The sequence below is a fragment of the Homo sapiens genome, chromosome 2, assembly GCF_000001405.40.
Source record: "Homo sapiens chromosome 2, GRCh38.p14 Primary Assembly".
NCBI lineage: Eukaryota > Metazoa > Chordata > Mammalia > Primates > Hominidae > Homo > Homo sapiens.
In genome coordinates, this window is record NC_000002.12 from 39,663,161 (window position 1) to 40,677,990 (window position 1,014,830).

The 1,014,830-nt window shown below is 37.9% G+C and overlaps 3 protein-coding genes, 6 long non-coding RNA genes and 2 pseudogenes across 64 annotated transcripts, besides 17 other annotated features; 6 read left to right on the forward strand and 5 right to left on the reverse strand.

Moving 5' to 3' along the window:
- The first annotated feature begins 2,322 nt into the window (after positions 1-2,322).
- On the forward strand, positions 2,323-72,800 carry TMEM178A (transmembrane protein 178A). Of its 8 annotated transcripts, none has more exons than NM_001167959.2 (4): positions 2,323-2,480; positions 40,921-41,034; positions 43,889-44,026; positions 53,850-54,803. In NM_001167959.2, exons 3-4 carry the CDS (start codon positions 43,921-43,923, stop codon positions 54,089-54,091), a joined length of 348 nt encoding a protein of 115 aa, NP_001161431.1. In that variant the 5' UTR covers positions 2,323-2,480; positions 40,921-41,034; positions 43,889-43,920; the 3' UTR covers positions 54,092-54,803. The 8 variants fall into 8 exon arrangements, with proteins under 8 accessions (NP_001161431.1, NP_689603.2, XP_016858858.1 ...); NM_152390.3 differs by lacking the exon at positions 2,323-2,480 and adding an exon at positions 2,757-3,214; XM_017003369.2 differs by lacking the exons at positions 2,323-2,480; positions 53,850-54,803 and adding exons at positions 2,757-3,214; positions 48,324-52,102.
- Positions 57,861-58,362: an enhancer, noted in NCBI's record as "H3K4me1 hESC enhancer chr2:39948161-39948662 (GRCh37/hg19 assembly coordinates)". NCBI's record gives its function as "activates a minimal SCP1, AML or CMV promoter by ChIP-STARR-seq in primed H9 embryonic stem cells {active_cell/tissue: H9 hESC(primed)}" and the evidence as "EXISTENCE:reporter gene assay evidence [ECO:0000049][PMID:30033119]".
- Positions 58,363-58,862: an enhancer, noted in NCBI's record as "H3K4me1 hESC enhancer chr2:39948663-39949162 (GRCh37/hg19 assembly coordinates)". NCBI's record gives its function as "activates a minimal SCP1, AML or CMV promoter by ChIP-STARR-seq in primed H9 embryonic stem cells {active_cell/tissue: H9 hESC(primed)}" and the evidence as "EXISTENCE:reporter gene assay evidence [ECO:0000049][PMID:30033119]".
- Positions 72,801-72,899: 99 nt separating the features above from the next.
- On the reverse strand, positions 72,900-116,116 carry THUMPD2 (THUMP domain 2 tRNA and snRNA guanosine methyltransferase). 21 transcript variants are annotated; one of them, NR_135664.1, is made up of 12 exons: positions 115,954-116,116; positions 108,355-108,480; positions 106,550-106,959; positions 105,741-105,933; positions 105,264-105,341; positions 102,897-102,949; positions 98,171-98,258; positions 94,088-94,208; positions 92,729-92,800; positions 92,135-92,249; positions 81,210-81,318; positions 72,900-73,899 (listed from the first exon to the last, which is right to left on the reverse strand). NR_135664.1 is itself a non-coding variant. In NM_001321475.1 (11 exons), the coding sequence occupies exons 3-10, from the start codon at positions 106,940-106,942 to the stop codon at positions 81,247-81,249; spliced, it is 969 nt and encodes a 322-aa protein (NP_001308404.1). In that variant the 5' UTR covers positions 106,943-106,959; positions 108,355-108,480; positions 115,954-116,116; the 3' UTR covers positions 72,900-73,899; positions 81,210-81,246. The 21 variants fall into 21 exon arrangements, 14 of the variants coding, with proteins under 14 accessions (NP_001308404.1, NP_001308406.1, NP_001308409.1 ...); NR_135661.1 differs by having other exon boundaries at positions 105,741-106,031; NR_135660.1 differs by having other exon boundaries at positions 108,345-108,480.
- LOC124905994 (uncharacterized) lies at positions 73,835-92,184 on the forward strand. 2 transcript variants are annotated; one of them, XR_007086294.1, is made up of 3 exons: positions 73,835-73,918; positions 77,737-77,829; positions 89,121-92,184. It is a non-coding gene; the product is annotated as an uncharacterized LOC124905994 (long non-coding RNA). The 2 variants fall into 2 exon arrangements; XR_007086293.1 differs by lacking the exon at positions 89,121-92,184 and having other exon boundaries at positions 77,737-78,240.
- Positions 108,786-109,766: an enhancer, noted in NCBI's record as "NANOG hESC enhancer chr2:39999086-40000066 (GRCh37/hg19 assembly coordinates)". NCBI's record gives its function as "activates a minimal SCP1, AML or CMV promoter by ChIP-STARR-seq in naive H9 embryonic stem cells {active_cell/tissue: H9 hESC(naive)}" and the evidence as "EXISTENCE:reporter gene assay evidence [ECO:0000049][PMID:30033119]".
- Positions 126,415-127,614: an enhancer, noted in NCBI's record as "BRD4-independent group 4 enhancer chr2:40016715-40017914 (GRCh37/hg19 assembly coordinates)". NCBI's record gives its function as "activates an origin of replication core promoter dependent on BRD2, P300/CBP, MED14 and CDK7 cofactors, and independent of BRD4, by STARR-seq in HCT116 cells {active_cell/tissue: HCT116}" and the evidence as "EXISTENCE:reporter gene assay evidence [ECO:0000049][PMID:35650434]".
- Positions 175,378-175,925: an enhancer, noted in NCBI's record as "H3K4me1 hESC enhancer chr2:40065678-40066225 (GRCh37/hg19 assembly coordinates)". NCBI's record gives its function as "activates a minimal SCP1, AML or CMV promoter by ChIP-STARR-seq in primed H9 embryonic stem cells {active_cell/tissue: H9 hESC(primed)}" and the evidence as "EXISTENCE:reporter gene assay evidence [ECO:0000049][PMID:30033119]".
- Positions 176,236-176,325: an enhancer, noted in NCBI's record as "active region_15619". NCBI's record gives its function as "activates an Ori minimal core promoter by ATAC-STARR-seq in GM12878 lymphoblastoid cells {active_cell/tissue: GM12878}" and the evidence as "EXISTENCE:reporter gene assay evidence [ECO:0000049][PMID:35858748]".
- Positions 238,619-239,818: an enhancer, noted in NCBI's record as "MED14-independent group 3 enhancer chr2:40128919-40130118 (GRCh37/hg19 assembly coordinates)". NCBI's record gives its function as "activates an origin of replication core promoter dependent on BRD2, BRD4, P300/CBP and CDK7 cofactors, and independent of MED14, by STARR-seq in HCT116 cells {active_cell/tissue: HCT116}" and the evidence as "EXISTENCE:reporter gene assay evidence [ECO:0000049][PMID:35650434]".
- Positions 238,777-241,335, forward strand: LOC112268436 (uncharacterized). The gene is made up of 3 exons (XR_002959475.1): positions 238,777-239,172; positions 239,474-239,619; positions 240,461-241,335. It is a non-coding gene; the product is annotated as an uncharacterized LOC112268436 (long non-coding RNA).
- Positions 241,336-254,473: 13,138 nt separating this feature from the next.
- SLC8A1-AS1 (SLC8A1 antisense RNA 1) lies at positions 254,474-592,049 on the forward strand. Its single transcript, NR_038441.1, has 5 exons — positions 254,474-254,499; positions 259,689-259,729; positions 441,749-441,802; positions 588,524-588,614; positions 591,260-592,049. It is a non-coding gene; the product is annotated as an SLC8A1 antisense RNA 1 (long non-coding RNA).
- Positions 257,341-258,000: an enhancer, noted in NCBI's record as "H3K4me1 hESC enhancer chr2:40147641-40148300 (GRCh37/hg19 assembly coordinates)". NCBI's record gives its function as "activates a minimal SCP1, AML or CMV promoter by ChIP-STARR-seq in primed H9 embryonic stem cells {active_cell/tissue: H9 hESC(primed)}" and the evidence as "EXISTENCE:reporter gene assay evidence [ECO:0000049][PMID:30033119]".
- LOC100419512 (zinc finger protein 19 pseudogene) lies at positions 266,034-266,814 on the forward strand (annotated as a pseudogene).
- Positions 274,783-275,982: an enhancer, noted in NCBI's record as "P300/CBP strongly-dependent group 1 enhancer chr2:40165083-40166282 (GRCh37/hg19 assembly coordinates)". NCBI's record gives its function as "activates an origin of replication core promoter dependent on BRD2, BRD4, P300/CBP, MED14 and CDK7 cofactors, with strong dependence on P300/CBP, by STARR-seq in HCT116 cells {active_cell/tissue: HCT116}" and the evidence as "EXISTENCE:reporter gene assay evidence [ECO:0000049][PMID:35650434]".
- Positions 350,630-351,198: an enhancer, noted in NCBI's record as "H3K27ac-H3K4me1 hESC enhancer chr2:40240930-40241498 (GRCh37/hg19 assembly coordinates)". NCBI's record gives its function as "activates a minimal SCP1, AML or CMV promoter by ChIP-STARR-seq in naive and primed H9 embryonic stem cells {active_cell/tissue: H9 hESC(naive and primed)}" and the evidence as "EXISTENCE:reporter gene assay evidence [ECO:0000049][PMID:30033119]".
- Positions 433,249-433,543: an enhancer, noted in NCBI's record as "tiled region #6978; HepG2 Activating non-DNase unmatched - State 22:ReprW". NCBI's record gives its function as "activates a minimal TATA promoter and a strong SV40 promoter by Sharpr-MPRA in HepG2 cells {active_cell/tissue: HepG2}" and the evidence as "EXISTENCE:reporter gene assay evidence [ECO:0000049][PMID:27701403]".
- Positions 434,110-849,275, reverse strand: SLC8A1 (solute carrier family 8 member A1). 23 transcript variants are annotated; one of them, NM_001394103.1, is made up of 12 exons: positions 849,189-849,275; positions 790,001-790,189; positions 765,313-767,141; positions 515,227-515,333; positions 512,101-512,121; positions 511,665-511,682; positions 511,546-511,560; positions 507,121-507,189; positions 501,694-501,824; positions 497,605-497,704; positions 476,241-476,516; positions 434,110-452,469 (listed from the first exon to the last, which is right to left on the reverse strand). In NM_001394103.1, the coding sequence occupies exons 3-12, from the start codon at positions 767,118-767,120 to the stop codon at positions 452,093-452,095; spliced, it is 2,922 nt and encodes a 973-aa protein (NP_001381032.1). In that variant the 5' UTR covers positions 767,121-767,141; positions 790,001-790,189; positions 849,189-849,275; the 3' UTR covers positions 434,110-452,092. The 23 variants fall into 23 exon arrangements, with proteins under 23 accessions (NP_001381032.1, NP_001359192.1, NP_066920.1 ...); NM_001372263.2 differs by lacking the exon at positions 790,001-790,189 and having other exon boundaries at positions 765,313-767,144; NM_021097.5 differs by lacking the exons at positions 790,001-790,189; positions 849,189-849,275 and adding an exon at positions 788,744-788,930 and having other exon boundaries at positions 765,313-767,144.
- Positions 480,891-481,461: an enhancer, noted in NCBI's record as "OCT4-NANOG hESC enhancer chr2:40371191-40371761 (GRCh37/hg19 assembly coordinates)". NCBI's record gives its function as "activates a minimal SCP1, AML or CMV promoter by ChIP-STARR-seq in primed H9 embryonic stem cells {active_cell/tissue: H9 hESC(primed)}" and the evidence as "EXISTENCE:reporter gene assay evidence [ECO:0000049][PMID:30033119]".
- Positions 547,286-547,880: an enhancer, noted in NCBI's record as "OCT4-NANOG hESC enhancer chr2:40437586-40438180 (GRCh37/hg19 assembly coordinates)". NCBI's record gives its function as "activates a minimal SCP1, AML or CMV promoter by ChIP-STARR-seq in primed H9 embryonic stem cells {active_cell/tissue: H9 hESC(primed)}" and the evidence as "EXISTENCE:reporter gene assay evidence [ECO:0000049][PMID:30033119]".
- Positions 579,100-579,650: an enhancer, noted in NCBI's record as "OCT4-NANOG hESC enhancer chr2:40469400-40469950 (GRCh37/hg19 assembly coordinates)". NCBI's record gives its function as "activates a minimal SCP1, AML or CMV promoter by ChIP-STARR-seq in primed H9 embryonic stem cells {active_cell/tissue: H9 hESC(primed)}" and the evidence as "EXISTENCE:reporter gene assay evidence [ECO:0000049][PMID:30033119]".
- Positions 655,666-656,167: an enhancer, noted in NCBI's record as "NANOG hESC enhancer chr2:40545966-40546467 (GRCh37/hg19 assembly coordinates)". NCBI's record gives its function as "activates a minimal SCP1, AML or CMV promoter by ChIP-STARR-seq in primed H9 embryonic stem cells {active_cell/tissue: H9 hESC(primed)}" and the evidence as "EXISTENCE:reporter gene assay evidence [ECO:0000049][PMID:30033119]".
- On the reverse strand, positions 712,779-738,406 carry LOC124905995 (peptidyl-prolyl cis-trans isomerase NIMA-interacting 4-like; annotated as a pseudogene).
- Positions 738,769-739,063: an enhancer, noted in NCBI's record as "tiled region #14225; HepG2 Activating non-DNase unmatched - State 24:Quies". NCBI's record gives its function as "activates a minimal TATA promoter and a strong SV40 promoter by Sharpr-MPRA in HepG2 cells {active_cell/tissue: HepG2}" and the evidence as "EXISTENCE:reporter gene assay evidence [ECO:0000049][PMID:27701403]".
- Positions 771,339-772,538: an enhancer, noted in NCBI's record as "MED14-independent group 3 enhancer chr2:40661639-40662838 (GRCh37/hg19 assembly coordinates)". NCBI's record gives its function as "activates an origin of replication core promoter dependent on BRD2, BRD4, P300/CBP and CDK7 cofactors, and independent of MED14, by STARR-seq in HCT116 cells {active_cell/tissue: HCT116}" and the evidence as "EXISTENCE:reporter gene assay evidence [ECO:0000049][PMID:35650434]".
- On the forward strand, positions 848,762-895,293 carry LOC101929667 (uncharacterized). 5 transcript variants are annotated; one of them, XR_939982.3, is made up of 7 exons: positions 848,762-848,927; positions 850,596-850,674; positions 851,152-851,230; positions 870,029-870,098; positions 871,734-871,914; positions 877,172-877,278; positions 882,200-882,621. It is a non-coding gene; the product is annotated as an uncharacterized LOC101929667 (long non-coding RNA). The 5 variants fall into 5 exon arrangements; XR_244991.5 differs by lacking the exon at positions 851,152-851,230; XR_939983.4 differs by lacking the exon at positions 850,596-850,674.
- A 59,074-nt stretch (positions 895,294-954,367) lies between these two features.
- On the reverse strand, positions 954,368-957,994 carry LOC105374473 (uncharacterized). 2 transcript variants are annotated; one of them, XR_001739420.1, is made up of 4 exons: positions 957,506-957,994; positions 957,105-957,159; positions 955,616-955,762; positions 954,368-955,469 (listed from the first exon to the last, which is right to left on the reverse strand). It is a non-coding gene; the product is annotated as an uncharacterized LOC105374473 (long non-coding RNA). The 2 variants fall into 2 exon arrangements; XR_939985.2 differs by having other exon boundaries at positions 957,105-957,994.
- Positions 957,995-969,748: 11,754 nt separating this feature from the next.
- Positions 969,749-980,525, reverse strand: LOC105374475 (uncharacterized). Its single transcript, XR_939986.2, has 3 exons — positions 976,067-980,525; positions 975,933-975,985; positions 969,749-970,256 (listed from the first exon to the last, which is right to left on the reverse strand). It is a non-coding gene; the product is annotated as an uncharacterized LOC105374475 (long non-coding RNA).
- Between the last annotated feature and the right edge of the window lie 34,305 nt (positions 980,526-1,014,830).

A 1,014,830-nucleotide genomic window follows, 5' to 3' on the forward strand; every position in this document is an offset into this window, starting at 1 on the left:
TTCTGTCAATACATCTGTTTCTCGCCACTAGGCTGGGAGTATCTTGAAGATGGGCACCACTTACTCATCTTCATATTTTTCACTCCCCTAACAGAGTAGGGGGCTACTGGGTGATAGTTCATTGTTGGAAGTATCCAAAAGGGGAATTTTAAAAACATAGATGGAGCAATGTGCAGTTGCTGTAACAAAGCCTGTGTACACATCATATGCCACATCCCTGCTGGCGCCATTAATGCTGCACCAGCAGAGGCAGCGCTCTCATTACATACTGCTGGCCCATATTTGTAATGTGTGACATTTTTTATGAAATACTGTCAAGGGCAATCCATCATATAGTAACCTTTGGATTATATGCTGAGAATGGTCTTAAACATAGACATAAATGAACTTGAAGAATAATGCTATTTTCTAAAAAGAGTATGATCAAAGAGTTCTAGCTAGGAAAATGAGACAGAATGGTAAGTTCTTTTAATTTAAACAGAAGTGCCTTAAAAAGAGGCTTTCTTCTGTCTAGCTCCAGCTGAAGACAGGGTTATTGTGTGAAGATGATTAGGTGACTCTGGAATGTGGCTGAATATTTATTTCTTGTAATACATGAGGTGAAGACTTGAAAAGGGGATGAGGACTTGCTAAAGGCTTGACAACCCTTGGGGCTTCCAAGGTTTTGATAACTTTATCTCAAGATGCATTTCTAAAAATAAAAGAACACATGATGACTTGAGTGAATTTCAGATGTCAACTGTGGACTCACAGTTAAAGGTATTCTCTCTGTGCATCTATTAAGATCTAGGATTTTATACATATTGTAGAGTATAAATTAAAGAAAGCTTCTAAGTCTTATCATTTTTGTGTAAATCCAGCTAAGACTCCTTTGATGAGCTCAGTGTTTGCTGTGAAGGAAAAGCTTATAGGTGAGAGGAACACTAAAATTATAATTCTTTGTCTTCCTTAATTAGACTAGAGCTCACCATAGACCTTGCTGAAACTGTGAGAAAATCCAAGCAATAATTCACACTGTCAGGTCAGCAGAAATGGGAATGCGGGTCTGATATAACTGAAAGATTTGCTTAAGTGATCTATCTATGAACTGAACCGCTCAGAATAGGCACACGATCTTCACTGGAAATGTACCCTCTGAAGATGCTAAACACAAACAGCAATGAAAATAAATCCCAGCAAGAGCCTTATACCACCTTTACAGATGTCATCCTAGAGGAAGGATATAAAGCATATTAATACCAATTGATGTAGGGCACTAATTAATAAGTCCCATTAAATCATGGAGTAATGACATTTAGCATGTAATGAATGCCTCATAATTTCTTCATCATTAATATTTCATAGCATAAGAACACAAGCATTTTCATCCCTGGGCCAGTGCAGCATGGTTTTCTGTCTCTGACATGACCACAAGGGCATTGAGTGGCACGAGTGTATTGCACCTCTGTGGTATAGACTGACTATACCGCACAAGTGATTAACTCTTAGCACCCCGGGTCCTAGCGTTTCCTCATTTTAGAAAATGTGAATCTGCCTGCCATTCTTGGAAGTAACCTCTGTGACTGGAAGATGGAAGAACTGCCCCAGGCTCAGGTGTTGACTTTGGTGTGTAGCATTGCTTTGCTGTTGACCCCCACCCCCCAGCCCAAGAAGGAAACCTGCACAGGAGAAAATCATTACTTTGATTTATTACTGGGGGCTTGCTGTATGCAAAGGCAATAATCACCTCATGGAGCAGGTGCCACTGCCAGGGTTCATTGATTCCAGGCTCTTCTAGAAATTCCAGGAGGCCAGTCAGTCTGGCGGGAGATGGACGTAGTCAACGAAAAAAGAAGTCCATCTCATAGCAGGTTGAAATGAAGTGGGAGAAAAATCTCTGGTCATCGTTCTATCGCTCCACTGACACTCGGTGTCTTTTTCTTTCAGAAGAGGGGCTTGAGCAGAGAGAATGCTTAGAGGCTAAGCGATGGGCAAGTGAGAGGGAAAGAGCCGCGACAGATAGAGCTGGCTGCCTAGGGGTCTCAGAGGCTTCATCCTGCAGGCGGCAGGCGGCAGGACAAAGGGACCTTCGGACTCCAGATCAAGATTCCAAGGAGTTAAACGCTACCACGCAGCCCGACCTGGATGGGATTTGCTCCTGGGTACAAAACGGGACACTGATCAAAATCAACTTGGACAAGTGACAAGAGTGAGTCTTATGTCGGTGGATGTCTTTTAAGGTCGTTGGAGGGAAGAGGACGGGAGGGGTGTGCCGAGGGGTAGGTGGAGAGAGGCACCGAGTCCAGAGCCGGGATATAAATGCACCAGGAGCCGGGGAGCAGAGGAGCAAATGAGTGGGGGAAAGTGTGAGAGGAAGAGTTGGAGAAAAGTCGGGGGAAAGTAGGGACAGGGTTAAGGGGAGAGAGGAGGATGAGGGCGGCGAGGAGAGATTAAAAGGGGAAGGGGGGTCGCTGGAGAGGAGGGCGGACTGTGGATCGGAGGTAGGGAGAGGGGCGAGAGGAGTGCGCGGGGTGGGGGGCGCCGGGGCGAGGAGAGGGGGCTGGGGAAGAGGAGGGGGGCAAGAAAGCGAGAGCGGCGCGGGGGAGGGCTAGGAGCCCGGGGGCCGGGCCGGGGGCGGGCGGGCGGTGGGAGGCGAGATCAGGCCAGGGGAGAGGGAGCGAGCCGGGCCGGGCTCGCAGGGCGAGGAGGCCGTAGGAGGGAGGTGGGGGGCAGGTGGGGGGAAGAGGGAGGGAGCGGGCGGAGAGCTGGGGCCAAGTGCATTGTGTCTGGCGGCGGCGCGCGAGCCCACCGGCGGCTGCGGCGGGGCGGGAAGCCATGGAGCCGCGGGCGCTCGTCACGGCGCTCAGCCTCGGCCTCAGCCTGTGCTCCCTGGGGCTGCTCGTCACGGCCATCTTCACCGACCACTGGTACGAGACCGACCCCCGGCGCCACAAGGAGAGCTGCGAGCGCAGCCGCGCGGGCGCCGACCCCCCGGACCAGAAGAACCGCCTGATGCCGCTGTCGCACCTGCCGCTGCGGGACTCGCCCCCGCTGGGGCGCCGGCTGCTCCCGGGCGGCCCGGGGCGCGCCGACCCCGAGTCCTGGCGCTCGCTCCTGGGGCTCGGCGGGCTGGACGCCGAGTGCGGCCGGCCCCTCTTCGCCACCTACTCGGGCCTCTGGAGGAAGTGCTACTTCCTGGGCATCGACCGGGACATCGACACCCTCATCCTGAAAGGTGAGCGGCGGGCGCACCCCGCGTCCCCGGCGCCCGCGCGTGGAGCGCAGCCCGCGGCTTCCCAGGGGCGCGCCGGTCCCCGCAGCCCCCTCCCAGCCGCGGCCCCGCGCCTGGGCATTCTTGCATCCTTCCCGCCGCCTCCAGTCTTTATCTCTTCCCTTTCTTTCCCCACTGCCTCCCTTCTTCTCCCTCTCCTTGACTCTCTTCTTTCGTCCACATCCTGCGCGTCCTTTCAAGTCCGTGCCGCACCTCCCGCCTCTGTCTCCTTCTTTCCTGCCTTCGCCTCCCATTCCCCGGTTCTCTCTCTCTCCCCGTCCTTCTCTGCCTTTGTACACCTGCCTGACATGTGTGTCTTTTCTTGACGCTGCTCCCCGTGAGGGGGACTAACCGTCAAAGACTCGACTTTTCTCACCCGGGCTCCTTCCTTCAAGTTGTGCTCCTTTTGGAAATACCGTTTGGAAGAAAAGTGGTGCCGACCTCCGAAGAGAGGGAAGGGGCTTTGCCTGTATTGTGCGGATGCTGGTGTCAGACGGAACTGATGTGGTCATCCCAGCCTGGCAGGGCTGATGGGCAGCGAAGGAGGCCCCGGAACCTTCCTTCATACCCCTGAAGTGCAGGGTGTGTGTGGATTAGACTTCAGAGACCAATCGTTGGCTGGTGGAGGCTGGTGGAGGCTGCCCGAGGCAGATAGGACACCTGCTTTCCAACCTTCCTGAGGACCCCATACCCCCACCCTCCTCGCTGTCCAGGCACTGAGGAGAGAAAATGTCCTCGCCCTTTAAACTAGAGCTTTCCAGATTTGGGCACTCACTCTCTGCTTATCACTCTGTCTTCTGTTCGTGGTACCTTGTCAGGTTGTTTTTGTTGTTTGTTTTGTTTGGCACTGAGTTGCAGAGCATCAATTTGTTCTTCTGAAATCTGTGCAACACCTGTCTTCTGTGAATGCTATCAGATAGTTTGATTTTTTTTTTTTTTTTGGTAATCCCATTCACGTAAAAATATTCAGTGTGACAACTTGTGAAGCTTCCTTTAACTTTCAGAACTTGACTCAATGTATTTTTTTCCCCTTTGAGATTAAAAAAAAAAATCAACATCTCTTCTCTTGGACTCATGATGCCAAAAAAGAAAAAGTCCAAAATCAGTACATTTTAATATTTAGTAGCCATGTAGGAAAACAAACAGACGGATTTGTGTTGAGTTACAGCCTGGAATGGAATGACATAGAAAAGAGGGGGTTAATAATGTGTTGGCCTTCAGAGTCTTGCTAGTTGGCGGATTCTTCATTTCTCAAACATGTCAACTTCCTCCTTCCCATGGCTAACTCAGCTGGGGACTGCCATCCAAAATCTGTCTGCGTGTGGAAGGACTCCAGCACTTTTAGGGGAACCAGATACAGTAAAATCTTTTGGGAAGTGCACCATTTTCTTTTCTCTCCTAACTTGCATCCAAATCTGATTTCTCCTCATGAAGATGCTGCATAATTAATTCTGATAGTAGCATAGTACATGAACAAACTGTAAAAGCTGAATGTGGAGGCTCAGTTATGGAGTGCTCATTTAGGCAAGGCAATTTTGAAAGCTAAGCAGTGTAGTCTGTCTTTGGAAATGACAGAACTGCATTTCCTTACACTTTCTATGCTTAGAGTATTTGATTGCATGTAAATTGGATATAGAGCAATGCCTGAAACAGCAGGGCAGAGTCAAACCTACAGTAGAAGAGGGGACCCCCACAGGATATTGCACAATGCCTCTGCAAATGCCCTGGCTAACTGAGGTGCCAGTTCCAGGGCAGTCCAGGGTCAAATAATAGAGGTGGAAGGACTTTAGAGGTCATTGAAGTTGAACATCTACTGGTTGTTCAAATTCCCTTCTACAATCTTTCTGACAAATGGTTGTCTAGCCCAGTACTTCCGTAAGACGGAACTCATATACTCGTTAAAAGAACTAGATTTTCCCAGTCACGAATGCCTATTTTTAGATGAAAACAATCTCAGCTTTATAATATTGATGGTGTTTAGCTAATCTTTTGTGTAGAACACTGAAGAGTTCTAGGTTGTGAACAGAAGATATGGGCCCCATTGCTGGCTCTGTTGCTAAATTGCAGTGTGTTCTCCAAGTATCAAGACCTTCTTCGCCTTCGGTTTCCTTGTCTGTGGTATTATTAGGAGGGATGACTATTCTTTAGAGAAATTTCTAGTTCACATATCTGTCATTGTTATAATTAATAACAATGTAAATTTAGCTTCTTGCAAAGTTAATGAGCCAACGCTATTAAGCAATGAGGAGTTTGGAGGAAAGAACAGGCATTGGTAGATTATAGGATCATAATTTGTTGTTTGGGAGATGTCCAGAAATGCCTTGTAATGTTGCTACTAACCAACCTTGGGCTAGTTACATAATTCTTCTAGATCTCAGTTTCATCATCTGTGAAATGTATGGGTGACAAGAGCAGCTTTAAAATTCTGAGTCTATGAATAATTTGAGAAAAGAAAATGTCACCAACATTTTCCTGGCTCAAAGATGATTTTGGCACCCATATTAGGCAAACATTATCACCTTTGTTTTGGCATCTGACATTAGTGGCTGTGGTATGAATTTCTTAAATGAGCCATTTATAAAACTAGAAATTAACACTGTATCTAATTTTAAAATTTGAGCAACTAGAGTCCCAAGTTCCATTCTTTCTTCTATGAGTTACCTTGTTTATGAGTCTTAGCATCGTTTAGAAATTTTAATGGTAGGAAATGAAAAGTTTATTCAGATGGGAGAGTGGGGAGGGGTGGAAAAAGGGCTCAAGAACTGTCTGGCATGCTTAGTGAGCTTCTGAGAGGCAAAGATGTCAGCATTTTCTTCTCTGGACCTAGAGGGCAAAGCTAGGAGTTGAATGAGGAGTGCAGGGAAGAAAATGTAGAGTTGATAATATGGAAAACATTCTCATAATAGGAATTATTTACATTTCCTATTACTGGAGGCAAGACAAGAGAGATATATTTCTGAGAGATGTACAGGGGATAGAAACATGCAATGTGGGCAATAAGAGATTAATTTAGAAATATGCAAGGCTCTATAATATTAGTCTACTTAAGAGAAATCACTGGAGCTAGAAAAGCATTTATCTCAATGGGACAAGTATTTGGGAGAATCATCAAGTTCTTGTTTTCACACTCTTATTATGATACAAGTTCACTTCTATCTAGCCCAGAGCCTGGAATGGTCTAGGCTTGACGTTTAGCCAGAACCTTCAGAAAGAATGGAGGTAAAGTTATTGATACGCTCATTAAGAACCAAGACTAGAACCCTTTGCTATTCTACCAGACTGACAAATAAAACAAAATATTTGCCAGCATAGTTTAAACATAGTTATTTTTCTAGCAGCAAGTTCTCTTAATAGCACTATATTGACCAATCCACATTTCACTATCTTGTTCACTGGGATAACATGATAACTTATCAAATGCTTTAGAGATATTACATTCATACTGTATTTCCATACTTACTGTCCAATTCAGTAAATGCCCATTAGAAGCTTATTATGTGCAAGGTAATGTTAGAAGATTTTGGCTAAACATGTGGGGGTTCTTTTGTGTTTGAGTTGGTCAGTTGACTCTAAATTAGTCTTCCTTATATGCCATTCTTGCAGCACTGGCTAACTTTTGATGCTGAGGAAGCTTTGCTGATCCAAGTAAGGACTGACTTGGAAAAGTATGCAAATGAAATCAGCCTTCACCCAGCGATTTGAGTGCTGGAATAGTTGAACAAAATGGACTTAAAGCTTAGGGCTTCAGGTACCTCTGTGGCACTGGGAATGTGGGGGGCGGGGTCTGAAAGAAGTCTTTAGGTGTAAAAATCTGTAAGGTAAGTGAGTGTGTCATGGATTATAAAAGGATGCCAGGAAATGACAAGTGGCCTAAAGATAGTTCTTCATTCATTCATCCATTTATTCACTCAACAAATAGATGTTGGAGTGTTGGTTATTGTACCAGGTGTAGAAGATACAGGAGTGAATAAAATAGATAAAAATCCCTGCCTTCATAGAGTTTATTTCAAGTAGTGGAGTTAGTATTTTCTAGTGGATTATATTATAACTACTCTTAGTAGGTCATAGGACCAGGGTAGGAGAATACTTTGGGATGGCTGATAGCACTGGTGGGTAAAATGACAGAAAATACAGGGCAGAGTGATCACATGCAGCATCCTTTAGGGGACTCCTAGCTGTTCTCTCCCAAGTGCAGTATATATGTTTCAACTACTGGATGAATAGGAAGACAGGACAGATGGAAGCAGACTCAGTTGGAAACATTATGTAATGCTTCTTTCAGTTCTTGAAAACACTGACTTTAATAAATAAACATTGATGTGACTTGCAAATACATTATGTAGAACTTTGGAGAAATCAATTTTGAATAGAAATTGGAGTCATAGAAATGACATTAGAAGTTCAGCTATTCACACTAGCCTTCACTTTAACTTTTTAATGAAACATTTTCATTAAAAACAATTAACATTATTTTCTATTATATATACTTTGTGCATGTCAATGAAATTCTAATATTACATATTATCTGCAATAAAAACAGAAAATTAATGTGTTTTGTTTTTATAAAATTAAAAATGATAGGATTTCAGAAATGTGAAGATTATAAGGCTGTATGCACAATGCTGACCTGTATAAATCAACTGGGTTTGAATTCTTGAAACTTGGAATAGAACATGTTCTTGTAGTTGCAGAAGCATTTTTCCTCTAATGAGATAAACAGATATCAAAGACAGTGGGTCATAAATACTTTGTCATTTTGTTCTCTATAAGAAAAGCAAAGTAAGAGATTTGGTAGGAATTCATTGGGTCTGCTTTTCACTCTGCTCATGATTTATCTGCCTCTCCTGTTGCTTATTTCCCATGAAATTAATAGTCTGCACAGGACCCACCAAGTTCTACCTGACACAGAAATAGATTGATGATTTTCTTCAGCTCATTTGTAGACCAAAGTATAATTTGTGTTGGAATAATTATCTTCCAAGAGCAGATATATCTAGGGAAGTTGAGAAACCAGCACCGTCTCTCCTTCTTGACCCAGTGGTTCACAGATTGTTCTCGGACCTTCTCTTGGGTTAAAAGATGCTGCTGGTAAAAGGGATTCCTCAGTTTTGGGGGTTCTGGGGATATGATTAAGACTTCGTTTTTCTTTCCCTCTTTACTTCTCAAGGCGAGTAGTGTCTGAAATTCTTTGGGCATCACTCTGTGATTTATGTTTATTCATTTTTAAATTATGTGCATGGACTGTACTGACACATACATCATAAAACAGACAAAAGCAAATTTCGAAGGGATGTGGTAATACATATATATAACTAGAAGTTCAACCATTTTCATGCCACTGTCCAAAGAATTTCATGTGCACCCCTGGCATGTACAGACCGCACTCTCAAGACTGCTTCTCTCACTGCTCAGAGCCAAGTCTCTCATCTGAGCAGAGGAGGAGGGATTTTTCCTATCACAGCTGAAATTCATGGCGGGTATCCCAGTGCGCTCTTATATCACACACATTTATCTTGCACAGGGGAGAGAAGAAGATGCATTTTATTTCTGTACCAATTCTGACATTAGGCACAGTATTAAATGAGCCCTTTTTGATTAAACAACTGCTAGCTCATACTACACAACTCTTAATGACTAGATTTGTAGTTTTAGCTTGTTCCACAGTGTGCTGAGGCTGAACATACCCAAGTGTGATATTCAATGTTTCAACACATTCTATTGCTAACATCATGAAGGTTATCTTGAATAGAAATTAAATTCTTGCCACTCTGCCATCAAAAGAATATACTTGCTTCCATTCTTACTATCTGCACACAGGAATTGTCTTTTAAAAGTGATTTATAAACACAAAAGTGGATGGTACTTTAAGTAGTTTATGATCAAAATTGCCAGAATCAATGACATTTTCATTCACTATGTTTCATGGATAACATTTAGCAATGGCCTTGAGGGGAAAAAAGGAAGAGTTTGCTATGTCATAGAAAGTTCACATCCAATTATACCCGAGTTGCTGTGCTTTTTTTCCTTAGCTACTGATTTTTCTTCTTCAGATAGCAAAAAGAGCCCTCGAACCCCATCAGGCAGACTGCTCGTAATTATAATTGCAACGGTTCTTTTTTCATTTTTTTTGAGACAGAGTCTTGCTCTGTCTGTCACTCAGGCTAGAGCTGAGTGGCACGATCATAGCTCACTGCAGCTTTGAATTGGGCTCAGGTTATCAGGTGATCCTTTCACCTCAGCCTCCCAAGTAGCTGGGACTACAGGTGTGTGCTAGCACACCTGGCTGATTTAAAAAAAAAACAACTTTGTAGAGATGGGGTCTTGCTATGTTTCCCAAGCTGTTCTCAAACTCCTGGCCTCAAGAGATACTCTTGCCTTGGCCTCCCAAAGTGTTGGGATTACAGGTGTGAGCCACTGGGTTTCCCTCACCCAGCGAGTGTCCTTGATTGCTATAAAAGATCAGTTTTTGTTGGAGGAGCGTCTGGACATTCCTTCCCATTGAGAAAATGTCAATGCTAAGTGTGAAATGCCAGGGGATGGGAACATTGAAGGAATTGAGGTGGGTCACAGGGTTTTCCCAACAGTTAGCAAGAATGAACTCTGCTTTCATCTTTGTGTACATCTGTAGTGCTGTGTGCTCCAGATAATCAGCTTATAATTACAGATTATATAATCACAGATTTTCAGATTATAATCACAGATTATTCATGCCAGCAAACCACGACCTCAGATTGGCCATCTCTTCATGCCCTGAGCCTTGGAGCATGAGAGAGTCCGCCTTGGCCGTCGTCATGAAGCTGACAGCCTTTGTTTGCTGCAGAGTCACGGGAAACTACATGCTGCACCCCATCTTTCTTGCAACTCCGCCAGATAGCTGATTGCAGACCCAACAGTAATGTCATGGGGACACCCATCAGGGAATGCATTAGCAAGTGAACAAACGGGGACAAATACAAACCATATTTAAGTTTCTGTTATCTTTAATTACTGAGGACACACTGAATTATTTTCTATAACTTGCTGGATGTCCTCCAGTGTTCAGACTTTTTAATATTTCGTTCATAGGTAAAAATCAATCAACTCATTTTTCCCCTAAGAACCTAAAGGATGTAATATATTCCCTTTTGGTTTCACCAAGTGATTTGACATTCTATAGCTAGGGAAGAGACTCCAGAAATGTAAGTAGGAAATTCTGAGTGTACAGATAATTCCAGAAGGCTTAATTGTCTCTTTACAACAGGTCACTCAAATGCAAACCCACACCATGCTTCCATCTGCCTTGCAAATAAGTACTAACTTGCACTCTTAAGGTCTGTTACAGCAGAACTAGCAGGGTAGGGGCAGTGGTGGATGGGAGGCTATACTGGGCTTGGATCTCTTTTGTCTACATTTCAAGGAATTTTTATTTGGTGTGGGGGATGTGAGCACTTGCTTCACTCAACAATCATCAACAAATGTTAAAAATGATTTTTTTTTAAACAGGAGGCTGTTTAGTGAAAAACAGGGGTGGTCCCATGGGAATGTGCTTTCCCTAACTATACCCAGAGCAGTGAGGAAGGGGGTCTAAGTGAGTGGGGGCAGGCTGCTGGTTAACTTGAGTTTTAACACCTTTTTTTAAGTTCTCACAATTTTGAAAGCTGCTTGTAGGAAAACTTCTCTTGGTATTCAGACAATGGAAGTTTGGTTGAAGGAAGCTACAACTTACAAGTATTGGAAAAACAGATAGGCTGAACTAAGGAGTGGCGGGAAAAGCAACAGTGACTGCCAACATCAACGGTTCAATATTGTCTTTTTCTAAGATACTTGAACGTGCATGTTTATAGCAGCACAATTCACAATTGCAAAATCATGGAACCGACCCAAAGGCCCATCAATCAGAGTGGATAAAGAAACTGTGTGTACACAATAGAATACTACTCAGCCATGAAAAGGAATGAATTAAGATCATTTTCAGTAACCTGGATGAGATTGGAGACTATTATTCTAAGTGAAGTAACTCAGGAATGGAAAACCAAACGTTGTATGTTCTCACTGATCATTGGGAGCTAAGCTATGAGGACTCAAAGGCATAAGAATGATACAATAGACTTTGGGGACTTGGGAGGAAGAGCGGGAGTGGGGCGAGGGATAAAAGACTACAAATATGGTGCAGTGTTTACTGCTCCAGTGCTGGGTGCACTAAAATCTCACAAATCACCACTAAAGGACTTACTCATGTAACAAATACCACCTGTACTCCAATAACTTATGGAAAAACAAAATAAAAAAAATTAAAAAAATTTGTCTTTTTCTTCAGGTGTTTGAAACAAACAAAAAAGACACAAAGGAACTGTTTACTATACAGCAGTACAAGAAAAAATCCAGCCAGAAGATACCCGCTGAAGAAGCATCAAAGTCTTGTATTCCTTTCTCTCTCTCTCTTTTTTTTTCTCAAGTTACCTTTTCTTTCTGAAATTCAAGTTGGTAGGAGGAAAATAAGCACGCGTAGAATAAAAAATTCATAGAGTTGAAAGGAATTTCAAGCAGTGATTCTTACCTGATTTTTATACTATAATGTGGGTGATAGGTGATTTGCACTCGGGCTACAGACTCCTGTCAATTATCCACAAAACCTGGCATACCAGCTCTAACTGCCTTCATTTCTCTCTCAAACCATATTATCAGAATGCCTGTGAGCAAGGGGGATGCTATTATCAGCATAATCTCAAATGGGTTTTAATTTATGAGACAGAATATATTGCTTGGAAGGAGTAGGCCCTTTGATTTTTGTATAGAAGATGTAGGGGTGGGGGCTTCATCCAGATCATGCATTTTGAAGTGTTGGGGGTATATGGTGAGCTGAAGGATGAGTGCTCAGTCCCCCAAAGTCATCTCTAGGCACCACCACTGATTTGGAAAATTGGCAGCTGTATAAATAACTCATTACCTACCAGTCCTCTGAACAGGTCCCAACACATCTGATTTGGGAAAGTTAAAAAATAATGACAGGAGAGGTTATAAAAGGGCAGTTTTGTATGCCATACAAATGTGACAGTTACTGAAATAAATAGGTCTGAGAGCCACTGAGAGGCGTGAAACAGAGTAGTTCCCCGTTGACTTAACCACCGATACAGATGATTCTGCGGTATTATTTTGATGATGCCACAGGGGAAAGTGAGTGCTGCTTACTAATAGGCCCCAGATTGTAATTTTGGAAATCTGTGGCATGGGTGTTTTTTAGAGCATGTTTTTATTTATAAGTTATCACACAGTTCTTGTTTTCACATTCTTCTGGCTGTATTTACAGGTTAAAATGCCAGACATTTTTTTTTTCCTGGTCAGGTATTCATCCATACATGCAGTCTTCTGGAGTTGTTATTTATTTCTTAAAAACGATTTTCTTTTTTAGAGACAAGGTTTCATTCTGTTGTCCAGACTGGAGTGCAGTGGCGCGGTCATACTTTGCTGCAGCCCCAAACTCCTGGGCTCAAGTGATTGTCCCACCTCAGCTTCTGGAGTAGCTAGGATTACAGGCATGCTCTACCATGCCTAGCTACTTTTCTTTTTAAATTTTTTTGTAGAAACAGGGTGTTGCTTTGTCGACCAGGTTGGTGTCAAACTCCTGGCCTCAAGCGATCCTCCCACCTTGGCCTTCCAGTGTTGGGATGATAGTTATTTCTAAACAAGGTCAGATATAGCAGTATTTCTCATTAGATATGAAACATTATAATTTGGGTTGTGGGTGTAATTTTAAAATATGTAGTTGATAAAGTGCTTGATAAACATTTATCCACTCACTTGGGTGGGCCTTTAAGTGCCAAATAATAGAATACCCAAATAAAAATGGCTTAGCCTACAAGGAAAACGTATTATCTTGTGTAACAGGACGTTTGGAGAAAGCCTGCATGTGGCTAGTTAATTAAAGAGATTCAATGGTTTTGGGCTTTAGCAGACCCAAGGTAGGCAGTTTTGTCTTGAGCCATGTCTCTACCTGGTCATGACAGTTCTGTGAGTTGCTAGTTGTGAATTCTGTGAGTGAGCTAGGAAACGGAAGAAGCCAGTCCCCATTTTCCGATGTCTTCTTTTACAATAAATGTAATTTCCCAGAAGGCGTCCTGCAGACTTCCCACCGGTCTCATTGGCTAGAATTATGTCACGTGACCATTCTTAAAGCAATCCCGGGCAAGTGGAATGGACCATGATTTTCTTAGACCAATCAAGCTTCAGCCCTGGGGCTGGAGAAAGGGCCCAGGCTCCCCAGGAAGCACTTGGCTGGCTGACACCTGAACAAAATCTGGCTTTGGTCAGCCACGGAAGAGGGGTTCCAGAGAGCCACACAAGATAGAGCCTGAAGCAGCAGGTGTGTTCAGGCGGCAGTCCCATCCTGCCTATGGTCATTCCATAGTAGGAGAAGACTGAGAAGAGAACTCAGATTTTCTTCCAGCTTTTCCAGATCTACCACTTTCTCCACATACTGCCCTAATAGACACATGGAAGTGCCCTGAAAGCCCTGTGCTTTTCTGTTTGAAGAGCTGTTTGAGTCTCTTTAATCTCTAGAGATTCAGAGATGGCATGGTTGGTTCTAAGGAGGCTTATTTATAATTGCACTTTTAAAATTGAAGGTAAATGTTCAAAATTGTGCATTCTAGGGAATATTAATGTACTTTAAGATCAGAAGGTGCAGTTGCTATGAATTTAATACACATTGGATTGGAGAGCTTGGTGCTTCAGTGCTTCCTATGTACAGCCTTTGTCCTCACTCTCGTCCCCATTCCCCCACCCCTGGATGTTCAGTGCCTCCCAAGAAGAGCTTCATGGAGAGCATTTTTCTGAATATCTCCCTTCACCCCCACTCCTCAAACCAGGTTCATTTATAGAATCTGTTCAAGCCAGGCTATGACTTTTTTTAACTTCTTGATTTCTTGGAGGAAAACAACAACAACATATTTCATTTCTATCCTTTGACTGGCAACTGAGTGACCATGATTACAACTTCCCAGTGCATCTATAAATATAATAACTTTGAACAAGAAAATTAGCAAATCACTCCTTGCTATTGCCAGTGTCCTGGTGTGTTGATAGTGGCGCGTGTTCAAAATTAGAAATTAAACAATTCTAATTTGAAGAAAAGCCACTTAACTCATGTCTGTATTGGGCTTTCATTATCTTTGAAATTTCTGTGAAGTATCATCTGCTTTTGAAATGACAAGCTGGAAGACCTGGGGAGGAAGCAGTTGTTCAGCAGTATATGTTTCTGTGTTTGGAGGAGTGGGATGGACCCTGGTCATCTCAGCAGGAATGTTCAAGTCAAAACCTTTCCAGCAAACCTCAGGTTTCCTGTGCTAGGCTCCTCTTGGACCTCTCGTTCGACACCGAGAGACCTATTTATTACAGCTTGATACTTCCTCAGAGCAGGAATTATGAAGCAAGAAAACAATCTGAACTGTTACAGATGGGCTGAGCTAGCAGGATTTTAGCACAGAAGCCTCAGAAGATGGTGTAAAGCCACAAGGTATGTGGGTGGGCATATATTTGGACCACCATATTGCATGCCAACTTGTAGGTTCGACAAGAAAAAAAAAAAGCAAGCAAGCAGGCAGGAGAGAAAGGAAAGGAGATAGGAAGCCCAAGAAGGAAGGCAGGAAGGAACAGATGAGCAACTATTTGGTGGATCTTCAGGGAACCATCTCCATAGATCTTGTTTCCTTAAATATCCATTAGGTACATTTAGCTTTCTAAAATACAATGTTATGTCTTTCCTTTAAGTAAAAATATCGGATAGATTCCTTAATAAGTTAAACATAGAAGAACCAAATATCCCAGCAATTCCACTAGTAGGTATATACCCCCAAAAGTTGAAAACAGATACTCAGACAAAAACACTGTACATAAATGTTCACAACAGCACTATTTGCAATAGCCAAAATATGGAAACAATCCAAATGTCCATCAACTGATGAATAGATAAGAAAATGTGGTATGTCCATACAATGGAACATTATTCAGCCATAAAAAGGAATGAAATACTGACACACGTTACAACATGGATGGACCTTAAAAACACTATGCTCGGTGAAAGAAGTCAGACACCAAAGGCCATAAGTTGTATGATTTTATTTATGAAATATACAGATTAGGCAAACCCACAGAGACAGAAAACAGGGAGGGGATAATAGGGAGTGACTGCTTAATGGGTAAGTGATTTTCTTTTAGGTTTGTGAAAATGTTCTGGAAATAGATATTGGGAGTGATTGCACAATGTACTAAATGTCACTAAATCGTACACTTTAGTTAAGATGTAAACAAAAAAACCCCAAATCTCTGATAATTTCCCACTGCCTACAGCTACAAGTCTGAATTTAGCAGGTCATAAAAAAGCTTTTACCTTGTGGCTCCAGCTGCCTTTCTGGTTATATACCCAGCTACTTCTGCATGAAATCTAGGATCAAGTCACATAAGACCATTTTCTAGTCCTTCAATACACATGCACTTTCGTATCTCTGTGTCATTGTGAATACTGCTTCCTCTGCCTGAATACCATCCTCTCTTGTCCATCTGGACAGCATCTACTTTTCCTTGAAAGCTTAGTGCTATTCTTATTTCCTCTCTAGCTTTCCTTGCCTCTGTCCTCAGCACCTCTCTCATTCCCTGCAGAATTAATTGCTGTATTAACTGGGATGCCATTGTACTTTATACATACCTTTATGATAGCACTTTCTACATTGTACTGTATGGTTTCCTTGTTAATTTTACATCCTATCTTAAGGCCAGGGATGGATACCATCCAGGTTAGTATTGGGCACATGGCGATCTGCCATAGAATGGTTGTTGAAATTTGCCTTAGATTGATTCAAATCACGGTCATATCTGACCCACTCTCTTCTCACCCACTTCAGTGTTTTTGTTGTTGTTGTTCAATTCAAGGACAGGAGAAGTGAGAGTTATTCTCAGTTTTCAAAGACTAAGACACTAATTATTAATCCAAAGAAGATAAGGTACTTGGTGTTAAAAAAAAAGTAGTAATAGTGGTAGATGGGTAAAATGCTGACATTTATTATACACTTTTTTTTGAAGTATTCAAAAAAAATCAGTGTATAACTAACAAAGAGTGCATCTTTATGGAGATTTTCCTCATAAAATGTTCTTAATCCTTAATAGAAGGATTATATCATTATGTAGGTGTTTTTGTCTCTTTACTTATCTCCATAGGAAGTCACTACCTTCAAGAAACTCTTCCTTTGTCTCTGTTCTTTCACAGGACTTAGTAGGGCAGTTTTCAGAAGACGGAAACTCAATATATTGGTCATACTTTGCCAGGTTCATTCTATGTATGTCCTTTTTCTGTTTTGGTTTATTAAATATTCTTTTTCCAGTAAAACGGTTGCAATTCCAGTTACATACTTTCCTTGATCAGAAAGCAGAATAGCTGGAATGAGTTGCTGCAAGAAAGACTCTTGGTTGCTGTCCTTCATCAGGCTCTTCACTGAACCACCCTGCTGCTGTGTCAGACTTGCTACTAGGGAGATTCCTGTATGCTGAAAAAAGCCTGGAGAATCACGTGGGGTGTGAGGGTGCTCTTCAGGCTCTTCAAGCAGAGGTGGCTCTTCAAGAGACCGGTGGTTTTACTGGCATTCTGAAGCAATCTTCCTCCTAACAAGTTGATTTTGCAGTTTATTGAGGTGACAGGAGACTGGAGATTTGGGGCATGTTCTTTACTCTGCTCTTAACTAGCTATGTGACCTTGGCAAGTGACCTTACCTCTTCAGATCTTGATTTTCTCATATGTAAATATGGAGGTTGGATTCGTGTAACCTGTTTAGTCTCTTGTAGCTTTAACCAGCTGTAGTTATAAGATGCCTAGAAAACAGCAACTTAATTAACTCAGCAAAGTGTCAGGATGGGAAAAGGTCAGTTCTCTCTAGAAGTGGGTAAGCATTAGGACAGCCCAAGTTTAAGGGCCTTTTTCGGTTTTCAAATTGTTCACTCACAGAGCTTTTCTTTGCTCTTTTGAATGTGACATGCTTTCTTATTGCTAATTTTCTTTTTCATTTCCTGAGGGATTCAAAGGAGAAATTGGAACTTTTCTATCGTTTCAGGAATTGTTTTCTGTTGGAGCAACATTTACCATTTGGTTAGAAGGACTCAACTGTATAATTTATAATTTTTTTCTTAGATGATTTCATAGGGAATTGATAATAAGTTATACCTGGTGTCAGGAACTGGAATTAGAGTTCATAGTAGAGAATGCAAAAGGAGTATACCCTTTAGAAAACTACTTAGTATAATTTAAATTTTGCCTTAATTGCCCATTTTAAATTTCTTTGAAGAAGTTTTGAAAAGATTTTGATGAAAGAAAAAAACATGCTTTTTTTTGTTTCAACAGGAAAAACATTGTAGGTTTATTCCTTCTTTGCTTCATGAGAGTATTTAATACTCATAATTCATGTGAAGACAAAGAGAAGTCTATAATTGTGCTTCATTTTATTCAAAAGTTTTAGATAGTGCTTTTTGAATTTAATAATTCTGTGTTAAATACCTGGAAGTTATACTTAATCACTTTAATTTAATTTGTATTATGAATCTGGATTATTCATTTCAATTTCTTTGTTTTTTTTTCCTTGAATGTTATTTCTAGGTAGCTTGCCACATATTGCAATTGGGATAATAGTTAATTTTATTCAAAGCCCTACTCAAGAAATTTGAACATGACATGACTTTCTGTGACCCCCAATTTCCTCGTTTATACTGATGAAAGGACATATCTAGGTAAACCTCTTTAGTCATACGTGGCAATGATTATAATGGCAGATCTGCTACTCAACCTCTGATGCTTGATAGGACCTGTTTTTACTTAAATCCTTCCACACAAAGCAGACATTAGGTAGACATGCCAAGAGATCTGTGTCATCTCCATCAGGGTCAGGCTGATTCTCATTGAAAGAGCCACAGTGTGACTTCCAGAAGACAGAATGTATATGATCTAAGGTATTGAGCATACCACCTCATGTTTGCCCTGTCATAAGCATTTTGGTCATTCGGAAGACTTAAAAGATTAAGAGGAGAAAAATGAAAGTGTTCAATATAGCTTAATAGAACTGTACTGGACAGTGATGGGAAAGAGGGGGAGAGAGACACCTCCGTGGATGAGGACCATCACATATTGGTCTTCGAATTGGTGTCTTGATTTGGAAATATGTTTCTTAGAATTTTTTTTTATTCTGTTGGGATTTTTGTTTGTTTGTTTCATTCTACTAGCAGTCACACTAGGGAAGAGTCTTACAAAATCCATGGGAGACTATGAACTAGAAAACTGAAATTACTCTGTAGTAGCCATATGATGAGTGCATTAGTCATGGAATAAAAGAAAAAGCACCTTAAATTTACACAGCAACTTTCTCTCACAAAACTCAGAGCAGTTTTTACAAAGGGAGAAAGGAGCCTTGTTTCCTGACTAAGTGTATATGATCAGGAGAATAACATTGGAACTGCTGGTAGTTATCACCTGTCTACAGTGGAGATGGTGTTCATGTACTCCAGAGGGAGAGGAATAGGAACCCTGAGAACCAGGAGCTGTAGGCCTGGCCTTGGCTCTTCCTGCTCCCTGTGGGACATTGGCAAGTCATTTCAACTTCTCTAGACCTCAGTTTCTCATTTTAAAAGTGAAGGGTCAGACTTCATGCTTTCTAACAGTTTACCTTTTTATTATATTTTATGACTTACTTGGAGCATCAGGAAGTACAGAATGAGTTTTCCAAATAGCTAAAACCTACCTCTCTGTGCATCAAAACTTGTATTTATCAAACTGGATGAATATATTCATTCAGTGCATTATGCACATGTCTGCCTTCTGAAACAGAGAGCGCTAATTTTAACTTTTGCTTAATGACTCAAGGTTATCAGTGTGAACTATGATGTAATGCCTAGGTTCCCTTAGGGAATGCAGAGGTTTGTAGAACTATTTGCCTTAAAACTAAATGATGCAGTTTACTATGTTTTTTTTTTTTAAATATTGTGCTTGTTTTGATTTTTTAAAATGCTTATTGCCTTCCTAAATATCGTATGCTTCTGCTTCTGTTGTCTGCCTCTGGCTGTCCCTTTGAATATTCCACTTTGCTGCTTCTGCTGGCCCAGGAGCCAGGGGCCATAGATGAAGCAAGTAGATACTAGGTCTGAAGTTGGGGCAAATAGTTCCCAGGTGAGGTTTCAGGAGGTACTCCTGCTAGTGAAGACTTTGGGACATTATTGCCACTGCCTGGGGCCTTTGAGATATTTTTCTGTGTTCTAATGAGAGACCCTTAATAAGTACACTATCAAGGTATATGGCATTTACTATTTAGAGAATGATGTAAATTTTGTGGCTCTCCTTCCTAGAGGAGAAAATGAGGATGAAAGCAGGGCAAGAATTACATAGCCAAGGGACCTCAAGAGGGCTCAGAAATATAAATGGGTCACAGGGTCTGTGAAAGTGTCCAGATGACTGACAGGTGTGAGCAGATCTCATTTGTGGGGCATCCCACACAATTCTCCTCTTCACAGCCTGGGCTTTCCAGCCAGTCTCTAACATGACAGCCCATTACCACCTCCTCAAGATAAAGCAGATACAGGGGGATGGCAGTGGCAAAGGCTGAATTAGGACCCATGGATGCAGAACTTCTAGTTAATTGTTCTTCTATTGATCTTCAGGACTACTTGCGGTAGATTAAGAAAATTTAAATTGGTTATTCATTTTCTCTGTATTTACAGGCAAATGCCACTTTATTAGCTTGCAAAATACGGTGTCGTCCATTTCAGCATAAATCTGGACACTGACTAATTTGCACTTGTTTAATCTGCAAGGCTGGCAATTTTGGGAAGCCTCCTACCTCCTCCATCGTCCGTCCCCATAGTCTCACCTCACCCATCCAGCAAAGCCGAGAATGTTATTTTAGGCTATGGAAGCCATGTTAAAAATACCACTGGGTTTCTCTAAGCTTTTCTGAAGTTTTAAAAGAAATAAATAAAAATAAGGCCAGTCTCACATGGGGCTCTCCTTTGCTGTATTTTCTGGGCAGTCACGGAAGAGAAGTAACATGCCCTGCAATCGGATCTGGTGCTGTTCCAGGACACAGCTTCCCTGTCCAGGATGTGGACAGGAGCTTATCCCAGGCAGGATAGAGCCTGGAAAGTCTAATATATGCAGCTGTAATTTCACCTAAGATTGGGTATTTGTAGTTCCTGAGGGTGATAGGGAAGTGTTGGAAAAAGCCACGAGGTGATCAGCAATTAGGGAAATAGGGCTGTATGCCACCTATTTTGGCACTGCAGTTAAGTATGCCACAATCGTGTACCACTTGCATTAGCTTTTCCCTTCCTTTTAACACAATCAGTATGGATGAGGATGGGCACAGTGTGGAAGCAACTTCTGCTTTCTTCCCTTCTAATATCAGCCCCCTCCTGACTTCTAGAAAAATACTGACGTACTTGAGATCAGGCTTCTGGAATTACAGTTCCTTTAGCAGTGCCTTATTTATTGAAAGCTTTGGATTGACTTCTTTATTGATTTGGGCTGATAATCATGCAGTCTGTTGGGCTGTTCCTAATTATTTGGTTATCTTAATTATTGAATTATGTATGATCTGTTCTGTTCACGTAACTTTTCAGCAAAAATAATTGAACCAGCTGAAGAGTGCATGCATCTACCTAGTTCTGATCTGCTTCTGCCTCTAGCCTTTTGTGTCATGTTAAATGAATCATTTTGCTTCCATGTTTTTATTTTCTCCTCTGTGAACATAGAATGATATTTATCTTGTGGTTTAAGATTTAGGGTTGCTAAATATCAGGTGCTATCAAAATGTAAATTATTGCTATCAGTTTGATAGGGCCATTCATGCTGACTTCATGGAGTTTAAATTTTTTTTTTCTGATTATGAACTTTCATATATACATGCTTATTGTGATAAATGCAGAAAACTGTAAAGAAGGAAAAAAATAATCTGTTATCCTGCCAGTTAGTTATATAAACCTGTTAAAAGATTTGTTTTCATTCAGTCTTTATGCTAATGTATACACAAACATATTATTTGAGATACTGTGAAATATACTGCTTTGTATCGAGCATTAAGCCACATAATTTTCCAGTTTTGATCATTTTTAATATCTGCAAAGTATTTTAATGTGTGGATGCATAGCCACCTATTCCCATATGTCCTCATATCCCTTTCTTACCCAACTGACAGAACCATCTAAAATAAACTTGATCATATCACCTCCTTGCTTAAATCCTTCTGCAGCTCCTGATAACTTACTGGATGGAGTCTTGTTGCGTGGGGGAGGGAGCTCTTCTCCCCCGGTCCCTGTCGACCTTTCCTCTTAGCTCTTTATTTCTCATCACTCTCCCTCTCATGCTTTTTGCTCCAGCAATACTGAACCTCCTGTCAGTTCCTATAAACAACCCTGTCCCCTACACCTTCGCTTTTGCTGTTCCTCTGTCTGGAACAGCCATTTACTTCCCCCAGTGCCACCCACACGTGCCCCTGGACCCGGCTGAGTTTGACAAAGGAAGGATTCTCCAACCTCCTCTCACTGGAACCTTTTTCTCTTGGCAGTTTTGTATTGGCCTGTTTATATTTCCATCCCTTATATTACTGCCTCTAATCTGTTCTTCATGCAAGGGCCACAGTAAAATGTTTTTTGCTTGTTTTAAAAAATCAATTCTGATCATGCCTTTTCCTAGTTTATAATCTCTGGTGACTTCCATTGGGGTTCCCAATAGAGAGCAAGTCTCAGCCCAGCCTTCATTCCCTCCATGGTCTAGCCGCCTCCTTCCTTTCTAGCAACTTCTTCAGTGATGCCCCCTTACTCTCCACAGCCCAGGCCTGCAGGTCTTCCTGTTCAGGAGTGAGCTGCTCTCTCACCACAAAACCCTGTGCATGCTCTTCCTTCTGCCCTAAAGGATCATCTTGCTTATCCTGGGGATGTCAGCCCTCTTCCTGTTATGGCTCAGGCACCCTGTTCTATGATTTCAGAACACTCAGTACTTCTCCTTTATGTCAGAGTTGTAATTTGACATCTCTTTGTGCTAGTCTTTCAATAATGCCCCTGTCCTTCTCTAGACTCTAAGCTCTGTGAGGGTAGGGCTTTTGTTTGTTTTCATTCATTTTATAGGTAGGATTGAACTGAGTGAAAATTACAAGGTCTAATAGGTGAGGCTCTTCAGTAAATCGGGCTAGATAAGACTAGTTAAGTTAGATGTGACCAAGTAAGGTAAGGCAGGAAGCATGGATGAAAGGTGATCATGCATAAGAAGTGCCTGGTCTCTTGTACTACTTGGAATTCCAATGAGATAAACATTATCAGCCCCATTTTTCACATTAACTAAGACTCAGAGACTTTCTCTGCTGCAGGTAGAAAGCTACCTAATGGGTAGTAGGACCATGATTATTAAGCCAAACTCCAGGATAGGGAGGCTGTGTAGAATGAAGAACATGCCAGGCCATCTCTGAGGAAGTGACAACCTCCTGGTCTGCAGTTTGTAGAGCTTGTGTTTGTTTGTGTGTCTCAGGAAGTGTTTTGGCTTACTGTGGGTCTGAAACCAGCCAGGCTGTGAAGTGGGGCATCCAGAAGCAGGGAGCGCTGAAGCCGATTTCACCCCTGCACATTCGTGCCTTGGTGACTAGTGGTGCTCTCTGAGACCTTTTGCATTGCCCTACACACATGGGGGCAGCTGCTGGCCAGGGTGCCAGTCCTCAGAGAGCAATCTACTGAGCCCTGAGCAGGAAGTCACCAGGTGCTCAGACTTTGGAAAATTCACGTACTTCTGAGCCCTGCAGGGAAACAGAGGTGGGCTTTCTACTCCTAGCCCAAGGCTCTTTAGTTACCCTTGAGGAGTGGCGAGGACTGTGGGATGCCCTAGAATAGTGGTTGTCCAGCCCCAGGCTTGGAATATCAAACAAAGGCACAACAGAAGTGTTCTGGTAAAAGGGGATAATCCATAAAGGATGTTGCCAGAGAGTTTTTAAAAATGTCTTCAGAATTCTCTTAAATTAGGTTTTTTTTTTAATTACCTACTTATCCTTCAGAAACTTGGAACAGCCCCATTTCTTATCAACATATTCCTTGTCAATTTTGCACAGGCACCGGCTTCTGGTGCCGAGGGTGATGCTTAAGTATAAGGCAGCTGGAATGTTTTCCCCTTGGGTTGAGGGGAGTGATAGGAATGCTGATGTGCTGCAGCTCTGGGCTACGGATGGTGGCTGGTGGCAGAGGGGAGAGCCTGAGTGCAGTAGGCAGTAGCGTCTGGGGGCAGGATGGGGAGAAGATGGGGGGGCGGAGCTGTAAATGACAGAGTGAGTGGGGGCTGGGTGCTAACCTCTGATTTTGGTGTTCCTCTAAACTCCTCCTATCCACTGATTCTTAGCAGTGAATTCCCAAATAGCTGATTTAAGGGATGCTTAGGAAAACTGCCTAATGGCGCTTTTTTCCCTCCTGCCTGGTTGGCTACGTCATCATGCTGCTTGACATAAAATTAGGGCTGGAAATGTTTTGGGGGCCTGAGATGTAGGCTAAAATGTGGCAGAGTATATGTGCACATATGCATGTGTGTGTGTGTGTGTGTGTGTGTGTGTGTGTGTGTGTGTGTGTGTGTGTGTATTATGAGATGCAGTGAGTAGGGTAGTAAAGTACCGGTCTGGACTGTCTGCAAGTTGTCTCACCCTCTCCTTCTTGTCCAGCCAGGAAATCTGTGTGTCCTTGTCAGGATTAGATATGATAAGGATGGGTGGTAAACAGAAAGAGGATCATACCTCCCCTTCATGCTGTCGTCAGAACTGGACCAGATGGCTATTCATATTTTAGGGTCAAGCACCTGATAGTTATTTGGACTGTTTGAACTATGTGGGGTGGGTGGGTACGTTCAGGTAGGAGGAAGTATAAGGAATTCAGTTTAGAAGGCGCAACTGTGGGGATGGGCCCCCTTTTCCCCACTCATAGAGAGATTTCTGTCTGGAGATGTCAGTTCCACTTGGTCAAGAGGAGGTTTTCCCTTCCCATCCTCACCAGGTATTGAACCCCTAACTCCCACCCCTGATGTGGGGCTCATGCATGTCTAGGGCTCTGAGGTTATAGAGAGGTGGAGTCACTTCCCTGCATGTCCCCCATTTCCTGCACCTTTTTCATGCTTCCTAGTCACTTCTGTGCCCCTTTTCATGGTTTTCCTCAGCTCCAGTCAGGTGTTCAGGCACCTGAAAACCAAGCAGGGAAAGGAGCTTTTCTATGCAGAGCTTGATATAGGGATTTCCTTGAGTCTGTTTCTGCTTCAGTGTGGGTAGAAGGCAGCATCAAGGTATCAGTGTGAAAGCAAAGGGGATGGAAATGTACAGATTGATATGATAAAGGCAATGCCATGTGTCAACACAGGCCTGCCTGCTCTGTCCTTGTTCACTTGAAAGGGTTAACTGGGCATGATCAGATGTAGTCATAGTGATTCTTAACTGACAAAGTCTGTTTAGATATCTAAGAACTGATTTTGGAGGCAGATGCAAATTCAATCCCATCTATGTCACTTGTTAGCTGTGGGACTGTAGGCAGATTATTTAACTTCTCTCAGCCTCAATTTCCTTCTCTGTAAAACAGAGGTAACAATAGAACCTATCAGATGAGGGAAATGTCAGTAAAGCTCTCAGCACAGAGCCTGGCATATAGCATACTTTTAGTAAGTTATTATCAGTCCTGTTTAATTATGTGGCCTTTGGCAGGCCATTTAAGTGCTCTATGCCTTGTTTTCCTTATTTGCAAAAGAGGAAGAATGTCTTCCTTAGGTAACTAACAAGGATGTATGAGAAGGCACTTTGAACAAAGCATAACATGCTATATAATCAATAAAAGCAGGATTATCATTTTCCTAGAACTACACTAAAGCAATTCTGGTGGTCTCAAAAGTGTGCTTATCTGGCTGCAGACTTGGGTCGTGATTTAGAGATGCCTGTGGAGCTGCTGGAGGAACTAGACACATGGGAAATAGTGATAAAGGCTGCTAAAGACAGAGGGCCCTGCCCTGACTGTCACTTCCTGCTGCTGCCACTAATGGCTTTGGGATTTGGCTTCTTCCTACCATGAGGCTCTTGCCACTGGAAGGTGGTGAGTGCCATCCTCAACTCTTGTTGCAGCATCTAAATGATAACACGTCTAATTTGTACACTTTATTGCCCTTTTCCTTCTTTGACTCTGGTACTAACCAGGCTATCTAACTGTAAGAGGGTGGGCTGAAAAAGTAAAAGGAAATGCAATTCAGTCTTTTCAACTTTGCTTTATCATTGCTTAACTTTGATTATTGCTTAGAAAAAGTTGAAAATATTGTTCATAATCAGTTCAGTATTTTTTTGAAATTGATTTCAATTATCTGTAAAAATTCAGAAATACAACTCTGTCAGTTAACGAGCCAGCTATAGAACAGATTCTCTTTGTAGATCCTGAAGTCCAGCTTGAAAGGAGCTCCTAGTTTCCATTTATCTTGCTATGTATCTATAACATATCCCATCATAAATGCAGCAGCCCATCTAGTAAAGGGGACATGAGAACATTGTTCACGGTATCAAATATGTTTAAATTTTTTTCACACTCTGAGCAGAGCTATTGCCCTTGTCTATATTTTCATAAATTAGCTGTACCAAATGCCACTTTCCTATTCACCATATACAGTAGTAATTAGTCAATTCAGCTTGATCCAGAGTTCATTTTCATAAAGGAAACAAACTTTTGAAAGTGTAGCTCAATACGAAGGATTCTATCAAGACACCTGGAAGGGACCAACAGTATATTGTTTTTAAGGATAATTTGCTCTGGAACACTGCCAACCCATGCTAAAATGTGCAGCCTTTCTCCAGTAAGTTGCTCTTTTCTGAGTATTTGGGAAATTGCTAAAGCCATTAATGTTTATGGATCATCATGTGGCAAGTAGGAGATCTCTTCCTCCCCTTTTCCCTCCCCATTTCAGAGATCTAGTTTAGTTTCATTTTGTTAGTTTTTAGTTTTTGTGGCACCATATTCTAGACTCAGAAAGCAGATCATCTGTCTAAAAGCCATGTGCTAAATAAATGTTTGTTGAATGAATGAGTGAAAGAAAGAGTAAATAAAATGATTGACTTTTGAATGCAAAAGTAATGATTGACATGGAAATAGAATGATGGTTGCTAGGAGCTGGAGAGGAGCAAATAAGGAGTTTTTGTTTAATGTGTACAGAGTTTTTGTTTTCAAGATGAAAAGAGCTCTGGAGCTGGATGGTGGTGATGGGTGCACAACAATATGAATGTATTTAATCCACAGAACTGTACACTTAAAAGTGGTTAAGAAACAGTGATGTTAGCAAATGAAAGAATAGGCGGTTCCAACCCTGAAAGCCACACAAAAACATTGATTTTGACAATTATCCATGTTAAGAATACCCCTGTGGTAACTCAGGAGTCCAGTGGAGAGATTCTAGAACCCCATTTGAGAAAAAAAATCTGAGAATAGATACCTTGAAGAGGAGAATAAGAACAGTTTCACCTTACCTGTGTCACATCTCTGTCGAGGTGGCACAGCTCAATGCCAAGAGAGACCACCTTGGCCTGTGATTTTTCCAGTGGGGTAGAGAGTGTAGTGACTATCTGATTTCCAGAGCCTCACAGGACGTTGTCCAAGATGCTCGCTTCTGCCTTGCCCCACCCCTAGATCACTAAGGGGATTGGCATGTTTGAATAGTCCAGGGGAACCTAGGAGCAGGGAAGAGAGGCAGGAGCTCACAAAAACCATTGCGTAGATCTCAAAATCTGGCCACAGATCCTGTTAACTGACGGTGAACTCCATCAAGGGGCCCAACCATGAACCCCATGGGATGCCTCACCTGCAGTCACGTGCTCCCTCAACTGGCTGTCATGTGCCCCCAGCTATCTGTGTATATCCCTAAGTGGTGTACACAAGCTTCTGAGATGGTGTGTGCCTGCTCTTTCAGACAGCACGTGAATATCAGCACCTAGCTCAACTCTGGGATGCAGAGAAGGTGTACAAATGTGAACAGTTCAGGACACTGCCGTGGGGAAAATAAAGGGCAGTGCCCTGAAGTGTTGATTAAGTAAAGGCCAGTGTCCTAAGGTGGAATTGAGAGAAGGCCAACAATACTAAGATGCCCCCCACTGCCTGCAAGAGGGAATGAAAGAAGTGGGACAGGTGTGTCCATAAATATGAAGATCATTCTCTCCCTATACCAGTCAGTAAAGACAGGAGGAGGAGACTGCTTCTTCAAATGTGAAAACAGCAACACAAGCCTTCAAGGAAAATGAAGAATCAAGGAAACTTAACACTACTAAAAGAAAAAAATAAAGTCCCAGTAGCTGGCCCCAAAGAGGTGAATATCTATGAACTGCCTGATAGAGAATTCAAAATAGTTGTCTTAAAGAAGCTCTGTAAACTACAAGAGAACGGAGACAACTAAATGAAATCAGGAATACGATACTGAACAAAATGATAAGTTCAGTAGAGATAAAAATCATACAAAGAACCAAACAAATTCTGAAGCAGAAGATACTGTGCTAAAGTGAAAATTCTACAGAGAGCCTCAATAACAGACTCAATCAAACAGAAGAAAGAATCAGTGAACTTGAAAACAGGTCAATTGAAGTGATTCAGTAAGAGGGAGAAACAAACAAACAAAAGAATGAAAAAGTGAAGAATGTATCTGTGACATATGGGATAGTATCAGACAAAATTCCAGAAGGAGCAAAGAAAGAAGAAAGGGACAGAAAGCATATTTAAAGAAATAGTGGCAGAAAACTTCCTAAATCTGAGGAGGGCAGTGAACATCCAGATCCACAATGCTCAAAGAACCCTTAATAGGCTGAACATCAAGAGATCTTCTCTGAGACATATCATAATATAACTGTTGAAAGTCAAAGACAAAGAGAATTTTGAAAGCAGCAAAAGGGAATCCTCATAAGACTACCAGTGGATTTCTCAGCAGACTCCTGCAGGCCAGGAAAGCATGGGGCAATATATTCAAAGTGCTGAAAGAAATTAAAAAACACCTGGCAACTAAGAATACTTACTTTTTAGAGTGCCTGTTGTTAAAACAAAACAAAACAAAAGGTAAGTGTTGGCAAGCATATGGAGAAAAGAGAACCGTGGTACACTGCTAGTGGGAATATAAATTGGTACAACCATTATAGAAAACAATATGGAGGTTCCTTAAAGAATTAAAAATAAAACTACCATATGACCTGGCAATCCCACTTCTGGGTATTTATCCAAGGGAATTAAAATCAGGATCTCGAAGAAATGTCTACACTCCCATGTTCTTTGAAGCATTATTCACAGTAGCCAAATATTCACAATAGCCAAGAAGCAACCTAAAGGTCCATCTACAGATGAATAGATAAAGGAAAATTTTTATATATAGATATATAAAACATTTACATACATATATAAAACATTTTCTTTATCCTTTCATCTGTAGATGGACCTTTAGGTTGCTTCTTGACTAAAGCATACACACATATATAATGGAATATTATTTAGGTTGCTTCTTGGCTAAAGAATATATAGATATACATATATATGTATATAATAGAATATTTAATTCAGCCTTAAAAAAGAAGGAAATGCTGTCATATGTGACATGAATGGACCTGGAAGACATTATGCTAAGTGAAATAAGCCAGTTGCAGAAAGACAAATACTGCATGATCTCACTTATATGTGGAATATTCAAACTCATAAAAGCAGAGAATAGAATGGTGGTTACCAGAGGGTAGAATGGTGATAACCAGGGGCAGGGGGAATGGGAAGATGGATGCTGGTCAAGGAGTACAAAGTTTCAGCTATGCAAGATGCATAGATTCTGGAGATTTATTTACAGCATGGTGGATAGATAACAATATTGTATTATAGACTTGAAATTTGCTAAGAGGGTACAACTTAAGTGTTCTCACTACACACACCCACAAAGGGTAACTATGTGGTGTGATGGATATATTAATTAGCTTGATTGTGGTGATTAGTTCACAGTATATACAGGTATTAAATCATCAAGTTTTGTACCTTCAATATATACAATAAAAATGGCTAAGATGGTAGATTTTATATTATGTGTATTTTACCACAATAAGAAAAATTGGAGAAAAAAAGACAGTGATTGATAGTTGGCTACTTTTTTTTTCTCCTAAATGTTGGAGATGAGGATGAAATTACAAGTACTATGATCCCTAGGTCACACTTTACTTGTCCTGCCTATAAAGGGGGAGGGGAGAGGGAGTAGATGGACATTAACATTTATTAAGCGTCAACTATGGGCTAGGCACTGTGTTAGGACAGTATATATGTATTAGCTCATTTGATCCTCAAGACAATAATGTGAGATTGTGTGACCGCCTATTTCACAAATGAAAAAATATACGCTCAGAGTAGTCAAGTTGATTGCTCTAAGTCACACAGCATGTCCTGAAAACCAGTATTCTAGTTTACACTTTTGCATGATGCTTCTTACATACACACATTTAAGGCAGAAAAAATACATTCCCAAATTTCTGTTAACATTTGGAAGCACGCAGGCTTAATTAACCTTACAATTTAAAGTTACATTCATTGATGTTCACTCTAAAAAAAATTCATCAGGAGGATGAGGCAGGAGAATGGCTTGAACCCGGGAGGCGGAGCTTGCAGTGAGCGGAGACCGTGCCACTGCACTTCAGCCTGGGCAATAGAGCGAGACTCTGTTTCAAAAAACAAAAACGAAAACAAAAATGAAAACAAAAAACAACAACAACAAAAGTCATACAGGAGAGTGAAGAAAGCTGAGGTTTGCTTCCCACCTTCTTTGGATGCTTTCCTGAATCCAAGAGATTTTAAGTTCAGGTTTGTAAAAACAATAGCATTAGACCCATGTACTATTAAGACAACTTTTGTGTTCTGACTATATTGATCTTTCTGAGGTATGTTGTGACTAGAGCAAAAGTAACCAGTAGTGACTGTTAGCCTGTTTTTGTAACATGGGGTCCCATGTGGAAAGGAAAATCTCACAGTGTGTTCCACATGAGCATCCACTGAATTGATGGCTGTATTCAGTTTCACATGAGACAGTGACTCCGGGAACAAGGCACTGGATGGATGTCAGGTCTTGCCTGTGTCTGCCTTCTCTCTAATGGCATAATCAGGTCCCTTTTCTCCTGAGTTGGAGAGAAAAGAATAGTGTCTCTACATTGTGGTTCTCTTGTCTCCTGCTAGAGAGGGAAGAAAAAGGAAAGGAGAAGAGGAGGGCAGGGAGGGAGAATCCTCTGTAAGCCACATAAAATTATATCTTCTCTTTAGTCTTGAGTTGTAAATACTGTACCTGCCACACCAGATAAGTCACCAACTGTATGCCAAGATGGTTCTGAGAAGCTGAGAATCTGATTTAAAATTTTAAAATACGATATTACTTTTTATTATAGATACAATATAATAAGTACATTAAAGGAGATTTAAAAATCAATTCAGCAAGCCAGTGGTCAGCCTAACCCAATGACAGATTCCACTGTTGCACAAGATCATGCCTTTTTGAACACTATTATTTCTGGTTTATTCCTCAGCCACCTTTTTTTTTTTTTTTAACTTCTGTGATGATGTTTACTATCTCTGAAATGGGTTGAATCTGTCTGACTTGTCATTGAACTCTCCCTCTTTGGCCCCTAGAGATAATGTGTTTGCAGTTCAAGGAACTCACCTGAGTCTTGCCTTTAAGTCTTGCCTGGATTTGTTCAGATAAAAAAAGTAGCAATAGTAGTAGTAGTAATAATAATAATAATAATAATAATTAAAGCGAACACTAATAATATTATATTATTATTTCATTTAATCCTCCTTTGAGATAGATGAACTGTCATTGTCTATGTATTGGTGCTCAGAGAGGTTAAATAACTTGCCAAGGGCTCACAGATAGTGAATAGTGAAGCCAAAATGCAAATCCAGCCTGTCTTGCTCCAGAGAGAATATAGAGTGAACACAGATAAAATTTCTTAGTTACCAGGAAGTTGAGTCTCCATTAATAATAAGAAACAATTATGGCAGAACCAGATATAGTATGTGGTAGACACAAGATCTAAACAAAGAATAACCTCACACCTTTCAGGCCCTTTCTATATCAAACATTCTTGCTCCCAGTTGCTTTTGCTTTGGTTGGAGTCTTACTCATTTTCATCTAGTAAACTCCCCTCTCCAGGATGGAAGCCACATGAGACTATTGAGCATTTGAAATGATGCTTGTCTGAAAAGAGATGTGCTATAAGTAGAAGATATTAGATTTAGATTTTGAAGACTTAGTATGAAAAAACTATATAAAATATCTCATTAACAACTTTCAAAGTATTGATTGCATGTTAAATTTAAAAATACTAAAATTAATCTCACCTATTTTTCAATATGACCATTAGAACATTTAAAATTCTTACAATTTGCATTATATTTCTACCGGACAGAGCTGCTTAGATTTACTAATTAGTATCTTTCTCCTTTCAGTTCTGTAGACCTGATGAAAGGTTTGTCCTCAAGAGCTTTGCCTTTGGGACTGGTTTAGCCATTTGAGGCTCTAAAAGTCAGTGTTAAGCCCCTAAACTTACTGTATTTAGTTTATTTATTTTAACAAGGTTAACTGTTTATACCCAATACAGGAGGTGATAAGGAAAGCATTTTTGTCTGTCTGCTTTAGCCCCTGCTTTGCTCTGAAATTAAATCTCTGACCAGAACATGGCTGCTACCCTGTCCTATGACTGCATGATTGATTTTTCTTTTCAAACTGAGACGTGTGCTGGGGAAATAATTCTTTATTTTTCTGCTCAAGGGCCAGCTGAAGAATTCCAAGTTGTCTTTGAAATGTTTAGGAAATGGTGTAGCCTGTTGTTAACTCTTTCTGCTAGAGAACCTTAAGCATTAGTGGTACTGCTATTGCCATCAACTGTTTCAGACATACCTCTTAAATGTTGTAATCCAGAAAAAAGTCACAGCCTCCCTGCTTAAGGAACTTGGGACATTAATGAAGAGGCAGACTTTCTGATCTAGTAGGCAGTGACAAAGACCAGTAATCAAGAGTGAGATGGTGAGGCTCAGCAAAGAGAGTGAGCTATGTGGTCTGCAGTGTTTGGGGTAGGCTTTTCGAAGGCAGTGAGCCTGGAGGGATTAGTAGTTTTTGGACTGTTCTAAAGTTAGTGATGTAGGCTAGGATGGTCACAGAGATGGACATGATGTTGCCAGGGGACAATTTGGGGAGGGAGGGAAGTAGCCCCTGGGAACCAGTCACAGGTAAGTGTAAGTGAAGTTGGAGGTAGGGATAGATGGTAGGGGTCTAGAGTCTGAATTCGATTCAGGGGGAACCCAATTGTATGTTCCTGGACAGAGCCAGTCAATGAAAACCCCAGTCTTATGTTCTGAGGGACCGCGTGTGATTTTCGCATCTTCTGTTGGTCAGTGTGGAAGTTGACACAATGGCAAAGCATTAAAACATTTAAATAAACAATTATATAGTACTTATATGTGTCAGACAATTTATTTTTAAATAAATACATAATTTTAAAACAAATACATAATTATATCATAGCAAGTGAAACTGTTCCTTGCTTACAGTAATCAATTTAAAGCCACATATTAAGTTAATGATACTGTAAAAGGCAGGTAGATGTAACAAAAATCTTAAAGGTTTTCATATTGCATTTTACTGATGGGCAACTGAGACTCCAGAGGCCTCAAAACTTCACACAGCAAATTTATCTAGCAGTGGCATGCAGGGTAGGTTGAGGGTTGAGCAAGGAGGTCAGTTAGCAAATTCTTCAGGAGTGAGGTGATGGGAGTCTTGTTCTAAAGTGGCGAGAATGGAGAGGAAACATGAGAGCTGTTGGTTGGGCCATTGTTCAGGCAGCTGTTGCCATGTGTCTGTTTATTTCTCTGTGCACTTGGGTTAATCTGTGATGACCATTTAAGGTGCAGACTCCTGGTGTGTGGCAGTGGTTCTGTATGGCGAATTGGGCAGGTGCCAAGAGGGAATTCATAATCCATCGCTGACATTATGGAGTACTTACAGTGGGCCACACATCCTATGCTAAGTCCTGAATTACCTCTTTCATTCCTCACCATAACTCAGTGAGGTATCTGCCATTATTCTCCCTCTTTTACAGACGAGGGAACCAAGGCTCAGTGAGCTTCAGTAATTTGCCACAAGTCACACAACTAGGATTCAAACCCAAGTCTGTCTGACCGCAAGGTCTTTAACCATCATGTATACTGCCCGCCTCATTATTGATTGATAGTAATGACTGTTTATAGCATCTTTCTCATGTTTCTTCCTTATTTAACCTCGAGTAGGGGTTTCTATGACTTAGCTTGGAACTCAGTATTGAAAACAACAGAAATTCACCAGGCAAAAAGCTCCATTTCTAACCCCCTGTGCAACATACTTATGTATCTTATTCTATGGTTTATATCATCATTAAAGTGGCTCTACTTGGCCCTTTAAGAAGCTAATTAATCACTAAATATAAACCACAACTTGTTCTTTTCAATCCTCTGCATGTTTCTTCCCCCCATTGTGTGATGCCATCTGGTGCTATGAGCTCATGCTTTTTGTGTTCCTTTTCAGAGAGCCAGATTCATTGCTCTCTAAACCCAGAAAGCCAGTTAATTTCAAAGTTTGCATGTATGACTTTGAAAAAATTGGAATCTAATGCCTCCTTGTGGATTTTAACAGTATAAATTATTCCTTAACATAACACTGCATGGAACTTCCGTCACCATCTATGTATATATATGTGCTTGTCTTTTTATCAGAAAGACCTAATTTGTCTTTGGTTGCTTGATATGTTCTGTCAAGCAACTACAGGTCTTTCCCTGTAAGATTTTTGTGGTTTCATTTTGTCAATTTAATGTGTGTGCTGTAGGGAGCCAAACCTTAATAATATTGCTTTCCTCTTCAAATCTATCTGACTTTCTGCTATGACAGTGGAACAAGTGTTTAAGAACAAGGACATAAAACAGCTAATGGCAGGTCTCTGACACTGCTGGTGAGCTGTCTTTCATTCCCACTTTCTCTTCTAATTCTGCCTGAAGTCTCTAATCATCTTCCAAGGGAGTGGAACACCTGGACCATAGAACATTTTCTTGCAAACTCAGCTGTGGAGCTCTGGGCTTGCTACCAGACCCACACTCTTTGGAGTCCTTGAGTACTGCTTGTTACTGTCAGCCCACACCTCATCATTTTCCCTACCCTCTTGCTCTTTTCATTTCAGAATTCTTGGCACTTTAAATTTAGCCTGAGAGCCCCATGGAGAAGGAAAGGCGATTTGGTGATGTGTGCACTACTTACCTAATTCCTGGCACATGCAGAGGAAGCAGGAGAACCCTGGGCCAGCTGCCACCTCCTTCCTGTTACTCTTCTTGCCCACTGGGATCCTGCCCATTACAAGCACGGAACAGAGGAGGAGATGGGTCTTGAGTATATTTGCAGTGATTTAAAAGGGACCACACATTTCCCTAGCACAGAAGCTGTTCTAAGGCCAGCTCTTGTGAGTCTGAGAAAATAGTTTCTCCCCACTTCACACCCTCTCTCCAGCATTAAGCAGCTTCTGTGAGATGCAGGTAGGATGAAGCCACTGAGTCAGCCATGTCGCCAATCCAATCTCCTTCAATTAAGAATCAGCTTTGTTTCCAAAAGAGCACATGTTGGTTCTAAATTGGAAAGATTGTTTTTTATTTCAAATTGACAGTACATGTAGCAACTCTAGCTTAACTATCCACAAAATTAAGATGCATGTCTAGAAAACTAAGGACTGCTAACATTTCTGAGTAATAGTATTTAATATATAGAGTTTGGGTAACAGCATTTATGTTAAAGCTTGGTTACAACCGAGTAATAGCCTCAGGCTAGTTACTTAACTCTCTGAGCTTCGGATTCTTTTACTCATTTAGTGTAGTTAATAATACCTTTATATTTAGCTCACAGGGTTGTTGATGAGTAGCAAATGGATTTTGTCAAATACTTTTTCTGCATCTTTGAGATGATCAGGTGGTTTCTGACCTTTATTCTGTTGATATGGTATATTGTATTAATTGATTTTAATATATTGAAATGATCTTGCATTCCTGAGATAAATCTCACTGGGTCATGGTGTACAACTCTTTTCAGATGTTGCTGAATTCAGTTTGCTAATATTTTGCTGGGGAATTTTGCATATCTATACATAAGGAATAGTATGTAATTTCCTTTTCTTGTGGTGTCTTTGGTTTTTCATATCAGGGTAATAATGGCCTCATAGAAAGAAGTAGGAAGTTTCCTTCATGCTCTATTTTTTTTTTTTGTTTTGAAGAGTCTATGAAGGTTGTTAATTCTTCCTTAAACATTTGGTTAAATTTACCAGTGAAGCCATCTGGTCATGGAATTTTCTTTGTGGCAAGTTTTTACTAAGTTAATTACTAAGTCAATTTCTTTACTTGTTATAGATGCGTTCAGATTTTCTATTTTTTCTTGAGTCAGTCTTGGAGTTTTATATTTCTAGGTATATGCCATTTTATCTGTTTTATCTAATTTGTTGGCATGTAATTTTTCACTGTGTTCTCTTAAGCTTCTCTATATTTCTCTAAGATTGTTAGTAATAGCCTCTGTTTCATTCCTGATTTTTTTTTTTTTTTTTGAGACAGAATCTTGCTGCCTTGCCCATGCTGGAGTGCAGTGGCACCATCTTGGCTTACTGCAACCTCTGCCTCCCAGGTTCCAACAATCTTTGTGCCTCAGCCTCCTGAGTAGCTGGGATTACAGACATGTGCCACCATGCCTGGCTAATTTTTTGTACTTTCAGTAGAGATGGGGTTTTCCTCTGTTGGCCAGGCTGGTCTTGAACTCCTGGCCTCAAGTGATCCGTCTACTTCAGCCTCCCAAAGTGCTGGGATTATGGGCATAACCAAATTTTAGTTTTGTTTACTTTATCAATTTTTAATTCTTTATTTTATGTATTTCCACCCTAGCTTTGTAATCTCTTTCCTTAGTGTGCTCTTCTTTTTCTAGTTTTTTAGGGTGGAGAGTTAGAATACTGATTTGAGATCTTTCTGGTTTTGTTTTTGTTTTGAGACAGAGTCTCACTCTGTCACCCAGGCTGGAGTGCAGTGGTGCAATCTCAGCTCACTGCAGCCTACATCTCCTGGGCTTAAGCAATCTTCCCACCTCAGCCTCCTGAGTAGCTAGGACTACAGGTGCGTGCCATCATGCCTGGCTAATTTTGTTTATTTTTTTAGAGACAGGGTCTCACTATGTTGCCCAGGCTGGTCCTCAACTCCTGGGTTCAAGTGACCCTCCCACCTCAGCTTCTCAAGGGTTGGGATTACAGGCATGAGCTACTGTGCCAGGCGAGATCTTTTTTTAATGTAGGCATTTACAGCTATAAATTTCCCTCAAAATTATTGCTTTAGCTGCATCACATAAATTTTGGTATGTTGTAATTTTGTTTTTATTAATTTCAAAATGTTTTCTAATTTACTCTAGTGATTTCTTTGCCTTATCGGTTATTTAGGAGTATATTACTTAATTTCCACAAATTTGTGAATTTCCTAAATTTTATTTTCTTATTTATTTCTAATTTCATTGCATTGTGGTGAGAGAACTTACTTTGTATGACTTTAATGTTTTTAAATTTATTGAGATTTATTTTATTGCTTACATATGGTCTATCCTAGAGAATATACTATGTGCACTTGAGAAGAATGTGTATTTTGCTGTTGTTGGATGGAGTGTTCATAGATGTCTCTTGTATCTTGTTGGTTTATAATGTTGTTCAAGTCTTCTGTTTTTTGTTGATCTTCTGTCCAGTTGTTTTACTATTATTGATCTTCTGCCTAGTTGTTTTACTATTATTGAAATAGAAGTATTGATGTCTCCAACTATTATTTTGAATTGTCTATTTCTCCCTTCAATTCTGTCAGTTTTTGGTATTGCATGTATTTTGGGGCTCTATTGGTCAGTATATGTTTATGACTGCTGTATCTTCTTGATGGATAGACCCATTTATCATTATAAAATATCTTTTTTTCTCTCTGGTAACAATTTTTGTCTTAAATTCTGTTTTGTTTGATATTAGTATAGCCATTTCATCTTTCAGTTATGGTTTTCATGGTATATCTTTTTCCATCCTTTAAAATTTCAACCTATTTGTGTCTGAATTTAAACTGTGTCTCATGTAGACATCATGTAGTTGGATTATGTTGTTTTATCTACAATGCCAATCTCTGCCTTTTTATTGGAGTATATATTTATATTTAATATAATTTTTGGTAGGGTAGGATTTATAGATGCCATTTTTCTATTTGCTTTCTATATGCCATATGCATTTTTGTTCCTCTATTTCTTCATTAATGTTTTCTTTTGTGTTAAATACATATTTTCTAATATGGCTTTTTAATTCTTTTTGTTGTTATTGTTTCATTTACTACATATTTTTTTTTTGTTATTTTCTTAGTGGTTGCCCTGTGGATTACAAGTAACATCTTAACAATCTAGTTTGGATTAATACCAATTGAATTCAATAGTATATAAAAACCTTGCTTCTATATTGTTTCATCCCCACTCTCCTCCTCCATACTATTATTGTCATACAAATTACATGTTTATACACTGTATGCTGATCAACAGAGATTTATAATTGTTGCTTTATGACTTTTAAATCAGATAGGAGAAAAAAAGAGTTGCAAACAAAAATACATTTATACTGTCTTTTACAGTGACCTATGTTGTAACCTTTACATGTGCTTTTTATTTTTTAAATATGGGTTCAGTTATTATCCTTCATTTCACCCTGAAGGACTCCCTTTAGTATTTATTTTTAGGCCAGGTCTGCTAGTGATAGATTCTCTCAGTTTTTGTTTAGCTGGGAATATTTTATTTTTTTCCTAATTTCTGAAGGATAACTTTGATGCATATAGGATTCTTGGTTGACAGTCTTCTTATTTCTGTGTTTTGAATGTGTCATCCTATTCCGTTCTGGCCTCCATGATTTCTGATGAGAAATCAGCTGGTAATCTTTCAAAGTTTTTTTTGTGTATATGATAATTTGCTTTTTTCTTGCTGCTTTCAGGATTCTCTGTCTTTGGCTTTCAACAGTTTGATTATGATATATCTGGGTGTGGGTCTCTGAGTTTATCTTATTTGTAGTTCCTTGAACTTCTTAGGAATGCAAGTTCATATTTTTAATCAAATTTGGGAAGTTTTGGCAGTTATTTCTTCAAATACTCTTTTTTGATCCTCCTTCTCTCCTCCTTTCTGCAGCTCTCATTATGCTTTTGATGGTGCCTCACAGGTCTCTGAGGCCCTGACCATTTTTTAAATCATCCTTTGTTCTTTATTTTTCTCAGACTGGATGATTTCAATGGACCTATCTTCAAGTTTGCTGCTTTTTTCTACCTCCTCAAAACTTCTTTTAAGCCTCTTTGGTGCATTTTTCTTTTCAGTTATTATACTTTTCAACTCCAGAATTTCTATTTTTTTCTTTACAAGAATATTTCTGTCATGTTGCTAATATTCTCTATTTAGTGAAATATCACTCTCATCCTTTCCTTTAGTTATTTGGATAGGTTTTCTTTACTTCTTTGAACATATTTAAAATAGCTGATTTAAAATCTTTGTAAGGTAAGTTCAATATTTGGGATCCCTCAGTGACAGCTTCTATTGACTGCTTTTTTTTTTCTTTTACTTTGAATGTCTCGTACTTTTTTGGTTGAAAACTGGGCATTTGAAATAACATACTATGGCAGCTCTGAAATTAGATTCTTGTCCCTTTCTAGGGTTGATTATTGTTTTTATTGTTGTTGCTGTTGTTCCTTTAGTGACTTTCCTGAACGAATCCTATGAAGTCTATATTCTTTGTCATAGGAGGCCCCTTAAGTCTCTGCTTGATTAGCTTAGTGGTAAACTAATTATTGTACAGAAATGTTCTTAGCCTGCTAAAACCAATAAACCTTCCAGTCTTTGCCAGTGGGGTTTGTTGTGTGCATGTTGGGTATGCCTTCAACTCTGCCTTAGCTTTCACTTCCTGCTTACAGAGCCTCAGGGTCAGTCTGATGAGTACCAAATGGAATGATAGTTTTGAAGAATACAAATGTAAGCTACTACTACATTTGTGGTCCTTTATCTGTCATTGTTCTCATACTATATTGTTTTCCCTTTGGAAGCACAGGCATTTCCTGACTTATAAACAGCTAACTTATATGTAAACAGCTACCTTTAATGCCTTAGACCTCACAACCACTGCCATGGGGCTCATGTTGAAAAAACAAATTAAAAAAAAAAAAAGAACTTCGAATTTTGAGAAAATGTGTGGTTTCATCAAAAAATAAAAAATAAAAAAAAAAGCTTCCAAAAATCAGAGATAGTTTGGGTAGTTTTTCTCAAAGGGAGATTCAGAGACTACCTGCATCAGAATTACTTGGGATGCTTGTTAAAATTCAGCTTCCTGGCTCCATCTCAAAACTTTTGATTCAGTATATCTGGGGTAGAGTTCAGGAGTTTACATTTTTAACGAGCCACCTAGGTGATTCTGATGTACACTAATATCTGAGAAACTCCTTAGGGAAGATGATCCTGTAGGTACATTCACAGGAGGGACTGGGGCTCATGATGCAAATTATGCTCAAATATTAATCTCTTCCCTTCACTATATAATCTTTTTAAAATTTCACCTTTATATGCACTCAGATTCCACCAATTAGAGATTTATTTGCATCTATGAAGATTTTTTTAAATGGCTGGCAGTGTTAAAGGACTAACATTCGCTCATGCCTTTAAAAAAATTAGTTTAATCAGATTGCATTTATCCAAACAACTGGCCAAGATTATTTAAAATGAGAGGAGAACATTTTATAAGTTTTTTTAAATTTTAAGACAGAGTAGATACTTTTCATGAAATTCAGAAGCCTCTAGGAGAAGAGAATAATGGACCCATGTTAATTTATGCAGTAAAACATGGGTGTGTGAGGTTGGTGTGAGGAGGTGGAGAGTGTACTAGATGAATCAATGTGTACACCTGCCCATATCAAAATATTGTGCCTAGGGCTGGCCATACAACCAGATAGGGGAGGAAAATTATTTTCTTTCTTGTTCCTACTTCTAGTATTACCCTTTTTTCTCGAGATCTAGAATTCAGGTCAGTATAACTGTATTAAGGAATGATATCAGCTGCACTAGAGTTAAATAGGTTTTCGAGGTTTGTCTGGAGATATAATCACCACCTAAACCATGTGGAAGGTTATCTTTATGGAAAAATGTCTTCTGGTTTCCAAATAACACACTTCCTAATGAACTTCATGAGGCTACCCTTGAGAGTTTGAGACTGGATCAGATCCAGATGTGTGATTTATCTGTGCTAATTTAAAATTCTAAGCTGATTTTCCCAACCATCTGTGTACTTTTAGGCCATTGCTCCTTAAGGAGTTTTGTGTTTAGGTAAAACAAGCTCCGTATGGGAAAACAATTAGGGGAGTATAGATCCTTATACAATTTAATACATTAAAAAATGAAACCTGATTTTAAACATTATTTTATGTTTTAGGTTTTTATTGCTCTGAATCAAGAGATTCTTATCCCATCTCCCATTCAACCCAGGTTAGGTTACGGTATTCTGCCTCAGGTCTCAGAATTCTGTTACAAATAAGCAGACTCGTAAATCGCGTTTCTTATTTCCTTCAAGGTATTGCGCAGCGATGCACGGCCATCAAGTACCACTTTTCTCAGCCCATCCGCTTGCGAAACATTCCTTTTAATTTAACCAAGACCATACAGCAAGATGAGTGGCACCTGCTTCGTAAGTATTTCCAGGAGAGGTTCAGAGAGGAAATGGTGTCATTCTGAACAAAATTCCCACCACCCCTCTCACATCTGGACAGAAGGATGTTGTTCTTATCCTCTGTGAGCCTCTGGGCCCAATCAGATGTGGTCAGAGACTCAGAGGATCATTTCCCTATGCTGTGGACACAGTTTGCTTAAAAATAAAATGTGTGGAAACCTGGTATAAGGTCTTGTGAGATAGTCTGCCCTGGTGGCATCTGTACACAGCTGCCTACTGAATCTTTTGTTTGCCGAGTTGTTGGGTGTAAGGACCTGCTGTACCCCTTGTCTTGTAAACCAAGGAGATTATACCTTAGGGGCTCTTATTTTTGTTTTGTATATACAATATTTATTTTAGCTACTGTGTTCATCTCCGACCTTTGTATTTCTGCTAAAATACCTTTATGAGTGTATGTCATAATTTTCTCAGAGGGTGTCTACATCTCAATGAAAGGAACTATTCTTTTTCACTGTCAGGAAAATGTGAAACTCTAGAAAGCATCATGCAGTGTGAAACTAAAGAGGGCTGATATTTACCTAAAAACTGTTGATTTAAGCTGCCTGATGATAGATAGCTCCCCGAAACGAAAAACTACTGTGAATTTTTTTGGTCTTTGCCCCCATCAGAGGTTGACATTGTCATTTTCCAATGAAATAAGTAACAAGGACTTCAGGATCTTGTTTGGTGGCCAAAGCCACTGTAGAAAACTAATCAGAGTCTCTCATTCTGTAAGTAAATCTCTCTGCGGATTAAAAGGCTCTGTTCTGAATCTCAAACACATAAATGGAAGCTCTTATGATATTGCCAGAGCAGTGGTCTAATATACATATTATGGCAGGCAACTTTAAGACTTAATCATCTTTCCAGAGAGCCATGTAGTTACTGGCTCAGGTCAGGGGAGAAAAGATCATCATAGGAGCCTGAAAAAGAACCTTAGCTCTTTAATAGTTTGTACCTTGTGATTGCCCAGCAAGGCAGTATTTGAAGATTCTTCTTTTAATCCTTTTTGGAGTTCTCATGGAAAGATGCTTTTAGCAGTCTCATGCATGTCTATTTCTAAGAAAGTCACACTTGGTGATCTGTAGCACATTTACTATATAAGCTTAACATGACTGGTACTAATGCAAATCCCATGTGGATTATATCTGAACCTTGTGCCTTTTCAGAGTCACAGAAAATAGACTATCACTCAAACCATAGGAAATTTGGGAGGCTGTAAGATAATGGTGACTGAACCATACTACATTTCCCCTGCTCAGATGTGGCTGTCTCAAAAACTACTTATACCCTTAACATTAAACTCAGCGTCTTTAAATTATCACTGCTCCTGGCCCCTTATTCATTGGTGTCCACATTTCTTCTTCTAGGCAGAAATACTCTCTTTTAATTTGGATGCTCTGAGTGGGAAATGAGAAATCCCTCTTTAAAAAAGGGATGGTCTCTCTGTGGCTAAGGTGCTAAGAGCAAGACTGGAAGCTACTGTAATCCATCCTCCATGAAGCCGCCCCTAAGCTGCCCAGGAGCCACACAAACACACAATAAAGTGATGGCTGCATGGGCACTTTCACTTTAGCAGAGCAGCCCACACTTCGAACAGTGTGATCTGCACCTTGTCTTGGCCCCATGTGTACACAGGTGTGGATGATCCACGTGCATTTGCCCAGACCTGTTACCTGGCCTTGGGGGCAGCAGATGTATGCTTGGGATGTGTTGTTTTAAGAAGGGTGATTGAAATTTAGCGAACAATTTTTAAAGTTAGTTTTGTTAAAAAAAATCCTTTGAGATGGAGCTGCAAGGTAAATAGAAAAGATTCAAAAGCATTTTTTAAAAAAAGAAGGAAGAAAATAGAAAAAGTAAAATAGCTGGAAGGTAGGCAAGGTGAGTGCTGGTTTAGCAGTTGGAGGCAACTTGTGTCCAGGTACACGTAGTCAGCCTACCTCTTGGTTTTGTCAGGCATGTGGGGAAAGAGCTGGATTTCTGGCTCAGTGATCACAGTTGTGTTTTTGCAATAGACCAAACTAGACAGTTGGGCCACTGTATAGTGGAGATTATGTAGTGGAGACTCATCCTATTGGACTAGTACTTCCTTCACCTGGGTAAATGGATGCCCAGGTTGTGGGATCTATGCTTTAGGGGAGAAGGCATTTCTGAGCAGATGTTTCAGAGGAAAGGGTGTTTATGAGCACATGTATCCTGTGTGCACTTTACACCACTGTTCCACTCACCACAATTGCCTTCGCTTTCTCAAATTGTTTTTGAAAATAGGCAGGAGTAGATGTAAATGAAGAAGTAAATAATTGGCATCTGTGGTGATCAGATAAAACCCTATTTCACAATAGCTTTTTTAGGCTCTTTCTCCAAAGCTAGATTAAGTACAGCCACTACCAGGGTAGTAACCTACATTTCTTTTTTTTCCCCTTTTAAAATTTCAATAGTTTTTGGGGTACAGGTGGTTTTTGGTTAACCTACATTTCTATTGTTCTGTTAAGGCTAACAGATATTTCTCAGACCCACCTCACTCTTTGTTTAAGTCATTTGACATCTGTTACTCAGGTCTATCCTGGGCTTGTCCTCTAGTCTATTCTCCACTTAGTGTGGACTTCTCCACGGACTCAGAGACGGTATAGTCTGACCCTCCATTGGTTACACCCCATCAGTCCTCTTATGGAATACCTGGGAAGAGTATTCCCTATGCCTCCTTGTCCTGTGGGCTCTAAGCCTGTCCATGTAACTTACTAATTTTCACAATGTATACAAAGCCCTAATTCTCTAATTCTTAATGACTTTCCTGAATTCTGATTGTGAATGTCTGTGTCTGTTTTGAGATTAGATTTAAGAAGAATCACTGCTGGCTTCCTCGGCATGGCCGTAGCCGTCCTTCTCTGCGGCTGCATTGTGGCCACAGTCAGTTTCTTCTGGGAGGAGAGCTTGACCCAGCACGTGGCTGGACTCCTGTTCCTCATGACAGGTAGGCTGCATGCCTCAGGCCGTCTGTCCCAGCCAAGGTGAAGGCTGCTCTGCATGCGGCTAGCTAGTGTCGCTTTGTTATCTCCCTGTTAATTTTGTTTTCACTGTTAGAAAAGCAACCAGAAGGTCATTTTGGCTTTGCTGGAAAATACAGAATTTAAGGAAAACAACAGTGTGAGAAATGCATCCTCTATATCCCCATTGTGGCCTGTTAGTAGGTTGGATGGAAGTGTCTTGGGTTTAATCTCTATATGAGCCCAGTCTGTTTTTTTGCTGTACTTTCTTTTTTCTTTTTTGTTTTTTTGAGATGGAGTCTCACTCTGTCACCCAGGCTGGAGTGTAGTGGTGCGATCTTGCCCCACTGCAACCTCTGTCTCCTGGGTTCAAGTGATTCTCCTGCCTCAGCCTCCTGAGTAGCTGGGACTACAGGCATGTGCCACCACACCTGGCTAATTTTTGTATTTTTAGTAGGGTTTCACCATGTTGGCCAGGCTGGTCTCGAACTCCTGACCTCAGGTGATCTGCCTGCCTCAGCCTCCCAAAGTGCTGGGATTACAGGCAAGAGCCACCACACCCCACCTTCTGTTCCTTCTTTCATACTGTGCCCCAAACCCTGGCCTGGACTCTTGGCAAACATGGACCATTGCTTATGAGGTGCCCTCAAAGACAGAGGGGGATAGATCAGCACAACCCATGCCCCGCTGGATGTCAATTCAAAGCATGCTTTAGTGATGGTGTCATTTTTACATACACAACACTCATTCATTTTAGTCCACAGATATCTTTTGAGGACTTACTATGTACGAGGCACTGCTGTGAGTGCTAAAGACACACAATGAATAAGGCAGGCAAAATTCTTGTTCATTTTTATTGTGGAGAGACATAAACAATGATTTGTGGTAGTGATAAAAGCTGTGAAGAAAAGAAACAGGGTGAAACAGGGACTCAGGGAAGATCTTGCTGAGGTGGCGATTTCGCAGCTAATTCGTGAGAAGCAGCCGGTGGTAGGAAGAGCGTAGCAGACTGGGGAAACCGCCAGTGCCAAACCTGAGAGAAGCGGCCAGTGGGGCTGGAGGGAGTGAGGGACAGGATAGTATCACATGAGGTGGGGGAAGTGGGCAGTGGCCAAAGCGTCAGGGTTTTGTTGGTCATGGTGGAGAGCTTGGATTTGAAGCTAAGGGTGACAAACGCCACTAGAAGGTTTGAAGCAAAGGAGTGACTTGATTTTTTTTTTTTTTTTTTTTTTTTTTTGAGACGGAGTTTCGCTCTGTCGCCCAGGCTGGAGTGCAGTGGCGCGATCTCGACTCACTGCAAGCTCCGCCTCCCGGGTTCACGCCATTCTCCTGCCTCAGCCTCCCGTGTAGCTGGGACTACAGGCGCGCGCCACCATGCCCGGCTAATTTTTGTATTTTTAGTAGAGACGGGGTTTCACCGTGTTAGCCAGGATGGTCTCGATCTCCTGACCTCGTGATCCGCCCGCCTCGGCCTCCCAAAGTGCTGGGATTACAGGCGTGAGCCACCGCGCCCGGCCGATTTTTAAAGAAGGGATTGGAAAGATGGGGGTGTGGAGACAGGGCTAGGATTTTTTTGACTAACAGCTAAAGGGTAGTTTTGTCTAAAAATGTGCCAGGTGCTGAGTTGATGGCTAACACTGACCGAAGGTAGCTTCAGGGAAGAAATCTTTCCTTTCTTCTCCTCCTTCACAGAAAACTCGTGTATTAATGATTAGTGAATGCCACATTAACTGGGCATTAACAGTTTCACACAGTATACTCAGCAACAGAACTAATATTCCCCGAGATAGATAGCCATTTTAAATAGGCTTATTTCCACTTGCTTGGAATTCTGTTATTCAAGTGACTATGCCTAGATTTTCTTGCACTTCTCACTGTAATGGGTCACTTAATTAAGCCTGCGTTAACAGGAGGCAGCCACACCCCACCGGGGCTGACACTGTTTGCTGACTGTCTGTCTCTGAGCGTTGACGGGTAGGGGGTACTTTGCCCTCTGGCATGTTCAACCACCCTGCAGCCTTAAGGAACCCACATCACAGGCAGGGATCCTTCCTTCTAACTCCCACTCACCCCTATCCCACTCCACGAAATGGTGCTGCAATTGGCAGTGATCTGGAATGTGGGGCATCATCACCAGCATCCTGGAACATTCAGAAGTCACATGGATGCTGCCTAGTTCTCAGCAGAAAACCAATTTAGGTTTTCTAGATTTTGGTGAATACACAGTGGCCACCAGGACTGTAGCACAGGGAGGCTAAAATGTTAGTTTCTGAGGTTTTAGAGGAGGATTTGGACCCTCAAGACCAGCCACTGGGTTCCTGCCCAAGGGATGCATTTAAAATCCAAATTATAGACTAAAGCAGACGCGGGCAGCAAAGAACCAGAGAGGACTGCACTGCACAGAGGATTCCTTTACACCTCTGCTGGGGCTTAATGGTTATTTAAAAATCTCCCCCGTTTTCTTCTCTCCCTTTATTTAAGCCCCCATTTCTCTGACTCTTGTCTCCATAAATATCAAAGAGGTACAGATGTGTTGCCTCCCAACACATGGGAAAGGCCCCATAACACTCCCCTTGTCAGGAAAATGGGGGATGCTCTGGAGTGGACAAAAGCCTCAGTAGGAGGAGTTTTTAAAGGATACTTTAAATATATGTACTGCCTGAATAGTTTAGTATGCTCTTAGCAAATGAAACAATTGTTAGAACTAAAATAAATTACAAGACCATGAAAGCCTACTGAGTGCTCCTTGGGAGACTGAGGGGCCAGTCTGGTTTTAAATGAAAGGAAGTTGAAGGTTCAATGGCAGGTGGGCACAGAGGAGAGGCAGTAGTTTCCTGGGCCAGCTCCACCTCTCCCTGTTCTCAGCCCTTATTTTGGATCCATGTGTGGATTGTACCTCTGGACCAGAGGAGCTCAGAGGTCCTCAGGATCGAGCACGGGAAGCTCCTGTGTAATTGTTAGGCAACATCAAAATATGCAAAGCAATAGCCACAACAGAAACCACCACCACCACCAACAAAAACCCAAACAATAAACTTGAAGTTTGATGACCAGTTCTGAAGGACTAACAGATACAACCTAACATTGTTAACATTGTTCTGTTGTTTTGTTTTGGTTGCCCAAACAACGTTATTGAAATTAAGGGGGAATCCACTTACAGACCTCATCACCTGAAAACAAAACAACCTTTTTTCAATATTTCCTTTATTTTGGACCAAATCTTGCCATGTATTTGCTTCACTGTAAAAAAACAAGAAAGGAAAAGGAAGGAGAAGAAAGGGGAGGGGATGGAAGAGGGGAGAGGAGGAGCATGGAGTGGATATGCTATGCTGGATTCACCTGTTCTGTTGCTGTGGGATTTAGGGGCGTTTGTTTTGCTTTTGTTACTACAAATAATGCCTTGAAATTTCCTTTGCAAACACTGAGACAACCATGTCAATCTATTGCTTGAGATAAATTAGCTGTAGAACGTTCACATGCAGTAGGAGATGAGAGCAAAAAAAGGGTTAAAAGAATCGATTTTAATTAAGCAGAATGTCTTTAGCCACTCAAGTCAGCATCCTTCCCACAGATTTTTGATGCTAAACTTAGCCCCTTCTAATGCTCTGCCATCTTCATTCTGTGCCTGAACTTATTAGCTAAACCTTCAAATGAAGAACATCAACCATGTGACAGGTTGGCTGGTTAAAATGGAAACTCTGAAACGATATTTCTCCTTCTGCCTTATTGATTGCACACAGACAGGTCTTGATTACCACATGTTACACAGCAGCCCTGCTGACTGTCGATGCACATCTGGAGCCAGGTCTCACCCCTCTTCCTCTTCCCTAGGGCCATGCAAGGGCCCTCCCAGAGAGCCAGGGGCAGCCTGCACATCTCCCACCGGCCTTGAATTTAGACTTTGGATGTCACACCCTCTGAGGTTACACACACACAGGCACAGAAGCATACACAGGTGACTGAGGGAATAAGACTCTTATCTTCCAGCTTTAAGCTTCTGCCCATTACTAGACTATACTGCTTTCAGTGTACTGTGAATGAATATTTCCACCTACATTATTAAGTGATGCATTCTATTAGATGGGTATAATATATACTTATTATAATTTAAGTTATAAATCTTTTAAAAGGTTATTCAGTGCAAACATTTTAAAACACTTTTTAAGGTCTCTGTTGTAGGATTTTTAGTATTTTTTAATTCACCAGGAGTCTTAAAAATTGGATAAAGCTTGGGCCTCCCTTGGTGGGGGTCTCACTGCTCACGAAATTCATTCACCTTCACAGGCTGTGCCTTGAGTGGCCAACTGGAAGATCACACACAGCATGAGACAGTCCCTTCCTGACAGCAGAGACAGAGAAGACAGAGTCCAGGCAGCCCTAGCAGAGCTCCAGGGACAGTTAACACCCACCCACACTGGTTATTCATTCTTTTGTTTTAATGAATCCAAATTTTTTTTAAAAAAAGACTCAACCATGGTAGGTGTATTGAATTATCTAGATTATCCATTGATTATGACATGAAACTACAGGTCCATGATACTTTTTCTATAACCTTGGGGGCCAGGTGTGTTTTGTAATTCAGGATCTAAAACTTTTTATTTTAGAAGAGTAACACGGTGCATATATCCTGTGTTATTTAACACCCTCTGCAAGGTCTGGGGTGGCATCTTGAAATCAAATACATTAATATTCCTGTAGCTAAACATACGAATATTCACACTAAATGGGATCAATAAGTACTAGAATAGCCTGTGTCAGACCAGGCCAGGATTTGCCACTACAGAGATTGCTTCAATCTTTCAGAAAATGATTGGATGCTTTTGGGATTTAGGAATTGCATTTTGTGTGTGTGTGTGTGTGTGTGTGTGTGTGTGTGTGTAAGAGTTTCTTTCTCTCTATTAGTTCTGCCAGTCAGTTAGGACAATATAGGAATGGCTTTTTGAGTAATCTGTGTGCAAACTAGCATGAGGCATTTGAAGGAAGACCAAAGAGATCAGAACGATGGGCAGGCCATCTTTTGAAGGAGCAGGGGAAAAAAATCAATGTTTATGCCTTTGGGTGTTGTAGTTACATTATTTATCAAGCAGGCTAAACAGGGTGAAGCAACTTCCACTCCTTTCAGTCTTTTAAGCACATTAAAAAACGGTGGTCAAAAGAGTGGGCCCCGTTACCCTAATTACATCTTACCAGCCGGCATCATGAAGATTTTAGGGTAGGAAATTAGGTTGATGATTGCAAGGATGATAGCATAAATTTACTTCTGTCCTGATGTGAAAATATCCCTTCTAGCCCTATAATTCTGTGATATCGTGGTATCTTCTAATTAGGAATATTGGCAGAAAACCTTTTAATATTTTATAAGAAAAGTAGTTGCATGCAGGGCTTGTCAGGAAACCAGTAATTTATTCACTTTTTTGAAGATGCTGCCAGCAGTAGTAAGGACCGAGCTCAGGACTCAGGAACCTCTCTCTCTCTCTCTCTCTCTGGGGGACACTAGCTGGCTGAAGAGTATCAGCTAGGCAGGGGAGAAGTGGAAAGGAAGGGAAAGCCTCAGAGAAGAATGGAGGAGAGGCCACCTTTCTCCCCATGGATCTTCAGGAAGGACCATTAGATTTTGAACTTTCTGAATGCAGAGGTGATACCTTATTAATCCTTCCATACTCCTTTCGCATACCTTGCATTAATTAGATTGCTGCCAATGAAAATGCAGCATTATCAGAAATAACTTGCTACATAGGTAATCCCTACTTGGGGTAATTTGTGATGAACCGACTCTTAAGTTGGTAGAACTCAATGTATTGCAGAATTCAGTTTCGTTCAGGTTTTCTTCACTCCATGTGCTCAGCTCTGTTGGACTCCATGCAGAACTTACGGGAAGTCTAAGAGATCCCTATGACCTTTTCCTGAGATGCACGGAGGAGAGTAGAGTGGAGAGAATGCTTGAAGTTCCTGACCACATCAATGTTGAACTGAGTCCAATTGTGACCAAGAAGAGCTCATGAAACTAAACTATCTCTAATATACCAGAACTAGGCTTGGGACGTGGTAGATACTTGATAAATAATTGCTGAATAACTTATTGAGTAACACTTAGAATAGCACAATCTTGCTAAAACCTATAAAAAAGCTAAAAATATATTTCATGCATGAGTACAAACACACACATACTCACATGTGTGTGGAATGTTATGGGCTGAGTTGTGTCCCCTCAAATACACTTGTTGATGTCTTTGTCCCCTACCTCAGAACGTGACAGTATTTGGAAATAGGGTCTTTAAGTTAAAATGAGGTGATATGGATGGGCCCTAACTAAATATGACTGGTGTCCTTATAAGGAGATTTGGTCATGGTGACAGAGGAGAGACTATGTGAAGACACAGGGAGAAGATGGCCATTGACAAGCCAAGGAGAGAGTCCTCAGTTTAAAAAGCCAACCCCGCTGACACCTTGATCTTAGACTGTAGCCTCTACAATTGTGAGAAAACAAATTTCTGTTGTTTAAGCCACCCAGTCCGTGGTACTTTGTTTGGCAGCTCTGGCAAACTCACACATATGAGTACTATAAGACATGTATGTGGAACCTGAAATAGAATTCCACACTCTCAACATTGACCTAAAACTATTAATCCAGCTATAGTAAGAATGCTTTCATCATTTCAAACAACTCTTTTTCTTGATGCCTTTGAATTTAGGATTTTTTGTTTTGTTTTTTAAAATATCTTGAATGGGTTAGGCTTCTTTTACAGAAGCTTGTTGGAAAAGTTGGAAACAATGCTTCTCTCCTCTTAGTACATTTCCTTGTAATCATCACACATTCCTGCCCATCTCACAAATCATTGTGGTGGCAGCTATGCATGTGCAAACATTCTTAGAAATGCGAGGGTCTGAAAATGAAGAGCTCCTAGATATGGTTTTCTTGTCATTCTTTCCTGCCCTGCTTTCCTCTTACTTACTAAGAACAACTTCGAGAGCACTTTGAAAGGAGAAGAGATGTTACAGAAGGGCAAGCTATAGGGGCATTTGTGGGAAGGGGGATGGAGAGAGGGGATGGATTTTTGGGCTGATAGGCCTCCTCTCCACCACGCTCAGCTGAATGAGTAAAGGCAACAAGAAATAAAACAAGTCTGCATCAAAGTTTGATGCGTGCCCTGTTCCAAAAAAAAAACTTAACTGGCATAGAGATAACACTTAAATTAATACAAATAAATAAAGTAAGACAAAGGGACAATCAGGTTTCTGAGGCAAGATGGATCCAAGAGTGAGATTAGAAGCCAAAAGCATGCCATGAAATCCCATACTTTTGCTCATGGTGGGCTACAGATTTAGCTTTAGGGAGCTTCAGTGCTCTGGCAACTTGGATAAAGAAAAATTCTGTTAATGACATCATTCACAGTGTCCATGAGGTAAGCACAAATCAATTCCCCAGGAAAAGCACAAACATCCATGACACTGAGAGCAGAGAGAAATCATTCTGGTTAAATCCCCAGATTAGATTGTTTCTTGTAATTCTTTTCTATTCAGTATGAACCGGTGGTTTAATGATAGAATTCATGTCATCAAAAGCAATTTTATGGGGTTGGCAGGGGAGAGGAGCTAATGAAAGAAATGTTAAGTGTAAAATCAGAGGGAGTATATACAGAAAGATAGATACATAGGACATTCCATTTTCATTTAATTGCATAAGCTGAGTACTAGATTCACTAGGAAGTTTTAATAAATATTCTTGTTTCATGTTTCATTTTGGAATAACAGAATCACAGAAATTTGACACTCTTAGGGACTTCAGTAATCAAGTTTCCCACTCTTTTTTTCCCTAGATGAAGAAACCAAGGCTCAGAGAGGTTAGGTAATTTCAAGTTTGCACAGTGTTTAGTAGAGCTGGAAACTAGAATACTTATTTCTCACATCCCAACCCAATGCACTTGGACATGAAAGGATGCTTAAAAGTCTAGGTTTGAACTCAAGCTTTCATAGGTCATTAAAACAATGTTACTTGTAAAAATGCTTGCTTTTAGGCATTCAGCTATGTGCAAACAGCTAAATGCAGAATAAAGTTGTTTTTCCTGTGAAGAGGTCATTGTTCTATTATTCTATTTTACTTGTTGATGCTCCAAAGATTATTTTTTCTAACTGCCTATTGTTCTATTACCAGCATTTATTAAAAGGGCTTTGTTATATATAAAAACTGCCTTTGTTTTGGTGCCAGTGAAAACATTTGTGTAGATCTAAGAACATTTGCTTTTCACAAGGTTTGAGAAAAGTGGAGTATTCTTTTTTGAATGGCCCATTACTTTATGAGAGAATTATTTCCATCTTGATTTTTCTCTTTGAGAACTCAAAGTGATATGTTTGCTGTAATAAATTGGAGCAAGAAGTCAGAAGAAAAGATTTTATCCTTTTTAGTAAAACAGAATCACTTTAGAGTTTAAATGCAGAATTAAGCAAAGAGTAGGAAATATCAAATTATCTCAGATCCAGTGTCCTTTTAATTTAGAACATTTATTGTCTAAGTGCACATTTGGAAGCGGATTCAGGCAACGTGCTCTTACATGATTTGAATGGAGGCAGAATTCTAACATTTTAAAGATGGCATTAAGGTGGTCTTTATTTCCTCCAAATTGCTGCCTGCCCTGAATTTGTTTTTCTGCTAGCATTTCTAATCTCCAAAGCTATAGGTTAAAAAAGGGTGGTGGGTAGAGGGCGGGGAGCTTTGAATGGGTTGGAGAGGTAATCTGCTACTTTTAGCTCTCTCTTTTCAGTTTCAAAATCTGTGTCTCTGTTTCCAGTGGAGATGCTACGTGTATCCCTAAGGATGCCAAAGGAATTTTCCAGTCAATAAATGTTGTCTCTGTTGTATACAGGGATAAACCAGACTATGAAGAAGAGATGTGTAGGATTCAGAACAGAACTGGACATTCTGATACTTGATTGGGTGCCAGTTTCTGTTTTTATTACTCACCACACTCTGATCCTCTGCCTATCCAAAAGGAGCATCTTGAGGGTCCATTGCGGTGGAATAGAAGCACCTATATCCACATGAATTGAGTACTAAAAATCCTGTGTTTGGGGCTTATGAAGTATTTTTAAAATCAGTCCTGATTTTAGTGTTGCAGAAGGAAAATTACACACACATGGATTGGTCTAAAAAGCAAAGTTTTGGGTCTGTCCATGTTCCTTATGTCACTCCAATTGCCTCCATTTTGAATGGTTGAAATGGATGATCTCCTTGCTCAGCTATTTTACATCATATGGTATATGTAAGACTGTGCCTTAACAAAAAAGATTTAGCTACTTGTATGACTTCATCTAAAATATTATTTAAGGCAACATGATAAATATTTATGATAATGTTAATTGAAAAAGAAAGCAGATGTTGTATAACGATTACAACAGAATAACTGTATGAAATTAGGTGGAGAGCGAAGGAAAATGAAAACTATTTTGTGCTTGATTTGAGTGATTATAGAAGTTTTTCTCTTAAAAATAGAACTTTTATTGTTTTTAAGAATAAAAAAAGAATTCCAATATATATAACCATTTGAATTAGATAATTCTGAATAATTCAGGTTATCAGAATTTTCCTGTCTCTTTCACTCCTGCATCTCCATTCCCTAGTGTAGGGTCTGGCACACAGAAGTTTTGCCAATGTTTGTTATATGAATTAATTCAAGTAAAATAATTATGGATCATTTGTGAATTTGGAGTGACTGCCTCAGTGGTTGATCTGATTTTCATAAAGGCCTGTCTGGCATTTGTCTTGTAACAGGCAAACTGTAACTAATCATTCTGTTCTCTTTGTATTATTTATAGGGATATTTTGCACCATTTCCCTCTGTACTTATGCCGCCAGTATCTCGTATGATTTGAACCGGCTCCCAAAGCTAATTTATAGCCTGCCTGCTGATGTGGAACATGGTTACAGCTGGTCCATCTTTTGCGCCTGGTGCAGTTTAGGCTTTATTGTGGCAGCTGGAGGTCTCTGCATCGCTTATCCGTTTATTAGCCGGACCAAGATTGCACAGCTAAAGTCTGGCAGAGACTCCACGGTATGACTGTCCTCACTGGGCCTGTCCACAGTGCGAGCGACTCCTGAGGGGAACAGCGCGGAGTTCAGGAGTCCAAGCACAAAGCGGTCTTTTACATTCCAACCTGTTGCCTGCCAGCCCTTTCTGGATTACTGATAGAAAATCATGCAAAACCTCCCAACCTTTCTAAGGACAAGACTACTGTGGATTCAAGTGCTTTAATGACTATTTATGCGTTGACTGTGAGAATAGGGAGCAGTGCCATGGGACATTTCTAGGTGTAGAGAAAGAAGAAACTGCAATGGAAAAATTTGTATGATTTCCATTTATTTCAGAAAGTTTGTATGTAACAATTACCCGAGAGTCATTTCTACTTGCAAAAGGATTCGTAACAAAGCGAGTATAATTTTCTTGTCATTGTATCATGCTTGTTAAATTTTAATGCAGCATCTTCAGAACTTGTCCTGATGGTGTCTTATTGTGTCAGCACCAAATATTTGTGCATTATTTGTGGACGTTCCTTGTCACAGGAAGATTCTTCTTCTGTTGCCTTATTGTTTTTTTTTTTTTAAGTCTCTTCTCTGTCTTTGTACTGGAATCGAAATCATAAGATAAACAGATCAAACGTGCTTAAGAGCTAACTCGTGACACTATGCAGTATTGTTTGAAGACCTGTTGTTCAACCTCTGTCTCTTTATGTTAACTGGATTTCTGCATTAAATGACTGCCCCCTTGTTAATCTGGGTGTGTTTTCCTATGTCTTTTAGCTGTGTCAACAGGTCTCCCTAGCCATAAGGACAGAGGAAAACTCTGTTGTTTTAATAAGACTCTTATTAAGACTTAATAATTGCTTCATTTCAATTAGGTTGGGCATTATTATCTTTTGTAGCAACCACACACTTGCTATTGACAAAAGATGTCATTTTCAAACTTGTTTTTAAACCTTCCTATACTATTTACAATTTTCTTCTTCTCCTTCTCTTTTTCTCTCATTTTCCCCTCTCTCTTCCTCTTCCTCCCCTGTTTACCATCTGCCTGGTATGTATCCAGTCATAAGGATACATGGTCTCTGTTTTTGTTCTTGGACCTCCTAAAGCAGCGATTTTCAACCTTGGCTGCTCAGAGTCACCTGGTGAGGTCTTCAGCTGTACCTAAACAGGGCCTCACCCCAGACCAATTAACTCAGAATATCCACAGCTGGGCCTAGGCTTGAGCATTTTTGTAAAAACATCCCAGATGATTCTGATACACAGCTGTGATTGAGAGCCACTCATTTGGGCCAGAACCGTGGTTATCTCCTTAGCTACTAACAAAGCGAACTCACTTATTTAGCACTTACTATGTGCCAGTAACTGGGCTGTGGTGTTATTTCACTTAATCCTCTCCAAAGCTCTATGAGGTAAGTGCTGTTATTTTATGTTACTCATAAGCTGAGGATCAGACTCAAAACATTTGCTTCATTTTTTTTTCTCGATCCTTTTTCTCTGTGTGGGTTTGGGACAACAGTTAAAATTCTTCCGTTGTGTTTGCTTATCTTTCAGCGGAGGGTGGGGCACTCGCCGACTTCTAAGCTTTTCCTTTTAACTCCAACCCTTGTTCCCGATTCTACACACAATGTAGGATAAAGACAGCTTGTAAAATAGAAGACGCCATTCCAGAATATGCTGTTTCAGATTTTGATTTCATAAAAGATTCTTTTCTTTCTTCTTTATAAAAACTGATTTAGTCCTCATAAAAGGAAAATGATCATCTACTCCCAAAGGATAGAGTCTGATTTCCAAGTGATGGTGTCCACATATTGTCATGTAAGGGCCGAAAGGGGTTGGAGGATGCCGGCGACCACACCAGCTTTGGCTCCGTGGCTCCAGGCACAGCACAGGCTCATGAGTGTATTCACTGGCACTCTCTCAGGCCTTTTAATATACTGGTCCCTCTGGATGAGATCAGAGACGTATAGAAAGGGTCAATTATTTTCAAAGCAGGAGAGCTCTTTCTTTGAAGTCTTCTTTAAAGATCCCCATAGAAGATGTCAAGACTCTTGGACATTTATATTCCAACCAACAAAGCAGTGTCTGAGTGAGTAACTTTTGAAGTTTCAGAGAAGTTTCCTAGGGGTTTGAGGTGAGAGTGGAAGAAAGCCTCGCGGTAGCAGGAGGTTGAAGGGTTCACACACCAGAAAGATTTGCCTCGAAGCCAGGGGAGTTCACTTAGGATTCAAACGAGTGCTGGCAAGGACTGAGGCTCCCTGCCTTCCAGCCAAAGTGAGCTCGAAGCAACCAACGTGCCAGGCCAAGGTTCCTCGCTTTCTACTTACTGTCACGCAAGTGTGGGCAAATGTTGCCAGTGCTGGGCATTTGGCCCTGAGTCCTTGGGCTTCTCTTAGGAGTTTTTTCTTAACTGGCTTGTGAATGAAGAATGATTGAAATGATTGCACAGTACTGTGCAGGACAGAATAATTTATTGAAATCCTTTGTTCTATGTTCTCTCTGTCCCACACACCCCCCTTTTTAACAGACTTGTCCTTGGTTTATTTGCTGTATTAGAACCAGTGTTGTCCATTCTCGGGGAAGCCTCCCTCATCTTTCAAGGACTACCATGGACCCTCGATAATCGAGATTTCCCAGGATATGGGAAACCTCCACAGAACATAATAGCCCCCATAACATTTCTTATATAGTCAACAAATATTTACTGAATGGCTATTATGTGCTCACATTCTAGCACTTGGGAAACATTAATGAAGCAAAACAGACAAAGGTTTTTGCCCTGGTAAAGCTTATGTTCTAGAAAAATGCAGTGAAGGACATAGTGAAAAAAATTAAGCTTACTCTTTTTGGCCCTAAATTGTTTTGTAAGTCCAGGGTTAAAGTTATTCAATTACTAAAATAAGTTTCTTTTAAATTACATTCCCATTGGCTGTGCATTTCATACTTCACAACATTCTCATTATTTGAATCTAGCCCTGGCAAGTTAAAAAAATACTAACTTTTTGCAAGGGCCGGGTGGGGGGTGCCTCTTAAAGATTTCTTATTCGAAATTGAAGTCTGAGAATGACAAAAGTGTGCCCCCACAAGTGAGCTAGAGGGAATAAAAACCTGGGAACCCGGGACTCAGGTGAATGGGGGCCCACGAGCTCAAAATATACCACCTGATGGAGGCTGGTGCAGGTGGGATACTCACACTGCCTAGGCAACCACCCACTCCAGATCTTTGCTCAGGCTCTTTCCTCTGCTGGGGACACCCCCTCCTCTGCCTGGCTTATTCTGACTTTTCCTTGTGTCTCAGCTTCTACACAACACTCCCGGACACCTTCCTCAAACATGCTGCATTGCTTCAAATCCTTTCCTGACCAGTTACGCTCCGCACATGAATTGCCTGGCAACCCATAACCAGATCATAGACTCTTTCAAGGAGGAATCTGTGCCTTGTCCCGGTGCTCAGCCCACCCAGTGCCTGGTAGACCGTAGGTGCTCTTAAATCTTTGTGGAATCAATACATGGATTCAGAGTCATAGATAAACTCTTTTCTTCCCTGGACAGAGCTGACTCCCTTAGCACCAATTTTAGGGAGCCCATAAAAAATGTACAGTCGTGTGATGAGGCTAAATGGAAAGAGAATATAGCTTGGCAAGCAAGGAAACCTCATTAGAATAATTAAAGGGACTATTAACCCAAACCAACCTAGACGTAACTTAAAATGTGTTATGAACTACTGTGGAACATTTATTTGATGGCTCAAACATTAAGTTAGTAACCTCAATATGGTTCTACACCTCAATTTAAAGCGTTCTCATTTATGTGCATGTGTGTTTCAAATCCCTAATTGGAATTCTGAAAGGAATGCTTCAGAAATGACTTCCTTTGAATGCAAATAGCTATCCTGACGAAGAACACATTTAAATTGCATATGAATTTCTCTGGGGCCTTGCCCTTTGACTGGAAGAAGAGGAAGTTTTCTGTGCTGCATGCAGGACAACCACAAATGCTTGAAGATGCTCAGGGCACCCAGTTGCATACTGGGAACTTGGCTATGCAATACATATTCCTCTTAATATGCAACCTGTGTTTTGCCAGGCATCAAAGCAAGATTTCTAATTGTCCTAAAACATTAGAATATGTCTGCCTGGAGCCCCTGTAAGAGGAAAACAGATTGGCTGGCTATAAAAGAAGATAGCATTTTTTCTGTTTTTATTTCCAATTTTTTTCTCCCCTTCAGCATTCACTATAAAATACTGCCTGCTACTATAAGGTCTGGCTATGCTTGGTTTCTCTTAGGTCTCTAAGTGAATGTTTTGCAGAGAGGAAGGAGACAGGACCATGGGTCTAGAGCAGAAAGAACAAGGGAAGAGTGGTGCAGGTGAGGTTGCCAAGGTAGGCAGAGGCTTGCTGGTCACAGTAAAGAGTTTGGGTTTTACTCTGGTAATTGAAAACAAACGGCCTAAAAAAGGATAATGATGTGATCTGATTTCCACTTTAGGACTATCAGTTGGCCAGGTGTGGTGGATCACACCTGTCATTCCGGTGTTTTGGAAGGCTGAGGCTGGAGGATCTCTTGAGTCCAGGTATTCAAGACCAGGCTGGGCAAATAGAGCCTGTCTCTATAAAAACATTTTTAAAATTAGCCAAGTGTGGTGGTACATGCCTGTAGGCTTAGCTACTCGGCAGGCTGGGGCAGGAGGATTGCTTGAGTCTAGAAGCTATTGAGCTATTATCACACCACTGCACTGCACTCCAGCCTGGGTGACAGAGTGAGACCAGTCTCAAAAAAAAAAAAAAAAAAAAAAAAAAAAAAATCAGTGTTGCCACTGCTGCTGGATGGAGAATGGATTTAAAGAGGCACCACTAGAGGAGAAGAACCCAGTTAGGAAGGAGGAAGTTGCATAGGAACCCAGGAGACAAAATTGTGCCTGGATGGAGAGGGTGGTGATGAAAATGCACAGGAGTAGGTGGACATATTTTAGAGATGGAATTGATTTGCTGGTAAGTTACATGGCGGTGGGGAAACAAGGGAAGTTAAGGATGACACCTAAAGAATTTGTAGAGTTAGGTTAATTACTAAGGGAACTGCTTCTTGTATCAAAAAGGAGATACAATAATTTGGGGAAAAGGGGAAAAAGAAAAAACTGCTAAGTTTTATGGTTAACTCAGCGTTATACAGGATAGCGTTTATTTAATGGAGACTGGAATTGAAAACTGTAGTTGAGAAAATATCAATGGCCCAAATGCTCCTTCTTGCTAACTGACCCAGCTGCCAGCCGATTCCTCTCTGATTTCCAGTTGTTTTCCAGAAGTTGTGCATCTAAGACCTGAAGATAGTATTCAGTTTAAGTGTGAACTTGATCAATTAGTGGTGGCTGGGAAGATTTCAGTCCAGGCACAAAGGGGAAAGATGTAGTGTTTGTGAATGAATGGGAAAGGCAGATGTCACATACTGGCCAACCCCAGTTTAAATCACAGCAGATAGACTATTGGTCTGCTTCAGGTAAGCATTTCCCTTTTTTGGAGCTCACTAAGAAATTCTGAGAATAAACTCCCACATCTTAGGGCTGATGTTCCTAATGAACAGACCATTGTCCCAGTGAAGTGCTTATCCTGGTTGGCCCAGAGTCTGACCAGGCCACTGCCTTGAGTGTGGGTGTGAGGATGGATGAACTGTACCCTCAAGTTCATCAGCAAGTGTTCTAAATCAGGACCTTAGAGGTAAATTCCCTCAATATCTGGCTAACTGTGAAGTGGCATCCTCTGGGGATTCTGGAAAGGGCATGGAAACCTTGCTATAGCAAGGGTGCACGGAGGCTCCGCTGGATCCTACACAAAGGGCCTGGGCTCCCTTGACTTGCTCCCAGAACGCAATCACAGTTCAGGGCATTTCATTCTTTAATCATAAAACACCTTTTATTTCCATCCTCATAGCTTTGCCTGTTAGGTTGATTGTGATGAACACATAAATACTTGCTTTAGAAACCTAGCCACGCCTGAACTGAACTTCACTCAGCTGTGGCTTCAGTGGGCTTCAAATTCATTCCCCACAGGTAAAACACATTGCACTTATCATATTGCTTAAATCTGTTAATCACAAGAGTTTAAAATGAACTTAAAGACCTGAATAAATTGTTGAAGTTTTCTCATTTCTCCTCTAAGCCCTGATTTGCCATTTGTTAGTTCTGGACTCTGTTGGTTGCTCAAAAAATAAATAGATATATAAGTAAATAAATAAAGCACTTAATTAATTCTAAGAGGATGGCAGTGGAGCCATATTATTGTTAACTTTTAGGTCTCCTTCATTCTTGTAAGTACTAAACATAAATAAGAAGTGGCAGAGAAAGCTCGGATTCTCAAAAGCTTCTCCAGTGCTGTTTCTTGGCATTAATGAGACTGAGTCCCTGGGTGAGGGACTGCCTCAGTACCTCCTCAGTGACTGTGTCAGGCTGTGTCCTTTATAAACCATATCTTGTTACTATTTGCCCCTACTTTATGGGTAGAGAAGCCAAGGCTCACAGAGGTTGAGTAACCTTCCCTAAGATACTAGCCAAGATTTGGTTTCCAGCTTGCTCACTCCAAAATCCTTCCACCTTCCTGCACAGCATCCACGTCAACTACCCAAGACCCAGCAGCATTTCCATAGTGCATTTCTAACCCTATCTGAGCCTACTGTCAACATGTTATACATCTAGATAGGTTCACATTCCCCTGCATTTTCCAAGGGTCCCTTTGGAAGTTACTGCTCTATAGTTTTTAAGCAAGCTTCTATATTTCTAAGCCAGAGCACACACTGCACTTTGTAATTCTGTAAAGAATGCCAGACCTATTTTTGTAAGCACAGAATCTCTCCTTACGTGACTGACCTTCAAGAGACCCTGTAGCTTGCAGTAGCCTAAAGGTATGACAGCAATTTTAATTACCTTCTTGGCACTTCCCCCACAGAACATTATGAGAAATTCCCGTGTTACTAGGGCTGCTCAAAGATCTCTATTTAAGTGGGTATGTCCTCCTTACTTTGTCCTGTGACAGCATCCCTGACGGCATTTTTTAAATTATTAGATGAAAGTAATTATTTCAAAAAAAAAAAAGAGGCTATCTAGCCTTACGGTTAGAGGTAGGATAGCAACTCAAAGACTCATGAATTTCCGTCCTTTCTCCCTGACTGTCTTGATGTGTGGCCCTGCAAGAATGCTGGTAATAACCACACATTTAAGAAGCCTGAAAATCACTTTGAACACCTCTACAAACTTTTATTTCCTTTATCCAAGTTGAATGTGAACTAATTTAAAAAACATAACATATTAAGTTACACTAACAATAAAATAAAACCATCTGATGTGGAGTCAAAACAAGGAAACCTTCCAAATTTTTTTATTATATCTCAAGGAAAGTACAGTACTTCATTTCGTATTTTCCCTTTGAGAGACTGGTCGCTGTGCAGTGACTTAGAAAACACCCCATAACCAAACCAAAACAAACCTCAAGACAGCCTCGGAGGCATATGGAAACTATAATGGTCATCTCTCTTTGACAGCAGAGGAACAGAGACTCAGAGCATTAACCCAAGATCTCTCAGCCAGTCTCTGGCAGAAGGTTCACCTCCCCAGCAAAAAAGCGAGGTAGATTTTGAGGTCAGCATGTCCAAGTATCTATATTCCTGCAAACATGTCGAGCAGCCTCTACTTTACAGGACTCTGTGGTGACGATGGTAAATCGCTATCATGCCAACATGTTTCTCAAATAAACTGGACTTGGGAATTGAAATTAAACCAACTGTGAAAGGTAATCTGGGGGAGATGACGCATGTGATTAATACAGTATTGACTCAAGGGATGAACCAGTTCTTAAACAAAGAATTCTCCAAATAAAGTAACAGTTTAAAGAGTGTTCACAGGAGTAGGGGAATGGTTTTCAAGAGAAGTGAAATGAAGATGAGGAAAGACCGAGGGTGAGCTAGAGGGACAGCCATGTAGAGCCATGCGGGGTGGGACGGGTGAGTGGCCCTCAGAACCCTATCCCAAACACCCCTACAAAACCAGTTCCTTTGAGGAGCCAGATGAGTAAGAATACAATGAGTTAAGAGGAAATTCAGTACAATTTCATTATTCTTTAAAGCAATTAGCCTGTGGGTCTGCGATACGCCTACATAATCAAGAAAGGTGTCAGAAAATGTCAAGCTTTTACCTAGTAACGATTGAGGAGCTGGTTCTGTGTTGCACGATTCCATACATTCCAATATCACAAAGGAAGAAAAAAATCTTCCTTCAGGGAAAGACAATTTGTTCTTGTTTCCTTTTGACAATGGAATGCATGGATTTGGTCAATGCGGGGGAAACTTGGTTCAGCATTCTGGACTTTTATGGCTGTGTTCACTTGGTTGGCAGATGACCATGAAAAGTAACTTGTTTGGGATGTCAGTGGGTGTGGAGGAAATGCCAGTAAATGTGTGTTGAAGGAATGAGGGAATAAATGAATGACGCATCACTAAGATGGTGATCCCTGGTCTGTGAAGCCGACTTGCTGCCTCACAGCCTCTATTTCTCAAGGTTACTTTTCTTTTATTGTTCTCAGGCCTAACATACGATTGTAGACTCAAACTCTTTGTGTCACTTTAGGAGCAGGTCCACCGTGGCAAAATGGTTCTAGGGCCTCGGCAAAAATAGGGACATCTCAATACTGTGGAACAAAGACACATGTGGTCAAATGAATGACCAGTTGTGTTCACTTGCTCATTCATGTGTTCTTTGATTTGTCACATCTCTATAGAGCACCTAGTATGTGCCAGAGACTGATTTAAGTGCAGGGAATACATAGTGAATAAATCAAAGCTGCTGCCTTCAAAAAGCTGCCATTGTAAGGTGACAAAGGAAAAAAGTAAAAAATCTTCCTTCAGGGAAAGATAATTTGTTCTTTTTTCCTTTGTGTCTGTCTCAGAGAGACAGACAGTAATAAAACAGGGCTTGTGCAGTAGGTGGTGGTGATATGTGCTATGAACGAAAAATGAGGTGGCTAGGAGAATAGAGTGCTAAAGGTGAGGGGATGGCCAGTTTAGGGAAGCTGGCGTTGGCCTCTCTGATAAGAAAACATTTGCACAGAGAGCCTGAGCAATGCAGGTGTCCTGAGGAATGTCCAGGAAGGGTAGATAGCAGGTGCAGAGGCCTGGGATGGGAACAAGCTTTGCATGTGGCAGGGTCAGCAAAAGGTAGAATGAAAGTGAGAGTGTTGAGATGAAGTAAGAGGGAAACCAGGCTATCCAGCACCCTTTGAACACCTTTCCAATAAAACCCAAGACTTCGGGTTTCATTCTGAGTAAGATGGAAAGTCATTGGAGGATTTCAAACATAAGAGTGATAAAATCTGGCTTACAGAAAAACAGGCAAAATACCTTTGGCCCAGTGAATGAATTGTCCTTGGTTTCCATGTTAATACCCAGAGGCCAGTACTGGGCGTTTAGGTCTATCTGGCAAAATATATGGTTAATGTGCCCATTCTTCCAAGGTGAAGTCAATCTCACAAAGTGTAGGATACCAAGGGCAAGAGTCACAAAAAGGCAGCTAGCAGGGTGACCAAAAAATGGTAGAAATAATGTGTAAGGGTTGGGGGTGGGTAAGGAAGGGCCCTGGAGTAATTGCTGTCATTTGTTTCATCTCGAGCAGGCAGTTTCTCACTGAAGAAACTTAATGAAAACTGACAATATTAAATGATTGTGGCATTCAGATGGCAAAATTACACTTCAAATCTCCTGACTCTCTTGAACATAATTCATGGAATTTAAGATAAAAAGCTGAGCTCTTCATGCACGTTTTGAGTTGTTTCTTTAAATTTCCAACAATCCATAATTTTTCTCTCAAATGTTTTCCTCGACTCAGCTCATTTTTCTCTCTGCCGAGGTGTTCCAGAGAGTGGTTTCATCCCTCCATTTCCAAAGGTCAAGGATATTCCTCTATCTCAGAAGCCCGGACTTCTGGCTGGTATCCTCTTGCTCCTGCTCACATCCCTTTCAGATAGCTGTCACAGCAGCCATTCAGGCAGGGCCAGTTTACCAAGGAGCATTCCCAGAACCTGACATGGAGCAAGTACTCACTAACTGCCTGGTAGCTAAGTAAATAAAGAAGCAAATGAACAAATGAATAAATAACAAGATTTGAAAAGGCTACTAACACTATGGCAAAATATGAACATGCACTAAAAAAACTCACCTGGATTTCTTAATTAGCAAGATTTCTCTAAGACTTTGCATCTCACCTAATTTTAGTCCAAGGGCTTTCTTGCATAGCTCTCTGAACCGACACATTTACTTAATATCTAAGTGAGCATTTCTTCTCAAACCTCAGTTTATTTTGAATCCCTGAGACTTAGCTTTTTTATTTTTTAATTATACTTTAAGTTCTAGGGTACATGTGCACAATGTGCAGGTTCGTTACGTAGGTATACATGTGCCATGTTGGTTTGCTGCACCCATCAACTCATCATTTGCATTAGGTAATTCTCCTAATGCTATCCCTCCCCCAGCCCCCCACCCCTCGACAGGCCCCGGTGTGTGATGTTCCCCACCCTGTGTCCAAGTGATCTAACTGTTCATTTCTCATCTCTGAGAACATGAGGTGTTTGGTTTTCTGTCCCTGTGACAGTTTGCTGAGAATGATGGTTTCCAGCTTCATCCATGTCCCTGCAAAGGACATGAACTCATCCTTTTTTATGGCAGCATAGTATTCCATGGTGTATATGTGCCACATTTTCTTAATCCAGTCTATCATTGATGGACATTTGGGTTGGTTCCAAGTCTTTGCTATTGTGAATAATGCCACAATAAACATATGTGTGCATGTGTCTTTATAGTAGCATGATTTATAATCCTTTGGGTATGTACCCAGTAATGGGATTGCTGGGTCAAATGGTAATTCTAGTTCTAGATCCTCCAGGAATCGCCACACTGACTTCCACAGTGGATGAACCAATTTACACTCCCACCAACAGTGTAAAAGCATTCCTATTTCTCCACATCCTCTCCAGAATCTGTTTCCTGACTTTTTAATGATTGCCATTCTAACTGGCGTGAGATGGTATCTCATTGTGGTTTTGATTTGCATTTCTCTGAGACTTAGCTTTCTAGGTTACACAGGAAGTCGGTGTCTCCCTGGACAGCTGTCTGCTTCTTGAATGGTTTCCGAGTGTCCCTTTGATTCACTGTTCTCAGATCTACAGGCATTTATTTATTCTCTCCTACCAGGAGCTAGTTCAATTTAGTTCAAAAAATATTAATTGTTCTTTTCTGGGCCACACTCTGTACCCTATTCTGGAGGAGGAAAAAATGCTATAAAATAGTACTCCATTTATTTGACATCCTCAAATTTTCATAAATTTTCAAAAACTTTATAGTTGTATGCATTTAATATTAAAGATATTTTAGCAGAGACTAAAATCATGATTTAATTCTGCAAAGTACACCGAGATCATTAGTACTGCTACCTCTTACGATCTACATCACTGTCACTCACTTCAAGTCAAGAAATGAATTTTTTTTTTTTAACCCATCGTTTGTTGCATTTTGGTCACAGAGTCCACCCCTACACGTTTTTTCTTTTCTCCTAAAGATGTATGTAAGGCTTAGGCAGATGATGACAAAGACTGTATTATTCAAAATCTTTGGGAGGCCAAAACATTAAAAATGATTTTGGAGAGGGGTGCCAAATACTGATAAAATAGACAACTAGAAAATATGGTAACAGAAAAAATGCAAAACATTTGGAGGGACTCCACTGAGAATGAGATGTGCAGAGCCTGCAGGGCAGGAGAGTGCTTCAGTAACCTTGGTGTGTGGCACAGCGCCCCCAGCTGCAATCAACAGAATAACTCTAGGTTGTTCGGCAGAAAAGGAATTCATTAAAAAAAAATTAGAATGCTCAATAGGGCCAGAAAATTAATCTAGGGGACTACACAACCAGGAACACCATCCAAACCATACAACAAGATGGTAGTTTCAAAGATTCACTGCCACCCCTGCCGGGGATCCACACCATAGCTTGCACCATGGATATTGAACGCTGAATGCTGTCCTCTACCCCAGCTAGCCCCTGAGGCCAGATGCTTCTGCTGCCTCTCCCCCAGAAAGTGGATTCCATGGTGCCTGGTTCCTCCGCATAGCTCACATCTGAATCCAATTATCATATGTCAGTGTCTGGCCCCCATTCTACCTATAATATAGGTCGGAAAAGCTGGTGTTCTGGTTTCTGCCTTGGAGAGGTGGGACTCAAACATTGGAAAATACGATAATTCACCACTTTGATGTACCCTTTGGATGCCCAACATCAATATCTGTTCTTAATTTGATATTTAAACTTCCTCCAACCAACCAATATTCGCATGTAAAATATGCAATTATACTTGACAGAAAAACCTGCTCATCCTCTCCCCTTCTGACAAGGGTAACACATCCATGTCAAGAACATGATTTCTGGGTGGCTTCCATTCCTCCTCTAGTTCCATCTGATATTCTGTAAGTTAGGGTTTAAACTATGCGATGGAAGTCTTAAATTGGGAGGGAGTTGAAAGTCATCCTACTCTTGACCAATGGGAGACAGGAGCTGGTGGATATTCTCCTCTTTTGCTCCTTAAGCAGACAATTCTGGGTTGCATCCTATACAGGTCTTCAGAGGGGCCCTACAGGATCAGATCCCAGCTTCTCACAGTGGTGATCAGCTCAACAGTGCATCCTTGGATTACCTTTTTCCCTATTTCTCTTTTACTCCTTCCAGTCCCCAGCTCCCAAAATAAATTATCTCCAAAAAAACCTTCGTCTCATCTCGGGTCTTGGTAAGAACCTAGGTTAACACTGGGTTCTAGACATACCTCTCTCTGATTACTAGGAACAAACACTCCAGCCCACATAATTCAACCTGTTTATGTGTTTCTGTCCAGTGGAATCAAGGACCCAAAATAATTGGGTGGCAGTCTTACCTCTTAATTCAATGGTTTCTTGTTGTGTTTGCTGACAGAAGAAATCCTCTCTTGGGAATGATTTTGAAAGGAGGAGGGTTTCCACGAATGACCCTGGGTGCTCAGAGTGGATTAAATGGACAATGAGCAGCTGGGAATTTGGGGGCACCTCTTTTCTCAGAAAAAGGGGCTGACTACATTCAAGCTCAGATTCCCATACAACTGGTGGTTTTCCCCTTGCCTCTCCCTGGCAGGGAGACTGTAACATATCATGTGTCCCCAAGATCACTAGGTCCGTCAAGTTTCCCACGTGCAGGGCAGCTGGCTTTCTAGACAATTCCTGTAAAGAGCTGACAGACCAAATCCAGACTGTCTGGCACCAAGAAGCTTATGCATTCCCCTAGTGAAAGCTCCTTTCTCATGGTTGCCCTGTAAGAAAGGAGACCCACAGGCTGGTGGCAGTATTGGTGGTGGTGGTGTGGTCGTTCGTTCTAACGTAACTGATCTTTCCATGAGATGGAGAGACCAATGGATGGTATGGAATATGTCTTGACTTTTTATGCAATAGCAGACAGCACTGAAGGTTTCCATCTGGAACAAGAGGCATTGAGACCTCTAAGCCAGGGAGCCCAGACACTCTAGTGATAAGATGCAAACATTTTAATAGCGTAATTAGGAGTGATATAGTAACAGGTACCACTCTCACTTTCAGCTCTTGGGCTCTTTATTCTGACTATGGGAGAAATAGCACCATCTATTGGCTGTTGGTTCATAGCACACAGAGTATCCTGTATGGAGACATCTCATCTTCTCAAGGAGTTATCTTCCTGCTGGCACAATAACTGGGTGTTCAGTAAGCCATTCCATCATGCCGTAAGGCCTTATGGTGAGACAAGAAATCCCATGAGCCTCAGTCTCTTGTCTCACTGTCATCCCTGTAAAATAAGCTCTTTAGTGAGAAGCACTGTTACATGGAAATGAATGATAGTGAATAAGGCAATTTGTTAAGTTCATGGAAGGTGTTGTTGGCATAAAGAATCCAAATACAGAGTAAATAGTTATTCCAGTGAGGACAAATTATTGCCCTCTTCACAAGGGGGAGGGTCTTCAATATAATTCCCCTCCTGTTTGTAGTTGTTTTAGTCCATTTAGTGTTGCTATAATAGAATACTTGAGACTGGGTAGTTGATAAAGAAAAGTTGTTTATTGAGCCCATGATTCTGCGGGCTGAGAAGTTCAAAAGCATAGTGCCACATCTGGTCAGTTTCTGGTGAGGGCCATGGGCTGGCTCAAAATATGGCAGAGAAGCAGAAAAGTGAGTGGGTAGGTACAAAGAGAGCAAGAGAATGTCTAGGAAGCAGAACTTCTTTTACAACAGCCAATCACTGGTAACTAATTTAGTCCTGGGAGAGTGAGAATGAACTAGCTCCCTCAAGAGGGCATTGATTCATTCATGAGGGATATCTACCGACATGACCCAAATACCCCTACTAGGTCCAACTTCCCCAAACCATCACGTTGGGAATCAAATTTCAATGTGAGCTTCCAGGAGGACAAACTCAAGCTACAGCAGTAGTGTTATATTAAGTCTCTCAGGGTTGGTCACTGCTGCTGGAAATTAGTCAGCAGTGGCAGTGGCCACATCTTGGCGAGAAGTCCTTGTTGGGCCAGTGCATTGTTTCTGTCTGTCTCTGCAACCATTGTCTATGGGGCCACTGAGCAAGCACCAGGATGGCTGGGGAAAGGGTAGGGCACTGGGCAGGCAATCTTCCAACTACATATTTAGAACCTCCTACACAGTATGGCCTCTTGAGACCATTCCAATAGGACAAAAATATTCACCTATATTGGGGTCTAGTATAACATGTCCATCCACATTCCTCTTCCCGAGACCTTATTTCATGTTCCTGACCATCCATCTAAACTGATACTCATGAGGATGACATGTTGAGGATCTGCCTCTCAGGCCATCTCTCCTTCCAGGAAAAGTGTATAATGTGGACTACTCCAAGTTCTGCTCCCTGGGAGGAGAACTTCCCCACTTTCTTTCCTGTCTTTCACCCTGAGTGGGGCTGCAATTAAATTCCCACAGGTGCCAGCAAAACTTGCAGAGTCATCTGTAAGCCATATTTGACTTCTTTTCTCCTTGGTGAACTGCTCACTGGAGACTCCTCATGAGACCATGGCTATGAGGGAGGGGTGAGTGTGGCAGGAAGCACACTGAGAGGAAAAAGCACTGACTGCCCCTGCAGCTCATGAGTGCCGTCAGCCATGTGGAACTCAATGCTGATATATACCGCTCCCATCTGATGAGGATGTGCTGCTGGGTTGGGTCCATGCGACTTTTGGCTTGGCGTGTCATTACTTCAAGATGGGCAGCTTAGGTCATATGGTCACCTAGTGTCCCATGGTCAAGCCCTCAGAAGCAAGCCCCAATAGCAAGTCAAGAGTTATTTCCAAAAGGAGAATAATTAACTTGCATAGGAGAGCTTGGCTTTGCTCCAAAAGCTAAGATGCTGCAGCTGTGCTTCCTCTACTGGGATTTGCTGCAGGCTTCACACACCCTCCAGGTCTGCCCCAGTTGCTCTGAGCACCATCAGATCTCCTGGGTCTCTAAGGGCATTAGGGAGCTGCTTACAGTAGGGCTGGTGCAAGTAGAGAGCCATCTCTTAGCCCAGGCCTCAATTAACAGTAAATGAGTCAGAGCAGCAAATCCAAAGCTCATGTAGGCTGCCTTCAGATGCCACAGAGTTCCATCAACATCCGTGCCTTTCTTAGTGTTGGCACTAACATCTGCAGCTCCTACAAATATATGGTATTGCCTTTGTTTATTTCGGTAAGAAGGGGAACCTAAGGAGTGTGACATCAGCCCTTCCAAAAATCTATACCCTTACTCCATGGATCAGAAAGCCATTATGGGTATTCTGCAATTGCTGAGGGTAGCTATTCCAGCTATAGACTCAGACACTGGGTAAGTTACCGGATGGTTTGTCACTGAGAAAGTTGAAGTAGTTGAAAGAGAATTTCCACAGTCTACCACCACCACATCCGCCCACCTTCCAGCATCTGCTCCCACTTATAATCTGTTCTCTTACAACACGTATTTCTGTAATAGGCATTAAATCGAATATTGCTAAGTAAGGAGATGACGTCACTCTCATGTGGAAATTGGGTTGGTTCATACATGATTTTTTCTTTTTAGCATATTAATGCTTTGTGTCACCAGACAGGAGCAGCTGAACGTGAAGGATGCCAATGGAATGAGTTGAACGAACAAGGTGCGGAATAAGGCTCTTTATATGACGTCCATCATCACAGGCTTTTTCTGGTTCATCTTGGCCGCAGGTTCTGCCTTGGCCAGGCAGACAGTGCCTGTTGTGTAACTCAGCATCTCCTTACCCTTCTTTATGCCTAGTCTATCAAGGTGACATTGCCCTTTTCTTGGAAAGGTGAAGTCCTTATTTACTTACATATTTATTAGGAATATAATGTCTTAACTGTGCCAATATTTTCACTAAGATTGGTGTTTCTGTTAGTGTTCAGGTTGCAAAATTGGATGTTTGCAATGGTTTTCCCCAACCAGAATTTATGTTTCTTTTTCATAAATTGTTATTTTTAGTGCATAAATTTGAGAATGAAAAAATTTTTAGGAGCATATTTATCATACTATAGCTGAAATGTCTGTATGCTGTCTTCCTACCCGTAATCGTGAACAAATTATCATGCTCCTGTCTAAAGCTAATTCCTCCAATTGTGGACTGCATTTTATCCCCTTATTCAAGGACGTCGCTCTAGCACTTAGCCCTTTTTTCCTATTTCATCATCTTTTCGTCTTTCCTGGAATTCTCTTTAACATAAAAAAAAAGCTGCTACTTCTCCCAACAAATCTTTCTCTTGCTTTCACACTCTTTACCAATCTACTACTCCTATTTCTTTGCTCACCTGTTCTGCAAAACTAGTTGTAAGAACTGTCTATGCTCACTATCTCCAGCTCTTTTCCTATTTTTTCTTAAGCTCACTGCAGTCTGGTTTTGCTCCCCTTCCATTCCACCAAAAGCCCCATGGTCAAGGTCATGAATGACTCCCTCACTGCTAAAGCCAATGGTCAATTTCCAGTTATCTTACTTGGTCAGTTAGCAGCATTTATAGGGTTAAATACTCCTCCTCTATACCCTTTATTCATGTCTTCCAGGCAACCACACTAGGTTTTCTTTCTATTTCACTGGTTGTTCCATCTCAGTTTTCTTTGGAGTTTCCTCTTCTCCTGCCAACCTCTCAGTATGGGAGGAATTCAGGGCTCAGCCCTGGTCTTATTCTCCTATTCCCAATCCTTTGGTGATCCCATCCAGTTTCATGCCACCTAAATACTGAAAATTCCCATAATGTATCTCCAGAGCAGACCTTTTTCTTAAAGTGCAGACTCACATATTCAATTGCCTAATCAACATCTCCACTTTGTTTAATGCATATTTCAAAATTAGCAAGTCTAAAACTGTCTAGCAAGCAAGTCTAAACAAGATCTGCTAGTTTAGACTGTCTAGACTAGTCTAAATTAGAGTGTCTAGACTAGCAAGTCCAAAACAGAATTTCTGATATTTCTCACCAAACCTGCAGCCTCTGCAGCCTTTCCTCTCTTAGTTGATGAAAACTCTACTGTTCCAAGTTCTTGGCTAAAAGTCTTCAGTCATTCCTGTCTCCTCTCCATTTATCATACCTCACATCTAACACATCAGTACATCCTTCTGGTTCTACTTTCGAAATACATCCAGAATCCATGTGCCTCCTACCAACACGACTGTTACCACCCTGGGGCAAGCTACCATTTTCTTTTGCCTGAATCATTGCAAAAAACTCCCAGCTGATCTCTTTACTTTCACCCTTCTCTTCCTACAATCAATTTGCAATATAGCAGCTACAGTATCCTAAAACATATGTTAGGTGACATCACCTATTCAAAACTCTTTCAGTGGTTTTGAGTAAAAGCTAAAGCCCTTAAAATAGTCTTCAAGGCCCCATCTCATCTAATATACCACCTCTACCTGCCACCCATTACCTTGTTAACCTAATCTCTCATCCTTTATCCGCAGTATCCACTATATGCCAGGAGTATCTCTCTCCTCCTTCAAGTTGTGGTAATCAAAAATGTCTGCAGACATTGCCATATGTCTTCTGAGGACCAAAAATTGCCGCTGGCTGAGACCCCTGCTTTAACCCAAGGAATAAGGACTACAGAAATCTTGCTTTTTCTTTGAGTTGTCAAGTTCTACCAAAAGCAGATAGCCCGCCTCATAGGGCTCGTATTCCTCAGGTTTTTGGTGTTTCCCAGAGCATCAGGTAAGCACAGGCATTATGAACTGCTTCACCATCACATGCCATACACTTTCTATAACACTAGCTGTATTCTCACTGCCTTTAACCCAAGTAGGCCAGATACCGAGTAACGAATTCACATTACTGGGGGCCTCTTGCTTGAAACCCCTCAGAGTATCAGTCTCCATTATCAGAGTCCCAGCTGTTAACAACACAACCACATTTACTTAGTTTTAGCAAAAATGAAATGTATTCAAGATTAGTAGGTGGCTCTTAGAATTTCCTAGGAAGGCCAGAGAGAGAAGCTTAGCGGTGGCTACGTAGCCAAGAGCAGTGCTGAAACCTCAGGAGAGGAATGTTCTGGTGAAGATCGCTTTGTGTTGCCACTGGGCACAAATGCCATAGCTTGCACATGGGTGGACCTGATACCAGGGGCCCAGGTTTCCACACCCTGGCTGGAAAACAGATTTTATGACTTCTGCTTTGGGGAGCTGATTCACAGGGTGGAAAATTACCCAAACATAGCAAAGTTGTTCAAATACCACTAAAGCTGCCAATAAGTTGAACAATTGTATCACACTATTGAAAAACATTAAACCAGAGCATATATTCTCCTCAAACTTACTGTTTCTTTTTCTCAGGTAGTGAACATAAGCAACAAACTGACTTTCTATATAAATAAGGGCGAGGTGACAGTGTATGAATGCTTTTAGAAAAAAAGCAAATTTCATTTTCCATCATGTTTTGAAGGATACTGGCTTAATTCAGTTATTATTCTCACTGTTGGTTTACATAATAAACATATAAAATGTATTGCAAATACAAATTATTTTCATTCCAATGGAGAAGAAAATTACAGGCTCAAAAATCAAGTTTAATATCAAAAGAAGTTACACATAAAGGTTTTTACATTTCCGAAAATCTGATAGTTAAAATATCCCGTCTGGTGTTGATTGTGATACACTTAAGTGAACCCCTGAAAACCTTTATTTTGAAATTGAAGTTTTTGCTCAGAAACTGGGCAGAACTTTTCACATTCTGACAGAAGATAAAACTTAAGTCTAAAAAATATTCGATAACTTTTTTCTCAAAAACATTAAGTACTTTAGAATATAAAGCAGAAACTCTTACCAAGCATGTGTACCCATCAGCCACACCTCCTGTCTTTGGGGGAATTTGGTTACTTGGAGCTCTGTGGGTGCTATATGAATCCTAGAGACAGCAAACTTCTGCTGTACAGCTAACTTACAAGGGCCTGAACCCGGCTGATGGCAGCAAGCCTGCTACAGTCCAGAAGAGTGCGACTTCTTATATTTACATATGAACGCATCTGTCTTTCCAAGGCTAACTTTGTAGCATTCCACTGGTACCAAGGAGCCAAATGGTGACATTCTGTCTAAGAATTTGTGGTTACTGGCTTCGAATGAAGTTGACGCTGTCTTGAATGCACCAGTTTTTTCTTCAGGATTCAAGCACTTTTTAATTCCAGGTTCATCTGTGTGACTGTCCTTGGAATTGAAAGGGATGTTGCTCTCTTTACAATCTGTAAGGCGCCTGTGGTGATCTTCACTAAGCAACAATACAATGGTTCCGCCAACATGAAGCACTCTGTGACAAAAAAAAAATGGTAATTGCTATCTTTCTCCTTTCTAGACAACAAACAATCCCACTTCATTTAAAATGGTTCATGTTTTTAATTTGAAATTTAATTTTATCCATTTAAATATAAGGATTTTTGATAATTAGGTAGTATCTTCTATAATGTATATTCATTATAGTAATTATGAAATCCCTAGTACAAATCTGCTTTAATTATCTATTTTTACTCAAAAGGCAAGCCTCAAAGTAATTTGTAGTCACGGTCTAATAAATGATTGTATAAAGGAAAAGGCAAATGACAGAATCCTAAAGACTGCATGTATTAAAAGCAGTAGCCTGACAGCAGAAGAAAGTTAACAGGAAAGAGTTAGGACACGAACAAAGAAATGGCGAAGGAAAAATCAGAAAAAGAAGGGCAGATCTTGAAATGTCAGCTTCTTGAGGAGAATGCATTTACTCAATTATCAAAGTCTATGTAGCACTTATGTGGAAAAAGTCATGAAAACACTTGCCTGTGTCCCGTGACATAGCCCTGTAAGTTGCCAAGAGATCACTGAACATCTCTTTGGGAGAGAGAGGCGAGTAAAGGGTGTGAAAATGCTATAATCAAGGCAAGCATGAGGGGCTTGGGAACATGAGGTGGGTCCCAAACCCGAGCATGGGACAGAGGAGAGAATTTCCCAGAGGAAGATACCTGTGCTATGAGTTAAAAGACAAGTGGGAATGAGCCAGGCAAAGCGACGGCAAGCGGCTGCAGCAAGGGAGGGTGCTGGAAGCAGAAAAAGCAGCAAAGACGGGAGGAAGTGGAGAGGAGGCAGCTCTGAAAGCAGCTCAGTGGGTGGGTGAGTCACAGCGGGTGGGAAGTGGAGGGAGGAGGGGAGTAAGGAGTTCAGCTTGGAACGTGCTGATGTACCTAAGGAACACATAAGTGCGGATTCCACCAGAGAGCTGGATACACAGCCTGGAGTAATGGAAAAGACCAGGCCTTGAGGTAAAGATACAGTAAATGGTAGCTAAAGCCATAATGGTGGATGGGATCACCTGGGGTGGCAGTACAGGTTGAGAAGAGAAAATGGGACAGGGAGCAGAGATTTCACATTTAAAAAGTGACGGAGGAGAAGACCCATGAAGTAGACATCCTCAGAGAAAATCTGGACAACAGTTATGTCAAGGAAGCCAAAGAAGTACAGTTTCAAGAAAGAAACAGTTTCAACAGTGTCAAATGCTATAGGGCCGGCATGGTGGCTCACACCTGTAATCCCAACATTTTGGGAGGCTCAGGTGGGAGGATCGCTTGAGCACAGGAGTTTGAGACCAGCCTGGGCAACATGGCAAAACATGTCTCTACCAAAAAAATACAAAAATCAGCCAGGTGTGGTGGCGTGTGCCTGTAATCCCAGGTACTTGGGAGGCTGGGATGGGAGGACTGCTTGAGCCCAGGGGGCAGAGGTTGCAGTGAGCTGAGATTGCACCACTGCACTCTAGTCTGGGCAACAGAGAGAGACCCTGTCTTTAAAATAAAATTATTTTTTACACACATACATATGTAAAAATATATATATAATATATATTATATATTTACATATAAATACATAATTTATATACATATAAATTATATGTATATATACACATATATACATATATAAATTATATATATATGTAAAATAACAAATGCTATAGGACTAACAGGTGATCAGGATTATGAGAAATCAGTGAACCCAGGGACAGCAATCCTAGCTGAAGGCAGGAGCAGATGCTCGTCTGCCAGGGTAGAGTGGGGCTGGAAACTGAGGAAGCAGAGGTGTCAAGTGTAGGCCATTATTTCAAGAAGTTCAGCTGTACAGGAAAAGAAACAGTGGCAGCTAAAGGACCAAGAGTTAAGGGGAATCTGCCTCATGCCCAGCAAAAATCTAAGAAGCTTAGGTAGCTTTCCCTAGTCTAATCCATCAGCAAAGCTAGACAATTCTGTCTCTAAATTGTATCACATATTTGTCTACTTCATTCATAGTTTGCCTGGACCACAGCAACAATCTGGTAGACAGGTCTTGTTTCCATTCTTGTCGCCCCTCCCACTCTGTCTTCCGTTTCCACACAGAAGACAAATGTAAATTCTTTGCTAACTCCTCAGTTGCTTGCACTGTACTTCAAATACATTCTAACCCCCTTACTCTGGCATCCAAGGCTCCTACACAATCTGACCCTTACCTACCTTTTTGATGTCACTGCCTGCTTTCTTTGCTTACTGACCTTCCTTCAGCTGCTCAAACTCACCAAGCTGCTTCTCACCTTAGGACATTTGGAATTGCTGTTCACCCTGCGTTTATCACTCATTCTTATCACTCACGCCCCACAGTCAAATATCACTTTCCCAGAGAGGCCTTTCCTGACTACCTAGCTAGGGTAGCCACTACTTTTCTCTCACTCTAAAGCAAAACATTTTGTTTTATGTCCATCACAGTACCAGTCATGATCTGACATTATCCAGTTTGTTTACTGATTAACCATCTGTCTTCTCACAATGAATGGTCAGAGACCTTGCCTGTCGTATTCACTGCTGTAATCCCCGGGGCCAAGTACATGCAAGTGCATGGGAGATGCAAAGACTTCCAAACGTGTCTGGGGAAGGGATAAATGAATCTCCTGGAAAGAACCGGCAGATGAGTAGGCAGAAGATAAAAATGAGAAGTGGGCAGAGTGTGATCCTTGAGGAGGAAGGAACTGAGAGGATAAACCCTTGCAGGAAGAGGGAAGCCTCTTCTACTGAGCAAGGAAGAAGTGGATGGGAAAATGAGTACTCTTGAAGACAGAAACTGAAGTAACTTTTTGGGGCAACAGTTTAGCAATCATGTATCAAAAATATGAAATGTACATAACCTTTGACCCAGCAATCTCACTTCTAGGAAATTATCCTAAGAAGATGTAATAGTAGTAGTAGTAGAATAACAGTGATAATAATGGTGATATAGCTAATATTTATTGAGTACTTAATATGTGCCAGGCAGTTGGATATGCTCTGTATTATGTATCATTTAAACTTCAGAATTATCTTTCTAAGTATGCTCTATAACACTGTCATTTTGCAGATGAAGAAACTGTGATACTGTGACTGTGGTGCTTGGTCATATAGTTAAGTTTGAAAAACCATGCAAGGATGTTCAAAGAATAGTTCTTTTTTAAAATAAAAAATTGGGGATTATCTAAATATTCATCCATAAGCACTGGTTGCATAATGGTACATACATATAATGTGGCAACCACTGAAAATTATAATGTATATTGTAACAACTGATCAGAAAGGAGATTCATGACATTGTTGAGTAGAAAAAAAGCAATGCTACAGTACATTAAGGACAATCCTATTTATGTAGAGTAGTAAACATGTATCCTTTTGTGCATATGTACATGACAAGATGCCTAACAGGACAGTCACCATTTATTGTAATTTTGTTCAAATAATGGAGAGAAAGTGAAAATCACCTGAAATCCTGCTACTCTGAGATGAACATTTTCCATAAATGTCCTTCTAGGCATCTTTCCATGATCATACGCACATAATTTCTTTTCTTTTCTTTTTTTTTATTTTTTTAGAGATGGGGTCACTCCGTCACCTGGGCAGCTTGATCATACCTCAAGCTACTGGTGTCACCTAGTTCATATACACATAATTTCTTTTCTTTTCTTTTTAGAGATGGGGTCTCATTCTGTCACCCAGGTAGCTTGATCGCAGCCCACTGCAGCCTCCAACTCCTGGGCTCAAGCGATCCTCCTACTTTAGCCTTCCAAGTAGTGGGACTGAAGGTGCATGCCACCACACCTGGCTAATTTTTAAATTTTTTATTTATTTAGAGATGAGTTCTTGCTATGTTGTCCGGGCTAGTCTTGAATTCCTGGCCTCAAGTGATCCTTCCACCCCAGCATCTTGAGTTGCTGAGACTACAGGTATGAGCTACTGTGCCCAGAAACACATAATTTCTTACTATGAAAGCTATTCAGAATTATAAAGCAATGTTTACCAAATTGTATTCCTTTGAACACTAGTGTATCAGTGATGATAATAATAAGAATACAATATTACTATTTCTTAAGAAAAAACTCTGCAGTCAGTAAGTTGGGGGAAGTCTGTATCAAACAGCATAAGAGATTTCCCTTTCGTATGTGAACCTGAAAAACTAGGAGTAGATGGTACAAATAATCTTAAATTATTTGTCCATGGAACACATTAAGTCTTAACCACCTACTATAAATCCTTTGCTCCAGGCAGTCTGGTATACTCATTGTTCCATGAACACACCTCCTGCTGTACTGCTCACTCAAGAAATACTTAATAAACATCTGTACATATAAACATGATGTGGTCTCCTTTTCAATTCTGTCTTCACTTCCAAATTTCACTGAAATCTGGCTTCTTCCTGAAACCATCTCAAGCCTCTTTGGCACACAATGCCTTCTTCCTTCAAGCGGTGCAAGGTGAATTTTTAATTTTGCTCATGTATTTGCACAGTTACATTTGAGGAGAAAACTCAAATGTACTTCTCTGAATTCCTGACAATGCTCTGTACCCATAATCCTTTAATACATTAAAGGAGGAAATAATTGAGCTGAGAATGCATAGCTCATGCCACCAGAGTAATCATTTATCTGACAATCTTTAATTCTGATTGCATGTCCTTTCTCGAAGAGTCCAGCTCTGTAGTACATACAGTACTATTTCCACTGCCTGTTATGAACAGGTTTGTTGTATTTTCATGAACACAATTTCCTATCCCTTCCATTTTCTATCTAGGGCCTTAAACTATCAGTAAACCATTGGGATAAAAATTATGTGTACTCCGATATATTTAAATATATCCTCACACACTTCCCAAAAGGATTTTCAGTGGTATACACTAAAAAATCAGGTAAGTGATAACAGATACTGAGTAAGTTCTAGGTGGCCAGCACTGTTGTAAGAGCTTTAAATCCACTGACTCAGAACAATGCCATTAAGTGGGTATTAAAGATAGGCAAGTGGTTAAGCAATATGCCTGTGACTGAAGAACTATTAAGTAATAGAGCCAAGAGTGGAACTCAGGTAGTCTGTCTCCAAAGCCTATACTTCACCACTATATTATGCCACACTGCCTGTATAAAACTTCAAACCATAAAAAAAACAAAAACAAAAGTCAGACATAAAGGTTGGGGACAGGTGGCAAGGAAGCTTGGTCACAGAAGGAAAAGTCCCTTATATCCAAATACATACACTTTAAACTGGTCCCACTGAGGCACTTTAGTTTTGCAGGAAGTCAGGAATATGCATTTTCCTGATTCTTAAGTATTTAAATATCACAATGTGACAATGTGAGGGCTGTCACATCTATTACTGTCTCATTTTCAATCAATCACCTGGAATAAAAACCAAACCCATCCTAGAGAAAGTCAGGCTGGTATAATTTACTAGGCTGAAAGAACTGTCTACTCATAATACTGCCCTCCACTGACTTGTAGAGGTGCTATAATATGCAGCATTAGATTTTCAGTTAGAGTAAGCCACCATCTCTCTGGAAGCTTCTAGGTTAAATGTAAATCGTTGCTCACACATTAGTATCTCACCATGAATTGGTTAAAGGTATAGATGCAGATTATCTAGTTAGGTTCAAAGACTGCAGTCATTAACTCTGGCTGCACTACAGCATCACCTTGGGAGTGTTTAAGAACTACCAATGCTTGAGTCCTCCACCAGATAAATTAAGTTAGCGCCTTCGTGGGGAGGGGTGGATAGCAGGGATCAGTATTTTTTAAAAGCTCCTGAAATGATTTTTATATGAAGTCAGGGTTGCCAAATCTGCTCAAGGTGAATGTGATATTGGGCAGCAGGGAGTACAGGTGCTCATGAAATGTCTGAATTATAGGTGCTGTCCAGAAGGAGAGGTCTCAGGTAATATTTCAAGAGTTAGGCAACTGGGTAGCAGGGAAAGTTGCTTAGAAATAAGATAATCCCTAAAGAAGCATGGGACACTCAGCTCCCAAAATGCAGTGAGATGACTTTTAGTTGAGCTTAGACTAAGTGTCAAGATTTAATTTTCCTTATAGAATGTTAGACTTGACCCTGATTTTTCTCCATCTAAAACACATGGCTCATATTTTAAATTGGTGACCCATTATTTACATAGCAGGCTCTTGAAATGTGTGTTATCAAATTCCCAGCTAGACAATTTAGTATCAACTGACCTCTTATATTCATGTCCATTCATAACTGTATGCATTCTATGTTCTCTTCTTCACCAATTTAAACCATTAGAAAAATGCATATCCATGACTCATTGTTTCAATCTCTCAAAGGAATGCTTCCACTGAATTATATTCCCTTAGGTCATTAGAAACCATAAGATGAATACTTTCACATTTTCATTTCAGAGCTGCTATAGTTTGGATGTTTGTCCCCCTATACCTCATGTTGAAATTTGATCCCCAGTGTTGGAGATGGGGCCTAATGGGAAGTATTTGGATTATGTGGGTAGATATCTCATGAATAGATTAATGCCCTCCCTGTGAGGGGTGATAATTGAGTTCTCACTCTATTAGTTCCAGGGAAAGCTGGTTGTTAAAAAGAGCCTGGCACCTCCCCCTTCTCCCTCTTGCTTCCTCTCCTGCCATGTGATCTCTGCACACCGGGCTTGCCTTCTGCCATGACTAGAAGCAGCCTGGGGCCCTCATCACAAACTGAGCAGATAGATGCTGGCACTGTGCTTCTTTTACAGACTGCAGAATCATGAGCCAAGTAAACCTCTTTTCTTTACAAATTCTCTAGCCTCCAGTATTCCTTCATAGCAACAGAAAATGGACAAAGACAACAATAAATAATAAGGTGTTGCCCATTCTATGTTATGGAAGGTTCCTTATTTAACAGAATTCTGTTCTGTTGTTTAGTAGCAGAGTGATCATAAGAAAGTTAATCTTTCTGTGCCCCAGATTCTCATCTGTTAAGTGTGGGGGATTAACACAGAGAAGGCAGGTTTTTTTTTTTTTTTGTGAGGGATGGAAGCAAATATGTAAAATTTTGCTTCAGACCACTGACTGAAATATAGGTCACTATTTCATACATTCAAATCTCAGTACATAATAGAAAATTAATATTTTTCTGAATAAAATTTATAGTGTAAGATGATATGGATAACATTTATTTCAATTATAAACTTCTGACTTAAAACCTTAGAAAATTAAGCTACAAAAACTCTGGGAAATTGCTAAAAAGCAATCAGACCTTAACTGAAGAGCTATGATGTATTTCGGTTAAATGCCCAGTAGCTAAAAAAATTATGAAAATAAATTCAACAACTTACCTTTCCATTTCTTGTAGAATGCTTTTGATGTCTTTTCCTAACTTAAACTTTTTCCCAAATGGAATGTCAGAAATAATAATATCAACACTTTCTGAAGGCAATGGCAATTCTGAAATATAGAAATCAGAGAATCCTATTACAGTAGGGTCAAATATTTACAACTTAAATAATGAGAAAATTGAAGTACACAGGATTATTTTTGCGTAACAGATTAACATTTAGGGTTGCTAATATTGTTTTAAAGTAATTACAAGATCCCAAAATGCTTTCACAATCACTAATGATAAATGATAGTTATTGTATTCTGTTCGTTGAAAATTGGTTTTTCAGATACAATAAAATGTAAGTTAAGCAGAATTTTACATTAGCCAGAAAACTCAATTCTCTAAATATATAGCTTGTATAGAAAGCTGCTAGCTCCACTAAATTGCCTAGAAAAATCTTCCACAAAATTATATTCTACAACTTTCATTTCCCATTTTAAAACTGTACGTTTAGATCTACTTGTTTTTGAGGGAGAGGATCCATAGCTATCATTGTATTTTTAAAAGAGAATTTGGAAGGTTAAGAATATCTATTAAGTCCTAAGACTAGAGAAAAGGCTACATAATCAATAATCAACACAATGATTATCACTAAAAATTATTGTGTCTGATTAATTCTAAATTGCTTTATCTTAATGTTTTCTTCTCAGAAGTTACGTTATCAGAAAGTAACACAGTACACTCTACCCTAACATCCACATCTTCTAGATGTACTTTCCACTTTTTACTTATTTTACTTCTCATCCATCTCCTAAATTCAGTTAAATACTCATAAGACAGATGTCCCAATTTTCATTTTGAATAGTACCTAATTTTGCAGAAATGTAATGAAATTTAAATAATCTTCACTAAATATCAAAAGTTTCTGTTGGTAGGAAATTTAGCAACAAAAAGTGCTTTGTAATCTCGGAAAGTCTAATGACTACTTGCTAGATCTCTCCTAGTTCTAACCCTTATGTGGGGTTAATAGAAGAAGAGTAGATTGTTCGAAAAAAAGAAGGATAATATTCTTTTAAGCTGAGACAGGAATTCCTTTTTTCCAAGTTATGTTTTAACCTCATGGTTTTAGGGTGTTGATATAGTACACATCCATTTACAAAATGACTAAAGACAATAAATAGACAACGAAGGCAACCATAGTTCTCAAATGTTTTATTTATGAGGAAGCATGTAGTAATTTACTTTTGAATTTAATCCCAAGTCTTTCTTTTGCCTCACACTACACACACAGTACCTACGTATGAGTTAGCTGCCCATTATGTCCAGGTTTAGAAACAATGATTTTTTTCTTCTGGGTCTCCATTTTTATTGGGAACTTTGCTGCTCTATATTATATAATATGCTAAAGTGCTTTAAATAAATTTAGAAGTTGAATACATAAACTTCATATAGATGGAAGAGAATAATTTTTAAAAAAAATCTCCAGAACTAAGCAGTGTCATCTTCCAATAGAGCATAAAATAATCAAAGCTTTTCTTGATGTGGTTGAGAGCATAAGCTCTGGAGTCAGACAGCTTGCATTTGGCTCTGCTGCTCACTAACTGTGGGACTTTGGGAAATTACTGCTTCAGTTTCTTCATCTGTAAAATGGAATAAGATTATGTACCTCAGAAGTCAATAAAAGAGGTTAATATATGGAAGACATTTAGAACACGGCCTGGCACAAAGTGAGCATTCAGTAACCGTTAGCTGCTTTGTGGTCATTATTTATAATGTCCCTCTCTGATGTAAATGGGAGATGACAGCCAGGTGGAAACCAGTGCGCCATCCTTCAAAAAAGCTTTGCAGAACACAGTAGTATCCCCTTCTCCCTCATTCTTGGGCATCCAAGGTTGAGGTAGGGCAACTACTTCCAGGTGGGCCTCTCTCCTGCTCTCCTTTCCTCTAGCAGTGGTTCTCAAAGTGTGGTCCCCATAGCAGTAGCATCAGTATCATCTGGAAACTACAACTTAGTGCGTATTAGAATCAACTGAAAGGTCTTTGTAAAACAGATTGTTGTCCCCATCTCCGTAGGTTTAGATGCAGGTACTCCTAGAACCATGAGCACCTGACCGATACGATTCAACATACAGTAAAATCTTTTAAATTATTAGATGCTTTAAATACTGCTTGTGAACAAAAAATTTGCTTGTAACTAATCAGCTAAGATTCTGAAATAGAAACATAGCTCAAAACAAGTAAAAATCATCTTTTTACATCTCTGCAGGATGATTCAAGAACATGAAAAAAAAATTTAGTTTTAAAATACCAGTTGTTTTGAAGAAAAAAACTGCCCTATTTTTCCTACTTCCAGGAGAAAAATGGGTAAAAATTTCCTAAAACTCAGGACTATGGCCCCAAGATACTTTCTTCCAAAGGGATTTATGGGCCTTCAAGATGTCTTTTCATGCATATATTTAAACTAAAGACCAGGTTCATTGAGCACTTTTATAAAACTGAACATATCCTTCTTCCTATTTTTGTTCCTTGTTCTTTCTGTTTATTGTCCAGGTTTATAATATTCATATTCTGTCTCCTAACAGTAATTCCCATAATTGTTTAAACTTAGTTCTACAGTTAAATTAATTTCATCCTTATCACTAATCATTTTGCCTTGATTTTCTCCATTTCTCAGCCAATTAATCTCTTAATGCCTGGATTAAATACTTTTCCCCAAAGGACTTAGTGTGAAATGTTGTCGGAACTTTTTCATATTTCAAAATGTTTGTCCTTAAGATGATGTTTTGGTTAGGCATAATATTTTTGGGTTACACTTTGCTTTGGTAACTTTGTAAATAGCATCTCAGAACCTTGTAAATAACCACTATTCTATTTTCAAATGCTCTATAACATTTTATTGTGGCCAAAATATATTTTGAGGTTTATTGCATTAGATTATGACCTTCTCTCGTTTGGTTGCTGAATTTGTTTTCTTTGATGATTACTATTCTTTTTCTCATTTCAGTAAGTACAAGAGGGCGTAAAGCTTTCAATGAAATTTTGATCTGTCATCTTAATCAAGAAGTCCATAAACATTAGTCTTAAACACGCAAAATGTAGTCTGACATCTGGATTGGGTCACCATACAGTTTATAGTCCAAATGAACATTTCTGAGAAGAGAATGCTAGAAATAACTATGCTCTTTATTTTATATGAAAATTATATGCTTTGAAATATTTGAAATATTTATTATCCAATAAATTGGTTTATTATGGTGGCCCTGAAAACGTATCTGTGCAAAATGAAATTTTTAAGTTTAATAAAAGACTTTTTTTTGAGAAAAAATAATTTGCCTACAGTGCTAATATCTGAACAAGTTCTAGTAAATGAAATATACTTTCAGTTCTATTTTTTCATATGGAAAGGGTAAATATTTCAGCCTTCCAGTTCACAGTCCCTCCATTGACAGTGCCTTTGACAAATATGTTTACAAAACTCAAATTATCTCTATTATTCTTTTAATTGTTTTACCAAATTTAGATGATACAAAATTAAGGCCTTCACAATTTCATTCCATTCCATTCTAGACTACAAATTTATCCAATTACAATAAGGAAAGTCATCAGGAGATTCTTTCCATACCATATCCAAAGAATATTTATAGAATTTCATAATTAAGTCTTGTGCATTGTTGAGCTTTCAATATTTGTTCATTTCTTCGTGTTTTTAGGGAAAGATGATCAATGTCTTCCTGCTGCCAGCTTTAACAACTGTAATTCACCAAAAAATTCAAAAGCTAATGTATTTTGGCACTTCATTTGTTGAATCCTTTGATTATAGATTTCCAGTATATTCTGAATAAAATGCCATCAAAATTAGGCAACTTTTTTTTGGTAAAGTTTATAGCACCACCCTAGGACACTTTGGCTGATTTACAGAGTAATTCTTTGAAGGCTTACACTTTAAAACCCAACTGATGGACAAGCAAAGAAAGTGTACTGTTATGCAGAAGCATTTTTTTTGCATTCAGTCATCTTCAACACAAATAGTTTGCAGTTCATCTGTTCTGTGTATATTTTAAAAAGAAGGCCGGGTACGGTGGTTCACGCCTGTAATCCCAGCACTTTGGGAGGCCAAGGCAGGTGGATCATGAGGTCAAGAGATTGAGACCATCCTGGCCAACATGGTGAAACCCCATACAAAAATTAGCTGGGCGTGGTAGCATGCGCCTGTAGTCCCAGCTACTCAGGAGGCTGAAGCGGGAGAATTGCTTGAACCCAGGAGGCGGAGGTTGCAGTGAGCCGAAATTGCGCCACTGCACTCCAGCCTGGCGACAGAGTGAGAGTCTGTCTCAAAAAAAAACAAAAAAAGTGGCCAGGTATGGGGTGGCTCACACCTGTAATCCCAGCACTCCGGGAGGCTGAGCTGGGAGGATCATTTAAGACCAACCTGGGCAATACAGTGAGACCCCATCTCTATTTTTTTAAAAAAGAAAATTAGCCAGGCATGGTGGTGAGTACCTCCTACAGTCCTAGCTACTTGGGAAGCTGAGATGGGAGGACTGCTTGAGCCCAGGAGTTCGTTCAAGGCTGCAGTAAGCTATTATCAGACCACTACACTCTAGCCTGGGTGACAGAGCAAGTCTCTCTCTTAAAAAAAAAAACAAAACAAAATTCAATTATTTTGACAAGTGTCTGTTTCAATGGACACTACAGCCTGTTTGGAGGTAATTATGAATTATATGGGTATAACATTAAATTTCAAGTGCATTTCTGCTCCATAGGTTTTAATAAGAATATTAATTTTTAGCATGATGTTGTGGCCCACCAAAGTAATGCATAAGCACACAGATTGGCAATGCCAAACTGAATTCACAGTAGCATTCACAAAGAAGTTGCATCTTTGACAGAAAAAAACCCTATGAAATTTCGAAGAGAGTAAAAAAGAAACAAAGCTACTACTGGAATTGACTTAACTGATTATCTTTCTAAATTATGTGATGATATTGATACAAAACTGGCAACATTTAACTATCTGCAAAGGTCTTCTGCTAATGAAGCCAGCACATTAACAGTACCAGCTTCATTTTGCTTAGGTGCATAACAAAACTCACAATTGAATATGAGCAAAATAAATTTAGAATAGCCATTTGATCTAAAGGGAAAGTCATACTTCACAGAGTGATATTTTAAATGCATTTTCTTCAGTTGCATGTGATAAATTGTTGGCTTTGGGCCTAGCATTCTTAGAATTACTAAGTTTTTATTTTTTTTCCTTCAACTTTTAAGTTCCAGGGTATATGTGCAGGATGTATGGGTTTGCTACATAATGTGTGTACCGTGGTGGTTTGCTACAGATCAACCCACCACCTTGGTAATAAGACCAGCATCCATTAGCTATTCTTCCTAATGCTCTCCCTCCCCTCCCACCTCCCCCTGACAGACCCCTGTGTGTGTTGTCCCCCAACCACGTGTTCTCATCGTTTAGCTCCCACTTATAAGTGAAAACATGCAGTGTTTGGTTTTCTGTTCCTGCGTTAGTTTGCTGAGGATAACAGCTTCAAGCACCATCCATGTCCCTGCAAAGGACATTATCTTGTTCCTTTTTATGTTTACACAGTATTTTACGGTATATATGTACTATATTTTCTTTATCCAGTCTGTCACTGATGGGCATTTGGGTTGACTCTGTGTCTTTGCTATCATGAATAGTGCTCAAGTGAACATATGTGTGCATGTATCTTTATTCTAGAATGATTTACATTCCTTTGGATATATGCACTGTAATGGAATTGCTGGGTCAAATGGTATTTCTGCCTCCGGATCTTTGAGGAATCACCACACTGTCTTCCCAACGGTTGAAGTCATTTACACTCCCACCAACGGTGTAAAGGCGTTCCCTTTTATCCACAACCTCACCACCATCTGTTGTTTCTGGACTTTTTAATAATCGCCATTCTGACTGGCATGAGATGGTTTCCCATTGTGGTTTTGATTCGCATTTCTCTAATGATCAGTGATGTTGAGCTTTTCTTTGTATGTTAGTTGGCCATATGAATGTCTTCTTTTGAGAAGTATCTGCTCATGTCTTTTGCTCACTTTTTAATGGGGTTGTTTTTTTCTTATAAATTTGTTAGGCCAAGGCGGGTGGATTGCCTGAGCTCAGGAGTTTGCGACCAGCCTGGGCAACATGGCGAAACCTTGTCTTTACTAAAAATATAAAAATTAGCTGGGGGTGATGGTGTGTGCCTGTAATCCCAGCTACTTGGGAGGCTGAGGCAGGAGAACTGCTTGAACCTGGGAGGTGGAGGTTGCAGTGAGCCAAGATTGCACCACTGCACTCCAGCCTGGGCAACAGGGCAAGACTGTTTCAAAAAACAACAAAAAAAAATTGTTTAAGAACTACTGAGTTTTAAGATAAATGCTAGATCCCTCTATAAACAGACTTGTTTCATTTGGTCAGTGATATCGCCATGGCCTTCACAGTAGGATTGTAAATATCAACAAATATTGACTCAAGTTATATGTTCATCAGCTGTCTTAAGAAATAGAAGCTCAATACTTACTTTTTCATTAAAAATGCATTTTTAAAACCTTATTGCTTCTGAAAGAGTTTGTTACAAAACAGAAGTGTTACCAAACAATAAAAAAGGACTTATACCATAAAATAAATGATAAAGCTTTAGCAGCAAGAACATGTGAACTACTCTCTATGTTGAACTTATCCCCTATTTTCTACACATATTTCATATACACCTACCCCATCACTTTCCACATTTCCCTCTGATTTCCCAAATGGGCAGCCTGGCAGCTTCATGAATCTTGCAGAATACGGCGTGGGCCATATAAGACACCTGGCTAGAACACCAAGGCCAAGCCAGCAGAGGCATGACAGGCAGCAAGGAGAAAACAAACCAGTATGAAAGAAAATGCAAACACCTTATTATGCGGTGCTTATGGGTGTCCTGAAAAAAGCATGCCATCTTACTACAAGAGTGGAAACACTTGAGAACAAAGCACAACTGTTGCCAATAATCTTGTTATAAACCTACACTTAAGTGATGTGTGACCAGCTACAGAATGCCTAATTGGAAGGAAAGAAAATATTTCCTTTTAGCTATAATTTTGCCATTTTAATTAAATCATAAATGTGTTTCTTTTGCTCAAATCTGTTTATGTTATAGTTTCTATCTTATACTGAGAATGTAAATATATCTGCAGATTTAAAAAAGCCTAACTAATGACTAATTGCTATTTCCTAAGAAAACTTATAATATTCATTTGATTCTAAATTTTCATAACGATTAAAACTTAGGAATAAATACATATGATTTATTCATATTAAAAGATTTTTTTTTTTTTTTTTTTTTGAGACGGAGTCTCGCCATGTCACCTAGGCTGAAGTGCTGTGGCACAATCTAGGGTCACTGCAACCTTCACCTCTTAGGTTCAAGCGATTCTTCTGCCTTCCCCTCCCAAGTAGGTGGGACTACAGCCACTACGCCTGGCTAATTTTTTTTGTTTTTGTAGTTTTAGTAGAGACAGGGTTTCACCATGTTGGCCAGGCTGGTCTCGAATTCTTGAGCTCAACTGATCTGCCTGCCTCAGCCTTCCAAAGTGCTGGGATTATAGGCATAAAGCCACTGCGCCTGACTAAGATAATTTCTTTTTATATTAGTTGAGGGTCATAAAACAAAGTGAATGCTTATTAAAAAGGTAGAAAAAATAAAGTCATTAATGCACACAGAGGCTGAAGATTGTGATTTTATAGAAATGTAAGTCATAATAGGAATGATTATTACTAACTTCCTAGGTATACCAACATACCAGTGCTTACAGATGTCTTACTAATTCATGCTGTGTGTTACACACTGTACTCTGTGTGTTTATGTAATAAATCCTCATCACAGCCTTATGGAGTGGTATTATTATAATCTTCATATTACAGATGAGAAAATAAAGAGAGGTCCAGTTTTTCTGCTGAAGGCCATACAGTGAAAAAACGATGGTGGAGCTAGGATTTATACTTGGTGTGACTCTTAAAGTCGGTAAGTGTTCTTAATTCCTATAGTAAAAAGGCATGAGATCCCTTAAACAAGGGATTCACATATCTCAACACTCTAAATTGTATTTATAATTAGAGCTCTTAAAAACCAAATTAATGAAGAAAATAAACGCTTTTATCTAGCCTGAATGTTTACCTCTGAAGTAGGTGCAATAAAGGGCTAATTATTAGTTAAAATTGGCCCCTGTATTAGCAAGACATATAGTTCCTCCTAGACTGAAACTTAATACTAAGAGGTTGTGATGATGAAACAACCTAAAACAGATGTTTTATTCTTTCCTCCAGAAAGTTATCCTAAAAACAACTCACAGAAGAATCATTTACAAATGATATAATATGAAAAAGTTTATCTCAGTAGTAATGAAAGGTAAATTTAAGCAAACCTATCAAATGTGTAGAGTTTAAAAAATTGTAATAAAAATTATAATCTCCAGTATCAACAGTGGAGAAGAGTGCACTTATGTCCACTACCGGTTTGGTGTGACCTGTTTTAAGGTTTATTCTCCTCCCTCTGCCTTCCCCTGCTCCTAGAAGTGCATGCCCAACCACTCATGCACTGGATCCCATCCTTTTTCAGGGGCCTGGATATAGCAGACAAGCAATTCTCCTCCTTCCTCCGTCATGCCAAATTCCTCCTTTTCATTTGATCTTTCTCTTTAGTGAGATCAAACATTCTATATACAAAAAAATTCTAACTTCTATGTTCAAAAAAACCCCTGCTTGATCCCCAATATCCTTTCTTTCAGTTACTGTCCCATTTCTATGCTCTCCTCATTAGCCAAACTGCTCAAGAAAATGCTCTAAACTAGTTGTTTTCAAGTTACCTCCTCCCATTCTCTCAAGAGCCCCTCCAGGGAAGCTGCCCTTGACTTCTGCAGTCACCAGGCCTCATTGTACTCCACCAATGAGAAGCAGCTGACACAGCTGATCTATCTTTCTTCCCCGGATTTTTACTCTCTTACATCACCAGCTGTTCCTTTACCAGATGCTCACCTTCCAGAAGTCCAAGCATCTGAGTACTCCAAGGTTCAGTCCCCTTTCCCTTCTCTACTTACACTCATTCCCTAGGAGATCTCATGAAACTAAATGTTCTCTATACTGGTGATTCTCTATACTGGTGATCCCCTAAACTCCAGATTTGTATACTGAGGTACTAACTTGACATCTTCACTTAGAGTCTAATAATCGTGCGAAATTTAACAGGTCCTAAACTCTAACTTGATCCACCATCCGTCTTCCCCATCTCAGTAACGACAACTCAATCCTCTAGCTGCTCAAGCCAGAAAGCTTAGAATGTTCTCTCTCTCATAGTCCACATCCAATCTGACAACAAATTCTGTTGGCTCTGTCTGCCAGATGTATATCTGACCTTCTCTCGACATCTCCTTGAATACCACCTTGGGCCAGGCCACTGTCATTTCTTACCTGGATTATAACTAGAGTTGCAACAGTCTCTTTCTAGTCTCTCTGTTACTGTCCTTCCCTCACTAAAGTCTAAGAGGAATCCTTTCAAAACTAAGATTTATGCAGTTACCTGGTACCACAGAGAACCTTTAAAAAGCACACACACACAAACAGTGGAGCACTTCTGACTGTTTTTTAAATGAAATCTTTTAGAAAATGCCCCCTAAAGTGAAAATACATAAAAGTGAAGCTGGGAGTGCAACAGAGGTCCAATGGCCAACTCAGTACTCCCTCCTTCATGCCTACAAGGTGCTTTGGAGAATGTAAAGGGATTGAAAACTCACTGCTCTGGAACAATTTAGGAACCAATTTCAGTTTTCTTAAAGGTTTCAAAGAAATAGCATTCTTAAAGAAATTAGGGATCATGAAAGCTTGCAGTCTAGTCACCCCTTAGTTTGCTCTACAAACTTGTGTCTCCTGCACAGAGTCCTATTAAAAACCTTGGCAGAAAGGCTTAAAAATAAAAGTCACTGGCAGCAAACAACTATGAGATCTCAATCAACAAGACAATTTCTTCTTTGGGGATGCTTTATTATGCTTTTATGCAAGTTATCCTAGTATTTTCTTCTGTTGATACTCATCTTTACTACTTTTCCACTACAATAAAATTTCTTAAACGTATTTTATTCCTCCTGATTATAGGTCTGATACTGGGACCTATCTACTACCTATCACTGTCAACAGAATACAATGTTCTTACCTGGGAATTAAATTCACTCATTATTTAAGGGAGAGACATATACTGGGGGAATAAGAAAAAAACAAGGAATAGTTTTTAAAAATTGTCTAAACGCCAGGGATCTCAGGAAAATATTATTTTGATTGGCCTCAATAGACTTGATTCCTAGTTATGTGTGTCACTGCTGATTCCCCTTCATTAAACAGGGTACTGTTTTCCCTCTACCTCACAGGGTGGCCAACTGTCCTGGTTTACTCCAGACTTTGCTGATTTTAGCACTAAAAGTCCTGGTTTAGCAAATTGGGATGGGTGGTTAGCTTACTCCTGTGTATCTCACGGATACTGTCTAATGTGAGGCAAGACAGTAAGATAATTCAGAACATTTCATATTATTTATTCAAAAGAAATTCAAAGAATTATTATTACACTGCTTTCTTTATGGCTATTTTAAACGATCACTGGTTCTGATACGAGAAATGGTTCAGATGCAACACTTTTTTTTTCTTTTTTTAACAAACACATTTTAAGAAGTCATGCTTTACATGCTTACGAAAACTATAGAATTGTTGCTTCCCAATTATGAACACTTTGAAAATAAAAAGGTTAGACTATTAGAAGTAAACTGAGTATTAGTCCCACAGATATATTAAAGGGTAAAACCAACCTTTACATAGTGAGACTTGTTTTATATTATGATTCTAAATATATTTACATTGTTCCTTTTCTCAATTGTTTTGCATTTTTAGTATCTTACCTATAACAGAGATTTTAAGTAATTCAATTTTATCCTCAAGGCCTGCAGCTTTCAGATTGTCCCAAGTACCTAGTAACTGTGAGTCGCTGACATCAGCACCTACATAATACACATCCTATGGGGAAATAAATATTTTAAGCATAAATAAAATTATTACATATTTCATGTAGTTAAGAAAATCGACTTGCATTTTCTCAAATGACAAGTGAAATTAGTAGATTTTAAATTCAGGTCAAAACACATTTAGGGTATTCTTTTAAAATCATAGTAGCAAAAAATGTAAAGTTTTTGTTAAAATTTTAAAAATCTGTTAACATTTACAATGACAAGTGTCTAAAGAATTTGAGGATTAGTATAATCTAGGTCATGACTAATGATTAGAATTCTCTCATATTTTCCTAAATTTATCATAGTATTTAAAGAAACAACATAGCAATTTCATTAGTCCCTCATCATCTATTTTGAGTAAATAATAACTCATATAATTAAAAATAATCCCCAAATAGACATTCTACTTGTAAATAATTGGTGATTATACTACATATACTGATTAAAGTAGATAAATTGCTTGCTTTACCAAACTTTAGAACTTACTGGCCATTCTTTAGCAGCTTCCAAAAGTATTGTTCCAAGTCCACACATTGGATCTAAAACAAATGCACCAGCCTGCAGACAGAAATATTAATTTGGTATTATTAAGACTACCATAGTACGTACTATAAAAGAAACCTAAAACTTGAGGAATCAATATTTCAAGAGGAAAGATTACATTTTAAAGGGGTGGTGGCTGAAGGGACAGATGGGTTCAGGGGAGGGTTTTTATTTTTTTAAGTTGAAAGATATTTCAGCAGGTGTACATGCTGATGGGGATGACCCAGTAGAAGGAAAAATCCCTAAGTCTACAAGAGGCAATGGAATCCAGCACACAAGTATTAGTGTGGAACAAGGACAGCTCCCTTATTGTAATGACAATAAGGCAGAGTATGTGGGCATAGATTCTGGTATGCTGGTAGACTTGGTGAGGAGAACATGCAGAAGTTCTCTTGTGATTCTATTATTTAAGTCAAATAAGAAGGAAGAGAGCCTGAGAATGGCGTGAACCTGGGAGGCAGAGCTTGCAATGAGCAGAGATCGCGCCCCTGCACTCCAGCCTGGGCGACAGAGCGAGACTCCATCTCAAAAAAAAAAAAAAAATGGCAAGGAAATGACTATAATGATCGAACTTTTTAAAATACAAGCTGTGAAGGAGGGATGAGCACAGGTGGTAAGGAACACGGGTCTGGTCAAATGACTGGAGGGCCCCGTGGGGTTAAAGATTTGTGTTCGGGTAGCAGAGGAAGTGAACAGGAAAGAGGAGGTGGTTAAGAACAAGATTCCTGAATACAAATTATCAATACCAAGCCGATGCCACGTGTAAATTCAAGCTTTGGCTTGACAATTATACGGTAACAATCACAAGAAGACAAGCATCTGTGGTGCGGAGGCAAGCAGGCTAACTAGAAGTTGACATGCTAAGAAAGTGAAACTGTTCTTTCTTAGTTAATGGTCTTTCTCCGGAGCTCTGTTACTCTGAGTATAATATTTCCATGACACTTAGTAAATGCAAGCTAAAATGTAATAATAATAATAATAATAATAATAATAAATGGTATTGGAGAAAAAAAAAAAGAAACTGAGATTTTTGGAAGAGATACCCTTCTGGGTATGACAAGGTCTAGGATGTGACTACAGCAGATGAATAGGGAAGCCAAGAAATGAAGAGGCAGGTTACTGAGTGGTTAGAGACCAAAGAATCATGACGGGATAATGGTCTGTACTCTTACAGGAATGAGAGGGAGAGAACTCTGACTGGGGTGATCTGATGGCATGTGCTTCAAAGGCACTATGAGGTTCTGGGCAGACGGGAGAAAACAATTGTCTAGAAGGGGCAAGGAGGAGCAAGCAGGAACGTACCCCACTGTCAGGCCCAGTCGTGCTCGAGATAGGGGAGAAAAGACATCCACCACTTGATATGTCTACAGAGGAAGCAGAGTCCTCAGTGCACAGCCAGGTTTCAGTCAGAGCCATATGGTACCTAATGGAAAGAAACAAAATGTTCTTCAAGAGACAGAAGCCTTCCCCTGGTACTAAATTTTAAAGAGAATATCACACAAATCCCCCATGAAGGGGCAGTAAGGAGCAGAAGGAAAAATTTAAATGCAAATTTTGTTGAAAATTGTTAATAGCATGAGAACCCATTTTTATTAGGATCTCAAATGTGCCATACGCTGTGCTCCTTCTCTCCCATGGTCTGTGTTCAATGACATAATCTGACCTGAAGTATCTTTAGATGGCTTTACTTTACCTTAGGACCTTTTCTTGCCATGACACTTGTAGACACAGGCTGAGGTAGAGATGTATTTCTGTATACTTACAACAACAATTAAGATTTATAGAACTTGATTTTCCTTGTTATGATATGTAGGAAGGAGAACAGTTTATAGTAAACATGATAAATAACAAACATCCCATTTTTAAATTTCATTTTTAGTGGCACTGGCCTTACCCAAGGCTGAGCTGTCTGTGTACTGCTCTGGGTACCAAGCTCCAAAGAGGGAAATGGATCAGGTTGGATACTGGGGTCACTTAGATTGTGGGTCACTACCACATTCCCTCCAAAAGAACTCTACTATGCCATTTCCTAGGTTCTTTAACAGACCTCCTTTGCCAGTGGTCACATTTGGAGAGACATTTCTTACTTTTTGTAGTCCCAGGGCAAATACACAGTAAGGAAAAGTTTTATCAAGCATTATCTTTGTATATTTTTGATCATTTACTTTTGACTTTTCTGAAAAACATGTTTATATTAAAACAAAGGTAACATTTCAAATGTGTAGGTGATTATATAAATTTATATTTAAATACAAACTCTGGTGAAACCACTGGCAGTTTGGGAAAAAATTAACCATACCTCTTTCTTTATACTAAAAAAATCTGAACTAAACATTTAAATCAAACAAAAAAAGAGAAAATCATGGGTTCTGGGTACCTGGTAATCTGAAAGAGGCTCCCTCCTCCACTCTCAACTCTAAGCTTTTTGCTTCTGCTGAGCCAAGTGATGCTCAGACCTAGAGGCAACTGGCGCTAAGAGAAGCCCTAGGCTCTGTCACAGTCCCAGAAAAAGGAACATGTGTGGGGCCTCCCTGCTGTGGGTTGGGTAGTGATTAGAGAACAGCAGTGGAACCCAGAGGGGAGAATCAGTGGAATTAGGGAAGAGCTTGGTCTTCAGAGATCTATGGACTCAAAGAGAGGTCAGTGAATAGAGAAGCTTCCTCCAGGTATCTCAGCAGGACTGACAGATTCTCTTTACACTGCTGAGCCTGGGGTGCCAGAGATCCATTTGCCTTTTACCATTTATAGGATTCTGGCCATTTAAAATACTTAACAGTCACATTTTAGTCCTAGTGAGCTAAAACAAAACACAAAAACAAACAAAAACCAATGGCACATCTAAAAAAAAAAAAAAAGGAGGAGGTCCCTCAGTAGTTTTAGAGTAAATAGGCAGAATAATCGGAACACACACCCAGTAAAATAGAATTACTAATTACTGGAGAACACAGATCAATATTTGAATAAAAGAAGAGCTTTCAGAGATACTCAAATGTGACACACATACCTTTTGAAGCTAAAAAGTCAGGATTTTTTTAAGCTAAAAATATAAATAAATTAAAATAGAGCATGTCTCTGTGACTCTTGTAATTTGGAAGATAATGTTCAAGAATAACTAAAAATGCAGGGCCAAAATATAAAGAGAGGGAAATCATGTCAAAAGGATAGGAGACTTGGAGGATAGAGCCAGGAAGCTTAACATGTTCATAATAGGAATTTCAGAAGTAGGAAAAAGAGAGTAGTTTAAAGTTAAATTCACTAAATAGTTGAGGCAATAATTAAATAATGGAAGAAAAAGTGCTTAGGCCGGAGAAGTAAAAATAAATAATAATTTTTATAATTATATATTTGAAATAGTAATTATAGTTCTAGTTATTAACTACAATTTTGGTATAATTATTTATTATTACCAAAATGGCAGCTAATACTTAGACACTTTCTGTATGTTAGGCACTGTTCTAATCATTTTATTAATGCTAATTCATTTAATCTTGTCATGATCCCATGAGATATTACTACTCTTTTCATCTTGCAAATGAGAAACTGAGGCACAAAGATCTTAAGTATTCCGCCCAAAGCTTCCCACCCAGAAAGTGATGGCCAGAATCTAAGACTCAACAAGGTCTGGGCTAAATAGAAAAGACATATACATAAGCATGTTCTGGTGACATTCCTTGGCTTTAAGATTAAAGAGAAACACCTTACAAGTTTCCAAAAAGAAGGAACAAAGTAGTTATAAAGGAAAAGAAAAAATCCCACTGGCATGGTCTGCTCATCTGTGTCACCGGAAGCTAAATGACAATGGAACAGCATCTACAGACCTCTGAGAGAAAAGAACTGCAATTCAGGAATCCTATACCCAGCCAAGATAGAGATACCCAGGATAACAGGAAGAAATTTGAAGATACAAAGAATTCAGACAGTATATCGTTTAAATACCACATTTGAGGAAAATACCTAAGACAAGACTTTACCCAAGCAATAAGTAAACCAGAGCAGAGGCCTCAAACAGGGCAAGACAAAGAGAAGAAGAGAAATGGCAAAAAGCAATAAACCTTGTAATGTATCTTAGTGTGTGTGTATATAAAAATATGTGTGTATTACGTGGAATTCTATCTAATGACTAAGAATAGGCTGTGTAAGTGCTAAGAACTTTTGAAACCCAAGAGCATACTCAAGGAAAGTTCTGGTACATAATAAATAACTTAGCTTCTCCAGTAGTTGGGGCTTGGGAGAGAAAGGGGTAAAAATGTTCAAAGGTCTCACTGTAGAGAGGAGAAGAGAAAAAAGTACTCTAAAGGTCTCATCTTATGACAGGGAAGAGGGGGAAGTTGGGGAAAATTGGAGTGCCTTGGTAAAAACGGTGTGTCTTGGCAGAGGGAGTAGTTGATGTTCTGTTTTAAATTAAGAGTAGAGTCATATATATTTAGTTAAGAGAGCTGGGAAAAGGACTGTAATGGAATAGAACAATGAAGTAAAATCTCTAACCACAAAGAGAACAATGAAATGATTAGCAAGTAACTTGGTCAAACTAGCGAAAATAAGAGAAGGAAACAAAGTGTGAGAAGTTATGAACAGAATAAAAACAGGAAGAATATAATCAAGTCTATCTGTCACAACATTTACTGAATTCTCTCACTGAAAGAGAGACCATCAGAGTGGAGTAAAAATAGCTATGTGTTTGTAAAAAATATGTAAAGTTGAAAAAAAAGCAGTGGCAAAGAAATACTAGGCTGATGCAAACAAAAAGGAGTGAAAATATTAGTAAGACAGTGAGACTTAAATTTAAACTTAACCAAGATAAAGAGGACTTAAGTAACAAAAAGGCACACTTCACAATGATGTATTGATAGTCATGAACATGTATATACCAAGCCACATGACAGCTGAATAATTCAACAACTCATAAAAATGCAAAAACTTAAAAAAATACAATATGAGATTTCAAAAACTTCTTTCAAAATGGAGCAGTGAAACACACAGTAAGTAAAAATAATGGAGAACATTTCTTCACTAGAAGATAAAGTCATCTTATGTCCATAGAACATTTACAAAAATTGACCAAGATCTTGGTCACAGACAAAAACTTTAAGAATAGGAGGTTTTACAGGCCACATTTTCTAACTGTGACACAAAACATTAGAAATAATGAAATGTAGCTAACTTTTGACTCAGCTTTTTCAGAGCCAAAATACTCTCAGAAGTTCAATAATATATAAAAGCATTACTGCAGCAGTTTGTAAGTACAATGGCAAAAAGAAAAGAAGTTAAAGAAAAAGCGTCAAGAAAAGAAAAAGCAAGTAACATAAATATCCATCAATAAGAGACTGTATAAGTTAATTATGAAAAGAACCTTGCTATTAACAGGAAGGAAAACATTTTTCTTACCTTAATGTCAGCCAGAGATGCCATTGCCCACGCTATTGTAGATCGCAGTCCAGCTGTCTTGATGTAAGCTCTGCTGGCTAGGGAAACCCTACAAAGGATAGAATCTGATTATATATTATTACACATTGAACAACAAGATATAAAAATGATTTACCTGTCCAAATCTGAGAATCATTTAAACATATTCATCCAACATACACTAAAGTATTCCCTAAGTTAGACAATGTTTCAGTCTTATTACAAAAATTGCTTCTCTAATGGGCACCTTGTCTACCCAGCCAGTGTTGAATTTCAGAAAGGTAAATTTTTAGACAACTGAAATTTACACTCTCACGTATTTAATGTATAAAAATGTAATTACACATGAGGAAAATCTTTCTTATACTTCCCTGTCTTCCCATACAGAGTAGACCTTTTTTTGCTATTTGAAGTCATGAAGGGGAATGTACTATTTTGTGATATAAATGTAGTATGGGAAGTAGAACTGAAGGGATGCTAACCCTTAAAATCTGTTTTCTATAAAAAGTCCCTTTTGTAGGTTTGTTTTTTGGTTATTTGCATCTTTCCCAAAAGATGAAATGAAGCATGACATTGCATTGTCTAAAATAATTTACTGGATGATGGGCCAAAGCAGACATCTCCCAAATGAGTTCACTGGTCTCCAAAAAGCATCAGTTCACACTTTATCCTCCACCTCATCAATGCCACTATCACATCAATGTTTCCAGATTTGATAGAAATTTTCAAAATGTCATCTATTATTTCTGTCTTTCTAATGCAATGAACAAGCAGAATCTCCTTGGAAATTACAACTTTCCAAGCTTTTCTAGTTCACTTCTACAATTTGTTGGTAAGGTACGAAGACATGATGTCAAGAATTTGTGTGGGTTTGTCTTGGGGTTGGCTTCTTCCAAAACCAGCAAAAGAGGTCTTCTACGAACATTACGGAAAGCCATGATTTTCTTCAAACCCTCCTTAAGGTTGTTCAACAGAATTCTAGGTATGTGAATATTAAACATTTCTTTCTTTCACCATTTTGCCTCTCATCTTTCTTTGACTTTAACTTATCCTGTTTTTGTATTTATTGCAAGCCTCTTAAAATCTTAGAACTAAATGATATACCCCTTTAAAATAAAACAGTGTAATTGTATACTTGCTATTATAATGAGGAAGTTCTACATGGCAAACCCATGGGAGTTTGGCTTTTTAATAAAGTTTTTTCAAGAAACAACAATTCACATTGTAAACAGTACTGTATATATACATTTGGAATGAGGGATGTAAACTGGCAGGTAGAAACACTATAAAATATTTTGGCCAGTGAATTTTGCTTCTACGGGGTAAGCTTAGCAATTATCTTGCTATAAAACAGTTTGCACTCTAGATACCAAAGTTATAAAACACAGTTTGCATTCTAGATGCCAAAACTATAAAACAGAGTTTGCATTCTAGATACCAAAAAGGGAGACGCAGTATGGGAAACCAGCTTTGTCCATATATATGAAAAAATGCTCTTCTAAGCAGCAGGAATTTATATGGAACCTTTCAAAGTTTCAAAAACTATGTATATATTTCTGCTAATAGAAGTTTTTGTGGGACATAATTCTATTAATATTTGACAAAAGTGAATGTTCACATTTTGCTTAAACCTGGGCAAAATTATCTCATTACTTCAACAAAAGGGCCCCATTATATCAGTATAACAAAATTATTCAGAAGAAGGCACGTTCAGAAATAAACTCCTTGAAAATAAAAATAATGCTTTACTTTCAGAGAACCTAGCTAATGTACACGGTTCAAAAATAAATGTGGTTTTTGATCCTCTTCTCTGCATGTGTGCATTTTTTTTTCTCTTGTACACCTTGTACCACCAAGACAAAGACGTCCTAATCTATATCTCTAGCCTAGACTTGTTACCTGAACCCCAGATCTTTATCTTCAAATATGTGCTTGAACATTTTTATGTGGAAGATAAGTAGTGCAAAGTCAACAGGTATAAACTGAATACACTATCCTGGATTTCATATATTGATACATTTCTTCATTTTCTTGTGCCACGTACTATCCATATATTGGGTACCATACTCTACCTCTTCAGTCTACACTTGTCACCTGAACTCTAGATCTGTAACTTCAAATATCTACTTGGACATTTTTCACTGAATACACTGTTTTCTTTCCCTACATTTTGTATCTCAGTGACTAATACCAGTATTTACTAATTGTTCAAATCAGAAATCTGAAATTATTCTAGACTCCTTAACTATTTTTTGATTTCATGGCCTTTTTGTTACCTCCAAGAGTTTAAATCCTCTCCTTCTCTCTTTTTATTTCCCTTTCATTTAAAAATATAATTTTCTTGGTAATTTTTTTGAAATCACAAATCTGATCACATCACTCTTCTGCTTCAAATTCTTATTGCTTTAAGGATAACATCCAAGCTGTTTAACATATTTACAAGGCACTTCATGGCTTGTTTCTAATTTTCTACCACTTTCTCTATGTCCCATTTATACTGAAACTACCTGCCATCCCCCATGTAAATCAAACTTCCTTATACATACTTAAACAAGGCACTTCATGGCTTGTTTCTAATTTTCTACCACTTTCTCTATGTCCCAACTACACTGAAACTACCTGCCATCCTCCATGTAAATCAAGCTTCCTTATACCTTGTGCCTTTGCACAGAGATTCCTTGCCTGTAATACCCTTTCCTTCTCTTCTCCATGCGGCATACACTTTCTTATTGCTTTCAAGTCTCCTCTTAGGGACAATCCTTTATCTTTCTGCTCACAGGTCCGTAATTAGAGTTAGTTTCTCTTTCCTAACTCTAATCAAGCATTTATCACAGATCTGTGCTAACACTGGATTGAACTGTTTCAAAAGTTGAAATTTATTCAATGCTTACTGTATCCTAGAAACAGCAGGAAAGATTTTCACGTGGGTTATCTCATTTAATCCCAAGGACGAAGCTATAAAGTAGGTACTATTATTTTCCTGATTTTATAGCAGAGAAATATGATAACTTGCCCAAACTTGCAGAGTTATAATAATTTGTGGAGAAGATAGAATTCAAGTCCACAGTTCTTATCTGCTATGCTATACTGTAGTAGGTGATGTGTACAGAGTGGCAACAGCTATATACAGTTAATGCTTCATGGGGCTATTGATATCCAAATGGTTTTTTCCTTTAAAGAAAGTAAAACTCAAATATGAACAATGTCTTTAGGAACTTAGGACAAATTTTTATGTGATCCTTTAACTTCATGGTGCTCTCTACTTTGTTTCATCATTTCAGACTTTCTTCTGTTGTTAGGGTCACCAGGTTGCAGTTTCTGTTATCCACTGTCACTTCTCTTGTCCAGTGCTATCTGTTGTGCAAGTCTTCATGTCTCCCTTTTCATGTCCCGGTAAATTGTTCTTTTTAGCCAACACTCATCACTGAGACTGCTTCCTTCCTACACTGAGGTAGTCAAACTGACTAAACACAGAGCATCTGTTGTAACCTCATTTTCAACTAGTGCTCATTCAAGGTCTCAGTCTTAATTTTCAGATACATATCTTTTATTTGTAAACTTCAAGGTACACTATCAATTATTATTTGAAATGCCATGGCATGACGTCTTGAATGTTTCTAGCAAGCATTAAAATAATTTTAAATAATCAAATACCTTTTAAAAAACATTAATATAAAGTTATATTAGTTAAATAAGAAGCACAAAATTAAGCATTTTTATATATAATAATTTAAAAATGAGTTATTTTATTTGGTGGTAAGAATCTAATTAATACCACACTCAGCACTGCTACGGGTGAGATACTCTTCCTAAATTTTTTTGTTTTTTTGAGACAGAGTCTCACTCTGTCACCCACGCTGGAGTGCAATGGCATGATTCTGGCTCATGGCCACCTCCGCCTCCTGGGTTCAAGTGATTCTCCTGCCTCAGCCTCCTGAGTAGCTGGAATTACAGGTGCCTGCTACCATACCCAGTTAATTTTTGTATTTTTGGTAGAGACGGGACTTCACCATGTTGGTCAGGCTGGTCTTGAACTTCTGACCTCGTGATCTGCCTGCCTCGGCGTCCCAAAGTGCTGGGATTACAGGTGTGAGCCACCGCGCCCGGTCCCTAAGTAAATTTTTTAGATACTTAGGCTCACTTTTTGGGGGTCAAAGTATTAAAAAAAAAATTAACTACTTTATAAATTTAAAAAAATATACATTTTATATTTTGCTTGTTTTGCTAGTGTTTCCTACTTTTGTCTTGGTGATCATCAATAATTATACTTAATATAATTGCTAAAATATGTCCATCTTTTCGTTTTCTCCACCCTTTCTGTCTTTAAAATTGTCAAAGAATTTAAAAAAACCATATAGGCAAAACTGTTCAAATTAAAGGCACTGGAGTAGGGCAGCCTAGAAGCCTTTTAGGTATAGGTATAGGGCTGTGAAAACCATTTAATAATAGAACTAGATATAATTTTCAGTATTAATCATGTAATCAGTAGATTACCATGACCAAATATTTCCCAGCTCTAACTGGTCAGTTCAAATCATATCCACTAAGTTCCGTGAAAATACTTTATTGTCTTAAGCAAAGAATTCAAATGCTTTGCCTTTAGCCTTCTCTGTTATATGAATGCTTCATTCATGCTGTAAATAAAAAACACAAGTTCTTAATTTAACCATCTGTCTTATGGGACAAACCGGAAGCTTAGAATATCTACCTGAACACAGGAATCCCCACCACAGAGTAAATGTCATTTAGATGTATAAAGATCTGAAAGAACAAACACAGAAGTTAGAATGGAACAAGAAACTTCATTACCAAATTACTGACAATTTGAAATTTCCATTTTAAACTTACATGATCTATGTTTTAAAAAGAAACTCCAAGGCCTTATTCATCATATCTAGAAAAATGTTCTATAATCTTTTTTTTTCTTAAGCAGAAGGAAACTAAATTTTAAGTACATTTCATAGAAAAATTCTGAGGTCAATTTATTATATAGGAGAGTCATGTTACAAAGAACTCAAAACCAACTTTCTTCCTAGAGATTCTAGGAATTATCATAAGTGGACCACGCTTTTCAGTATTTTGCGTTGAGAAGATTTTCTAAATCCACCCTCATTTTAACCTCAAATAGGATGCGAGGCCACACAGGACTATCAGAGGCTGCAAATACTTTCAGGGTAACAGAAAACTTTGTTTAGGCCAAATATATGGCAGCAAGGGTGCTGTTTTCTCTATAAGTTTCTGTCTTTCTTTATTTTCTTTCTTCTGTTAGGCCATGAAGAGTATTTAAGCGCCCCACATTATAATTAGTAGCCAACATAAATTTTAAAAGCTAGAATCTTACTTTTGTAGCCTGATAAGGTTTACAGAATATTTTAAATGCTGTTATGAACCTCAAGAATATCTGGTCCCTGATACTCGCACCCCAAGATAACTTTAAATATTAACAGCTTAATCAGAATTATTCCAATATTGATCAATTTCATCAAGAAAAGACTTACCTGGAGTGATTCCATTTGGTCAATTTAATTACCTGATTAACTGATACATCACAGCTAAACTTCCCAATTTTACATATTATGCATTTTAGCAAAACTATTTATTAGAATTGTTTTCTATTGACAATTTATTCTAAAGATACGACATGTTCATATATCAAATGTTATTAAGAATAGCCTCTCCCACTATAAATGTTTTCCTATCAATTTTGCAGAAGGAAATTTGTTGAGATTTGATTCCTCTGTCAATTTTTTAGTCACAAATTTTACTACGTGTGATTTTTGTGTTGCCAATTTTGTGTTAATTATTTGTATCCATAATAGCTATTATTAATTGCATTAAATGGCTGATAGGAATTGAATTTGCTATATTTATTTATGAGATAATCTATGAGAAAAACAATTCTGAGACAATGAGATGGACTCAGGGAGATGGGGACGAGAAAGCCAGAGAGAAGATGATTAAGAATTGGAAAGGGGGCCGGGCGCGGTGGCTCACGCCTGTAATCCCAGCACTTTGGGAGGCCGAGGCGGGCGGATCACGAGGTCAGGAGATCGAGACCATCCCGGCTAAAACGGTGAAACCCCGTCTCTACTAAAAATACAAAAAATTAGCCGGGCGTAGTGGCGGGCGCCTGTAGTCCCAGCTACTTGGGAGGCTGAGGCAGGAGAATGGCGTGAACCCGGGAGGCGGAGCTTGCAGTGAGCCGAGATCCCGCCACTGCACTCCAGCCTGGGCGACAGAGCGAGACTCCGTCTCAAAAAAAAAAAAAAAAAAAGAATTGGAAAGGGGCAGATAAGAGAATGATACTCGTATGTCAAAACATTCTTGGGATCAAAACATTTAGTATGACAAACAATAAAAAATATATACCAGGTATTATTTTTTTAAAGTGACAAATGTCAGACAAGCGCAAATCTAAAAATAAAACAACACACAATGTTCTGATTTATTTGGCCAGTTATTACTCCATTTAAACCTACATAACAAGTAATAAATAAATTTATGAATTAATGAATCATGAAAATGATTGGTTATACGTCAACTTTATAAGATGGCTTTCAAAAAATAGCAAAGAATATTTTTTGTTTCCCCATACAAATACTTGTTTGTTCCAAATAAAAATACTGTAACCTTATTAATTTTGGAAAATAAAAACATAATCCCATACCCATAACAAAGCCACTATTAACATACTATTGAATTTTGTGTAGGACTTTGTTGTTATCCATTTTTTTAATATTAGCTAAAATTTTTAAAATCACAGATTGTGTGTATTATAGAGACTATAGAGAACATCGCTGTAACCTCATAATAAATGTTTTTTTCTTCAACTGTGACCAGACAACTCCATTCCAAAAAATCTTTTTTTGGAGTTTGCATAAGACATTTTCTCAGTGAAAACTGCTAGCAAAACTATCTGTACTATTCTACTGCTAAAGATAAAATGGACTGTTGGATCCCTGTAGATACACTTTTTATAACTGTAAAATAAAACGGAAAAGTATGATAAGAATACAGGACACTGTCTTTAAAGAATTAGGTTACAAGTATATAAAATAAAACAAATACTCATTACCTCTAATTGTGGATTCCTCAAGTCTGCTTTCCATCCAAAGTGTTTCATAATAGCAATTCCAATTACTTTTCCTACCTCCTGGAAAAGTACCAAGTTAAAGAAAAGAATACTAAAAATGAAAATTTTAAGTTTAAATGTCAGCAAAACTAACAGAGTAGCCTATAAGAAAATCAAGTCAGGCTATCTGATGGTAATTTAGAGTTCTGATATTAAAATTGTACATGAAAGCATTTCCTATTCAAGGCAGTAAGGCTGTATTTTACCTGCCCTAGCCCCCAGTACACCCCATGGCATTAATGTCTACTCATGCATAATCTCTATCCTTGTAATTTTAGGTATATGAAATAACTAGATTATGACCTGATAAATATGATCATTCTGGGTTTCAGGAAATAGATGCAAGCTGAAAGATTAACTATGTCAGCTACTATAAGCCTATGTGTTTAAAAATTATCAGATTAGTATCATTAGACTCACCCTTTAGGGTTTGACTGATTTTAAGGTTGATAAAGTATTCAGACCAATGGCCTTTAACATCACTGAACTTTGTAAGGGCCAACTGATGAGGTCTGGTGATGGCAACAGTTTGTGGTGTTCGCTCTTCTCTACATTGCTGAGACCTCATGTGCATTTGCAGTCTAGGTCCTGGTGACAATCCCATGTACAGGACCTGTGCAGAGTAGCCACTGAATAAGCACAAAGCTGAACTGAAGAGAAACCCCAAAAGCTGAGGACTATGGTATCAGGATTTCCAAATACAAAGGACATCTGTAGATTTAAGGAAATTTTTAGGCAGAAAGTATAAGAAAGTCATTACTTGGAATGGCATACCATTCCTCTTAAACATCTGAGGAAAAATTAAAAGGAAAATGTAGTTTTAAAGACATTTAATTCCATAAGAACTAATTGTCTGCGGCTAGTTATTTGTTCTGTGAGAGGTTTGCATCTCATTTTAAATCTAAAGAATAATTAATTCTTTAAAAAATGGGACCCCCAGGCCAGGCATGGTGGCTCCCGCCTGTAATCCCAGCACTTTGGGAGGCCGAGGTGGTTGGATCACTTGAGGTCAGGAGTTCCAGACCAGCCTGACCAATATGGTGAAACCCTGTCTCTACTAAAAATACAAAAATTAGCTGGGTGTGGTGACGCACACCTGTGATCCCAGCTACTCAGGAGGCTGAGGCAAAAGAATCACCTGAACCTGGGAGGTGGAGGTTGCAGTGAGCCAGATTGTGCAACTGCATTCCAGCCTGGGCGACAGACTCCACTTTAGGATGCAAGCATACCTGTGCAGTGAAGGCCTTTCCAATAGTTCCACTGCAGCGACAAGATACTCTGAAAGTCAAGTCATTCTGATTATGAGTATCAATTGCTTTCTCTATGTCATTCTGAAATTCTTCTTCTTGAAACTTTTCGCTTTTAGTGGTAAAATCTCTTTGCTCCAGAGTTTCTTCTTTTATTTGTTTTTCCAGCTGGCAGTCCCTATTCTCTTCTATCTTTTGCATTTGTTCTATTTTTAATTTCTTTGCAATGATTTCATTTTCTCCCACTTTTCTTTTTAGTTGGTTATCATCTCTCTGAGAAAGTTTTTCCTTTTTTGCATCAAGTTCAAGAAGATTTTTCCAAATTGAAATGGCATTCAACCAACTTCCTGGATCTTCATTTATAAGTCTTTGCATTTCATTAAATATTTTTCCTAAATAAGAAAAATCTTGTTGATCCTCTATTGAAGCTTTAAAGACCATCTATTACAATCATCACCCTCAAACTCAATTACCTTTATTTCCTTGAATTAAGTTTTATTAAATTGCTACACGAATAACTTCACTTTCATTTGGAGTTCATATTCCATTTACCATAAGAATATTGTGCAGAATAAAGTTCATTCTTACATTGCATATATAGCATCCGTATTGTGTTAAAATTCCTATAGAATTACCATATAATACCCTAGAAAGATTATTTGTGCTATGGTAATATATGTATCTCTTCAATATATACATAGACCTAGAGTGTTTATCAATCTTTGAAATAATGGTGATCTTCCCTATAAAAATTAAGTTTTTATAAGAAAAAAATAAACTGAAAAACTCAGCTCAGAAACAGAGGAGCTGAATCTTGGGCCTGTTACATTTTAGCCCACACCATATTAATAAGTATATTATAATGTGTTTCCATAAAGTAACTCACAACCCATTTATAGCTTAGCATACTGCCAGTATGCTCAGCAAAGTTTAATCTCTTCTTGATGAACCACAGTCATCAAGATGATCCAAAATTACTGTATTTCTTTAAGATGAATGTGTGTAGAGTACTAGGAGGAATTATATTGATCCCACAGTATAATACTTTGGGATTTGCTTTAAAACAATTTTCTCTGCTTGGTCTTGATTTCTTGCCATTTGCATCTTTCTTAAAATAGTTTATTATAGGCTATAAATACATGATCTCTTACGTAATTCAAATTGAAGTTTACGGCAGCATTTAATCCTGCAGTGTCTGACCATGTTTTGCTGCTTTTATCAAGATCCATATGTTGTTTTAGCAGCATATTTATAAAATTTAGAGAGTGGACAAGGAATCTCTTATGCCCCCTTTACCTCTAATGCTTGGTAAGTGGGCATAAGTTTATCGAAAACATTTAAGGTCCTAGAAATATAAATTTTTACTATGCAGTATTTTTCCAATTATATCACACAGTTAAAATTTACAAGGTGATGATTTTCACTGATTTACTATTAAAAGAATGCATTTTGGATTAGTTCATGTTTCTAAATCCAAATAAATGCAACTGACCATATATATCTCTAGAGAAGGTACCTGATCATAATTCTCAAAGAAGAAATGTGGCTTAGGACATTAAAATCTCATTAAAAAGGCAGCACGCAGGTTGCAAAGAGAAGAAATATTCTACTACAATCAGGTGATAATATTCAGGAAATACAGAAAAATACATAATTAATGATCCCACACATGTCAATGAATATTAAAGTGTAAAATGGCTACATATTATCAAGCAGAAAATGTTGGAGTACAATGTATCATGTGGGTAAAAGCAACATGCATATGAATATGCCATACCTTTACTTACAGAAGAAATAATAAGTGGAAACTGCTTTTTAATCAGCAAAAATAATCTTTCTGCAGATTTTAATTTCTTCAACATATTCAAATCAGAACAGGTGGTGAAAAAAACCTTTCCTGAAATATATTCAACCTAGAAATAGAAAAACAGCTTTTAATGTAGTCCAGTGTCAGTGAAAAAACCATATTTTTTCCCTCAAGATATAGCATCTAAATTAAAAATAAAAATAACCATTTCTGAAGTATCTACTATTTGTCAGGCTCTGTACTAGGAACACTGAATAAGTATTTTCCTCCTTATCCTTATAACCACCCTCTAAGGTAGATTCGATCACCACCAAAAGTAGACAAAAGAAAGGTATAATGTATTGGACAAATTAGGTGTCTAGCCCAAGATGGATATTTATTGAAGACCTACCTGTAGGCTACCAGGAAGCATAAAACATATATCCTGAATAATAACAGACACACACTGACATACACATTAAAACATAAGATTTATAAGACAATAACTTGAATTAAATCCAGAAGAAAACTAAAAAGTTTTAACATTATAATGCACTGACAAGCTGTAAGTACACTAAGTAGCAATGACTATGAAAGCCGACATTACAAAGAGTCTTGGGAAAGAATCCTGTAAGATTTGAGAAGAAGGATTCTAACAAAAGAACAAGGGGCAGATGCGGAAGTGGGGGTGAAAACCTGGCTGAAGTAAACTGTAAGCAACATTTGCTTTATTATGCTGATTGATAGTGTCAGGTGGATGGATAAAGTAGTTTAGGCCAGCTTGACAAATGGTCATGAAATTTTGAGTACCACGAATGGTAATGGTCAACCATTATAGACTTTTGATGAAAACTGTGACAGCACTGAATTAGCTGGCAGAAAAAATTACTCCAGAAGAGGCATAAAGGACTGAGTGTAGAATGTGATGCTAGAGGGAGAAGTAGGTTACTAAGGTAGAAATGATGAGATACTTGGCTGCAGAAACTAGATAATGAATAGAAGCAAGACATATGCATCAAACAGAAACAGGTTTTGGAGACAGGATGGATATGTGGCAAGAGAAGGAAAATGAAAAGAGCACTGACTCACAGGAAGCCTAACATGCTGTGACAAATGGTGCTCAATACCAGTGGAATCTTAACTCTTTTAGGGTCAACCCAACCCTCTTAAGTCCAGGATGGATGTGGGCTTTCTTGGAATTCTCTTTTTAGCAGTGGCCACCAATTGAATAACATGGTTCTAAATAATCTCCTAGAACACAGACACCAGGGAATGTGGGGTTTCCTGTGTGTTAAGGCAGCTACCATCCATGGGTACTTGAACTCCAAGGGTTTATGCTTGTTTTGGATCTGTCAAGATCTAATTAAGCTCTTGGAATGGTAATTTCTGGGGTTGCTACTCCAGGCTGATGAAAGAGAATCTCTCCTGAGGAAGTGCTAGATTGGCACAGTTAAAACTCAAACAGCTGACAGCAAAGCACTGACCAAAATAGATGGAGGAACAGACAATGACATTATGGGAGGAAGCAGGGAATGAAAAGAATGTTTAGGAATCAATATATAAGGGGATAGTGAAGTAACCAAAACCAGAACTTCCGGTTTCTAGAATTTACTTCTTTCTCATTACATAGGTGACATTTTCCCAAAACTAAAGTATATACTTCAAAATGCTTAGAAACTTGAAAACAAAGTTTCAAAAAGTAAATTATCAAAAATTCAGATTTTGTTACCTGACATAAGAATATAGTTGATACTAAAGCCATCATAGAACAATTTAACAGATGAAATACTTTACTAAGATTCTGGGGGAACGAACTAAATATTTTACTGAAAATGTATGATTTTAAGTTTCAAATTCTGTAAACAAGTAAAATGATGCAAACATCTAGACCAGTGACTTTAACCTAAGTAGCCAGTGATCTAGATATTTAGTTACTTATTTGTACAAAGATCTTCTTTTCTTATTCAAACATCAAGGGAAGCATTTTATCCGATGAGCTTTCTCTAACACACACACATATATAAAATATATATTTATATTTAAAAATATATATATATTTATATTTTAAAAATATATATATATTTATATTTTAAAAATATATATATATTTATATTTTAAAAATATATATATTTCCCCCTGGGGCAAGTGGTTTCCAAAAAGAACACGACTATTAAGTTAATTAAGAGGACCCAAAAAGTTTATTTAGAGCATCAAATCATAAGAATAGTATATATTGGTGCAGTAAAATGCCAAATACATTCTTGAAACCCAAAACTGCAACATTATTCTAAGAATTATACATTCTCAAAACCAAAAGCAGCAACATTATTCTACGAATTATCATAAGGCCTACATTTCTTGTAGAATAAGCATATTATCAGAAGTACAGCAGGTCCTTGAATAACACTGTTTCGTTCAACATGGTTTCATTATGATATTGATAAGAAAAAATACCAATTCCCAGCCAGGGCTACTGTCTGGGTGAACCATGTCTGCATAGGTTTTCTCTGAGTACCCCAGTTTCCTCTGACATCCCAGAGTGTGCCTGTTAGGTAACTGGTATGTTTACGTGGTCCCAGTGCAAGTAAATGTGGGTGTGTGTGAGTGTGCCAGGCAATGGGATGGCATCCTATGCAGGGCTAGTTCCCGCCTTGTGCCCTGAGCTGCCAAGATAGGATCTGGCCAGTGAAAACCCTGGAATAACTTAACTGGAACAGTTGGATAAATAATTATCTTACTTGTTTTTATCAATCTTTCTTAAATGTATGTATAGATTACATTTATTTCAATGTTTAACATTAGAAGTGTTATTTCAGCGTTTACTATCAGAAGTGTTCTAAATAACCTATTTAGAAGTTTGTGAAATTTTTGTGACCAGAAATATGCTATAGGAACTCTTGTTTATTTCAATTAGCCTATGGTAAAAATGATTTAATTATACATCCTTTTGCTTGAAGTCACAGTTTCCAGGAACCTACGGATGACATTAAATGAGGACTTACTGTAGTTTAATAGATTGTAAAATAGTACTCACTGTGAGAATCAAATAATCCTATCTGTGAATGCACTTAAACAGTTCACTCTTTGTGAAGATAGGTATGATACCTTAAAATAGTAGGGAGAATGAATTTTGGTGCTTATGACTTCAAAAACTGCTGAAGCTACTAATTCTCTTTTTCTTTACTGCTTGTAACTGTTCATATTTAATACAACACTCAGAGAAATAAGGCATTTGGAATATTTCATTCTCATGTTTCTTACCTGAAAATTTATTTATATATACAATCTGTTTTTTTCTATCTAGAATGAAATCATAACCAAGTATCTAAAAACAGCTGGTTTTATGTATAACACTCCCGAAGATGAAGTAACAGCCTTGATTAATAACAGCTCTATTATCTGCTAGCATATCTAAACAGCATTTTTCCTTTCTTTTAAAATTCATGGATTCAAATTTAACACAAAGATTAAAAGTTCAAATCTAGGCTGAATGTGGTAGCTCATGCCTATAATTCCAGTGCTTTGGGAGGCCAAAGCGGGAGGACTGCTTGAGCCCAGGAGTTTGAGATCAGCCTGGACAACATGGTGAGACCCTGTTGGTACAAAAAGTAAATGAGCTGGGCACAGTGGCATATGCCTGTAGTCCAAGAGGCTACTCAGAAGGGTAAGGTGGGAGGATTGCTTGAGCCGGGGAAATCAAGGTTGCAGTGATCTGTGATCACGCCACTGTTCCCTAGCCTGAGTGACAGAGCCTGATCCTGTCACGATTTTTTTAAAAAGTTTAAATCTATGCAAAAACACATCATGATATAGGGAGGTACCAAAGGTCTCCTAATTCTACAGATGCCATTTAGTTACAGAATTAATTTGAAAGTGCTACGTGATGGGTTAAGGTGTTGTTTGAGTTTGTTTTGGTTTATTTTAGAAGAAGGAATTCAAAAATATGTTTCACTTAATTTGTAAAAAGGGCATTCAGCTGGGCATGGTGGCTCATGCCTGTAATCCCAGCACTTTGAGAGGCCAAGGCGGGTGGATCACTTGAAATCAGGAGTTCAAGACCAGCCTGGCCAACATGTTTAGCAGAAACCCTGTCTGTACTATAGATACAAAAATTAGCTGGGCACCTGTAATCCCAGCTACTTGGGAGGCTGAGGCAGGAGAATCGCTTGAACCCAGGAGGCGGAGGTTGCAGTGAGCCAAGATTGCGCCACTGCACTCCAGCCTGGGCGACAGAGTAACACTATGTCAAAAAAAAAAAAAAAAAAAAAAAAAAGAGGCATTCAATCTAAAGGGAATGCAGAAAATCTTTAAGGCAACCTTATGCAATTATTCCATTAAATGAAAATAACTATGGAATAACTTGACTTCCTGCTTAATTCTACCCTATTACCCTCGACTGTGATGCCACCATTAAAAAACAAAAATTTATGTGGCCTATTCAGGACCTGTGTTAATAGTGTTTGATATGTGAGTTTATAAAGATCAATGAATCAACTGACAGGACTCTTCTGGTGAACTGACATTAGAGATATCTCTACAACATTCAATTTTATCTTAAAATAACTGATCCTACTACTAGTCTTACAATAAATAGCAGTACTTAATAATACATTAAACATCATTATGAAGTAAAGCTTAATTTTTCTCAATATATTACTTTCTTCAAAGTAGTCTAAGTGATATGTGTTTGTAGATATGTAAATTAAATATTTAACATCATCCAGGGACTTATGAAGAAATTTGCCATACAACGAGAGGGGAGAAAAAACATCAAACCTGAATCTGACCAAGTTCTAGATAAAACTTACAGAATTCCAACTTACAGGAAATACAGAGGATAGAGGAACATGTTAAACTACACCATAGAGACTCAGTATACTATTTTTTTTTTTTTTTTTGAGATGGAGTCTCACTCTGTCACCCAGGCTGGAGTGCAGTGGCGCGATCTTGGCTCACTGCAACCTCCGCCTCCAAGGTTCAAGCAATTCTCGTGCCTCAGCCTCCCGAACAGCCGGGACTACAGGTGTACGCCACCACACCTGGATTTTTGTATTTTTAGTAGAGACGGGGTTTCACCATGTTGTCCAGGCTGGTCTCGAACTCCTGACCTCAGGTAATCTGCCCGGCTTGGCCTCCCAAAGTGCTGGGATTACAGGCATGAGCCACTATACCAGGCTGGATTCGGCATACTATTTTGTTTACTTTTGTATATTTTTGAAATTCTCCATGATAAAAAGCTAAAAAGAATACACAGGAAATTTTCCACTGCAAACTGTGTGTTGGGAGTTCTCTGAGAGGGGAGCATGTTTTCATGTTAAAATGGTAGCACCTGGGCTTATCAGCCACCCTACTAAAAGAAAACCTTTTGGGGCTGGCACCCAGAAATACTCATTTTCAACAAGCTTCCTCAGTGATTCTTATGTTCATGAAAATTGGAAAAACACATTAAAATGAAGTGATTACTTTCTTAAACAATCATTCTTGAATTAATCTGTTTTGTAAATTTACATTTTAGAGTGTTAATTTCCTTGATGCGATCCAAAGTTTCTAACACTCTCTTATCATTGAAAGAATGTTTTAAGTATTCCTGTACAACTCATTGTATGGGAACTAAAATTGAGCACCAACTATTTGTTAGGCAGCATGCTACCTGTGCTATCTTTATTTCAGGGACTGCAGTAATCCTTTAAAGTAGCTATCATCTCTATTTTACATCCAAGAAAATTGAGGCTCAGAAATTTGAGTAATTTGCCCAAAGTTACAAATCCACTAAAGGAATATATAAGATCTGCACACAGGTCTTTTGATTCTAAAGACCATACGTACTCTACCGTGGTGTTACAGAAATAAACTACATCCAATGTTCCAGGGAAGATTCCCATGGTAATTTAGCCTAGTGGTAAAGCACATGGGCTTTAAAGCTAGAGAGACTCAGAGACAAGTCCCAATTTTCTCTTTTTTTGGTAAAATATGGAGGTAAAAGTCTATCAGATAGGAGTCTTTTGAGGATTAAATCATAACATGCACATAACTTGTCTAACATTTTAAGTGTTTAATAAATGTTAGTTGTCATCACTGTTATTTCAGGATTGCCTTAACTTTGAGAGTTCACTTTGTATCAGAGCAACTTGGGTGGAATTTCAGAGATTATTTGTTCAGATCCCATTTCCAGACCTATCTATCTTTCAAACATACAAGAGCAGAATATGGAAATTCCCAAATCTACTGGCATTTAATTACTCCCACTGTCAAAAAGTTTTCCCTGTATTTAATTGAATTTTCTTCCTGGTAATAAAGTTTTCCCCATTTCATTTGTCTTTAGAGAAGATGGAGAACAAGCAGAGAGTCTTTCCTTTTTCTAATAATCCTACATATTAATTGGGCCAAGCTCTCTCTCTCTTTCATACCAAGCACTCTAAGTTAGCATTTAAAAAAACAAGCCAGCGCACCCCTATGTCATGGTCATATAGTGGGCCTGGTTTGAACATGATTATATACTCATTCTTGATTTCCCAGCTCGGGTTTGAATCCCATCTTTGCGATTTTCTAGTTGCATGACTTGAATAAATTCTCGGACTTACCTGTGCTTCATTTTTCTCATCTGTTAAATGTGGAACACCTACCTTATAGGGCTGTTGTGAAAAGTACGCAAATAAATATAGGGTAAAGATCTAAGAACATGTGCCTGACACATATTAAATGTTCAATAAATGTCAGTAGTTATTATATATTGATGCTTTTTAAGATTAGCTACATTCAATACTCTATTAAATTCTGTGACCCAAAACACAAGTGGCAGGTAGTCTAACAAAACTGACATAATTCTTCACGACTCCAACCTTTCACTGCAGAAACTCCTTTTGTGGGCTTCCCACACTGTAGGAGCTGCCAGGGTGGAGGGGTTAATTTCATTTAGGAAGCTCTCCTTTTCCAAGAGTACATCACTCACAGTGTCCCATACACCCCATCAAGATACCTTTTCTATTATACCTTCATCCCCTACTTTCAAGAAACCAGTTTTCAACATTCTAAAACCTAAACCGATGCTTAAAACCTTGTTCATTTCACAGAAATCAATAACAGATAACTATGAGGCCTGCAAGAGTATATTATTTTTCTGGCTGCTATTTACTGCGTGTTTAAAGTGTACTTTGCATACGCTATATAATTTAATTCTCACAACAATCCTATGTAGTCAAATACAATCACTGTCAAGAAACTAACAAAAAGTCAGGTAACTGAACTTGGAGATTATGTTTGCATTTAAAGAGCGAAGGGTTCTAACTCTGACAGGCCAGATTCTAATTACAGGCACTACTTACTACTTTAAAGAATCCAGGAAATAACTTGCCTCAACACCTCTCTTAAAAACTTGAGCCCTGAGAAGTGAGGAACTGGATTTGCTATACAAGGAAAGAAAGGAATGGTGGCTTCTCTCGGCCGGAGCGGAAGCGCCTGCCAGTCAACCTCGGGGGTCGGCGACCGTCGCGTGGAACAGAGAGGGGCGCCAGCGACGCTTTCCCGCGTCCACGACTGGGGTGGGCAACAGGGCAGGGACAGGGCCGCCCACCTCCCCAGGCGCGCAGCGAGGCCAACTCACCTGCGTGGCCGCCAGCCGCGCCCGCACCTCTCGCATTACGAACGGCTCCAGGCCGCGACCCGCAGTGCAGAAGAATCGGGCGCCAGCCTCAGGCCCGGACCCTGGCTCTCCACGCGCCTCCGACATGGCGGCTCAGGCGCGCCCTCGCGCCTTCGGGTCACGTGGCCTCGGGCGCGAGCGGCTCGCTCCTGGAGGCGGCGCGCAGGGGCGTGTGATGCCAAAGGGGAGAGGGAGAGGGAGAGGGAGAGGGGGAGGGGGAGAGGGAGGGGGAAGGAGAGGGTGAGAGAGACGGAGAGCCTGGGAGGGTCGCATCAGCCCTCTGTGGCCCCTATGGGTCTTCCTGGTTGACCATCTGTCCCCTCCTTGATTAGGCACCAGAATGGGTTAGAATCACAGGTGGAAGGGTTAGAATTGATAATTCAGTCCAGTTGCCTTATTTTGTAGATTGAGGAAATTAATGCCCAGAGAGGTCAAGAGACAGCGAGTTAGCAGCACAGCTGAGGCTGGAGCCTAGATTTCTCCCTATCTAACATAATGCCTTTTCCTCCATTCCTCCCAACTCCGTCCTCTTCCTGTCCTTCATTCCTCTCCTCTACTCTTCTCATAGAAGGAGCCCTGGTCTGTTTTCACAAAGAATCGGGCCAAACGTTGGAATCTCCAGGACGGAGAGCAGAAGTTCCTGTTCTCTAACAAACGTCTGCGTTCTGAAACAGCTCATATTTCTTGCACTACTTAGTTAACCATCCAGCCATAGATGAATCAATGTGCCATCTAGTTTTGGGCACCTGATTTGAATGGTTCTCCTAACGGTATTTGAAGGCATTTTTCTAAACTCTGAATTTTAAAATGGAAATGAAAATATTACTTGGGAAGCATAGACAGAATCCATGTTACAAGATAAACAGCGTGAAATTAGCTCTGTAGCTGTATATTGAGTCAGTTATACAGAAATGATAAATGCATGTGTGTCTCTGACAAGGGGCTGTCCTGTGCTTCAGAATGGGATGTTAAGGTGAAGAACTGATACTCCCTCACCTCCCCCGACACTCCCACACACACCCCCGCCCCCACCCAGCTCATGCTCTACTGGGCCGTACAGTAAAAATTCTTCATGGAGTCACATAACATGAGCTTTTCCAAGGTTCAGTCCTAAGACTCTTCTGATGCTGCTTTTTATTTTTTATTTTTTGCGACAGGGTCTCCCTCTGTCGCCCAGGCTGGAGCGCAGTGACGTGATCTTGGCTCACTGCAGCCTCCACCTCCTGAGCTCCAGTAATCCTCCCACCTCAGCCTGTCCAGTAGCTGGGACCACAGGCAAGCCCCACCACACCGGGCTAATTTTTGTATTTTTTGTAGAGAAGGGGTTTCACCATGTTGGCCAGGCTGGTCTCGAACTCCTGAGATCAAGCGATCCGCCTGCCTCGGCCTCCCAAAGTGCTGGGATTACAGGCACCCAGCCCTCACACACTACCGTTTTGATGAATTCTTTTCTTGCCCTCAGACACATGTTTTCCTTTTCTGGGCTACTGCCGTAGTTCATTTTAACTTCTCTATACTTTGGGGTTCTGACTGTCAAGTCTGTCTGGGGAGGACAGGAACCCTCTTTAGTTCTCTCTACATTCTGTGCCCAAGATGTTAAGTATGCAGATAGGATGCATTCCATTCAGTTCAACAAATACTGAACACCTATTCTCCGCCAGTCACCACCCTGTCTTGAGGATTCAAAGATGGGTAAGCAAGGGTTTGGACTTCAAGGGCTTAGAGGATGGTGAAGTTGAATGACTCACTGAGGACATACCCGGGAAGCTATGACAGCACCGACAAAAAGGAGGCAGGGAGGGCTTCCTGGACAAAATCGCTCTTGAGTCCAGCATGAAGGATGTGTAAGAGGGAGAAGCAGCAGATGAAAATGAGACGGCGTGTGGGGGGTGGGGAACAGGAAAGCCACGATAGCGGTTAAGTGTTATTAGAGCATAAAGTATATGAGTGGAGTAGATAGAGATGCGGTAGAGCGGTGGGTAGGGGCCCAGTTATGTCAGTACAACCAAAGGCAGCTGAAAAAATGAAATGACCTATTCAGTCCAGCACCGACCAGCAGTGTGCTGGCCTGGGTGAAACCACAGCTGAGCTGAGGCTGCAGTTTTGCAGAGCCAATCGATCTTCCCCTTACTTTCTCCTCTTTCTTCTGATGTCTTTTCCCCTCCAGGAGCCTTTGGTCAGCAAGGTCGGGGCTACTCTTGTTTCATATGTGGGAGTCATGTGCATTTGTTCCTTTTGAACTGTGCTGCAGTATGTCAGCTGTACCAATGCCCTTCACAAAATGCTTGCAGTGCGATGGAATGGGGGAGTTCTGCCTCTTTAGGGAGAAATTAGTTTCGTTTTCTGGTAAGAGAGTTGCCTGGAATTCTCTCCCCCATTACTCAGGTACTCTTTTCTCCATCATCTCTTCTTCTTTAAAAAAGTCTCTTCTGAAAACTATGGATCCCTATAGACAAATTTAGCATATCCAGCTGCAATTTACTGTTCGAATATTACATATTTCAACATGTAGGAAATTGGAAGTCGGCAGGAACAATTTTAGAATGGACAGACTTTTAAGTGGAGGTGTTTTAAGAATTTAGGACAAGAATATTTGCTTTGAGATAGCTCCCTATTTTGGTGCCACTGGCAATTCTTTTAGTTCTTAAAGGTGTATGATGTATATACTTATATATTAAAATGCAAGTGCTATAGATTGTGAAATCCTTGAGGATGGGATGACTTCATCTGGGCATCTGTAGCGAGAACACTGGCTTGCCTGTGGTGGCCTCTCAAATGTATGCCAATAAAAAGTAACTAAATGAAAGGGCAACTAAGGAGGCCCCTCTCAGGAGAATTGCTGTAACTGCCCTATCAGCAGGGGCCTTTGCAAGCAGGATACAGGAATAAGGGCAATGTAGTGAGGCCAATGAAGTAGAGAAGTGAGAGCACAAAGGGGATAGGAGTACCTCCAAAATAAACTTCTTCACAACTTTCCTTTCTAGTTCCTCTCTTCCTCACTATCTCTTCTTCCTCCCTATACACTTTATAAATAATGTTTCTTACCCAGGAATACTCCTCAGAATTACCTGAGAAGTCACCAGTGTCAAGCTTGCCACCCCACTCTCCTGTATTCCAGTACAGTTGAGTAGGGTTGGTGACAAGCCTTGGCCTCTTCTCTCCATGAGATGAAGAACCGTTGCTAGATGCCAAGCAATTCAAGTGCTAACGTCTTCAAAATGCCCACTACTTCCCTTCTCCCAGGCCTCTGCTTATATGGTTCCCTTTGGCTAGAGCGCTCTTCTCTTCCTTTCTTTCTTTTTCTTTGAGGATAAGCTAGAATGCCACATCTTCTCTGGTGTACTTTCCTGCCTTTCTTGTACCCTTTTATGCAATATTTTATACCTTTATCATTCATTTATTCATTCATAAATATTTGTTGAGTTTGTGGCAAATGTGCCAGTTAAATGTTCCAGCCTTTGAGAAACTTTTAAATCAATGGGAGGTAATGGTGACAGGGCTGAATTGCTGAGATGGGCATATAAAGGATGACAATACAGTGTCATATATGGGAATAAAATGAAAGCAACTGGGCCCAGCAACGGTAGCCACTTAATGAAGTTGAATGAATGAGCTTATTCTGAAGCTGAGTAAGCCTTTGTCATGGTTTTGGTTTCTTATCTCCCTTTGAGCACCATATTAGCCCATTCTTGTACTGCTATAAAGAAATGCCTGAGACTGGGTAATCTATAAAGAAAAGAGTTTTAATTGGCCCACTGTTCCGCAGGCTCAACAGGAAGCATGGCTAGGGAGGCCTCAGGAAACTTACATTCATGGGGACAGGGGAAGCAGGCTTCTCTTAGATGGCTGGAGCAGGAGGAAGAGAGAGGATGGGGAGGTGCTGCACACTTTTAAGTAACCAGATCTCATCTCACTCACTGTCGTGAGACCAGCAAGGGGGAACTCCGCCCCCATGATTCAATCACCTCCCACCAGGCCCGTCCTCCAACACTGGGGATTACAATTCGATATGAGATTTGGGCAGGGACACAAATCCAAACCATATCTCTGCCAAGTCTGGGGCATCATCCTTCTGATGGGCCCCACCCACCTCCACAGGTGGAGCCTTTTTGCTAACCAGGGCATAGTCATGTGATCTAGACATTACCAGTGAGCCTCACGTGACTCAGAAATGAGCAATGTGGGGGAAAAGGCTCTTTCCACAATTCATTTTACTTCCTGGGGTATTGTTGGGGTGTCTGACCTTCAGGAACAGCTTCATGAACAGGATTGAGTTCCTGAGGCAGAAGTGGAACTGCTGGGGGTGGTGGTAGTAGTGGCAGCAGTTAGTTTTCTGGTCAGGCCAGTTTCTGAAAGCTTAGCTTCCAGATTGGTTTTCCAGACTGCCCAACAAATGAGTCATACACACACACACACACACACACACACACACACACACACATACACACACACACACACGCACGCTTTACTTTGCTTAATCAGTTAAAGTTAGCATCTATTTCTTGCAACAAGGAATCTTGATTGATACAGGCATCCACTCTTCCCAGGTAGGAGCAGCTAGCTTGGTTTGCTTCTCTCCCTGTGATTTGTATTAGCTTGGTCTCTTCCCCCATTCATTTGTGAGCATTGCACTGTGGAGGTATGATGAACTCCTGCCACGTAGCCCCACAGAGTAACTTGGAAAGAGTAGGATTTTATAAATTTTATGGAATTCAATTGTGTTATGGTATTGTGGTAAAACCACAGATACAGACACATGAATCTGTCAGACAGACACATTCCAACCAAGTCAGTATAGATTGTGAAAAAGAGAATCTACATATTTTTACGACTGCAAGTGCAAGCCATTTGGGAAAAAACTATTGGTCACATACTGATCCTTTAAACCACTTAAGTACACACAATAATCATCTTGAATGGTGCTTCTTTGAACATACAATCAAAAGGAGAAAATTCAGCAGAACATTTCATGGTATATGTAAATACTGTCTTTAAAACAGTATTTGCTAATTAGTGTTTATAGCACTAGTTTAAATGTAGAATCAAAATTCAAAAGATACAATCTTTATGCTCTGATCTGGAGAGATAATTCTTTTTTTATATGTTATTTTTGCTTCAGATCTATAGTGCATGAAATTACTTTGATATACAAGTATAGTTGACTATTTCCAATGTCTTTTCTGAAAAGTGTGGCATGTATTTAATGCATATTTCAAGACATGAGGCTGTTTGATGTGATTTTGTTTAAATATATTTTGAGCTCATAAAACTCAAAATATAGACCTAATGATGCCCCAGTTGGAAGAGAGTATGGATATTATTTCTTGGATATATATGTTGAATGAATGAATGACTATATCTGCAATTTTCTTCAATTTACTTGAATCAACTGTAGTGACTAAATAAAGCCATTTTCTTTTTGCAGTTATGTTCACCTCCCTCAGACTATTGTTTTAATATTCCTTTTCTCTTGTTGCATTCATGATAATATTGACTATGAATTATTATTTTCCTTAGAGGTTTGCTATTACCTAACTTTTTCTATTTCTTGGTACAAAGAAAGCCCCAGAAATGTCCAACATTAGCTAGGATACCTATGTTTTGATATTTATCCTTTTCATTTTCCTGTATGTCTTATTCCATTTTAGTAGATGGTCATTTATTTTGTGTATTTTCTTAGTGGTAACTGAAAAAAATAATTCCCTCAAAACTCAAGCAGATGTGATCTGCAAATAAAAACAACAAAGGGTTAGCTTTTATTTTCTCAAAAACACAAATAGAGTACCTTACTTCATTATGAATGGTATTTGGCAGAATAAAATCTGAAGAGTTTATTAGAACATTGGCTTTATTCAGTCAGTATTGCTCCTGTCGTTGGCATGAAGGAAGAGTAGACTATGGAACAAGCAGACTTACTTATTACATATTTGTCTTTTTATATTTTTCTTTTTGTTGAAGAGTGATAATTACTTGCTGCCCATGGATATCTTGCATGATTTTGAAAAATGGATTTTAGCACCGTTGAAAAAGTGTTCTCTGTTATATCTACACATAATCAGGCCTATCCTCTAATGATTTTCTTTTAAAAAGTCTGAAATCTAATAATTAAAAATTTACTATTTATATTCATATTTAATGTTACAATTTTTGCAATGAGTATGAATTACTTGGCTAAACAGAAAAACAATACAGATACAAAACAAAAGCATACAACCTGAAGCACTGGCTTAGGCAATCATTTCATTCTCTCGTAAAACATCTTTGAAATAAGACATAATGCCTGAAATTATTTGATGCCAGTTGAGCTTTCAGATCACAGACAGGTAACAATATTTGCACCTTCAATCACTATGTATGGCTTTGGTGCTCTGTCTCTCTGATCAGTTTAGATGATATGGAACTTCTGTCTCATAAACTTCGAAATCGAAATGTAGCCAGGTTAAGAAAAATAATTTTAAAAGCTGGTCCTGGAATTCATCTTAGGTACAAAATAGTCTGTTTACGAAAATTTTTTGATGGAGTTTAGTGAGGCTCTGAAGTCATAAACAGAGAAATACAGAGATAATTAAACTGTTCTGCGTAAGAAGTCAAAAGGAGGTAGGAAATACCCTAACGGGGGGGAAAGATCAGATAATGGGGAACCTGTGGAACAGCATCGTGCAAAGCTGAGACCAGTGAGGATGAGCTGGCCGTAAGAGACTCGCTGTGGGGTGTTGGCTGAGAACTTCTAAGAAGGATGTTCAGTGCTCAAATTTGTTTCTGGCACTGCCAGGTTAAACCATCTTTAGTGGTCCAAACTTTCAGTAAAATAAACAAACAAAACACAGCCATTTGCTTCAAATAGTAGGAGTGAAAGTACCAGGGTGATGCACTCAAAGTAAGGTGCTGTGATAAGGAAAAGGAGTGGCATCCTCTGCATGGGTTGTGGAGGTCTTTCAATGGAGTACATTCAGGAGAAGCAGGAAGTCAGAGCACAGGCTGGTAAGGGGCACCTAAGCATGTGGTCTGTCATCAGGGAATGCACAGAGAGGGGTGCTGGGTCATCATTGCCATAGAATGCGGGTGCAAACCAATTTTAAATCAAGATAATCCAGTTGACATCTGAGTTTGGCTGAATTTATTCCTCACTGACAATAGATTTTCTATAAATCAAACCTCTAATGCTTAAGTGCTTATTACTTATTGTTGATAGGTGTGGACAATGCAATCTTGGGCCAACTCAGGGCAGGTTAATTAATGGGGATTATAATCAGGGGTTGGGCCTTATAGTCTCAATTTTATATTTTGTGATTTCTTATAGGTTTTCCAGCACTTTGGGAGGCTGAGGCGTGTGGATCACCTGAGGTCAGGAGTTCGAGACTAGCCTGGCCAACGTGGTAAAACCCAGTCTCTACTAAAGATACAAAAATTAGTGGGGCATTGTAGTGCATGCCTATAATCCCACCTACTCAGGAAGCTGAGACAGAATTGCTTGAACCCGGGAGGTGGAGGCTGCAGTGAGCCTAGATCTCTCCACTGCACTCCAGCCTGGGCAACAGAGTGAGACTCCATCTCAAAAAAAAAATATTTTGTACTAGCACATTGATTAATTGTGTTAATCAGAATTGATTGAATCTGTTATCTGGACATTGTACGTAGATTGCGTTGAATGTTGTATTGGCTGTCTACGTTAGATGCAGGTTACAGTGTAGGTTTTCCAGAGTTTTTGGGCTGGGCACACACACTCTTAAGTTGGCAGCTTTCTTTTTAACAGTGGTGGTGAGCTTCTTTAAATAACGACTTCCTAAATTTGTGAAAGAGTGTGTGTACTGGGAGGGAGAGAAGTGCTGTTACAAAACCCCAAGGCTTCTTGTCTGTGGGTTGAGCACAGCCCGCTACGGTTTTGGAAAGATGGATTTCCTGGAAGACAACTTTGCTACTGAGCATCATCTAGTAAATAAAGTCCTAAGACACAGAAGTCTATAACAAATATTGGAAATTATTGTTAATCCAAACAATCTCAGATATATTTGACATCCATATGTTTTAATTGTATAGCCCAGTTATGTCAAGCAGAGTCATGTACTGCATAAAGATGTTTTGGTCAATGATCAACTGCATATATGATGGTGGTACTGTGAGATCATTATGGAGCTGAAAAATCCCTATTGCCTAATGACATCATAGCTGTCATAACTTCATAGCACAACATGTCACTCATATCACTCATATGTTTGTTACAACATGTTACAAACATATGAGTAACGTGTTGTGCTATGATATTATGCAGGTATAAACAAACCTACACAGACTGCATTGCCAGTCATAAAGAAGTATAGCCCATACAATTATGTACAGTACATAATATTTGATAATGATAATAAATGACTATGTTACTGGCATATGTATTTATTATGCTGTATTTTTAAATCATTATTTTAGAGTATACTGCTTCTGCTTATAAAGAAAAAGTTAACTGTAAAACAGCCTCAGATGGGTCCTTTAGCAGGTATTCTAGAAGAAGAGATTATCATAGAAGATGACTGCTCTGTGTGTGTTATTGCCCCTGAATACCTCCCAGTGGGTAGAGATAAGGAGGTGAAAGACAGTGACTTTGATGATCCTGACACTGTGTAGGTCTAGGCTGATGTATGTGATTGTGTCTTAGATTTTAACAAAAAAGTTTAAAAACTAAAAGAAATAATTTTGAAAATGGAAAAAACTTATAGATTATAAGGATACAAGGATATAAATAAAATAATTTGTAGAGCTGTGTAATATGTTTGTGTTCAAGCTCAGTGTTATCATGAACAGGTTGAAAAGTAAGAAAAATTTAAAAAGTTGATAAAGTAAAAAAGTTACACTAAGCTAAGATTACTTTATTATTGAAAAAAATTTTTATATAAATTTAGGGTATCCTAAGTGTACAGTGTTTATAAAACCTATAGCAATGTACAGTAATATCCTAGGCCTTCACATTCACTCACCACTCACTCACTGACTCACTCACTGACCCAGAACAACTTCCAGTTTTGCAAGCACCATTCATGGCAAGTGCCCTATACAGGTATCATTTTTCATTTTTAATACAGTACTTTTACTGTACTTTTTTCGTGTTCGGATACATAAATAGTCACTATTGTGTTACAACTGCCTACAGGATTCAGCATAATAACATGCTACACAGGTTTGTAGCCTAGGAGCAATAGGCTATACCATATAGCCTAAGTCTGTAGTAGGTTATACTATTTAGTTTTGTGTTAGTATACTCTATGATGTTTGCACAACTATGGAATAGCCTAATTACACATTTATCAGAGCATATTCTCTTCATTAAGTGATGCATGACTGTATTTGCTACTTCAAGCTGGGAATACATCCAATTTTAAAAATTTATGTACATTATTGAAAACTGTGCTAGGTGATAACTTGATTTGGAAATCTCTTGCTCTTCTTCTTCAAGTTATAGTTGGCCTTCTACCCAAACACCGTCGAAGTGATATTCAAAAACTTGAGAAAAAAATTATCAATAATAAGATAAATCTGATAGGGGCAAATGCAAGGGAAAGACTGGTTAGGCACAATGTTAATCCCAATTTAGCTGTTATAACCCTAAACACTAAGAGTGGACCATGAACTGATCACAAATTGGACATTTGTTAACTATTATTTAACATAATATTTTTTCTGATATTTATTATAATAATTTTATTTATTTATTTTTTGAGACAGAGTTTTGCTCTTGTTGCCCAGGCTGGAGTGCAATGGCACAATCTCAGCTCACCGCAACCTCTGCCTCCTGGGTTCAAGTGATTCTCCTGCCTCAGCCTCCCAAGTAGCTGGGATTACAGTCATGCACCACCACGCCCAGCTAATTTTGTATTTTTCGTAGAGATGGGGTTTCTCCATGTTGGTCAGGCTGGTCTTGAACTCCCGACCTCAGGTGATCTGCCTGCCTCGGCCTCCCAAAGTGCTGGGATTACAGGTGTGAGCCACTATGCCCAGCCAATAATTTCATTTTTAACATGAGTATGAAATTAGAGAAGTTCAAGGAAAAAAATAACTAAAAAAAAATAAATCTTACATGAAAGGTTAAAGGAGGTGAGATTGTTTAGCTTGCTGAAATGAAGGCTAAGAAAAGCCTTAAATATATGCAGTTTTAAGAGTAGGTTTGTTAGTGGGTTACTGGCCTGTTTACACAGAGGATGGGAAGAAAGGCTTGGGCTTAATAACTCAAAGCTTTTTTAAGCCTTCTAAGTTCCAAGGTCTCTTTCTGGCTCTCTGGTCTGCTGATTTCATTCCCATGAAGGTGTCATCTGGCTGTCCCAGAATGAAGCAACTGCTTGTTTGCCATTTGTTTATCACAGTCTAAGCAAGGTAAGTGTCCCCAGATTAGGTTGTAGAGGGTTAAATTAAAGAACAAAGACAGATAGTTACTGATAAGCTGGGCAGAGATTATCTGCTTCCAGAGATTTCAATAAATGAAAACTATCCTCTGTTCTCCCACAGGCTCTTTAGTCTTAGTCCTTGATTAGGACCTAGCATATTAGTTTTTTGTTTTATTTTATAAATTAGGTAAAAAATACACAACATGAAAGTTATCTTAACCTTTTTTTTTTTTTTTGAGACAGAGTCTTGCTCTTTTGCCCAGGCTGGAGTGCAGTGGCGTGATATTGGCTTGCACAACCTCTCCCTCCCGGGTTCAAGCAATTCTCCTGCCTCAGCCTCCCGAGTAGCTGGGATTACAGGCACCTGCCATCATGCCAGGCTAATTTTTGTATTTTTTTAGTAGAGGTGGGGTTTCACCATGCTGGCTAGACTGGCTTCGAACTCCTGACCTCAGGTGATCTGTCTGCCTTGGCCTCCCAAAGTGCTGGGATTACGGGCATGAGCCACTGTGCCTGGCCTATCTTAACCATTTTTAAGTGTACAGTTCTGTAGTGTTAACTACATTCACATTAAACAGATCTCTAGAACTATCGGGACAACCAGACCCCAGTATTTCAAGGTAGGTTCTTTTCTATTTTTCCCTAAGTATCGGCCAGAGTGAGAAATAAAGAGAAAGACTACAAAAGAGAGAAATTTTACAGCTGGGCCTCTGGAGGTGACATCACATGTCGGCAGGTTCCGTGATGCCCCTTGAGCCGCAAAACCAGCAAGTTTTTATTAGGGATTTCAAAAGCGGAGGGGGGTATGAACAGGGAGTAAGTCACAAAGATCACATGCTTTGAAAGGGCAATAAAAGATCACAAGGGCAGACAGGCAGAGCAAGATCACAAGGCCAGGGTGAAATTAGAATTACTGATGAGGTTCCATGTCCTGCTGGGCACGCATTGTCATTGATAAACATCTTAACAGGAAACAGAGTTCGAGAGCTGACAACTGGTCTGACTAGAATTCGCCAGGCTGGAATTTCCTAATCCTAGCAAGCCTGAGGGCGCTGCAGGAGACCAGGGTGTATTTCATCCCTTATCTTCAACTGCATAAGACAGACAGTCCCAGAGCGGCCATTTTAGAGATCTCCCTCTGGGAATGCATTCCTTTCCCAGGGTTATTCCTTGCTGGGAAAAGAATTCAGCGATATTTCTCCTATTTGCTTTCTGCAAGAAGAGAAATATGACTCTGTTCTGCCAGGCCCCGCAGGCAGTCAGACCTTATGGTTATCTCCCTTGTTCCCTGAAAATCGCTGTTATTCTGTTCTTTTTTAGGATGCCCAGATTTCATATTGTTCAAACACAATGTTTTACAAACAATTTGTACAGATAACACAATCATCACAGGGTCCTGAGGCAACATACATCCTCAGCTTACAAAGATGACAGGATTAAGAGATTAAAGTAAAGGCAGGCATAGGAAATTATAAGAGTATTGATTGGGGAAGTGATAAATGTCCATGAAATCTTCACAATTTATGTTCAGAGATTGCAGTAAAGACAAGCGTAAGAAATTATAAAAGTGTTAATTTGGGGAACTAATAAATGTCCGTGAAATCTTCACAATTTATGCTCTTCTGCCGCGGCTTCAACCGGTCCCTCCATTCGGGGTCCCTGACTTCCCGCAACATAGAACCTTTTCATCTTGCAAAACTGAAACTCTGTGCCCATTGAACAATAACTCTCCATTCATCCCTTCTCCCAGCCCCTGTTATATTGGGTTTGATGGATTTTCTTTACATATTTGTCTCCTCACATTAGATTCCGACTTATGGAATTTGTTCATTTTTTTGTCCCCAGTGCCTATGACTTAGTAGGTGTGTAATAAGTGTCCACTGAATAAATGTAAGCATGAACAACAGAATGAGTCTTTTCAAGTAGAGGTGTGGTAATGTGTCCAGAGTTGGCTCCTGTTGGTGGATTCATGGTCTTGCTGACTTAAAGAATGGAGCCGTGGACCTTCACGGTGAGTGTTACAGCTCTTAAAGATGGCACAGACCCAAAGAGTGAGCGGTAGCAAGGTTTATTGTGAAGAGCAAAAGGACAAAGCTTCCACAGCATGGAAGGGGACCCACGAGAGTTGTCGCTGCAGGCTGGGGTGGCCAGCTTTTATTCCCTTATTGTCCCCTCCTATGTTCTGTTTCTGTCCTATCAGAGTGCCCTTTTTTCAATCCTCCCCATGATTGGCTACTTTTAGAATCCTGCTAATTGGTGCATTTTATAGAGCGCTGATTGGTGCATTTTACAGAGTGCTGATTGGTGCATTTTACAGAGCACTGATTGGTGCGTTTTACTGACTGCTGATTGGTGCATTTTACAGAGCACTGATTGGTGCGTTTTACAATCCTCTTGTAAGACAGGAAAGATCCCCAAGTCCCCACTCCACCCAGGAAGTCCAGCTGGCCTCACCTCTCAGTATTAATAATAAATTGAAGGTGTGGCTGGCACTGTTTTTTGCTTGCTTAACCCCTCCCCTTTACTTCTGTTTTTAACAAAACCCAGATTTCACTCATGATGACAATGTGCCTAGCCCTCACAATGATTCTTGGGTGGTCTGGTCCGCCTGCACAATATAATAATCCAGATGGCTTTTAAAAATACAGATTCCTGCTTTCCCTCCATGAATCTAATTTAATTGGTCAGAGGTGGGGCCTAGGCATTAAGAATTTAAAAATCTCCCACAAGGCTAGACAATCATTGTCAGGCAATTGAGTTCTTGACCAGATATATTTGCTTCCCAGCGTTTTTAATCCCCATGGATGGTCATGTTACCTGGTTCTGGTCAGTGAAACTTTGCTGGATTTTCTGGAAAACTTTTTGCTTTTCTTCTAAAAGGAACAGATGTCAGGAAACCCAGTGTTGCATCACCTGCTTCTTTTCTGTCTTGAGTGCAGGTATGAAGCCTTATGCAGTGGTAGCCATCTTGCAACCATGAGGCACTTGACTAAGCAAAAAGAAAAAAAAAGAAAAAAAAATCCAACAAGGTAAGAATGGGAAGCAGAAAGTTGGACAGAGCCTGGACCCTAAATAACATGATCAAACCCTGGGCCTGCCTACCTTTTCTTGTTAAGTAAACAATGAATGTCGTTATAGTTTAATCCCCTCAAACCTTCTATTATTACTTGCTTACAAAAGCATTCTGATCTGAAACAAAGAATATCCTGCACCAAGCTCATAAACAAAGCAGATACATCCCTGGGATGAAATGGTTTTGAGAAAACCTGGCCAAAGCTCTATAGCTATTTGCCCAAATGTATAACAGTTATTACAAAAGTCCGTGCTATTTCTCATGAAACATTCCCTGAGGCCATTACCAAAAACAGACCACGGTTGGATATGTTATAATTCTTACTCAGTTTTGCACTTGTGGTTTTATATTTCTAGTTATTAATATAAGTATGGTAGAAGGGCATATCTAATTTAAAAAAAATATTCATGCATTGAACAATTAGTGAGCATCCACTCTATGACAGGCACTGTTTTAGCTAAGTATACAGAAAACATTAGTAAACAAAACAAATATTCCTGTCCTTAAAAAATCCCTGTGGCATTTATATTCTAATTGGGGGTAAAGGGAGGGAAGAAAATAAAGACATGTGGTGTGTTAGAAGGTGAAAATGCAACAAACAAAAAAATAAAAAATAACCAAAAACTAAAATAAAATCTGAGGAGGCTAAGGGTTATTAGAGATATAGGAAAGAGAACGGTTTACAGTTTTAAGTCAGGTTGAGAGGGCAGCCCTTACTCACAAGATTTTACTTTTGAAACATCTTTAAATACTCAGATAAAAACATAACTATAAGGAATCAAATGATATAATCTTAAATACTAGTTTCATTTTCTGAATACGTAACATAATGGCCATATGTTCTGCAAAGGGCAAATTAAGTTTAAATCTGTTAAACACAGATAAGGGAAAAAACTATGATCCTTGATTGTGCTAAGACAGCAAGTCCTCCTATCTACCTCATATTCTCATTAGACATTTCAAGATGCATAATTTTTGAAAACCAAACATTGGTATGATCTTCTGCAGTTTGCATTTACAGAATTAAAAACAATGGTTTTTTAAAAATAGTAATTTGTTTGTTTTAGGTACTGGCAATATGGTGGTGAACAAGCCTAAAGAGGCCCATGCTCATGGAGCTAAAAGGGCATTGCAATGGCAACATGTTGCTCTTTGGGAACAGGAAAAGGATACAACCAGTAGTAGGCATTCCGGGGACCTCTGACAGGTGCCACTCTTGTTACTCTTGGCTTTCTGTTTTCCTTTAGTAGATTTAAAAGTAGTCTGTGAATCCCCAAGAAAACCCCACAACCAGGAATACAAACAGTTGGGAAAGAAGCAGATGTAAGAGTTAGTTTCTCCATGGAGTTTTCCTAAGATTTTACCTCAATTAATTGCTTGAGATATTTATAAAAATCGTGTACATAAGTTATCAATTTCTATGTATAATATTTTAAGAGGTTTTTAACAATTACTCTGAGACAATGGTAAAAAGCTAATTACTTAAAGAAATGCCAAGGTCTCCATAGTCCTGGGCTTGAATATTGCTGATATTTAATTATTGTCATCTAAAACTAAAGGTTCTTATGGGAAGCCCACTGGGGTAAATGCTTTACTAGCTTCCCCTTGGCTTATTTTTATAAAAAAGAGTCTTTTAAAAGTGTACTTGGGGGATGGAGAATAGAACACCAAAAACCAAAGAGAAGGTTATTCTTTTCTAAAAATAGCCATGATGGTGGATACAGCTTCACCTTCAGCCAAATCACAGCAGTATATGGGGGTCCCCATGTCTTCTTTAGGGCACCTGGTAATCATATGATATTACTTATTTAAAAAATTATGCAGAACAAACAGAAGTCTCTAGAGGTCAGGGCCTTCAAGGGAAATTGTCTAAGGATAGTTGGTGTTTCATGGCTATGTGTTTTCAGCCCAGTTTGTTGTTATGGAGAGAGAAGAGAATAAAAAATGTTCTGTTTAACCTGCTCTGTGTTCTGTTTTCATCCCTGAGTTTTTATGATGGCCTTGTGGTCTGAAGTTTTATGATGCAAAATGAAAACTGTTTATTTTACTCAGACTTCAACATCTGACAGAGGCAAATCATCCAATCTGACATCCTAGATAAGGTGTAAACAGAACTTTGATAAGATACAACCTGAGGAACAAGTTTAAAAAATAGTAATTGCCTCTGGAAACAGTTTTTTATAAGCATCTTCCTGTTTATTCCATTTGATTGCATTAGCACTAGCATTGCCTACAGAAATGAAATTTTATAATGTATTTTTTTTTTACTGTTCAACACAGTTCAGTAAATAAATGTCAGAAGGAAATCTGCATCAAATTTCAAGTTGCTTGGTGCTGCTTCTTTGATTTTGAAAATGAACACAGCTATATGTTTTGTGTGTGGTAGGCCCATTTCAATAATAATATTTAGAATTCAAAGAATATCTTTTTCCTATACATCTTTGGAAAACGTGAATTGGTAGATGCAGGGATTCTAATTACTTTTTTTGGAGTTAGTAGTATAATTTATTTAAATACAGGTTTTAATACAACCAGTGTAACATTTCACAGAAAAAATGATATGTCAAGCTATTAATTATTTGCAGTTTACTTTGGAAATACTTCTAAATCATTGTGTGAATTGAAATGACTAGTTGTAGTAATTATTGAGTAGGCTTGATGAGTTAATAGAACAAGTTGTTCTATGAGGACTTACAAGCACAAGAGAAAAAAAAAGGCTTAAGTAAAATGATAGATTAAAGGTTTAGGATGAACACAACTAACACATATGTAGAGTCCCATATGCCATGAAGACCATGAGGCACAATGTCAGCCTTGAGTCAAACAGTCCTATTTATAGAAATGATTCCTAAGTAGAAATTTCTCACAATAAAGATTCAGAACCTTTTAAGAAACTTCACCTAAGATGAGTGTATTAGCCCGTTCTTGCATTGCTATGAAGAAATACCTGAGACTGGGTAATTTATAAAGAAAAGAGGTTTAAATTGCTCATGGTTCTACAGGCTGTATAGGAAGCTTGGTGCTGGCATCTGCTCAGCTTCTGGGGAGGCCTCAGGAAATTCATAATTATGGTGGAAGGCGAAGGGGAAGCAGGCATGTCACATGGCCAGAGCAGGAGCAAGAGAGTGATGGAGTTGTGGGGGGTTGCACACACTTTTAAATGACTAGATCTTTCATGAACACTTACACACACTCTAAACCATTCATGAGAAACCGCCCCCATGATCCAATCAGCTTCCACCAGGCCCCACCTCCAACACTGGGGATTACATTTCAACATGAGATTTGGGTGGGGACACATATCCAAACTATATTAATGAGGAATGTATTTTATTCTTCCCCTCTAGGCTTCCTTTGTTACAGAGCTTATGGTTCTTGGAGTTTGAATGTTCAAATTAAAAAGTGTATCCAGAGACATGGAAAGTAAACTTTCCCCACTGGCATCATTAATTACATATTCTGGACCCAAGTTCTGCTTGTGAACCTGATCTTGGAGTCATGAGCTTTGCCAATTTTTCTTGCTCTATTTTTATTTCTGTTGCCTGTATGATTTTTTTTTAAAAAAAGGTCTCCTAAATTTTGGTGAAACTTTGCTACTTGTGTTAAACAAAATTTAGAGGCGGCCTTTGGTTTGGACTGAGATCCTGCACTAGGTCTGACAGGCCAAACCCAAATGGAGTCACTCATGCTGAAGCTCCACACCACCAAGCTGAAACTAAGTTGTTTATCTGACCTTCCCAGAAATAGAGAGAGAGCTATAATAGCCAAATCCCCAAGCAGGCTGGTTTTAGTTGGCATGATAAGGAAGTCCCTTCTGCTTTAGCCTTCACAAGGAAAGTAACTTTGAAATGACCAATCTACTTTTTGTTCTGTTGCTGCTTTATTCAGCTCTTTTCTATCTGTAAAGCCAACCTCCTCTGCTCAGCTCATGGGAACACTCATCCTGTCTTACAGAATGAGGTGTTGCCCGATTCTAGAATCACAAATAAAAGCCAATTTATATCGTTAAACTAAATTTGTTGTAATTTTGTCTTTTGACACTTTTGAAGTCTGATAATCCTATTTTTATATCTTTTCATCCCTGCTCAGAATGAGGTATAGCTTTTTGACCTACACCATCATGGTTGGAGTTAAGAGAAAAGATTCTTTATACTTCTATTTTAAAAATTGATTTCCTACCGTAGAGGTCCTTCATGCTAACAGCTTGCTTTCTATGGTACTGATCATTAAAATATTTCTGCCCCAACTATCATTTCTGACAGTCATTTTTAGGAGGCGTTCGAAGAACTAAATAAAAGATAGCCTCCTAAATTTGGATTTCTTTACATGTCGAACTCTATTATCTCCTTATTACAGATATCAGGCTCTTTCCTCTGTCCCCTCCCCAACAACATTTATTTCTATACATGGATATTCTCCTTTAGTGAGAAAATAGTGGATAGCAGTAGACTGAACTGACTGGTTCAGCTGCTAGAACAGGAAAAAGATAACAAAAGAAAATAATCTTATAGCACATTGTTTCTGGAGTCATGGTGGTTTCCCAATTATTTGTAGTAACCCCAATCGATATGTAATTCAATAGTATCTATTGAAAACTTCCTATGTGAAAACACATAGGAAGTATGCTAAACTCTGTTTGCATTTACATTATCTTACTTATTACTCCCAGTAACTCTGTGATCAGGTGGATATTATTATTTGCCTCATTTTACAGATCAGGAAATTGGGGCAAACTGTAATTAGGTGACTTCCTCCAAAGATACACACTGTTAAGGGGCAGAAGAGAAAATAAGACTTTTGCTGTTTGGTGTCTAAGCCCAAACTCTTACCTGCTATACTTCACTCTTTCTCTTTTAAGAGATGTGCAGCAAGTGCTTACTAAGAACTTGTTGACAAATGTTCACAGTTGCATGGAGATATTTTACTTAGACATCCACATTCATTTAAATTAGCATTGAAGATCTGTATATGTAACTGTCACACTCAAAAGCATTTTTTTTTTAATTATACTTCAAGTTCTGGGGTACATGTGCACAACGTGCAGGTTTGTTACATAGGTATACATGTGCCATGTTGGTTTGCCGCACCCGTCAACTCGTCATTTGCATTAGGTGTTTCTCCTAATGCTAACCCTCCCCCAGCCCCCCACCCCACAACAGGCCCAGGAGTGTGATGTTCCCTACTCTGTGGCCAAGTGTTCTCATTTTTCAATTCCCACCTATGAGTGAGAACATGCGGTGTTTGCTTTTCTGTCCTTGTGATGCTTTGCTCAGAATGATGGTTTCCAGCTGCATCCATGTTCCTGCAAAGGACATGAACTCATCCTTTTTTATGGCTAAATAGTATTCCATGGTGTATATGTGCCACATTTTCTTAATCCAGTCTATCATTGATGGACATTTGGGTTGGTTCGAAGTCTTTACTATTGCAAATAGTGCCACAATAAACATTCGTGTGCATGTGTCTTTATAGTAGCATGATTTATAATCCTTTGGGTATATACCCAGTAATGGGATGGCTGGGTCAAATGGTATTTCTAGTTCTAGATCATTGAGGAATCACCACACTGTCTTCCACAATGGTTGAACTAGTTTACACTCCCACCAACAGTGTAAAAGCATCCCTATTTCTCTACATCCTCTCCAGCATCTGTTGTTTCCTGACTTTTTAATGATCGCCATTCTAACTGGTGTGAGATGGCATCTCATTGTGGTTTTGATTTGCATTTCTCTGATGACCAGTGATGATGAGCATTTTTTCATGTGTCTATTGGCTGCATGAATGTCTTCTTTTGAGAAGTGTCTGTTCATATCCTTTGCCCACTTTTTGATAGGGTTGTTTGTTTTTTTCTTGTAAATTTGTTTAAGTTCTTTGTAGATTCTGGACATTAGCCCTTTGTCAGATGGGTAGATTGCAAAAATTTTCTCCCATTCTATAGGTTGTCTGCTCACTCTGATGGCAGTTTCTTTTGCTGTGCAGAAGCTCTTTAATTTAATTACATCCCATTTGTCTATTTTGGCTTTTGCTGCCGTTGAAAAGCATTTTCTTAAGATATAGATTTTCATCTTCTTTGGTCCTTATGTTTGTCTTATTCTCTAATATTGTGGCTAGGGTTATATTTTGGACAGCTGTGGCATTCATGCAGTGAGGGTGGAATTAGAGCTTTACAGGAATCAATCTGATGCACTTTTTGGAAGATATGTAGACTCTCTAGGTGTAAAATGCTCTCTAGGTATGAAATGGTTGAGCTGGTTAATTTTATTGTTTAAATCTTCTGTAGCAAGTGCTGGCAAGCTTTCCTTAAAGGACAGGTAGTATTTTGGGTTTTTCAGACCATATAGTTTCTGTCATAACTACTCAACTCTGCTGCTGTAATGCAAAAGCAGCCATAGCAAATATGTAAATGAATGGGCATAGTTGTCTTCCAAGAAAATTTTATTTATAAATATAGGTAGCCAGCTTGGAAGCTAGAATTTGCTGACTTGTTCTATTACTTTGTTTATTTGTTGTCTATCTCAAGGGTTCCCAAACCATGGGCCATAGACCTGTACAGGTCTGCAGCCTGTTAGAAACTGGGTTGCACAGCAGGAGGTGAGTGGCGGTGAGTGAGCTTTACCACCTGAGCCTTGCCTTCTGTCTGATCAGCGGTAGCGTTAGATTCTCATAGCACAGTGCAAGGAATCTAGGTTGTGCACGCCTTATGAGAATCTAGTGCCTGATGATCTGAGGTGGAACGGTTTCCCCTGAAGACTATGAACTCTGAGTCAGGCTGCCTGAGTTTGAATCTTGGTGCTGCCTCTTGTTCAGTTTCCTTACCCTCTCTGTGCCTCAGTATCCTCATCTGTAAAATGGAGTCTCACTTCTCTCTGACTGCAGCTTCCAGCCCCATCTTCCCTGAAGAAATGTCATTTATTATCATCCAGTTTTACTTCTGGATTATTATGCATGTTCATTCACTTTTTCTGCCTTTGCTTTTTTAGATAAAATATACTTTACTGAATTATTTGCTCACCTTAACTTCCATGTATCTGGCATTACTATTTTTTTCTTTTTGTTACAGTCCTTTTTCTAAGGGTGTTTTTGCAGTAGGTCTTGTGTGGTAAATCTTCTGAGGCTTTGCATACAAAGAATATCCTTATTGTCTTCTCATATTTAAATGATAGATTACTGGACATGAAATTCTACCTTTAATGTAATTTTCCTGAATCACTTTAAAAATATTCTTCCATTGTCTCTAGTGTAAATGTTGAGAAGACGGGTAACAATCTCAACTTTGTTCTTTATAGTTGAATTGCTCTTTCTTTCTGAAAGCTTTACTCATTTAATCTCAAATTTTGAAGTGCTTCAGTTTTTTCCCATTGATGTCTAGATTTTGGGTTTTCTTTACCCTCTCTCTTCTGTAAGGTCCTTGGCACTCTGAGTCTTTACAAACTGAGGTGTTTCATCTTTCATTCTGAGAAATTGGCAGTCATTAATTTTTCAAATATTTACTTCCTTCTGTTTACTTTGTTTTCTTATTCTGGGACTCCCATTACATTATTATACAGATGGTAACACTATTCTTATATCTTTTCATGCATTCATATCCTTCATCTATTCCATCTGTTACTCCATTCCTGAATCCTTCTGGTATGGTTGTTTTCTTTGGTCTTCCAACTCTCTAAGGTAGCTTTCTGCTCTATCCATGCTGCCTGTCATGGTTCTTCACTGATTCTTTAAAATTCTTGTTTCTGCATCATGTAACCAATACTTGATTTTATGCTTACCTTAAATTCCTAATCTATTTGTTCCATGAATTAATCTCTGCTATGTATTATGGTTTGTTGTCTTGTTTTACAGCACTTATGCCCTTCTAATGCCATTTTCCTTCCAAGCCTATATTTCTCTGGGGATATTTGCTACCTTGGCTTATAATGAGTATTTCGGGAGAGGAGTCCAAGCTTAGGCCTCAGTTTGCCAATCTCCTGGTGAATTTGGGATGCCATTTCTTCCCCACCTTCTGGATCCCCAAAGATCTCTTATGGGTTTTGTGTTAGCATTTTAAATGCACTTGATTCTCTCTAGCTGTTTTTTTATTTTAGTTTGTTTGTTTTGCCTTAAGATGAGGTTCAGGATAGAATGCCACAAGTGTACATCCTTTATAATATTGCCGGTTCTTAAGCTATATCGCTGTTTTGAAAAGGATAGTGTATAACCTGGTCTCTTTCCAAATTTCAGTGATTTGGATAATTGACGCATATTACTGTGTAATCGACTTGGCCATACCAATCACTGTCTCTGGGGACTGCTGACATGCCTAGAATGCTATATTGCAGTTCAGTGTGCCTGCAATATATGGATTTGGCTTAAATTTTCTTGTCTTGTTGGGCTCAAGAAGGCCAATACTCTATTCGCAAGGGCATAATTCATGTACTTGAATGATGATTTTCTGGTTCTACCTTTAGTAATCCTTACCAGTCTTGATAATATACTATGACAGGAAAGTCACATCTTACAATTTATGTTATTTTAATAAAAAGTTTAAATTGAATTTTACTTCCATTGATTTCTGCAAAGTGAAGCAATTCACTTTAGCATTATAAATTCTGCACCTACACCAGGTCTGTCAAGCAATAATGATGAAGAACGATGCTCTTTCTGGTTTTTTCATTTTCATGCAACTTCCTACTTTTCTAAGTCTTCTTGTGGGGAGATTTGCTTGAGAGTTTGATGGGGTATTTTACCACCAGCCTTATGGCACTCACGTAATATCTGTCTTTTGGAAGGAAAAAAATTGGATTTAAACGTAGGTTAAATTGCTTTCTTTTTGAAGAAGCTCCTGTTGAGGTTCTGAATGATGGTTAATTTAATTGATAAAATAAGTAGTGTTAAAGTGCTGAAATTAATTTTCAAGATGGCATGTAGAATCTTTCTTAAAGGTCTTTAAATACAGGATATATTTTTATCTTTCTGAGGTGGCTGGCTTAGGGGTATTTTTAAAGATGGAAGGGTTGAGATGATATATTTTCTAACTCTATTTGAGCCCTTTGATTGAAACTGCTCTCCCATTTTAGCTGAAAAATGCACCTTTAAAAAAGTGCTTTTGTGCAATTGATACCAAAGATAGACATACAGCCTTGAAAGAATGATATGCCATCTGAAGTTTTGTATTAACCAATTTTTTTCCCCTATTGCTCCCAATCATTTGTATCTCCTCCTATTACTCTTTATTTTTGTCCTAACAACGCTTGACTCATTCTCTCTATTCCTCCCTAAACTTGGTATAGACTTTATATATTTTTAGAGAGTTGTCTTCTATGTACACTCACTTCACCCCTTCTAATCTGTCCTCCCCCCACACCTCAAATAAACATGTCATAATGGTCTAGACTAAAACAAAAAATATTTCTGTGGAAGTGGCCCGACTTTTCCCGAGCTTTCTCAATTATTGTAATACTCTTGACCCCTTTCTGCCCCCTCCTGCATTTCTCTCAGGGAAAAAGCGAATTATTTTCCTGATTAAACTGGGAACAGGAAGTGGGCATGTTTGAGTGTTCAACAGGTTATCCCTTTCCATTTTCTTGTGAGACCCTTCTGTGTTAGGTCATTCTTGCATTGCTATAAAGAACTACTTGAGACTGGGTAATTTATAAAGAAAAGAGGTTTAATTGGCTCATGGATCTGCAAGCTGAACAAGCATGGCACCACCATCTGCTTTGCTTCTGGGGAGGCCTCAGGGAGATTTTACTCATGGAGGAAGGTAAAGTGGGAGCAGGCACTTCACATGGAGAAAGCAGGAGCAAGAGAGTGGAGTGGGGGAGATGCCATACTTTGCAACAACCAGATCTTGCAAAAACTCACTTACTATCTCGGGGACAGCACCAAGCCATTAGGGATCCACCCCCATGACCCAAACACCTCCCATCAGGTCCCACCTCCAACACTGGAGATTGCATCTCAGCATGAAATTTCGAAGGGACATCCAAACGTACTACCTTCTTCCATTTTCTCATGGGATCCAGTTGACCAAGTTGCCCCAAGAGAGCATGCATTTTTTTCTGCTCCTCCAAGCTGCAAAGTTGTTGTTGTTGTTTTGAGACAGAGTCTTGCTCTGTCACCCAGGCTGGAGAATAGTGGCAAAATCTCAGGTCACTCAAGTGGAAAAGTTTACAGGGCAACTTGCCTCCATCTGTGCCCAAGGAGAAACTTGATTTTTCCAGCACTTCCTGCATGTGGGTGGAGAAGTCTTTCTAATTCTGAGGTTCTGTCCATTTATTGAAATTACTAAGTGTTTGGATTTAAATCTACCATCTTGGCCGGGTGTGGTGACTCACTCCTGTAATCTCAGCGCTTTGGGAGGTCGAGGCAGGTGGATCACTTGAGGCCAGGACTGGCCAACATGGTGAAACCTGGACAACATGGTGAAACCCCGTCTCTACTAAAAATAAAGAAATTAGCCAGGCGGAGTGGCGCATGCCTGTAATCCCAGCTACTGAGTAGGCTGAGGCACAAGAATCACTTGAGCCTGGAGGCGGAGGTTGCAGTGAGCCAAGATTGTGCCACGCACCCCAGCTTGGGAACGGAGCAAGACTCTGTCTCAAAAAATGAAATGAAATGAAATAAAATAAATCTATCATCTTATTTTGTGCTATTTGTCCCACTTGTTCTTTTTTTTCTTTAATGCCTTCTTTTGAATTTAATTATGATTCCATTGTTTAAAAATCTAGTAGTTTAGGAATTACATTAAACATTCTTTTAGTGCTCACTCTCAAAATTAAAAAATGCATTTATAATTATCAAAAATATTCATTAATAATTTATAAAAGTCTAATGTTAATAAATATTTTTACTCTTCTACCAGATAATACAAAGAACCTTAGAATAGTTTAGCTCCATTTATTACCCTTCTAACTTATATATTACTGTTGCCAAGGAATTTTGCTATAATATTTTAAATGCCATAAGATGTTGTTTTTATTTTATACAGCCAATATTCTTTTGTATTTATCCATATGTTTACTGTCTTACTTGTACTTTATTCTCTGCTGCATTTTGAAACTTCCATCTCAGATCGTTTTTCTTTTGCGTGAAGTATATTCTTTAAAATTTCCTTCTGGTCTTCTGGTGATAACTTCATTTTTGTTTTTTTAAACGTAAACATGTCAGTATTTTCTCTTCATTTTTGAAAGTTATTTTCACTGGGTATGAATTCTACATTGGTATTCACTGATTGCCCCCACCTCCCTGGCCCCAGCATATTGAAAATACTCTACTATTTTCTGGTTTCCATTGTTGCTATAGTGAAGTCAGCTGTAATTCTAACTTTTGATCTTTTGAAGGTCTTTTTACTTAAACTGTTTTTAAGATTTCCTGTTAGTCTTTGTTTTCTGCCATTTGATATGATGTATCTAGGTGTGGATTTTTTTTTATGTCTCCTGTTAAGGATTTGCTTGTCTTCTTGGATTTGTGGATTAATGTATTTCATCAGTTTTTAATTCTTCTCAGCTCCTCTCTTTCTTTAGATATTGCCTCTGAAACATTCTTTCTTCTTTTTTGGGGACTCCAATGAAATATATGTTATAAGCTCTCAACATAGTCTCTATCTTTTTTTTTTCTGAATTTTCTGTCCTATATTCTAGAGTTTCTTTTGACACGTCTTTCAATTCACTAATTTTCTCTTTATCTCTAATACGGTGCTCAAATCATCCACTGAGTTCTTAATTTTAGATATTATATAATTTTTAGTCTTTTACTTGCTTTCATTTTAGACTTTTTGTTGTTTTTCTTATTTTCTATTTAATTTTCTTTCCTTTTTTTTCTAACTATTATTTTAGGTTTGGGGGTACATATACAGGTTTGTTATACGGGTAAATTTTGTGATATGGGGGTTTGGTGTAAGATTATTTTGCCACTCAGGTAATAAGCACAGTACTTACTCTCCTCACCCTCCTCCCATTCTCCACCCTCAAGTAGGCCCCTGTGTCTATTGTTCCTTTCTTTGTGTCCATGTGTACTCAATGTTTAACTCCCACTTATAAGTGAGAACATGTGCTATTTGTTTTTCTGTTTCTGCATTAATTCACTTAGGATAGATCCACCCACATTGCTGCAAAGGACATTATTTCCTTGTTTTTTATGGCTGCATAGTATTCCATGGTGTATAGGTACCATATTTCTTTATCTAATCAGTGATTGATGGGCCTCTAGGTTGGTTTCATGTCTTTGCCATTGTGAACAGTGCTGCAATGAACATACATGTGCAAGTTTCTTTATGGTAGAATGATTTATATTCCTTTGGGTGTACAACCAATAATGGGATTCCTGGGTCTAATGGTAATTTTGTTTAAGTCCTTTGAGATTTCTCCATACTGCTTTCCACAGTGGTTGAATTAATTTACATTCTCACCAGTAGTGTATAAATTTTCTGTTTTCTCTAAAACCTTGCTGTCATCTGTTATTTAAAAAAGTTTTAGTAGTAGCCATTCTGACTGATGTGAGATGGTATCTCATTGTGGTTTTGATGTGCATTTTTCTAATGGTTGGTTATGTAGAGCATTTTTTCATATATTTGTTGGCTGCATGTATGTCTTCTTTTGAGAAGTGTCTGTTCATGTTCTTTGCCCGTTTTTTAATGGGGTTGTTTTTTGCTTGTTAATTTAAGTTTCTTATAGATTCTGGAAATTAGACCATTTTCAGATGCAGAGTTTACAAATATTTTCTCTCATTCTGTAGTTTGCCTGTTTACTCTGTTGATAGTTTCTTTTGCCGTGCAGGAACTGTTTAGTTTAATTACCTCTCATTTGTCAATTTTTGTTTTTGTTGCAATTGATTTTGGTTCCTCTGTTATAAAATTGTTGCCAGGGCCTATGTCCAGAGTGGTATTTCCTAGGTTTTCTTCTAGGATTTTTATAGTTTTAAGTTCAACATTTAAGTTCTTGCTCTATCTTGAGTTGATTTTTGTACATGGTGAAAGAAAGGTGTCCAGATTCAATCTTCTGTATATGACGAACTGGTTATCTCAGCACCATTTATTGAATAGGGAGTCCTTTCCTCATTGTTTGTTTTTACCAACTCTGTTGATCAGATGGTTATAAGCATTTGGCTTTATTTCTGGGTTCTCTATTCTGTTCCATTGGTCTATGTATCTGTTTTTGTACCAGTACCATGCTGTTTTGGTTACTGTAGCCTTGTAGTATAGTTTTAAGTCAGGTAGTGTGATGTCTCTGGCTTTGTTCTTTTTGCTTAGGATCTCTTGGCTATTCAGGCTCTTTTTTGGTTCCGTATAAATTTTAGAATAGTTTTTTTGAAATTCTGTGAAAAATGTCATTGGTAATTTGATAGGAATAACATTTATCTGTAAACTGCTTTGGGCAGTATGGCCATTTTAATAATATTGATTCTTCCTATCCATAAACGTGAAATATTTTTCCATCTGTTTGTGTCCTCTGTGATTTCTTTCAGTAGTGTTTTGTAATTCTCATTGTAGAGATCTTTCACCTCCCTGATTAGCTATGCTCCTAGGTATTTCTGTGCGTGTGTGGCAATTATGAATGAGATTGCGTTCTTTGGCTCTCAGCATGGACTTTGTGGTGTATAGGAATGTTACTGATTTTTTTACAGTGATTTTGTATCCTGAAACTTTGAAGTTGTTTATCATGTGTAGGAGCTTTTGGGAAGAGACTATGGGGTTTTCTAGATGTAGAATAATATTAGCTGCAAAGAGATGTAGTTGACTTTCTCTCTTCCTATTTGAATGCCTTTTATTTCTTCCTTGTGCCTGATTGCTCTGGTTAGGACTGCCAGTTTTATGTTGGATAGGAATGGTGAGAATGGGCATCCTGGTCTTGTTCCAGTTCTCAATGGGAGTGCTTCCAGCCTTTGCTCATTCAGTATGATGTTAGCTGTGCGTTTGTCATAGATGGCTCTTATTATTTTGAGGTATGTTCTTTTAATGCTTAGTTTGTTGAGTGCTTTTTTTTAAACATAAAGGATGTTGAGTTTTATCTAAAGTCTTTTCTGTGTCCATTCAGATGATCATGTGGTTTTCGTTTTTAGTTCTGTTTTATGTGATGAACCACATTTATTGATTTGCATATGTTGAACCAACCTTGCCTCCCAGGGATAAACCCTACTTGAATGTGGTGGATTAGTGTTTTGATGTGCTGTTGGATTAAGTTTGCTAGTATTTTAAAGATTTTTGCATCTATGCATCAGGGATATTGACCTGAAGTTTTAGTTTTTTGTTGTGTCTGCCAGATTTTGGTGTCAGAATGATGCTGGCCTCATAGAATGAGTTAGGGAGTTCTTCCTCCTCAATTTTTTGGAATGGTTGCAGTATGATTGGTACCAATTCTTCTTTATGAATCTGGCTGTGAACCCATTTGGTCCAGGGCTTTTTCTGGTTTGTAGGCTTTTTATTACTGATTTGATTTCAGAACTCATTATTGGTCTGTTCAGGGTTTCAATTTCTTCCTGGTTCAATCTTGGGAGATTTTGTGTTTCTAGGAATTAATCCATTTCTTGTAGGTTTTCTAGTTTGTATCCACCGAGGGGTTCATAAAAATCTCTGAGGGTTTTTTGGTATTTGTATGGGGTTGGTGGTGATGTCCTCTGTCATTTCTGATGGTGTTTATTTGGATCTTCTCTTTTTCTTTTTTAGTTTTTTAGCCTAGCTAGCAGTCTATCTTAAAAAAAAAAAACAACCCAGAAAACCACTATTTGGTTTCATTGATATTTTATATGTTTTTTTGCATCTCAGTTTCATTAAGGTCACCTCTCATTATGACGATTTCATATATTCTGCTAGCTTTGGGTTAGGTTTGCTATTGTTTTTTACTTCCTCTAGGTGTGATGTTAGGTTGCAATTGGAGATCTTTCTAACTTTTTGATACGGACATTTAGCACTATAAACTTTCATCTTAACACTGCTTTAGCTATGTTCCAGAGATTCTGATACGTTGTACCTGTTTTCATTAGTTTTGAAGAATTTCTTGATTTCTCCCTTAATTTCATTGTTCACCCAAAAGTCATTCAATAGCATGTTGTTTACTTCCCATGTAATTGTATTGTTTTGAGTGATATTCTTAATATTGATTTCTATTTTTTTAGGCTTTATATTTTTTATTTTTAAAAAATTTTTATTATACTTTTAGTTGTGGGATACATGTACAGAACGTGCAGATTTGTTACATATGTATACACATGCCATGGTAGTTGGCTGCAGCCAACAACCCATCATTTACATCAGGTATTTCTCCTAATGCTATCCCTCTCCTTGCCCCCCATCCCCCGACAGACCCTGGTGTGTGATGTTCCCCTCCCTGTGCCCATGTGTTCTCATTGTTCAACTCCGACTTAGGAGTGAGAACATGTGGTGTTTGGTTTTCTGTTCCTATGTTAGTTTGCTGATAATGATGGTTTCCAGCTTCATCCATGTCCCTGCGAAGGACATAAACTCATTCTTTTTTATGGCTGCATAGTATTCCGTGGTGTATACATGCCTTGTTTTCTTTATCCAGTCTATCATTGATGGGCATCTGGGTTGGTTCCAAGTCTTTGCTATTGTGAATAGTGCTGCAATAAACATACATGTGCATGTGTCTTTATAGTAGAATGATTTATAATCCTTTGGGTATATACCCAGTGATGGCATTGCTGGGTCAAATGGTATTTCTGGTTCTAGATCCTTGAGGAATCACCACACTTTCTTCCACAATGATTGAACTAATTTACACTCCCACCAACAGTGTAAAAGCATTCCTATTTCTCTACATCCTCTCTAGCATCTGTTGTTTCCTAACTTTTTAATGATCACCATTCTAACCGGTGTGAGATGGTATCTCACTGTGGTTTTGATTTGCATTTCTCTAATGATCAGTGATGATGAGCTTTTTTTCATATGTTTATTGGCTGCATACATGTCTTCTTTTGAGAAGGGTCTGTTCATATCCTTTGCCCAGTTTTTGATGGGGTTGTTTGTTTTTTTCTTGTAAATTTGTTTAAGTTCCTTGTAGATTCTGGATATTAGCCTTTTGTCAGATGGATAGACTGCAAAAAATTTCTCCCATTCTGTAGGTTGCCTGTTCATGCTGATGATAGTTTCTTTTGCTGTGCAGAAGCTCTTTAATTATATCCCATTTGTCAGTTTTGGCTTTTGTTGCAATTGCTTTTGGTGTTTTAGTCATGAAGTCTTTGCCCATGCCTATGTCCTGAATGACATTGCCTAGGTTTTCTTCTGGGGTTTTTATGGTTTTGGTCTTACGTTTAAGTCTTTAATCCATCTTGAGTTAATTTTTGTATAAGGTATAAGGAAGGGGTCCAGTTTCAGTTTTCTGCATATGGCTATCCAGTTTTCCCAACACCATTTATTAAATAGGGAATCCTTTCCCCATTTCTTGTTTTTGTCAGGTTTGTCAAAGATCAGATGGTTGTAGATGTGTGGTGTTACTTCTGAGGCCTCTGTTCTGTTCCATTGGTCTATTTGTCTGTTTTGGTACCAGAACCATGCTGCTTTGGTTACTGTAGCCTTGTAGTATAGTTTGAAGTCAGGTAGCATGATGCTTCCGGCTTTGTTCTTTTTGCTTAGGATTGTCTTGGCTATACGGGCTATTTTTTGGTTCCATATGAAATTTAAAGTAGTTTTTTCTAATTCTGTGATGAAGGTCAATGGTAGCTTGATGGGAATAGCATTGAATCTATAAATTACTTTGGGCAGTATGGCCATTTTCACGATATTGATTCTTTCTATCCATAAGCATGGAATATTTTTCCGTTTGTTTGTGTCCTCTTTTATTTCCTTGAGCAGTGGTTTGTAGTTCTCCTTGAAGTGGTCCTTCATATCCCTTGTTAGTTGTATTCCTAGGTATTTTATTCTCTTTGTAGCAATTGTGGATGGGAGTTCACTCATGATTTGGCTCTCTGTTTGTCTATTATTGGTGTATAGGAATGCTTGTGATTTTTGCACATTGATTTTGTATCCTGAGACTTTGCTGAAGTTTCTTATCAGCTTAAGGAGTTTTGGGGTTGAGACAAAGGGTTTTTCTAAATATACAATCAAGTCATCTGCAAACAGGGACAATTTGACTTCCTCTCTTCCGGTTTGAATACCCTTTATTTCTTTCTCTTGCCTGATTGCCCTGGTCAGAACTTCTAATACTGTTTTGATTAGGAATGATGAGAGAGGGCATCCTTGTCTTGTGCCAGTTTTCAAAGGGAGTGCTTCCAGCTTTTGCCCAATCAGTACAATATTGGTTGTGGGTTTGTCATAAATAGCTCTTATTATTGTGAGATGCTTTCCATCAATACCTAATTTATTGAGTGTTTTTAGCATGAAGGGGTGTTGAATTTTGTTGAAGGCCTTTTTGCATCTACTGAGATAATCATGTGGTTTTTGTAGTTGGTCCTTTATGTGATAAATTACGTTTATTGATTTGCATATGTTGAACCAGCCTTGCATCCCAGGGAGGAAGCCGACTTGATCATGGTGGATAAACTTTTTAATGTGCTACTGTATTTGGTTTGCCAGTATTTTATTGAGGATTTTTGCATCGATGCTCATCAGGAATATTGGCCTGAAATTTTCTTTTTTGTTGTGTCTCTGCCAGGTTTTGCTATCAGAATAATGCTGGCCTTATAAAATGAGTTAGGGAGGTGTCCCTCTTTTTCTATTGTTTGGAATAGTTTCAGAAGGAATGGTACCAGCTCCCCTTCATATCTCTAATAGAATTCGGCTGTGAATCCGTCTGGTCCTGGGCTTTTTTTTTGTTGGTGGGCTATTAATTACTGCCTCAATTTCAGAACTTGTTATTGGTCTATTCAGGGATTCGACTTCTTCCTGGTTTAGTCTTGGGAGGTATATGTGTCCAGGAATTTATCCATTTCTTCTAGATTTTCTAGTTTATTTGTGTAGAGGTGTTTATAGTATTCTCTGATGGTAGTTTGTATTTCTTTGGGATCAGTGGTGATATGCCCTTTATCATTTTTTATTGTGTCTATTTGATTCTTCTCTGTTTTTTTCTTTATTAGTCTGGCCAGAGGTCTATTATTTTGTTAATCTTTTCAGAAAATGAGCTTCTGGATTCACTGATTTTTTGAAGGGTTTTTTTGTGTCTCTATTTCCTTCAGTTCTGCTCTGATCCTAGTTATTGCTTGTCTTCTGCTAGCTTTTGAATTTGTTTGCTCTCACTTCTCTAGTTATTTTAATTGTGATGTAAGGGTGTTGATTTTAGATCTTTTCTGCTTTCTCCTGTGGGCATTTAGTGCTATAAATTTCCCTCTAAACACTGCTTTAGCTGTGTCCCAGAGATTCTGGTACATTGTTTCTTTGTTCTTAGTGGTTTCAAAGAACTTATTTATTTCTGTCTTAATTTTGCTACTTACCCAGTAGTCATTCAGGAGCAGGTTGTTCAGTTTCTATGTAGTTGTGCAGTTTTGAGTGAGATTCTTAATCCTGAGTTCTAATTTGATTGCACTGTGGTCTGAGAGACAGTTTGTTAAGATTTCAGTTCTTTTGCATTTGCTTAGGAGTGTTTTACCTCCAATTATGTAGCCAATTTTAGAATAATTGCTATGTGGTGCTGAGAAGAATGTATATTCTGTTGATTTGTGGTAGAGAGTTCTGTAAATGTCTGTTACATCCACTTGGTCCAGAGCTGAGATCAAGTCCTGAATATCCTTGTTAATTTTCTGTCTTGTTAATCTGTCTAATATTGACAGTGGGGTGTTAAAATCTCCCACTATTATTGTGTAGGAGTCTAAGTCTCTTTGTAGGTCTCTAAGGACTTGCTTTATGAAACCGGGTGCTCCTGTATTAGGTGCATATATATTTAGAATTGTTAGCTCTTCTTGTTGCATTGATCCCTTTACCATTATGTAATGCCCTTCTTTGTCTTTTTTGATCTTTGTTGGTTTAAAGTCTGTTTTTTCAGATACTAGGATTGCAACCCCTTTTCTTTTGCTTTCCATTTGCTTGGTAAACACTCCTCCATCCCTTTATTTTGAGCCTATGTGTGTCTTTGCACGTGAGATGGGTCTCCTGAATACAGCACACCGATGGGTCTTGACTCTTTATCCAATTTGCCAGTCTCTGTCTTTTAATTGGGGCATTTGGCCCGTTTATATTTAAGGTTAATATTGTTATGTGTGAATTTTATCCTGTCATCATGATGCTAGCTAGTATTTTTGCCCATTAGTTGATGCAGTTTCTTCATAGTGTTGATGGTCTTTACATTTTGGTTTATTTTTGCAGTGGCTGGTACTAGTTTTTCCTTTCCATATTTAGTGCTTCCTTCAGGAGCTCTTGTAAGGCAGGCCTGGTGGTGACAAAATCTCTCAGCATTTGCTTGTCTGGAAAAGATATTGTTTCTCCTTCTCTTATGAAGCTTAGTTTGGCTGGATAGAAAATTCTGGGTTGAAATTTTTTTTTTTTTAAGAATGTTGAATATTGGCCCCCACAGTTTTCTGGCTTGTAGGGTTTCTGCAGAGAGATCCATTGTTGGTCTGATGGGCTTCCCTTTGTCGGAAACCCAACCTTTCTCTCTGGCTGCCCTTAACATTTTCCCCTTCAGTTCAACCTTGGTGAATCTGATGATTATGTGTCTTGAGGAGTATCATTGTGGTGTTCTCTGTGTTTCCTAAATTTGTGTGTTGGCCTGTCTTGCTAGGTTGGGGAAGTTGTCCTGGATATTATCCTGAAGTGTGTTTTCCAACTTGGTTCCATTCTCCCCTTCACTTTCAGATACACCAATCAAATGTAGATTTGGTCTTTTCCCAAAGTCCCATACTTCTTGGAGGCTTTGTTCATTCATTTTCATTCTTTTTTCTCTAATCCTGTGTCCATACTTTATTTCATTAAGTTGAACTTCAGTCTCAGATGTCCTTTCTTTGGCTAGATTGGTTTGGCTATTGATACTTGTGTATGGGTCCTGAAGTTTTTGTGCTGTGTTTTTCAGCTCCGTCAGGCCATTTATGTTCTTCTCTATACTGGTTATTCTAGTTGTCAGTTCCTGTATCCTTTTATCAAGGTTCTTAGCTTCCTTGCATTAGGTTAGAACATGCTCCTTTAGCTTGGAGGAGTTTATTACCACCCTCTGAGGCCCACTTCTGTCAGTTCATCAAGCTCATTCTCTGTCCAGTTTTGTTCCCTTGCTGGTGAGGAGTTTTGATCCTTGGGATGAGTAGAGGCATTCTGGTTTTTGGAATTTTCAGCCTTTTGTGCTGGTTTTTCCTCATCTTCGTGGATTTATCTACCTTTGGTCTTTGATGTTGGTCACCTTTGGATGGTGTTTTTTGCATGGGTGTCCTTTTTGTTGATGTTGATGCTATTGCTTTGTGTTTGTTAGTTTTTCTTCTAATAGGCCGCTCTTCTGCAGGTGTGCTGGAGTTTACTGGAGGTCCACTCCAGACGCTGTTTGCCTGGGTAGCACCAGCAGAGGCTGCAGAACACCAGAAGGAGCTGCTTGCTCCTTCCTCTGGAAACTTTTCCCTGAGGGGCACCCAACAGATGCCAGCTGGAGCTCTCCTGTATGAGGTGTCTGTCAACCCCTGCTAGGAGGTGTCTCCCAGTCAGGAGGCATGAGGGTCAGGGACTCACTTGTGCAGGCAGTCTGTCCTTTAGCAGAGCTGGAGTGCTGTGCTGGTAAATCTGCTGCTCTCTTCAGTGCTGGCAGACAGGAATGTCTTAAGTCTGCTGAAGCTGTGCCCACAGCCACCCCATTCCCCAGGTGCTCTGTCCCAGGGTAATGGGAGTTTTATGTATAAGCCCCTGACTGGGCTGCTGCCTCTCTTTCAGAGATGCCATTCCCAGAGAGGAGGAATCTAGAGAGGCAGTCTGGCTACAGTGGCTTTGCCGTGCTGTGGTGGGTTCCCCATCCAGTCTGAACTTCCTGGTGGCTTTGTTTACACCGTGAGGGGAAAGCCACCTCCTCAAGCTTCAGCAGTGGTGGACGCCCCTCCCCCTACCAAGCTTGAGTGTCCCACATCAAATTCAGACTGCTGTGCTGGCTGTGAGAATTTCAAGTCAGTGGATCTTAGATTGCTGGGCTCCGTGGGGGTGGGATCTGCTAAGCAAGACCACTCGGCTCCCTGGCTTCAGCCCCCTTTCCAGAGGAGTGTACAGTTCTCTCTCACTGGTGTTGCAGGCACTACTGGGGTACAAAAAGAAAAACTCCAGCAGCTACCTTAGTGTCTGCCCACATGGCCGCCCAGTTTTGTGCTTGAAACCCAGTGCCCTGGTGGTGTAGGTACTTGAGGGAATCGCCTTGATGGCGGGTTGTGATGACCATGGGAAAAGCACAGTATCTGGGCTAGATAGCAGTGTCCTTCACAACATGGTCCTTCATGGCTTTCCTTGGCTAGGGGAGGGAGTTCCCTGACCCCTTGTGCTTCCTGGGTGAGGCAATGTCCCACCCTGCTTCTGCTTGCCCTCTGTGGGCTGCACCCACTGTCTAACCAGTCCCAGTGGGATGAGCTGAGTACCTCAGTTGGAAATGCAGAAATCACCAACCTTCTGTGTTGGTCTTGCTGGGAGCTGCAGAGCAGAGATCTTCCTATTCGGCCATCTTTCCAGCCCTGACATGATTTGTATTTTTATTGTGCTGTGATTTGAGAGTGTGGTTGGAATGATTTTGGTTTCTTGGACTTTGCCAAGAATTGTTTTATGGCTGATTGTGTGGTCAGTTTTAGAGTATGTGCCATGTGCAGATGAGGAGAGAATGTATATTCTCTTGTTTTGTGACGAAAGTTCTGTAGATGTCTGTCAGGTCCATATGGTCAAGTGTCAAGATCACGTCCCAAATATCTTTGTTAGTTTTCTCCCTCAATGATCTGTCTAAAAGTGTCAGTGGGGCCTTGAAGTCTCCCAGTGTTATTGTGTGGTTATCTATGTCTCTTCATAGGTTTCTGTTACCTTGTTTCATTAATCTGGGATTTCCAGGTTGGGTGCTTATGTATTTAGGATAATTATGTCTTCTTTCTGAATTGTACCCTTTACTATTATGTTATGTAATGCCCTTCTTGGTCTTTTCTGATTGTTGTTATTTTGAAGTCTGTTTCGTCTGGAATTATCAATTACTGTCCTTCTGATTTTCTGTTTGCTTGGTAGATTTTTCTTCATCCCTGTATTTTGAGCCTTTGGGTGCATTGCATGTGAGATGGGTCTCTTGAAGACAGCATACAGTGGGGTCTTGCTTCTTTATTCAGCTTGCCCCTCTGTCTGTGCCCTTTTTAGTGGGACATTTGGTCCATTTGTATTAAAGGTTAATATTGATCTGTGTGGGTTTGATCTTTTGTTGTTAACTGGTTGTTATGCAGACTTTATTATGTAGTTGTTATGTAGTCGTTTTATAGTGTCAATGGTTTATGTATGTAAGGGTGTGTTTTGGTGGCTGGTAATGCTCTTTCATTTCCATGTTTAGCATTCCCTTATGGACCCGTTGTGAGGCAGATCTGGTGGTAACAAATTATCTTAGCTTTTGCTTGTTTGAAAAGGATCTTAGGCTGGGCGAGGTGGCTCATGTCTGTAATCCCAGCACTTTGGGAGGCTGAGGTGGGCAGATTGCTTGAGGCCAGGAGTTTGAGACCAGCCTGGCCAACATGGTGAAACACCATCTCTACTGAAAATACAAAAATCACCTGGGTGTGGTGGTGTGCACCTGTAATCCCAGCTGCTCAGGAGGCTGAGGCAGGAGAATTTCTTGAACCCGGGAGACAGAAGTTGCAGCGAGCCAAGATTGCACCACTGCACTCTAGCCTGGGCAATAGAGTGAGTGAGACTATGTCTCAAAAAAAAAAAAAAAAAAAAAGAAAAAGAAAGAAAGACAAGAATTTTATATCTCATTTGCTTGTGAAGCTTACTGTGGCTGGATATGAAATTCTTGGTTAGAATTTCTTTTCTTTAAGAGTACTACCCAAATGCCCATCAATGATAAACTGGATAAAGAAAATATGGTACATATACACATGGACTACTATGCAGCCATGAAAGCGAATGAGATTGTGTCCTTCGCAGGGACATGTATAGAGCCGGGAGCCGTTAACCTCAGCAAACTAATGCAGGAACAGAAAACCAAACACCTTATGTTCTTACTTATAAGTGGGAACTGAATGATGAAAACACATGAACACATGGGGTGGTGGGGGGTGGGGAACAACACACACTGGGGCCTGTTGAGGAGTCGGGTGAGGGAGAGCATCAGGGACAACAGCTAATGGACGCTGGGCTTAATACCTAGATGATAGGATGATCTGTGCAGCAAACCACCGTGGCACATGTTTACCTATGTAACAAACCTGCACATCATGCACATGTTCCCCTGAGCTTAAAATAAAAATTGAAGATAAAAAATTGCTGAATATAAGTTCCCAAACTCTTCTGGCTTGTAGGGTTTCTACTGAAAGGTCCACTGTTAGCCTGGTGGGATTCCCTTTGTAGGTGACTTGCCCCTTATCTCTAGATGCCTTTAATATTTTTTCTTTCACATTGACCTTGGAAAATCTGATGACTATGTGTCTTGGAGATTGTTGTATTGTATATTATCTCATAGGGGTTCTCTGCACTTCCTGAATTTGCATATTGACCTCTCTAGTGAGGTTGGTGACATTTTCATGAGCAATATCTTCGAATATGTTTTCCAAGTTACCCTCTCTCCCTCTCTCTCAGGGAAGCCAATGATTCATAGTTTTGATCTTTTTACATAATCTCATGTTTCTCGGATGTTTTGTTAATTCTATTTAATTATCTCTTCTTTATTTTTGTCTGAGTTGAAGAACATGCTTGAGGCTCTGAGATTCTTCCCTTAGCTTGGTTGATTCTGCTGTTGATACTTCTGATTGTGTTATGAAAATCTTGTCGGGAGTTCTTTTTAGCTCTGTCTTTCTTACAACGGCGATTACAGTGTTCAGCTCTGGTATTGTTTTGTTAGATTCCTTGGATTGTGTTTTGACTTTCTCCTGAATCTCAGTGATATTCACTGTTTTCCAGATTCTGAATTCTATGTCTGTCATTTCAGCCATTTCAGCTTGATTCAGTACCACTGCTGGGGAACTAGTGCAGTCTGGTTTTCTGAGCTGCCAGAGTTCTTACGCTGGTTCTCTCACCAGTGTGAGCTGATGTCCATTTAATCTTTGAAGTTGCTGTTTTTTTGAATGGGGTTTTTTGCTTTTATATTCCTTGATGCCCTTGAGGGTTTGATTGTGGTATAAAGTGGGTTTAGTTGACTGGCTTCATTTCTGGAAGATTTCAGAGGATCAAGGCTTAACTTAGAACTCCTGGGCTTTGTGTTCTATCTAACCCTGAGACCTGGTATCAGGCCCATGGTTTTGTTCTATGGCCCGTCGAGTTTAAGCACCTGCTGTTCCAGAGGGACTGAGATGTTCCAGGTCCACTGGCAACAATACTCCAGTGGGGGATGCTGGCCAAAGTGCTTTGTCGGGGCGTTGGCAGCAGGGTCTGTGCTTGTGTATGTGTGCATGTCAGCAGCAGCAGTGGTGTAATGGAGTGTATGCACATCAGCAGGGGCCTTGCATCGGGCGTAGGGGGCACACAGGGCAGTGTGTGCACGTGTACACCAGCAGAAGGAGCGGGTTATTTTTCATAGTTTCCAGTTTCCTGCCTCAAATTTTCATCCTGACTTTTATTTCTTTAAACATAGTAAACACAGGGTTTTTTTGTGTTGTTTTGCATTTTTTTACTAGTCTGTGTCTGATAATTTGAAGACATCACATATCATTTGGTTATTTCTGTCACCTGTTGTTTATACCGTTTCTTGCTTAGGATTTTTTTTCATTGCGTGCTTGGTTATCTTTAAGTCTGTGCTGGACATTGTATTTAAAAGATATTTAGAGAAATGTTTTGGCTTCTGGATGATGGTCTCTTCTTCCAAGAGGCTTCATTTGTTTCTCTAGGTGTTTGGGAGAGATAATGGATTTTGAGACCTCCCTAATCTTGGTTCAAAATTTGAGCTTCCTGGATATCCAGGTGATGGGATCCTAAATTACAGGTCCTTGCTATGACTGATTTATTTTTAGTTCACCTATATTCTGAGGGTATGCTTTTCCTGACTGTTGTTGAAAGTGGGGATTAATTTAGCAGAGTCCCATCCCTTAGCAGTGTCCAGGGCTTGATTTCTGTCTCTTTAGTTCCATGCAGACTCTAAAATACAGATGAACTTCAAAGTTTCTTTTCCATCATCAGCGAATAAATGCCTTTGGTAAAAATGTAGCTTTGAGTGGCTCGGCTTACCTTTCTTGGTCTTATCTTCTAATTTTGGCCTACAAAGACCTCAATACTTTGTGGACTTTTTGGTACAGATCTCTTAGTTTTCCTTAGTGAGACTGTCAGTTCAAATGACCTAGTCTGACCTGGTCTGCTATTCCTTTGTTCCTTGAGAACTCTCTGCCTACAGAGATCAGGAACTTTGGTCTGCTCTTGAACCCCTAAGGCTTTGCTTGAGAAGAAAGTCCTTAGTGAGGCCAATAAGTCTGCCACATGCTTCTTAAGTTGTATTTGTCGATTGATTGTCTAACTAAATATGATGAACTTTTTTTTTTTTACCTCACCTGTGATATATCCTAATCTGTTTTTCTCCGGGCATTTGTTTCTGAAATGAAAATGAGTTTCTCAAATGAGGGAATGTTCATTTGCCATGCTGTTAGCACAGATTTTTATAATAAAGTCAATGGAGCGTCACTGAAAGATTGAGAAGCTAAGGAAGGAGCTGGAGAGGTCACTTAAGATATGATAAGATACTAATTCAATCTGTCAGTGAAGAGTTCATTGGCTACCTGGGTAAGAGTAATTATTGGTGAGGTGGTAAAAATGAATGGAAGCTGAGGGAGAAGAGATAGCAAACGTAGCATGTTTTATAAAAAGCTTGCCTGTAAAGGGAAGGAGAGAAGTAGGGTAATAGTTAGAAGGGGTCATGGGAGTAAAAGACACTTTAAAGATGGCAGAGATAAGCATATTTCTATGCCAAGAAGAAAAAGCTAGTATAAAATGAGATGTTGAGGATGTGAAAGAGATAATTGACAGAGAATTATTAGATGATAATGGGCTCAAGATTAGAGTTAAGTTGATCCTCTGAATAGAGGGTGAACACAGCTTCCACTGAGTTTGTTTGCTTCAGCATTAGGGGCCTTTAGGATTCAGTATAAATGTTTCCTCCTAGGGTAAGTGTGCTAGTCTGTCCGGGTTGCTATAACAAAATACTTGGTGGCTTATAAACTTGGTGGCTTATAAACAACATAAATTTATTTCTTACAGTTCTGGTGGCTGGGAACTCTAAGAGCAAGGTGCTGGCAGATTTGGCATCCAGTGAGAACCTGCTTCCTGATTCACAGACAGCTGTTTTCTTACTGTGTTCTCACATGGTGAAAGGGGTGAGGTTTTCTGTGGTCCCTTGTAGAAAGGCACTAATCCCATTCATGAGAATTCTACCATCATGACATAATCACCTTCCAAATGCTTCACCCTCTAATAATATTGAATGTTAGAATTTAACATACGAATTTTGGAGGGGACAAATAGTCTATAGCGGTAAGTCTCCTTATATATCTCTAAGATAAGTTAGACACCCTCCTTGTTCCCATTGCACTGTGCGCATTCCTCCACTGAATCCTAGCATAGCATTACTAATGTTAACCTCACCAGAATCTGAGGTCCTTCAGGTCGGTGCTTTTGCCTTTATATTCCCGTAATAAAAGCCACTTTGTAGTTTATTGAATGGGTGACTGCTATCCCTCTCATTTTTGAGCATACAGATCAAAAGGATGGATTACAAATGGCATTTTTCAATTTGTCTGTGGTACAAAATTTCTGTAGGTATCTTTGAACTCAACCAGTAAAAATACAGTGGCAGCTCTAGAGTGATTTACCAGCTGATTTGTACTTTCTTTCAGTTTTTACTTGTTGTAATGCATTCTTTGGGGGTCTTGAAATAACTGCCTAGGGCAGTGAATGTAGCAACTTCTTACGGAAAACACATTTTTACCTTGCACTGAAGCCTGTTGCTTTAGTTTGTGATGAGAATATAGTGACACTTCACTTTAATTTTATTTTCAAAACAGCAAAAGCAAATGTATATGTTTTTAACGTATTATTTTTTGAATTAATAATGTATTTCCAGGCCAGACGTGGTGGCTCACTCCTGCAATCCCAGCACTTTGGGAGGCCAAGGTGGACAGATCACCTGAGGTCAGGAGTTCGAGACCAGCCTGGCCAACATGGTGAAACTCCATCTCTACTAAAATTACCAAAATTAGCTGGGCCTGGTGGTGGGTGCCTGTAATCCCAGCTACTCTGGAGGCTGAGGCAGGAGAATTGCTTGAACTCGGGAGGGAGAGGTTGCAGTGAGCCGAGATCACGTCATTGCCCTTCAGCCTGGGTGACAAGAACGAGACTCCAACTCAAAAAAAAAAAAATGTGTGTGTGTGTATATATATATATATATATATATATATATATATATATATATATTTACATTGTTTAAAATTTATAAGACACAAACGCTATAGAATGAAGTTTACCTTCCATCCTCATCTCTAACCACCCTGTTCCCACCACCTCAGACAACAGATATGTGTGTGTATATGTGGGTATTCTTTAAGAAATATTTTAGGCACCTACAATCATATGTAAATGTTACTTATTCCATTTTTTACTCAAATGGTTTGCTTTCCACACTATACTGCACCTTGCTTTTTTCACTTAGTGTATTTCAACAGCAATAATTTCAACAGCAGGAGTCGTGGTGTAACCATCACTGTCTGCATGCATAAAATGGATTAACTGCAACTTCTTAATGTTATAGTCAATAGACCATTGAAAGACCACTTTGGAAGAAATATGAGTCCTGGTCTCTGTCTGAAAGTTTTCCAATTTTCTTGTTCTAATAAAAGTTAAGAAGGTTCTAATAACAAAACTAACATGACATGTGTCAGTATTTATTTTTATTTTTTTAAGAGACAGTGTCTCACTATATTGCCTGGGCTGGAGTGCAGTGGCTATTCACAAGTGTGATCATAGCATACCACAACCTCGAACTCCGAGGCTTTAGGGATCTCTCCCACTTCAGCCTTTTGAGTAGCTGAAATTACAAGAGTGTGCCACTGCACCTGGCTGTGTGTTGGCATTTTTGAAGATCTTGTAGATGATAGTAGAACACAGAGAATGACATTCCGTAGCATACTATGGATTTCTATGACACTGAGTCTCAAAGTGATTCAGAAAAGTTGGCATCTGAATGAAAAAGTTTTAGAAATTCTTTAACCAATTTATTTCATTAATCTTTTTCATTTATGCACAAGAGTAATAATAAAATTCCACAAATAAGTCTGAAAGAATGTGCTTTGTTTAAAATTGAAGTTATAACATGTCACAGTTTGAATTTTGTAATATTACACCTTGTTTTTAATCAGCTGCACTGTATTTCACTAGATAAATATGCAATATTTATTTAACTTATCTCCTATTAATGATCATTTAGGATGTTTGCAATCCCTTGCTTTTACAAACAATGCTGCAGTGATTAACCTTGAACCTGGATCATGATGCTAATAGATTTGTAGGATGAGTCCCTAGAATTGAGATTTGTATGTGCATTTAAAAATTTGGTAGATCTTCCTGATTAGCTGCCAAAGATACAGTTGGTATTTTCTTTTATCATGGTTGGAGCTTGTCTTAGATTTATAGATTAACTTGAAGGAGAATTGTCATCACTACTGATATTGATTTTTCATATTTTCAATTTATCTTTTGGTTCTTTTAGAGTGCTCTTTCCCATAATATGAGTTTTGCATATTATTTTTACCTTTTTGGTTGTTATTGAAAATGTAATCTTTTTCTTCTAGTGTAACTTCTTATGGTTGAAAGAAATAAAGGTAGTTCTTAAATGCTAAAAATCAGTCTCTTTCAAACTTCCTTGAAAAAAAGTACATTATGTTAATTTAAAAGTTGTCCAAATTATAAAATCCTTAGTTAATGACAGAGGGCCACATTCTAAATTTCCTAGAGGAATAAAATGTTTATTGATGGCATGAAAAATATGTAATGATAGTGACATAATAGTGCGTTTATTTGGATCTCTTTCTGGCTAGTAAACAATGGACCGATTTGGATGTCTTGTGCTGCTCTTGCACCTGAATTCAAGTTTAATGATGTTGTGCCTGAGTGTAATGCTGAAAACATTCCTGCTTGAGAACCATTGATCATTACTCTATTGACCATCCAAACTACCTGGACACTGGGAATCATCTAGGTCACTGGATGACATTTGGACTTCACGTCTAATTTTCTTGAGGAGTCTTTGGCAAGTAAAAGGTTCAATTTCATTACATGGATTTGCAAAGAATTCTTAAACAATCTGGGTCCTTCACTGCCCTACCGACCTCCCCCCCCGCCACCCACCCTCCACCTTCAGCTTCATATTCTCATTAGGAAAGAGTGTTTTTCAGCTCTAATGTAAATCCATTTGAAAGGCCACATGCTGTTGTATTGGAGATATGCCATCTTTAGCCTTCTACTTCATTAGGCTGGGGTCTGCAGGCTTTTTGTAGAGAAGCCACATTTTTTTCTCCATAAAATTGTATTCTGTACCAGCATGTACAGCTTCATTAACCATGTCAAACATGAAATGAAATTTTCGACTATGAAAACATTGATGATTCATGCCATCAATGGGTTTAAAGTAGTAGTATATGCATTTTTTTCAAATAATGTTTATTAGATTTTCTTTTAGTACATAAAATACAAAGAACAAAGCAAAAATGGCCTATAATATCACCATTCTGTTAAACCTTATTGTTGAGAAAACAAAATAATGCACGTGTGTGGTTAGGAGATTTAAACAATCCAAAGAGAAATGAAATGAAAAGTACTTTTTTTCTTTCTACCCCAGACTCTTTTTCAAATTTAAACTACTGTTTACCCTATTTACCCCCAAAACATTTTTGCAGAGATATATACAATTTTGCACACTTCAACATATACACATACATATCTATATTTTAAAAAGGAAAGTACACAAAGTAAATCACGTTACACATAATATTTTGCTATTTACGTCTTTCACTTATGTCTTGTCTCTTTATGTAAATACATGCATGTCGTCTTCATGTACATCAAACATATGGGCATAGGGAGAACTATCAGTAGAAATTTAGGTTAATACCAGGTGTTTTTTAATATTTTAAACAATGCCGTGACAAGCATTCTTATTTGGGATTTGGAACACTGCTGAGAGTATATCTGTAGATTAGGGCAGGCAGTGTAGCATAGTGATTAATGACATAGATTCTGGTGCCAGATTGCCCGGAGTTTTAATTCATTATTTGCTCCTTATTAGCTATGTGACCTTGGGCAAGTTATTGAACTTCTCTACTCTTTACTTTCCTCCTTGTCAGATGAGCCTAAGGATAGTACACACCTATGTTGTTTTTTTAGTCCATTTGTACTGCTACAACAGAATTACACATACTGGGTAATTTATAAATAACATAAATTTATTTCTCATAATTCTGGAGGCTGGGAAGTCTAAGATCAAGGAGCCAGAAGGTTCCGTTGTCTGCTGAGGGCTATTCTCTGTTTCCAAGATGAAACTTTTTGGTAAATCCTTGGAGGGGAGGAATGCTGTGTCCTCAAATGGCAGAAAGTAAAGAGCAAGGAAACAGAACACTGTGTGAAATCTCTTTTATAACGGTCTTAATCCCATTCATGAGGGAGGAGTTCTCATGGTGTAATCACCTCTTAAAGTCCTCACCTCTTGATACTATCACATTGGCAGCACCTGAATTTTGGAGGAAAAACATTCAAATCATAGCAGTTAGTGTGAAGATCAATGTATATAAAGAGCTTGGATCAGTGCTTGGCATGTAGACCATGGTCAATGAATACTAGCTATTGTTATTTTTATTATTATGATGGTAAAATTTGTGACACCTCTATGTTAAAAGACTTCTTTCTGGGAGAAAAGTTGGAAGTGAAGGGGAAGAAGGGAGAGAAAGGAAGAAAAGAAATGATTAATGACCAGGAAGATAAAAGAGAGAGAAGAAGAGAGAAATGAAACAGAGGTTGGGAAGGGAATGCTGGAGAAAGAAGAGGAAGAGATAAAAAGTGGAGAAGGATGGGCTAGACAAGGACCACATTAATGAGGATGGAAAACAAAGATGTAAGGTTTGGAGAATAATTGAAACCTCACAATGAGTGGTTGAGGACTTCCTTTATAATTGTAATTATTACACTGGAGCCAAGTCCAGAGATTTGTATCATCTTACCCCTGAGTCATGGCACCTTGTCCTTACAAGGCCCTTTTCTTGTTTGTCCACTTGTTTCTTTATACACTCATTTATTCTCTTTTATCCCTATTCCAAACTTCATTCCCCTACTAATTCCAAAAGCATTCTTTCTCTTTTTAAAAAATTGAATAGTTAATTAACTAATTTTAATAGACAAATAAAATGGTACCTATTTATCAAGTACAACATAATGTTTTGAAATATGTATACATTGTGGAACATCTAAATCAAGCTAATTAACATATGCATTACCTTGTGTGCTTATGTTTTGTGGTGAGAATACTAAAAATCTCTCAGCAAATTTCAAGAATACAATACATTGTTATTAAGTACAGTCACCATGTTATACAATAGGTATCTTGAACTTATTCTTCCTATTGCACCAAAATTGTGTTTTCTTTCACCAACATCTCTCCAATCCCAATCCAATTCCCCAGCTCCTTGGAGCCACCATTTTTCTATCTCTACTCCTATGAGCTCAACTTTTTTATATTCCACATAAAAGTGAGATCATGTGGTATTTGTCTTTCTATGCTTGTCTTATTTCACTTAACGTAATGTCCTCCAGGTTCATCCATGTTGTTACACATGACAGAATTTCCTCCTTTTTTAAGGCTTAGCAGTAATTCATTTTGTAAAAATACATCATATTTTCTTTATCTATTTATCTATTGATGGACACTTATGTTGATCCCATATCTTGGCTGTTGTGAATAGGGCTGCAGTGAACATGAAAGTGCAGATATCTCTTTCACATACTGATATCACTTCCTTTGGATATATACTCAGTAGTGGTAATGCTGGATGATACGGTGGTTCTATTTTTAATTTTGTGAGGAATTAAAATTCCATATCATTTTCCATAATGGCTACACTAATTTACATTTCCAACAACAGTGTGCAAGGGATTCCTTTACTCCACATCCTCACCAGCACTTGTTATCCTTAGTGTTTTTGATAATAGCCATTCTAACAGGTGTGAGGTGATATCTCATTATGGTTTTAATTTGCATTTCTCTCTGATTAGTGATGTTGAACATTTTTTTCACATACCATTTGTATGTCCTCTTTGAGAAATGACTATTTAGGTCCTTTGCCTATTTTTATTTTATTTTTTTATTTTTCCTTCATAATTACTTTTTTAAAATTATACTTTAAGTTCTGTGATACATGTGCAGAACGTGCAGGTTTGTTACATATGTATACACGTGCCATGGTGGTTTGCTGCACCCATCAACCTGTCATCTACATTAGGTATTTCTCCTAATGCTATCCCTCCCTTAGCCCCCCACCCCCAACAGGCCCCGATGTGTGTTGTTCCCCTCCCCGTGTCCATGTGTTCTCATTGTTCAACTCCCACTAACGAGTGAGAACATGCAATGTTTGGTTTTCTGCTCTTGTGTTACTTTGCTGATAATGATGGTTTCCAGCTTCATCCATGTCCCTGCAAATGACATGAACTCATGCTTTTTTTATGGTTGCATAGTATTCCATGGTGTATACGTGCCACATTTTCTTTATCCAGTCTATCACTGATGGGCATTTGAGTCGGTCCCAAGTCTTTGCTATTGTGAATAGTACTGCAACAAACATACATGTGCATGTGTCTTTATAGTAGAATGATTTATAATCCTTTAAGTATATACCCAGTAATGGGATTGCTGGATCAAATGGTATTTCTGGTTCTAGATCCTTGAGGAATCGCCGCACTGTCTTCCACAATGGTTGAACTAATTTACACTCCCACCAACAGTGTAAAAGTTTTCCAATTACTCCACATCCTCTCCAGCATCTGTTGTTTCCTGACTTTTTAATGATCGCCATTCTAACTGGTGTGAGATGGTATCTCATAGTGGTTTTGATTTGCATTTCTCTAATGACCAGTGACGGTGAGCTTTTTGCCATATATTTCTTGGCCACATAAATGTCTTCTTTTGAGAAGTGTCTGCTCATATCCTTTGCCCACTTTTTGACAGGGGGGTTTCTTTTTTCTAGTAAATTTGTTTAAGTTCCTTGTAGATTCTGGATATTAGCCTTTTGTCAGATGGCTAGATTGCAAAAATTTTCTCCTATTCTGTAGGTGGCCTGTTCATTCTGATGATAGGTTCTTTTGTGGTGCAGAAGCTCTTTAGTTTAATTATATCCCATTTGTCAATTTTGGCTTTTGTTGCAATTGCTTTTGGTGTTTTAGTCACGAAGTCTTTGCCCATGCCTGTATCCTGAATGTTGTTTCCTAGGTTTTCTTCTAGGGTTTTTATGGTTTTAGGTCTTATATTTAAGGCTTTAATCCATCCTGAGTTAATTTTTGTATAAGGTATAAGGAAGGGGTCCAGTTTCTGTTTTCTGCATATGGCTAGCCATTTTTCCCAACACCATTTATTAAATAGGGAAACCTTTCCCCATTGCTTGTTTTTGTCAGGTTTGTAGATGTGTGGTGTTATTTCTGAGGCCTCTGCTCTGTTCCATTGGTCTATATATCTGTTTTGCTACCAATACCATGATGTTTTGGTTACTGTAGCCTTGTAGTATAGTTTGAAGTCAGGTAGCACGATGCCTCCAGCTTTGTTCTTTTTGCTTAGGATTGTCTTGACTACATAGGCTCTTTTTTGGTTCCATATGAAATTTAAAATAATTTTTTCTAATTCTGTGATGAAAGTCAATGCTAACTTGATGGGGATATCATTGAATCTGTAAATTACTTTGGACGGTATAGCCATTTTCATAATATTGATTCTTCCTATTCATGAGCATGAAATGTTTTTCCATTTGTTTGTGTCCACTCTTATTTCCTTGAGCAGTGGTTTGTAGTTCTCCTTGAAGTGGTTCTTCTCATCCCTTGTAAGTTGTATTCCTAGGTATTTTATTCTCTTTGTAGCAATTGTGGATGGGAGTTCACTCATGATCTGGCTCTCTGTTTGTCTATTGTTGGTGTATAGGAATGCTTGTGATTTTGCACATTAATTTTGTATCCTGAGACTGCTGAAGTTGCTTATCAGCTTAAGGAGATTTTGGGCTGAGACGATGGGGTTTTCTAAATATACAATCACGTCATCTACAAACAGAGACAAATTGACTTCCTCTCTTCCTATTTGAATATGCTTTATTTCTTTCTCTTGCCTGATTGCCCTGGTCAGAACTTCCAACACTATGTTGAAGAGGAGTGGTGAGAGAGGGCATTCTTGTCTTGTGCCGGTTTTCAAAGGGAATGCTTACAGATTTTGTCGAATCACTATGATGTTGGCTGTGGGTTTGTCAGAAATAGTTCTAATTATTTTGAGATAAGTTCCATCAATAACTAATTTATCAAGAGTTTTTAGCATGAAGGAGTGTTGAATTTTATTGAAGGCCTTTTCTGCATCTTATTGAGATAATCATGTGGTTTTTGTCATTGGTTCTGTTTATGTGATAAATTATGTTTATTGATTTGCATGTGTTGAACCAGCCTTGCATCCCAGGGATGAAGCCGACTTAACTGTGGTGGATAAACTTTTTAATGTGCTGCTGGACTCGGTTTGCCAGTATTTTATTGAGGAGTTTTGCATCGATGGTCATCAGGAATATTGGCCTGAAATTTTCTTTTTCTGTTGTGTTTCTGCCAGGTTTTGTTATCAGAATGATGCTGGCCTCATAAAATGAGTTAGGGAGGAATCCCTTTTTTTTTTTTTTTTATTGATTGGAATAGTTTCAGAAGGAATGGTACCAGCTCCCCTTCATATCTCTGATAGAATTAGGCTGTGAATCCATCTGGTCATGGGCTTTTTTTGGTTGGTAGGCTATTAATTACTGCCTCAATTTCAGAACTTGTTATTGGTCTATTCAGGGATTCGACTTCTTCCTGGTTTAACCTTGGGTGGGTGTATGTGTCCAGGAATTTATATATTTCTTCTAGATTTTTTAGTTTATTTGCATAGAGGTGTTTATAGTATTCTCTGATGGTAGTAGGTGTTTCTGTGAGATCAGTGGTGATATCCCCTTCATCATTTTTTATTGTCTCTACTTGATTCTTCTCTCTTTCCTTCTTAATTAGTCTGGCTAGTGGTCCATCTATTTTGCTTATCTTTTCAAAAAACCAGCTCCTGGATTTATTAATTTTTTTTTGAAGGGTTTTTCATGTCTGCATCTCCTTCAGTTCTGCTCTGATCTTACTTATTTCTTATTTTCTGCTAGCTTTTGAATTTGTTTGCTCTTGCTTCTCTAGTTCTTTTAATTGTGATGGTAGGCTGTCAATTTTAGATCATTCCTCGTTTCTCCTGTGGGCATTTAGTGCTATAAATTTCCCTCTAAACACTACTTTAGCTGTGCGCCAGAGATTCAGGTACATTTTGTCTTTGTTCTCATTGGTTTCAAAGAACTTATTTATTTCTGCCTTAATTTAGTTATTTACCCAGTAGTCATTCAGGAGCAGGTGTTCAGGTGCCATGTAGTTGTGTGGTTTTGAGTGAGTTTTTAAATCCTGAGTTCTAATTTGATTGCACTGTGGTCTGAGAGACTGTTATGATTTCCATTCTTTTGCATTTGCCGAGCAGTGTTTTACTTCCAATTATGTGTTCAATTTTAGAATAAGTGCCATGTGGTGCTGAGAAGAATGTATATTCTGTTGATTTGGGGTGGAGAGTTCTGTAGATGTCTATTAGGTCCCCTTGGTCCAGAGCTGAGTTCAAGTCCTGCATATCCTTGTTATTATTCTGTCTCGTTGATATGTCTAATATTGACAGTGGAGTGTTAAAGTCTCCCACTGTTATTGTGTGGGAGTCTAAGTCTCTTTGTAGGTCTCTAAGAACTTGCTTTATGAATCTGGGTGCTCCTGTATTGGGTGCATATATATTTAGGATAGTTAACTCTTTTTGTTGCATTGATCCCTTTACCATTATATAATGCCCTTCTTTGTCTTTTTTGATCTCTGTTGGTTTAAAGTCTGTTTTATCAGAGACAAGAATTGCAACCCCTGCTTTTTTTTTGCTCTCCATTTACTTGGTAAGTATTCCTCCATCCCTTTATTTTGAGCCTATATGTGTCTTTGCATATGAGATGGATCTCCTGAATACAGCACACCAATTTGTCTTGACTCTTTCCAATTTGCCAGTCTGTGTTTTTTAATTGGGGCATTTAGCCCATTTACATTTAAGGTTAATATTGTTATGTGTGAATTTGATCCTGTCATTATGATGTTAGTTGGTTATTTTGCCCTTTATTTGATGCCATTTCTTCATGGTGTTGATGGTCTTTACAATTTGGTATGTTTTTGCAGTGGTTGGTACCAGTTTTTCCTTTTTATATTTAGTGCTTCCTCAGGAGCTCTTGTAAGGCAGGCCTGATGGTGACAAAATCTCTCAGCATTTGCTTGTCCATAAGAGATTTTATTTCTCCTTTGCTTATGAAGCTTAGTTTGACTGGATATGAAATTTTGGGTTAAAAATTCTTTTGTTTAAGAATGTTGAGTATTGGCCCTACTCTCTTCTGGCTTGTAGGTTTTCTGCAGAGAGATCAGCTGTTAGTCTGATGGGTTTCCTATTGTGGGTAACCTGACCCTTTTCTCTGGCTGCTCTTAACATTTTTTCCTTCCTTTCAACCTTGGTGAATCTGATGATTATGTGTCTTGGGGTTGGTCTTCTTGAGGAGTATCTTTGTAGTGTTCTCTGTGTATCCTGAATTTTAGTGTTGGGCTCTCTTGCTAGGTTGGGGAAGTTTTCCTGGATAATATCCTGAAGAGTGTTTTCCAACTTGGTTCCATTCTCTTCATGACTTTCAGGTACACCATTGAAACGTAGGTTTGGTCTTTTCACATTGTCCCATATTTCTTGGAGGCTTTGTTTGTTCCTTTTCATTCTTTTATCTCTACTTTAATGTTCAGATTTTATTTCATTAAGTTGAACTTCAATTCTCATATCCTTTCTTCTGCTTGATCGATTTGGCTATTGAATCTTGTGTATGCCTCACAAAGTTCTCAAGCTGTGTTTTTCAGCTCCATCAGATCATTTATATTCTTCTCTAAATTGGTTATTCTAGATAGCAATTCCTCTAATCTTTTTTCAAGGTTCTTAGCTTCCTTGCAATGGCTTAGACCATGCTCCTTTAGCTCAGAGGGGTTTGTTGTTACCCACCTTCTGAAACCTACTTCTGTCAGTTGGTCAAATTCATTCTCCGTCCAGTTTTGTTCCCTTGCTGGCATGGAGTTGTGATCCTTGGGAGGAGTAGAGGCATTCTGGTTTTTGGAATTTTCAGCCCTTTTGCGCTGTTTTTTCCTCATCTTCATGGATTTATCTATCTTTGGTCTTTGATGTTGGTGACCTTTGGATGGGGTTTTTGTGTGGATGTCCTTTTTGTGGATGTTGATGCTATTCCTTTCTGTTTGTTAGTTTTCCTTCTAACAGTCAGGCCTCTCCTCTGCAGGTCTGCTGGAGTTTGCTGGAGGCCCCCTCCAGACTGTGTTTAAATGGGTATCACCAGCAGAGGCTGAGAACAGCAAAGATTGCTGCCTGTTCTTTCCTCTGGAAGCTTTGTCCCAGAGGGCACCCGCCAAATGCCAGCCAGAGCTCTCCTGTATGAGGTGTCTGTCGATCCCTGCTGGGAGGTGTCTCCCAGTCAGGAGGCACAGGGTTCAGGGACACACTTGAGGAGGCAGTCTGTCCCTTAGGAGAGCTGGAGTGCTGTGCTGGGAGATCTGCTGCTCTCTTCAGAGCCAGCAGACAGGAACGTTTAAGTCTGCTGAAGCTGCACCCACAGATGCCCCTTCCCCCAAGTGCTCTGTCCCGGGGAGATGGGAGTTTTATCTATAAGCCCCTGACTGGGGCTGCTGCCTTTCTTTCAGAGGTGGCCTGCCCAGAGAGGAGGAATGTAGAGAGGCAGTCTGGCTACAGTGGCTTTGTGGAGCTGTGGTGGGTTCTGTCCAGTTTGAACTTCTTGGCAGCTTTGTTTACACTGTCAGGGGAAAACCGCCTACTCAACCCTCAGTAATGATGGACGCCCCTCCCCCCATCAAGCTTGAGCATCCCAGGTCAACTTCAGACTGCTGTGCTGGCAGCAAGAATTTCAGGCCAGTGGATCTTAGCTTGCTGGGCTCTGTGGAGGGGGGGATCCGCTGAGCTAGACCACTGGGCTTTAGCCCCCTTTCCAGGTGAGTGAATGGTTCTGTCTCGCTGGCATTCCAGGCCTCACTGGGATACGATAAAAAATCTCCTGCTGCTAGCTTGGTGTTTGCCCTAATGGCTACCCTGTTTTGTGCTTGAAACCCAGGGCCCTGGTTGTGTAGGCACCCGAGGGAATAACCTGGTCTGCGGGCTGTGAGGACCGTGGGAAAAGTGTGACTTCTGGGGTGGAATACACTGTCCCTCATGGCACAGTCCCTCGTGGCTTCCCTTGCCTCATGGAGGGAGTTCCTGGACCCCTTTCAATTCCTGGGTGAGGCGACACCCCACTCAGCCTCTGCTTGCCCTCCATAGACTACACCCACTGTCTAACCTTAAGTCCTAGTGAGATGAGCCAGGTACATCAGTTGGAAATGTAGAAATCACCCACCTTCTGGATTGTTCTCACTGGGAGCTGCAGAGCAGAGTTGTTCCTATTCGGCCATCTTACCAGCCACTTCTCTTGCCTATTTTTAAATTGAGTTATTTGTTTTTGTTCTATTGAGTTGTTTGAGTTTCTTACATATTTTGAATATTAAACCCTTATCAGATGTATGGTTTGGAAATATTTTCTACCATTCCATAGGTTGTCTCTTCATTTTGCTGTTTTATTTCTTGTGTAGACATTTTTAGTTTGATGTAATCCCACTTGTGTATTTTTTTTTCTTGTGTTGCCTGTACTATTGGGTTCATTTCCAAAAAAAAATCATTGCCCAAGTTTCGTAGAGCTTTCCTCCTATGTTTTCTTCTAGTAATTTCATGGTTTCAGATCTTATGTTTTAATCAATTTTGGGATGATTTTTATATATGGCATGAAGTAGGGGTCTAATTTCATTTTTTGGCATGTGGATATTCAGTTTTTCCAACATTATTAATTAAAGATATGTCCTTTATCCACTGCATGTTCTTGGCACTTTTGTTGAAAATCAATTGACTGTATATGTGTGGATTTATTTCTGGGATTTCCAGACTGTTCCGTTGATTTATATGTCTGTTTTTATGCCAGAAGCATGCTGTTTTGATTGCTATGGGTTTGTAATATATTTTGAAGTCACATAGTGTGATGCCTTCAGCTTTATTGTTTTTGCTCAAGAGTGCTTTGGTTATTGAGAGTCTTTTGTGGTTTCGTACAAATTTTAGGATTGTTTTGTCTATTGCTGTGTAAAACATCATTGGAATTTTGTAGGGATTGGATTGAATCTGTAGATAGCTTTGGGTAGTATGCACATTTTAACAATATTATTTCTTTCAATTCATGAACATGGAATATCTTTCCATTTGTTTGTGTCTTCTTCAATTTCTTTCATGAATGTTTTATAGTTTTCAATGTGCAGATATTTCATCTCTTTTGGTTAAATTTACTTTTAAATATTTTACTTTTTTGGAGGTATTGTAAATGGGATTGTTTTCTTGATTTGTTTTTTGGGGGAGTTAGTTCATTGTTAGTGTGCAGAGGTGCTACTGATTTTTGTAAATTGGTTTTTGTATTCTACAATTTTACTGATTTACTTAAATCAGTTTTAGCAGTCTTTTCTTTTGGTGGAGTATTTAGGGATTTCTATATGTGAGATCCTGTCATTTGCAAACAGGGAAATTCCTGCTTTCACTTTGTTGCTTTTTCCTTTCCACTTTGTTGCTTTTTCTCTCTTTCTCTTGCCAAATTGCTCTGCCTAGAGCTTCCAGTTCTGTATTCAATAGAAGTGGCAAGAGAGGTTATTCTAGTCTTGTTTCTGAACTTAGAGGAAAAGCTTTCAACTTTTCACCATTGAGTATGATGCTAGCTGTGAGTTTGTCATATATAGCCTTTATTATGTTGAGGTACATTTCTTCTACACCTAATTTGTTGAGAATTTTTATCATAAAAGTTTGTTAGATTTTGTCAAATGCTTTTTCTGCATTTACTAAGATGATCATGTGGTTTTTGTCTTTCATTCTGTTAATGTGATATATCACATTTATAGATTTGCATATGTTGAACTGTCCTTACATCCTTAGAATAAATCCTACTTGATCATAGTGAATGATCCTTTTAATAAGTTGTTGGATTAGTTTGCTGGTATTTTGTTGAGAATTTGCACCTCCATCTTCAACAGGAAGATTGGTGCGTAATTTTGTTTTTAATTAGAGTGTCCTTCTCTGACTTTGGGGGTAATGCTGGCCTTATAAAATGAGTTTGGAAGTATTTCTTCCTCTTCAATTTTTTTGGAAGAGTTTGTGAAGAATTGACATTAGTTCTTTAAATGCTTGGTAGAATTCAGCAGTGAAGCCATCATGTCTTGGGCTTTGCTTTGATGGTAGACTTTTTATTACTGATTAAATCCCCTTACTCATTATTGGTTTATTCATATTTTCAATTTCTTCATGATTTGTTATTGGTAGGTTGTAAGTGTTTAGGAATTTATCCATTTCCTCTAGAATGTTTAATTAGTTGTTGTATAATTGTTCACAGTAGTCTCTTATGATGGTATCAGTCATAATACTTCCTGATTAATTTCTGATTGTATTTATTAAGTTTTCTCTCTTTTTGGAGTTAGTCTAGCTAAAGTTTTATTGCTTTTGCTTATCTTTTCAAAAAATCAACTATGTTTTATTGATCTTCTCTGTTTTTCTTAGTCTCTATTTCATTTATTTTTTGCTCTGATGTTTATTTCCTCCTTTCTTCTAACTTTGAACATCGTTTGTTCTTCTTTTTCTTGATTCTTGGTGTATAACATTGTTATTTATTTGAGATTTAAAATTTTTTTGCTGTAGGCATTCATTGCTATAACTTTTCCTTTCAGAACTGTTTTTGCTGCAACCCATAAGTTTTGGTATGTTCTGTTTCCACTTTTGTTCGTTTCAAGATATTTAAAGTTTTTTTTTCTTCATTCATTCATTGACCCGTTGGTTGTTTAGGAGCATGTTGTTTAACTTCCATGTTTGTGTGAATTTTCAAAAAATTCCCCATGATTGGTTTTTAGTTTCATGCCATTTTGGTCAGATAAGAGACTTGATATGATTTGTTAAGTTTGTTAGGGCTTATTTTAGGGCCTAACATATGACCTGCCCTCAAGAATATTCCATGTATACTTGAGATGAATGTGTACTCTATTGCTGTTAGAATGTTCTGTATAAGTCTATTAGGTCCATTTTGTCTAAAGTGTAGTTTAAGGCTGACATTTCCTTACTGATTTTCTGTCTGGGTGATATGTTTGTTGCTGAAAGTAAAGTATAGAACTTCCTTCCTATTTCTGTATCACAGTCTATCTCTCCTTAGAGATCTATTAATGTTTGCTTTATTTATTTAGGTGCTCCAATGTCAGATGCATATATATGTACAATTGTCATATCCTCTTTATAAACTGACTCCTTTATCATTATATAATGACCTTTGTGTCTCATTTTCCAGTTTTTGACTTAAAGCATATTTTATATGATACAAATATAGCTACCTCTGCTCTTTTTGGTTCATTTGCATGAAATATTTGGTTCTCAGCTTGAATGTTTTTGGTTTATAGAAATGCTACTAATTTTTGTATGTTGAGTTTGTATCCTGAGACTTTACTGGAGTCACTTGTCAAGTCTAGGAGTCTTCTGGAGGAGTCTTCAGGGTTTTCTAGGTATACAAACGTCATCAGTGAGCAGATATAATTTGACTTCCTCTTTTCCAATTTGGAAGCCTTTTATTTCTTTCTCCTGCCTGACCACTCTGGCTAGGACTTCTAGTACTTCCAGTTGAATAGCAGTAGTGAGAGTCAACATTCTCCTCTTGTGCCAGGTCTTAGGGGAAATGCTTTTCCGCATTCAGTATGATGTTGGCTGTGGGTTTATCATGTATGGCTCTCATGATTATGATTATTTTGAGATATGTTCTTTCTATGCCTAGGTTGTTGAGGGTGTTTATGCTGAAGGGATATTGGATTTAATCAAATGCATATTCTGTAACTATTGAGATAATGCAATTTTTGCTTTTGTTCTCTTTATGTGGTGAAATGACATTTATTGACTTGCATATGTTGAACCAACTTTGCATCCCTGGAATAAAGCCTACTTGATCATGATGAATTTTTTTTTTATTGTGTTGTTGGATCCAGTCTGCTACTATTTTGTTGAGAATTTTTACATCTATGTTCATCAGTGATATTGTAGTTTTCTGGTTTGATGTCCTTACATGGTTTTGATATAAGGATCATACTGGAATCATAGAATGAGTTAGGTAGGATTCTTCCTCTTTGATTTTTTAGAATAGTTTCAGTAACATTGGTACCAGCTCTTCTTCATACATCTGGTAAGATTCAGTTCTTTATCCTTCCAGTCCTACACTTTTTTTTGTTGGAGGATTTTTTATTATCAATTCAAATTTAATCCTTGCTATTGGTCTATTCTGTGTTTCTATTTCTTCCTGGTTTAATCTCAGGAAGTTGTATGAATCTAGAAATTTATCCATTTCCTCTAGGTTTTCTAGTTTGTGTGCACTGAGGTGTTCTGATCTTTTGTATCTATCTGATATCAGTTGCAATGTCATGTTTATCATTTCTGATTGTGCTTATTTGAATCTTCTCTCTTTTTTCTTGGTTAGTCTAGTGGTCTGTCAATTTTGTTTATCTTTTCAAAAAACCAACTTTTTGTTTTATTGATCTTTTAAATTGTTTTTTTTTGTCTCAATCTCATTTAGTTCTGCTCTGATCTTTGTTATTTCTTTTCTTCTGCTAGCTTTGAGTTTGGTTTGTTATTGTTTTTCAAGTTCCTTAAGGTGTGATGGTAGATTGTTAATTTGAGATCTCTCTATCTTTTCAATGGAGGCATTTAGTGTTATCAACTTTTCTTTAAGCACTGCTTTTGCTCTATGCCAGAGGTTGTTTTATGTTGTATCTCCGTTTTCATTCATTTCAAATAATTTTTAATTTTTGCCTTAATTTTATTGTTTACCCAAAACTCGTTCAGAAACAAATTGTTTAGTTTACGTGTACTTGTATAGTTTTGAGAATTCCTCTTGGTATTGATTTCTAATTTTATTATCCTGTAGTCTGACAAGACACTTTATATGATTTTGATTTTTTTGAATTTATTGAGACTTGCTTTAAGGAGAAGCATATGGTTGATTATGGAGAATCTTTCACGTGTAGGTGAGAAAAATGTATGTTCTGCAGTTGTTTGGTAGAATAAATGTCTATCAGGTCTCTTTGGTCTATTGGCCAGTTTAAGTCCAGAGTTTCTTTGTTGATTGTCTGTCTTTATGATCTGTCTGTTAATGTCAGGGGGTATTGAAATCCTCACTATTATTCTATTGCTATCAATCTGCTTTCTTAGGTTTATTAGTGTTTATTTTATGAATCTGGGTGCTCTGGTATTGGGTTGATATATATTTAGAATTGCTAAATCTTGTTGTGTTGAATCCTTTATTATTATATAATGACTTTGTCTTTTGTAACTGCTCCCATTTTAAGTTTATTAGTTTTATCTAATATGAGTATGTCTATTCCTACTCACTTTCATTTTCCGTTTGTGTTGTATATATTTTTCCACCCTTTTACTTTGAGTCTGAATTTGTCTTTAGGTGCATCTCACGTAGACAACAGATGGTTGTGTCTTGTATTTTTTTAAATCCAATTTGCCACTCTATGTTTAAGTAGGGCATTTAGGCCATTTACATTCAAGGTTAATATTGATATGTGAGGTTCTGTTATTGTTGTAGTATTGTTAGCTAGTTTTGGAGTTTTGATTGTGTATTTGATTTATAGGCTCTGTGAGCATTTTACTTATGTGTCCTTTTTCTGATGCAAGTATCATTTTCTGTTTCCATGTGTAGAACTCGTCTGAGCATCTCTTGTAGCACTGGTCTCATGGTGACAAATTCTCTTAGCGTTTGCTTATCTAAGAAAGGCTTTATTTCCCCTTTATTTATTAAGCTTAGTTTGGCAGGATATAAAATTCTTGACTGGTGTTTTTGAGCTTAAGGATGCTAAAAATAGGCCCCGAAACTCTTTTAGGGTTTCTGCTAAGGAGTCTATTGTTAATCTGATTGTTTGTCTTTTATAGATGATTTGACCTTTTTCTCTAGCTCCCTTTAAGGACTTTTCTCTAGTGTTGACTTTGGATTGTCTGATGACTATATACCTTGGTGGTGTTCATCTTGTACAGTATCTCACATATATTCTCTGAATTTTTTTCTTTTCTTTTGTTTTCTTTTTTTTTTTTTTTTTTAAGACGGAGTCTCACTCACTCTGTCACCCAAGCTGGAGTGCAGTGGCATGATCTTGGCTCGCTGCAACCTCTGCCTCCTGGGTTCAAGCAATTCTCATGCCTCAGCCTCCTGAGTAGCCAAAATTACAGACTTGCACCACCACACTCAGGTAATTTTTGTATTTTTAGTAGAGACGAAGTTTTGCTATGTTGGCCAGGGTGGTCTTGAACTCCTGACCTCAGATGATCCCTCCACCTCAGCCTCCCAAGGTGCTGGGATTACAGACGTGAGCCACTGTGCCCAGCCTGACTATGTTAGTTTTAAATACTGGTTTTCAAGCTCTGAAATTCTTTCTTCTGCTTTATCTAGTCTATTGTTAATGTTTTCTATTTATTTTGAAATTCCTTAAATGATATTTCACTTCTAGACGTTCTGATTTTTAAAAACAAGACATTTATCTCTTTCTTCATTTCCTGGCTTGCTTTCGTAGCTTCTTTGTGTTGGTTTTCAACCTCGTCTTGGATCTCCTTGAGCTTCCTCGTAATCCATACTTTGAATTCTTTATATATCATTTCTGAGTTTCCATTTTGGTTAACGGCCATTTCTAGAGAGCTAGCGTGATCCTTTGGTGGTGTCACAACATTCAAATTTTTTTGTGATGCCATAATTCTTATGCTAATTTCTTCCCATCTGGAGAGCCTGCCACTTCTTATTTTTGACATTCTTTTCATTCAGATGGGATTTTTAGAATTTCCCTATATTTTTCCTCCCAACCCTGGGGTTGTGATTGTAGAGTATGTTGGGTGAGGTCCTTTGGCTTTGCTTCTGTTACCCCGTGCACTTCTGTCTGCAGCTTTTATATTGGCCTGTGCAGTTTGACCTGCGGCCGGTAGATGGCACTTACGAGTAAGAGCCAGCTATAGCACAAAGTATGTACATGGGTATGTACTTGATCTTTGTTTACCGTCAGGTGCTATCTGTTGTTTCAGGTGGTGGGCTGGACAGTGGAGTGCCCAGAGTCCTAAGCTTCCTGTTCAGCAGGGGAATAGACAGAGCTGAACCCCCTGGGTTGTTTATGAATACCCCAGTGATGAGCACAGGCACCAGGCCTAATGAGGGTGACTAGAGGGGCTGCTGGTAAAATGTGCTGAAGTTCTCTGTGGGGCATGAGGAGGTTGCACCAGCTCCATGTCCTAAATAGGAAGAAACATGATCTGTTTGCTTTTCACGCCCCTGTTCTTGGCCTTGTGAATGTCAGTTCAGACACACACTGTTGTCTATCTTCAGAGCCATGACAAGTGCCTCTGTTTCGACTCTCCAAGGGAGTGGTTTTGGGGTTGAACCTCTTCACTCAGCCCAATACAGACATCTTTATGGCTCACCTATTCTCTAACGTGGTAAAATTGCTACATCATGTGGAGGGGAGGGGACTCTGTCTTCTGGCCTGTGTGATGAGCGTCAGCTGTGGGCGTATTGGCTGATTGGATCAGCCCAACCTCAGGCCCTTGGGGGAGTGGTCAGGTGCCAGCAGTGTTGGACTGGACTAGGTAGTTCCCCAGGCCCAGGCCCCAAGATGGTCCACTGGATGGCATGCATGAGTCTCCAAGGGGCTGGACTGGGGTCAGGCCAGCCCTGAGTTCAGGTGCTGTCTGTGATGAGGAGGGGTGGGCTGGTCCTTGGGTCACCCACAGAACTCTCAGGCAGGGACAGGCAGAATGCCAAGGTGGTGGGAGCCTGAGGCAGATCACAAGCCTGTGGGGGTTGGGCTCTCAGAAGGGCCCTGGGCCGCAGCTGAAATGTTCAGATGGGGGCAGGGTGGCTGTGCTGTAAACCTTTCACTGAGAAGGGCAGGTCCCTTCAGCTGGGGCAATGGAGACTCACAGCCATGGGGCATGTGGCACGTTTGCACTTCCCTCCTGCAGAAACAACACTGGATTTCACTGTTAGGGGCATGCAAAGGTGCCAGCCCTCTCTGCTTCCTCCCTGGCCTGGGGGAAGCAAAGGAAGGGGCAGTAGGGGGTGGTGGCTGTAAAGGGCTTGTAAGTGACCTCTGGGAGTAGGGCTTTCAGATTAACACTGAGCCATGGCTACAGTATTCATGCAGGGACCAGGTGGATGCACTGGGGGTCTGAAGCCAGCAAGTCTCATATGGCAGGGAGCAGCAGAGGTGTGGAGTTGTGGGGTGCAGAGTCTGCCCACTGCTCCTCCATATCTCAGCTGCAGCATCTGTGCTGGAGATGCATGACAGTGCCCAGCCTCCCTATTCTCTTCCTGGCCCAGGAGTGGCAGGGGTGGAGACAGTGGCACTGGTGACTGCAAAGCGCCTCTCAGTGACTTCCGGGAGTTGGGTTCTCAGAGGAACACTGGGCCATGGCTGCAGTGTTCAGGTAGGGCTGGGGTGGGTACACTGGGGGCCTGAAGCAGGTAAACCTTATTTGGCAAGGCACAGTGGAGGCAGGAAGTCATGTGGCAGGTAGTCTGGCCACAGTATCTATCCTGGGGATGTGTGAAAGTGCTTGGCCTTCCGGATTTGCAGGGCAGTGGCAGCTGGTGCTGGGTTGCTCAGGAATCAAAAGCCTATGGGAATCCATGTGGCTTTTGGTTGGTGCCTCTGCACAGTCTCCCGGTAGCTCTCGTGTGTGTGTGTGTGTGTGTGTGTGTATGTGTGACTAGGATTTTAAAGGTTCATGGTGGAGGTGTGGATCCCCAGGGGGCTCTCACTCACTCACCCTTCTTCATATTAGCAAGTCTCTCCTGGCTCCGCACCAGTCCCAGCTTGGTGGCTGCTTGGCTTTGCCCTTTTAGCTTTCCATAGGTGCCATCATTTCTCTAGTGAATTTCAGGGTGCTCTCTTTGACTAACTTCTTGAAGTGTTAGTATTTACTCCCTATTTTGGTTTCTCCCGGTGAAAGAGGTGCCTACTACCTGGTTCTAGTCAGTCATCTTAAACTGGAACCTCACTCTGTGCCTTTTAATTGGAGAATGAATTCACTTATATTCAAGGTAAGGATCGATAGCTAAGGACTTATTACTGCCATCTTATTAATGATTTTCTGGTTGTTTTGTAGATCCTGTGTTACTTTCTTTTCCTCTTGCTGCTCTCCTTTGTGATTAGGTGATTTTCTCTAGTGATATTCTTTGATTTCTTTTCATCTTTTGCGTATCTACTGTAAGTTTTTGCTTTGTGGTTACCATGAAGCTTACACAAGGCAGCCTATATTTATAACAGACTACTTTAAGCTGAGAACAACTTAATTTTGATCACATAAAAAACTCTACACTTTTATTTTACCCTCCACTCCCACATTAAAATTTTTAAATTTGTCACAATGTGTATTTGTCATAATTCACATCTTTTTATGTTGCGTCTCCCTTAACATATTACTGTCACTATTATTGTTTTTCATAGTTTTGTCTTTTAACCTTTATACTAAATATACATACAGGCAGCCATTCTAAAGTGTTTACTATGTATCTTGTTGTCTATGTTCTAGCAAGTTGTGTCTTATTTCATGTACATGTATTTTAGTCTACATAAATTGTTTTGTATACTATGTCTCATTCAGTTTTTTAAAAGAAGTTTTCTCTCAATACCTTATTTTCAAAATCCATGTATGTTTCTGGGTGTACGTAGAGCCGTTTGATTGCAGTTGCATGGGACTCCATGGTGGGCATCCACCTTTTGCCTATCCATTCCCCTAGGTTTCCTCCCAATACCTGCTACCATCAAGGAATGCTTAATGAATATCTTTCTATATGTCCTCTTATAGACCCATGTGAGAATTTCCTTCGTATATATGACCAGGAACAAAATTGCTGTACCATAGATCATGCAGATACTAATTTGTCTAAGTACTGGAAGATTGCTTTGGGGGAATAGATGCTCCTTTCTACTTCTACCAGCACTGCATGAGAATGCAAATGTAGTCAGACTTCTGCCAGCATTTGGCATGGCCTCACATTCTTTTTTTTTTTTTTTTTTTCAGATGGAGTCTTGCTCTGTCGCCCAGGCTGGAGTGCAGTGGCGTGATCTCGGCTCATTGAAAGCTCTGCCTCCCGGGTTCACGCCATTCTCCTGGCTCAGCCTCCCGAGTAGCTGGGACTACAGGCACCCACCACCACACCCGGCTAATTTTTTTGCATTTTTAGTAGAGACGGGGTTTCACCGTGTTAGCCAGGATGGGCTCGATCTCCTGACCTCCTGATCCGCCTGCCTTGGCCTCCCAAAGGGCTGGGATTACAGGTGTGAGCCACCGCGCCCGGCCCAAATTCTTATTTTTTCATTTACTTCGGGCCCTCATTCTTATTTTTCATTTAATTTGATGTATTTCACTATTGCTTTCATATGCATTTCCCTGATTACTAATAAATTCATATGTCTTTTTTATGTTTGTCATTTTTTCTTCTCTAAATTGCCTGTTCATTTTTTTATTGAGAGTTATTCTTTTTTCCAACTGATTTGAAATAGGTTGTTTTATATTCTAGATATTAATTTCCCACTGGAGTTAAAAATTCCAGTTACCTCCTCTCATTCTGTCCTTGGCTAACTTTGTTCATGCTATAAATGGTTAAACAGAATTCTTGTCTTATGGACTGTGTTGCCATAGCTATACGTATATATAGTTAATAGAGGAAAAGTAACTTTGTGATTTTTTAAGAATATCTTTCTGTATGTCTTCTTATAGACCTATGTGAGAATATCACATATTTCTCACATAGTCTATAAGAGAACGTATAGAAAGATATTCATTGAGCATTACTTGACAGAGGTAGGTATTGAGAGGAAACATAGGAGAATGGATAGGCAATATATATATATGTGTGTGTGTATATATATGTGTGTGTGTGTGTGTATGTGTGTATATATGCATCCCGTACATATATATATATATATATATATATCTCATATATTTATATATATTTATTTATTTTTTATTTTTTTGAGACCAGGTCACCCAGGCTGGAGTGCAGTGATGTGAACACCACTCACTGCAGGCTCTACCTCCCAGGCTTAAGCGATCCTCCTGCCTCAGCCTCCCAAGTAGCTGGGACCACAGGTGTGTGCCACCATGCCTGGCTAATTTTTTGTTTTTTTTTTCATTATTTGTAAAGACAGAGTCTCAACATGTTGCCCAGGCTGGTCTCGAACTCCTGGACTCAAGCAATTCTCCTGCCTTGGCCTCCCAAAGTGCTGGGATTATAGGCATGAGCCACTGTGCCTGGCAAATATGTGTTTTTCGCTTTCACATTAAGTCTAGTTTATCTGGTGTCCACACTTGTATGTGATGTTAGGTGATTATCCAGCCTTTTGTTTTCTCATTATGAGGCATTTCCACCAATATCTACTATTAAACAATTTAGTCATTCACCATTGATTCTAGATACCATCTTTATCATATATTAAGTTTGTATGTTGAGTGTGTCAGAGAGAGAGAGAGAGAGAGAGGGTGGGGGTTGGAGATATTAACCTATAAAATCGCAGGAAAGTGGTGGGGTAAAAGGCTATCTTTCAGCATAGACAGACAAACTTTATACTCACTATACTTACTCATCTGACTCTTACAACTGTCTAGCATTTTGTTATGGCTTGTGGAATAACTGGGGAAGTTTTTTTTGTAGCCACTGGTAGTGTTTTCAGTCACAAACTAAATAAACTGGCCTATGTGCTTTTTGGATATTTCATTTCCCTTCTCTCAAACCGATTGATTAACTGGAAGAAGACACAGTGGATTCAGAAGACATGTAAGCCAGGTTAGGAATAGGCATCAGAGTTCCCCAGAAAAAAATTACAGACCAGAGAACAGAAAGACAGCCCTTACCACCTGTCCTGTGCTTCACTCCATTCTGGGTGCAGAACCTCGTGAAAAAGTACAGGTGCCTCCAGTGACTTGTGGCCCTACTTTTGGACCTATTGGCATTAGCTTAGGCTCAAAGCTTTTGTATTTCTGAATTTCCAGGGTAGCTTCTGCCAGATTAAGTCATGCCCTGGCTCATTACTCACTGTAGAAACTAACAGGCCCAGAAGTAGGGTCAGGTAGTGTCTATCTGGGCTAGTCCAATTAATTTCTCTGAACAGCCCCCAGATATTGGAGTAGAGCCTACTTTTTGGCACTTAGCAGTCAAACAGAACCCTCTGGCATCCTGTTCTTCTACACGACTAAATCTTTCATCTGAGATATTGCAGTAGGGGATGCATAGGAATTAGTTTTTGTTCCCTAAATAGTTCAAAGAGACCATATTATGCCTCTCACCTCAGGGAAGGCTTAAAGCAGAGGTGAATCTCAAACATTTTTCAAACAAAGACAATCTGCCATCCACCAAGTTCCATTTGCTCAACACTGTTCCTCAGACTTGATACATTTGATGTCCCATTTTGGATGCCATAGGTGGGCTGTATGGACCAGGTTTGAAGAAAATGCCTGGAGGATGGTCCTAGAAAGGGCTACCTCTATTACCCTTACTATTTCTCAAGGCTTCTGAACAATGCCTAGAACACAATAGGTGCTCAATAAACATTTGTTGACTGAATCACTAGGATGAGGATTTGCTCTCTCTCTTTCTATCTCTCCCTCTGTTATGGTTAAAATATTTTATTTATGAGGGATTTCTAACCCAGTGGCAGCTCCAGAATTTTGCATAGAAGGGTTGAGGAGCAGTAATCTGGCTGGGAGATTGTGGGAGGAGGCTAGGAACTTGCCTTGATGTCACATTTGCATGGGTATCAAGGATAATAGCTTATATATATATATATATATATATATATATATATTTTTTTTTTTTTTTTTTTTTTCTGATGTATTTTCACTCCTTGAAATCTTTTCCCACTCATAGCCTCTTTGGCCTTTTTCCCTTACTGGGAAAGAGCAATCTCATTTAGAGCAAAACATTGACCCTGAAAACAGTCTCTCTTCAGCCTTGAGATAATTGTCTTGAAAGCTAGGCTTTGGAGGGAGATAACAGGGATTTCTAAATTCCCAAAACTTCTTTAACTATCAGGAGAAAACTTGGATGTTTAAATGCTTCAAATTTATTATAAATTACTTATTTTTAAATTTATTTAGCGCTTCAGTAGAGTAGAGAAACGCTTTAAAAAGAGAAAGATGGAGGAAGAGTTTGCCATCTTTTATTCTGAGAGGGGAGCAGGGAAAAGAGAAGTGAAGACGTGCTACGAGGCTGGACAGTGTCTTGCTTCCTACACTGGGATCCAGCATTAGAAGAGAGGGTTTGGTAGTGTGTGGGGAAATCTCGGGGAAGTAGGAAATTGCTTCTTGCTTTTCTCAGGGTAGTGAAGGATACCATCAAGATACCATACTTACCATGTATTTCTTTTCTATTGCTTCTGTAACAAATGACTGCAAACTTAGTGGTTTAAACAACATAAATTTATTGCCTTACAGTTCTGTAGGTGAGGAGTCAGAAAAGAGTCTCCCTGGCTTAAAAATGAAGGGGTCAGTAGGGCTGTGTTTCCTTCTGGAAGCTCTCAGGGGGAGTCCATTTCCTTGTGTTTTCTGCTTCTAGAGGCCACCTGCATTCCTTGGCTTGTGGCTCCTTCTTTCATCTTCATAGGCAGCACAGGTCTGGTTGATTCCTTCTCACATCACATCCCTCTGACTCTGACACTTCTGCCTCCTGTCTCCACTTTTAAGGACACTTGTGATTACTTTGGACTCATTTTAGATAATCCAGGATTACCTTCTCATCTCAAGGTCAGCTGATTAGCAACCTTGATTTCTTCTGCAAACTTAATTCCCTATTGCCAAGTAACATATTCACGGGGCCTGGGGATTGGAACATGGATCTCTTTTGGGGGCTGGGCCCTTATTCTGCCCACTACAGATGGGCAGCCTGGGACAATCTGTATGCCCCTAGTTTGGTACAATGCTTGAATGACATGGTGCTTAATATGGTTTGGCTCTGTGTCCCCACCCAAATCTCACCTTGAATTGTAATAATCCCCACATGTCAAGGGCAGGAACAGGTGGAGATAATTGAATCATTGGGTCAGTTACCCTCATGCCGTTCTTGTGATAGTGAGTGAGTTCTCACGAGATCTGATGGTTTTATAAGGGGCTTCCTCCTTCACTCGGCTCTCATTCACTCTCCTGCTGCCCTATGAAGAGGTGACTTCCACCATGATTGTAACTTTCCTGAGGCCTCCCCAGCCATGCAGACTGTGAGTCGATTAAACCTATTTTCTTTATAAATTACCCAGTCTTGGGCAGTTCTTTGTAACAGTGTGAGAATGGACTAATACAGTGTTGCATGGGCAGTAGTTTCATGATGGTTAGGAGAGTTGTCTAGGTGGGTGGACAGAGGGCAGTTTTTCAGAGCCCTGCAAAATATTAAGAAGGAAGCCATGAGTTCCCACACCTTTCAGGAAAAAACCGAGATGCAGAAAAAGTGGGCTTCAGGGAGGTTTGGGCTCAGGAAGAAGAGTCTTTAATGGTGAGGACTTTAGAAGAACCGGAAGAACCAGCTACACCTCAGCACCAGCCCCTATGACCAGGCAAGGGCATGACTAACTGCAAGGGCCGGTATGAATCATGGGCACTCTCACTGCATGAGCACGTACAAGCTTCACCTGGACACACTTGAAAAGGAAAATGTGGAGGGGTTAGAAATCTGGAATCATTGAGTGTTACCCAAAAGGGACTAAGTTAGACTCCAATTAGGCTTCCAATTAAAAATGTAAATATTTTTTCTACCATCAAAAGTAATAGGAGTCTAGAGAAAGATAGAATTAATTTTGCATGGCATATGTATTTTGTTCTTTGTTGCCCAATATATATGGCAAGCTCTGTGTGAGTGTCTGTGTGTGTGTGTGTGTGTGTATGTATGTGGGTGTGGGTGTTACTTAAATTGTACTTTTATTTGGTGTAGGCCTGGAGTTGCATTTGACCAGCAAAGAAGCTGTTTGTACTTAGATAGTAAGTTCATTTGAGGGAGAGGCAGGCTTCGAGAGGTATCTTCTGAACCTCTCAACAACCCCACCGTGGCAGTGGGTTGTGATCAATTCAGCAGCAAAAACGATCATTCAGCACTCAGGTGTTTCATAATTATTGGCATATGTAAAGTAGATTTTTTGGGACAAAGATACAGATTATATCAGTTACACCAAAGGCATGACTTTTGCTATAGGTCATTAGTTCAAAAATTTGTTCTTAAAGGTCAGTTTATTTTTAATATTATAGCTTGGAGTTACAATAATTGGGAGTTCAAACTTGAAAATCTATTTCATACCTCTAGCAATGGGTTTATTGCAAAAATGCACATTGTTTATTAAAGCTCTGAGTCTAGTATTCCAATACAGTAAGATGTTGGTTTGAAAATGAAAGTATTTCTGAGGATAACTTTGCATCCTCTGGTGAGATTTATGTTGCAATTTAAGCAGCTGCCTGAAATTCAATAGAATATGAAATTATTACAAAGTGCACATAGTGAAACTAGCATTAGAGAAAAGCCTCTTGAAAATGAAATATTATTTTTTTTTACTAAGGCATAAAAGGAGTGGGCTATAAGACATTGAAAACTTAGTAAATTCCAGCCATTATGTTATGTTTTAATCATAGAGTATTGAAGGCTATCTCGCCAACCAACTTCGTTTTCAAATTAAAAAAAATGGCCAGGTATTAATGTTGAAAAAATTGCAAATACATTAAAAATATTTGTTGTTTTTTTCTTTTCCTTTCTTTCTTTTTCTCTTTCTATTAATGTGAACCTCTAGCTATATTTAGTGTTCTAGATTATGATCTGTAGCATGAAGCTTATTCTAGGAACCATGGAATAACTCTATAGTGGATCATCTACCCGAGGGGAAGCTTTGGTTCTCTCTGACCAGGATAGGAAAGCAGAAGCAGCTCAGCCAGTTGTGTAGCGGGAGGAGAGGGATTTGGGGATCACCCAGAAGAGATGCTGAAGGATGATTTGGAGTTTGTCAGGTGGGAACAGTGGGATGCCTGGGAAGGCACACCTAGCAGATGGACAGTGGGAAAGGTTACATTTAGGAAAATTTCTGTGTTGGGAGATAGGCACAGTGAGCACCTCCTAGGCATGAGAGCTTATAAAGTATAACACTTTGTAAAGTATTCTATTTATGAGAAAAGTAACTTAAAATGCATCACAGTGCTTTCAACAAAATAAAATCCTTAAGAAGAGACTTTGACTTCTAGGATATCTGGGACTCAGCTGAGAGCAGTGATTTAGGGCTTTTTCATGTTTTTTAACACCATTTTCCTAGCTGCAGGTAGAGGATTTTGTTATCATACAATATACGACAGAGAACCTTCACAAATTTGGTTTAGGGGAAGCTGGGATCTCAACACATGGTGGAAAGGGAGATGATGAAATTGAGTAAAATTAGGGATTCAGTCTAGGGCTTAAAAAAAGAAAGAGCCAGAAGTCTAATAAATATCACAGTCAGTGGTGACTGAGTTAAGATGCACCTTGTTCTTATCTGAGAGATATTGATGCATAAGTGGGGCATGGCAGTAGTGATTTTCTGCTTTTCATAACCTCTCAATTATATTATTGCAATGACTTGTTGATTGGTTTTCAATGTCCATAATGTTTCCCCACCAGGCTTTTCTATAACCGTCCTTCTCCAACTTTAATGTGCTACATATTACCTGGGGATCTTGTCAACATGCAATTCTGATCCTATGGGTGTGGAGCGGGGGTGCTGAGAGTCTGTATTCTAACAAGCTAATGCTATTGTATGTTGATGCTGCTGGCCTGGGAAGCACATGTTGAGTAGTAAGGTCTACACAATGTTGTTAGAGCTTCTCATTACCAAAATTCTCTTATGAAATATTTTCCTGCTCAAACTCCTTCTATGACTCTCAAAGGTCCGCCCTTACTAAGTTAAAAAATCTTCATCTTAATATGTGTGTAACGTGGCTCCAAACTCTCTTCTCATTTACATCTCTCATGAATCCCCTACTGATTGCTACGCACTGCCTCACCTGGTAAAGTTTTCTGATCTTTCTTCTTTACCTGGAAAAACATTGAACTTCTTCCATGAACCACGCCTTTCTTATTTGTCTTTCCTTTGTATACCTGATGCTGGGTAAACTTCATAGTCTGCCTTTACTTATAGTCATATGCTTTTCTTTTTCTTTCTTTCTTTCTTTCTTTTTTTTTTTTTTTTTTTTTTTTGTGAGACGGAGTCTTGCTCTGTCACCCAGGCTGGAGTGCAGTGGCATGATCTCGGCTCACTGCAACCTCTGCCTCCCGGGTTCAAGCAATTCTCCTGCCTCAGCCTCCCAAGTAGCTGGGATTACAGGTGCGAGCCACCATGCCTGGCTAATTTTTTGTATTTTTAGTAGAGTTGGGGTTTCACCATCCTGGCCAGGCTGGTCTCAAACTCCTGACCTCGTGATCCACCTGCCTCGGCCTCCCAAACTGCTGGGATTACAGGTGTGAGCCACCTCTTATCTTCTCTTTTGGACGTCTAGGCTGCTGGTGGCTGTGTTTGTGTCTTACTCCTTTTTGAATCCCTGTAGCATCTAATTACATGCTAGCTATTGCCATTTTTATGGAATTGAATCTTGTTTTAATCATTACACACATCAATTATGACATTTTGCTGTAAGAGAAAAGTGCTACCAGCAGTGAATACTTCATTTAGATTATTTACTTTATATTAACAACTGGCAATACTGCTTTCTTTTCATCATTTGTAATGATCATTTATCAGTATGTTTCAGTTAAAGTAGTTGTACCTGTTACTTTTAATTTACTGTCTTAAGTTATTAAACCAATTAATTTTCATTTACCTATAATTCTAAGCCATTCTCTGGCCTAAAGGTAACCACTAGCCTCTCTTAAATACTAAAGTACAAGTGTTTTTATGGCAGTTAATCCTTTTTCACTTATTTTCTCTGTTACCATCTGTGTTGTGGATACTTAGAGCTGCCAGAAGTTAAGCTGTTTTTTGTTTTTAACATTCCATAAGAAATGCTTGTGTAAATGTATTGAATAATGACCATGACATTTTTCTTTACAGCTAAATAGACTTTGATTAAATTCCACAAATGTTAATTAGACGCCTACTGCACAAGCCACTGTGGGTGATACAAAAATGAATAACACATAGTTCCTGCCAAATGGGAACTTTCATTCTATGCAACCACTTGGAGCAGCATATAACTCCCTTCCATTTTATGTTTCCTTCTTGCAGGGGTGAAAGGTAGATAGTAACAGATGGAACTTCTCATTTTATTCAGCTTGCAATTTTGATAATCACCAAATGAGATAATTCTGTTTTACATTATAAATTGTTTCACTGTACCAGAGTCTTACTAAACTATGGTTGACTCATTTTTCACAGGTGGTTGCATTGTATAATAGCTACCATATTAAAATGCAGAATTGGGCCAAAAGATTTTATTTACATATGGTGTTCATTTTTTTTAATGTTAAAATTGTTTTAAGCGAGCCAGTTAAAAATGAATCCTTTTTAAAAACTTAATGATCTAGCCTCAAGGCATGAGACAGTGAGTTGAAATGAATGCTTTTAAATGATCATGTGCAACTCTAGATGTCAGCTAGATATCTCAGAATTAACAGAATCAAAAGTCAACTCTTGATTCTTGCACTTTCTCTATGAATTTGACTTTTCTAGTTACCTCATATAAGTGGATTCATAAAGTATTTGTTTTTCTGTGACCTTTTAACTTTAATGCTATTTATTTTTAATATTGGGAAACTGGAAAGAATTTAATAAAAAATAAAGTAATTAAATAAAGTATAATATTCCCATACCTTTGATAACATGCAATTATTTTTACATTTTATTTTTGTTTTTTTGAACAAGGTCTTGCTCTGTGGCCCAGGCTGGTGTGCAGTAGCAAGATTACAGCTGACTGCAGCCTTGACCTCCCAGGCTCAAGTGATCCTCCCATCTCAGCACCCCCTTCACGCTACCCTGAGTAGTTGGACTACAGGCATGTAATACCACATCTGGCAAATTTGCTTATTTTTTATAGAGACACAGTCTCACTATGTTGCTTAGGTTGGTCTTGAACTCCTGGGCTCAAGGCATCCTTTTGCCTGGGTCTTCCAAAGTGTTGGTCTTACAGACATGAGCCACTGCACTTGATCATTTATTTATTTTATAACACAGGTGTAGGCGTGCTGACCAGGCAAGAGGAAATAATGACTTAGACAAATATTGCTATCTTGGGTACAGGTAGTAAGGACCAGCCAGAGTCTAGACACGTTCTGAAGTTTGTGTCAATAGTGTAGTGGATATAGGACAGAACAATGACACCAGTGTTTTTGGCCTGTAGAAAGGGAAGACTGAAAATACCATTTCCTGCGATTGAAAGATGGCAAGAAGAGCAGGTTAGAATAGTTTCTGCTTTTATGATGGTTGAGTTTTTAAAAAACATCCAAAGATAATACAAAACATTGTATTTTATATAATAAAAAATATGTAATATAAATATAAATGTAATATAGGTAATATAAATATAAACAATCTAATAGAAAAATGAGCAAAGGGCTTGAACAAAACAGGAGATGAAATTTTTACAGAGTAAGAATGTATAAATGTTCTATGCACTAGAAATCATACCAATTCATCTTTAAGTAATGAGACACTGGTTTTCATCTATCAAAGTAACAAAATTTTTAAAAGTGATAAAACTTCAGCTGGTGTGTGGAAGCATTGCTCAAAAGAATGTAAATTGGCATAGTCCTTTAGATAGTCAATTCGGCAATATGTTTGAAAAATGTGTAAAATATTAATATTGTTTAACCTAGAAATGTAACTTTTAGGAAATTTTTCCTAAGAAAATAGTCAGAATGTACACAAAGATTTACACAGTGGTATTTACAGAGAGAACTATCTAACTGCTTAAAAATTAGGGTGGGACTTCTTAAAAAAAGATACATCAATATAGAGAACACTATGTTGACATTAAATTTCATGACATGGGGCAATAATGTCCACACATACTGTGTATGTATATTAAAATGATCTGCTTGGTGAAACAAGTTGAGCACCAAAGATATTTTTATAAAGGACAGTGGGGAGAAATTAGAAATGACTGGCACTAATAAAGATGGTTTAAAATATCTTTGCAAGCCTTTTGATGTTGCTTCAAAAGCAGTAAGTTGTGATCGGACAGGTTAACAAAGAGCTGAATGCACGGATTACTGCGCAGATAATGCGCGTCTGCCATACTCGGGGGCATGATTTCAGTATGAAGAAAAAATGCCGACCTTTGTCTTGTATGTCTGACAAGAAGAAAAAAATGCCACTCCCCTCCAAGCTGGATGTTCTGTGAAGCCAAAGATTTACAGTCTAATGAAACCTCCACCACAGTTATTACGGTGTCAGAATTCTTGCCTTTGTTTGGTATGCAATAAACATTTTTGGTCTATTTTGGCTTCCCTCATGGCTCCAAATGTGCAGGGCTTTGCTCTTCCCTGCATTGTATTTAAAACTCAAACATGGAATTGCTCTAAACCCACAGCTACTCTTTTCTATCTTAGAAATAGGCCACGTGTTTTAAGAAGCAAAGTGCCTGAGACCATAATTACAGGAAGGGTTAATCTGCTAGGCTAAAGAAGCAAGAAGAGAAAAATCTCAGGAAAACTGAAAATCAGGGTTCCCTCTCCCCTGCACCCACAGTGGAATAGAGACGGGGAGAAGTGAGAGCCAGCTGTGCAGGAAGCAGCTCGTTTTTGTGGTCTGGCTGTCAGATTGTGTTTACTAAACCAAGCAGCTTCCCACCCACTGCTTTCTCTCTTCTGAGGGCTACTGCAGCCACCAAAGGGCAGCAGAGGGGCTGGCCCCAGGGGGAAAAGACATGTAAAAATATGCATAGTTGCCAAGAACCAGATGCTATTTTCCAAACTGTTTTGCTCAACAGGGAAAGTAAGCTTATTGCAGCAAGTTGTGTTGGTGCCACAAGATGCCACCCTTCCCTTGAAAAGAAGAGACTAAAGGTAACTAAATTCTATGCAAGTGTTTTATGAGTCCATCTCCCCCACTTCTATATCTGTAGGTTTATCTCGAATGAAGGAACAGCAGTTGCATTTTGTTCTGCAACATTCTGGTGCCAGGAAAGAAACTAGTTCTTGTTAACAATTTCCAACACTCTTTTAAACTGCTATGGAAACACTACTTTTTCATTTTATCTGATAATGGATTACGATTTTGTGTGCAAGTTTTATTAGTTTAGGTTCTTGGTCTTAGCCTAGCTTTTGATATATAGTCAAGCTAGTACAAAAGGCCACAACATAACATATTGTCACTATCCACCATTTAAAAATTTTTAAGCTTCCAATTTCTCCAAGAGAGTTGTTTAGCTCTGTTGTCTGTGGAAGCAAAAAATAATACGGGATTTGTTTTTGATAATTTGTTTGATGGGTTATTTCTATGAAAAACCACATTTCTCTCTACCTCCATCAACACACGCTCACCTGATGGAAAGTAGAAGGCTGCCATACCAAAAGGTTATTGACTTGTAAAATGGAAATCAGTGTAATTTACAATCAAATATTATTTGTATTCTCAGGTGAAATCAACACATACTTATTAATCATAATTCTTGAATTTATCTTTGAGTTTTGCTAAAAACAAAATATCAGGAATTACTTATGTTTCTCTAGTCTTTTGCCTTTTACTTTCCAATAACCTTCTAGTCATAGTAAATCAGCCTGCTGCTGTCAGTGGTTAGTCTGCAGTCATCTTTCTGCATTGTTAGGAAAAATGAAATTTGGAAAATTTCAGTTATTCATCCTAAAGGGAAGCCATGAAATAGATGTGACTTTGAATGACTTATCTAACCTGTCAGTACCTCCATTTTGATATGTAAAATGAAGCATTTTACTGGCTGCTCTCTAAGTTGTCTTCTACACTTTTGAGGAGATTTTTATGACATCCCCTCATTAAAAACGCTCATGTCTAGAAGACTCTTGTGGTTAATGAGGAAATATTTGGAATTTGAAGGGATACCAATATTTATATTAAATTCAGATGTTATTCTTATAATCCTATTTCTCCAAACCATTCTGCCTCCTGGAGCAATGTCCTAAAAGTATAGCTACAGAAAGCTTGTCTACATATAGGTACACTAATTTTTGAGGTTGACATAACATGAAACATTTATATGTGTGTGTGTGTAATATATATATATGTACATGTATATGTACACACACACACACACACACATACATATCTTTTTTTTTTTTAAAGAAACAGGGTCTTGCTGTGTTGCCCAGGTTGGCCTTGAACTTCTGGGTTCAAGGGATCCTCCTGCCTCAGTGTCTGGAGTAGGTATGACTACAGGCACATGCCACCATGCTCAGCTTATATTTCATCTTTATTTTTCCCTTTTGAAGTTTTGCCATGGAGAGGAGTCCAAAGAGTCTAAACACCTGATACTCCTCATCTGAGAAAAGCAGTTCAAATTTTTCTTTCTGCATATAATCTCTGTGGTTTGCACCATGTTTGTAAGATGAAACCATTTGTTTTAAACGGGCCATGTCTAGCCACACCAAGACTTGCTGTCTAAGTCAAAGGCATCCTAGGATGAGCTGGTCCTTGGAGAATCTGTGGGAAATCCTACCAAATATGGGGAACTCCATATTCATAGTGACAAGCCAAGTTTTCTATCTGTTGGGACATAAATGAGAAGATGACGGCTCACTAGAGTTTAAATCGTCTTTTCTTCCCAAGCCCTCTGTTTCCAGTTCCCCATTAGACTTGTTGTCTTGGATACCCAGTTAAATTTTAATTTCAGATAAAAAATAGATTTTGTGGGGGTGTATATCCCAAGTATTGCACATGTATTATACTAAAATTAAACTATTGTACTAAAGTATATTTTCTACGAGTCATCCTAAATAATTATTTTTTTAATCTGAAATTTAACTGGTATACTGCATTTTTATTTGCTAAATGCAACCCTAAGTAGCACCCAAAGGAAATGTGAGGATGCTGAGATGGTTTCTGTGCTACACACATCTTTGTAAGGAATAGCAATAGACCCCTATTACCTGAAATGATGTAATATTCGTAAGATAAGAGTTCCCCGGTGTGTGGATTCACATTTCCCAGTGTAACCATATAGTTATATATTTTTTCAGAGTCTAAAAATTTTGTATTTTGCCTTTTCACTAAATATATACAATATTTCTATACCTATATCTTAAAACTGCTAATTTCATGTTTTAGATAAATTACTTAACATTTCCCTATTATTAAATACTTAGGTTATATAGTTTTTCTACTATAAATATTATGGTAGGTTCTCGATGCATATAGTACTTGATTTTTGTTAAACTGTTTTTCCAGAATAAATTCCTCGGAGTGAGATTAGTAGTCATAGGGAATAAAGTGGTCAAATTACGTCTGAATGATCACATTCAGATTTTTCTTTTCATCCTTTGTTAGAAGGGGGTACATACTGGGAAATAAGAAGAGATAGGAGAAATGCATATGGATGCAATTTTAAGTCTTACTAGTTCTGCAAGTGAACAATCCCTTTACAAAAATATTTTAACTTTCTTAGAGGAAGCCATTTCTATTTTCACCACTGGTAGTAAAAAAAAAACAGGCATGAAAATGGTTTTAAAAAATTCAGCTGAACATGAAATATTTTAGTAACCTATAACATTATTCTGTCATCCATTTCTTTCCGGTATGCCACCAGGCTTCTCTGATGATCATGAGAGACCCCATAGCTGCTCCTAGGCCATGTGATTGCTTCTTAAACACATTTTCAGTGGTTACATTGTCAGAAGAAGCTGCAGCGTGTACCTGCTCAGAAACTCATCATCCACGTCTCCTGCAATGTGTTGGAGATGGGAAATAGGTTTGCAAAAATTCTACAACAAGCTGGTTCAAGTGATAAGTGCCTCAACAATGCGCAATTGATTAATAATCGTATCCAGAAAGGGGAAGGAAACACAACAAACCAGGCAGAACTATTTTCTGTTAAGGGGGAAAAAAAAAAAAAAGATCAGGGGAAGATTGGGGAAGGCAAATATAAGGTAAAGTAGGTGCCCAGGAGGATATAATTGTAGTTTATTCTCTTTTTAAACTTTGAATATCATTTAAGTGACTTAAAAATCAAACAAGATAAAATGGAATGAAATAAAATATATAAAAGTATAAAGACTCCAAACTAGGTTTCTTTCTAGTTGCAGTGTCTGGCTAACCTCAGCTTTATGCGGTTAGAATTAAGCCACCATCAGGATATACCTTATTATTTACAGCTTTCAGGGCAATGTCATAAGCAGATAGCTTAGGTTTTGCTGGGAATACTGTGCTGTAAGAAATTAAGCTTTAATGAGAACTACAGTGCAACAGTATTTCAATATAGAGAAATAATGAGAGGAATATAGTTTAACAAAAAGGCCTGCTAGGTCCTAAACCATCTTCTTCAGTGACCTTGCTTGAAAAAGGTCCTCCTTCTTACTAACCAAGCTGTAGTTTAGTTAGGAGTTATGTCAGCATTTACCAAATTGTTTTCACAGGGAAGACTGCTACAGTAGTTCATCATGATGTTAATGACTGATCTCCAAAAGTGGGGTAAAATAAGCTGGGGAAAGTTAATTGCTACATACTCCTCCCTTGCAGATCCACAATACACCCTAGAATATTGAGAAATTCTGCAGTAGAAAAACCTGTTTAGCTTTATTTGACTTATAGCATCCCAAACTTAGAGTAAGAAAGTCATTTTTGTACAATTCTGATAAATGTTTCAAGGAATACTGATAATCTAAAGAATAATTTATGCACAACTCTAAGTTAAAGTAATATCTCTCAATCCCAAACAAAGGTGTATAGGTAGAGTTGCTTGGAGAGCAATTTTCAAACTAATTTTCAATGTATTTTGTAGGTCTTGTAGCTTGTTCTACTCATCTAGAGCTTGTGTACATCTGCTAAGTCACCTGGGGTGAGTCATCTATCATTTTCTTTGGAGATTTGAATCTCTAGCAGGAAAATAAAGGAGAAGGGTAAAGGTGGCCCAGGCTTTATGTTCATTTATCCTTTTTGTTAAACTACGGCTTTAGAATAGAAAGGAGGGCGACGAAGTGAGCTGGCTATAAATATAGCTTAGCAGAGCAGAATTTTGTCTACTAAATCATGACTTCTGAACAAAACGGCAAGACAAAATAAAAAAGACAAAATACATTTTATGAACATCAAGATGGACATGGTTAGAAAAATAATGTTTAGATGGTTAAAGGTCTCAATACTGAATTGGCCAGAGGGAGCAGAAGACTGGTACGGAAGGGAAAATCAGGTTCTATGGGGGATAATGCATGACAGAGAAGGGAGTAGCCCAGTGGAGGTGGTGGTGAATTATTTTCATTTGAGATTGCAGTGAAATGATTTGGAAATAATATGTATCATTTCAGATGTCTAACTACTGATGTTTAGACTGTGAAGTAAAAAAGAACATTTTAAGTTTTCTAACAATGGATAAACTCGTTATTCAGTTAAGTGAATAAATATCAATTATCTACCATGCATAGTACAGTAAAAAAGAATTTTAGAATATAAAAGACAAATTCTTCTTTCAAAGAAGGAGTACTATAAATGCTTTAGTAATATAATAAAATAATGTGGTATTAGAGGCATCCATAAAATAAAAAGGAAAGAAGTACATAGTGTACAAATAACTCATATAAGGCACAGAATACTATCATTTTTGAGCAGAAAAATAATGTAATTATGATGGAGTTTTGAAATATTAGTCCACCAGTGATAACCAGAATGGGTTAGAACACTGAGAGTGGGGATAAAGAGAACAGAGAAATAAGAGTGGCTAAAAGCCTTGATTTGCAAAATAAGAAAATGACAGATTTTAGGAATTAAATCAGGGGGTCAGCAAAATTTCCTGTAAAGAGCCAGATAGTAAAGATTTTGGCTTTGCAGGCCATATGGTTTCTATAGTGTGCAAGCAGGTATAGGAATTATACAAATAGGTGTGGTTGTTGTTTTCTAGTAAAACTTTATTTACAAAAACAAGTGGCAGGCCTGATTTGTTCCACAGCCTGTAGTTTTCCCACCCTTGAATTAAATAAAGGAAGTTTAAAATCAACTGCTGGTGAAAATATAAAATCTGTAACTACATATCATAAGATAAGCTGCATCATAAGGAACTTTGATGTTTATCTTTAGGAACAATGAAAAAAATCATCGTTTATTAATCTAATTTAAAGTAGAGTAATTTGGGTTTCCATATCCAAAAATGGCAAATCAGATTGTTATAGACCAACTCTTCCATTAAAAAAACTAGAAAATCTCTGTGTATATGTACATGTGTGCACATCAGGGGGTTTAAAATATATGTAGAATTAAAATACATGGCAATGATAGCATAAAAGACAGAAGGAGTAAATGGAATAATATATTCAAAGATCCTTGCACTCTTCATCAATTGGTAAAACCACGAATTTAAATTAGATTTTAATTAAATGAGGGTTCATTTCATAATTTCTATGTAATAGAAATCTTTTAGTAGTTACTAAAAAATAGTAAACAAATATATTGTGTAGCTAGGAAGTGAATAGAGGGGAAAATGAAATAATACAACACCACCTAATTCAGAATAAAGCAAGAAGGCTAGAAAAATAAATATAGAACAGAGGGGACAAAAAAAAAAAAAACCCTCCAGTGATAAATGGTATTAGATTGGTGCAAACTAATTGCAGTTTTGCCATTACTTTCAATGGCAAAAAAAATGCAATTACTTTTGCACCTACCTAATAGATTTAACTGACATATCAGAAGTCATATCAAATGGTAAATGGACTAAAAGATAAATGGTAAATAGACTAGGAGATAAAGATTGTCCAAATGGATTAAAAGGCCAAGATTCAACTATATGTTGCTAACAAGACATAAACCTTGAATATTATGTTACAGAAACATTCAAAATAGATGGATATAGCAAATATATCTTGCAAATGATTTAAAAGTAAGCTGGTGTAGCTATGCCAATACCAGACAAAGTACACTTTTAAGGTAATAAGTATAATTACAGATGGAGAAGGACATCTCATAATGATACGTCAATTCACTAGGGAATTATAATTGTCTTAAATTTACATATACTAGATAGCCTCAAAAATTGCCAAAAGAAAAAGAAAAAGTATACATATACAATAACAGTGGGAAATGCAATGCGTCTCTTTTTGTAACTGATAGAATGAGCACAGAAATCTATGTAAGGGTATTATCTAAGGATATAAAGTATCCAATTAATATGAGTAAAATAGTATCATTTGAGAGATCAATGAGGTCTAGTCTATTTCAGTGAATCATTTGACAAAGTTTTTCCATGATAACCTTGTGACAAGATGAATAAATGTAGGCTGCACAAGTAGAAAGTTAGGATAATTTTGGTGAATGAAATACCCAATGAGTTTCTGTAAATTTTCTGATGCTACAAGTTATGTTCTTGGTCCAGTTCTATTCAATTTAAATAATAGATAGCTATTACCCATGATGATGGACTCAGAGTCACAATTCTCATAATGGTTTGGAGCATTGAGCTAAACCTGTGAGATGAAAATTTAATTGATATAAATGCAAGGTACTCTTTGTTGCTTGTTTTAGAGTAAAATAGCGTGTTTAAAATGAGACACAACATGCATATATGCAATAAACTACGTAAATCTTAATGAATTTGTATTTATGTGTACACTTATGTAACCAGGTCCTAGAATATTTCCAGCACCCTGGAAAGCTCCTTCATGTCCCTTTCTAGTCAATAACCTCCCCCTACAGAGGTAACCAATATTCTGCCTTCTATTATCATAGATTCTTGGAGAAAACTCTCAAACCATGTTTTTCCTCTGTTCTCACACAACCACCCAATCACCAACTCAGAAGACTTCTGTGACCAAAGGTGTGGAGTTTTTCCTTCACATACCAGGTGGCAGACACCAGCTGGGTGTCTTCCAATTCAATTCTGGCACTATCTATGCTGAAGACAGTGTCAGATCCCATAGGTCAGAGGCTCAGTCCCCAAGACTGCCCCTCTTCTCCCAGACACAAGTCACAAGTTCAAACATCTGGAACTTCTGAGGGACTGGCTCCAATTTGGGATTCCCATAAACCTCTCTTTGGGTTTGATTAACTTGATGGAGTGGCTCACAGAATTTAGCGAAATGCTTATTTACATTTACTGATTTTTTATAAAAAATATTACAAAAGACACAGATGAAAAGATGCATAGGGCAAGGTATGAGGGAAGGGGCATGGACTTTCCATACCCTCCCTGGGCGCACCACCCTCCAGGAACCTCCACATGTTCAACTATCTGGAAGCTCTCCAAACCCTGTCCTCTTGGGTTTTTATAGAGGCTTAATTACACAGGCACAATTGATGAAACCATTGGCTATTGGTGGGTGACCCTTCCGTCTTCCCTTCCTGGAGGTTGAGGAGTGGGGCTGAAAGTCCCAACCTTCTAATCCTGCCTTGGTCTTTCATGTGACCAGCCCCACCCTGAGCCTATCAGACAAAAGACACACAACAGAGAGCACTTTGAAGATCCCAAGGATTTTAGGAGTTGTATGCCAGGAAATGGGAACAAAGACCAGATACGAATTTCACAGTATATATTATCTGTTATATATCTATTAACGTAAATACATTCTGAATGTAATATACATGGAGTTATATATATGATTTTTTCTGTGTTTAGCCTCTTTCTTTAAACAGAGTGTCTCATAGGTAAAAGAAGCTTGCTGAGGTTTTGCTTGAAATTGCACTGACTCTTAGATCAAGTCAGTATTGACAAAAACAGTTAAGTCTTGCAATTCAGAAACATGGTATTTATATAGGTCTTCATTAATTTATCTCAGAAAGATTTCTTTCATTAGATTTACTCTATGTATTTTATGTTTTTGATGCTATTATGAATATTTAAAATTTTAATTTTCTATTGTAGGTTGCTAGTATATATTCAATTCAGGTGTATAATGACTTTATATCAAGTAATCTTTCCAAATACACTGATTAATTAGATTATAGGGTCTTTCAATTTCCTATATTTAAAGTCATATCATGTGAGGATATAAACAGTTTTATTTATTTATTTTATTTCTGTAACTTGCCTTATTTCACTGGCTAGTCCTTCTATATACTGATGAAAAGAAGTGCTAATCCTGGACATCTTTATCCTGTTTCCATATTAACAGGACATATTGCTTTTTAAGAAATTTTTTCAGATACAGTGATTCCTCACTTAATTTTGTAGATAGGTTCTTGGAAACTATGATTTTAAACAAAACAATGTAGAACAAAACAAATGTTACCATAGATTAATTGATATAAACAAGAATTTAGTTCTTATGGCCTATTTCTGGTCACAAAAACATCATGACACTTCTAAATAAAGACTCAAAACACTTCTAATATTAAACATTGAGATAAACGTGAGCTATACATACATTCAAGAAAGATTAATAAAAACAAGTAAGATAATAATTTACCCACCTATTCCAGTTCAGGGTCATGGGTGACTAGAGTCTAATCTGGTAGCTCCGGGCACAAGACTCTCAAGAGCCAGTCCTGGATAGGATTCCCTCCTATTGCAGGGCACAGTCTCATACACCCCCAGTCACTCACACTGGGCCTGTGTAGACATGCTGATTCACCTAATGTGCACATATTTGGGATGTGAGGGGAAACTGGAGGACCCAGAGAAAACCCACACTGCAACTCCACATAGACAGTGGCTCTGACCGGGAATAGATTTTTTTTTTTTTCTCATCATGAAATAATATTGAATGAAATGATACTATTTGAGAGCTTGCTGTACATAATATAGACAACCTTACTTGACAACTGGTTATGTGAACAGAACTGAATATGACTTGGAACAGTGATATAGCTGCTGCTTTTCTTTTTGTTTCTTTGAAGTAATTCACTTTTATATTGCTAAGAACAACATGCAGAACATGGAAGGTAAAAATTTTGTTTAATTTTGTACTTTCTTTTGAATTGCATGCGGAATATTTAGTGTTGAGTGCTACAGTTTAGGAACAACACTGGTGAAGTAGAGTGAGTGCATAGAATGGTGGAATTAGGCTACTAAAGGTTTTGGAACCATCTGTAATGAGGAATGATATGATTTGGCTCTGTGTCCCCACCCAAAGATCATCTCGAATTTTAATCCCCACATGTTGAGGGAGGGATCTGTAATCCCCAGGTGTAGAGGGAGGGAAGTGTTTGGATTATAGGAGCAGTTTCCCCCATGCTGTTTTCTCATGATAGGGAGTGAATTCTCATGAGATTTGATACTTTTATAAATGTAGTTTTTCCTGCAGCCACGCACACTCTCTTGCCTGTCGCTATGTAAATGTGCCTTGATTGTGCATTTGGTGTACCATGTAAGGTGCTTCACAATTGTATGTTTCCTGAGGCCTCCTCAGCCTTGCAGAACTGTGAGTCAGTTTAACCTCTTTTGTTTATAAATTAGCCAGTCTCAGGTAGGATCTTTTTTTTTTTTTTAATTGAGACGGAATTTTACTCTTTTCTCCCAGGCTGGAGTGCAATGGTGTGATCTCAGCTCACTGCAATCTCTACCTCCTGGGTTCAAGAGAGTCTCCTGCCTCAGCCTCCTGATTAGCTTGGATTACAGGTGCCACCACACCTGGCAAATTTTTGTACTTTTAGTAGTGATGGGGTTTTACCATGTTGGCCAGGCTGGTCTCGAACTCCTGACCTCAAGTAATCTGCCTGCCTCGGCCTCCTACGGTGCTGGGATTACAGGCATGAGCCACCACACCTGGCCTGGGGCAGTATCTTTATAGCAGTGGGAGAACGGACTAATACAAGTAATTATTGAAAGAAGTAGGGCGAATATTTAGTTTGTTTGGTGAAAAAAGGAGTAAACTTGATGCCTCAGAATGATAAAAATAGGATGAGAAGGTGAAAGTCACAGCAAGGAAAATTAGACTCCATATAAAGAACACTGTTATAATAATTAGAATTTTCTAACAGTGGAACTGTGTTGCCTCTTATTACCTGGAGGGAGTAAGTGTAGAATAACTGGTAATGTTTCCACAAAGCCTGGGAGTGGTTGATGGGATCCTTACTATTGGCAGAAAGTTGTACTAGTTGATTCTTTTATTAGGAAGGAAGATGTACAGGTAATTTATGAAGTCTATTCTAATGTTAAAATTGTGATTTGTAGAAATGCTTTACAGGACATGTATTCTGGGTCTCTTTCACATTTGAAAGATGTGACCAAAATCTACATTCAAGAAATTGTTCAAAAATTAGTATAGCTTTATTGAATAGTTGACATTTGATTTGTAGGGCTTAGAAATATTTTGAGGGAATGTGTCCGCCTGAGAAAGTGATGATACATTTGAAGACTGACTTAGAGAAAAAGATTAAATAACCTTAATTTTGTTTAAATCATTTGTTCTATTCTGGTTGCCTCAAAAGTGGTATTGTTTTCAAGAGCCTTCCATTATTTTATGATAGCATGATGGTCACAAGTAGAAATCTGTACTCAGACTGACTGTTCAACTTAAAGCTCTGACACTTACTAGTCCTATGACTTTGGTCAAGTTACTGCATAAACTCTGTAAACCACAGTTTCTCATCTGTAATATGAAGACAACAAAGGTAGTTATCTAAAAAGTTACTGAGAAATTGAATGGGGGAGAAGTCTTGTAATGTGCTTAGTCTGTTTCTGGCATGTAGACTTGTTTAAGAAACTGATATTGTTTGATTGTGTGCCCACCGAAATCTCGCCTTGAATTATATCTCCCATAATTCCTATGTGTTGTGGGAGGGACCCGATTGGGAGATTATTGAATCTTGGGTCAGGTCTTTCCCATGCTATTCTCATGATAGTGAATAAGTCTACGATTTCTGATGGTTTTATAAAGGGGAGTTTCCCTGCACAAATTCTCTTCTCTTGTGTGCCGCCATGTGAGATGTGCTTTTTACCTTCCACCATGATTGTGAGGCCTCCCCAGCCACATGGAACCATGAGTCCATTAAGCCTCTTTCTTTTGGAAATTTCCCAGTCTTGGGTATATCTTTATCAGCAGTGTGAAAAGCTAATACAGTAAATTGGTACTGAGAGTGGGGTGCTGCTTTATAGATACCCTAAAATGTGGAAGCAACTTTAGAACTGGATAACAGGCAGAGGTTGGAATAGTTTGGAAGGCTCAGAAGAAGACAGGAAAATGTGGGACAGTTTGGAACTTCCTAGAGACTTGTTGAATGGCTTTGAACAAAATGCTGATAATGATATGACCAGTGAAATCCAGGCTAAGGTGGTCTCAGATGGAGATGAGGAACTTCTTGGGAACTGGAGTAAAGGTGACTCTTGCTATGTTTTAGCAAAGAAACTGGGAACATTTATCCCATGCCCTAGAGATTTGTGGAATGTTGAACTTGAGGGAGACGATTTAGGGTATTTGGCAGAAGAAATTTCTAAGTAGCAAAGCATTCAAGAGATGACTTGGGTGCCGTTAAAGGCATTCAGTTTTATAAGGGAAGCAGAGCATGAAAGTTCAGAAAATTTGCAGCCAGATGATGTGACAGAAAACAAAGTCCCATTTTCTGAGGAGAAATTCAAGCAGCTGCAGAAATTTGCATAAGTAATGAGGAGCAGAATGTTAATCCACCAAGACAATGGGGACAATGTTTCCAAGGCGTGTCAGAGACCTTTGTGGCAGCCCCTCCCATCACAGACCCAGAGGCCTGGGAGGAAAAAATGGTTTTGTGGGCTGGGCCCAGGGTCTTTCTGCTGTGTGCAGTCTAGGGACTTGGTGTCCTGTGTCCCAGCTGCTCCAGCCATGACTAAAAGGGGCCAGGGTATAGCTCAGGCAGTGGCTTCAGAGGGTGCAAGCCCCAAGCCTTGGCAACTTCCATGTGGTGTTGAGTCTGCAGGTGCACAGAAGTAAAGAATTGAGGTTTGGGAACTTCTGCCACCTAGATTCCAGAGGATGTATGGAGTTGCCTGGATGTCCAGGCAGAGGTTTGCTGTAGGGGCGGGCACTCATGGAGAACTTCTGCTAGGGCAGTGCAAAAGGGAAATGTGGGGTTAAAGCCCTCACACAGCATCCCCACTGGGGCACTGCCTAGTGGAGCTGTGAGAAGAGGGCAACCATCCTTCAAACCCTAGAATGGTAGATACACTGTGTGAAAGCAGCCAGGAGGGAAACTGCACCCTGCAAAGCCACAGGGGTGGAGCTGTCCAAGACCATGGAAACCTACCTCTTGCGTCAGCGTGATCTGGATATGAGACATGGAGTCAAAAGAGATCATTTTGGAACTTTAAAATTTGACTGCCCTACTGGATTTTGGACTTGCATGGGGCCTGTAGCCCCTTCATTTTGGCCAATTTACCCCATTTGGAATGGCTGTATTTACCCAATGCCTGTACTCCCATTGTATCTAGGAAGTAACTAACTTGCTTTTGATTTTATAGGCTCATAAGTGGAAGGGACTTGTCTTGTCTTGGATGAGACTTTGGACTGTGGACTTTTGAGTTAATACTGAAATGAGTTAAGACTCTGGGGGACTGCTGGGAAGGCATGATTGGTTTTGAAATGTGAGGACATGAGATTTGGGAGCAGCCAGGGATGGAATGCTATGGTTTGGCTGTGTCCCCACCCACATCTCATTGTGAATTGTAGCTCCCATAATTCACATGTGTTGTGGGAGGGACCTGGTGGGATGTAATTGAATCATGAGGGTGGGTCTTTCCCATGCTCTTCTCATGATAGTGAATAGTCTCATGAGATCTGATGATTTTTATAAAGGGGAGTTTCCGTGCACAAGCTCTCTTCTCTTGTTGGCTGCCATGTGAGACGTGCCTTTCACCTTCCACCATGATTGTGAGGCTTCTCCAGCTATGTGGAACTGTGAGTCCATTAAACCTTTTTCTTTTGTAAATTGCCCAGTCTCAGGTATATCTTCATCAGCAGCATGAAAATCGACTAATACAGAAACCTCCATTTCCCTTATGAACTAGCTAGTCTTACATAGAAAATATTTATTTAGGGAAATTACTGATTCAGTGACATAGAACTTACACGAACAGTTTGAGAACATAGTTCAGAAGAATAATAAAAGATTACAGATCCATCTACTAGTTTCCTTAGGATTTGAGTGTTAAGAAAATACTAGTCTGTACTCAGTACCTGATGACTACTAGCATTGTACATCTTTGTCTCTTATCTCTGTCCTCTTGCTCTGCTGGGCTATGAATACAAAGCTGGTAACTTCCAAGCACATCTCCAATTGTGTGAACAGGCAGGAACTGCTATCGGGAACTGCATGAGAACTTCTGGTAGAACTCCTATGTCTAATTTTCACACTGTACTTGAAGGACAAAAATTTTAAATGTAAATGCTACCTTTAAGTCATTCAGAGAAGTACTCACCTACTACATAATCACATCACACACACACACACGCGCGCGCACACACACACACACACACACACACACACACATACATGCTGACTTCAAACTGTCTTTCACTCTGACCAGAAGAGTAAAAGAAAGAAAAAACAAAGGGAAAGAGGTACCTTGAATTTATAGGTGATTGCTTTGTAATTCTTATTTTTTCTTATATGGAGGTGAGCGCCTCAGGGAGCTATAAAGGGTGTCAATTATCGGTATGACGAGGATTCAGGTTGCTTATGTAATTGCTTAACCCATAGCAGCTCACTTAGAGTGAAATTGTCATGGCAAAGGGGAACTAGCTGAAGAAGTAGGGTATTGTTTGGACAGAGCTCATCTTCAGCTAGCATCACTCAGGAACACTGAGTTCCTCCCTCCCCACCTGCAGGTGACAGCTGCCTGTGGCTTCCTTACATTTGGTGGATCGCTCAAGTTGGCATTTTTTGCCCTGAGGGGGTGAACATGATTGCTGCTGAACACTCCTTTCTTCCCCAATGTCTTTGCTAGTTGGTAGCATTTTCTGTGGATGATTGCTACACCAGTGAGGGCTATTTTTACTCATCAGAAGTTTGCTAGAATTTTAAGAAATTAAAAAGAAATTCCAGGAATAACTGTTACACTTTGAAGCCAAATCCCTTCTCCACCTTCACGGTTACATTTGTTTATATTTTTTGTTTGATTGTCATTAAGTTTTCAGGCATAGATTCCAGTCTGGTGGTCCTGGAAGCATTCTCTCAGGGGTAGGCTATATCAATATTGAAGGATTGAAGTTCTTACTACAGGACAATTGTCTGGGTGGCCTTGAACCAACCCAGTTCTCTCTGCCTTCTTGCTTGTAGTTCTCAAGAATAACTAGAATGTGCTGGGAATGCAACATCCTGAGTTAAGGAGGGAACGGCCAGAACAGCCCAAGCTCCCTTCAGCCCCTCCCAGAATAGGATGTCTTTCATTACTTTAGTCCGGCAAGTTCTGTCGCTCCTGGGGTAGAAAACCCAGGGCAGGCTGCTTTTTGGGGTCCCTAAGTGCCATGCAAGTGGAGCACACTCAGACAAGACTCCATCTGCCCTGGACACCTTCTCTGAGTCTTGGGGAAGCGGTTCATCGTGAATCCTAGGCTTCCGTTTTTCCTTGCTGCCTATCTGCAAGTAATAGACAAGCTTCATGAAACCTGTGTGTGTGAGTGTTCTGTCTCACTAGACTTGGGCAAGTAGTAAAAGTACACCCAAGACCCAGTGAGTGGTTCCAAGTAGTAACCAGTGCATAGTGAAGCTGCTTCTTGCTTATGCTTTTGCCTATAGGTTCCCTATTCATTAGATAGATGAGAACGTGTAGACCCAGGAGGAGTGGACTGAATTTTTCTAGCTCTCATATTCCCTATCCTGCTATCTTCTTAGCTTTGTAGAGAATTCATGCAGTTGATTCCTGACACTAAAGAAAAGAAGCCTCTGTAAAAACATATGTTGAATGGCATTTACAATGGTTCCTAAAATCCCCTCTCAGCTTCCGAATAAAGTACCCTGGAAGACACTGAAAAATAGGGCAATAATGACTGACAGTTAACCCACTGCCAGAATCTGAGAGAAATTTCTACAAAGTACATGGCTGAAGAACACAATTGACAGCCCACCTGTGCTTAGAAATGAACCAAGATGGCTTTCCTAAGAGTAGGTAGAAAGAACCTTTGTATCCTATTCCATGGGGGCTACCTACATGTGAAAGGAAAGATTTGTATCAACCAGAAAAGTATACGTTATTCCTGTTACTACCTGGCCAATGTGATTTTAGTGTTACCGTAATACAATGCCCCCTCTTGTTTTCATCTCCATTCGGAGATTAGGACCTCCAGTGGGCAGGAAGTGGTGATGGAGGACTCTCTGGAGTTTTTCCACTACTTTCATTGGTGCTCCCCTCATGAGTCAGCGAAAGTCAGGAGAAGAGAGAGGCTTTTATTTACTCTGTCTATTCAGCATGCCAGGGGAGAAGCCCATCTGAGCTGGGGAAGATGTCACAGAAGCCTGGAAGAGTTACCCTCAGGGAAAGTCCACTCCAGACTGAAATCTATTGTCTGAATTGTCCAAAGCCACCTGTGGTTTTGAGCGGAGATTTTCAATAAGGACTAAATGAAACAGAGAGTTGAGTCAAAGGCATTTCAAACTCCTGTCCCTTGGCAAATGGCGGTCTGGATGGATCTCACCTCAGTTGAGTTTTAATAAAAATAAAAAATAATAACAACATGTTTCCTATGGGACGAAACTTTCCACAGAGTAAGTGAGTAGATACATCATCCTGAAAATTCAGAGGCAGAGCAGACTTATAATTTACTGTGGGTGCCATAGGGAAAATTTAATAACTATTTAACTGCCTCAATAAAAAGCTAGAAGATATGGTGCTATGAAACAAAAGTAGAGAACTCTAAGGCGAGAATACTAGACATGTACTCTACTACATGGACAACTGGTGTATTAAAAAAGGATGAAAATAAAAATGAAGTAGAATATTAAAATTCTTATCGCGGGAGTAATGAAAAGGATGGATATTACTGAACATCATATCAGTGATGTAGAAGGCAAACAGAGGAGCTCTCTCAGAATTCAGAGAAAAAGGACAAAGAGATCATAAATGAAAGATAATATTTTATACATATGCAGATCAGATGATATTATATGCATGTGCATATAAATACATATGTGCATATATGAATATGTACATATCTGTGTATATATATACAGATCTATGTATATACAAACACTTATTTATAAAGCAGAGAGTAGAGAGCCAAGTTAATCATTGTATGTTGTCCCAAGGATGTACTAGAGCATTCCAAATAAATATGATAACTAACAATATGTTTAAACTTTAAACTTTCCTGAGTTAAAAATAATTTTAATAGGCTGATTGGGGGCACCCTCTATATTGCAGGCAAAATACCTGAAAAAGAGACTTGACTCAGGGTCAAATTTTTAAATTGCAAGGATACAGAAATAAGTTTGCGTATGTCCAAAGAGTAAAAGGAGAGATTGTACAAAGAATGAATGAGCATGGTTTCTGACTTCCCTGAGATAATAAGTGTCAACACAATGGAAACTGTGTCCGTATTCTTGAGGAAAGGCTGCAGCTCTGTCATTCTGTGGGGATTTCCTTTCCCTTTATCAGAAGGCAGTTAGTACTCTCCACCTTGTTCTTGAGTTATTGTCTGCAGGGCTGCTCTCCTTTTCCAGGCTTCAGGCTTCCTGGGAGAGAGTCTGAGTCTGAGGCATCGTTGTCTGCAGCGGTTCCCAGCACAGAAGCTTATGTGCCGCCTCTCTAGAGAACTTTGATTGGTTGGAAAAACGAGGGATAATGGCGTTGGATCAGGTGCAGAGCCCTTGGATTTGGACGGCCGGGGCAAGTGGCAGTGCTATGGCTCCTACTGTAGATGTTCAGTTCCATTTAAAATGTTTATGGGGTGGGAACATGATGCCATTGTCCAGGACAGTGCTTTTCAATTATGGAAATTTCTCAGTTATTCCCTTGCTTAAAATATTTTAGGGACACCAATTTTTCTTGGTAGGAAGAGGAAGTCCATGTCATTGCAAACCAGACTCTGCCCACACCATCCACTTCCTTGCTCTCTGCTGTGCTGGCTTTCTTAGGGTTTCTGGAATGCATGGCTAGCTCTTGTATAGGGTCTTTGCATGTGCTGGTTCCCTCTGTCTGGAAAACTGTTATTCTACCTCTCTCCTTGCAAAATGACTTTCCTTGTTATCACCACTGTCACTCTTGGATTGATGCTGCATTTATGTCTGTTACATTTTAGCACCTGTCTCTTTGTTGGACTCCCAGGTCCATATGGGCAGAGCCTGTCTTGGGTTTTACACATCATTTTATCCCTGGCACCTAGCACAAGTCTGGCCTATAGTAGGTCCCTCATAATTTTTTGTTGAATTAAGAAACATATGGTCAAGTTTTGAAACCTGATTCTGTTGCTACCTGTGATGTCTTGAGGTCTTCACGTTGTCTCCATGAGACTTGTTTTTTTTCACCAGTCAAGTGGGAATTATGTCTTCTTCACAGGATTGCTCTCGGAAACCATTTAAGCAACAGACATGAAGGTGTTTGGTCATAAACAACACATTCTACAAGAGTAAGTTACTTTTTTTGATTCTGTTGCTTTATTATCATTCTAGGACAGATATAATCAGAGCTAAATGAAAATGAATAAAATTCATGTTGGGTTCAGAAGAGAATCTTCTCACCTTTTCTATTCTTTTCTTCATTCAGTGACATCTCTTCTTATTGTTCTGCTATCAAAGCCTGCAATAAGTAAAGAATCTGACACACACCATTTTTGTCTTAGTGTTAGTTTAAACACTGTGGGTATTTGCATTTTAAACATGATCTCTGATGGAAGAACAAAAGGCTTCTTCTATTTTTAAATAAATATCAAACATCAGTGAGGCGGTAGGGACTGAGCGCCTAGCAGTGGGTCACTGGAGACAGCAGTGGAGAAAAGCTCACCCCATCCAGAATCCCCTTCCTTTTCCTGCCCTGCCACTGAGCCTGGTGCCATGTATATCAGTGTCCTTGCTGTCACCAAGGGGCCTTCTTCCTGGTCAGTGATTTCCCATTAGCTTTATTTGTTTCAGTTCAGATTTCCTTTAGAACACAGTGTTTGTCAATTTTGGGGATTTCTGAGAATGTTTTAATTGTTTCTGGGGAAATTGGAAGCAATTTGGAATTTTGCCAAACACGTACTACTTATGGGATATTTTTAGCAACTTCCCACCCCGTCCCTAATGCAACCGTCTCCAAAGACTTTTGGAAGATTGGAGTAGAGAAATGCCTTTAACAGGGAATTGGGTCCTTGGATGTGGGGAATTAGGAAGCCAGTGACAGTGATGATAAATGAAGAAAGAATGGACTATGGCTGCTCTTTCAGGCCCTTTTGGGAGAAAATAATCATTTGCACTGGTTACTATTGTTGACAAATCGGTTGCCTCTAATCAATTATGAGTGCCTGTGATTGTTTTCTTAGGATAAATTCTGTAATGGAAAATCATGGCAGGGCATGCACAGATGTATACTTCATAATCTCTGACTTTAAGGAGTTTGCTATTTAGTTGTGGAGGTGAGACATACACACCAAAAATTCACTGATAACACAGACAAGTATAAGCCCCAAAGGAGAGGAAAGGATGACAACTGCTGTAGAAGATTAGGGAAGGGAGAACTCACTGCAGCCTGGGTGGTTAGAAAGAACTTGGTGATGGGGATGGATGCAGGACTTGCTGTGACTTTGAAAGATGACTGAAGGGTAAATAGCATTCAAATAAGTGGAGAAGGAGGAGTGGTGGGAAGAGATTACTTCAAGTGAGCAAAATAAGGCTCACATAGATTTCTGAATTCTGACATAATTAACTCCCGGTTACTCAGGATTTACCCCTAAAGACTGAAGGCGGGTAGTGAAGTACAGAGGCAGTTCATAAATGATAGGAATTGCTGGTCCAGCCTAACAGCCTGCATATGCAAGAGAGAGAGATGTGAACAGTTGCCAGCCTCCCCAGTTTACAGGTAAAGATGCCAAGGAATCAGTGGAGAAGGAAGAAATGGAGCCAAGACCTTAGTGATTTTCACCTCTAAGCAGCTTCTCCACCATCTTCTCTCCAAGACCACATTGCTTCCCTCTATATATTATAGCATCTGCCATAAACTGGAGAAAATAGGAACATAGCGCATCAAGTGATTATCTGGAAGAATGAGAAACCCACATTCTCTCCAGCCCACGCAAACTAGTTAATGGCTCCAGGCAGACATGCTGGGGATGCAGGAACCAGCCTGCACACAGATATGTGGCAGCCAGGGAGGTGAGCACGTTCAGTTTTATTGTGTGATTCATTTCCTCTCCCCAGCTGGTGCATTGGAGAGGGCTCTGCAGCTTGCAGCCAAATGACTGCAGTGCTCCAATGAGGGGCCTCTCTGTGTTGTACCGACGTGAGGATTTTCCCCTGCCTGCCTAACACAAGCACTGGAGCTTGTAATCACAGGGCTGCAGGGTTATGAAGTGCTTGTCATGCCTTCCATTATGAACACGCATCATAGGCTGCAGTATATCCCGACTGGTGGTAAGCGCACAAGAATGCCATCTGTTCCAGAGTGGCTTTGCTTCTACACAATGCAAATTGATTAAAGGTCCACTTAGTCACATGTGGAAGGAAAAAAGGGCCACTGAAGGATTCCAGATACTGGAAAGCAGCTGAAATTCAATGACCAAAGAGCGTCAGGAATATGAGGGAAAATTTTATGTGATTCCGCTGACAGAACTCAACTTGGCTAATTAGCTTTCTGCAAAGATGTAAGAGAGCAGTTCAAATTCCAGGAAGCATGTTGGTAATTGCTGTTAATGCTGAATTGTCAGGCCTTCTCTCTCGCTGGAAAGAAGACTTCGTCTGGGTGCTAGAATCTCAGTTCTCTTTAACATGGCAGCATGTGGACAAATCCATGTGTTTTCTTATTGATTCTTTGGTGAGCTAGGTGCTTCAGTGACTAGTAAAGACAGAAAATGCCTGCCACCGTTATTTGAACAAACATAAATAGGCATCTCAGAAAAATTCCAAAATGTAGAGATTAGTCTTTGCTACCAGGAAGAATAAAATTATAACACCACGAAGAGCAAATAAAGAGCAAACCTTATTCTTTTCTGCTTAGAATTTACTTCATGGGGATAACCACAGTTGTGCACAAAGAAACAGCTATAATTTGTTCATTGTAATATAAGAATTCCAAATTGTAAATAACCAAAATAGAAACAATAAGCGATTTCTTTCTTTCTTTCTTTCTTTCTTTCTTTCTTTCTTTCTTTCTTTCTTTCTTTTGTGAGGCGGAGTTTCATTCTTGTTGCTCAGGCTGCAGTGCAATGGCGCGATCTCAGCTCACCAAACCCCCTTCCGAGTTCAAGTGATTCTCCTGCTTCAGCCTCCAGAGTAGCTGGGATTACAGGCATGCACCACCACGCCTGGCTAATTTTTTTTGTATTTTTAGTAGAGATGAGGTTTCTCCATGTTGGTCAGGCTGGTCCCGAACTCCCTACCTCAGGTGATCCACCCGCCTTGGCCTCCCAAAGTGCTGGGATTACAGGCGTGAGCAACCGTGCCCAGCCGGGGATTTCTTAAGTTACGGTAAATCCACTGAAAGGATCACCAGTCTATTGTTAAAAACATGATGTATTAGAAATATTTAGGGACATATTCATGATTATAGCCTTCAATGAAAATAAGTAGGTTCTAAAACATTATGTACTTTGAATTCTGTTTGGAGTCTGTATTTGGAAGATATTCACAAAAATATGAATAGTGGTCAAGTCACATTGTAAAACTCACACAGTATTTTGTGTGAAACGTAGCCCCAGGGTTGTGCAATGCGGTGGTCCTAATGGGTTATTCTAGGTTGTGGGATTACAGATGCCTTCTATTTGCTTGTCCTGGATTGCTTATTTTATTTTTCTTTCCCCTCCCCTCCCCTCTTGCCTCCCCTCCTCCCTCCCCTCCCCTCCCATCCCTCCCTCCCTGCCTCCCTTCCTTCCTTCCTTCCTTCCCTCTCTCTCCCCTTCCTTCCTTTTCTTTCTTTCTTCAAAACACATGACTTTAATTTTTTCTTATGATAAAAATGATAAAACGTGTCAAACAAAGAGAGTTTGCATTGAACCCAGCACCATTTTAGACACAGAATCATAAAACTAGGAATGTCATGCTTTCTTCACTATACAGTGAAATAAGCAGCACTTCTCAAACTTGAGCATGCATCAGAATCACCTGGAGGACTTGTTAAAACACCGATTATTGGGCCCCAGCCCTGGAGTTTGTGATTCAGTAGGTCTGGGCTGGACCTGGAGGACATACAATTCTAACAAGGCCTTGCTGCCGCTGCTGCTGCTCCTGCGGGCCCCAAGGCCACTTTTTAAGCATCACTGATGATGACTATGATTTGGTAGAAAGGAGACGCTGGTACACTGGGTCTTAGCTCTGTTTTCAAAGTTTTGTGGCGACACAGTTTTTAAAGCCTCAGCTCTGATCACCAGCGTTCCACAACATCTTCCCTTATCATTCCAGGTAACTTCATGTAATACAGACACTTGACTTGTGACTTCTTTTCCAGGCCCAGGACAGAAGAAATATAGCAGACTTAAAAGCTTTTTTTGGACTGATTTGTTTTGTGCCTCTGATTTTTATTTAATTTTTATTGTATTATCAGCATTTTGTGAAATGCTGATAGTACAATAATTCTTCATTGCAGGTCCAACATGAGGAATACAAGTATATTTAAGACATTATGATAAGATTTATTTGGAAAAATATTGCAAGTTTCTGGTCTACGAGAAAGGCAAAAAATCTGTGCCTTTATGCATAACCAGTTCTACTGAGTTATGTTAATGGATTGTTTAATACCCGAAAGAGTTTAAATGAAGATTTAGACAAAGAAGTGCTGTTGTACTTAAATTTATGATATACACTGTCTTAGATTTGTATATACTTTGATATTTGGTAATGTACCAACATTCACCTGCACATATTTTTTCATTTTTTTGACAAAAGCGTTCATGAAGACTTGGGGATATATTACAAAGATAAGAATTATTTTCTTTTCTTTGGAGATGTACAGTGAAGGGTACATACCAATCATAATGGGATGTTTTGAAGGCCAGGATGATGATACTTTGTATTTATCTATTGCTCTGCTTTTTTAAAACAAAGCAATAGTTCCCTCCTCTTCTCAATCAAATGAGGTAGGCTGGATTGTATGTTATTTGTGCTTACTTGTATGGATTGAGAAATCGAGGCTTGCAGTAGTTTAGTGACTTGCCTAAGATCGTTATTGCCTTGGATGGTGGTGAGCTGGGACTTAAACCCAGGTATTGTGACTCAAGGGTTTTTCCTCCTGTCAACACATGCTGCTTTGTGTTAACCAACTGGTCAACTCTTTTAGCCTTTTGAGCCTCCTACGGGAATAGTAAAGACAAAAAGCCATTACCTACTCAGAAAGCCGTGTTGTAGAGTTTCTTCAGAATTGTGCTGGTAGCACTGCATATCTTTTTCTATGTTAGTAATATATGTGTATATATATGTATATATATATATGTGTATATATATATATATATATATATATATATATATATATATTTTTTTTTTTTTGGAGACGAAGTCTTGCTCTTGGTCCCCAGGCTGGAGTGTGATGGCGCAATCTTGGCTCACTGCAACCTCTGCCTCCTGGGTTCAAGCGATTCTCCTGCCTCAGCCTCCTGAGTACCTGGGATTACAGGCATCTGCTACCATGCCTGGCTAAATTTTGTATTTTTAGTAGAGACGGGGTTTCACCATGTTGACCAGGCTGGTCTTGAACTCCTAACCTCAGATGATTCACCCGCCTCGGCCTCCCAAAGTGCTGGGACTGCAGGGGTGAGCCACCGAGCCTGGCCGATAGTCATAATTTAAAAAAAAAGAATAAGGATTTTTTGAAGTTGTCATTATCATAGAATTTTATTATAGGGCATTATTGTATAATTATTAATAGAAACAATTATGAAATGAAGTCATTTTAAGCACCAGACTAGGAACAGCCTAATGCTTTCTAACTCTGAGAAGGGATTTTACATTTAGAGGAAAGTTCTTTTATTTTTGTTCTTTGGTGCTCTTCTCTTCCCATGAAATTTGCATCGTAAGTGCCTGGGTGATTTCTTGGCAAGAGCTCTGCAAAGCAAAGGCCAAGTGTTCCGCTGGGAGAAGGAGAGTTAAGGAGGCAGCCCAGGACTGTTTAGACTTTGCTTAGTCATAGTTTATGAAAAGTGCATGTCTCAACCTTGGATAGTTGCAAAAGCCAAGGGAGGTAGCTCCTTGGAAGAAAAATGTCAGTTTTCAAGATTGCTTTGACAGGAGGTGCCTTGGCAACTGGGCCAAACATTTCTTAAGGACATGTGGATGCTTGGTGCATCTTGGGAAAGAAATATTTCACAGCAGACATTTGTATAATACCTTCTTTGAATTCTGAGAAAAACTGGAGACATTGAAAGCTTTTCATCTTAGGGTCCCCACAGACATGATGTCCAAATGCCAGGAATAAAGTCCTGAAGCTAAGATCAGAAAGGTCCACGGTGAGCTATAGTTAAATACGTATTGGCCCGTGATGCCATCCCAAGGGTGTTGATGGGCTAAGTCCCCAGCCAGCTTGCTGCAGACACAAAAAGAACCCCAAATGGTGTTGCCAAATCTCTTCCTCTGTGAAGAAGCTTCAGTGAAACTTGAGCTTGGTCAGTGGTTGAGGACTTTGTCAAATAAAAACAAATCTGGACTTAGGTAAGGAGAAACTTTATTCAAAGAGGCTATTGTAATAGTAAGCTCCCTAATCTCAGGATCTACAGACATCTCAAAACCAAACAGAAAAAGACATTTGTGGGATGGGGTAAGCAGGGATAGCAGGAACTTAGTAGGGGAAATTGGGCAATTAGGTGGAGGTAAACAGACAGCAAGATGGTGGTTTGACAGGTTTCTGCTGTCATCGGCCCATTCTCAGGATGGGCTATTAAGTACTGATGTTGTGTATTTTAGTGCTAGGTCAGGCTTGGAGGGAAGCCAAAGTTCAGGGATCTGTGGGGAGAAGAGAAGACTGACTGAAGTTTGGTCAAGACAAATCAGTGCATAAGACTGTGGACCACTGAGATTGTGTGGTCAGCTTGGAGATCTCTGGGAAGCTGTCATAGAAAGTCTGTCACAGCCATTCCTGAATGTAGGTCCTGAGGCTGGCTGCATCTGGGGGCTCACCAAAAACACAGAGTCCACCTCTGGGAATCTACATTGTAACAAGCTTCTCCAGATGATTCTCATGTTTACCCAAGTTTAAGAATAAATACTGCAAACAACAATCGATTTAATCAGGATACCTGATTTAGAGTGGCAGATATGCTACTTATTAGCTGGATAATTAGATAAGTCAAGTAACTATATTTAGCTTCAGCTTCCTTAACTATAAAATGGGACTATTACCTGCTTCAAAGAGGCATTGTGTGGATTATATGATGCTAACATGAAAGATTCCACCAGGAAACAGGGAAGAAAATTTTAAGCACTAACTTATTATCATAGAGTAATAATCTCCAACCAGTTGCTGTAGTTTGTTGGTTGGGTTTTGTTTCTTTTCTTTTCTTTTTCTTTTTCTTTCTTTCTTTTTTTTTTTTTTTGAGATGGAATCTTGCTCTGTCACCCAGGCTGGAGTGCAGTGCCACAATCTTGGCTCACTGCCACCTCCACCTCCCGGGTTCAAGTGATTCTCCCGCCTCAGCCTCCCAAGTAGCTGGGATTACAGGGGTACATCAGCATGCCCAGCTAATTTTTTGTATTTTTAGTAGAGATGGGGTTTCTCCATGTTGGCCAGGCTGGTCTTGAACCCCTGACCTCAAGTCATCCAGGCACCTTGGTCTCCCATAGTGTTGGGATTACAGGTGTGAGCCACAGAGACTGGGCTGTTTTCTTTTGTTTAAAAATAAATTCTCATTGGTCTATATGTCTGTTTTGGTACCAGTACCATGCTGTTTTGGTTACGGTGGCCTTGTAGTATAGTTTGAAGTCAGGTAGCGTGATGGCTCCAGCTTTGTTCTTTTTGCTTAGGATTGTCTTGGCTATATGGGGTTTAATTCCATATGAAATTTAAAATAGTTTTTCTAATTCTGTGAAGAATGTCAATGGTAGTTTGATGGGAATAGCAGTGAATCTATAAATTACTTTGGGCAGTATGGCCATTTTCACATTATTGATTCTTCCTATCCATGAGGGTGGAATGTTTTTCCATTTGTTTGAGTCCTCGTCTTATTTCCTTGAGAAGTGGTTTGTAGTTCTCCTTGAAGCAGCCCTTCACATCCCTTGCTAGCTGTATACTTAGGTATTTTATTCTCTTTGTAGCGATTGTGAATGGGAGTTCATTCATGATTTGGCTCTCTGCTTGCCTATTGTTGGTGTAAAAGAATGCTTGTGATTTTTGCACATTGATTTTGTATTCTGAGACTCTGTTAAAGTAGCTTATCATTTCAAGAAGTTTTTGGGCTGAGATGATGGGGTTTTCTAAATATAAAATCATGTCATCTACAAACAGAGACAACTTGACTCCCTCTCTTCCTATTTGAATACTCTTTTTTTCTTTCTGTTGCCTGATTGCCCTGGCTGGAACATCCAATACTATGTTGAACAGGAGTGGTGAAAGAGGGCAACCTTGTCTTGTATTGGTTTTCAAAGGGAATGCTTCCAGCTTTGGCCCATTCAATATGATGTTGGCTGTGGGTTTGTCATAAACAGTTCTTATTATTTTGAGATATGTTCCATCCATACCTAGTTTATTGAGAGTTTTTAACCTGAAGGGATGTTGAATTTTATCAAAGGCCTTTTCTGTATCTATTGAGATAATCATGTGGTTTTTGTCTTTGGTTCTGTTTATGTGATGGATTATGCTTATTGATTTGCGTATGTTGAACCAGCTTTGCATCCCAGAGATGAAGCTGACTTGATCGTGGTGGATTTTGTTTGCCAGTATTTTATTGAGGATTTTCACATTGATGTTCATCAGGGATATTGGCCTGAAGTTCTTCTTTTTTTGTTGTGTCTTTTCCTGGTTTTGGAATCAGGATGATGCTGGCTTCAGAACAGAGACCTCAGTAATAACACCACACATCTACAACCATCTGATCTTTGAAAAACCTGACAAAAACAAGCAATGGGGAAAGGATCTCCTATTCAGTAAATAGTGCTGGGAAAACTGGTAACCGTATGCAGAAAATGGAAACTTGACCCCTTCCTAACACCTCATACAAATATTAACTCAAGATGGATTCAAGACTTAAATGTAAAACCCCAAACCATAAAAACCCTAGAAGAAAACCTAGGCAATGCCATTCAGGACATAGGCATGGGCAAAGACTTCATGACAAAATCGCCAAGCAATTGCAACAAAAGCCAAAACTGACAAATGGGATCTAATTAAACTAAAGAGCTTCTGCACAGCAAAAGAAACTATCATCAGAGTGAACAGACAACCTACAGAATGGGAGAAAATTTTTGCAATCTACCCATCTGACAAAGGTGTAATATCTGGAATTTACAAGGAGCTTAAACATATTTACAAGAAAAAACAAACAACCCCATAAAAAAGTGGGCAAAGGATATGAACAGACACTTCTCAAAAGAAAACCCTTATGTGGCCAAAAAACATACGAAAAAAAGCTCAACATCACTGATCATCAGAGAAATGAAAATCAAAACCACAGTGAGATACCATCTCACGACAGTCAGAATGATGATTATTAAAAAGTCAGGAAAGAATAGATGCTGGCAAGGCCATGGAAAAATAGGAAAATGTTTTTACACTGTTGGTGGGAATGTAAATTAGTTTAACCATTGTGGAAGACAGTATGGCAATTCCTCAGGGATTTAAAACCGGAAATACCATTTGACCCAGCAATCCCGTTACTGACTATATACCCAAAGGAATATAAATCATTCTACTATAAAGAAACATGTGCATGTATGTTTATTGAAGCACTATTTATAATAGCAAAGACAGGGAACCAACTCAAATGCCCATCAATGATATACTGGATAAAGAAAATGTGGCACATATATGTCATGGAATACTATGCAGCCATAAAAAGGAAAGAGGTCATGTCCTTTGCAGCAACATGGATGAAGCTGGAAGCGATCATCCTCAGCAAAAAAAAAAGTAACACAGGAACAGAAAACCAAGCACCACATGTTCTCATTCATAAGTGGGAGTTGAACATTGAGAACACATGGACACAGAGAGGGGAAACAACACACATCAGGGCCCATTGGGGGGATGGGAGATGGGGGAGGAACTTAGAGGATAGGTCAATAGGTACAGCAAACCACTGTGGCACATGTATACCTATGTAACAAACCTGCACGTTCTGTACATGTATCCTGTTTTTTTTTTTGTTTTTTTTTTTTAGAAGAAATAAAGAAAAAAACATAAAACAAGAAGGGACAAAAATAAAGAGTTATAGTTTCCAACTAAAAAATAAAATTAAAAACTAATTCCATCCCTCTCAGCTAGCAGGCCTTGGCCTATTGCGTCCAACTGTGAATAGCTGTCCACTTAGTCCAACGTGCTGTAGGACTATTGATTTCTATGTGAACTGGGGTAGGGAAAAGATTGAGAATCTGAATTGGACAGGCTTCTGAGATTTTATGATTCTGAATGGATCTGGAATCAGAATCCATCTTTTGGTATTTGGTCCAGTGTCCTATAAACTGTAAACTTTTTGTATAGGCTCATAAATCCAGGGCTTATCTGGATATAAGAATGATGTACTCAGAGCCATAATTTCTCTGGGAGGTAGAGTGCAAGAGGTGAGCGATAGAACCTTGGCAGTAGTATAATGAAACTCATGCCCTTTTTCAAGTATCTATTGCTGTTTTTGTTTTTAGTTTTCATATTAGGTTCTTTGTTTTTGATAGTGTAATTGTTTCATAACAGAAGGAAAAAAGAACTAGTGTCATGGCAGAAACTTCGATCTGAGCAAGCATTTTCACCACTGATTTTACCTGCCATTTGGACTTTCTCCAAGGCTTCCCCAACTCATGTATTCATTGTGTGGAGAAGGGACAAAGTACTCAGGAAGTCACAGGAGCAAAGAAAATATTTTCCTAACCATAACACTATGAGTCTGTCTAGTGTGTGTCCTTTTCCCACTTCTTTTCTTTCTCATACTTGTTTTCTCTCCTTCCCTTTCCCTCTTTTCCCCTCTCACCATAGTAGCCGCTAGACTCTAATGATGAACAAAGCATAATCCTACTCTGCAGGAGCTTAAAGTCTAGCCACAGTTTTAAATGGAGCTTGGAGTATGAAATGGATTCGTGTGGCTTCACTTCCCCAAGGAACATTGGGCCCATATGAAATAGAAGCGTTTAGAAATAGATAGCGTTTAGAAGGACTAGAAGCCATTATGTGTGGGATACAGAGATCTCTACTAAAGATCAACCTGAGACCTACCATTGAGTAAATGGATGACTTGGAATTATATTTTTGAAACTTATATCTTTTGAGTCTCTAAGAATCCTGTGATATGTGTAGCACAGGTGTTATTAGAGTGTCAAATGAAGTGTTGAATACAAATCCCTGAGGATTATAAACTACATTACAGGAAGAAAGTATGTATGTCAGTAATGAGAGTCCCAGTTCATAGCAGCAATAGTCACAATCACCAAAAGGTGGAAACCACCCAAATATCTATCCACCGATGAATGGATAAGTACAACACAGTATATCCATGCAATGGAATATTATTTGGCCATGAAAAAGAATAAAGTACCGATATATGCTAAAACATGGATGCACCTGAAAAATGTTATGAAAGGTCAAATATGATATAGTTCCATTTACATGAAACATTCAAAATAGGTACATCTGTGGAGACAGAAGACTAATGGTTTCCAGGAACTGGGGGGAGGAGGAAGCAGGGAGTAACTGCTTAATGGGTGTAAGATTTCCTTTTAGAGTGACGAAAATGTCTTAGAGCTACAGCTAATGGGTGCACAACATTGTGAATGTACTAAATGCCACCGATTGTACTAGTTGCCACTTAATTTAATCTCAAAAAAAAGAAAAAGAATGAGAGCACACGGAGCATTCATTCTTTAGGATTTTGAGCATGCCATGACAGTGAATAACTTACTATTGCTTTTAATGAAGAAAGGCCTGGGTAAAACTTATAGGAGTTCCTCCCGTACTGGAAAATTATGTTTCCTTTGAGTGGCTTGTGTTATAGTCTGTAGATAAAATGTTCCCCTTTGCCTTGCGCTGCTGTTCCTGGAGCCAGATTTATTTCAGGGAATGAATGGCATTCCTTACTGAATCTGGAAAACCTGTTCTTATAACAAAGGCAATTATCTTTGCAACAGCTTGGGAGTTAATTTGACATCAAGATTTTTATTTTTGACTGTTTAGCCTTTGTTTCTGGATTGTTTACTAGGTGAATTATTCCCTGATAAGGTGAAGATAGCCTCCTTAATTTATCTCCTGATGTGATGTGACTGTTGCTATTTCATTACTCTGCTTTGTAGGTCAGGAAGTCAGTGCCCAAAGAGTAAATATACAGTCATGCATTGCTTAGTGATGGTGATGCATTCTGAGAAATGTGTAGTTAGGTGATTTCAGTCTTGTGTGAACATAATAGAGCACACTCACACCAACTTATGCTATACATCTAGGCTGTATGATACAGCCTTTTGCTCCTAGGCCACAAACCTGTACACCATGTTATTGTAGGGAATACTGTAGCCAATTGTAACACAATGCTAAGTATTTGTGTATCTAAACATAGAAAAGGTTCAGTAAAAATACAGTATCATAATCTTATGGGACCACTGTCACATATGTAGTCTGTCATTGACCAAACATCATTATGCAGTGTGTGACTATTATGTAATGTGTGACTATAATTTAATGGACTCTACCCAAGGCTTTGCTAAGGTGAAATAATGGAAAAACGGTTCACTAAATGATGACTGATTATCTCAAAGTACATGCACAGGCTCACAGAGTCTTCCAGGGCCAAAAACATTAATCTAGAATACCAAGTCCTGGCTGGCTCTCTATTGTGAAACCTTATTTTTAACACTTTGAAAAGAACACATCTAGTCATTGTATATATGGCTAATTTTCTGCTCTCTTGATAGCTGATTATATTTTACTGGAATTTTCCTTTTCTTTTGAAGGGCTTTTCAAAAGCTCTGTCTAATTTCTGGTCTTTTTTTCTTAAAAAAAAAAAAGATTTCTCTTTACTAGAAAAAAAGTGTCCCATATTTACTGGAGTTATAGTTAGTGGCAGAACCCATGGGGAGGATGAATCATACCGGAGAGGCTTCTAGTTATTTCCAAAGCAGTAGCAATGGTGGTAAAGTGCTGATTTGTTCTCTCTGTAACTTAAATAAATCCCAGTGTCTCAGGTGGCCCAGTGTATGTTGATACTGCATCACAGAAACAGCAGTCTAACTACAGAAGACTTGAAGACCCTTGAAGGGTCTTTTTTTTAAGCCTTAACTTTCTTTAGAAGGACAGTATAGGTACTTATTGCAGTATTCCACTCAGAAGCCTTCCCCAAAGTCAAACTTAGCAATCTTCCTTTCTTCATAGTTTCCAGTTCATGGCAGCTGCTCCAAGTCTCTCCTCTCTGCCTGTGGCAATCTCTCACTGTTGCGCTGACCCCCGTTCCTTTGGCTTCTCCTCTGCTGTGACCTTATGCCTCTGTCCTCTCCTCTAAAGCCTTTATTCTCTATAGATGGCCCTCCCTTGAGTGCAGCTCCCTGGAAAGAGAAAGGGTGTGTCTTTACCTGTCCCATTCCCTGGTGCAGGTCTGTCCCCTACCCCATTCCCTTCCTGTTCCCAGGCTTCTAGTGACTCAGCATGCTGGGTCCCCTGGCAGTTGAACATTTGGGTTTGGGGCCTGAAACTGCTGATGAGTCAGGCTGGGGGGCTAGGACTCCTTGTTTTTATTTGTATCTGCTTATTTAAAGAGCAATGAAGATTCTTTAGGGGGATCATGGGAAGGCACTACACTAAGACTGGGGTCGTGGAAGATGGTATAGCATAGAGGTCAAGAGTAAAGATTCTGGGGTCAAGCAGTCTGGATTTAGGTCCTTCACTTACTGGTTGTATGACCTTAGCAAAATTCACCCCTTTAAGGACCAGTTTTCTCTTCAAAATGACTATAATGATTGGATGTATCTTGCAGAGGTACTGCGAGAATTAAGTGTGTCCTGGATCTCAGCCGAGCAGAGGGATCCATCTTCTGACCCGACCTAGCTTGGCTGCTACTGGGTCTTCGTGGAGTCACAACCTCTGAAAAATATTGCTTCAGGGATTCTCTTCCTTGAGAGTTAGGGACCTGGAGAACTGGATATCTTCCAGTCTAGCAGGTTGCAGAAAGGCCACTTGCTCAAGGAGGCCCTGTTGTTCTTTCCTACTTCACTGTTCAGGTCTATTGGAGATGAACTTTTTTGGCTCCACCCCTAGTAATGAAACAGGTAGAACGGAGTATAAGTTGTTTGCCATTTGCTTTCTTAGTAACTTTATAACATCTCCATATTTATTAGTATCACCTCTCCCTAGTGATTATCTATAAGACCATCAAAATGAAAAATGATATCTTTGATGTCAGCTAAGAAGCAGAGAACCAATGTATTCAGCATCATCCTGCAGCCAATTTAGGCGGTGGCACGTCCCAGTAATAAAGAATGCAGTGGTGGCACTAAGGAGGAAATGGAGCATGCTGAGTCACTAGAACCTGCTTTAGGAAAGTAGAGTTTTAGATGCAGAGGAAGAAGGGCCTGCATCTGATTTTGGATGACAAGTGTGGCCAAGACTGGCTGATAGCTTGCAGGGCTCAGAGCAGTATAAATGTGGGTACCCTTGTTAAAAAATTACTAAAAGGATAGTGACTATGAGGCTGAAGGGAAGATGGAATCAAAACACATTTGTCTTTTGAAAGCATGAAGGTAAAATTGGAGTGGGAGAAATAAATAAAACAGCATTATAAACAGGATTTGATTTTAAAGAGAACATTTAAAAATACTAGAATCTGAAGATAAAAGTCAATATCTTCGAAGGAAACAAGTTGTTGTGGAAGGGGTGGGTGTCAGCTGTCAGATCGATTGGTTATCAAGATTAAACCTGAGAAATTTCATTTTTATGATACTGAAGAAAATGTTTTGTTCTCCTGGCTTCATTAATCTAGTAGAGTAGTCTGGAAGAGAATTTGCTATTGTTTATTTTCTGGAAGATAATATGAGAAAGCTATATTTTTACAATCTTTGCAGAGATAGGTTTAGCAAATGAAGGTCTCACGCAAAGATTCTTTAGTTTACTAGAAAAGAATAAGGTGCTCTGGTTTAGCTATCTCTTGATAATACATGATGAGCTTCTATTTGAGTTCAATAGATTTTTTTGTGTTCTGAACTTTCACCCGTGCAGCCCTCATACCTGCTGAGCACAATGATAAGGAAAAAGTATCTTGAATGCCGTCAAAAAGTAAAAAATGTGAAGTTTCGCTCTGAGATCACATACTTTGAAATATACAGTTCATCACAGTATTTGACATGTCCTAAAGTACATCTAAAACAGGAGGTAACTACAGGTAATGTTATTTAAGTGGTCTACTGGTTGACCCATCTACCTATTAGTAGAAAATATTGGAAACCATGTTTTTTTTTAAAAGAGTGTAACAAAAGATTTTTGTTTTGTTTTTTTAAGCAGTTCTTTTATGACATTTTGAATACTGAAAAATCATGCACTAAGAGTATTTCAGATTGTGAATAAAATTACAAAACGTTGAGTTTCTTCTCTGATGTAAAGGATGCTTACGGTGTGATGAGAATGACAGTTATGAGCTATTATTTATTCTTTAGGGTCGAATAAAATTGAATGAGAGCAAGCTGAATTATGGACAGTGCCAAGCAGCCTTCTGAGGATTTGCTAGTGATAGCGAAAGGCAGAGAAAGGACACAGGGGTAACATTAGAAATAGACACTATTAAAATGTACAAAGAAATACTGCCTTCCATCTAATGGTCTGAGCAAGTCTTTCCCAGTGCCATTGAGAGCCTGAAGTTCAGCTAGCACATTCTCTGGGAAGAAAGAAGTGAGAGCTTTCCATATCGAAGGTGGGCATTCTACTTTCCTAGACGTTGAAAAGATGTTGGGAGACATTGAGAAGAGTTGCCCGCTTTTATTGGTAAACCAATGGAAGCTTCTTTAGGCCCCACCAACAGGAGGTGATAAGCTGTGACTGTTACTATTGTCCAAGAAAAGGAATTTTGTGGAGGCGGCCAAATTTTTGGATGCTGAGAGTGTGACACTGGCAAGATGTGCTTGTTTCCAATAAATAGGACTTTTCAGTGTTTGGCAAGCTTTCCAAAGGGATTTGGCATTTGTTTTGTTTTTACAGTAATAAAGTTTTGACTTTCTAGGGTAAAATTTATTGAAATATTTAATTTTGTAGAAGAGAGAGAAATTTTCTTTTGGATTTATTTAACATATATTAAGATATATTTAGAAAGGTTAAGGCTAGTATAATTTAATCTTAGACCCGCATAAAGGAGGTTTAATCTTAGACCTGCATAAAGGAGGTTGTAGATTAAAAAAAGCCATTGTATGTTCTTCAGGCTAACCATTCCTCAGTAAGCATCTGCTAAGCATAGCGAAATGGAGAGATGGCTTAATAACCAGGGTTCTGCTGGCAGCCCTGCATCCCTAAATATCATCATCATTGCAGCCATCTTTGTTGGGATTCACTAAGACTCAGTCATTGAGTGAAGCCATTTGCATACACTAAGGCCCTTAAATACTTCTATAAGGCAGGTATTATTATTACTATATCATAAAAAACTGAGGATCAGAAGGTTAAATAACTTGATTTAGATAACATAGCAAGTAAAAGTCAGAGGCAGGTTTTAATTTGTGTTTATTTCCCAAATTTACACCACCTCTGATGTCCTCAGGGATTCTGGGAATCCATAATCAAAGCTCTCTCTGGGCAGCTAGGATGAAAGCCACACTTAAGCTTTTTTGGAAAATGGAGTACATGTAACTTGTTTTTGCCTCTAGCATCTACTTCCCCTTCTTATGAAAAACATAGCCTGATAGTACATTGGGGATACCACCTTTCTTCCGACTCTATGTGTTTCAAGAGAAGTTGACTCCATACCTGATTATAGGGATGAAGCATGCAACCCAGGTATAGGTCCATCAAAACATCCCATCTCTCTAGCCAAGATGGGCATCTGACCCAGGCTAGGCTAATCAGAACTAATGAGACTCAATTCTGGGACACTGGTTTGTGCCATCATTGAAACAGACTCACTCTTTTCTGCAAGACCTGAAATTGGAAAGATTTGGAGTAGAAGTGTTGTAGCCTTTTGCAGTCCAGAGTGAAAGCCTATTTGATGATAGAACAAATGCAGAAAAAGAAGGAACCAAAAGATGGGGGAAATAAATTGGGTCCTGATCTTATCACTTGCACCCTGCTGAAAGCTGGACCTGAAACCAGTACCCTGGACTTTCCAATTGCCTTGGATTGGATTTTCTTCGCTTACAAGATAAATTCTAAGTCAGATTTTAGGGGCAGTTAGATAGCTGATGATCTTTTCTTAATTGTCCCTTTGCAATCCTCCTTAGTACCAGCTGTTGCTGCTGGTACTTCATACTCTCAATCCCTTCTCTGACTATCTTTGCTCATCACTACTTTGTCTCCTTTTAGTATCTCAGCAGAAGTACTGAAAGGCCTCTATTCACTGTTCTTAATGTGGGTCTATTCTTTCCATCTCTTCTTTTTCTTTTGCATTAGGCAGGTTTTAGAGGAGACTCTAACTATTCTTGGAAATGTGTCCTCTATCCCTCTCGTTCAAGGTTGTATTCAATTTTGTGTAGTGGATCAAGTTTCTTCTAAGCAAAACTAAGCAAAGTGATTGCGGAGAGATGGGTTTATTTATTCATGCAACAAATATTTATTGTGCATCTTATGTTGTATGCTATTTATTACGCATTTACATTCTAGGCACTTCCTTTATGAAGCATATAGTAGTGTAGTGGGAAAGACGAAGAGATGTGTATTTGGGAAAAGCTTGTCCCAGGCAGAGGAAACAGGAGTTGCAAATCTGTTCTTGTCCAAAATATTCTTTGAAACTACTTTCAAGGCCAAGTTCAATTTAATGTAGTTATTGAAGGCACCATGTTGTGAAAAGAAGATATGTAAGAGGCAGTAGACTATTGATCATCAGGCTGTGAAGTGATTCGTACTTGAGTCTATCAGTTTCTTAAAAAATAAAGTTGATCAAGAGAAGCAGCACGCTGTGTTGAAAGAGTTGAAGGGACCCATGAAATCCTAGATGCAGGCACAGTTAGGCCATTAGCTATGAGAAGAGTAGACTTTGTGTAATTTTGAATCAGTTCTATAATCTATGAAATAAAGACAATCTACTTTGCCAACTTTTATAGTTGTTCTGTGGATCAAAATGAGACATCCATATATGTGGGACTTATTGATACCACATGAATGTTTGATTGATTTTAAATACATAATACCTATCACTTTTTAGTGATATCTATGGACTAGTCCCTGTACTTTTTCACATAATAATCCAATAAGTTGGGAACTTTTATTATCCTCATTTTATAAATGAGAAAACGGAGGCGTGGAGAGGTTAAACAACTTACCTGAAGTCACACATCTAGTAAGAGGCAAAGCTGAGCTGTTAAGTACAGAGGCCTTGTGTGTAATTCCTACTCAATACTGCCACCTGAGATGCCAACCTAAAGGTTTTTCTAACCCTCTCCTCGTGTTGACTTGATATTTTATGTTGGACAGACAAGTGTAGCAAAGATTTTTACCTAATGTTTTAGGAGTGCCAATCATTTCCTCCTTGTATTCAAAATGTCTTTTTTAGGTAATTTAACACCCCTGTCTTGCAAATAGCAACCTTAATCCCTGATTTCTTCAGGGAGAAATGTGTAAATGAAAATGGGCTATCAGACATAGAGGGATAAACTGATTATGTAGCTGCAGGCTCTAAGGAGGTGTAGCCCTAGATGTTGAGGCTCCATAAAGGGATAATGCGTAGATCCATAAGGAAGAAATAGATACGCAGAGAAGTAGAGCTAACAGACTATATAGAAATTGAATAAGAGGGAGACTGAAAAAGAGACTGAGAAGCAGAAATATAGATTCATGGTTCCTGATCATCTTTTCCTGCTTCCAGCCTCTCCTGAAGATCAACCATTCATTTCACCCTTGGATTCTATGAGATGCCCCTAGGTCCTTCCAGTAAAACTTTCTCATTGTTTAAGCTACTTTGATTAGGTTCTAATTTCTTGTGAACAAATGATTCTCAGAAGAGGAGAGAATCCTGGATGTAGATATAGGAGTCTTATGAAATCATAGGTTTCCTATCCAATTTAAGAATCAATCTTACAACCTTCTTGGCGGATGTGATTTGGCTTCTGATGGAATACTTCTAGTGATGGACAGCTCACTGTGACTTGAGATCTACACCATTATTAAATGGTTATCTTTAGTTGTCTAAACTTTCTTACATTTACCCCCAAATTATTCTCCTACATTTATGCCTACTGCTTATGGTTCTGACGTTCAGAATAGTGCATACTAATGCGTTTTCTTCTAGATGGCTCTTCAACTCCTGGTGGAAACTACTATAACCATTACATACTATATAATATATAAGTTTATATATGTGAAATATATAATAGTCTAGAGTGGGACAACAAGACTGATAAGGAATATGAATTGTTTCTTCAGTTGTTTTTTGTTTGGCTTTTTATCCAGATTCTTTGCCAACCTTGTTGCCTTATTCTGGGCAATTCTGGTATATCAACCAATATCCTTTAAAAATATGTGCTCTAGAATTTATCACAATGTTCTAGATGTGTAGAACCAGTAAAATTGTTGAGTTCCATAATTTGAACAATATTTAGACATGATAAACTTATATAATCTCATTGTCCCTTTGTAATATGCTATCGACATTGGTTATTTCTGAGCAACATTTTAACTCTGGAATGTAGAATCCACCAAAGAAGAATTCATTTGTACAATATTTATTAGTATGCATAAAAGATACCTAAATAATTGGCAGCTATGCTTATATGAACTCTCTTTTAGTAGGTAAGTCAAAGTAGTGTTATATCAGTCTTAGCAAACCTTCCACATAGCTTTAGATAGCAAAAGAACCTGAACTTTGAAGGTATCCAGTAGTTCTATTCATTGGCCTTGGTCCATCTAAGTCTTGGCTTTCCCTTATCTGGTGCATTATATGTTTTGCTGCTAAGTTAATCTTGTTAAAAAATATTGTTTTGATTGTGTCATTGGTCTGTCAGGTTTGGAGCATCAAGGAGGTGTTTCTTTCTCCCTCTCTGTCTCCTTTCCTTCCTTTCTTTTATCAGAGAAGTCAAAATTTAAATTTACCTTCAAGGTCTTTCACAATATGCTCTTTTTCAATCTTTTCTCCTGTGGTTCACTTTTACCCTCTAGTTCAGTCAAATTGTTCAACTTCCTGCCTTCTGGATTTTCTCACCTTTACATTTTGTTTGGCAAAGTGAAAGACTTTTCTCTTTTATTCAGCCTGTCATAATCCTATTCATCTTTGAAAACCTGATTGATTCTGATTCTGATCCTTCTCTCTGTGATGGCTTCCCAAGTCTTTCCGGTTCACAGTAATTCCTTTGGCTTTGTTTTCTAACAGCACTTAGTGTGACCTATACATAGGTCAACTAATCAATTCTACTTTATAAAATCCCTTGTGATTGTGTAATGAACCTTCATTAATCTCTTGTATTATCATATTTTCTACTTTCTCTAGTATTTTGAAATAAAGCTGAAAATTTTAAACATTCTGTTTTTCTGGAAAATCAGGGCAGGAGCCTCATAGGATCTGATATGTTTTTGAGAGCCCTTGACAAAGTGTTTTGCACTGGGGTGAGAGGAACGCATCAACAGTTGATCTTTTTTACAGCCCCGAATCTGGGGATTATTTGAGGACAAATAAAGAAGCCCATTTCAATAAAGTTAATATTTAGTGTGTTTTCAGGGACAGATGTAGGAAGAGTAAATATTTATTCCTAGGTGTTTTAATATTAAAGTTTTCTGAAAGGAAAAAAGACAAGTAAGCCCAAAAGTTATATATTACAACCACTAACATTTCTTAGTTTCTTGAGATTTGGAAAATGATGCCATTCTCATGCTTTAAAATTCACGTCCAAACATAGTAGGAAAAGTTGCCTTAATTCTGCACTGAACATGACTTTTTAAAAGTGACACATCTATAATTTATTATTTCCCTTTGCAGCTCATTCTCATGTTAAGTTCTTTTAAGCTTTGAATTCATTGATGTCTTCTTAATTCTTACCCTCATTTTAACATCTGTTTTTACAATCCTGACAGTAAAGATTTTACTCTGAATATTATTAAATTGTAGGAGATTATTGATGTAGGTTGACTGTGAACTAATATTAAGACAAACCTCAAAGAAAAATCTCAGAATTTTATGGTCAGTTTATTGGCCTTTGTGGCATACAACTAAGTGTCCTAAATTTCAAGGGTTTGCAATAAATTAAACATATGATTTGAACTTTCAGGTGTTTCTTCCTCATTAAGTGAATTTATGATTTGTGAAGACAGTTCCAGAACATGAATCTCTCTTTTTCTCTATGCAATGCATAAAGAAAAAAATATTTCAGGACTGATTTTCTACTAGAGTCTTCTTCAGCTAATACTAACTGCTTTTCTAAATTTCTTTGCCCACTGTTTTCAGAGAGTTGGCCCTGGGCTTGTCACTAATTCCTAAATTCTAGACAGTCACTCAATATGGATTTGGGATCAACATGTTGTGGTAGAATGGCTTTGCAGTGTTATTTTCAGTCTATAAACAATGTGTCTCTATTTAAGGAACTATTGTTGGAATAGAAGGAAATTTGACCTTACTGGCAGGCTCCAGTTGGAAGTCTGCCTCGGGGTAGGCTAGCTGGGCCATTGCCCTGGTGTCCAAGGGGGGTCAGCAGTAGAGGGAACAAGTATCCTTCTTTAGACGCTCTCCCAGGTATCTGCTAGATGCTCTTTGAGGGACTGAATTTGTTCTAGAAAGAACTTGGGAGTTAAGGCCTGATCTGGAACTGGGATCCTTTTGGAAAACTGTCCTTCTCTGGGGGTATTTATTAGAGTGCCATGTTTGCAACTATGACCTTGGCCTGGCCTCTGGGAGCTGCTCATTTTGAGATGCGCTGTCTGGCTGAGGTCACCTTTAACTTAACTACTTGACTTTGGTTCTTTCCTAAGTGTATTTTAATACTAACAACATATATTTATATTGGTACTTGGAGTTTATGGTATTTACACATTTTTTGGGGTACCATATAGGGTCTTTATAACACTTAGGAGGTATATAAGAAAAGAATTTCATGATCCACATCACAATTAAGAAAAGTCATTCGATCGAGCACACATAAGCAGAAAGTGGCAGAATCTGGTGTGAAGCAGAGTTTCCCGACCTCAGCACTGTTGACTTTTGGGACTGGAGAATTCTTTGTGGTAGTGGGTTGTCTTGTGCATTGTAGGATATTTAGCAGCATGAAAAATTTACCCTGGTCTCTACTCAGTAGATACCAGTTGTAAACTGCCCTCTACCCCAATCTGTGTCAATCAAAAATGTGTCCAGATATTGCCACATGTCAGTTGGGGGCAAAGTTTCCCCTAGTTGGGAACCACTGTTTTAGAATACAGGTATTTCCCACTTTAAATCTAATGCATTTTCTACAATGCTGGAGAAGTTCCACATTGCTTGGTCGCATTTGGTGTAATATTCACAAAACTAGAGCCCTTTACAACTAGGAGAAACCTTATGTATAATGAAAACTTTCCTTATCAAAGTGAGGAAAGTGATACTTTCAGACTTTAAGTGAATTCTTCCTTGATCTTTTTTCTGTAAGAGCTAACATAAATTACTCTTTTTCATAAGAATGGTGAAGTAGACCACAGGTTGCTTTCTACAGTTCACCAATTAATTATTTGTTATATCAATTGTCCAATTTAATTCCCACTTATTGAATATTCAGGGAACGTTTCACTGTATAATGTGTTCTCTCATGTAAAGTGCCAACCTTGCCTTAAAGAAGTTAACAATCTACCAACTCAATAAAATAACCAAAGATATCTGATGTCTGGCCCAGACACCTGGTCATATTGCAGCCTCTATTTGATATTCAAGAGGTGAATAAGATGTGGTTCAATTGATTTTAAATATTAATCGAGCGTCCATTATGTGCAAGGCCCTGAGCCGGGAACCGCAATGAATTATTTGGCATCTGCCCTCCAGGGAATAGAATCATCACCAGACATCAATGGGGTACCATTAAATTGTACCTTCTGCATGGGAGGGTGTGCATGAGACTGTGAGAGGGATTTAGCGAGTAGTAAAAGTACTCAGGGATGTCAAAATGATAGAAAAATACAAAAGAAAAATGAAGTAAATTATAGTTCCATAAAATTATAACATGGATTTTGTTGTTTCAGATAAAGCATTCAAAGCATTTGATTGTAACTGCTGAGTTACCTGTACTATTTTAAAAAAGCTGCATCTGTGTTTATCAAGTATGGCAAGTCATGTGTAATTAGATTGGTAGGCTACCTGTGGAGGTTTATTTATTATTACATTGTCAGTCTCCTTTGGAATATTTGAGGGTGGTAGGGACCTCCAAAAGCCAGACCTTTGGGACAGAGAAAGACTAGCCAGAACTAAACTCTAATAAAATCAATGATTTTTTAAAAATGAGATATGAAGACTCTTTCTGGAGCTATGCCCATAGGAGAGATGAAAGGAAGAAAATCATATTTGAAAGCCAATTATCAAGTATATTTTCATCTCCCACATGCAAGTAAGGTGAGTATAGAAAAGAATAACCCAAAGGGAATGGATTGGCTGAGGGTAGATTTCTATTCAGAATATTTTTTTTTTCAGTGGATTATAAAATTGCAGGAGAAAAGAGAAACCTGGGCCATGGCAAGGTTATACATTTCGTTAGACTGAGATTACTCTTTTGGGTTGTGTGTTCGTCTGGCATGAAATTGGGAGATGCAAGAGGGGATTCATGGGTCTATGGAAGAGAGTTGAAGGCATTAGCATTTCTTAAGTATTTGCTGTATTTTAGATGATTTAATGTACGTTAAATCATTTATGGTCTCGTAACAACTCTCTGAACCAGGTGGTTTTAGCTCTGTTTTACAGTAAAAAAACTCAGAAAAGCTTAGAGGAATCTTGTAAGCTGTGGTTTGTTAGTGACAGAGCTTGGAATAGACTCTGGATCTGTCTCATGCTAAAGCCTGTTCTCTTTCTTGTAAAGAAAGAGGTTGAGTCACCAACTTCAGGTTGATGTGTCCTGATAATTCATTTTATCTTGTAAGCATTGTAACAGTTTATGCTCAAGAGATGCCCATTTATTTATATCAGTTCTCTATATTCCCTCCCTTTCTTGCTTCCAGAACAGTTAAGGGTCTCCTGGGATATGGGTATATGAGAGAGGGAAAGGAAGAGATTTTTCCAAGGGGCCACTCCTAGGATCAGGGTATGTAGGAGAGGGACAGGAAGAGATTTGGAATCAGAGCTGGTTTCTTAATTACTCTCAGCTTCCGTTTCTTTAACCGTAAAATTTAAGCCACAATCTCTATCTTCCAGGATTGTTGTGTAGGTTACCAGGACTACATAAAGCAAACGACCACAGTGCCCAGCCTCCAGGAAACATCCCATCAGTGAGAGTTACTGATGGGGAGAGAGATGGGGTGGGAGAAATATTGTTCTGGCTACCCATCCCTCCCCAGAGTGATGCTCCAGCTCCTTTTGCTTTCTCCCTTTCGGGTTTCCATTTTCTCTGTAAATTACAGCTCTGGAATAATCTGTTTAACTCTTTCTGATGAATGCTTACCTTTTGGCAAATTTAATTACATCTGGTGTCATTCGAGGTCTTTTATGACACATAACTTGAAACAGACCATTAGAAGGAAACTACTTGAAAACAAACTGGAATCAATGGAAAATAGATTAATATGACTCCTAGACGACAGAAGACGACAGGCTATTACCCTGGGTAGTTAGTGTGGTTTATAGCAAACAAGTTTCTGAAAATAGTCTCTGCCATCAGCGTCCAGTAGGTCCCCGCTGGATCATGAGTGTCAGCCAATATCAGAGAGCTCCGGATTGTTTTTTTTTAAAGGTCTCAGTGTACCCCTGAGATACACATAAACATTAATAAACCTGAGCCTTGGTCAATGTGTGAGGACTATATGGTGAATATATTCCCATTATGGGAGGAAAAACTCAAGGCGGTGAAAATAAATCTCCCGAGGTTGCTCAAAGTTAGTGGGCCTGAGGCCATGGCAAGCCTGTCATCCCTGCTGCCCTTCTGGGAGGCTCAACCCTCTTCATAAGCCGAACTCCGTCAATATCTGGAGTGAAGAGACAGTGCTGAGATTAAAGCAGCAGATTTCTTGTCCCACAAGGGCAGTGTGTCTTTTAATGTAAACCTGTGGGTTTACTCAGTGTTGGGGCTCAATGAAGAGCCATGTCTTAGTCAAGTAAAAAAAATAAATAAATAAAATAAAAAAATAAAAAAATAATAAGACCAGCTAGACAGCATGTAACCATGGGAATGAAAATGTTAACTAGGCCAGGAACTTTTCTCTAGTTTAATCTGAGTTATTTCATATTTAAAAGTCTATGCTATAGATTTTATTCCAAAAGAGGGGGAAGAGAATACTCCCAGAGGAAATCAGTATGAAACTAAAGGAGAGCAGGCTCTGAGACAGATTGCCTGGATTCAGGGGCTCCTGGACAAGTAACTTCCTTTCTCTAAGCCTCAATTTCTTCACCTTTAAATTAAGGCTGACTCCTGCCCCCAATCCCTGTTTTCATCCCTCAAAGCCCTACCCATTCTTTGAAATTCAGATGAGATCCCTGAAGCCTTTTCCTGACTTTCCCTCCTGGTCACCCTGCCCACGTACCTTGTGCCAGTCCACTCCGTGGACGCTTCTCCCACACCATAATTATAAATACATTTTAATTCCATAAATGGGAATAGGACCTCTGAGAACAGAGACTGAGCCATGTACTCTTTTGCATGATGCCCTCAGAATGCCTTCAAAAATGTGTTAATGAAATAAATGAAAACCTCAAAACTGGGCAGTCTTTAAGTACTATGTGCCAGGCACCTGGCAAAATACTTTGCATGAATCATCTCATTTAATCCTTGCCAAATTGAAGAGGTGCAATGGGTTTTGAAGCGTTCAGATGAGTAGACTTCACTTTATGGAGGTTAGGTCACACTGTTGTTGAGTACTAAGTTTCACGCCAAACCAGTCTTAACCCTGGTTTCCTCATATTTACCAAATTGTTTAATACATATAGATAGCGCTTCTTCCATGCCAAGCACTGGTTTAGGCATTTACATATATGGACTCATTTAATCTTCACAAAAGTTCCATGAGGTAGACAGAAGCCTATCTCTACTTCATGCATGACAAAATGAAGGCGCAGAGAGCTTAATTTTCTCAGAATCATATAGCAAGAAAATAGGAAAGCTGGGATTCAAATTTAGGCAAATAATTTTGGATTTTTAATTAAACTCTTTATACCTGGATAGGTACTTCTTATAGTGGCTTCCAAGGGAAGAAAACAGATGTTGACTCTTGTTGAGGTTCTGTGAGGGCGGTCTCACATTGCTTACTATGGTGGTAGAAAAATTAGTTCCCCTTTAGTTTCTAAAGTAGAATTTCCTACATTCTATTCAGGAAAGTTAAAACAGTATAAAAATAGCCCAATCCATGAATCTATAGCGGTGTTTAAGTTTTTATGAAAGATGTGAAGATTTGGAAACCAAAGCAAAAAATAAAATTTTTCTAATGGAGCCTGTCCTGATTTCTTGTCTCTGCAAATATGTGAGAAATTTTTGGTTGTTTTCTGTCATCGTTTCTCCCAGGGCAGTTATTAAATGATTAAAAGAAACCTTGACAAAATAGCAAATCAACAATTTCTGCTTGCTATCCCACTTTAACCCCTCTCTGTATCCCAGTCTCCCAAATGGAAATTTAAATGACTCTGTAATAGTTAAATGACTCTCAAATGGTTGAATGACTCTCAAATGGTTAAATGACTCTCAAATGGTTGAATGACTTTCAAGTGGTTTATTCATACCCATGGCTATACTGGGGGTCTGTGGGTTGGGCAGAATATACCGGTTTTAGGATTACCAACCTTGCTAGATGACCCTGGACAACTTCTGTGGGTTTAAGTTTCCTTGTCTGTAATATAATTGACAAGTTGGTCTGTCTCTTCTCCCTTCTGGTAAGATCATCATTAGAAAATTGAGTTCGGGTCGAGTATTTACACTTACGATATTATAATCAATTTTTCCTGAGATAAATGGTATGAAGAAGAGTTTGTGGTTTCAGGAGACTATAAAATATGACCATTTGTGTCAGTGAGGGAGGTCAAGGGAGACTTCAAACCTTTGGATTTCCTGTTCCTTTGGTTCCATCCACTTCTCTTAATCTGCCCTTCCTCTTCAAGTGGATGTTCCCTTAGGATTCTCTTTTCTGAACAGTGCTTCTCACACTATCCACCTCATTCACTAACGCTAACAGTTCCTATCCCCACTCCCAGCTCAGACCCAAATACCATATAGGAAGAAGGTTTCCGTTGGTTCTTCTTAGGGGAGAAACTGAACCCCCTAATACTTTTTATCACTATATCTGGCAGAGTGTCTAACCATAGGGATGTTTAATGAGTATACATAATTTATGTAATATGTAATAAATTATGTATAAAGTCTGTTGACCAATTAGGAGAGGAACTGTGATGACGAGAGAAAATTCACTGGCATTTGAGGACTCAGGTAATCAAACTTTGTGGGAGGGGATTGAAGGCTCAAGGTTGGAAGGTTGCATTAGATAATCTTTAAGGTACTTTATGACGCAAGGCACTGGCAGAGCTAGAAAAGGAAACAAAGTCTCTTAGTTATTCTATTCATAACACTTTTCAGTCTTGACTTTTAAGTTTGACAATTTAGGCAGTCCTAGGATTAGGCCAAAAAAAGCTATTTAATGGAAAGTGCTCACCATCAGTTTTTCACCTTCCCCTGAGACTATTAATATTTTATTAATTTTCATACACTGTATTAGCCATGAAAACACCTTCTCATGCCTGAGGCCTTGCTACATGGAGATTCTGACTCAGTTCACTTAACCACATTTAACAGATTAAATTAACTGGTTAATGCAGTGCAAAAACTAGCGTGAGTTGTTCATTTTACATTGATTCAATAAGATTTTTTCCAAATGGACTGAATCAGCAGTTCTTGTCCGTGAAAACACAGAATATCACAATCCAGCAAGTAATATTTAAACACAAAGCCGGTTGCACTGATTTCTGTTTCTTTTTTAAAATTTGTGGTAAAAAACATGTAAGATTTACGATCTTAATCATTTTTAAGTGTACATTTCATTAGTGTTAAGTCTATTTACGTTATTTTGAAACAGACCTCCAGAGCTTTTTCTTTTAATCTTTCCAAACTGAAACTCTACAGTCATTAAATAATTCCCCTTTGCTCCTTTCCCTAGCCTCTGATGAGTACCCTTCTACTTTGTTTCTGTGAATTTGACTATTTTAGATATCTCCTATAAGTGAAATCATGCAGTATTAGTCTTTTTGTGACTGACTTCTTTCACTTAGCATAATGTCACCAAGGTTCAACCATATTGTAGCATATGACAGGATTTTCTTTTTAAGGCTGAATGATATTCCATTGTATGTATGTACCACATTTTGTTTATCTACTCATCTTGGATGAATATTTGGGCTGCTTCCACCTCTTGGCTATTATGAATAGGGTGCTATATAAACATGGGTATGCAAATGTCTCTTTGAGATCTTGTTTTCAATTCTTTTGGATATATACCCAGAAGTGGGATTGCTGGATCATATGATAGTTCTGTTTGTAATTTTTTTTGGAAACTTCCATATTATTTTCCACTGCAGTTGAACTATTTTGCAATTCCACTAACAATGCACAGGATTTTAATTTCTCTATATCCTTGCAAACATTTGCTATTTTCTGTCTTTTTTTGTTTTTGTTTTTCCGTTTTGACAGTATTCATTGTAATGGGTGTGAGGTAATCTATCTTTCTCTCTGTCTTGAGAATAATGGAGCCGGAGTTGTGGAGATTATTATTTTTTATTATCAATAGCATTAATAACTGTATAGGTGAAATAAATTGCTTTTCTCTTTGTACTCATACCTCTGTCAATACTCCAGAACACTTTACTTCTGACACCAAATGTGTGTGTGTTTTTTTTCCCTCACACCAACCAATTTTCCCACCAGCTGGGTGTCTAAAATTCAGTGCAATTCTGATACTATCTACCTGGAGTTAGCTCAGGCCCCATAGGTTAAGGAATCAGTCTTACAAGACTATCTCACTTCAGAGCCCGGTTGCAAGTTCAGGTGTCACTTGTGCTTCTGATCAACCAGCTATAAATGGGAGGTTCCCACTACCCACTTCCTGGATTCAATGATTTGCTAGAACAGCTCCCAGAACCCAGAAAAATGTTACTTACTATTGCCAATTTATTACAAACGATATTTTAAAGGATGCAAATAAACAGCCAGATGAAGAACTACACAGGGCAAGGTTTGGAAGAATCCCAGGTGCAGGAGATTCTGTGCCCATGTAGTTGCTACATACCATTCTCCTGGCATATAGATGTGCTCAACTAGCTCAGAAGCTCCCGAATTCCATAGTTTAGAAATTTTTATGAAGGCTTAATCATATAGGTATGATTGATTGTTAGCCCAACTTCCAGCCCCTCCCTGCTTCCTGGAGGATGTTGGGAGGGTAGAGCTGAAAGTACCAAGCTTCTCATCATGGCTTTGGTCTTTCTGGTGACCAGGGTCCATCCAGGAGCTCACCAAGAGTCAGCTCATCAGAACAAAAGACACTCCTATCACCCAGGAAATTCCAGGAGATTATGAGCTTTGTGTTGGAAACCAGAGTCAGAGAACAAATATTAGAACAAAAGATGCACCTAGCACCACTGTTGTTCAGGAAATTACAAGAGATTTAGAAGTTGTGCGCCAGGAAATGACTAAAGATCGAAATATTTCTTATTATAAATCACGATATCACAATAACCTATTTAATTTGGGAGATATGCAACATATTAGAAGTAAAACTCTTCTTACCCTTTAAAGCAGGGGTCCCCAATCCCTGGGCCACAGACCAGTACCGATTTGTGGCCGGTTAGGAACTGGGCTGCACAGCAGGAGATGAGCAGCTGCAAGAGAGCATTACCACCTGGGCTCCGCCTCCCATCAGATCAGCAGCAGCCTTAGATTCTCATAGGAGCTTGAACCCTATTGTGAACTGCACAAGCGAGGGTTCTAGGTTGCATATTCCTTATGAGAATCTAATGCCTGATGATCTGAGGTGGAAGAGTTTCATCCTGAAACCATTCACGCCTTATCCGTGGAAAAATTGTGTTCCACAAAACCAGCCTCTGGTGCCAAGAAGTTGGGGACCATTGCTCTAGGGGCCTCTATTGCAATAAAAGAATGCCCCAGACATCTCACTACCTCCATGAACTGCACTTGCCTTTTTGCTTGCACATCATATAAAAGTTATATTGTGTAAATAAAAAGGAACTCTTAGAATTTGCATGTTTAGGCAGAATAAATTTTAGGGGAGATAGCCATTTCTTTTCTAATGGGTCAGAGTTAGAAAACAGTATTGTAGCAGCCTTTAAAAAAAAAACTCAGTTGAAAGCCCAATGACTTGATGGGGTTGGGTAGAGTGGGATGGAGTGGGGCAGAGGGAATGGATGGCTGGAATAGGATGGGCGAGGATGCTATTCCAGGATAGGATGTGCCCTGGGAGATCAATGAAGGCAAGAGTGAAATGACAATATAGTTGCAGAAGAGCAAATTTGCTTAGAAGGTGTAGAGGAGCTAGTTCAAGGAGCTGAATGAAAAAAAAGGAAGACTCAAGTCATAAGTTCTTTACCTTGTGTCTCTGGGCTTTGGGAACCCATAACCCTGTTTTTATCTCAAATTCAATGAGAAACTACTATAGGCCTCAATATGGTTTGACTCTGTGTCCCCACCCAAATCTCATCTCGAATTGGAATCCCTATTTGTGGAGGGAGGGACCAGGTGGGAGGTGATTGGATCATGGGGATGATTTCCCCCATGCTGTTCTTGTGATGGTGGGTAAGTTCTCAGGAGATGTGATGATTTAAAAGTATGGCACATCCCCCTGCTCTCTCTCTGTTCTGCCACTATGTAAGAAGATGTGCTTGCTTCCCCTTCGCCTTCCACCATGATTGTTAGTTTTCTGAGGCCTCCTAGCCATGTTTTCTGAGGCCTCCTAGCTGTGCTTTCTGTTAAGCCTGTTAAGAGTCAATTAAACCTCTTTTCTTTATAAATTACCCAGTCTCAGGTAGTTCTTTATAGCAGTGTGAAAACAAACTAGTACAGGCTTAAGGAAATGGTGGAGGGAAAAAACACCTTTGGTCCAAATGTTGAGAAGTGATGAAGAAAGTCCTGGGCAGTTCATCGAATGTGAGATGCATGGATGAAATGATCAAGGCTTGGCCTATGGATCCTACTGTGGAAAAGGAATGGACAGGATGTGTAACGTGATGTGTCTTCATGTCCTTTCACTTTCTTAGTTTGCTCTTAACAGTGCCTTTCACTTTGACTCTCTTCTTTATATTTTGTCCTTGTTATTTGCAGGGTCTCTGTCATTGGAAGTAGAATAACTGCTTCAGAATATCAGCATATCTGTTCTGCCATTTTTGGGTAGAAATAATAATGTTTCACCCTTAACTCCATTAACCATTAACCATCAATTTTACAATGATGTAAACATTGTAAATGTCTATGGCTCGCCTTGTGATTTTTGACTCTTCTGCTATATAATTTCTTGATGCTTATATATGTCTACTCTTTTTCACAAATTACCTCTTTTACCCTCTTAGGCTTGATATTTGCTTGCAAGGAAGAACAAAAGTCTGATTTTGTTTTAATGACACTGATTCTTTCAAGGAAGTCTTAGCTATGCTGTCAAATTTTCTTCTATTGCTTCATCTCTGCTAGTCCTTTCAATTTTCCTTCCCATGTACATTACAGTTTATTTCTTTCTATTTCTTATGGAAGGCTGATAAGATCCTTAACCAGATTAAATGGCCCATTTTATTCCTGTCATTGAATAAGACATTAAAATTTAATGAAAGCTGCACTTCAGGAGAATTGTTATTATTCTGCTCGCAAAATCTCATACTGGTTTTTATTGGGGTTTAAGGAGGAGTTGATAAATTTTACCCCTCTTCTGTCTTTGACTTATAACCTATTGAAAAAAAAGACACAGGAGTTAAAAAATGAAGATAAAATATTGTTTTATTACTGAAAATGTTGACTTCAGAACATGCCTTGACTTGTGACCAACTGGGTTTCCTAATTTCTTCCCTCCTCCCTCAGTTGTACTTATTTGACTACTCACATACTACCCTTCTCTCTCTCTTGCAGCTATTTCTCCTCTTACAGAAAGGGCTTCTTATTTGCCTTCTGAACTGACAGGAACTGCCTCAATAACTTGTTAACCTTCTGCCCAGGTGATGTTTATCCTCCTCTTCTTCTGTAAAGCAAAAAAGAAAGAAAGAAGAAGCAGTTCAGTGGGGTGCAGTGGCTTATTCCTATAATTCCAGCACATTGGGAGGTTGAGACGGGAGGATTGCTTGAGGCCAGGAGTTTGAGACCAGCCTGGACCACAGATCAAGACCCTGTCTCTACTAAAAAAAAAAAAGGTGAAGGCCTACAGGGAAAGAAACAATTACCAAGAAGGCCCAATCTGCTAGAAGGTATTTAAACAATATTCCCATTGCGTACACAAATGCAAATGGCATTTGATCATAACTGTCTTTCTCTGTCTGTCACACCCTAGCCCCATGCTTGCTTTAGCAGAACAGATAGTGCCTATTATTCACAAATGATTTCTCTTACCTTCCTAGACCTGACACTTATTTTGGAGGATGAACAGAAGTCATCAGCCCATGAGATCTTCAGAGGTTCCATGACAATGTTACACCCTGAGTCACAGGCTAAATGTCTAGAACAGTCAGATGCTTACTGGGAACCAAGATGATGTTTCTGTGAGTAGGATGAATCACTGCAATCAGTGAAGCTAGAAGTGTAGGTTTTTGAGGAGGTCTAATTACAAGATTTTGATATGTTCTGTAACTGCATACACTGAGGCAGAAAACTAAATAACCCAACTTAGTAAGAAAAACAAGAGAAAAAAATCCATTTTTATCTCAAGCACAGCTTGTTCTTACCCTCCTAATGCTCATCAGGTTTAATGATGTTTATCTCTTCTTTTCTGAGAAAAAGATAAAATGGAGAAACTGTTACTATTAAGCAAGTTTCACTAAGGTCTGTGTGTTCTTTTTCCAGAAGGAGGAAATTCATATAGGGTAAAATTCGAGCAAATCGCTTTCAGAATTCATGCAAGAATCTCTCCAAAAATTGTGCCAGCTGCTGTCTCGTGCTGTAGTTGAAGTCCAGAATCGAATCTGCCCATGTGCTGTGCTTTGGATCAGGTAGCAAATTCAGAATCAGCCAAGTCATGATTACCCCTTTGAAACAAGTTACCCCCTAGTAGGCAAGACCCATGTGATCATCCAGACTACATTTTTCCCTCATTGACAGCCTTCCCTAGAGTACACAGGCAAAGTGCTGAGTGTGCAGGGGAGTTCTGAACATGTTCTAGGGTTGGGGGAAGCAAGGGAAGGGCGTGCAAAGGGGACTCTAAAGAGGGAATGTAGATGTAAATGCCTATGGTGCCAGGCAGGGAATATACATCCGTAATCGGGTGTCTAAAAATAAAGCACAACAACAGTAGCACAAGATGATGGTAAAAAGCAGCTTCCATGGAGGGGAAACAAAAGGGAGTGGTGGGGACTGTGATGAAGTGGACAGTACAATTCCTGTCTAGGGAGGCGAGGCGTCCTCTGCTCAGTTCAGGCAGAACGGTGACTGGAGTGCTGCTGGACCTCCTGCAATCTCCCAAGTTTCAATGGATGGAAACTAATTCAAAAATTAAAAACAAAAACACTGGGCAAGTAAAATTAAAAAAAAAACTTTGTAGGTGAATTTAATGCTGATTTGGAATATTATAAAGACACCCAATGTTTTAAAGTGAGGAAGGGCTTTTATGAGTGCAGGACTAACATAGGGGAAGCCTGGGGTTTTCTCTTTATCTTCCTTCCACCTGATACCCCTACCCACCAATCCATGGTTTTCCTGAACTTCTGACTCAGGTTACCCTTTATTAAGATAATGAGAAGATAGATGGATGAGGGTCTCAGACTCCTTTTTAAGGCAAAAGATTTGACTTGTGACATTTGTATTCTAATCTGCCATCTCCTTGGTTCCACACAGGACTCCTTTAATGGACAAAGATTTGTGTCGTTCTGTGTCTGGGGGCACAGACACACATGTGTACTAGGACACATGAAGAGGAGATGCTTAATTCATACACCGTAATCTTCACTTGTTTTATGAACTGGAAATCAATTCAATTTCTTCAGAAGATACACAAATTGTTTGCATACACCAGAGGTCACAAGTGGTGTCCTGCTGACCAAAAGGACTCAGGGTTAGCTGTAATGTTACATTGAAATGCTGCAGGTAGGCATGCCTTGCCAGTTTCTCACAGGCCACCAAGCCTGATTCCACTTCATGCCCCACACAGTTGTCTTATCTGCATAAACACTAAAGCCATTTGGATTTGTCAAGGCTTGACTTACATACACTTTTTAAAGATCAACCATGATAGACATAAACTTCCTACTGTATAATCTTATTTCCCCCACCATAAATATGGACAAAATTAGAGGTTTGCTCTAAAAATTCATTCTAGTTTAACGTGAAGTGAAATGTAGCAAGTTTGTAACTCTTCACTTGAAATACTTCTGAGAAGCTTTTTTTTACCTCCCAAATGCTGCCAACTCCCTTCCCACTCTGACAACACTAATAATTTAGAACCATTTTAATTCTCTGTGAGTCTCAAAGATGGAAAATTCAGGTTACAGGATAAATCTGGCCTTAATACATGCTTTGTTGTGGCTGGGGATGGGGGGAGTTGTAAGGGGTAAGAGACAGTGTTTAAGATATTAAAAAATATTTCTCTGCCGCTTCAGATACATATGCTCTGTGCCTGCTGCCTGGAAACATCTGAGTTTGTGGCCTCTGCTGAATACAAATACAGAGACTCAGGTTAGCCCAAGTCAACCCCTTCTCCATCATCAGGAGTATCTGGGATACTGGCCATAGGTTGATGCTATGATGGACCACTCCAGGAGACCTGGAGCTTCTTTAGGCTATGTCTTCCAGGCTTCATGAACACCATGGAATCCCCTGTACTAAGATCTAAAGAAGCTTCAAGTGGTCAACCCTCCAGAGGAGGTTGATCCATGTCTAAATTCCATTCCTTATCATCCCATGAAAAGGTTGTAACTTACCCCAAGGTATTTACCTGTCTGTCACAGGGGTAATAATTTAAAAATGTATCAGTTTGCTATCTTTCTTCTTTTCTCTTTATCAATAGCTCTCAAGCTTAGCCTGTGCTAGGCAGCATCTGTGGGAATGGAGAGAAGGGCTGGGGAATAGGTATCAGTTTGCTGTTTTTCTTCTTTTCTCTTTATCAATAGCTCTCAAGCTTAGCCTGTGCTAGGCAGCATCTGTGGGAATTGAGAGAAGGGCTGGGGAATAGGATATTTTACAAAAGAAAAATGCTAAGGGAAAGAGCAAGGACATACTCAGATTTTGGTATTCAAAAGCAGATTATTCATTGAGACAATAAATAGGCTGGCAAACCAAGATACGGTACTGAGAAAGGATGTTTCCATTTCCTTTATGCCCTCAATTGAGAACATCAGCATCATTCAAATCAGACTGGATGGATCACGCATCCTCTCAGGTGTGAAAAGGATGCCCTGTCCGCTCACGCCAGCCTGGACCCTCTGAGAGTGAGAGAGAGAGAAGAGAGTGTGTAGGAGAATTAAGAGACCACTGCCTCCATTTGCTGGTCCTGTAATAGTATGGGAGAATGGAGACATTAAGATCTGTGCTGCTTATTTTTTCTTCTCTGGGTTTAGGCTTGGGGAGAAACATATGTGTTGGGTGAATGCAGATAACACCAGAAGGAGTAGGGTCTGATCGATCCTTGTTTTCCTGCCACACAGCCAGAGGGTATAATATTGAGTTGTCAGCACAGAGAAGCCAGAGGTTTAGCTTTTCTGAGATGCCCTAATTCCTTCGTCAGGAAGTCACTGAATTGAGAGCCAGTGGGCCTGGGAAGAGGGCTGCTATAGCAGTGCAAGGTGGCCCTCCACTGAGGATGTGGCAAGAGGCTTTTGGGTCTGCAGCCTGTAGGAATCAAACGATGGTGTCAGAAGAGAAACACTGTTGGGACCAGGAGGATGAGTCTGAGTTACATTCACTTTGGTGTGTAAGGCCAGCAGAGCTCAGGCACCCCAGGAAGACTCAGGCCATTGTCCCAGAGACAAGCCCATGTCAGCCAGTGCACACAGCATCCCAGTACAAGGTCAGCGGATCCCTTGATCTCACCAAGAACTGTCATACACTTCAATGCCAAGTTAGGGAGAGAGGCAGAGGCAACTTGGGATACTGAGCATCCTTTCTTAGAGGGACTGAACACTGTTTTCAGTGGCCACTAAAATTACTGAATCAGATTATATCTAAAGTGAATTGAGTAGAAGTTAGGGACTTGCAAGAAATATTATGTTAATCGTAGACTATAGAGACAATGTTTCGTCCACCTTGCAAATGTGAGTTATAGTGTGAATTAAAATTTTTTGACTCTGCTCCATGTATAGGCAGATGAAAAGAATCCGATCCTTCCTTGAAGAAGTCGGAAAATTTTTAGGTTGGGGAATTATATGAACCTTGCAAGTCAGAAGACTGTCGTTAGGAAAATTATCCCTTTTATTTAGCCCACAAAATGGTACAAGCCAGCCATGAAATGTTTCCGCACTTTATAAAGCCAGCCTCTGCCTCCTCCTCCTCTTTTATTAAAACCACAAAATTAATGGATTCCTTTATTTTTGCTTATTTACCATATATCTTTGCTTCCTTCTGTATTCATTTCCCGTCTTCCTGTATAATATCTTTCAAATAGCTTCCATGTTGATATATTTTCAGACATCTTGCATATCTGAAAATGCTTTTATTGTATCTTCACTGTTAAATGCTAGCATTATAAGATCTAATACTCTGGGGTTAATGAACTTTTTTTTCCAGCAGTTTGAAGATAGTAGTAGCACATTGTATTCATCTATCTGGTGCAGCTGAGAAATCTCACACCAATTTCAGAATTTTCTTGAAGGGGATTTTCTTTCCCTTGTGCCCTTCAGAAGCTTTTGTCTTTAATACATTTTTTTAATCATCATAAGTCTCAGAAATGACTTTGTTCCCTCAAGCCTCCTTGCTGTCTAAACTTTTTTAGTCTGCAGTCCTGGGTCTTTGTTTAGTTCTGAGAAATTCTTATTAGTCATTTCTTCACATAATTTCTCCTTTCTCTTATTTTTCTCTTTTGTGGACACTTCTGATCTTTATATCATTTATCCTTGTTTTTTCTCTTTCAATAACTTTGTCCTTTCTGATGTTTTCTGGGAGAGTTCCTCAACCCAATCATTCTGCTCACTGATTTGTCATTTAACTTTGTCCACTGTGCTGTTAATTTCTTCTACTGAGTTTTTATTTCAATGCAATATTTCATATCGCATTTTTCAAATTGTTTTTATTTTATCATTTATCTTGTTCCTGCTTTACGTGTTCAACATTTTGCTTGTTTTATGTTATGACAGTTGTGTATATTATTATACTTGTGTTAAATTCCTGTTGCATTATTTTTCTTTATATATGTTTTGTTCTATTAGTTGGCTTGTGCTTTATAAATAGTCTGATTTGGCCTGATTGTCTTGCCCCCTTCTGCTCAGGACATGGCCCCACAGGCTGAGAATCTCACTCCACTGTGGGCTCATCGGTCCCAGTGCACAGAATGGGAGATTAGGGACTAAGACATTCAAGTGGAGTCTCCTGTTCTTGGTAGATAGTTCCACTGAGAACACATTTACCTGCTAGACACATGGTCTGTCAGAAATGACCAGGGTATGGCTAATTTAGTGTGAAGTTCTTTTGATTTAGAAAAAAAATTTAGAACATGATTGCTTTGCTAATTCCCATGAAAGAGTCGTTTGTAGCGTGGAATATACAGCATTAGTATAATAAACGAAAATAACTGTAAAATCAAAAAGTAAGACAAAGCTAATATTTTCAATAAGATGAATGAACAAAATGCTATTTAAATGATTTGAAGCTGAAATACTTATGGATATTAAAATGCAATTTCATGAAAAATCTAGATCTCTATCTCCAGCTCTTTATCAGATAGCTTGAGGAAAAATACATAAATTTTAAGTCTGTCACTGCTTTTGCCTCACAGTTTGTCAATCTCATCAACCAAACTGAAACAAAATCTCTAGAAAACCATTATGAACCCAAAATCAATGTTCAGTGTCATCATTATCTTCTCTGTCATCTTCTGCTAATTAATTCTGATACATTTTCAAACAAGCCGTGGATTAATAGTTTAGTGCAAATTCTCTTCAATTACATCAAAAAGCAGGGGGAAAAACATATGGGTTAGCTGCAGCAAGGGATCAATAATTCTATCAGCTCTTTTCTGTCAATTTGAATGTCGCCCTTCACCTTTTTTTCCCTGTAATTTTCTTTCTTTCCTAATTTATGCCTCACTTTTAAATATCTCACATTCTTTTCTTTCTTTTCTTACAGGGTTCTCTTCTGATACTCCATCTTCTATATACCTACTTTGTGTTAATTTTAGGAAGCATTATTTAAAATATTAGTGTAAACTGAGACAAGAGATAAAAGCAAATAATGGTTTTAATATTAAATAACTTTTTTTTTTGTAAATAAAATGAGTTGATTCCTGTGCTACTAAAAATATTAGGAATTAGAAGCTCAGTGGATATCTACATTAAAATCTGAAGAGACCAGAACTGCATATAGAGTCTTTAAAATTAATATCCCCAGTTTGAATTTGAGTGGTAATTTAAAGACATGTTTACCTGTTTGTACACTTTTCTTTCCAAATAGGAGGTGAATAGTATGTGGTCAAAAACTGTCTTTTTCATCTTTATATCATAGACTTTAAAAGAATTCCTGACACCTAGCAGAGGTTCAGTACCATGTTTAAGATGAATTAATGAATGAAGACATGGGTTTAACTTACAATATCATGGCTAACTATGACCTGCCATAGACTATCATTGTGACATTGTTGACAAAGTAAGAGAATAGACTTTGAAGTTAGATACCTTGAGTTTAAATCCTGGGATTTTGATTAACTAGATGTATTACTCATCAATTGCTGCATAACAAGTTACCCCAAATCTTAGTGGCTTAAAACCCTATTTATCCCACAGTTTTTTGTGCACCAAGAATCCTGGTACAGCTTATTGGATCCTGTCTTAGGCTCTCTCATAGGCAGGAATCAAGTTGTTAGCCTGGACTGTCTTCATCTCAAGATTCAACTGAAGGTAGATTTGTTTCCAAGCTCACTTGTGGTTCTTGACAGGATTCAGCTTTTATGTGTGTGTGTGAGCTGTTGAATTGAGGGCTTCATTTCCTTGCTGGCTCTTGGCCAGACGCCACCTTCAATTCCATGCCACATGCACCTTCCCATAAAGCAGTTCCCATTATGGCAGCTGTCTTCACTGAGTTGATCAAGCTAGAAGAACTAGAGTATGAACAAGTTGGAAGTCAGTCTTGTGTAACCTAATCTCGGAAGTGACATCCCACTACTTTTGCTGTATTCTATTTATTAGAAGTCAGTCACTAGTTAGAAGGATATGGTTTGACTGTGTCCCCACCCAAAATCTCATCTTGAATTGTAATCCCTATAATCTCCACGTGTGAAGGGAGAGACCAGGTGGAGGTAATTGAATCATGGGGGTGGTTTCCCCTGTGCTGTTCTTGTGATAGTGAGTGAGTTCTCACGAGATCTTATGGTTTTAAAAGGGGCTCTTCCTCCTTCGTGCGTCACTCTCTGTTGCCTGCTGCCATGTAATGTGTGCCTGTTTTGCCATGATTTTAAGTTTCCTGAAGCCTCCTGAGCCCTGCAGAACTGTGAGTCAATGAAACCTCTTTTCTTTATAAAAGTCTTGGGCAGTTCTTTGCAGCAGTATGAAAATGGACTAATACATTAGTAAATGTGAATACCAGGAGGCAGGGATTGTTGGGGGCTACTTTAGAAGGCTGCCTACCACAATAGCCATGTAACCTTGAAAATTTGCTTAAGCTGTTTTGCTCGGTTTCCTTACCTGGGAAACAGGAATACTAATAGAACCCACCTGTTAGGGCTGCAGTGCTAAACATACTAAGAATGTATATGCTAGTGATTAGCAAAGTGCTACACACAAAGCAAAATTCAGTACAATAATACTGTGCTATTATACCTGTTATTTTTTAGCTATGTCATCTCTTTTTAGGTTGATTCTTTCTTCATAAAGTGAGAATTGGATGATCTCTAAGTTTCCTTGTAAGCCCAAGGAGTTTACTGATTTTGTAGACTTAGGAATCCACAGACTTCTTCATTTTCAACAATCTAACCTTTTTTGGACCCCACATTAGCTTTTCCCCCTCGCTCTTATAATACCTAATTGGGATCACATAGAAAAAAAACCCTGATGTTTCTGAAGGAGAGATTCTATTAATGTTTGGGACAAATCAACTGTTGCAGGGGCCCTGCCCTGAGAACCAAAGTTTTATGAATTTTAGTCCGCATTCTGCCAGTTGAAACAAGTTCTTTAACCTCTCCCGTCTCAGTTCGTATAATTCACGGAGGGTGAGTTGGACTGGATGAGATAGCATTCCTTCTAGCTTAAAAGTCTTTGGAACTAATTTCCGTTTGCTGCATATATTCGTTTTTAATTCTCCTTTCCATGTGTTCCATATGTAGTTATTTAGGGACAATTTCCTCAGGCATTTTCAGAACATTCTCAATTTTACAAAGATTATAGGATACAATTATAGCTTATATGATTTTAGGAACTATGACATTGTAAAGAAAAATTATTGTGATAATCAGTAAACCTCTAAGATATTCTTACAAAGGCCACTTTTAGAAAATCACAGAAAATGAAGTCGGGTGATGTTATTTGTATGCATCAGGTGAAAAAAATACTCCCAAATGAGGAAAAATATTTTGGGACTTTTGAGTTGACTAGAATTCAAAGTAAAAAAAAAAAAAAAAGCCAGATCATTTTCTGTAATGATTCAACTCATTGGACATTTCTTGAGGTGTCAGTTATACCTTCTTAGAAATAGCTCTAGACATTTACAAGTTGTTAGAATAAAATAAACAAATGAATTAAAAAACCAACCAGATCTTGTGCATCCAGAGAGGTTCAATCTCTTCCAAACAATAATTTTTTTAGGATGCTATTATTGCTTAATTGTCTTTGAAATTCCTTTCCTGAAGCTACCTGTAGAATCTGAGGCATATGCTTTTGAACATGCTCACTGATGAAAACTATTTTTTTCCTGAAATCAAATCCGCGGTCAAAAATCATTTAGAAGTAAGAACAGTAGGTGAAAGGGCAGATCAAACTGGATAGTACTTTTTAGTGTATAAAATAGGGAACAACAGCAAGATGAGTGATTTTCTTACATTGAGAACTAGCTCCAAAGGTGGTTCAAAAGAGAACTCCTTAAATTGTTTAGAATGAGGAGTCAACATAAAAAACGCTTTGTGTCTTTTGTCATGTTAAAAAATGAGTCTCACAAACTTACATGACACAAGTTTACCAATGAAACAAACCTGCATATGTACCACTGAACTTACAAGTTAAAACAAAAAATGAGTCTCACAGTTTGCATGAAGTGTTACTTGATTTCAACCTGAAGCATCTTGGTAGTCAATTCAAATTCTGGTTCTGCCACTTAGGAACTGTGTGACATTGGGAAAGACTTGGTTTCCCAGAGCTTCATTTTTTCTTACAATGTGGGAAATATGTCACAGAGATGAGATGAGTGTTCAGTGAGGATGTGTGAATATATCTCACAAACTTTAATGGGTAATACCCAAGATAGTTATTAATAATGCCATTTTATGCATAATTTCTTATATAAATTTAATTAAACTATAAGCTCATAAAATATTCCTATCAAATATGATAGGAAAAATAAGGGAGAGATTTTCAGGATACTTATTGCCAATCCAGGCACCCTACTAAGCTCTTTATAATTTTTATTATAAGCTCTTTATAAATTATATTGAAATTTACTTGTATAATTTTAAATTTAGTTATTATGAACACTACAAGTTTCCATTGTATAGGTGAGAAAACTAAGGTTTAGAGAGTTTAATTTTGCCAGAGTTATAAAACTAGCAAATGATGGAGCTGAGGGTGGGGTCCAGATCTGAATGACTCCCAAACCAATGTTTTAAAAGCCCTATGTTACACTGCTTCCATTTCTGGCAACAATGTGAAGAGAAAAAGGAATGTACAAGACTTTGTTATATTGCACCAGTAATTACCAGACTTATTTGCATATGAGAATTACCCTGAACGTATAAAAACCATTGCAGCATCCAGGGCACACCAGAAATCAATTAAATTCCTTGAGGGTTGAATCCAGATATTAGCCTTAAACAAGCAAAACAGAAAGCTGTTCAGGTGATTCCAACATGCAGCCAAGTTTGAAACTCCATGTGTTTTAAGGTCAGTCCCTGAGACTGACTAGGAGATTTGTGATGACTGTGGGCTTGGGAGTAAGATGGTTCTAACTCCTGTTTGGCTGCTTAGGAGTTGTATGATTACGGACAGGTTACTGCCCTTCTCTAAACCTCAAATGATACTGAAAACATGTATTTGTGGGTAAAATAAAATAACCCAAGAAATGTTCCAGCACACTGCCTGGACCTACCAAGTAGTGCCTGGTGGTAGTAATACTTTGTTTCTCAAGCTCATTCTCTGCACAGATTTTCGGTTGCTTCTTGAAACTTTTAAGCATGTGATCTGCTGCCCCTGAGTGAAAGCAAGAGGCTACTATTGGCTCCTAAGTCTCTTTTGAATCATAATGTTATGCCATTTTTATTTGGGACGTGTATTTCTATAAGTGGTTCACAATATTTAGCAATGGAAACAATGGCTTATCTTGGGAGTAACCCAAGCCACTTGGTAATGAGAATAGTTATTTGATGATTTGATAGTTAATATTGGTGTTCTGGAAATGGCCATGTACATATGTTTATAGATGTGTGTTTTCTGTTTTTTGTTTTTTTGGGTAGATGTCACCCTTTCCCCTTATAGCTTGTTTACTTTCCTCACACAGGTGTAGGCAGGCAGCAGCGTTGTTTGAATTAGTCTTTTAAGTGAGTGTTTAATGAAGATGAGTAATTGCTTGCAGCTGCATGTATCTGTAGGGATTTGATTTTCTTCTAGTAGAGAACAAGGTGATTTTCCAGACAACTTTGGAAAGTGTGATCTTGGTTGTCCCCACATACTTGAGAGTGACTGCCTCTTGCACCAAAATGCCATGAAACTTCCTGCTTCCCTCCAGAAGACACCATCCTAGCTGGGGTATAGGCAGCTCATTTTATCTTAGAGAAGGTTTCCCCCTTCAATATAAAAGGTAATCAATGTGGTTTCAAGTGAAGATTATAAACATGAATGGCTCCTTGAGGGTGTGGCACTATGGCCTGATGAATCCTAGATTTGTTTCCACTTTCCCCCTAATTAAGACTGAAGTTTGAACTGCTGGCATGGTTGAAAGTAGATTCTGAGATTTTTTCACTTAGAAACAGGATTTTCTAGAGTCGATCTATGCAGAGACCTTGTAGGGGAAAGAACAGGATTGGCACCAAACATTGGGGTTTAGAAGTCATAAGTAGGACCTAAGAGAGGCAACCAAGGAACCACAGAGTTGAGTGACTGGACTAAGACCCTTAACCAGTGGCAGGGCTGGATTCTAAGTGTGTATCTGAGTTCCTCCAAAGCGTATTCTTTACTTCATACAATTCCCTGAATATCCTCACCTGTGAGGAGGCAGAATCCTTTCATCCCTCAATGGCAATGGAAATGCATGTACGCATCTTACACAATGGGTGTGTTCTTGAAGAGTGGTGAGAAAAATTGCTTTTATAAATCAAATCACATACCATGTTTACAAGGAATATTAATATTTAAAAGGAATTCAATCTTAAATCTTTTTTGAATTCTTGGTAAATGTAGATGTTATTCAAAGTGAGGCTTCGGTGTAGTCATAATCATTAAACTGCTAGCAAATGTTATTCTAATATATTAGTCCATGATACCATAAGATGGATTAATTTTTATTACAAAGTACGATTCTTGATTTTTTTTTTTGGTGAAGTTGTGTTTGATGAGGAAGTGCTATCAAATTACAAAAGGAGAATTGACCAAGCAGGAGAGTTGAGCTCTATCAAGCCAGCTACTTGTTTTATCCACTAGAGGGTAGCATTGGCATTGGAATGACACGTAGACATTTACAGTTTTTCAAATTGAAAGAGCTGCCTGTGAAATGCAGACTATTGCCAAATCTACAATATATTAAATGATTTGATAAACAATTTGATATGACGGAAAACACCACATGATTGTAATTGGATTCTTCTGTATTACTGGGCGATGTACACCCTGAAGGACATTCTTAAGGCCCACTACCTGTGTCTTGTGGGGGTGGTTACTTTGGGCCTCAAGCCAACCATGTGCCATTTGGGACTAAGACCTTTCCTTCTCACCTTTCCAGCTCAATTCCTGCTTTACTTCTCCATTTGCAAATTGTCAGCATGCTGGAGAATCTCAGTGTGAATTACCTTCCCTTTCCTTCAACCTAAAGCCGTACTTACCATAGAAGTTGATTCTTTTAATGAGTCTCTTGAGGAATTCAACACTTGTGACAGGCATTTCTGCTTATCCTCACTAGAATGCTGTGAGGGGCCTGAGGACTGCCGTCCTCATGCCTTTTAACATAGAAAGACAAAGTCCTCATGTCATTTCACATCACCCTTCTGCTTGGTAGTGGAGCCAGGGCTGGATTCTGGTTGTGTTTTGTCTAACTCATCATTGACTGAGTGGTTTCCAGTGCTTAGCAGGGACTTCCTAGGTGTATGACACTTTTTTTTTTTTTTTTTAACTTAGCCCCTCATCCACCACATTGCTACTAGCAGTAACTACAAAACCACCAGACTACAGTAGTAGGTCCGTATACAGAACAAGATATTTAAAAGAGGTTGTTTTATCCAAGAAAGAAGTATTTTTGTTGTTCAAAATATTAATCTGTGAGAGGCACTAACATTCAGACCACAGCAGGCAGCAAACAATGAGCTTGTCTTGGAACTCACAGTTCTCCACCTGGCCTGGTAGCTGTACTACAAACATAGTATGTTCTTAATCGCTTTATGTTCTTTTTTGCATTTTTAGAATTTTTTTGATAGATAATATTTGTATGTTTTGAGATTCATGTGATATTTTGTTACATGCAGAGTGTTGTAATGATCAAACCAGGGTATTAGGATATCCATCACCCCAAATATTTATCATTTCTATGTGTTGGGAACATTTCAAGTCCTCGCTTCTAGCTATTTTGAAATATACCGTATGTTGTTAACTATAGTCACTCTACTCTGCTGTTGAATATAACTTTTTCCTTTTACCTGTATGTTTGTACCCATTAACTAACCTCTCTTCTTTCCCCTATCCCCAACACAGATCCTTCCCAGGATCTGCTATCTATCATTGTACTCTACCTCCATGAGATCAACTTTTTAAAGCTCCTACATGAGAACATGGGATATTTGTCTTTCTGTGCCTGGCTTATTTCACTTAACGTAATTATGTCCACTTCCATCCATGTTGCTGCAAATGACATGATTTCATTCTTTCTAATGGCCCAGTGGTACTCCATTGTGTATATATATATACCACATTTTCTTTATCCATTCATCTGATAATACTTAAGTTGATTTCATAGCTTTGCTATTGTGAATGGTGCTGCAATAAACACGGGGGCCACAGGTATCCCTTTGAAATAATGATTTCCTTTCCTTTGGCTAAATAGCCAGTAGTGGTATTGCTGGATCATAAGATAGTTCCATTTTTACTTTTTTGGAGAAATCTTCATTTTTTTTTTATAGTGGCTGTACTAATTTACGTTCCTACTAATAGTGTCTAAGAGTTCCCTTTTCTCCACATCTTCACCGGCAACTGCTATTTTTTTTGCCTTGTTTCTAATAGTACTTCTAACTGGGGTAAGATGATATTTCATTGTGGTTTTGATTTCATCTACCTGATGATTAGTGATGTTGAGTATTTTTTCATATACCTGTTGACCCATTTACCTGTTGTATGTCTTCTTTTGAGAAATGTCTATGACATTTACTCACTTTTTTATGAGATTATTTGTTTTGCTGTTGAGTTTACTTTAATGTCTACTGATTACTAAGTCCCTTGTCAGATGAATAATTTGCAAATATTTTCTCCCATTCAACAGATGTCTGTTCACTCTATTGATTTCTAGTGTATGCAGAAGTTTTCCAGTTTATTTATTTTTTAGAGACAGTCTTGCTCTGTTACCCAGGCTGGAGTGCAGTCGCATGAATGTAGTTCACTGCAGCCTCCAACTCCTGGGTTCAAGTGATCCTCCCTCCTCAACCTCCCAAAGTGCTGAGCTGCTTTTCAATTTAATAAAGTCCCACTTGTCTATTTTGTTTCTGTTCCCTGTGCTTTTGAGGTCTGAGCCATAATAAAATCTTAACCTAGACCAATGTTACCATGTTTTCCTTCCTTATTTCCTCTCCTCCTTCCTTCCTTCCTTGGTTGCTTTCTTGCTTTGTTTTTGTTTTTTTTTTGAGCTGGAGTCTCACTCTGTAGCCCAGGCTGGAGGGCAGTGATGGAATCTCCGCTCACTGCAACCTCCACCTACTGGGTTCAAGCTATTCTCTTGCCTCAGCCTCCTGAGTAGGTGGGATTACAGATGCATGCCACCATGCCTGGCTAATTTTTTTTTGAATTTTTAGTAGAGATGGTTTCGGCATGTTGGCCAGGCTGGTCTTGAACTCCTGAACTCAGGTGATCCTCCTGCCTTGGCCTCCCAAAGTACTGGGATTACAGGCATGAGCCACTGCACCTGGTCCCACTATGTTTTCTTCTAATAGATTTATAGTTTTGGGTTTTACATTTACCTTTAATCCATCTTCACTTGATTTTTACATATGGTGAGATAGGGATCGGGTTTCATTCTTCTGCATGTTGATATTCAGTTTTCCCAGCAGTATTTATTGAAGAGAGTGTCCTTTTCCCAATATGTTCTTGGCACCTTTATAAAAAAAAATCAGTTTGTTGTAACTATGTGAATTTATGTATGGGGCCTCTGTTTCTTTCCACTGGCCTATGTGTCTGTTTTTATACTAGTACCATGCAATTTTGGTTACTAGAGTCTTGTAACATATTTTGAAGTCAGGTGGTGTGATGCCTCCAGCTTTGTTCTTTCTACTCAGGATTGCTTTGGCTATTCTGGCTCTTTTCAGCTTCCATATAAATTTTTGGATTGTTTTTTCTATTTCTGTGAAAAATGACATTAGTATTTTGATAGGGATTGCATTGGATCTGTAGATTGCTTTTGGTAGTATGGTTATTTTAACAATATTCTTCTGACGCATGAGCATGGGATGTCTTTCCATTTATTTGTGTTCAACTTTTTTCATCAGTGTTTTGTACTTTTCCTTATAGAAGTCTTTCACCTTTTTGGTTAAATCGATTCGTAGGTATTATATTTTACTTCTATAGCTGTTGTAAATGGGATTGTTTTCTTGATTGCTTCATCAGCTAGGTCACTAATCATGTATAGAAATGCTATGATTTTTGCATGTTGATTTTGTTTCTTGCAACTTCACTGAATGTATATATCAAATTGAGGGTTTTTAATGGAGTTTTTAGTTTTTTCTAGATATAAGATTAAGTTATTTGCAAAGAGAGCAACTTGACTTCCTCTGTTCCAATTTGAATGCCTTTTATTTCTCTTACCTGATTGGTCTGGCTAGGACTTCTAATATTATGTGATATGGTTTGGCTGTATGTTCCCACCCAAATCTCACCTGGAATTGTAATCTCCATAATCCCTACATGTCAAGCGCAGGACCAGGTAGAGGTAATGGGATCTTGGGGGCAGCTTCCTCCATGCTATTCTCATGATAGTGAGTTCTCATGAGATCTGATGGTTTCATAAGCATCTGGCATTTCCCCTGCTTGTGCTCACTCTGACCTTCCTCCCTACAAAGTTGTGTGCTTCTCCTTTTCCTTATGCCATGATTGTTAAGTTTCCTGAGGCCTCCCCAGCAATGCAGAACTGTGAGTCAATTAAACCTCTTTTCTTTATAAATTACCCAGTCTCAGGCAGTTCTTTATAGCAGTGTGAGAATGCACTAATACATTAAGTAAAATTCTAGTGGTGAAAGTGAAACTCTTTCCCCTAGGAACTCTTTCTAGTTCTTAGGGGAAAGAATGTCAGCTTTTCCCCACTCAATATCATGTTTACTGTGGGTTTGTCATATACAGCCTTTGTTATGTTGAGGTAAGTTCTCTTCTGTGCCTACTTTGTTGAGAGGTTTTATCATGAGGAAATGCTGAATTTTATCAGATGCTTTTTAAAAATCTATTGAGAAGAGCATATGGTTTTTGTCCTTCATTCTGTTGATGTGATGTATCACATTTATTGATTTGTGCGTGTTGAACCATCTTTGCATCCCTGGGATAAATCTTACCTGATTGTGGTGTTTCATCTTTTTGATGTGCTGTTGGATTTGGTTTGCTAGTATTTTTTTGAGGAATTTTGTATCTATGCTTATCAGGGATATTGGTCTGTAGTTTTCTTTGTTGTTGTTGTGTCTTTGTCTGGTTTTGGTATCAGGATAATGCTGGCCTTGTAGAATGAGTTGGGAAGAATTCCCTCCTTCTCAATTTAAGATAGTTTGAGAAGAATTGGTGTTGTTTGCAAGTTGGGTAGAATTTGGCAGTGAAGCCATCTAGTCCTGGGCTTTTCTGTGTTGGGAGACTTTGCTACTGATTCAAACTCTTTGCTCCTTACTCTGTATAGGTATTCTATTCCTGATTCAATCTTGGTAGGTTGTATGTGTCCAAAAATTTGTTCATTTCCTCTAGGTTTTCCACCTTTGTTGGCATATAGTTGTTTATAATTGTCTCTGATCTTTGTTGTTTCTGTAGTACCAATTGTAATGTTTCCTTTTTCATTTCTGATTGTTTGGGTTTTCTCTAGTTTTTTCCTTGGTTGGTCTAGCTATTGATTTTGTTTATCTTGTCAAAAAACCAACTTTTCATTTTATTGATTTTTTTATATTGTTTTTGGTCTCTTTTGTTTAGTTCTGTTCTAATTTTAAAATTTATTTCCTTCTACTTGTGTGTTTGGTTTTTCTTTCTCTTTTAGTTCCTTGAAGTGCATTGTTAGATGGCATATTTGAAATCTTTCTACTTTTTTGATGTAGGCATTTAGTGCTGTGTACTTCCATCTATATCCCATAGGTCTTGGTATACTGTATTTCAAGATATTTTTTGATTTGCTCAATTTCTTCATTGATCCAGTGGTCATACTGGAGCATGTTGTTTAATTTTCATGTATTTGCAGTTTCCAAAGTTTCTCTTGTTATTGCTTTTAGCTTTATTCCATTGTGGTCTGAAAAGATACTTGATGTGACTTCCATTTTTAAAAATTTGTTGAGGCTTGTTTTGTGGCCTAACATATGGTCTATCCTGGAGAATGTTCCATGTGTTGGTAAGAAGAATGTGTATTCTGCAGCTGTTGGATGAAATGTTCTATAAATGTCTGTTAGGTCATTGAATTATTCATTTCCAGAATTTCTGTTTGATTATTTTTTATGATATCTCTTTGGTAAATTTCTCATTCATATCCTAAACTGTTTTTCTGATTTCTTTGTATTATTTACCTGTGTTCTCTTGTATCTCATTGAGCTTCTTTAATTATCTTGAATTATTTTTCCAGGATTTTTGTAAGTTTTTTTCATTGTAATCTGTTGCTAGATAATTATTGTATTTCTTTGGAGGTGTCATATTTTCTTATGATTTTTGTGTCCTCACATTGATATCTGGTGCATCTGGAGTAACAGCGGCTTCTTCTAATTTTTTGGATTTGCTTTCTTGGGAGGACTTCTCCTGAAGATGTATCTATGGTGTTGGTTGGTTAGGGCACTTTGGCTTTGATTCTGGGTGCATGCAATGGTCTAGTCTCTGTATAATTTCTTTGCTTGTAAACAGTGTCAGTGGTGTCTGATTTCCTTAGTGGTTTAGGGTGCAGTCATTAGTAGAGGCTGTGGTGAAGATTTGCTGGGGATGAAGACACCAGCTGTGTCAGTCCTCATCTGCAGTGATGACAGTAGTAGGTGGAACATGCCTGTCCTTGGGCAACAGGGCAGTGCACGTGCCAGCACCAAGTGGTTCCAGGTAGGCTGATTCTTGGGCCTCCAGATGGCTTACTCAGGTGAAGACAGCAGCAGCAGCAGCAAGGGGCCAGGCAGGCTGGTGGGCCCTTGGGACCCTGGACAGCAGGCATGGTATGAGTGATGGCAGTAGTAGTGGCAGGAAAACCCTCTGCCTCCCCAGCTGTCTGTACTGGTGTTGGTGGGGGCTGTGATGTGCTGGGTGGGCCAGTCCCCAGGCCCACAGGTGGTGCATACAGGTGGGTTCCAGCTGTGATGATAGCCGCAGGCTGGGTGGGTCTATCCTTAGGCCCTTGTTAAGAGTACTCAGGTGCCAACAGTAGTGGATGGGGTGGGGCAATCCCCAGTCCACTGAACAGCATGCTTGAGCACTAGGGGGCATGGAGCCAGGCTGGATGGGTCTGTCTTTGGGGCTCCCAGTGGCGCATATGGGCAAGGGCTGTGGCGGGCAGAGCTGGGTGATCGCCAACCCCCCAGTGTAGTGCTCAGGTGATAGTGGCAGTGGTGGATGGGGAAGCCTGTCCCAGTGTGCATGCAAGTGGCTGCAGCCCTGCTGATGGGAAAGTGAGGTTGCTGTCAGTGGCAGCAGCTGTAGGCAGGCAGTTGAGGAGCTTGTGTTTTGGCCACAGGTGGGGCTGTGGGTGTGGGAGCTTGTCCTCAGTTCATATGTAAACGCACAGCAGCACCATTGCTGGGGCTGGCAGGGTTGTTGCCCACGGCTTGCTTTTCAGCCCAGTGGCAGCAGCCAGCAACGGTGGTGGCTGTAGGTAAGAATCTGTCCTCAGGGTGTGTGCAAATGTGTGTCAGCCCCACTGCCAGGAGTGATGGATTGCTGCCTGTGGCTCATGCTTCAGGCCTGATGGCAGCAGCTAGTAAGGCTGCGGGTGGAGGATGTCAGGGGGCCCCAAAGATGTGGAGATGCAAGGGCTGTTGAGCCCCGGGGCAGGATGCAGGTGGGTGGGGGTTGGGCTCTCAAAATAGTATTCTGCTTAAGCTCCTTAGGTCTGGGGCAGGTGTGGGATCCAGCCTCAGCTTTGTTTCTGGAGAAAAACTTTGTGCTGTCTCCTTGGAGCTCCCTAAGTTAATCTCAGGGCCTGGAAGGTCAAGGGCTCTCCTGTCACTGAGATCGCAGGAGTCTGTGGTGGGAATGTGGACCTTTTGGGGATCTTTCACTTACCTTTCCCTGCACTGGGCAGCCTCTCTGGGCTCCTCTCTCCTTCCTTATTTTAGGTGTTTGCTGTCACTTCTCTATTAAATTCCAGTGCCCTCTCTTAGATGATCCATTTAAAGTGTGAATATCTACTCATTTTGGTTTTTTATGGAGGAGGTGAGATGTCTCTAGTAATCCATCTTGAAGCCCCTCCCTTTACATTGTATTTCCTAACGTCCAAGGGTCTCTGTTTCCTTTTTGTTTAGAGAACTTCCTTTTGCTATTATTTTAGAGTATATCTGCTGGTATAAACAACAAAACTCCTTTACTTGTTTTCATCTGAGAGTATGTTGATTTTTTCCCCTTCATTCTTAAAGAATCTTTTTTCTGGGTATGGAATTCTGGGTTAAATTCTTTTCTTTCATCACTTACTTTTAGCCTCCATGGTTTCTGATGAAAAATCTGCTGTCATTGACATTTCCTTTTTCCTAGAATTAAGGTGTTATTTTTCTCTTGCTGCTTTCAAGATTTTTTTGTCTCTAACTTCAGAAATTTAAGTGTGATGTGTCTTGGTATTGGACTCTTGGATTTAAGTTGCAATTTACTTAGTTTTTTGAATTGGTAAATTTTAATCTTTTCTTAAATTGGTGGAGTTATGGGCTATTGCTTCAACTTCACAAGTATTTGTTGGGCACTCCTTATGTTTGACACTGTACTAGACTACGGATGATGATGAAAATTTAAAATCATGGGTTGAGATATTAAGAACTGACATGCACTTTCCACAAGAAGAAAAGGTGAAATAATGCAGGGAACATTGGGCTGTCAGTGGGAGAGCAGAGATCTACTTCTCTTGGCTCTTCTCCTACCTCTGTGACATTGGGTAAACAAATGAATCTCTCAGGATTACGCTCTGTAATATGAGGGAGTTGGATTAAGTACTCAGTTTAGCTCTACATGACTTCAGAGGAAGAAAGAGGTAAGTTTGGTTTGGTCTGGTCTGGGAAGGCTTTATAGAAGAGGCTGAATTGAAGACAGGCCTCACATGACTGTTAATTGATACTCTCTTCTTCCACCTTCAGGACACTTTAAGATAGACAAATCTGAATGAAAACACCCCAGAAGGGAGAATTATTGGCTCAGGACTAGGCTGGCACTGCTGGTAGCCAATCTTTTTTGCATGTTTGCCGGGCCTGCTGCTTGTCCACTCATTGCACCCCCACATACCCTGCCCCCTCATGCTCTTCTCCTGTCTTTTTCCAGAATGGCTTCTTCCATCTTTCCTACTTCTTCACATTCTGAAAATTCTGCAATACTTATCTTAGGGCCTTCTTCTATTACCCTGTTCTGTTTTAACTTTCTAATTATATTTCAAGCTTCTGGAGGGCACAGACCATATCTTCTACTTACTGAAGTCCTAGAAGGGACTTAAAAGATCCCTGAGAGAAGTGCTCCCCTAGCTGATTATTGGTATCACCTGGGAGCTTTTTAAGGCTCCATCTTAACATAATCAAATTTTGCTTGTGTTTGGGGGTAGGGGAAGAGTGGGTCAAGGGTGTGTGAGAATAAGCTATATTTTAGTTTTTTTTTTGTTCTTTAACACTTACTGTGCAAAACTAATATGGTACCCCCTTATATGTTTGGATTGGCATCTATTGTATACATCTTCCTTGTTCTTCATTCAACATAGGACTCTATGGTTTCTACCACTTCCCACGAACCTGAATTAAATTCTGAAAAGAGGGATAATGTATTCTGAGAACGGACAGCAAGCCCAGCTCAGTGTCATGACATTCTTCTGTAGAACTTTCCTGCTTACATTTTCGAAATTGTGCTCTGATGGCTCTCTAGTATCCTGCTGTGTACACTATGGGCTGGAGAACAAGGATCCTAAATTTTACTGTATTCTTTCTCCACAGAAGTTTACGAAGACAAAAGAGGAATGACGACTCAGCATATTGTAATGTATATTCAATATGTGCTTTGCTAAATATATTTGAAAAGTATATAGGTATATTGAAAAAGACCATGTCCAACTGAAAATGCCCAGCTAATGAAAATAACATTTTTCTTCCTACTGAAAACTAAGGTATAACTTCAGCATTTGGTGTCAGAAGTTATTCAGAAAAAACAAGTTAAACTTTTTAAAGGATTTTTATTCCTTCGTAAGTCTACTGGAAAATTAATCATACAAAATATAATGGAGCCAAAAAAGCATTTGCAAGAGCACAGATGCATGAATATGAAACATTACATTTTCCAGGCAGTGTATTTCCTTATCAGAGCAAACTCCTTCATGACTAAAGTGGTCATTTTTCAACAGTGATGGGTGACAAAGGCTCATATTTTCCTATGTTTTAATCTTCTTTTGGAGCTGACTGTGGAAGCAGGAAATGTGGGGGGGGTGGAAGTGGGGGAGAAATGCCCCTGCCCCTTTGCTTTGTAGCACATGTGGCACAGGAGATGGGGCATTTCTGAAGGGCCTCTTTCCCTTTCTTTACGGAAGTATCTATAAACACTGAATTGAATATTGAGATACTGGCATGCTGCATTTCAACCATCTGTCTAGTACAATAAATTGCCACATTGATTAGAATGTTTTGGTCCTGTGTGAGGAAGGAGGTAGGAACAAAAGCTCGAAAGTCCTTGTCTGCCTCAGACTGTTCAGGATGGGCTTAATTTGTATGGTGCTCAGGAAGCTCCATTCTGGGGCTGTGCCAGCTGTGACACAGCTCTAGTGGGAGCAGCTCGTGTGGCAGCATTTCAGTGCCTTGCACCCCAAAGCAACCACTGCTACCTGTCTCCTTGGGAGATCTGCTCAACTTCTGTCTTCTCTTGCATAATGAATTTTAACATAGATTTTTAATTGTCACAACCTGTTTCTTGTTCCATGCTGTTCCTTTTTATTTTTCAAAAGCATTCTATTGTTTTTAAAAATATTTTCTTATCTCTTGGAGCATAATAATAGAGCTCTGCAAGTATTCTTCTCTTCCCTCAATTAGCTCTGCCTTCTTTTTGTATCCTGCCCCCATCCCCACTCTGTTTTGGTCTCTCTCTTCATTTTAGAAGCATTTCTCAAACATCTGGTGATCCTTGCCTATTCATTCTGAGAGTAGGGCATTGAAAAACTGTTAGGAAAGTCTCATCTGAGGGTGAGATTTTGCTGACTTTTGTGATTGTGACCTGGACATTTCATTGCAGAGGGGAGAATGCAAAATGTCAATATATTTAGGTTTTTCTCTTGAGTTGTAATTTTTCTTAGAATTGTCCAAGCTACTGGCTGTGGAGCACATGTCTGGCAGCTTTGCCTTCTGTGAGTTAACTTGAGGAAAAGAACTAGAGGCTGCATATTCAGCATGTGGATTTTCACTAAATTCCCATGCCCTTAAAGGTGTCTGATACCTCCAAGGAACTTGTGAGCCTGAGGAATTTGGCCTGCCATTGTAGATAAAGCCTTTTGAAAAAATTAGTTCACAGCAATTTTAGTGGGGCTGGGAAGAAGTGAAGATAAATGTATGTTCAAGCTGTGATGTTTAATTGGAAGTCCAAGGTTGATTTTAAGACATATGGAAAATTCACTTTTTCTAAATAAAATTTCTGTAAGAAGACTTTAGATACAGTTTAGATATAAACAGTTTGAATAGCAACTGATCTACTAGTGACTTTCTAGCACCAAAGAACTTTAAAGTAGTTAAGAGGGCTCAGAAAGATGAATTGCTGCAAAGACCTCTGGCCAGGGATATGTGGCAATGAGTTTTCGACTAAGGATATAATTTGGGACATGAAAGAAGTTGAGCACCTTCCTACTCTGTATCTGGCATGTAAGGTCTTAGGCTTATTTCAAGTTGCATTGTATCCAAATTATTTTGTCTTTAGCTTTCCCAAGGCTGACCTCCTTAGAGGAGTGGAGGCAATACTTAATGCTTGTCAAAGCCCTTTCACACATGTTAGATGTTGAGGATTTTTTATTTCTAAAAGATAAATGTGTAACATATTTATAGTTACTGCCACAATATTTTTCAAAATCACAAATAATAAATTGGTTACACATCACAGTCTTATGAGATACTCTCTTAACAACAGAGTAGGTAGAAGTTGGAAAAATAGCTCCTTAAACAGAGTGTCATCATCCTTTATTCTGGGGCTGTTATCCTCCATCCCTTGGTCTTTTAGTTGAACCCAGAGCAGAGTTCCCTGTTTGGACTTTAAAAGGGTTGAGATTTCTTGATCCCAAATTGCTAAACTGTTTGATGTTATAATTTAAGTCTGTCTTTAGAGCAGACAGAATTGCATCTCAGAGGATTGTTTCTTTGAGAACAGACTTGTTTCCTATGCATAGATTTGGACTTCCTTATAGCCATGTATTCGTGCTCTTGCTCTGGATAAATCCATGTGTATGTTTCAGCAGTGGCTGATGAGAGTGGAAACTGAGACCTGTCATGACTGGAAACATGTGCAGGTCTCACTTGACCTTATGTGGCCTGAGTCTGATGCAGCCCAACACAGGCTGGACTGTTGATGTCTCAAATCTCGCATAATTCAGGAGTGAATAAGCCAGAACTGGAAAATACATTGCATGAACTCTTGTATATTCTGGGGCTCACTCTACAGAAGGTCACAGAGCAGACCTCAACCTGGTGGGGTTTCCCCCTGGAGGGGGTAGGCAGGTCTCAGGTCATGGAAGGAATGAACTTATTTTCCTAGGCCTTGCGATTAGGAACTTGTTTCACTGAAAAGCAGGATATTTTAAAGAACTCACTGGGGTATACGTGTGGTTAGGAAGCAGGTTCCTAACACATGGACTAGCCAGGAGGAGTGCTGTCATGGACCCTTGGGTCTTGGTAGGTTTTGAGTGCACCATATCTAAAAGCAATTTCAATTTTATTGCCCTATTTCCTTTTCTTTGATCCTCCAATTATCCCCAAAGCATCAATAGACTCTTGCTGACCTGTTCTATTCTAACTGGGACTTGAAGGAACGACTGTACCCAGGCTTCAGGTGAAGCAGTCTCAATGAGAGGAGCTGCCTGAGGGAAACATGTGGAGGTGGCAGGGGGTCACGCATGCTGGGGTGAGCGGTGGTCCACAGAGAGGGGCCTGGAGCTAGGGGGCTCACTGAGGTGGGACGTGACAATCAAGATGGCTTTGGAGAACATGAGAGCATTTCCCAGGGAGTCCAGAATATTTGGGGATGGAAATCTGGTAAGGACTAAACTTAACCAGTAAGATGGGATAAGAATCTGAGATATTATAATTTGAGAGTTGACTCATGGAATGTGTGGACCATGCTGGTTACATTGATGAAACACATTTGTAATTTTTATCTATCCCTTTTTGCTTTTTAATTAAAAATATGCCGTATTCTTTTGATGTGTACTCTTAAATCCTTATTAACAGATGCAAATCATGATTCTTAATGACTTATTTCCTTTCCTTTTTGAATGAGATTCTGACAATGTCATCCTTTGTCTTTTGTCTGATCACACTTGTGTACCCTCTCACCAGTCACAAATCCTCAACACATGGCTCCAAATTCCCCATCACCTTTGAAGTAGCTGTTGTTGCTCTTTCATTCTCATCCTAATCCTCTCCTCTTGAACAGGTAGTATATTCCTCCCTTTCCTGAAATGGTGTTGTTTTATATCACACAGTTAACAGAAACTGTATGATATAAAATACAGTTCTTTTGCTATCTCTACTCTTCCCTAATTCTCAAGAGTTTTCTTGATGCTTCAGGAAGTCCCAGAAGCTCCACTGACCCTGTGACTTTAATTAGAATATCAGGACCTGCTGATTGTTGTCAAATGTATCTGCTGGATCTCTGGTCAGTTGCTATTACCCTTCTATGCTTCCCAGTGTGTTTTCTTCTGCTCTGGAATCTTACTGTCAGCACTTCATCCCTAGGCTCAAGAAAGCAGAATGAAACTCATCTCATAAAATGTCTGGAGAACCCAGCCTAATCACTCCATTTCCTTTATGTAGGTATAAACCTTTGTAATAGTTTTTCCCATATAATTCTCCTGGTTTTCCTTTTCTCTTTCTCTATTTCTCTCTCTTTAGTCGTCAAATCTTTGGTTCCTGGAACAGTGCCTAGCATATAGTAAGTGCTTAACAAATATTTATGGGATGAATAAATAAACCTAAACTGAACCAGAATCTTAGTCCCAATTTTAATTTCTAAAGAAAGAAGGAGACCTAACTTGATAAAAATTTAAGAATAGATCAGAATTCTGGAACTCTTCCTGTTAAGTTTTATTCTGCTGCCTGCCCTCAGGAACTCCATGTGTCTCCAATGTGTCCAGAATGTTGTTCTCCAAAGCCTGCCTCTTTCACTCAGAGTGATTTCCCAGTAACTATTCACTACTGTATGTCAGGAGCTGTGTGAGTGCTTTGCAGGTCCTATGTAGCTAGATTCCCACAACAAACTTATGAGGAGGTGATATTCTGATTTACAAAGTAGACTTGGGTACAGAAAAAGCTTTGGCCAAGAATCTACATCTGGGAATCTTGTTAGGATCTGGGATTTAAATATAGGTAGAGTAAATCCATACCCTCATGGTATGCTGCCATCTCTCCCTGCCCTAGGTTCCAGAACATTCTTGATTTCTTCTCTCTTCTTCAGAAAGCCATCTCTTTCCTTAGTGTTAACATTAGACAAACTATCTGGCTTATGCAGTAAGAATATACTTATGAATAATTTATTGTCTTCAGCATTGAGGATGTGATGCTGGCATTCTAACCATTGTGATGCCTTTTGTTTTGTGACTATGGTCTCATAACTTACTATTCTGTACATTTACAAACATTTATGTACACATTTATGAATATTTATGCTTATAAATAGTTCTTACTAAAAAGATGGCTTTTACATAGACTGTGTTATGTTGGTTTGTCATTTCTTCTGCACTTGCCACACCACTCACCATTGCATTTATTGAACAGCTATTAAGAGCCTGACACTATGCTAGACACTGGGATTACAAAGATTCTCAAACATGGGTGTACAAGTCCTTCCCCAGTTTAAGTTTCTTTAATGTCTCTTCATTTTCTTAAGATAAATTGCAGACACCTAAACATGACTTTTAATGATGTGGCTGCTGCCCCTCTCTCATTTCGTCTCATTCCCTATTTCCTTTCTCCATTTCTCATTTTCTCTCTTCTTATTCTCTACGGTCAACTCACCTCCCACTGCCCAAATAAATGACCTCTCCTGAAATACTTGCAGTCATTCCGGTCTCTAGGTTTAGCACTCACCATTCCTCTGCTTGGAACACTATCCTTTACATCGTCAAAATTGATTTTAGTTTTCAGCTTAGATAGCATTTTCTGCAGGAAGCTTTTCTTATCCTCAGAGTCTGGGTGAGGGGGCACTTCTCAAGACTCCTGCACACCCTGTGCTTTCCTGATTACAGACAGGCAGGGATCCACTTTCTCTTTTTCATCATTTTATGACCCCAGCCAGCATAGCACCATTCCAAGCAGAGACAATGGCGAGTGGGGTGGTGAGAGGCTGGAAGAGGAGGGTGTGTTTGGGAAACTGCAAGGATTTTGATTTGGACTTTTGATGCCCCCCCTTTTTTAATCAGAGGAAAGCATACCATTTCCTTTCAATTAACTGTTAGTATTAGCTTGATTTATCTTGCTGGGGTTTTTGTTTTCCTTTTCTAGAAGGGTAACAACTCAGGAGCCCTTCTTCTCCTTCGAGGTCAAAGTACACTAAAATCCTCTAGAGAGCAGATGGAATTAGTGACGGAACATAACGTATTGTTTGCAAAACTCACTGCTTTATCACAGAGTTTGGAAGCTTGTCAACTTCAAAATCCCTTTGTTGAAAGTTATGTGTTCCCCAAAAGAAAAAGAAGCCACCCTGGAATCCTGTGGATTAATCACGGGGAGAATGAAGCTACCATTGAGTCCCTGTATGTGTCCAGATGGAGGTTCCAGCTGTTTTAGAAGCCACCAGCTGATTGTTATCTCAGCCTTGGATGTTAGAGGCAGGATCAGAAAGTGTAAATTCCAGACAAGGACTTTGGGACCCTGGAACAGTGAGTATCCCTTCCCCGTATTGGTTCTCTAGCAGGCGAGGATACAGGGAGCCATTTGTTTTCTTTTTCCCCTCTGTACAACTGACCCAGAAATGTTTGGCTGTACTTCATACAAAATACAACAATAAAGAGTTATTTTCTGGCCACTTGCCACTGGAGCCCCCGCTTTTCCCCAGAAGCACAGAAGGAAGGAGCCCAGGTGATGGCCGTCAACCCTGAAAGCCGGGCACCAGGATACCCAGTTTGCAAACTTGCGCGGGTCTCACTTCTGGTAGGAGGGGATATGCCTTGGGTCCTGGACACACAGGATGATCCCCCTGCAGAGGGGACCAGGGATGCCTGTAAAGATGCTGAGACCAACAATGACAACGAGTCCACATCAACACAGGGAATTTCTGAAGAAACAGACATGGTGATGCCACGTGGGCTGTTAAAGAATGTTTCTTAGGAAGCTGACTTTCCAGAAACACATGACATGGAGAAGCATCAGAAAATCTCCACAGAGAAAAAAATTAAAGGAAAAAGATGAGAGAAGCCACTATGCAAGGAAACCCTTCAGATGTGAGGAGTATGGGAGGTGCATCAGCTTTTTCTCTTAGTGTGTCAGACAACAGAGAATCCACACTATCCATGTAAGGAGTGTGGGAAATCATTTAATGGCAATTCTTCATTGATTTGTCATCAGTCCATATTGGAGAGAAATCTTATCAGTGTGAGGAGTGTGGGTGAGCTGATAATAATAGTCAATCTGATGAGTCATCAGAGAATCCATAGTAGGGACAGACCCTAACTCTGCAAGAAGAGTGGAAATGGCTTCCCCAGTAGTTCCAAATTGGTTATACATCAGAGAATCCATACTGGGGAGAAGACCGATGAAGGTAATGAGTATAGAAGAGATTTTGCTGTTAAATCCACATAATGTCGGCATCAGAGGATCCACAGTGGAGAGAAACCCTGAGTGTAGCCAGTATGGGAAGATCTTTAGGACTTTCTCCCATCTGTACCATCTAAGAGAAGCCTGGGCTAGATCTTAGTTCTTTTGGGGTCCCAGCATTTTTAACCTCCTTTTCATGGTAATTATTCCTACTTCTGATTTTTTCAGTAACGTGAATCAATAAATTTCAGTGGGTGTTCTTTCTTTAAAAAGTAATTTCCTTGAACCACACATCTTACATGCTTTAATTTCTGAGCATCACAACAAGATCTGTGCACATAATGGATGTTATGAGATAAACATTGGGAGTTTTAATTGCAAAACTAAATTTTATACATGGTGGGTCTTTACAGTTTGATACTTACGTTTGACTTAAAAAATAGTATTTTTTATTTATCACTTCTCATGACTCATCTGTGAATATTCTGGGTGAGAGTGAGAAATTTAAATGGTGTAGTAGGGGAATGTTATGTGGTAGTAAGTATTGCGTTGTGACTGTCAAATGTCATCAGCTTAACATCTGATCTGATTCCTGCTTTTAGCAGGACAAAAGTAGAGCTACAGAGGAAAAAAATGCCAATCAGAAGAAGTTCTCTCCCTAGCTTCTTTCCAGGAGGACCCCTAGAACTCCACCTTTGATTTCTGACTGCATTTTTCTTAAATTCCCCAGCAAATCCAGGAGTGTGTGGTGCATCTATTCTCTTTGCTGCAGTTGATGGTATCTTCCCAATGCAGGGGTGCACCTGTGGCTCCCCCTCTCCAGAGCTGCCTCATCACATTTCTCTCTGCTTGATGCCTGCTGCAACTGCCAGGGACTACAGTCAGTATAACCACCACACACAGCGTCAAGACCACGGCTGCTCTCCGCATAGAATCTGCCCAATAAGCCTGCAGGAAGAAGGAGGAAAAAAAAGCAGTGCTCAGCTGAAAATAGACAGTTATGATTATATTATTTGGACCCCCAGAGCCAGTCGTATCTGAAGCAAACCCTACCTATTAGTCTGTTACGCTCACGCTTGCTTGAATGGCCTTTTTACTACCCTCAAATCTCAACTAATGAAGGTGCCAACACATCATCTCATGCTGTGGTCATAAAAGAAAAACAACAAAAAAACCCTGACTCTTCCTAGAAGTTGAATGCTTATCTCTTGCTAGTCCCAACTAAGTTGCATGGTAGAGGTGAAAATCTGTTTTCACCTCTAAGCTCTACTTTTGTTCTGTTGGCTTAGTTATTGGACACTAAGAGGCTCAAGACTGACATTTTTCCAGCTTCAGTGCCCCAGCAGAAAGAAAGCATTTTTTTCTTAAAGCACTGGTATAAAGATTCCAAGATTGGCTTGGCTCCAATCAGAGACCAATCCCTGAAGCAATCATGGTATGTAGGTTTCTTAGTTCACTTGTGCCTCTCTAACAAAATACCACAGATTGGGTAATTTATAGCAACACAAATGTATTCTTACAGTTCTGGAGGCTGAGAAGTCCAAGATCAAGCACCAGCAGATTTGGTGTCCGGTGAGGCCTGCTTTATCAGTGGCAGCATCTTCTCATGGTGGCATTCTCATATGGCAGAGGACAAAAAGGGGCCTAAGCTAATTCCCTTAAGCCCTTCTATAAGGCACTAATTCATACATGAGGGGGAGCCCTTGTGGTCTAATCACCTGCTAAAGGCACCACTGCCTAATAACATCACAGTGGGGATTGTTTCACCATAAATTTGGAAGGGAAACATTCAAACCATAGCAATAGGATGAACGGAGCCTCTGATGGGGCAGGCCTGATCTCATGCTCATCCTTGGAGTGATGGGGTCAGCACCATCAGAACAGAAAGATTTATGAAGAAAAGGATTATGGGAAAATCTGCCCATTGTTCACTGTAGGGCTACTCCTTGCCTTAATCATGGGCATTGGGCAAGGTTTTTGGGAAATTCACAAAGACTCCTTTGCTTCTGGGGAAGAGAGGCTATACATCAGAGTTGTGATATGGGTGTATGGTGAGATCCTATTGGGTTGTGCTCATATGAAGTTGGTCAGACTTCCCACAGAGTTGGTAGCCACTGATGGTAAAAGCCCTGGGGATGGGTGAATATAAGAGAATCTGACTTGGCATGTAAGAAGTATCTGATTCATGTTCCCTCCCTATGGAAACCTTGCTTGCAGAGTGATGGTATGCTTGTCAATATTCTCTGATGTACTTCTATGAAGTAGACAGGTAAGCTATTGAGGAGGTAAGGAAGTTGAGGACACAAAGTTGAATTATACACGGTAGGTTTTTCTCTCAAGGAGTTTGAATTCAGACATATCCTCACTTGACAGGTAGGAAAATGAAATGAAAAAGAAATGGTAATTATCTCTGAGCCATTCAACTAAAACATGGCAAAGCTGGACCTATCAACAAAAATTCCTAGTTTCTATTCCAAACAAACTCTACTGCTTTTACTAATTATTGAAGTATTAAAACAGCAAATGACTGGCATACCTAGTCATGAGTCACCAGAGTTTCAAATTTAAACAATGCCATATAGTCGGTAGTGATTCGTAAATTCTTCTGTGATAACACTGTATAATTGAAGATACACCTGGGATGGGGCTTTTTGTTACACTTGCAGCATGTAAAAGGAATGACAAATTTATCGTCAAATAATGTTGATCCCTCTAATTAAAAAACAAAATGACTAATTGTGATATCTTTAGAAAATAGTTATACCAAAACATGCAAATAAATAACATAGTATGTAATCTTTTTTTAACCTTAATATGTCATGACTACCTTCGTACACCATTTAATATTCTTCTACATCTTCATTTCAATATGTAGTATTCCATTATGTGATAACATAATGTATTTAACCAGTTATTTTTGGACACTGATTTTCCCAGTTTTTCACTGTTAAAAATGATGCTTTATGAAATAGCCATAGAGCTCCATCTTTGTGAAATACATGATTATTTGTTTGTAATAACTTCAACATGAATTCCTGATGCATATGCATATCAGCATGTGAGACTGCTTATTTTTTTCCATTTTGAACCCTGTCTATTATAACTTTAAAATATTTGCTCATCTGATGGGAGAAAAATATAAACCCTCATTTTTGAGTACAGGAAAAGCTTTCTTTTACTAAGACTCCAATCCAAGTAAGGATAAAGTTAACATGTTTACCTGGCTCTTATGCATACTCATTGCAGTATATTTGAAAAATGGCCACAATTATTTTTTTCTTCCCTATATCCAACATTTTTGTAGTGTGATTTTGCAGTATCCTCCATCAAGGGGTGAAGTCTATTTCCTCAATACGTGAGGCTAGACCTGTGACTTGCTTTGACCTGTGGAATACAGCAAACAACAACAAAAAAATGTTTTACTGTGTCTGAGCTAGGCTCTGTTTGCTTTCTTGGAACCTCATGATCGTACTGTATAAATAAATCTGGACTGCCTAGGGGATGGTGGGAGATGCATGGCCCAAGTATTCTATCACCCAGCTGTTATCCATTCAACTCCCAGAAGCAGAGTTACATAGCTGATATGATTTTTCAATTAAAATATCCAAGCTCACAAATATGTGAGTGAGCCCAGCTGAGATCAGAAGAGCCACTCATGTAAACACAGCCTAAATTGGTGACTGTAGATTCATGAGAAAAATAAGTGATTATTTTAAGTAAATTTTAAGACCGTTTATTATCCAACAAAAATGAACAGAAATACAACACCTATTTAGGTGGAGAAGATACATTCATACTTACTGAAAGATTTTCTTAATTAAAAACAGGAAGAATGTTTCAATAACAAAGATCAAATCATTAGAAGCATAGTATTTATAAAGTGATGAAAATACGTCTTGAGTTCTATTGGTTATTAAATTTATGAATTGATGTTTCCTGTAAATACCTTCTAGAATTGTTATAGATGAGGAATTCTGAGAGACTGTAGTTTAGTAGAAAGGATCCCTTGGATGAGAATATGACTATGGAGGGTTTAGTTTTAATTCTGCAACCAGAAATCCATGTGAGTGGAGACAAGGTATTTTATTTCTCTGGATTTCAGTTTGCACAACTGCAATATAAAGAACTTGTAATAACAACAATAGCTAAGATTTATTGACTGTTTATTATGTGACAGGCACTGCTTTATGGACTTTCACATATCTTATTTCTTACAGTTGTGCTTTGACTTCTATCTGTAAAAGTATAATAATAGTGCATTCTTTGTTGTGAGGCTTCAGATTGCTCTAATTAGTCTCTGGGGTTTAACAACCCTAACAGTCTAAGACTAATCATTTTTCCTTTATAAGGCAATGCAATTAATCAGAATACTTACTTTGTTTTCATCTAGCAAATTGATTGCTATGTAATTATGAAGAGTTTTTTTTCTCCAAGAGATCCTTGTTGCATTGGGGATCTTTCAGGACAGAATTTCTTAAGCTCATGCCAATAAGTCTTATAATATATTTAAGGGAAGACATAAAGATAAATAGTAGATCAGTAGTATATGGATAAATGGAAGGTCAAGGCAATTTCCAGGCTGGGTTTTGAGAACAGTCAAAATGTTCAGGGAAAATCTAATAAATTAAAGTCATACAGATGGTAAAAGTACTGACTATTCTGAGTGACTTTCATATCAACAGATGCTAAAGTAGGGGCAATTTTATACCAGAAGCAGCCTGTCAATTGCTATGCTTCTTGCAGAACACAAACCTAGCCATAAAGAAAAAATTTGATTCATGGACTCGGTTATAAAGTTAAAAATTTCTTTATCAACAGATGCCATTAATCGACTAATAAGGCCAACCATAGAAAAAATTTGCACTACCTGCAGGTACTAGTATTCACAACACATAGAAAGCTCCCACAAGTCAAAAGAAAAAAACATGTGAATAGAAAAATGGGCAACTAAGACTTGATCAGGCACTGATAAAAATGAATATCTAAATAACTAATACATTTTTTAAAAGGTACTTGAACTCATTAGTTATCATGGAAATTATATTAAATCACAATAACCAGAATGGCTAAAATGAAAAAAGACAATACCAGATGTCTGCAAAGATACAGGGTAACTGGAACTGTCATACACTGTTGGTGGAAGTGTAACTTAGTACACCGCCTTTGGAAAGCTGCTACACTTGCTAAAGGTTAAGGTGTGCATACCCTCTCACCCAGTTAGTCTACTCTTAGTTATATACCCAACAGGAAATGAGTACCTTATGTTCACCAAAAGACATAAGGGTATTTTTAGTAATACTATTTGTAATAGAACACAACTGGAAATAAATAGAACAAAACTGGAAAGAAACACAAGTAGGTAAAGAGCAGCATAGTCATACAATGAAATACTATATGCTAATAAGAGAATAGACTACAGCTACACACAACATGGATGAATCTTGCAAACATGTTAAGTAAAAGCCTCCATGCACAGGAGAGTACATGCTTCATTATTCCATATATAAAGTACAAAAGCAAGCAAACGTAATGATGGTGTTAAAAGTCACTGGAATGGTTATTTTGGGGAGGAGAGTAATGGCTGTGAGGGGCAAGTATTTATCTTAGAAATTTTAATAACTAGGAGATGGCATGAATAGAGTGCTAAGATCTCATGTTCTCTCTTCCTTTCTAAATGGGAATTATACAGGTGTGTTCACTCAATAGTTTTTGAGCTATTTGTGATGTGTATACTTTATTATACTTCAATAATTTTTTTCTAAACACTCTTCCAAAAGGCTCCTGCAACTGATAAATGACTTCAGTGAAGTTTGAGGATACAAAAATCAATGTACAAAAATTAGTAGTATTTCTATATACCAATTAACATTCAAGCTGAGAGCCAAATCAAGAACACAATCTCATTTGCAATAGCCACCAAGAAGAAACAAACAAAAATCCTAGGACTACATCTAACCAAGGTGAAAGATCACTACAAGGAGAACTGCAAAACACTGCTAAAAAAAAAAAATAATGGATGATGCAAACAGAAAAATACTTCGTGCTTATGGATTGGAAGAATTGGTATCATTAAAATGGCCATACTGCCCAAAGCAATCTACAGATTCAGTGCTACTCCTATGAAGCTACCAACATCATTTTTCACAAAATTAGAAAAACATATTCTAAAATTCATATGGAACCAAAAAGCCGGAATAGCCAAAGCAACCTTAAGCAAAAAGAACAAAGCTGGAGGCATCACATTACCTGACTTCAAATTATACAAGGCTACAGTAACCAAAACAGCATGGTACTGGTAAAAAAAACAGACACATAGACAAATGGAACAGAATAGAGAACTCAGAAATAAAGCTACATTCCTACAGCCATCTGATCTTTGACAATGTTGACAAAAATAAGCAACAGGAAAATAACTCCCTATTCAATAAATAGTGCTGGGATAGCTGGTTAGCTGTATGCAGAAGAATCAAACTTTACCCTGACCTTTCACCATATATAAAAATTAAGATAGATTAAAGATTTAAATGTAAGACCTCAAAGTACAAATCCTAGAAGAAAACCTAGGAAACAACATTCTGGACATTGGCCTTGGGACAGAATTTATGGCTAAGTCCTCAAAAGCAGTTGCAACAAAAAAATTGACAAGTGGGACCTAATTAACTAAAGAGCTTCTACACAGCAAAAGAAATTATGAACAGAATAAAGACAACCTACAGAATGGGAGAAAATATTTGCAAATTATTCATGTTACAAAGGTCTAACATACAGAATTTATCAGGATCTTAAGCAATTGGATATGAAAAAATCAAATAACCCCATTATAAAATGAGCAAAAAACATGAACAATTCTCAAAAGAAGACATACAAGTCTTCTTGGCCCTCTCAGCCATTACCCTACTCCCCAAAATAACAACTCCCCTGACTTTTAAAACCATAGGTTAGATTTGTTTGCTTCTGCACTTTATGTGTGGCATCATGAACCATGCATTCTGTTGTGCCTGCATGTTTTTACTCAAATATAAAAAAGCCCAACATCACTACTCATTAGAAATGCCAGTCAAACCATCTCACACCAGTCATAATGGCTATTATTAAAAAGTCAAACTGAAGCTGGTGAGATTGTGGAGAAAAGGAAACACTTATGCACTGTTGATGAGAATGTAAATTAATTCAGCCACTGTGGAAAGCAGTTTGGAGATTTCTCAAAGAACTTAAAACAGTTACCATTCGACCCAGCAATCCCACTACTGGTTATATATCCAAAAGAAAATAAATCATTCTACCAAAAACACACACACTGTAAGTTCATTGCAGCACTATTCACAATAGCAAAGACATGGAATCAACCCTAGGTGTCCATCAACATTGGATTGGATAAAGAAAATGTGGTACATATATACCATGGAATATTATGCAGCCATATAAAAGAACAACTAAATCTTATCCTTTGGAACTAAATGGAGCTAGAGACGAACATCCTAAGTGAATAAACATAGGAACAGAAAACCAAATACCCCATTATTTTCACCTATAAGTGGGAGTAAACAATGGTTATTCATGGACATAAAGATAGCAACAATAGACACTGGGGACTACTGGTGGAGGAAGGGTTGAAAAACTACTGGGTACCGTGTGTGGGCAACCATACTCAAAACCTTAGCATCACACAATATACCCAGGTAACAAACCTGCACATATACCCCTTGAAACTAAAAAGCTGAGATAAAAAATTTTATTTCTCAAGTAATCTAACCTGGGAGTTGTGAGAAAGCTTCCCATAGCACCACCATGGAGTTGTAGATAACAGTGGTACCTAGATACAGCAAAAATAGAGCATGCTGCTTCGTGAGAATGAAGAGCATGTGGATGTTCAGTACTAAGGCTTCAGAGGCCTTAAGTTCAAGTGACCCAGGAAAAGCCAGGCCAAGGCACTTTTGCTGTGGTTGATGCTGCTGCACGCTGGCAAATATCACAGCCAGGGGATCCCTGGGGAGCTATGGAACTGAAGGTGTGTGAATCCTGTGAATACCGACAGCAACAGTGAGATCTGAATGAGTTAGCATAAATCAAAGGAAGCAGGCAAAGAATCTGAGTAGGAGACCTGGGTTCAACATCCAAATACATGAAGCAAGTAAAAGGGCATCAATAGGAATACAGATTTGCACACAGGCAGGAGTTCCTGTACCAGGGAAACAGGTGGTGGACAGGGCTCAGACCAGAGGGTTAGGGAAAATACATCCCTATGTAAGATAAATGCTGTGGCTTGCCTGTTGATCCAAGGACAACAGCTGTCTGCCCAGGTAGGTGCAAAAAGTTTCCTTCTTGGTGTGGACAAGGCTGTTATACTTCTCAAAGTGAAGCAAGAATCACCAGGGACCTGGTGGCTGAAGCACAGAAAGAGGGTAAGGGCCCCTGGGGAGAACTCACAGTTCTAATGGTTTTAGCGATTCAGGAAGGAAGGATGGTTATTTCTTAGAATTCTGTTAGTGGTAAGGGAAAACTTACTGCTGTGTGGGTGCTGTGCAAGATAATTAGAACCAAAATCATTTAATTGGAAGATATCCTACCTTCGCTGCTATGGCTTCTTGTCTAAGAACAAACAACAGTTGGTCCTAAAATGTGAATCGTGATATGGCCTGGATCTGTCTTACTAAGCATGAACCAAGCATGTGTTAGGAAATGGCAAGTAAAATACTAATGCTTAAATAATACCTCATTTTATGCAGCATTGGTATTCTTTTCAGAGAACTTTCACAAATCTGATCCTATCTGAAACTCAAAACATCAGAGGGAGGCAAGGCCTTTATTCCTACCCTCCTTAAGAGATGAGTCAGCTGAACCTCAAAGAAGAAAACATGATCTAAAGACACGCACAAAACTGGTGAGCTCAGGTCTCACATTCCTGGTTTAATGCTTTCCTGCTTAAGCTGTGATGTATGCTGGATGTGGGAAGCTAACTAAAGGAGGCATGGAATATTGAGGATTTTGTTTTTTTAAAGGAGATTTTACATCACTGATGTAGGACTTAAATGGTAGGCTGACACCTGGGCTCGATTATTTTTTGGAGCTCTGTTTTCTAGGAACAAGCAAAAACTGGATTTCCTCAATTCCTAACACTGGTTGTGTTTCCACTGATAAAAGCTCGGAGCCCCTTGCTGAAAACCCATCACACAGAATAGTGCTTCTGAAAATTTCATGTGCATAAGAATCATCTGGAGGGGTGGTGGTGTTAAAATGTACATTATAATTCATAGCTCTGGCATGATGATCAAGACTGTACTTCTAGTAAGCTCTTGGGTGATGCCAGTGCTGCAGGTTTGAAGAATACATGTGGAGTAGCATCTTAGTTCAGGCTGCTATTATAAAGTACCTTAGGCTGGGTAATTTATAAGTGATGTAAATTAATTGTTAATAGTTCTGATGGCTGGGAAATCCAAGAACAAAGTGCCAGCAGATTGTTTGGTAAGGGTTTGTTTATGCAGCATTGGTATTCTTTTCAGAGAACTTTCTAAGTAGTTCTTAGAAACTGCTTCTTAGAACTTCTTACTTAGAATCTGCTTCTAAGATGGTGCCTTGTAGTGGGTTGTTACATGATGGAAAGGGTGGAATATTCCCTTCAATCTCCTTTGTAAGTACATTAATACCATAATCTAATTACCTCCCAAAGGCCTTTACACGTAATACTACTGCATATGGGGTTAAGTTTCAACATAAGAATTTGGTAGGTATAGGGGCATGGCACAAGTGCTCAGACTATAGCACTCTGTTCCTAGGCCTCCCAAATTTGTCTTTGTCATATGCAAAATACATTCATTTAATCACAATAGCCCCTAAATCTTAACTTGTTCCAGCATCAGCTCAAAAATTTAAAATTTGGCGTCTCATCTAAATCTCATATAAAGAGACGTGGAAAAAACTCAAGTTACAATTTATCCTGAGACAAACAGCTCTCCAGCTGTGAACTTATAAAATTAAACATGTGATGTGCTTGCAAAATATAATGGTAGGACAGGCACAGAATAGACATTCCTATTTCAAAAGGGAGAAATAGGAAAGAAGAAAGGAATACTCAGTCTTGACCAAATCCAAACTCAGTGGGGCAAAACATTAGATCTCATGGCTACAGAATGATCTTCTTTGACTTGAAGTTCTGCCTTTCAGACACACTGGTATGGGAATTGGGCCCCCAAGGCTCTACCTTCTGGTTTTTCTGGGCACAGTCCAAGTTGCAGCTCTTACAGGTTGGAGTCTCTTACCTGTGGCTCTCCCAGGCTGGAGTTTCATACCAGCAGCTCTTTCAGTGTGGGACCCCTTCACCCGAAAACAGCCACCAGGGTTGGGGGAGGTTGGTTTTTGCCTCCATGGTTCCACTAGGCATTGCTCCAGTAGGAGCTTTCTATGGGGCCTCTGCCTCTGTTGCAGCTCTCTGCTTGAGCCCTGAGGTGTTCTCCAGGGTATCATTTTGAAATCTAGGTGGAGAGGGCCAAGCCCCCATAGCTGATGCATTTTGGCCCCTGGTGGAGATGGCACTGTATAGGTGCTGCCAAGGTTTACTGTCCCCAGAAGGGGTGGCCTGAGCTGCACCTGGGCCAACTTGAGGCACAACAACCTGGGCAGCCAAGAAGTGCTGCACTGGAATTTGGGGAGTGGAACCTTGAAATTATTATTCCCAAGGCCCTGGAATTCTGGGGCTGAGATGGGTAGAGCAGCCTCTAAAGATCTCCAAAATGCTTTGTGGGCCATTTTTCCATGTCTTGATGAAGAGTACCAGACTTCCGCACATCCATAGTAATATCCTTATCACACAGCTGCGTGGCCACACCCTTGATGATCTTTCCTGAATGCACTTTTACATTGTTGGCAACATGGCCAAGCTGAGAATTTTCCAAATCTTTAAGTTTTATTTCCCTTTCGATTATAAACTGATTTGTTTCTCCCTTCTCACCTTTTGCTATAAGCAATCAAGAGAAGCCATGACGTACCCTCAATACTTAGCTTAGAAATGTCTTCTACCAAATATTCTAGTTCATCACTTGCAAGTTCTGCCTTCGGTAGAACATTAGTACATGAATACAATTCAACCAAGTTCTTTGCCACTCTACAAGGATTGCCTTTCTTCTAGTTTCCAATAACGTGTTCCCAATTTCTGTCTGAGACCTCATCAGAATGGCCTTTACCATCCATATTTGTACAATATTCTTATCACAGCCACTTAAGTAATCCCTAAGAAGATTGAGGATTTCTTTACGGCTCTCCTCTTCTTGTGAGTCCTCAAGAATTGTCCTTAGTCCTACATTCTTGGCAGTGGACTTCAAAACTCTTCTAGCATCTACTCATTACCCAGTTCCGAAACCACCTCCACATTTTTAAGTATTTGCTACAGCAGCACCCCACTCTTATTTCCAATTTCTTAGTCTATTTGGGTTGCTATAACAAAATACCATAGAGTGGGTAGTTTATAAATGACATAAACTTCTTACTCACAGTTCTGGAAGCTGGAAAGTCCAAGAACAAGGTGGCAGCACATTCAGTGTCTGATAAAGGCTCACTCTCATTCTAAGATGCCACTTTGTTGCTGAATCTTCACTTGGTGGGAGGCGTGGAAGGGGTTAGGGTGTACCTTTCAACCTCTTTCATAAGGGCATTAAATTTCATTTACGAGGACAGAGCCCTCATGACCTAATCACATCCCAAAGGCCCAGCTCTTAATACTCTTGCATTGGGGATTAAATTTCAACATATGAATCTGAGAGTGGGGCACCAACATTCAAACCATAGCATGTAGGTAGTAAGGACAGCCTATGTTCTTGTGATCACTGAAGATTGCTTTAGTGTGATGTCTTAGGGATTGAGGCTTTCAGAAACTGCTATTTATCTGACTAGAAATAGGCCAAGGTCTCCACATAAAGCTACATTTAAGTATATTTAGAAAAATCTGAGTTCTGGATCCACATTTTTAAAAGCATTGAGAAAATTTGATTTTACTTTATTTTTCCCTGACTCGTAGGAAGGAGAATTAATGAGTTGGATGCTTCATGCATTCATTCATAGAATGCCTATTGTGTGGCAGTCACAATTTTTGACGGTGGAGATAGATCAAATAACAAAGTGGGAAATGTCCTTGCCCTCATGAAGTTTACAGTCTAGTGCGATGGAAAGTAGGGCTGAGTCAGATAAATTGTGAATGTGTGATGCATAAGATAGCAATGAGTGATACGCAGAAAAATATTTTTGAGAAAGGAGAGAAGGGAGATGTGGCATAAGATGTGGATTTTTAAGTTTAAGTAGAAAGGTTCATGGAGAAAATGACATTGGAACAAAGACAAGAAGGACGTGTGAGACATTACACTGTGGGGTTGTCTGATGGAAGATCATTCCAGGCAGAGGGGACCACAGATACAAAACCCTTGAGATGGGAACATGCATAGCATGTTTAGACTAGCAAAAGGGCTGATGGTGTTAGAGCAAAGGGGTGTGGGGTTAAGGATGAGATGAAGATGGGAAGAAAGTAGGACAGCTTAGACAAAGCCTCCTAGCCCATTGTGTGGACTTTGACGTTTGCTCTGAATAATGTGGAATGTCCTTGGATTGTTTTGAGCAGAGGGGAAAGAATGATAGGCTTTGACTTACGTTTTAAAAGAATTATAGCACTTGGGTAAAAAATATAGAAGATAAAAGTGGAAGCAATGATACCAGGTAGAGGGCTATTTGTCAGCTAGGTGAGAGATGAGGCTGGCTTGGGCCATGGTAGTTACTTCTCTGGTGATGGCGGATATCTTTAGACAGATGTGATTTTCATGTGTGTCTTGCTGGGTTGATGGGAAACTAGGATTTATTAATCTGGGTGCTTGACCCAGGAACTCCTGGCAGTTGGTTGTCAGTTATGAGTGGGTTTTGTATTTTTTTTTAAAGCATACCACTTTATTTTGTCTTTACTGCTGTATTATCACTTTATCACTTAAAAATTATAAAATGTTGAAAGTGATGGTATTTGAGGTTAAATTTTACTAATACAGACTTCACAACAATTTAGCAGCTTGTATTCCATTTTTAAGTTTTATATCACAGATGGGTGTCTTTCCATTAAAAAATAAATCAGGAGTGGCAGCATTGTCAATGTTATTTTTCTTATAATTCTAACTAGAGTTAAATATAGAAACTCTTCTGAGAATTCACTATTCCAGGAATGGCAAACATGCAGCAAATATTGTCACTCTACCATTTTCTCACCAATGGCAGACATTGCTAGATGATCACAGCATTCTCTTCACTGAGTCCCGATGAAACATTGGACACTTTATCAAAACAACCACTGATAGATTAGAGTTGGCATGAGTTAAAACCTATTTGCCATTCCTGTGAGTAATCACTCCTCCTGACAGCTTAATAGGATTGGAGAGGAAGCCTTATTGCACAGTGGTGTAGCTGGAGTCAGACTTCATCTTTGTCTTGTCAAAATCCTGTCTTGTCACTTGCTAGCTCTTCAACCTTGGACCAATGACTTACCATTTCTGAGCCCTAGTCTCCTCATCTATAACATGGGAGAAAACAATACCTATCTTATAAGGAACAGGAGATGTAAATAAAATGATACCTGCAAAGTGCTTAACACAATGTCTCACTTAAACACTTAATCTCAAATGATACAATTGGCATTACAGTTTAATTAATAGACTTTAAAAGACTAATTTCTTGAGACCAGAAAATTTACAAAAGTATTCTGGCTTTGCCACCTAGCCTTTTTGTTTAAAAAACAAAAACAAAAACAAAAACAAAAACTTTTTATCTTGCAAGTATGTCCATATCTTTTCAAGGAGAAGAAACCTTCTTTGCAAATACTCCCAAGCCCACACGGGTATTATTGAAGCCCTTTATCCTGATAGATTTCACTGGGTTTAGGGGTTGGGTGGGTTCAGCGTCCAGGAATAGGAGAGTTGTGAGACACATGGTATAGTAGGAAAGCCATGGCTGGAGGAACAGACTTTGGTCATGTGGTCCTATGTCTTCCATTTTATATTGAAACTATATATGGACATTCGCATAGGGACAAGACACATTGGTGAGGTGGTACCCAGTGACATGTCTTCTATTTTCAGGTTCACTATGAATGATGCAGGTTTTTGTCTTTTATATAGCTTTTAGAGTGATTACTCGTGACACTATTCCTTTTTTTTTTTTTTTTTTCCTTTTACTTTTGAGACAGAGTCTCACTGTTTGGCCCAGGCTGGAATGCAGTGGCACAATCTCGGCTCACTGCAACCTCTGCCTCCTGGGTTCAAGAGATGCTTCTGCCTCAGCCTCCGAAGTAGCTGGGACCACAGGCATGCGCCACCATGCCTGGCTAATTTCTGTATTTCTAGTAGAGATGCGGTTTCACCATGTTGGCCAGGCTCGTCTTGAACTCCTGACCTCAAGTGATCCACCCGCCTTGGTCTCCCAAAGTGCTGGGATTTGGTTACACTATTTCTGTGGGGAAAATCTGTCCAAAGTTCCAAAGGACTTTAGGTACTTTATAGTACTATAGTAGCAAAATCCATTTCCTTAATTTGGAGTTTGCTTTTTTTGTTTTTTTTTTAAATTATACTTACGCTGTACTACCTATGCACATGAATACCAGGCTATTGTCAAGAAAGGTAGCATTAAGTAGCACCAGTCTGACCCTGGCTCCCTTGAGTTGCATCTTCAATCTCTGTACTGCAGAGGAATCCTTTGAGTGTTCTCCTGCCAAGTTGAGGGAGGCATGTCTGGGTGTCAAGTACCGGTGCTCAAAGGCTGTTCATGAAGATCCTTTCAACAGTATTATCAGAATTGCCTTCTGTGTATTTAATACAACTTTTTTCAATGATATGTTGTAGATGAATTAGTTTCATTCTCTGAATGACCTCATCAAATAAACTAGAGGGCCTTTATTCTGGCTTTATGGTCGCAGAGGGGTATTTTCTACTGCAGACAGTAATATTTCATTGGGCCTCACTATGGCCTAGATCTTGAATGGATGACACATACATACCACACACACAGACACACACACACACACACTCTGGAACTTTCCTGGCCCTTCTTCTGCCAGTGGCAGACAGCACTAATCGATTAGGGTTTTTGTTTGTTTGTTTGTTTTTTCTGAGGCTGAATGAACTTTAAAATCCTCCCAGTGAGACATAAGTAGGTGATGGGAGATGGCACACAAAGTAAAACCTACTTGTCGTCTTTGGCCTAAGTTAAACTTGCTTGTTTTTTAATTCATTCCATAAATATTTTATTCTGCTTTCTATTCTTGAACAAAAGTCTGCTATTAGTCTAATTGTTTCATTTTAAGGTATTCTAACTTTTTTTTCCTGGTAACTTGGAAGATTTTCTTTTTGCATTTGTTTTCTACAACTTTACTATGTTGTGTCGAGGTGTGGATTCAGTGTTACGTATTCTTCTTGGGATCCACTGTGATTTCTGAATTTTACGATTCATGTCTTTTTTTCTGTACTAGGCCATTGTAAGCTGTTACTTCCTTGAAACGGCCTCTCATCATCTATTCCCTCCTTCTGGAACTCCTAGACATAAATTCAAACTATATAGTATTCACTTCTCTTCCATGCTTTTTCTTTTTTATATCTCCAATGACTTATTTGTTTAATTTTAAACTTTCTCAGATCTATCTTCTAGTTCATTAAGTCTTTCTTAAAGTATGTTTAATTTGCTATTAATCTATCCACTGTTTTTAAATTTCAATGCCTATATAAATTTTTTTTGATAATTGGTGATTTAATTCTTTCTCTTGTTATAGAATGCCTCATTCTCAGGTCTTCAACTTTCCTTTTTATTTAATAATATTTTATATATTTCAGATTACATAATAACCGAAGTTCTGCTCCTGAATTTTATTGTTCGTTACTTTTATGGTTTTATTCTTTCCTTAGGATTTAGATTCTTCGTTAAGTGTATTTAATAATTTTGTATATGTATTTTTTATTCTTTCAGATTGTCATACTAGTAGCCAAAGTTTTGGGAATATTATAACTCTAGCTCATAATAGATTGTTTCTTTGTGTGTTTTGTAATTTTAAATCACAGTGTAGATTTGCAGATGGGAAGTCATAGCTCAGGTTGAGACCAGGTCCTTTCACAACAGGTTTTCCTTGTATTCTTGACAACCATTGTAGGGACTTCTTGAGTGTGATTGATTTCTATGAGTTTGTTGATTTGGAGATTCTAGGGCAATGCAAATTTGAATTACAAATCCAATGGAAGTACAGGCCTGGGCTTTAAACTCTTAGAGATAATTTTGTTTGTTTTTATCCATAATCTAGCAGAGAGATGTTTCCCCTGTTGGTGGGAATTTATTTTCTAGTCAAAACTTACACTAAAATTGTAGCCCTGCCTGGATCTTAACCTAACCCCACCTCTTTACACTGGACCATGGCCTTCTCTATTTCTGCATGGACCTTGGAATTCTATCCTTTAGCTACCACCATTTGTCACTTAACTCTCCCAGGGATACCATAGCATTAGCAAAACGTATTTGGTTTTCAATGCTGCCTTCATTTCTGACATTTGGGCATTTGCCATCTTTCTTGGCAGCTCAGCTATGCATCTTAGAGTGTTATTATGTTACATCTAGCATATCTAGGTGTTTGTAGTAGGAAGGTTTTCAAGTTCTCTTATTCTGCTATCATTTTACAACCAGAAGCTCTGGACTGCCATGCATTTGTTGAATACTAATTAATGCCAGGTACTGAGCTTAGTAGTAGGGACACAAAGATCTGTGAGACATACTCTCTGCTCACAAGATGATAGTCTAGTGAGCATGGAAGGTAGCCATGTAATTTTTGGGTAACATAATTGGTACAAAAAAAGATACATATACAGTACTTTCAAAACAAAATAGAGGCCACTCAAGCTTATGGGTGAGATCAGGTCAGAGAAGGCTTCCTAGAAGAAGAGATACTTAATCTGGTCCTGAAATATAAATAGGAGTACATCAGGTAAGGGTAGTAGAGAAGGGAGGAAAGTGCATGGTAAGCTTGAGAGAACTACAAGATTGGAGTTCAAGGAACTGACCACATCTTATTTGTAGACCCAACAACAGATTTCTGATTGAGCTCTTCTGATACCTTAATAAGAAGACAAACACAATGCGATACAGATATAGCATTCTAGTTATAGGAAAGATATGGTTACCTGAGTCCTCTGGGGAGCAGATGTCAAGAAAGAATTAGAAGTGTAAGAGATTTCTTGGGAGCAATGTCCATAAAATACCAAGTAGGGAGAGAGCAGGAGAAGGCAGGCAGAGCTGTCAGTCTGCAATACAGGTCTCACATTTGTGAAATGAGAAGGGAAGAAAGGAAGATTGGGTAGGAAGAGTCTTAGATTCTGGTGCAACTTTGAGAAAATATTTGCCAAACTAATGGGGAGCTCTAATGCGTTGCCCACAGAGGAGTCCACATTGGGCAGAAATGACCAGGTCACAGTATTCCTGCTGAGTGCTGTGCTCAGTAATTAGCTGGGGCTGCTGGGTAGAAGCACAGCCTTAGCGCAAATGCTGCAGCAGATCTCAAAGGTCTAACCACACTCCTGGTGGTGAGTCTTCTCTTGAATCTCCATGGCTACCACATCCCCACTTGGAAATTTTATAATCTGGCCTTCTGGTTTATATACAAGTTTCATGTGAACTTAATTAGGTACCTATCACTAAGCATCTGTTCATTTCTGAGTTTCCAGTACCTAGGGCTGTAAGGTTGAAGATAAGAGCCATATCATGACAGATTTTTCCAGTTAATATCTAGTGGGTTTTGGACTTAGCATCCTTTAAACCTGCCTGTTTATGGCAAAAACCTCTCTGCCTCATTGTGCGTCATATGCCTGCCTTATTTTTTTTCTTTTGGTCCTAAATTCATTCCTTTCTACTGTATTGTTTTATCCTGTTGATCCAGATAACATTTTCACTCCAGATACACTTGTTGACCTCTGTTCATCTAGACTGGAGAAGGTGGCTAAAAATAGTATAATTAAAAGTACTGTGAGAATGATTATTCATAAAGGGATTTGAGTGATTTTATGAAAATATACATTAATATCAGAAGGAAACTAGAAGATTACTGTCATACCCTTCCTCCCAGGAAATGTTTAATTACTGAAAAATTTCTTAACACATGTCATGGAAAAATTGGTCACATAATTTGAACTTTGGAAATTGCATGGTGTTTAAAAAAAATAAGAGAGAATGAGAATGAATCATTGAGTAATTTATGTTCCGTCTGTGCACTAACCACTTCATCAAACAGCTAAGTTCACACACATATTCCTTGAAATTTAGGGGACATAAAGTCAAAGGAATGCATCTCTGCCTTTAAAGTTTTCATTTTCCTTCCTTTCTCTGGGGCACAGAGTGAATGGGATTAAAGGTGAAGCTGCTTGAGTCACACACATCTTGATGTTTCTGTTGCCTTTGCACAGAATCTCACATCCTAACATGTTTTGTCTCTGGCATTCTTAGTATGTCCTTTACATTGCAGAACAGCATTCATAGTGTCAAACTTTTTTGTTTTTCTTTTCCAAAGAGAATTTTAGTTTTATCAAACTGCATTAAATATTCTGTGCCTTCACTTTGACTCAAGTAGCATATTCTTGAGAAATGTGATATTTTACAGCAACTGATTTAGGCACATATGAATCAAAACCACATCTTCCTTGAGAACTGAGTCAACCTGTCAAGTACCTAAGCAAGTGGGTTTAACATGAATTTATAGTTTCCATGTGAGAATGGTAAGGAAAAATGGAAGGATGTAAAAGGATATTGGGAGAGGAAGGTCAGAGAAGTTGTTCTGTTGTAAAGTTTTCCACTGGGGATAAAGAAATGGTACCAGAACTGCAAACAGGTCTCCCAGAATTATCTGACAGTTTCCTTTACAGGTAAATGCTGGAGATTTTCCTGAGGAGCTAAGGGGTTGAAGGCCTGGTTAGAAATTTAAGGCTGTGTGCCTAGATAGATGCAAAAGATCTAACTCCAGATAAACTCCTCCACATATTTCTTCCTTGTTGACCTCTCAAAGTGTCCTATAATTACACTCCACCTGTGTTTCCAAGGCTCCTGGACATATCTACAAATTGAAATGAGTGTATATTTGTATATGAAGGTTGACAGCTAAATAAGAAAAATATTCTGTGGCATCTAATTACAGAACACTAATAAACATGCAAAAATCAAAGAAGAACGTAACAAAACAAAAAACCACCAGTCCCTGAACCTCAGGGTGTGCATATGCAGATTAGGTCTCTAACCAGGCTAAATGTTAACCTGGAATTCTAAAGCTCTTGCTTTATAATTGTTCTGCTGCAAGTGTTTATATAATTACTCCATTCTTTAGCTCAGGGTGTTTTTGTTAGATAATTCAACTAAATGTTAAGACATCAAATGAATAAGTAGAACTGCAATTGACTGGGGATGATGCCAGCACTGAATATCATTATTAAGGTTATAGGTTTTAGCAAAGATTGAATTAAATGCTGATTATATCTAAATACTCCAGTAGGAAGGTCTTTGAAGAGACTTTTAAAATTTGACATGTGGTATGTTTTTGTTGCTTTTAAAAACAATATGTTCAAATGGGTGACTCAATGCTAAAGGGTATTACCATAGATTTAAGCTTTTTTTTTTTCTGGACGGAGGTGGGTTGAAAGGAGAGACAAAGTTTGTATTTCACCACTAATTTAGATTCAAGAAAAAATAACAGCAATACAATTTTAGAATAAGATTTATATAATAAACTGATATTTTTATTTTATATCCATTTATTATATAAATAATAATATATATTATATATTATATAATATATATAATAAAAATATATATAAATAATCCATTTATTATAAAAATAAACAGATATGTTTATTATTTCGCCAATTTTGTCAGTTCTTGAGAATGGGATTTGTCCAATGTAGAGAGAACTGGGAAATTTTCAGTCAAATAATTTTTCTGAAACTCCTAAAAATCTGGTGAAACTGTCAATATGTAAATAAACGTAGATGTAAAACTTTTAAAATGTGGGGACGAAGGTGGAAGACTAAAGTACAAATGTTACATGTTGTGATAAAGTAGAAATAATGCAACTGAAAAGTGCAAGTGAGAGAGAGAAAGAAGAAAATAAGCCTATGGATTGTTGTGTACCTTGCAGGTAAGGAAAATACGACAGCAAAAACTGATAAAGCAGGTAGGTAGCCAAAGGCAGAAATAGAAATGAGCAAACCAAAAACTCCAGGAGATTACTGGTGTTCAATAAGTGTAAGTACAATAGTAGCTACCAGACCAAAATAGAAGCTTTTCTAAATATAAAAAAAATTAAGGAACAAAAAATACACATATGGAGAAAAGTATCAGAAAATAACAAAATATATAATACTTTGCCACAGTTAAGCCCAAACATAACAGGGTTTTACCCATCTACTAAAAGACTTCCAATTTTGCTCACAAAGAATGATCTAACTATATATGTATGTGTATGTATATGTGTGTATATATATAAAACTATATGCTCTATATATACACACACACATACATGCACATCATATACAACAGATAGACCTAGACCTAAAAGTGATCCAAAAAGCTAAAAACGGATGAAAAAAGGTATATATCAGGCAAATGGAAAAATAAGGAAGTCAGGGTAGCAATCCTGATACCAGATAAAATAAATTCAAGCCAAAAATCTTAAACATGATAAAGACAGGCACTTTTTACACAGGAAAACCATACTTTACAATGTAGACACATCTTTATGAACAGTTATATGTCAAATAACATAGTAATCATCTTTATAAAGCCAAACTACAGGAGATGCTAGGAGACATAAAAGAAATAACATTGGCTGGGCATGATGGCTCATGCCTGTAATTCCAGTGCTTTGGGAGGCCGAGGCGGGCGGATCACGAGGTCAGGAGTTTGAGACCAGCCTGGCCAACATGGTGAAACCCTGTCTCTACTAAAAATACAAAAATTAGTCACGTGTAGTGGCGAGTGCCTGCAGTCCCAGCTACTTGGGAGGCCGAGGCAGGAGAATTGCTTGAACTCGGGATGGGGAGGTTTCAGTGACTTGAGATTGTGCCACTGCACTACAGCCTGGGTGACACAGCAAGACTCCATCTCCAGGGAGGGAGGGGGAAAAAAGAAATCACATTAATCAGAGATATTCATACAGCTTTCTTAATACAGCAAAGATGAAGTAGGCAAGAAATAAGGAGATTGAAAACCTAAACAACATAATCACTACAGGAGATCTTGTAGATATACTGTATGTCAAACTCTACACCATGTCAATAGAGAATACATCTTCTCAAGAGCTCATGCAACATCCACATAATTTGATTATATATTACTACACACACACACACACACACACACACACACACAGAGTAAGTTTAGTGGCATACTGGTAAACAAGTAGTTTGGGTTGGGGTCGGGGGATCTGATTTATATCATTTACTGATTTCTTTGATGTAAATCCTTCAGTGGTCAATTAGAGCATAAATTGATAAATCAACCGGTGAAATAGAAGACTCAATAATAGAACTAAAGTTCATATGGAAATTTGATATATAATAAAAGACAAAGATAGACTTTTTAAAAATTAAAGCTGGGACAACGGGACAACCCAGGAGCCATTTAGAAAAAGGTGAAATTAATTCATAGCTTATATATACACAAAATTAACTCAAAATATATCACAGATCTAACATAAAAATGAAACTGTATGATACAATAAAAAGTAAATTTCTTTTTCATTTTGGTGTAGGAAAAGGCTTTTTAATTATGCTTGAAAATCTATAGGCAGTAAAAAAGATCGATAATTTTGACTATATAACATTAAATGTTTTTGCACATCAAAAATCATAACTGAAAATCTGGGAGAAAATATTGGCAACATATAGAGTAAGGCCTAATAGTTCTTACGTATAAAGAAATCTTGAGGAACCAAGGGCCAAAACCCCAGCATAAATTGAGAAAGAGGCATAATCAGACAACTCAAAAAGTAAGATGTAAAATCAGCTTTTAAGCATATGAAAAATGTTTACATTAAGAAATATAAATTAGTTCTTTTTTTTTTTTTTTTTTTTTTTTTTTTGAGACTGAGTCTCACTCTGTCTCCCAGGCTGGAGTGCACTCGCACTGTCTCAGCTCACTGCAAGCTCCACCTCCTAGGTTCACGCCACACCATTCTCCTGCCTCAGCCTCCCGAGTAGCTGGGACCACAGGCACCCGCCACCACGCCCGGCTAATTTTTTGTATTTTGAGTAGAGACCGGGTTTCACCATGTTAGCCAGGATGGTCTCGATCTTCTGATCTTGTGATCTGCCCACCTCAGCCTCCCAAAGTGCTGGGATTACAGTCGTGAGCCACCGTGCCCAGCCAACACATTTTTAACACTATGAAAATAATAGCAACAATCTAAATGTTCATCCATGGTAGAGGGTGCTAATGGCTTGAACGTGTCCTCCCAAATTTCATCTGTTGGAAACTTAATCCTCAAATTCATATGTTTATGGTGTTTGGACAATGGGGCCTATGGGAAGTAATTGAGATTAGATAAGGTCATCAGGCTGAGGACTTTATAATGGGACTGATGACTTTATAAGAAGAAGAAGAGAGACCTGAGCTGACATCCCATTCTTGCCTTCTGGTTATATGACGCCCTCTGCCATATTATGATGTAGCAAGAAGGCCCTCACCAGATGCTGAGCAGATGCTGGTGCCATACTCTTGGACTTTCCAGCCTCCAGAACGATAAGCTAAGTAAACCTCTATTCTTAATAAATTAGTCTGTGGTATTCAAGTATAGCAACAGAAAACAGACGAAGACAGAAAGGTTGAAGAAACGATAGCACCTCCTTGCAATGGAGTTCTGTGCATCTGTAAAAAGAATGAGGAAGGTCTCTATGAACTGATAAAGAATTTTCCAGGATATGTTGGTTAGGTGAATAAATCACAAACAAAAAGCATCTGTAATAAGTTATCCTTCATGTGAGGAAGAATAGAATATAGGAAAATACATATGTATCTGTTCATTTGTAGAAAATGCATATGGGAAGGTTGAATCAGAAACTATGACAGGCTCAATTTAAAACTCATTTCATGAACTCTGGGTGAGATACATTTCTAATAAAGATGTATCTGGCCAATGACAGTTTTAGCTTTTAATCAGATGCTAAATTTCCAAGTGTAAGAGATAGAATAATTCATTCAACTGCCTTTTGTGTAGCTAGTTCTATTTGTTACCTTTGTTAAATATTTGATAGAGCTTCCAACCCTTACAATCAGTGCAACTGAGGAAAAAGATTGTAGATTGATGCAAAACGCTGATGACCTCCCCCTTGAAACCAATGGCATACGTAGTTTGAGTTACCAGTAAACAAGGCTTCCTGTCCCTGTGTGGACCCTCAGAACTGCTGTTTTTAATATTAGGTACTAAGGAGCCCTGTACTGAGGAAACTATGCTTGAAGGTTAGCAGTTGCTTAAAGCTCCTTGTTAGAATGGAGTATCTCCAGTGTTTTGTGGATCATTATCAAGAGCCTGTGGAAATGCAAATAAAACCAGTCTCATTATTACAATTTGGGCTATATGTTACCAGGGAAAACAGTAAGAGAAAGGCAGAAATAACAGAACTGAGAGGTGAAGTTTTAATATGGTGTAGCTGCATCTGTGCTTATATGTTATAAATAGGAATAGGGAAAAAATAACATTGTAGAGAGGCAGCCAGGTATGGGAAAAGAATAGGAGGTTTGCCTCAGACCCAAATTTAAATCCTGATTCAGATACTTATTAGATGTAACTTTTGTAAGCTGTGTAACTTCTCAGAGTCTGTTTCCTTTTATGTAAGGTAGGGATAAGATCATCCCTTTTTTGAGCTGTCCCGAGAATTGGATAAGGAACTGTATATCTGGCATATACTAGGTTTATAAAAGGTGGTGCATTCCTCCCTCTGATACTTACAGTTTTGTGTGTTCATTTTTGTGTGTTTATTTTCATTTTTGTATTGTTTTTCTCTTTTGTTTCAGATCTAATTCATTGTCTTGGCTCGCTAATTATTAGAGTTGCCCAGGGTTGACTGCTGACTGGTGTTTTTGCTTGTTTGTTCCACAGAGGTCTCTCTGCCCATGGTTTTAACTACGATTTTCTTTCCCTGAGAGGAAACAATACCATTATCAATTTATGAACTGTTTATATTAACACCAAAGAAGAATGTTGCAAAACTACTTTGATTTCCAACTATGGATCATTAATCTCACTATCTTTAAAGGCCTCTTATGTGTAAGGTATTACCTACCTACTAGTATTTTGAAGAAGAATTCTGGTTGTAAAAAAGTTAATAATTAAAGCAGAATGATACAGGTGAAATATAGATGCATTGACCATGTTATGGGGCATTAGAAAACGGAGCCATTAATTAGGATCAGGGAAATCTTTTTTAAAAAAGAAGCATTTAAAGTGGATCTTGAAGGAGAAAAATTTCAAGAGGAAAATTATTAGAGAAATTGATTATTTGGTGTTATAGCTTAATTTTATTCAAAGCACATGAAAGGGGGAAAGCAGAAATCAAAGGGCTCTAAGTGAATAAGCTTTAACATGTTCCTCATTTTTATGTTTATGTTGGGCAGAAAATTGTTACAGAGGAGAGAGTTGTGAGAAAAGGCATTTTTCCCCCACTGAGTCATTCACAAGTCATAGAAAGGACCAAAATCAGGAAATTACCTCTTCTTTTATTGAAGCTAAGGTCTTGGTTTAATGGAAACCACTCACTAGAGAGATGAGAAGTAGTGTTAATTAAGTTCATCTCCCATCTTGTTATGTAGAAATAGCAGAGCATTGAAACCAAGCTGCAGACAGGAGCCTTGTGTCTAGTAATTTGATGTGGCTCTGATGGAAGTAGTATACCAATTCAGAGGTGCAAGTCCAGGTTGCACTGTGTTATGGGAGAAGTTTGTGAAATGGTGGCCATATTATCAGTGGTCACAGTTGATTTGCGTGAGAAGACTTTGTAGTTTATCAATGTGTAGGATGCTTTGAACAGAATAGTTATCCAGTTTTTATTTGTGGCATGAAGGACGTGGTCTCCAGAGTCAGGAAATCTAGACTCACAGCTGTGTGACTTGATCTTTGGGAACCTCAGTTTCTTTATGAATAAAATGAACTGATGTTAATACTAACTAGGGTTGGTGAAGATAGCAAAAGTACAACTACAGACAAACAGGGCTTAAAACTGTTTAGGACTTTCATGTCAGTTACCATTCAAGGGAGCATTAGTGAATCAACCAATAAATTACCTGGCCTATGGCATAGTTTACCATGGAATGAAAAAGCATTCTGCAAAGAAAACAAGGGAATTATTGAGTTCTTTACTTGTGTGGTTCAAATAAACTCTCCATATAGCCTATATAGAGGGCTCTCTCTGGTTGCCAAAACAGTGTTTTTCAAACTGTAGGTTTTAACTTGTTACTGGGTCATGGAATCAGTTTAGAGTTGGCACCAGGATTTTTTTAATTGATGAATCAGAAAAAGAATAGAATACAATATAAAATATCAAACCACCTTGTATAGTAAGAGTACTAACTTATTAATAAAAATGTTATTCTATGCCTATACTCATATATATACACATACAAAGATGAGTTAGAAGTGGCAAATGTGTTTTTTAAAATGGCTTGCAGTCAGTCAGCATCTGAAAAAGTTTGTTCTAGAGTGTCACTGATGAATTGTATTCTCAAATATCTCCTACCCTTACATTTCTCATAAGCTTTACTTTTCTACATTCTCAACTGTCCACCTGACATATTCACTAGGTTGTTTAGCCTTTTTCTCAAACTGATATTCCTAAAACTGAAACTTCTCTACCTTCAGATCATTTTATCCTGCAAATTTTTAATTTTTATGTATTTATTATACACTCAGTTACTTTTTGTCAAGCCTTAGTAGTTTCAACCCTTGCCTTTCTCTTCACTCTTTCCCATCTTTAATCGGTGAGTATAGTTTATGGAATTGACCTTAATTAAGTGCCTAGTATTAGTATGCCATATGCTTTATGTATGTTGTTTCATGGAATTCTTACCATATATTTATAATGAAATGAGGCTGAAAGGTGTTGAGTAACCAACCAGATGTTACATGCATTGTATTTATGTAGATCAGTTCTTTTAGCTCAATCAGCTTAGGTCTATCTGGCTCGAAACCTTAATGCTTTGTTACATCCTGCCACCTTCCCAAACACCCTCTTTAAAATTTCTTCAGGAGCTCAGCATGATATTAGAGCAGTTATAATCCAGAATTATAATCACTACATGGTCCTGGGTTGTAATCAAGGCTCATATTGCTGGAAAGGACTTCAGAGCTCTCAACTGTTATTTTGAAAAAGACATAATTAAGACTTAGATAGGTTAAGCGACTTCTCTGAAGCCATAGGCTAATTAGAGGCAGAGCCGTGGCCAGAATTCCGGTCTTGGTTTTAGTGTAGTGATGTTTTCGTCTTTTCTACTAGCCTCAGGAGCTAGAACAAAGGGTGGAAAAATGAAAAACAGGATCCACAGAACAAAGAGCTATTGAATACCCCAAGGTGTCAGAGGCTTTAGAAGAAATTGATTCCTTATTAAGTCCTTAGGATCAGAAATCCTTTGAGATTTTCATCTGAATCATCATGGGTCAATATCCTTCTAAAAGCTCTTTACTGGCCAATGTTCTATATGTTGCTTGCATGAAATTCCTTCAAGGAAAGAGAATAAAGTTAGAGAGCCTGCAATCCTATAACTGGGTCTTCTAATAAGTTGAGGGATTCCAAGTTTTAGAGAAATAGACTTACTGATTCTTAATTTTATCTTTCCTTTGGTCTCCATCTGACCAAGTAAGGGTAGAATTCAAGGTAGGCTCAGAATTGTGGAGGCGGTGAGTGAATTCTTCATTCCTGCTCTTCATCCTTTCACTTCAATCCTTAATACACTGGGTTATCCCAACCTTGGTCTGCTCACTTGTTCACTCATTTCAACTTTTGGGAGCTGCACAACGATCTTTGTTTTGAATTTGGCTTAAAGATAAGGTTTCCTTTACCTCCATGTCCACCACCCCATTCCCAATAAAACTGCTTTTGCAGTGCATTTACTTCCTTTGTTGAGAGGTGGGTTCTTAGTTCAAGTTTCTGGCAGTTTTCAGGCAATACTTGGTAAAGATGGCACAGTGGTTAAATACTCTTTTTTTTTTTTTTTTTTTTTTTTTTGAGACAGAGTCTTGCTCTGTCACCAAGGCTGGAGTGTAATGGCATGATCTCAGCTCACTGCAAACTCCACCTCCTGGGTTCAAAGGATTTTCCTTCCTCAGCCTCCCAAGTAGCTAGGAAAACGATCTCTTTAACATTGGGCTTCCAGATATTTGGAATACACAGTGGTGTCTAAAAAATATGCATCTTTATTTGAACACATTCAATTTATGAGACACCATTTCAAAATGCAAAAGTTTTGTATTTTTGATAGACTTACCTGAGTCTTTAGATTAAAGGCATATATTCTAAAGAAATGACTTTAGTAAACACCCTCCTACATTCATATAGGCCTACGATAAAAGCATAGTTATTTTGTTCATTATAGTTTAAAATAATTGATCATTTCAGATGGACCACAACATATGTCACACTATGATTTTATTTATTAGGTGAGAGGTCTATTAATATCTCAAATTCAATGTTTGTTTTTATTTAGAAGGAAAATATATTCCAAAATAAACAGAAATTGAACGCCCCTCTGTACCATGCATGCCATGGTCTTTCCTACCTTTGTCTGCATTTGTGCTCATCTCTGCCAGCTTCCATCTGGATTTCCCACCCAGCCAGTTCCTCTTCTGTAAACTCTGCTCAGTTAAACAGGACGTTCCTGAAGCTGCCAGAGAGTCTTTGTCAAATCTTAGGAGCAGAAGTCCTATAAGGTGTTCTTCTGAGTCATCATGGTTAATATGATTCTAAGATACCTTTACTGGTCAAATGCTGTGTGAGTTATTTGAATATAATTCCCTGAAGAAAAGAATAACATTGTTACAATTCCCAGCTGCGCCATGAAAATTTATTTTACTACATTAGTCCCCACATAGAGTTCAACATTCTTAGAATTATTACACTTAAGTCCACACAGTTTAGTATTTAATTTTTCTCTAATTCTAATTGTTTTGAATGTTATTTTGGATCCACATTTAACGAAAATCTATTAAGCACCTGCTATGTAAGGCACAATTTGGCACTTCGGGAGATTTTTTAAAATGGAGAAATTGTCACTGACTTCAAATCATTGACCCAACCATTCATTAGACAACCATTTATTGAACATTTTCTGTGTGATAGGCCCTGTGTTAGTGTATTAGTCTGGGTTCCCTAGAGGGAGAAAGATGGAGGCCAAAAGACTTGAGCAGTCTGGTCTTTTCACGTTCTTCTGCCTGCTTTTATTCTGGCCACGCTGGCAGCTGATTAGATGGTGCCCACCCAGATTGAGGTGGGCCTGCCTTTCCCAGTCGACTGAATCAAATGTTAATTTTCTTTGGCAACATCCTCAAAGACACACCCAGGAACAGTACTTTGTATCCTTCAATCCAATCAAATTGACACTCAATATTAACCATCACAAGTCCACCCCCTGTCAACTTGAACCCATATACATCTCCTGAGATCATACATAGTCTTCAAATAAAGACAATAAGGTCATAACCACACCTAACATAACACAACTATCCTTCCTACTACCAGAAATGCACCAACCCCCAACCCAAATGCTATTACATAGAGTTAACAACACTTGAATGCTGATATGAAGTCAATCTTATGCCACATGTTAAAGGAAAAAGGAAATAAAATGAAGTTACTTTCTTAGTATAAGTGTATACATGCACAAAAGTGTTCTTAACAAAATAAGGAGGGGATACTCATGACAATTACAGTCCTAGTTTCTGCAACTGGTCATGTGGTTGAAGCTGATATTGTTGACTACCTTCTTCTTCTACCCATTCTGTATTCCCTTTGCCTTCAGCAAGCACCTCAGCAGATCATGGTGTTTTACCTGGTGGAGTGACCCAAACCTTCATTCCTGAAGGATCTGGGCCATTTGTAGTCCTGCCTGGAATTGGGCAGTTGTAGTTTCCCATTGACCTTAATCACAGGGCATGGCAGTTTAAGAGACACTCTAAGGGATCTCCTGTATTCCGTGCATACTCTTCCTTATCTCTGTTGTGGAGTAGTAGACTGATTTCATCTTGATAGTCTGGGTCCACCCAGCCAACACTAACTCCCTTAGCCTATTGACTTAGAGGTAGGAGGAGCCCAAAGTGGCCAGGTGGCAATTTTAACTTCCAGTTTAATGGAATCATTGTTGTGTCTCCTGGTGGCAGTGTTAGTCCCTCTGGGACTAAGACCTCTAGGCCTGCAGAACATAATGTCACGGGAAAGGGAAGCAAAAATTTTGTTAGTGGGTCACTAGGGGTGATGGGGAGTGGTGCCACTTCCGCCTCTCGATTCCTGGACCTGTGAATCCTGGCTATAGGAGAAATAGTACCATATATTGGACAGCAATTCAGAGTATACACAGCCTTCTGGACAACTTTGCCCCAGCCCTACAAAGTATTGTCGCCTAGATGGCATTGTAATTGTGACTTCAGGAGACCATTCCACTGTTCTATCAATCTAGCGGCTTCAGGATGATGGGGAACATGGTAAGACCAGTGAATTCCATGAGTGTGAGCCCACTGCCACACTACTTTAGCCATAAAGTGAGTGCCTTGGTCAGAGGCAATGCTATGTGGAATACCATGATGGTGGATAAAGCATTCTGTGAGTCCACGGATGGTAGTCTTTATAAAAGCATTGCGTACAGGATAGGTAAACCTATATCTGGAGTAAGTGTCTATTCCAGTGAGGGCAAGCTGCTGCCCTTTCCTTGATGGAAGAGATCCAATATAATCAACCTGCCACCAAGTAGCTGGCTGATCACCCTGAGGAATGGTGCCATATCTGAGGGCTCAGTGTTGGTCTCTGCTGCTGGCAAATGGAGCACTCAGCAGTGGCTGTAGCCAGGTCAGCCTTGGTGAGTAGAAGTCCATGTTGCTGAGCCCATGCATAACAACCATTGCTGCCACCATGGCTACTTTGTTCATGGGCCCATTGGGCAATGACAGGGGTGGATGGGGAAAGAGGCTGAGTGGTGTCCACAGAATAAGTCATCCTATCCGCTTGGTTATTAAAATTCTCCTTTGCTGAGGTCACTGCTTAGTGAGCACTCACGTGACACACAAATATCTTCACAGTTTTTGACCACTCGGAGAGGTCTATCCACATATCTCTTCCCCAAATTACTTTGTCACCAATTTTCCAATCATGCCTCTTCCAAATCCCTGACCATCCAGCCAAACCATTGGTTACAGCCCATGAATTAGTATATAATTGCACACCTGGCCATTTCTCCTTCCATGCAAAGTGCACAGCTAGGTGAACTGCTTGAAGTTCTGCCCACTGGGAAGATTTCCCTTCACCACTGTCCTTGAAGGATGTCCTAGAAAGGGGCTGTAGTGCTGCAGTTGTCCACTTTCAGATAGTGCCTGCATGTTGTGCAGAGTCATCTGTAAGCCAGGCCCTTGTCTTCTCTTCCCCTGTCAACTTTTCATAGGAATTCCCCATGAGGCCATCGGTGCAGGTTGGGGGAGAGAAGGCAGGGTGGCATGAGCATTTGAGCCACTTCCTTATGTAACTTACTTGTGCCCTCAGGACCTGCTGGTGCCTGACCACATATATACCATTTCCACTTGATGATGGAATATTGCTGTTCATGACCCACTTTATGGCTAATGGGTCAGAAAGCACCCAGTTCATGATAGGCAGTTCTGGTCCCCTTGTGACTTGACCCATAATCAAACGTTCAGTTTCTACCAAAGCCCAGTAACAGGCCAAGAGCTGTTTCTCAAAAGGAGAGCAGTTATCTGCAGAAAATAGGGCCTTGCTCCAAAATCCTGGAGGCCTCCACTGTGATTCACCTATGGCGGGCTGCCAAAGGCTCCAAACAGCATCCCTGTCTGCCACTGACACCTCAAGCACCATTGGATCTGCTGGATCATATGGCGCAAGCGGCAGAGCAGCCTGGACCTGCTGCAGAGCCTTCTCCTGTTGTAGACCCCACTCAAAACTGGCAGCCTTTCCAGTCACTCGATAAATGCGCTGGAGTGATACACTCAGATGAATAACGTGTTGCCTCCAAAATCCAAATAGGACAACTAGGCATTGTGCCTCTTTTCTTGGTTGTAGGAGGAGCCAAATGCAGCAACTTACCCTTGCCTTTAAAAGGAATATCTCAACAGGCCCCACACCAATGAACCCCTAGAAATTTTACTGAGGTAGAAGTTGCCTGAATTTTGGTTGGATTTATTTCCCATCCTCTGGCACACAAATGTCTCACCAATAAGTCCAGTGTGTTTGCTACTTCTCTGTCACTGGATCCAATCAGTATAGTGTTATCAATGTAATGGACCAGTGTGATATCTTGTGGAAGGGAAAGGCGATCAAGGTCTCTCTGAAGATTAAACACCAAGCTGGAGAGTTGATATACTCCTGAGGGAGGACAGTAAAGGTACATTGCTGGCCTTGCCAGCTGAAGGCAAATTGATTTTGGTGGGCCTTATGGACAGGAATGGAGAAAAAGCCATTTGCCAAATCAATGGCTGCATACCAGGTACCCGAAGGTGTGTTAATTTGCTCAAGCAATGAAACCACATCTGGTACAGCAGCTGCAATTGGAGACACCACTTGGTTAAGCTTACAATAATCCACTGTCATTCTCCAAAATCCACCTGTCTTCTGCACAGGCTGAGTAGAGTCGAACAGGGATATTGTAGGAATCATTGCCCCTGCATCTTTTAAGGCCTTAATGGCAGCACTAATCTCTGCAATCCCTCCAGGGATGTGACATTGTTTTTGATTTACTATTTTTCTAGGTAGAGGCACCTCTAATGGCTTCCATTTGGCCTTTCCCACCATAACAGCCCTCACCCCACCAGTTGGGGAGCCAATGTGGGGGTTCTGCCAGTTGCTAAGTATGTCTGTGCTAATTATGCATTCTGGCACTGGGGAAATGACCACAGGATGAGTCCGGGGACCCATTATTGGAACCCTCTAAGTCGGACCTCTGCTAAAACTCCATTAATGACCTGATCTCCATAAGCCGCTACTTTAACTGGAGGACCACAGTGATGTTTTGGGTTCCACGGAATTAATGTCTGCTCAGAGCCAATGTCCAGTAGTCCCCAAAAGGTCTATCATTTCCCTTTCCCCAGTGCACAGTTACCCTGGTAAAAAGGCCAGAGTTCTCCTTGGGAAAGGATGGGAGAAAGATTAACAGCATAAATTGTCAGTGGTATAGTGTGGTCCTTCCTCAAGGGAACCTGGCCTCCCTTTCATTCAAGGGGTTCTGGGTCTGCAGGTTGGCTCAAGTCTAGAAATAGATTGAGGGGCTATGATTCTGTTTTTATAATTCAAACTAATCTTTTGTCCATTCGACCTAGAAATTTTCTGCTTATGTAAATTAAGTAGGAATACAGTACGCTTTCTATCAATTTTACTTCTAGGAACACTGTGATTAATTAGCAAATGCCAGAGCTCTGCACAAGTCAGGCTCTTCTGATTGCTGCTTTACCTCTGCTGTCCATTATGGTACCTATGCCCACATTGCCTCTGTTGGTTGAGTGCTGCCACTTGGCCCCTGCCACCTCAGGATCGAATTACTCCCATTGCATTTAAAGGTTGTAGTTGAGTGACTGCAATTCCTACTGTAAGCTGTGGCATGCCGAGATGAACAATCACAGGGCTTTTCAAGGATGCAGGTGCTGCCTTCACAAATCTATTTCACAAAGTATTGGTCAAGGGTATATCTTCTGGACCCCCTCCCAGCTGGGATGAGTGGGTCTAAAGTGATTGATCCACTCCAGCATCCAAATCTCCCTAAGCCTTTGGATCCCTTCCTCTACATTAAACCAAGGGAGATGAGGCATTTCCAGCTCACTCACAGTGGACCGTCTTTTAATCCATATTTCAGCTAACTAAACAAACTATTAGAATCTTTTTTAGCTCCCCAACCTGCAACATTAAATGCAGAATCCCTGCTTGGTCAGTTTAAATTGATAAATTTAGCCTGATCCAACTCCATGTTCCTTCCATGATTAACCCACACCCTTAATTTGATGTCCATTTCCATGCCTGCTCTCCAGATTTCTGCTTATATAAATTAGAAAACTCAAGCAGTTCTTTTGGAGTGTGGTGCACCTCCTTGTGGGTCGCATTCTGAATCTCACCTCTAGGGGCCCACTGGGACTTTAGTCCAGTTATAGGTCTAGAAGCAAACAGGGGTGTTGGAGATGGGTCCTGAGGAGACTCTACATTATCTTTCCTGGCAACTGCCTCAGGGGAGGCCATCACTGTTTCCTCAGGCAGCGCAGGGTTTATCTTCTAAGACAAAGGTCAAAAGGCTGATGGCAGCATGGGTCCGGGAGGGGATGTTGCCACTACTCAGGATGGGGAAGCTGTTCCTTTGCAAAAAAGATGCATCAGAGTTTATAAGCTAAGTGTCCCTATTTTCATCAGGCTCCTCCCACACATCCCTATTCCAAGTTGCAAGGTCCTATTATTTTCCAATCAATACCCTCACTTTAACAGTAGATACCTGGTGAGGCTGTGCACATGCCTTGCATTGCAGCTCAGCCACTCATATCATAAGAGCTTGTGTCTGATTTTCCACAATTTTAGCTTTCTTCACAGGAGATAAGATTCTCACTCAGGGTAATACAAGATTTGAGGCACAGTATCTGCTTCTGAAGCTGAGTGTTAGAATCCCTGAGTTCATCATTTTCTTTCATCACTTTGTCCACTGAACTTAGGAGCAATCAACTAACTTCATTATATTCCTTAGTTCTCCACATATGGTCAAAGGTATTATGTATAGGGTCACTAAACTCCTTACCTCTCGTGAGAGGTGAATCGCTATCAAATGCATTTATTTTGCATAATTCTCTAAACAGTTTACTCCGTGGACTATGAGTGTTCTCCGTACTTTAGAGGCCTCCCCTGAGGCAGTTGCCAGGAAAGATAATGTAGAGTCTCCTCAGGACCCATCTCCAACACCCCTGTTTGCTTTTAGACCTATAACTGGACTAAAATCCCAGTGGGCCCCTAGAGGTGAGATTCAGAATGCGACCCACAAGGAGGTGCACCACACTCCAAAAGAACTGCTTGAGTTTTCTAATTTATATAAGCAGAAATCTGGAGAGCAGGCATGGAAATGGACATCAAATTAAGGGTGTGGGTTAATCATGGAAGGAACATGGAGTTGGATCAGGCTAAATTAGAAATATATTCCTTTGCATTTTTGGGTCTAATCATATTAAGCAGCCAACTCGAGAAACCCCAAAACCAATGAAAGAGCTCCAACCTTAATATTCTGTTCCTATAGAACCAGTCCTGTTAGCAAAATCTGTATTAGTCAGGGTTTTCTATGAAGCAGCATCATCTCAGGTAAATACCCAGGGTTCATCGTCTAGTGTCAAAAAGATTAAGGACACAGATACACATGAGGAGTGAGTTCAGGAGCAGAGGTTTAGTAGGCAAAAGGAAAGAGAAAGGAGAACAGCTCTCTCCCTTGTGAGAGAGAGAGAGGGACTTCTGATAGGAAACTCCCACCAGTAGCAGAGAGCACTGGGTTTTATACACAGCCCTGAGGAGGTGGTGTCTGATTTATGCAGGACCCACGGATTGGTTGGTCCAAGTGTGACATTTACATAGTACCTGAGGAAGGCTGGCCACCCCACCCTAACCTTAGTATGCAAATGGAATCTTTGGCCTGTGCCATATTGTCTTCTCCTTGCTGTACACATGACTTGGCAAAGAGAAGGGAGCATGAAACCACCATTTTGAGCATGCCCAGTCCCAGGTAGCTTTTTCCTATTGGCACAACTGCCAGCATTTGGCCGTGTAAGGTTCCAGCTTGCTTGTCTATGTCTGCAGCTTGATTTTACAGGCTGCTTTTGGTTAGAAAAGAAAATGATTTGGGGGCTACTTTTCATTAAAAGGAAAACCTTACTGAGGTCTCCCATACCCTCACTATCTGCCTAAATAATTTCTTAACTCCTATAGCATCTAGAGGGACAGAACTAATAGGATAGATTTATATATAAAGAGGAGTTTATCAAGGAGTATTGACTTACACGATCAAAAGGTGAGGTCCCACAATAGTCTGTCTGCAAGCTGAGGAGCAAGGAAGCCAGTCCGAGTCCAAAAACCTCAAAAGGGAAGTTGACAGTGAAGCCTTCAGTCAAAAGTCCAAGAGTCCCAAAGCTGAAGAACTTGGAGTCCGATGTTAGAGGGCAGGAAGCATCCAGCATGGGAGAAAGATGGAGGCTGGAAGACTCAGGCAGTCTAGTCTTTCCACATTCTTCTGCCTGCTTTTATTTTGGCCATGCTACCAGCTGATGAGATTGTGCCCACCCAGGTTAAGGGTGGGTCTGCCTTTCCCAGTCCACTGACTAAAATGTTAATCTCCTTTGGCAGCACCCTCACAGACACACCCAGGAACAGTACTTTGCATCACTCAATCCAATCCAGTTGACACTCAATATTAACCATCATGGTTAGTTATTGGGAATCTTACATTAATAAAAAAGTTACTTTGCTGCAATTAACAGGAAAGCTAACCAACAGGAGCTTAAATGAGCAAATGTTTCTGTCAAGGGATAGACGGTAAATACTTTGGGCTTTTCCGTGTACAACAGCTACTCTACTCTGCTGTTGTAATGTAAAAGCAGCCATAGACAATACGTAAATGAATGAGCATGGCTATATTCCAATAAGCCTTTATTTACAAAAATAGGAAGTGGGCCAGATCTGGCCCAAGAGCATAGTTTGCTAGCTTAAACAGATAGGATTTTGTTCTCATATAATAAGATGCCAAAGACATCTGCTATTGGGTTAGAGGCTCAGTGATGTTCGTGAACCCGTCCCTGAAATTTTCTTTACTTTTCCCTTATGATTGCAGATGAATGCTGTCTTCCAGCTATTATGATGGCATTGAAGGTAGAAATAACAGGGAAGGAAAAGATCTAGGCTAGTGAAGAATATTAGTTTTAATAAAAGTCTTCACAGCAGACTTCCATGTCTCATGGGCCATAACTCCTAGCTACAAGGAAATCTGGCAACACAAACATTTGACTTTTCAATCTTTGTTATGTGATGTGGCAAGGGAGAAAGGATTGCAAATGGCTTTGGGGGTAGCAAATGTCTACCACAAATACAGAGGTCAGGATAGTTCCTATCCTTGGGGAGCTAATAGTTTCGTGGGAAAGATGAACAATAAACAGGTAACCCTACAAATACGATGTACCATAAAAGGGGCCAGTTTAGAGTTCTGTAGGAGCAAAAAAAAAAAAAAAAGCATATAGCATAGCCTTATGTGGGAGTTAAGCTTTTGGGGATGTCAGGAAGCTTGCTCAGAGCATCTAATTTGAATTGTCAAAGAGAAGAGAAAGGTGACATGTAGATAAAAGTATTAAATACCATAGTTATGGTGAAAACAAGGAGCTGTTAACATTCAGAGGGAAAAGAGCTCAGGTAGAGACTCCTGGATAATTTTGTCATTTTACTTGAAAATTGATCAGATTGTCAATGGGTAAAGATGATGGGGGAAGAATGTTTTTAAGGGTTGGGAGTATAGAGTAAGGCATCGAAAGGTAAAGGAAACATGGTGAAGAAATAGGGCCGGGTGAAGTGGCTCATACCTCTAATCCTAGCACTTGGGGAGGCCGAGGTTGGTGGGTCACTTGAGGTCAGGAATTCGAGACCAGCCTGGCCAACATGGTGAAACCCTGTCTCTACTAAAAACACAAAAATTAGCGGGGAGGGGGTGGTGCATGCCCTGTAATCCCAGCTACTTAGGAGGCTGAGGCAGGAGAATCGCTTGAACTCAGGAGGTGGGGGTTGCAGTGAGCTGAGATCGCGTCACTATACTCCAGCCTGTGTGATAGAGTGAGACTCCATTAAAAAAAAAAAAAAAAGGCACAGCTCTTCCTGGTATACCAAAGGTCAGTTCTCTATTTGGAGAGCATAGCCTTACATTGTAGGTGCTTGATAAATACATATACTTTTTTTTTAAAAGATGTGGATACAAAAATAACATTCAAAACAATTAGAATTAGATGAAAATTAAATGCTAAACTGTGTTCACTTAAGTGTAACGGTTCTAAGAATGCTGAACTATACATGTGGACGAGTGCGGTAAAATCAATTGTTATGATGCAGCTGGGAATTGTAAGAATTTTATTCTCTTTTCTTTAGGGAATTATATTCAAACAATTCACACAGCATTTGACCAATAAGGAAATCATAGAATCATATTAACCATGATGACTCAGGAAAACACTTTATGGGACTTTTGCTCCTAAGATTTGAAAAAGACTCTTTGGTAGCTTCACGAACTTCTTGTTTAACTGGGTAGAGTTTACAGAAGAGGAGCTGGCTGGGTGGGAATTCCAGATGGAAGGTGGCAGGGATTAGCACAAATGCAGGCACAAAGGTAGGAAAAAACATGGCATGCATGGTGCAAAGTGGCATTCAATTTGTTTATTTTGGAATATTTTTTCCTTCTAAATAAAAACAAACATTGAATTCAGGATATTAATGAGACCTCTCAGCTGATAAAATTATTTATGGTCTGGCAAATCTAGTGGCCTATCTGAGATGATCAATGATTTTAAGCAGGTTTTGTTCATAATTTAAAAACACATAAGCATTTTTTAATGTTTAAAATTATTTATAAACATAATTTTTAATGATTGTATAATACTCCATTGCTGAGATTTATCATAACTAACTACTCCCCTGATGTCAACTGTTCAGTTGATTTTATATTTTTACTGATTAGCGTGCATATGACTTCAATAAATACCTTATATGTTTGTATTTATATATCTATGGCTGTTTTAAAACATGGCCCCTAATTATTTCACAATCCTTCTATGCAGAGGTGGGGTCTAATGTGGGCTGAAGGGACACTGTGTCAGTTTCAGAGCTTATTCCTTAAAAAAATGGCAGCTTCTACTTCCTGTCTCTTGGAATTCTCACTCTTGCAACCCAACCCCCATGCTGTGAGGAAGCACAAGCAGCCTGTGGAGAGGCCCAATTGGAGAGACACATATGGAGGGAACTGTGAGGACTTCAGCCTCAGCCTCAGTTGATCTCCCAATTGACATCTGGCTCAAATTCCAATTGACATCTGGCTCAAACTTAACAGCTATGACTGAACTATCTTGGAAGGGGATCTTCTCACTAAAACTGCCCCAGCTAATGCTACTGGAATACAGATGAGCCTTCCTTGCAGAGCCCTGCCCAAATTACACATTTGTGGGCTAAATATTTGATTGCTATTTTTATTAACCAATGAAGTTTTGGAGGATTCATTACATACCAATAAATAACCAGAACAATCTCTGATTGTTGTTTTAGAATAGACTCCTAGAAAAGGAAAGCCTGTGTAAGAGCACAGATATTTTAAAGGCTCTTGACACGTATTGCCTTGCAGACTTCTAGAAGAGTTGTGTCTATTTCACTTAAATCATCATACGAGTCTGTTTCACTGTATGCTCACCAGCATTGAATGTTATGTTAAAACACATTTAATTTTCTTTTTTGAATGTTAGCTTATTTACTCAGTATAATTATAGAAGCTATTTACTTACTCTTGTAAATATTTTTCTTTTAGATTTTCACAAACTCTTTAATAAAAGGACATTATTCTCTTATTATGTTTGTGGCCCTTCCTCCCCATCCAGATTATTTGCTTTTAAAGCTTTAGTCCTTTTAATTCGGCTCATGATTTTTATGTAAAGAAACTTATTGTATAAGAAAGTTTATCATTTTTCTTCATGGAAGAATAAGCAGATAGTAAGAATAAGAGAAGGTAATTCATACAGAATGACTAGAAATAGTATCTGTGGCTACTGTAGAGACACCTAGATTCACAAAACAAAGCAATCTATAGATATCAGGTATATAGAGGCAGGAAACTGTGAACTGCTTTCCAGAGGCAGCTGCCTGTGGCTGTGATTTTCTCACTAGGGAAGTGCAAGTTTCTTTGGGGATTATCAACAAATGAAACATTTCTGAAAACAGAGACGAAAAAAACACAACCTTGTTCAAATTTATGGATTGACTATACCTCTAACAACAGGTTATCCCTTCTGTAATACATCTCTCTGTATGAGGTATCTCTATAAAGCAAACAATATACTTAGGAATCTGCATTGTAATGGGCTTCTCTAATATAGAATGAGACTTGATGAACTTAAGCATCAATTTAAATTGTATAGGTTTCTGAAAAATAAGCTTATAGTGTAAAGTTAAAATTTCCAAAGAAGAAAAGATTATTCATTTCCATCACCCAGAAACAATGCTATTAAACAGTTTGGTAAATTTACTTTTGGTCTTTTTTTCTATGCATTTTTAAACACATTCGAATTTTTTAATAAATACATATCCTGTACTTTTAATATTTTATGAAAGCGTTTCTCTTTGTTCTTCAAGACTATTCATAAACATTTTGATAACTGTGTAATGTGAAATTGTGTACTCAATTGCTCTTTTGGTAGCATATTTAGTTTTTCTCAATTTTTGTCACTGTAACAGGTAATTCTGTAATAAATATGCTTGTGCTTTTTCTGTATCTATTATTCCTTAGGTTAATTCCAAGAGGTGAATTTGTGGGCTTAAAGCATATGGACTTCCTTAAGTCTTATAATGGATATTGAGAAATAAAAATATTTACTTTCCCGGAAAGAAAGATTTGTTCACTTGTCTGGCTCGTTTGATATCTGTTTAGGCTTAAGGGCTTTAGGTTGGTTGATATGTCATTGCTAGCCCAAGACCTTATCAGAAGGAAGGCAGGGAGTGAATAAGTATAGCAGTGGCCCAGAGGATGGGTTTCACATGAGCAGTTTAAGTGTAGAAATGTGGAAGTGTTGAGACAGAGATTAAATTGCTCTTCGAATTTGGGCCACTCAAGGTGTGTGGAGCTGGGAGCTTATTTAATGACCTCCCAAACCTTCTTGGGGGTACAAATGAGCCTGTGGACCTTTCTGGCAGAATGAATCGACCCTTGCAGCACCAGACCTGCCAGCCTCATGCTGATGTATTGGAGGCTCCATGTCGCTCTGGGCGCCTATGGGCTGACATTCAGGATAGATGAACAGCTGAAGATAATGCCTCCATGTTCATTGAGTGAAAGCCTCTTACAGGCATTGCTGAGGGTGCTGGAGGAAATTTATTTTAGGCAGGAATTTCCTTTGTAAATTACATCGACCGTTGTGGGAATAGTAATGGAATTTGGACATTATTATTTTCAAGTTCCTGCTTTGTTTGGCAAGTATATATATATTTTTTCTCATATGTACCGCTACTGTAAACCTTTCCTGTGAGCCTGAATCACCTGCAGAGCTTAGTAAAATGCATATTTCTGGGCCTTACCCATAGAGGTTCTGATTCAGTGGTAGAAGTTGGGGCCCAGGAATCTGCTTCTTTTGGGTGATACTGATGCAAGTGGTTGTCTGGGGGCTGTGAGGGACAGTGGGGTGCATGCCCAAATCTCCCTTCTAGGAATCAATGTCCCAACATCTGAGAGCACTGTTAGCACACAGCCTGCAGCTTTCAGTCCCCGCAGGGACCACCTCAACTGCACAAAGCTGCCTCACCCCCATCCCACATAGAGTTGACTGATCCAGGTGAGAGTACAAAGGTCTGGCCAATCTCAAGTCCAAGGTATGTCAAATTTGTGCTATTTTAGCTCCAGAGCACCCATGGAGCAGCTGAGGCTATGGGTCTTGCTTCCTATTCAATTTCTTCGTCCTTTCAATCTGGCCTCCTTTTCCCACCTTTCATCAGAGTTGATCCCAAGGAACTTTCTAATAAATCTCCTGTTAAATTCCATCTCAGAGTTGGCTTCCCAGAAAACTTGACTGTAAACTGGTGCTCACTAAGGCTCTGCTGTCTTGTGAATCGACAGAAGAGGAAAGAAGGAGAGAGGGCTGAAGAGATACATACCGTTCACTCTATTTGCAAAGTTGTTGATCCACCTCCTCCTACCCCAACCACCACCAGCCTGCCCCTGCCATGCCACACAGCTGCTCATTACCTTCTGCAACCCTCTCACCTTTTCATTATGCAAGGCCTATCCTTGGCTCACTCAATTGTAGTTCAGCAAACCTTTGTTTAACAGGTTTTAATTTTAATAAGTTTGTTTTAGTTTAAAAATATTATGATCTGGAAGAAATACAGAGAATACAATGAGGTTTATTCCAGGGTTCCCTTTAAATAGAATATGGTTTATAAATCTCTCGCTCTGAATTTATGATCTGGATCACAAGGTAAACTGTTTGTTTGAGGGTTTAATTGAGTCTCTTTGATTCTTTCTTCCATCTGCCCGTGCTCATATGTCCTACATTCCTCCCATCTACCGTCCGTCAGTCAGGATGCAAGATACAACAATGACTAAGAGCAGAGACTTCAGTGCCAGACTAACCTTAGTTCACGTCCATGCCCTGCCACTTATGGAAAGTGTGATCTCGAGCACATTGCTCAAGTCTCAGACTCTATGTCAACAAAACAAAGATAATTACAGAACATGGCTCACTGAACTGACAGAGAAAGTGTAAAATTTAATCTTTTATTCTGCCAGATACATGGCAAGAATATAATAATAATTGAGCTGATGTTTATATAGCACTTATTCTATACCAGACACTGTTGAATCAATCCTCATACGTCAAACAGTCCCAGGAGGTAGATACTATAAATATTATTAACCCCATACTACTGATGAGGATACTGAGGTACAGAGAGATTAAGTAATTTATAGGTCCCATAACTAGTAAATGGTAGAGTTGAGATTCAAACCCAGTTGTCCATCCTTGTAAGCTGCCAAATATATAATATTGATAATTATGCTTGTTATTAATACAGTATTGCTGTCATTATTAATATGGAAAGCACCTATCTTTTTCTTTTACCAAACATCACCTACTGTTTCTCAGAAATATTCTTGATTTGGAAAGTCAGTGACTGAGATCCATCATAGAAGTAGAGAGAGGAGTGGTTACCAGAAGCTGGGGCACAATGGTTGGGGAGATATTGGTCAAAGGATACAAAACTTCAGTTAGATAAAAGAAATAAGTTCAAAAATTCTATTGCACAACCTAGAAACTATAGTTAATAATATATAGTATTCTTGAAAATGACCAAGAAAGTAGATTTTTAAAAAAATTTTATTATTACTATACTTTAAGTTTTAGGGTACATGTGCACAACGTGCAGGTTAGTTACATATGTATACATGTGCCATGTTGGTGTGCTGCACCCATTAACTCATCATTTAGCATTAGGTATATCTCCTAATGCTATCCCTCCCCCCTCCCCCCACCCCACAACAGTCCCCAGTGTGTGATGTTCCCCTTCCTGTGTCTATGTGTTCTCATTGTTCACTTCCCACCTATGAGTGAGAACATGCAGTGTTTGGCTTTTTGTCCTTGCGATAGTTGCTGAGAATGATGGTTTCCAGTTTTATCCATGTCTCTACAAAGGACATGAACTCATCATTTTTTATGGCTGCATAGTATTCCATGGTGTATATGTGCCACATTATCTTAATCCAGTCTATCGTTGTTGGACATTTAGGTTGGTTCCAAGTCTTTGCTGTTGTGAATAGTGCTGCTATAAACATATGTGTGCATGTGTCTTTATGGCAGTATGATTTATAATCCTTTGGATATATACCCAGTAATGGGATGGCTGGGTCAAATGGTATTTCTAGTTCTAGATCCCTGAGGAATCGCCACACTGACTTCCACGATGGTTGAACTAGTTTACAGTCCCACCAACACTGTAAAAGCGTTCGTATTTCTCCACATCCTCTCCGGCACCTGTTGTTTCCTGACTTTTTAATGATCGCCATTCTAACTGGTGTGAGATGTTATCTCATTGTGGTTTTGATTTGCATTTCTCTGATTGCCAGTGATGATTAGCATTTTTCCATGTGTCTGTTGGCTGCATAAATGTCTTCTTTTGAGAAGTGTCTGTTCATATCCTTCACCTACTTTTTGATGGGGTTGTTTTTTTCTTGTAAATTTGTTTGAGTTCGTTGTAGATTCTGGATATTAGCCCTTTGTCAGATGAGTAGGTTGCGAAAATTTTCTCCCATTCTGTAGGTTGCCTGTTCACCCTGATGGTAGTTTCTTTTGCTGTGCAGAAGCTCTTTAGTTTAATTAGATCCCATTTGTCAATTTTGGCTTTTGTTGCCATTGCTTTTGGTGTTTCAGACATGAAGTCCTTGCCCATGCCTATGTCCTGAATGGTATTGCCTAGGTTTTCTTCTAGGGTTTTTCTGGTTTTAGGTCTAACATTTAAGTCTTTAATCCATCTTGAATTAATTTTTGTATACGGTGTAAGGAAGGGATCCAGTTTCATCTTTCTACATAGGGCTAGCCAGTTTTCCCAGCACCATTTATGAAATAGGGAATCTTTTCCCCATTGCTTGTTTTTGTCAGGTTTGTCAAAGATCAGATAGTTGTAGATACGTGGCGTTATTTTTGAGAGCTCTGTTCTGTTCCATTGATCTATATCTTTGTTTTGGTACCAGTACCATGCTGTTTTGGTTACTGTAGCCTTGTAGTGTAGTTTGAAGGCAGGTAGCATGATGCCTCCAGCTTTGTTCTTTTGGCTTAGGATTGACTTGGCGATGCGGGCTCTTTTTTGGTTCTATATGAACTTTAAAGTAGTTTTTTCAAATTCTGTGAAGAAAGTCATTGGTAGCTTGATGGGGATGGCATTGAATTTATAAATTACCTTGGGCAGTATGGCCATTTTCACGATATTGATTCTTCCTACCCATGAGCATGGAATGTTCTTCCATTTGTTTGTATCCTCTTTTATTTCCTTGAGCAGTGGTTTGTAGTTCTCCTTGAAGAGGTCCTTCACGTCACTCGTAAGTTGGATTCCTAGGTATTTTATTCTCTTTGAAGCAAGTGTGAATGGGAGTTCACTCATGATTTGGCTCTCTGTTTGTCTGTTATTGGTGTATAAGAATGCTTGTGATTTTTCTACATTGATTTTGTATCCTGAGACTTTGCTGAAGTTGCTTATCAGCTTGAGGAGATTTTGCGCTGAGACGATTGGGTTTTTTAGATACACAATCATGTCGTCTGCAAACAGGGACAATTTGACTTCCTCTTTTCCTAATTGAGTACCTTTTGTTTCTTTCTCCTGCCTGATTGCCCTGGACAAAATTGATAGACCGCTAGCAAGACTAATGAAGAAAAGAGAGAAGAATCAAATAGACGCAATAAAAAATGATAAAGGGGATATCACCACCAATCCCACAGAAATACAAACTACCATCAGAGAATACTATAAACACTTCTACACAAATAAACTAGAAAATCTAGAATAAATGGATAAATTCCTCGACACATACATCCTCCCAAGACTAAACGAGGAAGAAGTTGAATCTCTGAATAGACCAATAACAGGCTCTGAAATTGAGGCAATAATCAATAGCTTACCAATCAAAAAAAGTCCAGGACCAGATGGATTCACAGTCGAATTGTACGAGAGGTACAAAGAGGAGATGGTACCATTCCTTCTGAAACTATTCCAATCAATAGAAAAAGAGGGAATCTTCCCTAACTCATTTTATGAGGCCAGCATCATCCTGATACCAAAGCCTGGCAGAGACACAACCAAAAAAGAGAATTTTAGACCAATATCCTTGATGAACATCGATGCAAAAATCCTCAATAAAATACTGGCAAACTGAATCCAGCAGCACATCAAAAAGCTTATCCACCATCATCAAGTGGGCTTCATCCCTGGGATGCAAGGCTGGTTCAACATATGCAAATCAATAAACGTAATCCAGCATATAAACAGAACCAAAGACAAAAACCACATGATTATCTCAATAGATGCAGAAAAGTCCTTTGACAAAATTCAACGGCCCTTCATGCTAAAAACTCTCAATAAATCAGGTATTGATGGGACGTATCTCAAAATAATAAGAGCTATCTATGACAAACCCACAGCCAATATCATACCGAATGGGCAAAAACTGGAAGCATTCCCTTTGAAAACTGGCACAAGACAGGGATGCCCTCTCTCACCACTCCTATTCAACATAATGTTGAAAGTAGATTTTTAACTGTTCTCACTGCAAAAAAAAGTATGTGAGGTAATGCATATGTTATTTAGCTTGAGTTAGCCACGCTACAATGTATACATATTTTGAAACAACATGTTGTCCACAATTAACATACAATTCTTATTTGTCCATTTAAATAATATCTGAGGTCCAATATAGAGATATCAAATCAATTTTTTAGTAGCAATGTATAATAACACTTAATCTATTTTCAGGATTATTGGGCATAGGCCATGCTCCAAAGGGCTTTATACGTGTTAGCCAAATTATTATGACTTTTCCGTTCTATTCAGGCAATTTCATAATTCCAAGAACATATCTGATTAGTTTAATATTTAATGTTTGTCAGAGAACTGCCCGTGTTTCCCCAGATCTCCATCCTTTTCAATACCAGTTACGTTCTGCAGACTATGTAATTGATCTCCCACCCAACATCTAAACATTCCTGGGAAATGGGTGACAGATTGGAGTCCCAGCAATGCTCATAATGAAAACAAATTTTAGAGCTCCTTAGCTGGCTGCACTTGGTTTATGTTTTCATTCTCTTAGCTCATGTCCTTATTTATACCAGGCCTGGAAAAAAGGGAAAAAGCCAAATTCTGAAGCAAAACTTAAGAAATGAGATAAATTCCAGCTGCTTCAGCAAAAGGAAGCAGCTGTATTCGAGCAAAGTAAATGATAAAAACTGGATTACCCTCCCCTGCTGAAGATCAAAAGAGCTTCAAGATGTTTGGGACAGAAATGGAATTATTTCTTTGATTTGAATTTCAGTTTAGCTTAAAGCATCCTCTGAAAAGCAGACATTTTAACTTTCATTATCCTCCCACAGAACAAAGACGAGATGGTCTTTTTGAAAAGTGACCTTTAAAAGTGTATGGAGAGGAGAAGATGAAGGCACTGGACAATTTTCCTCTATTAGAAGTGCAAAAATGTTTATGTACCTCATTGCTAAGTGTGGAATCAATATCATCTTTTTCACATCACCATCATTACAATGAGCAACTACCAGTTACAAAGGTTTGCCATGTATCAGTCACTGGGATACACAGATTATATTATGTCTCTATCCACGATTATAGATCGGCACCTCCAACGTCTGACCCAGCATTGCTCAGGATAATTCTTTGCTTTTCTCCTATTGACCCTCAGTTATCGTCATCAGTTAATTTTTAATTGATCCATGCATTCACTCAGGCATTCATTCATTCATTTATAAAATTGTTCTGCATCTAATAGGAACTAGACTATGAGCACCTAGTACAGTGTCTAGTAGAGGAAGATACGGTTATACAGAAAGAATCACAGTGCTAGGAGATACTTGCTTCAATATGGGTGCTCTCAGAAAGGAGAAAGTTGTCATTGCTGCTTAGGAGTTACATGGAAGAGGAGAATGGGGAGATGCTAAATGTCTTGAGAGAGCAGAAGTTTTCTAGCTTTTGCTCAGAGCTTGATCCTCCTTCTGTGCTCCAGAGGCCTTGAATCCTGCTCACACATGTTGTGGAGGATCCGCCCAGCCTATAGCTACACAGGGCGTCATATATGTATGGCGTGGCTCCTCATTGTAGTTGATTGGACTAGGGGTGAGGCTCTACCTCAGCTGCATGAATAAGATTTTCTATCTTCTTTAGAGGCTTTTAAGTAATTGACGTCGGGACTATCAATGGGGGATAGTGGGCTATGGGGCCAAAATATCAGGACCGAAATAATTTCAAGCTAACTTTCTTCCTCGTTTGTATAAATTGTTATTCTTAGGATGGTCCTTGGGATATTGTAGTTGGGTATCCAAATAAATTGAGAAAATAATTGATCACACGGTTCTAAATAATTAATATAGGATATTTTGGGGAGAGTGAGGGAAATTGGAAGCCACGTTAGATGGTATAGTTAGAAAAGGTCTCTCTGAGGAAGTTGGGACCTGAAAGAAGGGAAAGAATTGATCATGTAAGAAATGAAGGCAAGAGCAATGTAGGCAGTGGCTCATGCACTGTTCTGAAGGTAGAGCCAGGAGCCTGGAGGAGAGAGTGAAGAGGAGACTGGTGGGAAGAGAGGCCAAGCGGAAATCCAGGACAGATGATAATGAGACCTATAGGCATTTGATATTTTACTCTAGATGTAATCAGAAGCCATTAATGAGTTTTAAACAGAATGGCAACACTATCTGATTTAAGTAAAGTTAAATGAATTCATTTCAAGCCCTCTATGAAAGATCTAGCTAGAGAAATTTCTAGAACTTGGTGGAGGCTAGCAGGATCAAGCTATTGTGCTTCATGTATTTGCTGACTTTACATTGCCCAATCTGGCTTTCTTTGAGCCCTGCCCGCCTATTAGATACACAGAATTCAGAAGCACAGGAAGTGAATAACAATAATGGGGATATTTATAGACCACGTTTTATGTGCCAGGATATAAATGTTTTAATATAACTTATTTAATCCTTACATACTAGTCCAACTAAATATTAATGGATAATTGGGATTATTACTACCTCCAAGTAAAGAGAAGTTCTGTAATTTGCTCAGGCATGCAGACAGTAAGCAGTGGAGCTGGGATTCTAATTCAGGTTGGTCTGACTGTAAACCCAAAATATTTAACCACATTTTATCTTGCCTCCTGTTCGGTTAGAGTAGGCTGAGACTGTTGAGCCAAATTTAATATTATAATCTCATTTAAGAAGTGAGGCAGTCATGGCCAAGTGTCAGGTGGTCTTGGCAAGGTCACATAGCAGCAAGTTGGTGGCATGGTCCGAGAGAGGGACTCTGTAGTCATTAGTTCTCACTGACAGTATTGTACTGCATGTGCCCTGGTATTCCATAAACTGATGCTAGTTGCTCACATTTTGTAATAAGAATTGTTGGTTTTGTGACACTTATAAGCAAAACAGTCCACTCTTGCATTAATGGTTTTTCACTAAATAATTAAGAAGGAACAATGAAGGGTCAATTCACTAGTGAATATTTACAAAAGAAAGGAGCAATTCACTAAAGGAGAATTTCACTGTATAATTAACAAGGAACAATGACTGTGAGAGGGATGTCAGAGGGTATACAAGGCAAAGGTGGATCAAAATTATGTGGGCTTTGTTTTGTCCAGAATAACAGTCAAAACGTGAAAAGAATCCCACAATAAGGAATAGCTCAATACCTTTGATTAATCTGCATCTTTTTCCAGCAAGAAAACACCTGTTGGAATAAGATACCCCTTTCCCTATTCACTCGTTTTTTCTTCTATCAACACGAATGAGAAATAACTTTATTTTTAATGCTGTGTAGCTCCTAGGCCTCATCTTCCTATGGCAGAGGAGTGTTTCATCGTGGGTGTTGAAATGATGCAGGGCCAGTCGTTCTGAGTGTCCCTGGAATAACAGATCTGTAATAAGTTAATAAGTGTTACGTGGGAAAAAGGGTCCCATGGAGAAAAGGGTTTGGGCAAAACTGAGCTCATTGAGTCATTCATATATATATATATATATATATATATATATATATATATATATATATATACACACACACATATATATATACATATATGTGTATATATATACATATATAGACATACATATATGAATGTCTATATATACACATATATGAATGTCTATACATATATACGTATATATACATATATGTATATATAGACATTCATATATATGTATATATAGACATTCATATATATATTCATATATAGTATAGAATATATACAGTTCTATATAGAATATATAGTTCTATATATATAGAATATGTACAGTTCTATATATAGAATATGTACAGTTCTATATATAGAATATGTACAGTTCTATATATATAGAATATGTACAGTTTTATATATATAGAATATGTACAGTTCTATATATATAGAATATATACAGTATATATAGAATATATACAGTTCTATATATATACATACATATATATATATAGAACTGTAGGAAACTTCAGAATCTTTAATATGTATTGTGAATATCAAAGAGCAGTGTATACTATGTTACATTTCCCAATTATATTTGACCATAGAAACCTTTTCTCAGGGTTTCCACTAAGACTGAGAACTGTAACTGGCTATTCAATCTCTGACATAAGTTTTAGGCACCTAATCTGCTTCAGCCAGTCTTACTCTATATCAGCAAAACTTGCTCCTGGTTTTGCAGTGAGATTCTCCATCCTTGGTGCTCTTAATAAGTTTCTTAGCCTTTCCTTATCTCCAGGTCTTTTTCTTTTCAATTTGTATTTGTTTTGTAGTGTCAGTACATGGAAAAAAATAAACAAAATACAGATTGATATGGAGGTAGAGAAATATATAGTCTCTGTGTTATACTTTCAGAAACTGTTCGAAGGTATCCACGTTTCCCTTTAGTCCATCACAAGACTTAAATTATGTACTTGGAGATTCATTTACATAGCTTCATTAGTATTGCTTAACAAGAATGTCTACTAGCCATTGTTAATGTCTGGTGAATTCAATTCTCTAATTCTGTTTTCCTCTAAAGGTTTTAGAGATATTCTTTTGAGAAGGCAGGGATTTTGATGAGGGCTGCTGAAGGCTGCTGCATTCTCTTTCTGGAACTTCTCCAGTCAAATGTCTACTTGCTAGCCATACCCTTCCTTGATACGGATATCCTTGATACCCTGATGCACATTAGTGTATTCCGGAAAACCCTATAGCATACAGCAGAGGCCTGCACACTCTGGTACTTGATGAGAGTGTTGAACAAGGCAGAAACAACTGCATGTAAATGCACATCATGTTTTGATCCTTTAACCCAACTTGAATGGTAAGACAGCAAAATCAGTTTGAACACAACTTGATTTCTCACGCTACTCTAAGGTGGCTGGAGTGATGGTTAAAAAGATGCATTTGGACATTATACCTCTTCCTGGTGGTTGGAATGCTCTTAGGTAGCACAGAACTATATGGACCCTTTAGCCACTGTGAACTTCCTGGCTTCTGGCTCCACTATACCCAGAGAAAGAAGGAGGGAAAAGAAAGGAGCAAATATGCATGTGATAGGGGAAGAGCAAAGAATTACCTATCCTATCTCACGGCAACGTTGATTCTCTGTGATGTTGAATCATGGAAGGGACTGTCAAATTGAATTTCCATTGCTGTCTTTTAGAGATTGTATTAGGGTTCTCTGGAGGGACAGAACGAATAGGATGGAGATATATATATATATATATGTATGAATGAATGACTGTATTTAGTATTAACTCACATAATCACAAGGTCCCACAATATGCTGTCTGCAAGCTGAGGAGCAAGGAAGCCCATCTTAGTTCCAAAGCTGAAGAACTTGGAGTCCGATGGCAGGACACAAGGGCAGGAAGCATCTATCACTGGAGAAAGATATAGGCTGGGAGGCTATGCCAGTCTAGTCTTTTCACGTTTTTCTGCCGGTTTTTTTATATTCTGGCCATGCTGGCAGCTGATTATATGGTGCCCACCCTGATTAAGAGTCGGTCTGCCTTTCCCAGCCCACTGACTCAAATATTAATCTTTTTTGACAACACCCTCACAGACACACCCAGGATCAATCCTTTGCATCCTTCAATCCAATCAAGTTGACACTCAGTATTAACCATCACAGATACGAACCAAACAGATGAGAGAGATTAAAAAGGACTTGCCCATGGACACTGAGCAGAGTTTGGACAGAGCTCAAGCCTAGTGCCCTGCTTTGTTAGACCACATTGCCAATGACCTACAGGCTGATGTCAAGTCAAATGGATGGTGGAGATGGGAGAAAATGGGGGCAGGGTGGCCTCTATTCTATGCCACCTCTATTATTTCACTGCCCCTTCAGCATTCCCTTTATTCACATAGTTCTTTCCTTTTCTTTTGTCATAAAATGCCCCTCTTCTCTTTCCAGCTGCTGCATTTGCTTCTCTTTTTTTTCTTGTTTTATTTCTTCACCCTTTCTTGGATTCCTTTCTCTTCCCACAATTTCACCTAAGCGAAATTGTGTCCTATGCCTTAAATGTTTCTCCCCACAGTTGTCAACTACAGTAGCAACTAGTTTTCTTCTTGCTCCTTAGTTGCCTTCAAGGTGGCTGCAAATGGCCATAGAACTCAGCCCGGCCCCACTCCAGGGAGTGCCTTTCACAGAACCTCAATATGACCAATGCAGCCCTTTGGTCCTATACCAAACCAAGATACTTGGTTTGTGTGTAACAAAATGAAAAACAAATGAACAAACTTTCATTAGCTAAGGCAATTGCCCTCCAAGGAGGGAAGCAACTGCATGGCCTTACTGAAGACTTTGTTGGGTTTCATCGAACAAAGGTGAGCTGGGGAAGGGTTTTGTTTTCTTAATTGGGGAGTGTTGAATGACACAGCATAATTGACAGAGGAATTTGAACAGAGGAGAGGATGAGAAGAAGGGGTAGGAGGCTGGACAAGAAAAAAGAAGCCAGTAATTTGCAGTGGAGCTGGTCTTATGGTCAGGTGCAGCTAAGAGAAATTCCCCAAGGTGGAGTGAACAAAACACACTGAAGACTAGAGATGCATAAAAGTTGTCATGTTAACATTGTCCTGTCTCCACACAAAACTCAAATTCATTGAATTATAATCATATATCCTTTGGGGATATGTTTAATTGGTTGATTGATCGAATGATCAATTAGAAATTTCTGATAAAGCTAAGTTTGACATTTGAGGAAATTCAGTGCTGAGTTGAGAAAGCAAGCACATGACAACCAGGAGCCTAGAAACAGAGGTGACCACAAGGACGAGTTTGCTCAAGAATTGCAGGAAATTTTGGGGGAGAGGATGGGAGTATGTGCAGATGTTTTAGACCTGCCCTGGGCATGGAACAGGGATTGCAGCTGATTTTATCTACATTTCTAGGGGCCACGGTACCCTGGTCAGCATCTGGTTTACACATATGTAATCAGAGCACTCCTGGGTTTCCCTAAACAATAACATAGCATCTGCTTCTCATAAGCGGCTCAGAGAGAAGGTCAAAGAGGCTCTTATCCAACGACAATGGCATGTTTACTGTTCATTTAGAAAGAAGGCCTTGGAAAAAATTAAATGGATGAACTTGTTAATATAGCAAATGTGAAAAACCTGAGAAGAGCCTCTTAACTCCAGAGCTCATTGCCAGCTGGCACATGGCAGTTGCCTGAAGACTCAGAGAAAGGCTGGCCTGGAAGGAAGATTAGCAACCATTTCCATTCATAACTGAACAGGGGTGCCAGGTAGGAAAAGTGCTGACTTCTACAATGGGAAGACACTTCTCCTAATGAAATAAAATAGGATCTTTTTTTTTTCCTGGAGTTGACCCAAATGGCTCTGTACTCAGTATAACCACCATCACCCTTTCTCTGAGTAAAATAACTGCTGGAAAGCTGATTTGGGTTAGAGTGCTGGCAAGTAGGACTCAGTGGCCCCAAATATCTTCTACTTCAGAGCAATGAGAAAATTCCTAGCAAAGAGGGTATCATTAAATAAAAATGTCTACCATTAAGTACGTTAGTCCATTTACGTACTAGGTGCTGTGCTAAGAACATGGATCACATGCATCGTTTAATTAAATTTAATTCTCAACACAGATATTATTTATGGCTAGGAGAAGTCCTGTGGTTTTCCCCAACTTGAGCGAATCTTGACTTGGGCCTTTGGGATTGAGTAAAAGCAATGTGTCATCATCACTGTTGATTGATTAAATATCAATGTCATTTTTTACTGCAGTGTCCCAGCTCAAAGAACAAATATCACACATTTTATAGCTGGTGAGGTATCAGATTTTTTTTTAATACGGACTTCTTTATTGATTACTTCTGATGCCCTTGAGACAAAACTAGAGAAGTAGGAAAAACCCTAATATTGGGACACAGCCAGGAAACTTGGGGTATGTAACTTTGGATAAACTAATAACATTCCTGAGTCTTAAATTTTTTATCTATAAAATATGGGATTTGGAATCTGAGCTCTTTTCTGGCCCCTCTAGCTGAAAATCTATGATCCTATTTTTTTTTTTTTTGACTGAAAATGTATTTAATTTTTTTTAAAATTATTATTATACTTTGAGTTTTAGGGTACATGTGCACAATGTGCAGGTTAGTTACATATGTATACATGTGCCATGCTGGTGCGCTGCACCCATTAACTTATCATTTAGCATTAGGTATATCTCCTAATGCTATCCCTCCCCCCTCCCCCCACCCCACAACAGTCCCCAGAGTGTGATGTTCCCCTTCCTGTGTCCATGTGTTCTCATTGTTCAATTCCCACCTATGAGTGAGAACATGTGGTGTTCGGTTCTTTGTCATTGTGATAGTTTACTGAGAATGATGATTTCCATTTTCATCCATGTCCCTACAAAGGACATGAACTCATCATTTTTTATGGCTGCATAGTATTCCATGGTGTATATGTGCCACATTTTCTTAATCGAGTCTGTCGTTGGACATTTGGGTTGGTTCCAAGTCTTTGCTATTGTGAATAGTGCCACAATAAACATACGTGCGCATGTGTCTTTATAGCAGCATGATTTATAGTCCTTTGGGTATATACCCAGTAACGGGGTGGCTGGGTCAAATGGTATTTCTAGTTCTAGATCCCTGAGGAATCGCCACACTGACTTCCACGATGGTTGAACTAGTTTACAGTCCCACCAACAGTGTAAAAGTGTTTGTATTTCTCCACATCCTCTCCAGCACCTGTTGTTTCCTGACTTTTTAATGATCGCCATTCTAACTGGTGTGAGATGTTATCTCATTGTGGTTTTGATTTGCATTTCTCTGATTGCCAGCGATGATTAGCATTTTTCCATGTGTCTGTTGGCTGCATAAATGTCTTCTTTTGAGAAGTGTCTATTCATATCCTTCACCCACTTTTTGATGGGGTTGTTTGTTTTTTTCTTGTAAATTTGTTTGAGTTCATTGTAGATTCTGGATATTAGCCCTTTGTCAGATGAGTAGGTTGCGAAAATTTTCTCCCATTCTGTGGGTTGCCTGTTCACTCTAATGGTAGTTTCTTTTGCTGTGCAGAAGCTCTTTAGTTTAAGTAGATCCCATTTGTCAATTTTGGCTTTTGTTGCCATTGCTTTTGGTGTTTTAGACATGAAGTCCTTGCCCATGCCTATGTTCTGAATGGTAATGCGTAGGTTTTCTTCTACGGTTTGTATGGTTTTAGGTCTAACGTTTAAGTCTTTAATCCATCTTGAATTAATTTTTGTATAAGGTGTCAGGAAGAGATCCAGTTTCAGCTTTCTGCATATGGCTAGCCAGTTTCCCCAGCACCATTTATGAAACAGGGAATCCTTTCCCCATTGCTTGTTTTTCTCAGGTTTGTCAAAGATCAGATAGTTGTAGCTATGCGGCATTATTTCTGAGGGCTCTGTTCTGTTCCTTTATTCTATATCTGTTTTGGTACCAGTACCATGCTGTTTTGGTTACTGTAGCCTTGTAGTATAGTTTGAAGTCAGGTAGCATGATGCCTCCAGCTTTGTTCTTTTGGCTTAGGATTGACTTGGCGATGCGGGCTCTTTCTTGGTTCCATATGAACTTTAAAGTAGTTTTTTCCAATTCTGTGAAGAAAGTCATTGGTAGCTTGATGGGGATGGCATTGAATCTATAAATTACCTTGGGCAGTATGGCCATTTTCACGATATTGATTCTTCCTACCCGTGAGCATGGAATGTTCTTCCATTTGTTTGTATCCTCTTTTATTTCCTTGAGCAGTGGTTTGTAGTTCTCCTTGAAGAGGTCCTTCACATCCCTTGTAAGTGGGATTCCTAGGTATTTTGTTCTCTTTGAAGCAATTGTGAATGGGAGTTCACTCATGATTTGGCTCTCTGTTTGTCTGTTATTGGTGTATAAGAATGCTTGTGATTTTTCTACATTGATTTTGTATCCTGAGACTTTGCTGAAGTTGCTTATCAGCTTGAGAAGATTTTGGGCTGAGACAATGGGGTTTTCTAGATATACTATTGTGTCATGTGCAAACAGGGACAATTTGACTTCCTCTTTTCCTAATTGAATACCCTTTATTTCCTTCTCCTGCCTAATTGCCCTCGCCAGAACTTCCAACACTATGTTGACAGCTTTGAAGAGAGCAGTGGTTCTCCCAGCACGCAGCTAGAGATCTGAGAATGGGCAGACTGCCTCCTCAAGTGGGTCCCTGACCCCTGACCCCCGATCCCCGAGCAGCCTAACTGGGAGGCACCCCCTAGTAGGGGCAGACTGACACCTCACACGGCTGGGTACTCCTCTGAGACAAAACTTCCAGAGGAACGATCAGATGGCAGCATTTGCGGTTCACGAAAATCCACTGTTCTGCAGCCACTGCCGCTGCTGATACCCAGGCAAACAGAGTCTGGAGTGGACCTCTAGGAAACTCCAACAGACCTGCAGCTGAGGGTCCTGTCTGTTAGAAGGAAAACTAACAAACAGAAAGGATATCCACACCAAAAACCCATCTGTACATCACCATCATCAAAGACCAAAAGTAGATAAAAACCACAAAGATGGGGAAAAAACAGAGCAGAAAAACTGGAAACTCTAAAAGGCAGAGCGCCTCTCCTCCTCCAAAGGAACGCAGTTCCTCACCAGCAATGGAACAAAGCTGGATGGAGAATGACTTTGACGAGCTGAGAGAAGAAGGCTTCAGACGAACAAACTACTCTGAGCTACAGGAGGGAATTCAAACCAAAGGCAAAGAAGTTAAAAACTTTGAAAAAAATTTAGACGAATGTATAACTAGAATAACCAATACAGAGAAGTGCTTAAAGGAGCTGATGGAGCTGAAAGCCAAGGCTCGAGAACTACGTGAAGAATGCAGAAGCCTCAGGAGCCGATGCGATCAACTGGAAGAAAGGGTATCAGTGATGGAAGATGAAATGAATGAAATGAACTGAGAAGGGAAGTTTAGAGAAAAAAGAATAAAAAGAAATGAGCAAAGCCTCCAAGAAATATGGGACTATGTGAAAAGACCAAATCTACGTCTTATTGGTGTACCTGAAAGTGACTGGGAGAATGGAACCAAGTTGGAAAACACTCTCCAGGATATTATCCGGGAGAACTTCCCAAATCTAGCAAGGCAGGCCAACATTCAGATTCAGGAAATACAGAGAACGTCACAAAGATACTCCTCGAGAAGAGCAACTCCAAGACACATAGTTGTCCTATTCACCAAAGTTGAAATGAAGGAAAAAATGTTAAAGGCAGCCAGAGAGAAAGGTCGGGTTACCATCAAAGGGAAGCCCATCAGACTAACAGGGGATCTCTCGGCAGAAACTCTACAAGCCAGAAGAGATTGGGGCCAATATTCAACATTCTTAAAGAAAAGAATTTTCAACCCAGAGTTTCATATCCAGCCAAACTTAGCTTCATAAGTGAAGAAGAAATAAAATACTTTACAGACAAGCAAATGTTGAGAGATTCTGTCACCACCAGGCCTGCCCTAAAAGAGCTCCTGAAGGAAGCACTAAACATGGGAAGGAACAACCGATACCAGCCAGTGCAAAATCATGCCAAATTGTAAAGACCATCGAGGCTAGGAAGTAACTGCATCAACTAACGAGCAAAATAACCAGCTAACATCATAATGACAGGATCAAATTCACACATAACACTATTAACTTTAAATGTAAATGGACTAAATGCTCCAATTAAAAGACACAGACTGGCAAGTTGGGTAAAGAGTCAAGACCCATCAGAGTGCTGTATTCAGGAAACCCATCTCACGTGCAGAGACACACATAGCCTCAAAATAAAGAGATGGGGGAAGATCTATGAAGCAAATGGAAAACAAACAAAGGCAGGGGTTGCAATCCTAGTCTCTGATAAAACAGACTTTAAACCAACAAAGATCAAAAGAGACAAAGAAGGCCATTACACAATGGTAAAGGGATCAATTCCACAAGAAGAGCTAACTATCCTGAATGTGTATGCACCCAATACAGGAGCACCTAGATTCATAAAGCAAGTCCTGAGTGACCTACAAAGAGACTTAGACTCCCACACAATAATAATGGGAGACTTTAACACTCCACTGTCAACATTAGACAGATCAACGAGACAGAAAGTTAACAAGGATACCCAGGAATTGAACTCAGCTCTGCACCAAGCGGACCTAATAGACATCTACAGAACTCTCTGCCCCAAATCAACAGAATATACATTTTTTTCAGCACCACACCACACCTATTCCAAAATTGACCACATACTTGGAAGTAAAGCTCTCCCCAGCAAATGTAAAAGAACAAGTTATAACAAACTGTCTCTCAGACCACAGTGCAATCAAACTAGAACTCAGGATTAAGAAACCCACTCAAAACCCCTCAACTACATGGAAACTGAACAACCTGCTCCTGAATGACTACTGGGTAAATAAAGAAATGAAGTCAGAAATAAAGATGTTCTTTGAAACCAACGAGAACAAAAACACAACATACCAGAATCTCTGGGACGCATTCAAAGCAGTGTGTAGAGGCAAATTTATAGCACTAAATGCCCACAAGGGAAAGCAGGAAAGATCCAAAATTGACACCCTAACATCACAATTAAGAGAACTAGAAAAGCAAGAGCAAACACATTCAAAAGTTAGCAGAAGGCAAGAAATAACTAAAATCAGAGCAGAACCGAAGGAAATAGAGACACAAAAAACCCTTCAAAAAATTAATGAATCCAGGAGCTGGTTTTTTGAAAGGATCAACAAAATTGATAGACGGCTAGCAAGACTAATAAAGAAGAAAAGAGAGAAGAATCAGAGAGACGCAATAAAAAATGATGAAGGGGATATCACCACCGATCCCACAGAAATACAAACTACCATCAGAGAATACTACAAACACCTCTATGCAAATAAACTAGAAAATCTAAAAGAAATGGATAAATTCCTCAACACATACACCCTCCCAAGACTAAACCAGGAAGAAGCTGAATCTCTGAATAGACCAATAGCAGGCTCTGAAATTGTGGCAATAATTAATAGCTTACCAACCAAAAAGAGTCCAGGACCAGATGGATTCACAGCCGAATTCTACCAGAGGTACAAGGAGAAACTGGTACCATTCCTTCTGAAACTATTCCAATCAATAGAAAAAGAGGGAATCCTCCCTAACTCATTTTATGAGGCCAGCATCATCCTGATACCAAAGCTAGGCAGAGACACAACCAAAAAAGAGAATTTTAGACCAATATCCTTGATGAACATTGATGCAAAAATCCTCAATAAAATACTGGCAAACTGAATCCAGCAGCACATCAAAAAGCTTATCCACCATGATCAAGTGGGCTTCATCCCTGGGATGCAAGGCTGGTTCAATATACGCAAATCAATAAATGTAATCCAGCATATAAACAGAACCAAAGACAAAAGCACATGATTATCTCAATAGATGCAGAAAAGGCTTTTGACAAAATTCAGCGGCCCTTCATGCTAAAAACTCTCAATAAATTAGATATCGATGGTACGTATCTCAAAATAATAAGAGCTATCTATGACAAACCCACAGCCAGTAACATACTGAATGGGCAAAAACTGGAAGCATTCCCTTTGAAAACTGGCACAAGACAGGGATGCCCTCTCTCACCACTCTGATCCTATGTTTTAAAGCCCTGAGAGCAATTACTGTTTCTTCTACACTGATTTATCTGATTCTTGAGACTGTCACTTGTGAATAAGGGATCAAGTATGAATTAAATCAATCAACCAAGGATCAGGACACCTGATGTTCCAGAAACCAGCCCAGCAGTAGTTTCTTTCTGTTCCTCTCTCTTCTCAATTAGAAAATGTCTTCGCTGTTTCTAAGTGAAAAATATAATATGCTTGATTTCAAGTTCCATGAGCAGAGTCTATGTAAACTGAATATCATAGCTCACTTGGATAAAGTTCCCAAGCATATTGTTGCAGAAAACCACGTTACAGGATATGTACAATGTAATGGCATTTATAGAATACATGTAACAGTTGTATGGGCTTGTTTATGTATGGGTGTGTGTACACAAAAATTAAGAAAAAATGATTAGAGGTCAAAGGCTTATTTATAACACTTTTTTTACAGGAAGATACACTATTTTCTATTTTAACATTTAAAAGCAATAAAAAACACAGTTTTTTTTTTTGGTAGTACAGTATTTGCTGTTGTTACTATTACTGAAACTAATGATCATGTCTTTAAGAATGGACCAGAAGAAATCAGTCACCTATAAGAAGAGATCTGGTAGGTGCTTGTATGGTGGGAAGGGTGTTGGGTGTTAGAAGTGAGTTATAAGACGGGCAGTGTGATATAGAAGAATGGTTGCTGTATTGCAGGCATTTGAGTACTGGCCTTGTTTTTTGCTGTTTCTTGATTTGTCTTCTAAGGTATTTGGTGCAGGTTATTTTGGAATGTGGGCCTTGGCTGCACTTCCCAGCAACTTGCTAAAGCTGTCTCAACTCTGTCAGGTGAGGGAAGCCTTACTCCACTGTCTTTCCCCTGAGAGCTGTGGCTATTTCTTAACTCTCTACAATGACTTCCAAATGCTAGTGAATTCTCTAGGTATGATAACCTAAATAAATAACAATGAAGTGAATACTTCAGTATCTCCAGATACTTGGACTTTAAGGAAAACTATATTGCTTTGAGGAAAGAGACTGACAATGTACTTATTTTGATAAAAAGGAAAGATGACTTTGTGCCTATGAAATTGAGGACAAGCATGGTTGTGGGGTGTGTGTGTGTGATATGTGTTTCCTGGATGTTGGAGGAATATCGTACTCTCCCTTATAGTTCATTTAGGCTCTACAGCAATTAATAGATAATTTTTAAAAACCTTCTGTATTCATTATTTCACTTTATCCTTGTAGCAGTCTTACAGATTAACGTACACAATTATATGGAGAAGAATCTAGAGACCAGAGAAATTAAACGATTTACTAAAGGATATGCAAGTGACAGAACAGAACTGGAGCTCTACCCCAGTAAATCCCATTATCAACCTCCCAATACTTAAGAGCCCTGCTGCAAGCTGAGCTTTCAGAGGGTGTGGCCTGGTGAAACAGTTGCATGCATAGGACTGTAGGGGTTGAAGGAAGCAGGATACAGATAGCATTCTGCTCCCACGTGATTGGTCCACAAGAAATGGTGGATGTTATTGTTATTATATGTTACTCCAGTTATTCAAATTTCAGGAAACATTGAAGGACAACCCTCCTGAGTTTGATGAGATTCTCTAACATGATTATTTCTGCAAAGGCTCTCCTTCCTTCATGCCACCTCACACTTTTTCCCCTTCATTTCGGGTACCTTGATGAGCATAATTGACATCTCAAGCTCTGGTGGCTACCACTGGAGACCTGTTGTGAAGTTGCCCAAATAGTTTGGAGTCCCTGACAAAGATTAAGGGCTCTGGCCTTAGCCGTTCCAGGAGGCAGTGATGTGTGTATGAACAAACTAAGTTTAATCACACAGAGTCATAGTTGGTGCAGTTTATCAGTAACGTAGCATCAAATAAATGACTCCTGGAGAACAGCTCATTCTAAAGCCAGCTGCTTTTATTGCTGAACTCTGATTTCACTATAATTAATAAGAATGTGCTTTCCCATCTTTGGAGATAAGAACAGCATCTCAAAGCCCTCCCACTCCCAGCATTGTCTTGCCATTAATCTATAGGACTCAAGTGGGTTCCATTTCATCAATACCCTGTGGCTTGTGAAACAACTGTCCTGCATGGATAAAGAGGTAGATAATCCTTAGGTCATTGTAAGACCCAGTCTCCTGCTGCTGAAGAGAATATAGCTTCAGGATAACACTAGTAATAATTCAACACCCACCTCCTTACCTAGTAAGGCCTCATATACTTCACACTCTCAGTGCTCTGAAAACAATTCACTGCTACTGAAAAGGGGAGACATTTCTCTCAAGAATGAATCTGATTTTTCTACATAGCTGAGGCCTAAATTCCATGCTCTTTGGATTTTGCCTGTGAGTGTCCCTCTGGGCTTGGCCACATTATATTTTATCTTGCTTATGTCTTTTATTACGTAAGTAATATATTCTCAAATAAAAGATTCAGATAATACAGAAGTATATGAAGAAAAACATGGAAGTCTTTCTCTTTTCTCCTTCCCCATTTTCATTCCTTAGTCCAGAGATAGTGTCATGTTTTTAAACATAAATAATTTAGCATTCTTTAGAATAAAGTTCAAATTATATACATATATATATATCTTTTTGCAACTTGTACATATCTTTTGGAAACTTGTTTTTTCCACTCATCCTTATGTTTATTCATATGGATAAACACAACTTCATTTATTTTTTTGCTGTATGGTCTTCCGTTATGTGAACATACCACAAATTACCTAGACATTCTTCCACTGGGGAATGTTAATCATCTCCAATACTGGCTCTGACAAAGAAAATTGTAATGATCATTCTTATGCATATTGTTTTGTGTAAGACTTGAGTTTCTTCAGAGTACTCACCGATGTGTGGAATTTCTGGATTGTGAAATTTCTGGCTTGTGGATTGTAGTTTATGTGCTATTCAGCTTTAACAAATACTGCTATCTGAAGGTATAATTTTAATAATTCTTTTTTTACACATTTCTCAACATTTGGTATTGTCAGACACTTAACTTTTCCCTGTGATTTTTTGCATTAACTTGCATTTCCCTAGTTGCCAGTGAAGTTGTGAAAATTTTCCGTGTTTTATTAGACATTGATATTTCTTCTTCAGTGACTTGCCTATCTATACCATTTGCTAATTTTTAATTATCAGAATAACATCTGACACAAAGCACTTACTACATGTGTCTAAGGGCTGTTCATATTTAAAGTCACTGAATCTTCATAAGAATCATTTGAAAGAACTCAGCCTAACTCATAAATAGTAAGTGGCCAAACTAGCTTCAAGTCCAGAAAATTTCCTGTGTTTCTCATTAGTTTTAATAATTTGAATATAAATCACTTGGATTTTCTAAAACCTATAATTAAAATTTCAGTGAAGTCGTCTTTTCCAAGACTTACACCTTCATTTAATTTTCTTAGGATTCCTTACTTCTTTTTATGGTCCTTGTCTGATACTGAAATCCAGGCTTTACTTGCCTCCTAAAATGATTGGGGAGCATTTCCTTCTTTTAAATATATATTCTCTGTGATATTTTGCATAATATTAGGATTATCTGTTCCTTAAATATTTGGTAGAACTTGTTCGTAAAGGCATCTGGGCCTTTTTTCACTCCCCCAGTAGGTAAACTTTAAATTATCGATTTATTTCTTAGACAGTTTTGGTCTAGTCTTGTTTATGTATATTTCATTTTGATAAATTACATGTTCTTTAGAAAAGAGTCCATTTGTTCTGTGTTCATGTTTATTAATGTGATTTTTTTCATATTACATAAATTTTACTTTAACATTGCAAAAATTTTTAACCTGTTGAAGAATATAGAAAAATGATATTAACATCATATAATTCCACCAAATTAAACAGGTTAGCAAATATTTGCCATATTTGCTTCAGATTTTTTACTCACTCTCAGAGAAAGGAAGATGAAGAGAGAGAGGGAATGAGGGAGAGAGAAAGGAAGAAAGGAAGGAAAAAAGGGTGAGAGGAGCAAAGGAAGAAAAAGGGGAGGAAAGGAAGGAAGGAAGAAAATATTACAGATACAGCTGGAGATACCCCTTTACATGCTACTTTAATCTTTTTTCCTGAGATAATCCCATCCTGAAGCAAGTGTACACTACATTCCTGTATTATTTTCATAGCTCCACTGTATATTTATATATGCATCTTTAAATAACATACACTATTATATTGTGGGGTAAGCCATATGTGAGAGCTAGAGGCGAGGATTTCCTGGGAACCAAATTAATCCCTTTTTAAAAAAAATAGTATTTTATTTTTATCACATATGAAAGTATTCTTAACAATATACTATTTAGCTTTCCTTATAATTGGGTATTATGCTGTATATAGTCTTCTGCAACTTGCTTGTGTCACTCAAATTATATTTCTAAGAATTGCATATGTTTTTCACATAGTTACATTCATGTTTCACTACTGAATAATATTTTTGTGTGTATTTTTCCAGCTTCTTGATATTAGACACCTTTCTTTCCTTGCTTCCTTTTCTTTATTAAAGAGTAGTTATTGAATACTGACATGCCAGGCCCTATTCTAAAATGTGAAGATATAGTAGTAGAAAACCCAAAGATCTTTGTCTTTGAAGTCTAGATTCTAGAGGGTAAAATAGCTAATAAAGAAGCATATGAATAAAATATGTAGTCTGTTATATGGAGATAAATACTAAGGGAAAGGAGAATTCCAAGCAGAGAGGAGCAAGTTCAAGGATGTTAAGGTAGGAGCATGCCTGGTGTGCTCAAGAGCCTGCGGGGAGGCCAGTGTGGCTGAAAATGTTCAAGATGGAGAGTGGATCCAGCAATCCTACTACTGGGTATATATCCAAAAGAGATGAAATCAGTATGTTGAAGAGATATCCTGCCCTCCCATGTTTATTGCAGCACTATTCACAATAGCCAAGATACATATAAAAAAGAAGGAAGTCCTGTCATTTGTGACAACATGGATGAACCTGTAAGACATTATGTTAAGTAAGCCAGGCATGGAAGAACAAATACCATATGATGTCATTCGAATGTGGAATCTAAAAAAGTTGATCACAGAGAAGTAGAAAATAGAATGGCGGTCACCACAGGCTGGAGTGGTTGGGGAGACAGGGATGTGGAGATGTTGGTCAAAGGATATAAAATTACAGTTAGATAGGAGGAATAAATTAGAGACCTACTTTATAGCATGGTGACTACAGCTAATGACAATATATTGTACTGTCCTGCATAATGACATTTTAGTCAATGATAGATTGAATATAGAATGATGATCCAATAAGATTATAATAGAGCTGAAAAATTCCTATCGTCCTTTTCCAGTAGGGCAAGATTTGGAGGTAGAAGACAGTGATGATAATAATCCTGATCCCATGTAGGCTTAGGCTAATGTGTATGTTTGTGTGTTTTTAACAAAAAGTTTAAAAAGTAAAAAAAAAATCATAGAAAAAATTATTATAGAATAAGAATATAAAGAAAATATTTTTGTACAGCTAATGTGTTTGTTTTGAACTGTGTTATGGAAAACTGAAAACATTTTTTTAAAATTTAAAAAGTTTATAAAGAAATTAGAGTAAGCTATGGTTAATGTATTATTGAAGAAATGTTTTAAATGAATCCAGTGTAGCCTAAGTGTACAGTGTTTATAAGGTCTACAGTACTGAATGGGAATGTGCCAGGCCTTCACATTCATACATTACTCACTCATTGACTCACCCAGAGCAACTTTTAGTCCAGCAAGCTCCATTCATTGTAAGTGCAATGTATAGGTGTACCACTTTTTATCTTTTATACCCTATTTTTACTGTACCTTTTCTATGTTTAGATATCCTTAGATTCACAAATACTTACTATTGTGTTCCAGTTGCCTGCAGTATTCTGTAGAGTAACATGCTGTAGAGGTAGCCTAGGAGCAATAGCCTCTACTGTATGGCCTAGGTGTGTAGCAGGCTATACCATCAGGTCTATGTATGTCTACTCTATAATGTTTATACAAGAACAAAAATCACCTAATGATGCATTTCTCAGAATGTATTCCCATCATTAAGCAACGCATGACTGTATTCTTGAAAAACGCGAACAGAGTGGATGTTACGTGCTCTCGCCACAAAAATAACTGTGAGATAATGCATATATTAATTATCCAGACTTAACCATTCCACAGTGTATATATACTTAAAAATATAATGTCGTGCACAATAAATACATAACTTTTATCTTTAAAAAATAGAAAAATAAGAAAGATAAGGAGAGTGACCAAAGACCCCGTTAGAGAAGTAGGAGATAGAAAGAGTAGAGAGAGAATGCGGGTCTGCAGATCATGGAGGGCTTTGCAAGTGAAATGACGATTTCTATCAGCATCTCTTGGGCTGCTGAGAAAAGTCTGTAGGACTTAGAGTTGAAGCAGAGACACCAGTTAGGAATCCAGGTATGATATGATGGTGGCTTAGCCATATTTTATCTCACTTGTTTCTCACAACAGCCTGTAAGGTAAATATATACCCGTTTTACCAATGAAGAGTTGAGGCTCCTGTGGGGTCAGTAGGCTCTCTATCTAACTCACTGTCACATATCCTGTTTGTGGTGGAGTAGGACTGAAACCTGTTTGACTTAAACTTCTGTTTGACTATTTATATTCCTAGAAATATTTCATGCTTACAGCAAAACTATTTTGCCTCTTTTAAAACCAAAACCACTAACATGGTATCTAGTCCAAATAATCATGGACTAGATTATTGGAACCTGGAATTTTGTTGAGAATCCCAGCTGTATTGTTTCGGCTTTCAGATACTCATGTCTACATAAGGAAGAAGTATCATCGAAAGGAAAACTTAACCCAAAGCATAGCTAAGATAGTATCAGAACTGTGACAGCTATAGTTCTCTGCAGGTACCACCCTCAAAGATTACTCTGTGATTACATGACTGTACTTAGATTCTTTGAGGAACATCTGTTTTTTTTTTTGTTTACTACACCCAAACTTAGAAAGGGCCATGACAATTTGTTGCCCTCCAGATTCAGTTTTTGTAATTGCCCATTAAGGGTGATTGCTAACAGTGTTTAATCAAAGGAATTTTAAATGGGGTTTCGTGGTTTAGGATTTCAAAGTCTTCTATAAATCTTAGGGAGCCACTGTTGCATGGTATATTTGATAGTGTGGTCTTTGCGGAATTCATATGGTGTCATGAAGATTTGAAGCAGAGAGGAAACTGAAAAATTACTTAGTGCACTACCTTTATTTTATAAATGAACAAAGTGAGGAAAAGAGAGGCCATTGGCTTAAAGTTGTTCATTGTTTCAGAACTGAGCAAAGATGTTGTGAGAGACCCTCTAATATATCTGAAGGAAAAAGTCTTTAGATATCAGATTGGCATGACTGTCTTACTCTCTGGATGTGTGACCCTGGAAATGTTATCTGAACTTTATAAACCTCAGTTTCTTCATTTGTAAGTTCTGGGTAATAACTGTCTTGTAGAATAGCTGAGGAAAATTATAAATATGTCAAAAGCAGCCAGGTAGGACTGTAAGTACTAGCTATAATTTATATTGCTTTTTCAGCTCAACAGTCTTTTCAACTCTACTTTCTAAATTACTTGCCTCCAAGTCTCAGTCTAAGCCAAACTTTAAACCTCATCCACACTGACAAGAAAATCAGCTTTGAAAATAATCTTGAAATGATGTATTTTATGAAGGGGATGGGTGTAACTGGATTCTTCACTCCTCCCACTCCAGATCTACTTGCTCCTCTCCTGCTTTCTTCCAAATAATGTCTTACCAGAACTAATGGAAAAATTATCCTGGTCTTAATGATTCCCATCTGGTTATATATAAGTAATCAATCAAATTCTGCCAAAAATTAGCAAATATATTTCATTTTTAATAATAGACATGACAGATAGTTGCTAGCTGGTAGGTTTGCTGGAGGACACTCACAGGAGACCAGTTTTTCCCAAGATACACTTAGAAGCAGTAGAGAACATTTAAACCTCACAGATGGTACTTACTAGCTCTGTGTCTTTAGGCATATTATTCAGTCCTTCTGAGCCCTGCTTCTTCAGCTCTAAAAGGTGAGTCACAATAATCATTTATTTGGAGGCTAGTTGTGAAGATTAAATGATGTAACAGAGGTCGAACACTTAGCACAGTGGTTTACCCTTTCCATGGTTTTAGCTACTTGCAGTCAACCACAGTCTGAAAATATTAAATGGAAAGTTCCAGAAAGAAACAATTCATAAGTTGTAAGTTGTGCACCTGTCTGAGTAGCATGATGAAATGTCTTACAATTCCACTCCCTTCCCCCCAGGATGTGAATCATCCCTTTGTCTAGTTACTTCTATATACTACCTCCCCCTTAGTCACTTAGTAGCCATCTTGATAAGATCAACTGTTGGGAGAATGCAGTGCTTGTGTTCAAGTAATCCTTATTTTATTAATGGCTCCAAAGTACAAGAGGAGTGATTCTGGCATATTGTTATAATTGTTTTATTTTGTTATTGGTTATTGTTATTAATCTCTTATGCCGTACCTAAAATTAAACTATTATCATAGGTATGTATGTACAGGAAAAGCATAGAACCTATACAGTTTGGTACTATGTAAGGTTTTGGGCATCCACTGAGGGTTTTGGAAGGTACTGTCCAAGGATAAGGGGGAATTACTGTATAGGACTATTTATACAATGGGTGCCAAATAAATACTCTGCACATCTTCCCTCCAAGGACTACTGTCTCATTCAAGCTTCAAAAGTTGACAAAGAACCATTAAATGAGCGTTATAAAAAGCAAAGCAAAATATATCTCTGAATCTTTTTATTGTTGAAACCCAATCATGATGGGTACTTGCTAGTTTTTCTTCTAAAACATGGTTATGACCATATTAGCATAGAAAAAAACATTTGGGTGGTTTGATTTGCCATGCTTTGTTTGCAACAAGAAAATAATTTGTATTTTTATTTAAAATGTCTTGCAAGGAAGCAGACATCAGGAATATTTACTCAATAGCTGCTTGACTGATACCATTAGACCTCATTCCAGAGTGGCCTGGCAGTCCTGAACTGTAACACCAAGTATCACACATTGTGACTTATCTTTCCACAGTGAAAGAGATGTGGGAACAATTTCTTTCCCTCTCTAGGCAAAGTCTCTGTCATTTCAGTGACACCTGGAAATGGGTGGAGTGTTCAGGTGTTTCAGCAGAACTTTTTCTATCACTGAATGGACGTGGCCTTTCTGTCTTTTCCTAGGTTCACTGTGGTTGTCCTTTTATTCTCTTCACTCTCCTTACTCATTTTCATCTTCGGTTTGTGGATTAAGAAGGGGAGGGGATGGAGTAGGAGAGAGACATATCCTGAACTCTGTGGCGTCTATTTCCCCCTATTCTTTACTTGTAGTACTTGGGGCTCTTCCGGCTGGTTTGTCAGAACTGGATACAGACACCTTGGGCATTTCTAAGCTTGTCCGGGCACAGGAGCAGCCATGGGTTTGGAGAAATATGATCATTTGAGCCACCCTTCCTTCCCGGCTCAAATGCTAAATTACATGGCATTGTAAACATTTGTTACATTTAATTTTTGTTGCCAAATGCGTTTTCTTAAGTATGGGAAAATGTGCCTGAAGATTTGTGTTTTGTTTAAGAGTGATAATTCAATAAAAGATTTTAGGCTGCTCAATTCTATAATACTTAAAATACTCAGTGATGAGGATTTAAAATGCGAGTAACCAAGCAGCTCAAGATAAAGCAAAAGACTTTTTGGGTTTGCTTTCATCTTTTTATTCTTGTGAGCATTTATCTTTCAGCAAGACTTAAAGAGATTTGCCATTTAATATAATTTTAATATTTTGAGATCTAATTGAGTATAAAAAAGGTATGTATTGTCTTCTCACTGAACTCTGCTCTGTGTGGGCATTTGAGGAATATGTAGGATTATTGATGAAGACAGTTAGAAAGCTGGCATGTAGGAATAAATTCTACATCTGTTACCCTTTGGCTGACAGAAGCCACTCGCATCTTCAGAACATGTTTTCTTACCCCGAACCAAGGCTTGTGCCTCCAAAACTTTTTTTTCTTTTAAATAAAATATAGCCAAGCTGCAGCTCTTTGTGATGTTTCACACTAAGTCAAGTAAAGAAGACAGTTTTATTGTGCCCTATCACACAAGCAGCCATATTTATGCTACAAGGTAGGACTGCAGAGGCACAGTTTGTTTTTCTCTCCTTTACACATTCTGTCCTCTGCTGCCAGTCCCATGCCTATTCCCACATGGATGCCTCCTCTCTTAGCCTGCTCCCATCATGAGCTCCATGGACAGGTACAGCTTTGCCAGCCCCACTGCCCCCCTACCCTCTATTGCTCATGTTACCCATTTGCCATTTCTCATTGCTCTTCTAGCTAGACCCTTCACTCACTGCTTCTGCCCTTATTCGAGCTGGGTCTTCACTCTTGCATGTCCATCTTGGGATTTGTTCTGCTCTTCTTGTTCAGGACCAAACTATCTTTGCTAGGAAAGCATACCTATGATATTAGCATAGCCTGGTATAGTTCTCAGTGTTTTAAGAAATCATCAATTTTTTCCTTTTGTGATTGAGGCCAGGAGAAGCAGGAAGCCCTTTTAGTATAGGGATGTCCTGAGTCTTTGGAAGTCAAGCTCATCAAGTTTCCCTCCATTCTGTCGTGAGCAAGCATCAGCTTCCTGGCTGTTGAAGAGTTTCTGTATCTGAGCAGCTGAATATGTTGGGTAAGGGAAGAGATCAGGTAAAGAATCAATATTATTGAAGGTGAGGCAGGCCCTTCAGCCATTTCTTTGCGACTCGGCACTAGGCAGGTCTTTCCATGGTGTGCTGGAAAGTGGAAATCCCAATGTGCTGCTTCCCAAGAGCTCCTTGATGTTTTGATTAAACCTGATCAGTTCTGGTTTGGCAAGGTTGATTTGTGTTAGCAGCAAATTTCATCCGGAAATCTCCCCGATGAACATGCATTGTGTTCTCTGGACTAGAAGGGCCTAATGTTTTGATATTTAGAGTCCTGAAAGTGAATAGAATCTTCATGCCCCCTCTCCCCGATGTTTCTCCTGTTCACTACTGCATAGGAATCTACTGAAATTGACACACGTTTTTCCCCTGGTTACCTCATTTCTTTTCTCTTAAATTAGGAGGCAGCAGAAGTGAACGTCCTGGTACAATTTGTCTGTATTTGTCCTGCACAGGAACCTACCGAAATTGACGTGCTTTTTTCTGTGTTACCCCCTCTTTCCCTTATCTTAAACTAGGAGGCAGCAGGAGTATATGCTCTGGAAGAATTTGTATGTATTTGTCCTGTCATCTCAGTGTAATCATAAAGTGATTTTCCTTAGACACCCACAAAACAGCAATCACGCTTTTCCTGGAGCTTCAAATTGGCTGTAGTGATGACATGCTTCTATCCAAGGGATCTCTGTAAATCATACTTATCACGGTGCCCACCTGTGGTCCCATTTACCAGGGAAGCATTTTGTTCTCATGCATTTGCTTGTTGGTTTTGCTAGAATTCTCATCCTTCCCTTCCCCTGTGGCATCCCTGTGAATTCTGTTTTCTCATTCCCCACTCTGATTTTACTTGGATATTTACCTGGTTATTTATTCCTTAAGGGATTTCTCAGCCTGGCTTTTTAAAGATTTATCTCCTACTTTTCTTGACCTATCCCTCATCTCCCCACCCCACTACTTCTTTCTTTTTCTGTCAAGACAGCTGCACTTCTGATCTCCCTTCCTCGTTTATCTTATTCAGTCAGATCTGCAGCCTCCCCCAGATCCACTGACAGCCAGTACTCCCACCACCCTTACTGAGTGCCTACTATGTGCCAGTCCCACCCTTGCAACACTCATAAAATCTCTTAAAAAGCAAGGTAGGTAACACCATCCCTGCTTTACAGATGAGGAAAGTAAAACCTAGAGATGTTAATGGTTGTTCCTATACAATATAATACAAGATGGAAGACTTGGGATTCAAATCCATAGCTCTCTTACTCTAAGCTCATGCTCTTTCCACTGCATTATGCTTTCTGACAAGAAAGGCCAAGAATAGTCAATGAAATGACATTAGCTCATCTTCTCTTGAGCTCTTGGTCAGTGTCTTATCAAGAAGAAACTAGTTCAGAGAAGATAATTTTTTCATAAACAGAAGACTTATAAGTGGCAGAACATCCGGAATCAACCTGGAGTGGCATTCTACATCCTTTTCCTTGTGGTTTAGGGAAAGCTTTGGTGCTTTTCGTTGCAGCTGCTAAGAGCTGGGTGTTCGTGGCTCAAATGCTGGTTTATAATTAGACGCTAGTTAGGTAAAGATTGTTAGATAAATTACTCAAAGTTTCTTTTATATATCTTAATGTGGAGTATTTTTCGTGCTGGCTTATGACAATAAGTATCAATTTAGCCACTCTTTTTCCCTCTTTTATACTCACTAGACAAGGCAGAAGCAATGTTTGAACCTATTTTGGTATCTCCCTTCGAACACTGCAGTAGTGAGGCTCTCAGGCTTTCAACATGAGGATGGCCACTAGACTCCTGTCCTTTAATGTTAATATGCAAAATAATATTCTATATTTGAAGTTAAAGGAGGTCTCAAATAATAAAATGGTGTATTGTTCTAGAACACAAACTCACCTGATTTTACTAGATAAAAACTAGACACCTTACCTTTGTTTTTTTTTTTTTTGTTTTTTTTTTTGTTTTTGTTTTTTTTGTTTTTTTTGAGACGGAGTCTTGCTCTGTCACCCAGGCTGGAGTGCAGTGGCGTGATCTCGGCTCACTGCAAGCTCCGCCTCCTGGGTTGACACCGTTCTGCCTCAGCCTCTCAAGTAGCTGGGACTACAGGCGCCCGCCACCACGCCCGGCTAATTTTTTTGTATTTTTAGTAGAGACGGGGTTTCACCGTGTTAGCCAGGATGGTCTGGATCTCCTGACCTCGTGATCCACCCGCCTCGGCCTCCCAAAGTGCTGGGATTACAGGCGTGAGCCACCGTGCCCGGCAGGACACCTTATCTTAAGTCTCTGGACTTTGCATCCGGGAAATTTGGTTTATATTAGCTCAGGTTTTATCAGTCCTCAGGGGAATTATTGAAACATTGGCCTTTAACATCAGCACTAACTTAAAATTGCTCTTATACCTTTGCTAAGAATTTCCTTGACATTTCTCAAGTTATATAAATGCCTTTTGAATCAATATAAAATGGGCCTCCTAAAAAATGATCTGACTGGACTCCAGTTTCCCCTTGTGGGTTTTGAGATAAAGTCCATAAATATTTAATAACTGGGCGTTATGGGGAACCTTCTGTCCTAGTTTTGATGTGAAGTTGCTATTTGAAGTTGGAGCATGTTTGGCCCCCATATGAAAACTTTTGACTTAAATTTTAACCATATTATTTGTTATTTTTAAAATAATTGATTCAAATGTTATAATGTCCTGATAAGGTGTTCAAAGTGATAGTTTGGTTATTTTGGCCCTGCAAAGTCAACTTAAACACCATTGAGAGGTTTGTTTTTAAAATCTATGATTTAATTTTTTCAACTTACACATTCTGATATAGTAAAACGTCAGTAAAAATGTCATAGAGGATTATCTCGTTTGAGTTCTCTTTTTTTCAGTGTATGTATTATTTACCCATTTCTTTGTATCTTTACCAATTCAGATTTTGAATTAACATAGCATTGTTAGAATTGAGTTTTTCTGATGAACTACTGTATAGGAACTTTCTTGAAGATATGTGCTTCTTTCATGAGACAGTAATATTTAATCTTTAGATGTTTGTTAAGTGCAGATTGAATCCAGTACATCCAGTCCAGACTATTTTCATATAGAAATTGTCTCCTTGGGTTTTACGGCACTAAGCTCAGCTCTTACACACACATTACTCAGTACCTTTATGAGATTTCCTTTGCGGGTCATGGCTTAATTATATTAGTTTGTATGAATAAGAAGAACGAATGGAATGACAAACTTTAAGAGCTAGAAGCAGACATTTACACTTTCACTTAGAAGCCCACTAAACATAAAATAGACCTCTGAGAAAGGTAAGATTGGTCAAAGTCAAGCAGGACACTCCCACTGGCTGCGAATAACAGGAACTCTTGCAAGTCTGGTGACCTTCCAGAAATCAATGCACAGGTGACCTTCCAGAAATCAATGTCATCAACAAGTCTCTGGCACTGTGTGAGGGAGAGGATGCCTAAGCCTGATAATGGGCATATTCAGTTCTCAGTAGTTATAGTTCTTCCTGTAAAGTAATGCATTGGCTTTCTGAGACATAGGTTTCATTTTCCTTCCAGGGCCTGGATGAAGCAGGACTTGAAGATTTTGATTTGTAGCCATGGCAGAATGCCCCCTGGGAACTGGCTGGCCCTCCTATTAGTGCAGTGGTACAGGGCTGTAATAGATAAGGTTAAGGCTCGTTGACAAACATTTAGCCTCACGTATGAAAATGTTGGGATAATTAGTATTCAAAGATGGCAGGTTTTCCCTAGTGAAGCCGAAAGAACACTAGAAAGGATGTTTGTGATGAGAAAATTAGAAAGAATTTGAAGGGCTTACATAAAAATACAACAGGTCTTGATAATTGAACCCTTATATTTTGTTCATGTTGCATTTTTGGGTCTCATTCATCATCATCACTATCAGATTCACCAAGAAATATTTATTTTGAACTTGCTTTGTGCTAAGCACTATTCTAGACATGGGTACAGAGAAGTAGAAACATACCCCTGCCTTCATGTAGCTTACACTTCAGGGACATAGGCCCTACCCATTGTGATTGTAACACACTGCGACTCCTTTTCTCATGTCTTGAGGATTCAGTCTTTTATACCCACTCTATAGTCACTCTTCAAATATGACTTTTTTTTTTTCTGGGATAAAGCATGATGAATCTATCTTGTTTACTTTTTTTTTTCTTTTTATTATACTTAAAGTTTTAGGTTATAGTAGAAAGAAAGTATCTTGCTTACTTTCTTTGTACTGTAAGATATATTGGTATCTAAATATTTCTCCTTGTCTTAGAGGAATGGTGATATTTAGAAAGGATGGAGTGGTGTGAATGGTGGGGTGATAATTATGAAAAGAGAAATGATGTGTAAAATAAGAAAATTTTTTTAATAATTTGAAGGATATTGAGTCTAACTCTTTAAAAATATATCAATAACAACTTTGGTTGGGTCTTGGAGTCATTATTACTTCAGTTTTACTAATCTACATGATTGTTCCCAAGACTATGATGGTTTAAGTCAAAACAAAAAGTCTTGTCATTCCTCTGCTCAAAAATCTTATATCTCAAATCCTTATCTGCTAATTCTGGGAAACATAATGTTGAGGGAAAAATGCAAGTTGCAGAAGTAATGTTCACAGTAAGGTGCTATTTATACAATTTTAAAGCCATTAAAACAATGCTACATGTCATTTATGGGTTGCATATATATAGTAAAAGGGTCATGGATGAGAATGATAAACACTAAATTTAGAATAGTTTTTGGCTATGGGAGTAAAAAGGGAGGGTAATACAAATGAGAAAGGCTTTATATGTGTTAATAGTCCTTTATTTCTTAAGCGGAAGGGCAATGCAAATGAGGAAGCCTTCATATGTGTTTATTTTATTTCTTATTGGTGAGTGTACAGATGGTCCATTATATTCTTCTAACTTTTCTTTTTGTAAGCTACTTTTTTTGAAAGTTTTATTTAAATATAAGAATGAGAATTAGAGAATCTGTTATTTTAATGCATGTATTCAGTCTTTGCTTAAGTCTGTGGTATTTTATATTTCTTCATCTGGACTAGAGGTTCATGTGAGAGAATATCAAGCTGGTTTGTGTGACTCTAAGACCTCTCATCTCTGTACGGTTTGTCAGCTTCCTGTCAGCCTCAGACTCAGAGTGGCTGGCCATGTAAATGTTCCTTCTGAACAATTTCTGGATGGCTGCTCCCTGTCTATGTTGGCTGCTCTCTTCAGTATTAATTTTACATCCACCCTCCCAATGGGATTTTCTTTGTCTGGGAAGCTGTAGTAGAACTCAAAAGCATTTTTTACCAATAGAACTTTGAGCTGCTAAGCCCATCCCTTGGCTCAGTGAGTCCTTCCTTTGCTGGTACACTACAGTTATAAATCAAATATGAGAAGACCCTGAGCTGGTGCCCTGTAGATTGAAGAGTGCAGCTGACATCTTTTAAACTGAGATTGTCATTTGGAGCAGTTTCTGAGTATTTTCACTCAAGGATATGTGAACAACCAAGGTTTTGAAAGTCTGTTTTTCTCCATTTGGCTTGAAAGCACAGTTCAAGTCATTGTGAATCTTTCTAAGCTTTTACTAGTTATGAGAAGCAGGTCCAATCTTGAGAAGCACGTAAAATTGTAGGGAAATTATCTACATTATGATAAATATTTAAGAAGTGGAGAAGTTGTCTGAGGATGGTATAGTTGAATGTATACAGGGACAAACTCTAAAAAATGAACTAAGAAAGTTAAGGAGTGATGATGCAAACTTCATAGGCTACAACACTGGGCATGGCGGACAGGTAATTTATATCACTTCACAAGTGACCTCAGATTTTTTTTGTTTTGGTTTTTGAGAGGAGTCTTGCTCTGTCACCCAGGCTGGAGTGCAATGGGTCTGTCTCAGCTCACTGCAACCTCCACCTGCCATGTTCAAGCTATTCTCCTGCCTCAGCCTCCTGAGTAGCTGGACCTACAGGCATGCACCACCATGCCCTGCTAATTTTTTGTATTGTTAGTAGAGACGGGGTTTCACCATGATGGCCAGGCTGGTCTCAAACTCCTGACCTCATGATCCGCCTGCCTCAGGCAGGCCAAAGTGTTGGGATTACAGGTGTGAGCCACCACACCCGCCCAGTATTTAATTTAATGAAAATATTCATCTCCAACAATGAAATATTACATTAACTGAGAAAAGTTTGATTTCCTTATAAATCACACACATACGTATGTGTGTATGTATATGTATTTGTATGTTTATGTATCTCTACTGTGTCTTTTTTAAAATTCTAAACAACTTGTTTTATATGCTACATAGATTGGTATTTTAACCAGGTAAAAAGTGGTAGTCTGTCATGTAAAACTTCTGCCCTGGTGTATTAGTCCATTTTCACCCTTCTGTAAAGAATTACCTGAGACTGGGTAATTTAGGAAGAAAAGTAGTTTAATTGACTCACATTTCCACAGGCTTAATAACAGAAAGTATGACTGGGAGGCCTCAGGGAACTTGTATTCATGGCAGAAGGCGAAAGGGAAGCAAGGGCCTTCACATGGTGGCAGGAGAGAGAGAGCTAAGGGGGAAGGTGCCACACACATTTAAACCGTTAGATCTTGTGAGAACTCACTGAGTAGCAAGGGGGGAATCCACCCCCATGATCTAATCACCTCACATCAGGCTCCTCCTCCAATCTGACATGAGATTTCAGCAGGGAAACAAATCCAAACCTTATGACCCGGTTACAGTGAAAGAGATAGCCCTATCTTTTCCATTTTCATAGACAAGGAATAATGACTACCCTAATGTCTCAACATGGAAAAGAATGGGGAAAACACACATGCCATCTCTTAACCCCTAATTGTACCTTCATGGGGGAACTGGGGGACTTAGGATCAGTGAGTGTGGATGGCAAACCTTTGGGCATGGAGGGCTAAGCCTTGCATGTGTGTCTTTTGGAATGTTCTCAGAAGCACTTCTTTGTTCATTACTGTAATGAGCTTTCTAGGTAGGTCTGTCTTTGAAAGGAGTATGGGAAAGCTCCATTTGGTGAGAAAGGCTCTATTTGGTAGGAAAAGTACACCTTAGAGATAGATTAAGAAGATCAACTATGGCCAAAAGCCAAGCCAGACTCTTTAGCCTTATCAGGAATTATGCTGTCATTTTCATTATCATTTGTCCAATTCCTATCTTTTTTGTTTTTGAGATAAGGTCTTAGTTTGTCACTCAGGTTGGAATACAGTGGTATGATTATCACTCACAGCAGCCTCAACTTCACAGGCTCAAGTGATCCTCTCACATCAGCCTCCCAAGTAGCTGGGATGACAGGCATGTGCCACCATGCCTGGCTGACTTATTTTTATAGATATAGGATCTCACTGTGTTGCCCAGGATGGTCTCGAAATCCTGGTTTCAAGTGATCCTCCCACCTCCACCTCCCAAAGCACTGGGATTCTAGACATGAGCCATCATGCCTGACTTGAACTCCATGTCTTACCTGATAGGTCCAAAATCATAATGGAGAGAGGAATAAAGTTAATGATTACCCCTAAACTCCAGTGACTTCTATGTGGTACCTACCTGTATGAATATATGTAGGGTAAGGAGAGAAGGGAAGGCTAAGGTTGGGAAAGTGGCATTATCCTTGCTTTTTTTCTGGACCAAATATTGGAAAATAACCTACATTGTTTATAACTGAAAATCTTCTCTCTATATCAGGGTTTTTCAGTCTCAACATTATTGACATTTTGAGACTGATAGTTCTTTGTTTTAGGGGCTGTCTTCTTCATTGTAGGAAGTTAGCAGCACCTCGGGCCTCCGTTTACTGGATGCCAGCATCACCCACCCAGTGTGACAACCAAGAATGCCTCCAGACATTGCCAAGTGTCCCCTTAGGGGCAAAGTCACTCCCAGTTTAGAATCACTTCTCCCTATAAAAACCCAACACTTATTTTTTATTTTTGTAAGCCAATGAAATGGAGAAGAGCTTTTTTTCAAGATTTAGGAGACTTAGAGCAATGTAAATTGGCATTCTTTTCACTTGTTATTTAGTACACCTGAATAGGGTTCAAAAAGCCCCAGTTATAATCTAAATCCTATTTTATTACTCTTCCATAAAAAGTTAACCTGGGTAACCTATCCTCAAACCTCGTAGATTTAATTTTTCTTATACATACATTAGCACAGTTCAGTTGTTATGCAACACATTCCTCCTGATTGTTATTTCTATTATTCCAGATTTGGAGGTACACTTAGACTTTCAAAATGGGCTGATTTTATAGCCTTTGATCTGGTCATTCAACTTCAAGTAATTTATCCTAAAGCAGTACTCACATGTGTATGCAAAGACTTATATATAGATATGCTCATTGCAGTGTTGTTTGCAATGGCAAATACTAGAAATAACTCTAACGCTCATCTTTAGGTGGTAAATAAATTATAGAACATCCATACAGTATAAGGGGATTGAGCCATTGTAAAGAATGAGGATGGGAAATAGACTCACATATGTTATATAAATATAATATATGCACATAAATGTGAAAAGTACTATACATTAAGCAGAAAATGAAAAATATAATCTTATTTCTATTATAAAACTTTATCCATATGCAAATGCATGAATAGAAAAAATATTAAGGTTTATACACTAAATTGTTAATATTTGAGAGACAGTGGGTTCTGGAAAATTTTCTCCTTTTATATGTTTCTGTGGTGTTCACAATGTTTTATTAAAAAAGGAAATAAGGTATCTGTTTAAAAGGAATGTATATTTTTCTTCATACTGGACAAAGGCCTGTAAAAAAAAAATGACTTTATCTAAGTCATGGTTCTCAACTGGAGGTGACTTTGCCCGCTAGGGGACATTTGGCAATGTCAATGTCTGGAGGCATTCTTAGTTGTCAAAACCAAGGGCAAGGGGTGCTAGTGGGACACTGGTAAATATCTTACATAGGACAGGCCCCTACAACAAAGAATTAACAAGCTCAAATGTCCATAGTGCCAAAGTTGCAAGTACTGGTTGTGATGCAGTGCTTGCTTGAAAAAATTACCTTTAGAATTTTCAGAGGGTGTTACATTTGAAACTGATAGATATATTCATGACAGACCATGATCCTTATCCTATTGTCTTTTTCTTGGGATATTAAAAGACATTATAAAAAACACTTTGCTTTACCAAAAGTTGTCTTTTTATTTAAATTAATTAATGAATTAATTAATTTTTTATTATACTTTAAGTTTTAGGGTACATGTGCACATTGTGCAGGTTAGTTACATATGTATATGTATACATGTGCCATGCTGGTGCGCTGCACTCACTAGCTCGTCATCTAGCATCAGGTATATCTCCCAATGCTATCCCTCCCCCCTCCCACCACCCCACAACAGTCCCCAGAGTGTGATATTCCCCTTCCTGTGTCCATGTGATCTCATTTTTCAATTCCCACCTATGAGTGAGAATATGCGGTGTTTGGTTTTTTGTTCTTGCGATAGTTTACTGAGAATGATGATTTCCAGTTTCATCCGTGTCCCTACAAAGGACATGAACTCATCCTTTTTTATGGCTGCATAGTATTCCATGGTGTATATGTGCCACATTTTCTTAATCGAGTCTATCATTGTTGGACATTTGGGTTGGTTCCAAGTCTTTGCTATTGTGAATAATGCCACAATAAACATACGTGTGCATGTGTCTTTATAGCAGCATGATTTATAGTCCTTTGGGTGTATACCCAGTAGTGGGATGGCTGGGTCAAATGGTATTTCTAGTTCTAGATCCCTGAGGAATCGCCACACTGACTTCCACAATGGTTGAACTAGTTTACAGTCCCACCAACAGTGTAAAAGTGTTCGTATTTCTCCACATCCTCTCCAGCACCTGTTGTTTCCTGACTTTTTAATGATTGCCATGCTAACTGGTGTGAGATGTTATCTCATTGTGGTTTTGATTTGCATTTCTCTGATGGCCAGTGATGATGAGCATTTTTTCATGTGTTTTTTGGCTGCATAAATGTCTTCTTTTAAGAAGTGTCTATTCATGTCCTTCGCCCGCTTTTTGAGGGGCTTGTTTGTTTTTTTCTTGTAAATTTGTTTGAGTTCATTGTAGATTCTGGATATTAGCCCTTTGTCAGATGAGTAGGTTGCAAAATTTTTCTCCCATTTTGTAGGTTGCCTGTTCACTCTGATGGTAGTTTCTTTTGCTGTGCAGAAGCTCTTTAGTTTAAGTGGATCCCATTTGTCAATTTTGGCTTTTGTTGCCATTGCTTTTGGTGTTTTAGACATGAAGTCCTTGCCCATGCCTATGTCCTGAATGGTAATGCCTAGATTTTCTTCTAGGGTTTGTATGGTTTTAGGTCTAACGTTTAAGTCTTTAATCCATCTTGAATTGATTTTTCTATAAGGTGTAAGGAAGGGATCCAGTTTCAGCTTTCTACATAGGGCTAGCCAGTTTTCCCAGCACCATTTATGAAATAGGGAATCCTTTCCCCATTGCTTCTTTTTCTCAGGTTTGTCAAAGATCAGATAGTTGTAGATATGTGGCGTTATTTCTGAGGGCTCTGTTCTGTTCCAATGATCTATATCTCTGTTTTGGTATCAGTACCATGCTGTTTTGGTTACTGTAGCCTTGTAGTGTAGTTTGAAGTCAGGTAGCGTGATGCCTCCAGCTTTGTTCTTTTGGCTTAGGATTGACTTGGCGATGCGGGCTCTTTTTTGGTTCCATATGAACTTTAAAGTAGTTTTTTCCAATTCTGTGAAGAAAGTCAATGGTAGCTTGATGGGGATGGCATTGAATCTGTAAATTACCTTGGGCAGTATGGCCATTTTCATGATATTGAGTCTTCCTACCCATGAGCATGGAATGTTCTTCCATTTGTTTGTATCCTCTTTTATTTCCTTGAGCAGTGGTTTGTAGTTCTCCTTGAAGAGGTCCTTCACATCCCTTGTAAGTTGGATTCCTAGGTATTTTATTCTCTTTGAAGCAATTGTGAATGGGAGTTCACTCATGATTTGGCTCTCTGTTTGTCTGTTGTTGGTGTATAAGAATGCTTGTGATTTTGGTACGTTGATTTTGTATCCTGAGACTTTGCTGAAGTTGCTTATCAGCTTAAGGAGATTTTGCGCTGAGACAATGGGGTTTTCTAGATATACAATCATGTCGTCTGCAAACAGGGACAATTTGACTTCCTCTTTTCCTAATTGAATACCCTTTATTTCCTTCTCCTGCCTAATTGCCCTGGCCAGAACTTCCAACACTACGTTGAATAGGAGTGGTGAGAGAGGGCATCCCTGTCTTGTGCCAGTTTTCAAAGGGAATGCTTCCAGTTTTTGCCCATTCAGTATGATATTGGCTGTGGGTTTGTCATAGATAGCTCTTATTATTTTGAAACACGTCCCATCAATACCTAATTTATTGAGAGTTTTTAGCATGAAGGGTTGTTGAATTTTGTCAAAGGCTTTTTCTGCATCTATTGAGATAATCATGTGGTTTTTGTCTTTGGCTCTGTTTGTATGCTGGATTACATTATTGATTTGCGTATATTGAACCAGCCTTGCATCCCAGGGATGAAGCCCACTTGATGATGGTGGATAAGCTTTTTGATGTGCTGCTGGATTCGTTTTGCCAGTATTTTATTGAGGATTTTTGCATCAATGTTCATCAAGGATATTGGTGTAAAATTCTCTTTTTTGGTTGTGTCTCTGCCCGGCTTTGGTATCAGAATGATGCTGGCCTCATAAAATGAGTTATGGAGGATCCCCTCTTTTTCTATTGATTGGAATAGTTTCAGAAGGAATGGTAGCAGTTCCTCCTTGTACCTCTGGTAGAATTTGGCTGTGAATCCATCCGGTCCTGGACTCTTTTTGGTTGGTAAGCTATTGATTATTGCCCCAATTTCAGATCCTGTTATTGGTCTATTCAGAGATTCAACTTCTTCCTGGTTTAGTCTTGGGAGAGTGTATGTGTCCAGGAATTTATCCATTTCTTTTAGATTTTCTAGTTTATTTGCATAGAGGTGTTTGTAGTATTCTCTGATGATAGTTTGTATTTCTGTGGGATCGGTGGTGATATCCCCTTCATCATTGTTTATTGCGTCTCTTTGATTCTTCTCTCTTTTTTTCTTTATTAGTCTTGCTAGCGGTCTATCAATTTTGTTGATCCTTTCAAAAAACCAGCTCCTGGATTCATTAATTTTTTGGTGTCTCTATTTCCTTCGGTTCTGCTCTGATTTTAGTTATTTCTTGCCTTCTGCTAGCTTTTGAATGTGTTTGCTCTTGCTTTTCTAGTTCTGTTAATTGTGATGTTAGGGTGTCAATTTTGGATCTTTCCTGCTTTCCCTTGTGGGCATTTAGTGCTATAAATTTGCCTCTACACACTGCTTTGAATGCGTCCCAGAGATTCTGGTATGTTGTGTCTTTGTTCTCGTTGGTTTCAAAGAACATCTTTATTTCTGACTTCATTTCGTTATGTACCCAGTAGTCATTCAGGAGCAGGTTGTTCAGTTTCCATGTAGTTGAGGGGTTTTGAGTGAGATTCTTAATCGTGAGTTCTAGTTTGATTGCACTGTGGTCTGAGAGATAGTTTGTTATAATCTCTGTTCTTTTACATTTGCTGAGGAGAGCTTTACTTCCAAGTATGTGGTCAATTTTGGAATAGGTGTGGTGTCGTGCTGAAAAAAATGTATATTCTGTTGATTTGAGGTGAAGAGTTCTGTAGATGTCTATTAGGTCTGCTTGGTGCAGAGCTGAGTTCAGTTCCTGGGTGTCCTTGTTGACTTTCTGTCTCATTGATCTGTCTAATGTTGACAGTGGGGTGTTAAAGTCTCCCATTATTAATGTGTGGGAGTCTAAGTCTCTTTGTAGGTCACTCAGGACTTGCTTTATGAATCTGGGTGCTCCTGTATTGGGTGCATATACATTTAGGATAGTTAGCTCTTCTTGTTGAATTGATCCCTTTACCATTATGTAATGGCCTTCTTTGTCTCTTTTGATCTTTGTTGGTTTAAAGTCTGTTTTATCAGAGACTAGGATTGCAACCCCTGCCTTTTTTTGTTTTCCATTTGCTTGGTAGAGCTTCCTCCATCCTTTTATTTTGAGGCTATGTGTGTCTCTGCACGTGAGATGGGTTTCCTGAATACAGCACACTGATGGGTCTTGACTCTTTATCCAATTTGCCAGTCTGTGTCTTTTAATTGGAGCATTTAGTCCATTTACATTTAAAGTTAATAGTGTTATGTGTGAATTTGATCCTGTCATTATGATGTTAGCTGGTTATTTTGCTCGTTAGTTGATGCAGTTTCTTCCTAGTCTCGATGGTCTTTACGTTTTGGCATGATTTTGCAGTGGCTGGTACCGGTTGTTCCTTTCCATGTTTAGCGTTTCCTTCAGGAGCTCTTTTAGGGCAGGCCTGGTGGTGACAGAATCTCTCAGCATTTGCTTGTTTGTAAAGTATTTTATTTCTCCTTCACTTATGAAGCTTAGTTTGGCTGGATATGAAATTCTGGGTTGAAAATTCTTTTCTTTAAGAATGTTGAATATTGGCCCCCACTCTCTTCTGGCTTGTAGGGTTTCTGCCGAGAGATCCGCTGTTAGTCTGATGGGCTTCCCTTTGAGGGTAACCTGACCTTTCTCTCTGGCTGCCCTTAACATTTTTTCCTTCATTTCAACTTTGGTGAATCTGACAATTATGTGTCTTGGAGTTGCTCTTCTCGAGGAGTATCTTTGTGGCGTTCTCTGTATTTCCTGAATCTGAACGTTGGCCTGCCTTGCTAGATTGGGGAAGTTCTCCCGGATAATATCCTGGAGAGTGTTTTCCAACTTGGTTCCATTGTCCCCATCACTTTCAGGTACACCAGTCCGACGTAGATTAGGTCTTTTCACAGAGTCCCGTATTTCTTGGAGGCTTTGCTCATTTCTTTTTATTCTTTTTTCTCTAAACTTCCCTTCTCGCTTCATTTCATTCATTTCATCTTCCATTGCTGATACCCTTTCTTCCAGTTGATTGCATCGGCTCCTCAGGCTTCTGCATTCTTCACGTAGTTCTTGAGCCTTGGTTTTCAGCTCCATCAGCTCCTTTAAGCACTTCTCTGTATTGGTTATTCTAGTTATACATTCTTCTAAATTTTTTTCAAAGTTTTCAACTTCTTTGCCTTTGGTTTGAATGTCCTCCTGTAGCTCAGAGTAATTTGATCGTCTGAAGCCTTCTTCTCTCAGCTCGTCAAAGTCATTCTCCATCCAGCTTTGTTCCATTGCTGGTGAGGAACTGCGTTCCTTTGGAGGAGGAGAGGCGCTCTGCTTTTTAGAGTTTCCAGTCTTTCTGTTCTCTTTTTTTCCCATCTTTGTGGTTTTATCTACTTTTGGTCTTTGATGATGGTGATGTACAGATGGGTTTTTGGTGTGGATGTCCTTTCTGTTTGTTAGTTTTCCTTCTAACAGACAGGACCCTCAGCTGCAGGTCTGTTGGACTACCCTGCCGTGTGAGGTGTCAGTGTGCCCCTGCTGGGGGGTGCCTCCCAGTTAGGCTGCTAGGGGGTCAGGTGTCAGGGAACCACTTGAGGAGGCAGTCTTCCCGTTTCTCAGATCTCCAGCTGCATGCTGGGAGAACCACTGCTCTCTTCAAAGCTGTCAGACAGGGACATTTAAGTCTGCAGAGGTTACTGCTGTCTTTTTGTTTGTCTGTGCCCTGCCCCCAGAGGTGGAGCCTACAGACGCAGGCAGGCCTCCTTGAGCTGTGGTGGACTCCACCCAGTTCGAGCTTCCAGGCTGCTTTGTTTACCTAAGCAAGCCTGGGCAATGGCGGGCGCCCCTCCCCCAGCCTCGCTGCCACCTTGCAGTTTGATCTCAGACTGCTGTGCTAGCAATCAGCGAGACTCCGTGGGCGTAGGACCCTCCGAGCCAGGTGCGGGATATAATCTCGTGGTGCGCCGTTTTTTTAAGCCGGTCAGAAAAGCGCAGTATTCGGGTGGGAGTGACCCGATTTTCCAGGTGCGTCCGTCACCCCTTTCTTTGACTCGGAAAGGGAACTCCCTGACCCCTTGCGCTTCCCAAGTGAGGCAATGCCTCGCCCTGCTTCGGCTCGCGCACGGTGCGCGCACCCACTGACCTGCGCCCACTGTCTGGCACTCCCTAGTGAGATGAACCCGGTACCTCAGATGGAAATGCAGAAATCACCCGTCTTCTGCGTCGCTCATGCTGGGAGCTGTAGACCCGAGCTGTTCCTATTCGGCCATCTTGGCTCCTCCTCCATGTTTTCTTTCACTTTAAAAAGTTTCTATTCTTTACCTTCTTTCCTTCTTGAAAATAATGGTTGCAATGAATTACTTTTGCTGTCAGCCCCCCAACTTGATGATGTCGTGAAAATGCCATGTTCTTCCCGTCTCTGAGTCTGCCATTATCCATGTTGGCTTCATCCTCAGCCATACTGCACAATGGCTGCCATAGTTGCAGTTGCCATAAATGTAGAAGCATCTAGAGGAAGAAGAGAGAAAGCCTCTTTCTGTTGCTTTAAAAGTTTCTTAGGAGACTTGCTCTCACATCTCAATGACCAGAAGTGGGCCATGGGCCTAGCACATTCCTAATTACTGGCTAGGGGAAGAAGATCCCCTAAGGCTGATAACTATGGCTGAGGCAGGTAGATAGATGAACAGAATTTGGGTTCTGTTAGGGAAGGAGGAGGAGCACTTAAAAATAGCAAAAGACGTGAACAGACACTTCTCAAAAGAAGACATGCAAGTGGCCAAAAAACATGAAAAAATGTTCCACGTTAATAATCATCAGAGAAATGGAAATCAGAACCACAATGAAATACCATCTCAGAATGGCCATTATTAAAAAGTCAAAAAACAGCATGTGTTGGTGAGGTTATGGAGAAAAGGGAATGCTTTTACACTGTTGTGTAGTATAATTTACTTCAGCCCCTGTAGAAAATAGTTTGGAGATTTCTCAGAGAACTTAAAAAACGACTGCCATTTGAACCAGCAGTCCCATTATTGGGTATATACCCAAAAGAAAACAAATTGTTGTACCAAAAAGACACATGCACTTGCATGTTTATCACAACACAATTCACAATAGCAAGGACATGGAATCAACCTAGATGCCCATCCATGGGGAATTGGATTAAAAAAAGTGATACATAGCCAGGTGCGGTGACTCATGCCTGTAATCCCAGCACTTTGGGAGGCCGAGGTGGGCGGATCACAAGGTCAGGAAATCGAGACCATCCTGGCTAACACGGTGAAATCCCGTCTCTACTAAAAATACAAAAAAATTACCCGGGCATGGTGGCAGGCACCTGTAGTCCCAGCTGCTTGGGAGACTGAGGCAGGAGAATGGCATGAACCCGGGAGGCGGAGCTTGCAGTGAGCCGAGATCACGCTACTGCACTCCAGCCTGGGCGACAGAGTGAGACTCTGTCTCAAAAAAAATAAATAAATAAATAAATAAAAAAGTGGTACATATACACCATCGGATGCTATGCGGATATGAAAAAGAATTAGATCACATCCTTTGCAGCAACATAGATGCAGCTAGAGGTCATAATTCTAAGCAAATTAATGCAAGAACAGAAAACCAAATACTGAATGTTGTCACTTACAAGCGATAGCTAAGCATTGGGTACTCATGGACATAAAGATGGCAACAATAGACACTGGGGACTACTAGAGGGGGAAGGAGGGAGGGAGTTAAGAAATTACCTATCAGATACTATGCTTTCTACCTGGGTGATGGGTCAGTTGTACTCCAAAATTCAGCATAATTCAAGATACCCAGGTAAAAAACCTGCACATGTAAGCCCTGAATCTAAAATAAAAGTTGGAAAATCAAAGGAGGAGGACTGGTTGTTGGGCAGGCAATTCAGTGTCTACCTCATAAAAGCATCACTATGTGCTCTGAAGTAGCTTAATGACCTTCCATTCAAGGGCATCTCAATCTGATTAACTCCACAGTAAGCTGAGTCAGTTCTGGATCATAAACTCCTTGAGAACAGGATAGAGATTTGTTCATAGATTCATTAATTATTTATGCCTTGACTGCTTTCAAAAGACTTGAAATGACTTACAATGAAGATGTGTACAATAAAAGTCTTAAAACCATGGTAACATAATTAGTCATGTTAATGAGAGGGCAAAAATAAGATTCATCTTTTTTAACCTTCTATATCACCTGGTGTAGTGCTTTTCACATTTTAAAAAAAGACTTAAATCTAAATATTAAATAAACGTCTATGACCACTGTTGGCTGGGAGCATAAACTTTATGAAATACCAAGAGAAAGATTTCACAATTAGCAGCCAGAGCTTCCTTGAGAAAAGGCATCAGAGTTGCTCATCAGACCAAGGTTGAGCAGAGTTCTCAAGCTAAGTGCAAACAACAAATGATGATTGACTTTGCCATTAGCAGTCACAGATGGATGGATTGTTGTCCTTATACTGATATTTCCAGTGAGCAAAGATCCATCTAGACAGCAGTATCTGCAAAACTCCAGGATCAAGAAATATGTTATATGTAGATTAATGTGTATACTGATCTATCCCTGTTATCTATAACCAAGAGGCTCTTGGAAATTCTTCACATGAGCTAAACTATAACTTAAAGCTCCAAACCTCACTATCTAAGAAAATGTATGTATTTCTTCAAAAACATAAACGGGTAAAATGGCTTAATATGGTCCCTATTGATGTTCCAATATTAAGTGGGAACAAAGCCTTCAGCCAACAAACTCCCCAACAGTTGCATTTTAGGTAGTGAGAATTCTACTTCTGGTAATCGCAAACTTAGGTAATTCAGGCCAATCTTCCCACTAGTAATAGTGGAAAAGCTGGATCAAATAGGAAAAACATCTGTCTTACAGCTTAAGAAATCACTAAGACAGTGACAGCTTACAGATCAAAAGAATTGAGAGAAGGAGGAAACCCAAAGAGGTGAGGCTGGCCCTTGGGGCTACTTTTCCTTATAGATTTCTACCATTTCTCCAAGAGGAGACTCAAAGTCGGAGAACCTAAGCAGAGCTGTGAAATACTTATATGGTTGGTGAGACAAACATTGGAATTAAGGGCTCACCAAGGAGGAAAGCCCTGCCAAACCTAGCTTTTGTGTTGAGACCCCAAAGGTGTACTCTCTGGGACTAAGAGTAAGTTGGAAATAGATTTTTAATTATGTCAATCTCTGATTGAATTGAGGTGATCTGGAATTACTAGTATTCTTAGCCTACGTCCAGAGCAAATGTAAAACTCTTTAGGGGGAAGATATCCTCGTATTGCAGAAACCAATTTTTCTCAGTCTTTCATATAATATGAGAAAACACAAATTTGTAAACACAAACCAGGAGAAACATGAGACAAAAGAACAAGACTCATAGGGGATCCAGAAAATAGTAAACCTGGAATTTAAAATAGCTATGCTTAATGTGCTCATGGAAAATAACAGGTGAGACTAACAGAATATGGCAGAAACAATATTTGAAGATATAACAGTGTGAAAGTCACAAAAAATTTCAAGCCAAAGGTACACACCTCAAGTAGGACTCATGCAAAAAAACCAAGGTAATCAAGAGAAACATAGATTAAAAACATAAATTCTGTAAATTTAAAAAAAAGCCAAGGTACGAGAGAGAAGGGGGCTAAGGAGACAGAAAACAGACAGAAGGGACCCAGTAGAAAGTAGACAGTAATATAGTATTTTAAACTCAAACACATCAGTAACCACATTTGAAGTAAACATGCTAAAAAACATTTGAAGTAAAAAGATTGTCAGACTGGATTGAGAATAAAAAATTTAAACCCAACTATATGTTGCTTACAAGTGATATATCTTAAATATAAAGGTACAGAATTTTAGGCACTAGAGAACCAAGTAAGGATTTGGGACTATGAAACATTATTAAGTCTGCCTGAAGTTATTGCAATACAGAGTTACTTCATCTATCTGCTGGACTAAGTCAGCAGCTAAAATGTGGTATGTTAGGACATTGAATAACACTGACTAAGTTGACATTTTTTTTTTCTCTCTGTCACTCAGGCTGGAGTGCAGTGGTGCCATCTTGGCTCCCTGCAACCTCTGCCTCCTGGGTCCAAGTGATCCTCCCACCTCAGCCTCCTAAGGAGCTGGGACTATAGGCATGTGCCACCATGCCCAGCTAGTTTTTAATATTTTTTTTGTACAGATAGGGATTCACCATGTTGCCCAGGCTGGCCTCAAACTCCTGGACTCAAGTGATTCACCTGCCTCAGCCTCTCAAAATGCTGGGATTATAGGCCTGAGCCAGCACACCTTCCCAGTCAGACATTTTTAGCCCAAGCCATTTTATGAATTTAGCAAGGACTACATATAAACGAAGGATTTATAATCTTTTAATAATGAGATACAGTGTTTTGGGTTTTTTTTTTCCCCAAATTTCTCTGAAGTCTTACATTATTGGATGATGTACCAAAATGTTAGGGAGAAGTTCTCTTCTCTCAATTTTTAAAGCAGTGGAGAGAGCTGTAAGTAGTAAGGCAAACTTGGAATTAGCCAGGGGAGTTGGCTATGCTTTTTCAGGTTGCAAGAGAGACAGTGAAATGTTTGGCTACCTTTTGGTGATGAGCGTTTATTGAAGGGACAGGTGAGGATGTGAGAAAACACAGGAAATCATCTCAACAGCCAGGTCTCAGGAGAAGTGAACTGATAATGCCACTTGAGGTGCAAAAGGGGTCACTTTATCTTTTCATGAGAAGTCTTTCTCCAGACTTTTAAATATGTGTCTTCTTAATCCTTGGCATTGAGAGAATATGGTTATTTCAGGATACAGAAAGCAATTTCAATAGCATTGTGATTTCTAATAATTAAAACTGGCCCTTGAGAATTACTTCAGTAAAGTGGTCATTATTATATCAGCAACACAGTTCAATATAATTAATTCTTTATAATCATAATAATGGGCTATGGTATTATTAATATGATTATTGTTATCCTAATAGGGGACTGACATCTCTCTGCACACTATGGCCTGTTTTGTGTGTTTGGGGCTAGAGGGCATGAAAGAAAAGAGCTTTGGTTTTAATGGTGCTTCCTCTCCAGTTCCAGCTCATCTATCTATGCTTCAACTTTAATTAAGTTCCACTTTCATGTCAGTGATTGCTTTGTCGAGTTTATTAAAACAATAAAGTTTATTCATTTGGGTATTCTTTTAAATTATGCTTGCTGATCTTACAATCTAAGACCGTTTAGAACAAAAGGAAAACATTTTTGTGTCCCTGGGAGGTGACACGACTCACTGGTTCTGTGCTGTCTGCTCACACCTCCAATATTTACCAGAGTCAAACACTCCTGGTAAACTTACTGAATTATATCCAAAGGTTCACTATCTAAAATAAGGAGATTTGGGACACTATAGTAATTTCATCCATGCCATTAAATCCTGCCATTTTTTAATGTACTGATGCACCATTTAAAGGAAAACTTCAGAGAATCTTGTGTAACGGAACAGATAATTTTAGTAAGTTAAATAAACCCTCCACTCCTTCCTTTAATCCATAATTTACATGTAGATTTTGAACTAAAATCTTAGAATCTTATAAATTGGATTTCTCTAAAGTGTGGAAAGCTTTTATCTGGAAATAGCATCCAAGAGATGATTTTCTTCTTCAGGTCATTTACTTAGTACATTTATCAGTATTTTGGCAAAGGAGCATACTTTTTGAAGTTGGAAAATGGAAGGTACATAGCTAGTAATTTTTACATGCTAGGTACTAAGATCCAATGCAGAGAAGAAGGAAGGATTATTGACCCTGAGTGAAGGTAAATTTGTTGACCTATTGATATAGTTTGGCTGTGTCCCCACCCAAATCTCATCTTGAATTGTAGCTCCCACAATTCCCGTGTGTCATGGGAGGGACCCAGTGGGAGGTAATTGAATCACGGGGGTGGGTCTTTACCATGCTATTCTTGCAATAGTGAATAAGTCTCATGAGCGCTAATGGTTTTATAAAGAGGAGTTCCCCTGCACAAGCTCTCTTTGCCTGCTGCCATCCATGTAAGATGTAACTTACTCCTCCTTGCCTTCCACCACGATTGTGAGGCCTCCCCAGCAACATGGAACTGTAAGCTCATTAAACTCTCTTTCCTGTATAAGTTACCCAGTCTCAGGTATGTCTTTATAAGCAGTGTGAAAATGGACTAACACAGTAAATTGGTACCAGTAGAGTAGGGCATTGCGCAAAGATACCCAAAAATGTGAAAGCAACTAGAACTGGGTAACAGGCAGAGGTTCGAACAGTTTGGAGGGCTCAGAAGAAGACAGGAAAAATGTAGAAAAGTCTGTAACCTCGTAGATACTTGTTGAATGGCTTTGACAAAAATGCTGATAATGATATGCACAGTAAAATCCAGGCTGAGGTTGTCTTGGAGATGAGGAACTTGTTGGGAACTGGAGTAAAGGTGACTCTTGGTATGTTTTTGTAAAGATATTGGTGGCATTTTGCCCCTCCCTTAGAGATTTGTAGAAATTTGAATTTGAGGGATATGACTTGGGGTATCTGGTGGAAGAAATTTCTAAGCAGCAAAGCATTCAGAAGTGACTTGGGTGCTGTTAAAAGCATTCAGTTTTAAAAGGGAAACAGAGTATAAAAGTTCAGAAAATCTACAGCCTGAAGATGTGTGATTAAAAAAAAAAAAACAAAAAACATTTTCTTGGGAGAAATTCAAGCCAGCTGAGAAATTTGCATAATTAATTAGGAGCCAAATGTTAATCACCAAGACAATGGAGAAAATGTCTCCAGGGCATGTCAGAGACTTTGCGGCAGCCCTTCACATCACAGGCCCAGGGGCCTAGGAGGAAAAAATGGTTTTGTGGGCCAACCTCAAGGACCCCCTGCTCTATGCAGCCTAGGGACTTGGTGCCCTGCATTCCAACCACTCCAGCTGTGGCTAATGGGGCCAAGGTACAGCTTGGGCTGTTGCTTCAGAGGGTGAAAGCCCCAAGCCTTGGCAGCTTCCATGTGGTGTTGAGCCTGTGGGTCCATGAAAGTCAATAACTGAGGTTTGGAAACCTCCACCTAGATTTCAGAGGATGTATGAAAATGCCTGGATGCCCAGGTAGAAGTTTGTGGCAGGGGCAGTGGCCTCATGGAGAATCTGTGCTAGAGCAGTGTGGAAGGGAAATGTGGGGTTGGAAACCCACACAGAGTTCCTACTAGGGCACTGCCTAGTGGAGCTGTGAAAAGAAGGCCACTGTCCTCCAGACCCCAGAATGGTAGCTACACCAACAGCTTGCACCATGTGCTTGGAAAAGCTGCAGGCACTCAACACCAGCCTGTAAAAGCAGCTGGGAGGGAGGCTATACCCTCTGAAGCCATAGGGACAGAGCTGCCCAAGATCATGGGAACCCACCTCTTGTATCAGCATGACCCAAATTAGAGAAATGGACTTAAAGATCGTTTTGGAGCTTTAAGATTTGACTGCCCTGCTGGATTTGCATAGGGCCTCAACCCCTTTGTTTCGGCTAATGTCTCCCATTTGGAATGGCTGTATTTACTCAATGCCTGTATCCCCACTGTATCTAGGAAGTAACTAATTTGGTTTTGATTTTACAAGATCATAGGCAGAAGGGACTTGCCTTGTCTCAGATGAAACTTGGGACTGTGGACTTGTGAGTTAATGCTGAAATGAGTTAAGGTTTTGGCGGACTGTTGGGAAGGCATGATTGGTTTTGAAGGGTGAGGACATGAGATTTGGGAGGGTCCAGGGGTAGAATGATATGGTTTGGCTGTGTCCCCACCCTAATCTCTTCTTAAATTTTAGCTCCCACAATTCCCATGTGTCATGGGAGGGACCCAGTGGTAGGTAATTGAAACATAGGGATGGGTCTTTCCCATGCTATTGTCATGATAGTGAATAAGTCTCATGAGATCCTGATGGTTTTATACAGAGGAGTTCCCCTGCACACGTTCTCTCTCTTTGCCTGCTGCTATCCATGTAATATGTGATTTACTCCTCCTTGCCTTCTGCCATGACTGTGAGGCTTTCTCAGCTACGTGGAACTGCAAGTCCATTAAACCCTTTTTCCTGTAAAAATTCCCCAGTTTTGGGTGTGTCTTTATCATCTTAAATGAACTGATACACCTATGGTATTTGCATTGAATCCACCATGATTTCACAGTTTTTCTATTCTATCCACCCACGTGACAGCTAAAGTTTCATGTATACAGGGTTAATAAAAAATGTTATCCAATGTACCAAAGCTAGCTCTGTTAACGAGCATAAAGACAAACCATCTTAAATTTAATTTCAGTCTGGTCTGATTGTCCTTCAAGTTTTGGCATTGTGGGTTGTTGTCCCGACATACAATGGCATAGGCTCGGTACAGCCATGCATCTTCATATAATTCCATTTAATTCCACTAATTACTTGCCATGAAATCCAAGAAGGATTATTCATTGTCTTTATTTTCATCTGCAAACTGGATCTTCATTTCTTCCTGGAGTATATCATCTATTAAAAAACAGATTCAATAAACATTCAATAATCATATACCAGTTAGACTCAGTAAACCATATATGGGGTTCTATGCAGATAATTGTGCCTAGAGATGAAAAACTGCATCATAAATATGATTAAGACATGGCACTTTCCGTTATTAACCACTGAACTCTTAATACAGGAAAACAAGACTTATGAGTTTTAAATGACCCTTTATCAAAATGATCCATCCTTTTATCCTCCGTGGGTTTCCAATGTGAAAAGAATGATATTCTCAAGCTGGATCTATGCTTGTAGTGAATTGTTATAATTTTATGTTGCCTTGGCATCCATTTTGAATACAAGTTTAATTTTCTCATATCAGAAGCAGGGTGTAATCATCCTGAACAGTTTCCAGTTTTGCACCACACCTAAATGGTTTAGATGGTCAGAGATAAGAACTTAGAGACTCTTTCACCTGCCTCGCTAACTAGGCTCCTGCTTTCTCCCTTTGGTTCCTTTACACAGGTCATTTAGTCATTTGCCTGAGAACTTAAACTGACCCACACTTTATTCCCTTTTATATACTGCTAGTTGCCACGCACGCTCGTGCTCTCTTTATTGGCTTTATTTGTCATTACTGACTTATGTGACCTGGGGACAGAGGTATGCGTAGGATCTGTAAGTAAAAATTATTTAAATATGTTTTCTACTGTGGTGGAGTATTGAATTTGCACCTTCCATCTAATGAACTAGGAGCTGCCCCAGGATGGGTTTTCTCCAAAGCTGGGGAAAATACAAGGTCAGGCTCCCAGTGACAGAGTGATGGTCAGGCAGGCATAAACTGGACATGGGTCAGAGAAGAGCCATGAGAGCATATGCTTGTATAAATAAGTTTCCCATGTGAGGGATCCCCGGGTCACAGATTGAACAACCAGGCATTAGGCCATCCACCAGGTAAAACAAATATCCCGTGAAAGGCACTTGGTAAGCACCCATGTACCCCTTGCTTTAAATCGCTATTAGGGCAGGGTTGTTGGTCACTTGGGTTCTGGAACTCCAATTTTGCTGGGGGCTCTCAAAACAATCCTTCAAGTCAAGAAAGGAATTATTTTAACATTTTGCCTTCGGGTATTCGTGCCAAGGCCATCTGTCACATCTACTCTTTCCCTAGAGTAGTCAGAGCTGTCAGAACAGCACTCTACAAGAAACTGATACTGTATAGCACAGCAAGAAACATTTTCTTTGAAAAAATAAGATGCATCCAATGGCCATCAGTGGGGTTAAACCAAGTCAGAGAGGCAAAACTCTGGCGCCATGAAGTCTAAGATGGTACATTTCTGAGCAGATGTCTTATATCAAAGAAATTGTGATTTCTGAACCAGTTTTAGGGGAAGAGGTGGAATATATACTTGGAGGAGAGTTGGAGCTCAATTTGTCTCTGCTGCTTAAGAACTCTGGAAGCCTTGCGATGGGTTTGAAATTCCTCCTTTAGCTCGGAGAAGTTTGATCATCTGAAGGCTTTTTCTCTCAACTTGTCAAAGTCATTCTCCATCTAGCTTTGTTCCGTTGCTGGCGAGGAGTTGGTCAACATCAGACAGATCAACTAGACAGAAAGTTAAAAAGGATGTCCAGGAATTGAACTCAGCTCTGCACCAAGCGGACCTAATAGACATCTATAGAACTCTCTGCCCCAAATCAACAGAATATACATTCTTCTCAGCACCACATTACACTTATTCCAAAACTGATCACATAGTTGGAAGTAAAGCACTTCTCAGCAAATGGAAAAGAACAGAAATTATAACAAACTGTCTCTCAGACCACAGTGCAATCAAACTAGAACTCAGGATTAAGAAACCCACTCAAAACCGCTCAACTACATGGAAACTGAACAACCTGCTCCTGAATGACTACTGAGTACATAACGAAATGAAGGCAGAAATAAAGATGTTCTTTGAAACCAACGAGAACAAAGACACAACATACCAGAATCTCTGGGACACATTCAAAGCAGTGTGTAGAGGCAAATTTATAGCACTAAATGCCCACAAGAGAAAGCAGGAAAGATCCAAAATTGACACCCTAACATCACAATTAAAAGAACTAGAAAAGCAAGAGCAAACACATTCAAAAGCTAGCAAACACATTCAAAAGCTAACTAAGATCAGAGCAGAACTAAAGGAGTTAGAGACATAAAAAACCCTTCAAAAAATCAATAAATCCAGGAGCTGGTTTTTTGAAAAGACCAAAATTGATAGACCGCTAGCAAGACTAATAAGAGAGAAGAATCAAATAGACGCAATAAACAATGATGAAGGGGATATCACCACCGATCCCACAGAAATACAAACTACCATCAGAGAATACTATAAACACCTCTATGCAAATAAACTAGAAAATCTAGAAGAAATGGGTAAATTCCTGGACACATACACCCTCTCAAGATTAAAACTGGAAGAAGTCGAATCCCTGAATAGACCAATAACAGGCTCTGAAATTGAGGCAATAACTAATAGCCTACCAACCAAAAAAAGTGCAGGACAAGATGGATTCACAGCCGAATTCTACCAGAGGTACATGGAGGAGCTGGTACCATTCCTTCTGAAACTATTCCAATCAATAGAAAAAGAGGGAATCCTCCCTAACTCATTTTATGAGGCCAGCATCATAAAATCAAAACCAAAAAAGCATCATCAAAACCAAAAAAGAGAATTTTAGACCAATATCCCTGATGAACATTGATGCAAAAATCCTCCATAAAATGCTGGGAAACCGAATCCAGCAGCACATTAAAAAGCTTATCCACCATGATCAAGTGGGCTTCATCCCTGGGATGCAAGGCTGGTTCAATATACGCAAATCAATAAATGTAATCCAGCATATAAACAGAACCAAAGACAAAAACCACATGATTATCTCAATAGATGCAGAAAAGTCCTTTGACAAAATTCAACGGCCCTTCATGCTAAAAACTCTCAATAAATTAGGTATTGATGGGACGTATCTCAAAATAATAAGAGCTATCTATGACAAATCCACAGCCAATATCATACTGAATGGGCAAAAACTGGAAGCATTCCCTTTGAAAACTGGCACAAGACAGGGATGCCCTCTCTCACCATTCCTATTCAACATAGTGTTGGAAGTTCTGGCCAGGGCAATAAGGTAGGAGAAAGAAATAAAACGTATTCAATTAGGAAAAGAGGAAGTCAAATTGTCCCTGTTTGCAGATTATGTGATTGTATATTTAGAAAACCCCATCATCTCAGCCCAAAATCTCCTTAAGCTGATAAACAACTTCAGCAAAGTCTCAGAATACAAAATCAATGTACAAAAATCACAAGCATTCTTATACACCAACAACAGACAAACAGAGAGCCAAATCATGAGTGAACTCCCATTCACAGTTGCTTCAAAGAGAATAAAATACCTAGGAATCCAACTTACAAGGGACGTGAAGGACCTCTTCAAGGAGAACTACAAACCACTGCTCAACGAAATAAGAGGATACAAACAAATGGAAGAACATTCCATGCTCATGGATAGGAAGAATCAATATCATGAAAATGGCCATACTGCCCAAGGTAATTTATAGATTCAATGCCATCCCCATCAAGTTACCAATGACTTTCTTCACAGAATTGGAAAACCTACTTTAAAGTTCATATGGAACCAAAAAAGAGCCCGCATCACCAAGTCAATCCTAAGCCAAAAGAACAAAGCTGGAGGCATCACGCTACCTGACTTCAAACTATAGTACAAGGCTACAGTAACCAAAACAGCATGGTACTGGTACCAAAACAGGGATATAGACCAGTGGAACAGAGCCCTCCGAAATAATACCACACATCTACAACCATCTGATCTTTGACAAACCTGACACAAACAAGAAATGGGGAAAAGATTCCCTATTTCATAAATGGTGCTGGGAAAACTGGCTAGCCCTATGTAGAAAGCTGAAACTGGATCCCTTCCTTATACCTTATACAAAAATTAATTCAAGATGGATTAAAGACTTAAATGTTAGACCTAAAACCAGAAAAACCCTAGAAGAAAACCTAGGCAATACCATTCAGGACATAGGCATGGGCAAGGACTTCATGTCTAAAACACAAAAAGCAATGGCAGCAAAAGCCAAAATTGACAAATGGGATCTAATTAAACTAAAGAGCTTCTGCACAGCAAAAGAAACTACCATCAGAGTGAACAGGCAACGTACAAAATGGGAGAAGATTTTTGCAATCTACTCATCTGACAAAGGGCTAATATCCAGAATCTACAAAGAACTCAAACAAATTTACAGGAAAAAAACAATCCCATCACAAAGTGGGTGAAGGATATGAACAGACACTTCTCAAAAGAAGACGTTTATGCAGCCAACAGACATGTGGAAAAATGCTCATCATCACTGGCCATCAGAGAAATGCAAATGAAAACCACAATGAGATACCATCTCACACCAGTTAGAATGGTGATCATTAAAAAGTCAGGAAACAACAGGTGCTGGAGAGGATGTGGAGAAATAGGAACACTTTTACACTGTTGGTGGGACTGTAAACTAGTTCAACCAGTGTGGAAGACAGTGTGGTGATTTCTCAAGGATCTAGAACTAGAAATATCATTTGACCCAGCCATCCCATTACTGGGTATATACCCAAAGGAATATAAATCATGCTGCCATAAAGACACATGCACACATGTTTATTGCGGCACTATTCACAATAGCAAAGACTTGGAACCACCCCAAATGTCCATCAATGATAGACTGGATTAAGAAAATGTGACACATATACACCATGGAATACTATGCAGCCATAAAAAAGGATGAGTTCATGTCCTTTGTAGGGACATGGATACCATCATTCTGAGCAAACTATGGCAAGGACAAAAAACCAAACACCACATATTCTCACTCATAGGTGGGAGCTGAACAATGAGAACACTTGGACACAGGGGAACATCACACACTGGGGCCTGACCTGGGGTGGGGGGAAGGGGGAGGGATAGCATTAGGAGATACACCTAATGTAAATGACGAGTTAATGGGTGCAGCACACCAACATGGTACATGTATATGTAAGTAACAAACCTGCACTTTGTGCACATGTACCCTAGAACTTAAAGTATATATAAAAAGAACTCTGGAAGCCTTAATCTCCTCAGGTGTAAAATGAGGGTAATAATGCATACCTAAAAGGATTACTGAAGATTCAGAATAATGTATTTAAAGCATTTAGCACAGAAATAGATCCAAATAATAATGATGAGGAGAGTGATTATGACTAATGATAATATCAGCCTGACAGCTGCTGAGGAAGCCGACATCAGTACATCTGGTTCCATGGATCTATGTGTGCCCTTTTCTGGAATTTGAATTACCACAAATCTTACTTCCCAATTCCTCATGATTTTATTCACAGAAGCATTGCATACTATAGTATTATGTTTGGAATAGAACCAATTCCATGTTCTTAAAGGTTGAAGGCTCATTCACTTAAATATTTATTGAGGCCCTACTACCTGCTAGATGCTGGTGATTCTGTGATAAGCAAAAAACATGACTTTGCTTTTGTGGTACTTATAGTCTAGTGGGGGGAAACAGACAAGTCAAATAATCATCTGGGTAAACATAAGGATATAACCATAATCATTGCTTTAAAGAGCTAAATATTGCTAATGAAATTTAGTATAGTCTGCAGATAACAGCTATGCTCTAGAGGCGAGGAAGTTAAAAGTTACTGGGTATTTTTCAAATTATTTGGTTGCAGTAGAATTTCTGACGTCAGTTACTATTTTGTATGGTAATGAATAGAAGAAAAAGTAAACTATATTCACTAAACCTCATTCTTCTGACAACTGCTTGTGCTGTCATCTTTCAATTCTTTAGTAGACTTTCCTGAATAAAACCTGTAAATGTTCAGAATTAGTCATTAGTCCACTATCAACATGTATCTTTGTCTTCAATTCTGTGGAGACTCAGAGGATAGACTTGTACTCCTTCTGTTTCTAGGTTCTAACTTAAAAATGTGTAAGAACTATGGACTGAGAGGCTGCTGTTTGCATACCTTCAAGTGCCATTAAGGGAAATCTGAACAGGTGTATCACATTGGCTCCATGATGCTTACTGGTTTAACTGAGTTAGCTTGGAGAAAGCGGTAAATTAACCCTCATTTCTTCAGCTTTAGTAACTCTAGCACAGATGTTAAGCAAGTAGAAATTGTTTCAAAGGGCTTGGTTCTCTGCTTCTTTCACTTGATATTATCAGCACATTTTCTGGTTTTGATGGCTTGGCTTTGTGTACCTTCTAATTTATAAAAGTTCTTTATCCCACTTCTCTACATGTTTCCTTCCCCTGGTGCTTGTAATGTCTTTTTATGCACAAATGTGGCTCCTTCAAGAGCCTCCTGCTAAGAAATGAGCAAAAGAGGAATTGAAAATCCTTTGGCTTCTTTTAAACTCATGAAACTTGCTATTTTCAGAACCACAGGTCTGGAACAGAAAAGCTAAGTTGGTCAAATGCTAGCAGGCAGCCCACTTCACATCTTGGGTGATAGAGATTTATAGAGGTTTCTGTTTGTTTGTTTGTTTTGTTCAGCAATATATTGCAACTCTCAAAGAGTACCTGTTATACAGTAGGCACTCAATAAATATTTGTTGAGTGAATCAGTAACAAATAAATAAACTTCAAATTTGATCTTATGCTCATTGGCAACTTTCACTTCCTTCCTTTGGGATTGTGAAGATAGTTCTCAAAATATAAAATAACACAGAAATTTGCTCTTCTTCCCTGTCTCCAGCTACATCTATTTTTTTTCCATTCACCATTGATCTTTATGTGTGAATCATGTCAGACTTCTCATTGTCCTTGGTTGCTTTAGCAATTCCCCTACTCTTCATTACCCTGTAATTTCTCAAACTCTGCTTAAGCTGGACAGCATTTCAGTCTGGCTTAACTGAACTAGGCAGCTAGAGAGTATTGATTCCTAAATACCATGTTGAGAGCGAGGGTGAGCAAGGCAGGCGGTGTATAATCAAGGTGCTACTAACTGGAGAAAACTAGCCAGTTAGTGTTTTTGTAGACCGTTCTAGTTAAAGTTTGAGAGTGGCTACTGTTGTTAGTGTAATTTCCATCAGTGAAAGTGTTATCACCCATGGTGAATCAGTTCTTGTTTCCCAGAATAACTGGGATTCTAATTGATAAAACACAGAGAACATAAGCAAATCAGAAAGAAATGAGGAAGGCTATTAATTTTAAATATAAACTGCATTGAACAAAGATTTATGAGATTGGTCTGGGCAAGAATATTTTGGATAAGACCCCAAAGCACAAGCAACAAAAGCAAAAATAGACAAATAAGATTATATCAGACTGAAAATCTTCAGCACAGCAAAGGAAACAATAAACAGAGTGAAAAGACAACATACAGAATAGGCCAAAATATCTGTTAACTATACATCGGACAAGGAGCTAATATCCAGAATGTATAACAGCCCAATAGAAAAAGTATCCAATAAAAAAAGCAAAAAATTTGACTAGACATATCCCCGAAGAAGACACAAATGATTAATGGGTATATGAAAAAAGTCTCAACACCACTAAGCATCAGGAAAATGCAAATTGAAATCACAATAAGCTGTCAATGTCACCTTGTTTAGAATGTTATTAAAAAGAGAAAAAATTACATATGCTAGTATAGATGTGTAGAAAGGAAAACTCATACACTGTTAGAAATATAAATTTGTACATCTTGTAAATAGCATGGAGGGCCCTCAAAAATTAAAAGTAGAACTACCTCATGATCCAGCAATCCCACTACTGGGCACATATCCAAAGAAAATGAAATTAGCATGTTGAAGAGCTATTTGCATTCCTATGTTTATTGCAGCTCTATTCATAATAGCCAAGATAAGGAATCAACCTAAGTGTTCAACAGATGAGTGGGTAAAGAAAATGTGGTATATGTACACAGTGGAATACTATTCAACCACTAAAAAGAATAAAGCATCGTCATTTGCAGCAACATGGATGAACCTTGAGGACATTATGTTAAGTGGAATAAACCAGGCACAAAAAGATGAATACCACATGATCTCATTCATATGTGGAATCTAAAGAAGTTGATCTCATGGAAGTAGAGAATAGAATAGTTGTTACCAGAGACGGGTGGGGAGAATAGGGGGATGAGGAATATAGGGTGAGACTGGTCAACAGGTACAAAGTAAAGTTAGAAAAGAAAAATAAGTTCTGGTGTTTTATTGCACAATACAGTGACTATGGTTAACAATATTGTATATTTCAAACTAGCTAGATGAGAGTATTTTGAATGTTCTTACCACAAATAAATGAATACAAGAAAAGAATCGTACGAGTGGATGGGTATGCTAAATACCCTGCTTTGATATTTTACACAATGTATACATTTATCAAAACATCCCACTGTTCCCCATACCTATGTACAATTATTATGTTTAAAAACAAAATAAAAAATTAAGAAGAGAATGAGTGTTAGGAGAAAGAAATCTGTGCTCAGAATCAGCTTATTTTATGAGTCATTTATTATGTCTTAGGACTGTGCTAAGTGTTTTACATGCATTTCTCATTTAATACTTACGCCAATCCTATGGCTTAAGATTATTGTGTGTTCCTTTAATCGATAAGAAACCAAGGCTTAGAAAGTTTAAGCAATGAGTCAAGGACCCAGGCAACCTAACTCCAAATCCAAAAATTTTAGCCACTCTGCCTCATCTCTATCTGGGTGCAAATTGTATCTACAGTCGTACTTTTCTCTTAACTATTTCTTGTCCCTAATGAAGGATGTTGTACTTGTATACATTTGTCATTCTTTTGAGTTCAGACCTGCTTTTGCATTTGACTTAAAACCAGCTACTTGTACAGGGGAATCTTACTAGTTGACTACCTTCCTCTTAATAATTTTGGTTAGAGAAAATAGCACAAAGTTTGTAGGAAGGAGAAATGAATTTCAAAGTAAATAGAGACACTAAGGCATTACATATGAAAATATCTTAAATGGTGCCTAGCACATAATAAGTAGGTTCATCATTAAGTGTAAGTTAAAAACACACACACACACACAAAAACCCACCTTGGAGAGGCACAGTGGCTCACATCTGTAATCCCAGCACTTTGGAACCCAGTGATTTGAGATCAGCCTGGGCAACATGGCAATACCTGTCTCCCAAAAAAAAAAAAAAAAAAAAAAGGTCAGATGTGGTGGCTTATGTTTATGGTCCCATCTACTTACTTGGGAGGCTGAGGTGGGAGGATTGTTTGAGACTAGGAGGTCAAGGCTGAAGTGAGCTGTGTTTTGTGCCACCGTACTCCAGTGTGGGTGACAGAGCAAGATTCTCTCTCAAAAAAACAATCACCTTAAATCTCTTTTCTTTTGCATCTATATCCTAGGAGTAGAGACAGAGAGTAATACTAAGAGAAGGTAGAGGCGGGAGGAGGAAGAGGAAGGAAGAGAAACCAGAACATACGTCCAAAGATATATGAACCCATTAGGTGGGAGATGAAGCAAGGGTTTGTGGAACAGAATCCTATATTTATATTTTTTGCCTTGTTTGGGTCCTGAACACTTTAGAGAAAATTGAAAAGGTGGCTGAGTGGGGAAACTGACAGCACCAGAAGAGAGGAGAACTTTGCTGATTTTTAACTTTGGTGGGACCAGTCCTAAATTAAAGCCATACTTCATATTCTGTGAGGGATGAGAATCACTTTCTGGGATTTTTAAGTCCCATCAAGTGCTTAAGACTCTTTTCTGAGTATTTAAAAAGGCTGTGGAAATCATCCTTATTTTTATTGGTCCGGTACCTACTAGGCTGTAATGAGCTAGTTGAAATGTGAAAACCAACGTTTCAGACTTGTGTCTGACTTTACAGTCTAAGCTATGATGAACTCCACTCTCCTCCACTCAGCCTCTTTCCTTGGGTTCAGGATGTCAAGCCCAAAGACTTGAGCTACACACTAGGCATGGGGCAAAGGGATGGTGCTGCTACCAGTGCCAGGTGTGGTAGTTGATGTCTTTAGTAACATCAGAGATAAAGTCCTAGGTATTTCAGACTGTGTGACACATTTGGGGTTCACTGTTACTAAAAATATTCTGTTTAACTGAAAGGTATTTGTCCACAGATAGACACTACAATGAACAAACAATTTTTCTTTGATAAAAGCACAAAGTACCTTGGGGATCATGCAATCAGAGCTTCAGCTTCATCATTATGAACATAAATTCTCTTTGTACCAGGAAATTGTGGAAACGATAGCTCATAGACAGCTCATATTGAGAGAATGTTAATGAGCCACTACATACTCTCTGAGGTTGACTAACCATTGTGGAGATAATGCTGGTGGCAAAGGATATGAGTATTCTAGAGGGAATGGGCAAGTGAAGCAAAGTGTCTCTTAATGTGTGCCATCTACCAGCACTAAAATGGTGCCCACTTGAACTGATTTGTAAACTTGTAACACTGACTTTGACCATCTGTACTCCTGGGTATCATGGTAAGTTATAAAGTAGATCACTACGCAATGCCTTTTAAGGTGCACACTCTGCTTGTGGTGCAAATAGTAATTCAGGGGCCTGGTTTTGAATCTATGCTGGTCTGCCTCATTTAAGAGAGCATTCAGGTTTCCATTATAGCTATGGCAAACTAAAATCTAATTGAATTCTACAGGCATTTAATAGCATGTCTAATGCGGGCAAAGCTCTTTGCTAGGGGATGGTAGAGGTACAGAGATAAAAGACAAAGATCAGTGCTTGATAATCCAGGGGTTACCGGCTATAGAAATTCTCTTAACTTGGTTCAGTGAATCTGAGGAGCTGGGAAAGGTGAGCCAGGGAGAAAAGGGAGAAAAGTCACTGCAAAGTGTGCTGACATCCTACTCTGGGCAATTGAAGGTGAATCCTGCTAGGACTCTCAGATTCTTTGTGGTATACATCAGAAGTGCCCTACCAGAGAATGGGAGGCGAGACACTTAACTATTGATTCCTAGCCCCTATCAGTTGAGGACTGGCCCTGGGGTTGTCAACTCCACAGTATTTCCTGGTGCCTCCAGGCTGAGCAGGCTCTCTGAGTGCTTGAGAAAGTCTTCCAGCAGAGGAGGAAGCAGCAGGAGCTTGAAGTCAGAAACTGTGAGCAGGCTGGAAATGGTCTATCCCGGTTGCTGATGAGCTCATTTCAGCCTATGGGGTTGTTGTTCACTTATTATAACAGTTGCACGTGCTTGCCACAGAAAATTTGGTAAACAAAATTCTATAATCACATTTTAGAGATAACCACGGTTATCACTCTGGTGTGTTTCCTACCAAAACTTCTTTTTCCACTGTGTGTGTGTGTGTTCTATACATGCATATTGGCAGGGTTATATTGTTTGAAATTTTACTTTGTAAAAAATAGAATCATGAAAATGGAGGAATTTAACTGTTAAACAGTCACCACAAAGTCTTCAGCTGATTCTAACAGGGAGGGAGTGTGAGCTTGGGAGAGACGCCTCTATTCATCTCAGGGCAACAGCTGGACAGTGACTCAGTTGAGAGCTGTGAGCTGTCCATAATCCCAGCAACTCAGGAAATGGATGTCTCAGTCCTAAAGAGGGGAGGAGTGGGCAGGGCACACAGCACCCGCTACAGTCCACCCCTTTGAGCTGATAGGATTGAATTTTTGTATAATAAATTCTGGGAACACCTCTTTAAAAAACGAAATTTTACTGTGTTTTTCTTGTTGTTTCTCCACTATTCAAAGTGGCCTGATCCTTAGTCTTTACTTGTCTCAGGCAGTTTTGAAGAACTCACAGTAGGCAGTACTTGAGGTCAGTGCATCTTCCTGTCTTTTGTAAAGACCTAAGAAAGTTGCTGAAATTATTCCAGATTCTCTGGAAAGAAAAGGGAAATCAAGAATCTCTGATAGTAGTAAGAGAGAAAAACATATAACCCAAGAGTGGAGGGCTGCTAGAGGTGTGAGATTCTGAGATGTGTCAGGAACCCTTTCAGTCTATGGCTGTGCCCTGGGGAGATGACCAGAGCTTGGAAGGGCAACTTCTTGGTGCTCCAGAAAGACTGGACCTGAGGCACACTGGCTGTCAGCCTAGTCAGTGCTTCCACATAACCTCATAGGAGGCACAAAAGAAGCAGACCTGTCCTTCCAAAAGTCTGGAGCTTGCTGGGGCAGCAGCATCTTAGAATGGGGGTGACTAATGCAGATCAATGATGACTGATGTTGTAAGAAGGTTCCCTGGTGCTTGGCTTTGCATAATGTGCTAGGGCTTTTCCTATGGAGGGGGACCCCCAGAAATGACAGATGTGATTTTATATTTCTGTGGATGTGTCCTAAAATTTCATTTTACTTGATTAGAAATAAATAAAGTGAGGATTTAAATTCTAGATTTCTGTTTCCTAGGGGATTACTTTCTCGTAGCCTCCTCGGATCCTGGTGCCTAAGTCCAACCTATTACCACTGGGATGTGGGTCACATCAGTACAGATATGCAACTCTTTCATTGTTTTCCATAAAAAATAAAACCCACTCTAAATATTTGGTCAACTTGGGGTCATGGGGAGAGACCATGTTACTCTGCAGTCTTATACCATTTTGCTATTTCTTCTCCTTCTACATCTCCCCTTTCCTTTTGTATCAAGAATGGGCTCCTATGTCTTCACTGGCTCTTTAGGCTAGTATTGTTCTCAATGGTCTGTTTTCTTTTTTCTTTCTTTTCCTTCCTTTCTTTTCTTTCTTTCCTTTCTTTTCTTTTCTTTTTTTTTTCTTTCTTTTCTTTTCTTTCTTGACAGAGTCTTACTCTGTTGTCCAGGCTGGAGTACAGGGGTGCAATCTCGGCTCACTGGAACCTCCACCTCCTGGGTTCAAGTGATTTTCCTGCCTCAGCCTCCCGAGTAGCTGGGACTACAGGTGTCTGCCACCATGCCTTACTAATTTTTGTATTTTTAGTAGAGATGGGGTTTCACCATGTTGGCCAGGCTAGTCTCAAACTTCTGACCTCAGGTAATCTGCTCACCACAGCCTCCCAAAATGCTGGGATTACAGGAGTGAGCCAGTGCACCTGGCCTCATTGGTCTGTTTTCATAAATTGTTAAATTTTTTAGTATATTCTCTGTTCTTAATCATCCTTCTAAGAAGCAGCAAAACAAATTTCTCTCCTTTTCATTTTATAACAAGTAGGTAATGATCTTTTGGAGCTTGATAATACCCTTGAAGATCTCATGCTCTCCCACAACTTCCTTAAGGAAATAGTTCTAGATATGTATAGTTCCCTTTCTAAAAGGCATTCTGTAGAATAAAGTTATATATGATATATAAAACACCCTCTTCAAAAGTTTTCAAGTTACGTGATTGAGATAATTATGGCAGAAATACCAAATCCCATTTCATTTTTCTCTTCTTGGGTTTTTGGAAGACAACATCCTCTAGCGTTCCTTGCAGTTAGGTTGTGGCCATGTGACTGGTCTGCAATGAGCCATGAGCAGAAATGAAAAAGTGTCATTTTTAGGCTGAAGGATTTGAAAACCAGTGTGCAGCTCTCCAGCATTCTCTGTGTACCACAGCAACTGCAGAAGCTGTGTGTTAAGATATTTGTGTTCCAAAATGGAAGCAACCTGGACCACAGAGCATTTTCTCTAGAGAGTTCCCTGACTGAATTTAACTCCTATTGGCAGAGAAATAAACCGCTGTTATTTTAGGGCACTAAGGGTTGGGTGTTATAGGAAGTTATCAAGTAACTTCTGCATAGCCAAATTGATGGTTAAGCTTTATCCTGATTAATATGACCAACTCTCAGATCAGACTTACTGGGTTCCATTGCATGCCCTACCTCTTTCTAGCTGATCTTAGAAAAATTACTAAATCTTCTTAAGGCTCAGTTTCCTCGTCCTTACAATAGTACCTTACTCACAGAGTGATGAGGAGACAGGAAATATGAGGTGCTTAAAATAATATCTAGTACAAGATAAGTGTTCAAAAAGCATTAGCTTTTTGATGATAATTATGATGCATTATGATGACTAAATTCTAAAACAAAGCTATTGGTGTAAGCATATAAATACTCCTAAACAATTTCAATGTCCATATTTTTGTTTGTATTTAGAACTAATTATTCTTCTAAAGCAATAGCATTAGGAAAGTTATTGTTCAGTCAATATGTTTATTTTACTGAGGGGCAGTCATCAGATGTATGAGCATTAGTTTCTCACATTTGTTATCACATAATTGCATATAGTACTGTTTTATAAATATTTTAATCTTTTGCAATCATGGTTACATCTCTTTCATTCCTAAACCAGGTTATTTTTACCCTTTTTTCTCTCATAGTGTGATTTGTCTTGTCATCAACTCATCTTTCTATAAGTAGATGGCCGTCATGCCTTCTTCTTGTCAGTACATGTGGCAGTGACTTCCAGACATCCCTGATTCTGCTCACCTACCTTTGCTTATGCTGTTGTAAAGGTGGTGGGGAGGGTAGACGAGAGGTTGAGGGAGGAAAGGGACAAGATCCTTTCATGGCTTAATGCCTAGGTGGCTGGAAGTTTGGGTGTGACCTCACCAATGCGAAGGAACCCCGAGCTAGTTTTGTGCCTGCAGCGTGTGGGTGTGCAGTATGGAGAGTGAGATTTCAGGGTCAGCACAGAGCAGCATTTGTCACGTGCATTTGTGGTGCTGGCAGGACATTAAGATGGAGACATCCTGTGGCTTTTTAGAAATACAGAAGTTGAATTTTAGAAACAGTTTGCGCCTGTCTTTGGTAATTACTTTAGAAGAGAAGTTACAAGCAGAGGGATTGAGGCACAACAAAAAAGACTCCTTCACTTAAGGTATGGAGGAAGGAAAGGGAAGCAGTTAAGAGTATAAAGAGGAGGACCGTGGAAAGAAGATATTGCTCTGCAAGTCAAAAAGTAACAGTTGCATAGAGAGTAGCTGGCACATAATAGACACTAAGTAATTATTAAATGAATGAATGGAAGGGCATTGGACTATGCTAAATAGTACAGGCCATTCAAGGAGAATGCAGACTCATTCCTGACTCTATTTCACATCTTTTTTGTATTATTTGTTAATCTTATTTCTTGTTTTGTTTAGTATCCACTCCTCCACCTCAGTTTTATTTTACCTTGCTGGCTAAACTCATTTTGGAACAAAATAAAATATTGAGAAACAAAAGTATTTTTTTCAAGGTGACTATAAATTAGCATGATTTTAAAAACTAAGGAGTGAGTATATTTTCTGTTCTCATTGCACCAGGAGATTTCTGCCCCAAAGAACTTTATTATTAGGCTCTGAGTAAGCACATTGCCATAAGGACTTTACCCCTGATGCTTCTAGATGGCATCATCATTATAACAATAGATTTTCAGCTGTAAAATATTTCCGTGTAATTTCTATCCCAATGAATAGTAAAATATAGGCACGTAAGGGCCTATATGTAATGCCATGTTAAGAAAAGATTAGATAACAAATGATAATAGTGGTGACTTGTAAGTATGCATATATGTATACATATTAAATATACATGCAGTTATAAATCTTTATATAGAACATTTCTGAGGGAACCAAGGAGATGTGACTACTTGTTAATTCCTTGACAATTTTCCTTCCTAGATATTGAAGAAGTTGGAATTTTGGTTTTTGGTTTTGGCACTGTCGATCCCAATCTTTCCTTACTCTCCACTCTACAAGCTGTCTCTCCTGATTTTCCTTCAACTGAACATCGAGGACCTTGTCTTCAACCAAGCCTGCAGGGCTTAGCCATGTCCACGTGCTGCTGCACACAGGTGGTGGCTCTCTCCTGGGCTGCCAGCCTTTAGCCATCTATCTCCAGCTAGGGGTGCCGTGCATTTTGCAGCCGGGAGCCAATTACTCTTTCTGAAGCCTGTCTGTTCTTTTGGCAGCCAGACACAGAAGTGGAGTGAATTGGTAGTGAGCATGGGAACAGAGAAGGAGAAGAGTGGGACTATCTGTGGAGAGGATCTATTTGGTGACAGTTTCAGCCACACCCATGAACTGCTAAGCAAGAAGCCATTCCATTGGCTTGACTCTTAATGTTTATCTCTGATATAAACAGCAGAAAGATGAGCTAGAGAGATAAAACTAAACAGTGCATTTTCCTTGGACAGCAAGTACTCCGTATTATACCATTTTGTGTTTCCACAGTGCTGTTGACAGCTATTGGCTTAAATTAATGTTTCTACCTCAAAATATGGGTCACGTGCTAAAGCAAACAGATAGGACTGAGTAGGTAAATGAGGTAAGGTGAAATTAAAAGTATTTTGCAAGTCCTCAAGATATGCATATTCACATTTCATTTCCCCCTCATTTAGGGGAAGAAAAACTGATATTGTATAGGAAAAGTGCCTAAAATGAAAGAAACTTGAATTATTGCATGTCACATCGTTCAAATTTCACAAACTTGGATTCCTGAGGTCTTGTTTATTTGGGACCTTCCTGTGTTTGAGATTTCATTTATAGCACACACTTGCGGTATGACTCTCATTTCAGCTCCAGTTACCACTAGACTTGTGTAAACGTGTGTGCGTGTGTGTGTATGTATATGTATATGCAATTATATAAATTATATAAATAAATCTCCAAATGCAAGTAAATATTGTGTAACTTAAGGATCTAACCCGGAGTTCTCAGAGTTCTTAAGGAGCAGGGCTCTGAATGTGATAACTGAGTAGTCCCTGTTACTATTTAATTTATGACAATTCCTAGTGTTGGTAATCATTTACATATTTATTTCATGTTTCTGTATTTCAATAGCTGCCTAGCTTTCACACAGTACTTTTGGAACTAATAAACCTATTCCATTACCTTGTTGGATGTGCTGTTTCACTTTTAATCTATTGTGGCTTGTTGCAGTGGCCTAATTAAAAGCATGTAGCAGCCATGTTACTTAATTTCACAAATGACTCACTTAATACCCTTCACAGGAAGTGTGTCTTCTGTAGAACATTTCAACTGAATGTTTTTTTCTGACTTCTTCTCAGTGGACCTGTTGTTGAGTGACATCTCATCAGACACTTTGTGTTGGGTTTACATTTTTTTTAAGCTTTAAGAATAATTTTACTTACATTAAATTATTTTATTAAAAGAAAAGTCTTTTCATTCTAAATTTATTATTGATAAATGCAGCCTTATTTATTAAACTAAAAGAGGAAGAGGAAGATGAGCTGGAATCTCTCTGTGGTGCCTTGGATGGTTTTGGGATTCCAAGGAATTTGAGTCAGTTATCAACACCTTTTAGTTATATCTTCCAGGGTTTCTTCTGGGTTTTCTTTCTTCCATTACACTTTAAATTATTCTGTACCACATTAACCTCTGAATCCCGGTACAGTGGAGTTGATTGTGTATGACTATCTGAGATAATACAAATTGTTAATATTATAGAAAGACTATATTTTGCATTAGAATGCAATTTTGTGATTAAATTTGAATTTCCACGTCTGTAGTCCTGGTCACTCTCAGTATTTCCTCCCAAATAATGATGTCACCAACACAGGAGAATGATAGGAAACAGCCTGGTACACCTCTCTTACTATTTCTCCTCAATACTTCTGTTCTTTCTTATTTGTGCTAGGAGTAGGTTGTACTCTTCTCAGAAATGCAGCTAAAACCAGTCGAAGTTCTAACTGATCTATCCTTGTCTTCTTTCTGTCCAAATCCCCATCCCAATGCAACTTTTTTTTTTTTTTTTTTTTTTTTTTTTTTTTTTACTGGAATGGGGGAGAATATTAAATATTGTTTCTTAAATATTTTGACAGATGGGCTGAAAGTTTTATAGAAAATGTAACAATCAGCTTCCTGATTTAAGAAAACCATCTTAAACAAAAAGGATACTTGGTGGCAGGATATTAGGAGAAAGTCCCTGAGTAGGTAGGAGATGCAAGCTAGATCCAAGGTAGCAAAGGGTTGGGAAACTAAGGGAGTCTTCAGAGGGAGAAGCCAGGTGCCCACCCAGGGCCATGCTGCAGAGCTGCTATTTTCTAAAATTTTTATTTGCATAAATATAAGGAACACAAATGCAATTTTGGTACATGGATATATTACATAGTGGTGAAGTCTGGGCTTTTAGTGTACTCATCACACGAATCATTAATGCTGTACCCTCATTACCCTAAAGTAATTCCTCGTCCCTCATCCCCCTCCCAACACTTCTGTTTAATTTGACCTCTGAGTTTCCTTCTGCCTTTGTTTCACTTGCTAAAGATTTTGTGTCCAGGAACAAGCACCTGATTAACTCATAGATCCTATGAATTTCCACAGGAAGGACCCTGCCGGGGGAGGGTGCGTATGGAGCGGGAAAGAGTATTAGAAATTAACCTCCCATAAACCTGTGCTAACTGGCCTCTCTGTCTAAGAAATAGCCAGTGCTGATTGGAAGAGACATAGGTAGGATGTTAAGACAGCCACAAATAAGTAAATAAACAAACATCTGAAAAATAATTGCTGTATCAAATAAAAATATAGAATTATCTTCAGGAGCAAAGTCTAGTAAATAGTATTTGAGGAAAAAATCTAAACTCTGCATTCAGAGGGCTTTGTAGACCGAAGCCAAGTAAAGAGTTTGCTCATTCGAGGCTGACCCAAATGCAGGACTGAGTCCAAACTGTAATCAAGGGAGGGGGAGAGGAACGTCATCCACCTGTACATACAGGATGTCACCCCTTGGAACCACCCACCCCACGGCTCTTTAGATTGGATCAAGAGGCAACGGAGCCCCTTGCTCCATTTTGAAGCCCCAGGCCTCCAGATCCAGCTGCAGCTGCTGTGAGATCTGAGCTCCCACCAACCCAGCTGGCTTGCTCCATATCACTATTTATCCCTGACATCCTCCAAAAGATGATCCCCTCTGGACTCTGTGCTTTCCAACAAACAGAACCAGATTAAAGGGCGTGCTAGACTTCTTATAAATGTTGAGAATGTGGGGCTATAGTAAACACAGATTTCCTTATAGGGAATGTAAATTTACCCCACTTCAGCTAGTGCCCCCAGATTACAACCTCCAGTAAAAGTAAAATGTGTATCATCTCTACCAATTTCATCTCTGTGCCTACACATTGCATCCATCAGCCTTATGATCAGCCAGCTGGCACCTTGCATCCCACTTGGCTAGAAAAACTGAACAATACATGGCATTGTTCCATTTACTAAAAATGAGTGATTTATTATTTAAAATTCAAGTATTTTAACATGCTTTCCAAGAAATTGTCTGGTTTAGAAAATCATAAAAACTGAAGAAGGAAGTGGAGGAGGAGAAAAATGGGGAACTTCTCTGACATGGAAAACTTTTCTGACATGAAAAGAAGGCAAAAAAATGTTGTTGAGCAACTCTTTCTGATGATGACTCAGAAAACGGGAGAGGGGCTCTTGATCTTCCGTCTTTTCCTGACCCCTGTGGTATTGTCCAAGCCTCAGCAATTCCATGACATCTGGTGGTTCTCTGTTTGCTTTATTTCTTTTCTTTCTTTTTTTCTCCTTTCCCTTCCCTTTCCTCTTCCCCTTCCCTTCCCTTTCTTTGGAGTCTTGCTCTTGCTGCCAGGCTGGAGTGCAGTGGCGGGATCTCGGCTCACTGCAACCTCCACCTTGTGGGTTCAAGCAATTCTCCTGCCTCAGCCTCCCGAGTAGCTGGGATTACAGGTGTGTGTCACCACCCCAGCTAGTTTTTGTATTTTTAGTGGAGACGGGGTTTCAGCGTGTTGGCCAGGGTGGTCTCAATCTCTTGACCTCGTGATCTGCCTGCCTCGGCCTCCCAAAGTGCTGAGATTACAGGCGTGAGCCACTGTGCCTAGCTGGTTCTCTGTTTTCATACCATTTCCACTGAGAATGGGGATCTTTTCTAGGTCTGGGAACCCTGGTGCTGAAAACCTGCCTCCCTGGGGCATACAAGCCATTGCTTTGTCCATGTTCACAGTGGAGTGAAAAGTTCCTTGCTGACTTAAGGACTCATAGACCTTTCATTCCACCTCCCATGCTCTGAAAACCTCCTGCTAATATGGAGGAAATCCCTTTTTCTTCATGTTTTTCTTCCTGCACTCCTTCTCTTTAAATCTCCCAAGTCACATAGCAAATCTCCACAGTGGATTTAGGCTTTTGGAACAAAATCAGGACGGATTGGGTTTGTGCAGCTAACTGCTTCCTGCCGGTTTCTCCCAAGGTAGGAAGCACTGAGCCTTCATGGGGTATCAGACAGCCTATAACCTGTGTTAGGTGGAATAACAGCCCCTTAAGATGTCCATGTCATAATTCCCGGAAGCTGTGACCTACAGAACTATAAAATGAAACAATGTATTTTTATAAGTCACTAAGGCTGTGGTTACCTGTTTTGGCAATAATAGAAAAACAATATACAATCCATATATTTTCTTCCTGGGTTCAAAGCCATCTGAGGAATGGAGACACAGGAGGCAGAAAGATGAAGATAAAAAATATTAGCATCACGACTGAGGGAGGTGATTTGAGAAAGTGGCTTTTTATTTCTGCTCTCTGTGGACTTCCAGATACTTTCCTCCTGAATCAGAAAGTCTCATGCACCCAGCCACTGCTAGAGCTCTGCTAACTCATTCTCCATGAATCTTCCCCAGGGAGCGTTCCACTTGGCTGGGAGCAGATAATGTGTGCATCCCGAGAGCAGACAGAACCAAGAGCAGGCAAACTTAGAAGACACTCAGCTAAGCACTTGCTGACTTCTTACAGGTTCACCGATCAGGTAGGTCACTGTCTTAGAAAGGGAGAGTGATGGAGCTGGGGATGCTGGACATACTGAGGCAGGATAAGTAAGACTAAGAGGTCATATTGACTTTTCTCCTTGTGTGAAGCCCAGAAGGCTCTGCATCCCTTGTATCCTTGTGTGTCAGCACCTAATTCTTTTGCAAGATAAGCAGTCCTACAGGATCCCAGCTGACCATCAGGTGATTAGAAGTACCCGATACCTAGGATGGCCCAGGAAAGGGAACAAAAGGCTTTTTATCCTGATGGAGCTTCTGCATTCTTCAGCCAATCAGCACTGAAAGCCCAAGAAGCTATTAGCTACAAATTCCTGCCTTGGGGGCGGGGCAGGGACTTCTCCATGGTCCGGCATGTGCAGCTAGGCTCAAGATTTACCTTACAGTAACCGTTTCCTCATGTTAATAGTAAAAAACACACCTCTAAGTGGAGATTTTATACGCTATTGATATATGCAATGTATGTTGGAGGATGTAGATACTGAGCACATGTTCCAACTGCAGGTCTGCCTTTGCATACTTGACCAGTATTTTATGAATACGCATGTACAGCTCCCATAAAGGGAATTTCTGTTAAGGCATTAGCTGCTGTCTCTCCCTTTGAGCAGCCTATTCTGCCTCTCAGAGTGTACTTCTGCTTCGCAATAAACTCCTTTGCCTACTCTTTTTATTTTTTATTTATTTATTTTTTGAGACGGAGTCTCGCTCTGTCACCAGGCTGGAGTGCAGTGGCCCTATCTCAGCTCACTGCAGCCTCCACCTCCTGGGTTCAAGCGATTCTCCTGCCTCAGCCTCCAGAGTAGCTGGGATTACAGGCGTGTGCCACCACGCCCAGCTAATTTTTGTATTTTTAGTAGAGATGGGGTTTCAGCATGTTGGCCAGGATGTTCTCAATCTCTTGACCTCGTGATCTGCCTGCCTTGGCCTCCCAAAGTGCTGGGATTACAGGTGTGAGCCGCCACGCCTGGCCCCTTTGCCTACTCTTACTTTGGACTGGCTCTGAAATTCTTTTGTGTGGCAAAGTCAAGAACCTGAACTGTTCCACCAGCAGCAACAGTGTTATTCCAGGAGAATTTCCTCCATAAGGAGAAATGAGGTCAGGGCAGTAGAGAGTCCTTCTCTAATATCAGCTACCTGCCTAAACTGGTGAAGAGAAGGAGAGAATAGAGGAAGGGTATTACTGAGAAAGTTCTACTTTTTACAGATTGAGACTTTATAAATTTGTGGTCATCATCTCCATCTGAGGGATCAAGTCTTTCACTCAGTTCGTTCTCCTATTGCAAACTGTCTCACTGCCCTCAAACTTCCAAGCCAAATATCTCCACCTTCCATTAAACTCGTGGATCAGAGGAACAGCCTCAATTTTATGCTACAAAGTTCACAAATCTCCCTGCATTTTAATCCTGTTTACCACCTCCTGTCCTGCTGCAATGAAGGAGGTATCTCTCCTGTTCTAATAGCCCAATTCCTATATGCTATTCTCCATATCACACCCTACTTATTTTCCAGACCTCATACTTCTGTTAAATTGCTCCTAATTCCAGGGGCTGTAATTTCTCCAACTCTATTGCCTTACTGTAATCAGTTTGTTAACATTCTCAAATTTTTTCCATTTGAAAAAACCCCAGAAAATGAAATGCGTGGAGTAGGGATGAGGGTGAGAAGTCAGTATGATTAACAAAATTGCTAGGGTGGGGATTAGGATGGAGGGTGAAGGTGGAAGTGAGGGTAGGGTAAACTTTGAAGGGGGCCTGGGGCTAATTTCAGATCACAGCTTTTAGCTGTTGGTCTTTTTTTTTTTTTTTTTTTTTTTTTTGAGGCAGAGTTTCACTCTTGTTGCCCAGGCTGGAGTGCAATGCTGCAATATCTTGGCTCACCACAACTTCCACCTCCCGGGTTCAAGAGATTCTCCTGCCTCAGCCTCCTGAGTAGCTGGTAGCTGGGATTACAGGTATACATCACCACACCCAGCTAGTTTTGTATTTTTAGTAGAGATGGGGTTTCTCCATGTTGGTCAGGCTGGTCTCGAACTCCTGTTCTCAGGTGATTGACCTGTCTCAGCCTCCGAAAGTGCTGGGATTACAAGTGTGAGCCATGGCCCCCGACCTGGTCCTCTTTTGCTGGGAGTAACAGCCCACAGCTTTTTTCACCTGGACCAAATCACTTCTTGGCAGTCCTGCTTTACCCTCCATTTCTCCCTCCAGCTACTTCATGAAGGAGTTGTTGTCACCAACCATCTCTATTTTTAATCTTACTCCTCCATCCACCATAATGTGGTTTCACTCCCACCTCTGCATTGTAACTGCTTCTGCTAGGGTCCTTCATGTTGTTAAATGTGATGGACCTCGTGGAAATATTTGTTATTGACGATTCCTCTTCCTAAAAACTCTATTCTCTACAGTCTCTCTGGTTGTTCTGTCTCAGTTTCTTTTATCAGCTTTAAGTAGCTGTCAGCTGTAGCCTGAAAAAGTTGGAGTTCTTCAGGGGTCCATTTTTACTTTCTGCACCTCTCCTGGTCCATCTCATTTGATTCATGGTTTCACTGACTAAGCAAACCCATCTCTGACCCCAGCCAAGTCCCAGCCACTTGTATACAGCTTCTTGTTTGATTTTCCCATTTAGATGTTTTAACACACCTTAAAATATTTTAGAAACATGTCCAAAAGTGAACTTATCAACATCTCCCACAAACCTGCTTATCTTCCAGGTTTTAAAAAATTTTTAATATCTGTAAATAGCTCAGATTAATTTCTGTAAATAGACAGACTTGGCATTTATTCCTGTTTCATCCTGGCTCTCCCTAGTCCCACACTATCTTACGGAGGGTCTTTTGTAAATCTCTCAAATCTGTCCATGTCTGTTTCTAAAGGCTAGAATGCTAGTCTATCCACTTTTATTTCTTATCTGGACTATGATATTAACCCTGTTTTTAATCTTCTTGCTGTTTATGGTTTTTATTTTTGTTTTTACTTCTCTGTCTTTAATGCCCAGAAAAGACTTGGTCACCACTAGGTGTACAATATGAATGAGTGAGGTTATTCATTTTTGTCTTTTTCAAAAAGTCTGGTTTACAGGCAAAATATTCATTGAAAATCATAAGTCTGATCAAATCACCAGTACTGTTTTTATAGCTTAAACACCTTCAATGGGTATATTTGCTTCCCAAATTAAGTCTAAAACTCGGTTAAGCAGCCCTTTGCCTCTGTCCACCTTTCCAACCCCATCATTCCCTGCTCTCCTTCAGCCACTTGATTATCCCTCACTGGGCAACCTTCAATTCCTCTCTCACTTCCAGGCCTTCAGTCATGCTCTTTCCTACAAAGCTCTTCACTAGATTCTTGTGCTTTGCTAACTCTTGTTTATTCTTCATCTTTCATACCAGCTATTCCTCCTTCAGACATGCCTAATCTGAGCTCCACGTTGCTTTTCCCATTATACTCTGCTTCACATTTCATAACACTTCTCACACCTTTGAAAATTTATGTAGTGCCAGTATATTCCACACTAGCACCAAAACCAGGATTCTTGTTCATCACCATTTTCCCAGCACATCCAATAGGAATAATTGCCGAATAAATGAATGAACAAATGAACCATGTGTTCATCAACATGAATAATTTACATTCTCCTACCGCATCAATACGGTTGACTGTACATTCCTTTTGTTGTTCCTCCTTCTGTATATTCTATTTCTGAATTGTCATTTCTCCAGTATTTGGAGACATTTTCAATTTTTTTTTTCCATTTGAAAAACTCTGGAGTATGATACAAGCAGGGATGGACACAGGAGTTGGAGTTGTGGTGTCTGTTTTCCTGTTCGGAAGCAAGATGGTTTTGATTCCTTGTAAGCCCTCTTCCGGGTTCTTCTGACCTTAGACATAATCAAATCTGGAAAACCTTTAAGTCTGTGCAGTGATTTCTAACGCAAAGTACCTTCTATCTTTTTACGTGGTGGTGGAAAACTAAGGGTTAGTTTTGAAAAATATGCTTGATAAGTGCATACATTTTAAATGTGGTTTAGATTAAATCATTTCCTAAGGGTTTCATTTCTACTAGTTTTATTGGCAATTGGCTAATGTGTCCTTACATTAAACTATATAAAAGAAGTTCTAAAGGAATTGACTCAAAAGGCCATTAAATATTTTTCTTTTGAGAGGAAATTATTTGCCACATTTAACAAATCAACATCTCAAATGTAATCTACATCTTCAATATTGCCTTTAGAGCATTTTGAACAATAAAAACCAGAAAAATCTCTTGATTATTGTTGTACAGAGCTCCTTTTGGCCTCTTGGAAATTAGAGATAGAAAGATTGGAAAGAGAGCAATAAGAAAGGAAAAGAAAGTAGGGAGGGAGGAGAAAGATTCTTTTTCCTTATATTTTTATTAGTTTGCACATATGTTAACTGATGCTTTAAATCCACTTTCAAACTATTATGGAACTTTACCAGTAGATGGGTTTTTAAAAACTTTGTGTTTGGGAGAGACTTTCCTTGAGGCTCTGAGGCTTCAGGCTAAACAGAGAAGTTGGGGAGGCTACTGCCGAGGTTTGGGATAAATTACGTGATGTGACTTTAAGAGCATCATCCGTGAGAAGATTTCTCCTCACATAGCTCCATCATGAACCTGTCACAGTGTCGGAAATTTTGCAAGTAATTATTTATTTCTAGGCTTAAGGGATTATATATCTAGAAGTCTCTGAAAATGCAGTTTTCTTGTAGAAGGTCTCTCTGTCTCTCCGACACAAATACATGTATACCACTTACCAGATATTAACACTAGTTAACCAAATACTTATCCTTAAGGGAAAGAAATGCAGGAAGGGGCATTCTGATTGGTGAGACCAGCATACAACAGTTCTTTGGATGTAAGCAAAATCAAGTCATCTTTGTTAATAATAAATTATTGGAAGGAGATCGATGGCACCCACCATCAGAGGAAGAGGTAACCAGTCAGGCCTTAAGGATAGAAACTAGGGCAAGTCTGGAAACTTAGGCAAGATGATTACCTCCCTATTCCTCAGTTTCCTTATTTGGAGACTTGGAGAAATAGTGCTGACTTTATGAAGTTGTGGTGAGGATCAAATGAGTTAATACTCATGAACTGCTTAGTACAGTGGATGGCACATAGCAAGAGCTATTTATAACACAATGAAAGCAATCCCTCAGCTTGAATGTAGAAAGCTTTCAGGAGCTGCCAGTGGGAAAACTCTGGCCGATGGAAAGACAATGGTGACTTGGGCCAGGGACCTGGTGGTGGAGGTGATGAGAAACAATCAGGCTCTGGACTTACATAGAAGGAAGAATGCCAACTGTATTTGCTAATGGATTATGTGAAGCTTGAGAAAAAGAATAAAGAATGATGCCAGTTTCAAACCAGAGCAAATGGAAAGTTGGAAGTTTCCACTTATTGAAATGGAGAAGACTGGGGCCAATAAACAGTCCATTTGTACATGTGTGAAGTTTAAGATGTCTATTAAATGTCTAAGGGCAGTTGTCAAGAAATCAGCTGGGTATAGGAGTCTGGTGTGCACTAGAAAGGTCTATGTTTGAGTGGTAAATATGAAACAGCAAGTGAGAAAAATATATGTAGAAGATAAAATAATCCCCAACTACTTCTAATGCTGTCTCCGACATTAATGAATTTCCTCTGACATTCATTCTATGTTCTTTTTTGTCTCTAGCCAAAGCTTCAACTGATTGGATTTCTATGTCTGATAAGACAATCTACAACTTTATTTCAGAGGTTTCTGTGCCTTTGGTAGAACTGTCTATAGTACATTTACTGAAATCACCATTAACATTTCCTATTGGCCATAGTAAATCAAGGTGGTAGTTGGAGTATCCTACTGGCTGGATAGGACTTGTGCAGTTCTGCAATAGGGAAGTTGGCAAAATGGGACAACATGAAAGTACTTTGAAGGAAGAAGTGTTGGGAGTGGGAAAAGGAATGTTCTAAAGTAAGATTTTGTTTGCTTCATTGATAATTACTTACCATCTTTCTCTAGGGAGCTGAAACAATGTCAAACTACACCCAGCATCATTTATCTCTCCCCATAACTGGTGGGAGACACCGCTGAGAGAAGTGTGGGCAGAACTGCCTCAGCCCTCTTTCACTGCGGCACACAAGGTCAAAGCAGGTTGTGCTTGCACTCTTCTGCTATTAATTTTCATTATCCAAAGAGTCATTAGATGAAACTCAGCCCAGTTCTTTTTTTCTGTTCAGAGTTTATTATCACCACCTGACTAATTATTAAATAGCAAGCAAGCATCAATTAGCTCCAGACACACACATGACAATTAAACTGCAGAGACACTACAGGGTTGAACAACACAGCCCCTTGGGGTGCATAATAATCTGGCAGAGACTAGAGCCCTATGTATAAGCAATAAAAGCCTTTAATTGACTTCATGGGAAATAAGGTCCTCATGTCAAAACATCTGGGTCCAATTTTCTGGGCATTTAAACAACTCTCTGGCTCTGGAGATGCATGGAGTATGCCCCAGGCTGCATCTTGACTGAATTTAACCAACCTCGTTGCTCTTTATCCTTACCCCTTTCCACACCTTGCCACATAATGCCCTTCCTTCAACTCCTGGTCAGGCCAACCTGTTCTGGTTTGAAGTGATGGGTTTTTCTCCCTACATCTCATCACCCAGTCTTCTGTTATGCTGAATTTCTGGCCATTCAATGGTCAGGATAGAAGGGTCAGATAGGGCACTTTGCACATGGTCCTTACCCGTTGTTTTTCTGAAAATGTGTACTTATCCTTCAGCTCCTGGCCTAAATGTCACTGACTTAACGTGGCTTTTATGGACTGCCCCTGAGTAGTTAGCTGTTTTATACTCCATTTTCCCACTTCCAATCTCTGTAACAGTACTTATCAGATTTATGCTGTAATTTAACTGCTCACACATCTGTCTTTTCAGCTAACAGTGAGCTGCTTGAGTTTAGAGAATATGTGGTCCTTATTTTGAAGCCTAAGCTCCCAGTTTATGAGCCATTCAGTGAAAGTTTGTAGCATTAATGAACTGATTTTTGCTTGGTTCACTAAAAAAACTAGGGTTAGAAATATGATTGAACTAAGTTTGTATTAAACAGTTGTTACTATTTTCCTGTAGTTAATTAAACACTAAGAAATATTGGTAGGTTTCATATTCTCTCCATGCTTAGGAAGCACAGGTGATATGCAATAGAATGGTGGTTCTCTGTGGTCAGAAGACAATCAGAATTACCTGGGGGATTGATGGGAATGTAGATTGCTTGGCCCTACTTAAGACTACAGAATCCAACTCTTTGGAAGTAGGGCTCAGGAGTCTGGATGTTCAAAAAGTTCCATCAGTGAGTCTTACGGAAACCTAAGTTTAAATGCCACTCTAGTAGAGGGAGGGAGGGATGATGAGATGAAGTTTTCCTTTATAAATGCAACCAGCATTCATTCAAAATAAATAAAACCATTAGAGACCAGAATATATTGAGAGATGAAACTGTATTCTATCCTCTGATAGAAGAGAGATAACTTTTTATTCCCAACCCTTCTTACCTGCATTCTTATCCTTCCTTCAACTCTAAGGCTCTGTACATATCCTTAGGCCTATGTGTTTCATGACATTTTCCATGAGTGACCCTAATAAAGGAAAGTGGAGTTATACTTCTGGGATTTTGGGGGTATAGGCCAAAGCAGCCTCATGGCAAAAAAATTTCTGTAAAGTCTTCAATTGTATCTTAAATATTCTTGTTGATTATGAATTCTACTCATATATGGGTAGAATGTGTGTGTGTGTATGCACGTGTATATATATGTATATACATATATACACTTGTATACATACATATATACGTGTATACATACACATACACGTATATGTGTATGTATACACGTATATATGTGTATATATATACACACACACACATACACACAAATATATGTTTAAAATAATGTTTTAAAGCACTTACTATAAAATTTAAGTTTCAGGATTTTGTACCTATTTTTCTTTTGTCATAACTGAATGGCTACTGTTTTGTCTGTTTGAAAGGATATCATCTCAAAATATCAGTGAATAAATATTCTGAAAGGAGAAAAAATAGAATTATAAAACAAGAAAAGCTATAATAGGCATTAAAAAGGAAATGATCTACTAATTGCTTCGAGTTGTCTTTGAAATAAGATAGACCTAATTTAGTGGCAATGTAATCTTGAGCAAATGATACTACCTCTCCGAATTTACGGTCTTTCGTATGTAAAATGAAAACACCAACTATTCAGCAGTGGTTGTAAGGAATCGAGATAATGAACATAAAACCAACGGTGTATAATAGGATATCAAAAACAATGACTGTTGGTCTTCTTCTGGCCATGACAGAGTCGCTGATACCTGGATAGCCCACCCAGTATAAAAAACCTGCAAAGTGTACCAAACACAGGAAACAACTGTTTCCATCATTTACCATTGTCAGGACATACGACTGTGGATCCTGACAGAAGCCAAACAACAAGGCAAGCAGTGTGACAATCCCAGCTTGCAGCCTGGAGGCAGTTTCTGGGCTATGCACAGAGAGAGGGAACCCAAACAGGGAAAAGTGGTCTTGCTGAGCTGAGACTACAGAGATCAGAATTTGGTGGGACTAGGGTGTCTACAATTTGTGGTGCAGGATGTTAGAGAGGAGAAGGCTATCCAGAGAAAGAGCTATGGAATCTGCACAGGGGTCTCCTCAGTTCCTTGGACAAATACACATCTGCACATCTAAAGGTGAAATCCACAAGACCACCTAGGCAACAAACAACTTCTGGGGAAAGAACAAATTATCAAAGAGCTGATAAACTGAATAATTCCCAGAGTCATCCTAACAAAGTTTTATAAATGGTCTTAAAGGGCTTGATGATCCACAAGCAAACTTATTGCCAGATAGAACAAAGCCTAATAGTATTTAAAGAAAAACAACAAAATCTGGATACTCAAAATATACTGACATTGTCCAGCATCCAATAATAAATCATTAGGTGAAGAAACAGGAAAATATGACCAATAACAAGGAAATAAATCAATCTCTAGAAACAGACTCAGAAATTAGATATGATAGAATTATTTTATATATCTATAGAATTAGCAAACAAGAATTTTAAAAGAGCTATTATAAATATGAACAGAGTCCTTGACTGTGGCATAATATTTTGTGATCAAACATACATTAAAATTGGATTCTTAGAAATGAGGCAACAAAATGTTTGAAGAAATTGTGGTCAAAAATAATGTCCTGATATGAAAAATACCATTGCAGATTATGTAGAAGTGGGGAGGAAAACTACATTGAAAGGGGCAGAAAAGGAGTGCTAGGCTGATAATCTTACAGATGATCACTAAAGTAATTCTATCTTGGCTGATACTGATAGTAGTGTCATTGGTGGACGAGCATTTTTCATATAAGAGCACAATTTGCTTGGAATGTTTTAACTCACAACAAAGCAGTGAAGGTCATTTTAGGTTTATTTGTGGATTGTTTGATCCAGCCAACGGATTAGAAAAGGAGATAAGAGTTCAGGGACAAGATCTGTCCCGTACCAAGATGCATGCTAGCTAGTTGGGACTTTCCTTGAAAACATGAATACAAAAAAGATGGAGAAAATACAAAATACCAGAGCATTTTAATGAAAATTCACGATGATCTGTTCAGTTTTGATTTGCTGCTTTAGGTCAGGAGAAGGCAATATTGTGGTAGAAGACAATATCTGCTGATTTCAATTGAATCATCGTATCATGATGTCATTGTTGTGGGTTCAATACCTGCTATGGGTTGAATGTGTCTCCTCCAAAATTCAGGTGTTGCAAGTGTGATCGTGTTAGGAGGTTGGGCCTTTAAGAAGTGATTAGGCCACAAGGGCTGCTTCCTCATTAATGGGATTAAGACCTTTTAAAAAGAGGCTTCATGTATCATTTGGCTAGCTTGCCATTTCACCTTCTGCCATGTGAGGCTGCATCAAGATCTTCATCAGATGCTTAATGCTAGTAATTTAATCTTGGACTTCCAGCCTCCAGAATTGTGAGAAAATACATTTATGTTCTTCATTAATTACCCATCTGTGGCATTCTACTGTAGCAGCACAAAAAACCCTAAGACAATACCTAACGAGACACTTTAGATTTTTATGCTTTATTATGAGCCCATTCATCACATATTTGCCCTGGCCTGTTAGTCATAAATGAGTGTTATTGATTACAAGAAAAATGGATATTATAGTGTTGATAGAACAGAAAATTTAGTTAAATACAAATGACAAGGCATGTAATCTTTTTTTTTTTTTCTAAAAAGCAAAAACCACATCAAATGACAAAGATAATATTTGGGGAGAATCAGGCTTGTCAAAATATACTATTCACTTACCAGCACTATCCACTATAGCTAACAGGTAGAAGGAACCCATTGTCCATCAATGGATAATGGATAAATAAAATGTGATATATGTTTACAATGAAACATTAGCCTCAAAAAGGAAGGAAATCCTATTACATGCTACAACTTGAGGACATTATCCTAGTGAAATAAGTCACAAAAAGTCAACTACGATACGATTTTACTTATATGAGGTAACTAAAGTAGTAAAACTCATAAAACAGAAAGTAGAATGTTAGTTACCAAGGAGTACAGGGAGGGAGAAAAGGGGAGCTGTTGTTTAATGGGCATAGAGTTTCAGATTTGAAGATAAAAAAGTTCTGGAGCTGTTTTACAACAATATGAATACACTTAACATTACTAAATGGTACACTTAAAACAGTTAAAATGATAATTTTTTTATGTTGTGTGTTAACTGCAATTAAAAATGAATACACGTACACATTATTTACTTAAAATGTACAACTCTGTGGGATGCACATTATTTAAATCATGTTAAAAGTATAGAAGTGGGCCAGGAGTGGTGGCTCACACCTGTAATCCCAGCACTTTGAGAGGCCGAAGTGGGTGGATCACCTGAGGTCAGGAGTTTGAGACCAGGCTGGCCAACATGGTGAAACCCCGTCTCTACTAAAAATACAAAAATTAGTCAGGTGTGGTGGTGGGTGCTGGTAATCCCAGCTACTCGGGAGTGGGGCTGGCAGAGGCAGGAGAATTGCTTGAATCTGGGAAGTGGAGGTTGCAGTGAGCCGAGATCATGCCACTGCACTCCAGCGTGGGGTTGGGGAGGGGGAAGAAGTAGAAATGAGGTTCAGAGAAATAAAGGGCTTTGTTCAGAGTTACCCAGCTATGTTCACAGAAGAATTAAGATTTAAACGCAGCTATCTGACTCCAAAGTCAATGACCCTTCTGTTCATCTTGCTCCAGGAGAGTGGACAAGTTCATCATTGCAGGATGCTTGTGGCTGCTTAAAGATCCCTAGACCATGAGGAAGTATCCTTTCCTTAAATTCCTTTGTATTTATCCTATTTTTTTTTTTTTTTTTTTGCTTCTCCTTTGAAACTATTTTTTGCTCATTTTATCTAGGAGTGATTTTTCAGGCTTATGAGTTTCAGACCTGATGATACTTTTAAGCATCTCGTCCAGAGTTTTCCACCTCTCTTGTGTGATGTGGGTAACATGGTATTTAGGGGGTCTCTACCTAACGTCTCCTGGAAAAGCTCTGTTTTTACCTATTTAATGTATTGGAATTTTGTGTTAGGATTTCTTTCCTAAAGAGAACATTTATTTTATTGTAAGAATATTTAATATGAGATCTATCCTCTTAGCAGATTTTTAAGTGTATAGTATTGTTAATTATAGGAACCATACTGCACAGCAGATTTCTAGAACTTATGCATCTTGCATAATTGAGACTATATGCTCATTTATTGGCACCTCCCCATTTCTCCCTTCTTATACCTTCTGGCAATCGCCCTTCTATTCCCTTATTTTATGAGTTTGACTCTTTTAGATATGTCATATAAGTGGAATCACACAGTATTTGTCCTTCTGTGACTGGCTTATTTCACTTAGTTTAATTATTGAAGGCCCATCCCATGTAGTCATATAGCAGCAGCAGCTTCTTCTTCCTCTTCTTCCTCTTTTTCGTCTTCGTCGTCTTGTTCTGCTTCTTTAGCTGAATAGTATTCCATTGTATGTATATGCCACATTTCCTTTATCCATTTATCCTTCAGTGGACATTTAGATTGTTTCTACATCTCGTTTATAGTGCTGTAATGAATATTGGAGTTGTACTGATATCTCTTTGGGATCCTGATTTCATTTCTTTGGATAAATACCCAGAAATAAGATTGCTGTATCATATGGTAATTCTACTTTTAATTTTTTGAGGAATATCCTTACTGTTTTCCATAGCAGCTGCACTGTTTTGCATTCTCACCAACATTGTGTAAGGATTCCACTTTCTCCACATCCTCACCAACACTGGGTAACTCTTGACTTTTCGATAGTAACCATCCTAATAGTTGTGAAGTGATATCTGATCGTGGCTTTGATTTACATTTTCCATATGCTTAGTGAGATTGATTGAGCATCTTTTCATATACCTGTTGGCTACTTGGATATCTTCCTTAGAGAACTGTCTATTGAAATCTAAGATTTTATTTACAAAATATAAAAAAGATGTTGTGCTAGGAAACTAACTTAGTCTACCCATGCATAGATAGGTCAGCTGCAGCCCAGAATGACTTGCCGGGGGGAATAACCAGTGAGTGGTAAAGACAGGGTAAGAATTTAAATCTCTTTCATAATTTCCTCTTTGCTTCTCTTGGGGACTCTGCTTGCTAAACATGTATAACTCTGCCCACGAATGTGGAACCATCTCATTCTTTTTATCCTGATTTTTGTGTATGTGTTTTATTTCCCTCTTTGAAGGGTAATGTCTTTGAAGGCACATCACTCATCCTAGTGTCCACTATTGCTCGAGTTAAGACACAATACTTGCACATTCATTTATTCATTTAACACACATTGTGGTTGCTAGATATATTCCTGCCAGTAACATGAGTAAATATAGTAGTGATAGATTTAAGATGATATGGTCATTAACTTTCATCTCCTATTATTTAACCTTTTTGGGGCAAAAAATACAAGTTAGTCTTGAAGGCAAGTTTCAAAAGTAGAGCATTTTTAGAGCAGTTTCACTGTTAAAGTATAATATTATCATTGGAATGTGTTTTCATGATAAAAATGAAGCTTTGCTGTATAAGTACCGCACGCTAACTGATCTAATTAAACTAAAGAGCTTCTGCACAACAAAAGAAACTACCATCAGAGTGAACAGGCAACCTACAGAATGGGAGAAAATTTTTGCAATCTACCATCTGACAAAGGGCTAATATCCAGAATCTACAAGGAACTCAAACAAACTTACAAGAAAAAAACAACCCCGTCAAAAAGTGGGCAAAGGATATGAACAGACACTTCTCAAAAGAAGACATTTATGCAGCCAACAGACACATGGAAAAATGCTCATCATCACTGGACATCAGAGAAATGCAAATCAAAGCCACAATGAGATACCATCTCACACGAGTTAGAATGGTGATCATTAAAAAGTCAGGAAATAACAGGTGCTGGAGAGGATGTGGAGAAATAGGAACACTTTTATACTGTTGGTGGGACTGTAAACTAGTTCAACCAGTGTGGAAGACAGTGTGGCGATTCCTCAAGGATCTAGAACTAGAAATACCATTTGACCCAGCCATCCCATTACTGGGTATATACCCAAAGGATTATAAATCATGGTGCCATAAAGACACATGCACACATATGTTTATTGCGGCACTATTCACAATAGTAAAGAATTGGAACCAGCCCAAATGTCCATCAATGATAGACTGGATTAAGAAAATGTGGCACATATCCACCATGGAATACTATGCAGCCATAAAAAAATGATGAGTTCGTGTCCTTTCTAGGGACATGGATGAAGCTGGAAACCATCATTCTCAGCAAACTATCACAAGGACAAAAAACCAAACACTGTGTGTTCTCACTCATAGGTGGGAATTGAACAATGAGAACACATGGACACAGGAAGGGGAACATCACACACCGGTGCCTGTTGTGGGGTGGGGGGAGGGCAGAGGGATAATATTAGGAGATATACCTAATGTAAATGACAAGTTAATGGGTGCAGCACACCAGCATGGCACATGTATACATATGTAACAAACCTGCACATTGTGCACATGTACCCTAGAACTTAAAATATAATAATAATAAAATGAAGCTCTGCTGCTTGTTTATGCAGCATCTAGTGAAAGCAGAGGGAGATGGGTATAAGACAGGAACTCTGGGAAGTCCCAGACAGAGGAGACAGAGGGCTCATGGTCTGGAGTGCTGCATTCTGGATGCACTCCACCTTCAGATACCTTTTCAAGTGTTTGAAGTTCAGTGAACTGAATGTATTTTGTTAGCTGCCTTTTCCATTTGCTCCTCAACCTCGTGTGTACTTAAGTGACAATGTAATCCATCTGTTTTGTATTCATTTATACTGAACTCATCTAAATGTTATTTGGAGAGAAAGAAATCCAAGGACTCTTTCCTGTGGATTTAGTTAATACAGATTAGTCTTCATTTCCAGAAAGAAAAAGCATAAACAAACAAATACCAGGACCATTAGGCTAATTTGTAACATAGGAGCCCTCTCGTCCAGCCATAGGCAACATGGCGACACAAGGAACTAAACTTTATCCCTGCATCTCCTACTTCATTATCATTTATCCTTTTTGGGTGCGTGTGTGTGTGCGTGCATGTGTGTGTGCACGCACGCATACCTCTTGCATGCCCTGCTGTCCTAAAGTAGTGTTCCAACCTCATGACCTTGAATACAGTTCCTATACGAGGAGGTAAACTTTGCTTTACTTATTGGCAGACTGTTTATCTAACAAAGGAATTTATGCTAAGATGTTCATGGAAAATATTGGGGTGAAACTAACAATAACAAGACTTTATTGAGAGATTACTACATGTCATAAACTGGATTCACTTCTTATGTTCTCATAACCACTCTGGAAGGATATAGTATTATTTTCCTCATTTGAAAGATGGAACTTAGGTACAGAGAGGTGGAGTGACTTGCTCGTAGGGCTTGTACATTGCAGAATAGAAATTGCAATTGAGACCATCTAACTCTAAAGGCTACACTCTTAACCACCATGCTTATTGCCTCTTAATGACTTACCACCCTCTCAAAGTGTTCGCATTTAAGTGTTACTTCCTAGGATAGCTTAATCTTAAAGAATGACTCTCATGGGAAGGAAGAGAAACAACCATTATAGATGGTCATGCAGTTATTGCAGAAAATTGGGAGCTGCAAAACAACCCTTCAGGGCTCTTGAACTATAAAATCTGGTGGGTGAGTAGGTGGGAGAATTACTCCACTTTCATGTGGGATCGATTCATAAGATAAAAAGATACACACATTTTTTCCCTTTTAAATGTCCAGACACAAATCTACTTGTTTCAAGAATACCATTTATGATAGAATATTGGGTATATTATATACTGATTACTGGGTATATACCCAAAAAAATGTGTATCATACTATCATAAAGACACATGCACGCATAAGTTCATTGTAGCACTACTCACAATAGCAAAGACATGGAATCAACCAAAATGCCCATTGATGGTAGGCTGGAAAAACAAAATGTGGTACATGTACACTACGGAATACTATGAAGCCATAAAAAACTAACAAGATCATGTCCTTTTTAGGAACATGGATGGAGCTGGAGGCCATTATACTTAGCAAACTAATGCAGGAACAGAAAACCAAATACTGTATGTTCTTACTTAGAAATGGGAGCTAAATGATGAGAACACATGGTCACAAAGAGAGGAATAACATACACACACTGGGGCCTATCGGAGGGTGGAGGGTGAAAGGAGGGAGACGATCAGGAAAAATAACAAATGAGTACTAGGCTTAATACCTGGATGACGAAATAATCTGAACAACAAATTCTCATGACACAAATGTACCTATATAACAAAGGCCTGCCCACATACCCATGAACTTAAAAGTCAAATTAAAAAAAGAATCTGTCATGGTTCTTTCAATGTTGTACGGCAAACATATTAAAAATGGGCACTAGATATTCCAGGCAGTTTGAAATTCTGCAGCCTGAATTTTCTTTCCCTTCTAACCTCTCCTGCACATGTTAACTGTGCTCTCCCCTCACCCCCAACCAAACATGAGTATCTCAGTGTTACGATTCTCAAAGCAAGGTGTCCAGACCAGCAGCACCTGGATCCTTGTTAAAAATGAACATTCTCGGGGTCTGTCCCAGGTCTACTAAATCAGAACCTCTGGGGCTAGAGCCCAGCAATCTATACACATACATCTGCCCTCCAGGTAATTCTGACCTACATTTAAGTTTTCAAATGACTATCTCTGTGGATGGAGTCAATGAAGTGGAACGTGTCCTCTGATTAACTACACACTGTGCTGAGAAGGGTGAATCAACCAGAACACAGCTAGGCCTGGATCAACTGGCAGGAAACATATTTTGAAATGCAAAACATTAGATGTAAAAGTCCAGGAAGAGACATTAGAAGTCGAAGTTAGGAGGTAGAAAAAGCCTTAGTAGTAAAATACAAAAGATTGACCTCTCTGTGGTATCCTCATGGAAAAGGACAAGTCTGACACCTCACCCGAGTTACCCAAGTTTGGGGAAGGGAGGGAGCATATGGTAGGAAAAGATAGCTTTATTAGTTTTCTCTCATAATAACGTACCACAAATTGGCTGTCTTAAACAACATAGATTTATGTCTCACCATTCTGGAGGCCAGAAATCTCAAATCAAGGTGTCAGCATGTTTATACTCCCTCGGAAGCCTCTAGGGAAGGAACTGCCCCATGCGTCTCTTTTTGCTTCTGGTAGTCTTAGGAGTTCCTTGACTTCTGGGTGCATCTTTCCAATCCTCCATTTTTACATGGCATTCTCCCCGTGTGTCTGCATGTCATCTTCCCTCTGTGTGCATCAACCTCTGAGTCCAAATTTCCCCTCTTTATGAGGACACCAGTCACATTGAATTAAGACCCATCCTCATGAGCTCATTTTAATTTGAATACCCCTGAAGACTCATTTTCCAAATAAAGTCACATTCTGAGGTACTGGAGGTAAGGACTTAAACATATCTTCTTTTTGACGGAGTTGGGGGAGGGAAACACAGTTTAACCCATAACAGTGCCTGAATGAGGAGAGCATGGGGTTGAGACAGAAGGCAAGGGGTCGAGTGGTCCTTGGTGAACATAGCTCAGGAAACCAGAGTGAGATGACTGATGCTCCTTATCTGACTCCAAATATGAGGCAAAGTGTCCTTCCTCCAGCTGTTAATAGCTCCCAAATGAGCAGGTGTTTGGAGCTTTTGGTGACCCTTTCTGTACTTTTCCTGCCACATTTAGATGCTACACATTCTAGATCAGTCCACACCAGGTACCATATTCCCCCTTCCATGGAGTACAGAGAACACTGCATTAGGAACAAATATAATAATTTACATATAATTTTAATTTAATTTATAAATAATATAATTACTTTTACATATCAAGTGGACATATTACCCTCTAAGTCTCAGTTATCTCTTCCATAGAAAGAGAATAATACCTACCCTACCTCTTAAGATATTGTGGAAACCATCTGTTGAATTGTGAGTTTTGCTCCTGGTAAACTCCATAAGGAATTGCGTCACACAGAAGGGTCAAAGACTGATCACAGGTGAAACAAGCTCTTTGTCCGTCCTCAATCCTCCTCCTCACATGCCCTGGGGGATTTTAAAGGATATTGAGGCCTTATATTAAAGCATACTATATAGTGCACATATACATAGGTGGAGCGGGATGGCTGCACCACAGTAACTTCCAGCTGCTTCTAGAATTCTTGAGAAGCCATGGAGAGCTAACCAAATTATAGAGAGGCTAGAAGATTAAAATTTGCTGAATCACCAATGTTTCCTTTTTCCTGGAGACCTGTACCTTTCTGATTGCCTTCTAGACCCTTCTAGATGCATCTAGACCAAGCTTGTCTAACCCATGGCCCACGGGCCACATGAGGCTCAGGACAGTTTTAAAGCAACCCAGTACAAATTTGTAAACTTTCTTAAAACATGAGTTTTTTTTGCAATTTTTTAAAAGCTCAACAGCTATCATTAGTGTTAGCGTATTTTATGTGCGGCCCAAGACAATTCTTCGTCCTGTAATGTGGCCTAGGGAAGCCAAAAGATTGGACATCCCTGATCTAGACCCTTGTTTCACTTTGTCCTTTATGGAGAGAAAATCAGCTTTCACAGTGAACTGCCTCTTTTATATATAAAATTCAAACCTCCTTGATGCCTTTCTTTTTGCAGGATTTAGCTATTACATTTTCCCCAGGGACTTAGATTTTATTGCAGCAGCTTTCAGGCACTGAACCCTTTTACCACTTGACAGTGGCATGATTTTACTGCCTTTAAAATTCCAGGCCCATTTGACTGGGGCAGTCACTTCTCAGTACTGGCCAGCCAGCCAGCCTGCCTGAGGCCACACCAGAGACCAGCGAGGCCTGTTAAGCTAATATTTGCCCCTCTCTTTCCACCACCCATTACCTTCCCTACTGCTGCCACCCTGCACCATTTTTCTTCCATCTTGTTCGCAGCTAGTTTTCAATTTGTAAGGTGAACCTTATACTGACCTCTGGGGTCATGCAGGCTGGAGTGAGTGAGGGAGTAGCTGTTTTTTAGTAGGAGACATGGCAGGGGAATAGCATCTGACTTTGGAATCCTGAGTTTAAATCTTGACTCTTAATTGGTAGCTGTCTGACTTTACATAAATTACTTAAGCTGTCTGAGAAAGCAATCTGAAATTCCTAATCTTTAAAATGACAATAGTGTCTACTTTATGGAGTAATTTTGAGGATTAAAATATACATGTAAAATGACTCACATGGTGTTTTATAGTAATTTGGTGATAACTACTTAAAGTCAGCCTTGGCCACAGCTGGTGCAATTATCTCAGTTGTTGAGGTCTGGTTCTTACCTTGTTATGTGCTGTAGGACTATTATAATCATCAGCCCACAGTTAAGGCCCCAGCTGCTAAAATGGCTTTTCTCCCCAGCCCTGCACCAGCCAGAACAAAAGCTCAGGCTGCTGTTTTTCTTGAGAGGCATCACTGTCCCCTGGAAATGCAACCAGTCTGCTTGTAAGGGTCATTTTCAAAGGATCTGCAGACCTTGAAGCTGCTTTTGGCCATACGATCATTGGTCAGTTCTAGCTGTTGACTCCTTGTCTGCAAGATGGCAAGGAAAAGGGCAGGACAAGGAATTTGAGTGACAAGATAGGGTGAGCAGCTGCGTTCTCCCAGTGCTGGTCACCAGCTACAAGGCAGTATTAGGCTGTTTAAGCTAGGCAAGATGGAGAAAACCGACATTATTACATGCCTTCTACCAGAACAGCAGGAGCAACAGATCTCTAGTACTGAGGGATCTGCCTCTCTTTATTTCCTTCTGGAGTGTGAGTTAACCCCTTTTTATAATCTTGGTTTGCATTGTAAACTTCTCCAAGAACTGCTTCTCCAGAATTCCCTTTGAGATGAAGCAAATCAGAATACATGCTATTCTGCTCCCTCATTACAATTTCTTTTATTTGCATGCAGTTTTTTTCTCATTGAAATCCAGCTAGGATGAGGTGAAGTTATGACTGGCAGAGCAGTATGCACGCAGTGCAGCCTTAACTGGGTCTTAAGTCTACTTGGTTTGATTCACTCAGCATTCTTGTTTATCCTCACTGTTGTGATTAAACTGGTTTATAATTCTGTAAGTGTCTTTGTTTTTACTTCCCTTCTCAAGATTTTTTATACATTTTATTTTGACTTTACTAATTCACTCAATTCCCACTAGATAAATTTGATTATCTATGTTTGTATCATAGATCACCCTTCAGATCAGTCTTTTTCACTGATATTATTGTGTGACACGATTTCTCTATTAATCCCAATAAATGAGACGGGAGCAGTACTGCAGCTCAAGTCTCCATTTAGGCAGCAGGGACTGGGTGTGGCTGGCTCCCACCATTACAGTCTCACTGGGTATCATGAGCGGACAGGAAAATAGTATGAAATGAAGATGACCTACATCATCCAAGGAGCTGAAGGCAGGGAAACACCCTATAGAATTATTGTCTGCTAGATAACCTCCCCAGTCTTTCTTGAAGCCTAAAGACCAGGACCTTTTTCCACTTACGGAGCTGTTTTTATGAGCACACAGGGCAAGGTTGACATGGAATTCTGTGAATTCCAAAGGCAAAATATTGAGCTTTTGTGAGTGTGTGTGTGTGTGTGTGTGTGTGTGTGTGTGTGAGATGCTTGTGTATGTGGTGGAGGTGGGAGATTGAAGGATAATGGCAAGAATTTGAAACTAATCTTTTGCTTTCTTGCCCCCATAAATAATGGCCTTCATCTGGCCACACCTCTGCCTGGCATCTTGATGTAGCCACCCACCCCACAGAACTAACATGGGCAAGCTCACATTTGGACTGTGAATAACTGGCAATCTCCACTGAATAACCTTGCTGTTATCTTCCTTCTTTTCTCTCTTTGTCACCCATGTGGCATTTTTATGAAACCATGGCTCTCCTTTCCTTGCAAGAGCTGTTTGGCTCAGATAAGTAGCCCTGTCTTTAAATATATTAGGAGAAGAAATAAAGAAAAACCCTAGTAGTGGTCTCCAGATTGTATGTTACAAGTCAGAAGAATTTACCACTGCTTAGAAGAAGCTCAAATGTGGCTCCCAAATTCCCTGCTAGTCCTTCACCCCTACCTCAATTTATCTCATCCTTCACAATGGGCCTCTAGCAGGTCAACAATTAGTCAAGAAAAAACTGTGAATTATCATCAACTGTGACCGACCCACTCTGAAAAAATAACAATCCTAGTCTCTGTTCTCCTTTCACCTCTAGGAATTTCTCCAAATTCAAGGTTTAAATAATTTGATCTAATCTAGGAAGGACTTCAATTCTAGCTCTTTTATTTACTGTGTTGCATGGTAATATGTAAGCAAAAGATAACCTGTCTGAAACATCATTTATTTGTAAAAAAATAAAAATAAAAAGGGATACTATTTGTGTGGTGGGTGGTTATAATAATAATAATAATAATATAATAACATAATAGAGACAAATGCCAAGCAGATTGGTTGTGCACTCAGAAGGAACTCAAGATACTGGCCCTTTTCTCGCTTTTCCTAAGCAACAGCCAGTTAGTGTTCAGGAACACCTCACATCTCAGTGCTGGGGATGACCAGGAGACGAGGTGCACTAAAGCGTGGGGAACTCTCACCCTTCTCACCTTCTCTCACAGTCCTCTGCTCCTGCAGATTTCATTTTCAAAGAGGGTGCCAGTACTAAGAAATCATGTTTAAAAGCCACTAGTCTGAGGGTAATGACCAGCTATCACTGAAGGGGGTGAAACATTAAAGGTTAACTCAGTTGAAACCCCTTGTGTTGGGAAATGGGGTGTCTGACAAAGTAAAACGATGCCACACAGCGTGGGAGGGGAGATGGTGACGAGGGAATAAGAGGTCTCCTCTGTCTGCAGACCTGGGCTTTGTGTCCGGCATCATTCTTCTCAGGTTGTGTATTATACATTACAGCATCCACCAATTCCAGGAAGAGCTGTTAGAAATCCTGTCCCTACAGGAATTTACCGTAAGAAGGGGCACAGGTCACACAGCAGATGAATGGTTCTACTCATCTCCCTGCGGTGAGATCTTTTGTAGTGAAGGGTCCTTTCTGGAGAGAATCCCTTCTCAGTCTTCTAGAATTCCCAGGAGTCATGAAAGTCTATATCCTACTTTGACTTCACTCTGGGGTTGCTTGCTGGCTGAAAGGAAGGAGAATCAAATTTAGAAATATCTGAAAGGAAATCCAGATATAGGCTATTAATAGATGAGAGGTGAAGCTAGGCTATATCAGCTGCTGAGGTACTACCAATTATACTTAGATTAAGGAGAGGATTTTAAATAAGAGCATGAACCTAAGGCCATGAGAGTGGGAGGAATAGTGAGCTTTCAAAACTTCTAATTTTCAGAGGCAAGACCTCAACCATGGCTTATGTATATAACAAAGGTGATTTTACATAATAAGAGAAATGAAAATTTATTTTCAGGAAAGTTTAGGAAACTAAGAAAAAAATAAGGTTAATTGTGTTTGAGGGACTATCTTAAAGTTTCAATAGTGCCATAAGAGGAAAAAAATAGAAGAATATAGAATAATGAAATTGTGAAGACTCTCTGGCTTAGGAGGCATCCATCGTTTACTGCTGCCCAAACTTCTCTACCAGGCATTTAAAATCTTCCATTCGCAGGTCTCGTTTTACCTATCCAACTTTGCTGGATTTTTAATTTTATTCTAACTTTTATTTTAGATTCAAGGAGTACATGTGCAGGTTCGTTACATGGGTATATTGTGTGATGCTGAGGTTTAGGGTACAATAGAACCCGTTATCCAGGTAGTAAGCATAGTGCCCAATAGGTAGTTTTTCAGCCCTTTCCCCCCTCCCTCCCTTCTCCCTCACTTCTCCCTCCCTTCTCCCTCTCTTCTCCCTCCAGGGTTCCCCAGTGTCTATTGTTTGGATCTTTATGTCCACGTGTATGCAATGTTTAGCTCCCATTCATCATAAGTGAGAACATGTTGTATTTGGTTTTCTATGTTAATTTGCTTAAGATAATAGCTTCTAGCTGCATCCATGTTGCCGCAAAAAGTATGATTTATTTATTTTTTTAAACTTTTAAGTTCAGGGTACATGTGCAGGTTTGTTACATAGGCACATTTTTGTCATGAGGATTTGTTGTACAGATTATTTCATCACCCAGGTATTACGCTGTATTAGTCTGTTCTCATGCTGCTCATAAAGACATATCCGAGACTGAGCAATTTGTAAAGGAAAGGGGTTTAATTGACTCACAGTTCAGCATGGGTGGGGAGGCCTCAGGAAATTTACAATCATGGCAGAAGGGGAAGCAAACATGTCCTTCACATGGTGGCAGCAAGAAGTGTGGAGTGAAGTGGGGGCAAAGCCCCTTATGAAACCATCAGATCTTGTGAGAACTCACTATCATGAGAACAGCATGGAGGTAACTACCCCCATGATTCAATTACCTCCCACTGGGTCCCTCCCACCGAATGTGGGGTTTATGGGAACTACAGTTCAAGATAAGATTTGGGTGGGGACACAGCTAAACCATGTCATAAGCCTAGTACCCATTTATTATTTTTCCTGGTCCTCTCCCAACTCCCACCCTTCACCTTCTGATTGGCCCTGGTGTGTGTTGTTCCCCTCTGTGTGTCCACATATTCTAACCTTTTAGCTCCCACTTATAAATGAGAATATGTGGTATTTGGTTTTCTGTTACTGCATTAATTTTCTAAGGATAATGGCCTCCAACACCATCTGTGCCCCTGCAAAGGACATGATCTTGTTCTTTTTTATGACTGCATAATATTTCATGGCATTTGTGTACCACATTTTCTTTATCCAGTCTATCATTAATGGGCATTTTGGTTGCTTCCATGTCGTTGCTATTGTGATTAGTGCTGCAATGAACATACGTGTGCATGTGTCTTCATAATAGAATAATTTATATTCCTTTGGGTATATAGCCAGTAATGGGATAGCTGGGTTGAAAGGTATGTCTGTCTTTAGGTCTTTGATGAATTGCCACACTGTCTTTGACAATGGTTGAGCTAATTTACACTCCAATGAACAGTGTATAGCATTTCTTTTTCTTAACAAACTCAACTGTATCTGTTATTTTTGACTTGTTAATATAGCCATTGTGAGTGGTGTGAAATGGTATTTCATTGTGGTTTTTATTTGCATTTCTCTAATAATCAGTAGCGTTGAGCTTTTTTTCAGATGATTGCTGACCACATGTATGCCTTCTTTTGAGAAGCAACTATTCATGTTATTTGACCACTTTTTAATGGGATTGCTTGTTTGATTCTTGCAAACTTATTTAAGTTCCTTACAGATGCTAGATATTAGAACTTTGTCAGATGCATAGTTCCCAAAAGTTTTCTCCCATTCTGTTGGTTGTCTGTTTATTTTGTTGATAATTTCTTTTGCTGTGCAGAAGCTCTTTAGTTTAATTAGATCCCATTTGTTAATTTTTGCTTTTGTTGCAATTGCTTTTCATGTCTTCATCATGAAATCTTTGCTCATGCCTATGTTTTGAATTGTTTTGCCCAGGTTGTCTTCCAGGGTTTTTATAGTTTTGAGTTTTACATTTAAGTCTTTAATCTATCTTGAGTTAATTTTTGTATAAGTTGTAAGGAAGGGGTCAAGTTTCAATCTTCTGCATATGGCTAGCCAGTTATCGGAGCACCAATTACTGAATATGGAATTCTTTCCTCCTTGCTCATTTTTGTCAGGTTTGTCAAAGATCAGATAGTTGCAGGTATGCAGTCTTATTTCTGGGTTCCCTATTCTGTCCCGTTTGTCTATGTGTGCACTTTTGAACCAGTATCTTGCTGTTTTGGCTACTGCAGCCCTGTAGTATAGTTTGAAATTGGGTAGCGTGATGCTTCCAGCTTTGTTCTTTTTGGTTAGGATTGTCTTGACTATTCAGGCTCCTTTTGGTTCCATGTGAATTTTAAAATAGTTTTTTTTCCTAGTTCTGTGATGAATGTCAGTGGTAGTTTAATAGGAAGAGCATTGAATCAATAAATTGCTTTGGGCAGTATGGCCATTTTCATGATACTGATTTTTCCTATCCATGAACATGAAATGTTTTTCCATTTCTTCCTCTCTGGTTTCTTTGAGCAACATTTTGTAGTTCTCCTTGTAGAGATCTTTCACCTCCCTAGTTAGCTGTATTCCTAGGTATTTTATTCTTTCTTGTGGCAATTTTGAAAGGGAGTTTGTTCGTGATTTGGCTCTTGGCTTAACTATTGTTGGTGTATAGGAATGCTAACAATTTTTGCACATTGATTTTGTCTCCTGAAACTTTGCTGAAATTGCTTATCAGCTGAAGAAGCTTTTGGGCTGAGAAAATGGGGTTTTCTCAATATAAAATTGTCATCTACAAACAAGGATAGTTTGACTTCCTCTCTTCCTATTTGAATGCCTTTATTTATTTCTCTTGTCTGATTTCCCTGGTCAGAACTTCCAATATTATGTTGAAAAGGAGTGGTGAGAGAGGACATCCTTTCATTGGGACAGTTTTCAAAAGGAATGCCTTCAGCTTTTGCCCATTCAGTATGATGTTGGCTGTGGGTTTGTCATAGATGGCTCCTATTATTTTGAGATATGTTCCTTCAATACCTAGTTTATTGAGAGTTTTCAACATGAAGGATGTTGAATTTTATTGAAAGCCTTTTCTGCATCTGTTGAGATTATTATGTGGTTTTTGCCTTTGGTTCTGTTTATGTGATGAGTCACATTTATTGATTTGCATATGTTGAACTAACCTTGCATCCCGGAGGTGAAGCCTACTTGATTTTGGTGGATAAGCATTCTGATGTGCTGCTGGATTCAGTTTGCCAGTATTTTGTTAAGGATTTTTGCATTGATGTTCATGAAAGATATTTTTTTCTTTTCTTTTTTTCTTTCTCTTCTTTTTTTTTTTTTTTAAATCTCTGCCAGATTTTAGTATCAGGATGATGCTGGCATCATAGAATGAGTTAGGGAGGATTCCCTCCTTTTCAATTTCTTAGAATGTTTTCAGTAGGAATGGTACCGGCTCTTCTTTGTACATCTGGTAGAATTCAGCTGTGAATCCATCTGGTTCTGGGCCCATTTTGGTTGGTAGGCTATTTATTACTGTCTCAATTTCAGAACTTGTTATTGGTCTGTTCAGGGATTCAGTTTCTTCCTGGTTCAGTCTTGGGAGGGTGTATGTGTCCATGAATTTATTCATTTCTTTTACATTTTCTAGCTTATGTGCATAGAGGTGTTTATAATATTTTCTGATGGTTGTTCATATTTCTGTGGGGTCAGTGGTAATATCCCCCCTTATTCTAAATGCGTGTATTAGAATCTTTTTTCTTCTTTGTTCGTCTAGCTAGTGATCTATTTTATTTTATTTTTTCAAAAAAACAGCTCCTGGATTCGTTGATCTTTTGAAATGGTTATTGTGTCTCTACCTCCATCAGTTCAGCTCTAATTTGGGTTATTTCTTGTCTTCTGCTAGCTTTGAGATTTGTTTGTCCTTGGTTCTTTAGTTCTTATAGTTGTGATGTTAGGTTGTTAACTTGAGATCTTTCTAACTTTTTGATGTAGACATTTAGTGCTATAAATTTCCCTCTTAACACTGCCTTAGCTGTGCCCTAGATTCCGGTGTGTTGTATCTTTGTTCTCATTAGTTTCAAAGAACTTCTTGATTTCTGCCTTAATTTTATTATTTAGCCAGAAGTCATTCAGGAGCAGGTTATTTGATTTCCACGTAATTGTATTGTTTTGAGTGAATTTCTTAGTCTTCAGTTCTAATTTGATTGTTCTGTGGTCTAAGAGACTGTTTGTTATGATTTCAGTTCTTTTGCATTTGTTGAGGAGTGCTTTACTTCTGATTATGTGATGAATTTTAGAGTAAGTGCCATGTGGCAATGAGAAGAATGTATATTCTGTTGTGTTTGTGTGGAGAGGTCTGCAGATATCTATCAGGTCTATTTAATCCAGAGCTGAATTCAGATCCTGAATAACTTTGTTAATTTTCTGTCTCAATGATCTGTCTAATGTTGTCAGTGGGGTATTAAAGTCTCCCACTATTATTCTGTGGGTGTCTAAGTCTCTTTAAAGGTTTCTAAGAACTTGCTTTATGAAACTGGGTCCCCCTGTGTTGGGTGCATATATATTTAGGATAGTTAGCTCTTCTCGTTGAATTGAACCCTTCACCATTATGTACTGCCCATATTTGTCTCCTTTGATCTTGGTTGGTTTAAAGTGTGTTTGCCAGAAACTAGGATTTCAACCTCTCCTTTTTTCTGTTTTCTATTTGCTTGGTAGATTTTCCTCTATCCCTTTATTTTGAGACCACGTGTGTCATTGCATGTGGGATGGGGGACATTTTGAAGACAGTATACCAATGGGTCTTGGTTTTTTATCCAGCTTGCCACTCTGTGTCTCTTAGTAGAGGCATTTAGATGATTTACTAATTAAGGTTAGTATTGATGTGTATGGATTTGATCCTGTCATCATGATGTTAGCTGGTTATTTTATAGACTTGTTTGTGTGATTGCTTTATAGTGTCACTGGTTTGTGTACTTCAGTGTGTTTTTTTAGTGGCTGATAATGGTTTTTCACTGGCATATTTAGTGCTTCCTTCAGAAGCTTTTGTAAGGCAGGTCTGGTGGTAATGAATTCCCTCAGCATTTGCTTGTCTGAAAAAGCTTTTATTTCTCCTTTGCTTATGAAGCTTAGTTTGGCCAGATATGAAATTCTGGGTTGGAAATTCTTTTCTTTAAGAAGGTTGAATATTGGGCTGGGTGCGGTGGCTCACACCTGTAATCACAACACTTTGGGAGGCTGAGGCAGGTGGATCACCTGAAGTCAGGAATTCAAGACCAGCCTGGCCAACATGGCAAAACCCCATCTCTACTAAAAATGTAAAAATTAGCAGGACATGGTGTTGGGCACCTGTAATCCCAGCTACTAGGAAGGCTGAGGCAGGAGAATCACTTGAACCCAGGAGGCAGAGGTTGCAGTGAGCTGAGATCATGCCACTGCACTCCAGCCTGGACAACAGAACAAAAAAGTGAGACTCTGTATCAAAAAAAGCCCAAAAAGAATGTTTAATATTGGCCCCCAACCTCTTGTAGGGTTTCCACAGAGAGGTCTGCTGTTAGTTTCATGGACTTCCCTTTGTAAGTAACCTGGCCTTTCTCTCCAGCTGTCCTTAACATTTTTTCCTTCATTTTGACTTTGGAGAATTTAATGATTACGTATCTTGGGCATGATCTTCTTGTGGAGTATCTTACTGGTGTTCTCTGCATTTTGTGAATTTGAATGTTGGCCTATCTAGCTAGGTTGGGGAAGTTCTCATGGATGATATCCTAAAATATATTTTATAAATTGGTTCCGTTCACCTATCTTTTTCAGGTACACCAATCAATAATAGATTCAGTCTCTTTACATACTTCCATATTTCTTGGAGGTTTTGCTCATTTCTTTTCATTCTTTATTCTCTATTCTTTATGCCTATCTTATTTGAGAAAGTCTTCAAGCTCTGAGGTTCTTTTCTTCACTTAGTCTATTCTGCTATTAATACTTGTGATAGCGTTATGAAATTTTTATAGTGTGCTTTCCAGCTCTATCAGATCAGTTACGTTCTTCACTATACTGGCTATTTTGTCTGTCAGCTCCTACAGTGTTTTATCATGATTTTTATCTTCCTTTCATTGGGTTACAATATGCCCCTTTAGCTCAGCGAAGGTCGTTTTTATCCACATTCTGAATTCTCCTTCTGTCATCTCAGGGATACCAGACTCAGCCCAGTTCTGAACCCTTCCTGGAGAGCTGATGTGGTGATTTGGAGGAAAGAGGGCACTTTGGCTTTTTGAGTTTACAGCATTCTTGCATGGATTCTTTGTTATGTTTGTGGGTTTATCTACCTTTAATCTTTGAGGTTGCTGACCTTTAGATTTTTTTTTCTTTCTCTTTTTAATAGTCTGACCACTTTTCTGTAGGGCTGTTGCGATTTGCTGGGGGTCCACTGCAGTCTCTAGTTGCCTCGGATTTCCCAGTACTTGGAGGTATCACCAGTGAAGGTTGTGAAACAGCAAAGATGGCAGCCTGCCCCTTTCTCTGGGAGCTCTATCCCAGGGAGGCAGGTACCTGCTGCTGATTTGAACACACCTGTAGGAGATGGCTGGAGACCCTAGCTGGGAGCTCTCACCCAGTCAAGAGGAACAGAATCAGGGACATGCTTAAAAAAGCAGTCTGGCCATGCTTTCATAGAGCAGCTGTACTGTGCTGGTGGATCCCTTCTGCCCCCAGTCAGTTTGGACTCTCTAAAGCCCACAGACTGGAGTGGCTGAATCAAGCGAACAGCAAAGATGGCAGCCCAACCCTCCCCGCAGGAACTCCACCCTAGGTAGGTTCAACACTGTTGCTGGTGGCTGGCCGGAATTCCAAGCCAGTGGGTCTTATCCTGTGAGGTGCTGTAGAAGTGGGGCCCACAGACCGTCACTGCTCAGCGCCCTGGATTCAGCCCCCTTCCTAAGGGTATGTATGGAGGTCCAACCTCCTGCCTTGCCAGAGTTACAGTCACTTTTGCCATGAAGCCCAGAGCATAAAGCTCCTGGGTCTCTGCACATGCCCGAGTGGCTACTCTGCCAAGATTCCATACAGCTCTGTTTGTCAGACTGAAGGCGCTGGTGTAGTGTATTCATGAGGGGATCTCCTGACCAGAGGATTGCAAAGATCCACGGGAGAAGCATGGCTTCCTGGAGTCACACATTCACTCACTGCTTTCCTTGGTAGAGGAGGTTCCGTTAGCTCTGTGTTTCTCCTGGGTGAGTCGTCGCCCTGATCTGCTTTTCTTCATTCTCTGTGGGTGGAGCTGTTTCCCTGATCAGCCCCAATGCGAGTACTTGGATGTTTCAGTTGAAGGTGCTGTGTTTACTCACCCCTTTAATTTCTCTCCAGGATAGCCACACACTGTAGTTGCTTCTAGTCAGCTATCTTGGCCCCTCTGACATGATTTCATTCTTTTTTATGGCAACATAGTATTCCATGTGTGTATGTATCATATTTTATTTATCCAGTAAACCACTGATGGGTACCTAGGTTGATTCCATGTCTTTGCTATTGTAAACAGTGCTGTGATAAACATATGGGCCCATGTGTCTTTTTGGTAGAATGGTTTTTTTTTTTTCCTATGGGTATATACCCAGTAATGGTATTGATGGGAAGAATGGTAGTTCTATTTTTAGTTCTCTGAAAAATCTCCAACCTGCTTTCTACAGTGGCTGAACTAATTAACATTCCCACCAACAGTGTATAAGCATTCCCTTTTCTCCATAGCCTCATCAGTATGTTATGTTTTGACTTTTTAATAATATTCATTCAGACTAGTGTAGAATGGAATCTCATTGTGGTTTTAACATGCATTTCTCTGATGATTGGTGACACTGAGCATTTTTTCATATGTTTATTGGCCACTTGTATGTTTTCTTTTGAGAAGTGTCTGTTCATGTCCTTTGTCCACTTTTTAATAGGGTTATTTGTTTTTTGTTTTTTGAATTAAGTTTCTTATAGATTCTGAACATTAGACCTTTGTCTGATGCATAGTTTGTGAATATTTTCTGCCATCCTTTAGGTTGTCTGTTTACTTTTTTATTTTTGTTGCAATTGTTTTTGAGAACTTAATCACAAATTCTTTGCCAAGGCTAATACCCAGAAGGGTATCTCCTAGTTTTTTTTTTTTTCCCCCTAAGATGTTTATAGTTTTCAGGTCCTACATTTAAATCTTGAATCCATCATGAGTTAATTTCTGTATATACAGAAAGGTAAGGGTCCAGCTTCATACTTCTGCATATAGCTAGCTAACTATCTGCACCATTTATTGAAGACAGAGACCTTTCCCTATCGTTTATTTTTGTCAACTTTGTCAAAGATCAGATGGCTGTAGCTGTGCCACTTTATTTCTGGGATCTCTATTATTTTCCGTTGATCTGTGTATCTGTTTTCATGCCAGTATCATGCAGCTTTGGTTACTGTAGCCTTGTAATATAGTTTGAAGTTGGATAATGTGATGTCTCTGGCTTTGTTTCTTGTGCTTAAGATTGTTTTAGCCCTTCGAACTCTTTTATAATGCCATAAGAATTTTAGAACAGTTTTTTCTAATTCTGTGAAAAGTGACATTGGTAGCTTGGTAGAAATAGTGTTGAATCTGTAGATTGCTTTGGGCAGAATGGCCATTTTAACAATATTGATTCTTCCAATTTATGAGCATGGAATGTTTTTCCATTTGTTTGTGTCATCTATGATTTTTTTCTCTTTTTCTTTTTCTTTTTTTTTAGAATGCTATAAATTGTTTATTATGTTACAGATGGAAATAATTACAACAATAACATAAAGGATGAGCTCTTCCATAGCATGCTTGTCCTGGTTCAGAGGATAAATTATTTATTTATTTATTTATTTATTTATTTTTTAATTTTTTTACTATATCTTTTTTTTTATACTTTAAGTTCTGGGGTACATGTGCAGATTGTGCAGGTTTGTTACCTAGGTATACACGTGCCATGGTGGTTTGCTGCACCCATCAACCTGTCATCTACATTAGGTATTTCTCCTAATGCTATCCCTCCCCTAGCCCCACACCCCCCATAGGCCCTGGTGTGTGATGTTCCCCTTCCTGTGTCCATGTGTTCTCATTGTTCAACTCCCACTTATGAGTGAGAACGTGTCGTATTTGGTTTTCCGTTCCTGTGTTAGGTCCATATACCTATACCTACAGGTATTCCTATTCTCTCCAGAATCTCTTGTTTCCTGACTTTTTAATGACCGCCATTCTAACTGGCATGAGATGGTATCTCATTGTGATTTTGATGTGCATTTCTCTAATGATCGGTGATGATAAGCTTTTCTTCATGTGTTTTTTGGCCACATAAGTGTCTTCTTTTGAGAAGTGTCTTTTCATATCCTTTGCCCACTTTTTGTTGGGGTTGTTAGTTTTTTTCTTGTAAATTCAAGTTCCTTATACTTGCTGGATATTAGCCCTTTGTCAGATGGATAGATGGCAAAAAATTTCTCCCATTCTGTAGGTTGCCTGTTCACTCTGATGATAGTTTCTTTTGTTGTGCAGAAGCTCTTTATTTTAATTAGATCCCATTTGTCAATTTTGCCTTTTGTTGCCATTGCTTTTGGTGTTTTCGTCATGAAGTCTTTGCCCATGCCTATGTCCTGAATGTTATTGCCTAGGTTTTCTTCTAGGGATATTATGGTTTTAGGTCTTACTTTAAAGTCTTTAATCCATCTTGAGTTAATATTTGTATAAGGTGTAAGGAAGGGGTGCAGTTTCAGTTTTCTGCATATGGCTAGCCAGTTTTCCCAACTCCATTTATTAAATAGGGAATCCTTTCCCCATTGCTTGTTTGTGTCAGGTTTGTCAAAGATCAGATGGTTGTAGATGTGTGGTGTTATTTCTGAGGCCCCTGTTCTGTTCCATTGGTCTATATATCTGTTTTGGTACCAGGTTCATGCTGTTATGGTTACTGTAGCCTCGTAGTATAGTTTGAAGTCAGCATGATGACTCCAGCTTCGTTCTTTTTGCTTAGGATTGTCTTAGCTATATGGGCTATTTTTTGGTTCCATATGAAATTTAAAGCAGTTTTTTCTAATTCTGTGGAGAAAGTCAATGGAAGCTTGATAAGGATAGCACTGAATCTTTAAATTACCTTGGGCAGTATGGCCATTTTCATAATATTGATTCTTCTTATCCATGAGCATGGAATGTTTTCCCACTTGTTTTTGTCCTGTCTTATTTCCTTGAGCAGTGGTTTGTAGTTCTCCTTGAAGTGGTCCTTCACATCCCTTGTAAGTTGTATTCCTAGGTATTTTATTCTCTTTGTAGCAATGGTAAATGGGAGTTCACTCATGATTTGGCTCTCTGTTTGTCTATTATTGGTGTATAGGAATGTTTGTGATTTTTGCACATTGATTTTGTATCCTGAGACTTTGCTTAAGTTGCTTATCAGCTTAAGGAGATTTAAGACTGAAACGGTGGGGTTTTCTAAACATACAGTCATGTCATCTGCAAACAGAGAGACTTCCTCTTTTCCATTTGAATACCCTTTTATTTCTTCCTCTTGCCTGATTGCCCTGGCCAGAGCTTCCAATACTATGTTGAATAGGAGTGGTGAGAGAGGGCATCCTTGTCTTGTGCCGGTTTTCAAAGGGAATGCTTCCAGGTTTTGTGCCTTCAGTGTGATACTGGCTGTGGGTTTATCATAAATAACTCTTATTATTTTGAGATACATTCCATCAATACCTAGTTTATTGAGAGTTTTTAGCATGAAGGGGTGTTGAATTTTATTGAAGGCCTTTTCTGCATCTATTGAGATAGTCATGTGGTTTTTGTCATTGGTTCTGTTTATGTGTTGGATTACGTTTATTGATTTGCATATGTTGAACAAGGCTTGCATCTCAGTGATGAAGCCGACTTGATTGTGGTGGATAAGCTTTTTGATGTGCTGCTGGATTCGGTTTGCCAGTATTATATTGAGGATATTCACATGGATTATTTCTTCTCGCAGTGTTTTGTAGTTCTCCTTGTAGAGTTCGATCTTGGTTAGATGTATTCCTAGTTTTTTTTTTTTTTTTTTGGTGGGGGGTGGCTATTGTAAATGGGATTGTGTTCTTGATTTGGCTCTCAACTTAAATGTTATTAGTGCTAGAAATGCTACTGACTTTTGTACATTGATTTTGTATTCTGTAACTTTACTGAAGTTGTTTGTCAGATCTGGGAAACCTTTGAGAGAGCCTTTAGGGTTTTCCAGCAATTCTTCTTTTTCTATCTGGATGGCTTTTATTTTTCTTGCCTGGTTGTCTGACTAGGACTTTTAGTACTATCTTGTATAGGAGTGATGAGAAGGCCTTGTCTTATTTCAGTTCTCAAGGGAAATGCTTCCAACTTTTGACCATTCAGTATGATGTTGGCTGTGGTATCCTAATGATCAAATTTCAAACTTTGCTTGACAGGTATAAAAACTGATAAACAGAGATTTTAAAAGATGAGTTACTCTCACATAGCTGGTTAATATTAGAGTCGACATAGGCAGTAAAATCTGTGAAAATATATTTGCATTATATTGTTAGTAAAGATGATTTTATTAAGCAGCATATTTACACATACAATTGTGTGTGTGTGTTTATTCTTGAGTAGTGACTGTGGTTGATTTCTATTTTCTTCTTTCTGATTGTCTATATTTTCCTCAATATGCTTAGAACGTTGTTGGTTGCTTTGAATAAAAAGGGAAGTTTTGTGGTGTATGACTGGGAAGTCTAGGGAAAGTGTTCAGGAACAGCCAGAGCAGCAGGCTCAAAGCAGGATGCTCTTCTTCATTAGGTTTCTTGACTGCATTTCTCTGAATGTTGACTTCATTCTCCCTCACAGATGATGATTTTCTTTCATGTGGCCAGAAAACGTGGCCAATGACACTAGTTATCATTTTTACTTCATAACCCCAGGAGAAAGAATTTCTCCAGTATGAATCTAATTGGCTCCTTTGAATCACATGACCTATGTAGATGCATAACTTTGTTCAGGAGAGAGGGACCCTCACAGATGCAACCACACATAACTCTATGTTCGACACCCCTGGGAATACTTTGTGGAGTGGAGGAAGAATTAGTCCACAGAAGAAAGGAAACCAAACCACGTTTCTACCATGACATTTATTATTTTTGCAGTAGAATAGAATATAGTTATTTTAGGAAGAAAATAGTCTTCCGACTTTCCTGGTCTCTTCTCACCAATGCATAGAGCCTCTCACTTTACTATCCTCATTACTTTCTACTCCCACAACACTTACCTCTGACTCTGTAGTGTTGTTGGGATTCCCTCTCTGGTTGAAATGGCTTCCTCCTTTCTGAACATGGACCTAAGTACACAGATGGGTTCTAGTCCAATCTCTGCCATTAACCACTTTGTGTGAGTTGTAAATGTAACATTATTTCTGGGTTTCTGTTATCTTTATTGTATAAATACATAAGATCGGAAAGGACTCCAATGACTAATACACAAGACCTGAGCAAGGAGACTCCACATAAGGTATCTTCCATTTTCCCCAATAGAAAGTAAACAGACACACAAAACAGATTCACTTGATATAATATGTTAACTTTTAAGCATCCAAAAAGATAAAAAATATATTCATTTTTTATTTATACAGACATATTAAAATAGCATATTTCAGAAAGAATTAGTAATATAGTATTTTCTACTCTCATATTTCATAATGTTTTAAACACATAAATATTCTGCATTAACATCCTCAGTAATAAAGCTGCTTTTGAATCATCTAACAGTTTTCCAGAGAATGTCATTTTCATTTCCATCTAAGGTTTTTTGAGCGATAGTCCTTTGGAATCTGTATATGATACAGATGCCTTTACTGGCATTTATTATCCCTAGTCACAAATATCCTTAAGAAACATGAGTATGCTTGATTTTTATTCATTTTGGGAGTGTGTGTTTGTGATAACCACAACATAACTTATTATGTTTATTTTTCAAATGATCTTTCAAAGGCTTCTCTATGATGATATCCGGCGCTCACTGAGATGAGGTCATACCCTAGGAATAACTACTACACCTTTATTAGATTTCTCGTTTTCTTGTAGTCCACAGACTAATTCATCATGTGACCTATATAAACATCCAAATGAACATTGACTGTGGGCATTTCAGGCTAAGGGGTCTAACTCAAAAGATACTTTCTTGTTCCAAATATAGTTGTATAGATTGCACTCATTTCTTTAAAAAGGTTTTGTAAGGATGTGGATAAATGTGATTCCTTCTTTACTGAGGGATAATTTTGGGGGTAAAACCTTCACCTTAATATTTATGATGGCTAGAGAGGCAAGAGGAACAGCTGATTAAAGCCAACTTTTTAAACTACACACAGTAGAGGAGAGGCAGAGATGTGGTGGGGTTGGTGGTGGTAATTACAGTAGAGAATTAGCCATGGGTGTCCTGCCTGAGGCTCTAGTACAAAAGCAGGCATGGTTTATATTGAGCCAGAAGAAGCCTAGGAGGGACCACTGGCATCTGGAAAAGATAGTTCTGGGCATGAATTAAAGGAAAAGGAAGGCAGGGTGTGTTTTAGAAGGATATCTCTGCATAGAGTGAAAGCAAAACGATAAACAAATCACCTGTTGCACCTCAGTTAGCTTCAGTACTAACATGTTACAAGTCCTTTCTCTCGGACACCTTGCTATTCATAAACTGTCATATTTCAAATCTGAAATGATCTAAAAACGGTTATAACTATCACGGGGAAAAACTCAGAGGCAGATGAATAGTGAATATAAGTAATATGTTGAATAATCAACTTTATTTTCTGAGAGGCTATATAAAATTGCTCAGTGGGCAGAGACGGGGTGAGATATAATCATCCTCAAATGCCTGCTATGTCTGAAAGTTAAGACTGTTAAAACTCATGTCATATTTAACATAAAATAAGAGAGTGATGAGCTGTACTTTTCTTGGTTTATTTCCACAAGAAAAGAAAATAGTTCAGTGACTCCTCTATCAGAAAACAACATTACTAATATGTAAAACTGAACTAATGTTTTTGACAAGTGTTTTTCAGGGACCAAAATGAATAATATACCTGATAATAATATTTATTGATGAAACACTTTCACGAACATGATTTCATTTGATAATACAAACCTGTGAAGTAGGCAGGCATTACCGTAATTCTTATTTTTTTCAGATGAACACAGAACAGAGGTATGGAGTGGTTAAGTGCTTGAATCTACCTCAGTGAAAAGAGCTCAAAGGATGCTTGACTTCCCTGATGATACTCCCTCTGAAGCTGAGGGTTCTAATACAATTACATGACATGGCATCCAAATAAGAACCACGTCATTTTTCTTACCGTTTTGCTTAGCAGAGTCAAGGTAGTCTAGCTGCTAGGAAGAATTTGTATTCTGCTTTGTGAGAAAATGGCGACATTGTAAAACTCAACGAGATTCAGAAACAAGGGGATTGTTTTGCAGGCAAGAGGGTTATTATCTAGCAGTGTAAATGCTGTATCAAAAAGTCAATGCATTTAAAGTCAATGCATTATGTTGCTGTTGTTGGTTTAGTCAGATATAAATGTGGAACAAATTTCAAATAGTACAAATGTTATATTTAAAAATATAGTTTTGTTTTACGTGCTCCTGACCATTTATCTTTCAGTTCCAGTCCCAGAAGGTAATTCTCAAAACACTTTCTTGTGAATGCTTCTGAAGAAACTCTGTACATATCCATGCACATTGTTGTTTATTCCTCCTGCCTGTATATATTTTTTCATAATTTTTTTCTTTTTAGAGGATACGTAGTCTTTCATTAAGTAGATCTGACATAATTATTGATGAACTGTTATTCCGTAACAATGCTGAATGAAATATGTTTTATAAGTCTATGTGAATAAGTGGACATACCTCTTGCAGAAAAAAAAATCTAGCAATATAAATGCTCTATCAAAAAGTCAGTGCTGGCCGGTGTAGTGGCTCACGCCTGTAATCCTAACACTTTGGGAGGCCGAGGTGGGTAAATCACTTGCAGTCAGGAGTTTGAGACCAGCCTGGCCAACCTGGTGAAACGCTGTCTCTACTAAATCTACAAAAATGAGCCAGGTGTGATGGTGGGTGCCTGTAATCCCAGCTACTAGGAAGGCTGAGGCAGGAGAATCACTTGAACCCAGGAGGTGGAGTTGCAGTGAGCTGAGATTACACCACTGCACTCCAGCCTGGGCAACAGAGTGAGACTCTGTCCCAGTAATAAAAAAAAATTACTCATTTTAGGCAATGTTCATCTTTGTATACCTGGCTTATTTCACTGAACATAATGACTCCACTTCCTTCCATGTTGCAGCAAATGACAGAATTTCATTCTTTTTTATGGCTGAATAGTACTCCGCTGTATATATGCACCCCATTTTCTTTAACAATTCATTCATTGATGGACACTTAGGTTGCTTCTAAACCTTTGCTATTATGAATAGTGCTGCAATAAACACGACAGTGCAGATTATCTCTTCAATATACTAATTTCCTTTCTTTTGGGTATATACCTAGCAGCGGGATTGTTAGATCATATGGTGGCTCTATTTTTAGTTTTTTTCGGGGAACCTCCAAGCTGTTTTCCGTAGTGGTTGTACTAATTTACATTCCCACGAGTCTCCACATTCTCCCCAGCATTTGTTCTTGCCTGTCTTTTGAATAAAAGCCATTTTAACTGGGGTGAGATAGTATCTCATTGTAGTTTTGATTTGTATTTCTCTGATGATCAATGATGTTAAACACCCTTATACAGACACTTGTTTGCCATTTGTATGTCTTAAGAAATGTCTTTTTAGATCTTTTGCCCACTTTTTCATCAGATATTAGATTTTTTCTTATAGAGGTGTTTGAGCTCTTTATGTATTCTGGTTATTAAACCCTTGTCAGCTGGATAGTTTGCAAATACTTTCTTCCATTCTGTAAGCTGTGTTTTCACTATGTGGATTCACTTTGCGGTGCAGAGGTTTTTAAATTGATTGATGTGATCCCATTTGTCCATTTTTAGTTTGGTTGCCTGTGATTATGGGGTGTTACTCAAGAAATCTTTACCAAGTGCAATGTCCTGGAGAGTTTCCTCAAAGTTTTCTTGTAGTAGTTTCATAGTTTGAGGTCTTAGATTGAAGTCTTTATTCCATTTTGATTTGATTTTTGTATTTGGTGAGAGATAGGAGTCTAGTTTCATCCTTCCACATAGGGATATCTAGTTTTACCAGCACTATTTATTGAAGAGACTTCTTTTCCCAATGTATGTTATTGTCACTGTTGTTGAAAATGCATTCACTGTAGATGTATGGAATTGTTTCTGGGTTCTTTATTCTATGTCATTGGTTATATGTCTTTTTTCATGCCAGTATCATGATGTTTTGGTTATTATAGTTTTGTAGTGTGAGCTAAAGTTAGGTAATGTGGTTCTTCCAGGTTTGTTTCTTTTGCTTAGGATAGCTTTGGCTATGCTGGGTCTTTTTTTCACATAAACTTTAGGATTTTTTTATACTTCTGTGGATAATGTCATTGGTATTTTGATAGTGATTGCATTAAATATGTATATTGCTTTGGGTTGTATGGACATTAAAAAAAGATTGATTCTACCAATCCATGAACATGGAATATCTTTTCATTTTTTGTGTCCTCTTCAGTTTCTTTCATCAATATTTTATAGTTTTCATTGTAGAGGTCTTTCACCTCTATGGTTAAGATAATTCCTAGGTATTTCATTTTATTCGTAGCTATTGTAAATGGAAGTACTTTCCTGATTTCTTTTTTCAGACTGTTCACTGTTGGCATATAAAAATGCTACTATTTTTGTATGTTGATTTGTATCCTGAAACTTTGCTGAATTTATTTATTAGTTCAAATAGTTTTATGGTGGAGTGTTTAGGTTTTTTCCTAAATATAAGATCATATCATCTGTAGATAACAATAAGTTGACTTTTTCCTTTCCAATTTGAATGCCCTTTATTTCTTTCTCATGACTGATTGCTCCAGCTAGGATATCAGTATTATGTTGAATAACAGTGGTGAAAGTGGGCATCCTTGTTGTGTTTCATGTCTTCGATGAAAGGCTTTCAATTTTTCTTATGGTAGTATTCTAGCTGTGCATCTGTCATACATGTCTCTTATTCTGTGGAAGTATGTTCCTCCTATCCCCAGTTTTTTGAGGGTATTTATCATGAAAGGATGTTATATTTTATCAAATGCTTTTTTAGCATCAATTGAAATGATCATATAGTTTTTTTTCCTTCATTCTGTTGGTATGATTTATCACAATAATTGATTTGCATATGTTGGACCATTTATGCATCCCAAGGATAGTTCCCACTTGGCTGTGATGAATGATCTTCATGTGTTGTTGAATTTGATCCACTAGTATTTTGTTGAGGATTTTTGCTTCAATGCTCATCAGAGATATTGGTCTGTATTTCCCTTTTTGATGTGTCTTTGTCTGATTTTGTTATCAGGATAATGCTGGCCTCATAAAAATAGTTTGAAAGTATTTTCCCCTCCTCTATTTTTTGGAATAGTTTGAGTGGGATTGGCATTAATTCTTTAAATGTTTGACAGAATTCAGCAATGAAGCCATCAGGTCCCTGGCTTTTTTTTTTTTTTTTTTTCTGGAAGACTTTTTTTATCACTTCAATCTTTTACTTACTATTAGTTTGTTTCAGTTTTAGATTTCTTCACAGTTTAATCTTGATAGGTAGTATGTGTCTAGGAATTTATCCATTTCTTCTGGATCTTCCAATTTATTGGTATATACTTCCCCATAGTAGCCTCTAATGATCCTTTTAATTTCTGCAGTATCACTTGTAATGCCTTCTTTTTCATCTCTGATTTTACTTATTTGGGTCCCCTCTGTCTTTTTTTTTTTTTTTTGGTCTGGCTAAGGTTCTTTGATTTTATCTTTTCAAAAAGCCAACTTTTCATTTTGTTGATCTTTTGTACTGCTTTCTTCCTTTTCATTTATTTCTGCTCTGATTTTTATTATTTCTTTTCTTCTAATTTTGAATTTGGTTTGCTCTTGCTTTTCTAATTCTTTAAGGATTTTACTGTTTGGTTTGTTGTTTGAAATTTTTCTTTTCTGCTATAGGCACTTAAAGCTATGAACTTCCCTCTTAGTACTGCATTCACTGTATCCCATTGGTTTTGGCATGTTGCATTCCCATTATCATGTTTCAAGACACTTTTCAATTTCCTTCCTAATTTCCTTATTGACCCACTCATCATTCAGGAGCATACTGTTTGTATTTCCATGTGTTTGTATAGTTTCTAAAATTCCTGTTATTGATTTCTAGTTTTATTCCATTGTGGTCAGAGAAGATATTGATATAATTTCAATTTAAAAAAATTTTAAGACTTATTTTTTGGCCTAACATATGGTCTACCTATGAGAATGATCCATACGCTGAGGAAAAGAATGTGTATTCTGCAGACATTGGATGAAATGTTCTGTAAATATCTAATAGATCCATTTAATCTGTAGTGCAGATTAATTCTGATGTTTCTTTGTTGATTTTTCCACTTGGATGATCTCTCCAATGCTGAAAATGAGATGCTGGTGTTTTCAGCTGTTACTGTATTGGGGTCTACCTCTCTCTTTAGCTCTAATAACATGTGATTTATATATCTGAGTGCTACAGTATTGGCTGTATATATATTTACAATTGTTATATTCTTTAGCTGAATTGACCCTTTTGTCATTATATAATGACCTTCTTTGTCCCTTTTGTAGTTTTTGTCATCCTGAAATCTATTTTGTCTGATATAATTACTCCTGTTATTTTTTGGCTTTTGTTTGCATGGAATATCTTTTCCCACCCCTTTATTTACAGTCTGTGTGTGCCTTTATAAATGAAATGTGTTTCCTGTAGGCAACAGATTACTGGGTCTTTTTTTTTTTTCAATCCATTCAGCCACTCTGCATCTTTTGGTTGGAGAGTTTAGTCCATTTACATTCAACATTATTATTGATAAGTAGGAACTTACTCCTGTCATTTTGTTATTTGTTTACCGGTTGTTTTGTGGTCGTGTTTTCCTTTCTTTCTGTATTCCTTTTAGTGAAGGTGATTTTCTCTGGTGGTATGTTTTAGTTTCTTACTTTTTATTTATTGTGTATCTGTTGTATGTTTTTTGATTTGTGGTTACCATGAGGCTTGCAAATAATATATTTTATGCTGAAGACTACTTAAAAGTGATTGCATAAACAAACTAATAAACAACGAAGAGAAAACTAATAAAATTCTACGCTTTAATTTCATGCCTGAGCTTTTTAACTTTTTATTGTCTCTATATCTTATTGTACTGTGTATGTCTTGAAAAGTTGTTGTAGTTATTATTTTTGATTGGATCATCTCTTAGTCTTTCTACTCAAGATATGAGTAGTTTACACACCACAATTTCAGTGTTATAATATTCTGTGCGTTTTTTTGTGTGTGTATTTACTATTACTGATGAGTTTTGTATTGTCAGATGATCTTAGTCCTCTTTTAAGACTGAAGAATTCCCTTTAGCATTTCTTCTAGGATAAGCTTAGTGTTGAAATCCCTCAGCTTTTGTTTGTCTGGAGAAGTCTTTATTTCTCCTTGATGTCTGAATGATGTTTTCACTGGATATACTGTTCTAGAATTTTTTTTTCCTTCAGCACTGTAAATATGTCATTTCACTTTTTCCTGGCTTGTAAGGTTTCCACTCAAATGTTGGCTGCCAGGCATAGTGGGGCTCTATTATATTTTGTTTATTTTCTCTTGCTACTTTTAGGGTCCTTTATCTTTGACCTTTGGGAGTTTGATTCTTAAATGTCTTGAGGTAGTCTTATTTGGGTTAAATCTGCTTGGCATTCTATAACCTTCTTGTACTTTAATATTGATACTTTCTCTAGGTTTGGGGAATTCCCTTTTATTATCCCTTTGAATAAACTTTTCTACCCTATATCTCTCTCTCCCATCGCTTTAAGGCCTTGGATTAAACTCTTAGGTTTCCCTTCTTAAGGCTATTTTCTAGATCTTATATGTGAGCTTCATTCTTTTTTATTCTTTTATTTTATGTTTTAGATGGCGTCTCACTGTCACTTAGGCTGGAATGCAGTGGCACGATCTTGGCTCACTGCAACCTCTGCCTCCCAGGCTCACTTGAACTTCTCACCTCAGCCTCCCAAGTAGCTAGGACTATGGGCATGCACCACCATGCCAGGCTAATATTTATACTTTTTGTAGAGATGGGGTTTCCCCATGCCACCCAGGCTGGTCTTGAACTCTTGGACTCAAGAAATCCACCCAGATTGGCCTCCCAAAGTGCTGGATTATAGGCATGAGCCACTGCCCCCACCCTTTTTTATTCTTTTATTTGTTTGTTTCTTCTGTGTATTTCCAAACAGCCTGTCTTTAAGCTCACTAATTCTTTCTTCTGCTTCATTAATTCTACTGGTAGGAGACTCTGCTGCATTCTTCAGTGTGTCAGTTGCATTTTTCAACTTCACAATTTCTGCTTGATTTTTTTAAATTATTTTAATCTCACTGTTAAATTTATCTGATAGGATTCTGAATTCCTTCTCTGTGTTATCTTGAACTTCACTGAGTTTCCTAAAAATAGCTATTTTGAATTCTCTGCCTCAAAGGTCATTTCTCTCTCTCCCCAGGATTGGTCCCTGGTGCCTTATTTAGCTCATTTGGTGAGATCATGCTTTCCCGGATTGTCTTAATGTTCATTAGTGTTTGGGTATTGAAGAGTTAAGTATATATTGTAGTCTTTGCAGTCTGGGCTTTTTTGTACCCATCCTTCTTATGAAGGCATTCAAAGGGACTTGGGTGTTGTGATCTAAGATTTGGACACTGAAACTGTATCTGCATTAGGGGACACCTCAAGCCCAGTAATACTGTGGTACACTGTGTCTCTTGCAGACTCATAGAGGTACGAACTTGGTGGTCTTGGATAAGATCTGGATAAATTCTCTGGGTTACCAGGCAGAGATTCTTGTTCTCTTACTCTCTCCCAAACAGAGTTTTTCTCTGTGCTAAGCTGCCTGGATCTGGGTGGGGGTGGCGGGGAGTTGGGGGGATGAAACAAACACCCCTGTGTCCACCACCAATGGGGCTGTGCTTGGTCAGACCTGAAGTCAGCATGGTACTGGGTCTCACCCAAGGCCTGTGGTAACCATAGCCTGGCTACTGCCTATATTTGCTCAAAGCTCTAGGGTTCTAGAATCATCAGGTGGTGAAGCCAGCCTGACTTGTGTCCTTCCCTTCATGGTGGTGAGTTAGTTCCCCCCACCCCAGGTGTGTCTAGAGATGCTGTCCGAGAGCCAGGGCCTGGAGTCAGAAACGTTAGGAATCTACCTGGTGCTGTGTTTTACTCTGGCTGATCTGGCATCCAACCCACAAGACAAAGTCCTTCCCTCCCTTCCCCTTTCCACAAGCAGAGGCAGTCTCTCCTTGTGACCACCACTGTCTCAGGCCTGCAGGAATACTGTCTGGGTACTGACAATGTTGACTCAAGGCCCAAGGGCTCTTTCAGCTTGTTGTGAATGCTGCCAGACCCAGGACCCTCCCTTCAGGGTAGTGGGCTCACCTATGGTCCAGGGCAGGTCCAGAAATGCTGTCCAAGAGCCAATGCCTGAAATTGGTGACCCTAAAAGCCCACTTGGTGCTCTACTCCACTGTTACCAAGGTAGTGCTTAAAGGTGAAAGACAAAGTTCCCTTTACTCTTTCCTCTCCTTTCCTCAAGCAGGAGGGTTCTCACCCCATAGCCACGACAGGTGGGAGTGTGCTGGATCATACCTGAAGTCAGCACAGCTCTGAGTCTCATCTAAGGCCCACAGTGAGAGGCCTGGCTACTACTGTTGTTTATTCAGGGCCCAAGGGCTCTTTAGTCAGCAGATGATGAATTCTGCCAAGACTGGGTCTTTCCATTCACGTCAGCAGCTTTCCTCTGGCCAAGGATGTTGTCTAGCAATGTCATCTGGCTACCAGAGGCTGAAATAGAGGACTTAGGACTCTGCCGGGTGCCCTATCGTACTGTGGCTGAGCTGGTAACCAACTCTTCGTTAGCCTTTCATCTCTTCTCCTCAAGCAGAGGGAAGAAATCTGTCCTCGAGCTGTGAGCTGTGCTGCCTGGGATTGAGGGGAGGGCTGGTGCAAGCATTACCTTGGCTGCCCTGGCTGGTGTCTCAGTAGGTTGTGTGCCTCTCAAGTCCACTGGCTTTGAGTCCAGCTCAGCGCCGGGACTTGCCCAGTAGTTGAAGTCCTTGTGGCCTAGGTTGCCTTTCAAGTTTATTTAGAACCCTGGGCATGTTAGCCCACAAGATTAGCCTTGCCAGACTGGGAAGTGCAATTCCTCTGTGGCTGGGAATGGTCTAAAAGCTTCCTCCATGTGCATCAGCCGAGCTCCGCCCAGTGTTGCTTTCTGCTGTGATAGGGCAGCACTGAGTTCCAACGCAAAGTCCCACAGTCACTGCACTTTCCTTCCCGCAAGTGCATAGATTCTCTTCCCATGCCACGGTTCCACTGCTGGGGGGATGAGGGAGGAGTGGTGTTGGCAATTCAAGACTCTTTCCTACTCTCTTTAGTGTCTCTTTCAGTGATAAGAAGTTAAAACCAGGTACTGTGATCTCTCATCTGATTTTTAGTTCTTTGTTTAATTGTTGTTTAATTTGGTTACTTCCGGGAGGACGATTGGTGGAGCTTTCTATTCTGCTATCTTGCCCTGCCTCCCTTCGAATGAGGAAGCTCCTATATTTTTTCATTGCCATTTCAAGTGAGATATAGTCTACCATTATATTTTCTAATGGTTTTTACTGGGATACCTTTGGATTTTTACAGGAAGATAAAAACTCCTCAAATCTTTCTTTCTTTGATTGTTCCATTAATGTCAAAATCTACTTTTATTTTGCCATTTTCAGTTCACAAAAGAAAACTCTTACAGGTAGTGACTGACATTTATCTTGTTTAAGGATTAACCTCTTAACACTGTTCTCTTGGCCTGTTACCTTGACATAAGTGCTGGTCAATAGAGATACTTTAAAGAGTTATCAATGTCAATGTTGGCTTGTTAGCTGATTATGCTGTAATGAAATGTCTGGCTCTTTACCTCAAAAGGCTTCTAATCACAAAACTAAGGCCATTTCAGAACTCTTTTGAAATTATATAGCCTCTGCCCTGGAATGAGTTCATTCCTTAGTGAAGATAGTATTAAGGCCTTCTGGATGCATAATTTGGTGCCAGAGTGGAGAATCTTGCCTATTTGTTAATTCCATTCTCACCTTTTAACTCAGTCCACAGAACAGTGCTCTGTCCATCAAAACCCATAGTATATCGTATTAAACCATTAAGTCTCTGACTTTGTTTCCTTAAAGTTGAGTTTCTGCCCAGGCTCTTATTTCGTGGCCCAGTTTCTCTAAAACTGGGGGTTCACTTTAAGTCCATTAGTTTTTCCAGAATCCATTACTGTTTCTGAATCTATGTCTCCACCATTGGTTGCCACGTGCTGGGTGTCTTTGAGATCCTAGTTTGCTGCTACTATATTTTCTTAATGTCATGCCTCACCCACTTATCTCATCTTAGTGAAATGCAATTGTTCTCAATACTATACAGTAAAATAACTGGAGAGGCAGAGTTTCCAGATAGAGTAAGATCTCCCAGTTAAGTTTAAATTTCAGAAAAGCAACAAATAATTTTTTTAGTATGTCTCATGCAATATTTGGGACATACTAAAAAATTTGTTGTTTATCTGAAATTCAGATTTAATTGGACATTTTGTATTTTTCTTTATAGAATCTAGCAACTCTACTTGGGAAACATTTGAAAAAGACCCATTCTTAAGCTCCACCACCTACTGTCATGTGCAAAGATTTTTTATTTGATTTGCCTATGGTGGGTCCTGAGCCAAGAATTTATATTAAACACTCCCTATGCACTATTAATGTGTGGCCAGGATTGAAACCACTGCTCTAATTGCTCTAATTGGACTGAAATATATCCCACATACCAGATTCACCACAGTGGTCCCATCCACTCTAGATCCTGACTATTCCTGGCTATTTATCTATTCATCCATCCATTCATTAAATACATTAGTGCCAGCCCTAAGTCAGGTATATGGCTTTTGAGGCTTTGGGTTAATTTTCTGCACATATTCTATATGAAATAATATAGCAGTTTAGTAAAATTAACCCTCCCCAGAAGTGAAGAAAAACTTCTGCATTTTGGCAGAGGAGAAAAAAACAATCATGACTTCTATAGGTTCTACAACCTTCCAACTCATTTTTAATTCCATTTAATTAATTACTTAAAGACAATAGCTTATTAAATGTTTCCAATTATAAGTAAATCAGATGGAAATGCTCTATCTTGGTCATAGTAGATTTAGTCTTAAATTCCTATGGGCAGTCTTTGATGCAAAGTAATTACCCTTAAAGCACTTTGCCAATTAGACACATGTTATTTATAAGAGATTCTCCTATGCAGTGTGTAAGTGGTCATTTGTCATCTTGCCAGTGGGAAGAAATTAATCGCAACCTTGAATAATGACTGGCTCTCTTGTGCCTACCATAGATATAGTGCTACAGTGTTATTACAGTGGAATGCAGATGACAACATACAATTTTGCTTGGATGCTTAAGCAACTCTGCATCTTTCCGAGGGACTCTTCGCAGGTTTATGTAAAATTTTCCCAAAAACAATAATTTGTAAATTTTATGATCACAATAAGCATGTTCTTTCACTTTCTAATCTCTTGCAGTAAAAATACTGAAGGGACTGTAAAAGAATTCTTAAGAACTTTGTCAAGTATTCTATAACGCAATGTCAACTTCAATATAATTTCCTGCAATTAGTTGGTCGCCTTTTGGAAAAGATTTATATGCATTTTAGAAGGCTTTATGCATTTCAGCTTAGAAAACTTGATACATTTCAGAACATAATAGTTTATCACATATGAGTTTATAAATATATGCACACCTACTGTGTACTCACAAAAACTAAAAATTTAAAAAGTTTGTGGTTATGAACCTAATCTTTCATTTTTCACATATTGCCCCATTTGGGAAAATTAGACTTGATTTATAATATTTTGACAGGTGGAACTTTTTAAAAAAAATAGACCCATAATGTGAGGATGACTTTTATTCTATTTATGCCAGAACACTAGTCCTGCAATTATGCAGCTTTCTGAAATAGTATACTAGTTTTTTGCATAAATGCAATAGCAATAATAACAAATCCAGAGATTCATTAAGACTATCATAGAGTTAGAGGTTGTTGCTAGTGGTGGAGTTATACAATATAAAATTATCACTATAACACACACAAAAATCTGCAAGGAGAAGAACACAAGAGAAAATTTCAGGAGCAGTTCTCTTTATAGCTGTTACTATTTTCATCAGTTCAACTCTTGGATGTTTTCAGAATTGCACCTGTGTCCTGATACCTGCATGGGAGTGGTTGAGCTCAGTGGGTGGTGTGCAGCCTCTAGGGTCAGTTAGGTCCTCCCGCTGGCTCTGCACTGACTGGCCACATAAGCCTCACAAAGTAGGGACCCTCTTTATTTCTCAAGTTTTTCCATTTGAAATATAGGGATAATAATATCTGACTCATGGTGGTTTTTTGTTGTTGTTGTTGTTGTTGTTTGTTTGTTTTTGAGACGGAGTCTCACTTTGTCACCCAGGTTGGAGTGCAATGGCATGGTCTCGGCTCACTGCAACCTCCGCCTCCTGGGTTCCAGCAATTCTCCCGCCTCAGACTCCTGAGTAGCTGGGACTACAGACGACCACCACCACACCCGGCTAATTTTTGTATTTTTAGTAGAGATGGGGTTTCACTATGTTGGTCAGGCTGGTCTCGAACTCCTGACCTTGTGATCTGCCTGCCTCGGTCTCCCAAAGTGCTGCGATTACAGGCATGAGCCACCGTGCCCGGCCATGGTTTTTTTTAATTTTATTTTTAATTTTTATTTTTTTTTAATGAGAGTTGAAGGAGTTAATGTGTGTCACGTGTCTAGCAGTGGCTAGTACTGAATTAAGGTGAACTATTGATATCAGTATTGTTTATGATACAGTAATAAAGCAAAAGTTACTGGAGTACCTTAGCATAAATTACTAATTGTTTATATCAGTAATTTAACCCATCAAATTTCCTTATGTACTCCCTCCCTTAAGAAAAGTCTTAATTCTTTTCTTTTTCTATATAAAAATGAACCCCTTCAGTGACCATTTCCATGTCACCACTTTGTTTTACTTTTGTATCCTCCCAGTTGCATCTCAGTGGCTTCTGTTTATCGTGGTTTTTCTCTGTTTTCTTAAACATACAGTAAGAAGTCATACTTCACTATCACAGCTCTGATCTTCCAGTCAGCGTTGATAGTATGCAGCACTTATATAACGTTCACTACATGCCAGGCACTTTCCTAAGGGATCTGGGCATATTAACCCATTTCATCTTTGCAGGAACACCATGAGATAGGTGCTATAATTCTCCCCATTTTACTGATTAGAAAACTGAGGCACAGAGAAAGTAAATAATTTGATCATGATCACACAGCATAGCAGAGGCAGGATGTGAACTAAAGTAGTCTGGCTCCAGAATATATGCCCTTAACCATTACTGTATACTGCCCCTTTGGAGAAATATTAGGAGTTAGAAAACTGCAATACAGTGATGCTTAGACTCATAGGATTCACCCTACAGAGTGAAAACTCAGGCATCATGATTTTTCAAAGGTCACAGCAGGTTGAGCATCCGTGCTTCCTATGACTATAAAACATGTTGCAGGAACATGGATGGAGCTGGAGGCCATTATCCTTAGCAAACTAACACAGGAACAGAAAAACACTGCATATTCTCATTTATAAGTGAGAGTTAAATGATGAGGACACATGGTCACATAGAGGGGAACAACACGCACTGGACCCTTTCAGAGGCTGGAGGGTGGGAGGAGAGAGAGAATCAGGAAAAATAACAAATGAGTATTAGGTTTAATATTTGGGTGATGAAATATTTTGTACAACAAACCCCCATGATACAAGTTTACCTGAACTTAAACTTGCACACATACCCCTGAACTTAAAAAAAAAAAGTTTCTGTATCCCAGGTTTCGTTTGTCTCCAGTAAAATGGAGAGCCCTGGTCAACTGACCTGAAAGGGTCTGACATTTTGCCTATGGTTTTGTTCTGTTGCATCCTTCATCAATTCTAGAAGGCCCTCATATTGTCTTTGTTCTTATTAGCCATGTTGTGTGTGTGTAGTTTTTAAAAAATCATTTTGATGCTGGTGAGTTTCTTGATGAACAGAACCAATGTCTGTACTTGGCTTTAAATCATCTTCAGAAAGACACAGGCACTCTGGTAATCTGCTCTTATTGAATTGAAAAACCTTTGGGAAAGGATGTTTGTGAGAAATGTCTACGTTCTGGTTTGTCCACAGGAGATGAGTTAGGAATTTTGAGTTCATTCTTCTGGAACTTATGGAACCCTGGCTTAGTGGAACCCCCACCAAAGTGTAAGGAATGAAGCATGTGGTAGCCTCATTCACAAACGTACCGATTTTCTGTAATCACTAACCGCAGGAAGCATGATTTTTGCCTAATTTCTTTTCACATTGTACCCAAACAGAGTGCCCTCATTAATTAAGAACAAGATTTTTTCATTTGCGTCTTTAGGTCCTGGCTTCTTTTGGGCTGGGGCTTATATACACTTGGAATTTGTTGGCTAGAGTTTTAAAACAGACGGTCACATGCTTTTTTTTTTTCTCTCTCTCTCTTAGAAACTTGCTTGATTGTTTGTCTTCTAGTTCTCATGGTAACCAAAGAAGGTTGTTAACACTTTTTTCTCACCAAGTAAAATCAGCAGAGCTGTCAGACAGTTGCAGCTGTTTGATAAAGGCTTGACCTTTTGCTGTATTTTTCTGTTTTCTGTTGATGAGCTCTTATTACATTGAACCTTGTTTTTAGTGACACGTAGTAAGAAAAAGAACCTAAAGGGCATTTTTTTTGCATGTAGCCTATTTAGTAATGTGGCATTGCTATCAGATAATAAAGATATTCCTACAATATAAGATCCTTGGTAATGAAAGCCAATGTTATATATGGCTCACAAAGATAAAACATGCCTGGGACCATTTAGGTTACCTTCACATGCTACAGATTTATCATCTCAGTTTCTGAAAATATTTAGTTGCATTATATTTTCAGTCAGATGAGATATGGAGTCAGTCACTTAAAAAGGATCTGGCTTAGGTACCAGTGGTCAAATGTAAAATTTTACTAGTTGTATATTTGCAGTGTGTTCACCATTATTTCTTGAAATGAAGTTTCACCTGCCACTGAATGGCTGGGCATAGATTCTAGGAAGAGCTCCTTATGGTTCCACATGAATAAGCATGTAAAGTTGTTGGATCCTGGGAGCCTACATTTAAATATGTTCATTATTAGTATCTAAATAAAAATCAAGAATTTACTGGGAATCTCTCAATTTTATTGTATTATCTTTTCCTGTAGCCATTAAGCATGGAGACTAGGCATGATTGGAGAATCACCGCTGTTGACAGATGATAAAAATAGTGCTGCAACATAGCTAATGTCATGGGAAATCTTAAAACAGAATGGTCATTTGGAATAAGAGAAAATTCCTTGTGTGCTCAATCCCATTTTTGGACTGGTAATTGTTGCCACTCTTAGATTATCTACCACAGCCAACGTCCTTTTTGTTGTTGCTGTTGTTCTGGATAATCTTGTAACTTGCTTTGTTAAAAGAAAAGAATTATATTGTAAATTTGTGAGTGAAATCAGATTTATTTTTGTTCCCAAATCAGATGTCTATAGATGAGACAGACCAAAACAGCAAGAAATAAATATATCCATTCTCCATGGTTATCTGAAAATATTGAAAGTGACGTTGGATGAACTGTTTCCAAGGTGACTTGATGAAGCATGAAACACTTTTTGGAGTGCTTTCCTTGAACTGGGGGATACTATTTAAAGTCTCTCTACTGATATGATATTCTGCATAATCTATTATCACAAATAATAAGTTCTATGATGATATATAGGGTGATTGTTACTGTGGAGTGGTACATCAAATCTAGATGGAATTTTTTTGACTGACCTGGTGTACATTGTGATTGTCTAGGTTGTGTCTATTGGAGGATATTTGCTATCATTTTATCACTTCATGTCACTTTGGGAGTTTACTTAAACCGAGCAGATGTTTTCAAGTTTTATGAAGACAGAATTGCAAAATGATTATAAGCTTGAGCTTTGGAGTCAGATAGACTTGAATTCAAACTCTGGTTCTGCCTCTTAGTGTGATTTTTGGCAAGTACTTAAGTTCTCTAAGATTCAAGTTCTTACATGTAAAATGAAGTAGAAATTATACTTCTTTTAGAAGGGTTTTATTAGGATCGAGGATCTAACCCAAGTAAAGGGCTTAGTCATTGCCTGTTTGTTGGCAAGGATTCAATAAATGTTGGCTGAAGTGACTGTAATGAAGAGAGTTAGAACTCAGCTTATCTGGTCTTTTCATCTTTCAGCATGAAAGATGGTGCTGGTGTTAACGAAAAATTTATTCGTTTGCTAAAGACATTTGCTTAAAGACAGTATGAAGATTTTATTCAACAAGGAGATTACTGACTGCAGTGGGATTTTGCAGTAGGGAGAAGATACTCAGCTCAACTCTGAATAGAGAAAGGACAAGTGGAAATTTATCACCAAGGAGGAGAGTGGGGATCAGTGGATAGAAAATTATTAAGAGGAAACAGCAAGTCTATACGGGGATTCTTGCTAGACTGACTCAACTGTATTCTTGCTGAATAAAGGCCAGGGTGATAAGATAGAAAAGGTGGGGAATGAAGAATTTGATTAGCTATCAAGAATGGGAGATTTTTGCTAAACTGACCCAGAAGGATTCTTGCTAAAACTAGGCTAAGTTGACAAGGAGCCCAAGTTCAAGGCCTGGTAGAGAGAAGAGGGCTCAGAGGGGCCTGACTCAAGTTTGGTCAAGTAGAGAGTCTTTGTCACTGGCATAAGGGACATATATACCATATAGGACATAAACACCGACTAACATTTATTGAGTACCTTATGAATATCAGGCACTGTATCAAACACTTAGCAAATGTTAATTGTTGTATTCCATGCTTTCAACAACACGAAAGAGCAGGTACTATCAGTCTTATTTTACAAACAGGGAAATTGAGGTTCAGAATGGTGAAAGAGCTACCCAGGTAGACTACCCAGGTAGACTGACAAAGCTAGAATTTAAATCCAGAGTTTTCTGATTTTATTAACCAGCATTGATGTACACTGTTCTGTCTTGCACACATATGGTTGTATGGATAGATGTAATCTCACCTTCAATGTTTAGCAAATATTTACAGTGAATGAATTAATGAATACTTGTAAGAATGGCAAGTTACAATAGCTTTCAATAGGTTCAGAGGAATATTTAAGTGCTGCAAAAATTAACTTAAAATACCAAGATCAAGGCATAGACCACTTTTCAATCTCATTACCCCGAGTACCATAATGGCAGAAACTACAAGGTTTCATGCTTCTTTCAAATTATCGAATTGCCTTGGAGCTCAGGGCTTTAGTATTTCCAGGTGCTGGTCATCTGCTTTTGACTTGTATGAATCTGAGACTCATTTATCTTTGTTATGGCCACAATTCACCTTGAAAGACAATGGGGGCATCTCCTTGAATAAGAGAAATGGAAATGTGCTTGGAGATGTGAGTCTGGCTGTGAGTGTGTGTGTGCACAAGCACTTTTAAACAGTGATAACAGGTTTGGCACATGTAAGTATATGAGTCATTGAGAAAACATCCTGGATGTTTTTCCCTCTTCCCTCTATGGTATTCTGTGGATACATATTTATCCTTTCAGCCATTTTCCTCTTCTTTTACAGATATCCTTGATCACCTCCTGGGGCACCATTTGAAAAAGTGTGGTCTGGTGCTGCATTTTATGTGCAGCAAAGAACCTTAGAATAATGATTTGAAATAGACACAATGTGCAGTTTTCAAGAGAGGGACTTTGAAGTGTTATTTCCAGAGTTACGGTCAAATCTCTTAAATCGAGTTTTATTTTAACTTATTTTAAAGCTGGACTTTGAGACTCAATGCTTTGGTGAGTGATAGTGGCATTTCCCTGGACTGAATGTGCCATATTTTAATTTAAGACTCTTTTGTGGATAACTTTAATCTTTGTTATAACATAGGAGAAACAAAATAATTTCTTAACTCAGTGGAAGTTACAGAAGAATACTTTAGGTAGAGTTCAAAAATTCTCACTGGGGAATATAGGGTTTGGATTTCTCTCGTTCTTAAGCATTCTCCCAAAATTTGGTATAGAGCCTGATTCACAGTAGATACTCAATAAATACTTGTTGATTCAATGAATAAATGATTTTGGCTGTAAGTAAAATGTCCCTGAGCCTATGACAGGGAAAGCTTTGATTTTCCTTTGTTTAGGTTAGTTTAATGGAGTCACACTAAAGTTTATAAAGATCAATACAATATGAATGGCTAATTGACAAACATTTATATTTCAGTGTTAGGAAATATGGTAAGATTAGGAAAACAATTAAGACAATGATTTATACAGAATTGACTAGTTCAGGCAATGAAAACTTCACAGATTACAGTTTAACACGATTAAACATCACATATAACATACATGTATGACAAACAATGCTTCTGCTTTTGATATTAACATACCATCAATTTTACACATGAAAAATATTGCCAGTTCAACTTTGGGTTATAACATGTATAATTTTTTGATAAGACATTTCAAATTACAACATATCTCAGGCAGCATGCAGGAAGAGTCATTTATTGTATGTTTGTTAGGACACACCTTGCAACAAGCTTCCAGTTTTTGGTAGTTAGATCAAGAATATAGAAACCATTGAAATGATAGTATGGTTGAAATCAGCAGTTGTGTTTACTGGCTGAGAGCATTTCTGGTAAAAATAAAACTCTGAAATCATTCATTAACAAAATGCACAGTGATCATAAACTCAATTCTTTAAAAATTGTTTTTCACAATTCTCATTTATTGGTGATATGGCAGCTGCAGGAAGTCTGAATTCTGAGAGTTGGTTGTACATAACCTCAGGAATTTATTCTTCTGTGGGCTTACATGATTACGACAGAGATGCTTACCCTTTGAAATCACATATAACGATGGTGCTATACAAACATCACAAATATTTGGTGTCTGAGTCTTAACAAATATTATGTTTTTTTTTAATCACAAAGAGACTAGATTAACAGGCAGTGTAAATCACATATATCTTAAGATTTTAAAAATACATTTTATACAATAGGTTTCTAATTTCTTCACTAGCATTTTATTTTGGTGTGTTTTGTCTTCATACTTATAGTCCTAAAGGAAACTATGAATCTCTGGCTCATGCCATGAAAGTCAGTAAGATTGATATTTCCCCACAGGAATATGGCTGAGTGTACATTGAATCACAGAGTCAACAAAGTAACATCTAATTTACAACAGATTACTTTTAAAATTCAAATAAAATCTAATTATTTTAAAAGACATCAGTTTGAACAAAATTATAGGAGTCAAAATTTTTATTTACAAAACATTTGAGTATATTTGAAATGGCTAGTTCTTGCTAACTGCACAACTTAAATATTCTTGGTGCACATAGTCTGTCAACCTTCTGTACAACATTGTTAGACTGCTCAGTTAACTTACATGGAATGGTTAGGTAGGTGGGAAAATTATATGGCAATTTTCATCCATTCAAAGTGCTTGAAAGGGAATGTTTTGATGCTTTTCATATTAGAGAAGATCTGTCATTAATGTTGGTGCCTTTAATTTGAAAAGATTAGCTAAAATTTCCAAAATGTAATTTAGTGCAGTATAAGAATTATAGGAAAGATTGATAAATTTATCATCAAATGCTGGAATTCTAATCTAGCATTATGCAGTTGATCCAAGTCATTGTACCTCTCATTTACAAGGCTTCTGTGTACTACATTGGCTTAAAAAATATTTTCCTTGGTCCTTAGAAATACAAAATATTCATTTTCAAAAGTTAGAGAATGTTAGGGTGTTTCTTACAATCACATTCATAATAAAAGAAGATAATCTACATTTTACAGATCATTAAACAATGGTCTTTGGCAGAAGACTTTATAAATACCTCCACTTTTAACGTTTCGTTTAGGCCATTTTCCTTTTTAATGATATCAGGTATATGGTCACGTGTTCACTAAGAGTAGTTAATAGGAAAATACCACAGATATAAAAATATTTGTTTAGTGCATTTTTTTGAACCTTCAATTCAGAGTGAATCAACTCATTAATACTAGAGAAGATACTTTATGCAAGCATTTCTAACAGTGTTGCTTAAGATCATAATTTCAACAATATGGTCAGCAAAGAGAGTATGTATACCTCTATTCCCCCACAAAATTTTATCACTGAAACACACTGAAAGAATGTGCTGGAATCTTTTTCATTATAATACATTGTGTTTCCCACAAAATGAGTAATATATGATGCATATACCATTATGTGTGTGTGTCTGTGCGTGCACTCGAACGGCAAGTCGTGGAGATTACATTCATTGGCAGCAAAGAATAGAAACGGAAAAATTCAGTTAAGTATTACTGATAAACCACCACTAAGGAATTTCAAAGTGTAGTGAAGTTATTTAGAAATAACCGTAGACATGGGAACAAACTTTAGGATCAACTACGGGAATATTAGGATTTCTTACTTCATTTTTCAAGGTAACATCTTTTTCTCTGCATTTTTGCCTCCCTTCTACCTGCCCCCTGTCAGTCTTTGAAGGTCATTTGTGATGGGTCCTTCAAACTGTGAATACAGAATATGAATAGGCTATTCTTCCCTTTTTTGCCCTGTATAGGAAATTCATGATCACCTCTTAGGGAGACAAGGTTTCTGGCATTATGATATGCCACCCTTTTCTTTATGGATTGACTATTGTGCTTGCTCGGTATGAGTTCAGTTTACTATCAAAATTGTCCACCAAGTTATTCAGTGGGAAACACAATTGCCATCAGTAACCATCAAAGGCAAGAGAAGTCCTAGATTCATTTCCTACCTGAATCCTCCCTTCTGGCCTGCCCCTCTGAGAACACTCCAAAGGCACAGACCAGTGTTCTGTGCACGTACACAGTATGTACAATATGCTAGTTCCTTTCTTTGCCCTTGTCCAGGAAGTTACCAATGTCTCCTCGGTGTGAGCTTCCTACTGTCTGTAAAAATTAATAGATGGAACCCAGGCAAGTCCTGTTGTAATAACAGTTGTGCCAACAATTATTATTATGGCTTATTGGAAGAGTGTTGAATTGTACCACTGACCTACGAAAACCACCACAAAGGACACTGAAAGGCAAAGCTGTTGTGGGATAAGAAACAATTTGCTGTTATCTTCTAATATCAAGACCTTTTTAATGGACCACACACATAAGGGTCTTGACAATATGTAACTTTTTTTCTTAAGCTAAGAGAAAATTTTAATTTAGGCTTGTTTCAAGATTTCAAGGCTTGAGCCAATACAGAAACCATGGACTGTAGACAAAGGCAAGTCCCCACTGTAATTTAGCCTTGAGCTTAAGAGTTTCTGTTAAAAAAAGAGAGAAAGAGAAAACAAGAAATCAACCACTATGGACGGCAAAAGTTGGGAATGAGGTCAAGGCTCCTCATTGTTTGAAATAGTCTGAGTGAAACCCTGTCAGTCTGATCCAGCTCCTTCCCCTGCAAAGATGTATTTCCCGTCACGAAGTGGCCAGAAGTGGGTGATTGTTCTAAGTACCTTGTTGGTGAGGCTTTAACTTTGATTAAAAAATAGGGTGTGCAAATGAAGATGTACACAATGGTGGAAACACAGGAAGGAGTGACTGTGATTTCGTTAGAGCTATTTGGTAATCAGGTGTGAGTGAGAGGAATGGGACAATGGGGAAAAGAGCCGATGAGAAAATGTCCTCAGCGACAGACAATGGACACTCAAATGCTGAAGCTATGACCAGCAACAGGGGAGGGTCACAGATTTTAAAGCACACGGAACACAGTATCATACTTCAGTTATTCTAATTCCTGAAAAAGAGCTACCATTCCAAAATATCTGACAAGTTTGGTTTCTCCTAAGGGAGGCCTGGAGTGACAGTTACAACATTTTTCTCCAGAATATCACTGTTAAGCTTACATTTCCAGCCTCCTTTTACATACTTTGAATTGCTTTTGTGTATCAAAATGCATATGAGTATTTTAAGTATCCACAAATGTGATATTTTCAGGTTAGAATTCAGGAAACATACATGTGTGTGCACACATACACACATATAACCCACAATCTTAAGTTCCTTTTCCTAAGCCATTTTTACAAGCAGAGTTACTTTCTGACTCTCTGCTTTCAGTTCTGCACCAATTCAAATGAGAGACCCTAGAAAGGAGCCTCCAGGGAACTCCAGCTACTGTATACATCATCTGTGGTTTTCAAGCTTCTTGAGCCTTGTGAGTCTTTGAAAATGAATTCTAAAACTAAAACTCACTCATAGCCAGCAATCCTTTTAGCTCAGTCAGTCATACACAGCACTCTTCAAAACAGTAGACTGTGTCATTAAGTATAATTTAGTACTGTTACACAGTGGTTTAGCATTAAGACAAATCAGCCAGAGCTAATCAGTTAGAGAAAGGTGTCCAGGGTCATTTTCTAGGCCCCGGGGAAGTCAGGCAAAGTAGATCAGCTGTGGGGTTTTAAAAGAACTAGATAAGCTGATTAGAAATCTCTGACTGGAGAGGCTGCCTCAGACTCAGTTATGCCAGAAAAAGACATAAGGATTAATGTCCCTTAAAATTATATTTTAAGTCTGAATGGTGGACATATCTCCCATATATCTGAATGCATTATCTTTATAAAGAACCTACCTTTTAAGCATTTAAACCTTTTCTTAAGGGAAAGCATAATTAAGCAGTGGGTGACATTGTTCATTCTTGGCCACTCAGAATGCTGTGTCATAGATCAATGATTCTCAAATTTGAGCATGCATCAGAACCATCCTAGGGGCTTATTAAAGTCCATATTGCCAGGGTCACTCCAAAATTTTTGATTCATAGATCTGGGCTGAAGTCTCAGGTGGGACTGGATAATTTGCATGTCTAACAAATTTCCAGTTGCTGATGCTGCTTGTTTGGGGAACAAACTTGAGACTCACAAAAGCGGCTTATTTTTAATCACCCTAATTGCACTCTGGGGACAAAGATTTTCCATGTGGAATGTGAAGGTCAATATTGGATTTCCCCCACCAGACATTCTTACAATGTGGGTAAGGGACAGATTATATTTGTGCTAGTTTAATTATAGAGAATCTTTAGGTTCAGAAGTTTAATCAGTATATACAGCAAACCTATAAGTAAAATATGATTCAAAATGTGAGTCCCTACAAGTCTATTTGTAGAAAATTCTATGGCCTCTATTCATAGAATACTATTTTAGTAATAGCGTTAAAATGATCTCTTGTCACCTAGGTGATATTTTCTCTCTCACCTCAGGATTATTACCATAACAGCTAAATTTGTTCACAATTTCTTGAATGAACACAAGGGTTTGCTGACTTGGTTTTTTTTTTTTTCCTAGTCAAATCCATTTTAAAGTATATCAAATGCAAGGACTTATAGAAAAGAGTGAACAGAGGGAAGGAACATCAAGGGGCAATGCATGAAATTCAGTTGGTGAAAAATTAAGTTGAGCAACTGTCGGGACATGTAATTAGAATCTGCAGTTTGTTCAACTGCTAGGTGGATGTGGGTCAATCCAAGAGGCGGGATTGGTGCAAGAAGTTGAGGAAGACGAGATGAGCGTGTGTGAATGAGCAGCTGTCTGTGAGGAAGAAAGGCTAAATCTATTCACAGGTTCTCTTCCTTAAACAAGCACCTGCCACTGATTGACAGCTCTACCAAGATTGCTTAAGGCAGACATCCGCTGAAAATGCTTATGGTGCATACTTGTTTTTAAAAAGATGGAAAAACCTGCCTTCTCAATTTAGTATTTCCTAATCAAATCTGAAATGGGGGGCAAATTCAACGTGAGGGATTTATTAAAATATGAAAATACAGTCCTTACTGCATTAAAATAGCTCTATATAGAAATTTATAATGAGAGAAGGAAAAGTAATTTTATCCCTTGGCAGAAGTCTTAGTAATCACTGGAATTATAACAGAAATATTAGCTATTTTAATTTTCTTTCTCAATATTGAGTCTCACAAGATCATTTTATCGGTTGCAATGTCAGTAATTTTTGCTTACCTTTCCCCCTGACAAATTTAGCTTTGTGCCTCAGTGGTAATAAAGTTGGAATATATTACTGCTATGAAGCTGAAATAGTTTTGCCGTTTCCAATGACATTCTAACTGGGATTCCTTCAAGAGAAAGCTTACATTTATTCCACTAAAACATTCTTTGTTTATGCAAGCAGAGTTCACTATGGTTGCTTTTTCTTTCTTCTTTTCTTCCACCCCATGGAAATGTCTACATTCTTTTGCTATGTTTCGTCTGTTGTGCAATTTCATTTTGCTAATGAGGCATCTGAGCTGTGGCCGACCGGTTGATTGCTAAGGGTGAGATTTAAGTCTTTTGTGAAATCCTTTTGAGTAGTCATTTACTCCATGACAAGGGAGGCATTTAAAAGACAGTTGAATCTGTAGCAGATGAATTTTTTCTCATCTTCCTTTAGAATAATTACACCTTTAAATATCTTTCTGCCTGGTCATTGCACATCCTGTTTGTAATTCACATACTTTAGTAAAAAATAACTGGTTAGTTTTTTTTCCTAAAAGATTAAGCACACTGACTAAAAAATAAAAGTAGAATTACTATAAGAAACTGTATGAACTTAAAGTTTTCATTTAAAATAGTGGTTTCAGCCTTAAAAAGGTCACTGATTTGGAATCCATTCCAATCTCATTACATTTTCTACTGTACACTTCTTGAAAAGGGAGAAATTACTCATTCCTCTCAGGGAAGGGAGACTGTTTTTCCAACCGTGCACATGGAATTATTTCAAAATAAATGTTTATATTTCTATCAAACTTCATGTGGTTACATGGGCTTGACAAGTGCATTGGTGACCCAATATGGGCAGCAGCTGGCTCACAACTTAAAGTACCTTCAACCCATACACATAAGTGGATGATAACAGGGAAACACTGACCATACGGGGCTTGATGTGTTCTGGAAAATCAAGCTAAAGGTAAAGTCTTCCCATTTAATGATGAGGACAATCAAGTCCAGAGAGAGCTGAAGATTCCTCACCCTCTGAAACAATTAAAGATTCCTTTTCCAAAGAGAAAAGCCTTTGGGTCTTCTCTCTGGTGACTTTTTGATGTTAAAATGAAGAGAACACTGTGTCCTCAGAGATGAAGAGTGAGATGTTCTCTAGTTTGCTGTTAAAAGATGAGAGCTGGAGTTGTAACTCACTGAAATAGAACCACATGCCTCAAAGTCCAAAAGAGCAACAGGCAGAGTTAAGAAAATCCAGTGATGAATTAGCATCAACACCTAGTAAAAGAATTCAGCAATGGTGAGGCAAATGATCTTTGTAATAAGATTTTCCCAACTTGAAATGTTGAATAAAAGACCCTATATCAAACTTACACAGGTCTTGGCTCATGGTAATCTCTGGATGTGTGTGTTGGGTCTGAATCCATTTATCTTATTAGTGGAAGACAGAATGTGAAATTAAGAAAATTAATATTTCTATTTCTGTTAGAGGAAAGTTTCTTGATAGGTTTCAAAATGGCCCCATTAAGCAATCTCAAATTGATAAAATGTAGACCAAAATGGAAGGTTAATTTAATTAGAATGCCATAAGTGGACTCTTCCTGACTAAATCAAAGACTAGTGTTAATTTTCTTAAATTACTCTGTTTTGAATTCTTTATATACCATTTAGGGTACCTAATATAATACTTTGCACAAAATAAATGCTTGATTTATGAAATTGTACATCTGAAGAAATATAAAAGGCTCTAACTTTTGATTTTAAAATTGTTTCACTCTCTTGACTGTATAGTTTATGAGCCTATGATCCTGGAAAACACGCTTGCTAAACTGACCAATTTTTTGCTTTTTTTTTGGTTTGATTTCTTTTTTATTCTTTTTCCTTAGGTAATTATCCAGTTGATATTTATCTTGTTCCAGTCACCTTTAGAAAGCTGTTTGGTGAGTACAATGTTAATATAGAGACAATCAGAATGGTGTGTGCTTTTGTACAAAACTTGTGGATCCATCAATGAGGCATCTGCCATTTTTTCTTTCTTCCCCTCTATATTACAAGTTCTGGAATGCCTGTTCTAATTCTCCAAGGAGAATTAGAAAATAAAAGGCAGAGTCTAGAGCCATGTCAATATCCTCCCACAGAATGTGTATGGAGAATATTCCACTGGGAACCATGATAGATAAAAACTTACCAGGAAGAGCAAAACATCAAGAGAGTCTGACAAAAGCTCTGCCCTCCTCTGTAACCCAGCAGCCTCTGCAGAATCATCCTTTCTTCATTGTTTTAAAATGTTGTTAAATACCTTGTCAGTTGCTTTAAAGGGACCCAGACCCATTCTGATATTTTTACAAAATAAATCCAGTCTTTGGGTAAAGGTATAGTAATACTATCCATGGATCTGATGTTGAGTCGTGGAGGCTTCAAGCTCTGAAGAAGTATGAACTAATTCTAAACAGTGATTAAGCAATTATTATTTTCATTTTACTAATGACATGACTTCTAGAGTTGGAGTGTCAGAATATTCTCTTGGAAGAAAAGGATGCAAGTGTAGACACCTCATCACTAGGTCCAATCCACCTCACAGTGCTACTTTCAGTTTTGTAAAAATTGGTCACGGCAACAAGTTTGAAATAATAGGTTCACTCTCAAACTGGCAACAAGCACGTGATTGAGCTGCATGAATCTGGAAAGGCTTGTCAAACAAAACAGGCTGGTTCACAGCTGAAAGAAAAAAAATACTTCTGGCATTGTACTAAATTCAGAAACCGTATCCGACAAGGGGCTGAGCTGAGGTTGTGGTATGGCCCCAGTCCTAGGATTGGTCCCACCTACTTTGCCTAGTTCCTGACCACATCTGGTAATTCAGTGGTGATGTGATTATGACATTAACAGTGATAGGTTTCCCCTGCTTAGCTGCTTATTTGATTGTGGATAATGTGTGAATGGGGGCAGGAGAGGCAGTGGTTGGGCGCTGATGTGTTAATGAATCCCATGTCTCAATAATTAACACATCTTCTGGATAGCTTTGCAAAAATGCAATCTTTGCTTCAGATTTCACATTTAAGAGCATCTCCCTTTGCTTTGTGTTTAAAGTTTAAACATTCAGTCCAAATTTTAAAGGTGATAAGCAAATTTAGTGTATTTTGAAGGAAGGAAAACTTTTTTCCTTTTCACTTTTCTCTCACCATGTACAGTTGTTTCTGAAGAATGTGTCTAGGGATTGAGTCAGAACTATCAGGCTGGGCAAAGTGGCTCATGCCTGTAATACCAGCACTTTGGGAAGCCAGGGCAGGCGGATCACCTGAGGTCAGGAGTTCGAGACCAACCTGGAAAGAGCTCCTAGAAGAGTCACTGGTAGAACCAACTGCTCACAGCTTCTTTGGGTGCTAGACTCATTTAACAACCAGTTGTTGGAAAAATTTTCAATCCTTTTTGATAAGAAAGGTTCTCATAAAAAAAAAAACAACTAAATCTATGCAGAATTTGTGAGAACAACCTGAGAATATCAAGAATATTTTAAGTCTCATACATATATTTATCATAGACTTATCTGTCTCAAATAAGATCTGGAGTGTCAAATTTCTCACAGGATTACCGATGGCAGTAAAAACCTTGTTCTCCTTAGAGTTTTGGACTGAAACTTCAAAGACAATATTTTCTTCTAAATTTAACAATAACAGTTGTAGTTAAAAATAACTTTCCATTATAATATGATGTTATCCTTTGCTTAGATTCAATGCTACAAAAGTTCTGTTGATGAAATAGAAATAAAACAAAGTCTTTCCACCATTTCCAAGGGCAAGTGTCCTAGACGGGCTCCAGTATGTAATGCAGTGGCTGGTTAAGTAGTTTCCAATAACTTGGTATTGACATTACTGCCCCTTCTGCAATCTCACTCCTTACTCTTGATAAGAGAGCTCTGAGAAATCTCAGGTACCAACTGTTTGAAAGGGCTAGTTTGCCTGTTAGCAGGATCTTGGAGGGAAAATGCTAGGGACAAGATGATCAGTGTATATGAAAATTGGAAGTTAGTTCAGTTAAGAACATCTAAGCTAAAATACGAACGGCAGAGGACCCATGTGGTCAAAGATGTCCCGGTATGTGTGGTGGGACTGGGTGGGCCTCCTACTCCTCTGCTCCCAGCACACCAAAACACGTGTTTAGAAAATGCCGATTCGTGAACCCGGGAGGTGGAGCTTGCAGTGAGCCGAGATCCCGCCACTGCACTCCAGCCTGGGCGACAGAGCGAGACTCCGTCTCAAAAAAAAAAAAAAAAAAAAGAAAATGCCGATTAACAACAGGCATGGGAACCTGCCTGCTCAGTGCTATGTTTGGAGGGAAAATATAAAAATCTCATGTTTTTAATTCCCCAGGGTTCGACCTTGACCAGCATATTTTTTTCCAGAGCTTTTTTCAACACTTTCCCAAAAGGCAGAGGGCAATTAAAAGTCAGAAAGAAACTCTAATTGGCCCTAAAGATTTTCTGTCAGAAATGCCTGCTAAAAAAGAAAGAAAAATAAATGTATTTTAAAAAAGTACTTCTCTTTGTATTATAGAATATGTTTAATTAATATTATTCTAAGCCCTTTTCAAACAGCTCTGAATTTGTATCTTTAGCTAAAAAGGGGGGAGGTCAGGAATATGCTTCCTTCCATGCCTCTCCAACTCTTTCTCAAAGGATATCTGATACTAGGACAATCCTAGACATACAGAAATGCAGCTGAAGTTTACAGAGATCACCTACTTTTACATGTGTGTCTCTGGGCTGTATGCTGTAGCAAGAGAGGGGACAGAGGAGATCCAGTGCTGAAACAATGTCTGATCCTCATATAAACAGTTCTCTAACTATCATTATAAATATTTTTTAAAAATTTTTCACCAGTTGGAATGGAAACTTTTAGTCAAAAGAAAGAATATTGAAAACAACGCTAGTATTTACTGTACATTAGAAAGCCAGTGTATTAGAAGCCTTCTAACTACTGATAGATCAGTCTGGGCCTTGTGGTTCATTTGGGCCAGACTCAAGCTCAGTATCCCATCTAATGCATCAAATATTTATATATGAAAAATTCTGAAATGTAAAAATCAACATCAAAATGGAATCAGCCTTTCATAAATGAAATTGCTAAACTGTGAAGTTGTAAAATTTAGAAACTTGATGGCTTAAAGGAAGAAAGGGAAATTATTGAAGGTAATTTTAATGAGATACCTGTACAGGTCCAATGTATTCTACAAATAACTCAATAATTTGGAAACGTGTGCCAAAAACATGCTTTTCTTTGGTTGCCAAAGCCAAAAAGTATGTATGCCCAACTTTGATTTTCATATAAAACCTGCGAATATAAATTGTACTGTTGTTTCTGGAAACTGGGATTTATTTCACTTAAATATAATAACTTGCAAATATCTTAGGGCAATTTGTAATAAAATCCTAGTTAACACATTTTTGTGCCAATTCTCTTATTTTTAAATACGCTCTTATTCTCATCCCAAATGCCATATTACTCAATTACATGAGCATTATTTGAATGTACAATCTTTCAAGATTTCTTCCTTGGAGTATTTCTCAAACTTGAGCATTAGGATGAGTACAGGAAGGGAGAGCAAGGTATCTACAGAAAATATTATTTTTCTCAAAACTAGCCATCTGGTCATATCACTGTTAGGTTTAATGTTTGTACAATTTAGTTCACTCTTTGTTTTTTAGGTGGAATTACGTCAAAAAGTGGTTACATAGTTGGTTACTTAATTGGACTGTTCTTTCCATTTGGAAAGAATGGGAAATACAGTCAAGTATGTGATCTTCACATTAGAGGGAGGGCCAAAAGTTCTCCTTAGATAATTCATCTCTTGTTTTACTATGTGGCTTCAAGGGGTCTAATTAAAAAGTTGTGTAAATTAAAAGAAGGTTGGGAATGTAAGGAAATGTCTCTGAAAATCTCTGGGCAGGATTCTTCTTGGCGAATAAGCAATCTTAGTACGGAGGGTTGTATAATTATTCTAGTAACTTTATCCCCCCGTCCCCCAGTGCATTCTTGGATTTAACTAGGCGTATCTGTCTTTGCAGTCAACAAATTAGGAGGGCTGGGCTATATCTTAACTGTCAAAGTAGACAGATTAACAGTGAAGTTAGCTAATTTCTCTCTTGGTCTGTTTGGCTATTAATGTGAACTTTTCTACCATTTGCATAGCAGAAAAATAGTACCCACAGAGAAGCATTTGACCCACTCATATTTCTTAGAGGCATGGAAGCTATCTGTTACGTTTTTCTATGTTTACATACTCCACCTTTGTAGAAACCCTCATGAGCATCAGGGATGTGAATGTCGGTTCTCATTCCCAATCCACACCTACATATTGATAGAATAAAAGGCTAGGTCGATGGGCAGCACTGAAGCATAATAAATATGATTCAAGAGGTATAAAATAAACAACACTATTATATGTGTAACTGTAGGTATGATCTGTCCCGCTCATTTACAAAGATTCCATACTATGTCCTAGTGACTCTTATCTAGGTGGAATGTCATTATATTTGATTTCTCCTATGATAAGTTCACTTTCAGAAAAACATGTCTTGAGCAATCACTTTATAGCATAAGCTCTTTCCCTATTGCCGGGAGGTAATAGTGAGCATCACTAAGGGTAGTTGGATATAATGGGAGTAGTCACCGAAGAACTGCAAAGGCTGAAATTAGGGAAAGGAAATATTAAGACTGTTTATTCCCATGGGGAAAACTCTCCAACTCTTTGAAAAAATGCTAGGGAAGCATAATTCTAAAAAATGTGAACCACTGAGGCAGCTATGAATGACTACATTGATAACAGATAGACAAGACAATTTTGGGCAAGCAAGTCTTCCTGAAAAAATATGGGTCATAATTTTAACTACTAAGTCATATTGCTTTTTGAAGTTATACAGTAATGCTCTTTCCTAAAAGTAAAACAAAATAAACAATAATTTACATAACCACTGATTTAAATGTTTCTTACAAAATTGAATCAGAGAACCTTTGACAAAACTGAAAATGTGGACAGCCTCTGAGTACATTTGGACATCTTGACAGGCAGGGAAAAAGTCAAAGAAAGTGAAATACGTACCATTTCTTGTGGGCTGGAAACCTGCAGTGCTTTCCTTTGGGAGTTCCACCTCTCAGTGGTTGCTCCTTTTATAGATAAGACAGTCTCTGCTTTGAGAGACGATTAATCATGGCCTAATTAAGCTCCCAACATGAAATATCTATTTCAATTGTTTACCCTTCCTATGCTGTCCTTGTGGGTGTAATACCATCGGGACCGCCCAGCATTTTGAAATGTACTGCGTGATGGGAAGACAACAAGATGGTTAGAAGTGGTGAGTACATAATGGTAAAAAAGAATAGCAGAACTACATTCTATTAGCAAAACTCCGTAGGTAGAGCTGAACAAAATCTAAGGAATCCACTTATAATAGCATGTTTCTTTTTCTGAAATAGGATTCTGTATCTTCTGCATAATGCACTCACCAATTTAATGATTGGAATTTATATTTAACTTTGCTCAGTTTTACCAACTGCCTTGGCCAAGTGAAGTGATTACAATGATAAAAGCTGAATGCCAGTTGTAGGTCAGGTGAGATCCAATATTACATGCTGTCAATCATAAAATGGCCAAACGTTCTTGAGATTATGAAACTACACTCAGAACTTGCTCTGCATGCAACTGCCCAAAATCATAGTCAGAAAGTCAGAATCAACAGAGAGACTCCATATCCCCAGCCCAAAAATATTAAAAGAAGTCTTAAAGGGGCTGATTTATTCTCTTGAGAAGGCAAAGTTCTGCCACTATTAGAGGATGGAGGGCATCATCATCTACCAGAGAAAATTTTCTAATTGCTTCCACAAAGTTATCAGATGTATATCAGTCTCGCTACTTTATTTTGACAGTTTAGGATCAGGGACCTTTTGCTGTGGAATCACCAATGAATCAAGACCCCTGTGGAAAATGCAATGTGAGTGGTGAGCTTTCATTAATAGTGAGGCCACAGGGGAAAGGCATGCATCAGAATTTTTGCAGGGTTTCTAAAACAATATTTTGTAAAAATTTTATGTTTGAAAAGCAACAAAAAATTAGTGCTATTAGGCTATGAACTACAAAAAGCAAAATTTTATAAAACACTCACTGGTTGAAGGATGGAATCAGGAAATTTGAACCCATTAAAATTTGCTTGTAAGAAACTGATAATTATCAGGTCACAGAATTTTTCTGAAAGGTTGTTAGACGGTCAAGGAGCTCTGGTCATTGAATTAATCTTTTTGCTATATAAAGAAATAGAGGTTGGCTGCTCATTTTGTGTTAAACCAAAGGCTGGTACTCAAGAGACATATTGACAGTTTGATACTATAAAATATTTAAATAATTCCTTCATTCATACATGAAAGTATACCACATATGACCATATAAAGAATATAATGAGGAATACTAAAGAAAATTTTAAAGATGATCGGATCAATAAAGTAGCATTTACTTGTACATGTGGACAGATTCTATTATAGTAAGAACTAAGTCCACTAATATGTCAACTTCAAATAAGTACACAAACCTTAGAGGTCACATTTTTTCCCCACAAATGCTTATTCCATTTCTGACATCACTTCCTTCTATACTGTTTTGACTATATGATATATGAAGTTAATAAGATATAGACAGAAATCGTTAATGCGAGGCAGAAGTTCTACAAGAGGAATATAACATATGAAACTAAAAGAGAAATTTACTTAAACATCCCCTTGGGAAGAAACTGTACTACCATCAATTTTGGGATTGGAATTTTTTGGGATCGACTGATTTGATGTAATACTCTGCATGCTAAAAAGTTGTCTGACATGTAACTGTTTATGGGCTTATGATCCTGGATGCAGGAAAGGATGTAGATAGAGTCATACTAAGCAACGTAAAAAAAATCAGTGAAATGGAGGAATGTCCAACATATATCTCAGCACTGTAGGACAGACAAATATTCTGACACTGTGTTCTCCTGGGACATTAAAAAGAGAACATTGCATGACCGAAGGGTTGACGTTTGCAAGAGTTTGAATACTTGGTGTCTGTTTTTTTCTTTGGATGATGATACCAGTTGCACAATAATACCATTTTGGTTTTTATTTCTTCAAAACATGAAAACAAAAAATGAAGTAGATGACAATGAGAAAGGAGAAAACATTTCATACAGAATATGCTGTATCACTAGTGATTAAATCAGAAACAATTAGAAACTTTATTTGTCTGTGTCAGTAATATGTACCATTTATAAGGAAGAGCACAATTAGTGCATTTCCCGCCCCCCCCCCAAGCTGTGCACAATACACACAAAATAAAATAATTTTACACAACTATAATAATAACAATCCTGAACAACCAGAATCATAGTTTCCTAGAACATGAAAATTTAAAAAGCAAACAAACCAAAAAGCTTTCAAATTGAAATCGACCAATGCAAGAATTTCTTAAAGTTCTCTGTGAAAATTTGCTACAGGATTATTGACATTCCTAATACAGCTAAAAAATGAGTGCAAAAATTTTTCTAATGTTTAAACAACTTATATTCCTTGAATATATTTACTTGGTGCTTCTAGGCTAGCTTTCCATTTAGCAATTCTCAAAAAAAAAAAAAATAAGGATGGGAAGGATGGGTTAGAATGACAAAGAATTGTAAAGTGTGGGCCATAGAAAAGTTCCATTGCCAACAAAGATAAAAGATGGGATACACTGGGCTTTCTCAGTGATCTGGATCACCAACATGATTGCCCTTCTTGGTTTAAAATGGAGAGATATATTTATCTGCAAGTCGGTCAAAGATAAAGAGGGTGGTTTTCCAAACATATGCCTTATGCTCTCTTAGTTAAAGAAATTCTTGGGTATAAATACAATTTGGACAATTGCTTTGATACAGTTTCAGTGTGTTTATGTTAAAAGAGTTTCATAATTGTTTTTTCTTGCAAGATAAAAATCTTTCCATATGGCTTTCTTCACTTTTACTCATGAAAATAGTAATCACATAAACTGTAACCCTTCTGAGGGCAGGGATCTAGACTGTTTTGTTCATGGCTTAGTCCCCAGAAAGTATCATACTACCTGGCACATTAAGTGGGTAACCAGCATTTAATTACTCATTCAGTCACCAAATGTTTATTAAATGAGGAAGGATCATGGTTACTGAGTGACAGAAGAAAAAATAAGTCTCAACAGCTTTAATTTATTAAGTATTTTTGAATCAATACAGAGGGCTAGGAATGTCTCCAGCCTGGGATTCCTTATAGACACAGAAGTCTCCGAGAGGTGACCAAAGTCATTCTATTATTTTTCTCATTAGTGGACTCACTACTTTGGAATGTTGGGTTTATCCATGTTCTTTGGTATTTTAACATAGAAACAGCTATTCTTTTTAAAGGGTTAAAAATATCCCAGTCCAATCCTCCTGGGAGGTACTAGTCTTATTTAATTGCCTTCTCTTTCAGCATAAGTAGAGGAGACAACACTTTTAAAGGCCCGTTGGTCACCCTGGCTTCTTTCTTACTCAGCAACTACTGATATAATCAAAGAGGACTAGACTGGACAGTGAAAGAAACAGGGCTCAAAATAGCCTTTTAAGTAAAAAAATAAAATGAACAAACCAGCACTATCTACCATCTGTGCCAGACAGTGCAGATGTGAAATAAATACTTTGCAGGGAGGGGTGTTGTGGAAAGGGTGGCTCTGAAAGCCTAGGCACATCCAACATATCAACGTCTCTATAAGGCCTTTCTCCTTGGCCTTCCTGAATTAATGGGTGATTTTTAGAGGCCTCTGATGTGTTCCACATGGCTAATTTTCCATGAAGATCTTTGTAGTTTGCCTGCTATCCTCTCAATAGCTTTAACTTCTCCCCACATGACAGTTATTGCTTCTTAGAAATGAATGTGCAGAACCGTGAACAATAATCCATTTTCTCCTTTTATCCCTAGTAATTAATCAAACTCAATAACAGCACAAAAGTAACAACTCAGGTGAAAAGAAAACTCACTTATGTCTTCAATGTCCAATCAACATTGCCAAATGGGAGAACAGTATGTACTATACTCTACTATATACAGATACTCTTTGTTTTGTTTTATTTGTTTTTCACCATGCACTGTGTAACAGGTATCACAACAACATTTCCGAACGGCACATGAAGAAGGAGCAAATGTTCAGTCATGACTGGAACAGGATTGTGCAAGCCATGGATGCCTTTGAAAATAAAACTGACAGACAATCCCAAGCAACGGCAACATGGGACTGAGACACATGTTAATGCAAATGGAAAACGATGATGTGCTTTTTGAATGGGGTTATTCTTACTGTTTGCATAGGGGATGGCAGGTGGACAGGAGGAACAGGGTTGGGATGGGGCACCTGGGGGCTTAGCTGGGCTGAATGCTGGAAGAAGGACCTTGCCAATCACAGTCCAGAGCTAAAGAGATAAGAAAGAAAGGATTTTGCACGTTCCTGGGAATCTAGGCACGTTTTCCTTGTACCTGTTAAACGAGACTGCCAGGTATCACATGTTTAAATATCAGACTATTTCTAGAACCATCGGATTTCCTGGCTCCATTCCACTTTTATGCTTCTTCTTGGAGGCAGCTTCACCTCCACTCACATTCCGGAGATAAGCATGAACTTTGGTAATACGATGAAGACATGCTTCTTTCTTCTTCCATGCCCAGATTTTTTCTTAATCCAAAATAAGTTTTAAAGTGATTGGGGGAGGTGAGGGGGAATACTAATGATTTAAATTTTTACCAAAACCCATTTACATTTGGATGGTTTCACTTTCCACAAAGAAAAGCAACAACCCTGACTCTCCCAAAAAAACAAAACAAAACAAAATAACAAAAATAAAGCCAAACATTAACTACCTCCCCAGCTCCACTGAAAACAAAACCAAAAACAAAACAAATCAAAGCCTTAAGGATTTATCAACCTGGAGAGAGTGCAGCCCTTCTAGACTGAGCTGCAAAGATGGCCCTGCCTCCATGCCTTGTTGAACATGATGATGCCCCTGGGAATGGGAGGTGATGGTTTTTTACTTCGGCCCTAGTACAGAGTATGCTCTTGAAGCTGGATTCCATCAGCAGGTAAGTGAACATGACAAATGTCAGTTTCCTCTGTCCATTATACATAATTTTTATGTATATATATGTATATATATAAATTTACTATATCTGATAGTTCCTTTAGAAGCCTTTTATGTGGCAGTAGGCCTCCAGGGAGGAGAAGAAAATGTACAAGAGCCATAGGAGCACAAAGAGGCAGGATGTGAGGAGCTTGGCAGTCCGGGGCCCACCCAGCTCACCTCCGATTTCTGGCCTCCGCCGATACAGCAGCACCCCCACATTGATGAAAGCAAAAATGGTGAAGAGAGTGACAGAGAAAGCTAGTGTGCCAGGGGACACTTTGAACTGTTCCCCATTGGCTGCGTGGTAGATGGCAGCGATGGACCAGGCCACACCGATTCCCAGGAAGACATTCACCGCGTTGCTGCCCGTGACGTTACCTATGGAGGCGTCTGCATACTGGTCCTGGGTGGCTGCCACTTTGCTGGCAAATGTGTCTGCAGAGGAAGAAGAGAAAGTCAATGACACTCAATCTTTTAGAGATGTCTTTGGAGTGCTGCAAGCTTCAGCTGTGTACTCTAGGACCCAACCCTTAATATAAACCCAGTGACCAAGAAATGGCTTTGATGTTCCTCTGAGTCAGACTCATGGGGTGAAAAGAACAGGATCTAGATATTGGGAGTTAAGGGTTCAGTGCTGGCTGTGTAATGGACTGAGCAAGTGATCTTGGTCAAGTTTTGTATCCACAGATACTGCAGTTCTTTGTAATATTGACCTTGCAGGGCAGCATTTTTTCAGAAAGTAGTCACAGCTCACCTACATCAGAATCAAGTGGGGTCCTTTCAAAGAGTGAGTATTGCAAGGTGCCATGCGGCTGTGCTGGTCATAATGACAGCGGCCCAGGAATCTATTTTAACAGTATCCTAAAAGATTCTAGGTCACTAAAGTTTCGGAACAGCTGCTGGAGGGTATTACTAAAAGATGCTGTATCAGCAGCTCTAGTTTATAGATGAGAAAGTTAAGATGTCGGGAGAGATTTTTCAAGATTCAAGAGCAAGCCAATAGTGGAATTGAAAACAATTGAACTATAATAGAGTAGCTGACATTTGCTTAGAGCCTTAAGAATAAAAAAGCAGATTCAGCTATATTACTGCATTGATTGTGATGGTACTTTTTTATTATTATTTTTTATTATTATACTTTAAGTTTTAGGGTACATGTGCACATTGTGCAGGTTAGTTACATATGTATACATGTGCCATGCTGGTGTGCTGCACCCACTAACTCGTCATCTAGCATTAGGTATATCTCCCAGTGCTATCCCTCCCCCAACCCCCACCCCACAGCAGTCCCCAGAGTGTGATGTTCCCCTTCCTGTGTCCATGTGATCTCACTGTTCAATTCCCACCTATGAGTGAGAATATGCGGTGTTTGGTTTTTTGTTCTTGCGATAGTTTACTGAGAATGATGGTTATGAGGTGAGGGAACGAGGCTTAGAGATGACAAGTAGTGGATGCAATATCACAACTAGGAAAAAAACATGTTAGGGCTACAGCTCCTGCCTCATGTCTTCAAAACGAATGCTTTCTCATGGTGCTTTTCTACCTTTCACTGTGCTGTGGGCACCAATGATCATTTTCAAAGCCCTTTATTTACTCATAATCCTGACTGTATCTTTTTGTGATGATAGGAAAATCTTGGTCCACTACAGAAGGTTGAACAACAGTGACTTAAACTTCTTGATGGGTAGAACACAGGGGTTTAGAGCACATTTGAGCTGGGGGACTTCAAATCCTGCCTTCGCAGCTGACTGTGTGACTCTGGAAGATTACTTAACTTCTCTGGGCCTCAATTTCCTAATCTGTTAAATGGGGATGGTACTGCTCACTTCAGAGTGCTGTTGGTAAGGTGAAATACTACATGTAAATAAAATGCTTTTGATGCTTTTTGGCACAAAGTAGTAGGAGAGGCTGTTTTTGTTGTTTTGGAAACACAATATAAACCGAGCAGGCTAGATCGGTTTAAAAGTTGAGGTAGGATCTGAAATAGCTTCCTGTATTAAGCATGTGAACAGAACTTGCAAGATACTAAATTTCTTGTCCACATTATGCCTACTTACATCAAAGTCCTGGCTGGGCACGGTAGCTCATGCCTATAATCCCAGTACTTTGGGAGGCCGAGATGGGCGGATCACTTGAGGTTAGGAGTTCGAGACCAGTTTGGCCAACATGGTGAAACCCTGTCTATATACTAAAAATACAAAAAAAAAAAAAAAAAAAAAAAAAAGCCAGGCGTGGTGGTACACACCTGTAATCCCAGCTACTTGGGAGGCTGAAGCATGAGAATTGCTTGAACCCGGGAGGTGGAGGTTGCAATGACCCGTGACCATGCCACTGCACTCCAGCCTGGGCAACAGAGTGAGACTCCATCTCAAAAAAAAAAAAAAAATCAAATAAAGTCCTTTCAGCTACCTTGCACAGTAGGATTATAGCAGATATTAATAACTGTCAAATTGAACTTATTTCCAAAGCCAGTAACAGCAAGCATTAAATGACTGCAAGGTGTTGTGTTATCTGCTCTGGTCCTCCTGAGGTCCTGGGCATGCTCTGAGCATGTATGTAGTTGTACGATACCTGTACTAGTCTCTCCCCTCTGTTGTTATGCTATTGCCACCATCCTTCCTCCGTAAACTTCCAGTGGGGAAGATATGTACAGCATGTAAATATAGATCAGCCCATGGATTCTCCTGCTTTACAATGGATAAGAAGGCTTTTTAGGCTACTAAAAGGCTACTGCATCTGCAGTATGACATTCTTCCTGAAAGGGAGTTGGTCAATTCTGAAGGCCTATCATCAATTCTGCCCTCTGCCTGTGATGAAAAGCAGATCTGATTATTATTTCATAATTAAAGAAGTAGACAAACACTGCTTATTCCATGCTAGGCACTATGCTACACAGGCAACGTGTGTATTCTCATTCACCCCTCTCACAAGCATTATGGGCTAGATGTCATTACTCCTCTTTCATGATATGAGAAACTGTGACGTTGTGATATTATGCCTCTTGGATAGGGTCTTAGCAAATGTGAATTTTTAAACCAAAGTCTGATTTCAGAGCCCAGTCTCAGTCCACACCACATTGCCCCTTCCAGGAAGCCTGAAGTTTGTCTTTCCTCTTAGTTCATTTCAGGTGGCCCTGTTCCTTTCACTCAGAAACTTTGAAGCAGGTTCTTACCAAATGCTCTTTACTGTATCAGGAGAACAAAGATTGAAGAAGGTATGGGCAGTTTGTGAATCCAGACTCCTGGATTTGTGCTGCTTTGTGCATTCATGATCACACATTCACACAGCCCAATCAACTATCACAGAGACTGGTGAGTAAAAGCAAAGCGAGACAAATCTTAATGGTTTCTTGTACTTCATTATTAAAAGTTAATAGAAACAGGGCAGCAGCCTCAAAAAGAAAAAAAAGGAAGTTTTTTTTTTTTTTTTTTTTTTTTTTTTTAAGGTCAGGCAGTGGAACATGGAAAGTAAAGGAACAAAAGTCTGAGGCAGGAGAAAGCAGCTTCCAGCTCAGGTACAGCTGAGAAACACCTGAGATGTTATTCTAAGCTGAAATGGCTGGTAGCACTGGCTGGTGGTGAACAGATGGCCACGTTAGGTGGGGCAGTTGCGGGGGTGGTAATTCCCTCTGTATGCTACAGGGACAGGTGACCTGGTGCTGTTCCATAGAACACACCTGCTTACCTCCCCTGGCACCTGATACATTGCACACTGGACTTCCTGGGTATCCCATGTGTACTCAGAAACTCTGGGCTTTCTAGATGGCACCTTTGCTGCCGCACCAGAAGGAAAGGAAGTTTAAAATCAAAGACTCCTGGGTCTGGGGACTCAAAGCACCCAAACCAGTCCTTTAGGCTGACATGGAGGGCACACCTGGGTATGCAGTGATTTCCTCTCCCTCAAGCCATGTATCAGTAGCCTATTAATGTGAATGTTGCATAAGGATTCTTACTTGTAATAATAATAGGTTCCTATTTTCAAATGTCTTTCTTTGAATTTCCTAAGAGTTAATAGCCAAAGTGACTAGCTTGTCACATAAGTAAAACATGTTTTTGGCTACTTTGTGTCTCATAGGTTTTATTTACTTGGGTTAGACATCAGGCCTTTTGTCTGTTTTTATTTTCAATTCAAAAGCAATGTAAAAAAAAAAAAAATTGCAGGAACACACGCAAATCCAAACCACTAACCTTAGCTCCAACAGAGAGAACTCTGTTTTCCAAATGAAGTGCGATGGATTCTCCCCAAATTACCTTTTATTGCCGCTTTGCTGCTCAGCACATAGGGCAATACATCACATACCATATGTTAGGTGCTGCCAAGCCCTACTTTGAACACTAAGCCTGTAACCTGCCTATGGTTAAACCAGGCAAATGCCATATCCTAAAATAAAATCCAAGAAATAACTACTGCCTTGGGTTTGAAGGGGATATAATAATATTCAGAGGTTGGCCCATTAGATAAAAACTTTTATATATGGATCAGATTTCCAATGCGATTGACACAAAATATGTTGATAATAACACATGTATTTTTTCCTTCATCTATGTCCCTGGCTAGGTTTTTAATAGTTTTTGCTATTAACTCCCACCTTGAATTCTAATTAATTTTAGATCAGTCATACAGTTTTAGACTTTTAGTCCTGGCTCCTTGATACATATGACTATAAATCAATAAGAAGGAAGACTGTTGAGGAGACAGCATGGCTGGAATTAAACTACACATCACAAAGTCAGGACGTAATTGTTCTTTGCAGACCTGCCTCAAGTTCATGGTATATTACCTTGCCCAAGTCATCTGGTCAACATGCAAAAATAGGCCAATACTCTCCCTTTCCTTCAGCAATTATTCTTTACCTAAATTTCTCAAACTTTATTGCTACTTATAGGCTAAGCCTTAAACATCTCTTCTGCAAAAAAAGGTCATTCTCACAGTCTTGCAGGATGGATGCAGGGATAATGTATTATCTGGAGCAAGGGTTTCGCCCCAGATGGTTCATCTTATTCTTGGCTCTTAGTGTTCTTTGGGGACCAGCTGTTCAGCTCTCCAATGCTTCATGCCCAGGAACTGACACTGGCAGTGGTTTTAATTGGAGTCCATCCTGGCTATGAAGGTCTGCTTGCTTCTCCCAGCAACCAGACCTTGACGTATTCGTTCACTGACAATGAAAGAGGCAGCCAAGGTGTACAGATCTTCATGGTGTAGTAGTGGAAGAAGCCTCATCAAAGAGACTCTCGGCTCTTCCAACTGTCTGTATGCTCTCGGCAAGTCACTTCACTTTTTTAGATTGCAGTTTCCTCATTTAATTAGAGTATCTCTAAGACTCTTTCTAACTTTACTGTTTGGGTGGTGCACAGAATACATTAAAATACTAAATTTATATGCAATGTTTGATTTTGCTGGTTTTTTTGATAGGAGTTTGTACATAACCACTCTTCACAATAATTAACTGATGATTATAACTATTTTATCATTGTGAAGAAGAAATGACTTAAATATTTGAAAATCCTAGGAAAATCTCAAGACCTGAAGATACTACCTTTGATCAAACTGTGACAATATTTATGGAATTAAACTACATGGCACAGTCATTTACCTTTTAAAATTAGGTAAGAAATGTTGGCAAAATTATCAACTTCAAATCACTCTGACTGGCCATTCATTGATACGAGTGAAGCCAAGGTGGCAGACAGATGACCATGTTTCAAAGGCTGTGTCTAGTGTTAATAGTGTTAGAAGTACCTGGAGAGCTTTGCTTAAAAAATGTAGGTTTGGGGCTTCACCCCCAAGCTTGTCCAGCCTGCCTTATTTTGTTGTTGTTGTTCTGTTTTATTTTGTTTTAGGCTTTTGACAGCCTGAAGCCATGGTTTTTAGTTTCTGTCTCTAGTGATAAGCAGACAGGAGGGATGTCGAAGGGGCTTTACTGGCCCAGACAGAAACAGAAACTAAGAAGCCATGACTGTATTCTCTCTCTTGGGCATCCCTGCTAGATCCACTTAATCAGACTCTCTGAGGACGGGATACAGAAATACACCTTTTAACAAGCGGCCTAGGTTGTTCTTATTTATACCAAGGCTTGAGAACCACAGTTGTAAGACATGGGAAGGGGAGATACTACTCGAAGTGCCCACAGTTTTGGGGGCCTTCCTGCGAGTAATAGATGTTTGAGTTTCAGGGAAGCAGCTAATCGGAAAGAAGTAAGAAGCTGGTTTCTCTTAGAAACATGGATGCCCTTAGCTATAGTGGTTATTTTGCTGATAAAATGTGGGTAGGCGTCACGGAGATGCTGGGGGCTGCTTAATTGTAGCTTCTTCCACTCACAATATGGTTATTCTCCTATTTTTTTAAACCCTATTCCAGCTACCCTAAAAGGCCAAATGAGGGGGAATTACCTAAATTGATTGAATTGTGCTGCTCTGTTTGCCAGGTTGGAAGCTTACCTACTTCATAGGGTTTTGAAGGAAATGAGTTAACATGAATAGAATAGGGCCTGGCACTTAATGGGTGTTCAGTATTATTAGCTATTTTTATAATACAACAGAGCCAGATCCCCAGAGAATCCATACATGGTAGGGAATTCTGACTATTGCCAATGATTCTATACTTTTAAGGAGTTATAACACCCTTTAAAAATTATTAATTTGACAATCCTTTGCATTTAAAAGTGTGATAGAGCTTAAAATTCTTAATTATTTTACTTTGAAAATTTCATACAACCAAAGTCATTAAAAGACATTAGAGCTCTTTTGGTTTAGAGCCCAAATCTTACTAATGGCTGTAAGGTAGATATCTTTACTTAAACAGTGTATATATTCCTCTCTTTTTTCTTTTTTGCCTTCTATACCCTCATCTGTCTTGCTCTTTTAGAATTAAAAGAGAAATAGTGTTTACTTATGTACTTGTTCTTCTGCTGTCACTGAAGACCTTAAACAAGCATTTGTCTTTGGTTGCGATATTTATTTACCCAAGTAAATAGAAAACCTCTCTTTCTCTCTCACAAGTGCATGCGCGCGCGCACACACACACACACACACGTGTGCGCGCGCACACACACACACACACTTCACTGGTTCATGTGAAAAGAATCATCATTTGGCTTCCAAGTGAAGTTCAAGAGGTAACAGAATTGCTGATGTTTGACTGATTAATAACCAGGTAGATGAGGAGTTGAAAAAAGGAAACACACTGAAAATTTCTGCCCATAAAAGTTGTCCCTGAAGAGGGTAAAGAAGAAATGGAGACAGTGACATGACCTACTTTTAGAAGAGAAGGAAGCAGCGATAAGTAAAAAGTTCAAGAGGACCTATATTGGCAGGATCAGGGCACCTGCTTCTAGTCACTTTTGTCCCCAGCTACAAATGAGAGTCAGCAGGACAACTTTTGAAAACATGAACTTGCTAGCCCCACCTTGAGTTTCTGCTTAATCGGCCTGAGATGTGGCTGGAGCATTGGTATTTATCAAAGCTTCCCCAAGCAGATTGAGCTCCACTAACTGACCACTCACAGCCCTGGTTTCTTTGTCCCTGTAAGGAGGACAATGATGCCTCCCTTAGATTAACTGAGGTAATGATGTATGGAATGAGTGACACATAGATTTGTTTTTAGAGTAACCATTTTTGTTATTGAAAAATTAGCTATTTTTCATTTTTGCATGTTAACTTGAATGTTTGCACTTTATGGAGGTGCCCCGGGCTTAGTTTTCCTACTTTGTATCTGATATCCTGCTGTATTTTAAGTTCAAAGAAAGAAATTTATTCTAATTAAAGGAGAGAAAAAAATGGAGGTTTATTTTTCAGGGAACACAAAACAGTGAAGTGAAAGGATACAAACCAGCAGCGCAGCACTATTTGATCTGCTTTCCAAACTGTAATTGGAGTCATGTTCTCAAAAGGAAATGATAAGACTCCACTACACACACCTAGAATAGGATTATTTTTCAGTGTGATGTTCACAGGTGTCCAAGAGAGAATCCAAGGGGTGCTGACAAGGTCTAGATAACTGATACATTTGACAACGGACAGAGTGTCCAAGGAAAATATCAAGAAGCTTCATCATGTTCAACTCCGACTGTGACTACACAATGGTAAAGCAGCTGATCGTTTGAAAGAAAATAAATACAATTATTCCATATAGAAACATCAGGCTGACTCCTTTAGCAAACATGGATAAGAAACAGATTAAGAAGGAGCTATTTTCATGAAAGACTCCTTATTCTTTAATACCATTAATGGAGATAATTCTCTGATAAGGAAAATTACACTCTGCCACTCACATACACACACTCACTTCACTGGTTCATGTAAAAAGAATCCTCATTTGGCTTCCAAATGATGAACAATTTTTTTTTGATTCCTTAAATTCTTGGCTTCTCCTGGCATTACATTTGGGCTGTCTTTATAGTACTTTAAAATGGGCTGGAATGAACTTGCTTTTAAAATAGCATCAAGTTTTTGATATTTTCAGTTTTAAGCCATGATTCTGTTACTTTCATAATAACTCTTATTTTAATAATGCAAAGTCCGTGAGGGCAAAAAGAATCATAAGATTTAGTTAAGCAACATTTGGCTAATTTTGAAAAGGAAAAAAGCAAGGGCAAATTTGAAGCTAAAAACAAATAGCTGAATTAATTGTCATTTTCCCAAGCCAGATGGTTTGTTATTATATAGATATAACTGAAACTAACTTCCTGCTTAAACACAATCTAGGGCTGCCCTGCACAGATCGGTGTCCTCTGACTCGCTTCTCCTCCCTTCCCAATAATCTCCCTCTTTCAGTTAATCCTCTTTGCATTTGAAGCCTAGTTCTTTCTTCTATGCTTTGTTCTATTTCTGGAACATCCATCTCCTATCCAAATCTCCTCAAATTCTCTTCTCTCCTATTTTAGAGATAGTAAAGACATAGGTTCGCCTGTCTTGCTAGAGCTAGCTGAGAAGGATCAGATAGAGAAACTGTACTCTAACTTGAAGAGAAATAAAAAGAAAACAGAAACCTTCATTCTCACCTGCAGGTAGCCTTAATGGGTTATAAGGAAACTTCGTTGTCAGCTGGATTATACTGGTGTGATTCTAAGTGTATGGATCTAGACAATACACCGAAGATGCCCAAAATGTGCCTTTCCCCAATGGATATCTACCTAGTTAGTTACTCACTCCAGAGACACTTTTTTGAAGGGGCTGCTTTGTGTATTATCAGTTCACAAAAATATGAACACTATTAAAAGTAGGCCACTGCATGCAACCTCAATCCAGCACAGGAGGCAGCAGGTGACACTTGAGGACACGTGAGACTTGAATGGGTTCTGAAAGTTTCCAATAATTCACCTATTTTGCCTTCCACCTTGCTGTGATTTGGTGTAAAATTTCCTCCATTAACTCATTCCTACAGATTAGTCATAGGATACAAAAAAGCATATGTGCCTATCAAAAGCCTGAAAAGTCTACTAACTATTTGGCCCAGCAATTCTCTACTTCTGAGGCTCTAGAGGCAATTTTACAAACACACAAATTTATATCAGGGATTGGAGCAGAGTTTCTATGTTAGAGAAAAATTAGAAACAATTGTCTATCATTTTAGAAAAAATAAATTGCAACTTCATATAACATGATACTGTGCAACTGTTAAAGTACACTAAGAAAAACATTCATGACACACTGCTTTGTGAGAAAGCAGGTTATGTAACTATGCCTACTATTAGTCCATAAAAAAGTATGGGTAAATATTTGCTATATATCTGTATACACATTTTTTGTGCAATTTACTTAAATGTCCCAGGATTTCACAATTTTAAAGGTGCAAATGGCTGAATGTAGATGGTGGTGAGATGGCAGGATTTCTTTTTGTTGCTTGCTTATTAACATTTTCTATTTACAAAGAGCATGTATTGTTTATTGCTTGTGCTACTAAAAACTAATAAATATAGGTTAAAAATAGACATTTAAATAGAGTCTCTCTGGGAAGGAGTGAACGGCTGAATTTCAGCTTTTTCCTGGTCCTTTTGGTTAATTCAGCATTCATAATTATGTTAGACAAATCCTTGGATGAAAAGCATCCTATATACTACACACAGAGCAGGTGCATCTCGAAGGGTGTAGCGGGGAGGAGGAAGGAGTGGAATAGAAGAAGAGGAGATAGCCTTGACATCAGGATCTGGCCTGGGATCCAGTGTCCCGAGGGTGCCTAGGACAGTCCACAATATGGAACAAGAATCGTAAAAAGCAACTTCACCCACTATGAAAGTTTGCCCAGGACCAGCTGTGAAGGGAAGATGTGTTTGTGTCTTCATTTTCCCCCACCTACTCGTGTTAAGCATTGAAGAACTGCAGAGCAGCACCAAAATCTTCTCTCTTAATTTTATATTTTGTGCTACAAATACCTTCTATTTTATTTACTAACAGTATGTTTTAGTGACTTCAACCCACAAAATTGCTTTGCATATTCACTTAACCTGACAAATACTTTTTACAGGCTTGTTAAGAGATTCATGTCCTTGAGATGTTTGGGAAGGGATTGTAATGCCCATCTTTCTTGGGCTCTTACTAGATACGTAACTTATAATGAAAAAAAGAAAAGAAAAGAAAAAAAGGCATAGAGCTCTACCTAAGCTGCTAAGAATATGCCATGAGCCTGATCTCTCAAAATGTTCTCCTTTTTCTCTCTCCCAGGGACGTAGGACAGTTTCTTGTGGATACTTAACAAACAGCTTTTGTTAAATATCTCTTATTTTTATAGATTCTTGTAATTTTCAGAGCACGTCCATGAATGTTATACTATCTGCTGTGCCTGACAATTCTGAGGAGGAAGATGGGTGGGAGCAGTTACCCTTAGTTTCATTTTGTCAGGGTGAGGAAACGGAAGCTCCTTAGGGGTCAGATGAATGTGAGGGCACGAGGTGGGATTAGAATCCACATCCTGTAATTTCTGGTGTTCAGGTCCTCATGCTGCCAGTACATTTCCAGGATCCTTCATCAGTTTGCCAGATAACAACTCCATGCTCTGAACATGATAACACATCTACGCTGACTAACTCTCAGGGCTGCTGTGGGTATCAAAGAGATGAATTATAAAAACATACTTTTAAAATGATGAAGCTATATAAATGTAGTTACTATGAAAGCATTTTTTATGTGTGTGTGTTAAATGCAAGGGGTCTATCTTCCTGAAACCATCATTAACCACTGGGATCTTACTGTGATCATTTGTTGGATATTCCAAAGTCCTAACTAATCCAGAATATTTAGAATGGAGGGTCTGTGGGAGAAGAATCCAGGGCAGTGGGATACCATCTGCTGAGAACAGAGGTGGTAGGGGAGCTCATATGAGAGTATCAAGTGCTGGAGTGAGAAGGAAAAATAATTCAAAGCCATTATTTGAAGTGGAAAGAAAATAACTTTTCAGTTTCTGGGACTAGACCTGCCTGAGTAAATCTAGGGGTGGGGTGGGGGAGGACACAGATTAGAGGTTTGAAGTGTGATTTGTTAGAGATTAGTAGTGTACAAAGTCAAAGTTTCCTATTAAAATACCCCCTCCCCCACATAAACACTCTCCATTCTATGGCTCCATGATCTCGTTTAATTTTCTTCTCAGCAGTGTTCATCCTCTGTGCTACCTGAAAGTTTATCATCTGTTTATAAGTACCAGTCTTACTCCACGGGAGTAGACATATCATCTGTCTTGTTTATCCCCCACCTCCGCCATGCCCAACACTGGCCAGTACATAGTGGGGGCTCCTTAAGTATCTGAGAATGAACGAAAAGAAATGCAGAATGGCTTGAAAGCCTATGCTTTGCCACTGGGTCATATTGCTTCCTTTGTTTTAATTTTTTAAATGGTATTTATCTCTTTTTTAATGACTTTATGAATGGTGTGGAGGAAAAACCACTTGAAAATTTGAGGATCAAGAATGCCACATTGCTTCAGAGACTCAGTTTGGGCTTCCTAGTTAGCTATTGGCATTGTCAAAATACAGTGTTTCATTGTGAATATTTCTTGTCATTAGTATTCCACTGTAGACTCAGTTCAGTTATAGAAGCTATAGATGAGAGAGCTTAATCTTTACTCTCAGGATAAGAATACTTGACATAGCAGAAAGTTATTGTCAGGTTCTTCTATGTGGTTTACCCCATTTCTCCCCAAAGCACAGACTAAACGGCAGGAAGCACGTCCAACCACTTCCAGCGCAGCCTCAAACCAAGTGCTGGTTCCCCTTGAGCAACCAGAACTGCAGTCTTCTAATGTGATAACTGGGTTAGTTTTGGGGTTCTGATTTGCCATATTTCACCCATCTGAAGGCTCATCATACACAGAATCCTTCACAGAAGGACATTTTCATGATCACTTGGCATAGTTGTGGTTACCTGCTTTTTTGCGACTATAACTCAGGAATCACAGGCTATGATTAATCCTCTGGTGGGCCTATCTGTGGACCCCAGTGGGGGTCATTTTAGTCTGGAGCTACAGCAAGCCTTTCTTGTTATCTTGACCCAGGATTTTTTACAATGATGACCTAATAATAGCTTATAATTTATGGAGGACTATGCCAAAAAGTCCCCTGGGCTCCAGAGAGGCAGGATGGGGTGGGGAGCAATCGAGGGAGAGAAAACAAATACAACACATAATTTCTTGAATGTAACTAATACAACCAAAATAAGCTGTTTTCTCCTTGAGTACAAAATACAGGATTTATAGATGCTGAGCTGAACAAAGGTTATAAAATACGGGCACTAACGGAGTTAGTGTTTTTAGATCATGTGCTAGAAAAGATGGGTGAACAATGCAAAGCATCTGATGGATTGAAATCCTTTTCTGGAATGAATCAGAGTATAAACAAGTAATACACAGCTTATGTTTCATTCCTGAGAAAAGGCAGGATGTGAGGTCTGTGTGCCGAGGAGCAGTGATGGGATTCCAGCTGGCGCTGTGCATAAATGCCAAGCACCATGATTTCATATCTATAATATGCACTACCCCAAACAGATATTAAAATTTTTTATGGCCACATGTAAGCTTTGCCTTTTAAATTGAGTTAGCATTTTATTTGTTCTCTTTTCTAAAAATACCAGTGGGCTTAAATTCATTTGTTTCTCATGCAGGGACCAGACATGGCAATGAAGTTTTGCTTTCTTATAGCCCCTATTTTCTTCTCTTGCATTTAGCAACAATGTGTCATTCTTTGTGCAGGGAGATCATGCACAGAGCCTCTTACCAATAGGCCTTGGTCTCTGTACTCTCTTCCTAATGGTTGTAATGGATTTGAATTGATTTAGGAGCCAGCAGTCAGCACCTACAGTATGACGTGCTGGGGCCATGAATGAGAGTAAGAAGCTCCATTTGTGAGAGTTGCCTCCTTAGCACTGTGTTGTGATCAACTGACTGAACTGGTCACCGACATTTGGCATTTGTCTATCATTAAACATCAGGTACTGCCCTAAGAGTCACAGTGCTAATTCTAAGCGCCATTGTGTGATCCCCACCCCCAGCAATTTGCAGTGTATGAACCAAGATTACTGTTGGGGGCAGGGTAGTGGAATTGTTTTAAAAAGGTGGACAAATCCATATATACACAAAACAATGAAGAACAAAAAATATCTCATGTAATTTACAAATATATAGAGAGAGATTCTGTGATGAATAAAACAAAATAATTTCAAAATCTTACAGAATCCATGGTAAATTCTGACACTATCATGTAGAGAATCCATGACATTTTTATATTAGAATTAGTCCTTGTGAAAAATAGAGAAAAGTCAAACCTATTGAGTCAGAAAGTACATCAGTGGTTGCCTGGGGCAGAGGGTGGAGATGAGGATTATCTGTAAATGGCCGTGAGGCATCTTACTGGGGTGATGAAATGTTCTAAAACTGGATTAGGGTAATGGTAGCAAGACTCAGTGAATTTACTAAAAATCATGAAATTGTATGTACTACAAATGGATGCATTTTATGGTATGTAAGTGATACCACCATAAAGCTGTTAAAAGATGCAGACTGAGACAGCATTAAAATAAAAACAACCCACCAGAAAACAGTGGTCCTTGAGATGTTTCATTTTTTTTTTTTTTTGAGACAGTGTCACACTCTGTCACTGAGGCTGAGTGTGATGGCATGATCATGGCTCACTGCAGCCTTGGCCTCCTGGGCTCAAGTGATCCTCCCATCTCAGCCTCCTGAGTAGCTGGGACAACAGGTGCATACCACCATGCCCAGCTAATTTAAAACTTTTTTTTTTTGTAGACACAGGGTCTCTCTATGTTGCCCAGGCTCATCTCGAACTCCTGGACTAAAGCGATCCTCCTGCCTTGGCCTCCCAAAGTGTGGGGATTACAGACGTGAGCCAGCACACCTGGCCACCTTCATTTCAAATGTGAAAAGGGAGAAATAAAAGTCATCAACTCAACATTATTTACAAATCATTCCTTAGAGACTGACACTCTTGTGAATGCTTCTGCTACACTCGATGCTCATTCCCTTTGCAATACACCCTGAGCCTCAAAAGAAAGGGAAATTTACACTCATTCACATAACACATGCATAACACCAACCCTCCAAACACAAAACACATGAACGCACACCTGTACAGCATGATGTTTCTACCAAGTGCCCTTGCTCTGGCCAACCTAGAGTATGTAAGAAGGCCTAGATAGAATAGAATAAAATATTTTTAGCTCTCTTCTCTTACACTGTGACTTTTATGGGACTGAGTAAAGTTGGCTGGTATGGGGTTGGGGCACTAATCCAAAGGCTCTGCAGGACTTCAGATTGGGCAGGACACATGCTGAGCATCCCTGCTCCCTGGACCACCTCCTGGTAAATGACATCATTGTTATCATCCTGATTCCCCTCCAGCTTTGTACTCAATGCCAGGTGCCCATGCAGTACTGCCCTTTGAGAGAAATAAGGAGTATGACTACCAACAAAAAACCCTTAAAAGTATTTAATAAAAAAACTCTTCCTTTGAGGAGAAAGAATAAAAGATGCAAAGAGCTTTGAAATGGATCTTTCCCAGGTTTTTACAGAATCTTTGGGTCGGCTGCATGCGGCCTATTCCCCACTGTTTCTTAGTATACGATAACAGGCAGTTATGGTGCCATTTATAGAGAAAATCTTGTAAATTCTGGTTGCTAGCCTTCTTTTGTTTCATTCTCTCCTCAAAAATGTTTGCCTTTGCAGGCTTCCTTTAACTCTAATGACATCATCTATTCATGGGAAAGTGTGCTGGAAAGTACAAAGCATTTAAACTCCAGACTGCTGCTTGCTAAAGTGAGGTTAAGATAAGGTCCTGTGGAAAGCCATTTGAGTGATTAGGGCTGTCCCGTGCTGCCCGTCTGGCAGTGTCCCTGGTTAGCTTTGCCTCTTGGCCTGACTGCAGATCTGAGGGTCCATTCAGCAGTACTGAACTTTTTTGGTAGTAAAGAAACGTGTTGCTTATTAGAGTATGTGAAAACAAAATATACTTGCCCTTTAGTAGCCTCTTGGGGAAACTGACACCATAGCCACTGGGAAATACTGGCTTAGGGTAAAGTCACTCTGTTTTCTTTTCCATTTAAGCTGATGTGAAATGTAGCCATCCAATTAAATATGTATGCACACTGTCACAATGGCACCTCTTGACACTGGCTATCTGACTTGAAATGTCAATGTTGAGAGGAGAAAGCTCATGGTCAGTGAAACTGCAGGAAACAGAAGCACATTTGGATATGTCCACCTCACTAGAATTCCTACCATAGGGAAAAATGAAGATAGGCTGAAAATTTACTTAGTTTTTCAGTTTTCAATTGCTGCAATGTAGCTAAGGTAAATAACCCAGGAGGCCTAACTTGTTTATCAGTGCATTGAAATAGAAAGTAAGGGAGATCCAACATTTTTAAGGGTCTACTATATGCGAGGCTCTGTGTTGGGTACTTTATAAATTCTCTCTCATGTAATCCTCACTACAACTCTGTGAGATGGATTTTCATGTTCCTATTATTCTGGCTTAGAGGAGTTAAGCAATTTGCCTCTGGGGATGTCATACATCTAGTAAGTAGCGGAGGGAGGGTTGGGTTTGAACACAGGTCTACCTGCCTCTCTAAAGCTCATGTTCTTTTATAACCCCTCAGCACGTAGTCATTGTGCTAAGACTTTGCATAACTTCTCTGAGACAGAGGCTGTTAACTGTCAATCTATCTGTGAGCTTTGCACTGAGAACAACACATCTATTTGAAGTAGGATGGGATGAGAAGAAATGATGGAATTAATCTGATTCCCTGCTGTCCTTCAAGGGAGCTCAGAATTCAGAATGACTGGGTACAGTTTCCCAAGGGGAACATGTTTGTGATGAGTGGGCATTTTTGTGTTCGCTCCTGACCACCTCTCTGCTGTTAAGAGTAGACTGAGTGTGTTTACTGGTTGGTGAGACCTTGGAATATTAACCTCTATGGTTCCCACTCCTACTTCTGCTCAGAGATCTAGAACACTGGAATGTAATTTCCAAAGCTGCCAGTAAGCCTGGGCAGAACATGACTGCTAGGAGGGTGTCCTCAACATGCCCTTCCTGGGCCCCACTGACCGGCACCTGGGTAGCTGTGTATCACAGCTGTGTTTGGTCTAGCTCGGGAAGACCAAATCTCTCTTTGTGTTCAGATTCATTAGTGGCACATGGCTGTGCTGATGAGGATTATCTTGGTATTCTATTTTTTTTTTTTTTTTTTTTTTTTTTGCCAGCTGGGTCAGAACTGAACATCTTTCAGTTGTCTTAGTGATTAAATTTTTACATACAGGAAATGCTAATAGTTTACAGGTATAGAACTGGATCTTGATTCATTTCTGAATTTTTTTGAAAGCATGGACTCCATTAGGTGTTTTTCATGCCAAACAGAATAATAGTTCCTGACCTTGAAGAGTTTAAATGTAATCTTACTGTTGCATGCCTTAAAAGTAAAAAATAATAAAATTGAGGTAAAGAGAGAAATTTAAAAATTTCTTAAAACGTTTGTGAGGCATATGGAAAAGAGCATATGCAATACTTTAAAAATAAGTCCAAGATGGCACGATAGAGTAGCTAAGTACCAGATTATAAAAACGAGAGATAACATGGATTCCACAGTTTACCATCCCTACAAACTTTGGCTAAATATGGACAAGTCATTTATTCTCTATGAGTTTTAGTTTCTTCATGTAACATGAGGATACTTGTATTCACTCTCCTATAAGCTATTAAGTGATTTTAGACAGGGCCACTGGAGTTACATCCAGGCATATTGTACCCTATACAGCTCCAGGAGGGTCACTCAGATTATGGGGCCTCTTGGAGTATGTAGCATACAACCTGCACAACCATACAAGTTACTTGATGGTCCACCGAGAAGTAAAGCGACAGGACCCAGTAAATTGTAAAGTACTTGCTGTTTAAGTATTCTACAGAATATCTTAGTTTTGAGAGTTATTAGAAGCCAGAAAATTAAAAACTGAAAAACATAAGCTATCAATAGCTAACTGTTTTTCTCAGTTACTAAAAATAATATAATGTTTTGTAGCACAGTGCTGAACAAACAGAAAAAAATATCATTTTCAGGGGAAGGATCTAAGCGTCAAAAAAAATAAAGGTTGAAAGGAGGCAAAATCAGTTCACATCACTTAATGACATAACCTAAGTAAGATAATAGATAAAGTATATACAGTGCTTATGCCTAGATATAGTGGAGCTTTGTGGTAAATTTTAAAAATGTTCCTTCTCTGCTCAAAACTTTTCCCATTTATTCTCATTTTCTGGTGTTTTCTATTCCTTTTGACATTTTTTTAGAGTTGATCTCAGTGTAAATAATGATAATAGTTTCCTGTATTTTATACCAATTTTCAGTTGATACATTCTCTGAGATCCATGCTGTTACTTAATCTTCTTGAAAAGTTTGTTTGAATTGCCATGTATCATTAGGCTGATTTTACAGGCCCAGAGAGTCAAGAAATTGGTTAAAGCCATGCAGTAAGTAAGGGTTAGAAGTCCAGGTTCCTGAATTCAGCTCTAAAGCTCTTGTCCCTCTACCCTCTTGGTGCACAGTCGTTAACACCACGCTAAGAGAACATGGTGAACAACCAGGGTAACCAGTTTTATATATCAAGTTCTTTCTATGGAATTCAGAAGTCGAAAAGTGTTGCAATTTAAAAATGACATAAATTTTCCCCAACATAAGGTTTTATTTTATTAAAAAGGTTCTATATACAAAATTGGGGGGGGGGGGGGTGGAAACCAAAACCATCTATTTCCTTCTCCTTCAGCCTTAAAATCCTTAGAGGGAAATAATTCATGTTTGACAGAATCCAAGGGATAAAAGAATATTCGAAACATAGGAAGGACACAGAAAATCATACAATGCCAGAAACTAAAGGACAGCCTATCATACCCAATTTTTAAGCTTTTCTGGCCCAGTAGCAACCAGCTGGTAGCAGGAACTAGTGGGAGAAGTCAGCAAGCATCAGGCACAACCCCCACCAAGACGCGCAGAGAAAGATGAAGGCAAGACTTAATGGGGCAAAAATCCCCCCCCCCCACCGACTCATCAGTATCTCAGAGTTCTCCCTGCAGTTAAAGGAGGATGCTTACTTCTATTTATTTGAATCCAATAGGAACAAGACATGAAAGGAAAGTCCATATTTTGAATCTGGGATATAAGCTGGAATGTCCTGGCCCAATATACCCAAGGCTTATCCAAGTAAATAACTGTAAGCTAAAAGAATGTCCAATGACTAGGTGGCCCTTAGTCCAAAAAAAGGCTGGGCTCCAAATGCTCCTTCTTAATTTTTTCCCTTTATTTTGAACCTGTTTTTCCATAGAAATAATGTGATACATAACATAGTGATACACTTGTGTTAGGCTACTGCAAAATTCAGCACTCCAGAGTATACCTAAAGTTTTTGTTTGTTTGTTTGTTTGTGTTTTTTTTTTTTGAGATGGAATCTTGCTCTGTTGCCCAGGCTGGAGTGCAGTGGTGCAATCTCGGCTCACTGCAACCTCCGCCTCCCGGGTTCAAGCCATTCTCCTGTCTCAGCCTCCCGAACAGCTGGGATTACAGGTGCCCACCACCACGCCCAGCTAATTTTTGTATTTTTAGTAGAGACAGGGTTTCAGCATGTTGGCCAGGTTGGTCTTGAACTCCTGACCTCAAGTGATCTGCCTGCCTCAGCCTCCCAAAGTGCTGGGATTACAGGTGTGAGCTACCGCACCTGGTCTACCTAAAGTTTTAAAAGTACTGGCCTGAGGTCTGGGTCTTGCGAGAAGGGATCATAGAAGAGAAAAGAATGAAGAAAATACCAAAAAAATACCTTGCTCCTCATCACAGTTCCCACCATAGCCAAAATTATGAAAGAGGAAAAATGTTTGTTCTGAGGTCCTCAGTGCTTTTAACTTTTGTCCCTTCTTACTACAATAACCGTCTCAGATATGTCCTATTCAAGAATAAGCAACACTAAAAATCATCTACTTACCTCCCTCAATAATTTCAATTCTTAACTGTCGCTAGAAGTTATTAGGAAGAAAGCAATCTGATTGAACCAACTTGTACTAATGTGTAAATGACTGATTTGTACATGTATTTACATATACAACCCAAAGACAAACACACAGATACACAATTGCATTACTTCTGTGTTAGCTAGGCACCATTCTAGGCACTAGATTAGTGGACAGAGTTAGAAAATAATAACATTCAAAAATAAGTAAACTAAAAAAATCCAGAATGTAATAAATATAGAAAATAGAGTGAAATAATACATAAGAACTGGTTGACTACTTCACAGTTGGTGATTATGAAAGGACTCTTTAAAGATATCATTTAAGATGAGATGTAATTGAAGACAAACAGCCAGTCTTGTGTAAATGAAGGGGATATGAGACAGCTAGTGCAATCCAAAGAAAGGAATGAGCTTGGTGTGTGGATAGAAAAAAAGGCCCATGGGCCCAAAGAACAGCAGGCAAGGAAGAGAACAGACTGGAAAGATAGGCAGGGGCCAAATCACATTGGTCTTGGTAAGACAGAGTGATGCTTTTCAGAGTTTATCCTAAGTTAAATAAGAAGTTACTGGAAGACTATAAGCTGTAGTCTGGCCTGATTTACCGCTTAAGATGATCTCTAGCAGAAGCAGGGAGACAGATAGGAGGCTACTGCAGAGATATGGGTGAGAGAGGACAGCTGTGTAGACTAGGATGGTGGTGGTGGAGAGATAGCTAGATGGGCTCAAACAAGACACACTTTATAGGAAAGGTCAGCCAGGTGCAGTGGCTCACTCCTATAATTCCAGCACTTTGGGGGCGGCAGGGGAGGGGTGGCAGGGGGATCACCTAAGGTCAAGAGCTTGAGACCAGCCTGACCAATACGGTGAAATCCTCTCTCTACTAAAAATACAAAAATTAGCTAGGCATGGTGGTATGTGCCTGTAGTCCCAGCTACTCGGGAGGCTGAGGCAGGAGACTTGCTTGAACCCGAGAGGCGGAGGTTGCAGTGAGCCAAGATCGTGCCACTGCACTCCAGCCTGGGCGACAGAGCGAGTCTCCATCTTAAAAAAACATAAATACAATTAAAAAATAAAGATCTGTAGGACCTTTGACCATGGGGAGGAGAAAAAGGAATCAAGGATACCTGGACGGAATATGACTTGTTCTCCTGAGAAAGGCAAGATGTGGAAAGAGTAGGTTTGGTTAAAGGATAAGGCCATTGGGCAGTAGAAATCAACAGTTCTGTTTTAGATACAGTAATTCTGAGCTGCAAATTACATGTCTGGCATCAATATAGGGAAGACAGCTAGTACATAAATCTTTCACTTAGAGGAAAATTGAGGCTGGGGATATACATTTAGCAGTCATTGGCATATAGATGTCATTTACACCATGGAGACTGATGTCCAGGAAGTAAGCATGGACCAAGATGAGAAGAAGGATGGAGACCAGTCTTGGGCTTACTCCAACATTTAAAGGTGGGAAGAGGCTACTTGGGAAGCCTCTTTCTCCAGAGAAGTAAGTCTGAAAAATGGTGATTTGGGAAGAGGAGGCCCTTTCTCTATTCACAGGCACGGGTCTTCAAGCTCTTGCCAAAACACCTAACATTGAGGGTAAGTGAAGACCTTTATGAATCCTTCTCTGCCAGTAGAGTATGAGCATTTGCTACCAGCTGGTGCAAGGAAGAAGCTTTGTCTCACTTGAAAATGTATAAGCTTTTCCCCATACATTTTGAATAGTATGGTAAAAACACTTTTGATGAGATATATAGATATTAATTCCTTCCTTGAGGCAGGAGGACTAACGGGAAAGTTTTCAATGTCCGTCTGGCCTTTAGAATCTAAGAATCCCAAAGTCTAACCTAGAAAGAAGCAGCAGAATATCAGACACTAGGAAAGAGCCCTTCTGTTTCAGGAAAAGTGCCAAAACATGGGCCTAGAGAAAACGCTGGGCCCCAGGACTGCTGCTGACTAAATAGTAGGCTATAAATGAAGGGAATTATTTTTCTTTATTCTTCTGCCTGTAGCAACTGGGCTTTGTCACCTAGAAACAATAGCATCATTTTTCTTAGGAGTCAGGATATATAATAAAACATTGCTCTGAATCAGCAGGGTCAAAAAATAAAGTCAGAAATGTGATGTTCATCCAACAGCCTGTTCAATTTTCAGTTTTTGGAAAAAATGTCTTTATATAGATATGATTGTCTGAGATTACCTCTGAATATATTGTTTGGGGAGCTTGCTGCACAGTTAATATTGCAGCAAATTATGGAATTCTCTCAATAACAGCACAAAGAAATCTGCGTCCCGATGGAAAGCATTTATGGCAGTGTAGGGAAACTGTTTCAACAACAAATGATTCTGTTGTATTTTCCCCAAACAGATTTTCTTACCTCTTGATGTCTCCACCTGGCTTCTGAGTTAGTTTTAAGTGGCAGAACAAGTGACTCCTCTAAACATGAAGGTTTGCTGTAATCCATAATTCATATTATAGGGAAAAATTTTAATTATAAGGCTGCCACAATTTTCAAGAGTTTCTTAAAACAAGAGACACACAGAGGCCTTTTGGAAGACTGACATTTAGAAAAAGCCAGCTTGAGGGTATATTGGATAAGAGGTATTGGGGAGTAAAAACACTTTCAGGAACAAGGATTTCAGATAGGAAAAGCATTTTTTAAATCCTTTTGAAAACAAGAGATGTATTTGGTTGGATAAACTGCTGATTTTGGACAATTGTTATAAGAGACCTAATTTTTGCCTTTATGATCATTATTTGCACATATTCTCCTCAGAGACTAAACCCATGACCAACAGCGTGTGCTAACTTGGACACAATGTGATTCAGTGACTTAAACCATAGGAAAAGTGGACTCCAACATATTTTCCTATAATTACCTCAGATAGAAGCAACGGACAACCACAATGTTGATTCCTTTGGTTTTATATATAGTCTCTAATCAAAACACCTTAAGAATATTTTAAGTTTTTCCTTCTGCTTGGTAAATTTCTGGTAACTCTGGAAAAAGATGCAAAGAAAAGGACCAATATGGAACTGCTGGAACGTAGTTGGGATTGAGAGGGAGTCTGCTCTTCTGTAAGGATCGATGGTCAACTGAACGACTTCAAACAGCCCTGCTTGCTAAGGTGAAAGTAAGAGAACCCTCTAGGTCTCCTAGCTCCTCCATTCCCTTAATTGGTTACCAGAAGCATGTGGAGTCTTTAATCAGAACCCCCAGGCAGGCAGTCAGTTGCATAACACCATGCCTTATGGCTGACCAGTATAAATCTGGATACTTCATCCATGGTTAATGAATGAAGTGTCCAGATTTATACTGTTCAGATCATCCTAACTTATTCAATATAAAAATCACCAGAAATACAATTTTATTAAATTTTTTCTATGTCCCAGGTGCTTTACTAGATGCATAATTTGCAGGTATTTTTTTCCAATCTTGACCATAATTCTGCATGTTAAGTATGATTATCCCTATTTTTTAAATGAAGAAACTGAGGCTCAGAGAGGTGAAGTAACTTGGCCACAGTCACTGGACGATAAATAGCTTCCTGAAGAAGAATAACTGGTGAATTTGAGTAGAAAGAAATACATGATTTAAACTGTAGTTGTTTTCAGACTCAAACCAAAAGTCAGGCTTGACAACTATGGCAAACTTTAGTAGAAAACAAAGTGACTATCTCAGGACTGTGGGAAATATGGAAAGTGGACAGTGAATAGCACCATTAGCACAGCTGTATTTGCTTCTAGTCCTGCCTTTTCCCAAGTCTACTGTAATGCTTGTCCTTGGCTTGGTATTTGGTTAAGAACGTGGGTATTGTTGCTCAAAGTAAAGGCTATATATCTGTCAAGATGCTAATTAGTGCTGGAGACTAGATCCAGAGTTTCAGTTACAATAAGCTCTGGTGTGTACCAGAGTCACTTGTGAGCTTTACAACCCACATTCCTGGGCCCTGTCACTCCTAGATCTTCCAGAGGTTGTTGATGGTTCTTAGGGATTTGTATTTCTTAACAAGCTCTCAGGTAATTCTGATCCCCACCAAAGTTTGAAAATTATTGCTATCAATGTTGTTTGGGAAGATGATGTCTTACTCAGAAATATGAGTAAACATAATAAAGTATAGTTGCAGGTCAGACAAAAAATTCAGCTTGTAAGGAATGCATGAAGGGATGTTCATGAAATATACATTTGGCCTGTCCACTTTTGTCAGGATTACTTTTTTCCTGTCTTGATCAATGCCTACTTTCTCTTTTGTCTCATTAATATTTGGGTCAAGAGAATATTTTATCAGGTCTCCAGTAAGTACGTTTTCCTAGTTACCTAAATGAATACAGTTTCATAGAGATCATTAAAATGTACCAAGTATATAAAAGACAGAAATTTGGTTCTTAAAGCTGACTCTATATTTTTGTTTTGTCTTTTCAAAAGTGCTCATTGCAATGGGAAGCTGATCTGAAAATCTATCCATCAAACCAATCTGGTCTCTTACAGGCCGTGGAGACCCTCTGGGGATCTGGGATGCTTTCCTGTCATTGCAATGACACTGACCGGCTTTTGAACCTTGAGAAGGGCCATGACAATGTTCCGGCAGTAACATTTATTTATACCTCAGGGCTCTCGTCTTTCATAGGTCTTGGTTTGTTATCACAGCCCTTGAAATTGTAGGAAAGAAAGTGTCAAGAAGGCAAATGAACTTCTGCTACTGGGGGAATTATACATGAATGTAATTTGTACCTGGCACTGATGTTCCAAGTGCGACGAACACGACTGCAGTCACAGAATCTTTCAGGCCAATGGTGCAGCCAAAGTGGGAAGCCAGGTCTCCAATGAAAGCTGTCAGTAGGCCAATCATGAGGATGGAGACAATGAAACACGCCCAGCCATTCCAGTATTCAGTAGGGGGGACGAAGGCAAACAGGACCTTCCAGAACACAGTCAGAAAGTGCATCACGTAATCGAAACAGGAGGGCAGCTTCTCTTCCCCACATTCATCGTCGTCATCATCTTCCCCTAGAGAGAATGGAAGGAAGCACATTTCATCACAACCTGTGTTGCCGGGTCTTCCTCTCTCTCAATCTCTCCTATCTAGGTCGGTCATCCCTCCACTCTGTGACAGGAGGCCATGAGAGGTGGGTGAAGTTTAGGGTTTTCCAAGAGTTAATCATAACTAATGAATTAGTTATCAAGACACTGAAATGCCTCTTACCTGTGGCTCATTGGTCAATGGCAAAAACTTAACCCCTACCCAGTTCTGCATCCATGCAATCAACACACCCTTTCTACTTTCACATCTGGTAAGACTTGTCACTTCAGAGAAATGAAAATGATTTATTCCAAAAGGCTGGCAAGCCCTGTGTCAGCCTGAGAAATAACCCTCTTTTGAAGAAAGAAAACTATAGATGGAGTTCTACTAGGGTTCTTTTCTTGCAACTTGAAGTCCAACTCTGGGTTATATAATCACCTACAGGATAATGTTCACACAGGGCCGTTAATCATGGCTCTGAGCCTTGCATATTTCTCCAGCGTCATCTCCTGCAACTATTTCAAACTCAAGCCTTGGAATTACTTGCCAAATAATTATATGCCAAAAAATGAAATTTATTTGCATTTTTCCAAACCAGATACACTTTCTCCTACTTTTGTTCTTTAGAACTAAATGTGCTTGGCATATCCTAATCGCTCCACCCTTATCCTTCCTCACCCATCCTTTAAGACTCGCTTCCTCTGTGATGCACTCTCTGACCTCCCCCCAAACCCATGCTGGGAACTCCTTCTCAGAGGAGCTTCCCAACACTTGTAACTCTGGATCAGTGGTTCTCACAATGTGCTTCCTGAGCAGGTGGCACAGAGAACTTATTAGAAATTCAAATGATCAGTCCCACTGAATCAGAAATTGGGGAGGGGGTGGACAGCAAGCTGGGCTTGAACAAGCCCTCCATGTAATACTGATGCATGGTCAAGTTTGAGAACCGCTTTTCTAAATTGTACATGTTCATGTTCTCTTCTCCAGTTGACTGAGAACCCTTCCAGGGCAGGAATTCATGCATCTTTGTGTCCCTGCTGTTTGATACCATCTCCAGCATGTGAACAAAGGTGGTTAAGTATGTATTAAATGAAGGAGTGCATGCAGAAATTTCTATTGACTTTATATAACTATGCAATTACCTGATATATATATATCACAATTTTGCCAATTAAGTCATATTATCAGTGTACAAAGAAATGCACAAAGCATGCTATTTAAAGGAACCAGGAAATCAATAATAGTAATCTAAAATGGAGATTTCACTTATGTGAAAATAATGCCCATTGACATGTTTTAAAATGAGGATATTGAATGTCAACTTTTCTTGAAGTGGTGGCAAATACATGTGTTATGTGGCCATTTTGGAAAGAAGAACATCTCCTTGAAGTCTTTGTTGACCCATTCCAACCTTGTCATCAGGGTGCTACTTTACTTGGTCCCACTAGTGCAGCCGGCAGTAGGTGGGGCTGCAATTTTCCACCTGAACCACGTGACCTGAGATGGCCAGCATGGAGCACACATGTATGGTCTTCGTGAGACACTCTGTGGTAGGCAAGCCATTGGGTGCAGATGATGATTGAGAAGACCCTCTGAAAGCACAAGAGATTTGAGGGAAAAACCCCTCTCAGAAAACATCTAAAGAGGAATGTCTGGATTTGTCCTCTGTCATTTTACAGGAAAAGAGAAGAGGCAATGGCCTGCTCTTTCATGAGCACATGGTTGGAATTATATGAATACACTTTGGGCGTCTGTGAAGAAAGCAGCCTCATCTTTGAGGCTTTGGATAAACTGCTGGGAGAAGCCATTGCAGATGAGTGGAATAGCCTTTGGAGAACTCCCCAGTGAGGAGCTTGAGTCAGGTCAGCTCATCAGAATGTTTGTGAGTGAAAAAGCATTGCTGACCGTTTGCTCTGCTGTTCATGCAGTATTTATTATATCAACTTTACCTGGAAGCAGAAGATACTTTTTAATAAAAACACCTGGTATGGGCTGCACTGTGTCTCCCCAAAATTCATATGATAAAGCTCTGTCATCACCTCAGAGTGTGACCTTATTTGGAAATAGGGCCTTTAAAAATGTAATTAAGTGAAAACAGAGCCATTAGGGTGAGTTCTAACCCAATATGACTGGTGTCCTTATAATAGGAAATTGGGATGCACAGGGAGATACCAGGGATGTGCGTGCACAGAGGAAAGACCATGTGAGTGTCCAGTGAGAAGACAGACATTTACAAGCCAAGGAGATTGGCCTCAGGAGAAATCGAACCTGCCAACACCTTGATCTCAGATTTTCAGTTCCCAGAACTGCCAGAAAAGAAATTTCTGTTATTCAAACCACCCAGTCTGTGGTATTTATTACAGCAGCCCTAGCAAACTACAGCAGCCCTTCAGAAGCCTCTCTATATCATGACGTGGAAATGTAGGAACAATTACTCAGTGTTTCTATTACCTACTCTTTTTTGTTTGTTTCCTTATACATTTCTTCTTTTTTCTTTCTTTTACTTTCCTTACCACTTCTCTTTTACCCTACACTTTAGCTCCAGGTAGAACTCCATGTTAGAGATGCAATTCTCAGGGTTTATTTGAAGGAGGAAGGAAGAAGAAAGTCACATTAATACATTCCCATTCCCAGGCTCTCCTCTTACCCACTCCCCATTCCAGCCGGGGCTGAGAAGGGTGCATATACTCAGAAAAGTTGAGAAAAAGCACTAGGTTTTCTAGTTATATTTATTTTGGATCCTATCCTTTTTAATTTCTATATTTGTGAACATTTTATAATTTCACAGGGCATATGAATAAAATGCTTTGGAAAGCATTTTAATCAATCATTCACAGAAACATGAACTATGCTGCCTTTTCTCTACAAAATTACTTAATTTGGGGCATCTAAATCTCTTATTTTGAAGACGAACAAGAGAACAAATAATGAAGCTTCTCAGAAGAAATGCCATTTATAAATTGAGAGTAGACATTATATTTGTCTTCAAGATGGAAATAACACCTTTCCCGTGAGAGATGTACACAGGAATAATTAGATCATGTTTGTAAAGTGTCTGAGAATATTTCAAGGTAATGATTATCATGGTAGTTATCATTATTTCCCTCCATTTAAGATTGTTACTGTGTTTCTCCATCATTATTTGTTTAGTCAACATGCTAGGTCCTAAGGTTACATTATAGGTTTTTAAAAACAAAAATTAATTTTGCCCTCTGAAATTACCTTCATGATCAATTAATGCAAAATGTGTGTGTGAGTGTGTGTGTGTGTGTGTGTGAGAGCGAGAGAGAGAGAGAGAACGTGTGTTCTTTCTGTAGGCTTCCAATATCACAAAGAATCTTAAATGTTTTAATGCATAAGTCTGGAATGGGAGGCCCATCTGCTTTTATAACATTTGAAAGGAAAGTGGCCTCCCATCCTTTTCTCTGGGATCTCACTGCTCTTTATAAATTTTAATCTCCAACTCAGACATCACTTAAATATTAAAAATGACCACGGACTGCCATGCATGATGCACAATTACCCTGTCTTGGGAAAGGACAAAGAAATATCATGTTCATCCATCACCATCTGGACTACACTTAAAAGTCTGTTCTTTCTTTGTGAAGAGTAGTGAAACATTAAAAAATCCTAGGAGCATCTTTTATGTGACAGCAAAAATGATGGTAGGATGCCTGTTCTGTGGTTCTGTATGTTCACCAGCCTAGGGTTCCTGGAGGCTACATAATTCTTTCAAGTCCCTTCTCTGTGTTAGAAAAGAAAGACAGGTTGGTGGGTTTGCTTTTATAGAATCCCAAGTAAATTCCTCTTATCTCAGAATCATTCTTTTCAGCTAATGGAAAATAACCTGTATTTGATTAACCCTTCCTATTGCCTTTTAAATGGCTTCCCTGATACACACTGGACTTCTTAAATATAACTACAAAAGTAACCAAATCATTAAAAATGCAGATAGTGCACAGGGTGTCAGTTCAGCTATTGATGTAACAGTACTTGGACCGTTCCTGCTCGGAAACATGAGAGCAAGAGCATCATCAGCATGACTGACGGTGAAAGACAACCCCCTGGGCTTTGCATATATCTTTCTTTTAAAGTAAACAGGTGTTTCTTTACGTGTCTCTCTACCTGCTCAGGGCTTGAATTCAGGGAGAGCTCTGATAACCAGAAAAAGAGACTGCTGGAAGGTAATGGACACGTGGGTCAGAAGACTTAAGCCACTTTATAGTTCTGACAGCTTGTTTTGGGGCAAGACACTTAAATTTCCCAAGCCTCAGTTGCTCACCTGTCAAATGAGTTTCCTAACTCCCATCTCTCAGAGCTGTTGTGGGGATTGGAAGAAGAAATGCTCAAGTCCTTTATAAAACTATATGCATCTTTATAGACAAATGTGCCATATTCCATTATTGTTACTTGTCTGAAGGAAGGCAGTATATCAATACAATGTGAGTATCCTGATTTCACTGAGTATATATTCTGTTTGAATGAGCCATTATCATTCATTTCCCCAAGCTGCTTGCTTTTAAGAAAAGAAAGAAACAGGAAGGGAACCTGGTGGGGTGTCTCTTAAATGACAGGCACTAAGCTAAATTCTTTCACATACCTGATCTTATTTCATCCTTAAAATAACACTGCAAAGTGGGCATTATTAATCCCATTATACATATGAAGATCCTGAAGTTCAGAGAATTTAAGTGACTTGCTAAAATAATCTCACACAGAATTTAAGTGACTGAGTTGGGATTTGATCTAACAGTCCAGGGAACATTTTACTATAGAAAATGCCTTATGGAAGAAAGTAGAGGAGTTCAGTATCACATATTGATTCGAAGTTTGAGTCGGAATTTTTTTAATGCCTAGTGTTATATAGATACAGTGGTACCTTTTTTTTTTTAGGAATGTGAAAATATTGAGGTGCCATAATTAATATTTGTATTCTAATACTTTCTAGATACGATTTTTGGGTTGTTTATTTCTTTGGCAGAGCCAGCCATAAGCTCTTTCTCAGACCCGTGGGGACCAAGAAAACATGGGAAATAAAACAATCAGGTAAAAGCAGGGGATCATGGTGTGACTGTTTTGGAACCTCTATTTTTTTCTATTTAAACATTTGTTTAAAATTTTATCATATGCATTTGAGATTAGCAATGTCATGTTATAAGATATATTTAGATAGTAAAATTATTATAGGGAGGCAAATTAACATCTATCATCTCATCTAGTTACTTTTTCCTGTGACAAGAGCAGTTGAAGTCTACTTATTTAACAAACATTTCTAATACAATTTCATTAGCTTTAGTCCCCATGTGGCCCATTCGATCTCTAAACATGTGCATCCTTCCTATCTGCTATTTTGTATCCTTTGACCTATGTCTCTCATTGCCTGCCCCAACCCCTGCCCATAGTAAGATGGTAACCACTGCTTCATTCCTATCTTGGTGTATTTGAGCTCTTTTCAAACATATATATTTTCCACATATAAGTGAGACCATGCAATATTTTTCTTTCTCTGTCTGGCTTCTTTCACTTAGCATAATGTCTTCCAGGCCCATCCATGTTGTGGCAAGTGGCAGAATCTCCTTTCTTAAGGTTGAATCATAAGGAATCTCTCCTTTAGAGTGTGACAAGTTCTTATTTCCATTTCTGGTTGCCAAAGGTCAACCATCCAGTTCTGAATCAAACATCTTGGTTTGCCTCTAGCTCATCACCCTTGAATTTGGGAAAGTGGCCTGAATCATCACAAGTCTGTATGTAAAGCGGTCTGGAAAATGTATGCTGCTGTTCATCTGCGGATGTGTCTGACTTTCGATTCTTTCCAGGCACTCAGTAGGCTTTCTCCTCCAGAATTATGACTTTTTTGCAACCTGACATACAGTAATTACAAATCAAATTCTACTCTCCTGTTACATATTTCTGTTTCTCTTTTCTTTAAAGGTTCTGAGAGAATCGTAAAGAATAAAAGATGAAAGACCTTAGCGATCAGCTAAGAAAAATAAAACAGAATGGTGATTCAATTGATACATTTTTGTTCCCTAGTTTGCATCTGTATATATCTGTTTGTGTATGTGTGAGAAAGTGTGTATGCATGTGTATGTGACGCCATAAGGGCCAGCAGTTTTTACTGTCTTGCTCATAAAATGATCTGAAACTTCTTTTCTTTCTTTTCCCTTTTACATGCTTTTACCTTATGTCTAGTGACACCTTATCTCTTCCCACTCTTAATGGCCTCTGCCACTAAATTCAGTAACCCAAAGATTTATTCCCAAACAAGAGTTGATCTCTCTTTTTTTTGTATTTTGGAGATGTGCAATAAACATTTCTCTATACCTTAATTGGTGGGAAGTACTTAACATATTCTCTGATGCAAAGTAGATGATGTCAACAACTTTTCTTCTAAGTATATTGGAAGACACTTCCTATCAACGATAGCTCAGAAAACAATAGGTTCGAATTCCTAGATCTATGAGTTGCCAGTGCACAGAAGAAAATGTAGGCATTTTCTTCTACCAACTGAAACGTGGGTCTTAGAAAATACCTGAGCTTAAAGCTTTAGGAGGGTTTTGCAGTGTGCCAAGTTCAACCCCGGCTTAATGTGAATTTCTTTAAAATTTCTCTGCCGAATGGTTACTTGTGCCACTTCTGAGAGTTTCAGCTATTGGGGAACTCATAATCTCACAATCCAGGTTTAGAGTCTCTGGCAGTCAGCTCAGGCTGTTAGGTTCTACTCATTTGTCCAGGCCCCATCCCCTAGGCCAGTGGTCTCCAAACTTTTTGGCACCAGTGACTGGTTTTCTGGAAGACAATTTTGATGGTTTTGGGATGATTCAAGCACATTACATGTATTTTGCACTTTATTTCTATTATTGTTATGTACTCACCATAATGTGGAATCAGTGGGAACCCTGAGCTTATTTTCTTGCAACTAGATGGTCCCATCTTTGGGGGATGGGAGGCAGTGAAAGATCGTCAGGCATTAGAGTCTCATAAGGAATGCACAACCTAGATCCATCACATTGGATATTAATACTATTGTACATAAAATTTGAGTTCAAGTTTGCTATATATTTGTAACTTGGACTACTGGACTGTTCTTGGATGGAGAAGACACTATACAGGCCCCATTAGCCATCCCTACCCGCTTCTTCCAAGCCACAGCTAATCTGTGGGCCATACTGTCCCACGGGACTAGTGCTACTTCTTAAGGGGTTTGGGCCAGGTGATGTGTGACAGTATTGTAAAGGGCGTCAAGAAGGCAACTCACTCTCTGTTAATAACTTTCAAACCTGGCTGAAATGAATGAACATCTAGATGAAATCATCCACAAAAAACAGAATGCTTACAAGCTTAAGCCATTATGGTCTTTGTTGGGGTGGTTAACATAGCACAAGAAATATTTAACGTGACAGAAATATTTCTCAGCAAATGTAGCCACTGTCCAAATGAAAAACGGATTCACTAAGGAGTTCTAGCTCCATGCAAGTTCGATTATTACCAAAACAAATCTGTTTAAAGCTGAAAATTGATGGCTTTAGTGTCTCTTGTTCCTAAAAAAAAATCCGCTATATGAATTGGGTGTTCCTAAATTACAGTTTAATGTAATTAGTCATGTGTGTTTTTGCCCCAAGCTTGGTTGTTTATAAAATAACTCCAAGTTAGGGTAAGAATCTTGAAATTCAGAGTGTTCTCTTACCCTTAACTAATTGTAGGACTGACAGAATTCCAAGCTCCCGAAATAGGGAAACATTCCCTGTAGACTTGAATACCTAAGAAATAAGGCTTTGTCAAGTAGAATTGGTACTCAGCAAGTGTAGATACCTCCTGCTAGTGTAGATGGTTTAGTTACAGTGGGAAGTATGTGGGCACACCAGGTTCTAAGACTGGCCTGAGGACTCTGATAACACTTTGTAAATATCACCAGCTGTGTCTAAATTAGCCTCCTGTAGTGTGGGAAGCTGAGTCGTGAAGCAACTGTTTGGGCAGTGATAACCCTATAATTTTTAACAGACATATCAATGTTATGTCCTAGAGAATGTTAACATGTATATAAAGGGTAAATGTATACCCAAGTCTGCTCCACATGCAGAGGGGCATAAATGCTGCCCAGAGCCTCTTAAGATGCTGCTATGATTCATCTATGAATGCAGGTTCACTTACTGAGTGTTACTTTTATGCATGTAGGTAAAAGTGTACATCCCACTTAGTCTTCATCCTCCCAGGAGCCTGCTGCAGTAGGTATTATTTTCTCTGTTTTAGAGATGAAGAATCTGAGGCTCACACCATTTAAATGACTTGCTTATGAGATCTAAAACTCTGTCACCTCGCTACAATTACATGACCCATGGTTTCCATAGAGAAAAATCTCTGTGGTTTGTACAGCAAAAATTCATTCTGATAAAATGTAAGCTCACTTAGCATTGTTTTATGAAAAGTGTAATTGGGAAATGTCTCTCCTCCTTAAATTAACTCTCTGGATATGATATAATACACAAAATACTATATTGTTCTTTCAGAGAATGAATGGCTGGCTCAATTTTATTCTTCCTGGAATTTTATTTAAAAAAATGCATCTTTATGCAAATCCTCTATTCGTGATTTATTTCAGCCTCATTGGGAAGTGGGATTCTCCTCATTTTGGTGGCAAACATCTGTCTCTCTGGGCAGCAAATGGAAAGGACGCTGGCTCTACAGCAATGACAATAACACTCTCATAACTCTTTTCCTGATCTCAGGATCTCCTGAATGGACTCTGTTCTGAACATAGGGTTTGAAAGTTGACGTTTGAGCAAAGTGGTGATGCAAATTGAGTAACAGTCTAATGATGGCCTCGGTTTGCACAATACAAAGTGATGGCAGTTGCTCAAGGCACCCCTCATCTGCCTGTTCCTCTTTCCTTCTTTCTGTTGTGATTTTTTAACGAGATCTCAGTAAACACGGCCCTCCACTGACCGTAAGGTCCCATGATTTACTTGCTCTTGGCCACCTCACAGATCCTGTGTGCCTCAGTTTCTCCTTCTGGAAAATGGGCATAGTCAAAACCAACTTTCTCTTTTGTGCTATTGGAAAGGTATAAACAAGATTTTTAAGAGAAGTTATATGCTTACATATAGTAAACTTAGTTTTGGCTTGAGGGAAATTAGCTGATTGGTGGAATTCAGATGGAGCATCTCCTTCCCTCACTGCTCCTGAACACTTCTATTAGAGGGTAAGTAGGCTAAGGTGGGTGCTGACAATCTTGTTTGTCTGTCTGCCATGGCTTTCTTGTCTCTCATAAATAGTAACCATGCATCACGATGTTGTGATGTTTTTCTTCAATATCAGCCATCTGGAAAATCTCTCTTTCCCTCCTATTGTCAATAAGTCAGTGGCCTATCTTTTTTATTTGGTCAAGGCCTGGTGCATATTCTATTAAGTCTGTAGGTTTGAACTCTAAAATATTTTGGGTCACTGTTTTGCACCTCAAGCCCAGGCTGAACCCCTAACCTGGACCTCTAGGAAATCTTCAAAGGGAATGGGATGGTTGGAAGACTGACTTTATTAGTGCCACTCATTTCTTTAGTAAGTATTTATTGTCAACTTATGTATCAGGCACAGTTCTAGGCATTGCAAATGCAGAAAAATAAGATCCCTGATCTCATAGAATTTCCATTCTGGCAAGGGGAGATAGTAATCAAAGTAAACAAATAACAAATATAATATGTAATAATTTCAGATACTGATATGAGTTATGAATATAATGAAGTCTGGTGACTGGGAGGCCGAGAAACCCCTCTGAGCAGTTGACATGTGAGCTAAGACTTTAGTGAGGAGAAATAATCGGATATGGAGGGAAAGTATTCCATGCAGAGAAAATATCTCATGCACAACTGTGTAGAGAACAGAAATATGCCTGTGTCCTACTGGCATTAAGCTTTGGGAGGCAAGTGTGACAAGATGGAAAGAGGATTGACTTGGGAATCAGAACTTGTGGGTCAGGGTGGGAATCCCAACTTCAATTTCTCCATTTCTTGTAAATGGGTTCATGAGTAGCTACTGCACGAGGCTGCTGTGGGGCTTATGTGGATATAAAACAACTATTCACCAATTGGGAGACCATTTGGTCACTCAGTGCTGCTAAGGTGTTGGTCAGGAAAGCTTCAATCTTTGCTTTGTCTAATCCTAAGGCATCACATCACCAAGAAGCCCATTGGTCAGTAGGTAACATCAGAGGGCAGACATGGAGTATCTGATGGTTAAGGCGTTGGTTCTACAACTCCAGAAGAAAAATGAGCAATGCTTTATGGTGCAGCAGGAGCCTTGGGTTCTAAAACAGTCTCTCTGTGATCTTGGAGGAGACTCCCTCTCTCTGTTCTCAGGTTCTTATTTGTTAAAAAAAAAAAAAAAAAAAAGGCAAGGGGAGGTTAGAATCACTGCTCCTTTCCAGCTCGGGGCCAGGATTCTAAGATGCTCTATCTAACAGGCCATAAGACACAACACCCAGCCAGACCTGACCAGGCAAAGGCAAGGCAAGGGAGAAGCATGCGGTGGGATGTATGTGCCAAGGTTGGTTCACGCGAGTGGCTTTTCATTGCAGGAGTTGGAAAGACAAGGTCTTTATCAAGAGAGCAGGCTGTGAACAGCAAGAAGTAATGCTGCCAGTCACTTTTATGTGGCTCCTCTCTGCCTATGGAGAGTGTTTGTGTGTGGTGGAGGGTGGCTATGGTTTCTCTTCCTTCCACTTCTTTGGGTTAGGCTGCAATGTTTCCCCTACTGAAAACAGCATACAAAGGCTCCCGACTGGGGATGAAAAGTCCCCTCATGCCTCACACCTTGATTTGCAAGCAACAACTAAAACTGTATTCACATTGCAGCAGCCCATGCCAACAAAAGAGCTCTTGGACCCAGTGATGGCACATTGTTTGCAGAGCAGAGCTGCTGCCACCCCAGACAAAACTGCGTTAGAGACACGACTTCGGGCATACAAATAAGAGTGCTGAATCATTCTAGAGCCCTTCAATACGGTGTTTTCCTCAAGATTTTATAATACGCAATTTAAGAGAAGAACAGACCAATGAGCCAATATTCTTTTCAGAAACATCAGCTAAAGCATATCCAGAGGCCAGAAAATAATTGCTTTTTTTCTCCCACCCTCTCGTACTTCCACCTTTGTTTCTGGCCTGCCTTGTTCTGGAAGTGGAAACTGTAGCTACCTGATTCAACATTTTCTCCTGCTACTGCTGCATTTTTAGATCGACAGATATCCTAAATTTGCTTTGCTCACCTACTAGTATGTCCCTAGAATATCTCCCATAAATAGTTTATATCTGGAACTTACTCTGTCTTTCTTCTTAGTCATGTCCTCCGCTTTTCCTCTTAGGATCATCATTATCAGCTACATAACAGTGAAATTTTACTAAGAATACTTAAGAACACTGAGAGAAAATGTCATTTTATATTTGCATGTCCAATTTGCAAATACACAGATAAATATATCTTATGTGTACAAATATGTGAAAGTTCACATCTCCATGTCAAGTGATATGAAGTTTGACATAGAGAAAACAAATGTCTCAAACTCCTTTTGAAACATGGCGTGTGTATGGTGCGTGTGTGTGTGTGTGTGTATGTATTTATATAGATTGTTTTCTAGATCAGACACAGTATGATGATGTCTTTTAATCCAGTTATATACGGATTGGAAAACTTTAATTCACAAATAAATGTATTCATTCTTTATAAAACAAAGACTTAGCATTGCCAAGCGCTGTCTTAGTGCCAAGCACTGTCTTAGGTGTTAGAGAAATAGCGATGAACAGGGCAGATTTGCGGTTGTTGTTGTTTTTTTTTATTTAGATTCTTCCTACTTCTAAGAGGACTTGAGCAGATCTGTTCCTATTAATAGAGCATAAGATATTTTAAGACAAAAATAGGACAAAAAATGTCTGAAGCAGAAATAAAGGATGCTTTTAGTCACCTGAGTTGACTGAATTTTGAACACGTAGATTAAAAAAAGACTGTGCTTTCCAATGGCCAAAGCAATTTAGAAACCATTGAATTATATAGTTATGATCTTCCAGTTGCAAGGTGACAAAAATTAATTTTCTAGGGAAAAAAGCTTCTCTTTAGGAATTTATCATGTTTTCTTTAAAGTTTAGTGAGTGGCATTGTGAGGTTTTATAAAAGATAAAGTACTAGTTTTCAAATGTCATACATTAAAGATAAAAATTAAAATTACAGATAAGTTAAACTCCAATGAGGGCAGTTTTAAAAGAGGCTCTGATAAGAACTTTAAGATTTACTTTGTGATATCCAATTCTCATCAAGGATGAATGGCTATTGAATTCACTTAATGTGACCATTAAACAGTGTATTTTAAGCACCAAATGTCTTAAGTGACATATTGTGAAGTCAGTGTAATTACACACTTTAACATGTATTCTAAGGTAGGTATTGCATCTTGATTAAAGTTAGAGTCCTAAATTTCTTTCTTTTTATTAATAAAAAGGAAATTCTTTATTGGGGGCATGACATGCACAGAAAGTATGTATTTCTTGAAAGGTACTTGAATCTTTTGTATCACTCTCTTACATAAATTCTGGTGCAGCAAACAACCTTCCAATATATAGTTGTTTATGTGCAATGAATACAGGTTAGAAAAACCTCCAACATAGTAAAACAACAGATAAATAGAGTTAATGTGAGGCAGAAGAACAGGCGTGAGACTTGTAGTTTGGATACTACCTCTGCAGTTTTTTGTTTTGAGACACAGTCTTGCTCCGTTGCCCAGGCTGGAGTGCAGTGGCATGATTTCGGCTCACTGCAGCCTCTGCCTTCCAGGTTCAAGTGATTCTTGTGCTTCAGCCTCCCTAGCGGCTGGGATTTCAGGTGTGCACCACTACGCCTAGCTAATTTTTTTTTTTTTTTTGTATTTTTAGTAGAGACAGAGTTTCGCCGTGTAGACCAGGCTGGTCTCAAACTCCTGGCCTCAAGTGATCCACCAGCCTCAGCCTCCCAAAGTGCTGGGATTACAAGTGTGAGCCACTGCACCTGACCTCCTCTGCAGTTTTGAATAAGATGGGTCTACCAAGAAAAGCAGGGTGGCAGCTTGGGTGGGACACTCAGCAAGACCTGGATGTGTAATAATTACACAGAAGCCAGGCATGGTGGTGCCTGCCTGTAGTCCCAGCTACTCAGGAGGGTGACACTGGAGGATCACTTGAGCCCAGGAGTTCAAGGGTACAGTGAGCTATGACATGCCACTATGATGTGCCACTGCAGTCCAGCCTGGGCAATGGAGGAGACCCCATCTTTTTTAAAAAAATAGAAGAGAGACTATAACTGAGATTTCAAATTTCCAAATTCAATTTTGTCAGTACATTTCAAACCGAGAAAATGTCCTAAATGTAATGAACTAGCTTACATTTTAAAAAAATATCACTTACAAGGATGGATTGGATAATTTAAAGATACCTGTGAAGTAAAATTAGTAGTAATTTGTGTGATAATTTAGAACTCTAAATTTCAAATAGCAGTTACACGGAAAGCAAGTTGGCATTTTATTTATGAGAATGAAGGGTCTTTAAGAGACCCTTTAGTATTTCCATGTCCTAAAGACAACTCACAAGGTCATCTCTTCTAATGCTATTAACTCACAGGGGAGGTTAGAGGTCTTGTCCAGAGCCCCATAACTAATTGGTGGCTGCACCAGAATTCATTGAACTCAAGTATCTAGAGAAGCCAAAGATTCCAACAAATAAAGAATTTAAACACTTTATTTGTCATCCATGTTATATGTACTCTGTATCACAGAGAATGGGAATCTTTTAACTCTACACTGAAACAAGGAATAAGAGCTAAGTTGGATGGCAGCAGTGTTGCTCATATCTCCTGTTGGTTTCAAATAACTACTATTTGACCTTTGTTCCTACCTTTTTCAAGCATGCCAGTGATTCCAAGCCTGAAACAACCTACCTACCTAGATAACTAATAATATCACAGAGAAAGAGCAGGAGCTTGGAGAAAAGGCTGGGCATTGATTCCATTTTGTTTCATAAGACCTGACACAATTTCTAGCTCCAGATATAAATACAATTCCTACACCACAAAAACATTCCTTATGATGGGATTTAGTCTGGACTTTCTAGGAAATCCAGTAACTGATCCTGCCTACTTTCTAGGACTGATTCTATTCTTCCTGGTCCTTCTGCACTTCTGTCCCAGGCTTGCACACTCATTTCCAAACCCTTACCTTCCCCATGTGTAACTGAGATTAAAAGACTTGTTAACTTCATCCCTTTTGTCCTGAATTAACTCATCTGAAATGTGAGCACTTGAAACCTAAACTAAAGTTGTAGGAGGAACACCTAGGATTGAGCTGAAAGCCTACTGGAATTAGACTCACGATGATGGGGTTTCATATTCCAGCTAATCACTTGCTAGTTGTGTGACCCTACACAAGTTACGTAACCACTCTGGGCCTCAGGATCCATAGTTGTTAACTTTGGGAAAAATGACATAGCTCAGAATATAGGTGAAGAACAGAAATAATGCCTACAAAGTACCAGCCATGTCATAGAAGCCAAATGGTAACATTAAACAAAAAGTGGGCCACAATTTTTAATTTATTTTTATTTATTCTTTTTTTTTTTTTTTTTTTTTTGAGACGGAGTCTTGCTCTGTCACCCAGGCTGGAGTGCAGTGTTGAGATCTCGGCTCACTGCAAGCTCTGCCTCCCGGGTTCATGGCATTCTCCCGCCTCAGCTTCCCGAGTAGCTGGGATTACAGGCACCTGCCACCATGCCCGGCTAATTTTTTTTCTTTTCTTTTTTTTTTTTTTTTGTATTTTTAGTAGAGATGGGGTTTCACCGTGTTAGCCAGGATGGTCTCGATCTTCTGACCTCATGATCCGCCTGCCTCAGACTCCCAAAGTATTGGGATTACAGGTGTGAGCCACTGCGCCCAGCCAAAGTGGGCCACAATTTCACACTCATATGTCTTTGACAAAGTTTTCTTTTTTGTTTTTGGAGTTAGGGTCTTACTCTGTAGCCTAGGCAGTCTAGTGGTGCAATCACAGCTCACTGCAGCCTTGAACTCCTGGGCTCAGGTGATCCTACTGCCTCAGCCTCCTGAGTAGCTGAGACTACAGGCATGCACTATCACACCCGGCTAATTTTTTATTTTTTTGTAGAGATGGGGTTTCACTATGTTGCATAGGCTGGTTTTGAACTCCTTGGCTCAAGTGAGAAACTTTCTTAGGACAGTTCTACCTACTTTTGCTCATGAGACTAGCATCCTTCTTCATGAACCTCAGTCAACATATGATTTTAGACAAAGGAAAATTATGAATGTTGATATCACATAAGAAAAAGGGCAAAATGAGAAATCCCATTGGTAACACCCTCCTCCTTTTTTTGGTTGTCTTCTAGACACACTGAGGCTATGTCAAATCTGACACAGCAGAATTATTATTATTATTATTATTTTTTGAGATGGAGTCTCGCTCTGTCACCCAGGCTGGAGTGCAGTGGTAAGATCTCTGCTCACTGCAAGCTCTGCCTCCCGGGTTCACGCCATTCTCCTGCCTCAGCCTTCCTAGTAGCTGGGACTACAGGCACCCGCCACCACGCCTGGCTAATTTTTTGTATTTTAAGTAGAGAGGTGGTTTCACCGTGTTAGCCAGGATGGTCTCCATCTCCTGACCTCGTGATCCACCTGCCTCGGCCTCCCAAAGTGCTGGGATTACAGGCATGAGCCACCGTGCCTGGCCCTAGCAGAATTTTTAACTGCTTAAATTGGATTTTCAGATGACCTAAGGCTACCACAAGGATTAAGTAATGACAATTTCCCCATAGTAATGATGTTCAATAACAGACGAGATGCTGAAAAGTCTCCTGCTTAGACCAGATTTCACGGCAATCCCTTGAAACTCATTTGAGGTACCATTTTTATTAAGACTTTTAGAGTAGATTAGCCTTCAGGCTGATAGTCAAGTGAATTATTGTCCAGGGGACCACTGAGTTGACAGTATTTTATATTAAATAATTGAGGATATTAATCCACAAAGCATGCATGGATGGACTGATGACAGAAGCGTCCTTTAAACTGAACTAGTATCCATATTGGACTGGTGGGCTAAGGTGACATGCCCTCTACTTATTTATTTAGCTGGAACTGGGTCACTTTAATTTGCTGTGAAATGTAGTGAGTGTGGACAGGTCAGCAGCATGCACCAGCTGGGCCTCATGTAGAATGTCTTCCCTTGTACTGTAGAAGATTCCACTGGCATTCCCGAGATCCAATTATGTAACAGGAAGATAGGCACTTCTGAATCATCATCTCACTTGGCTTTCTTTGAGGCTAAACTTCAACTCTCCTCTAATCCCCTTCCTTCTAGAAGAACAGAAGTGAAGTGTATGCTGCTATTGTGCTGAATATTTAGTTTAGGCAAGCCAGAGGATGGGCAAGATATGCTTTTCCATTGTCAAAATCCAACGGGCCATGAAGCAAAATCCCCATCAGGGCTACTGTAGGACTATAATGGCCATCGACAGAGCTCCCATGTTTCAGTATTGGATGGTATCTTAGAGCTAGCCTAGTCCAACTCTCTCCTTTTCCTGATGATGAAACCAAAAATCAGAAGTGTTAAATTCTTTGCCAAGATTATACAGTTGGTAAGAGACAGAACCAAAACTGCTGGAGTTTTTTTTTTTTTGAGTCACTTTTGAGTATTCTTTCGTTATAAAGATGCCAATACATACTATGTCTGATATGCAAATGGATATGTCAAAAGTAAAACAATTTCAGGAAACTCTTTAATGCTGGATATTTAACATTAGGTAAAAGAAAGAGGGAGGAGTGTGTTGACTTCAAAGAATGTCACAAATTACTAGGCAGGATAAGCCTATGGGTGCACCTAGGAAAACAAATTCTTCCCTTTGTTCTTCAGGGAATTGACTGGCATCCTCCCCAAGGAACTTGTGCACTGGACTATAAGGAGACCTAACAAATATTAAGGAAAAAAAAAAAACATTTCTATTTCAAGCTGCGGCTCCAATATCCAAACAAATATCTACTATATAATGTGCATGTCTATGTATGCATGTTTTGTGTATCTTTGTCTTTGTATGTGTGTATGCCTCTGTGTACGTGCATACCTGATTTGTATGTGTGTGTCTGTGTTCGCACAATGCATGCATGTCTCTGCGTACCTGTGTATACGTGTGTTCTACATGTGTGTTCACTCAGGCCTCATGCACAGCAAGCAAGTGCACCCTTCATGCTGGAGAGACTGTTGGGCTGATTTGTTGCCTGGTACTGCCCCTTAACAGTTTTGCTTCTTGAGCAAGTAGTTACATTGTTTTTCCAAACCTCAGTGTTCTTATTTATAAAATGGTATGCATGATACCATGAAAGAAAGAAGTTAACCAGTGTGTTTTTAGTCCCATAGCTATTTTATTAATTAAATTGAATTAACTGCATTTGCACAAAATTTGATCATATTTTATTATAGGTTCTATAATAGAATTGCCTCCCAAACAACCAACTTTGGCGTTTCCATGTACAGATGGCCTTTGTGAAAATGCATACGGTTTAAATTAATTCTTATGGCAGCTCTATGAATAAAGCAGTTATCTCTACTTTACATATGAGCAAACTGAGATTCTGAGGTGTGAGCGAACTGAGATCTTGAGGTGTAGTAATCTTCCTGGAGTCATCCAGGGAGGTTTTGGAAGGCAGGGACACAAACCCACACCTGTCTCCAAAGCCAGCCTTGCAATCATTCTCTCCTTTGCCTCACCTCTGCCCAAAGCTGTTGTGAAGAACAATATGGTGGTTGTGGAACTGGCACTGGCATCCTGGTTCCCTTTATCCAGCTAATGTTTGCCCTCTTCTCTGACACACTTGTTTCCCTTGATACCTCAGCTGGCACACGATTTTTTAGAGTCGACTCACCATTCTGCCCTGGTAGAAGGAGAGAGATTTGGGAAAAACTCAAACTGGACAGGGAATGCTGGCTTCATGGAGAAGGGCATATGCTGGCACACTTTAACAGCACCTCGTGGTACTGGACTTGCCTTGCAAGTTTTGACAGCCATTGAACTGCAGAACCCACTGTTCCTAGTGTTCAACCCAGGAAGAAACAGAAGGAGAACTGCCAGGATGTAACTGCTTAATCGCTTCCTAATCTCTGGATTCTCATAAATCCTTTAACTCTTCAAATATGGAATTAAAAGAACTGGGTTGGCAGAATCATTATGGTCACAGGAGGCCCAAGTACTGAGCTATGAAATTCAGAAAAAGCAGAGGGACAAGAAGATTGCCACAGGGTTGACTTTGAAACCAGTTTGAATACAGTTACTGAGAAAGAAAAGCAAATCCCTATTTACAAAATTATTATTTTTGTTTAGCGAGATATATTGAGTTAATTTTGCACAGAAAATTGCATAGCAAAGAAACCTCTCAGTAGAGCCCTTTAAAAGCAATTTAATATTTGTAATAAGGCAAATTGTACTGACTCTCAACTATTTAGCCATGAAATTTTAAAATCCAATGAAAGTCTGACTTCAATAAATGCTGCTTTACAAATTTTATTGCCTGTGTAACAGCCTAAGAATACTGACATTCTTTAGACAGTTAAATTTAATCATAAAGACAAATACTCAACTTTTGAAACTGCCCTTCATGTAATTGCGTATAATTTGGTGCTTTTAAAACATGGGTTTGACTTTCTGATATGTTGTTTCTCAAAATTGTAAATAAGGTCGATTTACCCAGCAGCCTGCGAATTTCTAAGCAATTGTGCCTTATTTCCAAGCGGTCATTTAGAAACATAAAGCACAATATATTGTATGACAAGAAGACTTGAGAGGTTTCATATCTCAGTTATTAACAATTCTTCAAAAGCTCTAGGCAGGAGTTAGTTCCATCATGAAATGATGACACCATGGCCGCAGGTAATGTGACGCGGCCAGTCTCTCTGTGAGAGTAGGGAGCAATTTTCCTCATTTTGAAATTTCCTTCTTCTAAAGGGCAGTAGATAGCACACTGGACCAGTCTTCATTAGATATAGGATCTAAGGTCTGTTCTAAAGACATGTTGCCTCTCTCAGACTCAGATTCTTCCTTAATTATCGTAAGATAACGATAATTATAATATTAAACACAACATATGAAAGTGTTTGCAAGTCAAAATCCACCTCTTTTAAGTAAGGCAGTATTAACATCTTTATAGTTGTTTCTCTGTATACCTATTCTCACCAGAATCAAACACATGACACTGGCCTTGTTGGCAGCATAATCCCATTCACTGTTTAAAGCTGCCCTTTTCTATTGCTATAGACTGGTCATAAAATGTTTCCTTGTTCTTGAGAGTCATAAAACTATGTGAATGAACCAACGTAAACCACTCCTCTGCTAGAAAAGCAAATTTGGCCTTAATAGGTCTATTGATGGGGTCATCTCGGCCATCTCTCTGAAATTGCAGACTCTATACGTATTTCCTGTTCCCTTCCACAGCTTTGCTTTCCTCTATGACAAACTTATCATCATAAATATACTTTACTTTAATGTATCTGTCTGATTTACTGTATCCTCCATTAGACTGTAAGCTCCACTTGGGCAGGGGTATTTGTTGCATTCGCTGTCATGTGCCTTGCACCAAGAACAATAATTGACATAGAAAAACGAAGGAATGATGGCCAGCTTATGGTTGTTATACAAATGCTCATATACCTGCAGCTAAGAAAACAGAAATGATTAGAAATGGTTCAGTATAAGGCTTAGGATGCTTTTAATGTTTTAATTCTAATATGTCAAGGCCCATAAAAGAGTTTGTTCATTTTTAATATTTTCTACTATTGGCTTCGTCAGCAGTTTCTTATTCTAGAAATTTTTGTCTGCTTAGTTGTGTCTGTGAAGAGGGAGTATAGCTCATGCCTCATATATTAAGCTTAGATTTATAGAAAAACATAAGAAATAAAAGAGAGTTTACCCCTCCTTCTATTAGAGCTTATATGCAAATTCCAAATCCACTCTCCTGAGCAGTTACCCACCATTTAATGTTCATAAATTCCCACTATATATTCAATTGCAAAAAACCAAAGCAAGATTATAAACACACTAATAATAAACAGGCATAAAATTTTTACTACCCTCTCTTCTCACAGCACTTGGGAGATGTGTCAAATTACCCTGTGGCAGACTGGAAAAAGGGATTTGGGGTAGAAATCATGGCCCAACTGCTAGTGACGCAGTTTCCAAATTTTACAGCTTGGGAATCACTACGTATTTAGGAAACTCTACCTTTGTTAATTCGTTGCAACTGTAGAAGATGAGCCTGGAGGGATCTTTAAAGAGAGCCAGTGTAGATGGAGCAGAAGAACAGGAAAAAAAATCCAAGGACGGGGTTGCTTTCATGAATCTTTAAGAGGGACTTTCCTGTATCGTTATACAATCACACAAAGAGTGGACAGGGTTTGACAATACAGGAAGAGCACACCTCTCTCTCTATTTAATTCCCTCATGTTTCTGACTCCGTGAGTTTGAAAAACACTTCATTTTGTAGGAACTTCCTAAATAAAACTCTGTACTTTGCTTGTGCAAGAAGAAACAGAATGTAATTCTATTTCTATTTCTAGAGCCAGTGCAAACACGTATTTGTTGCATGTTGTTGAAGAGAGTGTAAAATGATGCAGATGGTTGTGGTCAAGTGTCTTAGTGTCTTCCCTTTCCACCTAGGATTTTGCTGCTTTTTTTCTTGACCTTGACTTGGCCACCTTTGTGCTGCTTACAGGGAATTTTCCAGACAAAGCCTAGTGATTGGCTATTCGTGAATTAGAGACACAAAACGCTTTAAATTTATCTTGTCTATTTCCAGAAAGATGCAATATAGATGGAGGAAAATGTCATGTGTGAAGACATTTGCTTCATCTAGATAGTCAATTTAGTCTTTAAAATGTGCATACATTAACAAATAAACTTATTTCTCCCTTAATTTTGCCATGGAAGCCCTTTGGTGCTTTGCCATAGACCAAGTAGCCACAGTAGGAAAACTCAGCTCAGATTGGGCAATTTTAATTTATAATATGCAGAGAAAGGCACTCACCAGCACTGACAGTGATAGCTTCAATGAACTGTTCTCTCCAGCTGTTAGTCCCAACCACAAGGGCCAGGTTTGTCTTCTTAATGAGTTTGTCCACAGTACTCTAGAAATGTTGAAAAGAAAAATATAAATGCTGGGTTCGCTAAGGCCTCAGGAAATCCAAGACCTTGTTGATTTTGAAACTCCAGAGTTATATAAAGGGTAGCAGATGTTAGGCTCAAAACAACAGTATTGACATCAAACACTGTTATGATTATGCAAACAAGCATGGTCCTTAGTTGGAAACATTCTGAAATGGAAACTTCTTTGTAGCAAATACAAGTCTCCTTCACTGACTAATGAAGAATAGCCTCAGTGTTTAGAATAGCAGATGCTGCAAAAGCCCATCCATCCCCCTGAATGCTTTGCCAACTTGCTTCTCTGCTGGTTTCATCTGTAGTGTTTCGTCTGCAAGTGAATTAACATATGCCCTATTCAGCACTACATATCTGCGAATAGCCGGAAGTGACAGATTATGGAACCAAAAAATATTGCTATTGTATTTTGTTTATCAATGAAATGTAGCCAGATAATGGAGTCTCCAGGTTGCCTGCTGCATGGTCATCAATAAATGGATTTGTCTCTGGGTACTATTTTGTCAGCCTCTTGCCTCTTAGAGAATCTCATGCTCACCCTATTCCTATTGCAAACAAGAATACACAAAAATACAAGAAAAGTTCAGTTCTTATGGTTTAGGGCACGTTGCAGTTTACCTTGCCCTAAATCTCCCCTGCTTTACTGGCACTGTGCTGCATACCCCTTATTTTTCTTTGGAACTTTTTAAGCACCTTGTTTTGTACAATCAGTACTCTCTAGCTTTCTAAATTCAGTTAATGTAACAACAAGAGCAGCCAAACATTCACGAGAAAACTAAGTAAGCAGATGGACTGAAAGCACTACTGCAAGTCATGGCAACTACAGGGAGAAAAGTCATTTCCAAGACACTAAGGCTGCTCATCCCAAGAAACTACCACAGTGACTAGTCTACGAAACATCCACACTTACTGTCAGAGCATCCTTGAATTTCCACTAATTGCAAAGAGGCAGAAAACACATTATTTGTCATAGGTCGAAATCTGTATATGTTTTATGCAATGTACTTGAGTGGACTATGGTTTAAGAGAGCACATTTCCAACTAACTGGGAGTAAGCAAAATGCTATCTAAAGGGCTTGTATTAAAGGCCAAAACCAAATCATAATATCAAGCATGTTTGCTCAAGAAGAGTCATTGGAACAGACTTGAAACATTGAGAAGATAATAAGCATGAAAGGGCCCATCTCCAACTGGCTCACTCTGTATTCATGACATTATTCTTGAAAGAATTGTATGTCCTTAGGGTGATGACCTTTCAGCTTCCAGCTTTGTGTCTAGAACTGCTGGTGCCCCTGATAACAGCTGTAACCATCACTGCTCTTGGCCACCATAACTTGAAGCACTTGACCAGCATCCATCTTTCTTTTCTCAACTCAGCCACATCTCATCAAGTACTCTGACCATCCTCACTGCTACAAATTCAAAGTGCCTTGTAGAATGTAATAAGAAATGACCTCGATTTTTCCTAATGTAGTGGAAACTTGGGACAGTTCTCTCCAAAGAGGCACTCTGTGCTGAATCCATGACGGAGTATCCCATCACCTGGGAAATAAACAATTGAACAGATAAACTTCTCTAACATTGAGCACAGACTTTCCTCAAGAAATAGCTGCTAAAGAACAAATGTTTAAGATAAACTAAACTTCTGTGTGTAAAACTCAGGGTAGATTTTAAACTGTAGTTCATGTTAATCCTGGGGGATTATAGTATAGCCAGGGTTCTTCCTAGGACTTAATTTTCATATGTATCCTTCCTTGACCTATGGGAAAAATGGGAGTGAATAAAGATATAGTTCAGACACCTGAACTTGGACACTGTTGTCTGTATTTACCTAGGAGGTTCCTAAATGCTTGTGATCAGTTTTTCACTGCACTAGATTTTCAAAGGCTTGTGAAAACCTCACCCTCAGCAATGGGTGTTAGTAAAACCAGGTCCTCAGTCACACCATAGTAAATAAGAACTCAGTGGGTAAAGCAGAGTGGGCCATTGAAAGGTACCACCCAGATTTGGGTCTCTGGTACAGTTCTGGGAGCTCTGAGTAAGTTCTTTAAAATACCTATGTTCTAGTAAAAGAGATTTCTTAAATAATATAAAATCTAGGCTGATACGTAAGGGCAGTTCTAAAACATGCCCCTAACGTGCCTTGTAGGTATTAATGGTAACTATACTGATGAACTTTGAAGAGATGACTGGAAATAATCTATGGAAGCTATCCTACAAAGATAAGTACCCCAAACAACTGGTTTCATGTAGAGACTTGGGGCACTTTCAAATGGTCAGATCATTATAGTGGTTACCAGAAAGGGCTTTGGACCCAAGAAGGCTTTGCTGCCTGGAAGACTGTGCCCGGCCTTGCTTAACTTAATGCTTCTTATGGGAAGTTACTATGATTGCTCTTCCTGTCATGGGTGCATGGAAGGGGAAGGTCTGAGATCATCCCATAAGGGAGAGAACACACAATTCCCCAGGAGAACCCAGGCAAAGGGCAGGGGCAAGCTTGCTTCAGGAATACCAACCCATAGACTCTCTGCTACAGAAAATGGCACTCAGCTCTCTGATTCCAAATGAAAAGAGGGTGAATGAGGAAGAGGGAGGTTGAACACACATGGAGAAAAGATGAGTAGATGGGTCACCAGAAATGGACAGTCTGAGATTCCCCGACTTCTGGAATTACAGGGAACTTGTGCACATTCCAGGCATGGTTGTGCAACAAGCCAAGTTCTGTGTCATACAATGGGGGTCTAATGATCGGGGTCTGCCTAGAAAGCATTGGTTCCACTGTTTACCCCCGGACCCCCTCCTCCTATGGAAATGTGTGAAAGAAGAGTTAACAGACAGATTCTCAGTGGCCTAAAGGAAAAAGATTAATTGCATTTTTATCTTAAAATATTCCACTTTAATTTCAAAGACATTTTGTTTTCCACCTGTCTCCTATCAGGCACCTCCATTTGTGAAGTAAATTAAAAAATAATTAATGGATCCAGCTAAAGGAAAAGAGGGGACTATTATGAGAAGTCCAGATAAAATCTGAAACTTCTAAATTGGTGGTCTGATTCTCTCTTTTGAAACCTTCATTCTGGTGTTTCAAACAGGAACAGTGTCTGCTTTTGAAAAGTAAGCAGGTAAAATACTGCTGTGCTCTGGGTTTGTAATTCTGGAAAGCAAGAGAGGGGATGCACATTTCATATCCCACTGCAGAACTGAACTGTTTCTTCCCCTGTGGTCTTCCCAGATGCTAGAACCATGTAGGGTAGAAGGGATGGGAGGGGACAGAGGGAGCAGCTAAGGATCAACAGGAAATTTCACTTCAAAGTCTTAAGCTCCATCCCCAGGCCCACACATTCAACTTCTGCAAAAATGACTTTTATCATCTAGAGAACTGAGAATCCAATTTTATCAGCTCAACTGTAAACTCCGGTTGCAGGCACTCTGCATTCGGTATATTGACTGTACTAAAATGTCCTTGGATCTGAAGAGGATGATTAAATATAAATGAGAGCTTGTCAATGGGATGTTCCATAGGGAGATATTACTATCCCCCTGCAAAACAAAAGCCTCCTAATTTTCAGCAGTGTGAATGCCTTGCTCTGACAGATTTATTAGCATTTTCAAATAGAACTTGGTTTCTTCCACACATAACAATCTCTTAGGATTCACCTTTGCATGTTCCTTGCTGCCCCTCAGATTAAACCTTCCCTTTGGGGCACCTCTGACCTTGTGCAGTCATAGATGTCTCCTGCTGGGCCCTGGTTCGGATGCTGTTTGGTTTACAGGACTCCTTGGTTCCTGATTAACTCTATAATTCCAATTTGGCCCCAAAGGCTCTCAATTCACAAGCCAGTTCCTGAAATTACATCTACTACTCTTTCCAGGTGGATCTTAAGCTTTGGCCAACCCTATGAACAGTTTCTGTCCCAAGGTGAGACTGGCTCCTGGTGGGCAGTGTTGGTGAGCATACCTTGAATTCATAGGATTCTTCAATGATCACTTCCAACTTGGTGTGCTCTCCCAGGATGGGGCGCCCCATTTCTGCAATGCGCCTCTCCTCTTCCTCTTTGCTGGTCAGTGGCTGCTTGTCATCATATTCGTCTGTGAAACGGAAGTATCAGAGAGTGAGCACTGTGTTCTGTTTAATTTGGAAATCCCTGGATCCTGCCATAAGAAAGCCAAGGAGGAAGGAAGCCCTAATGACCTACTAAAGCCCCCTGGGTGAGATCACGATGCTGGAGGGAAGAGCCAGACAGACACTTGGCATGTAAGGCAGCATATCACTGTGAGAGCAAGTGATTATAACATCTCACAATCTAAGCTCATGCAAAAGTTCAGTTGAGGAAAAGTAATGTATGGGGCATATCACTGAGAAAAGACTCTGCCTGTACATTGTCTATGGTAAGGGAGTCACGCAGCTATTCCCTGTGACGCTGGCTCAGTTGGCTGTTTGTACACATTCTTTCAGCACGTGACCAAAGGGAAACACAATTGAAAGTGCTAGAGTGACCCTCAGAGATGGCGGAGTCTGGCCTCTTCCTCTTCACTTTCTAGGGGCAACAGAAAATGCCTGAGGCCCAAAGAGATGGGGAACAGGAAATTCTGACTTTAGCCTCTCTCTTGCCAAGAGACCCTATTGCAAGTTAAACAGCAAAACATCCATTCCATATTTCTGTGAGACGCTTGGGCTCCAGTGCTGCTTCAGTCTGGTGCAAAGCCAAAATTTGTTAGGAAAACCTTGGCCATGTTAATCTTAAAGTAAACAGGGAGGGCGAGGGTGAGGCCTTTCGGGAGTTAAAATACTCACTCACCATGTGAGCACAATTATTTCCAGAACTACCATGTAGCTTACAGTCCAGGAGAGGACGGTGGGTGCTGAGGAAATGTTAATGGATCCAAGAGCCCATTAATGAGGGGAAGCTCACAGTTGGCTCTCTCTTTGTGAAGGTCATTAGGATAAATCCCAGACTGAAAAGGCCATGCATATAAGAAGGGCAAACACTGGTCCTATAATTACCCTTATCCTTTAGGCCCAGAATGCTGAAACAAGACAAGCTACTTCTTCTCAGATTTAAGTGGAATGAACATTGTCTCCAATGAAACATTATCTGATATGGAAAGACCTCAGCCCTGATGGCCTCATTTCTAGGACCTCTGGACAAAGTGCCTCCAACAGGGGGCTGTTGACTAAAAAGACATGCAATAAAAGGGATGTTTGGTCCTGGCTTCCTGCCTGGTGCATTTAAATATTAGCTTCTGTAGAAGTCCATACCTCCCATTACCTCCAAAGACCCATGGCCTCCCCCCTGCTGAGGGACCACGCTATGGTGGCTCCATTGTTGCTTTGGCAGCTGTTGCAGGGAATGAATGGTTCCTAGGCTAGCTGCTCGTTGTGAGGGCAGGGAGTGAATGAGCTAGAGGCAGTGCCAGCATTTAATATTTCAAGGGTCAAAACCAACAAAAGGCAAAAGCAGAATGTAGCATATTGATTAATTCTTTAGTATACATTTTATAGTGTCATCCTAAAAGCCCATTTTAAAATCTGCTTTCCTAGCCTCAGAGATTACAGGGCACCAAATAAATTAGTTGCAGACTAAAAATAAATGATTTTGGACTGGCCAGAAGCTGCTGAATGTTAGCAGAGGCAAAGGAGAGGGGCAAGGAGATTAATTTTAACTATAAAAGTGGCAATATTTTTTATAGTAGGATTGGGAAGTTATGACCCAAGGGAAGGCAAAGAGTTCTGGTTCTCCAAGATTTGTCCTTGCAAAATTATGTATGTCTAGTCAAGAGAGGTGGCTGAGATACATGAAGTGCAATTTATCCAGCACTGAAATTAATAATGTTGATTACCACTGCTTTGTGATCCTTGAACCCAGGATAATGTTATTAGTAGTTTTCATAGCAGTAGTTTATGCTAGCATCTTTGTTTGAAACTTTGGCTGAACATGGATGAGTTGAAGACTTACACAGAACAAGAATGGTTTTCTCAGAAGAAGGAATATTACAACTTGGACATCTATTTAAACTGTGAAGCTATTGGGGGAGAATATTTATTATGGCCTTCTTTTTGTAGTTTACTTATAAATGACAAGCTGCTTTTAATGGGACTCAAGGCAATCTACCTAGAAAAAATAGAGAAATTACAAAACAAAGCTGATGTGGTAGCATTGTTAAGTGCAGCATTTCATGAAATTAAACTGGTTTTGATCATGGTATTAAATAACTGGACATGGAATAAGCAAATGAAGTCAAATCATACAATGAGTGAAAAGGTTCTTTCTTTTCCAAAAATCCTTCAGTCCTTCTGATCAGGAAGAAATGCTTAATTCGGTGCTGTTAGGTCTGTAACTAGTTCCTAGTATCTCGACTTTTGTACCTTTTAAGATAGGTAGTCAAAATAGTTCTCAGGTGTAGAGCACTTGCCATCATCTAGCTAGAATTTAATAACTTTTTTCCATTGTAAAAATTTTTTAATTTTACTTTCTATTTGTGGCAAACGATACTAGTTTTCCTGTGTTAGTGACTTAAAGTTTTCTTTTAAAAACAAACTTAATAAAGTATAAACATGAGGCAATTTTAAAAATTACATTAAGTAAATAGTATAGTTGGTATGCAACCAAAGCAGTATGGGAATGACAAAAATTAAGAAATATAGTGTTAACTTATTTCATACTAACCTAAAAAACAGTAAGGCACACTGTTTCTATCATTTGCTACACTCTTGCTTCAAAGGGACTTAGATTTCTTAATTCCACACTTTTATCCCTTTATGTATTCACCTGGACAAGCTTCACAATTTTCATTTTGTTAAATCTTATCTTTCAAAACCCCACCTCTTCTGGCAGGAAATAACTCCCTATTGATGAGTGAGAAGGTTTATGAACTACCACTCTAACCTTATATTAATTCCTTAATATTCGTTGTGTGTATAGACCATGGACATTTTCATAGACTGTTTTTAAATTTTTTAATTATCTTTACATATAAATATCCAGCACATAAACTCACTGAGATAGAACAATAAGTTTCATTGTGCTTTGAACCATCCTTGTATCCTCTGGCACCTATTACAATATATGGAATATAGTAGGTGCTCAATAAGCATTTGCTGTGTGACTCTCCAACTCACTGTTAATAAAGCCTCTTAGTTGCTCAACCCATACAAAACGGATCATTTTTTCATTGAGCACATCTCATTGTACTCCATACCATGTCAGCACTTCCTCCTCTACTTTCCAGGAACTTATGATGTAATGGGGACAGGAATAGACAATGGGCAACTTCTAGGCATGATAAGGACTAGGGGACCAGGGTTGGGGAACAACTCAGTTGGCCTAAAGGGAGTCAGGGAAGGAAGCCTTCCTTTCCTGAAGGAAGCTTCAGGAAAGAGGAGCTATTTGAAGTTGGCCTTGAAGCACATATAGAAGATTGCCGCCCGGTGAAGGTGATGGTAAGGATAGATAGGAGGTGGTGGAATGCGGAAGTTCATTCCAGGCAGAGAGAAATCAAAGTACAATGGTACAGGGTCATGGAAGGGTCAGGGCAGTTTTGACTTAAGTATCATAAACTTTTATTTATATGTAACTGAGAAATGGCAGCTGTATAGATTCTATTATTGCTCTACAGTTATACTGATAAATTCACATTTATGGTCTAGATTTTTGACTGGCAAAAATGAGAGCCAAGTCTAATTTTTAACAAAACTGTTTTCTGTCTTTAGATACTTTCTGTTGAATACGGAAATGGTTTAACAGCATTTTTAAAATTTTAATCATCTATTTTGTTTCCTTTTCTCTTGGAGCATTGGATCAAAAGCAGATCATTTTACTATGGTTGAGGTCAGTTTCATTTCTTTACTTCTGCAGAGTGAGATAATATGCTGTGGTTTTAGTTTTCTCAGATGGAAAATATACTCTTTCTCCTCCTGAGTGCACATGCACACTTTTAAAATTCACCATATTTTATTGAGAAGTTGGGAATAAATTACATAACATCATAGTCTTAACCAATCCAAACAACTTAAAGATCAAATGCATAATTAACAGCCACTGCTAAAATCAATATTGACAGGACATAAAACAGTCCTGGAATAGAATCACCAGTGGGGGATCTCCCTTCTCCTGAGTAATTGATTTTGCAAGCAATAGCAAATAATAAAAGCTAATAGGTACCTGGCATCTGGGGAAAGCAGCATTTTGAGAAAGCTGTTTCTAACGCTCTCTGGTTCAAGCTGTATTTTGAAGCAGAGTCAGTGTAAGAGGTGAAGTGCTGAGAGTGGGAAAACAACACAACCCATAAGGTCCATCTCATTATCAAGATCTCTACCTCAGGGGACACTGTTGAGAGTCTTCAATGTAGTCACATTTTAAAACTGTACAAACAACGTAGAATTTGGAGAGGCGGACAAGGCCAGTGGTGGGACAATTTGCTCCAGATCATTTTGATCCTCCACTCAGAACTATGCTGACAAGTCAGAAAGCAGAGGTCTCTCCTGACAATTTTTAGCATGTGGCTGGCCTCTTTGATTGGAGGCTAAAGTGACTGATACAGACCCAAATATCATTAGAGATGATATTTGGGCTCTAAACCTGTATTAGATCTGGGATAGCTGTGTAATCCTCTAGTCACCCTGTCAATGTCATTTATTTCCCCTGTGGAGAAACCCCACAGATGTACTATCATCTGGGCATATCTGGCTAACATCATGTTGCCTGGGGGCAGCAAGGGCAGGCTCTGGGAAGAAATACAGCTCAGCTTTAAAAGAAACTTCATGGTTGGGCACCATGACTCATTCTGGTAATCCTAACACTTGGTGAGGCAGAGGCGGGTGGACTGCTTGAGCCCAGGAGTTCCAGACCAGCCTGGGCCACATGGTGAGACCCCGTCTCTACAAAAAGTACAAAAAGTAGCTGGGCATGGTGGTACACACCTATAGTCCTAGCTACTCAGGAGGCTGAGGTGTGAGGATCCCTTGGGCTCAGGAGGTTGAAGCTGCAGTGAGCTGTGATTGATTCCACCACTGCACTCCAGCTTGAGTGACAGAGAGAATCCCCATCTCAAATAAAATAAAGAAACTTCATTACACTTGGGATAAAAACTGATGTGCGAGAAGAAATATTTCCAAGAAATCTGGAATACATTAAAACTCAGGAAAGAGAGGCCATGGGATCAGTCTTCTCTGCAGGCTGGGCTGGTCCCTACTCAGTGCTCCTTTTCTGCCCTCACGTGCTTGTGTTTTGTTGTAATCCACCGTACCACTGGCTGCCAGAGAAGCTGCAGCATTATTTAGCAATGTTTTACAGAGGAGAGGGGCTAAAATGCATGACTGTAATGTCTCTAACATTAAAGAACTCTGGGAGGCTGTGGTTTTCAAGGATCATGATGAAATGAGTACCTGCAATGGTGATTACAGTAGAGAGAATCGGATGTTCTCTAGCATGAACCTTCCTGAAGACAGGTTGGCCTAGCAAAAGGACAGGCAGAAAAATCAGCAGAATGGATTGCATTGATTTGCTATCAGAGCTTTGTGGAATTAGTAAGCTAAACATCACACCCAGATGCACACATCACAAGCAACGTTAGTTTGGGGATTCAATGATCATAGGTCACCCCTAGGTAGGTCACAGAAGGGAGCTCTGGTGGAAGTTACTGATGGAGATCACTGCTCAGAGATGAGCGAGTATTTCATGAGCCAAACAAGACTGTGTCAACAAACCACAAGCCCCATGGTAGTGAGTACAGCCAGATTCCTACAGGTATCTTAAATGATGTGTCAAGGTCCTTCAAGGTACCGCTTGCAGAAGCATCATGGAACAACAAAAGGTATAGTGGCAGGTGTCGTGGTTGGCAAGCCAGTCTTCATGACTGAATTGAAGTAATAATGTTTTTAAGTCAACCATTATAGAAATAGTGTACTAGTGATTGGGAAGCCTATTAGTGCCAACAATATAGCCTTGTGTAGGCCATTTCTCCAGTTTCTCCCCATGTAAAATGGTGATAATAGTACCTGCTCTGTCTAAGACAGGCAGAATGTTATGTACGCCTGTAGGTTTTGCAGAGGTAGGCCATCGTCACAGCAACTGTTTGGATAACCTAGGGTTAACCTAGGCCTAGGGGGTTCTCATTGAACTCCTGGTTCAGCTGACTTCCAGATTCACTTGCTATTTGCCTCTACCAAGAGCTACCCATAACTGACCTGGGAGTCATGAGATTTGGGATTCAGTGCCACCTCTGCCATATGCTTGTCATCTAAACTTGGGCAAGGTCTTTCTCCTCTCTGACTCTCAGGCTTCTCAGTTATAAAGTGAAGCTGAATTTGAACAGGCTTTGTTCCTCCAGCCTACAGACTGAAGTGATGAAAACATTTTCAACTGTCAGAATTTTCATAGTTTGGCTTCCTTAAAAAGTCTTGTGTCTTATTAAGTCTATTATGTGCTGAGCATAATAGGATTAGAGGAGTAATATTAAATAGGTATACTGACTGATTTTTAATTAGAGAACTCTATATCTTAGAAGTTTTGGGGATCAAACTTACATTCTTCTCTCCATAGTGAGCCAGAATACTTAATTTATTAAATTATTCATGTTTATATGGTCCAGTTTCCCCATTCTGGGGTACTTCTCACTTTTCACTTAACTGGAAGTCATAATGATGGAATTTATTAGATACATGTGGGTTTTGAGTAGAAAAGGGGTTCAATGTATAATTTCAAGATGCAGGTAGAAATAAGCTAGAGGAGAGGAAACAGGACAGTGCTGGGATTAGAACAGTCATCATTAATTTCTTCAAACCTTCATTTCCTCCCCTATGTGTGAGAACAATGTCTTACTCTATAAGATTGGTGATAAAGTGATATGATGAAAAAGAAATATTTACAAACTCTAATGAGTTATAATATTTAGAGTGTTACCTTGTCGTATGACTGGAAGGTCAAGGGGGAATGAGATCATAGGCCCAAACAAGGGCCTTTCAATGAGGCAAGGTCTGGGAACAATAGGTAAAGATCTGCAGATTCCAAAAGCACCTCCAACACTTAATGTCCATCACTAATGAGATCTCTGAAATATTGGTATTAGGCTGTGGATCAGACGATTTTTTCAATTTCCATATATTCTGCTTCAAATTTAGATTTTCACACTCAGCTGCGCAAGTCCATGTAAAAGCTGCAGGCAAAGTCCCAGGGCTAGATTAATTCTTCTTACTGCCCCTGCATCTCAAAGCCTTGACTTTAAAGCCTCCAACTGACTTCCAAGAAAAAAAGTTCTTTAGGGCTTGAAGCTGCTTTTCGCTGTAGACCTAAGTTTTAGAACTGTCCTCAGGAGCATCAGTAGAGAGTGGCTCCTAGGCATTCTGGTTTGATTTAGGAAAAGAAGGGTCATGTAAAGTGAGACGATTTCTTAGAAAGTAGGAATGGACAGGCCAGTGTAGAAATTCCCAAGTTTTGGAACATTCTCTTGTTCTAACTGCATTAATTTCAAGTCTTAGGAAGAGGTGATGGTAATAGGAAACTGCCATTTCAGATTACAGTTTCAGCCATAGGAAGAACTTAATGAACTAACTACATGAAATGATAGAAACCTTTGTAGGAGGTGATTCTGTCATCTTGGATGCCAGTTGTGGCCGAGGCAGGAAAAGTTGGATATTATCAGACAGATATTATAGAATTTGATGTAAAGAAGTTCTGAGAAAAGAAAACTAGGATCCCATTACCTGAGATATTAAAAGGGAGGACAGTTCAAATGACATAGAAGGAAGGCCCTTAAAACAAAATTTGGGCCAGGTGCGGTGGCTCACGCCTGTAATCCCAGCACTTTGGGAGGCCGAGGTGGGTGGATCACGAGGTCAGGAGATTGAGACTCTCCTGGCCAACATGGTGAAACCTTGTCTCTACTAAAAATACAAAAAATTAGCTAGGCGTGGTGGCACGTGCCTGTAGTCCCAGACACTCGGGAGGCTGAGGCAGGAGAATCGCTTGAACCCTGGAGGTGGAGGTTGCAGTGAGCCGAGATCGCGCCACTGTACTCCAGCCTGGCAACAGAGTGAGACTCCATCTCAAAAAAAAGTCCTGACACATTCAGTAATAAAACAGAAAGATATTCAAACACGTCAATGTGTTTTTGACGTGTGGCTACAGAGCATCCTAGTAGCCACAAGTTTTTAGTTAGGGTCTCTTTATCAGATTTCACAGGATGGAAGGTGCTGTTGGATAGTACACTATTTCTATAATGGTTGACTTAAAAACATTATTACTTCAATTCAGTCATGAAGACTGGCTTGCCAAATTTATACCTTCTTCAAATCTCCCAGGGATAACTCATTTATCCTTGGGTGATAGAATTAGAGTGTTTACAAGGGGACTTCAAGCAGTTAAAATGATGGAATGAGAAAAAGGAGATAAAAGTTTAAAAAAAGGAGTATAAATTCCTGCACTTGATTTAAAAAATAACCTTTAGTAGTGCACAGTTGGGGACATCTGACCCAGAAGAGCTTCAGATGAATCAGATTTAAGAAATCCAACACAAAGACTTGTCCTGTTTAACATTCTTATCCCTTTCAACTTCTGTGTGTCTCAGAGTCTATGAATCATTTTGTCATTAAATGCCATGTCTAGAGAGAAGCAGTGGAGAGCAACAGCCCATGTGAAACGGCCCACATGAAACTGCACATATTTAGAAAATTCTACTTCGGACAGAATCACATTGGAATTGCTTGTTCATGAGTTTACACTAACAGTGGATTAAGTTCATCCCAATTCCCAACATAGTATTTTCATGATCAGAAATTTGAAGTATATTTTCTTCTAAATATTTTTGTTCAGATCTCTGATTTCAAAATTTTGATATCTGCACAATATATTGGAAAATTTTGATATTGGCACAATATATTGGAAGATGTCACATACTGATATAGAATGTAGGCCATTAAAGATATCTTCAACCTACAGCTTCAGACAGACCTACTGTTTAAATATTTATCTCTCTAAATGTGCACAGATGACTCTAAAAGGGTGAGAAGATATTTAGAGACAACAGAGGATGCTGTAAGGAAATATCTTTGTTTTGTACACAAGAATATAGTTTTAGAGTTGTGCTAAATAATGCAATCAACACAGGCTGAGTACCATTCTAAATTTAAATGTTTGAAACTTTTTAATTTTGACATTTTGAGTTTTTATAGAATACTTTGTAATATGCTTCAAGTGGCAGAAATATTACTCATTACCATGTTATTAATACTAAAACCTAAGTCCCCAGAGAAACCCTCAGATTGGTGTGGTGGGATGAGGGGAAGGCTCTGCTCAACATGATATTATATTATGTATTATAAATTATATATTTACATACATAATTTATGAATTAAAATTTATGTGTTAAAGTGATGTATTTTTACGTATTTTCTCAACATGTATTTTTATGTATTTTCTCAATATGGCATTTATGTGTTATTAGGATCCTGAGCTTGGACCACGGATCCATCTTGGATGTCAGCTTCTATGTTTCTCTGAGGCTAGCAATTGTGTCACCTTATTCTAGAGCTCTTTGGAGCCTCTATCAGGGAACTGTACATCATTAGCACTATGTGAACATTTGTAAATTGGTCAGTGTCAAAATATGAACAGTTACAGTTTTTCCATATGAACAGCTTATAAACACAACACACACACATTATTAATTTGTAAAACGTTAAATGTGTAAAACCAGCAAGAGCACACCATGTGCCACAGTTAAATATTAATGCAAGTTACATAAGATGTAGGTTTGGATTGATGGTTAAGGGTATTTGGGGAAAAATAAGGAACATTAAAAAAATAAGTCTTACCAAACAGGTATTTTCCTTCATTAAAAGCAAATAAAAATGAGAAATTTTTTTTAATGTAATAACATCTGGTGAGAACAGACAGTAAAAGTTAGATAGCATTAGACTTGAAAAATTCATACCTGTTATTGTGAAGCCACCTAAAAAAGAAAAAAACAACAACAAATGTTATAATTTGACACTCTACATAACAAATACCAGTGACATCAGACTGCCTGACAACCCACCCAAGGTACTTGCCAAATTATATTTACAATTAAGAAGACTAGGAAAATGTTCATGACTGAATCACTAATCGTTCTTTTAAGATTATGAGATTTAATGCACAAATTTAATTCTTGTGCATACCTAAGAAATCACCGATTTTTCAAAAGGTTGTACTAAATTAAAAATGCAATATAAACTATTTGACCTTGACAAAATGAGGTCAATGGCCCTAAACAACAATCTTGCTAGCAAGTCAAGAGAAATAAAAGTCACAGAGCTACTGTATCACCTGACGGAAATGGAAAATAATCTAGAAAAATGGAAAGGAAATGCAAGAAATGAAATGCTTACCAAGCTCATTCAATAACAGGGCTGTGAAGGAAACAGACAAAGACAAACACAGAATAAGAGACCAGATGAATAATGAAAGTAAGAGGAATATCAGCAGAAAGAAATCCAGGCAGATCTGATTACAGTGGTAGGGAGCCACTGCTAAAAATGGGTATACCCCAAAGAAATATAGTGATGGGAATATTTCTGAATAAACAATCCCAACTGAAATTTCTGAAAATGTGTGTGATTGAATACATACGTATATGTGTGTGTGTGTGTGTATATGTATTTCACCTTATATATAATTTCTTTACATTTAATAAGACATTGCTAGTATATATGTTTATACCTAGTATGTAAATCTAGTTTACCAAATACAGTGGAAACATTGTATGAAATTCATTCTTAACTTGATATGAGTGAGGCTTCCTCATTAAATATTGCCTCGGATTTGGTCAATCCAACATATGGAAGTCTTAAATCACCCAGGAACTCAGGTATCACACCTTTTATTCAGTAAGTACAGGTGAAACATCCTGGGACATTCCATTTTGGGTTCCCTGCCTGGAAAGAAAGTTTAGCCCAAGGTAAAGCACTATCTTGGGATGTTCTATTTGGATGATATTTTGTCCACCAAGAATTGCTTATGTTTTAAAATCCTTAAAGCTTAATAGTCCCAGGAATTAACACCTACTTGTGTCCTTATCTGTGACTTCTGTACATTATTAGATAACCAGAATCCTTCTAGTGGACATATCATCCCAGGAAACTGACAGGGCATTGGGTTGGGGGGAGGGGGACGTATAATTTGTCTTTCAGCTTATGTGCTTTAAGCCCAGAATGTACTGTAGCACTTTATTTTAGTAAAAGCAACCTTGCTAAATATATCAAATTATTTCCTGAGTTGAAGACGGGAATGTTACAGTTACTTTTTTGGGCCCAGTTTTCTCTCTAATGATGGTGGCATTAGAGGATACTTTCTAAAAAAAGTCAGTAATTTATTAATAGTGACAAGAATCCACTTGGCGGGTGTGAAACTGGATAGTGCTATTAAGGAATTTTAATTTGCTGTTACATGAGAGCATATTTTACTAAAACGGCAATTGTAAGAGCAGAATCCAAGATGCTCCTCCTTGAGATAAAGTTCTTTGGAGGAATACATTGAGAAGAAAGTGCTTTCTCCTGTATGTTAATGAGGCATTTTGGATCCCATCTTTTAAGAAATCAGCATAATTTTCTGGTCTCTTTTTCTTCTGTCTACCATCTATGGAGCATATTAAATAGGCTTCATTAAAATAGGCCTTGAGTGCTCCTTTTCCCATCACTCCAAATACTCCAAATACTCCATCTTGAACTTGATTAACACAGAAACATACGTGTTTTTTCCCCACCAGCGGACTGTGAGGCCACAAACATGGGATGAACGTGGGATAAATTTTCCTATGTGTCTACATAGCAATTAGTCCTATATATTTTATTTTTCCCTCTACTTGTAAAAGCATAAATTTCTTACAAAGTGGCCCATCTCATTATATCATACTGCTCTCACCAATTGTTTGTATGCAACTAATAAGAGCTATTAATATGTGGTCTGCTCATTTTACACAATAAGTAAATCACCAGAATTCCTTTTAAAATGGCCACCATTAGAGGATAATTATATGAAGCCCTATGAACAATTCAGAATAAAAAATCCTCTGTAAAGCTGATACAAGATTGCTGTCTTTCCTATGAAATATATGCCATATATTAATAATCAGCAAAATCGGCATAATCTAGTTATAAAGGACACTACTTTTATTTTTTCTTTTTTTTATATGTGTTAATAATTTACTAATTCTGTAATTATCAAGAGATTTTGGAGCATAAAGCTAGGTAGGCTTTGGTTTCATAGATATGGTGCCTTTTAAATGTTGTATTTGATGATATAAAAATATGCTAAAATGAGCACTAGAATATTGAAAATACTACTCTTTAAGGATCTTTGTTCTTATTAAATATTTTTAAACTGTGTTCTCCAAAGAAGCCTAATTATTTGAATTCTGAAGTTTCCTGTTAGTTGCCATTAGGGTCATCTACTAATACTAATAGGTATTAAGCAGTTTCTTTTTTCCAGCTTTATTGAGGTATGATTGATGAGGTATTAAGTCGTCTTTATCACTAAAATTTTAGGGAAGATTTAATAATTGGAGTGACATTTTAGAATAAACCGTGAGTAGTGAAAAACTAAACACATTCTTTTATGTAATCATTTCTGAATTACAGAAATCCCTTTCAGTGTTATTAAATCTGGTTGCAATCAAGGTTAGTTGGCATTTCCTGAAGAAAGTGGGCGTTGCCTGTTGCACTTGTGAATTAGGGAAGGGAAATGAAATTGCTAAAGCTTCAAAGGCAATGAAGTATAGTACTTGGAAGCCGAGGAAGAGGAGAGAGTTAAGTGTGAGAGTAGGGAGACACGGAGAGAGAAGAGTACAATTTCTCGCTGGTATGTCTTTGTTTACTCTCACACCTTTCATTCCTCTTCTTATCCATTTTGGTTCCTCAAGCACAAGGGAGAAACTGCACTCTTTCTCATATTCCTCACGGTCAAATATTCTAATGGTAATGATCTTCCTGTGGGAACACAAGACAAAGGCAAAACAAATGGTTGGAGTCACACGCTCATGCTCTTGGTGTCCACCAAGCTGAATGTTACTGTGATGTTATGGAGGGAGAACTGGCAGCACATGGGCCTCCTGAAGTATGTAAAAGGGCATCTTGGGTACTCTTGGCTGGCCCCCATTAAGTTTTCTTTGCTAATTTATCACTTTCACGAATTATTCCCGCTTCAGTTAGCAGTCAGTAGGTACCCCATTTTGGGGTATTTTGGCATGGCATTGCATGGCATCTGCAGCAACTTTCCCAGAAATGGATGCTTGATTGACTGCCCTGAAAATTAATCTCTCAGACGTTAATGTGCAGCGCACCTAACGCTGGCTGATGTAGCTACAGGCCTGCCTACTGTGGCTCAGCATGAGATCTGTGCCCTGTTACATAGGTGGAGGGATGTGTGCATTGTAAGTCATGTTCTGAAGAGTGCAGGCATCCAGGGGTGGCACAGGCCAGCAGAAGCTGTTGGGCTCAGCCCTGGAGCAGCTCCCCCACCTTTCTTCTCACTCATCTCCACCAGGCGGGGCTCTCCAATCTCAAGGAAGAAGGTCTTGTTTTTCTCATACTCCTCATCATCAATTACCTTGACTGATATTGTTTTGCTGAAACAGAGAATAGAAATTGACGAACAAGGGGAAGAGGAAAGAGAAGAGAAGGAACATAGAGAAGAGGAAAGCAAGGTTAACCAGCTGCACTTTCAGACAAACAGTAATCGAGAAACTTCTGTACTGTGAGTTTTTTCTTCAAGAATGGGTATCAGATAGGTATGAAAGATCAGAGATTTCACCCAATGCATAGCTCCCCTGAGCAGGGCCACAGAATTATTTTAGGCAAAATATAGCATTCAGTATTAATAGGTTTGTCATCATCATAAGGAGGAAAAGCAGAAAAACACAGATCACAATAATAAGAAAAGAAAAACACATTAATTTAGTAAATGCCTTAACCATTGGATTGTCTAAGCTATGCCCTGGAACTCACTCCTTTAGAACAAGTCAAAAAATCCCATCAAGATATTAATAGAAGTTATCTCTGAGCAATTGGCTTACAGGTCATTTTTTTTCCTTCACTGTGCTTTATTATAGTTCCAAATATAGTATTTTTATCATAAATTGTTATTAAAATAATAAATGAATAAAAATATCACAAAGAAAATATAGTCAAGTTATTTCACCCCACCCAATGTCTTAGAATCAAACTCTTATTCAGGTTAGTCAGATTCTCCAGCTAGACCACAGCAGGAAGTTGTTCACGTTTTGTTTGTCTTTCTAAAGATGGAAGCTGTGGCCTCACAACAGCTGTTGTGAAAGTGGGGTGGCAGCAGGTGCGAGTCATGATGTTGTAGTTATTTTCATTCTTCCAAAGTTGAGTTTTAACTTTCTATGAAACATGCCATTTACACTACTTTCAAACATCACCGATACACCAAGGTGTTTTGATTAGAATTCTTCCTGTAATCCAACCTTTAACAGTTCTTGCCTTATGGCGCTATGGCTATGAGTGACTGACAGGCAGGTAGGACAAATGCAAATATTATGCAAATCTCAACTTTCCATAAGCATTCTTGATGACTCTGAAAATAAACCAACCTAATGTTACCTTATAATTAATAAGGGCTTAAACAATTCATATACTACAACTAACTTATTAGAAGCCTCTTAAACCCTGATTTGTCTTGAAAAAATGTTTCCAGTAACATTGGCCAAGTACAATTCTGATCAATGTTTTTGAAACAATGAGTGTTTGTAGACAACGGAATTTTAACAGCATGGCCATTCTTTAATTTTGGTGGAGTTTTTTAGGTCTTCTGGAAGGAAATTGGCTTATGATCTTGTTTTTATTTTATTTATCTGAGCCATTAAGTTTCATTAGATCTATGCATACTAAAGAATATCAGTCTTCTTTCCTAATATGAAGGAGTCATAGGTAGAAGATGCTTTTAATTCTCTGAATTTCCCAGCGCCTAATGCCAAATGCTTAAGTCTTGCTTTTTGGCTTAGCATTGTAGACCTGAGACCAAATGATTGGTTCTGGTTCCCTGAAACCCAATAACGTACTCTCTGTTCCTCAGCTAAAGAACATTCTTGAATGATACTCACATTCCAATTTCTCACTCCTAAAAAGCTGCAGCTCATGAAACTCCTTTCTATCTCATTTCTGTCCTCAAATACTGAAATATGAACACACTAGATGAACAGCTATAAGTGACTAAAGCCACAATCATCTTTTAAAGAGTGGTTAGATATTTACAAAACTACCAACAGTATGATAATGTCCAGTTACATGTATACTGTAAACAGCTCCTTCCTGACTTTTAGAATTATTTTTTAAATTTGCATCTTTAGTATAAAAAATTATTCTGCTGTGACTAAACTAGAATATTTAATTTTTCCCTAATATCCAAAAATTATAAAATATTAGAGAAGGCACAGGAGGATGGATGTAAGGAATGATTGATTATTTGATAATTAGAACTGAATTTGATGTTGTAAAATAGATCAAATTTGCTCTACACAAAACTGCCAAATGTCTGTCCTCTTTGTCAACAAAACTTACGCATTTTGGGTATTAATTTCCATCTCACAGTCTTGCAATCTTAAACTTTAGTGGTACATTTCTACAAAAACAAACAGCATGGTGAGACCAAGGGTAGGAAAGTGTTGATGGACAATAATAGGGCCACGCTACTGTTCTCTGCACTTGATGGCCCAACATCCATTATCAAGATGCTTCATTGTAGGGTACATCAAACTGAAACCCCTCATTGTGAGAGTCACGTTGCAATATTCTTGTTAGCATTACTTAAAAACATCTGACGTTATATTTCTCCATCTTGTATTTGCAACCCACCCTGCATCTCATCACATATTTTATTGGATTATAGAAGTAAAGCACAGTGGGGATGGTAGAAGTAGCCTTGCTAATAGGGTGAATGTTTGTGTAGAAAAGGTACCTGTTTCATGTTCACAAAGCAACTTATTCACAAATAAATAAATCACCAAACAACATATTGTTTCTAATCCTTGGTGAATATCATAAATATTTAAATCTTTTAATAGCTTTATTTTCTTTCTTTTTTTTTGTTGAGATGGAGTCTCACTCTTATTGCCCAGGCTGGAGTGCAGTGGTGTGATCTCGGCTTACTGCAACCTCCGCCTCCCAGGTTCAAGCGATTCCCCTGCCTCAGCCTCCTGAGTAGCTGGGATTACAGATGCCCATCACCATGCCCAGCTAATTTTTGCATTTTTAGTAGAGACAGGGTTTCACCATGTTGGCCAGGCTGGTCTGGAACTCCTGACCTCAGGCGATCCACCCGCCTTGGCCTCCCAAAGTGCTGGGATTACAGGGGTGAGCCACCACACCTGGCCTATTTTCTATACTCTAAGTAGCTGATGGGTGTGGGAAACACAGTTATATAGCTCCACACAATTTGTTTGCATATAAAATAAGCATTTATGATTTATCACTAGCATATCCCTAGTCATAGGATCACAATTCTTAGAAAATTTTGAAGTACTTGATAACTATGATACTGGAAAAATCAAAGATGAAGAAAAAGAAAAAAGTACTTTTGTAGGTGCCTGGCAAAGACATCTAAAACAGATGGAATTTGCATAATGGCATATCATTTCAAAATCATTAGTAATGGAATCAATAATGCTCCTGACAGGAAGAGCCACTAAATTATATATTGATTTCACTCCTCTTGCACAGTAAAGCTATTAATAGGAAACTTGATTATTAAAGGACATTTCAGTGGATCTAAAGTGGCAGGATGAAGTCAGTCCTTATGAATTAGCCCTTTAAATCAACAGAGGCAAAAATCAGAAGGCACTGGTAATGTTCACCTTTTGCTTCAGAACAGAACAATTTCTCCCCTTAGCAAAGGTAGCTGAGGTGAAATAAACCAATGTAATTTTTAAAGGAACACATCCTTAGGATGTCTCCTTTTCACCTTCCAGAGCCTAATGCATGAAAGATACTGCTACCACTTCTTCCTTCACAGGGGATAGTATGGGGTTGGTTTGGTGAAGATGTCGTTATTTTGGCTTGATAATCAGCAGAAGCATGTTCCTCACAGTTCTGCAGTAGAAAGAATCTCAAGGACTGACGGAACCTTGAATGTCCTCCAGTTGGCCCCATTGCCACACCAATCCCATGTCCACAGGACTTTTGCACTGTCACAAGGACTCCAGCTCCCTGAGAACCTACATCCATTTTGGCTGTTCTGTTCTGTTTACCAACGGGAAACATAGCTGTTGCTACTTCTTTTCTTTAAATAGACAGGTTAACAAAATCAAGACTGGAACTGTTGGGTAGACACAGTCCTTCATCCAAATATAATTCTTGCATTTTTACTGCACTGATAAAGAACAAATAGAAAAACTGGTATCATGCAACTTTCAACTATTATAATTATTATAAAGACAGGAAAACTCACTTCTTTTTTACAGCTTTTCAAATTTGAGCAGTATACTATAAAAACTGTGGTTTCTGGAAACTAGCAAAGCAGTTACAAATCTTACGATAGCATTGAAATATTTCTTAATATGGCCAAAATTTTTATGGAAGTACATTTTGGTTCTATTTCTAAAAAAAAGAAAAAGAAAAAAACATTCGGTTAAGAAAGATCAATTTATTCAGTGGAAAAATACAGATCATTCCTTTTGAAGTTGGCAGTGCCTTTTATTTGATGATACCAAACCAACATCTATACTTTACTTCCCAGTCTCTCTCTTATCTTAGGTGTCTCAAAGGACCTGAACATCTTCAAACAGACTACCAAGGAGTTCTTATATCTGGTTTTGACTCAGGCAGACAGTCAGAAAAGAAAGAAAGATGTGGCTTTATTAATGAGGGTTGAAAAAGAAAGTCTCTTCAAAATATATTTTAGTTTCTCATTGTTAAGCCAAAGTGGTACCACAGTCTCTTTTTCAACTTAAGCCTCAATTTGTCCTTCTATGGTTTCTTTTCTTTAAGTCTGCCCTTGATGTTGGGAGAAGATCAGGAAAGGATGAAATGGAGGATTAAAGAGAAGAGACTCCTCCATTTTAGATCCTTACACAAAAGATTTTAGTGAGGATTTCACATATTTAGATGCTTACAGTTGCTTTTTGTCTTTTAAGGTTTACCCTCTCCTTAGATATTCTCAGAGGCCAGTGGAATGATAGGCTCTTTGCATTTCTTAATTCACAGATCTTCATAACAGCCCTAGAAGTAATTCCTACTACCTGCGATTGACAGGGAAAACAATGACTCTCAGAGAAGTTGGTAACTTCCAAGGTCACAAAGTGAGTCTCCTGTGACTGGCTTCAGGAACCAAAACCTTTCAATCATATGACTCAAAATTAGCCACTAGGTCCCTTATTCATTCAACTGTGCAGTATTTTTATGGCCACTTTAAAGGATCTGGATCATTAATAACGAGTTTTATTGTTTCGTATTTACATTAACAAAGAATGACTGTATGAACAATGATAGAATTTCAATTCTGTTTTTAAAAGGACTGCAGCACACGTTATATTCCATGATGGCTGCTTTAAAAAGTTAAATCATTGAGGAGATAAAGGTTTAATTAAAAAGAGCGATGAGCATGCAATGGCTCACCAACTCTGAGGACTCTGAATAGTTTTAACCAGCTGTCTCAGCATCAGCCTCACCTAAAGTGGGGGACTTGTTAGAATTGCAGAATCATAGGCTCCATCCAGGCCCACAGAATCTGCATTTTAACAAGATCCCCAGATGACTCTTATGTATGCTGAAGTCTGAGAGGCACCAATCTAGAGTGGACAATGGGTTCTTGTTATTAAGTTGGATGATAAACCAATAGGCTGGTAGTAGTTGGGCTTGTGTTTTGGACCCAGCTGCATATTAGAATCACCTGTGGGATTTTGCAAACTAGAAATACCTAAACCCACTCCAGATCAGTTAAATCAAATTCTGCTTGTGGGAGCCCAGCATGAATATATTTAAAAAGTTTCTGGATAAGTGCAGTGGCTCATGCCTGTAATCCTAGCACTTTGAGAGATCGAGGTGGGAGGATAGCTTGAGTCCAGGAGTTTTAGAGCAGCCTGGGCAACAAAGTGAGACCCTGTTTCTACGAAAAATCAAAAAAACAACACACATGCAAAAAAAACCAGATGGGTGTGGTAGTGCTTGCCTGCACCCCAGCTACATGCGAGGCTGAGGTGGGAGGATGGCTTGAGCCCAGGAAGTTGAGGCTGCAGTGAGATGTGATCATGCCACTGCACTCCAGAACTGCGAGACAGAGTGAGACACTGTCTCAATCAATCAATCAACCAATAAAAATGTTTAAACATTAAAAGTTTTTTAGGTGCTTCTAATATGCAGCCAGGGCTTGCTTTAAAAGGATACATTAAATAATAATATACATAAAATAAAGAATATATAGAATTGTGAGACAGTAATAGTCCAAACTAAATTTTAGATCTAATTAGCAAGGTAGGTGGAAACATGGGAAGATCATTTTGTTTTGTCTTTTACTCCTGCTCTTTTCTGGATTATAAAATGTACTTAAAGTTGTTTTCCCCTCTCAAGAAATGACGGTCTCTGCAGGCAACCTTAATAGTATAGGTGAGAAAACACCTTTAGTATTCAGGCATCAGCGTTTACACTCATGCACAGTGATTTCCTTCTCAAGAAAGTGATGGGAGCTCTGGCGATACGTTTTTACACAACAGTGATTATATCTGGAAAGTAGACAAACTAAGCATTTCAGTTGCCGCAGAAGACAGTAATGCCTCATGTCCCTGCCACAGAGCCTCTGAGCCATGTCAATGAAGGGCCATGTCGGGAACTGGAACTTTCCCACATGTAAGCCATCACAATCCCAGACTCCAGAAAGACCTGACCCAGGACTGACCACGCATGAACCTGGCAAGTTCTCTGACCACAAGGAGTTTGAAATTTAATCCACAGTACACTTGATGTTAAAAGCTTCAGGATAAACTCCTCTTACAGCTTACAAAGACAAACTAACCAAAAACAAAAAAAAAAAAAAAAAAAAAGGAAAAGAAAGAAAAAAAGATGGGCAAAGGATCTGAATGGCATTTCTCCACAGAAGATAAACAAATGGCCAATAAGTACATAAAAACATGGTCCACATAATTAGCTATCAGGGAAATGGAAATCAAAGCATCTGGGAGATACCATGTCACACCCACTAGGAAGACTACGATAAAAAAGACAGACAATAACAAGTCTTGGTGACAATGTAGAGAAATTGGAACCCTCATATGCTGCTAATAGGAATGTAAAATAATGCAGCCACTTTGGAGAAGCCCTCAAAAGTTTAAAAGTAGAATTACCATGTGAACCAGCAATTCCACTATATGCCAAAGAGAATTAAAAACATGTATTCACACAAAAACTTGTGCATGAATTTTCATCGCAGCATTATTCATAATAGCCAAGAAGTGGAAACAACTTAGGTTCATCGGCTGATAAATGGATAAATAATATGTGGTGTATCCACACAGGGGAATATTATTTTGCAATAAAAAGGAATGATGTAGTGATACATGCTACAACATGGATGAACCCTGAGAACATCATTCTAAGTGAAAGAACCCAGACACAAATGGCTACATGTTGTGTGATTACATGTTATAGGAAAAGTCCAGAATAGGCAAATCCAGAGACAGAAAGCAGATTAGTGATTGCCTCAAGCTGGGGACTTAGAGATAAAAGGCCGGGTGGGGTGGAGGGAGTTGGTGACTGCTGATGGGTATTTGGAATAATGAAAATGTTCTAAAATTGATTGTAGTGATGGTTGCACAATTCTGAGGACATATAAAAACCCAACTAATTGTATATTTTAAATGGTTGAATCCTATGTTATGTAAATTATGTCTTAATAAAGCTAGCATTTAAAAAAATAAGCTTTAGGCTAAATTCTAGTCTTTAGAAAAGGCTGTTTCCTTGGGTGAGAAAAGGTTGTCAGAATGTTTGGAGTTTTCAGTAAGGAGTTTCAAATTTTGCTAGTACAGCCAAATAGAAAACTGTGATTTCCACAGTTTTCATTTACATGAAAGCTAAGCGCCACTGCTGTGTCTGTCTGTACCCTACTCCTTTCCTCAGGATTTTGCATAGAATGCTGGTTGCCCCCTCCAGGATCAAGGACTAAGTTGTACTTTGACACACTAAGCAGTTCTGGTGGCTGTTACCTCAGGCTGGCTTCCTTGACTCCTTTCTTTTCCCCAAAATATAAGGTATTATGAAAATGTCAGAAGCAGCTTTTCTTGCATTGTGTTTACTATAAAAGCAAAGGAAATGATTATAATCATAAGGAGGCCTGCTGCCTTTGCAAAGTCAGTAGCTCTGTTCATATCACCTTGGGCATTCTCTAGTTCTTTTGTTGGCATTTATTTCTTACTACCTACAGGAGATGATGAGCTTGCCATGGGTTGCCTTTGTATCACTTGGTTTAAATTCCTGGTGCATTTTTAAGCCTTTTTTTCCTTTCAAAAGTTGATTGGTGAGTTGCTTACTGATTTGGGGTTAGGGAAAGGGAGGAGCAGTCAGAGAAGATCCATGCATATATTATCATTTTCTGTAAGTGACCCAAACCAACTCCTCCATCTAGTAAACATTTCAAGTGGAATAAGGACAGGTTGCTATTCATATTATTTCTACTAATATTTTTACATCATTTTTAGATTACTGGTGAGATATTTTGGGCATGGATTCATTTGGGGGGATAGTCATAAAAACAGGACTGAATCATGACTTAAATCTATTGTTTCCTTTCTCGAAATCTTGAGAGAATTAATCCAGAAGTCAACATTACCCAGGTTTGTAACTTGGCTCTGCTACTTTCTAGCCAAGGTATTTGGGTCACTTCTGGCATCCTTCTAAACATCAATGTTGTAAATCTATCAAATGAAGATAATAGAACTTACTTCACAGTGATTATGATGTTCACAGTGTTGTGATGATCAAATAATGGTTATCATCATTTATCAAATATGGATAATGAAATTCGCAGGTTATTGCAAAGATTAAATAATATATTGCATGCAAAAATTATTTTGTAAAGAGCTAATGAAATGTTAGGTACTATTATTCTTATTAGTTGAAAAGGAGTGGTTTGTTTTGCAGTTCTTGCCTGCCTGTTTACCCAGTTACTAAAAGGAGCAAATTGGCAGATGGTAGAGTTGTGGGTCAGGAAATATTCAATGGAGTAATAAGCAATACCCTCAAATCCACTCTCATATATAACTTTGGATCAAATCCCATATAATGGGGCATCCAAGTCCAGAATCCGAAACTCAAGAACGCAGGGAGCACAGCTCTGCCAGGTTCTCATTCACCACTAGCAGGATACGCACAGGGATCTGAAGTCATGCTTTTCCTGGAGCTCCTGCTATGAAGCCTAGCCTGACAAACGGTGGTGGTGCTATTCTGTAATTTAAATAGACTCCAAGGACAAGAGTTGCTAAAGTAGCTAAACCAAAGTAATTCTCCAGGAGGCCTTGTTGTCCGTGCCCTGATCTTTTGGTATTGTCAAATGGTTATTGAAATCATTGCTTCAAGCAGAGCAAGAGACAGCGACAGCTAAAATCCTGCTGTTCCCAGGGAGACCAAGGGAGCTTTAGAGAGTTCTGGAGTTGGGGTTTTCTAACATAACCTTGCCCTATTTTACTTTCCTCTGCCAACTATGGAAACTTAATGGCAACCAGTTCATTTTGTCAAATGCAAAATAAGAATAAATTTAGTTCTTTAGTCTATGATTTTAGCAATCAATTGTCAGTGTCAGTGTCCAAAAAACAAATATATGAGCTACTTTTCTGTCCCTAGAAGACATTCTGGTTGACTACTCGAAAGAGATACTACAGGGATCCATAGTTATTGTTTTTAATAAATAATAGGCTAGTCTGTCTAGTATCCCCACAATGTTCTATGCTATTATGGTAGGTTTCAGAGAAGATCAGGTGAGTAAGTTTGCTAAGACAAAATTACATGGGTGTATTAAAAATTGACCATAATTTTGTGATATATAAAATGTATACCTTACCATTGCCTCACTCTTCTGCAGTTGATAAACTTCAGCCTTAAGGAGGGTAAAGCAATAAGGACCTGGGGTCTGTTACCTACACATGCCTGCTGAGACCATTTCTCTGCTCAGTGAAAATTAAAGTGGATCAAGCATAGGGTACCATGTTGAAATATGGCAAAATAGATGCAAATTGATTTTTTATTGCTTAAAAATACTGGCATTTTGCAAATTCTATGAGAGGGTCACATTTAACAAAACGATGGCAGATTCTTGGCATCGTCAAACTTATTAGTTAACATTCTTATAAGACTACCTATTTTTCTATAATCTGAGATCTTAACTGTACTCCTTAAATGCAGATTCTCTAGAAAATAATATTTTAACAAAATGTTCAAAGTTTAAGGTAACGTTTAAAATGATTTGTGGCAAAGAGCATCTTTTCTAGAAATGAAACACATCAACATCTTTGTCTGGTTCAGTTTTAGAAAGATCAGTTCTCCATTTGCCACTGCCTATTACGAGAATTTAGAATGACAATGAAATTGATGCTGCTGGATTTCAGACTGCTGGTTGCCCAACCTTTTCAAAAGCTCTCTTCGTCCTGAACATTTTAAACATTCCTGGAAGGTCATCAGACTCGTTCCAGAGATTATTTCTACCTTTGGTCTTTCTTCCTATGTTACGTTTCTTTTTTCAAAGTAAAAAGTGTCAAGGAAAACTCTGGAAGGACTTCACTCCTGGCATGTTATAGGACAGCAGCTAGAATATGCTGAAAGCATCTCTGTCAGAAAGAGGTCAGCTTTAAAATAAGAACACCAGGAAATGAGCTGGGCTTTCTTAAGTCTTAAAATTCATATTCTCTTTCTCTGTTTTCCCTCCTTCCCTCTCTGTGTCCCTGGCCACAAAATGCACAGTGGCAAATCAATCTCTGTCTGCATGTACTCTTGTAAAACATTCTTAAAGATGGATGCCAGATATTTTCTTGAACATGGCTAAAAGAAACCAATAATTAGTGAATTGGTGCTGATTTTTAAATTTCACATTTTAATTTTATGTCTAATATTTTATTGGTATTTCACATTAGATTAGGAGACAAGAGAATAGGACCTTAGGTATTAGTAAAGCTAATTTACTAATATCAAGGGGTAGACTAGTAGAAATCAATACCAGATTTCTTTTTTTAAATAAAATTTTTGATGTATCCCTTTGGCTGTTGCTTTTCCTGATAACCTGGATAAAACTAAACTTGATTCTAAACAGAGTTCTGTCCTTGTCTATATGAAACATCATAAATTGCCAGAAGGAATAATAGTCCGTATTAGCCAGTTTATATTCCATGGGTTCTTTCTCACTAAATACAATGTGGATTGCTTTAGGATAATGTATATTCTTTTAAAGCATCTTCCTGCATATTATTATGTTTATTATCGAGACGGAGTCTCGCTCTGTCGCCCAGTCTGTAGTGCAGTGGTGCAATCTCGGCTCACTGTAACCTCTGCCTCTCAGGTTCAAGTGATTCTCCTGCCTCAACCTCCTGAGTAGCTGGGACTACAGAAGCATGCCACCGCGCCCGAATAATTTTTGTATTTTTAGTAGAGACAGGGTTTCACCGTGTTGGCCAGGCTGGTCTCGAACTCAGGTAATACCACCCACCCCAGCCTCCCAAAGTGCTGGGATTACAGGCATGAGCCCCTGTGCCTGGCCCATTTTCCTGCATATTAAAGTAATACTTGCTAATTATTGCAAATTTGAGAAATGCAGAAATGAAGAAAAAGTCACCCATAATCCTATCACTAGAAATTAACATTTTAAAATGTTTTGTTTTAGCTTTTAATGAAGTTGCCAAGAATATTATGAATTTTTGATGTTCTTCTATGGATGAGCTACTTGGGCTTAGCTCTTTTAGAGGCCAAAGTTTATTTTCCCGACAATCCTCCTCACATGCTTGGGCCCCACTCTGGACTCTTAATGTAGAAGGTAACGTTCCCCATCTTCTCTTTCTATTGGCTTGTATGGAAGTTCTTGTCTGAATTCTGCCATATGGAAAATGTTCACATACATTTTTAAAAGGAGAAATTCTCTCCTCGGTCATTACTAACCTTTTGGCTGGTTTTGCTGGAAAAGTTTTCAGGATTCATCTGCCAATGTTGTTTCCCTAGAAGGCCATCCTGGCTACCTCGCTAAGCATCTTATTTGTTCTGTAACAAAAAATTCTTCATGCTAAATCACTCGCAAATGCCATGCTGCTTAGCGCCCTTCTGCTAATCACCCATTCCCAAGTTTGTCATCAAAATAGCATTAGTTATTTTCCACTCAACTTCAGCCCTCATCTTCCCAAGCCCTCCACTTTTCATTCTAGAAGCACAATCTCTCAATCCTTAATCACAGAAATCTCCCTGTTCACTTCTCATTATACACATACGCAAACTGAGACTCAGTGAAATTAACCAATGCCTCAAAGCTAGTGGATGCCAGAATTAGGATTAAAACTCATCTTCAGACTCCGAATCCACATCTGTTATTTGTTTATTCTGCCATTATCCTAGTGTTTTTCTTCTCGATGCTGCTAAAATCTAATTCACCACTCTTCATAGAAAACTTTTCTTTTTCTCCTCTCTTTTTAATTAAGTAAAAACCGATGCTGATAACAGAAAGAAATGCATGATTTTCTTTGGTAACTCAGTACCATTTCATCATTGTCCGTCACGCTGAGGGATGCCTTATAAATTCAATGGCTCATGCAATGCAAACAAATACTTCCTTTAGTAAGGATGGCTGTGTTGAATCTTGGCCTGAAAGATCTTTGACCTGAAACAAAACTACAACATCCACAGAAACGCTACATAAAGTGTACAGGTAAAATAATAGTCAATAAAAATCAACCCCTAGTCTTATTATTATTCTCAAGTCTTCTGGGCATCCCACTTAGCAGTTGCCTGTCTCTCCACTTTTTCTTCCTTCTTCAAACATAGTCATGGTATGCAGCCCCTCTCTACCACTAGACGTGGTCAATAACTGTGTGTGTGGGTGTGTGTGTGTGTTTTCCCCTTAGAAAATCTATTTGCACTTTTAAAGGAATATTCATTTTCTAATTCAAAAGGGGGTAATTGTGAAAAGAACTGGCTTTACAACAATGTGGTAAGCTTGTAGGCATAGTTGAGTAGTGTGCCTCTATATGGTGAAATACTCCTTGAATGTCTAATCCCAAACAAGTAATTAAATATAGTATAAACTACAAAGTAAAAGTCACTACCGACAAAATATCAAGGGCATCAATATGCCTCCTGTTTTCTGCTTTCTGCTGCTACTTTCTACTCCTTGCAAGGTCCAGTGATGTACCCACTAACTGTGGACTCTCACCGAACTTTTCACTATAGCACTTACTTGAATGTTTAAATCTTTTCTGGGTATTCCATTTAGCTTAAAAAAACATCAGTTATCATTTTGGAGTTCATATTCTTGATAGAAGGGATCCAAACACTTTATAGGTAAGCATCACAAGATAAAATCAGCAAGACAATTTAGCTATTTACTGGTACTTGCAATTTAAAGCTTAAAATCAAAATTAACCAAAACCAGAACAGACTTTATTGGGTTTAAACTAAAAATGTGTTTTGCTTTCTTTCCCTTTTTTGTTTCTTGTTTATGATGGAAGTTTCCCCAGCTAGACTTTATAGAACCAGAGCAGGTTTGCAAAATGCAAATAATGACACTGTTTAACAAAATTGAACCACTGGACCAAACAGTGAGAAAGTACTTGCTGAGCAATTCCTGGGTTAATTACAGGATTCTGATGAGCTACATTTAATGTGCCCATTGATTGTAGACGAAAATCTGTAAGTAAGCTTTGAAAATTTTTTTAAATTTTATTATGGATCATGTGTAGTTCAGTTAGGGCTCAAAAAAGCGAATCTTCACCCCTATTTCAGCTTTTGACCCAGACATAATCTTATAGGGAAACGTTGTTTTGAGGATTTTTATTAGTTTGTAAATTTTGTAGGAAGTCTGTGCTTTTGTTCAGAGAATCATGTAGGTAGAGAGGACCTACGGGATCTAGATTTGCATTTGCAATAGAGTTACAGCTTTTAGCAGCATTATTTAGTCACTTAACATTTCAATTTAAATATACAATAAGACAAATTATATGTAACCCACAAGGTTAATATGGAAAACAAATAAAATAATTTATATAAGAGATTTTTTTCACACTTTAAGCATTTTCACATGTGCTTTCATTATTATTATCTAACTTAATCGCATTCTTGCAACTGAGCAAACTTAGATTTCTTGATTCCAACAATCTTTCTAGTAAGCTAAAGCTTCCTCAGCTGTAATTCAAAAATATATATGGGGCATTAATATGAATATTATAATATTCATTTTGGAAAATAAGAGTTTTCTGTGTGAATGAAAAAGCAATGATTTCTGACACCTATCCATGGATCTCCTTTTAGAGTTTTTTTTACATTTATATAACTAAAGCCTTTCAAAATTGTAGCAGCAGATACAATTGACTGCTAGAACATGAGCAAATACTTTATTAAATATTTATGACAATTTCTTATTGAATTTTAACATTTATATTAACTTTAATCATGGTACAATTAAGTTTAACTTACATAGAATACTAACGCAAATGGAGAAATACGGGAAAGCTTTGCAGGGCATCTCAAGGGTGGGTCTATGTATAATGAATAAATCCTATTCAATAAAATATACAGTTTTACTTTTTGTATTATTTAGGCCAGGAAACTCTTAGAAGATTATTATGGATTTTCCCCTACATATTAACTTGCTGTCTTGGTGTAATATTTGTTGGTCCTGAATACTTTTTTTTATTGAGTTATCTTTGAGTTTGTAGAATCATCAAAATCCTCTTAATAGATTTAATTAAATTGCTTTCACAAAGTTAGACTTCCTGAGATAGAGATTCAAAGTTTGGTGAGACTGGTAATGGAACAGAAGAGAATCCATGGAAATACAATCCTGGGTCTTCAGACCCCCTAAGAATGTCAGCTCTTCAGGCAGTACTGTCTGTATTCAACAGTAACCATCCGCCACGGGATAGGACAGCATTAAGTATGTGTGCATTCCCCGTGACAGTGAGCACAGTGCTGGCACATAGTGTTTGCGTAATAAATGGTTTTGGTTGACTCACTGTCTGTACTTGAGTTTGTGCCAATCAATCAAGGTATCTTACATTTCTTAGTAAAAGGCAGCTTACATATGTTTTAGATAAAAAGATAGGGTTCTTAATGTTGATCTCACCATGACAGTAAGCAAAATGAATGGTGTGTAGGTGATTCAAGCTCATGACCTGGACATCATGAGGAAGGGCAAGATGAATTTATCAGCCACGTTTTAGATTCCTGCAATATGTTATTCCATTCAGCCATTCCACAAACCTTTACTGAGTATCCAATTTTTGTGACTGGCCCACATTAGGCATTGGGGATAAAAAGAGGAGTACGAATTCACAGCTTAGAGAAGGGATAGGCATGTAAACCAAAGATTATGCACCTCTATGTGTGTTAATTGTAAATATGGGCTCTGTGCTGTGTGAGCACAGTGGGTGGGGAAATAAACAGAGACTTGGAAAGGCATGGCATGTTTAAGAAGCATCAGGTTCTATCTGACTTATGTTTATGGTGTGCACATGTAAGTGGTAGAGGGTTGATGGGAGGTGAGTCAAGAAAGAGAGCTTGGAGACAGGAGAAATGCTAAATCATGTGGGCATAATTTTGCAAGAAGGAGCCAATGGGCCTTTTTGATTATGGACTGCTATTATCCAATTTAACTTTTAGTACAATCACTAACTCTAGAATAAAGCTTGTATTGTAGTGAAGGAGAGGGGGCAGGGAAGCAGATGTGGAGAAGATATTATCTCCTGGACTGGCAGAGCCTAAAGTCCCTGCCTGAATAATTAGCCAGGTACCCCTCCAGCAGCATACTTTAAAGAAGTGTCTGGCCCCCTATCTCCAGTCTAGATCTGTCAAAGCTGAATAAATAAAGAAAAGTTGCTTTAATTACTTTTCTGAAATTTCTCCTTCCTGAAAACTTGTCTGTGGGTTAGAGAAAACAAGTTGAAATTGCATGAAATGCTTTCTCTGAGTTCCTCTGCCAAGATCAATTTCTTGTAGCACGATGGAGGTAGTAAAATACGAATTCTGCTAGAGAAAACATCATGAGATTGTAAAACTGACCTGATTTTCATGAAAAGAAAATCTATCTACCATAAATTCAGATCTGAGCACATATTTCATTTTATTTTTATCAACCGTGAGTAGGTTTGGCAAGCCTTATGACAAAATGATATCTGGGCATATATGTTAAGTTTTTAAAGGAAATTATCAAAAACTAAGGTCTCAGGTTAATGATTTACATGGAAAATTGCTATCACATTACATTATCTTCTACAGTATTTGCAGGAGAACTGGTGAGAGAATTACAACCAAGATGATATAATGAAATGAAAATTTACAAGTTGAGGTGTGGGAAAGGGTAAAAGGATAACACTGAGCGATCACTAAGAAAAATGACTCAGGTTACTCAGTAAGCAATGTGTGTGTGTGTGTGTGTGTGTGTGTGTGTGTGTGTGCGCGCGCAAAGAAAACGAGAGGGAGAAGGAAAGAGAAATTTAAAGACAGAGATAGAATAAAATGTCTTGAGTTTTATGATAAGAAATAGCCACTTAATATTGGAGGCAAATGAGGTCTAAAAAGATTGGAGGCATTAATAAAATTAATAACACCAGTTCCTCGCCCTTCTTTGTGTTAAGCAGATAGGAGCAGTGAGAGGTTGAAGGCCAAGGTGATAGCAAGGGTTTGGTAGCAGCAATTATGTCATATCCTAGGGCCAGGGCCTAGGACCACACAATGGGATGAGACAGACTGGAAGAGGCCAAGACTGGAACTCAACCCGCCCACTGGAGTAGTGCAGGTAGTAGGATATCAGGGAGTCTGTACAAAGCCACCAAAGATGGAAGGTCCATTCCGAAGAAACAAAACACAGAACCCAGAAAATATGGAAATCTAGATTATACAGAAGCCAGGTAAACCACTGGGTGAGATGGGCAAGAAAGCATGGAGCTGAGTGATGTAGAATGGAGGATAAAACAGGACAGATGGCTGCTCATAGCATCATGTAGCAGAGTTCTGTCATTATCTGTTCTCCAAAGGGACTGATCACAAGAAGAATGTGCCTTCATTTAGGATGAACTGAAGTCTTGAAATCAACACAGGGAAGCAAAAACCAGTTAGAAAGTCAAATATGACTTTCAGGCAGATTTCAGGAATCTAGTAGTTTACTGCTTTTGTTTCTGAGTATCTGGAAGAACACATGTGATATGCAGAAATTTGATAGTAAAGTATCTGGTAAATGAAAGACTGGACTTTTGGAACTGGAGAATAGTTCAGAGACCGATGATCAACAAGCTTATTGGGATGCTGAGGCTCAGAGGAGAGCTAGGCTCAGGCTTGTGAAGTTCCTCCTGCTTAAGGTCACGGTGGAGTGGGGCTGAGAAAATTGGTTGGGATCAGTCCAGACTTGTGGAGAACTGGAGGAAAGGAATGAAGCTGAGAAAGAATTTGGAGAAAAATTGAAACTTTCTACCTGCTTCCTCTCAAATCTCTTCTGTATGACTATATCTTTATGATTATCTATAACTTCTATTAATTATTTAAGTAAATAGTGTTTGCAAGGGTCCGAACATGGGAGAAAGATAATAATATGGGAGGTTAAGGAATCTTGTGGGGAGAAGATAATAAATTCTTATCTTGATATATTTAATCCAAGTCATGATGGGAAATGTCTTATAGAATGTATATTAACAGCGTATTTGTACATAACAGATCTGGAGTGAAGACGAAGTATCTGGATGGCAAGACTCTCTGTATATTTGTCATGCATTCTGAAGTGGTAATTGAAGGCACTGATGTGAGCTAATAGACTTTTTTCCAAAGGAGTGACCTTAAAAGAAAAATCAAAGAAATGTGAAATCCAATATTGTAATAATATCACTGGTAAGAGTGTAAAAGAGTAAAGGGAGGCGGGGAGAAAGGGAGACCGAGAGGGGTGAGTTACAGGAAGGCTGAGAAATGCTAGGGTCCTTGAAGCTTAGGGTAGGATGTCTTTCAACTTGAAGGAGGAAGTGCTAATATTTAAAAATCAGGAGACTAACAACTTTATGGGGGTGGGGGGAAGGGTCACAGTTTGGGCTGAGAGGAGGCTATTAAAAATAAAACCAAATAGCTGACTTGTGTTGTGATTTGAGGAAGGACAAGGAAAAATTTTCAAGTTGTAATGTTGGTGGTGGTACGCTCAAAGAGTTTTAATACAAAAGAGGAGTTGAATGAAATGACACATGGTAGGGGCAGTTGTAGTGAGTGGTGACTTTCCAGAGAAGTTGTCCTGAGAAAACTCAAGCATGCATTAAAACTTAAGAAGTGAATTCTCAGTAAATACAAGGCTCATTTCACCTTGAGAAATGAGCCTCTGACCTTGTGAGGTCCTCAGTTTTATGGAAGGAACATAATATTAGACCAGTGGGTCCTGAGATCCAGCTGGCTACTTGCATTTCCTGTGAAGCTTTAGAAACGAAGATTCCTTGTCGTTATCATCAAATCAGAGCCTCTGCATGCGTAGATGAAAGGTGAGCATGGGGAATCTATAGTGCTGAAAAGCTCCCCTAATATATCTAATGCAATGATCCATCAATTGGTGTTAGGGAAATATTCTACTAGACCTGCACCTACTCCCAGGTTAAGAGGCTTAACAGCAAATATCATTAAGGGCCTTAAAAAATAACCCTTTTCTTTCATTATCTGTCTCACTCCCCACATTTAAACCGCTCATGAAATTTACACTTTTCCATGACGCTTTCTTAGATTGATCAGGTGTCATATTCAGGGGATGAAAGCAAAAGGTAGTTCTTTGTGGCTCTTGTGGATTCTTCACACTGTATTTTAAGAGAGAAATTTTCTATCAAGTCTACTCTCAGTGCATTGATTAGTGGTAAAAGTCCATTTATTATCTCACAGAATTACTAAGTCTGTAGCATATTCTGCAGAGGGGGTGTTCTTTATGGTAGATCGATTTGTTCTGTAACTTGTATAATTTTCCATTAGAAGATGTCATGGAAGTGCTCCTGTTCATATCCCACACATCAGTGGCTGCAAATCAAATGAAGCCTGTTACTTGTTACTGTAGAATTGGACCAGGTTTGTCTGATACTATTCCATGCCAAGCCATTTGCCCCAGTTCCCATTTGGGGGCCAGATGAAATTATTTTGAGTGCATTTCGATAGTGATATCCCTCCTGATAAATTTAGCATTTACTGAGGGATCCACTTTCTACGCATGCATGTAACTGCTATTTTCCCTGAGCTCAGAGATCGTTGGCAGAAGTGACAGCTGGTGCCTCGGGATGGAGCTATAATTTTATGGTGCAGTGTCTACGGCTGGAAATGCAACTAGCAAACCACAAATGCCAAACACATCATAAAGGAAAATGTTCCTTAGGAAGTACTTGCCAATTTCTGAGCAATTAATTAGTCCCTAACATACACACTGACTTGTATGAATAAAACAGCCTAGGAAATTAATTTAATTAAGCAGACAGTTACGATAAAATTAGGTGCTTTCCCCCTTTAGCAAAAGATCTCTCTTTCATACCCACTTCTGGCTTGCATCCTCACTCTCTGGTAGGTCTGCTTCCATTTTCCAAACTCTTATAAGGACTCTAAAGGAAATTCAGTATTCTTAGAATGAGAGGAAACTGACTGGTTATTCCAAGTGAAACTGCTTGTCTCCCAGACATTTTCCTGTTGAAATTTTCCCCAGCTTGCTACACCTTTTCTCCACTTTCTATGGAACCAAGAGAGTGGTAGTATCTGTGAGGTTCAAGATAGGATCTATTGACAAAGCTCCAGAGTGGTAGTATCTGTGAGGTTCAAGACAGGATCTATTGACAAAGCTCCAGGGAAGAATGACTGTCCAGAAATGCTCCTTGGGAATAGCTTTTGTGGAAAGAAAGCAGTGCCTCCACCCCACATCTTTAGTTCTGGCAGCTCCCTATAGCGACAAAGTGAATATAGATCAGAAGGACAGGAGTGCATATCAGAATGGACCAGATGAGGAACAGCAGAGGAACATAAGATTCAGGGCAGCTCCAAACTTCTAGAAGGACTTGCCAACTCTGGTCAGTTGAAAAAGTCATTATATGAATATCTTATTTTTCTAAAATGAATGTGTGTTAGATTAAATGAAAGATATAGGAAGGGAACATGTGAACATTGGTAAAATATAGGGATTAGAAGTAAAGGAGGGATTAGTGTTTTGGAAGATAACGGTAGCAAAAAACCTCAAAACAATTGTGTTTGAAATCACATACACACTGGCCTAATTGACTGGACATTCTTACATGGAATGCTACTAACCAGAGTTCTTGTTTGCATTTCCCAAGCCTAGAAAGATGATATATAATTATCACCATTATATATTTATTTAGTGTGCTCTCTGAGATGCCCAAAACACTTGGTGACATATTTAATTAATTCATATCACTTCTATAAAATATTTCAGGTATTTAATTTCAGTTGCTATAAGAAAAATATTTATTGATTTCTTTTTTAAAAAAGACTGCAGTTGGTAAAACTGACCCAGAGTATAAATACAGAATGAAACCTGCAGTGAGAAATGAATTCCACAGTAATACAGATAACAAGGAGAATAAAACCCAAAGTCAGAGACCTTGATATTTGATTATCTTCAGTTGTTTGGAATGCATGGTTTGAGCATGCTCATGAGAACACTGGCATGATACTGGGTAGGTTCCCTCTTTAAGGCACTAACTACTCTGGAGAGTGACTCCAAAATGTGGTTTCCCACTCCTCATTACTATGACAAATTTCACATTAACTCAATTGTCAGACCCTTTCCCTGCTGATACAGGGTTGAAGGGTTGGCTTGGTGATCAATTCTTTGAGCTTTCAGAGAGATTTTGCAGCTTAATGGAAAGCTAATTTAAGGAAAAAAAAAAAAAGAAGTTGAACTAGGATTTGCTCTAGGGACCATAACATGAATGTTCTATTGTAAGCTTCTTGATGGAAGGCATTATATTTTAAAATCCTATAGTAATACAATTAATAAATACAGAAAATGCCAGCTGATATAATAGAAAATTGTTCAAGACTCCAAAAATTAATCTGATCCCATTTCAAAGTGAAGCTAAAAAGATGTCCATGTTTTTAGTTGTGGAATTTAGAGTATGTGATGGGGCCTACTTGGAATCCTAGTAGACAGAGGAATTAAATAATAAAATTTGCATTACTCAGATCTATCATAGTGGTGGAAATGGACACTGCTCACCTTGTGAGCCTTGAATGAATCAATGTTGGATCACTGGCTTGCAATGGATGAAGCTTGGCAGGCGTGGTCTTCCTGAAGTGGCACTCCTCTAGACCAACACATGATACTCTTATTCCATCATAATCATACTACAGAGAATAGACCCCCATAAGGACCATAAATATTGTTTGTCTGTACTGTACTGCAGGTGATCAAAACTCTGGCAACCAATAGGATTTATTTTCTAGAGGACAGATACTACTCCAAAACAATACTAGATCAAAAAGGAAGGCTTTAAAAATTACACAGAAGTGTTTGTGGCAAAGATCCCTCTTTGTATGTGTAGGACTATAGGTATTAAGATTCGGAAGCAAGCAGAACAAGTTCTGCTATACTATTTGCCAGGAATCTATGTCCTCAAAATTCCTCTCCTCATTTAGAAAAACACAATTACAAAAACTCAGCCATAGAGTTTGCAGTTTGACATGTTGCTGATTCTACATGATAATTGATCACTTCAAAACTGACAGGACTTACATTAGGCTCTTGTTCTTAGTTTTAGTTTTAACAGGGGAACCAGGAAAGAAAGAAAGATTGCTCATCAGTGGCCATATTTGGCAAAGGCAAGACTCTCTTCCCCCAATTCATTCATCCTGATAGAGATTGACACAGACCAGATGTTATTCCAATGTTAAAATTACATTGTTTTCATAACAAAGTCAGCTTATATTACTCTTCAAGAGATCACACTAATGCTCCTTTGTATACTGTTATGAGGAGGGTGAGTTAGATCTTTCCAGAGGACTTGCCAAGCACAAACTATAAGAAGAGTTAAGATTTTCTCAAGGCATTCACTAGCTGGCTTACAATCTACATATCTATGTGTCTCTGCAGCACATAGAGGATTTCAAGTCATTGATATATATATATATATATTTATATATATATATAAATATATATATATTTTTTTATATATATATATAAATATATATATATATATATATATATATATAACCTCTTTTAGTAATTTCTGATACTTAGAAGAAATTACAGGTACTTGTTCTTCAGGTAGGTTGAGAGCTAGCGATTTCATTGGCTAGAGCTTTTTTGTTGCTTATTTTCTTTGTCCTTTCCTCTCAGGTCATGGTGACCTTAAATTATGATTCCAATGCTTAAGAGTTTTATGTGTGCTATTTTTCCCATGTAACATCTGGAACTTGGAAGGTAAAAATTCCAAATCAAGGGCCAGAATCCATATGGGCTCAGCACATGTAAACCATAATTTTGGAAGCTTAGTCCCTCTTAGCCCCCTTATCATTGCTGCATTCCCACTTACTATATCACCTCTGTGGCCTTGATGGCAAGTTTGGGAACTGAGAACTCCTGAAAATGCCAACAAGCAGTCATCTTCAGGGGATTCTAATAGTAAAAGGCCAAATGAAGACATTCCTTGCTGACCAAGTCACCATAACTCTTAAACTATTGCCGTGAGCCAGAAGAAGGAATTTTTTTCTTTTAGCTTTAGAGACTTTGTCCTTAATTGACTTCATGCTTCTTATTACTCACAATATTCATTTTTATATAGTCGGTTTATATTGTAGAAAACAACCCACTTAAATATTTATATATGATAAAACTGGTGAGTATGAGTGAGATTATAAAACAAGTTAATATATTTAATATTACAAAGAATGCTAACATTTCTTTATTTCCACACAACACTCTCTTCTCTTCTTTTATTCTCTTCTCTTTTTGCCTTTAAGCAAAATAAAAAAGACTCAAAGTAAGGGCGAGAATTATAATGCCAAAATACTCAGGAATATCATTCAAATCTTGAACGGAGACCCCCACTCCCTCAAAAAAAAAAGAAAAGAAAAAAGTTATCCATAAATAATGTACTTCTCCTTCAAGATTACTAGGTTATGTAAGATAAATGCCACCATTTTCTCCTCATGCTACTTAATCTAAGAAGTCTTATGATTTTCTGTTTTTCAATTTCTTATGTTTTCAATTTCTTGTGACTTGTCAAAGGTATGACTGGTTGGGTTCTAATCAATATTTTTCTACTCATTCAACACTATTTGGCTCTAAAACCAAAACAAAATTCAATTTACAAATATATTATTTTTGTGGTAAATTTTAGATTGTCTATTACTCCAAACCAGAGATTTTAATGCTAATGTTTGTTTTGAGGAGAAATGAGAATTAAGCTTGATCTTGATGATCAACCACAGCAAAATTATCTCCAGTTAGGAAACACCAGTCTAAATTGAAGGTATAGTATGTCTCCACTTTCCCTGAATGACTACATGGTATTTTACTAAGCTTTGCCTTTGTAAGTACACACAGAAGGGTTCTTGACTATTCTGGCTTGAAGAACTTATGCTGAAATGAGTCATGTAAACCATGGCAGAGAGTCACAAAACTGGAAACATGGAAGGCTGTATGGTCATAGAAACACCTTACCAGTAGAGTACCCTGAAGAAGACTTCTTGTTAGCATTTGCATGAGTTCTTGGTCCCCAAACTTACCATCAAGGCCACAGAGGTAATAAAGTCAATGGGAAAGCAGCAATGATAAGGGGGTCAGGAGGTCATAACACAAACTATTGGAGGAGTTAAGATTTTCTCAGAGCATTCTCTAGCTGGCTTACAACCTACATATCTATGTGCCTCTTTGCAGCACATGGAGGATTTCAACACTGAACATTTGAACATTAGATATATAAAAGCATGTGTATATGCATGCATGCTGGTGTGTGTACACATGCTGGTGTGTGTACACGTGGAGGTGTGTGCACCCTAGACCTTTTTTGCTATACTATCCTTAGAGGATGTGTTTCCAAAGATTAGATCAGCACCATGGAGCAAAGTGCAAGGAATGAAAATTAATCCAGTGTTAACAGCTTTATACAGTAAGAAGAGTAGGTCAAAATGTTTAAAATTCTCATTGGGATCTATGAACAATTTTTTATGCTATCCTCTCCACCTCAAATGTCCTACTTCCACATCCTTGCACGTCCAAATCTTGCTCAATCCTTTTAGATATAGCTGTTAGGACACCCCTTCACAAAGCTATCTGTGATTTATCACTCAGAATTACCTCTTTTCTGAATTTACCATCAGATTTTTTTCTGTAAATTCACATGGTATAGATCACTTCCTGACTTGTATGGTGATTATGTTTCTACCTGATTGTTAATAGTGAACTATAAACATCTTCAGAACAAAATCCCTGTCTGCTTCAACTTTGCATTTCTGAATAGAAGGGGAAACAATCAAGAAATATTTACTGAATCAAAATATATAATGGTGGCCATATATTTTATCCTTTTTTTCTAAGCTAATAGCATTTCTCCCACTCTTAAAAGGCATATGCAGAAATCACCAAGGGTGATGTGACAGCATAACATTAGCAAAGTTTAAAAGTACACAAGAGCTAAACTGTGGATACCCACACAAACAGGGAGAGACCTACTTCCTGGTGTCAATGAAATTACAGCTCTAAAGAGCCAATATGTCATTTAATTTAAAAGTCACTGTTCATGAATTGCAATTACCCTCTGGCCTGCAAGCATGTGTTCATAGCTAAGAAATTTTCTCTATGCCCAGGTAGAATATATTGCTGGCTTTTCCAGGGGAACCTAATGCCAAATAGAATGGCACCTACATAACCAACTTGAGGCATGCTTTAAAAAGTGTCCCTGTGATAAGCCACAAGAAATGACAGACTATGTTGAGGAACTCAGTGACTCTACAGCCATGCTAGGCTTGGAGCCCACTCAGACAACAACATGGGATTGTTGTTTTTAAGCCAATTGCTCACAGTCGATAAAACAAAAGGATTAAACTTTTGACAGACTTTCCCTATTCTCACCAACTGGCTAATGCTAGTGCTGCTTTGCTCAGGCCTCCTTAAGCATGTTTACTTGCAATTCCTTCCAAATGTCACTTACTAGAAACTGCATTCCTGATTCTGGAGGTAATAATCCTGGAGACACAGCTTTCATCAGCTAATGGGTAGTGACTCAGAGTATATCCAGAGACAAACAAATTAAAGAGCATGGAAGATTGGAGCAAACAGCTAAAGAACTTTGTTGTGATATATTTAGAAAGCAGGCATTCTGTTCCCCAATAACATTGTGCTAATATTGGTGCTTTCCATTTACTGGATTTGATTGCCAGCAAAACCTAAACAGAAATGTTTTACATCCATAAACTACTCCCAAATCATTGGTCTGAAAAAATGCCATTCTGTAATATGCCTACTGCTAACACTTCCATTAGTTGCTCAAGAGAAATGCAAGAATAGCTTAGAGGAGTCTTAGCCAAAAATATATAATTCTGACATATGGAGAAAACCAATGCAATAATTTACAAAAGATTAACTGTTAAAGTGCTGCTAAAGGTTGGGGGGATTACTTTAATCAAATGCCTGCATTCTAATATGGTGAGGGTTATTTTATTTTGAGACAGGGTCTTGTTTTGTCACCCATGCTAGAGTGCAGTGACATGACCATGGCTCACTGCAGCCTCAACCTTCTGGGCTCAAATGATCCTCTACCTCATCCTCTGGAGTAGCTGGGACTACATGCATGAACTACCACACCTGGCTAATTTTTTAATTAAAAATTTTTTTTTTGTAGAGATGAGGTTTCACTATGTTACTCAAGCTGGTCTCAAACTCTTGGGCTCAAGTGATCCTCTAGCCTTGGCCTCCCAAAGTGCTGGGATTATAGGTGTGAGCCACCGTGCCCAGCTGGTGAAGGTTGAAAACAATTTTACAAACCACATTTAAGTGAGGAAGAAAAACATGTAGAAAGATCCCTGTGTTCTTTAGATGACATTTGAAAAATGCACACATGCTTTTAAAAGCCATTTGTTGCACTTACTCTTCAGGAGGTATGCTTAAATGTCTGTTCAGAAAACATCTTAAATTTGGGATACATTGTTCTGTCTTTTAAGATTGCTTTAGACTGCTACTTACTTTAAAAGAATTGTGAGATTACTCTAGGTGTATGTTTATAAAAAATTCAAAGTTCAGAAAATTCCTGTAAGCCCCTTAAGAGCATTTTAATTGTAGCATTTTTCCTATGATCCTTTAAGAAAATCCGCTACGGGTTTTCAGATTATGTTTCCACCCCAGTTGAGAGTAACCACAATGACAACTATGTACTGCAATTTGCAGCAGAAATGACTACACATTTCTGCCCTTAGCTGAAAGAAAAACAACCATATGGACCTTGTTCTTAGCCAGCGCTCCATTAGCTAATTAAATTTACAAAGCCCAACCAGTAAGAGAACATGGATTAGCCCCATTCTAATGACTCTATCCCTTTGGCGGAGCTAATGTTGTCTTGTTTCAGAGCAGACTAGAGAAACTTGACTTACTTTGAATAGGTCAGACAGGTTAGTCCAACAGAAATACAATGCAAGTCACATATATATGCAAAAAGATAAAGGTGAAAATTTAATAATAACTTTTATTTACTCAATATATCCAACATATCATAATCTTAACATATAATTAATATAAATTTTAAGATTTTTATATTCTTTTTTTCATACTAAATCTTTGAAATCTGGTATTTATGGTTACTGCACTTCTTAATGTGGGTTAGCCACATGTCAGTGATTTAATAGCTACGTATGACTAGTGGCTACCATATTGAATGGTACAGGATTGAGTGGTGAGATGTGCCATTCCATCTTCTTTCCATTGTTCACACTCATAATCTATTTCAGGAGTACAGTGCTTCACTTTTCATACGTGCATATCAGCTGGGCATATAGTCATTTTAAATTCTGAATTAACCTGAAGATGAAAGAACAGTGGCCAACTTATTTCCTTTTAAGAAAAACTGTCTCTAGTTAAAAATACAACATGCATAAGTATGTGAGGTAATGTATAATTATTAATAGCTCAATTTAGCCTTTCCATAAGGTATACCTATTTGAAAACATGTTGTACATCATAAATATATAGTTTTCATCAATTTAAAAATAAATAAAAACATCGTTTATAAGTCTAAAAAGTGCTAGGGGCAAAATAAGGCCCTCTCTCTAGCCTATTGACCCATTTTGAAGTAAATGATTACAGCTGTGGAATGCTTCAAGGAACTTAAGGTATGATGTGACAGCTTGAGTTTGAAAGTCTTCTCTCGTTCTTTTTTATGACTGCATAGTATTCCATGGTGTATATGTACCACATTTTCTTTATCCAGTCTATCACTGACTTTGCAGGGACATGGATGGAGCTGGAGGCCATTATCCATAGCGGACTAACAAAGGAACAGAAAACCAAACACCGCAGGTTCTCACTTACAAGAGGGAGCTAATTGATGAGAACACATGGACACACAGAGGGGAACAACACACACTGGGGCCTTTCAAATGGTGGAAGGTGGGAGGAGAGAGAGGATGAGGAAAAATAACTAATGGGTACTAGGCTTAATAACTGGATGATGAGATAATCTGTACAATAAATCTCCATGACACAAGTTTACCTATGTAGCAAACCTGCGCTTGTACATCTGAACTTAGAAGTTGAAAAAATATCTTGAAAAAAAAAAAAAAAAGAAAAAGTCTTCTCCTAAATTTAGGCAACATTCTATTTCAGTTGAGCTGTGTATAACTGGCCCATGGGTGCAGGGATCACGTTTTCCTACCTAGAAAGGGAAACATGATCTTACAAAGGAATTATTTGTCCTTGTATGATTTGGTGACACAAAAATTCTCATTGGGGCATGAAAATAAAATATATTTAATGAAAAGATTTGATTGGAAAAAGTAAAGTTACAGAAAACTAGGTTGTTTTCAGAGAATTCAACAAACTTAGGGTGAATAAACACTAAAGTTCTACTTCACAATTATAATTGAATCAACAAATGGATAGAAGCTATGAAGAACCAATTAGGTTGTGTCCTTACCTAATTTCTGGAATGCTAGTGTGAATAAGCCTGTGCCATGACAAATATCAGAACTGTGGACAATTATTGAATTTTAGTCTTAAAATCAGGGTACTTTCCTCAACTTCTAGAATCAAAAGATGTCACTTCATCATCTTGGAACATTTATTTTAATCTGTCCTGAATGTAATTATTTGATCAAGCTATTGTCACAAAATCCTATTAACTCAAAGAGTGATTGCATTATTCACTCCTTACTCATTTCTTGATTTCAGTGCTTATTAAATGAAAGTTTTCAGGCAGCCAAAATGAAGGATAACCTTAAGGATTCTTCCTTCTTTTTAATTTTAGGAATTGTATACTGTAGTTTATCATAACAACATATCTAGGCTGCAGAAATTCAGGGAAGGCCTGAAGGTTTTAATAAAAATTAAAAACAAGACCCATCAAATGATCCAAACACTTCCTTTGCTTATCTTAAAACACAAGAATCAGAACCAGCAGAATGAGCTTTAGGCCTGGGAACAAAATGTCAGAGATAAAATTGGTATACTATTTTCACCCCTACGATCTACATGGTTGAGGGGGTTTGAAGGAAGTGAAGAATCAGATATGTTTCTGAACCAGGACTCAAAAACAAGTTTTATAATTGCAATATCTTCTTAAGAGCTCGGCGAAAATGGTTTTCATTTTCTTCTTAGATTCTTTTAAGAGGTGCCACATTGTAAATGATCATAATGGCACAAAATGTGAATTCATGTGGAAAAAACAGGCATTAATGATTCTGAATACAGAAAAGCTGGATTCTGAAGGGAAGAAGTCTTAACTAATTTACTTCAAAGTATTTTCCTTATGATGTATGAAAAAGAATGATAAGATAAAAATCTATTTAATTAAGACCAAAAACATCTCTGTAGGTTTAAAATAAAATTTGTACGTGGTAAGAAAGCATTGTGTCATGGTTACTTATGGGCATTTTTTCTTGGTTAGTGATACATAAAATAATGGTATATACAATCAATGCTGTCTTAGGTTCAATTAAAGATGATGTGACTCCTACATCTACTTTATTTCCTAGGGCCTTTTTTTCCAAGTGATATGTTCCATCCACTGGGAGCAATTTTCAGCTGGCCAGACACCTTCCCATTATCCCCGAAGCAGTGTGATTTTATCCTTTTACATGAACAATGCCCTTAGGGAGAATGACAAAGATACTGGCTTTCTGAATGGCAATATATTGGATGGTCTTATCTATAACTTTCTCATTTTTCCTATACAAATGTTGGGTTCTATTTCTTGAATAAGTTCTACAGAACTCATGATTACAGTTTCATAAAAAAAAAGTGATCCAAGGTATAATAAAATATTTTTTTAACCTTGGGTTTTCAATATAACTACTCGAAATGACTTTAAATGCTACACAAAATATATTTTTATATTAAACAAATCCACATTAAGAAGATGAAAATAATATAAAATGATTGCTTAAAAAATATGGGCATAATGTCCCCATATTACAGATTCTGGCTCCAAGTTTCTAAGTCATATAATGGGAATCATGTCTTCTGGAATATTTGGTTTAACGGTGTGTAGTGCCAGGGCTAGAAAATGTGTTAAGTTGGTGAAACAACTACCCTTTCCCTTTTTTTAGTATTTCTAGAGTGTTACCCTTTGGGGCTCCCACCAGTTTGGAACCTGTTTTACTTAGAGTGTTTTCTAAAATAAGGCACCAAAATATGTGCTAGGGCTGCACATATTCAAAGTATGCTGCAGCTCTGGGAAGTTGGGCAGATTGAAGTAACCTTAGGGTCCGTGAACCAGACCTCCTTCACAGCCACAGCACTGCAAGAGCTTCCTCTCTTCTTGTAAACCAAGCTATCAAAGATAACTGTTACATACATGTATATTCACCTCTGACACCTACAGCCAAGGAATGAGATGAGAACATGAAGGAAGAAGTTAGGCGCAGGAAAAATAAAGGGTGTTAGTAGTGTCCAGCTTGTAGAAAGAACTCAAATTATGCCTCAGTCCAGTGAGCACTGAAGAAAATTCCTCAAGTTTCTCTCTGGGCCTCTTGCTTTCTAGTTCCAGCTCTCTTTCCATAGTCAAGGTTCCAAAGGCCCACCTCCTCTCCTCATCAAATGCTTTTTGCAAAAACAGATCTAAAATCTCAGATATACACATGACAGATAACTGCTTGAATTTCTCTTAGGAATCACTAGGTACTTCTAAATCACTGGAGAGTCAATCTGAAGTCAGATGCATACTCCCTGAATATTAGTCTTTCAGGTATCACTGGGCAGGAAGGGGAGGGAATGGAGAGAGATTCTGGGCCATGTGTGTAAGAGGGAGGGCAGCTTGTCTGAGAATCCAACAGGAACTCCCTTTTTTCTAGGCATCGTCCAGAGATTTTGGTTACAATACTTGGAGGTAAAATTATATAGAGGGTAATGGTTTTCTCTTTGGCACATCAATCAACTCTGCTCTATGATCCTATAAACAGGAAAGAGTTGCCAAATTTGGGCACCAGAGGAATCCTTGGGGCTCTCAGCAGTCTCCTCTTCTTACCACAATGCAAAGCAAACAAGAGTTGAAATGAGAAACCAGAGGGCAATTAGTGTCCTTTTTTTCCTTCTCCTCTCATGTATCCATTTAGGCTTTAATGCACTTTAAAGAATTCAGAACACTGAGCACCAATAAATGCTTACTTTTCAAGGGAAAAGAATCCAAGAATGTCAAATTTGGAGGCCTTTGAGATGGTTTAGTCCAGATGTCAGACATCATTCATTTAGTAATTATTTACAAATTCAGTAATTATTTACAAATACCAATTATATGCCAGACACTGTTCTGAGAACTAGCTACAGATCAGTGAAACAAAAGAAGAAAAAAAAAATCCTTGTCCTGTCCTTGAGATGAGACAGGTGCATGTAATATATAATAATTAAAGTATTTAGTATGCTAGATGTGCTATGGAAAGAGTACAGGAAAGCTAGGGAGATGAGGAGTAATGAGGTGAGAGATGGCAGTTGAAATCTGAAATAGGATCATCAAGGTAGGCCTTTCTGAGAATGTGACATTTGAGAAAAGAGTGTGAGGAAATGAGCAAGTTAGCCATCTGGATTATTTGAAGGGGAGGCAGGGGCAAAGACAGTCCAGACAGTACACATATGTGCTAAGACAGGAGCGCCTCACCTGTGTAAGGTTTAAGGACATTTCTATGGCTGGAGAAAAATGATCCTGGAGGAAAGGTGAGAGTTAAGAGTAGAGTGAGGGGAAGTGGTTGGTGGGGCCAGATCACATGGGCCATGTAGACTCTTGAAAGGACTTCTGAGGGAAATAGGGAGCCACTGGAGGATTTTGAGCAGAGAAGGGATATAACTTGACTTATACTTTACAGGATCACTCTAGCTACTCTGTGGAGAACAGATTGTAGAGATAAGGGTGCTACCAGGGAGGCTACTGTGGTTCCCGGCAAAGGATGATGGTGCCTCAGGACAGGATAGTAACACTTAGGAAGACAGAGTATAGAGTGATAGACGCTGGCCCATGGGTAGATGTGGTCATGGGAGTCTGCGGAGAGTCTCTTCTGATTGCTTCTATTTTCTCAGGGAGACAGGAAGCAAAGCAAGATCATCAGCTGACAGTAAGACACAGGAGGGGAGGCACTGGACATCTGAATGGGGAGAAGAAGGCTTGACTGAAGTAGCTAAGACAGTGGCAGAGGAAATGGACTAGGGAAATACAGATTGACTTATGACATCATCAAGTGCCTACTACTTAATATTGCCTCTGTATCCACAGCTCTCAAATCTCCAGGCAGCCTCTATTGATTGATCTGAGTTGGCAGATGAGTTGGCAGGTGAGAGAATGTATATTTGCTAGTTCTAATCTAATCTAATTCTGCTTTAGTAAACTGAGGCCTAGACAGTGCCTTTTAAACATCTATCTATCTTTGGGGAGGGTTTAAATTATGAATTACCAATCAGCTATGGCTCCAGTAAGGAAAACATATACAGTACCTATTTAAATATCATGTAGCAAGAGGGCCTGACAACTAATGCTCTTGGGAATTGATGCTATAAGAGAAGGGTATGAAGAGCTGCAGATGAGTGCCTGAAACAAGAGCTTTATTAACACAGCAGGAAGAAGATACCTGCTGGCTGGATTTTCACTGAACTCATAGCTCTTTGCATTTGGGCTCAAGGTCTTAATCTTCTACAAGTAGTGACTTCAGTTTCTAAAGGTTTCAAGGGGATCATCCAGTGCTTGTCTTTTGAATAGACTGGCATGACTTTTAAACAGGACCCAACCAAATCACATTTGATTTCAAGAAATTGAAGGGATAATTAAGAAAGTGTTAGTCACTACTGAATGTAGTGTATATGCTTTCTTCGGAATTTTAAGGGGGGAGAAAGGCCCATTAAGTCATCTTAAAAGGGCTCTTGCTGTAAAATGAAAGGTGGAGAAGGGGTAAATCTGAAATGCAAATGAATTTCCTGTTTCACCAGAAATTCAGTATTATCTAATGAATGCTGAGTAATTGAAGCACTTATTGTCATTTCTGCACCCACACTGGGAAATGGTTTCTGACCTTTAGATTCCCTACTCTTCTGAATTGCTTCTCATCAGCTCTCTCTTTATTCTCACTCCCACTCAGTTTACTTCTTGGAAGGCCTGTTGACCTTTACCTTTTTGTCATGTACAGAATACAGAATGGTTATGTATATAAGGTATCATTAACATCATAAGGCTACATGCAATTATAAAAGAAGATGAGGGATAACTTACACAGGACATAGTCCTTGCTAGATTTTATCAAGACCCTCATTTTCTAGTGGTATATCACCTTTGGAAAAGCCAGGCCATTCTGAAGTAGGTCTTTGTCTTTCCAGTCTAGAAATAATTGTTATGTCAAGTTCAGTGATAAAATGAATGGCTGCCATTGGCTGAGGACCCACTGTGGGGCATGGAGCTAGTGGGCATCTCTCCAGTCATCTCACAACAACCTTGCTCATCTCTTCCTTTTAATTATTTTACTGTGCATACTCATGAGATCTGAAACTCATGTACGTTGGCACCTTTAACATAACTACACTAGTTCTTCCTATAAAGTTTTCTAATGATAGTGGAACTTTTAAATTCAGTTTAGTTTTTGACATTTTATTTGTCTTTTTGAGAAGCCAGTAGGACTTCAAAATGTTGGGCTTTTCCAATAGACAGCTAAAAATGTAGACCTGAAGTTTACAAAAATGATTAGAGCTAAAGGTATAGATGGGAAAGTCATCAATGCTGAAGTGATAGTCATTATGTGGAAATTTAGCAAAGGAAAGATACTTGGAGGCATGCTAAGTGGTTGAAAAAGGCATCTTGGAAGATTTTCATGTTTAGGTGGTGGGAAGAGAAACACAAGCCAGAAAAGAATCCCTCAGGGACAATGAGAAAAGCAGAGCAGCAGACCCTGTGAAGTTATGGAAGTGAAATGAATGGATCCTGAAGGTATTTCAAATGGTTTGGACTATCAGGGCCAAAAAAGAACTTCTGGAAATCTGGACTTGGACAAAATCAGTCATCCTTAAGGGGCTGGATTCAGCAAAGAGGTAGATGAAAAACCCAGGTTCTAGGGTCCTCTTTTATTTCATGGGAGTGATACAGAATCCGGATCACTTTAGAAATAAAGCAAAATAATTTTTCTGAAGATGTGAACAGTGAAGTGATGTGTCTGTCACACACTAAAAACATAAAAGATGATGCATGAATAAAATAGGGAACAGCATCACTAGTTAATGCCCACATAATATCATAATTCTATACCTAATCCAAATTTGATGAACAAAATATATTTAGAGCATAAATAAAACATTTTCAATTGTTCATAATATATTCTCCAATGCACTGTATTTGTCTTGGTTTGAAAAATCCATAAAGATTTTATGTAATTTAAATAAGCAATGAAGAGAGGAAGAGGAGGAAAAGGATTTCAATATGGCCCAGAGAGAGAGACAGAGAAAGAGACATAAATCCCAGTTAATCTAAGGGAAGACTTTTAAGTCATAGTTCCTCATTCTGGCGACTTATCTGTTACTTATTTCCAGGTGCTAAACAGAAGAGATGCAATATCTTTTTTTTTTTTTTTTTTCCTGAGACAAGTCTCGCTTTGTCGACAGGCTGGAATGCAGTGGTGCGATCTTGGCTCACTGCAACCTCTGCCTCCCGGGTTCAAGCGATTCTCCTGCCTCAGCCTCCCATGTAGCTGGGACTACAGGTGTATGCCACCATACCCAGCTAATTTTTGTATTTTTAGTAGAGACGGGGCTTCGCCATGTTGGCCAGGATGGTCTGTATCTCCTGACCTTGCAACGTGTCTGTGTGGTCCTCCCAAACTCCTGGGATTACAGATGTGAGCCACCATGCCTGGCCGAGATGCAATATCTTGAAGGCATCAGGGATCCTGTTGTTTCTCTTCAGATCTATAAATCTGCTGCCTTCTGAAGGCATTAGGAGCACCTCAAAGAAAGCAAGATGGAGCATTAACAAGTGAAGACTCTTCTTCTTTTCTTTTCTTTCTTCTTGCTTGCTCTTTTCTCTTTCTGCATCAACAATTTCAAATTCTTGGGCAGAGTATTGCTTGAACTCAGAGTTCCTGTTTGTGCAACAGTGCTGCCTTCTGCTATCAGCCACATGTAGACTTAGTTGAGGAGTCCTATGTGTAGATTCATAAATTTAGGGCAACAAAGCATGTGTGTGTAGGGGGGTTGGGCAAGAGAGCTAAGGCTAAGTCAGGGCCAGAAGTTGCCTGTAAGTAGCTCTGTAAAGCACCCATGTCTGATTTGTGGAGGTGACATCATCATTAGCTGCAGATCAATACTGACCAGAATTTAAGGTACTATGCCATAGCTTTAAGTCTTCATAATTTAAAGATGACTAAGTTGTCTCTTCTCTGTAGGTCTCTACTTTGAGTTAGATGACTTCAGAAATGATCACACATTTCATGTCAAATTTCCAGGCCTCAAATTCCTGTTCCCAGTGATATGAGTACCCACAGATAATTCACTGGTAAGATCACCGAGTGACCCAGGAATGAAACCTACCATTGAAGATGTTTATTTAGAGCTGTATCCACTGTCCACAGCCAAGGGAAATAGCCTTTTCTAGACTGGATATATTTGACCAGTAGATGGAGTAAGTGGATCCCAGAACCACCAACTAACCACCCAGAACCTGCTGATCAATGCTGTTGTCTTTCAATATTCTATCAAAAAGGGACAATGCCATCACCAGCAACTAAATCTTGAGCTTAAGGTGCATCTTCGGCAGGTGAATGTCATGTGTGACAGTTGCTCATGGATGAATGAATAACCGAAAGGGGCACCAGCAGTAGCAAAGTACTAAGATACTGAGGAAACTTGGGGTACTTAACCAAAGTCCCTTCATTTCTTCACAATTATGCTTAACACCAACCAGCCCAGCATCTGACAAACAATCCCAAGGACATTTTTTCCCCCGTCATCTCAAATATTTTTTCAAAAGTGATCATTTTACTCTGTGTTTTGGTAGAAGGGGCGAAGTCCACTTTGCAGCTGGTACAACAGAAACTAGAGCTGCATCAATTCTCTCACACTGCCAAGCCTTTCTTCTGGCAGAAGCGCTGGGGATATTACACTGGGGATAATTCATCAAGCTTGCTTTGGGTGTTCCAAATTTGCAAGCTGTGGCTAATTTCCAGAGACTTCAGGGCAATAATCTCTGCTTTCCTAAAAGAAAAACAGTAACCACACCACCTTTCAATTAAATGGGTCATGGAAAATGAATAGCCACAGATGATCACAGATATTCAGAAATCCTCAGAAAACCTAAGTGTGTAGCCAGTGGTAGAAATGATGACTGTGTGGCTGAAGAAGTCCCATTTGATGAGGGCTAGGAATCTGGCATCTGCGTCTGCCTCCACATTTGTTTCTCCCCATACATTTTCCATGTATGAATATGCACACACATGCACATGTGAAGCCTCACATGTTCAAGACCAAAACATATTGCTGGATATTAACAAAAGGAATTATAGCCTCTTCAGCTATGAATCAGGTGAAGTTTTCCTCACAGTCTCTGGAGTCTGCTTTGCCCACAGAAAAGCAGACTTCCTTCCCAGGTCAGTAAGCCATGCTGGAGAGTTGCCCTCAACCCCGCAACTCTCCCCAAATATATCTGCTGTCTTTTATGCTTTCCAGGCCCCGTGTTCAGAAGTTGTTTAGCAGATCATTTCTTTGTACACTATCTTTTTTTTTTTTTTTCCTCTTTTCTGAGATGGAGTCTTACACTGTCTCCTGGGCTGGAGTGCAATGGCGCAATCTTGGCTCACTGCAACCTCCGCCTCCTAGGTTCAAGTATTCTCCTGCCTCCGCCTCCCGAGTAGCTGGGATTACAGGTGCCCAACACCACACCTGGCTAATTTTTTTTTTTTGTATTTTTAGTAGACACGGGGTTTCGCCAGGCTGGTCTCGAACTCCTGACTTCCTGATCCGCCTGCCTTGGCCTCCCAAAGTGCTGGGATTACAGGCGTGAGCCACTGCATCCGGCCTGTTTGTTTGTATATTATCTTAACTCATATAATGGATCAGTATTTTTTTGAGAATTTCCAGGCCAACATTCAGAAGAATAACATATGGTAGGCATTTTAAGCAATTAATGGATAAAGGAAGGGATATTTGAGGGCTGTCTCATCCCAAACTACCTTAGTTTTTTACTCTGGATTTTCCTTTCTATGGATATGTCAATGATTTTACCGGATCAATTCTCATGGAGCAGTGGACTAGTTTGGGATGGTCCCTACTTTCAATTTCAGGAACACTGTAAAGTCAAACAGAACCTTATGAGTTTTATATTTGCTAGTTCTTTTTGTGCTATGTATTTATTATATGTGTAATTTAATAGTTTCAATTCTTTTCTCTGCTAAAGTATTTATGAGTTGTAGCACAGAGAAAGAGCTCAATATATGCTAATTATTATTATTAATATTATTATCTTTAGAGATAGGATCTTACTCTGTCTCAGGCTGGGGTGAAGTGGTGTGTTCATGGCTCACTGCAACCTTGAACTCCTGGACTCAAGCTATCTTCCTGCTTCAGCTTTCCTAGTAGCCGGGTCTAAAGGTACACACTGCTATGCCCAACTAATTTTTTAAAAAATGTTATGTAGAGGCCGGGCGCAGTGGCTCACGCCTGTAATCCCAGCACTTTGGGAGGCCGAGGCGGGTGGATCATGAGGTCAGGAGATCGAGACCATCCTGGCTAACAAGGTGAAACCCCGTCTCTACTAAAAATACAAAAAATTAGCCGGGCACGGTGGCGGGCGCCTGTAGTCCCAGCTACTCGGGAGGCTGAGGCAGGAGAATGGCGTGAACCCGGGAAGCGGAGCTTGCAGTGAGCCGAGATTGTGCCACTGCAGTCCGCAGTCCGGCCTGGGCGACAAAGCGAGACTCCGTCTCAAAAAAAAAAAAAAAAAAAAAAAAAAAAGTTATGTAAAGACAAGGTCTTGCTTTGTTGCCCAGGCTGGTCTTGAACTCCTGGCTTCAAGCAATCCTCCTGTATCAATGTAGTGTTGGCATTACAGGTCTGAGCCACTGTGCTTGGCCTATGTTAGCTACTATTATTATTATTACCTTATAATTGCTAAAGCCATCTACCTGAAAATCTATTCCAATCATTCCATAGTTCTCAGCTCCAAAACCAGTGGAGATTTGTTTTTTCATAATCCTACCAAACTCCTCTGCACTGGTGTCATATCTGACAAAATACCCAGAATTAATTGCCAATGGGTGATCATGGGTTGACATATAAGCCTTCCCAGTGTATGCTTTTTTTTTTTTACAATTTTTTAAAAATTTTACTTTAAACTCTGGGATACATGTGCAGAACGTGCAAGTTTGTTACATAGGTATACGTGTGCCATGGTGGTTTGCTGCACCTGTTGACCCATCCTCTAAGTTTCCTCCCCTCAACACCCACCCACCGACAGGCCCTGGTGTGTGGTGTTCCCCCTCCCTGTGTCCATGTGTTCTCAATGTTCAACTCCCCCTTATGAGTGAGAACATGTGGTGTTTGGTTTTCTGTTCCTGAGTTAGTTTGCTGAAGATGATGGCTTCCAGCTTCATCCATGTCCTTGCAAAGGACATGATCTCATTCTTTTCATGGTTGCAGAGTATTCCATGGTGTATATGTACCACATTTTCTTTATCTAGTCTATCATTGATGGGCATTTGTATTGGCTCCATGACTGCTATTGGAAATAGTACTTCAATAAACATACATGTGCATGTGTCTTTATAGTAGAATGATTTATATTCCTTTGAGTGTATACCCTGTAATGGGATTGCTTGATCAAATGGTATTTCTGATTCTAGATCCTTGAGGAATCGCCACACTGTCTTCCACAATGGCTGAACTAATTTAAATTCCCATCAACAGTGTAAATGCATTCCTATTTCTCCATTGTGTCGCCAGTCTCTATTGTTTCTTGACTTTTTAATAATTGCCACTCTGAATGGCATGAGATGGAATCTCACTGTGGTTTTGATTTGCATTTCTCTAATGACCAGTGATGTTGGGCTTCTTTTCATATTTTTGTTGGCTGCATGAATGTCTTCTTTAGGAAGTGTCTGTTCAGATCCTTCGCCCACTTTTTGATGGGGTTATTTTTTTCTTGTAAATTTGTTTACAATCTTTGTAGATTCTGGATATTAGATCTTTGTCAGATGGATGGATCGCAAAAATTTTCTCCCATTCTGTAGGTTGCCTGTTCACTCTGAGGATAGTTTCTTTTGCTATGCCGAAGCTTTTTAGTTTAATTGGATCCCATTTCTCAATTTTGACTTTTGTTGCCATTGCTTTTGGTGTTTTCGTCATGAAGTCTTTGCCCATGCCTAGATATTGCCTAGGTTTTCTTTTAGGGTTTTTATGGTTTGGGGTTTTACATTAAAGTCTTGAATCCATCTTGAGTTGATTTTTGTATAAGGTGTAAGGAAGTGGTCCAGTTTCAGTTTTCTGCATATGGCTAACCAGTTTTTCTACCACCATTTATTGAATAGGATATCATTTCCCCATTGCTTGTTTCTGTCAGGTTTGTCAAAGATCTGATGGTTGTAGATGTGTGGTGTTATTTCTGAGGTCTCTGTTTTGTTCCATTGGTTTATATATCTGTTTTGGTACCAGTACCATGCTGTTTTGATTACTGTAGGCTTGTAGTATAATTTGAAGTCAGGTGCATGTTATTTCTTGACCTGAATCTTTCCTTTGGGCTTCAGTTTTTATTAGGCTTTTCCTTTGTCCTGTATAGTTTCTTGGATGCTTCTCTTCTCTACACTCAAGGTTTTCTTTCTGTTGTTGTTGTGTAGGCAACACAATAGATGTCATCTTTTGGGAGGCTTCCTAATGCTGCTTTTGGTGTTCTTGTGAGCTCAGAGGATTCCTACTTTAGAGTGAACTGTAATGTCAACCTCTACCCTAGACAATGAGTAGGAACCATATTCAATAGAATAAGAAGGTGAGGCTTTGCTAAAATTATCCCATCTGTCAGTCTGTGAAACCAGTAGTTTGAAGATTGTAATCACAACATTGACACACATAATGTTAATTTCAAGCAGTTACATAACTTAATTGATAAGTCAATCTAAATCATACCTGCATGGCAACAGAACTAGGGTTAGAAAGTGAAAAATATTGTTAAGTAACCATATACTTCTCTTAGATTTGATCTGGCAGCAGACATTTCTGTATTCTGAGATAAAATAGCTGTGGTAAACAGATTGTGTGAAGGCATGCATTTGCATCCAGGCCTACAGGACCAATATTAAGAGAAAGGGAACAATTAATTTGTCTCAGTGGGGTAGTAAAGAGACACAGCCTTCAGAGTACTATGGGAGGTTATATTTCAACTTCTTACAGTTAGTTTGTAAATCTAACTGTAAGACTGGCATTGTTATTAATGAAAGTTTCAGCTAAGAATGAATTAGATCTAAGTTACACTTTATCAGTATTTATTCTTCCTGCTACCTATTAAGGGCACCTGAACTGCTAGGCTTACATAAAAATGTCCCATTTCCTGTTGCTAGCTGTGCTTTCCTTTGATAAACTCATTACAAATTGCATGTAATTACTGTATTGTGAAGAAGGGAGTGGCAATAAATTAGGCACAGAATTTTTGAATAAAACTAGGCAGCTAGAAAGACTGTTTCTAAATAACAAAAAATTTGATATGACCAAGTAGGTTAAAATTACCATTACATATTTGATTGGTACAAAATTAATTGTGGTTTTTACAATTACTTTTTAACATTTTGCCGCTACTTTTACTATTTTGCCATTACTTTTAATATGGCCCATTTTTAATGGCAAAATCTGCAATTAATTTTGCACCAACCTAATATTATCGTATATGGAATTTTCTGTATATAAAGCAAAGGGAAAAAAAAGGAGGCATATAGACCTTAGCTTATGTACTTTATGATTATAAATGATTACATTTATCTAGTGACCATAATGCTTTATGAAAGATGAAAACATTCTTCTGGGGGAAAAAAAAAAAACTAATTAACATCCTTGCTTGCAGAGATTGGTAGACCTGTTTCTTCTATTTTAGATTTCAGCAGGACACCTCTATCGTTGGATGAAAAATGCTGACTTGCATGTTCTGGGAATCTGGGCTCACCCCGAGGCTAATAGCACAGTGCCCTGGCTGTGTGCCCAACGTTTGTGGCAGGGAGTTACCCCTGAGTGCTTTTTTTAACTTACACTAAAGTTTTGACTTAGAAAGCAATATTAGCTAGTGCTTCACAGGAAACTGGGCTTTCCCTCTGTAACACTCAAAGTCAAATCCTATTTCTTGGTCTGATATAATCTCCATAATCATAAAGATCTTTGTTGGAGAAGTTAAGCAGGGAAGACTACATGTAGGATTCTCCTAATCTTGGGGAACCCAAGTTTTGTGCCCCTTTCAATTGGGATGCTGGAGCGGAGTTGGGTCATGGAGATTAATCTTTAGAGGTGTGTGTTCATAGAGGAGAAACCATTGAGAACAAGGAAAAAGGAAAAGTGGAGAAGCACAGCTCTTGTTTGACCTTGGAGGCTTTTTACATGGAATTAAAATTCAGAAACTGGCTGAGGTTACAAGGAGTAATTGTGGCAATTGCCTCATCCCTACTGTCAGCACATGGCAAAGTTTGCTATGGACAGAATTGCAGGGAGTTCTTTCAAAACAGTTCAAAATATTGTCAAGATTTTCTTCAATTTCTCATCAACCTTTAAGAGCTCATTGAAGACATTAGATATTTTGTGCCCAACTCAATGTTGCAGAGAATTTCAGGGCAAGAGAAATAGAAATGAAGTTGAAATATACCCATGTAGTTTCCTTCAGCGATACTATCTGGTATATAAGAAAACTTACAAACATTTTTTAAGAGGCCTCAGGCATTACAATTATAAGTTTTTTTCTTCTCTTCAGACTTTTATTCTAATAAGTTGTTAGCCAATCAAACAAGCAAAGGTGTTTTAAAATACTTCAGTTTATAGCAATAATGATTTTTAAGTTTGAGAAATAGAAAAGAATCAAATCAGTATCTTAATTAGCAAAACCTAGTTGATGAGAGAGATGTGCTTTGTTTGCTATGCATGAGATTGCTTGAAAAATGTGATTTAGCTCCAACAGAGCCTCCCTACTATAGGATTTTTTTTTTTTTTTTTTTTTTTTTTTTAGAAAATCAATACATCTTTCTGTCAAAATTTGGTTAGGGCAAAATTTGACTAAAATTGTGCCAAATAAATAAGATTTTTTTCTTATCTGAGATTGATACATCTCTATTTCTTATGTATAATTTTTTATCTCAGGCCAATGAGCCCAAAGTTTCTTGGCTCTTGTTATATCTTTGAACCTGTGACCTTTCAACTGGCTAGCAATGGGCATGAAAAGGAGAATAATTGTTGCTGAAACAAAATAGGCTTTTTTTTTTTTTTGAGGAAAAAGAAGAAAGAGAAAGAGACAAAGGAAAAGGAGAAAGACAAGAGAGGAAGAAGCAGGAGGAAAACAGTGGAGAGAAGAAGAAAAAAGAGAAAAAATAAATTACAGCTATCTGGGCTTCCATGGGAGTGCCAACTCTGACAGCTGAGACATCTCTGACTTGGCTCTTTCACCTCTTGTGCAAGGGAAGAACAGCACTATTTTTAAAGGAGGTCATTAGTGAGTCATGTTTAAGCTCAATGCTTAGCCATCATCGCCATTTGGGTGCTTGTTGGGAAGGTCCTAAATTGAGCGGCCTTTGGGCACAGATCTCTGTGCACTTTGTTTGCCACTTGCTGGCTAGCTGATCTGGAGACTAGTTGAATTTTGCAGTTTTTCTGTTTTATTTTCCTGACAAAGCAGTCGTTCCATTAAGAAAAAAGCACTCAGCTATTAATTTCTGCTAACTCCTAACCTGGTCAATGAATTATAAGAATGTGCAGTTTTATGTCTATTTTAGGGCATGGATGTGGGGGTGGTGAAAAGTCTTCTTGGCTTGGAGCTCTCTCTATTTGTCTCGCTCTTTCTAGTTCTTTTTTGTTCATCCTTTTCCTGACAGGCTGCTTGATGCTTACAGAATGATGCAAGATTGTAACAGATTCAGACTAGATGAGGAAGAGAAAGAGCTTAGTAAAAGCCCACTTCTTAATAGTTGAATTTTTTTTTCTTCAAAAAAAAAGTCCTATCAACCAAAAAAAAGCTCAGGACCAGACAGATTCATAGCCAAATTCTGCCAGAGGTACAAAGAGGAGCTGGTACCATCACTTCTGAAACTCTTCCAAACAACAGAAAAAGAGGGACTTCTCCCTAACTCATTTTATGAGGCCAGCATCATCCTGATACCAAAACCTGGCAGAGACACAACAACAACAAAAAAGAAAATTTCAGGCCAATATCCCTGATGAACATCGATGTGAAAATCCTCAATAAAATACTGGCAACCTGAATCCAGCAGCACATCAAAAACCTTATCCACCATGATCAAGTGAGCTTCATCCCTGGGATGCAAGGGTGGTTCAACATATGCAAATCAATAAACATAATACAACACATAAACAGAACCAATGGCAAAAACCACATGATTATCTCAATAGATGCAGAAAAGGCCTTCAGTAAAATTCAACACCCCTTCATGCTAAAACCTCTCAATAAACTAGGTATTGATAGAACGTATTTCAAAATAATAAGAGCTATCTATGACAAACCCACAGCCACTATCATACTGAATGGGCAAAACCTGGAAGCATTCCCTTTGAAAACTGGCACAAGACAAGGATGCCCTCTCTCACCACTCCTATTCAACATAGTATTGGAAGTTCTGGCCAGGGCAGTCAGGCAAGAGAAAGAAATAAAGGGTATTTGAATAGGAAGAGAGGAAGTCAATTTGTCTCTGTTTGCAGATGACATGATTGTATATTTAGAAAACCCCAACGTTTCATCTCCTTAAGCTGATAAGCAACTTCAGCAAAGTCTCTGGATACAAAATCAATGTGCAAAAATCACAAGTCTTCCTATACAGCAATAATAGACAATCAGAGAGCCAAATCATGAGTGAACTCCCATTCACAATTGCTACAAAGAGAATAAAATACCTAGAAATACAGCTTACAAGGGATGTGAAGGACCTCTTCAAGGAGAACTCCACTGCTCAAGGAAATAAGAGAGGACACAAACAAATGGAAAAGCATTCCATGCTCATGGATAGGAAGAATCAATATCATTTAAATGGCCATACTGCCCAAAGTAATTTATAGATTCAATGCTATCCCCATCAAGCTACCATTGACTTTCATCACAGAATTAGAAAAAGCTACTGTAAATTTCATATGGAACTAAAAAAGAGCCTGTGTAGCCAAGACAATCCTAAGCAGAAAGAACAAAGCTGGAGGCATCACACTACCTGATTTCAAACTATAGTACAAGGCTACAGTAACAAAAACAGCATGGTACTGGTACCAAATTAGATATATATATATATACCAGTGGAACAGAACAGAGGCCTCAGAAATAATACCACATATCTACAACCATCTGATCTTTGACAAACCTGACCAAAACAAGCAATGGGGAAACGACTCCCTACTTAATAAATGGTGTTGGGAAAACTGGCTAGCCATACGCAGAAAACTGAAACTGGACCACTTCCTTATACCTTATACAAAAATTAACTCAAGATGGATTAAAGACTTCAGCATAAGACCTAAAACCATAAAAACCCTAGAAGAAAACCTAGGCAATACCATTCAGGACATAGGCATGGGCAAAGACTTCATGACTAAAACACTAAAAGCAATGGCAACAAAAGCCAAAATTGACAAATGGGATCTGATTAAACTGAAAAGCTTCTGCACAGCAAAAGAAACTATCAGAGTGAACAGGCAACCTAGAGAATGGGAAAAATAACTGCAATCTATCCATCTGACAAAGGGCTAATATCCAGAATCTACAAAGAACTTTAACAAATTTACAAGAAAAAAACAGCCCCATCAAAAAGTGGGCAAAGGATATGAACAGACACCTCTTAAAGAAAACATTTATGTGGCCAATAAACATATGAAAAAAAGCTCATCATCACTTGTCATTAGAGAAATGCAAATCAAAGCCACAATGAGATACCATCTCATGCCAGTTAGAATGGTGATCATTAAAAAGTCAGGGAACAACAGATGCTAGAGAGGATGTGAAGAAATAGGAACCCTTTTACACTTTTGTTGGGAGTATAAATTAGTTCAACCATTGTGGAAAAAAGTGTGGCGATTCCTCAAGGATCTAGAACTAGAAATGTCATTTGACCTAGCAATCCCATTACTGGTTATATATCCAAAGGATTATAAATCATGCTACTAGAAAGACACATGTACATGTATGTTTATTGCAGCAGTATTCACAACAGCAGAGTTGGAACGAACCCAAATGCCCATCAATGATAGACTGGATAAAGAAAATGTGGCACATATACACCATGGAATACTATGCAGCCATAAAAAAGGATGAGTTCATGTTCTTTGCAGGGACATGGATGAAGTTGGAAACCACCATTCTCAGCAAACTAACACAGGAACAGAAAACCAAACACCACATGTTCTCACTCATAAGTGGGAGTTGAACAATGAGAACACATGGACACAGGGAGGGGAACATCACACACCAGGGCCTGTCAGGGGGTGGGGAGCTAAAGGAGGGATAGCAGTAGGAGGCATACCTAATGCAGATGACGGGTTGATGGGTACAGCAAACCGTCATGGCACGTGTATTCCTATGTAATGAACTTGCACTTTCTGCACATGTATCCCAGAACTTAAAGTATATATTAAAAAAAAGTCTGAGTGTCTTAAGTATTAGTCATTGCTATTTGGATGGTTTCTTTTCCAGGGAAAATATTAAAACTGTCTTGTACCTCTCTATTCCTTTTCTTTCTCCCTAGGTTTTGGAAATCACTAGTGGGTAAAAAAGACCAATTTGCAACTAGGCTCTCATGCTCTGTTGAAAACTATGTCACAATATCACAATACTAGATGCTGGGCTCAAGACAGCAAACAGAAAGCAGTAAGTTACACATATAAATGACAAATATCTGATTCACTTCAATTAAGTAACTATTTTTTTTTAATCACAAGAACTGCTTTTTCCCGAATCTGTTGGATTGTCAGTGTATTAGAAGTGAGCATGTTCTAATTTATAATAGGAGAAGTTGGAGAGGATGAGCAAGAGGTTTGCCCCATTTCTGTAACCATCAGAGACAAAGCAGGAGGAGCCTCCAAAAATTAGAGCAGACCTTGCCCTAAAATGACATAAGTAGCTATTTAAGTGATGTGGGCCCAGCATGGTATAGCCATAAATACATCCACCACAACTGTATTAAAAGGCCTGGAATGTTCGCTTCGTAGGGACTCATACATGATGTTGCTCGGCAGTGAAATGATAGCTAATTGTCTAGTGCGGTGGATTACTGTAGCCAATCACTTAGCACCATACTCTTTTAATTGAATAGCAAACGTATAGGCTTGGGATGAGATGAGGCTGTCTAGTATGGGTTGGCATCCTGGGGAGGTCTGAAAAGACAGAGGCCCGATTAAAAGGCTTCAGGAGGCAGAGTCAGAGAGGCCAACAGTGTACTTTGTCTCTCATAAGATTTGCTTGGAATCTGCTCAACGCTAAAAGCCCCTATTTAGAACTGGAGGTTCCCAAGAGATACATTTCCATCATTTTGTGAGAAAAGAGGCAGAATACGAGGGAGATAACACAGACGTCATAGCTGGAGAATAAGAATGATTTAATGTGTTCTTGGCACTGTGCTAAGTGGCTTGAGGTTCACACACCTCATCTGATCCATGGTTACCATGGCTGTGCAGCTCCATCATCCACGGAAATGAAAAAAATACATAATTGCCTACCTGTTTCAACCCATCACCCACTAGACAAACTGATTGCTTAGGCTTTGAGTTAGAGCTAGGCAAGTGATATTTTTAAAGCTGCACAAGTGATTCTGAATTATTATCAGGCATAAAATTTGCTTATTTTTTACAACTCCTCAAACAGGAATATTGCCTCATCTTCTGCAGAAGATGAGTTGCAATCTATCCATCTGACAAAGGTCTAATATCCAGAATCTACAAACAACTTAAACAAATTTACAAGGAAAAAACAACCCCATCAAAAAGTGAGTGAAGGATATGAACAGAAACTTATTACCAGGCTTGAGATGTGCTTAATTTTTACAACTCCTGAAGTAGGAATACTGACTCATCTTCTGCAGAAGGCGAGAGTAAAGTTCATGTTTGACTGATGGAGAGCTAGAACCTGGGCCTATCATTTCTGGTTTCTTGGTTTTTCCATTTAAGACAACAGCTTCCCTGAAGGTTTGAAGTCTTAGGTTTTGAGTAGGTAACTATAGGACTTCCAACTGTATCCCACTTTATCCTCTGAGTGATTGGTCCAAAAGAAAACAAGGAATCTACTTACTGTCAGCAGGATATACAGAAAACAGCATAGGAATTCACATACCAGTGGCTTTAATTATGGCTAGTTGTGTGACTGTGGGCATACGACCTTGCTAAGCTTTCATTTCCCTATTTGTATAGTGGAAATGATAAAATGATAAACAGTATCTCAAATTTAATTTGAATATTCAATAAGGAAGTATACATAAGGTATTTAAAATAGTATTTGGCACACAGTGGGTACCCATCTATGTGCTAGTTCTTGTTACCATATTAATGGCTACTAATAGTTTTCTCTTGGCTAGACAATGGCATTTGTCCTATTCTCTTCTTTTTTTCTTTAAACAAAAGAATGTGGTGACTGGAGAGAAGGCACTAGAGGTGGGACGGAGTTAAAGACTATAATGAATCTTGCAGAATCTCTCTTGCACCCAGTAAAAGGTGCCTAATTTCTGTGTAAAGGGCTCACGATGGAAATCAGGTTAAAACAAGGAACTTAATCTTAAAGCCGCGCTTGCCTATGTCTGTTAAATCCTTTATTTTTTCTTAGACAGTGTTCCAGTGGGAGTTGGGGTGGCTGATGGAGACAGATGGGGAGGTGAAAGCCCCTCCCAAAGTTGCCTTTTGGTGACACCACAACTTAAGCATCACACTTTACCTTGGCCTCACTTGGATAAACAGATTCCTCTGGTGTAATTTTGTGAGCTGCCAGACACAGACAAGTATGTTTATCACTTGAATGGCAAGCTTCAGCGTTAGAGTTGCTCTATTTATACACTGCTTTGCAGACAATCCTGATGCTTTTACATAATTGGTGAGCTCCACTAGCTTAGCAGGCAAGTAAATAAGATGGTAAACAATACTCTTTTTTCTGCACAGGCTTGTGATGAATTCTCAAGCCAGCTTTGCTTGCAATTAGTCTGGATAACTTACATATTTTACATTACATGAGATGACAGTTGGTTTTATTGCTTTTCCCCTAAAAGTCGGGCCTTGCTGTGACAGCTACTTCACAAGCACAGGGGAGCCTGCTGGGCAATGGGAAGGGCAAAGGATGGCAAATTGGTCTGGTTCCATTATTGCAATGTAATTACTCAAACTTAGCCTTGCTGGATTTGTGCAACTTCTCTGTAATTACATAATGATCCAAGGCTCAAGAGAGGCTGGAGGTTTGGATGCATTGCATGGCATGTATATTCATTGTGCTGCAAACTTCCATGACTTCTAGGGTAGGCATTGTGGTCCGTAAGAAATTATAATGAAGGCTTGGAAATGTATAGACTGCATGCAGGAATCATGCATCTGCCAAGGCACAGGGAAAGTCTAGAATGCCAAGGCACTTGAGAATAATCTGGTTTCTGTACACAGATCTTGCCTCTAAATCCTTGCTCTACAAAGGAGTCAACTACAGTCACTCAGGATTCTGGAAAGGGTCTAGATTCTTCCACCTTGCTTCCCTCCACTCTAGAGGCAGAAGAGAAGAGCCAACAGTGTAGGTATTAAGACAGACTTACATTTTGTTTCCTTCAGAGATGAAGTGGAAGCATCTTTGACTAATGTGTACACACTTGAATGTCCATAAGAGAAGCAAATGCAGGCATCCAACTGCTAATGAATGATCTAAAAGATTACTTGGTAGCTTTTAGTATAATCCTGAAATTAGTTAATGGAAGTGCCACTAATGAGCATCTATTAATAGAAGGCAAGTGTAGTAACACTGCTAATGTAATGGCCTGGAGCTATAATAAAACATGTGAACAAAACACATCTAATACTGTTCTATGTTAAAATAGCTCTCTTGAAAAACACAGAGCTAGAAAATGATCACAACTAAGAGACATTTTAACAACAGGGACATTACTTGATGGGACTCACCATCAAGTTTTAAATGGGGTAGTGGACAGTAATACTTCCAGACCCTCTTTCCCCAGGGGATTTTCTTGATTATTCTGGCTGGGTATCAAAAGTTCTGATCTTTTCTTAGAACTCTTTATATAACAAGGAACTAATATTTAAAATTCAACATTTAAGTTTGTACTTCTTTATGGTTCTTTGTTTTGTGAGTTAATATAGTCTCCACAGCAAAATTATTTCCAACCTGAAAACAGGGGACCTATCTATCTGTAATAGAATATCTTCCCTACTGTTTTTCTTTCTCACCACTCCAGCTTGAGATTGAATGAGTACCACACTCTGTGATCTCACAGAGTGTTCTGTTTTCCTTTCTTTATACCCTAGTCATAGCATATGCAAATAACCACATCCTTTGCAGGGACACGGGATAGCTGGAGGCCATTATCCTTAGCAAACTGACACAGGAACCGAAAACCAAATACGACGTGTTCTGACTTACAAGTGGGAGCTAAATGATGAGAACACATGAACACAGAGGGAAACAACACATACTGGGGTCTTTTGGAGGGTGGGAAGAGGGAGAGCATCAGGAAAAAAATTGATACTAGGCTTAATACCTAGGTGATGAAATAATCTGTACAACAAACCCCCATGACACAAGTTTATCTATGTAACAAACCTGCATTTGTACCCCTAAACTTAAAAGTTTAATAATAATAATAATAAATCTCCTTGATGAGGTTCTTTGGAATTAGGGGTTCTGCCTTTTTGTCTCTAGTCATATGCCCAGGACTAAGGCACTGAACAATGACAGCACGGTGCTATATATGACCAACAAGTTAGTTGTGTTGTTTAGATTCAGTTTGTTCCTGTATCTTAGGAGAAACTCAGAGAATAATGAGCTACTCCCTGTCTTCAAAGGGCTTCAAGTCTAGAAATGGTTATTACCCATGTTTTACATACGTAAAATTCAGATCATGCTGATGAATGAATACCCACAAGTGGAAATGTAATGAGAATATTCATAACGTGGGCTTAAATTTACTTTTCTCTTTTCTAATGCAATTATTTATTTAATTAAAAAACCATTTGTCTTGAGGACTGCCTTTCATCAGTGCAAGTGTTGACAAATTCCTGTTCACTGCTATGGAATACAGAATGATGAAAGTCAGTCATCCCATATATTTTCATTGCAGTGTAAAGGTTACCCAAGCTTTGACATCATATACATAATATTTTTCCCTGCCTGCAGCAGACATTAGCTGTAAGTATGCCTATGCAAAGATCACATACACACCACAAGAATCAAATATGCTTATGTAAGAATTCTTATACTTAAAGCAGTATAGATAGATTTAGTCTTCATGTTTATGGCTACATGATGTGGAAAAGGCTGCGGAAATGCTGCTGTCTACATTGGCATGACATTGGAATTAAAGCCAACTGGAGGCAGCTGCAGCTGTCTACGAAACAAATCTGGGGAATTCAACAGTAGAAGCCAACGGCTGCAGCCAAAATCCCACAGTGGAAAAAGCCCTGCTGTGGGACCTGGCATTGGCAGTCATGTGTTGGCATCACTGAACTTCATTTAATGAAAGACCCCCAGGTCTTCACTGTGGGCCAACTCCATTACTGCCATATTCTAGTCCTCATTAAAGGTTTGGGTGGCAGGGAGCTTTTCTATGCAGATATCTGCTGCCATCTATGTTGAACGCAGAAATGGTAGGCGAGCCTCAAAGCAGTTTAAAATCCACCTGTTTTGATGCATAAATAGTCAAGTAACTAGACTTGATCACCAATCCAAGGTGAGGTGTCAGGGGTGGAGGAGGGTGGAAAAAAGCTATACCTATTGTTAGAGAAATTTGCAGAATGTTTTGATTATATGGAAGTTATTCACTTTACAGTTCCTTTTGCAAATTACATATTTTACTAAATTGTCTCCTTTTATTAACCATAAGAAAGGAAAAGCAAGCATAATCTTTTCATATACTCAAGCCATCATTATGGTTAATTTCATAATGGTTTACATGCAGTGCCAAAATGTTCACATGCTAGCAAATTATTTTTATTTTATACATAATCTAATAACCATAACCATAAAGCTGAAATGATTTCTAGCTTTCATTTTGACCATGTCCCTAAAAGCTGTTTACCTGGCTGCTGATCACATGTAAACTGAATTGGTTCCTTAACAAAGGGATGAAAATTGAGTGGAAGAGGTATCAATTAGAGAAACTGAATGGCTCATGACCCTACTAAGTTGCAAGAATACTATTTTCACAATTGTAATGATAAAAAATAAAAAAATGAAAATGCCACTGTTCAACAGAAATATATTTTCCTATAAATAAATATATTTGTAATTACAGATACCAATCACAACTTGGGCATTAATTAAACAGAGAAAACACTTAAAAAAAATCTGTTGTTAGAGAATCTCCTTAATTTTTTTCAAAGCTGAATAGAACTTGTCCTTGCATTAAACTCTCTTCTGTGTTATCTGTGCAGCTGCAAAACTTTATTCATTCAGTCAGTCAAAAGTTGATATTGTTTGCAAGACTCTCCAATGGCAAATCTCCTAAATAAGTCCTTACAGCTCTTCATATTTTCACAACACCACATCAGTGTCATTAATGTGCATCATCTCCACGTTCCATCCTTTCCTGGAAAGGTTCATTATGATCCTCCAAACATAACCTAACAACTATACTTTTCTAGAGTGCTTCTGGAACTAGCCAGGCAAAATTCGTGTGCTGTATCTTATATCTTACTTTTTGCCTTCCTGTATTGTGTGCTTGGTTCTTTAAAAAACAGTTATGCACATGTAAAAAAAGTATTAGGCAAAAGTATGCAGGTTAAAGATATGTACACCTAAGTCTAGTTACTGATGATTATAGCAATAGCAAAAGATAAATAAGTTCATATCTTTTTTGATGGAATCACATATCTTTTATGTTGTTATTGTTCTATGAAAAATCTTAGAGATCAACTAAACCAAAACTCTTATTATTCAAATTTGAAACTGTAGTCCAGAAAGAAGAACTGATTGGTTACAAGTTCCAGAGCTGGCATCATCAGAGCTAGGGCTGCAATCCATCTCTAGATCCCCACTTGGGAGCTTTTTCTTAGGCTCCACGCTGAAAGACAAGCCATCCTATGATAAGTACTGAATTATAGGAAGGTCTCGCTAGTCCAGAAACATTACAGGTTACTCTAAAGATTCTAGTTTTGCTAGATGTGTCTTGTCTTCCCCTACTTTTGTTTATAGAAATCCTTGGCTCCAAATAAAGCCTGTGACACATAAGCTTCTTGCTGTTATCACTTTTTTCATCCCTTTAACACTTCCTGGAATGCTGTTACCTTCACTACCTCATTCTAATTCCATCAGTGCTTCTTTATAAGCAGCCCACAGGATGGCTTTCATTATAACAGCCACACATTGCACCTTGGCTCAAGTGAGAAATGCTGCTTAGATCCACAAGGTAAAACAAAATAAACAGTTGCCTTCACCTGTTTCACAATCTTCATTCTACATCAACTCTTAATCACTATAAAGGATACACATGATAGGCGTGTGCAAATTAGAAATGGTTCAAAGAATAAAAATGCTACTATGTGATCAGTTTTTCTTTAAAATTATAATTAATTATCATTTAGAATTAATGAACATATATGGATATTCATGTAAAATTTAATGCAAAATGTTGTAAGCAAATCCAGTTCTGCTCTATACCATATTTACTTACAGCTTACAAGAACAAAAAATAAATGTACTTTCATAAACAGATTACTATGATGGTTCTGTTCACTCTACATTTAAAACAGCCACTTTGTCATTTTTTGAAAACTTGCCTCATATGGGAGGGAGTTCTCCACATGCAGATGTCTGCTGCCATCTATGTGGAAAGCAGAAATAGTGGGTGTGGTTTGAAACAAGTCTCTTTTGTGTGATGCACAAATACTCAAGTGTCCAGACTTTATCATCAAACCGAGTGGTAAGTTGGAAATGAAGCCCAATTTTTAGTGACCTGCCACCTCTCCTAGGCCTTGCTTGATTCTCTGAACGGGACTCATAGCTTCTACATTCTCCCTGGCCTGCTTTGCCTTAGGGCATAAGATAAGGAATGCTCAGTTTCCAGAAGACTGAGAAATGCCACTTCTACAAGAGAGGTGCTGGTTCTTGGCACAGTTGCTTTCTGAGCTGAAAAAAAGTGCCATGACATGTACAGAACTACAATGGAGTTAAATTCTGAAGAGTGTAATATATGTATGCACATATATTAGACACGGGAAATGTGCATATGTAAGAAATGGAAAATGTTCATTGGACTTATGGCATTCACATCTAATTGGGGATATACCTGATCCACATCTACAGGTCTTTAGGGTTGCTCAGGATTTCAAATCTTCCCATTTAATCTTTATAGGTGATACTTTGGAGGGTGGCTGCCCATTTCTCTCTAAATGGCTATATCTAGTCCCCCACTTTTCACACTCTTTTTTTTATTTTCTTTGAGTCTCAGTTGAACTATTCATTCTTGTCTTCCAGAACTCACTTCAAATGGGTTTTCCATCTATCATGAGTCTAGTGTTCTCACCTTTGTCTTACAATTAATTCTTCTGCAGATCCCCTCACACTGATCTCCTCCCCTGAGCTTTGGACAATTATATTCTCTCATCTCTTTCACATAAATCGCACTTGGAAGACAAACTCCTCAGGTTAAGCTGCCATCTGGTGTGTGTATTTTTCATCAAGAACTAGCAACACCCACATCAATAGCATCCACCTTTACCATCACCTATATAAGCAACTTACTTTGGGAACCTATTTCCTTATTTCAGCATTCTCATTTGAATCAATCTAGCCTAGGTTAGGGACACTGGAACCAAACTTGGCTGTCCCTGGACTGGCCTGGGATACCTATAATATAGGAGGGACTCGACGAGGAACTGGAGGTGTGAGAGCAAATAGGAATAAGATACAGTTTCTGAGATGAAGAATCTAATAAAATCCAATAGAATGGGGCTGTGTCCTAAGATGAAGCAGGCCAGGAAGATTTTAGCAGGAAATGGGTCCAGTTCAAAAAATCAAGCAAGGCTTGGGAGAGGTGGTAGATCACTGAAGGTCAAAGCACAAAGGATCAGGATCTAGTAAACGGGCTTTGGAAACGGAAAACCTTAGGAGACCCTGAACATTTCAAAAAGACATTTGTGCTCTACCTTCTTTCAAACTCTTAACTCTGGGCACCTACACTGTAGAGATGTAACAGAAGGCAGAAGAAATCAGGGGCATACAGGTAGGTGTGTCATCTTTTGGTTGGCACATAGATGTTCTGATTACAGACAGATTGTATTATTTTAAGAGAGATGGGGCATGTGAATATGGTGCAAGTTATTTTTTTTTTGTCTTCAGTTTTTTTTTCAAGGGATAGCAAGGTTTATATAGAGTGGTGTGCCTTTCGAATGGCCTCTATTTACACAAAGAGATTGGGGATTAGGGGAGGATAGGGAAGGGAATTTAACCTTACATCCTCACATTGAATGGCCTTTGTGGAAGCAGTCCTAATAATTTTCCATTACTGTCCAACTTTGTATTCTGTTTTTTTTTTTTTTTATATACTTTAAGTTTTAGGGTACATGTGCACATTGTGCAGGTTAGTTACATACGTATACATGTGCCATGCTGGTGTGCTGCACCCACTAACTCGTCATCTAGCATTAGGTATATCTCCCAGTGCTATCCCTCCCCCCCCGCCACCCCACAACAGTCCCCAGAGTGTGATATTCCCCTTCCTGTGTCCATGTGATCTCATTGTTCAATTCCCACCTATGAGTGAGAATATGCGGTGTTTGGTTTTTTGTTCTTGCGATAGTTTACTGAGAATGATGGTTTCCAATTTCATCCATGTCCCTACAAAGGACATGAACTCATCCTTTTTTATGGCTGCATAGTATTCCATGGTGTATATGTGCCACATTTTCTTAATCCAGTCTATCATTGTTGGACATTTGGGTTGGTTCCAAGTCTTTGCTATCGTGAATAATGCTGCAGTAAACATACGTGTGCATGTGTCTTTATAGCAGCATGATTTATAGTCCTTTGGGTATATACCCAGTAATGGGATGGCTGGGTCAAATGGTGTTTCCAGTTCTAGATCCCTGAGGAATGGCCACACTGACTTCCACAATGGTTGAACTAGTTTACAGTCCCACCAACAGTGTAAAAGTGTTCCTATTTCTCCACATCCTCTCCAGCTCCTGTTGTTTCCTGACTTTTTAATGATCACCATTCTAACTGGTGTGAGATGGTATCTCATGGTTTTGATTTGCATTTCTCTGATGGCCAGTGATGATGAGCATTTTTTCATGTGTTTTTTGGCTGCATAAATGTCTTCTTTTGAGAAGTGTCTGTTCATGTCCTTTGCCCACTTTTTGATGGGGTTGTTTGTTTTTTTCTTGTAAATTTGTTTGAGTTCATTGTAGATTCTGGATATTAGCCCTTTGTCAGATGAGTAGGTTGCGAAAATTTTCTCCCATTCTGTAGGTTGCCTGTTCTCTCTGACGGTAGTTTCTTTTCCTGTGCAGAAGCTCTTTATTTTAATTAGTTCCCATTTGTCAATTTTGGCTTTTGTTGTCATTGCTTTTGGTGTTTTAGACATGAAGTCTTTGCCCATGCCTATGTCCTGAATGGTAATGCCTAGGTTTTCTTCTAGGGTTTTTATGGTTTTAGGTCTAACGTTTAAGTCTTTAATCCATCTTGAACTGATTTTTGTATAAGGTGTCAGGAAGGGATCCAGTTTCAGCTTTCTACATATGGCTAGCCAGTTTTCCCAGCACCATTTATTAAATAGGGAATCCTTTCCCCATTGCTTGTTTTTCTCAGGTTTGTCAAAGATCAGATAGTTGTAGATATGCGGCATTATTTCTGAGGGCTCTGTTCTGTTCCATTGATCTATATCTCTGTTTTGGTATCAGTACCATGCTGTTTTGGTTACTGTAGCCTTGTAGTATATAGTTTGAAGTCAGGTAGCGTGATGCCTCCAGCTTTGTTCTTTTGGCTTAGGACTGACTTGGTGATGCAGGCTCTTTTTTGGTTCCATATGAACTTTAAAGTACTTTTTTCCAATTCTGTGAAGAGAGGCATTGGTGGCTTGATGGGGATGGCATTGAATCTGTAAATTACCTTGGGCAGTATGGCCATTTTCATGATATTGATTCTTCCTACCCATGAGCATGGAATGTTCTTCCATTTGTTTGTTTCCTCTTTTATTTCCTTGAGCAGTGGTTTGTAGTTCTCCTTGAAGAGGTCCTTCACATCCCTTGTAAGTTGGATTCCTAGGTATTTTATTCTCTTTGAAGCAATTGTGAATGGGAGTTCACTCATGATTTGGCTCTCTGTTTGTCTGTTGTTGGTGTGTAAGAATGCTTGTGATTTTGGTACATTGATTTTGTATCCTGAGACTTTGCTGAAGTTGCTTATCAGCTTAAGGAGATTTTGGGCTGAGACAATGGGGTTTTCTAGATATACAATCATGTCTTCTGCAAAAAGGGACAATTTGACTTCCTCTTTTCCTAATTGAATACCCTTTATTTCCTTCTCCTGCCTAATTGCCCTGGCCAGAACTTCCAACAATATGTTGAATAGGAGTGGTGAGAGAGGGCATCCCTGTCTTGTGCCAGTTTTCAAAGGGAATGCTTCCAGTTTTTGCCCATTCAGTATGATAGTGGCTGTGGGTTTGTCATAGATAGCTCTTATTATTTTGAAATACGTCCCATCAATACCTAATTTATTGAGAGTTCTTAGCATGAAGGGTTGTTGAATTTTGTCAAAGGCTTTTTCTGCATCTATTGAGATAATCATGTGGTTTTTGTCTTTGGCTCTGTTTATATGCTGGATTATATTTATTGATTTGCGTATATTGAACCAGCCTTGCATCCCAGGGATGAAGCCCACTTGATCATGGTGGATAAGCTTTTTGATGTGCTGCTGGATTCGTTTTGCCAGTATTTTATTGAGGATTTTTCATCAATGTTCATCAAGGATATTGGTCTAAAATTCTCTTTTTTGGTTGTGTCTCTGCTTGGCTTTGGTATCAGAATGATGCTGGCTTCATAAAATGAGTTAGGGAGGATTCCCTCTTTTTCTATTGATTGGAATAGTTTCAGAAGGAATGGTACCAGTTCCTCCTTGTACCTCTGGTAGAATTTGGCTGTGAATCCATCTGGTCCTGGACTCTTTTTGGTTGGTAAGCTATTAATTATTGCCACAATTTCAGATCCTGTTGTTGGTCTATTCAGAGATTCAACTTCTTCCTGGTTTAGTCTTGGGAGAGTGTATGTGTCGAGGAATTTATCCATTTCTTCTAGATTTTCTAGTTTATTTGTGTAGAGGTGTTTGTAGTATTCTCTGATGGTAGTTTGTATTTCTGTGGGATCGGTGGTGATATCCCCTTTATCATTTTTTATTGCGTCTATTTGAGTCTTCTCTCTTTTTTTCTTTATTAGTCTTGCTAGTGGTCTATCAATTTTGTTGATCCTTTCAAAAAACCAGCTCCTGGATTCATTAATTTTTTGAAGGGTTTTTGGTGTCTCTATTTCCTTCAGTTCTGCTCTGATTTTAGTTATTTCTTGCCTTCTGCTAGCTTTTGAATGTGTTTGCTCTTGCTTTTCTAGTTCTTTTAATGGTGATGTTAGGGTGTCAATTTTGGATCTTTCCTGCTTTCTCTTGTGGGCATTTAGTGCTATAAATTTCCCTCTACACACTGCTTTGAATGCATCCCAGAGATTCTGGTATGTTGTGTCTTTGTTCTCGTTGGTTTCAAAGAACATCTTTATTTCTGCCTTCATTTCGTTATGTACCCAGTAGTCATTCAGGAGCAGGTTGTTCAGTTTCCATGTAGTTGAGGGGTTTTGAGTGAGATTCTTAATCCTGAGTTCTAGTTTGATTGCACTGTGGTCTGAGAGATAGTTTGTTATAATTTCTGTTCTTTTACATTTGCTGAGGAGAGCTTTACTTCCAAGTATGTGGTCAATTTTGGAAGAGGTGTGGTGTGGTGCTGAAAAAAATGTATATTCTGTTGATTTGGGGTGGACAGTTCTGTAGATGTCTATTAGGTCCGCTTGGTGCAGAGCTGAGTTCAATTCCTGGGTATCCTTGTTGACTTTCTGTCTTGTTGATCTGTCTAATGTTGACAGTGGGGTGTTAAAGTCTCCCATTATTAATGTGTGGGAGTCTAAGTCTCTTTGAAGGTCACTCAGGACTTGCTTTATGAATCTGGGTGCTCCTGTATTGGGTGCATATATATTTAGGATAGTTAGCTCTTCTTGTTGAATTGATCTCTTTACCATTATGTAATGGCCTTCTTTGTCTCTTTTGATCTTTGTTGGTTTAAGGTCTGTTTTATCAGAGACTAGGATTGCAAACCCTGCCTTTTTTTGTTTTCCATTTGTTTGGCAGATCTTCCTCCATCCTTTTATTTTGAGCCTATGTGTGTCTCTGCACGTGAGATGGGTTTCCTGAATACAGCACACTGATGGGTCTTGACTCTTTATCCAATTTGCCAGTCTGTGTCTTTTAATTGGAGCATTTAGTCCATTTACATTTAAAGTTAATATTGTTATGTGTGAATTTGATCCTGTCATTATGATGTTAGCTGGTTATTTTGCTCGTTAGTTGATGCAGTTTCTTCCTAGTCTCAATGGTCTTTACAATTTGGCATGATTTTGCAGCCGCTGGTACTGGTTGTTCCTTCCCATGTTTAGTGCTTCCTTCAGGAGCTCTTTTAGGGCAGGCCTGGTGGTGACAAAATCTCTCAGCATTTGCTTGTCTGTAAAGTATTTTATTTCTCCTTCGCTTATGAAGCTTAGTTTGGCTGGATATGAAATTCTGGGTTGAAAATTCTTTTCTTTAAGAATGTTGAACATTGGCCCCCACTCTCTTCTGGCTTGTAGGGTTTCTGCCGAGAGATCCGCTGTTAGTCTGATGGGCTTCCCTTTGAGGGTAACCCGACCTTTCTCTCTGGTTGCCCTTAACATTTTTTTTTTCCTTCATTTCAACTTTGGTGAATCTGACAATTATGTGTCTTGGAGTTGCTCTTCTCGAGGAGTATCTTTGTGGCGTTCTCTGTATTTCCTGAATCTGAACGTTGGCCTGCCTTGCTAGATTGGGGAAGTTCTCCTGGATAATATCCTGCAGCTTGTTTTCCAACTTGGTTCCATTGTCCCCATCGCTTTCAGGTACACCAATCAGACGTAGATTTGGTCTTTTCACATAGTCCCATATTTCTTGGAGGCTTTGCTCATTTCTTTTTATTCTTTTTTCTCTAAACTTCCCTTCTCACTTCATTTCATTCATTTCATCTTCCATTGCTGACACCCTTTCTTCCAGTTGATTGCATCAGCTCCTGAGGCTTCTGCATTCTTCACGTAGTTCTTGAGCCTTGGTTTTCAGCTCCATCAGCTACTTTAAGCATTTCTCTGTATTGGTTATTCTAGTTATACATTCTTCTAAATTTTTTTCAAAGTTTTCAACTTCTTTGCCTTTGGTTTGAATGTCCTCCCGTAGCTCAGAGTAATTTGATCGTCTGAAGCCTTCTTCTCTCAGCTCATCAAAGTCATTCTCCATCCAGCTTTGTTCCGTTGCTGGTGAGGAACTGTGTTCCTTTGGAGGAGGAGAGGCGCTCTGCTTTTTAGAGTTTCCAGTTTTTCTGTTCTGTTTTTTCCCCATCTTTGTGGTTTTATCTACTTTTGGTCTTTGATGATGGTGATGTACAGATGGGTTTTTGGTGTGGACGTCCTTTCTGTTTGTTAGTTTTCCTTCTAACAGACAGGACCCTCAGCTGCAGGTCTGTTGGAATACCCTGCCATGGGAGGTGTCAGTGTGCCCCTGCTGGGGGGTGCCTCCCAGTTAGGCTGCTCGGGGGTCAGGGGTCAGGGACCCACTTGGGGAGGCAGTCTGCCCGTTCTCAGATCTCCAGCTGCGTGCTGGGAGAACCACTGCTCTCTTCAAAGCTGTCAGACAGGGACATTTAAGTCTGCAAAAGTTACTGCTGTCTTTTTGTTTGTCTGTGCCCTGCCCCCAGAGGTGGAGCCTACAGAGGCAGGCAGGCCTCCTTGAGCTGTGGTGGACTCCACCCAGTTCGAGCTTCCCGGCTGCTTTGTTTACCTAATCAAGCCTGGGCAATGGCGGGCGCCCCTCCCCCAGCCTCGCTGCCGCCTTGCAGTTTGATCTCAGACTGCTGTGCTAGCAATCAGTGAGACTCCGTGGGCGTAGGACCCTCCCAGCCAGGTGCGGGATATAATCTCGTGGTGGGCCGTTTTTTAAGCCCGTTGGAAAAGCGCAGTATTCGGGTGGGAGTGACCCGATTTTCCAGGTGCTGTCCGTCACCCCTTTCTTTGACTCGGAAGGGAAACTCCCTGACCCCTTGCACTTCCCAAGTGAGGCAATGCTCGCCCTGCTTCGGCTCGCACACGGTGCGCGCACCCACTGACCTGTGCCCACTGTCTGGCACTCCCTAGTGAGATGAACCCAGTACCTCAGATGGAAATGCAGAAATCGCCCGTCTTCTGCGTCGCTCACGCTGGGAGCTGTAGACCGGAGCTGTTCCTATTCGGCCATCTTGGCTCCTCGATCGTCTTCTGTTTCTTACTGGCAATATTCCCCAAGCTAGAGCTATGCAATCAGTCTTCTATATTCCTTAAATCTGTATAGTCTATTGTAAAGTTAAGTATGAGTTTCTATTATATAAATTAACTCAAGTATTGTTCAGAGATTTTACTTATATAAATTTTTTTTCATCTGGAGGAAATTAATGTATATCATTATATATAGAAGCCATTTTCTCCTGAAAGTAACAATGTAGGTACTTTGATGTTATTTGCAGTGAAATTTACCTTTACAGGGATAACTGCAGTAACCTTTTAAATGAACATATGTATATATGTGAACTTGCACCTGTTATTGTTGTCATGGAAACAGTTCCAAAACATAAGATACAATTCTATTATTGAGGCAGTATAGTTCCCCAAATGAATTTTAATGAAATTGCAGCAGAAAAAAAAAAAAGAATTTTATGGAGGCTTCTAAATTATTTAGTAAAGTTTGCCAACTAGAATCTGACTACATCATACCATAGTAATCTTCACCTAAAAAGGAAACAACAGTCAGCAAATGTCAATCATGCAAAAAGGGGCATAAAGTAGGTTTATTTAAAAAGTGAACACAGTACCCCAATTCTAGCTTTTTAGTGTCTATCTTTAATATTGCCCAATCACTACTCCTATTGTTGATGGAAGTATATTTGACCATTAGCTGTCTGAGTGGCACACACCAAGATCACTGAGTTATCTGGATTTTTTTCCTAGTTTCTGTCATCTTTGGGCTTTCTATTGACATGAGGTGAATAGATTTAGGGCTAGAATGTTTTAAATGCTGAGAGACCTAAAGGACCTCTATTTCAACCCATTGCATTACAGATTAGGGAACCAATGCCTAAAAAAGTTAGGTGATTTGTCTGAGGTACACAAGTAAATGTGGCAGGGCTGCATTAGGGGTTGGGTTTCTGACTCTCCTCCTCCCATGCACAGTCACTGTGCTGCCTCGTGAAATACAGCCCTCTCTGCTGCCAGTTACAACTGGTGCATTCTACTCCAGCCTGGGCAACAGAGCAAGACTCTGTCTCAAAAAAACAAAAACAAAAACAAAAAAACTGGTGCATTCTTTCATAAAGGAAAGAAATCAAATTCTGAATGTGAATACCTGAATTTTCATTCCCCACTTACATTGTTACAGGAGTGAAGTACAATTTGCTTAATGAAATAAAATTTCAGTATCCTCCTTAGTGTATGTATCTCCTCACTAAATATGTTGATTGCATGTAGATTACTTCTTTTACCCATGGAAACCGAACGAATATCTTAATGTAAGAAGAGTAGTTTTCTCAATTTGTAACCACTGCTTCACCTCTTCTGTAATCCGAAGTCATGTGAATGAAATGTCCCAGGCTCATAATGAAGCCAACTGTGAAACCAGCGCTTACCTCCAAGTCAAGAGCCTGGGAAACATCTATGGAGCTTAGCTTAAAACTATCTGATGATGAATTGGGACTCCAGTATATCATTTTGTGCACACAGTTATGGCATAATATTTGGGGGAAAGGAAGCCTTCACAGTTATAAAATATGAGTGGGAAATGATTATCCCTAGATACAGAGAGTACTTATTATGTAACTGTTGTTAAGGGCTGACGACATGGCAGGCTCTGTGCCAAGTCAAGTCTCCGACGGAGCGGAGGACTCCCCAGGCTCTAGAAGGCCCCTGAGACAGTGTGTCATACAGTGATGAGGGGTAGAAAATACTCTAACCATTCAGGATGTGATTGTTTTGGCTTCCTCTCGGCTGAGCTTTTGGCACTTGAACTGGACCCAATGCAACACCACAGCTGGGAAATGACATTATTTGGATTGGTTAAGAGGAGTTTTTGAAGCAAACCCCACTGTAGTATTAGAGAAATAAAAAAATTCCTGCTATATCCAACAAGTCCCAGAGAGGCTGTCTCTCTATTGTTCACATGTTTGGACATGAATGTGCATTTATGAACACTTTTTTGTATAAATACACAGATATATAAGCTATGCAAAGCCATATAAATCTGTACTACTAGAATAATTCATTCCATAAATATTTCTTGAGCATTCACTACATACCAAGCACATTTTTCTAGTTTAAAAGTGAAGTCGGGCATGGCAGCTCCTGCCTGTACTCCCAGCTACTTAGGAGACTGAGGCAGGAGGATTGCATGAACCTAGGAGTTCAAGGCTGCAGTGAACCATGATCATTGCCATTGCACTACTGCCTGGATGACAGAATGATACCCCGACTCAAAAAAAAGTGACCCACATGTGTATTTGTCACTTTTAAAATAGAGACAATAAATTTCTTCCGTGATTTTTAAAGAACTTAAAACAGAGGTACTATTCAACCCAGCAATCCCATTATTGGGTATATACCCAAAGGAAAATAAATCATTCTACCAAAAAGGCACATGGACTTGCACGTTCATCACTATGCCATTCACAATAGCAAAGGCATGGAATCAAGTCAGGTGCCCATCAACAGTGGATTGGATAAAGCTAATACGGTATATATACACCATGGAATATTACACAGCCATAAAAAAGAACAAAATCATGGTTTTTGCAGTGATATGGATGCAAGTGGAGGCCATAATCCTCAGCGAATTAACACAGCAACAGAAAACCAAATACCACGTGTTCTCACTTACAAATGGGAGATAATCACTGAGCATACACGGACATAAACGTGGGTATAATAGACACTCTGGACTACCTGGAATAGGGGGCATGGGTTGAAAAACTACTTTATCAGTACTGTACTCAGTACCTGAATGACGAGATCCACACCCCAAACTTCAGCATCACACAATAAACCCGCACATGTACCCCCTCCGTCAAAAATAAAAGTTGAAATTTAAATAATAAATTCCTTCCTCACAGGTATTAAAAAGCACAATGTGAGTAAAGTACCTGATATGTGACCATAAATACCTGTCCCCCTTTGACCTCTTCTTTGCCCTCCCCTAACCTTGAGGTGTGATTAACCTTCCTGCCTTTTCAAATTCTGAAGACCACAACAGAGTAGGGAAAGAAGAGTGTGAAGGTGGTCCATCTAATCCCAATTCAGAGCCTGGGACAGACACCCATACTGAATCCTCTACTTTAGAAAAGAACTCCACAGGCTTTGAGAGTGACCTGTCACTTGTCATAGCCCCTAAGGACTATGAGCTTTTTCACCATAAGCATTGCCTATTTGTTCCAATCTAGTAAGATCAGATTTATCAACAGACAGAAAAATAGATATCAGTTTTTTTCTTATTCTAAAAACAATATGTTTATGTTGTTGAATACTGGGATAAAATATAGAAAATATTAATTATTCATAATTCCTAATCCAAGCAGTGTTCCACTCAATAATTTGATCTATTTCCTATAGTTTGCTACTAACTTCGGGGCAGATCTCCAGAAAATAAATATTGATGGGGCTATGATGTCTCCATTTTGACTAAATATATTGTTATATAAAGTGGTAACGCCTTACAATTTAAGTGTGAGAAGGATGTGTGTGTGTGTGCGTGTGTGTGTGTGAGAGAGAGACAGAGAATATGAATATGAATATGACAATACTTTGGAGAAATGTGTCCATTAGAATTTTACCACAAGCCAGACTGAAAACATCAAAGATGTTTAAGTAAAGCCTGTTTAGTTCTTTGTGAATGTAATTTTGGAAAACAAACTAAAACATAAAGATAAAAGGTCCACATTTCCTTTCATATTTGCAAATAAGGCTTATTTCATGAATGGTGAAATCGCTTTGTGTAATTTGTAACCTCATTGTTGTCCTGGATTGCCTGCCATGCTGCCTGTGTTTATGTTGCTTCTCCCTATGGCATGTGCTCTGAGCAGACAAGGGTATAATTATAAATCTCCATCCACTAACAAGAACAATGGTTGCATCCAGCAACTCGACTCTCCCTTTGTGAAGCTCTACAGGGATACCGTCTTGAATGTCAAAGGTCTACAAATGTCATAGAAACAGCTGCCACCACTTCTTTGCATTAGGCATCTCTTTCAACATTTACTCATGGTATTGCCTTACCCATCTAGGCAGAAGCAAACCAAAATCCAGAGATTTTAAAATATGGTATCTATAATTACAAGAAACAACAAGAAACCAAAGAGGAATACAAATACAACCATGCCTTGTGTTTCAAGACTTTCTAGACTTGCTTAGAAAAAAAGAGACTAAATTTTTGTCTCTGGGCAAAGTTAGTCAGACGAGAAAGACAAACTTCACATGCAAGGTATACTTTTTGCTGTCTCCATTTTTATAAAAGCAAAGTTAATGAGGCTTTGATCTTTATTCCATAGTTATTAAGATTATTTTCCTAAATCTGAGATCATTGCAGAGATATACAAGGTAGTTCTGCCAAATCATTCATTCATTCCTTCACCAAACGTGGATACGAGTGTCTACTGAATGTCCAGTAAAAGCAGGAATACAGACATTGAAGGCTCATTTCATTGCCCTTAGTTTCTACATATCATAGCTGTGATGCATGGAATATTAAGGAAACCCCTAAATCTTTAACTGAGTTAATTCACAACTTACCAGAGCTATTTTCAATTCATGAAAATAAAGGCCAGGCGTGTAATCCCAGCACTCTGGGAGGCCAAAGTGGGTGGATTGCTTGAGCCTCAGGAGTTCAAGACCAGCCTGGGCAACATGATAAAACCCTGCCTCTACCAAAAATACAAATAAATAAATAAACTGGGCATGGTAGTGTCTGCGGTCCCACCTACTTGAGAGCTGAGATGGGAGGATCACTTGAGCCTAGGAGGTAGATGTTATAGTGACCAAGATCACCCCACTGTACTCCAACCTTGGTGACAAAGTGAGACCCTGTCTCAAAAAAGAGAAAAAGAAAAGAAAGATTTCTCAAGTCTAAGTTCAGTATTTAAGAAAAAATAAAAAGTAACATCATGGCTTTGAGCTTGATTTTACCTCTGTTTTAGACTAAGAAGTCTATTCAAATGGAGCCTATGGCCCTGTAACCTGGCTCTGGGAAAATGAACAAAGGAATGCAACATCACATCAGCACTGTGTATTTTTGGAAGGGTATTGCATTTTTCCTTTGTGGTGGATTGGTCCGTGCACTTGAAAATACATTCACAGTGGGAAGGCACCAACTCTGCTGCACATTTATAGTTGAATCTATTTTTTTTCCTGACAAATATTCAAGTGGGGGAGGAATTCCATGTGAATGCTCTAGTGCCTCCTTCCCTCTGATGAGTCTAAGTGCTAGATAAACAAACATTATTTCTAAAACCTCAAGGGGAATACTTGAAACTGGAGCAACGTAAGAGGAAAAGTGGGCAGAATGGATAGCTTCTAGGGAGACTGTGACATTTCTGAGTAATTACTGAGGGGTCTAGGGTCTGGGGGACAACGCTCCCATCAGCAGCCCTTTTGTTATTAAAAAAAATGAACATCTGAGCAATTTAATGGAAAGTGCTGTGAAAACACAGCTGCAAGCCTTACATTCTTACCAGATCACCTCCTCTAAGCTTTCCTATGTAGAAATTTTGAAGCTTTCCTGGTATCTCCTCACTAGGGGGTTAGGAAGTAAGTAAATACACTGCACTCTTGGTTTAGTGGTGGGAGATACATTAGGAAAGCGTCAGTGCACATGAAGAGACCCACAGGCTAACAGCCATCATTTACTGAGCATCTACTACGTGAGTCTCCTTCTGAGCGTTTCCACATCTATTATCTCTTTAAATTTCCCAACAACACTAAGGTAATGACAGCCTTTCCTGCTGACCTATGAAGGCCAGGCTGGGAGTTGTCCGATGACTTTTCCTGTATAATGTCACCCCAGGGGAAGACGTTACTCTGATTTTTCCACCTCATGTTTTTCCCTGGCAGTTGCTGTGAGAGAATGTTGTTTTTGGAGCTGAGTAGGCAAGTGGTGTGCATGATATGAAAAACCAAAAAAAAAAAAAAAAAAAAAATGCACCAAACCCCACAAACTTTCTGACAGAAAGCACTCGTCAATTTTAGCCTGTCTATGCAATGATCGAGGCCTTTTCCTACTGCTGGATATTTCTAAGTGAGAAGATCCTACCTCAGTTTTCAGCTGGGCTTTAGCTCTGCAAGAAGTGCTGCCCCAGTCAGCCTTGGGGAGATCAGTAGAGGATTAGTTAGCAGAGCAGCCACTGGAGGGCACTCCTGAAATCTAGAGGCTTCTTCCTCCCGAGGAAAGGGTTGCTGGAGTCCCTGCCTGAGACTGTGGGTTTAACAAAGAGAAGGAATGTCTGGGGGATAAGTCCCAGTGCACTCATTCTCTGGAAAAGGTCTGCTGTACATATTTGCCAAGTGATAAGGAACCTAGGAAATCAAAAACCATTTGACAATTTACAGTGTTCAAAGGTAGCTTCCTGACTCTTGAGTTACATAAATGGCTATGTTAAAAATAGGCAGCCAATATAATTGAGCAACCTTAAATGGCCTAGGATATGTACCATATGTGATAGCCATGAAAATAATCAAAAGAATAATTCAGTATAAATTAGGAATCATTCCCACTCCAGTGGACTCAGTCTTATGGAAGTGGCACATAGGAGAAACTTGGGATTCTGTGATTTGTGCTGTTCATGTACAGGTCTCTCTCTCCCTAGTGAAACTCAGCTCTTTAGTTTGGGAGCCTATACCGGATCTCTCTGATATCCCTCTCCAGCTCTAAACATATACTACGTAGTCACACTGATTGTCCGTTAAATACATTCAAGTCGTTATTTTCCTTATGACAAAATTCACAGTGAAAGGCCACGTGTCCACCAGAAGAATAAGGTGCAAATCTAAAGTGGGTTAGTGGCATTTTCTCAGGACAGAGTGCATGGGAGGACAACATAGCAATCCTGGAAGTTGACAGGGTAAAACTTTTGGACACTCTGACTCTGTGCTGTATGTACCTGTTTGCTTCTGCTTTGAAAATAACTAGTAATATACAAGATCCACTTGAACCACTGAATTTAGCAAAATCAGGCCAAACCAGACGTCTTTGCATTAATATTGTCATTTTGTTTTATATTACTTAAAAAGTCAAACTTTTTTTTTTTTAATCATTCCTTCTCTTGACTATCTGCTGCTCTCCTGTGATGTATATTGTGAAAAACACATTTTAAAACCAAGACAGATATCTCAAGATAGACATCATGTTCAGTTTCTAAGCTACAATTAAATCTCGTAGAATGGTAAGAGGTTTATATCAGACTGTTGACTGCTTTATATACATTACTTTCATTCGAGACTCATTTCATGGATGAGGAAACTGATGTTTACATAAGTCAAGGAACTTGACCAAGGTTACATAGTTATAAGAAGCTGAGCTAGGACCCTACAGGTCCATCTCAGAGACCTATGATGTTAATCATTATGCCATATGACCTGTCTTAGACTAGTTTAAGAAATAGCTTCTCAATTAACCTCTCTTCTTTTAAAAGTGTTCATAGGTTTTAATTCCTTTTTTTTCTGCTTAGGCAATACTTAATTTTTAAACTGTGCACATAGAAGATGAAATGGAAAAATGTATTCCAGATGTAGGTTTTATAGTTGCACATCTTGGATATGGTTGGTTACACATACACTACAAGCATGTGGTACACATCTATCTCATTTTTACTTTAGAAATACATTCTCAACAGGGGAAACTTGAAATACGCAAACTGTGGTCCTGATTCCACTTCAAAACGTCTGCTTTTATTGGGTTTACCCTGCAATCATGCAACTTTTGGCCAGAGTCAAATAGGGCAACTAAATTTTTTTCTTGAGTTTTACTTGGTATGGTTCACTGTAAATGCTTCCAACTAGTCCTAAAGACAGACTTTGTTCATTTGTTCTTCTATGAGTTTTATTCAGCAGAACCTTGGATAACAGCAGCTTAGCCAAACACTGTGGGGTAATCACTCTGCTCAGGACTGATTCCTGTGCAGTCAGTTCTTCTGCACATCTTGCCTTCAAGGTCTGCCAGCTGAATGCACTGTGTTTCCAACATTGCCCTCCAAACAGACCTTTCATAAGGAAAAGTCACTGCTACTTCATTAATTCCAGAAGATGGATGGTGAAGTCATATTGCTTTGATATGCTTTCAGACTCAGGCTGTTCATGGGAAGCTAGAACTCTCTGAAACAGAAAAGTTTTTAAATTCTGGCTACTTTTTCATAGGATTCTATTATGACACCTCAGAGGAATTTTTTTTATTTAAGTCTGTCATTTTAAAGGAAAATGGTTAGATGTGACTAGGGCTGTGAAAACACAGTAGCTACCAGTGCCTGGCAAAGTTTGTACTCTAACATATTTCTGCTAAAAAAAAAAAGAATATTTTCCATTATTGCCTTGGATTCTTTCATCTTTTCTTACATGTTAAGAAACTTAATATCTGAAGAGTGAGAAATAGCCATTTTAGTGTGAAATCATGCTGGGGTGGAAAGGCCAGCATATTTCTTATAGATTAGTATTATAGGAGAGTTTGGCCATTTTCCTGGGCAGAAGCAAGGAGTTGGCACCTTGGAATCAACTCTTAGCCATCTGAAGGCTTTGAGCCTTGGTGAGTTTTCCAACCACAGGGCATTAGCTTTCTGCAGCCTGGAATGGAGCGATCACTATCCCCAGAGAGCTGTCATGGGTGCAGGCAGTGCTCAGCTTGGCTTAGTTCTACCATGGTCCTGAACAGCCAGGCTCTAGGTTAAGCCAAATCCAGAAGTATCTTGTTTTATTTCACTTGCCACGTGTTTGAGAAGGATTAATCTCAGAATATGGCAGAAGCCTTAGCAAAGCAACTTTAGAAAACAGCATATATATGTGTGTGTGTGTGTGTGTGTGGAGAGAGAGAGACAGATCTGAGGCATGGGTTTTACTAATGTTATTATTTAAATAAACCCTTCCTTATGCTAGAGCACCAGATGGTGTTACAAAAATGAGGAAAAAAGGCTCAGGGCATATAAGTCACGTGTCACATTAGCTGTATTGGCCTATGTTCAAATAATAAACATTTTAATCACTGCAGTTTATAACTCTATTTTAAATTTTTTGTTAATACATTAACAGTAACTGCTTACGTATACATAGAATTCTAATAAAAATGCATAAATAACTTACAAGAGGAAAGGGACTTAGGGATTATCCCTGGAAGCCCTCATTTCAAAGGTGAGACCCAGTAGAAACCCAATATGCACAGAAGTTAAGTGACTTTCTGAAAGGTCTTGCAGGTAATTAATTATAGAACAGGACTCCACGTTCAATGCTATGTTCACTATTACCTGAAATAGACTTGGAGGCAAAAATAAACTTATGTCAGCTATACTCAATGCTCAGTAAAGTGGCAGAGCAATATTTTATAAGCGTGTGTTCCGTGAACTCAAATGTGATGTTAGGTAGTGATTCTGAGTCCCTTAAAACAGATTGCTTGATTTATTTAAGGTATGTTCTCTATTACACCAAAAATTGTTTATGGATTTTTTAAAAACTGCACTCCATGGAGTAAGTACCAATTTCTACACTTTTGATGACATTAAGATATGTTAAGAGGCCTGAATGTTCTCAACTATGGATTAAAAATAAAGTACCAATTAGTTGGGTCAGTTTTCTACAGTGATTTGAAATTGATTTCTAAGTTTCCCTATTGCTAATGGCTGAATGTTTATGTTTTCCCAACTCCAAACTCAGAGGTTGAAATCCTAACTCCCAGGGTGATGGGATGAGAAGGTGGGTACCTTTGGGAAGTGATTAGGTCACTCTTAAGAGTGAGGTTAGTGCCCTTATAAAAGAGGCCCTGGACATCTCCCTTGCCCTACCATCACACCACCTGCAGGCACAGCGAAAAGATGGCTGTCTATGAATCAGGAAATTGTACTTCACCAGACACTGACTCTGCCAGAGCCTAGACCTTGGACTTTCTAGCCTCTGGAACTGTGGGAAATACATTTCTGTTGTTATAAGCCACCTAGTCTATGGTTCTTTGTTATAGCAGTCCAAATGAACTAAGATATCTATTGAGGCTTTATTGGGGGAGGTAATAAAATATGTCATTTTTTTCTAGGTTTAACAACCTATATTCAATTCCCCTTTCCGTGATCTATAGTATGGGCATAAATAGACTGTCATGTGTATCCAAATTAAGATGATGGTAGCCAGGAGAAAGATTGAAGGTGGGACTACTGGCTGTTGATAGCCAAGATCTAATTCTGATCTTTAGGGATTTAGGTTCGTTTCTGGTTGGACGGAGTTGTATTATTTATCTATGCATAGTGAAGTAACCTTGTGATCATAATTTCAGAACAAACAAAAAGTCTTCACCTCGTGATGTCTTTTAATTTGATTCCACATCACCAGGGGCAGAATAAGTTTTATTTCTAGGGACATTCATTGAGAACAGGATGACGTGCTGAGTTTCAGATGTGATCAGCTTGCCAACTGTCCCTGGGTCCTTTGTGTCCTGCTGCAATATCTTCTAGGAAACAAACACAATGACGTTTGAAGTTCATCAAGTTCATTGATTAAGCTAAGATCTGCACTACTTTGTCGAAATCTTAAATAGAACAAAAAATGTTTGATGTTATATCTCTCAGAGCTGAAATTAACTGATTAAAGAGTCTCTGTTATGATGTCTATCAATCAAGTAAAAAAATAGGGTTTTGATCTAGAAATGCCTATCCGTTTTTGAGGTATATACTTTCAAAACCTTTTGAAATAAAGAGAACAGTGGTTGCAAAACTTTTAAGTATTTTTACTTTAAAAAAAGGATAGAAACAAAGCAATGTGTCCCATTACATCAGCATTTTTCAAAATTTAGTCTCTGTACTTTCATTTGCATAATTTTCCACTTTCTGTAATATTTTCATAACCCTTAGTGCTTAAATGGGTGGAGAGGCCTGTGCCACAGTCTCCAACAAGGTGTCAAGGGAGAGGAGGTGTTTCTCTTCTCCCAATTCACACCATATTTAGAAGCACTATTCTAGATGATTCCTCTAAAAATATTCAAGCTTTTAGGATCTTGGCTTTGTTTTTTGTAAATTGTACTTAAAGTCAGTGTGACTATTACCATCAATTTGAATAAGTGCAATGTATTTCTCATGTTGCAGGTAGTAAAAATTGCCAACGAATCACTTAAATACTGAGAGGACTGACAAGCTATAATTTATTACTTGGCTCAAAATATGTCTCTACTCTGTATTATCTGCCTAGATCTTACTTAACACAGGAAGGGTGTAGACTTCACTGAAATGACTAATTGATGTTCAATTTGCAGATTTTAATTGAAAAAAATATATTTTGATAAGTAGCAGTACTTGTTTCAAAGGAAGATACCGTTATATTAAAAAGTAAACATCCAAATCTATTGGTCTAGGTCTATACTCAAAACCTTCCGGGTGTATGTATGTGTGAGATATTTTAAAGTAATTCTAACCAAGCCATTGTTCTGTAACCTGACTTAACAAGCTACAGAACAATTCCTTAGCTTAAATTGTTAAAGGGGACATTGTGATGACAAATAAATAAAACGTGTTAGCAGAATAAAAGTTGTCTGGAAATAAGTAAATACTATTTTATAATTTGGGGGAAAGAAATTCAATACAGGGTAAAGAGAACAGGATTTTGGAATTAAGCTGAGTTAAAATTCTTGCTCTGGACAACAGACAAATTACTTAACATGTTTGAATTTCAGTTTTTTATCTACAAGTTGGGAATAATATATGCATTACGAAGAGATTACAAGTACTAACTGGAGAAAACAATCTGAGACCTTGGCAAATAATAGATTATCCAACTTAATTCCAATATTATTAAAATTAGTGATCATTAGCTGGCACTTTACAACAGAAATGATCTGAATAAATTTTCAACATATACATGCTCTGATACCATGACAGGAAAATGTAAGTGCAAGCGTGGGGGGGCGGTGTCAGGAGACTCGTGTGTTTATAATTCTGATGCCTATCTCTCTGAAGAGTGACTCTTCGAGTTATTCTTTTCAATAGATGTACTTATGGAACATAATTTGGTCATATTGTAGTGATCTGCTACTAAAGAAACTTTCGCCTAACTTTCTCCTAGCCAAGGATGTGAGTCTCTCAATAACCCACATTTACCCATGAGTTATGTTAAATGTGCCTTGTGTTCCACTGGTTTAGAATTTGGGGTTTGGGGAAAGGCAAATGGGATGTTTTCCCAGTGTACTTTAGCACAATATAGGTGAAATCATACATGTATATGCAAAAAAAGTACCTGTAACTGTTCTGTAGTTCCAATGATTGATTGGATCACAATACTAAGGAGGGTCAGAATTTGATGATTATTCTGGCTTTTTGGGTGGCCCCAAACTCCCACCAGCTATCAAATGAAGGCGTCGGGGGAGAATATATACAGTCTACAGAACTCGGGAGAGTTAAAGAGTAGCAAGTTCCAATCAAGAAGAAATGTTTTATTCAGTAATTACTTTGAAGAATTTTTTTAAGAGCCCCTGAAAATACTGGATTTCTGCAGGGGATATTGCGAAAATACTAAAATACTAAGGTGTGAAAATGATTCTCTTTTTTGAATTAAAAAAAAAATCAATAGAAATAATTCAGTGTGTGAGGTAGATAAGCTTCAGACAAAGGGAAAAACCAAACCTGCTAGTCAGAGATAGATATAAAAAAGAGAAAAATCAACCTCTACGTTATGTTGCCAAGGAGACTGTGTAAACAGACTTACACAAAGAGAAGTGGCTGGCTGGCAATACTGCTAATGTGGAAAATCTCTTCATTGTTGTGTGGCATGCTTCATCTCAGAAGAGCAGGAAAAGGTGGCAGGCAGAGAGGGAGAAATAACAAGAATGGAAGAGTCGTTCTTCCAAAAAGGGCCATCTGTGACCCTGAGAGATAAACCTGGCAGACCAGGGCTCACATCTTAGTAAATCACCTGTAAATAAAGCTTGTAAGGCCTGTGCATTGTCTCATGATTATTTTATTAATAATACTTTAACCCTTGCAATTTGATACGCTGTGCAAGGTAGTCTTACAGGGGATCTTTTCATTGAGACGCTCAACTTGTTTGTTTTGTGCTTCTCAGGCAAGGGCAGTGACTGGAAGCTGGGAGAGAGGGTCAACAGCTGAATCTCAGCCTGATGGAGGCCACCATTTAATAAGTAAATACATGCACGGTAAGCCTCATATGACTTTCGTCTCTCTATTCTTTTAGAAGTTGGTCTAATCCAACCATATATACAAATGCAATTATTTCTCCTTCAATATTTTCATTCATTCAATATACATCGGGTATTATGAATAAAGTCCGTGTAGATACAAGTAGTCTCAGTTCCCCAAAATGTTTAGAGTGTATAATACCAAAAAATGCTATTATAAAGTTTAGTGAGAAAAAAGTTTGTTTTTATATAACCATATATGCAATATGATTACAAATCTGCTAAATTGTTGAGCAAACAATAAATGGTTAATCAGTGTTGATGGATGAGCAAACTATGAATTATTTTCCCTCTTTTAATTTTCATCTCCAAATTTTCTATAATGTGGTTGTATGAATTTATTCATATAGAGAGAATTTACAGGTGGCTGAAGTGAATCTGGGTTCAGATGTTGGACTTCGCGGTTTATTCTTTTACAGAGTTTGAGATAAGCCAGTGAAGTCTGACAAAATATAAAGCAGCTCTTTCTGCATTTGCAAATATGTGTGCAGTTTTTTTTTTTAGATAGTACATTTGTATTTTGATTGATTGATTGAGATGGAGTCTTGCTCTGTCACCCAGGCTGGAGTGCAGTGGCATGATCTCGGCTCACTGCAACCTCTGCCTACTGAGTTCAACTGATTCTCCTGCCCCAGCCTCCCAAGTAACTGGGATGACAGGCGCCCGCCACCAAGCCCAACTAATTTTTTGTGCCTTTAGTAGAGACAGGGTTTCACCATGTTGGCCAGGAGGGACTCAAACTCCTGACCTCAAGTGATCCACCTGCCTTGGCCTCCCAAAGTGCTGGGATGACAGGTGCACAGGTGTGAGCAATCACGCCCGGCCAAGATAGTGCATTTTTAAATGTTTCTCTCCAGACCTGTCATCATAAAAGTTGCTTGCTTAGAAGGGGGATAAAATAAGATGCAAACCAGCTCTTCTTTTATTGGAGAGTTTCAATTTAATCAGAAGGTGAATGTTAGCACATATATATATGTGTGTGTATATATGTACATATACATATATATGTATATACATGTGTATACATATATGTATATATACACATTTGATTCCAATAATATATATTTTGAGCCAAATTTTATATGTATGTATATGTGTATATATACATACATGTATATGTATGTACATATATACATATGTGTGTATATGTATGTACATATATGTATCTGTATATATGTATATACATATATATGTATCTGTATATATGTATATACATATGTATCAGTATATGTATATATGTACATGTATATACTATATATGTGTATAAATGTATATAGTATATATACATATATACGTGTATACATATATACACGTATATATGTATATGTATATACATACATATATATGTATATACACACAAATATACATATATACACGTATATGTATACACATCTATACATATTTACATATACATACATGTGCGTATATACACATATGTATACATATATACATGTACATATGACGTATATATGTGTATATACACATATATACACATATATACACACACATATATGTGTATATATATACACACACAATGGAATATTGTCCAGCCATAGAAAATAAAATCCTGTCATTTGCAGCAACATGGATGGAACTGGAGGACATATGCTAATTTGAAATAAGCAAGGCACAGAAAGACAAGTATTATATGTTCTCACTCATATGTGGGAGATAAAAAAGTGGATTTCATGGAGGTACAGTAGAATGGTACTTAAAAGAGGCTAAAGGGCCTGGCGCGGTGGCTCATGCCTGTAATCCCAGCATTTTGGGAGGCCGAGGCAGGCGGATCACCTGAGGTCAGGAGTTCGAGGCCAGCCTGACCAACATGGTGAAACCCTATCTCTACTAAAAAATACAAAAAGTAGCCAGGCATGGTGGTGGGCACTTGTAATCCCAGCTACTCGGGAGGCTGAGGCAGGAGAATCACTTAAACCCAGGAGGTGGAGGTTGCAGTGAGCCGAGATCATGCCATTGCACTCCAGCCTGTGCAACAGAGCCAAACTCTGTCTGTCTCCAAAAAAAAAAAAAAAAAAAAAAAAAGGCTAGGAAGGACAGCAGGAGTGGGGGATAAAGAAACAAACGTTGGTTTATGGTACAAGAATACAGTTAGCTAAAAAGAATAAGTTCCAGTGTTTGATAGCACAACAGGGTGACTACAGTTAATAATAACTGATTTTATATTTCAAAATAGCTAGAAGAAAACTTCTGCATATTCCCAACACAAAGAAATGGTAAATGTTTGTTTGAGATGACGGATATTCTAATTACCCTGATTTGATCATTACACATTTTATGCATGTATCAAAGCATCACACATACTCTACTCTAGAAATATTTATAATCATTATGTCAACAAAAAATTAATATAAAAAAAGAAAATAAAAGCTAATTCCAACTGCTAAGTCATTGATAAATTAAAAATAGAAATGAGATTGGGGTCTTAAGTAATTTCCTTACATTAACGGTCAAAATGAATGCCACACCTTGTGAGACAGCATGCAAAACTCAGTTTCAGAGCTGGCATATTGAATTAATAACATATCCTTTTTCTATCAAAATGCTCTTAAGTTGTAAATCATGCTTTTTTGTTTTTTTTTTTTCAGGCTATTTAGATCCTGCATCAGACAGGTCATCAGAAAACATGAAGCTAAATGCAGTAAAGAATTACTCTCTTGAACTCTTGAAAATATCAAAAACATGAAGCTAAATGCAGTAAAGAATTAGTCTCTTGAACTCTTGAAAATATCATTTTCTTATAGAAATGGTTTAAAAATTTCTTTTTTATTATTTCTAATTTTCCTTCAGAAAATTGTGAGTTTTAACCTACAACACATACACTCCAAGGTAATGCCACTCTAATGCTGTCTAGTTGATCTGAATAACTAACTGGTCAATTATCAGATCCACCAAACTGTCTCTCTGGAGATTAACTTCTGCCAGCATATTGGTTTCTGTTCATTTTCACAAGATTGACAGGCTCATTACAGCAATATTAACATCTTCCTTTGAGCACTCACACTGTGCAATTGTAATTTTGCATATGTTGATGAGCAGGCAATTACATCAAAGAGTGAACACTGGGCTGATGTGCAAGGCACTATTTAATTATAAAAACAGTATAGGATTGAGCCCTGTCACTGAGTCTTCCATTCCTTCTATCTCGCCTGTTTCTAATTTATTTCTCTATTTCTTCATTTCTTCCTTGACTGTCTTCATTCTTTGCTTTTTATTTCTTTCTCCTTAAATGACAGACCTTTTCTTAGATGCCATTTCTCTATGTCTGCGCTTAAGACAAGAATTTTTTTCCTCCTAGTTGTTGGTTAATGTCTGCAAATGTGAGAGCATGTTAACATGACAAACAACAAGGAATTTGAAATAAACTTAAATGAAACAGTGTCTTTTCTCCCCCTACTCTCCCCCACCCCCCATGGTGGAAATGATGATATCCTTACCATCTGCACACTTGCAGGCTGTGAGTGGGCAGAAAACCAGCTGGAGATGCAGCCCATGGCAGGGATACAGATCCTCAGCTTCTGGGAGGTCCTAGAAGCTCACAATGCCACCCAGCTATTGGACTATCATCTCTCATCATGTATATTCAAAGGGAAAATGTACAACATTTCTTCTAAACTATTTTGTACAGAGAACATCTCCACTATCATCAAAAAGAGGCTGATGTGTAGTAGGGAGAAAGTGTTCTGGACTAAGTGTCAGGAAACCTCAGTGCTTCAGGTTCTCTTGCAATTATGAGACTGGTTCTGTTACTTCACCTCTCTGGAGTTTATTTTTCTTATTTGTATAGTGAAGGCCTCCAGCTTTAGCATCTCATAATTTTGTTGTGGAAAATAAATACGTGCAGAATTAAGAGAATAATGAAAAGAGTTTGAGGGTATCTCCTCTGCCTTAATTGACAAACTATGTTAAGGGTAGACTATCACGGTATCCTTCAAACATATCTATGAGGCAAGGCTTGTGGCAGAAAAGGAAGCAAAATGATATACTTGTCACATCAATTAGTCAAGAAAATGTGATTACCCTGAGCCCAAGAAACTTCCACTAAAAAGATGGAAGGAAAGACTACGTCTGGTGTTCTCTGGCACCATCCTTGAGTCCACATGTATTTAGAAGTGAATAACTGAATTTAGGGCCATGGTACAGAGGTGTCAGTCTGCAAACTAGAAGAGCAATGCTGACAGGCCCTGGGACTGTTCCTAGTGCTGTATGGGAACTCAGAAATCTAACCGAAGCCACAGGATGGGTAACGACAATGAGACTGTGACCTGGCAATATCTGCATAATCTTGCAAGAAATTTCTAAAACCATAAGACACACGGCATTTTTACTTGAGTCCTAAAATGAACATCCGGTGATATTGGACCTTCCCACTCCTAACCAAATGACGTCAACACACTCTTAAGGACACATCACACACTCTGTGGAAGAGGGTAGGAGAGGTGTGGAATATAAAATTCCTTTTTTGAGACGGCTGCCTGGATTCTAATGGGGTTACTCTAATGTGTTTTAAGACCAAGGCTCACTGGCCAAGATATACTTTCATGAATTCAAGAATGTATGATCATTATGATGTATACATATACACATATATGCATTTACATGACAAAAAAAATGCCAGAAGGCATGTAAAAGACAGACAGTCCTCTTTTCAAAGGGTGCATAATGGGAGTGATTCTATCTTTACGTCTAAAGTGTTCTACTGGACGCATTTAATGTTCTTGTTTCCTCTGTCTTAAATTATTCGTTCCCTTTTGGACACATTATTGCTCCATAATAATGCTAAGTAGCTTCATTTTGTTGTTGTTGTTTTTTAAATCACCCAACCTTTCCTAATGCTAAGCCAGGCAATGGAGGGCAGGAAAAAAAAATGTCTTTAGAGAAGGCTGTAGGCCTATCACCAGATTTTGAGCTGGGCTTTCCCCAGAACACACTTTAGGCCTGCAGGATGCCTGAGGCCAAGGGTACTTCCTGCATCCACAGGGTTGGGGATGCTGAGTGCAATCCCTCTATTCTGCCACCTGGGACAGCCTTTTGCATTACTCTCTGGCTGCCTTCCCTTTTCTGAAACTTGAGAGGGGAGAATGTTGCTTCCCTTTAGAACAGTAGGTGAGCCCATCAGCAACTCAGCCCCAAAAGTCTCTGCAGTCTCATCTGACAAATTATAAGATTGAGCCTATCAAGTAAGTAAATAAATAAATAAATAAATAAATAAATAAATGAATAAAATGAATCATAACAAATATACATATCTGTGTATTTATTACATCTTATCATAATTCTCAGCCTGAATCTAAATATACGGTCTACTACAATCTTTTTAATTGGGCTTTAGCTAAATGCATGATGAAAATCATTTTCAGATCTTAGCTCATTGGAAAAAAGTAAAGATAAAAAATAAATAAATAAAAAGATCTTAGCTCACTGTCGTACTCTAGTGCCTTCCTAACACGCAAGCATACTTCCCATGTCCCATTCACTTGCAATCAGCTACTGGTGGAAAATTAGATGGTCCCAAATCAGAGGAAACCGAAGACATGATAATGAAACTCCTGAAAAAATCAATGACGATTATGGAAATTAGCTGTTTACCACCTTTTTTTTTTTTGACCTTTCCTTTTTTTGACCCTCTAGGCAGCCTAGTTTATGGAAGGAACATCATCAGTGAGGTCCCAGAGAAAGGAAAATGACTGATTACAGAGATAGCTATTATTTCCAGCCACTATATCCAAGAGCGTATCAGATCACTCAAAGCACATTTTATCAACACTCCCCCTGTGACAATCTAGTCTTTACTGGAGTTAATTAAAGCAATTAATTCCCTTCCCTTTCAAAGCAGTGTGATTACATAAATAGATAATTTCCCAATCCAAACCCATAAAGCAAGTGATTTCTCTGCATGTTCCTCAGTGTGCAAAGCACCTAACTGAACCAAATTGTCCTTTTTCTAAATTTGACCTTCATGAAATTCTCCAGTAACTTTTTCTGCTCTGTCTTCCTATCTGGTTGGATGGCAGAACCACATCTCCACATGGACACAGGACTGCAAGATTAATAAAGCATTTCCCGCAGCAAAGATAGATAATGCCTAAACTGTAATCACAACGACAGGAGTAGAGTGAGGAGGAAAGGAGAATGGCGGGTGCCTGCTCTGACAGGCACTACAGTTCCCTTCAACAATATACCAGCGTGGGTGATGCTGACAATAATTAAGCAAACAGAATGCCAAACAATTGTAAGAAAAGCTGTCAAACATTTTGTGTTATTATCCCCTGCACAGGCCTGTAATTTATCATCACAGAAAAAGCACATAAAGAAAAATCTCTAAACAGTGACATTTTGTTCAAATTACAACCCTTGGCTTCCCTGACTGCCTACAGACTGACATCTCCAAGGTCGGATGTAGTGCTCAGCAATTTGTTCCTTCATTAAGTGAGCATGTCTCTGGGATGGGTTCTAGCCACTGTGAGTGCTGGCATGCCAAGAGCAAGAACAAAGTACTTCCCAACGTGTGGGAAGCCACTTACCTTCAGACGTCAAAATGAAAGAAAGTAACTGACATTCGTATTTCCTTCTCAGATTGGTCCTAAAGCTTGAAATATGATCTCCTGCACCAAGGCTCCTACCTGTCATTTCTTCCTCCCTCTCCACCCAAAACCCTGCTTGGGGTTCTGGACTTGGCTAAAGTGTAAGGGCTTTGATCTTGTTGGTATAAACTCAGTCTTTACTGGCCGGGCACTGGTGGCTCACACCTGCAATCCCAGCATTTTGGGAGGCTGAAGACAGTGGATCACTTGAAGCCAGGAGTTTGAGACCAGCCTGGCCAACATGGTGAAACCCCCGTCTCTACTAAAAATACAAAAATTAGCCAGGTGTGGCGGCAGGCACCTGTAACCCTAGCTACATGAAAGGATGACGCAGGAGAATCACTTGAACCCTGGAGGCAGAGGTTGCAGTGAGGCAACATTGCGCCACTGCACACCAGCCTGGGCAACAGAGTGAGACTCCATCTCAAAAAAACAAAAAACAAACAAAAAACAACAAAAAACCCAATCTTCCTGATGATATCCCCCAATGGTTGTAATTGAACCAGAAAGAAAATAAAAAAAAAAAAAGGAAATACTTTTCTCATCCAGTTTCTTTAGAGTTTAGCACAGTTCTATAGATTAATTACTATAAATTGTGAGACATAAAGAGACCTCAGAGATGCTGAGCCAGTGAGACAGGTGTGAGGGTGTGAGGTGTTACTATTAGTACTTTGGAGAAAGTCCATAGGCAGTCTCCAACGTAGATTTCTGGATGGCTCAGAGTTGAAATGGACCCTAGAGGTAATAGAATCAATCTTTTCAAGTAATGAGAGAAATTCTGTCTGTGATATTCCTAGCTGATGTTCTGAGCTGGACCACTTCCAAGGATGGAGATAATAGAAGCCTTCCATTACAAATACTTGGCTGCTGAAAGACCTAAACATTTGAGTCTTCACTGTTTTCAACAGCTCCTTCCACACCTGTCCAACATAGAGATCCACTTAACAGAAGTCCTACCCTCTAGATATTGCCTTATTTGAAAAGGTAATATCTTTTAATCCCATTTCTTTCTATCCCATTGCCAGAGCTCTTTCCCATTGCTTTCTTCACTTTCTTCACAATCTTTTTTCTTTTTTAATTTTTAAAAATAGGGTCTCATTCTGTGCCCAGGCTGGAGCACAGTGATGCAACCAAGCTCACCACAACCTTGAGCTCTTGGGCTCGAATAATCCTCTGGCCTCAGCTAGGACTACAAGCATGTGCCACCATGCCCTGCTAACCCCATCTCAATCTTTATACCCATAAGAGAACCTTTTCTTAGAAGCCTCTTTTCTTAGGGTTTGGAGGTTGATTTACTATTGCCAATATAGCAAATCTTTATTTTCCTTAGGTTTATTTTGATTTTTTAAAACAATAGTCTTTTTACTCAAACTTTGGCAAAGAGTTTGGGCTAGTATACCAAGTAAATAAGCTTTAATTTTCTCTTGGCCATGTATCTTCTATTAGTTTCTGCATAAGACCCTCAGTGCTTCCATGTTTACTGCTCGCTGCACAGGCACCTCTCACTAGATGGCACTTAGGATATTTTTCAACCATCTTTCTGACCAAAATTGTATGTGTTCTATGTCTCATCCCTAAGAAAGTTGATAGTGAACTCAATTGGCTGATTACAAGTACAGTGTGAACAACTTATACCTGAACACTTTAAATATATTGCAACCTAACAAACACATTTACATATCAACAATGACTCATTTCCTTAGTCCAAGAAAGTGAACACAGGCTTGATTCTCTCTCCCAACACCCTCCCCTCCTTTTTTCTCTCTCTTTCATTCCTTATAATAGACAAATGTGAATTATCTTCACAACCTGTTCATTTAACTCTGTCAAGCTATTCCTCAAGGACAAACCACAAAAGGGAACCAGGGAAGGGCTGTTCAGAGCTCACTGAAAATCCAGATCAGCTACAGAGGTCCTTAGCCCATAGAAGATAGGTCTGTGGTCTCAACTTGGAATATAAATAACAGCTTCTTTACCAACCTCACCAAATCGACTTTTAATACCTTTTTTTCCCATAGGCTTCCAACCTACTCTGATTGACTTAGGCTGATCAGAAACAAAACTTTAACAGTAACGTCTAAAATAAGTGAACTTTGTTTTATAAGTCTTCCTTCTTGCCAAAGCTGATGACTAAATAAGTTCAAAGACATTTAAATTAATGTCAGTTATACCCACAGTCACTGGAGGAGAGGTAATAGGAATTCAAGCTTCCAGTAAAGAAAAAGAGGAAATGAGAAAGAAAAAGAGGTGTCTTTCAACTCTAGTTGTGATATAGTCTGCTGAATTATTGACCTTTCCTTTCAAAGATAAGAAAATGTGTATGTGGTTTTTTTTTTTTTTAATTTAGACTTCCTACGTGTAACTAAAATCTCTAAAACAAGGTGGCTTATTTTACATATCTGAAGAAAGTGAGGCATGCAATTTTCCCTTCCTCATAGTCCGACCTAAGAGTGTGTGGCAAACTTTGTAGAATTCTAAGTTTCCTTCAAGAACTTTTCATCTTATTTCCATCCACAAATTAAAAGGGATGGAATTACTCAATGTAGCCATAGCTAGGAATACAGTTTAGTGAAGAACAGGAAGGGAGAGAGACAGAAGGACTCCTACAGTTTTTCTTTACAATCTAAATATGTTAAATGCATGATGGAAGCAATGGAGCCAGGTCAAAATGGCACTTGCTGTGTTGTGAAAAATCCTGACTATGAGAATCTTCTGTAGTAGAAAGGCAGGTCATTCTATCACACCAACTGGAAGGCCAGTCTGGGGCGTGCTTGCTGGATGTGTGGAGATCAATTACCCACAAGTCCCTGTGGAGTCTCTTCCATAAGAAACTGGGGAAGCCCAGGCCATCAGTATTCTGCACACACACTAACAGCTTGTGCTTGCAGAGGCAATCATTTTTCAGCTCTTTTCAGATTCTCTTTCTTGGTTATTTTTCCATCTTGGCTAAAAGGGTTTCTCTTTTGTACCAAGCAGGGGCACCAATCTAACAGAATTTATTAGAAACTGCTCGATTGGGATTTTGCTGGAGTTCTACTGAGGTTGAAAATCTCAAACAATATGTGATGAAAATTTTAGGCTGTTTTGGGTGACTTCAATCCCAAGGTCTTTCTTGGCTGATTTGAGTTCCTTCTTTCAGAGATTTAGGCAATGTTAGTTTCAGATGGGAGGTCTGGTAGATCCTAAAAATGAGGTAGCTCTATGTCAGCCATTCAGTGGAGAAAGAGCCCATGCTACTCTGTATGACAAAATACTATGCCTTTATTTGCATACAGGTGTGAATGAATTATTTAAAGAGAAAAATGTGCGAGTGGGTACTGCGTAAGTGCCACAGTCGTTGCACTGTGCTTTTCAGTAAGTGTGAACATTTTCCTTCGCATGTCTTTTTAAGAGAAAGAGAAAATGATGATGGGAAGGATTTTGGGTAAGACAAGATTACTTTTCTACTATTCTTATCAAAATTTACTATTTTGTCTTCCTTTGTGTAGTACCTGTGTAATATTTGCTCCACAATTGTAAGCTCCTTGAAGACATGAAATGTGTCTTTTCACTTTTTTTTTTTTTTTGAGACAGAATCTCACTCTGTGGCCAGGCCGGAGTGCAGTGGTGTGATCTTGGCTCACTGCAGCCACTGCCTCCTGGGTTCAAGCAATTCTCCTGTCTCAGCCTCCTTAGTAGCTGGGACTACAGGCACGCGCCATCACGCCCAGCTAATTTTTGTGTTTTTAGTAGAGACGGGGTTTCACCATGTTGGCCAGGATGGTCTCGATCTCCTGACCTTGTGATCCGCCCACCTCAGCCTCCCAAAGTGCTGGGATTACAGGCATGAGCCACCGCACCCGGCCCTCTCTTCACTATTATATTGCCAATATTTATGATAGCTTTTGGTTTACTGCAAGAAACAATGAGTAAGTAGTTTGTCTCTTTAAACCAATGCTTTCCATTCTTCTCCAGGTGAGAGGTTGGTATAGATTTTTATGAGGCTTTATCATAACTAAACCCAGTGGTGGACTGAATAAGATCAGCTGGTAAATATAGTCTTTGATCCACTGGAAAATCCAGCAATATCTAACTTAAACAACAAATGAGCGAAATTCTAACATTTCTAGTATATTTGATCTATTGGTTTGTAAACCATCTTGAAGCCATGATATAGAAACACTAACTCTGTATTTTTATAAAAATAAAACATAAGGGTATGCATTTATTCATTCAAGAAACATTTCTTGAGTCCCTAATTGCACTAGGAACTGTTCTTGATTCATGATAGAATGTGACAGACAGGTTGTTCATGGAGATTTTGCTCGAGTAATGCATATATGGTTGGAACTGGTGGGCACGGAGTCCAAAATAGCAATTCTAGGCCAGCTTGCCCTAAACAAATGATACAGATATTATATGAGAGAGTTGCTAAAATTTGGATCATATTTAGCTCTCCTCCCACCTCTTTCAAACACTTACTAAGTTTAGGGAGAAATGTGGGAACATAGGATGAAGTGGCCACAGAGGTACCCAAGAATCAGTACAGTAACAATGTCCTTAGCAAATGGCCCTCCCGTAATTCCTAAGAAGGTAAAATATTTTAGCATTGAAATAACTTCATGACATGGCTATGCCAACTCTAAAATGGTTTCATCATGTAAACAGTCCTTCAGCGAATGACTTACATTTTGAAAAACCTACAGAGCAGAGTGAAAAGCATGGGCTGAGCAGTCAGCTGATGAGGATGACTGAAGCCATGCTCCACCATTTGCTGGTTGATTCAAGAGGAAGTCACTTAACCTTTCCAAGCCTCAGCTTCACCTGCAGAATGGCAATAATAATGGCCAACTTGTAGAGTTGTTGTGAATACAAAAATAATGCAGTGCATTTTTAGCATGATACATAACATATAATAGCAACACAGTGCTAGCTGTAATTCAATTGGAAAAAACTACTTTAAAGTTCATATGGAACCAAAAAAGAGCCCACATTGCCAAGTCAACCCCAAGCCAAAAGAACAAAGCTGGAGGCATCACGCTACATGACTTCAAACTATGCTACAAGGCTACAGCAACCAAAACAGCATGGTACTGGTACCAAAACAGAGATATAGACCAATGGAACAGAACAGAGCCCTCAGAAATAATGCCACAGATCTACAACCATCTGATCTTTGACAAACCTGACAAAAACAAGAAAAGGGGAAAGGACTCCCTGTTTCATAAATGGTGCTAGCCATTTATGGAAAACTGGCTAGCCATATGTAGAAAGCTGAAACTGGATCCCTTCCTGACACCTTATACAAAAATTAATTCAAGATGGATTAAAGACCTAAAACCATAAAAACCCTAGGAGAAAACCTAGGCAATACCATTCAGGACATAGGCATGGGCAAGGACTTCATGTCTAAAACACAAAAAGCAATGATAACAAAAGCCAAAATTGACAAATGGGATCTAATTAAACTAAAGAGCTTGTGCACAGCAAAAGAAACTACCATCAGAGTGAACAGGCAACCTACAGAATGGCAGAAAATTTTCACAACCTACTCATCTGACAAAGGGCTAATATCCAGAATCTACAATGAACTCAAACAAATTTACAAGAAAAAAACAAACAACCCCATCAAAAAGTAGGTGAAGGACATCAACAGACACTTCTTGCAAGAAGACATTTATGCAGCCAGAAGACACATGAAAAAATGCTCATCATCACTGGCCATCAGAGAAATGCAAATCAAAACCACAATGAGATACCATCTCACACCAGTTAGAATGGCAATCATTAAAAAGTCAGGAAACAACAGGTGCTGGAGAGGATGTGGAGAAATAGGAACACTTTTACACTGTTGGTGGGACTGTAAACTAGTTCAACCATTGTGGAAGTCAGTGTGGCCATTCCTCAGGGATCTAGAACTAGAAATACCATTTGACCCAGCCATCCCGTTACTGGGTATATACCCAAAGGATTATAAATCATGCTGCTATAAAGACACATGCACACGTATGTTTATTGCGGCACTATTCACAATAGCAAAGACTTGGAACCAACCCAAATGTCCAACAATGATAGACTGGATTAAGAAGATGTGGCACATATACACCATGGAATACTATGCAGCCATAAAAAATGATGAGTTCATGTCCTTTGTAGGGACACGGATGAAGCTGGAAACCATCATTCTCAGCAAACTATCACAAGGACAAAAAACCAAACACCGCGTGTTCTCACTCATAGGTGGGAATTGAACAATGAGAACACACGGACACAGGAAGGGGAACATCACACTCTGAGGACTGTTGTGGGGTGGGGTGAGGGAGAGGGATAGCATTAGGAGATATACCTAATGTTAAATGACGAGTTAATGGGTGCAGCACACCAACATGGCACATGTATACATATGTAACAAACCTGCACGTTGTGCACATGTACCCTAAAACTTAAAGTATAAAAAAAAAATAGAGCACACATGTCATTAATGACCATTAATTATAGCAACACCCAGAGGACAGCAGTACTGTATCATTTTGCAGGTAAGAAAACTGAGGCTTAGAGGGTGTTTATGAGCACAGGGGAAGATACACTTCACCTTTCTCTTGAAGTTATTATGTTGCCATGACTTGCTTTGGCTAATGAAATGTAAATGACAGAGGAATGTGTTGCTTCTTGGTGAAAATCTTCAAGTCATCTTCTCTTCACTGTGCCACAATGAATTATGTTTCAGAAGGCGGATTGTCCAGGATCCTGTATCCTGAATTAAGGACAATGTAGAGTAGACGATGGGCATGCAGCATGAGTAAGAAATAGATCTTTATTATTTTAGGTCACTGCAATGTTTACAGTTGTCCATTACAGCAGGATAACATAGCTTATTCTAACTTTCCAAAGATGAGAAACTATTAAGATCTAGCATTCAAACTCAGGTCTTATGGTATTAAGGCCAATGCTTTTGTACTACCTTACAGTACACTGCTTATTAGAAATAAAACACCCTGTGAATGTACCTTCCACTTCGAAGAAAATGGACTTTTCTGTTGCTCTTTGACTTAAAAAAAATTAAAAATTCTCTGAGCAAAGGTCAATGGAAAGGTAGCGAAAAAGTTGGTAGAGGTGGGCAGATAATAAAACTGATGAGAAAGATCCATTAGTTTAGCAGAACCCTTTATTTCCCATAGGTTCATGACCTGAAGATTACATAGGATGGAGGGAGGCCCTTATCATAAGCCTGCAATTCTGTGGCTAACAAAATCAATTTTTAAATGATTTATGTGATGTTTTTCAGGACCAAAAGAGCAGTAATTCATTTCCCATGTGGTACTTGGAGCTGCTGCTTAGATGTTGAAAAATGATTAATCTTTATTTACAGCATGGCTCCCTTCATATATTACTGGAAACAAGATTTGAGAGTGCAACACTTCTATAGCATGCAATTATTTGCTGAAGGAAGTTCCAGGCATAAAGAAAAAAAAAATCTACTAGCAGCCAAGGATATCTGGACATGCACTGAAGTAACCACTGTGAAAACCTTCCAAGGCCAAATGCTTCCAATCTATTCAGTTTGACCCACTTAACATAAAAAAGCCACATTAATTTCCCAAGGGGAGCCACTCTTCTATCAAATCATACTAACTCCTAACTTCAACAATGGGAGAATGAAGAATTCAGAATTCTTAGGTTTTTGTTCCCCCAGAAGACTGAGTTTAAAAATTTTCTAGAAATTGGTGCACATAGCTTACTTCAACTTAAGTTGAAATATGTGTGCATTTTTAAAAATTGCTATAAGGATGCCTTTTCTGGGCCACCATATGTAGACATTCCTTTCTTTTAAAACTACAGAAGTACCATATTCTCAGGTCTCCTATTCTCCATCTTGCCAGCCTGAGCCTAACAGGTCCAATCACATCTAAGGAACAGTTTCACCTAGGGTAAAGTTCACATTTTTATGACTAGCTATATCACTCTGAAGCCCCTAGTTTAGGGCCCACAATAATTTGATAAGGACAGGTAAATTTCCATGTCCCTTGCATCTTGTGATCATTAAGGTTGGGGTAAAGACCTTGGATATCAAGGAGATAGAGTAGAGACTATTCTTAGACCATTGGAATGAGCTCTGCCCATTGCTTCTGGACACTAGAATGTTAGAGGGCTGTGGAGAATGATGCGTAATGATGCCTGCTGTTTTCTCTCCTATCATTTTCTAGGACAGATTTTCCCAAGGAAACAGTTAAGAGAGCCAGACTAGTCAGTTACGCACTCCATACTGGAGACCACTCATATGCACATTGTGTACCTCATCCTTCTCCATGGATCATTGCTCACTTTCTCTTTATTGGGCTAATGGTATTGGTTAAACTGTAGGCTGATGACTATGGACCACTATTTTCTGTATCATTAAACATGGCCATATCCCTTCAAGTGGGTTGTGAATAAAATTGGCACTCTGCTTCCACCCCAAGTTGGATTATTTAACAGGCATGACTGGCTTATTAGGAAATAGCTTGAACTGGTATGACTGAGGATGAAACATCTTGTCAATACAGGTTATTTGTTAGGTCCCATAGAACTGGATGTACAGGTAAATGAGGGGGTGAGGGCTTTCCCTCCTGTTTGTAGTTTGTATGTGGGGTTCATCAGCAAACTTATGAAGCCCAGTTTATTAAGTTTCTTGGGCAAAAGAGTAGGCAAAGCTGTTCTAAATAGAGTAGGAATAAAAGAGGGCTGGTACCACAATAATGGTGAGGCAATTTCATTAACTAGAGTATAAACAAGAAAACAAAGTAACAAGGAGTTTGTTGATGTATTAGCAGGATCCTGGATCTTTACTTGCCTGAGTTATCTGGATGAGTCTTTTGTCTCTGGGTAACTTCAGTCATAACCCTTATCATTTATAAGTAACACAGGGACCTGTGCTGGGAAAATATGGACCAATATCCTAGAAAGTTAGTAACATATACTTAGTGAGTAAGCTTGTAACACATACGAGTGACCAATGTTTTCATTAATATTTTCCTGTCATGCCACCATTCTGTGTACTATGCTTTTCTTCTTGAGTCCTGTAGTTGCCTCTAAGAATGACAGTCCTGGGAAAGATGCTAATTACTCAACAGAGTATTTAATTGCTTGTTTGCCTCAACTCAGTTGTAAGCTTTGTGAAAGCAGGAAATATGTGTATTGACTGTCTATCCCAGCAATAATTGCCATGCCTGGTATGCAGTAACTATTTGTGGAATGAATGAATGAATGGGAAAAAATTATAGATTCTGTCATTTATTAATCCCCTACTACAGAGTATGACAGGTTGAGTGTTGTGCTACGTGTTTCACTAACCGTATTTTTGAATCCTCATAATTCTACAAGGTAGATATTATTTTCCTGATATTATAGGAGAATAAAGAGCTTCAGTGAGTTTCAGGTGTGCATCGAGCACACAAGGAACTGTTTTGCAGAGAGTCCCTTCTCTGTGACAGTCAGGGCCCCTCCCACATATTTCCTTGAGTAGCTCCCTCACTGGGTATGCAGGATGACATGAGGGAGATTTGCTGACAGCCACCCTTTTCTGTTGAGCACTTATCTCTCGGACAGTGGGATGAGAAGAAGAAGGAAAACACAATTGTTGAATTACGATGGGCATTTTACACATTTTATCACATTTAATCCTGAAAAGAAATCTCTCATGCTGACACAATTCTTTTAATAAAATGAGTAATCAAAAGTTAGGAGATATAAAGTGACTTTCTCCACAGTGAAGAGCCAGAATTCCAATTCCACTCCATTGTGTGTGTGTTTGTGTGTTTCTTTCCCCTCCAGTGTCCTTTGAGTGTAGTACCATTAAAAACTTAGAATGCTTGATAATGGCAGGGACCAGGTGATTCCTGGTCCCTACACCATACTCACTAAAGTGAAATTCCTGAAAATGGCTCTAGGAATCTCCATTTTCAACAATTCACTAAGTGGGTCTAATGCAAAGTAAAGTTTGAGAAACATTGAACTAGGTAGAGTTGCCTCTAACATTTTTCATGCACTTGGATAATACTAGGAGCCAGAAGGTCTACAAATGGAAGAAATCACCCTGTACCAAGCACTGGTGGTGCATTTGCAGCTCAGGATATGGGGAATGCCTTGGTACCCCCCATTAATGTTAATAGGAATCATGTGGATAATTCTCTATATTCCACGCTGAAAAGTGTTCCCTTTAGGACCAGGAGAGGCTATATTTAATCAAACCATCTGAAATCCTATGTACGTGTATAAGGGCAGAAAATAGGTCACAGTTGGTAGGCTACTTTCTGGGAATTATTCCATTGTATCAGCAAACTCCAAAGTCCTCAAAGGGCTCCTGCTCTCCTGGCTCTCAGTGAGTGACAGCCCAAGAACTAAGAGAGGTCAGAGAAAGTCCAACACTTAAGGAAAAAAAGTTCCAATCACAATAAAACACATAAAACAAATTATCCCCAAAGGACAAAGTGTGGAATAAACTTGTTAAAAGCTATTAACCTCTCAAAATAACACATTTCTACTCCAGAGTAACCTCAGTTGCAGCTTGGAGAGCAGCATGAAATTAAGGAACACAATTCAGAGAACATAAGGACTCCAAATATGAACTCATGATGTCCAAGGGTTTTACAGGCACTCATGCTCCTATGAAAACCACGAAGATGATGGGTCTATGAGACCTGAGAGAGTCAGATAATCTGGTGTTAAAAAGTAGTGAGTGTTCATAAGGCTTCCAGAACTCAACTCTATTATAGACTAAGAACTTTACTTCGTCAATCAATCCAGGTTTTTGTCTTTATTATAGAAATTATAGGACTGTTAGCTTATTTTAACTTTATAATAACATAGCTTATTCTAACTTTCCAAAGATGAACAACTATTAAGATCTAGCATTCAAACTCAGGTCTTATGGTATTAAGGCCAATGCTTTTGTACTATCTTACAGTACACTGCTTATTAGAAATAAAACACCGTGTGAATGTACCTTCCACTTCGAAGAAAATGGATTTTTCTGTTGCTCTTTGACTTAGAAAAAAATTAAAAATTCTCTGAGCAAAGGTCAATGGAAAGGTAGCGAAAAAGTTAGTAGAGGTGGGCAGACAATAAAACTGATCAGAAAGATCCATTAGTTTAGCAGAACCCTTTATTTCCCATAGGTTCATGACCTGAAGATTACATAGGATGGAACATTACATGATGAATCTTAAAGCAAGAAGAGGATATATTTGGGTTAATCTGGATTTGAACCTTGGTCACGTCTTGGAGGAGGAAGCCACTGATTGTAAGGGAGCATGAAGTGACCACACAGAGGTGGTCACTGTGCTCAGCAGCATTTCACCTTGTTACTCCCCACCGCTGTGTTGCCTTTCTCATGGATCACTGTGACTGTTGCTGTTTTTTTTTTCTATTTTATTATTATTATACTTTAAGTTTTAGGGTACACGTGCACAATGTGCAGGTTAGTTACATATGTATATAGCACAAAGTAAGCAGAGATATAGAAAGGTGGAGAACTAAAGTCTTCAAGGGCATATGGCATGCAGGGTGAATGGCATATTTTACACTATTTGCTTTTTGGTATGTCTGAGATCCTGATAGCTCCTTAATTAAGATAATCAAAATCCCTAGTCTAGAGTGGGCAACTGTACAAAATTCTTACAATAAATGGTCAGTAGGTCTTCAAGCTAGCTCTCATGTAAGCTATGCTATCCCTGAGGCATAAGGAAGGGCATAAAGCCCCAGAATGACTACCACTGTGTCTATGAGACAATTCAAAAGTCCAGTTTTTTATGCCAGGATACTTTCAATTTCTCCATCATAGGATCAGGGACCTTCCAGCCCTAGCTTCAGATCCACAGTGGTGCCAGAAGCACTACCAAGGAGGATGGTGTAGGAAGGTATATTCCTTTTCTAATGCTGCTGTAACAAATTTTCACAATTGGTGCAAAACAATGCAAATTTATCATCTTCTAGTTTGTATGTCAGAAGTCTGACACAGGTCTTACTAGGCTAACATTGAGGTGCCAGCAGGGCTGTGTTCCTTTTCGGACAATCTAGAGGAGAATCTGTTTCCTTGCCTTTTCCACCTTCTACAGATCACCTGCATTCCCTGGCCTTTGGCCCTTTCCTCTATCTTCACAGTCAGCAACATTGCATCTCTCTGACTGTCCTTCCATAGTTGCATTTCCCTCTGACTCTACCCAGGAAAAGCATTCTGCTTTTAAGGACCCATGTGATTAGATTGGAACCACTGAAAAATCCAGAACAATCTCCTCATCTCAAGGACTTAATCACACCTTAAAAGTCCCCTTCGCCAAGTCAGGTGACAGATACACAGGTTCTGGGAATTAGAACATGGACATCTTGGGTGGGAGCATTACATTATTCCACTTACCACAGGTGGTAAGAGGTGGTGAGGAGGGAGGTTTCCAGAGACTGAAAAGATCTAAGATAAGAAGCTGGCAGCAGGAGGGAGTGAGGCTTCAGGCTAGAGCTGTCTTTCCAGGACCCTTGAGGGAGTTCCGGCTGGTTTTCCTAACGCCCTCTTTCATTTTATCACCTTCACTGCCACCATCGTCATCCTGGCCTATGCCCTCTCTCCTGAGGTATACCCTAATCTTCCTCACTGGTCCACTGTGGTCTCATGTACTAAACTGCTTCTCCTCAGGCTATTTTCCACACAGTAGCCAGAGTTATCCTTAAAAACACAATCACAGTATGCCACTCCCGTATTCAAAACTCTCTAATGGCTTTCTGTCACTTAGAACAAGACCCCCAAGCCCCCCTCATATGGCTGACAGAGCGTGACATGATCTGGCTCACTACTCCTCTCTCACGTCCCCTCCCACTCCTCTCCCACCTCCCCTCCCACTCCTCTCCCAGGTGTTATCAGGCTCCAGCCACATGGCCCCCTTGCTGTTTCTCAAACTCTCCAAACCAGCTTGTGTCTCGGCTCCTGTTTCTCCCTCTGCATGGAAGGGTTGACCCCGGATCTTTGCATGGTTAATTTCTTCCCTTCTTTTCAGGCCCAGATGAAATACCACCTCCTCAGAGAATTTCTCTGACCACGCTCACTAAAATACCAACCCTTTCTTTCACTCTCTACCCCCTCACTGAACCTATTTTTCACAGTCCTTACCACGACCTGACATTACATTATACATTGATTTGTTTGCCTATTTTCCACGTTGATTATTTGTCTCTGCCACTAGAATGCAGAAGAAAAAGTTTCTTTAGGGCAAGGAACTCCCTGGGAGCCAAGAACAGTGACTTGCACATTGGAGGTATTCAAATAACTGTTGAATGAATAAATTCAATGTATATTTGATGAGCCCTTTTAAGTGAAAGACACCGTGATATAAACAGTGAAAAGACAGACATGGTCTACCCTTCTTTCCCCAGTGTCCCACGGATTGACTCATTTTCTTTCCGGAGTCAACTTTTACTGATGACCAAAGTTTATTTTTATTATTTTATTTATTTATTTTTTTTTAGAGTCAGGGTCTCACTCTGTTGCCCGGGCTGGAATGCAGTGGAACCGTCATAGCTCACTGCAGCCTCGATGTCTTGGGCTCAAGCAATCCTCCCACCTTAGCCTGCTGAGTAGCTGGGACTACAGGCATGTACCACCATGCCTGGCTATTTTTTTGGTATTATTTATAGAGATGGGGTCTCACTGTATTGCCCTGGCTGGCCCGGAACGCCTGGTCGCAAATGCTCCTCCCACCTCAGCCTCCCAAAGTGCTGAGATTACAACATGAGCCACTGCACCTGGCCAAAACTTATTTTTTAATTCCCAATTCCATCTCATGTCTCTCCTTTGTTCTTATTCATTTATTCATTAATCCATTCAACACATGCTTATTGAGAACTTAAGCTAGGTCCATAATAGATCGCAGTCCCTAAAACAAGAACATGATCAGTTTGGGAGGGTTCTTTTCCTGATGGCCATTATGTGAAGGGAGATAAGGAGGGAGAAAGGTTCTACCCACACTCCCACTACTCTCTCCCTCCTACCCTACAGACCTCCTCTTTTTTCCATCTGAATTCATTTGCAGACAAGGATGAAAGCCCCTTAGAGTAATAACAGAAGCTCCTTAGGTAAACAAAATATTTCAGTAATCTAGGAGTCCATAGGGGGCTAACACTGCAGAGCCTGTGCTCTGAGGACTGGGTCAGGTCCCTGCACCTGTGCAGAGCCTGCCTTATCTGTTGAGAAGCTCGCATGAGCTCACCACTAACCAAGTCACAACAAGCACACAGTTCGAGTTCCCAGGCAGGCTGAGCTGGCAGTGCATCAGGCAATGCCCTTTTAACATTTTTCACTTCTTGTTCACCGCTGTTCTTGCAATTCTATGTTTTACTTAAAGAAGATATGCTAAATAAATGGTTCTAAATTAGCCTGAGCTAATTTCAGCCTTGAGCTCACTCTGCTGCCACAGACTCTGGCAAGTACGATTTGGAGCACTGACACATGGCCTGTGTACATGACAAGATGTCTTATGCAAAGTTAGTTTGGGCTATATGTAGGGACATGCACACACTCCAAATATTCTTTTGTTTTGTTTTTGAGATGGAGTCTCACTCTGTCACCCAGGCTGGAGTGCATTGGCAGGATCTAGGCTCACTGCAACCTCCACCTCCCAGGTTCAAGTGATTCTCCTGCCTCAGCCTCCTGAGTAGCTGGGATTACAGGCGCGCGCCACCAAGTCCGGCTAATTTTTGGATTTTTAGTAGAGACGGGGTTTCACCATGTTGGTCAGGCTGGTCTCGAACTCCTGACCTCATGATCCGCCTGTCTTGGCCTCCCAAAGTGCTGGGATTACAGGCATGAACCACCATGCCTGGCCCTCCAAATACTCTTTTTTTTTTTTGTATTTTTAGTAGAGACGGGGTTTCTTCATGTTGGTCAGGCTGGTCTCCAACTCCTGACCTTAGGTGATCCACCCGCCTCGGCTTCCCAAAGCGCTGGGATTACAGGCACTAGCCACCATGCCCAGCCCCAAATACTCTTAATAAACTTTAATAAACTAAGAAGTCTAAGATGAAGCTTCCTACGAATGGATGAGTCAAGAAAAAGCTACACAAAGTTCACATATCCTAGTGCTGCTCATTAATTTGGGAGAAAAAAGCTTGATGTGAGGAGCTTGATTTGAAGGACAACCAGTATGGAAAGCCCCAAGGTACTTTATAGGATGTCCAAGATTAGATGCTATTTATTAGGTATAATAGGGCTTTTTTAAAACAAACTCATACCTCTCCACGTTTTAAAAGTGTGGCCCATTAATCAGCAATTAACTAAAATAAGGTTGTTAAATGACACTACAGTAATTCTAGGTCAGTCTGATTTTATCCTCTTTCTGGCTTAATGCCTCAGATAGAGTGAAACTCCCGATAAGGCACTCACTAAGGGGCACTTGCACAATAAAGAGGAGAAGCAGGAACGAGGAAAACATAGTTAATATGCCAAGTCCTTTTTTTTTTTTTTTTTCCATTTTAGTTGAGATGTGCTGTCAGCCTCTCTCTTGACCAGGGAGAGGTGCTTCTACTTCACCAGGGGGCTCTGTCCCCCAAGGCTGCGGCATGTCGGTGTTTATGCAAGGGACTGTGCCCCTCTCTCCACAGCCCCAGCTGCAGCCTGTCTGTCGCCTTATAAAAAAGGCATCGAGCACTGCTTTTAGATCATTTCATCATATTTGCTCATTTCCTTGGCTGAAGAGTCTGGAGTCAGAGGGCCCTCAGAAGATGTGGAACAGCCCTTGTGGATGGAATAGACTGGGCACTGTTGCTTTCTAGCTGTTTGTTCTCCATGATCACATTTGCATACTAGATTTCTACCAAGGAAACCTGGGTACAGCATCTTATCATATTTGTAGCCCCACATAAATGTATTGAGTAATCCGAACTTGCTTATTTTGTAAATAAACACATAATTTCTGGGATTAAAAATAATCTAATAACAGCAAAACTAGGCTGTCCAGCCCCACACTGAAGGGCAATGGAAGTTGTGCTCTAAAATTTTCCAGCAGTATCAGATGAAAAGCCATGGAATGGGGCTGTCTCTGGAAAATGAGCATGCCAGAGAAACCGTTTAACGCTTGTGTGTAGGATGGGGATCTGCCTGTGTACACTTATGCAACTCTTTTGATCATTTGCTCTAAATGCTCATTAACAGACATTTTGCAAAAGATCAGATGATGATACAAGCATATCAACAGGCTTCCGTTTTTACTGTAGGGAACCCAGAAATGAGGATTGTTGTTATTTTCTTTAGAAAATTCATTTAACTGCTGATAGTAAATCAAAATTCTACATTGCCACTTCTGTAAATATAAGTGACAAGAAGTTATATATCTCCCCTAGAGAAAGAACAGTAAACATTTCTAAAATTTCCAAGTGCTCCTACATATAATCTGGTTGTTACAAGTGGAGGCGGCTTGTCAGAAGGTCTCTCTCTGTAAATGGATAAGGATTGAAGCTGTGTCGTGTATCACTCATGTTGTTTATCCTTTATATTAAATGGAAGCTATATATAGATACAAAATTATAATGGCACAGACTGCCCATTTCCTACCAGCAGTAGGTTGACTAGGAAAATATAAGTAATTTACTGCAAAAGTGCATCAAAGTTGAAGCATTTTTAGCTAAAATGCAAAGCTAATCAAATTAGTATTAAAACAATTGACAAATGGTTAAATTTTCCTATTCAATTTGAAGTGAATAGAATTGTATGCTCACATTTTATAATTGAGTTGAAGCTGTTGTATTGCAGTTTTTATTATTATGGAACAAGCAACAGAAGTATAGACAGATGACTGAGTAATCTGTATATACCTTTGCAGGTAAGTAACTAATTATGACCATGAGGCACCTACAGGACAGAGAGGCCATAAGACTCAAATTTTTGTTATTATCTGACCAAAGGAGAGAACTTATGTTCTTAACTTATCCTTAACTTATGTTAAGGATCCAAAGAGTTAGCTGTTAACTACAAGTGTCACTTGAACCTTAAATGAGTATATTACTTTTTTCAAACAAACTGCTCTACCTATGAAGAACAACTCTGAGGTTTATCTCCAAAAGCAAAGAGCAACATATTGTGTGGTCCTTAGGGTAGAGCCTGCGCTCATCACATTAGCAGGTTGTCCGGGAGGAACGCTGGGTTGAAAGCTGAAAGGGCTGGGTCTGATGATGTTTTTTTCTTTACGTGGGTTTTACATGAGCTTGAGTAACCCACAGGCCTCTCTGTAGTCTGAGTTTCCCTGGCTTTAAAATGAAGGTCATTTAAAAATGATCCTCGTCCTGTCTACCTGGCAGAGCTGTTGTGAACATCACATGGGATAATTATGTGAAAGGTGCTTTGTAAACTGAAAAATACTATAATGAGGCAGGGCACAAGGCAGCACTGACTCTTGAGGCTGAATGCTCTGCTGGAGGTCAGGCTGGATGGATGTTGTTGGTGAAGTGGGGCATGGTGGTTTCCTATTCCAGGCTTGAGGGCTGACTCTCCTGCAAGTGGGACCCCCGTACCCACAGACTTCACTTAGTCTCCTTGAAGGATTCATTTGCCACAGCTCCTGAGTACTCCATCAGTAGAGTTGACTAAACACCAAAGATGTTTATATTCTAACTTTCAAAAAGTGGTATGCAGCTACTTGTAAAAATGAAACATGTGAAATCTACTTGTCTATCTAAATTTTGCCAGTTTGATTGGCATATTTGGCAAGCTTTTGAGAAGACTGGGAAATTGGGCAATCATTTGGGAAAACTGGAATTTGAGATCTAATGATCAGCTGCTTTGCCTTCTTCTTTCCCCTGTTACAAAGCCAGGGCAAGAAGACAAGACAGAGGACCTTCTGATGTGCTGCCTGATCTCCACTGGCTTCTTTTGGTGACCACATGTTCCTTAACTGAGTGTCTTTATAAGGGAGGTATTGTTGAAGTATGTGGTGACGGACTGAGAAAACAAGCAGTGAGATTGTTAGCATTCATATCTCACAGGCTTAATGAGAACAACAAGCAAGCCCCAAAGGGTGTTAAATAGATTTGGTATATTTTCCTCATTTCAGAGAATGTCTATTCCTAATGCATTATTCTCTAGCCAACAGAAGAAAAGTGCCCAGCTTATTCCTTCTTCATGGAAACTACAGGTTTAAAGGACAGAGACTCTCATCTATCAAAGCAACTGAGTGACTTCTACTTAAATCAAGGCCAGCAAAGTAGATGATAGAAATATTAAGGGAGGTTGCAGTCAAGGGCAGTACTCTTCTTTCCTTGACTTATTTGGTGTGTTTATGGTTTCAGGAAACTATCACCTCTTTAATCTTTCAAAATACATTTTTAAAGAGGCCATTCTTTTTATTGGACATTTTTATTTTAGGTTGCAAGAATTCTTTATTTCTCTGCTTTTAAAAATCTATACTTGACATTATCCATGGCCAAAATGATTTACATTTGTTGTGGACGCTGACAAGGCCCAACTTACATTCTATGAGAATTTTGTGGAAAAAACTTCACCTTTTGTGATGGTTCAACTTAGAAAGGCTTGAGTCGAATGACCAAGGTTAGAAAGTCTAAACAGAAGGACAATGAGATTCTATGTATCAGCCTAAAGATATTCATCTGAAAAATATGCCATATGTAAATTAAAAACAATGATGGAATCCTGCTGCATGAATATCACAGTTCAAGGTGCAAGAATAGAGGAAGAGAAAGTTACTATAATAAAAACCATAATATATGGTTTATACTTATAATAACACATATTTACATGGTATGGTTATAACACTTGCTTTGTCAGTTTGTCACTCTGACAAGTTACTTGCCCTCTCTATGCCTGTTTTTTTTTTATTTTTAAAACAGAGATAGTGCTGGGCACGGTAGCTCACGCCTATAATCCCAGCACTTTGGGAGGCCAAGGCGGGCGATCACTTGAGGCCAGGAGTTTGAGACCAGCCTGGCCAACCTGGTGAAAAACCGTCTCCACTAAAAACACAAAAATTAGCCAGGCGTGGTGGTGGGTGCCTGTAATCCCAGCTATTCAGGAGGCTGAGGCAGGAGAATCACTTGAACCTCGGAGGCAGAGGTTGCAGTGAGCTGAGATACGACCACTGCCCTCCAGCCTGGGCAACAGAGTGAGACTCTGTCTCAAGAAAAAAAACCAAAACAGATAATAATAAAATAATAGCAAAAGTAGCTACCTTATAAGGTTTTCATAAAAATTAGGTGGAATAATCACTGCAAAGACCTTAGCCCAGCATCTGAAATGTCATAAACAGTCAACAAATAATGGCTGTAATAAAATCAATAATACTTATCATTTGACTACATAAATAAACCAAAAACTAGGAACAAAAGCAATATACGTACATATAAACATATGTATAAATATATATATATGTGTGTATATATATATATATATATATATATATATATATATATTTGTAACATATGGTTGCTTACTATGTGCAGGGCACTGTCCTAAGGATATAAAAGCTTTACATCTAAAATGTATTTAATTTTAACACCAACATCATAACATAAATATGTTGTTATCCCCATTTTACATACAGAGAAACCAAGGCAAAGTAACTTATGTAAGTCTACATGATAGAACTAGGATTTGACCAGGTTATCTGTAGGTATCTCAGTATTTCCTGAAGTGACTGAATAATTTTTTTGTTTTTATAACCTTGTTTATCACATCACTGGTTTTTACACTTTTAATATACAATGGTTATTTTTGTAGACATTAACTCTATAATTTATTTACCTGTATCTCTAAAAAAGGGCATCACAGGCTGGGTGCAGGGGCTCACACCTGTAATCCCAGCACTTTGGGAGGCCGAGGCGTGTGGATCATGAGGTCAAGAGATAGAGACCATCCTGGCCAACATGGTGGAACCCCATCTCTACTAAAAATACAAAAATTAGCTGGGCATGGTGGTGCGCACCTGTAATCCCAGCTACTTGGGAGGCTGAGGAGGAAGAATTGCTTGAACCTGGGAAGCGGAGGTGGCAGTGAGCCAAGATCGCGCCACTGCACTCCAGCCTGGCGACAGAGCGAGACTCTGTCTCAAACAAAACAAAACAAAACAAAACAAAACAAAACAAAAAGAAAGAAAAGCCATCACAAAATGATAAGGGGAGAGTAGAGTAACTTTGCATATTATTCATTCACATGTGCAAATAAAAGGATCTAATGCCAAATGTGGGCAAAGCGACATACCTCAGTGTGAGAGAGTAAGTGCTGGAGGCTAAGGGCATTGTGGTCTCTCCTTCATTTTCTCTTATGAGGCACACTGATGGGGTACGTGGACTTAGGACAAGATGGCACTTCATCTCGCTTTTCTTTCTGCATACCTTGCTCTTAGTCTTCTACTAATGCCACAATGAAAAAAACAGAAACCCCCACTTGACATCTAAACTCTTTAAAAACATGTAAAATTTAAATCAGTATTATTTATTAAAAGGTTTTTTTTAAATTATTATTTGGTAATGATTTACCCTAAAATTTTTTGACTTCTCTTCAAAGCCCAGATGCTTAAATATTGCTTACTTTGGGTCTTAATGGTTATTCCAGAGCCATGGAATTTTAAATTTGATCTCAGATTTTTAAGATGTGACAGCTTGATTATTTTACAAGGCCAAAACCCTGATTCAAGCCTGCAATTTTAAGAATCAAAACTGTTTTCCCATTGATGAAGACATTTTGAAATGTGTGGTCCATAGCTATTTATGAGTAGTTTACAGCTGTTGTCTCTTTGTGCCCAAGACCATGGAGAATCCAGGAGCCGATCTGATCCTCCTGGGACTGCTATTAATATCACTTTCACTTTAGACAGCTTTGCCTTCAACTAGCAATTTTCTGGCTCCCTTATACTACATTGTAGCCTCACAGCATTCAAGCAGGCACAGGGCACTTGGACAATTTAGCAATAATCTATAATACAGATTTTTGAAAGAAGCGATTTGTTCAAATGCTGCTAAAACAGAAAGTGGCTCTTGAATACCAAAGTGGGTGCCAGAAACTGAGAAAAAATTCCTTAAACTAGGATCTTTAGTATAAGGAGAAGTGATTAGAATAATATCAATTTGGGGCACTGTGACATCTGAAACATAATGGAACAATTCCTAATTGTTATTGAGGAAGAAAGCAAGACCTATTAAGGCAAACCAACCAACTTTCATTGCACAGGGACATAATTTCGGAGATGCTATATTTGATTCCATGTTTGATAGGGTCTGGCATATCTCTTCCCAAGTGTGCTCTGGAAATCCTATTTCAGTCCTTCTTTTAGGGGAAGAAGTCATTACATCAGCCTTGTAAAGTACACTGGCATGCAAAGTAAAATCTGTTACTAGGGTGAAAAGTTGGTACATTCTGTTTTTTTGAGGGGAGGTGAGCTCTCACGTGCCCCCAACATGCACAGTTCACTAAAAATCTGTAGCTCACCAATCTCCTATTGTATGCATTTGTTATTTAGTCTTCAGCTCTCCTACATTTTCTTTGTTTCTTTATCTATTAAACTTTTAAAAATTGTTCCCTGCCTCTTTTCCATTCTGATTTTAAAAATTCTGATTAATATACAATTGCATCTGTATTGGCAGACCATGTAGATACAGCATTTGTAAATTGCAAGCTATGGAGTACACTGAATACCATATTAAGGAGTTAGTGAAAATGAAAAGAACTTTAAACCCTAGCCTTTTAGATAGATTTCTGCTTTTAAAGATTATCTCTGGATTGCAAAAACAGACATGAATATTGATAGTGTAAACCTGACTAAAATATGACTCTAAAATATGAATGTCTGCCATTATAAAAGAATCTAATGATAAAACCTGAGGAAATAAACACTAAAAAAAAAAAAAAAAAAAAAAGGTTGTTTTCTCTTCCTTAAAAGTCCTGAAATTTAATTTTACCATTCTGTCACAGGATAAAACATCTGTCCTAATGGAAAAGTAACAAAAACCCATTTTCTGAAAAGCCCCACAGATAATTTTTCACATGAGTACATGGAAATATCTATTCCATTTTTGGATAACTATTCTTTCTTGATGTAAAACACTGGTGGTCAAAATATACAAATATCACATTTGCCTTCAATCATAAAACTCTGATAAGCACACAAATTGCAATACCATCATGCTAAATTAACTAATTCATTTATTAATCATTTTCTTTGAAAGCAGAGTGACATTCAGGCACTGGGAATGCTGAAATAAAAGATTGAATCCCTGCCTTCTGGGGTCTTACACTTCAGCAAAGAGGTCACACATCAATAATTAATATATGATGTCACAGATATAAATACAGAAATGAAGTAAAAAGAGACAATGAATCCAGACCAAAAGTTTCAAGAAAGGCTCCTAAGAAGAGGTGACATCTGAATGGAGTCTTTGAAGACCCTGTAACAATAGCCAGGCAAAGGTGCTCTAGGCAGGAAGAATGTTTTGTGCAAAAGCAGAGGTGGGTAAAACATGACTTCAGTTCTCTCAAATAGAATTAATCAATCTCTTTATACAGTAACTCAGCACGTTGTCTGTACTTCTGTTAGCATGAATAGAATGAATTTTTATTGCTTATCTTTCCTGGTGGACTGTAGCCTACTAGAAGCAGGCTGATACATCTTTGTACCTCCCATTTGTCTTGCACTTATAACTTGCCTGCTTAGTTTTGATGGAATGAGCCAATGAATGACAGTAAGATTTCACAAGAGTCACCTGTGAAACATACTTCACCAAAGCACCCATGGTAGCACTTATTAACAAACGGAGTTTACCAGGGATGGGGCAGAAGAAAGTCTTAGCTTTTCAAAGAATTTCATTCCTGAGACATTTTTGTGGTCATGTATTTAAAAAAAAAGGGTTGGGGGGGTGCTCTGAGAAATGTGCTCTCAGATGGCACAGCTGGAATGAGAGAAATGGGAACTGTTTTCCATTTTACATAGTTTCTGGAAAGGGCAATAAGAACAAAAAAAGCAACACTGTTGGTCAGCATTCTCAGTGCCTGAGTTGAAAGGTGCTATAAACAGAGAAAAGTCTCATAGGCCAACTCTATGCAGGCTATGTGCCAAGAATAGCTACAAAGTGGCAAGTTAAATCAGCCAGGGCTTGTGAGCTGTCTCAGGACTTGAGTCCCAACTTGCACTCGTGAAAGTTATGCTGCAAAGGGAGCTACCTTTCCCCAGCACTGCCTGGGGCCTTGGCAAGTCTAATGGAGAATGAGTTTGATTTCAAGCCCTGCTCCCTTCAGGCAACTTACAAAGAAAAGCTGTTAAGTCTGTGGAGCTGGGAATGTCTGGAAAGAGTGAAGACCCATCATTTAAAACTGATTTCTTTTTAAGGAAGTAGAGCAGAGAGCAGTGATTACTTCAACACCCATTCTCAGGGGAATTTCTGTAAGCCGGAATCAGCTAATGATGGTTAATAAAGGTAAATGTTCCCTGATTCTCAGGAAGTGATTCTTCATCCTGGGGCTTTTTGAAGACTCTGTCTTCACTTGAATTTTGGGTGGAATAAAGCCCTCCTGGATTTATCCTAATCTAATACTCAAAGTTGGTAGTTCACAGGAGTCTGTTTATTCTTCTAGAAAAGTATAACAGTGGATTAGCTACTGGCTTCTATCCCTTCAGCACAGCTCCCCCACACAAGAGCGTACCTTTAATGACTGATGCTGGTGTATCAAATTGTGTCCTCTCCTTCTAATAACAAAATAATGAAATACAGTAAAATGCCACTTTTTCTGACTTTTTTTTTCTTCTAGGACATGTATGTTTCTTACCTCATTCAGAGGCATGCTGGGAAATTTAACTAAATCTGAAAGAAAAACATTCTGTAAATCCTTAAGACTGGATTAGTAATAAGGAGTAATTTCTGATCTGGAATAAAATCCAGAATTCAGCTTGCTCACCCCAGACACAAAACACAATAAAAAGAATGGTTGTTACAGTTACTAAACGAAGGATCTTTTCACACTCAGCAAGGGTAAAGACTGTCTCTTCTGTATCTCTGTATTACCCAAGACATTGAGCATCCATCTTACTGATACAAAGGATGTCTAGTTTGAAAGTTTGCCTATGTACATTTGTTTACGCACTCAGGCATATACAGACTGCCAACTTTATTATTACCCAAGATTAAAAATAAAAAATAGACCTTGCTCTCAAGAGATTTCCTTTCCGTTAACTGCAATGCTAAGTGAGATGCATCAGTTTCATTTTTGCACGCTCCTTTGCTCCGTTTAGTACCGAAATAAAAACATGACGTAGCTTTTGGGGCCGGGGAGGAATCTCATTCTTGCAGGAAATAATTGCCAGGAATTTTAAAGAGTGTCATCATTTTCTCTGTGTCCAGTCCTGCCCAGTAACAGAGAACAGCTATTAAAAGTATCCAAATGCTGGCTGCAAGGAGAAGTTGAACTCTGAACCACTATAAACCCAATCAGATGCAGACATTCTTCCCATCCCATACCCCGGACTCCCAGTGAATCTTGAAGACCCTGGGGTTAGCCTTATCATTTATTCGTCTGTATAGTGATGGCCTGTGCTAATGCCCAAATGATCCTGACTTATTAAAGGTTCTTCCTGAAAAGACATGATTTTTATTAGTTCACCACAACTTATTCTCAAAAAAGCATTTATTCTTTATCAAGCCACAAATTTTACTTAATTAACTATTCTACTAGATTCCAAGACGATTTAGAAGCTATTGAGGTTGTAACAGGATAAGAGAACAACTAGTCCACTCTGTTAAAATAAAATAAAATCCAAAAACATTAAATGTTTTCCTTTTTGTTCTCTAATGAGAGGTAGAGGATGTGAAAGTGAAGATACAGTAAGGCTAGTGTTTCCAATGATTTCATGACTTCTCTTCCAGCTATGCTGGTGTCATAGTAAGAGCCTGATGCTATTATTATCTCTGATTATTTGATAAACCTGAAAAACAAGTTCAACAAATGGTAAAACATCTGGATCTTTGACAGACAATGGCTTATAAAAGAGAATAACGAACAGTTATTTGGAGAGTATTAAGACCCAGATGGTTCATCAGGGATCACTTTAAAGGTGTTTGTTAGATCCTCCCTCTCAAAGACACCTACACAAGAGTCATCAGCTGCCAATAGCACTGAGAAGATTTTCACATACCCAGCACTGTTTTTGTGACAACCCTTTCCAAAATTACGAAAGAAAACAAAAACAAAGGCAAAGCACAAAGAGGAAAAATGAACATTGCTTAATTTTTTCTTGCACCCAGTGCTTGAAACGCATCAAAGTCAGAGCTCCATGCTCTTTATCTCAGCTCACTGCAGCTGTCCTTTCTGCCAAAAGCAAAACAACTCATTCTCTAGAAGAATCTGAATGCCCACTATATCCTTGACAGCGTTCCTAACAATAGACGCCGAAGATAGAACACGGTTAGACTTTCATTGACAAGAAAGGCTGGAGAATAGAGAATTGTGATCAGGCAGAAGAAAAATAAAAACTGGAACAGTCAGTGGTCTGGCATATCTACTACCCCCCACCTTTTATTTTTCTGAAAAGCAAAGCTGTATTTTGGCAGAGTCCAGAAAAACTAGGCTTGTAATTGTTAATGTAGTTCTAGTGGTTTAGGAGAAGCAGTGGGCTTGGCCGTATTATGGAATGACTCTGCAAATATAGCTCAGACCCTAAGGAGGTTAATTTAAAAAACCTATTTCTTATCTGTATAAAGTCTTGCACACGAATTACATTGTTTCCATTTTCTCCAAAAGTGTGCTTTCTCTCTCTCTAGATATCTGTATCTATAGATATAGCTATCTATACCAATATATCTCTATAAGTTGTTTATATCTATATGCCAATATCTATAACATATTTCTCTCTATATATAAATATATAGAGACATCTCTGATCTCGCTATATATTTAGAGAAATGTTATAGATATTGACATATATATAGATCTCTCTATATAAATATATATAGATATATACATATATTTATGTATGATATATGATATATACATACACATATATTTATATAGAGAGATCTATATATCTATATATCTATATATAAATGTATATCTATAGATATATATCTATAGATATGTATGTATACATACATATCTAGCCAACAATATATATAGACAACAATATCTATAACATCTCTATTTATATATATGTTGTTATATATATTGTTATATATCTATATATAGATATTTTGTTATTACATTATATATATAAATTAAATTGAAAGCTTTTGGGGAAAAACATATATAAATATAAATATAAATATATATATACACACACACAATTTCTCATTTTTTGTTGCTTGGTCTTATTCTAAATTCCTAAGTGTAGTCTGCCACTCTAATCTCTTTTCCCATGAAGTTTGTCTTAGAAATGTCATCCGTGCAAACAACGGCTCACCAAGGACAAGTGCTGGTTTATGCAATTGAGCAGTAGAGGATGCTGTATCCACTTCTTCAAGAGGTAAAAGGAGCTGATTTCTGCACTCCCAGGGATGAGCAAGCTTCATATTCATCTGATGGTTATCTGAGCAGGCACTCTCATGCATTTTGATACTCTAGTTTTATAACCAGAGAATGTCAGAGTCAATAACATGATTATAAGCCTTATAAGTCATAGAATACAGCCTCTCACACAATCATCTTTGAAAAATGGTCAGCTGGACTCCAGGAACAGAGAGATGGCAGCATTGCTTCCTTCAAGAGACATTTATTAAGCTTCTGGTAGCAACTCTGTGAATTGGGTATTATTGTCCTCATTTTACAGATGAGGAAATAGAAACCTGAGAAGATCGCAGTTAGAGACAGACAAAGTGGGATTTTTAACCTAGGGCTGATTCCAAAGCCTTTATTTTTTGATCACTACAATATACATCTGACAGACGTTCTCTTTAACCCTTTCAAGACTATAAGATAAGGGTTCTTTGTAAGGACAGACCCATGCTTTCAGTAGTAAACACTGTGTAAAAGACAAGAGCATCATAAACTATGGGGCTGATTTAGGCAGCCAATTTCTAGTGTTTTCTTTTTTTGTTGTTTGTCTGGTTCTTTCACATTCTCTCTCTCTTTCTCCCATAGTATAGCAACAATTGGTCTAAATATTAAGCTTTATCTATGTCACCCCACAAATGCTGAGTGTGATTCATCCAAGTCTATAACAATGGTAGAGTGGCCCATTACCACAGACAGACAAGAAGAAGATAGCAGTGTTTACACATGAGATAATTTGGCTTTTCTGCTAAGCCTTGTGTGCCAAGTTAATTACTCTCTTGGTGAAACAAGGTATTTTGCTCATATAAGGTAGGGAAACTTGCAGTGCTTTTGGTTTTGTTCATTTCTCTTCACTAGTCATTCATAATGTGGTTTTTAACAACAAAATAATTAGTTAACTGAGATAGAAATGAAAATCACACTGGTCCCTGTGCATAAAAAATATATATTATAGATAGAACTTTGTGCTTGCCATTTCTTTCTTTCATGTTGTTTAATAACAGAGTATTTTGCCTGAAGTTCCTTATATGATCTTCTGATTAGAGAATAACTGCCAAAATGATGTTTGAAATGCAAGTAGTATGGCAGAAAACTCTTAAGAGGAAAATGTTAGGACCAGGGCAAGTGCTCCCTAGGAGCCAGAGTTCAGAACTCTGGGCTGGTTCTCTGTGCTAGTTACTGCTCAGTACCCAGTGCCTAGAATAGTGTCTAGTACACGACAGACAGTAGTAGCTAATAGATGTCTGTCCAGTCAATGAATATAATTCCCTACTCTGGTGCCTGCTGCAGCTTCCAGAGGTGGACTCTTTCATTCAAACTATTTTTACTCCATTTTATCTTCAAGAGAAGAGGCTTCACTATAGGGATAACCCCAGGTTCACAGGAAGGCATCTTCTGTTCAGCTGTTCCTTATTCAAGCTTCCATACTGTCATCTATACAACAAATCAGACCAGGATATGAAAGACAGAGGGCACCTCCTCTAGGTTGCCATTGCCTTAAGACCATTTATTTTGAGAGGTAACCATGCTTGAGACATGCTTATGTTAAGACTACTACATGAATTTTATTTAAAATGCAATCCCTGATTGTAGAAGACAGTTTTGTGACCAGTGAACTCCGTGGATCAGCCTTTGATGGACAAAGAGAAAAGACTTGGCTTCACCTTAACGACTGGTCTGTAAGATAGGAAGTTTAAGTTCTAAGGCAACTGGACTAAAGGCCAGCTTAAGAAACAAAGCAAACCCCTTACACTGGTGTTTCTGTTCCACTGATGACTTTCTCCATGGTCCGGAGCTGATGGACAGCTATATTCACACACACTCTTCACAACCATTCTGAAAGTAATTTTCAGCTGCAACCAAACAACCAGGGACCTACTGTGTGACACATGGAGCAATTGATAATACCAGTGCTCTATGGATCATGTTGTCTTATACATCACATGTGCTTGATTGGTCTGATCAAAGTTATGATTGAACCAGCTCTGCACCTGTATTCGTCCTTGCACGTTCAAGTGAAAGATGATGCAACCACGACAGGCTGGAATCAGGCCTTTGGGCCATCTGAGTGCAATTTGAGACATGGAGTTAGGCTTTAAGAATGACTTTGAGGGTTCTCAAGTAATATCCACCCTCTTTCACAGGAGTAACAGGTCACCTACCTCCCATGAAAGGAATTTAAAACAATTTGGAACTCAGTAAGCAATGTTACACTCAGCTTGTCTGTCTGGCAGAGAACACTAAAAAAATATGTAAGACTCATCATGTTACCAGTCTGTCAGTAAATATTTACCACCTTGAGACAAAAGTATAATATTCAGCATTTGATGTCTAAATTAGTAGAAAAGACAAACACAAATATAATAATTAGAGAACAATACAAGCAAGTTTAGGTGTAGAATTCAGTGGCTGGTTGAGATGTCAGTGAATCAACAGCTTAGAAAACAGCTGTGTTTCCAAAATATGTTGGCAGCAGTCTATACGTGTTCTCAGTGATGTAATAGGAGTCAGGCACTCACAGAAGCTGACATTATCCATAATGACCCTGAATCATAGACTTCAGCATGCAAACTCATGATGTTCTATTGTTCCAATAAGAATAATATCTGGGATGCCAGACATACACCTGCCCAAAGCTCCCTGCAGAAGGCAATCCAATTCCTCATTCTTTCAGCGGACTTGGCAGAGGAATGATGTGTGTGTGTGTGTGTGTGTGTGTGTGTGTGTGTGTGCATGCAGGGACAAGGGGGCATCTTAGCTCAAGCTTACCATACTGGGAGGACAGGGCCATGAAGGCTGGAGTGAGGAACAGGGGAGGATGAGGGATAGGGACTCAGGGATGGGAAACTGGCATGGGGCTCTGCAAGCAGTGATAATGAAGAGACATCCTGGTCCTAGAGGGCAGAGAGGAAGCGTGGGAACTGAAGGCATTTTTCCCTTTGCTCTGCTGCTTGTCACTCACAACACCCTGCCTCACCAAACCCCAGCTCTGATCAGGGCTCCTGCAGGGATTCTGGAAAGAGGAAGAACACGCACGTTATGAGACTTTGATGGGTATTGTCCTGAAGCAACCAGGAAAATAAAAAGAAGTAAATTTTAGTGTGAAAGCAGCTCCTGGTCCTTTGGCTTGGAAACCACTTCTGCTTTCCCCTTCTGCTGTCCTGATCCTCACTGCTTCCCTGCAGACTCTGCAAACCTTGCATACTGCTTCAGGCAAGAGGGTCTGTTCTGGTAATACAAGTGCCTTGGGGTTTGCATTCATGATAGTGTTTTCATGAATTTTCATCTAAAAACAAATAATAGACCCCCTCAAGAATTGTTCCTAGGATTTCACACATATGACCTGAAACTTTAAAATCAACTTTTCACCTGCTGTTTTTATTTAGCAGAATCACATTTTAGGAAAGCTAATCATTTGCTATTTAAAAATCTGAAATAGAGATAAGGTTTTACAATAGGCTTCAGAGGGAATACTTGCTCAACTAAAGGAAAAGAGAAATGGCAGGAGTTCCACCAGGGATGATCTGGCTTCAGTGCAACCTCATCAGTGTGAGATATTCTTGCTGGTCATGGCTTGGCTAATATTCTCCCCAGCCCCTACTCCTCTCCCCTCCACTTCTACCTCAGCTGAAACACCCAAGTTGAGGAAAACTTCACAGGGAGAATAACCCCTGTGTTGTGCTGCAGCCAGTTCATCCTGGGAGTCAGTTATGTATACCTCTCCCCAGTTCTGTGTTTAGTGACTTCATGTTGGTGGCTAGAAATCATCCGCATAGTATTTACATCATGGGTATAGGCAAGTGCTACAAATCAGGACTTTTCCTTGGGGATGGATGTTTGGAGCTAGTTTACCAGCACACCAGTGGGTAAAAGTGAACAAATACTTTTTTGATCCCACAGAATCTTAAAAAATACTTTACTTCGAAAATGTCTCTACTAAGTAATCATATATATATATATATATGTATATATATGATTTTTTTTTTTTTTTGGTAGAGATGGGATCTCATAATGTTGCCTGGGCTGGTCTCAATCTCCTAGCCTCAAGTGATCCTCCCAACTTGGCCTCCCAAAATGTCAGTATGTTGGGATTAGGCGTGAGCCACTGGGCCAAAATGACCATATCTTTTGACTGGACAATATTATCCTATGTTCTATAAACCATATTAGTTTCAGAACTAAATGTAATGCTAAAATACGATGACTGATTCTTTTTTTTTTCAGTCAAATGTATTATAAAACTTTTACGCAATATCATTTTCCCCCTTTGGGGAAAGTAGAGGGATATAAGCTACAAAAGAATAAAAAAGTAGGTAGATTAACCAAATCCTGTTTTTTTTAAAAAATAAGTTACTTTGACAGAGTCTGCTGAAAAATATTGTTAAACTATTTGTAATAATATTTCTGGTCTGGTTAGAAAATTTATTAGTTTATAGTACAATGCAAAGGGAAAAAATCCAACTTCTCTATTCAGGTTACAAATGTGATTTCACATTTGGGAGTTGTGAGAGAAACGAAAAGAAACCTTAACAACTTTCTTGCCAGATTGCTTTGAATCCCTAAATGCCTTATTTTGTAGCCAGCCATTGGAATTGAGCTACTGTCTCCAGACAATCCCATTAAATATATATTGGTTCCCTAGAAAGGTAACAAAAAAAAGTTATTAAAAAAAGAGGAAACAGCCCAGTGCAGTGGCTCATGGCTGTAATCCCAACACTTTGGGAGGCTGAGGCGGGCAGATCACTTGAGGTCAGGAGTTGGAGACCAGCCTGGCCAACATGGTGAAACCCTGTCTCTACTAAAATTATAAAAATTAGAGGGGCTTGGTGGTGCTTGGTGGTGCATGCCTGTAATCCCAGCTACTCAGGAGGGGAGGAAGGGAGAATTGCTTGAACTTAGGAGGTGGAGGTTGCAGTGAGCCGAGATCGTGCCACTGCATTCCAGCTTAGGCGACAGAGCGAGACTCAGTCTCAAAAATTAAATTAAATTAAATTAAATTAAATTAAAAAATAAGGAGGAAAAAATGATGAGATTAGCAGACAGGAATGGGAGATGAGGAAGTAGATTAGAAGACAAACATATTTTTTAGGTAGTTGGTGCTAGGAGAAGTCTTGAGCAAGTGTTTCATTGGATAATTAAAAGGCCTGTAATAGTGAACTTAAAATGACATAAGTCAATTTGGCAGGGAAAGGAAGGAGGAGGAGTTTTTGCTTATTATTTAGTCTCAGGTTGGACTGCCACCTAAACTGTTGGTTCCATTAAGTCAAGGAGACCCCATATCCTCTTCATTACTGTGCCTTGCAAGGTGCCTGGATGAAATGAAAGTGAAAGAATGGGAAACGCAGTACGAAAGGCAAATAACTGCAGCTGAAAAAAAAAAAAGGTTTCTTTGTTTCTTTGTTTTTATCTTGGTTTAGTAGTTTCAGGCAAATTCTGTATCTTCTAGTTGACCCATATATAGCACTGATTCTCACAAAGTTCGGAGATAGCATTAGATTTTAAACTTCATTTTCTTTGCACAACAATTTATTCATCCCCTTCTATAGAATATATGCTTCTAGAGAAGCAGGTGCATTGTCTCAAAGAAAAAGACGGCAGCAGAGTCTGGGCCAGATTTACCATAATGTGCGTCCTGGGAGATCTTGCTGCTGTCACATTTGCCTGGTTAACTATCCATAAGTCCATGTTAAATACTCAAAAAGAGAATTACAGTGAAGAAAAATGGATATTTTAAAAACAGTGGTATCTTTTTTTGGATCCAGAAAACAAAAAGTATTTTATTTGCCAGAGGTAATTTTATGTGTTAGTCAACAGGATTTGAAGGATCCTAAAATACCCATTACTACAGCTATAATAATGAGTAATAACAACTTTCTTCTCTTTATTTCTTAGATGTTTGGAAGTCCTATATGCATATCCCATATGGATATTTCAGTCTATATAGGTATATCCCTGTCTTCCCTTTTGATACATACCAGTTAAAAAACTGAACAGAAAGTTTCAAGCAAATTGGTTAAACTCTAATGGATTCCTCTGGCAACTTTGATGAAAAGGTTTATGCCTATGACAGAAAAGTCCCATCAGTGGGCAAACTTTCTAGACATAAAAATTCAATGTAATCTACAGCAGGTAAATTTTATGTCAATTGAACATCAGGATTGGAATTTCTGGTAGGTGTCTAGTGATCATAGTACAAACTATAGTTTTATTTATAAGGGAACTGGATGTAGGCGACTTCTTTCAGTCTTCTTATCACAATCTTTCTAAGAAGACCCTTCTTTTCAGTCATGAAGAAGCTTTGTGCTGTTGATTATTAGGAGTATTTTCTCAAACAAACTTTCCAGTCTAAAATGTCAAGCCACAGATGAATATTGAGAAGGCTTGTCCAAAGTGTTCAATCAGTGATTTTGAGTTTATGGAAGTCACTGGTATGATGACACAGCTTTATAGCTGAGTTTCTCACTGTGTTCATAAAATAAACAATTTAAAAAGTAAATCAATGCTTTGCATCAACAATAGAAAGATAAGTTCCCCTGCTCATATTCCGAAAGTTTCCTAGGTTTCAAGCTGGGAGTTCCTTGAAAAAGCCCAGGGCGCCAACAGCATGATGTGATCCGCTCCCATTTTTAGATGAGTCACTAGGACAGTTTTACTCAAAGAGGCAGGGGTTTGTGGAAAGAGGAGTGGACCTCTATAAATGGCATAATTTGAATGTGCATTTTGAAAATGCCACATGAGCAAACTTGCCCACCTGCCAGTCCAGAGAAGTACTGCTAAAATCACCTCTGAAAGAACCACATGATCTCAAATATTTAAAGAATAACTTCCAATGTCTCTCAATGCACCTTTTGTTATTTTATGTTAGTGCATTTATCCATTGGATTTTTCAGTTAATATAAACATTTTTATCATATTTTCATTAGATGAGCTAAAATGGATGTACTCTTAAATTTCACTGCGAGGTTGAAGTCATATTCAGTCACAACACCCTGAGTGCTGGACAAGACATCTTTACTTTTTTTTTTTTTTTTTAACACCACGAGCTCTAAATCCTTCCAAGATACAAACCATTAAAAGCACCTTTATAATCAACGTATGTCAGAGATCTAACATCATATTAACTTCTAGCACATGCAGGTAGCTAATTATTATTTTATTTCTAGTCTTTACAAGTACATGGTCAGTTAAATAGAAACCACATAAAGAGTATTACAAGTGGTACAGTGGAAAGAAATTTTAAAAAGAGGGAGGAAAAACTAAACCATGAGACCAATATACAGGGTTCTTCTCTTTCTATGACATATGTGCTCTCATTAGGGCATTGACAAAAGAAAATATATTTTTCAGAACTTTTGTACCCCTGATGCTAATGTACACAAGAGAAGCCATCAAAAGCCTACTGCTGACAAGTCAGACTATTGATCCATCCTGTCTCTCATGATTTCCCCTGCCTCATAATTTGATGGCCTTTTGGAGGCGTGGACAATGAAACTGCCAAACAAACAGGGACTCTCACATAGAGCTTTGGGCTTTGTCTCCAGTGTCTAAGCTAGATTTTTGGGTTATGCTGCTGTGGAACAGCTGCTTCCAGAGTCACCCCTCTAGAGACATACTTGGTCACCTGCCAGGATTTACATGATTATCCATCATGGGGACAAATCTATCCCAGGAAGGCTCATTTCAGAATATAATACAGTGTGGATTGAAGACCTAATGGAGAGAAGTGCACCCACAGGAGTGACTGTGATCTATTAAATCAGTAAGACCTTGGAAGCCTTCTGTCAACTGACTTCAGAAAATAATGGTTCCCCTCTCAACACACCACTGTACTTTTTTATTTGTCTTTTGTTAAGTCATCCTGAGGAAAAGGCTGCTGGACTGGGAGATTTAAGACTTTGAATAGTGCTAACAGAATAGAAAAGGAAAGTTAAATTACGCTGCCTATTCTCTTACCAAACTCTGTAATAACAACATCTATTCCTTCATCTAGTGAACTGTCAGGTAGGGCATAGAGAATACGCATTTGGAAATTGATCTCAACTGCCTTTGAGAAACCATAGATCATGGGAAAAGAGGACCTGTGTGCCTTTCCATCTTAACTCTGGATCACTCTGCTCCTCATTTCAGAGGCCTTCTTTCCCTTCTTAGAGTAGATCTTATTTTGTTGTTGTTGTTTTCTGCCAGAAAATCTTTACACATGCTGTTTCTTCTTCCTTGGAATGCTTTTCCTCCACTGTTCATTTGCCTGAACACCTAAGTTAACTCAGGATCCTCCTATTCAATGTCTATTGACCTCGTTAATTTTTATAGCATTTTCTCACAATCTGCATTTGTACTTTTGGTTCATCTAAAAGTCTCACAAAGGCATGAAAGCCTCACAAAGGCAGGGAACATGGATGCTAACATGAAGTAGGAGTTACATAAATATTTGTCATATTAAAGAATTTTAAAAAATAAAAGTAAATAAATGAAGACTGCAAAAAATTGACAGCCATAACTCTGGATTGTAAATAAAGTTGTATATTGATGCTGCTGTGTCCAGTTAAATAAACCTTAATCTAAACTTGGAGCTTTAGAGTTTGTATACTAGTCACTGGAAGTTTCAATCATTCATGTTTTAAATCACATTTTTCTCAATAGGAGCATATCCTTTAGGTAAAATTTAAACATTGCTCTCTTCCCTTAATATGAGGGACTTAATATCTAGCTTTACAGGGCTTTTTAAGAGCAAGGAAAATCACTCTATTGATGCTAAGTGAAGGGCAGAGAAAGCAACTCTATTAAGCTTTTGACCTAGTTTCTCTCTGGTTACTTCAAGGCAATTGAAAAGTCCTCGATTAGGTGCAATTTGCTAGTGACTATTCTACTGCTATCAGTGCAGAGGCATATAGATGGAATAGGGTATGTAGACTTATCTATGGTATATTCATTTACATAATTTTATGTCATAAAAAACAAAAAAAATCAAACTTGTAACATTACTGAGTCAGTCGTAAAACAGAGTATCCAGATGTTATTTTAGAAACAGCATTGATTGGGCGCAAAGATCAAGGTGTATATGGCAGCTTTAGTGAGTTTGGAGTATAGAAAGTGTTGGGATCAACAGAATCCATAGCAATCAGTTTAAAGTTTTCAATAAAGCTATGAATGGTAAGAGGGAAACCAACTAGAATTTGCTGCTCATTCACCTCAAACTGCACTGAGATATCTTTATGCTCAAAATGGACAAGGAGACTATTATGTGTATTCTTTGATGCAGCAATGCTACTTCTAAGAGTTTATCTTACAGATAAAGTTTCACAAGTGCATAAAGATTTTTAATGCAGCATCATTTTTTTAAGTTGGAAACAACTTAATGTCCATCATTTGAGGTTCCTTTTTTCCTATCATATTGATTATTTGCTATCTGCCAGGAACTGTTCTAAAGCACTTTTCACATAATAACTCAATTTGTCTTCAAAACAACAACAATCTTCAGTTACTTTCCCTACTTTAAAGATAAGGTAAAGTAAGTTGTAGGGGACCACAGAGGTATTTAGTGGCTAAGCTAGGGTTTGAATTCAGACAGCCATTAAAAAATGAAGTAGACCCAAACTTACTGATAAAACACCTAGGGCATATTTTTAGGTTGAATAAAAAAGCAAGTTGCATATATATATATGGGGAGAGAGAGGGAGAGAGAGAGGGATACATTCCTTACAAAGGTCTAGAAGAATCTGTTCAACCAAGCGTAGTCACCTCTTGCTTATAAGCAGATGCTTGAAGAGAACTTTCCCCTTTTACTCTTTAAAAAACATCTCAATCATTTTAATTTTATATCCTTAAATGTTAAAAAGTTATGTATGCCTGGTTTTATAAAATAAAGTTAAATGCAATTTCACCCCCACTTTAAAAACAATAACTAAAAAGGTATAGCGCTTACTGTTCATAATTTTGTTTCCTAACAATTAAAACATGTTATTAAGGAATTCAATTTAATATGGTCTATAGTCACATGTACGTATAATCTGTATGTAGCACATATAAAGTTCTGAATAGATGGCTTCCACCGGGGTGACAAAAGGAACAGAAAAAAGTTATACTATGTTAAGTTCAGAACTTTACCCAAATATCTTTAGACACACAGCATAATACATGAGAAAAATGATAACTACAGATAATCCATAAAGTTGTTTAATAAAGAATGGATTGAAAAGTTATTTAAGAAACAATTATTATTTTTTTTTTTTGATGCAAGGTCTCACTCTGTCACTCAGGCTAGAGTGCAGTGGTGCAATCATGGCTCACTGCAGTCTCAAACTCTTGGGCTCAAGTGATCCTCCAGCCTCAGCCTCTGGAGTAGCTGGGACTACAGGCATAAGCCACCATGCCCAGCTAATTTTAAAAAATTATTTTGTAGAGCCTGGGTCTTGCTATGTTTCCCAGGCTAGTTTCAAACTCCTGGGCTCAACAGATCCTTCCGCCTCAGCCTCCCACAGTGTTGAGATTATAGGAGTGAGCCACCATGCCCTGCCAAAAAAGTAACATATTGAATGTAAAAATCATAATAAAAGTTATAATGATTTGGTGTATACTATGTCATTCTAAAATAATTTGTGCATTTCCTTCTAAATATCTATCTATAAACATTAGTAAAGAAGTGGGAAATTTTTTTGTCCTGAAATTCATTTTACTTAATTAGCATCATACAGAAAGTCATTTATGTGCCAGATGCTAAAAGGGAGGATTACGATCCAGCAGATATTGATCATAAGAATGAAATGAGGCACAAGAAACACCTGTGAATCATGAAGTATTGACGCTGGATTTTATTAACTCCTATATAGTGATAATGTGATTGAAAGATTATGAATCCTATAAAGGAAATATATTTAACAAGTCCCTACTAACACCAACTCTTGACTCTCAGACCATCCACAAATAATCTACAATTAGAATTCATTATGTCTAAAGACAGCTATCATTAAAACTGAAGGCCAAAATCGCCCTTTCTGCGTACTTCTGAAAGAGCTTGCCTTTGTGAGCAGGAGGAGAAGGGAAGAGAGACAGTGTACCCAAGGAAAGGAGGGTGTTGGTGGTATAGAGAGAAAGGCATTTCTAGCGCCCAGGCACCACAATGAGAATTTGAGAATTGTGTTTATTGTCTATAGAGCTTGTTATTGCTCTTGGGTTTTTGGCTACAAAACCTAATAATTTACTCAGTTTTGCAAGGAAATAAGAAATGGGCCTCAATTCACTCTCCTTAATTCATTTAGTTGGATCTGATTTGCAATGTATGTTAGTACTCCTTCTGTAGCAACTGAAACATATTAAAAATGACTCTAGAAAAAATACATGCTAGAAAGTGCTTCGGTTACTTTTTCCTTAACTAGGAGACCCCAAGAGGGAAATGACTAGGTCTCAAAATTTCTAGGAATGACATTTCCTTCTTCTGAGCAACTTGAAGGTGCTACAGACCAATGGAATATAAGGGATTCATTATTTAATGTACAAAATTCAGGCTGCTGCTTTAGGGCAAACAGAAAAAAGTCAAAATTTGCCTCTATATAGAAGGCTAAAAACACTTTTAAGAAATAAAGTAAGTCATAGGGAACTGGGCATAATTGAAGTTCCCAAAGCCAAAATTTTCCCTTTTTTATTTGTAATCCAATTTGTGGTACAATTTTCCTAAATCCTACTTCTGATTATTTTTAAATTTTTCTTTATACCAAATAAAACAAAGTTAAAGACAGAACTCTGCTAAAATTTTCAATGTAAATAAAAATTAAATCATTTAATAAATTATATTAGTTGTCATGCTATATTTTATGTTTACTCTTGTTATGTTTTATTTATTTTATGTTTGACTAATCCCCCATCCTGTGGGAAACGTTTGTTGATGCTGAAATTGCCATGAGCTATCTTTGCTCTATTTCCTTTACTTATGTCATCATCAAGTTCACCAATTAACCTATATTTTCACCCAGGTAGTTGACAAAGCATTGGATGCACCTAGCCAAGGACTGTTCTATGGCTCTCCACTAGAAACTCCCTCTAGACCAGGCTGATGTCAAGCCATACACATTAATGATAATGGTAATGAGCTACATAATCCAGCCCTCCTTGACCTCATATTTCTACATCTGGGTCATGTGACTATAATTAATTTTTTTTTTCTTACATGTCTTGGTGAACTGAAGGCACATGATACTCATGGTATTCTCCTGATCTTACCACTAGGCACTGTGTCAAAAGACATAGAAATTGAAACTGGGTTCCTTGAGAGCAGACATTATATCCTATTCATCCCTTAATTCTGTTTCAAAACCAGTGACTGCAAGACACAGAAATACATGTTCAATAATAAATATGTAATACATAAATACATGTTCATAAACTATTGGGAGAGTCTCAGGATTTTGAAAAAGTTGTTTTGTAGTCCTAGCTATGCCACTTTCTTGCTCTGTGACTCTGGACACATTTCATAGTCTCCAAGAACCTGAGTTCTAAATCTGAAACAAAAATGTACTGACACATTTTAAGATTCTCTTTCAGGCATAAAATCCTACCTAGATTTATCATTTCCACTGTGTAACAAAGTGGGACGATGACCCATTTTTTGTAACTCAGTAGTTTTCTGGAAAAAATTTAAAATGCATTTTTTCAGTACATCAATACATCTTGAGATAAAACATTGTATAGTCTCTACTTTGTGTAAAGCAAACATTTTCATTACTTATCTAAAGACTTAACCTTCTTTATACCAATCATCTGTAAGTTTGGAAAAACAATGCAATTGAATTTTTCATCCAGCTGTTTACCATACATAACTTAGAAATCCTAAAATGCCTTATTGAAAGTGCAGTGATTTTAGCATTGGTAGAGTAACAGTCTCAAGAAATGAATGAAGCTTTAATGACTCATCTTCAATTCAAGAGGAGGGGCTACTATTATAAAATGTTAAGCTGAAAAATTCCAAACACAACTGAGATGAAGTTACATGATTTAACAATCTGTTTTTTGTTTTTTTGAAATAAAGTCTCACTGTGTCGCCCAGGCTGGAGTGCAGTGGTGCGATCTCGGCTCACTGCAACCTCCATCTCCTGCGTTCAAACCGTTCTTCTGCCTCAGACTCCTGAGTAGCTAGGATTACAGGTGTGCACCACCACTCCTGGCAATTTTTTTTGTGATTTTAGTAGAGACAGAATTTCACCATCTTGGCCAGGCTGGTCTCGAACTCCTGAACTCAGATGATTCACCCACCTCAGCCTCCCAAAGTGTTGGGATTACAGGTGTGAGCCACCATGCCTGGTCTGTACATCCTAAAAAACCCCAGTGTTCTTTCTGCTGACTGAGGCTAATTAGTGTGGGTGATAAAAATTGGGCACACATATCAAACACAAATTGGCTACTTTGTCCAGCAAACTGCTTCCACCAAAACTCCGGCTAGCAATCACATTACAATGACTACTTGGCTCTTTTCTTTCCCTAAATGGATTTGGTTATAGAATTGGAAAACCGGGTATACTTTGTTTTCAACAGATTAAATGTAATGGGTTTTATGAAGACAGTCTTTATATTTTCCTATAAAAAAGGTAATTAGTTAAGGGATTTTGGGGGTAGGAGAATGAGGCACACAGGGGAGTACTCATTTCAGGAAAAATAATACGTAACAAAATATTCACAAATATTCTGCTGTCCCTCAAGCTGATGAATTAATCTTCTCGATTAGTTCCAGATAAATCCTACCATTTAATCTATTTTGAAAGAAATTAGAAGGCTATGGTTTTAACACTATGTTCAAGTTTTCGCTAACTTGTAAAATGGTAACATACGTGCTGTAAGGATGACATAAGAGATGGTAAAGGAAAGCATGCAGAAAACTGTAAAAGCTTATAGGATTTTAAATATAATTGTACAGTAACTAATGATGGTGAAATAAAATAGATGTTCCTTGATTTAGAACTTATGGATGTTTCTGAAGACTACATAGAATAAACAATTTAGATGTTCACACTCTGGCCTTGGCCTTATCAATTCGCCTTCCCCTCCTTGCTGACCCCACCCCTTTAATCTAACTCCCCCCAAAAGTGGCCACATACTGGGAGTAAAGAGAGTGGCAATGAACCTGGATCTACTTGGGGAGGAGGCCTCGGCTATTCAAAGAGTAAGAAAAACACAATGTTCCAGGCTCCTGATTCTCAAGCAACACAGTTACTTGGGGTATTTCTCACCAAGTGACCTGGATTTGAGGTTGGCAAGTGTCGCACACCCCACCTTTCTGGGTGGCAGAGCCATGTGAGGCTGTTGGGCTGCACCTACCAGCTAATGGCTCTGTGACTCTGTGTCACAAACCATTTGTTTCTACATCTCCTGGCATCAGGATCCAGGAAAGATGTCCACACTCATTATCCATAAAGGGAGTTGATTGCCTAAGTGATCTGCCTGCATTCTACAGAGTGGAGAAAAACTTATTAAAGATAGGTTTAGTCACAAGATTGCACTGTCAGCAGTCAGACTCTCCTCCTTTCTTGACTTTTCTTTCCCTCATGCTCTAATAGAATTGTGGCTGAACTCATCTCCTACTTGGATTATTTGTCTTGAGTTGAAGGAGCCCTGGAAGATCTGTTCTGAAACTGGATGTGACGTTAGGAAGGCAAAGGAGATTTAAAGTGACAAATTGCTGGCTCAATTCTCAGGAAGAGGTGCTGCAGAGGTGATGTGCAAACATTTGGACTTGTAAGGGTGATGATCCAGGAATCTGGGGACTGGGTTCTTTGCCTAAATCCTCCCCCACCTTCAATGCCATTGCTCTATGCTACACCTGCAACAGCTTCCCATCTGCCTCTGCCCAAATAGCCTCCAAAGTGGAAATGCAGTTCGGTGAAAGAGAGTTTCAGCATAATAATCCCTGGGCCTTTTTCTATACTTAGGACAGAAACAAAGTGAATTGCCAAGGAGCAGACCTCTCTCCCTACTAATCGGTTTAGAGTTGTGTTGACAAAATAGTGGCAAAATCTCCAGAAGAATCTCCCTATGAGCCTCCCTGAGCCTCCCAAACTCCTGCATCCCATGCATGCATAGATATCTCTATCACATTCCTGGCTTTTGGGAAAGGAATTGCGCATACAGCACCAATACTTCCAAAGTATTTAGACCTTCAGGCTATCACTGTCCTCAAAGTTTCAGGTTCCTTATCCATAAAATTCTGAAACTGGGCCACAGGATCTTCTAAGTCTGCCAACCCAGCCCTGAGGGCCCATGAAGATCTATGCTGCTTGCTTTGGTGACAAAAATAAAAATAAAAAACAACAGTTGGGGCTTGATTCCCCATATTAAATATATGCCAAGTATATACTAAGTATATGTTAAGTACAATGCTAAGTATTATCTTGTTCCATTCTTACTGCAATCCTATAAAGTCATTCTTGTTATCACACCCATCTGACAGATGAGAAAGCAGATCTAGACAGGTCACATACCTAATACAAGGTCATGTGACTAGCAAACTGTGGAGCCAGGATGTGCTTCACTGCTTTAGAAGTTCGAGTGTTTAAAATCCAGAATGTTCCATTCCATAAAAAAAAAGACATTCTACATTTCTTATTTGTTTCGTAGGCTGGCCCACAAAAACAAAGTATTGTTTCGTGCCTCAGCGTAAGTCTGAAACAAGACATGCATGGTAAACTAGTTTCTTGAGCCCCACTGTGCCCTTCTGACCCCAGGAATTCTCCACAGTTCAAACCTCAGACTCATGCTCTGAGGCTTCAATTTCACCACAGACTAGAACTTGAGCTCAGATTTTGGAGACCAGAAACCTAGCCCTTCTGGCCCTAAGAATGACAAGCCTCTCCAGGAGCAAAGTCAGGAAAAGGCTGAAGACACCAGCAGCCGTTGAGAAATTAATCGAGCTGCAGCAGTCATTTTGCTTTATAGGGTATCTTTTTTGGCAGAATGATCTTAAAAATCCAGGACAAAGTATTTAACCAAATATGTAGAGCAAAGAACTGTGATGAGTTACCAACACATTTCTCACACTAGTAGGTTAAGATGATTTACTTGATATTTAGTAATAATCTATACGTAATTGTCCTTTTTATGAGGATAGGGATATTTCAAGGTGAAAAGAGGTAAGAAAATGTGGTTGATCCCTACAATTTTTTGGATATAGAGGAAGAAAAACGTTCAAGGAAGTTCAGAGGGCTGAAGATAGGTGGTCTTCAGCTTTGCATCTTGATTTTTGCACTAACTAGCTCCATGACCTGGGATAAAAACAATGATAAAAATAGTGATAATAACCTTCATTCACTGAATTCTATGTGCTGAGAATTTGCTAAGTGCTCTATATGTATTATTTCCTTTAAGATTTAAAACAACACTATAAACTGGATGTTATAAGTCCCATCTTAGACATAAAGAAACTGAAGTTGAAGTTGTGATAACTTGTCCAAGGCCACAAAGCTGTTAGTGGCTAAGTTAGTATTAGAACATAAATATGAATCCAAAACTTATCCCAACTGAATCTGAACTGATTACCTTCAGGCTATAACTGTCTTCAAAGTTTCAGGTTTGGAAAAGCCTGGAGGGAACTGGAGACTATTATTCTAAGGGAAGTAACTCAGGAATAGAAAACCAAAGATCATATGTTCTCACTCATAAATGGGAGCTAAGCTATGAGGATGCAAAGGCATAAAAATGATACAATGGATTTTGGGGACTTGGAGGGAAGGGTGGGAGGGAAGTGAGGGATAAAAGACTACAAATTGGGGCTGGGTGCGGTGGCTTACGCCTATAATCCCAGCACATTGGGAGGCTAAGGCAGGTGGATCACTTGAGGTCCAGATATGGAAAGTTCCTTATCCATAAAATTCTTTTTTAAATTTTTCATTTCCATAGGTTTTGGGGAAAACAGGTGGTACTTGGTTTCATGAGTAAGTTCTTTAGTGGTGATTTGTGAGATTTTGGTGTGCCCATCACCCAAGCAGTATATATACTGAACCCCAATTTTTTTTTGAGATGGAGTCTTGCTCTATTGCCCACGCTGGAGTGCAGTGGCACAATCGCAGCTCACTGCAACCTCTGACTCCTGGGTTCAAGCAATTCTCCTGCCTCAGCCTGCAAAGTAGCTGGTATTACAGGCACCTGCCACCACACCGGGCTAATCTGTGTGTGTGTGTGTGTGTGTGTGTGTGTGTGTGTGTGTGTGTTTAGTAGAGAAGGGGTTTCGCCGTGATGGCCAGGCTAGTCTTGAACTCCTGATCTCAAGTGATCCACCTGCCTTAGCCTCCCAGTGTGCTGGGATTACAGGTGTGAGCCACTGCACCCAGCCCCAATTTGTAGTCTTTTATCCCTCACTTCCCTCCTACCCTTCCCTCCAAGTCCCTAAAATCCATTGTATCATTTTTATGCCTTTGCATCCTCATAGCTTAGCTCCCATTTATGAGTGAGAACATATGATCTTTGGTTTTCTATTCCTGAGTTACTTCCCTTAGAATAATAGTCTCCAGTTCCCTCCAGGTTGCTGCAAATGCCATTAATTCATTCCTTTTTATGGCTGGGTAGTATTCCATTGTGTGTGTGTGTGTGTGTGTGTGTGTGTATACACACATATATATGATACATATATATCATATATGTGTGTGTATACATATATAACATATATATTTACACACATATCATATATATGTATATATATCTGTATAACATATATATCATATATATACATATGTATGATATATATATATATAAAACAATTTCTTTATGCACTTGTTGACTGAGGGCATTTGGGCTGATTCTATGTTTTTGCAGTTGCAAATTGTGCTGCTATAAACATGCATGTGCAAGTATCTTTTTTCTGTAATGACTTCTTTTCCTCTGGGAAAATACCCAGGAGTGGAATTACTGGATCAAATGGTAGTTCCACTTTTAGTTATTTAAGGAATCTCCACACTGTTTTCCACAGTGGTTGTACTCATACATTCCCCCCAGCAGTGAAGAAGTGTTCCCTTCCAAACCACAATGTGATACCACCTTACTCCTGCAAGAATGGCCTTATCCATAACATTCTAAAACTAGGCCACAGGATCTTGTAAGTCTGTCAAGCAAGCCCTGGGAGCCCATGGAGATCTAAACATTTAGAAGAGGGAAAACCAATGAGACATTTTCAATTCTTCCTTTCTTGTAGACTGTAAGCACTAGCAAAATGAATTGAATCTGTATACAGTTACTACACACTGCCAAAATCTGATTCATTTTGGATAAGTGATGATTTCCAGAAGTACAATTCTCAGCTGACCATACGCTGCTATGTTCATTCAATTTAAAAACCTTGAGCCATTCTAGGTTTTGAAGTCCCTCACCCTGCCTTGCCACACCCCTGTAGCAGGAAAGAAGCTTTCCCAAAGAGGAGGAGATTTTACTTCAAGAGTTATTACCCGCTTAGTTGCACACACATTCATCACATTCTGAGCCTGATTGGTGGCTAGAGTTCTCAGGGGGCCAGCACTGGCTGGGGAAAGTGGAAGGAAGAGATATATTTTAGGCACCCATTGATAGCTTTGCTACAAAATGCACTACCCGGGCACAACACACTGAGTTCTGGCAAGTACAGCCCATGTTAAAGACAAAATACTCCACTAACTTGACTTTGTCTTTCTTGGACCATCTCAAATTTGGGGAACCTCTAGGTATCTGATTGCATATGTTCCTGTGTGCTCCTAAAGGTGCCAGGGGAAGAGAAAAACACATGGCAATCAGTTGACTTGCAAGGCCTAGTTATAAGCCGAAATAAAGTTTTAGGTACAATCCAGATGTATAATTTGCTATAAAAATGGACTCGGAGGAATCCTTGGTGATTTCCCACAAGACTGAGCCACTGTCCTCCTTTCAATACGAGGGGGATTCTGGGTTTTCCAGACCTCACTTTCTTCAGGTCTGAGATAAGCCTGAGACATACACAATTGCTGAAGGTAACGTGAAGCAGGAAAAGGAAGGCCAGTTGCTCTATTAAAGGAGCTTGTGTTTTCCTCTAACCACCACAGTCTGGGCAGCAGACAATTCTCCTTTTTCTTTCAGAGCAAGTAAAATGTTCTAGGTCATGTTTAGGTTGTGACAGGCACCCGGATCAACAAGACGTCATTTACCAAGATAAGCTGGAGGTCAACATCTCCTTATGAAAGGGCTCCAGGAGCTGTTGCATAAATGCAAAATAACAGATGCACAATATTTGAGTCCTTTAGTATATCTCATAAACTTTAATAATGTGATAATATTCAAACACATGGTAGTGTTTTAATGGTAACTACAGAAGAGCCCCTGGAAAATCTGACAAATGCTGTCATAACTGGCCCTTCAGAGATGTCCTTCCAGCTAGTCCATATTTGCCCTTTTAATTAGAGTTTTAGTCCACTTGTTCCTTCTTGAAGGAAATAAGGAGGCTGTTGGAATAGCAATTTTCAATATCCAGATTCCAGACACATCACCCTGTTATAGACAGAACTCAAATCCAAGGCATTTCTGGAATCCCTATGTTAATTACCACATTATCAAGTCCTGGAAGGACTGTCGCATAAGGATTCTGAGTAACTTGATTCTCCTAATGAACCTGAGCCACCCAGACGATGGAATGAACAGCCTGTAGCCAGTCTGGGCTGCTGCCTCTCACCCCCGCAGTCTCAGAGCTTTGGCCTCTCCTGGGTTTGGCACATGGCCTGTCCTTTCCCATTGTCAGCCTCCTTTTCAGCGCGGTTTGGCATCCTCTTCAACATGAACTGCCTAGAGTCTCGTCGTGCCCCTTTTCTTGACCCAGCCACTGCCTCATGTGCTGCCGTGTCTGCTCACTGATCACCTCCACTGTCTTCTAATCTGTTGGTACTGCATTGTTTTACCTGGGTTTGCAACTGGGGCTCTGAGATCCCCAACGCTAGCTGTTTTCTGGGCTCAGCGATGCTCACCTAGACCTCATGCGCCCGCCAGAGATGAACCCAGGTGGAATCCCTTTGCCTATTTTTGTCAGGTGAACATGGACTTCCGCTTTTGAGAATCTTCCACCTACCCACCCCATCCATTTGACACTAACATGTTTAGGTCAGTGCTTCTAAACTTTAGAGTGCATCTGCATCACTTAAGAATTTTGTTAAAATGAGGATTCTGACTCAGTAGGTCTGGTGTGGGGCTTCAAATTCTGCATTTCTAACAACTTCCCAGGTGATAGCCATTCTGCTGGTCCATGGATTGCATTTGAGTAGCAAGGCTCTAGGAAACAGCCTTGTCCTATTCATCTTTGCTGGCCTGCAATTTCCACAGCAGTTTCACTGCCACCACTTGGGAAGCCCCTTCTAGTGGTGTGAAGCAGTGAAGACAGAAGGATGACCATGACACAGTCCCTGCTCCCCAGGGTTCATAGCCTGGAGCAGTTTTCGAGTTCAGCACTGGATGTTGAGGGCTGATAATATTTAGTTGTGAGGGAAGTCAGGTGAAATGTAGGTTATTTAGCAGCATCCCTAACCTCTACCCACTAGGTATCAATAGCATCTTCCCAGTTTTGACAATCAAAAGTGTCTCTAGACATTGCCAGATAGTTAAGAATCACCGGTATAGGGAGGGAGACAAATATATAAATTAATAACTGAGAGGATGGATCAAGTTATAGAAGCTATGTATACACTATTCAGGAAAAGGGATTATTAATATTTCAGAGGCTGTGATAAGCATTTGACACAGTGTGTGCTCAATAAGTTTGTTAGATACACAAATGCACTGTGATGTCCCCACACTTCCTATAACAGTTTACCTTTCTGACTGTCTAATAGAAAAGACAGTTTTACATTCCAAAGATTAGCATCTACTTCACTGACATAATTCACTTTCATGGACATGTTTGCCAAGTGTATTACAAGAGAAAGAAGCCTCCTTATTTTTTAGGATAATGAAGATAGAGTATAGACATTTGTAAGAAAATAAGACACTTAAAATAAATATATTTTGTGAAACAGACCGTTTGTACTGCTTTTTTGACATTATATGCACATTCCTATCAGACAACAACTAAGAGGAGCATTGTACATATTACTTGGTAAATGAATTCAAGCAGGATGGTGCATTTTGTTGCTTGGCACATCTTAAATGCATGCTCCTAAGCAGCTGTTTCTTTTCCCTTACAGGTTTTGGGAGGATGAATGTATTTCCAAGGAACTGTCTATTCTGGGATGCTCATGCTCTTATACAGATGCATTTGACATCTCACCATGCATACATAGAAAGGCAAACCAGTAAGCAGATAAGCTTGGGGAACCCAAATAAGAGGAAAACCAGTGAGCATCCACATTTATGAAATGGAAAGGAGATGAGGAATGCTCATGTCGAGCAGCAGCTCTAAATCTCAGCCCCAAATGGCAGAGCTGAGAAAAGAAATAATGTCAGCATTGGACTTACATAACAAGATGGCAAGTTGAAGATTTTTTGGTTATTTATCTTAATATAGAGGCAGGAATTGAGAAGGGTCTGACTTTGAGGCAGAACAAAAGGGCTGTGAGAATACTGAAGGTGTAAGGGCATTTAAGGATAAATAAAAAAAGGAATGGTTGTGGGGGGGGGCATAGCGTGGAATATTTCAGTGCAAACTTTCAGACATGTACTTGGTAAATGTTATTATCCCTTAACATTTTATAAATGGAATCCAAAATAGGCCAATGGGAAACATTCTTGGAAATATATACCAACTGGACAAGAATATTCACAGTTGCCAAAGGAAAGTGTGACACTTGGTTCTCGTGCCAAAGTCAACAAGCCTTTGCCCAAATAATGGCAAATCTTTTCGTTTGGAACACAGTTTCTTAATTAAGCCCCAATGTCAATTACTGCACGTAAGTAGAAATCAGCAGATCTGAAGTCAAGGCCAGGCTCCACGGCTGGTTGGCCAGGTGAAGTAACATTTGTGCTCCAATTTTCCTATCCAGGGAATGGGGAAGGTAATACTTTCCACCAATCTATGCTGAAGGAATATTGTGATGAGTCAGAGAATAAATCTCTGATTTTTTTTGTTTGCTTAATGAAGAGTATCACTGCATTTACTATAGTAAAGGCTTGTTCTGTTTTAGTCCATAAGTTGAAAAAAATCAATATATAGCATTCATATATCCAAAATATTCACAAGAAAGGTCTTCAAGAAATATTTGCTCATCCATGTTCATAGCAGCACTGTCCACAATAGCCAAGAGGTGAAAGCAAACAAGTGTCAGTAAACAGATAAACAGATGACTGGCTAAAGAAAATGTGATATACACACACACACACACACACACACAAACACATACACACACACACACCAATATAACAGAATGTTATTCAGCCTTAAAAAAGGAAGAAATCCCTGTCACATGGTACACGGTTGAACTTTGGAGACATTGTGCTAAGTGAAACATAGTAGTCACATAAAGGCAAGTATGATTGCATGATATGAAGTATCTGAAGTAGTAAAATTAATAGAAAGCAAAATGGTAGTTATCAGGGGCTGGGAGAAGGGGAAAAGGGGAGTTGTTTAATGGGTACAGTGTTTTAATTTTGTAAGACAAAAAAGTTCTGGAGATCTGTTCCGCAATGATGTGAATATACTTAACACTATTGAACTGTACACTTAAGATGGTCAGGATAGTAAATTTTATATTTTTTACTACAATGAAGTTTTTAAAAAGATATAAATAATTCAGCGAAAGGAAACAAAAGCCTCAAAATAACATCCCATTTTGGTTTTAGCATTAGAATTTGGCTAAAGGGGTACAGTCTCTGATGAGACTTCTTTACATAAGTAGCCAAGCTCCTGGTTACCAGAGGTGTGTCTGGTCAGTAACACACTTTGTTCACAGACAGGAACCAAGAGTGCAAGTGTCCCCCATTCTATCTAGTTTGTGCCTTTCAATGGCATAGGATAGCAGCAAAGGCATCATAACCTTCCAGGGGGAAATGGATAGTTAGTACTTAATTCTATGTAGGCTGCCCTATACAGGAAGCACTGATTTTTGATCATGTAACATTCTAAATAGCCACAAATGAAAATAATTGCCAGTTCTGCATCATGAAGAGCAGGAGAAGAAGACCTGCTAAAAGAGTCAGAAAAATAAATAAATAAATGAAATACTGAGATAATATGAAATGGAATGAAATAAAATAATATAAATAAAAGTAAACAAACACTTTTCAAGCAAGTTTTGTTTCTCAAGCCTAAGAAACCCCATTTTGGCCCAATATACAGACTACTAGAGAATTTCTTGTCCTTAAAGCACCAAGTGCTTAGTGTGGCATCTGCTTTTTGCTAATTTCTGAGGAGAAGGTGCCTCATGATTCGTGGCAGTGACATTATCTTTCCTATTATGAATAAAAAACCTTGAATCAAATTGGAGTGATATAAACTTAATAGGATAGAGCCTTCAGATCTGCATTCTCAGCCAATCACTACTTTACTGGGTTATCCTGGGCAAAACTGTACTTCATTTGTTTTTTCTGCAAAGGTAGACACTTTTCAGATCTGATTCGAGGGACAGCAAAGGTGGAGTAGAAAGGTCACTGGATATGCTGATACAACATGCTACAGAAAGTAACCAAAGACTTCGTGGTTTGAGGGAACCTGGGCCATTTCTGCTAGGCAGTAAATGACAGGAAGAAGCTTGGAAGGTTTTCTCTTAAGTGATGTTTAAGGCTCTGAGCTACCAAGACTTCTGGGAATCACCACCAATATCATAGTGCTATACTTTACTCAGTAAGCAGAAGGAATTTCTCTGTTGGAAAAAAAAATCAAACAAAATAAAAACAAACCTCTAAAGGTGTATTGGGCTCGCAGTTATTTCCAATAGGGGCTCAGTCCTATGGGGGAAAGGGAGTCAGGTAGACGCCATGGAGATCAGACACCTGGCTGATTAGCTCCACTGAGAACGCTGCAAAGGGCAAAACTTTGTCATCCCATCTCTTTGTAGAAGCATCTTCTCTGGAGGCTTTTAAAAATAGGACTTGCTCTCAGCATTTAGAGAAGACAGAGCATAAATCTTCCTGGGGAGGAGTGGAAGAAATAACCTTGCAAAATATTTGGGGGACTGGGTCCTGTGGACAGTTGGTCTCCATAGTTAACTGGAGATGTTGAAATTGCATTCATGCAACCTAAAATGCTTAGACATGGTGAAATAACTAGTTGAACCAATTATTTTGCAGTGAAAAAAAAAGCTTCACCAGTGAAATCCAACCTGTTTTGTTATTGTTGATGTTTCATTATTTTTACTGCATTTAGCTTTTGAGGGGACACATACCAAGGTGACAGTGCTTTAGGTAAATTTTGTTTATTCCTTATTTATCTTCTTATTCAAGAGGTATTTCTAATATTTTAGGCAGGAGCTGCATTTTCAACACAGGAATAAAGTTTGTAGATATTTATTGCAGCTTCCTGTTGCTGCTATCTCTACAGTAATCATCATAGCTTCTTCCCTAGGGAAAGAGTGCTTCAGGCTTTGGAAGGCGCACAGATAAAAAGGATACGTGTTTTTGGCTGGAGCTACCTGATTCTATGATCTCCCTAAAATTGGTTACTGAAATATTCTCAAATGTCTAAGCAGGTCATATTGTGTAAATGAATGATCTCCTGAATATTTTACTTTTTTTTTTTTTTTTTTTTGTGAGACGGAGTCTCGCTCTGTTGCCCAGGCTGGAGTGCAATGGTGCAATCTTGGCTGACCATAATTTCTGCTCCCAGGTTCAAGAGATTCTCCTGCCTCACCCTCCCAAGTAGCTGGGACTACAGGTGTGTGCCACCATGCCCAGCTAATTTTTGTATTTTCAGTAGAGACAGGGTTTCACTATGTTGGCCAGGCTGGTCTCAAACTCCTGACCTCATGATCCGCCCGCCTTGGCCTCCCAAAGTGCTGGGATTACAGGCGTGAGCTATCGTTCCCATCCTAACCATTTTTTATTGATATATAATTTACATATAATAAAATCCAACATGTTTAAAGTGTATAATTCAGTGGTTTTTAGTATATTCATAAGGTTGTGCAACCATCACCATTCTCTAATTCCAGAACATTGTATTCAGCCCCAAAAGAAACCCTGTACCAATAACCATTCACTCCTGCTTTCCCTTCCCCTCAGCCCCTGGCAATCACTAGCCTACTTTTTATTTCTGATTATTTCATATAAATGGAATCATACAATATGTCACCTTTTGTGTTTGGCTTCTTTCACCCAGCAGAATGTTTTCAAGTTTATTCATGTCATACATGTATCTGTACTAACATCTTCCAAGTAATTACTGTGTCCAAGGTAATGAGGTGTTGAAGCTTTTCTTTTCTTCCAGATGTATGGAGTTGGTGCAGACCCAGTCCAGTCTTATGACGAGCCTTGGATGCCATGGTCACAGGCAGCACATTTACGGTGTAGCCCTAAGGGTTATGGGAAACCCAAGTAGTTGGGTTAACCCAGTGAGACATGAAAAACTGCCCAGAACACAAGCAAGAAACAGGTCATAATTGAGAATTGAGGAAAGAAAGTGCAAGACAAAGGTGTTCAGATACACAGTTAAGATCTGAGTCCTGGGTCAGGACAGAATCAATTAAGAGAGAAAGAACAGTGGGTGAGAAGAGGTCAGTGGCCAGGGATGTACACCAAGCAGCCAAGGATCTGTAGTACTCGGGTCTGTAGCAGCTGCCCTGACTCAGGCCATGTGACTTCAGAGTTCTCTGTCACAGAAGCATAGAATATTTGCACTGGAGAAAAATTTAGAGCTATATTCTTTAGCACCATGGTTTTGAAGATGAACAATCTGAGCTCTAGAGGGGCTAAGAGACCTCCCCTCAAGCTCACCAACCTTAGTGATCACTTCCTTCATCTCCCTCCACTCAGTAGAATACATTTTCCACAATAGCTCACTGCCATGGGACCACGGCATGGGATCCCAACAGATGGATCTGGTCATATGTTAGTGCCAAAATGCAGTTTAGCAACCATTTACTCACATACCCTTATACTATGTGACAATCAGCAGAAGGTCTTAGATATTTTTATATTAGCTTAAAAGAAAAGTTTGATGTTCTTTGACCTAATTTTTATTGGTTTAATTGTCTAAATACCTGGAGTTCCTTTACATTTTAAATAAATTTAATAGTATCAATCTATAGGTTTAGAAACTGAGAGAAATAATTTTTATTGGTTAATTGTCTAAACACCTGGGGTTCCTTTACATTTTAAGTACATTAATAGATTAGTATCAATCTATAGGTTTAAGAACTGAAAGAAATGAATGAGGTCCCCAACACGTCAGTCAATGGGAATTAGAACAGTGATGCCCAAAATATGCACATAAATATCACGTGATGACCACTAAAAAACACTTGGTGTTCAACAGAATTGTAAAATTAGTAGGTCAAAAGGAATGACTCCAAAACCCTTCATCATTTAACATTCAAAGCTGTAACTTTTAAATCAGTTTCTTCTAGCATCATTGTATAGAAAAAAATCATTTTTTCTTCAGAAAAAAAATTAAAAATAAATAAATTTTAAAAATAGCCTTCAGATTAGTCAAAAAATTTTGATGCATTCATATGAGAAAATCGAAGGCATTAATATGGCGGTATGATGTATGTCTACTGAACTCAAAAGTTTAGTAACATGTTGAGTGAAATAAAAACTATAGAAGAACATTTAAAATTTGATGTCTTTATATATCTTACAAGTGTGTTTATTTATATTTGTGTGTATATACAAAGAATATATCTGGAAGGACATCCATAAAGTATTGACAATTGTATCCCCAAGTAGTGGAATTATATAAGGATTTAGTTTCTATAATTTTTTGTTGTTTTGTTCTCTTTATCTTCTATTTTTTTTTCTGGAATGAACATGGATTACTTGCATAATTAAAATATTAAAAATAGACTTTGTTTTGAATATTGTGTTTGCAAGACTGGTTCATTATCAGTTTCTACAACAAATATCATTTTAGAATCGATAACAAAAATAAAAGCAAGTTGTCCTTATCATCTCCACAAACTCAGAAAATAGTTCTACATCAAATATAAACCAGTACAAAGAGGCACTTGTGAAAGGAAACAAATGTTTGGGGACTTGACCTACTCCCCTTCCCTCCTCCCTTGCGTCTCAAAGAGGTACAGCTCATTCTCACTCCTTTTGATTTATTAAATCACCATCTTCTCCCTAGGCTAGACAAAAAATTCATGGTTAGGATTTACCCTCAAGCTTCAGGCTGACTACATTGTATTTGAAACAAGCAAGTCATCTCTGTCTTGTTGCAAAGTTTACAGGAACATCACCTCAATAAGCACACTTGCTGAGCTTATTGTTATCCACCTTTACCTCATAGGAAAGCCCTACTAGTAATGGACTTTGAATCACCTTCTTTGTTTATTCATGAAGTTGAAAGCTACAATAGATCATGATTATTTTCCAATAAAACAAACTACCAGGGTCATCGTGATGCGCAACTGTGAGGGGTACTATTTTCATCATAGGTTATATTAATGGTGCCACTTTGCTCATCACACATCTGCTAACAGTGGTCCAGGAAACTTCATCCTGTAACATTTTAATCAAATTCTGCTTTTCTATTCAGTATTTGACTCTGAAGGGCATTTTCTCCACAAATTATAAAAGTATAAAGGGTTTTAGATAAGTACAAGTATAAATATAAATAAAATATACAGGTATAAATATGTATATGGAAGCAAATTTTTCTATATATCCTGTATATTTCATAAGTTTCTATAAGGATGGACTTCTGATTCTAAACCAATGGGTCACATACATTGGAAAATACAAGATAAGATTGCATACCAAGTTAATCACATAAATAGAAGCAGAAGTTCCTACTTTTAGATTTGGAACCATGGTGTGCCAGATATAATGCCAAACTTTATCAACTGTAGAAAACTATAGATTAGTTTTAAATTGTATATTCTTTTCACAGTTACTCCCATGTTCTAGAGATCGATTGTTCCAGTTTTTTAACAGCTTTATTTGATGTATCACTGACATATAATAAACTGAACATAAAGTGTTCAATGCGATAAATCTAATGGGTTTTGAAATACATACACACATATGTATATGTGTGTATAAAATATATGTATACATATGCTGCATATACTACGTATATACACACACACACATATATATGTACCTTTGCCATAATCAAGGTAATAAACGTATCCATTACCCCCCAAAGTTCTCTTCTCTAGCTATTCCCTCTCCAAGTAATCAATAATTTTATTGTCACTGTGGATTAGTATGAATCTCCAATAATTTTACACAAATAGAATAATCCATTATGTACTTTGGGGAGGGGAAGGAGGAGAGTCAGGCTTTCACTCAGCCTAATTATTTTAAGAGTCATCCATGTTGTGTGATATATAAATAGTTCATTCCTTTTTATTGCTGAGTAGTATTGCTGTGTATGGAAATGGTATAATTTGATTACTTATTCACTTGCTAATAGATATCTAGGTTGTTTTGAGTTGTACAAGTCTTTGTATAGCTATATGCTTTCTTTTCTGTTGGGTAGATACCAAGGTGTAGAATGGCTGGATTATATGATAAGTGTATGTTTAACTTTTAAAAAAACGGTCTCCTAAGGTAGTCGTACCATTTTACATTCCAACCAGCAGTGTAGTTGAGTTTGGGTTCCTCCATGTATTTATAAATATTTGGTGTGGTCAATTTTTTTTTAATGAGACAGGTTCTTCCTATATTGCCCAGACTGGTCTTGAACTGCTGGGTTCAAGCGAACCTCCCACCTCGGCCTCCCAAAATGTTGGGATTACAGGCGTGAGTCACAGTACCTGGATATGGTCAATTTTTAATTGTAGCTACTCTATTCAGTGTGCATTACTATTTCATTGGGGTTAATTTACATTTCCCTAGTGAGTAAATGATGTTGAGCATATTTCCATGTGCTTATTTGTTAACATATATTTTCTTTAGTGAAATATCTGCTCAAATATTTGACCAATTTTTTGCTGTGTTTTCTTAATTGTTAAATTTTGAGCATTAATTAAATATTCTGATATAAATATTTTGTTAGATATACTATTTGCCAGTATTTTCTTTCAGTCTAGCCTGTCTTTTCCTTCACTGAACAACATATTTCAGAGTAAAAGGTTTAAATGTTATCAATTTTTAAAAATAGATAATGTTTTGGATAAAGAATCTAGGAAATCTTTGCCTAACCTAAGTTCTCAAAGACTTTCTTCACCGTTTTTTGAAAAAAATATAATTGAGGTTTTTTATTAGGTTTCAGATACATTTGGAATTTGTGCATATAGTGTGAAGTAATAGATCAAAATTCATTTTTTATTTGCTGCATATACAATATTTCGGGAAGCATTTGTTCTGCACAGAATTGCCTTGTATTTTTGTTAGAATAACAACAACAACAAAATCCAAAACCAGTTTATTCATATATGTGTGGATCTATTTCCATAGTTTATTCCATTCTAATCACTTATTTCTATTTTTATGCCACTACCACACTAGCTTGGTACCTGAAACAATAAAATAAATCTTGAAATCAAGTAGTGTTATCCTTTTGTTCTTTTTTTCCAGTGGTATTTTAGCTATTTTAGGTCCTCTGTATTTATACATGAACTTTAGAAAAAGCTTGAAAAATTTACACCAAAAAAAAAATGCTTATTGGGATTTTCACTGGAATTACATTGAATCTCTAGATCAATTTGGGAAGAACGATTATCTTAAAAATATGATGTTTTCTGACCTGTGAAAGGCATATCTGTCTATTTATTTAGGTTTTCTTTAATTACTCTCAGGAATGTTTTTAATTTTCAGTGTACAAGTCTTGCCCATCTTTTGGTCAGATTTATCCCCAAGTATTTTATATTTTTGATGACATTGTAAATGGTACTGTTTTTCTAATATCAGTTTGCATTTGTTTCTCGTATTTAGAAATACAATTAATTTCTGCATATTAATCTTGTACCCTGCAAACTTGTTAAACTCCCTTACTAGTTTTAGTGGTTTTACAGATTTTTATCAGATTTTTATATAAATAATCATGTTGTCTACGAATACAGAGGTTCATTTCTGTCTTTCCAATCTGGATGTAATTTTTTTTCTTGCTTTATTGCACTGGCTAGCACCTCCAGTACAACGTTGAATAAAAGTGGTGAGAGCCAAGACATCCTTGCTTTATTCCCAATATTAGGAGAGAAGCATTCAGTCTTTCATTGTTAAGTATGATGTTAATTTTAGTTTTTTCATGTATGTCCTTTATTAGGTTGAAGAAGTTCCCACTATTCCTAATATTTCTGAGGGTTCTTAACATCAGGGACAGATGTTGGGTTTAGTTGATTGCCTTTTCAATATCTATTGAGATGATCATATGTTTTCCCTTTTCTAGTTCGTCAGTATGGTGGTTATCAATACAGTAATATGGTTAACATTTTATTATTATTAATGCTGAATTGCAAAACGTAATTTCTAGAAAAATGGAAGGTTAGTCACAGTTGTGCCTCAATGATACTAGATTAGAGTGAGTAAGGTAAATAACCATTTTCTTTCCTAAGAATTTTTTTTTTTTTTTTTGGAATTTCAGTTGGCTATCCCTGTTACAACTGCTTTTGTATCTATATTTGCTACATCCAACTGGGTTAGTATTGAACTAGCGTTTAAAAAGGGAAAAAGAACAGTGAATTTTAAAGTTGGTATGTAACTTAAAATGTGACCCCAAATCATGATCCCTGCTTGAAGAATTGGTCAAAATAAATAAAAATGGATCACATGCTCTTTAATGTCACTGTCTTGTCTGAAATCAAACCTTCAGGAATATTTATCTGAAGTCTTTTCATGTAGCTAAAGTGCAATCATCTTGGAGACTTATTTTCCAGTAACATGTCCCAGAGATAGAAATTTATCTAAATGTTATCTAAGTTCTTTATAGCCTTTGGCACATGGTGATAATGTATTAAGAAACAAAAGGGGGAAAATACTCAAAAGCTTCTTGCAATGAGAACATTTGTCACTGGTATGTGTCATGAAACGGACCTGGGCATGCAACCAAGTTAAGTAATTACACTGGTCTCAGGCCAATTTAAATTGTGTGCTATAGACCTTCTATGTAGAAAATAGTCCATAGGTTCTGCATACAAGCATCACATGCAAAAAAACGTGATATGAAAGTCTTTTGTTCCCCAAGAAGGACCTGAATGTCTGTCTGTCGACAAGACAACCTCTGTGGGTACCTCACTGACATAGTATACATGGTGAAAAAGAAAGTGTCAATTGGTTGTGATCATGATCAGTAAAAACCTATTTGGTTTATAAGCCTGGATCCAATCACACTGATATCATTCTGGACTCAACTGTCCTTTGTGGTTCAAGGACATAAGAAAACTGAAGAGAAGGCTTGCAACTTGGATGTTGAAAAGAAATTTATTGAAAGGAACACCACTTGAATAACTTTTACTACCTCCAAAAAGCAGTATGTTCTCTCTACTGGAAAAGACCTAAATACACTCAAAAAGCTTACTGGAGGATTTTTTCCTATTAATTTGAACGTCGTATAGGAACACAAAATTTGGTTAAATATTTGATAGATAAGTTTGGTATTAAAAAGTCCACTTGGTTCATTATAAATATTAAAATTAGGAACATGTGTTCTTTGTTTAAGCCTGATAAAGCTTTAGCTGAGATCATGAGTTTTCATAAAACAACTTTTCACAACACAATAATGTATTAGGTCAGGGTCTACTGCCCTCCTGCAGATTTTGCCTGATAGTATTTTCATACAAACCTCATCACTCCTGCTTTTTCTCAGATCTTCTCTGAGCTTATTTCCTAATGCAAATCTTGATTTATATCAGGGCCCTAACGTGGCTGTCCAAAATACCTCCCTCCCCCAATTTGTGTTTTATCTCAATACATTACCCAGTGGTGGCCCAGCATCTCAGAGTGCCCAACATGTAATCTTAGTCTCATAGGGATAAAGGAAAGCAACCATACCTCAGGGCATTCATCATCCCTGAAAGTCCCTCTCCCTGTCTTACCATGCTTTATGTCATCATCTGGCTCATTTATTTATTTATAAATAGCCCTCCACTCAAATAACACTCCTGAAGGGTGGGGAATTTTTCTACTTTGTTCACTCATACGGAGTAAGTGCTCAAAAATTGTGTTAAACTAATAGCATTCAGTTTTAGTAGGATTAGTTGCATTAAAAATACATCTCCTAGAATTAAGATTGCATAATATGTTACTGAATAGTTCGGCTTCTTTGAAGGTATCCTTGGCAGAGACAAGGTTAGTTCTCCCTGACTCAAGCAGAGATACTGTTTTCTCAATTCTCTTGTTCGACTAACTCCTCTCTGTTATTTATTACTGGAGACAGACAGTATCCATCACTTCTCAGATTGATGCAAGGCAGTGGTAATAAAATAAGCTACATACATCATGTAATCATATTGGTTTTATGAATCATATTTTTCTGAATTAGGGAAAATAGTTGTTTTGGTTTAAGCTGGAGAAAAATTCTGACTCATGTCAACAAATCACTGACAAGGCAAGCACTGATAAAAATAAAAAGCTTAAAGCAAGTTTTATTAGAGAAAACTTGCAACAACTCTACACAAACATTGATTAATTATAGGCTCACTTGGTCTTCTTTAAAATGAAAATACTTTTAAAGACATGACTGTATGTCAACAACTAAAGAACAGGATATATAACTAGAAAAATAGGAATATTTATTTAAAATGTTATACTGCATTGTGCTTTTTTTTAAAGATAAAAGCTATTTAAAAATGAAGCAAGCTCAATTTGTAATTAGGACACACAATTCCTCAAACTCTGTAAGTCTATTACCTTAAGTTGCCCTTACTTAAAAAATTTATTCTTATCTGAAAATTATGGCAATGTTTAAAATGTTTAAAGAAAACAGTAAATTTGTGTTATGTCCCCAATTTTTGAAATTTACATTTTATTTTCATCATACTGAAAACCTGATGCTGACCTTGGCTTCACTCCTCGAGGTGGTATGTAGAGTTCTGTGAGGTCATTGCTGTGGATATTCAGCATGCACTAACAGTGCAGATTTCCTGGTGGGTCAGGGCTGAGAGGATTGGAGAGCAACACTGAAGTGTATAACAAGAGACCAGTGCAAGCTTTGATTTGAAAGAAGGCACTAAATATGGATTCACGGCAACAAGTACTATCACATGGAACACTTAATTATTTTTCTTTCTCTCTTTACATCTTAAGCAGGCAAAGTCAACTTGCTGGAACTGGGCTAAGTTTGGGAGTGGTAAAAACAAAAAGTCATAATCATCCAGTGATTTTTAAAATTCTGGTGTGCGTCAGAATTTCCTAGAGGAATGGTTCAAAATATGATTATCTGAGCCTCATCTCAAAACTACCTAATTAGAGCCTCTCCTGAAAGAGGCTGGGCATCTGTCTTTTAAAAACCTCATTCCAGGATATTGTTCTACTTAACACTATTCAAGAGCTGTTAGTTTTGACTCACACTTACTATGTACCAAGGATCATACTAAATCACTTCAATGTACTACATTAACTAATGATCCTACAATTCTAGGATTTTGGTATTATTTTTATATCTATTTTACAGAAAAGAAAAAAAAACTTTATAACATTTCCAAAGCCATGTGACCAGTAAGTGATGAAACCAGAATCACCTGACTTCAAATCACACACTTAACTCTTATACAAACTGCCTCCAACCATATGGAGTATAGTGCCCCCTATAAATGTAGACCGTTGCTGTCTAAGTAGAACCTAGAGATATTTTACAAAATTCAGTCCCAAAATAGTGCTACTATTTTTATTTACTAACTGCAATTGATGAGGAAAGTATATGCATTGAAATTCAGTCTTTAGGACTCCGGAAGTTACACAAGGCTCTATCAGACGAAAGCCTACCAGCTATATCAAGTGCCTACTGTGTGCAACGCTTAGGAAAGTTATTCTCTGGAAGTTGTTCTTTTTTTTCCCTCAACTTTTCAATACAATGTTTGAGGGTAAAATTGCTATCTGGGGCAAAGAATTTCTGCAGATGTTACTGTTACTAGAATGTGAACAATGATTCTATGGATTTGCCACTGCTATAAATACACCAACTGGAAAGCTTTCAACTCCCAGGAAACAGGATTTGGAAAGTGAGACAGGAATACCCAGCTGAGAAGGTAATTTAGGTAGACACAATGAGAAAGCCTTAATTCCTGGCATATTTCTGTTAACAGGCAGTGTGGGAATGGCTTTATTTCACCTCTGAGAGAAATCCAAGCGATGGATTGTTTTATGAGATGCGTGTGATCACAATGAGAATTTCCAGTTTCCTAAATAGAACACTTAACAAGTGTTCGTGAAGCTTCCAGCAGGTCACACCATTTTAAATGCAGCACACATAGCTCAACACTGACTCTCTTTAATTTTGCTTTCTTTCACTATTCTTGGAGGTACAGGACTAAGGAACCCACTATGCCTCACTTAATATCATCAGGGTTTTTAGTCTTCTCACTGGTTTTCTGAAGCATGGATTTTTGCAGTTCCTAGTCAATTAATTCTTGGAGCTTCCTTTGTCACCTGGTTGATCCAGCTTTGGTAGCACTGAATTTCTCTCTAGACCATGTGTTCTTTATCAGAGACGTTCAAAACACGTTTTCTGAACAAATGATTAAGTGAATGAAAGAGTAGATGCCTCACTAAGCAGCACATCTCATACTCCCATATATTATATATGAGCAGTTCCGCCTGTCACAAAGCTCCTCCTTATGTTAGGCATGACAGTAACACGAAGTCTTCATTTGACTTTCCTCCATTAGCCATCATTCTGCCTTTGGAGAGCTCTGCAAACAATTCTTCCCCAGGACAACCATTTTAGTAGCTGAAAGAAGTTATTATGAACTCCCAAGTCCTAATTATTCTTCCACTTTCTTATCAATTTCTTAAATAATATGACCTCTAGATATATCACAATTTTGCTCCTCCTTCTGTGGAGAGAGCTTACCAATGTCGTTATTAAAAAGTGGCACTAAAAACTGAACACAATATTGCTGATGTGAACAAGTGGATGGTTCTGCATCTTAAATGGGGATTATGGCACCTCCCTTTTAAAGCTGTTACATGGAAATAGAATGATGGTCAAATGCCAAGGGCACAACAATTTAAGAGATGGGACTCAATAAATATTGGTATTTGTCTCATGTCATCATTATCATCATTACCATCACCATCATCTTCATATTACCTAAGTCTCTCACAGCCTGTATAGTTGCAGGTGTTTTTTATTTAATGTAAGTGCCACATACTACATTTGTAAATACACATACATTGTTTTTCCCTTTCAGAAAAATTTCAATACTTATTCTTTTTTTTCAATGCAAAAATAAACATCCGATGTTTTCATTAAAATATAGATTAAATATTAGCCAGGGAACAGGGGTCAACCTTGTCCTCCAACATGACATTATTCTCCAAACCATTATGTCCACTGCCCTTAGTTGCTGGTACAGTTTACCTGGCATTAGCTGATGGACTTCTGAAAATATAATTTACTTTTAATGAGTTGTGTGTGTTTCATGTTGTGGATAACCCTAAACAAATAAATGTAAAACTACAATTTGATGTCCAAAAATAAGGAAGAATGGGATTTGCCTAAAATCAGACGTTTATTAAATAACAAGGAAATAGCTTTCAGCTATATTAGGTATCTTAAAACTCTTAACATTGTTTTGAATTCACTTTGATGCGTGTCTCACTGTTAAGAAAAGTGTTAAGACAAGTGAAGAATGGTTTGATGTTAAATGGATCATGGAACACAGGAGATCATATTTAAAAGGGAGGTTTTCCTCCATTTTCAATATTTCCTAAACTTAATCTCTTAAGAGTCTTCTCAAAAGAACAATTTATGAACTCTTTAATGGAAATGCATTAAAATAAAATGTGGCCGACCTCTTCTTTCCTTGTAGCCTCAGAACACTCTATCAGTCACTACTCAGAACAAATTAGCCAATTTGGCTGTGAGTTACCCACAGTTTTTATCCCTTCACTCCAATAGCCTGGATCCCTGGACTGCCCACTCTAACCATGCAGGCGGGGGATTGTGTGTGAGAAGGAGCCATGCAAGCCACAGGGAAGAGGCTGTAAACTCCCTGAATTGGGAGCTAAAAACCCTTTGTTCGATTTGGCTCTGTATATTTTTCAAGATCATACATCTACTTATGATGCCAATGAATCAATTTCCTCATCTACAAATTAAAGGGGATATGAGACATCTTTATTTGCAAAGTCTTTCTGTCGTACAAATCCAACAGCTGTATATTTTCCTTTTCACATAATGACTTTAGCATCTCATGGACAAACATCTGTTAAGGAATGTAATTGTTTTTTCTGAAATCTCGGTGTATGGTTTGCACAAGTAAATTAAGACATTTATAACCAGTATAACCATGTATATCATTTCTAACTGGGATTATATTTTTCAGAAAAGAAACTAAACCTCAAGATTTGCATGCTAAGGCAGACAGTGATCTATAAACAGACCCGAAGGCTCTCAGTAACGCATGGGGTCTGTGGGTCCTTACTATCTGTATTAGTCTGTTCTCATGCTACTAATAAAGACATACCCGAGACTGGGTAATTTACAAAGAAAAGAGGTTTAATTGACTCACAGTTCTGCAGGGCTGTGGAGGCCTTAGGAAACTTATAATCATGGCAGAAAGGGACGCAAATACATCCTTCTTCACATGGTGGCATAAAGGAGAAGTGCCGAGTAAAAGCGGGAAAAGCCCCTTATAAAACCATCAGATCTTGTGAGAACTCACTATCACAAGAACAGCATGGAGGTAGCCACCCCCATGATTCAATTACCTCCCACTGAGTCCCTCCCATGACACGTGGGGACTATGGGAACTACAATTCAAGATAAGATTTGGGTGGGAACACAACCAAGCCGTATCACCATCCATGTAACAAATCACCTGAGATACTAGTATGTAAAGTATTTTCCACTCATTTAATCAATTCACAAGCATTTATTAAACCTCTACTGTCTGATTCAACTAAGAAATTCTGCTGTCACTCATTAGTCAACTTAGGGTATGCTGGTGAATCTCTAAGCAAATGGAAAGGCCTATGATGACTCTCACTAGAATTGACATAGCAATTATTCACAAAGTTCACATATTTTTAGCAGTAAGTCAGTTTCTTTGACCTTTTTTACCCATATTATACTGCACTGGATGAGCTTAAGAAAAGATTATATCAGTAATAATTTTAGGAAGGCTGCTGTGTGGTTTTGCATAGTAAGAAACGAGTTTTCCAGGTATCCCTGGGTTCATCAGCTAAACTTCTTGAATCAGAAAACTAATTTATTAACCTTTCTTTTTTTCATTCCATGGAACCACCCCAATATCTTCAACTCAGTAGGTAATCCATATATAATTTTTGAAGGAAAAGGACACCATAATTTTCTCACATTTAATGCCTTCACAAGCTGGGCAGTGTGGTTCACACCTGTAATCCCAGTGCTTTGGGAGGCCATGGTAGGAGGATTGCTTGAGGCCAGGAGTTCAAGGCCAGCTGGGCTACATAGAGAGACCTCATCTCTACAAAAGGTTAAAAAAAAAAAAAAAAAAAAAAAAATTAGATGGGCATGGTGGTGCACACCTTTAGTACCAGCAAGTCAGGAGTCCGAGGCAGGAGGGTCACTTGAGCTCAGGAGTCTGATGCTGCAGGGAGCTGTGATGACATCACTGCATTTCAGCCTGGGTGACAGACCAAGACCCTATCTCTAAAAATAATGATAATGATAATAACAAAAATAATAATGCCTTCACAAGTATCTATAAAACCAAGTTTGAACACTACCAATTTAATAAGAAATAAGATGATTATAATAAATGCCACTTATATAGTGCCTACCACCATTTATTGGGTAACACACACACACACACACACACACACACACCACACACACCCCACACACAGAATCTCATTTAATCCTTAGAGCAACTCTCTCTGGTAGGTTTTATAATTCATATTTAAAGATAAATAGAGACATATTTAGCGTTGTTCAGAAAAGAAGAGGCATATTCCATTTCATTTTTGCTAAAATTTTAGTTCAATAATTTTTATAATTTAAAATTGAAGGATTATATAACACTTAAACTAATGATGGACAGAGATTACTGACAGAAGGTAGGAGCATTTACAGAAATATTCTTATTTGTAAAGCAACATCACATAGGCAACTATAATGCTTTTGTTCTCGAGCTTCCAGTGTCTTTATCATAGAAAAATTACAAGATTGATAATAATTTTTCTTAAATGGCTGTGAAGACTGACATCCATTGCAGTGTTTCCTTGATAAATAATCATCCTGGATTCTGTCAATATTTCCCTTTCATAATTTGATATACAAATGGATGTAACTTAAGACTTTAAGACACTATTACTGTCCATAAAAAGCTCACAGGTCTTGCAAATAGAATTGTCATGTCTGAATCTCAAATTATTTCTTCACCTGGTTTTTAAAAAAGGTCAATTTCCTTAGCTAAAAATAACTGAGTGATTAATCTATTCAACATAAAACAAATCTGGATTCTGACTTACTTGCCCATCCTAACTTCTTTTTTCAATCCCCAATTTAAATTTCTATTAACACTCATTCCGTAAATATTTGTCTGGCAAAATTCAAGTACCAGGAAACAGCATAATGCAAAATTAACAGAGTAGCACTATAAAGAAGCATATGACCCAAACAGCTGCAACTCAATGATTATCTGTCCCAATGCCCAGTTCCTAAGGGGGGAAATACAACAAAAACAAACCCTCCTACCCAAACGGCTTCCGAGAGTGTTTAACTAGATCCTAAATCCATTGCTGAGATTTAGAAATATTTTTAAATGTTTAAGGGATATGAAGTGATGCCAGAAAACTCAGTCTCTTATCAAGGTATCTATTTCACTTATGAATAGATAGGAAACTAGTATGAGAAAGGTGTTTCAGGAGTTTAATTGTAAAAAAATTATAAGAATTTTTTAAAGTCTGTACAAAATTTTGCTTATTTCCGTGCATACTTAACTTATAAATAGAGTTACTATGCCATTTATATTCCAAATTGCAATGCTTAGCAAGTTAAAGGTGGGGGGGGGGCTGTTAACAATTACAGTATGTGTAAACCAAGATTGTCTCATGAAAAATGCGGCATATAGTCACCCTACTTATAAATAAATTTATGTAAAAAGGTGATGGAGATATTCTAAACAGAAATCCACGAGATTGAAATATGATGAGGTAAAAGGAATTAGTGAAGAGCTTTTAACTTTTAGATCGATACTGGGTTAAAAGTAGAGGTAGCATGAATTGATACTCTAAGTGAGAAGGTAAGAAGGGCTTACATTTTTAAAGAGGGGAAACGCTCACAAAAGTCAAGGAGTGGGAATTATACCTGGTTTTGAACAGACAACTATAAAATGGGGTTCAAATAAAGATGGGGCTATTTCAGAGGCACTTCCTAAACCAACATGGCAAGATTATTTAAATTTCCTGTTGTACACTTAAACAGGATCAAACATTCCATTTCTTTCCTAACTCAGAAGTATTCTTCCCCTTGTTATCACTACGAAGGGAAATGTCATAGATTCCTGCTCTAAATATGATTCAAAGTGAAGTAGCTCATTTGTTTATTAAAAATGTAGGGTTTTAGTCTCCACAAAGTGGCAATTTTGTTCATCCACTGGGGAGAATTAAGTTATTAGTTTCTCTCCCTCTCTCCCTTCCTTTCCCTTCCCTTCCTTCTTCCCTCCCTGTCTTTCTCTCTCTCTTTTATTCAGAGGCATCAATGTCTCAAATCTTAAGTTTATCAGGAACATACTACTTTTGATTCCCCACAAAGGTTGCATCTTGACAAGTTCTTGGTTGAACTAGAAATGTCGCAGTAGCATGTTTTGCTATTAAAGCACACCTGGAGGAAAAGAACATCCTCTGATGGTGCAGCTGTTTCCAGATGACCTCCTTGCAGTGCAACAACCAAATGACTGCAAAGATGATGTGGCTGAGATATGGCCCTGGATCTCTCCTCTCCATGTGCCCTTCTGTATCCTAACAGCACTTCCACACTCTCTTCTCCAAGGAATCCCCACCACATCCCTTCTCACTCTTTCCTTAATAATGATCCAATTTATTTATGTGAAGGCCCACTTCCTCCCCACAGACAGAGTCTGTAGAGAAAAAAAAAAACTACAATTAATTCCTTATAGGGAAAACAACTTGTATTTTCTCTTTTATGACCAGAAAAATAGCAGACAGTTTTCCTTGTGAGGCTTCAGATTGATGCTCAATGATGTAGAAAGAGCATAACTCTGCCAGCCCTAGTAAGTGCCATGAAAATACTTGACCTTTTGAGGTAGGGCAGGAAGAGAATGTTTCTTGAGAGGGCTGCCAGGCCCCTGAAACCAGGAAAAAGTCCCAGCCTGGCCCAGGGAGCTGCTTTTCCCTTGCAAACCAGTGGAGCAGATAAATAACTGGGCTAATGATATCCCTGAGAAAGGCTAGGCATAATGACTACATTTTCTAGAAACTCATTATTCAATTTATGAGCAACCTAAGCATATAAGAAGGCTGCACCTTTTCATATTTTGTATCTCATTGTTATATTACATGTTATATTATAATACCATTAAAAAATTGGGTCAGTTTCTTTCAGATCCAGTCTTAAAACCTGAATCAATATAATAGGTGTTTGATTTCAGTCATAAAAAATAAGCATCTCTTGGGCCGGGCGCACGCCTGTAATCTCAGCACTTTGGGAGGCCAAGACGGGTGGATCACAAGGTCAGGAGATGGAGACCATGCCGGCTAACATGGTGAAACCCTGTCTCTACTAAAAATACAAAAAAAAAAAAAAAAAAAAAAAAAAAGTAGCTGAGCGTGGTGGCAGGTGCCTGTAGTCCCAGCTACTTGGGACTGATATTCGATATTTCTTTAAGTTTCACTATCCTTTATAGGTTACCTAGAATGGGTAAAAAGGTAAAATGCACATTAATGTACACATGAGAGTTCACTGCTGGGCCTCCATAATGTCAAGAAGCATGAGCTGCCTTCTTCACACGCCCACAGGGAAAGTCAGCAACTCACCTGTCCTGAGCTGACTGACAAGCAGATCTACTGCACCTTCTATCAGCAGCTGTGCAATCTGTACAGTGGTGAAACTGAGGATATCTTGTCTGGATTTTTCAGACAGGCCTAGGTAGCAAAACTATAGGACTCACTCATTTGCACCAGCCTCTTCGAACTCAGAGCTAGGGACCGCAGCGTGGAAAAGGCTACTGGGGTGCCTGCCCATACTCTCTGTTTTCTGTTTACCCCTTATTTTGTACTTGTCTTTGCCTGTGCTGCTAAACCTCCTACTTTTGGTACAGTGCACTATGTAAATCAAGAGAACAGATCTCCTGGCCAAGACCACCTCATAATATAGATTAGAGGAAAGATCAAAAATAGTCATAGCTTTTGAAACCACAGTGCTTCTATTTGAAAGGCTCCAATAAGCAGCAGGGAAGAGATAAAAAAAAAAATGGTGAAGAAAGGGAACATCAGAGAGTTATCTTACTGTTAAAAACCTTTCTTCTCTGCCTTGGTCTTTTCTTGTCACAGCCCACTCATTTTGCTTCCCCACCTTCCTTCTTAACTATCCTCTTCCTCTCTTTCTCTTTCTAACTTTCGAACTGCCAAGAGTTAAAGGAAAAGGTGGTCCCCTTGTCCAAAATGAAGAGATGAAACAAATTTCTGGTACTGATCAATGGTTATGGTCATCACTACTATGGGCTACTAATGGTTCTTGACAGCCTAGTAATGACTTGCATATTTAAAGAGGACTCCTTTCAGTCACTTCCAGGAGGGCCTGTGTTTTAAGTATTCTCTTAATCTAATCTGTTTGATCCATTTAAATTGACGATGTAAATTTAAAGATGATTGTGTGGAAACAAGAGAAGGATCCTAACCAGACTGCAGAGGTATTGATCCCAAGGTCAGGGCTCATTAGTAGAAATTGCTAATGGTCCAAGTAATCTTCCAAGCTCACTGTACAATATTAGGTCCTCCATAGGAAACAAAACATTACTTTTGTGTAAAACAACTTGTAACAACAATAGTAATACAATATACCTATTTTAAAAAGAAAAGAAACTACTTACAATTCTACTACTGTCTTAAATTATATAATTTTAATTTATTCCCTTTCAATCTTTCTCATATGCATGTTATACATTTGAAACCTATAATGCACAAATAATTGTATGCCCTGCTCCTTCTTAAATGATAATTACATTTCTAATTTGATAGTCTTCATAGTTTTTAAAAGTTGCATGATTCCATTGAATGACATACAATTCACATGAACATTCCACTGTTACAATACTGGACCTTTGAATTGTTTTGAAAGAACTCTGTGAAGTATGTTTGTGCATATGACATTTTAACATTTCACATTATTCCCCTAGAATAAAGTCCCAAAAGAGGCATTATGTGTCAAAGGAAATAACTGTTTCATGACACTTAATACATGTTGCCAAATTTCGCAGCATAGCTTTTTAAAAAACGTTGTGAGCATGTTCTTTCTGCAAATCACTTTGCTAGACTGTGAGGCACAAATGAATGAGTTTAAAATACAGTGCTTCACCGTGGAATACTATGCAACCATAAAAAAAAACATGTTCTTTGCAGCAACATGGATGCAGCTGGAGGTCATTATCTTCAGTGAATTAATGCAGGAACAGAAAATCAAATACTGCATGTTATCACATATAACTAGGAGCTAAACATTGGGTACACATGGACATAAAGATGAGAATAATACGACACTGGGGACTCCAAAAGGAGGGAGGGAGAAAAGGGCTGAACAACTACCTATTGGATACTATGGTCCCTACCTGGGTGATGGGATCAGTCATACCCCAAACCTTAGCATCATGCAATATACCCATGTAACAAACCTGCACATGTACCCCATGAATCTAAAATAAAAGCTGAAATTATTTAATAAATAAGTAAATAAATACATGCAGAAATAAAACTGAAAAAAAAATACAGTATTTGCCCTGAAAATCATATAATACAGTTGGGGAAATAAGACATACACATGTGAAAAGAGAACTAACAATACCAACCACAGGAATTCAGAGAAGAAAGAAAAAGAGCATATTTAGCAGAAGAGGGTAAAGAGTTAGACTTTTGGGATATTCTGAGGTTTGGATGAGTTGAGGTAGAAACTATTCAGGTCGATAAATAGAGTAAAAAGAAAAGAAATTAACCATTCCAAGGAATTTTCTGTGACTTAAAAGCACTATGTGATTAAATTTAATGTATTATCCTGGTCCACATAGACTCCCCAAGGATCTTTCCATTATTAGTAATAGTTATTCTTTCACCTTTGTCCTTGAAACATCGACTTCCCCCGTTCCATTTGATGTGATACTGTGGAGGTTTATCTCCTCTGCCTCTAATCAGTCCTTAACTTCTTTCTTTTAAATTCATCTTCCTCCAACCACCACCATGAGAACATTTCTCAAAGTTCTCCTGCAGTTTTCTCCTTCTTTATATATTTCTGTAGGTAATGTCACCTGATGACTTAGCTCTTGTCATTACTTCTTGCTGCGAATCCCCCAATCTCTATTTTCAGCTCTCAATTCTCATTTTTGTTCGCATACATACATTTTCCACTGCCTCTTACAGCAGTTTAAACTAGATATCCCAAACTGAACTCTTTCTGTGGTCTCTAGATAATCTGAAAGCACCACAGTTCGCAAGCGTGTCATCTTTCAGGTCTCTTTCATCTTCATAGCTCACACTGAATCAGTTTCCAAATTTGGTCCCAGCTTCCCAGTGACTTCCAATTTCCTCCTATTGTAGGTGATCAAAATCTCCCACCTGGACTATTGCAAGGGCTCCCCCATCTGATCTGCTTGCCTCCAGCTTCAGCCCCTTCAATCTGTGGTCTACACCATTACCAGTTGCCTTTTAAGAGCACAGAGTAGATTATGTCACTTGTCTGCCCAAGGACTTCCAGCAACTCTAGAAAACCAGCAAAGCCCAATCCAGACACATTAATGTATCCCTCCTGGTCCCTTATGGTTTCAACTCACACTACTTCTCTATTTTCATCTCCTCACACTACAACCTCACACACACACACACACACACACACACACACACACACACACGCACTGGACTATTTAAAATTCACTGAAAACAGACAAACTTTCACTCGGCCAAACCTTTATTCCTGCAGTTTCCCTTGAATGAATACTCTCATATTCTCTGGCCCATTGAAACCTTACGCAACCGTTAGGTCCAACCAAATGTTATCAGTTCCAACAATCCTTCCCAGACCTCTGTCTCCACAATCTGAAGTACTATTAACTTCCTGTATTTTACAGCACTGAATGGTTAATTTTCTTGCTGCCTGTGCAACTACAATGTTCCCTTTCTGGAGGCCAAGTTAATAAATTCAATACATCCAAGTGTGTTTAAATTTTTTAATCTCTTTGGCCAAGGGCTGAACTTCCTCTTGCTGTTTGTTAAATGGCTATTGGAAGATCTCTTGCTAAACCTGAAAGTATTTAAGATGTTCAACAGAATCCTCATTCACAGATGTGAGGAAGAATAAGAGATGGAAAGAGAAAAGGATTTAAGTTACTAATGATTTTTCTTTCCAATCAGCCCTATGACGTATCTTCAAAACCAGGCCAAGAATTCTCATCACTTGTCATGACGAGTCCCTTAGCAAGGATAGGGTGCTGCACATTCAAGTTCTTGTTTTAGGCTCTTGCTCCCATCCCAGGCCCTTGCTTAGGTTTAAAGTGAGAGCTTTAAGCAGGGAAGACTCCCAGGTTGCAAGTATTCCTCAATCCCATCCCACTGCATGTGATGCTGACTGGAGTCCTGGCACGCTGTCACAGATCCTAGCATAAAAATAACCTGAGGTAGGATAGAGGGGAAAGAGAGGAAGGGAATTTATGACCAACCCTCCAGCTTTATTTATCACTTACCCTGGGAAAGTACTATGTAATAAAAAGGGGGGGAAAAACAAGACAGCCAAGCTATTTAAAGAGCAGGAGCTGAAACTTCAGAAGCATAAACTAATGTTTCTAACTAAAAACGGGTGTGGAGCTTAAAACTTTTCAAAAAGTAGATGCTAGATGCATATCTTAATAAAAATGAATTTTAAATAATATTTTTGAATGGACTATCCTACGCTATTTATTAGGACTAATGGTTATTCCCAAGACCCGTTCTAACTTCTGATCATTAGAAGGTACCATATTTTTCCATTTGCATAGTAGAGGCAGGATGATAGTATATGTTTTTGTCTGAAGTGAGACTATTAAAGGAAACACATTAAAATGATGAGGATAAATGGTCATGTGTCATCAAGGCCAGTCCTTCCTGCCATTCTTTAAGCTGAATTCCCATAAAATTTAGTTTTACCTCTTTGAAAACTATGTGTGTTGTTGGACTAAACGTAAGAAAAGAACAAAACCAACCAGTGAATAATAAAGGCAATGTCTAAGGCTGACTACATTTGGTATATTAAAATAAAGTAGAAAACTGGAAATACAAGAGTAGTATTCCTTTATGTTTTCTAATTAGTCATTTCTGATGTTTTCCCTGAATTTACACATCAGTCCATTATTCCAAGCAGGGACACACACACACCCATCAATAAATTACTATTATAAAGAGAGGTAATTGTCTATATACAAAATAAATATACTACTAGTTGCTTATAGTTGCAAAGGTAAATGTGGAAATTCTCTTCATTTTACCAATTACCAGCTCATAAAGGAAAAATAAAGTTAAAATATATTCTCTTTTTGCACAGACTGCTAAATAATTGACTGATCATGATTAATCAAGTAAATTGAGGCATTCTGGAAAAATGACAAATGGCAAGATTTACTGCCTCTGGAATCTACGGCATTTGCTAAATATAACTTGCTTGTAACTACAGATAAATATCTAATCTAATACAATCGAGTTACCTGCAAACCAGAGCCACATACAAAATTGAATGAATAAAAACGTCTCAAAAGACAATAAATACTTTCTTTCTTCCAAATGAAATAAAATCTTATGATAGGTTTTGAGGAGTACACGTAGATGCTAGGAGCATCAGCTTTGCAGGCCTGCAGACAAGGGTTCAAATCTTGGCTCTAAGCCTCTGATTCCTACCTAGGAAAATGAGGGTGATATTATCTATGGTATGAGATTGTTATAAGAATTTATTGAGATAATTCAGTAATTGCCATATAGTGTGCTAAGCTTAGTGTCTGGCACATAATACATTATCAATAAATGTGTCTTATCATTACTATTGTCATTATTTATTACCACTAGTGAGAGGCTAGAAAGTGAAAAGTCTAACCAATGCTTTTAACTTCATTTTCTACAGAATATTCATAGAATATTCATAGAATCATAAAACACACACACATAATGCCTACTATATTTGGTACTTGTCTGTATTCACTTCTATGACCCACTTTAATGTATATGCAACCCTACAGTAAAGAACACTCCCGGGAGAATAAAAAAGTGCCCTTTATATTAGCAAAATTTTATGTGAGTTAACTGCATAAAATAGGATGAGTTTTGTACTAAAACTCATCAATTATTTTTCATTAGGGTGGCTTTTTATTTATTTATTTTATTTTATGTTTATTTTTTTTTTGAGACGGAGTCTCGCTCTGTCGCCCAGGCTAGGGTGCAATGGTGCGATCTCGGCTCACTGCAACCTCTGCCTCCCGGGTTCAAGCGATTCTCCTGCCTTAGCCTACCGAGTAGCTGGGATTACAGGCGGCCACCACTGTGCCCATCTAATTTTTGTATTTTTAGTAGAGACAGGGTTTTGCCAGTTGGCCAGGCTGGTTTTGAACTCCTGACCTCAGGTGATCCATCAGCCTTGGCCTCCCAAAGTGCTGGGATTACAGGCGTGAGCCACCGTGACCGGCCTAGGATGGCTTTTCTAAATATTTTCGTCTATGATAATTTTTCTCTCCATGTATTTATTTATTTTCAGACAGTTTGAGGTTACAGTGAGCTATGATCGCACTGTCTGGAGTGCAGTGGTGTGATCACAGTTCACTGTAACCTCAAACTCCTTGGCTCAAGTGATCCTCCCACCTCAGCCTCCCTAAGTGTTGGGACTATAGGCATCAGCCATAGTGCCTGGCAGTGAGTTTTCTAAACAGAGATTTACTAAAAGGCTTGTGTAGTGACTTGGCAACACCGTAAGTATTTTATTTCTAAACTTTGAATGCCTTTCTAAATGTCACAGGCTAGGTCTACGTAATTCCCTTTACAGCACCACATGCAATTGGCTGTTTAGAAAATGCTTTTTGAGGATGGTGAAGAGCTCTGTTTTTCATTAAGTGGCTTTGAACTTTGAGACTGCAAGTCCTGACTCTGGATTTACCCTTTACTTCACTACATAATTCAATTCAAACAGTCAAATGATATCCTCTTTCTGCAACATGTGTGTGGGGGGAGGACGGGGGCGGGGGGCGGTGTTTCCCCTTACTTATGTATCTTTATCCCGTGAGTTCATTTTAATGAAAGAACTCCAGTCTTCCCTCAACTTCCTTATTCTGACCTTGTGCTCTAGTACTAAGTAGTGACGCCAGGGAGAAAAAAGGCTGGTGAGCCAAAAATGGCTTAGGAACATAATTCTCTACCAAGCTGCAGAAAATAAATGACAGGGTTGGCTGAAATCCAAAGGTCAAATATATACAGGCTTTCTTATGGGAAAGGAATGTCAAACCTGTTTAAAAATCCTGTGAAGTGAGTTTATAATCCCTGACTACCAAAATTAACCATCCAGCTGAATCATTTTAATATTTCCGTGAATAAAGTAGATTGATTAGCTTTTCCAGAGTTATGTGTTATCAGATAAACAAACCAATATATTTTAAATAAATCCTTTTGACCCAAATGGCATGGTGGAGCACAAAATGCTTAAAAGATGCCCTCTGGACCTCCTAAGGTTTTTCATAGGAAAAGTAAATTAGCTAGACTATTTTCCTTTCTGCACAATGCAATACAAGCTGAAATAAAAATGTAGCTTTCTCTTCCTTAGTCTTCTTTTTTAATGCTTCTGAATTATGTTAGAATTTTAGAGCTTCCAACTGGATTAAAAATTGATTCAGCAGAATGGTAAATTACGAAAAAAAATCTCTTAACGAAAATACTTGTTGCACTCAGTTAAAACTGTCTTTTAGGCCGGGTGCGGTGGCTCACGCCTATAATCCCAGCACTTTGGGAGGCCAAGGCGGGCGGATCACGACGTCAGGAGATCGAGACCATCCTGGCTAACACGGTGAAACTTCGTCTCTACTAAAAATACGAAAAATTTGCCAGGTGTGGTGGCATGTGCCTGTAGTCCCAGTTACTCGGGAGGTTGAGGCAGGAGAATCCCTTGAACCCGGGAGGTGGAGGTTGCAGTGGGCCGAGATCGCACCACTGCACTCCAGCCTGGGCAAGAGAGCGAGACTCCGTCTCAAAAAAAAAAAAAAAAGAAAAGAAAAAAAAAAAGAAAAAAGTGTCTTTTATTCCCAAGCTAGCATAAGAATGTTGAGGTAACCAATGTTATTGGGGAAAAATCTGAATTCTATTCATTTTATTCAAGACCTAGGTATCCCATTGAGCTTATTCTACTTTGTGGTAGAAAATATATATATTTTTCTAACTCTCATATCTTCTTAATAGTATAAACAAGAATAAATAAAACAATTTCAATTTTAAGAGTCTCCTTATCATTATTGTAGCATACCATCACTTGTCCCCTATTAGTTTGGAGTCAGTAATCATCACACAAAAAATATCAATATGGGCTGGGCGCAGTAGCTCACGCCAGTAATCCCAGCACTTTGGGAGCTAAGGCGGGTGGATCTCTTGAGGTCAGGGGTTTGAGACCAGCCGGACCAACATGGTGAAACCCTGTTTGTACTAAAAATACAAAATTAGCCGGACATGGTGGTGCACACCTGTAATCTCAGCTACTTGGGAGGCTGAGGCAGGCGAATCACTTGAACCTGGGTGACAGAGGTTGCAGTGAGCCGAGATGGCACCATTGCATTCAGCCTGGGCAACAAGAGAGAAACTCCATCTCAAAAACAACAACAACAAAAAAACAATCAATATGCATTATCATGTATATCCATTTTGTTGCAACATCATCAACATATCTATAGAAACATAAGTGTTAGAATTAGCTAAAAGGAGCCTTAGAGACTATCCACCTGCCTTGTTTCTGAAGTAAATAAAATGAGGTTTAGAGAAGTTAGTGATTTTCTCTGCATTCCAGTCCAATGTGATGTTATCAATGGAGGAAAGAAAAAGTACCATGTACTGAATATTGTATTAGGCTTTTGATGACTTTTAGCCCAGTCAAATACTCAACGATTTAATACCAAAGGCATAACCATTTCAGTTTTATATAGACATGACTTAAGTGTAGTTTAAGGCCATATATCTGGACAATGACAATATTTTTTACAGCCAATGCATATTTTTGAAATCACACTAGAAAATGAAATGTATTAATACAATTTGGATAATATATATGTGCATTAAAATTCTTAAAAGCTTATTTTATTGGTACCAGTAATAAAATCATTATCTGTGATTCTACCCTGGAGAAGGAAGAAGGGTATGTCCTGCAATGCACTAAAAGGGCAGGAATCATGCCCTTAAAATGTCCTGAAAACATTTTTTTCAGCCATAAATATGAATAACCAAAGTTGAGGGTTACGCACTAATGGCAAAATTATCAGATCATTGATCAAATGACGTGCTATTTTCAGGCAGGCAATACCATAATAGCAAAGCAAAGAGAAATCTAATTTGCATCTGGGACATTTAAAATAAATATATTAAAGAAGAACTGTTGAGCCAGTCCCTCGGCCATACTGCTCTCATTCTCAGCCTAAAACTAGTCCCTCAGCCTTTAGGGGGTGAGGGGGCAGCAGTAGGCTTCATGTCACCTACCACTGTCCTTGTCTTCCCCCTAACCTGTACCAAGGCCTTCAGTAAATTCGGTCATCCCTGCTTTAGCCAAAAAGCCAAAAACTCTACTGATATCAACTCATGGATCTCATTCTCCAAAGAGGTCATTAGTGCTCCCATTTTGTAAACAGTCATATTGTGAATCCCAAATGAATTTCCTGCTAAGATAAATAGATATAGGGAAATAGTTTTGGATATGGATATGATATAGATATACAATATCCGTATATTATTTTCCTACAATTATCATACTACAACTGGCTTTCTTTTCTATCATTTTAGAAATTTAAATAATGTAAAGACAAAGCAAATAGATGTATGCCCATAAAGTTTAGCAATGTGCTCATATATTTTTCTAATTTCCTAGAATATCAAAATATGAAGAAGCACTGAAAGAAGAAACATCTACCATATATTGATGTATTTCAAATTCAGATATGGCTTCATCTGGAAAGCACACTCCCTGTAATTAAGCAAAAGTGGTTAGTCTATAACCATAATTAAATTTATATTGTGTTGTCAAGTTAAAACTGTGAATACTGTGTACAACCAGGAAAACTGGATGGGAATGACTGACTTAATAAACTAACTTCTTTTAAGAAATACAATGAACATAGCTTCCTTTCCCTTAATTGTATTTTTAAAAATCATGTGAATAATACAAAAATATCTATGCTACAATATGACAGCCCTAAAAGAACAGAAATGGGTGTTTTCCATGGCCCACAGGGCCAGTCTAGGAACAGCCCTTTGCTACAAACTACATAGATCATGAAACTGACAAGTGATTGAAATAAGGTAATCCTTTTATTAACAGGAAATGAATGTGTTTTGAGGCTCTGCCTTTGTCATGATTATCTGGCTCTATGTGAATACAGGCTCTTTGGGAACCTGATCCAATTTATATCAGTGGAATGAGCCTATCAGAGAAATTCAAGAAAGAGATAAGTGAATTAAGTTTAGAAAGCACTACACTGCTAGTTGGTATATGAACCAAGTACTAGAAAGTCAGTGGGGAGAAAGGAAAAGTCCATGAAGTGGGTAATGCTAGAGCTACACCTCAAACAAGTTGGTATTTACAAGGCAGACAAGATAGGGTGGCATAGTTCCTTATGATGTCATGCCATGACTTAAAAACGAAATCCCTGCCAGTGGTGAAGAGCAAATGGCTGTTCTCTACAATGCTCCATTCCCCTCTAATCTCAAGGATGAATTTGGCCATCCTAATTCCACTTTATGTGGTACCTTAAAGACATCTGAGCATCACTGGTACAGCAACTATCATATTGCATTGTAATTGCCTGTCCTTCACTTGAAGGTGGGAAACATATTTATATCACACTGTACCAATGTCCAGTATATCTTATACACTCAAATGAGTAAACAAATTAATGAATGAATAAGGATTTAACCAAGACAACAAAGGCCTTGCAGGGGCCTCTCTTGTCTGCAATTCATCATAATGTCCACTAAAAATCTCAGAATATCCATTTTATACATGGTCAGGCCTCGGTACTCCTGAGAGGCCTAAACTAGTACAGAGGGCTCCTCAAGAGTTCCAGATAAATCTTATTTAACCATAAGGCTCTTTTCTGAAAAAATAGTGTCACATCCCTTAGGGAAGTTATCTAAACTGACCTTTTCCCCTGGGAATCCTCCAGTCATTGGTCTAGGCTTCATTTCTGAAGATGCTATGATAGGCTATCATAGATATAGACTGTTAAGTTCACTTTCGTTCACAAAAATACAGGCATGAACCTCTGTGTACTGCCAGCATGTTCCGCTTTAGGATGCCTTAATATTTTTATTCATGTTTTCTTTTTTCATGAAAAAAATAATAAAGTCCATGGTAATATTATAGACTGTGGTGTCAGAGATGTCACATGGAATCTTGACTCTGCCACTTTCTGTTTAACTCTGGGTGAATTAACTCCCTGAGCCACAGTTTCCTAACCTGGAAAATGGGGATAATAATGCTTACTTTATAGAGGTGGTGAATATAAAATAAGATGCACCTGGCATAATGTACCAAATTGATATTCAGTAACTAGCATCCTTAAAGATGCCTAAGAAGATATGAACCTCTTTGTAATGCACTTCTAGAAGCCAACCAATTTTTCTCAACATGGTTGGAAACAAGGCAAATGTTGCTTCTTTTTACATATAAGCATGATAATTGTGTAAGCGTTTTAACTAATGTGCTGACCATAGTTTACAGTGCTGTGTAAGTTCAAAAATGTCAAACACATTTTTTAAGAATGGGGGAAGTAAATACATTCACTGTTTTGAAATGGTATTTTGATATTTATACATCAAATGTAGTATTTTCTTAGGTATAAAATTTTAGTATGTTTATGCATCATCATAAACAGTGATATTGTTTTGTAAATATCATACTACTACTCAAGACAGCTCAGTCGTACAGAGTAGTTTTATTTTCTCACCCGAGGACCCTAAATTCTATAAACTTTAAGAAAGTACCTGATTCTACAGGGAACCCATGAAGGAAGTCAGGTAAAAAAAGGAAAAGCAAGAAAAACAACAAACCACTCACCTCCATAGCGCACTCAGCAATGCAATGGTAGTTAGCAGATCCAATTACCAGCTACTCAGTGGCACTCAATGGTATTACTTGGTATGGATTCATCTCCTTATTTTCTGTTTTGCTTTTCTCTGTATACTTTAACCACAATCTCCTAAACCTTTCCCCCTAGGTTTCCATTCCATTTATTTTCTTGTGAGTTACACTCCTATATTCCTACTTATGTCCCTAGGAAAATGCAAAATAATTCCTTCTATTCATGGAGAAATATACTATCCTGATGATTCTATGAAGTTTTCTTATTTCAGTTATTGTACATCTTCCGAAGTACAGGATAAACATTACATTCCTTGATTCTTCTTTTTCACTGTCAGTTCTACCTACTATTTAATAATACTAAATCATGTAAGTTAGATGTCTTACTAGTATTTAGTTCAAAAAGTCATTTTGAGGTGTGAATATAGAGGAAAGGGTGTTGAGGCAGAGAGAGAGACAGCAATATGGACAACATCACCCAGCTCAGGAAGCAAAGGCAGCATCTGAACTTAGGAAATAATGAGGGTCTGAAAGTGCTCTGTCTTAAGTTTCTCTCTATCTCTCTCTCTCTCCCTCCCATCTCCCTCTTCTCCCTCTCCCTCTCTCTCTCCCTTTATCCAATAAGGCTACAATTCAGCCAGTAGATAATCGTAGTGGGGTAGCATCATGCATCTTTTTCAGAAGACAGAGATCTTCAAGGATTCATAGCAAGAGAAGCCTGGACATCCTGCCTGTAAGACAAGTCTTGACATATATCAAAATAAATTTGGCACCTGGTTTTACTAATCTGTAAACAAAAACAAACAACAGTGTGTGTGTGTATATATGTCTGCATGTATACATACATGTGTATGACTGTGTGTGTATGCCTTAAAGCTTCTTTTCTATAACTGGGTAATAGGGAATGAATACCAGCTATTCTGAGAACTCTGAGCCTGCTGATTGAAGATTACTCTGAGATAAAATGCAGCACAAGTCAACCCTCCTGGCCCACAAACCATGGTCTTTGATTTTATTTCTGCTCTGTAAACATCCTCATATGGCATCTGACCCTACTGAAATCATTCAACAAATACAAGTCAATGATTACTGAGACTAAGCAAAATCAACAAGACTATAGGTATGTTTTTCATCCATAAGTGACAACAAAACAAGTTGTGTCATAAAGAAGTCACTAGGGATGATTCTTCCTTTGAAATTAGATGGCAATTATCTTCCATAATTGGATTTTCTTCTTTTAGAAATTTCCTAATAGATCCTGAAAGGTATCATATGTATTACAGGAATTCAGTAAAATGCTACGTTAATTACACATAGCTGTGACTTGAAATATTTGAAAACAGCGTGCTGTATCTTATATGAGAACAACTAAACTAAAAATCAGAAATTAAAATTTAAGTTACAAATTAGCATATAATCTACCAGAGTCTCTCCAAGCCACAGACAGTGAACTTCCCTGGAAAGCGAAGTGTTGGCCTCAGATGATGGGCTGCTCTGTGCTATTGTGTCAATAAAAATAAGACAACCCACAACTCAGATCACATAAACCTAGGATCTGTCTGATTTTCAAGAACCAAGATGATTGATATTACTAAACAAATACCCACTACGCGCCTCTGGCTTCTTCTCTCATGTTTCTTTTAGTTCTTAGTAAGCATTGAAATGATAGGTTATTCATTCCTAAGATGTCATTATCTGTAGCAACCACTGTCTTGCAGCCTGCATATGCTTCATGTCAGATCAGAGTATTCTGTTTAAAGATGACCAGTGATTAGATAAAGGTAATGTGCATTCTCTCATTACCTCTCATCTAGATAGCGGCAGGAGGAAAGGATATCAGAAGGCAGCAGCACTGTGAGCCTCTCTGATGAGCAGTGGCAATCCAGTTACAGAGAAGTTGAGGGCTCTCTAAAGTGAGGCAGTGCCAGAATTCACTTTACCATTTTTATGTACACTTGGTTTTAGAACTTGTTCTAGAAACATATATTCTACCATTTTCACTGTACCAGATTGTGAAAAGATAGTAACTGAAGTACAAAGTAAATAAGTATATACATGTATGAAAAACTGCTCAGTAAATATTAACTAATATAGGTTATGAAATAGAATGCAATTTATGATTCCATTGTCAATATCACCAATGAATGTCTCACACATGCATAGGAAAATTTGATTAAGTTCCCAGCTCTTACTGATGAATTGAGGTAAGGGAGTATGAGTTGGGCATTGTGAAATACTTTCAATTTCTAAGACGTATCTAAATAGATGGATGGATAGAAAGACAGACAGAAGTTACTTTGTAACTATAAAAATCATGAACATATATCATTATGCAGAAAACAAATATTCAAAATGCAATGTATCCTATTGCATACCTATTGTGTATACTTTCACAAATTCAGGTGACAAAGCTAGGTCAATCAAACACAATATATTTCATCACTGCATGACTTTTCAGAGCTTTTAATGTGTACTGTGGATGTCCACTGACTATAAGTAGTCATATGAGGCAGAATACAAATGTTCATATGCAAAAAAACCAAAAACTTCCAACGGTCATTGTAGCTCATATCCTCATTAAAATTTGACTCTTTCTTTTAAGTCAAGATATATTGCATGCTCTTTGGAGATCAAAAATGGTGGTTTGTGATTCTGATCACCATGGAACCTCTGAAAACTATAAGAAACATGTCTATTTCAAACTTCTGGTCCTATTTCTGTGAGTTGATTTGGTAAGCTCGTCAAGAAGGGAGTCAAGGCCAGGTGCGGTGGCTCATGCCTGTAATTCCAGCACTTTGGGAGGCCGAGGCAGGTGGATCACTTGAGGTCAGGAGTTTGAGACCAGCCTGGCCGACATGGTGAACTCTCATCCCTACTAAAAATACAAAAATTAGCTGGGCATGGTGGCAGGCACCTGTAATCCCAGCTACTCAGGAGGCTGAGGCAGGAGAATCACTTGAACCTGGGAGGTGGAGCTTGCAGTGAGCTGAGATCGTGCGACTGCACTCCAGCCTGGCCAACAGAGTGAGACTCCTTCTTAAAAAGAAGAAGAAGGGAGAAAGGGAGTTGGGGGACTAGGCACATCAAACACAGTTACCCATGCCCTTCCCAGGTTTAGGGTTAGGATTTTTGATACAGAACTCTCTTATCAGAAGGAGAGCTCCACAAGGCTCAGGATTTTCAGAGTTTAATTCTTGAGACTGGCCTGGGCGAATCTGTTTCTTGCTAAATTGAAAGCTGGGTGTGAGAGTAAGGAAAACGGAAATTCATCATGCAGGTAAGCCTTAGAGGCCTGAGGGTAAGAAAAAGTTTGAAGGAGTTATTTCAGAGACAATGAGATAGCACGCACCCCTCTCTCTACCCAAATACACTGGAGACTTGTACTAAAGGCTTTGATTCCTACACAAATATACATTCCCATGAGAGAGTTAAACTTTGAGCTTTTATTGATCATTTCATATCCTACTATGAACTGCTTTATGAGATCCATAGTGGAGAAAGCATTTGAAGGAACGGATGCTTAAGAGTAGAAAGGAATGGAGTAGTAGAGAGAAGAGGGGTTTTGTTTCCCAACCAGAAAGTAACTCACCCTATTGCCTTGTTTGGTGTGTACTAGCTTTGCTTTGTGTACTCCCTGGCTCTCTTTGCCTTATTTTTTTACATACGGGAGTGTGAGACTGAAAATTAGTTGGCTTCGTGAAACAAGTCAATTCATCTTCAGAAAAAAATCTCAAAGAGCACTAATGAGTATTTTCAAATATATGTCTCAAATTTGGATAAGTAAGTAAATAAGTAAATAAATAAAGCAAATGGTAGTGGCTAAAAACAGCTGTCTTCTAACTTGGCCCTGACTAACTTCTAGTTAGAATCATAACACCATGACTCATTGAAACTATTGTGGAGTCTAAATCAAGTAAATGAGATAGTAGTTCTGGGCATCTTTGCAGGTTACTCTATAAAATGAAAGAGTTCCTTCTGTGGCTTTGTTGATTTTGCAAGGTCTTTCCTTGGCCTATCTTCTATGCATTAAGGATCTTTTTGTTAGCAAAAAAGTTTTATTGTTTTCAAAATATGAAACAAATGATGCTTTTTGGAAAGTTTCTTAATTACCCTAAGCCTCACTTCTTCCAACGTAAAAATTGCAGTTAATGTACCTGCTTCTCAAGGCTGTTTTCAAGATTATATAAATGTGTATGAATGCATGCTTTTAAACTCTGGGGTTCTACAAAAGCTATTATTAGTTACACTGGTTTTTTGCTGGACTTCTAACATTCACAGGATGATAGTGATAATGGGTCAAATTCCATTGCATGGACCATCAAGGAAGGACATTAATTCTTGTACTTGAAGTAGATTTACCTTTAAGCAAATCCTTCCAAAATTATGTATTCTATCTGCCTGGAGTGTGGATCCTGCTTAGGATATTAAGAGAAAGTATTTAAAATCTTATTAAAAAGTAGGTAGCATGACCTTTCAGCATCATATGGGAGCTATAGACCTAATCAAAGGTTATTTAGTTACTTAGAGAAGGTGTATTTTGTTTGATTCACTTTATTACTGATACAGGTCCAAGAGTTAGTAAAGTTTCTTGTTAACCTAGTGAAATTTGCCTGGTAGAGATACAAATAATTTTTGTCTAGTTGAAAAGATAACCCCAAGGGTTTTAGTTTATGGCCCTATAGATATTAACTACTCGTATCTAACACTGCAATCTTATTCTAAGATTTATTAAATGGCCTATATATACTTAGCTCTGCAAATGCTCTTTAAACTGGCCTTACCATCTTACTGGATCTCTAATTAATAAATGAATAAGCTATTTGACATGTGCTCATTTGATGTAGGCAAATCATATTTTTAATGTTTTAAAAACTATATTAACAGTGATACAGAAATTTTGTTGTTGTAGAGATAATTAGAGTGGGATTTGTTAGATGGTAGAATATATTCTGATATTGAAAAGAATAGTAGTAAAAAGTAAATGGGAAGAAAGATGGACGAGTAAGTAGTTAGAAACAAAGAGTTTCTGGAAATTTTAAATTAACAGTGTTAAAATTTGCTTTCTTTCTATTTCCCCCAGGGGGCCAACATGCTGTTAGATAGTTTATGATGACAAGGAATTTAGGGAACTTATTTAAAAAGTGGATCCTTCTAATAATTGGAATATACACTATTGCAATTGTATTCAACGATACTAAAGTCTCACACAATAAACTTCAAGGTGCAGTGCCATTTACTTACACTTTATATCTCAGATGACGGAGACCCAGAGAATCTTGGTTGTTACTAAACAGATCACTCACTGCAAATATGAACAAACGTGAACTAAAATAGAGTATTCGGGGTTCTTGATACTGTGTTAAACGTACTGATCACTTTAAGATTTATAACTGGGTAAAATGTGTCTGCACAGAGGTCCCTCACAGTGTACAATAAGAGATGGTAACCACGATTCCAGTCATAATCTGAAATTGTTGCATAAGCTTAAACTTAAACTTTCAGAATCTCATTTTAATTATGAGTAAAATGAGGATATTGGAATAAATTATTTTTTTCTTTCTCGGGTGATATTCTATTAAAAAAAGGAAGACAAAAGATATATGATTCAATGTAAAACTTGGGCAAAAATTACTTAAAAAGGGAAGCAGAGTAACATATAGTACAGCCTCTAAGAGTTTTTGCTGTGAATACCTCTTTTAAACTCTGTTTAATTATGCATTTTCTCAATCTTATTTGGCCATAGGATAACTCACTTCCACCTCGTCTTTTCTTGCCCATCACCTATAAACATGTCTATGAACATCACCATGAACTTAAAACTCAAGTTGTCAGTAACTCTTTGGGAACTTCTGGATTAATCATCTCTGAAGTCACTTGGAATTCTAAGAAGTCACTTGGAATTCTAACATCCTATTATCACTTGGCTAACATCACAAATTACCCTAAATTTACTTAGCACTTACTATTTGTAAGGCACTGTTCTATTCACTTAAAAGTGCCAACCTATTGAGATCAGGTGACAGTGCTGGAGCTCATAAATGTCAGCCTTGTATGTATTAGGATCTGTAAGATTAAATATCTGTGCCATACAAAATTGTTCCTGGTAATTATGCAAATGTGGCTACAATTTTTTTAAAGCACAGATTATTATAAATTAAATATAGACATATCATAAGTTCTGTAGTGTAAAGGAAAAAGATGTTCATGACAGACTGAGAAAAATATGAATGGGAAATATAGTTTGAAAATTACATTGGGAAATGTATTTATTTTCAAACTACTGTACTTGTAATTTTGAATCAAAGGCTAACTCCCAACTTCTGCTAATGATTGGATGAGTCTTACAAATACCCTTTTCCATTTTTTATAATAGAATTTTTAAGTGACTATAATGTACAAATCCATTCAATAATCAATTGAAGGTCAAACTACATGCCAGTACCCGCATCAGGTACAGGGATAGAGGTCTCAGAAAGTTCACAGCTTTATGAGCAAGAGAGTGTGTACGATGGCAATATAATGAATCAGCAGTATGGCAGCCAGATGACAGGAGAGATGGTCAAGGAAAGCTTCCAGGGAAAATAAGTGAGGCCATAGAGAAGTCATTTTTTAGAGTAATAAGGAGGTCAGCTGAGGGCATGGCATGAAAAACATATTCCACTAGAACTATTTAAAATATCAAGATGTCAACAGCAAAGTATCTAAGTTAACTCCTTTCTCCTGAGACAATGCAAAGGAGGAGGCTCTGCTGATTTCATGCACTATTTGCCTGGGATTTTTTTGCATGATTCTTTTAAGGTGTCAAGCACTGGGTCTATGACAATGTAGATGAAGGAACATGCTTTGGAGGGAGAGATTTAGCCTAAACTTTTAAAGGACTTCTATCCAACCCACTCACTGTCCGTATAGACACAAAAAGAAAGGGACAAGAAACCAGATTACCCCAGGTGTGTACTACAAACATACAATAGTGGCTTTGGTTCTGGGAAAGTTCATCTTTGAGTAAGACACCCAGACTCACTGTTTATTTTAATGTAAACTATTAGAGAGAAAAATGTCTGGGAGAAATGTACTCAAAAAGCATCTGTTGAGAATAACCAGTCCTATGAAGTAATATTTAAATGCTGTGAAAAAAAATTCACAGAGCTTCAGGTCTCCCATTGCCCTTAGTCTTCATCAGTCTATTCCTATGTACACAAGTTTAAAATGTTGAGGACAGCCCTCCTAGGAAAGTCTCACTCAGAATTGACATTAGGTCCTGTACCTAGCAGCATCTGAATTCCCAGACTAATCTTAAGAATTCATGGACCTGATACTCAAAACTGAACATTCAGCATGGTAATCACATGAGATCTCAGGGTACATATACTTCCCCACCCAATCTCTCTTCCTCTCACACCCACATTAGGAACATATTGCACAGGTCAGGATGGACAAATTCTAGAGGACTCTGGGAATCATCTTCCGTATTTTGTTTGTCTGTTTGTTTTCAAAAAGTGACAAGAGGCTATAAGCCATGGATTTTCTAATTTTATAACTGGTTAAGTCCAAGCTTGGAATGCCAAGAGTCTTCATTCTCATTTTTCCAGTCCTGTTTACTACTCCAGAGTCAAGAAACTCTGCACACGGTGGTTGCTTATGATAGGAGTGAAGGGTAGATGTTTTGACACTCCGTCTCCTGTGGCCACAATCAAAGCATAGCAAGAAATTTCACTAGGGGCCCTGCTGCTCCTCTCACTACACTCCTACCTCATCAATAACAACATCTGTATTTAGTAATAAACATGCTAGGAAAATGTTAACGTGCTTCATAAATTATATTTCCATTTATTTGCAAAGAAAATTGAAGTGTGATAGGGTAGAAAACATGTTTTATACCACATGTAGGGAAGCAGTCAGAAGATTCATGTGAGCAACAAAGCTCAAGAAGATTGTCAGAACAAAAAAAATCATACCATTAAGAACATGAAAGACTCTACCTTTCAGCTCTGAGATGGACAGGGCCACTGATTTATTCCCAGAGTTGTTAATAAATGAATAAAAAAAAGAAACAGCAAATTTGTGGTAAAGTATCCCTGACTATGAGCCAATATACTTTGTAATGACCAGAAAATCTGCATTTTGAAAACCCTCTATGCAGCCATAGAAAAGAATAAGTTCATGCCATTTGCAGGGACATGGATGAAGCTGGAAACCATCATTCTCAGCCAACTAACACAGGAACAGAAAACCAAACACTGCATGTTCTCAGTCATAAGTGGGAGTTGAACAATGAGAACACATGGACACAGGGAGGGGAACATCACACACTGGGCCCTGTCGGGCGGTGGAGGGCAAGGGGAGGGAGAGCATTAGGACAAATACCTAATGCACGCGGAGCTTAAAACCTAAATTACAGGTTGACAGGTGCAGCAAACCACCATGGCACATGTATACCTATGAAACAAACCTGCACATACTGCACGTGTATCCCCAGAACTTAAAGTAAAATTAAAATAAATAAACACACTCATCAACATTAACAGTAAAAAAAAAAAAAAAAAAAAAAAAAAGAAAGAAAGAAAAAGAAAACCCTCAAGTTTCCTGTGGTCCCCTCACCACACTGCTCAGAACCAGAAAGAGTTTAAGACTTTGAATGGATTCATTTCTTAGAAAGCCTGGCTGTACATCTCTATATTTAGGGTTGATTTCTTTTATTGCACACAGTGAGAAGTTGATGGGAGGAGTGACGAGATGGCTGAGACTCCCCTTTCCTAAGCTTTTCTTGCCTTTGTAGAGTTGTAATGGGCAATTTCTTACCACATAATGAGAAAACGGACTTGAATCCATGCTACTCAAAGCGGACTGGCATCCCTGGGACTTGTTAGAAATATATATGCTAGGGCGTTTACCTCATACTTAGTGAAATTAGCATCTCTGGGCAGAGGACTCAACATTCAGTGTTGTGACCAGCACTGCTTTATGGCTACAGCAGTATTCCTCCTAGGACCATGCCGCCGTCAGAGTTATTTTGACCCTCTCTGGGAAGACAGCAAGCCTAAGTCAAGGTTTTACTCTATTCCACAAGAGCTTGTTCTCTAATGGAATTTACAAGTCTGGCCTTTCAAGTACAGTCCCAAAAATGGAATGCAAGACACAGGAAGGCAGAGAGGGGAAAAAGTCTGAGTGCCAAACAGAGAAGAATGACCTCTATGGCTAAATTGTTTTGTCTGCATCCTGTCTAAAGGCACCAAAATTTACAGAGAATAAACTAAAGGAAAGGGAAAAAAGTCTTGTAGCTCAATGATCTTTCTAGTTTGGAATAATTTTAAATTGAGCAATAATCTGAGCATATTTTCAGCCAGCATCTGTCTGTGTTCCACTTAGTTTCAGTCTGACTTTTACTCCCCTGGGTAATCAGCCCACACACAAGCAGGTTAGGAATGAAAAAAATAAAATAAAATAAACCCTGCTTATTTCATTTTCTGTTTCCCACATCTCCTTTTGTACATACATCAAAGCACAGCATGTGACAGAAATGCTTCCATAGCACCAAGGCAATAGATAGCACTTTGTATAGAAGGTTGGTGTGTCTTCTGTGCCTAGGTTCAAATTTTGGCTTTGCTACATACTGGCTATTTGAAATGTGGTAACTTACTCTCTGTAGCCTATCGCCCAGGCTAGACTGCAGTGGTGCAATCATAGCTCACTGCAGCCCCAAACCACTGGCCTCAAACGATCGTTCCAACCTTGGCCTCCCAAAGTGCTAGGATTACAAGGGTGAAACACCAACCTGGGCCCCTTGCTTCTTCTAAACTATCAACCTAACCATGTAAAAGGCAGAATCCCTTTGAGAACCTCATATGCCATGCTTCTTCCCATCACAGGGCCTTTGAATGTACTATCGTAGAAGTCAGCAGAGAAAGAAGAGAATCCAGGCTTCAGAGCCAGACAGCTTGAGCTCAATGCCTGGCTTCAGCCTTGCTGTGTATATGACATACAAGTTACTGAGTTATCCTCTCTGACTCTCAGTTCCCATATATGCAAAATAAGCATAATACCCATTTTACAGAGGTGTTGGGAATATTCCATGAGAAAATCCATGATTTACCTTTAGTGGTACTAAGACTTCTAATTGTCTATAACATCTATTGGCTTTAATCGAATGTTATACTAACAATTTTAAAATAAAACTAATGAAATACTTTCGAAATATTGTGTATTAATTTAGTTTATGACTCTTGAAACAAACTCCAAGTTTTAATGACCAACAAAAGAGATCTTTAGTGATTAATCCTGAATTTAAAGCAAGATTTCTCTAATTTCAAAGTCCATACATTTTCATCTTGAAATCAACCATATAATTAATAACAAAGATAAGGAGATAAAATAAAACAATGGCTTACGGTCTACACATTCTTTTCTGTCTAAGATGGCCCACTTGAAATTATAAGCAATTTAAATTAGAATTTTAAAAGCATATTCTCAGGTTTTAAAAAATCAGCTGTATTTGCTCCAGTGCTTCTTTATTTACTGAAGGAAGGAGGTCAGTAATTTGGGAGTCATAGAGAAGCTGAAGTGTGTTTCCTTCTTAATTTTTACATGGGCTGAAATGTTTTCAAGGGCTGGAAGACGGCGTGGTGACAGGAAGACAACGTGGTGTGCAGAGAGAAGATTGAACTGTACATGAAGAAATCTGAGTTCAAACTGCAGTTCCCACCAGCTGGAATCCACAGGGCAAGTCATTTAATTGCTCTGAAGACATAACCGCCTCCTCTCAAAATGAGGGGTTGGCTTAGCTAACTGCATAGGCTCCTTCCAGCTTTATATTTTGCTGGTCTTGAGAATTGTTAGGGAAGATCACAGTGACTCCAAAAAGAGAAGATCAGATCTCCTATCCCATCAAAGAACCTATCTACCGTTTCAGACATTTTAAATGCCAAACCCATACATCTAATAAAAAAGCTTTTTTTCTGAACTCTGGTTTTTAAAATGTATAACTTCAAGAAAAAGATAAATCTGCGCAAGAAACATATGACACAAATATAATGCATTTTATCAGCATATGTTCCATCCCTAGTGGTCACGTTTATTAGAGATTTAGGCTGAGCCAGGGTTGGCTGTGTTCTCAGAAGTACGGGGATGGGTCTTGCAGAACCTCTGCACTCCGGGGTCTCAGGGCAGCTAGTGCTGAAACGTGACCAGAAAGAGTGAGGACATGAAGAGTGCCATGTCTTGCCCTTAATGACTCTTGGTGGTTTCACCAGAAAGACAGAGGGAAGCGGTATTCAGTCTGGAGGAAAGAAGTGGGTCAGTCTCCCCACAGTCGTAACACATGCATCACAGTCCTCTTATGCTTTCATCTGTCAGGAATGGGCCTTCATGTTGTTGTTACACTTTGACCTAATGAAGAGAAAAATGACTCAGAATAAATGAATCTTCCCACTAATAAATGATTTCTTAATTTCGTGGTGCCATGGGCTTTTTTGAGAATCTGAGGAATGTGGCTCTTCTTCTCCCACAAAATACACATAAGCACAAAATTGTGCACACAGCTTCAAGGGCTTCCTAGACTCCTTCATGCCCATTCTCATTCTTCAGGGGCTAACAGGGAAAGAATCCTTCATCTAAATGAAGGAAAATTAAGAGTTTATGAAAACAGACACAATTTGAGCACATCACAAATGTGGTATAAGCCTGTTTTTCCATCAAATATGTCAAGTCTGAAAAAAACCGAAGACATGTCTTAATCAAATTTGTAGTCTCATCAGCATGGTGCCCTGCTCATTGGTTACAGTCGACACTTTGAATCATGGTCATTGAGAAAAGACAGAGTGGGCAGGAAGAGAAAGAGGCAAGGAAAAGGAATGATTTAAGGATTTCTGTGGAAAATGTTATTTCAAAAAAATACTTCTGAGGTTAAAGGGAAGCAGAATAAAAGACTTTCTAGTTACCAGTGAAGTCAGAGAGACACAAATATGAATCCTGCTCCTTCCTCATAGCAGCTAAATGACCTTGGGTAAGTTCCTCTCTGCACCTCAGCTGTTTTCTCTGTGAAATGGGGTTAATAAGAGTATCTACCTCACAGGGTTATTGTGAGGCTGGAAGGAGCTAATAGCTGAAAAGCATTTAGCACAGTGCCTGGCATGTAAGAAGTGTTCAGTAAGTGAGGTATTTATCAAGAATCAAAGCTGTGGCCTACTTAAGATGGTACTATCTGCAAAAGTGCCAGCCTTAAAAAGGATGTGAAAACTAAACCAATTTAGAAAAAATATCATCCTTTTAATATTAGAATTATACATAATTCTGAAAAACTTAAGATTAATTCACAAATCAAAAAAGCTTGAAGAAAGACAAAAAAAGAAATATGGTATTTATCCATAAATATAACATTGTTTCTATTTCCCTAAGAGGGGAATATAAGCAGTAATATTAATATTAAAATGGAGCTCCAAATTAATGGAAAGTATTCATTTCCAGAGATGACTAAAAATCAGAGATTAGAATTTCTGAGCTTTGCTGTAGACTATGCATTTTCCTAAACTCACAGCTTAGCCACCCTTTTATTAATTTTTTGTTGTTTTCCTTACTTGGATGTTTGTGTTTATGTGTTGCATGTCATATTTATATGATGTTTTAAAATCCATTTGATCTAAACAACTCAGAATTCTCTTAAAACTATCAACGACGCCATTTATCAGCTGGGTATGGTGGCTCATGCCTACAATCCCAGCACTTTGGGAGGTTGAGTGGGAAGGATAGCTTGAGCCCAGGAGTTCAAGACCAACCTGGGCAGCAAATGGAGACTCTGTCTCTACAAAAATTTAAATATTAGCTGACTGTGTTGGTGTAGGCCTGTAGTCCCAGCTACTCAGGAGGCTGAGGTGGGAGGATCACTTGAGCACAGAAGGTTGACGCTGCAATGAACTGTGATCGTGCCACTGCGGTCCAGCCTGGGTGACAGAGTTAAACTCTGTCCCCCTAAAAAAATGTCATTTATCAAATGGCATTTATCAAATTACAAATAATTTTTTGTGCATTTAAAATAGCCCCAAGCAAGCATTACTTCTCACGCACCCAGACAAGCAAAAAAAAAAAAAAAAAAAAAAAAAAAAAAAAAGGCATTTCCATGTATGGCTGAATTATTACTCTATGTGTAAATTTGTCTTAACATTAGCCTTATATAAGTATATCTTTTATTGTAAAAGCTAAAAGATGTTATAAATTATAAAAGCACAAAAACTGCCTGGCACGTCACTAATCTATGGAGTATAAGCTGCCATTTTTTGAGTGCCTAGAATGAGCCAGAATGTGTAGTAGGCACTCTATATAAATTATCTATAATTCTCAAAATAATCATGTAAAGAAAATATTATTAATATTGCCATTTCATAGGTAAGAAAATTGGGGCTTTAAGAGGTTATGTGACTTGTCAAAGGGCATGAGGCTAGTATATGGCAGAGCTGAGAAATGACGGCAGCTCTGTCTAAACTTCACATTCTCATCCTTATCCCATTGCCTATAATGCAATATTAAATTATTATTCTAAGTAATATCTAATAAACTTTAGACAATCTCAGGTAAAGCATTATAAGTGGATTTTATCTGGGAATGGGATCACCCATCATACTTTGTATCATATTTTATAACATTTGTATGTCAGTTATTTATATTAAGAACCATATCTTACCTAAGGCAGCGACTGAGTGTGAATTTTATTTCTGTGCAGAGTAGACATCTAAACTCTCACTGAATAAATGAACAAATACTACAGATTTGAAACATGCCATGGATGATACATGATTCCTGACACCTCACCTCTTCCACTCCTCACCTACTTTCCCATCTCCCTGGTTAAGAGTGAGTTCAAGGGATGGAGAATGTGGAGACAGTGTTTGCAGTGAGAAATCCTGAAAAAGGGAGACCATACCAATCACTAGGGCTTCATCATACTACTACTTTTTCCACAGAGACTTCCTTGTCTGCCCCTCCTGTGATGCCGCCAGTATTCTAATCTCCAAATCTAACATCTGTCCTTATCAATGTACTAGAGTCAAGTAGATTGGCATACTGAATGTTGCATCCAAAAAAAAAAAAAAGTTGGAAAACTCATATTCTAGTTCAGTTTCCAACCAAGACAGACCAAGAACTCACAAACAACTTTTGGCATGCACTAAAATCTGCCCCTTTCTAAATAAATTGAAGAAAGGCAGTGATAGGGGAAAGAGCTTTGACAAAGACAGTAAAGAGCTCTATGTATTACAGACAATAGCTTGCCTAAGTATTTGAGGTTGTAGAGATGGTAGGAATGAAAGATTCAAACCAACAAATTGAAGGGACTCCCCATGACCTAGACTAATAAGCAGTACTGATCCTAAGGTGATGTACGACAATTTCAAATTAAATGGTTTTCTGAGCAGACCACTCCTATGTTATTTAAAACAGGGTATATGTGCATTCATAAAGAATCCAAATCTTATCCAAAAGAAGCAAAAAGCTAAAATAAGGAAACATGAAAAGGTTTTTAAAACCAATGGACGTTGCTTAAGTCAATCTAGAGAATAATTATGCCTAGAAATTGTAACAAGCTATTTCCTATGGAAATAAATAGATTAATGCTTCGTATTTATCCAGTTTTCTTCTTTTAAAATTCATTCATAGGCGTTCATAGAGAAGGAACTTGCAGTTGTATTGCAATTTTGAGCCAGTGTGTCATGTGAACAATTCAATTTAGGAATATACTCATTTAGGGAATTAAAAAAGCAGAAGTTAAATTTAACCCAGAAAATTAAGAACATTATCTCTGAAATAACATTTTCCAAAGCTAAAAATATGCCATTATGTTTATTGAGAAGTGTTTGATTTCAACCAATGTCTCAAATGGTTACCTTATGCTTCCCGTGTTATTCATTTTATTGGGAAATGGATGTTCTATTCATTGTCCAAAGGCTTGTTGAGTTCTCTTTCTATAATCCTCAGGAATTCAAAGAAGCCTGTGAGTCATCAAAACTCATTTCCAAAACTGAGTGTGAAATTTAATTTCCTAGAGATTAGGAAAAATATAGCACATATCTTTGGTCTGTAAAACTCTGGATGTAATTTTGGCTATAGGCAAAGAGTGGCTTAAGTGACCTTTGAAGAGGATTTCTATGTGTACTTAGGATTTAGCCTCCAAGAGTCGGCCTACTCAGCCTCTTTTGAAAAGTATTACTGAGGCAGTCACATTTTAGTCAGTAAAATGATTTTTTTCCGAACAAGTTGACTGCTTTCAGAAGTAGGACGTGGCTTTAAGTTAACACCAGGATTCCACGTTACTAAGGAGAGGCCTCGATATGTCTGTTGCATCCAGGTGGGCTACTCCCTGTTCTCCAGTCACGTCTGTATCCAGTAAGAGCTTTCCAACTCTTTGTGGCTTATCTAATACATCTACGAGAAACCAGGGAGGGTTTTAAAAGCTGGCAGGGCATAACTCTCACTTACGGAAGGTCCACACCCCAGCCTTATTTTTAAGGCCTTATCTTTGATTTCCTGAAGGGGTGGAGCTCTCACAGCCTTGCTTTTGTGTTCAACTTCTGACTTACTCCTTGTGCACCTATAACTTTCTATTGTCAACTGAAATTACTTGGGAATCAAAGGGGTAAATTGTTTTCAGCACTGGATAAAGAAATTTTTGAGAATGAGAACTTTTTCTGGAAGCATTCTCCTGCCTGCTCAAATTTTGTTCCTCAAATATGTGCTTGCTGTCATAACCATGTCTCTGAGCCTCCTTAGGAGCCAACTCTTGACAGCTAAAGAAAAAAATGGAGCAAAGAGAGCAATCTTCCTACAGCCCTCGCTGCTGGGGGCCCCACCCTTCTCCATCGTTCAACCTCAAAAACTTGGCCTCATCTGTGACCCTCTCCTGTTCTCCGCAGGCTCTCCAAGGCCTGTAGATTTTTCATTATGGAAAATGGCTCTGACCCATTATTAAGCAATTTCCACCTTAACCTCCCTCCTCTCATGCCTCATTACAACATCGCTAACATCAAGTCCAACATTCTAATATTACAAGTGGAAAAAAAAAATGATCTGAGACTGTGAACTGTGAGAACTGTCGACTGTGGTAAATTTTAAGCATGTTATAATTCTAGGCCTGAAAACTAAGAGATAACAAAAGAAATGTAATCCACAGATGCCCCCTTCTTTATGCTGCCTACCTGCCTTTGTACTCTTTCTCCCAAAGTCATCTTCTGCATATCCTTTTAGAAACTTGTGTCCCATTTTCATTTTCCCAATCCATCCACAATGGCAGCGAAGCGCTCTACCATCCTTCTACCTGCACACCCTTCAGTAGAGGTAAACCTCTTAAGGAGAGGGAGGCACCAGATTAGAATCTACTTCCTCACTGCCCGGTCTGTCTTCCTTGGAAAAGGAAAAGGGAAGTAGATATTGAATAAGCGTACCATTTTACCTACAAGGCACACAGTAAGTGGTTGATCCAATCAACACAATGCCAGGTTGAACATTATACACAAGTCATTTTATTCTTGTGCAGATGTTTTTATAGGAAAGAGCCCCAGAAATGGGGTTGCAAGTCAAATAATAAATCCACATGTAATTAGGTTAAATATTTTCAGATCTCCCTCCATATGCGCTATACCACTTTGCATTCTCCCTAGAAATATATGAGTGCCTTTGTTTTCTCCCAACTTTGCAATGAAGTATGATTTTAAGCTGCTGGATTGTTTTAATCTCATGAAAGAGAAATTGTTTCTTAGTGTGATTTGAATTTGCATTATTATAACTGAGGTGATCATATGTTTAAGGGCCATCTGTATTCTCCCTTAAATTTCTGCATTTGGCAGAAGGCATTTTGTAATCCAAAGAGCTATTTCTTTACCTTCAAGTCACACTCCGTGCACAGCCCACCCATCTGCTGACCTATGTAAGAGGTCAATGCTGCTTACACGTGTTTTGGGACTAAATGGGGGTGGTTGTGGCATTTGTGTCAATGGAGCAAAGGACCTAGAAGGCATCATAATTCACACAGTCAGTCTTTAGTTGATGGCTTGGCAGAAGCTGAATGAAGTGTGTGAAGGTGACTCTACAGAGCACAGTAGTAAGGAGGGGTTGCTTCTTCTGTAAGTTTACATCTCATGCTATTTTGGGATATTGCCTGGATGACTTGTCTTCTCCTCTAACATATAATATTCAGAGTGTTTTAAGTTGTATAAATCTTAAGAAAAGAAAAAGGGAGAAAAGAAAGGGAAATGCTAGGAAAAAGTTCTCACATTTGACAATGTGATTTATAGAACTATTTCTAGGCACATCTTATTACATCAAAGTGGCAGTGTTTATTTTTTTACAAATGTGTAATAATAAGGATCTTGACAATGCACCCCTCCCTTTCAGATTACCTCTAGAAATATCCCTGGAAAACTTTAAGATGAGGCAATTGTGGCATAAAGAACAGGCATAGAGAAATGCTTTTTGAAGAGTGTTTGACATAAAATTTCTATTAACTGTTAATAAGCACTTTAAAAATTGTTCTGTTCTCAAATACGTATGGGAAATGCCGGATGAAATAAAGATAAGCAAGCTCTTGTATTGCAAGAACTGAAAAAGCCTTTACTATGGGGAGGAGTTAAAGTAATCAGTGTCCCCCACTATAATTTGGCTGCAGAAACCCCTTCTCCCCCAAAAGCAATCAAGAGTCTGATACTGTGATAATGCTGGAAAATGCTGATGCAGAGGGAAAAACATCTAACAAGGTGATTCCGATGATTTTTTGATTCTGACAACAACATGCATGATATTCTCAGTCACAAAGCCTCTCAGTGCTCAGGTCACTCATCTGTAAAGTGGGGTACTCTAAAAGGTCACTTTCCATTTTTACTTTGACCTATAAGGAGGGATGCCCTGCAGAAGACAGGTCTTCCTGTTAGCTCAGCCAGTGGCTTTCTTGGTCCATTTCAAGGGCACTGTTGGAGGGGTGGGAGAGACAGCACTTCTATCATGCCAAGCTAAATATCCTGAGAAAGATCAGGGGTTTTCTATTATAAAATATAATAGAGACCTTGACATGAATCCTCATTCTGTGTACAGATGTTGAGCCCACACTCTTACTGATTACCACACACTGACCCATCTAGGGAGTGGTTTACCCTGAGGCCAGGTCACTAAGCCAGTCAAAATCCAGCTCGCTTTAATTTGTAGTCCATGCACGTAACAAACACTGGTCCACTGCTCCAGGTCATCATTCGAATGTCAGTATAAACTCACCAGTGGTCCCAAGAGTTCTGTTTCTTTGGCATTTGCTTTCTCTGGTATTATGTGCCATTTTACAACAACAGAAATCCTGATCTGTCAATGTCACTCAATTATTAACATTTCCTGGGGTGTTCTACAAACCCCATTAAGTGGGATTTGCTGGAAAGGTTGATGCTCTGCTTTGCCCCTTGGCCCCTTCAGGCACAAACATGGATTGAACCTACGACATGCCAAGCACCTACCGAGAGCTAGAGGTAGAGTCACTGATGGTTACGCACATGCTGTTCTTTCTGAATGCTCTGCCACACTCTCCACAAAATGGAGCTGAGATGCCTCTTCCTCCAGGAAGCCTTACTGAGCTTCACCTCCTCTCAGTCTGGATTATGTGTCCTACCCACCCCCAGTTAAACAGTTCCTTCCACAGATATCAAACATTACCCTTATATTCCTACATGCCTGCCTCCCTCCTTGAGGGTATCTCTGCTCCTTAAGTGTGAAGACTAATTCCTTAATCTTCATTTCCTCAGCATCAATTGTAGTGACTGCCACATAGGAAGTACTCAGATTTATGACTGACTGACTGACTGAATCAAGGTATGAAAAACCAATTCCTGCTCTCAAAGACCACAGAGAATCTAGTTCAACTTTTCTACATGACTTTAAAACAATTTATAATGCATTTATGATGCTTTAAATAAAAATCGCGTGAATACTTCCAAATATTTTTGAATTATAAACACATTTTCAAATTTGCCTTTCATTAGAAGATACCAAGAAAAAAAAAACTGCCTTTCAAAGATATTGGATAATGTTAAAATGTTGGTTTCAAAATCACGTATGGTCCAAGATACCAAGAAAAAAAAAAACTGCCTGTCAAATGTATTGGATAATGTTAAGATGTTGGTTTCAAAATCACGTATGGCCCCATGCAGAGAAGGGTCCAGATGTAAGAAAGACTAAAACACAGCTAAGGGAGACAAGCACTTATGTCTACTTAAATCGGCCTGCTTTTTCAGGCTGTCAACTCTCCCAACTCTGCAGCTTCCACATGCCTTGTTAATGTGAGGAGAAACCAATGTGAGACAATAGCAGTCATATTTCCAGTTTAATTACAGAAATGCAAACCTTACATCTCCTTAAGCCTCAATTATAAAAAAAAATGACAAGGCACATGCCATGTTTTCTCTGCTTCTTGTCACCAACCATCTTGCCCTATTATAAACAAGAACACTCCATGAGTATTCAGAGTATAATTCTAATAAACTGCTCTCAGTCTGCCAGTTACATCTGCAGAACACAGCAAGAAGAACTTTTACGAATGTAGATATAGTAGGGTAGGAGGCACATGAAAGAGAGTTCCAGCTTCATCAGAGCAAATAACCTGCAGAGTGTATTTTGATAATAGTCACATACCATGGAAAAAACATTCAAAAATATATTTATTTTTCCTTAAAGAATGTAAACAGGTCAGCTGGCTCGTACCTCTAATCTCAGCACTTTGGGAGGCCGAAGCAGGAGGATCCCTTGAGCCCAGGAGTTTGAGACCAGACTGGGCAACATAGTGAGACCCTGTCTCTACAAAACATTTTTTTTTTTAATTAGCCAAATGTGGTGGTGGGTGCCTGCAGTCCCGACTACTTAGGAGGCAGAGGTGGGAGGATTGCTTGAGCCCAGGAGGTCAAGGCTGCAGTGTGCTATGATCATGCCACTGCATGCCGGCCTGGGCAACAGAGCCAGACCCTGTCTTTAAAAAAAAAAAAAAAAAAAACACAAGATGTAAACAGTAATATTTCTGTGCTCAGTGTAGAAGTAATCTTCTCACAGAAATACCTAATGTAGACGACAGGTTGAAGGGAGCAGTAAACCACTATGGCGTGTGTAACAAACCTATGTAACAAACCTGCACGTTCTGCACATGTATCCGAGAACTTAAAGTATAATTTTAAAAAAAGGAACCTCCTCTCATTAATAACCAGCATATAGAATGCTGAGCTACATCACTGGATGCTAATCAAATGGATTAAAAGCCCTAGCTTATACGACATTCCTTTAGTGCACATCATCCTCTTTAAGGAGAGTACAGTTGATGGCTTCTCTCTCCCCCTTTTCATCTTTCCTGTTTCCTAACTTTAGGGAGACGTAAGCTGCTAGGAAGACAGATCATTGTTTTTGAGTTGCATGGTTCCTCTGTGCTGCCAGATATTTTATCCTGATGTGTTTGTATAAAAAGGGATAAAGGGAAATCCATCACAAAATTATTGTTGCTCAGTGAATGCCAAACAATACATGCAACTGAAGGAAAAAAAAAAAAAAAAAAAAAAAGGTGGCGGTGCTGGTGGTGACCTAGCCCTCATTCCTGTTATGAATGGGAAACTGAAGAAAGGTTAAGAAAAGCATTTATCCATCCACTCATCCACCCATTCATTCATTATTCATTCAAGAAAAAAATTCAGTAGCTATTTAAGGTTTTTAGATAATTTCTCAAATGCAGATAATTTTTAAAATTAAAATCTGGGCAGATTAAGACAAAAAAAAAAAAGACCCACCACATTGTGCCCTATGTTTAAATATGTTCTAAAAAATGTCCTTGTAGAAACATCTGCAGCCCACATAGACATTTTCATAGACATCTTGACAGCAAAAGAACAGTACTATCGTTTCAGGTACTTAGGAACATAAAAGGCAGTGAATATATCAGAAATCTCTCAAATTTTGTTTTTTAGTTCATTGAAGCATCAAGGAAAGAATAAGGGATTTGGAGTAAGAACATCTTAATTTTAAAACCTAATCCAGTCTAATCCTATTTATTCTCTTTATTTTGTGGAGCTGAACTGAGGATCAATTAAATTAATGCATGCATAACCATTTGGTTCTTGCATGTAGTCATTCACCCATTCAATTGATTGATTCATTAATTCACTCATTCAACAATCTGTACAATGGCCTAGGTACAGTCCAAGGTGCTGCTAGGATTCTAAGTTTGAGAAGAAACAGGCAAGACTCCTACTCTCATAAGGTTTTTTGTCTATTAAACAGCCAGGGGCTGATAAACAACAACACTAATGAATTTACAATGACACACTGAAGCGTGCACTCTGAAGGAGGGATATGCTTCTACAAGACTGAAGGCAAAGAACCACACAAAAACAGGGATGTAGGAAGGACTTTACTGAGCAGGAGACGCTTTGTACCTGAGAGGAAAACGAGAGCTTACTGGGAGAAGGTGCGGGGGTGGATGGGGGTGGAACGGCTTGTGCAAAAACCTCAGAACAGGAGACAACACGGTGATTGGAGGAATGGAAAGAAGGTCAACATACAAAGCTGGGCAGAAAAGAAGTGAAAGTGAAGCTGAAGGTGGGGAAGGGGTATCTAGCACGTACGCAGCTATTGAGCACTTGAAATGGGGCTAGTTCAAAATATATGGGCTGTAAATGTAAAATACACACTTTATTTTGAAGACTGTGAAAAAATGAAACTCTCTCAATTTCATACATCGATTACATACTGAAATGACATTTTGGACATTTTGGGTTTGATAAAATACATTATTAAAATTAATTTCACCTATTTATTTTTACTTTTTTAAGACGACTCCTAGAAAATGTAAAGGTACATACATGACTCATATTTTTCTTGGACAGTGCTGGTAGTAAGTACATGCATAGCCTTTTAAGTGTGAAAAAGGGTTTTTGTCCTGAGCGCAATGAGAAGCATTGGGAGGCTTTACGAAGAGAGACAATGGGATCTTCGCAGCTTCTGGGTAGAAAAGAGATCAAAAGGCACCTGGAGGCAATGGAGAAAAATGATCTGTGTACTGCATTATAACAGTTTGGTTTAGGGTCAAGAAGTAGAGATAAGAGGAGTGGAAGGATTTGAGAGATATTTAGGAAGAAACACATCAACAGGCTCTAGTAATGAATTGAGTATGTTACTGAGAAACCCCAAAGGGCAGAAATCATGTTGGGAAAACAAAGATACAGAGTATATGGAAATATACAATTTAAGTCCTATAATAGAGGCATGGATTCATTGCAGTAGGGGTACAAAGTAAGAAGCAAGTGTGTGCTTTACATAGGATAAAATATTGCTGCTGCAGCTTTTCAGGTAGGCTTCATTAAAAATCAACATCTCATCAAAAATATGCATTCTGGTTTTAAATATCTTTTACCCAGAGTTTAACTTAAAAAAAAAAAAAAAACAGATACATAATGAGTAACGGCTGTGCAAGAGTCTGTGGTAGGGCTGCTCTTGAAATGGAAAAGAAAGAGAATGTTTCTTTAGTGCCCACTGGCATGTGCCAGAAGTTTTAAGTGTTTAATTTATTTAATCATCCCAAAAACCTTACAAGGTCATGTTACTATCCCCATTTTAGAGGTAAGTAAAATGAGGCTCAAAATTGATTGAAGTTCCACGAAGACAGAAACCATTTTTATTTTGCCCCTCCACTCTATTCCTAATGCCCAGCACACTGTCCAGCATATGCTAGGCACTCCGTAAATAAAGGTTAAAACAGCTCCCAAGAGGTAGAGCCAAGTGCCAACCTTGCTTATCTAAATTTGGGATCATCATGCTACCATTTGTTTTTTTAATATATTGGATAGCAAGTACATTTAAGTTAAAGCTTTTTAAAAATAGAATTAGGCATAGTTTATATATTTATATGTGGTTAGGCTAACAGGTATTTATATAAGAGCCCTTTATCTGTGACAGGTGGTTATCCTCTACCTTATTGAATAACAAGAACAGTTAACACTTCCTGAGAATGTACTGTGTGCCAGCCTGTTCTAAGCACTTTGCTTGTATTATTTATGCCTCATTCTCAGCAACCCTACAGGATAGATACTATGATTTCTCTCACTTTAGACACTGGGAAACTGAGGTACACAGAGCTGAGGCATACAGAGGTTGAGTCACTTGCCCAAGGTCACATAGCTGTAAAGGCAACAAACCCAAGGAACCTAATTTTAGAATCTGCATCACACTCTCAACCCCTATGAGACAGAGCCCACTACTCCATGAGACTCTAGTTCTTACAAAGATCTCTCTAGCATTAGGGCAAGGTCTGCCCTCTTGCCATTGGTCCAGCACCCTCTGCTGGGGCCACACAGTGTTGTGGTTTATCAGGGCACCTCCTTGTAAATCTAGAAAATCATTCAAGGATAAATTGTGAGTCAGACATTTGGAGAGTCAGAATAAAATGAGCACAAAAAGAGCCTGTAGATCTCGTGTGGATCTCATTCCATGAAAAGAGCAAACTTACCCTGAGTCTTTAAATGTCCACTAGCAGGAAGCTATCATTTGTCTATGGTGACATCAGATAGAGTAGAGAAAAGAGGTGAAGAAAGGGACTTAGTAAGTTGAAGATTTCCCAACAGCAGAAACCATGGCATTCGGGTGTTAACAGTGAATTCAAGAGACCCTTGTTCATGAATGGAGTTTAATGGCTAAGATACTCTCTAAGCACACTAGGCAATCAGTGCTTGCTAGGAGTTCACATAATGAACAGGATGGTTACAACCAGACATCCAGGCATTTGATGTGTGCCGGTTACTTCAAGTGTCAAATTACTTACAAGTTTTCAATTGTGATATGTAAGAGGGCTTATTGCTATGATTTGGAAGATCAGTTGGGCACATGTGGGTCTATATATGAACACTTCACTTCTTCCAATACTTTAAAATTGTTATGCACATTAGTAGAGCTCCTGAAGGAGCCTTTTTTTTTTTTTGTTTTGGAATAGTCTTAATATTACTGTAAACACTTGAGAACATGTTCAGTATCTGGCCATTTCATACAAAGGGACCTCATCTGGTGCCCCATCAAGACAATCTGAAGTGCAATCAAGAACTCATTATGAGGTGGTCTAATCTGTAGGGTACCTCACTGCCTATAAACTAAGAGCAGCACGATGCTTCTCTACTGAATGATGTCATCTGCAGTCACTGGGAACACACGGAGGTAGACCAAATGCCCTATATGGTAAGTGGCCACACGTATCGGGTAGGAAGGATTGCCTCTGCCCAAATTCTAATATAAATGAGAAATAAATTCATTTACAAGAGAATATTATGCACTGAAATGCATAATTTTTCAATAATAATTATGCTAGATAGTCAGATGTTTATATCTTTTCTTTCCTTTTTTTTTTTTTTTTTTTTTTTTTTTTTTGGAGACAGAGTCTTGCTCTGTTTCCCAGGCAGGAGTGCAGTGGCACAATCTGCCTGCAACCTCTGCCTCCGGGTTCAAGTGATTCTCCTGACTCAACCTCCTGAGTAGCTGGGATTACAGGCATGCACCACCATGCCCTGCTAATCTCTGTATTTTTAGTAGAGATGGGGTTTCACCATGTTGGCCAGGCTGGTCTCGAACTCCTGGACTCAAGTAATCCACTTGCCTCAGCCTCCCATAGTGCTGGGATTACAGTAATGAGCCACTGCGCCTGGCCTACATCTTCTTATAATGACTAAGTTTGGAAGTAAGAGAAAAAATTGAAAGCCATTCTGTCTAATAGGTACTGGAAAATGGAAAAAGAAAAAAAGAAAAAAAAACTTAGATAGATAGATTCCAGGGACACAAAACCAGTGTTAGCATAAATAATGACAGCCCAGATTTATTTGTACTTAAAAAGGTATACAGGTAAATAATCTCAATTTAAAGTAGGAATAACACTTGCAAGACAAATTACCAACTACCAAAATAAAGAAAGGAAGAAAGAATGCATCATTGTGCTACTATTTTTTAATATATAGGGTAGCAAATTCAAAATATTTTAAAATGCTACACCACTTACCATTTAATCATTAATAATACACTATGTTAATAAAAATGATATATCTTCATGTGACAATTACAGTTGCAAATCAATACAGAGGTGTTGTCTTGGTGACTCAAATATCACAAAATGTTGTTGCCTTGGGTGGGTATAATATTCCAAAATTGGGAATAAATTTTGGTAAGTTTATAAACCAAATAAAGTATAATCTTTCCTCAATTTACATCATAGTTGCATCCCTCAAACATTTAGTACAAATTAAAACATTGTAAAAACTACATCTTTTTGTACAAGTTAAATTCTGTGTTCTCATAATTATAAACTGAACTTGTACTTCTGTGGATTTCTTGGGAATGCTCAGAGTGACCTAGAACTCAAAGAAATTTTTTGTTATTTGAGACTACCCCATGCAATACAGTTTATCTAGCCCCTTAGTTCTGACTAAATGTCCTTTCTGTTCCTCCTCAGTCCCTAGTATGACCATAACATGTCCCCATAAATATCCATAATCATTTCCCCACCACCCCTAGAAGGTACTGCTTTCATTCAGGACTACAGCTTACAACTCTTTTGTATCAAATTTGTACATCTGATCTAGAGGAATGAAAAAGGTTTTACTACTGAAGGTTGGTATTAGATGAGTCTTATAATCATTTTTCACCATATAAGTTAAGCTCAGAGATAAGATTCATTCAACATGCTTTATTTTTTTAATTTAAAGTTAAAGCTCATTGACAAAAGACTAAGAAACAACTGATAATAAAAAGTGCCTCCTCTCCCTTTTTCTGAAGTGGTTTCTAAAAGAACCACTGCAGGGATGATGATGATGATGATGATGATAGCACTAACATTTACTTAAACAGTTATTTTGTGTCACTACTAAACTATGTGCTGTAAATGCAAGAAAGCTACAAAACAGACCTCCAAACTCACTTGTGGAGCACTTGTGAAGATTAGAGATGATCAATGAGAAATAAACTGGCACATGGTAAATGATTAAAAACAAAAGCTATCATTATTATTAAATCCCAAGCTACCCTGAAGCAGTAACTCAAAAAACCGTGCCTTACCATTATGTCAGTTGTTCAGTAGTTATTTATTTATACCACAGACAATATGTTTCTTAAAATATGCATGCAAATAAGCCCATCAGAGCAAAAGACTTCCTTTAAATTTGCCCCTTTGTGGCAGGTAATAATGACATCGCCTCGCTTGGATGATTAATAACCAGTTGTTATGAGGACTGTGCCTACTGACGCAAATACAGCATTGTATTTGGGCCCTGAGTTATAACATTCATTTCTTTAAGGCTGATTGACTCTGAACAGTCACATTATTTGCTTGTTGAGTTTACGCAAGACGTTTTTCCAAGGGAGGTTTATTTATTTATTTATTTAGTGGCATTTACATGTGTGCCTCTGACTTCGGGGAGAAAAAAATGAAAGCACAATGTAAGTAGTCTAAAAAAAGGGCTAATCAGAATAACCCTGGATGTTTTTTCACCATGTTACCTCTGTACTCATATCACTATAGCCAATTTTTAATTAAAAAGCTTTTATTTTCTTTCAATAGGATAGTAAAAATGTGCAACTGCCTGATAAGTATTTGCTCTTAGTATAGCACACTTTTCAGATATTTTTAAAGAAGTATCAGATAATTAAAACAAAACATATAAAAACATATCAGCTGATATTATTTTCTCAATGCTCAGTATATGAATTAACTGATGGGAATATAGAGAAACAAAACAATTTAGAAGAAAAATAGCTCTTAAGCCATCAAGTTTCAAACATTTCAAACTCACTGGAATTGTGCAATCACTACGAGTTTGTGTGTGTGTTTGTGTGTGTGTGTATGTTTAGGGTAATACACTTTATTGATTCATTAAAAATGTAAGTACAGTAAGCTGGAAAGTATGGCAAGTAAAACAAAAAAAAAACAATTAGAAGATTTCTATGAAAACTTTACAATCTAATAAAATTGAATCCTTTTTTTTTGTTGTTGTTCTCTCCCCAGGCAATTATTTTGCTCTGTTCACATGTCTTCACAAAATACTTTCAATTTTATTTTTCCACCCTCAGATAAACAGATTCCTTTTGTTCGGCAGATGAGAAACGTACCAGCTGTTAGTACTACTATATCCATCCATTTACTAATATTTAATGAGAAAAAATTTAACTCCATTTTCAGCCTTTCTTTCCCTCTGCTCATTAAAGAGAAGCCTGCCCTCCTGGAAAGCCCTTACTTGTCAGCCCAGTTCTTGAATTATTTTTAAACAGAAAGTTAGGAGAAAATAATACAGTGATGAGGATAAGAAAGTGAAAGTGCTGCAATTTTTTTTTCTTTTAATTTTTTTTCTTGAGAAATGACAGGGAACAGCTTTGGAGTGTGTGCAGGTAACAGATGGAAGACAAAAAGAGGGATTTTAAGATTTGTTGCTGGGGCACATGTCTCTCTAATCAAGAAATCAAGTAAAGAACTGAGTTATTTTATGGTATTATTGTATTGCATGGCATGTATTCTTTCAACCCTGATGCCTCTCTGGGACTGGCCCACACTGGCCATGTTCTCCATGAGTTATTTATGGTACTTTACCATTTTTAGAGTGTATATAAATGCTTTACCTTATTTGAACCTCTGAAAACCACAGGGTAGGCAGGAAAGATATTATACCCACATTTTACATATGACTAAACCAAAAAAAAAAATGAAAGCGGGACAAGAATTCAGACTTTCTACCATAGAATTTGGTGGTCCTTCTATCAGCTATACATTGACATATCATATTTTTATACTTAATTTATTGTGCATTTGCTTCAGGGCTATATCTTTACACATCCAAACATCTAAATAACCTGTAGAAAATAAAATCAGTGATTTATGTGTTTACAATTATCCGAATATTTGGTATTCATATATAACAGAGAAATAATTAACTGCCCATTTCACTTTTCACCTAACAATCTATACCTTCTGTACTCTTAGAAGTAACAGCACTGCTCAAGAATCACTACGGTTGGGGGCAAGGTGAGGGGCTCTGAATCCCATTTGGAAGCTTTCTTCAGAAATATTGCTTCTTGTGCAGAAGTCATGGGTCAGGTTTTCTGTTTGGTTGATGACCTGTCTATACCTACATTTACACACACAAACATGTCATTCATTTGCATTTAACTTGTCAGTCTAAAACTTGCTTATTTGGCCAGGTGCAGTAGCGAGCACCTATAATCTAAGCACTTTGGGAAACTGAAGTAGGAGGATTGCTTGAGGCCAGGAGTTCAAGACCAAACTGGGCAATACGGTAAGATCTCACCTCTACAAAAAATTAAATATATATATGCATGATGGTGCATGCCTGTAGTCCCAGCCACTAGGGAGGCTGAGGCAGGACTGATTAAGCCCAGGAGTTCAAAGCTTCAATGAGCTATAATGGCACCACTGCACTCTAACCTGTGTGACAAAATAAGACCCTGTCTGAAAAAAAAAAATCATTTTTAAGATTAAGAATAAAAAAATTTGGATCCAGAGAACTAGGACTTCATTCTTCTTCTGTACATTATGAGCTACCTGAAAACTGGTGATGAATATGCTTCCTTTATCTCTACATTCTCTATTTGTAAAATGGGGATAATAAGAGCACCCACCTCATAAGGGCACTGTCAAATGGGCTAATACACATGAGTACTTAGAACAACATATAGTATGCACTCAACAATGTTAACTTTTTAACATTATTAAGTTTTATTATGTTACAGTTGCTAGTGCTTGCTAAAATAGTGCTGACACATGGTAGTCACAAAATAAGTGTTATTGTGGTATATGTTAAATGAATCTCAGTTTTGCCAATGTGTGATCTTGGAAGAAGTTACTTCACCAGAAAAATAAGAATATAAAACCCACAATAATGACAGCTGCCTGACAAGGCTATCGTGAGGAACAAATGGAATAATATGTCAGAAATGCTTTATAAATTATAAGGTGTGAAATAAATGCTAATTACCATGTTTGTTCTCTAACTTTATCCTCACAAATAGGCTGTTCTGTAGATGCAATTATCCTCATTTTATAGAGGAGGCAACAGGCTTAAAGAGGATTATATAACTCGCTCAAGGTCATTTAGATGGTTTGGAGGAAAACACAGATCAAAAATTTGGTCTTTTTCTGGCCCTTTAACTCCAGTACCTTCTTTACTATCTCTGTTCCATACAGAGATATGATCTCCCTACAATGTTATTTCTGAGTATTCTTATGCTTTTTTTTTTCACAAATGCCATTTGAAAATGTTGATGAAAATATACTTTACATTTTATGGATATTTTGCCATCGCCAAGAAATTTAAAAAAGAGAATGTGGCAGCAATCCCATGGCAGCAACTAACAAGTTGAATCAATCCAACATCCTCTGAACAGGATTTCATCTTTAGTTTTAGGTTCGGTATATTAAAAGCAAGCATCTTAAAATTCCACCTGAGATTAACCTTCAGCATCTGATTTTTAAAGTTTTGAGGGTGTGGTTGTCAAAAAAATGAATTACTGAGGTTCTGGGTGATTTCATAGGGATTTTTCATAAAAACCAAAGAGTCATAAGATCTTCCTAGAGAGGCCAGCCCCCAACCTGCCAGTGTGCTGATCCCCAAAGACAAGCTGTCACTTTGCAAAGGATTCATACTAACTCTTGCTTAATCAGGCAGATGGCATCCTTGTTCTGCCTCCTAGTCTCTGCTTCCATTTGTCTCCTAGACATCAAATACTGAGTCTATAGTTCAGAATCTTCTTCTGCCTGTGTTCCCTAGTCAACCTGGAATTCCCTGACACTGACTGACTGACACCTTTACATCCATTGTGCTATAATATTCTAACACTTCGCTGATCTTTGCTGCACCCTCTGCATCCATGGTATCGCTACACACATCCCTTTTTTCCCCGACTGAGTTACCTATATTTGTTCCTCCTCTGCTCTTTTATAATAAGTATTGGTAAACTGTTTCTTCCAATAGAAACACAATGTACCAAACTATACAGTAAGTATTTTCCTTGCCCTATTGAAAACCGACAACCCACTCTCAAGTGAGACAAACGTACATGTGTCATCAGTGTGTGCTGCTCCGCCATAATTGTTCGCCATCTCATCTAGATGCCTCCAGACTGTCAATGAAATCTGAACATGTGGGTCCAAAATGGAATCTAATACTCAAGCTGTGGCCTATCCAGTACAACATGTAGCGAGACAATAATATCTCAGGATCTGAATACACCCCTTCTGTTAAAATGCAGCCTAGGATTACACTAGCTTTGTTCACAGCCACGTAACACCACTGACTCACATGAAGACTGAAGACAACACAACCCCCCACATCTTGTTCACAAAAACTGGTAGCATGCCAGGTCTTCCATATCTTTACAGGACACTTGGTATTTTTCAAAAACTTAAATTCAGTCCTTCATATTTCTCCCCACTGAATCTTAAACCTTTGGTTTAGGTCAAGTGTTTCAGCCTGTTAACAACATGTTGAATTTTTAATCTATCATGCACATTTACATATTCCTCCCAACTTTTTGTGATCTGTAGCTCTGATTAAGCAGTTATCTTGTTGCTTCTTTTAATCATTGATAAAAACGTTAAAGATACTAAGGATAAATCCCTAACACTTTTTCTAAGGACCACTCATGGTTTGATGGTGAACCAGTTATCAAAACTTTTTGTGGATGTCTAACTACAGAAAATTCATTTCAACATCTAGGCCATAGGCTCCCTTTTTATTTACAATAATATCATAAAAGATTTTCCCAACGCTTTTGCAAAAATTAAATTTTTAAACAAAGTTATTTCTTTAGTAACCCTACCAAAAATAAAAATAAATTCATTTCAACATGGAGTTTTAATGAACCTATTTTAGTTTCTTCTGAACCCCTAAGTCTTTCAGTTATCTGTTTAATGTTTTGTATGTAAATTTTATTGGGAGGAACTGGGATTTACCACTTTTTATTTACAAGAATTGGGATTTACTGATTTTATTTAAAAAAACAGAATTATCTTCCTCTTATTAAAATTGATAAATATTTTCAATTACTGTGTTTTTTAAAAACTTTTAAGTTCAAGTGGTACAAGTGTAGGTTTGTTACACAGGTAAACTTGTGTCATGGGGGTTTGTTGTACAGATTATTTGAAAACCCAGGTTAAGCCTAGTACCCGTTAGTCATTTTTTTCTGATCCTCTCTTTCCTCCCGCCCAATATGTGTTGTTCCCCTCTATGTGCCTGACTTCAAACCATACTACAGGGTGACAGTAACCAAAACAACATGGTACTGGTACAAAAATAGACATAAAGACCAATAAAACAGAATAGAGAACCCAGAAATAAGACCACACACCCACAACCATCTGCCCTTTGACAAACCTGACAAAAACAGCAGTGAGAAAATAATTCCTTACTCAATCAATTGTGCTGGGATAACTGGCTAGCTGTATGCAGGAGATTGAAACTGGACCCCTTTCTTTCACCATACAAAGAAACTAACTCAAGATGGATTAAAGACTTAAATGTAAAACCCCAAACTATAAAAACTTTAGGAGACGACCTAGGCAATAACATTAAGGACACAGGCTGGGGCAAAGATATAATGACAAAGATGCCAAAAGAATTGCAACAAAAGCAAAAATTGACAAATGGGATCTAATTAAACTAAAGAGCTTCTGCAAGGCAAAAGAAACTGTCAACAGAGTAAAGAGACAACCTACAGAATAGGAGAAAATTTTTGCAAACTATTATTGCATTTCTTACCACTTTCACCTCGTCATCATCTGAGCTGGTTGTTTCTAGTGTGTCTGCAACCTCAGTGTTCAGGGATATGAAAACCATTAGCGGAATACATAAAGCATTAAGTTGGAAACAAGTATCAGCACAGAATCTCTCTTGTTAACATGCATGAACTTCAAGAATTCCACTCTAAGAGAAAATGAATAGATTTAGCATTGCTAATGTTAAGAGTTCTGTCTGTTTTTCATCCACCAGTTGTCTGTGGATGTTTTACTGTACTCCAGTCAAATCTTAGTTGTTTAAATAATGCTTATTGGGTTGTGGATTAGCCAGCTCTAATGTCCTGTCCATCTATGTCTATCAGCCATTTCAATACTTGTTAGTACCAATACCATGGAGTACGCAGGGAGCAACATTCTGGCAAGTAAACTGGATTTTCTTTAGCAGATCTTGTAAATGTCTTTCCAGTTAAATTGTTGAGCCATTGGCCAGAGCCAATTGAGGAATCATCTGTGGTTGGGCCTGACAGCCAATTCTGAGAGCAGAACACCATGAAAAAGAATTTCCTATGACCACTGCTGGTGTAGAAAAGAAAAAAAACCAAAAAAATAAAAAAACTGCTTAAATACACTGAAGACATAATTCAAAATTTATTCTTTGTTTTTAATATCTTTGTAATATTTCTGTAAAGATAAAGATCTATAAAATAAAGACCACAGAAGATGGAGAGAAGTTGAGATAACTGTAAAATCTTATCTGTTGCTGTTAGTCTTAGCAAACACAATACAGGGAGACATGGCATTTTAATAGCTTCACATGTGTAAATTCTAGATGATCTAGGCAACAGATTCAACACACAATACCAGTTAAAATTAAGGAAAAAGGTCTCATTTCTGTACGCTTGTTGGTGAGTCATTCATTGCGTGGGCAGGAGTGATCACCCTTACAGAATTTCTTCTAGAACCATAACCTCAGTTGGTGAGTTCTGAGAGCTCAGACATTTTTCTAGAAACTAAACAGGGTACAGGACACCAGAACCCTAGGGAATCAATTTACATTTCCAACTTTTCTTCCAGCACCCACACCACCTTCTCCCCAACTTCTTATATAGCAAAGGCTCTCTGGTGCCTCTTTTCTCTTTTCCCCTTCATCTTGCCTCAGACTTGTGTGTTGGCCTCACTTTCCTAGTGTTGTTTTAAAGTGACTTTGCTTTTTCTCATGTAATTGACAGGCTAAACTATCCTTGCGTCTAACAAAACATCCTGGAAAAAACTGCATTTCTTAGATATCTTATTCTTATCAGAATGACTTGAGCTTTCTGCCAAAACTACATTTAACTTGAATAATGAATTATAAAATATGTTAAATTGACAAATGACACTAATTCAATAAATATATTACAAAAAAGCAAAGAAAGCCTCTACTGTATTCTTGAGTCAGTATCTCATGAAACTAATACCAACTCCAGTATTTTACAATTTACAAAGCACTTTCATACCTGTATTCTTACTTATCAGCATTACTAATACTGTATTACTATTATCATTTCCATTTTACAAATAAGGAAATTGAAGGTTTATTGAAGTAACTGGAGACACTGAGAAAGTAAACCCCAAAGCTCATGAAGCCAAGGTCAGTGCATTTTATTTAGCATGACTTAGTACACTAGTTGCTATTTGAAGGTACCCCTAGACATTCATTTCTATAAAGACCACCTACATTTCATTTTCTGACTCGGGGTACCTAAGAGGCTGTCTCTCTTACTTTCAGAAAGGTTTTGCTACATGGGGACAAAAACTAGAAGGGATCTTTTCTAGCAAAATAATGCCTAAGGTTCAAGGATTTCTTAGTATGATATTGGTGGTCCCTGGCCCAGCCCCTGGAATGATCCCTGTGTGCATTCATTTCAGGTGTTCACAGGAAAGTCTAGATTTAGTACAGGCTCACATTTTCCTTTCAGTGTAGGGGTTAAGATTTTGATAAAGTAGAAGCAAATTGCTCAAGTTAAATCCCTTCATTGTTGCCTTTCAAATATACATTACAGCTTCAGAAATAGGGTGGACTTTAGGTAAGAAGGGGGAGAAAATGGTGTTAGGCAGAGGCCAGGGGCAGTCCTGTTGACTCTCATGGATCTGACAGGGAAAATCAGTAGTTTCTCATTGTGAACATAGGCTTTGATGTCTAGCAAAGCTTGACTACAATGTTACCAAGGCTCAGGGACCTCACTCTTAAAACACAGAAGATGTTAGTGTCTTCTACCTCTTAGGGTTTTTGTGAGGACCGAATAGGCTAATGAAGGTAAAGCACAATACATAGTCAACTTGCACATAGTGAATGCTCAATAAATCCTAGCTCTTGCTATTATGAGATTTTATCTGATTTTGGAGATAGAACAGAGACACATATGTTTAAAGAGGAAACAAGAGAGAACAAAGGTTTAAACTGTCTTTGAGATGGGATGTGCAAAATTGTCTCCCAGCAGAAAGAGTTGATCATATCCTCTGGAAACCCGATCTCTGGCAGGCAGATTCTGAGGCTGTGACATCACTGATTCTTGTTGCTGTGGCAGCAGCCCTGCAGCCAGACAATACGGTTTTACAACAGAACCAGGTCCCCAGTTGGTCTCCTGGGCCAGGCACTGAGACAAAAAACCAGGACTATATTCGTACATGGAACTGGGATGTAACATCCTACCCATGACTTAATTTATAAGCATTGTTTATTCTCTTTGGAGCAAATGAAATGCTTTTCCAAGGGACAGCTGCAAAGGCCAAGGATTTGAAAAGAAGAAAATTATGATAAACCCCTCTTAATGCAGGAAAGATTAGATAGCTTGCTACCAGAAATCAAGAAATATTTATAATAATCACATTCAACCCTAGACTTTCCTCTAAGAATCTAAACAGAAAACTTTAATCCTCCAGAATGTAAACTGATGCCATGGCTATATATGGTCACAGAAATCCTAAGGGGAAGAAAAAGAAAAGAAGAGGGGGAGAAAAAATAAACACCCAGTTGCTGTGTCTCTTAAATTGGTGTATGTGTGTTCTACCACAGAGATCTGTTAACCTTGGCAAAATTTACAAGTAAGAAGCATTAATCAACTTTACACAAGTACACGTGACACTTTCCTTTTTAAGTGGAAGCCACAAACTCCTCTCCCTTTGGGAAATCTCACTGTCATGCTGAGGATTTTTCTTCATAGATAATACTACCATGGCAAACATCAAAAACAACTGGATTCCATATTCTGTGGGCTTGACCGCCCCATGAAGGCAAGCAATATTAACTTTTCTTGTGGTTGACTTCTTTTCTTTTTTTCTCCTTTCTCTACTTCTTTTGGCCTTTAGGCTAGAAAGACTGTTTCTTGAAAGTATTCAACTATTCTTGGAAATTGCAACATTTTCCTGCATTCTTTCTATGTTGAAGACACTTCCAGACTAAGTTTGGGTTCTAGGGAATCTTGCAGAAGATACTTCCTCCCCTGTAGTTAATAAGCCATCGCTTATACCACGGTATTTTGTTGTTTGACTCACGTCTCCAGTGTAACAGTGGAAAGTCATTATCTCTGGCTTTGGTGTTAACATAGGGAGGGATAGCAAATTGCCTCACTCTACTAGTGAATGAATAGAAGAGAAATCCTTGATGGTTTATCAAGAGAGGTATTATGGGAACACAAAGGAAAAAAATAAATTCTTACAAAATACCAACAGCAGCCTTGCAATCCCCGTCAAAATGTACCCAACCAACTTAAGGGGGAAAAAAAAATTCAAACTATGTCCTAGCCATAAATTGAAGAAAGAAGTCCAGAAATGTTAAAAATGTTTATAATCATCAAAATTAGTATTTTTTGCCTTGAAGGATGTCTCTTTAAAAGGCTATTCTTACCAGGTTTTGTGTTGTAATATTAAAAGTGGCTTACAAAAGAGTGAATGTCAATTGCAAAATTAAATTTATCTCTGGGTATGTGATTCTATCTCTTTACTAATATACAAAGCTGTCTTGAATGATTTACACCTACTTTCCACCCACAGGTCCTCTGCCAGGGTCAATCTCAGCAGAAACATGACTCTTCAAAAATAGATCATCACAGTTGTGATTAAATCTCCCATGTTCAAAATTTACAGCCTATAATTCAATGCCGATATGAATAATGACTTAAATAAAAAGTTACAGTCACCCTCTTTCCCCTTCCCCCTAAAATGACCCCAAGACTAATTTACAGTTGTGGGAGGTGGGGACTAAGAGCTCTTGAGTATCTATTTTAAGCTAGGCATTTTTCAAGTTTTTTTACTTACATAACCCTATTTAGCCTGCCGAACAATCCAGTGGAATAGTACTAATTTATCTAATTTACACATAAGGAAATGAAGGCTGAGAGAACTTGAGTAACTTAGCCAAATAGTACAGTTGGATCCGAGGCTCAGAATTCCCACTTTTTCCTTCCTACAAACAAACAGTAGATAAACAAAATATTCATGTAAGGCTTAATGGCAGGTGGCATGAGAGTACTGAATTTCATTGTATGTATCTGCACCCTCCATTCCCCCATCTTTTGCCATTTGTGCTCCATATTCCCTGACAGTGCACCAAAAACAATAGGTTTAGGTATTCTCTTTCAGATATCTTCCAAACAAGTGTGCATAAAATGGACTAGAAGGCAACTTGATAGAGCAAATAAATTCACGTGCTCTTCTCAAGAAATCTGAGAAGAGGTATCAGATACACTCCTTGCCTGACCCAGTGTGAAACACAGGACGCAGTGAGGTAAAGTTTGGACTTTTCCATCCTCAGAGCACACACAAATCCACTGAGGATTAAAACCACACAACCAGGAAAAAATGTTAAGTTACAGAAAGAGCTCTTTAAAGCCAAAAGTCATACAGCTCATGAGAAGAGAGAAGTCACTTTGTGCTCAGGTGAACAGGAAAACTTTAAAGAAAAGATGGAATAAGGCCAGGCACAGCGGCTCATCTCTGTAATCACAGCACTTTGGAAGGCCAAGGCAGGTGGGTTCCTTGAGCCCAGGAGTTCCAGACCAGCCCGGGAAATATGGGGAGACCCTGTCTCTGTATTTATATATATATTTATATTAAAAACAAAAACAAAAACAAAATTTAAAAAAGAAAAGATGAAATGAATAAAAATAATTTATATATGGAAAGGACTTAAGGCTATTCAGGTGTGTGTGTATATATATATGTATGTATTTGGAATTATAAACTGTACATTTTGCATAGGGGTGACTTGATTACAGCAAGGGAAATTAACCTGCCCCTGAATAGGCCTGTAAAGGAAAGAACTAGGTAAAGAAACCATTTAGTAAGTTATTACCCAAATCCAGCTTTGTTGGTGATAAAGTGAACCAAGGTGATGGTGGCAGACAGAATAAGAACAATAACTTTCCCAGCCTGGCCTGACACACATTCAGGCCTGATACACACACAGGCTGTATCAGCCTGGCCTGATACAGCCTCTAAAAGATTATTCTAGAGGCTGATCCCACATGGTGATAATAAACCATTTCAACTGCTTTGTGAATGACCAAAGATGACATATGTTTAAGGACTTTTTTTAAGAATTGAGACACTGAAAATACAGACTAGCCATTTTTAAAAGTACTCGTCAATATCCACTAAAAAGGAGCCCCTTATATTTTCATCTTCCTTATTTACCAAAGCTAGCTTCATCAGTATAAACTAGAAAGGTAATTCCAGAGTAATAAATCTTCCATGGAGAGCTCTCTACCTCTGGCTGCTTGATAATGAATTTAATCAGTCGGGAGAACAGCCCTGTCATTATGGATTAATCACCAAAGACTGTTTTGGTAAGTTGATGCTGTGTTTGCAGCTGATGGTGGTCACAAGACACACTTGATATTTTTAAGAAATTTAGAGATTGAAGGAATGCTCAGTTAATTAACAACCACAAAACACAACAAACAAAAAATAGAAACCCTAAGAACAGCATAAACACAGATATTAGTACCTTTGGCTTTGATGAATTCAAGACAGAATTGACTCAAAATATTGGTAATATTTATCTTCCTGTTGGTTTGTTTGGTTTATTTTCCAATCCAATTAGGGAATTTTAAGCCAGTGGATTCTGGAGCAGGGTGAATTTTCCTAACAAACTTACTTACAATATATCCAATTAGTAAAGTGCAGCTCATTTTAAAAAATAAGCATTTTAATTGGATAGTTTTATTAGAAGAATTTTATGTTTCCTTTTCAACATGGTATCAAATACCATAAAGTCCTCATTAAACTTTCATGTATATGACTCCAGGATCATTACCACAGATAGAATTAAGTAAAGTTGGCTAAGAGTGGTCTAGTCAATTATTCTCCTAAAAGATATTAAGGATTTCAGATGAGTTAAGACCCACTCCCAAAGAAACTGAAACAAGTTAATCACTTGACAACTATATCAAGTTATATGCTTAGGCTGGGAGTGGTGGCTCACACCTGTAATCCCAGCACTTTGGAAGGTCAAGGCAGGCAGATTGCTTGAGCTCGAAAGTTGAAGACCAGCCCAGGCAACACAGGGAAACCCTGCCTCTATAAAAATACAAAAATTAGCTGGGCGCAGTGGTGCACACCTGTAGTTTCAGCTACTCAGAGGCTGACATGGGAGAGTCGCTTGAGCTTAGGAGGCAGAGGCTACAGTGAGCTGAGACAGCACCACTACACTCCAGCTTGGGTGACAGAGCAAGACCCTGTCTCAAAATAAATAAATAAATAAATAAAAAGTTGTAATTTGTAGGTTGACTTTTTCAACAGTATATTTAGAATGCTGAATGAAGAGGTAGACTCTCAAACCTAAAATTTTCTTCTAGAATATATTTTTTTCCAACATCTTTGTCATTCCTCTTAAGTTTCACTGATTGCAATATAAGTTTGTGACTTAACTGTTAACCTATCAGTCTAGTATTTGTGGCCAACCTTAAGCATCTAACAATGTACAATTTACATTGTACCTCAACGGTTTCTGTCTCAGATAAGCTAACCTAAGCCAATTTTGCTTGTCAATATTTTGGTAAATAATCATGGTCACCTGGGATTAGAGATAGACAGTAGCTATGGTTTGTTCGCCTACAATTTCACTATCAAACGTTCTGTTCTATAAAAGCAAGTCTCAGACTAAATTCTGCTGAACCTTCCACATTTGTTTACAAACAGGCACAAAATAGACATTGTAAATCTGAGGAGGTCTCACTCTCTGTTGTCAGTCACTCTGACATTTACCTCATAAGCAATGTTCATGCATTTCAGTCAAGTTCAAAAGTGGCGAAAGGAAAAGAAAGGAAAAGGGAAAGGGAAAAGGAAAAGGAAAGGAAAGTTCACGCTGTGGCAGATGCAACCAACAAACAACAGGACCAGGCAACCATGGAGTCACTTAGCCAGTGGAGGCCCCAGTGAAATGGGAGACAAGGACCGATGATGCTTTGACTCTGTGTACTAACTGCCTCAAAAGTATTGAGCAGCTGGGCTAGCAGATTCTATATGTCCTTAATGCAGGAGGAGTAGGGCTTATAAAATCTCTCCTGTCAACTAAATAATCTGAATACTTGTAATTTCCAAAATGGAAACTTATTCCATATGTCTATTATAATTACCATGCCCTCTATTATGCAATAGGTAGAATTCTAAGATGACCCCCATGAACCATGACCAGGTATATAATTCTCTTCTCTTGAGTGGGAACAATACATACAACTTGCTTCTTATGAATAGAATATGGCAAAGGTGAGGGGATGTCACTCCTAAGACTGGGCTATTTTGTATGGCAAAAGTGAAGAAAGTGTGCATATGTAATTAAGGTCCTTAATTATTTGACTTTAAGTTACTCAAGGAAGAGTTTATCCCGAGTGAGCCTAGCCTAATCAGGTAACCCATTAAGAAGAGGGTCCAGGGCTTCACTGAAAGAAGAAACTCAAAGACATTCTCCAGTTGGCTTTGAATAAGCAAGCCACCATGAAGTCTATGGATTCGAGAAAGTGAATTTTGCCAAAAACCACATGAGTTTTGAAGAGGACCCCAAGCATCACATAAGACCCCAGCCTTGGCCAATACCTTGAGTGCAGGCTTGTGAGACCCTGAGCAGGGAGCCCAGTTAAACACTGCATGGTCTTCTAATCCATGGAAACTGAGATAACAAACGTATGTTGTTTTAAGCCACTATATTTCTGGTAATTTGCCATGCACCAACAAAAAGCTAATATAAAAATATTTGAAGTGCTTGAAGTCTCACTTCTGAATTGTGTGCTTCAGATGCCAACTCACAGCCCTAGAGCAGAGCTCAAAGTGAATCTACACACACATGCACCACCTGTTTTTTTCTCAAGTAATTTAAAATAGATTTCCACCATAGATAATAAAAAACTCTGGTCCACATACCTGGTCTTAGTCTCTAGATACGACATCACCGAGTATGAGTGGGAGCTGGAAGCACTGCAGATATTGTTTAGTCTTCTCCTGCCTCTCCAATCAGGTCTACTTCTACTACCTTCTCCCTGTTATAGATGACAAAGTAGAGCCCTACAAAGTTTCTGTGGCTTCCTCAAGGCCATTCAGTTGCAGAATAAGACTGAAATCTTGTGTCCTATGGTCATCAATTCAAAATGTTTTTATTTCACCCTGTTGTAATGAAGTCTTCTTATTGTCTTATAATTTCTACCACAAACTCCAACTTCATTTCACAGGTTTTAAAGAAAATTATCCTGTACTCTTTGTCATCCATTCATTCATTCATCAAATATGTATTAATAACCTGCTGTATGCAATGCGTTGTTCTAGGAGCTGGTGATAAATCAGTGAACAGAACAGATAAAAATCTATGCCTTTATAGAGTTTAAATTCTGGTGAAAGGGAAATAAGAAATAAGAAAAACCACTGAAATGCCTAGTATATTTCATATTGATAAGTGCTCAGGGGGAAACAGTATATGGAAGGACATGGGAGCTGCAATTTCCTGGATTTCAGGAAGATCTCTTGCAGAAAAGTGCCATCTGAGTAACAGCCTGAAGACAAGAAGGGAGTGAGTTAAGCAGGTATGTGGAAGAAAATTGTTCCAGGCAGAAGGATGAAGAAATGCAAAGGTTATGTGTGAGTAGAAACCTTGGAGTACAAGACCTAGAAAAACTGAAGGAAGCCCAGATGGCTGAAGTAGAGTATGTGATGGGGAGAATGGGTCTGACAGGTAACAGGAGGCCAGGCTTTGTGGAGTTTTTACTCTCAGTGAAGTGCGAAGCTAGTGGAGAGTTTTGAGCAGAGGAGTGTCTGGGAAAATCAGCATTATTTCTTGGGAGTTTCAAACTAGAACCAAGTCAGAGTGTTCATATAGCTGATAACAGTTTGTACCTTTCCTGTGGAAGAGAAAGCTGCCCGTCATCTGCAGAGAAAGAGGAATGAGTCAGACACATGGAGAGAAGTAGAGGTCAGAAGCCAGAAAGAATTCAGCCAGGTATCACACACATGCTCCTGTTCCTGTTAAATTCCTATTTTGGCCCAGCGAACTCACTTCTCTCTTTAAAATGGCCTTGCCCCTCATTTTGCTGAGGTTGAGCTCAATGCCACCTCCTAGAGAGGTCTTCTTTGACCATATTCTAAAGTAGCAGTATCAAACACTCTATCTCCTTCTCCTGCCTAAGTTGTATTCATGCTAGGCATTTATCACCACTTTACAATGCACTATTTATTTGTTCACTGTTTTGTTCCCAGACTGGAATGTTCACCCCATGAGGGCAGGCTCTTTGTCCATCTTTGTCACTGTTTTACCGCCAGTTTCCAGAATAGCATCTGGCTCATAATAGATGCCATTTTAATAATTTTTTAGTGAATAAATGCAAATACCTAAAATCCCCATGGTTATTTACTCCACTTGGAAAGCTTGTTAAAACATGAATTACTGGACCCTCTCTTGAGAATTTCTGATTCCGTTTTGAGGTGGTGCTTAATCATTTGAATCTCTAAGCTTCCAGGTCATGTCCTTGCTACTGATCCATGGACCACACTTTGAAAACTACTGTTCTATACCTCGCTAGTTTCTGTTACAATTAAGAAGTTTTAGCTAATGTAGATGACTTGAATTCTTTTTTCTTCAATTTTTCATATGATTTTTGTTTTCTTCCTTCAACCATAATAAGATGATACTTAAATTTTGTCTTAACCAGGAGATCTATAAATACAGGCTTATCCATCCCACTTATAAGCATGGCAAATGGTGCTTCTCAAAAGTGTCCCCCATGAACCCTCTGGTCACCTAACCGAAGTCGCCCCCTTGCCTGTCCTTAGCTTGACTATGTTGTGCAGCCATTTCACTGAATCTCATTCCAGACTAATGTTTCCATAGCCTTCATGATTTTGCCTTTTTTTTTTTCCCTGCAGAGAATGTGTCTGTTTACCGCATCACCATCACCTTTGGGACCCTGTGCCTTTATGTCAGCACTGGTGCTCTAAGAGGCTTCTTCTTTGCTCATTTTCCCAGAGCCACATTTTCCTTGGGGCAGCATCTTCAAAACTTGCCACTGAAGTCTCCTGAAGTCTTTCTAAATATCTATTAAAGTTCTCAGGCTAAACTTAATGTAAAACATATACTCACAGTAAAAACTTAATGGCTCACTCAAATATTTTGCCAATATGGAGCCATTAGGAAAGAGCTCTAGTAGGTCTCATACTGTTAGAGATGTGAAAATTAATAAAATACTTTAAGTCTTATTTATGTCACTTGATACCACATGTCAGCACATTTTCTGACATTATATCATAATGTCTACAATGAAAATCATGGAAAATTTTGGCTTACTACATTTAGCTTGATCAGTGCTTTGTAGTTTACAAAGCACTGTTTGTTGTTCTATCTCAATAGCAATGCCAAGAGGTAAACCGAACAAGTATCCTTGTACTCATTTTCCATATGATAAAGCTGATGCTTGAAGAGGTCAAGGGCTTGACCCCAGGCCATGCTGATAGACAGCAAGAGTCACACTCATATATATGCCAAGCATGCAAGGCCCTTGCCTTCACAGTCTATTTACAAAACAGCCTGGAAGAATAATAAATCAATCCTAAGAATTGCTATGAAATGCCTTTAGCATAGGCATTAATGTGCAATGGATGTACAGCCTATTCAATTTCTTCATGAATCTCTATAGTCTTCACAAGGAACTTTCACTAGAAAAAAAGACAAACTTATCTGTTTTATCTCATTTTTTTTTAACACCAAGGACTATGAGACAGATGCAAAATCATTTTTGATTTGTTGGTTGAGGATTGACTGAAATCATTACTAATTATTCGGCACAAGTGGGTTCCACCAGCTGCACTTGAAGAACACTTCAACATCCTAAAGCAAAATAAAGTAGCTTACGGCAAGTGATGAGTGCCTTAATTATGTTATTGCTACACTTACTGCGATTTCAAAGATTAAACTTAATAGAATTTCCTGAGCAATGATGGTCCACACTGGATCTGAGGGGGCTTTTCACAAAGGAAAAGGAGAAAATACTTACTAACCTGGCTACAGCTAGATCTGGCCTCCCTACTAAAATGAGGGTTACCAGGTGTCCTACTTCTTCAGGGAATGTGCTACTTTTCAACAAATCACCCTGCGTATGGGATCCAAAGTAGGGCAGTAAAAATGTCTGGCTTTCTGTGACATGCCAGATTCTTCTCCTCTCTCTGACTCACTGATTTTCCACACCTTTCAGTGTCCGAGTTTGAAGTTTTTCTTAGACTGAAGAAACTTAGGATTGGTCAATTCCCCAAACCTCTTCATTTCCTATAGCAGAATGTGATTAAAGAAAAATTTCCACCAACCAGGCAAGCCAAATTTTCTAGATTGTATATCCACAACAACAACCTCAGCTGGTTGCTCCAAACATCAAAATCGGGGGTTGGCTGCACTCGGCAATACCACCAGCCCTGCTTGAAATGGTTTACTGCATGATGAATGCTGAACTGTCACCTCTTCCAGGGAGCCTTTCCCAATCCACTACATGCTCCACCCACCCACCCACATGCTTGGCTGAAATTAACTTTTCCATTTCCCTGTCCTTCCACAACACTCCTTATATACTTCTCTTAAAGTAAGTATAACAAGATTCCTAGTATCTTAGAGATTCCTGTGGGACAAACTTCACAACTCCTTTCTCTTCTCACATCTCTCCATGAGTTTATGAACCTTCAATTCATATCTCCAGAACAGGTTTCTTTCTCTTCACTTCGTCAAAATTTTATTCATCTCACAGAATTCAGGTCAAATGTCTTTTACCTGGCCCCATTCTTCCCATCTCCATAAAGTTAGTCAAAACTTCCTTCATGATCTCTGATAACTATGAAATGGACCCAGCTGTCCTATAGAACAGATGTTTATGGTTTCTTTTAAATAAACATAGAAGTTGACTCTCCCAGTCTTAAAACTTGAGAAAGTTACATTTGTCTTATCTGAGTTCCTTTTTCAGGAAACCAACCATTGGGCCTCCTAGATAGTATCAAGGAACTGAAACTTTCCAGATCACCATCTGGACAAAGAGAAGCCACACCCCTCACCTATCATGACTGCCTAACTGACCACCTGCTTCCTGTTCACCAACTCCTCTTCCATACCTCTCCCTAATTCCTGTTCTCCTCATGTACTTACATTTCTTCCCTGCTCTACAAACCCGATTTTAGTCAGTCAGGAGGATGGATTTGAGACTGATCTCCTATCTCCTCGGCTGCAGCACCCAATAAAGCCTTCTTCCCTGACAATAATCATTGTTTCAGTGATTGATTTTCTGTGCAGCAAGCAGTAGGACCTAACCAGAACCCCTGGCATTTCAGTAACACACATTTCTCTACTGTAGCACTAATATTGTAATTAGTTTAATTATTACTTTACATATCTTCTTCACTAGACTGTGAATTCATCCAAAGAGGCCAAGCTTAATGACCTGCCACAGAGTCTAGCATATTATAGCTCAGAAAGGCATAACAGTAGAAGTTCTCCTAACCAATCTCTACTTAATGATGACTTATTGGTGAACTGAACATTCTCTGTAGCACAGTGAGTACATACACCTAGTAGGCGGTCTTCAGGTACATCCAGATGGTAGAACTGCACATTTGCCAAGGGTTAGTATTTTTATTCCGTAACCTGTTTACATCACTTTTGTTACCGTAATTTCCATAATTTGATTAAATATTATTCAAATCAATAAAATATGAGTGTTTTAAAACAGTTATCCCTATAAGAAACAAGCAGAATGCCTTGTAAGTACTAATAAACACTCCGTAAAGACTAGTATTATTTTCTTTTGACTGCCTGATTTGATGTAAAGAAGACAATTATAAAAGACTGGGCAAAATATGTATGAACTCTGCAATTAGATTGCCTTGCAACCATCTAAACTGAAAATCGTATATTATAGGTATGGTTTGAGCAAATAAGAAAACACAAATTTACAACTGGTGGACCTTTGCTTAAAGAAAAGCTTTAATTGTTCTACTAAAATAGAAGTGAGTAAATGTACATTTATATGTTTTAGTTAAAATAGAATGTCTATTTTAAAATTATTTAAAATTCCTACTTTGACATTTTGATTAACTACCAGGAATATAAGAGGGATTCTATTATAATTATGTCTTTCTTGGTTGATTCATTCATTAATTCATCTGAATAAACACTTGATGAATACTATATTTGCTTTTATACTATTTAATACACAACCTGTCTTATGGCATTTATTGTTGACATATAAATGTGGCACATAGTGCTTGGCAAATTAGGTACCCAATGATAAAACACTAAATGAATCTGGACCTATTATCCCTGCTTTGATTTTGTTTTTTAATGATACGTTCTGTTTTGACACATCCTTGTATTCAAAATTGGCAAATTAAAGATTACAGACACGTTGTAGATAATAAACATAAATCATGGAGCAAAGTTTCATGAATTTTTCACATTTTTTTGAAATTTGGAGAGGCTATTGTTTGTATATCTCACTTGTCACTTAGTAACTTTTACATACCGGAACAAATTTGATATATGTTTTTTGTCCTTAGTTGGACAACAAAATAACAAACATTATATTTTAGAATTGCTCTTATCCTTCGCCATGTTTATAAGAAACATTTGACACAGGAACCATCCCAAAGACATTTGGTGACTGTCATTCGCTTCATATTTTGGTAGAGAGCATCACTCAAGTTTAGTAATAAAAATAATAACAATGAGCATATTTGCCATGTGACAGACCTGTGTTAAATAATTATATAAATTATCTCTTTCTAGATTTACAACTATGATAGTACTCACTAGAGAAGTAGGTACTAACAGAGAAAAAAATTAAATCTTAGATAAAAAAATTTGCTCAAGGTCACACCAACTAATTAAGTAATACTTAATACATAAACAAGTATTAAATATTAAGTAGTTGTCACTTAAATCCATTTGATGGATTTTGTCAATTTATTTGGCAAGACACTATTTAACAAAGGTACAGATCCACAGAAGTCACAGACTGTGGTATATGAGATGCATACGTGTGATAGGGAAATTGTCATAATTAATAGCATCTGTAAACATTATCCTTAACAGAAATTTTAGAGATACAATGTAGTCCTATATCCAAGAGTGAACCTTCAGTCATTCACAGATCTGGTAACAGGGCATCTGCGAACTTTACAATTCACTATAAAGTAATAAATGGTAAGCACTGGCCAGGTGCAGTGACTCACACCTGCAATCTCAACATTTTGGGAGGTTGAAATGGGAAGATTGCTTGAGGCCAGGAGTTTTACACCAGCCAAGACAACACAGCAAGAGCCCATCTCTACAGTTTTTTTTTTTAACAGTTAGACATGGTGGGCCTGTAGTCCCAGCTACTCAGGAGGCTGACACATGAAGATCACATGAATCCCAGGAGTTGGAGACTGCAGTGAGCTAAGAATGTGCCACTGCACTTTAGTCTGGGAGACCGAGCAAGACCCTGTCTCTAAAATAAATAAATAACATTTTAAAAAATGTTAAGAATTATTAAACTGTTATTTATTGTATTAACTAGAAACTTTCTTGATTCACTCTGTATGTTATTGAGCACAGTCTTTTGTAGATTGTTGAAATTTGATGAAAACACAATGAGACAGTCTCAAGCAGAACAGAACCTTGCATCATGAATCATGGGTATAGAAGGCAACATTCTCTAATTATCTTTGAAAGAAGGTACACTATACATCAACATCATCATCATTCAAAAAGAACATAGAAGACAGAACTAAATTCTTCTATAAATAAGAAATGGACTCACTTGGCCATCATTGCACCACCTATTGGTTTCTACTATGCTCATTTCTTCAAGATATTATAGTTGTATTTTGTCATGATCTTTGGTGGAATATTTTATATTTTTTATTTATGTATCAGGGAGGTTTTGTTAAAAAATTTCAAGGACTGGATGAAAGCCTTTCGAAACCAAAAAATATTTAAAAACCTAATTTCTCATTACTTTCACATTTGGGCATTTAAAAATGTATTAGCTTTTACAATTTTTTCCCGGCATTTTATCTTCTATTGCAATTATTGTCTTTTCTGTGGTCAGATGAGTCAAGGCTTTACTTGTGTAGATTAACAACTGTTACTTATAATAGCACTTGTAATTTCACAAGGATTGCATAATCAAGGTCAAATCTCTTTCCTAATGCCTGCCACCACTTCTCCTTAAGTATATAGAGTTCTTCTAAATCTAAGTGATATAGTACTTTCTTATAAAATACATTTCTAAAATAATCATAAATGACATGCCACTATTCAATTCCTATAGTACTCAAAAATTCAACTCTTATAGTACTTTTGATCCTGTAGTGATGAAAAGTTAATTGCAAATAGTACGGTCATTAATTGCTATCACCTTTTTAAGAGCGAGTATGTTCTTAACTGTTTCTGCAAATAGAAGATGCAATAGGAATAATCCTAGTCTCGAGGAGGAAACTCCTTTTTTCTAATCAAGTTTTATAAGGAACAGTTTTTGAGACATACTACTGTAACTCTGGGCTTTTCTCCTTCTCCTTCAGTGATCAGCCACACTTAAAGAAAGTTGTCTTGAATACTGGATTTAAAACATTCATTTATTTTTTCCTACCTTTCTCTTTTAATCTCTCTCAAATCACCATTTTTCAAAGTATCTGTTTTTTGGAAACTGTATCAATTGCTACGAAAAGACAGAAGTATAAATATAGGTGAGGAGATTTATAATAAACACGGGATAATGATAATAATAACATCAATATAATGTAAAAGTTATCATATCAACAAGGAAAAAAATGTACCATGAGGAGCAACATAAAACAAAGTTTAAACTTTGGCAGGCTGAAGCCAAGGAAACTTTTGAACACTTAATATACCATCTTTCAAATGTCTTTCTGGAGAGCAGTTTGCTAAAGTGTACTAAAAAAAGTTTTAAACTTCATGCTTTTTGATTCAGTAAATCCCCTTAAAGGAATCTATTTTAAAACAGAAGCTTGGCAAATATAAGTGTAAAATATGTAATGACAATGGTTTTTAAAATTAAAATAGTCCTGGAAATTATAAAATGTCCAAATAAAAAAAAGTACACAAAATGATAATCCACTTGATGATAGAATATTATTCCACCACTACAAAGATTTGAGAGGTAGAAAGAACATTCACAAAAATGTAAACCTTCTGAATTATAATAGGTGATTTTCATTTTTATCTTTATAAATTTTTAAATTCTCCGAGTTTTCTTTATTGAACTGGTATTGCTTTTGAGCTCCAAATAAATGCTACTATGTGTTTTAAAAGAATATCTGATAGCATGGAGTATGCTTACAATACAATCAAGATATAAAGTATAATTTTAATTTTGAAATATAAGTTTACATATGCCCACGGACAAAAACAAAAAGGACTGTTAGGAAATACGTGGAAATCTTAAATGACTACCTGTTATTAATACAGCTGGAGATAATTTATATTATTTTATTTTAGTTTAGATATTTTCCAGAATTTTATAATGAGTCTATTTTACTTTCAAATGGTAAATGTGTGTGTGTATATAACAGAGCAATAGAAGTCAATGTAGCGGAATTCCTTTCCTTGGCTCAAACCTGAGGCTTCCTCTCAGACCTTGGGACAAAGGTCTGAGAAATAATATGAGGCTTTTACATTATTTAATCTCACCAAAGAATGAATGCATGAAAAATAAAGCCTAAAGCTATTTTAGATCAGGATTTTTATTTAACATCAAGTAAATGAAAAAAGAGATAATGAATAATGGGACTACCCTTTTATGATATACAAAGCAAGGTATTGGGTCTAATTACTTGATGAAATTTAAAAATCAAAAAAAAAAATAAAGGGAAAACAATGCAGTTAAGTTTCCAAGTATATTATTAATAAATAATTGTAGGAAAAGTCAGTAAGTCCATATATTCATGTACGGAAACAGAACCCATGATGGATGAGCATTGGTTACTCCTCATTGCTGGAGGTTTTATAAGCAAACAGGCCAGTTTTCTTCTTTTGTGGCTTTGTGAGTTTTGCCCCTTGACATAAATAATGTATCCCTAAAATACCATGAATGACAACAAACTACCATTTTGTCTTCCTTGTCTATCTTCAGTATGTGGTGGTTCTACTATAGCAGATCACTTCAACCCAAATATTATCTTTAAACTCTCCAATGGTGTACACTTGAATAAAGAGAAACTAGAATATCTTAAGTAACTTGGATCCTAAAATTCACAGAGATCAAATTGTACATGAGCATAACAACCTTTATGAAGATCCAAAGAATGAATGATTCATTGGAAACAAGTATGTTCCAAAGGCTGACCTCACAGAGCATTGGACCTCAGAATTCAACCTCCATCTCTGTCTTTCTTTCCTTGTATTTTATTTAGGTTTATTCTGTAGTAATGGTATTTCCAGGGTCTACATCTTTACTTGGATATTTTGTTCCTCTTTGTGTGCCTTCTCTCTAGAGAAATGCTGCAAGTATAGATCACCACCTTATTTTAGCTTCCCATTACTGTGGCATGTAGAAGAGAAGCAAAGGAGATAACAAAGAAATTGATATATTCTATTCACACAGGGGTAGGATGGGAAGATACAAGCTTTTAATGAACTGGCTAAAGTTTCCAAAACTCAAACTTTTTTTTTCCATAATTTTTGCAAAGCTAATTGAAACCAGATACAAAACATCGCAGACAAACTACCTAAGAGTACCTTGATTATTCCTTCTGCATTGTTCTCACTGTTATTTATCTGAAGAAAGGGGCATCCTAGACGTTATAGCTATATTTTCATAATAAACTATCTATGCTAATTATGTTGAACTAGACTTATCAGGAGGATATTAACTTGGGGTACTTAAGAATTAGTTGTGGTGGCTCATGCCTGTAATCCCAAAACATTGAGAAGCCTAGCGGGGTGGATCACTTGAGGTCAGGAGTTTGAGACCAGCCTGGCCAACATGGTGAAACCCTGTCTCTACTAAAAACACAAAAATTAGCGGGTGTGGTGGCATGTGCCTGTAATCCCAGCTACTTTGGAGCCTGAGACATGAGAATTGTTTGAACCTGGGAGGTGGAGGCTGCAGTGAGCCGAAATCATGCCACTGCACTCCAGTCTGGGCTACAGAAAGAGAGACTGCCTCAAAAAAAAAAAAAAAAAAAAAAAGAATTAGTTGAGACTGATGGGCTACTAAGGAAATCTCTCATACCAGTTAATCAATTTAGCTACTTTGTATCTCAAATTGGCATCTCTAAATTGTGACTGAAAAGTATATAATCCCTTTTCAAAGCAAGTCATGGTGAAAAATGTTCCCACTTAAGCCAAATAAACAAATGTTTATGCCACTGATGAGTAGTGCCCCTTAGAAATCATCAAAACCCGCTTTAGGGATTAGGGCAGAACATTTGAGAGTATAATTAAATGCATAAAAGTGCTTAAACTTGAATTGCTACAAAATATAGAAACCATTTGGAAATGTTTTATGGATCACATTAATGTGTGTGTGTCCCCGTGAAACATAAGATATATAGTTGTTGTTGCATAATGAGTTCTGACAGCACGCTTCCTAGAAGATGACGTTCATCTGAGCAGTATCTTACTTTTCATTCTACAGCATTGCAAAAAGTGACTAATGATAGAGAAAATACTGAAGAGCATCTCCTTTGATACTAACTTCAAGCTTCTAAACCATGAGAAGGACCCATTTAAAACGTTAGGCTCATTTACTGATGAGAGTGGACCAAAGAAAATCACTCTATGCATCTAAGCAACAGTATGTAGTGTCATCACTAATTTATGTCCTTTGGGTAAACGTTCTTGTTAAACACACTGGTTTTTGACAATTTTGTTGGAAATTTTCTGTTTATAAATTTCCTCTTTTATTCAGAAGCTTGGACCAAATCAAATAACGCAAAGTGAACAATGCTCTTTTGGTGATGTGCAAAACAAAGAGAACTCTAAAACATTCTGTTAATTTTAATAAACAACATGACTTAGAAAAAAGTAAATAAATCAAAAAGCAAGTAGAATCCAAATACCCAAATAACGGGTGTGTTAGATAAAACTATTAAATAGGAATAAAATCAGATAAGAAAATTGCTTAAGACCTTGAGCCTGCTGTGAAATATTTAGTGAATCTAGGGAACAAAGGATAACATAATGAAGCTAAAGTTTAGGAAACGTAAGTGTTCACCTATCACACTGTCTTAGAAATGTGTATATAAATACATACGTATATATGTGTGTATACATATTTACACAAATGTGGCTATATATTTTTTGCAGGTTTTTATACATATATTTGAGTGTGTGTGTGTAAATAAAGTTCACAGGGATGGCCTGAAGCTTAACCTAAAATATTTCTATTTCAAAGTTGATCCTATTTATAGGCGTATTTAACAGAGAGGCTATACGGACAATTTGTAGAGATCAATAGTTGGCTGTATAGAAAGGATTTTTTTTTTACCCTTTATAATGTTGTGAATCCCTAATCCCCAGTCTCACGGTAAGTGTCCTACATATTTAGTAGAGGGTGATATGAACATTCAATTCTTAAACCCTTTGGTGCCAGCCTTAAGCTATCAGTTTGCAATATTTCATATTTACAATCTAATCTAAGCTTCCAGGATTTTCCTCACTCTGAAAGATAAAACAGACATTTTAAAATATGTATCATTAATTCTAAGTTTTAGCAAATAAAATTGCTACACTGAGACAAAATGTGGTTACAAAAATCATTGTGTCAGTTACCAAAAATCCCAAGTCTACCACTTAGACTACTTTTATGTCCCACCAATAAAAACTATAACCCCAGACCATCCAACTGAATGAGCCACGAAAATTACCCCCATTCCCATGTTACTGCCTTTCCAATTCCCATGTCACTCCCTTTCCAATTCCCATGTCAGTTGTGGGTCTCATACCTAGGTGTGGGGAAGCAAAAGAAAGTTTAAATTATGAGAAATTGTTTTCAGATACTTTTTTTTATGATGGACACTTAAAAATTTGGGGAAATATATATATGATATATGATATATATGATATATATATCATATATATCAAAGAAAATCAATGTTATAATCAGCCAGTCTCCCCAAATCACCAAAGCTAATAAAATATTTTCTTCCAATTTATAGACACACACACACACACATACACACACAGTGAATCTGGTATTCTACCAACTAACATGTTATAAACATTTTCCCTCCTCATTGAAAGTTCCTCAATCTTCCTTTTTCTAATGGCTGTATAATATTCCATAATATAGATATGTTGTAATGTATTATTAGGCAATTGTAATGGAAGAAACATTTTACTAGAAAATCTGGATTACACAACCTAGTCACTGTAGTAAAGTAAGAGCATTAGTAGAAACTGTAATTGTTTTAGAAGCTTTTAGAAGTGACAGATTCACCTATCGTTTCCCGTACTCTTCACCGACATTCCTTAAGGAGCAGATTCTGTTCAGCTTGCAATTGTCACTTGGCTTGGAATCATATAATTATTTACCACTTTTTTTTTAACTTTCAATTGTGGATAAAATGTTTATTAAATGAGGCTGATTCACCTCAGCTCCAAAGTCTGTGGCAATTTCTCACCTGCTTCCTGCTAATTATTCTAAATAGTTACAGAAACATAATTGTGATTCAAGTGGTTCTCCAAGTAGAGTCCCTGGACCACCAATTTCAGAAATACCTGAGAATTTACTAGAATGTCAATTCTTGCATACCATCTAGGTCTACTAAGTCATAAACTCTGAGGATGAAGTTCAGCAATCTGTATTTTAACAAACCTCCAGGTTATTCTGATGCCCCCTCAACTTGAGGAACCACCATCTTATCCTATAGACAGATCATGCTGTTGAAATGTGCCATTTTCACATACACATAGTCCACAGAGGCTTCTGCCATGTTTTTTTTAACAACCCGATATGTAACTTTTGTCCCAGCAACATTTTAACATCAGGGGACTGCATCCATTTCAATCTGAACACTTTTGTCCAATCACTCCAAGTGAGCTTAAGAAAATGTAGAGTAAATTTTTTTAAAAGATCTGTGTACCCAATTTGATAGACATTTTATCTTATTTTGGCATTTCTATTCTCAGGTAGCAAATTGCCTGAAAGGGCAAACAATAAATATGGGAGCTACCGCATGGCTCTTTGTGGATATATTTGGAGGCAGTTTAACATGCTGTGGAGATGTTTCTAGAAAGATTACTGACAAGATCAACCATTTTATGAAAGTTGCTTTTATTACCTTTGGATTTTTTCTAACTTGAAAAATATTGCTCTTAAAGTATGCTTCTCTACTAATCCTTCCTGTTGAGCATTCTATTCTCCTTAAAATATATATATATATAAATATATATGTAGATGCGTGTGTGTATATATATTACACACACACATATGTCTGTGTGTATGTGTGTGTGTACATATGCACACTCACAAATAATTAAGTAATTCCATTCTGGGAGAAAGACTTTGAAGAAAAGCAGTTTATTTGCTACTCAGAAAGGGAAAGTGATGTTCGTGGGACATAAAGGGATTTGAATAAATAGGAATAAGTGTCCTTTTAAAAGAAAGCAGCATATGGAACTAGAAATACTTTCTGGAAGCTCTAATCTCCTATTTGAAGAAAATCCAATTGTTCTGGCTGGTGGCAAACTAGGAGATTACAGCTGAATTTCTCTCCCTCCATTCAATGTGAAGTAATCATAGAGCCATAAGGAATTTGACAGGAACCATAAATACTTCTCCTGTAAATCCCTAAAAATTTATAAGAGCATTATGACTTTCATGCTCTTTCTTTCCTAGAGTCTTTACTTCAAAGTCTTCTGAGACTAGAAGAGCCCCTGGAGCAATCATTCTGCTTCCATATCCACAACTTGGAACTCTTAGTCCCAGACCCTCAAATTATAGAACCTGAGGGAAAATTTAGGGGGCACTGAAACCAAATACCTTCACGTGTCAGATGACAAAATAAATCAGGTAGACAAAAAGTGTTAACCACATCACGCAAAGACCAAAACCCAAAGTTCCACATTTTCAGGCAGAGCCCTCAGCCTCATGTCACTAGGCTTCATTTCTACCAATATCGCCCCACTGACTAAATGTCCTTTGTCACTAGAATTGTTTAGTTCTGCATAAATACAAAGTATCGATGATCAAATTTGACTTATTTCTTCTCATTCAGTCCTTAAGTGGAAACAGCAAAATGCTGGTTGCCTTCTCTTAAAAAAACAAACAAACAAACAAAATAAGAAGGAAGGAGAAGGAAGGAAGGAGAAAAATAAAAAAGAAAGCGAGAATGAACAAAGAGTGAACAAATGAACCAACGGAAGAATGAAAAATAAAAGAAAGAAAAAAGAAAGGAAGAGAGGAAGAAAGAAAAGAAAAAAGAAAGAAAAGAAAAAGAAAAAGAAAAGAGAAAGAAAAAGAAAGAGAAAGGAAGCAAGCAAGCAAGCAAGCAAGCAAGCAAGAAAACCTAAAGATCTTTATCATCACATTTAAATAAGAGTAAATCTCAAGAGGCCATCTTATCTACCCGTTCCCACTAGGCATTACTCAACAGAGAACCAATAGCTAGGAACTTCCTCTATTCCTAAAGATTTTCAAGAAAGGAAGAGAAATATCTTGGGAAGTTTAGGAAACATAAATATTTAGGCTCATTTATTGATGAAAGTGGGCAAAATGAAATCATCCTATGCATCTTAGTAATACTATGTGGTATCACAAGCAGCTTGACATAACAGGCTGGTATCAATTGTCATGGGTAAGTGCTAATTGCTGAAGATCTACCAATTTGCTGTGTGCTTTTACTAAAAATATCTTTGAAAGTTCCACAGCCTTCCAAGATTTTGTATTCCTTGATATAACCTTTAAATTGCCTTCTTCACATTCCCTCTTGTTTGTTAGTAATGAAATGCCAATGATCACAGTACCGGAAAAAAGAAAACGGAGAAGAGGACAATAAAAAATCATGGTTATGATTTGTGGAGCAAAGGAGGGCTTTCAGCATTAATATTTACATTAATGTTTACGTTAAAGTGGGACAGATTACACTACTTTTTACTCACTTCACTTCTTCTTACCCTGCATAGAGTTAAATACTTACTGTTTGTGCCTTGTAAGAACTCTAAAGATTATAGTGTACTAGTAAATCTACTTTATTTTGCTGGCAGGAGTCAGCAGACAAAAGAGGAGCAGGAGAAATGTTGTCAAATCAATAGTGATACTGACTGAATTTTATCAGTGTTTCATCTTTAGCTGAACTATATGAACTCATTCAGATTTTAAAAAATATGTAAACTGTCTAATCTATTTTATAGCTCCGTTTTACAGAGTTATAACATGTCAAGAACAAAGTTACAAAATCCAAAACATACAAGTTAGCATCACCTCTATTTTTTTCTGAAAATTCCGAAAGTACAATGATTAGAACACACTTCAAACCTCACAGCTCTGTATTACTTAGGAAAAAAATCCCAACAGCTATCCAGTTGTGCTTTGAGGTCATTTCTCAAAGCATGTGCATTAAGAAACTTAGCAATCTATGTTTATGGTTGCTTTATCTGGTAGTATAATACAATGAAAATCTCACATATAAAATTTATAATGTGATATTTACAGGTTCAAGGGTGGAATTGCTATGTTCCAAATGATTTTCTGTCATCCCTTAGTTCACTGTTTCTTTAATCCTTTAAAACAATCTGTACAGCCTTTGCTGTAAAAGATTATTACATTCTTATTTCCACTGTGTAGTCATAATTTTGAATGTACTCTCTAATTTACCAACATTGTTTCCAATTCCATATAAACCCATATGAGGGTGCTCCCAGCAAAACTAATTAGGGGGATAACTGTGTAATGTGAAAAAATAAAGAATTGGAATATTATCCTTGTGTCATTTGATTTGCCAAAATTCAGCTTGTAACAATTAGATACTACAGTTGGAAAATTAGTGATTTTATTTATATAACAGGATCTGTCATAAAAGAGCCAAACTGGCAAAATCACTAATAGTCATAACCTAAATCACCCAATCAACCAAAATATTATAAAGTTCAGCTTTTATTTTTATGCCTATTACCCTTTTCATGGCAATGGGTTATTTCAAATACCCCACCACAAGCCCTGAGAACACAGCTGGGTTACTTGAAACCAGTAGCTCTAAACCAGTGGTGACTTGCCCCTTAGGTGACATGTGTCAATGACTGAAGACAGTTTTGCTTGTGGCAGTCTGGGGGATGCTACTGACATTTTGTGTAGGGCTCAGGAATGCTGCTAAACATCCTACAGTAGTGCACAGGACAGCCCCCCACAAAGAAGAATGACCTGGGCTAAAATGTCAACGGAGCTTAAAAAAAGGTTACTAGTCTAAGTGAGCTTAAGTTGAGAAACCCTGCACTAACATTAAGAACTATGTGTCCAACACGGTTGCAACATGTTACGCAAACACCTGCATTTTGTGGGGTGGGGGGTGAATACAGCCATTCTAGGGAGAGTAATTTGTTCTAACTTGGGTATTTCTGCCCAATAAGCTAGTAAGATATTTGCTTTTTCTAACGTGGATTCATCAGGGCACTGAAATTTAACTATTTTATTTAAAATATGGTATATACTATTTCTTTGTGGTTTTTCTGTTAGTGTGTGTGTGTGCGTGTGTGTGTGGTGTGTGAGTGAATTTCTGAAACAGAGCGGTAGCAAGCAAATGGCAGATTTGGTTTTATCATCAAGTTTCTGTTAGACATTTCGATAAGATTATACAGAGCATATAGTGGATGCCTACTACATATTTATTGATTTTTGAAAATAAAGTTTGTGAACCTATTTCTGCTATCTTCCTCTTTAGAGAACTGTGATTGCATTTTTCTTCTTTTTTTCTAACATGTATAGAGTGCCTGTTGCCATAGTAATCACTGATTTAGCACAACGTGTTTTTTCCTCCTTCTTTAAAAAAAAATTAGTTCCCATTCCTGCCAAAAAGGAACATATTAATCTACCCATCATGCTAGCTTGGGGAAGTTGAAGGCCACAGAAGTTGTCATTTGTGCAAAGACTCCCAGAAAGTCAGTTGTTAGCATCTTCTGTGCCAAGAACTCTACCCCAATCCCAGAGAGGAAATGAGACACTGAAGTAAAAGATTCTGGAGCTGAGGAGGTAACATCTCTCTTCTTTTCTGCAAAGTCCCACAAAAGATGTGCACAAATGCTCATGTCTGTGTAAACAAATTCACCTACTGATTATAGATTTAACAGACCACTGATGTCCAGAAAACAGGGACTAACTAGACAGTGCTCTTTAAGACAAAAGTTTACCTTAATCTACTTACTTCTGAGGGTAGGGGAACAACAACAAAAGCAACAACTAAAGAAACAAAAACCTTTTGAGAAGTCTAAAAGAAGTAGAGAAATCCTACTGAAGAAACCAACATCAACAGTTTCATTTCTTTATCAAATAAAAAGTCCGGCCTGAGTCTCCTGACTGACTACATTCTTTCTAGTATTAGGTAAATCAGATCTCAAATCTGATCTAGCCCTGCTATTCAGACCACGAATTCCTGTAAACATACCTATCTAGAACTGTGTGCAGGCCCCTCTTATGACAATGGTCTGTGCTCACCTGGATTTTTATCACTGGCACTCTTAGTCAGGACCACCAGATTCTTCCTAATTTCTCAAGTCAAATCCGAAGGCTACCCTGCTTGTGGTGTTCCATAACTCTGTCTGGCCCCTCATGAGAAATGCCACCTACTTGGATGAGAGCATTTAAGTCAGAGCAAGACAGCACAGAGGTTGACTTTAGGTTCCCATCTGACATATTTACTGTTCTAAGAGAGGAAAGGTAGTGGAAGAGAAAGAAAAACTAAAGTGGAACTGCAGGATTTCTGATTTTCAGAAATGTCTGCTTATTATCAGAGTGATAAGAACTCAAAATTAAGACATGGGAAAGGAAAAGATAGGGATATAGAGTCAGAGCTGTTCCTTAACCAAAGGCTTTACAGAATTAGAACACAGCTGACACAGGAAATTCAATGCAAGAAGGTCCTGCTCTAAATAAAAACAGATGAGGAGAAAGTCCATTCATTTTTACTAATAGTATGCATGGAGAATGAACACACGCTGCCTTTTACATAGACCCTTATAACTGTTCATACTGTTCTGTAAAATCAGCATATTTCTTATTATTTTCTTCTGGGAAAAAACACTTGGCTATGCATTTCCTTTTAATTTCATGGAAATGGGAAAGGGGTAAAAGGAAAGAAAGATAATACTTCCTGAAAACTTGAATGTTTTGCTGAAAACACCCTTAAAGGAATGTATCTCTGTCAGGGTAACAAAAACATTTAATAAAATATTTTTAAAGCAGTTGGTCTCTAAGAGAAAATGTGAGGTATATGTAATTAGTAGCAAATATGCATTCAATTGTACTAAGCATGACCATTCTTCCCCTTTAAATCCTCAATCCATGAAGTGTGTTTGTTAATTAGGCAGTAACTTGAAGAGCGCTGCTTTTCCCATAGAAGTCAGGTGCTCAACTACTCAACCATGAATCTCTACGGTTACATGAATCTATGAATGGTCTGCAAACCACTTATACTCCAGGTTTCAATTCTGCTGCCAGTAATAATAGTAATAATACCATCATTCTATTCTAGTAGCACAGTGCAAATTTAAGATAATTAGAAGATGATGATAGAAATTTGAAAGCAATGGATTACAAAACAAGACTGCATCAAAGCATAACACGCAACACAACACTTTTTCAATTATGTACATAACCTGGAAAAACTAGTTGGCAATGAAAAAAATGTGTTGAGAAGTACCTTATTAATTCATTAAATATTTCTGTAATCCTATGTTTCTTTAAAAAGAAAAAAAGATTACTAGTCTAAGTGAGCTTTTATCTTTGTTAAGCAGCATCCTTTTAACCTCCATCATCTCTAATAACTAAAAAAAAAAAAAAAAAAAAAAAAAAAAACAAGAGAAGTTAAAGAAGCAAACCAGCAAGAGAAACTGTAGTTGCTGTATCAATGACAATTATTCCAGTGATAATGACCTGACTTTTTGGGTTGGTCTTCTAGCTAGTCCACAGGGATCCACTGTTCAGGACGGTGTTAGGGGAGGTGGGCTTTGTCATTTTGCACAAGGTTTGACAGGTTTCAGGGTTTAAATCTGCAATTTCCATGGCCCTGGAAAAGTAATGTCTAAATATTGCTTAACTGAAAGTTGCTGATGAGAATATTTCAGTGCTCTGTGCAAAGAGTGGATCCGTGGATCAGTTAATTTTATTGAACAGAAAAAAGGTGAAGTATTGTTGTAGGGATTGAATGAGAACAGATACACAGTGTTTAAAGTAATTCCTGGCACATAGTAGATATCCAAGAAGGTGTCTGACTCCACCCCTTCCTTTTCTCTCTTTCTGAATTGTATTCCACTGTCAGCTGCTAGTGTATACATGTCATGAGCTAATGTGCCCATTGATGGTTTAGCTTATGACTTTCAGGTCAGTTTTCTAAGTTGATAAAAACAAGCATTATAGATAATAAAATTCAGAGGCAGTTCCAACATGGAATAATTGGCTTGTCTCATTCCATAGTCAAAGCTCATCTCAACTAAGTTTTCCATTGCTCACAGTGAGGACTAGGGAAGAGGAATTGCTGCAAATCCATTTTCACAGGTGGGTAATCAACACAAGAAGCACTGTCAACTGATTGTGGGTGTGAAACCATCTACGCACTTGAAAGTTTTCATGTTATCATTACTATGTATCCACATACATTTGCCGAGCCTGACCGTTCCAGATCAGTCTTCTGAATGCTAGCTGCATATCAGAACCACATATGTATAGTTTCATAAATGTGACAATACTCAGGCCCTACCCTGAGACAAGTGGCACAAAGCATTCAGAAGTGGAAAGGATTCTCACCAGGAGAACCACTCTGAGAATCAATAGAAACAGAGATCCAGGTCAAAGAAAAATATTATCTTTCTTCCCTGGGAATCACCAGCATTTGCACAGACTTCTACAACTAGCTACATGACCCAGGGCAATTTCTTAAAGTGGGACACAGTGTGCTCTGAATGCAGACCTGACACTAAATTTATCATGGTTGGGTAGCTGCTGCCTTATGGAGAATGGCCTGTGGGACACTGAACTTACACATTAAACAGCTGAGCCAACGGATGTTTCAACTGCCAGGAAAATAACAGAATGGGGAGACCCTCTGTTCATTTGACACCAGTGCCAGCTTGGAGAAACAGCATTTCTTCTGCAGTTATTGAAAGAAAGTAACCCAGAAGTACCCACAGTCTTTTAGCTCTTAAAATATGGAGCCACTTTTTCTTTTCCAGCTTATTTCCAATGCAAACCTGATTCCAGGCTCAAGAGAAGTACAACGTGCCTTGGTCCCTTCTCCCTAGTCTTGGTCAGCTTCTTCAATTCCTCTTGCTGATCTGGCCTCCAGTTTGGCTGGCTTTTTAGAGGAGTCTCTCAGCACTACCAGCAGAGTCTTTTGACCTATGTTACTAACGCGTGTATCATATCTAGATCCACTCCTCACCATATGTCATGGTACTGTCTTGTTCCTGGTTATTGGTGGTATATTTGTTTTTCTACTGTATGTAGTTAAATTTTAAGTAACTTAAAGAATTACAATAGCAATACAATTTCATTATAAAAAGCAGAATATGTGGATAAACAGAAAGAAGAAAATAATATCCACTATCATACCATTAAGGTGACCCACTAACACAATTTTCAAATAAATTTCCTACGTACATATTTTATTTTTATAAAAATGCAATCATAGAATAGTCAATATGATTTTTAAAAGTCCCTTTTATGAAATAAAATATGTGAACATCTTTTTGTAAATAATTATTCATTTGAAACATTCTTTTAAAATGGCTGTATAGTATTTCCTTGTGATTTTCATAACCATCCCCATATTGATATTTAGCTTGTTTTGAATCTTCTGCTGTTATAAACTATGCTAGGATGACAGTTACAGCTCTTCTTCAACTGCTACTACCCAGTTTGATTGATAAATGACACACTTCCCTTGGCCTAGGAAGAAGCAACAGATTCTGATGTTTGCAAAATTTGTCAGTGTGGCTTATCAAGAAACAGACTCTATCTCTCTATTTATCTATCATCTATATATTTGACAAAACATTTTGAAAAATGACTTTTAAAAATGAAATAAGGAATGTAAAGTCACAAACAGCCCAGGGACCCAAATGAGAAAGCATCTGTCAGAGATTCATCAGTCAGGAGTACCTATTATTTTAACATTTTCATGGTCATATAAGAGGAAAGAACAGGTAAAACAGCCAAAGTATCACCTGATTCCCACTGATTTAGAACAGAACTGCAGAAATGTTGAAAGATTTTTTATTAGATTAAGCTTCCCAGCAAGAAATCTAGACAGCAATCTGCAGCTAGCAACATGCCTTCGGAAAACCAAATACGAGATTCACTGACACTGTTTTGTGAGGGCCTCCTCTACCCCTCGTCTCCCCTACCCCTCGTCTCCCCTTTTTCACATACCCCACACTAGGATCAGAGAAGTTTGGGGAAAAATCAACAGAAACAACACGCCAGGTAGATTATGGCCACTGCAACCTTGCTGCAGCTTAGGCTAGGCTCTTAGGATGACCTTCTCAAAATCCTTGAAGGAGAAGTTGGCTGAAGGAATTTTATGCAGGTCTGGAATGGTCTCGTCTCTAGAGGTCTAGATCCAAAAAATAAAAAGACTGCAATTTTTAATCTAACTCTTACCAGAATGAAAAACCATCTAAATGCTCCCTAGGGGCCTTAAATTGTTATGTTACCAAAAATGCTATGCTGTGGGAAATACTAATATTAAGTAAATAGCCCCTGTCATTTTTACCAAGGACATTTGGGGGAAAAAAAGTCACTGATGAATAAGTGAAACCATCTTAAGTTGCTGAAACTGACATAATGAAAACCACCATCTTTCTAAATTCCTTAGCCAATTAACTAAGGGAGGGGACCACCCCTCATATTGCCTTATGCCCAATTCCTGCCTCCAAAGAAAGAAAAAGTAAAAACTAAAAGGCAGAAATGAAATCCACAAGCAGACCGCCCGGCGCCACACCCTGGGCCTGGTCGTTAAAGATCGACCCCTGACCTAATCGGTTATTTTACCTATAGATTACAGACATTGTATAGAAAAGCACTGTGAAAATCCCTATCCTGTTTTGTTCTGATCTAATTAACAGTGCATGCAGCCCCCAGTCACGTACCCGCTGCTTGCTCAATCGATCACGACCCTCTCGCGTGCACCCCCTTAGAGTTGTGAGCCCTTAAAAGGGACAGGAATTGCTCACTCGGTGAGCTCGGCTCTTGAGACAGGAGTCTTGCCGATGCCCCCGGCCGAATAAACCCCTTCCTTCTTTAACTTGGTGTCTGAGGAGTTTTGTCTGCGGCTTGTCCTGCTACGTAACAACTTGTATCATTCATCACTACATTTATTTCCATTAACCTATCCTAGAACCAAAAGATCCTAGAACCGAAAGATGAGGGTACATAATTGAAGGGAAGACTCACCCAGGAAAGAAAAAGAAAAGGAGTCAGACTGGGCTATCTGAGAATTCACAAAGGAACTAGAAGCTGTGTAGTCAAAATGTTCCTGGCAACGTGGCAAATGTATTTCAAATCAAACCATGCATTCACTAGACTCTTCTTTTCTAATCTTTTGTTTTCTCTTGGCCTGAGTCAAAGTCCTTTGTAAAACTTTCATGGATCACATGAGGAGGAAAGGGGAGAAGGAGAAGCAGGCAGACAGGGAGGAAATGAGAGGGTGTTCCTGCTGGCAAACTCAGTGGGGAATGAACTACCTCCTTCAGAGGGAAAATGAGGTGGGAGGGACAGAGAGCCACGGAAAGAAAGGTACCAGTTCCCTTGCAAGATGGGGGTAGGAGAGGGCTCTTCTCAGAAAACTAGAAGAGATTTTGGTGATGATGTCAGAATTGGAGCATCTGCCTTCTAAGGACTTTGTCTGCCAACTGGCATAGGGAGCACTGCCCAGAGAGCCAGTTCTCCGTGTAATAAGCAAAGGCAGGAAATGGGCAGGGAGCAGTAAACTCAGTGGGAAAAGCCACATTTGAAAAACTTGGGAGAGAGGAGGAGAAAAAGGAAGCCACACAGAATTTTGGTGCCACGAGGAGGAGGACATCTGTATCTTGTATTTGCATGGTGTTTTACAGTTTAGAAAACACAGACACCATCATAGGTCACTGTGAGGTGGGCACATTTATTACTATTTTCCAGTTGCAGAAATCATCACCCAGAAATAAGGGAAAAACCTGATTGCAAGTCTTCTTATATGGGTCTGTTCTTTCTACTACATCTAAGACATTTCTCTGTGGCATGCCTGCACTTTGCAGTGTTATCTTCCAAACACCATCTACTTTCAGAACCCTACACTTCGGAGAAACTGTACTTGTACCATTCTTCAAACACGCTACAAGTTTTCCTGCCTCTATGTATTTGTTCATACTATTTCTTCCCCTTAAACTTCTTTACCCAACTTGGACTGTTAGAATGTTGCCCAAACCTTTCAAGGTCTAAATCTCCATGTTACCTGTTTTTCTTCTATGCTATTTTTTTTAACATGATTCTTTGTATTACAGATATTTACAAACATTTCTTCTCCCATACTAAATTTAACTTTGTATTCATTTTACTGCCTAGTAAAGCTCCTTGCATAGTAAGGAAACTAGTTTTGAATTAATAGGCCAGTCAAAAAAAAAAAAAAAAAAAAAAAGAAAGAAAAGAAAGCTTTGTGAGTTCTTAATATGTATTTTTTGTCACATTAAGTGAAAAAAAAAAAAAAGTTCCCCAAAGTCATGAAACCAAAGCAGATTCTATTTACATTTAGTGTAAGATTTTGCTAACTGAATACTATATCCCAAGTTTATGGGGAACTATCTATACTTACTTTTATATATTGATCTTACATTTTGGGTGTGTGGTTATGAGGTTAATTCATTAAAATGAGTAAAGGCTCTTAATGATTCTTTCTTGACTTTATGGGTCATGTGTCTAAGTACAGAAGTTAGTACACATAAAAAACTGTAATTGGGTACTAAAAAATACATATACAGATTGCCCCATATCTAATTTTCTAACTTTAAGTGTATAATTGTCAGAGGCATTTGAAGCAGAGCAACTCCATCCATGAATAAGGGCTGGGTAAAGTAAGGCTGAGACCTACAGAGCTGCATTCTCAAGTGGTGAGGCATTCTTAGTCACAGGACGCGATACAGGTCAAAGGCCTTGCTGGTGAAAGGATGTGGTAAAGAAGCTGGTCAAAACCCACCAAAACCAAGATGGTGGCGAAAGTGACTTCTGGTCTTCCTCACTGCTGATTATATGCTAATTATAATGTATTGGCATGCTAAAAGACACTCCCACCAGCACCATGACAGTTTACAAATGCCATGGCAACATCAGGAAGTTAACATGTATGGTCTAAACAGGGAGAACCCTCAGTTCCAAGAATTGCCCACCCCTTTGCCAAAAACTCAGGAATAATTCACCCCTTGGCATATGATTAAGAAGTAACTGTAAGTATAATCAGTTGAGCAGCCCATGCTGCTGCTCTGAGTAGAGAGTAGCCATTCTTTTATTCCTTTACTTTCTTAATAAACTTGCTTTCACTTTATGTATTTGCCCCGAATTCTTTCTTGCACAAGGTCCAAGAACCCTCTCTTGGGGTCTGGATTAGGACCCCTTTCCAGTAACACAACTGTAGGCTTTTATTGATTGAAACATAGGTGATAAACAGAACTTCAAATTTCCTTTGATTTTCTGTCATGGCCTGGATTAATCGCCACATTTTCCCTAATTATGGCCATCATCTTTTCCAGTGCAAAAGAAAAACTCTTCACCACGTCTTTCTGCAGAGTTTCCACCCAATCTTGTTTTCCATCACAGGAAAGTAAAAGGAAAGCTTGCAAGTGTCTGTAGTCATCATTCAACTACTCAACTTGACTAGACCATCATCACCTACTCCTTTAACTTTGTGCTCAGTAAACTGTCTCTCTCAGATGAAAGTCATTGCTATTAGCTACCAACACAATTGTGCCATTTGATTTTTTATTTGTGACTTACTGTTCCAGAGCTGATCCACAGTTAACGAAAATTAAAGCCACAAATTTTTCCCCTAATTAGACATTTGTGCCTTCCATAATGACACTTACATACAAATGACACTCAAATGTATAAGATGTAGGCTATATGCACAATACACATAACGAACACCACATGAAACAATTTTGGAATTTAAATTTAGATTAAATTGGTATTTAAAGTTAATCCTCATTGAATATGAAACATTAAAAAGGCAAGCTTAAAAATACCAAGCAATTTGGCATTATTCAGTACAGCATGTCAATTCACCTTATTCAAAAGCAAACCTTTTGCAAAGCAAAAATTCTCCCATTAAACCCAGGCATTAAGAAGAAATAAACTCTTAATTACTTAAGGAGGAAATGCTCTCGTTTCATGGTTAGCAGGTTATCAATGTAAACAATCCAGGGAGCTTTCTCAATGGCTCCTGTTTCAAGAGTCCCAGCCTCTATTCCCCATTCCCCATCCGCCACCCTCTTTCTACACAACAGGAGCTAATGTCTTTATGCGTACCAAAAAAGACACTACTGACCACAATGGGAGAGCTTAGGTATTTGCCCACACTTTCCCTGCAGGAGTAAATTCAGTAGAACCCTATAATTCTGAAACAGTCAAGTCATGGACCATCTGACTCATTAAATATTCCAGGCAGCCTTGTCAGTAGTCTGGAAGACCTTGCAGTTATAATTTCTTCCCTCTGTCATTCCTCTATTAATACTCAGCTAACTTGAATTTCAACATGAGCTTTAGACTAGCTGAAGAACATTTATTGTGCAAGATTCATAAGGTACAGAACCTATTCATAGAAAGCATTTTGGCATCCAAAATATGTGTAACTAATAATGAATAATAATAGCATTGTCTCCGAAGGCAAGAGCACAAAAATACAGCTATGAAGCAAAAATAAACTCCTGACAGTGCCATATGTACCCTAAAGGAAATAAGTAAAAAGCTTTTTTTCTGAATATTAGTTGTCACTATTTCATTTGATTATTTCAAAATGTAACTTTTCATTAACTTAGGTTTATCATGGATTTGCAGATACACTGGTATCTAATAGAGAATATTAACCTTAGACTATCAAGATAAAGCAAATCCATGAATTTCAGCATTTTTTTTTAAGACATATGGTCTCACTATGTTGACCAGGTTGGTTTTGAGATTCTGGGCTCAAGTGATCCTCTACCTCAGCCTCCAAAGTACTGAGGATTACAGGCTTCAGCCACTGCACCCAGCCTAGCATAATTCTCTATAGCTTTTACACTTGTCCAACTTTAATGGAAGAAAGGCTTCTTTGTACACAAATCTGACAACATATCTTTTTTTCTTTAGTTGTGTATGCCTATGATGGTCAAACTTTGGACTATTAACATTTTTATTCTCAGTTGCAAACACTAAGAACCATTCTACATTTCCTCTGTAATGCAACAATTTTGCTGATGCCTTCAGTAATTATGACAATACATTTTTTGCAATAGATATGGTAATTTGAAAAGAACACATTTAAATATATGGTTTTATGCAACAGCTATCAAATATGTAAAATTCAATATCCCAAGAGTTTGTGCATGTTGAGGAAAGAAATCCAAGAAATATTTAATTAAACTAATGAATCATCATTTTCTCACTGGTCTTCCATGTGCTGTATTTATTAAGAGAGAGAATATGGGCTCTAAAGACCATTGGTCTGACTTAGGGTGCCATTTCTCGCATTTTCATGATCTGAAAGTAAAACTAGAGCATTTCGGCAGTTTCAAGTTGGCACGAGTGCGTTGCTTCCTAGCTTGAAATGCATAATTAACCAGAAAGCTAGTTGTTGAGCAGTTAAACAGGCTGTCCAAAAAGGCCCCCATTGCTGTTCAAATGAATGCTGAAAAGTAGGGTGCCACAGTGATTTTTTTGTTTTATAGACAAGCTACATACAAGCAATTGACAAAGACTAATTTTCCTTTCTTTTCAAAGCCCATGAAAGCTTGTGGGTAATAGCAATTATTTCTATTTGTCAAATACTTGTATCCAGAAGTGGATTTATAATCCCACGAAAATTCTGTAATTTACTGAACCACTGAGCAGGTCCATGCTACTCCCCCTCCCCAGCCCCATAGGATGTAATTCATTTCAACAGAGGATTGGAGACAATGATGTAAATGAAGCAGTCCTCACAAGGCAGAAGGGGAAAAGTGTCAGGGGAACATACTTCTTAATTCCCATAAGAAATACCCCAATTACTGGACAGAGTGCCAAATTTCAGAACATAAATGAATCCCATTCTTATTACCGAGTGGAGAAGATGCTAGGGCAAGAATAGTGGCTTAGAGTTAGAAGGAGACATACACCTACAATTGCTAAAGCAATTTCTGCAAGAAAAATTTAAATAAATATGGGAAACATTATGGATCAAATCCAAGGAAGGTCTTAAATATATAGTGCTCAAGAAAAGTGCATGAATGTTTCCATACCTCAAATATGGTATTTTAAAAGAGCTTGCCTTTAAAATACAATGGATGTGTCATGATCTAACAGTTGTCCGCTTTTCCAGCACATCCGACTAACTAGAATTCTTGGGAGATCCCATGCCACAATTCATTTTCCAATTTCTAACAAAGACAATGCACTTCACATTTTTACTTTTGCATTCCAGCACTTACTTGCATGGTGGTTTATGGTTGGTTTGTGTGTGTTTCTTTTTTAGAAATGTTAGAATGGGAAAAATGAGGTAATTCTTCAACTGACTCAGTCTTTAATGATTTTAATGAGTTCCAGTGTTTATGCTTGAGCTAACAGGTGCCTTATTTTTTTCCTTGGCTATTCTTTCTTCCCTTGTCCTCCTATTCCGGGCAATCCATGCAACACTCCAGCTGTAAATTATTCTGATGGTATGAATAAGCTTTGACCTGAAATCAGGTTAGTAACTAACTGAAATCTAACTTACATTTCCATAAATTTGCTGTTTTGAAAATGATTAGCATGACTTTGAAAAATCTGTTAGCTGAATCTTCAAAGACTACTATAATCTTCACAAAATCATTTTATGTAATATGTCTTCCATCACTGTATTCTATACATACAACATCCTCTTTCTATAGCACTGAACTCCCAAATTGTTTCCACTAGTGGAAAAATGCAGTTAATATTGGATTCATTTGTTGTCAGTCACCTTTATAAAATATACACACATTCAAATGCACATGGACACAGGCTCCGCGTTTTAAATTCCGCATTTTCTCAAAAATTTAAACATATATGCCAAAGATTATGCAAAATATGATCTCCCTATAGAACATTTTCTTTTTGTTAGGCAGTGTAAAAATAATAGAATGTATCACTGTTCTTGGAGCTTTGTGGATTCCTAGACTTTGTAATTCTTCATGAATGCAGAGTTATTTTTCCAAGATGCTAGAAGATTCCCCAGGCCATTTTAATAGTTCTATTATTAAATATATAATAAACATGATTACTTATTTATTGTATAATGGATGTATAATAAATAAACGTCAGAAAATTTCAAAACTTCTAAATGGGTTATTGAGCTATCAAAGTCTGCAGCTTTTCACTATCAGACAAGTGAGGGTAGGAAAATGGGCCATCACACGATCTAAGGTGAAGGCTAAGGGCAGACGGTATATTAGTAAGCTAGAAGAGGGGAATATCTTCCCAGGTGGACTGATAAGATCAGTGTGGCAGAGCTGTGGGAACCCAAGGCCCTCTGTTACTCAAGGCTGTGTGTGCAGTGCTGAGAGGTCAGCCATGGAGGAAGCAACATGGTCCTGCATTTCGATCTAAGCCTACAATCTAACCATTGTCAGCTCACCCCATTTGTTTCACGTAAAAGCAATGCTCAGAGACATCTGCAGAGGGACCTAACTTCTCAAACTTGCCACTTTGGATTGAAACCGTATATGATATGCATTCCCCCTATCTACGTCACATGCATATACATAGCACAGTAACAAGGCAATCCTCTGTGTTGTGTTCTCAATTCCTTCTCCACAGTTTTTTTTACTTCATGATGACAATGCAAAGAGTGGACTGAGGACTAGGCTTACCAGGTTCTAGGCCCAGATCTGCCCCTTTCTAACTGTGTGATCTTAGTATGTCACTCAGCAGATTTGTGTGTGGGTGTGTGTGAGAGGGAGTCTCACTCTGTCATCCAGGCTGGAGTACAGTGGTGCGATCCCAGCTCACTGCAACCTCTGCCTCCTAGGTTCAACAGATTCTCCTGCTCAGCCTCCTGAGTATCTGGGATTACAGGTGCCCACCACCGGGCATGGCTAATTTTTCTATTTTTAGTAGAGACAGGGTTTCACCATGTTGGCCAGGCTGGTCTGGAACTCCTGACCTCCAGTGATCTGCCCGCCTCGGCCTCCCACAGTGCTGGGACTACAGGCATAAGCCACCACACCTGACCCACCAGATTCCTCATGGACTGGTTCCTTGTCTGTAAAAATGAGATGATTTATTAGATGCTATCTATACTTCCTTCACTTCTTCAAACGTCAGTGGTTTCTTTTTTATTGGTAGTTTTCTGTCTTCCTGCCTTTTGCCTGTGTCCATTTTTCCATTTTCATTTTATGAATTTTTAATCCTCCACCTCAGTGAACAGCCTTTCCTTCCACACCAACAGGTCCTCTGTCCTGAAAGAATATCACAGCTCTATATTGGAGCTCCCACAGCTCTTGGTGCACTGCATTTTGATTGCTGTGCTGCATAAACTGTCAATTTCTTTCCAAAAAGACATCCTCTATCTTGTTTACCCTTATGTCCCCAACTTCCTGGCACTTTGTGAATATTCAGTGAATATATTTTAAATACTTGACCTTCCTAACCTTTTCTTGGAAGGACCCTTCAGGTAAAGGAGATGGTCAAGAGGAGTTGCATTTGCTTTTCTGGCCAACTCTCTTTACAAGGAGCCAGCCTCCTGTTCAGTCTCTTCTGAGGTGACTTTTCTATCCTGTGGATCTTCACTGGTGACTGTAACTACTAACCAGTTTGCATTTATTCACTCACAAATGCAGGGACACACATATAACCGTGTTAGGCATCACAGAGCATATCCCATAAGTGATAAAGTCACAAATATGTTACCCCCATAACAAGTTAATAATCTTCCAGCATGCCAGAATGTCAGTTTAGCCACAGAAACAGCCCTATATATTCTTCTACAATCTCTAGTTTCTTTTCTACCCTTTCTTCCCTATCACACAACTCCTAATGTAGTTTGGGGCATCAAATATAGTTCAATACATTTTTATGCCAAAAGTTTCTTCGGAATTGAACCAGATACGCCTGATCTAAACTTATACCTTCAAAAGTCTTTATGTTGTTCTCTGTGAGATACACAGTTACTCAAATAATCCTCCCAGGCTTAACTTATCAACAGTTTGATAAATTAGCTTAGACTGTGGATATCCTCACTGCAGCACACCTCTGCAGATTCACACAAACAAAGGCCAATTTGGAAGCACTAAGTGAAGAGATTCTCTCCTGTTTCATTTTCTCCATTCTCCTCCTAAAACCACAGGAAATTTTGGCACTTTGGACATTCCTTTTACACAAGGGACACAGTAAAACATAATTCAACTGCTTGAATCTGGGTGAAGGGAGACAGCAATTAGGACAGCTTTGGAAAAATAAGAGAGTAACAAGTAGGTGGCCCAACTGTGGGAATTGAAACTACAATAACAGCTTCTAATGAACAAGTTTCTACACAGAGAAGCATGCCTTCACACACACAACAGTGGTAAAACAGCACGAAAGACCTGTATTTCGAAGGGGCACCAGTTAGATATTTAAAACTCACGAGTATGGTCAAGATTTAGTCATACAAATTTATTATCCCTTGCACTTGACTAATTCTGTTATGCTGAAAGATAGAGCATTTGAGCACATTTCAACTTAAGTATTGAATCCAAAGACACTGAAATAGAAAAAAAATATAGCCATAAGAACCATAGAAAAATGGAACAAAAGAAAGATAAGAGAAAAAAACAAAATTTTCTCGGTAACTGTAACTACATAGGAATGAAAAAAGTTGTAACTATACAGCGTTTTAAACAGTAGTCAATGATTATATGTAAATATTGTTTTTGACATTACAAATATACCAATTCAAGACAGACCTGTAAAGTGCTGCTTTTTCTGTAGTCATTTACATTTTGAGACAATGAGACAAGAATACAAGGTCCTTTTCTCAGAACAAATTTCCCTGCAATAGTCACATCGGTACAGCTTCTGGTATTCATGTAAAAGAACCTATTAGTTGACTAAAATACCCCTGTAAGTTCCCAATCATATTTTGTTACTAGGGTATATTCTAATTTTTTTCCTACGGGAAAAAACAAATCTGTACATTCAGGCTTCAGGAATATAGTTGGAGTAAAGAGAAAAATCAGGATTTCTGCCCTGCATTATGGCCAAAAGATAATGGATTCTTAGGCTCTTTGTCAAAAACTTCCTACTTTACAATTGTCCAGAGCAAGCTTCTGGACAGAAATAAATTTGAACCCCCAAAGATTCTTAAATTCACAAATAATCAGAAACATTCACACATAACACCACATCAGAGCTTCCATTTATCAAGAGCAGGTATGCAGTCATTCCTTGAGAATACTCTAATTCTTACAGCCCAAACTGCATCTACTGTATAGCTTGCTGAATAGAAAAAGTGTTGGAGGTGGTGGCATATAATGAGGCTGGAGAGTGGAAAGGAATAAGAGCAATAGCATGCTCAAGGTTTTGGAGTTGATTACAGTAGAAATCATCTTGCTCAAAATATAGTGGGATTTATGCATTCCAGTGCCACATCATCCACCATTATCCATCTAAAACACAGAAAAGGCAGTGAGAATGTAGTCATTCATGTGTGGTCCCCTTGATCCTGCTTTGCCTTCAATTTCATTACTGTCTGCCAACCAACCAATTAATCTGAAAACTTATCAGTGGTGCTACTGCATATCTGGCATCCCTGCCCCAACAAAACTGGAGTTCTGTGAGCGAGTTTAAAATAACCTAGTGAATAGGAGCAACCACGGACTAAGAGTGAGAAGGGAAAAAAAGGGGGAGGGGAGAAGGAATACAGGGAAAAAAGGGGGCAACTTCTGGAAGCAAATACTAAAGAAAACATGAAATAAAAACTTTATGTTTTAACTTTTTAATAAATCATGGGGCAAGGGATAGAACACATGACTCTTTGAAGTTTTAGACAATAAATCTTGGAAATGGGTTGTTCGATTATTATAGTACCCCTCCGAGGGCAATGAAAGGATGTAATGAAAAAAATCAGGCCATCAGAACAATAAATTATCCTGACTTACCAGAAATACCAGCAAAATCTTTCAATATGACCTGTTACTGGCCAAATTAGGAGGAAAATAACATCCAGCGCTAGGGATCACATTGAAAATAATTTCATTTGATTTTCATTAAAAGCTTTCCAGATAGTGACTGGTAAAAGAAGCCCATATATTCTATCTATAGTTTAATGTATATGAGTACTACAGGAAAGAAGAAAACTTTAGAGATAATCTATTTGCAAATATTTCCGGGGAAAAACAAAATTGTGAGATTTTCCTATGATGAAAATATAGTAATTATAATTATTTTTAAAATGTATTCTTTTATTTTTTAAAAATTAGAAAAAATGTTTTACATGTATAACATGATATTTTGAAGTATATGTACACTATAGTTAAATCCAGCTAATTAACGTATGCATTACTTCACAGTTATCATTTTTTGTGGTGACATGCTATTTAAACATATCTTCCCACTCTGTGAGCTCACCTATAAGTTATCTTCAAAATCTGATAATACATTGCATGTCATTTTCTTATTAAAAAAGCATTTTCACATACCTTATCTTGTGATACTTACCATAGCACTTTGAGAATTATTTTTGCCATTTATCAGAAAAGAAAACTAAGTTCAGGAGTATATAACTAAATTAGCCATGCACATAATACCAGCAAATGGGATTCAAAATGGGATTTTTTGACCCCAAGAATGTGCCCTTTCTATAGTACTGCAATACAGCTGCAGGCTTGATAAATGATTTTGAAAAATAATTAAGTTTTTTTAGATTGGATTTGATTTTGGGGCCAGCCTAAAGTTGTATGGCACTAAGACTTTCATACGAAATAAATGATTAGGTAAGATAATGCCATTAGGAACTTTGAAAAACAGGTATTATCTATGGCTCTGAAGATAATTTCAAAGGGCATTTTAAGAAGAGTTTTGAACACTAATAGTTACTATTCAAATCTACGCACATTTCAAAGGTAACTGATTTAAAGTTAATAATAGCTAGCATAACACTTTGCACACAGCATACACTCAGCAAATATTAGCAAAAACCCTTAAAGTACTTCCATATATAAGCACTGGTAAGGTTTTCTAACAACCAGTCTCATCAGAAAATTACACATGCCCATTAGGAATGTAAATTCAGGCAGATTCTCTTAAAATAGCTTTGTGAAAGTTATTATAAGCCTTACCATGTCTATAAATTTTGGTCTATTTATTCCAATTTGAGAATTTAGCCTAAAGAACTAATCTAAAATGTGAGCCATGATTTTTTTGCTTTCTCAAAAATGTTTACTATGATATTATTTATGTATAAACGTTGTCTTTAAAAAAACCTGAAAAAACAAAAACAATGTCAAAACAAAAACAAACAATAGGGGCCTCATTAAATAAATTGTATTCATTTAATGAAATAATACTTAGATATTAAGACTTTAAAGAATTTTATTCATATAATGAAAACTTCTAACGCAAACCTTCACAAAAAAGCAAGAGTAAAACAAAGATTATACCTGTACACACTAAAATGTAAAAAGTAGCCATCTCTGGTTTGTGAAATTACAATTTTCTCCTTGTCTTTTAAAAATTTCTTATATTGGGTATCCTGTTTTTATACAGACATCTAAGTTATTTTATAATCAATAACTCAACAGTCAAAATTGAATTTTTAGCATGTGTCAGGCATAGTTCTAACCTTTTTGTACATACTATATAATTTACTTTTCATAAATACCATTGATATAGAAAAATTTACTTTGTTTTTATACGTGGAAACAGGCAGAGAGATATTAAATAACTAGCCCAATATTACTTTCCAAATAAATATTTGACCTGGGTCTTGAACCAAATGGTCTGATTCCAGAACTCATGTTCTTCATGGCGTTGCTATACTCTTCATGTTACACAGGCTGCTTAGCGATATGTCAGAATATATTAATGTCAAGGAGAAAGTGATCTCATGCAACTGCGACCATGTCTATAAAATGTTATAACCTTTTTGGTGAGATGGACTGATGGTGTATTAAGTGTACTTAGCTTACCTCACATATAACTAGTTTTCATGAATGTGTTACTTCTCCTTCCCGAGAATACAAAAGCTGTTTTACATAGAGGGATATTACATCTATTTTGTAATCATATATTTACAACCATTTATGGTATATTAGGCACTGGATTAAAAGCTGGAAATAACTAGCAAGTTATAGCATTCATTGCCATAAATTTAACACTACCTTGGAGTGGGCATACGGTTTTAACTGAAACAGATTCTTGACCATGGGAATGGAGGCACTACCTTAAGAGCAAAGAGATTCAGATTGTTTCCTTGCTAGAACATGCTTCTGAGGCACTACTGACTGTATAGATCAAAGACAGCACAGGTAATGTTATTGACTTCAGAAATTCCTGCTATATTCACTGGCTAATATTATGTCCACAAAACCACAGCTGCTAAAATTGCAAAGGCATGAGTCAGTCATGACAATAATTTAGAGTATTATCATGATAAGCTCAACTAGGAAGACACCAACCTCATTTTACTATGGATGAAAACTATTGATGGATATTTTTGGTATTATTGATTCCATCTAAATATCCTCTGAAATGCTAGAGTGTAATCTAGGTATTTTTTCTGGTTATCATTGCTGATTTTTTTTTATTATACTTTAAGTTTTAGGGTACATGTGCACAACGTGCAGGTTTGTTACATATGTATACATGTGCCATGTTGGTGTGCTGCACCCATTAACTTGTCATTTAGCATCAGGTATATCACCTAATGCTACCCCTCCTCCCTCTCACCTCACACCAGTTAGAATGGCGATCATTAAAAAGTCAGGAAACAACAGGTGCTGGAGAGGATGTGGAGAAATAGGAACATTTTTACACTGTTGGTGGGACTGTAAACTAGTTCAACCATTGTGGAAGTCGGTGTGGCGATTCCTCAGGGATCTAGAACTAGAAATACCATTTGGCCCAGCCATCCCATTACTGGGTATATACCCAAAGGTTTATAAATCATGCTGCTATAAAGACACATGCACACATATGTTTATTGCGGCACTATTCACAATAGCAAAGACTTGGAACTAACCCAAATGTCCAACAATGATAGACTGGATTAAAAAAATGTGGCACATATACACCATGGAATACTATGCAGCCATAAAAAAATGATGAGTTCATGTCCTTTGTAGGGACATGGATGAAGCTGGAAACCATTGCTGATTTTTAAAATGATCTATTTAAGAATCTTTATAAGCAGAGCCCTTTTTTCTTAATAAAGGAGGAATTCAGAAGTTAATAACATTGGTCTGCTTTACATCCTATACTTGTTTTCCCTCCAAATTATATGAAAGTCTTATTTCAAATGCAAGTGAAAACATTCATGTCCTGTAGCTTGAGACCTTACTACATATAATATCACTGCACAGCATGATACAAATTAACGTCTTTAAGAGGGAGCTCAAAGGCATACAGAAGTATAAGACATGCCAAGAAGTTTCATTTAAATTTCCTTTGTTCATAAGGCAAATTTTTATATTTACTAATCCTTGGATAAATATAACATAAATACATAGAAAAAGAAGCATTATGTTTTCTTAAACTATAGGTTGACCCATTGCAAGCACATGATGATGCGTCTCACTAGGTGTGCATGTAGTAAAACAGATTGATTTGCCAACCAACAGTTAAGAAAATTAATTTGTTGAGCATCATATTTTATACTAATTAAAAAAGAAAATTTGTAAGAATTATGTAAGAGAATAACCTAACATTAAATGGCACCATAATGGCATGAACAATTTAGAAACAGAAAGTCAATACCTTGGTTTCTCTAATATAAATGTGTTGCTCATGCTCTTCAAGCATTTTATGAAATGAAACATGAATCAAAGTCATTACAGAGCTAATGAGTGAAATTGTATTATTTGCTGTCTCTCATTTTCAGTGTTGATTTTGTTGGAAAACAGTATCTTAAGACCAAAACTCTGGGAACTGTTGAGATTCTGGCCACAAAGACAGCTAGACCGTGGGGAAGCAAACATCTGTACACATCTGCAGCCATATATGAGGTCCCTCATGAGACTTAGCAACAAGGTGTGTTTTAATGTGACAGTGTGTCTGATGTGTCCCCAGCACATTGGGACCAGTACACAGTGTTATTTGTACATCTGCTGAGTAACATTGAGTGTGTGGGTAACTAAAGCCCTCAGTAATTATTTTACTTAATGTTTTCAAGCTTAATTCTGATCTTGTACTTGCATGATTTATTATTCCTTGTGCTAAATTCTTCAATGTTCTTGCCTTGATTGATCTTTCATTATCTATCACTTAACTAAAATATTAAATTCTTTAATTAAGTCATGTTTAAATGAGGACTTGTTTTAGTCTCTTGGAGGTTTATTCATTGCTTAGGTACTTTTTCAATAACTCTTCTCTTGTTTAAAATCAATAAATATGATTAATTTGCCATACATTTATGATAGGTCAATATATTTATTATGGAAACATATAGCTAACTTGATTTGAATTAAATTGGTTTATGCCTACAGATCAATATTGTTCTACTCCTACAAAATCACCTTGAAAAAAATACTATTGGTTAAATAAAGAAGACAATGATGTATATTTATAAGACAATAGGTATCAACCAGAGAAAACTCTTTGCAGTTGGCAATATTGGGAAAGAAGGCCACAGACAGATTTATGTCATCTAGATATCAAAGAGAATGAAATACATGGCTCAGAAATTTGTTGTAAAAGGGAATGGACTCGTATTTAAGGACAGGACTCTGAGGACTATTCATGGAATGCATGAAGAAGACTGATAAGGATAGCCTATAAGGCACAGTATAGTAGTATAGTAGAAGTGCACCAACTATTTCTCCAGACTTGAACAACCAAGTCTAAGAGTAAGATAAGGTAAGACAAGGTCAGGAAGTCTCAGGGCTGGAGAGGTGGTGATGTTGCTGAATAATTGCTTTTTAAAGCTGGAGGGGACTTCCAAGAGTCTCTCATTTAAGAAGAAAAATTAAAGACATAATTGGTAACGGTTTTGACTGCTGCAGAGGCAACACTTTGCTCACAATCCTACAGATCTACTTCACCTGTAACTACAATTTTCCTGAAGACATAGAAGAAAAATCAATTGTTCTAATCCATATGGAAAAAAAAAAAAAAGAAAACTGCCAATGTGGTTTGACTAGCAAACCACTGGAGTTGTGGCTTAAGCATAAAGGATTACTTCTTCCATTGCCACTAATCTAATTACTTTCCCCTATCTGTCTCCATTCCAGCAGGCATGTTTAGTAGCCAAGCTGTATTACAAAAAAGGATAGGATGTGGGTAGGTAAAGCAAACAAACGGCAACATCAAATGCAAAGTCTTTCATTTCAAAGGACTAATGCTCTCTTATTCCACTTGTCTCCAAAGAAAAGCAATCTCAACCAGGTGTGGCCTGTTATCCCAGCACTTTGGGAGGCCGAGGTGGGTGGGTCACCTGAGGTCAGAGTTAGAGACCAGGGGTGGGTCACACCTGAGGTCCGGAGTTCAAGACCAGGGTGGCCAACATGGTGAAACCCCATCTCTACTAAAAGTATACACACACACACACACACACACACACACACACACACACACACACACACACACATTAGCTGGGCGTGGTGGCAGGTGTCTATAATCCCAGCTACTTAGGAGGCTGAGGCAGGAGAATTGCTTGAACCCGGGAGGCGGAGCTGAGATCACGCCACTGCACTTAAGCCTGGGTGACAGATTGAGCGAGGCTCTGTTTTAAAAAAAAAAAAAAAAAAAAAGCAACCTCTCCACTTTTCTGAGACAGCAAGCACAGAGATGTTCAAATTAGGTTGACTATGCCATACTTCTTAATTATGTATCTGCATAATTATTAATAGTGCCCTCTTTTACTCACAAAAGTGCTCTGATTTGGACAATAAGTTATATTGTTATCCTAAATACATTGTGACAGGAAGGTCAACTTATATAAGACACTAAAACAAATTTGACAAAATTCATTTTAGTAGATCATCCATTTAACATATATAATTCTACAAGTTCATAACTTATCAAGACTCACTAAGAAACAAAGATTTAAGCTATTTTTATATATTTGTTGTCTTTCAAAATGTTTCTTTTTGGCAAATAACTTTACTTTAAAAAGTAAGGCATAGACTAATTTAGAAAACAAAAAAATATCATTTCCTCACACTTTACTCTAAATCTTATTCAGTGTTATGTCATTTTTTAAAAAAATTTTTGCTTTCTCTTAGGACAGCAAACATTTTTGAGATGGAAGAAAACCCATAGATTATTTACTTCAATGCCTTAATGTTACTATCAAGAACACTGAAGTTCAGAGAAATGAAATGACTCACCCAAAGCTGCTGGTCTGGTCTAGGTAGCGACCAACTAACCAGACCAGTAGCCTAATGAGCCAAGTTGGTTCTGGAACTCCTGACTCCTAAATACTTGTTTCCTTCTGCATTCCATTCTGTCTCCTGGATTATATTCTCTATTTTATTAGGTTGGTGCAAAAGTAACTGCTGGTTTTAATTTAAAAGTAGTAACAAAACCAGCAACTACTTTTGCACCAACCTAATAGAAGCCTCCTATCAGGAAGAACTTCATCAAAACCTAGCTTTGCCCTAAGCATCACATTTTCCCACTGGAAAAGGGTAGATAAAAAAGCAAAGGACCAAAAATAAAAATGATAATTTACCAACCTCTCTCTCAGGAGGCAAAGTACAGAGGTCTCTGCAAAGGAGCATTTTAAAATGTCTTAGGTTATTGATATTTGATTGCTTTTTGAAGATTATGCAGAGTTCTCCTATCTCTCAGTCTTGTGATTGTCTTCAGTATGACCAATTGTTATTTTTACTTATTTTTTTATGTAACTTTTCTTTTAGGTTTGGGGTACATATGCAGGTTTGTTATATAGGTAAACTGCATGTCATGGGGGTTTGGTGTACAGATTATTTTGTCACCCAGGTAATATGCATAGTACCAAATAGATATTTTTTTTCTGATCCTCTCCCTAATATCAAAGAAGAGCAACAACTTTGGGAAGGTTGGCCCAGGAGACATCATTGGGAATTGTAAACCAAACAAGAAAAACATAATCAAGACATGTTTCTTAATATTCAATTTATTACAACATTTTATTGGCTCTCAAAGCAAGTGTTAGGATTAGTTTTGCTGAAGAATTTGACAATTTTGTTTGTTTCTTTTGTTTTGTTTTTGTTTTTCTGAGACAAGGTCTCGCTCTGTCACCCAGGCTGGAGTGCAGTGGTGTGATCACAGCTCACTGCAACCTAGACCTCTCCGGCTCAAGTGATCTTCCCACCTCAGCCTCCTTAGTAGCTGAGACCACAGGCTTAAGCCACAGGGATAAAATGAGGATTTAAACCCAGGCTAGTATGGCCCCAAAGCGTGGGCCTTTAGTCTTTATGTTACCAGCAGAAATGGCCTTTGGATGGCACAGTGTCCACAATGAACATCTACCATTCACTTTTATTCCATGTTCATGTTTAGGAAGCAATATGTTTAAAATGAAGATAGCTGGAGTCAGGCACACTGATAGCTTGGATGGATACACACACACACACACACACACACAAGGTAAACGCACAGAGTCATAAAACAGTAAGCTGGAAAACTTTAGGGTCAAAGACCCAGATCTACTTCAAAATGTTTCAAGTGCTTCATATATAAGAATTGATCATAGAATTAATAACCAAATAATCAAAACCAGGTCGATTTAAAAGAATATAGTTTACAATAGCTATAGAAGTCATGAAATATTGAGAAAGATGTTCCTTCCCTAAAATAATTCAAACCTATAGAGGACACTTAAATTATCCAAACAAATAACAACCGCAAGATAGTTTAGCTCTAGATATTGTCAGATAAATATCTGGACTTAATATTCTTTACATTATTTTATTTGTTTTATGTTTACTTCTACACTTATATATTCATATTTACTGTTTATTACATTACATTATATTAATATTATTCCATTTTACTAGACCATGTGTAGGTCAGATAAATTACTTCCTAGAATATATCAGCTTATAGCATCCCAGAAACAACCCACAAAGGGTTCTTCTTTGCATAATACAACAGCTCAGAAAGACTCCCATATCTGATCTTTTGTCTTTTCTCAGTAATCCGTCTGGCCTACTTCAACAACATGTCAGGATATTCTGAGGTACTAGGCCACCTGAGCCTAAGACCTCAAAAGCACTGAGCCTCAGCTCATCAGATTCCTGGCTAAGTACTTTCAATGTCTGTAGTAGCCTCATTTGCTCATGCTTAATAAGCTCATACCATTTAGAGAAAGGACTCAAGTGTGAGTAACACATGCTTCCCCTAGTAATGCACAGCATTAAGAAGCGAAGTAGAAGACAAAACTCTCTCCCTATTTCACATTCTTCTGAGTTCATTATTGCCATGAAAAACGAATCAGATTTGAGTTGTTCCTAATCTCTGCTCTTCTGGTCTCCATCAGAGAGGGCAGCCAAACTGTGACAGGAGCCATCTGGGATGGGGACAGGAGAGGAGAGAGAGCCCTGTAGTTTTCTTCTGGGGAAAAGCAGGCACAGGGGGTAGGTTGCTCCTAGAGTGGACAGCAACACTGACAGCTCATCATCATTTATTCTCAGCCTAAACACCAGTGGCAAGAGCCCCATCAGGTGGCACTGAGAGAAGGAGGCCAAAGAAGGCACAGAGAGGCTTTAGGGGTGACTAAACATACACACTGTTGTAGGACTGAACATTCGTACATCCATCTCCTCTAGTAAAGCTTGAGGTTTTCTATGGCAGAGGCTATGTCTTAGGTACCAGTGTTGTCACAGCATCTTGCAAGGGGCTTGGCATGGGATTGATGCTCATAGAATATTTGCTGGAAGCAGGAATCAATGAATAGGGCCCAGCCCTTCTGGATTCCACCGGCTACTTCTGGCTTCTCAAACACACTCAGGCACGTACACTTGATTTCAAGGACAAAGTTGCTGTCTATTTTTAATAAAGAAGCAGCTTGAGTGAATCCCATTTCTATTTCCTTACTCTCATACTGTCTTCTGTTTGCGTGAGCAAGAGTATGGACTAATTCCAGGCTTCAGTTCATTTTAGTCACAGCAGAAATCTAATCAGGGCTGTATATTCTGTCTCTGTCCCTCTGTCTGTCTCCTTTCTCTCCCCCTCCTTCTTTCTCTGCCTACCTCTCCTTCTTACTCACCCTGCCTCCACCTCCTTCTCTGCCTCCCTCCATCTTTGCCCCTGTCTCTTTTTCTCTCTCTGTCAGGTGATATACAAATCCCAGGAACACAGATATACACACTGAACTGAATAGCTCATTTTTCAAAACTGTGTCAAGATTGTAATGGTTAGTGTGCAAGAAGGAAACTTATCCTTGTAACATTAGGATTTTTCTTTTTCTTTAATTGCGCCCTAAGAATTAAACCCTATGCAAATAGGACTTAATTTTGCGTTCCCACTTTTTCCTTTAATAATTGTGTGTATATGTGTGTGTGTAAGACAAATGTTCTTTGTTGAAAGCTAACAGTTGCAGGCTTCTTTTAAAGGTTATAATTATATTTATAAACACATTGCTATCAGGTTTACACCAAATAGACCAATAATTTGCCGGCAAAAGGTAAAAAATTTAATAAAACCACCTTGTTCGAAAACAAATTTGTTATAGAAACACCTGAACATTGGTTTTGTATAAAGTATATGCAAGATGTAACTGGACATTCATGTGATTTTAGGTAGAATTTTTTGTTTGTTCTTGTCCTCCAGAGAGGATTCAGAAATAAGAATGACTTGGAATTGGGCATTTAAAAAATATATCTAAAAATTCTATGTGCTGCGGAGGTTGGAATTCTAAGTTTTTTATAAGATGAACTGCCATGCAGGTCACTTATTCTAGGAAAGTCTCCTAATAAATAATTCTTACTATTAACCACCTCCAGGGTCACAGAATATGTTTTAACCTCTTTTTAGTGCTGACACAAGGTAATAGCATCCCCTGATACTAATTCTTTGCTGTCATTAATTTGGATTGTCTGGTAACACATTAAAAAAAAAAAACAGACCAAGAAACTGCTATTTCAAGTACGAAGAAAAGCTGCATTCATTATTCAGCCATATAAGGAAGTTAAATGCTACAGCGCCAAAGCAGGCAATGACAGAAAACTAGGAATAAAGAAGTTTCTTTTTAAAAACTAGGAACATAGGGAAATAAATATTGTGTGAGAGAAAAAAGCCAAAACCAACAATAACTAGGTAGGTCAGCTACACGGAGGGACTAAAACATTAAGCATTCCCTTGCCTCTCAAACTCAGCTATTCATGGCCTTCTAGGTTAATGGAGAGTGGGGCACGGGGTGCAATGTGGTTAATACACGTTCTAGAATCCCAGAAAAGATAAATGACTGCTCTAGTTTCTCATCTTCTGAGCAGCTTGAGCATGTGTTGAGGTTACTGTCACTGCACCACAGCCTGATACATATTCCTCCTTGTGTATGAAAGCCATTCAAAGGAAGAAACAGCCCTGAATAAGACTCTATGGGAATTACAGTCAAGCAGTGCTGCTGAATTCTGGATCCACCCTTTATTAGCTGTGTGACCCAGAGAAAGTTAAATCTCTAAGCTTCAACTTCTTCATCTGTAAAATGAGTCTAATAAGAGTAGCTACTTGATATAGTTGCAAAGATTAAGTCATACGGATACTTTAAGAATAGCATGAAACTTGTTGTTTAATAAATCTTAGTGCCATCACCATCATCACCACCACCACCACCAACACCAAAAATAATCACCACTACCGCCATCATCTCCAACACTATCACCACCAACACCATCAGCATCACCATCACTACCACCTCCAACATATCTAGAACCACCACCATTCCAACCACAACCATCACTACCACCATTACCAATATATCCAAAATCACCATCACCAACAGCACCATGACCATCTTCCTCATTTTACAGGTGAGAAAGTTGACTCAGAACCTCAGTAACTGGCTGAAAGGCACAAAGCTGGTAGGGGACAGAGAGCTCAAATTTCCAAGTTTAGCGATCCTCCTAAGCCCATCTTTATCTCAGGAAATTTGTCATGGAAAAATGGTGTGGCCTTGGTTTCAAGGGTCACCACAAGGCTTCAGAATACCTAGGACCCCAGATATCTCATATGTAAGCATAGAAAAGCAAAAATAAAATCAAAAAACTATATCTGGAAAATATCTTAGGGTATTTTATTAATATGTGAATTGCTAAGTATACTGCAACACCTGGTTGCCCTGTTATCATGAGCACCAGCCTGAAAGGTGAGGGACTCAGGTTCTGCTTTTCGTTCTTACCTTCATATCTTCAACTGTCACCAAAGAACACAATGCCTATTCCCATATTTAGCCCTGTGAAGACACTATAGGAAAGAAAGAAACTGTCATCTACAGCACCAAGTCCTCAGGAGAAAGGCAGGAAATGAAAAAGAATTGTTTATTTAGCCTGGCTCTATAGTGAAACAGCTGTATAAGTCTGTGAAAAGAAAGGGCCCTGGCTTGGCTCAACCTTTGGCAAATACATGGGTATTATGTAGGCAGCATGTCGAGCCAGGAGAGGAGGCAATGGAGGAGATTTCCTCTAATGCTTCCCATATTGTTAATTGCTGCTTTCCCTCCCAGGGCCTTCTGGACTTCCCACCAGAAATCCAGGGCAGGAACTGCAAGGCACTATGGGAAGACAGCAGCTTGAGTCCTGCCTGCCCACTCAGCACCTTCCACTGGGACCCTCAGCGGGCTCACCCAAGGCAGTTACGAAGATTATCTCATATGCCACTTACCCACAGTACATTCAGCTATCTTCTCACCCTTTCCTGCCACCTGGCCCAGAGCCATTTAACTCTACTGTTGCAAGGCTAAACTTCTGAGTTTCATGGCATTTATACTGTAATAAGGGACTAATCGATGTTCTACCCCAAACAGTAAATCTCCAATGGTCAGATTTCAGCCATGGAGGAAATATGATGAAGATATTTTATAGGAAAACCTCAATAGTTCCCATGATATTACAATGTTGCCTATAGGCAATTTTCCACATCTCAGCTTTGTTAGCTGACAGAGAAGCAAAATAACAGCAAATAACCCCTTGTATGTCTTAGACCCTCAAGGTTGCTCTACTCAAAAGAATTAAGTATACTTAAATCTCCTTCCCTTGGTTAATGGTGTCCTAAGGAAAGAAAGCAAAGAAAACCTCTTCCCATTTCACAACTTAGTGTAAAATCCATTCAGATTTTACAAGATGGTGACAGAGCAATAACTCTTGAGAAAATGATGTGACAATAGCTAATTGTCAATGGCTAAGGACTCCTCAAAAGCTGCTCAATATCCATAGGATTAAAGTAAAGCAGAACCATTCCTAGAGACCCAAGGACTAGTTAACAAAGAGAAAAATAAAGTACTAACAATATTTTACTACAAATCTGTTAAATTCTCTTTAGGACCTTCAAGAGGCAAAGTAGTATGGAAGAACAAGCACATAACCTTTTATTTCAAATAGAAAAGGGTTCAAATCCTAGATCCATAATTTATTAGCACTTTGAAAAAAATTAATCTCTCTAAGTTTCAGTTTTTTCATCTGCAAGGTCACTTACTTCATTGGGCTATTATAATATCACATGTATGAAAAGCATTTGAGAACGGGAAAACAATACGATAATACCATTAGTCTTCCAAATTTTGTTTCTACACATTCCACAAACAAAAAGGGTTCTACAAATAGCAATCCTTTAAAGGATGTATTCAGGTTGGTTTAAGTACCCTTATAATGATTTAAAATCCCATTATACAAAATGTACTTTTACTTAGCCTTTCATTAATTTTGATAATGGTCCTGTCTATTGAAACTGCCCATACTCTTAGATTTACCAAGGTATGAGTCCATCTTACAATGCACATCCCATTTTCCTTTTAAATTATGCTTTTGTCCTCCAAAAGCAAATGAAAATATTTTATCTAAAATCAAGGCTTCCTATAGTTTACAAAATGTCTTTAAAATGAAATTTGTACTTATCAGAATATACACCATCTCATTATCTCCCATTTTAGAGTATAAGGAGCATATTTTTTCTATTTCTGTTATAATTCTTAGCCCACTGATGGCCACAAATCTGTAGCTTATTAAGTATGTGCAGATTAACTGATATATAAATTCTCCTCTGCCCCTAACCCAGTAAAGCAATCAGCCTTCTATGTAATGGCCTTGAATGATGACTAAGAAAAGAGCCCGTAATTTAAACACTTCAATGTGGCTGAACTATGAAATCTCAATTGCTAAGACAAAATTCCTTTACATAATGATATTATAACCCCAAGCTTTAATTAGTGCTGGAAAAATAAGATTATAATAGCAAATATGGCAATCTGGTTGACACCATAAACAACCTTTCTGCACACAATCAATTTAAGCTCCTGGCAGTACTAAATTCAGACTCATAAATGTTTTTTGGCTCTTATCCTATCTTATTTTTATAATAGCTATGCATTCAGAAAACATGCATTTATAAAAACATCTTTTAGTTATAATTTAGGTTTGCAGATGATATTATATGTGATTTGGCTCTAAAAAGACATAAATATTCTGTTCTGAAAAGATAATCCACTAAAGCAGAAATCCATTCAAATGCTAGTTATTCCATACAAATTTCTTACATTAATACATTACCTAGGAAAATTATATGTCAGTATAAAATATCATACCTCCATCGTATGCTTTAAAGGTAGCAGATAAAATTCTACTGCTATAAAGTAAAGCTTGAATATGTTGGAGTTATTAAATTGTGTGCAGAAATTAGTATGTGCTAACAGCCTTTCTTGTCTTGTGATATTTTTTCTAATATTTTTCATCATTTCTGATTTCTCCACACAATTATCCTTCTGTTCTGATCACTTCAAATTTTCTTAATATCTTCATTTCACCTTGTTTACATCTGGCTGTCTTATTGTATTTTGTTCTACTCTCAGAATTGAATTGCCATCTCACATAGCTAAGTCTATAGAGAATTCTATAGAATTCTCTAGAACAAGAAAAGAACACAGGTCCCATAAATAGCAAAAACAAAATATTTATTTTCCCTGGAATATAATAATAATTCCATAGAACCCATATACTACTGAAATTTTTTTTCCTTTCTAGTCTTTTTTCCAAAAAGAGTAAAATGTGATATAAATATTGAGCATCAGACAGCTATATTGGTTAAGATGTCTTACACATACTATTTCCTAAAGTTAATGAAGTTACAACTACACTGAAAAATATAATAGTTGTTAAAACAAAATTAAGTTTGGGTAGGCCCGTTGTTTAATATGTTATACTATGACTAGGAACCTCTGGTAAGCTGATATTCTAAGGAGTATATTAAGTAAATAATCTAACTTGCATACTCTGATTTTTCAACTCTGTACTTTAAATATATAATACTAAACGCTCATAATCTTTTAAATTGTCTTCCAAAAATAATACTATTGCTGGGCTATAACTAATTAAATTTGATTTGTATCTACATTAGTTAATTAGCCTTATCATTTTTCCAAAACAGTTAAGCTAATGTTAGACCTTGAAATACCAAACAATATTTTGTAATAATTATTACCATTAAACTAGAACCATTAAAGAACAATCATTAACAGCACTTCAAATGTGTAGATATTACCTACCAAACCACAAATCAAATTAGCATATTCTTAATTTATTTTTTATTAGCTGTTAACATTAGACAGAATTCCCTGTTGTAAGTCAAAATTAGTTGGCATTGGTTTAGTATGTGTCATTGATTGAGTTTATAAAAAAGCATGTGCTAGCTGTTAATTATATCTATTTAATGGGATTTTGCTTTGTAATTTTAAAATGTTTTGCTGAGAATATATTTTATTAGAAATTACAAGCATCACTTATCACTTATCAAATTGAAATAAATCAACTCATTTATGTGAGAATATGAATAAATATTTATAGACATTTTTATATTATAAATTTAAATGACTATTTCTACACTAAAAATAAGATCAAAGATTAGGAATCTATCTTGTTTTTGGAATCCAACAATCATTAAAGCTGTAGTGCCTCTTATTCTCCATCCTTGATCAGATTGGACCTTATTTCTACCTTTGTTAGGGACTTCTTAAAATTAGCCTTTAAATTTAGGCTTTTCCAGGAATCTCTTTATGGTGCTCTGGAAAGAATAATAAAGTCTGGCTTTGTGCACAACATTAAACAAACATTTTTTTTTCAAAGTACTTAATAAAGCTTGGTGGCGCCATCAGCCATGTTTAAGTACTGTAGGTTTTGAAGGAGGACATCTTTCAAGATTAACTATGTAATTTGATGAGATATAAATTCATTCTTAAAGATAAGTTGGGTTTAATCTACATAGTCTGACTCCATTGCACGATGACAAACTCTTTCACTTGGATCTGACTGTATGGAAATAAGACAACTGCCAAAGGAAAAATAATCCATAAAAAAATAATGTTTTCTAAGCTGCTAAGAGGGCAGCACAACTCCATTTGACCCAGCAATCCCATTACTGGGTATATACCCAAAGAAATATAAATCATTCTGTTATAAAGACACATGCATTTGTATGTTCATTGCAGCACTATTCCCAATAGCAAAGACATGGAATCAACATATCTTTGATAATATGTTTTTCTAGAAACCTTGTGTTTGAATCTTGGTGCTTAATTTAAGGTTAAGTCCCAGCCAAACAAATCTGTACAATCAACAGACCTATTTAGCATCTACAAAGCTTGTCAGTAATACAACTCTACGAAGTCAAGATGAAATCTCTTCAAAATTAAAAATCTAGAAAAAAGAAAAATGTAGGGCTGTAATTTCATTCCACTTATAAGTTAAATGCTTTGCCATTTCTAAAATTTCACATTTCAATTAAGCAAATGAAGTATAGTAACAATTTTATAGAGCAAGAAACTTGCGATTGATCTTCAATACTCCTAAGAACATATATATAGAGATGGCATGAATTATTAGCCAATTTTCACCAACTCCACCAATGTTTACCAATTCTCACAAGAAATCTAAATTTCTAAAGATGGAATGTGGCAATATTCCTTCCAATTTAATTGCATAGGATGAATGTTTTAAATGGAACTTGGCAGAATAAGTTATTCTATCAAATCAATGTCAATCCTTTTTAAAAATCCTTTTCCTTATTCTTCTGCATCGTACCACCCAAAAGAAGGTTATTTATGGTTTGGTAAAAGTCCTGAACTGCAGAATAGATAGGGAAAGACTGCTTTTCAGATAAACCAGTATAGAGTCCTTATTCTTAAGAAAAGGTAAGATTAAATTTTCAAAAGAAAATATGCTTAGTCAAACAAACAAAACAAAACACAGATTTAAGTTGTTTTAAGGGCTACCCTTATGAGTTCATTTAACGACATGAAATATACCTTTAACAACACGCAGTACACTTTTAGATGGATTACAAGTGCTATCTACTACAGAAGGGTTCAATAATTGAAATGATTAGAAAACATAATCATTAGGGAAAATATAATCAATAGGGAAAGAATTCCTAGCAAAGGAATAAAGTTCATTTGTGTTAACCTGGGCACACATGAACTTTCCAATGCAAGACCACTGAAAAAATTCTTTCTTGGATATGAAGGATATTAATTTGCTACTAGATCACTATCTTTCAGTAAAATAAGTATCCCAACAAAACACATCTCAATAAGTGTAACACTAACAACATTAGAATTAACATAAAATAGATATTAATCAAAACACTTTGCTCCCTACAAACATCAGAAGATGGATATTATAATCCCTGCTTTGCTTGATTTCATTGTGATATTGTACTCGACACTACTTATCACTATAGTATAACAACAAAGAGATGTAAAGACACTGGAAGGCTCTCTCAGGAAAATCTGTTCTCTCTGCCCATCCCCTCCCCCTTTTTGGTTTGTTTTCTCTCACTTTCAGTAGGAGAAATTTCATATTTAAAGAGCATGCATTCACCATTTGGCATATCATATGCCATTATCGTAAGAGTTAACTATTTTCGAACTGTATTTATATATTTATTTTTCTTCCCTGAAATTTCTAAATGTCCAGTGCTTCAACCAACATAATCATTCATTTTAACGTCGTTTGTTGTACTGAAGATATTATAGTCAGCCTCCCTCCCTCTCTCCCTCCCTCCTTTCCCCCCAGAAATTGTTCATAGAGTCAAATTTTCTGGTTTGCTTTTGGTGAGTTGAGTGCAACACACTTTCCTAGGCAAAGGGGGAACAGCCCTCTAAATATCAACTCTCAGTCGAAGAATCACTTAACAACTGGGTACTTCATATTACTACATGAGCACAGTGCCACTGTAAAGTACCACGAGGAAGAATAAATTTTTCCTTCTTTTCTCTGACCTGCTCCCTGACAACTAGACACGTGGACAGAACCTTATTTCTCTCTCCATCACTGTATCAGTGGGGTACAGGGTTTGTTTAATAAGGATGTAAAATAAAACCGGACTTGAACTACAAAAGGGCTGGATGGCCTTTCCCATGTTGGCATAACACTGAAGAAGCAGGATTGGTTATGAAGTCATAATTTAGCATTGGCATTTAAGCAGAAACATTAACTTATATTGTCACAAAACACAATGTCACATAAAAGCCACAAAAATATTTTCAGCCAGCCCTGGTAGCCAAGAAATTATTTTCAGGGTGTTTCCTTTTTGGGTTTTCCCAATTTGTACTCAGAAACGAAGTTAGAGACCTATTGTGATGTTTTAAATATTCCTTTTCTGAGTATATACCATGTGATTCAAAATAGAAGACCAATTTCTCAGCCTGTCTTAAGTCATCTGATAAACTGTGTCCCATCACTCATTTTATCATAGTCACAATGTAGTTAAAATGTGTAAATGTATAAAAGTAAAAATAAAATTCTGATGTAAATAAATTTAAGATCTCTGTGTGCAGAGCATATTGATAACTGGCACCCAAGCAAAGACTGATATCTTGAAAGGGATCTTGTATAAAAGCTATTCCATTCCTTGCATGCTATTTAATTTAAAAAATGATGCACAGACTCACATTCATAAACACACTGAACCACACACACACACACACACACACACACACATATATAATATAGAACTTACACAATTTCATCATTCTGGAATTCGAGCTCTCCACAAGTGTCCTCAAAATCCTCCCCTCCACCTCTGGCAGTCCCTTCGATGGTTTTATATGGAACGATAACATTTCCTCGAGCTCCAGATGTTCTCAATACTTTCACCTCCATGATGCCAATGCTCTCACTCACATGAGTCACAGGTTCCTCAAAAGTAAAAATGCCTGCGTGGTCATCATCAAAAATAGTTACAGTGGCAGTGGAGGGAGATCCGAGGCAAGCAAGTGTAGAAACATGATTGGCTTCCAGTATGCCATCTTCTGAAGCTTCAGAAGATACTTTGACATTGCTGAGATGCACAAGGAAATTTTCATCCTCCTCAAAGATATCATCATCTATGATACCCACTCTGATTTCCTTCTGGGTATCACCAGGCTTAAACACCACAGTTCCTTCAGTAAATTCATAATCAGACCCAGCATTTGCTGTGCCATCCTCTGTTCTGAAGTCAACAAACACAGTGTTAGTCAAATCACCACCTCTGCGGATAATGGTAAGGGCCACAGTACCACAGTTCTCCAGACACTGATATGTCCCTTGTTCAAAGAAGATCTTACTAACAGGGTCATTTTCAGTCACTTCAGTGTTGACCTCGTGCATGCTGACAGCCTTCCTTGCTTGGTCAGCTGCATGCCTCTTTAAAATGTTGCCAGCTCCAGTCATGAGGCGAGTAGCTTGAATGCGATAAAATGCTCTACTTTTTTGCTGCTGACTTAGGACTTGGTAGTTAGCTAATTCTATTAATTGCTCTATTTCTTTATCTGGATGCTTCTGCTTAAGTTCCTTCAGAATCCTAGCCATTTCTCGCCTAGCTTCTTCATCATCTTGGTCCCTCTCATCCACCTCCAGAACCAGAGCACCATCTAAGAAATTTTCAACATGAGAATTGACCACTTTCCCGTCCATTTCAATTTCAGTCTTAGAAGATGGCCTGTCTCCTTCATGTTCAATAATCATCCCCCTCTGCTTGCCAGCTCGATACCTCTTGTAGACATACTTGTAAAACAGAAGTCTCCTATCCGCTACCCAAGCGAACACAACACAGATGGGAAAGAAGAAGAAAGTAAGCAAACCTTCCCAGACCTCCACAACACCAGGAGATATGACAGACAAAATAATGTAAAGCCAGGTGTAGGCAAAGATGCTCCAGGCTGCTGTCACAAAGAAGACACGCAAATGCTTAATCTTCCTTGTCTCTCCGTCAGGCACCACATAAACACAGAGTGCAATAATGATGAACATATTGAATGCAGCACTTCCCACGATGGTGCTAGGACCGAGGTCTCCTGCAGTGAAGTTATGGCCACACACTTCAATTACTGAAAGGAGAATCTCAGGAGCAGAAGATCCCAGGGCCATCAAGGTCAGGTTAGAAACTGTTTCATTCCAGATCCTCACAGTTGTCTTGGTGGTCTCTCCATTGGGTTTCTTTATGGTTATTTCTTTTTCTTGAGATGTGATGACTTCTATAGAGGACATGAACCGATCAGCTATGATAGAGACTCCAAGAAACATGTAGACCATGGCCACAAAATACACAGTAGCTCTAGCAATTTTGTCCCCAAAAGAAGGGTCTTGGGGTTCCCAAATGGGCAAAATCACCCCTTTCTTACAGTAATATGATCCAGTACATTCACCAGTTTCATTTCCTTCTCCTTCCATTTCTGTCTCAGCAATTACATGGTCCACATGGGAAAATAAGAGACTCACAGTAACTAACAGATGAAATCCCATTGAAAAGGTGGGTGAAAGACTTAATCGCCGCATGTTGTACATGACACTTCCAACTGTCACAACCTACTGGTAAAAATAAGATGGGGGAGAGGGCAGAAAAAAAGTCATGTCATTAGAGCTGCAGCCAAAGCATTACTAATTACTTATTTTTATTACTCTTACCAAAATTTGTTTATATTTGACCATCACAAAACCGAAATTTGTTTATATTTGACCATCACAAAATCTATGGTGAATGATTGTTCTAAGACTCCATCAGTGACTAAGCAATCCTTTGTAAAGTTTACAACTCAATCTTTCTGTGAATTTACTACATGTAGTACCCATTCACTGAGCAAGATACACAATTGACTTACTGGAAAGGAAAAGTTCAATTTATATAGCCTTGCCTTATTAAACACACATTTATGCATGCTAATAGCCAAAATCACAGGACTTTTGAAGCATTAAACAATTTCCTCCTTTTTACTAAAGCAGATTTTCTTCTAAATTTGTGTTAGTACATCATCTTCCAAAAACGGTTTCAATGCCAAAAGCACCTTATTACAATTGATGCTTTGAAAATCAGACTCCGAAAAAATCCCACCAACACAAGGCCTGGTGATTATCTTAAACGCCAGAGAGCATCTTACACTGTATTTCATGAAATCATGTCCTATTGCTCCACACTTACTTGGAAACAAAACTTCAAGCTTGCCTGAAATCAAAGCTCAATGGCATTTGTTCTTGAGGAGAAAAAAATTCTGCTATAATGCAATATTTCCACACATTAAGTACAGTTTTTAAAAGCATGTTTTGATGAGAGCACATTTCTTTCTAATTTTCAGCCAGCCCAGGTCTGCTGATACATTAGCAGCTGGGCATCTGGTTCTTCAAGCACAGCTCTTCACATCTGTGTACAGAGCCTGTTTTTCTGCAGGCTGGAAAGGGAGATAAACAGGCCAAGGCCTAGTTGTGGGTAAGCGCCTGGCAGGCTGTGGAATCAGCGTCACCAACCTTAAAATGTTCCTTCTCGGTGTCGGTCATATTTTCCATGGTCATTCTAAAATACATATTAGTTCTGTCGAGGGTTCAAGTGACCAAAAAATGCAGGACCAATAATTCCATTTAAATTAGCTCATGTGGCATGACAAGAGTGACCACAAAATATACACATGATGAAGGACTGTAGGCAAGGAGGGCCATGGCAACAGAGTCAGTGAGCAGCACACAAAGCTTGGTAGGCATAGCAGTGGACTCAACCACCATGGCCTTAAGTCCACCCACCAGCTCAAGCAAAACTCTACTCAGACCTTACATCCCTTCTGCTTCCAGAACCTGGGATGGAGGTGAGGGGAAACTGAAGTAGAGGAAGGTCTGCTCCAAGTCAAGGTGACTGTCTCCCAGGCCTTGCAGGATGGACTAGTTATGACATCAGATAAAGCAGCAATAGGAAGAAGCCCTGAGTCAGAACATACCCTTATGTCCTGGAAAAAGTTAAAAGAGGAACTGGATTACAGGCTTTCATAGCTTCGGGCTGGCTGAGAGCCACCCCACATTCGCCTACACTCTCTGGCTCATGTTTGCTGCTGATGGCTTATACTGCAAACTGCACCAGTGCCCAGGAGAACACCGCTGCCTAGGACATTCTGGCAGACCCTGAGAGATCCCACCATAGACTAAAGCCCTTTATAGCTCATCACTACAGGGAGATAAGCTTCTTTGACATTTTTCCCATACTAAAGAAAATCAGAGGAGGGTTATAGCAGTAGAATTCAAAACTAAGTAAAAGGCTGAAAAATAGAGGTAGCATATTTTCAAAATATGCAAAAGTTCTGGTCAGTATGTCTGCTTGTTCAGTCTTTGAAAGGCTTTGAGATTTCTGCTTGAAACAAGGTGAAATTTAACCATCCTGCAAGAATGTTGGAAGATCTAGTTCCAACTCCCTTGTGTATCCATTTCATCCACAATATTTATGCATGCTTAATATGTATTTTAGAAAGACTTACTAGTCTGTCTTCTAGATCCTGAGAATTCACCAGTGATAAAACAAAGTCTCTGTCCTCACAGAGCTTATATTCTAATGGTGGAGGAAACAAACAAATATAAATATCAGAAGGTTAAAAACTCCTATGGTACATGTGTGTGCAGAACAATCTATAGAGGACAAGGAGAGTGTGAGATTGTGTGTGTGTGTGTGTGTGTGTATGTGTCAGTGTGTATACACGTGGGATGCATGATTTCATACTAGATGGTTAAGGAAGGCCTCTCTGATAAGGTAACACTTGAGCAAAGTCCTGAAGGACACGAAAGATCAAGTTTTGTGGATATCTGTAGGAAAAGAATTCCAGCAAGTGCAAAGGTCCTAATGGGAATCATGCTTGGCACAGTCTAAAAACACAGAAAACCAATGTAGCAAGAGGGTAATGGACCAAGGGGGCAGGGCTCAGGAGTGGGAATGGATCAGAGAACACTGAATTGCCATAAGGCATGGGCTTTGATGGGGTAGAAGATGAGAATCACTGGGAGGTTCTAATCAGAGGGTGATATGATCTGATTTTTCTTTTAGAAGGATCTCTCTGCTGGTTCAGTGCAGAAAAGACTGAAGGGGCAAGGGTGGAAACAAGGAGACCAGATTTTGCCTACTATATAAAATCTAATTTATAAGTGATCCCAATACTTGGCAGGTATACAAAATGGTACAGAAGATATTTAACATTTAAAATGGTGAAAGAAATGTCTTGGGGACCTGAAAGAATCAGAAAGGTGAAATATTTGTGATAAATAGTAGTACTGAACATAAACACTGAAGGGAGATTCAAACCTGTGTCTGTCTCCAAGACTGATATAACTAACCACTCCCTTCAAATTACTGCCAAATCGCATCATTCCATTCTTCACGTTTCAGCCAAAATGAAATTCCTAAAGTGCAGATCTGACACTCTTCACGTCCCTTAAAACTCTTCATTGGTTTCCCACTTCCCTGAGGACAAAGCTCAAACCCCTCAACAGGCTTTCTAAGACCTTTTATGATCTGGCATCTGAGCTCCAGAATATGGAAATTATTCCCATTCCCTGAACAAGGTAACAATTTCTTACATCCAAGTCTTTGCAGATTATTCTGTGTCCAAAACTATTTTGCTTTTTCCTTCTTAGAAGCAAGTTTCAAAAGAGCTGAACACCAAATTATAACCAATTTCCTGAGAGAATACTAGATTCCATTCTTAAACAGTCACAGATACCATGCTAAATTGTCTCTATACATATCAATTATATTTAATATTTCCATTAGCCAGCATTGCTGTTATAAAATGCCTAGTGTTGCTATTTCCATTATAGTCCATGAGAACAGCACCCCTGGAGATGTGCAATGCACAGTACCCTAACAATAATCCTAAATAGTAGGTACTATTAGCCCATTTGGAGGTTGGATAACTGAGGCTTAGATAGGTTAAGTACTTGCTGAAAGTCATACAGACAGTAAACTCCTCAACTAAGACCCAACCCCTGGTCTTTTTCCAAGACTGATATAACTAACTGCTCCATTATATCATCCCTGATAGTGTGTGAAGTAATCTTTGAGAACTATTGGGGTTGGCTTGGACTAGCCCGTTGGAAAGCCTCTTGGCTTCCATGCAGGGTCAGGAGGGCCTAGTTAGCAAAAGTCTTGTGGAAGGTTTCCAATAGCCTGGCTTTTATCTTATGCATTAGACTCAAACAGACAAGCATCAATAACTGTGATGTAACATGAGGGCTAGCATGTTCCTAGAGACAGCTGCCCTTCAATCTGGTCTTTTAGCAATTGCCTGGCAACCTCTTCCTGCATGCACTGTCAGGGCAATCTCCTGGGCCAGCCAAGAAAAAGCCCTGCCCTTTATCCCTTCCCTAGCCCACATCCCACAATATGTTCTTAGCCAAAAGGTCACCAGATGTCTAAAGGTAGACAGGTCAGTAAAAATCCATCATCATTATCAGAGAAAAAGGAAGGGGGCTTCCGGTGTTAACTAAAAACATTACAATTATATTCAAAAGAGAGCAGTATTATAATTTGTGAACAGTGGACACAGCACACTGATGTAGCTTATTGGCAATGAAGCAATTGGAAAGAACTCTCTGGACTTAAATTTCTTTTTCTTATTAAATTAATACCAAATTCAAATGCCCACGAAGATGTGGAATAGATGTTATCTAAATGTGAGTTCCTTCTTCATCCTTTTGTTTTCTTTCTTTCGGGGTCTTTCCTCTATCATCAGATTCAAAGTAGTTCTACTAAACTCTCCCCATTTTCCCTCAAATATACATTTCCATACAAATTAAGCAGAAAGATAAGAATAGAGACTGTGGATATGTTGATTTGCTGCCTGGCTTTCTTATATTCTGCCTTAATTTACCAATACAAAGTATAGGCTGATTTTTATGGTGGATTCAGATCAACTCGTACAACTGTGAGCAGTACTAACTTAAAATATCCATTACATCATGAAATGAGACTTTAGCACAGTATCAAGAATACCCAAATTATCTTCTGATCACTATTTATTTTAAAACAACACACAACCCATCACCCACAGATTACAGACCCAAATGACACTGACAAAGGATGGTAAAAAGATATCCAGCTGTGAGTAGTCCAGCCAGTTGTGTCGGAGGAAGAGGTCACAGCTACAAGGAATAGAAACCCACATCTACAAGAGATAGATCCAACTGCTTTGTAAAGGAAGAGGGAGAGCTTTTGGAGCAGAGGCCTGAAGAGTGGTTGGCAGCACGGTGACCATTCCCTGCTGGAAGCTATAGCCAGTTTTGACTACCAAGGAGGACGTGACTCAGAGCAAAGGCATATGCTGGCATTCCTAACAGCCCAATATATTGGACAGTCATCCTAATGGCATCCTCTTGATTGGCAGCTGGGGTTATTCCAAGGAACTCCTTGATGGCCTTCATCAGTACTTGGAATTCCCTTCTATGTAATTCTTGCTGACTGAAAGACTCAAAGCTAAGCAATTAATCTGTTTCTAAGGCAACATTAAAGCAACCATAAATCCTTATCCACTACCAAGGCAAGCACTTCCAAATGTTTCTAGACAAAGAGATGATGCCAGAGGATGAAGGCTTTTCTCATCTGACCATCTCACCTAAAGTGAAAATTACTGCCCTGGCTCCAGCCTCAGGCTATCAGACCATGGCCAGATTTCAGGAAAAAAAAAACCTCATTTACACAGAGACCCTCTACTAATACCTAATTTTCCCTTCCAAAGAAAGTTTCCTCTCTGCTGTTTAATACTTTGGGACAGGTGCCGAAGGGGATGGGCTATGAGCGGTCACATCATAGGCTCAAGCCTTTCTCTTAAACTCACAAAACAGAAGTCAGGCCCCTGCCTTATGACCAAAAATACCCGCTGAAATTGTCCAGGAAATGAAGAAACTAGGGTGAAGGTAGGCAATGTGGTCACAAAAGGAAAGATAGACTTAGGATATAAAATAACGAAGTTGTTGAAAACTCATGAGATGCACTGTTGGCCCTTTCCCCTACTTTATTTTTCGAGATAGCACTTATTACTTTTTTGTTTTTGTTTTTGAGACATAGTCTTGCTCCTGTCGCCCAGGCTGGAGTGCAGTGGTATGAACTCGGCTCACTGCAGCCTGTGCCTTCTGGATTCAAGCAATTCTTCTGCCTCAGCCTGCCAAGTAGCTGGGATTATAGGTGCCTGCCAACCATGCTCGGCTATTTTTTTTTTTTTTTTTGTATTTTTAGTAGAGACAGGGTTTCACCATGTTGAACTCCTGACCTTAGGTAATCTGCCTGCCTCAGCCCTAAGTGCTGGGATTACAGGCATGAACCACCACGTCTGGCCAGCTCTTATTACTTCTTACATGCTATCTATTTTATTCAATGGTTCTATTTATTGTCTTTCTCTCTTCAAAAGATGCAACTCTCTAAGGGCAGGGATTTTCATTTCTTTTTTTTCATTGAGGTATTCCCAGTTCCTAGAGCACAGCCTGGCACTTAGAAGATGCACAACATCTGCTTATTGAATGAGTAAAGTAATGCTCACAGGGTCACGTGCTGATTCACCAAATCTCCAGTGGTAAACCAGAATCTGGGAAATGGGCCTAAGCATTTGCAGTTAAAAAATGTTGTCTGTGTGAAATGGTTGCACCCTAACATGAGCAGAGTTCAAAATCAGATTGTAAAGTCAATGTCAGTGTTAGGAAGAGAGGAAACACATGATTCAGACTCATGAGCAAAGACTCTTGGGCTGGAAAGACTGATCTCCAGCATAACGAGAGCACCTGGGCCCTGACATTTTCCCCACAACCTGGGTGTGTGTCTTCCAGCATCAGCCCTGGCTTGCTTATTTTATATGCTCTGTTAAGAGGGCCCTAACACTTTGGACATACTCAAGGAAGTACATCTTCCCATCCTTCCAATACAATTAAAAGACACATATTCAAGCACAACAAAAATCACCTTCATTGTAGAGGCCCTACACAAGGGAAAGAACACCAAGCATTTAAATTTAAATATTAATCTGCATGCTAACACGGAAATATGGGTAGAAAAAAGAAAGCTGGAGAAGAGAGAGTCTTTCAATAGAAAATAAATAAAAAAGAATGTAGAAGGAAGATGCTCTGATAATCTTGGGCTCCATGTGAAGTTAGCCAGGTTTGTCCTCTAATTCATTATGCCAGAACCACAGAGCAGGGTTTAAGGGCCCTACTCAGGGCACTGATGGCAATAATGACTGAAATCATGGACTGAGCATCTACTTGTCCCAGGTACTGTGCTAATTACTTTGTATTCACTGTCCCTGACTTTTCTGACGATACTACAAGGAGATATTATCATTCGCATTTTACAAATGAGAAAAATAAATGGTTCATGAAAGTAAGCTGGCTAGAGTCATATATACTTAAGTGACAGAACTAGAATTTTAATTCAGGCATTTTGCATTAAACTATAACGATTTCCAAAATGGCAGACACATTTTATTTTCACGACAATAAGTTAACAATGTTTTCTGGGGACAGAGAGCTCAAGATTTAGGTACTTAACCTGCCATGCTGCCCCTTCTTCCCACCTGAATAAATGTGTGTAGGTTGCATTAGCTCATCAAGGAGCCTCACATGTTTCCACTCCTGCCTGATGCCTTCCCACTCCCCAAGTAAGTATTGTAAGCACTTCTATTCGTCACATAGCAAGGGAAAGATGATCCATGTGAAGGATCATCAGCTGAAGACAGAGGTCTGAAATCACTCCAAACTCATGTAGTAAACTCAAGGTTTTTCCATTTGGTCAGGAGAAAAGCAAATGAAGAAAGAATCCCTAGCAGTAAGCAAGCAAAACTAAAATAAAAGAGGGGAACGGATAATGAACGGGAGCCAGGGAGAATGATACAGAATGTTGCTATAACAAGTAGGTTAACACTTTGCTCTAATAACAATAATTCAGTATTTTTTAAAATAGAATTTCATTGCAGCTCAAAAATTTACTGTCTTGGGGGTCATTTTTCTTAACATCTTAAATTTAAGCCAATAAGTAATCCAAAGAAATGCAAAAACAACACATTCGTTTATGGTTTTATCTGCCAAGCTTTTCTTAGCCACTCATATATGCCAGACACTGTGTTTCAAAGATAAATAAAACATATCTCCAAAGGAGCTTGTATTCTAGTGGGGCACTGGCAGAATCAAGGAGTGAGTCCCTTCTGTGGAAACCAGGACCCTTCCATTACTAGAGATTCACTGAAGAGAAGAGACTTTCCTGGCATTTGAACATTGACACTGAGCACTGAAGTGGACTACCTAGTCCCCAGGTTAACGTACCTTGAGTCTTGAGTTAATAAACCCAGCATTCTAGAAATCTCGGACTGCTCAGACTGTGGTCCTGCAAGCTAGAGATTTCAATTATAATGAGCTCCCAGAGGCAGAGCCTTGGACTCTGTACATCTTTCAAAAGCCTCCTGATAGACAATGGTAATTCTTTCACATAATAATTGTTCACCACTAACCCTGAAGAGAAACAGCAGCCTTTCTTTGATGTTTGACCTTAAACACTGAAAAAGAATGAGGTCATATACATGCTTTTATATCTAGGTCACCAAAAAGGATTTTCTACCTAAAAATATTTCCCCAATAGCTGGTTGACATTTAATCTTAAAAATCTGTATATATAGTGAGCCCTTCCTATGTTTCTAGTTCTAGAGGCAATGAACCCTTCATTTATTCATCAAGCCTCTATGGAGTAGCTTCTATGTGCAAAGCACCATAACAGACACTACAGGGATTGCAAATATGATTGACACGTGGTCCCTGTACTTACTAAATTTACAGTCTGCAAGCGACAGTTACTCCAATGACCATTAATACTAGGAAGAATTGACAAAATGTCATAAAAGGAAGGGATGGGAAGGATGACAACGGCTAGAGAATGTGACAGCACATTCTAAAAGGAAGAAATGATATGGACAAAGGCATAGAGCAATGATTCTCCAACTTCAGTTCACCTAAGAATCACCTGGCAAACTAATTAAAATGCAGTTAACAGGGCCCTATAATCAGATACAGTTGAGGAATCTCCAAATTTGAATTTTAACAACAATCCCAGGTGATTGTCATGTAGGTGGTCTTGGACCACCCTTTGTGAAGTGTAAGGCAGAAAGAGCAGAACTGAGTAGAAGCACAGGAACAGCACACAGGGCATGGGGCTTGTTTAGCAAACAGACTGGAAGTGCGTGTCTGAAAATCAGAAAACAGTGTTTGTTCTAATATCAGTAAGATGTTGATGTTAAGTAATATGTCAGCTGTGCTTTCCCTCTCACAGACTGGGTCTCCAGGCAGGATCAAAATATGAAGCCCCGTAGTGAATATGTGTCCAGGAGGTGGGGGACTAGAGGGCAGAGGAGGACAGATCTTAATAGGAGAAAAGAGGGGCCCCAAAAGGGAGATTAAAGCACTGGAGGTAATATAAAGTTCCTACTTCATGATGTTGCTGCAGGTGTTTTGTCTTCTCTAAGAAGAAACAAGCAAGGATTACTAGGTCACTACATTGGCAGGTGACAAAGACTTAGGATAAAGGGACATCTTCAGAGACCTATTCAGTTTCTATATCCAAACCCTAAGTAGAGGTAGAAAACATGCAGAAACATGAACCCCAAAATGAAGTACTGGGTGGTAAGGAAAGCTGTGCTCTTCAAATGACAAGTTCTTTAGGGGGCAGCCCCTACTCTTTTTCTTCATTTCAACTCAAGAACGAATCCCTGTGGTCACTCTTTCTTCTTTCTAGTCTGCCTCTTGGAACTGGGGATGTTTAATACAGAAACCAATCTCAAGTTGAATGACAGTCAATCCAGCAAGATTTTTTTCTTTTTTATTTTTTAATCTTTTTTAACAAGGTAAATGCTGGTTGTGTGAGCAGAGGCTGGTGAATTTCATCAGCTTTTTCAGTGAGTCATTAAGATTCATCTTCAAGTAGATAGCATTTCAGAAGACAGAATCCTATCAACTTGAGGTTTTTAAGTCTTAGATTTTCCTGCATAGTTTCAAATTACAGTCCTTGAAAGAATAAGCTCTTCTTGAAAAGAGTGGAAGTAGGAAGTAAAAAGAAACATATTTTAAAAAGTCAAGGTGATGGGTGCTCACATAAGGGTGACTCTCCATCAGTGTTGTATGCTACAATTTTCTAAAGTTCCTGACAATATACTCAGTGACAAAGTTCTAACACCAAGTGTCTATTTACATATTACAATATTGTATAGTATATATTACCTATTACAATACACTTTAAAAATGAAACTCACCTTAGAAAGAAACTAGTCAAATCTTATTATTTAGAGGACCAAAGGGAGTGTTGGTGACATGGGAAAACACAACATTCTTACAGAAATCTAGTAGAGAAATACATGGTTTTTCTCTACTAGCTAGGGCATCTAGTGAATATGTTCTTTAAACCAATCTTATATACCTGTGTTTGAAAAATTATTAAAATTGGCTTAAGTGGTATGGTTTTAACGTTAGTAACTATGCTGACACTGCTAGATTATTGTCTTTTGGTGACAGATGAGGATTATAATAGATGTGAATTTATCTATCACAAAGGTGGTCCTAAAAGGAGCCATTGAAAAAGGTAGAGAAAAAAGTCACTGGAGGAAGAAATTCTATTTAATAATTTAATTAGCAATTGAAGATAATTTCTATCTATGAAGCCTTTGCTAATGCAACAATTATTTTCATCAATATCAATGATTAATAGGAGAACATTCATTCATTAAAAAAAATCAAACGTCTTTTATGTATATAGCAAAGTGCGAGGCACTGGGGCTAGAACCATGAGATAGACAGACGTAATCTCTCTCCTTAAGGAACTTATTACCTAGCTGGGAAGACAGATGACAGATGTTCATTTAAATTACTACCCAAAATCCATAATTATGTCCATCACATAAACAGAACCAATGACAAAAACCACATGATTATCTCAATAGACGCAGAAAAGGCATTTGATAAAATTCAACATCGCTTCATGTTAAAAACTCTCAATAAACTAGGGATTGATGGGACATCTCAAAATAATAAGAGCTACTTATGGCAAGCCAATAGCCAATATCATACTGAATGGGCAAAAGCTGGAAGCATTCCCTTTGAAAACTGGCACAAGACAAGGATGCCCTCTCTCACCACTGCTGTTCAACATTGTATTGGAAGTTCTGGCCAGGGCATTCAGGCAAGAGAAAGAAAAAAAGGGTGTTCAAACAGGAAAAGAGGAAGTCAGATTGTCTCTGTTTGCAGATGACATAATTCTATATTTAGAAAACCCCAGTGTCTCAGCCCAAAAACTCCTTAAGCTGACAAGCAACTTCAGCAGTCTCAGGAAACAAAATGGATGTGCAAATATCCCAAGCATTCCTATACACCAAAAATAGAAAAGCAGAAAGCCAAATCATGAATGAATTTCCATTCACAATTGCTATAAAAAGAATAAAATATTTGGGAACATAGCTTACAAGGGACGTGAGGGACCTCTTCAAGGAGAACTACAAACCACTGCTCAAGGAAATAAGGGAGGACAGAAATGGAAAAACATTCCATGTTCATGGATAGGAACAATCAATATTGTGAAAGCAATTTATAGATACAATGCTATTCCCATCAAACTACCATTGACTTTCTTCATAGAATTAGAAAAAAAAAAAAACTACTTTAAGTTTCATATCGAACAAAAAAAGAGCCTGTACAGCCAAGACAATCCTAAGCAAAAAGAACAAAGCTGGGGGCATCACACTACCTGACTTCAAACTATACTACTACAAGACTACAGTAATCAAAACAGTACGGTACGGGTACCAAAACAGACATTATAGACCAATAGAACAGAACAGAGACCTCATAAATAACACTACACATCTACAACCATCTGATCTTCTACAAACCTGACAAAAACCAGCAATGGGGAAAGGATTCCCTACTTAATAAATGGTGCTGGGAAAGCAAGCTAGCCATATGCAGAAAACTGAAACTGGACCCCTTCCCTACACCTTATACAAAAATTAACTCAAGATGGACTGAAGACTTAAATGTAAAACTTAAAACCATAAAAACCCTAGAAGAAAACCTAGGCAATACCATTCAGGGCATGGGTATGGGCAAAGACTTCATGACTACATCACCAAAAGCAATTCCAACAAAAGCCAAAATTGACAAATGGGATGTAATTAAACCAAAGAGCTTCTGCATAGCAAAAGAAACTAGCATCGTTTTCTTAATCCAGTCTATCATTGTTGGACATTTGGGTTGGTTCCAAGTCTTTGCTATTGTGAATAGTGCCGCAATAGTGGTGGGGTGGGGGGAGGGGGGAGGGATAGCATTAGGAGATATACCTAATGCTAAATGACGAGTTAATGCGTGCAGCACACCAGCATGGCACATGTATACATATGTAACTAACCTGCACATTGTGCACATGTACCCTAAAACTTAAAGTATAATAATAATAAAATAAAATTAAAAAAACAAACAAATGTATAAATCTTTTTACTAAAAGTGATAATTCAAAAAAAAAAGAAAAAAGAAAAAGAAACTAGCATCAGAGTGAACAAGCAACCTACAGAATGGGAGAAAAACTTTGCAATCTACCCAATCTGACAAAGGTCTAATATCTGGAATCTACAAGGAACTTAAATTTACAAAAAAAAAAAAAAAGAAAAAACATCAAAAAGTGGACAAAGGATATGATATGAACAGACGCTTATCAAAAGAAGTCATTTATGCAGCCAACAAACATATCAAGAAAAGCTCATCATCACTGATCATTAGAGAAATGCAAATCAAAACCACAATGAGATACCATCTCACACCAGTCAAAATGGCAATTATTAAAAAGTCAGGAAACAATAGATGCTGGTGAGGCTGTGGACAAACAGAAATGCTTTTATACTGTTGATGGGATTATAAATTAGTTCAACCATTGGGGAATACAGTGTGGCAATTCCTCAAGGATCCAGAACCAGAAATACCATTTGACCTAGCAATCCCATTACTGAGTAAATACCCAAAGGAACAGAAATCATTCTACTATAAAGACACATGTACACATACGTGTATTGCAGCAATATTTACAATAGCAAAGACTTGGAACCAACCCAAATGCCCATCAACGAGAGGCTGGATAAAGAAAATTTGGTACATAGACACCATGGAATACTATGCAGCCATAACAAGGAGTGAGATCATGTCCTCTGCAGGGACATGGACGAAGCTGGAAGCCATCATCCTCAGCAAACTAACATAGGAACAGAAAACCAAACACCACACGTTCTCACTCATAAGTAGGAGTTGAACAATGAGAACACATGGACACAGGGAGGGGAACAACACACACTGGGGCTTTCTGAGGGGTTGGGGGCAAGGGGAGGGAGAACATTAGGACAAATACCTAACGCATGCAGAGCTTAAAACCTAGATGACAGGTTGATAGGTGCAGCATACCACCATGGCACATCTATACCTATGTAACAAACCTGAACACTCTGCACATATATCCCAGAACTTAAAGTAAAAAAAGAAATCCATAATTATTAACTCGAATAAATGGCTATGGAAGTAAAAATGTGACTATAAAACTAAGTAACAGAGGACTTCACCTACCAGAGTATTAGAAAAAGTTCAGCTGAAAAATAACATCTAAGCTGAGATTTAAAAGACATTCTGCAGGAAACCAGCCAAAAGGTTGTTGAATTGTAAGGTCTTAGGTGGACACTTTTGTAATTACCCTTCTCTGTAACAGGATTATTCACAGACGTACCTTCTTAGATATGCTGGGGTATGAGATCATGTTTGGAAGGGACAAAAAGTAGCTTCTATAATTTATACAAGACTTTTTCTCTCTGAGGTCAGAGCCATGCAACTGCATTTAATTGCATTCTACCACACTTATAGGGTCAATGTGGTAGATGGAAGGTTCACTGGTCTAGGGACTAAAAGAAATGAGTGCTGGTCTCAGCTCTACTGACCAGTCATATGTCCTTGGAGAAGTCATTTTCCCTCTCTTAGTATCATCTGTAAAACTGGGAAATTCTGCTAACAATCTGCAGCTGTGATATTCGAATCCTACACTTTGGCATTCAGTGCCATCTATAATATAACACCTGTCCATCTGTGCAGGTTTACTGTTAGTCAATATATCAGCTAGTAGTCAGCTGAGCTACTAAATGAAAATTACCCAAATATGTACCACATCATCTTTTCTAATGCTTTGATGGTTATCTTCCATGACCCATCTCAAATGTCAAATTTCCCTTATAAAACTACTTTGATTGCTAGGAAGGCCCTTAAACGTCATCTAGGCCAGGTACAGTAGCTCATGACTATAATCCCAGCACTTTGGGAGGCTGAGGAAGAACTGCTTGAGCCCAGGAGTTCAAGACCAGTCTGGGCAACATAGCAAGACCCCTGTCTCTACAAAAATAAAATTAAAAAATTAGCCAGGCACAGTGACATATGTCTGTGGTCCCAGCTACTCAGGAGGCTGAGCCAGGAGGATTACTTGGGCCTAGGAGGTAGAGACAGCAGTGAGCCATGATCATGCCACTGCACCCCAGCCTGGGTGACAGAGTGAGACCCTGTTTAAAGAAAAGTAAAATTAAAAAGTCATCTGTCTCCCTAGCCCCCACCTTTCCCAGTAAGAAAACTTGGGGCCTGATAACTGAAAGAGACATTTCAAACCCAAATATCTCAGAAGTGATGGAGCTGGGCTCTAAAACAAATTCTGTGAATTTCTAGGCCATTTCTCTTCACACTACACCAACACCAATTGCTAGGATTCCCCAAGCCCATCAATGTTTCATTTGCGTCTCTCATAATCTATACTGTGTGTGTCAAGAGTTGGCAAACTATGGTTAATGGGACATAGTCAACCTCCTACCTGTTCTCGTAAGGCGCACAAAATTAAAATGTTTCTTACCTTTTAAAATTACTGGAAAAAAAAGAATATTGCATGATGTGAAAATTATGTGATATTCAAATTTCAGTGTCCACAAGTAACATTTTATGGAACACAGCCGTGCCCATTCATTTATATATCATCTATGATTGCTTTCTTGCTATAACACCAGAGTTGATAAATTATGACAGATCCTATAGTTCACAAAGCCAGAAATACTGACTATCTGGGCATTTAAAAAATCAGCTCTCTGATCTTCGGTATATGCCATTTTGCGTGTACTTATCTTCCTTTACCTTCCTGTGGCAACCCCTTCACCACACCAATCAGTGTATTCACCTGGGGGCACACAGGCAGGAACAAGGCTCTCTCTCACCATTTATATCTTCAGTAATGAGCTAACAGTTGCTGAGCACCCATGTGTCAGAAACTGTTCCAAATATTTTACTAATATTAATTTATTACTCCTCACACAAAACCACAAGCCTTTTTAATATTTTTATTCCCATTTAATAGATGAAGAAAGTAAACACGGAAAAGGCTAAGTAATTAGCACAATGTCAAATATGCCATCTTTTGAATTCAAACGAATGTTATAACTATCATGAATATGTCTGCTGACCTCAGAGACCTTTAGTCTGAGGACCCTAGGTTGGTTCATTTTGTTAGTCAGTATTCTCAAACTAGATGAAAAGTCGTAGTTCCCTTTCCACCCTGAAGAATCCTTATTAGACATTCAGGAATTCCTGAGGCCCAGAAAACACAGGCAAATTTCTGGAGGCTTTCTACACAGGGAAAGAAAAAGAAAAAGAAAAAGAGGTAACTTGGATGAAATGATTTCAGAGTCATAGAACTGGATTCTACTATCTCCTATTTCAGTCTTATAAAATCATTTAATTTTACATGGCCTCCATTTGCTTATTTGTAAAATATAAACACAAAGCAAAACTAGGTGATATCAGATGTCTCTTCCAGTGCTAGCCATGGTATGAAGCAACAGAAGGACTGATAAAGAGAAGCTCTTAAAAAGAACTTCTGACAGCTAGCTGCATGTCCAGGGGAAGAAAGGCAGACAGGGAGGAGTCAGGGGAAAAGAAGCACTGACTGCCCAACACTGATTCACAAATTTCAGCTTTGAAGGGTCCATATCCCCCAACATTTGAAAGATCATTTTGGAAGAGTGACTTGAAACTTCTGAGAGACATTTGATGGGTACCTCTCCAAACTGTCTGATGCCACCCACAGTTGGGTCTCTAACACGGCCCCCAGAGGAAGTTAAAGCTTGGATGTAGAGTAAGCAGTCTCATTCTCTCAACCTGCTACCAGGATGGGATGCTATTCATGGAGCACAGCAGAGAACCAAAGGGTGGCCCTGGGTCCTGAGCTTTAAGGGAAAGCTGAAGAAATGGGAAGCTAGAGAAGTTCCAGAAGCTCAACTGTAAAAGCACCAGCATAACCATTTGGTGCTAAAGAGATAAATAAAAACCACCTACCCTAGTAGAGGAAACAGAATCATCACCTTTAATAAAGGAACAAGTTAGCAAGTGGTCTGTCTCTTGCCTCACCTCTGACTGGTATAGCCTCTCTCCTCCAAGGCCATGCTGGAAGTTCATCCTACATTTTGGTTTCAAGTATAAAATGCATTTGTACAATGGCTTATGTTGTTATTTGTTTCAGATCCTGTTTCTGTGGCATGGTCCTGACTGGGACACAGAACGGAATGAAAGGGTCTAGAAACTGCCCTAACATTTCTCCACGGTTACCTTGTCGTAAATAAGCTGGGGCTCTTTGACATGTTTCAAAAGTGGCTAGCCTTATTTGCTTTCAAAATCCTTTTCACTCTTTCTGAATAAATTAAAATGCTTCCTCCTCCGTGAAACCACGTCCAATGTTCTCTTCTTCCTTTCAACTCCTTCAGCACTTTGCTCAGTTGCAGTGGAGTGATCTTTCTTGCTCAGCCTTGTACTTCAGCATAGGTGTTCTAGACCATGACATCCCTGGGAACAGAGAACAGTGTAGAGCATGGCTTTTGGAGAGCCTTCCTTATTAACCATTACTTGTTAGCCCTTGGCCCAAGTTATTTCACTGAACCATAGTCTTCATCCTTAAGTCAGAAAAATGATGCTTCCTTGTCCTGCAGAATACTCATAAGCATCCAATGAGAAAACGTGTGTAAAGCATTCAGACTAGTCCCTGGCACATAAAAAGTGCTCAACAAATGTCACTAACTTTTCTTCATCATCTGCATTCTTTGAAAAGCCAAGCACAGGGCCTTGTATACACTGAATGCTCCATAAATATCATAATTTGGTTGAAGTAAATTGCTGAATCACTACCTTGTTTGACTTGCTCTCACATTGGATCCAACCAGGAAATTATTAATTGTTCTCACTTACCATGCAATGATATCAACAAAGTAATTAATCTGTCTTTTTAAAAAAATTAAGATGATCTTTAATATTTACATCTAGTTTCCTAGATCTATTACATGTACAAGAAACCATTTGTCTGAATTGGTATCACACTAGCATTTTCTAGGTTACGGGCATTAATACATATTGCAGAATGATACAGTCGAATCTATTCAAGATTTTAAGGATATAATTTCACTCTAGGGAAAATATTTTGCCCACTCCTCAGAGGACTTAAATGGCTAAATCTTCAAGAAAGTATCAAATTTGTATTACCCTTGTTGCTCTAGAAGCCAAATTTTGGAGAGTTTATCTTTGCCTTTGTCTGGCTACTCTCTATCCCTCCCCATCAACAGCCCCATTCCTGGGCACTCACATCGCCCCAAACTTCCCCACCAAAATGGCCCTGAGTGCACTAACTGGGCAGCAACCTAGTTTTAAACCTCTTTCACATTCTCTGTATTTTCCTGTGTTCCAGGCCCCCAGGACTTTGTCTGCCAGTTGACCTGATAAACCAATCCAAGTTAAAAAAAAAAAAAAAAAAAAGAAAGAACATATGCTAATGATTTGTGAGAATTAATGGTAGCTCCTTCTCGGATAATATTTCATTTTATTAGGGTCTATTAGATAGAATTCCTTTATTCAAATGAATGGTTCTAATTGTGAAAGTTTCAGATACTATTTTGCCCAAGAAATAAATGCTTTGAACCTGGGAATGCTTTGCCCACCCTCAAATCACTGTATAGACTGCTGCCTGCAATGCACTTGCCCTTGATCACAAAAGCATTTTCTTTGCTTCAGCTGCCAGAGCTTTTCCTCTTCCACATGTTCCCCTCCTTCTACTGAAACTCACTAGGAAGTTTCAGGTAAGGTGGAAATGTGATTCACTTAAACTTTTGTCTTGTTACTGTCTACACTCTTGGCTGGGCAGATCAAAGGACAATCACAAATGTAAATTTAAAACACCTACTGTTCAATATAGTCTCTGCAAAGAGAACTTACAAAAATCACTTGAGGCAGCAAGGACTACGAGCAACTGTCTTATAAGTCAATGCACTGGAAAATACATCAGAAAATGGACTGTTTGATTAATAAGTACTACTGAGAACCTAGTCATTGATTAGGTCTTCAAAATATATATTGTGTAAAACGTATTTTGTAATGTATATGTGTGCATGGAGGACTGGGGATGGAAGGTGACAGAGTGGGGAGGCCAGGGAGAGAAAGAGAGAAAAAGAGATTTTGGAAGAGGAAGAAAGAAAACCGAAAGTAATCCCGCTGCACTTAATGAGGCCCCATTGGACTAGTCCTGAATCCAAATCTGAATCTCAAAGGCAGACGCTGAAAGCTCACATTCTCAGAATCTAGTCCATCCCAATGGGTCAGAAAACACCTGATATTTATTTCCACTAAATCTCAGCTATATCTCTAGGGAACAGAAATACCTTCGTTTAAAAAGAAAAGTGGAAACAGCTAGTACAGAAATCCACTGGTTTTGTTAGCCACCTTTACTACCAAGAATTAGAGCCAAAGTGATAGACAGCTAAGGGAACCATAAGTGATGTCAGATAGGATTCTGGAACCCAGAGAAAGTCAGGCAGAACGTTTGCCACAAGAGGGAGCAGTAGAATTTGGTCAGATGGGAGACCATTTGGTAGGGGTTATGATGAGGGGTGTATGAGGTATGGGAGGTTATGATGAAGGATTTAACTACAAGTATGGGTGATATTTGGATAATATTTTAGCAAAACACATTTATCCTTGGGGGCAAAAACAAAAAGATAAAGGGACCAGGAAGAGTAGAGAGATAATAGCATGTTGATTCCTAAATTCTTAGCAAATATAAAGTGACAATTTAATGTTTACTTGAAAGCAACATACTACGAAAATATAAAACATGCAACATATGTGCTCTAACAGCCTCTTCTAGAGGCTGCATTTCTTTTTCCAGATCTAATTTATATTTCAGTTTGAATTTTGTTTATTGCCATATTTTTAGGGCAGTCTCCTTCTTATCTATATACTATCCTCCCTGTACCTAAAAGGCATCACAAAGAAAGAACTTGTCTCACTGAATTGCAACATTAAAAAAAAAAAACAAAAAACAAAAAACAACAACAAAAAAAAACACACAGACATTAATGTCCCAAAATGCACTTACTTTGAGACAACCACATCTATGAGCTAAATGAATGCCTTGGCTGGCTTTTTAAAGGGGAATTGCAACTTCCTTGGATCTGCACAGCTTTTCTCATCATTTATTTTGTCAAAGAAATAGATTGAATACTAAGAGGAATCATGTGTTTATTTTGCAAGTAAATAAAAGTCTATATTTGCCTGGCAAAAGCATGTTAAACATAGCTTTTTAACAGATGCTGAAGTTCTCTTGGAATATATTTTATTTTTTCAAAACACAGAAAGCTTAACAGAGCAATTAACATAATTCCTGCAAATAGTCCTATAGATGTTACTGACTATACCTCACTTTCCATTTGTAATTTTATTGGGAGTCAAAGCACTGTTACTCCCATGCTCTTTTCTTCCCCTGGTCAACAAAAGGGCTATGTGCTTAATCTGAAACGTTACAGTAGGAACCACTATATAATAATATTAAAGTAAAGACATAGGTAGATAGATACATAGAAAATAAGCCTTCATATTTTAGTTCATTACTCTCCTCCTTCAGCCCTGTTAAGCTTTCAAGACAGTAAAGTCTGATTATCATGACACTCTTACATCCTTTGTAGCCCTATACAGCTCAACAATAAATAATGGTTTATCTCTGTTCAGTCCTTTTTGTTGCTGTTGTTTTTCTAGGAATTAATCATTTTTTTAAAAAAAGACAACAACCATTTTAAGGGGACAAAATCAGGGCTTCTTTTATAGCAGGTGTGAGAAATCTTAGCTAAAGAGCCGTGAGATCCAAATGGAATTCTTCAAGCAGGCAGAATTTGTAAAACGAAAACCATTTAAGAGCACACATCTTGCCTCTTGATGAAATAAGTTGGTCCTCCCCCACCTTCTCACTCACAAGGCCCCAAAGATGGAGCTAGTTTTCCCTTCCTTCCTCCTGCTTTCACACCCGCCTAACCTCCCAATTAAGCAAGTTTAGCAAACCCAGGGAGCTCAATCCAAGTAACACAGGATTTGAAAGAGGAACCTAAAACCAATCATCCCTCTTCCGGCTTTGTCTTCTTATTTGAAATGAATGAAACATCTAGATTCATTTTCCTTTTTTTTTCTGACTCGCTGCAGGAGTAGCTTTGAGAGAGAAAGAGAAAGCATGTGAGTGTGTGTGTGTGTGTGTGCACGCGCGCGCGCTGGTGGGGGCATGGGAAAGAGAGGTATACTTTCAGAATTCTCTCCTGGTGGCTCCCTCTTTCCCTTGGGAAATCTTCGCACAAGTCTCAGATTGTGCATGTTCAACTGCTCATATCTGGAGATACTCCAGCAATGCCTTTAACCAGATCTGATCAGAAATCTCCACCTACTCAGCTAGAGGCTCCTCCATGATCAGGACGCTTGTACTGTCTTCACCACATCTGTCATTTTTTAAAAAGCTTCTTCCACTACACCTCCCACTGATATCCTTTTTTTCTCTTTTTAGTCTTTACACCTCCAGCAGGACAAAGTTTGTATTGTTATATTCACAACCACTAGTAGCTGACTAGCAGGAGAGAGAGAGAGCGGCTTCAGGAGAGCCAGGTTCGGGGGCTTCAAAAGGATACCTAGCGCAAAGCATGACTTTCCAATGACTGCGTACAACATGCACATTGCTCTCTTCTAAAAATGCTTTGTTAAATTTCATCACCCCTGTTCTCAACTCAACCACTACCACTTTGGAGAGGGAAATACAAATTGCCAGCCCAAGCCATTCATCAAACAGCAACAGAATCCACGGGGTGGTGGGGGGGATAGAGAAGAGGCGGGGGTGATGCAGGGGGTGGATTTAAAGAATCAAGGATGCACACGTACTGTATTTTCAAGAGCATCGCCTGGGCGGATTTGGTTTCTTTGGCCGGCTGTCCAGCTATAAGACCGCCCTCTTCTTCATTAAGGAGGAGCCAAAAAGGATATCTTCACATCTCAGAACACAGACCATTTCCCCCAAGAGCCAGCAAAGCTCCAGAGGCAGAGAATGCAGCTGCAAAGTTCCCTTCCAATCTCTTGGGGAAAGATGCCTGTGTGTGCAGAATCCCCAAAGCACACCACGGCACAGTGCCCAGAGACGTGGACCCCGCAGCCCACTCCCTGCTACCCCCTACATTTCTTCCTCGTCTGTCTCTGCCCCGCCACACCTCCCTCCTCTCCGCAGTCCGTGGTGAATGAGCACCCAACGCCCGCTGGAAAACAGGGGGCTCGGAAATGTGGCCTTGGGGAAAGACCCCAGGGATTACCGGAAGGAGGGATGTCCGCGGAGAAGAGTCCAGTGGGTGGGGACGCCTGGATCCCCAGCAGCTCTGCATTCGGGGTGGACTTAGCTCTTCGCGCCCTGAATCCTCAGAGCCCAGCGCGGTGCAGGGTGCAGCATCTCTCCTTAGCAGCCCTTTCTTCCTCCGGCAGCCTGCACTGGCAGGCAGGCAGGCACCCTCACGCCCAGACGCACCAGCCCGAGCAATTTCACTCTGGGAAGCGCGGACACCCAGAAAAATGTGCAGGCGCGCACACACCACATCACACACACACACACACACACACACACACACACACACACACACACACAAATTTAGAAGCCGCTCGTTTGCCAAAGCAGAGGGAAGTGTAGCCTTATGAGCAGCAAATGGAAAATAGTTCTTGGTCTCTGACTAAATGCCTTCTGCCTGTCCATCATAAGATCCTACCTGGTTTGGGGAGTGTGAATGGATTCTTCCTCCGTTCCTCCACGCTAGTAGAAAATACGGCGCACTCCCTCCTTTTAAACAGCTCCCGATCAGGAAGAGGTCGCTCCCATCTTCTGTGGGAAGCACAAAGCAGGCGGCGGCGGCGGGCTGACTACCGTGCAGCGCCGGCGCGAGCGGGAGCCGCGGCAGCGGGCAGCGGTGCGCGCGGGCGGGAGGCAGGCGCGGAGGCCGGGAGGCTGGGAGGGCCGGGGCCCGGGCGCGCGCGCGCTCCCCCTCCCTCCCGCGCACACTCGCCCGCCCGCCGCCCGCAGCCTCGCACTCGCTCACACGCGCGCTCGGCCCCGCGGCTGCCGGGCGCCCCGGGGCCCCCTGCGCGCCCCTTGGGCTCCCCAGGCGATCGCGTCGGGGCAAAGCCGGCGCGTTTCTGGAGCACCGAGCGGGTGGGGAGCCCTTCCAGCCTCCCAGCCTCTGCCGGCGAGCAGCTTTTTCGATTTCCTGCCGGCTCTCGGCCCCGCAGTGCGTTGTGGCCGCGCGCTAGCGCTGTCTCTCGCACCCAGCCCATCGATGACACGCGCACACAGGCGCTGCAACTTTTCTTTTGAACCCTCTTCTTCTCTTCCGCAGACAGAACCCTGACCCCCAATTCGCCTACCCGTTTCTCACCTCTGACTTTGTTAATCCAACTATCTTTCTTCCCTCACTTCCTGCCCTTCTGCTAAAGGAAGCTTTCTTTTAGCAAAAGGATCTGGGCATATATCAATGATTTTTTTTTTAATCCTCACCCTGTGTTTTTCTACGTATCAGATATGCACAACTATACGTTGGCTACTAGATGCTGACACAAGCAAACAGAGATATTCGGGGGAGGGTGTCCCCCGGCCAAGAACTGGGACAGAGTCTCTGTGTTGGTATTTCCCTCAAAGATGCGTTTCACCTGGGAATAAAGACCCAGAGTCTGTTTCGTGTGAAAGGCGTGCTGGTTTTAAACTACAGTGAGGAGTAAAAGCCGAGCATTAAGGTTGAGTGGGAAAAAACCTAATGCAGCAATCGACGAACCATTCTTTGCCCTTTCCAAGAGAAGCATTATCATTGCCAATAAATCACTTTCCTCATAATTAATAAAGGAACACTGCACCAGGCCTTTCCTCTCTTGACAGCTCATTCATTCTTACAAACCCTTAATGACTTCACGTGGTGAAAGGCTAGACCTACTGTGGAGTTCACTAGCTTCCAAACCTGGCTGCGCATCACACACACCTGGGAATGTAGTCAGATGCTGTAGAATCTGAGGCCGAATCTGATGCAGACTCTCCCGTTGTAGGTCTCAAATGGGGCTCCAAATTAGTATTTTTAAAACACCAGTTGCTATCGGCCACTGGTGTCGTTTGCCAAGGTGTGTGGGGGGGTCAGGAGCAGCTACTTGGGGAAGGTGGGAGAAGGAGGGACCTGCAGAGCACAAGGCAGAAAGTTAGTTTTTTTTCGTGGAGACGTCCCCCCATACTTACAGTGCAACCAGGGCAGTCACCACGACTGATAGATTCTGACTCCAGGAACCTCAGTTTGCCTCCGCAACAAAGAGGGGGCGGAATGGAAGAAATAGCCTCTTCTGCCCCTGTGCCAGTGGCTCTCAACCCTCCTTGCACCTCAGAATCTCCTGGGCCGTTTTTAAAAATCCCAGTGCTTAGGCCACACCCCCAAACTGATTAACTTTGACTCTCTGCAGGTGGGCCCCAGACAGCCTTAATTTGTTTTTAAGATGCCTGGTTGATTCCTATGTGCAATGAAGGTTGAGAACCACTGCTCTAGGCCAATACTCCTCAAACATGAATGTGAGTATGAATCACATGGGGATTGCAGATTCTTTTTCAATAGACCTGGAGCAGGCCTGGGGTAGGCAAGTGTTGAAGTGATGCTGAGGCCGTCTGAATGAGGACCTCACTTTAATTAGTCGGGTCTGTTGCCAGCAGTCTTGGATACTGGCTTTGTAGAGGACACTCTAAGCTGCTTCACGTCTTATAAAATTTGCAGGAATCGTTCTTGCCTAAGAACATTTTTCTTTCCTTGCTATAAGTTAAATTTTCTTGGAAGCTACTTTCCACACCAACTTGGTTAGACTACACTTACTAGTGGATATAAACAGAATGACCTGTGGGGAGAGACAGAAGGTCACTGTCTCTTTTAGAATATGTCCTCTACCAAAAATTACTTAGAGTCCCTGAATTTAAGGCAGTGTGAGTAGCAGATATTTGGCTCACACTCAATGAAAGGGGCTTGGAGAGAAAAGTGGCTGCCTTCTAAATAACACTAAGGAAAGCTTATAACTAAAGACTCCACTCAATAGGAAATAGAACACAGCCAAATGAAGGAACCAAGAGAAAGCTAAATGAAAATGTGAGTGGGCCATATTTCACTGGAATAGATTTTGTGGAAAGAGTGTAGCCTCTTATTGCTATGACGGGCCGCTTAGTGAAAGCTGAGATTTTCTTGAAATTTTAGGCATGTTTGTGACATGGAGTGACAAGAACCCTGTTCTTTAAATGTTTATACTCCAGTGATGCCCAAAGTCTGTCTTAAGACTTTTTTTTTTTTTTTTTTTGCTTTGACCATTGAAACTGAAAGGCTACATCTTGGCCACTTGATTCTTCCTCTTTTCCAATCGAAACTGCTTTTAGACTGATTTGGATTCTTGGGAAAAAAACAATATTAAATGGTCTTCTGTTTATCTAGAACTATTGGAGAGGCAGCCTAGTGCCTAGTGATTTGGCATCCTTTTTGGTTCAGTCAGTTTCTGAGCCCCTAATTTTCTTTGCCTTTCATTTCTCTTTAAAGGCATTTTTATAATGGTTCCAGGGCCCCAAGGCAAATCAAACCTTTTGCTCCCTCCTAAATGTCATACATGAGTGAGTTTTTATTGCGAGAATTATCAAAGGCTGCATCACAGGCACAAGGCTGAGGAAGACTATGGCTCTAAGAAAGGAAAAAGTGAGGCTGCTGCAGTCTGTGGCTTTGGAAAGAAGACATGTTGAATGGAGGAAGGTGGTAATTTACATTCTAATAGCAGTAATGTTTCTTAATTGCAGTCTTCCATATTGATTGCCATTCTTTCCTCTGGACTTGGAATTAAGAGTCACCGGGTCTCCACTGTTATCTAACCAAAGCAATACGACACAACCATTCAGGGGACTCCACAGGGATATCACTAAGATTTGATATATTCGAAAGATGTTCTGATGTTCACAAACTATTTCCTAGGAAACCTTCAGGGGATCTGTTAGCAAACTCATTTTCAGACCAAGTGTAAATATTGTGAATTAGGCCCTACTTTTTATCTAGTCTATAGAAAATTTAGACATGTGATCAGGTTACCAAGATTTTTAAAAATATTTAATACTTTACTAAAGCACTCAATATGTTTTCATCATAGGGAAAACAAGCACAATACTCTGTTTAAATTCCTTTCATTTTTACTTTGAATTACATAAATCAGAGGTACCTCTATTGTCTCTTCCATTGCTTCGGGCTTCTGAAATATGTTAATACAGTCTTAGTCGTCCCTCACCTCATTTCTTACTCTGCCAGCCTTCACTAATCACCTATCTGTTCAGTCACAGGCTCAGTTTCATAGTGATTTCTACATAAGAAAATGTTATTACATAATAGCCCCTAGCCTGGCCAGTGAGTGGAGCTTAGAATTAGCCATTTTTCCATACCTAAGAATCTCAGGTGAACCATTGGGTTCCCAGTTTTGTTCTTTAGGTTTTCTTTGCTGATGAGTAGATCCAGGGTTCTTTGCTTTGGGGATGACTTTGAGAATTCTTTGTTGACTTCTAAGTGCTGTTGTTCCTCTTCCCTGGAGACTTGTTCCTGCAGTTAAACTTTTACTTCTCTGTTTTGTTTTGACCAACTGAACACCACTCTTGTACCTCACCCAGTTGTAAACCCTGCTACTGCACAACAGTCCACAGACTGGGGCAGCCTTCCTGGCAGACTCACAGTCACAACTCTCCTCCTCTCTGCATTACCGTGGGGTCAACCACTTCCTCTGAGTCGCCAATGAATTTGTCACAGTCTTTGGACATCAGGGACCTGCAATTCTACATTTGAGCAACTGATATTAAAGAATTGGGTTTGGGCTGGGCGCGGTGGCTCACGCCTGTAATCCCAGCACTTTGGGAGGTTGAGGCGGGTGGATCACGAGGTCAGGAGATCGAGACCATCCTGGCTAACATGGTGAAATCCCGTCTCTACTAAAAATACAAAAAATTAGCCGGGCGTGGTGGCGGGCACCTGTAGTCCCAGCTACTTGGGAGGCTGAGGCAGGAGAATGGCGTGAACCCAGGAGGCGGAGCTTGCAGTGAGCAGAGATCACACCACTGCACTCCAGCCTGGGTGGACAGAGCGAGACTCCGTCTCAAAAAAAAAAAAAAAAAAAAAAAAGAATTGGGTTTGTACAAAATTCTGAGACTTCTGTTTTTCATTTCTGCCCCTTATTAAATTAAGGAAATATCTAGTCTCTGTCCTGCAACTTTATCAATGGTAACTCAATGGCAGAATCATTATCTAGAGCTATTAATTTAGAGGTCAGAAAATAATAGCAGATTGGTTAAGAGCCAAGGCTTTAGAGTCAGAATATCTGTGTTAGATTTTTCAGATCCAGCTGTGTGACCTTGGGGAAGCTTTTTAACCTCTTAAATCTCAATATCTTTGTTTGGAAAACATGGATCATAAACTCTCCCTCAAGGTGCTGTGGGAAGGATAAAATGTATATAGGATGCTTGGCATAGTTCCTGATCATAGTAATTGCTCAGCAAACGATATTGCTGTTATTATTACTGGTAAAGTTTCATAAACATGATGTCAATGTAAATTTTAAAATTTCTATATAATTAGATTCTACATAATCAGGTCATCCAATTATTGATATTGATTATGCTGTTGTTTTTGTTATACAGAGTTCTATGCAATGAATAATCCAGAAAAATATACATTTCTACATCAAGAGAGTACTTTTCCTCTCTGTAATGAAAAAAGCTGCTTGTGAACTTTCTGATTTTGTAAGTACATAGTGTGGTTAGTGATTGATTAAAAGGGGCAATGAATTCTTCTCTCCTTCACAATAATTCTGTTCCCTTATGTCTGGGTATCAATTTGATCTTATCTCTATTATAAACTGAGGGTAGAATTTCAAAGACAGTCATTTTACGCAAATCCTGCTACAACTAAAATTTTGATTGTCACATTACATTAATTTTATTAACTGGGAACTTTTTCTGTAGGGCGTAAACTTCTTCACTAAGTTTACACAACACACTTTCCTCAACATTGATTCAAGGACTCTTCATCAAATAGGGGCTCAAGATAAGCTCCCTGGGGTGCTTTGTACCAGGCAGTTGTTCCCTACAATCCAGTTCAGAAGCAATGTCCCTGCGAGATTACACTTCAGCCTTTTTCATAAATCTCTTTTCCAAGGCACCGTTTATGATATATATCTCCCTCGCTGTATCTTCAATTGCTGGTCACTGATTAGACTCTTCTGAGAGCTGCCACTGTTTTAGTGCTTACCACAATGCCCAGACAGTAGCCCTTGAAGATGAAACCTAAGGGGAAAATTGACTAAACTTATGGGTGTTGTAATCCATGATTTTAATGATGCTGATTCTGCTACTACTGGAAGTGTCTGGAAATAATGAAACTGTATGCTCTCGTCTCTTTAAAAATGTAGACTCATACAGTGTGACCTAAAGAATCCTTAGTAATCACAAACAAGTAATACTTAGAAACTGCATTCTATTTTCCCATTCTTTTAAAAGTATTATCCAGTCACACAAAAGTCACCTTTGGGTTTGTTTCAGCATTCCTAAGAATGTCTTTATCAAAACAAAGGATAAATTGTTTGTATAGACATTAACATTTTTTGCCACCTCCAATTTAATTTTTATGTAAGAAATCCTTGTGAACTAGTTGGGGCTGCTATGGTTACTCTCATTTTACAGACTGAGAAAGAAAGTACAAAGGGATTTGCCGAATCCTGGCTGTACGCATGTATCAGCTGGGTTATTTAAAAAAATACTGAAAGCTGGGTCCTACCCTTAGACATTCTGCCTCTATTGGTCAGAAGTCGAGTCTGGGCACTGTTTTGTTTTGTTTTCAAGTTTTTTGGGATGGTTCTATGATTCAGCCAGGGCTGAAAACCACTGACCTAAGGTCAAATAGCTAATTTGTGGCAAAGACGAGTGATAAAGCTCTTTTACGTCTGGCACAACTCAGTTTCTTTTCTGCTGCTCTATCAAATTTCACTATTAATAGAATATAAAAATGAGGACTTTTCTGGGAAATTTAAGAGGACTTACAAACGTTTAAGTGCCTTTTTGAGTCCCTAAGGGGCAGGTAATGTAATTCACCTGACATAAGCAGATTGGAGGATATGATCTAGAAAGTCCAGTCCATTACTATGGGGCCCCCTTCTACTTGAACATTTATTCCTCAGCATCTAGAGCAGTTTTTGGTGCATGGGACATGAATTAGTAGAACATGTATCGTCCCCTGTAAGGGGACTGGTGTAGATGGAAAGAAGGATTCCGGTGATAGGGTAAACTCTTTGGCCTCTCTCCAGTGCAAATTGCAACTTAATAGCAATCATCTCTTTGTGGCTGCAGTTCAGGCTCTGGTTAGCTGACACAGTCACCATATCTACACCGGTGTTCTGCCTGGCCACCTGCTCTGCGATGACAGACAGATTGTCTGTGACACTGCAGGACGAGGAACCACACAGAGACAGCAATCTGACCGAGCCTCAGGCTTGAGTTTGTAAACTAACCCTTTGTCAGTTATCTCAGGAATTACTTCTAAGCTCTTATTTGGACCAATTTGTGACTAAGTCAGAGAATCTCTTATCTCCTCTATTAAGAAGGGTTCACTAGGCATGGGGTTTATAAGCATTATTCTTGTATTCTTATTTATTATTTTTCAAGATTCAAGGAATATGTAAGTTTCCTGATTATGTCAATCGTTGGTCATCAAGCAACTCTTATTAAAGGAAAAAAAGCTGGGTAGAACAGAGAAAAATAAAACACAGCTGAGAGTAGCCATGAATTCATTTGTTCACTCATTTCTTTATGGATTTTTTCAACAAATATTTATAAGGATGGACTCCGGACCAGGCACTGTCTCAGACACTGGAGAGACAGCAGTGAAAACATCAGTAGAAGTTTCTACTCTCCTGGGACTCACATTCTAGTGAAAAAATGACAGGCAACAAGCAAAATAAACAAATTAACACATTGTAGGGTGTCATATGGAGAAACTGCTATGAAGCTCATAAAGCAGGAAAAATGGAATAGAAAGGTTTAGGGAAAGTACTAGTTTAGGTGGTCAGTTCTGCAGAGACTTGAATTAAGATTTCCTGTTGACACCACCAAACCTTTTTTGAGAGTCCCAAACAGATAAAATGATATAGGACAGTATATTTTTTTTTGTTTTGAAAATTTGTTTCTGCCCTGTACTGAGTTTTATTTTGTTTTTAGGAATTCCTGCCTCAAAGCCATCGGACTTTATCAGGGTCAGCAGCAGAGGCATGGCCATATGACTTGTACCACTGCGTTTTGGAGCATATTCATATTAAATACATCCAAGAGTTGTTTCAAAAAGACAGACTGCCACCAGGGGTTGCACATAAAAATAACCATTCCTTCTAAGGCACAGTTGACACAAGAATTCTGAGTGCCTCTTTGGTTTATATTATAGCATCTTATTAGTGCACCTGGATGACCAACTTTATAAGTAAGCTCTGGTGGGTGAACCTCTTGCCACAAAGTCAACAGCATTGGTGGGCAGTGTTGGGGGAGGCCATGGGAATCATGCATGTGTAACTTAATGGTGGTCCCAGTGCTGCTTTCTATGGGTCCATCATACCTCCTTTTCCTTTTTCCTGAATTGTTACCTGAAATTATACTATACACAACACACACACACTCTTCCACAAACTCACATACTCATTCGCATACATGGCTTGTAAATATGGCCAAATATTTAATTATTGAAAAATCACCAATTGCAAATTTGCAAATACCCATGAAAATCATAGCTGACCTCTTGTTTTTGTAAATGTTATTTAACGTCAATGGTGTCAATGGTGTTTTATTTGCAGAGTCTTGTATACTTCTTTTCACGTCTACTTGGAGACTCAGGGCCTAAAGCAGATTACAACTCATATACTGTGCTTTTTTGAAATGAATGATATCAGATTTGAAGCCTAAAATAGATATATGAATTATGTATCTCATGGATCTTAAGAAAGGATTTAATTTTTCTCTTATTGTTTCTTTTGTAAAAAGAAAAATAAAAATCTCTGAATGTTGCTCAAGGAAAAGCAGAGCTTGGATAGAAAATTATTCCACACAGCAAAGTGCATACTTCACTTGTAACAGATAGATCAATAAATATCTGTTGAATAAATGATGCAATTTAATGGAACATGCTACTTTATAGGGTAATCATTTATATTTTGTAGCAGATTACTGGTTTAATTTTTAAGTCATTCCAGCTGCAAATAGGGAGTGACTACTCCATTCAGAGCCATGAACTAAGTTCTGTGGTGATTAAAAAAATGAATTAGACACTCTCCATGGCCTCTAGGAATTTAGACTTATAGGTAAAATCAGACTGTAAGTATTTTTTAATTTTTTTTTTTTTTTTGAGACAGAGTCTCGCCCTGTTGCCCAGGCTGGAATGCAGTGGCATGATCTGCAACCTCCGCCTCCTGGGTTCAAGTGATTCTCCTGCCCCAGCCTCCCCGAGTAGCTGGGATTACAGGCAGGCACCGCCATGCCCAGCTGATTTTTTATATCTTTTGTAGAGATGGGGTTTTACCATGTTGGCCAGACTGGTCTTGAACTCCTGACCTCAGGTGATCTGCCCACCTCAGCCTCCCTAAGTGCTGGGATTACAGGCGTGAGCCACCGCACCTGACTATAAGGATTTTTCAAGAAGTAAGTGCTATGGCCGGATATGTACTTTATGAAGGTAAATCTTGACAGTGTGTCTGAGATGTGTTTAAGTGGGCATGACCAAGGATAAAGAGACCAGAGACTCACATAAAAGGACTCTAAACAACTACTGAGGGCGAAAAGGAAGAATATAGCCATTTTTTTCTTTGGCCCAATTCTTAGCAGAATCCTATTACCGCTCAGCTTAATCTTTTAAAAAAGTACTGAGTTTTCATTTTGAGAGGAATCACTCTGGATGGTTTCAAGTGCAACACATATAATTTCTATAAAGTCGATACTATTATAGGAAAAAAATCATTTTTAAGACTGGCATATCAAGGTGCGGATGGAGGGTGCTAGTCTGCTGTACCAGGCAGAGAGGATATTTCACCACTGAGATGATGAATGGTAGCAATAAAAAGCAGACAGACCCTTCGTTGGTTTTATTATTGTGCCTAACTTCTCTACAGACAATGCACCCCCTGATCCTTTGCAACGTGGATTTACTGCTCCCACTGCCTGTCCCCCTTGGTGTGCTGGTGTTTCTAAAACAGATTATAGTAATCTGAGAATATCCGGTCTTCTTTCTATGACATAGAACTGACTTGCAAGTAAGGAGGAGGTGAAAAAACCCTTGCCCACTCCGCGCCCCTGCACAACCACCAGACATTTAAATTTACTGTGAGTGAAAGCTAAGTCTGACAAAGGATGGATTTTATAAAGAGCCTCTTACTTCCCTTAACTACCACTGATTTTACTATTATTTCAGAAATATACAAGACCAGTGAAGGAAATCTAATATATTTGTAACATTTAATCAAGTCTTTTTGTCTTTTGATCATATATATTCAGAAGAACATTGTTTTGTTAAAGGCAGTCTTATTTGTTAGATAACAAGTCCAAAGATAAAATAAATTGTTTGATTTTTCATGTGTATTTTTGACATCTTTCTGACACTGTTAATCTGACACAAACTAAAACACTATACATTCATCGTTATAAGAAATCTAGTGTTGATTTAACAGTACTTGACATTATAAGATATATTTATAAAATGGAAAGAATATGCTAGATTTTTCGATGTTTATCCTCTCATTTTAAAGTAAAATCCTCCTTTTTTTTTTTTTTTTTTTTTTTGAGGTGGAGTCTCACTCTGTCGCCCAGGCTGGAGTGCAGTGGCACAATCTTGGCTCACTGCAAGCTCCAGCTCCTGGGTTCGAGCAATTCTCCTGCCTGAGCCTCCCAAAAAGCTGGGATTACAGGCATGCACCACCACACCTGGCTAATTTTTGTATTTTTAGTAGAGATGGGGTTTCACCATGTTTGCCAGGCTGGTCTCAAACTCCTAACCTCAGGTGATTCACCCACCTCGGCCTCCCAAAATGCTAGTATTACAGGCGTGAGTCATTGTGCCCAGCCATAAAATCCTACATTTAATTAAATAAATCTAATACTTTTTAATTCTTAATCAACTATAACTAAATAAATTTAAGTAAACTTATTTAAATAAATAACATTCTATTTATATATGAATCCTAGTGTTAGAAAAATACCTAATGAATTTCCTGACAAGTTGGGAATCTTTTCTTTTTTTTTTTTCTTTGAGAGGCAGTATCTCATATTAGAGAAGATCAGAGCAGGCGGGGCATGGTGGTTCATGCCTGTAATCCCAGCACCTTGGGAAGCCTGGGTGGGAGGATCGCTTAGCCCAGGAGTTCGAGACCAGCCTGAGCAACCTAGTGAGAACTCATCTCAATAAAAAAGTCAAAAATTAGTCAGATGTGGTGGTGCATGCCTGTATTTCTAGCTACTTGAGAGGCTGAGGTGGGAGGATTGCTTTAGCCCAGGAGTTTGAAGCTGCAGTGAGCCCAGATTACGCCACTGCCCTTAGCCTGGGTGATAGAGTGAGACTCAGTCTAAAATAAAATATAAAATAAAATAAAATAAAATAAAACAGCAGGAATGAGCTTGAGTTTTGTGGGAATAAACTTGAATTTTGGTAGTTGCCTGCTAGCTGTGTTATGATAGATAAAAATTATTCGTTCATTCACTCATTTGTTTATTGAGTAGTTTTTGAGTGACCACTAAGCAAGGTCCTGTGTTAGACACAATGGAATTATCAGTGAAAAAAAAAATGGGGCTTTCATCGTGGGGAAGAAAACTAACCAAATTACACAATTTAGTTTTTAATTAACATTGTGGTAAGTGGCAGCAAGAAGACACAGAGAGTGGGCTTAGACGTTTTCTAAGAGAGAGAGCTAACCTTTTTTAGTAGACTCTGTAAAGCTCCAAAAGGTAAATAAGCATTGGCTAGGAAAGGAGGGAGTGAAGTGAGTTCAGTAGAGCCCTGGACAAAAGCAGCTTCGGACACAAAGGCCCTGAGATGAGATGCAGTTGAGGAACTGAAAGGTCAGAGGTTCTAATGCACGCAGCCAGTGAGGGAGAAAGGGGTGTCAGCGGCGGCTGCAAGATAAGCATAGTACGTGTTGAACTTGTCGGAATTAATTTTTTGCTTTTGTTTTTCCTAAGATCAAGGTGATATCTGCTTCATTCTAAAGAATCGCCTTAGTTCCACTATAGAACAATTAGCCTTACAGTTACTAAATTTTCTGCCCTTTTTCACTTCTCTCTCTCATACAAAATTTAGCAGAATTCCTTCTAACTTAATTATTAAGGGGAGAATTGACAACTGGAAGATTAAAAACAAATTAACTCATATTTTCTATGCATGGTTTTACTTTCATTGCTATCCCTTGTCTGGGGTCTCCTGTGTGATTATTAGTAATTGCCACAATGACCAGAATTATCCACCAGATTGCTTTTCAGATTGCTTGGTGGAATCTTGTTCTTTTTTTGCCCATATCCCTTCTTGATATGCTATTCTAAATTACTCTCAGACTTACAGACAAGGGAGGAGGATTAAAGAGGATATATACATACACACACACACATACACACACACACACACACACACACACACACACACACACACACACACACATATATATATAGAGAGAGAGACAGATTGATGGTGTCTCGCTCTGTTTCCCAGGCTAGAATGAAGTGACGTGATATTGGCTCACTGCAACCTCCACCTCCCAGGTTCTAGCAATTCTCCTGTCTCAGCCTCCTGAGTAGCTGGGATTACAGGTGCATGCCACCACGCCAGGCTAGTTATTGTATTTTTAGTAGAGACGGGGTTTCACCATATTGACTAGGCTGGTCTTGAACTCCTGACTTCAGGTGATCCATTCACCTCGGCCCCCCAAAGTGCTGGGATTACAGGCTTAAGCCACCACACCTGGCCAAAAGAGGATACATACAAATATATTTCGGGCAGTTCCCTGAACCAGATAGGTTCAGAGAGATTCCCTAAAGAAGAAATATTGGTAGCCAATGTAAACAAAAACAGCACTGGCTGAATTCTAGCATAGAGACAACGCATTTCATAACTTTAAAAGATTCCTTCATTTCTACCTCTTTGTTTGCAGTTAAGTTTTCTCCATTGTGGCATATGAGCAAAACAACAATTAGACCCAGTCTACTGTGCACTCTATTAGGAGTTGTGAAGGAGAGGACCCATTTGTTTCTCCTCTTTGAGGTAAAGGGAAGAGGTTCCAAAAGAATTGCTTTAAAGATTGTAAGAAGGGGAGACTGGCATCTGTTTCCCAATCTTAGCTTCCAGCTTTCTTCTGTATCATATACCCCTAGAGTTGGTGAAAGACTACAGAGGAGGAATGGAGTGGTGTGGGGTTTGTCACTGGAGAGGTATTTAAAACAGTCTGAGAAGTGGGGATGTGGTGGGGGCATGACATTGGAACTGCAGACCTGCCAAGGACTCTACCATAGGACACAGGATGTATTTTGAGTGAGGCCACCAGTTGGTGGGAGTCAACCTATAAGAATAATCTGGTCACATGTAAGTTCCCCCAGTGCCTGGAGGAGATGCTGAGTAAAGAGTCCATCTCAGTGGGGACAGTTGAGTATTTGATCCAACCACACTGATTAGATAATAAATGAGATTGATCAGAAGCAGGTGCCAATATGAAGGAGCTGCAACCTTGCCACAAGAGGTGTTCTCTCCTTACTCCTCTCCCACCCCCAGCTGTGCCAGAACACTATAGAAGCACAGAGGAAAAAGGGCGGGTGAGAGGGTAGATAATATCTCTCTTCTTTGCAAATCTCTAGAGAAGAAGTTGTCAACTAGGGTTGTACCACTCCCTCGGGGGCAATTTTAAAATTCATGGGGTATTTTATGGTTGTCATGATAATACGAAAGTTGTTATGGATATTTATTTGACTAGAGCCAGGGATACAACACATCTTGCAATGTATGGGACAGTCTCCTACCATAGACAATTGTCCTTCATGCCTTATAGCTTTCAAGTGTTTTACAGGGCATTCATGTAGGTGAGGAACCTATTACATATATATATAGTATTTTTGGCATGCTTACATTTACACTGATTTTTCCAGGAATATAACTACTGTGTATATTGAAGAAAAAGTGTACTGTTTTACTTGGAATTTAACAAAAGTTTTTCACCATTTTGATAAAAATCACTTCACTGATGGCAATGTTGCCTGTTAGCAAGCATTTATAGCTGTTGCCTTTGGGGTAGTTCTACATAATGGAACAAGCATCTGATTACTACATCATCTCTTTTAATGTGGTTCTATCTGAGTGTTTATACATTAAGTAACGTATTAATTTATTATAAAATGTTACCATTTATTTCCCTTGTATATTATAGTTAGGTCATTATAAAGAATTTTAATATATATACATGGAATATGTTATATTCGTAATTTTATTTCAGAATAAGGTGCGATAGCGTATTTTTTTATACAAGGAGTACTATGGTCTGAATGTGTCCCCTAAAATTTATTTTTAAAATAAAATGTGTTGGAAAACTTATCTTCAATGCAACAGCATTGGGAGGTGGGGCTGCATTGGAAGTGTTTAGGTCATGAGAACCCTGCCCTCATGAATGGATTAACACCAATATAGAACGGTCTTTTGGGGAGTGGATTTTCTCTCTTCTGCCCTTCTGCCATGTGAGGACACAGTATTTGTCTTCTCTTGCCCTCCTGGCTTCTGCTATGTGAGGACACAGCAAGAAGGCCCTGACAAGATGCCAGCACCTTGATTGTGGACTTTCCATCCTCCATAACTATCAGAAAATAAATGTCTGTTCTCTATAAGTTACCCAGTATCAGGTATTTTTTCATAACAGCACAAAATGGACTAAAACAAGGGGGAAATTGAGTCCGAAGGAATTGATACCCTCACATTTATAACTCTCTAGAGTTAAAGAAATATAGTCCACTGTGGCAAGGGCAGGGGTTGGGAAAGAAATTTGAATTGATTATGACATTGACATTTAACAATAAATAGGACTAAGTCAATTTCAAAAATGAGGCTCTTTCAATCAAAAGCGATGGAAAATTTTGTGGAACGATATACCCGTCAGGAAGCTGGGGCAGCAAAGAAGCTTCACAGGGGCTACACTCAAGCATATTATTAAAACATGTCTTAAAGGTCCTCTACAGCTTTTACATCCAATAAGATGGTCAGCTGCCTGCCATAAGTCTGAGGTGTATGAAAAGAAAATATGTAGTTTCAGTTCTGCTACTAATTAGGTGCTGGTAAATCCACAACTGCTCTGAGCCTTGCTTCCCTTGCAAACTGAGGGTGCTAATCTGCTTCTTTCTATATTACGAGGATCTTGTAGTGCAATAAGGATAAAGTGCTCTGTAATGACAGGAAATATGATTCTTTACCCTCTTGCATTACACAGTACCCAGGCCCATGCTGTGCATATTATAATACCTAATAATTCATGTTGGTTTGTTGAATGTGTCTTTTTTCTCCCTAAGGAGCATAGAGGCTGAAAATTGCAACTTGGACTCTGTATTTCCAATACATGCTGCTTAATTTTTTCATTCACATATTTATGCACCTGAAAAACTATATATGATTACTTGACATCAACTCATTAGAAATAGCCAAGAGAGCATTAAATATAAAAGTGCCCAGATATTGAGATTAGTAAATTAAATACCTTACAGGAATGAGTTATCTAAAAAAAAAAAAAAATGTGCAGAGAACGGAAGAGAAGTGACATAGAGCTTTAAAAGATGGATTAATTTGAGAGTGAAATCCCACCTGGTGCACACCAGGGGGACAGTTAATTAAAGCCTCTGTAGAAAGGACCAGAGAGGATCCCCAAGGCTGGCTGGAGGCTAAGCTGGTTAGAGCACAGTGCTTATGATGCCACTTAGCATATGGATCTGACTCCCAGAAGGGTTGCTCAGCTTCAATTTTTACGTGTCCAAAGACTCCACTATTAACCCCAAGCTGCCTATCTGAAAATGCTGTCCTTTTGCATACAGCTGAGAGTGTGTTGGAGCACTGATGTATATGAACTCAATTTTGTTACTAAAGGAGCATCTCACAGGGAAATGATTTGCCCCATAAAGCACTACCCTATAGAGCTACTTCTGATGGGGGTGGGGGTGAAAGTGCTATTAACTGCTATTCAGTACAGATGGAGAGAGGACAAAAGTCAAAACAATTTTATTCACTCCTCTAAATTATCTTTCTCTCAATTAAAAACATTGGCAGCTGCTATTGTTGTCTCCTTTTATGTTCCTTCTACAGAATAATGATTTGCTGCCTTTTTGTTCCTTTTAGAGACAATTTCTTTCTTAATTAAAGGTCATATAGTATGTCTTTCTATTTGACATTCGCATAAATAACTGCATAGTGTCGGTCTTGTTATTCCTGTCAGAACGCTGTCCACTTTAATTAAATCCCAATTAATTTCCTCTTTTCCCAAAGAAAACAATGGTGGTTTTCTGTAACACTTTTGCATTCACTAGTATGTTCACCATCCTTATCTATTACATTAATGATATTAAATTTTATGGTTACCACCTTTGCAATCTTCACAAAGTGATTTTTGACAACAAAGTTGGAGTAAAGAATTGTATCATGCATGATCATAAGACTGCATATAAATAAGCCAAATGTATTCACTATTAAATATGGGTATAACTTTAAGCAAATCACTTCAGCTTCCTAGATCTCAGTTTGGTTGTCTATAACATGAGAATGTTGAACTGATTTCAGTCTCTTTTACCCATTTAAACATTGAGATATTATGATATAAAATCTGTGTTTAATCTTTTGGTTTCAATGCTTCCTACACATAATATACCCATTTATTTTAATTTGATCTACATTATACCTTACACACAAGATGACATGGAAATGTTATTATTTCCCTCCACTACTGACAATTATTTTATCATGTACAAAGTATACTCATTCATTTTTCTCTGGAAAAATAATTTTGAGATATTACTAACTTTAGTAAGCATTTACGTATTTAAAAATAAGTGGCGTTTAGTGGTGTTTATGTATATTCTACATATTACTATTATTGGCCTTGACAGAAATACAGACTTTGTCCATTTAAACAGTTTCTTCTAATTGACAATTACTTAGTTTATTTTAATTATGAAGACTTTTTATGTCTTTCTACATAATTCTTAGCACGGCTCATTAAGTTTAAATAAGCGCCTTCTGAAACACGAATAATTTTTAGATTATTACAATTCTCTATTTTTAATTTCTGCTTAATTAAAAGTTACTTTTCTTTTCTGTATTTTGTGTATTCCCAGTGTGCATAAATCTTAATTATATAGTAATCTATGTTTAAATACTTTTTTCCTCCTTTTTTATCATAGTAAATTTCAAACATATGCAAAGCAGAAGGAATAGTGGAACAAACCCCATATACCCATCTTTAGCTTCACCAGTTGTCAACTGGTGCTCACTTTTGTTGCATCTAGGTCTCTTCTTCACCCTTCACCTTCGATGACTTTAAAGCCTTTCCTGGGCTGGGTGTGGTGGCTCACGACTATAATCCCAGCTATTAGGGAGGCTGAGGTGGGAGGGTTGTTTAATCATAGGAGTTTTATACCAGCCTGGGCAATATAGCAAGATCCCATCTCTATATTTAAAATAAATAAAGAAAATCAAAAATCAAAGTAAAGCCAATCCTGGATATAATATTATTTCATCAGTAAATATTTCAATATATGCTTCTAAAAGAAGTCTGTATTTCATAAGTGCAAAAATATTACCACACTTGAAAAGTTAATAATAATTCCATAATCTCATCAAAGATCCCTGATGGTCTCATTAACAGTGTGTGTGCAGTTGGTTTGAAAGAATAATGATTCAAGTAGCATTAAAGCATTAACTATGTTTGCAATGCTTTTTAAACATACATGATGATATGGTTTGACTCTGTGTCCCTAGCCGAATTTCATATGGAATTGTAATACCTACATGTTGGAGGAGAGGCCTGGTGGGAGGTGATTGGATTATGGGGTGAATTTCCCCATACTGCTGTCATGATAGTGAGTTCTGATGGTTAAAAAGTGTGTGGCACTTCCCTCCTCACTTTCTCTCCCATGCCACCATGTGAAGAAGGTCCTTGCTTTGCCTTCCATCATGACTGTATGTTTCCTGAGGCCTCCCAGTCATGCTTTCTGTTAAGTCTGAAGAACTGCAAGTCAATTAAACCTGTTTTCTTCATAAATTACTCAGTTTTAGGTAGTTCCTAATAGCAATGTGAAAACAGAATAATACACAAAACAATGTTTATAAATACCACTCCCTCATCCTTTTTATTTTTATTTTTTTTGCAATTTAATGTTTGAGGAAATCAAGTTTTTGTTCCATCAAGTTTCACACATTCTGGAATTTGCTGATTGCATTTCTGTGTTTTCTTTTCATGGATTTCTCTGTCCCCTGTCTTTCCTATATATGTTTATAAGCTATTGAATGTATTATGGATTTTGTTGTGTATATATCTTTTATTTTGTCATATCAAAAGGAAAATAATGTCTGCTTACACTCAGTGTTGCTAAAATTGTCAATGTGTTCAGGTATCGTCAACTTGATTCGTTTATTATAAACCTTCCCATTGAATGTTTTCAGCAACCATTGCTAATTATTGCCTAATCCTTTATTTCCTTGGTGATTTCAAAACGTTTGTATCCTAAAACTATAATTACTTTATCATTATTAACTGGGATTTTTAAAATAACTTTCTCTCATCGACTATTTGGTTTCCCTAAAGTTCAGTTTCAACATTGTTTTAGTACTTTCACTGAATTCTACTTACGCACACTCTTTCCCTATTTTTCTGCATACTCTTCTTATTTTCTCTGGAACTAATCCACATTTTAATGTATCTTTTTCCCTTTGGATAACAGCATTAAAACTCAGTTTCTTTCAATTAAAGCTCTACACTTTGGGAAAACTTAAAAATTTCCCATTGTGTTTAAATCAAAATAGTTTTTCTGTAGGGCAATCTAGCAAACTTTATAAAATTTTTAATAAGCATAGCCTTAGAATAATTATACTAGAAGTAAATTATCCTAAGAAAATAATTGAAAAGTATGCACAAATATAAAGGCAAAGAAGTTCAAAATGGCATTATTTATTATAGCAAAAATTACTGAAAACAATATAAATGTCCAACACTAGGCTAAGACATTATTATAACCATGGAAACCCATTAAAAATGGGATTGTAAATGTATATTGACATGAACAGAATGAAGTATTGATTAATATAGACCTATATTAACATAAACACATATTGTGTTAAGAGCAAGTTATAAAACATTACATATAATAAGATCCTATATTTATAAAAAGAATAATTTTATATGTATAGCTATAGATATATGTATAGAAAAAAATAAAAGACTATCCCTCAACTGATATGTGTGTTTGTCAACTTCTGGATGGTGGCTTTTGAATAATCTTTTCTTTCTACTTTATTTACTTTCATTAAGACTTAATTTTTTCACAATTAACAATAAAAATAAAATTAAAATTTTATCTTTTATAATTAGGGAAGTGTTTTCAATCAACAATTGTTTAATTGCCAAATTAAACTATCAATTTTCAATGTGGAAATAAAAAAAGATCCTTGTCACTTAAATGTAACACATACCACTGTATCTTCTTCTCTTAAATCTCATGGTACAGATTACAAACACATAAGTGGTTTTGCTATTACTATGAGCTCTACAACCCAGCTTTTAAAATGGGAAGACTTGCTGCTTTTTATCATCTGTGAAATTGCTGATTTTACACTGAAGTGGCTGCTGGAAGCTTTTCACTGAAGGCTTGGTTTCTGAAACAGCAAACCTCTGCCACTGCTAATGGAGACTACATATGAAGCAATTTAATCTTTAGAACCACCCTCTGACATAAGTATTGATAACTTTATTTTATAGGGAAGAAAAAACTTCATGTCATTCAGCTCCTAAGCAGGGCCGTGGACCCAGGGTTTTTTTACTGCAGTGTCCGTTCTTTACCTGCTTGACCACTGCTTTTCCACCTCAGCTGCATTTCCTTCTTTTCTACCTTGAAAGTCCTACCTGACAAGCCTGTGTGACAATCACACAGAAAACATCTTACTTAATTCTCTATCACCATATGAGGCTGGAATAGATGACCTCATCCATCAATGTCTAAACTCTCATGGCATTAGCACACTTTCAGTCCCTGTGAAATAGGGGCGTACTACCTCCCACCCCTGATCCTATGGAGTGAGACAGTAATAAACCGTAAGCTAAGCACACTGACTTGCTTTTGCTGCCTAAAAATAATGTTTCTCCATCAGTCATATAGAGGAAGCACACCCCTCATTAAAATAAGAAGTTACTGACCTCAGGCATCTGTCTGGAAATACCCTATTCATGTAACCCAAGGAAATAAAGTTGACAGGAAATCTGAAATGATTAATGCAATTGCAATAAATGGAAACAAATTTTTTGAAATTACAAATAGTAAAAACGTCAGCTACCTTTGGCAAGATAGGACAAGGTCCATTTTTTAATAAAAACTTTCTAAGACAAAACTTCAAAACATATATTTCTATATCATGCTGGCAAATCTTAAAGAAGTAAGAAATTTAAAATATGTTCATCCAGCTACAATGCATCATCTAATAGATGTAAAAGGCAGGGCATCAATCACATTAGGATAGAGAACTCTTCCTGCTTGTGAAAGGAGGAGAGGAGGAGACTGCGGTTGACTATGAACAAACATGACCTATGTCTGAACCGGGGGAATTGTAAACATGGGGCATGGAAGTGGAGGAATCAAAGTGGTATGGAAGGCCAAGTGCTGCCAAAGGTGACCTTCTGACTTTCATATAAGAAAATGTCCACTTTATATGACAACCTTGCAGTAAACTTACACACGCATATTGTGGAGTAAAGAAAAAAACTTGAATTGGAAGATGTGGATTTAAGCCTAACAACTTCTATGTCTCAAATTATTCCTTTAATCTCTGTGAGCTTCGTAAAATTGCCCCTTTTATAAGATGGAAATGAAACATTCCATCTTCCTTACTCCAGGGAGTTGGAGATGACATGAGAACACACATGACAAACACTTGATCAAATATAAAAGCACTATATTAACATGTCTGAATTTTTAGAATTGTTTGCCAATTATCACAACCCTATCTGTTGTCACTGCACACTCATCTAGCTGTTTCATAGATGAAACAAAGATGTTTCAACCAATGTAAGATCTTTGGTTAAAAAATATTTTTTTTTAGAGACAAGGGCTTACTATGTGCCCAGGCTGGTCTCAAACTCACTCCTTGCTTGAAGTAGTCCTTTTGCTTTGGCTTCCCAAAGTATTGGGATTATTGGTGGGAACTACCATGCCCAGCCCAAATGTGTTTTCAACACCTACCATGGCCCATACCCATTCTAGGTGCTGCCAATATATTAATAAACATAATAAAACTTTCTGTCCTCATGGAGTTAACATAACCAATCAGTGGAATCTAAACTTACGGATTACTAGATTTGTGAGAGATAATTCATGCAACTAAGTCTACTAGAAGCACACTATGTGTCAAGAACAATGATGAAGTAGAATATACTGACTGTTATTGTGGAGCTCATGGCTTAGAATGCTCTCTAGAGACTGTCAAGTTTAAGGTGAGTTACAATACAGCATAATACAGCACAGATAATACATACAGGAGGCAGATAACTCAGATTTGGAAGTCAGGAGGGTAACCTGAGAGCAGCGCTGCTCACGTTAGAAGTCAGAATGGCGGGAGGGGGCGGGAGGGTTGCAATTTTCACATTCTACTCTGTTTCCCGAGTATAGTGTTCCCTGGCTGGGGTATGTCCAGGGGAAAAAGACCTGAGATACAGAGGACCTAAGAATCACAGCACATGGAAAATGAAGAAAGAACTGAAGATATTCCACCTGGAAAATGAAAGACATAGAAAAATACCTAATTATAAATAAATTAAACTTATTTGGTATGATTCCAGAAAGCAAATTTCAATCTATGGCCAAGTAAAATTTTCCTAAAATCCCCACTCCTGCCTCTTCAATTGCTTCTGGGAATATCCATCCCTCACTATTTAACCAGCTAACATCTCCTCCTCTCCATCTCAACATTCCTTTTCCCTCTCCCCTACTTGATTTTTCTCCATAGCACATAACAGTTTCTGACATACATAATGTTAACTTATTTATTATTAATCTGCTTTTTCCCCAAATAATATGTCTTGTAAAGACAAACATTTTACATGTTTTGTTGATTGCTATATTTCAACTTCCTAGAAGTGTGTCTGGCCCATAAATATTTGTTGAACAAATGAGTGAAAGTTGTTCAGAATATGAAATGGGTTGCCACACAGAGCAGTCTTGCTGTCGAAGACAAAGGATAGTGGGCTTGTTTATTACAGTATTAATGAGATGGGTAAGAAACAGAATTAAATGGACTTATATTTTTTTCTGATAGAAATATATAGACTTTTCCTTTTACACACCCAGTGGTGGGGAACTCATTTCCTCAAGCAACTTGGGTAGATAACTCTATTTTGAAGTTTATTGTTAGGTTGAACCAAATTCTTCCACTTTGAAAAATAGATTTAGTGATCCTAATTTTAATATGATTTGATATTCAATATAAATATAGGCATAATCTCATTTAGTATCGAAAACTTGCCAAAAATGTAACTTCCACAAATCGTAGTCATAGTGCAAATAGAAAAATAAGTTACATGATCTAGAACATTCCAGCTAAGATTATTCCTTCTGCTGTCCTTTCTGTAGTGCAAATGTTGAGAACTGCCTCTCTCAATAGACTATCTCCTTACAAGACTGGCTTTCATTGACTCTCATGACACTGTGTCAGAACAATTGTTCTCTAGGAATATGATTTTAAATATATGGCATCCTGGCTTGGGAAACATCAGGAGATTATATACTTAGGAATTAACAGATTGTCTTCCCTGTGAATACTAATTTTCATAAGTTCAGTCTTTGTTGTATTCTTTGGGACATGTATTTAATCTGCATAATGTAGCCTTATCACATGATTACTGGTTAAAGTACCAGAAAAAGAAGTTTACTCTTGGACAAAAACATAAATGGTTTCTCAGAAAAGAAACCTTAAATGGCCAGATTAACTTTACCATTCAATTTCTAATTTTTTTGACACCTCACTACTTCCTAAGGTTTTAATGTCAGCTTCCCCTTTTAATGTCAGCTTCCCCGTTTTCTTCCAGAGTTCCTGCTAGTATTTTGGTACTATTCTCAGAAATGGTGGTAACAGTAGCTAACAATACTAAATTGGCTATGACAGTTACTAACAAATATTAATGTTCCTAGTACTGTTCTGAATACTTCTTAAGTATGAAGTTACTTAATCTTACAAGCCCTTTGATTTAGGTTCTAATATTATTCATATTTTATACTTAAAGAAACTGAAGTACAGAAATATTGAGTAAATCCAGGCAGTTTGGTTTGGGAGCTTGTGCTCATGGCTATAATGTTAGATCATGAAACTTTTCATTGGTTTCCATAAATTCATGTTTGTAAGGCTTTATTTAACTGTATATGCAAATAGTTTGGAGTAATCATCTAAGTCTACATTAAAAACTTTTGCTGAAAGAATAAGACATAACAAATGTAAAAATAAATCATTATTTGTTTGGAGTCCTGGTAAAGATATATAACTAAAGTGATCGAGGTTACTAATATGTCTTCATTGTTTTAAGTTTAACTTATAAAAAAATTATTTAGGAATCGATTTGTTGTAATCTCAATGTCTTGGAGCAGCAGTTCTCAAAACTTGTGAACTTCTTTCTGCTATAAAAATTATTTATTTATTTATTTATTTATTTTTTGAGACGGAGTCTCGCTCTGTCGCCCAGGCTGGAGTGCAGTAGCGTGATCTCTGCTCACTGCAAGCTCCGTCTCCCGGGTTCACGCCATTCTCCTGCCTCAGCCTCCCACGTAGCTGGGACTACAGGTGCCCGCCACCTCGCCCGGCTAATTTTTTGCATTTTTAGTAGAAATGGGGTTTCACCGTGTTAGCCAGGATGGTCTCGATCTCCTGACCTCGTGATCCACCCGCCTCTGCCTCCTAAAGTGCTGGGATTACAGGCATGAGCCACCGTGCCCGGCCTATAAAAATTATTGAGGACCCAAAAAACTTTTGCTTATATAGATAATATCTGTAGGTATTTATTGTATTTGAAGTTAAAACTGAGGATTTATTAAATATTTAGTTTTTAATTCATTTTTAAATAATAATATACCCATTATGCATTAACATAAATACATATGTACATGACATATGTACATGTACATATACATACATGTACACATACATGTACACATGCATACATGTACATGTTTATGTAAATATATAAATACATAAATACATATTTTTTACAAAAATAACTACATTTGCCAAAATAAAGCTCTTTAGTTGCTGAAGGATCTCAAAATCACACTTTTGAGAACTTCCATCTTAGAATGACTGGCTAGGAAAAAAAATGAAATAAACCCTAGGGCATTCTCTTAGATCATTACCTAAGCCCTAGATTCTCCTATTTTCAGTACTATTTTCCCCCAAAAAACATAACTTTCTATGATGCATCACATCATAGAAAAGGATTTTGGGAGAATTTGTCTCCTCTGAGTAGTTTTCTGTTCAAAAGATAATAACCTTAACAAATTCCCAAACTCATTTTTTTCTTTGAGAGGTATTGTTTTGGCACAAAGCATGAAAATAAATAAATGATGACAAATAGCATCATTTTTCAATTCGATTAAAGCATTTTGAGGTTAGTTGTGGAACTTCTTGATTTTTCTATGCAAGTGTAAAAGTCTATTACAGAACTGTGACTCTTTTCTATTCATATATTCCTCATATTATCTAATTTGCAACAACCAATTTTCACTTGTCTTTCTCAAAGGGGAGCCTATAGAAACTCTGGACCCAAGGACTAAAGCAATGCTGTTTCAGTTTCCCAGGGATGCCTCGGACCTTTATCCCTTCTTCATACCTGCTGGATATCAGGCATTCTTGATACCTGCTGGAGGCAATTCATTCATTTAGGGAGAGAGAAATAAAGTCTTAGCCTTCAGCTGGGAAAGACTGAAAATAAACAAAGATATATTTCTAATGTTAGATACTAATAAAGCATATAAAAAAGAAAAGCAAGCTTTGGGGAAATAGAATGACTGAGAGGATGTTTAGGTAAGGTGCTTAGTGAAGGCGTCATTGAGCAGATCACATTTGACCAGAGACCTTAATAAAGTAAGGGAGAGTCCATTATGGGACAAGATTAGTCTGGGCAGAGGTCATGGAAAATAGTAATTTCCTGAGGTCAGAAGAAACTTGACCTATTTGCTTTAGAGGAAATAGTGGGAGCAAGTGTGGTTAGTGCCAAATACATGGTAGAGATTTAGAAGTAAAGGAGGGTGGCATAGCTCAGGGATAGATCATATAGGGCCTTGAACACCATAGGAAGTCATTCCAATTTTATGAGAGTGCAAAAAGCCATTGGCAGAGTATCTAGGAGGAGTGATCATCCTTTCAGATTTTTCTGATACAATCAACTTTCAATAGTGAGTCTTGTTCTTTCCTTTATTTATGGCATCAAATTTAATGCCTACTGCATATTTTTGAAGCAGTGAGTGAATCAGTAAATCAATGAATAAGAGTTATTGGATTTTCTCTAATTTTTTTTGGGAGGATGTTCTGGAAAATACAGGAATTATTGTTTTGTGGGTGCATTTTTCCTATAGCAAACATAATACTGTCCACGACAATGTCATGCATTATTTGTCAAGTTAAATGTTTAAAAACATTTAATACTATTTTCTGAAAACAGAAACAGAAAGTCCATTAAATAATAAATTTCCTGGGCAACGTGATCTTTTTCAGTTTATTTTTAGTAGTCTGAACTACCATGGTATCTGATATCTGAAGAAAACACTGTTTCTCTTACAAGAGAGAAAACCTTGTGTTGTAGTCATGGATTGAGAGCTGAAGTGTTGCAGCTCCCTATTTCTAGAACCTTCTGAACACATGTGAGTAAATCAGTTCAATCCTATGTGCTTCTGGTTATTTGTCTGTAAAATGATCCACCTACTCCTTCTCCCAGCCCCCTCCCTATTTCTTTGTCCTACACGGTTGAAAAGAAGATAATTTATTGTCACTTAAACAATGTCTTAGATACGAACCCTCAACTTTTCAAGCACCACCCAAATGCCAAAGACTCTTGATGTTTTGCGGAAGGAAGACAATCAGAGGTTTGGCTTAGAAAGTTTTCCTTCCTCTGGCTGAAGATGAACTTCACAGCATTTTTCTCCACTTTGTACACGTAAGCCACATGAGTAATTTTCCTTTAAGTTGAACTACTGAATTTAAATAAAGATGAGTGTGTTTTTGTGTGAGTTATATGAGTGTGTGTGCCTGTGCGTAGTGTGTATGTGTGTGTGCACGTGTGTGTAGGGGGAGATTTGACCAACATGGGGAATGAATGCAAAGACATTGAATAACCAAGTTTCCAGCCACCTCTTAGTTAGCATAGCTTGATGTGGCTTACTTTCCAGAATAGTTGTGACTTGGTACTTTTTAGGAGCTATTTGGACTGAAGCTCAGGGAATAACCAGATGACCATAATGTATCAAGAACTTCTCAGAAAAAGGTACTGTATAAATAAATGGCACTTTTATTATTCTAGTCTGCCTCCTTTGGCTATAGGTTTTGACATCAAACTGTGAAAGTCAGTAATACAGTTTCTGAAGAGCTGTTTTACTTTCTTTTTTTCTTTTTCTTCCTGTTCTCTAATATCTCTATTCTGTTTTCTGAAAATACTCAGCTATGCCTTGGCTGGGGATGATAAAACCCTTGTTCACCCAGTTTTCCTGATTGATATCTCCACACAAGCTGATACACCCACCCGCCCTCACACACAATCAGAGTCCATTACCATTTTTCTGAAAAACCAAACAAGTTACTTGTTTAAGGCAGTTCTACCTGTCATGGTGAGACAACTGTTATTTGAGCCTTAATTAGCAGAGTATTGGGCTGAACCATGTGTCTTTTGTGTCCTGTTTGCAGGTTAAACTCAATATGACCTTTACAGATCTAAAGGTCCTAACAAATTGCAATATGCAATCATTTTTGTATCTACAAACCCAAATATTTAAAAAATAACTATTTAAAGCAACATGAGTTAGCTAGTCAAATGTGCTGTCCATTTAAAAGTCTATGATTTTCTTTGGTAAAAAGCTCAGGTAGTTTTTTCACTGAGTTTTTTTCAGTAAAATATTCTATAAATATGAGTGTATTTCTCTCTCCCTTCTGAAAAATCAATATCTGATGAGTTCCAAAATCTCTCATAGACCTAAGTTTTTAATTTGACTTTTATACTTTGATAGACTTTCTGAAGGAAATTTATATCAATTTCCCTGGATGTTACATTTCATTTTCAACCACCTAATTTGTTTGTTTTTTTTTTTTTTTAGACAGAGTTTCGCTCTTGTTGCCCAGGCTGGAGTGCAATGGCGCAGTCCCAGCTCACTGCAACCTCCGCCTCCTGGGTTCAAGCAATTCTCATGCCTCAGCCTCCCAAGTAGCTAGGATTATAGGCGCCCGCCACCACGCCCAGCTAATTTTTGTATTTTTAGTAGAGACGGGGTTTCACCATGTTGGCCAGGATAGTCTCAAACTCCTGATCGCAGGTGATCCGCCTGCCTCGACCTCCCAAAGTGCTGGGATTACAGGCGTGAGCCACCACGCCCGGCCTCAACCACCTAATTTTAAACTTCAGGAGAACGTATAAATTTCACCAATTCACACCATTAATTCAGAATGTACAAAGATTTAGACATGTGACTGTTGTCGAATAAACAGTTAACATATTTTTGACTGAATGTTGGAGCTTTTTGGTGGAAATTCAATTTTAAATTAGTATCTTTTTCAAATAAATATTTAAGAGCTGTCAAAATTTGTATCTTTTGTATGTAACTTCAACTTCTAAATTTAAAATTACTGTCTTTGTCTAATTATTTTATATTTTAGCATAGTCACAGTTAATTAATTGTTCTACTAGAGCTTGAACCCACATTCTTCATTTGCAGTTCATTTTCTGATCATGCATTTTCTCTGGTTTGGGCAAAAAATAAACATTTTTTTAAGCTCATAACAATTTATATCTTGGTCATCTGGTTGGATATTACTTTCTCTCTCAAGATATTCTCATTTGGACATAATAGTAGTAGGTATTTATATATTCTATAGATGAGGAAACACAGAAGTTTCTTATCTTGATTAGAAAGAGAAAATATTTCAGGGGTGGTAAGTGAGCTTTTCATGCTCCTATCTGTTAAAATACCGGTTTTATCTCTAACTGGGGAAGGTAAGTACCAAAGTATTGACAATGAGTGTTTCCATCTCAGCTTCGGCAACAAGGTACTTTGGCATCTTAACATTCCTGGATTTGTGAAAAACAATTAAAAAACCATTAATATTGGGAGAAAAATATAAGCCCAGTTAGTATCCCTTGCATTGTTTGTCCCTTCATAGTGATCCACTTACTAGCTGTGCAGTTGCCTACCCTCAGCTCCCATTCCATGGGCCAGTAATTAATGTACCAGGGTAATTTCTTCCTGACGCCACAGTCTGTTGATATAGTTATGAAAACTAACTGAGGACCTATGATAAGGTTTCCACAGTGACTTGATTTTACTGCAGGATGGGACTAACACAGGTCAAGAAAAAACTGTAAAACTGGAAACAGTGCACGTTTATTGTTTTTTTTTAAAAATTAGATACTGATTTTTTCTGGTGCCAGTAGAGAGGCCAGAAACATTTAATCTTCAGAACTAAACCCCAAAACCTCATGAAACATTGAAAGAGGAAGGCAAAAGTTGCTCTCTTCCCCAAATGTGAACTACTTATTGCATCAAAGATTAAGCTGTCTACTATGGTCTGAATATTTGTTCCCTCTAAAATTCATATGTTGAAATCTTAACCCCCATGGTGATGTATGAGGAGGTGTGACTTTGGGAGATCATGAGGGCTCTGTCTTCATTAAAGGGATTAGTGTCCTTATGAAAAAAAGTCCCAGAGAGACTCTCACCCCTTGCATCATGTGTGGACACAGAAAGAAGGCACCCTCTACAAACCAGAAAGCAGGTTCTCATCAGATACGGAGTTTGCTGGCATTTTGATATTGGATTTCCAGCCTTTAGAACTGTGAGGAATAAGTTTTGATTGTTGATAAGGCAGCCAGTTTATGGGATTTTTGTTATAACATCTTAAATGGACTAAGACACTGCCCTAACTTTGCTTAGATTAAGGAGGTTGAGTGTATCAGCTGAATCCTGACCAAAATTTCTTGTTGGAGTGGAAAGGACTCAAGGACATAATTTAACAAGTTGTGCTGGGCATGTCAAGTGCTCTAGAAATTTCATGAGTCTCCTCCCAGTCCACATATTGTCGAGAATGAATGAGCTCACTAATCTGCTACAAGATGAAGACCACGACGTTATACAGGCTAATTCTGAGTCACTGCATCAGTTGAGACCAGCAGCCACTGACTTACAAACACAACCCAACTTATTTTTTGAAGAGATTCGTAGTAGCCAAAAATCGCACTGCTGTTTAAACACAAATACTTAAGAATATAAAAGATCATAACCACAACCTTTTAATTATAATGATATCCTTTAATGTGGGAGAAGAAGAGAGGAGTATATTATTTGACCTTAGATGTAACTGTATGGAAAAACAGGGCATCAGTCGCAAAGTCATTTTACAAAAGAAAGCATATTTTCTTGTGTGTGTTTATGTGTAAGAGTGTGTGTGTGTATGTTTGTGCATCCATGTGCACACTTGCTCATACACCATAGTATTTTAAAGAACATAGTTTACCATAGGGAGGAATGGATATAAAAAAGGTGATTAATTAGTTCTGTGGCATATCTTACTATAGCTTTCTAAGGTTCACGCTTTTTATATCACCTCACACACAAATTAATGCCATATTTATTTGAAAGCAGCACAGTGTTAAAGAAGACAAAAGAGACATTGAATTCAGCCATACCTGGCTTTAAATTCCTGTCACATGTTAGCTGTGTGATTTTATGCAAAATTATTTAGTCTGCTTGATCTTTAGTTTTCTTGTTTATAAAAATAAGAGTGTCACTTTTCTTACAGAACTGTTGTAAGAATGCAACCAGATTTTTTAGCTTCTAGTAGGATGTCTGATAACTGTTAGATCCTTCTTCTTTCTCTGTAAGAACCATAGTTCGATCTGGCTAATACAGTCTTATACTGAATAGAATTATCATAATCTCTACCACTAGGCTTGTGAGTAGGGGGAGAAAGTGGAATCATAATTTTTTATTCCTGAAAATACACCAACGGAAAAGTAATGATTTCTAAGTCTTAACTCTTTCAGACAAGCTGTTTTTACATGCTGAAAAGTGAGATGCCAGTTCTTCATGTCTCCATCGTTTCTGTCTCTTTAACAGTTCAGAACATTCCTTTCCCTGGACAAATTCTGCAAAATGAAGTTAGGTTTCCAATTCTTCTATACCCTTTTAGTTGGTAATTTTTGAGTCAGGATTATATAGATCAAAATTTGAATTTCAGAGATGGAAGAGATATTAGAGAATAGTTCAAGTTTTAAGGCACATTACAATCATTTGAGAGGCTTGATAAAAACAGAGATTTGTAGAACCTGTCCCAAAAGATTCTCTTTCTGGAGGTAAAGGTCCCAAGCTCCTGCATTTTTTTAAAATACATATTTTATTGTGGTAAGAATGCTTAATATGAAATTGATCCTCTTAACAAACTTTTAAGCGTGCAATAAGATATTGTTGACTATAGCTACACCAAGTTTCTACATTTTAAAAACGAATGTCCCAGATGTCTTTGGTTTAGTTGGGCCACTCTCTCCAGAGGGAGCACTACTGCCTTAAAGTCTTTCTAATTAACTTTTCACACATTGCAGGGTCATTTATAGCCTCTGACTCAGTGCAGAACTGCCAGGGGAGGCTTTGGGTTTTGTAAGGGTTGAAGCTTATACAATATGGGGCCTACATTAAGAAAACAAAGTTTAAAAATCTTGTATTTGTAAATTTTGCCAAGCATATGGCCATGTGAATGTACTGCTAGGGCTTCTCTGAGGGCCTGAGAAGGAACTCATGTCTTTAGGGTCCCTGAAGCATAAGCTTCATATTATATGCACTGCTGAGTACCACCGATGACAATTCATCCCTGTTATTATTTCTATTTTATGGGATGAAGAAACGAAGGAATGGAGACTTTAAGCAACTTGCCTGTGGTCACACAGCTGGTAAGTGGCAGAGTGGGGATTTGAATCCAGACAGCCTGTCTCCAGTCTTTGCTCTTTGTGCCATGACAACGTAATGCCACTTATAGACACTTCCTGTTTTCTGAAACCCAGAGAGACAATGTTTTTCCTTATTTCTATGACAGAAGCCACAGTTAGCACTTTTTTTTTTTTTTTTTTTGAGACGGAATCTCGCTCTGTAGCCCAGGTTGGAGTGCAGTGGCGCGATCTCGGCTCACTGCAAGCTCCGCCTCCCGGGTTCACGCCATTCTCCCGCCTCAGCCTCCCGAGTAGCTGGGACTACAGGCGCCCGCCACCACGCCCGGCTTTTTTTTTTTTTTTTCTTTTTTGCATTTTTAGTAGAGACGGGGTTTCACCGTGTTAGCCAGGATGGTCTCAATCTCCTCACCTCGTGATCCGCCCGCCTCGGGCTCCCAAAGGGCTGGGATTACAGGCATAAGCCATCGTGCCCGGCCCACAGTTAGCACTCTTAATGAATGAACTAAAGTGCTGAAGACAATAAATAAAAATATACAATAATTAGCTGAACATTTATGTATTAGTTATTAAATTACCCTATGTATTTATGTATTTTATATTTTAAAATCTAAATTTAAAATTCACAATCACTGAAAATATATATGTTAAAAAATATATATATATATGATAAATAATTGATGAAGTCTCTAGGTGATTAAAAGATAAAGAAGATACACATCTGGCCCCCAGAAGCTTATAATCTAATACACCAAGGGTGTGAGTAGAGGGAGAGGGTGGGTGAGATAGGTATAAAGTTACAAACAGCATGAGGAAGTATTTGAAAGCTTCAGCACTTGGAGAGGAGAGAAAGCACAATCCTAACCTCCGCAAGAGAATAGCTACAGTCAACAAAGCCAAAACAGAAGAAAAAACTAACAGAGACTGCTAATTCTCTAGTCCAGTATTTTGTTGGTAACAGATCCCTCAATTTTATCTGCTCAGAATAAGGATTATATTACGGTAAAGTGAGGCCACATGACTAGGTTCTGCCTGGTAAATAAACAGAAGTCTCATGTGGCAATTTTCAGAAAACCTTCTTAAAAGATGGCTGACGTACTTCCTTTGCTTATTTCTCTTCCCTCTTTGTCTTTTCTGCTGGATGGAATTCAGGCTGATGGCTGGAACTTGAGCAGCCATCATGGTCCACGAGACAGTACACTAAGAATGACAAAATATCAAGATAAAAGAAATCCTGGTGATTATAAGCCACTGTATCAGCCCTGAATTGCTTATCTCCAGATTGTGATCATCAGAGAGAGACAGAACACTATCTAGTTTAGAAAGCATTTATTGTGAGTTTCTGTCATTTGCAGCTGAACTTAGTCCTAATGGATACAAATCTTTATTGAGAATGCTGACCTCAACCATCATTCTGTTAAAAAGGTTCCAATGCATAGAGAGGGTATAACTGTGACTAATATAACATGACTATATATTTTAAAACAAATGTGTTAAAATGAATCCAAATGAAATTATCCCTCACAGGCTGTCCCTTTGGGAGAAAATATTATTCCAATCACACTATCATTAGTCAGATGAGTATTACAGCTTTTCCTTTGAGACTGTGTTGACAGTGGTAGTGGGAGCAGCAGCAACATCCAATTTCCAGCTAACTGCAGTGATGATAGTGCCATTTGGAAGGACTGGCATTATCCAATGCCAGAGGAACTGTGGTGCAAGCTTTAGCACCCAGGGATCTGTGATGGATGTGATCTGACTGCCTGTCCTTGTTTCTACCCATGCTCCAAGCCTGCTGCTCCACTCTTCTCAGGGATGCTGTGAGCTTTCTCGTATCTTTACAATAGATTATGTTTATGTATCCTTTTCAGGGAGGCCTTTCCTGATGATTCCGCATAAATAGCACCCCTTAGCACTCCCTGTTGCTATCACCCGAATCTAACGCGAGGGGCTTTGAAATTTGAGAGGCTGAAATGTGTCTTCTGGAATATGGGGAACAGTGTTTGACCTACCTTCGGAAACGTTAAACGTGAGGGTTGGTACTATCAGCTGAGTTAGCAAGGAATAAGGAAAGGAGGGCTGAGGCCAGCATTTAGGACTAAAGTGAGCAACTGCAGGCACATTCCAAGGATGCGATAAGTGCTTCTTTTGGACTAGATGTGGACCACTAACACAGAGGAGCTGGTGGAGGGTCATGTTAGGTTCTATACATGAGGGTCACTTGATGTGTAATGAAATCTCAGCAGAAGGATGCTGGAGGTGGAAGGGGAAGCCAGAGAGATATGCATTGCTTGCATCCTATATTTTTAATTTAATGTTACGTGATGAAGTCTCTGAAGAATTCAAGAAAATTTTTATAAAAGAAAGTGTTTGACATCTGCTAAATTCAAAGAAGTCATCATACTAAAGAATAAGAGCTTGCTGGCCTTTTCTTATTTCTATTGCTTCTTTCCCTTCCCCAGCCACATTCAATCTGCTTGGATTAGCAAAAATAGAGGAGGAGGAGTAGAAGCAGGCAGGCAAGGAGAGAACAACCATCCCCTCCACCTTCACGCCGCAGACAACCTCAACAGGGTCAAGGGAAAAGGGTTTAACTATATATCAAATTAATGTGATTATTATATGGAACCGGACATTCTGCTTTCTAAATTGGAACTACATCAATGTCTTAGGCGATTGTAGAACTTCTCCTAACAACAACATTTTCCTACTTATTGGCCAGGTTTATATCTAGGTAAAAGAATAGTGGGCATTTAAAAATAACTGATTTGAACAAGCAGGACTCATGGAAATAATCATAAAAGCAACATGCTTTTTCCTTCCGCTATTCTTTTAAGACTATTCCCTATGTCTCTTGCTTGCTCAACTGCCAGTTACTTTTAAACGTCTGGGGATGTTAAGCAATGAGCCAGGTGATATGTTCTTCCTCACTCTGGTTATTTCCCTCTTTTCTGTAATTCATCTTTATTTCAACAATCATTGTGGTCATTTTGCTCTGATTTCTCCCATCAGATGAAAACACACACTAAAAATGGAATACTCTTAAATATTTTATTCATTGATAAAACTCTTGCCTTCTAGAGTAATTACCACTTCAAAGAAATCCTCAAGAAGACAACTTTAGTAACAAGAAACTTCACCAATCATGGAATTTCTAGCAAAAGAGAGAGGGCATTTTATATGTAGCATTTTTTTTGGCAGTGCTCAAAAAATACTGTGTAGAAAATTCCATATATGATTTGGTCAAATTGGACACTCAATATTTGTTTAAAGAATAAATTGATACATAAATTGCCCTTATACAAACTTATTAAAATGATGTGATATGGTTTGGTTTGTCCCCACTCAAATGTCATCTTGAATTGTAGTTCTCATAATGGCCGCATGTTGTGGGAAGGACACAGTGGGAGTTAATTGAAACATGGGAGCAGTTACCTTCATGCTGTTCTCGTGATAGTGAGTGAGTTCTCATGAGAACTGATGGTTTTATAAGGGGCTTTCCCCCCTTTGCTCAGCAGTTCTCCTGCCTGCCGCCTTGTGAAAAAGGTGCCTTGCTTCCCTTTTGCCTTCTGCCATGATTGTAAATTTCCTGAGGTCTCCCCAGCTATGCTGTACCTCTTCCCTTTATAAATTACCTAGTCTCTGATATGTCTTTATTAGCAGCATGAGAACAGACTAATACATGATTAATGTCTTCTGAAAAAATACACTTATGATACAAAAGAAATAATATGCTGTGAAAGAGAGTACTGATATCCTCTGCTTCAGTATGAATATCAAACACAGTAGAACTTATTTCAGCATGCCCTTGGATCTGGATGCTTAATCAGATCAAGTACCCTGAAACACAATTCTGCCATTAGGCAATAAGATATATTCCTCTTTCTAACAAATAATTTTCATACTCCATAGTGTGTTTTATAAACATGACACTCTGTATTTGATTTTTAAAATTGTTACATTTTTTAAAACACACAGATAATATATCAATGAATACAAGTTAGAAAGAATGGGTAGAAAAAGGGAAAATATGTCTAACCACACCATGTTAATGAGGTTTCCTATTAGTAGTATCTTAATATGTTTTTTTTAATTTCTTTTTTTTTTTATTATTATACTTTAAGTTCTAGGGTACATGTGCACAATGTGCAGGTTTGTTACATATGCATACATGTGCCATGTTGGTGTGCTGCACCTGTTAACTCGTCATTTACATTAGGTATATCTCCTAATGCTATCCCTCCCCCCTCCCCCCACCCCTTTGTAGAGACATGGATGAAGCTGGAAACCATCACTCTGAGCAAACTATTGCAAGGACAGAAAATCAAACACTGCATGGTCTCACTCATAGGTGGGAACTGAACAATGAGAACACTTGGGCACAGGGCGGGGAACATCACACACCGGGGCTTAATATGTTTTTATGTAATACTGCCTTTAATAAAGTTGCATCGAATCCCTTTTGAGCAGAAGTTGGTATTGTTTAAATGTCCACTTCATTTTTCAATTATTCAGTCTATAATATGTATGTATAGGAAATGTGCCTGATTACCAAGTCAGCAGTGGTGAAAATCATACTGTTAGGCCTTCCTGAGGAGGTAGCATGTGAGGTAAAATCGGTAAGATGTAGAAATCCATACTTTGCTGATTTACTATTACTTAGATTTTTCTCCTTAATATTTGACATTTTAACACTTTTGGTATCTAATGTGCATTTTTCCTAACAATTCTAGAATTGTATGTTACAGAAGACAGATGATTGAGAGGAATATTTCACATCTCTTGTTCTCTTTTTTAAAAATTCTACAATTAAGACAGAGTCTAATTGGATTTCCTTTATGAAACCACTGTCTCAGAGCTCTTAACTGTCTTCTTAAAAACTGCTTTTGTGAAAGCAATTTTATCAAAGTGGCATATAAAACCTTTACTAATCCTATAGTTTTGGAAAAGATATTTGGATATATTAACACAGTAGTCGGGGGAAAAATAGTGAATTCCTACTCAACAGAGAAACAGCAGCTCTACCAAGATACTTCCTTAAGAATAACCAAAACTGTCTACTCCCACTACTTTAGTGTTCACTGTGACTCCAAGAGAGGGGAACAGGAGTGAAAGAAGCCCATTGCGGAACCTGCTCACTCAGACTGGTTTTCTCACTGCTGCTGAAAAGGCCAAGCTGGGTTGCATACTTGAGAGAACTTAATGGTCAGTCATGGCATTGAAACAGACACATGCTTAATCACTTTTTCATGCTCCAGTAAGTAAATTGTTCATGGACAGATAACACCATTTAATCTCTGATACCACTTCATGGAAAAACGATACTACCAGCCACAGGGAAAGAGAATTTTAAAAATAATCATAAGTGGGGTTAAAAAGTTTAAAGCCAGCTGACTGAATATCTGGCTTTGAGTTTAGCATTAACTTTCAGATAGAAATGAGTATCTGAGTAAAAGTTTACCCTTTTAGAAGCAAGAGCTACTAAAAGGTGGATAGACAGAATACTAAAAGTCTTTGTCCATGTGTGAAATTTCACAAGATGAGATAAACTGCCAGTCCAGCTTTTTCTATAACCACAAGGGGGACACCTTCTGTAGACAGAAAAAAAAAAAAAAGACTGAAACAAAAGTAAAGGATTTTAATGAATAATCCTCCTCTCCCCTCCTGCTAGCTCACCAAGGAAGCTAGTGAAAGACTATAAATGACAGGGAATTACCGTGCCATAGAATTTGGGAGATTCAGGCCCATTCGTATTCTCTCATCTTATTTCACAGATGTGCAGGCAGACCCTCTTGAAACATGATTCCCAAGCTACCCACTTTCTAGTTTGTGTGTGTGTGTGTGTGTGTGCACGCATGTGTGTATTTTAAGCCCATTTAGCACGTGGAGAAAATGAACATGTTCCCTTTTAACTGTTAAAAGGGAAGTCTCATATGACAGTGTGCTTTTGAGCAAAACCAACTCCATGTGTGTTTAAGTGACCAAAGAGTTGGGGGGAGAAAAAGAAAAACAGACATTTTTGTACTAAGCCACGAATCTCCTAATTCTTCCCACCTGAAATCGTCTTGGATTTTAAAGGTTATTTAAATTCACATGAGTTCTTTCTTTGTGCCGTGTTAATATTATATGCAATTTGATTTCTTTGCTTGTCTGAGATTTTTCAGGACTGTGTTTATGTCTTATAATTCTTAATATCTTTATTGAAATAGTTCAGTAGGAGTGAAGAGAGCATATGAAATGCTCTGTGACTGATGTCCATCTTCAGAGAGAGAGACTTACACTGCTACATGAAACTACATACCTGGGACAGAGGAAATTATGTTGGATTTGGAAGTAGAATATCTGTTTCAGAGTCCCACAAGATAATCCTAACTATAGCAACAATCATACTCTAACGATAAGAACTGTCATTGATTGAGTGCTTATTCTGTGTCGGGAACAGCATTAACTACTTTACCAACATTCTGTCATGTAACTGTTGCATCAACCCAAGGAGGCTGTCTGAGTTTCTGTTTTACAGATAGCACAGTGAAGCTTACAGAACAAGAGAAACCTGCCTAAGGTGACACATCGCTAGCAATTTATAAGAGAAACATAATTAATAATCAAGTCTGTCTGCTCCATTTCACAATCTGTAAAACAAAGGTATAATCTACCTCAAATTTTGCCAGGCTTAAATGGGATTACACGAGCCCCGTAAACCAAAAAGCATACGTGCAAACACATGTATTAAGGTGAACATGCCATATAGACGAGGTACAATATCAAAAATAGACTCCACACAAAGCAGGGTGCAAGGCAGAAAAAAGAGAAAGGAACTTTTCTTCCCATGGTCACGGTCTGTGCCTTTTCACCCACCGAAAAGTCTGTTCTCACTTTTCTGACATTCAATGTTACTCACTAGAGATACCAACGCAGTTCTTCCCAGCTGGTGTAACGGGACTGTGACATACTATTAGAAGGGGAGTAGAGTAGAGTTTCACTTTCACTTTGGGATTAGAACACTTTAGTTGGAGAAGGAGAGAAGATAGCAGAAAGCTTGAAGACAAAAGAACAGGCCCACTCAGCTCTCTCCCTTGATAGAGATTTGGTACTTAACCTTGAGGCTTCAGCTCCATCGAGAACCATTAAGTGGCTTCTTGACCACATTCCCTGGGGTTAGTCTCTGAGCATGGGAAAGGATCAGAAGGTTTGCTGCCACAGGAACAATCCCCAAACTTTAGCCAATAAAACACTTTTCTAAATCCCCCCAAGCCAAAACAGTGTCCCCTTATTAAGAAGCCATTAGTCAGATTTTACAACCTGATATGAAGACAGGCAGCCCCCTTACATTCACTTGATGATACACTGCTAACATTTTTACATTGTGTCACTAAATCTGTGTTAAACAAGCACCAAAAACTATCTTTTCCCTCTCCGATCAAAAAACACTCCTGACAATTTCAATGACATTAAGCATATGTAAGATTTTCTTCCACCATGAAACTAGTGAAATTGCGTGGATATCTTACTTATTTTCAAGGAAGCTATGCATCATCTAAACATCAATCATTTGGAATATACAATCACGTATTTATAAGGGCAGATACAATGTACTTGACTTTGAAGCATGTCACTCATTAAAAAGCATGGCAAGATAAGTTTCTTGTTACTGTTTTAACTTTTGATTTTTGATGTGGATTTTAAACAGACACTTTAGTATTTCAAAAGGAAATAAGCACAGAATAATTTTGTCATATAGCTTTCAGATCACTTAGTCCTCATTTCACAGGCTATAATTGTTTCTCCAACTTTTCCACTAATATATGGAATGCATAAACTATGTTTGTTTGTATAAGTATAAATATATTAACTTAAGACTGATAAGAACCCAGTATTTCAATAAGTTTCGAGGAAACAAAAGTGAGTGTCCTTTAGGTACTAAATGAATCTTATATACATTTAAAATTTTACATATATGCTGAAGACACAAAGTTGACTATAACATCATAATGTTTTTAGATGATTTGTGGGGATGGGTAGGAGTAGTGGATTCACAACTATCTATTTGGATAACCAGGGGTGTCCAAGAATAAAACTCAAAATGAAAGACTTCTAACGTCAACTTGGCAAATATATTGAACACAAGGTATTAATAACACTAGTGAAAAGAATCAAAAATTATAAAGTGCAGTGAAGTTTTATAATGACTGAAATCCAGTTGGAACATACGGGAAAAGATGCTGATTATATTATAGAGAATCATATGCATCGTACTGAGATACAAAATAAAAAGATCCGCAAATCAGGAATAATGAAGAATTGACAAGCAATATTTTCTGAAATCTCAACTTAAAAACCCGGCCATTCACTATACCTTCTATGGAATTTATATTCCTTTAACGTAAGAATGTTAAAACCAACACGAAAGTGTCTCTCTCTCTATAAAAAGGCCAATATTTGAAAACATTACTTGTTTCTCTCCTACATCTACAATTTAACAGTTGTGAAAGCCTTAGGAAGTCATCTAATTCAAGCTCTTATTTTATAGTCAAAGAAGCTTAGGTTTGTAGTTCTCCTTGAAAAGGTCCTTCACGTCCCTTGTAAGTTGGATTCCTAGGTATTTTATTCTCTTTGAAGCAATTGTGAATGGGAGTTCACTCATGATTTGGTTCTCTGTTTGTCTGTTATTGGTGTATAAGAATGCTTGTGATTTTTGTACATTGATTTTGTATCCTGAGACTTTGCTGAAGTTGCTTATCAGCTTAAGGAGATTTTGGGCTGAGACAATGGGGTTTTCTAGATATACAATCATGTCATCTGCAAACAGGGACAGTTTGACTTCCTCTTTTCCTAATTGAATACCCTTTATTTCCTTCTCCTGCCTAATTGCCCTGGCCAGAACTTCCAACACTATGTTGAATAGGAGTGGTGAGAGAAGGCATCCCTGTCTTGTGCCAGTTTTCAAAGGGAATGCTTCCAGTTTTTGCCTATTCAGTATGATATTGGCTGTGGGTTTGCAATAGATAGCTCTTACTGAGATACGTCCCATCAATACCTAATTTATTGAGAGTTTTTAGCATGAAGAGTTGTTGAATTTTGTCAAAGGCCTTTTCTGCATCTATTGAGAGAACCATGTGGTTTTTGTCTTTGGTTCTGTTTATATGCTGGATTACATTTATTGATTTGCATATATTGAACCAGCCTTGCATCCCAGACCACTGCTCAGTGAAATAAAAGAGGATACAAACAAATGGAAGAACATTCCATGCTCATGGGTAGGAAGAATCAATATCATGAAAATGGCCATACTGCCAAGGTAATTTATAGATTCAATGCCATCCCCATCAAGCTACCAATGACTTTCTTCACAGAATTGGAAAAAACTACTTTAAAGTTCATATGGAACCAAAAAAGAGCCCGCATCGCCAAGTCAATCCTAAGCCAAAAGAACAAAGCTGCAGGCATCACACTACCTGACTTCAAACTATACTACAAGGCTACAGTAACCAAAACAGCATGGTACTGGTACCAAAACAGAGATATAGATCAATGGAACAGAACAGAGCCCTCAGAAATAACGCCACATATCTACAACTATCTGATCTTTGACAAACCTGAGAAAAACAAGCAATGGGGAAAGGATTCCCTATTTTATAAATCGTGCTGGGAAAACTGGCTAGCCATATCTAGAAAGCTGAAACTGGATCCCTTCCTGACACCTTATACAAAAATTAACTCAAGATGGATTAAAGACTTAAATGTTAGACCTAAAACCATAAAAACCCTAGAAGAAAACCTAGGCATTACCATTCAGGACATAGGCACGGGCAAGAACTTCATGTCAAAAACACCAAAAGCAATGGCAACAAAAGCCAAAATTGACAAATGGGATCTAATTAAACTAAAGAGCTTCTGCACAGCAAAAGAAACTACCATCAGAGTGAACAGGCAACCTACAAAATTGGAGAAAATTTTCGCAACCTACTCATCTGACAAAGGGCTAATATCCAGAATCTACAATGAACTCAAACAAATTTACAAGAAAAAAACAAACAACCCAATCAAAAAGTGGGCAAAGGACATGAACAGACACTTCTCAAAAGAAGACATTTATGCAGCCAAAAAACACATGAAAAAATGCTCACCATCACTGGCCATCAGAGAAATGCAAATCAAAACCACAATGAGATACCATCTCACACCAGTTAGAATGGCAATCATTAAAAAGTCAGGAAACAACAGGTGCTGGAGAAGATGTGGAGAAATAGGAACACTTTTACACTCTTGGTGGGACTGTAAACTAGTTCAACCATTGTGGAAGTCAGTGTGGCCATTCCTCAGGGATCTAGAACTAGAAATACCATTTGGTCCAGCCATCCCATTACTGGGTATATACCCAAAGGACTATAAATCATGCTGCTATAAAGACACATGAACACTCATGTTTATTGTGGCACTATTCACAATAGCAAAGACTTGGAACCAATCCAAATGTCCAACAATAATAGACTGAATTAAGAAAATGTGGCACATAAACACCATGGAATACTATGCAGCTGTAAAAAATGATGAGTTCCTGTCCTTCGTAGGGACATGGATGGAATTGGAAATCATCATTCTCAGTAAACTATTGGAAGAACAAAAAACCAAACACCGCATATTCTCACTCATAGGTGGGAATTGAACAATGAGAACACATGGACACAGGAAGGGGAACATCACTCTCTGGGGACTGTTGTGGGGTGGGGGGGAGGGGGGAGGGATAGCTTTAGGAGATATACCTAGTGCTAAATGACGAGTTAGTGTGTGCAGCACACCAGCATGGCACACTTATACATATGTAACTAACCTGCACATTGTGCACATGTACCCTAAAACTTAAAGTATAATAAAATAAAATAAAATAAAATAAAATTTAAAAAAAAAGAAGCTTAGGTTCAGAAAGTGTAAATAAATTTACAAAGATCACAAAACTTGGGAGTTGGGAAACCAAGCCTAAACCACACTTCTCCCTCTATTACAATCCGGAAATCTTTCCTCAGTATTTTTTTTTTTTTTTTTTTTCCACGACAGAGTCTTGCTCTGTTTCCCAGGCTGGAGTGCAGTGGCACGATCTCAACTCACTGCAACCTCTGCCTCCCAGATTCAAGCAATTCTCCTGCCTCAGCCTCCTGAGTAGCTGGGATTAGAGGCGTGTGCCACCATCTATGTCTATTGACAACCAGTCAGTAGCTATGTTCCATCTTTGTAATGGGTTTTCCTCTTTCTTTTTCTCTCCCCAACATTCCTTTCCTTTCCTCTCCTCTCCTCTTTTTTCCTTTCCTTCCTTCCTTTTTATCTTTTCTTCTTTCATTCTCCTTCACTTGACATCATTTCCTTCTTCAAATATTAATACAACTTGGATAAACTTTTTTTTTTCCTTATCTACCTGAAAGTGTGTGCTTTCTCTCCTTTACAGGCCTCTGCAATCACTACAATAAAATATTTGAATCATTTGACCTGCATTTTGTAATAATAATAATAATCATAATAATAAACTCTGACAGGTCTGGCTGTCCCACTTCCATGTGGTGACTCCCCTATCACTCTTGTAATTGCTTTCAGCTACCTGGACATTATTTTCTCCTCAATCCAATAGCTTTTAAGAAAACCCTGTTTAGTGCAATCATTAAAAATAAACTCTGGCTTCCAAAGAGGAAACACAAACATGAGAGATTGCTCTTGAGATTAAATAAATGATAAACATTTAAAACCAAATGGTGTATATGTGCCACATTTTCTTAATCCAGTCTATCATTGTTGGACATTTGGGTTGGTTCCAAGTCTTTGCTATTGTGAGTAGTGCCGCAATAAACATACGTGTGCATGTGTCTTTATAGCAGGATGATTTATATTCCTTTGGGTATATACCCAGTAATGGGATGGCTGGTTCAAATGGTATTTCTAGTTCTAGATCCCTGAGGAATGGTCACACACATATACATATGTAACAAACCTGCACGTTGTGTACATGTACCCTAGAACTTAAAGTATAATATATATATATATATATATATATATATATATATATATATATATCCAAATGGAAGCTAGATATTGTTTTGTTCCATTTTTTCTTTTGCTCATGCTCAGAAATATTTATATCATTCATTAATGGATGTAATTTCTGTCAGCTATTGGCAGAGCTGGCATTTGAAGCAAGTGCTTCTACCTGTTGGATGATCTTAGTTATATTTCTAAGGAACTGAGGAACAACACTTTATCATGTACCGTGTTTATATGCTTTCTCATCTACTCTCTTATTTGCCCCTATAACCCTAAACCTAGTGATATTTTTATTATTATCATAAATTTACAAATGAAAAAACTGAAGCAAAGATTGAAGTAAAAAAAATCATGCTTCTGGGAGGTAAGGTTTGGTACCCAAAAAAATCATACTGCTGGGAGGTGAGGTTTGGTACTGGGTTTGTCAACTTTGTAGTCTGTGTACTTTTAACATAAGCCCTACAGGTAAATAAAAGTTAAAAGATGTCTCAGTTGATGCATGATTTCTTGTGTTCATGATAACAAAAATCATTATGAATATATGATTATCTGAGTCACAAGACATCATGGAATGAGTGTAGATTTTAGTGTCAGGGGATACATTTAAATTCTGGCTATTTTGCTTATAATGTAGTAGGTCAACAAATGGAGTCATACTAATTATTGTTGTTATTAATCTCTCTATGCCTGAAAGCAAAAGTGTTTTATGAGGAAAGTGTATACCATATTAAAAATGTAGGAGGAAAGCGAAGGATCCGAGTTCAGGACAAACTCTTAGAGTGTTTTTTTCTTCTTCTTCAATTATGCCTCCTTATGTTTTCATCAGATGAGAATGACTAGGACAATTTAAGTAAAATTGATAAGGAATATCAGGGAAAAATGTGTGTAGGAGCAAGTCACAGATGTATCTGTTGGTGAGTTAAAAATCAACACGAACAATGAGAACTTCGTGACAAAATCTACCAATCTATTATCTTGCACAACTGTTGATAGTGAACTTTATAATAAGAGGTCATTCCAGTGGTTATAAAGCCCAGTCTCCTCATTCTACAGGAAAAACAGAGGTATGGAGAAGATCAATGACTGAATTTACATGTCTTGTGACAGGATTGGAACTTGTAGCCAGGACTCAGGATTCTGAGTACTGTAGTTTTGCTTGCAGTCTCCAGGCACTGAAAGTGACCCCCATTTAAAGAATTACCTTCTTTATTGATAGGATTAGGCTTCGTCATAAAGAACTGTCAATGATTCAGTTGGTAGATGCCAGAAATTATGTGATTCTCAGGCAACAAAAAATTATCTATCTGTCTATCAATCATTTATCTATCGGTCTAATCTATTTAGATAAATAAAACAGACTCATTCAGGGGCTCCATTTGAAGTGTTCTTTGGAAAACTCTTTCAGCAGTTATGAGGTGCCCACTCATTATCATTGCCTGCTCACTGTCAGGAAACATTTTGACTCTAATAAATGCAAGAATACAAAGCCCAAATCAAACTTCAGATGCCATCTGAGCATATGACTCTGGTACCTTTGGGATGTTCACACTGCTCTAAATAAACAGATTACTTGGCTAGATTTACTTGGCATGTCTGCCCGTGCACACTGGAAAACTGGGACAAGTTTCCAGATCCAAATGGGTGGAGGAATCAAGCAGTGCCTGAGGTTATCTGATTAAAATTCATTTGGAAAAGTATTATTCAAAAGGATTTCAGAACTATCTGAAAAGACAGCATGGCTGTATGGCACGTATTTCAAACAGTTGGATCAAGATCTGAATAATGTTGCTAAAAATGCTAATGGAAGCTTCTCAGTGGCACCATGTGTGGATTTTGCCCTTGATAACCAGATAAACCAGAGCTTGACTTTTAAAAGGTTATTCTGAGGATATTTGTGCATATTAGAAGATGAAATCATTACAAGCAGGGTATTCAATTAAAAGAGAAAGATCCGAATTACTTTCTCGTCTGTGAATGTCCCCTCACTTTGAGCCTGGTAAAATTGACAGTTTTTGAGATTGATGAGTTTGTATAGTCCTTACAATAAATAGACTGCATATTTTGCAGTTACTCACCCACAGCCTACATATCCTTCAAAATGTGCATGAGTAATGTTAAAAAATCTGTTTAGATGATTTCCAATTTCATCATTCTCAGTAAACTACCGCAAGAACAAAAAACCAAACACCGCATATTCTCACTCATAGGTGGGAATTGAACAATGAGATCACATGGACACAGGAAGGGGAATATCACACTCTGGGGACTGTGGTGGGGTGGGGGGAGGGGGGAGGGATAGCATTGGGAGATATACCTAATGCTAGATGACGAGTTAGTGGGTGCAGCGCACCAGCATGGCACATGTATACATATGTAACTAACCTGCACAATGTGCACATGTACCCTAAAACTTAAAGTACAATAAAAAAAAAATCTGTTTAGAATTTAGTAGTCAGGTGGACTTTAGAATGCAAAGAAAAAATAGGATTATTAAAATTAGTTTAACAGCATGGAGTTAAATAAAGAAGGGAAAGACCTCCTGCTTGGGGCATGTGAAATACAAAAGAAAAAATTAACTTCTAAGCATCCATTTTCTTCTAGTTTCTCATCCAATGAGATTATTTTGACTTATTAGCTTTGGTATTCAATAAAGATTTATCAAGCATACCCACTGTGTGTCAGACACTGTGTCAAGTCCTGAGTATATCAAGATAAGTAAGATTGATATACACCCTCAAGGCACTTAGAGTCTAATGAGGAGATAGAAAAATACATGTTGACAATATTAAGTACCATTACAGAGATATCCACAGGGGGCAGTGGGAGCAGAAAGGGAAAATATAAATCAGTATTGGGTAAGGGGGAGTTGAGCCTCACAGAAAGAATGGTTCTTTAAAGCTCTATTGAGGGTTCATCAAGTGAAAAAGGAGGGAAAAAAGCACTCAAGAAAGAAGGTATTAAATATGTTAGGAAATGGAGATCTGAGCCACTCTGACTAGTTCAGTGAATCATAAGTAGTTTGGAATAACTGGGACAAAGGGTGCTTATGGGGAGACAGTGAGAGACAAACTTAGGGCTACTAGCAATTGATAATAACTGGCAGAACTACAATTTCAAGGGTCTTTGGTATTAAGTTAATGAATTTGAATTTTATCCTGAGAGTTATAGGGATTTATTGAAAGATTTTTACCTGTGGGTGTGCTTGATAAAACTTGTGTTTTAGCAAATCACTTTGGCAACAACGTGGGGAATAGTAGGGAGCAGCCAGGGTGGAGGTAGGATATCTCTTAGCATGCTATTGCAATAACTTATGTAATATAAGAGGCAGATGGTAATGGATATGAGAGACATTCAGGAGGTATGAACTATTGGATTTTGGGACTGATTTGGTGTGTTGTGGACACTTAAGTAAAAAAGGGGATCTAAGCTGATTTTCAGTTTACAGTTAACCAAAGAGTTAGATAAATCAGAAAGGTCAGTCAGGTGGATAGTAAAGATGATCAGTTTAAATCACAACATGTTAAATTTGAGTCTTTAGACTCCGCAGAAATGGGCTGAATAGACAGTTGCATATATTGGTTGGACGGTGAACAATAAACATTAATAAAGTGAAACTAAAGTCAAATATAAACATGATGGTAAAACAGTACCTGGCTGCTCCAAATTTGTTCAGACATTTTGCAAAAGTAAATTATATGCCAATGTATTAAAGCTTTTTAAAAGAGAACATTGAACCAATCAGTAGTCTTTAAGGGACTCTAGAGGTTGAAATAGGAACCACAAGATTGCAAGTATAATTTCAATGTTCAAATTAAAGTCATTCTAACTTCATAAGCTTTAGGGATCTAAAACCTATCAGACAGATAAATGCTGTTGGTTTCTGACCTTCACTGGGATTTTTAACATAACTACATAAAATTACTTAAGGCCAAATAGAGAAATATGGACTGAACAATACAATTTAATGTAATCCTTCCTAACAACTGTGCTCAAAAATTGCCAACTCTAGATGAATAGTGAGTGGGTGATGTGCTGCAAGGCTCTGTCCTTGGTTTTGTCCAAATACTTTGTCAAACTATTGGATGAAGATATAAAATCCATTTTCACTACATTTTCAATGGATATCAAAGTTGAAGACTGAAAGCAGGCTAGATGACATTTAGAATCCATAAAAATCTTAATAGAGGAAATTTAATAGGGGTGGATCTGAAGATCCTGCACCTGAGCTCTCAGAATTACCTAAAAACTATTTCTTGGCTGAGTTGGGGCTGTCAACTCGCTCAACATACAAACTAAATTAATAATAAAATAGAAATAAGAGCACATTCAAAGAAAAACCTTCAGGCACTGATATAAGCCAGAATCCAGTTACATGATAAGAGAATAGACTAAAGAAACTGGAGCCACAGAGAAAATTCGAGAGAAACACAAATAATTGTTGATCTGTGGAGACTTCAAAGAGTGTCACATGGAAGAAGAATCATGTTATATATAATCGTAAGGACTGGAACTAGTGGTATCGGACAAAAAGAAGATACTTTTTTCAGTTCATCTCTGTGCTGCGTTTGCTCACAGTGGAGTAGAGGATAACATTGACTTTAGAGTCAGACTTTTCTAGCTCTACTGTAATTAGCTGTGTAACCTTGGACAGATTTCTTTAGCATTTTTCTGTCTCATTTTCCTCATCTAAAAATGAGGATGATAATAGGATCCAGCTCATAAGGTTATTGTTAGGATTTAGTGAGTTAATATAGGTAAATCACTGAGAAAAGTGTCTGGCACATAGGAATTGCTTTTGTGCCAACTTCCACTGTTACCAGGAGCAAAAGGTGAGTTGTTCCCCAAGGAACAAGAGAATTAGAGAGATATTCTTCAAGAAGCTTTTAAAAAAGTATTGGTCATTTGTAAGCCAGGGTCTGTGAGTTGGTGACAGTTCCCAACTGTCCTAGAGGCTGTCTGCCCACACACTTCCCATCAGAGTTTATGGGGGGAGCCAACTGCAGGCAACAGTGTTCATCCCAGGACCTAGGACAATCTTCTGGTTGGTTATCGGACCAGCTCAGGCACTCCTGTCATTGCCAAACTCATCTTCTAGTCTTCATACTTTAATTTTCCATACATGTCTCTGACTTCTGTGTCAATAACCGAGTCAGAATCTGTTTTTCTGGAACACAGTCTTTGCCTCTCATCCCAAGTCCTTGCTGGAGGATAAGGGCAGTGAAGCAATAAGCCTTTATTTAAAATATTCTCGGGTATAAACTGAAGTCCATGGAGCCACAAGCACAAAGCAAATATTTGATGTTTTATAGAAAGTGGGAAAAGGCTTCTTTCTATCTCGAGATCAGAACAACCTTGAGATTTTACTAGCAGCTACATTAGTGTGTTGTTGTTTCTAGACTGTGGTTTGTGTACACATGTAACAATTCATCATCTTGTACACATTAAATATATACCATCTTTATTGGCCAACTTTTTAAAAAACAAACAAACAAACAAACAACAACAACAAAACCCCCAGGATTTGGAGTATCTCATACTTCTGAGTTACCTACCCAGCAATCTAATTAAAATTTCTGGGTCAGATCTTTGAATCATGTTCATCATCCTTTCCACTCTATCTATGGACCATACCTTTCTCATATTGAGTTCCACTCATATTGTGTTTCATTGTTTCTTAAAACAATGAAATCCATGGACAAATGGCCTTGAGAAACACTGCATTACTATAACCGTGGCTTCAATATTCCCAAGACAGATTAACTTATTAAAAGCCCCAATAATTCCTCCAGAATAAATTCCCCTAGAGTAAATTTATCTGAGTTTAACCCGTAGTTGCTAGTTTGTTCATTCATAAAGTTATTTTTAGCCTGTGGTCCATCAATATCTTATAAATCTAATATTTGGGGAAAAAATGGAACTATTAATTTTAGCAGCCATTATTTGAACTAAGTATTCATTTATTCTTGAAAAGAGGCTTTTAATTAGGGAAAACATATGTCTCCATTTTCTTGGGACATTCCCAGTTCATTGATGTTGATCCAGTGTCATTATTAATAGCTCCCTCTTTCTCTCTGAAAAATATAATTGTTCTGATAATCAATTACATAGACACTGAACCTATAAGGTAAGGTATTATCATCTGACTTTTTTTTTTTTTTTTTTTTTTTTTTTTTGGCTTTTGCCTCTCTAGTGTCTATCCTGCCTACTGCAGCCAGGAAGAACTTTTACAAAGGTAAACTAGATCATTTATTTCTCAGCTCATAATCCTCCAGTGGCTTCTAGGACCCTCAGCCAAATCTATAGCTCTCAAAGACCTAGTGATTTAGCTGCTGGCTATATCTCTGATGTAATGTTCGAAAAACTCTCCTACCTGTTCTCACGGGGCTGCTTACTGTCCCTAAACATATCAAGTTGTTCCTACTTCAAGGCCTTTCCTTTGCTGCATTTTTCTGTCTGGAAATCTCCCCGGTTATTCACATGACTTGTTTCCTTACTTCATTGAGTTTTCTGCTCAAATTTTATTTCCTGTGATCACCTTATCTAAAACTGCTTTCTTTTCTCTATCCTTCTCTATCTCTTTATCCTTCTTTACTTTGTATTTGTTTTCTGTATTGTTTGAGTTATATATCAAACACCCCAGTGACATTAACACCCTGGAAACTTCATTAAGTTGTATTTATGTACTCTTTGTAAAACATTTCTGCTATTTTCAGTTCTTCAAGTAAATTAGCAAAATAGTTAGGAAATAATTGCATACATTTGCTCACTTTAAAAGACTGACATTTTAAATAATGTTGTCAAGTTTCATTTATCTCCCTTATTTCTGGATATTTTGATTCACAAGCACTCTCTTTTGACCTGTATGCTTCTTTTGATGAATATGGATGCAATCTACCTTTCTTTGGGAAATGTATCTGTAACTAAATCAGTAACTTAGAGGAAAGGAGCTTTCTAGAAATCACCCAGTACATTCTCCTGGTCGGATAGGGAAATATACTAAGGAAGATAAATGTTTCTTTCATGTACTTCAATGTGTGGATGGACATCTATTTTGGTTTGTGCTTCATCATGTCCTTTTGGGAGTTGCCCCTTGCCCACGTAGTAGGGATCTCAATCCAAGGCCTCATCTCATTTGCCACTTATGTGGGACCTGACAAAAGCTTTACAACAAGAATATGTCATCTCCCTGTGGATGCAGAGTGTCCCAGGTCTCAGATTATCTTATAACCAGGGAATCAAAGTGTCAAAGGAACTTTTCTTTCTATCTCTCTACTCAGATGTACTCTGCACCCTCAATCAAGATCTTACCATGAAGCATCAAAGACTGTTTTCATCATCTCTAGACGTCTTAACATCATCCTCACAAGAATTTAAATCTCCCCTTGCCCAGCATCCATAGCAATCCTCCAACAGGATTCTGATATGTTCCATTTGGTTCTTTCTAGGCCAATGGATATAGACAGAAAAGCAAACAAAGTGAATATAATCCTAGAAATGGATCTAAATACTATTGAACTTATAGTCACTACAAAACTTTCTTTAGAAAAATTTGTACTCATTGCTACATGGTTTATTTTCCCAATTTAGCTTCCCTTTCCTCATGTCATTCATCTAACCCACTGAAGAAGGCACAATCATTTAGCCAGACTTCCATCTTCCCTCTCAGGTTTGCGGACTATGGTCTGGTTTTCAACCTCTGCAATTTTCTTTTCTTTAGATTCTCAAATTTCATTAATAAATTATTTGAGGGTAAGGGCTGTGTCTTAGTCATCATTTTGTACACCAAAATATAGTGTTTGAAAGATAGTAGATGTGCAATAAATGCTTGTTGAGTGACTAATAATAACTAATATTTATTGAGTAATTACTAGGTGACAAAAACTAAACATATACTTTATCTCATTGGTTCTTACAATAAGAATATAATTGCATTTTAAAAATATTTTTATTCCTTTAGTACAGTTGTGAAGATTTATTAGAGCATTCAAATACTTTCATGTGACTTTGAATAATAAACACATTACTCAGATTAAGTAAAGAATACTCATTTATTCACTTAATTATTCATCAAACATTAATTATCTACTTTGGGTCAGGAAATAGCAGTCCATATGCAATATAAGGAAGATGTCACAGATCTGGTCACATTCCTGGTTAGAACCCTTACCTCCTACTCTCCAGCCACTGATTTCAGAACAAAGTTCCAACTTATTAGCAATATACAGGATTCTCATCATCGCCTCTTCAATCTTATTCCTGACTATCTCATACCTAAAAGCTCGAGCAATAGCAAAACCCTAATAGAGATTAGGCTAGTGGTTATCCTTGAGGGGAAAATGGTCTGGAAAGAGGGATAAAGGGGCCTTCTGAAGTACTGAGAATGGTTCTGTTTCTTGATCTATTTGATGGGTATATGGGTCAATTCCATTTATGAAAATTCCTTGAGCTGCATAATCACATGTTTCTGTAGGTATGATATACCTCAATAAAGAGTAAACAAAAGAAAACAACAAAGCACCTTTTGTAATAATGAACTATTTCTAGTTTCCCATCCATAATTTGTCTTAATTTTCCCTTTTCTCTAGACTTTGCATATGCTGCTCCCTCAACCCACATCTCTACTGGTCTGTGCCATTAACTCTGTCTCATAGTTCTCACCGAGCTGCTTTGCAACGGCCTGTTTTTGCATACTCTAAGTTCTTCAGAACCATGTCTCCAGCTACTAAATGAACTTGGTATAGTGAGATAGTCACACAATTACACTGGTGTACTTTTTATTCAACATAGTGCTAGAAGTCCTATCTAGAGCAATCAGACAACAGAAGGATATAAAGGGCATCCATATTTGACAGGAAGGAGTCAAACTGTCCTTGTTTGCCGATGATACAATCTGGTTTTGGAAAAACCAAAAGACTCCACATGAAAGCTATTCAACTGATAAACAAATTTAGTAAAGTTGCAAGACACAAAATCAACACACAGAATTTAGTAGCATTTCCATATGCCAACAGTGAAACAATATAAAAAAGAAATAAAAAGTAATCCCATTTATATTAGCCACACATAAAATTAAATACCTAGGAATTAACTTAACCAAAGAAGTGAAAGATTACTACAATGAAAACGATAAAACATTGATGAAAGGAATTGAAGAGGACAACAAAAAATGGAAAATTAATCCATAATCATGGATTGGAAGAACCAATATTGTTAAAATATCTGTATTACCCAAAGCAATCTATAGAGTCAATGCAATTCCTATCAAAATGCCGATGACATTCTTCACTGAAATAGAAAAAATAGTCCTAAAATTTATGTGAGACTACAAAAGACCCAGAATAGCTGAAGCTATCCTAAGCAAAAGAACAAAACTGGAGGAATCACATTACCTGGCTTCAAATTATAATGCAGAGCTAGAGTAAATAAAACAGCAGGTTACTGGCATAAAAACAGACACATAGACCAATGGAACAGAATAGAGAACCCAGAAACAAATCCACACACCTATAGATAGTGAACTCAGTTTTACAAAGTTGCCAAGAACATACACTGGGAAAAAGACAGTCTCTTCAGTAAATAGGCCTAGGAAAACTGAATATCCATATGTAGAAGAATGAAACTGGACCTCTGTCTCTCGCTAAATACAACAATCAAATAAAAATGGATTAGAGACTTAAATCTAAGACCTCAAACCATGAAACTACTACAAGAAAACCTTGAAGAACATCTCCAGCACATTGGTCTGGGCAAAGATTTCTTGAGCAATACCCCACAAGCACAGGCAACCAAAGCAAAAATGGATAAATGGGATCACATCAATTTAAAAAGCTTCTGTACAGCAAATAATACAATCAACAAAGTGAAGAGGCAACACACAGAATGAGAGAAAAATATTTGCAAATTACCCATCTGACAAGGAATTAATAACCAGAATATATAAGGAGCTCAAACAACTCTATGAGATACATTCTAATAATCAGATTTTTAAAAATGGCAGCAGATTTGAATAGACAGTTCTCAAAAGAAGACATACAAATGGTAAACAAGCATATGAAAATGTGCTCAACACCACTGATCATCAGAGAAATGCAAATCAAAACTAAATGTGATATCTCACCCCAGGTAAAATGGCTTTTACACAACAGACAGGCAATAACAAATGCTGGTGAGGATGTGGTGTAAAGGAACCCTTTGTACACTCTTGGTGGGAATGTAAATTAGTACAACCACTATGGAGAACAGTTTGGAGGTTCCTCAAAAACTAAGAATTGAGCTACATTTAATCCAGTAATTCCACTGCTGGTTATATACCCTGCAAAAAAGGATATCAATATATGGAAGTGATATCTGTACTCCTATGTTTGTTGCAGCACTGCTTATAATACCTAAGATTTGGAAGCTCCCTAAGCATCTATCAACAAATGAATGGATAAAGAAAATGTGGCACATATACACAATGGTGTACTATTTAGTTCTGATGTTTCTAAACATCAAAAGAATTGAACTCATGGACATAGAGAATAGAAGGATGGTTACCAGAGGCTGGCAAGGGTAGTTAGGGGATGTGGGGAAGGCTAATGGGTACAAAAATAGTTAGAAAGAATGAATAAGATCTACTATTTGCTAGCACATCAGGGTGACTGTAGTCAATAACAATTTAATTGTACATTTTAAAGTATTGTAAAGAGTCTAATGGGATTGTTTATAACTCAAAGGATAGATGCTTGAGGCGATGGATATCCCATTCCCCATGATGTGCTTATTTCACATTGCATGCCTGTATCCAAACATCTCATGTACCCCATAAATATATATACTATGTACCCACAAAACATTTTTAAAAATTACTAAAATAGAAAAAAATAAAAAAGTCACATTGGTGGAAAATGCTCATAGAGCTCAATTCTAGGTGCTACGGAAACACAATAAATGTGTGCATGCATACACACCTACAAATACTCAAACATCTATAGTAGGCTGAATATAAGTCAAAGGGGAGCAGTTGATTTGTGCAATTGTCACTCCCCAACAAAAACAACAATAACAATATTCAGAAGACTTATCTGTACTTTTAGAATCACTATGCATACATATTTGGAGTACTGGTGTTAAAGATGTCAACGGAGCTTAAATAGGCATTCTGTAAGTTAGGCATCCCACTCTTTTCACATGTAGACTTGTTAAATCACTTGTCCCAGATGTTAAAACCATAGGTCCATGTCAAATTAATTCCCTTAGATAAATGACTAATCTTGAGTTAGCCTAATTTCAGTACTGAGAGGTTAGGGAGCACACCAAATCAATTACTCTTTGTCTGGTTTCTAAACCATCGTTGAACATAACAAGCTTGCGCTCAGATTACCTTCTGCAGAATTTCTCAGAGCTAGTCATGTGTTAGTGTGCCTTCTGGCACCTGAGATGGAGACACATTTTATGCAATATTTCATAGATCCTTTTTTTTTTTTTTTTTGACCATGGAAAGCTTTACTTCACCAAAGATATGAAAAGACAATTCTTTTCCAACCAAATTTTGAAAACTGTGATTTAGAAGTTTACAACGTTGGTGAATTTTTGGAGGTCTGTTTCTCACCTGTTTAATGAATATTTACTGTATCTTTCCTCAAAAAGTAGATACAATTATCCAGTAATTTGGGCATGGTAACCCAAATGGATTATTGAGAAGAAAAAACAAGTTTTGGGGGCATATACTTTTTAGAATGGTTATCTATTTAGTCTGTGTTCCCCAAAAGAGCATGGACTTTTACCTTGGCTCAGGGACACATTTGTTGAACATAAGCTAAATTCATAAATGTTATGTAAATTTAGTTTCTTTATAACAAAACTTTGGGATTTGGTTTTTAGCATATTGGGTTCTTATTTTGTCTTCCAAATCTTTACATTCCTCAGGAAGGTATAATTGTATAAATTACTCTAGTTTATTGTTGACATGGTTGTTGATAATTTTAAAAAATGTAATCTATCAGGGTCTATAGATTTATGGGACCTGAAGGAATTCAATTTTGTGTTTAAATCTCTAATCTCATTAGTTGTTTTTCCTTTCCCCTGCCTGTAGTAGGGCAGTAGATATTTATCTTTTTAAGCAAAAGAATATTTAAATATTAATGATAGCAAAATCATCTCTGGGAAAATGATATAATAAGTGTTCTTAAATGTGTGGTAGAGTGAAAATAGGGTTAGAAGGTGGACATGACCTCTATTCCTCCGCACATGTCTGGTAGAATGTGAGGAAGAAAGAGGTAAGCTTTCATTTCATTCCCTTTTACAAAAGTACAACTGAGCAATTTCCCTACACCTTATATGTAAAATTATTGCTTTATAACTTTTACAAAACTAAATGCACAACTCACAAAATTGGTAAAAATTGTATGTTGAATTTCCAAAGGTCATATGCTCATAAGCAAATGTAAGTTAATTGTCGAGTGGATTTCTTATTGTTCATTTTAGATTAATGAATGTAAAATTAAATGAAATTTAGCACGTATGGGTGATAGGTCCCTCAATATAATACTAACTTTCCTTTAAATGATTCTTATCTCATTTTCCAATCGTCTTTACTTACATAATGTTGCAGAGTGAAGGGAAGGGTGTTAAACATTTCAACATACGTTGATCGAAACATGATTAATATGATAGGCAGGGAGACTACAAGGATGAAATATGGCCACAAAATAATAATTTAACTCTGACATTCAAAAAATGTCTACTCAACACTTTGGAAATGTTAGTTCATAAAGAGCATTTAATGTTATTTTTTATAGAGTTGGTATTCACAAAAACTTTTTCAAGTGATTATTTATTAAACTAAGTGGACTGTAATCTGAGAATAATAATATTATTTTGCTCTTACTCCTTGCCATAACACTACTGAATATCTTTCACACATTAATTTTATTATTTGCTTTCATTTTTAAAAGGCACGGAAATGACTGTGGAGCAGTGTAGAACAGAGCTTAAATGCAGCCTTCAAATCCTACTTCCTCTTTTTACTAGTTGTGTGATCTTAGGCATATTATTTAACTTTTCTGTGTGTCAGTGTTTCCATCTGTAAAATGGGTGACTATCTCATAGGGCTAATTGTCAGAATTAATAAATTAATACCTGTAATTTGCTTAGAAGTGTGCTTGGAAAATAGTAAAACCTTCATACATATCAAGATAGTTTTTAGGTGACTTGCCCAGCATGGCAGAAAGTAACATAGTTGGGATTTGAACATAGATTTGTCTGAATCTAGAACTCAGGATTTTAACTGCAACAACAAAAATAGTTTTTATTTCATAGAATGTATTTTATCTATATAAGTGAAGCAATAAAAGTAGTAAAGATTTAAAAGTAGTTTGTTAGAATTGTGTTTCTTTGCATTAAATTCAACAATAGCTTGCAATTGGCAATGGTTCTTAGAATCATTTCATATATAATTGCACTTTGTCTCTCAGAAGGCAAGCTGCTGGGCAGATTAAGGAACTAGAGTTCTAATGATTATTGTGTATTATTATTTATTGGAATCTAACACATTGCTCAGAATAGAGTACATATTCAATGGAGTCTTCTTTCTCATTTGCCTAAAACACCTGGTTCAGAAAATGATTCAAGACATTTCCTCGTCCTCATCATTTCTGTTAAGGTATGATTTCATTTTTAAAAGTTTAGGAAGTTCTCGACACTTCCTAGAAAGGTAAAAGTAAAAAAAAAAAAAATCTAAAAAAAAGATTTTCCTTTTTTAGAATAAATTTGCCAATGTTTTAGAAAATTGTTGCTATCCAAAATTAACTAACATGCTCTTTCAATATGTCTGTTTGATGATTTTCTAAAACAATATAAAATTTCATTTAGTATCTGTAGTTAAGAACCATAATGTCACATATATATATTTTATAGCTTTCAATAATTGTGGGTAGCATTCACATGGATTCAAGCTAAGGACTATGATAGATATCAAATAGACACATATCAATCCTTTATTATAGAGAAAACTTCCTTTTAAACATGCTGAAACTTTTAAAATAAGGATTCTGTTAGCAAAGAATATGCCGTCGATAAAACTTCCAAAGAAATTATCCTGGGAGAAAGTACATTTTTTTCCTAATCTTCAGCTGTGGTTTTGTTAACTCCTCTTCTGAAATAAATTAGACTGGCAACCACTTTTCTTTAATTGCATAAAGGAAATGATTCTTAATCTTGGTTTCACATTAGAACTTCATGGGATGGACTTAAATTACCCTTGTCTGGACCCCACTAACATTTAATTCCTCAGGGGTACAATGTGGGCATCACCTACCCTACGTGATTTTCATGTGCAATCAGAGTTGATAACCACGGCTCATATCAGGGAAATAAATCAATGGGATAAGGGAGGCCATTTTCTCCTCAACAGTACCAAGTGCCTCTTGAATTTGTTTCCCTTGTATTACTTCACAGACCTTAAAACTACATTGAAAATTCTCTGGCATACAATTTTCTTCCAATACCTTGTCATGAGACTTGAAAACGTCATGTAACTTTAAGATAAAAAATTGAAAGCGGTTCTTCATAGGCAGATCATGTCTGATCAGAATACCAGGTGAACTGGATCCTAGGAAACCTTCACCTTCCAATGATTGAAGGTGGAGAAATCCTATAGCCTTTCTGGCTTTCAGATTCCTTACCAGCACCTTTGCCTAGTCTCAGGCCTTTTGTGTCATTTTTAACGTTCTTAAAATCTTTACTATTCTGTCAGGGACCACTCAGTGTCTCCCAGCTTTTAATCACCTGATCAAGGGGATTTGGAATTTTTTTTTTTTTTTTTTTTTTTTTTAAGAATTGCCAATGATATCTTTTCCCTTGAAACATAATGACCTTTTCTGTGGGCCAAAATTTTCCAGGCTTCTGGAAGTGTACATTCCTACTCTTACTTTCATACAAACTCTCTCCCAACATTCAGAAATACTCTTCCCCATCGAATCCTCTAAAAAGTGCTTCCTCCTCTTGTTATTGTCACACCATAGACCAGGCCCACAGCTATCCAGACAGGTCTCATGATGTAGACAGAAGCCTCCAACCTGTGCTCCATGCTATTTGGAATTATTTCAAATTTTTTCATCATACTTAACCACCATGAATTTGCTTCATACCTCAGCTAACTATAACAAGATCATTAACAGCCTTTTTTTTGTTTTTTTTCCGGTGCAGTCTCACTCTGTCGTCCAGGCTGGAGTGCAGTGGCATGATCTCGGCTCAAAGCAATCTCTGCCTCCCAGCAATCTCCGCCTCCCAGGTTCAAGCGATTCTCCTGCCTCAGCCTCCCGAGTAGCTGGGATTACAGGCATGCACCGCCACACCTGGCTAATTTTTGTATTTTTAGTAGAGACCGGGTTTCACTATGTTGGCCAGGAGGGTCTCGATCTCTTGACCTCATGGTCTGCCCTCCTCAGCCTCCCAAAGTGCTGGGATTACAGGCGTGAGCCACCGTGCCCGGCCGCCATTTTGTTTATTTATTTATTATTTTTTTACGTAAGACTGCCAACACCTTCAATTTTCCTCTCAAAATATGATTTCTTTAAGATTTTCTAGATGTATAGTCATCACTAAATGCTTAAGAAGTCATGAAATAAAAGGGCAAGTAGCTTGACTGTCATGAATTTTCTTCCACAAATGTTGACATAGTATATACAAAATTAGCAGTAAGTCATTGTCTATTACTTATATTATGCTTCTTGGATTAGTTTTCAAGAGAAAAAACAGGAGCAGACATTTCTCATGAGGAGTGCACACTTGAAATGCACTTGGCAGTAGGCAAACGAGAAGATAGTAGCTGATATCATATATGCATTGCATCTGTTCACAAACACTAGTGGCATCATTTATGTCAACCTTTTACATATTGAAAATTGCAAAGACTCCTGCTGTGCTGTTTCTTTTGAGAAGCCGGCTGGTATATAGTGTTTAATTAAGTATTTTAAAGCCATCTTTTCGTAGGCCTGTTCCACTTTAGCAAAAGTTATGACAGCTTGTCTCTGTTAGTTTAAAAAAAGAAGGCATAGTTTATTCTCTCTCTCTCTTTCTAACTCTCTCACAAATATAGAATATTAGTATTTTTAAGTAAAATAGCCTATTTTAGAAATATAGAAATATGTTATTTTAATGTGCTCTCAATGTAAATAGGCATATAAAAGAATAATTTGATGGAAACAATCCCTTAGTATTGTAATTATTTTAATAATTATAGTGCACTATTGAAATAAAAACACATTTCCTCTTTCTCTGCCACTTTTTTGGTGTAATGGGACATTCAGAGCTTGAAAGAAACCACCACATAAGTAGTCATTTCATCTGTATCTGTTAAATGAATTGCTTTTCCCAGACATCTAATTTATCCAGAGAACATCTCCTTGGTCAGTATTACAAATTGTTTTTATTTTCTTACACTTGCTTATTAATAATTTTCCATGTCATGTCTGTCATCAGAGAAGGAAGGTCACATTCAATATTTCTCCATTTCTCTTTTCTTTTTTCCCACTCATACTCTAGATTGAAAACTTAGCTAAGTAAAAACAATTGGTTCAAATCTTATTTGAATTATGGACACATTATTCTCAGTAAAATAAATCTTGAGTTTAAATCCCATTATCTTGTGTAAATTTTTTTAATTCAATCTTGGCAAAACATGCATATTTTAAAGATATGACCTATAATTTTTTCTCTTGACTTTTGTGTTTGGCAGGAGTTCACAGACTTTGCTAACAATTTTAACAGATATGCTTTAATTTAATAACTACAATTTGGTAATTAGCTGGAGTCGCATTTCAAAATGCAATTGATATGATTTGGCTGGATTTATCTGTATTCTAGAAAATACAGGACAGTCGTATAGATACTGGTGTTGTTACTCTGTTCATATTCACACTTTTACCTTGCATCATTCCTGAGACACAGAATTTTTGATATTCTGCCACAATCTATTCCCAAAACATCACTGATGACAAAACGATAATAATCTTTGGAAACATTTCCTCTCAAGTTCCAAAGTTTTCAGTCAGTAGAAAAAAAAGAAAGAAGACAAAATTTTAAAGGTGCTGAGAAAAGCCCAGGGCTCACAGCTGGTTTCAGCAACTTCAACTTGCGTAAGACCCCGTGTTTGTGAAAACAACCCAAGAATCTTTGAACAGGATGTAATCAACCTCCGAACTGCTGAGAAATATTGCAAAAATGACTTCAGCTGCCAAAAATAATGTCGTTTACAAGCAGCTCTTCCTATGTCTAAGGAAGAACTAGTCACACATGCGAGTTTTTGCTGGCTTGAGAACAAGCAAGGAAAAAGACAAATCCCACCTACCCTAGCCTAAAATACACAGTGAGTCTCAGAACCCCGCGGAAGCTGTGGCTCATTTCTAAAGGTGCTGGCAATATCGAGGAAGACTTGTATCCACAAAATTCCAAATGGTAAGTGACCCAGGACAGAGGGATTTTATTTGGCAGCAAATCTGTGTTGCCACTTTCCTTCCGTTGCAAAGCTTCCCTGTCTTGTGGAGGCAGAGCTGTTAAATACCTCTTAGTCACTAGCTCCAACCTATTTTTTTGTTTGTTTGTTTTTCTTTTCAAAATATTATCTGGCACCTTCCCTTAAAGGACATCAAGGGCTCTGGAGGAAATATTTGCAAATGATCCTTTATAGAAGTTCCATCACAAAAGCCCGGCACCTACCTCTGTCAAGCTTTGGCTGCTCAGTCCGCATGGGCTGGATGTGAAAAAAGATCCCAGTATGATGCCTTCTCTAAATTTACCAGAAAGAAAGGACCTGGGATGCTTGTCCTTTAAGTGTCTCTAAACATGGTTTGCATAGCTGGATCTCAGCTTATCTGTGCCTTTCGGCTTTCGCTTCCATACATGGATCTGTTCCCAACAGTAACTCCAAGCTGTCGAAAAGAAGCTATCTGGCAGCTCTCTGCTTCATCCAACACATGGATGATAAAAATACACATATAGCGATTCTTCCAGCCAGGCCCATTTCCCACCACATGATCCTGTCACTATGCTTTTTTTTTTTTTTTTTTTTCCAAAACACTTTTGAGATTGGCATTTCTACTCTCCAAATATTTAGATCATAACCAATTTTTACCTGATTCCCACATAAAGCTTTTAGGGTGTGGGTTCGCCTAGCTTTATGAAAACAGAGAGACAATTATGGTTCCTTACTAGAGTCTTCATCCTTAAAGATTCTAGTGACAGCATGTATATGGGACCTGTGAAATGTTTAATGAATGAATGAATTTATAAACGAATGGCTGAACAGATGAATAACACTGTATGTGAATGAAAAACTACGTACTTTACATATTTACTTAACTGGGAATAGTGGTTAACATTTTGGATTATTTGTCTTCAAGGAAAAGATAGCAGAGGGTAAAAGTTATCAATATCTCTAAGAGAGAAGAAGCTGTTATTTTAAACAGCTTCTCATATAGCGTATTGTGGCAGTTCCCATTAAACTACTTTCTAGAACATAGTTTAAGATTTGTAATTTTTTTAAAAAAATTAAAGAATGTAAATATGAATAGAATACTAATTTTTACATTTGTTAATTGTCAAGGATAGTTTAAATGACAGATATCTGTGACCTAAATGTTAGATGGGGGATAAATTCTGCTCTGCGTGGTGGAGAAGTACTCCCTTAGGGGGTTGCTGAAGCTCTGCTTAACACCCCAGTTCTTTAGAAACTTCACTTCTCATTTTTAACATTTATTTCTCTCATTTTTTCCAACTTGTTAATCTTGTGCAACAAGAGGTCAAAATATAGAGAGAAAGAGAAGAGAGGATTTCAAAATAATAATTTTCCATTGATTTTTTTTCGAAATCATGTTAAAACCCTTGTAAGTTATTCTGTTTGAAGAAGCAAAAATAAATTAGAGGCATAGATACAGACATAACTCATTTTGGTGTGGCAGAAATGAAATGAGTTTTGTTAAAATATTCAGGAGGGATAAAAGGAGGGAATAGTCAAAACCAGGCTGGTAAAATGTTCATTGTTGCAGGTGGTTGATAGGTACATAGGGGTTCATTATATTATCCTATTTATCGGTGTGTGTTTAAAATTTGTATTAAAAATTGAAGGAAAAGAGAGAAAAGAGAACAACAAACAGATGTGTGAAAAAAAGACACGAAGTACAAAACGGATGTATTAATGGCAAATGTGAGTATTCCTAGATTTGAGTAATTTTCCTGCCAAAGCATTTAGGTCAGAACAAGAAGGGATGAGACTGTGTTTTTTAATTCAAAATATTCTGATATTCCAACCTCCTCCTTGGAACCTCCAATTATTCTATGTAATAATAATTTGTATCTAATGAAAATTAAGATATGATATTTAAAAAGCCAACCTAATGCAGCTCAGTGCTAGACATGGTAGATGGGTGCTTACCCAGGAGCCATTCAATACCCTCTCTTCCCTTACTTTTTCTACTTTAGAAGTTCAAAAGCAAAACCTTTTTTCCTATTGTCCCTCACACCTGGAGATGACAAGGCAACATAATATTGTCCAAACAGATGTCAATAGGAGTTCCCTGGGTGGGACTTCAGGAAAGCTCATATTTGTTAAAAAAAAAAAAAAGGACAGGCTCAGCTTTTGCCCCTCTTGTTCCTGCACCCCTTCCACCTTTTTCCTTCCCAGAGAGTAAACTTGAAGCCTGAAATTGCAGCACTCATTTGGTGACCAGGAGTGGGCAAACAGAAGGACAAAGGCCTACAAGGTAAGGTAAATGGAGCAGATGGAAAGAACTGCAGTTCTTGCCAGTATTATTGAGTCACTACAGCAACAGTAAATTGTCCCTCTAAACTTTGTGTCATGTGAGAAAAATAAAACGATAATTAATACAAAAAGTAGATTCTACATTATGAACCCAGAAACCAAAAAGCTCTGCTCTGGATCTGACTCTGTTACTTACTACCTGAGTGACATTGATCATGTCATAGAGTTCTATTCCCTCCTCTGTTACTCAAGAGAACACTTGACTTCTTTAGCCTAGAGTTATCCTATGAAATAATGCATGTTATATATCTTCATACATGGTAAGAGAGTACATCAATGGAAGATGTTGCTTATTTAACATGCCAGGTGGTTGATACATAGGACACGCAGTGACTCCACAGTTAAATATAACAGTGCCCAGGAGTCTGCTTTCCGTTCAAAGAAGAATTTGCAGACACTTACTTTGACTGGCTTAATTTCAGACTTCTTGGGAATTCTGTTCTGAAGTTAGGAACTTCCAAGGTAGAGGACGTTTGTGTTTGTGTATTCCAAAATGTATTTGCCCATGTTGGGTCAGTCAGATTGAGTTGGCATGTTCTTGGTGAGGTATACAGTGGAAGTGGGCCAGTTTCCTGCTTCACCTAGGCTAGGCTTTCCTTTTTCCTAGAAAAATGAAAGGCTCAGGAAAGCAGCCATGCTAACTACTATACCACCATCACCACCAGGAAGGCTCAGGACACTCATTCCCAACTCTGGAGGATGCTGTGGGGTTCATGAGCAGGAAGAGATCTCCTGATAAAGAGGTTAAAGACCTATCATATCTCCAAAGAAAGAGGTTAAATGATTTTCTGTGAGCTTCGTAAATGTGGAAGTCAGGATTTAATGTATTGACATTGATTTGCTTAACTCTGTGGGGAAGGATGTAGTCATCTTGGCATTCTATTTTGCCGTGGCTTAGAGGATGATTCTTTCAATGAAATAGACTCCACCTCCTCCTAGAAGTATGTACACCACTGTACATGCAATCCACCTTTGCCTGCTGGAAGAACATATCCTCAGTCTTTTAAGATTCAGCTCAGTGTCTCTTCTTTCCTGAAATCTTTACTGACCTCACCATCATGTATTCTGAAGTATATACAGCATATTGTTGTACATTCACCCCGTCTCCTCTTTGCATTTGGCCATTAGACTGTGAGTGCCAAAGGACAGGGGCTCTGTATTATTTGCTTTTGTATCATCAGCATCCATTATAGTGTCTGTCCTATAGAAAACAAACCTTAACATAAGACTGTTGAAGAACTAAATTCATTGCTAAGTGATTGAAAAATGTGATTGAAAAATGGGTAACTGGTTGTATCTCTCAACTAGTGACCATTAGCCTGGCAGCTTTCCCTGTTGCATAAGGCTTAAGAATCTCAAGTACCCCACTGCCCTGTGGGTAAAAACTGTCAACTAAAAGGAGACAGAAAACAGAGTGTGACAAAATATTAATATCATTCCAATTTAACTGAGCAGATTATCTAAGGTTTCCAGTTATCCAAGGCAGAGGACCATTATATTAGGACAGATCATTTACAGTGGATATCAGACTCAGATTTTTAGTATGAAAGAGAGGGGCAAGTATTGTACTCTTTTAAAAGATTACAAATATTCAATCCTTGGCAATTTAATATTTGTCTTCCTTTGTCTAAGAATACGAGGGGAATCTTTGATGAAAGACTTGTTGAGGCATATGGCAAGTTTTGAAAGAATTTGAAGGTGAATAAGTAATGAAATATCTATTCCCTCTTTTAACATTAAAAACAATTGTATTTAACCAATAAGGAAAAAAATTCAGGTAAAAAAATTCCATGCATATTTTTCTTTTTTAATTTAATTTCTACTAATATTATGACTCAGAGGCTGAATCCAGGATAAAGGTAATCTATCATCAGGGCTCTCTTTCAGGGCAGAAAGAGAACATATAAAGACTAGAAATGAAAAAAAGAGATTAAACAAGGCTTCCACTTCATCTCTGGATTCTATCACTTAGCATAGTGTTTTCAAAGTTCATTCATTTGTATCATGCATCAGTACTTCATTCCTCTTTGTGGCTGAATATAAAATCTCGTTGTACAGATGTACCTTGTATTGTTTGTCCATTCATCTGTTAATGAATATCTGAGTAGCTTCTGCCTATTGACTGCTATGACTAGTGCTGTTAAAAACATCCATGTACAAGTTTTTGTGTGGACATATATTTTTATTTCTTTGGGTATATACCTAGGAGTGGAAATGTTGAGTTATATGGAAACTCTATGTTTAATCATTTGAGAAACTGTCAGATTATTTTCCAAAGCAGCTGCACCATTTTATACTCACATCAGCAGTGTAGGAGGGTTCAATTTCTCCACATACTCACCAACACTTTGTTATCTTTTTGATACTTGCTATCCTAGTGCCTTTGAAGTGGCATCTGATTGTGGTTTTGATTTGCATTTCTTTAATGACTAATAATGTTAAGTAGCTTTTTTTTATGGCTCATTGGCCATGTGTACGTCTTTCTTAGTGAAGTGGCTATTAAGATCCTTAGCTGATTTTTAATCAGGTTATTTGTCTTTTATGATTGAGTCATGTCTTTATATAGTCTTGATACAAGACCCTTATCAGATATGTGATTTACAAATACTTTTTTCCACTCTGTGGATTATTTTTTCACTTTCCTGATGCTGGTCTTTGAAGAACAAAAGTTTTTATTTTTATTTTTCTTGTAGCCATTGCAATTTTGGTGAAATCCAATTTATCTATTATTTATTTCTTTTGCTCATGCTTATCCAATAATTATAATCCAACAGATTATTATCCAATAATCTGTTGCCAAAGCTAAGGAAGGTCATGAATATTTACTCCTATGTTTTCTTCTAAGAGTTTTGTGATTTTAGCTCTTACAATTAGGTCTCTAATCCATTTGGGGTTAGTTTTTGTGTATGATATGAGATAGGAATCCAACTTCATTCTTCTGCACATGAATATCTAGTTGTCCCAATGCCATTAGTTGAAGACTATTCGTTTCTGCATTTAATAAACTTGCTATCCTTGTTGAAAATCAATTGAACACAGATGTATGGGCTTATTTCTAGATGTTGAATTTATTTCTGGATGTTTATTTCTGGAATGGAATTCTGAATGGACGTCTATTCCTTTGATCTGCAGGTCTATCCTTATGCCAGTATCATTTGTTTTGATTACCGTGGCTTTGTAGTAAATTTTGAAATCAGGAACTATGAGTCCTTCAACTTGGTTCTGTTTCAATATTTGTTGGCTATCTGGGGTTATTTGAAATTTAATATGAGTTTTAGAACCAGGTTGTCAACTTCTAAATAGTATCAGCGAGGATTTTGATAGAAATTATGTTGAATCTGTAGATGATTTTAGGGAATAATCTTAACAATGTTAAGTCTTCTGATCTATGAACATGGGGTCTTTTCCCATTATTTAGATCTTCTTTAATTTCTTAATATATTGTATTTTTTAGAATATAAGTTTCGTACTTCTTTTATTAAATTTATTCCCAGGTATTTTATTCTTTTTGATGTAGTTATGAATGGAATTATTTTCTTTGTTTCATGTTTAGATTGTTCACTGCAAGTGTAAAGAAATAAAAACTGATTTTTGTGTATTGGTTTTGTATTCTGCAACTTTAATAAATTCATTTATTAGTACTAACAGTTTTAGGTGGATTTCTTAGAATTTTCTATACATAAAATCATGCCATCTGCAAATAGTCCTAACGCTACTTCTTCCTATCCAATCTTGATCTCTTTTATTTCTTTTTTTGTGCTAATCGGCCTATGTAGTGCAATTTTGAATACAAGTGGTGAAACAGACATCCTTATTTTGTTCCTGAACTTAGGGAGAAAGCATCCAGTTTTTCACCAGTAAGTATAAAATTAGCTGTGAGGTTTTCTTATATGTCATTATTATTTTGAGGACATTTCCTTTTATTCCTGGTTTGTTTAGATTTTTTGTCTTCTTTTTTAAATCATAAAAATGTGTTGAATTTTGTCAAATGCTGTTTTAGCATCTATTGGGATGAACATGTGGGGTTTTTTTTGATATGGTAGAATATATTAATTGATTTTAAGATGTTAAACCAAACTTGCATTTCTGGGATATATCCCACTTGGTCATGTTGTATAATTATCTTTATATATTTCTGGGTTCAGTTTGCCAATGTCTTATTGAGGGTTTTTCTGTCCATATTCATAAACATATTGGTCTATAGTTTTCTTGTGATTTTGTTGTCCGTTTTGTATCAAGGTAAAACAGGCTTCATGAAATACATTGGGAAGTCTTCTCTCTCAGTATATTTATTGTAATAGTTTGTAAATAATTTCTATTGATTCTTTTTTAAATGATTGATAAATTCATCTGTGAAGCAATATGGACCTTGGCTCTTTCTTAATGGGTAGGTTTTGAATACTAAATTAATATTTTAATTTGTTATAGGTTTATTCACGTTGTTTATTTCTTCTTGAGTCAGTTTAGGTTCTTTGTATCTTTCTAGGAATCTGTCCATTTCATATAAATTAACTAATTTGTTTGCATATAATTGTTTACAGTATTTGTTTTAATTCTTTTTATTTCTGTAAGGTCTGTAATAATGTCCCCTCTTTCATTTCTCAGTCTTGCAATTTGAGTCCTCTCTTTTTGTCTTAGTCAGTCTAGCTAAGCATTTATCAATGTACGCTTTAGTCATGATATCTCCTCCATTATAATTATAAAATGCCTTTCTTTATCTCTAGTAACATTTTCTGGTTTAGTCTATTTGGTCTAAGTTTTTAAAACCACTCCAGCTTTCCTACAGTTGTTGTTTGCAAGATATGTCATTTCCATCATTTTACTTGTAGCCTATTTGTGTCTTTGAATCTAAAGTATATCTTCTTTTTTAAATTATTATACTTTAAGTATATCTTCTTTTCTAAACTTACACATGGATAATGTTTTCTTTATTAAAAAAACTCCAATCTGACACTCTGTGCCTTCTGATTGAATTAATTCACAGACGTTTAATGTTTTTATTTATATATTTGAATTTACATCTTACATTTTACTTTTGTTTTCTATATGTCTGTTGTCTTTTTTGAGTCTCAATTCCTCTCTATGGATTTCTTTTGCTTTAAGTGAACATTTTCTAATGTTGCATATTAATTTCTTTAATAATTTTTTCACTATATTTTTGACTTAATTTGTAGTGGTTACTCTAGAATATACTATATACATCTTAACTGATCAAAATTAGCCTTAGATTTAAACTAGCCTAATTCCAGTGATATATAGCTTTATTTCATTTTCCTCTTTTTTGTGGTGGTGTTCTATGTATTACATCTATTAACATTATAAACCTCAAAATACATTTCTATAATTATTATTCTACCATATGTAGTCATTTTCTTAGCCCATTACAGCTTTACTCTCCCTACCGCCTTTGTGCTATTATCAGCAAATATATTACGCATATATTACAAATAGCACATTATATATAAAAAATATATGAAAGTTTTTACAATTTCTCTTTAAATCCATCAGGAGAAGAAAGGAAAAATATTCATTTATAGTGTCTTTTATACTTGCATAATGACTTTTGCTGATTCTCTTTGTTTGTTTGTGTGACTCCACATGGCAATCTGGTGTCAATTGCTTTTAGGCTGAAGAATTTCTTACAGTATTACTTACCAGGTGAGTTTGCTAGAAACACATTTCCTCACCTTCTGTTTATCTGTTAAAGTCTTTATTTTGCCTTATTTTTAAAAAGTAGCACACTGTTTTTCTCTTATGACTTTGAAGAGTTACCATCATCTTTCACTTTTAGCATTTTTACATCATGTGTCTGTGAGTCTGTTTGTGTTTACCCTACTTGAAGTTCGTTGTAATTATTGTCAATAAATGTAAGAAGTTTCAGCCACTATATCTTTAAATATGTTTTTTTTCCTTTCTCTCTTTTATTCTGATAATCCCATTATATGTATATTGATGCACTTAATGGTATTCCATATTTCTCTGAGTATCTATTCATTTTTCCTCATTCTTTTTTCTGTCTGTTCTTCAGCTTGCCTAACTTCTATCAGTCTATTTTTAAGTTCACTAATTCTTTCTTCCTCCAGTTCAAATCTAAGATTAATTCTAATAAATGTTTTATTTCAGTTATTATAGTTTTCTGCTCCAGAATTTTCATTTGGCTCTTTTTAATGATTTGTTTAGTATTTCTTTTGACCTCAGGAGCATTCCTTCAAGTTGTCAGATTGCCCGGTTTTCTCCTGCAAACTAGTTGGCCTACAAACTAGGCTGTATCTTTATCAGATCCTAAAACTCTTCCTAATATTTTTTCACTGTAACCTTCCCTGTTCTTGAGATTGTCCTTTGGCTTCAGCTTCTTCATGTTTCGTTGAAAATAAAGTCAGATCCTTTGGGAAGAATTTAGAGTCATCATTTTGTGTCCTGTTTCTCCTACCAGGCAAAATCTCTGGGTTAAGGCCCTAGAGCTAAGAGTTGGGACATTGACAAGATTCTCTTTGAGTGACATTCTTGTTTCAGCAACTGAGAACTTGATGCAGGGAGGGAGATCTGCGCAGCCTGAGGTCACTTAGTTTAGCTCTCCAGTTGTAGAACAATTATCACTTCAAGTTCTGGGGCAGGGGCTATAAGGATCTCAGTATTCTCAACAGGTGGACTGTATATTCCATGAGTGGGGATTGAGCAGAGAAAGGGAACTGCTATTCTTGACCGTATTTACCCAGGTCTTAGCCTCAGCAATAGGCACTTGGAGGTAGGATGAGAAACACTGAAGTACCGCTCCTCCTAAGAATAAATCCCTCTAGGTGGAGAGTGGGAATGGTAGAATCCCTGTATTCTTGGCTCCAGAAGTCTGGAATGGGGAGGCTCTACCCTGCTGAGCTGGGTAGGGGGAGAGATGGGACTTTCTGTGTTCAAGTATCACGGACTCGCCTTTCTTACTGAATTTTTAGAAATTTCTTTGAATTGATGTTTCTTCATTTGCTGTCTGCCTTTAGCACAATTTTCAAGAGGACTTTAAAAACATATTTTTTATCAGTTTCATTGGAGTCAGTGGAGCTCCAGATATTGTCATGCCAGAAGTTGGTCTTTAGCCTGAATTTCTTTTATAACCCATAGCAGGTTTTACATATGGTGTGATCTCAAGGCATAAAAAATGTATTAGATCTTAATGCTTAGGATATTCCTTGGTATGCTTTAGCTAATCAATTAAATTTTGCTGAGTTATATTTAAATAAAGCATAAACATGTCCTTATTTTTACGTTTTGAAGTCTTCAGAGTGGTTGCATTTTTGCTGTTTAATTTTTTCACCAAATCTTATTTTCATTTACAAATTAGAATACAGAGTCAGAGAAGTAAAATGATTTACCTATGAATATATGGTAAGCCAGTGAATTTTTCAAAAGACAGCATACTCATTTTTTCCCATAGCTGTTAACTTTTCCTTTTTCCCCATTTATCTTTAAGATAAGTCATGAGTTAGAGAAATCTGTTTCATAAACAGCAGAAATATTAGTACTTGCTGTAAGTATCAAGGCCTGAAATTTGATCTTCCCCAGTCCAAAAATTATAAGGAAGAGATGTTTTATAAGGCTGTCAACACATCTGGTGCACAGGTGAAAGCTGTAGATCCCTAAAACTGGAAGCAAGAAGCTTTTCATTAAAGAGTTTGCTAAGCTAAGCATATCTTTTCTCTGTTCACTAACGTATTTCTACAAATTTTACTTGTCTATATTGTTCCAAAAAAGCTTGGATAATCTAACTAAAGGAAGTTACAACCAGGAATCCCGCTCAATCCAGAGAAAATGATGAAAGTATTAGCTGACAAGGCCAATCTAAGTAAGGATTTATTTTGGCCAAAACTTACCATTTGTCTACTTTACAAGTGAAGTGAAAGGATGAATCAAACTGGAGGCCACTATTTTCAGCAAAACAATCAATGCAGAAACAAGAATTCAAATGCCGCGTATTCTCACTTATAAGTGAGAGCTTAAAATGTGTACACATGAACATAGAATGGGGAATGATAGACATTGGAGATTTGGGAGGGCGGGAGGGTGGGAAGGGGTGGGAGATGAGAAATTACTTGATGGGTACAATGTGCATTATTCGGGTGATTAATGCACTAAAAGCCCAGGCTTCACTACTATGTGATTTATTCATGTAAGAAAACTGCACATGTACTCCTTAAATTTGTACAAATTAAAAAAAAAAAAAAAAAGGAAAAAGGAAGCAAACAAACAAAAAACAAAACAACTAAAAAAGGCACACGTGGTCAGACCCCAGAGCTGTTTTCGGGATCACCTGGGGAAATAATGCGGCAATTATCACATCAGCCTCCACTTTTACAATGGACAACTAATTTTAAGAATTATCCTATTTCCAGGATATAGTACACATCTCTGCCAGTTTAAGCTTCCATAGACATGCTTTTATCAAGCACCTTCAGCGTCCAGATTATAGGGTTACATTGTCTTCTCAATTTTTGCTGTAATTCTTATTTTTGGAAATTTCCACGTTGTTGTTGGTAGTATTCCATTACATGGGATATGCCATAGTTTGTTTAACCATTCACCTGTTGAAGAACATCTGAGTTGTTTTCACTGTCTAGCTATCACACATAAAACTACTGTGGACATCTGTGTAAGGTTTTTATGTAAACATAAACTTTTCATTTCTCTAGGATAAATGTCCAGGATTATAGCTGCTGGGTCATATGGTGGCAGCATGTTTAATATTTTAAGAAACTTCCTGTCTTCTAGAGTGCCTATATAATTTTACATTCCAAGCAGCAACATATGATTGATCCAGTTTTCCTATAACCTTGTAATCATTTGGTTACAAGCTATTCTGGTTAGTATATCTCTCATTGTGGTTTTAATGTGCATTCCTCCAGTGGCTAATACTTGATCAACTTTTTATGTGCTTATTTGCCATATGCTCTTTGATCAAATGTCAATTTTTTCGCCCATATTTTAATTAGATTTTTCAAACTGTTGATTTTGAGTTTTCAGATATTAGTCCTTTGAAAGGTATATTACTTGTAAATATTTTCTCCTGTCTATAGATTACCTTTTTATTTATTTAAGAGACTTTCACAGAGGATTAGTTTTAAATTTTTATAAAAATTCACCAATTTTATCATTTATGGATTATTTTTGGTGCTTAATTAAGAAAAACCTTTGCCTCGCTCTAAACCCTGAAGATTGTTCGTATTTTTTTCTAAAACTTTTATATTGTTATGTTTTACATTTAAGTTTATGGTCTATTTTGAGTTAATTTTTGCAGAAGTTGTGAGACTTAAGGTGAATTAGCTTCAAAATATTAATTGGAAGCGTTCATCTTCTTCTATTTTATGGCAGACATTGTATAGAATCGGTGTGAATTTTTCTTTAAACATTTTGTTGAATTTTCCAGTGAAACCATCTGTGCCTGGAGATGGTTTGGGGGAGGAATTTTAAAACTACATATTCAACTTTATTAGTAGTTAGAGAGTTATTCAAGTGATCTGTTTTGTATCAGATAAATTGTGGTAATTTGTGTTTTTCAAGGAATTGATTCTCTTTCTTGGTGGTATTTTTAAGTCCTATCTCTTTGCTGATAATATATCCAGTTATTCCATCAGTTTTTGAGACGAGTGTTGAAGTCTCTAACTGTAGTTCTTGATTTGTCTATTTCTTGTTTCAATTCTAAGATACACATTTAGGATTGCAATATTTTCTTGGTTGATTGACCCTTGTCATTCTCTGTCTCTGCTGCTTTGCTTTGCTTTGAAGCCTACTGCATCTGCAATAATTATAGCCACACTTGCTTTTTTTGAGTAATGCTTGCATGATGTGTATTTTCCCCTCATTTCTTTTAACTTTCCTATATTGTTGCATTTGAAGTGAGTTTCTTGTAGACAGGATCATGTCTTTTAATCACCTCTGCCAATCTCTGGCTTTTAATTGATGTATTTAGAACATTTACGCCATTAATGCAAGTATTAATATGCTAGAGTTGAGTTTCTCTTTTTTTGTTGTTTTCCATTTGTTTTCTTTGTTTTTCATTTACTGTTTTTTCTGCTTTCCTTTACATTTATGAAACTTTCTAAAAATTCAATTTTTATTTATCTTTAATGTTTTGAATATATCTCTTTGTATTGTTGTCTTCATGATTATTTTAGGTGTTACTATATATTATGTATAGATAACTTATAACAGTCTACCAGTGTCATCATTTTGTTTGTTTGAGTGAAATTTGGAAGCTCTACCTTTCTTTATATCTTTTTACACTCCCACATTTATATTACAATTATCTTAAGTATTTTTTTCTACATAGATTTAAAATAATACCAGGTAGTTTTATAATTTTTACTTCAATTATAAAACATAATTTAGAAAACAGAAGAGGAGAATAAAATTGTATTGAATTTACTTGTAGTTTTGTTTACCATGTTCTTCCCTCTTTCCTGATATTTGAACATTCCTTTTTTTTAAAAAAAAAAACAAAACTATTTCCTTTCTGTTTAAAGAACATCATTTAGCTGTTCTTTTAGGAGACGTCTACCAGCAAGCATTGCCTCTGTTTTTTTTTGTTTGTTTGTTTGTTTTAGTCTACACATATATTAATTTCCTGTTCATTTCTGAAAGATATTTTCACTAGGTATAGAATCCTGGCTTAAGAGATTATTTTCTATATCACTTTAAAAATTATCTGCCACTTCTTTCTGTCTTCCATAGTTTCTGGTGAGAAATCCACTGTCATTCAAGTTGTTTTTTCCTTAGAAAGAAAAGTATTATTTCTTTCTCACAACTGTTGAGATTTTTTTCTTTTCCTTTAGTTTTCAGAAGTTTCACTATGTAGCTTTTTTTGTGTATGTGTGAGAGATTATCCTGTTTGGGATTCATTCAGCTTCTTGAACTGTAGATTTACATCTTTTGTCAAATTTGGGCAGTTTTCAGCCATTATTTCTTCTATTTCTAATTTCTCAGCATCATCCTTTTTCTCCTCTCCTTCTGAGTCGTCAATGACCCAAAGTCAGATTATAGTTCCACATATCCATAAGGGTATACTGTTTTCCAGCCTGTTTTCTCTTTGTTGTGTAAATTTGGTAATTTTTATATTTTTCTTCTAATTACCTTCTAATTTACTAATTTTCCCTTTGCCTCCTCCATTCTGCTGTTAAGCTCATCCATTAAGCTTCTTACATTATAATATTTTTCAACTCTAAACTTTTCATTTTTCTTCTTTATATCTTTTATATTTTTGCTGAGACTTTGCATGGTTTCATTTGTTTCAAGCATGTTTGTAATTGCTCATTGAAATGTTTTCATAATGGTTGCATTAGATATTTGGTCGATTATCCTAATATATTTGTCTTCTCATAGCTTGCATCTTGGATTGTCTTTTCTTCACTTATTCAGAGATCTTCCTAGTTCTTGATATGATAAGTAATTTTTGACAGAAATATGTACAGTTTGAGCTTTATATTATAACACTGAATCTCACATAAATCTCTGTATTAACTTGATTCCTCTGACACGATGCTGGTGGGGATGGGGAATTGCTGGCTAATTATTACCAAGTGGGAGTTAATGACAAGGTTCTCTACTAGACCTCCATTGACACCAGAGGAATGGGTCTTCATTATCGCTGATTGTAGGTAAGAGAGTTGGCTCTCCACTAGGCCTCCACTGATACTCCCTAGTGGGAGAAGTTATAGTGACTCATTGTACTAAATGCTTCCCCTATGGTATCCATGACACCAAGAGGGAGAAGTAACACCATTACCATTGGACAATGGTGAAAGTTCTGCCTCTCTCTATGCCTCCACAATCACCCTAGTGAGGAGAAGTAGGGATGGCTCATACTACTTGATGGGTGTGGAAATCCAGGCTCTCCAAGTGGTCTCTCTCCATTGACCCTCACTGGGGCATGAGATGGTTGTAGGTGGTGACTATGAAGGTCCCAACTCCTTACTCAGTCTTCTCTGGCAGCACCTTGGCAGATGTTATGGGACCCTCATGACAGACTGGGGACGATGGAAGTCTAAGTGTTCTACTTGGCCTTTGTTGGCATTTGTTGAGGTGCTAGTCAGCTGAAGTAAGAAGTTATTGTCTAAAATTTCTCTGTCTTTCCATTCAACTCCTTTATTTGTCCTTTGGCCAAAGACAGCAGACTTGTGTTTGGGCTTTTTCTTTTTTTTTCTTCTTATCTCTGGCTTTAAGTCTGGGATATATGATATAAAGAGGATGAAAGGGAACTCATTATCATGTCATTTATGGGTTTTAAGACCCCCTTACTAGCCCGCTTTCTTCTCTCTACTTCTCAGAGTTTTATGTTCATTTTTGTATAGTGTCTTGGGTTTTTAGTTGTACTTAGTGTGAGAAATAGGGAAACGTATGTCTATTCCATCTTTTTGGAAGGAGAAGTTTCAACCAACTATGTCTTCAGAAGTACTTACTCATTTTTCTACCACAAAGTACACGTAAAACTAGTTGTGTTTGCCCTATGGCTGGGGGAATCAAATGCCTCATCCCTTTAGTTAGCATTAGATTTGATAAGTATTCCCAGGAAGAAGACAAATGAGAAAATATAAACAAAACAAACAAACAAACAAAATGGATTGCAACTTTAAAGGATGATATATAAATTTGAGCATAATAGGAGCTATTCAGAAGTTTAAGTTAAAAATTATTGGCCAGGCACGGTGGCTCACACCTGTAATCCCAGAACTTTGGGAGGCCTAGGTGGGTGGAACATGAGGTCAGGAGTTCGAGACCAGCCTGACCAACATGGTGAAACTCTGTCTCTACTAAAAAAATTAAAAAAACCAAAAAAATAAAAAATTAGCTGGGCGTGGTGGTGCACGCCTGTAATCCCAGCTACTCAGGAGGCTGAGGCAGAAGAATTGCTTGAACCTGGGAGGCAGAGGTTGCAGTTAGCCGAGATTGTGCCATCGCACTCCAGCCTGGGCAACAGAGCAAGACTCTGTCTCAAAAAAAAAATATTTACAAGCTTTTTAGCTTTTTAGCATTATGTTGTACTATGTTTCGATTTTCAATCCAGGGATTAAAAAAAATTGAGAAGTCTGGCACTGTGGCATGCACCTGTAGTCCCAGTTACTCAGGAGGCTGAGGTAGGAGGATCACTTGAACCTAGGTACTGGAGACCAGACTTGGCAATATAGTGAGGCCTTGTCTCAAAAAAATAAATAAAAATAAATTAAAAATATGAGAATTCCTGGACATAGCTGTGGATTTTGTGTCAAGTCAGAAAGATTGTGAAAGCATCAATATTATAACCAACCCTATCATACTTAAAATTTAATAGACCTTGGGATTTGGTAATCATTTCCACTGGAATGATTTTAGTCATTACCTTAAAATTTATTATTAACTATTATATTTATTATTTTTATTAATTACCTTAAAATTTTATTAATTACCTCAAACTAATTAGAGTTTCAATAAAATGTTTTAATCCTCACATTTTTGGATGCTAACATTCAAGGCTGAATTCCACAGAAAGTTAAGAATTGTCAGTTTACTTCAATTAACTCCTTAGATAACATTTTTTGTTAAATGTGGCAAAATCTATGTCATTATTTAAAAATACAGTTAATCTACAAATTACAGGTCCACAAGCTTTCTTATGGCTTTCTTCTAAAAATATAGGCCTGTGCTTTCAATTTTAATATCTGACTCGAAGATCAACTAGGTGTCAGGTACAAAACTCAACATCTATTCTAGCTTCTTTTCTATTTCTTTCTCTGCCCTTATTTCATTAATTTTCATGATCACAACTACGATGAATAAGCTTTGAAGTTTTAAATCTTTGTTTCTCTTTACAACACTCTTCCTTCTGTACTCTACATTTCTCACTGTATTTGACCTTTTCTCCAGGAACTACTGCAGTGACCTCAAGTAAAACAAATCCTAATCTAAACTTCCTAACTCTCTCCCAATCAAACCATTTCTCATTGTCTCATTGATTCATTCATTATAAATGGTGGTGCCACTCTTTCAGTCTCTCAAACTGGAAAGTTCAGTGACATTCATTCCTTCTCTACCCACCAAGTATTTAAGTCACCACAAATTCCGTAAGCTCATTACAAATATCTCTTGAATCCAGTAGAATTTTTTTTTCTCACAACACTGTTCCCATGATGTCCATTGTCTCTTTCTTGGAAAGAGTTTCTGCTCTGATTTTTCCAATGTATTCCAAATGAATCCGATATAGGCTTATTTTCCCATTCATCTCAATATATTTTCCTATTCATTCCAAATGAATCCTATATAAGTTCACTTTTCACTTGAGTTACATTTCTAATGTATGAATTCATAATGACATCATCATCAACAATAGTAAATCTCCACATTTATTGTTCGGCTAAAAACATTTCGATCAAGGTTAAATTTCCTCTGCGTTGATATTCCATCCAGTTATGTGTCTTTATAGTAGAATGATTTATAATCCTTTGGGTATATACCAGTAATTGGATTGCTGGAGTCAAATGGCATTTCTGGTTCTAGATCCTTGAGGAACCACCACACCATCTTCCACAACGGCTGAACTAATTTACACTTCCACCAACGGTGTAAAAGTGTTCCAATTTCTCCACATCCTCTCCAGCATCTGTTGTTTCCTGACTTTTTAATGACTGCCATTCTGACTGGTGTGAGATGCTATCTCATCATGGTTTTGACTTATATTTGTGTAATGACCAGTGATGATGAGCTTTTTTTCATATGTTTGTTGGCCACAAAAATGTCTTCTTTTGAGAATTGTCTGTTCATATTCTTTGCCCACTTTTTGATGGGGTTGTTTGTTTTTTTCTTATAAATTTGTTTAAATTCCTTGTAGATTCTGGATATTAGTCCTTTGTCAGATGGATAGATTGCAAACATTTTCTCCCATTCTGTAGGTTGCCTGTTCACTCTGATGATAGCAAAGATTTGGAACCAACCTAAATGCCCAACAATGATAGACTGGACAAAGAAAATGTGGCACATAAACACAATGGAATACTATGCAGCCATAAAAAAGGATTAGTTCATGCCCTTGGCAGGGACATGGATGAAGCTGGAAACCATCGTTCTCAGCAAACTAACACAGGAACAGAAAACCAAACACAACATGTTGTCACTCATAAGTGGGAGTTGAACAATGAGAACACATGGATACAGGGAGTGGAACATCACACACTGGGGCCTGTTGGGGGGTAGGGGGTAAGGGAAGGGATTTCATTAGGAGAAATACCTAATGTAGATGAGGGGTTGATGGGTGCAGCAAATCACCATGGCACATGTATACCTATATAACAAACCTGCAGGTTCTGCATATGTATCTCAGAACTTAAAGTATAATAAAAAAATAAAAGAAAAGCTCTACATGACAGCTTAAGGGGATTAGAATTTACCAGAGCCAATGGGGAGCCAGAAGGTTTTTTCAAACAAGTAAGTGAGAAATTTGAGGTAGGAGGGGGCTTTCTGTTGTTATTGATACTAATTTGTGATTTAGTAAATATTTTGGTTAATTTACTGTTAACCATCATTGTCTCTCTTTTCTCTAACAGAAAAATAGACCGCTAGCCTTGTAAGACGGTAGTTTTCATTGATGTGTGAAAGATTTTTTTCCTAAGTTCAGCTAGGTTTTATTAGTCAAGATAGCTGTCATTTTTTTCCCTTAACAATGTCTCTTTATGTAAATTTATTCTCCATTTTGATTGCTACTATTCTATTTCAGGCCCTTATCACCTCACATCCAAATAGCTGCAGAAAGAGAGAGAAGAAGAAAGGAAGTAAAAAATGAAGGAAGGGAGGAGTAGGACTATGTTCAGACACCCTCCCTAGGTCAATTAAATCAGAATTTTGGAGAAATGGTCAAGGCATTCAAAATTTTTCTTTGTGCCACCAGGGTTGAGAGCCATTGCCTTTTTGGTCCCTTTTAATTAGATTAATTTTACCTCTAAACCTTAACACCAAAACTCAATTAACCTTTTTAAGACATAATTTTCAGTGCATGTTTTACTGCTAAATTTCCTCAGCCAGAGACCGTAGATAATATACCATTTTTTAAATTTCACGAGAGAGATAGCTCTATTGACAAAGCTGTATGAATTTAATATAGTTCCAAGGCTGGTACTTTCCTGACTTGGCTCATTCTCTTACAAATCTAAGCATGTTGTAGAGAGTAGGCTTCTCCTGCCTCTGTTGTCTACAGTGAATATTTATGGAGATAAACTTCCAAACTTTTCTTTGATTCTTCTTCTGACTTTCGATTTTCCCTCATGTCAACCTATGTGCTTTTCTATCTGGCCTTTCTCCTTCAGACTGACTGAATGACATTTAATCACATCTTTCTCTTTTCTGCGAGGTCTCCACAGATTGATGGCTACATAACCATAGCCCTAATTTTGCAGGGCTACACAAACACCCTCATCTATATCCTGCTCTTATAGACAACCCAAAAGCAAGGGTACTTGAAAACAGTCATTAAAGATTGCAGGCATGGAGCTAGGGACAAGGCACAAAATGGCAAATGAAGCATCATTTCATTTATATATTAACATGAGTGGGTCTAAAATGTAGCTTCTTTGTAATATGTGAGATTGTGATCTCATCTTCCATGACTGCGTGCCTTGATTCTAACAACATATATCATCTTCCAATACCTGCACTCATTTTTAAGAAAACAAGTTTTATTTTATCCCAGTGGCGTACTAGCTAGTAAACTCTGAAGTCATTTTCTTCTACTCTATGATTAAGCACCGAAGTGTCTGGATGAAGTGGAACCCTTCAACTTTGCTGGCATTCTTAGATGGAAGCTTTACACATTTAAAACACTGAGCTTCTCAGTCCACTGATTGGTGCTGCTTGGATCACCAGTCCTTGGCGAGATCCAGTCCTATTTCCTAACACTGGGCATTATGTTTTTTCTGCATCCTATCCTTCTATTTAGATTGGGCATCCTTTAAACTGGGATCTTGCTATGTTCCTTGTTACTTGTTATTCTTCAACTCTCTGTTGTGGAGGAGCTGACAATTGTGCCTTTTATTATTATTTTAATTCTGTAATAAGCCCAATGATATAAATACATTCTCCAATTCTGTGGTTTGCTTTTTCACTCTGTTGATGATGTCACTGATTTTTCCCTAGTTCTTTGAATAGCTAGCATTTGTAAATCTTGTGGGTCTCATTTTAGACATAAAGTTCTCAGAAGAACCTTCTTAGATTACTTTGTTTAGGACTGTGTCAATGAAGCATTTTAAGCAAAGGCACAATATGATGAGATTTACATTTTGAGAGGATCATTCATGCTTTTGTCTTAATGAAAGATACAGGAGAAAGGTTAGCATTTTATTGAACAATTCTGAAGATATCTTGGTTGATTATGGCTTAAGATCATGGCAGCAGAGGTAAAAAGAAGTCCATGGATCCTAGATATATTTAATAAAGAAATTTGAGAGTTGATGCATTAAATGTAAGAGATTGAGAGAGGGTGGTTCTATGCTTGCCCCATGGATTTCTAGTTTCAGTAAGCATCTGGATAGATAATACAATACAATGCAATACAATACAATCGCTTGTATGACTAGGACTGAGTACACAGTAGGATCTCAGCTCACTGCAACCTCCACCTCCTGGGTTCAAGCGATTCTCCTGGCTCAGCCTCTGGAGGATCTGGGATTACAAGGCATGCACCACCATGCCCAGCTAATTTTTTGTATTTTTAGTAGAGACAGGGTTTTACCACGTTGGCCAGGCTGGTCTCGAACTCCTGACTTCGTGATCCACCCACCTTGGTCTCCCAAAGTGCTGGGATTACAGGCATAAGCCACGAAGCCCAGTCAACAGTAGGTTTTTAATATAATATTTATTTAAGTGAGTGAATGGATGGATGAATAAACCAGTTCTGATCAGAAGGATAAATGAAGATTTCATGGGGTAATTTCGTTGTTTTGAATAAGACTTCTAGGTCTTGAAGCAGGGGTAGGATTTAGACAGGTACGGGTCAAGTAACAAATACACATGCCCTGAATTCCTGAGTGAATGAATGGTAAAAGCGAATGCAGAAATTCCAGGTGGACAGAAGAGTTTGAGTAATACCCAAGAAGCAACATGGTACAGAATCTGTTTGGCAACTGTGAAGAGTTTACTTTCGCTGAAGCCTAGGGTAATGGGAGGGAGTGGTAGAAAACCAAAGTGCCCATGTAGCAAGCTCAGCACTTTGACTTTGGGTGTGTTAAATGAAGGGGTTATGACATTATCAAGATTTCTGTTTTCTATAAGATTTAATATTCCTGGTTGATGAGATTTGATGATGATAGAATACTGGAGTAATCATAAAGTCACATGTTTGCAGAGACAAGTAGTCTATTGAGTTCTCACTTAGCACTCTCTGGAAGAACATACCTAACATTTTTGTTTTTCCTAAAGGGATGTCTTACTTTCCAAGTTAGCTACTCAATCTAATATGAAACATATTTAGAGGAGGAGGAGGAGGAAGAGAGATATAGTGGTGTGTAATCACTGGTCAGAATGAAGTGCTCAGGTTTCAGCTAGTGGTGCTTATATGATAACTTGCATTTTAAATTCTGCCCAAAGCATCGGAAACCAGATTCCTTGTAGTTACCACAAGACATAGCATCCAGGAGTCTCCTAAAAAATTCTAATAGCCTTAAATAATAGGAACATTTAATTCATGTATTGTTGGTACTGTTAAAACATTTGATAATATGCATTATGTATTTTTGTATTTCAGATTAAATAATCAAGTCATTATTGTGAATTTGGATCTAAATGACCTGGCAGAAACCATGGAGATGATCTTGGTAAACTCACCTAATTTTTAAAATGCCTCACAGAGTTTAATTTTGCCCTTTTGTGTCATGGTAAATGAGAGGCTCTCTTGCCTCCACTTCATTCCAAACTCATGTCCCATGATCTGCAAGGAATGTTTTCTCTTTATTTGCAAGGATACTGCTCAAGCTTCTATTTATGAGCCCCTGAACAATAGAATAGACAGCCCCACTGAGACTCTTTTGCCTTTGTGTGGTACAAAGGGACCTCCCTCTAGGAGAAGACAAAAATAATTTAAGTCTATAACTCATTTTAAAAAATCAAAACAAAGCAAACAAAACAGAAAAACCCCAGCATTCAATTATTTCTGCTTTCTATTGGAACTGGAGATCCTCCTTTTTAACTGAATTAGCATATTCCTGACCTCAGGAACTGCAGCTATTATGAAATTTATAATCTGTTTATATACCTAACATAGTATTCTTATTCTTAAATAAGTTCCTAAGTAAATATTTGTGAAATGATATTTCCCTTAATTCATTCTTATTGTGCAGTTAATGAGATTATTTGTCATTGGATATTGACTATAAAATCAGTGTTGAAAGCCTTTACTAATTATTTATACTAATGTATCATTTAATGTTTATTCTAGCTTCCTATGCAGACAGCCTAGTTAGGTCTGATTATGTCCATGGGCCTATCTCTATAGAACAGGCAGAGACATTAATGCTAAATAAAGTACAATGAAGAAAAGTAATTTTTTTTGCATGTTAGTTCTTTGTTTTGCACTTTGTTTCATTGAATTGTAACAGAAAGAGCTTGAAGAGATGAGCTAAAATAAAGGTAGGCAATTCAAAGATATTTTGATTGGAATTGCTGGGTAAGTGAGTGGAGAGAAAAATGTTGGAATACCTGAGCATTCTCTCTCAGTGGCCTAGTTGAACCCCAGGGAACATTTTGTTCTGAGGGTGATTTAAAGACACTGATAAATAAGAAGGCATCCTGTTAAGCTAGTTAAAGCTAGACTGAATAAGATAGGTTAGTCTGGTACTAATTTGGGATAGTTGAGTAGCAATGGTGAGCCTGATAAGGCAGGGTGGCTCTCAGTACTCACTCAGCCATTGGTACCAAAGGAAAATCAAAGGCTGCAAAAATGCCATGTTATTAAATATGTTTTAGGATGTCTGAAGACTCATCACAGCCACCTAAGCCCATAAACTATTAAACATGACATCTATGCTATTTATTAACACAGGAAAAAGGTACACTTTTTTTTTTAATGCACAGACATTACATGGAGACATATATTTTTCCAAACCAGTGCTTATCTTGAGAGAGTTAAGAACTGTCGACAAACTACTCTAATGAGGCTGTTTTCTGAGGGAAAGCAAGCTCAGTAAATCACTCTGCTTTTCTTTGGTCTTTTCGTCCTGCATGTAAAATTTTAACCACATCTGACAGAGGAAGTGAATCTCTGGGCCAAAATACTCAACAAATGTCTTATCCACAGATAGAGGTAAATGGCAACTACAGCTCGTCAGTGACAGCATTAGTCATTGTGATTTGTTTTTAACTGGTTACAGAGTGAAATAACACTGGTAAGTTCTGGAAGGTGCTTCATAGTGTTCCAAAGTGTGTCATCCCTGTGCTTATGCATTTGTATCAAGGATTTAAAGAGGAAAAACTCAAAGCAATGTATTCTGATCAAGAAATGGCAGGAAATGGCAGCTACCTGATATGGAACAATCAACAACTGAAGGTTTATTTTGAATGAGAGGTGTTGTCCAACTGCGAGACGGAGTGATTGAAGCTGAGAATAAATGGAAACACAATCAATAGTCACTCCAGGTATGCAGTTATTGAGAGCTGTCTTGAAAGTTTCATGTCTCTTCTCTTTTTGCAGCCACGTTTACACTGCATCCACAGATTGCGATACTGTTTATGAAGGAGAGAAAAAGTCCTTCTGTTTATTCTTATTCTTGTTCTTAATAAAAACTTCTGAGCTATTATGCTTTGAAATTACAACGATAAAGTGGCGCTCTGAGAATAAAAGATTCAATATATTACAATTGAGAATAAAAGATTCAATATATTACAAAGTCAACTTGTATATTGGACAGATAAGCATACCTCCTGATTATTGTTTAATACACATTTCCTCTATGGTCAGTCGTCAATGTTTATATTCGTTGTTTTCTCTTTTCTGTAGTTGTGTGGTTATGGGTAAAGTCATTGTATTCTTCCTGGTCCCTACCAATGTAGTTATTTTATTGATATAGACATTAGGAACTACTCAATAAATATTTGTTGTAGGACAAACTATAATTGCAATGTGTCATATTTGGATAATACTTTACAGTTTGCAAAGCACTTTAGCATACCTTATTAAGTTAAACCACACTGTCACAAAATGAACTGTTGAAAATGTGTGCTTTTTAAGTCTCCTTATAGTCATACCTCATATGTCACACACAAATATCATAGACACAGAAAGACAGACAGACAAATAACTACATAAGCAGTATTCCCCAAACTCATATTTTGTGCTTCATTTAGGATTTCTTACCAGTATAATTTTCATTTGGAAAACCTTCCCTCCTCTTTATGTTACAAAAAAGACCTCTTGATGATTCAGAAATAGTTTTTTTTTTTTCTTTTTCTGTTTCGGTTCCTATAACTATGTAAGACACTGATGAGGCCCATCACAACATGGAGTACAACTGTAAATAAGATGAAGTTCTTGACCTCTGGGAGATTAACATCCACTTATTTTCTTCACGCAATCCTCCCCAACTAGCAGTCTCACTAGACAATGCCATTTTTTAAGCACTTATTTTAGAACCTTGGGAGGCAAGCTGGAGCCTGGGAAGCCTTTACACTTGTTAGAACTCTTCTATGCTTAGATGTAAGGCTCTTTTTCATCTGGTTGCTTTTATAATGTAAAAAGCGAGCAAATTATTCAGAGCACAATCAGTGAGTCCAGAGTATTGAAACACTCCTCTTAACAACAATGTCACGTTACTTTATTTGTTCATGAAGCACTTGAAAAATGAGAAAGAACAGCAGGTCTTTAAGAGAGAACAGAGAAAGAGTTGGCCTCGAGTGTTTTATTACCAAAAGAGGGTGTTAACATGCATGGAAATGTCAAATCACTACTAAAAAAAAAAAAAATCAATGAATGACATATCCAGTTGCAGCTCACTCAACTCTGATTTAACAATCATTTGAGCTCTTACAAGGGAATGATTCTGAAGAATAAAATGTATTTCAGTTTCACCTGCTGAGTATTAATGCATTTGAAACATTGGAGGAAGACGTCAAAAGAAAATGGAATATCTTTACTACCACCTACATTCTCTCAAACATAAAAATATAATGTAGTTGTATGAAAGTAAGTTCTATAGAACACTACTTTTATTAAAATGTGTGTAATCCTGTAGGCTTGAAAAGTGTCAGATATTGCCATAAGATAAACTGATAATATCACTGCTTGGTATTCATACAGCATTTTTCTTTTCAGAACCCCGAAGCAATTTATGGGTCTAACTTAGTCTTCATGTGTAGACATTTGGAATCTTAGCCAGTGTGCTTTAACAAACCAAGAAACCTGGAAAGTGATCAGGTCTCACTGTAGGTGAAGTTTTTAGCCATTTGACGCATTTCAATTTCTTATTGTGAGCCTGAAAAACAACAGGGAAATGGTCCCTAAACCTACAGAAATGAGGCACCTGAGCAGTGTCTCCACGAAGTGTTGCTACATGTGTCTAGGGACACCATTAAAAGCCCCAGCCCTGCCATTTCTATACACTATTGAATGCTCTCAGTAACAGATTAAAGGGGATGACTTTAACTCAATCACTTCGTTGAAAGGTCCAGTGACTTTTACTCAGAAATGGCAGAGGGTTTATTCCAAAGTAACATCTGGTGAAGAGACTGCATAAGACTCTCTGGCATTATAGAAATATTTTATTTAACAATATTCTATTGAAGCATTTATATTTCACATCAAGATTTTTGTTTTAGGGATGATATACCATAAAAAGTACAATGGAGTTCTTATGATATTAGGATTTATGCAAGATAAGGCACATTGTTGCCACAGGGGTCAGTAAATAAATAGTCCTAATCTGAGGCACTAGTTCCCGCTGCCAAGACATGGGAGGCAGAAGGTGGTTCCCACAGATGGTTTTCTCCAGATAAAAATACGGTGCAGTTTCTATTTGAGGGCAATTTTTAAAAATTCTCAGTAATTTGACCCAAAAGAAACATACCCTATCATTTTCTGAACAATTGAGCAGTGAACCCCCTTCTAATATTTTGAGATTATATTTGTATGCAGTATTAATTATGCTCATGCTCTGTCATGTCAATGGTGTTGTTGCAACTGCAGTTATTTTTTTTTCTTTTGAGACAGGGTTTTTCTCTGTTGCCCAGGATGGAGTACAGTGGCAAGATCACAGCAGCCTCAACCTGCCAGGCTTATGCGATTCTCTCACCTCAATCTCCCAGTAGCTGGGGCTACAGGCACATGCCACAATGCCTGGTTAATTTAAAAAAAAAAAAAATTGTAAAGACAGGGTGTCGCTAGGTTGCCCAGGCTTGCAGCTTTTGTAAAAATTGTTTTTTCACATGGTCTTAAGAAAGAAATTACTTGTGAAGATTCATGTATCACAGACTCAAATTACTTTTTAACAACATACAATATATACTTCATACATTGAAGGTAACTTTAAAAAAGTTGTTTTGGTTTGTGAAGCATTACTCCAAATTATTGTTATCAACTTGAATTGTATTAATACAGCTTTTATCATCTCTAGTAAGGAAATTCAAAGCATTACATCTCTCCTAATGTTCATTATTAAATCATATGTCAACATAAATATAATTGGCCCTTACATTTGTAGGATGCTGTATAGTTTGCAAAGTGATTTTACCACCAATAATTTTGCCTGACTTACTTCACAACCCTGTGAGATAGGCAGGGCTAGTAATTACTTACTAGTCTCCATGTGTATGAGGAGATTAAGGATCAAAAAGGCTAAAATGCCTGCTTAAAGCCAAATAGATAATAAGTATATAATTGAATACTAGGCCCCACAATGAAAATACTCTCCCTACTGTGGTATTAGGAAAATGACATACTACTCATGCAATTACTCTTATAAACTCTATCATTGTATCATAAAGGCTTTTGGATTTAATTCTATGACAACACCAAAGCATCATCCAAATTACTGTCTGAAATTTCTGTTGAACTAAATAGTTAAGTAAAATGATCCATTGACTAGGGTTGAGTATCGTCATGATCCAGTAAAGGGTATTCATTTTAATAAGATTTCATACGCATCAAAAAGAATTAATTTTGAGTTTATTTTAAATTCTGACCAAAGCAAGTTTTATTTTTCCACTTAAAAGCTAAGTTTCCTTCTTTTATTTTTCCTCCAATCACCTCTTGTAGCTTACCAGCCTTAGTAAGCTTATCATTGCACTCTACCTGCCTTTTTGCATTACTTTGATTAATGTAAAGGTAGCATATCCAGGTTTTTTAAAAAATATTATTATTACTTCTCTTGCTGCCTTCTTTTAAGATATATATATATATATACTTTAATCGGAGTTAGGGTGTTGCCCTGTTGCCTAGGCTGGAGTGCAGTGATGTGATCATAGCTCACTGCAGCCTTGAAATCCTGGGCCCAAACAATTCTCCCACCTCAGCCTCTCGAGTAACTAGGACCACAGGCATGTGCCACCATGCCCAGCTAATTTTTAATTTTTTTTTTTTTTTCAGACAGAGTCTCGCTCTGTCACCCAGGCTGGAGTGCAGTGGCATGATCTCAGCTCACTGTAAGCTCTGCCTCCTGGGTTCACACCATTCTCCTGCCTCAGCCTCCCAAGTAGCTGGGACTACAGGCACCCACCACCATGCCCGGCTAATTTTTTTTTTTTTGTATTTTTTTAGTAGAGATAGGGTTTCACCGTGTTAGCCAGGATGGTCTCGATCTCCTGACTTTGTGATCTGCCCACCTCGGCCTCCCAAAGTGCTGGGATTACAGGCGTGAGCCAGAGCACCGGGCTTGGCTTTAACTTTTTAGTAGAGACGGGGTCTCACTATGTTGTCCAGGCTTGTTTCAAAGTCCTGGCTTAAAAGTGATCCCCTCCCTTGGCTTCCCAAAGTGCTGGGAGTACAAGAATGAGCCACCATGGCCGGCTGGTATATTCTCTGTATAGAATACTCACTGGGCTGTTTCCAATTTTAAATAAGTATAGTTTATTAAGGAATCAGTTCTAAAGTGCAAGCATGTTGATCAACTCTGCTACAGGAGTTCTAAAGTACATGTTTTCCCTTTCTTAAATACCATTCTTCATCATGCAGGCTCTTTCCTCTTTGAATATCATTGATAAAAGCTGTCACTTGACTTAAAAAGAAGCTCGTTTTTGTCACTGCCGTCCTATGAGAAACTTCTGTCTGGTACCACTGCCCAGATCTCTAAAGCTAAATGTTTCATGTCTCTACTCAGCTTCCTCATTGTCTTACCCTTTATTCCTATAAACCACCCTATGACTTTCCACAATTTTTATTTTCTGCTTAGAGTCTGCTTCTGACACTGCAGCCAAAGAACACTGCTTGCTACAGAAGAGTAAAAAAAAAAAAAAAAAAAAAAAAAGTGTTATAATTGGTTGGTACTGTTACCCCATTTGAGTCAAGCATTGTTTATTACAACACTATTATATTTTCTTCAAATTGCTATACATTGTTTACTGAGATATTATACATTTTGCTTGATTTCACGTATTTTTCCTGGGCTGTGTTTATCCCCCCTTTTTTGGCCAAATGAATTACATGCACTTAAAAAGCTTCCTATGATCTGTATTTGTACCAGTGGTTCGCAAACCACATCAGACTCACCTAGGTTTGGGACTCACTCATTTAAATAACACATCACTCACCACCAGGCTTATTTATGACAGAAAGTGAAGTGCGGGTTGCCAGGTAATTTCTCTAGATCAAGGACAAAAGTCACTTAGCCTTTTCTCCAGTCTAGAAATCTGTTTGCTCTGCTAATTGAACTACCCTAATAAAATCAATAATGTCTCTTATCTTCAGTGAGGTAGGAAAGAAAGCCATTCCGAAGTGGCAGAGAAGCTGCTTTTTCCTCCTGCATGCTGCCTGCTAGTGTGGATCTTGGCATAACAGACACTACTTGGCAAAAGGTAAGTGTACCAAAGTAAAAACCATATTCTTGGTGAGTTCATTCATTCCTAATAAAGACTTAGGTCTCTTTTCCTGCAAATATTGTCACTGAGTGAGTGTGAAGAGGTGCCTTCTTATTTTTGGAAATCATGGGGAGTGGGATTAGTGAGCAAGAGGTGAGAATGGGTGACTATCACCACTCTTGTCGCTAAGGGCTAGACTGGTTCATCTCTGCCTCTTCTGTGCATGTAAATAAACACAGTTCCCTGGGAGCCTATGTTAGTTCAGGGCCAAAAAATTAATATGCCACAATTGTATATACTCTTTATTAATTATATATATATATATACATATATATATATATATATAACCTTTTTTTATTTCTTAACATGTTAAAGGAAAGAAGATGAGAACTTACGGAAAAATAATTAAGTTGAAATGTCCTTATTTTATCTAATTCAGCCTGCTCCTCTTCCTCTACTCCCATATCAGTTATTATCATAACCACTTACACAATCACTCAGGTTTGGAACCAACCTATCCAACTGGTCTCTGGGCCTTCTGCCTGGAGGTCCTCCTTGCTCCTTTTCACATTGTATCCAATGTGGTCTTTACTAAGTTTGGATCTGATTTTATCTTTCTGCTGATTTAAATCATTCAGCTGCTTCCCAAAGATTCATGGTTATGGTCAGATTCCTGAGCAAGGTATACAATCGCCTTCAAGATTTGGCATTGCCTGCTTCTCTGGGTTTATCTTCCATCCTTGTGCCATAAGCACCTTCCTCTCCACTCATATCAAAATGTTTGCCTCTTCCAGAACTTGTTGGAGCCTTTAGTGTTCTAATATTATCATACATTTCTGAAAGAAGGGTAAGGGTGTAACATTCCTCAAATATATTTAACTTTGGAACATTTTACAGTAGATGTTATGTAGAACTAATGTTCTGAGAAACACACTTAGGTAAATGGCACTTAACATAGTATGGTATACATTGTAATGTGTATCATGCCATTAAGTGTCTTTCATTCTTTATTTATTTTTATTTTTATTTTTTTTTAAGATGGGATCTCACTCTGTCACCCAGGTTGGAGAGCAATGGTGCGATCTTGGCTCACTGCAGCCTCTGCCTACCGGGTTCAAGCAATTCTCCCACCTCAGCCTCCTGAATAGCTGGGATTACAGGGGCATGCCACCATGCCTGGCTACTTTTGCATTTTTCGTAGAAACGGGGTTTGGCCAGGGAACTCTTGACCTCAGGTGTTTAAACCAGTATTTCTCAAATTTATTTGACTGCATTTCTTTTTCTTCATGGAATACTTATTAAAATCTTGCAAAACTAGACTTCACATAACATAAAGAAAATCTTGTTGGCTGGGCATGGTGGCCCATGCATGTAATTCCAGCACTTTGGGAGGCTGAGGTGGGAGGATGGCTTGAGACCAGGACTTCAAAACCAGCCGAGGAAATATAGCAAGATCCCACTTATACGTTAAAAAACAAACAAAAAAAAATTTAGTGGGGCATGGTGGTGTGCGCCTGTAGCCCCTGCTGCCCAGAAGGCTGAGGTAGGAGGATCGGAAGGCTGAGGTGGGAGGATTGCTTGAGCTAGGAGGTTGAGGCTCCAGTGAGCTATGATCATGCCATTGCATTTCAGCATGGGAGACAGAGAGAGAACCTGTCTCAAAAAAAAAAAAAAAAAAAAGAATGCCCCGGGCTGGGTGTGGTAGCTCACGCCTGTAATCCCAACACTTTGGGAAACTGAGGCCGGTGGATCATGAGGTCAAGAGTTCAAGACCAGCCTGGCCAACATAGTGAAACCCCATCACTGGTAAAAATACAAAAAACTAGCCATGCATGGTGGTGGGTGCTTGTAATCCCAGCTACTCTGGAGGCTGAGGCAGGAGCATTGCTTGAACCCGGGAGGCAGAGGTTGCAGTGAGTGGAAATCGCACCGCTGCACTACAGCCTGGATAACAGTGTGAGACTGTCTCAAAAAAAAAAAAAAAAAAAAAAAACAAAAAAAAAACCAAAAAAAAACAAAACAGAATGCCCCATCTCACATTGTAAGGTCTATCGCATACAAGACAGCTATCTGTTTTGTCTTGTCATTTAAACTTTTTTTAATTTAAATTTTATTTTATTTTATTATTTGAGATGAGGTCTCACTCTGTCGCCCAGGCTGGAGTACAGTGGTGTGACCTCGGCTCACTGCAACCTCCGCCTCCCAGTCTCGGGCAATCCTCCCACCTCAGCCTTCCAAGTAGCTGGGACTACAGGTGCGTGCCACCACATCTTGCTGATATTTTTGTATTTTTGGTGGAGACATATTTTCAATTTTCACCATGTTGCCCAAGCTGGTCTTAAGCTCCTGAACTCAAGTGACCCACCTGCCTCGGACTCCCAAAGTGTTGGGATTGCAGGCATGAGCCACCGCACCTGGCCTAAACTTTTTAAATATACTCATTCACATAAAGTAGCTCACACAGAAAAGTACTGATGTTCTTTCAAAACCATCAGGAACATCAGCTTTTATTTGAATGAACAGAAAATAGAAACTGATTGCTATTCTTTGAAAAGAGGACTCTGTTGTATACATACCATAGCCTTCTGTTAGCTATTCAGTAAAAGTCTTTGATGTTTCTGCAATAAAGCAAAGTGATTTCAAAAAGAAAAAAAAATTGCCTCTGTCCTCATGGCCTCCATAGGTGTCATTCTTTCTACTTAAAATCTTACTTTTTTTTCTCTACCCAGTTAATTTTCATCCTTCAAGATGTTTAAAAGGAATGTTCCCAACCTTTTAATGATAAAGATATATTTTTTTATCTGTACTTCCAAAGCATCCTCAGCAAATATCCTAGCACCTGTCATACAGGATTACATTTGCTGGGGCATGACTCTGTGTCTCTCACCAAATATGAACACTCTGTGAAGGTGAAGGAGCGTGTCATTTTGACTGTATATCCTCCAGAACCTAGAAGTGGGCATGGGATGTAGAAAATGCTTTTTAAATTAAATAAAGAATTGTATGAGTCAATAAAACAAGTAGGTAAATGATGCAAGGAAATATCTGAGGTTTGCTGGGAAGGCAGACTTACAAAGCACACCTTCTTAAGAACAATTGCTCATGGCTAAATAGCTCCTTTTACAATCTCACCACCAATCTTTCCATTCTGTGGAAACCACACTTTTCAGGTCCAGCCTGCTCTCCCAAGTACTCTAGGTGAGGCTTATCTCCCTCCGTAATAAACACCCATTGGATATCACGAATTCTTGCCTAACCAAGCTATCTCATTTCCATAAACCAATTAGCTCAACATTTCCATCTCTTCTGATATTTTTCCCAAGTAATTAGAAAATTCCATTAGTGTTCTTATAGCTAAACATAGAATTCATCAATATTACTCCTTAATATATAGGCAGCTCCATTGCTTCATTAGACTATAATATATAGAAGAAAGACTAAGGGCTGCCGAGTCAGAGACTTGAATGTGAACCCTGGCTTTTCCACTTTCTATCTGTGCCATGTAGGGTGTGTTACTTGTGTTAACGTTTCTCTTTAGGCCACAGGCGCTCTTCCAGAAAGTTGTGCATTACAATATCATCTATGTGTTGTTTTTATAGTATGAGACAGTGAGATCTATAAAGCCTCTAATCTCCCCTAACAAAGAGTAAATTCTCCTAGATAGTAGATCAATAGTAATTATGTGTATCAATATGAAGAATCTTTCAATTGATATTGGATATACCAAATTTCATTTGGTTTCATACTCCTAGATCATAGAGTTTTTGTAACTGCCTGAAGGGGTCACCTTGCCTGCTGCCTAGACAGAACTGATTTATCCAAGGCAGGGGAATTGCAACGGAGAAAGAGTAATTCACGCAGAGCCAACTGTGTGGGACACCGGAGTTTTATTGTTACTCAAATCAGTCTCCCTGAGCATTTGGGATCAGAGTTTTAAAAGATAATTTGGTGGGTAGGGGCTTGGGAAGTGGGGAATGCTGGCTGGTCAGGTTGGAGATGGAATCATAGGGGGTTGAAATTAGGTTTTCTTAATGTCTTCTGTTCTTGGGTCAGATTACTGGTCTGGGTGGTGTGAGCTGATCCATGGAGTGCAGGGTCTGCAAAATATTTCAAGCACTCATCTTAGGTTTTACAATAGTGATGTTATCTCCAAGAGCAATTTAAGGAGGTTCAGACTCTTGGAGCCAGAGGTTGCATGACCCCTAAATTGTAATTTCTGATCTTGTAGCTAATTTGTTAGTCCTGAAAAGGCAGACTTGACCCCAGATAAGAAGGGAGTCTTTTTGGCAAAGGGCTTTTATCAATTTTGTTTCAGAGTCAAACAATGAACGGAATTCCTTCCCAAAGTTAGTTCGACCTATGCCCAGGAATGAGCAAGGACAGCTTAAAAGTTAGAAGCAAGACAGAGTCAGTTAGGTCTGATTTCTTTCGGTCATAATTTCCTCAGTTATAATTTTGCACAGGTGGTTTCATTTTCAATAAATAGAGTATATGAGACCTGAGTCTCTGAGTTGTAGTGGTAGAGAGGTATCTTATTACAGTTATAATAGCATTACGTAAACTTGTCTTAATATTGAGGTCACTTAATTTTTTGACTGGAAAGGGTCTTATTGCTCTTCAAATACAGATGTGGACATAAATGTGAAAGATGGCAAAAGATTCAGGCCTGAGCCTCTGGCTAGATTGTGTTTCCCTTTGCTCAATTCCTTCATCCTTTCTTGCCATTATTTCCATGGTTCTGTAATCCCCTGTCTCAGTACTCCACATTCTGAATTATTTTTGTTCATATCTGGCCCACATTATTATTCATTAGAGTCACTTCTTTGGTCCACTAAATTCAATATCTCATGGTTTTCTTGAAGAGTTAGTTGTGTAAATCTTTTCTCTCTTTCTCATTATTCCCCATTTGCCTCCCTAGATCCATCCTTCCTTTTCCTATACTTTGCTCAGCGGCCTGGAAGATTGACCTCAAAAGCAAAATCACCTGGATTTCCTTGCCATTTGGCTTTCAAATGTGCTCAGCCAATGACAGGCTGGAAAGAAATTGACAGCTGGGAAAAGAGGAAGATTTGTGTACAAGATCCCTTCCACTCCCATCTCATTACCTGCCATGGTCCTAGCAGTGGCTGTTCTTATTATGGCCACAACTACTCTTGGACAGGCCAACATCCACAACTCCATCCTTCAACTAGGCTTCATTAACACTGTCCCTCACCCTTATCTCTTTCTGGGTAGGGGTGATAAAGGTTTCCTGACATCAGAGTTCCTGAGTGCCTCATATATTCTTGTTGGTCCCTGAACCTTGCCCCAACATCAATAAAAAGTTCCTTCATTAAATAATTTTCAGTTGAATCTTTCGTGCTGGGATCTGTCCAATTCGACTTTAGCATACTTTTCGTGCCAAGAAAGTGATAGTTTCTTGCCAGGATTTGGCTCAAAGGGCTCACAGTGGGTGAGGGGATGAGATTACTTATTAAGTGATAAAATGGAGATCACAGTGGTTAACCTGCCTAAGATCACATGGTTGGTCAACTCATGGTCGATTCATTAAAATATTAAAACATAGAATCAGTCAGGCAGTGGATGTAATAGATAAATAAAACACACATGTACCCTTAATAATTTATATTCTAGGCAGGCGTGGTGGCTCACGCCTGTAATCCCAGCACTTTGTGAGGCCAAGGTGGGTGGATCACCTGAGGTCGGGAGTTCAAGACCAGCCTCACAAACATGGAGAAACCCCATCTCTACTAAAAATACAAAATTAGCTGGGCTTGGTGGTGCATGCCTGTAATCCCAGCTACTCAGGAGGCTGAGGCAGGTGAATTGCTTGAACCCAGTAGGTGGAGGTTGCAGTGAGCCGAGATTGCACCATCGCACCCAGCCTGGGCAACAAGACTGAAACTCCATCTCAAAAAAAAAAAGTCTATATACATACACACACACACACACACACACACACACACACACACACACATATATTCTAGTATAAGGAGAAAGGTGTATAACCGATATTTAAAATGTAGCAATAGTAAATACTCAATGCTAAAGGAACCCTGAATTTAATCTAGGCATTGTGGATGAAACCAAGAGAGAGATGGGGAAAACCATGATTATCTGAGTAGAATGAAAAGCATATGTTCAATCTGTCCTCCCTCATCATTTTTCTTACTACCACTCTAATGTGTAAAGTCTAATCCAATCACTAACTGTTTTCTTCCAGGCTGCTTGCAATAACCTCCTGTAAAGTAGTATATCATCTGTGCTTTTCATCATCTAATCCATTCTCTACACTGGGGTCAGAATGATCATTAAAATGCAAATCTGAGACAATTCTCTGCTTACAACTATTTTTTCACTCTCGATTTTCCCTAGGGTAAAAAAAAAAACATGGCTAACAAGTTCTTACATAGACTGCCCGTTTCATGAACTTTGTCTCTAGCTAATGAACTTCTCTTTTTTTATGTTAACTTATATAATCTACTTTTAGTTCCTTGAAAAGTTATTCTTCTTTGACTCCAAGACCTTTGCACGTTCTATTCCCTGTCTTTAATATTCCTCTGAACCGCCTGTCATTTATGTTGATGATTTATATCCATACTTCAAGCATTAGCTCAACAATTACTTCCTTGAGAAAGCTGCCCATGAAAATTCCTAGACCAAACGAGGTCCCTGTTATATGCTGTCACGACACCCGACAGTTACTCTTTACAGTATTTATCTCAATTCTAATTAAGTTAAATGTGTTTGTTGTTCTTATGTTTTTCACTTTTTGAGAACTGGCATGATTTCCGTCTCTTCACTACTTTAGCCTCAGTGTTAGATCCAGTGCTGTACAGGCAGTAAGAGCTCAGTAAATAATTTTTGAAAGAATATGTGAATATAAGAAAACTCAGACTCTGAGAAATCATTTTGCATTAGGGGAAAGTGCAAGTCATTCGGAGTGATGAAACTGACGGGAGAAGACTGCAAAGGGCAAGTCTTGAAAGGGCCTTAAATGCACCATAGGAAATTTAGACTTTTGTCCGTTGTGATAAACAGTCATTATCATTATCATTGTTATTACTTTTAACAAACTTGGACTTGTTCAGATTTGTTGACTGGATGAAGAATAAGTTGATGCAGAAAGAAACTGTAATCAGACAGACCAATGAAAAGAAACTGAAATGATCTGGAAGTCAACATTAAGAGCATACACTAAAGTAGTGCTTCTCAAATTTGGTGCCTATCATAATCATTGGTTGAGGTCATAAAGCCCACAGAGGCCCAGCCTTCTCGAAGTAGGATAGATCCTGAGCCTTTTTATTTTTATCAAGTTCCTCGAGAAGTTCTGAAACCCATACAAGTTTGAGGACCCCTGAAGTAAAGTAAGGCAGTGAGATATACTCTTGATCTGGCTCAATAATAAAAATTAGAAGAGCACAACAGAGGGGTACATTTTAACTATCAGGTATATTAGCTAATGTGGGGAGGTATAACTAGCCCTACAGCTTTATGACTGGCATGAAACTCACTTGTATTCTCCCCAGATTTTGGTGTCTGGACTCTGCAAAATCTATCTCAGTTTGCCACTGAAAGTTAAAGTCAGGCCGGGTGCGGCGGCTTATGCCTGTAATCCCAGCACTTTGGGAGGCTGAGGCGGGCGGATCACGAGGTCAGGAGATCAAGACTATCCTGGCTAACATGGTGAAGCCCTGTCTCTACTAAAAATACAAAAAATTAGCCTGGCGTGGCGATGGGCGCCTGTAGTCCCAGTTACTCGGGAGGCTGAGGCAGGAGAATGGCGTGAACCTGGGATGTGGAGCTTGCAGTGAGCTGAGATCTCGCCACTGCACTCCAGCCTGGGCGACAGAGCAAGACTCGGTCTCAAAAAAAGAAAAGTTAAAGCCAGAATTCCTCCTGACATGATATGTAACAGATTATAAAAGAACTTGGATATTCTAATTCCCAGTGTATCTATGATAAGGTCTTAAAAATCACAAGTGAAAAATTTATGACATTTTAGAATATATATCGATATTTAGAATATCTATATATGTTTAGAATATCTATGTATATATATTTAGAATAAATATGTGTATATATTTATATGTGTGTTGTGTGTGTTTGTGTGTATATATATACATACATATATTTCTACATGCATTATTGCCGTATTGTCAACTTGATGTATCCATAAAAGAACACATGTGAAATTCACTGTGGTGTTTTTGAGTTTGCTAGGGTAATATATGCCCATTTGTTGCCAAATCTATTGTGATTCATGGAAGTTTAGCATTGCATCCAAACTCTGGATAATGTTAAATCTTGTGAAAGTCTCAACTGTGAAAGTGTTTACTTATTAACTGAATTTTAAAAGGTACCACCCACATGCTAGCATGGTGCTAATATTTGCTGATATTTGGTACTACTGAATTTTTTTATGTGCATTGCAGATTTAATATTAGTTTGATATCTGTTCAATGTCTGGTGAATGGTAACATTCCTTGCCATTTGGACTTTAATAGAAAATATAACAACTGGGCAATTTTCAGGAGCAGGAATCAGAAAAGATCCAAATAATGCAGTGGTTCATTTTGTTATTATTCCTTAGTCTAATACTACCACATAATATAATATATTCTAAATTTTTGAAATGTAAAGAAAATATTTCTTCATTTGTTGCCAATGAGAGACAACCTGTGATAGCAGAAATGACTTCAGTTCTGATTCAAATACTGCTAACCAAATCTGGGACCTTGGGCTAAGCCCTTAACCTTATTTGAGTGTCAGTTTCTTCACCTTTAAAATGATGGGGATGACTAGCCTCTAAATATTACCATTTGTTCTACAATTCTGTGATTCTAGGTTCTACTGACTGAACATCTCTATAGATTTTAATAAAAATATGATCTAATTTGGGAACATCTGTTATAATCTGTAACATATTCTGCCAAGTCCTTGACCTTAATTTTACTATAGACATCAGATGTTCCTTCATAGACTCTGCCCTGCATTTTACCAAAGGAATATCAGTTATGCTTGTGTCTAGAGTAGTGTCAAGCTGACTGAAAGATATGCCCTATTTGTTAATATTATCATTGAATGATTTCTTAGGGTTTTAAATACCACCAATGATATAGTTCAGTGCTATTTTAGCATTAGAAATTACATAAGCATCCTTTTTGCATTTTTATTTTTATACTTATTGCAAAATACAAGTGTTCTTGTTAAAGGCATTATACTTTCTCTAAATGTGGATTGAAAAATAATTCTGTAACATACATATTAACATATTAATTGATTAAATATGCAGCTGTTTCATTTTCCCTAATAAATAAATAAATAAATATTTCCTTACTAATAACAGTAACTATTTCCATCATTTATCTAAAATTTGCTTCGTTGGATTAAACATTTAATTTTTATAATTTATTACCTACAATAAAAGAGTTTGGGCTATAAAAAAATAAAGTTTCCCGAATTTTAACTTACTAGAATAGAGATATGTATATATCTCCTTGGTTTATAGTAAATCTGTGAAGAAATAAATATATACATATTTCTATTTTATATGATATATAGAATTATATATCATATATATAGAATTATATATCATATATATAGAATTACATATCATATATATAGAATTTTTGCAATCTATGATTTTACTATTTGTGAAGAATATAGCTTATTAAAAGAAAAAGTGTATCCCTCTATGGTTAATTACTAAGCAAAGGCAAATCTTTGACTCCAAAAGGAAGAATGGATAATAAACAAACACATAATTCATTAGACTCAGCACACTTCAGTGCTTTGCCTCTCTGAGTCTAAGTTTCCCAATATGCAGATGCTGGTGGGGAAAGGGCAGGGTAGTGATCACCTTGAGAGATATAGTGGATTATTTGAGATAACAGTAGAACAGCTCTTGCCCCATAGTTATTGGTTAGTGGACAATAACCACTATTTAATGATTAATTTAATATGCAGAATAAAGCTACAAATAAGAAGATTCCCTGGGCTCATGCTGTTTTATGACTGCACGTGAGGAACATACTTATTTTATGTTGCCTCAGGCTCTTTCCTTTAGTTAGTCAGACAAATGTCAATAAGCACATTGGGCTTCTTACCGCTGTCTTCCTTAGTTTAGTTCTGTTCCTGATCCTGTATTGTTGGTCAGAATTGGCCAGATATTTACAGAATTTGAGGACCAAGTGTTGATTTTTTTCTCCCAATATAATTTAGTCTTTTAAAATTAGCTTTCATTTAGCCTTTTAAATAGCCTTGTCCCTTTTTTTCCCTGGAATCCATTGATTACTCCATAAAGAAAAATTCGGTATCATCAAACATGTGTCCTTATGAGAAATAAACAATTTTAGTATTTTGCAAAAGAAATTCTAGAAAGCATAGAGAGGGTATGCATTAACTTCCTCTGATCATTTTACCCCACTATACCACTATCTTCTCCAGTCCTTTTATCCCAGGTTACTTCCAGCCCCGGCCTGTTTGTGCTGGGTGCCTTGCTTGGCTATTTGGGGTCTTATGCTCCCACAGAGCTGCCTGCGGTGTTTGTGCTTGGGAAGTCCAGGTACCTCATGGAAAGGAGTGGAGAAAAGAGACAGAAGAGGAAAAAAAATCAATTTTCATTGTGCTTTGCAAAAGTACGAAATGTCCTTGTAAAGATGGCCTCTTACATATACTCACTATACCCCATTGTGGGCTGGCTAGTACAGGACTTACAGTCTCCTTGGTAAAGACATTGGGGCTCATAAGGGTTAAATAACTTGCTCAAGGTCATGCAATTTGGAAACATTCCAATCCAGTTAAAAGCCTATATCTTCCAAATGCAGCTCCAGGATTCTTTCCATTAGTTCATTCCAACATCTCTATTCTGGGACTATTATCGGTAGTGCCTGAACTTGTTTTTGGGAATTCCCGTCATTCATGCAAGGGTTTCATGAAGTACTTTGATTATGAAAAAAGGAGAAATCTTAAAGCTTTGCTTTGATGACAACTAAGAATGTTAACAGCTAATATATTAAAATAAGATGTAAAACTTTAGCAAAGATACGTATCCCCTCACTGTATCTTCTCACAAGCAGAGTGATTAACACTGTCAGAAGCTTCCCCCATAGCAGACATGAGAAGAATAGTAGGAGTAGGTAGTTATGTTTCTGTCAGAATAGGCAAAATTTTCTTCTGTGAATTCAGGAGAAAAGGATGAGATTGCTATGAGATCAATATTGGCTTATTTCATTCAGTACAAACAGCATAGAATCTACCAGTGGTAGGGACCAGGGTAGCAGGATGCCTTGAACATGTGCTCAGAACAATTAAATAGTTTTTATGTTGTCAGGTGAATGAGATCAAAGCATTCAGAAAATGCCCATGGATTTCAAGAAAATAAATACTCCATAGTTCATAATAGTTCAAATTAGTTGTTTTAGCAATAAATAAGCCAGCACATATTTTCTGAATTTTTTTCTTTTGTAAAGATGGAGCCCCACATCACATTATAATCATTCAGAAATTTCAAAAAATGAAATAAAACAGCAAATCCTATTTCAAACCAATTAAACCCCTCTCTGAGGGAGGTGCCTGGTTATATATTTTTTCATGCTCCCTAGGTGATTTGAGCCTGTGGCCACAGTTGAGAAACAGTGGTTTGTAACATCAGTGGTCTTGGGTAACCTACCAAGAAAGCTTTTTTGGTCATGAAGTTTTATGTGCATCTACTTCAGGGTCAGTGATAATATGCCCTTTCTTCTTTTTCACGGTGGCTCTATTCATAATCCCTCAGTTTTCTGAAGGGGATCTAATGTGGACACACCAGCCTGCAGTGTCCCTTGCAATGATAAGTGAAATGTAAGAAGAGTAACATGAGAGCTGATTCAGGGTCCAAGTCCTGTACAGGCTTCTTATTGCTTGGTGACAAGTTACTACGACTGTTTCTTGCTTTTTCCTTGTCTTGTTCCATCATTTTCTTTATCCTTTTTCTCATTTCCCATCTTATTTATTTATTTGGGTTTCTCAGTTTCTTGTGTGTGTGTGCGTGTGTGTGTGTGTGTGTGTGTGTGTGTGTTTTCCATTTTCTTTTTTTGGGGAAAATATACTTGCTTGAGGATAAGAAAGAGAGTCTAAAACCAATGCTAATGGGCATCTATTGTAATACCAGCTGATTCTACCATGTTCACTTTAATTTTTGGTTCAACAATCATTTTTCAAATGGCTTCGATATTTGTATGATTCCCAGCTATTCTAGATGATCACAGCGTAACTTAGCTTTTGATTTAAATGTCATACATGAGGAATACTTGCAAAGTATTAATTGGTTAAATTTTAGTGGTTATTTTTCAATAACCATTAATTCATTATCTTTTTTGTTATGGATAGTTCACCTATAATATTCTCAGTGAAGACCATATCCTATTAATTAATTTAGCTTTCTAAAAACATTATTGATCTGGAATTCCAGGGAAGAAAATTTTGTGAAAGAGATGTCTTATCATTTTAAAAGCCTTTCTTCAGTCTCCATTGTCCAAAAGCAAAGTTATATTGGAGAACAAATTGTACAGTAAATGTTTTCATGTTTTCCTTGTGATCTAACATGTATAAATTTAAAACTCACACACAAACATTATGCACTACAGATGATTAAAAATAAAGAGTCTAGAGAATAATGTGTGATCTTACTTTCTTTAGTGTATGTATTTGTGTCAATACCACTGGCTGAGCGGTATACAATTTCACTTTCCTTTAGCTCCACAGTAAACTCAAGATCATTTCTAGGTGCTTCTCAGCTTTTCCAGCTCGTGTGGAGCTATAGAAGGGAGGGTAGAATGTTTCTGCTTCAACAGGGATTTTTCCCAATCCACACTGAATGAAATATCCATGTGTCTAATAGTTCATTTATTAATCTTTGTTCTGAGTTCTTTTTACAACTAGAATTTTTAGTTCCTCAGCACAGTCCAGCAAGTCTCATTTCTAATGAAATAAACCTTAACTAAATGCATTTGACTTTCTGTCAGGTAAAAGTTAAGAACACGAAGTTAGTCCTAGACTCTTCTCAAGGAGCCTTCAGACCACTGAGTGAGAAGGATATAAATGATCAATTTCATTAAAGCACAGTAAGTGCCATAATAACACAGAAGAGGAAAAGACACATGCTGCTTAGAAGAGTAATAAAAGAACACCCCCAAAATTACACACGATTTCAGCTTTGAAAGATAATTAGCAGTTAGCTAGGAAAAGAAAATGGTGACTGTATGCAAAGACACACTGGCAGATTCAGAGATCATGTGGAATTCAGAGTGGTTAGATCAGGACATTTATCAAGAAGCGGTGGGTGGAGGGAGGATTCTGAAAAGTTTAATGAAAGTCTGATCTTGAAGGTTTTTATTCTCTAAGGACTTTGGACTTGATTCTGTCGGTAATAAGGCAGTAAAAGGAAATTTAAAGCAGAAGTGATTTGTGAATATCTGTTTTTTATGAAGTTATTTTTAGCATATGAGGATTAATTAGGAATCAGTAGCAGGTAAAGGAGTACGAAAAAAGAGATGTTCCTAGCCTTGGAGAGAAGATGGAGAAGAGGATTAATGCTTGCCAGATGTTCATGAAATGTATTTGACAGGGCTTGCTATTGGTTGGGCTTAAATTGTGAAGGGGTTTGCTTAGGAGGTTAACTTTGAAGTACCTGAAATCACTAGGGGTAATTAACAAATCACTATAAATTCATGCTTGGCGTTTGAGAGAGAGTTGAAGTAACACTGATATACTAGACAAAGTGCAGAGTGGTTAGAATGAAAATATAAATTAACCAAAGGCAAAAGTGCAATGGCAGGGTTTTCATTGTCAGATTGTAGAAGGTGCTATCTTTAGTAGAATTCTCCACTTTCGCAGTTTAGTAGGATTTCTACAGGTTCAACTGAATGAATTATCTTCTGACTCATCCAATATAAATTATATTTTACATGCCCTTTGAATCTCTGAGAAGTGGCTTAATTGGTAGTATATTATCCTTTTTTATTTTTAAAGACATCGAGGTATTAGAACAGTAGTGATATGTTTCTTCATAATAATAACAGTAGTGATTACTAATTACCTTGAAATGTTAACTAGAAGTACAATGCTAAGGGTTATATTTACAGTTCTATAAAGTAAGAACAATTCATAGCCTTATTTTATTACAGATGAAGAAAATGAAGCTTGGAGAGTTCCAAAACTAGGATTCAACTTTGGGTTTCACGTCTCCAAGATCTCATGCTCTACACCAGCGGTTTTGAAATGTTACTGATGCCTAGATCCACCTAGAGATTTTGGCTTAATTGCCGTGAGTGAAACTCAGTCCTAAAAGCTCCCCTGATAATTCTAATTACAGCCAGACACGCAAACCACCTTTTCAAACCTTATCACTTCACTGTCTTCCACTTTGGAAGATACCATCACAATCACAATCTCAATGGCTCCCCCTGGAGCTCAATGCAGATAGTGCACTATGGAGTTGCACAGTGTGGCAGCTGTGCCTAAACACATTCACCCTCTGGAAAACCCTCAAATCCAAGAGTTTGAATAAGTATAATTAATGTAAAGCCCTTCTTTATACTAAAAAAATGAGAGTCTGGAAAAATTTTCTAACTTATTAGGATTATGTAAAAGTTTTTATCATATTGTTTTTATATTTATCAAGAAAAGATATAATCAATATATTTGATTGAATACAGGTATAACCAATAAAAAATCACAGAGTGAGAATATTTTAATTTTTGAAATGGAGGGCAATGTCATGATGTGACTATTCATAGCTATTTTGTTAGAGGATGATAGAAATGATACAACCATGAAATGAGGGGGGTAGAATGAACTGCCGATCTCAAAACGTGCAGTTTTCTCACTGCTTTGGAAAACCTCTGGCTTTACTTACTCGTGTGAGGACTTCACAGAGCTCCTGGCCAACTAGAAGGGGCCAAGAACCTATCCAAAAATAACAAAATCAAGGAAGAGGTAGGACAGTGCTAGGCTGAAGGTCTAGACAGAGTCAGCTCTGTTATGGTGCTGGGAGGGTGCAGTGTGATCCTGGAGACCATGAGAAAAGTTTTATGAATGAAGGCAGTGGGAATGCAAGGAGAGCAATACAAACAGTTGTTCTTATGGAAAGAGAATGGGCATTGGAGATAGATCAGTCTACTCTCATACTTCACTAGCTGTGTGATCTTAGGTCAAATCATTAACAACTCTGAATTTCAGTTTGCTTTTCTATAAAAAGAGGTGGTAATGAACTTATAAATGTGAAAGTACCTAACCCAGAACCTTGTTACTGATTTTTTTCTCCACATTGGCTTCAGCTGAAAGACAGTGGTAGGGAAAGCAGGAAGCTCCAGGGAACAGCAAGGTGGTGGTGGTGGTAAATCAAAGAGAAGGTGAAAATGAGGTGGGCTAGAAATGGAACAGTTTCAAGAACAGACACACACAGTCAATTCCACTTGCTTGCAAACGAAAAACCACCACTGTAACGCAGCAGCCTCTTATCCATCCGGGGTTAATTCAGCTTGCCATGCTTTTGGCAGGATGGGCTGGATGCTCTGTAGGGTCCCCTCAAAAAGAGCACAGGCTACAGTCACTTCATTTTCTAATGCTGCTGCGTGAGTTTTCATTTAATTAAGAAGGCTAACCTTTAGAATGACAGTTTATTTATTTTTTCTTCCTTTAGCTAGTTTACTATGATCCTAATGCAAGCTGAAAATGTGATAGTAAAGAGGCCCAAGGTTTCACTGATAAGGCTAACGTGTTGTTTCTGTATTTACAGAAAAAATATTAATAGGCATATTTATAGATGCATAAGCCAAAATTCCTTTCAGATAAATCTGATCTTAAGTTGGTGGGAACAGTAGGAAAGGAAAGATAAGCCCTGGAGGAGTATATATCAAAAAGACATCCCATATACTAAATAACTGAGGCCCTAACAACACATGTGCTTGTAATTAGCTGTATTAAAAGCATGTAAAGTTAGATTCTTACTCAATCCTCTAAACCTCTGGATATGGAGAAGTAGCTACTTAAAGCCTCTGTTGTGCACAGTGTCTGCGGTGCTCTCTAGACAGAATGGCCAAATGAACCAGAGAGAAAGGGGAGAGTGACCCGTTATGGTGAATGCCATGGGGCCACAGCCCTGCATGCTCTGTCTTTGCCCATGGTTGATGATGCTGTCCTTTGTCCTCTATAGTATTAGCAAGCAGATGGGGACCCTCAAGCACTGGCAGAGTCTAGAGAATAATGCGTCATTTGCTGTGCCCTGGATTTATCCACAAACTCCCATGAGCTAGTGTCTGCTTAGAGAGTTCGCCAGATCTGCCCTGACCCTAAGTATACCTGCCATAACTGTTATGCTTGTGTTGTTTCTTCTTGGGTGCCGTTTTCTCTTTCTGTTAGGGAATACTTTTTGTCTGCTCTTCACGGAGACTGTTCACATGAATGGAATTCTGAATGGAGATTCTATTACTAAACTAGAGCTAACTCTGACTGTTCCTGACTGTGTCTGCTGACTAAGGAGTGCCCCATTGTCATTAACTGCTCGGCCTCACACTAGGATCACTCATACGGATGATGGTGATTTTTTTTTTTTTTTTTTGGACATTGAGGGTAGCAGTGAGTCTTTTCCCAGCTTCGCCCCATTGGTAAGCCACCAGGTATCACTGGTTTATTGACAGATTAAATAAAATAATACCAGGACTATTATAACTGACCCTTGGGTCCAGAGGAATTCTGAAGTTTGTGTTTCCCTCACTGTGAGCACCTTTAATCCTGTACCCTGACAGCAACAAGCAAGTATTGAAGGCAGAGTAGCAGATTTCAATTCTCTTCTCATTAAATGTAAAATAGAGCAAATAAACAAATAAGCTGTGACTGGGATCTTAGGATGAATACTCCTAGGTAAGTTCTATACCACATTATTATGTCCCCTAGTTTTTACTGACAGTGTTAGTACAAATAGCAAATTAACATTACTTTCCCAGGTATATTTCCACTGAATGAAAAGAGAATAGTTCTTATGTTGCTAATCTAGCAGCCTTGCTCCAGGTACCAACATCACTTTAAATGAAGAAAAGGTCAAAGAACAATGAAGCAGGAAGTACTGCTGCACTTACAGCATCTCCTGCTATCTTCCCGGCAGTCTTCCCATCTTTGGATATTTTCAACCCATTATAAATGAGTTCACTGGAGGTCGAGTGATTTGCCACATACCTGAATGAACTGTAGAAAAGAAGTGCTATAAAATTCTTTTTGTGTATCCATTGGTACTCACTCCTACACCCACAAATACACACACACACACACACACACACACACAAATACATATATATGCTCTTATTTTAACATAACCAAGCTTTAAAAGCTGTTTGTCATCTTTAAGCTCTACTATATAATAGATTTCAACTTAGCTCATTATATACCTTATGCAAAATTCGGGGCCAAACAGCAATTTTTATAGCATGCTAGTTATTTCTTCTAACAGCAGTGGTAGGAAAGAGTCCAGCTATTTTAATTTGAGCTGGCATGGTATTTAAATGTGTTCTTATACAGGATAATAGCAATCATTGCACAAATCACAGTAGAAATATAATTCATCTATAAACAGAATGCAAGGTAGAGGGTCACATGACCTTTACAAGGACCTGTGTGGAAAATCCTGTCCTAGCTTTAAATTCTGTTTTTAGTAGGACAGATATTCTCTGACAAAAGGTTTTTTCCTCCGTCTTATTTTTTTTCAGGTATTAACAACATCTGCAATGTTTCCTCCAGTTGATGTTATCGTCCACATGGCAGATTTAACATCATGCCTGTCAGTTTTCTAAATCTTCCCAGGGAGAAGCAGTTTTGCACTCACCTCCTTATGTATCATTCTAGCTCTTATTTCTTTTTCCAGTTAAAAGGCCTGTGAAGCTAAATGAAACTAGAAGCTATAACTGTTATCCAGAGCTAGTGACACTGGATTTCTCTCCAGGGAACCAACTGCATCTATTTAAAATAAACTTTCAGGTGAGCATTTGGGAAATCTTTACTAAATAGAAGGGCTCTTGATAGAATGCAGTAGTCTCTACAATAGAACATTGACCTTGACCATGCAGGACAACTTTGAGGTTTTTGCAGCATTATAAATGAGGGCCCAATAATCTAATATGGATATCCAGTAAAATACTTTTCTTCAGTATCCATATGGTTGTCAAACTAATACTAGACGGGGGAGAGGAAAAACTGCTCATGGTGATTCCCTTTTTCTTCCTTGGTAATGGCGGCAAGTGAGCGTGAGCATGTGTAGATGGGCACAAGGCTAGGAAATCTAAGTCCAAAATAAATTTTCTTTGATTAATTTTTTAACAAATTATAAATATTAATTATTCATTTATAAACACAAACATTCCATTTTCTATCTCCACTTTTCCCTATTTCTTATTGTATTGAAATAAAAAGAAACGAAACTAGCTTCATCTCTTAACACGTGCCTGCTCCTCTTGGGGCAGTGGGGGAAGAGACAGAGAAGCAAAAACCAGTTGTGTAATATGAAGTGTGGCAATATGACGGGAGATCTAACTCAACGTGTGGTGACAAGGAGAAAGAAAGGGGTGTGGTCAAAGGTAGATGCAAATAAAAAAGGTCATAGGATGGAACCGAGCAGAAAATGTGGTGCTGGCTCTTTTTTCTAGCAAATCTGTATCAAATGATTGGTAGGTGCTGTCTATAACGTTGTGTTGTAAGGAGCCATAAACCCACTCATTGGCCTTACAAAGGCTAGAAGCATTTGTTTCCACAGCACTCAATTGGCATTGGCATCGACATTGTACCACTGAGGCCATATTGTGTGGTGTATTTGGCTGCCTATCTTCCCCCGTAGGCCACCAGAGTGAATGGTCTTTGATTTATTCATCTCTATTTTCTCAAAGCTAGCAGAGAGCCTGGCACACAATAATCACTGAAAAATGTTTGCTAAATGTTTATTTGGAACCTGAGTCAAAATGAATCATAGTGGTCTTGTCTTTGATAATAAGGGTTTTGCATGAATGGATAGGGAATATGGGAAGAAATTATACTTCCTGTTCAATGTAAGGATATAGAAATAAAACATTAAAAAGAAAGCACAAAAATATGTGCAGAAAGAGAGAGAGGAAAAGAGGACACCCAGGAGAATAGAGACATCACTTCTTGAGGGTGCAATTTGAGAAGAAACAGCTTCAAGGAGACAATGATAGAAGCGAGATCCTGAAACTCCTAACGGCAAGAAAATTTGAGGCACATTTGACAAATGTGTGGCTCTCAGTTGCAGAGGACAAAAACACCTGTTTAGATATCCACAGCTACATAGGATGGCCATGTAAATAAGCCATAGTGCCATTTAAGAAATTGTTCTATCCAAAAGTACTTAAATTTGAGTTTATTAAAAATACAGAAGATAGAGAAACATATTATCAGATACCATAAGGAAAAAAGAAAACTTTTAATGTGAGTCCCTTTAAAAGACAACTAAATCAGTTGTTTTCAACAAATGTTTAAAGGCAGGAAAAAAAAGGCAGAGGGGCCCTATTCCCAATTAAAGGATATTCAAAAGACATAACATGTAGAATTTATTTCGATCCTCATTTGAAGAAATCAGCTTCAAAAAGACATTTTGCAAAAAAAACAGGGAAATTTGAATATGCATTAGAAATGAAACAGTGTCAAGGAATTACTGCTAATGTTTGTTGACTGTGATAATGGCACTGTAATTATATAAGAAAATATTCCTCTATTTTAGAGAAACATACTGAAATACACAGGAGTGAAATGACATGATGTCTGATATTTTAAAATATTTCAGGCCAAAGAAGAAAGAAAAAAATTTGAAAAAAAGAGAGATTGGGCAAGAGTAGCAAACCTAAATAATTATTATTACATCTAGGTGATGAATCTATGGTGTTTCTATATTCTTCTCTCTACTTTTGTGTATGTCTGATTTTTTTTAAGTAAACATACCTTTAACATTATATATATTAGCATATATTTTATGTTATAAATGAATGGAGAACCATTGTTATGTTTTGTGCAATCCGTTCACCCCTGGATATAGACTATTTACTGTGAACAGACATCCTTAAAGTATATATTTATGATGTAAATTTAAGTTAATATGTCCTATTTTCTTAAATCTTCTTCAGACATAGGGACTACCAATAAGGTCCATTTTTTCTTATGCTAGTCAAATGAAAACCTTGATTTGGCTGTAACTGTAAAAATTCGACTGTATGTTTCACAACTGACTGATGTGATAAAAGAAAAATAATACATTTGTTACTTCTGAGTGACGTAAGATGAAATATCTTTCCGAAGGGTCTTTCAGTGTATCAAAAGGCCTGTTTGCCTCACTAGTGCCTCCTTGGGTTGATTTCTGAAAACAAACAAACACAAACATACCTTTGTGACAGAAGTAAGATAATGTATATTCTAGGAATGATTAACATGATAGTTGGTCTGAAATTCATTACCACAAATCACAGAAGACAAATTGAGAAAGCTGTAACAGAGCATGCCAATCTTGACATTGGAGGTAGAAGCCGTAGATTAAGATAGGAAGTAAGAGCATTTGGGAGATGCTGAACGCACCGTATTACCCAGAGTTTTCTGCTCTGGATGTCTAAGAGGTCATAGTAAGGCCTTGAACACAGGGAGTAAATCATTGAGGTAAAGGTGGTAGAGAACTTGGTTAGCTAGGATATAACTGTGGATGAAAGTCAAAATAAAATAAAATAAATTACACTTTTTCACTCCCACTTCCCATCTTTCCTCTGAAAACATTTTAAATGAAAATATGTCTATATCAGGAAGTTAGCATTTGAAGTAAGGGAAAATAGGGATTGTGATTCTTAGACATAGCTCTGCATTTTCGCAAATAGGAGCTCAATGGTTACACAGAAATGCATCCCTGAAAAGCAAAGTGGGTGCCCACGGAATTGTCATGGTTCCTCTTTCCTCTCGCCCCACTAGGGCTTTGAAGAGGGAGGCCTTGACTGTTAAGAGGAAAACATGAAGAGAAAAACTGAATGGCTCTATGTGTAGACATCCTTTCATTCAGAAATATATTAATAACATTTAGGGTCCGAAAAATACAAAAGGAAACAAAATTACTTTTATTATGTTATAGAAATTGTTTGAAGACTCATAAAATGGAGAGATTTGAATTAGATACCTACAGTTTTTATAATGTATGTTTGGTTATGCATGGGAGAGTGGGCGGAGGTGGATATAAGGAGAGTGTCTGGAAAGGGAAAATTGAAATTGGATCCACGTATTTTAAATTGCAGTGCCATATTTTTAACCACTTCAGTTTTTTCTTCCAATTGTGTCAGTATTTATGTATTTGCTTCTATGTATACTCAGAACAATTTTAAAGCAATTTTACTATTTTATCTCCTTTCCATATTAAAAAATTCCCCTCATTTCCTGAAACACAGATTTGAATGAACGTGAAACTGTAATAAATCATTATTTGGATTTTTCTAATATAAAAATATTTTAATTTGCTCATTTTAACATTTTTATTTCTTGGCTTTTAAGAAGTTTTATTTCCTTCGTTATATAACACTGCTTTTCATTGCCTTCTTTTAAATGATGAAGTTATAAAGCTTTCATTTTGGTTCAGAAAATCACAGCTCTACTGAAAGCAATCTGAACCATATTACCTCATTATAACTAATTTAACCTTTTAACATTATAGACCAAGGGAGACCAAATGCCAAAATAAATTCTTCCTTTTCTGGAGAGAAGTTGATGGCATGCCTTCCTACTAGGTACTCAGGATAGAAAAAGATGGCTAATACAGTATTCTGGACTGATTTCAGATCACGAGTTTTATTAACAGAATAAAGGTGTGCTAAGTTCTGCCCATATTAACAGACCTGAATTTGGTGTCGTAAAACATATTAAGGGAATAGCCAATGGACTTTGCCTAAAGTAGTTGTTCATTTGAGAAAAGAAAGTCTGTTTGTATGGAACGTAACACAAAGCGATGTCAACAATAACAATAAGGCAGCTCAGTTTTTAGGTGCAGGGTGGGAAAGTTCTATGTTGTGTCTGAAATGGTCAGGTAAGCAGTAGACTTGAAATGTCTCAGTAAGAAAAGATAAGTTTTGTATAAATGTCCTGAATAACATTTTAGGTTGAAAGAATACTATGAATAAGGACGGGGTAATAAGAATGTGGATGACAGGTTTGGAAGGCTGTTTCGGTTAGTAATCTTGGAGCAGAGGATTCAAGTACATAGATATAGGGGAAGAGAGCAGGGTATTGGAACATTGGAAAGAGGCAGTGTCCGGCTGTTGAAGGTGGACATTGAACTTTATTCTATAGATAGTGCCGAACCTCTAAGGGCTTTACAGAAGCAATTCCAGTCCAATGCTTGCCTGATCATTTTAGACACAACATAGGACTTGCTGTCCTGTGCCTAAAATTGGTTTATGTGAAGCAGTTTTCAGAAATACTAATCTGGCAATATTTTTCAGATTTCTTTGGAAAGGGAAGAAAAACTCAGTGAGAAAAGGATTCAATAATACAAGCATAATAGATACTAACCAAAAATAGCACAGCGAAGTAGAAAAGATAAAAATTCTAAACTGTGATTTTAAATTTTCAATTCAAGACAAAACAGATAGCTACCTCATGAGCTTTGTCAGCTATTTTTAAAGGTAGCATCCTTCTTTTCTTTCTTCCAGTTTCCTGTTTATATTCTGACCTGAGAGTCTGATAGAGAATGTATTTTGGGATTTTTCTCTCTGCCTTTAATCTTTATTACAAAGCACTGTCCCAGTGATGTTTGTGATGCCCGTAAAACTCTTAGCCAAACCAAGGACAAAGAATCTGACTCAGATAATGAAAAATAGACCTGTCTATCTGAATGTGACAAAGTATTCCATTTTTGGTGGTCTTTGAACCTATTGGGAAACCCATATTATAATTTATTTCCAAAAGATTGGAAGTTCAAGAGTTCTAAAGTCAGACTACCTTCGCTCAATGTCAGATTTACCCTATTTTATTCTAACACCGGAATGATAAAAATACATTATGAACATTGTATGAGACAGCATATTCTTCATGTGGTGAGATGCACATATTGAGTACTCAATAACTTTCAGGAATTACTAACTCTCAGAAATTTATTTTTGTTTACTTTTATATAGTTATTTTGCTTTGTATATAAATGCAGCTACAGTTCATGATGATTATATAATTATTGATGACCATATTCAGTTTTGATTTATAAATTATTTTTTAATTTTTTTTATTAAACTTTAAGTTCTAGGGTACATGTGCACAATGTGCAGGTTTGTTACGTACGCATATATGTGCCATGTTGGTGTGCTGCATCCATTAACTCGTCATTTACATGAGGTATATCTCCTAATGCTATCCCTCCCCCGCTAGGGACATGGATGAAGCTGGAAACCATCACTCTCAGCAAACTATCGCAAGGACAAAAAACCAAACACCGCATGTTCTCACTCATAGGTGGGAACTGAACAATGAGAACACTTGGACACAGAAAGGGGAATATAAATTATTTTTAAGTAGATGTTTTAGTTTCTGCAGTATCATAACTTCTCAATACCACTTTATGTTGATGTAATGTTCATAGACTAGGTGTTGATATTCATGCAGATTAACCAGAGGATATAGAGGAATACTATTTGATTCCATTTAGGAAGCATTCATTGAAAACTATGTACTACGTTAAGTATATATGTCATGGTCCCTGACTTCAAGGGGCTTGTAGGTAAGTAAACAGACACACATGTACATAATAATTACAGTATAGTGCACAAGTTCACAGTAAGTGTAGACATAAGGCTAGGATTAGCACAATTAACTGTCTTAGGGAACGGAGATGACTTTGCAAAGGAAGCGACATATGAACTATGCTTTTTAGCTATTCATCTATTGCATGTCATGGTCATCAATTTGTGCAATAGGGTATAATGGGGTGAAAGTTAAAGAGGAAGAACAATTGTAAAACATGATTCAGAACACTATTTGCAAAGTACTGAAGCATAAATACCTTGTCAAGGCAATAAGCAGAATATGACTTCAAGTTGAGGAGCAAAACATACACCAGTGCTGTCCAATAGAAATAAAATGCTATCCACATATGAAACTTTAAATTTCCTAGTAGCTTTGTTTAAAAAAAGCAAAAAAAAATTAAATTAATTTTTATATTTTATTTAACTCAATGTATCTAAACTATTACCATTTCAACATGTAATTCATGTAAATAATATTTACAAGAATTTGTATCTTCTTTTTTCATATTAAGTTTCAAAAATTCAGTATGTATACTACATTTACAGCACATCTCAATTTTAAGTGCTCAGTAGCTACATAAGGTTAGTGGTCACTGTGTTAGACAGTACAGGGCAGATTCAGACCATGAAGAGCTTGAACATTCTATTAAGGAATTTAGACTATATCCTATCAAGTTTTGATAATATGTAAAGCGTATTCATCTGATGCATGTCAGCATTATATTTTCTCTTTAAGGCATTGAGGATGTTGATGGGTAGTAGAAATATTTAACCAAGAGACATAGGAATATTTGTATTCTGATGTTGAACAATCACCTCTCCTAAGGAGGTCTTTAAGGAAGAAAAGGAAGACAAAGTCATCCTTAATGACTAGATGGGATTTTTTACCCAATTCCCCTGGAGCATTCCAAGGAGCTACATTGGACCCCATGGAGAATGCCATTACCGAAGCCAAATCATTCTGAATGGTCTAGAAGCAAAGCAGCCTCAAGGGCCGGTTTAGATTTCCTTCCAAAGCTCAAACTTGGATCCCATTACTCTACAATGAGAAGAGGGATGAGAGCATAAAATAACAAGAGAAACTGAAGGAAAGATTGATGTCTAAGAGGGTTGGTATTGGGGAGGGGGAGTGGGCAATTTTATTGTTAGGTTCCTAGGCTTTTGGTAGAAAACTTCTTAAATAAAAAATATTAATATCTTAAGTGAAAAAGATACCAGAGACCCTCCAATATCTTACCACTTAACCCCTATGACTCAGGACACTCAACTTTTTGTTCCTACTGTTTTAAAGAACTACACCTTATATTTGTTAGCTTGGTACCTGGAACAGTGGCTTCAAGCACAGGCAATAATGACCACCAACTCTTGTAAAATCAGAATACTGCCTTCTCTCACATAGATGGAATGATCTGACCCATTCTTGGGAATAAGTAATGAGACCCACATAAAAGATGTTTAAACTTCAACCTAGAGGACAGTGTAAGTTTCCAGATACTTTTCTAAATTTTCAAAGAACTGGAGAGTATTTATTGGTTTCCATGGATGAGAGAAGCATTTTTTAAAAATTTTGCTTTACAAATTATGTAAATTTTTACAAATTGTACAAATTCTCTTTTGCACGTGGTAGTTCTAGTTCATGCCCTCCCTACCCCTGGCATCCTGTTTAATTTTGTATTTATCACATTTTAAAAAGCTAAAACTACATTGTTAGTACTGGTTACATTAAAATAAATCAGAATGGATTTATTCTTGCATTTTGTACTCCTAGCTTCTGTCATGGTCTTATCTACTAGCATGTTTGAGGTGCATATACAGTGAATAGAGTTCAAACTCTATAGGACTCTATAGAATATAATTCATTAAATCTTAAAGAAAATGAATGATGAACCCAACTTTCCTCTCCCACTCCTTCCCAGAATCGAACAAACATCTCTTTTTTAGGTATTAGTCAGCAGGTACTTGCTGATGAAACAGTGTGTATTGACAGGGAAAGCTAGGGAGTACTATATCTTTCTGGTTTTAGTTTGTATTGGAAAAAGTGGGCAATTCTGCTGCTTCTGCCAGGCACTTGGTGCTAGAGCCAGTTGTGCCATGGCCTACGTTGCTGGTTTCAAAAGCGTGAAGCCTCCAGACAGCCAGTTAGTAAGTCAGTGGAAAATGTGGGAGATTCTAGATTACTTACATCTGAAATATGTATAGGAAATAGAGGCTAGGTAGTTCTGCCATACGGTTTATAGAGAAAAGTCTGAAATCTCTTATTATAACAGTTTTCTGCTATAAATCTACATTTACTTGTCTTTTTGTAAGATACCTTTTAAGCAGCAATGAGTTCAAAAAGGAAAGTGCATGTACAATAAAAAATAAATACTGCATTTCAATTTCTCAAGAAAATTGATAATGATTGTAAATTGAATAAACTCTTTGTCAACATTTATCATTTTTCTTGGGGGTTGTGGTAATGTCATCATAAACGTTAAATAGAAGACAAAAAGCTGTTTAAGAAGCATTTGCATCTATTTCAAAAGCTAATAATCGGCGGGGCGCGGTGGCTCAAGCCTGTAATCCCAGCACTTTGGGAGGCCGAGGCGGGCGGATCACGAGGTCAGGAGATCGAGACCATCCCGGCTAAAACGGTGAAACCCCGTCTCTACTAAAAATACAAAAAATTAGCCGGGCGTAGTGGCGGGCGCCTGTAGTCCCAGCTACTTGGGAGGCTGAGGCAGGAGAATGGCGTGAACCCGGGAGGCGGAGCTTGCAGTGAGCCGAGATCCCGCCACTGCACTCCAGCCTGGGCGACAGAGCGAGACTCCGTCTCAAAAAAAAAAAAAAAAAAAAAAAAAAAAAAAAAAAAAAAAAAAAAGCTAATAATCATTTTCAGAACACTTTAGAAAATAATAGTAATTTAACACTTGGGGCTGCAGAAAGTGCATGTTCATGCCATTGCATACAACTTTTTATTTATATAAAAACATTGTTCTTTATAAATTTCATTGATTTTTAATTTCAAGTTTTCTTATGCATGTATGAAAAGTGTTAGAATGTCGACTCCATTAGCAGAACTTGGTAGAGTTAAATGATGTCAACATGTTGTCACTGTCATCCGATTCCAAATAGAAAATTAATTAATTCCAATAATAATTTAATTTTTAATCCAATTTATAAAATCATAGTAATGCTTTGGAAGTTAATTTAGTAAAAGATGAAATATTTGACAATTATTTTAGATAAAATTGTTAATTTTTGAAAACAAAACATAAATTGTGGTTGTATTGTTTTGAAATTAATTGACGACATTTAAGCAAAGGATTCAATGAAGAGCATATGCCAAATTTTCAGCTTTTGAAGCTTTAGTGAATTTTACTCATTGAAAATAAAGCAAACAGGAAGATATGGAAATAAATCCCTACAAAAGCAAGGAGGAATGGAACAAATTAAACACAAAGAGCAAACCATATGTAAGATTTAATATTATAATTATGTAATTGTGCTTGGTTATACTTTGACTTGTTGGAAAACAAATCTTTAAATGGAGCTTATAGATATAGATTGGATTTATGTATATTCTGAGGAGGGCTTTCCTATTGTGGTAACTACATTTGACTAAGTATTCAAATGAATCAAAAGTAAGTGAAAATCATTTGATGAGCTTTGACATTTAATCATATTTGTCAGAAAATAGTACTCGGCATGGAGGTTAAAAGGTAGTACCTGTGAAAATATTTAGACTAAAATATTTACATATTTTAATTAAAGATTGAATTGAGAATATTCTTCTTTCAGTACAATTTGCTCTGAGCTTACTAAGTATTCAGCACCTACAGTGAAAGGATTTACATTAAGAACTAATGTGCTCTCTAGAGAGGAGAAAACTGAAGATGCCAACAATCTCATATTTGTTACTATAAAATAAAACATGGAAGAGGATTGTATATTTTATGAAAAATTATAAATAATAAAACCATATTTTTAAAAATGCATTCTTCAGAAAATATCCCAATGTTACAGGTGAAGTAGAGGTATAAATAAGGAATCGATTTAGAAGGATTGTGATTAAGTGCTATTATTAATTATTCTGCTTATATATTTTAATCATTAAAAATAGTATTTTGTTATGTGCTGTTTTTTAGAAGGAATTTTATCTTGAAAATAGTTGCTGGGCCCAGTGGCTCATGCCTGTAATCCCAGCACTTTGGGAGGCCGAGGCAGGCGGATCACGAGGTCAGGAGTTTGAGATCAGCCTGACCAACATGGTGAAACTCCATCACTACTAAAAAAAGAAAAAATACAAAAATTAGCTGGGCATGGTGGTGTGTGCCTGCAATCCCAGCTACTCGGGAAGCTGAGGCAGGAGAATCACTTGAACCTGGAAGTCTCAGTGAGCCGAGATCGTGCCATTGCACTCCAGCCTGGGCAACAGAGTGAGACTCCGTCTCAAAAAAAAAAAAAAAAAAAACGAAAATAGTTGTTGACGATATCATTTTATAAGGCTTTTGATATAATGAAATTAATTTCCTGTCAAAAATGTGTCAACAGTTGACAATTTTTATTTTTTAATGTATCCTTTTACTCTCAAAATTGTCCTGGTTCAAAAGCAGCATTTGGAGCCCAGTTTCCTGGGCCTAATATCCTGCTCTGCCTTTTACCACATTTGAGAACTTAAAGTCATTTAAGAACTTAAGTGACTTTTGAGAACTTAAAGTCATTTAAACTATCCGTGCCTCAGTTTCCACCTGTAAAATGAGGATGGTAACAACTTATGCCTCCTAGGGTTGTGAGGATTAAATAAACAACTAAGTGAATGCTAGTTGTTATTATCATTACTATCACTGTCTTTCAAAATTTTTGCCTAGGTATCCCAATTTATAACTTATTTATAATTCCTGAAATTCAGCAGTGAACCCAATGTGTATGGTAAAAAGAGAGAGAGAAAAGCAAGCTAAATAAAGATGAATAAACTATAAGTAGAAAATAGAAAAAATCATTTGACAATTTTACAACTTGTTTTAACAACAAGTTAGTGTTTTCAAAATACTGGTGGCTTTTATTTAATAAAATATAAGTGGAATTGATACTTTTCTCTCCATATGTGCCAGATAAAATGGTTTTATAACAAAATAATCATGATAAAAGAGAAGTCCAGTGCTATAAGAAAATGCAAATATTCTAAGTACTGTTTTAAAGCACCACTTATCAAAAAAATTAAAAATAGCAACTCACACATGGTACCTGGTAGTCTTTGCCTATAGAAGGATTGCTTGAATAATAGAGATTTTGGACAATAGTTACTATTCCTGAAAAGAGGCATATGATTATGAAAGTTATATGTCTTCTTTATACATGTAACAGTTCAATAAAATATTGTGGGTTACTCTTTGTAGTAAAAAGGAACACTTAGCAAAATTATTCCTTGTGATACCTCAATTCAGAGTAATCATTTATTTTTTTGCTTAGAGTCTTGGTTTTTCTTTCTCCATTACTAAATAGAATGGTATTTGCATAGAACATCTAACTGCTAACTAAAATCTATAAAACATCTATAAAACAAATTAAACTGGTTTTCAAATGAACATCTGGTAGAGTGTTCTTTTCAAATAAAGGTTAATTCAAGATTCACAAATTTCACCAACATGATATATTTGATAAGCACAAAATATTTATAAGCTCAAAAGTGCCTCTGAATATAGCACAAAAATTTATTTCCAAAGGGATGATTTTTTTAAAAAATATCCTATAATTTATATGATTACCTACCTAAAAAGGGAGTTTATTTTAAACAAAGCTTAAAAACTAAGACGGCTGGGCACAGTGGCTCATGCCTGTAATCCCAGCACTTTGGGAGGTCAAGGCGGGTGGATCACGAGGTTAGAAGATCAAGACCATCCTGGCCAATAGGGTGAAACCCTGTCTCTACTAAAAATACAAAAAATTAGCTGGGCATGGTGGTGTGTGCCTGTAATCCCAGCTACTGGAGAGGCTGAGGCAGGAGAATCGCTTGAACCAGGGAGTCAGAGGTTGCAGTGAGCCGAGATGGCGCCACTGCACTCCAGCCTAGTGACAGAGCAAGACTCCGTCTCAAAAAAAAAAAAAAAACAAAAACATAACAAAACACAACAAAAAACACGAACACTAAATGTTTTATTTTGATTTCTTTGATATAGGTATCATAACTTTCTATTTATCAGTAATATAATTTTAGAAAAATAAAAGTATTTAAAAACATACTACATTTCTAGTAACAATAAAAATCAATATTATTTGAATTAGAGAGGCCTTAAAAAGATATGTATTTGTTGTATACAGTAGAAACTGCTCAAACATTTTTAGGATTACAAAAGAAGAAAATAATAATAAACACACCTTATTACAAAACAAAATAACTGGATATCTGAGATTTCAGTAAGTTATTATAGATTATTACACTAAGTTATAATAAGTTTTTATAGCTTAAGATATTTGGTAGGTATCTGGATGGTTGCTTGTATGTTTGGTAGTACTTCATAGAATATTCTACAATTCATCTAATGAGTAAAACAATTAAATACTCTTAGGAAAAAATATTTAATGGGGTAAAGCTGATCTTATTTTATGTTAAAATAAAATAAAATAAAGACTTAATAAATAAAAACAATATTGTTTTAGGTAATTGACAGACAGCTGTGTCATAAGGGGAATTATACAAATTATTATTAGTAAGGAATGGACTATTGTTAACATTGCATCAAAAAAAAAAAACAGTGAAAAAAGGTTACTTAGATAGTGGGATTTAATTAATTGGCTATTTTGGAAAAAAATCTTTATTTTTCCTTTGCTATACATAGCAACATAACTTTCAGATATATTAAAGTTCTAATATTTAGAGACTTGAGCATCCCTGGATTTTGATATCCACTGGGGTCCTGGAATGAATCCCTTGTGATGCCAATGGGACAACTGAACAAGCAAGAGCTAAATCTAACAAATAGTGTATCAAATAAAAGTAGCCAAAGAACAATATATACTGTGTAAGTAAATTTATATTAAATTCAAATCAGAGAAAACAAAGCTGTGGTATCAGAAATCAGGATAGTTATTTGCAACTTTTTAAAAATCTCAATGCTGAGTCTATGGGTATATTCAATTTAAGAAAATCCATCAAGCTGTGCAAATATGATTTCTATATTTTGGAATGTTATCCCAGTTACATTAAGTTGATATTTTCACTGCTAATTACATATGAGCTTTTTCATATGTTATTACATATTCTTGGAAGCACTGTTTCAGTTGCTTCAAATGTTATATAGGCATACCTGGTTTTACTGTGCTTTACTTTATTTCATTTGGCAGGTGTACTTTTTACAAGTTAAAAGATTGTAGCAATCCTGCATTGAGCAAGTCTATTGATGCCATTTTTTTCCAACAGCATTCGCTAACTTCATGTCTCTGTGTCACATTTTTGTTAGTCTTACAGTATTTCAAACTTTTCATTATTATATCTGTTATGGTGATTGGTGATCAGTGATCTTTAATGTCACTACTGTACTTGTTTTGGGGCTCCACAAACAACACCTGTCTAAGATGGCTGAACTTAATTGATGAATGTTTTGTGTATTCTGACTGCTCTACCAATTGGCCATTCCTGTCTCGTCTCTCTCCCTCTCTTTGGGCCTCTCCATTCCCTGAGAACAACAATATTAAAATTGGGTCAATTAATAACCCTAAAATGGCTTCTAAGTATTCAAGTGAAAGGAAGAGCTGCATGTCTTTCACTTAAATACAAAGCTAGAAATCATTAAGCTTAGTGAGGAAGTCATGTCAAAAGTTGAAGTAGTCTGAAAGCTAGACATCTTGGATCAGTCATGTTGATAATTCAAAGGAAAAGTTCTTGACAAAAATTGAATTTACTATTCCAGTGAACACACAAATAATAAGAAAGGGAAACAAACTTATTGCTGATAGGGAGAAAGTTTTAGTGGATAGATCAAACCAGCCACAACATTCCCTTAAAGCAAAGCCTAATCCAGAGCCAGTCTTTAACTCTTCAATTCCATGAAGGCTGAGAGAGGTGAGGAAGCTGCAGAGAAGAGTCTGACACCAGCAGAGCTTGGTTCATGAGGTTAAAGAAGAGAAGCCATCTGTATAGCATGCATGCAAGATGAAGCAGCAAGTGCCGATGTAAAAGCTGCAGCAAGTTATCCAGAAGATTTAGCTGAGATAATTGATGAAGGTGTCTACCCTAAACAACAGATTTGCAATGTAGATAAAATGGTCCTATATTGGAGCCATCTGGGACTTTTACAGTTAGACAGAAGTCAATTCCTGGCTTCCAAACTTCAAATGACAAGCTGACTCTTTTGTTAGGGGCTAATGTAGCTGGTAACTAATCTGAAGCCAATGCTCATTTACCATTCTAGAAGTTCTAGGGCCCCAAAGATTATGCTAATTCTACTCTATAGTGCTCTATAAATGGAAAAAAAAAGCCTGATGACAGTACATCTGTTTACAACATGGTTTACTGAATATTTCAAGCCCATTGGTGAGACCTAATGCTCAGAAAAAAGATTCCTTTTAAATTATTACTACTCATTGACAATGGACCTGGTCACTCAAGAGCTCTGATGGAGAGGTACAATGAGATTCATGTTGTTTTTAGGTCTGCTAACAGAACATCCTTTCTTCACCCCATGGATCAAGGAGTAACTTTGACTTTCGAGTCTTATTATTTCAGAAATACAGTGATTCCTCTGAAGGATATGGGCAAAGTAAATTGAGAACCTTCTGGTAAGGATTTATCATTTCAGATGCCATTAAGAGAAGTCATAATTCATGGGAGGTGGTCAAAACATCCACATTAACAGGAGTTTGGAAAAAGTTGATTCCAACCTTCATGGATGTCTGAGAGGTTCAAGACTTCAGTTGAAGAAGTAGCTGAAGATGTAGAAATAGCAAGATGACTACATTTAGAAGTGGAGCCTGAAGATGTGACTGAATTGCTGCAATCTCATGATAAAACTTGGACAGAGGAGGATTTGCTTCTTATGAATGAGCAAAGAAAGTATTTTTTTGTTTTTTAGGTAGAATCTACTCTTGGTGAAGAGACTATGAGCATTGTTGAAATGACAACAAAGCATTTAGAATATTACATCAACAGTAGACAAAGCAATGGCGGTTTTGAGAGGATTGACTCCAATTTTGAAAGAAATTCTACTATAGGTAAAATAATATCAGATAACATCCCATGTTACTGACAAATTTTTCATGAAGAAAAGAGCTAATCAATGCAGAGAATTTTATCATCTGATTTCAAGAAATCTCCACAGCTATGCCAACCTTCAGCAACCACCACCCTGATCAGTCAGCGGCAATCAATGTAAAGGCAAGAACCTCCACCAGCAAAAAGATTATGACTCACTGAAGGCTCAAATGATTATTAGCATTTTTAGCTATAAAGTATTTTTTCAATTAAGGTACATATATGTTTTTAGATATAATGCTGTTGCACACTTAATAGACTATATTATAGTGTAAACATAAGTTTTATATGCACTGGAAAACCAGAAAATTTGTGTGATTCACTTTTTTGTAAAATTGTTTTATTGTGGTGGTCTGGAATCAAACATTCAGTATTTCTGAGCTATGCCTGTGCATACATCTTCATGTTTACTTAATACTTTTCTTATTATTGTTGAATTTATTTCTAATATTGAGACATTATAAAAAAACTTTGATGAAAAGTCTCCATACATAAATACACATCAGTATATCTGATTGAGAATTTCTTTAGGATAAATTCCTACAAGAAAAAGAGCTTAGCCAAAATATATGAATATTTAGAAGACTCTTGACAAAATTATCAAGTGTTTTTCCAGAAAGCTTAAGCTGATTTAAAGTCCTATATTTAATATGTGAGGTTACATTTTTACCTCGCTCTCAACAACCTAGACATATTTATTAATCTGAAAAGGAAAAAAAAGAGAAGCTACATTGTTTAATTTTTTAATTAATTGCTGTATTAAACCTACTACACGTTTATTTTTCCATATAAGTTGTCTACTTGCATCCTTTGCCAAATTAATTCTTGATGACTTTCATCTCAATTTTTAGCACTCTTTGTATTTAAGGGTGTAGCATTTCTGTCAAAGTTCCTGAAAGCATTCTCACAATATGTTGTCTTTTAAGTTGAGATGTTTTAGTTATCTAAATATGTTTTATGTTTATCATTATTCATATGCACATTGGCTGTGCATAATTGCACTTTTATCTCTTTCTCTCCAGTCCTTATGCCATTTAAATTTTTTTTCTTGTCTTACTCTACTGACTAGAACCTTCAGGATATTGTTGATTTGCTGTGGGAATAATGGCATTTATATTTCATTCCCAATTTCAGGCAAACAACATTCCATCTTGTACCATTAATCATGATGTGCTGTTACTAATTGAATATATGTACACCCCACAAATTCACAGATAAAAGCCCTAATGTTACAATATGATGATATTTGAAGATGGAGTTTTGGGGAAGTAATGCTCAGATGAGGTCATGAAGGTGGGATTCTCAAGATGACATGAGTGTTCTTACTAGAGGAAGAGAGACCAGAGCTCTCTCTTTCCCTACCATGTGAAGATACAGTAAGAAGGAGGTCATCTTCAAACTTGGAAGAGGACCCTTACCAGAAACTGAATCTGCTGTCATCATGTTCCTGGACTTTGCAAACTCCAGAACTGTGAGAAATAAATGTTTATGGCTTAAGCCACTCAGTCTATGGTATTTTGTTATAGTAGCTCAAGCTGATATGCTACAAGTATTTTTTTCAATTTCTTTTATAAGATATCTGGACATTCTTCTTTATCCTAGCTTTCATGCATTAGAGTTGAGTTGTATCAATTATTTTTTTACCTATATTAAAATGTTAACATAATTTTTCTCTTTTTTATGTTTTTTTAATGGTTATACTGATTGATTTGGTTGTTAAACTAGCCTTGCATTCCAAGTATAAACCCACCTTGATCATGATGTATTTTTATTTTTAATATATTCTAATAAGAGTTTGTTACAGTTTTTAGTTTTTAAATTTTTAATGTTTTTTACATTTATTTTCATGAGACATTAGTCTATATATCTTTTTTCAATTTTTGGCATCAAAATTATTTTGACCACATGAAATAAATTGGGTAATATTTTTTCTTTTTTTCTGGAAGAATTCATGTAAGATTAGTATTTCTTCCTTAAACATTTAAGGTAATTTACTGGTAATGCTATATTGGCATCGAATTTTCATTGAAGAAAATCTTTAATTAGTAATGACATTTCATTATTAGTTATGAGTTTATTCAATTTTTCAGTTTCTCCTTGTGTCATTTTGTTATGTTTCTGGTGTACCTTACAAATTTTATCTAACTTCCTTAATGTGTAGGCATAAAGTTGTTCATAATATATTGTTATATTTTAGTGGATTTAGGATCAATATTTCTCATATTTATTATTTATATTTATTTTTCCTAATTAAACCTAAGGTTTTTCATTAGATTGTTATACTAACTTCTGCTATAATAGCTATACTCATTTATTAAAATAAACACTGTCTCCTTTTTATATGTGCATTTGTATATATTGTGCTGATTTCACTGATCTTCTTTGGAATATTTTGAGTTTTAAAAATTATTTCACTGTATAGTATATATTCTTTTTTGTGTGAATAATTTTCTAAATTTAAAAAAGTTAGTGAATTGGTTCTATAATTTTTCTTTCTAGATATAAATTAACATAATACCTACAGATTCCTACTTCTTCTTACAGCACCCCTTGGATACTTACTCAAATGAATCATATATTTATCTGCATATTTATATCCAGTGATTCTATGCAATTAAAATATATTTAAAATGTGTACAAAGTTTTAACGTTTTATTAGGCGGGGTCCGGGGTTGAAGCCTCATAAATTGATGATTGCTACATTCAGCAGAAAAATTGATTTAGTTGAAGGATATTACGTATCTCCAGGAGAAGGCTGAAGACTAGGTAGGGCTCAGGAAATAGGCAGGAATGAAGAGAAGGTGTTTATCCAGAAACAAAGTCACTGTTGTACCACAGAACTTATCTACTTAGCGTGCTGTTGTTGATCCTATAAATAGACATAGGAGGCCATTCTTGCTCCTGATGCCATTGGATGCCATATTCCACAATCGACTGACAGAATGAACTATAATCTATTCTTAACATCACTGTTCCTTGTCACTTATTCAATGTCTCAGGCAAAAGTATATCATCGGTTGAATCTGATACTTGCCTGCTTCTAGGTGCCAGGGAATAGAGAGAACAAACATTTAGCTTTTTGGATTCCACGAAGACTAACAGAGTGTGAAAATCCCTTTGATGGGGGTTCGGATTCTGGTCAGTCAAGTAATGTTACTAAATGACCATTTTGAAGGGCTATCCACTGGAATGGTGAAAATACGATGTAAAGTGTCAAACTGCTAAAGGAAAACATATATATGTCACAAATAAAGTTTAATCTAAGATGAGAAAGGAGATACATAAAAGAAATAAGGAACAATAAGATATTGTGGTGTATGTAGTGGACATTTTCTGTTTTTGACTACCTAAATCAATATATTCTGATTTTGATAACAGCATCTGGATTTGATCTTCAGAACGACCCTATTTTCCATGATTCAGGTAGAGATAACTCAACCTGCTGTGGTGGACTCAGGTTTGGGCTTGACCAGTCAAGACATTCTATCTCACTGGTGACCGAGATTAGCTCAGGGTTGGGTATGTTACTCATGTAGGGCAAATGAAACCCTTACAGAAAATTTTGGAAACTATTAGAACAAAGGAATACACCCATTTCAGAACAGTTGCATGTTTGTAACAGAATCTTCAAACTGCTTATAGCCGTCTTGATCCTGTGTAGGAAGATGCTGACTGAGAAGCAGGAAGGAGCCCAGTGAGAAGAAACCAGACATCAGAGATGGAAAGACAGATCCCTGACCATAGTCATTGCAGTTGATTACAGTCCTGCCTAAATTGGATAAGTCATAAGAAGGAAACTCTTTTAACTTACTAAAATATATAAAAGAAGGTTCAAATTCCCAACTGGCTTTTTTTCTTTTTAAATAGAATAAACAAATTCTAAAGTTGATTCCAAAAGAATTTGGATAAAAATAACCCAGAAAATTTGAAAACCCATATGATGATTAATAAATGTCAAAGCATAAAGTAATGCTGCAGGAATTAAAACAGTGTGGGTTTGGTGCTGGGACAAATTAATTAATGGGAAAGAAGGAAGTACAGGATATTTCATGCATAAATGAAATTATATGAAAAACAACTTCTTACCATGACATTTATGTCCCTTTGTGATCTGGTCCTTGTCAAACTCTTTATCTTTTCTCTCCACAGTCTGTCAGGAGAAGTTATAGTTGGAGCTGACAAAGAAGAAGAGGATAGCCAACTGGAGATTTTCAGTAGAAGTTCACAGCTATAACCCGTGTTTCAGCAGGGAGGGAGTTGGGGAGTAGAGAATAAGTAGCCTGACCCAACTGTTCTCTGTTCTTTCAATCTCCATCATATTTCTCATTGGCAGAGTCCATTTGGAAACTAGAAGGCAACAAGACTGGTTGAGACAATCCTTTAGGTAGTCCAAAGGTAGCTCTGGGGCGCAGAGCAGAGAAGATAAAGAAAGTGGAGTAGTACAAGGAAAATAATCCCTCAAGCCACCATATATCCAAATGATTTTCAACCTTCCTGTTGTACTTCTTCTCCTTCAGGAATGGTCTTCACAGATCCACCCCTATATCTGACTACTCATCTTTCAAAATTGAATTCAGTGTCCCTTTAAATTTGAGTCAGGGCCAGAAGTCAAATAAGAGAGTTCCAGGCCTTGGTATATTTTTCTAATTGCTTCACACCTAGAATGAAAGGTTTTTATTGAATTACTGAATGAAAGCTCCTGAAAGACAAGCAGGTACCAAGCAAAAAACCTGGAATTTATACTTTGGGGGCTACAGAATAAGGTAAACTTGTGGAATACTGTCAGTGTCCTCAAAACCAAAATAAGCAACCTTTATAGGTAGTCAAAGCCCTAAATTTGAAGGTAACTTTGCAGTTATTAAGGGTGAGAGGGGGATTGCTATAGATTACATTTAAACTCCTCAGATGTTTCTGATATGTTTCAACAGTCTATAGAAAAAAGACAATTCCTCAAACCCGTTCTCTAGAAAGCTTGAGTGTCTGCACAGTTCCTGGCCTGGACTGCCCTGTTATTTCTTGTGGGTCTTCCCTCTGCTGATAGTCTTGCTGATGATGCATGTGCGGTGGGCATGTTGGCATGATTCCTCTGGTTTTTAACGGGAGGACCCAGCATCCAAAAATAGAGTGACTTTATATGTAAATACTGAAGTAATACTTCTGGGAACTTGATAGAAAATTCAGTCTCCTAAGTTTCTTTATATTCCATTATTTTATTTGCTAAGAATATTATGGAAACTATTCCAGTATCCTTTAGTAAGAAGCTCATTAACAATGAATGAGTATAGTCAATAGAGATATTGTTCTGTAAGCAAATAGAACAAATTTTGCTAGGTATAATGCCAGGCTAACGTCGTTTATTATACAACATATGCCTCAATTAAATTTTCATGTGATATAGTGCATGCAGATTTTCTAGGATAAACAGCGATGTTCAGAAACTAAAGCCTTAATATAGCGTGCTAGCAAACCCTGAGACAGCAAATCAATAGAATATTCAAGTCAAACAAGACAGTTTCAGACAAGGACAAAGTACTAACCTTAAATGTGAATGCATTTGCATTTATAAATGTAGCTTAAATCAATTTGTGTCTAATTTTCTTGTAATTATATCCTGATATTTAGAAATCATAAATATATTTTAAAACTCTTCTATTGACATTGTAATGATCTAAATTGAATTCAGGTTGTCTGGCCTTTATTATATCCTCAGTGATGTGATATCACATATGAACATGATGACTACAATTTATTCAGACTACAGTAGCAAGTATCAGTGATAAACTCTTGATTACCAAATTTTAAGCTCCCTGTATCTGTATTTTTTGTTTGGATTTCCAAATATATCCCTTCAGTTATTTTATTCTTAATTAAGATACAATGTACATATCACAACACTCATCTTTTAGTGATTTTTAGTATGTTCATAATATTGTGAAACCATCATCACTAATTCCAGAATATTTTCATCATCCTCAAAAGAAATTCCATACCCTTGAGCAGTCACTCCACACTATTCTCTGCCCCAACCCCTAGCAGCTATTTAATGCTGATTGATATTCTATGTATTTTCTTACTTTGGACGTTTTATATACATGGGATCCCATATTAGGTAGCCTTTTGTGTCTGACTTTTTTAGTTAGCATGATTTTGTCAAGGTTCATCCATGTTGCACCATGAATCAGCACTTTATTTATTTTTATGGTTGAGTGATATTCCATTTTATGGATATATCACATTTTGTTTATGCACTTGTCAGTTGAACATTTGGGTTGTTTCCACTTTTTGGCTGTTATGAATAATGCAACAGTGAACATTTGTGTAGATGGGATGCTTTCAATTCTCTTGGATATATGTCTACAGTGGAATTGCTGGATCATATGATAATTGTATGTTTATAATAACTTCTGTGGAACTCCCAGAGTTTTCTAAAACACTGCATCATTTTGTATTCCCATCAGCAAAGCATAAGGATTCCAACTTCTCCATTCCTTGCCAATACTAGCTATAATGTCTTTTTATTGTATCTATTCTTCATTCTTAAATTTAAAAATCCAATTAACCCATTAGAATATCATTTTTTTGTAATGAGTATTGACTATTCTAGATAACTGTTTGTGATTAAAGCTTTTTTCTCAACTGTTTTTATTAGTTTGAACAGCAAAAATGATATAACCTTATTATATTTATATTTGAATTATTTACTTGATTAGTTTAGCCATTCTTCTGACTTAAGGATGGTATATCACTTAATTTTGCATCACACATAAAATCACATCATTCTGAAAGAATCATCAAACACCAACACCCTAGATACTAAGTCTGGATTTGCAACTGGCTACTTATGTCATCTTTGACAAATTATATAAATTGTTCTTTGCCTCATTTTTGATATCTGTAAAACTAAGAAAATGCTAAACACTTGCCAAGAAATTGTAGGAATTTCATGAGTATCTTGATCTTCCATTGATTCTACAATAAGTTACCACAAACTTGGGGGCTTAAACAATACAAATGTATTATTATTTTATAGTATTATAGATGAGTATTCTGACAAGACTCTTACCAAGTTAAAATCAAGATGTGAGCATAGTGCATTCTTTTATACAGGTTATGGGTAAAATATGATTTCTTGCTCTTTTCTGGTTTTCAAGACTTCTCACATTACTTGGCTTATTATCATTGCCCGCCCATCCTTAATTTTCAAAGCCCGCAAGGGTAGATAGAGGCCTCCTTACACTTTCCTTCCTCTGGATTTCTTACAACACCAGAAAAGATTCTCTACTTGAAAGGATTTGTGGTTAGAGTGACCCCACCCAGATAACATAGGATAATCATTCCATCTCAAGTTCCTTAATCTTAATCACATCTGCAAAGTCCCCTTTGCCATATATATTAGTCTGTTTTCACACTGCTGATAAAGACATACCTGAAATTGGGCAATTTATAAAAGCAAGAAGTTTAACTGGACTCACAGTTCCACATGGCTGGGCAGGCCTCACAATCATGCAGAAGGCAAGGAGGAGCAAGTCACATCTTACATGGATGGCAGCAGGCAAAAAAAAAAAAAAAGAGCTTATGCAGGGAAACTCCCATTTTTTAAAACCATCAGATCTCATTCACTATCATGAGGACAGTGCAGGAAACACTTGTCCCCACAATTCAATCACCTCCCACAACACATGAGAATTGTGGGAGTTAAAATCCAAGATGAGATATGGGTGAGGACACAGCCAAACCATATCACCATGTAAGGTAACATATTCACAGGGTCTGGGGATTGGGTTGTGAATATTTCTGCAGGGCCATTATTTTGCCTACCACAATGAGATTATGTGTGTCTCATGACAAATACAGGTCCGACACTTAGTTAATTCTGGATATACATAATAGTACTTTTATTATTTAAAATAGGTACTACATGATAAAATGACAAAGGACACTTCAAAATGCCAAAAAGAGATGGATAACCAAATCTGAGAAGCTTTACATAAACTAAATATATAAATATTATTACTATTCCTCCAAAATAATTCCTCTCTTAGGATATTAGTTCAGCCAGGTAGGCTTCTATGTGCCAGATGATTTTCTTGGTATGAAGCCATTAAAATATACTCATTACCAGCCACAATTGTTTCACCTTTCCTCTGCATGGGCAGCCAAAATATCTCAGTGCCATTTGGATAGATTTCATTTTTGTGATCTAATCATCACAATTCATACTTAAAACTGAAGAAACACCAAACAGACATAAAGGAAAATATTATTGCTATTGCCACTATTTTAAAAAGTAGATTGTTGGCTCTGTCCTCTGTGATAAATCACATTTTTTCTTTTATTAATTCGCATCAATATCTGTAATTTCTGTAACTCTAAGACGTGATGTGTACCTATAGTTTTCTCTTGAAATGGGGAGAGTAGGCAGTAGTTTTTAGGGAGCAGAGACGTAACTTTCATAGTTGCAAAGGTCTCCGTTACGAAGTATGAAATCATTCTAGTTTCTGTCTTGCTTCTGTGCTCCACACACACATGGGTGCAAACATTAATACTTTCTTCAAAATAAGAGTAATTGCAGAAATTTCACTCATTTACAACATCTGGAATTAAAGAAGATTGAGTAGAATTAATCTAGTAAATGTTAATTGTCTTAAAAATAGCAGTCATTGCCACTACCACCACAGTAAAGAGTTTTCTGCTAATAAATTCCCATGCACCACAGGCAAATCAAATGCCATCTAGATAGTGGAGACTGCGGCCAAAGCAAATCACTTTATTAATGACATTGGAAATGTCAATTTCTACTTTAGGATTAGCTTTTCTCTCCTGTAGCTTTTGCCCAAGGGAATTAATTCTGAAATTAGGACTGGCCATATTGTATCAGTTATTGCTTCTTTGACCAAAAAAAATTAAAATACAGACTTTTTGAATGGTAAGTGATTCTTGATTTTTTGAGCAATTCTGGCCCAGTTTGAGCTGGGACTTTCAGTCTAATGCCATCAAGTTATCAGTAAAGTAATTGTATTGTCAAAAATGGCTACAAAGGATGTTTTCTCCATTTCGTGGACATTTTCAAAATATTTCTAAAAGTTTTGTCAGTATTTGCCCATTTCATAATATATTCTGGTAGAAATGTAGCCAGAGGTATTTTAAGCAAATCCTAATTAAGGACCATTTACATGTCAGTGATCAAAACACAGGAAGATAAAGTTGGCATTTAATGATGATAAGACACATTTATGTACTACCTTTTCTTGAGACATTCAAAACAGTTAAGCATGAAGTGTAAGTATCTGTTTAACCCTGAGACTTGGAATTGGGCAAGTCTTTCTAGATGGGGCCAAGGAGTGTTGTGTATTTATTTACCCTGCACATGTGACAGCACAAGGAACAGCCTTATTTAATTTTAGTGGGGAAAAAGTGTATAGCCAGAGGTGAATTGACATAGAGAAACAGAGAGCCTCAGTTCAGGTACTGTTTGCCTCTGAAATCATTGTTGCTACATGATGTTCCGTCCTTTGCTAACAATCTCTGAAATAAATTAAGGATTTTGTTCCCTCAAGAAAAGAAAGCTATAATCCATGCTCCTCGTAAATTAGCAAAGAAGTTTCTGCCAAAGACTGAGTTTCTGAAATGTTTCAGTCAAAGGATGTAAATCAAAGAACAAAGGAGGAAAATTCATATAAAACTGGCAATGCCATATTTTACTGCCAGAGTCAAGTTGAAGGGATGATGATACCTTAGAAAACTTAGAAAGAAGATATGTGTTCCTCTCTCCACTACTTTTTCAGTTGGTTATTGACAACCTACTTTTAACATGGAATGTAAGTAAAATCAGAGAAAAGGAAGCAAGTAAAAAAATAAACTCCAAATACAAGAACCAAGTAGTATTAATATTTTCTTGTATTTACTTCTCCATTTCTCTGAAAATTATTTTTGTTTATGTTTAGTATTATTTCAAATTTATAGAATATTTGCAAAAAGCATACATAAATACCCTGATACTAGAGTCCAAATTTATCAACTGTTAAATATTGCCCCATTTACCAAGTCACTCTCACTCTCTTTCTCTTCATATGCATGCATGTACACACACTCACACTCATCTAGCTATTTATACATAACTATTTGTTATCACGTATGTAGGACATTATTTTTTTCTGAACCACTTGAGAGCCAATTAAATGCATCATGTCTTTACTCCCAAATATCTATAAAAATCAAACACTTGAACATCATTACAATATATTATCTAACCCACAGTTCATATTTAAATTTTGTCAATTGTCCCTGTAATGCATTGTATAGTTACTCTTTTCTCAGTACAGTATCTAATCAAGATCACACATTGCATTTACTTGTCTAGTTATTATCTGGCAATCTGATAAAGTTCTCCACCTTTCCTTTGTCTTTCTCAACCTTGACACCTCTTAACAGAACAGGTCTATTATTTTGCAGATTGTCCCTCTCTCAATCTGAGTTTGTCTGGTGTTTCCTCAGAACTTGGTTCAGCTTATGCAATTATGCCATGCCCTTGTCACTTATCATTCCAAAAGGCACATCGTGTCAGTTTGTTCCCACTTTCATAACATGAGCTTTGATCACCTGGTCAGGTGATATCTGAAAAGATTCTTCACTGTAGATTACTTTTCCATTTATAATTAATCCATAATGTGTAGGTAGATGCTTTTTAGATAATATAAATTCCTCAGAAAACCTTCATTCATTAATTTTAGCAAACATTAATGATTTTAACCCTATCATTTCTTCTATTAATGTAATAATCTATTGACAGAGGTTTATTGTCTTCCCTGTTTATATATCGATCAATTTATTTATTCATGTATATTCATACAGACTCACAAATTTCTTTTTTATTCAATGAGCCATAATTATTATCAATATTCTTATAACTTTCATGCTCAAGATGCTCCAGATTTGGCCAGTGGGAACCTTTTCAATCTTTTCGACTCATTCCCATGATTTATTGAGCATTTCTGTAATTTACGTTACAAAAATGTTCCAGGCCAGTGTTGAATTTTCTCTACTCTAAACTTTATATTAGTCTTTACTTTAGTGAGTCCTGGTTCCTTTTAGTGCAGCATGGTATTTAAAAACCAAAGTCTAAGGGCTAAGTATACTCATTGTCACTGATGTGTCATTTCCTCTAGGCCCACTCAGCAGACAGAGCTAGAAAATATATGCATGTGTGCATGCTCTCTCACACACTCATGTCTATATATATAGATATAATTATATATACCTATATATTTATCAAGTAATAACTATGTGTTCGTACTGACTCATCAGTATGAGTTCATACAAATCCCAATCCAACACCATAGGGAACATTCTACTTTTCTTCCAAATTTTGTAATTCCCTTTTCCTGTAGTATGTTATTTTTTACTAACTGTTAGAAAAGAAAGAGTAATAAATAAAAATAAATAAATTGTATGCATATATACACGTATTAAGGTATCATTCACACACCGTAACATTTACTCTTGTTAAGTATACAGTTAGTGGATTTTGGTACATTCACAAAGTTAGGTGACCATCACTACTAATTCCGGAATATTTTTATCACCCCCTAAAAAATCCCATAGCCATCAGTAGTCACCCTTCACACCCCTCCCTCGATCCCTGGTGAACATTAATCTTCTTTATGTTTCTATGTATTTGCTTATTTTGATTTCATGTAAATGGAGTCATACAATATGTGGCCCTTTGTGTCTGGCTTCCTTCACTTAGCATAATGTTTCCAAATTCATCCATGTTGGAGCATCAATTAATGTTTAATTCTAATTTTATGGCTTAATGACATTATAGTATGTGTGTGTTTGTGTGTGTGTATATATATATATATATATATATATATATATATATATAACATTTTATCTTTCATCATTTGGTATGAGTGTGGGTTATTTCCACTCCTTTAGCAATTTTAATAGTGCTGCTATGAGTTTTGGTAAAAGTTTATATGTGAACATATGTTTTCAATGTATCTTGTGTATATACATAGATGTGGAACTGTTGGGTCACATAGCAAAACTATGTTTACTTTTTATATAACTTCCAAACAGTTTTCCAAACACATCACTGTACATTCCAATCAGCAATGTGTGAAGATTCTAATTTCCTTGTATAACTAATACTTGTTATTATCTACCTTTTTCATTATAGCCATGCTAGTGGGTATGAAGTGGTAGCTAACCGTTTTAAGTTGCATTTCCTTAATGATTAATGATGTCAAGAATCTTGTGCTTATTGACAGTTTCATATATTCTTCAGAGAAATGTTTATTCCCATCTTTTGCCCATTTTTCAATTTTTTTGTTTTTATTGAGTTGTGTTTTTTTAAAAATATATTCTGAGTACTAGACTCTTATCAGATATATTTGTAAATAGTTTATCCCATTCTCTGGGTTGTCTTTTCACTTTATTAATAGTATCCTTTTAAGGACTATACTTTTTAATTTGGAAAAGGTCCAATTAATCTATTTTTCTTTGGTTATTTGTGATTTTAATGCAGTGTCTAAAAATCCATCAACTTATTCAAGGTCACAAATATTTTTACCTGTTTTCTTCTAATGATTTTATAGTTTTAGCTCTTAACATATCTTCCATTTTTTTGAATTAATTTTTGTAAATTACATGAACTTCATTATTCTGCATTTGTGTAGCCATTTGTCCTAGCCACACTTGATGAAAAGACTATTCCCTGCACACTGAATGGTCTTGGCACCCTTGTCAAAACTTAATTGGCCATATATGCATAGGTTTACTTGTGGACTTCCTATTCTATTCAGTTGATTTATACGTCTATCCTTATGCCAGTACTATGGAGTCTTGAATTGGACATATAGTTTTACTTCTGGACTTACAATTCTATTCAGTTGTTTTATATGTCTGTTCTTATGCCAGTACCCTGGAGTCTTAATTACTGCAGCTTTGTACTAAGTTTTAATATCAAGAAGTGTGAGCTTCCAACTTTGTTCTTTTTCAAGATTGTTTTGACTTTTATGGGTCCTTTGAGTTTTCATATGACTTTCAGGATTGACTTGTCAATTTCTGCAAAAACCAGTTGCGATTTTCATACAGATTGCATAGAATCTATAGATCAGTTTGAGGAGTACATCATAACAATACAAAGTGTTCTAATGTTTCAACACAGAATGCCTTTCCATTTATTTAGCGCTTTGTTAATTCATTTCAATAATGTTTCATGGTTTTCAATGTACAAGTATGATAGTTTTTGTATATTTTCTAATAATTTTATTATTTTTGATGCTATTGTGAATAAAATTATTTTCTTAATTTCGTATTAGGATCATTCATTACTAGTGAATAGATATGCACCTTTTGCTCTTATTATTTTTAATTGATATATGTTAATTCTTCATGTTTATAGGGTACAGTGTGATATTTTGATACATATACACAATGTGTAATGATGAAATCAGGGTAATAAGCATAACTATCACCTCAAACATTTATTATTTCTTTGATATACTTGATTTTTGCATATGGAATTTGTATATTGCAAATTAGCTAAAATCCTTATTAGCTGTAATATTCCTTTTGCGAATTTCTTAGAAATATATATATATATCTCACATATAAATGGAGATTGTTTGTGATATTTGCATGTCATGATTTATAATAGTAATAAAATACTATTGTGTGTAAAGCAACACATACAAATATTCAGGAAAGTCACGACACTTACCTTAAATAGTTACATTTCTTTTCTTTCCTTTTTTTTTGAGACATGGTCTCACTCTGTCCCACAGGCTGGAGTGCCGTGGTGCAATCATAGCTCATGGCAGCCTGGAACTCCTGGGTTCAAGCTATCCTCCTGCCTCAGCCTCCCTAGTAGCTGGAACTACAGGCATAAACCACAAAACTCAAACAGGTTTTTTGTCCTGAGAGAGATTTTAAAAGTTTCTGAGACCCTTAAAAGTCAGCATACAGACAGAGGAAGACTCATTCTTATAGATTAAAAAAAGATTTTCATAATATACTTATTTATAATCATAAAAATGTAAAAGCTAAACTGTTCAGCTAGTAAAATTATAAAATAAGCATGCTATATAAACATGACAGAATATAACGGAGCTGCTGAACTATGTTAGAATACATTTTAATATGCAGGGCACATAAACCATCATAATAAAAGAAAGATATGTATTCACTGTGATGACAACAATGTAAAACTGATAAAAATTCCACATCTATGAAATATAGAAATATTAGATGGAAGTAAGGAAAAATATTTGTAATGGCTATCTTTGATTGGTAGAATAATAGATATTTTTCTTGAAATTTTTACACTTTTAATCACAATTTCAAAAGTTATGAACTGCCATATAATAACAATAAAATGCATTTATTTTAAAAATTAATGTAAAAATAATAGTAAATGTACAGTTTTCAGAATGACTATATATGTGATTGGTTGGACTTAGTTAATCCATGAAGCCGTTCAGCAGAGTTGAGTTTCATTTAAAATATGAAAGTGAAATGATATATAGAGGGATGAAAATTTAAAAATCAACAAGAGGACACTAAACATTCTAAGTATGTATTTGATGCTTGCTTAGTAGTTGCCCATATGGGCATGCGGTGTGCAGTACAGATTGACTTGCTTTATTTTTCTATGTGGAATTTAAAAAAATCTGCACAGCTCAGGGATCTTTCTGGTCATAATTATCAGTTTTTATTTGCCCTTGTAAAATTTTGTTTATAGCTTTTTTTTCTATTAAATTTGTTATTTCCTTGAGGACTTGATTAGTCAGCCACTTGGAGAAAAGAAATTAAATATAAACAGAGTCATCTTAAGACCAAAAAAGAGGGGGATTTACATTCAGAAGAATTATTTTTTCTAACACATGTGGAGTTAAGAAGGAGGATTCTTAAATGCTACAACTCCTAAAGCATTGACCACTACCTAAAATATATTTTTAAAAGAACATACTCTCTTGGAACCTTCATCCACTGTTAGTGGGAATGTGAATTAGTACAAATACTATGGAGAAAAATTTGGAGACTCCTTGGAAAATAAAAATATAGCTACCATATGACCCAGCAATCCCATTCTTAGGTATATACCCAAAAGCAAGAAAATCAGTGTATCAAAGAGGTATCCACACTCCCATGCTTATTGCAGCACTGTTCACAAGTGCCAAGATTTGGAGGCAAGCTAAGTGTCCATCAACAGATGAATGAATAAAGAAAACGTGGTCCATATACACAACGGAGTACTACTTAGACATAAAAGAGAATGAGATCTTGTCATTTGCAACAACATGGATGGAACCAGAGGACGTAAGTGAAATAAGCCAGGCACAGAAAGACAAACATCACAGGTTCTCGCTCATCTGTGGGAGCTAAAATTTGAGACCATTGAACTCGTGGAGATAGAGAGTAGAAGGATGATTATCAGAGACTAGCAAAGGTAGTCTCAGGGTGGTGTGGTAGGGGGATTGATTAACTGGTACAAAAAAAATAGTTAGAAAGAATAAATAAGACAGTATTTGCTAGCACAACAGAGTGACTATAGGAAAAAATAATTTAAATTATTCATTTAAAAATAACTAAAAGAGTACAATTGGATTGTTTGAAACACAAAGGAGAAATGCTTGAGATGATGGACACCCCATTTTCCCTGATGTGATTAGTACCTATTGCATGTCAGTATGAAAATATCTCATGTAGATTGCGCCATTGCACTCCAGGCTAGGCGACAGAGTGAGACTCTGTCTCAAAAAAAAAAAAAAGGAAAAGAAAATGTCTCACGTATCTGGGTTACATGAAATTACCCATGACATGGGTATACTTATGAGTTACCTAGTATGTACCCACAAAAATTAAAAATAAGAAAAATTAAAAATAATATACTCTTTTGATGAATAAAACATTTCCAGCTATCTCTTACTTTCCCTCTTTCTCTTTATATATAATCTCTTTATTTTGTTGATTTAAAATAATGAATGAAGGTTTATTATACAAATACAAATAACACAATAGGACATAAAATATTGATAAAGTACTCTATATATCACAACCTAGAAATAATTTTTACATGATACGGTAACCTTACATAATGCAGGCATATACATATATATATATGTTCACACTATATATGAAGCTTTTCATTATATTTAACTTAAAATATCAACAGTAATATAACATACATGTTTTTCTCTATAATGTTTTAACATTTTATTTTTTATGTCAAAGTATATAGAACATCCCCATCTTCCTTAAAAATTATATTGTGTTCTATTGTATGAATGAACCATAGCTTCCTTAATTTTCTATTGATGATCATTGAGATCATTTGCAAATTGCAGCTTTTTCTTTATTATAAACAAACCTGTAATCACTATCCTGGTATACATGTCTTTGCTCTGAATATCCTTTCAAAGCAGAAACATTAAATATAATTGGGAGGTAGTTATATTGATCTAAGCTTGTGCTATACAAGAAAATAATAGGCAGTATATCAGGTGACAGTAAACACAGGGCAATATACATTATTCTATCTTTATACTCGTTCTTATAATGATGAGCTCATAAGACAATAGTCTAATAGAGGACTAAGAAGTATCTCTGTGATCATCAATCAAGAGAATAAGGGTAATCATAGTGACGGTGACTTTTATTGAAAGCTTAGGATATGCCAGTCAGTGAGTTAAATCAACTTACATAGTTCCTATAAAATCTCTATTAGGTAAATGATATTATTACGCTCATTTTGCAAATGGAAAAATTAAAGTGAATTAACTCAACTGAAGTCACATAGTGGAATCCATTTTCAGAGCAAGAATTCAGTTGTATTATGTATAATCTCATAAGAAGCATAACAATGTAAGTAGAAAGACCATCGAATAGAAATCTCTGCTGCCAGGATCCTTATTGAAGTTGACCTCTGATTACTGAAATTACTTTGGCCACTGTAACAATAAATGGCATCATGTGAAATGAAAACAACTCCAGCCTTTATGTCAGGGCTCCTCAGCCTCTTTACCTCAGCAAACATCCAATTCAAGGTGTTATTTTGCAATTTACATGAGTTTACATGTATTAAAATGCTTTGTAATATATTAAATGGCAAAGTGAGTAAATAATAAGAGATTGTGATACATGCCATTTGGAACTGTGAGTTCCACCAGCCGTAGAACTCACCAGCCATGTGGAACTGTGAGCCAGTTAAGCCTCTTTCCTTTATAAATAACCCAGTCCCAGGTATTTCTTTATTGGCACATGAGAACAAACTCATACAAGTCTGTTACTCATATCTGAATACATGAAGCCTGAAATATAGGTAGGTTGGAGAAAAACATATTGGATATCTGAATCATTACTCAACCTTTCTTTAATTTTACATATACTATTAATATCTAATGATAGTTTCTTTAGACTATATCAAACGTATTATTACTTTTAAAATTTTAAAATTATTTTTAAAACATTTTTGGGTACATTATATATATATATACACATACAAATGATATATATGAGATATTTTTATACAGGCATGAATTGTGAAATAAGCATATCATGGAGAATGGGGTATCAATCCCCTCAAGCATTTACCCTTTGAGTTACAAATAATCCAATAACATTCTCTAAGTTAAAGTATACAAATAAGTTATTAGCCATTAAGGGAATTTTGCAATCCACCAATAATGACTGAAGCCATTTTTTAAAAAAAGCAAAATGCATATATTATAAAATTCCACAAAACCACTTAGATATTCAAGTCAAAATATTTGATTCACTGTTTATTTCCTTCTCTCTCACCTCCCACAGCTGTAGGGTCGAGTATGGTTAGCGTTTTCACTCAGAAGATCCTCTTAAATCTGTCCCTTCTTTTCTACCTTAATTAAGAATTCTACACTGATGACAGAAGATGAAGAATATTCTCCCCTTCTGGGGAGGGACAAAGATAAACTAGATAATTTGTGGTCGGAATAAGGTAAAGGGTATGGTCTCAAATTAAGAAATGTGATGGTTGAAGCCGGTAGAAGGAGAAGATTAGCTGAGCAACTTGGCAAGTCCTTCTCAGGGTTTCCAGGTGAGGAAGGGGCAAAGAGTCTAAAAGTATTAGGCATGGACTTGTGTGATGTTTGTTATGTTTTAAATTCCCAGTACTTGTTATCTATTACTAGTAACATTCACAGAGACTCTGTAAAAATACATCAGATTCAGGGGCCCTTAGAAAAATGTGTCCTAGAATATGAAGCTGCCTCTCTTTCTCCACATGTATATTTATATCTCTATATTTATATCTCTACCTATCATTTCTCTAATTGTTTGTTGGTTTTCTTCTCATGCTGCTGTTATAGTATTAATAGTAAATATATTGCTTCTTTCAGCTGCAATAATATTTTTGGAGCTGGGAAATAGGGGGCAACATCAAAAGAACTGATGAAAGCAAACTGAGTAATCACCCTAATGCTTTGGCGTATTTCCCTAATCTAAATACAGAAAGCAAGTCCTTTAAAGGACGAGAAGTAAAAACATGAGAGGAACTTTCCATGGACTCTCTTTTTATCAGCCACATTTTATCTGTTGGCTATTTATATTTCTGCTCATTGTAGCATCAAGAAGCTGCAGTTTGGGAAAATGAATCCTTCCTTTAAAATGCTTTTTGGGAATCACTTAAATTTGATTTTACACATACAAACATCGGCAAATTTTTCAGGTAAGAGCAAATTAATACTACTGCCAAAATAACAAAAACAACATTTTCCAACAACTGATAAAATATATTTCCCATTTTCATAAAAAAGAGTTTTACATGTAGTTCTCAGTTATGTCAGGAAGAGAACATTGAGAATAACTTCTTGATTTTGATTTTTGTCTCTAGTCAGAGCTGTGAACCTTTCCTATCTGCAAGGACCTTCTTTAAGTTGCTATGGCAATACCTACCATTCCCTTTTGTGTGCTTGCTAAGTTCTCTGCAAGGAGCTTAGAAGCATGTGTTTGTCAGGAGAGTGTGCACACGAGTGGTGGAAAAGAAAGATAAAGAGAAGAAAAACAGGGAGAGGTGGTGGAGGAAGAAAATCTGTGTCTAAAATATTCTCGAAATGATTTTATTGAAATTAGTTTTCAGGAAAACAATGTATTAAAAATGAAATAAAACCAAAATGTTTTACTGGTTTTGGTTAATCTGAATTTTCCTGGAAGGAATTTTAAACAACTTATGAATACCAATGATTATTTAAAATATATTTTTAAAAGATATACAAAAGTAATATTTAAATAACCTAATTTTCCAATTGAGTCTACAGATCTTACTTATCCTCTGTAGCTTTTACTTCAATAGAAATAAAATTATGCTTTTAAAGAAATCCTGCCTAAGCATCATCTGCTTACTCTTTTATCCCCTTCATTGCCCACACAGGGTGTTCATTTTGATTCTTTTTTTTTCTCTTCCCACTGCTTTTAGAAACTGGCTGGAGATGTAGCAGGGACGCATCCAAGGTAAGGAGATGCTTGGACAATCCTGCAGCTGCAGCTCTGGGATATACCAGGCCATCTGTCCTAGGATGAGGCCTCATTCACCTAGAAGAGGCTTGATAAGACTGTAGCTAAGAGAGTGCAGTACAGGTATAGAACATTCCAATTCAATAAGAAAACGTGTGATTTATCATGAGGCAATAAAATACATACATAAGAATCTTTAGATTGTATCTCCATTATAATATCTACTAGATATCTGTTACAGCTCAAATGCGAATAAAATGGGTATAATTTTATGACATTCCGGTCTGCTGTCTTGTGTCAAAAAAAGGAAGACAAATTGAGGCAGAGGAACTGTGAACAGCTCTGCTCATAGACCTTAATTATAGACACTATTCTATTTGCGCTTCCTAAAAACAGGAGGCATCTGCACTTTTGGTCATACAATTGAAAGAGTTAAAAAGAGAGAGAAATAAAGGAAGAGAATAAGCTCATTAACAGACCACTAAGAAACACGAGAGAGTAATTTATTTCTTGATTTTATATTGAGTAGGAATAAATAAATTTTACTGAAAAAAATTTTTGAGTCAGTCTACCTTTTAGAGTTCTGATAATTTCACCTTCATTATCTAAGGAAAAAAAAGTCTCTAGTTAATTTGGGACCTAATAAAGAGAAAAATTTTCTAAAAAATAGGCTTCATATACACTTTTAATAGAAGAATGGTCTTTCTCTATCTGAAAAGGCCATCATCACCATTTTATGATGCAAACCTAAGAAGGAAAAAGGGATAATGGGAATAATCTCTGAAAAAGATAAGCTGAATGCTTAAAATGACTCTTGTTGCAAATAACTTATGAGCATATTCTCTCCTATTTTTTTTCTGAAACATAACAAAATCTTATTTTCTAAAATGTAAACACCAGATTTTGAAGCATAAATGAGAGAAAATTGTTCAAAAAAATTTGTTCTTTCCTGAACAAATATCTTTCAGCATTTTATAAAACAAAGCTTTGAAAAGATAAGCATTAAAAAAAACCATTTTCTCCTGGATTGAACGCATAATATAAAGAAGTACATTTTTACTTCTGCCATGTGTAAGAAACACTTTTTTCCCCAAATTGTTCAATGGCATGACAAAACTCCATTTGTGTATGAATATATAAAATAGAAGCATCTAATAAACTCAAATAACCATCAGTGATTTATTAGGAAGGACTTACTGCTTAGATGTTTTAGATATGAATTTGTCCTTCTATTATTCTATTATCCAAATTTTCAATTAATTATTTGTCAGTTTTATACTTTTTTACTTATTTAGAAATGTAATAGGTTGTTTATGGCAGCAAAACAACAACTCTGTAACAGAACCATTCACAATTATAATATAAAGACACTGTAATGTATTTTTGAAATATAATTGTGGAAAATGAAATCAACTGCAAAATAAACAGAAGACAATATGTGAAAAAGCAGACAGCCTTGGAAATCTTATACAAAAGGAATTATTTACTCTATATGGGTAACACAGAGGGACTTTGCTTTTATTGACAGCCATGACAACTATATGCCTAGCATACTTGTTGAAGTCTCTAGATCCTGTGACTTTCTGGTGGAAAAGTCCAGAAACTCTCAAGAAGGTACCTCTATGATGTGGGGGCAGCAGCTAAAAGGTGAAAAAGAAAAAGTCAGACAGAAGAATTGCTGGTGTGTGGTGTGTATTTCTACTAAAATTTACGTAGAGCCCATTCTAAATTAGACCAATTTTTAAACACATGGATTTTTTATGATGTTGTAAATTCTGCATGGTTGAGGCCCTTGAAGAGTCATACAGGTGTGTTTGTGTGTGTGGGTGCATATACACATACACACATATATATACACACACATATATATATATACATGCACCTTTGTGCATGTGTGTACACATATATGTGTGTACACATGCTGACTCATAACATAATTCACTATTACAGGATCCATATCTATATATATATCAATGAAAAGGAACCAGTATTGAATTTCCCCTTTATTTCTCCATTGGGCTTTGTTGTCTCTCAGGCAAGACGGACTGATGTCACCATGAAAATAATGAAAAAATCCACTGGACCTAACTTTCAGGGATGACTGCTCATGTCCAAGTTCTAGGGCATATCTTCACTATGAAAGACCCCTATTTTATAAAGTGGCTGATTGAATTCATTTCCAAGGGTAGTGTCCTTGCATTGTAGAATAGTAGTATAAATTTAGTTTAGAATGAATCAGAGACATTGCTTTGACTTCTAGGCAGATGTGGTTTGTAATAAGAAACATGTTAACTATGAATTTTAATTTATTTGAAAGTGGCATAATTTGATATTTGTACCTTGTTCCTCGAAGACTAATAGATTTAGAGGTAAATAAATGAGGTTGAGAGATGTGTCACAACTTAGGGGAGTTTGCAGTGGGCGCTTGCCAGAGATAGATGTAGAGGGATTTGCATTCAAAATGTAGATGGCTGGCATAATGTAAGCTATGATAAATGGCATGCATTGATTTAATGACCACATCCTTGCTCTTATCAATTTTCCTCTAACCCTGTGATTAAGTTAGGAAACACATTCTGATGACCCTTGGTAGAGGTTTTCTCTGACATTATTTGAACTCTTTCAACTTTAATAGTTTTTTCCCCCTGTTGTTGCCACAGACATTATGAGATCTGCTTGAGGGTAGAAATATCTAGTCATTACTCAATCTGCTAAAAATATATTATAAAGAGGAGTGGGAAAAGGAAAAACCTTCATCGTTTGAGAGTGGCTGGAGTTTGACCCAGTTGCCTTCGAAGAATGGAAGATCTTCCCTTAGGAGAGAACTTCATTTAGAAAAACATCCTTTCAAGTATGAAGAAGCTGTGCCTTAGAGCATTATGCACAGAAAAAAAAAGAAGAAAAAGAATAATTAAAGAAAGAAAGATTTTATTCACCAAAAGGAGGAAATCGTGTGCAAGTTTTGGCTGGCAGGCCAAAGGACTGGAGGATTCAGGAATTAGAATGAGGAAGGTTTGGTGAAAGATCTACAATGGTAATTTTAAACCTGACTGCATATTGAAATTAACAAGAGGAACTTTAAAAGAATACCTCTTGGTTCCACTTCCCAAAGATTCTCATTCATTTAATATGAGTGGTCTTGCATAACAATATTTTTATAAAGCATTTTCAGTGACTCCAATTCTCGCCCAGGAGAGAATCACTAGAGAGAAGGTGTCCATGTCTGTCCCAGGATGGGTTTTACGGGGAAGATGGATAGTAAGATAATGTCAAGAGTGGAAATAGGAGCTTGATAATATTTAAACTTGAATTATTTCTGTTCTAGTTATTTCATCCTTACTCTGTGCTAATGTCCTTACTTTGGTGAACTGTGTCACACGTACCCATCTTGGACTGATGGGATTTTGGGGAATGGGAATGAGGATCCAGTCCTGGTGAGAAGAGGTGCCCAAAAGAGTAGCAATAGCCAAAAATGAAACAAGAATCTGCAGAGGTCAGCTATTAGGAACAAGAGCTAATCAGAAGAATGCGGTCTGCTTGATATGCCTCAGGAATGTTGTTAGGGTTCTGGACATCCCACTAAATGTGGCATGGGGTCTCAGGATTTATTATTTGGAAACAATTATCTCAAGGGGCTAGAGGAATTGGAGTTCACCTCTTGATTGTGTCAAAATTCATGGGATATGTGCACTTCAAAATATGTTAGGAGGGTAGATCTCACTTCAAGTGTTCTATGTACCTGTATATACATACACACATACATACACCTCCAAAACAAAAACAAAAATGAAAGAGCACAAGGAAACTTTAGGAAGTGTTGGATATATCTATTTTGTTGATTGTGGTGATGATAGTATGTGTGTCTGCTTATGTCCAAACTCATTACCTTTGAAATTAAGTATGTGCGTCCTTTGTATATCAATTATGCCTCCACAAAGCTGATAACAGTCAATTTGTGTTTAATAAAAATTTTATGTACCTGTTCAATGAGATTAGTAACCACCTTGACTAATCCTTGTTTTAAATCCAAACTTCCACCTTTTTAATAGCCATGTGATCTTGAGCAGGCTAATTCTTCTCAGTTTTCATGTGTTACACGGGGATAAATTGTGCATTTCAGGTTAGACATGATGTCTGTCTGTAGGGCAAGTATGTTTCCGAAATTAAAATTTTGCCCAGCAGTTTTCTTTTTAGAAATTTGTCTCAAGGAAATAAGCACTTAGGTATGCAAAGATATATGCATAATGAAGTTAATGATGCATTGTTTATTACAGCAACTAATGAGAACTATTAATATTTTAAATGCTCAATAGAAGACATGTTAAACAAATTGTATGTCAACATAATGAAATGCTCTGTATTTATGAATAACTGTGCACATTCATATTTACTGACAAAATTTCCATGTTACTTCCCATGTTGTTGTTAAATGAAAAAGGTTTATGAAATAGTTCAATCCCTTGTGTGTGTGAGTGGGTGGGTGTGTATGTATACGCATGTATACAGAAAACTATCAGGAGGATATATACAGAAATTAAAATCTAATCATTTGTCAGTTTTATATCATTTTTCTTTTTTTAATTTCACAGTTTATTTAAGGCAGCAGAACAACAACTCGGCAACAAACTATTCTGAAATAAATTAAAACACAATAAGTTGGCAGTGTTTTTTATGAAATGTGATTGTGGAAGATGTGAGTTTCCCCGGGTCATAAAATTTTGATGAGTTAGTTTTCTTCTTCATTTGTTTTATATTGTCTGTTTTTAAAAACAATGAGCATGACTGTCTATTATTTTTATAATCAAAAGAAACGCTGACGTATTTCTATTTAGAAACTATATATATATACACACAGACACACACATATAAATATATATATATATATATATATCCATCCAATAAATACCTGGCAAGACACCAGACTTCTCAATATATATTTTTGTTATTATTATCATACCTAACTAGTGAATACAAGATAATTTAACATCCTGACTATCAATACATACAAGTAACGATGTTGACACAGCGCATGGATTTTAAGGCTGTGCTGGCAATTTTTATTATAGCTAAATTTATGACAGCTTTTAGTCATAAAATTTAAATAAATGGGTATCATTTGAGTAGTATGAATATGTATTTGTATTTCTTTCGTCTAGAAAAATAATATAAAATTTTGATTTTTACTGTACTGAAAACGGCATAGTTAAGGTTCCAAATCATCTTTATATTTTCCAATAAATAATAAATTTTCATGAGGAATCATAATAATAAAATTCTCTGACAGCATTGTAAAGGGTTGGTGTCATGGTTCCAGTGCGCTCAGTCATGAGATAATTCGAGATTACAAGTCCTGCACATAGTGTCGGTAGCCCCTGTGTTGCCTTTCTATGTTTGAGCTCCACGTGTACTTACTGAAGAAACCAACCTACCAAAAGAAAACGGCCTCCTTGTGCTCATCCGACAGTTGCCACAAACTTTGGAAAATGCATGAGAGGGGCGGTTATGAGGAATGGTAGCTTCTTAACTGTGTGAAGGCTAAGGCTGAAGAGGGATGAATCTCAGAGAGTGGCTGGCTGCACCTTCATCTAGAAAGGACTTTTTTTCAGATGACTGGACTTGAAGTAGAGGTTCTGCAATCACAGTCCACTTTTCTCAAAACTGCATCTCTGGGCAGGAGGCCCAATGGCGATTCTTCTTGCATTCATCAAAACCGTAAGAAACCAGAAAAACATGCAACATGGAATCTGTGCTGAGCCCACATGCTGTTTGCGGGTTCAGTGAACAGGTAGATTCTTGGACACTATGTGGGAACATTTCTTCTGAGGTAGCTGATGCACTAATTTTTCATTTTAGGAGTTCTTATTTGGAATAACCAATTGAAAGCTAGCTAAGGTAATTCAGAGAATATATATGAAGGGTCTTTAAATTTTACTGCAATTATCATCTGGAAAACTTTTTATAAATACATATTTGAAAACTGCTGATTTTTATGGCCTAGTGAAGGCTCCCTGAATCAGCGTCTCCTGGGGTGGGGCTCAGAGGTTGTTATTTTTAATGATATTACACTGATTCTGATATAAACTCAGGTTTCAAAATCATTTCTTTATCTCTTAGATAACTGAATTAAAAATTGGTAGAAGAATAATAAGATGGAAGGGGATGGGGGAACTGAGAAGAGAGGGTGCAAAGAGAAAAGAAAAAATATTGCAAAAACTCATAACGAGGAAAAGAATGAGAGATATAAATTTCAGACAGAAGGAAATATTAAGCTCTGCCACAAGCAGCTGCCAACTGTGACTTGTACTGGTCTTGAAGAAAGGAACCAGGAGAACAATGTTTTCTAATCCACAGTGGCTGCAATTACTCTTGTATTTGTCATTTGTATACTAAAAGTAAATTAATTGTAATAAGACATTGTCACTGAATAAATGTCTCCTGCTTGGAAAATCAGTGCTTCCGCTTTGCCCCCTTCCTTTATGTTCTGGCAGGAGAGCTGAACATTACTGTGGGACAATGTTCTATTCTACTGACATTATCTTTTAATTATATCTCCATCAAACCCAACCTTCAAAGCCCTAAATGATGTATTTCCTAAAAAGGTTTGCCTTTAATAGGAACATGTACAATAGAAAAGCAGAAATGTTTCAAATCCATATGATTCAAAACACCATGTTAATGTTGCTGAACTCCCAATGGTGACAGCAAAAGTTATCATTTAGACTTCTATTAAACACAACCTAATTACGGTACAAAAATGCTAGGGAATAGGGAAAAACGTTTTGGGGTGGTTATAAGATGCGTAAGATATGGAAAGGTTAAATGTTAAAATGAGATAAAAATATATGCTAATATACTTTTCTAAATAAGACTAAGCAACTCGCATGTAAGAAATAAAATGTACCTATTTTAACTTTCAAATGTTCCTTTCTGCTGTCGAAAGTTTTATTTCCTTTTCATCAAAACTCTTCCTTGAGTTCTAGGGCTACCATTGCAAACAATTCTGTTTGTTTCCTTCTTAAAAGCAAGACCCTTTCTACCCTCTGGGTCTAATTGTCTCTAGGATAAGATAATAGTTAGACTATCCTCATCTATAAAATGGGAAAATAATTGTATCTACCATGAGAGGGCTGAGTGAGTTGATATGTATAAGGCATTTGAAACAATATGTGGCTCATTTTAAATGTTGTACAAGTGTTTCAGACAACTATTATTAAGATTCTCCTAAAGTTTTGGAAGCTCCATAAACAATTTTTCCATTCATTTTCCCATCTTTCTTTCTATAACATTGGTTGCCTTGTAGCAACATATTTTAAGTGTCATAACATCATATATAGTAAAAATTAACCAGTTGTCTGTTATGGCTAGTTCCAGAGATCAACAGTCTCTTGTTCTTAACATCCCCTGTTTATTTATGTCAAAAAATTTCAAGTAGAAATCCTCTTATATTCTTCAGTATAGAAGATTAAAGATAGCAACAGAAAACCAAGAGACGAGAAAATGGCTTGAGAGGGAAAGAAAGAAAATGTATCTGTACTGAAAGAAGGGATACCCTCTTCTAAGGTGGAGACATCATGGGGTCTCAGAGACTGAGGAGGAGCCTTTTCCTTCACATCAGCAAAATTAACCGTGTCGACAATGCCAAACAGTGACAGTTGTTGCAACTAAACCATTTTCTTCTTTCAGAAGTTGTAGAGTTTCTTTAGATTCTCCTCTATTCATCCCCTGTGTTTTTGTCTTCTTTGCTGTCCTGTACAGACTGCCCCCCATACTACCCCCTTTGATAATCTTATCTTACTATCTATAGTACCTATCGAATTCTTTCTTCCGTAGTTGTTGATATATCAAATAACACATTATTTGTGTTAAAGTTCGGTCAGAATATCCACAATTGTGTGTCCGAAATACAGAATAACTCTTTCTGAGTAACACCCATTTATTTCCAAATAATGTTTGCCTAGCTTCTTTCTGTTTTTTTTTTCATTAAAAAATTAACACCCTACTGTGATTGATATTTTACCTTCTTTTGCCATGCTTTCCCCCTCCCATCTGACTGCTAAAATTTATGTTAATTTTATTTTCATCATTTTAAATGTCATTTGTCTTCTCAAAAGAACATCCTCTTTACTTAATGGCATCAGTTAGGAAAAAGAAAGGTAAGTAATATATATGCATCGCAGAGACAGATACGGAGTGAAAGGAGTGAACCTATAATTTTAAAGGAGTGACTGCAACTGAACTGAAAGCTCCCTACACGTCCATGAAAAGAACAAGTGATTTTTTTCATCACGAATCAAGACAGTACTGAATGTATGACTTTTAATTCAGCATCTGTATTTCTAAAGTCACCATAATTATAAGCCAGAAACACTTCCAGATATTTATGAAACAAATAAAATGAACAAATTGTCTTCAAAGTATCCAATGAAAGAGGGCTTGAAGCTATGTGAAGAATAATTACTCAAAGCACTAGGTCCATCTTTACCATGGCATTAATGCCAGGATCCATCTACAACATATTGTGTGGGGGCAGCTTCTTGATTCCCCATTTTGCCCGGCATGTCCTATCACCTGACAATCAATAAGTTCACAATTCATACCTTAGATATATTTTCACATATTTCCCTTCCCATATATGTATTAACACTTTCAAATAATCGGAATCCTTCCCTTTTTCTTTTTCGTAAGTCAATCAGTATTAACAGCCCTCTTCTTCTGTTAGTCATAATAACAGAAAATATAAATGAGATGACAAAAAATATAAATGGCTCCTACTGGAGATAATAATAAACAGGAAATCTTGAGCTAACATTCAGTTTTGACTATGCAAAAATCCAAGTTTGCACACTGTCCACACAGCCTATTAAAAGGGGATTATGCAGATAATCATCATTTCCTGGTCTACCCAAATTCAATCTTGATATTTAGGCTGTGCTATTTGTGACATTTTATAAACCCCTATTTTCTGATTATATATTTAATGTGGGCTTATGTACAAAACTGTTGTTGAATCCTTTGTCTTGTGTATTCTCTAAGGTTTATTATATAAAAAACTATTTGATTAATGTTTAAAACCACTTATTCATTTATTATCCATTTAAGCAACACATATTTGAAAACCCAGGTGGCACATGTTCCTTAGACAGTGGGTAACTAGGAAACAAAAGAGGGAGAATCCTTCCTCTAATCAATCTTACAATCCAGTAGGAAAGAGAGTCAACCAAGTAGTGAACAAATAAATAAGAGCAGTAAAAATATTTATCTCACTTGATATGTTCTATCAAACTTCCCTTTCATCAGGTAGTAAGAATTACATGGTTTATTGTATTATTTATTTTATATGTAACTTTATTTCATATTTATATTTAAAATTTATATGATTCAATATTATGTAATATCATAATTATATTAATTAAAGGCCTTCAAGAGGAAGAATGACATAAAAACAGAAAGGGTTGGGTATCAAAAGATCTGAGTTTAACTTTCACATCTTCAGTTTTACTTGTGAGATCTCTGTGTTAAACCTCTGGGTTCTCATCTCAATATGAAATGAAACAACACCCGCCCTTTTTATTTTATTGTTTTCAGAAACAAATAATATCATGTACATGAAGGTTAACATATGTAATTACTATGATCTGAATGTTTGTGTACCCCCAAACCTAATTCCCAATGTGAGGGTATTTTGAGGTGAGGCTCCTCGGAGGTGATTAGGTCTTGAAGTGGAGCCCTCATGAATGTGCTTTGTGCCCTTTTTACAGAGGCCTCAGAGAACCCTTTCCTCTTTCACCATGTGAGGACACAGCAAGAAGGCACAGTCTATGAATCAGAAAGCAGGTCCTCAGCAGACACGAACCTGCCAGTGTTATGATTTTGAACTTCTCAGTCTGGAGAAATATGGGAAATAAATTTCTGTTTTTTCATAAGCCACCTAGTTTATAGTATTTTCTTATAGAAGCCCAAATAGACCAAGACAGTAATCTAGAAATATAAGACATTAAGGAATCTTTGCTCAATTAAAGAAATAAATTGAACTAGATTTATTTTCTCTCTTAAAGCTATGATGGATACATTCCTGGATATACAAGAGCAGATATATTTTATGTATTGCATTAAAGTTTCACTAAATCATTTTGAAATAAAATATTAAATTATAGAATTGGAAAAAAGCTTAAAGATTATCTATCACCCAGCACTTAAAATCTTATCCATAACTACCACATAATACAAACCAAGCTTTTAATCTCTTTAGTGATGGAGAACTTAGAACTTACTGGAAATAATTTATTGTGACCATTCAAAATTATGTTAATAATTATTTCCTAATTTGGAGCTGGATGTCTCTTGTGAGCTTTTGCCAAATGGATCTAACTTAAAACACTAGAACTATATGTCCAGGTTGCACACTACAGAAGGGTACAGAGTAATGGGCCATTGTTCTGACTGTAAACATCATAGATATGTATGTTTATTGTGACAATTCTTCTGGCCAATAAAAGTAAAATAAATTAAGAAATAAATATCTTTTTCAATTTTTTGTACAAGCATGACTTGTTCTAACAGTAACACAGTTTTATTATTTGTTGTCATCCAGATAAAAGCCCATTCCTCCTCTGTATGAGTATTTTTCAGATATTTTATTTTGACCAAGATGGTTCCCAGAGCCTGTAGATTATGTCTTTGAAAGAAAATAACGTTTTTTATCTCTGAATCATGTAACCCACATTGTTCAATATAAAAATAAATGTAGGCTGGGTGCGGTGGCTCACGCCTATAATCCCAGCACTTTGGGAGGCCGAGGCCGGCAGATCACCTGAGGTTAGCAGTTCGAGACCAGCCTGGCCAACATCGTGAAATCTTGTCTCTACTAAAAATACAAAAATTAGCTGGGCATTGTGGCACGTGCCTGTAATCCCAGCTACTCAGGAGGCCAAGGCAGGAGAATCGCTTGAACCTGGGAGGTGGAGGTTGCAGTGAGCCAAGATTGTGCCATTGCACTTCAGCCCGGGTGAGAGAGTGAGATATGTCTCAAAAAAATAATAATGATAAATAAAAATAATTTTAAAAATAAATAAATGTAACAATTGTTAAAAGCACTTAACTACTTATATGACATTCAATTTTTTTCTCCATCTCTTTTTTACTGTGGAACTGCATTGGCATTTTAACATGCTATATTTTGAAGAATCAATTATCAATAAACCACATTAAAATGTAACAGTTTCTTATACAATTTCAGATATTGCTCAGTTGACACAAAATGGCACTTCTTATAACACTCCATGTCATTCCCTACAATTTCATAGGAACTTCCACTGTCTGTTAAAAAATCCAAAATTTCACCTTCTAAAAAATATTCTTATCAGATGTGTATATATCAGCAACATTTGGTGTAATTCAGTTTAATCAAATTTTTGAGTAAACGATTAACTATTAAAATGCAACCTTTGTATGTGTCTGATTCTAAATAGATGGTGAATGTGGCAGGATAACTTAATTTTATCTAAAGCTTACAGCACAAAGGGAAGAGAGATGGAGCCAGAATAACTAAAAGGTATGGTCCTTAGCAAATATTTTATTGCTGTCTGCCCATCTATCTTTAACCAACCCAGCTCTGTTCTTCTTTTTTGAATCAATTTCTATATATTTTTTATTAGAACCAGACTGTACTTCTAAAACTATACATATGTTTGTTAAATAAGAAAAGATACTGCAATTTTTACTGCGAACTGCAGTAAAATTAAGTATTAACATAGTTCCAAAGCACATGCCTTAAAAGTGCAAGTTTGCTTTCTAGCCAGGACAATTTCCCAGGGCAAATCACCAATCTTTGTTCTTTATTTCTTAAGCCAATTTTGGACTTATTCAAGAGCCATATTTGGATACACTGACTTTAAAAAAATACAAATGAATTTTGTTAATTTACTCAACAAATACTAAGAGTCTACTCTTTCTAGGCAGAAGTGGTTCCTACACTTGGAAATAAGTAGATAATGAAGAAGAAGAAGAAAATATAAGACAGTTACATACTGGCAATAGGAAAAACGAAACAAGAAAATGTGGCAGTGATGAAAGTGATGGTATTTTATTAGATAGGCAGTCAAGGAAGTTCTCTTTGAGAGATGGCATTTCAGATGGTTACCTGGAAGACCCATAAAACAGGGGACAGAGTATTTGGGGACAATGGAGTAGCTAATGCAAATGAGCTGACAGAAGGTGTCGGTATCTCTCAGGCTTTCTAGGTGAGGTTGGGAGAGATTGGATTTTATTTTTAAGTGTGATGTGAAGTCATTGGAGAGTTTTAAGGAGAAAAATTACATGATCTTATCTTCATTTAAAAAATATCACTCTGGTCACAATGTGATTTTAGATTGTACATAAAGGCAGAAATCAATTAGGAGGTTATGCCAACACTGTGAATGTTGGAGGAGTGAGAGTGCAAGTAAGGAGATAAGTTAGAAGGAGATTATGGGTGTCTGGAGTAAAATGGCAGTTGTCAAGATAGAACTGAGCAGGTTTAGGGAAAGAGCACAGGGGTATGGTGAGGTAAAGGAAGGAGTAGAATGCTTTAATGGTAAATCCTAGACAATTTTGACTTGGGTAAGTAAGTCAATGCTTGGCTTGGGCAAACTGTGCATTTGAGGGGGGTGACAAAGATTGGGAGAGAGGCACATTTTGGCATGTTTGAAACTGTCTCTGAGTAACAGAAACACACATGTTTAGTTGATAGTTTGCTATTTAAAAAAAAATGGAGTTGAGGGCTATTCAGTGAGTAAGGTTAGAGGCATAAGCTTGAGAGTCACCATCATGGATGGTATTTAATGCCAAGGAAGTTGGCAATACAAAAAGCCATAGGATATATTTTAATGTGAATGCATATTTTGCCTTCTATCTTTTGCTTTGTGGTTCTTATTTTATTTCCTCTTCATCCTCTCCTATTTGCTGTATTGTTGGAAAGTTGTTTTGACACATTTATTTTTAAATATATTCTTAAATAAGACACGTATATGGTAAAACAAATGTTTTTGTTTAAGTAAAAAGGTACGCAGAATGAAAAGTAAGCCCCTCTCCTTACTCTGTCCTTAATCACACACTTCCTCTCAGGAAAAACAATTCAGTCTGTAGTTTATACATATAGAAAACTATATGTGTAGGAGTGTATGAAATATATTATTTATTCATTATTTATTTCACTGAGTAGTAGATTCAAAAGTTTTCGGCCTAAGGTGCATTTTGTGGTGTGCCATAATTTATTTATCTAGTCTACCAAAGGACATTGGGGTTATTCGTATCGTTTTGTTATTCTCCCCTATTTCTACATCATCGGGTTTTTGCTTCTTTATTTTTTCTTTACCTCTAGCTACAACCCCATCTTTTGGTTCCATTTTACATCAAACTCTTTGGAAGTACTGACCATAATTATTCTTTCTCCTTTTTCCTATCTTGCTATGTCTCATGTGTTTTGGTTCATTTCTGTAATGATTTTACTGTTACCTTCCATGTTTTTCTGATCCCTGTCCCTTCAGTTGGCTTTTGCCTGCTATGTTCTTTTTCTCTTGTTTGCTTTACATCAACTCTGTACATATTCATTTTGATATGAGCATTTTTCACGTGCATTTTTCATTTGTGAATGAAAGCCATCCTATTCTGGCCTGCTCTTTGTACATGTAATGGACAGAGACACTCAATAGCTTCTAATAGGGATTGTTTTCTCAGAACATCTTCCAAATAGGTAGACTAGGTTCCCTGCCCTGGAGGCACATCCCTCTCGGTCTCCTCCAGAGGAAGCATATGCCCTAGACGCCAGGTCAACATGTGTTGTGCATGTCTTATCTTGATTTCTCAGGGTGACTTAGTATTTATGTCTGTTCAGTTGAATTTAGCTAGCTAATGCAAGGTGATTTCTTTTTCTCTCCATTTTTTCTCATTTACAAATTATTTGTCATGGTAGGAATCACGGTTGGGGGCATAAATGAATCATGGTTGGGGACATAAATGAGACATGTTTGGCATCACTTTTTTCTCCCCTACTCCTCTGAAGCACTATGGTGTAAAACCAGATTTCCACGTCACTCTTACTCTGGCCAGCCCACATCCCCAGCCTTCACCATTCCAAGAAATGAATCACTGGGTGGTTCCTCGGGATGCTACCAATGTTTTCAGAGAAATAAGCACCCTGTTTGAGATCTCGAGACATATTATAGGCTTTCAGCTTTTTCCTATTTTGTTCCTTAAAGGGATTTTATAAATTATTTCTGTTTATTATGGTAATTTTGATTATTTTCATGAAAGGAACAGAGCAAAAACTGCTGTTCTCTTCAGACTTTTGTTCGTTTTCAGTAATCTACAATTCTTCAGTATTCCAGGTATTCTTTCTCAGAAAATGAGCTCATTTCCTACCAAGCAGGAGAAACTGATTTCAATTTCCTGACCTCCTACTTATACAAGTATCCCCACCTGCCCCTTCTTCTACAGAATCTGTGCTAACATTTTGCATACATCACTTCATTTAATCATTACCTCTGTGGAATAGGGATTATTATTACTGTTATATAAACAATGAAACTGAGGCTAACATAAATTCAGTATTCTGAAGTTACACAGTTACTGGTGGAGCCCAGTAAATCAAGCCCAAATTTGACTCTAAATACTATGCACTAGGCACTATTTAATCACATGAATTAAATTTTTAGATTTAATGGATATTTTATTATACAATTGACTATTATACAGACCAAACATTGGAAGCCATTTATACAACAGGCTACACTAAGAATTGGACTTTCATAGATATTATATTTAAATGCTTGTTTGCTTTCATGGAGAATGATTTGAGGGCTGAATAACAAAGATGTAACAGTGTTTAGTTGTGTGTTGTGTGAAATTATAGGTGTTCAGTAAATGCTCATTTTTCTTTTGTTAATATCATGCCAAACATCACTGACCAAGCAAAAATTATCAAATAATTGGCTCAGGATATCAATTAACACCCTTTAATTGTACTAACAGTGTAGCCACCTACCCAGTTCCCCATGAGGGGAAATTTAAAATTATCTTGATATTTAAAAACCTTTGGTTTACTTTCTCATATCTGTACAACACAATCCAAAATCACCAAGTGGTTTCCTGAGGCTAGAGAGCATGCCTGAACTTTGAAAGTCAGTGGGGTGTACTGGTCATAATAGGGATATTTTGAGGTTAGATGCAAGTGGGGTTGAATTCCACATTTGGCATTTATTTGTTATTTGACTAAGAAAAGATACTTTATTTCTCTGAGCTTGTTGTACATTTTCTTTGTAAAGGAAAATTTAAGAAAAATATGATTGATATGAGAATTAAATTGTATAAAGTGAGAGAATGTATATATGCATAAAGTAGGGTTTCAACTAGTTTCTATTTCTTTTCTATATAATTGTATTGCATCTTTTGCCACCCAAACCAGTAGGTGTTTTTTTTTTTTTTAATTTCTAACAGCCAGTAAGCTGACAAAATACTTGAGATTTTACGGTCATGAAATAATACAACAGAGAATCCTAAAAGGCTGGGGAAACATTACACAAGAAACATTTTACTCCATAAGATGTGTCCCAAACACTATGCAATGTGCAAAAAGATTCTCAAACCCTTGGTAAAAATGCAACGGTAAAGAGACCTTCATAGGCATACATTCAAATACTAATACATTTTACACACTCACACACACCCACACACTAACTTTGCCAACAATTCAACTGAATTGTCCAATAAGAGATTTCTGAAAGAAGAAGGTAAAAAGAAGATAGCATTAGAAATACTTTTTCTAGAAAAAAATAAAATTGCTTGAAGCCTTTCAAAGGGCAAATGGAAGAGCCCTTATCAAGGAAAGCTATTTCACTGCTTGAAGAATTTTTTATGAGCCCAGTAAAGGAGAAAAGAAAAAAAGTTAATATATATGGGCTTGAAAGAAAACCTGAGTGATAAAGGGCATTTCAATGTTTAATATTTATGTGATAGCTATGTCATACTCATAACCCTGATATGATGGAAATCAATAATTTCTCAACTAGCAAAGAATTCTGCACTTTTTTGTTTGTTTTGCCTTTATATGTAACTGAGATCAGACATGCACTGGGCACAAAGTGACATTCAGTTTGCAGGCGTCCCAGTCCCAGTTCTTTTAGCACAAATCCCTCATGGACAGTGGAGGGACCACCTCCACTGGATTATCCAGGCAGCTCATACCAATTCTCTACTTGCAAGCCCCTGATCCACAGTATAGCAGAAGAAAGTTGCATTAAATGCAAAGAAAATTAGCACACTGAAAACGTTCCTTATTAAGCAAAAGTGCATTTCAATAGCTCAATGACTCATATTAAACATCCCCCAATATCATGAATATTTCTCTTGCTGGCATCCTCCATCTGTAGGTCCCATGACATTTGCTACCAGACCCTCTCTTGCTTGTGTCCGTACTTCATCTCAAGCCTGGATGCATGACTGGTATGCTCAGCTACACTGGCCTCTGCTAATGCATTTGGAGCACTTATGTCCCAGTGTTTCCTCCTAACAGACCTACATACTCTCTCAGCCGTCCTGGATGCCCAGAACTTCCTCTGAGTACCTTTGTGTTAGTCAATTTGCATTGCTGTAAAGATACCCGGCCAGGAGCAGTGACTCATGCCTCTAATTCCAGCACTTTGGGAGGCCAAGGTGGACAGATCACCTGAGGTTGGGAGTTCAAGACCAGCCTGACGAAAATGGAGAAATGCCATCTCTACTCAAAATACAAAATTAGCCTGGTGTGGTGGTGCATACCTGTAATCCCAGCTACTCAGGAGGCTGAGGCAGGAGAATCACTTGAAATCAGGAAGCAGGGGTTTCAGTGAGCCAAGATCATGACATTGCACTCTAGCCCGGGCAACAAGAGCAAAACTCCATCTCAAAAAACAAAAAAACCTAAAGATACCTGGGACTGAAATCTAGTTGGAAGCTGCCAAACCTCCTTCACTCTTCAATTCTGTGCACCTGCAGGCTTAACACCTCGTGGAAGCCATCAAGGCTTACAGCTTGTGCCCTCTGAAGCAGCAGAGGCCAGAGCAGTGCCTGGTGTGCTTTGAGCCAGGTTGAAGTTGGAGTGGCTGGGATGTGGGGAGCAGCCTCCTGAAGTGGTGCAGGGCAATACACCCTAGGTATGGCCACCAAAATCATTCTTTACTCCTAGGTCTCTGGGACTGTGATGGGAGGGACTGCTTGGAAGATCTCTGAAATGCTTTCAAGGCCTTTTGCCATTGTCTTAACTATTAGCACTTGGTTCCCTTTTAATCATGTGAATCTCTCTAGCAAGTGATTACTCCATGGGCTGCTTGAATTCCTCTCCTGAAAACACTTTTTCTTTTCCTACCACATAACCAGGCTGCAAATTTTCCAAACTTTTCACTTTGCTTCCCTTTTGATTACAAGTTCCAACTTTAGTCATTTCTTTGCTTCCATATCTGATATAGGCTGTTAGAAGCAGGCATGTCACATCTTGAGTACTTTTCTACATGGAAATTTCTTGCAGCAGATATTCTAAATCATCACTCCTTGGTTCTAACTTCCACAGATCTCTATGGCATGGACACAATGCAACAAAGTTCTTTCCTGGGATATAACATGGGTGACCTTTGCTCTAGTTCCCAATAAATTCCTCATTTCCATCTGAGACGGCATCAGCTTGGACTTCACTGTCTATATTTCTATTAGAATTTTGGTCACAACCATTTAACAAGTCTCTAAGAAGTTCCAAACTTTCCCTCATCTTCCTGTCTTCTGAGCCCTCCAAATTCTTCCAAACTCTGCTTGTTACCCAGTTCCAAATCTGCTTCTTCATTTTCAGGTACCTTAATAGTGATACACAACTCCTTGATACTAATTTTCTGTGTTCATCCATTTGCACTGCTGTAAAAGTATCTGAGACTGAGTAATTTATAAATAAAAGAGATTTATTTGACTCACAGTTTTGAAGGCTGTGCGAGCAGCATGGTGCTAGAATCTGCTTCTGGAGAGGCCTCAGGAAACTTACAGTCACAGCAGAAGGCAAAGGTGGAGCTGGTGTATCACATGGTGAGAGCAACCAAGAGAAAGAGGAGGAGGTGCCGGGATCTTTTAAACAACCCGCTCTCTCATGAAATAAGAGTGAGAACTCACTTATCACCAAGGATGTAGCACTAAGCTATTCAGGAGGGATCTTCCCCCATGACCCAAACTCTCCCACCAGGCCCCGCCTCCAACCCTGGGGATTACCTTTCATCATAAGATTTAGAGTGAACAAACATCCAAGCCATATCGACCTTATGTATTAACAGGGGAAATAATTAACATTTCTTCTGTTATCTGGCCAGTAATGGAATTTAGAGTAAGTGAGAAGACTCATGGGCTTAAGCAATCCTCCTGCCTCAGCCTCTCAAAGTGCTGGGATTACAGATACGAGCCACGGATCCTGGCCTACTCATAAACTTCCATTTTTATGCTTAATCTCTGCTACTTTTGTGGTTACTCTTGTGGTTACTTTTGTGGTAATGTTAGATAACCTAAAATTCTTAGCTCATTAATCTTCAGCCTTTTAGCTTTTCTAATATGATCTGTATTGTAATGTCTCTAAGTTTCCTCTCTGTACAACTTTAGATGTATAAGTTTTGAGATATATTTTATTATTATTTAAAGTTATTTTTAATTTTTATTATGAGTTCTTCTTTGGCCACTCAGTTATTTGAAGTGTTTTTGTGAATTTTCAAATGTATAGTTTTCTTTTTTTACATTTTCCCTGTTGATATCTAGGCTAACTTCCCCATAAAGAACATGGTACAGATGAGACAAGGAAACCTGAGAACATGTTTGTGTGATACTAGTGTTTCTAGTGGTATAATCCAGAATGTAACCAATTCTTGTTCATTTACTTGTATGTGTGAAAAAATACGTATTTTTCAACTGTTTGGTTCAAGGTTTTATGTGTATCTATTAGATTATATTTGTTAACTATATAGTTTAAATATATTATATTCTGTTTTTCCATTTGCTTTGTCTATTATAAACAAAGAAAATTAATAAAATCTCTGGTCATACTGTCACATTTTAAATTTTCTACTGCAATTTAATGTTTTATTGCTTAGTATTTTGAAATATTTTTATTAGGTTGGTGCAAAAGTAACAGCGATTTTTGCAATTAAAAGTAATGACAAAACCACAATTACTTTTGTGCCAACTTAATAATATTTTATAAAACACATATATCTTAGGGAAAATCCAGTTTAACAATTTATTCTTTTTATTGAAGAGTATGCTACAATGATTTGTTGGATTAATGATACTAGCTTTTTTTTCATCATCTTATTTTTCTCCTTTATTCTTTCCACTATTTGACTTCTTTCTCTTTCTTTACCTATCTTCTTTTGATTGGCTGTACTTTTTTCCATTTAACTCAAATAATCCCCTCTACTACTTTGAAAAGGTAACACTTTATTTTTTCATTGTTTAGGCTAGAAATTTTACATGTATATTTAATAAAGTCTAATATCCAAAGTAGGGATTGCTAGCAATCAGGAATTTGATGAATTTATTTGCTGCCTATTAATTATTAAATGTTTTCAGCATGGCTCTAAACTGTCATTTGTCTTTTGAGGTTTGTTGTTCCATTCTTTTAACAAAGCAGAATTGTTTTCTCTTCTATTGATTTCAAATGGATAAGACTCAGCTTGTTTTGAGAGTTAGTCCTAAGCAATTCCCCTTGGCCAAAGATATGATTGAAAGTATAAGTGCATAAGTTGATACATTTAAAAAAACAAGCCTAGATGAGAGGCACTACTAAACCTAGGGCAAAACAAAAAGGTACTAGTACTGAAACTTCTTCCAAATAAATATTTAAGTTGGTTTTAGAATTTTCACCTTAAAGATAGTTAGATTTTTTTTCTAAAAAATGAAAATTACAGGTACTTAATAAATAAACATATGCTTAAAACTAAAAACTCTCCATAAAGGAGAGGAAAAAAGCCAGAAAGGATTAGTAAGGTAAAGAGGTAAAGAAGGGATGCTTCAAAGCAAAACAATTCAGAAGAAAAAAGACTACAATAGTTGTTTATCACAAACCTGTGAAACTAGACAGCAAATTTGATTGCCATTTATATATGCTGGAAAAATAAACAATTTATTTTCTCTTATAATTTTCTGAGATCAATTACTAGGCTTTCAAAATCCTCAGTCATACCAGGAGGCACATTGTATATAACTCTTCAGTCTTGTTTTTCCAGCACAAATTATCTCTCCAATAAAGTAAGTCGATGTTCTTCCAACTTACCTTGGATCAGTTGACTTTGCATGCCTGGGATGTCCTTTTCACTCTCCGTTAAAATTATTTCTATCTCCAGGAGCTTGCCCAAGTTCCACTATTTTTATACTAATATTTCTCTACTTTGAATTATTTTAACATCTTCAGTTTGAATGACAAGAGAGCACTTACTAATAGACTATCTTCTAAGGATTGCTACTCCTTTATTCACAGCAAAGAGTGCTTTTAACAGAGATGATGGATGTCAAAATTTACCTCTATTGCCTTGGGGAGATTTTCCAAAAAACTTGGCCTCAGTTTATACACCTGATAACTGGGTACTTAGAAAATGGTCCTTATTTTGTAAATCTCCTCTGAGACTTTAAGCATCTCTTCTTTGCTAGTGTTTATCTCCTTTTTATTAAAGTTCAAATCTTTGAGATATTTTATTATATCCTACTTTTAAAGATTTCCTCTCATTTTCAGAACAAAGCAGAGCACATACATGTGAACTATAACTAATTAACTCTGGCATTACACTGGTTAGGATAAAATTGTTTAGTCAGTTTAGCATATTTATTTCACATGAATGCACACAAATGACATTGGGAAATATATATCCACTGAAATGTCAAAATTATTTGTAACTGCCAATTAGAACACTAAATTCTTGCTGAGTGACGTCGCTGGTAGTGGGGACGGGACTCTTTCTTCTGTTTAAAGCTGGGGAGTACAGTTAAGTATACCACCTTCCACCAGGACATGAACCTCTGAATTCCATTTACTGGATGCTCTCTGGGTAGATGCTGAGTGCCCTAATCAGTTTGGGTTGTTGTAACAGATACCATGGACTGGATGACTTAAACATTTATTTCTCATAGTTCCGGAGGCTAGGAAGTCCAGGTTCTAGGTGCTGGCAGATGGTGTCTGGTGAAAGCTCCTTTTTTTGCAGATGGCCTTCTAGTTGTAGTCTCACATGGGAAAGACTGGATATCATCTCTCATATACTTTTTCTTATAAGGACATTAATCTCATTCATGAGAGCTCCACCTTCATGAACTAATCACCTCCCAAAGATATTACCTCCTAATACCATCACATTGTGAGTTAGGATTTCAGCATATTAATTTTGTGGGAACACAAACAGAACATAATACTGAGACAACAACAATTTTATGTTGACTGCTGTATTAGGTGGTTCTTATATTGCTACAAATAAATACCTGAAACTGGATAATTTATAAAGAAAAGAGGTTTAATTGTCATGGTTCTGCACACTGTGCAGGAAGCACTGTGCCAGCATCTGCTCTGCTTCTGGTGAGGCCTCAGGGAGCTTTTAATCACGGTGGAAGGTAAAGTGGGAGCAGGCACTTTACATGGCAGAAGGGAGGCAAGAGAGAAGGGGAAGATGCTATACACTTTCAAACGACTAGATCTCCTGAGAACTCACTCACTATCTCGAGATCTTGAGAACAGCTCCCAGGCATGAGGGATCCACCCACAAGACCCAAACATCTCCCATCAGGCCCCACCTCCAACATTGGGGATTGATTACATTGTAGCATGAGACTGAGGTGGGCTAAATATCCAAACCATATCAAATGCTAATTTGAGTGTTATAAGGCTTGGTGATGAAATTGTGCTGAAACACCCACTAGCGAGCACCTATCTTTACCGATACATTTAATATAACATCATGACTTCTGAACTAGTTGTGTAACTTTGGGCAAGTTGTTTAATCTATCTGTGCATCAATGACTCCTTTTCTCATAGTATTTTTATGAAAATAAAATGAGATAATATATGTCAATTTGCTCAGTGCAGGGCTGAGCACATAAGAACTCAATTTGTACATACACTGCATATACTTACATTTTAACATACATAGTATTTATAAAAAATTGAGTATCTTCAAAAATGTATTACTCATCAACAAAGTCATTTAGGAACACATGAACATGGGACAAAAGTCAATTTTTAAATACGTTACCACAGTTATTTCCAAAATCTCATAAATATGTGCTGCTTATGTCAGAGTACAAGACCATATAAATCCTCTGGCTTATAATCATTGAAGGCAGCGGTGACGCAAAATCACATGGTGTAATGTCTGGGGGGCTGGATAGCCACTATTCCCAAGGCAGGTTCATGTACTTCATGTTTGGACCAGAATGTTGGCTAGTAAAGCTGCCTAGAAAATGTTCCTTAAGGGATCCTGGACTGTGTGATGAGAATGAGGTGGTCTCATTCTACCAGAAAATGAAACAGAGACTTCCTGTATCACTCCACCATTTGGTTGAAATATATTATTATTGTTACCATGTTCTCAAATAAATAAAGATCATTGCAGCAATGAATTGTGTGCAATAAAAGACATTCCATTTTTGCAAATCCTTTATGTGTTCTTTAGTCACAGAAACAAATTTTATAAATGTCCACACAACAACACAGAAAATTGGAAATCGAAGGGCAACGCTACAGCAGTTTGGTGCTGATTACATATCTACATTTGGATTCTTTTTTTTTTTTTTTTTTTTTTTTTAATGAGACAGGGTCTCACTTTGTCACTGAGGCTGGAGTGCAGTGGTACAACCTCAACTACCCAGGCTCAAGCAGTCCTCCTACCTCAGCCTCCCAAGTAGCTGAGACTACAGGAGCAGGCTACTTGGGAGGCTACTACATGTGGCTAATTTTTGTATTTTTCGTAGAGACAGGGTTTCGCCATGTCACCCAGGCTGGTCTCGAACTCGTGATCTCAGGAGATCCACCTGCCTCTGAATCCCAAAGTGCTGGGATTACAGGTGTGAGCTACTATGCCTGGCCTACATGTCTACATATAACATTAGTTCTGAGAAACACGTTCTGAAGGTAATTTAGAGATGTATCATGAATGACCATTTACTTCAAAGTAAACAATTACCTCTCATTGAAGGGGCATATTTTTTGAGATTTTCACCATTGTTTTTGAAAAAACTAATGAGAAGAAGGACATCTATACCATTTGGCAAAGGCACTAGATTATATTCTAAGTTCTGGACCTAAGGTCTTGAGAGTTGGGTAAGAATTAGGGGAAAAGGCCTGTGATAGTTATAATTTTCTCTAAGAATTACAAGAAAATCAGATATAGTGATGCTATGTCATACCCTTAAGGAGGGATTTAAACAAGGGTGGTCATATTTGAGGTAAGGTGGTTTCGATGAATGAAGGAGAAATCAAACTGAACTGTAAAGATGAAAGATTCAAAAGTCATTGGCCACTTGGAAATAGGACCAGGGCTTTGTGAGTGACTACACAAATGAGAGCCTTAACTGGAAAATAGTACTTTTTCCCCCCCCTCATTTCTCATACAATCCACTTAGAATGATAGTGAAGACGTAGGATAGAATAGCTATGGTTTTTAACCACTGGTTTACAAGACTACCTCTTCTTTCACTCTTCAGTATTGTTTGAAGAAGGCAAAAATATATTTAAACCCTATTTCTATTTTCACAACCAAAAAATAAAATCTACAACCCCCCTCTTATCTCCCCAAACAGATCAGCTTGTATTTTTATTAACATCATTTACAGTTCTCAGTTTCCTAGTCACAAGTCACATTTTCATGTTGTTATATTCTAAGATTATTAGATGGAGTGAACTAAAGCGGAGCTTTGATCTTGCCCTAAGGGCTCTGAGAGTAATTCCATTTTATCCTTTTTCTTTGTTTGGAGCTCCTCAGCCCTGCTGCTTCAGCTCCAGCTGTTTCTTGTCATATCTCTGAAGTCAATTTGCTGTCAATGTCTGAGATTTAAGAGTTATTCAAATGCTTATGAAAATTTCAATCTTGCTTGTCTTTCTCACCAATTATGATGTTCATAATTCTATATAAAGACCAATTAAAATTTGTATAAACTCTGTGTTATAATTTCAGTAACTGTTTTTGGGATGCTTTTTCAATTTGTTAAGATTTTTGCATTTTGCTTTCAAGAATTTCCAGGAGTCCTTGCTATGCTACTTCATTTCTCTCTTAGTCCACATATTTGGTTGTCATTAATTGCAGAATGAGTTATCATTTTTTTAAATTTTATGGGTACATAGTAGGTGTATATATTTATGGAGTACATGAGATGTTTTGATATAGGCTTGCAATGTGAAATAAGCACATTCAGGAGAATGGGTTATTCATCCCCTCAAGCATTTATCCTTCAAATTCCAAACAATCCAATTACATCCTTTAAGTTATTTTAAAATTGTAGAAGTTATTGTACAATTAAGTTATTATTGACTATAGTCACCCTATGGTGCTGTTAAATAGTAGGTCTTATTCATTCACTCTATTTTATTTTGTACCTGCTAACCATCCCCACCTCCTCCTGAGCCCCCAAATACCCTTCTAGTATGTATTACACTCTTATGGCTCGATAGTTATGGACTCTTCTCCACGTTCTATTCCACATTTTAAGACTATCAGACCAATTTAGACTAAGAGATTTCCTTCACTAGTCATCCGAATGCTTCAACACTTCTTTATTTCTCATCTATCCTTTTTTACAGGTATATTCATAATTCTCTTTTTAGTCATGGCTTAAATGTGCTGAAACAGTGGCTTAACACATCACATTTAAGCTCTATCATCTCCACATCACATTACCAGACATTGATAAAGCCTTAAAACTGCAAGTGTCTCCAATATTTTTTCCCAAAGGCTACTTTACGACCATAAAAGCTACCCAAAAATTGAAAGAAAAGGTAATGAAACAATATTCTCTTTCAAGACTCCTCCCTCTCACTTTCTCCCTTCCAATTACCAAGAGTGTTTGTGTTTAATATGAATCTTAAGGTTGTCATATTATATTGATGATAATCTAGCCTATGAGGACCTCAGAGGTTTGAGCAAGAGAGGGAAGTCCAGTTTAATATCAGTTACCTGAGGAAAATAAGAACACCAATGAAGAACTGTAACCATGGAAACCTATGACTTTGAAGCCAAAGACTTGTGCATGGTAGAGAATAAATGGATGCTCTGCCTAGTGGAAGTAAGGGTGTGGTAGGAGGATGCCATGTATTTAACAATAGATTGGAAATGAGAAAAATACATATGGCAAAACATATATTCTAGATTTATGTTACCCTGTGTGTGCCTTTTGCTTTGGTTATCCTTTAGCTTTCAGCAAATTCTTTAAATGAGCGCCTTTTCTAAACAACATTTTTGAATTGAAAGCATCATATATGTCTAAGCTTAGACTCATATCTTTAAACAAAAGAACAAGAGTTGAAGATCTATGAAATAGACAGTAGGAATCAGTAACATTCATCCGGAGGTGGTGGATCTTCAGAGAGAAATTGGTGTTGTATAATGTAGCCTTCTCCACATGGCAATTATGCTGCTTATTAGAAGTTCTGAGGCTCATTGTTACTAAAAACAAACAGACAAAACTTTAATTTGTAGGAAGACCTAAAGAAAAGGATAAAGGATCAAATTACAGACAGTGAGTTGTAGCAGAATAAAACTGTAGCAGCCAGGTGAATTTGCAGTATATTAGAGGACCAAGAACCTATTACCTTCAACACGCACAAAGAAAATGCTGCATCAATGTTTGTTGACCTGCTTCTGAAAGACCTCTATTGTTCCTTTCGCCTCTCCTTGTTCTTCCATTTGTCTCATGGAATCTCTTTTCACACAGAACCCTCTCTGGATACCAGCGTCGCCTGGATGGAACAAGTGATATTTACAGTCAATTCTCCAGTACTAAAGGTCATATATCCCATTTCTGCTTTTACCTCTAATGGCCCATGTAGTTATAGGTGGCTCTAAAAATGTACTGTCGTGTAGCCTTGCTGGCAAGTGTCTTTCCAATGAGGAATATGATGTCTAAGTTAAAGACATTTCTAAAACACTGCCCTTGTCAGGATATTTACAGAAATCTTAAAAAAAGGTCATTATATAAAACAACAAAACAATTTTTTAGGTGAACTACACAAAAACACACATTATTTTCATATTTTTCACATAGTGTCATCTCTTCTTGATAGCCCTGGAACTCCACTGAGCAATTATTTTAACATTAGACTAGATATGAATGGTTTGTGATTTTTGGCTTAATTTAAACTGATCTGAAAACATACCCTAGAACACTCTTAATCCAGTAGCTAAAATCTTCATAGCATCATGATTAAAATGTAGGTCCTGATATTAGTTCCTCCTCACCTCTAGTCCACTGCTTTATCAGTTTTCTTGGGTAAGTTACTTAAACATCTGTGTTTTGCTTTCTTCAAATGGGTTACAAAAATGCTGCATACATGGTAAGTGCTCAATAAATATTTGTTGATTTCATATAATAGCAGTTAAATTTCATGTCATTTTCCCTCACATATGTAACTTCATCATGGCTATGTAATAAAACTATGTGCATAAATAATTGTCAAATAAAGCACCAGAATGATCTATTCTTAAGCCTTCTTTCATCAAAAGATGTAAATTAAATTTTGACCTATTGATGTGTTATTCCATGAGAAGGGGCTATGTAGGGTTGTTTGAAAAAAAATGCAGGTCACATGGACTATACAAAGGTTAGCTGTGGGTGTCCTCCAGATACCTCGGTCATGTGATACCTACTTTTGGAATGGTTGAAAGTGAGGCCTTGCCGGATGCCCTTTATCCAGAGATGTATACCTAAACTCCTTAAGGCAAGGTTTTTTTGTTGTTGTTGTCTCTTTTTTTCACTGTCCCCCAACAATGCCTATAAAATTACCTGGTTTATAATGGTACATAAATATGTGTTGCATAAAGGATATGCAATATCATTAAGACTGTGTACTGAAAAGATTGTCATTGATTTTAAATAAGAGCCACAAATGAAAGTCTTACAGTCAGATGCTCTGTTTTTGAAAATTGCTTCTTAAAGGAGCAACTCCCAATGTAGTACATTCCAGGTGGAAGTGCAGTGGGTCTCCACTGATTAGACAACTGTTAAGTAATGTTTTTCCTAAAAGACACTATTTGCAGATGATATAACTGTATTATGAACTATGTAAGAACCTTTAGCAGTACCTGGAATTTTTAGCAAGGTCATCCATCAGGAAAGTCAGGAAAACACCCTTAAATTCTAAGAAATAGAATAATAAAAGCAAGGCAATATGATTATTTAAGACTAAAAAAATCAAAATAAAGGGGGGAAAGGTTTTATATCAAAATAAGAAAAAGCTATCTAAGTGGGAACAGGCATCACAGTAACAGAATTTTCCGGTTGCATGGCTGCCATTCTTCAGTCTCTCTCCTCTAGAAAACTGGCTCAATGTTGTAGAAATATAAAACTTTAGAAAATAAGAACCTTAAACGTTTTCCACTGTGCTCTTTCAGGCAAATAGAGGTACAAACAATCTTGGACCATGAAGTTTCATTAATATTTGTCTTATAGATTTGTAAGTGCTAATATTTTCTCAAAGTGTTACCTTTTATTTTCCTTTTTTGTGCACAACCCAATTCAATCAATCAATGAATTTACCTTAATAGAAATAAAAGAGAAAGAAAGGGTTAAAACACTTTGCAGAATACCCCAAAAACATATAACAAAATGTATCATGATGACAAATAACAGGATAAATGTCTGCAACAATCATATGTTTCCTATTTATAGAATTGACAAAAACAATATTTACTGTTAATGAGGGATAGTGACACAGAGGTATTTATAAAACCTCTGTAGGAATGCAAAGTGGTACATACTTTCTGAAATCAATTTGATAACCTGTGAAAAATCTAAAATACTACACTTCCTTTTATCCAGAAAATTCATTTATATTTATCCATTTACTAAGGAAATAATCTGGAATTATGTCAAAGTTTCTTGCACAAAGATAACCATAATAACTTTATATTGCAAATATTTGAATGTAATCTATAAAATGAAAATTAGATGTTATATTTATTTTTTAATATTTATTGCCATATCATGTTTAGAATGATTCTAATTCAATCATTGAATGCAAATGAATAATTAAGTTAAACATAGCTCATATATATAAGAAATACTGTATATCTTGAAATTATATAAAAATTTGTATGTACTTATCTTGGAAAATGCTTTTATTGTTAAATGGAGACACCAGGAATTATAGTTCAGTAAATTATTATTTAATACAAATGTACAGAAGAAAATAATAGATGATAAATAAATTATGAAATGTTGAAAGCTGTTGCCTTTGGGTAAAATAATAGGAATGATCATTGAGAGCACACTCCATAGAACAAGAGCATAATATACACTATGTATATTTTCAACAGAATTTGTACCATGATAGACCATATTTTGAGCTACAGAATAAAGCTAAGTACATTTCCAAATGATTTAAGCAGTAAAAATATAACATACAAAAATTGTTAAATAATAAAACAGAATAATATTAGGAATGTATGTTAGAAATACATCTAAACATTTATAAATATTAGAAACAAATAATATATTTATAAATAATCAACAGACTAAAGAGAAAATAAAAATTAAAATTAGAAAGTATTTGGGACTGGATATAAAAACTTAACATTCAAAATTTCTCCTATACAGGTAAAGCAGTAGCTAAAAGGAAATTTACAGCATGTAAAACTTCTGTCAAAAACCAAGAAAAATTTCTAGTCAATTACCTGATGTTCCACCTAAAGAAACTAAAGAAGCCAAATTAAATATAAAATAAAAGAAAAAGGATATAATATAATAAAGATAATAATGCAAAGTAATGACCTATAAACCCAAAAAACAGGAATATCTGTGAAGCCAAATGGTTTTTTTTTTTAGAAGATCAGTAAACTTGATAAGCCTCTAATCAGACTAATCAGGAGGAAAACTAGAGAGAAACACAAGTTATTAATATTAAAAATGAGAGACGTAACATAATGACAGATCTACAGATATTCAAAGAAAGACCTAAATATATGGAGAGAGATAGCATGTTTATGGATCAGAAAATTTAATTTTTTAAGCTGTGAAGTCTCCCCAAATGACTTCTAGATTCAGTGCAATCCTAATCAAATCAAATCAATTTTAATAAGAGTCAATACACTGATTCTAAAATTGGTATGGAAATACAAAGGATGTAGGATAGATAAAACAATTAAAGAAAAGTTTGAAAGATTTACCCTACGGATTTAAATCCTTATTATAATCAACATAGACAAATAGATCAATTGAGGTGGAGAAAGAATCCTGAATCAAAAAACATTAATTGATTTTTATAAAATTGCAAATTCAATTGGTGAAGAAAGTACAATCTGACTAGAAAAAAGTGAACACTTACACATATTTTGTAGTATACATAAAAATTAACTAAAATAAATAACAGATCTACATGTAAAATCTAAAATTATAAAACACATTGAATAATACATAGGAAAAAATATTTGTGACCTTGGGTTAAGCAAAGAATTCTTAAGACACCAAAAGCATGATCCATTAAAGAAAAAAGTGATACATTAGACTTCATCAAAATTAAGAATTTCTGCTCTTAGAAAATGAAAAGACAAGCCGCAGGCCAGAAGACTACAATTGTAACTTATATATCTAATAGAGAATTTGTATGAATAATATATATATTTTTAAATCTCAAATCTCAAGAAGAGAAGCAATTTAATTTAAGAAATACGCAAAAGATTTGAATGGACACTTCATGAAGGTAATTGTAAAGCCAATGAAAAGATGTGTAACATCATTAATCAGCTGAAAAATGCAAACTAAAACCACAATGAGTTACCACTACATATCAATCAATTTAAATGTCTAAAAAAGATTGACCATAGCAAATTGTACTAGTGATGTGGAATAAATGGAACTCTTCCATTTCTTAAGGGAATATAAAATGGTACAACCATTTTGGTACAAATCTGACAGAGTTTTTACATAGTTAAACATATCCTCATTTTATTACTTGGTATTTACTCAAGAGAAATTGAAGTACATGTCCATGCAAGACTTATAACTTGAATGTTTATAGCAACTTTAATTGTAACAGGCAAATATTCAAAACCACAAAAGTGTTCATCAACAAATGAATGAATAGCAAATTGTAAAATATTCACACATTAATACAATACTCAGCAATAAAAGAAAATGACCATTTATATGTGCAACGTATACACATAGATGAATCTTGGAATAATTATATTGACTAAACAAAGCCAGGCAAAAGATAACGCATAGTATATTATTTCATTTGTATAAAATTCTAGCAAATGCAAATTAATTTAAACTGATTCAACACAGATTACTTATTGCCTGGGGATAGAGAGTACATGGAGGGAAGGGATAGAGGGATTACAAATGGGCAAAAAGGATCTATCCTGTGTGATGGACATATTTATTATCTTGATTTGTTATGTTTTTATAGGTGTTTACATATGTCAACCTTAGGAAATCGACACTTTATATATAAGCAGTGTGTTGTAATTGCATTATACCTCAATACATCTATTTTTTTAAAGAAGCCATATTATGCTTAGAAAAGAATAGAGTGGGCTTGTTCCATCCAGACTTTTTATAATGTTACTCTAAATAAGATAGTGTGATATTCCTGTAAAGATAGACAAATAGAGCAGTGGAATAAAATAGAGAGCCCAGAAAAAGACCTGAGCATATGTGGCATGTTTATTTATAAAAAGAGTGCTACTCCAAAGCTGGGTAAGGGAAGTATGTTTCAATAAATCATGCTGGGACATTTTATATCCATAAAAGTAAAAATAAAATTTGGCTTCTGCCTCATGTCACTCAAAAAATATTTTATGCAGATAATAAATCAAAATATAAAAGACAAAACAATAAAATATCTGGAGGGCAATACAGGAGAATATGTTTATGACCTAAATAGGTAAAATATTTATCAAACAAAACAAAAACACTAATAAATAAGTTCAGATGAATGAATTAGACTATATATAATAAGACTGTTCATCAAAAGACTCAAAAGTTCATCAAAAGGATAATGAAAAGTTGATCAAACTCACCAGTAATCAGGAAAATAAAACCACAGTGGGATACTACCACATACCTGCTAGAATGACTGAAATTTAACAGTCTAACAGGCAATGGGAACTCTCATATACTGCTGGGGAGGGCTGCACATTGGTAGTATTACCTTGGAAAAGTATTTTACATTATCCACTAGAGTTGAGTTGATTAGGTACATACTCTATAAATTAGCAATTTCATTTCAAAGTATATATACTCAAGTTGTGGTGTGCCCAAATCAGCTAGTACTGCCTTCTGAGAGCCAGCTGTTAAATTTTCAGAAAGTTTTTGATCCTACTCTTGGACTAATGGTAGCTTGAAATTGGTCACAATGATAGTATTTACCTTAGAATTTTGTAGAATACTGTAAATGAAGGCTCTTCCCCAGCCCCTGGAGAACCAGTATTTAATATGTGTGCCAAAATACATTAAAGTGATGCTTATAGTAATATCATTTGCAATAGCCTCAACCTGGAAACAACTCGTATGTCCATCTAAGGCAAAAATGATAAATAAATTGTAGTATATGCACACATTGGAATATTCTATGCAATAAAAATGATGCACTACAACTACATATAGCCATAATAACGATTATAATAAAAACAAGCTAGTAATATCAGGTCTTAATATGTGCCAGGATACCTCTCTCATGCTCTCTCTCTCTCCCTTCTCCTCATTGCTCTTTATACATCTATATCTAAATTTGTATGTGTTTATCTTTAGAAAAAATAATGTCAGACTACATACTAAAATGTTATCTTTGTGTGATGGCATTATGGGTTATTATTCCCTTTTTCTTTATATCTTATTTCTTTCATACTGATAAAATATTGCTTTATAATCAGGAAAAACAATATGATTTCCTTTGTTTTAAAAATAAAATATGTAGTTGTAGTGCATCATTTTATTGCCATGAAATATTCCAGTGTATGCATATACCACAATTTATGTATCAGTTCTGCTTTAGATGGACATATGAGTAGTTTCCAGGTTGAGGCTATTGCAAATAATATTACTACAGGCATTGCTTTAATGTATTTTGGTATGCATATTAAGTACTGGGTATCCAGGGGCCAGGGAAGAGCTTTCATTTATGTATGGTCCTAATAGTGGGGGTATAATTTTTTTAATTGCTCAGATGATATTGATGAAGCTGCTGGAGTCAGATGGGCTGGATCTGAAATCTGATGTATGTCTTACAAGATGTGTGATCCTGTACAAGTTATTTAACTACTGAGGTTTGTTTCCTCCAACTGTAAAATTGGAATAATGATACCGTCTATGTCACAGGGTTAGTATGAGGATATACATGCCTCGCATAGTGATCAGCAGAGAATATGAATACACTGTGTTTTATCTAGTATGTTGATGTATGTTTCCTTCCTGCTCTTTTAAGGCAGTTTTTAGTCTACTAGAAGATCCTCTAAAATCTTTTTGGGTGCTTTAATAAAGATGGAACACCTGTGTAATTAATAAGATACTGTGGACATTTAGCTAATAAGCACAAGTAATGAAACTCTTTATTACTATTTGAGGGCCACCAAAAGTGGAGGGTTTAATTATAATTTTCTGTATTTGAGTTTATTTAAAGAATTTTTCACTATTTTATGTGTGTGTTTAATTTATTTACCTGCTTTAAGTCTTTGAAATGAGGGAATATTGTGTTCACTGACACTTACATAGAACTCTTAGAGAAATAATTAAGGCTGGTTTTCTATTACATTGGCAATCTTGGGTAATTATCTCCTTTTTCTCTATTTTCTATAGCTTTCTGTTTTGAACAGACACAGCCTGTTGAGTGAGTTTACTATGAAGGGAAAGTTACTCATCATCATGTGTGCAATTTAGGTTCTGTGAGCGTAATCTCTGACTCATTAAATGCCACATCCACATTTTAACTGAGAGAGTGCCTTTAACTTTATTTAGTCAAGAAGTTGCTAATTAAACCTCCTTGATCTTTGTCACACAGATATCTCACCGGGGTGCATAAATATTATTTTGAAGCCTTCACGTTCCTTCCTATATTAGGTATAATACTCCACTCATAACATTAAGAAAGAAAAAGAAGTATTCTAATATTGCATGTTTTTACCTATGTCTGCCTATCATAAAAATGAGAATTTTGAAATCCTGTCATAGAAGCAGATTTTGAAAGATTTCTCTTAATGTGCAGGAAATATGGTTTGGGTTTTCTTTTATTTTGATTTGTTTTCTGATAGTTTTTTATTTTTATTATTATTATTTTTTGTCCATAGAATCATTTAGGACTTCAGTGACTACATTTTAAAGAGCATGAAATTTCAGATAATATGATACTAATAATTTTTTAAAAGTAACAAGTGTTAGGATATGGAGAAATTGAAGCCCTCATATACTTCTGATGGAATGTAAAATTGTTCAGCTGTTTTGGAAAGCAGTTTAGTGACACCTCCAAAGTTAAACAAAATTACCATATGACCCTGCAATTCCATTCCTGGGCATACACCCCAAAGATTTGAAAACAGATACTCAAAAAAGCACGTGTGCATATATTCATAGTAACACTGTTCACAGCCAAGATATAGAATCAACCTAAGTCTCTCAACAGATTAGTAGATGAAAAAAATGTGGTATATATATACAATGGTATACTATTCAGCCACTAAAAAGAATAAAATCCTGAGACAACATTGGTAACCTTGGAAGACATGTTAAGTGAAATAAGCCAGGCACATAGAGTGAAAACCAATTTTACATTTAACAGTCTAGATTTTTTCAACATTCCACTTTAATATACTATTTCATGATTATTTAAGGATTATTGTTTCTATTTCATTAACCATTTTTCTTACATTATTATTTGAAGGGTCACCAGAGTATAATTGATTATTTCTCTTTCTTTTATTGTTTACATTGTTGAAATGCAGATACTTAGTGGAGTTTAATGGTTATAAGGCCACCTTCAGTTTCTGAACTCTCTGTTCAAATCCCAGCTCTGTATCTTATAAACAGTGTGACTTTGATAAAGTTACTTCACCTCTTTGTGCCTCAGTTACTCATAAGTAAAATAAGAGCTGCATTATAAGAGCTATAGAGGGCCGTTGTGATGATGTTATACATATTTTATATATTTATATATATATATATATACACACACACACACACACATATATATGCAGTTAGTACAAAGAACATATACATGAAGGTAAAAAGAATAGAATAAACAGGTTTTCAACAACAAGAAGAAACATAGAGTATTATTAATTTTGGCATTCCGTAGATTAACATTGTCTCTCTCCAACTCAATTATAACTCAAATTGTTTTTTTCTTAATTTTCATTTTAGTTTTGCTACGTATTGTATACCCTTATTGTTTAGTTTGTGTATTTTTGAAAGTTGTATAAATAGAAAAATGCGCCAAACAATTCTGTCTTGTTTCTGGCATCCAGTGACATGTTTTTGATAGTCATTAATAGTGATGTTTGTAGCACTCTATTCCCATGTTTATAATCATTTTACATTTTTGTAATTTGGGGCCCAGTAATTCCATAAACATTTTATACAGGTCTCCAGGCACACATGCCTAAGAGTTCTGTAAGATTTTTACCTAGAAATAGATTCTGAGTCTTGTATTTACACATATGTAACTTCACAAGATAATGCTAAATTCTTTTTCAGGATATTGTATTAATTTATTCTCTCGTCAGCCATATGAAAGTCCTAGTGGGTCCATATTCTAGCTCCCATGTGGTATTATCAGACTTTCCTTTCTTTTTTCCAAATGATGGGCTAAAATGTCATTTTATTATGGTTGAAATTTGTATTTCTCAGATTACCAATAAGCCATAAGTTTTTTCTTCATTTTTTACTGCCTCTGAGTCTTCTGTGTAATATTCTGTACATGAAATCAGCTCTGTTCTTCTAGATTATATGATATGTTCTAATTTAATGGTATACCACCCCAAATTTCTAAATTATAAAGCAAACAAAATTTTACAGATTTTGCAAAAATATGCAAAATTTGAATATATTGTGTTTTTTCCATTACTGAAGGACTTTTAGCTTTATATGTTTATAATTTTAAGCAGAACATCTAAGCTTCAATTTACAGTGTTGAGGTATGACTCGGTTATAGTAAGTGCATTATTTGCAAAAAAGCTTCTTGAGTTGCTCATACCTTAATCAACTCTGAATTCCCACAAGGATTGACATACAGTAGTAGCTCGGTATAAGTATTTTTAAGTAAATCAGTTCATTCTCTTAATGTAAAGCATGAAGAGCTATTAAAGCATAAACATATATGAAATTAAACATTCATACATAATATTCATCAATAGGACAGTATTTTTCAAGTTGTGTAAACACTGTGTTTAGAGAAAAGAGCTAATATTACATAGTATGTGATACCCTGATGAAATATCCTTGCTCAGGAATATGGATAGATTATTTAACAGTGAATAAAACACACAGCCTTTTTTTCTGGCTCCCCATCATGTGCATTGTAGAATATTTCCTAAGTTGGAAGTAGACAAGAACTTGACTTTAAATAGCACTTTCTATTTTCCAGTATTTTTAAGGTACTTCCCTGAGCAGTGACTTAATGTGATGGGCTTAGAATGAGTAAGCAAGTAATGGGAAAAGACATTTTTACTTACTTGGACAGTAAAATCATTTTATTGAAAGAATAATGCGAGGACATCACATCAAGATTCATATCTACAGGGCAGCGAATTCACATATCCTCAATTTTTCTTCTGTGTAGCGTGAATCAATGCAAAGTAGTATTTGGATATTTTAAAGCTCATCTTTAAAACTCTCATATGTTAGCTGCATGTTACCTATAGTCGATCATTTGATGGAATAAAGTTGCTTCTGCATCATTTGGTGTGACCATAACCCAGAAAAGAAATCCCATTAATATGGCTTAGCATAGAAATTGTAGTCATAAATACATTTTTTTACATTTATTGAAACAATTTCTCCCAGTACATTTTATTTCTAGTTTGACAATGACAATTGCATTTGGAGATTTAGCAGAAAACATCGTTTGAATTATCACTTTATACCACTGGAATTCTTCAAGATATTTGATGAATCCATTTCTATGTTCTTATTTCAGTGTCCATAAATGTACTATGGAAATAATGTTAGTAATTTCATAACTTTTTTGAGATGTTTGGAGAATACACATGTTAATATTCTTTATTTTTTTCCAACTTTTATTTTAGGTTCAGGAGGTACACGTGCAGGTTTGTTACATGGGTAAATTGCACGGGGGTTTAGTGTACAGATAATTTTATCACCCGGGTAATTGACATTAATATTCTTTAAGCATCTGGGAGCTAGGTAGATGGTGTGCAATTCAAAGTCTTATACTAATAATAAGACAGATACTCCTGGTAAAAGCTACAACAAACTTCAGGGGCTTTTAAACTTGCTTTCACTTCTCAGAAAATTTAAAACTGGTGACAAAGAATTTCTTGGCAATTGATAAAGGGAAAACTAATCTTAATGTTTTTCTTCATGAAGGTAATAGTCAATAATATAAACCAGGCATTAACCAAACTTTTCCACCATGTTCTAACTGCCAGAAAATAGCCTAAGTGAAGTTTTGCTTTGCTAGTTATTTTAGAAGATACAAATTTGCTTATAGGTCTTTGAGAACCTTTTTGAATATGACATCTTGCCGGAAGCTCAAAATTATTTAGTGCTGACTGTAATTGCATCTTGGAGGAGGTAACTGACAGCATCTTGACTCGTTTTGCCAAAAATAAAGCTTTTAGGTTTCCTGAGAACGCATTTAAAAATACTGGTTTTTGCTTGAAGATTATCTAGCCTGCCAAAGAATCCCCTTGGTTTTTCAAAACAGAAAAATATAAGTGTGAGTTGTTGAATTTTCGTAAAAAGATTTCCAACAACCTGGAAGCTAGAAAAATCAGAAGAATCAGAGTTCAAAGTAATTTAAAAAGTCATGATAATGCTAAGATGTTAATTCTCCTTTACTAACATTCCTGACAAATTCTTTTGCAAACAAAAATGGCAAAGTCATCAGAATATTCAGATTTTTGCAAATATAAAAATGATGCCAACTTCTTATTTTTGGCATATTACATCCAACATTTCTTCCTATATGTCCCAGGAAACCTATCAAGGTCTTATGTGAACTACCTTTTGGTTATGGTTTCCATTGCACCCTCATATAGGGAAAAATGGCATTGTCCTTCAGTGTATACAGTAATGAAGTTTTTGTATGTTTTTTAATTCTATTTTATTTGATTCTTTTTTTGAGACAGGGTCTCACTCTGTCACCCAGACTGGAGTGCAGTTGTATATTTTATTTTTATCAACAATGCCAATTATGACCAAGGAACTGGTAGGAAAATGAATAAGTCATCTGTCATCAGCACTTTCATGACAAATTAGTGTATTTCTATCTTGAATTCATTTATTCAAGCTAGCTATTTTAATTTTTTCCTGTTAATTTTTTGATTGGTAGGAAGTCAAAGAGATGACTTAAGATTTTTCTATACAGTCAAGCCCAGAACTAGAAGTTCATCACTAGACAGCCACGATGCATTTCTGTACTTTATGTTTTTATTATAATATGAAATTTATTTTATTTTATTTTGCTATGTCGGCTCTCTGTGCTTTGCCAGTGCTATACATAACTTATATATAACCCACTATTAACAATAAGTAGAAAACTTTGACATTATGTTTTTTTAAGTTTTCAAAAAGCATTTTGGGTAGCATCACTAAATTATGCATGGGCTATTTTACAAAATAATTTAATTTTACAACAGGTTTGTGTGTGACTATCATTCTTCTCTATTATCTGTCTGAGACACAAATAGCGAGAAAAGCTACTTCAAATAAATAAAGGAAATACACTGTGTATGTTGCTGGCCTTCAGTATTTAAATCATGCATTGATAATTTTTACTTTTAATATTAATACAAAAATACCATATATATGCTCAGAGGAAAACACTGTTCCTTGATATCAAATCTTTCCCTAAATTGAAGTTTTGGAATTATTATTCCAATGATTACAGACTTAGACTAAACTTTGCAAAATGTGCACCTGGATTTTTCACTTCTAATTGGAATCATTTGGCATCATGTTAATATTGCTACATTTGAGGTTTGAGAAATCGCAGTGACTTGGTGCTTCATATACTACCTCTGCTGCATGAGTATAAACTATGAATCCCTAACTAAATCGGAAACAGAATAAACTGAAAAAAATATTTCCATGAATGCAAATACAGCTGACCTTCTATATAGAGGGTTCATCATCGACAAATTCAACAAACAGTACATAGGTAGAAAATATTCAGAATAAATAAAATATAAATATCAATACAACAATAAAAACTAACAAATTAAAAAAATACAGTGTAACAACTACTTACACAGCATTTACGTTGTACTAGGTATTATAAGTAATCTATACATGATTTAAAGTATACAGGAAGATGTGTGTAGGTTACTTGCAAATACTAGGGCATTTTACATAGAGACTTGAGCATTTGCAGATTTTGATAACTGCAAGGGTCCTGGAACCAATACCCCAAGGATATGAGGGATGGAAGACTGTCGTCCTTTTCAGAGAAGTAGCATGATGTAAAATAAAACTGATATTAGTATCACTCATTCCTGCTTCCCTAACTTTCCTTCCTCTTACTAAGGAAATGTATCTTAATGGTATTAGTTCACATTCAACATTAGAGTCTTTACACACAGGTGAATGATTCAAGCTGAGAATATTATTAATGCAACTCATTTATACTCTGTTTGGTTCTAACATTCTCCTAAACCTACTTATTGGTTTTTAAGGGAATTAATTAAAATTCTTCAATAGCACACACAAAAAAGGAAGGTACTAATACAAAACAGTCAGAAGCCTCCTTAAAGATTCAAATAAACAGTCATTCAATATCATGGTATTCTGAGTCTTGGTTTTTTCCTGGTGTAATTGTGTGATTTGTAGCCAAACATCATTTTCTATTAGATATAAATCAGGAAATAACTAGAATGTATCTTATTAGAATTACCTTTCTAGAAGCATTGTAGAATTATATATATATATGAAATTTATATTTATATATGAAATTTATATATGAAATTTATGTATGAATTTATATATATTTATATATATAAATTTATATATATAATTTTATATATATATGAAATTTATATATGAATTTATATATAAATTTATATATATAAATTTATATATGAAATTCTATTCACGTAAGGTTTTATATACTTTAGTACTGGTGAGGAGGTTAACCACACTTGTCAGCTGTTCTTTGCTTTTTCCCCTTGAGATAGCAAAAAAATGTAAGCCCTCAGTTCCTGATTATATTTAGTTTTGCACTTATTAATTTTTGTAAACAAACTTTGAATTGCATGACTATAAAAAGTACTTAAATATCGCAAAGAAAACTAAATTCCTGCCAGGCATGGTGGCTCATGCCTGTAATCCCAGCAGTTTCAGAGCCCAGGCAGGAGGATCGCTTGAGGTCAGGAGTTTGAGACCAGCCTGGCCAACATTGTGAAACTCCGTCTCTACAAAAAATACAAAAATTAGCTGATCATGGTGGTGCACACCTGTAGTCCCAGCTACTTTGCAGGCCAAGGCAGAAGAATTGCTTGAATCCAGGAGGCAGAGGCTGCAGTGAGCTGAGATCACACCACTGCACTCCAACCTGGGCAACAGAGCGAGAATCCATCACAAAACAAAAGCAAAAACCTGAAGTCCCCTTTGGCTAGGCACAGAATCCTGTCTTCTCTCAAAAGAAAGGCACTGCTTGTTTGATATTTTTTTCTTACTGCCCCATTCTTTTTTATGGAATGAATGGTATCATTCTGTATATATATTTGCAGCATCTACTTTTCCCTGAAAAACATCTCTTTTTCAGACCTTTCTGTGTAGGAACATATAAACTGATTTTATTCTCTGTAAGTAATAAATAGCATCTGATAGTGTAATTTTACTGTAACACATTTAAGAATTGCTGTGTCTTAGGCAATTTTATTTCTAGTATAAATAACATTGCAACAGATATTCTTGTACATGGGTTATAGATATGCATTTGTTTTGTTTTGTTTTCCTGCACACTACCAAATTACCCACTAACTTTACCTTCATCGTGTATCTTGGTTCCAGCATTATGAGAGGATTCTTTTTCCACAGCTTCACCAACACTTGGTATTATTTAACTTTTACATTAAAAAGAACCAAATATGTAAAAATTAGTAAGAATAACTCTAATTTGTATTTCCCAGTTACTAATAAAATGGCATATTTTCCACATTTTTATGGCCATGTATCCTCACTGTTCTGTGAATTGCATTATTTTCTGTTTTAACATTTCTCTTTGTACCTGATGTTCTGCAGCTTCACTACTATGTATCCAGTGAAGATTTACTTTTATTTTATTTTATTTTTTAATGAGACAAGGTATTTTTCTCATTTCCCAGACTTGAGTGCAGTGGAACAAGCTCAACTCACTGCAGTTTCAACTCGAGGGCTCAAGCAATCCTCCCATTTCAGTCTCCCGAGTAGCCAGGACTACAGGCGTGCACCACCACACCTAGTTATTTTCTTTTCTTTTTGTAGAAACAGGGTCTCACACTGTTGCCCAAGCTGGTCTTGAACTCCTGGGCTCAAGCAGTCCTCCTGTCTTGGCCTCTCAAAGTGCTGGGATTACAGGCCTAAGCCATTGCACCCATCCTTGGTATTTTGGATGCATTTTTTAAATCTAAACACCATTTCTTAGCTTAGTCCTGGACTGTTTCTAATTATTTTGTCTTCAAACATTACTTCAACACACGCCTACCTTTCCATTTTTCCAAAATCCTATTCAAATTATAATTTAGTCTCTTTTAAGTTTTTTTCTTTGTTTTTCTGCAGAGTTTTAGGTAACTACTTCAGAACTGCCTTTTAATTACTAATTCTCTCTTTAATTGAGCTTAGTCTATTACTAAATTTAGAAGTATTTTTAAAAATATATTTTAAGTTCACAATTTCTAACTGGCTTTTATTCATTTTTAATTGGTCCTAGTTTATGTTTTTCTGTGTTTGTACCATACCTTCACCTGCTTTTGGATGAATATTCATTCATTTATCCCTTATAGCACTTAAGAGATTGATTTAGAAATCTTTTTATTTTCAGATCACTTCATTAATATACTTTAATCTGGACTAAAATTGTGACTGACTGTGATATATTTTATTTGTATACTTATTTTAATTTGTGAATTATAACACAAAAACTAGTTGTACAGAAAATTGCGTAAAATACAATGTACAGTCTAAAGAATATTTATAAAGCAAATACCCATGAAACCACCACTAAAATATAGAAATAGAACTTTCATCTCTTTTCCTTTAAATCAGGATGAAAAAGAAATTTCTTCAAATCAGGTATAATTATAAAAATGCTTTTATATGAATTTGGAATCTTTTCGAAGTCTGATGTAAAGTTTTACGAATTTTTCACATGCACTTCAGAAAAATGTATTCTGTTATAAAGTTGTATGCACGTCTTTAAATTAAAGCTTGTTTATCTTACTATTATGAGTCTCTTACCCACCCTTACCCCCTTGTTTCTTGCATGCCCTGCTCTGGTGTTTCCTCTCGAGTTCCTGCTGATTTTAATCTAAGTTTGCCAGTGGGTTAGAATGTATTGATGGACCTAAATAATGGTGTAGGTAAAATTACTTGTTCAACAGATTGTAACCATGGGTTGAAGAACAAGAGTGTATTAAGAAGGATATGAGGTCATTTATAACGTACTTGCTGGATGTTCTTCACAGATAATATTATAAGGAAATTATGTGGAATAACCACTGTTCCTTGCATCCGATAGTGGCTTCAGAATTCAATCAGCTGCATTTGTTCATGCCTCCAAAATCCATAGCTTGCTGGGGTAGGGTGGCTGTTGTGTGTATACAGACCTTAGGTGGAGCAGGGCATTTGTTTTGTGTTTAGCTAAGCCACAACCACATAAAACTCTTATTTTACATTGCTGCACTATCATATATTTGTATCCTACTAGTGATTAATATAAAAACTGCTCCCAGATCTTGAATTGTTTTTAAGGATTAATTTTCCTGACTCCTTTTTCGCTATCTTAGAGATCTGTTTATTAATTTACTTTTCTAGAGCTTCAATTTGAAGACTGGTCTGTATGCAGTTCCATTGCCTGAGGGTACAAAGAGGGGAATTAGATATCTTGGCTAGGGCTCTGACCAATAGTGGTTGCTGGGGTTGGTTTTTGCTTTTCCTTCTGAAATTGCTTATAAAACCTTGCATTTGTGTTCAGTAGACCTGTGTGTTGTACTTGTACGGATAATCCTTTCAGACTTCTTGTAATTCTTTCCAATTCAGGATGGAATGCATGAAACTTTCTCCAGACAGAGATAACCGTCTTCAGATGTTCAACTTTCCCACTCTACCTGCTTCTACCCAGCAGCTATTTCTAAGTTTTTCCCAGTCGAATGAGTGAAGTGATAGATAAACCCAAGGGTTTTGGCCATGACATTGTTCTTCTGTGGTAGAGAAGAACTATTCCCTTGGCTGTGCTAATAGTTCTCCACCCACCTCACAATCTGTTAGAGGGTGTGGTCTTTTTTTCCCCCTTTCTTTTTACTAGCTTCTTTTTTTTTTCTTAATTGAGGAAGATAATTAGCTCTGGGCAATTAGGATTAATAGCTCTTCTCCCTCTAGCTTGCTTCTCACTAAAAAGCAAACGGTAAGACATAGCAATTTTCTGACTTTGGTAAGTTGCTAAATTGATCCAGAACTGCTTCTGCAGTAAATGAATTATCTGCATATTTTCCCTGAGCTTTTTTTCATATTCTGCCATTCAGCTGGACTCCAAACTGGAGACATGTTAGTGAATATTTTAAATATATATGCACGTATCTTCACTTCCACCATGCATTTATTTTTTCTTTAAGAGGAGATATAGGCAAAGATTAGTAAACTCTGGAATTTTGTGTTATTGTTTTTCCCTAATAATCATGTTTCCAAGATTATAGTATGAATATATATTCTTCCTTGACACCTGCTGATTTATAGTAATTATGGTTTTACTTTCTAAAAATATATTTAGAGGTACAGTCTATGATTTGGCTTTACTTGATTATGTGGATTCATCAATGTGTTGAGTGCCCTTTTAAAAAATCTGCTTTTGTGGCATTCAGTGTAAATATCTGATAATATCCACTCTTCTAAATTCCAAAAGGCACATGGTAGAAAGACTTCTGAAAATGACCTTCAATAACTCTTCACCTTGTTTAATTCTCTTCTCTGTAATCTGAGGGGACATCTCTTTCATAGTTACATAGCATGGCAAAAGGGAGTTTGCAGGTGGTATTATGGTTACTAATCAATTGACCCAGTTTTTGTAAAATATGTAGGTTATCAGATGCAGGCCTAACTAGGTGAACCCTTAAAAAGCAGGAAGTTTTCTGTGACTAATGGCAGAAGAGAAAGTCGGAGAGATTCAAGTCATGAAAAAGACTTGATGGCTCATTAATAAACGTTTGTAAGATGGAGGGTCCACATGAGAAAGAACACACGTGGCATCAAGGAATGAAGAATGGCTCCCAGCCAACAGCCAGCAAAGATAAAGGGACATAAGACCAACAGTCACCAGAAACTGGATTCTCCCAACACTGTGAATGAGCTTAGAAATAAATAAGCTTAGAAACGAGCCTCCAGATAAGAGCCCAGTCTGGCCACAGCTTTGATTTTGGCCTTGTAAAACCCTAAGCAGGGAGTCCAGTCGAGCTCACTCTGAATTCTGACCTGCAGAATTGTGAATAAATGGGTTTCATCTTAAGCTGCTTAAGTTGTGGTAACTTGTTATGTAAAAATGAAAGTTGAATATAGGGTTCATTCAAGACAGTCTTCTGGGAAACCTGCAAGACACACATTTACCCCTATAGAACTATTTTCATACTGGAAAGATGTTAGCTAGGTACCAGATTTAGAAACCAGCTCCCTTTTCCATGGTGACCCCATTTACGTCTACTGATTGAACCCTTTACTGATTCTGTGAAAAACTTCTCCCCCACCTGGCTCTGTTTTCTGCCATAATCCATCAACCTCAATTTCCATTAACCATCTGATTGAATTTGTAGCTCACTAGGAACTGGTCCACATTCTTTCTCCTTCCTTTTCTGGCTCTACCTATTATTCTGTCTGGATATTTTTTTTTCCTTTACCATGGCTATGATGAATAAAGAGAACTCCTAAGTTTATCCTGTTATATTTCCACAAGTTTCATTTATTTTAGAAAGTCTCCTACAATGTATACAAAATATCCATAGATATTTAAAGAAAATTGAAATGAAGTCCAGCACATATTACTTCTATAAACAAGGCAGAACTTTCAGTTTAAAATAAAATGTCTCTAGCCATAAATACATAGTCAATTTTATTCAATGAGAAAATATTTAAATTCTTCAAATTATCCAAATTGGTATTTAGAATGCTCCATGAAACACATATCATCATTTCCTATGTCCGTGTTATTTAGTTCCATAGCTTTTTTTTTTTTTTTTTGGTAAAAAACAAATGATGCAATCATCATATTCTACAAAAATATTTTTAAGTGGGAAATAAATTGTAATTAAAATAAAACAAAGGAAACAGTAATTTACTGCATCCCTGACCCCTTTCTTTCCCTTTCCTCCAATAAAATTCATATCATTGTTTAAAGACTGAGTACAGACATACAAAGATCACAACCAGATGTATGGGAAAAGGAAAAACAGGTTTGCAGGAAAAAATAGTTTTATTTACTACCAAAAAATTGTTTTACCAAGTCTCAGGATTAATTCTTAAGATTAAAAGAAAATGTTTAATAAATAAACAGATGTATGGAAAAAGTGAGGTTTCTGACAGCAAACTCATTTTTTCAATGTTTACATAAATAAGAGTTATTTGATGTATCTTTGAGTCTTTAAAATTAATTATATCTTATTCTCACTCAGATAAGAATGGGAATAGGGATCATTTAAAGTAGCATAAGTATGTTACAAAAATAATATTCATTTATTTTCTGTTTTCCGTGATTGTAATGCTGTTGGAGTCCCAGAATATTATAAATGAGGCACTAATGGAAATATTTTATAGGAATGCATACTAATGTTCTGATTTCTCCTCAATATGTCTTGTATTATCCCAATACCAGTCTGCAATAAAAATTCACAAAGACAGACTGCATTGCTCAAATGGTACTTGGGAAGGAAATTTAGACATATGAAGCACAATTTGTTTGGAACGGAGACATTTTACAAAATAATTTTAGTTGATATCAAACATGAGACAAATTGACAAACTTATTGGAAAATGTTCTATTTAGAACTATTGATGATTAAATTTGGAGACCTTAGAAATCATTAAGGTATCACGTCCTCTATAGAAGGCAATCTAATTTACATACAGCAGACCTCCCACAAGATAAATTCTTCAAACCCAAAGTAATGTATCATTTCGCACATCCCAAAATTGCTTTCTAGCATCACTTAAAAGTCTTTTAAAAATCATAAGCAAACTCTCCTAAGCCAGGGAACACTAGAGAGAACTTGTGTGCCTGCAACTGCAGAAGATACTTAGAATCTATATAAAAAAAAATTTATATATTAACCCCATTTATCTGGTACATCATCAGGCACCCGGGAGATTACATGGGTAGTTGTGTCATAGTGAATTTAAAAATTTAGTATAAGTTAAATGTATATGTTTTATTTTCCCCTTAGATTAAAAACTCTTGAGAACAGAAGTCAGTTGATTCAGGTTTGTTTGGACACAATGCTTAGGGGGTGTTTGATGAATGTATGTGTGCGCGCGCATGCAAGCGTGTGTGCGTAATTACTTACTTTTGTAGATCTTTAATTATTTGCTTATAAGTTATCCACCATAAATTATGAACCTGTAAAGGGCAGAAAACACATTTCTGTAATTCTTTAATATAGTGTCATTGTTACAGAACCCCAAATTTAGACTTATGTACCTGATGTGCAGTTAACACCAAACACTGGCAAACAACTGCTTGGAGAAAAAGCTTTCTTCAATTTGGCCAACATGAGAAGGCAAGATCTCTCAAATCCCTCTAAACAAAAAGAAGCGGGGAATTTTTATGTGGCTAGAGAGTTAAGGGAGGGGGAGTTTCAGGGAAGCGAGGGGAAAAGTCTGTGTGTCTTCAGTCTCAGAAAACATCTTGAGCAACCAGACCCTTGAGTATCAGCAGCTGGTCGCCATGTCCATTCCTTCTGCAAATCTTTTTCATGACCCTGAAGTCACCTCCTCCTGCTTGGCAAAGAAACAGTACATCAGCAGTTTATACTGTGGAAACAAGGGATGTTGGCTTTTGTGCAGCAAGCAAGCAAAGCCTAATTAGAATTTTCATTATTTCAGCCACTAAAAATGCTGGAGTGCTGAACTCTCAAGGGAGCTGGTTACATTATGATGACATAAGAGCATTGTAAGAAATGTTACGGTCATTGTCTTCCTTATAGTTTTTGATGTTATAGTTTTAGAGGTAGAAAAAAAAAAAACTCAGTAAGTGAAGGGTTGCCATTCTTTGCCTTTGGGTAACAGTCAAGCTTTTACATAGACAGTAGTCTGTCTAATTAAAATTACTGGAGATTTTCACCCTTCCTAAATAAATGTGTAGCAACATTTCTAACATCTAGTTGTGTCTCTTCTTTAGCCACATCTGATGGGTATAGACATAGAAATAGTTTCCTCAATTCAGGCCTAAGTTATTTCTCTTTTGATAAGAAGTGCATAAAGGTAAATAAGATATGGTTGCTATCCTTGAGGAGTGTATAGTCCAGCAGAGAAGACCAACAATTTAGTGTAATTTTAAGCAAAAAAGAACATTTACCCTGGTGGCCTTTAATCTTAGCACAGTGGGGCTAAAATTTGAGCCACATGTGTTTTGGGTAAAAGCTAATTTTCTACGTGGCTATACATTATGCCACCGATTTTAAATTTATTTATTGATATTCTTTCATCTAGGAACCTTTCCTTGATAAGTTAGGAAGAAACATCTTTACCTCTTTTAGACTTTGTATCCATTTTTAATGTGCATCACAATTTATTTAGCAAAATACTGTATTTCTTAGGAAGACAATGAATGGCATGTAATGATAAACTCCTAACACATCACCAGTTATTCTGAATTTGGAAGGATTTTTCAAATTAAAAGATTAAATCAAAAGACTAGAACAGAGCAAAGCTCATATAAAACCGCAGAGCTAATTTATATTTGTCATAAATGTTTTGTCATGTTACTTTTATCTGTCATATTACATTAATATTTAAGCAGTATTCTTGGTGAAGTTTCATGCAACCTATTGCTGATGAGGTTGATATCAAGGAAATAAATCAAATGTTTTTTTCTCTCTCTCCTTCTCTAAGACTAGTTCTCTAATTCTGGGCAAAACTCTGCCTGCCCTGGCTCCTTTATAAATTATAAGCACTTTTCCCCCTCTTTGACATAATTATAAATTAAGCTGTTTTCTCTTTCTCCACTACAAATCTGGGAGGTTTCTAGCACCTGAGAAGTAGTAGAAATAAAAGTTTGCTGGGGGTACAAAATGTGGATTTAAATCACAACTCAGTTACTATCACTGTGAGAGGCAGCGGAGTGACTGCTTAAGCATCTAGATTTTGAAGCCAGTCTCACTGGATTTTAATTCTAGTTCTGCAATCTCACCAGTTAAATGACCTTGGGCACATATTTTCATGTGCATCATTTGCTCCATCAGTAAAATGGTGTAATAAGACTTCATACCATCAGAGTTTTTATGAGGATTAAATACATGGATACATGTAAATTACTTAGAATGATGTCTAGCATAGAGTAAAAATGCTATATATATTTGTTAATATTAGTAGGCTATTATTTGGACTTTAGTGACTCACCTAATTTTTATATCTCTAAAATGGCATATTATGCTATCTACATTGAAAGGTAGCATTTCAACGATTTTTAGTTGCTTATAGTCAAACTCCTGACTGATGGCATAAATGTCGTGTGAACTGCAGACTATTGGTATGTTAGAAGTGTTTCTTACATAGTAAACTGCATCATTTAATATCTCTTACCAGCACATTCCTTATGCTACAGATCAAACTTTTATACAAGTTTATTTGAAGTGAAGATGTATATGTTAATTAGTTTTGGGGCTGACCGATGTCTAGTTTAAGTACTCTCATTAAAATTACATAACCTCTTCACTGAAATGGCTCTTTAAAAAGTGTGCAATGACCTCTAGTTTGCTAAATACAATAGAACATTTCCTGTCATTGTCTAACTTAAACTATTTGCAATATTTGACACAGTTGACCACTTCTTGATTTTTTTTTTTTTTTTTTTTTGCTTGGCAGAAATAATTCAGCCTCTTTTTAATGGGCTGATCTGTGGGATTATAAGCTGATTATAAGACAGCTGATTTTATTGTCGAACCTCTCTAACACTGAAAATGCTCTTTTCTTAATTTAAATTAAAATCTGTTTTCTACTACCGTTTCTTTTCAATGAAATGGAACAGTCAAATACACTTAAATAAATTATTTGAAACCAACTTCTCTCACTCACAAAATACTTGTTAAGCGTATTGTATTTACCATAGTCAGTTCACTTTTCCAGAGGGTAAACAACCCACTTCTTTAAACATTTATTATTATACAACAGTTTCTACCTTCATAGTCATCCTCTTTTGGATGACAAATTCCAGTTCTCAATATCTGCATTTCGAATGTTTCAAAAGCACTCAAATGTAAGTATAGAGATGATTGTCCAGAACTGACATATGATAGGTCATGGACAAACCTTCTGTACAAAACTCTGGAATCACGTAACTTTTTATTTCTGCTAAATGAAATATAGAAGTATTTTCTTTGAAGTAGGAACAAATAAACTGCAAACATCCCTCAGGACACCAAAATCCATCTCCCTAAATGGTGAGGAGTGCTGACGTAACTCCTCCTCTGACCTAATGGTATAAAATAACGAGAGGACAAGAAGCCCACAGTTCTGAGGTCCTCTGATCTGGGAGACTGTCTTTACCCCAAAGGAGCAGCAGCACTGGGAATCATAATTGTGTGTGCATTTCCAAGAAGAACTAGGAAGCAACAGAGCACTGCACTGGCTTGATTGCTTTTTTTTTTGTCTCTTTTATGTCCTTTGCATTGCTTATTTGGTAATTCAATTGTAATTGAGTCCAGAGTTACCATTCTACTGTTCTCACATAACCTGATTTGGCAGACTGCCTAACGCAGCTCAGTAAAATAAACTGGAAACATATTTTCTAAAACTACTAGGCTAATATATCTACATAAACTGTGTTAACTTTTTCCTTTGAGCCAAAGTTTCTCACTTTTAAAAATGATGCTATTGTAAGAGAAGAATATATATCCTCCTCCTAATTATCATCATCAACTGGGGTATTTCTTAAATTGGAGTTCTATTTTTCTGTATTGTGATTTGAAACACTTGATTCCCTGATGCCATCTCAAATTGGCCAAAGCAGAAAGAACAGAAAATTTGAGTGCCTAATGTTGAGCTTTATGGTGAAGTCTTAGTGAATCAGATAGACTAACATTTTCAAATTTGCCTCAATCAGTCATGCTTATAAACCACTAGGGGATAATGCAAACTCAAGAAGCAGTGTGGAAGACTCTATGGACAATAACTTCATTTGTCACGTATTATATAGTGGGTCCACAAATACAGAGCTCTGTACCAATGTCTGTTTTTCTCACGAATGTTATAAACAATTGACAATACAGCAGTAGCCTTCTTTATTTTTACACTATGATAGTTGCTGAAAATAAGAGATAGTTTGATTATCAGTGTCAATGGAAGATGGAAAAAGGACAGCTGTTTTAAGTCTATGTTGTGAGGGTTTTAAGAGAGAGAGCTGGAGCTCATAGAAGGAAATTGTGAGAAGGCATATTTCAGCTAAGCGTAGAACATACTTTTTGTGAAATCACGAGCTTGCTCTAGTTGGGCATGCTTTAAGCATGGGTTTGGTGGCCATCTCCATGGTTTATAAAGGTATTTCTGTAGTGTGCTAAGGTTTGGAATATAAAATCTTCCAAAAATCTTTCAACTCTAACATTTGATGAGTTTATGCCTGTAATTTAATTTAGTGGATAATTTAAATTGAGAACTAGCATTATATATCTGGCATCTTTAAAGGCTGAACTTCTAAATGAACCAGATATGGGAAAGGAGTTAAAAGAGTCTCATTTATCCCCAAAATGTCAAATATTCTTTTATTAATTCTAGCATTTTTGTACATTGGTTTGTATTCATACTAGTGAGTTATAGGTTTTCTGTTTAAAAATGTGTATGTGTCTATATGCACATGTTTTAAGAAAAACAGTTGTGCTTTTTTTTCTTTTCTATGGGTTATTACAGTTATTTTATTTTCCTTGATTCATTTACTGTTGCTAGAATATCTAAAGCAATGTTAAATAATAATGGGTATAAGCAGAAATTATTCCTGTTTAATTCTGAATTTTAAATGAAAGTACTGTAGGGTTTATCATTTAAGTGTAGTACTTACTATATTTTAATAAGTAGTTTGTCATATTTATATAGTTTTCTTAATTTATTAAGCATTACTGCTAGATTTAGGCAAATTATTTTTAGCATTTATTTGGATAATCATATTTCCCTCTTATTTTGAATGATGTATTTAATAAATTGTATTAATCAATTATTTTTTTTGGAGATAAAGTCTCGCTGTATTACCCATGCTGGAGTGGAGTGACATGATCACAGCTCACTGCAACCTTGACCCCCTGGGCTTAAGTGATCCTCCCATCTCAGCCTTCCAAATAGCTGGGACCACAGGTGCACACTGCCTCACCCAACTAATTTTTAAAACATTTTTCTATAGAGATGGGGTCTCACTATGTTACCCAAACTGGTCTCAAACTCCTGGGCTTAAGCCATCATCCTATTTTGGTTTCCCAAAGTGCTGAGCATGAACCACCATACCCACCAAATCAATTTACTGGTTTAGTCAGTCACCTTCTTGGAATTAACTCTCCCTGACTATATTGTAGTGATCTATGGAAACTTTGCAGAATTTTATTTACATTAAAAAAAATTCTGCTTTTATATTCGTAAGAGAGATAAGTGTATAGCTGCAATCTTATCTGCATTTGTTTAAACACTTCCAAAAGGTTTTGGTTCTGAGTATAGGTTGACTTTATAAAATAAATTGGGGAGCTTTTATTTGCTTTTAACTGGAAGAGCTTTAATAACCTTGGGATGACCTGTTATTTAAAAGTTTTTAATAAAGTTCAGTTGTGAATATACCTGGTTCTCATCTCTTTTCCTATGTTTAGAACTTGATCACCTTTCCAAATTTTTTAAGGAAATTGTCATATTCAAGTTTTTTCACCTCTTGGATTAATTTTGATAATTTTTTGCTAGAAAACCAACTATTTCGTTCAGATTTTCATGTTCCGCTCCAGTTCTATTAATTTTTCCAGTATCCGTGTTATGCTTTCAAAAAGTATTTACACGTTTGCCTATTTTGTTATTTTCCTTGATCAGATCTTTAAGAGGTTCATATATCTTATATATTTAATTTAAATATTCAAAGAAGCAGTTTTTAACTCACTTGCTTTTTTCTTTTTATTTCAGTGCATATCCATCAATTCAATCTTCTTCATATATTTTGGCTTTTTAATATTATTTTTCTATTTTTTAATACTAAAGGGTGATAACTATTTACTCCATAGATTTTAATAGGAAGTATTAATCATTATTTGTTCTTTTAAATTGCTTTATAGAATTTTAAAATTTCACATTTGATTTCCTTTTTAATTCAATAGTTATCAAAATATTTCTTGATTTCCAAATAGTTAAGCCCTTAAAAATGTTTTTAATTTTTTATTTTGAATTTATTGAATTATGAGAAGATAATACATTTTGCAAAATCTCTAATTTTTACACTTGCATCAAGATTTAATCTCCATCTAAAACTTTCATTTCTCTGAGTATCTGTCTTGATTACAGAAGCCCTTACCATCATATGAACCCTGTCGGGACTGCAGGCTGAGCCGGGCGCGGTGGCTCACACTTGTAATCCCAGTACTTTGGGAGGCCGAGGCAGGCGGATTAGGAGGTCAGGAGTTCGAGACCAGCCTGGCCAACATGGTGAAACCCCGTCTCTACTAAAAATACAAAAATTACTCGAGCATGGTGGCAGGTGCCTGTAATCCCAGCTACTCGGGAGGCTGAGGCAGGTGAATTGCTTGAACCTGGGAGGCGGAGGTTGCAGGTTGCAGTGAGCCGAGATCGCGCCATTGCTCTGCAGCCTGGGCGACAGAGCGAGACTCCATCTCGGAGAAAAAAAGCAAACAAACTGTAGACTGAGCTTGCGTCTTTGATTTGTTTAAGGAATAAAATGCTGCCTTGTTCCTTATTCTGTGCTCCTGAAAATCACTCTGCTTTTTTCCTGTTAAGACTTAGTTCAAAAGTCCAGCATTCTTTTAGAGTCTACTATAATCCAAACTCTCCCTATTTCTTGATTTTTGGACATTCCCACATCTTTTGACAAAGCACTTTATCTTTCTATTGCTGACCAATCACTGGGTTTCTCGTAGGTAGATCTACTTCATTCTGATTGGGCCAAACCTGCAATAAGGCCCGAGTATGAGGCCATCATGTATACCAGGAGGATACTTTCTGGAAGAAAATTATATTTCTTCTCAACTGTTCCTTTTTGTAGATGCTTATTTCTTTTTCATTCTCAGCTATCAATCTCCTCAGTTTACTGTGGTATTTAAGCAAGATGAAATTAACCGGAAATTTTTATTTTACTCTCAAACGAACCTCTCTGAACTTATTTTTTTCCAGGCAGATGTTGATATTACTATCTCCGTATGCTATGGGTCTGTGATTCTGACAAATGAAGGAGAACAAAACCCACGAGCAAAATAGATTTTCTTATTATAATATCAGATTTCATTAGGAGGCCAAAAATACAGAAAAACTTAATTTTTTTAATTGTCTTAAGATTTTAAACATGGATATATTACCTTGAGGATAAGTGATTTTGACAGGAATCTATTTTCCCCTACATCTATTTTTTTTTTTAAATCCTTTGGATTCAGTAATTACTTTTTGAAGAAAGAAGGTAGTTTCAGATGTTACTTTTTGAAACGACTTTTGCTCCTTACATTTTGTATATAATACTGTAATTAGAAAAATTGTTCAAAATATCAAAACTTTGGCCCAGTTCATGCATATTTTCTGACTCAGAAAATCTGCCCTGCAATAATAATAAGCCGCATTGATAAAAGAACTTACAGCAAGTTTAAAAAACACTGCCATATGGTTAAGCTGACCTGGTTTTATTTGATCTGAGGTTTCCTAAGGTAATATAATACATGTTTGGTCATGATTTAGAGAGAACTAAGGCTTATTCCTGATTTGGGTTCAGGTCATGATGCAGAAGATAAAGTAGAGGAAGGAAGGAGGATGAGCCATGCACTGGGAGACCATAATAAAATCTTTTAAACCTTTAAATTCTGGTGGCATAATTTTATATCTTTTTACTTATCTCATTTGCTGTGGTTTTCAAAAGTATCTGCTATTGGGCTGAAGTTATTCAGTCCCTTCCCACTTCTCCAATTATCAGTAGCAATTTCCTTTACAAATACAATTTGTGTCTCTAAATAACCTATATAACCAATTAAATACACGATAACATATTTATGTGAGTTTTACGATAATTATTAATATGATTACATCTATGCCTTAAGATTATAGATTGTTTTTATTTTCTTTATTGCAAATTTTCATATTTCCCAAATTTAAAAAAAATTATATGAACCATTTTTGTTATCAGAAAGGTATGGGGTTTTGAAACACATTTTTTGAGAAAGATAGAACTTAATTTGTTTCCAAATCTTTATATTTTCAAATGGTATTCAAGGAAATATATGAGAAAATAATATGCAATTAATAAATCAAAAGAAGTTCATTTGGCTTACAAATTATTATGGAGCCAACTTGAATGCAGTAATCATTAGGTATAGGTTTACACGAATGACATTTTTCTTACCTGTGCAGCAATAATATAATATTTTCCAGGGAAATTTGAATAAATGTGTTTCAAGAGCAAATGATTGTCACAGAATAATCATAAAAGAAAATGTTTACAGCAGAACCAATCTTATCTGCATTTGTTTAAAAATATATCATTTTTGGTTGGAAAATAATATTCAAATACATTTTTATACCTTTTGCTATCTATATCTAAATTGTGTTTCCCCGGCATATCATCTCAAATGGTCTCCCAGAACTGCCCTTCAATCCTATCACATTTCTCAGGCAAATCACAAGCCCAAACTCCAGGATTATAATCCAATAGAGAAGATACTATATATTCCCTTTGCATTTCTCCTTAAAATGCTAACACTTACCTCCTATCTCTTCATTTTTATATGATAATTCAATTCATTGAGCAGATAGAAGCCATTAGAAGAAAATTTCCCATTCTTCTCATTATGAAATGGTCTGCATTAATATCCTCTATTTTCCTCCTCTAATAATGGACACAGCTCTCCTTCCTCCTTTCTACTTATCACTTTTTTTTAGGGAGTCCCAGCAGTTTTTGGATACACAAGCCTTTTTTTCCTGCAATTATCTATTCCTTTTACATACATATCATAATTTTTCCCTCTTTGCAGGATTATTTTTATTAGAAACAAACAAAAATTTGTTTTATCATTATATGCCTCCTTGCAGGGCAAATCTCTCTCTAGGTACTGTCCCATTTCTCTTGTCAAGGGAAAAAATAGTTTATGTAACTCAAGTAGAGATTAAAGGTCTGCTCACCTAATGCACATTGGGGAGCCTCTGAAGATCAGCGAACTCTCTGAGTCAATGCAGGATCTTATAGAGAATGGATAAGAGAGGGAGATAGGTGGTTGGGCTATCATAGCACTTTTCATCTCAAACTGATGTAAAACTTGCTACTGGAACGGTGGATGCTTTTTAGTTTTCCATTCCGCCTACTTGGGATTGTTGGCACACTGACGTCCAGGTAACTGTTAGAACAGTTTTTATCAAAAGCTGTTTTGATAAGCCCAGGGTTTGTTGATTAGATAAGGCCCAAGGGAGAGTTAGCCAAAAAAGGTGGAAAGGGAAAACAAACAAAAGAAAACATGAGGGCAAGGGTTACAGCAAGGGAAATTGGGAACTCTATCATTTCTTTTAATCCTTTTATACTCTATTTCTCTTTATATAAACATTTCAGGAATTCATTTTTCACACTGTTTATTGTTTTGCATGTCTCATCTCCCATTTTCTCTTAAATTAATCCAGCTTTATTCCTCAACACTAGTGAAAACCCTCCTGCCAATGTCTTCAATGACAGCCACTTATTAAATCTGACATTAAACACCCAATTCTTATCTTACCCAAAATTGCAACAATCATTTGATGGTATACAATCTCGGCCTTTTCAAGAAATTAAGATTTATCTGGCAGATGATTTTAGTTAAAATTATATATATAGTCCACCAGAATAAATATTTGGGTTACCAATTACCTCATCATTGCTAAATCCAATGGTAAATTCTTAGTCCTTGTCTCACGTAATATACTTGCACTTGATAACCCGACTCAGTTGATTACCCTCTCCTTCTGGAAACAGTTTCCATCTGTCTTCAGCAAGACCTCACTGTCATGGTTTTCCTAATCATCTACTGGACTAACCGGCTATTTGGTCTCATCTCTTTTAGCACCTCTCCATTTCTTTCTAACTTTTACCTAATGTGGAGCTCCTAGACTCAAATCTTCTCCTTCTTCCCCTGTCTGCTTTCCCTCACTTGCTAGATGATTTTACCTAGTACTGTGGTTTCAAATAAAAATCTATACGCTGATGGCTCAAAGTTATATCCCTAGGTCCCAAATTAAATTTGAGATCCAGATTCAATACCTCCCTTCTTCTCCTCAAAATTTTCACTTCTTTGGAAGGCAGGGGCTCTGGCTGTCTGCTTCAGAGCTCTGTTCTCAGTGTCTGAAATGGTGCCTGATATGTGGTATGCATTCTATAAATTTTTGTGGAATAAATGATAGAATGAATCTTCTGTTATTCCTCCAGCACACAACCTATTATTCATTCATAATTATTTAATTGTGGAGTATTCTATCTCTTACCCCTAGGATAGTAATTTTCAACTGTTTCCTTCTGAGAAGTCTTCTACATTCTTCTGCAAACATAGGTCAAAATGAATTGATCATTCCTCTGCCATTCTGCAACATCCACATTATAATTATTAGATTGGAAAACTTTATACTAGTCACTGCTGTGCATGTGTGTGTGTGTGCGTGTGTGTGTGTGCGTGTGTGTGTGTGTGTGTCCTATTAGGATGTGAATTATTTGAGAGCTGGAGTCATATTTCATATATCTTTTTGTTCCTACCATCTTACATGATGCTTACACATTGCACATGCAATGACATTTTTGTTAACTTGGTCAATATAATTTTCTTCATTTGCATAATCAGAACCTAAATCTGTTTAAAAACTTCTTAAAATTGCTTTTTTTCCTGGTGTATAAATACACTCATTTAGTTATCTCTCCAGATTCCACAGCCAATTCTTTGTAATTTATTTTATAAGATGTTCCTTCTATTCTACTATTGGACAAAGGAGTCCTATGTATATCACTTCCATTTATATCATTTATATCACTTCCTAAGAGAAGAACAATTTCTTTGTCTTGAGTTCAATCCTAATTTAAAGGCTTTTTACACAGAAATGATCACAACAATCAGAATACAGTATAAAAGTAAGTTTGGAAGTTTTAGATTTTTTGTAAATACAAATTAACTTATTTTAAAGTTCCTTGGCATATTGTTTTATAGCAAGTGTTATCTCTCTTCTGGAAACAGAAAAAAAGTAAATATAAAATAAAATATAGCTAGAGTGGGAGATGATTTAAAATTTAGGGCCAATAGGACATAATATTATGTATTATATTACATATTATGTATTATATTATTATAAATAATAACTATATAACAAAAATGTATTTAAAATGTATAAATCTATGGGAAAATGCTCATAACCAAAACAAAAGAATAAATGTATAAAATTATTTTTTCCATATCACTTCAGTATTATTTATATGTTTACACATAAATATCTATATAAATATATTCACACATGATTATGATAGAAGAATGAGAGAGAAAATTGTAAAGAACTATATCAAAATAAGATAGGTTCTCTCTGAGAGGTGATTTTTACTTTGTTTTATTTTTTGGTAGTTTCACATAAAATACAAATTCCCACCAGCAATTGTAACAAAATCAAGAGTAGGCAAGTGGAGCCTAATTAAACTAAAAAGCTTCTGCATAGCAAAAGAAACTATCAACAGAGTAAAAAGACAATCTATAGAATGAAAGAAATTATTTGCAAACTATGCATCTGACAAAGATCTAATATCTAGAATCTATAAGGACTCAAATAACAAATAAACCTATTAAAAATGGACAAAGAACATGAACACTTCTCAAATGATGACATACACATGGCCAACAAGCATATGAAAACATGCTCTATGTCACTAATCATTAGAGAAATGCAAATCAAAACTACAATGAGATAACATCAGAATGGCCATTATATAAACGGCAGAAAATAATAGATGTTGGAGAGATTATGGAGAAAATGGAATGCTTATACAAGGCTGGTGGGAATGTATGTTAATTTAGCCACTGTAGGAAATGGTTTGGAGGTTTCTCAAAGCACTTAAAAGAGACTACCATTCAACCCAGCAATCCCATCAGTGGGTATATACCCAAAAGAATACAAATTGTTCTACTAAAAAGTCACATGCATGTGTATGTTTATCACAGTACTATTCACAACAGTGAAGGCATGAAATCAACCAAGATGCCTATCAACAGTTGACTGGATAAAGTAAATATGGTACAAATACACCATTTAATGCTATGCAGCCATAAGAAAGAATGAGATCATGTCTTTTGCAGAAACGTGGATAGAGCTGGAGGTCATTATCCCTAAGCAAATTAACACCAGAGCAGCAAACCAAATACTGTATGTTATCACTTCTAAGTGGGAGCTAAACATCGAGTACGCATGGATACAAAGAGAGGAACAATAGATACCAGGACCTGCTTTAGTGTGGAGTTTGGAAGGAGGGTGAGGGTTGAAAACTACCTATCGAGAACTATGCTCTCTGAGTGTCAAAATTATTTGTACACCAAATCCCGGCACCATGCAACTTACCCTAAAAAAAACTTGCACATATACCTCCAAACCCAAAATAAAAGTTGAAAAAGTATATATATAAATCTAAAATATAAGAACTCTAGAGTTTGCAAATTTTAAAAACAAATATTAAATTTAGTTGTTTTAGGTAGAGTGCAGTGGCTCACGCCTGTACTTCCATCACTTTGAGGGGCAGAGGCTGAAGGGTCTCTTGAGGTCAAGAATTGGAGACTGAGAACAGCCTGGGCAACACAGCAAGACTCTGTCTCTACAAAATATTAATATAAAAAAAGCCAGGCATAATTGTGCATGCCTGTATTTCCAGCTACTCAGGAGGCTGATGTGGAAAGATTGTGTGAGACTGGGAGGTTGAGGCTGCAGTGGTCTGTGACCATGACACTGCACTCTATCCTGGGCAACAGAGTGAGACCCTGTCTCAAAAAAAAATCATTGTTTTGGTTTAATATTAAATATTGCATTTTCATTTATGAATTGTCCTACTTCACAAAAGCAGTGTAACTAAAGAATATAGTAACTGAAGGAATACTGAACTGAAAATCCACTAAATCAGAGAATCCTGATTTGGGTACTTACTTTCTCACAAATTGTGTAACATTTAGAGGAAGCTTCATCTTTCTGGTTATTAGTTTCTTCACCTGAAAACTGAAAGGGATGTGGCAGATGCCCTAATAATCCTGTTCTCATGGACATAAGAGTTCATTATATAAAGGCTGATATGAGAACTATTCAACTATGCTGTTTTACTCCCACGAATAGGAGACTAATTTCATTATTTCTGGATGCTGTTTGAAATAATCATCACAAAGTCTCTGAAATTTAGAAAATACCTAGTTCCGCAAGCTGCAGTGTTATTAACAAACATGGCAGAGCTCAACACCAGTTTTATGTCTTTTGTAGGGGATTTCTCATTTCATAGTTCGTTGTGAGAACCAACTCTTATTGGCATATATTTCCTATGTCGATATATGCTTCAACTATTATTCTGAACATTTTTACGTGCAAGCTACTATTTAAATATGTGTGAGAGGACATAAAATTTTGGACATCATAAATGTAATTTCAAATGCTTCTCTTATGCGAAGAAAGAAAAGAATATAAAAACGTTTCTATAAGATGGGCTACCTTGGATATGTAGAAGTCATACATGTACCAAATTGTATATTAATAAATTAAGACAGGACACAATTGATAAGTGCTCATCTTAAGAGGCAACTGGAGGAATTGTAAGGATCTCTAAGGATGATTTAAGCTCCTTGTCAGCTGACACCCTTGGGCAAATAGAGTGTGTGGGAGACATGTGCAGTAATGAATGTGTGTGCGAGGCCAACTCTGTAAAAAGCTATTTTATTATGGGCTAAATCCAGCTATTTTTACTAAAATTGCTACTTTGACTTGTTCTTGTGAGATTTCCTGCATGATTTTCTCCCTTTCTGGGGATGGACCTTCTGTGAGAAGCAGGGAGGGTGAGTTCCTTGAGAAAGTGAAGAAACAGAAAACAATAGAACCTAGATTCGGTGCATGGAGAAAGTCAAGAGGATGCTCATACTTCTGGTAGAGCAGTGAAGAACGTTGTTGCCACCCACTGCCTCCAGAAACGCATCAGCTAAATCCAGGGTGCAGCTTTAATAACAGGTTTCATAATAATAGTATTTATAAAACATTTCTCTGTAAATAAAGCACTTCCCACTCACAATCTTATTGTGCCTGGGTAGGCCCAGCTACTCTACCCCAGTTAAGCAGAAAGCATAATTTAGTGAGTTTCAGCTTTGAGGACCATTGTTCGTTTATTGCTGTAGAGTGCGGAGAACAGAGAAGCAGGAAACACACAGAGCTTTAAAGGCTATGCATGATGAACTTACATCCTTGTAGCTTACCATTTTTCTTCCCTTCATGTGCAAAAATAAACTAAAAACTCCACAGACCTTTTCTCAAATTTTGAACTAATTTTGCAACTTTGAAAGTAAGTTTTAGTAGTTTCTCAGCCTTTTTCTCCTTTGCCGTGTATCTTCTTCTCCTGGGTATCATTATCCAGTTGCCTTTTAAATGACCTTAGATCACAGCTGTGCTCTATAGGCTCTGTATTTTTAAAAATCACTGAGATTTTTAATTTCAGTTTTTAAATCTCAGGATGCTCATATATACTCTATCATATCCACTACTTTTCAAGCATGAGGGACTGATATAATCAAATAAATCAACCTTTAAAAATTTCTTAATTATAAGCAGTACCAATAAAACAGGTATAAACATGACCTCTGAGTTCTTTTTCAATATGCACACAAACTTAAAAAATCATCATATATAATTTTTTATATCCCTTCTCTAATACTCACTAACACGCTGTTATATTTCTTTGAAATTCAGCATAAATCTGTTTGCTTTCTCCTACTGAAGTCTTCCTTTCCTGTCTTCTCTGCCTACCTTGGCAGTGTAGAATTCAAAACTACCCAAGATAGGAAATCAGTTCAGTGACTCATTTTCCAAATTTTCCAAAGAGGTAGCAAAGCGTGAATACATTCAGTGAAGAATGTTGACTAATAGATGATGAGTACAAGATGATTAACTTTTAAAAAATATTTATCATGTGTATACGTTTTAATGCAGGAGGTTCTATCAATGGGTGGTTTGGAAAGGAAATCATAACAAGTGTGGAATTCTTCCTAACAGTTTTATTTGTTTTGACCTTTCATTTCTTCACAAGGAGAATACATATACTAAACAAGATGTAAAAATTTGCCTGCTCGTAAATAGCTCATGCCTATTACTCACCTGTTTCCAAATTGTATATACTATTACTATCTATAAATATGATTTGTTGATATAAAAATGCAAATATTATCTCTAAATAAAGGAAATATCATTTTGGAACCTGAAAAGGTTTTGAAGAGCTCATCAAATGAACTAATTTTATGGAAATTTTAATGTGTTGCACAGAAAATTACTCTTGTGATAGAAATTTCAGCTTTACCACATGCCAAAGTTCTCTACTCTGTCAACATTCTGTCGTTCATGCAGCCACAGGAATGTTGGTGTGAAAATATATAGTTATATAATGTGTGATTAACTGTGCCATCCTGAGGAATTTTATAACACACCCTTTATTTGTTTCTGAACATTTTCCTGGATGCTTTACAGAACTCATTGCTAGAGCCAAAATTGTCTTTCTCCTTAGACAGACTTTAACCCATGTTCAATAAAAAATCATTTAAATGTGTGCATGATTTTTAAAATTCTAATACCTATTTCCTTGAATCAATCTGGACGGAAAAGAAAAGTGAACAAAATTGTTCCAATATGCTATAAACACTCTCAATTTCATGTGGAAATTATTATTTAAAAACCCTGTAGCCAAATTTTTGGCGGAAAATAAAGAGGGAGCAGATGTATCACAATTTTTTCATCTTGGTTATTACATTAGAAAATGTAAGTAACTTATTCTTCAAACTGAAGATTGAAATCATGATTCTTTAACTGAGATTAGAAAAATATATTTTCAGAGTTCAGAAGGAAGTGATTGTATTTTTTTCTTGAAAATAATATAATATGGAACATTCAATGTGATTTTCCAAACAAGAATGCAATAATTTCTTAGCTTTCATCACATTAATACCTCTGTGTAATACCAATAAGGTGATTTGCAGCAGGGCTTAAGAGAGTAACTATATTACCACTTTTTTCTTATTTGTCTTTTTTTCTCTCGGATTTCTGACACAAAGAAAGATATAATTTTCATTAATAATTTTTTCTCTACATCTCTGTCGGTCTCTTGTTTTCTCAGCATATGTGTGTGTATGCATGTATAATGCATGTACTATATGCAGGTATATTTAAAATTGTTTTAATTATTCTATATTTTACATATATTACAAGTATTTTTATTACAGAAAATGAATCATCTTTTTAGAATTAAGTTGCCATGGCAGTTTTAGAAGAGTTTGACTGATTCTATTGACACACATAATTCTCGTGGTTTCATAATTGTTGGTTTTCTGGCTAAGCACGTAAAATTTAAAGTTGAATGACGTATCTTATAAAGAAGGCAGCTTTTAACTAAGACTAAACTGTGTTGTAAAACTCAGTGGCATAATCTATGTAGTTTGTTGATTAAATAAGTTTTACTATGCTGTGTTTTATTCCTGGATGGAAATCACCCTCAAATATTTATTTATGAAAATAATCCTAGGGAATACTTTAGGAAAAATCCAAGCAAACACTAGATCACCAAATCATTCATGTATGTGATCATTATATTACATAATATGACTGCAGATAACATAGTGACTGCTCCTTCAGTTGATTACTAAATTTTTTGAACTTTGACTTTCCCAGCTGTGAAAGTAAATTTGCTAGCACAGATAAATACTAAGAAACATGAAAATGTTTCTCTCTCTCATTAATACTCTCAATGAACATTTATTGAATACTGTATTGAGATGAAAAAGTATCAATTTCATCTTGCTTTAAAAAAATTCTCCCTTAGCAACTTTAGCAATAATATAAAAAGGAGAAGGTATAAAATTACACTAGATGGCAACCAGTTCCTTGACATTTAAATTTATGCCCTCTTTCCAAGCTCCCCACTTAGGACTGAATTTTAACAACTGTAGAAATTGAGCAAAAATAATTACAGAAAAGAATGGAAGAGCTAAACTGATTAAATTGTGAATTAAACTGTACAATGTGCATTGAATAACAAATTCAGTTATAAAATTTCAAATATACATTTTATAAGGAATCTGAATTTTATGAATAACATCCACTTTGAGTAGATATTCTCACTTAAAAATTTTATAACCTCTGATTAAAGATGGCAGGTTGAACACAACTATTTTTTCTCTCAAGAACCCCTTCTCAAAAGTCAGACAGGGGAAGATCTGTTGCAAAATGAATAAATAATCAAAGATAAAGAGAATGTGAGAGGATACAAGAGTCACAAAATTTCAGAGCCTGGCAGTTTAAGGCTGCAGTGAGCTATGATTGTGCCACTGCACTCCAGCCTAGGTGACAGAGGTGAACATCCCCTCAAAAAGAGAAAAGAAGAAAAGTAAGTGGCCAAAATGTTCTTGACTCAACACACTTAAGAAACATAATCTCTAATGAAGCAGAGGAGAAAGCTAAGATGCAATCTGTCACATACCATTATATGACACACACAAAAGTTGATAGCACTTGTCACTTTGGAAATGACAATACAACTGGTACTAAAAAAGGGAGAATTGATCAAGCAATAGTTGAAGAATAGATTAAAATGAAGCTAAGAAGAAATCCCCAGATGATCTTCGACACTTGGTAGTGAAACTCACAGCACCAGAAACCCAAAGTTTAGCTTCTGGAGAATGTGAAGAGAACTGTTCCTGGGATCAACAAACACCGAAGGTAGAGACACACACTGAACATTGGGGAATCAACTGAACATCTACACCCTGAATGCAGAGGCCCCTCTTACCCCTTCACCAGCTTTTACAGCTTACTTGTTTCCCCCCAAAGTTAATACATTGAAGCCCTAAACTTCAATACCTCAGAATGTGATTGTATTTGAAGGGCCTTCAGTGAGGTGATTAAGTTAAAAATGAAGCCATCAGTGTGGGCCCTAATTCAACTCAACTTGAGTCCTTATGAGAAGGGGATATTGGGACTCACAAAGAGACACCAGGGACGTCTGTGCACAGACGGAAGACAAGGTAAGAATACAAAAAGAAGGTGGCTATACGCAAGTCAAGGAATGCGGCCTCAGAAAATCCAAATCTGCTATACATTCATCTTGGACTTCTAGCTTCCAGATCTGTGAAAACACATTTCTGTTCTTTAAGCCACCTTGTTTGTGATATTTTGGTATGGCAGTCCCAGCAAGCAGTACACTGGTGAACTTCAATAACACTGACAACTTCTGGGTGAAATGATTAGAAGAAACTTCTATGGGGACAATGTTTATTGCTGTACCCACTTAATTTCAGTTTTTAAAAATCATGGAGGAAGATATTCAATTGCCGTAACTTGGGTCACATATTCTAGTACTTTTAGAAATGGCAGATACATGATAAATATATTAAACTCAATAGAGTTAGAAAGTTACAATTTTAATCGAAGTTTGCTTATCACTACATCACGAGTTATATTACTATTTTCTAAAATTTTTGAAACGCATAGAAAAATATTTTGCAAAATTTTTAACTTGTACACATGTAAATATTTTATTCCATTATTTGGGTGTGTCTTTTAGAAATAGAGGTTTAAAATATATTAGAACTTTAAGAACTTCATGTATCTGATGATCTGCCAGATATCACAGTATATAATTGGCAAATATTTTTAACAGATGTATTTATAGGACACATTATAAATCATAGCATTGTGGCTCATCTAAACAAAAATAGAACTAATAGATTTTCAAGTCCGAATTTTTCAATTTAAAGAAGAAAGCTGAGATCAAAAGAGGCATGCAGGCAATAAGTGACAGAACAAGATCTAGAATTGAAGCCTTTGGAATATAAATTAAGAACACTGATTTAATCACAAGGAAAAAGTAATGAGTATGTTTTAAAAATTCTCTTAGCTTTTCTCCATATTGGGTCTAATGTAGATTTCACATGATTTATTTTTGATTTTTAAGGATTTGTGGCTTTGTCACAAATGGTTAAATATGTTAAAAATAAAAATATAAGGGAATGTCAATTTCGAAGAGTAATTCTCTGTACCTTTGTGTGTAAAGTTTTCAACTGTTTTCACCTTCTCATGGTATTTTTGTTCTCCCAGAAATGTATACTTGTACATGCCCTGATGTAGTTTGGATGTCCCCTCCAAATCTCATGTTGAGTTGTCATCTCCAGTGTTGGAGGTGGGTGGTGGTGGGATGTATTTGTGTCATGGTGGCAGATACTTCATGGCTTGGTGCTATACTCACCACAGAGGGTGATTTCTCATGAAATCTGAACATCTGGTGGTTTAAAAGTGTGTGACGCCTTCCTACCCTCTCCCTGCATTGTTCCTGTTTTCCTCAAGTAAACTGCCTTCTCTTGCTTTGCATTCCACCATGATTAAAACTTCCTGAGGCTTCTGGAGAAGCAGATGCCAGCACTATGCTTCCTCTACAGCCTACAGAACCATGATCCAATTAAACTTCTTTTTTTATAAATTACCTAGTCTTACATATTTCTTTATAGCAACATAAGAATGGCCTAATACATGACCATACATAGCAAAGTTTGCATATTGCTCCATCCTTTTTTTTAAAACTTAGTGCCATCCTCACTTAAAACACAGCAATGTGTGTGGATATGTTATTATATATACTACAATACATATTTATTCAGAGTAGATGTCTAGTGTTCTTTATAGGGATGCTCTCAATACTTTTAGCACAGTATTCTTCACAAATTATTTATTTGATAAATTACACAAAAGAGAGTAGACTGATGAGGTACTTGAAGACACCTTATTAACCAGATTAATGAAATTGGAATTCAAGGCAACTGGGAGGAGTAGTTGTAACTGTTAATCAAGGTAATAGGATTCAAAATACCTTCAGGGGGCTATGAGAATGTCAATTTTCATTGTCTGAGATGAGTGAATCCATGAGCTATGCCTCTCCAGCAGGACCATGGAGAGCTCTGTGGTTTGCAGTCCATTTGCTCCAGGCTGCAAGCATTTGGGTTGGCTTCATCCTTCTGGAGTTAGACTCTGCATGCTTAAAGGTATTCCAGCTAAATAACGAAGTTACTGGGCCTCTTGAAAAAGATAACAAACCCCAGACTCTTTTCTTAAACTTCAGGTGGTGCTCCAGAGGCCATCTGTGTTTGAAGAATTTATGTGTAAAATCTGTTAAAGAGCTGAAGGCAGGCAATCAGGATACAAGTAAAACGATTTAAACCTTAAGACTCTCTGTGTGTGTGTGTGTGTGTGTGTGTGTGTGCACGCGCGTGTGTGTGTGTGTGTGTTTTGGGGGGGTGTTACTTAAGTAGAACAATAAAAAAGCACATACACTAAACAGCAACTCATACATATAAAGATAAAAACTGAGTAGTATCACATCCATACAAAATAATTAAATCATGTCTTTTGCAGCAACATGGATGCAGCTGAAGGTCATTATCCTAAGCGAATTAATGCAGCAACAGAAACTCAAATACTGCAATTTCTTACTTGGAAGCAGGAGCTAAACATTGGGTACTCAGGGACATAATGTTGGCAACAGTAGAAACTGGGACTACTAGATGCGGGAGACAGGGAGAGGCAAAAGGGTTGAAAAACTAACTATCAGATAGTATGCTCAGTACTTGGATGACAGAATCATTTGTACCCCAAACCTCAGCATCACCCAACATACCCAGGTAACAAATCTTCACATCTACCTCCTGAATCTAAAATAAAATAGAAAAAAAATGAGTAGTATAAAATATATTTTAGCCCTTACTTGCTAGAAATTTTTAGTATGTCCCTTTTTAACTTAAAAAGATGATTTGATTTAAATTATTTTTTATTGTTGGAAAAAATTTGTATTATGAAACATTTGTATGTGTGCCAGATCCTTGACCCCCCACTCCTGCCTTATATGTAGCTATGGCTTCTCTTCACTCTTCCAAAAGCCGATAATTTGTATTAGAAAAAGCTTTGCATGACCCTTTAAAAATATATCATCTCCACTTGTACCATAAATAACTCTCACTTCTCCCTTTCCATTACAGAGATACATATCATGCCAGAAAACATAAGGAACTTGAAGGATGTGGATGTCAGTCTTTATTACACATGATCTTTATTCCTGAGTGCTCAATAAATGACTTGTGCTGACTTTCAACTCACAGAATATTTAGTAATATTTAAAAGTGAGATGAAACTCATTGGCCAATTTTAAGAAAGAAATAATATGACAAGAGGTTGTTGGTATATTGCTTAATGATATGAGACCCAGAGTTACATTGCCTGGGTTTGAAATACTGACTGTTTAATTTGGACAACTACTTGACCTTTTTGTGGTTCAGACTTGATGCAAATAAAATTAGACTTTTTGATAGTGTTGTTTTGAGGAATAAGTAAAAAAAGGTAAAAGAAATGGCCTGGCGCGGTGGCTCATGACTGTAATCCCAGCACTTTGGAGTGGATTACCTGAGGTCAGGAGTTCGAGACCAGCCTGGCCAACACGGTGAAACCCTGTCTCTACTAAAAATACAAACATTAGCCAGGCATGGTGGCACACGCCTATAATCCCAGCTTCTTGGGAGGTTGAGGCGTCAGAATTGCTTGAGCCCGGGAGTTGGCGGTTACAGTGAGCCGAGATCATGCCACTGCACTCCAGCCTGGCAACACAGCGAGACTCTGTCTCAAAAACAAAGAATAAAACAAAACAAAAAAAGAGGAAATGAATTGTAACATTATTTCTAATGAAATAAGCTCTCAATTATTATTTACTATAAAATATAATCTAAATTTTAATACATGATTCTGACTGCTGTGTAGAGCATGAATTATATGGGAAAGTTTGACACAAACAGACCAGTTAAAAAAAAAAAAACAAACAAACTGCTGTAGTAGCTCAATCCCAGATGATAGTAGCTTGGAAGCATAGTGAAGAGAGAAACATTGAAATGAATTACATGAGTTACAGTTTCAATGAAACATTGAAACGAATTACAATGAGCTACAGTCCACAAAACTTGCTTACAAATTAGATAGGGGTTAAGAGAAGAAAAGAGGGAGATAAAGGTTGGATACTATATTTTTGGCTGCAGGAATTGTGTGGGTGATGGTGTCATTCTCCAAAATAGGAAGCGTGAGGGAAGAAATAGATTTTGGGATAAATAAAACTATCTTTTGGACATAATAAAGGTGAAATGCCCATTAGGTATCAAAGTGAAGATAATGTCACATACAAGTTTTCAACTGTGGAAATACAGGCACACTAAACAACAGCATTGGGTGTGGTTAGGTTGCAGAAAAAATGTCAAAAGTCACTTTTTAAAATTTCTATCTCTGTGTGTACATATTTACGGAAGGATGAGAAAAATGTTTTCTTAATCTCATAATCAAATTTAATATTATAATAATTTTGAAACAATGTGCCTTTAAGAAAAGTATAGTAGGAAGCATTTATCTTAGCTATTATTATGTTTTCTGATTTAGGTCACTATTTTGTGAATATTTGAAGCAAATGTATCATATGAAAGGTATTAATGCATATAAAGAAAATAAATCATCAACTTCATTACTACTAGAAGAATTATCATCTTATTATTTGGTTTTCAGGAATGTAAGAAGAACAACAATAAAGGAAAAACATTCTTAAAGGCAACATTAATAATTCTGATACTACTATATCTTCTTTTGAGAGAGAGACTTACATGCATTTTTTCTAAATAATAGGATTTTAAAAATAGGATACAAAAATTATTTTACTAATACTAATATCTCAGTCATTGTACTAAGCATGTTTATAAATTTTAATCTGAATTCTCACTGTTAATTAATTAAGCACTTTTATTTTCCTTATTTTATAGGTAAGAGAACTGTGGCTCAAAGACCTTAATGAAATTGTCTAAGACAGTAACATTAGAGATTCAAACTAAGAATTCTTGGACTCTAAAACTTGAGGTCTCCCCTAGTAATTCTAACAATTTATATTTGTCTTAGAACTTGCTTTAGAAGATCAGATGTGTTATTCCTTGTTTTTCCTTCAGGATCAGTTCTCCCAAGAATTTTCTCAGTTTGACGTATGTGATTTTATTACGTTGGCCCAATATAACAGAACGTATCTATCAATTCTTCATTTATTCAACAAATAAATAGGTATTTCATATATATCTTTTAATATATATGAAACATATATGTGCATATGTATGTGTATGTGTATATGTATACATATATACACTCACACACACATATATATGAATCACCTGTTTGTGTATGCAATATTCTAGATGCAATCAATAAAGCAGTGAACAAAAAACGTCCTCCTGCTGCCATACTGGGGAAGACAAAAACAGATTAAAAATAAATATTTAATATAATGTCAAGTAATGATAAGAGCTATGGAGAAAAGTAAATCTAGATAACTTGTGGAGAGGAAGAGGGATGTTATTTGAGGTTGGTGGTGAAGAAGACTTCTATGACTGGTGGAATAAGAACCGGAATGAATTGTGGCAGTAGGGTTAGGGATATTCGGAGCAGAGACTGAAACTTGAGTATACCTCAGAATTATCTGGAAGGCTTTATAAATCACAGATTTCTGGGTTTCTTATGCAGTAGATGTGCAGCGGTGGAGCCTGAGAATTTGCTTTTCTAACAAGTTCCCAGGTGGTGCTCATGCTGCTTGCTCAGGGTTCATGCCTTAAAAGCCACAGACCTAGGGAATGGCCTGCTCAGGGAGAATGATCAGATAATCATGTGCAAGGAGAAGGTTTGATGTTTCTAAAGAAATGAGAATAACTGTATCTTGGTGATAAGCTGGTTCATTCAGGGAAATGTAAACACCAGTGAGCTTTAGCTTTTTAGGGGAAAACTTGAGGTTTTTGAAATGAGAAATGACATGTTAAAAACATTACTCTTACTTTTATGTGCAGAATAGTCAGCAATGAAGCAGTACAAGAAACAGAAAAATCAGCTGGGAAGTTATTTTAGCCCAGGCAAGAGAAGATGATGCCTTATTCCAGGGGGGGAAGTGGTGGAGGTGGTAAAAAGTCGTTCTATTTTAGATATCCTTTAAAAGTAGAGCTGATAGGATCTGCTGAAAATCTACATGTGGAAGTTGGAAGGATTGAGAATGGCTCCAATTTGGGGGATTTGAGGCATCAGTGAATGGTATTATAATTTAAAACTTACAGAAAGTCAAAGAGAGCTATGGTTATAAAAAATAAAATAAAAAAGCAACTCAATTTAAAATCAGACTCTGTCATTTACAAGAACAGCCCTGTAAGAAGTCAGAGTGCAAGGTGTACTAGTCAGTGGCTGGAAGCCATTGCACTCTAGTTTTTAACACATCAAGGTTACCACCTTCCTCTTATAACTGATTTGCTCAGCAAGGGAAGATAAGTCTTATAAGAATACGTAGGGACAATGAGCTATCACGATACTCAGCATAGAAGGAAAAGGTGGACATTACAAATTAGCATATTTTAAAAAAGTATTTTAAAAGGGTGTTGAGGTGTCTTTGAAACAGGGTGAAGTATGTTTGAAAACAAAGGAAAGACAGCATTTATAAAGAAAAACAGAAAAGTGTCATATTGAAGATCTTTGAAAATGTTATGATGTTTGTTTGAAGGAGGAAAAAATCTCTTGGATTTTGAGCTTCTAGATTGCATGACTTAAAGTTTTGTTGATTATTGAGAGGCTGATTTTATTCTTGAAATGTGATATGAATAGAGATTTTAAAAATAACCCCAAATATTGTCCTTTTAAGTTTTTTGATATACGTAACTTTAAAATTTCTATTTATTTCAATTTATAACATTCCCTTTGTAGAAGGCCATGACACAGTAATAAATATGGGTGTGTAGATCTATGTTTCAGCAGGGCAACAGGTAGTAGGATGGAACCCTGAGTTTCCATGTGTTCTTGCAATGCTGCTCACATTGAAGTTCATAATATGAGATTCTGCACTTCTGAGCTGGGACCTTTAACAGTTGGGGGCAGCATCATTGCTCATGAACTGCAGGTTTAAAACCATCAGGAACAAAGGGAGATCAAGCAGGGCTGCATCCATGCATGCTTACCTTGAGCTGAATCCAAACCAGCCCAGATCTGTTCTAGATCATCCTTTCTGATATCTATCTTTTAATAAAATATTTACAAAATATATAACTGAAGATTATATAAATAATAATTCATGTTATGCTTTGGTACTTTCATAGCTTTATTTTTACCATTTTAAAAAAAACCTCTGAATGTATTTTACTGTATAAGAATCTAACCCATTTCTTTCTTTAATGATTAGACAATTAATATTTTGAACATTGATCCTTTTTATTTTTATATTAAATAAGTTGATTTAATTCTAAATCTCTTTGTATTATTGCAATCATTGGGGACTTTATATTCTGTCCTGCTGCTGTGCCTGTTATATATTCATCTGTACCATAATATATAACTTTGAAGATCTTGAAATGATACTTACTGAACTCTTATGACAAAGAGTATAGAGATTCTTAATGGCTCTTGTTTTTCAATATTAGCTTGTTTTCTTGGTTGTATACTCATTTTTGCAAGCCAAAGTTGGCAGAAAAACATGAGGTTCTTTGTGTTAATTTATATTAAGATACTCTCCAGTTATATTTACAAGTAGTTTTAAAATACGTTAACTTAGGTTAAAGCACAAATAAGATACTATTATTACTTGTGATTTATTGAACTATGTCCCATAATCAGCATAATAAAAATCTATTATTTTTCAGTGATGACTTGCACATTGCAAATTTTGATGTAGCTTCTCTTTCATTTCATATAAACCTAGATGTAGCAACAGCTAAAACAAAAATTGGGGATTAAGTTATTGCAAATAGATTTTCCAATAATCTGATGACTACTTTAATGGCACAGCATTTAACACAGGTCTAGAATCTGCTGATTAGAAATTCAAACAAGTTCAGCCTTATTATGGAAAGAAAAATAAACAGATTGTCAACTGTTCTACGGATAAGTTTTAAGTACTTATTGATACCTTTTTGGTCTTTATCTTATGTGCAGTAGAATAAGATACACAAGGGTTTACATTGTTACTTTGTATTATCTTGGACAATTTTCTTGATGTCTCAGCCTTTTAGGCTCCCAAAAACTAAGGATAGGTATGCTCAACCCAAACATTTATTGTGGATATTAAATGAGAAAACATATGAGGGAAAGTGGGAGACCATGATAGATGCTCATCACTTACAAATTAGATTCCTCCACACAACCTCCCATGCTCTCCGGTAACAGATCTAGACATAATAGTAATACTGTGTACAATTCCCTCTAAGATAATGCACCTTACTAGGTAGCCTTACAGAATGTGAATGAGTCTTTCCAAGGTGCAGAGTTGTGCCTCCAAAATGTTGTGAAGTGGGTGAAATTTGTCTCAGTTTCCCTCTGCATTTCACAATTCCTTGCCCTCACAGGAATTCAACCTCTTCCTCCTTCTCAGGCACACACGGGGATCCCTCTTCTCCATCCCTACTCTATCCAGGTGGATTGCGCCATTGACAGTGAGGTCACCACACTCTGGCATGTTGACATTCAAATAGGGAGGAAGATATCATGCAAGTCCATCTTCAATTGACACTTGTTACTCCCAATGTCTCAGTGTTCTCATTATTGGAAAAAAATGAGTCCATAGTAGAAGGTGTGGGTTGGAGGTATGATTATATTAGGTTTCATTAACTTAATGGAAAAACAGCTAGATAGAAAAGATGATATTTTAAAAGATTGGACAGGAATGTGGAAAACTGATCATGATACCTTAACTGATAATCAAACTAATAAAATATGCAATCACTTCCTTAATGTCTATATTTGTCACTAAATCATGACCTCTTTGGGGGAAGGGTTTGTGTCTGTTTGACTGACAGATTTACTGCCCTAAATGGGACATGTAGGCACAAGATACACAGTTGTGGAATGAATAAACGTGCTTAAATACACATTAGGTGTAAATATGTATAACCAGTAAAAACAATGTGAAAAATAAAAATAATGTGGAATAATGGATGTTTTGCTCTTTTTGCAAAATTTAAACAGTTTTTTTTAGTATTTTTAAAGATAATAAAATATGAGGTGAGATTTAAAATCTACTCCAGCTCTAAAATACGAGCTAGATGGAGATAATTTGGAGAATAGAGGCCTCTTTCTGTTACCTCTAAAGTCCCATTGTTGGTAATCACTCCAAGAACTTGCCTTTAAAGATAAAAAATGGCTTTCTGCACCAGTGTCCTAGTTGTCCTTCATGAAACATGGTGTGAGCCCTGCCTTGCAACCATGAGGATATAGTTTCCCCCGGGCTGTTTCCACGATGAACTTACAATTATAATTTGTTTTCTTACATCTTCACAACCTCAGCCTCGCTATTTCTTACCATTAAGCTTGTGCTGATGCAAACTGCTTGATGTTTTATGTGGCAATAAAATGAGCACATTTAGATGGCCATTAATCTATTTTAAAAGTTGAGGAGTGCCAGGGAGAACACTTATTTCTGTCTCATTTGGTATGTTGTTTAAGGCCAGGAATTTCTTGAATGTTTCTACAGTAACATATTACCAAGAAAGGAAAAAAGCATTGGTGTAAGCCTCACTTCATCTCGTGAATTACTGGCCTTGTAAAAATGATTGATTCTTTGAAATTAGATTCAAGTTCACAAAGAGTTTATCATTTTTACTTTAGAAATCTGCTTAACAAACAATATCCAAAAATAAGAAAATGGAAATTTATTAAGAAAATGTGTTTGTGAATTTGTAAAATTGCATCTTAAAAATAGTAAAGTAAAATAGTTTATCTTTTCTATAGGTGCCTGAGTCAAAAATCATGTTTTTTTCCTAAATAATTCATACCAGTGTGTTAAAGAGAGAGAGTATTTTTTAGAATTTTTGTAATCAGATAACCCATTTTTTAAAATAAATACTATTTATAAAAGTAAGATCATCAAAAAATAAGATATTCACTAAATGATTAATTTAAAATGCATTTGAAATTAAATTGTGTCGCATTTAGAAGAAAAATAAAAGACGTCAATTTGGGCTTTATCAAATAATGACATATTATCCTAAATGTTACAATTACAGAGCTATAAAGTGATATTATTCTGGAAAAAAATCACTTAAATAAAATGTGAATATTTTTTACTTAATGGATGACTATTAAATAGATTGAGGTATCACAGTTTTGACAAGAGTTTGGTTTTATGACTACTATATGCTTACATTGACCTACGTACATCATGCGTTTTACTCTATCTTATATTAAGTATGTACAGTCTTCCCTGTAGGGAAAAAGTTTATGGTCTATTAAGTAATCCGCCCCCCCATTTCTTTAAATTCAGAATATACTGAAGTAAGAGAAACATAGCACACCTAAGTAGGTTAGTGTGGAAAATATGTAATTATAGTCAGAATAAAAGTCACTCTGATCTACTACTTTTAATTTAGAGGAGCATATTGGTGAAGAAATTCAGCTATTGGTGTTTTATGAGAACATTTAAAAGCTAGTAAGCACAGCTTATACCACGTTTATGTTTCTTGACTGTATAGAGAATTATAAAAACAAGTTGAAAGAATAAAATTATTATTATTATTTCTTTTATTTTCTATAAATGGGTCACTATGAAGTAAGCAAATTTCATTAAAGATCTTAAATCTTTGTTGCTTAGAAAAACTATATGAAACAAAAATTTGTAAAGCCTGTATTTTTTTCATATCTTTTCCTCATAAAAAATCTACATAAAATCATTCAATCAGTGTAATGTTGATGCTGCAAAGTATTATTGTTCCGTAATAATCATAGACAGAACTAGAGAGATGCTGTAATTTTTTAAGTGGACTTTATTTTTAATGAGAACTTTTGTTAGTACTACATTAATAGAATCAGAAAGCAAACTTTGTTTTTTATTTAACTTGAATTTTTATCTCATTGGGTGGGTGGAGGCCTTTACTTCTACACTGTAAACTTTAAATGTTTTATTGTTACTAAAGTGAATTTTTAGTTTATGGTGGCTTATCCATTTTAAGATCAATTTTAAGATAAGTCTTGATATAAAAATGAGAGTGTGTGGTTTTGTGTTATTTTTATGATCTCTATAAACCATTCAAATATTCTTTTGAAGGGTCTAGAAGAGTAAGCTAGGCAGTAAGAAGGTCTAGGTAAAGGTAGAAAAATAAGGAAAAGAACAGAGAAAGTAAAAACAAGAATCTCAGGATGATGTGGAAATAATTCATTGAAAAGAAAATTAAATGTTGCTGTGGTCAGAATCCCCATCACCTGGACCACATCTATAACTGAAGTTTTCTGTTGACCCCTCAAGGCTGAAAGGCAGCATTTGAGTGTTTTTTCTATGTGGCCTTCAGCTCTCAGGAAAGGCTGGTGTTGTCTTAGCAACTTTCACAATTACGTTGCCAGCAGGACTCTCCCAGAATCTGAGAGATAAATTATGAGCCCCTTCCTTCCCCAGAGACAACAGTAATTGTGAAATGTGTTACGCAACACGCATGCTGAAGTTCCTAAGGGAGGTCAACTCAACAATTTTAGTAAAATAAGGTTGAAATTTGATATATATCAGAGAAAAGCACAAGAGAACACTTAGTTACCAGATAATGTGGTAAGAGTTGGAGATGATTCTCCACAGATAACTAGTTTTATCTAGAATAATCTAGAAACCCTCATTTGAAATAGCAGGCTTTGTTTGTTAAATAGAAAGTCTTCATTACATTGTCTCTTGAAAGGTAAATAGGAGAAAACTAAAATTCTACCATGCCAATTTTAAGTATTTTCTTCTAAAAGGTTTTATTTCATGGCCAAAAGATAGCTGTGAAATAGACAGCTCTATGTTTATTGAAGGTGAACCTCCAGCCTGGAGATGCCTTATGAGGTTTGCAGGCAAGCAAGTCAAAGTAGGAGTGTGTACAAGAATTACTGATTTCCAGATCGTGTGTGTGAATGTGTGTGTGTGTGTGTGTGTGTGTGTGTGTGTGTGTGACAGAGAGAGACAGAGGGAGAGAGAGAGAGAGAATGAGAGAGAGAGAGGACAGAGAGAGAGAGAGACTGCATGGGCAAAAACTGGAGAAATAAAAGGAACCTAAGTGCTTATTTGCCCATGTTTTATGAAGAGAAGAGGAGAAGAGGAAAAATAAGGAGAAATTAGAAAAAAGTTAGTGTTTTCACCTCAACACAAAGCAGAACTGGGGACATAAAGAGAGTGGAAATAACTCTTCCTGCCATATCTAAAATTACAGCTGAAAAGAGATACCATCAGTCTTATAGCACATGGTAAGCTTCAAGACATTCAGGACTGACCTAGTTCCCAAAGTAGGGTAACAGACAAAGAAAATGTCCACAGAAAATGCATGCAGCCTCATTTCTTTGAGGTGTTAAGAAATCCCTGAGAAGCGATTTTTGAAGACCCTAGGCTAATCATAATGACTTCCCAAATGTGGCCGATTATCATAAGTGTCAGGCTATTGCCAGCTCAAGTTGCCATTCTGTAGTATTCTAACACGTGGCATTTAATTCCTAGTCAGGCTATATCATTCAGAATAATCATGTTGACAAAACCGATGTTGAAGAATGCAATTTGAAGGATTCCTTATTTTATTATTTAAAGTTTTTTAGTTAATGGTTCTGGCTTTATTCTACATTTAAGGAACATATTGACCCTGCAGTTAATTTTATTTTCTTTGGCCTCTATTCTACTTTGAATGTGAGACATTTTCATCTTCATGATCTATAATAATTCCTGGTCTGGAAATGAGTTACTCTAATCAAATAGCACCCATGAAGAAATCAGGCAAACTATTTTCAGAAATAAAGTTAAATTTGGATAGTTCTCCTTATTAACTTCATTCCTGGATTATACTTTCTTCTATGGTAATACGTCAGGGAGGTTAGGAGTGGTGAGTAAAGCAAGACAAAAGAAAAGAAAGAGGGAAAATACCCTCTAACGTTTCAAGCTATGGAGGAGAACATTTTCAATATATAATATACACAACTCAGTGGTAATTTAAAGTATTATACAACAGCGTATTTATTTTAAATTAATTTAAATTATTTAAATTAATTATTGTATGCAATTGGTGAAATTGCATTTAATTTTACAGCATAAGAACCTTCCATATGAAAGACTGTCTTATATTAAAGTATATTCTGTTAGGAAGTAATAAAAAACACGTAAGTGAAACATTGGAGTTGAATAGTTAACAAACACATGGACTTAATGATAAAAAGAACTATATTTTATGGGCTGTGTGTATTGCAAATATTCTCGTATGTATTAATATAGTTTCTACACGTTGAGATAAAAAAAACAGAATTAAGAAGTAGCTGGACTAAGAACATATAGGAAATGCACATATACTTAATGACTTAAGTTACTATCAAACCTTCCCATGTAGTGAGTTCAATTCACTCTTCCAGGTTTCTCTAACACTATGTAATAAATTTTATAATAACATTTCATAGGAGTTTAACTTACAAAAATTTGGTATATTTTGGTGTCTTATTCTGCTAGTAGGGATTTTGATGGCTTCAGATACAATACAAATTAATAATCTAATACATGTTAAAGAAGGTTTTCATTTTTTAGATTTTTCTATTTCTGCCTTTTCTCTACATGTAGCCTGTAGTTGCCACTTTTTATTGTAAACTTAATTGTCTACTTCAGAAATCTGTCAAGTTCCTTGAAAGCACGGACTGTATCTTACTTAGATTGTATCTTTGGCACCAAATGCAAACCTGAATTCCAAGCACAGGAACTATACATTTCCATCCAAATATGTCCTACATTCTAGGTCTCTGTGTATCTAGGAATAAACACTGATTCTTCAGCATTAATTAATACTGTATTTTAAATATCCCCCCAAAAAATGAGGCAGAAAAGAGATAAATTAGTAAGTTTGACTTACCAGATCTCTCTTTCATGGAAAATGCTTAAATTCTTCTGTAATTCTCAGTGGGATAGTCATGTAAAGAAAAGTTCTGTAGTAAGGAAGTGTAAGATAGTAAGAAAATAAGGAAAATATTTTCACTGCCTCTTCTGAGAAATCAGCACAAATCCTCCTCTCCCTCTGTTCATTATTACTTACTCTCTCCAGTTCCAAAGATATAGATAAAATGCACTTTACTAATATATAAGGTAAATGAATCATTAATTTATAAGAAGTAGTCCAAATAATTCTGTGTGTATTTGAAGGGAAACTTGAACAAGTATATGATCTAGTACATATATACTTCATATAAACACACAGACACATTCATCATATGTACCCTCTAACGCACATACACTTAAGTTATACTAATTACCAGTAAATAATTAAAATAATAAAAAGAAGTTATGTATTATATGCATAATATATGAGATAATATTTTCCAGTGAAGAAATGTTACTAAATACCGAATTAGTATTATTTTCATACAGAAATATTTTGTCAACAATGAATGTCTCTGATATGAATGATTTTAATATCACATTATGAGATTGTTAATTTTTTATTTGAATAAATAAATGTATACATATATATTACTTAAAAATTACCATCATCTTTCATAGTGAGCAAATTCCAGTTTATTCTCTTGCTGTGAATTTAATACATCTAAGTAAAATTGCTAAGATTTCATTTCAATTAAGAAGAGATTCTACCATATTTCCATTTCCCTCTTTCCACCTAAAGGAGAGACAATGTGTAGGCTGCTCAATTACTGAAATTAATCTTTGGTATATCACAATGGGATCTATATTATCAAAGTTCACAGGTCTCTCTTCTACAGACAAGACCAGTCAAGTAACTAATATAGGTTACTTACTCATTCATAGTGAGAGGTGTAGCCAGCTGGACTTCCTGGGTGGAGTGGTGACTTGGAGAACTTTTATGTCTAGCTAGAGGATTGTAAACGCACCAACCAGCACTCTGTAAAAATGCACCAATCAGCACTCTGTGTCTAGCTAAAGGTTTGTAAACACACCAATCAGCAGTCTGTAAAAACGCACCAATCAGCACTCTGTAAAATGGACCAATCAGCAGGATGTAGGCGGGGCCAAATAAGGAAATAAAAGCTGGCCACCCAAGCCAGCAGCAGCAACCCGCTCGAGTCTTCTTCCACACTGTGGAAGCTTTGTTCTTTTGCTCTTCACAATAAATCTTGCTGCTGCTCACTCTTTGGGTCTGCACTACCTTTATGAGCTGTAACACTCACTGCAAAGTTCTGCAGCTTCACTCCTGAAGTCAGCGCGACCATGAACCCATCAGGAGGAACAAACAACTCCGGACGAACCACCTTTAAGAACTGTAACACTCACTGTGAGGGTCTGTGGCTTCATTCTTGAAGTCAGCGAGACCAAGAACCCACTAGAAGCAATAAATTCCGGACACATTTTGGTGACAACAAAGGGACAATCACCAAGCAGTGAGTACCATCGGACCCCTTTCGCTTAATATTCTGTCCTATTTTTCCTTAGAATTCGGGGGGCTAAATACTGGGCACCTATTGGCCAGTTAAAAGTGACTAACACGGCTGCTGCACTAAAGACACGGGTGTCAGGCTTTCTGGGAAAGGGCTCTCTAACAACCTCCGACTCTTCGGATTTGGGAGTGTTGGTTTGCCTGGAACCAGCTCCTGCTTTTCCTGTACTTCTGGGCTGAGCCGAGGGTCGACAGAGAGGAAAGCCATTCAGCTCCAGGGTCCTGACAACAAGTTGGTTGACCCTGCGGCCATGAGCGGAACTCTCAAAGTCATGTCACCCAAGCAAGACTTGCCCGTCTATCCTATCTTTCCTGACCCTTGCCTCCTTGGGTCCTAGCACCTGTCAGACAAACTTCCTCTCGCCTCTTTCCTCCAAGGCTAGTCCTGCTTCTAAAAACCACTCCCTGTCTCTGGTGCTTTTCTAATTTCTCCTATAAGAATGATTTCTAGTATAAACTTCAGGACTCTGTTACCTTCTTTAGGCACCTGGGCTCACCAATCAGAAAGACATAATTTTTACTCAAAGCCCCGTCAGGGTCGGGGACTATCTGGAATTTTAGGATCCCTTCTCAGACTAGCAGGCCTAACAAAAGCTATTCCTGAAGCTAGGATATGGGGAGCTTCAGAAATGATATCCTTCCTATTCAAGTGAGGACAAAAGGTGTCACTCTTCCAACCCTGGAGATCCCTTCCCTCCCTCAGGGTATGGCCCTCCACTTCATTTTTGGGGCATAACATCTTTATAGGAGACGAGTAAAGTCCCAATACTAACAGGAGAATGCTTAGGACTCTAACAGGTTTTCAAGAATGTGTTGGTAAGGGCCACTAAATCTGATTTTTCTGGGTCCTCTTTGTGGTCTAGGAGGACAGGCAAGGGTGCAGGTTTTCAAGAATGCATTGGTAAGGGCCACTAAATCTGACCTTCCTTGGTCCTCCTTGTGGTCCAGGAGGAAAACTATGTTTCTGCTGCTGCATCGGTGAGTGTAACTATTCTGACCAGCAGGGTCCAGGGACTGTTGCGGGTTCTTGGGCAAGAGGTATTTCTGCTGCTGTGTCAGTGAGTGCAACTATTCTGATCAGCAGGGTCCAGGGACCATTGCATGTTCTTGGGCAAGAGGTGTTTCTGCTGCTGCGTCGGTGAGTGCAACTATTATGATCAGCAGGGTCCAGGGACCGTTGTGGATTCTTGGGTTGGGGGAAAACAAACAAACCAAAACTGTGGGTGGTTTTGTCTTTCAGATGGGAAACACTCAGGCATCAACAGACTCACCCTTGAAATGCAACCTAAGCCATTGTGACCAATTTGACCTGCAAACCCTGAAAAAGAGGTGGCTCATTTTTTTCTGCACTACGGCCTGGCCCCAATATTCTCTCTCTGATGGGGAAAAATGGCCACCTGAGGGAAGTATAAATTACAATACTATCCTGAAGCTTGGACCGTTTCTGTAAGAGGGAAGGCAAATGGAGTGAAATACATTATGTCCAAGCTTTCTTTTCATTGAAGGAGAATACACAACTATGCAAAGCTTGCAATTTACATCCCACAGGAGGACCTCTCTATGCTAGCCTCCCTATAGCTCCCCTTCCTATTAATAATGAGCCTCCTCTAATCTCCCCTGCCCAGACAGAAATAAGCAAAGAAATCTCCAAAGGACCACAAAAACCCCCAGACTATCGGTTATGTCCACTTCCCTTCAAGCTGTAATGGCAGGGGAATTTGGCCCAACCTAGGTACATGTCCCCTTTTCCCTCTCCGATTTAAAGCAGATCAAGGCAGACCTGGGGAAGTTTTCAGATGATCCTGATAGGTACAAAAATGTCCCACAGGGTCTAGGGCAAACCTTCTATCTCACTTGGAGAGATGTCATGCTATTGTTAGATCAAACCCTGGCCTTTAATGAAAAGAATACAGCTTTAGCTGCAGCCCGAGAGTTTGGAGATACCTGGTATCTTAGTCAAGAAAATGATAGAATGACAGCCTAAGAAAGGGACAAATTCCCTACTGGTCAGCAAGCCATCCCCAGTATGGATCCCCACTGGGACCTTGACTCAGATCATGGGGACTGGAGTCATAAACATCTGCTGACCTGTGTTCTAGAAGGACTAAGGAGAATTAGGAAAAAGCCCATGAATTCTTCAATGATGTCCACCGTAACTCAGGGAAAGGAAGAAAATCCTTCTGCCTTCCTCGAGTGGCTATGGGAGGCCTTAAGAAAATATACTCCCCTGTTACCCAACTCACTAGAGGGTCAATTGATTCTAAAAGATAAGTTTATTACCCAATCAGCCACGAATATCAGAAGAAAGCTCCAAAAGTGAGCCCTGGGCCCTGAACAAAATCTGGAGGCATTATTAAACCTGGCAACCTTGGTGTTCTATAATAGGGACCAAGAGGAACAGGCCAAAAAGGAAAAGTGAGATCAGAGAAAGGCCGCAGTCTTAGTCATGGCCCTCAGACAAACAAACCTTGCTGGTTCAGAGAGGACAGAAAATGGAGCAGGCCAATCACCTGGTGGGGCTTGTTATCAGTGTGGTTTGCAAGGACACTTTACAAAAGATTGTCCAATGAGAAACAAGCTGCCCCCTCGCCCATGTCCACTATACCAAGGAAATCACTGGAAGGTGCACTGCCCCAGAGGACAAAGGTTCTCTGGGCCAGAAGCCCCCAGCCAGATGATCTAACAACAGGACTGAGGGTGCCCAGGGCAAGCACCAGCTCATGTCATCACCCTCACTGAGCCCTGGGTACGTTTAACCATTGAGGGCCAGGAAATTGACTTCCTCCTGGACACTGGCGCGGCCTTCTCAGTGTTAATCTTCTGTCCCAGACAACTGTCCTCAAGGTCCATTACCAACTGAGGAATCCTGGGACAGCCTGTAACCAAGTATTTCTCCCACTTCCTCAGTTGTAATTGGGAGATTTTGCTCTTTTCACATGCCTTTCTTGTTATGCCTAAAAGTCCCATACCCTTATTAGGGAGGGATATAATAGCCAAAGCTGGAGCTATTATCTACGTGAATATGGGGAACAAGTTACACATTTATTGTCCCCTGCTTGAGGAGGGAAGCAACCCTGAAGTCTGGGCATTGGAAGGAACAAACTCAAGCTCCAGCCTTAGGCCTTCTCACAGGACAAAACTTGTCTTTATACGACACAGAAAGAGCAGGAATAGCTCTTGGGGTCCTTAATCAGACTCGTGGGACAACCCCACAACCAGTGGCATACCTAAGTAAGGAAATTTATATACTAGCAAAAGGCTGGCCTCACTGTTTATGGGTAGTTGCGATGGTGGCTGTCGTAGTGTCAGAGGCTATCAAAATAATACAAGGAAAGGATCTCACTGTCTGGACTACTCATGATGTAAATGGCATACTAGGTGCCAAAGGAAGTTTATGGCTATCAGACAACTGCCTACTTAGATACCAGGCATTACTCCTTGAGGGACCTGTGCTTCAAATATGCATGTGTGCAGCCCTCGACCCTGCCACTTTTCTCCCAAAGGATGGGGAACCAATCGAGCATGACTGCCAACAAATTATAGTCCAGACTTCTGCTGCTCGAGAGGATCTTTTAGAAGTCCCCTTAGCTAATCCTGACCTTAACCTATATACCGATGGAAGTTCATTTGTGGAGAATGGGGTATGAAGGGCAGGTTATGTCATAGTTAGTGATGTAACAGTACTTGAAAGTAAGCCTCTTCCCCCAAGGACCATTGCCCAGTTACCAGAACTAGTGGCACTTACCCAAGCCTTAGAACTGGGAAAGGGAAGAAGAATAAATGTGTATACAGATAGCAAGTATGCTTATCTAATCCTACATGCCCATGCTGCAATATGGAAAGAAAGGGAGTTCCTAACCTCTGGGGGAACCCCTATTAAATACCAGAAGGAAATCATGGAGTTATTGCATGCAGTGCAAAAATCCAAGGAGGTGGCAGTCTTACGCTGCCAAAGCCTTCAAAAAGGGGAAGGAGAAGGGAGAACAGCAGCTTAAGTGGCTGGCAGAGGCAGGGAAAGACCAGCAGAAATGAAAGAGAGAAAGAGACAGAAAGTCAGAGAGAGAGAGGAAGAGACAGAGAGAAAAAGAGAGAAAGAAAGAGAGAGAAAGACAGGAAGTCAAAGAGAAGGAGACAGAGAGAGGAAGAGAGAAAAAAAGGCAGAAAGTCAAAGAGAGACAGAGAGAGAGAGAGGAAAAGACAGAGAGACAGAAAGTCAGAGAAAGAGAGAGGAAAGACAGAGAGAAGGAAAGAGAGAGAAAGAGACAGATAATCGACAGAGAGAGAGAGAGATAGAAGTAGTAAAGAAAAAACAGTGCACCCTATTTCTTTAAAAGCCAGGGTAAATTTGAAACCTATAATTGATAATTGAAGGTCTTCTCCATAACCCTCTAACACTCCAATACCACCTTGTTATCATTGTAGACACAAATTCTAAGTTAATATGGACTGAACGAGGTTTTATTAATAGCAAAGAAAAATTAAAATGCCAAACTTACAAGGTTTTCAACAAAAGTAAAGTTTGCTAAAAGTTAACAGTGTAACATGTATTATGCTAATACCACACATTCTCAAAGGATTTCTCAGACAGTTTGCAAGAAGTAACGAAATCTATGCTTACTCTACAATCCCAAATAGACTCTTTGGCATCAGTGCCTCTCCAGAACCGTCAAGGCCTAGACCTCTTCACTGCTGAGAAAGGAGGATGATGCACCTTCTTAGGGGAAGAGTGTTCTTTTTACACTAACCAGTCAGGGATAGTATGAGATGCTGCCTGGCATTTACAGGAAAAGGCTTCTGAAAACAGACGACGCCTTTCAAACTCTTATACCAACCTCCGGAGTTGGGCGACATGGCTTCACCCCTTTCTAGGTCCTGTGACAGCCATCTTGCTATTACTTGCCTTTGGGCCTGTATTTTTAAACTCCTTGTCAAATTTGTTTCCTCTAGGATCGAGGCCATCAAGCTACAGATGGTCTTACAAATGGAACCCCAAATGAACTCAACTAACAACTTCTACCAAGTACCCCTGGACCAATGGGCTGGCCCTTTCACTGGCCTAAAGAATTCCCCTCTGGAGGACACTACAACTGCAGGGGCCCTTATTCACCACTATCCAGCAGGAAGTAGCTAAAGCGGTCATCGCCCAATTCCCGACAACAGTTGGGGTGTCCTGTTTAGATGGGAGATTGAGAGGTGAAGCCAGTTGGACTTCCTGGGTTGAGTGGGGACTTGCAGAACTTTTATGTCTAGCTAGAGGATTGTAAATGCACCAATCAGCACTCTGTAAAAACGCACCAATCAGCACTCTGTGTCTAGCTAAAGGTTTGTAAACACACCAGTCGGCACTCTGTA

Coding starts and splice junctions, on each gene's coding strand:
- SLC8A1 (NM_001372263.2), bottom strand. CDS start 767,120: ATGTACAACATGCGGCGATTAAGTCTTTCACCCACCTTTTCAATGGGA. Junction 515,334..765,312: donor TTCCAGAATGATGAAATTGT/GTAAGTTCTATA, acceptor TCTCTGTTTCAG/CAAAACAATATCAGTCAAGG. Junction 476,517..497,604: donor AGCTATCACTGTCAGTGCTG/GTGAGTGCCTTT, acceptor CATTCTCTCTAG/GGGAAGATGATGACGACGAT.
- THUMPD2 (NM_025264.5), bottom strand. CDS start 116,079: ATGTCGGAGGCGCGTGGAGAGCCAGGGTCCGGGCCTGAGGCTGGCGCC. Junction 102,950..105,263: donor TGAGGAATCCACAATTAGAG/GTAATGAGTATT, acceptor TTGTTCTTTCAG/ATCTTTATACATCTAAATGA. Junction 92,801..98,170: donor CATCTCTGGCTGACATTAAG/GTAAGAAAAATG, acceptor TTCTGTCTGCAG/GCTGGTGCATTTGTTTTAGA.
- TMEM178A (NM_152390.3), top strand. CDS start 2,815: ATGGAGCCGCGGGCGCTCGTCACGGCGCTCAGCCTCGGCCTCAGCCTG. Junction 41,035..43,888: donor AGATGAGTGGCACCTGCTTC/GTAAGTATTTCC, acceptor TTTTGAGATTAG/ATTTAAGAAGAATCACTGCT. Junction 44,027..53,849: donor ACTCCTGTTCCTCATGACAG/GTAGGCTGCATG, acceptor TATTATTTATAG/GGATATTTTGCACCATTTCC.